At 44.0% G+C, this 894,663-nt stretch overlaps 1 long non-coding RNA gene across 9 annotated transcripts; it reads right to left on the reverse strand.

The window, feature by feature from the left end:
- Positions 1 to 105,377: 105,377 nt before the first annotated feature.
- Positions 105,378 to 835,980, reverse strand: LOC307181145. Of its 9 annotated transcripts, XR_013826010.1 has the most exons (7): positions 806,965 to 807,011; positions 724,837 to 724,922; positions 593,365 to 593,442; positions 393,913 to 393,998; positions 329,169 to 329,246; positions 255,415 to 255,500; positions 105,378 to 105,459 (listed from the first exon to the last, which is right to left on the reverse strand). It is a non-coding gene; the product is annotated as an uncharacterized lncRNA (long non-coding RNA). The 9 variants fall into 9 exon arrangements; XR_013826009.1 differs by lacking the exons at positions 329,169 to 329,246; positions 393,913 to 393,998; positions 806,965 to 807,011 and adding exons at positions 354,430 to 354,511; positions 835,948 to 835,980; XR_013826011.1 differs by lacking the exons at positions 329,169 to 329,246; positions 393,913 to 393,998 and adding an exon at positions 354,430 to 354,507 and having other exon boundaries at positions 806,965 to 807,000.
- Between the last annotated feature and the right edge of the window lie 58,683 nt (positions 835,981 to 894,663).

An 894,663-nucleotide genomic window follows, 5' to 3' on the forward strand; every position in this document is an offset into this window, starting at 1 on the left:
GAATCAAGCATGTGTACAGGGGAATAAACGCAGCAGTGATAGGATTGGAGAGGTTCGGTGAGCAAATGAAGACCCTTTGAAGTCATATTGCATGGTACCCATTCCACGGGTCTCAACTACCCATGTTTAAGGTATTCTTCCTTCAGCTAAAACATGCATGTGGAATCCAGAGTATGATCAACCATGTGAATGGGAGACGTGTTCAAATATGTCTCAGTTTTCCTCCCCTGGTACTCGGTGCAACATTCCAGACGCTTTACTAACACTCTCCCCACTTGGAGAGTCAGTCCCTTAACCTCCTGTTTGGCCAGTTTGCAATTTCTGCGGAAGATGAACAGGAATAGCGAGAACCAATGAGAGGCTAGCTGGAGGTGTCTGGACGGGCAAATTTAACTCTCATTTCCCACCAGGAAGAGGAATTAACCAAAGGCTCAGCATGCCGGGCCGGAACCAGATTAGGGCCTGAAGCCATCCTGCGGTGTTGCGGCCAGGTCACAAGAAAGCGAGTTGAAGAAAGGAGCTCAGGGGCACTGTAATTCACAAACCTGCAGAGTTATAAATGACAGCTATCGTCCAAAAATATACTGAAGTAAGGCTGCCAAGAGGACTTGAAAGCGGGGCAGAATTGCAGGAAAACCGATTTCAGGAGGTAGACTGGAATTGCATTGAAAGCATAGGAAAGAGGCAGAACGTCCACAATGATGCACTTGGCCAAAAAGGGCGTATGCGTTTTTTCCTGAATATATTCAGGAAAAAACGCATACGCACTTTTTGGCCAACCAAGCAAGCTTGCAAAGGAAATCTGCACTACAATGAAGTCTCACTTCCCCCGGTCAAAAGGGCCATCTGAAAAAAGTGTAAAATCCAGAAAGGCAGGACAGGCCATGGAGAACTGGGAGCCTTGTTATGCTGATGGGCGGGATGTAAATTGCCAACAGACACTCGGGAGAAGTGTATGGTGTTTCCTGAAACATCTAAAAAACAAAGCAAGAGAGCCTAGGGCACTGCCACTTATGGTCCTATAGCTTAGGGAAATTAAAATCAAAAAGACACAGCCACCCCAAAGTTTGGAACGGCTCTGTTTACAAGACCTCGTTTACAGTACAAGTTCAACATCGCAGAAAGTGAAAAAATGGATAAAGAAGTTGTGGTATTTACTTACAAAGCAATATCACTCAGCAATGAAATCTGTGTCATCAGGCCCTTAGCAGCACAATGAGTGGATTCAGGTATGATGATTCTAACTGAAGTAAGTCACACAGAAAAAGAAACATCATAAGATATCAGTAATACACGGAATGTAAACTTGGCTACACAGGAACTGAATTACAGAACAGAACAGGGTCTCAAATTTAGAAAACCAACTTATGCTTGCTTAAGGGTGAAAGGTGAGTTGGGGTGCTGCATAAAACCAGAGATTGAAATGAGCACAGATAAGTTCCTTAAGTCAAATATGGAATAGACAAGAGCTACTCCTTGCTCAACGAAATGGACTCAACACCGCATATTAAACGCCTAAGAATGTACCTGACTAGTAAGTATCGTAAAACCTATGGATTGCTATGTCTCCAAAAGAGAATCAAGCATGTGTACAGGGGCATAAACGCAGCAGTGATAGGATTGGAGAGGTTCGGTGAGCAAATGAAGACCCTTGAAGTCATATTGCATGGTACCCATTACACGGGTCTCAACTCTCCAGGTTTAAGGTATTCTTCCTTCAGCTAAAACATGCATGTGGAACCCAGAGTATGATCAACCATGTGAACGGGAGACGTGTTCAATATGTCTCAGTTTTCCTCCCCTGGTACTCGGGTGCAACATTCCAGACGCTTTACTAACACTCTCCCCACTTGGAGAGTCAGCGCCTTTAACCTCCGGTTTGGCACAGTTTGCAATTTCTGCGGAAGATGAAACAGGAAAAGCGAGAACCAATGAGAGGCTAGCTGGAGGTGTCTGGACGGGCAAATTTAACTCTCATTTCCCACCAGGAAGAAGAAATAACAAAGGCTCAGCGTGCCGTACCGGAACCAGATTAGGGCCTGAAGCCATCCTGCGGTGTTGCGGCCAGCTCAAAGAAACCGAGTTGAAGAAAGGAGCTCAGGGGCACTGTAATTCACAAACCTGCAGAGTTATAAATGACAGCTATCGTCAAAAATATACTGAAGTAAGGCTTCCAAGAGGACTTGAAAGCGGGGCAGATTGCAGGAAATCGATTTCAGGAGGTAGACTGAATTGCATTGAAAGCATAGGAAAAGAGGCAGAACGTCCACAATGATGCACTTGGCCAAAAAGGGCGTATGCATTTTTTCCTGAATATATTCAGGAAAAAACGCATACGCCCTTTTTGGCCAACCAAGCAAGCTTGCAAAGGAAATCTGCACTACAATGAAGTCTCACTTCCCCCCGGTCAAAAGGGCCATCTGAAAAAGTGTAAAATCCAGAAAGGCAGGACAGGCCATGGAGAACTGGGAGCCTTGTTATGCTGATGGGCGGGATGTAAATTGCCAACAACCACTCGGAGAAGTGTATGGTGTTTCCTGAAACATCTAAAAAACAAAGCAACAGAACCTAGGGCACTTCCACTTATGGTCCTATAGCTTACGGAAATTAAAATCAAAAGACACAGCCACCCCAAAGTTTGGAACGGCTCTGTTTACAAGAACCTCGTTTACAGTACAAGGTCAACATCGCAGAAAGTGAAAAATGGATAAAGAAGTTGTGGTATTTACTTACAAAGCAATATCACTCAGCAATGAAATCTGTGTCATCAGGCCCTTAGCAGCACAATGAGTGGATTCAGGTATGATGATTCTAACTGAAATAAGTCACACAGAAAAAGAAACATCATAAGATATCAGTAATACACGGAATGGAAACTTGGCTACACAGGAACTGAATTACAGAACAGAACAGGGTCTCAAATTTAGAAAACCAACTTATGCTTGCTTAAGGGTAAAGGTGAGTTGGGGTGCTGCATAAAACCAGAGATTGAAATGAGCACAGATAAAGTTCCTTAAGTCAAATATGGAATAGACAAGAGCTACTCCTTGCTCAATGAAATGGACTCAACACCGCATATTAAACGCCTAAGAATGTACCTGACTAGTAAGTATCTTAAAACCTATGGATTGCTATGTCTCCGAAAGAGAATCAAGCATGTGTACAGGGGCATAAACGCAGCAGTGATAGGATTGGAGAGGTTCGGTGAGCAAATGAAGACCCTTTGAAGTCATATTGCATGGTACCCATTCCACGGGTTTCAACTACCCAGGTTTAAGGTATTCTTCCTTCAGCTACAACATGCATGTGGAACCTAGAGTATGATCAACCATGTGATCGGGAGACGTGTTCAAATATGTCTCAGTTTTCCTCCCCTGGTACTCGGGTGCAACATTCCAGACGCTTTACTAACACTCTCCCCACTTGGAGAGTCAGTCCCTTTAACCTCCTGTTTGGCCCAGTTTGCAATTTCTGCGGAAGATGAACAGGAATAGCGAGAACCAATGAGAGGCTAGCTGGAGGTGTCTGGACGGGCAAATTTAACTCTCATTTCCCACCAGGAAGAGGAATTAACCAAAGGCTCAGCATCCCGGGCCGGAACCAGATTAGGGCCTGAAGCCATCCTGCGGTGTTGCGGCCAGGTCACAAGAAAGCGAGTTGAAGAAAGGAGCTCAGGGGCACTGTAATTCACAAACCTGCAGAGTTATAAATGACAGCTATCGTCCAAAAATAGACTGAAGTAAGGCTGCCAAGAGGACTTGAAAGCGGGTCAGAATTGCAGGAAACCGATTTCAGGAGGTAGACTGGAATTGCATTGAAAGCATAGGAAAAGAGGCAGAACGTCCACAATGATGCACTTGGCCAAAAAGGGCGTATGCGTTTTTTCTTGAATATATTCAGGAAAAAACGCATACGCCCTTTTTGGCCAACCAAGCAAGCTTGCAAAGGAAATCTGCACTACAATGAAGTCTCACTTCCCCCCGGTCAAAAGGGCCATCTGAAAAAAGTGTAAAATCCAGAAAGGCAACAGGCCATTGAGAACTGGGAGCCTTGTTATGCTGATGGGTGGGATGTAAATTGCCAACAGACACTTGGGAGAAGTGTATGGTGTTTCCTGAAACATCTAAAAAACAAAGCAACAGAGCCTAGGGCACTGCCACTTATGGTCGTATAGCTTAGGGAAATTAAAATCAAAAAGACACAGCCACCCCAAAGTTTGGGACGCCTCTGTTTACAAGAACCTCGTTTACAGTACAAGTTCAACATCGCAGAAAGTGAAAAATGGATAAAGAAGTTGTGGTATTTACTTACAATGCAATATCACTCAGCAATGAAATCTATGTCATCAGGCCCTTAGCATCACAATGAGTGGATTCAGGTATGATGATTCTAACTGAAATAAGTCACACAGAAAAAGAAACATCATAAGATATCACTAATACACGGAATGTAAACTTGGCTACACAGGAACTGAATTACAGAACAGAACAGGGTCTCAAATTTAGAAAACCAACTTATGCTTGCTTAAGGGTAAAGGTGAGTTGGGGTGCTGCATAAAACCAGAGATTGAAATGAGCACAGATAAAGTTCCTTAGGCCAAATATGGAATAGACAAGAGCTACTCCTTGCTCAACGAAATGACTCAACACCGCATATTAAACGCCTAAGAATGTACCTGACTAGTAAGTATCTTAAAACCTATGGATTGCTATGTCTCCGAAAGAGAATCAAGCATGTGTACAGGGGCATAAACGCAGCAGTGATAGGATTGGAGAGGTTCGGTGAGCAAATGAAGACCCTTTGAAGTCATATTGCATGGTACCCATTACACGTGTCTTAACTCTCCAGGTTTAAGGTATTCTTCCTTCAGGTAAAACATGCATGTGGAACCCAAGTATGATCAACCATGTGAACGGGAGACGTGTTCAAATATGTCTCAGTTTTCCTCCCCTGGTACTCGGGTGCAACATTCCAGACGCTTTACTAACACTCTCCCCACTTGGAGAGTCAGCGCCTTTAACCTCCTGTTTGGCCCAGTTTGCAATTTCTGCGGAAGATGAACAGGAATAGCGAGAACCAATGAGAGACTAGCTGGAGGTGTCTGGACGGGCAAATTTAACTCTCATTTCCCACCAGGAAGAGGAAATAACCAAAGGCTCAGCGTGCCGTGCCGGAACCAGATTAGGGCCTGAAGCCATCCTGCGGTGTTGCGGCCAGGTCACAAGAAAGCGAGTTGAAGAAAGGAGCTCAGGGGCACTGTAATTCACAAACCTGCAGAGTTATAAATGACAGCTATCGTCCAAAAATAGACTGAAGTAAGGCTGCCAAGAGGACTTGAAAGCGGGGCAGAATTGCAGGGAACCGATTTCAGGAGGTAGACTGGAATTGCATTGAAAGCATAGGAAAAGAGGCAGAACGTCCACAATGATGCACTTGGCCAAAAAGGGCGTATGCGTTTTTTCCTGAATATATTCAGGAAAAAACGCATACGCACTTTTTGGCCAACCAAGCAAGCTTGCAAAGGAAATCTGCACTACAATGAAGTCTCACTTCCCCCCGGTCAAAAGGGCCATCTGAAAAATGTGTAAAATCCAGAAAGGCAGGACAGGCCATGGAGAACTGGGAGCCTTGTTATGCTGATGGGCGGGATGTAAATTGCCAACAACCACTCGGGAGAAGTGTATGGTGTTTCCTGAAACATTTAAAAAACAAAGCAACAGAGCCTAGGGCACTGCCACTTATGGTCCTATAGCTTAGGGAAATTAAAATCAAAAAGACACAGCCACCCCAAAGTTTGGGACGCCTCTGTTTACAAGAACCTCGTTTACAGTACAAGTTCAACATCGCAGAAAGTGAAAAATGGATAAAGAACTTGTGGTACTTACGTACAATGCAGTATCACTCAGCAATGAAATCTATGTCATCAGGCCCGTAGCAGCATAATAAGTAGATTCAGGTACGATGATTCTAACTGAAATAAGTCACACAGAAAAAGAAACATCATAAGATATCACTAATACACGGAATGTAAACTTGGCTACACAGGAACTGCATTCCAAAACAGAACAGGGTCTCAAATTTAGAAAACCAACTTATGCTTGCTTAAGGGTAAAGGTGAGTTGGGGTGCTGCATAAAACCAGAGATTGAAATGAGCACAGATAAAGTTCCTTAAGCCAAATATGGAATAGACAAGAGCTACTCCTTGCTCAACGAAATGGACTCAAAACCCCACCATTAAACCCCTAAGAATGTACCTGACTAGTAAGTATCTTAAAACCTATGGATTGCTATGTCTCCAAAAGAGAATCAAGCGTGTGTACAGGGGAATAAACGCAGCAGTGATAGGATTGGAGAGGTTCGGTGAGCAAATGAAGACCCTTTGAAGTCATATTGCATGGTACCCATTCCACGGGTCTCAACTACCCATGTTTAAGGTATTCTTCCTTCAGCTAAAACATGCATGTGGAACCCAGAGTATGATCAACCATGTGAATGGGAGACGTGTTCAAATATGTCTCAGTTTTCCTCCCCTGGTACTCGGGTGCAACATTCCAGATGCTTTACTAACACTCTCCCCACTTGGAGAGTCAGTCCCTTTAACCTCCTGTTTGGCCCAGTTTGCAATTTCTGCGGAAGATGAACAGGAATAGCGAGAACCAATGAGAGGCTAGCTGGAGGTGTCTGGACGGGCAAATTTAACTCTCATTTCCCACCAGGAAGAGGAATTAACCAAAGGCTCAGCATGCCGGGCCGGAACCAGATTAGGGCCTGAAGCCATCCTGCGGTGTTGCGGCCAGGTCACAAGAAAGCGAGTTGAAGAAAGGAGCTCAGGGGCACTGTAATTCACAAACCTGCAGAGTTATAAATGACAGCTATCGTCCAAAAATATACTGAAGTAAGGCTGCCAAGAGGACTTGAAAGCGGGGCAGAATTGCAGGAAACCGATTTCAGGAGGTAGACTGGAATTGCATTGAAAGCATAGGAAAAGAGGCAGAACGTCCACAATGATGCACTTGGCCAAAAAGGGCGTATGCGTTTTTTCTTGAATATATTCAGGAAAAAACGCATACGCCCTTTTTGGCCAACCAAGCAAGCTTGCAAAGGAAATCTGCACTACAATGAAGTCTCACTTCCCCCCGGTCAAAAGGGCCATCTGAAAAAAGTGTAAAATCCAGAAAGGCAACAGGCCATTGAGAACTGGGAGCCTTGTTATGCTGATGGGCGGGATGTAAATTGCCAACAGACACTTGGGAGAAGTGTATGGTGTTTCCTGAAACATCTAAAAAACAAAGCAACAGAGCCTAGGGCACTTCCACTTATGGTCCTATAGCTTAGGGAAATTAAAATCAAAAAGACACAGCCACCCCAAAGTTTGGAACGGCTCTGTTTACAAGAACCTCATTTACAGTACAAGTTCAACATCGCAGAAAGTGAAAAATGGATAAAGAACTTGTGGTACTTACGTACAATGCAGTATCACTCAGCAATGAAATCTATGTCATCAGGCCCGTAGCAGCATAATAAGTAGATTCAGGTATGATGATTCTAACTGAAATAAGTCACACAGAAAAAGAAACATCATAAGATATCACTAATACACGGAATGTAAACTTGGCTACACAGGAACTGAATTCCAAAACAGAACAGTGTCTCAAATTTAGAAAACCAACTTATGCTTGCTTAAGGGGAAAGATGAGTTGGGTTGCTGCATAAAACCAGAGATTGAAATGAGCACAGATAAAGTTCCTTAAGCCAAATATGGAATAGACAAGAGCTACTCCTTGCTCAACGAAATGGACTCAACACCGCATATTAAACGCCTAAGAATGTACCTGACTAGTAAGTATCTTAAAACCTATGGATTGCTATGTCTCCGAAAGAGAATCAAGCATGTGTACAGGGGCATAAACGCAGCAGTGATAGGATTGGAGAGGTTCGGTGAGCAAATGAAGACCCTTTGAAGTCATATTGCATGGTACCCATTCCACGGGTTTCAACTACCCAGGTTTAAGGTATTCTTCCTTCAGCTAAAACATGCATGTGGAACCCAGAGTATGATCAACCATGTGATCGGGAGACGTGTTCAAATATGTCTCAGTTTTCCTCCCCTGGTACTCGGGTGCAACATTCCAGACGCTTTACTAACACTCTCCCCACTTGGAGAGTCAGCGCCTTTAACCTCCTGTTTGGCACAGTTTGCAATTTCTGCGGAAGATGAACAGGAATAGCGAGAACCAATGAGAGGCTAGCTGGAGGTGTCTGGACGGGCAAATTTAACTCTCATTTCCCACCAGGAAGAGGAAATAACCAAAGGCTCAGCGTGCCGTACCGGAACCAGATTAGGGCCTGAAGCCATCCTGCGGTGTTGCGGCCAGGTCACAAGAAAGCGAGTTGAAGAAAGGAGCTCAGGGGCACTGTAATTCACAAACCTGCAGAGTTATAAATGACAGCTATCGTCCAAAAATAGACTGAAGTAAGGCTGCCAAGAGGACTTGAAAGCGGGGCAGAATTGCAGGAAACCGATTTCAGGAGGTAGACTGGAATTGCATTGAAAGCATAGGAAAAGAGGCAGAACGTCCACAATGATGCACTTGGCCAAAAAGGGCGTATGCGTTTTTTCCTGAATATATTCAGGAAAAAACGCATACGCCCTTTTTGGCCAACCAAGCAAGCTTGCAAAGGAAATCTGCACTACAATGAAGTCTCACTTCCCCCCGGTCAAAAGGGCCATCTGAAAAAAGTGTAAAATCCAGAAAGGCAGGACAGGCCATGGAGAACTGGGAGCCTTGTTATGCTGATGGGCGGGATGTAAATTGCCAACAACCACTCGGGAAAAGTGTATGGTGTTTCCTGAAACATCTAAAAAACAAAGCAACAGAACATAGGGCACTTCCACTTATGGTCCTATAGCTTAGGGAAATTAAAATCAAAAAGACACAGCCACCCCAAAGTTTGGAACGGCTCTGTTTACAAGAACCTCGTTTACAGTACAAGTTCAACATCGCAGAAAGTGAAAAATGGATAAAGAAGTTGTGGTATTTACTTACAAAGCAATATCACTCAGCAATGAAATCTGTGTCACAAGGCCCTTAGCAGCACAATGAGTGGATTCAGGTATGATGATTCTAACTGAAATAAGTCACACAGAAAAAGAAACATCATAAGATATCAGTAATACACGGAATGTAAACTTGGCTACACAGGAACTGAATTACAGAACAGAACAGGGTCTCAAATTTAGAAAACCAACTTATGCTTGCTTAAGGGGAAAGGTGAGTTGGGGTGCTGCATAAAACCAGAGATTGAAATGAGCACAGATAAAGTTCCTTAAGCCAAATATGGAATAGACAAGAGCTACTCCTTGCTCAACGAAATGGACTCAACACCGCATATTAAACGCCTAAGAATGTACCTGACTAGTAAGTATCTTAAAACCTATAGATTGCTATGTCTCCGAAAGAGAATCAAGCATGTGTACAGGGGCATAAACGCAGCAGTGATAGGATTGGAGAGGTTTGGTGAGCAAATGAAGACCCTTTGAAGTCATATTGCATGGTACCCATTCCACGGGTTTCAACTACCCAGGTTTTAGGTATTCTTCCTTCAGCTAAAACATGCATGTGGAACCCAGAGTATGATCAACCATGTGATCGGGAGACGTGTTCAAATATGTCTCAGTTTTCCTCCCCTGGTACTCGGGTGCAACATTCCAGACGCTTTACTAACACTCTCCCCACTTGGAGAGTCAGCGCCTTTAACCTCCTGTTTGGCCCAGTTTGCAATTTCTGCGGAAGATGAACAGGAATAGCGAGAACCAATGAGAGGCTAGCTGGAGGTGTCTGGATGGGCAAATTTAACTCTCATTTCCCACCAGGAAGAGGAATTAACCAAAGGCTCAGAATGCCGGGCCGGAACCAGATTAGGGCCTGAAGCCATCCTGCGGTGTTGCGGCCAGGTCACAAGAAAGCGAGTTGAAGAAAGGAGCTCAGGGGCACTGTAATTCACAAACCTGCAGAGTTATAAATGACAGCTATCGTCCAAAAATAGACTGAAGTAAGGCTGCCAAGAGGACTTGAAAGCGGGGCAGAATTGCAGGAAACCGATTTCAGGAGGTAGACTGGAATTGCATTGAAAGCATAGGAAAAGAGGCAGAACGTCCACAATGATGCACTTGGCCAAAAAGGGCGTATGCGTTTTTTCCTGAATATATTCAGGAAAAAACGCATACGCCCTTTTTGGCCAACCAAGCAAGCTTGCAAAGGAAATCTGCACTACAATGAAGTCTCACTTCCCCCCGGTCAAAAGGGCCATCTGAAAAAAGTGTAAAATCCAGAAAGGCAGGACAGGCCATGGAGAACTGGGAGCCTTGTTATGCTGATGGGCGTGATGTAAATTGCCAACAGACACTCGGGAGAAGTGTATGGTGTTTCCTGAAACATCTAAAAAACAAAGCAACAGAGCCTAGGGCACTGCCACTTATGGTCCTATAGCTTAGGGAAATTAAAATCAAAAAGACACAGCCACCCCAAAGTTTGGGACGCCTCTGTTTACAAGAACCTCGTTTACAGTTCAAGTTCAACATCGCAGAAAGTGAAAAATGGATAAAGAAGTTGTGGTATTCACTTACAAAAAAATATCACTCAGCAATGAAATCTATGTCATCAGGCCTTTAGCATCACAATGAGTGGATTCAGGTATGATGATTCTAACTGAAATAAGTCACACAGAAAAAGAAACACCATAAGATATCAGTAATACACGGAATGGAAACTTGGCTACACAGGAACTGAATTACAGAACAGAACAGGGTCTCAAATTTAGAAAACCAACTTATTCTTGCTTAAGGGGAAAGGTGAGTTGGGGTGCTGCATAAAACCAGAGATTGAAATGAGCACAGATAAAGTTCCTTAAGCCAAATATGGAATAGACAAGAGCTACTCCTTGCTCAAAGAAATGGACTCAACACCGCATATTAAACGCCTAAGAATGTACCTGACTTGTAAGTATCTTAAAACCTATGGATTGCTATGTCTCCAAAAGAGAATCAAGCATGTGTACAGGGGCATAAACGCAGCAGTGATAGGATTGGAGAGGTTCGGTGAGCAAATGAAGACCCTTTGAAGTCATATTGCATGGTACCCATTCCTCGGGTTTCAACTACCCAGGTTTAAGGTATTCTTCCTTCAGCTAAAACATGCATGTGGAACCTAGAGTATGATCAACCATGTGATCGGGAGACGTGTTCAAATATGTCTCAGTTTTCGTACCCTGGTACTCGGGTGCAACATTCCAGACGCTTTACTAACACTCTCCCCACTTGGAGAGTCAGTCCCTTTAACCTCCTGTTTGGCCCAGTTTGCAATTTCTGCGGAAGATGAACAGGAAGAGCGAGAACCAATGGAGACTAGCTGGAGGTGTCTGGACGGGCAAATTTAACTCTCATTTCCTACCAGGAAGAGGAATTAACCAAAGGCTCAGCGTGCCGTGCCGGAACCAGATTAGGGCCTGAAGCCATCCTGTGGTGTTGCGGCCAGGTCACAAGAAAGCGAGTTGAAGAAAGGAGCTCAGGGGCACTGTAATTCACAAACCTGCAGAGTTATAAATGACAGCTATCGTCCAAAAATAGACTGAACTAAGGCTGCCAAGAGGACTTGAAAGCGGGGCAGAATTGCAGGAAACCGATTTCAGGAGGTAGACTGGAATTGCATTGAAAGCATAGGAAAAGAGGCAGAACGTCCGCAATGATGCACTTGGCCAAAAAGGGCGTATGCGTTTTTTCCTGAAAATATTCAGGAAAAAACGCATACGCCCTTTTTGGCCAACCAAGCAAGCTTGCAAAGGAAATCTGCACTACAATGAAGTCTCACTTCCCCCCGGTCAAAAGGGCCATCTGAAAAAAGTGTAAAATCCAGAAAGGCAGGACAGGCCATGGAGAACTGGGAGCCTTGTTATGCTGATGGGCGGGATGTAAATTGCCAACAGACACTCGGGAGAAGTGTATGGTGTTTCCTGAAACATCTAAAAAACAAAGCAACAGAGCCTAGGGCACTGCCACTTATGGTCCTATAGCTTAGGGAAATTAAAATCAAAAAGACACAGCCACCCCAAAGTTTGGGACGACTCTGTTTACAAGAACCTCGTTTACAGTACAAGTTCAACATTGCAGAAAGTGAAAAATGGATAAAGAAGTTGTGGTATTTACTTACAAAGCAATATCACTCAGCAATGAAATCTATGTCATCAGGCCCTTAGCATCACAATGAGTGGATTCAGGTATGATGATTCTAACTGAAATAAGTCACACAGAAAAAGAAACATCATAAGATATCAGTAATACACGGAATGGAAACTTGGCTACACAGGAACTGAATTACAGAACAGAACAGGGTCTCAAATTTAGAAAACCATCTTATGCTTGCTTAAGGGTAAAGGTGAGTTGGGGTGCTGCATAAAACCAGAGATTGAAATGAGCACAGATAAAGTTCCTTAAGTCAAATATGGAATAGACAAGAGCTACTCCTTGCTCAACGAAATGGACTCAACACCGCATATTAAACGCCTAAGAATGTACCTGACTAGTAAGTATCGTAAAACCTATGGATTGCTATGTCTCCGAAAGAGAATCAAGCATGTGTACAGGGGCATAAACGCAGCAGTGATAGGATTGGAGAGGTTCGGTGAGCAAATGAAGACCCTTTGAAGTCATATTGCATGGTACCCATTACACGGGTCTCAACTCTCCAGGTTTAAGGTATTCTTCCTTCATCTAAAACATGCATGTGGAACCCAAGTATGATCAACCATGTGAACGGGAGACGTGTTCAAATATGTCTCAGTTTTCCTCCCCTGGTACTCGGGTGCAACATTCCAGACGCTTTACTAACACTCTCCCCACTTGGAGAGTCAGCGCCTTTAACCTCCTGTTTGGCCCAGTTTGCAATTTCTGCGGAAGATGAACAGGAATAGCGAGAACCAATGAGAGGCTAGCTGGAGGTGTCTGGACGGGCAAATTTAACTCTCATTTCCCAACAGGAAGAGGAAATAACCAAAGGCTCAGCGTGCCGTACCAGAACCAGCTTAGGGCCTGAAGCCATCCTGCGGTGTTGCGGCCAGGTCACAAGAAAGCGAGTTGAAGAAAGGAGCTCAGGGGCACTGTAATTCACAAACCTGCAGAGTTATAAATGACAGCTATCGTCCAAAAATAGACTGAAGTAAGGCTGCCAAGAGGACTTGAAAGCGGGGCAGAATTGCAGGAAACCGATTTCAGGAGGTAGACTGGAATTGCATTGAAAGCATAGGAAAAGAGGCAGAACGTCCACAATGATGCACTTGGCCAAAAAGGGCGTATGCGTTTTTTCCTGAATATATTCAGGAAAAAACGCATACGCCCTTTTTGGCCAACCAAGCAAGCTTGCAAAGGAAATCTGCACTACAATGAAGTCTCACTTCCCCCCGGTCAAAAGGGCCATCTGAAAAAAGTGTAAAATCCAGAAAGGCAGGACAGGCCATGGAGAACTGGGAGCCTTGTTATGCTGATGGGCGGGATGTAAATTGCCAACAACCACTCGGGAGAAGTGTATGGTGTTTCCTGAAACATCTAAAAAACAAAGCAACAGAGCCTAGGGCACTTCCACTTATGGTCCTATAGCTTAGGGAAATTAAAATCAAAAAGACACAGCCACCCCAAAGTTTGGGACGCCTCCGTTTACAAGAACCTCGTTTACCATACAAGTTCAATATCACAGAAAGTGAAAAATGGATAAAGAACTTGTGGTACTTACGTACAATGCAGTATCACTCAGCAATGAAATCTATGTCATCAGGCCCGTAGCAGCATAATGAGTGGATTCAGGTACGATGATTCTAACTGAAATAAGTCACACAGAAAAAGAAACATCATAAGATATCACTAATACACGGAATGTAAACTTGGCTACACAGGAACTGCATTCCAAAACAGAACAGGGTCTCAAATTTAGAAAACCAACTTATGCTTGCTTAAGGGGAAAGGTGAGTTGGGGTGCTGCATAAAACCAGAGATTGAAATGAGCACAGATAAAGTTCCTTAAGCCAAATATGGAATAGACAAGAGCTACTCCTTGCTCAACGAAATGGACTCAACACCGCATATTAAACGCCTAAGAATGTACCTGACTAGTAAGTATCTTAAAACCTATGGATTGCTATGTCTCCAAAAGAGAATCAAGCGTGTGTACAGGGGCATAAACGCAGCAGTGATAGGATTGGAGAGGTTTGGTGAGCAAATGAAGACCCTTTGAAGTCATATTGCATGGTACCCATTCCACGGGTTTCAACTACCCAGGTTTTAGGTATTCTTCCTTCAGCTAAAACATGCATGTGGAACCCGGAGTATGATCAACCATGTGATCGGGAGACGTGTTCAAATATGTCTCAGTTTTCCTCCCCTGGTACTCGGGTGCAACATTCCAGACGCTTTACTAACACTCTCCCCACTTGGAGAGTCAGCGCCTTTATCCTCCTGTTTGGCACAGTTTGCAATTTCTGCGGAAGATGAACAGGAATAGCGAGAACCAATGAGAGGCTAGCTGGAGGTGTCTGGACGGGCAAATTTAACTCTCATTTCCCAACATGAAGAGGAAATAACCAAAGGCTCAGCGTTCCGTGCCGGAACCAGATTAGGGCCTGAAGCCATCCTGCGGTGTTGCGGCCAGCTCAAAAGAAACCGAGTTGAAGAAAGGAGCTCAGGGGCACTGTAATTCACAAACCTGCAGAGTTATAAATGACAGCTATCATCCAAAAATAGACTGAAGTAAGGCTGCCAAGAGGACTTGAAAGCGGGGCAGAATTGCAGGAAACCGATTTCAGGAGGTAGACTGGAATTGCATTGAAAGCATAGGAAAAGAGGCAGAACGTCCGCAATGATGCACTTGGCCAAAAAGGGCGTATGCGTTTTTTCCTGAAAATATTCAGGAAAAAACGCATACGCCCTTTTTGGCCAACCAAGCAAGCTTGCAAAGGAAATCTGCACTACAATGAAGTCTCACTTCCCCCCGGTCAAAAGGGCCATCTGAAAAAAGTGTAAAATCCAGAAAGGCAGGACAGGCCATGGAGAACTGGGAGCCTTGTTATGCTGATGGGCGGGATGTAAATTGCCAACAGACACTCGGGAGAAGTGTATGGTGTTTCCTGAAACATCTAAAAAACAAAGCAACAGAGCCTAGGGCACTGCCACTTATGGTCCTATAGCTTAGGGAAATTAAAATCAAAAAGACACAGCCACCCCAAAGTTTGGGACGACTCTGTTTACAAGAACCTCGTTTACAGTACAAGTTCAACATTGCAGAAAGTGAAAAATGGATAAAGAAGTTGTGGTATTTACTTACAAAGCAATATCACTCAGCAATGAAATCTATGTCATCAGGCCCTTAGCATCACAATGAGTGGATTCAGGTATGATGATTCTAACTGAAATAAGTCACACAGAAAAAGAAACATCATAAGATATCAGTAATACACGGAATGGAAACTTGGCTACACAGGAACTGAATTACAGAACAGAACAGGGTCTCAAATTTAGAAAACCATCTTATGCTTGCTTAAGGGTAAAGGTGAGTTGGGGTGCTGCATAAAACCAGAGATTGAAATGAGCACAGATAAAGTTCCTTAAGTCAAATATGGAATAGACAAGAGCTACTCCTTGCTCAACGAAATGGACTCAACACCGCATATTAAACGCCTAAGAATGTACCTGACTAGTAAGTATCGTAAAACCTATGGATTGCTATGTCTCCGAAAGAGAATCAAGCATGTGTACAGGGGCATAAACGCAGCAGTGATAGGATTGGAGAGGTTCGGTGAGCAAATGAAGACCCTTTGAAGTCATATTGCATGGTACCCATTACACGGGTCTCAACTCTCCAGGTTTAAGGTATTCTTCCTTCATCTAAAACATGCATGTGGAACCCAAGTATGATCAACCATGTGAACGGGAGACGTGTTCAAATATGTCTCAGTTTTCCTCCCCTGGTACTCGGGTGCAACATTCCAGACGCTTTACTAACACTCTCCCCACTTGGAGAGTCAGCGCCTTTAACCTCCTGTTTGGCCCAGTTTGCAATTTCTGCGGAAGATGAACAGGAATAGCGAGAACCAATGAGAGGCTAGCTGGAGGTGTCTGGACGGGCAAATTTAACTCTCATTTCCCAACAGGAAGAGGAAATAACCAAAGGCTCAGCGTGCCGTACCAGAACCAGCTTAGGGCCTGAAGCCATCCTGCGGTGTTGCGGCCAGGTCACAAGAAAGCGAGTTGAAGAAAGGAGCTCAGGGGCACTGTAATTCACAAACCTGCAGAGTTATAAATGACAGCTATCGTCCAAAAATAGACTGAAGTAAGGCTGCCAAGAGGACTTGAAAGCGGGGCAGAATTGCAGGAAACCGATTTCAGGAGGTAGACTGGAATTGCATTGAAAGCATAGGAAAAGAGGCAGAACGTCCACAATGATGCACTTGGCCAAAAAGGGCGTATGCGTTTTTTCCTGAATATATTCAGGAAAAAACGCATACGCCCTTTTTGGCCAACCAAGCAAGCTTGCAAAGGAAATCTGCACTACAATGAAGTCTCACTTCCCCCCGGTCAAAAGGGCCATCTGAAAAAAGTGTAAAATCCAGAAAGGCAGGACAGGCCATGGAGAACTGGGAGCCTTGTTATGCTGATGGGCGGGATGTAAATTGCCAACAACCACTCGGGAGAAGTGTATGGTGTTTCCTGAAACATCTAAAAAACAAAGCAACAGAGCCTAGGGCACTTCCACTTATGGTCCTATAGCTTAGGGAAATTAAAATCAAAAAGACACAGCCACCCCAAAGTTTGGGACGCCTCCGTTTACAAGAACCTCGTTTACCATACAAGTTCAATATCACAGAAAGTGAAAAATGGATAAAGAACTTGTGGTACTTACGTACAATGCAGTATCACTCAGCAATGAAATCTATGTCATCAGGCCCGTAGCAGCATAATGAGTGGATTCAGGTACGATGATTCTAACTGAAATAAGTCACACAGAAAAAGAAACATCATAAGATATCACTAATACACGGAATGTAAACTTGGCTACACAGGAACTGCATTCCAAAACAGAACAGGGTCTCAAATTTAGAAAACCAACTTATGCTTGCTTAAGGGGAAAGGTGAGTTGGGGTGCTGCATAAAACCAGAGATTGAAATGAGCACAGATAAAGTTCCTTAAGCCAAATATGGAATAGACAAGAGCTACTCCTTGCTCAACGAAATGGACTCAACACCGCATATTAAACGCCTAAGAATGTACCTGACTAGTAAGTATCTTAAAACCTATGGATTGCTATGTCTCCAAAAGAGAATCAAGCGTGTGTACAGGGGCATAAACGCAGCAGTGATAGGATTGGAGAGGTTTGGTGAGCAAATGAAGACCCTTTGAAGTCATATTGCATGGTACCCATTCCACGGGTTTCAACTACCCAGGTTTTAGGTATTCTTCCTTCAGCTAAAACATGCATGTGGAACCCGGAGTATGATCAACCATGTGATCGGGAGACGTGTTCAAATATGTCTCAGTTTTCCTCCCCTGGTACTCGGGTGCAACATTCCAGACGCTTTACTAACACTCTCCCCACTTGGAGAGTCAGCGCCTTTATCCTCCTGTTTGGCACAGTTTGCAATTTCTGCGGAAGATGAACAGGAATAGCGAGAACCAATGAGAGGCTAGCTGGAGGTGTCTGGACGGGCAAATTTAACTCTCATTTCCCAACATGAAGAGGAAATAACCAAAGGCTCAGCGTTCCGTGCCGGAACCAGATTAGGGCCTGAAGCCATCCTGCGGTGTTGCGGCCAGCTCAAAAGAAACCGAGTTGAAGAAAGGAGCTCAGGGGCACTGTAATTCACAAACCTGCAGAGTTATAAATGACAGCTATCATCCAAAAATAGACTGAAGTAAGGCTGCCAAGAGGACTTGAAAGCGGGGCAGAATTGCAGGAAACCGATTTCAGGAGGTAGACTGGAATTGCATTGAAAGCATAGGAAAAGAGGCAGAACGTCCACAATGATGCACTTGGCCAAAAAGGGCGTATGCGTTTTTTCCTGAATATATTCAGGAAAAAACGCATACGCCCTTTTTGGCCAACCAAGCAAGCTTGCAAAGGAAATCTGCACTACAATGAAGTCTCACTTACCCCCGGTCAAAAGGGCCATCTGAAAAAAGTGTAAAATCCAGAAAGGCAGGACAGGCCATGGAGAACTGGGAGCCTTGTTATGCTGATGGGCGGGTTGTAAATTGCCAACAACCACTCGGGAGAAGTGTATGGTGTTTCCTGAAACATCTAAAAATCAAAGCAACAGAACCTAGGGCACTTCCACTTATGGTCCTATAGCTTAGGGAAATTAAAATCAAAAAGACACAGCCACCCCAAAGTTTGGAACGGCTCTGTTTACAAGAACCTCGTTTACAGTACAAGTTCAACATCGCAGAAAGTGAAAAATGGATAAAGAAGTTGTGGTATTTACTTACAAAGCAATATCACTCAGCAATGAAATCTGTGTCATCAGGCCCTTAGCAGCACAATGAGTGGATTCAGGTATGATGATTCTAACTGAAATAAGTCACACAGAAAAAGAAACATCATAAGATATCAGTAATACACGGAATGTAAACTTGGCTACACAGGAACTGAATTACAGAACAGAACAGGGTCTCAAATTTAGAAAACCAACTTATTCTTGCTTAAGGGTAAAGGTGAGTTGGGGTGCTGCATAAAACCAGAGATTGAAATGAGCACAGATAAAGTTCCTTAAGCCAAATATGGAATAGACAAGAGCTACTCCTTGCTCAACGAAATGGACTCAACACCCCATATTAAACGCCTAAGAATGTACCTGACTAGTAAGTATCTTAAAACCTATGGATTGCTATGTCTCCGAAAGAGAATCAAGCATGTGTACAGGGGCATACACGCAGCAGTGATAGGATTGGAGAGGTTCGGTGAGCAAATGAAGACCCTTTGAAGTCATATTGCATGGTACCCATTCCACGGGTTTCAACTACCCAGGTTTAAGGTATTCTTCCTTCAGCTAAAACATGCATGTGGAACCTAGAGTATGATCAACCATGTGATCAGGAGACGTGTTCAAATATGTCTCAGTTTTCCTCCCCTGGTACTCGGGTGCAACATTCCAGACGCTTTACTAACACTCTCCCCACTTGGAGAGTCAGTCCCTTTAACCTCCTGTTTGGCCCAGTTTGCAATTTCTGCGGAAGATGAACAGGAATAGCGAGAACCAATGAGAGGCTAGCTGGAGGTGTCTGGATGGGCAAATTTAACTCTCATTTCCCACCAGGAAGAGGAATTAACCAAAGGCTCAGAATGCCGGGCCGGAACCAGATTAGGGCCTGAAGCCATCCTGCGGTGTTGCGGCCAGGTCACAAGAAAGCGAGTTGAAGAAAGGAGCTCAGGGGCACTGTAATTCACAAACCTGCAGAGTTATAAATGACAGCTATCGTCCAAAAATAGACTGAAGTAAGGCTGCCAAGAGGACTTGAAAGCGGGGCAGAATTGCAGGAAACCGATTTCAGGAGGTAGACTGGAATTGCATTGAAAGCATAGGAAAAGAGGCAGAACGTCCACAATGATGCACTTGGCCAAAAAGGGCGTATGCGTTTTTTCCTGAATATATTCAGGAAAAAACGCATACGCCCTTTTTGGCCAACCAAGCAAGCTTGCAAAGGAAATCTGCACTACAATGAAGTCTCACTTCCCCCCGGTCAAAAGGGCCATCTGAAAAAAGTGTAAAATCCAGAAAGGCAGGACAGGCCATGGAGAACTGGGAGCCTTGTTATGCTGATGGGCGTGATGTAAATTGCCAACAGACACTCGGGAGAAGTGTATGGTGTTTCCTGAAACATCTAAAAAACAAAGCAACAGAGCCTAGGGCACTGCCACTTATGGTCCTATAGCTTAGGGAAATTAAAATCAAAAAGACACAGCCACCCCAAAGTTTGGGACGCCTCTGTTTACAAGAACCTCGTTTACAGTTCAAGTTCAACATCGCAGAAAGTGAAAAATGGATAAAGAAGTTGTGGTATTCACTTACAAAAAAATATCACTCAGCAATGAAATCTATGTCATCAGGCCTTTAGCATCACAATGAGTGGATTCAGGTATGATGATTCTAACTGAAATAAGTCACACAGAAAAAGAAACACCATAAGATATCAGTAATACACGGAATGTAAACTTGGCTACACAGGAACTGAATTACAGAACAGAACAGGGTCTCAAATTTAGAAAACCAACTTATGCTTGCTTAAGGGTAAAGGTGAGTTGGGGTGCTGCATAAAACCAGAGATTGAAATGAGCACAGATAAAGTTCCTTAAGTCAAATATGGAATAGACAAGAGCTACTCCTTGCTCAACGAAATGGACTCAACACCGCATATTAAACGCCTAAGAATGTACCTGACTAGTAAGTATCGTAAAACCTATGGATTGCTATGTCTCCAAAAGAGAATCAAGCATGTGTACAGGGGCATAAACGCAGCAGTGATAGGATTGGAGAGGTTCGGTGAGCAAATGAAGACCCTTTGAAGTCATATTGCATGGTACCCATTCCACGGGTCTCAACTCTCCAGGTTTAAGGTATTCTTCCTTCAGCTAAAACATGCATGTGGAACCCAAGTATGATCAACCATGTGAACGGGAGACGTGTTCAAATATGTCTCAGTTTTCCTCCCCTGGTACTCGGGTGCAACATTCCAGACGCTTTACTAACACTCTCCCCACTTGGAGAGTCAGCGCCTTTAACCTCCTGTTTGGCCCAGTTTGCAATTTCTGTGGAAGATGAACAGGAATAGCGAGAACCAATGAGAGGCTAGCTGGAGGTGTCTGGACGGGCAAATTTAACTCTCATTTCCCACCAGGAAGAGGAATTAACCAAAGGCTCAGCATGCCGGGCCGGAACCAGATTAGGGCCTGAGAAGGCATCCTGCGGTGTTGCGGCCAGGTCACAAGAAAGCGAGTTGAAGAAAGGAGCTCAGGGGCACTGTAATTCACAAACCTGCAGAGTTATAAATGACAGCTATCGTCCAAAAATAGACTGAAGTAAGGCTGCCAAGAGGACTTGAAAGCGGGGCAGAATTGCAGGAAACCGATTTCAGGAGGTAGACTGGAATTGCATTGAAAGCATAGGAAAAGAGGCAGAATGTCCACAATGATGCACTTGGCCAAAAAGGGCGTATGCGTTTTTTCCTGAATATATTCAGGAAAAAACGCATACGCCCTTTTTGGCCAACCAAGCAAGCTTGCAAAGGAAATCTGCACTACAATGAAGTCTCACTTACCCCCGGTCAAAAGGGCCATCTGAAAAAAGTGTAAAATCCAGAAATGCAGGACAGGCCATGGAGAACTGGGAGCCTTGTTATGCTGATGGGCGGGATGTAAATTGCCAACAACCACTCGGGAGAAGTGTATGGTGTTTCCTGAAACATCTAAAAAACAAAGCAACAGAGCCTAGGGCACTTCCACTTATGGTCCTATAGCTTAGGGAATTTAAAATCAAAAAGACACAGCCACCCCAAAGTTTGGAACGGCTCTGTTTACAAGAACCTCGTTTACAGTACAAGTTCAACATCGCAGAAAGTGAAAAATGGATAAAGAAGTTGTGGTATTTACTTACAAAGCAATATCACTCAGCAATGAAATCTGTGTCATCAGGCCCTTAGCAGCACAATGAGTGGATTCAGGTATGATGATTCTAACTGAAATAAGTCACACAGAAAAATAAACATCATAAGATATCAGTAATACACGGAATGGAAACTTGGCTACACAGGAACTGAATTACAGAACAGAACAGGGTCTCAAATTTAGAAAACCAACTTATTCTTGCTTAAGGGTAAAGGTGAGTTGGGGTGCTGCATAAAACCAGAGATTGAAATGAGCACAGATAAAGTTCCTTAAGCCAAATATGGAATAGACAAGAGCTACTCCTTGCTCAAAGAAATGGACTCAACACCGCATATTAAACGCCTAAGAATGTACCTGACTTGTAAGTATCTTAAAACCTATGGATTGCTATGTCTCCAAAAGAGAATCAAGCATGTGTACAGGGGCATAAACGCAGCAGTGATAGGATTGGAGAGGTTCGGTGAGCAAATGAAGACCCTTTGAAGTCATATTGCATGGTACCCATTCCTCGGGTTTCAACTACCCAGGTTTAAGGTATTCTTCCTTCAGCTAAAACATGCATGTGGAACCTAGAGTATGATCAACCATGTGATCGGGAGACGTGTTCAAATATGTCTCAGTTTTCGTACCCTGGTACTCGGGTGCAACATTCCAGACGCTTTACTAACACTCTCCCCACTTGGAGAGTCAGTCCCTTTAACCTCCTGTTTGGCCCAGTTTGCAATTTCTGCGGAAGATGAACAGGAAGAGCGAGAACCAATGGAGACTAGCTGGAGGTGTCTGGACGGGCAAATTTAACTCTCATTTCCTACCAGGAAGAGGAATTAACCAAAGGCTCAGCGTGCCGTGCCGGAACCAGATTAGGGCCTGAAGCCATCCTGTGGTGTTGCGGCCAGGTCACAAGAAAGCGAGTTGAAGAAAGGAGCTCAGGGGCACTGTAATTCACAAACCTGCAGAGTTATAAATGACAGCTATCGTCCAAAAATAGACTGAACTAAGGCTGCCAAGAGGACTTGAAAGCGGGGCAGAATTGCAGGAAACCGATTTCAGGAGGTAGACTGGAATTGCATTGAAAGCATAGGAAAAGAGGCAGAACGTCCGCAATGATGCACTTGGCCAAAAAGGGCGTATGCGTTTTTTCCTGAAAATATTCAGGAAAAAACGCATACGCCCTTTTTGGCCAACCAAGCAAGCTTGCAAAGGAAATCTGCACTACAATGAAGTCTCACTTCCCCCCGGTCAAAAGGGCCATCTGAAAAAAGTGTAAAATCCAGAAAGGCAGGACAGGCCATGGAGAACTGGGAGCCTTGTTATGCTGATGGGCGGGATGTAAATTGCCAACAGACACTCGGGAGAAGTGTATGGTGTTTCCTGAAACATCTAAAAAACAAAGCAACAGAGCCTAGGGCACTGCCACTTATGGTCCTATAGCTTAGGGAAATTAAAATCAAAAAGACACAGCCACCCCAAAGTTTGGGACGACTCTGTTTACAAGAACCTCGTTTACAGTACAAGTTCAACATTGCAGAAAGTGAAAAATGGATAAAGAAGTTGTGGTATTTACTTACAAAGCAATATCACTCAGCAATGAAATCTATGTCATCAGGCCCTTAGCATCACAATGAGTGGATTCAGGTATGATGATTCTAACTGAAATAAGTCACACAGAAAAAGAAACATCATAAGATATCAGTAATACACGGAATGGAAACTTGGCTACACAGGAACTGAATTACAGAACAGAACAGGGTCTCAAATTTAGAAAACCATCTTATGCTTGCTTAAGGGTAAAGGTGAGTTGGGGTGCTGCATAAAACCAGAGATTGAAATGAGCACAGATAAAGTTCCTTAAGTCAAATATGGAATAGACAAGAGCTACTCCTTGCTCAACGAAATGGACTCAACACCGCATATTAAACGCCTAAGAATGTACCTGACTAGTAAGTATCGTAAAACCTATGGATTGCTATGTCTCCGAAAGAGAATCAAGCATGTGTACAGGGGCATAAACGCAGCAGTGATAGGATTGGAGAGGTTCGGTGAGCAAATGAAGACCCTTTGAAGTCATATTGCATGGTACCCATTACACGGGTCTCAACTCTCCAGGTTTAAGGTATTCTTCCTTCATCTAAAACATGCATGTGGAACCCAAGTATGATCAACCATGTGAACGGGAGACGTGTTCAAATATGTCTCAGTTTTCCTCCCCTGGTACTCGGGTGCAACATTCCAGACGCTTTACTAACACTCTCCCCACTTGGAGAGTCAGCGCCTTTAACCTCCTGTTTGGCCCAGTTTGCAATTTCTGCGGAAGATGAACAGGAATAGCGAGAACCAATGAGAGGCTAGCTGGAGGTGTCTGGACGGGCAAATTTAACTCTCATTTCCCAACAGGAAGAGGAAATAACCAAAGGCTCAGCGTGCCGTACCAGAACCAGCTTAGGGCCTGAAGCCATCCTGCGGTGTTGCGGCCAGGTCACAAGAAAGCGAGTTGAAGAAAGGAGCTCAGGGGCACTGTAATTCACAAACCTGCAGAGTTATAAATGACAGCTATCGTCCAAAAATAGACTGAAGTAAGGCTGCCAAGAGGACTTGAAAGCGGGGCAGAATTGCAGGAAACCGATTTCAGGAGGTAGACTGGAATTGCATTGAAAGCATAGGAAAAGAGGCAGAACGTCCACAATGATGCACTTGGCCAAAAAGGGCGTATGCGTTTTTTCCTGAATATATTCAGGAAAAAACGCATACGCCCTTTTTGGCCAACCAAGCAAGCTTGCAAAGGAAATCTGCACTACAATGAAGTCTCACTTCCCCCCGGTCAAAAGGGCCATCTGAAAAAAGTGTAAAATCCAGAAAGGCAGGACAGGCCATGGAGAACTGGGAGCCTTGTTATGCTGATGGGCGGGATGTAAATTGCCAACAACCACTCGGGAGAAGTGTATGGTGTTTCCTGAAACATCTAAAAAACAAAGCAACAGAGCCTAGGGCACTTCCACTTATGGTCCTATAGCTTAGGGAAATTAAAATCAAAAAGACACAGCCACCCCAAAGTTTGGGACGCCTCCGTTTACAAGAACCTCGTTTACCATACAAGTTCAATATCACAGAAAGTGAAAAATGGATAAAGAACTTGTGGTACTTACGTACAATGCAGTATCACTCAGCAATGAAATCTATGTCATCAGGCCCGTAGCAGCATAATGAGTGGATTCAGGTACGATGATTCTAACTGAAATAAGTCACACAGAAAAAGAAACATCATAAGATATCACTAATACACGGAATGTAAACTTGGCTACACAGGAACTGCATTCCAAAACAGAACAGGGTCTCAAATTTAGAAAACCAACTTATGCTTGCTTAAGGGGAAAGGTGAGTTGGGGTGCTGCATAAAACCAGAGATTGAAATGAGCACAGATAAAGTTCCTTAAGCCAAATATGGAATAGACAAGAGCTACTCCTTGCTCAACGAAATGGACTCAACACCGCATATTAAACGCCTAAGAATGTACCTGACTAGTAAGTATCTTAAAACCTATGGATTGCTATGTCTCCAAAAGAGAATCAAGCGTGTGTACAGGGGCATAAACGCAGCAGTGATAGGATTGGAGAGGTTTGGTGAGCAAATGAAGACCCTTTGAAGTCATATTGCATGGTACCCATTCCACGGGTTTCAACTACCCAGGTTTTAGGTATTCTTCCTTCAGCTAAAACATGCATGTGGAACCCGGAGTATGATCAACCATGTGATCGGGAGACGTGTTCAAATATGTCTCAGTTTTCCTCCCCTGGTACTCGGGTGCAACATTCCAGACGCTTTACTAACACTCTCCCCACTTGGAGAGTCAGCGCCTTTATCCTCCTGTTTGGCACAGTTTGCAATTTCTGCGGAAGATGAACAGGAATAGCGAGAACCAATGAGAGGCTAGCTGGAGGTGTCTGGACGGGCAAATTTAACTCTCATTTCCCAACATGAAGAGGAAATAACCAAAGGCTCAGCGTTCCGTGCCGGAACCAGATTAGGGCCTGAAGCCATCCTGCGGTGTTGCGGCCAGCTCAAAAGAAACCGAGTTGAAGAAAGGAGCTCAGGGGCACTGTAATTCACAAACCTGCAGAGTTATAAATGACAGCTATCATCCAAAAATAGACTGAAGTAAGGCTGCCAAGAGGACTTGAAAGCGGGGCAGAATTGCAGGAAACCGATTTCAGGAGGTAGACTGGAATTGCATTGAAAGCATAGGAAAAGAGGCAGAACGTCCACAATGATGCACTTGGCCAAAAAGGGCGTATGCGTTTTTTCCTGAATATATTCAGGAAAAAACGCATACGCCCTTTTTGGCCAACCAAGCAAGCTTGCAAAGGAAATCTGCACTACAATGAAGTCTCACTTACCCCCGGTCAAAAGGGCCATCTGAAAAAAGTGTAAAATCCAGAAAGGCAGGACAGGCCATGGAGAACTGGGAGCCTTGTTATGCTGATGGGCGGGTTGTAAATTGCCAACAACCACTCGGGAGAAGTGTATGGTGTTTCCTGAAACATCTAAAAATCAAAGCAACAGAACCTAGGGCACTTCCACTTATGGTCCTATAGCTTAGGGAAATTAAAATCAAAAAGACACAGCCACCCCAAAGTTTGGAACGGCTCTGTTTACAAGAACCTCGTTTACAGTACAAGTTCAACATCGCAGAAAGTGAAAAATGGATAAAGAAGTTGTGGTATTTACTTACAAAGCAATATCACTCAGCAATGAAATCTGTGTCATCAGGCCCTTAGCAGCACAATGAGTGGATTCAGGTATGATGATTCTAACTGAAATAAGTCACACAGAAAAAGAAACATCATAAGATATCAGTAATACACGGAATGTAAACTTGGCTACACAGGAACTGAATTACAGAACAGAACAGGGTCTCAAATTTAGAAAACCAACTTATTCTTGCTTAAGGGTAAAGGTGAGTTGGGGTGCTGCATAAAACCAGAGATTGAAATGAGCACAGATAAAGTTCCTTAAGCCAAATATGGAATAGACAAGAGCTACTCCTTGCTCAACGAAATGGACTCAACACCCCATATTAAACGCCTAAGAATGTACCTGACTAGTAAGTATCTTAAAACCTATGGATTGCTATGTCTCCGAAAGAGAATCAAGCATGTGTACAGGGGCATACACGCAGCAGTGATAGGATTGGAGAGGTTCGGTGAGCAAATGAAGACCCTTTGAAGTCATATTGCATGGTACCCATTCCACGGGTCTCAACTACCCAGGTTTAAGGTATTCTTCCTTCAGCTAAAACATGCATGTGGAACCTAGAGTATGATCAACCATGTGATCAGGAGACGTGTTCAAATATGTCTCAGTTTTCCTCCCCTGGTACTCGGGTGCAACATTCCAGACGCTTTACTAACACTCTCCCCACTTGGAGAGTCAGTCCCTTTAACCTCCTGTTTGGCCCAGTTTGCAATTTCTGCGGAAGATGAACAGGAATAGCGAGAACCAATGAGAGGCTAGCTGGAGGTGTCTGGATGGGCAAATTTAACTCTCATTTCCCACCAGGAAGAGGAATTAACCAAAGGCTCAGAATGCCGGGCCGGAACCAGATTAGGGCCTGAAGCCATCCTGCGGTGTTGCGGCCAGGTCACAAGAAAGCGAGTTGAAGAAAGGAGCTCAGGGGCACTGTAATTCACAAACCTGCAGAGTTATAAATGACAGCTATCGTCCAAAAATAGACTGAAGTAAGGCTGCCAAGAGGACTTGAAAGCGGGGCAGAATTGCAGGAAACCGATTTCAGGAGGTAGACTGGAATTGCATTGAAAGCATAGGAAAAGAGGCAGAACGTCCACAATGATGCACTTGGCCAAAAAGGGCGTATGCGTTTTTTCCTGAATATATTCAGGAAAAAACGCATACGCCCTTTTTGGCCAACCAAGCAAGCTTGCAAAGGAAATCTGCACTACAATGAAGTCTCACTTCCCCCCGGTCAAAAGGGCCATCTGAAAAAAGTGTAAAATCCAGAAAGGCAGGACAGGCCATGGAGAACTGGGAGCCTTGTTATGCTGATGGGCGTGATGTAAATTGCCAACAGACACTCGGGAGAAGTGTATGGTGTTTCCTGAAACATCTAAAAAACAAAGCAACAGAGCCTAGGGCACTGCCACTTATGGTCCTATAGCTTAGGGAAATTAAAATCAAAAAGACACAGCCACCCCAAAGTTTGGGACGCCTCTGTTTACAAGAACCTCGTTTACAGTTCAAGTTCAACATCGCAGAAAGTGAAAAATGGATAAAGAAGTTGTGGTATTCACTTACAAAAAAATATCACTCAGCAATGAAATCTATGTCATCAGGCCTTTAGCATCACAATGAGTGGATTCAGGTATGATGATTCTAACTGAAATAAGTCACACAGAAAAAGAAACACCATAAGATATCAGTAATACACGGAATGTAAACTTGGCTACACAGGAACTGAATTACAGAACAGAACAGGGTCTCAAATTTAGAAAACCAACTTATGCTTGCTTAAGGGTAAAGGTGAGTTGGGGTGCTGCATAAAACCAGAGATTGAAATGAGCACAGATAAAGTTCCTTAAGTCAAATATGGAATAGACAAGAGCTACTCCTTGCTCAACGAAATGGACTCAACACCGCATATTAAACGCCTAAGAATGTACCTGACTAGTAAGTATCGTAAAACCTATGGATTGCTATGTCTCCAAAAGAGAATCAAGCATGTGTACAGGGGCATAAACGCAGCAGTGATAGGATTGGAGAGGTTCGGTGAGCAAATGAAGACCCTTTGAAGTCATATTGCATGGTACCCATTCCACGGGTCTCAACTCTCCAGGTTTAAGGTATTCTTCCTTCAGCTAAAACATGCATGTGGAACCCAAGTATGATCAACCATGTGAACGGGAGACGTGTTCAAATATGTCTCAGTTTTCCTCCCCTGGTACTCGGGTGCAACATTCCAGACGCTTTACTAACACTCTCCCCACTTGGAGAGTCAGCGCCTTTAACCTCCTGTTTGGCCCAGTTTGCAATTTCTGTGGAAGATGAACAGGAATAGCGAGAACCAATGAGAGGCTAGCTGGAGGTGTCTGGACGGGCAAATTTAACTCTCATTTCCCACCAGGAAGAGGAATTAACCAAAGGCTCAGCATGCCGGGCCGGAACCAGATTAGGGCCTGAGAAGGCATCCTGCGGTGTTGCGGCCAGGTCACAAGAAAGCGAGTTGAAGAAAGGAGCTCAGGGGCACTGTAATTCACAAACCTGCAGAGTTATAAATGACAGCTATCGTCCAAAAATAGACTGAAGTAAGGCTGCCAAGAGGACTTGAAAGCGGGGCAGAATTGCAGGAAACCGATTTCAGGAGGTAGACTGGAATTGCATTGAAAGCATAGGAAAAGAGGCAGAATGTCCACAATGATGCACTTGGCCAAAAAGGGCGTATGCGTTTTTTCCTGAATATATTCAGGAAAAAACGCATACGCCCTTTTTGGCCAACCAAGCAAGCTTGCAAAGGAAATCTGCACTACAATGAAGTCTCACTTCCCCCCGGTCAAAAGGGCCATCTGAAAAAAGTGTAAAATCCAGAAATGCAGGACAGGCCATGGAGAACTGGGAGCCTTGTTATGCTGATGGGCGGGATGTAAATTGCCAACAACCACTCGGGAGAAGTGTATGGTGTTTCCTGAAACATCTAAAAAACAAAGCAACAGAGCCTAGGGCACTTCCACTTATGGTCCTATAGCTTAGGGAATTTAAAATCAAAAAGACACAGCCACCCCAAAGTTTGGAACGGCTCTGTTTACAAGAACCTCGTTTACAGTACAAGTTCAACATCGCAGAAAGTGAAAAATGGATAAAGAAGTTGTGGTATTTACTTACAAAGCAATATCACTCAGCAATGAAATCTGTGTCATCAGGCCCTTAGCAGCACAATGAGTGGATTCAGGTATGATGATTCTAACTGAAATAAGTCACACAGAAAAAGAAACATCATAAGATATCAGTAATACACGGAATGGAAACTTGGCTACACAGGAACTGAATTACAGAACAGAACAGGGTCTCAAATTTAGAAAACCAACTTATTCTTGCTTAAGGGGAAAGGTGAGTTGGGGTGCTGCATAAAACCAGAGATTGAAATGAGCACAGATAAAGTTCCTTAAGCCAAATATGGAATAGACAAGAGCTACTCCTTGCTCAAAGAAATGGACTCAACACCGCATATTAAACGCCTAAGAATGTACCTGACTTGTAAGTATCTTAAAACCTATGGATTGCTATGTCTCCAAAAGAGAATCAAGCATGTGTACAGGGGCATAAACGCAGCAGTGATAGGATTGGAGAGGTTCGGTGAGCAAATGAAGACCCTTTGAAGTCATATTGCATGGTACCCATTCCTCGGGTTTCAACTACCCAGGTTTAAGGTATTCTTCCTTCAGCTAAAACATGCATGTGGAACCTAGAGTATGATCAACCATGTGATTGGGAGACGTGTTCAAATATGTCTCAGTTTTCGTACCCTGGTACTCGGGTGCAACATTCCAGACGCTTTACTAACACTCTCCCCACTTGGAGAGTCAGTCCCTTTAACCTCCTGTTTGGCCCAGTTTGCAATTTCTGCGGAAGATGAACAGGAAGAGCGAGAACCAATGGAGACTAGCTGGAGGTGTCTGGACGGGCAAATTTAACTCTCATTTCCTACCAGGAAGAGGAATTAACCAAAGGCTCAGCGTGCCGTGCCGGAACCAGATTAGGGCCTGAAGCCATCCTGCGGTTTTGCGGCCGGGTCACAAGAAAGAGAGTTGAAGAAAGGAGCTCAGGGGCACTGTAATTCACAAACCTGCAGAGTTATAAATGACAGCTATCGTCCAAAAATAGACTGAAGTAAGGCTGCCAAGAGGACTTGAAAGCGGGGCAGAATTGCAGGAAACCGATTTCAGGAGGTAGACTGGAATTGCATTGAAAGCATAGGAAAAGAGGCAGAACGTCCACAATGATGCACTTGGCCAAAAAGGGCGTATGCGTTTTTTCCTGAATATATTCAGGAAAAAACGCATACGCCCTTTTTGGCCAACCAAGCAAGCTTGCAAAGGAAATCTGCACTACAATGAAGTCTCAATTCCCCCCGGTCAAAAGGGCCATCTGAAAAAAGTGTAAAATCCAGAAAGGCAGGACAGGCCATGGAGAACTGGGAACCCTGTTATGCTGAAGGGCGGGATGTAAATTGCCAACAACCACTCGGGAGAAGTGTATGGTGTTTCCTGAAACATCTAAAAAACAAAGCAACAGAGCCTAGGGCACTTCCACTTATGGTCCTATAGCTTAGGGAAATTAAAATCAAAAAGACACAGCCACCCCAAAGTTTGGGACGCCTCTGTTTACAAGAACCTCGTTTACAGTACAAGTTCAACATCGCAGAAAGTGAAAAATGGATAAAGAACTTGTGGTATTTACTTACAATGCACTATCACTCAGCAATGAAATCTGTGTCATCAGGCCATTAGCAGCACAATGAGTGGATTCAGGTATGATGATTCTAACTGAAATAAGTCACACAGAAAAAGAAACATCATAAGATATCAGTAATACACAGAATGTAAACTTGGCTACACAGGAACTGAATTACAGAACAGAACAGGGTCTCAAATTTAGAAAACCAACTTATGCTTGCTTAAGGGGAAAGGTGAGTTGGGGTGCTGCATAAAACCAGAGATTGAAATGAGCACAGATAAAGTTCCTTAAGCCAAATATGGAATAGACAAGAGCTACTCCTTGCTCAACGAAATGGACTCAACACCGCATATTAAACGTCTAAGAATGTACCTGACTTGTAATTATCTTAAAACCTATGGATTGCTATGTCTCCGAAAGAGAATCAAGCATTTGTAGAGGGGCATAAACGCAGCAGTGATAGGATTGGAGAGGTTCAGTGAGCAAATGAAGACCCTTTGAAGTCATATTGCATGGTACCCATTCCACGGGTTTCAACTACCCAGGTTTAAGGTATTCTTCCTTCAGCTAAAACATGCATGTGGAACCTAGAGTATGATCAACCATGTGATCGGGAGACGTGTTCAAATATGTCTCAGTTTTCGTACCCTGGTACTCGGGTGCAACATTCCAGACGCTTTACTAACACTCTCCCTACTTGGAGAGTCAGTGCCTTTAACCTCCTGTTTGCCCCAGTTTGCAATTTCTGCGGAAGATGAACAGGAATAGCGAGAACCAATGAGAGACTAGCTGGAGGTGTCTGGACGGGCAAATTTAACTCTCATTTCCCACCAGGAAGAGGAATTAACCAAAGGCTCAGCGTGCCGTGCCGGAACCAGATTAGGGCCTGAAGCCATCCTGCGGTGTTGCGGCCAGCACACAAGAAAGCGAGTTGAAGAAAGGAGCTCAGGGGCACTGTAATTCACAAAACTGCGGAGTTATAAATGACAGCTATCGTCCAAAAATATACTGAAGTAAGGCTGCCAAGAGGACTTGAAAGTGGGGCAGAATTGCAGGAAACCGATTTCAGGAGGTAGACTGGAATTGCATTGAAAGCATAGGAAAAGAGGCAGAACGTCCACAATGATGCACTTGGCCAAAAAGGGCGTATGCGTTTTTTCCTGAATATATTCAGGAAAAAACGCATACGCCCTTTTTGGCCAACCAAGCAAGCTTGCAAAGGAAATCTGCACTACAATGAAGTCTCACTTCCCCCCGGTCAAAAGGGCCATCTGAAAAAAGTGTAAAATCCAGAAAGGCAGGACAGGCCATGGAAAACTGGGAGCCTTGTTATGCTGATGGGCGGGATGTAAATTGCCAACAACCACTCGGGAGAAGTGTATGGTGTTTCCTGAAACATCTAAAAAACAAAGCAACAGAGCCTAGGGCACTTCCACTTATGGTCCTATAGCTTAGGGAAATTAAAATCAAAAAGACACAGCCACCCCAAAGTTTGGGACGCCTCTGTTTACAAGAACCTCGTTTACAGTACAAGTTCAACATCGCAGAAAGTGAAAAATGGATAAAGAAGATGTGGTATTTACTTACAAAGCAATATCACTCAGCAATGAAATCTGTGTCATCAGGCCCTTAGCAGCACAATGAGTGGATTCAGGTATGATGATTCTAACTGAAGTAAGTCACACAGAAAAAGAAACATCATAAGATATCAGTAATACACGGAATGGAAACTTGGCTACACAGGAACTGAATTACAGAACAGAACAGGGTCTCAAATTTAGAAAACCAACTTATGCTTGCTTAAGGGTAAAGGTGAGTTGGGGTGCTGCATAAAACCAGAGATTGAAATGAGCGCAGATAAAGTTCCTTAAGCCAAATATGGAATAGACAAGAGCTACTCCTTGCTCAACGAAATGGACTCAACACCCCATATTAAACGCCTAAGAATGTACCTGACTAGTAAGTATCTTAAAACCTATGGATTGTTAAGTCTCCGAAAGAGAATCAAGCATGTGTACAGGGGCATAAACGCATCAGTGATAGGATTGGAGAGGTTCGGTGAGCAAATGAAGACCCTTTGAAGTCATATTGCGTGGTTCCCATTACACGGGTCTTAACTCTCCAGGTTTAAGGTATTCTTCCTTCAGCTAAAACATGCATGTGGAACCCAAGTATGATCAACCATGTGAACGGGAGACGTGTTCAAATATGTCTCAGTTTTCCTCCCCTGGTACTCGGGTGCAACATTCCAGACGCTTTACTAACACTCTCCCCACTTGGAGAGTCAGCGCCTTTAACCTCCTGTTTGGCCCAGTTTGCAATTTCTGCGGAAGATGAACAGGAATAGCGAGAACCAATGAGAGACTAGCTGGAGGTGTCTGGACGGGCAAATTTAACTCTCATTTCCCACCAGGAAGAGGAAATAACCAAAGGCTCAGCGTGCCGTTGCGGAACCAGATTAGGGCCTGAAGCCATCCTGCGGTGTTGCGGCCAGCTCACAAGAAAGCGAGTTGATGAAAGGAGCTCAGGGGCACTGTAATTCACAAACCTGCAGAGTTATAAATGACAGCTATCGTCCAAAAATAGACTGAAGTAAGGCTGCCAAGAGGACTTGAAAGCGGGGCAGAATTGCAGGAAACCGATTTCAGGAGGTAGACTGGAATTGCATTGAAAGCATAGGAAAAGAGGCAGAACGTCCACAATGATGCACTTGGCCAAAAAGGGCGTATGCGTTTTTTCCTGAATATATTCAGGAAAAAACGCATACGCCCTTTTTGGCCAACCAAGCAAGCTTGCAAAGGAAATCTGCACTACAATGAAGTCTCACTTCCCCCTGGTCAAAAGGGACATCTAAAAAACTGTAAAATCCAGAAAGGCAGGACAGGCCATGGAGAACTGGGAGCCTTGTTATGCTGATGGGCGGGATGTAAATTGCCAACAACCACTTGGGAGAAGTGTATGGTGTTTCCTGAAACATCTAAAAAACAAAGCAACAGAACCTAGGGCACTTCCACTTATGGTCCTATAGCTGAGGGAAATTAAAATCAAAAAGACACAGCCACCCCAAAGTTTGGGACGCCTCTGTTTACAAGAACCTCTTTTACAGTACAAGTTCAACATCGCAGAAAGTGAAAAATGGATAAAGAACTTGTGGTATTTACTTACAATGCACTATCACTCAGCAATGAAATCTGTGTCATCAGGCCCTTAGCAGCACAATGAGTGGATTCAGGTATGATGATTCTAACTGAAATAAGTCACACAGAAAAATAAACATCATAAGATATCAGTAATACACGGAATGGAAACTTGGCTACACAGGAACTGAATTACAGAACAGAACAGGGTCTCAAATTTAGAAAACCAACTTATGCTTGCTTAAGGGTAAAGGTGAGTTGGGGTGCTGCATAAAACCAGAGGTTGAAATGAGCACAGATAAAGGTGCTTAAGCCAAATATGAAATAGACAAGAGCTACTCCTTGCTCAACGAAATGGACTCCACACCCCATATTAAATGCCTAAGAATGTACCTGACTTGTAAGTATCTTAAAACCTATGGATTGCTATGTCTCCAAAAGAGAATCAAGCATGTGTACAGGGGCATAAACGCAGCAGTGATAGGATTGGAGAGGTTCGGTGAGCAAATGAAGACCCTTTGAAGTCATATTGCATGGTACCCATTCCACGGGTTTCAACTACCCAGGTTTAAGGTATTCTTCCTTCAGCTAAAACATGCATGTGGAACCTAGAGTATGATCAACCATGTGATCGGGAGACGTGTTCAAATATGTCTCAGTTTTCCTCCCCTGGTACTCGGGTGCAACATTCCAGACGCTTTACTAACACTCTCCCGACTTGGAGAGTCAGTCCCTTTAACCTCCTGTTTGGCCCAGTTTGCAATTTCTGCGGAAGATGAACAGGAATAGCGAGAACCAATGGAGACTAGCTGGAGGTGTCTGGACGGGCAAATTTAACTCTCATTTCCTACCAGGAAGAGGAATTAACCAAAGGCTCAGCGTGCCATGCTAGAACCAGATTAGGGCCTGAAGCCATCCTGCGGTGTTGCGGCCAGCTCAAAAGAAAGCGAGTTGAAGAAAGGAGCTCAGGGGCACTGTAATTCACAAACCTGCAGAGTTATAAATGACAGCTATCGTCCAAAAATAGACTGAAGTAAGGCTGCCAAGAGGACTTGAAAGCGGGGCAGAATTGCAGGAAACCGATTTCAGGAGGTAGACTGGAATTGCACTGAAAGCATAGGAAAAGAGGCAGAACGTCCACAATGATGCACTTGGCCAAAAAGGGCGTATGCGTTTTTTCCTGAATATATTCAGGAAAAAACGCATACGCCCTTTTTGGCCAACCAAGCAAGCTTGCAAAGGAAATCTGCACTACAATGAAGTCTCACTTCCCCCCGGTCAAAAGGGCCATCTGAAAAAAGTGTAAAATCCAGAAAGGCAGGACAGGCCATGGAGAACTGGGAGCCTTGTTATGCTGATGGGCGGGATGTAAATTGCCAACAACCACTCGGGAGAAGTGTATGGTGTTTCCTGAAACATCTAAAAAACAAAGCAACAGAGCCTAGGGAACTGCCACTTATGGTCCTATAGCTTAGGGAAATTAAAATCAAAAAGACACAGCCACCCCAAAGTTTGGGACGCCTCTGTTTACAAGAACCTCGTTTACAGTACAAGTTCAACATCGCAGAAAGTGAAAAATGGATAAAGAAGTTGTGGTATTTACTTACAAAGCAATATCACTCAGCAATGAAATCTATGTCATCAGGCCCTTAGCATCACAATGAGTGGATTCAGGTATGATGATTCTAACTGAAATAAGTCACACAGAAAAAGAAACATCATAAGATATCAGTAATACACGGAATGTAAACTTGGCTACACAGGAACTGAATTACAGAACAGAACAGGGTCTCAAATTTAGAAAACCAACTTATGCTTGCTTAAGGGTAAAGGTGAGTTGGGGTGCTGCATAAAACCAGAGATTGAAATGAGCACAGATAAAGTTCCTTAAGTCAAATATGGAATAGACAAGAGCGACTCCTTGCTCAACGAAATGGACTCAACACCGCATATTAAACGCCTAAGAATGTACCTGACTAGCAAGTATCTTAAAACCTATGGATTGCTATGTCTCCGAAAGAGAATCAAGCATGTGTACAGGGTCATAAACGCAGCAGTGATAGGATTGGAGAGGTTCGGTGAGCAAATGAAGACCCTTTGAAGTCATATTGCATGGTACCCATTACACGGGTCTCAACTCTCCAGGTTTAAGGTATTCTTCCTTCAGCTAAAACATGCATGTGGAACCTAGAGTATGATCAACCATGTGATCGGGAGACGTGTTCAAATATGTCTCAGTTTTCCTCCCCTGGTACTCGGGTGCAACATTCCAGACGCTTTACTAACACTCTCCCCACTTGGAGAGTCAGTCCCTTTAACCTCCTGTTTGGCCCAGTTTGCAATTTCTGCGGAAGATGAACAGGAATAGCGAGAACCAATGAGAGGCTAGCTGGAGGTGTCTGGACGGGCAAATTTAACTCTCATTTCCCACCAGGAAGAGGAATTAACCAAAGGCTCAGTGTGCCGGGCCGGAACCAGATTAGGGCCTGAAGCCATCCTGCGGTGTTGCGGCCAGGTCACAAGAAAGCGAGTTGAAGAAAGGAGCTCAGGGGCACTGTAATTCACAAACCTGCAGAGTTATAAATGACAGCTATCGTCCAAAAATAGACTGAAGTAAGGCTGCCAAGAGGACTTGAAAGCGGGGCAGAATTGCAGGAAACCGATTTCAGGAGGTAGACTGGAATTGCATTGAAAGCATAGGAAAAGAGGCAGAACGTCCACAATGATGCACTTGGCCAAAAAGGGCGTATGCGTTTTTTCCTGAATATATTCAGGAAAAAACGCATACGCCCTTTTTGGCCAACCAAGCAAGCTTGCAAAGGAAATCTGCACTACAATGAAGTCTCACTTCCCCCCGGTCAAAAGGGCCATCTGAAAAAAGTGTAAAATCCAGAAAGGCAGGACAGGCCATGGAGAACTGGGAGCCTTGTTATGCTGATGGGCGGGATGTAAATTGCCAACAGACACTCGGGAGAAGTGTATGGTGTTTCCTGAAACATCTAAAAAACAAAGCAACACAGCCTAGGGCACTGCCACTTATGGTCCTATAGCTTAGGGAATTTAAAATCAAAAAGACACAGCCACCCCAAAGTTTGGGACGCCTCTGTTTACAAGAACCTCGTTTACAGTACAAGTTCAACATCGCAGAAAGTGAAAAATGGATAAAGAAGTTGTGGTATTTACTTACAAAGCAATATCACTCAGCAATGAAATCTGTGTCATCAGGCCCTTAGCAGCACAATGAGTGGATTCAGGTATGATGATTCTAACTGAAGTAAGTCACACAGAAAAAGAAACATCATAAGATATCAGTAATACACGGAATGTAAACTTGGCTACACAGGAACTGAATTACAGAACAGAACAGGGTCTGAAATTTAGAAAACCAACTTATGCTTGCTTAAGGGTAAAGGTGAGTTGGGGTGCTGCATAAAACCAGAGATTGAAATGAGCACAGATAAAGTTCCTTAAGTCAAATATGGAATAGACAAGAGCTACTCCTTGCTCAACGAAATGGACTCAACACCGCATATTAAACGCCTAAGAATGTACCTGACTAGTAAGTATCTTAAAACCTATGGATTGCTATGTCTCCGAAAGAGAATCAAGCATGTGTACAGGGGCATAAACGCAGCAGTGATAGGATTGGAGAGGTTCGGTGAGCAAATGAAGACCCTTTGAAGTCATATTGCATGGTACCCATTACACGGGTCTTAACTCTCCAGGTTTAAGGTATTCTTCCTTCAGCTAAAACATGCATGTGGAACCCAAGTATGATCAACCATGTGAACGGGAGACGTGTTCAAATATGTCTCAGTTTTCCTCCCCTGGTACTCGGGTGCAACATTCCAGATGCTTTACTAACACTCACCCCACTTGGAGAGTCAGCGCCTTTAACCTCCTGTTTGGCCCAGTTTGCAATTTCTGCGGAAGATGAACAGGAATAGCGAGAACCAATGAGAGACTAGCTGGAGGTGTCTGGACGGGCAAATTTAACTCTCATTTCCCACCAGGAAGAGGAAATAACCAAAGGCTCAGCGTGCCGTGTCGGAACCAAATTAGGGCCTGAAGCCATCCTGCGGTGTTGCGGCCAGGTCACAAGAAAACAAGTTGAAGAAAGGAGCTCAGGGGCACTGTAATTCACAAACCTGCAGAGTTATAAATGACAGCTATCGTCCAAAAATAGACTGAAGTAAGGCTGCCAAGAGGACTTGAATGCGGGGCAGAATTGCAGGAAACCGATTTCAGGAGGTAGACAGGAATTGCATTGAAAGCATAGGAAAAGAGGCAGAACGTCCACAATGATGCACTTGGCCAAAAAGGGCGTATGCGTTTTTTCCTGAATATATTCAGGAAAAAACGCATACGCACTTTTTGGCCAACCAAGCAAGCTTGCAAGGGAAATCTGCACTACAATGAAGTCTCACTTCCCCCCGGTCAAAAGGGCCATCTGAAAAAAGTGTAAAATCCAGAAAGGCAGGACAGGCCATGGAGAACTGGGAGCCTTGTTATGCTGATGGGCGGGATGTAAATTGCCAACAACCACTCGGGAGATGTGTATGGTGTTTCCTGAAACATCTAAAAAACAAAGCAACAGAGCCTAGGGCACTTCCACTTATGGTTCTATAGCTTAGGGAAATTAAAATCAAAAAGACACAGCCACCCCAAAGTTTGGGACGCCTCCGTTTACAAGAACCTCGTTTACCGTACAAGTTCAATATCACAGAAAGTGAAAAATGGATAAAGAACTTGTGGTACTTACGTACAATGCAGTATCACTCAGCAATGAAATCTATGTCATCAGGCCCGTAGCAGCATAATGAGTGGATTCAGGTACGATGATTCTAACTGAAATAAGTCACACAGAAAAAGAAACATCATAAGATATCACTAATACACGGAATGTAAACTTGGCTACACAGGAACTGCATTCCAAAACAGAACAGGGTCTCAAATTTAGAAAACCAACTTATGCTTGCTTAAGGGGAAAGGTGAGTTGGGGTGCTGCATAAAACCAGAGATTGAAATGAGCACAGATAAAGTTCCTTAAGCCAAATATGGACTAGACAAGAGCTACTCCTTGCTCAACGAAATGGACTCAACACCGCATATTAAACGCCTAAGAATGTACCTGACTAGTAAGTATCTTAAAACCTATGGATTGCTATGTCTCCGAAAGAGAATCAAGCATGTGTACAGGGGCATAATCGCAGCAGTGATAGGATTGGAGAGGTTCGGTCAGCAAATGAAGACCCTTTGAAGTCATATTGCATGGTACCCATTCCACGGGTTTCAACTACCCAGGTTTAAGGTATTCTTCCTTCAGCTAAAATTTGCATGTGGAACCCAGAGTATGATCAACCATGTGATCGGGAGACGTGTTCAAATATGTTTCAGTTTTCCTCCCCTGGTACTCAGGTGCAACATTCCAGATGCTTTACTAACACTCTCCCCACTTGGAGAGTCAGCGCCTTTAACCTCCTGTTTGGCACAGTTTGCAATTTCTGCGGAAGTTGAACAGGAATAGCGAGAACCAATGAGAGGCTAGCTGGAGGTGTCTGGACGGGCAAATTTAACTCTCATTTCCCACCAGGAAGAGGAATTAACCAAAGGCTCAGCATGCCGGGCCGGAACCAGATTAGGGCCTGAAGCCATCCTGCGGTGTTGCGGCCAGCTCAAAAGAAAGTGAGTTGAAGAAAGGAGCTCAGGGGCACTGTAATTCACAAACCTGCAGAGTTATAAATGACAGCTATCGTCCAAAAATATACTGAAGTAAGGCTGCCAAGAGGACTTGAAAGCGGGGCAGGATTGCAGGAAACCGATTTCAGGAGGTAGACTGGAATTGCACTGAAAGCATAGGAAAAGAGGCAGAACGTCCACAATGATGCACTTGGCCAAAAAGGGCGTATGCGTTTTTTCCTGAATATATTCAGGAAAAAACGCATACGCCCTTTTTGGCCAACCAAGCAAGCTTGCAAAGGAAATCTGCACTACAATGAAGTCTCACTTCCCCCCGGTCAAAAGGGCCATCTGAAAAAAGTGTAAAATCCAGAAAGGCAGGACAGGCCATGGAGAACTGGGAGCCTTGTTATGCTGATGGGCGGGATGTAAATTGCCAACAGACACTCGGGAGAAGTGTATGGTGTTTCCTGAAACATCTAAAAAACAAAGCAACAGAGCCTAGGGCACTGCCACTTATGGTCCTATAGCTTAGGGAAATTAAAATCAAAAAGACACAGCCACCCCAAAGTTTGGGACGCCTCTGTTTACAAGAACCTCGTTTACAGTACAAGTTCAACATCGCAGAAAGTGAAAAATGGATAAAGAACTTGTGGTATTTACTTACAAAGCAATATCACTCAGCAATGAAATCTATGTCATCAGGCCCTTAGCATCACAATGAGTGGATTCAGGTATGATGATTCTAACTGAAATAAGTCACACAGAAAAAGAAACATCATAAGATATCAGTAATACACGGAATGTAAACTTGGCTACACAGGAACTGAATTACAGAACAGAACAGGGTCTCAAATTTAGAAAACCAACTTATGCTTGCTTAAGGGGAAAGGTGAGTTGGGGTGCTGCATAAAACCAGAGATTGAAATGAGCACAGATAAAGTTCCTTAAGTCAAATATGGAATAGACAAGAGCTACTCCTTGCTCAACGAAATGGACTCAACACCGCATATTAAACGCCTAAGAATGTACCTGACTAGCAAGTATCTTAAAACCTATGGATTGCTATGTCTCCGAAAGAGAATCAAGCATGTGTACAGGGTCATAAACGCAGCAGTGATAGGATTGGAGAGGTTCGGTGAGCAAATGAAGACCCTTTGAAGTCATATTGCATGGTACCCATTACACGGGTCTCAACTCTACAGGTTTAAGGTATTCTTCCTTCAGCTAAAACATGCATGTGGAACCCAAGTATGATCAACCATGTGAACGGGAGACGTGTTCAAATATGTCTCAGTTTTCCTCCCCTGGTACTCGGGTGCAACATTCCAGACGCTTTACTAACACTCTCCCCACTTGGAGAGTCAGTGCCTTTAACCTCCTGTTTGGCCCAGTTTGCAATTTCTGCGGAAGATGAACAGGAATAGCGAGAACTAATGAAAGGCTAGCTGGAGGTGTCTGGACGGGCAAATTTAACTCTCATTTCCCACCAGGAACAGGAAATAACCAAAGGCTCAGCGTGCCGTACCGGAACCAGATTAGGGCCTGAAGCCATCCTGCGGTGTTGCGGTCAGCTCACAAGAAAGCGAGTTGAAGAAAGGAGCTCAGGGGCACTGTAATTCACAAACCTGCAGAGTTATAAATGACAGCTATCGTCCAAAAGTATACTGAAGTAAGGCTGCCAAGAGGACTTGAAAGCGGGGCAGAATTGCAGGAAACCGATTTCAGGAGGTAGACTGGAATTGCATTGAAAGCATAGGAAAAGAGGCAGAACGTCCACAATGATGCACTTGGCCAAAAAGGGCGTATGCGTTTTTTCCTGAATATATTCAGGAAAAAACGCATACGCCCTTTTTGGCCAACCAAGCAAGCTTGCAAAGGAAATCTGCACTACAATGAAGTCTCACTTCCCCCAGGTCAAAAGGGCCATCTGAAAAAAGTGTAAAATCCAGAAAGGCAGGACAGGCCATGGAGAACTGGGAGCCTTGTTATGCTGATGGGCGGGATGTAAATTGCCAACAACCACTCGGGAGAAGTGTATGGTGTTTCCTGAAACATCTAAAAAACAAAGCAAGAGAGCCTAGGGCACTTCCACTTATGGTCCTATAGCTTAGGGAAATTAAAATCAAAAAGACACAGCCACCCCAATGTTTGGAACGGCTCTGTTTACAAGAACCTCGTTTACAGTACAAGTTCAACATCGCAGAAAGTGAAAAATGGATAAAGAAGTTGTGGTATTTACTTACAAAGCAATATCACTCAGCAATGAAATCTGTGTCATCAGGCCCTTAGCAGCACAATGAGTGGATTCAGGTATGATGATTCTAACTGAAATAAGTCACACAGAAAAAGAAACATCATAAGATATCAGTAATACACGGAATGTAAACTTGGCTACACAGGAACTGAATTCCAAAACAGAACAGGGTCTCAAATTTAGAAAACCAACTTATGCTTGCTTAAGGGGAAAGGTGAGTTGGGGTGCTGCATAAAACCAGAGATTGAAATGAGCACAGATAAAGTTCCTTAAGCCAAATATGGAATAGACAAGAGCTACTCCTTGCTCAACGAAATGGACTCAACACCGCATATTAAACGCCTAAGAATGTACCTGACTAGTAAGTATCTTAAAACCTATGGATTGCTATGTCTCCGAAAGAGAATCAAGCATGTGTACAGGGGCATAAACGCAGCAGTGATAGGATTGGAGAGGTTCGGTGAGCAAATGAAGACCCTTTGAAGTCATATTGCATGGTACCCATTCCACGGGTTTCAACTACCCAGGTTTAAGGTATTCTTCCTTCAGCTAAAACATGCATGTGGAACCTAGAGTATGATCAACCATGTGATCGGGAGACGTGTTCAAATATGTCTCAGTTTTCGTACCCTGGTACTCGGGTGCAACATTCCAGACGCTTTACTAACACTCTCCCCACTTGGAGAGTCAGTCCCTTTAACCTCCTGTTTGGCCCAGTTTGCAATTTCTGCGGAAGATGAACAGGAATAGCGAGAACCAATGAGAGGCTAGCTGGAGGTGTCTGGACGGGCAAATTTAACTCTCATTTCCCACCAGGAAGAGGAATTAACCAAACGCTCAGCATGCCGGGCCGGAACCAGATTAGGGCCTGAAGCCATCCTGCGGTGTTGCGGCCAGCTCAAAAGAAAGCGAGTTGAAGAAAGGAGCTCAGGGACACTGTAATTCACAAACCTGCAGAGTTATAAATGACAGCTATCGTCCAAAAATAGACTGAAGTAAGGCTGCCAAGAGGACTTGAAAGCGGGGCAGAATTGCAGGAAACCGATTTCAGGAGGTAGACTGGAATTGCACTGAAAGCATAGGAAAAGAGGCAGAACGTCCACAATGATGCACTTGGCCAAAAAGGGCATATGCGTTTTTTCCTGAATATATTCAGGAAAAAACGCATACGCCCTTTTTGGCCAACCAAGCAAGCTTGCAAAGGAAATCTGCACTACAATGAAGTCTCACTTCCCCCCGGTCAAAAGGGCCATCTGAAAAAAGTGTAAAATCCAGAAAGGCAGGACAGGCCATGGAGAACTGGGAGCCTTGTTATGCTGATGGGCGGGATGTAAATTGCCAACAGACACTCGGGAGAAGTGTATGGTGTTTCCTGAAACATCTAAAAAACAAAGCAACAGAGCCTAGGGCACTGCCACTTATGGTCCTATAGCTTAGGGAAATTAAAATCAAAAAGACACAGCCACCCCAAAGTTTGGGACGCCTCTGTTTACAAGAACCTCGTTTACAGTACAAGTTCAACATCGCAGAAAGTGAAAAATGGATAAAGAACTTGTGGTATTTACTTACAAAGCAATATCACTCAGCAATGAAATCTATGTCATCAGGCCCTTAGCATCACAATGAGTGGATTCAGGTATGATGATTCTAACTGAAATAAGTCACACAGAAAAAGAAACATCATAAGATATCAGTAATACACGGAATGTAAACTTGGCTACACAGGAACTGAATTACAGAACAGAACAGGGTCTGAAATTTAGAAAACCAACTTATGCTTGCTTAAGGGGAAAGGTGAGTTGGGGTGCTGCATAAAACCAGAGATTGAAATGAGCACAGATAAAGTAACTTAAGTCAAATATTGAATAGACAAGAGCTACTCCTTGCTCAACGAAATGGACTCAACACCGCATATTAAACGCCTAAGAATGTACCTGACTAGCAAGTATCTTAAAACCTATGGATTGCTATGTCTCCGAAAGAGAATCAAGCATGTGTACAGGGTCATAAACGCAGCAGTGATAGGATTGGAGAGGTTCGGTGAGCAAATGAAGACCCTTTGAAGTCATATTGCATGGTACCCATTACACGGGTCTCAACTCTACAGGTTTAAGGTATTCTTCCTTCAGCTAAAACATGCATGTGGAACCCAAGTATGATCAACCATGTGAAAGGGAGACGTGTTCAAATATGTCTCAGTTTTCCTCCCCTGGTACTCGGGTGCAACATTCCAGACGCTTTACTAACACTCTCCCCACGTGGAGAGTCAGTCCCTTTAACCTCCTGTTTGGCCCAGGTTGCAATTTCTGCGGAAGATGAACAGGAATAGCGAGAACCAATGAAAGGCTAGCTGGAGGTGTCTGGACGGGCAAATTTAACTCTCATTTCCCACCAGGAAGAGGAAATAACCAAAGGCTCAGCGTGCCGTACCGGAACCAGATTAGGGCCTGAAGCCATCCTGCGGTGTTGCGGCCAGCTCACAAGAAAGCGAGTTGAAGAAAGGAGCTCAGGGGCACTGTAATTCACAAACCTGCAGAGTTATAAATGACAGCTATCGTCCAAAAATATACTGAAGTAAGGCTGCCAAGAGGACTTGAAAGCGGGGCAGAATTGCAGGAAACCGATTTCAGGAGGTAGACTGCAATTGCATTGAAAGCATAGGAAAAGAGGCAGAACGTCCACAATGATGCACTTGGCCAAAAAGGGCGTATGCGTTTTTTCCTGAATATATTCAGGAAAAAACGCATACGCCCTTTTTGGCCAACCAAGCAAGCTTGCAAAGGAAATCTGCACTACAATGAAGTCTCACTTCCCCCCGGTCAAAAGGGCCATCTGAAAAAAGTGTAAAATCCAGAAAGGCAGGACAGGCCATAGAGAACTGGGAGCCTTGTTATGCTGATGGGCGGGATGTAAATTGCCAACAACCACTCGGGAGAAGTGTATGGTGTTTCCTGAAACATCTAAAAAACAAAGCAACAGAACCTAGGGCACTTCCACTTATGGTCCTATAGCTTAGGGAAATTAAAATCAAAAACACACAGCCACCCCAAAGTTTGGAACGGCTCTGTTTACAAGAACCTCGTTTACAGTACAAGTTCAACATCGCAGAAAGTGAAAAATGGATAAAGAAGTTGTGGTATTTACTTACAAAGCAATATCACTCAGCAATGAAATCTATGTCATCAGGCCCTTAGCAGCACAATGAGTGGATTCAGGTATGATGATTCTAACTAAAGTAAGTCACACAGAAAAAGAAACATCATAAGATATCAGTAATACACGGAATGTAAACTTGGCTACACAGGAACTGAGTTACAGAACAGAACAGGGACTCAAATTTAGAAAAACAACTTATGCTTGCTTAAGGGGAAAGGTGAGTAGGGGTGCTGCATAAAACCAGAGATTGAAATGAGCACAGATAAAGTTCCTTAAGCCAAATATGGAATAGACAAGAGCTACTCCTTGCTCAACGAAATGGACTCAACACCGCATATTAAACGTCTAAGAATGTACCTGACTTGTAAGTATCTTAAAACCTATGGATTGCTATGTCTCCAAAAGAGAATCAAGCATGTGTACAGGGGCATAAACGCAGCAGTGATAGGATTGGAGAGGTTCGGTGAGCAAATGAAGACCCTTTGAAGTCATATTGCATGGTACCCATTACACGGGTCTCAACTCTCCAGGTTTAAGGTATTCTTCCTTCAGCTAAAACATGCATGTGGAACCCAAGTATGATCAACCATGTGAACGGGAGACGTGTTCAAATATGTCTCAGTTTTCCTCCCCTGGTACTCGGGTGCAACATTCCAGACGCTTTACTAACACTCTCCCCACTTGGAGAGTCAGCGCCTTTAACCTCCTGTTTGGCCCAGTTTGCAATTTCTGCGGAAGATGAACAGGAATAGTGAGAACCAATGAGAGGCTAGCTGGAGGTGTCTGGACGGGCAAATTTAACTCTCATTTCCCACCAGGAAGAGGAAATAACCAAAGGCTCAGCGTGCCGTACCGTAACCAGATTAGGGCCTGAAGCCATCCTGCGGTGTTGCGGCCAGCTCAAAAGAAAGCGAGTTGAAGAAAGGAGCTCAGGGGCACTGTAATTCACAAACCTGCAGAGTTATAAATGACAGCTATCGTCCAAAAATAGACTGAAGTAAGGCTGCCAAGAGGACTTGAAAGCGGGGCAGAATTGCAGGAAACCGATTTCAGGAGGTAGACTGGAATTGCATTGAAAGCATAGGAAAAGAGGCAGAACGTCCACAATGATGCACTTGGCCAAAAAGGGCGTATGCGTTTTTTCCTGAATATATTCAGGAAAAAACGCATACGCCCTTTTTGGCCAACCAAGCAAGCTTGCAAAGGAAATCTGCACTACAATGAAGTCTCACTTCCCCCCGGTCAAAAGGGCCATCTGAAAAAAGTGTAAAATCCAGAAAGGCAGGACAGGCCATGGAGAACTGGGAGCTTTGTTATGCTGATGGGCGGGATGTAAATTGCCAACAGACACTCGGGAGAAGTGTATGGTGTTTCCTGAAACATCTAAAAAACAAAGCAACAGAACCTAGGGCACTTCCACTTATGGTCCTATAGCTTAGGGAAATTAAAATCAAAAAGACACAGCCACCCCAAAGTTTGGAACGGCTCTGTTTACAAGAACCTCGTTTACAGTACAAGTTCAACATCGCAGAAAGTGAAAAATGGATAAAGAAGTTGTGGTATTTACTTACAAAGCAATATCACTCAGCAATGAAATCTGTGTCATCAGGCCCTTAGCAGCACAATGAATGGATTCAGGTATGATGATTCTAACTGAAATAAGTCACACAGAAAAAGAAACATCATAAGATATCAGTAATACACGGAATGTAAACTTGGCTACACAGGAACTGAATTACAGAACAGAACAGGGTCTCAAATTTAGAAAACCAACTTATGCTTGCTTAAGGGGAAAGGTGAGTTGGGGTGCTGCATAAAACCAGAGATTGAAATGAGCACAGATAAAGTTCCTTAAGCCAAATATGGAATAGACAAGAGCTACTCCTTGCTCAACGAAATGGACTCAACACCGCATATTAAATGCCTAAGAATGTACCTGACTAGTAAGTAGCGTAAAACCTATGGATTGCTATGTCTCCGAAAGAGAATCAAGCATGTGTACAGGGTCATAAACGCAGCAGTGATAGGATTGGAGAGGTTCGGTGAGCAAATGAAGACCCTTTGAAGTCATATTGCATGGTACCCATTACACGGGTCTCAACTCTACAGGTTTAAGGTATTCTTCCTTCAGCTAAAACATGCATGTGGAACCCAAGTATGATCAACCATGTGAAAGGGAGACGTGTTCAAATATGTCTCAGTTTTCCTCCCCTGGTACTCGGGTGCAACATTCCAGACGCTTTACTAACACTCTCCCCACGTGGAGAGTCAGTCCCTTTAACCTCCTGTTTGGCCCAGGTTGCAATTTCTGCGGAAGATGAACAGGAATAGCGAGAACCAATGAAAGGCTAGCTGGAGGTGTCTGGACGGGCAAATTTAACTCTCATTTCCCACCAGGAAGAGGAAATAACCAAAGGCTCAGCGTGCCGTACCGGAACCAGATTAGGGCCTGAAGCCATCCTGCGGTGTTGCGGCCAGCTCACAAGAAAGCGAGTTGAAGAAAGGAGCTCAGGGGCACTGTAATTCACAAACCTGCAGAGTTATAAATGACAGCTATCGTCCAAAAATATACTGAAGTAAGGCTGCCAAGAGGACTTGAAAGCGGGGCAGAATTGCAGGAAACCGATTTCAGGAGGTAGACTGCAATTGCATTGAAAGCATAGGAAAAGAGGCAGAACGTCCACAATGATGCACTTGGCCAAAAAGGGCGTATGCGTTTTTTCCTGAATATATTCAGGAAAAAACGCATACGCCCTTTTTGGCCAACCAAGCAAGCTTGCAAAGGAAATCTGCACTACAATGAAGTCTCACTTCCCCCCGGTCAAAAGGGCCATCTGAAAAAAGTGTAAAATCCAGAAAGGCAGGACAGGCCATAGAGAACTGGGAGCCTTGTTATGCTGATGGGCGGGATGTAAATTGCCAACAACCACTCGGGAGAAGTGTATGGTGTTTCCTGAAACATCTAAAAAACAAAGCAACAGAACCTAGGGCACTTCCACTTATGGTCCTATAGCTTAGGGAAATTAAAATCAAAAACACACAGCCACCCCAAAGTTTGGAACGGCTCTGTTTACAAGAACCTCGTTTACAGTACAAGTTCAACATCGCAGAAAGTGAAAAATGGATAAAGAAGTTGTGGTATTTACTTACAAAGCAATATGACTCAGCAATGAAATCTATGTCATCAGGCCCTTAGCAGCACAATGAGTGGATTCAGGTATGATGATTCTAACTAAAGTAAGTCACACAGAAAAAGAAACATCATAAGATATCAGTAATACACGGAATGTAAACTTGGCTACACAGGAACTGAGTTACAGAACAGAACAGGGACTCAAATTTAGAAAAACAACTTATGCTTGCTTAAGGGGAAAGGTGAGTAGGGGTGCTGCATAAAACCAGAGATTGAAATGAGCACAGATAAAGTTCCTTAAGCCAAATATGGAATAGACAAGAGCTACTCCTTGCTCAACGAAATGGACTCAACACCGCATATTAAACGTCTAAGAATGTACCTGACTTGTAAGTATCTTAAAACCTATGGATTGCTATGTCTCCAAAAGAGAATCAAGCATGTGTACAGGGGCATAAACGCAGCAGTGATAGGATTGGAGAGGTTCGGTGAGCAAATGAAGACCCTTTGAAGTCATATTGCATGGTACCCATTACACGGGTCTCAACTCTCCAGGTTTAAGGTATTCTTCCTTCAGCTAAAACATGCATGTGGAACCCAAGTATGATCAACCATGTGAACGGGAGACGTGTTCAAATATGTCTCAGTTTTCCTCCCCTGGTACTCGGGTGCAACATTCCAGACGCTTTACTAACACTCTCCCCACTTGGAGAGTCAGCGCCTTTAACCTCCTGTTTGGCCCAGTTTGCAATTTCTGCGGAAGATGAACAGGAATAGTGAGAACCAATGAGAGGCTAGCTGGAGGTGTCTGGACGGGCAAATTTAACTCTCATTTCCCACCAGGAAGAGGAAATAACCAAAGGCTCAGCGTGCCGTACCGTAACCAGATTAGGGCCTGAAGCCATCCTGCGGTGTTGCGGCCAGCTCAAAAGAAAGCGAGTTGAAGAAAGGAGCTCAGGGGCACTGTAATTCACAAACCTGCAGAGTTATAAATGACAGCTATCGTCCAAAAATAGACTGAAGTAAGGCTGCCAAGAGGACTTGAAAGCGGGGCAGAATTGCAGGAAACCGATTTCAGGAGGTAGACTGGAATTGCATTGAAAGCATAGGAAAAGAGGCAGAACGTCCACAATGATGCACTTGGCCAAAAAGGGCGTATGCGTTTTTTCCTGAATATATTCAGGAAAAAACGCATACGCCCTTTTTGGCCAACCAAGCAAGCTTGCAAAGGAAATCTGCACTACAATGAAGTCTCACTTCCCCCCGGTCAAAAGGGCCATCTGAAAAAAGTGTAAAATCCAGAAAGGCAGGACAGGCCATGGAGAACTGGGAGCTTTGTTATGCTGATGGGCGGGATGTAAATTGCCAACAGACACTCGGGAGAAGTGTATGGTGTTTCCTGAAACATCTAAAAAACAAAGCAACAGAACCTAGGGCACTTCCACTTATGGTCCTATAGCTTAGGGAAATTAAAATCAAAAAGACACAGCCACCCCAAAGTTTGGAACGGCTCTGTTTACAAGAACCTCGTTTACAGTACAAGTTCAACATCGCAGAAAGTGAAAAATGGATAAAGAAGTTGTGGTATTTACTTACAAAGCAATATCACTCAGCAATGAAATCTGTGTCATCAGGCCCTTAGCAGCACAATGAATGGATTCAGGTATGATGATTCTAACTGAAATAAGTCACACAGAAAAAGAAACATCATAAGATATCAGTAATACACGGAATGTAAACTTGGCTACACAGGAACTGAATTACAGAACAGAACAGGGTCTCAAATTTAGAAAACCAACTTATGCTTGCTTAAGGGGAAAGGTGAGTTGGGGTGCTGCATAAAACCAGAGATTGAAATGAGCACAGATAAAGTTCCTTAAGCCAAATATGGAATAGACAAGAGCTACTCCTTGCTCAACGAAATGGACTCAACACCGCATATTAAATGCCTAAGAATGTACCTGACTAGTAAGTAGCGTAAAACCTATGGATTGCTATGTCTCCGAAAGAGAATCAAGCATGTGTACAGGGTCATAAACGCAGCAGTGATAGGATTGGAGAGGTTCGGAGAGCAAATGAAGACCCTTTGAAGTCATATTGCATGGTACCCATTACACGGGTCTCAACTCTACAGGTTTAAGGTATTCTTCCTTCAGCTAAAACATGCATGTGGAACCCAAGTATGATCAACCATGTGAACGGGAGACGTGTTCAAATATGTCTCAGTTTTCCTCCCCTGGTACTCGGGTGCAACATTCCAGACGCTTTACTAACACTCTCCCCACTTGGAGAGTCAGCGCCTTTAACCTCCTGTTTGGCCCAGTTTGCAATTTCTGCGGAAGATGAACAGGAATAGCGAGAACCAATGAGAGACTAGCTGGAGGTGTCTGGACGGGCAAATTTAACTCTCATTTCCCACCAGGAAGAGGAAATAACCAAAGGCTCAGCATGCCGTGCCGGAACCAGATTAGGGCCTGAAGCCATCCTGCGGTGTTGCGGCCAGGTCACAAGAAAGCGAGTTGAAGAAAGGAGCTCAGGGGCACTGTAATTCACAAACCTGCAGAGTTATAAATGAGAGCTATCGTCCAAAAATAGACTGAAGTAAGGCTGCCAAGAGGACTTGAATGCGGGTCAGAATTGCAGGAAACCGATTTCAGGAGGTAGACTGGAATTGCATTGAAAGCATAGGAAAAGAGGCAGAACGTCCACAATGATGCACTTGGCCAAAAAGGGCGTATGCGTTTTTTCCTGAATATATTCAGGAAAAAACGCATACGCCCTTTTTGGCCAACCAAGCAAGCTTGCAAAGGAAATCTGCACTACAATGAAGTCTCACTTCCCCCCGGTCAAAAGGGCCATCTGATAAAAGTGTAAAATCCAGAAAGGCAGGACAGGCCATGGAGAACTGGGAGCCTTGTTATGCTGATGGGCGGGATGTAAATTGCCAACAACCACTCGGGAGAAGTGTATGGTGTTTCCTGAAACATCTAAAAAACAAAGCAACAGAGCCTAGGGCACTTCCACTTATGGTCCTATAGCTTAGGGAAATTAAAATCAAAAACACACAGCCACCCCAAAGTTTGGAACGGCTCTGTTTACAAGAACCTCGTTTACAGTACAAGTTCAACATCGCAGAAAGTGAAAAATGGATAAAGAACTTGTGGTACTTACGTACAATGCAGTATCACTCAGCAATGAAATCTATGTCATCAGGCCCGTAGCAGCATAATGAGTGGATTCAGGTACGATGATTCTAACTGAAATAAGTCACACAGAAAAAGAAACATCATAAGATATCACTAATACACGGAATGTAAACTTGGCTACACAGGAACTGCATTCCAAAACAGAACAGGGTCTCAAATTTAGAAAACCAACTTATGCTTGCTTAAGGGTAAAGGTGAGTTGGGGTGCTGCATAAAACCAGAGATTGAAATGAGCACAGATAAAGTTCCTTAAGCCAAATATGGAATAGACAAGAGCTACTCCTTGCTCAACGAAATGGACTCAACACCGCATATTAAACGCCTAAGAATGTACCTGACTAGTAAGTATCTTAAAACCTATGGATTGCTATGTCTCCGAAAGAGAATCAAGCATGTGTACAGGGGCATAAACGAAGCAGTGATAGGATTGGAGAGGTTCGGTGAGCAAATGAAGACCCTTTGAAGTCATATTGCATGGTACCCATTCCACGGGTTTCAACTACCCAGGTTTTAGGTATTCTTCCTTCAGCTAAAACATGCATGTGGATCCCAAGTATGATCAACCATGTGAACGGGAGACGTGTTCAAATATGTCTCAGTTTTCCTCCCCTGGTACTCGGGTGCAACATTCCAGATGCTTTACTAATACTCTCCCCACTTGGAAAGTCAGCGCCTTTAACCTCCTGTTTGGCCCAGTTTGCAATTTCTGCGGAAGATGAACAAGAATAGCGAGAACCAATGAGAGGCTAGCTGGAGGTGTCTGGACGGGCAAATTTAACTCTCATTTCCCACCAGGAAGAGGAAATAACCAAAGGCTCAGTGTGCCGTGCCGGAACCAGATTAGGGCCTGAAGCCATCCTGCGGTGTTGCGGCCAGGTCACAAGAAAGCGAGTTGAAGAAAGGAGCTCAGGGGCACTGTAATTCACAAACCTGCAGAGTTATAAATGACAGCTATCGTCCAAAAATAGACTGAAGTAAGGCTGCCAAGAGGACTTGAAAGCGGGGCAGAATTGCAGGAAACCGATTTCAGGAGGTAGAATGGAATTGCATTGAAAGCATAGGAAAAGAGGCAGAACGTCCACAATGATGCACTTGGCCAAAAAGGGCGTATGCGTTTTTTCCTGAATATATTCAGGAAAAAACGCATACGCCCTTTTTGGCCAACCAAGCAAACTTGCAAAGGAAATCTGCACTACAATGAAGTCTCACTTCCCCCAGGTCAAAAGGGCCATCTGAAAAAAGTGTAAAATCCAGAAAGGCAGGACAGGACATGGAGAACTGGGAGCCTTGTTATGCTGATGGGCGGGATGTAAATTGCCAACAGCCACTCTGGAGAAGTGTATGGTGTTTCCTGAAACATCTAAAAAACAAAGCAACAGAGCCTAGTGCACTTCCACTTATGGTCCCATAGCTTAGGGAAATTAAAATCAAAAAGACACAGCCACCCCAAAGTTTGGAACGGCTCTGTTTACAAGAACCTCGTTTACAGTACAAGTTCAACATCGCAGAAAGTGAAAAATGGATAAAGAAGTTGTGGTATTTACTTACAAAGCAATATCACTCAGCAATGAAATCTGTGTCATCAGGCCCTTAGCAGCACAATGAGTGGATTCAGGTATGATGATTCTAACTGAAATAAGTCACACAGAAAAAGAAACATCATAAGATATCAGTAATACACGGAATGTAAACTTGGCTACACAGGAACTTCATTCCAAAATAGAACAGGGTCTCAAATTTAGAAAACCAACTTATGCTTGCTTAAGGGTAAAGGTGAGTTGGGGTGCTGCATAAAACCAGAGATTGAAATGAGCACAGATAAAGTTCCTTAAGCCAAATATGGAATAGACAAGAGCTACTCCTTGCTCAATTAAATGGACTCAACACCGCATATTAAACGCCTAAGAATGTACCTGACTAGTAAGTATCTTAAAACCTATGGATTGCTATGTCTCCGAAAGAGAATCAAGCATGTGTACAGGGTCATAAACGCAGCAGTGATAGGATTGGAGAGGTTCAGTGAGCAAATGAAGACCCTTTGAAGTCATATTGCATGGTACCCATTCCACGGGTTTCAACTACCCAGATTTTAGGTATTCTTCCTTCAGCTAAAACATGCATGTGGAACCCAGAGTATGATCAACCATGTGATCAGGAGAAGTGTTCAAATATGTCTCAGTTTTCCTCCCCTGGTACTCGGGTGCAACATTCCAGACGCTTTACTAACATTCTCCCCACTTGGAGAGTCAGCGCCTTTAACCTCCTGTTTGGCCCATTTGCAATTTCTGCGGAAGATGAACAGGAATAGCGAGAACCAATGAGAGGCTAGCTGGAGGTGTCTGGACGGGCAAATTTAACTCTCATTTCCCACCAGGAAGAGGAAATAACCAAAGGCTCAGTGTGCCGTACCGGAACCAGATTAGGGCCTGAAGCCATCCTGCGGTGTTGCGGCCAGGTCACAAGAAAGCGAGTTGAAGAAAGGAGCTCAGGGGCACTGTAATTCACAAACCTGCAGAGTTATAAATGACAGCTATCGTCCAAAAATAGACTGAAGTAAGGCTGCCAAGAGGACTTGAAAGTGGGGCAGAATTGCAGGAAACCGATTTCAGGAGGTAGACTGGAATTGCACTGAAAGCATAGGAAAAGAGGCAGAACGTCCACAATGATGCACTTGGCCAAAAAGGGCGTATGCGTTTTTTCCTGAATATATTCAGGAAAAAACGCATATGCCCTTTTTGGCCAACCAAGCAAGCTTGCAAAGGAAATCTGCACTACAATGAAGTCTCACTTCCCCCCGGTCAAAAGGGCCATCTGAAAAAAGTGTAAAATCCAGAAAGGCAGGACAGGCCATGGAGAACTGGGAGCCTTGTTATGCTGATGGGCGGGATGTAAATTGCCAACAACCACTCGGGAGAAGTGTATGGTGTTTCCTGAAACATCTAAAAAACAAAGCAAAAGAGCCTAGGGCACTTCCACTTATGGTCCTATAGCTTAGGGAAATTAAAATCAAAAAGACACAGCCACCCCAAAGTTTGGGACGCCTCCGTTTACAAGAACCTCGTTTACCGTACAAGTTCAATATCACAGAAAGTGAAAAACGGATAAAGAACTTGTGGTACTTACGTACAATGCAGTATCACTCAGCAATGAAATCTATGTCATCAGGCCCTTAGCAGCACAATGAGTGGATTCAGGTATGATGATTCTAACTGAAATAAGTCACACAGAAAAAGAAACATCATAAGATATCAGTAATACACGGAATGGAAACTTGGCTACACAGGAACTGAATTACAGAACAGAACAGGGTCTCAAATTTAGAAAACCAACTTATTCTTGCTTAAGGGTAAAGGTGAGTTGGGGTGCTGCATAAAACCAGAGATTGAAATGAGCACAGATAAAGTTCCTTAAGCCAAATATGGAATAGACAAGAGCTACTCCTTGCTCAACGAAATGGACTCAACACCGCATATTAAACGCCTAAGAATGTACCTGACTTGTAAGTATCTTAAAACCTATGGATTGCTATGTCTCCGAAAGAGAATCAAGCATGTGTACAGGGGCATAAACGCAGCAGTGATAGGATTGGAGAGGTTCGGTGAGCAAATGAAGACCCTTTGAAGTCATATTGCATGGTACCCATTCCACGGGTTTCAACTACCCAGGTTTAAGGTATTCTTCCTTCAGCTAAAACATGCATGTGGAACCTAGAGTATGATCAACCATGTGATCGGGAGACGTGTTCAAATATGTCTCAGTTTTCCTCCCCTGGTACTCGGGTGCAACATTCCAGACGCTTTACTAACACTCTCCCCACTTGGAGAGTCAGTCCCTTTAACCTCCTGTTTGGCCCAGTTTGCAATTTCTGCGGAAGATGAACAGGAATAGCGAGAACCAATGAGAGGCTAGCTGGAGGTGTCTGGACGGGCAAATTTAACTCTCATTTCCCACCAGGAAGAGGAATTAACCAAAGACTCAACATGCCGGGCCGGAACCAGATTAGGGCCTGAAAACATCCTGCGGTGTTGTGGCCAGGTCACAAGAAAGCGAGTTGAAGAAAGGAGCTCAGGGGCACTGTAATTCACAAACCTGCAGAGTTATAAATGACAGCTATCGTCCAAAAATAGACTGAAGTAAGGCTGCCAAGAGGACTTGAAAGCGGGGCAGAATTGCAGGAAACCGATTTCAGGAGGTAGACTGGAATTGCATTGAAAGCATAGGAAAAGAGGCAGAACGTCCACAATGATGCACTTGGCCAAAAAGGGCGTATGCGTTTTTTCCTGAATATATTCAGGAAAAAACGCATACGCCCTTTTTGGCCAACCAAGCAAGCTTGCAAAGGAAATCTGCACTACAATGAAGTCTCACTTCCCCCCGGTCAAAAGAGCCATCTGAAAAAAGTGTAAAATCCAGAAAGGCAGGACAGGCCATGGAGAACTGGGAGCCTTGTTATGCTGATGGGCGGGATGTAAATTGCCAACAGACACTCGGGAGAAATGTATGGTGTTTCCTGAAACATCTAAAAAACAAAGCAACAGAGCCTAGGGCACTGCCACTTAAGGTCCTATAGCTTAGGGAAATTAAAATCAAAAAGACACAGCCACCCCAAAGTTTGGGACGCCTCTGTTTACAAGAACCTCGTTTACAGTACAAGTTCAACATCGCAGAAAGTGTAAAATGGATAAAGAAGTTGTGGTATTTACTTACAATGCAATATCACTCAGCAATGAAATCTATGTCATCAGGCCCTTAGCAACACAATGAGTGGATTCAGGTATGATGATTCTAACTGAAATAAGTCACACAGAAAAAGAAACATCATAAGATATCAGTAATACACGGAATGTAAACTTGGCTACACAGGAACTGAATTACAGAACAGAACAGGGTCTCAAATTTAGAAAACCAACTTATGCTTGCTTAAGGGTAAAGGTGAGTTGGGGTGCTGCATAAAACCACAGATTGAAATGAGCACAGATAAAGTTCCTTAAGTCAAATATGGAATAGACAAGAGCTACTCCTTGCTCAACGAAATGGACTCTACACTGCATATTAAACGCCTAAGAATGTACCTGACTAGTAAGTATCTTAAAACCTATGGATTGCTATGTCTCCGAAAGAGAATCAAGCATGTGTACAGGGGCATAAACGCAGCAGTGATAGGATTGGAGAGGTTCGGTGAGCAAATGAAGACCCTTTGAAGTCATATTGCATGTTACCCATTACACGGGTCTTAACTCTCCAGGTTTAAGGTATTCTTCCTTCAGCTAAAACATGCATGTGGAACCCAGAGTATGATCAACCATGTGATCGGGAGACGTGTTCAAATATGTCTCAGTTTTCCTCCCCTGGTACTCGGGTGCAACATTCCAGACGCTTTACTAACACTCTCCCCACTTGGAGAGTCAGCGCCTTTAACCTCCTGTTTGGCACAGTTTGCAATTTCTGCGGAAGATGAACAGGAATAGCGAGAACCAATGAGAGGCTAGCTGGAGGTGTCTGGACGGGCAAATTTAACTCTCATTTCCCACCAGGAAGAGGAAATAACCAAAGGCTCAGCATGCCATACCGGAACCAGATTAGGGCCTGAAGCCATCCTGCGGTGTTGCGGCCAGCTCAAAAGAAACCGAGTTGAAGAAAGGAGCTCAGGGGCACTGTAATTCACAAACCTGCAGAGTTATAAATGACAGCTATCGTCCAAAAATAGACTGAAGTAAGGCTGCCAAGAGGACTTGAAAGCGGGGCAGAATTGCAGGAAACCGATTTCAGGAGGTAGACTGGAATTGCATTGAAAGCATAGGAAAAGAGGCAGAACGTCCACAATGATGCACTTGGCCAAAAAGGGCGTATGCATTTTTTCCTGAATATATTCAGGAAAAAACGCATACGCCCTTTTTGGCCAACCAAGCAAGCTTGCAAAGGAAATCTGCACTACAATGAAGTCTCACTTCCCCCCGGTCAAAAGGGCCATCTGAAAAAAGTGTAAAATCCAGAAAGGCAGGACAGGCCATTGAGAACTGGGAGCCTTGTTATGCTGATGGGCGGGATGTAAATTGCCAACAGACACTCGGGAGAAGTGTATGGTGTTTCCTGAAACATCTAAAAAACAAAGCAACAGAGCCTAGGGCACTGCCACTTATGGTCCTATAGCTTAGGGAAATTAAAATCAAAAACACACAGCCACCCCAAAGTTTGGGACGCCTCTGTTTACAAGAACCTCGTTTACAGTACAAGTTCAACATCGCAGAAAGTGAAAAATGGATAAAGAACTTGTGGTACTTACGTACAATGCAGTATCACTCAGCAATGAAATCTATGTCATCAGGCCCGTAGCAGCATAATGAGTGGATTCAGGTACGATGATTCTAACTGAAATAAGTCACACAGAAAAAGAAACATCATAAGATATCACTAATACACGGAATGTAAACTTGGCTACACAGGAACTGCATTCCAAAACAGAACAGTGTCTCAAATTTAGAAAACCAACTTATGCTTGCTTAAGGGAAAAGGTGAGTTGGGGTGCTGCATAAAACCAGAGATTGAAATGAGCACAGATAAAGTTCCTTAAGCCAAATATGGAATAGACAAGAGCTATCCTTGCTCAACGAAATGGACTCAAAACCCCACATTAAACCCCTAAGAATGTACCTGACTAGTAAGTATCTTAAAACCTATGGATTGCTATGTCTCCAAAAGAGAATCAAGCGTGTGTACAGGGGAATAAACGCAGCAGTGATAGGATTGGAGAGATTCGGTGAGCAAATGAAGACCCTTTGAAGTCATATTGCATGGTACCCATTACACGGGTCTCAACTCTCCAGGTTTAAGGTATTCTTCCTTCAGCTAAAACATGCATGTGGAACCCAGAGTATGATCAACCATGTGAATGGGAGACGTGTTCAAATATGTCTCAGTTTTCCTCCCCTGGTACTCGGGTGCAACGTTCCAGACGCTTTACTAACACTCTCCCCACTTGGAGAGTCAGTCCCTTTAACCTCCTGTTTGGCCCAGTTTGCAATTTCTGCGGAAGATGAACAGGAATAGCGAGAACCAATGAGAGGCTAGCTGGAGGTGTCTGGACGGGCAAATTTAACTCTCATTTCCCACCAGGAAGAGGAATTAACCAAAGGCTCAGCATGCCGGGCCGGAACCAGATTAGGGCCTGAAGCCATCCTGCGGTGTTGCGGCCAGGTCACAAGAAAGCGAGTTGAAGAAAGGAGCTCAGGGGCACTGTAATTCACAAACCTGCAGAGTTATAAATGACAGCTATCGTCCAAAAATAGACTGAAGTAAGGCTGCCAAGAGGACTTGAAAGCGGGGCAGAATTGCAGGAAACCGATTTCAGGAGGTAGACTGGAATTGCATTGAAAGCATAGGAAAAGAGGCAGAACGTCCACAATGATGCACTTGGCCAAAAAGGGCGTATGCGTTTTTTCCTGAATATATTCAGGAAAAAACGCATACGCCCTTTTTGGCCAACCAAGCAAGCTTGCAAAGGAAATCTGCACTACAATGAAGTCTCACTTCCCCCCGGTCAAAAGAGCCATCTGAAAAAAGTGTAAAATCCAGAAAGGCAGGACAGGCCATGGAGAACTGGGAGCCTTGTTATGCTGATGGGCGGGATGTAAATTGCCAAGAACCACTTGGGAGAAGTGTATGGTGTTTCCTGAAACATCTAAAAAACAAAGCAACAGAACCTAGGGCACTGCCACTTATGGTCCTATAGCTTAGGGAAATTAAAATCAAAAAGACACAGCCACCCCAAAGTTTGGGACGCCTCTGTTTACAAGAACCTCGTTTACAGTACTAGTTCAACATCGCAGAAAGTGAAAAATGGATAAAGAAGTTGTGGTATTTACTTACAATGCAATATCACTCAGCAATGAAATCTATGTCATCAGGCCCTTAGCAACACAATGAGTGGATTCAGGTATGATGATTCTAACTGAAATAAGTCACACAGAAAAAGAAACATCATAAGATATCAGTAATACACGGAATGTAAACTTGGCTACACAGGAACTGAATTACAGAACAGAACAGGGTCTCAAATTTAGAAAACCAACTTATGCTTGCTTAAGGGTAAAGGTGAGTTGGGGTGCTGCATAAAACCAGAGATTGAAATGAGCACAGATAAAGTTCCTTAAGCCAAATATGGAATAGACAAGAGCTACTCCTTGCTCAACGAAATGGACACAACACCGCATATTAAACGCCTAAGAATGTACCTGACTAGTAAGTATCTTAAAACCTATGGATTGCTATGTCTCCGAAAGAGAATCAAGCATGTGTACAGGGGCATAAACGCAGCAGTGATAGGATTGGAGAGGTTTGGTGAGCAAATGAAGACCCTTTGAAGTCATATTGCATGGTACCCATTACACGGGTCTTAACTCTCCAGGATTAAGGTATTCTTCCTTCAGCTAAAACATGCATGTGGAACCCAAGTATGATCAACCATGTGAACGGGAGACGTGTTCAAATATGTCTCAGTTTTCCTCCCCTGGTACTCGGGTGCAACATTCCAGACGCTTTACTAACACTCTCCCCACTTGGAGAGTCAGCGCCTTTAACCTCCTGTTTGGCCCAGTTTGCAATTTCTGCGGAAGATGAACAGGAATAGCGAGAACCAATGAGAGACTAGCTGGAGGTGTCTGGACGGGCAAATTTAACTCTCATTTCCCACCAGGAAGAGGAAATAACCAAAGGCTCAGCGTGCCGTGCCGGAACCAGATTAGGGCCTGAAGCCATCCTGCGGTGTTGCGGCCAGGTCACAAGAAAGCGAGTTGAAGAAAGGAGCTCAGGGGCACTGTAATTCACAAACCTGCAGAGTTATAAATGACAGCTATCGTCCAAAAATAGACTGAAGTAAGGCTGCCAAGAGGACTTGAAAGCGGGGCAGAATTGCAGGAAACCGATTTCAGGAGGTAGACTGGAATTGCATTGAAAGCATAGGAAAAGAGGCAGAACGTCCACAATGATGCACTTGGCCAAAAAGGGCGTATGCGTTTTTTCCTGAATATATTCAGGAAAAAACGCATACGCCCTTTTTGGCCAACCAAGCAAGCTTGCAAAGGAAATCTGCACTACAATGAAGTCTCACTTCCCCCCGGTCAAAAGGGCCATCTGAAAAAAGTGTAAAATCCAGAAAGGCAGGACAGGCCATTGAGAACTGGGAGCCTTGTTATGCTGATGGGCGGGATGTAAATTGCCAACAGACACTTGGGAGAAGTGTATGGTGTTTCCTGAAACATCTAAAAAACAAAGCAACAGAGCCTAGGGCACTGCCACTTATGGTCCTATAGCTTAGGGAAATTAAAATCAAAAACACACAGCCACCCCAAAGTTTGGGACGCCTCTGTTTACAAGAACCTCGTTTACAGTACAAGTTCAACATCGCAGAAAGTGAAAAATGGATAAAGAACTTGTGGTACTTACGTACAATGCAGTATTACTCAGCAATGAAATCTATGTCATCAGGCCCGTAGCAGCATAATGAGTGGATTCAGGTACGATGATTCTAACTGAAATAAGTCACACAGAAAAAGAAACATCATAAGATATCACTAATACACGGAATGTAAACTTGGCTACACAGGAACTGCATTCCAAAACAGAACAGGGTCTCAAATTTAGAAAACCAACTTATGCTTGCTTAAGGGTAAAGGTGAGTTGGGGTGCTGCATAAAACCAGAGATTGAAATGAGCACAGATAAAGTTCCTTAAGCCAAATATGGAATAGACAAGAGCTATCCTTGCTCAACGAAATGGACTCAAAACCCCACATTAAACCCCTAAGAATGTACCTGACTAGTAAGTATCTTAAAACCTATGGATTGCTATGTCTCCAAAAGAGAATCAAGCGTGTGTACAGGGGAATAAACGCAGCAGTGATAGGATTGGAGAGATTCGGTGAGCAAATGAAGACCCTTTGAAGTCATATTGCATGGTACCCATTACACGGGTCTCAACTCTCCAGGTTTAAGGTATTCTTCCTTCAGCTAAAACATGCATGTGGAACCCAGAGTATGATCAACCATGTGAATGGGAGACGTGTTCAAATATGTCTCAGTTTTCCTCCCCTGGTACTCGGGTGCAACGTTCCAGACGCTTTACTAACACTCTCCCCACTTGGAGAGTCAGTCCCTTTAACCTCCTGTTTGGCCCAGTTTGCAATTTCTGCGGAAGATGAACAGGAATAGCGAGAACCAATGAGAGGCTAGCTGGAGGTGTCTGGACGGGCAAATTTAACTCTCATTTCCCACCAGGAAGAGGAATTAACCAAAGGCTCAGCATGCCGGGCCGGAACCAGATTAGGGCCTGAAGCCATCCTGCGGTGTTGCGGCCAGGTCACAAGAAAGCGAGTTGAAGAAAGGAGCTCAGGGGCACTGTAATTCACAAACCTGCAGAGTTATAAATGACAGCTATCGTCCAAAAATAGACTGAACTAAGGCTGCCAAGAGGACTTGAAAGCGGGGCAGAATTGCAGGAAACCGATTTCAGGAGGTAGACTGGAATTGCATTGAAAGCATAGGAAAAGAGGCAGAACGTCCACAATGATGCACTTGGCCAAAAAGGGCGTATGCGTTTTTTCCTGAATATATTCAGGAAAAAACGCATACGCCCTTTTTGGCCAACCAAGCAAGCTTGCAAAGGAAATCTGCACTACAATGAAGTCTCACTTCCCCCCGGTCAAAAGAGCCATCTGAAAAAAGTGTAAAATCCAGAAAGGCAGGACAGGCCATGGAGAACTGGGAGCCTTGTTATGCTGATGGGCGGGATGTAAATTGCCAACAACCACTCGGGAGAAGTGTATGGTGTTTCCTGAAACATCTAAAAAACAAAGCAACAGAGCCTAGGGCACTGCCACTTATGGTCCTATAGCTTAGGGAAATTAAAATCAAAAAGACACAGCCACCCCAAAGTTTGGGACGCCTCTGTTTACAAGAACCTCGTTTACAGTACTAGTTCAACATCGCAGAAAGTGAAAAATGGATAAAGAAGTTGTGGTATTTACTTACAATGCAATATCACTCAGCAATGAAATCTATGTCATCAGGCCCTTAGCAACACAATGAGTGGATTCAGGTATGATGATTCTAACTGAAATAAGTCACACAGAAAAAGAAACATCATAAGATATCAGTAATACACGGAATGTAAACTTGGCTACACAGGAACTGAATTACAGAACAGAACAGGGTCTCAAATTTAGAAAACCAACTTATGCTTGCTTAAGGGTAAAGGTGAGTTGGGGTGCTGCATAAAACCAGAGATTGAAATGAGCACAGATAAAGTTCCTTAGGCCAAATATGGAATAGACAAGAGCTACTCCTTGCTCAACGAAATGGACTCAACACCGCATATTAAACGCCTAAGAATGTACCTGACTAGTAAGTATCTTAAAACCTATGGATTGCTATGTCTCCGAAAGAGAATCAAGCATGTGTACAGGGGCATAAACGCAGCAGTGTAAGGATTGGAGAGGTTCGGTGAGCAAATGAAGACCCTTTGAAATCATATTGCATGGTACCCATTACACGGGTCTTAACTCTCCAGGTTTAAGGTATTCTTCCTTCAGCTAAAACATGCATGTGGAACCCAAGTATGATCAACCATGTGAACGGGAGACGTGTTCAAATATGTCTCAGTTTTCCTCCCCTGGTACTCGGGTGCAACATTCCAGACGCTTTACTAACACTCTTCCCACTTGGAGAGTCAGCGCCTTTAACCTCCTGTTTGGCCCAGTTTGCAATTTCTGCGGAAGATGAACAGGAATAGCGAGAACCAATGAGAGACTAGCTGGAGGTGTCTGGACGGGCAAATTTAACTCTCATTTCCCACCAGGAAGAGGAAATAACCAAAGGCTCAGCGTGCCGTGCCGGAACCAGATTAGGGCCTGAAGCCATCCTGCGGTGTTGCGGCCAGGTCACAAGAAAGCGAGTTGAAGAAAGGAGCTCAGGCGCACTGTAATTCACAAACCTGCAGAGTTATAAATGACAGCTATCGTCCAAAAATAGACTGAAGTAAGGCTGCCAAGAGGACTTGAAAGCGGGGCAGAATTGCAGGAAACCGATTTCAGGAGGTAGACTGGAATTGCATTGAAAGCATAGGAAAAGAGGCAGAACGTCCACAATGATGCACTTGGCCAAAAAGGGCGTATGCGTTTTTTCCTGAATATATTCAGGAAAAAACGCATACGCCCTTTTTGGCCAACCAAGCAAGCTTGCAAAGGAAATCTGCACTACAATGAAGTCTCACTTCCCCCCGGTCAAAAGGGCCATCTGAAAAAAGTGTAAAATCCAGAAAGGCAGGACAGGCCATTGAGAACTGGGAGCCTTGTTATGCTGATGGGCGGGATGTAAATTGCCAACAGACACTCGGGAGAAGTGTATGGTGTTTCCTGAAACATCTAAAAAACAAAGCAACAGAGCCTAGGGCACTGCCACTTATGGTCCTATAGCTTAGGGAAATTAAAATCAAAAAGACACAGCCACCCCAAAGTTTGGGACGCCTCTGTTTACAAGAACCTCGTTTACAGTACAAGTTCAACATCGCAGAAAGTGAAAAATGGATAAAGAACTTGTGGTACTTACGTACAATGCAGTATCACTCAGCAATGAAATCTATGTCATCAGGCCCGTAGCAGCATAATGAGTGGATTCAGGTACGATGATTCTAACTGAAATAAGTCACACAGAAAAAGAAACATCATAAGATATCACTAATACACGGAATGTAAACTTGGCTACACAGGAACTGCATTCCAAAACAGAACAGGGTCTCAAATTTAGAAAACCAACTTATGCTTGCTTAAGGGTAAAGGTGAGTTGGGGTGCTGCATAAAACCAGAGATTGAAATGAGCACAGATAAAGTTCCTTAAGCCAAATATGGAATAGACAAGAGCTACTCCTTGCTCAACGAAATGGACTCAAAACCCCACATTACCCCTAAGAATGTACCTGACTAGTAAGTATCTTAAAACCTATGGATTGCTATGTCTCCAAAAGAGAATCAAGCGTGTGTACAGGGGAATAAATGCAGCAGTGATAGGATTGGAGAGATTCGGTGAGCAAATGAAGACCCTTTGAAGTCATATTGCATGGTACCCATTACACGGGTCTCAACTCTCCAGGTTTAAGGTATTCTTCCTTCAGCTAAAACATGCATGTGGAACCCAGAGTATGATCAACCATGTGAATGGGAGACGTGTTCAAATATATCTCAGTTTTCCTCCCCTGGTACTCGGGTGCAACGTTCCAGACGCTTTACTAACACTCTCCCGACTTGGAGAGTCAGTCCCTTTAACCTCCTGTTTGGCCCAGTTTGCAATTTCTGCGGAAGATGAACAGGAATAGCGAGAACCAATGAGAGGCTAGCTGGAGGTGTCTGGACGGGCAAATTTAACTCTCATTTCCCACCAGGAAGAGGAATTAACCAAAGGCTCAGCATGCCGGGCCGGAACCAGATTAGGGCCTGAAGCCATCCTGCGGTGTTGCGGCCAGGTCACAAGAAAGCGAGTTGAAGAAAGGAGCTCAGGGGCACTGTAATTCACAAACCTGCAGAGTTATAAATGACAGCTATCGTCCAAAAATAGACTGAACTAAGGCTGCCAAGAGGACTTGAAAGCGGGGCAGAATTGCAGGAAACCGATTTCAGGAGGTAGACTGGAATTGCATTGAAAGCATAGGAAAAGAGGCAGAACGTCCACAATGATGCACTTGGCCAAAAAGGGCGTATGCGTTTTTTCCTGAATATATTCAGGAAAAAACGCATACGCCCTTTTTGGCCAACCAAGCAAGCTTGCAAAGGAAATCTGCACTACAATGAAGTCTCACTTCCCCTCGGTCAAAAGGGCCATCTGAAAAAAGTGTAAAATCCAGAAAGGCAACAGGCCATTGAGAACTGGGAGCCTTGTTATGCTGATGGGCGGGATGTAAATTGCCAACAGACACTTGGGAGAAGTGTATGGTGTTTCCTGAAACATCTAAAAAACAAAGCAACAGACCCTAGAGCACTTCCACTTATGGTCCTATAGCTTAGGGAAATTAAAATCAAAAAGACACAGCCACCCCAAAGTTTGGAACGGCTCTGTTTACAAGAACCTCGTTTACAGTACAAGTTCAACATCGCAGAAAGTGAAAAATGGATAAAGAACTTGTGGTACTTACGTACAATGCAGTATCACTCAGCAATGAAATCTATGTCATCAGGCCCGTAGCAGCATAATAAGTAGATTCAGGTACGATGATTCTAACTGAAATAAGTCACACAGAAAAAGAAACATCATAAGATATCACTAATACACGGAATGTAAACTTGGCTACACAGGAACTGAATTCCAAAACAGAACAGGTTCTCAAATTTAGAAAACCAACTTATGCTTGCTTAAGGGGAAAGGTGAGTTGGGTTGCTGCATAAAACCAGAGATTGAAATGAGCACAGATAAAGTTCCTTAAGCCAAATATGGAATAGACAAGAGCTACTCCTTGCTCAACGAAATGGACTCAACACCGCATATTAAACGCCTAAGAATGTACCTGACTAGTAAGTATCTTAAAACCTATGGATTGCTATGTCTCCGAAAGAGAATCAAGCATGTGTACAGGGGCATAAACGCAGCAGTGATAGGATTGGAGAGGTTCGGTGAGCAAATGAAGACCCTTTGAAGTCATATTGCATGGTACCCATTCCACGGGTTTCAACTACCCAGGTTTTAGGTATTCTTCCTTCAGCTAAAACATGCATGTGGAACCCAGAGTATGATCAACCATGTGAACGGGAGACGTGTTCAAATATGTCTCAGTTTTCCTCCCCTGGTACTCGGGTGCAACATTCCAGACGCTTTACTAACACTCTCCCGACTTGGAGAGTCAGTCCCTTTAACCTCCTGTTTGGCCCAGTTTGCAATTTCTGCGGAAGATGAACAGGAATAGCGAGAACCAATGAGAGGCTAGCTGGAGGTGTCTGGACGGGCAAATTTAACTCTCATTTCCCACCAGGAAGAGGAATTAACCAAAGGCTCAGCATGCCGGGCCGGAACCAGATTAGGGCCTGAAGCCATCCTGCGGTGTTGCGGCCAGGTCACAAGAAAGCGAGTTGAAGAAAGGAGCTCAGGGGCACTGTAATTCACAAACCTGCAGAGTTATAAATGACAGCTATCGTCCAAAAATAGACTGAAGTAAGGCTGCCAAGAGGACTTGAAAGCGGGGCAGAATTGCAGGAAACCGATTTCAGGAGGTAGACTGGAATTGCATTGAAAGCATAGGAAAAGAGGCAGAACGTCCACAATGATGCACTTGGCCAAAAAGGGCGTATGCGTTTTTTCCTGAATATATTCAGGAAAAAACGCATACGCCCTTTTTGGCCAACCAAGCAAGCTTGCAAAGGAAATCTGCACTACAATGAAGTCTCACTTCCCCCCGGTCAAAAGGGCCATCTGAAAAAAGTGTAAAATCCAGAAAGGCAGGACAGGCCATTGAGAACTGGGAGCCTTGTTATGCTGATGGGCGGGATGTAAATTGCCAACAGACACTCGGGAGAAGTGTATGGTGTTTCCTGAAACATCTAAAAAACAAAGCAACAGAGCCTAGGGCACTGCCACTTATGGTCCTATAGCTTAGGGAAATTAAAATCAAAAAGACACAGCCACCCCAAAGTTTGGGACGCCTCTGTTTACAAGAACCTCGTTTACAGTACAAGTTCAACATCGCAGAAAGTGAAAAATGGATAAAGAACTTGTGGTACTTACGTACAATGCAGTATCACTCAGCAATGAAATCTATGTCATCAGGCCCGTAGCAGCATAATGAGTGGATTCAGGTACGATGATTCTAACTGAAATAAGTCACACAGAAAAAGAAACATCATAAGATATCACTAATACACGGAATGTAAACTTGGCTACACAGGAACTGCATTCCAAAACAGAACAGGGTCTCAAATTTAGAAAACCAACTTATGCTTGCTTAAGGGTAAAGGTGAGTTGGGGTGCTGCATAAAACCAGAGATTGAAATGAGCACAGATAAAGTTCCTTAAGCCAAATATGGAATAGACAAGAGCTACTCCTTGCTCAACGAAATGGACTCAAAACCCCACATTACCCCTAAGAATGTACCTGACTAGTAAGTATCTTAAAACCTATGGATTGCTATGTCTCCAAAAGAGAATCAAGCGTGTGTACAGGGGAATAAATGCAGCAGTGATAGGATTGGAGAGATTCGGTGAGCAAATGAAGACCCTTTGAAGTCATATTGCATGGTACCCATTACACGGGTCTCAACTCTCCAGGTTTAAGGTATTCTTCCTTCAGCTAAAACATGCATGTGGAACCCAGAGTATGATCAACCATGTGAATGGGAGACGTGTTCAAATATATCTCAGTTTTCCTCCCCTGGTACTCGGGTGCAACGTTCCAGACGCTTTACTAACACTCTCCCGACTTGGAGAGTCAGTCCCTTTAACCTCCTGTTTGGCCCAGTTTGCAATTTCTGCGGAAGATGAACAGGAATAGCGAGAACCAATGAGAGGCTAGCTGGAGGTGTCTGGACGGGCAAATTTAACTCTCATTTCCCACCAGGAAGAGGAATTAACCAAAGGCTCAGCATGCCGGGCCGGAACCAGATTAGGGCCTGAAGCCATCCTGCGGTGTTGCGGCCAGGTCACAAGAAAGCGAGTTGAAGAAAGGAGCTCAGGGGCACTGTAATTCACAAACCTGCAGAGTTATAAATGACAGCTATCGTCCAAAAATAGACTGAACTAAGGCTGCCAAGAGGACTTGAAAGCGGGGCAGAATTGCAGGAAACCGATTTCAGGAGGTAGACTGGAATTGCATTGAAAGCATAGGAAAAGAGGCAGAACGTCCACAATGATGCACTTGGCCAAAAAGGGCGTATGCGTTTTTTCCTGAATATATTCAGGAAAAAACGCATACGCCCTTTTTGGCCAACCAAGCAAGCTTGCAAAGGAAATCTGCACTACAATGAAGTCTCACTTCCCCTCGGTCAAAAGGGCCATCTGAAAAAAGTGTAAAATCCAGAAAGGCAACAGGCCATTGAGAACTGGGAGCCTTGTTATGCTGATGGGCGGGATGTAAATTGCCAACAGACACTTGGGAGAAGTGTATGGTGTTTCCTGAAACATCTAAAAAACAAAGCAACAGACCCTAGAGCACTTCCACTTATGGTCCTATAGCTTAGGGAAATTAAAATCAAAAAGACACAGCCACCCCAAAGTTTGGAACGGCTCTGTTTACAAGAACCTCGTTTACAGTACAAGTTCAACATCGCAGAAAGTGAAAAATGGATAAAGAACTTGTGGTACTTACGTACAATGCAGTATCACTCAGCAATGAAATCTATGTCATCAGGCCCGTAGCAGCATAATAAGTAGATTCAGGTACGATGATTCTAACTGAAATAAGTCACACAGAAAAAGAAACATCATAAGATATCACTAATACACGGAATGTAAACTTGGCTACACAGGAACTGAATTCCAAAACAGAACAGGTTCTCAAATTTAGAAAACCAACTTATGCTTGCTTAAGGGGAAAGGTGAGTTGGGTTGCTGCATAAAACCAGAGATTGAAATGAGCACAGATAAAGTTCCTTAAGCCAAATATGGAATAGACAAGAGCTACTCCTTGCTCAACGAAATGGACTCAACACCGCATATTAAACGCCTAAGAATGTACCTGACTAGTAAGTATCTTAAAACCTATGGATTGCTATGTCTCCGAAAGAGAATCAAGCATGTGTACAGGGGCATAAACGCAGCAGTGATAGGATTGGAGAGGTTCGGTGAGCAAATGAAGACCCTTTGAAGTCATATTGCATGGTACCCATTCCACGGGTTTCAACTACCCAGGTTTTAGGTATTCTTCCTTCAGCTAAAACATGCATGTGGAACCCAGAGTATGATCAACCATGTGAACGGGAGACGTGTTCAAATATGTCTCAGTTTTCCTCCCCTGGTACTCGGGTGCAACATTCCAGACGCTTTACTAACACTCTCCCGACTTGGAGAGTCAGTCCCTTTAACCTCCTGTTTGGCCCAGTTTGCAATTTCTGCGGAAGATGAACAGGAATAGCGAGAACCAATGAGAGGCTAGCTGGAGGTGTCTGGACGGGCAAATTTAACTCTCATTTCCCACCAGGAAGAGGAATTAACCAAAGGCTCAGCATGCCGGGCCGGAACCAGATTAGGGCCTGAAGCCATCCTGCGGTGTTGCGGCCAGGTCACAAGAAAGCGAGTTGAAGAAAGGAGCTCAGGGGCACTGTAATTCACAAACCTGCAGAGTTATAAATGACAGCTATCGTCCAAAAATAGACTGAAGTAAGGCTGCCAAGAGGACTTGAAAGCGGGGCAGAATTGCAGGAAACCGATTTCAGGAGGTAGACTGGAATTGCATTGAAAGCATAGGAAAAGAGGCAGAACGTCCACAATGATGCACTTGGCCAAAAAGGGTGTATGCGTTTTTTCTTGAATATATTCAGGAAAAAACGCATACGCCCTTTTTGGCCAACCAAGCAAGCTTGCAAAGGAAATCTGCACTACAATGAAGTCTCACTTCCCCTCGGTCAAAAGGGCCATCTGAAAAAAGTGTAAAATCCAGAAAGGCAACAGGCCATTGAGAACTGGGAGCCTTGTTATGCTGATGGGCGGGATGTAAATTGCCAACAGACACTTGGGAGAAGTGTATGGTGTTTCCTGAAACATCTAAAAAACAAAGCAACAGAGCCTAGGGCACTTCCACTTATGGTCCTATAGCTTAGGGAAATTAAAATCAAAAAGACACAGCCACCCCAAAGTTTGGAACGGCTCTGTTTACAAGAACCTCGTTTACAGTACAAGTTCAACATCGCAGAAAGTGAAAAATGGATAAAGAACTTGTGGTACTTACGTACAATGCAGTATCACTCAGCAATGAAATCTATGTCATCAGGCCCGTAGCAGCATAATAAGTAGATTCAGGTACGATGATTCTAACTGAAATAAGTCACACAGAAAAAGAAACATCATAAGATATCACTAATACACGGAATGTAAACTTGGCTACACAGGAACTGAATTACAGAACAGAACAGGGTCTCAAATTTAGAAAACCAACTTATGCTTGCTTAAGGGGAAAGGTGAGTTGGGGTGCTGCATAAAACCAGAGATTGAAATGAGCACAGATAAAGTTCCTTAAGCCAAATATGGAATAGACAAGAGCTACTCCTTGCTCAACGAAATGGACTCAACACCGCATATTAAACGCCTAAGAATGTACCTGACTAGTAAGTATCTTAAAACCTATGGATTGCTATGTCTCCGAAAGAGAATCAAGCATGTGTACAGGGGCATAAACGCAGCAGTGATAGGATTGGAGAGGTTCGGTGAGCAAATGAAGACCCTTTGAAGTCATATTGCATGGTACCCATTCCACGGGTTTCAACTACCCAGGTTTTAGGTATTCTTCCTTCAGCTAAAACATGCATGTGGAACCCAGAGTATGATCAACCATGTGAACGGGAGACGTGTTCAAATATGTCTCAGTTTTCCTCCCCTGGTACTCGGGTGCAACATTCCAGACGCTTTACTAACACTCTCCCGACTTGGAGAGTCAGTCCCTTTAACCTCCTGTTTGGCCCAGTTTGCAATTTCTGCGGAAGATGAACAGGAATAGCGAGAACCAATGAGAGGCTAGCTGGAGGTGTCTGGACGGGCAAATTTAACTCTCATTTCCCACCAGGAAGAGGAATTAACCAAAGGCTCAGCATGCCGGGCCGGAACCAGATTAGGGCCTGAAGCCATCCTGCGGTGTTGCGGCCAGGTCACAAGAAAGCGAGTTGAAGAAAGGAGCTCAGGGGCACTGTAATTCACAAACCTGCAGAGTTATAAATGACAGCTATCGTCCAAAAATAGACTGAAGTAAGGCTGCCAAGAGGACTTGAAAGCGGGGCAGAATTGCAGGAAACCGATTTCAGGAGGTAGACTGGAATTGCATTGAAAGCATAGGAAAAGAGGCAGAACGTCCACAATGATGCACTTGGCCAAAAAGGGTGTATGCGTTTTTTCTTGAATATATTCAGGAAAAAACGCATACGCCCTTTTTGGCCAACCAAGCAAGCTTGCAAAGGAAATCTGCACTACAATGAAGTCTCACTTCCGCCCGGTCAAAAGGGCCATCTGAAATAAGTGTAAAATCCAGAAAGGCAGGACAGGCCATGGAGAACTGGGAGCCTTGTTATGCTGATGGGCGGGATGTAAATTGCCAACAACCACTCGGGAGAAGTGTATGGTGTTTCCTGAAACATCTAAAAAACAAAGCAACAGAGCCTAGGGCACTGCCACTTATGGTCCTATAGCTTAGGGAAATTAAAATCAAAAAGACACAGCCACCCCAAAGTTTGGGACGCCTCTGTTTACAAGAACCTCGTTTACAGTACAAGTTCAACATCGCAGAAAGTGAAAAATGGATAAAGAACTTGTGGTACTTACGTACAATGCAGTATCACTCAGCAATGAAATCTATGTCATCAGGCCCGTAGCAGCATAATGAGTGGATTCAGGTACGATGATTCTAACTGAAATAAGTCACACAGAAAAAGAAACATCATAAGATATCACTAATACACGGAATGTAAACTTGGCTACACAGGAACTGCATTCCAAAACAGAACAGGGTCTCAAATTTAGAAAACCAACTTATGCTTGCTTAAGGGGAAAGGTGAGTTGGGGTGCTGCATAAAACCAGAGATTGAAATGAGCACAGATAAAGTTCCTTAAGCCAAATATGGAATAGACAAGAGCTACTCCTTGCTCAACGAAATGGACTCAAAACCCCACATTAAACCCCTAAGAATGTACCTGACTAGTAAGTATCTTAAAACCTATGGATTGCTATGTCTCCAAAAGAGAATCAAGCGTGTGTACAGGGGAATAAACACAGCAGTGATAGGATTGGAGAGATTCGGTGAGCAAATGAAGACCCTTTGAAGTCATATTGCATGGTACCCATTACACGGGTCTCAACTCTCCAGGTTTAAGGTATTCTTCCTTCAGCTAAAACATGCATGTGGAACCCAGAGTATGATCAAACATGTGAATGGGAGACGTGTTCAAATATGTCTCAGTTTTCCTCCCCTGGTACTCGGGTGCAACATTCCAGACGCTTTACTAACACTCTCCCGACTTGGAGAGTCAGTCCCTTTAACCTCCTGTTTGGCCCAGTTTGCAATTTCTGCGGAAGATGAACAGGAATAGCGAGAACCAATGAGAGGCTAGCTGGAGGTGTCTGGACGGGCAAATTTAACTCTCATTTCCCACCAGGAAGAGGAATTAACCAAAGGCTCAGCATGCCGGGCCGGAACCAGATTAGGGCCTGAAGCCATCCTGCGGTGTTGCGGCCAGGTCACAAGAAAGCGAGTTGAAGAAAGGAGCTCAGGGGCACTGTAATTCACAAACCTGCAGAGTTATAAATGACAGCTATCGTCCAAAAATAGACTGAAGTAAGGCTGCCAAGAGGACTTGAAAGCGGGGCAGAATTGCAGGAAACCGATTTCAGGAGGTAGACTGGAATTGCATTGAAAGCATAGGAAAAGAGGCAGAACGTCCACAATGATGCACTTGGCCAAAAAGGGCGTATGCGTTTTTTCTTGAATATATTCAGGAAAAAACGCATACGCCCTTTTTGGCCAACCAAGCAAGCTTGCAAAGGAAATCTGCACTACAATGAAGTCTCACTTCCCCTCGGTCAAAAGGGCCATCTGAAAAAAGTGTAAAATCCAGAAAGGCAACAGGCCATTGAGAACTGGGAGCCTTGTTATGCTGATGGGCGGGATGTAAATTGCCAACAGACACTCGGGAGAAGTGTATGGTGTTTCCTGAAACATCTAAAAAACAAAGCAACAGAGCCTAGGGCACTTCCACTTATGGTCCTATAGCTTAGGGAAATTAAAATCAAAAAGACACAGCCACCCCAAAGTTTGGAACGGCTCTGTTTACAAGAACCTCGTTTACAGTACAAGTTCAACATCGCAGAAAGTGAAAAATGGATAAAGAACTTGTGGTACTTACGTACAATGCAGTATCACTCAGCAATGAAATCTATGTCATCAGGCCCGTAGCAGCATAATAAGTAGATTCAGGTACGATGATTCTAACTGAAATAAGTCACACAGAAAAAGAAACATCATAAGATATCACTAATACACGGAATGTAAACTTGGCTACACAGGAACTGAATTCCAAAACAGAACAGGTTCTCAAATTTAGAAAACCAACTTATGCTTGCTTAAGGGGAAAGGTGAGTTGGGTTGCTGCATAAAACCAGAGATTGAAATGAGCACAGATAAAGTTCCTTAAGCCAAATATGGAATAGACAAGAGCTACTCCTTGCTCAACGAAATGGACTGAACACCGCATATTAAACGCCTAAGAATGTACCTGACTAGTAAGTATCTTAAAACCTATGGATTGCTATGTCTCCGAAAGAGAATCAAGCATGTGTACAGGGGCATAAACGCAGCAGTGATAGGATTGGAGAGGTTCGGTGAGCAAATGAAGACCCTTTGAAGTCATATTACATGGTACCCATTCCACGGGTTTCAACTACCCAGGTTTAAGGTATTCTTCCTTCAGCTAAAACATGCATGTGGAACCCAGAGTATGATCAACCATGTGATCGGGAGACGTGTTCAAATATGTCTCAGTTTTCCTCCCCTGGTACTCGGGTGCAACATTCCAGACGCTTTACTAACACTCTCCCCACTTGGAGAGTCAGCGCCTTTAACCTCCTGTTTGGCACAGTTTGCAATTTCTGCGGAAGATGAACAGGAATAGCGCGAACCAATGAGAGGCTAGCTGGAGGTGTCTGGACGGGCAAATTTAACTCTCATTTCCCAACAGGAAGAGGAAATAACCAAAGGCTCAGCGTGCCGTACCGGAACCAGATTAGGGCCTGAAGCCATCCTGCGGTGTTGCGGCCAGGTCACAAGAAAGCGAGTTGAAGAAAGGAGCTCAGGGGCACTGTAATTCACAAACCTGCAGAGTTATAAATGACAGCTATCGTCCAAAAATAGACTGAAGTAAGGCTGCCAAGAGGACTTGAAAGCGGGGCAGAATTGCAGGAAACCGATTTCAGGAGGTAGACTGGAATTGCATTGAAAGCATAGGAAAAGAGGCAGAACGTCCACAATGATGCACTTGGCCAAAAAGGGCGTATGCGTTTTTTCCTGAATATATTCAGGAAAAAACGCATACGCCCTTTTTGGCCAACCAAGCAAGCTTGCAAAGGAAATCTGCACTACAATGAAGTCTCACTTCCCCCCGGTCAAAAGGGCCATCTGAAAAAAGTGTAAAATCCAGAAAGGCAGGACAGGCCATTGAGAACTGGGAGCCTTGTTATGCTGATGGGCGGGATGTAAATTGCCAACAGACACTCGGGAGAAGTGTATGGTGTTTCCTGAAACATCTAAAAAACAAAGCAACAGAGCCTAGGGCACTGCCACTTATGGTCCTATAGCTTAGGGAAATTAAAATCAAAAAGACACAGCCACCCCAAAGTTTGGGACGCCTCTGTTTACAAGAACCTCGTTTACAGTACAAGTTCAACATCACAGAAAGTGAAAAATGGATAAAGAACTTGTGGTACTTACGTACAATGCAGTATCACTCAGCAATGAAATCTATGTCATCAGGCCCGTAGCAGCATAATGAGTGGATTCAGGTACGATGATTCTAACTGAAATAAGTCACACAGAAAAAGAAACATCATAAGATATCACTAATACACGGAATGTAACCTTGGCTACACAGGAACTGCATTCCAAAACAGAACAGGGTCTCAAATTTAGAAAACCAACTTATGCTTGCTTAAGGGTAAAGGTGAGTTGGGGTGCTGCATAAAACCAGAGATTGAAATGAGCACAGATAAAGTTCCTTAAGCCAAATATGGAATAGACAAGAGCTACTCCTTGCTCAACGAAATGGACTCAAAACCCCACATTAAACCCCTAAGAATGTACCTGACTAGTAAGTATCTTAAAACCTATGGATTGCTATGTCTCCAAAAGAGAATCAAGCGTGTGTACAGGGGAATAAACGCAGCAGTGATAGGATTGGAGAGATTCGGTGAGCAAATGAAGACCCTTTGAAGTCATATTGCATGGTACCCATTACACGGGTCTCAACTCTCCAGGTTTAAGGTATTCTTCCTTCAGCTAAAACATGCATGTGGAACCCAGAGTATGATCAAACACGTGAATGGGAGACGTGTTCAAATATGTGTCAGTTTTCCTCCCCTGGTACTCGGGTGCAACGTTCCAGACGCTTTACTAACACTCTCCCGACTTGGAGAGTCAGTCCCTTTAACCTCCTGTTTGGCCCAGTTTGCAATTTCTGCGGAAGATGAACAGGAATAGCGAGAACCAATGAGAGGCTAGCTGGAGGTGTCTGGACGGGCAAATTTAACTCTCATTTCCCACCAGGAAGAGGAATTAACCAAAGGCTCAGCATGCCGGGCCGGAACCAAATTAGGGCCTGAAGCCATCCTGCGGTGTTGCGGCCAGGTCACAAGAAAGCGAGTTGAAGAAAGGAGCTCAGGGGCACTGTAATTCACAAACCTGCAGAGTTATAAATGACAGCTATCGTCCAAAAATAGACTGAAGTAAGGCTGCCAAGAGGACTTGAAAGCGGGGCAGAATTGCAGGAAACCGATTTCAGGAGGTAGACTGGAATTGCATTGAAAGCATAGGAAAAGAGGCAGAACGTCCACAATGATGCACTTGGCCAAAAAGGGCGTATGCGTTTTTTCTTGAATATATTCAGGAAAAAACGCATACGCCCTTTTTGGCCAACCAAGCAAGCTTGCAAAGGAAATCTGCACTACAATGAAGTCTCACTTCCCCCCGGTCAAAAGGGCCATCTGAAAAAAGTGTAAAATCCAGAAAGGCAACAGGCCATTGAGAACTGGGAGCCTTGTTATGCTGATGGGCGGGATGTAAATTGCCAACAGACACTTGGGAGAAGTGTATGGTGTTTCCTGAAACATCTAAAAAACAAAGCAACAGAGCCTAGGGCACTTCCACTTCTGGTCCTATAGCTTAGGGAAATTAAAATCAAAAAGACACAGCCACCCCAAAGTTTGGAATGGCTCTGTTTACAAGAACCTCGTTTACAGTACAAGTTCAACATCGCAGAAAGTGAAAAATGGATAAAGAACTTGTGGTACTTACGTACAATGCAGTATCACTCAGCAATGAAATCTATGTCATCAGGCCCGTAGCAGCATAATAAGTAGATTCAGGTACGATGATTCTAACTGAAATAAGTCAGACAGAAAATGAAACATCATAAGATATCACTAATACACGGAATGTAAACTTGGCTACACAGGAACTGAATTCCAAAACAGAACAGGTTCTCAAATTTAGAAAACCAACTTATGCTTGCTTAAGGGGAAAGGTGAGTTGGGTTGATGCATAAAACCAGAGATTGAAATGAGCACAGATAAAGTTCCTTAAGCCAAATATGGAATAGACAAGAGCTACTCCTTGCTCAACGAAATGGACTCAAAACCCCACATTAAACCCCTAAGAATGTACCTGACTAGTAAGTATTTTAAAACCTATGGATTGCTATGTCTCCAAAAGAGAATCAAGCGTGTGTACAGGGGAATAAACGCAGCAGTGATAGGATTGGAGAGATTCGGTGAGCAAATGAAGACCCTTTGAAGTCATATTGCATGGTACCCATTACACGGGTCTCAACTCTCCAGGTTTAAGGTATTCTTCCTTCAGCTAAAACATGCATGTGGAACCCAGAGTATGATCAACCATGTGAATGGGAGACGTGTTCAAATATGTCTCAGTTTTCCTTCCCTGGTACTCGGGTGCAACGTTCCAGACGCTTTACTAACACTCTCCCGACTTGGAGAGTCAGTCCCTTTAACCTCCTGTTTGGCCCAGTTTGCAATTTCTGCGGAAGATGAACAGGAATAGCGAGAACCAATGAGAGGCTAGCTGGAGGTGTGTGGACGGGCAAATTTAACTCTCATTTCCCACCAGGAAGAGGAAATAAGCAAAGGCTCAGCATGCCGGGCCGGAACCAGATTAGGGCCTGAAGCCATCCTGCGGTGTTGCGGCCAGGTCACAAGAAAGCGAGTTGAAGAAAGGAGCTCAGGGGCACTGTAATTCACAAACCTGCAGAGTTATAAATGACAGCTATCGTCCAAAAATAGACTGAAGTAAGGCTGCCAAGAGGACTTGAAAGCGGGGCAGAATTGCAGGAAACCGATTTCAGGAGGTAGACTGGAATTGCATTGAAAGCATAGGAAAAGAGGCAGAACGTCCACAATGATGCACTTGGCCAAAAAGGGCGTATGCGTTTTTTCCTGAATATATTCAGGAAAAAACGCATACGCCCTTTTTGGCCAACCAAGCAAGCTTGCAAAGGAAATCTGCACTACAATGAAGTCTCACTTCCCCCCGGTCAAAAGGGCCATCTGAAAAAAGTGTAAAATCCAGAAAGGCAGGACAGGCCATGGAGAACTGGGAGCCTTGTTATGCTGATGGGCGGGATGTAAATTGCCAACAACCACTTGGGAGAAGTGTATGGTGTTTCCTGAAACATCTAAAAAACAAAGCAACAGAACCTAGGGCACTTCCACTTATGGTCCTATAGCTTAGGGAAATTAAAATCAAAAAGACACAGCCACCCCAAAGTTTGGAACGGCTCTGTTTACAAGAACCTCGTTTACAGTACAAGTTCAACATCGCAGAAAGTGAAAAATGGATAAAGAACTTGTGGTACTTACGTACAAAGCAATATCACTCAGCAATGAAATCTGTGTCATCAGGCCCTTAGCAGCACAATGAGTGGATTCAGGTATGATGATTCTAACTGAAATAAGTCACACAGAAAAAGAAACATCATAAGATATCAGTAATACACGGAATGTAAACTTGGCTACACAGGAACTGAATTACAGAACAGAACAAGGTCTCAAATTTAGAAAACCAACTTATGCTTGCTTAAGGGTAAAGGTGAGTTGGGGTGCTGCATAAAACCAGAGATTGAAATGAGCACAGATAAAGTTCCTTAAGCCAAATATGGAATAGACAAGAGCTACTCCTTGCTCAACGAAATGGACTCAACACCGCATATTAAACGCCTAAGAATGTACCTGACTAGTAAGTATCTTAAAACCTATAGATTGCTATGTCTCCGAAAGAGAATCAAGCATGTGTACAGGGGCATAAACGCAGCAGTGATAGGATTGGAGAGGTTCGGTGAGCAAATGAAGACCCTTTGAAGTCATATTGCATGGTACCCATTCCACGGGTTTCAACTACCCAGGTTTTAGGTATTCTTCCTTCAGCTAAAACATGCATGTGGAACCCAGAGTATGATCAACCATGTGATCGGGAGACGTGTTCAAATATGTCTCAGTTTTCCTCCCCTGGTACTCGGGTGCAACATTCCAGACGCTTTACTAACACTCTCCCCACTTGGAGAGTCAGCGCCTTTAACCTCCTGTTTGGCACAGTTTGCAATTTCTGCGGAAGATGAACAGGAATAGCGAGAACCAATGAGAGGCTAGCTGGAGGTGTCTGGACGGGCAAATTTAACTCTCATTTCCCACCAGGAGGAGGAAATAACCAAAGGCTCAGCATGCCGTGCCAGAACCAGATTAGGGCCTGAAGCCATCCTGCGGTGTTGCGGCCAGGTCACAAGAAAGCGAGTTGAAGAAAGGAGCTCAGGGGCACTGTAATTCACAAACCTGCAGAGTTATAAATGACAGCTATCGTCCAAAAATAGACTGAAGTAAGGCTGCCAAGAGGACTTGAAAGCGGGGCAGAATTGCAGGAAACCGATTTCAGGAGGTAGACTGAAATTGCATTGAAAGCATAGGAAAAGAGGCAGCACGTCCACAATGATGCACTTGGCCAAAAAGGGCATATGCGTTTTTTCCTGAATATATTCAGGAAAAAACGCATACGCCCTTTTTGGCCAACCAAGCAAGCTTGCAAAGGAAATCTGCACTACACTGAAGTCTCACTTCCCCCCGGTCAAAAGGGCCATCTGAAAAAAGTGTAAAATCCAGAAAGGCAGGACAGGCCATGGAGAACTGGGAGCCTTGTTATGCTGATGAGCGGGATGTAAATTGCCAACAGACACTCGGGAGAAGTGTATGGTGTTTCCTGAAACATCTAAAAAACAAAGCAACAGAGCCTAGGGCACTGCCACTTATGGTCCTATAGCTTAGGGAAATTAAAATCAAAAAGACACAGCCACCCCAAAGTTTGGGACGCCTCTGTTTACAAGAACCTCATTTACAGTACAAGTTCAACATCGCAGAAAGTGAAAAATGGATAAAGAAGTTGTGGTATTTACTTACAAAGCAATATCACTCAGCAATGAAATCTATGTCATCAGGCCCTTAGCATCACAATGAGTGGATTCAGGTACGATGATTCTAATTGAAATAAGTCACACAGAAAAAGAAACATCATAAGATATCAGTAATACACGGAATGTAAACTTGGCTACACAGGAACTGAATTACAGAACAGAACAGGGTCTCAAATTTAGAAAACCAACTTATGCTTGCTTAAGGGTAAAGGTGAGTTGGGGTGCTGCATAAAACCAGAGATTGAAATGAGCACAGATAAAGTTTCTTAAGTCAAATATGGAATAGACAAGAGCTACTCCTTGCTCAACGAAATGGACTCAACACCGCATATTAAACGCCTAAGAATGTACCTGACTAGTAAGTATCGTAAAACCTATGGATTGCTATGTCTCCAAAAGAGAATCAAGCATGTGTACAGGGGCATAAACGCAGCAGTGATAGGATTGGAGAGGTTCGGTGAGCAAATGAAGACCCTTTGAAGTCATATTGCATGGTACCCATTACACGGGTCTCAACTCTCCAGGTTTAAGGTATTCTTCCTTCAGCTAAAACATGCATGTGGAACCCAAGTATGATCAACCATGTGAACGGGAGACGTGTTCAAATATGTCTCAGTTTTCCTCCCCTGGTACTCGGGTGCAACATTCCAGACGCTTTACTAACATTCTCCCCACTTGGAGAGTCAGCGCCTTTAACCTCCTGTTTGGCACAGTTTGCAATTTCTGCGGAAGATGAACAGGAATAGCGAGAACCAATGAGAGGCTAGCTGGAGGTGTCTGGACGGGCAAATTTAACTCTCATTTCCCACCAGGAAGAGGAAATAACCAAAGGCTAAGCGTGCCGTGCCGGAACCAGATTAGGGCCTGAAGCCATCCTGCGGTGTTGCGGCCAGGTCACAAGAAAGCGAGTTGAAGAAAGCAGCTCAGGGGCACTGTAATTCACAAACCTGCAGAGTTATAAATGACAGCTATCGTCCAAAAATAGACTGAAGTAAGGCTGCCAAGAGGACTTGAAAGCGGGGCAGAATTGCAGGAAACCGATTTCAGGAGGTAGACTGGAATTGCATTGAAAGCATAGGAAAAGAGGCAGAACGTCCACAATGATGCACTTGGCCAAAAAGGGCATATGCGTTTTTTCCTGAATATATTCAGGAAAAAACGCATACGCCCTTTTTGGTCAACCAAGCAAGCTTGCAAAGGAAATCTGCACTACAATGAAGTCTCACTTCCCCCTGGTCAAAAGGGCCATCTGAAAAAAGTGTAAAATCCAGAAAGGCAGGACAGGCCATGGAGAACTGGGAGCCTTGTTATGCTGATGGGCGGGATGTAAATTGCCAACAGACACTCGGGAGAAGTGTATGGTGTTTCCTGAAACATCTAAAAAACAAAGCAACAGAGCCTAGGGCACTGCCACTTATGGTCCTATAGCTTAGGGAAATTAAAATCAAAAAGACACAGCCACCCCAAAGTTTGGGACGCCTCTGTTTACAAGAACCTCGTTTACAGTACAAGTTCAACATCGCAGAAAGTGAAAAATGGATAAAGAACTTGTGGTACTTACGTACAATGCAGTATCACTCAGCAATGAAATCTGTGTCATCAGGCCCGTAGCAGCATAATGAGTGGATTCAGGTACGATGATTCTAACTGAAATAAGTCACACAGAAAAAGAAACATCATAAGATATCACTAATACACGGAATGTAAACTTGGCTACACAGGAACTGCATTCCAAAACAGAACAGGGTCTCAAATTTAGAAAACCATCTTATGCTTGCTTACGGGGAAAGGTGAGTTGGGGTGCTGCATAAAACCAGAGATTGAAATGAGCACAGATAAAGTTCCTTAAGCCAAATATGGAATAGACAAGAGCTACTCCTTGCTCAACGAAATGGACTCAAAACCCTATATTAAACCCCTAAGAATGTACCTGACTAGTAAGTATCTTAAAACCTATGGATTGCTATGTCTCCAAAAGAGAATCAAGCGTGTGTTCAGGGGAATAAACGCAGCAGTGATAGGATTGGAGAGGTTCGGTGAGCAAATGAAGACCCTTTGAAGTCATATTGCATGGTACCCATTCCACGGGTCTCAACTCTCCAGTTTTAAGGTATTCTTCCTTCAGCTAAAATATGCATGTGGAACCCAGAGTATGATCAACCATGTGAACGGGAGACGTGTTCAAATATGTCTCAGTTTTCCTCCCCTGGTACTCGGGTGCAACATTCCAGACGCTTTACTAACACTCTCCCCACTTGGAGAGTCAGCGCCTTTAACCTCCTGTTTGGCACAGTTTGCAATTTCTGCGGAAGATGAACAGGAATAGCGAGAACCAATGAGAGGCTAGCTGGAGGTGTCTGGACGGGCAAATTTAACTCTCATTTCCCACCAGGAAGAGGAATTAACCAAAGGCTCAGCATGCCGGGCCGGAACCAGATTAGGGCCTGAAGCCATCCTGCGGTGTTGCGGCCAGGTCACAAGAAAGCGAGTTGAAGAAAGGAGCTCAGGGGCACTGTAATTCACAAACCTGCAGAGTTATAAATGACAGCTATCGTCCAAAAATAGACTGAACTAAGGCTGCCAAGAGGACTTGAAAGCGGGGCAGAATTGCAGGAAACCGATTTCAGGAGGTAGACTGGAATTGCATTGAAAGCATAGGAAAAGAGGCAGAACGTCCACAATGATGCACTTGGCCAAAAAGGGCATATGCGTTTTTTCCTGAATATATTCTGGAAAAAACGCATACGCCCTTTTTGGCCAACCAAGCAAGCTTGCAAAGGAAATCTGCACTACAATGAAGTCTCACTTCCCCCCGGTCAAAAGGGCCATCTGAAAAAAGTGTAAAATCCAGAAAGGCAGGACAGGCCATGGAGAACTGGGAGCCTTGTTATGCTGATGGGCGGGATGTAAATTGCCAACAACCACTCGGGAGAAGTGTATGGTGTTTCCTGAAACATCTAAAAAACAAAGAAACAGAACCTAGGGCACTTCCACTTATGGTCCTATAGCTTAGGGAAATTAAAATAAAAAACACACAGCCACCCCAAAGTTTGGAACGGCTCTGTTTACAAGAACCTCGTTTACAGTACAAGTTCAACATCGCAGAAAGTGAAAAATGGATAAAGAAGTTGTGGTATTTACTTACAAAGCAATATCACTCAGCAATGAAATCTGTGTCATCAGGCCCTTAGCAGCACAATGAGTGGATTCAGGTATGATGATTCTAACTGAAATAAGTCACACAGAAAAAGAAACATCATAAGATATCAGTAATACACGGAATGTAAACTTGGCTACACAGGAACTGAATTACAGAACAGAACAGGGTCTCAAATTTAGAAAACCAACTTATGCTTGCTTAAGGGGAAAGGTGAGTTGGGGTGCTGCATAAAACCAGAGATTGAAATGAGCACAGATAAAGTTCCTTAAGCCAAATATGGAATAGACAAGAGCTACTCCTTGCTCAACGAAATGGACTCAACACCGCATATTACACGCCTAAGAATGTACCTGACTAGTAAGTATCTTAAAACCTATAGATTGCTATGTCTCCGAAAGAGAATCAAGCATGTGTACAGGGGCATAAACGCAGCAGTGATAGGATTGGAGAGGTTCGGTGAGCAAATGAAGACCCTTTGAAGTCATATTGCATGGTACCCATTACACGGGTCTTAACTCTCCAGGTTTAAGGTATTCTTCCTTCAGCTAAAACATGCATGTGGAACCCAAGTATGATCAACCATGTGAACGGGAGACGTGTTCAAATATGTCTCAGTTTTCCTCCCCTGGTACTCGGGTGCAACATTCCAGACGCTTTACTAACACTCTCCACACTTGGAGAGTCAGCGCCTTTAACCTCCTGTTTGGCCCAGTTTGCAATTTCTACGGAAGATGAACAGGAATAGCGAGAACCAATGAGAGACTAGCTGGAGGTGTCTGGGCGGGCAAATTTAACTCTCATTTCCCACCAGGAAAAGGAAATAACCAAAGGCTCAGCGTGCCGTGCCGGAACAAGATTAGGGCCTGAAGCCATACTGCGGTGTTGCGGCCAGGTCACAAGAAAGCAAGTTAAAGAAAGGAGCTCAGGGGCACTGTAATTCACACACCTGCAGAGTTATAAATGACAGCTATCGTCCAAAAATAGACTGAAGTAAGGCTGCCAAGAGAACTTGAAAGCGGGTCAGAATTGCAGGAAACCGATTTCAGGAGGTAGACTGGAATTGCATTGAAAGCACAGGAAAAGAGGCAGAACGTCCACAATGATGCACTTGGCCAAAAAGGGCGTATGCGTTTTTTCCTGAATATATTCAGGAAAAAACGCATACGCCCTTTTTGGCCAACCAAGCAAGCTTGCAAAGGAAATCTGCACTACAATGAAGTCTCACTTCCCCCCGGTCAAAAGGGCCATCTGAAAAAAGTGTAAAATCCAGAAAGGCAGGACAGGCCATGGAGAACTGGGAGCCTTGTTATGCTGATGGGTGGGATGTAAATTGCCAACAACCACTTGGGAGAAGTGTATGGTGTTTCCTGAAACATCTAAAAAACAAAGCAACAGAGCCTAGGGCACTTCCACTTATGGTCCTATAGCTTCGGGAAATTAAAATCAAAAAGACACAGCCACCCCAAAGTTTGGAACGGCTCTGTTTACAAGAACCTCGTTTACAGTACAAGTTCAACATCGCAGAAAGTGAAAAATGGATAAAGAACTTGTGGTACTTACGTACAATGCAGTATCACTCAGCAATGAAATCTATGTCATCAGGCCCGTAGCAGCATAATGAGTAGATTCAGGTATGATGATTCTAACTGAAATAAGTCACACAGAAAAAGAAACATCATAAGATATCACTAATACACGGAATGTAAACTTGGCTACACAGGAACTGAATTCCAAAACAGAACAGGTTCTCAAATTTAGAAAACCAACTTATGCTTGCTTAAGGGGAAAGGTGAGTTGGGTTGCTGCATAAAACCAGAGATTGAAATGAGCACAGATAAAGTTCCTTAAGCCAAATATGGAATAGACAAGAGCTACTCCTTGCTCAACGAAATGGACTCAACACCGCATATTAAACGCCTAAGAATGTACCTGACGAGTAAGTATCTTAAAACCTATGGATTGCTATGTCTCCGAAAGAGAATCAAGCATGTGTACAGGGGCATAAACGCAGCAGTGATAGGATTGGAGAGGTTCGGTGAGCAAATGAAGACCCTTTGAAGTCATATTGCCTGGTACCCATTCCACGGGTCTCAACTCTCCAGGTTTAAGGTATTCTTCCTTCAGCTAAAACATGCATGTGGAACCCAAGTATGATCAACCATGTGAACGGGAGACGTGTTCAAATATGTCTCAGTTTTCCTCCCCTGGTACTCGGGTGCAACATTCCAGACGCTTTACTAACACTCTCCCCACTTGGAGAGTCAGCGCCTTTAACCTCCTGTTTGGCCCAGTTTGCAATTTCTGCGGAAGATGAACAGGAATAGCGAGAACCAATGAGAGGCTAGCTGGAGGTGTCTGGACGGGCAAATTTAACTCTCATTTCCCACCAGGAAGAGGAAATAACCAAAGGCTTAGCGTGCCGTACCGGAACCAGATTAGGGCCTGAAGCCATCCTGCGGTGTTGCGGCCAGCTCAAAAGAAAGCGAGTTGAAGAAAGGAGCTCAGGGGCACTGTAATTCACAAACCTGCAGAGTTATAAATGACAGCTATCGTCCAAAAATATACTGAAGTAAGGCTGCCAATAGGACTTGAAAGCGGGGCAGAATTGCAGGAAACCGATTTCAGGAGGTAGACTGGAATTGCATTGAAAGCATAGGAAAAGAGGCAGAACGTCCACAATGATGCACTTGGCCAAAAAGGGCGTATGCGTTTTTTCCTGAATATATTCAGGAAAAAACGCATACGCCCTTTTTGGCCAACCAAGCAAGCTTGCAAAGGAAATCTGCACTACAATGAAGTCTCACTTCCCCCCGGTCAAAAGGGCCATCTGAAAAAAGTGTAAAATCTAGAAAGGCAGGACAGGCCATGGAGAACTGGGAACCCTGTTATGCTGAAGGGCGGGATGTAAATTGCCAACAACCACTCGGGAGAAGTGTATGGTGTTTCCTGAAACATCTAAAAAACAAAGCAACAGAACCTAGGGCACTTCCACTTATGGTCCTATAGCTTAGGGAAATTAAAATCAAAAAGACACAGCCACCCCAAAGTTTGGAACGGCTCTGTTTACAAGAACCTCGTTTACAGTACAAGTTCAACATCGCAGAAAGTGAAAAATGGATAAAGAAGTTGTGGTATATACTTACAAAGCAATATCACTCAGCAATGAAATCTGTGTCATCAGGCCCTTAGCAGCACAATGAGTGGATTCAGGTATGATGATTCTAACTGAAGTAAGTCACACAGAAAAAGAACCATCATAAGATATCAGTAATACATGGAATGTAAACTTGGCTACACAGGAACTGAATTACAGAACAGAACAGGGTCTCAAATTTAGAAAACCAACTTATGCTTGCTTAAGGGTAAAGGTGAGTTGGGGTGCTGCATAAAACCAGAGATTGAAATGAGCACAGATAAAGTTCCTTAAGTCAAATATGGAATAGACAAGAGCTACTCCTTGCTCAACGAAATGGACTCAACACCACATATTAAACGCCTAAGAATGTACCTGACTAGTAAGTATCTTAAAACCTGTGGATTGCTATGTCTCCGAAAGAGAATCAAGCATGTGTACAGGGATATAAACGCAGCAGTGATAGGATTGGAGAGGTTCGGTGAGCAAATGAAGACCCTTAGAAGTCTTATTGCATGGTACCCATTCCACGGGTCTTAACTCTCCAGTTTTAAGGTATTCTTCCTTCAGCTAAAACATGCATGTGGAACCCAAGTATGATCAACCATGTGAACGGGAGACGTGTTCAAATATGTCTCAGTTTTCCTCCCCTGGTACTCGGGTGCAACATTCCAGACGCTTTACTAACACTCTCCACACTTGGAGAGTCAGCGCCTTTAACCTCCTGTTTGGCCCAGTTTGCAATTTCTGCGGAAGATGAACAGGAATAGCGAGAACCAATGAGAGACTAGCTGGAGGTGTCTGGGCGGGCAAATTTAACTCTCATTTCCCACCAGGAAAAGGAAATAACCAAAGGCTCAGCGTGCCGTGCCGGAACCAGATTAGGGCCTGAAGCCATACTGCGGTGTTGCGGCCAGGTCACAAGAAAGCAAGTTGAAGAAAGGAGCTCAGGGGCACTGTAATTCACACACGTGCAGAGTTATAAATGACAGCTATCGTCCAAAAATAGGCTGAAGTAAGGCTGCCAAGAGGACTTGAAAGCGGGTCAGAATTGCAGGAAACCAATTTCAGGAGGTAGACTGGAATTGCATTGAAAGCATAGGAAAAGAGGCAGAACGTCCACAATGATGCACTTGGCCAAAAAGGGCGTATGCGTTTTTTCCTGAATATATTCAGGAAAAAACGCATACGCCCTTTTTGGCCAACCAAGCAAGCTTGCAAAGGAAATCTGCACTACAATGAAGTCTCACTTCCCCCCGGTCAAAAGGGCCATCTGAAGAAAGTGTAAAATCCAGAAAGGCAGGACAGGCCATGGAGAACTGGGAGCCTTGTTATGCTGATGGGCGGGATGTAAATTGCCAACAACCACTTGGGAGAAGTGTATGGTGTTTCCTGAAACATCTAAAAAACAAAGCAACAGAGCCTAGGGCACTTCCACTTATGGTCCTATAGCTTCGGGAAATTAAAATCAAAAAGACACAGCCACCCCAAAGTTTGGAACGGCTCTGTTTACAAGAACCTCGTTTACAGTACAAGTTCAACATCGCAGAAAGTGAAAAATGGATAAAGAACTTGTGGTACTTACGTACAATGCAGTATCACTCAGCAATGAAATCTATGTCATCAGGCCCGTAGCAGCATAATGAGTAGATTCAGGTATGATGATTCTAACTGAAATAAGTCACACAGAAAAAGAAACATCATAAGATATCACTAATACACGGAATGTAAACTTGGCTACACAGGAACTGAATTCCAAAACAGAACAGGTTCTCAAATTTAGAAAACCAACTTATGCTTGCTTAAGGGGAAAGGTGAGTTGGGTTGCTGCATAAAACCAGAGATTGAAATGAGCACAGATAAAGTTCCTTAAGCCAAATATGGAATAGACAAGAGCTACTCCTTGCTCAACGAAATGGACTCAACACCGCATATTAAACGCCTAAGAATGTACCTGACTAGTAAGTATCTTAAAACCTATGGATTGCTATGTCTCCGAAAGAGAATCAAGCATGTGTACAGGGGCATAAACGCAGCAGTGATAGGATTGGAGAGGTTCGGTGAGCAAATGAAGACCCTTTGAAGTCATATTGCATGGTACCCATTCCACGGGTTTCAACTACCCAGGGTTTAGGTATTCTTCCTTCAGCTAAAACATGCATGTGGAACCCAGAGTATGATCAACCATGTGATTGGGAGACGTGTTCAAATATGTCTCAGTTTTCCTCCCCTGGTACTCGGGTGCAACATTCCAGACGCTTTACTAACACTCTCCCCACTTGGAGAGTCAGCGCCTTTAACCTCCTGTTTGGCACAGTTTGCAATTTCTGCGGAAGATGAACAGGAATAGCGAGAACCAATGAGAGGCTAGCTGGAGGTGTCTGGACGGGCAAATTTAACTCTCATTTCCCAACAGGAAGAGGAAATAACCAAAGGCTCAGCATGCCGGACCGGAACCAGATTAGGGCCTGAAGCCATCCTGCGGTGTTGCGGCCAGGTCACAAGAAAACGAGTTGAAGAAAGGAGCTCAGGGGCACTGTAATTCACAAACCTGCAGAGTTATAAATGACAGCTATCGTCCAAAAATAGACTGAAGTAAGGCTGCCAAGAGGACTTGAAAGCGGGGCAGAATTGCAGGAAACCGATTTCAGGAGGTAGACTGGAATTGCATTGAAAGCATAGGAAAAGAGGCAGAACGTCCACAATGATGCACTTGGCGAAAAAGGGCGTATGCGTTTTTTCCTGAATATATTCAGGAAAAAACGCATACGCCCTTTTTGGCCAACCAACCATCTTGCAAAGGAAATCTGCACTACAATGAAGTCTCACTTCCCCCCGGTCAAAAGGGCCATCTGAAAAAAGTGTAAAATCCAGAAAGGCAGGACAGGCCATGGAGAACTGGGAGCCTTGTAATGCTGATGGGCGGGACGTAAATTGCCACCAACCACTTGGGAGAAGTGTATGGTGTTTCCTGAAACATCTAAAAAACAAAGCAACAGAACCTAGGGCACTTCCACTTATGGTCCTATAGCTTAAGGAAATTAAAATCAAAAAGACACAGCCACCCCAAAGTTTGGAACGGCTCTGTTTACAAGAACCTCGTTTACAGTACAAGTTCAACATCGCAGAAAGTGAAAAATGGATAAAGAAGTTGTGGTATATACTTACAAATCAATATCACTCAGCAATGAAATCTGTGTCATCAGGCCCTTAGCAGCACAATGAGTGGATTCAGGTATGATGATTCTAACTGAAGTAAGTCACACAGAAAAAGAACCATCATAAGATATCAGTAATACATGGAATGTAAACTTGGCTACACAGGAACTGAATTACAGAACAGAACAGGGTCTCAAATTTAGAAAACCAACTTATGCTTGCTTAAGGGTAAAGGTGAGTTGGGGTGCTGCATAAAACCAGAGATTGAAATGAGCACAGATAAAGTTCCTTAAGTCAAATATGGAATAGACAAGAGCTACTCCTTGCTCAACGAAATGGACTCAACACCGCATATTAAACGCCTAAGAATGTACCTGACTAGTAAGTATCTTAAAACCTATGGATTGCTATGTCTCCGAAAGAGAATCAAGCATGTGTACAGGGACATAAACGCAGCAGTGATAGGATTGGAGAGGTTCGGTGAGCAAATGAAGACCCTTAGAAGTCTTATTGCATGGTACCCATTACACGGGTCTTAACTCTCCAGGTTTAAGGTATTCTTCCTTCAGCTAAAACATGCATGTGGAACCCAAGTATGATCAACCATGTGAACGGGAGACGTGTTCAAATATGTCTCAGTTTTCCTCCCCTGGTACTCGGGTGCAACATTCCAGACGCTTTACTAACACTCTCCCCACTTGGAGAGTCAGCGCCTTTAACCTCCTGTTTGGCCCAGTTTGCAATTTCTGCGGAAGATGAACAGGAATAGCGAGAACCAATGAGAGGCTAGCTGGAGGTGTCTGGACGGGCAAATTTAACTCTCATTTCCCAACAGGAAGAGGAAATAACCAAAGGCTCAGCGTGCCGTACCGGAACCAGATTAGGACCTGAAGCCATCCTGCGGTGTTGCGGCCAGCTCAAAAGAAAGCGAGTTGAAGAAAGGAGCTCAGGGGCACTGTAATTCACAAACCTGCAGAGTTATAAATGACAGCTATCGTCCAAAAATATACTGAAGTAAGGCTGCCAAGAGGACTTGAAAGCGGGGCAGAATTGCAGGAAACCGATTTCAGGAGGTAGACTGGAATTGCATTGAAAGCATAGGAAAAGAGGCAGAACGTCCACAATGATGCACTTGGCCAAAAAGGGCGTATGCGTTGTTTCCTGAATATATTCAGGAAAAAACGCATACGCCCTTTTTGGCCAACCAAGCAAGCTTGCAAAGGAAATCTGCACTACAATGAAGTCTCACTTCCCCCCGGTCAAAAGGGCCATCTGAAAAAAGTGTAAAATCCAGAAAGGCAGGACAGGCCATGGAGAACTGGCAGCCTTGTTATGCTGATGGGCGGGATGTAAATTGCCAACAACCACTCGGGAGAAGTGTATGGTGTTTCCTGAAACATCTAAAAAACAAAGCAACAGAGCCTAGGGCACTTCCACTTATGGTCCTATAGCTTAGGGAAATTAAAATCAAAAAGACACAGCCACCCCAAAGTTTGGAACGGCTCTGTTTACAAGAACCTCGTTTACAGTACAAGTTCAACATCGCAGAAAGTGAAAAATGGATAAAGAAGTTGTGGTATTTACTTACAAAGCAATATCACTCAGCAATGAAATCTGTGTCATCAGGCCCTTAGCAGCACAATGAGTGGATTCAGGTATGATGATTCTAACTGAAGTAAGTCACACAGAAAAAGAAACATCATAAGATATCAGTAATACACGGAATGTAAACTTGGCTACACAGGAACTGAATTACAGAACAGAACAGGGTCTCAAATTTAGAAAACCAACTTATGCTTGCTTAAGGGTAAAGGTGAGTTGGGGTGCTGCATAAAACCAGAGATTGAAATGAGCACAGATAAAGTTCCTTAGGCCAAATATGGAATAGACAAGAGCTACTCCTTGCTCAACGAAATGGACTCAACACCCCATATTAAACGCCTAAGAATGTACCTGACTAGTAAGTATCTTAAAACCTATAGATTGCTATGTCTCCGAAAGAGAATCAAGCATGTGTACAGGGGCATAAACGCAGCAGTGATAGGATTGGAGAGGTTCGGTGAGCAAATGAAGACCCTTTGAAGTCATATTGCATGGTACCCATTCCACGGGTTTCAACTACCCAGGTTTTAGGTATTCTTCCTTCGGCTAAAACATGCATGTGGAACCCAGAGTATGATCAACCATGTGATCGGGAGACGTGTTCAAATATGTCTCAGTTTTCCTCCCCTGGTACTCGGGTGCAACATTCCAGACGCTTTACTAACACTCTCCCCACTTGGAGAGTCAGTCCCTTTAACCTCCTGTTTGGCCCAGTTTGCAATTTCTGCGGAAGATGAACAGGAATAGCGAGAACCAATGAGAGGCTAGCTGGAGGTGTCTGGACGGGCAAATTTAACTCTCATTTCCCACCAGGAGGAGGAAATAACCAAAGGCTCAGCGTGCCGTGCCAGAACCAGATTAGGGCCTGAAGCCATCCTGCGGTGTTGCGGCCAGCTCACAAGAAAGCGAGTTGAAGAAAGGAGCTCAGGGGCACTGTAATTCACAAACCTGCAGAGTTATAAATGACAGCTATCGTCCAAAAATAGACTGAAGTAAGGCTGCCAAGAGGACTTGAAATCGGGGCAGAATTGCAGGAAACCGATTTCAGGAGGTAGACTGAAATTGCATTGAAAGCATAGGAAAAGAGGCAGAACGTCCACAATGATGCACTTGGCCAAAAAGGGCGTATGCGTTTTTTCCTGAATATATTCAGGAAAAAACGCATACGCCCTTTTTGGCCAACCAAGCAAGCTTGCAAAGGAAATCTGCACTGCAATGAAGTCTCACTTCCCCCCGGTCAAAAGGGCCATCTGAAAAAAGTGTAAAATCCAGAAAGGCAGGACAGGCCATGGAGAACTGGGAGCCTTGTTATGCTGATGGGCGGGATGTAAATTGCCAACAACCACTCAGGAGAAGTGTATGGTGTTTCCTCAAACATCTAAAAAACAAAGCAACAGAGCCTAGGGCACTGCCACTTATGGTCCTATAGCTTAGGGAAATTAAAATCAAAAAGACACAGCCACCCCAAAGTTTGGGACGCCTCTGTTTACAAGAACCTCGTTTACAGTATATGTTCAACATCGCAGAAAGTGAAAAATGGATAAAGAAGTTGTGGTATTTACTTACAAAGCAATATCACTCAGCAATGAAATCTATGTCATCAGGCCCTTAGCAGCACAATGAGTGGATTCAGGTATGATGATTCTAACTGAAATAAGTCACAGAGAAAAAGAAACATCATAAGACATCAGTAATACACGGAATGTAAACTTGGCTACACAGGAACTGAATTACAGAACAGAACAGGGTCTCAAATTTAGAAAACCAACTTATGCTTGCTTAAGGGTAAAGGTGAGTTGGGGTGCTGCATAAAACCAGAGATTGAAATGAGCACAGATAAAGTTCCTTAAGTCAAATATGGAATAGACAAGAGCTACTCCTTGCTCAACGAAATGGACTCAACACCGCATATTAAACGCCTAAGAATGTACCTGACTAGTAAGTATCGTAAAACCTATGGATTGCTATGTCTCCGAAAGAGAATCAAGCATGTGTACAGGGGCATAAACGCAGCAGTGATAGGATTGGAGAGGTTCGGTGAGCAAATGAAGACCCTTTGAAGTCATATTGCATGGTACCCATTCCACGGGTCTCAACTCTCCAGGTTTAAGGTATTCTTCCTTCAGCTAAAACATGCATGTGGAACCCAAGTATGATCAACCATGTGAACGGGAGACGTGTTCAAATATGTCTCAGTTTTCCTCCCCTGGTACTCGGGTGCAACATTCCAGACGCTTTACTAACACTCTCCACACTTGGAGAGTCAGCGCCTTTAAACTCCTGTTTGGCCCAGTTTGCAATTTCTGCGGAAGATGAACAGGAATAGTGAGAACCAATGAGAGGCTAGCTGGAGGTGTCTGGACGGGCAAATTTAACTCTCATTTGCCACCAAGAAGAGGAAATAACCAAAGGCTCAGCGTGCCGTACCGGAACCAGATTAGGGCCTGAAGCCATCCTGCGGTGTTGCGGCCAGCTCAAAAGAAAGCGAGTTGAAGAAAGGAGCTCAGGGGCACTGTAATTCACAAACCTGCAGAGTTATAAATGACAGCTATCGTCCAAAAATAGACTGAAGTAAGGCTGCCAAGAGGACTTGAAAGCGGGGCAGAATTGCAGGAAACCGATTTCAGGAGGTAGACTGGAATTGCATTGAAAGCATAGGAAAAGAGGCAGAACGTCCACAATGATGCACTTGGCCAAAAAGGGCGTATGCGTTTTTTCCTGAATATATTCAGGAAAAAACGCATACGCCCTTTTTGGCCAACCAAGCAAGCTTGCAAAGGAAATCTGCACTACAATGAAGTCTCACTTCCCCCCGGTCAAAAGGGCCATCTGAAAAAAGTGTAAAATCCAGAAAGGCAGGACAGGCCATGGAGAACTGGGAACCCTGTTATGCTGAAGGGCGGGATGTAAATTGCCAACAACCACTCGGGAGAAGTGTGTGGTGTTTCCTGAAACATCTAAAAAACAAAGCAACAGAACCTAGGGCACTTCCACTTATGGTCCTATAGATTAGGGAAATTAAAATCAAAAAGACACAGCCACCCCAAAGTTTGGAACGGCTCTGTTTACAAGAACCTCGTTTACAGTACAAGTTCAACATCGCAGAAAGTGAAAAATGGATAAAGAAGTTGTGGTATATACTTACAAAGCAATATCACTCAGCAATGAAATCTGTGTCATCAGGCCCTTAGCAGCACAATGAGTGGATTCAGGTATGATGATTCTAACTGAAGTAAGTCACACAGAAAAAGAACCATCATAAGATATCAGTAATACACGGAATGTAAACTTGGCTACACAGGAACTGAATTACAGAACAGAACAGGGTCTCAAATTTAGAAAACCAACTTATGCTTGCTTAAGGGTAAAGGTGAGTTGGGGTGCTGCATAAAACCAGAGATTGAAATGAGCACAGATAAAGTTCCTTAAGTCAAATATGGAATAGACAAGAGCTACTCCTTGCTCAACGAAATGGACTCAACACCGCATATTAAACGCCTAAGAATGTACCTGACTAGTAAGTATCTTAAAACCTATGGATTGCTATGTCTCCGAAAGAGAATCAAGCATGTGTACAGGGACATAAACGCAGCAGTGATAGGATTGGAGAGGTTCGGTGAGCAAATGAAGACCCTTAGAAGTCTTATTGCACGGTACCCATTACACGGGTCTTAACTCTCCAGGTTTAAGGTATTCTTCCTTCAGCTAAAACATGCATGTGGAACCCAAGTATGATCAACCATGTGAACGGGAGACGTGTTCAAATATGTCTCAGTTTTCCTCCCCTGGTACTCGGGTGCAACATTCCAGACGCTTTACTAACACTCTCCCCACTTGGAGAGTCAGCGCCTTTAACCTCCTGTTTGGCCCAGTTTGCAATTTCTGCGGAAGATGAACAGGAATAGCGAGAACCAATGAGAGGCTAGCTGGAGGTGTCTGGACGGGCAAATTTAACTCTCATTTCCCAACAGGCAGAGGAAATAACCAAAGGCTCAGCGTGCCGTACCGGAACCAGATTAGGGCCTGAAGCCATCCTGCGGTGTTGCGGCCAGCTCAAAAGAAAGCGAGTTGAAGAAAGGAGCTCAGGGGCACTGTAATTCACAAACCTGCAGAGTTATAAATGACAGCTATCGTCCAAAAATAGACTGAAGTAAGGCTGCCAAGAGGACTTGAAAGCGGGGCAGAATTGCAGGAAACCGATTTCAGGAGGTAGACTGGAATTGCATTGAAAGCATAGGAAAAGAGGCAGAACGTCCACAATGATGCACTTGGCCAAAAAGGGCGTATGCGTTGTTTCCTGAATATATTCAGGAAACAACGCATACGCCCTTTTTGGCCAACCAAGCAAGCTTGCAAAGGAAATCTGCACTACAATGAAGTCTCACTTCCCCCCGGTCAAAAGGGCCATCTGAAAAAAGTGTAAAATCCAGAAAGGCAGGACAGGCCATGGAGAACTGGGAGCCTTGTTATGCTGATGGGCGGGATGTAAATTGCCAACAACCACTCGGGAGAAGTGTATGGTGTTTCCTGAAACATCTAAAAAACAAAGCAACAGAACCTAGGGCACTTCCACTTATGGTCCTATAGCTTAGGGAAATTAAAATCAAAAAGACACAGCCACCCCAAAGTTTGGAACGGCTCTGTTTACAAGAACCTCGTTTACAGTACAAGTTCAACATCGCAGAAAGTGAAAAATGGATAAAGAAGTTGTGGTATTTACTTACAAAGCAATATCACTCAGCAATGAAATCTGTGTCATCAGGCCCTTAGCAGCACAATGAGTGGATTCAGGTATGATGATTCTAACTGAAGTAAGTCACACAGAAAAAGAAACATCATAAGATATCAGTAATACACGGAATGTAAACTTGGCTACACAGGAACTGAATTACAGAACAGAACAGGGTCTCAAATTTAGAAAACCAACTTATGCTTGCTTAAGGGTAAAGGTGAGTTGGGGTGCTGCATAAAACCAGAGATTGAAATGAGCACAGATAAAGTTCCTTAGGCCAAATATGGAATAGACAAGAGCTACTCCTTGCTCAACGAAATGGACTCAACACCGCATATTAAACGCCTAAGAATGTACCTGACTAGTAAGTATCTTAAAACCTATAGATTGCTATGTCTCCGAAAGAGAATCAAGCATGTGTACAGGGGCATAAACGCAGCAGTGATAGGATTGGAGAGGTTCGGTGAGCAAATGAAGACCCTTTGAAGTCATATTGCATGGTACCCATTCCACGGGTTTCAACTACCCAGGTTTTAGGTATTCTTCCTTCAGCTAAAACATGCATGTGGAACCCAGAGTATGATCAACCATGTGATCGGGAGACGTGTTCAAATATGTCTCAGTTTTCCTCCCCTGGTACTCGGGTGCAACATTCCAGACGCTTTACTAACACTCTCCCCACTTGGAGAGTCAGTCCCTTTAACCTCCTGTTTGGCCCAGTTTGCAATTTCTGCGGAAGATGAACAGGAATAGCGAGAACCAATGAGAGGCTAGCTGGAGGTGTCTGGACGGGCAAATTTAACTCTCATTTCCCACCAGGAGGAGGAAATAACCAAAGGCTCAGCGTGCCGTGCCAGAACCAGATTAGGGCCTGAAGCCATCCTGCGGTGTTGCGGCCAGCTCACAAGAAAGCGTGTTGAAGAAAGGAGCTCAGGGGCACTGTAATTCACAAACCTGCAGAGTTATAAATGACAGCTATCGTCCAAAAATAGACTGAAGTAAGGCTGCCAAGAGGACTTGAAATCGGGGCAGAATTGCAGGAAACCGATTTCAGGAGGTAGACTGAAATTGCATTGAAAGCATAGGAAAAGAGGCAGAACGTCCACAATGATGCACTTGGCCAAAAAGGGCGTATGCGTTTTTTCCTGAATATATTCAGGAAAAAACGCATACGCCCTTTTTGGCCAACCAAGCAAGCTTGCAAAGGAAATCTGCACTACAATGAAGTCTCACTTCTCCCCGGTCAAAAGGGCCATCTGAAAAAAGTGTAAAATCCAGAAAGGCAGGACAGGCCATGGAGAACTGGGAGCCTTGTTATGCTGATGGGCGGGATGTAAATCGCCAACAACCACTCGGGAGAAGTGTATGGTGTTTCCTGAAACATCTAAAAAACAAAGCAACAGAACCTAGGGCACTTCCACTTATGGTCCTATAGCTTAGGGAAATTAAAATCAAAAAGACACAGCCACCCCAAAGTTTGGAACGGCTCTGTTTACAAGAACCTCGTTTACAGTACAAGTTCAACATCGCAGAAAGTGAAAAATGGATAAAGAAGTTGTGGTATTTACTTACAAAGCAATATCACTCAGCAATGAAATCTGTATCATCAGGCCCTTAGCAGCACAATGAGTGGATTCAGGTATGATGATTCTAAACTGAAGTAAGTCACACAGAAAAAGAACCATCATAAGATATCAGTAATACACGGAATGTAAACTTGGCTACACAGGAACTGAATTACAGAACAGAACAGGGTCTCAAATTTAGAAAACCAACTTATGCTTGCTTAAGGGTAAAGGTGAGTTGGGGTGCTGCATAAAACCAGAGATTGAAATGAGCACAGATAAAGTTCCTTAAGTCAAATATGGAATAGACAAGAGCTACTCCTTGCTCAATGAAATGGACTCAACACCGCATATTAAACGCCTAAGAATGTACCTGACTAGTAAGTATCTTAAAACCTATGGATTGCTATGTCTCCGAAAGAGAATCAAGCATGTGTACAGGGGCATAAACGCAGCAGTGATAGGATTGGAGAGGTTCGGTGAGCAAATGAAGACCCTTTGAAGTCATATTGCATGGTACCCATTCCACGGTTCTCAACTCTCCAGGTTTAAGGTATTCTTCCTTCAGCTAAAACATGCATGTGGAACCCAAGTATGATCAACCATGTGAACGGGAGACGTGTTCAAATATGTCTCAGTTTTCCTCCCCTGGTACTCGGGTGCAACATTCCAGACGCTTTACTAACACTCTCCACACTTGGAGAGTCAGCGCCTTTAACCTCCTGTTTGGCCCAGTTTGCAATTTCTGCGGAAGATGAACAGGAATAGCGAGAACCAATGAGACGCTAGCTGGAGGTGTCTGGAAGGGCAAATTTAACTCTCATTTCCCACCAAGAAGAGGAAATAACCAAAGGCTCAGCATGCCGTACCGGAACCAGATTAGGGCCTGAAGCCATCCTGAGGTGTTGCGGCCAGCTCAAAAGAAAGCGAGTTGAAGAAAGGAGCTCAGGGGCACTGTAATTCACAAATCTGCAGAGTTATAAATGACAGCTATCGTCCAAAAATAGACTGAAGTAAGGCTGCCAAGAGGACTTGAAAGCGGGGCAGAATTGCAGGAAACCGATTTCAGGAGGTAGACTGGAATTGCATTGAAAGCATAGGAAAAGAGGCAGAACGTCCAAAATGATGCACTTGGCGAAAAAGGGCGTATGCGTTTTTTCCTGAATACATTCAGGAAAAAACGCATACGCCCTTTTTGGCCAACCAAGCAAGCTTGCAAAGGAAATCTGCACTACAATGAAGTCTCACTTCCCCCCGGTCAAAAGGGCCATCTGAAAAAAGTGTAAAATCCAGAAAGGCAGGACAGGTCATGGAGAACTGGGAGCCTTGTTATGCTGATGGGCGGGATGTAAATTGCCAACAACCACTTGGGAGAAGTGTATGGTGTTTCCTGAAACATCTAAAAAACAAAGCAACAGAACCTAGGGCACTTCCACTTATGGTCCTATAGCTTAGGGAAATTAAAATCAAAAAGACACAGCCACCCCAAAGTTTGGAACGGCTCTGTTTACAAGAACCTCGTTTACAGTACAAGTTCAACATCGCAGAAAGTGAAAAATGGATAAAGAAGTTGTGGTATTTACTTACAAAGCAATATAACTCAGCAATGAAATCTGTGTCATCAGGCCCTTAGCATCACAATGAGTGGATTCAGGTATGATGATTCTAACTGAAATAAGTCACACAGAAAAAGAAACATCATAAGATATCAGTAATACACGGAATGTAAACTTGGCTACACAGGAACTGAATTACAGAACAGAACAGGGTCTCAAATTTAGAAAACCAACTTATGCTTGCTTAAGGGGAAAGGTGAGTTGGGGTGCTGCATAAAACCAGAGATTGAAATGAGCACAGATAAAGTTCCTTAAGTCAAATATGGAATAGACAAGAGCTACTCCTTGCTCAACGAAATGGACTCAACACCGCATATTAAACGCCTAAGAATGTACCTGACTAGTAAGTATCTTAAAACCTATGGATTGCTATGTCTCCGAAAGAGAATCAAGCATGTGTACAGGGGCATAAACACAGCAGTGATAGGATTGGAGAGGTTCGGTGAGCAAATGAAGACCCTTTGAAGTCATATTGCATGGTACCCTTTACACGGGTCTTAACTCTCCAGGTTTAAGGTATTCTTCCTTCAGCTAAAACATGCATGAGGAACCCAAGTATGATCAACCATGTGAACGGGAGACGTGTTCAAATAAGTCTCAGTTTTCCTCCCCTGGTACTCGGGTGCAACATTCCAGACGCTTTAATAACACTCTCCCCACTTGGAGAGTCAGCGCCTTTAACCTCCTGTTTGGCCCAGTTTGCAATTTCTGCGGAAGATGAACAGGAATAGCGAGAACCAATGGAGACTAGCTGGAGGTGTCTGGACGGGCAAATTTAACTCTCATTTCCTACCAGGAAGAGGAATTAACCAAAGGCTCAGCGTGCCATGCCAGAACCAGATTAGGGCCTGAAGCCATCCTGCCGTGTTGCGGCCAGGTCACAAGAAAGCGAGTTGAAGAAAGGAGCTCAGGGGCACTGTAATTCACAAACCTGCAGAGTTATAAATGACAGCTATTGTCCAAAAATATACTGAACTAAGGCTGCCAAGAGGACTTGAAAGCGGGGCAGAATTGCAGGAAACCGATTTCAGGAGGTAGACTGGAATTGCATTGAAAGCATAGGAAAAGAGGCAGAACGTCCACAATGATGCACTTGGCCAAAAAGGGCGTATGCGTTTTTTCCTGAATATATTCAGGAAAAAACGCATACGCCCTTTTTGGCCAACCAAGCAAGCTTGCAAAGGAAATCTGCACTACAATGAAGTCTCACTTCCCCCCGGTCAAAAGGGCCATCTGAAAAAAGTGTAAAATCCAGAAAGGCAGGACAGGCCATGGAGAACTGGGAGCCTTGTTATGCTGATGGGCGGGATGTAAATTGCCAAAAGACACTCGGGAGAAGTGTATGGTGTTTCCTGAAACATCTAAAAAACAAAGCAACAGAGCCTAGGGCACTGCCACTTATGGTCCTATAGCTTAGGGAAATTAAAATCAAAAAGACACAGCCACCCCAAAGTTTGGGACGCCTCTGTTTACAAGAACCTCGTTTACAGTACAAGTTCAACATCGCAGAAAGTGAAAAATGGATAAAGAAGTTGTGGTATTTACTTACAAAGCAATATCACTCAGCAATGAAATCTGTGTCACAAATCCCTTAGCAGCACAATGAGTGGATTCAGGTATGATGATTCTAACTGAAGTAAGTCACACAGAAAAAGAAACATCATAAGATATCAGTAATACACGGAATGTAAACTTGGCTACACAGGAACTGAATTACAGAACAGAACAGGGTCTCAAATTTAGAAAACCAACTTATGCTTGCTTAAGGGTAAAGGTGAGTTGGGGTGCTGCATAAAACCAGAGATTGAAATGAGCACAGATAAAGTTCCTTAAGTCAAATATGGAATAGACAAGAGCTACTCCTTGCTCAACGAAATGGACTCAACACCCCATATTAAACGCCTAAGAATGTACCTGACTAGTAAGTATCTTAAAACCTATGGATTGCTATGTCTCCGAAAGAGAATCAAGCATGTGTACAGGGGCATAAACGCAGCAGTGATAGGATTGGAGAGGTTCGGTGAGCAAATGAAGACCCTTTGAAGTCATATTGCATGGTACCCTTTACACGGGTCTTAACTCTCCAGGTTTAAGGTATTCTTCCTTCAGCTAAAACATGCATGAGGAACCCAAGTATGATCAACCATGTGAACGGGAGACGTGTTCAAATAAGTCTCAGTTTTCCTCCCCTGGTACTCGGGTGCAACATTCCAGACGCTTTAATAACACTCTCCCCACTTGGAGAGTCAGCGCCTTTAACCTCCTGTTTGGCCCAGTTTGCAATTTCTGCGGAAGATGAACAGGAATAGCGAGAACCAATGGAGACTAGCTGGAGGTGTCTGGACGGGCAAATTTAACTCTCATTTCCTACCAGGAAGAGGAATTAACCAAAGGCTCAGCGTGCCATGCCAGAACCAGATTAGGGCCTGAAGCCATCCTGCCGTGTTGCGGCCAGGTCACAAGAAAGCGAGTTGAAGAAAGGAGCTCAGGGGCACTGTAATTCACAAACCTGCAGAGTTATAAATGACAGCTATCGTCCAAAAATATACTGAACTAAGGCTGCCAAGAGGACTTGAAAGCGGGGCAGAATTGCAGGAAACCGATTTCAGGAGGTAGACTGGAATTGCATTGAAAGCATAGGAAAAGAGGCAGAACGTCCACAATGATGCACTTGGCCAAAAAGGGCGTATGCGTTTTTTCCTGAATATATTCAGGAAAAAACGCATACGCCCTTTTTGGCCAACCAAGCAAGCTTGCAAAGGAAATCTGCACTACAATGAAGTCTCACTTCCCCCCGGTCAAAAGGGCCATCTGAAAAAAGTGTAAAATCCAGAAAGGCAGGACAGGCCATGGAGAACTGGGAGCCTTGTTATGCTGATGGGCGGGATGTAAATTGCCAAAAGACACTCGGGAGAAGTGTATGGTGTTTCCTGAAACATCTAAAAAACAAAGCAACAGAGCCTAGGGCACTGCCACTTATGGTCCTATAGCTTAGGGAAATTAAAATCAAAAAGACACAGCCACCCCAAAGTTTGGGACGCCTCTGTTTACAAGAACCTCGTTTACAGTACAAGTTCAACATCGCAGAAAGTGAAAAATGGATAAAGAAGTTGTGGTATTTACTTACAAAGCAATATCACTCAGCAATGAAATCTGTGTCACAAATCCCTTAGCAGCACAATGAGTGGATTCAGGTATGATGATTCTAACTGAAGTAAGTCACACAGAAAAAGAAACATCATAAGATATCAGTAATACACGGAATGTAAACTTGGCTACACAGGAACTGAATTACAGAACAGAACAGGGTCTCAAATTTAGAAAACCAACTTATGCTTGCTTAAGGGTAAAGGTGAGTTGGGGTGCTGCATAAAACCAGAGATTGAAATGAGCACAGATAAAGTTCCTTAAGTCAAATATGGAATAGACAAGAGCTACTCCTTGCTCAACGAAATGGACTCAACACCCCATATTAAACGCCTAAGAATGTACCTGACTAGTAAGTATCTTAAAACCTATGGATTGCTATGTCTCCGAAAGAGAATCAAGCATGTGTACAGGGGCATAAACGCAGCAGTGATAGGATTGGAGAGGTTCGGTGAGCAAATGAAGACCCTTTGAAGTCATATTGCATGGTACCCATTCCACGGGTCTCAACTCTCCAGGTTTAAGGTATTCTTCCTTCAGCTAAAACATGCATGTGGAACCCAAGTATGATCAACCATGTGAACGGGAGACGTGTTCAAATATGTCTCAGTTTTCCTCCCCTGGTACTCGGGTGCAACATTCCAGACGCTTTACTAACACTCTCCCCACTTGGAGAGTCAGCGCCTTTAACCTCCTGTTTGGCCCAGTTTGCAATTTCTGCGGAAGATGAACAGGAATAGCGAGAACCAATGAGACGCTAGCTGGAGGTGTCTGGACGGGCAAATTTAACTCTCATTTCCCACCAAGAAGAGGAAATAACCAAAGGCTCAGCATGCCGTACCGGAACCAGATTAGGGCCTGAAGCCATCCTGAGGTGTTGCGGCCAGGTCACAAGAAAGCGAGTTGAAGAAAGGAGCTCAGGGGCACTGTAATTCACAAACCTGCAGAGTTATAAATGACAGCTATCGTCCAAAAATAGACTGAAGTAAGGCTGCCAAGAGGACTTGAAAGCGGGGCAGAATTGCAGGAAACCGATTTCAGGAGGTAGAATGGAATTGCATTGAAAGCATAGGAAAAGAGGCAGAACGTCCACAATGATGCACTTGGCGAAAAAGGGCGTATGCGTTTTTTCCTGAATACATTCAGGAAAAAACGCATACGCCCTTTTTGGCCAACCAAGCAAGCTTGCAAAGGAAATCTGCACTACAATGAAGTCTCACTTCCCCCCGGTCAAAAGGGCCATCTGAAAAAAGTGTAAAATCCAGAAAGGCAGGACAGGCCATGGAGAACTGGGAGCCTTGTTATGCTGATGGGCGGGATGTAAATTGCCAACAACCACTTGGGAGAAGTGTATGGTGTTTCCTGAAACATCTAAAAAACAAAGCAACAGAACCTAGGGCACTTCCACTTATGGTCCTATAGCTTAGGGAAATTAAAATCAAAAAGACACAGCCACCCCAAAGTTTGGAACGGCTCTGTTTACAAGAACCTCGTTTACAGTACAAGTTCAACATCGCAGAAAGTGAAAAATGGATAAAGAAGTTGTGGTATTTACTTACAAAGCAATATCACTCAGCAATGAAATCTGTGTCATCAGGCCCTTAGCATCACAATGAGTGGATTCAGGTATGATGATTCTAACTGAAATAAGTCACACAGAAAAAGAAACATCATAAGATATCAGTAATACACGGAATGTAAACTTGGCTACACAGGAACTGAATTACAGAACAGAACAGGGTCTCAAATTTAGAAAACCAACTTATGCTTGCTTAAGGGGAAAGGTGAGTTGGGGTGCTGCATAAAACCAGAGATTGAAATGAGCACAGATAAAGTTCCTTAAGTCAAATATGGAATAGACAAGAGCTACTCCTTGCTCAACGAAATGGACTCAACACCGCATATTAAACGCCTAAGAATGTACCTGACTAGTAAGTATCTTAAAACCTATGGATTGCTATGTCTCCGAAAGAAAATCAAGCATGTGTACAGGGGCATAAACACAGCAGTGATAGGATTGGAGAGGTTCGGTGAGCAAATGAAGACCCTTTGAAGTCATATTGCATGGTACCCATTCCACGGGTTTCAACTACCCAGGTTTAAGGTATTCTTCCTTCAGCTAAAACATGCATGTGGAACCTAGAGTATGATCAACCATGTGATCGGGAGACGTGTTCAAATATGTCTCAGTTTTCCTCCCCTGGTACTCGGGTGCAACATTCCTGACGCTTTACTAACACTCTCCCCACTTGGAGAGTCAGTCCCTTTAACCTCCTGTTTGGCCCAGTTTGCAATTTCTGCGGAAGATGAACAGGAATAGCGAGAACCAATGAGAGGCTAGCTGGAGGTGTCTGGACGGGCAAATTTAACTCTCATTTCCCACCAGGAAGAGGAATTAACCAAAGGCTCAGCATGCCGGACCGGAACCAGATTAGGGCCTGAAGACATCCTGCGGTGTTGCGGCCAGGTCACAAGAAAGCGAGTTGAAGAAAGGAGCTCAGGGGCACTGTAATTCACAAACCTGCAGAGTTATAAATGACAGCTATCGTCCAAAAATAGACTGAAGTAAGGCTGCCAAGAGGACTTGAAAGCGGGGCAGAATTGCAGGAAACCGATTTCAGGAGGTAGACTGGAATTGCATTGAAAGCATAGGAAAAGAGGCAGAACGTCCACAATGATGCACTTGGCCAAAAAGGGCATATGCGTTTTTTCCTGAATATATTCAGGAAAAAACGCATACGCCCTTTTTGGCCAACCAAGCAAGCTTGCAAAGGAAATCTGCACTACAATGAAGTCTCACTTCCCCCCGGTCAAAAGGGCCATCTGAAAAAAGTGTAAAATCCAGAAAGGCAGGACAGGCCATGGAGAACTGGGAGCCTTGTTATGCTGATGGGCGGGATGTAAATTGCCAACAACCACTCGGGAGAAGTGTATGGTGTTTCCTGAAACATCTAAAAAACAAAGCAACAGAACCTAGGGCACTTCCACTTATGGTCCTATAGCTTAGGGAAATTAAAATCAAAAAGACACAGCCACCCCAAAGTTTGGGACGCCTCTGTTTACAAGAACCTCGTTTACAGTACAAGTTCAACATCGCAGAAAGTGAAAAATGGATAAAGAAGTTGTGGTATTTACTTACAAAGCAATATCACTCAGCAATGAAATCTGTGTCATCAGGCCCTTAGCAGCACAATGAGTGGATTCAGGTATGATGATTCTAAATGAAGTAAGTCACACAGAAAAAGAAACATCATAAGATATCAGTAATACACGGAATGTAAACTTGGCTACACAGGAACTGAATTACAGAACAGAACAGGGTCTCAAATTTAGAAAACCAACTTATGCTTGCTTAAGGGTAAAGGTGAGTTGGGGTGCTGCATAAAACCAGAGATTGAAATGAGCACAGATAAAGTTCCTTAAGTCAAATATGGAATAGACAAGAGCTACTCCTTGCTCAACGAAATGGACTCAACACCCCATATTAAACGCCTAAGAATGTACCTGACTAGTAAGTATCTTAAAACCTATGGATTGCTATGTCTCCGAAAGAGAATCAAGCATGTGTACAGGGGCATAAACGCAGCAGTGATAGGATTGGAGAGGTTCGGTGAGCAAATGAAGACCCTTTGAAGTCATATTGCATGGTACCCATTCCACGGGTCTCAACTCTCCAGGTTTAAGGTATTCTTCCTTCAGCTAAAACATGCATGTGGAACCCAAGTATGATCAACCATGTGAACGGGAGACGTGTTCAAATATGTCTCAGTTTTCCTCCCCTGGTACTCGGGTGCAACATTCCAGACGCTTTACTAACACTCTCCCCACTTGGAGAGTCAGCGCCTTTAACCTCCTGTTTGGCCCAGTTTGCAATTTCTGCGGAAGATGAACAGGAATAGCGAGAACCAATGAGACGCTAGCTGGAGGTGTCTGGACGGGCAAATTTAACTCTCATTTCCCACCAAGAAGAGGAAATAACCAAAGGCTCAGCATGCCGTACCGGAACCAGATTAGGGCCTGAAGCCATCCTGAGGTGTTGCGGCCAGGTCACAAGAAAGCGAGTTGAAGAAAGGAGCTCAGGGGCACTGTAATTCACAAACCTGCAGAGTTATAAATGACAGCTATCGTCCAAAAATAGACTGAACTAAGGCTGCCAAGAGGACTTGAAAGCGGGGCAGAATTGCAGGAAACCGATTTCAGGAGGTAGACTGGAATTGCATTGAAAGCATAGGAAAAGAGGCAGAACGTCCACAATGATGCACTTGGCGAAAAAGGGCGTATGCGTTTTTTCCTGAATACATTCAGGAAAAAACGCATACGCCCTTTTTGGCCAACCAAGCAAGCTTGCAAAGGAAATCTGCACTACAATGAAGTCTCACTTCCCCCCGGTCAAAAGGGCCATCTGAAAAAAGTGTAAAATCCAGAAAGGCAGGACAGGCCATGGAGAACTGGGAGCCTTGTTATGCTGATGGGCGGGATGTAAATTGCCAACAACCACTCGGGAGAAGTGTATGGTGTTTCCTGAAACATCTAAAAAACAAAGCAACAGAACCTAGGGCACTTCCACTTATGGTCCTATAGCTTAGGGAAATTAAAATCAAAAAGACACAGCCACCCCAAAGTTTGGAACGGCTCTGTTTACAAGAACCTCGTTTACAGTACAAGTTCAACATCGCAGAAAGTGAAAAATGGATAAAGAAGTTGTGGTATTTACTTACAAAGCAATATCACTCAGCAATGAAATCTGTGTCATCAGGCCCTTAGCATCACAATGAGTGGATTCAGGTATGATGATTCTAACTGAAATAAGTCACACAGAAAAAGAAACATCATAAGATATCAGTAATACACGGAATGTAAACTTGGCTACACAGGAACTGAATTACAGAACAGAACAGGGTCTCAAATTTAGAAAACCAACTTATGCTTGCTTAAGGGGAAAGGTGAGTTGGGGTGCTGCATAAAACCAGAGATTGAAATGAGCACAGATAAAGTTCCTTAAGTCAAATATGGAATAGACAAGAGCTACTCCTTGCTCAACGAAATGGACTCAACACCGCATATTAAACGCCTAAGAATGTACCTGACTAGTAAGTATCTTAAAACCTATGGATTGCTATGTCTCCGAAAGAGAATCAAGCATGTGTACAGGGGCATAAACGCAGCAGTGATAGGATTGGAGAGGTTCGGTGAGCAAATGAAGACCCTTTGAAGTCATATTGCATGGTACCCATTCCACGGGTCTCAACTCTCCAGGTTTAAGGTATTCTTCCTTCAGCTAAAACATGCATGAGGAACCGAAGTATGATCAACCATGTGAACGGGAGACGTGTTCAAATATGTCTCAGTTTTCCTCCCCTGGTACTCGGGTGCAACATTCCAGACGCTTTACTAACACTCTCCCCACTTGGAGAGTCAGCGCCTTTAACCTCCTGTTTGGCCCAGTTTGCAATTTCTGCGGAAGATGAACAGGAATAGCGAGAACCAATGGAGACTAGCTGGAGGTGTCTGGACGGGCAAATTTAACTCTCATTTCCTACCAGGAAGAGGAATTAACCAAAGGCTCAGCGTGCCATGCCAGAACCAGATTAGGGCCTGAAGCCATCCTGCCGTATTGCGGCCAGGTCACAAGAAAGCGAGTTGAAGAAAGGAGCTCAGGGGCACTGTAATTCACAAACCTGCAGAGTTATAAATGACAGCTATCGTCCAAAAATAGACTGAAGTAAGGCTGCCAAGAGGACTTGAAAGCGGGGCAGAATTGCAGGAAACCGATTTCAGGAGGTAGACTGGAATTGCATTGAAAGCATAGGAAAAGAGGCAGAACGTCCACAATGATGCACTTGGCCAAAAAGGGCGTATGCGTTTTTTCCTGAATATATTCAGGAAAAAACGCATACGCCCTTTTTGGCCAACCAAGCAAGCTTGCAAAGGAAATCTGCACTACAATGAAGTCTCACTTCCCCCCGGTCAAAAGGGCCATCTGAAAAAAGTGTAAAATCCAGAAAGGCAGGACAGGCCATGGAGAACTGGGAGCCTTGTTATGCTGATGGGCGGGATGTAAATTGCCAACAGACACTCGGGAGAAGTGTATGGTGTTTCCTGAAACATCTAAAAAACAAAGCAACAGAGCCCAGGGCACTGCCACTTATGGTCCTATAGCTTAGGGAAATTAAAATCAAAAGACACAGCCACCCCAAAGTTTGGGACGCCTCTGTTTACAAGAACCTCGTTTACAGTACAAGTTCAACATCGCAGAAAGTGAAAAATGGATAAAGAAGTTGTGGTACTTATGTACAATGCAGTATCACTCAGCAATGAAATCTATGTCATCAGGCCCGTAGCAGCATAATGAGTGGATTCAGGTACGATGATTCTAACTGAAATAAGTCACACAGAAAAAGAAACATCATAAGATATCAGTAATACACGGAATGTAAACTTGGCTACACAGGAACTGCATTCCAAAACAGAACAGGTTCTCAAATTTAGAAAACCAACTTATGCTTGCTTAAGGGGAAAGGTGAGTTGGGGTGCTGCATAAAACCAGAGATTGAAATGAGCACAGATAAAGTTCCTTAAGCCAAATATGGACTAGACAAGTGCTACTCCTTGCTCAACGAAATGGACTCAACACCCCATATTAAACGCCTAAGAATGTACCTGACTAGTAAGTATCTTAAAACCTATGGATTGCTATGTCTCCGAAAGAGAATCAAGCATGTGTACAGGGGCATAAACGCAGCAGTGATAGGATTGGAGAGGTTCGGTGAGCAAATGAAGACCCTTTGAAGTCATATTGCATGTTACCCATTCCACGGGTTTCAACTACCCAGGTTTTAGGTATTCTTCCTTCAGCTAAAACATGCATGTGGAACCCAAGTATGATCAACCATGTGAACGGGAGACGTGTTCAAATATGTCTCAGTTTTCCTCCCCTGGTACTCGGGTGCAACATTCCAGACGCTTTACTAACACTCTCCCCACTTGGAGAGTCAGTCCCTTTAACCTCCTGTTTGGCCCAGTTTGCAATTTCTGCGGAAGATGAACAGGAATAGCGAGAACCAATGAGAGGCTAGCTGGAGGTGTCTGGACGGGCAAATTTAACTCTCATTTCCCACCAGGAAGAGGAATTAACCAAAGGCTCAGCATGCCGGGCCGGAACCAGATTAGGGCCTGAAGCCATCCTGCGGTGTTGCGGCCAGGTCACAAGAAAGCAAGTTGAAGAAAGGAGCTCAGGGGCACTGTAATTCACAAACCTGCAGAGTTATAAATGACAGCTATCGTCCAAAAATAGACTGAAGTAAGGCTGCCAAGAGGACTTGAAAGCGGGGCAGAATTGCAGGAAACCGATTTCAGGAGGTAGACTGGAATTGCACTGAAAGCATAGGAAAAGAGGCAGAACGTCCACAATGATGCACTTGGCCAAAAAGGGCGTATGCGTTTTTTCCTGAATATATTCAGGAAAAAACGCATACGCCCTTTTTGGCCAACCAAGCAAGCTTGCAAAGGAAATCTGCACTACAATGAAGTCTCACTTCCTCCCGGTCAAAAGGGCCATCTGAAAAAAGTGTAAAATCCAGAAAGGCAGGACAGGCCATGGAGAACTGGGAGCCTTGTTATGCTGATGGGCGGGATGTAAATTGCCAACAGACACTCGGGAGAAGTGTATGGTGTTTCCTGAAACATCTAAAAAACAAAGCAACAGAGCCTAGGGCACTGCCACTTATGGTCCTATAGCTTAGGGAAATTAAAATCAAAAAGACACAGCCACCCCAAAGTTTGGGACGCCTCTGTTTACAAGAACCTCGTTTACAGTACAAGTTCAACATCGCAGAAAGTGAAAAATGGATAAAGAAGTTGTGGTATTTACTTACAAAGCAATATCACTCAGCAATGAAATCTGTGTCATCAGGCCCTTAGCAGCACAATGAGTGGATTCAGGTATGATGATTCTAACTGAAATAAGTCACACAGAAAAAGAAACATCATAAGATATCAGTAATACACGGAATGGAAACTTGGCTACACAGGAACTGAATTACAGAACAGAACAGGGTCTCAAATTAAGAAAACCAACTTATGCTTGCTTAAGGGTAAAGGTGAGTTGGGGTGCTGCATAAAACCAGAGATTGAAATGAGCACAGATAAAGTTCCTTAAGTCAAATATGGAATAGACAAGAGCTACTCCTTGCTCAATGAAATGGACTCAACACCGCATATTAAACGCCTAAGAATGTACCTGACTAGTAAGTATCTTAAAACCTATGGATTGCTATGTCTCCGAAAGAGAATCAAGCATGTGTACAGGGGCATAAACGCAGCAGTGATAGGATTGGAGAGGTTCGGTGAGCAAATGAAGACCCTTTGAAGTCATATTGCATGGTACCCATTACACGGGTCTTAACTCTCCAGGTTTAAGGTATTCTTCCTTCAGCTAAAACATGCATGTGGAACCCAAGTATGATCAACCATGTGAACGGGAGACGTGTTCAAATATGTCTCAGTTTTCCTCCCCTGGTACTCGGGTGCAACATTCCAGACGCTTTACTAACACTCTCCCCACTTGGAGAGTCAGCGCCTTTAACCTCCTGTTTGGCCCAGTTTGCAATTTCTGCGGAAGATGAACAGGAATAGCGAGAACCAATGAGAGACTAGCTGGAGGTGTCTGGACGGGCAAATTTAACTCTCATTTCCCACCAGGAAGAGGAAATAACCAAAGGCTCAGCGTGCCATGCCGGAACCAGATTAGGGCCTGAAGCCATCCTGCGGTGTTGCGGCCAGGTCACAAGAAAGCGAGTTGAAGAAAGGAGCTCAGGGGCACTGTAATTCACAAACCTGCAGAGTTATAAATGACAGCTATCGTCCAAAAATAGACTGAAGTAAGGCTGCCAAGAGGACTTGAAAGCGGGGCAGAATTGCAGGGAACCGATTTCAGGAGGTAGACTGGAATTGCATTGAAAGCATAGGAAAAGAGGCAGAACGTCCACAATGATGCACTTGGCCAAAAAGGGCGTATGCGTTTTTTCCTGAATATATTCAGGAAAAAACGCATACGCACTTTTTGGCCAACCAAGCAAGCTTGCAAAGGAAATCTGCACTACAATGAAGTCTCACTTCCCCCCGGTCAAAAGGGCCATCTGAAAAAAGTGTAAAATCCAGAAAGGCAACAGGCCATTGAGAACTGGGAGCCTTGTTATGCTGATGGGCGGGATGTAAATTGCCAACAGACACTTGGGAGAAGTGTATGGTGTTTCCTGAAACATCTAAAAAACAAAGCAACAGAGCCTAGGGCACTTCCACTTATGGTCCTATAGCTTAGGGAAATTAAAATCAAAAAGACACAGCCACCCGAAAGTTTGGAACGGCTCTGTTTACAAGAACCTCGTTTACAGTACAAGTTCAACATCGCAGAAAGTGAAAAATGGATAAAGAACTTGTGGTACTTACGTACAATGCAGTATCACTCAGAAATGAAATCTATGTCATCAGGCCCGTAGCAGCATAATAAGTAGATTCAGGTATGATGATTCTAACTGAAATAAGTCACACAGAAAAAGAAACATCATAAGATATCACTAATACACGGAATGTAAACTTGGCTACACAGGAACTGAATTCCAAAACAGAACAGTGTCTCAAATTTAGAAAACCAACTTATGCTTGCTTAAGGGGAAAGGTGAGTTGGGTTGCTGCATAAAACCAGAGATTGAAATGAGCACAGATAAAGTTCCTTAAGCCAAATATGGAATAGACAAGAGCTACTCCTTGCTCAACGAAATGGACTCAACACCGCATATTAAATGCCTAAGAATGTACCTGACTAGTAAGTATCTTAAAACCTATGGATTGCTATGTCTCCAAAAGAGAATCAAGCATGTGTACAGGGGCATAAACGCAGCAGTGATAGGATTGGAGAGGTTCGGTGAGCAAATGAAGACCCTTTGAAGTCATATTGCATGGTACCCATTCCACGGGTTTCAACTACCCAGGTTTAAGGTATTCTTCCTTCAGCTAAAACATGCATCTGGAACCCAGAGTATGATCAACCATGTGATCGGGAGACGTGTTCAAATATGTCTCAGTTTTCCTCCCCTGGTACTCGGGTGCAACATTCCAGACGCTTTACTAACACTCTCCCCACTTGGAGAGTCAGCGCCTTTAACCTCCTGTTTGGCACAGTTTGCAATTTCTGCGGAAGATGAACAGGAATAGCGAGAACCAATGAGAGGCTAGCTGGAGGTGTCTGGACGGGCAAATTTAACTCTCATTTCCCAACAGGAAGAGGAAATAACCAAAGGCTCAGCGTGCCGTACCGGAACCAGATTAGGGCCTGAAGCCATCCTGCGGTGTTGCGGCCAGGTCACAAGAAAGCGAGTTGAAGAAAGGAGCTCAGGGGCACTGTAATTCACAAACCTGCAGAGTTATAAATGACAGCTATCGTCCAAAAATAGACTGAAGTAAGGCTGCCAAGAGGACTTGAAAGCGGGGCAGAATTGCAGGAAACCGATTTCAGGAGGTAGACTGGAATTGTATTGAAAGCATAGGAAAAGAGACAGAACGTCCACAATGATGCACTTGGCCAAAAAGGGCGTATGCGTTTTTTCCTGAATATATTCAGGAAAAAACGCATACGCCCTTTTTGGCCAACCAAGCAAGCTTGCAAAGGAAATCTGCACTACAATGAAGTCTCACTTCCCCCCGGTCAAAAGGGCCATCTGAAAAAAGTGTAAAATCCAGAAAGGCAGGACAGGCCATGGAGAACTGGGAGCCTTGTTATGCTGATGGGCGTGATGTAAATTGCCAACAGACACTCGGGAGAAGTGTATGGTGTTTCCTGAAACATCTAAAAAACAAAGCAACAGAACCTAGGGCACTTCCACTTATGGTCCTATAGCTTAGGGAAATTAAAATCAAAAAGACACAGCCACCCCAAAGTTTGGAACGGCTCTGTTTACAAGAACCTCGTTTACAGTACAAGTTCAACATCGCAGAAAGTGAAAAATGGATAAAGAAGTTGTGGTATTTACTTACAAAGCAATATCACTCAGCAATGAAATCTGTGTCACAAGGCCCTTAGCAGCACAATGAGTGGATTCAGGTATGATGATTCTAACTGAAATAAGTCACACAGAAAAAGAAACATCATAAGATATCAGTAATACACGGAATGTAAACTTGGCTACACAGGAACTGAATTACAGAACAGAACAGGGTCTCAAATTTAGAAAACCAACTTATGCTTGCTTAAGGGTAAAGGTGAGTTGGGGTGCTGCATAAAACCAGAGATTGAAATGAGCACAGATAAAGTTCCTTAAGCCAAATATGGAATAGACAAGAGCTACTCCTTGCTCAACGAAATGGACTCAACACCGCATATTAAATGCCTAAGAATGTACCTGACTAGTAAGTATCTTAAAACCTATAGATTGCTATGTCTCCGAAAGAGAATCAAGCATGTGTACAGGGGCATAAACACAGCAGTGATAGGATTGGAGAGGTTCGGTGAGCAAATGAAGACCCTTTGAAGTCATATTGCATGGTACCCATTCCACGGGTTTCAACTACCCAGGTTTTAGGTATTCTTCCTTCAGCTAAAACATGCATGTGGAACCCAGAGTATGATCAACCATGTGATCGGGAGACGTGTTCAAATATGTCTCAGTTTTCCTCCCCTGGTACTCGGGTGCAACATTCCAGACGCTTTACTAACACTCTCCCCACTTGGAGAGTCAGCGCCTTTAACCTCCTGTTTGGCACAGTTTGCAATTTCTGTGGAAGATGAACAGGAATAGCGAGAACCAATGAGAGGCTAGCTGGAGGTGTCTGGACGGGCAAATTTAACTGTCATTTCCCACTAGGAGGAAGAAATAACAAAAGGCTCAGCGTGCCGTGCCAGAACCAGATTAGGGCCTGAAGCCATCCTGCGGTGTTGCGGCCAGGTCACAAGAAAGCGAGCTGAAGAAAGGAGCTCAGGGGCACTGTAATTCACAAACCTGCAGAGTTATAAATGACAGCTATCGTCCAAAAATAGACTGAAGTAAGGCTGCCAAGAGGACTTGAAAGCGGGGCAGAATTGCAGGAAACCGATTTCAGGAGGTAGACTGAAATTGCATTGAAAGCATAGGAAAAGAGGCAGAACGTCCACAATGATGCACTTGGCCAAAAAGGGCGTATGCGTTTTTTCCTGAATATATTCAGGAAAAAACGCATACGCCCTTTTTGGCCAACCAAGCAAGCTTGCAAAGGAAATCTGCACTACACTGAAGTCTCACTTCCCCCCGGTCAAAAGGGCCATCTGAAAAAAGTGTAAAATCCAGAAAGGCAGGACAGGCCATGGAGAACTGGGAGCCTTGTTATGCTGATGGGCGGGATGTAAATTGCCAACAGACACTCGGGAGAAGTGTATGCTGTTTCCTGAAACATCTAAAAAACAAAGCAACATAGCCTAGGGCACTGCCACTTATGGTCCTATAGCTTAGGGAAATTAAAATCAAAAAGACACAGCCACCCCAAAGTTTGGGACGCCTCTGTTTACAAGAACCTCGTTTACAGTACAAGTTCAACATCGCAGAAAGTGAAAAATGGATAAAGAAGTTGTGGTATTTACTTACAAAGCAATATCACTCAGCAATGAAATCTGTGTCATCAGGCCCTTAGCAGCACAATGAGTGGATTCAGGTATGATGATTCTAACTGAAATAAGTCACACAGAAAAAGAAACAACATAAGATATCACTAATACACGGAATGTAAACTTGGCTACACAGGAACTGCATTCCAAAACAGAACAGGGTCTCAAATTTAGAAAACCAACTTATGCTTGCTTAAGGGGAAAGGTGAGTTGGGTTGCTGCATAAAACCAGAGATTGAAATGAGCACAGATAAAGTTCCTTAAGCCAAATATGGAATAGACAAGAGCTACTCCTTGCTCAACGAAATGGACTCAAAACCCCATATTAAACCCCTAAGAATGTACCTGACTAGTAAGTATCTTAAAACCTATGGATTGCTATGTCTCCAAAAGAGAATCAAGCGTGTGTTCAGGGGAATAAACGCAGCAGTGATAGGATTGGAGAGGTTCGGTGAGCAAATGAAGACCCTTTGAAGTCATATTGCATGGTACCCATTACACGGGTCTCAACTCTCCAGGTTTAAGGTATTCTTCCTTCAGCTAAAACATGCATGTGGAACCCAGAGTATGATCAACCATGTGATCGGGAGACGTGTTCAAATATGTCTCAGTTTTCCTCCCCTGGTACTCGGGTGCAACATTCCAGACGCTTTACTAACACTCTCCCCACTTGGAGAGTCAGCGCCTTTAACCTCCTGTTTGGCACAGTTTGCAATTTCTGCGGAAGATGAACAGGAATAGCGAGAACCAATGAGAGGCTAGCTGGAGGTGTCTGGACGGGCAAATTTAACTCTCATTTCCCACCAGGAAGAGGAAATAACCAAAGGCTCAGCGTGCCGTACCGGAACCAGATTAGGGCCTGAAGCCATCCTGCGGTGTTGTGGCCAGCTCAAAAGAAAGCGAGTTGAAGAAAGGAGCTCAGGGGCACTGTAATTCACAAACCTGCAGAGTTATAAATGACAGCTATTGTCCAAAAATAGACTGAAGTAAGGCTGCCAAGAGGACTTGAAAGCGGGGCAGAATTGCAGGAAACCGATTTCAGGAGGTAGACTGGAATTGCATTGAAAGCATAGGAAAAGAGGCAGAACGTCCACAATGATGCACTTGGCCAAAAAGGGCGTATGCGTTTTTTCCTGAATATATTCAGGAAAAAACGCATACGCTCTTTTTGGCCAATCAAGCAAGCTTGCAAAGGAAATCTGCACTACAATGAAGTCTCACTTCCCCCCGGTCAAAAGGGCCATCTGAAAAAAGTGTAAAATCCAGAAAGGCAGGACAGGCCATGGAGAACTGGGAGCCTTGTTATGCTGATGGGCGGGATGTAAATTGCCAAAAGACACTTGGGAGAAGTGTATGGTGTTTCCTGAAACATCTAAAAAACAAAGCAACAGAACCTAGGGCACTTCCACTTATGGTCCTATAGCTTAGGGAAATTAAAATCAAAAAGACACAGCCACCCCAAAGTTTGGAACGGCTCTGTTTACAAGAACCTCGTTTACAGTACAAGTTCAACATCGCAGAAAGTGAAAAATGGATAAAGAAGTTGTGGTATTTAGTTACAAAGCAATATCACTCAGCAATGAAATCTGTGTCATCAGGCCCTTAGCAGCACAATGAGTTCATTCAGGTATGATGATTCTAACTGAAATAAGTCACACAGAAAAAGAAACATCATAAGATATCAGTAATACACGGAATGTAAACTTGGCTACACAGGAACTGAATTACAGAACAGAACAGGGTTTCAAATTTAGAAAACCAACTTATGCTTGCTTAAGGGTAAAGGTGAGTTGGGGTGCTGCATAAAACCAGAGATTGAAATGAGCACAGATAAAGTTCCTTAAGCCAAATATGGAATAGACAAGAGCTACTCCTTGCTCAACGAAATGGACTCAACACCGCATATTACACGCCTAAGAATGTACCTGACTAGTAAGTATCTTAAAACCTATAGATTGCTATGTCTCCGAAAGAGAATCAAGCATGTGTACAGGGGCATAAACGCAGCAGTGATAGGATTGGAGAGATTCGGTGAGCAAATGAAGACCCTTTGAAGTCATATTGCAAGGTACCCATTCCACGGGTTTCAACTACCCAGGTTTTAGGTATTCTTCCTTCAGCTAAAACATGCATGTGGAACCCAGAGTATGATCAACCATGTGATCGGGAGACGTGTTCAAATATGTCTCAGTTTTCCTCCCCTGGTACTCGGGTGCAACATTCCAGACGCTTTACTAACACTCTCCCCACTTGGAGAGTCAGTGCCTTTAACCTCCTGTTTGGCACAGTTTGCAATTTCTGCGGAAGATGAACAGGAATAGCGAGAACCAATGAGAGGCTAGCTGGAGGTGTCTGGACGGGCAAATTTAACTCTCATTTCCCACCAGGAGGAGGAAATAACCAAAGGCTCAGCGTGCCGCGTCAGAACCAGATTAGGGCCTGAAGCCATCCTGCGGTGTTGCGGCCAGGTCACAAGAAAGCGAGTTGAAGAAAGGAGCTCAGGGGCACTGTAATTCACAAACCTGCAGAGTTATAAATGACAGCTATCGTCCAAAAATAGACTGAAGTAAGGCTGCCAAGAGGACTTGAAAGCGGGGCAGAATTGCAGGAAACCGATTTCAGGAGGTAGACTGAAATTGCATTGAAAGCATAGGAAAAGAGGCAGAACGTCCACAATGATGCACTTGGCCAAAAAGGGCGTATGCGTTTTTTCCTGAATATATTCAGGAAAAAACGCATACGCACTTTTTGGCCAACCAAGCAAGCTTGCAAAGGAAATCTGCACTACAATGAAGTCTCACTTCCCCCCGGTCAAAAGGGCCATCTGAAAAAAGTGTAAAATCCAGAAAGGCAGGACAGGCCATGGAGAACTGGGAGCCTTGTTATGCTGATGGGCGGGATGTAAATTGCCAACAGACACTCGGGAGAAGTGTATGGTGTTTCCTGAAACATCTAAAAAACAAAGCAAGAGAGCCTAGGGCACTGCCACTTATGGTCCTATAGCTTAGGGAAATTAAAATCAAAAAGACACAGCCACCCCAAAGTTTGGAACGGCTCTGTTTACAAGAACCTCGTTTACAGTACAAGTTCAACATCGCAGAAAGTGAAAAATGGATAAAGAAGTTGTGGTATTTACTTACAAAGCAATATCACTCAGCAATGAAATCTGTGTCATCAGGCCCTTAGCAGCACAATGAGTGGATTCAGGTATGATGATTCTAACTGAAGTAAGTCACACAGAAAAAGAAACATCATAAGATATCAGTAATACACGGAATGTAAACTTGGCTACACAGGAACTGAATTACAGAACAGAACAGGGTCTCAAATTTAGAAAACCAACTTATGCTTGCTTAAGGGTAAAGGTGAGTTGGGGTGCTGCATAAAACCAGAGATTGAAATGAGCACAGATAAAGTTCCTTAAGTCAAATATGGAATAGACAAGAGCTACTCCTTGCTCAACGAAATGGACTCAACACCGCATATTAAACGCCTAAGAATGTACCTGACTAGTAAGTATCGTAAAACCTATGGATTGCTATGTCTCCAAAAGAGAATCAAGCATGTGTACAGGGGCATAAACGCAGCAGTGATAGGATTGGAGAGGTTCGGTGAGCAAATGAAGACCCTTTGAAGTCATATTGCATGGTACCCATTACACGGGTCTCAACTCTCCAGGTTTAAGGTATTCTTCCTTCAGCTAAAACATGCATGTGGAACCCAGAGTATGATCAACCATGTGAACGGGAGACGTGTTCAAATATGTCTCAGTTTTCCTCCCCTGGTACTCGGGTGCAACATTCCAGACGCTTTACTAACACTCTCCCCACTTGGAGAGTCAGCGCCTTTAACCTCCTGTTTGGCACAGTTTGCAATTTCTGCGGAAGATGAACAGGAATAGCGAGAACCAATGAGAGGCTAGCTGGAGGTGTCTGGACGGGCAAATTTAACTCTCATTTCCCACCAGGAAGAAGAAATAACCAAAGGCTCAGCGTGCCGTACCGGAACCAGATTAGGGCCTGAAGCCATCCTGCGGTGTTGCGGCCAGCTCAAAAGAAACCGAGTTGAAGAAAGGAGCTCAGGGGCACTGTAATTCACAAACCTGCAGAGTTATAAATGACAGCTATCGTCCAAAAATATACTGAAGTAAGGCTGCCAAGAGGACTTGAAAGCGGGGCAGAATTGCAGGAAATCGATTTCAGGAGGTAGACTGGAATTGCATTGAAAGCATAGGAAAAGAGGCAGAACGTCCACAATGATGCACTTGGCCAAAAAGGGCGTATGCATTTTTTCCTGAATATATTCAGGAAAAAACGCATACGCCCTTTTTGGCCAACCAAGCAAGCTTGCAAAGGAAATCTGCACTACAATGAAGTCTCACTTCCCCCCGGTCAAAAGGGCCATCTGAAAAAAGTGTAAAATCCAGAAAGGCAGGACAGGCCATGGAGAACTGGGAGCCTTGTTATGCTGATGGGCGGGATGTAAATTGCCAACAACCACTCGGGAGAAGTGTATGGTGTTTCCTGAAACATCTAAAAAACAAAGCAACAGAACCTAGGGCACTTCCACTTATGGTCCTATAGCTTAGGGAAATTAAAATCAAAAAGACACAGCCACCCCAAAGTTTGGAACGGCTCTGTTTACAAGAACCTCGTTTACAGTACAAGGTCAACATCGCAGAAAGTGAAAAATGGATAAAGAAGTTGTGGTATTTACTTACAAAGCAATATCACTCAGCAATGAAATCTGTGTCATCAGGCCCTTAGCAGCACAATGAGTGGATTCAGGTATGATGATTCTAACTGAAATAAGTCACACAGAAAAAGAAACATCATAAGATATCAGTAATACACGGAATGGAAACTTGGCTACACAGGAACTGAATTACAGAACAGAACAGGGTCTCAAATTTAGAAAACCAACTTATGCTTGCTTAAGGGTAAAGGTGAGTTGGGGTGCTGCATAAAACCAGAGATTGAAATGAGCACAGATAAAGTTCCTTAAGTCAAATATGGAATAGACAAGAGCTACTCCTTGCTCAATGAAATGGACTCAACACCGCATATTAAACGCCTAAGAATGTACCTGACTAGTAAGTATCTTAAAACCTATGGATTGCTATGTCTCCGAAAGAGAATCAAGCATGTGTACAGGGGCATAAACGCAGCAGTGATAGGATTGGAGAGGTTCGGTGAGCAAATGAAGACCCTTTGAAGTCATATTGCATGGTACCCATTCCACGGGTTTCAACTACCCAGGTTTAAGGTATTCTTCCTTCAGCTACAACATGCATGTGGAACCTAGAGTATGATCAACCATGTGATCGGGAGACGTGTTCAAATATGTCTCAGTTTTCCTCCCCTGGTACTCGGGTGCAACATTCCAGACGCTTTACTAACACTCTCCCCACTTGGAGAGTCAGTCCCTTTAACCTCCTGTTTGGCCCAGTTTGCAATTTCTGCGGAAGATGAACAGGAATAGCGAGAACCAATGAGAGGCTAGCTGGAGGTGTCTGGACGGGCAAATTTAACTCTCATTTCCCACCAGGAAGAGGAATTAACCAAAGGCTCAGCATCCCGGGCCGGAACCAGATTAGGGCCTGAAGCCATCCTGCGGTGTTGCGGCCAGGTCACAAGAAAGCGAGTTGAAGAAAGGAGCTCAGGGGCACTGTAATTCACAAACCTGCAGAGTTATAAATGACAGCTATCGTCCAAAAATAGACTGAAGTAAGGCTGCCAAGAGGACTTGAAAGCGGGTCAGAATTGCAGGAAACCGATTTCAGGAGGTAGACTGGAATTGCATTGAAAGCATAGGAAAAGAGGCAGAACGTCCACAATGATGCACTTGGCCAAAAAGGGCGTATGCGTTTTTTCTTGAATATATTCAGGAAAAAACGCATACGCCCTTTTTGGCCAACCAAGCAAGCTTGCAAAGGAAATCTGCACTACAATGAAGTCTCACTTCCCCCCCGGTCAAAAGGGCCATCTGAAAAAAGTGTAAAATCCAGAAAGGCAACAGGCCATTGAGAACTGGGAGCCTTGTTATGCTGATGGGTGGGATGTAAATTGCCAACAGACACTTGGGAGAAGTGTATGGTGTTTCCTGAAACATCTAAAAAACAAAGCAACAGAGCCTAGGGCACTGCCACTTATGGTCGTATAGCTTAGGGAAATTAAAATCAAAAAGACACAGCCACCCCAAAGTTTGGGACGCCTCTGTTTACAAGAACCTCGTTTACAGTACAAGTTCAACATCGCAGAAAGTGAAAAATGGATAAAGAAGTTGTGGTATTTACTTACAATGCAATATCACTCAGCAATGAAATCTATGTCATCAGGCCCTTAGCATCACAATGAGTGGATTCAGGTATGATGATTCTAACTGAAATAAGTCACACAGAAAAAGAAACATCATAAGATATCACTAATACACGGAATGTAAACTTGGCTACACAGGAACTGAATTACAGAACAGAACAGGGTCTCAAATTTAGAAAACCAACTTATGCTTGCTTAAGGGTAAAGGTGAGTTGGGGTGCTGCATAAAACCAGAGATTGAAATGAGCACAGATAAAGTTCCTTAGGCCAAATATGGAATAGACAAGAGCTACTCCTTGCTCAACGAAATGACTCAACACCGCATATTAAACGCCTAAGAATGTACCTGACTAGTAAGTATCTTAAAACCTATGGATTGCTATGTCTCCGAAAGAGAATCAAGCATGTGTACAGGGGCATAAACGCAGCAGTGATAGGATTGGAGAGGTTCGGTGAGCAAATGAAGACCCTTTGAAGTCATATTGCATGGTACCCATTACACGTGTCTTAACTCTCCAGGTTTAAGGTATTCTTCCTTCAGGTAAAACATGCATGTGGAACCCAAGTATGATCAACCATGTGAACGGGAGACGTGTTCAAATATGTCTCAGTTTTCCTCCCCTGGTACTCGGGTGCAACATTCCAGACGCTTTACTAACACTCTCCCCACTTGGAGAGTCAGCGCCTTTAACCTCCTGTTTGGCCCAGTTTGCAATTTCTGCGGAAGATGAACAGGAATAGCGAGAACCAATGAGAGACTAGCTGGAGGTGTCTGGACGGGCAAATTTAACTCTCATTTCCCACCAGGAAGAGGAAATAACCAAAGGCTCAGCGTGCCGTGCCGGAACCAGATTAGGGCCTGAAGCCATCCTGCGGTGTTGCGGCCAGGTCACAAGAAAGCGAGTTGAAGAAAGGAGCTCAGGGGCACTGTAATTCACAAACCTGCAGAGTTATAAATGACAGCTATCGTCCAAAAATAGACTGAAGTAAGGCTGCCAAGAGGACTTGAAAGCGGGGCAGAATTGCAGGGAACCGATTTCAGGAGGTAGACTGGAATTGCATTGAAAGCATAGGAAAAGAGGCAGAACGTCCACAATGATGCACTTGGCCAAAAAGGGCGTATGCGTTTTTTCCTGAATATATTCAGGAAAAAACGCATACGCACTTTTTGGCCAACCAAGCAAGCTTGCAAAGGAAATCTGCACTACAATGAAGTCTCACTTCCCCCCGGTCAAAAGGGCCATCTGAAAAATGTGTAAAATCCAGAAAGGCAGGACAAGCCATGGAGAACTGGGAGCCTTGTTATGCTGATGGGCGGGATGTAAATTGCCAACAACCACTCGGGAGAAGTGTATGGTGTTTCCTGAAACATTTAAAAAACAAAGCAACAGAGCCTAGGGCACTGCCACTTATGGTCCTATAGCTTAGGGAAATTAAAATCAAAAAGACACAGCCACCCCAAAGTTTGGGACGCCTCTGTTTACAAGAACCTCGTTTACAGTACAAGTTCAACATCGCAGAAAGTGAAAAATGGATAAAGAACTTGTGATACTTACGTACAATGCAGTATCACTCAGCATGGAAATCTATGTCATCAGGCCCATAGCAGCATAATGAGTGGATTCAGGTACGATGATTCTAACTGAAATAAGTCACACAGAAAAAGAAACATCATAAGATATCACTAATACACGGAATGTAAACTTGGCTACACAGGAACTGCATTCCAAAACAGAACAGGGTCTCAAATTTAGAAAACCAACTTATGCTTGCTTAAGGGTAAAGGTGAGTTGGGGTGCTGCATAAAACCAGAGATTGAAATGAGCACAGATAAAGTTCCTTAAGCCAAATATGGAATAGACAAGAGCTACTCCTTGCTCAACGAAATGGACTCAAAACCCCACCATTAAACCCCTAAGAATGTACCTGACTAGTAAGTATCTTAAAACCTATGGATTGCTATGTCTCCAAAAGAGAATCAAGCGTGTGTACAGGGGAATAAACGCAGCAGTGATAGGATTGGAGAGGTTCTGTGAGCAAATGAAGACCCTTTGAAGTCATATTGCATGGTACCCATTCCACGGGTCTCAACTACCCATGTTTAAGGTATTCTTCCTTCAGCTAAAACATGCATGTGGAACCCAGAGTATGATCAACCATGTGAATGGGAGACGTGTTCAAATATGTCTCAGTTTTCCTCCCCTGGTACTCGGGTGCAACATTCCAGACGCTTTACTAACACTCTCCCCACTTGGAGAGTCAGTCCCTTTAACCTCCTGTTTGGCCCAGTTTGCAATTTCTGCGGAAGATGAACAGGAATAGCGAGAACCAATGAGAGGCTAGCTGGAGGTGTCTGGACGGGCAAATTTAACTCTCATTTCCCACCAGGAAGAGGAATTAACCAAAGGCTCAGCATGCCGGGCCGGAACCAGATTAGGGCCTGAAGCCATCCTGCGGTGTTGCGGCCAGGTCACAAGAAAGCGAGTTGAAGAAAGGAGCTCAGGGGCACTGTAATTCACAAACCTGCAGAGTTATAAATGACAGCTATCGTCCAAAAATATACTGAAGTAAGGCTGCCAAGAGGACTTGAAAGCGGGGCAGAATTGCAGGAAACCGATTTCAGGAGGTAGACTGGAATTGCATTGAAAGCATAGGAAAAGAGGCAGAACGTCCACAATGATGCACTTGGCCAAAAAGGGCGTATGCGTTTTTTCCTGAATATATTCAGGAAAAAACGCATACGCACTTTTTGGCCAACCAAGCAAGCTTGCAAAGGAAATCTGCACTACAATGAAGTCTCACTTCCCCCCGGTCAAAAGGGCCATCTGAAAAAAGTGTAAAATCCAGAAAGGCAGGACAGGCCATGGAGAACTGGGAGCCTTGTTATGCTGATGGGCGGGATATAAATTGCCAACAGACACTCGGGAGAAGTGTATGGTGTTTCCTGAAACATCTAAAAAACAAAGCAAGAGAGCCTAGGGCACTGCCACTTATGGTCCTATAGCTTAGGGAAATTAAAATCAAAAAGACACAGCCACCCCAAAGTTTGGAACGGCTCTGTTTACAAGAACCTCGTTTACAGTACAAGTTCAACATCGCAGAAAGTGAAAAATGGATAAAGAAGTTGTGGTATTTACTTACAAAGCAATATCACTCAGCAATGAAATCTGTGTCATCAGGCCCTTAGCAGCACAATGAGTGGATTCAGGTATGATGATTCTAACTGAAGTAAGTCACACAGAAAAAGAAACATCATAAGATATCAGTAATACACGGAATGTAAACTTGGCTACACAGGAACTGAATTACAGAACAGAACAGGGTCTCAAATTTAGAAAACCAACTTATGCTTGCTTAAGGGTAAAGGTGAGTTGGGGTGCTGCATAAAACCAGAGATTGAAATGAGCACAGATAAAGTTCCTTAAGTCAAATATGGAATAGACAAGAGCTACTCCTTGCTCAACGAAATGGACTCAACACCGCATATTAAACGGCTAAGAATGTACCTGACTAGTAAGTATCGTAAAACCTATGGATTGCTATGTCTCCAAAAGAGAATCAAGCATGTGTACAGGGGCATAAACGCAGCAGTGATAGGATTGGAGAGGTTCGGTGAGCAAATGAAGACCCTTTGAAGTCATATTGCATGGTACCCATTACACGGGTCTCAACTCTCCAGGTTTAAGGTATTCTTCCTTCAGCTAAAACATGCATGTGGAACCCAGAGTATGATCAACCATGTGAACGGGAGACGTGTTCAAATATGTCTCAGTTTTCCTCCCCTGGTACTCGGGTGCAACATTCCAGACGCTTTACTAACACTCTCCCCACTTGGAGAGTCAGCGCCTTTAACCTCCGGTTTGGCACAGTTTGCAATTTCTGCGGAAGATGAACAGGAATAGCGAGAACCAATGAGAGGCTAGCTGGAGGTGTCTGGACGGGCAAATTTAACTCTCATTTCCCACCAGGAAGAAGAAATAACCAAAGGCTCAGCGTGCCGTACCGGAACCAGATTAGGGCCTGAAGCCATCCTGCGGTGTTGCGGCCAGCTCAAAAGAAACCGAGTTGAAGAAAGGAGCTCAGGGGCACTGTAATTCACAAACCTGCAGAGTTATAAATGACAGCTATCGTCCAAAAATATACTGAAGTAAGGCTGCCAAGAGGACTTGAAAGCGGGGCAGAATTGCAGGAAATCGATTTCAGGAGGTAGACTGGAATTGCATTGAAAGCATAGGAAAAGAGGCAGAACGTCCACAATGATGCACTTGGCCAAAAAGGGCGTATGCATTTTTTCCTGAATATATTCAGGAAAAAACGCATACGCCCTTTTTGGCCAACCAAGCAAGCTTGCAACGGAAATCTGCACTACAATGAAGTCTCACTTCCCCCCGGTCAAAAGGGCCATCTGAAAAAAGTGTAAAATCCAGAAAGGCAGGACAGGCCATGGAGAACTGGGAGCCTTGTTATGCTGATGGGCGGGATGTAAATTGCCAACAACCACTCGGGAGAAGTGTATGGTGTTTCCTGAAACATCTAAAAAACAAAGCAACAGAACCTAGGGCACTTCCACTTATGGTCCTATAGCTTAGGGAAATTAAAATCAAAAAGACACAGCCACCCCAAAGTTTGGAACGGCTCTGTTTACAAGAACCTCGTTTACAGTACAAGGTCAACATCGCAGAAAGTGAAAAATGGATAAAGAAGTTGTGGTATTTACTTACAAAGCAATATCACTCAGCAATGAAATCTGTGTCATCAGGCCCTTAGCAGCACAATGAGTGGATTCAGGTATGATGATTCTAACTGAAATAAGTCACACAGAAAAAGAAACATCATAAGATATCAGTAATACACGGAATGGAAACTTGGCTACACAGGAACTGAATTACAGAACAGAACAGGGTCTCAAATTTAGAAAACCAACTTATGCTTGCTTAAGGGTAAAGGTGAGTTGGGGTGCTGCATAAAACCAGAGATTGAAATGAGCACAGATAAAGTTCCTTAAGTCAAATATGGAATAGACAAGAGCTACTCCTTGCTCAATGAAATGGACTCAACACCGCATATTAAACGCCTAAGAATGTACCTGACTAGTAAGTATCTTAAAACCTATGGATTGCTATGTCTCCAAAAGAGAATCAAGCGTGTGTACAGGGGAATAAACGCAGCAGTGATAGGATTGGAGAGGTTCGGTGAGCAAATGAAGACCCTTTGAAGTCATATTGCATGGTACCCATTCCACGGGTCTCAACTACCCATTTTTAAGGTATTCTTCCTTCAGCTAAAACATGCATGTGGAACCCAGAGTATGATCAACCATGTGAATGGGAGACGTGTTCAAATATGTCTCAGTTTTCCTCCCCTGGTACTCGGGTGCAACATTCCAGACGCTTTACTAACACTCTCCCCACTTGGAGAGTCAGTCCCTTTAACCTCCTGTTTGGCCCAGTTTGCAATTTCTGCGGAAGATGAACAGGAATAGCGAGAACCAATGAGAGGCTAGCTGGAGGTGTCTGGACGGGCAAATTTAACTCTCATTTCCCACCAGGAAGAGGAATTAACCAAAGGCTCAGCATGCCGGGCCGGAACCAGATTAGGGCCTGAAGCCATCCTGCGGTGTTGCGGCCAGGTCACAAGAAAGCGAGTTGAAGAAAGGAGCTCAGGGGCACTGTAATTCACAAACCTGCAGAGTTATAAATGACAGCTATCGTCCAAAAATAGACTGAAGTAAGGCTGCCAAGAGGACTTGAAAGCGGGGCAGAATTGCAGGAAACCGATTTCAGGAGGTAGACTGGAATTGCATTGAAAGCATAGGAAAAGAGGCAGAACGTCCACAATGATGCACTTGGCCAAAAAGGGCGTATGCGTTTTTTCTTGAATATATTCAGGAAAAAACGCATACGCCCTTTTTGGCCAACCAAGCAAGCTTGCAAAGGAAATCTGCACTACAATGAAGTCTCACTTCCCCCCGGTCAAAAGGGCCATCTGAAAAAAGTGTAAAATCCAGAAAGGCAACAGGCCATTGAGAACTGGGAGCCTTGTTATGCTGATGGGCGGGATGTAAATTGCCAACAGACACTTGGGAGAAGTGTATGGTGTTTCCTGAAACATCTAAAAAACAAAGCAACAGAGCCTAGGGCACTTCCACTTATGGTCCTATAGCTTAGGGAAATTAAAATCAAAAAGACACAGCCACCCGAAAGTTTGGAACGGCTCTGTTTACATGAACCTCATTTACAGTACAAGTTCAACATCGCAGAAAGTGAAAAATGGATAAAGAACTTGTGGTACTTACGTACAATGCAGTATCACTCAGCAATGAAATCTATGTCATCAGGCCCGTAGCAGCATAATAAGTAGATTCAGGTATGATGATTCTAACTGAAATAAGTCACACAGAAAAAGAAACATCATAAGATATCACTAATACACGGAATGTAAACTTGGCTACACAGGAACTGAATTCCAAAACAGAACAGTGTCTCAAATTTAGAAAACCAACTTATGCTTGCTTAAGGGGAAAGATGAGTTGGGTTGCTGCATAAAACCAGAGATTGAAATGAGCACAGATAAAGTTCCTTAAGCCAAATATGGAATAGACAAGAGCTACTCCTTGCTCAACGAAATGGACTCAACACCGCATATTAAACGCCTAAGAATGTACCTGACTAGTAAGTATCTTAAAACCTATGGATTGCTATGTCTCCGAAAGAGAATCAAGCATGTGTACAGGGGCATAAACGCAGCAGTGATAGGATTGGAGAGGTTCGGTGAGCAAATGAAGACCCTTTGAAGTCATATTGCATGGTACCCATTACACGGGTTTCAACTACCCAGGTTTAAGGTATTCTTCCTTCAGCTAAAACATGCATGTGGAACCCAGAGTATGATCAACCATGTGATCGGGAGACGTGTTCAAATATGTCTCAGTTTTCCTCCCCTGGTACTCGGGTGCAACATTCCAGACGCTTTACTAACACTCTCCCCACTTGGAGAGTCAGCGCCTTTAACCTCCTGTTTGGCACAGTTTGCAATTTCTGCGGAAGATGAACAGGAATAGCGAGAACCAATGAGAGGCTAGCTGGAGGTATCTGGACGGGCAAATTTAACTCTCATTTCCCACCAGGAAGAGGAAATAACCAAAGGCTCAGCGTGCCGTACCGGAACCAGATTAGGGCCTGAAGCCATCCTGCGGTGTTGCGGCCAGGTCACAAGAAAGCGAGTTGAAGAAAGGAGCTCAGGGGCACTGTAATTCACAAACCTGCAGAGTTATAAATGACAGCTATCGTCCAAAAATAGACTGAAGTAAGGCTGCCAAGAGGACTTGAAAGCGGGGCAGAATTGCAGGAAACCGATTTCAGGAGGTAGACTGGAATTGCATTGAAAGCATAGGAAAAGAGGCAGAACGTCCACAATGATGCACTTGGCCAAAAAGGGCGTATGCGTTTTTTCCTGAATATATTCAGGAAAAAACGCATACGCCCTTTTTGGCCAACCAAGCAAGCTTGCAAAGGAAATCTGCACTACAATGAAGTCTCACTTCCCCCCGGTCAAAAGGGCCATCTGAAAAAAGTGTAAAATCCAGAAAGGCAGGACAGGCCATGGAGAACTGGGAGCCTTGTTATGCTGATGGGCGGGATGTAAATTGCCAACAACCACTCGGGAGAAGTGTATGGTGTTTCCTGAAACATCTAAAAAACAAAGCAACAGAACCTAGGGCACTTCCACTTATGGTCCTATAGCTTAGGGAAATTAAAATCAAAAAGACACAGCCACCCCAAAGTTTGGAACGGCTCTGTTTACAAGAACCTCGTTTACAGTACAAGTTCAACATCGCAGAAAGTGAAAAATGGATAAAGAAGTTGTGGTATTTACTTACAAAGCAATATCACTCAGCAATGAAATCTGTGTCACAAGGCCCTTAGCAGCACAATGAGTGGATTCAGGTATGATGATTCTAACTGAAATAAGTCACACAGAAAAAGAAACATCATAAGATATCAGTAATACACGGAATGTAAACTTGGCTACACAGGAACTGAATTACAGAACAGAACAGGGTCTCAAATTTAGAAAACCAACTTATGCTTGCTTAAGGGGAAAGGTGAGTTGGGGTGCTGCATAAAACCAGAGATTGAAATGAGCACAGATAAAGTTCCTTAAGCCAAATATGGAATAGACAAGAGCTACTCCTTGCTCAACGAAATGGACTCAACACCGCATATTAAACGCCTAAGAATGTACCTGACTAGTAAGTATCTTAAAACCTATAGATTGCTATGTCTCCGAAAGAGAATCAAGCATGTGTACAGGGGCATAAACGCAGCAGTGATAGGATTGGAGAGGTTTGGTGAGCAAATGAAGACCCTTTGAAGTCATATTGCATGGTACCCATTCCACGGGTTTCAACTACCCAGGTTTTAGGTATTCTTCCTTCAGCTAAAACATGCATGTGGAACCCAGAGTATGATCAACCATGTGATCGGGAGACGTGTTCAAATATGTCTCAGTTTTCCTCCCCTGGTACTCGGGTGCAACATTCCAGACGCTTTACTAACACTCTCCCCACTTGGAGAGTCAGCGCCTTTAACCTCCTGTTTGGCCCAGTTTGCAATTTCTGCGGAAGATGAACAGGAATAGCGAGAACCAATGAGAGACTAGCTGGAGGTGTCTGGACGGGCAAATTTAACTCTCATTTCCCACCAGGAAGAGGAAATAACCAAAGGCTCAGCGTGCCGTGCCGGAACCAGATTAGGGCCTGAAGCCATCCTGCGGTGTTGCGGCCAGGTCACAAGAAAGCGAGTTGAAGAAAGGAGCTCAGGGGCACTGTAATTCACAAACCTGCAGAGTTATAAATGACAGCTATCGTCCAAAAATAGACTGAAGTAAGGCTGCCAAGAGGACTTGAAAGCGGGGCAGAATTGCAGGGAACCGATTTCAGGAGGTAGACTGGAATTGCATTGAAAGCATAGGAAAAGAGGCAGAACGTCCACAATGATGCACTTGGCCAAAAAGGGCGTATGCGTTTTTTCCTGAATATATTCAGGAAAAAACGCATACGCACTTTTTGGCCAACCAAGCAAGCTTGCAAAGGAAATCTGCACTACAATGAAGTCTCACTTCCCCCCGGTCAAAAGGGCCATCTGAAAAATGTGTAAAATCCAGAAAGGCAGGACAGGCCATGGAGAACTGGGAGCCTTGTTATGCTGATGGGCGGGATGTAAATTGCCAACAACCACTCGGGAGAAGTGTATGGTGTTTCCTGAAACATCTAAAAAACAAAGCAACAGAGCCTAGGGCACTGCCACTTATGGTCCTATAGCTTAGGGAAATTAAAATCAAAAAGACACAGCCACCCCAAAGTTTGGGACGCCTCTGTTTACAAGAACCTCGTTTACAGTACAAGTTCAACATCGCAGAAAGTGAAAAATGGATAAAGAACTTGTGGTACTTACGTACAATGCAGTATCACTCAGCAATGAAATCTATGTCATCAGGCCCGTAGCAGCATAATGAGTGGATTCAGGTACGATGATTCTAACTGAAATAAGTCACACAGAAAAAGAAACATCATAAGATATCACTAATACACGGAATGTAAACTTGGCTACACAGGAACTGCATTCCAAAACAGAACAGGGTCTCAAATTTAGAAAACCAACTTATGCTTGCTTAAGGGGAAAGGTGAGTTGGGGTGCTGCATAAAACCAGAGATTGAAATGAGCACAGATAAAGTTCCTTAAGCCAAATATGGAATAGATAAGAGCTACTCCTTGCTCAACGAAATGGACTCAAAACCCCACCATTAAACCCCTAAGAATGTACCTGACTAGTAAGTATCTTAAAACCTATGGATTGCTATGTCTCCAAAAGAGAATCAAGCGTGTGTACAGGGGAATAAACGCAGCAGTGATAGGATTGGAGAGGTTCGGTGAGCAAATGAAGACCCTTTGAAGTCATATTGCATGGTACCCATTCCACGGGTCTCAACTACCCATGTTTAAGGTATTCTTCCTTCAGCTAAAACATGCATGTGGAACCCAGAGTATGATCAACCATGTGAATGGGAGACGTGTTCAAATATGTCTCAGTTTTCCTCCCCTGGTACTCGGGTGCAACATTCCAGACGCTTTACTAACACTCTCCCCACTTGGAGAGTCAGTCCCTTTAACCTCCTGTTTGGCCCAGTTTGCAATTTCTGCGGAAGATGAACAGGAATAGCGAGAACCAATGAGAGGCTAGCTGGAGGTGTCTGGACGGGCAAATTTAACTCTCATTTCCCACCAGGAAGAGGAATTAACCAAAGGCTCAGCATGCCGGGCCGGAACCAGATTAGGGCCTGAAGCCATCCTGCGGTGTTGCGGCCAGGTCACAAGAAAGCGAGTTGAAGAAAGGAGCTCAGGGGCACTGTAATTCACAAACCTGCAGAGTTATAAATGACAGCTATCGTCCAAAAATAGACTGAAGTAAGGCTGCCAAGAGGACTTGAAAGCGGGGCAGAATTGCAGGAAACCGATTTCAGGAGGTAGACTGGAATTGCATTGAAAGCATAGGAAAAGAGGCAGAACGTCCACAATGATGCACTTGGCCAAAAAGGGCGTATGCGTTTTTTCTTGAATATATTCAGGAAAAAACGCATACGCCCTTTTTGGCCAACCAAGCAAGCTTGCAAAGGAAATCTGCACTACAATGAAGTCTCACTTCCCCCCGGTCAAAAGGGCCATCTGAAAAAAGTGTAATATCCAGAAAGGCAACAGGCCATTGAGAACTGGGAGCCTTGTTATGCTGATGGGCGGGATGTAAATTGCCAACAGACACTTGGGAGAAGTGTATGGTGTTTCCTGAAACATCTAAAAAACAAAGCAACAGAGCCTAGGGCACTTCCACTTATGGTCCTATAGCTTAGGGAAATTAAAATCAAAAAGACACAGCCACCCGAAAGTTTGGAACGGCTCTGTTTACAAGAACCTCGTTTACAGTACAAGTTCAACATCGCAGAAAGTGAAAAATGGATAAAGAACTTGTGGTACTTACGTACAATGCAGTATCACTCAGCAATGAAATCTATGTCATCAGGCCCGTAGCAGCATAATAAGTAGATTCAGGTATGATGATTCTAACTGAAATAAGTCACACAGAAAAAGAAACATCATAAGATATCACTAATACACGGAATGTAAACTTGGCTACACAGGAACTGAATTCCAAAACAGAACAGTGTCTCAAATTTAGAAAACCAACTTATGCTTGCTTAAGGGGAAAGATGAGTTGGGTTGCTGCATAAAACCAGAGATTGAAATGAGCACAGATAAAGTTCCTTAAGCCAAATATGGAATAGACAAGAGCTACTCCTTGCTCAACGAAATGGACTCAACACCGCATATTAAACGCCTAAGAATGTACCTGACTAGTAAGTATCTTAAAACCTATGGATTGCTATGTCTCCGAAAGAGAATCAAGCATGTGTACAGGGGCATAAACGCAGCAGTGATAGGATTGGAGAGGTTCGGTGAGCAAATGAAGACCCTTTGAAGTCATATTGCATGGTACCCATTACACGGGTTTCAACTACCCAGGTTTAAGGTATTCTTCCTTCAGCTAAAACATGCATGTGGAACCCAGAGTATGATCAACCATGTGATCGGGAGACGTGTTCAAATATGTCTCAGTTTTCCTCCCCTGGTACTCGGGTGCAACATTCCAGACGCTTTACTAACACTCTCCCCACTTGGAGAGTCAGCGCCTTTAACCTCCTGTTTGGCACAGTTTGCAATTTCTGCGGAAGATGAACAGGAATAGCGAGAACCAATGAGAGGCTAGCTGGAGGTGTCTGGACGGGCAAATTTAACTCTCATTTCCCACCAGGAAGAGGAAATAACCAAAGGCTCAGCGTGCCGTACCGGAACCAGATTAGGGCCTGAAGCCATCCTGCGGTGTTGCGGCCAGGTCACAAGAAAGCGAGTTGAAGAAAGGAGCTCAGGGGCACTGTAATTCACAAACCTGCAGAGTTATAAATGACAGCTATCGTCCAAAAATAGACTGAAGTAAGGCTGCCAAGAGGACTTGAAAGCGGGGCAGAATTGCAGGAAACCGATTTCAGGAGGTAGACTGAAATTGCATTGAAAGCATAGGAAAAGAGGCAGCACGTCCACAATGATGCACTTGGCCAAAAAGGGCGTATGCGTTTTTTCCTGAATATATTCAGGAAAAAACGCATACGCCCTTTTTGGCCAACCAAGCAAGCTTGCAAAGGAAATCTGCACTACACTGAAGTCTCACTTCCCCCCGGTCAAAAGGGCCATCTGAAAAAAGTGTAAAATCCAGAAAGGCAGGACAGGCCATGGAGAACTGGGAGCCTTGTTATGCTGATGGGCGGGATGTAAATTGCCAACAGACACTCCGGAGAAGTGTATGGTGTTTCCTGAAACATCTAAAAAACAAAGCAACAGAGCCTAGGGCACTGCCACTTATGGTCCTATATCTTAGGGAAATTAAAATCAAAAAGACACAGCCACCCCAAAGTTTGGGACGCCTCTGTTTACAAGAACCTCGTTTACAGTACAAGTTCAACATCGCAGAAAGTGAAAAATGGATAAAAAAGTTGTGGTATTTACTTACAAAGCAATATCACTCAGCAATGAAATCTGTGTCATCAGGCCCTTAGCAGCACAATGAGTGGATTCAGGTATGATGATTCTAACTGAAATAAGTCACACAGAAAAAGAAACATCATAAGATATCACTAATACACGGAATGTAAACTTGGCTATACAGGAACTGCATTCCAAAACAGAACAGGGTCTCAAATTTAGAAAACCAACTTATGCTTGCTTAAGGGGAAAGGTGAGTTGGGGTGCTGCATAAAACCAGAGATTGAAATGAGCACAGATAAAGTTCCTTAAGCCAAATATGGAATAGACAAGAGCTACTCCTTGCTCAACGAAATGGACTCAAAACCCCATATTAAACCCCTAAGAATGTACCTGACTAGTAAGTATCTTAAAACCTATGGATTGCTATGTCTCCAAAAGAGAATCAAGCGTGTGTTCAGGGGAATAAACGCAGCAGTGATAGGATTGGAGAGGTTCGGTGAGCAAATGAAGACCCTTTGAAGTCATATTGCGTGGTACCCATTACACGGGTCTCAACTCTCCAGGTTTAAGGTATTCTTCCTTCAGCTAAAACATGCATGTGGAACCCAGAGTATGATCAACCATGTGATCGGGAGACGTGTTCAAATATGTCTCAGTTTTCCTCCCCTGGTACTCGGGTGCAACATTCCAGACGCTTTACTAACACTCTCCCCACTTGGAGAGTCAGCGCCTTTAACCTCCTGTTTGGCACAGTTTGCAATTTCTGCGGAAGATGAACAGGAATAGCGAGAACCAATGAGAGGCTAGCTGGAGGTGTCTGGACGGGCAAATTTAACTCTCATTTCCCACCAGGAAGAGGAAATAACCAAAGGCTCAGCGTGCCGTACCGGAACCAGATTAGGGCCTGAAGCCATCCTGCGGTGTTGCGGCCAGCTCAAAAGAAAGCGAGTTGAAGAAAGGAGCTCAGGGGCACTGTAATTCACAAACCTGCAGAGTTATAAATGACAGCTATCGTCCAAAAATAGACTGAAGTAAGGCTGCCAAGAGGACTTGAAAGCGGGGCAGAATTGCAGGAAACCGATTTCAGGAGGTAGACTGGAATTGCATTGAAAGCATAGGAAAAGAGGCAGAACGTCCACAATGATGCACTTGGCCAAAAAGGGCGTATGCGTTTTTTCCTGAATATATTCAGGAAAAAACGCATACGCTCTTTTTGGCCAATCAAGCAAGCTTGCAAAGGAAATCTGCACTACAATGAAGTCTCACTTCCCCCCGGTCAAAAGGGCCATCTGAAAAAAGTGTAAAATCCAGAAAGGCAGGACAGGCCATGGAGAACTGGGAGCCTTGTTATGCTGATGGGCGGGATGTAAATTGCCAAAAGACACTCGGGAGAAGTGTATGGTGTTTCCTGAAACATCTAAAAAACAAAGCAACAGAACCTAGGGCACTTCCACTTATGGTCCTATAGCTTAGGGAAATTAAAATCAAAAAGACACAGCCACCCCAAAGTTTGGAACGGCTCTGTTTACAAGAACCTCGTTTACAGTACAAGTTCAACATCGCAGAAAGTGAAAAATGGATAAAGAAGTTGTGGTATTTACTTACAAAGCAATATCACTCAGCAATGAAATCTGTGTCATCAGGCCCTTAGCAGCACAATGAGTGGATTCAGGTATGATGATTCTAACTGAAATAAGTCACACAGAAAAAGAAACATCATAAGATATCAGTAATACACGGAATGTAAACTTAGCTACACAGGAACTGAATTACAGAACAGAACAGGGTTTCAAATTTAGAAAACCAACTTATGCTTGCTTAAGGGTAAAGGTGAGTTGGGGTGCTGCATAAAACCAGAGATTGAAATGAGCACAGATAAAGTTCCTTAAGCCAAATATGGAATAGACAAGAGCTACTCCTTGCTCAACGAAATGGACTCAACACCGCATATTACACGCCTAAGAATGTACCTGACTAGTAAGTATCTTAAAACCTATAGATTGCTATGTCTCCGAAAGAGAATCAAGCATGTGTACAGGGGCATAAACGCAGCAGTGATAGGATTGGAGAGGTTCGGTGAGCAAATGAAGACCCTTTGAAGTCATATTGCATGGTACCCATTCCACGGGTTTCAACTACCCAGGTTTTAGGTATTCTTCCTTCAGCTAAAACATGCATGTGGAACCCAGAGTATGATCAACCATGTGATCGGGAGACGTGTTCAAATATGTCTCAGTTTTCCTCCCCTGGTACTCGGGTGCAACATTCCAGACGCTTTACTAACACTCTCCCCACTTGGAGAGTCAGCGCCTTTAACCTCCTGTTTGGCACAGTTTGCAATTTCTGCGGAAGATGAACAGGAATAGCGAGAACCAATGAGAGGCTAGCTGGAGGTGTCTGGACGGGCAAATTTAACTCTCATTTCCCACCAGGAGGAGGAAATAACCAAAGGCTCAGCGTGCCGTGCCAGAACCAGATTAGGGCCTGAAGCCATCCTGCGGTGTTGCGGCCAGGTCACAAGAAAGCGAGTTGAAGAAAGGAGCTCAGGGGCACTGTAATTCACAAACCTGCAGAGTTATAAATGACAGCTATCGTCCAAAAATAGACTGAAGTAAGGCTGCCAAGAGGACTTGAAAGCGGGGCAGAATTGCAGGAAACCGATTTCAGGAGGTAGACTGGAATTGCATTGAAAGCATAGGAAAAGAGGCAGAACGTCCACAATGATGCACTTGGCCAAAAAGGGCGTATGCGTTTTTTCCTGAATATATTCAGGAAAAAACGCATACGCCCTTTTTGGCCAACCAAGCAAGCTTGCAAAGGAAATCTGCACTACAATGAAGTCTCACTTCCCCCCGGTCAAAAGGGCCATCTGAAAAAAGTGTAAAATCCAGAAAGGCAGGACAGGCCATGGAGAACTGGGAGCCTTGTTATGCTGATGGGCGGGATGTAAATTGCCAACAACCACTCGGGAGAAGTGTATGGTGTTTCCTGAAACATCTAAAAAACAAAGCAACAGAACCTAGGGCACTTCCACTTATGGTCCTATAGCTTAGGGAAATTAAACTCAAAAAGACACAGCCACCCCAAAGTTTAGAACGGCTCTGTTTACAAGAAACTCGTTTACAGTACAAGTTCAACATCGCAGAAAGTGAAAAATGGATAAAGAAGTTGTGGTATTTACTTACAAAGCAATATCACTCAGCAATGAAATCTGTGTCATCAGGCCCTTAGCAGCACAATGAGTGGATTCAGGTATGATGATTCTAACTGAAGTAAGTCACACAGAAAAAGAAACATCATAAGATATCAGTAATACACGGAATGTAAACTTGGCTACACAGGAACTGAATTACAGAACAGAACAGGGTCTCAAATTTAGAAAACCAACTTATGCTTGCTTAAGGGTAAAGGTGAGTTGGGGTGCTGCATAAAACCAGAGATTGAAATGAGCACAGATAAAGTTCCTTAAGTCAAATATGGAATAGACAAGAGCTACTCCTTGCTCAACGAAATGGACTCAACACCGCATATTAAACGCCTAAGAATGTACCTGACTAGTAAGTATCTTAAAACCTATGGATTGCTATGTCTCCGAAAGAGAATCAAGCATGTGTACAGGGGCATAAACGCAGCAGTGATAGGATTGGAGAGGTTCGGTGAGCAAATGAAGACCCTTTGAAGTCATATTGCATGGTAACCATTACACGGGTCTCAACTCTCCAGGTTTAAGGTATTCTTCCTTCAGCTAAAACATGCATGTGGAACCCAAGTATGATCAACCAAGTGAACGGGAGACGTGTTCAAATATGTCTCATTTTTCCTCCCCTGGTACTCGGGTGCAACATTCCAGACGCTTTACTAACACTCTCCCCACTTGGAGAGTCAGCGCCTTTAACCTCCTGTTTGGCCCAGTTTGCAATTTCTGCGGAAGATGAACAGGAATAGCGAGAACCAATGAGAGACTAGCTGGAGGTGTCTGGACGGGCAAATTTAACTCTCATTTCCGACCAGGAAGAGGAAATAACCAAAGGCTCAGCGTGCCGTGCCGGAACCAGATTAGGGCCTGAAGCCATCCTGCGGTGTTGCGGCCAGGTTACAAGAAAGCGAGTTGAAGAAAGGAGCTCAGGGGCACTGTAATTCACAAACCTGCAAATTTATAAATGACAGCTATCGTCCAAAAATAGACTGAGGTAAGGCTGCCAAGAGGACTTGAAAGCGGGGCAGAATTGCAGGAAACCGATTTCAGGAGGTAGACTGGAATTGCATTGAAAGCATAGGAAAAGAGGCAGAACGTCCACAATGATGCACTTGGCCAAAAAGGGCGTATGCGTTTTTTCCTGAATATATTCAGGAAAAAACGCATACGCCCTTTTTGGCCAACCAAGCAAGCTTGCAAAGGAAATCTGCACTACAATGAAGTCTCACTTCCCCCCGGTCAAAAGGGCCATCTGAAAAAAGTGTAAAATCCAGAAAGGCAGGACAGGCCATGGAGAACTGGGAGCCTTGTTATGCTGATGGGCGGGATGTAAATTGCCAACAACCACTCGGGAGAAGTGTATGGTGTTTCCTGAAACATCTAAAAAACAAAGCAACAGAACCTAGGGCACTTCCACTTATGGTCCTATACCTTAGGGAAATTAAAATCAAAAAGACACAGCCACCCCAAAGTTTGGAACGGCTCTGTTTACAAGAACCTCGTTTACAGTACAAATTCAACATCGCAGAAAGTGAAAAATGGATAAAGAAGTTGTGGTATTTACTTACAAAGCAATATCACTCAGCAATGAAATCTGTGTCATCAGGCCCTTAGCAGCACAATGAGTGGATTCAGGTATGATGATTCTAACTGAAGTAAGTCACACAGAAAAAGAACCATCATAAGATATCAGTAATACACGGAATGGAAACTTGGCTACACAGGAACTGAATTACAGAACAGAACAGGGTCTCAAATTTAGAAAACCAACTTATGCTTGCTTAAGGGTAAAGGTGAGTTGGGGTGCTGCATAAAACCAGAGATTGAAATGAGCACAGATAAAGTTCCTTAAGTCAAATATGGAATAGACAAGAGCTACTCCTTGCTCAATGAAATGGACTCAACACCGCATATTAAACGCCTAAGAATGTACCTGACTAGTAAGTATCTTAAAACCTATGGATTGCTATGTCTCCGAAAGAGAATCAAGCATGTGTACAGGGGCATAAACGCAGCAGTGATAGGATTGGAGAGGTTCGGTGAGCAAATGAAGACCCTTTGAAGTCATATTGCATGGTACCCATTACACGGGTCTTAACTCTCCAGGTTTAAGGTATTCTTCCTTCAGCTAAAACATGCATGTGGAACCCAAGTATGATCAACCATGTGAACGGGAGACGTGTTCAAATATGTCTCAGTTTTCCTCCCCTGGTACTCGGGTGCAACATTCCAGACGCTTTACTAACACTCTCCCCACTTGGAGAGTCAGTCCCTTTAACCTCCTGTTTGGCCCAGTTTGCAATTTCTGTGGAAGATGAACAGGAATAGCGAGAACCAATGAGAGGCTAGCTGGAGGTGTGTGGACGGGCAAATTTAACTCTCATTTCCCACCAGGAAGAGGAAATAACCAAAGGCTCAGCGTGCCGTGCCGGAACCAGATTAGGGCCTGAAGCCATCCTGCGGCGTTGCGGCCAGGTCACAAGAAAGCGAGTTGAAGAAAGGAGCTCAGGGGCACTGTAATTCACAAACCTGCAGAGTTATAAATGACAGCTATCGTCCAAAAATAGACTGAAGTAAGGCTGCCAAGAGGACTTGAAAGCGGGGCAGAATTGCAGGAAACCGATTTCAGGAGGTAGACTGGAATTGCATTGAAAGCATAGGAAAAGAGGCAGAACGTCCACAATGATGCACTTGGCCAAAAAGGGCGTATGCGTTTTTTCCTGAATATATTCAGGAAAAAACGCATACGCCCTTTTTGGCCAACCAAGCAAGCTTGCAAAGGAAATCTGCACTACAATGAAGTCTCACTTCCCCCCGGTCAAAAGGGCCATCTGAAAAAAGTGTAAAATCCAGAAAGGCAGGACAGGCCATGGAGAACTGGGAGCCTTGTTATGCTGATGGGCGGGATGTAAATTGCCAACAACCACTCGGGAGAAGTGTATGGTGTTTCCTGAAACATCTAAAAAACAAAGCAACAGAACCTAGGGCACTTCCACTTATGGTCCTATACCTTAGGGAAATTAAAATCAAAAAGACACAGCCACCCCAAAGTTTGGAACGGCTCTGTTTACAAGAACCTCGTTTACAGTACAAGTTCAACATCGCAGAAAGTGAAAAATGGATAAAGAAGTTGTGGTATTTACTTACAAAGCAATATCACTCAGCAATGAAATCTGTGTCATCAGGCCCTTAGCAGCACAATGAGTGGATTCAGGTATGATGATTCTAACTGAAATAAGTCACACAGAAAAAGAAACATCATAAGATATCAGTAATACACAGAATGTAAACTTGGCTACACAGGAACTGAATTACAGAACAGAACAGGGTCTCAAATTTAGAAAACCAACTTATTCTTGCTTAAGGGTAAAGGTGAGTTGTGGTGCTGCATAAAACCAGAGATTGAAATGAGCACAGATAAAGTTCCTTAAGCCAAATATGGAATAGACAAGAGCTACTCCTTGCTCAACGAAATGGACTCAACACCCCATATTAAACGCCTAAGAATGTACCTGACTAGTAAGTATCTTAAAAGCTATGGATTGCTATGTCTCCGAAAGAGAATCAAGCATGTGTACAGGGGCATAAACGCAGCAGTGATAGGATTGGAGAGGTTCGGTGAGCAAATGAAGACCCTTTGAAGTCATATTGCATGGTACCCATTCCACGGGTTTCAACTACCCAGGTTTAAGGTATTCTTCCTTCAGCTAAAACATGCATGTGGAACCTAGAGTATGATCAACCATGTGATCGGGAGACGTGTTCAAATATGTCTCAGTTTTCCTCCCCTGGTACTCGGGTGCAACATTCCAGACGCTTTACTAACACTCTCCCCACTTGGAGAGTCAGCACCTTTAACCTCCTGTTTGGCCCAGTTTGCAATTTCTGCGGAAGATGAACAGGAATAGCGAGAACCAATGAGAGGCTAGCTGGAGGTGTCTGGACGGGCAAATTTAACTCTCATTTCCCACCAGGAAGAGGAATTAACCAAAGGCTCAGCATGCCGGGCCGGAACCAGATTAGGGCCTGAAGCCATCCTGCGGTGTTGCGGCCAGGTCACAAGAAAGCGAGTTGAAGAAAGGAGCTCAGGGGCACTGTAATTCACAAACCTGCAGAGTTATAAATGACAGCTATCGTCCAAAAATAGACTGAAGTAAGGCTGCCAAGAGGACTTGAAAGCGGGGCAGAATTGCAGGAAACCGATTTCAGGAGGTAGACTGGAATTGCATTGAAAGCATAGGAAAAGAGGCAGAACGTCCACAATGATGCACTTGGCCAAAAAGGGCGTATGCGTTTTTTCCTGAATATATTCAGGAAAAAACGCATACGCCCTTTTTGGCCAACCAAGCAAGCTTGCAAAGGAAATCTGCACTACAATGAAGTCTCACTTCCCCCCGGTCAAAAGGGCCATCTGAAAAAAGTGTAAAATCCAGAAAGGCAGGACAGGCCATGGAGAACTGGGAGCCTTGTTATGCTGATGGGCGGGATGTAAATTGCCAACAACCACTCGGGAGAAGTGTATGGTGTTTCCTGAAACATCTAAAAAACAAAGCAACAGAACCTAGGGCACTTCCACTTATGGTCCTATAGCTTAGGGAAATTAAACTCAAAAAGACACAGCCACCCCAAAGTTTGGAACGGCTCTGTTTACAAGAAACTCGTTTACAGTACAAGTTCAACATCGCAGAAAGTGAAAAATGGATAAAGAAGTTGTGGTATTTACTTACAAAGCAATATCACTCAGCAATGAAATCTGTGTCATCAGGCCCTTAGCAGCACAATGAGTGGATTCAGGTATGATGATTCTAACTGAAGTAAGTCACACAGAAAAAGAAACATCATAAGATATCAGTAATACACGGAATGTAAACTTGGCTACACAGGAACTGAATTACAGAACAGAACAGGGTCTCAAATTTAGAAAACCAACTTATGCTTGCTTAAGGGTAAAGGTGAGTTGGGGTGCTGCATAAAACCAGAGATTGAAATGAGCACAGATAAAGTTCCTTAAGTCAAATATGGAATAGACAAGAGCTACTCCTTGCTCAACGAAATGGACTCAACACCGCATATTAAACGCCTAAGAATGTACCTGACTAGTAAGTATCTTAAAACCTATGGATTGCTATGTCTCCGAAAGAGAATCAAGCATGTGTACAGGGGCATAAATGCAGCAGTGATAGGATTGGAGAGGTTCGGTGAGCAAATGAAGACCCTTTGAAGTCATATTGCATGGTACCCATTCCACGGGTTTCAACTACCCAGGTTTAAGGTATTCTTCCTTCAGCTAAAACATGCATGTGGAACCCAGAGTATGATCAACCATGTGATCGGGAGACGTGTTCAAATATGTCTGAGATTTCCTCCCCTGGTACTCGGGTGCAACATTCCAGACGCTTTACTAACACTCTCCCCACTTGGAGAGTCAGCACCTTTAACCTCCTGTTTGGCACAGTTTGCAATTTCTGCGGAAGATGAACAGGAATAGCAAGAACCAATGAGAGGCTAGCTGGAGGTGTCTGGACGGGTAAATTTAACTCTCATTTCCCAACAGGAAGAGGAAATAACCAAAGGCTCAGTGTGCCGTACCGGAACCAGATTAGGGCCTGAAGCTATCCTGCGGTGTTGCGGCCAGCTCAAAAGAAACCGAGTTGAAGAAAGGAGCTCAGGGGCACTGTAATTCACAAACCTGCAGAGTTATAAATGACAGCTATCGTCCAAAAATATACTGAAGTAAGGCTGCCAAGAGGACTTGAAAGCGGGGCAGAATTGCAGGAAACCGATTTCAGGAGGTAGACTGGAATTGCATTGAAAGCATAGGAAAAGAGGCAGAACGTCCACAATGATGCACTTGGCCAAAAAGGGCGTATGCGTTTTTTCCTGAATATATTAAGGAAAAAACGCATACGCCCTTTTTGGCCAACCAAGCAAGCTTGCAAAGAAATCTGCACTACAATGAACTCTCACTTCCCCCCGGTCAAAAGGGCCATCTGAAAAAAGTGTAAAATCCAGAAAGGCAGGACAGGCCATGGAGAACTGGGAGCCTTGTTATGCTGATGGGCAGGATGTAAATTGCCAACAACCACTCGGGAGAAGTGTATGGTGTTTCCTTAAACATCTAAAAAACAAAGCAACAGAACCTAGGGCACTTCCACTTATGGTCCTATAGCTTAGGGAAATTAAAATCAAAAAGACACAGCCACCCCAAAGTTTGGAACGGCTCTGTTTACAAGAACCTCGTTTACAGTACAAGTTCAACATCGCAGAAAGTGAAAAATGGATAAAGAAGTTGTGGTATTTACTTACAAAGCAATATCACTCAGCAATGAAATCTGTGTCATCAGGCCCTTAGCAGCACAATGAGTGGATTCAGGTATGATGATTCTAACTGAAATAAGTCACACAGAAAAAGAAACATCATAAGATATCAGTAATACACGGAATGTAAACTTGGCTACACAGGAACTGAATTACAGAACAGAACAGGGTCTCAAATTTAGAAAACCAACTTATGCTTGCTTAAGGGGAAAGGTGAGTTGGGGTGCTGCATAAAACCAGAGATTGAAATGAGCACAGATAAAGTTCCTTAAGTCAAATATGGAATACACAAGAGCTACTCCTTGCTCAACGAAATGGACTCAACACCGCATATTAAACGCCTAAGAATGTACCTGACTAGTAAGTATCTTAAAACCTATGGATTGCTATGTCTCCGAAAGAGAATCAAGCATGTGTACAGGGGCATAAACACAGCAGTGATAGGATTGGAGAGGTTCGGTGAGCAAATGAAGACCCTTTGAAGTCATATTGCATGGTACCCATTTAACGGGTTTCAACTACCCAGGTTTAAGGTATTCTTCCTTCAGCTAAAACATGCATGTGGAACCTAGAGTATGATCAACCATGTGATCGGGAGACGTGTTCAAATATGTCTCAGTTTTCCTCCCCTGGTACTCGGGTGCAACATTCCAGACGCTTTACTAACACTCTCCCCACTTGGAGAGTCAGCACCTTTAACCTCCTGTTTGGCCCAGTTTGCAATTTCTGCGGAAGATGAACAGGAATAGCGAGAACCAATGAGAGGCCAGCTGGAGGTATCTGGACGGGCAAATTTAACTCTCATTTCCCACCAGGAAGAGGAATTAACCAAAGGCTCAGCATGCCGGGTCAGAACCAGATTAGGGCCTGAAGCCATCCTGCGGTGTTGCGGCCAGGTGACAAGAAAGCGAGTTGAAGAAAGGAGCTCAGGGGCACTGTAATTCACAAACCTGCAGAGTTATAAATGACAGCTATCGTCCAAAAATAGACTGAAGTAAGGCTGCCAAGAGGACTTGAAAGCGGGGCAGAATTGCAGGAAACCGATTTCAGGAGGTAGACTGGAATTGCATTGAAAGCATAGGAAAAGAGGCAGAACGTCCACAATGATGCACTTGGCCAAAAAGGGCGTATGCGTTTTTTCCTGAATATATTCAGGAAAAAACGCATACGCCCTTTTTGGCCAACCAAGCAAGCTTGCAAAGGAAATCTGCACTACAATGAAGTCTCACTTCCTCCCGGTCAAAAGGGCCATCTGAAAAAAGTGTAAAATCCAGAAAGGCAACAGGCCATGGAGAACTGGGAGCCTTGTTATGCTGATGGGCGGGATGTAAATTGCCAACAGACACTCGGGAGAAGTGTATGGTGTTTCCTGAAACATCTAAAAAACAAAGCAACAGAGCCTAGGGCACTTCCACTTATGGTCCTATAGCTTAGGGAAAATAAATCAAAAAGACACAGCCACCCCAAAGTTTGGAATGGCTCTGTTTACAAGAACCTCGTTTACAGTACAAGTTCAACATCGCAGAAAGTGAAAAATGGATAAAGAACTTGTGGTACTTACGTACAATGCAGTATCACTCAGCAATGAAATCGATGTCATCAGGCCCGTAGCAGCATAATGAGTAGATTCAGGTACGATGATTCTAACTGAAATAAGTCACACAGAAAAAGAAACATCATAAGATATCACTAATACACGGAATGTAAACTTGGCTACACAGGAACTGAATTCCAAAACAGAACAGGTTCTCAAATTTAGAAAACCAACTTATGCTTGCTTAAGGGGAAAGGTGAGTTGGGTTGCTGCATAAAACCAGAGATTGAAATGAGCACAGCTAAAGTTCCTTAAGCCAAATATGGAATAGACAAGAGCTACTCCTTGCTCAACGAAATGGACTCAACACCCCATATTAAACGCCTAAGAATGTACCTGACTAGTAAGTATCTTAAAACCTATGGATTGCTATGTCTCCGAAAGAGAATCAAGCATGTGTACAGGGGCATAAACGCAGCAGTGATAGGATTGGAGAGGTTCGGTGAGCAAATGAAGACCCTTTGAAGTCATATTGCATGGTACCCATTCCACGGGTTTTAACTACCCAGGTTTTAGGTATTCTTCCTTCAGCTAAAACATGCATGTGGAACCCAGAGTATGATCAACCATGTGATTGGGAGACGTGTTCAAATATGTCTCAGTTTTCCTCCCCTGGTACTCGGGTGCAACATTCCAGACGCTTTACTAACACTCTCCTGTCCTGGAGAGTCAGTGTCTTTAACCTCCTGTTTGGCCCAGTTTGCAATTTCTGCGGAAGATGAACAGGAATAGCGAGAACCAATGAGAAACTAGCTGGAGGTGTCTGGACGGGAAAATTTAACTCTCATTTCCCACCAGGAAGACGAATTAACCAAAGGCTCAGCGTGCCGTGCCGGAACCAGATTAGGGCCTGAAGCCATCCTGCGGTGTTGCGGCCAGCTCACAAGAAAGCGAGTTGAAGAAAGGAGCTCAGGGCCAGTGTAATTCACAAACCTGCAGAGTTATAAATGACAGCTATCGTCCAAAAATAGACTGAAGTAAAACTGCCAAGAGGACTTGAAAGCGGGGCAGAATTGCAGGAAACCGATTTCAGGAGGTAGACTGGAATTGCATTGAAAGCATAGGAAAAGAGGCAGAACGTCCACAATGATGCACTTGGCCAAAAAGGGCGTATGCGTTTTTTCCTGAATATATTCAGGAAAAAACGCATACGCCCTTTTTGGCCAACCAAGCAAGCTTGCAAAGGAAATCTGCACTACAATGAAGTCTCACTTCCCCCCGGTCAAAAGGGCCATCTGAAAAAAGTGTAAAATCCAGAAAGGCAACAGGCCATGGAGAACTGGGAGCCTTGTTATGCTGATGGGCGGGATGTAAATTGCCAACAGACACTCGGGAGAAGTGTATGGTGTTTCCTGAAACATCTAAAAAACAAAGCAACAGAGCCTAGGGCACTTCCACTTATGGTCCTATAGCTTAGGGAAAATAAATCAAAAAGACACAGCCACCCCAAAGTTTGGAACGGCTCTGTTTACAAGAACCTCGTTTACAGTACAAGTTCAACATCGCAGAAAGTGAAAAATGGATAAAGAACTTGTGGTACTTACGTACAATGCAGTATCACTCAGCAATGAAATCTATGTCATCAGGCCCGTAGCAGCATAATGAGTAGATTCAGGTACGATGATTCTAACTGAAATAAGTCACACAGAAAAAGAAACATCATAAGATATCACTAATACACGGAATGTAAACTTGGCTACACAGGAACTGAATTCCAAAACAGAACAGGTTCTCAAATTTAGAAAACCAACTTATGCTTGCTTAAGGGGAAAGGTGAGTTGGGTTGCTGCATAAAACCAGAGATTGAAATGAGCACAGCTAAAGTTCCTTAAGCCAAATATGGAATAGACAAGAGCTACTCCTTGCTCAACGAAATGGACTCAACACCCCATATTAAACGCCTAAGAATGTACCTGACTAGTAGGTATCTTAAAACCTATGGATTGCTATGTCTCCGAAAGAGAATCAAGCATGTGTACAGGGGCATAAACGCAGCAGTGATAGGATTGGAGAGGTTCGGTGAGCAAATGAAGACCCTTTGAAGTCATATTGCATGGTACCCATTCCACGGGTTTCAACTACCCAGGTTTTAGGTATTCTTCCTTCAGCTAAAACATGCATGTGGAACCCAGAGTATGATCAACCATGTGATTGGGAGACGTGTTCAAATATGTCTCAGTTTTCCTCCCCTGGTACTCGGGTGCAACATTCCAGACGCTTTACTAACACTCTCCCCACTTGGAGAGTCAGCGCCTTTAACCTCCTGTTTGGCCCAGTTTGCAATTTCTGCGGAAGATGAACAGGAATAGCGAGAACCAATGAGAGACTAGCTGGAGGTGTCTGGACGGTCAAATTTAACTCTCATTTCCCACCAGGAAGAGGAAATAACCAAAGGCTCAGCGTGCCGTGCCGGAACCAGTTTAGGGCCTGAAGCCATCCTGCGGTGTTGCGGCCAGGTCACAAGAAAGCGAGTTGAAGAAAGGAGCTCAGGGGCACTGTAATTCACAAACCTGCAGAGTTATAAATGACAGCTATCGTCCAAAAATAGACTGAAGTAAGGCTGCCAAGAGGACTTGAAAGCGGGGCAGAATTGCAGGAAACCGATTTCAGGAGGTAGACTGGAATTGCATTGAAAGCATAGGAAAAGAGGCAGAACGTCCACAATGATGCACTTGGCCAAAATGGGCGTATGCGTTTTTTCCTGAATATATTCAGGAAAAAACGCATACGCCCTTTTTGGCCAACCAAGCAAGCTTGCAAAGGAAATCTGCACTACAATGAAGTCTCACTTCCCCCCCACCCCCGGTCAAAAGGGCCATCTGAAAAAAGTGTAAAATCCAGAAAGGCAGGACAGGCCATGGAGAACTGGGAGCCTTGTTATGCTGATGGGCGGGATGTAAATTGCCAACAACCACTTGGGAGAAGTGTATGGTGTTTCCTGAAACATCTAAAAAACAAAGCAACAGAGCCTAGGGCACTTCCACTTATGGTCCTATAGCTTAGGGGAAATAAATCAAAAAGACACAGCCACCCCAAAGTTTGGAACGGCTCTGTTTACAAGAACCTCGTTTACAGTACAAGTTCAACATCGCAGAAAGTGAAAAATGGATAAAGAACTTGTGGTACTTACGTACAATGCAGTATCACTCAGCAATGAAATCTATGTCATCAGGCCCGTAGCAGCATAATGAGTAGATTCAGGTACGATGATTCTAACTGAAATAAGTCACACAGAAAAAGAAACATCATAAGATATCACTAATACACGGAATGTAAACTTGGCTACACAGGAACTGAATTCCAAAACAGAACAGGTTCTCAAATTTAGAAAACCAACTTATGCTTGCTTAAGGGGAAAGGAGAGTTGGGTTGCTGCATAAAACCAGAGATTGAAATGAGCACAGCTAAAGTTCCTTAAGCCAAATATGGAATAGATAAGAGCTACTCCTTGCTCAACGAAATGGACTCAACACCCCATATTAAACGCCTAAGAATGTACCTGACTAGTAAGTATCTTAAAACCTATGGATTGCTATGTCTCCGAAAGAGAATCAAGCATGTGTACAGGGGCATAAACGCAGCAGTGATAGGATTGGAGAGGTTCGGTGAGCAAATGAAGACCCTTTGAAGTCATATTGCATGGTACCCATTCCACGGGTTTCAACTACCCAGGTTTTAGGTATTCTTCCTTCAGCTAAAACATGCATGTGGAACCCAGAGTATGATCAACCATGTGATCGGGAGACGTGTTCAAATATGTCTCAGTTTTCCTCCCCTGGTACTCGGGTGCAACATTCCAGACGCTTTACTAACACTCTCCCGACCTGGAGAGTCAGTGTCTTTAAACTCCTGTTTGGCCCAGTTTGCAATTTCTGCGGAAGATGAACAGGAATAGCGAGAACCAATGAGAGACTAGCTGGAGGTGTCTGGACGGGAAAATTTAACTCTCATTTCCCACCAGGAAGACGAATTAACCAAAGGCTCAGCGTGCCGTGCCGGAACCAGATTAGGGCCTGAAGCCATCCTGCGGTGTTGCGGCCAGGTCACAAGAAAGCGAGTTGAAGAAAGGAGCTCAGGGGCAGTGTAATTCACAAACCTGCAGAGTTATAAATGACAGCTATCGTCCAAAAATAGACTGAAGTAAAACTGCCAAGAGGACTTGAAAGCGGGGCAGAATTGCAGGAAACCGATTTCAGGAGGTAGACTGGAATTGCATTGAAAGCATAGGAAAAGAGGCAGAACGTCCACAATGATGCACTTGGCCAAAAAGGGCGTATGCGTTTTTTCCTGAATATATTCAGGAAAAAACGCATACGCCCTTTTTGGCCAACCAAGCAAGCTTGCAAAGGAAATCTGCACTACAATGAAGTCTCACTTCCCCCTGGTCAAAAGGGCCATCTGAAAAAAGTGTAAAATCCAGAAAGGCAACAGGCCATTGAGAACTGGGAGCCTTGTTATGCTGAAGGGCGGGATGTAAATTGCCAACAGACACTCGGGAGAAGTGTATGGTGTTTCCTGAAACATCTAAAAAACAAAGCAACAGAGCCTAGGGTACTTCCACTTATGGTCCTATAGCTTAGGGAAATTAAAATCAAAAAGACACAGCCACCCCAAAGTTTCGGACGCCTCTGTTTACAAGAACCTCGTTTACAGTACAATTTCAACATCGCAGAAAGTGAAAAATGGATAAAGAACTTGTGGTACTTACGTACAATGCAGTATCACTCAGCAATGAAATCTGTGTCATCAGGCCCTTAGCAGCACAATGAGTGGATTCAGGTATGATGATTCTAACTGAAGTAAGTCACACAGAAAAAGAAACATCATAAGATATCAGTAATACACGGAATGTAAACTTGGCTACACAGGAACTGAATTACAGAACAGAACAGGGTCTCAAATTTAGAAAACCAACTTATGCTTGCTTAAGGGTAAAGGTGAGTTGGGGTGCTGCATAAAACCAGAGATTGAAATGAGCACAGATAAAGTTCCTTAAGTCAAATATGGAATAGACAAGAGCTACTCCTTGCTCAACGAAATGGACTCAACACCCCATATTAAACGCCTAAGAATGTACCTGACTAGTAAGTATCTTAAAACCTATGGATTGCTATGTCTCCGAAAGAGAATCAAGCGTGTGTACAGGGGCATAAACGCAGCAGTGATAGGATTGGAGAGGTTCGGTGAGCAAATGAAGACCCTTTGAAGTCATATTGCATGGTACCCATTACACGGGTCTTAACTCTCCAGGTTTAAGGTATTCTTCCTTCAGCTAAAACATGCATGTGGAACCCAAGTATGATCAACCATGTGAACGGGAGACGTGTTCAAATATGTCTCAGTTTTCCTCCCCTGGTACTCGGGTGCAATATTCCAGACGCTTTACTAACACTCTCCCCACTTGGAGAGTCAGCGCCTTTAACCTCCTGTTTGGCCCGGTTTGCAATTTCTGCGGAAGATGAACAGGAATAGCGAGAACCAATGAGAGCTAGCTGGAGGTGTCTGGATGGGCAAATTTAACTCTTATTTCCCACCAGGAAGAGGAAATAACCAAAGGCTCAGCATGCCGTGCCGGAACCAGATTAGGGCCTGAAGCCATCCTGCGGTGTTGCGGCCATGTCACAAGAAAGCAAGTTGAAGAAAGGAGCTCAGGGGCACTGTAATTCACAAACCTGCAGAGTTATAAATGACAGCTATCGTCCAAAAATAGACTGAAGTAAGGCTGCCAAGAGGACTTGAAAGTGGGGCAGAATTGCAGGAAACCGATTTCAGGAGGTAGACTGGAATTGCATTGAAAGCATAGGAAAAGAGGCAGAACGTCCACAATGATGCACTTGGCCAAAAAGGGCGTATGCGTTTTTTCCTGAATATATTCAGGAAAAAACGCATACGCCCTTTTTGGCCAACCAAGCAAGCTTGCAAAGGAAATCTGCACTACAATGAAGTCTCACTTCCCCCCGGTCAAAAGGGCCATCTGAAAAAAGTGTAAAATCCAGAAAGGCAGGACAGGCCATGGAGAACTGGGAGCCTTGTTATGCTGATGGGCGGGATGTAAATTGCCAACAACCACTCGGGAGAAGTGTATGGTGTTTCCTGAAACATCTAAAAAACAAAGCAACAGAGCCTAGGGCACTTCCACTTATGGTCCTATAGCTTAGGGAAATTAAAATCAAAAAGACACAGCCACCCCAAAGTTTGGGACGCCTCCGTTTACAAGAACCTGGTTTACCGTACATGTTCAATATCACAGAAAGTGAAAAATGGATAAAGAACTTGTGGTACTTACGTACAATGCAGTATCACTCAGCAATGAAATCTATGTCATCAGGCCCGTAGCAGCATAATGAGTGGATTCAGGTACGATCATTCTAACTGAAATAAGTCACACAGAAAAAGAAACATCATAAGATATCAGTAATACACGGAATGTAAACTTGGCTACACAGGAACTGAATTACAGAACAGAACAGGGTCTCAAATTTAGAAAACCAACTTATGCTTGCTTAAGGGTAAAGGTGAGTTGGGGTGCTGCATAAAACCAGAGATTGAAATGAGCACAGATAAAGTTCCTTAAGTCAAATATTGAATAGACAAGAGCTACTCCTTGCTCAATGAAATGGACTCAACACCGCATATTAAACACCTAAGAATGTACCTGACTAGTAAGTATCTTAAAACCTATGGATTGCTATGTCTCCGAAAGAGAATCAAGCATGTGTACAGGGGCATAAACGCAGCAGTGATAGGATTGGAGAGGTTCGGTGAGCAAATGAAGACCCTTTGAAGTCATATTGCATGGTACCCATTCCACGGGTCTCAACTCTCCAGGTTTAAGGTATTCTTCCTTCAGCTAAAACATGCATGTGGAACCTAGAGTATGATCAACCATGTGATCGGGAGACGTGTTCAAATATGTCTCAGTTTTCGTACCCTGGTACTCGGGTGCAACATTCCAGACGCTTTACTAACACTCTCCCCACTTGGAGAGTCAGCGCCTTTAACCTCCTGTTGGGCCCAGTTTGCAATTTCTGCGCAAGATGAACAGGAATAGCGAGAACCAATGAGAGACTAGCTGGAGGTGTCTGGACGGGCAAATTTAACTCTCATTTCCCACCAGGAAGAGGAATTAACCAAAGGCTCAGCATGCCGGGCCGGAACCAGATTAGGGCCTGAAGACATCCTGCGGTGTTGCGGCCAGCTCACAAGAAAGCGAGTTGAAGAAAGGAGCTCAGGGGCACTGTAATTCACAAACCTGCAGAGTTATAAATGACAGCTATAGTCCAAAAATAGACTGAGGTAAGGCTGCCAAGAGGACTTGAAAGCGGGGCAGAATTGCAGGAAACCGATTTCAGGAGGTAGACTGGAATTGCATTGAAAGCATAGGAAAAGAGGCAGAACGTCCACAATGATGCACTTGGCCAAAAAGGGCGTATGCGTTTTTTCCTGAATATATTCAGGAAAAAACGCATACGCCCTTTTTGGCCAACCAAGCAAGCTTGCAAAGGAAATCTGCACTACAATGAAGTCTCACTTCCCCCCGGTCAAAAGGGCCATCTGAAAAAAGTGTAAAATCCAGAAAGGCAGGACAGGCCATGGAGAACTGGGAGCCTTGTTATGCTGATGGGCGGGATGTAAATTGCCAACAACCACTCGGGAGAAGTGTATGGTGTTTCCTGAAACATCTAAAAAACAAAGCAACAGAACCTAGGGCACTTCCACTTATGGTCCTATAGCTTAGGGAAATTAAAATCAAAAAGACACAGCCACCCCAAAGTTTGGGACGCCTCTGTTTACAAGAACCTCGTTTACAGTACAAGTTCAACATCGCAGAAAGTGAAAAATGGATAAAGAACTTGTGGTATTTACTTACAATGCAGTATCACTCAGCAATGAAATCTGTGTCATCAGGCCCTTAGCAGCACAATGAGTGGATTCAGGTATGATGATTCTCACTGAAATAAGTCACACAGAAAAAGAAACATCATAAGATATCAGTAATACATGGAATGTAAACTTGGCTACACAGGAACTGAATTACAGAACAGAACAGGGTCTCAAATTTAGAAAACCAACTTATGCTTGCTTAAGGGGAAAGGTGAGTTGGGGTGCTGCATAAAACCAGAGATTGAAATGAGCACAGATAAAGTTCCTTAAGCCAAATATGGAATAGACAAGAGCTACTCCTTGCTCAAAGAAATGGACTCAACACCGCATATTAAACGCCTAAGAATGTACCTGACTTGTAAGTATCTTAAAACCTATGGATTGCTATGTCTCCAAAAGAGAATCAAGCATGTGTACAGGGGCATAAACGCAGCAGTGATAGGATTGGAGAGGTTCGGTGAGCAAATGAAGACCCTTTGAAGTCATATTGCATGGTACCCATTCCTCGGGTTTCAACTACCCAGGTTTAAGGTATTCTTCCTTCAGCTAAAACATGCATGTGGAACCTAGAGTATGATCAACCATGTGATCGGGAGACGTGTTCAAATATGTCTCAGTTTTCGTACCCTGGTACTCGGGTGCAACATTCCAGACGCTTTACTAACACTCTCCCGACTTGGAGAGTCAGTCCCTTTAACCTCCTGTTTGGTCCAGTTTGCAATTTCTGCGGAAGATGAACAGGAATAGCGAGAACCAATGGAGACTAGCTCTAGGTGTCTGGACGGGCAAATTTAACTCTCATTTCCTACCAGGAAGAGGAATTAACCAAAGGCTCAGCGTGCCATGCCAGAACCAGATTAGGGCCTGAAGCCAACCTGCGGTGTTGCGGCCAGCTCAAAAGAAGGCGAGTTGAAGAAAGGAGCTCAGGGGCACTGTAATTCACAAACCTGCAGAGTTATAAATGACAGCTATCGTCCAAAAATAGACTGAAGTAAGGCTGCCAAGAGGACTTGAAAGCGGGTCAGAATTGCAGGAAACCGATTTCAGGAGGTAGACTGGAATTGCATTGAAAGCATAGGAAAAGAGGCAGAACGTCCACAATGATGCACTTGGCCAAAAAGGGCGTATGCGTTTTTTCCTGAATATATTCAGGAAAAAACGCGTATGCCCTTTTTGGCCAACCAAGCAAGCTTGCAAAGGAAATCTGCACTACAATGAAGTCTCACTTCCCCCTGGTCAAAAGGGCCATCTGAAAAAAGTGTAAAATCCAGAAAGGCAGGACAGGCCATGGAGAACTGGGAGCCTTGTTATGCTGATGGGCGGGATGTAAATTGCCAACAACCACTCGGGAGAAGTGTATGGTGTTTCCTGAAACATCTAAAAAACAAAGCAACAGAACCTAGGGCACTTCCACTTATGGTCCTATAGCTTAGGGAAATTAAAATCAAAAAGACACAGCCACCCCAAAGTTTGGGACGCCTCTGTTTACAAGAACCTCGTTTACAGTACAAGTTCAACATCGCAGAAAGTGAAAAATGGATAAAGAACTTGTGGTATTTACTTACAATGCAGTATCACTCAGCAATGAAATCTGTGTCATCAGGCCCTTAGCAGCACAATGAGTGGATTCAGGTATGATGATTCTAACTGAAATAAGTCACACAGAAAAAGAAACATCATAAGATATCAGTAATACATGGAATGTAAACTTGGCTACACAGGAACTGAATTACAGAACAGAACAGGGTCTCAAATTTAGAAAACCAACTTATGCTTGCTTAAGGGGAAAGGTGAGTTGGGGTGCTGCATAAAACCAGAGATTGAAATGAGCACAGATAAATTTCCTTAAGCCAAATATGGAATAGACAAGAGCTACTCCTTGCTCAACGAAATGGACTCAACACCGCATATTAAACGCCTAAGAATGTACCTGACTTGTAAGTATCTTAAAACCTATGGATTGCTATGTCTCCAAAAGAGAATCAAGCATGTGTACAGGGGCATAAACGCAGCAGTGATAGGATTGGAGAGGTTCGGTGAGCAAATGAAGACCCTTTGAAGTCATATTGCATGGTACCCATTCCATGGGTTTCAACTACCCAGGTTTAAGGTATTCTTCCTTCAGCTAAAACATGCATGTGGAACCTAGAGTATGATCAACCATGTGATCGGGAGACGTGTTCAAATATGTCTCAGTTTTCGTACCCTGGTACTCGGGTGCAACATTCCAGACGCTTTACTAACACTCTCCCGACTTGGAGAGTCAGTCCCTTTAACCTCCTGTTTGGTCCAGTTTGCAATTTCTGCGGAAGATGAACAGGAATAGCGAGAACCAATGGAGACTAGCTCTAGGTGTCTGGACGGGCAAATTTAACTCTCATTTCCTACCAGGAAGAGGAATTAACCAAAGGCTCAGCGTGCCATGCCAGAACCAGATTAGGGCCTGAAGCCATCCTGCGGTGTTGCGGCCAGCTCAAAAGAAGGCGAGTTGAAGAAAGGAGCTCAGGGGCACTGTAATTCACAAACCTGCAGAGTTATAAATGACAGCTATCGTCCAAAAATAGACTGAAGTAAGGCTGCCAAGAGGACTTGAAAGCGGGTCAGAATTGCAGGAAACCGATTTCAGGAGGTAGACTGGAATTGCATTGAAAGCATAGGAAAAGAGGCAGAACGTCCACAATGATGCACTTGGCCAAAAAGGGCGTATGCGTTTTTTCCTGAATATATTCAGGAAAAAACGCGTATGCCCTTTTTGGCCAACCAAGCAAGCTTGCAAAGGAAATCTGCACTACAATGAAGTCTCACTTCCCCCTGGTCAAAAGGGCCATCTGAAAAAAGTGTAAAATCCAGAAAGGCAGGACAGGCCATGGAGAACTGGGAGCCTTGTTATGCTGATGGGCGGGATGTAAATTGCCAACAACCACTCGGGAGAAGTGTATGGTGTTTCCTGAAACATCTAAAAAACAAAGCAACAGAACCTAGGGCACTTCCACTTATGGTCCTATAGCTTAGGGAAATTAAAATCAAAAAGACACAGCCACCCCAAAGTTTGGGACGCCTCTGTTTACAAGAACCTCGTTTACAGTACAAGTTCAACATCGCAGAAAGTGAAAAATGGATAAAGAACTTGTGGTATTTACTTACAATGCAGTATCACTCAGCAATGAAATCTGTGTCATCAGGCCCTTAGCAGCACAATGAGTGGATTCAGGTATGATGATTCTAACTGAAATAAGTCACACAGAAAAAGAAACATCATAAGATATCAGTAATACATGGAATGTAAACTTGGCTACACAGGAACTGAATTACAGAACAGAACAGGGTCTCAAATTTAGAAAACCAACTTATGCTTGCTTAAGGGGAAAGGTGAGTTGGGGTGCTGCATAAAACCAGAGATTGAAATGAGCACAGATAAATTTCCTTAAGCCAAATATGGAATAGACAAGAGCTACTCCTTGCTCAACGAAATGGACTCAACACCGCATATTAAACGCCTAAGAATGTACCTGACTTGTAAGTATCTTAAAACCTATGGATTGCTATGTCTCCAAAAGAGAATCAAGCATGTGTACAGGGGCATAAACGCAGCAGTGATAGGATTGGAGAGGTTCGGTGAGCAAATGAAGACCCTTTGAAGTCATATTGCATGGTACCCATTCCATGGGTTTCAACTACCCAGGTTTAAGGTATTCTTCCTTCAGCTAAAACATGCATGTGGAACCTAGAGTATGATCAACCATGTGATCGGGAGACGTGTTCAAATATGTCTCAGTTTTCGTACCCTGGTACTCGGGTGCAACATTCCAGACGCTTTACTAACACTCTCCCGACTTGGAGAGTCAGTCCCTTTAACCTCCTGTTTGGTCCAGTTTGCAATTTCTGCGGAAGATGAACAGGAATAGCGAGAACCAATGGAGACTAGCTCTAGGTGTCTGGACGGGCAAATTTAACTCTCATTTCCTACCAGGAAGAGGAATTAACCAAAGGCTCAGCGTGCCATGCCAGAACCAGATTAGGGCCTGAAGCCATCCTGCGGTGTTGCGGCCAGCTCAAAAGAAGGCGAGTTGAAGAAAGGAGCTCAGGGGCACTGTAATTCACAAACCTGCAGAGTTATAAATGACAGCTATCGTCCAAAAATAGACTGAAGTAAGGCTGCCAAGAGGACTTGAAAGCGGGTCAGAATTGCAGGAAACCGATTTCAGGAGGTAGACTGGAATTGCATTGAAAGCATAGGAAAAGAGGCAGAACGTCCACAATGATGCACTTGGCCAAAAAGTGCGTATGCGTTTTTTCCTGAATATATTCAGGAAAAAACGCGTATGCCCTTTTTGGCCAACCAAGCAAGCTTGCAAAGGAAATCTGCACTACAATGAAGTCTCACTTCCCCCTGGTCAAAAGGGCCATCTGAAAAAAGTGTAAAATCCAGAAAGGCAGGACAGGCCATGGAGAACTGGGAGCCTTGTTATGCTGATGGGCGGGATGTAAATTGCCAACAACCACTCGGGAGAAGTGTATGGTGTTTCCTGAAACATCTAAAAAACAAAGCAACAGAACCTAGGGCACTTCCACTTATGGTCCTATAGCTTAGGGAAATTAAAATCAAAAAGACACAGCCACCCCAAAGTTTGGGACGCCTCTGTTTACAAGAACCTCGTTTACAGTACAAGTTCAACACCGCAGAAAGTGAAAAATGGATAAAGAAGTTGTGGTATTTACTTACAAAGCAATATCACTCAGCAATGAAATCTGTGTCATCAGGCCCTTAGCAGCACAATGAGTGGATTCAGGTATGATGATTCTAACTGAAATAAGTCACACAGAAAAAGAAACATCATAAGATATCAGTAATACACGGAATGTAAACTTGGCTACACAGGAACTGAATTACAGAACAGAACAGGGTCTCAAATTTAGAAAAACAACTTATGCTTGCTTAAGGGTAAAGGTGAGTTGGGGTGCTGCATAAAACCAGAGATTGAAATGAGCACAGATAAAGTTCCTTAAGCCAAATATGGAATAGACAAGAGCTACTCCTTGCTCAACGAAATGGACTCAACACCGCATATTAAACGCCTAAGAATGTACCTGACTAGTAAGTATCTTAAAACCTATGGATTGCTATGTCTCCGAAAGAGAATCAAGCATGTGTACAGGGGCATAAACGCAGCAGTGATAGGATTGGAGAGGTTCGGTGAGCAAATGAAGACCCTTTAAAGTCATATTGCATGGTACCCATTCCACGGGTTTCAACTCTCCAGGTTTAAGGTATTCTTCCTTCAGCTAAAACATGCATGTGGAACCTAGAGTATGATCAACCATGTGATCAGGAGACGTGTTCAAATATGTCTCAGTTTTCGTACCCTGGTACTCGGGTGCAACATTCCAGACGCTTTACTAACACTCTCCCGACTTGGAGAGTCAGTCCCTTTAACCTCCTGTTTGGCCCAGTTTGCAATTTCTGCGGAAGATGAACAGGAATAGCGAGAACCAATGGAGACTAGCTGGAGGTGTCTGGACGGGCAAATTTAACTCTCATTTCCTACCAGGAAGAGGAATTAACCAAAGGCTCAGCGTGCCATGCCAGAACCAGATTAGGGCCTGAAGCCATCCTGCGGTGTTGCGGCCAGCTCAAAAGAAGGCGAGTTGAAGAAAGGAGCTAAGGGGCACTGTAATTCACAAACCTGCAGAGTTATAAATGACAGCTATCGTCCAAAAATAGACTGAAGTAAGGCTGCCAAGAGGAGTTGAAAGCGGGGCAGAATTGCAGGAAACCGATTTCAGGAGGTAGACTGGAATTGCATTGAAAGCATAGGAAAAGAGGCAGAACGTCCACAATGATGCACTTGGCCAAAAAGGGCGTATGCGTTTTTTCCTGAATATATTCAGGAAAAAACGCATACGCCCTTTTTGGCCAACCAAGCAAGCTTGCAAAGGAAATCTGCACTACAATGAAGTCTCACTTCCCCCCGGTCAAAAGGGCCATCTGAAAAAAGTGTAAAATCCAGAAAGGCAGGACAGGCCATGGAGAACTGGGAGCCTTGTTATGCTGATGGGCGGGATGTAAATTGCCAACAACCACTCGGGAGAAGTGTATGGTGTTTCCTGAAACATCTAAAAAACAAAGCAACAGAGCCTAGGGCACTTCCACTTATGGTCCTATAGCTTAGGGAATTTAAAATCAAAAAGACACAGCCACCCCAAATTTTCGAACGGCTCTGTTTACAAGAACCTCGTTTACAGTACAAGTTCAACATCACAGAAAGTGAAAAATGGATAAAGAACTTGTGGTATTTACTTACAATGCAGTATCACTCAGCAATGAAATCTGTGTCATCAGGCCCTTAGCAGCACAATGAGTGGATTCAGGTATGATGATTCTAACTGAATTAAGTCACACAGAAAAAGAAACATCATAAGATATCAGTAATACACGGAATGTAAACTTGGCTACACAGGAACTGAATTACAGAACAGAACAGGGTCTCAAATTTAGAAAACCAACTTATGCTTGCTTAAGGGTAAAGGTGAGTTGGGGTGCTGCATAAAACCAGAGATTGAAATGAGCACAGATAAAGTTCCTTAAGCCAAATATGGAATAGACAAGAGCTACTCCTTGCTCAACGAAATGGACTCAACACCGCATATTAAACGCCTAAGAATGTACCTGACTTGTAAGTATCTTAAAACCTATGGATTGCTATGTCTCCAAAAGAGAATCAAGCATGTGTACAGGGGCATAAACGCAGCAGTGATAGGATTGGAGAGGTTCGGTGAGCAAATGAAGACCCTTTGAAGTCATATTGCATGGTACCCATTCCACGGGTTTCAACTCTCCAGGTTTAAGGTATTCTTCCTTCAGCTAAAACATGCATGTGGAACCTAGAGTATGATCAACCATGTGATCAGGAGACGTGTTCAAATATGTCTCAGTTTTCGTACCCTGGTACTCGGGTGCAACATTCCAGACGCTTTACTAACACTCTCCCGACTTGGAGAGTCAGTCCCTTTAACCTCCTGTTTGGCCCAGTTTGCAATTTCTGCGGAAGATGAACAGGAATAGCGAGAACCAATGGAGACTAGCTGGAGGTGTCTGGACGGGCAAATTTAACTCTCATTTCCTACCAGGAAGAGGAATTAACCAAAGGCTCAGCGTGCCATGCCAGAACCAGATTAGGGCCTGAAGCCATCCTGCGGTGTTGCGGCCAGCTCAAAAGAAGGCGAGTTGAAGAAAGGAGCTAAGGGGCACTGTAATTCACAAACCTGCAGAGTTATAAATGACAGCTATCGTCCAAAAATAGACTGAAGTAAGGCTGCCAAGAGGAGTTGAAAGCGGGGCAGAATTGCAGGAAACCGATTTCAGGAGGTAGACTGGAATTGCATTGAAAGCATAGGAAAAGAGGCAGAACGTCCACAATGATGCACTTGGCCAAAAAGGGCGTATGCGTTTTTTCCTGAATATATTCAGGAAAAAACGCATACGCCCTTTTTGGCCAACCAAGCAAGCTTGCAAAGGAAATCTGCACTACAATGAAGTCTCACTTCCCCCCGGTCAAAAGGGCCATCTGAAAAAAGTGTAAAATCCAGAAAGGCAGGACAGGCCATGGAGAACTGGGAGCCTTGTTATGCTGATGGGCGGGATGTAAATTGCCAACAACCACTCGGGAGAAGTGTATGGTGTTTCCTGAAACATCTAAAAAACAAAGCAACAGAGCCTAGGGCACTTCCACTTATGGTCCTATAGCTTAGGGAATTTAAAATCAAAAAGACACAGCCACCCCAAATTTTCGAACGGCTCTGTTTACAAGAACCTCGTTTACAGTACAAGTTCAACATCACAGAAAGTGAAAAATGGATAAAGAACTTGTGGTATTTACTTACAATGCAGTATCACTCAGCAATGAAATCTGTGTCATCAGGCCCTTAGCAGCACAATGAGTGGATTCAGGTATGATGATTCTAACTGAATTAAGTCACACAGAAAAAGAAACATCATAAGATATCAGTAATACACGGAATGTAAACTTGGCTACACAGGAACTGAATTACAGAACAGAACAGGGTCTCAAATTTAGAAAACCAACTTATGCTTGCTTAAGGGTAAAGGTGAGTTGGGGTGCTGCATAAAACCAGAGATTGAAATGAGCACAGATAAAGTTCCTTAAGCCAAATATGGAATAGACAAGAGCTACTCCTTGCTCAACGAAATGGACTCAACACCGCATATTAAACGCCTAAGAATGTACCTGACTTGTAAGTATCTTAAAACCTATGGATTGCTATGTCTCCAAAAGAGAATCAAGCATGTGTACAGGGGCATAAACGCAGCAGTGATAGGATTGGAGAGGTTCGGTGAGCAAATGAAGACCCTTTGAAGTCATATTGCATGGTACCCATTCCACGGGTTTCAGCTACCCAGGTTTAAGGTATTCTTCCTTCAGCTAAAACATGCATGTGGAACCTAGAGTATGATCAACCATGTGATCGGGAGACGTGTTCAAATATGTCTCAGTTTTCGTACCCTGGTACTCGGGTGCAACATTCCAGACGCTTTACTAACACTCTCCCGACTTGGAGAGTCAGTCCCTTTAACCTCCTGTTTGGCCCAGTTTGCAATTTCTGCGGAAGATGAACAGGAATAGCGAGAACCAATGGAGACTAGCTGGAGGTGTCTGGACGGGCAAATTTAACTCTCATTTCCTACCAGGAAGAGGAATTAACCAAAGGCTCAGCGTGCCATGCCAGAACCAGATTAGGGCCTGAAGCCATCCTGCGGTGTTGCGGCCAGCTCAAAAGAAGGCGAGTTGAAGAAAGGAGCTAAGGGGCACTGTAATTCACAAACCTGCAGAGTTATAAATGACAGCTATCGTCCAAAAATAGACTGAAGTAAGGCTGCCAAGAGGACTTGAAAGCGGGGCAGAATTGCAGGAAACCGATTTCAGGAGGTAGACTGGAATTGCATTGAAAGCATAGGAAAAGAGGCCGAACGTCCACAATGATGCACTTGGCCAAAAAGGGCGTATGCGTTTTTTCCTGAATATATTCAGGAAAAAACGCATACGCCCTTTTTGGCCAACCAAGCAAGCTTGCAAAGGAAATCTGCACTACAATGAAGTCTCACTTCCCCCTGGTCAAAAGGGCCATCTGAAAAAAGTGTAAAATCCAGAAAGGCAGGACAGGCCATGGAGAACTGGGAGCCTTGTTATGCTGATGGGCGGGATGTAAATTGCCAACAACCACTCGGGAAAAGTGTATGGTGTTTCCTGAAACATCTAAAAAACAAAGCAACAGAGCCTCGGGCACTTTCACTTATGGTCCTATAGCTTAGGGAAATTAAAATCAAAAAGACACAGCCACCCCAAAGTTTGGGACGCCTCTGTTTACAAGAACCTCGTTTACAGTACAAGTTCAACATCGCAGAAAGTGAAAAATGGATAAAGAAGTTGTGGTATTTACTTACAAAGCAATATCACTCAGCAATGAAATCTGTGTCATCAGGCCCTTAGCAGCACAATGAGTGGATTCAGGTATGATGATTCTCACTGAAATAAGTCACACAGAAAAAGAAACATCATAAGATATCAGTAATACACGGAATGTAAACTTGGCTACACAGGAACTGAATTACAGAACAGAACAGGTTCTCAAATTTAGAAAACCAACTTATGCTTGCTTAAGGGGAAAGGTGAGTTGGGGTGCTGCATAAAACCAGAGATTGAAATGAGCACAGATAAAGTTCCTTAAGCCAAATATGGAATAGACAAGAGCTACTCCTTGCTCAACGAAATGGACTCAACACCGCATATTAAACGCCTAAGAATGTACCTGACTTGTAAGTATCTTAAAACCTATGGATTGCTATGTCTCCGAAAGAGAATCAAGCATTTGTACAGGGGCATAAACGCAGCAGTGATAGGATTGGAGAGGTTCAGTGAGCAAATGAAGACCCTTTGAAGTCATATTGCATGGTACCCATTCCACGGGTTTCAACTACCCAGGTTTAAGGTATTCTTCCTTCAGCTAAAACATGCATGTGGAACCTAGAGTATGATCAACCATGTGATCGGGAGACGTGTTCAAATATGTCTCTGTTTTCGTACCCTGGTACTCGGGTGCACCATTCCAGACGCTTTACTAACACTCTCCCTACTTGGTCAGTCAGTGCCTTTAACCTCCTGTTTGCCCCAGTTTGCAATTTCTGCGGAAGATGAACAGGAATAGCGAGAACCAATGAGAGACTAGCTGGAGGTGTCTGGACGGGCAAATTTAACTCTCATTTCCCACCAGGAAGAGGAATTAACCAAAGTCTCAGCGTGCCGTGCCGGAACCAGATTAGGGCCTGAAGCCATCCTGCGGTGTTACGGCCAGCTCACAAGAAAGCGAGTTGAAGAAAGGAGCTCAGGGGCACTGTAATTCAGAAACCTGCAGAGTTATAAATGACAGCTATCGTCCAAAAATAGACTGAAGTAAGGCTGCCAAGAGGACTTGAAAGCGGGGCAGAATTGCAGGAAACCGATTTCAGGAGGTAGACTGGAATTGCATTGAAAGCATAGGAAAATAGGCCGAACGTCCACAATGATGCACTTGGCCAAAAAGGGCGTATGCGTTTTTTCCTGAATATATTCAGGAAAAAACGCATACGCCCTTTTTGGCCAACCAAGCAAGCTTGCAAAGGAAATCTGCACTACAATGAAGTCTCACTTCCCCCTGGTCAAAAGGGCCATCTGAAAAAGTGTAAAATCCAGAAAGGCAGGACAGGCCATGGAGAACTGGGAGCCTTGTTATGCTGATGGGTGGGATGTAAATTGCGAACGACCACTTGGGAGAAGTGTATGGTGTTTCCTGAAACATCTAAAAAACAAAGCAACAGAGCCTAGGGCACTTCCACTTATGGTCCTATAGCTTAGGGAAATTAAAATCAAAAAGACACAGCCACCCCAAAGTTTGGGACGCCTCTGTTTACAAGAACCTCGTTTACAGTACAAGTTCAACATCGCAGAAAGTGAAAAATGGATAAAGAAGTTGTGGTATTTACTTACAAAGCAATATCACTCAGCAATGAAATCTGTGTCATCAGGCCCTTAGCAGCACAATGAGTGGATTCAGGTATGATGATTCTCACTGAAATAAGTCACACAGAAAAAGAAACATCATAAGATATCAGTAATACACGGAATGTAAACTTGGCTACACAGGAACTGAATTACAGAACAGAACAGGGTCTCAAATTTAGAAAACCAACTTATGCTTGCTTAAGGGGAAAGGTGAGTTCGGGTGCTGCATAAAACCAGAGATTGAAATGAGCACAGATAAAGTTCCTTAAGCCAAATATGGAATAGACAAGAGCTACTCCTTGCTCAACGAAATGGACTCAACACCCCATATTAAACGCCTAAGAATGTACCTGACTTGTAAGTATCTTAAAACATATGGATTGCTATGTCTCCGAAAGAGAATCAAGCATGTGTACAGGGGCATAAACGCAGCAGTGATAGGATTGGAGAGGTTCGGTGAGCAAATGAAGACCCTTTGAAGTCATATTGCATGGTACCCATTCCACGGGTTTCAACTACCCAGGTTTAAGGTATTCTTCCTTCAGCTAAAACATGCATGTGGAACCTAGAGTATGATCAACCATGTGATCGGGAGACGTGTTCAAATATGTCTCAGTTTTCGTACCTTGGTACTCGGGTGCAACATTCCAGACTCTTTACTAACACTCTCCCTACTTGGTCAGTCAGTGCCTTTAACCTCCTGTTTGCCCCAGTTTGCAATTTCTGCGGAAGATGAACAGGAATAGCGAGAACCAATGAGAGACTAGCTGGAGGTGTCTGGACGGGCAAATTTAACTCTCATTTCCCACCAGGAAGAGGAATTAACCAAAGGCTCAGCGTGCCGTGCCAGATCCAGATTAGGGCCTGAAGCCATCCTGCGGTGTTGCGGCCAGCTCACAAGAAAGCGAGTTGAAGAAAGGAGCTCAGGGGCACTGTAATTCACAAACCTGCAGAGTTATAATTGACAGCTATCGTCCAAAAATACACTGAAGTAAGGCTGCCAAGAGGACTTGAAAGCGGGGCAGAATTGCAGGAAACCGATTTCAGGAGGTAGACTGGAATTGCATTGAAAGCATAGGAAAAGAGGCCGAACGTCCACAATGATGCACTTGGAAAAAAAGGGCGTATGCGTTTTTTCCTGAATATATTCAGAAAAAAACGCATACGCCCTTTTTGGCCAACCAAGCAAGCATGCAAAGGAAATCTGCACTACAATGAAGTCTCACTTCCCCCTGGTCAAAAGGGCCATCTGAAAAAAGTGTAAAATCCAGAAAGGCAGGACAGGCCATGGAGAACTGGGAGCCTTGTTATGCTGATGGGCGGGATGTAAATTGCCAACGACCACTTGGGAGAAGTGTATGGTGTTTCCTGAAACATCTAAAAAACAAAGCAACAGAACCTAGGGCACTTCCACTTATGGTCCTATAGATTAGGGAAATTAAAATCAAAAAGACACAGCCACCCCAAAGTTTGGAACGGCTCTGTTTACAAGAACCTCGTTTACAGTACAAGTTCAACATCGCAGAAAGTGAAAAATGGATAAAGAAGTTGTGGTATTTACTTACAAAGCAATATCACTCAGCAATGAAATCTGTGTCATCAGGCCCTTAGCAGCACAATGAGTGGATTCAGGTATGATGATTCTCACTGAAATAAGTCACACAGAAAAAGAAACATCATAAGATATCAGTAATACACGGAATGTAAACTTGGCTACACAGGAACTGAATTACAGAACAGGACAGGGTCTCAAATTTAGAAAACCAACTTATGCTTGCTTAAGGGTAAAGGTGAGTTGGGGTGCTGCATAAAACCAGAGATTGAAATGAGCACAGATAAATTTCCTTAAGCCAAATATGGAATAGACAAGAGCTACTCCTTGCTCAACGAAATGGACTCAACACCGCATATTAAACGCCTAAGAATGTACCTGACTAGTAAGTATCTTAAAACCTATGGATTGCTATGTCTCCGAAAGAGAATCAAGCATGTGTACAGGGGCATAAACGCAGCAGTGATAGGATTGGAGAGGTTCGGTGAGTAAATGAAGACCCTTTGAAGTCATATTGCATGGTACCCATTCCACGGGTTTCAACTACCCAGGTTTTAGGTATTCTTCCTTCAGCTAAAACATGCATGTGGAACCCAGAGTATGATCAACCATGTGATCGGGAGACGTGTTCAAATATGTCTCAGTTTTCGTACCCTGGTACTCGGGTGCAACATTCCAGACGCTTTACTAACACTCTCCCGACTTGGAGAGTCAGTCCCTTTAACCTCCTGTTTGGCCCAGTTTGCAATTTCTGCGGAAGATGAACAGGAATAGCGAGAACCAATGAGAGACTAGCTGGAGGTGTCTGGACGGGCAAATTTAACTCTCATTTCCCACCAGGAAGAGGAATTAACCAAAGGCTCAGCGTGCCGTGCGAGAACCAGATTACGGCCTGAAGCCATCCTGCGGTGTTGCGGCCAGCTCACAAGAAAGCGAGTTGAAGAAAGGAGCTCAGGGGCACTGTAATTCACAAACCTGCAGAGTTATAAATGACAGCTATCGTCCAAAAATAGACTGAAGTAAGGCTGCCAAGAGGACTTGAAAGCGGGGCAGAATTGCAGGAAACCGATTTCAGGAGGTAGACTGGAATTGCATTGAAAGCATAGGAAAAGAGGCAGAACGTCCACAATGATGCACTTGGCCAAAAAGGGCGTATGCGTTTTTTCCTGAATATATTCAGGAAAAAACGCATACGCCCTTTTTGGCCAACCAAGCAAGCTTGCAAAGGAAATTTGCACTACAATGAAGTCTCACTTCCCCCCACCCCCGGTCAAAAGGGCCATCTGAAAAAAGTGTAAAATCCAGAAAGGCAGGACAGGCCATGGAGAACTGGGAGCCTTGTTATGCTGATGGGCGGGATGTAAATTGCCAACAACCACTTGGGAGAAGTGTATGGTGTTTCCTGAAACATCTAAAAAACAAAGCAACAGAGCCTAGGGCACTTCCACTTATGGTCCTATAGCTTAGGGAAATTAAAATCAAAAAGACACAGCCACCCCAAAGTTTGGGACGCCTCTGTTTACAAGAACCTCGTTTACAGTACAAGTTCAACATCGCAGAAAGTGAAAAATGGATAAAGAAGTTGTGGTATTTACTTACAAAGCAATATCACTCAGCAATGAAATCTGTGTCATCAGGCCCTTAGCAGCACAATGAGTGGATTCAGGTATGATGATTCTAACTGAAATAAGTCACACAGAAAAAGAAACATCATAAGATATCAGTAATACACGGAATGTAAACGTGGCTACACAGGAACTGAATTACAGAACAGAACAGGGTCTCAAATTTAGAAAACCAACTTATGCTTGCTTAAGGGGAAAGGTGAGTTGGGGTGCTGCATAAAACCAGAGATTGAAATGAGCACAGATAAAGTTCCTTAAGCCAAATATGGAATAGACAAGAGCTACTCCTTGCTCAACGAAATGGACTCAACACCGCATATTAAACGCCTAAGAATGTACCTGACTAGTAAGTATCTTAAAACCTATGGATTGTTATGTCTCCGAAAGAGAATCAAGCATGTGTACAGGGGCATAAACACAGAAGTGATAGGATTGGAGAGGTTCGGTGAGCAAATGAAGACCCTTTGAAGTCATATTGCATGGTACCCATTCCACGGGTTTCAACTACCCAGGTTTAAGGTATTCTTCCTTCAGCTAAAACATGCATGTGGAACCTAGAGTATGATCAACCATGTGATCGGGAGACGTGTTCAAATATGTCTCAGTTTTCCTCCCCTGGTACTCGGGTGCAACATTCCAGACGCTTTACTAACACTCTCCCTACTTGGTGAGTCAGTGCCTTTAACCTCCTGTTTGCCCCAGTTTGCAATTTCTGTGGAAGATGAACAGGAATAGCGAGAACCAATGAGAGACTAGCTGGAGGTGTCTGGACGGGCAAATTTAACTCTCATTTCCCACCAGGAAGAGGAATTAACCAAAGGCTCAGCGTGCCGTGCCAGATCCAGATTAGGGCCTGAAGCCATCCTGCGGTGTTGCGGCCAGCTCACAAGAAAGCGAGTTGAAGAAAGGAGCTCAGGGGCACTGTAATTCACAAACCTGCAGAGTTATAAATGACAGCTATCGTCCAAAAATACACTGAAGTAAGGCTGCCAAGAGGACTTGAAAGCGGGGCAGAATTGCAGGAAACCGATTTCAGGAGGTAGACTGGAATTGCATTGAAAGCATAGGAAAAGAGGCCGAACGTCCACAATGATGCACTTGGAAAAAAAGGGCGTATGCGTTTTTTCCTGAATATATTCAGGAAAAAACGCATACGCCCTTTTTGGCCAACCAAGCAAGCTTGCAAAGTAAATCTGCACTACAATGAAGTCTCACTTCCCCCTGGTCAAAAGGGCCATCTGAAAAAAGTGTAAAATCCAGAAAGGCAGGACAGGCCATGGAGAACTGGGAGCCTTGTTATGCTGATGGGCGGGATGTAAATTGCCAACGACCACTTGGGAGAAGTGTATGGTGTTTCCTGAAACATCTAAAAAACAAAGCAATAGAACCCAGGGCACTTCCACTTATGGTCCTATAGATTAGGGAAATTAAAATCAAAAAGACACAGCCACCCCAAAGTTTGGAACGGCTCTGTTTACAAGAACCTCGTTTACAGTACAAGTTCAACATCGCAGAAAGTGAAAAATGGATAAAGAAGTTGTGGTATTTACTTACAAAGCAATATCACTCAGCAATGAAATCTGTGTCATCAGGCCCTTAGCAGCACAATGAGTGGATTCAGGTATGATGATTCTCACTGAAATAAGTCACACAGAAAAAGAAACATCATAAGATATCAGTAATACATGGAATGTAAACTTGGCTACACAGGAACTGAATTACAGAACAGGACAGGGTCTCAAATTTAGAAAACCAACTTATGCTTGCTTAAGGGTAAAGGTGAGTTGGGGTGCTGCATAAAACCAGAGATTGAAATGAGCACAGATAAAGTTCCTTAAGCCAAATATGGAATAGACAAGAGCTACTCCTTGCTCAACGAAATGGACTCAACACCGCATATTAAACGCCTAAGAATGTACCTGACTAGTAAGTATCTTAAAACCTATGGATTGCTATGTCTCCGAAAGAGAATCAAGCATGTGTACAGGGGCATAAACGCAGCAGTGATAGGATTGGAGAGGTTCGGTGAGCAAATGAAGACCCTTTGAAGTCATATTGCATGGTACCCATTCCACGGGTTTCAACTACCCAGGTTTAAGGTATTCTTCCTTCAGCTAAAACATGCATGTGGAACCCAGAGTATGATCAACCATGTGATCGGGAGACGTGTTCAAATATGTCTCAGTTTTCGTACCCTGGTACTCGGGTGCAACATTCCAGACGCTTTACTAACACTCTCCCGACTTGGAGAGTCAGTCCCTTTAACCTCCTGTTTGGCCCAGTTTGCAATTTCTGCGGAAGATGAACAGGAATAGCGAGAACCAATGAGAGACTAGCTGGAGGTGTCTGGACGGGCAAATTTAACTCTCATTTCCCACCAGGAAGAGGAATTAACCAAAGGCTCAGCGTGCCGTGCGAGAACCAGATTACGGCCTGAAGCCATCCTGCGGTGTTGCGGCCAGCTCACAAGAAAGCGAGTTGAAGAAAGGAGCTCAGGGGCACTGTAATTCACAAACCTGCAGAGTTATAAATGACAGCTATCGTCCAAAAATAGACTGAAGTAAGGCTGCCAAGAGGACTTGAAAGCGGGGCAGAATTGCAGGAAACCGATTTCAGGAGGTAGACTGGAATTGCATTGAAAGCATAGGAAAAGAGGCAGAACGTCCACAATGATGCACTTGGCCAAAAAGGGCGTATGCGTTTTTTCCTGAATATATTCAGGAAAAAACGCATACGCCCTTTTTGGCCAACCAAGCAAGCTTGCAAAGGAAATCTGCACTACAATGAAGTCTCACTTCCCCCCACCCCCGGTCAAAAGGGCCATCTGAAAAAAGTGTAAAATCCAGAAAGGCAGGACAGGCCATGGAGAACTGGGAGCCTTGTTATGCTGATGGGCGGGATGTAAATTGCCAACAACCACTTGGGAGAAGTGTATGGTGTTTCCTGAAACATCTAAAAAACAAAGCAACAGAGCCTAGGGCACTGCCACTTATGGTCCTATAGCTTAGGGAAATTAAAATCAAAAAGACACAGCCACCCCAAAGTTTGGGACGCCTCTGTTTACAAGAACCTCGTTTACAGTACAAGTTCAACATCGCAGAAAGTGAAAAATGGATAAAGAAGTTGTGGTATTTACTTACAAAGCAATATCACTCAGCAATGAAATCTGTGTCATCAGGCCCTTAGCAGCACAATGAGTGGATTCAGGTATGATGATTCTAACTGAAATAAGTCACACAGAAAAAGAAACATCATAAGATATCAGTAATACACGGAATGTAAACTTGGCTACACAGGAACTGAATTACAGAACAGAACAGGGTCTCAAATTTAGAAAACCAACTTATGCTTGCTTAAGGGGAAAGGTGAGTTGGGGTGCTGCATAAAACCAGAGATTGAAATGAGCACAGATAAAGTTCCTTAAGCCAAATATGGAATAGACAAGAGCTACTCCTTGCTCAACGAAATGGACTCAACACCGCATATTAAACGCCTAAGAATGTACCTGACTAGTAAGTATCTTAAAACCTATGGATTGCTATGTCTCCGAAAGAGAATCAAGCATGTGTACAGGGGCATAAACACAGAAGTGATAGGATTGGAGAGGTTCGGTGAGCAAATGAAGACCCTTTGAAGTCATATTGCATGGTACCCATTCCACGGGTTTCAACTACCCAGGTTTAAGGTATTCTTCCTTCAGCTAAAACATGCATGTGGAACCTAGAGTATGATCAACCATGTGATCGGGAGACGTGTTCAAATATGTCTCAGTTTTCCTCCCCTGGTACTCGGGTGCAACATTCCAGACGCTTTACTAACACTCTCCCTACTTGGTGAGTCAGTGCCTTTAACCTCCTGTTTGCCCCAGTTTGCAATTTCTGCGGAAGATGAACAGGAATAGCGAGAACCAATGAGAGACTAGCTGGAGGTGTCTGGACGGGCAAATTTAACTCTCATTTCCCACCAGGAAGAGGAATTAACCAAAGGCTCAGCGTGCCGTGCCAGATCCAGATTAGGGCCTGAAGCCATCCTGCGGTGTTGCGGCCAGCTCACAAGAAAGCGAGTTGAAGAAAGGAGCTCAGGGGCACTGTAATTCACAAACCTGCAGAGTTATAAATGACAGCTATCGTCCAAAAATAGACTGAAGTAAGGCTGCCAAGAGGACTTGAAAGCGGGGCAGAATTGCAGGAAACCGATTTCAGGAGGTAGACTGGAATTGCATTGAAAGCATAGGAAAAGAGGCCGAACGTCCACAATGATGCACTTGGCCAAAAAGGGCGTATGCGTTTTTTCCTGAATATATTCAGGAAAAAACGCATACGCCCTTTTTGGCCAACCAAGCAAGCTTGCAAAGGAAATCTGCACTACAATGAAGTCTCACTTCCCCCTGGTCAAAAGGGCCATCTGAAAAAAGTGTAAAATCCAGAAAGGCAGGACAGGCCATGGAGAACTGGGAGCCTTGTTATGCTGATGGGCGGGATGTAAATTGCCAACAACCACTCGGGAGAAGTGTATGGTGTTTCCTGAAACATCTAAAAAACAAAGCAACAGAACCTAGGGCACTTCCACTTATGGTCCTATAGCTTAGGGAAATTAAAATCAAAAAGACACAGCCACCCCAAAGTTTGGAACGGCTCTGTTTACAAGAACCTCGTTTACAGTACAAGTTCAACATCGCAGAAAGTGAAAAATGGATAAAGAAGTTGTGGTATTTACTTACAAAGCAATATCACTCAGCAATGAAATCTGTGTCATCAGGCCCTTAGCAGCACAATGAGTGGATTCAGGTATGATGATTCTAACTGAAATAAGTCACACAGAAAAAGAAACATCAAAAGATATCAGTAATACACGGAATGTAAACTTGGCTACACAGGAACTGAATTACAGAACAGGACAGGGTCTCAAATTTAGAAAACCAACTTATGCTTGCTTAAGGGTAAAGGTGAGTTGGGGTGCTGCATAAAACCAGAGATTGAAATGAGCACAGATAAATTTCCTTAAGCCAAATATGGAATAGACAAGAGCTACTCCTTGCTCAACGAAATGGACTCAACACCGCATATTAAACGCCTAAGAATGTACCTGACTAGTAAGTATCTTAAAACCTATGGATTGCTATGTCTCCGAAAGAGAATCAAGCATGTGTACAGGGGCATAAACGCAGCAGTGATAGGATTGGAGAGGTTCGGTGAGCAAATGAAGACCCTTTGAAGTCATATTGCATGGTACCCATTCCACGGGTTTCAACTACCCAGGTTTTAGGTATTCTTCCTTCAGCTAAAACATGCATGTGGAACCCAAGTATGATCAACCATGTGAACGGGAGACGTGTTCAAATATGTCTCAGTTTTCCTCCCCTGGTACTCGGGTGCAACATTCCAGATGCTTTACTAACACTCTCCCCACTTGGAGAGTCAGTCCCTTTAACCTCCTGTTTGGCCCAGTTTGCAATTTCTGCGGAAGATGAACAGGAATAGCGAGAACCAATGAGAGACTAGCTGGAGGTGTCTGGACGGGCAAATTTAACTCTCATTTCCCACCAGGAAGAGGAAATAACCAAAGGCTCAGTGTGTCGTGCCAGAACCTGATTACGGCCTGAAACCATCGTGCGGTGTTGCGGCCAGCTCACAAGAAAGCGAGTTGAAGAAAGGAGCTCAGGGGCATTGTAATTCACAAACCTGCAGAGTTATAAATGACAGCTATCGTCCAAAAATAGACTGAAGTAAGGCTGCCAAGAGGACTTGAAAGCGGGGCAGAATTGCAGGAAACCGATTTCAGGAGGTAGACTGGAATTGCATTGAAAGCATAGGAAAAGAGGCCGAACGTCGACAATGATGCACTTGGCCGAAAAGGGCGTATGCGTTTTTTCCTGAATATATTCAGGAAAAAACGCATACGCCCTTTTTGGCCAACCAAGCAAGCTTGCAAAGGAAATCTGCACTACAATGAAGTCTCACTTCCCCCCGGGCAAAAGGGCCCTCTGAAAAAAGTGTAAAATCCAGAAAGGCAGGACAGGCCATGGAGAACTGGGAGCCTTGTTATGCTGATGGGCGGGATGTAAATTGCCAACAACCACTTGGGAGAAGTGTATGGTGTTTCCTGAAACATCTAAAAAACAAAGCAACAGAACCTAGGGCACTTCCACTTATGGTCCTATAGCTTAGGGAAATTAAAATCAAAAAGACACAGCCACCCCAAAGTTTGGAACGGCTCTGTTTACAAGAACCTCGTTTACAGTACAAGTTCAACATCGCAGAAAGTGAAAAATGGATAAAGAAGTTGTGGTATTTACTTACAAAGCAATATCACTCAGCAATGAAATCTGTGTCATCAGGCCCTTAGCAGCACAATGAGTGGATTCAGGTATGATGATTCTAACTGAAATAAGTCACACAGAAAAAGAAACATCATAAGATATCAGTAATACACGGAATGTAAACTTGGCTACACAGGAACTGAATTACAGAACAGAACAGGGTCTCAAATTTAGAAAACCAACTTATGCTTGCTTAAGGGGAAAGGTGAGTTGGGGTGCTGCATAAAACCAGAGATTGAAATGAGCACAGATAAAGTTCCTTAAGCCAAATATGGAATAGACAAGAGCTACTCCTTGCTCAACGAAATGGACTCAACACCGCATATTAAACGCCTAAGAATGTACCTGACTAGTAAGTATCTTAAAACCTATGGATTGCTATGTCTCCGAAAGAGAATCAAGCATGTGTACAGGGGCATAAACGCAGCAGTGATAGGATTGGAGAGGTTCGGTGAGCAAATGAAGACCCTTTGAAGTCATGTTGCATGGTACCCATTCCACGGTTTTCAACTACCCAGGTTTTAGGTATTCTTCCTTCAGCTAAAACATGCATGTGGAACCCAGAGTATGATCAACCATGTAATCGGGAGACGTGTTCAAATATGTCTCAGTTTTCGTACCCTGGTACTCGGGTGCAACATTCCAGACGCTTTACTAACACTCTCCCGACTTGGAGAGTCAGTGTCTTTAACCTCCTGTTTGGCTCAGTTTGCAATTTCTGCGGAAGATGAACAGGAATAGCGAGAACCAATGAGAGACTAGCTGGAGGTGTCTGGACGGGCAAATTTAACTCTCATTTCCCACCAGGAAGAGGAATTAACCAAAGGCTCAGCGTGCCGTGCCAGATCCAGATTAGGGCCTGAAGCCATCCTGCGGTGTTGCGGCCAGCTCACAAGAAAGCGAGTTGAAGAAAGGAGCTCAGGGGCACTGTAATTCACAAACCTGCAGAGTTATAAATGACAGCTATCGTCCAAAAATATACTGAAGTAAGGCTGCCAAGAGGACTTGAAAGTGGGGCAGAATTGCAGGAAACCGATTTCAGGAGGTAGACTGGAATTGCATTGAAAGCATAGGAAAAGAGGCCGAACGTCCACAATGATGCACTTGGCCAAAAAGGGCGTATGCGTTTTTTCCTGAATATATTCAGGAAAAAACGCATACGCCCGTTTTGGCCAACCAAGCAAGCTTGCAAAGGAAATCTGCACTACAATGAAGTCTCACTTCCCCCCCACCCCCGGTCAAAAGGGCCATCTGAAAAAAGTGTAAAATCCAGAAAGGCAGGACAGGCCATGGAGAACTGGGAGCCTTGTTATGCTGATGGGCGGGATGTAAATTGCCAACAACCACTTGGGAGAAGTGTATGGTGTTCCCTGAAACATCTAAAAAACAAAGCAACAGAGCCTAGGGCACTTCCACTTATGGTCCTATAGCTTAGGGAAATTAAAATCAAAAAGACACAGCCACCCCAAAGTTTGGGACGCCTCTGTTTACAAGAACCTCGTTTACAGTACAAGTTCAACATCGCAGAAAGTGAAAAATGGATAAAGAAGTTGTGGTATTTACTTACAAAGCAATATCACTCAGCAATGAAATCTGTGTCATCAGGCCCTTAGCAGCACAATGAGTGGATTCAGGTATGATGATTCTAACTGAAATAAGTCACACAGAAAAAGAAACATCATAAGATATCAGTAATACACGGAATGTAAACTTGGCTACACAGGAACTGAATTACAGAACAGAACAGGGTCTCAAATTTAGAAAACCAACTTATGCTTGCTTAAGGGGAAAGGTGAGTTGGGGTGCTACATAAAACCAGAGATTGAAATGAGCACAGATAAAGTTCCTTAAGCCAAATATGGAATAGACAAGAGCTACTCCTTGCTCAACGAAATGGACTCAACACCGCATATTAAACGCCTAAGAATGTACCTGACTAGTAAGTATCTTAAAACCTATGGATTGCTATGTCTCCGAAAGAGAATCAAGCATGTGTACAGGGGCATAAACGCAGCAGTGATAGGATTGGAGAGGTTCGGTGAGCAAATGAAGACCCTTTGAAGTCATATTGCATGGTACCCATTCCACGGGTTTCAACTACCCAGGTTTTAGGTATTCTTCCTTCAGCTAAAACATGCATGTGGAACCCAAGTATGATCAACCATGTGAACGGGAGACGTGTTCAAATATGTCTCAGTTTTCCTCCCCTGGTACTCGGGTGCAACATTCCAGACGCTTTACTAACACTCTCCCCACTTGGAGAGTCAGTCCCTTTAACCTCCTGTTTGGCCCAGTTTGCAATTTCTGCGGAAGATGAACAGGAATAGCGAGAACCAATGAGAGGCTAGCTGGAGGTGTCTGGACGGGCAAATTTAACTCTCATTTCCCACCAGGAAGAGGAAATAACCAAAGGCTCAGTGTGCCGTGCCAGAACCTGATTACGGCCTGAAGCCATCCTGCGGTGTTGCGGCCAGCTCACAAGAAAGCGAGTTGAAGAAAGGAGCTCAGGGGCACTGTAATTCACAAACCTGCAGAGTTATAAATGACAGCTATCGTCCAAAAATAGACTGAAGTAACGCTGCCAAGAGGACTTGAAAGCGGGGCAGAATTGCAGGAAACCGATTTCAGGAGGTAGACTGGAATTGCATTGAAAGCATAGGAAAAGAGGCCGAACGTCCACAATGATGCACTTGGCCAAAAAGGGCGTATGCGTTTTTTCCTGAATATATTCAGGAAAAAACGCATACGCCCTTTTTGGCCAACCAAGCAAGCTTGCAAAGGAAATCTGCACTACAATGAAGTCTCACTTCCCCCTGGTCAAAAGGGCCATCTGAAAAAAGTGTAAAATCCAGAAAGGCAGGACAGGCCATGGAGAACTGGGAGCCTTGTTATGCTGATGGGCGGGATGTAAATTGCCAACAACCACTCGGGAGAAGTGTATGGTGTTTCCTGAAACATCTAAAAAACAAAGCAACAGAACCTAGGGCACTTCCACTTATGGTCCTATAGCTTAGGAAAATTAAAATCAAAAAGACACAGCCACCCCAAAGTTTGGAACGGCTCTGTTTACAAGAACCTCGTTTACAGTACAAGTTCAACATCGCAGAAAGTGAAAAATGGATAAAGAAGTTGTGGTATTTACTTACAAAGCAATATCACTCAGCAATGAAATCTGTGTCATCAGGCCCTTAGCAGCACAATGAGTGGATTCAGGTATGATGATTCTAACTGAAATAAGTCACACAGAAAAAGAAACATCATAAGATATCAGTAATACACGGAATGTAAACTTGGCTACACAGGAACTGAATTACAGAACAGGACAGGGTCTCAAATTTAGAAAACCAACTTATGCTTGCTTAAGGGTAAAGGTGAGTTGGGGTGCTGCATAAAACCAGAGATTGAAATGAGCACAGATAAAGTTCCTTAAGCCAAATATGGAATAGACAAGAGCTACTCCTTGCTCAACGAAATGGACTCAACACCGCATATTAAACGCCTAAGAATGTACCTGACTAGTAAGTATCTTAAAACCTATGGATTGCTATGTCTCCGAAAGAGAATCAAGCATGTGTACAGGGGCATAAACTCAGCAGTGATAGGATTGGAGAGGTTCAGTGAGCAAATGAAGACCCTTTGAAGTCATATTGCATGGTACCCATTCCACGGGTTTCAACTACCCAGGTTTTAGGTATTCTTCCTTCAGCTAAAACATGCATGTGGAACCCAGAGTATGATCAACCATGTGATCGGGAGACGTGTTCAAATATGTCTCAGTTTTCGTACCCTGGTACTCGGGTGCAACATTCCAGACGCTTTACTAACACTCTCCCCACTTGGAGAGTCAGTCCCTTTAACCTCCTGTTTGGCCCAGTTTGCAATTTCTGCGGAAGATGAACAGGAATAGCGAGAACCAATGAGAGGCTAGCTGGAGGTGTCTGGACGGGCAAATTTAACTCTCATTTCCCACCAGGAAGAGGAATTAACCAAAGGCTCAGCGTGCCGTGCCGGAACCAGATTAGGGCCTGAAGCCATCCTGCGGTGTTGCGGCCAGCTCACAAGAAAGCGAGTTGAAGAAAGGAGCTCAGGGGCACTGTAATTCACAAACCTGCAGAGTTATAAATGACAGCTATCGTCCAAAAATAGACTGAAGTAAGGCTGCCAAGAGGACTTGAAAGCGGGGCAGAATTGCAGGAAACCGATTTCAGGAGGTAGACTGGAATTGCATTGAAAGCATAGGAAAAGAGGCCGAACGTCCACAATGATGCACTTGGCCAAAAAGGGCGTATGCGTTTTTTCCTGAATATATTCAGGAAAAAATGCATACGCCCTTTTTGGCCAACCAAGCAAGCTTGCAAAGGAAATCTGCACTACAATGAAGTCTCACTTCCCCCCCACCCCCGGTCAAAAGGGACATCTGAAAAAAGTGTAAAATCCAGAAAGGCAGGACAGGCCATGGAGAACTGGGAGCCTTGTTATGCTGATGGGCGGGATGTAAATTGCCAACAACCACTTGGGAGAAGTGTATGGTGTTTCCTGAAACATCTAAAAAACAAAGCAACAGAGCCTAGGGCACTTCCACTTATGGTCCTATAGCTTAGGGAAATTAAAATCAAAAAGACACAGCCACCCCAAAGTTTGGGACGCCTCTGTTTACAAGAACCTCATTTACAGTACAAGTTCAACATCGCAGAAAGTGAAAAATGGATAAAGAAGTTGTGGTATTTACTTACAAAGCAATATCACTCAGCAATGAAATCTGTGTCATCAGGCCCTTAGCAGCACAATGAGTGGATTCAGGTATGATGATTCTAACTGAAATAAGTCACACAGAAAAAGAAACATCATAAGATATCAGTAATACACGGAATGTAAACTTGGCTACACAGGAACTGAATTACAGAACAGAACAGGGTCTCAAATTTAGAAAACCAACTTATGCTTGCTTAAGGGGAAAGGTGAGTTGGGGTGCTGCATAAAACCAGAGATTGAAATGAGCACAGATAAAGTTCCTTAAGCCAAATATGGAATAGACAAGAGCTACTCCTTGCTCAACGAAATGGACTCAACACCGCATATTAAACGCCTAAGAATGTACCTGACTAGTAAGTATCTTAAAACCTATGGATTGCTATGTCTCCGAAAGAGAATCAAGCGTGTGTACAGGGGCATAAACGCAGCAGTGATAGGATTGGAGAGGTTCGGTGAGCAAATGAAGACCCTTTGAAGTCATATTGCATGGTACCCATTACACGGGTCTCAACTCTCCAGGTTTAAGGTATTCTTCCTTCAGCTAAAACATGCATGTGGAACCCAAGTATGATCAACCATGTGAACGGGAGACGTGTTCAAATATGTCTCAGTTTTCCTCCCCTGGTACTCGGGTGCAACATTCCAGATGCTTTACTAACACTCTCCCCACTTGGAGAGTCAGCACCTTTAACCTCCTGTTTGGCCCAGTTTGCAATTTCTGCAGAAGATGAACAGGAATAGCGAGAACCAATGAGAGGCTAGCTGGAGGTGTCTGGACGGGCAAATTTAACTCTCATTTCCCACCAGGAAGAGGAAATAACCAAAGGCTCAGCGTGCCGTGCCGGAACCAGATTAGGGCCTGAAGCCATCCTGCGGTGTTGCGGCCAGCTCAAAAGAAAGCGAGTTGAAGAAAGGAGCTCAGGGGCACTGTAATTCACAAACCTGCAGAGTTATAAATGACAGCTATCGTCCAAAAATAGACTGAAGTAAGGCTGCCAAGAGGACTTGAAAGCGGGGCAGAATTGCAGGAAACCGATTTCAGGAGGTAGACTGGAATTGCATTGAAAGCATAGGAAAAGAGGCAGAACGTCCACAATGATGCACTTGGCCAAAAAGGGCATATGCGTTTTTTCCTGAATATATTCAGGAAAAAACGCATACGCCCTTTTTGGCCAACCAAGCAAGCTTGCAAAGGAAATCTGCACTACAATGAAGTCTCACTTCCCCCTGGTCAAAAGGGCCATCTGAAAAAAGTGTAAAATCCTGAAAGGCAGTACAGGCCATGGAGAACTGGGAGCCTTGTTATGCTGATGGGCGGGATGTAAATTGCCAACAACCACTCGGGAGAAGTGTATGGTGTTTCCTGAAACATCTAAAAAACAAAGCAACAGAACCTAGGGCACTTCCACTTATGGTCCTATAGCTTAGGAAAATTAAAATCAAAAAGACACAGCCACCCCAAAGTTTGGAACGGCTCTGTTTACAAGAACCTCGTTTACAGTACAAGTTCAACATCGCAGAAAGTGAAAAATGGATAAAGAAGTTGTGGTATTTACTTACAAAGCAATATCACTCAGCAATGAAATCTGTGTCATCAGGCCCTTAGCAGCACAATGAGTGGATTCAGGTATGATGATTCTAACTGAAATAAGTCACACAGAAAAAGAAACATCATAAGATATCAGTAATACACGGAATGTAAACTTGGCTACACAGGAACTGAATTCCAAAACAGAACAGGGTCTCAAATTTAGAAAACCAACTTATGCTTGCTTAAGGGGAAAGGTGAGTTGGGGTGCTGCATAAAACCAGAGATTGAAATGAGCACAGATAAAGTTCCTTAAGCCAAATATGGAATAGACAAGAGCTACTCCTTGCTCAACGAAATGGACTCAACACCGCATATTAAACGCCTAAGAATGTACCTGACTAGTAAGTATCTTTAAACCTATGGATTGCTATGTCTCCGAAAGAGAATCAAGCATGTGTACAGGGGCATAAACGCAGCAGTGATAGGATTGGAGAGGTTCGGTGAGCAAATGAAGACCCTTTGAAGTCATATTGCATGGTACCCATTCCACGGGTTTCAACTACCCAAGTTTTAGGTATTCTTCCTTCAGCTAAAACATGCATGTGGAACCCAAGTATGATCAACCATGTGAACGGGAGACGTGTTCAAATATGTCTCAGTTTTCCTCCCCTGGTACTCGGGTGCAACATTCCAGATGCTTTACTAACACTCTCCCCACTTGGAGAGTCAGTCCCTTTAACCTCCTGTTTGGCCCAGTTTGCAATTTCTGCGGAAGATGAACAGGAATAGCGAGAACCAATGAGAGGCTAGCTGGAGGTGTCTGGACGGGCAAATTTAACTCTCATTTCCCACCAGGAAGAGGAAATAACCAAAGGCTCAGTGTGCCGTGCCAGAACCAGATTACGGCCTGAAGCCATCCTGCGGTGTTGCGGCCAGCTCACAAGAAAGCGAGTTGAAGAAAGGAGCTCAGGGGCACTGTAATTCACAAACCTGCAGAGTTATAAATGACAGCTATCGTCCAAAAATAGACTGAAGTAAGGCTGCCAAGAGGACTTGAAAGCGGGGCAGAATTGCAGGAAACCGATTTCAGGAGGTAGACTGGAATTGCATTGAAAGCATAGGAAAAGAGGCAGAACGTCCACAATGATGCACTTGGCCGAAAAGGGCGTATGCGTTTTTTCCTGAATATATTCAGGAAAAAACGCATACGCACTTTTTGGCCAACCAAGCAAGCTTGCAAAGGAAATCTGCACTACAATGAAGTCTCACTTCCCCCTGGTCAAAAGGGCCCTCTGAAAAAAGTGTAAAATCCAGAAAGGCAGGACAGGCCATGGAGAACTGGGAGCCTTGTTATGCTGATGGGCGGGATGTAAATTGCCAACAACCACTTGGGAGAAGTGTATGGTGTTTCCTGAAACATCTAAAAAACAAAGCAACAGAACCTAGGGCACTTCCACTTATGGTCCTATAGCTTAGGGAAATTAAAATCAAAAAGACACAGCCACCCCAAAGTTTGGAACGGCTCTGTTTACAAGAACCTCGTTTACAGTACAAGTTCAACATCGCAGAAAGTGAAAAATGGATAAAGAAGTTGTGGTATTTACTTACAAAGCAATATCACTCAGCAATGAAATCTGTGTCATCAGGCCCTTAGCAGCACAATGAGTGGATTCAGGTATGATGATTCTAACTGAAATAAGTCACACAGAAAAAGAAACATCATAAGATATCAGTAATACACGGAATGTAAACTTGGCTACACAGGAACTGAATTACAGAACAGAACAGGGTCTCAAATTTAGAAAACCAACTTATGCTTGCTTAAGGGGAAAGGTGAGTTGGGGTGCTGCATAAAACCAGAGATTGAAATGAGCACAGATAAAGTTCCTTAAGCCAAATATGGAATAGACAAGAGCTACTCCTTGCTCAACGAAATGGACTCAACACCGCATATTAAACGCCTAAGAATGTACCTGACTAGTAAGTATCTTAAAACCTATGGATTGCTATGTCTCCGAAAGAGAATCAAGCATGTGTACAGGGGCATAAACGCAGCAGTGATAGGATTGGAGAGGCTCGGTGAGCAAATGAAGACCCTTTGAAGTCATATTGCATGGTACCCATTCCACGGTTTTCAACTACCCAGGTTTTAGGTATTCTTCCTTCAGCTAAAACATGCATGTGGAACCCAGAGTATGAGCAACCATGTAATCGGGAGACGTGTTCAAATATGTCTCAGTTTTCGTACCCTGGTACTCGGGTGCAACATTCCAGACGCTTTACTAACACTCTCCCGACTTGGAGAGTCAGTGTCTTTAACCTCCTGTTTGGCCCAGTTTGCAATTTCTGCGGAAGATGAACAGGAATAGCGAGAACCAATGAGAGACTAGCTGGAGGTGTCTGGACGGGCAAATTTAACTCTCATTTCCCACCAGGAAGAGGAAATAACCAGAGGCTCAGCATGCCGTGCCGGAACCAGATTAGGGCCTGAAGCCATCCTGCGGTGTTGCGGCCAGGTCACAAGAAAGGAAGTTGAAGAAAGGAGCTCAGGGGCACTGTAATTCACAAACCTGCAGAGTTATAAATGACAGCTATCGTCCAAAAATAGACTGAAGTAAGGCTGCCAAGAGGACTTGAAAGCGGGGCAGAATTGCAGGAAACCGATTTCAGGAGGTAGACTGGAATTGCATTGAAAGCATAGGAAAAGAGGCAGAACGTCCACAATGATGCACTTGGCCAAAAAGGGCGTATGCGTTTTTTCCTGAATATATTCAGGAAAAAACGCATACGCCCTTTTTGGCCAACCAAGCAAGCTTGCAAAGGAAATCTGCACTACAATGAAGTCTCACTTCCTCCCGGTCAAAAGGGCCATCTGAAAAAAAGTGTAAAATCCAGAAAGGCAGGACAGGCCATGGAGAACTGGGAGCCTTGTTATGCTGATGGGCGGGATGTAAATTGCCAACAACCACTCAGGAGAAGTGTATGGTGTTTCCTGAAACATCTAAAAAACAAAGCAACAGAACCTAGGGCACTTCCACTTATGGTCCTATAGCTTAGGGAAATTAAAATCAAAAAGACACAGCCACCCCAAAGTTTGGAACGGCTCTGTTTACAAGAACCTCGTTTACAGTACAAGTTCAACATCGCAGAAAGTGAAAAATGGATAAAGAAGTTGTGGTATTTACTTACAAAGCAATATCACACAGCAATGAAATCTGTGTCATCAAGCCCTTAGCAGCACAATGAGTGGATTCAGGTATGATGATTCTAACTGAAATAAGTCACACAGAAAAAGAAACATCATAAGATATCAGTAATACACGGAATGTAAACTTGGCTACACAGGAACTGAATTACAGAACAGAACAGGGTCTCAAATTTAGAAAACCAACTTATGCTTGCTTAAGGGTAAAGGTGAGTTGGGGTGCTGCATAAAACCAGAGATTGAAATGAGCACAGATAAAGTTCCTTAAGTCAAATATGGAATAGACAAGAGCTACTCCTTGCTCAACGAAATGGACTCAACACCGCATATTAAACGCCTAAGAATGTACCTGACTAGTAAGTATCGTAAAACCTATGGATTGCTATGTCTCCAAAAGAGAATCAAGCATGTGTACAGGGGCATAAACGCAGCAGTGATAGGATTGGAGAGGTTCGGTGAGCAAATGAAGACCCTTTGAAGTCATATTGCATGGTACCCATTCCACGGGTCTCAACTCTCCAGGTTTAAGGTATTCTTCCTTCAGCTAAAACATGCATGTGGAACCCAAGTATGATCAACCATGTGAACGGGAGACGTGTTCAAATATGTCTCAGTTTTCCTCCCCTGGTACTCGGGTGCAACATTCCAGACGCTTTACTAACACTCTCCCCACTTGGAGAGTCAGCGCCTTTAACCTCCTGTTTGGCCCAGTTTGCAATATCTGCGGAAGATGAACAGGAATAGCGAGAACCAATGAGAGGCTAGCTGGAGGTGTCTGGACGGGCAAATTTAACTCTCATTTCCCACCAGGAAGAGGAAATAACCAAAGGCTCAGCGTGCCGTACCGGAACCAGATTAGGGCTTGAAGCCATCCTGTGGTGTTGCGCCCAGCTCAAAAGAAAGCGAGTTGAAGAAAGGAGCTCAGGGGCACTGTAATTCACAAACCTGCAGAGTTATAAATGACAGCTATCGTCCAAAAATAGACTGAAGTAAGGCTGCCAAGAGGACTTGAAAGCGGGGCAGAATTGCAGGAAACCGATTTCAGGAGTTGACTGGAATTGCATTGAAAGCATAGGAAAAGAGGCAGAACGTCCACAATGATGCACTTGGCCAAAAAGGGCGTATGCGTTTTTTCCTGAATATATTCAGGAAAAAACGCATACGACCTTTTTGGCCAACCAAGGAAGCTTGCAAAGGAAATCTGCACTACAATGAAGTCTCACTTCCCCCCGGTCAAAAGGGCCATCTGAAAAAAGGGTAAAATCCAGAAAGGCAGGACAGGCCATGGAGAACTGGGAGCCTTGTTATGCTGATGGGCGGGATGTAAATTGCCAACAGACAATAGGGAGAAGTGTATGGTGTTTCCTGAAACATCTAAAAAACAAAGCAACAGAGCCTAGGGCACTTCCACTTATGGTCCTATAGCTTAGGGAAATTAAAATCAAAAAGACACAGCCACCCCAAAGTTTGGGACGCCTCCGTTTACAAGAACCTCGTTTACCGTACAAGTTCAATATCACAGAAAGTGAAAAATGGATAAAGAACTTGTGGTACTTACGTACAATGCAGTATCACTCAGCAATGAAATCTATGTCATCAGGCCCGTAGCAGCATAATGAGTGGATTCAGGTACAATGATTCTAACTGAAATAAGTCACACAGAAAAAGAAACATCATAAGATATCACTAATACACGGAATGTAAACTTGGCTACACAGGAACTGAATTACAGAACAGAACAGGGTCTCAAATTTAGAAAACCAACTTATGCTTGCTTAAGGGTAAAGGTGAGTTGGGGTGCTGCATAAAACCAGAGATTGAAATGAGCACAGATAAAGTTCCTTAAGCCAAATATGGAATAGACAAGAGCTACTCCTTGCTCAACGAAATGGACTCAACACCCCATATTAAACGCCTAAGAATGTACCTGACTAGTAAGTATCTTAAAACCTATGGATTGCTATGTCTCCGAAAGAGAATCAAGCATGTGTACAGGGGCATGAACGCAGCAGTGATAGGATTGGAGAGGTTCGGTGAGCAAATGAAGACCCTTTGAAGTCATATTGCATGGTACCCATTACACGGGTCTCAACTCTCCAGGTTTAAGGTATTCTTCCTTCAGCTAAAACATGCATGTGGAACCCAGAGTATGATCAACCGTGTGAACGGGAGACGTGTTCAAATATGTCTCAGTTTTCCTCCCCTGGTACTCGGGTGCAACATTCCAGACCCTTTACTAACACTCTCCCGACTTGGAGAGTCAGTGCCTTTAACCTCCTGTTTGGCCCAGTTTGCAATTTCTGTGGAAGATGAACAGGAATAGGGAGAACCAATGAGAGACTAGCTGGAGGTGTCTGGACGGGCAAATTTAACTCTCATTTCCCACCAGGAAGAGGAAATAACCAAAGGCTCAGCGTGCCGTGCCGGAACCAGATTAGGGCCTGAAGCCATCATGCAGTGTTGCAGCCAGCTCAAAAGAAAGCAAGTTGAAGAAAGGAGCTCAGGGTCTCTGTAATTCACAAACCTGCAGAGTTATAAATGACAGCTATCGTCCAAAAATAGACTGAAGTAAGCCTGCCAAGAGGACTTGAAAGCGGGGCAGAATTGCAGGATACCGATTTCAGGAGGTAGACTGGAATTGCATTGAAAGCATAGGAAAAGAGGCAGAACGTCCACAATGATGCACTTTGCCAAAAGGGCGTATGCGTTTTTTCCTGAATATATTCAGGAAAAAACACATACGCCCTTTTTGGCCAACCAAGCAAGCTTGCAAAGGAAATCTGCACTACAATGAAGTCTCACTTCCCCCCGGTCAAAAGGGCCATCTGAAAAAAGTGTAAAACCCAGAAAGGCAGGACAGGCCATGGAGAACTGGGAGCCTTGTTATGCTGATGGGCGGGATGTAAATTGCCAACAGACACTCGGGAGATGTGTATGGTGTTTCCTGAAACATCTAAAAAACAAAGCAACAGAACCTAGGGCACTTCCACTTATGGTCCTATAGATAAGGGAAATTAAAATCAAAAACACACAGCCACCCCAAAGTTTGGAACGGCTCTGTTTACAAGAACCTCGTTTACAGTACAAGTTCAACATCGCAGAAAGTGAAAAATGGATAAAGAAGTTGTGGTATTTACTTACAAAGCAATATCACTCAGCAATGAAATCTGTGTCATCAGGCCCTTAGCAGCACAATGAGTGGATTCAGGTATGATGATTCTAACTGAAATAAGTCACACAGAAAAAGAAACATCATAAGATATCAGTAATACACGGAATGTAAACTTGGCTACACAGGAACTGAATTCCAAAACAGAACAGGGTCTCAAATTTAGAAAACCAACTTATGCTTGCTTAAGGGGAAAGGTGAGTTGGGGTGCTGCATAAAACCAGAGATTGAAATGAGCACAGATAAAGTTCCTTAAGCCAAATATGGAATAGACAAGAGCTACTCCTTGCTCAACGAAATGGACTCAACACCGCATATTAAACGCCTAAGAATGTACCTGACTAGTAAGTATCTTTAAACCTATGGATTGCTATGTCTCCGAAAGAGAATCAAGCATGTGTACAGGGGCATAAACGCAGCAGTGATAGGATTGGAGAGGTTCGGTGAGCAAATGAAGACCCTTTGAAGTCATATTGCATGGTACCCATTCCACGGGTTTCAACTACCCAGGTTTTAGGTATTCTTCCTTCAGCTAAAACATGCATGTGGAACCCAAGTATGATCAACCATGTGAACGGGAGACGTGTTCAAATATGTCTCAGTTTTCCTCCCCTGGTACTCGGGTGCAACATTCCAGACGCTTTACTAACACTCTCCCCACTTGGAGAGTCAGTCCCTTTAACCTCCTGTTTGGCCCAGTTTGCAATTTCTGCGGAAGATGAACAGGAATAGCGAGAACCAATGAGAGGCTAGCTGGAGGTGTCTGGACGGGCAAATTTAACTCTCATTTCCCACCAGGAAGAGGAAATAACCAAAGGCTCAGTGTGCCGTGCCAGAACCAGATTACGGCCTGAAGCCATCCTGCGGTGTTGCGGCCAGGTCACAAGAAAGCGAGTTGAAGAAAGGAGCTCAGGGGCACTGTAATTCACAAACCTGCAGAGTTATAAATGACAGCTATCGTCCAAAAATAGACTGAAGTAAGGCTGCCAAGAGGACTTGAAAGCGGGGCAGAATTGCAGGAAACCGATTTCAGGAGGTAGACTGGAATTGCATTGAAAGCATAGGAAAAGAGGCCGAACGTCCACAATGATGCACTTGGCCGAAAAGGGCGTATGCGTTTTTTCCTGAATATATTCAGGAAAAAACGCATACGCACTTTTTGGCCAACCAAGCAAGCTTGCAAAGGAAATCTGCACTACAATGAAGTCTCACTTCCCCCTGGTCAAAAGGGCCCTCTGAAAAAAGTGTAAAATCCAGAAAGGCAGGACAGGCCATGGAGAACTGGGAGCCTTGTTATGCTGATGGGCGGGATGTAAATTGCCAACAACCACTTGGGAGAAGTGTATGGTGTTTCCTGAAACATCTAAAAAACAAAGCAACAGAACCTAGGGCACTTCCACTTATGGTCCTATAGCTTAGGGAAATTAAAATCAAAAAGACACAGCCACCCCAAAGTTTGGAACGGCTCTGTTTACAAGAACCTCGTTTACAGTACAAGTTCAACATCGCAGAAAGTGAAAAATGGATAAAGAAGTTGTGGTATTTACTTACAAAGCAATATCACTCAGCAATGAAATCTGTGTCATCAGGCCCTTAGCATCACAATGAGTGGATTCAGGTATGATGATTCTAACTGAAATAAGTCACACAGAAAAAGAAACATCATAAGATATCAGTAATACACGGAATGTAAACTTGGCTACACAGGAACTGAATTACAGAACAGAACAGGGTCTCAAATTTAGAAAACCAACTTATGCTTGCTTAAGGGTAAAGGTGAGTTGGGGTGCTGCATAAAACCAGAGATTGAAATGAGCACAGATAAAGTTCCTTAAGTCAAATATGGAATAGACAAGAGCTACTCCTTGCTCAACGAAATGGACTCAACACCGCATATTAAACGCCTAAGAATGTACCTGACTAGTAAGTATCGTAAAACCTATGGATTGCTATGTCTCCAAAAGAGAATCAAGCATGTGTACAGGGGCATAAACGCAGCAGTGATAGGATTGGAGAGGTTCGGTGAGCAAATGAAGACCCTTTGAAGTCATATTGCATGGTACCCATTCCACGGGTCTCAACTCTCCAGGTTTAAGGTATTCTTCCTTCAGCTAAAACATGCATGTGGAACCCAAGTATGATCAACCATGTGAACGGGAGACGTGTTCAAATATGTCTCAGTTTTCCTCCCCTGGTACTCGGGTGCAACATTCCAGACGCTTTACTAACACTCTCCCCACTTGGAGAGTCAGCGCCTTTAACCTCCTGTTTGGCCCAGTTTGCAATATCTGCGGAAGATGAACAGGAATAGCGAGAACCAATGAGAGGCTAGCTGGAGGTGTCTGGACGGGCAAATTTAACTCTCATTTCCCACCAGGAAGAGGAAATAACCAAAGGCTCAGCGTGCCGTACCGGAACCAGATTAGGGCTTGAAGCCATCCTGTGGTGTTGCGCCCAGCTCAAAAGAAAGCGAGTTGAAGAAAGGAGCTCAGGGGCACTGTAATTCACAAACCTGCAGAGTTATAAATGACAGCTATCGTCCAAAAATAGACTGAAGTAAGGCTGCCAAGAGGACTTGAAAGCGGGGCAGAATTGCAGGAAACCGATTTCAGGAGTTGACTGGAATTGCATTGAAAGCATAGGAAAAGAGGCAGAACGTCCACAATGATGCACTTGGCCAAAAAGGGCATATGCGTTTTTTCCTGAATATATTCAGGAAAAAATGCATACGACCTTTTTGGCCAACCAAGCAAGCTTGCAAAGGAAATCTGCACTACAATGAAGTCTCACTTCCCCCCGGTCAAAAGGGCCATCTGAAAAAAGGGTAAAATCCAGAAAGGCAGGACAGGCCATGGAGAACTGGGAGCCTTGTTATGCTGATGGGCGGGATGTAAATTGCCAACAGACACTAGGGAGAAGTGTATGGTGTTTCCTGAAACATCTAAAAAACAAAGCAACAGAGCCTAGGGCACTTCCACTTATGGTCCTATAGCTTAGGGAAATTAAAATCAAAAAGACACAGCCACCCCAAAGTTTGGGACGCCTCCGTTTACAAGAACCTCGTTTACCGTACAAGTTCAATATCACAGAAAGTGAAAAATGGATAAAGAACTTGTGGTACTTACGTACAATGCAGTATCACTCAGCAATGAAATCTATGTCATCAGGCCCGTAGCAGCATAATGAGTGGATTCAGGTACAATGATTCTAACTGAAATAAGTCACACAGAAAAAGAAACATCATAAGATATCACTAATACACGGAATGTAAACTTGGCTACACAGGAACTGAATTACAGAACAGAACAGGGTCTCAAATTTAGAAAACCAACTTATGCTTGCTTAAGGGTAAAGGTGAGTTGGGGTGCTGCATAAAACCAGAGATTGAAATGAGCACAGATAAAGTTCCTTAAGCCAAATATGGAATAGACAAGAGCTACTCCTTGCTCAACGAAATGGACTCAACACCCCATATTAAACGCCTAAGAATGTACCTGACTAGTAAGTATCTTAAAACCTATGGATTGCTATGTCTCCGAAAGAGAATCAAGCATGTGTACAGGGGCATGAACGCAGCAGTGATAGGATTGGAGAGGTTCGGTGAGCAAATGAAGACCCTTTGAAGTCATATTGCATGGTACCCATTACACGGGTCTCAACTCTCCAGGTTTAAGGTATTCTTCCTTCAGCTAAAACATGCATGTGGAACCCAGAGTATGATCAACCGTGTGAACGGGAGACGTGTTCAAATATGTCTCAGTTTTCCTCCCCTGGTACTCGGGTGCAACATTCCAGACCCTTTACTAACACTCTCCCGACTTGGAGAGTCAGTGCCTTTAACCTCCTGTTTGGCCCAGTTTGCAATTTCTGTGGAAGATGAACAGGAATAGGGAGAACCAATGAGAGACTAGCTGGAGGTGTCTGGACGGGCAAATTTAACTCTCATTTCCCACCAGGAAGAGGAAATAACCAAAGGCTCAGCGTGCCGTGCCGGAACCAGATTAGGGCCTGAAGCCATCATGCAGTGTTGCAGCCAGCTCAAAAGAAAGCAAGTTGAAGAAAGGAGCTCAGGGTCTCTGTAATTCACAAACCTGCAGAGTTATAAATGACAGCTATCGTCCAAAAATAGACTGAAGTAAGCCTGCCAAGAGGACTTGAAAGCGGGGCAGAATTGCAGGATACCGATTTCAGGAGGTAGACTGGAATTGCATTGAAAGCATAGGAAAAGAGGCAGAACGTCCACAATGATGCACTTTGCCAAAAGGGCGTATGCGTTTTTTCCTGAATATATTCAGGAAAAAACACATACGCCCTTTTTGGCCAACCAAGCAAGCTTGCAAAGGAAATCTGCACTACAATGAAGTCTCACTTCCCCCCGGTCAAAAGGGCCATCTGAAAAAAGTGTAAAACCCAGAAAGGCAGGACAGGCCATGGAGAACTGGGAGCCTTGTTATGCTGATGGGCGGGATGTAAATTGCCAACAGACACTCGGGAGATGTGTATGGTGTTTCCTGAAACATCTAAAAAACAAAGCAACAGAACCTAGGGCACTTCCACTTATGGTCCTATAGATAAGGGAAATTAAAATCAAAAACACACAGCCACCCCAAAGTTTGGAACGGCTCTGTTTACAAGAACCTCGTTTACAGTACAAGTTCAACATCGCAGAAAGTGAAAAATGGATAAAGAAGTTGTGGTATTTACTTACAAAGCAATATCACTCAGCAATGAAATCTGTGTCATCAGGCCCTTAGCAGCACAATGAGTGGATTCAGGTATGATGATTCTAACTGAAATAAGTCACACAGAAAAAGAAACATCATAAGATATCAGTAATACACGGAATGTAAACTTGGCTACACAGGAACTGAATTCCAAAACAGAACAGGGTCTCAAATTTAGAAAACCAACTTATGCTTGCTTAAGGGGAAAGGTGAGTTGGGGTGCTGCATAAAACCAGAGATTGAAATGAGCACAGATAAAGTTCCTTAAGCCAAATATGGAATAGACAAGAGCTACTCCTTGCTCAACGAAATGGACTCAACACCGCATATTAAACGCCTAAGAATGTACCTGACTAGTAAGTATCTTTAAACCTATGGATTGCTATGTCTCCGAAAGAGAATCAAGCATGTGTACAGGGGCATAAACGCAGCAGTGATAGGATTGGAGAGGTTCGGTGAGCAAATGAAGACCCTTTGAAGTCATATTGCATGGTACCCATTCCACGGGTTTCAACTACCCAGGTTTTAGGTATTCTTCCTTCAGCTAAAACATGCATGTGGAACCCAAGTATGATCAACCATGTGAACGGGAGACGTGTTCAAATATGTCTCAGTTTTCCTCCCCTGGTACTCGGGTGCAACATTCCAGACGCTTTACTAACACTCTCCCCACTTGGAGAGTCAGTCCCTTTAACCTCCTGTTTGGCCCAGTTTGCAATTTCTGCGGAAGATGAACAGGAATAGCGAGAACCAATGAGAGGCTAGCTGGAGGTGTCTGGACGGGCAAATTTAACTCTCATTTCCCACCAGGAAGAGGAAATAACCAAAGGCTCAGTGTGCCGTGCCAGAACCAGATTACGGCCTGAAGCCATCCTGCGGTGTTGCGGCCAGCTCACAAGAAAGCGAGTTGAAGAAAGGAGCTCAGGGGCACTGTAATTCACAAACCTGCAGAGTTATAAATGACAGCTATCGTCCAAAAATAGACTGAAGTAAGGCTGCCAAGAGGACTTGAAAGCGGGGCAGAATTGCAGGAAACCGATTTCAGGAGGTAGACTGGAATTGCATTGAAAGCATAGGAAAAGAGGCCGAACGTCCACAATGATGCACTTGGCCGAAAAGGGCGTATGCGTTTTTTCCTGAATATATTCAGGAAAAAACGCATACGCACTTTTTGGCCAACCAAGCAAGCTTGCAAAGGAAATCTGCACTACAATGAAGTCTCACTTCCCCCTGGTCAAAAGGGCCCTCTGAAAAAAGTGTAAAATCCAGAAAGGCAGGACAGGCCATGGAGAACTGGGAGCCTTGTTATGCTGATGGGCGGGATGTAAATTGCCAACAACCACTTGGGAGAAGTGTATGGTGTTTCCTGAAACATCTAAAAAACAAAGCAACAGAACCTAGGGCACTTCCACTTATGGTCCTATAGCTTAGGGAAATTAAAATCAAAAAGACACAGCCACCCCAAAGTTTGGAACGGCTCTGTTTACAAGAACCTCGTTTACAGTACAAGTTCAACATCGCAGAAAGTGAAAAATGGATAAAGAAGTTGTGGTATTTACTTACAAAGCAATATCACTCAGCAATGAAATCTGTGTCATCAGGCCCTTAGCATCACAATGAGTGGATTCAGGTATGATGATTCTAACTGAAATAAGTCACACAGAAAAAGAAACATCATAAGATATCAGTAATACACGGAATGTAAACTTGGCTACACAGGAACTGAATTACAGAACAGAACAGGGTCTCAAATTTAGAAAACCAACTTATGCTTGCTTAAGGGGAAAGGTGAGTTGGGGTGCTGCATAAAACCAGAGATTGAAATGAGCACAGATAAAGTTCCTTAAGCCAAATATGGAATAGACAAGAGCTACTCCTTGCTCAACGAAATGGACTCAACACCGCATATTAAACGCCTAAGAATGTACCTGACTAGTAAGTATCTTAAAACCTATGGATTGCTATGACTCCGAAAGAGAATCAAGCATGTGTACAGGGGCATAAACGCAGCAGTGATAGGATTGGAGAGGCTCGGTGAGCAAATGAAGACCCTTTGAAGTCATATTGCATGGTACCCATTCCACGGTTTTCAACTACCCAGGTTTTAGGTATTCTTCCTTCAGCTAAAACATGCATGTGGAACCCAGAGTATGAGCAACCATGTAATCGGGAGACGTGTTCAAATATGTCTCAGTTTTCGTACCCTGGTACTCGGGTGCAACATTCCAGACGCTTTACTAACACTCTCCCGACTTGGAGAGTCAGTGTCTTTAACCTCCTGTTTGGCCCAGTTTGCAATTTCTGCGGAAGATGAACAGGAATAGCGAGAACAAATGAGAGACTAGCTGGAGGTGTCTGGACGGGCAAATTTAACTCTCATTTCCCACCAGGAAGAGGAATTAACCAAAGGCTCAGCGTGCCGTGCCAGAACCAGATTACGGCCTGAAGCCATCCTGCGGTGTTGCGGCCAGCTCACAAGAAAGCGAGTTGAAGAAAGGAGCTCAGGGGCACTGTAATTCACAAACCTGCAGAGTTATAAATGACAGCTATCGTCCAAAAATATACTGAAGTAAGGCTGCCAAGAGGACTTGAAAGTGGGGCAGAATTGCAGGAAACCGATTTCAGGAGGTAGACTGGAATTGCATTGAAAGCATAGGAAAAGAGGCCGAACGTCCACAATGATGCACTTGGCCGAAAAGGGCGTATGCGTTTTTTCCTGAATATATTCAGGAAAAAACGCATACGCACTTTTTGGCCAACCAAGCAAGCTTGCAAAGGAAATCTGCACTACAATGAAGTCTCACTTCCCCCTGGTCAAAAGGGCCCTCTGAAAAAAGTGTAAAATCCAGAAAGGCAGGACAGGCCATGGAGAACTGGGAGCCTTGTTATGCTGATGGGCGGGATGTAAATTGCCAACAACCACTTGGGAGAAGTGTATGGTGTTTCCTGAAACATCTAAAAAACAAAGCAACAGAACCTAGGGCACTTCCACTTATGGTCCTATAGCTTAGGGAAATTAAAATCAAAAAGACACAGCCACCCCAAAGTTTGGAACGGCTCTGTTTACAAGAACCTCGTTTACAGTACAAGTTCAACATCGCAGAAAGTGAAAAATGGATAAAGAAGTTGTGGTATTTACTTACAAAGCAATATCACTCAGCAATGAAATCTGTGTCATCAGGCCCTTAGCAGCACAATGAGTGGATTCAGGTATGATGATTCTAACTGAAATAAGTCACACAGAAAAAGAAACATCATAAGATATCAGTAATACACGGAATGTAAACTTGGCTACACAGGAACTGAATTACAGAACAGAACAGGGTCTCAAATTTAGAAAACCAACTTATGCTTGCTTAAGGGGAAAGGTGAGTTGGGGTGCTGCATAAAACCAGAGATTGAAATGAGCACAGATAAAGTTCCTTAAGCCAAATATGGAATAGACAAGAGCTACTCCTTGCTCAACGAAATGGACTCAACACCGCATATTAAACGCCTAAGAATGTACCTGACTAGTAAGTATCTTAAAACCTATGGATTGCTATGTCTCCAAAAGAGAATCAAGCGTGTGTACAGGGGCATAAACGCAGCAGTGATAGGATTGGAGAGGTTCGGTGAGCAAATGAAGACCCTTTGAAATCATATTGCATGGTACCCATTACACGGGTCTCAACTCTCCAGGTTGAAGGTATTCTTCCTTCAGCTAAAACATGCATGTGGAACCCAAGTATGATCAACCATGTGAACGGGAGACGTGTTCAAATATGTCTCAGTTTTCCTCCCCTGGTACTCGGGTGCAACATTCCAGATGCTTTACTAACACTCTCCCCACTTGGAGAGTCAGCGCCTTTAACCTCCTGTTTGGCCCAGTTTGCAATTTCTGCAGAAGATGAACAGGAATAGCGAGAACCAATGAGAGGCTAGCTGGAGGTGTCTGGACGGGCAAATTTAACTCTCATTTCCCACCAGGAAGAGGAAATAACCAAAGGCTCAGCGTGCCGTGCCGGAACCAGATTAGGGCCTGAAGCCATCCTGCGGTGTTGCGGCCAGCTCAAAAGAAAGCGAGTTGAAGAAAGGAGCTCAGGGGCACTGTAATTCACAAACCTGCAGAGTTATAAATGACAGCTATCGTCCAAAAATAGACTGAAGTAAGGCTGCCAAGAGGACTTGAAAGCGGGGCAGAATTGCAGGAAACCGATTTCAGGAGGTAGACTGGAATTGCACTGAAAGCATAGGAAAAGAGGCAGAACGTCCACAATGATGCACTTGGCCAAAAAGGGCGTATGCGTTTTTTCCTGAATATATTCAGGAAAAAATGCATACGCCCTTTTTGGCCAACCAAGCAAGCTTGCAAAGGAAATCTGCACTACAATGAAGTCTCACTTCCCCCCGGTCAAAAGGGCCATCTGAAAAAAGTGTAAAATCCAGAAAGGCAGGACAGGCCATGGAGAACTGGGAGCCTTGTTATGCTGATGGGCGGGATGTAAATTGCCAACAACCACTCGGGAGAAGTGTATGGTGTTTCCTGAAACATCTAAAAAACAAAGCAACAGAGCCTAGGGCACTTCCACTTATGGTCCTATAGCTTAGGGAAATTAAAATCAAAAAGACACAGCCACCCCAAAGTTTGGAACGGCTCTGTTTACAAGAACCTCGTTTACAGTACAAGTTCAACATCGCAGAAAGTGAAAAATGGATAAAGAAGTTGTGGTATTTACTTACAAAGCAATATCACTCAGCAACGAAATCTGTGTCATCAGGCCCTTAGCAGCACAGTGAGTGGATTCAGGTATGATGATTCTAACTGAAATAAGTCACACAGAAAAAGAAACATCATAAGATATCAGTAATACACGGAATGTAAACTTGGCTACACAGGAACTGAATTACAGAACAGAACAGGGTCTCAAATTTAGAAAACCAACTTATGCTTGCTTAAGGGTAAAGGTGAGTTGGGGTGCTGCATAAAACCAGAGATTGAAATGAGCACAGATAAAGTTCCTTAAGCCAAATATGGAATAGACAAGAGCTACTCCTTGCTCAACGAAATGGACTCAACACCGCATATTAAACGCCTAAGAATGTACCTGACTAGTAAGTATCTTAAAACCTAGGGATTGCTATGTCTCCGAAAGAGAATCAAGCATGTGTACAGGGGCATAAACGCAGCAGTGATAGGATTGGAGAGGTTCGGTGAGCAAATGAAGACCCTTTGAAGTCATATTGCATGGTACCCATTCCACGGGTTTCAACTACCCAGGTTTTAGGTATTCTTCCTTCAGCTAAAACATGCATGTGGAACCCAGAGTATGATCAACCATGTGATCGGGAGACGTGTTCAAATATGTCTCAGTTTTCCTCTCCTGGTACTCGGGTGCAACATTCCAGACGCTTTACTAACACTCTCCCCACTTGGAGAGTCAGCGCCTTTAACCTCCTGTTTGGCCCAGTTTGCAATTTCTGCGGAAGATGAACAGGAATAGCGAGAACCAATGAGAGACTAGCTGGAGGTGTCTGGACGGGCAAATTTAACTCTCATTTCCCACCAGGAAGAGGAAATAACCAGAGGCTCAGCATGCCGTGCCGGAACCAGATTAGGGCCTGAAGCCATCCTGCGGTGTTGCGGCCAGGTCACAAGAAAGGAAGTTGAAGAAAGGAGCTCAGGGGCACTGTAATTCACAAACCTGCAGAGTTATAAATGACAGCTATCGTCCAAAAATAGACTGAAGTAAGGCTGCCAAGAGGACTTGAAAGCGGGGCAGAATTGCAGGAAACCGATTTCAGGAGGTAGACTGGAATTGCATTGAAAGCATAGGAAAAGAGGCAGAACGTCCACAATGATGCACTTGGCCAAAAAGGGCGTATGCGTTTTTTCCTGAATATATTCAGGAAAAAACGCATACGCCCTTTTTGGCCAACCAAGCAAGCTTGCAAAGGAAATCTGCACTACAATGAAGTCTCACTTCCTCCCGGTCAAAAGGGCCATCTGAAAAAAGTGTAAAATCCAGAAAGGCAGGACAGGCCATGGAGAACTGGGAGCCTTGTTATGCTGATGGGCGGGATGTAAATTGCCAACAACCACTCAGGAGAAGTGTATGGTGTTTCCTGAAACATCTAAAAAACAAAGCAACAGAACCTAGGGCACTTCCACTTATGGTCCTATAGCTTAGGGAAATTAAAATCAAAAAGACACAGCCACCCCAAAGTTTGGAACGGCTCTGTTTACAAGAACCTCGTTTACAGTACAAGTTCAACATCGCAGAAAGTGAAAAATGGATAAAGAAGTTGTGGTATTTACTTACAAAGCAATATCACTCAGCAATGAAATCTGTGTCATCAGGCCCTTAGCAGCACAATGAGTGGATTCAGGTATGATGATTCTAACTGAAATAAGTCACACAGAAAAAGAAACATCATAAGATATCAGTAATACACGGAATGTAAACTTGGCTACACAGGAACTGAATTACAGAACAGAACAGGGTCTCAAATTTAGAAAACCAACTTATGCTTGCTTAAGGGTAAAGGTGAGTTGGGGTGCTGCATAAAACCAGAGATTGAAATGAGCACAGATAAAGTTCCTTAAGTCAAATATGGAATAGACAAGAGCTACTCCTTGCTCAACGAAATGGACTCAACACCGCATATTAAACGCCTAAGAATGTACCTGACTAGTAAGTATCGTAAAACCTATGGATTGCTATGTCTCCAAAAGAGAATCAAGCATGTGTACAGGGGCATAAACGCAGCAGTGATAGGATTGGAGAGGTTCGGTGAGCAAATGAAGACCCTTTGAAGTCATATTGCATGGTACCCATTCCACGGGTCTCAACTCTCCAGGTTTAAGGTATTCTTCCTTCAGCTAAAACATGCATGTGGAACCCAAGTATGATCAACCATGTGAACGGGAGACGTGTTCAAATATGTCTCAGTTTTCCTCCCCTGGTACTCGGGTGCAACATTCCAGACGCTTTACTAACACTCTCCCCACTTGGAGAGTCAGCGCCTTTAACCTCCTGTTTGGCCCAGTTTGCAATATCTGCGGAAGATGAACAGGAATAGCGAGAACCAATGAGAGGCTAGCTGGAGGTGTCTGGACGGGCAAATTTAACTCTCATTTCCCACCAGGAAGAGGAAATAACCAAAGGCTCAGCGTGCCGTACCGGAACCAGATTAGGGCCTGAAGCCATCCTGCGGTGTTGCGGCCAGCTCAAAAGAAAGCGAGTTGAAGAAAGGAGCTCAGGGGCACTGTAATTCACAAACCTGCAGAGTTATAAATGACAGCTATCGTCCAAAAATAGACTGAAGTAAGGCTGCCAAGAGGACTTGAAAGCGGGGCAGAATTGCAGGAAACCGATTTCAGGAGGTAGACTGGAATTGCATTGAAAGCATAGGAAAAGAGGCAGAACGTCCACAATGATGCACTTGGCCAAAAAGGGCGTATGCGTTTTTTCCTGAATATATTCAGGAAAAAACGCATACGCCCTTTTTGGCCAACCAAGCAAGCTTGCAAAGGAAATCTGCACTACAATGAAGTCTCACTTCCCCCCGGTCAAAAGGGCCATCTGAAAAAAGTGTAAAATCCAGAAAGGCAGGACAGGTCATGGAGAACTGGGAGCCTTGTTATGCTGATGGGCGGGATGTAAATTGCCAACAACCACTCGGGAGAAGTGTATGGTGTTTCCTGAAACATCGAAAAAACAAAGCAACAGAGCCTAGGGCACTGCCACTTATGGTCCTATAGCTTAGGGAAATTAAAATCAAAAAGACACAGCCACCCCAAAGTTTGGGACGCCTCTGTTTACAAGAACCTCGTTTACAGTACAATTTCAACATCGCAGAAAGTGGAAAATGGATAAAGAATTTGTGGTATTTACTTACAAAGCAATATCACTCAGCAATGAAATCTATGTCATCAGGCCCTTAGCATCACAATGAGTGGATTCAGGTATGATGATTCTAACTGAAATAAGTCACACAGAAAAAGAAACATCATAAGATATCACTAATACACGGAATGTAAACTTGGCTACACAGGAACTGAATTACAGAACAGAACAGGGTCTCAAATTTAGAAAACCAACTTATGCTTGCTTAAGGGTAAAGGTGAGTTGGGGTGCTGCATAAAACCAGAGATTGAAATGAGCACAGATAAAGTTCCTTAAGTCAAATATGGAATAGACAAGAGCTACTCCTTGCTCAACGAAATGGACTCAACACCGCATATTAAACGCCTAAGAATGTACCTGACTAGTAAGTATCGTAAAACCTATGGATTGCTATGTCTCCAAAAGAGAATCAAGCATGTGTACAGGGGCATAAACGCAGCAGTGATAGGATTGGAGAGGTTCGGTGAGCAAATGAAGACCCTTTGAAGTCATATTGCATGGTACCCATTACACGGGTCTCAACTCTCCAGGTTTAAGGTATTCTTCCTTCAGCTAAAACATGCATGTGGAACCCAAGTATGATCAACCATGTGAACGGGAGACGTGTTCAAATATGTCTCAGTTTTCCTCCCCTGGTACTCGGGTGCAACATTCCAGATGCTTTACTAACACTCTCCCCACTTGGAGAGTCAGCGCCTTTAACCTCCTGTTTGGCCCAGTTTGCAATTTCTGCGGAAGATGAACAGGAATAGCGAGAACCAATGAGAGGCTAGCTGGAGGTGTCTGGACGGGCAAATTTAACTCTCATTTCCCACCAGGAAGAAGAAATAACCAAAGGCTCAGCATGCCATACCGGAACCAGATTAGGGCCTGAAGCCATCCTGCGGTGTTGCGGCCAGCTCAAAAGAAAGCGAGTTGAAGAAAGGAGCTCAGGGGCACTGTAATTCACAAACCTGCAGAGTTATAAATGACAGCTATCGTCCAAAAATACACTGAAGTAAGGCTGCCAAGAGGACTTGAAAGCGGGGCAGAATTGCAGGAAACCGATTTCAGGAGGTAGACTGGAATTGCATTGCAAGCATAGGAAAAGAGGCAGAACGTCCACAATGTTGCACTTGGCCAAAAAGGGCGTATGCGTTTTTTCCTGAATATATTCAGGAAAAAACGCATACGCCCTTTTTGGCCAACCAAGCAAGCTTGCAAAGGAAATCTGCACTACAATGAAGTCTCACTTCCCCCCGGTCAAAAGGGCCATCTGAAAAAAGTGTAAAATCCAGAAAGGCAGGACAGGCCATGGAGAACTGGGAGCCTTGTTATGCTGATGGGCGGGATGTAAATTGCCAACAGACACTCGGGAGAAGTGTATGGTGTTTCCTGAAACATCTAAAAAACAAAGCAACAGAGCCTAGGGCACTGCCACTTATGGTCCTATAGCTTAGGGAAATTAAAATCAAAGAGACACAGCCACCCCAAAGTTTGGGACGCCTCTGTTTACAAGAACCTCGTTTACAGTACAAGTTCAACATCGCAGAAAGTGAAAAATGGATAAAGAAGTTGTGGTATTTACTTACAAAGCAATATCACTCAGCAATGAAATCTGTGTCATCAGGCCCTTAGCAGCACAATGAGTGGATTCAGGTATGATGATTCTAACTGAAATAAGTCACACAGAAAAAGAAACATCATAAGATATCAGTAATACACGGAATGTAAACTTGGCTACACAGGAACTGAATTACAGAACAGAACAGGGTCTCAAATTTAGAAAACCAACTTATGCTTGCTTAAGGGTAAAGGTGAGTTGGGGTGCTGCATAAAACCAGAGATTGAAATGAGCACAGATAAAGTTCCTTAAGTCAAATATGGAATAGACAAGAGCTACTCCTTGCTCAACGAAATGGACTCAACACCGCATATTAAACGCCTAAGAATGTACCTGACTAGTAAGTATCGTAAAACCTATGGATTGCTATGTCTCCAAAAGAGAATCAAGCATGTGTACAGGGGCATAAACGCAGCAGTGATAGGATTGGAGAGGTTCGGTGAGCAAATGAAGACCCTTTGAAGTCATATTGCATGGTACCCATTCCACGGGTCTCAACTCTCCAGGTTTAAGGTATTCTTCCTTCAGCTAAAACATGCATGTGGAACCCAAGTATGATCAACCATGTGAACGGGAGACGTGTTCAAATATGTCTCAGTTTTCCTCCCCTGGTACTCGGGTGCAACATTCCAGACGCTTTACTAACACTCTCCCCACTTGGAGAGTCAGCGCCTTTAACCTCCTGTTTGGCCCAGTTTGCAATATCTGCGGAAGATGAACAGGAATAGCGAGAACCAATGAGAGGCTAGCTGGAGGTGTCTGGACGGGCAAATTTAACTCTCATTTCCCACCAGGAAGAGGAAATAACCAAAGGCTCAGCGTGCCGTACCGGAACCAGATTAGGGCTTGAAGCCATCCTGTGGTGTTGCGCCCAGCTCAAAAGAAAGCGAGTTGAAGAAAGGAGCTCAGGGGCACTGTAATTCACAAACCTGCAGAGTTATAAATGACAGCTATCGTCCAAAAATAGACTGAAGTAAGGCTGCCAAGAGGACTTGAAAGCGGGGCAGAATTGCAGGAAACCGATTTCAGGAGTTGACTGGAATTGCATTGAAAGCATAGGAAAAGAGGCAGAACGTCCACAATGATGCACTTGGCCAAAAAGGGCGTATGCGTTTTTTCCTGAATATATTCAGGAAAAAACGCATATGCCCTTTTTGGCCAACCAAGCAAGCTTGCAAAGGAAATCTGCACTACAATGAAGTCTCACTTCCCCCCGGTCAAAAGGGCCATCTGAAAAAAGTGTAAAATCCAGAAAGGCAGGACAGGCCATGGAGAACTGGGAGCCTTGTTATGCTGATGGGCGGGATGTAAATTGCCAACAGACACTCGGGAGAAGTGTATGGTGTTTCCTGAAACATCTAAAAAACAAAGCAACAGAGCCTAGGGCACTGCCACTTATGGTCCTATAGCTTAGGGAAATTAAAATCAAAGAGACACAGCCACCCCAAAGTTTGGGACGCCTCTGTTTACAAGAACCTCGTTTACAGTACAAGTTCAACATCGCAGAAAGTGAAAAATGGATAAAGAAGTTGTGGTATTTACTTACAAAGCAATATCACTCAGCAATGAAATCTGTGTCATCAGGCCCTTAGCAGCACAATGAGTGGATTCAGGTATGATGATTCTAACTGAAATAAGTCACACAGAAAAAGAAACATCATAAGATATCAGTAATACACGGAATGTAAACTTGGCTACACAGGAACTGAATTACAGAACAGAACAGGGTCTCAAATTTAGAAAACCAACTTATGCTTGCTTAAGGGTAAAGGTGAGTTGGGGTGCTGCATAAAACCAGAGATTGAAATGAGCACAGATAAAGTTCCTTAAGTCAAATATGGAATAGACAAGAGCTACTCCTTGCTCAACGAAATGGACTCAACACCGCATATTAAACGCCTAAGAATGTACCTGACTAGTAAGTATCGTAAAACCTATGGATTGCTATGTCTCCAAAAGAGAATCAAGCATGTGTACAGGGGCATAAACGCAGCAGTGATAGGATTGGAGAGGTTCGGTGAGCAAATGAAGACCCTTTGAAGTCATATTGCATGGTACCCATTCCACGGGTCTCAACTCTCCAGGTTTAAGGTATTCTTCCTTCAGCTAAAACATGCATGTGGAACCCAAGTATGATCAACCATGTGAACGGGAGACGTGTTCAAATATGTCTCAGTTTTCCTCCCCTGGTACTCGGGTGCAACATTCCAGACGCTTTACTAACACTCTCCCCACTTGGAGAGTCAGCGCCTTTAACCTCCTGTTTGGCCCAGTTTGCAATATCTGCGGAAGATGAACAGGAATAGCGAGAACCAATGAGAGGCTAGCTGGAGGTGTCTGGACGGGCAAATTTAACTCTCATTTCCCACCAGGAAGAGGAAATAACCAAAGGCTCAGCGTGCTGTACCGGAACCAGATTAGGGCTTGAAGCCATCCTGTGGTGTTGCGCCCAGCTCAAAAGAAAGCGAGTTGAAGAAAGGAGCTCAGGGGCACTGTAATTCACAAACCTGCAGAGTTATAAATGACAGCTATCGTCCAAAAATAGACTGAAGTAAGGCTGCCAAGAGGACTTGAAAGCGGGGCAGAATTGCAGGAAACCGATTTCAGGAGTTGACTGGAATTGCATTGAAAGCATAGGAAAAGAGGCAGAACGTCCACAATGATGCACTTGGCCAAAAAGGGCGTATGCGTTTTTTCCTGAATATATTCAGGAAAAAACGCATACGCCCTTTTTGGCCAACCAAGCAAGCTTGCAAAGGAAATCTGCACTACAATGAAGTCTCACTTCCCCCCGGTCAAAAGGGCCATCTGAAAAAAGTGTAAAATCCAGAAAGGCAGGACAGGCCATGGAGAACTGGGAGCCTTGTTATGCTGATGGGCGGGATGTAAATTGCCAACAGACACTCGGGAGAAGTGTATGGTGTTTCCTGAAACATCTAAAAAACAAAGCAACAGAGCCTAGGGCACTGCCACTTATGGTCCTATAGCTTAGGGAAATTAAAATCAAAGAGACACAGCCACCCCAAAGTTTGGGACGCCTCTGTTTACAAGAACCTCGTTTACAGTACAAGTTCAACATCGCAGAAAGTGAAAAATGGATAAAGAAGTTGTGGTATTTACTTACAAAGCAATATCACTCAGCAATGAAATCTGTGTCATCAGGCCCTTAGCAGCACAATGAGTGGATTCAGGTATGATGATTCTAACTGAAATAAGTCACACAGAAAAAGAAACATCATAAGATATCAGTAATACACGGAATGTAAACTTGGCTACACAGGAACTGAATTACAGAACAGAACAGGGTCTCAAATTTAGAAAACCAACTTATGCTTGCTTAAGGGTAAAGGTGAGTTGGGGTGCTGCATAAAACCAGAGATTGAAATGAGCACAGATAAAGTTCCTTAAGTCAAATATGGAATAGACAAGAGCTACTCCTTGCTCAACGAAATGGACTCAACACCGCATATTAAACGCCTAAGAATGTACCTGACTAGTAAGTATCGTAAAACCTATGGATTGCTATGTCTCCAAAAGAGAATCAAGCATGTGTACAGGGGCATAAACGCAGCAGTGATAGGATTGGAGAGGTTCGGTGAGCAAATGAAGACCCTTTGAAGTCATATTGCATGGTACCCATTCCACGGGTCTCAACTCTCCAGGTTTAAGGTATTCTTCCTTCAGCTAAAACATGCATGTGGAACCCAAGTATGATCAACCATGTGAACGGGAGACGTGTTCAAATATGTCTCAGTTTTCCTCCCCTGGTACTCGGGTGCAACATTCCAGACGCTTTACTAACACTCTCCCCACTTGGAGAGTCAGCGCCTTTAACCTCCTGTTTGGCCCAGTTTGCAATATCTGCGGAAGATGAACAGGAATAGCGAGAACCAATGAGAGGCTAGCTGGAGGTGTCTGGACGGGCAAATTTAACTCTCATTTCCCACCAGGAAGAGGAAATAACCAAAGGCTCAGCGTGCCGTACCGGAACCAGATTAGGGCTTGAAGCCATCCTGTGGTGTTGCGCCCAGCTCAAAAGAAAGCGAGTTGAAGAAAGGAGCTCAGGGGCACTGTAATTCACAAACCTGCAGAGTTATAAATGACAGCTATCGTCCAAAAATAGACTGAAGTAAGGCTGCCAAGAGGACTTGAAAGCGGGGCAGAATTGCAGGAAACCGATTTCAGGAGTTGACTGGAATTGCATTGAAAGCATAGGAAAAGAGGCAGAACGTCCACAATGATGCACTTGGCCAAAAAGGGCGTATGCGTTTTTTCCTGAATATATTCAGGAAAAAACGCATACGCCCTTTTTGGCCAACCAAGCAAGCTTGCAAAGGAAATCTGCACTACAATGAAGTCTCACTTCCCCCCGGTCAAAAGGGCCATCTGAAAAAAGTGTAAAATCCAGAAAGGCAGGACAGGCCATGGAGAACTGGGAGCCTTGTTATGCTGATGGGCGGGATGTAAATTGCCAACAGACACTCGGGAGAAGTGTATGGTGTTTCCTGAAACATCTAAAAAACAAAGCAACAGAGCCTAGGGCACTGCCACTTATGGTCCTATAGCTTAGGGAAATTAAAATCAAAGAGACACAGCCACCCCAAAGTTTGGGACGCCTCTGTTTACAAGAACCTCGTTTACAGTACAAGTTCAACATCGCAGAAAGTGAAAAATGGATAAAGAAGTTGTGGTATTTACTTACAAAGCAATATCACTCAGCAATGAAATCTGTGTCATCAGGCCCTTAGCAGCACAATGAGTGGATTCAGGTATGATGATTCTAACTGAAATAAGTCACACAGAAAAAGAAACATCATAAGATATCAGTAATACACGGAATGTAAACTTGGCTACACAGGAACTGAATTACAGAACAGAACATGGTCTCAAATTTAGAAAACCAACTTATGCTTGCTTAAGGGTAAAGGTGAGTTGGGGTGCTGCATAAAACCAGAGATTGAAATGAGCACAGATAAAGTTCCTTAAGTCAAATATGGAATAGACAAGAGCTACTCCTTGCTCAACGAAATGGACTCAACACCGCATATTAAACGCCTAAGAATGTACCTGACTAGTAAGTATCGTAAAACCTATGGATTGCTATGTCTCCAAAAGAGAATCAAGCATGTGTACAGGGGCATAAACGCAGCAGTGATAGGATTGGAGAGGTTCGGTGAGCAAATGAAGACCCTTTGAAGTCATATTGCATGGTACCCATTCCACGGGTCTCAACTCTCCAGGTTTAAGGTATTCTTCCTTCAGCTAAAACATGCATGTGGAACCCAAGTATGATCAACCATGTGAACGGGAGACGTGTTCAAATATGTCTCAGTTTTCCTCCCCTGGTACTCGGGTGCAACATTCCAGACGCTTTACTAACACTCTCCCCACTTGGAGAGTCAGCGCCTTTAACCTCCTGTTTGGCCCAGTTCGCAATATCTGCGGAAGATGAACAGGAATAGCGAGAACCAATGAGAGGCTAGCTGGAGGTGTCTGGACGGGCAAATTTAACTCTCATTTCCCACCAGGAAGAGGAAATAACCAAAGGCTCAGCGTGCCGTACCGGAACCAGATTAGGGCTTGAAGCCATCCTGTGGTGTTGCGCCCAGCTCAAAAGAAAGCGAGTTGAAGAAAGGAGCTCAGGGGCACTGTAATTCACAAACCTGCAGAGTTATAAATGACAGCTATCGTCCAAAAATAGACTGAAGTAAGGCTGCCAAGAGGACTTGAAAGCGGGGCAGAATTGCAGGAAACCGATTTCAGGAGTTGACTGGAATTGCATTGAAAGCATAGGAAAAGAGGCAGAACGTCCACAATGATGCACTTGGCCAAAAAGGGCGTATGCGTTTTTTCCTGAATATATTCAGGAAAAAACGCATACGCCCTTTTTGGCCAACCAAGCAAGCTTGCAAAGGAAATCTGCACTACAATGAAGTCTCACTTCCCCCCGGTCAAAAGGGCCATCTGAAAAAAGTGTAAAATCCAGAAAGGCAGGACAGGCCATGGAGAACTGGGAGCCTTGTTATGCTGATGGGCGGGATGTAAATTGCCAACAGACACTCGGGAGAAGTGTATGGTGTTTCCTGAAACATCTAAAAAACAAAGCAACAGAGCCTAGGGCACTGCCACTTATGGTCCTATAGCTTAGGGAAATTAAAATCAAAGAGACACAGCCACCCCAAAGTTTGGGACGCCTCTGTTTACAAGAACCTCGTTTACAGTACAAGTTCAACATCGCAGAAAGTGAAAAATGGATAAAGAAGTTGTGGTATTTACTTACAAAGCAATATCACTCAGCAATGAAATCTGTGTCATCAGGCCCTTAGCAGCACAATGAGTGGATTCAGGTATGATGATTCTAACTGAAATAAGTCACACAGAAAAAGAAACATCATAAGATATCAGTAATACACGGAATGTAAACTTGGCTACACAGGAACTGAATTACAGAACAGAACAGGGTCTCAAATTTAGAAAACCAACTTATGCTTGCTTAAGGGTAAAGGTGAGTTGGGGTGCTGCATAAAACCAGAGATTGAAATGAGCACAGATAAAGTTCCTTAAGTCAAATATGGAATAGACAAGAGCTACTCCTTGCTCAACGAAATGGACTCAACACCGCATATTAAACGCCTAAGAATGTACCTGACTAGTAAGTATCGTAAAACCTATGGATTGCTATGTCTCCAAAAGAGAATCAAGCATGTGTACAGGGGCATAAACGCAGCAGTGATAGGATTGGAGAGGTTCGGTGAGCAAATGAAGACCCTTTGAAGTCATATTGCATGGTACCCATTCCACGGGTCTCAACTCTCCAGGTTTAAGGTATTCTTCCTTCAGCTAAAACATGCATGTGGAACCCAAGTATGATCAACCATGTGAACGGGAGACGTGTTCAAATATGTCTCAGTTTTCCTCCCCTGGTACTCGGGTGCAACATTCCAGACGCTTTACTAACACTCTCCCCACTTGGAGAGTCAGCGCCTTTAACCTCCTGTTTGGCCCAGTTTGCAATATCTGCGGAAGATGAACAAGAATAGCGAGAACCAATGAGAGGCTAGCTGGAGGTGTCTGGACGGGCAAATTTAACTCTCATTTCCCACCAGGAAGAGGAAATAACCAAAGGCTCAGCGTGCCGTACCGGAACCAGATTAGGGCTTGAAGCCATCCTGTGGTGTTGCGCCCAGCTCAAAAGAAAGCGAGTTGAAGAAAGGAGCTCAGGGGCACTGTAATTCACAAACCTGCAGAGTTATAAATGACAGCTATCGTCCAAAAATAGACTGAAGTAAGGCTGCCAAGAGGACTTGAAAGCGGGGCAGAATTGCAGGAAACCGATTTCAGGAGTTGACTGGAATTGCATTGAAAGCATAGGAAAAGAGGCAGAACGTCCACAATGATGCACTTGGCCAAAAAGGGCGTATGCGTTTTTTCCTGAATATATTCAGGAAAAAACGCATACGCCCTTTTTGGCCAACCAAGCAAGCTTGCAAAGGAAATCTGCACTACAATGAAGTCTCACTTCCCCCCGGTCAAAAGGGCCATCTGAAAAAAGTGTAAAATCCAGAAAGGCAGGACAGGCCATGGAGAACTGGGAGCCTTGTTATGCTGATGGGCGGGATGTAAATTGCCAACAGACACTCGGGAGAAGTGTATGGTGTTTCCTGAAACATCTAAAAAACAAAGCAACAGAGCCTAGGGCACTGCCACTTATGGTCCTATAGCTTAGGGAAATTAAAATCAAAGAGACACAGCCACCCCAAAGTTTGGGACGCCTCTGTTTACAAGAACCTCGTTTACAGTACAAGTTCAACATCGCAGAAAGTGAAAAATGGATAAAGAAGTTGTGGTATTTACTTACAAAGCAATATCACTCAGCAATGAAATCTGTGTCATCAGGCCCTTAGCAGCACAATGAGTGGATTCAGGTATGATGATTCTAACTGAAATAAGTCACACAGAAAAAGAAACATCATAAGATATCAGTAATACACGGAATGTAAACTTGGCTACACAGGAACTGAATTACAGAACAGAACAGGGTCTCAAATTTAGAAAACCAACTTATGCTTGCTTAAGGGTAAAGGTGAGTTGGGGTGCTGCATAAAACCAGAGATTGAAATGAGCACAGATAAAGTTCCTTAAGTCAAATATGGAATAGACAAGAGCTACTCCTTGCTCAACGAAATGGACTCAACACCGCATATTAAACGCCTAAGAATGTACCTGACTAGTAAGTATCGTAAAACCTATGGATTGCTATGTCTCCAAAAGAGAATCAAGCATGTGTACAGGGGCATAAACGCAGCAGTGATAGGATTGGAGAGGTTCGGTGAGCAAATGAAGACCCTTTGAAGTCATATTGCATGGTACCCATTCCACGGGTCTCAACTCTCCAGGTTTAAGGTATTCTTCCTTCAGCTAAAACATGCATGTGGAACCCAAGTATGATCAACCATGTGAACGGGAGACGTGTTCAAATATGTCTCAGTTTTCCTCCCCTGGTACTCGGGTGCAACATTCCAGACGCTTTACTAACACTCTCCCCACTTGGAGAGTCAGCGCCTTTAACCTCCTGTTTGGCCCAGTTTGCAATATCTGCGGAAGATGAACAGGAATAGCGAGAACCAATGAGAGGCTAGCTGGAGGTGTCTGGACGGGCAAATTTAACTCTCATTTCCCACCAGGAAGAGGAAATAACCAAAGGCTCAGCGTGCCGTACCGGAACCAGATTAGGGCTTGAAGCCATCCTGTGGTGTTGCGCCCAGCTCAAAAGAAAGCGAGTTGAAGAAAGGAGCTCAGGGGCACTGTAATTCACAAACCTGCAGAGTTATAAATGACAGCTATCGTCCAAAAATAGACTGAAGTAAGGCTGCCAAGAGGACTTGAAAGCGGGGCAGAATTGCAGGAAACCGATTTCAGGAGTTGACTGGAATTGCATTGAAAGCATAGGAAAAGAGGCAGAACGTCCACAATGATGCACTTGGCCAAAAAGGGCGTATGCGTTTTTTCCTGAATATATTCAGGAAAAAACGCATACGCCCTTTTTGGCCAACCAAGCAAGCTTGCAAAGGAAATCTGCACTACAATGAAGTCTCACTTCCCCCTGGTCAAAAGGGCCATCTGAAAAAAGTGTAAAATCCAGAAAGGCAGGACAGGCCATGGAGAACTGGGAGCCTTGTTATGCTGATGGGCGGGATGTAAATTGCCAACAGACACTCGGGAGAAGTGTATGGTGTTTCCTGAAACATCTAAAAAACAAAGCAACAGAGCCTAGGGCACTGCCACTTATGGTCCTATAGCTTAGGGAAATTAAAATCAAAGAGACACAGCCACCCCAAAGTTTGGGACGCCTCTGTTTACAAGAACCTCGTTTACAGTACAAGTTCAACATCGCAGAAAGTGAAAAATGGATAAAGAAGTTGTGGTATTTACTTACAAAGCAATATCACTCAGCAATGAAATCTGTGTCATCAGGCCCTTAGCAGCACAATGAGTGGATTCAGGTATGATGATTCTAACTGAAATAAGTCACACAGAAAAAGAAACATCATAAGATATCAGTAATACACGGAATGTAAACTTGGCTACACAGGAACTGAATTACAGAACAGAACAGGGTCTCAAATTTAGAAAACCAACTTATGCTTGCTTAAGGGTAAAGGTGAGTTGGGGTGCTGCATAAAACCAGAGATTGAAATGAGCACAGATAAAGTTCCTTAAGTCAAATATGGAATAGACAAGAGCTACTCCTTGCTCAACGAAATGGACTCAACACCGCATATTAAACGCCTAAGAATGTACCTGACTAGTAAGTATCGTAAAACCTATGGATTGCTATGTCTCCAAAAGAGAATCAAGCATGTGTACAGGGGCATAAACGCAGCAGTGATAGGATTGGAGAGGTTCGGTGAGCAAATGAAGACCCTTTGAAGTCATATTGCATGGTACCCATTCCACGGGTCTCAACTCTCCAGGTTTAAGGTATTCTTCCTTCAGCTAAAACATGCATGTGGAACCCAAGTATGATCAACCATGTGAACGGGAGACGTGTTCAAATATGTCTCAGTTTTCCTCCCCTGGTACTCGGGTGCAACATTCCAGACGCTTTACTAACACTCTCCCCACTTGGAGAGTCAGCGCCTTTAACCTCCTGTTTGGCCCAGTTTGCAATATCTGCGGAAGATGAACAAGAATAGCGAGAACCAATGAGAGGCTAGCTGGAGGTGTCTGGACGGGCAAATTTAACTCTCATTTCCCACCAGGAAGAGGAAATAACCAAAGGCTCAGCGTGCCGTACCGGAACCAGATTAGGGCTTGAAGCCATCCTGTGGTGTTGCGCCCAGCTCAAAAGAAAGCGAGTTGAAGAAAGGAGCTCTGGGGCACTGTAATTCACAAACCTGCAGAGTTATAAATGACAGCTATCGTCCAAAAATAGACTGAAGTAAGGCTGCCAAGAGGACTTGAAAGCGGGGCAGAATTGCAGGAAACCGATTTCAGGAGTTGACTGGAATTGCATTGAAAGCATAGGAAAAGAGGCAGAACGTCCACAATGATGCACTTGGCCAAAAAGGGCGTATGCGTTTTTTCCTGAATATATTCAGGAAAAAACGCATACGCCCTTTTTGGCCAACCAAGCAAGCTTGCAAAGGAAATCTGCACTACAATGAAGTCTCACTTCCCCCCGGTCAAAAGGGCCATCTGAAAAAAGTGTAAAATCCAGAAAGGCAGGACAGGCCATGGAGAACTGGGAGCCTTGTTATGCTGATGGGCGGGATGTAAATTGCCAACAGACACTCGGGAGAAGTGTATGGTGTTTCCTGAAACATCTAAAAAACAAAGCAACAGAGCCTAGGGCACTGCCACTTATGGTCCTATAGCTTAAGGAAATTAAAATCAAAGAGACACAGCCACCCCAAAGTTTGGGACGCCTCTGTTTACAAGAACCTCGTTTACAGTACAAGTTCAACATCGCAGAAAGTGAAAAATGGATAAAGAAGTTGTGGTATTTACTTACAAAGCAATATCACTCAGCAATGAAATCTGTGTCATCAGGCCCTTAGCAGCACAATGAGTGGATTCAGGTATGATGATTCTAACTGAAATAAGTCACACAGAAAAAGAAACATCATAAGATATCAGTAATACACGGAATGTAAACTTGGCTACACAGGAACTGAATTACAGAACAGAACAGGGTCTCAAATTTAGAAAACCAACTTATGCTTGCTTAAGGGTAAAGGTGAGTTGGGGTGCTGCATAAAACCAGAGATTGAAATGAGCACAGATAAAGTTCCTTAAGTCAAATATGGAATAGACAAGAGCTACTCCTTGCTCAACGAAATGGACTCAACACCGCATATTAAACGCCTAAGAATGTACCTGACTAGTAAGTATCGTAAAACCTATGGATTGCTATGTCTCCAAAAGAGAATCAAGCATGTGTACAGGGGCATAAACGCAGCAGTGATAGGATTGGAGAGGTTCGGTGAGCAAATGAAGACCCTTTGAAGTCATATTGCATGGTACCCATTCCACGGGTCTCAACTCTCCAGGTTTAAGGTATTCTTCCTTCAGCTAAAACATGCATGTGGAACCCAAGTATGATCAACCATGTGAACGGGAGACGTGTTCAAATATGTCTCAGTTTTCCTCCCCTGGTACTCGGGTGCAACATTCCAGACGCTTTACTAACACTCTCCCCACTTGGAGAGTCAGCGCCTTTAACCTCCTGTTTGGCCCAGTTTGCAATATCTGCGGAAGATGAACAGGAATAGCGAGAACCAATGAGAGGCTAGCTGGAGGTGTCTGGACGGGCAAATTTAACTCTCATTTCCCACCAGGAAGAGGAAATAACCAAAGGCTCAGCGTGCCGTACCGGAACCAGATTAGGGCTTGAAGCCATCCTGTGGTGTTGCGCCCAGCTCAAAAGAAAGCGAGTTGAAGAAAGGAGCTCAGGGGCACTGTAATTCACAAACCTGCAGAGTTATAAATGACAGCTATCGTCCAAAAATAGACTGAAGTAAGGCTGCCAAGAGGACTTGAAAGCGGGGCAGAATTGCAGGAAACCGATTTCAGGAGTTGACTGGAATTGCATTGAAAGCATAGGAAAAGAGGCAGAACGTCCACAATGATGCACTTGGCCAAAAAGGGCGTATGCGTTTTTTCCTGAATATATTCAGGAAAAAACGCATACGCCCTTTTTGGCCAACCAAGCAAGCTTGCAAAGGAAATCTGCACTACAATGAAGTCTCACTTCCCCCCGGTCAAAAGGGCCATCTGAAAAAAGTGTAAAATCCAGAAAGGCAGGACAGGCCATGGAGAACTGGGAGCCTTGTTATGCTGATGGGCGGGATGTAAATTGCCAACAGACACTCGGGAGAAGTGTATGGTGTTTCCTGAAACATCTAAAAAACAAAGCAACAGAGCCTAGGGCACTGCCACTTATGGTCCTATAGCTTAGGGAAATTAAAATCAAAGAGACACAGCCACCCCAAAGTTTGGGACGCCTCTGTTTACAAGAACCTCGTTTACAGTACAAGTTCAACATCGCAGAAAGTGAAAAATGGATAAAGAAGTTGTGGTATTTACTTACAAAGCAATATCACTCAGCAATGAAATCTGTGTCATCAGGCCCTTAGCAGCACAATGAGTGGATTCAGGTATGATGATTCTAACTGAAATAAGTCACACAGAAAAAGAAACATCATAAGATATCAGTAATACACGGAATGTAAACTTGGCTACACAGGAACTGAATTACAGAACAGAACAGGGTCTCAAATTTAGAAAACCAACTTATGCTTGCTTAAGGGTAAAGGTGAGTTGAGGTGCTGCATAAAACCAGAGATTGAAATGAGCACAGATAAAGTTCCTTAAGTCAAATATGGAATAGACAAGAGCTACTCCTTGCTCAACGAAATGGACTCAACACCGCATATTAAACGCCTAAGAATGTACCTGACTAGTAAGTATCGTAAAACCTATGGATTGCTATGTCTCCAAAAGAGAATCAAGCATGTGTACAGGGGCATAAACGCAGCAGTGATAGGATTGGAGAGGTTCGGTGAGCAAATGAAGACCCTTTGAAGTCATATTGCATGGTACCCATTCCACGGGTCTCAACTCTCCAGGTTTAAGGTATTCTTCCTTCAGCTAAAACATGCATGTGGAACCCAAGTATGATCAACCATGTGAACGGGAGACGTGTTCAAATATGTCTCAGTTTTCCTCCCCTGGTACTCGGGTGCAACATTCCAGACGCTTTACTAACACTCTCCCCACTTGGAGAGTCAGCGCCTTTAACCTCCTGTTTGGCCCAGTTTGCAATATCTGCGGAAGATGAACAGGAATAGCGAGAACCAATGAGAGGCTAGCTGGAGGTGTCTGGACGGGCAAATTTAACTCTCATTTCCCACCAGGAAGAGGAAATAACCAAAGGCTCAGCATGCCGTACCGGAACCAGATTAGGGCTTGAAGCCATCCTGTGGTGTTGCGCCCAGCTCAAAAGAAAGCGAGTTGAAGAAAGGAGCTCAGGGGCACTGTAATTCACAAACCTGCAGAGTTATAAATGACAGCTATCGTCCAAAAATAGACTGAAGTAAGGCTGCCAAGAGGACTTGAAAGCGGGGCAGAATTGCAGGAAACCGATTTCAGGAGTTGACTGGAATTGCATTGAAAGCATAGGAAAAGAGGCAGAACGTCCACAATGATGCACTTGGCCAAAAAGGGCGTATGCGTTTTTTCCTGAATATATTCAGGAAAAAACGCATACGCCCTTTTTGGCCAACCAAGCAAGCTTGCAAAGGAAATCTGCACTACAATGAAGTCTCACTTCCCCCCGGTCAAAAGGGCCATCTGAAAAAAGTGTAAAATCCAGAAAGGCAGGACAGGCCATGGAGAACTGGGAGCCTTGTTATGCTGATGGGCGGGATGTAAATTGCCAACAGACACTCGGGAGAAGTGTATGGTGTTTCCTGAAACATCTAAAAAACAAAGCAACAGAGCCTAGGGCACTGCCACTTATGGTCCTATAGCTTAGGGAAATTAAAATCAAAGAGACACAGCCACCCCAAAGTTTGGGACGCCTCTGTTTACAAGAACCTCGTTTACAGTACAAGTTCAACATCGCAGAAAGTGAAAAATGGATAAAGAAGTTGTGGTATTTACTTACAAAGCAATATCACTCAGCAATGAAATCTGTGTCATCAGGCCCTTAGCATCACAATGAGTGGATTCAGGTATGATGATTCTAACTGAAATAAGTCACACAGAAAAAGAAACATCATAAGATATCAGTAATACACGGAATGTAAACTTGGCTACACAGGAACTGAATTACAGAACAGAACAGGGTCTCAAATTTAGAAAACCAACTTATGCTTGCTTAAGGGTAAAGGTGAGTTGGGGTGCTGCATAAAACCAGAGATTGAAATGAGCACAGATAAAGTTCCTTAAGTCAAATATGGAATAGACAAGAGCTACTCCTTGCTCAACGAAATGGACTCAACACCGCATATTAAACGCCTAAGAATGTACCTGACTAGTAAGTATCGTAAAACCTATGGATTGCTATGTCTCCAAAAGAGAATCAAGCATGTGTACAGGGGCATAAACGCAGCAGTGATAGGATTGGAGAGGTTCGGTGAGCAAATGAAGACCCTTTGAAGTCATATTGCATGGTACCCATTCCACGGGTCTCAACTCTCCAGGTTTAAGGTATTCTTCCTTCAGCTAAAACATGCATGTGGAACCCAAGTATGATCAACCATGTGAACGGGAGACGTGTTCAAATATGTCTCAGTTTTCCTCCCCTGGTACTCGGGTGCAACATTCCAGACGCTTTACTAACACTCTCCCCACTTGGAGAGTCAGCGCCTTTAACCTCCTGTTTGGCCCAGTTTGCAATATCTGCGGAAGATGAACAGGAATAGCGAGAACCAATGAGAGGCTAGCTGGAGGTGTCTGGACGGGCAAATTTAACTCTCATTTCCCACCAGGAAGAGGAAATAACCAAAGGCTCAGCGTGCCGTACCGGAACCAGATTAGGGCCTGAAGCCATCCTGCGGTGTTGCGGCCAGCTCAAAAGAAAGCGAGTTGAAGAAAGGAGCTCAGGGGCACTGTAATTCACAAACCTGCAGAGTTATAAATGACAGCTATCGTCCAAAAATAGACTGAAGTAAGGCTGCCAAGAGGACTTGAAAGCGGGGCAGAATTGCAGGAAACCGATTTCAGGAGGTAGACTGGAATTACATTGAAAGCATAGGAAAAGAGGCAGAACGTCCACAATGATGCACTTGGCCAAAAAGGGCGTATGCGTTTTTTCCTGAATATATTCAGGAAAAAACGCATACGCCCTTTTTGGCCAACCAAGCAAGCTTGCAAAGGAAATCTGCACTACAATGAAGTCTCACTTCCCCCCGGTCAAAAGGGCCATCTGAAAAAAGTGTAAAATCCAGAAAGGCAGGACAGGCCATGGAGAACTGGGAGCCTTGTTATGCTGATGGGCGGGATGTAAATTGCCAACAGACACTCGGGAGAAGTGTATGGTGTTTCCTGAAACATCTAAAAAACAAAGCAACAGAGCCTAGGGCACTGCCACTTATGGTCCTATAGCTTAGGGAAATTAAAATCAAAGAGACACAGCCACCCCAAAGTTTGGGACGCCTCTGTTTACAAGAACCTCGTTTACAGTACAAGTTCAACATCGCAGAAAGTGAAAAATGGATAAAGAAGTTGTGGTATTTACTTACAAAGCAATATCACTCAGCAATGAAATCTGTGTCATCAGGCCCTTAGCAGCACAATGAGTGGATTCAGGTATGATGATTCTAACTGAAATAAGTCACACAGAAAAAGAAACATCATAAGATATCAGTAATACACGGAATGTAAACTTGGCTACACAGGAACTGAATTACAGAACAGAACAGGGTCTCAAATTTAGAAAACCAACTTATGCTTGCTTAAGGGTAAAGGTGAGTTGGGGTGCTGCATAAAACCAGAGATTGAAATGAGCACAGATAAAGTTCCTTAAGTCAAATATGGAATAGACAAGAGCTACTCCTTGCTCAACGAAATGGACTCAACACCGCATATTAAACGCCTAAGAATGTACCTGACTAGTAAGTATCGTAAAACCTATGGATTGCTATGTCTCCAAAAGAGAATCAAGCATGTGTACAGGGGCATAAACGCAGCAGTGATAGGATTGGAGAGGTTCGGTGAGCAAATGAAGACCCTTTGAAGTCATATTGCATGGTACCCATTCCACGGGTCTCAACTCTCCAGGTTTAAGGTATTCTTCCTTCAGCTAAAACATGCATGTGGAACCCAAGTATGATCAACCATGTGAACGGGAGACGTGTTCAAATATGTCTCAGTTTTCCTCCCCTGGTACTCGGGTGCAACATTCCAGACGCTTTACTAACACTCTCCCCACTTGGAGAGTCAGCGCCTTTAACCTCCTGTTTGGCCCAGTTTGCAATATCTGCGGAAGATGAACAGGAATAGCGAGAACCAATGAGAGGCTAGCTGGAGGTGTCTGGACGGGCAAATTTAACTCTCATTTCCCACCAGGAAGAGGAAATAACCAAAGGCTCAGCGTGCCGTACCGGAACCAGATTAGGGCTTGAAGCCATCCTGTGGTGTTGCGCCCAGCTCAAAAGAAAGCGAGTTGAAGAAAGGAGCTCAGGGGCACTGTAATTCACAAACCTGCAGAGTTATAAATGACAGCTATCGTCCAAAAATAGACTGAAGTAAGGCTGCCAAGAGGACTTGAAAGCGGGGCAGAATTGCAGGAAACCGATTTCAGGAGTTGACTGGAATTGCATTGAAAGCATAGGAAAAGAGGCAGAACGTCCACAATGATGCACTTGGCCAAAAAGGGCGTATGCGTTTTTTCCTGAATATATTCAGGAAAAAACGCATACGCCCTTTTTGGCCAACCAAGCAAGCTTGCAAAGGAAATCTGCACTACAATGAAGTCTCACTTCCCCCCGGTCAAAAGGGCCATCTGAAAAAAGTGTAAAATCCAGAAAGGCAGGACAGGCCATGGAGAACTGGGAGCCTTGTTATGCTGATGGGCGGGATGTAAATTGCCAACAGACACTTGGGAGAAGTGTATGGTGTTTCCTGAAACATCTAAAAAACAAAGCAACAGAGCCTAGGGCACTGCCACTTATGGTCCTATAGCTTAGGGAAATTAAAATCAAAGAGACACAGCCACCCCAAAGTTTGGGACGCCTCTGTTTACAAGAACCTCGTTTACAGTACAAGTTCAACATCGCAGAAAGTGAAAAATGGATAAAGAAGTTGTGGTATTTACTTACAAAGCAATATCACTCAGCAATGAAATCTGTGTCATCAGGCCCTTAGCATCACAATGAGTGGATTCAGGTATGATGATTCTAACTGAAATAAGTCACACAGAAAAAGAAACATCATAAGATATCAGTAATACATGGAATGTAAACTTGGCTACACAGGAACTGAATTACAGAACAGAACAGGGTCTCAAATTTAGAAAACCAACTTATGCTTGCTTAAGGGTAAAGGTGAGTTGGGGTGCTGCATAAAACCAGAGATTGAAATGAGCACAGATAAAGTTCCTTAAGTCAAATATGGAATAGACAAGAGCTACTCCTTGCTCAACGAAATGGACTCAACACCGCATATTAAACGCCTAAGAATGTACCTGACTAGTAAGTATCTTAAAACCTATGGATTGCTATGTCTCCAAAAGAGAATCAAGCATGTGTACAGGGGCATAAACGCAGCAGTGATAGGATTGGAGAGGTTCGGTGAGCAAATGAAGACCCTTTGAAGTCATATTGCATGGTACCCATTACACGGGTCTCAACTCTCCAGGTTTAAGGTATTCTTCCTTCAGCTAAAACATGCATGTGGAACCCAAGTATGATCAACCATGTGAACGGGAGACGTGTTCAAATATGTCTCAGTTTTCCTCCCCTGGTACTCGGGTGCAACATTCCAGACGCTTTACTAACACTCTCCCCACTTGGAGAGTCAGCGCCTTTAACCTCCTGTTTGGCCCAGTTTGCAATTTCTGCGGAAGATGAACAGGAATAGCGAGAACCAATGAGAGGCTAGCTGGAGGTGTCTGGATGGGCAAATTTAACTCTCATTTCCCACCAGGAAGAGGAAATAACCAAAGGCTCAGCGTGCCGTACCGGAACCAGATTAGGGCTTGAAGCCATCCTGTGGTGTTGCGCCCAGCTCAAAAGAAAGCGAGTTGAAGAAAGGAGCTCAGGGGCACTGTAATTCACAAACCTGCAGAGTTATAAATGACAGCTATCGTCCAAAAATAGACTGAAGTAAGGCTGCCAAGAGGACTTGAAAGCGGGGCAGAATTGCAGGAAACCGATTTCAGGAGTTGACTGGAATTGCATTGAAAGCATAGGAAAAGAGGCAGAACGTCCACAATGATGCACTTGGCCAAAAAGGGCGTATGCGTTTTTTCCTGAATATATTCAGGAAAAAACGCATACGCCCTTTTTGGCCAACCAAGCAAGCATGCAAAGGAAATCTGCACTACAATTAAGTCTCACTTCCCCCCGGTCAAAAGGGCCATCTGAAAAAAGTGTAAAATCCAGAAAGGCAGGACAGGCCATGGAGAACTGGGAGCCTTGTTATGCTGATGGGCGGGATGTAAATTGCCAACAGACACTCGGGAGAAGTGTATGGTGTTTCCTGAAACATCTAAAAAACAAAGCAACAGAGCCTAGGGCACTGCCACTTATGGTCCTATAGCTTAGGGAAATTAAAATCAAAGAGACACAGCCACCCCAAAGTTTGGGACGCCTCTGTTTACAAGAACCTCGTTTACAGTACAAGTTCAACATCGCAGAAAGTGAAAAATGGATAAAGAAGTTGTGGTATTTACTTACAAAGCAATATCACTCAGCAATGAAATCTGTGTCATCAGGCCCTTAGCATCACAATGAGTGGATTCAGGTATGATGATACTAACTGAAATAAGTCACACAGAAAAAGAAACATCATAAGATATCAGTAATACACGGAATGTAAACTTGGCTACACAGGAACTGAATTACAGAACAGAACAGGGTCTCAAATTTAGAAAACCAACTTATGCTTGCTTAAGGGTAAAGGTGAGTTGGGGTGCTGCATAAAACCAGAGATTGAAATGAGCACAGATAAAGTTCCTTAAGTCAAATATGGAATAGACAAGAGCTACTCCTTGCTCAACGAAATGGACTCAACACCGCATATTAAACGCCTAAGAATGTACCTGACTAGTAAGTATCTTAAAACCTATGGATTGCTATGTCTCCAAAAGAGAATCAAGCATGTGTCCAGGGGCATAAACGCAGCAGTGATAGGATTGGAGAGGTTCGGTGAGCAAATGAAGACCCTTTGAAGTCATATTGCATGGTACCCATTCCACGGGTCTCAACTCTCCAGGTTTAAGGTATTCTTCCTTCAGCTAAAACATGCATGTGGAACCCAAGTATGATCAACCATGTGAACGAGAGACGTGTTCAAATATGTCTCAGTTTTCCTCCCCTGGTACTCGGGTGCAACATTCCAGACGCTTTACTAACACTCTCCCCACTTGGAGAGTCAGCGCCTTTAACCTCCTGTTTGGCCCAGTTTGCAATTTCTGCGGAAGATGAACAGGAATAGCGAGAACCAATGAGAGACTAGCTGGAGGTGTCTGGACGGGCAAATTTAACTCTCATTTCCCACCAGGAAGAGGAAATAACGAAAGGCTCAGCGTGCCGTGCCGGAACCAGATTAGGGCCTGAAGCCATCCTGCGTTGTTGCGGCCAGCTCAAAAGAAAGCGAGTTGAAGAAAGGAGCTCAGGGGCACTGTAATTCACAAACCTGCAGAGTTATAAATGACAGCTATCGTCCAAAAATAGACTGAAGTAAGGCTGCCAAGAGGACTTGAAAGCGGGGCAGAATTGCAGGAAACCGATTTCAGGAGGTAGACTGGAATTGCATTGAAAGCATAGGAAAAGAGGCAGAACGTCCACAATGATGCACTTGGCCAAAAAGGGCGTATGCGTTTTTTCCTGAATATATTCAGGAAAAAACGCATACGCCCTTTTTGGCCAACCAAGCAAGCTTGCAAAGGAAATCTGCACTACAATGAAGTCTCACTTCCCCCCGGTCAAAAGGGCCATCTGAAAAAAGTGTAAAATCCAGAAAGGCAGGACAGGCCATGGAGAACTGGGAGCCTTGTTATGCTGATGGGCGGGATGTAAATTGCCAACAACCACTCGGGAGAAGTGTATGGTGTTTCCTGAAACATCTAAAAAACAAAGCAACAGAACCTAGGGCACTTCCACTTATGGTCCTATAGCTTAGGGAAATTAAAATCAAAAAGACACAGCCACCCCAAAGTTTGGGACGCCTCTGTTTACAAGAACCTCGTTTACCGTACAAGTTCAATATCACAGAAAGTGAAAAATGGATAAAGAACTTGTGGTACTTACGTACAATGCAGTATCACTCAGCAATGAAATCTATGTCATCAGGCCCGTAGCAGCATAATGAGTGGATTCAGGTACGATGATTCTAACTGAAATAAGTCACACAGAAAAAGAAACATCATAAGATATCACTAATACACAGAATGTAAACTTGGCTACACAGGAACTGAATTCCAAAACAGAACAGGGTCTCAAATTTAGAAAAGCAACTTATGCTTGCTTAAGGGGAAAGGTGAGTTGGGGTGCTGCATAAAACCAGAGATTGAAATGAGCACAGATAAAGTTCCTTAAGCCAAATATGGAATAGACAAGAGCTACTCCTTGCTCAACGAAATGGACTCAACACCGCATATTAAACGCCTAAGAATGTACCTGACTAGTAAGTATCATAAAACCTATGGATTGCTATGTCTCCAAAAGAGAATCAAGCGTGTGTACAGGGGCATAAACGCAGCAGTGATAGGATTGGAGAGGTTTGGTGAGCAAATGAAGACCCTTTGAAGTCATATTGCATGGTACCCATTACACGGGTCTTAACTCTCCAGGTTTAAGGTATTCTTCCTTCAGCTAAATCATACATGAGGAACCCAAGTATGATCAACCATGTGAACGGGAGACGTGTTCAAATATGTCTCAGTTTTCCTCCCCTGGTACTCGGGTGCAACATTCCAGACGCTTTACTAACACTCTCCCCACTTGGAGAGTCAGTCCCTTTAACCTCCTGTTTGGCCCAGTTTGCAATTTCTGCGGAAGATGAACAGGAATAGCGAGAACCAATGAGAGGCTAGCTGGAGGTGTCTGGACGGGCAAATTTAACTCTCATTTCCCACCAGGAAGAGGAATTAACCAAAGGCTCAGCATGCCGGGCCGGAACCAGATTAGGGCCTGAAGCCATCCTGCGGTGTTGCGGCCAGCTCAAAAGAAAGCGAGTTGAAGAAAGGAGCTCAGGGGCACTGTAATTCACAAACCTGCAGAGTTATAAATGACAGCTATCGTCCAAAAATACACTGAAGTAAGGCTGCCAAGAGGACTTGAAAGCGGGGCAGAATTGCAGGAAACCGATTTCAGGAGGTAGACTGGAATTGCATTGAAAGCATAGGAAAAGAGGCAGAACGTCCACAATGATGCACTTGGCCAAAAAGTGTGTTTGCGTTTTTTCCTGAATATATTCAGGAAAAAACGCATACGCACTTTTTGGCCAACCAAGCAAGCTTGCAAAGGAAATCTGCACTACAATGAAGTCTCACTTCCCCCCGGTCAAAAGGGCCATCTGAAAAAAGTGTAAAATCCAGAAAGGCAGGACAGGCCATGGAGAACTGGGAGCCTTGTTATGCTGATGGGCGGGATGTAAATTGCCAACAACCACTCGGGAGAAGTGTATGGTGTTTCCTGAAACATCGAAAAAACAAAGCAACAGAGCCTAGGGCACTGCCACTTATGGTCCTATAGCTTAGGGAAATTAAAATCAAAAAGACACAGCCACCCCAAAGTTTGGGACGCCTCTGTTTACAAGAACCTCATTTACAGTACAAGTTCAACATCGCAGAATGTGAAAAATGGATAAAGAAGTTGTGGTATTTACTTACAAAGCAATATCACTCAGCAATGAAATCTATGTCATCAGGCCCTTAGCATCACAATGAGTGGATTCAGGTATGATGATTCTAACTGAAATAAGTCACACAGAAAAAGAAACATCATAAGATATCACTAATACATGGAATGTAAACTTGGCTACACAGGAACTGAATTACAGAACAGAACAGGGTCTCAAATTTAGAAAACCAACTTATGCTTGCTTAAGGGTAAAGGTGAGTTGGGGTGCTGCATAAAACCAGAGATTGAAATGAGCACAGATAAAGTTCCTTAAGTCAAATATGGAATAGACAAGAGCTACTCCTTGCTCAACGAAATGGACTCAACACCGCATATTAAACGCCTAAGAATGTACCTGACTAGTAAGTATCGTAAAACCTATGGATTGCTATGTCTCCAAAAGAGAATCAAGCATGTGTACAGGGGCATAAACGCAGCAGTGATAGGATTGGAGAGGTTCGGTGAGCAAATGAAGACCCTTTGAAGTCATATTGCATGGTACCCATTACACGGGTCTTAACTCTCCAGGTTTAAGGTATTCTTCCTTCAGCTAAAACAGGCATGTGGAACCCAAGTATGATCAACCATGTGAATGGGAGACGTGTTCAAATATGTCTCAGTTTTCCTCCCCTGGTACTCGGGTGCAACATTCCAGACGCTTTACTAACACTCTCCCCACTTGGAGAGTCAGCGCCTTTAACCTCCTGTTTGGCCCAGTTTGCAATTTCTGCGGAAGATGAACAGGAATAGCGAGAACCAATGAGAGGCTAGCTGGAGGTGTCTGGACGGGCAAATTTAACTCTCATTTCCCACCAGGAAGAGGAAATAACCAAAGGCTCAGCGTGCCGTACCGGAACCAGATTAGGGCCTGAAGCCATCCTGCGGTGTTGCGGCCAGGTCACAAGAAAGCGAGTTGAAGAAAGGAGCTCAGGGGCACTGTAATTCACAAACCTGCAGAGTTATAAATGACAGCTATCGTCCAAAAATAGACTGAAGTAAGGCTGCCAAGAGGACTTGAAAGCGGGGCAGAATTGCAGGAAACCGATTTCAGGAGGTAGACTGGAATTGCATTGAAAGCATAGGAAAAGAGGCAGAACGTCCACAATGATGCACTTGGCCAAAAAGGGCGTATGCGTTTTTTCCTGAATATATTCAGGAAAAAACGCATACGCCCTTTTTGGCCAACCAAGCAAGCTTGCAAAGGAAATCTGCACTACAATGAAGTCTCACTTCCCCCCGGTCAAAAGGGCCATCTGAAAAAGGTGTAAAATCCAGAAAGGCAGGACAGGTCATGGAGAACTGGGAGCCTTGTTATGCTGATGGGCGGGATGTAAATTGCCAACAACCACTCGGGAGAAGTGTATGGTGTTTCCTGAAACATCGAAAAAACAAAGCAACAGAGCCTAGGGCACTGCCACTTATGGTCCTATAGCTTAGGGAAATTAAAATCAAAAAGACACAGCCACCCCAAAGTTTGGGATGCCTCTGTTTACAAGAACCTCGTTTACAGTACAATTTCAACATCGCAGAAAGTGGAAAATGAATAAAGAATTTGTGGTATTTACTTACAAAGCAATATCACTCAGCAATGAAATCTATGTCATCAGGCCCTTAGCATCACAATGAGTGGATTCAGGTATGATGATTCTAACTGAAATAAGTCACACAGAAAAAGAAACATCATAAGATATCACTAATACACGGAATGTAAACTTGGCTACACAGGAACTGAATTACAGAACAGAACAGGGTCTCAAATTTAGAAAACCAACTTATGCTTGCTTAAGGGTAAAGGTGAGTTGGGGTGCTGCATAAAAGCAGAGATTGAAATGAGCACAGATAAAGTTCCTTAAGTCAAATATGGAATAGACAAGAGCTACTCCTTGCTCAACGAAATGGACTCAACACCGCATATTAAACGCCTAAGAATGTACCTGACTAGTAAGTATCGTAAAACCTATGGATTGCTATGTCTCCAAAACAGAATCAAGCATGTGTCCAGGGGCATAAACGCAGCAGTGATAGGATTGGAGAGGTTCGGTGAGCAAATGAAGACCCTTTGAAGTCATATTGCATGGTACCCATTCCACGGGTCTCAACTCTCCAGGTTTAAGGTATTCTTCCTTCAGCTAAAACATGCATGTGGAACCCAAGTATGATCAACCATGTGAACGAGAGACGTGTTCAAATATGTCTCAGTTTTCCTCCCCTGGTACTCGGGTGCAACATTCCAGACGCTTTACTAACACTCTCCCCACTTGGAGAGTCAGCGCCTTTAACCTCCTGTTTGGCCCAGTTTGCAATTTCTGCGGAAGATGAACAGGAATAGCGAGAACCAATGAGAGACTAGCTGGAGGTGTCTGGACGGGCAAATTTAACTCTCATTTCCCACCAGGAAGAGGAAATAACGAAAGGCTCAGCGTGCCGTGCCGGAACCAGATTAGGGCCTGAAGCCATCCTGCGTTGTTGCGGCCAGCTCAAAAGAAAGCGAGTTGAAGAAAGGAGCTCAGGGGCACTGTAATTCACAAACCTGCAGAGTTATAAATGACAGCTATCGTCCAAAAATAGACTGAAGTAAGGCTGCCAAGAGGACTTGAAAGCGGGGCAGAATTGCAGGAAACCGATTTCAGGAGGTAGACTGGAATTGCATTGAAAGCATAGGAAAAGAGGCAGAACGTCCACAATGATGCACTTGGCCAAAAAGGGCGTATGCGTTTTTTCCTGAATATATTCAGGAAAAAACGCATACGCCCTTTTTGGCCAACCAAGCAAGCTTGCAAAGGAAATCTGCACTACAATGAAGTCTCACTTCCCCCCGGTCAAAAGGGCCATCTGAAAAAAGTGTAAAATCCAGAAAGGCAGGACAGGCCATGGAGAACTGGGAGCCTTGTTATGCTGATGGGCGGGATGTAAATTGCCAACAACCACTCGGGAGAAGTGTATGGTGTTTCCTGAAACATCTAAAAAACAAAGCAACAGAACCTAGGGCACTTCCACTTATGGTCCTATAGCTTAGGGAAATTAAAATCAAAAAGACACAGCCACCCCAAAGTTTGGGACGCCTCTGTTTACAAGAACCTCGTTTACCGTACAAGTTCAATATCACAGAAAGTGAAAAATGGATAAAGAACTTGTGGTACTTACGTACAATGCAGTATCACTCAGCAATGAAATCTATGTCATCAGGCCCGTAGCAGCATAATGAGTGGATTCAGGTACGATGATTCTAACTGAAATAAGTCACACAGAAAAAGAAACATCATAAGATATCACTAATACACAGAATGTAAACTTGGCTACACAGGAACTGAATTCCAAAACAAAACAGGGTCTCAAATTTAGAAAAGCAACTTATGCTTGCTTAAGGGGAAAGGTGAGTTGGGGTGCTGCATAAAACCAGAGATTGAAATGAGCACAGATAAAGTTCCTTAAGCCAAATATGGAATAGACAAGAGCTACTCCTTGCTCAACGAAATGGACTCAACACCCCATATTAAACGCCTAAGAATGTACCTGACTAGTAAGTATCATAAAACCTATGGATTGCTATGTCTCCAAAAGAGAATCAAGCGTGTGTACAGGGGCATAAACGCAGCAGTGATAGGATTGGAGAGGTTTGGTGAGCAAATGAAGACCCTTTGAAGTCATATTGCATGGTACCCATTACACGGGTCTTAACTCTCCAGGTTTAAGGTATTCTTCCTTCAGCTAAATCATACATGAGGAACCCAAGTATGATCAACCATGTGAACGGGAGACGTGTTCAAATATGTCTCAGTTTTCCTCCCCTGGTACTCGGGTGCAACATTCCAGACGCTTTACTAACACTCTCCCCACTTGGAGAGTCAGTCCCTTTAACCTCCTGTTTGGCCCAGTTTGCAATTTCTGCGGAAGATGAACAGGAATAGCGAGAACCAATGAGAGGCTAGCTGGAGGTGTCTGGACGGGCAAATTTAACTCTCATTTCCCACCAGGAAGAGGAATTAACCAAAGGCTCAGCATGCCGGGCCGGAACCAGATTAGGGCCTGAAGCCATCCTGCGGTGTTGCGGCCAGCTCAAAAGAAAGCGAGTTGAAGAAAGGAGCTCAGGGGCACTGTAATTCACAAACCTGCAGAGTTATAAATGACAGCTATCGTCCAAAAATACACTGAAGTAAGGCTGCCAAGAGGACTTGAAAGCAGGGCAGAATTGCAGGAAACCGATTTCAGGAGGTAGACTGGAATTGCATTGAAAGCATAGGAAAAGAGGCAGAACGTCCACAATGATGCACTTGGCCAAAAAGTGTGTTTGCGTTTTTTCCTGAATATATTCAGGAAAAAACGCATACGCACTTTTTGGCCAACCAAGCAAGCTTGCAAAGGAAATCTGCACTACAATGAAGTCTCACTTCCCCCCGGTCAAAAGGGCCATCTGAAAAAAGTGTAAAATCCAGAAAGGCAGGACAGGCCATGGAGAACTGGGAGCCTTGTTATGCTGATGGGCGGGATGTAAATTGCCAACAGACACTCGGGAGAAGTGTATGGTGTTTCCTGAAACATCGAAAAAACAAAGCAACAGAGCCTAGGGCACTGCCACTTATGGTCCTATAGCTTAGGGAAATTAAAATCAAAAAGACACAGCCACCCCAAAGTTTGGGACGCCTCTGTTTACAAGAACCTCATTTACAGTACAAGTTCAACATCGCAGAATGTGAAAAATGGATAAAGAAGTTGTGGTATTTACTTACAAAGCAATATCACTCAGCAATGAAATCTATGTCATCAGGCCCTTAGCATCACAATGAGTGGATTCAGGTATGATGATTCTAACTGAAATAAGTCACACAGAAAAAGAAACATCATAAGATATCACTAATACATGGAATGTAAACTTGGCTACACAGGAACTGAATTACAGAACAGAACAGGGTCTCAAATTTAGAAAACCAACTTATGCTTGCTTAAGGGTAAAGGTGAGTTGGGGTGCTGCATAAAACCAGAGATTGAAATGAGCACAGATAAAGTTCCTTAAGTCAAATATGGAATAGACAAGAGCTACTCCTTGCTCAACGAAATGGACTCAACACCGCATATTAAACGCCTAAGAATGTACCTGACTAGTAAGTATCGTAAAACCTATGGATTGCTATGTCTCCAAAAGAGAATCAAGCATGTGTACAGGGGCATAAACGCAGCAGTGATAGGATTGGAGAGGTTCGGTGAGCAAATGAAGACCCTTTGAAGTCATATTGCATGGTACCCATTACACGGGTCTTAACTCTCCAGGTTTAAGGTATTCTTCCTTCAGCTAAAACAGGCATGTGGAACCCAAGTATGATCAACCATGTGAATGGGAGACGTGTTCAAATATGTCTCAGTTTTCCTCCCCTGGTACTCGGGTGCAACATTCCAGACGCTTTACTAACACTCTCCCCACTTGGAGAGTCAGCGCCTTTAACCTCCTGTGTGGCCCAGTTTGCAATTTCTGCGGAAGATGAACAGGAATAGCGAGAACCAATGAGAGGCTAGCTGGAGGTGTCTGGACGGGCAAATTTAACTCTCATTTCCCACCAGGAAGAGGAAATAACCAAAGGCTCAGCGTGCCGTACCGGAACCAGATTAGGGCCTGAAGCCATCCTGCGGTGTTGCGGCCAGGTCACAAGAAAGCGAGTTGAAGAAAGGAGCTCAGGGGCACTGTAATTCACAAACCTGCAGAGTTATAAATGACAGCTATCGTCCAAAAATAGACTGAAGTAAGGCTGCCAAGAGGACTTGAAAGCGGGGCAGAATTGCAGGAAACCGATTTCAGGAGGTAGACTGGAATTGCATTGAAAGCATAGGAAAAGAGGCAGAACGTCCACAATGATGCACTTGGCCAAAAAGGGCGTATGCGTTTTTTCCTGAATATATTCAGGAAAAAACGCATACGCCCTTTTTGGCCAACCAAGCAAGCTTGCAAAGGAAATCTGCACTACAATGAAGTCTCACTTCCCCCCGGTCAAAAGGGCCATCTGAAAAAAGTGTAAAATCCAGAAAGGCAGGACAGGTCATGGAGAACTGGGAGCCTTGTTATGCTGATGGGCGGGATGTAAATTGCCAACAACCACTCGGGAGAAGTGTATGGTGTTTCCTGAAACATCGAAAAAACAAAGCAACAGAGCCTAGGGCACTGCCACTTATGGTCCTATAGCTTAGGGAAATTAAAATCAAAAAGACACAGCCACCCCAAAGTTTGGGACGCCTCTGTTTACAAGAACCTCGTTTACAGTACAATTTCAACATCGCAGAAAGTGGAAAATGGATAAAGAATTTGTGGTATTTACTTACAAAGCAATATCACTCAGCAATGAAATCTATGTCATCAGGCCCTTAGCATCACAATGAGTGGATTCAGGTATGATGATTCTAACTGAAATAAGTCACACAGAAAAAGAAACATCATAAGATATCACTAATACACGGAATGTAAACTTGGCTACACAGGAACTGAATTACAGAACAGAACAGGGTCTCAAATTTAGAAAACCAACTTATGCTTGCTTAAGGGTAAAGGTGAGTTGGGGTGCTGCATAAAAGCAGAGATTGAAATGAGCACAGATAAAGTTCCTTAAGTCAAATATGGAATAGACAAGAGCTACTCCTTGCTCAACGAAATGGACTCAACACCGCATATTAAACGTCTAAGAATGTACCTGACTAGTAAGTATCGTAAAACCTATGGATTGCTATGTCTCCAAAACAGAATCAAGCATGTGTACAGGGGCATAAACGCAGCAGTGATAGGATTGGAGAGGTTCGGTGAGCAAATGAAGACCCTTTGAAGTCATATTGCATGGTACCCATTACACGGGTCTCAACTCTCCAGGTTTAAGGTATTCTTCCTTCAGCTAAAACATGCATGTGGAACCCAAGTATGATCAACCATGAGAACGGGAGACGTGTTCAAATATGTCTCAGTTTTCCTCCCCTGGTACTCGGGTGCAACACTCCAGACGCTTTACTAACACTCTCCCCACTTGGAGAGTCAGCGCCTTTAACCTCCTGTTTGGCCCAGTTTGCAATTTCTGCGGAAGATGAACAGGAATAGCGAGAACCAATGAGAGACTAGCTGGAGGTGTCTGGACGGGCAAATTTAACTCTCATTTCCCACCAGGAAGAGGAATTAACCAAAGGCTCAGCGTGCCGTGCCGGAACCAGATTAGGGCCTGAAGCCATCCTGCGGTGTTGCGGCCAGGTCACAAGAAAGCGAGTTGAAGAAAGGAGCTCAGGGGCACTGTAATTCACAAACCTGCAGAGTTATAAATGACAGCTATCGTCCAAAAATAGACTGAAGTAAGGCTGCCAAGAGGACTTGAAAGCGGGGCAGAATTGCAGGAAACCGATTTCAGGAGGTAGACTGGAATTGCATTGAAAGCATAGGAAAAGAGGCAGAACGTCCACAATGATGCACTTGGCCAAAAAGGGCGTATGCTTTTTTTCCTGAATATATTCAGGAAAAAAAGCATACGCCCTTTTTGGCCAACCAAGCAAGCTTGCAAAGAAAATCTGCACTACAATGAAGTCTCACTTCCACCCGGTCAAAAGGGCCATCTGAAAAAAGTGTAAAATCCAGAAAGGCAGGACAGGCCATGGAGAACTGGGAGCCTTGTTATGCTGATGGGCGGGATGTAAATTGCCAACAGACACTCGGGAGAAGTGTATGGTGTTTCCTGAAACATCTAAAAAACAAAGCAACAGAACCTAGGGCACTTCCACTTATGGTCCTATAGCTTAGGGAAATTAAAATAAAAAAGACACAGCCACCCCAAAGTTTGGAATGGCTCTGTTTACAAGAACCTCGTTTACAGTACAAGTTCAACATCGCAGAAAGTGAAAAATGGATAAAGAAGTTGTGGTATTCACTTACAAAGCAATATCACTCAGCAATGAAATCTATGTCATCAGGCCCTTAGCAGCACAATGAGTGGATTCAGGTATGATGATTCTAACTGAAGTAAGTCACACAGAAAAAGAAACATCATAAGATATCAGTAATACACGGAATGTAAACTTGGCTACACAGGAACTGAATTACAGAACAGAACAGGGTCTCAAATTTCGAAAACCAACTTATGCTTGCTTAAGGGTAAAGGTGAGTTGGGGTGCTGCATAAAACCAGAGATTGAAATGAGCACAGATAAAGTTCCTTAAGTCAAATATGGAATAGACAAGAGCTACTCCTTGCTCAACGAAATGGACTCAACACCGCATATTAAACGCCTAAGAATGTACCTGACTAGTAAGTATCTTAAAACCTATGGATTGCTATGTCTCCAAAAGAGAATCAAGCATGTGTACAGGGGCATAAACGCAGCAGTGATAGGATTGGAGAGGTTCGGTGAGCAAATGAAGACCCTTTGAAGTCATATTGCATGGTACCCATTACATGGGTCTTAACTCTCCAGGTTTAAGGTATTGTTCCTTCAGCTAAATCATACATGAGGAACCCAAGTATGATCAACCATGTGAATGGGAGACGTGTTCAAATATGTCTCAGTTTTCCTCCCCTGGTACTCGGGTGCAACATTCCAGACGCTTTACTAACACTCTCCCCACTTGGAGAGTCAGCGCCTTTAACCTCCTGTTTGGCCCAGTTTGCAATTTCTGCGGAAGATGAACAGGAATAGCGAGAACCAATGAGAGGCTAGCTGGAGGTGTCTGGACGGGCAAATTTAACTCTCATTTCCCACCAGGAAGAGGAAATAACCAAAGGCTCAGCGTGCCGTACCGGAACCAGATTAGGGCCTGAAGCCATCCTGCGGTGTTGCGGCCAGCTCAAAAGAAAGCGAGTTGAAGAAAGGAGCTCAGGGGCACTGTAATTCACAAACCTGCAGAGTTATAAATGACAGCTATCGTCCAAAAATAGACTGAAGTAAGGCTGCCAAGAGGACTTGAAAGCGGGGCAGAATTGCAGGAAACCGATTTCAGGAGGTAGACTGGAATTGCATTGAAAGCATAGGAAAAGAGGCAGAACGTCCACAATGATGCACTTGGCCAAAAAGGGCGTATGCGTTTTTTCCTGAATATATTCAGGAAAAAACGCATACGCCCTTTTTGGCCAACCAAGCAAGCTTGCAAAGGAAATCTGCACTACAATGAAGTCTCACTTCCCCCTGGTCAAAAGGGCCATCTGAAAAAAGTGTAAAATCCAGAAAGGCAGGACAGGTCATGGAGAACTGGGAGCCTTGTTATGCTGATGGGCGGGATGTAAATTGCCAACAACCACTCGGGAGAAGTGTATGGTGTTTCCTGAAACATCTAAAAAACAAAGCAACAGAGCCTAGGGCACTGCCACTTATGGTCCTATAGCTTAGGGAAATTAAAATCAAAAAGACACAGCCACCCCAAAGTTTGGAACGGCTCTGTTTACAAGAACCTCGTTTACAGTACAAGTTCAACATCGCAGAAAGTGAAAAATGGATAAAGAAGTTGTGGTATTTACTTACAAAGCAATATCACTCAGCAATGAAATCTGTGTCATCAGGCCCTTAGCAGCACAATGAGTGGATTCAGGTATGATGATTCTAACTGAAGTAAGTCACACAGAAAAAGAAACATCATAAGATATCAGTAATACACGGAATGTAAACTTGGCTACACAGGAACTGAATTACAGAACAGAACAGGGTCTCAAATTTAGAAAACCAACTTATGCTTGCTTAAGGGGAAAGGTGAGTTGGGGTGCTGCATAAAACCAGAGATTGAAATGAGCACAGATAAAGTTCCTTAAGTCAAATATGGAATAGACAAGAGCTACTCCTTGCTCAACGAAATGGACTCAACACCGCATATTAAACGCCTAAGAATGTACCTGACTAGTAAGTATCGTAAAACCTATGGATTGCTATGTCTCCGAAAGAGAATCAAGCATGTGTACAGGGGCATAAACGCAGCAGTGATAGGATTGGAGAGGTTCGGTGAGCAAATGAAGACCCTTTGAAGTCATATTGCATGGTACCCATTCCACGGGTCTCAACTCTACAGGTTTAAGGTATTCTTCCTTCAGCTAAAACATGCATGTGGAACCCAAGTATGATCAACCATGTGAACGGGAGACGTGTTCAAATATGTCTCAGTTTTCCTCCCCTGGTACTCGGGTGCAACATTCCAGACGCTTTACTAACACTCTCCCCACTTGGAGAGTCAGCGCCTTTAACCTCCTGTTTGGCCCAGTTTGCAATTTCTGCGGAAGATGAACAGGAATAGCGAGAACCAATGAGAGGCTAGCTGGAGGTGTCTGGACGGGCAAATTTAACTCTCATTTCCCACCAGGAAGAGGAAATAACCAAAGGCTCAGCGTGCCGTACCGGAACCAGATTAGGGCTTGAAGCCATCCTGTGGTGTTGCGCCCAGCTCAAAAGAAAGCGAGTTGAAGAAAGGAGCTCAGGGGCACTGTAATTCACAAACCTGCAGAGTTATAAATGACAGCTATCGTCCAAAAATAGACTGAAGTAAGGCTGCCAAGAGGACTTGAAAGCGGGGCAGAATTGCAGGAAACCGATTTCAGGAGTTGACTGGAATTGCACTGAAAGCATAGGAAAAGAGGCAGAACGTCCACAATGATGCACTTGGCCAAAAAGGGCGTATGCGTTTTTTCCTGAATATATTCAGGAAAAAACGCATACGCCCTTTTTGGCCAACCAAGCAAGCTTGCAAAGGAAATCTGCACTACAATGAAGTCTCACTTCCCCCCGGTCAAAAGGGCCATCTGAAAAAAGTGTAAAATCCAGAAAGGCAGGACAGGCCATGGAGAACTGGGAGCCTTGTTATGCTGATGGGCGGGATGTAAATTGCCAACAGACACTCGGGAGAAGTGTATGGTGTTTCCTGAAACATCTAAAAAACAAAGCAACAGAGCCTAGGGCACTGCCACTTATGGTCCTATAGCTTAGGGAAATTAAAATCAAAGAGACACAGCCACCCCAAAGTTTGGGACGCCTCTGTTTACAAGAACCTCGTTTACAGTACAAGTTCAACATCGCAGAAAGTGAAAAATGGATAAAGAAGTTGTGGTATTTACTTACAAAGCAATATCACTCAGCAATGAAATCTGTGTCATCAGGCCCTTAGCAGCACAATGAGTGGATTCAGGTATGATGATTCTAACTGAAATAAGTCACACAGAAAAAGAAACATCATAAGATATCAGTAATACACGGAATGTAAACTTGGCTACACAGGAACTGAATTACAGAACAGAACATGGTCTCAAATTTAGAAAACCAACTTATGCTTGCTTAAGGGTAAAGGTGAGTTGGGGTGCTGCATAAAACCAGAGATTGAAATGAGCACAGATAAAGTTCCTTAAGTCAAATATGGAATAGACAAGAGCTACTCCTTGCTCAACGAAATGGACTCAACACCGCATATTAAACGCCTAAGAATGTACCTGACTAGTAAGTATCGTAAAACCTATGGATTGCTATGTCTCCAAAAGAGAATCAAGCATGTGTACAGGGGCATAAACGCAGCAGTGATAGGATTGGAGAGGTTTGGTGAGCAAATGAAGACCCTTTGAAGTCATATTGCATGGTACCCATTACACGGGTCTCAACTCTCCAGGTTTAAGGTATTCTTCCTTCAGCTAAAACATGCATGTGGAACCCAAGTATGATCAACCATGTGAACGGGAGACGTGTTCAAATATGTCTCAGTTTTCCTCCCCTGGTACTCGGGTGCAACATTCCAGACGCTTTACTAACACTCTCCCCACTTGGAGAGTCAGCGCCTTTAACCTCCTGTTTGGCCCAGTTTGCAATTTCTGCGGAAGATGAACAGGAATAGCGAGAACCAATGAGAGGCTAGCTGGAGGTGTCTGGACGGGCAAATTTAACTCTCATTTCCCACCAGGAAGAGGAAATAACCAAAGGCTCAGCGTGCCGTACCGGAACCAGATTAGGGCTTGAAGCCATCCTGTGGTGTTGCGCCCAGCTCAAAAGAAAGCGGGTTGAAGAAAGGAGCTCAGGGGCACTGTAATTCACAAACCTGCAGAGTTATAAATGACAGCTATCGTCCAAAAATAGACTGAAGTAAGGCTGCCAAGAGGACTTGAAAGCGGGGCAGAATTGCAGGAAACCGATTTCAGGAGTTGACTGGAATTGCATTGAAAGCATAGGCAAAGAGGCAGAACGTCCACAATGATGCACTTGGCCAAAAAGGGCGTATGCGTTTTTTCCTGAATATATTCAGGAAAAAACGCATACGCCCTTTTTGGCCAACCAAGCAAGCTTGCAAAGGAAATCTGCACTACAATGAAGTCTCACTTCCCCCCGGTCAAAAGGGCCATCTGAAAAAAGTGTAAAATCCAGAAAGGCAGGACAGGCCATGGAGAACTGGGAGCCTTGTTATGCTGATGGGCGGGATGTAAATTGCCAACAGACACTCGGGAGAAGTGTATGGTGTTTCCTGAAACATCTAAAAAACAAAGCAACAGAGCCTAGGGCACTGCCACTTATGGTCCTATAGCTTAGGGAAATTAAAATCAAAGAGACACAGCCACCCCAAAGTTTGGGACGCCTCTGTTTACAAGAACCTCGTTTACAGTACAAGTTCAACATCGCAGAAAGTGAAAAATGGATAAAGAAGTTGTGGTATTTACTTACAAAGCAATATCACTCAGCAATGAAATCTGTGTCATCAGGCCCTTAGCATCACAATGAGTGGATTCAGGTATGATGATTCTAACTGAAATAAGTCACACAGAAAAAGAAACATCATAAGATATCAGTAATACACGGAATGTAAACTTGGCTACACAGGAACTGAATTACAGAACAGAACAGGGTCTCAAATTTAGAAAACCAACTTATGCTTGCTTAAGGGTAAAGGTGAGTTGGGGTGCTGCATAAAACCAGAGATTGAAATGAGCACAGATAAAGTTCCTTAAGTCAAATATGGAATAGACAAGAGCTACTCCTTGCTCAACGAAATGGACTCAACACCGCATATTAAACGCCTAAGAATGTACCTGACTAGTAAGTATCGTAAAACCTATGGATTGCTATGTCTCCAAAAGAGAATCAAGCATGTGTCCAGGGGCATAAACGTAGCAGTGATAGGATTGGAGAGGTTCGGTGAGCAAATGAAGACCCTTTGAAGTCATATTGCATGGTACCCATTCCACGGGTCTCAACTCTCCAGGTTTAAGGTATTCTTCCTTCAGCTAAAACATGCATGTGGAACCCAAGTATGGTCAACCATGTGAACGGGAGACGTGTTCAAATATGTCTCAGTTTTCCTCCCCTGGTACTCGGGTGCAACATTCCAGACGCTTTACTAACACTCTCCCCACTTGGAGACTCAGCGCCTTTAACCTCCTGTTTGGCCCAGTTTGCAATTTCTGCGGAAGATGAACAGGAATAGCGAGAACCAATGAGAGACTAGCTGGAGGTGTCTGGACGGGCAAATTTAACTCTCATTTCCCACCAGGAAGAGGAAATAACCAAAGGCTCAGCATGCCGTGCCGGAACCAGATTAGGGCCTGAAGCCATCCTGCGGTGTTGCGGCCAGGTCACAGGAAAGCGAGTTGAAGAAAGGAGCTCAGGGGCACTGTAATTCACAAACCTGCAGAGTTATAAATGACAGCTATCGTCCAAAAATAGACTGAAGTAAGGCTGCCAAGAGGACTTGAAAGCGGGGCAGAATTGCAGGAAACCGATTTCAGGAGGTAGACTGGAATTGCATTGAAAGCATAGGAAAAGAGGCAGAACGTCCACAATGATGCACTTGGCCAAAAAGGGCGTATGCGTTTTTTCCTGAATATATTCAGGAAAAAACGCATACGCCCTTTTTGGCCAACCAAGCAAGCTTGCAAAGGAAATCTGCACTACAATGAAGTCTCACTTCCCCCCGGTCAAAAGGGCCATCTGAAAAAAGTGTAAAATCCAGAAAGGCAGGACAGGCCATGGAGAACTGGGAGCCTTGTTATGCTGATGGGCGGGATGTAAATTGCCAACAACCACTCGGGAGAAGTGCATGGTGTTTCCTGAAACATCTAAAAAACAAAGCAAAAGAGCCTAGGGCACTTCCACTTATGGTCCTATAGCTTAGGGAAATTAAAATCAAAAAGACACAGCCACCCCAAAGTTTGGAACGGTTCTGTTTACAAGAACCTCGTTTACAGTACAAGTTCAACATCGCAGAAAGTGAAAAATGGATAAAGAACTTGTGGTACTTACGTACAATGCAGTATCACTCAGCAATGAAATCTATGTCATCAGGCCCGTAGCAGCATAATGAGTGGATTCAGGTACGATGATTCTAACTGAAATAAGTCACAAAGAAAAAGAAACATCATAAGATATCACTAATACACGGAATGTAAACTTGGCTACACAGGAACTGCATTCCAAAACAGAACAGGGTCTCAAATTTAGAAAACCAACTTATGCTTGCTTAAGGGGAAAGGTGAGTTGGGGTGCTGCATAAAACCAGAGATTGAAATGAGCACAGATAAAGTTCCTTAAGCCAAATATGGAATAGACAAGAGCTACTCCTTGCTCAACGAAATGGACTCAACACCGCATATTAAATGCCTAAGAATGTACCTGACAAGTAAGTATCTTAAAACCTATGGATTGCTATGTCTCCGAAAGAGAATCAAGCATGTGTACAGGGGCATAAACGCAGCAGTGATAGGATTGGAGAGGTTCGGTGAGCAAATGAAGACCCTTTGAAGTCATATTGCATGGTACCCATTCCACGGGTTTCAAATACACAGCTTTAAGGTATTCTTCCTTCAGCTAAAACATGCATGTGGAACCCAAGTATGATCAACCATGTGAACGGGAGACGTGTTCAAATATGTCTCAGTTTTCCTCCCCTGGTACTCGGGTGCAACATTCCAGACGCTTTACTAACACTCTCCCGACTTGGAGAGTCAGTCCCTTTAACCTCCTGTTTGGCCCAGTTTGCAATTTCTGCGGAAGATGAACAGGAATAGCGAGAACCAATGAGAGGCTAGCTGGAGGTGTCTGGACGGGCAAATTTAACTCTCATTTCCCACCAGGAAGAGGAATTAACCAAAGGCTCAGCATGCCGGGCCGGAACCAGATTAGGGCCTGAAGCCATCCTGCGGAGTTGCGGCCAGGTCACAAGAAAGCGAGTTGAAGAAAGGAGCTCAGGGGCACTGCAATTCACAAACCTGCAGAGTTATAAATGACAGCTATCGTCCAAAAATAGACTGAAGTAAGGCTGCCAAGAGGACTTGAAAGCGGGGCAGAATTGCAGGAAACCGATTTCAGGAGGTAGACAAATTGCATTGAAAGCATAGGAAAAGAGGCAGAACGTCCACAATGATGCACTTGGCCGAAAAGGGCGTATGCGTTTTTTCCTGAATATATTCAGGAAAAAACGCATACGCCCTTTTTGGCCAACCAAGCAAGCTTGCAAAGGAAATCTGCACTACAATGAAGTCTCACTTCCCCCCGGTCAAAAGGGCCATCTGAAAAAATGGTAAAATCCAGAAAGGCAGGACAGGCCCTGGAGAACTGGGAGCCTTGTTATGCTGATGGGCGGGATGTAAATTGCCAACAACCACTCGGGAGAAGTGTATGGTGTTTCCTGAAACATCTAAAAAACAAAGCAACAGAACCTAGGGCACTTCCACTTATGGTCCTATAGCTTAGGGAAATTAAAATCAAAAAGACACAGCCACCCCAAAGTTTGGATCGGCTCTGTTTACAAGAACCTCATTTACAGTACAAGTTCAACATCGCAGAAAGTGAAAAATGGATAAAGAAGTTGTGGTATTTACTTACAAAGCAATATCACACAGCAATGAAATCTGTGTCATCAGGCCCTTAGCAGCACAATGAGTGGATTCCGGTATGATGATTCTAACTGAAATAAGTCACACAGAAAAAGAAACATCATAAGATATCAGTAATACACGGAATGTAAACTTGGCTACACAGGAACTGAATTACAGAACAGAACAGGGTCTCAAATTTAGAAAACCAACTTATGCTTGCTTAAGGGGAAAGGTGAGTTGGGGTGCTGCATAAAACCAGAGATTGAAATGAGCACAGATAAAGTTCCTTAAGCCAAATATGGAATAGACAAGAGCTACTCCTTGCTCAACGAAATGGACTCAACACCGCATATTAAACGCCTAAGAATGTACCTGACTAGTAAGTATCTTAAAACCTATGGATTGCTATGTCTCCGAAAGAGAATCAAGCATGTGTACAGGGGCATAAACGCAGCAGTGATAGGATTGGAGAGGTTCGGTGAGCATATGAAGACCCTTTGAAGTCATATTGCATGGTACACATTACACGGGTCTCAACTCTCCAGGTTTAAGGTATTCTTCCTTCAGCTAAAACATGCATGTGGAACACAGAGTATGATCAACCATGTGAAGGGGAGACGTGTTCAAATATGTCTCAGTTTTCCTCCCCTGGTACTCGGGTGCAACATTCCAGACGCTTTACTAACACTCTCCCCACTTGGAGAGTCAGCGCCTTTAACCTCCTGTTTGGCCCAGTTTGCAATTTCTGCGGAAGATGAACAGGAATAGCGAGAACCAATGAGAGGCTAGCTGGAGGTGTCTGAACGGGCAAATTTAACTCTCATTTTCCACCAGGAAGAGGAATTAACCAAAGGCTCAGCATGCCGGGCCGGAACAAGATTAGGGCCTGAAGCCATCCTGCGGTGTTGCGGCCAGCTCAAAAGAAAGCGAGTTGAAGAAAGGAGCTCAGGGGCACTGTAATTCACAAACCTGCAGAGTTATAAATGACAGCTATCGTCCAAAAATAGACTGAAGTAAGGCTGCCAAGAGGACTTGAAAGCGGGGCAGAATTGCAGGAAACCGATTTCAGGAGGTAGACTGGAATTGCATTGAAAGCATAGGAAAAGAGGCAGAACGTCCACAATGATGCACTTGGCCAAAAAGGGCGTATGCGTTTTTTCCTGAATATATTCAGGAAAAAACGCATACGCCCTTTTTGGCCAACCAAGCAAGCTTGCAAAGGAAATCTGCACTACAATGAAGTCTCACTTCCCCCCGGTCAAAAGGGCCATCTGAAAAAAGTGTAAAATACAGAAAGGCAACAAGCAATTGAGAACTGGGAGCCTTGTTATGCTGATGGGCGGGATGTAAATTGCCAACAGACACTCAGGAGAAGTGTATGGTGTTTCCTAAAACATCTAAAAAACAAAGCAACAGAACCTAGGGCACTTCCACTTATGGTCCTATAGCTTAGGGAAATTAAAATCAAAAAGACACAGCCACCCCAAAATTTGGGACGCCTCCGTTTACAAGAACCTTGTTTACCATACAAGTTCAATATCACAGAAAGTGAAAAATGGATAAAGAACTTGTGGTACTTACGTACAATGCAGTATCACTCAGCAATGAAATCTATGTCATCAGGCCCGTAGCAGCATAATGAGTGGATTCAGGTATGATGATTCTAACTGAAATAAGTCACACAGAAAAAGAAACATCATAAGATATCACTAATACACGGAATGTAAACTTGGCTACACAGGAACTGCATTCCAAAACAGAACAGGGTCTCAAATTTAGAAAACCAACTTATGCTTGCTTAAGGGGAAAGGTGAGTTGGGGTGCTGCATAAAACCAGAGATTGAAATGAGCACAGATAAAGTTCCTTAAGCCAAATATGGAATAGACAAGAGCTACTCCTTGCTCAACGAAATGGACTCAACACCGCATATTAAACGCCTAAGAATGTACCTGACTAGTAAGTATCTTAAAACCTATGGATTGCTATGTCTCCGAAAGAGAATCAAGCATGTGTACAGGGGCATAAACGCAGCAGTGATAGGATTGGAGAGGTTCGGTGAGCAAATGAAGACCCTTTGAAGTCATATTGCATGGTACCCATTCCACGGGTTTCAACTACCCAGATTTTAGGTATTCTTCCTTCAGCTAAAACATGCATGTGGAACCCAGAGTATGATCAACCATGTGATCGGGAGACGTGTTCAAATATGTCTCAGTTTTCCTCCCCTGGTACTCGGGTGCAACATTCCAGACGCTTTACTAACACTCTCCCCACTTGGAGAGTCAGCGCCTTTAACCTCCTGTTTGGCCCAGTTTGCAATTTCTGCGGAAGATGAACAGGAATAGCGAGAACCAATGAGAGACTAGCTGGAGGTGTCTGGACGGGCAAATTTAACTCTCATTTCCCACCAGGAAGAGGAAATAACGAAAGGCTCAGCGTGCCGTGCCGGAACCAGATTAGGGCCTGAAGCCATCCTGCGTTGTTGCGGCCAGCTCAAAAGAAAGCGAGTTGAAGAAAGGAGCTCAGGGGCACTGTAATTCACAAACCTGCAGAGTTATAAATGACAGCTATCGTCCAAAAATAGACTGAAGTAAGGCTGCCAAGAGGACTTGAAAGCGGGGCAGAATTGCAGGAAACCGATTTCAGGAGGTAGACTGGAATTGCATTGAAAGCATAGGAAAAGAGGCAGAACGTCCACAATGATGCACTTGGCCAAAAAGGGCGTATGCGTTTTTTCCTGAATATATTCAGGAAAAAACGCATACGCCCTTTTTGGCCAACCAAGCAAGCTTGCAAAGGAAATCTGCACTACAATGAAGTCTCACTTCCCCCCGGTCAAAAGGGCCATCTGAAAAAAGTGTAAAATACAGAAAGGCAGGACAGGCCATGGAGAACTGGGAGCCTTGTTATGCTGATGGGCGGGATGTAAATTGCCAACAACCACTCGGGAGAAGTGTATGGTGTTTCCTGAAACATCTAAAAAACAAAGCAACAGAACCTAGGGCACTTCCACTTATGGTCCTATAGCTTAGGGAAATTAAAATCAAAAAGACACAGCCACCCCAAAGTTTGGGACGCCTCTGTTTACAAGAACCTCGTTTACCGTACAAGTTCAATATCACAGAAAGTGAAAAATGGATAAAGAACTTGTGGTACTTACGTACAATGCAGTATCACTCAGCAATGAAATCTATGTCATCAGGCCCGTAGCAGCATAATGAGTGGATTCAGGTACGATGATTCTAACTGAAATAAGTCACACAGAAAAAGAAACATCATAAGATATCACTAATACACAGAATGTAAACTTGGCTACACAGGAACTGAATTCCAAAACAGAACAGGGTCTCAAATTTAGAAAAGCAACTTATGCTTGCTTAAGGGGAAAGGTGAGTTGGGGTGCTGCATAAAACCAGAGATTGAAATGAGCACAGATAAAGTTCCTTAAGCCAAATATGGAATAGACAAGAGCTACTCCTTGCTCAACGAAATGGACTCAACACCCCATATTAAACGCCTAAGAATGTACGTGACTAGTAAGTATCGTAAAACCTATGGATTGCTATGTCTCCAAAAGAGAATCAAGCGTGTGTACAGGGGCATAAACGCAGCAGTGATAGGATTGGAGAGGTTCGGTGAGCAAATGAAGACCCTTTGAAGTCATATTGCATGGTACCCATTACACGGGTCTCAACTCTCCAGGTTTAAGGTATTCTTCCTTCAGCTAAAACATGCATGTGGAACCCAAGTATGATCAACCATGTGAACGGGAGACGTGTTCAAATATGTCTCAGTTTTCCTCCCCTGGTACTCGGGTGCAACATTCCAGACGCTTTATTAAAACTCTCCCCACTTGGAGAGTCAGGGCCTTTAACCTCCTGTTTGGCTCAGTTTGCAATTTCTGCGGAAGATGAACAGGAATAGCGAGAACCAATGAGAGGCTAGCTGGAGGTGTCTGGACGGGCAAATTTAACTCTCATTTCCCACCAGGAAGAGGAAATAACCAAAGGCTCAGTGTGCCGTGCCGGAACCAGATTAGGGCCTGAAGCCATCCTGCGGTGTTGCGGCCAGCTCAAAAGAAAGCGAGTTGAAGAAAGGAGCTCAGAGGCACTGTAATTCACAAACCTGCAGAGTTATAAATGACAGATATCGTCCAAAAATAGACTGAAGTAAGGCTGCCAAGAGGACTTGAAAGCGGGGCAGAATTGCAGGAAACCGATTTCAGGAGGTAGACTGGAATTGCATTGAAAGCATAGGAAAAGAGGCAGAACGTCCACAATGATGCACTTGGCCAAAAAGGGCGTATGCGTTTTTTCCTGAATATATTCAGGAAAAAACGCATCCGCCCTTTTTGGCCAACCAAGCAAGCTTGCAAAGGAAATCTGCACTACAATGAAGTCTCACTTCCCCCCGGTCAAAAGGGCCATCTGAAAAAAGTGTAAAATCCAGAAAGGCAGGACAGGCCATGGAGAACTGGGAGCCTTGTTATGCTGATGGGCGGGATGTAAATTGCCAACAACCACTCGGGAGAAGTGTATGGTGTTTCCTGAAACATCTAAAAAACAAAGCAACAGAGCCTAGGGCACTGCCACTTATGGTCCTATAGCTTAGGGAAATTAAAATCAAAAAGACACAGCCACCCCAAAGTTTGGGACGCCTCTGTTTACAAGAACCTCGTTTACAGTACAAGTTCAACATCGCAGAAAGTGAAAAATGGATAAAGAAGTTGTGGTATTTACTTACAAAGCAATATCACTCAGCAATGAAATCTATGTCATCAGGCCCTTAGCATCACAATGAGTGGATTCAGGTATGATGATTCTAACTGAAATAAGTCACACAGAAAAAGAAACATCATAAGATATCAGTAATACACGGAATGTAAACTTGGCTACACAGGAACTGAATTACAGAACAGAACAGGGTCTCAATTTAGAAAACCAACTTATGCTTGCTTAAGGGTAAAGGTGAGTTGGGGTGCTGCATAAAACCAGAGATTGAAATGAGCACAGATAAAGTTCCTTAAGCCAAATATGGAATAGACAAGAGCTACTCCTTGCTCAACGAAATGGACTCAACACCGCATATTAAACGCCTAAGAATGTACCTGACTAGTAAGTATCTTAAAACCTATGGATTGCTATGTCTCCGAAAGAGAATCAAGCATGTGGACAGGGGCATAAACGAAGCAGTGATAGGATTGGAGAGGTTCGGTGAGCAAATGAAGACCCTTTGAAGTCATATTGCATGGTACCCATTCCACGGGTTTCAACTACCCAGGTTTTAGGTATTCTTACTTCAGCTAAAATATGCATGTGGAACCCAGAGTATGATCAACCATGTGATCGGGAGACGTGTTCAAATATGTCTCAGTTTTCCTCCCCTGGTACTCGGGTGCAACATTCCAGACGCTTTACTAACACTCTCCCCACTTGGAGAGTCAGTCCCTTTAACCTCCTGTTTGGCCCAGTTTGCAATTTCTGCGGAAGATGAACAGGAATAGCGAGAACCAATGAGAGGCTAGCTGGAGGTGTCTGGACGGGCAAATTTAACTCTCATTTCCCAACAGGAAGAGGAAATAACCAAAGGCTCAGCGTGCTGTACCGGAACCAGATTAGGGCCTGAAGCCATCCTGCGGAGTTGCGGCCAGCTCAAAAGAAACCGAGTTGAAGAAAGGAGCTCAGGGGCACTGTAATTCACAAACCTGCAGAGTTATAAATGACAGCTATCGTCCAAAAATAGACTGAAGTAAGGCTGCCAAGAGGACTTGAAAGCGGGGCAGAATTGCAGGAAACCGATTTCAGGAGGTAGACTGGAATTGCATTGAAAGCATAGGAAAAGAGGCAGAACGTCCACAATGATGCACTTGGCCAAAAAGGGCGTATGCGTTTTTTCCTGAATATATTCAGGAAAAAACGCATACGCCCTTTTTGGCCAACCAAGCAAGCTTGCAAAGGAAATCTGCACTACAATGAAGTCTCACTTCCCCCCGGTCAAAAGGGCCATCTGAAAAAAGTGTAAAATCCAGAAAGGCAGGACAGGCCATGGAGAACTGGGAGCCTTGTTATGCTGATGGACGGGATGTAAATTGCCAACAACCACTCGGGAGAAGTGTATGGTGTTTCCTGAAACATCTAAAAAACAAAGCAACAGAGCCTAGGGCACTGCCACTTATGGTCCTATAGCTTAGGGAAATTAAAATCAAAAAGACACAGCCACCCCAAAGTTTGGGACGCCTCTGTTTACAAGAACCTCGTTTACAGTACAAGTTCAACATCGCAGAAAGTGAAAAATGGATAAAGAAGTTGTGGTATTTACTTACAAAGCAATATCACTCAGCAATGAAATCTATGTCATCAGGCCCTTAGCATCACAATGAGTGGATTCAGGTATGATAATTCTAACTGAAATAAGTCACACAGAAAAAGAAACATCATAAGATATCAGTAATACACGGAATGTAAACTTGGCTACACAGGAACTGAATTACAGAACAGAACAGGGTCTCAATTTAGAAAACCAACTTATGCTTGCTTAAGGGTAAAGGTGAGTTGGGGTGCTGCATAAAACCAGAGATTGAAATGAGCACAGATAAAGTTCCTTAAGCCAAATATGGAATAGACAAGAGCTACTCCTTGCTCAACGAAATGGACTCAACACCGCATATTAAACGCCTAAGAATGTACCTGACTAGTAAGTATCTTAAAACCTATGGATTGCTATGTCTCCGAAAGAGAATCAAGCATGTGGACAGGGGCATAAACGAAGCAGTGATAGGATTGGAGAGGTTCGGTGAGCAAATGAAGACCCTTTGAAGTCATATTGCATGGTACCCATTCCACGGGTTTCAACTACCCAGGTTTTAGGTATTCTTACTTCAGCTAAAATATGCATGTGGAACCCAGAGTATGATCAACCATGTGATCGGGAGACGTGTTCAAATATGTCTCAGTTTTCCTCCCCTGGTACTCGGGTGCAACATTCCAGACGCTTTACTAACACTCTCCCCACTTGGAGAGTCAGTCCCTTTAACCTCCTGTTTGGCCCAGTTTGCAATTTCTGCGGAAGATGAACAGGAATAGCGAGAACCAATGAGAGGCTAGCTGGAGGTGTCTGGACGGGCAAATTTAACTCTCATTTCCCAACAGGAAGAGGAAATAACCAAAGGCTCAGCGTGCCGTACCGGAACCAGATTAGGGCCTGAAGCCATCCTGCGGAGTTGCGGCCAGCTCAAAAGAAACCGAGTTGAAGAAAGGAGCTCAGGGGCACTGTAATTCACAAACCTGCAGAGTTATAAATGACAGCTATCGTCCAAAAATAGACTGAAGTAAGGCTGCCAAGAGGACTTGAAAGCGGGGCAGAATTGCAGGAAACCGATTTCAGGAGGTAGACTGGAATTGCATTGAAAGCATAGGAAAAGAGGCAGAACGTCCACAATGATGCACTTGGCCAAAAAGGGCGTATGCGTTTTTTCCTGAATATATTCAGGAAAAAACGCATACGCCCTTTTTGGCCAACCAAGCAAGCTTGCAAAGGAAATCTGCACTACAATGAAGTCTCACTTCCCCCCGGTCAAAAGGGCCATCTGAAAAAAGTGTAAAATCCAGAAAGGCAGGACAGGCCATGGAGAACTGGGAGCCTTGTTATGCTGATGGGCGGGATGTAAATTGCCAACAACCACTCGGGAGAAGTGTATGGTGTTTCCTGAAACATCTAAAAAACAAAGCAACAGAGCCTAGGGCACTGCCACTTATGGTCCTATAGCTTAGGGAAATTAAAATCAAAAAGACACAGCCACCCCAAAGTTTGGGACGCCTCTGTTTACAAGAACCTCGTTTACAGTACAAGTTCAACATCGCAGAAAGTGAAAAATGGATAAAGAAGTTGTGGTATTTACTTACAAAGCAATATCACTCAGCAATGAAATCTATGTCATCAGGCCCTTAGCATCACAATGAGTGGATTCAGGTATGATGATTCTAACTGAAATAAGTCACACAGAAAAAGAAACATCATAAGATATCAGTAATACACGGAATGTAAACTTGGCTACACAGGAACTGAATTACAGAACAGAACAGGGTCTCAATTTAGAAAACCAACTTATGCTTGCTTAAGGGTAAAGGTGAGTTGGGGTGCTGCATAAAACCAGAGATTGAAATGAGCACAGATAAAGTTCCTTAAGCCAAATATGGAATAGACAAGAGCTACTCCTTGCTCAACGAAATGGACTCAACACCGCATATTAAACGCCTAAGAATGTACCTGACTAGTAAGTATCTTAAAACCTATGGATTGCTATGTCTCCGAAAGAGAATCAAGCATGTGGACAGGGGCATAAACGAAGCAGTGATAGGATTGGAGAGGTTCGGTGAGCAAATGAAGACCCTTTGAAGTCATATTGCATGGTACCCATTCCACGGGTTTCAACTACCCAGGTTTTAGGTATTCTTACTTCAGCTAAAATATGCATGTGGAACCCAGAGTATGATCAACCATGTGATCGGGAGACGTGTTCAAATATGTCTCAGTTTTCCTCCCCTGGTACTCGGGTGCAACATTCCAGACGCTTTACTAACACTCTCCCCACTTGGAGAGTCAGTCCCTTTAACCTCCTGTTTGGCCCAGTTTGCAATTTCTGCGGAAGATGAACAGGAATAGCGAGAACCAATGAGAGGCTAGCTGGAGGTGTCTGGACGGGCAAATTTAACTCTCATTTCCCAACAGGAAGAGGAAATAACCAAAGGCTCAGCGTGCCGTACCGGAACCAGATTAGGGCCTGAAGCCATCCTGCGGAGTTGCGGCCAGCTCAAAAGAAACCGAGTTGAAGAAAGGAGCTCAGGGGCACTGTAATTCACAAACCTGCAGAGTTATAAATGACAGCTATCGTCCAAAAATAGACTGAAGTAAGGCTGCCAAGAGGACTTGAAAGCGGGGCAGAATTGCAGGAAACCGATTTCAGGAGGTAGACTGGAATTGCATTGAAAGCATAGGAAAAGAGGCAGAACGTCCACAATGATGCACTTGGCCAAAAAGGGCGTATGCGTTTTTTCCTGAATATATTCAGGAAAAAACGCATACGCCCTTTTTGGCCAACCAAGCAAGCTTGCAAAGGAAATCTGCACTACAATGAAGTCTCACTTCCCCCGGTCAAAAGGGCCATCTGAAAAAAGTGTAAAATCCAGAAAGGCAGGACAGGCCATGGAGAACTGGGAGCCTTGTTATGCTGATGGGCGGGATGTAAATTGCCAACAACCACTCGGGAGAAGTGTATGGTGTTTCCTGAAACATCTAAAAAACAAAGCAACAGAACATAGGGCACTTCCACTTATGGTCCTATAGCTTAGGGAAATTAAAATCAAAAAGACAGAGCCACCCCAAAGTTTGGAACGGCTCTGTTTACAAGAACCTCGTTTACAGTACAAGTTCAACATCGCAGAAAGTGAAAAATGGATAAAGAAGTTGTGGTATTTACTTACAAAGCAATATCACTCAGCAATGAAATCTGTGTCATCAGGCCCTTAGCAGCACAATGAGTGGATTCAGGTATGATGATTCTAACTGAAATAAGTCACACAGAAAAAGAAACATCATAAGATATCAGTAATACACGAATGTAAACTTGGCTACACAGGAACTGAATTACAGAACAGAACAGGGTCTCAAATTTAGAAAACCAACTTATTCTTGCTTAAGGGTAAAGGTGAGTTGGGGTGCTGCATAAAACCAGAGATTGAAATGAGCACAGATAAAGTTCCTTAAGCCAACTATGGAATAGACAAGAGCTACTCCTTGCTCAACGAAATGGACTCAACACCCCATATTAAACGCCTAAGAATGTACCTGACTAGTAAGTATCTTAAAACCTATGGATTGCTATGTCTCCGAAAGAGAATCAAGCATGTGTACAGGGGCATAAACGTAGCAGTGATAGGATTGGAGAGGTTCAGTGAGCAAATGAAGACCCTTTGAAGTCATATTGCATGGTACCCATTCCACGGGTTTCAACTACCCAGGTTTTAGGTATTCTTCCTTCAGCTAAAATATGCATGTGGAACCCAGAGTATGATCAACCATGTGATCGGGAGACGTGTTCAAATATGTCTCAGTTTTCTTCCCCTGGTACTCGGGTGCAACATTCCAGACGCTTTACTAACACTCTCCCCACTTGGAGAGTCAGCGCCTTTAACCTCCTGTTTGGCCCAGTTTGCAATTTCCGCGGAAGATGAACAGGAATAGCGAGAACCAATGAGAGGCTAGCTGGAGGTGTCTGGACGGGCAAATTTAACTCTCATTTCCCAACAGGAAGAGGAAATAACCAAAGGCTCAGCGTGCCGTACTGGAACCAGATTTGAGCCTGAAGGCATCCTGCGGTGTTGCGGCCAGCTCAAAAGAAACCGAGTTGAAGAAAGAAGCTCAGGGGCACTGTAATTCACAAACCTGCAGAGTTATAAATGACAGCTATCGTCCAAAAATACACTGAAGTAAGGCTGCCAAGAGGACTTGAAAGCGGGGCAGAATTGCAGGAAACTGATTTCAGGAGGTAGACTGGAATTGCATTGAAAGCATAGGAAAAGAGGCAGAACGTCCACAATGATGCACTTGGCCAAAAAGGGCGTATGCGTTTTTTCCTGAATATATTCAGGAAAAAACGCATACGCCCTTTTTGGCCAACCAAGCAAGCTTGCAAAGGAAATCTGCACTACAATGAAGTCTCACTTCCCCCCAGTCAAAAGGGCCATCTGAAAAAAGTGTAAAATCCAGAAAGGCAGGACAGGCCATGGAGAACTGGGAGCCTTGTTATGCTGATGGGCGGGATGTAAATTGCCAACAACCACTCGGGAGAAGTGTATGGTGTTTCCTGAAACATCTAAAAAACAAAGCAACAGAACCTAGGGCACTTCCACTTATGGTCCTATAGCTTAGGGAAATTAAAATCAAAAAGACACAGCCACCCCAAAGTTTGGAACGGCTCTGTTTACAAGAACCTCGTTTACAGTACAAGTTCAACATTGCAGAAATTGAAAAATGGATAAAGAAGTTGTGGTATTTAGTTACAAAGCAATATCACTCAGCAATGAAATCTGTGTCATCAGGCCCTTAGCAGCACAATGAGTGGATTCAGGTATGATGATTCTAACTGAAATAAGTCACACAGAAAAAGAAACATCATAAGATATCAGTAATACACGGAATGTAAACTTGGCTACACAGGAATTGAATTACAGAACAGAACAGGGTCTCAAATTTAGAAAACCAACTTATGCATGCTTAAGGGTAAAGGTGAGTTGGGGTGCTGTATAAAACCAGAGATTGAAATGAGCACAGATAAAGTTCCTTAAGCCAAATATGGAATAGACAAGAGCTACTCCTTGCTCAACGAAATGGACTCAACACCCCATATTAAACGCCTAAGAATGTACCTGACTAGTAAGTATCTTAAAACCTATGGATTGCTATGTCTCCGAAAGAGAATCAAGCATGTGTACAGGGGCATAAACGCAGCAGTGATAGGATTGGAGAGGTTCGGTGAGCAAATGAAGACCCTTTGAAGTCATATTGCATGGTACCCATTCCACGGGTTTCAACTACCCAGGTTTAAGGTATTTTTCCTTCAGCTAAAACATGCATGTGGAACCTAGAGTATGATCAACCATGTGATCAGGAGACGTGTTCAAATATGTCTCAGTTTTCCTCCCCTGGTACTCGGGTGCAACATTCCAGACGCTTTACTAACACTCTCCCCACTTGGAGAGTCAGTCCCTTTAACCTCCTGTTTGGCCCAGTTTGCAATTTCTGCGGAAGATGAACAGGAATAGCGAGAACCAATGAGAGGCTAGCTGGAGGTGTCTGGACGGGCAAATTTAACTCTCATTTCCCACCAGGAAGAGGAAATAACCAAAGGCTCAGCGTGCCGTACCGGAACCAGATTAGGGCCTGAAGCCATCCTGCGGTGTTGCGGCCAGCTCAAAAGAAAGCGAGTTGAAGAAAGGAGCTCAGGGGCACTGTAATTCACAAACCTGCAGAGTTATAAATGACAGCTATCGTCCAAAAATAGACTGAAGTAAGGCTGCCAAGAGGACTTGAAAGCGGGGCAGAATTGCAGGAAACCGATTTCAGGAGGTAGACTGGAATTGCATTGAAAGCATAGGAAAAGAGGCAGAACGTCCACAATGATGCACTTGGCCAAAAAGGGCGTATGCGTTTTTTCCTGAATATATTCAGGAAAAAACGCATACACCCTTTTTGGCCAACCAAGCAAGCTTGCAAAGGAAATCTGCACTACAATGAAGTCTCACTTCCCCCCGGTCAAAAGGGCCATCTGAAAAAAGTGTAAAATCCAGAAAGGCAGGACAGGCCATGGAGAACTGGGAGCCTTGTTATGCTGATGGGCGGGATGTAAATTGCCAACAACCACTCGGGAGAAGTGTATGGTGTTTCCTGAAACATCTAAAAAACAAAGCAACAGAACCTAGGGCACTTCCACTTATGGTCCTATAGCTTAGGGAAATTAAAATCAAAAAGACACAGCCACCCCAAAGTTTGGAACGGCTCTGTTTACAAGAACCTCGTTTACAGTACAAGTTCAACATCGCAGAAAGTGAAAAATGGATAAAGAAGTTGTGGTATTTACTTACAAAGCAATATCACTCAGCAATGAAATCTGTGTCATCAGGCCCTTAGCAGCACAATGAGTGGATTCAGGTATGATGATTCTAACTGAAATAAGTCACACAGAAAAAGAAACATCATAAGATATCAGTAATACACGGAATGTAAACTTGGCTACACAGGAACTGAATTACAGAACAGAACAGGGTCTCAAATTTAGAAAACCAACTTATTCTTGCTTAAGGGTAAAGGTGAGTTGGGGTGCTGCATAAAACCAGAGATTGAAATGAGCACAGATAAAGTTCCTTAAGCCAAATATGGAATAGACAAGAGCTACTCCTTGCTCAACGAAATGGACTCAACACCCCATATTAAACGCCTAAGAATGTACCTGACTAGTAAGTATCTTAAAACCTATGGATTGCTATGTCTCCGAAAGAGAATCAAGCATGTGTACAGGGGCATAAACGCAGCAGTGATAGGATTGGAGAGGTTCGGTGAGCAAATGAAGACCCTTTGAAGTCATATTGCATGGTACCCATTCCACGGGTTTCAACTACCCAGGTTTTAGGTATTCTTCCTTCAGCTAAAATATGCATGTGGAACCCAGAGTATGATCAACCATGTGATCGGGAGACGTGTTCAAATATGTCTCAGTTTTCTTCCCCTGGTACTCGGGTGCAACATTCCAGACGCTTTACTAACACTCTCCCCACTTGGAGAGTCAGCGCCTTTAACCTCCTGTTTGGCCCAGTTTGCAATTTCCGCGGAAGATGAACAGGAATAGCGAGAACCAATGAGAGGCTAGCTGGAGGTGTCTGGACGGGCAAATTTAACTCTCATTTCCCAACAGGAAGAGGAAATAACCAAAGGCTCAGCGTGCCGTACTGGAACCAGATTTGAGCCTGAAGGCATCCTGCGGTGTTGCGGCCAGCTCAAAAGAAACCGAGTTGAAGAAAGAAGCTCAGGGGCACTGTAATTCACAAACCTGCAGAGTTATAAATGACAGCTATCGTCCAAAAATACACTGAAGTAAGGCTGCCAAGAGGACTTGAAAGCGGGGCAGAATTGCAGGAAACTGATTTCAGGAGGTAGACTGGAATTGCATTGAAAGCATAGGAAAAGAGGCAGAACGTCCACAATGATGCACTTGGCCAAAAAGGGCGTATGCGTTTTTTCCTGAATATATTCAGGAAAAAACGCATACGCCCTTTTTGGCCAACCAAGCAAGCTTGCAAAGGAAATCTGCACTACAATGAAGTCTCACTTCCCCCCAGTCAAAAGGGCCATCTGAAAAAAGTGTAAAATCCAGAAAGGCAGGACAGGCCATGGAGAACTGGGAGCCTTGTTATGCTGATGGGCGGGATGTAAATTGCCAACAACCACTCGGGAGAAGTGTATGGTGTTTCCTGAAACATCTAAAAAACAAAGCAACAGAACCTAGGGCACTTCCACTTATGGTCCTATAGCTTAGGGAAATTAAAATCAAAAAGACACAGCCACCCCAAAGTTTGGAACGGCTCTGTTTACAAGAACCTCGTTTACAGTACAAGTTCAACATCGCAGAAAGTGAAAAATGGATAAAGAAGTTGTGGTATTTATTTACAAAGCAATATCACTCAGCAATGAAATCTGTGTCATCAGGCCCTTAGCAGCACAATGAGTGGATTCAGGTATGATGATTCTAACTGAAATAAGTCACACAGAAAAAGAAACATCATAAGATATCAGTAATACACGGAATGTAAACTTGGCTACACAGGAATTGAATTACAGAACAGAACAGGGTCTCAAATTTAGAAAACCAACTTATGCATGCTTAAGGGTAAAGGTGAGTTGGGGTGCTGTATAAAACCAGAGATTGAAATGAGCACAGATAAAGTTCCTTAAGCCAAATATGGAATAGACAAGAGCTACTCCTTGCTCAACGAAATGGACTCAACACCCCATATTAAACGCCTAAGAATGTACCTGACTAGTAAGTATCTTAAAACCTATGGATTGCTATGTCTCCGAAAGAGAATCAAGCGTGTGTACAGGGGCATAAACGCAGCAGTGATAGGATTGGAGAGGTTCGGTGAGCAAATGAAGACCCTTTGAAGTCACATTGCATGGTACTCATTACACGGGTCTCAACTCTCCAGGTTTAAGGTATTCTTCCTTCAGCTAAAACATGCATGTGGAACCCAGAGTATGATCAACCATGTGAACGGGAGACGTGTTCAAATATGTCTCAGTTTTCCTCCCCTGGTACTCGGGTGCAACATTCCAGACACTTTACTAACACTCTCCCGAGTTGGAGAGTCAGTCCCTTTAACCTCCTGTTTGGCCCAGTTTGCAATTTCTGCGGAAGATGAACAGGAATAGCGAGAACCAATGAGAGGCTAGCTGGAGGTGTCTGGACGGGCAAATTTAACTCTCATTTCCCACCAGGAAGAGGAATTAACCAAAGGCTCAGCATGCCGGGCCGGAACCAAATTAGGGCCTGAAGCCATCCTGCGGTGTTGCGGCCAGGTCACAAGAAAGCGAGTTGAAGAAAGGAGCTCAGGGGCACTGTAATTCACAAACCTGCAGAGTTATAAATGACAGCTATCGTCCAAAAATAGACTGAAGTAAGGCTGCCAAGAGGACTTGAAAGCGGGGCAGAATTGCAGGAAACCGATTTCAGGAGGTAGACTGGAATTGCATTGAAAGCATAGGAAAAGAGGCAGAAAGTCCACAATGATGCACTTGGCCAAAAAGGGCGTATGCGTTTTTTCCCGAATATATTCAGGAAAAAACGCATACGCACTTTTTGGCCAACCAAGCAAGTTTGCAAAGGAAATCTGCACTACAATGAAGTCTCACTTCCCCCCGGTCAAAAGGGCCATCTGAAAAAAGTGTAAAATCCAGAAAGGCAGGACAGGCCATGGAGAACTGGGAGCCTTGTTATGCTGATGGACGGGATGTAAATTGCCAACAACCACTCGGGAGAAGTGTATGGTGTTTCCTGAAACATCTAAAAAACAAAGCAACAGAACCTAGGGCACTTCCACTTATGGTCCTATAGCTTAGGGAAATTAAAATCAAAAAGACACAGCCACCCCAAAGTTTGGAACGGCTCTGTTTACAAGAACCTCATTTACAGTACAAGTTCAACATTGCAGAAAGTGAAAAATGGATAAAGAAGTTGTGGTATTTACTTACAAAGCAATATCACTCAGAAATGAAATCTGTGTCACAAGGCCCTTAGCAGCACAATGAGTGGATTCAGGTATGATGATTCTAACTGAAATAAGTCACACAGAAAAAGAAACATCATAAGATATCACTAATACATGGAATGGAAACTTGGCTACACAGGAACTGAATTACAGAACAGAACAGGGTCTCAAATTTAGAAAACCAACTTATGCTTGCTTAAGGGGAAAGGTGAGTTGGGGTGCTGCATAAAACCAGAGATTGAAATGAGCACAGATAAAGTTCCTTAAGTCAAATATGGAATAGACAAGAGCTACTCCTTGCTCAATGAAATGGACTCAACACCCCATATTAAACGCCTAAGAATGTACCTGACTAGTAAGTATCTTAAAACCTATGGATTGCTATGTCTCCGAAAGAGAATCAAGCATGTGTACAGGGGCATAAACGCAGCAGTGATAGGATTGGAGAGGTTCGGTGAGCAAATGAAGACCCTTTGAAGTCATATTGCATGGTACCCATTCCACGGGTCTTAACTCTCCAGCTTTAATGTATTCTTCCTTCAGCTAAAACATGCATGTGGAACCCAAGTATGATCAACCATGTGAACGGGAGACGTGTTCAAATATGTCTCAGTTTTCCTCCCCTGGTACTCGGGTGCAACATTCCAGACGCTTTACTAACACTCTCCCGACTTGGAGAGTCAGTCCCTTTAACCTCCTGTTTGGCCCAGTTTGCAATTTCTGCGGAAGATGAACAGGAATAGCGAGAACCAATGAGAGACTAGCTGGAGGTGTCTGGACGGGCAAATTTAACTCTCATTTCCCACCAGGAAGAGGAATTAACCAAAGGCTCAGCATGCCGGGCCGGAACCAGATTAGGGCCTGAAGCCATCCTGCGGTGTTGCGGCCAGGTCACAAGAAAGCGAGTTGAAGAAAGGAGCTCAGGGGCACTGTAATTCACAAACCTGCAGAGTTATAAATGACAGCTATCGTCCAAAAATAGACTGAAGTAAGGCTGCCAAGAGGACTTGAAAGTGGGGCAGAATTGCAGGAAACCGATTTCAGGAGGTAGACTGGAATTGCATTGAAAGCATAGGAAAAGAGGCAGAACGTCCACAATGATGCACTTGGCCAAAAAGGGCGTATGCGTTTTTTCCTGAATATATTCAGGAAAAAACGCATACGCCCTTTTTGGCCAACCAAGCAAGCTTGCAAAGGAAATCTGCACTACAATGAAGTCTCACTTCCCCCCGGTCAAAAGGGCCATCTGAAAAAAGTGTAAAGTCCAGAAAGGCAGGACAGGCCATGGAGAACTGGGAGCCTTGTTATGCTGATGGGCGGGACGTAAATTGCCAAGAACCACTTGGGAGAAGTGTATGGTGTTTCCTGAAACAACTAAAAAACAAAGCAACAGAACCTAGGGCACTTCCACTTATGGTCCTATAGCTTAGGGAAATTAAAATGAAAAAGACACAGCCACCCCAAAGTTTGGAACGGCTCTGTTTACAAGAACCTCGTTTACAGTACAAGTTCAACATCGCAGAAAGTGAAAAATGGATAAAGAAGTTGTGGTATTTACTTAAAAAGCAATATCACTCAGCAATGAAATCTGTGTCATCAGGCCCTTAGCAGCACAATGAGTGGATTCAGGTATGATGATTCTAACTGAAATAAGTCACACAGAAAAAGAAACATCATAAGATATCAGTAATACATGGAATGTAAACTTGGCTACACAGGAACTGAATTACAGAACAGAACAGGGTCTCAAATTTAGAAAACTAACTTATGCTTGCTTAAGGGTAAAGGTGAGTTGGGGTGCTGCATAAAACCAGAGATTGAAATGAGCACAGATAAAGTTCCTTAAGCCAAATATGGAATAGACAAGAGCTACTCCTTGCTCAACGAAATGGACTCAACACCGCATATTAAACGTCTAAGAATGTACCTGACTAGTAAGTATCTTAAAACCTATGGATTGCTATGTCTCCGAAAGAGAATCAAGCATGTGTACAGGGGCATAAACGCAGCAGTGATAGGATTGGAGAGGTTCGGTGAGCAAATGAAGACCCTTTGAAGTCATATTGCATGGTACCCATTACACGGGTCTCAACTCTCCAGGTTTAAGGTATTCTTCCTTCAGCTAAAACATGCATGTGGAACCCAGAGTATGATCAACCATGTGAACGGGAGACGTGTTCAAATATGTCTCAGTTTTCCTCCCCTGGTACTTGGGTGCAACATTCCAGACGCTTTACTAACACTCTCCCGACTTGGAGAGTCAGTCCCTTTAACCTCCTGTTTGGCCCAGTTTGCAATTTCTGCAGAAGATGAACAGGAATAGCGAGAACCAATGAGAGGCTAGCTGGAGGTGTCTGGACGGGCAAATTTAACTCTCATTTCCCAACAGGAAGAGGAATTAACCAAAGGCTCAGCCTGCCGGGCCGGAACCAGATTAGGGCCTGAAACCATCCTGCGGTGTTGCGGCCAGGTCACAAGAAAGCGAGTTGAAGAAAGGAGCTCAGGGGCACTGTAATTCACAAACCTGCAGAGTTATAAATGACAGCTATCGTCCAAAAATAGACTGAAGTAAGGCTGCCAAGAGGACTTGAAAGCGGGGCAGAATTGCAGGAAACCGATTTCAGGAGGTAGACTGGAATTGCATTGAAAGCATAGGAAAAGAGGCAGAACGTCCACAATGATGCACTTGGCCAAAAAGGGCGTATGCGTTTTTTCCTGAATATATTCAGGAAAAAACGCATACGCCCTTTTTGGCCAACCAAGCAAGTTTGCAAAGGAAATCTGCACTACAATGAAGTCTCACTTCCCCCCGGTCAAAAGGGCCATCTGAAAAAAGTGTAAAATCCAGAAAGGCAGGACAGGCCATGGAGAACTGGGAGCCTTGTTATGCTGATGGGCGGGATGTAAATTGCCAACAACCACTCGGGAGAAGTGTATGGTGTTTCCTGAAACATCTAAAAAACAAAGCAACAGAACCTAGGGCACTTCCACTTATGGTCCTATAGCTTAGGGAAATTAAAATCAAAAAGACACAGCCACCCCAAAGTTTGGAACGGCTCTGTTTACAAGAACCTCGTTTACAGTACAAGTTCAACATTGCAGAAAGTGAAAAATGGATAAAGAAGTTGTGGTATTTACTTACAAAGCAATATCACTCAGAAATGAAATCTGTGTCACAAGGCCCTTAGCAGCACAATGAGTGGATTCAGGTATGATGATTCTAACTGAAATAAGTCACACAGAAAAAGAAACATCATAAGATATCAGTAATACACGGAATGTAAACTTGGCTACACAGGAACTGAATTACAGAACAGAACAGGGTCTCAAATTTAGAAAACCAACTTATGCTTGCTTAAGGGGAAAGGTGAGTTGGGGTGCTGCATAAAACCAGAGATTGAAATGAGCACAGATAAAGTTCCTTAAGTCAAATATGGAATAGACAAGAGCTACTCCTTGCTCAACGAAATGGACTCAACACCCCATATTAAACGCCTAAGAATGTACCTGACTAGTAAGCATCTTAAAACCTATGGATTGCTATGTCTCCGAAAGAGAATCAAGCATGTGTACAGGGGCATAAACGCAGCAGTGATAGGATTGGAGAGGTTCGGTGAGCAAATGAAGACCCTTTGAAGTCATATTGCATGGTACCCATTACACGGGTCTTAACTCTCCAGGTTTAACGTATTCTTCCTTCAGCTAAAACATGCATGTGGAACCCAAGTATGATCAACCATGTGAACGGGAGACGTGTTCAAATATGTCTCAGTTTTCCTCCCCTGGTACTCGGGTGCAACATTCCAGACGCTTTACTAACACTCTCCCCACTTGGAGAGTCAGTCCCTTTAACCTCCTGTTTGGCCCAGTTTGCAATTTCTGTGGAAGATGAACAGGAATAGCGAGAACCAATGAGAGACTAGCTGGAGGTGTCTGGATGGGAAATTTAACTCTCATTTCCCACCAGGAAGAGGAATTAACCAAAGGCTCAGCGTGCCGTGCCAGAACCAGATTAGGGCCTGAAAACATCCTGCGGTGTTGCGGCCAGGTCACAAGAAAGCGAGTTGAAGAAAGGAGCTCAGGGGCACTGTAATTCACAAACCTGCAGAGTTATAAATGACAGCTATCGTCCAAAAATAGACTGAAGTAAGGCTGCCAAGAGGAATTCAAAGCGGGGCAGAATTGCAGGAAACCGATTTCAGGAGGTAGACTGGAATTGCATTGAAAGCATAGGAAAAGAGGCAGAACGTCCACAATGATGCACTTGGCCAAAAAGGGCGTATGCGTTTTTTCCTGAATATATTCAGGAAAAAACGCATACGCCCTTTTTGGCCAACCAAGCAAACTTGCAAAGGAAATCTGCACTACAATGAAGTCTCACTTCCCCCCGGTCAAAAGGGCCATCTGAAAAAAGTGTAAAATCCAGAAAGGCAGGACAGGCCATGGAGAACTGGGAGCCTTGTTATGCTGATGGGCGGAATGTAAATTGCCAACAGACACTCAGGAGAAGTGTATGGTGTTTCCTGAAACATCTAAAAAACAAAGCAACAGAGCCTAGGGCACTTCCACTTATGGTCCTATAGCTTAGGGAAATTAAAATCAAAAAGACACAGCCACCCCAAAGTTTGGGACGCCTCCGTTTACAAGAACCTCCTTTACCGTACAAGTTCAATATCACAGAAAGTGAAAAATGGATAAAGAACTTGTGGTACTTACGTACAATGCAGTATCACTCAGCAATGAAATCTATGTCATCAGGCCCGTAGCAGCATAATGAGTGGATTCAGGTACGATGATTCTAACTGAAATAAGTCACACAGAAAAAGAAACATCATAAGATATCACTAATACACGGAATGTAAACTTGGCTACACAGGAACTGCATTCCAAAACAGAACAGGGTCTCAAATTTAGAAAAACAACTTATGCTTGCTTCAGGGGAAAGGTGAGTTGGGGTGCTGCATAAAACCAGAGATTGAAATGAGCACAGATAAAGTTCCTTAAGCCAAATATGGAATAGACAAGAGCTACTCCTTGCTCAACGAAATGGACTCAACACCCCATATTAAACGCCTAAGAATGTACCTGACTAGTAAGTATCTTAAAACCTATGGATTGCTATGTCTCCAAAAGAGAATCAAGCGTGTGTACAGCAGCATAAACGCAGCAGTGATAGGATTGGAGAGGTTCGGTGAGCAAATGAAGACCCTTTGAAGTCATATTGCATGGTACCCATTACACGGGTCTCAACTCTCCAGGTTTAAGGTATTCTTCCTTCAGCTAAAACATGCATGTGGAACCCAGAGTATGATCAACCACGTGAACGGGAGACGTGTTCAAATATGTCTCAGTTTTCCTCCCCTGGTACTCGGGTGCAACATTCCAGACGCTTTACTAACACTCTCCCCACTTGGAGACTCAGCGCCTTTAACCTCCTGTTTGGCCCAGTTTGCAATTTCTGCGGAAGATGAACAGGAATAGCGAGAACCAATGAGAGACTAGCTGGAGGTGTCTGGACGGGCAAATTTAACTCTCATTTCCCACCAGGAAGAGGAAATAACCAAAGGCTCAGCGTGCCGTGCCGGAACCAGATTAGGGCCTGAAGCCATCCTGCGGTGTTGCGGCCAGGTCACAAGAAAGCGAGTTGAAGAAAGGAGCTCAGGGGCACTGTAATTCACAAACCTGCAGAGTTATAAATGACAGCTATCGTCCAAAAATAGACTGAAGTAAGGCTGCCAAGAGGACTTGAAAGCGGGGCAGAATTGCAGGAAACCGATTTCAGGAGGTAGACTGGAATTGCATTGAAAGCATAGGAAAAGAGGCAGAACGTCCACAATGATGCACTTGGCCAAAAAGGGCGTATGCGTTTTTTCCTGAATATATTCAGGAAAAAACGCATACGCACTTTTTGGCCAACCAAGCAAGCTTGCAAAGGAAATCTGCACTACAATGAAGTCTCACTTCCCCCCGGTCAAAAGGGCCATCTGAAAAAAGTGTAAAATCCAGAAAGGCAGGACAGGCCATGGAGAACTGGGAGCCTTGTTATGCTGATGGGCGGGATGTAAATTGCCAACAACCACTCGGGAGAAGTGCATGGTGTTTCCTGAAACATCTAAAAAAAAAGCAACAGAGCCTAGGGCACTTCCACTTATGGTCCTATAGCTTAGGGAAATTAAAATCAAAAAGACACAGCCACCCCAATGTTTGGAACGGCTCTGTTTACAAGAACCTCGTTTACAGTACAAGTTCAACATCGCAGAAAGTGAAAAATGGATAAAGAACTTGTGGTACTTACGTACAATGCAGTATCACTCAGCAATGAAATCTATGTCATCAGGCCCGTAGCAGCATAATGAGTGGATTCAGGTACGATGATTCTAACTGAAATAAGTCACACAGAAAAAGAAACATCATAAGATATCACTAATACACGGAATGTAAACTTGGCTACACAGGAACTGAATTACAGAACAGAACAGGGTCTCAAATTTAGAAAACCAACTTATGCTTGCTTAAGGGGAAAGGTGAGTTGGGGTGCTGCATAAAACCAGAGATTGAAATGAGCACAGATAAAGTTCCTTAAGCCAAATATGGAATAGACAAGAGCTACTCCTTGCTCAACGAAATGGACTCAACACCCCATATTAAACGCCTAAGAATGTACCTGACTAGTAAGTATCTTAAAACCTATGGATTGCTATGTCTCCGAAAGAGAATCAAGCATGTGTACAGGGGCATAAACGCAGCAGTGATAGGATTGGAGAGGTTCGGTGAGCAAATGAAGACCCTTTGAAGTCATATTGCATGGTACACATTACACGGGTCTCAACTCTCCAGGTTTAAGGTATTCTTCCTTCAGCTAAAACATGCATGTGGAACCCAGAGTATGATCAACCATGTGAACGGGAGACGTATTCAAATATGTCTCAGTTTTCGTACCCTAGTACTCGGGTGCAACAGTCCAGACGCTTTACTAACACTCTCCCCACTTGGAGAGTCAGTCCCTTTAACCTCCTGTTTGGCCCAGTTTGCAATTTCTGCGGAAGATGAACAGGAATAGCGAGAACCAATGAGAGGCTAGCTGGAGGTGTCTGGACGGGCAAATTTAACTCTAATTTCCCACCAGGAAGAGGAATTAACCAAAGGCTCAGCATGCCGGGCCGGAACCAGATTAGGGCCTGAAGCCATCCTGCGGTGTTGCGGCCAGCTCAAAAGAAAGCGAGTTGAAGAAAGGAGCTCAGGGGCACTGTAATTCACAAACCTGCAGAGTTATAAATGACAGCTATCGTCCAAAAATAGACTGAAGTAAGGCTGCCAAGAGGACTTGAAAGCGGGGCAGAATTGCAGGAAACCGATTTCAGGAGGTAGACTGGAATTGCATTGAAAGCATAGGAAAAGAGGCAGAACGTCCACAATGATGCACTTGGCCAAAAAGGGCGTATGCGTTTTTTCCTGAAAATATTCAGGAAAAAACGCATACGCCCTTTTTGGCCAACCAAGCAAGCTTGCAAAGGAAATCTGCACTACAATGAAGTCTCACTTCCCCCCGGTCAAAAGGGCCATCAGAATAAAGTGTAAAATCCAGAAAGGCAGGACAGGCCATGGAGAACTGGGAGCCTTGTTATGCTGATGGGCGGGATGTAAATTGCCAACAGACACTCAGGAGAAGTGTATGGTGTTTCCTGAGACATCTAAAAAACAAAGCAACAGAGCCTAGGGCACTTCCACTTATGGTCCTATAGCTTAGGGAAATTAATATCAAAAAGACACAGCAACCCCAAAATTTGGGACGGCTCTTTTTACAGGAATCTCTTCTACGGCACAAGTTAAATATCCCAGAGAGCAAATAATGGATAAAGAAGTTGCGGTACTTCTGTACAACAGAATACCACTCAGCAATGAAATCTATGTCACCAGGCCCGTACCAGCATAATGAGTGCATTGAGGCACGATGATTGTAAGTGAAATAAGTCACACAGAAAAAGAAACATCATAAGGTATCACTAATACACGGAATGTGAACTTGGCTACACATGAACTGAATTACAAAACAGAACAGGGTCTCAAGTTTAGAAAACCAACTTATGCCTGCTTAAGGGGGAAGGTGAGTTGGGGTGCTGCATAAAAGCAGAGTTTGAAATTAGCACAGATACCGTTCCATAAGCCAAATATGTAATAGACAAGAGCTACCCCTTGCTCAACGAAATGGATTCAACAATGAGGTTCACCTCACACCTGGTAGAATAGGCATCATTGAAAATCTACAAACAAAAAATGCTGGAAAGGGTGTGGAGAAAAGGAACCCTCTTCCACTATTGTTGGGAATATAAATTGATACAGTCATTATGGAGAACAATATGGAATTTCTTAAGAAACTAACAATAGAATTACCATATGATACAGCAATCCCAGTACTGGACATATACCCAGACAAAACCATAAATCAAAAAGAGTCATTCACCGCAATGTTCATTGCATCCCTATTTACAATATCGAGGTAATGGAAGCAACCTAAATGCCCACAGACAGACGAATGCATAAAGCTGTGGTACATATATAAAATGGAATATTACTAAGCCATGAAAAGGAATGAAATTGGGTCATTTGTAGAGACGTCGATGGATCTAGAGACTGTCATACAGAGTGAAGTAAGTCAGAAAGAGAAAAACAAATCTTGTATATTCATGCATATATGTGGAACCTAGAAAAACTGTACAGATTAACCATTTTGCAAGGCATAAATAGAGCAACAGATGTAGACAACAAACGTATGGACAACAAGGGGGGAAAGCTGTTGGGGGTGTGGTGGTGGGAGGAGTTGAGAGACTGGGATTGGCATGTATACATTTATATGTATAAAATAGATAACCAATAAGAACCTGCTGTATAAAAATATAAAATAAAATTCAAAATTAAAAAGAAGTAAAATTTAAAAAATAAAACAGAAAAAACAATTATTCCCTGCACATACATGTATTTATATGAATAAATTATTTCCATGCTTATATCTGTAAATACAAAAAAGAGGAATAAAATCTACCTTGAACCAAAAACGAAAAAGAGAAAAAAAACACAGAACCCACCAGTTACACAGAGGAAAACCGTATCAGGGCACTTGCTCCAGTTGTAAACAATTCTGAAGTTGGTCAGTGGTGGGGAATCGTCTCCCATTCAGCCAGCAGCCCCCACGCAACAAGCGTCCTCATTGCAAAGCTGGGGCACCGTGCCGAGGCATCTGTGAGTAAACGTGAGCTGAGCCCCAGGCCAGTTGCTGCTGAACTATTCCCACCCGTCCCAGGTAAAACACCTGAATATATACAAGGACTTGAAAGCCTAGAGGAAGGGCCATAGAGCCACACGAGTGACAGCATGCCGGCCGACTTGGTGCCTGCAGGCCAGCCAGGATGGTCCTGGCCCTGGGTGCTCTTCTGGAAGATTTCCATTTCCCTGCCTGAGATACCCGTCCTGTCCCTGCCCCCACTGCTTTTTTCCTTCCTCACCTCTGCCCAGGGAGAAATTCCAGCAGCAGGTATGGGTGACACATCCTCTTCTTTAGCAGGTGGCAGCCTGGCAACTGCTGCAGAAAGTCCAGCAGAGCCCCACTCACACTGGGCCACCCACAAAGCCGTGGCCTCTCACTCCCTCCCACCAGCCCAGCCCCGAGACTGCTGACAGGGCAGAGAAAATGGCGTCAGGCACGGCTGCAGGGGCTCTTGCTGCCTGGAGTGGTATTTATATTGATCTCAACCCAGGCACACCTGGGGAGGGCTGGCCAGCACGGTAAGGCTGCCCAGGTCAGCCAATCATCACCCCTCAGGGGCTCACAGTTGCAGAAAATGGAACTTGCTGAACCGGCCACGTCCAAGGAACAGGTGTGGGCTCCTGAGAGTCAGGATAGACAAGGGGCTGCAGCTTTGGCTTGTTTTCTAATCATTTTATCTGGCCCATGAGTGGGAGACAACTTCAAGAAAACCCTCTCCTAATGAGAGGAACCCAGGAGTCAGGCAGAGGAGGGGTGGGTGGTGGTTGGAGACAGAGGCCTGGTGCCCCGGGTGCAGTGGAAGTCTCTGGAAGACCAGGTGGAGGGAGGCCTCACGGAGTGATGCCCAGGGTCACAGACCTGTCGCAGCTGCTGTTTGTTAGTTCAAGTCCTGCTCTGAGGTGCTCTGTGTCAGCTCTGAGCGACAGGTGAGCTGGGGGTGCTCTGCAATGAGGGCTATGTGCACGGTTCCTGTGTGCCCAGCCCTGCCACGGTACCTGCAAGGGTAGCTCTGTATCCTGGGAGGGGCCTGACCACGAGAGCCCCGTGGGCTGGGGTGGGGGTGGGGTACCTGCCCAGGTGAGCTCCATATTCTGGGATTGGTCTGACCACGAGAGCCCCATGGGCTGCTGGGGACCTGGTAAAGGATGTCAGGACAGTCAGTGAAGCCACCGAGGATATACCTCCAGTTGCTCCTAATTCCTACACCCTGCTGGTCATTCTACCAACCACCAGGACATGGTATTCTGTATTAGTCTTCAATGATGCCTTCTTTTGTATTCCATTAGTCCCAGAGTCACAAGAAATTTTGGCTTGTGAGTGGCAGGACTCCACATACAACTAAAACAATACTTCCGGGCCGTCTGGCCCCAAGGGTGCAAAAATTCCCACACCATCTTTGGGGAAAGCTTAGCTAAAGACCTAAAAGTTCTACCTCTGGAAAAGGAAACCCTCCTTCAATATGCAGACGACATTCTGATCACCAGCCCTACTAAGGAGGCCTCTGAACTACCAAGCCAATAAAGGATAGAAGTTGTCCAAGAAAAAGCTCAAATATCACAGACTGCGGTGACCTGCCTGGGCTTCATTCTCACAGAAGGTCAGAGAAGCCCATCCCAGGAAAGGGAAGAAACCATTTTCAGCCTTACCCCTTTCTAAAACTAGAAGACAGCTTAGGGATTCCTGGGGAGGCCAGGGTTTGCTGCTTCTGGATCCCTAACTACAGTCTACTAGCTGGGCCTCTATATGAAACACTGAAAGGAAAAGATGATGATCCTTTTGAATAGAATCCAGAAGTGGCCTTTCAAGAATGGAAAGAGCAGTCAATTCAGACCCTTGCCCTGGAACTCCCTAATTTAGCTAAACCCTTTGACCTTTACATTCCCGGTGAAAGGTGAATCGCCATTGGAGAATTAGTGCAAAAACTGGGACCGCTTGAAATGGAACAATGCAAGAATGCCATCCAGGTAGGATAAACTACGGTCACTAAGGGGCTTGGCCCACTGCCACATCTGGCCAAGATACTGGCGGTATCTAAAAACCTGGAAATCAGCAGCCCAAAAGGCCACCTCCCTCCTAAGGGAAAAGGACCCCACGTGGTGATCCTAACCACCAACCATGCCCTGAAGTTGCAGGGTTCGCTCCGTGGGCACACCGACCTCGAGTGAGGAGGCCCTCCAACTCCAACATCCAGAGGGATAACCGGGGGCAACAGGGCACCATGACGACTCGTGTGAACATCACTTGACCTGGAGTTTCTCTCATAAAACAACAAGAGTGTGTCCCAAAAGAGTAGACTACTGCTTGCAGGACTTACTGCACCCAGAGGGGAGCTAATAATCTTGGCGGGGGAACAGTATACCACACTGTCACCATAGAAAAGCCTACAGACACCGTGATGATGGTGGCCAATAAGACCGGCTGGACTCCTGTTTACTTCAAAAGGCTGTTGACTCAGTAGCCATCATGGTCCTTGGTCACCACTGACCCTGGACTGTCTGGGAGTTGAGCGGGCAGGGCTCTGACACCTGGTGCTGTTTGTACGTTAATTCAGGGGCCTAATTGAAGAAAGCGCAGACTACTGGTCAGAGCATCTAGGCTGGCAGAGACGGTCAGCCTAAGGTGGCCGAACAAATGTGGGGCGGGGTGAAACCGGCCCCCACAGCGTCTCTGCACATCTCTTTCCTGGACCCTTAAAGGTCATTAGAATCTATAACACTTCCAATGCTGGTGCTCAGGTGGACGAGCAGGGAGGCAGGGGTCCTGGGGACAATCAACGTCACCGGGAGGCTGCTGGGGAGAAGCTCTGACCCTCGCCCCAGGGTATGAGGGCTCCCAACTCAGCACTCAGCAGTTACAGAAGAAGGGTCTGCACCCTCAGCACTCCAAGAATGAGGAACGGGACAAAAGGCAGAGGAGGGGTTTGTCCCCAGCAAAGCCCATTAAAAATCCCTGGGAGATAAAAATAGAATCTGGGCAATAAAGTCAAGTCTAACCTTTTTTATCCTTTGTGCTTTGTCTAATTTCACGTGCTCCTAGGGTCCCGCATGCAGAGGTTCCACACCCGGCACTTCAGACCAGATTTCCTAGTGCAGAATGGCTGGGTCGACACCTCAGCTCCTGGGGCCCAGTGCAGACTCCACGATATAGAGCCTGAGCTACAGCCAACCCGGCCCTCGAGAGCTCCGCCGCCTCCCTCCCTCCCACTGACTCTGACAGGATCTCTACACAGCAGCCCAGCCCACAGCCCACGGGGTAGTGCATGCTCTCACCTCTCCATTCTCTGATCAAAATATAAAGTTTCCTTTGCTTGTGAACCAAACTCAGTCTCGATCTGTTGGCCCCAATGACACTGGGCAGGGGGACACTTGTTGGGGTCCACTCTGGAGGATCAGTAACAGAAATTGAGACTATTGTAACCTCAATGAACAGATGTGTGAGCCAAACTGTAGTTAACATAGAACAGTGTATGAGGCTCGGGTAAAATAAGATGTTTTTAACACTTCCATTTGATATTTCCATCACTTTTTATAAGCAAGTTCAGTGAAAAGGTTTGTCTTATTTGTCAGGTCAATATTAGAGAAACGAAGTGATTTCTTTCCAAGGATGTACAGCTAATAATCTTGGTTAAACCTTCAATCTTGTTTTAAATGCTTTTCCATTGAAAATGATACCTCTCTTTCAGCTCCCCCATTTCTGAGAAGTATAAAATCTTATAATTTATTATTACCAAAGGGGAAAGGTGGGAGGAGGGATAAATTAACAGTTTGGAATGAACACATACACACTGCTATGTATAAAATAGATCATCAACAAGGAACTACTGTATAGCACAGGGAACTACACTCAACATTTTGCAATAACCTATAAGGGGAAATAATCTGAAAAAGAATAGATATTTTTATTGACATCATCTATCAATGACAGTTAAAGTGTAGCCTAAGGGAAGCTGGTGGTGAGTGCTTCTGACCCTGAAGACTTCAATCATCTAAAGTTTGGACTCTGCCTACTTCCCAAGGCCCTTAATGAACATATGTGTAGCCGTAGCTTAAAAACTTCCCCAGTTTGGGTTTCGGGGAGACACTGATTTTGAAAAAGCCCTGGTGTTCTCCTTACATGAATGGGACTCTTCCTACTGCTAAAACATGTCTGTCACACCCAGAGGATGGTATACCGTCTGATCGGGAAGAGTTTGGAAAAGGCATCTCATCTCCTCATCTCCTGGTGCTCGGGTTCACCCCTCCAGCGTCTTTACTAACAGTCTCCCCACTTGGAGATGTCAGCACTGTCAACATCCTGTTGCGTACAGTTTGGAATTTGTCCAGAGGATGAAGCGGAAGGATGAGGAACAATGAGAGACAAGTCCTAGGTGTTCAGACAGGCACATGTCACTCTAATTTCCAATCAGGAAGACGAATTGACCAAAGGCTAGGGTTGCCCATGGAAACAGTATAGGGCTTGAGGAAATCCCGCTGCTTTGTGGCCAGTTCCCATAAACACGAGTTGAACAATGGAACTCAGGGGCAGTAAAATTCACAAAACTGCAGAGTTGAAAATATCCATCACTGAAAAATGTCTTGAGGAAAGTCAGAGAAAAGGACTTGTAAGCAAGGGAGAATGGCAGGAAAGGGATTTGAGGAGGTAGAAAGGACTCGCCATTAAGCACAAGAAAAGGAGCTGAACATTGCCAACATTGCCAACATTGCAGTTGGCCAAAAAGGGTGTATGCGTTCTTTTCTGTATATATTCAAGAAAAGGGCATACACTTTTTTAGCCAACCAAACAGGTGGGCACTGGAAGTCAATACTACAAAAGATATCACTTCGCATCAGTCAGAAGAGCCATCCTCATAAAGCGTAAACAACAGAAATGCAGGACAGGGCAACGAGAAGAGGGAGCCCTGTGAGACTTATAGTGGAAATGTATATTGCCAACGGCCATTCTGGAGAAGTGTATTGTGTTTACTAAAGCATCTAAAAAATGAGCTACAGAGCATAGGGCACTTGCACTCATGGGCGTATATCTTGGGAAAAACAAAAATCGAGAGGACACAGGCACCCCAATGTTTACCCCCTCTCTGTTTAAAAGATCCTCGACTAGGATATAACTTAAATGTCTCTGGAGGGAAAAAATGGATAGAGATGTGGTACTTAGGTAGAGTGGAATATTATTCAGCCTGGAAATCAATGAAATATGGCCAGTTGTAACAACTCCGGAGGAGTTACGTATGATCATTCTAAGTGACAGAATTCAAAAAGAAAAAGACACATATCATAAGATATCACTTAAAGGTGGAATCCAAAATGGCTACACATGAAATAAATTACAAAACAAAAACATAGTCAAATATGTAGAAAACACGCATAAGGCTGCTAAACGGGAAAGGTGGGGAGGGGTGAGGCATCATCCAGGAGGTTGAAATTAGCAAAGATACCATTCCAAATACCAAACTGATAATCAACAAGGCCTACACGGTAGCTAAAAGAACTGCACTCAGCACACTCAAGTCACCGGAAAAGAATATATACGACTGGTAAGAATCTGAAAAAGAATTTATTGATGTCTCTCTGTACGCGAATCAAGTGGATGTACAGCAGCAAGAAACAGAGCTTTGAAAATCAGCTGTAACCAATATAGTAATAAATTGAAAAAAATAAACGACAGAGAGACAGAGAAAACCTCTTACAACTTTTCCTCAGGGACGGTGATGCAACATGGATTGAACACATCTAGACCCACAGCAGGATGAGACATAAGGCTGGAAACTGTTTGCGCTAAGAGAAATGTGAGGTTGGGTGAGGAAATGCACACCCTTTAAAGTAATACTACCTGGTACCCATTCAATGGGTCCCAAATCTGCAGGTTCAAGGGATCTTCCTACAGCTAAAACATGCATGGAAAACCCAGAGGACTGTACACCATGTGATCGGGAGATGTGTCTAAAATGCACCTCATTTATCCTCTCCTGGTGCTCCTGTTCACCATTCCAGCCACGCTACTTAGAATCTCCCCACTTGGAGAATCAGCACATTTAAACTTCTGTTTCACACATTTTGCAAATTGTGAGGAGGATGAACGGGAAGAGGGGGAACCAATGAGAGAAGAGTTGTAGGGGTTTGGACGGGCACATATCACTCTAATTTCCCATTAAGAATAAGAATTAAAGAAAGGCTCAGCCTGCCTCGCCGGAGCCAAAATAGGGCCTGAAGCAATCCTGCGGGTTTGAGGCCAGCTCACAAAAGAGCAACTTAAAAAATGGAGCTCAGGGTCACTGCAATTCACAAACCTGCAGAGTTATAAATGAAAACTAACGTCCAAAAATATGTTGAGGTAAGGCAAAGAAGAGGATCTGAATGCAAGACAGAATTGCAAGAAACAGATTTCAAGAGATAGATAGGACTCGTCTTTAACGCACATGAAAAGCGGCAGAATTTCGACAATGATGCAGTTGGCCCAAAAGGGCGTATGCGTTTTTTCCTGATTATATCCAGGAAAAAACGCATACGCACTTTATGGGCAACAAAGCAAGCAAGCAATGCAAATGTGCACAACAAAGAAGTCTCACTTCCCACCGGTCAAAAGGGCCATCCTAAAAAATTGTAAAAACCAGAAATGCAGGACAGGCCATGGAGAACAGAGAGCCTTTATACGCTGATGGGCAGTGTGTGAACTGCCGAGAGCCACTCTGGAGAAGTGTATGGTGGTTCCTAAATCATCTAAAAAACAGAGCTACAGAGCATAGGACACTTCCAATCATGGGAGTATATCTAGGGAAGTCTAAAAATCAACAAGACACAAGCACACCACAGTTTAGGGCTACTCTGTTTACAAGAACCTCAACTTCAGTACACCTTAAATATCCCAGGAAAGAGAACAATGGATAAAGAAGATGTGGTACTTATGTACAATGGAATATCTCTTCACCATGAAATCAATGTAATAAGGCTAGTAGAAGGATAAAGAGTGGATTTAGGTCCGATAATACTACTTGAAATAAGTCAAACAGAAAAAGAAACATATCATAAGATATCACTTATAGAGGGAGGGTAAATATGGCTGCACAAGAAATGAATTACAGAACAGAACAGTGTCTCACATTTAGAAAACACACTTATGTCAGCTTAAGGGGAAAGGAGAGGTGGGGTGATGCATAAAACCAGAGTTTGAAATTAGCACAGATACCGTTCAATAAACCAAATAGGTATTAGACAAGATCTACACCTTGCTCAATGAACTGGCCTCAACACACCCTATACACCGCAGAGAAATATATCTGAGTAATAAGAATCTTAAAACCCATGTATTGATATATCTCCATAAGGGAATCAAGTGTGTGCAGAGCGGCACAAACACAGCAGTGAAAAGGAGCTAAACCCCATTATAGAAATAAATTTTAAAAACAAAACGCTGAAACAATGAGAGAAAAATTCTTACAAAATTCGCTCAGGGGCTGTGATGCAACCTGGATTGACCACATATAAACCCACAGCTGGATAAGACATAAGGCTGGACACTTGGGGCTGACAGGATTGGTGAGCTTTGGTGAGCAACTGCTGAAAGTTTAATGCAATACTTCATGCTACTCAGTCCAAGGGTCCCAACACTCCAGGTTGAAGGGAATCTTCCTACAGCTAAACCATGCTTGGGAAACCCAGCGACTGGTATACCATATGATCGGGAAAGGTTTCTAAAACGCACCTCATTTTTCCTCTCCTGGGGCTCCGGATCGACATTCCAGCCGCTTTACTAACAACATCCCCACATGGAGTCAATGCCTTTAAGTTCTGGTATCGCACAGTCTGCAGTTAGTGCAGAGGATGAATGGGAATAGGGGGAACCAGTGAGAAACTAGCTGTAGCGGTTTCAATGGGCACATGTCACTCTAATATCACATCAGTAAGAAGAATTAACCAAAGGCACAGCAAGGTGCCCCAGAAGAAAAATAGGGCTTCAAGGAATCCTGTGGTTACGGGGCAAGACCACAAAAATAAGAGCTAAAAAATGGAGCTAAGGGCCACTGCAATTCAAAAACCTGCAGAGTTATAAAGGCCAACTATTTTTAAAAAATATATTGAGGTAAGGCTATGAAGAGGCATTGAAAGCAAGGCAGAATTGCAGGAAACCGATTTCAGGAGGTAGACTGGAATTGCACTGAAAACATATGAAGAGAGTCAGAAACTCGACAATGATGCACTTGGCCAAAAAGGGCGTATGCGTTTTTTCCTGAATATATTCAGGAAAAAACGCATACGCACTTTTTGGCCAACCAAGCAAGCTTGCAAAGGAAATCTGCACTACAATGAAGTCTCACTTCCACCTGGTCAAAAGGGCCATCTGAAAAAAGTGTAGAATCCATAAAGGCACGACAGGCCATGGAGAACTGGAAGCCTTCTTATGCTGATGGGCGGGATGTAAATTGCCAACAGCCACTCTGGAGAAGTGTATGGTGTTTCCTGAAACATCTAAAAAACAAAGAACAGAGCCTAGGGCACTTCCACTTATGGTCCTATAGCTTAGGGAAATTAAAATCAAAAAGACACAGCCACCCCAAAGTTTGGGACGCCTCTGTTTACAAGAACCTCGTTTACGGTACAAGTTCAATATCGCAGAAAGTGAAAAATGGATAAAGAACTTGTGGTACTTACGTACAATGCAATATCACTCAGCAATGAAATCTATGTGATCAGGCCCGTAGCAGCATAATGAGTGGATTCCGGTATGATGACTCGAACTGAAATAAGTCACACAGAAAAGAAACATCATAAGGTATCACTAATACACAGAATGTGAACTTGGCTACACATGAACTGAATTACAAAACAGAACAGTGTCTCAAGTTTAGAAAACCAACTTACGCTTGCTTAACGGGGAAGGTGAGTTGGGGTGCTGCATAAAACCAGAGATTGAAATGAGCACAGATAAAGTTCCTTAAGCCAAATATGGAATAGACAAGAGCTACTCCTTGCTCAACGAAATGGACTCAACACCCCATATTAAACGCCTAAGAATGTACCTGACTAGTAAGTATCTTAAAACCTATGGATTGCTATGTCTCCAAAAGAGAATCAAGCGTGTGTACAGGGGCATAAACGCAGCAGTGATAGGATTGGAGAGGTTCTGTGAGCAAATGAAGACCCTTTGAAGTCATATTGCATGGTACCCATTACACGGGTCTCAACTCTCCAGGTTTAAGGTATTCTTCCTTCAGCTAAAACATGCATGTGGAACCCAGAGTATGATCAACCATGTGAACGGGAGACGTGTTCAAATATGTCTCAGTTTTCCTCCCCTGGTACTCGGGTGCAACATTCCAGATGCTTTACTAACACTCTCCCGACTTGGAGAGTCAGTCCCTTTAACCTCCTGTTTGGCCCAGTTTGCAATTTCTGCGGAAGATGAACAGGAATAGCGAGAATCAATGAGAGACTAGCTGGAGGTGTCTGGACGGGCAAATTTAACTCTCATTTCCCACCAGGAAGAGGAATTAACCAAAGGCTCAGCATGCCGGGCCGGAACCAGATTAGGGCCTGAAGCCATCCTGCGGTGTTGCGGCCAGCTCACAAGAAAGCGAGTTGAAGAAAGGAGCTCAGGGGCACTGTAATTCACAAACCTGCAGAGTTATAAATGACAGCTATCGTCCAAAAATAGACTGAAGTAAGGCTGCCAAGAGGACTTGAAAGCGGGGCAGAATTGCAGGAAACCGATTTCAGGAGGTAGACTGGAATTGCATTGAAAGCATAGGAAAAGAGGCAGAACGTCCACAATGATGCACTTGGCCAAAAAGGGCGTATGCGTTTTTTCCTGAATATATTCAGGAAAAAACGCATACGCCCTTTTTGGCCAACCAAGCAAGCTTGCAAAGGAAATCTGCACTACAATGAAGTCTCACTTCCCCCCGGTCAAAAGGGCCATCTGAAAAAAGTGTAAAATCCAGAAAGGCAACAGGCCATTGAGAACTGGGAGCCTTGTTATGCTGATGGGCGGGATGTAAATTGCCAACAGACACTCAGGAGAAGTGTATGGTGTTTCCTGAAACATCTAAAAAACAAAGCAACAGAACCTAGGGCACTTCCATTTATGGTCCTATAGCTTAGGGAAATTACAATCAAAAAGACACAGCCACCCCAAAGTTTGGGACGCCTCCGTTTACAAGAACCTCCTTTACCGTACAAGTTCAATATCACAGAAAGTGAAAAATGGATAAAGAACTTGTGGTACTTACGTACAATGCAGTATCACTCAGCAATGAAATCTATGTCATCAGGCCCGTAGCAGCATAATGAGTGGATTCAGGTATGATGATTCTAACTGAAATAAGTCACACAGAAAAAGAAACATCATAAGATATCAGTAATACACGGAATGTAAACTTGGCTACACAGGAACTGCATTCCAAAACAGAACAGTGTCTCAAATTTAGAAAACCAACTTATGCTTGCTTAAGGGGAAAGGTGAGTTGGGGTGCTGCATAAAACCAGAGATTGAAATGAGCACAGATAAAGTTCCTTAAGCCAAATATGGAATAGACAAGAGCTACTCCTTGCTCAACGAAATGGACTCAACACCCCATATTAAACGCCTAAGAATGTACCTGACTAATAAGTATCTTAAAACCTATGGATTGCTATGTCTCCAAAAGAGAATCAAGCGTGTGTACAGGGGCATAAATGCAGCAGTGATAGGATTGGAGAGGTTCGGTGAGCAAATGAAGACCCTTTGAAGTCATATTGCATGGTACCCATTACACGGGTCTCAACTCTCCAGGTTTAAGGTATTCTTCCTTCAGCTAAAACATGCATGTGAAACCCAGAGTATGATCAACCATGTGAACGGGAGACGTGTTCAAATATGTCTCAGTTTTCCTCCCCTGGTACTCCGGTGCAACATTCCAGACGCTTTACTAACACTCTCCCCACTTGGAGAGTCAGCGCCTTTAACCTCCTGTTTGGCCCAGTTTGCAAATTCTGCGGAAGATGAACAGGACTAGCGAGAACCAATGAGAGGCTAGCTGGAGGTGTCTGGACGGGCAAATTTAACTCTCATTTCCCACCAGGAAGAGGAAATAACCAAAGGCTCAGCGTGCCGTACCGGAACCAGATTAGGGCCTGAAGCCATCCTGCGGTGTTGCGGCCAGCTCAAAAGAAAGCGAGTTGAAGAAAGGAGCTCAGGGGCACTGTAATTCACAACCCTGCAGAGTTATAAATTACAGGTATCGTCCAAAAATATACTGAAGTAAGGCTGCCAAGAGGACTTGAAAGCGGGGCAGAATTGCAGGAAACCGATTTCAGGAGGTAGACTGGAATTACATTGAAAGCATAGGAAAAGAGGCAGAACGTCCACAATGATGCACTTGGCCAAAAAGGGCGTATGCGTTTTTTCCTGAATATATTCAGGAAAAAACGCATACGCCCTTTTTGGCCAACCAAGCAAGCTTGCAAAGGAAATCTGCACTACAATGAAGTCTCACTTCCCCCCGGTCAAAAGGGCCATCTGAAAAAAGTGTAAAATCCAGAAAGGCAGGACAGGCCATGGAGAACTGGGAGCTTTGTTATGCTGATGGGCGGGATGTAAATTGCCAACAACCACTCGGGAGAAGTGTATGGTGTTTCCTGAAACATCTAAAAAACAAAGCAACAGAACCTAGGGCCCTTCCACTTATGGTCCTATAGCTTAGGGAAATTAAAATGAAAAAGACACAGCCACCCCAAAGTTTGGAACGGCTCTGTTTACAAGAACCTCGTTTACAGTACAAGTTCAACATCGCAGAAAGTGAAAAATGGATAAAGAAGTTGTGGTATTTACTTACAAAGCAATATCACTCAGCAATGAAATCTGTGTAATCAGGCCCTTAGCAGCACAATGAGTGGATTCAGGTATGATGATTCTAACTGAAATAAGTCACACAGAAAAAGAAACATCATAAGATATCACTAATACACGGAATGTAAACTTGGCTACACAGGAACTGAATTACAGAACAGAACAGGGTCTCAAATTTAGAAAACCAACTTATGCTTGCTTAAGGGTAAAGGTGAGTTGGGGTGCTGCATAAAACCAGAGACTGAAATGAGCACAGATAAAGTTCCTTAAGCCAAATATGGAATAGACAAGAGCTACTCCTTGCTCAACGAAATGGACTCAACACCCCATATTAAACGCCTAAGAATGTACCTGACTAGTAAGTATCTTAAAACCTATGGATTGCTATGTCTCCGAAAGAGAATCAAGCATGTGTACAGGGGCATAAACGCAGCAGTGATAGGATTGGAGAGGTTCGGTGAGCAAATGAAGACCCTTTGAAGTCATATTGCATGGTACCCATTCCACGGGTCTCAACTCTCCAGGTTTAAGGTATTCTTCCTTCAGCTAAAACATGCATGTGGAACCCAGAGTATGATCAACCATGTGAACGGGAGACGTGTTCAAATATGTCTCAGTTTTCGTACCCTGGTACTCGGGTGCAACATTCCAGATGCTTTACTAACACTCTCCCCACTTGGAGAGTCAGTCCCTTTAACCTCCTGTTTGGCCCAGTTTGCAATTTCTGTGGAAGATGAACAGGAATAGCGAGAACCAATGAGAGGCTAGCTGGAGGTGTCTGGATGGGCAAATTTAACTCTCATTTCCCACCAGGAAGAGGAATTAACCAAAGGCTCAGCGTGCCGTGCCAGAACCAGATTAGGGCCTGAAGACATCCTGCGGTGTTGCGGCCAGGTCACAAGAAAGCGAGTTGAAGAAAGGAGCTCAGGGGCGCTGTAATTCACAAACCTGCAGAGATATAAATGACAGCTATCGTCCAAAAATAGACTGAAGTAAGGCTGCCAAGAGGACTTGAAAGCGGGGCAGAATTGCAGGAAACCGATTTCAGGAGGTAGACTTGAATTGCATTGAAAGCATAGGAAAAGAGGCAGAAAGTCCACAATGATGCACTTGGCCAAAATGGGCGTATGCGTTTTTTCCTGAACATATTCAGGAAAAAACGCATACGCCCTTTTTGGCCAACCAAGCAAACTTGCAAAGGAAATCTGCACTACAATGAAGTCTCACTTCTCCCCGGTCAAAAGGGCCATCTGAAAAAAGTGTAAAATCCAGAAAGGCAGGACAGGCCATGGAGAACTGGGAGCTTTGTTATGCTGATGGGCGGGATGTAAATTGCCAAGAACCACTTGGGAGAAGTGTATGGTGTTTCCTGAAACAACTAAAAAACAAAGCAACAGAACCTAGGGCACTTCCACTTATGGTCCTATAGCTTAGGGAAATTAAAATGAAAAAGACACAGCCACCCCAAAGTTTGGAACGGCTCTGTTTACAAGAACCTCGTTTACAGTACAAGTTCAACATCGCAGAAAGTGAAAAATGGATAAAGAAGTTGTGGTATTTACTTACAAAGCAATATCACTCAGCAATGAAATCTGTGTCATCAGGCCCTTAGCAGCACAATGAGTGGATTCAGGTATGATGATTCTAACTGAAATAAGTCACACAGAAAAAGAAACATCATAAGATATCAGTAATACACGGAATGTAAACTTGGCTACACAGGAACTGAATTACAGAACAGAACAGGCTCTCAAATTTAGAAAACTAACTTATGCTTGCTTAAGGGTAAAGGTGAGTTGGGGTGCTGCATAAAACCAGAGATTGAAATGAGCACAGATAAAGTTCCTTAAGCCAAATATGGAATAGACAAGAGCTACTCCTTGCTCAACGAAATGGACTCAACACCGCATATTAAACGCCTAAGAATGTACCTGACTAGTAAGTATCTTAAAACCTATGGATTGCTATGTCTCCGAAAGAGAATCAAGCATGTGTACAGGGGCATAAATGCAGCAGTGATAGGATTGGAGAGGTTCGTGAGCAAATGAAGACCCTTTGAAGTCATATTGCATGGTACCCATTCCACGGGTTTCAACTACCTAGGTGTAAGGTATTGTTCCTTCAGCTAAAACATGCATGTGGAACCTAGAGTATGATCAACCATGTGATCGGGAGACGTGTTCAAATATGTCTCAGTTTTCGTACCCTGGTACTCGGGTGCAACATTCCAGACGCTTTACTAACACTCTCCCCACTTGGAGAGTCAGTCCCTTTAACCTCCTGATTGGCCCAGTTTGCAATTTCTGTGGAAGATGAACAGGAATAGCGAGAACCAATGAGAGACTACCTGGAGGTGTCTGGACGGGCAAATTTAACTCTCATTTCCCACCAGGAAGAGGAAATAACCAAAGGCTCAGCGTGCCGTGCCGGAACCTGTTTAGGGCCTGAAGCCATCCTGCGGTGTTGCGGCCAGGTCACAAGAAAGCGAGTTGAAGAAAGGAGCTCAGGGGCACTGTAATTCACAAACCTGCAGAGTTATAAATGACAGCTATCGTCCAAAAATAGACTGAAGTAAGGCTGCCAAGAGGACTTGAAAGCGGGGCAGAATTGCAGGAAACCGATTTCAGGAGGTAGACTGGAATTGCATTGAAAGCATAGGAAAAGAGGCAGAACGTCCACAATGATGCACTTGGCCAAAATGGGCGTATGCGTTTTTTCCTGAATATATTCAGGAAAAAACGCATACGCCCTTTTTGGCCAACCAAGCAAGCTTGCAAAGGAAATCTGCACTACAATGAAGTCTCACTTCCCCCCGGTCAAAAGGGCCATCTGAAAAAAGTGTAAAATCCAGAAAGGCAGGACAGGCCATGGAGAACTGGGAGCCTTCTTATGCTGATGGGCGGGATGTAAATTGCCAACAGCCACTCCGGAGAAGTGTATGGTGTTTCCTGAAACATCTAAAAAACAAAGCAACAGAGCCTAGTGCACTTCCACTTATGGTCCTATAGCTTAGGGAAATTAAAATCAAAAAGACACAGCCACCCCAAAGTTTGGGACGCCTCTGTTTACAAGAACCTCGTTTACCGTACAAGTTCAACATCACAAAAAGTGAAAAATGGATAAAGAAGTTGTGGTACTCATGTACAAAGCAATATCACTCAGCAATGAAATCTATGTCACCAGGCCCGTAGCAGCATAATGAGTGGATTCGGGTATGGTGATTCTAACTGAAATAAGTCACACAGAAAAAGAAACATCAAAAAATATCACTAATACATGGAATTTAAACTTGGCTACAGAGGAACTGCATTCCAAAACAGAACAGGGTCTCAAATTTCGAAAACCAACTTATGCTTGCTTAAGTGGAAAGGTGAGTTGGGGTGCTGCATAAAACCAGAGATTGAAATGAGCACAGATAAAGTTCCTTAAGCCAAATATGGAATAGACAAGAGCTACTCCTTGCTCAACGAAATGGACTCCACACCCCAAATTAAACGCCTAAGAATATACCTGACTAGTAAGTATCTTAAAACCTATGGATTGCTATGTCTCCAAAAGAGAATCAAGCGTGTGTACAAGGGTCATAAACGCAGCAGTGATAGGATTGGAGAGATTCGGTGAGCAAATGAAGACCCTTTGAAGTCATATTGCATGGTACCCATTCCACGGGTCTCAACTCTCCAGGTTTAAGGTATTCTTCCTTCAGCTAAAACATGCATGTGGAACCCAGAGTATGATCAACCATGTGAACGGGAGACGTGTTCAAATATGTCTCAGTTTTCGTCCCCTGGTACTTCGGTGGAACATTCCAGACGCTTTACTAACACTCTCCCGACTTGGAGAGTCAGTCCCTTTAACCTCCTGTTTGGCCCAGTTTGCAATTTCTGCGGAAGATGAACAGGAATAGCGAGAACCAATGAGAGGCTAGCTGGAGGTGTCTGGACGGGCAAATTTAACTCTCATTTCCCACCAGGAAGAGGAAATAACCAAAGGCTTAGCGTGCCGTACCGGAACCAGATTAGGGCCTGAAGCCATCCTGCGGTGTTGCGGCCAGCTCAAAAGAAAGCGAGTTGAAGAAAGGAGCTCAGGGGCACTGTAATTCACAAACCTGCAGAGTTATAAATGACAGCTATCGTCCAAAAATAGACTGAAGTAAGGCTGCCAAGAGGACTTGAAAGCGGGGCAGAATTGCAGGAAACCGATTTCAGGAGGTAGACTGGTATTGCATTGAAAGCATAGGAAAAGAGGCAGAACGTCCACAATGATGCACTTGGCCAAAAAGGGCGTATGCGTTTTTTCCTGAATATATTCAGGAAAAAACGCATACGCACTTTTTGGCCAACCAAGCAAGCTTGCAAAGGAAATCTGCACTACAATGAAGTCTCACTTCTCCCCGGTCAAACGGGCCATCTGAAAAAAGTGTAAAATCCAGAAAGGCAGGACAGGCCATGGAGAACTGGGAGCCTTGTTATGCTGATGGGCGGGATGTAAATTGCCAACAACCACTCGGGAGAAGTGTATGGTGTTTCCTGAAACATCTAAAAAACAAAGCAACAGAGCCTAGGGCACTTCCACTTATGGTCCTATAGCTAAGGGAAATTAAAATCAAAAAGACACAGCCACCCCAAAGTTTGGAACGGCTCTGTTTACAAGAACCTCATTTAAAGTACAAGTTCAACATCGCAGAAAGTGAAAAATGGATAAAGAACTTGTGGTACTTACGTACAATGCAGTATCACTCAGCAATGAAATCTATGTCATCAGGCCCGTAGCAGCATAATGAGTGGATTCAGGTACGATGATTCTAACTGAAATAAGTCACACAGAAAAAGAAACATCATAAGATATCACTAATACACGGAATGTAAAGTTGGCTACACAGGAACTGCATTCCAAAACAGAACAGGGTCTCAAATTTAGAAAACCAACTTATGCTTGCTTAAGGGGAAAGGTGAGTTGGGGTGCTGCATAAAACCAGAGATTGAAATGAGCACAGATAAAGTTCCTTAAGCCAAATATGGAATAGACAAGAGCTACTCCTTGCTCAACGAAATGGACTCAAAACCCCATATTAAACGCCTAAGAATGTACCTGACTAGTAAGTATCTTAAAACCTATGGATTGCTATGCCTCCAAAAGAGAATCAAGCATGTGTACAGGGGCATAAACACAGCAGTGATAGGATTGGAGAGGTTCGGAGAGCAAATGAAGACCCTTTGAAGTCATATTGCATGGTACCCATTACACGGGTCTCAACTCTCCAGGTTTAAGGTATTCTTCCTTCAGCTAAAACATGCATGTGGAACCCAGAGTATGATCAACCATGTGAACGGGAGACGTGTTCAAATATGTCTCAGTTTTCCTCCCCTGGTACTCGGGTGCAACAGTCCAGACGCTTTACTAACACTCTCCCCACTTGGAGAGTCAGTCCCTTTAACCTCCTGTTTGGCCCAGTTTGCAATTTCTGCGGAAGATGAACAGGAATAGCGAGAACCAATGAGAGGCTAGCTGGAGGTGTCTGGACGGGCAAATTTAACTCTCATTTCCCACCAGGAAGAGGAAATAACCAAAGGCTCAGCGTGCCATACCGGAACCAGATTAGGGCCTGAAGCCATCCTGCGGTGTTGCGGCCAGCTCAAAAGAAAGCGAGTTGAAGAAAGGAGCTCAGGGGCACTGTAATTCACAAACCTGCAGAGTTATAAATGACAGCTATCGTCCAAAAATAGACTGAAGTAAGGCTGCCAAGAGGACTTGAAAGCGGGGCAGAATTGCAGGAAACCGATTTCAGGAGGTAGACTGGAATTGCATTGAAAGCATAGGAAAAGAGGCAGAACGTCCACAATGATGCACTTGGCCAAAAAGGGCGTATGCGTTTTTTCCTGAATATATTCAGGAAAAAACGCATACGCCCTTTTTGGCCAACCAAGCAAGCTTGCAAAGGAAATCTGCACTACAATGAAGTCTCACTTCCCCCCAGTCAAAAGGGCCATCTGAAAAAAGGGTAAAATCCAGAAAGGCAGGACAGGCCATGGAGAACTGGGAGCCTTGTTATGCTGATGGGCGGGATGTAAATTGCCAACAACCACTCGGGAGAAGTGTATGGTGTTTCCTGAAACATCTAAAAAACAAAGCAACAGAACCTAGGGCACTTCCACTTATGGTCCTATAGCTTAGGGAAATTAAAATCAAAAAGACACAGCCACCCCAAAGTTTGGATCGGCTCTGTTTACAAGAACCTCGTTTACAGTACAAGTTCAACATCGCAGAAAGTGAAAAATGGATAAAGAAGTTGTGATATTTACTGACAAAGCAATATCACACAGCAATGAAATCTGTGTCATCAGGCCCTTAGCAGCACAATGAGTGGATTCAGGTATGATGATTCTAACTGAAATAAGTCACACAGAAAAGGAAACATCATAAGATATCAGTAATACACGGAATGTAAACTTGGCTACACAGGAACTGAATTACAGAACAGAACAGGGTCTCAAATTTAGAAAACCAACTTATGCTTGCTTAAGGGGAAAGGTGAGTTGGGGTGCTGCATAAAACCAGAGATTGAAATGAGCACAGATAAAGTTCCTTAAGCCAAATATGGAATAGACAAGAGCTACTCCTTGCTCAACGAAATGGACTCAACACCCCATATTAAACGCCTAAGAATGTACCTGACTAGTAAGTATCTTAAAACCTATGGATTGCTATGTCTCCAAAAGAGAATCAAGCATGTGTACAGGGGCATAAACGCAGCAGTGATAGGATTGGAGAGGTTCGGTGAGCATATGAAGACCCTTTGAAGTCATATTGCATGGTACACATTACACGGGTCTCAACTCTCCAGGTTTAAGGTATTCTTCCTTCAGCTAAAACATGCATGTGGAACACAGAGTATGATCAACCATGTGATCGGGAGACGTGTTCAAATATGTGTCAGTTTTCCTCCCCTGGTACTCGGGTGCAACATTCCAGACGCTTTACTAACACTCTCCCCACTTGGAGAGTCAGCGCCTTTAACCTCCTGTTTGGCCCAGTTTGCAATTTCTGCGGAAGATGAACAGGAATAGCGAGAACCAATGAGAGGCTAGCTGGAGGTGTCTGAACGGGCAAATTTAACTCTCATTTTCCACCAGGAAGAGGAATTAACCAAAGGCTCAGCATGCCGGGCCGGAAGAAGATTAGGGCCTGAAGCCATCCTGCGGTGTTGCGGCCAGCTCAAAAGAAAGCGAGTTGAAGAAAGGAGCTCAGGGGCACTGTAATTCACAAACCTGCAGAGTTATAAATGACAGCTATCGTCCAAAAATAGACTGAAGTAAGGCTGCCAAGAGGACTTGAAAGCGGGGCAGAATTGCAGGAAACCGATTTCAGGAGGTAGACTGAAATTGCATTGAAAGCATAGGAAAAGAGGCAGAACGTCCACAATGATGCACTTGGCCAAAAAGGGCGTATGCGTTTTTTCCTGAATATATTCAGGAAAAAACACATACGCCGTTTTTGGCCAACCAAGCAAGCTTGCAAAGGAAATCTGCACTACAATGAAGTCTCACTTCCCCCCGGTCAAAAGGGCCATCTGAAAAAAGTGTAAAATCCAGAAAGGCAACAAGCAATTGAAAACTGGGAGCCTTGTTATGCTGATGGGCGGGATGTAAATTGCCAACAGACACTCAGGAGAAGTGTATGGTGTTTCCTGAAACATCTAAAAAACAAAGCAACAGAACCTAGGGCACTTCCACTTATGGTCCTATAGCTTAGGGAAATTAAAATCAAAAAGACACAGCCACCCCAAAATTTGGGACGCCTCCGTTTACAAGAACCTTGTTTACCGTACAAGTTCAATATCACAGAAAGTGAAAAATGGATAAAGAACTTGTGGTACTTACGTACAATGCAGTATCACTCAGCAATGAAATCTATGTCATCAGGCCCGTAGCAGCATAATGAGTGGATTCAGGTATGATGATTCTAACTGAAATAAGTCACACAGAAAAAGAAACATCATAAGATATCACTAATACACGGAATGTAAACTTGGCTACACAGGAACTGCATTCCAAAACAGAACAGGGTCTCAAATTTAGAAAACCAACTTATGCTTGCTTAAGGGGAAAGGTGAGTTGGGGTGCTGCATAAAACCAGAGATTGAAATGAGCACAGATAAAGTTCCTTAAGCCAAATATGGAATAGACAAGAGCTACTCCTTGCTCAACGAAATGGACTCCACACCCCATATTAAACGCCTAAGATGTACCTGACTAGTAAGTATCTTAAAACCTATGGATTGCTATGTCTCCAAAAGAGAATCAAGCGTGTGTACAGGGGCATAAATGCAGCAGTGATAGGATTGGAGAGGTTCGGTGAGCAAATGAAGACCCTTTGAAGTCATATTGCATGGTACCCATTACACGGGTCTCAACTCTCCAGGTTTAAGGTATTCTTCCTTCAGCTAAAACATGCATGTGAAACCCAGAGTATGATCAACCATGTGAACGGGAGACGTGTTCAAATATGTCTCAGTTTTCCTCCCCTGGTACTCGGGTGCAACATTCCAGACGCTTTACTAACACTCTCCCCACTTGGAGAGTCAGCGCCTTTAACCTCCTGTTTGGCCCAGTTTGCAATTTCTGCGGAAGATGAACAGGAATAGCGAGAACCAATGAGAGGCTAGCTGGAGGTGTCTGGACGGGCAAATTTAACTCTCATTTCCCACCAGGAAGAGGAAATAACCAAAGGCTCAGCGTGCCGTACCGGAACCAGATTAGGGCCTGAAGCCATCCTGCGGTGTTGCGGCCAGCTCAAAAGAAAGCGAGTTGAAGAAAGGAGCTCAGCGGCACTGTAATTCACAAACCTGCAGAGTTATAAATGACAGCTATCGTCCAAAAATAGACTGAAGTAAGGCTGCCAAGAGGACTTGAAAGCGGGGCAGAATTGCAGGAAACCGATTTCAGGAGGTAGACTGGAATTGCATTGAAAGCATAGGAAAAGAGGCAGAACGTCCACAATGATGCACTTGGCCAAAAAGGGCGTATGCGTTTTTTCCTGAACATATTCAGGAAAAAACGCATACGCCCTTTTTGGCCAACCAAGCAAGCTTGCAAAGGAAATCTGCACTACAATGAAGTCTCACTTCCCCCCGGTCAAAAGGGCCATCTGAAAAAAGTGTAAAATCCAGAAAGGCAGGACAGGCCATGGAGAACTGGGAGCCTTGTTATGCTGATGGGCGGGATGTAAATTGCCAACAGACACTCCGGAGAAGTGTATGGTGTTTCCTGAAACATCTAAAAAACAAAGCAACAGAGCCTAGGGCACTTCCACCTATGGTCCTATAGCTTAGGGAAACTAAAATCAAAAAAAAAACTGCCACCCCAAAGTTTGGAACGGCTCTGTTTACAAGAACCTCATTTAAAGTACAAGTTCAACATCGCAGAAAGTGAAAAATGGATAAAGAAGTTGTGGTATTCACTTACAAAGCAATATCACTCAGCAATGTAATCTATGTCATCAGGCCCTTAGCAGCACAATGAGTGGATTCAGGTATGATGATTCTAACTGAAATAAGTCACACAGAAAAAGAAACATCATAAGATATCAGTAATACACGGAATGGAAACTTGGCTACACAAGAACTGAATTACAGAACAGAACAGGGTCTCAAATTTAGAAAACCAACTTATGCTTGCTTAAGGGTAAAGGTGAGTTGGGGTTCTGCATAAAACCAGAGATTGAAATGAGCACAGATAAAGTTCCTTAAGCCAAATATGGAATAGACAAGAGCTACTCCTTGCTCAACGAAATCGACTCAACACCGCATATTAAACGCCTAAGAATGTACCTGACTAGTAAGTATCTTAAAACCTATGGATTGCTATGTCTCCGAAAGAGAATCAAGCATGTGTACTGGGGCATAAACGAAGCAGTGATAGGATTGGAGAGGTTCGGTGAGCAAATGAAGACCCTTTGAAGTCATATTGCATGGTACCCATTCCACGGGTTTCAACTACCCAGGTTTTAGGTATTCTTCCTTCAGCTAAAACATGCATGTGGAACCCAAGTATGATCAACCATGTGAACGGGAGACGTGTTCAAATATGTCTCAGTTTTCCTCCCCTGGTACTCGGGTGCAACATTGCAGACACTTTACTAACACTCTCCCCACTTGGAAAGTCAGCGCCTTTAACCTCCTGTTTGGCCCAGTTTGCAATTTCTGCGGAAGATGAACAGGAATAGTGAGAACCAATGAGAGGCTAGCTGAAGGTGTCTGGACGGGCAAATTTAACTCTCATTTCCCACCAGGAAGAGGAAATAACCAAAGGCTCAGCATGCCGTACCGGAACCAGATTAGGGCCTGAAGCCATCCTGCGGTGTTGCGGCCAGCTCAAAAGAAAGCGAGTTGAAGAAAGGAGCTCAGGGGCACTGTAATTCACAAACCTGCAGAGTTATAAATGACAGCTATCGTCCAAAAATAGACTGAAGTAAGGCTGCCAAGAGGACTTGAAAGCGGGGCAGAATTGCAGGAAACCGATTTCAGGAGGTAGACTGGAATTGCATTGAAAGCATAGGAAAAGAGGCAGAACGTCCACAATGATGCACTTGGCCAAAAAGGGCGTATGCGTTTTTTCCTGAATATATTCAGGAAAAAACGCATACGCCCTTTTTGGCCAACCAAGCAAGCTTGCAAAGGAAATCTGCACTACAATGAAGTCTCACTTCCCCCCGGTCAAAAGGGCCATCTGAAAAAAGTGTAAAATCCAGAAAGGCAGGACAGGCCATGGAGAACTGGGAGCCTTGTTATGCTGATGGGCGGGATGTAAATTGCCAACAACCACTCGGGAGAAGTGTATGGTGTTTCCTGAAACATCTAAAAAACAAAGCAACAGAGCCTAGGGCACTTCCACTTATGGTCCTATAGCTTAGGGAAATTAAAATCAAAAAGACACAGCCACCCCAAAGTTTGGGACGCCTCCGTTTACAAGAACCTCGTTTACCGTACAAGTTCAATATCACAGAAAGTGAAAAATGGATAAAGAACTTGTGGTACTTACGTACAATGCAGTATCACTCAGCAATGAAATCTATGTCATCAGGCCCGTAGCAGCATAATGAGTGGATTCAGGTACGATGATTCTAACTGAAATAAGTCACACAGAAAAAGAAACATCATAAGATATCACTAATACACGGAATGTAAACTTGGCTACACAGGAACTGAATTACAGAACAGAACAGGGTCTCAAATTTAGAAAACCAACTTATGCTTGCTTAAGGGGAAAGGTGAGTTGGGGTGCTGCATAAAACCAGAGATTGAAATGAGCACAGATAAAGTTCCTTAAGCCAAATATGGAATAGACAAGAGCTACTCCTTGCTCAACGAAATGGACTCAACACCCCATATTAAACGCCTAAAAATGTACCTGACTAGTAAGTATCTTAAAACCTATGGATTGCTATGTCTCCGAAAGAGAATCAAGCATGTGTACAGGGGCATAAACGCAGCAGTGATAGGATTGGAGAGGTTCGGTGAGCAAATGAAGACCCTTTGAAGTCATATTGCATGGTACACATTACACGGGTCTCAACTCTCCAGGTTTAAGGTATTCTTCCTTCAGCTAAAACATGCATGTGGAACCCAGAGTATGATCAACCATGTGAACGGGAGACGTATTCAAATATGTCTCAGTTTTCGTACCCTGGTACTCGGGTGCAACAGTCTAGACGCTTTACTAACACTCTCCCCACATGGAGAGTCAGTCCCTTTAACCTCCTGTTTGGCCCAGTTTGCAATTTCTGCGGAAGATGAACAGGAATAGCGAGAACCAATGAGAGGCTAGCTGGAGGTGTCTGGACGGGCAAATTTAACTCTAATTTCCCACCAGGAAGAGGAATTAACCAAAGGCTCAGCATGCCGTGCCGGAGCCAGATTAGGGCCTGAAGCCATCCTGCGGTGTTGCGGCCAGCTCAAAAGAAAGCGAGTTGAAGAAAGGAGCTCAGGGGCACTGTAATTCACAAACCTGCAGAGTTATAAATGACAGCTATCGTCCAAAAATAGACTGAAGTAAGGCTGCCAAGAGGACTTGAAAGCGGGGCAGAATTGCAGGAAACCGATTTCAGGAGGTAGACTGGAATTGCATTGAAAGCATAGGAAAAGAGGCAGAACGTCCACAATGATGCACTTGGCCAAAAAGGGCGTATGCGTTTTTTCCTGAAAATATTCAGGAAAAAACGCATACGCCCTTTTTGGCCAACCAAGCAAGCTTGCAAAGGAAATCTGCACTACAATGAAGTCTCACTTCCCCCCGGTCAAAAGGGCCATCAGAATAAAGTGTAAAATCCAGAAAGGCAGGACAGGCCATGGAGAACTGGGAGCCTTGTTATGCTGATGGGCGGGATGTAAATTGCCAACAGACACTCAGGAGAAGTGTATGGTGTTTCCTGAAACATCTAAAAAACAAAGCAACAGAGCCTAGGGCACTTCCACTTATGGTCCTATAGCTTAGGGAAATTAAAATCAAAAAGACACAGCCACCCCAAAGTTTGGGACGCCTCTGTTTACAAGAACCTCGTTTACGGTACAAGTTCAATATCGCAGAAAGTGAAAAATGGGTAAAGAACTTGTGGTACTTACGTACAATGCAATATCACTCAGCAATGAAATCTATGTGATCAGGCCCGTAGCAGCATAATGAGTGGATTCCGGTATGATGACTCGAACTGAAATAAGTCACACAGAAAAGAAACATCATAAGGTATCACTAATACACAGAATGTGAACTTGGCTACACATGAACTGAATTACAAAACAGAACAGTGTCTCAAGTTTAGAAAACCAACTTACGCTTGCTTAACGGGGAAGGTGAGTTGGGGTGCTGCATAAAACCAGAGATTGAAATGAGCACAGATAAAGTTCCTTAAGCCAAATATGGAATAGACAAGAGCTACTCCTTGCTCAACGAAATGGACTCAACACCCCATATTAAACGCCTAAGAATGTACCTGACTAGTAAGTATCTTAAAACCTATGGATTGCTATGTCTCCAAAAGAGAATCAAGCGTGTGTACAGGGGCATAAACGCAGCAGTGATAGGATTGGAGAGGTTCTGTGAGCAAATGAAGACCCTTTGAAGTCATATTGCATGGTACCCATTACATGGGTCTCAACTCTCCAGGTTTAAGGTATTCTTCCTTCAGCTAAAACATGCATGTGGAACCCAGAGTATGATCAACCATGTGAACGGGAGACGTGTTCAAATATGTCTCAGTTTTCCTCCCCTGGTACTCGGGTGCAACATTCCAGATGCTTTACTAACACTCTCCCGACTTGGAGAGTCAGTCCCTTTAACCTCCTGTTTGGCCCAGTTTGCAATTTCTGCGGAAGATGAACAGGAATAGCGAGAATCAATGAGAGACTAGCTGGAGGTGTCTGGACGGGCAAATTTAACTCTCATTTCCCACCAGGAAGAGGAATTAACCAAAGGCTCAGCATGCCGGGCCGGAACCAGATTAGGGCCTGAAGCCATCCTGCGGTGTTGCGGCCAGCTCACAAGAAAGCGAGTTGAAGAAAGGAGCTCAGGGGCACTGTAATTCACAAACCTGCAGAGTTATAAATGACAGCTATCGTCCAAAAATAGACTGAAGTAAGGCTGCCAAGAGGACTTGAAAGCGGGGCAGAATTGCAGGAAACCGATTTCAGGAGATAGACTGGAATTGCATTGAAAGCATAGGAAAAGAGGCAGAACGTCCACAATGATGCACTTGGCCAAAAAGGGCGTATGCGTTTTTTCCTGAATATATTCAGGAAAAAACGCATACGCCCTTTTTGGCCAACCAAGCAAGCTTGCAAAGGAAATCTGCACTACAATGAAGTCTCACTTCCCCCCGGTCAAAAGGGCCATCTGAAAAAAGTGTAAAATCCAGAAAGGCAACAGGCCATTGAGAACTGGGAGCCTTGTTATGCTGATGGGCGGGATGTAAATTGCCAACAGACACTCAGGAGAAGTGTATGGTGTTTCCTGAAACATCTAAAAAACAAAGCAACAGAACCTAGGGCACTTCCATTTATGGTCCTATAGCTTAGGGAAATTACAATCAAAAAGACACAGCCACCCCAAAGTTTGGGACGCCTCCGTTTACAAGAACCTCCTTTACCGTACAAGTTCAATATCACAGAAAGTGAAAAATGGATAAAGAACTTGTGGTACTTACGTACAATGCAGTATCACTCAGCAATGAAATCTATGTCATCAGGCCCGTAGCAGCATAATGAGTGGATTCAGGTATGATGATTCTAACTGAAATAAGTCACACAGAAAAAGAAACATCATAAGATATCAGTAATACACGGAATGTAAACTTGGCTACACAGGAATTGCATTCCAAAACAGAACAGTGTCTCAAATTTAGAAAACCAACTTATGCTTGCTTAAGGGGAAAGGTGAGTTGGGGTGCTGCATAAAACCAGAGATTGAAATGAGCACAGATAAAGTTCCTTAAGCCAAATATGGAATAGACAAGAGCTACTCCTTGCTCAACGAAATGGACTCAACACCCCATATTAAACGCCTAAGAATGTACCTGACTAATAAGTATCTTAAAACCTATGGATTGCTATGTCTCCAAAAGAGAATCAAGCGTGTGTACAGGGGCATAAATGCAGCAGTGATAGGATTGGAGAGGTTCGGTGAGCAAATGAAGACCCTTTGAAGTCATATTGCATGGTACCCATTACACGGGTCTCAACTCTCCAGGTTTAAGGTATTCTTCCTTCAGCTAAAACATGCATGTGAAACCCAGAGTATGATCAACCATGTGAACGGGAGACGTGTTCAAATATGTCTCAGTTTTCCTCCCCTGGTACTCCGGTGCAACATTCCAGACGCTTTACTAACACTCTCCCCACTTGGAGAGTCAGCGCCTTTAACCTCCTGTTTGGCCCAGTTTGCAAATTCTGCGGAAGATGAACAGGACTAGCGAGAACCAATGAGAGGCTAGCTGGAGGTGTCTGGACGGGCAAATTTAACTCTCATTTCCCACCAGGAAGAGGAATTAACCAAAGGCTCAGCATGCCGGGCCGGAACCAGATTAGGGCCTGAAGCCATCCTGCGGTGTTGCGGCCAGGTCACAAGAAAGCGAGTTGAAGAAAGGAGCTCAGGGGCACTGTAATTCACAAACCTGCAGAGTTATAAATGACAGCTATCGTCCAAAAATAGACTGAAGTAAGGCTGCCAAGAGGACTTGAAAGCGGGGCAGAATTGCAGGAAACCGATTTCAGGAGGTAGACTTGAATTGCATTGAAAGCATAGGAAAAGAGCAGAAAGTCCACAATGATGCACTTGGCCAAAATGGGCGTATGCGTTTTTTCCTGAACATATTCAGGAAAAAACGCATACGCCCTTTTTGGCCAACCAAGCAAACTTGCAAAGGAAATCTGCACTACAATGAAGTCTCACTTCTCCCCGGTCAAAAGGGCCATCTGAAAAAAGTGTAAAATCCAGAAAGGCAGGACAGGCCATGGAGAACTGGGAGCTTTGTTATGCTGATGGGCGGGATGTAAATTGCCAAGAACCACTTGGGAGAAGTGTATGGTGTTTCCTGAAACAACTAAAAAACAAAGCAACAGAACCTAGGGCACTTCCACTTATGGTCCTATAGCTTAGGGAAATTAAAATGAAAAAGACACAGCCACCCCAAAGTTTGGAACGGCTCTGTTTACAAGAACCTCGTTTACAGTACAAGTTCAACATCGCAGAAAGTGAAAAATGGATAAAGAAGTTGTGGTATTTACTTACAAAGCAATATCACTCAGCAATGAAATCTGTGTCATCAGGCCCTTAGCAGCACAATGAGTGGATTCAGGTATGATGATTCTAACTGAAATAAGTCACACAGAAAAAGAAACATCATAAGATATCAGTAATACACGGAATGTAAACTTGGCTACACAGGAACTGAATTACAGAACAGAACAGGGTCTCAAATTTAGAAAACTAACTTATGCTTGCTTAAGGGTAAAGGTGAGTTGGGGTGCTGCATAAAACCAGAGATTGAAATGAGCACAGATAAAGTTCCTTAAGCCAAATATGGAATAGACAAGAGCTACTCCTTGCTCAACGAAATGGACTCAACACCGCATATTAAACGCCTAAGAATGTACCTGACTAGTAAGTATCTTAAAACCTATGGATTGCTATGTCTCCGAAAGAGAATCAACCATGTGTACAGGGGCATAAATGCAGCAGTGATAGGATTGGAGAGGTTCGTGAGCAAATGAAGACCCTTTGAAGTCATATTGCATGGTACCCATTCCACGGGTTTCAACTACCTAGGTGTAAGGTATTGTTCCTTCAGCTAAAACATGCATGTGGAACCTAGAGTATGATCAACCATGTGATCGGGAGACGTGTTCAAATATGTCTCAGTTTTCGTACCCTGGTACTCGGGTGCAACATTCCAGACGCTTTACTAACACTCTCCCCACTTGGAGAGTCAGTCCCTTTAACCTCCTGATTGGCCCAGTTTGCAATTTCTGTGGAAGATGAACAGGAATAGCGAGAACCAATGAGAGACTACCTGGAGGTGTCTGGACGGGCAAATTTAACTCTCATTTCCCACCAGGAAGAGGAAATAACCAAAGGCTCAGCGTGCCGTGCCGGAACCTGTTTAGGGCCTGAAGCCATCCTGCGGTGTTGCGGCCAGGTCACAAGAAAGCGAGTTGAAGAAAGGAGCTCAGGGGCACTGTAATTCACAAACCTGCAGAGTTATAAATGACAGCTATCGTCCAAAAATAGACTGAAGTAAGGCTGCCAAGAGGACTTGAAAGCGGGGCAGAATTGCAGGAAACCGATTTCAGGAGGTAGACTGGAATTGCATTGAAAGCATAGGAAAAGAGGCAGAACGTCCACAATGATGCACTTGGCCAAAATGGGCGTATGCGTTTTTTCCTGAATATATTCAGGAAAAAACGCATACGCCCTTTTTGGCCAACCAAGCAAGCTTGCAAAGGAAATCTGCACTACAATGAAGTCTCACTTCCCCCGGGTCAAAAGGGCCATCTGAAAAAAGTGTAAAATCCAGAAAGGCAGGACAGGCCATGGAGAACTGGGAGCCTTGTTATGCTGATGGGCGGGATGTAAATTGCCAAAAACCACTTGGGAGAAGTGTATGGTGTTTCCTGAAACAACTAAAAAACAAAGCAACAGAACCTAGGGCACTTCCACTTATGGTCCTATAGCTTAGGGAAATTAAAATCAAAAAGACACAGCCACCCCAAAGTTTGGAACGGCTCTGTTTACAAGAACCTCGTTTACAGTACAAGTTCAACATCGCAGAAAGTGAAAAATGGATAAAGAAGTTGTGGTATTTACTTACAAAGCAATATCACTCAGCAATGAAATCTGTGTCATCAGGCCCTTAGCAGCACAATGAGTGGATTCAGGTATGATGATTCTAACTGAAATAAGTCACACAGAAAAAGAAACATCATAAGATATCAGTAATACACGGAATGTAAACTTGGCTACACAGGAACTGAATTACAGAACAGAACAGGGTCTCAAATTTAGAAAATCAACTTATGCTTGCTTAAGGGTAAAGGTGAGTTGGGGTGCTGCATAAAACCAGAGATTGAAATGAGCACAGATAAAGTTCCTTAAGTCAAATATTGAATAGACAAGAGCTACTCCTTGCTCAATGAAATGGACTCAACACCGCATATTAAACGCCTAAGAATGTACCTGACTAGTAAGTATCTTAAAACCTATGGATTGCTATGTCTCCGAAAGAGAATCAAGCATGTATACAGGGGCATAAACGCAGCAGTGATAGGATTGGAGAGGTTCGGTGAGCAAATGAAGACCCTTTGAAGTCATATTGCATGGTACCCATTCCACGGGTCTCAACTCTCCAGGTTTAAGGTATTCTTCCTTCAGCTAAAACATGCATGTGGAACCCAGAGTATGATCAACCATGTGAACGGGAGACGTGTTCAAATATGTCTCAGTTTTCCTCCCCTGGTACTCGGGTGCAACATTCCAGACACTTTACTAACACTCTCCCGACTTGGAGAGTCAGTCCCTTTAACCTCCTGTTTGGCCCAGTTTGCAATTTCTGCGGAAGATGAACAGGAATAGCGAGAATCAATGAGAGACTAGCTGGAGGTGTCTGGACGGGCAAATTTAACTCTCATTTCCCACCAGGAAGAGGAATTAACCAAAGGCTCAGCATGCCGGGCCGGAACCAGATTAGGGCCTGAAGCCATCCTGCGGTGTTGCGGCCAGGTCACAAGAAAGCGAGTTGAAGAAAGGAGCTCAGGGGCACTGTAATTCACAACCCTGCAGAGTTATAAATGACAGCTATCGTCCAAAAATAGACTGAAGTAAGGCTGCCAAGAGGACTTGAAAGCGGGGCAGAATTGCAGGAAACCGATTTCAGGAGGTAGACTGGAATTGCATTGAAAGCATAGGAAAAGAGGCAGAACGTCCACAATGATGCACTTGGCCAAAAAGGGCGTATGCGTTTTTTCCTGAATATATTCAGGAAAAAACGCATATGCCCTTTTTGGCCAACCAAGCAAGCTTGCAAAGGAAATCTGCACTACAATGAAGTCTCACTTCCCCCCGGTCAAAAGGGCCATCTGAAAAAAGTGTAAAATCCAGAAAGGCAGGACAGGCCATGGAGAACTGGGAGCTTTGTTATGCTGATGGGCGGGATGTAAATTGCCAACAACCACTCGGGAGAAGTGTATGGTGTTTCCTGAAACATCTAAAAAACAAAGCAACAGAACCTAGGGCCCTTCCACTTATGGTCCTATAGCTTAGGGAAATTAAAATGAAAAAGTCACAGCCACCCCAAAGTTTGGAATGGCTCTGTTCACAAGAACCTCGTTTACAGTACAAGTTCAACATCGCAGAAAGTGAAAAATGGATAAAGAAGTTGTGGTATTTACTTACAAAGCAATATCACTCAGCAATGAAATCTGTGTAATCAGGCCCTTAGCAGCACAATGAGTGGATTCAGGTATGATGATTCTAACTGAAATAAGTCACACAGAAAAAGAAACATCATAAGATATCAGTAATACACGGAATGTAAACTTGGCTACACAGGAACTGAATTACAGAACAGAACAGGGTCTCAAATTTAGAAAACCAACTTATGCTTGCTTAAGGGTAAAGGTGAGTTGGGGTGCTGCATAAAACCAGAGACTGAAATGAGCACAGATAAAGTTCCTTAAGCCAAATATGGAATAGACAAGAGCTACTCCTTGCTCAACGAAATGGACTCAACACCCCATATTAAACGCCTAAGAATGTACCTGACTAGTAAGTATCTTAAAACCTATGGATTGCTATGTCTCCGAAAGAGAATCAAGCATGTGTACAGGGGCATAAACGCAGCAGTGATAGGATTGGAGAGGTTCGGTGAGCAAATGAAGACCCTTTGAAGTCATATTGCATGGTACCCATTCCACGGGTCTCAACTCTCCATGTTTAAGGTATTCTTCCTTCAGCTAAAACATGCATGTGGAACCCAGAGTATGATCAACCATGTGATCGGGAGACGTGTTCAAATATGTCTCAGTTTTCCTCCCCTGGTACTCGGGTGCAACATTCCAGACGCTTTACTAACACTCTCCCGACTTGGAGAGTCAGTCCCTTTAACCTCCTGTTTGGCACAGTTTGCAATTTCTGCGGAAGATGAACAGGAATAGCGAGAACAAATGAGAGGCTAGCTGGAGGTGTCTGGACGGGCAAATTTAACTCTCATTTCCCACCAAGAAGAGGAATTAACCAAAGGCTCAGCGTGCCGGGCCGGAACCAGATTAGGGCCTGAAGCCATCCTGCGGTGTTGCGGCCAGGTCACAAGAAAGCGAGTTGAAGAAAGGAGCTCAGGGTCACTGTAATTCACAAACCTGCAGAGTTATAAATGACAGCTATCGTCCAAAAATAGACTGAAGTAAGGCTGCCAAGAGGACTTGAAAGCGGGGCAGAATTGCAGGAAACCGATTTCAGGAGGTAGATTGGAATTGCATTGAAAGCATAGGAAAAGAGGCAGAACGTCCACAATGATGCACTTGGCCAAAAAGGGCGTATGCGTTTTTTCCTGAATATATTCAGGAAAAAACGCATACGCCCTTTTTGGCCAACCAAGCAAGCTTGCAAAGGAAATCTGCACTACAATGAAGTCTCACTTCCCCCCGGTCAAAAGGGCCATCTGAAAAAAGTGTAAAATCCAGAAAGGCAGGACAGGCCATGGAGAACTGGGAGCCTTGTTATGCTGATGGGCGGGATGTAAATTGCCAAGAACCACTTGGGAGAAGTGTATGGTGTTTCCTGAAACAACTAAAAAACAAAGCAACAGAACCTAGGGCACTTCCACTTATGGTCCTATAGCTTAGGGAAATTAAAATCAAAAAGACACAGCCACCCCAAAGTTTGGAACGGCTCTGTTTACAAGAACCTCGTTTACAGTACAAGTTCAACATCGCAGAAAGTGAAAAATGGATAAAGAAGTTGTGGTATTTACATACAAAGCAATATCACTCAGCAATGAAATCTGTGTCATCAGGCCCTTAGCAGCACAATGAGTGGATTCAGGTATGATGATTCTAACTGAAATAAGTCACACAGAAAAAGAAACATCATAAGATATCAGTAATACACGGAATGTAAACTTGGCTACACAGGAACTGAATTACAGAACAGAACAGGGTCTCAAATTTAGAAAATCAACTTATGCTTGCTTAAGGGTAAAGGTGAGTTGGGGTGCTGCATAAAACCAGAGATTGAAATGAGCACAGATAAAGTTCCTTAAGTCAAATATGGAATAGACAAGAGCTACTCCTTGCTCAATGAAATGGACTCAACACCGCATATTAAACGCCTAAGAATGTACCTGACTAGTAAGTATCTTAAAACCTATGGATTGCTATGTCTCCGAAAGAGAATCAAGCATGTATACAGGGGCATAAACGCAGCAGTGATAGGATTGGAGAGGTTCGGTGAGCAAATGAAGACCCTTTGAAGTCATATTGCATGGTACCCATTCCACGGGTCTCAACTCTCCAGGTTTAAGGTATTCTTCCTTCAGCTAAAACATGCATGTGGAACCCAGAGTATGATCAACCATGTGAACGGGAGACGTGTTCAAATATGTCTCAGTTTTCCTCCCCTGGTACTCGGGTGCAACATTCCAGACACTTTACTAACACTCTCCCGACTTGGAGAGTCAGTCCCTTTAACCTCCTGTTTGGCCCAGTTTGCAATTTCTGCGGAAGATGAACAGGAATAGCGAGAATCAATGAGAGACTAGCTGGAGGTGTCTGGACGGGCAAATTTAACTCTCATTTCCCACCAGGAAGAGGAATTAACCAAAGGCTCAGCATGCCGGGCCGGAACCAGATTAGGGCCTGAAGCCATCCTGCGGTGTTGCGGCCAGGTCACAAGAAAGCGAGTTGAAGAAAGGAGCTCAGGGGCACTGTAATTCACAAACCTGCAGAGTTATAAATGACAGCTATCGTCCAAAAATAGACTGAAGTAAGGCTGCCAAGAGGACTTGAAAGCGGGGCAGAATTGCAGGAAACCGATTTCAGGAGGTAGACTGGAATTGCATTGAAAGCATAGGAAAAGAGGCAGAACGTCCACAATGATGCACTTGGCCAAAAAGGGCGTATGCGTTTTTTCCTGAATATATTCAGGAAAAAACGCATACGCCCTTTTTGGCCAACCAAGCAAGCTTGCAAAGGAAATCTGCACTACAATGAAGTCTCACTTCCCCCCGGTCAAAAGGGCCATCTGAAAAAAGTGTAAAATCCAGAAAGGCAACAGGCCATTGAGAACTGGGAGCCTTGTTATGCTGATGGGCGGGATGTAAATTGCCAACAGACACTCAGGAGAAGTGTATGGTGTTTCCTGAAACATCTAAAAAACAAAGCAACAGAACCTAGGGCACTTCCATTTATGGTCCTATAGCTTAGGGAAATTAAAATCAAAAAGACACAGCCACCCCAAAGTTTGGGACGCCTCCGTTTACAAGAACCTCCTTTACCGTACAAGTTCAATATCACAGAAAGTGAAAAATGGATAAAGAACTTGTGGTACTTACGTACAATGCAGTATCACTCAGCAATGAAATCTATGTCATCAGGCCCGTAGCAGCATAATGAGTGGATTCAGGTATGATGATTCTAACTGAAATAAGTCACACAGAAAAAGAAACATCATAAGATATCACTAATACACGGAATGTAAACTTGGCTACACAGGAACTGCATTCCAAAACAGAACAGTGTCTCAAATTTAGAAAACCAACTTATGCTTGCTTAAGGGGAAAGGTGAGTTGGGGTGCTGCATAAAACCAGAGATTGAAATGAGCACAGATAAAGTTCCTTAAGCCAAATATGGAATAGACAAGAGCTACTCCTTGCTCAACGAAATGGACTCAACACCCCATATTAAACGCCTAAGAATGTACCTGACTAATAAGTATCTTAAAACCTATGGATTGCTATGTCTCCAAAAGACAATCAAGCGTGTGTACAGGGGCATAAATGCAGCAGTGATAGGATTGGAGAGGTTCGGTGAGCAAATGAAGACCCTTTGAAGTCATATTGCATGGTACCCATTACACGGGTCTCAACTCTCCAGGTTTAAGGTATTCTTCCTTCAGCTAAAACATGCATGTGAAACCCAGAGTATGATCAACCATGTGAACGGGAGACGTGTTCAAATATGTCTCAGTTTTCCTCCCCTGGTACTCCGGTGCAACATTCCAGACGCTTTACTAACACTCTCCCCACTTGGAGAGTCAGCGCCTTTAACCTCCTGTTTGGCCCAGTTTGCAAATTCTGCGGAAGATGAACAGGACTAGCGAGAACCAATGAGAGGCTAGCTGGAGGTGTCTGGACGGGCAAATTTAACTCTCATTTCCCAACAGGAAGAGGAAATAACCAAAGGCTCAGCGTGCCGTACCGGAACCAGATTAGGGCTTGAAGCCATCCTGCGGTGTTGCGGCCAGCTCAAAAGAAAGCGAGTTGAAGAAAGGAGCTCAGGGACACTGTAATTCACAACCCTGCAGAGTTATAAATTACAGGTATCGTCCAAAAATATACTGAAGTAAGGCTGCCAAGAGGACTTGAAAGCGGGGCAGAATTGCAGGAAACCGATTTCAGGAGGTAGACTGGAATTACATTGAAAGCATAGGAAAAGAGGCAGAACGTCCACAATGATGCACTTGGCCAAAAAGGGCGTATGCGTTTTTTCCTGAATATATTCAGGAAAAAACGCATACGCCCTTTTTGGCCAACCAAGCAAGCTTGCAAAGGAAATATGCACTACAATGAAGTCTCACTTCCCCCCGGTCAAAAGGGCCATCTGAAAAAAGTGTAAAATCCAGAAAGGCAGTACAGGCCATGGAGAACTGGGAGCTTTGTTATGCTGATGGGCGGGATGTAAATTGCCAACAACCACTCGGGAGAAGTGTATGGTGTTTCCTGAAACATCTAAAAAACAAAGCAACAGAACCTAGGGCACTTCCACTTATGGTCCTATAGCTTAGGGAAATTAAAATCAAAAAGACACAGCCACCCCAAAGTTTGGAACGGCTCTGTTTACAAGAACCTCGTTTACAGTACAAGTTCAACATCGCAGAAAGTGAAAAATGGATAAAGAAGTTGTGGTATTTACTTACAAAGCAATATCACTCAGCAATGAAATCTGTGTCATCAGGCCCTTAGCAGCACAATGAGTGGATTCAGGTATGATGATTCTAACTGAAATAAGTCACACAGAAAAAGAAACATCATAAGATATCACTAATACACGGAATGTAAACTTGGCTACACAGGAACTGAATTACAGAACAGAACAGGGTCTCAAATTTAGAAAACCAACTTATGCTTGCTTAAGGGTAAAGGTGAGTTGGGGTGCTGCATAAAACCAGAGACTGAAATGAGCACAGATAAAGTTCCTTAAGCCAAATATGGAATAGACAAGAGCTACTCCTTGCTCAACGAAATGGACCCAACACCCCATATTAAACGCCTAAGAATGTACCTGACTAGTAAGTATCTTAAAACCTATGGATTGCTATGTCTCCGAAAGAGAATCAAGCATGTGTACAGGGGCATAAACGCAGCAGTGATAGGATTGGAGAGGTTCGGTGAGCAAATGAAGACCCTTTGAAGTCATATTGCATGGTACCCATTCCACGGGTCTCAACTCTCCAGGTTTAAGGTATTCTTCCTTCAGCTAAAACATGCATGTGGAACCCAGAGTATGATCAACCATGTGAACGGGAGACGTGTTCAAATATGTCTCAGTTTTCCTCCCCTGGTACTCGGGTGCAACATTCCAGACGCTTTACTAACACTCTCCCGACTTGGAGAGTCAGTCCCTTTAACCTCCTGTTTGGCACAGTTTGCAATTTCTGCGGAAGATGAACAGGAATAGCGAGAACCAATGAGAGGCTAGCTGGAGGTGTCTGGACGGGCAAATTTAACTCTCATTTCCCACCAAGAAGAGGAATTAACCAAAGGCTCAGCGTGCCGGGCCGGAACCAGATTAGGGCCTGAAGCCATCCTGCGGTGTTGCGGCCAGGTCACAAGAAAGCGAGTTGAAGAAAGGAGCTCAGGGACACTGTAATTCACAAACCTGCAGAGTTATAAATGACAGCTATCGTCCAAAAATAGACTGAAGTAAGGCTGCCAAGAGGACTTGAAAGCGGGGCAGAATTGCAGGAAACCGATTTCAGGAGGTAGACTGGAATTGCATTGAAAGCATAGGAAAAGAGGCAGAACGTCCACAATGATGCACTTGGCCAAAAAGGGCGTATGCGTTTTTTCCTGAATATATTCAGGAAAAAACGCATACGCCCTTTTTGGCCAACCAAGCAAGCTTGCAAAGGAAATCTGCACTACAATGAAGTCTCACTTCCCCCCGGTCAAAAGGGCCATCTGAAAAAAGTGTAAAATCCAGAAAGGCAGGACAGGCCATGGAGAACTGGGAGCCTTGTTATGCTGATGGGCGGGATGTAAATTGCCAAGAACCACTTGGGAGAAGTGTATGGTGTTTCCTGAAACAACTAAAAAACAAAGCAACAGAACCTAGGGCACTTCCACTTATGGTCCTATAGCTTAGGGAAATTAAAATAAAAAAGACACAGCCACCCCAAAGTTTGGAACGGCTCTGTTTACAAGAACCTCGTTTACAGTACAAGTTCAACATCGCAGAAAGTGAAAAATGGATAAAGAAGTTGTGGTATTTACTTACAAAGCAATATCACTCAGCAATGAAATCTGTGTCATCAGGCCCTTAGCAGCACAGTGAGTGGATTCAGGTATGATGATTCTAACTGAAGTAAGTCACACAGAAAAAGAAACATCATAAGATATCAGTAATACACGGAATGTAAACTTGGCTACACAGGAACTGAATTACAGAACAGAACAGGGTCTCAAATTTAGAAAACCAACTTATGCTTGCTTAAGGGGAAAGGTGAGTTGGGGTGCTGCATAAAACCAGAGATTGAAATGAGCACAAAGTTCCTTAAGCCAAATATGGAATAGACAAGAGCTACTCCTTGCTCAACGAAATGGACTCAACACCGCATATTAAACGCCTAAGAATGTACCTCAGTAGTAAGTATCTTAAAACCTATAGATTGCTATGTCTCCAAAAGAGAATCAAGCATGTGTACAGGGGCATAAACGCAGCAGTGATAAGATTGGAGAGGTTCAGTGAGCAAATGAAGACCTTTGAAGTCATATTGCATGGTACCCATTCCACGGGTTTCAACTACGCAGATTTTAGGTATTCTTCCTTCAGCTAAAACATGCATGTGGAACCCAGAGTATGATCAACCATGTGAACGGGAGACGTGTTCAAATATGTCTCAGTTTTCCTCCCCTGGTACTCGGGTGCAACATTCCAGACGCTTTACTAACACTCTCCCCACTTGGAGAGTCATTCCCTTTAACCTCCTGTTTGGCCCAGTTTGCAATTTCTGCGGAAGATGAACAGGAATAGCGAGAACCAATGAGAGGCTAGCTGGAGGTGTCTGGACGGGCAAATTTAACTCTCATTTCCCACCAGGAAGAGGAAATAACCAAAGGCTCAGCGTGCCGTACCGGAACCAGATTAGGGCCTGAAGCCATCCTGCGGTGTTGCGGCCAGCTCAAAAGAAAGCGAGTTGAAGAAAGGAGCTCAGGGGCACTGTAATTCACAAACCTGCAGAGTTATAAATGACAGCTATCGTCCAAAAATAGACTGAAGTAAGGCTGCCAAGAGGACTTGAAAGCGGGGCAGAATTGCAGGAAACCGATTTCAGGAGGTAGACTGGAATTGCATTGAAAGCATAGGAAAAGAGGCAGAACGTCCACAATGATGCACTTGGCCAAAAAGGGCGTATGCGTTTTTTCCTGAATATATTCAGGAAAAAACGCATACGCCCTTTTTGGCCAACCAAGCAAGCTTGCAAAGGAAATCTGCACTACAATGAAGTCTCACTTCCCCCCGGTCAAAAGGGCCATCTGAAAAAAGTGTAAAATCCAGAAAGGCAGGACAGGCCATGGAGAACTGGGAGCCTTCTTATGCTGATGGGCGGGATGTAAATTGCCAACAGCCACTCCGGAGAAGTGTATGGTGTTTCCTGAAACATCTAAAAAACAAAGCAACAGAGCCTAGTGCACTTCCACTTATGGTCCTATAGCTTAGGGAAATTAAAATCAAAAAGACACAGCCACCCCAAAGTTTGGGACGCCTCTGTTTACAAGAACCTCGTTTACCGTACAAGTTCAACATCACAAAAAGTGAAAAATGGATAAAGAAGTTGTGGTACTCATGTACAAAGCAATATCACTCAGCAATGAAATCTATGTCACCAGGCCCGTAGCAGCATAATGAGTGGATTCGGGTATGGTGATTCTAACTGAAATAAGTCACACAGAAAAAGAAACATCAAAAAATATCACTAATACATGGAATTTAAACTTGGCTACAGAGGAACTGCATTCCAAAACAGAACAGGGTCTCAAATTTCGAAAACCAACTTATGCTTGCTTAAGTGGAAAGGTGAGTTGGGGTGCTGCATAAAACCAGAGATTGAAATGAGCACAGATAAAGTTCCTTAAGCCAAATATGGAATAGACAAGAGCTACTCCTTGCTCAACGAAATGGACTCCACACCCCAAATTAAACGCCTAAGAATATACCTGACTAGTAAGTATCTTAAAACCTATGGATTGCTATGTCTCCAAAAGAGAATCAAGCGTGTGTACAAGGGTCATAAACGCAGCAGTGATAGGATTGGAGAGATTCGGTGAGCAAATGAAGACCCTTTGAAGTCATATTGCATGGTACCCATTCCACGGGTCTCAACTCTCCAGGTTTAAGGTATTCTTCCTTCAGCTAAAACATGCATGTGGAACCCAGAGTATGATCAACCATGTGAACGGGAGACGTGTTCAAATATGTCTCAGTTTTCCTCCCCTGGTACTCGGGTGCAACATTCCAGACGCTTTACTAACACTCTCCCGACTTGGAGAGTCAGTCCCTTTAACCTCCTGTTTGGCACAGTTTGCAATTTCTGCGGAAGATGAACAGGAATAGCGAGAACCAATGAGAGGCTAGCTGGAGGTGTCTGGACGGGCAAATTTAACTCTCATTTCCCACCAAGAAGAGGAATTAACCAAAGGCTCAGCGTGCCGGGCCGGAACCAGATTAGGGCCTGAAGCCATCCTGCGGTGTTGCGGCCAGGTCACAAGAAAGCGAGTTGAAGAAAGGAGCTCAGGGACACTGTAATTCACAAACCTGCAGAGTTATAAATGACAGCTATCGTCCAAAAATAGACTGAAGTAAGGCTGCCAAGAGGACTTGAAAGCGGGGCAGAATTGCAGGAAACCGATTTCAGGAGGTAGACTGGAATTGCATTGAAAGCATAGGAAAAGAGGCAGAACGTCCACAATGATGCACTTGGCCAAAAAGGGCGTATGCGTTTTTTCCTGAATATATTCAGGAAAAAACGCATACGCCCTTTTTGGCCAACCAAGCAAGCTTGCAAAGGAAATCTGCACTACAATGAAGTCTCACTTCCCCCCGGTCAAAAGGGCCATCTGAAAAAAGTGTAAAATCCAGAAAGGCAGGACAGGCCATGGAGAACTGGGAGCCTTGTTATGCTGATGGGCGGGATGTAAATTGCCAAGAACCACTTGGGAGAAGTGTATGGTGTTTCCTGAAACAACTAAAAAACAAAGCAACAGAACCTAGGGCACTTCCACTTATGGTCCTATAGCTTAGGGAAATTAAAATAAAAAAGACACAGCCACCCCAAAGTTTGGAACGGCTCTGTTTACAAGAACCTCGTTTACAGTACAAGTTCAACATCGCAGAAAGTGAAAAATGGATAAAGAAGTTGTGGTATTTACTTACAAAGCAATATCACTCAGCAATGAAATCTGTGTCATCAGGCCCTTAGCAGCACAGTGAGTGGATTCAGGTATGATGATTCTAACTGAAGTAAGTCACACAGAAAAAGAAACATCATAAGATATCAGTAATACACGGAATGTAAACTTGGCTACACAGGAACTGAATTACAGAACAGAACAGGGTCTCAAATTTAGAAAACCAACTTATGCTTGCTTAAGGGGAAAGGTGAGTTGGGGTGCTGCATAAAACCAGAGATTGAAATGAGCACAAAGTTCCTTAAGCCAAATATGGAATAGACAAGAGCTACTCCTTGCTCAACGAAATGGACTCAACACCGCATATTAAACGCCTAAGAATGTACCTCAGTAGTAAGTATCTTAAAACCTATAGATTGCTATGTCTCCAAAAGAGAATCAAGCATGTGTACAGGGGCATAAACGCAGCAGTGATAAGATTGGAGAGGTTCAGTGAGCAAATGAAGACCTTTGAAGTCATATTGCATGGTACCCATTCCACGGGTTTCAACTACGCAGATTTTAGGTATTCTTCCTTCAGCTAAAACATGCATGTGGAACCCAGAGTATGATCAACCATGTGATCGGGAGACGTGTTCAAATATGTCTCAGTTTTCCTCCCCTGGTACTCGGGTGCAACATTCCAGACGCTTTACTAACACTCTCCCCACTTGGAGAGTCATTCCCTTTAACCTCCTGTTTGGCCCAGTTTGCAATTTCTGCGGAAGATGAACAGGAATAGCGAGAACCAATGAGAGGCTAGCTGGAGGTGTCTGGACGGGCAAATTTAACTCTCATTTCCCACCAGGAAGAGGAAATAACCAAAGGCTCAGCGTGCCGTACCGGAACCAGATTAGGGCCTGAAGCCATCCTGCGGTGTTGCGGCCAGCTCAAAAGAAAGCGAGTTGAAGAAAGGAGCTCAGGGGCACTGTAATTCACAAACCTGCAGAGTTATAAATGACAGCTATCGTCCAAAAATAGACTGAAGTAAGGCTGCCAAGAGGACTTGAAAGCGGGGCAGAATTGCAGGAAACCGATTTCAGGAGGTAGACTGGAATTGCATTGAAAGCATAGGAAAAGAGGCAGAACGTCCACAATGATGCACTTGGCCAAAAAGGGCGTATGCGTTTTTTCCTGAATATATTCAGGAAAAAACGCATACGCCCTTTTTGGCCAACCAAGCAAGCTTGCAAAGGAAATCTGCACTACAATGAAGTCTCACTTCCCCCCGGTCAAAAGGGCCATCTGAAAAAAGTGTAAAATCCAGAAAGGCAGGACAGGCCATGGAGAACTGGGAGCCTTCTTATGCTGATGGGCGGGATGTAAATTGCCAACAGCCACTCCGGAGAAGTGTATGGTGTTTCCTGAAACATCTAAAAAACAAAGCAACAGAGCCTAGTGCACTTCCACTTATGGTCCTATAGCTTAGGGAAATTAAAATCAAAAAGACACAGCCACCCCAAAGTTTGGGACGCCTCTGTTTACAAGAACCTCGTTTACCGTACAAGTTCAACATCACAAAAAGTGAAAAATGGATAAAGAAGTTGTGGTACTCATGTACAAAGCAATATCACTCAGCAATGAAATCTATGTCACCAGGCCCGTAGCAGCATAATGAGTGGATTCGGGTATGGTGATTCTAACTGAAATAAGTCACACAGAAAAAGAAACATCAAAAAATATCACTAATACATGGAATTTAAACTTGGCTACAGAGGAACTGCATTCCAAAACAGAACAGGGTCTCAAATTTCGAAAACCAACTTATGCTTGCTTAAGTGGAAAGGTGAGTTGGGGTGCTGCATAAAACCAGAGATTGAAATGAGCACAGATAAAGTTCCTTAAGCCAAATATGGAATAGACAAGAGCTACTCCTTGCTCAACGAAATGGACTCCACACCCCAAATTAAACGCCTAAGAATATACCTGACTAGTAAGTATCTTAAAACCTATGGATTGCTATGTCTCCAAAAGAGAATCAAGCGTGTGTACAAGGGTCATAAACGCAGCAGTGATAGGATTGGAGAGATTCGGTGAGCAAATGAAGACCCTTTGAAGTCATATTGCATGGTACCCATTCCACGGGTCTCAACTCTCCAGGTTTAAGGTATTCTTCCTTCAGCTAAAACATGCATGTGGAACCCAGAGTATGATCAACCATGTGAACGGGAGACGTGTTCAAATATGTCTCAGTTTTCGTCCCCTGGTACTTCGGTGGAACATTCCAGACGCTTTACTAACACTCTCCCGACTTGGAGAGTCAGTCCCTTTAACCTCCTGTTTGGCCCAGTTTGCAATTTCTGCGGAAGATGAACAGGAATAGCGAGAACCAATGAGAGGCTAGCTGGAGGTGTCTGGACGGGCAAATTTAACTCTCATTTCCCACCAGGAAGAGGAAATAACCAAAGGCTTAGCGTGCCGTACCGGAACCAGATTAGGGCCTGAAGCCATCCTGCGGTGTTGCGGCCAGCTCAAAAGAAAGCGAGTTGAAGAAAGGAGCTCAGGGGCACTGTAATTCACAAACCTGCAGAGTTATAAATGACAGCTATCGTCCAAAAATAGACTGAAGTAAGGCTGCCAAGAGGACTTGAAAGCGGGGCAGAATTGCAGGAAACCGATTTCAGGAGGTAGACTGGAATTGCATTGAAAGCATAGGAAAAGAGGCAGAACGTCCACAATGATGCACTTGGCCAAAAAGGGCGTATGCGTTTTTTCCTGAATATATTCAGGAAAAAACGCATACGCACTTTTTGGCCAACCAAGCAAGCTTGCAAAGGAAATCTGCACTACAATGAAGTCTCACTTCTCCCCGGTCAAACGGGCCATCTGAAAAAAGTGTAAAATCCAGAAAGGCAGGACAGGCCATGGAGAACTGGGAGCCTTGTTATGCTGATGGGCGGGATGTAAATTGCCAACAACCACTCGGGAGAAGTGTATGGTGTTTCCTGAAACATCTAAAAAACAAAGCAACAGAGCCTAGGGCACTTCCACTTATGGTCCTATAGCTAAGGGAAATTAAAATCAAAAAGACACAGCCACCCCAAAGTTTGGAACGGCTCTGTTTACAAGAACCTCATTTAAAGTACAAGTTCAACATCGCAGAAAGTGAAAAATGGATAAAGAACTTGTGGTACTTACGTACAATGCAGTATCACTCAGCAATGAAATCTATGTCATCAGGCCCGTAGCAGCATAATGAGTGGATTCAGGTACGATGATTCTAACTGAAATAAGTCACACAGAAAAAGAAACATCATAAGATATCACTAATACACGGAATGTAAAGTTGGCTACACAGGAACTGCATTGCAAAACAGAACAGGGTCTCAAATTTAGAAAACCAACTTATGCTTGCTTAAGGGGAAAGGTGAGTTGGGGTGCTGCATAAAACCAGAGATTGAAATGAGCACAGATAAAGTTCCTTAAGCCAAATATGGAATAGACAAGAGCTACTCCTTGCTCAACGAAATGGACTCAAAACCCCATATTAAACGCCTAAGAATGTACCTGACTAGTAAGTATCTTAAAACCTATGGATTGCTATGCCTCCAAAAGAGAATCAAGCATGTGTACAGGGGCATAAACACAGCAGTGATAGGATTGGAGAGGTTCGGAGAGCAAATGAAGACCCTTTGAAGTCATATTGCATGGTACCCATTACACTGGTCTCAACTCTCCAGGTTTAAGGTATTCTTCCTTCAGCTAAAACATGCATGTGGAACCCAGAGTATGATCAACCATGTGAACGGGAGACGTGTTCAAATATGTCTCAGTTTTCCTCCCCTGGTACTCGGGTGCAACAGTCCAGACGCTTTACTAACACTCTCCCCACTTGGAGAGTCAGTCCCTTTAACCTCCTGTTTGGCCCAGTTTGCAATTTCTGCGGAAGATGAACAGGAATAGCGAGAACCAATGAGAGGCTAGCTGGAGGTGTCTGGACGGGCAAATTTAACTCTCATTTCCCACCAGGAAGAGGAAATAACCAAAGGCTCAGCGTGCCATACCGGAACCAGATTAGGGCCTGAAGCCATCCTGCGGTGTTGCGGCCAGCTCAAAAGAAAGCGAGTTGAAGAAAGGAGCTCAGGGGCACTGTAATTCACAAACCTGCAGAGTTATAAATGACAGCTATCGTCCAAAAATAGACTGAAGTAAGGCTGCCAAGAGGACTTGAAAGCGGGGCAGAATTGCAGGAAACCGATTTCAGGAGGTAGACTGGAATTGCATTGAAAGCATAGGAAAAGAGGCAGAACGTCCACAATGATGCACTTGGCCAAAAAGGGCGTATGCGTTTTTTCCTGAATATATTCAGGAAAAAACGCATACGCCCTTTTTGGCCAACCAAGCAAGCTTGCAAAGGAAATCTGCACTACAATGAAGTCTCACTTCCCCCCGGTCAAAAGGGCCATCTGAAAAAAGGGTAAAATCCAGAAAGGCAGGACAGGCCATGGAGAACTGGGAGCCTTGTTATGCTGATGGGCGGGATGTAAATTGCCAACAACCACTCGGGAGAAGTGTATGGTGTTTCCTGAAACATCTAAAAAACAAAGCAACAGAACCTAGGGCACTTCCACTTATGGTCCTATAGCTTAGGGAAATTAAAATCAAAAAGACACAGCCACCCCAAAGTTTGGATCGGCTCTGTTTACAAGAACCTCGTTTACAGTACAAGTTCAACATCGCAGAAAGTGAAAAATGGATAAAGAAGTTGTGATATTTACTTACAAAGCAATATCACACAGCAATGAAATCTGTGTCATCAGGCCCTTAGCAGCACAATGAGTGGATTCAGGTATGATGATTCTAACTGAAATAAGTCACACAGAAAAGGAAACATCATAAGATATCAGTAATACACGGAATGTAAACTTGGCTACACAGGAACTGAATTACAGAACAGAACAGGGTCTCAAATTTAGAAAACCAACTTATGCTTGCTTAAGGGGAAAGGTGAGTTGGGGTGCTGCATAAAACCAGAGATTGAAATGAGCACAGATAAAGTTCCTTAAGCCAAATATGGAATAGACAAGAGCTACTCCTTGCTCAACGAAATGGACTCAACACCCCATATTAAACACCTAAGAATGTACCTGACTAGTAAGTATCTTAAAACCTATGGATTGCTATGTCTCCAAAAGAGAATCAAGCATGTGTACAGGGGCATAAACGCAGCAGTGATAGGATTGGAGAGGTTCGGTGAGCATATGAAGACCCTTTGAAGTCATATTGCATGGTACACATTACACGGGTCTCAACTCTCCAGGTTTAAGGTGTTCTTCCTTCAGCTAAAACATGCATGTGGAACACAGAGTATGATCAACCATGTGATCGGGAGACGTGTTCAAATATGTCTCAGTTTTCCTCCCCTGGTACTCGGGTGCAACATTCCAGACGCTTTACTAACACTCTCCCCACTTGGAGAGTCAGCGCCTTTAACCTCCTGTTTGGCCCAGTTTGCAATTTCTGCGGAAGATGAACAGGAATAGCGAGAACCAATGAGAGGCTAGCTGGAGGTGTCTGAACGGGCAAATTTAACTCTCATTTTCCACCAGGAAGAGGAATTAACCAAAGGCTCAGCATGCCGGGCCGGAAGAAGATTAGGGCCTGAAGCCATCCTGCGGTGTTGCGGCCAGCTCAAAAGAAAGCGAGTTGAAGAAAGGAGCTCAGGGGCACTGTAATTCACAACCCTGCAGAGTTATAAATGACAGCTATCGTCCAAAAATAGACTGAAGTAAGGCTGCCAAGAGGACTTGAAAGCGGGGCAGAATTGCAGGAAACCGATTTCAGGAGGTAGACTGGAATTGCATTGAAAGCATAGGAAAAGAGGCAGAACGTCCACAATGATGCACTTGGCCAAAAAGGGCGTATGCGTTTTTTCCTGAATATATTCAGGAAAAAACACATACGCCGTTTTTGGCCAACCAAGCAAGCTAGCAAAGGAAATCTGCACTACAATGAAGTCTCACTTCCCCCCGGTCAAAAGGGCCATCTGAAAAAAGTGTAAAATCCAGAAAGGCAACAAGCAATTGAAAACTGGGAGCCTTGTTATGCTGATGGGCGGGATGTAAATTGCCAACAACCACTCGGGAGAAGTGTATGGTGTTTCCTGAAACATCTAAAAAACAAAGCAACAGAACCTAGGGCACTTCCACTTATGGTCCTATAGCTTAGGGAAATTAAAATCAAAAAGACACAGCCACCCCAAAGTTTGGATCGGCTCTGTTTACAAGAACCTCGTTTACAGTACAAGTTCAACATCGCAGAAAGTGAAAAATGGATAAAGAAGTTGTGATATTTACTTACAAAGCAATATCACACAGCAATGAAATCTGTGTCATCAGGCCCTTAGCAGCACAATGAGTGGATTCAGGTATGATGATTCTAACTGAAATAAGTCACACAGAAAAGGAAACATCATAAGATATCAGTAATACACGGAATGTAAACTTGGCTACACAGGAACTGAATTACAGAACAGAACAGGGTCTCAAATTTAGAAAACCAACTTATGCTTGCTTAAGGCGAAAGGTGAGTTGGGGTGCTGCATAAAACCAGAGATTGAAATGAGCACAGATAAAGTTCCTTAAGCCAAATATGGAATAGACAAGAGCTACTCCTTGCTCAACGAAATGGACTCAACACCCCATATTAAACACCTAAGAATGTACCTGACTAGTAAGTATCTTAAAACCTATGGATTGCTATGTCTCCAAAAGAGAATCAAGCATGTGTACAGGGGCATAAACGCAGCAGTGATAGGATTGGAGAGGTTCGGTGAGCATATGAAGACCCTTTGAAGTCATATTGCATGGTACACATTACACGGGTCTCAACTCTCCAGGTTTAAGGTGTTCTTCCTTCAGCTAAAACATGCATGTGGAACACAGAGTATGATCAACCATGTGATCGGGAGACGTGTTCAAATATGTCTCAGTTTTCCTCCCCTGGTACTCGGGTGCAACATTCCAGACGCTTTACTAACACTCTCCCCACTTGGAGAGTCAGCGCCTTTAACCTCCTGTTTGGCCCAGTTTGCAATTTCTGCGGAAGATGAACAGGAATAGCGAGAACCAATGAGAGGCTAGCTGGAGGTGTCTGAACGGGCAAATTTAACTCTCATTTTCCACCAGGAAGAGGAATTAACCAAAGGCTCAGCATGCCGGGCCGGAAGAAGATTAGGGCCTGAAGCCATCCTGCGGTGTTGCGGCCAGCTCAAAAGAAAGCGAGTTGAAGAAAGGAGCTCAGGGGCACTGTAATTCACAAACCTGCAGAGTTATAAATGACAGCTATCGTCCAAAAATAGACTGAAGTAAGGCTGCCAAGAGGACTTGAAAGCGGGGCAGAATTGCAGGAAACCGATTTCAGGAGGTAGACTGGAATTGCATTGAAAGCATAGGAAAAGAGGCAGAACGTCCACAATGATGCACTTGGCCAAAAAGGGCGTATGCGTTTTTTCCTGAATATATTCAGGAAAAAACACATACGCCGTTTTTGGCCAACCAAGCAAGCTTGCAAAGGAAATCTGCACTACAATGAAGTCTCACTTCCCCCCGGTCAAAAGGGCCATCTGAAAAAAGTGTAAAATCCAGAAAGGCAACAAGCAATTGAAAACTGGGAGCCTTGTTATGCTGATGGGCGGGATGTAAATTGCCAACAGACACTCAGGAGAAGTGTATGGTGTTTCCTGAAACATCTAAAAAACAAAGCAACAGAACCTAGGGCACTTCCACTTATGGTCCTATAGCTTAGGGAAATTAAAATCAAAAAGACACAGCCACCCCAAAATTTGGGACGCCTCCGTTTACAAGAACCTTGTTTACCGTACAAGTTCAATATCACAGAAAGTGAAAAATGGATAAAGAACTTGTGGTACTTACGTACAATGCAGTATCACTCAGCAATGAAATCTATGTCATCAGGCCCGTAGCAGCATAATGAGTGGATTCAGGTATGATGATTCTAACTGAAATAAGTCACACAGAAAAAGAAACATCATAAGATATCACTAATACACGGAATGTAAACTTGGCTACACAGGAACTGCATTCCAAAACAGAACAGGGTCTCAAATTTAGAAAACCAACTTATGCTTGCTTAAGGGGAAAGGTGAGTTGGGGTGCTGCATAAAACCAGAGATTGAAATGAGCACAGATAAAGTTCCTTAAGCCAAATATGGAATAGACAAGAGCTACTCCTTGCTCAACGAAATGGACTCCACACCCCATATTAAACGCCTAAGAATGTACCTGACTAGTAAGTATCTTAAAACCTATGGATTGCTATGTCTCCAAAAGAGAATCAAGCGTGTGTACAGGGGCATAAATGCAGCAGTGATAGGATTGGAGAGGTTCGGTGAGCAAATGAAGACCCTTTGAAGTCATATTGCATGGTACCCATTACACGGGTCTCAACTCTCCAGGTTTAAGGTATTCTTCCTTCAGCTAAAACATGCATGTGAAACCCAGAGTATGATCAACCATGTGAACGGGAGACGTGTTCAAATATGTCTCAGTTTTCCTCCCCTGGTACTCGGGTGCAACATTCCAGACGCTTTACTAACACTCTCCCCACTTGGAGAGTCAGCGCCTTTAACCTCCTGTTTGGCCCAGTTTGCAATTTCTGCGGAAGATGAACAGGAATAGCGAGAACCAATGAGAGGCTAGCTGGAGGTGTCTGGACGGGCAAATTTAACTCTCATTTCCCACCAGGAAGAGGAAATAACCAAAGGCTCAGCGTGCCGTACCGGAACCAGATTAGGGCCTGAAGCCATCCTGCGGTGTTGCGGCCAGCTCAAAAGAAAGCGAGTTGAAGAAAGGAGCTCAGCGGCACTGTAATTCACAAACCTGCAGAGTTATAAATGACAGCTATCGTCCAAAAATAGACTGAAGTAAGGCTGCCAAGAGGACTTGAAAGCGGGGCAGAATTGCAGGAAACCGATTTCAGGAGGTAGACTGGAATTGCATTGAAAGCATAGGAAAAGAGGCAGAACGTCCACAATGATGCACTTGGCCAAAATGGGCGTATGCGTTTTTTCCTGAACATATTCAGGAAAAAACGCATACGCCCTTTTTGGCCAACCAAGCAAGCTTGCAAAGGAAATCTGCACTACAATGAAGTCTCACTTCCCCCCGGTCAAAAGGGCCATCTGAAAAAAGTGTAAAATCCAGAAAGGCAGGACAGGCCATGGAGAACTGGGAGCCTTGTTATGCTGATGGGCGGGATGTAAATTGCCAACAGACACTTGGGAGAAGTGTATGGTGTTTCCTGAAACATCTAAAAAACAAAGCAACAGAGCCTAGGGCATTTCCACCTATGGTCCTATAGCTTAGGGAAATTAAAATCAAAAAAAAAACTGCCACCCCAAAGTTTGGAACGGCTCTGTTTACAAGAACCTCATTTAAAGTACAAGTTCAACATCGCAGAAAGTGAAAAATGGATAAAGAAGTTGTGGTATTCACTTACACAGCAATATCACTCAGCAATGTAATCTATGTCATCAGGCCCTTAGCAGCACAATGAGTGGATTCAGGTACGATGATTCTAACTGAAATAAGTCACACAGAAAAAGAAACATCATAAGATATCAGTAATACACGGAATGGAAACTTGGCTACACAAGAACTGAATTACAGAACATAACAGGGTCTCAAATTTAGAAAACCAACTTATGCTTGCTTAAGGGTAAAGGTGAGTTGGGGTGCTGCATAAAACCAGAGATTGAAATGAGCACAGATAAAGTTCCTTAAGCCAAATATGGAATAGACAAGAGCTACTCCTTGCTCAACGAAATCGACTCAACACCGCATATTAAACGCCTAAGAATGTACCTGACTAGTAAGTATCTTAAAACCTATGGATTGCTATGTCTCCGAAAGAGAATCAAGCATGTGTACTGGGGCATAAACGAAGCAGTGATAGGATTGGAGAGGTTCGGTGAGCAAATGAAGACCCTTTGAAGTCATATTGCATGGTACCCATTCCACGGGTTTCAACTACCCAGGTTTTAGGTATTCTTCCTTCAGCTAAAACATGCATGTGGAACCCAAGTATGATCAACCATGTGAACGGGAGACGTGTTCAAATATGTCTCAGTTTTCCTCCCCTGGTACTCGGGTGCAACATTGCAGACACTTTACTAACACTCTCCCCACTTGGAAAGTCAGCGCCTTTAACCTCCTGTTTGGCCCAGTTTGCAATTTCTGCGGAAGATGAACAGGAATAGTGAGAACCAATGAGAGGCTAGCTGAAGGTGTCTGGACGGGCAAATTTAACTCTCATTTCCCACCAGGAAGAGGAAATAACCAAAGGCTCAGCATGCCGTACCGGAACCAGATTAGGGCCTGAAGCCATCCTGCGGTGTTGCGGCCAGCTCAAAAGAAAGCGAGTTGAAGAAAGGAGCTCAGGGGCACTGTAATTCACAAACCTACAGAGTTATAAATGACAGCTATCGTCCAAAAATAGACTGAAGTAAGGCTGCCAAGAGGACTTGAAAGCGGGGCAGAATTGCAGGAAACCGATTTCAGGAGGTAGACTGGAATTGCATTGAAAGCATAGGAAAAGAGGCAGAACGTCCACAATGATGCACTTGGCCAAAAAGGGCGTATGCGTTTTTTCCTGAATATATTCAGGAAAAAACGCATACGCCCTTTTTGGCCAACCAAGCAAGCTTGCAAAGGAAATCTGCACTACAATGAAGTCTCACTTCCCCCCGGTCAAAAGGGCCATCTGAAAAAAGTGTAAAATCCAGAAAGGCAGGACAGGCCATGGAGAACTGGGAGCCTTGTTATGCTGATGGGCGGGATGTAAATTGCCAACAACCACTCGGGAGAAGTGTATGGTGTTTCCTGAAACATCTAAAAAACAAAGCAACAGAGCCTAGGGCACTTCCACTTATGGTCCTATAGCTTAGGGAAATTAAAATCAAAAAGACACAGCCACCCCAAAGTTTGGGACGCCTCCGTTTACAAGAACCTCGTTTACCGTACAAGTTCAATATCACAGAAAGTGAAAAATGGATAAAGAACTTGTGGTACTTACGTACAATGCAGTATCACTCAGCAATGAAATCTATGTCATCAGGCCCGTAGCAGCATAATGAGTGGATTCAGGTACGATGATTCTAACTGAAATAAGTCACACAGAAATAGAAACATCATAGGATATCACTAATACACGGAATGTAAACTTGGCTACACAGGAACTGAATTACAGAACAGAACAGGGTCTCAAATTTAGAAAACCAACTTATGCTTGCTTAAGGGGAAAGGTGAGTTGGGGTGCTGCATAAAACCAGAGATTGAAATGAGCACAGATAAAGTTCCTTAAGCCAAATATGGAATAGACAAGAGCTACTCCTTGCTCAACGAAATGGACTCAACACCCCATATTAAACGCCTAAGAATGTACCTGACTAGTAAGTATCTTAAAACCTATGGATTGCTATGTCTCCGAAAGAGAATCAAGCATGTGTACAGGGGCATAAACGCAGCAGTGATAGGATTGGAGAGGTTCGGTGAGCAAATGAAGACCCTTTGAAGTCATATTGCATGGTACACATTACACGGGTCTCAACTCTCCAGGTTTAAGGTATTCTTCCTTCAGCTAAAACATGCATGTGGAACCCAGAGTATGATCAACCATGTGAACGGGAGACGTATTCAAATATGTCTCAGTTTTCGTACCCTGGTACTCGGGTGCAACAGTCCAGACGCTCTACTAACACTCTCCCCACTTGGAGAGTCAGTCCCTTTAACCTCCTGTTTGGCCCAGTTTGCAATTTCTGCGGAAGATGAACAGGAATAGCGAGAACCAATGAGAGGCTAGCTGGAGGTGTCTGGACGGGCAAATTTAACTCTAACTTCCCACCAGGAAGAGGAATTAACCAAAGGCTCAGCATGCCGTGCCGGAGCCAGATTAGGGCCTGAAGCCATCCTGCGGTGTTGCGGCCAGCTCAAAAGAAAGCGAGTTGAAGAAAGGAGCTCAGGGGCACTGTAATTCACAAACCTGCAGAGTTATAAATGACAGCTATCGTCCAAAAATAGACTGAAGTAAGGCTGCCAAGAGGACTTGAAAGCGGGGCAGAATTGCAGGAAACCGATTTCAGGAGGTAGACTGGAATTGCATTGAAAGCATAGGAAAAGAGGCAGAACGTCCACAATGATGCACTTGGCCAAAAAGGGCGTATGCGTTTTTTCCTGAATATATTCAGGAAAAAACGCATACGCCCTTTTTGGCCAACCAAGCAAGCTTGCAAAGGAAATCTGCACTACAATGAAGTCTCACTTCCCCCCGGTCAAAAGGGCCATCAGAATAAAGTGTAAAATCCAGAAAGGCAGGACAGGCCATGGAGAACTGGGAGCCTTGTTATGCTGATGGGCGGGATGTAAATTGCCAACAGACACTCAGGAGAAGTGTATGGTGTTTCCTGAAACATCTAAAAAACAAAGCAACAGAGCCTAGGGCACTTCCACTTATGGTCCTATAGCTTAGGGAAATTAATATCAAAAAGACACAGCAACCCCAAAATTTGGGACGGCTCTTTTTACAGGAATCTCTTCTACGGCACAAGTTAAATATCCCAGAGAGCAAATAATGGATAAAGAAGTTGCGGTACTTCTGTACAACAGAATACCACTCAGCAATGAAATCTATGTCACCAGGCCCGTACCAGCATAATGAGTGCATTGAGGCACGATGATTCTAAGTGAAATAAGTCACACAGAAAAAGAAACATCATAAGGTATCACTAATACACGGAATGTGAACTTGGCTACACATGAACTGAATTACAAAACAGAACAGGGTCTCAAGTTTAGAAAACCAACTTATGCCTGCTTAAGGGGGAAGGTGAGTTGGGGTGCTGCATAAAAGCAGAGTTTGAAATTAGCACAGATACCGTTCCATAAGCCAAATATGTAATAGACAAGAGCTACCCCTTGCTCAACGAAATGGATTCAACAATGAGGTATCACCTCACACCTGGTAGAATAGGCATCATTGAAAATCTACAAACAAAAAATGCTGGAAAGGGTGTGGAGAAAAGGAACCCTCTTCCACTATTGTTGGGAATATAAATTGATACAGTCATTATGGAGAACAATATGGAATTTCTTAAGAAACTAACAATAGAATTACCATATGATACAGCAATCCCAGTACTGGACATATACCCAGACAAAACCATAAATCAAAAAGAGTCATTCACCGCAATGTTCATTGCATCCCTATTTACAATATCGAGGTAATGGAAGCAACCTAAATGCCCACAGACAGACGAATGCATAAAGCTGTGGTACATATATAAAATGGAATATTACTAAGCCATGAAAAGGAATGAAATTGGGTCATTTGTAGAGACGTCGATGGATCTAGAGACTGTCATACAGAGTGAAGTAAGTCAGAAAGAGAAAAACAAATCTTGTATATTCATGCATATATGTGGAACCTAGAAAAACTGTACAGATTAACCATTTTGCAAGGCATAAATAGAGCAACAGATGTAGACAACAAACGTATGGACAACAAGGGGGGAAAGCTGTTGGGGGGGTGGTGGTGGGAGGAGTTGAGAGACTGGGATTGGCATGTATACATTTATATGTATAAAATAGATAACCAATAAGAACCTGCTGTATAAAAATATAAAATAAAATTCAAAATTAAAAAGAAGTAAAATTTAAAAAATAAAACAGAAAAAACAATTATTCCCTGCACATACATGTATTTATATGAATAAATTATTTCCATGCTTATATCTGTAAATACAAAAAAGAGGAATAAAATCTACCTTGAACCAAAAACGAAAAAGAGAAAAAAAACACAGAACCCACCAGTTACACAGAGGAAAACCGTATCAGGGCACTTGCTCCAGTTGTAAACAATTCTGAAGTTGGTCAGTGGTGGGGAATCGTCTCCCATTCAGCCAGCAGCCCCCACGCAACAAGCGTCCTCATTGCAAAGCTGGGGCACCGTGCCGAGGCATCTGTGAGTAAACGTGAGCTGAGCCCCAGGCCAGTTGCTGCTGAACTATTCCCACCCGTCCCAGGTAAAACACCTGAATATATACAAGGACTTGAAAGCCTAGAGGAAGGGCCATAGAGCCACACGAGTGACAGCATGCCGGCCGACTTGGTGCCTGCAGGCCAGCCAGGATGGTCCTGGCCCTGGGTGCTCTTCTGGAAGATTTCCATTTCCCTGCCTGAGATACCCGTCCTGTCCCTGCCCCCACTGCTTTTTTCCTTCCTCACCTCTGCCCAGGGAGAAATTCCAGCAGCAGGTATGGGTGACACATCCTCTTCTTTAGCAGGTGGCAGCCTGGCAACTGCTGCAGAAAGTCCAGCAGAGCCCCACTCACACTGGGCCACCCACAAAGCCGTGGCCTCTCACTCCCTCCCACCAGCCCAGCCCCGAGACTGCTGACAGGGCAGAGAAAATGGCGTCAGGCACGGCTGCAGGGGCTCTTGCTGCCTGGAGTGGTATTTATATTGATCTCAACCCAGGCACACCTGGGGAGGGCTGGCCGGCACGGTAAGGCTGCCCAGGTCAGCCAATCATCACCCCTCAGGGGCTCACAGTTGCAGAAAATGGAACTTGCTGAACCGGCCACGTCCAAGGAACAGGTGTGGGCTCCTGAGAGTCAGGATAGACAAGGGGCTGCAGCTTTGGCTTGTTTTCTAATCATTTTATCTGGCCCATGAGTGGGAGACAACTTCAAGAAAACCCTCTCCTAATGAGAGGAACCCAGGAGTCAGGCAGAGGAGGGGTGGGTGGTGGTTGGAGACAGAGGCCTGGTGCCCCGGGTGCAGTGGAAGTCTCTGGAAGACCAGGTGGAGGGAGGCCTCACGGAGTGATGCCCAGGGTCACAGACCTGTCGCAGCTGCTGTTTGTTAGTTCAAGTCCTGCTCTGAGGTGCTCTGTGTCAGCTCTGAACGACAGGTGAGCTGGGGGTGCTCTGCAATGAGGGCTATGTGCATGGTTCCTGTGTGCCCAGCCCTGCCACGGTACCTGCAAGGGTAGCTCTGTATCCTGGGAGGGGCCTGACCACGAGAGCCCCGTGGGCTGGGGTGGGGGTGGGGTACCTGCCCAGGTGAGCTCCATATTCTGGGATTGGTCTGACCACGAGAGCCCCATGGGCTGCTGGGGACCTGGTAAAGGATGTCAGGACAGTCAGTGAAGCCACCGAGGATATACCTCCAGTTGCTCCTAATTCCTACACCCTGCTGGTCATTCTACCAACCACCAGGACATGGTATTCTGTATTAGTCTTCAATGATGCCTTCTTTTGTATTCCATTAGTCCCAGAGTCACAAGAAATTTTGGCTTGTGAGTGGCAGGACTCCACATACAACTAAAACAATACTTCCGGGCCGTCTGGCCCCAAGGGTGCAAAAATTCCCACACCATCTTTGGGGAAAGCTTAGCTAAAGACCTAAAAGTTCTACCTCTGGAAAAGGAAACCCTCCTTCAATATGCAGACGACATTCTGATCACCAGCCCTACTAAGGAGGCCTCTGAACTACCAAGCCAATAAAGGATAGAAGTTGTCCAAGAAAAAGCTCAAATATCACAGACTGCGGTGACCTGCCTGGGCTTCATTCTCACAGAAGGTCAGAGAAGCCCATCCCAGGAAAGGGAAGAAACCATTTTCAGCCTTACCCCTTTCTAAAACTAGAAGACAGCTTAGGGATTCCTGGGGAGGCCAGGGTTTGCTGCTTCTGGATCCCTAACTACAGTCTACTAGCTGGGCCTCTATATGAAACACTGAAAGGAAAAGATGATGATCCTTTTGAATAGAATCCAGAAGTGGCCTTTCAAGAATGGAAAGAGCAGTCAATTCAGACCCTTGCCCTGGAACTCCCTAATTTAGCTAAACCCTTTGACCTTTACATTCCCGGTGAAAGGTGAATCGCCATTGGAGAATTAGTGCAAAAACTGGGACCGCTTGAAATGGAACAATGCAAGAATGCCATCCAGGTAGGATAAACTACGGTCACTAAGGGGCTTGGCCCACTGCCACATCTGGCCAAGATACTGGCGGTATCTAAAAACCTGGAAATCAGCAGCCCAAAAGGCCACCTCCCTCCTAAGGGAAAAGGACCCCACGTGGTGATCCTAACCACCAACCATGCCCTGAAGTTGCAGGGTTCGCTCCGTGGGCACACCGACCTCGAGTGAGGAGGCCCTCCAACTCCAACATCCAGAGGGATAACCGGGGGCAACAGGGCACCATGACGACTCGTGTGAACATCACTTGACCTGGAGTTTCTCTCATAAAACAACAAGAGTGTGTCCCAAAAGAGTAGACTACTGCTTGCAGGACTTACTGCACCCAGAGGGGAGCTAATAATCTTGGCGGGGGAACAGTATACCACACTGTCACCATAGAAAAGCCTACAGACACCGTGATGATGGTGGCCAATAAGACCGGCTGGACTCCTGTTTACTTCAAAAGGCTGTTGACTCAGTAGCCATCATGGTCCTTGGTCACCACTGACCCTGGACTGTCTGGGAGTTGAGCGGGCAGGGCTCTGACACCTGGTGCTGTTTGTACGTTAATTCAGGGGCCTAATTGAAGAAAGCGCAGACTACTGGTCAGAGCATCTAGGCTGGCAGAGACGGTCAGCCTAAGGTGGCCGAACAAATGTGGGGCGGGGTGAAACCGGCCCCCACAGCGTCTCTGCACATCTCTTTCCTGGACCCTTAAAGGTCATTAGAATCTATAACACTCCCAATGCTGGTGCTCAGGTGGACGAGCAGGGAGGCAGGGGTCCTGGGGACAATCAACGTCACCGGGAGGCTGCTGGGGAGAAGCTCTGACCCTCGCCCCAGGGTATGAGGGCTCCCAACTCAGCACTCAGCAGTTACAGAAGAAGGGTCTGCACCCTCAGCACTCCAAGAATGAGGAACGGGACAAAAGGCAGAGGAGGGGTTTGTCCCCAGCAAAGCCCATTAAAAATCTCTGGGAGATAAAAATAGAATCTGGGCAATAAAGTCAAGTCTAACCTTTTTTATCCTTTGTGCTTTGTCTAATTTCACGTGCTCCTAGGGTCCCGCATGCAGAGGTTCCACACCCGGCACTTCAGACCAGATTTCCTAGTGCAGAATGGCTGGGTCGACACCTCAGCTCCTGGGGCCCAGTGCAGACTCCACGATATAGAGCCTGAGCTACAGCCAACCCGGCCCTCGAGAGCTCCGCCGCCTCCCTCCCTCCCACTGACTCTGACAGGATCTCTACACAGCAGCCCAGCCCACAGCCCACGGGGTAGTGCATGCTCTCACCTCTCCATTCTCTGATCAAAATATAAAGTTTCCTTTGCTTGTGAACCAAACTCAGTCTCGATCTGTTGGCCCCAATGACACTGGGCAGGGGGACACTTGTTGGGGTCCACTCTGGAGGATCAGTAACAGAAATTGAGACTATTGTAACCTCAATGAACAGATGTGTGAGCCAAACTGTAGTTAACATAGAACAGTGTATGAGGCTCGGGTAAAATAAGATGTTTTTAACACTTCCATTTGATATTTCCATCACTTTTTATAAGCAAGTTCAGTGAAAAGGTTTGTCTTATTTGTCAGGTCAATATTAGAGAAACGAAGTGATTTCTTTCCAAGGATGTACAGCTAATAATCTTGGTTAAACCTTCAATCTTGTTTTAAATGCTTTTCCATTGAAAATGATACCTCTCTTTCAGCTCCCCCATTTCTGAGAAGTATAAAATCTTATAATTTATTATTACCAAAGGGGAAAGGTGGGAGGAGGGATAAATTAACAGTTTGGAATGAACACATACACACTGCTATGTATAAAATAGATCATCAACAAGGAACTACTGTATAGCACAGGGAACTACACTCAACATTTTGCAATAACCTATAAGGGGAAATAATCTGAAAAAGAATAGATATTTTTATTGACATCATCTATCAATGACAGTTAAAGTGTAGCCTAAGGGAAGCTGGTGGTGAGTGCTTCTGACCCTGAAGACTTCAATCATCTAAAGTTTGGACTCTGCCTACTTCCCAAGGCCCTTAATGAACATATGTGTAGCCGTAGCTTAAAAACTTCCCCAGTTTGGGTTTCGGGGAGACACTGATTTTGAAAAAGCCCTGGTGTTCTCCTTACATGAATGGGACTCTTCCTACTGCTAAAACATGTCTGTCACACCCAGAGGATGGTATACCGTCTGATCGGGAAGAGTTTGGAAAAGGCATCTCATCTCCTCATCTCCTGGTGCTCGGGTTCACCCCTCCAGCGTCTTTACTAACAGTCTCCCCACTTGGAGATGTCAGCACTGTCAACATCCTGTTGCGTACAGTTTGGAATTTGTCCAGAGGATGAAGCGGAAGGATGAGGAACAATGAGAGACAAGTCCTAGGTGTTCAGACAGGCACATGTCACTCTAATTTCCAATCAGGAAGACGAATTGACCAAAGGCTAGGGTTGCCCATGGAAACAGTATAGGGCTTGAGGAAATCCCGCTGCTTTGTGGCCAGTTCCCATAAACACGAGTTGAACAATGGAACTCAGGGGCAGTAAAATTCACAAAACTGCAGAGTTGAAAATATCCATCACTGAAAAATGTCTTGAGGAAAGTCAGAGAAAAGGACTTGTAAGCAAGGGAGAATGGCAGGAAAGGGATTTGAGGAGGTAGAAAGGACTCGCCATTAAGCACAAGAAAAGGAGCTGAACATTGCCAACATTGCCAACATTGCAGTTGGCCAAAAAGGGTGTATGCGTTCTTTTCTGTATATATTCAAGAAAAGGGCATACACTTTTTTAGCCAACCAAACAGGTGGGCACTGGAAGTCAATACTACAAAAGATATCACTTCGCATCAGTCAGAAGAGCCATCCTCATAAAGCGTAAACAACAGAAATGCAGGACAGGGCAACGAGAAGAGGGAGCCCTGTGAGACTTATAGTGGAAATGTATATTGCCAACGGCCATTCTGGAGAAGTGTATTGTGTTTACTAAAGCATCTAAAAAATGAGCTACAGAGCATAGGGCACTTGCACTCATGGGCGTATATCTTGGGAAAAACAAAAATCGAGAGGACACAGGCACCCCAATGTTTACCCCCTCTCTGTTTAAAAGATCCTCGACTAGGATATAACTTAAATGTCTCTGGAGGGAAAAAATGGATAGAGATGTGGTACTTAGGTAGAGTGGAATATTATTCAGCCTGGAAATCAATGAAATATGGCCAGTTGTAACAACTCCGGAGGAGTTACGTATGATCATTCTAAGTGACAGAATTCAAAAAGAAAAAGACACATATCATAAGATATCACTTAAAGGTGGAATCCAAAATGGCTACACATGAAATAAATTACAAAACAAAAACATAGTCAAATATGTAGAAAACACGCATAAGGCTGCTAAACGGGAAAGGTGGGGAGGGGTGAGGCATCATCCAGGAGGTTGAAATTAGCAAAGATACCATTCCAAATACCAAACTGATAATCAACAAGGCCTACACGGTAGCTAAAAGAACTGCACTCAGCACACTCAAGTCACCGGAAAAGAATATATACGACTGGTAAGAATCTGAAAAAGAATTTATTGATGTCTCTCTGTACGCGAATCAAGTGGATGTACAGCAGCAAGAAACAGAGCTTTGAAAATCAGCTGTAACCAATATAGTAATAAATTGAAAAAAATAAACGACAGAGAGACAGAGAAAACCTCTTACAACTTTTCCTCAGGGACGGTGATGCAACATGGATTGAACACATCTAGACCCACAGCAGGATGAGACATAAGGCTGGAAACTGTTTGCGCTAAGAGAAATGTGAGGTTGGGTGAGGAAATGCACACCCTTTAAAGTAATACTACCTGGTACCCATTCAATGGGTCCCAAATCTGCAGGTTCAAGGGATCTTCCTACAGCTAAAACATGCATGGAAAACCCAGAGGACTGTACACCATGTGATCGGGAGATGTGTCTAAAATGCACCTCATTTATCCTCTCCTGGTGCTCCTGTTCACCATTCCAGCCACGCTACTTAGAATCTCCCCACTTGGAGAATCAGCACATTTAAACTTCTGTTTCACACATTTTGCAAATTGTGAGGAGGATGAACGGGAAGAGGGGGAACCAATGAGAGAAGAGTTGTAGGGGTTTGGACGGGCACATATCACTCTAATTTCCCATTAAGAATAAGAATTAAAGAAAGGCTCAGCCTGCCTCGCCGGAGCCAAAATAGGGCCTGAAGCAATCCTGCGGGTTTGAGGCCAGCTCACAAAAGAGCAACTTAAAAAATGGAGCTCAGGGTCACTGCAATTCACAAACCTGCAGAGTTATAAATGAAAACTAACGTCCAAAAATATGTTGAGGTAAGGCAAAGAAGAGGATCTGAATGCAAGACAGAATTGCAAGAAACAGATTTCAAGAGATAGATTGGACTCGTCTTTAACGCACATGAAAAGCGGCAGAATTTCGACAATGATGCAGTTGGCCCAAAAGGGCGTATGCGTTTTTTCCTGATTATATCCAGGAAAAAACGCATACGCACTTTATGGGCAACAAAGCAAGCAAGCAATGCAAATGTGCACAACAAAGAAGTCTCACTTCCCACCGGTCAAAAGGGCCATCCTAAAAAATTGTAAAAACCAGAAATGCAGGACAGGCCATGGAGAACAGGGAGCCTTTATACGCTGATGGGCAGTGTGTGAACTGCCGAGAGCCACTCTGGAGAAGTGTATGGTGGTTCCTAAATCATCTAAAAAACAGAGCTACAGAGCATAGGACACTTCCAATCATGGGAGTATATCTAGGGAAGTCTAAAAATCAACAAGACACAAGCACACCACAGTTTAGGGCTACTCTGTTTACAAGAACCTCAACTTCAGTACACCTTAAATATCCCAGGAAAGAGAACAATGGATAAAGAAGATGTGGTACTTATGTACAATGGAATATCTCTTCACCATGAAATCAATGTAATAAGGCTAGTAGAAGGATAAAGAGTGGATTTAGGTCCGATAATACTACTTGAAATAAGTCAAACAGAAAAAGAAACATATCATAAGATATCACTTATAGAGGGAGGGTAAATATGGCTGCACAAGAAATGAATTACAGAACAGAACAGTGTCTCACATTTAGAAAACACACTTATGTCAGCTTAAGGGGAAAGGAGAGGTGGGGTGATGCATAAAACCAGAGTTTGAAATTAGCACAGATACCGTTCAATAAACCAAATAGGTATTAGACAAGATCTACACCTTGCTCAATGAACTGGCCTCAACACACCCTATACACCGCAGAGAAATATATCTGAGTAATAAGAATCTTAAAACCCATGTATTGATATATCTCCATAAGGGAATCAAGTGTGTGCAGAGCGGCACAAACACAGCAGTGAAAAGGAGCTAAACCCCATTATAGAAATAAATTTTAAAAACAAAACGCTGAAACAATGAGAGAAAAATTCTTACAAAATTCGCTCAGGGGCTGTGATGCAACCTGGATTGACCACATATAAACCCACAGCTGGATAAGACATAAGGCTGGACACTTGGGGCTGACAGGATTGGTGAGCTTTGGTGAGCAACTGCTGAAAGTTTAATGCAATACTTCATGCTACTCAGTCCAAGGGTCCCAACACTCCAGGTTGAAGGGAATCTTCCTACAGCTAAACCATGCTTGGGAAACCCAGCGACTGGTATACCATATGATCGGGAAAGGTTTCTAAAACGCACCTCATTTTTCCTCTCCTGGGGCTCCGGATCGACATTCCAGCCGCTTTACTAACAACATCCCCACATGGAGTCAATGCCTTTAAGTTCTGGTATCGCACAGTCTGCAGTTAGTGCAGAGGATGAATGGGAATAGGGGGAACCAGTGAGAAACTAGCTGTAGCGGTTTCAATGGGCACATGTCACTCTAATATCACATCAGTAAGAAGAATTAACCAAAGGCACAGCAAGGTGCCCCAGAAGAAAAATAGGGCTTCAAGGAATCCTGTGGTTACGGGGCAAGACCACAAAAATAAGAGCTAAAAAATGGAGCTAAGGGCCACTGCAATTCAAAAACCTGCAGAGTTATAAAGGCCAACTATTTTTAAAAAATATATTGAGGTAAGGCTATGAAGAGGCATTGAAAGCAAGGCAGAATTGCAGGAAACCGATTTCAGGAGGTAGACTGGAATTGCACTGAAAACATATGAAGAGAGTCAGAAACTCGAAATTGATGCACTTGGCCAAAAAGGGCGTATGCGTTTTTTCCTGAATATATTCAGGAAAAAACGCATACGCACTTTTTGGCCAACCAAGCAAGCTTGCAAAGGAAATCTGCACTACAATGAAGTCTCACTTCCACCTGGTCAAAAGGGCCATCTGAAAAAAGTGTAGAATCCATAAAGGCACGACAGGCCATGGAGAACTGGGAGCCTTCTTATGCTGATGGGCGGGATGTAAATTGCCAACAGCCACTCTGGAGAAGTGTATGGTGTTTCCTGAAACATCTAAAAAACAAAGCAACAGAGCCTAGGGCACTTCCACTTATGGTCCTATAGCTTAGGGAAATTAAAATCAAAAAGACACAGCCACCCCAAAGTTTGGGACGCCTCTGTTTACAAGAACCTCGTTTACGGTACAAGTTCAATATCGCAGAAAGTGAAAAATGGATAAAGAAGTTGTGGTACTTACGTACAATGCAATATCACTCAGCAATGAAATCTATGTGATCAGGCCCGTAGCAGCATAATGAGTGGATTCCGGTATGATGATTCGAACTGAAATAAGTCACACAGAAAAGAAACATCATAAGGTATCACTAATACACAGAATGTGAACTTGGCTACACATGAACTGAATTACAAAACAGAACAGTGTCTCAAGTTTAGAAAACCAACTTACGCTTGCTTAACGGGGAAGGTGAGTTGGGGTGCTGCATAAAACCAGAGATTGAAATGAGCACAGATAAAGTTCCTTAAGCCAAATATGGAATAGACAAGAGCTACTCCTTGCTCAACGAAATGGACTCAACACCCCATATTAAACGCCTAAGAATGTACCTGACTAGTAAGTATCTTAAAACCTATGGATTGCTATGTCTCCGAAAGAGAATCAAGCGTGTGTACAGGGGCATAAACGCAGCAGTGATAGGATTGGAGAGGTTCTGTGAGCAAATGAAGACCCTTTGAAGTCATATTGCATGGTACCCATTCCACGGGTTTCAACTACCCAGGTTTTAGGTATTCTTCCTTCAGCTAAAACATGCATGTGGAACCCAGAGTATGATCAACCATGTGATCGGGAGACGTGTTCAAATATGTCTCAGTTTTCCTCCCCTGGTACTCAGGTGCAACATTCCAGATGCTTTACTAACACTCTCCCCACTTGGAGAGTCAGCGCCTTTAACCTCCTGTTTGGCCCAGTTTGCAATTTCTGCGGAAGATGAACAGGAATAGCGAGAACCAATGAGAGACTAGCTGGAGGTGTCTGGACGGGCAAATTTAACTCTCATTTCCCACCAGGAAGAGGAATTAACCAAAGGCTCAGCGTGCCGTGCCGGAACCAGATTAGGGCCTGAAGCCATCCTGCGGTGTTGTGGCCAGCTCACAAGAAAGCGAGTTGAAGAAAGGAGCTCAGGGGCACTGTAATTCACAAACCTGCAGAGTTATAAATGACAGCTATCGTCCAAAAATAGACTGAAGTAAGGCTGCCAAGAGGACTTGAAAGCGGGGCAGAATTGCAGGAAACCGATTTCAGGAGGTAGACTGGAATTGCATTGAAAGCATAGGAAAAGAGGCAGAACGTCCACAATGATGCACTTGGCCAAAAAGGGCGTATGCGTTTTTTCCTGAATATATTCAGGAAAAAACGCATACGCCCTTTTTGGCCAACCAAGCAAGCTTGCAAAGGAAATCTGCACTACAATGAAGTCTCACTTCCCCCGGTCAAAAGGGCCATCTGAAAAAAGTGTAAAATCCAGAAAGGCAGGACAGGCCATGGAGAACTGGGAGCCTTGTTATGCTGATGGGCGGGATGTAAATTGCCAACAGACACTCAGGAGAAGTGTATGGTGTTTCCTGAAACATCTAAAAAACAAAGCAACAGAGCCTAGGGCACTTCCACTTATGGTCCTATAGCTTAGGGAAATTAAAATCAAAAAGACACAGCCACCCCAAAGTTTGGGACGCCTCCGTTTACAAGAACCTCGTTTACCGTACAAGTTCAATATCACAGAAAGTGAAAAATGGATAAAGAACTTGTGGTACTTACGTACAATGCAGTATCACTCAGCAATGAAATCTATGTCATCAGGCCCGTAGCAGCACAATGAGTGGATTCAGGTATGATGATTCTAACTGAAATAAGTCACACAGAAAAAGAAACATCATAAGTTATCAGTAATACACGGAATGGAAACTTGGCTACACAGGAACTGAATTACAGAACAGAACAGGGTCTCAAATTTAGAAAACCAACTTATGCTTGCTTAAGGGTAAAGGTGAGTTGGGGTGCTGCATAAAACCAGAGATTGAAATGAGCACAGATAAAGTTCCTTAAGTCAAATATTGAATAGACAAGAGCTACTCCTTGCTCAATGAAATGGACTCAACACCGCATATTAAACGCCTAAGAATGTACCTGACTAGTAAGTATCTTAAAACCTATGGATTGCTATGTCTCCGAAAGAGAATCAAGCATGTATACAGGGGCATAAACGCAGCAGTGATAGGATTGGAGAGGTTCGGTGAGCAAATGAAGACCCTTTGAAGTCATATTGCATGGTACCCATTACACGGGTCTCAACTCTCCAGGTTTAAGGTATTCTTCCTTCAGCTAAAACATGCATGTGGAACCCAGAGTATGATCAACCATGTGAACGGGAGACGTGTTCAAATATGTCTCAGTTTTCCTCCCCTGGTACTCGGGTTCAACATTCCAGACGCTTTACTAACACCCTCCCGACTTGGAGAGTCAGTCCCTTTAACCTCCTGTTTGGCCCAGTTTGCAATTTCTGTGGAAGATGAACAGGAATAGCGAGAACCAATGAGAGACTAACTGGAGGTGTCTGGACGGGCAAATTTAACTCTCATTTCCCACCAGGAAGAGGAATTAACCAAAGGCTCAGCATGCCGGGCCGGAACCAGATTAGGGCCTGAAGCCATCCTGCGGTGTTGCGGCCAGGTCACAAGAAAGCGAGTTGAAGAAAGGAGCTCAGGGGCACTGTAATTCACAAACCTGCAGAGTTATAAATGACAGCTATCGTCCAAAAATAGACTGAAGTAAGGCTGCCAAGAGGACTTGAAAGCGGGGCAGAATTGCAGGAAACCGATTTCAGGAGGTAGACTGGAATTGCATTGAAAGCATAGGAAAAGAGGCAGAACGTCCACAATGATGCACTTGGCCAAAAAGGGCGTATGCGTTTTTTCCTGAATATATTCAGGAAAAAACGCATACGCCCTTTTTGGCCAACCAAGCAAGCTTGCAAAGGAAATCTGCACTACAATGAAGTCTCACTTCCCCCCGGTCAAAAGGGCCATCTGAAAAAAGTGTAAAATCCAGAAAGGCAGGACAGGCCATGGAGAACTGGGAGCCTTGTTATGCTGATGGGCGGGATGTAACTTGCCAAGAACCACTTGGGAGAAGTGTATGGTGTTTCCTGAAACAACTAAAAAACAAAGCAACAGAACCTAGGGCACTTCCACTTATGGTCCTATAGCTTAGGGAAATTAAAATGAAAAAGACACAGCCACCCCAAAGTTTGGAACGGCTCTGTTTACAAGAACCTCGTTTACAGTACAAGTTCAACATCGCAGAAAGTGAAAAATGGATAAAGAAGTTGTGGTATTTACTTACAAAGCAATATCTCTCAGCAATGAAATCTGTGTCATCAGGCCCTTAGCAGCACAATGAGTGGATTCAGGTATGATGATTCTAACTGAAATAAGTCACACAGAAAAAGAAACATCATAAGATATCAGTATACACGGAATGTAAACTTGGCTACACAGGAACTGAATTACAGAACAGAACAGGGTCTCAAATTTAGAAAACTAACTTATGCTTGCTTAAGGGTAAAGGTGAGTTGGGGTGCTGCATAAAACCAGAGATTGAAATGAGCACAGATAAAGTTCCTTAAGCCAAATATGGAATAGACAAGAGCTACTCCTTGCTCAACGAAATGGACTCAACACCGCATATTAAACGCCTAAGAATGTACCTGACTAGTAAGTATCTTAAAACCTATGGATTGCTATGTCTCCGAAAGAGAATCAAGCATGTGTACAGGGGCATAAACGCAGCAGTGATAGGATTGGAGAGGTTCGTGAGCAAATGAAGACCCTTTGAAGTCATATTGCATGGTACCCATTCCACGGGTTTCAACTACCCAGGTTTAAGGTATTCTTCCTTCAGCTAAAACATGCATGTGGAACCTAGAGTATGATCAACCATGTGATCGGGAGATGTGTTCAAATATGTCTCAGTTTTCGTACCCTGGTACTCGGGTGCAACATTCCAGATGCTTTACTAACACTCTCCCCACTTGGAGAGTCAGTCCCTTTAACCTCCTGTTTGGCCCAGTTTGCAATTTCTGTGGAAGATGAACAGAAATAGCGAGAACCAATGAGAGGCTAGCTGGAGGTGTCTGGATGGGCAAATTTAACTCTCATTTCCCACCAGGAAGAGGAATTAACCAAAGGCTCAGCGTGCCGTGCCAGAACCAGATTATGGCCTGAAGACATCCTGCGGTGTTGCGGCCAGGTCACAAGAAAGCGAGTTGAAGAAAGGAGCTCAGGGGCGCTGTAATTCACAAACCTGCAGAGTTATAAATGACAGCTATCGTCCAAAAATAGACTGAAGTAAGGCTGCCAAGAGGACTTGAAAGCGGGGCAGAATTGCAGGAAACCGATTTCAGGAGGTAGACTGGAATTGCATTGAAAGCATAGGAAAAGAGGCAGAACGTCCACAATGATGCACTTGGCCAAAAAGGGCGTATGCGTTTTTTCCTGAATATATTCAGGAAAAAACGCATACGCCCTTTTTGGCCAACCAAGCAAGCTTGCAAAGGAAATCTGCACTACAATGAAGTCTCACTTCCCCCCGGTCAAAAGGGCCATCTGAAAAAAGTGTAAAATCCAGAAAGGCAGGACAGGCCATGGAGAACTGGGAGCCTTGTTATGCTGATGGGCGGGATGTAAATTGCCAAGAACCACTTGGGAGAAGTGTATGGTGTTTCCTGAAACAACTAAAAAACAAAGCAACAGAACCTAGGGCACTTCCACTTATGGTCCTATAGCTTAGGGAAATTAAAATCAAAAAGACACAGCCACCCCAAAGTTTGGAATGGCTCTGTTTACAAGAACCTCATTTACAGTACAAGTTCAACATCGCAGAAAGTGAAAAATGGATAAAGAAGTTGTGGTATTTACTTACAAAGCAATATCACTCAGCAATGAAATCTGTGTCATCAGGCCCTTAGCAGCACAATGAGTGGATTCAGGTATGATGATTCTAACTGAAATAAGTCACACAGAAAAAGAAACATCATAAGATATCAGTAATACACGGAATGGAAACTTGGCTACACAGGAACTGAATTACAGAACAGAACAGGGTCTCAAATTTAGAAAATCAACTTATTCTTGCTTAAGGGTAAAGGTGAGTTGGGGTGCTGCATAAAACCAGAGATTGAAATGAGCACAGATAAAGTTCCTTAAGTCAAATATTGAATAGACAAGAGCTACTCCTTGCTCAATGAAATGGACTCAACACCGCATATTAAACGCCTAAGAATGTACCTGACTAGTAAGTATCTTAAAACCTATGGATTGCTATGTCTCCAAAAGAGAATCAAGCATGTGTACAGGGGCATAAACGCAGCAGTGATAGGATTGCAGAGGTTCGGTGAGCAAATGAAGACCCTTTGAAGTCATATTGCATGGTACCCATTCCACGGGTTTCAACTACCCAGGTTTAAGGTATTCTTCCTTCAGCTAAAACATGCATGTGGAACCTAGAGTATGATCAACCATGTGATCGGGAGATGTGTTCAAATATGTCTCAGTTTTCGTACCCTGGTACTCGGGTGCAACATTCCAGATGCTTTACTAACACTCTCCCCACTTGGAGAGTCAGTCCCTTTAACCTCCTGTTTGGCCCAGTTTGCAATTTCTGCGGAAGATGAACAGGAATAGCGAGAACCAATGAGAGGCTAGCTGGAGGTGTCTGGACGGGCAAATTTAACTCTCATTTCCCACCAGGAAGAGGAATTAACCAAAGGCTCAGCATGCCGGGCCGGAACCAGATTAGGGCCTGAAGCCATCCTGCGGTGTTGCGGCCAGGTCACAAGAAAGCGAGTTGAAGAAAGGAGCTCAGGGGCACTGTAATTCACAACCCTGCAGAGTTATAAATGACAGCTATCGTCCAAAAATAGACTGAAGTAAGGCTGCCAAGAGGACTTGAAAGCGGAGCAGAATTGCAGGAAACCGATTTCAGGAGGTAGACTGGAATTGCATTGAAAGCATAGGAAAAGAGGCAGAACGTCCACAATGATGCACTTGGCCAAAAAGGGCGTATGCGTTTTTTCCTGAATATATTCAGGAAAAAACGCATACGCCCTTTTTGGCCAACCAAGCAAGCTTGCAAAGGAAATCTGCACTACAATGAAGTCTCACTTCCCCCTGGTCAAAAGGGCCATCTGAAAAAAGTGTAAAATCCAGAAAGGCAACAGGCCATTGAGAACTGGGAGCCTTGTTATGCTGATGGGCGGGATGTAAATTGCCAACAGACACTCAGGAGAAGTGTATGGTGTTTCCTGAAACATCTAAAAAACAAAGCAACAGAACCTAGGGCACTTCCATTTATGGTCCTATAGCTTAGGGAAATTAAAATCAAAAAGACACAGCCACCCCAAAGTTTGGGACGCCTCCGTTTACAAGAACCTCCTTTACCGTACAAGTTCAATATCACAGAAAGTGAAAAATGGATAAAGAACTTGTGGTACTTACGTACAATGCAGTATCACTCAGCAATGAAATCTATGTCATCAGGCCCGTAGCAGCATAATGAGTGGATTCAGGTACGATGATTCTAACTGAAATAAGTCACACAGAAAAAGAAACATCATAAGATATCAGTAATACACGGAATGTAAACTTGGCTACACAGGAACTGCATTCCAAAACAGAACAGTGTCTCAAATTTGGAAAACCAAATTATGCTTGCTTAAGGGGAAAGGTGAGTTGGGGTGCTGCATAAAACCAGAGATTGAAATGAGCACAGATAAAGTTCCTTAAGCCAAATATGGAATAGACAAGAGCTACTCCTTGCTCAACGAAATGGACTCAACACCCCATATTAAACGCCTAAGAATGTACCTGACTAATAAGTATCTTAAAACCTATGGATTGCTATGTCTCCAAAAGACAATCAAGCGTGTGTACAGGGGCATAAATGCAGCAGTGATAGGATTGGAGAGGTTCGGTGAGCAAATGAAGACCCTTTGAAGTCATATTGCATGGTACCCATTACACGGGTCTCAACTCTCCAGGTTTAAGGTATTCTTCCTTCAGCTAAAACATGCATGTGAAACCCAGAGTATGATCAACCATGTGAACGGGAGACGTGTTCAAATATGTCTCAGTTTTCCTCCCCTGGTACTCCGGTGCAACATTCCAGACGCTTTACTAACACTCTCCCCACTTGGAGAGTCAGCGCCTTTAACCTCCTGTTTGGCCCAGTTTGCAAATTCTGCGGAAGATGAACAGGACTAGCGAGAACCAATGAGAGGCTAGCTGGAGGTGTCTGGACGGGCAAATTTAACTCTCATTTCCCACCAGGAAGAGGAAATAACCAAAGGCTCAGCGTGCCGTACCAGAACCAGATTAGGGCCTGAAGCCATCCTGCGGTGTTGCGGCCAGGTCACAAGAAAGCGAGTTGAAGAAAGGAGCTCAGGGGCACTGTAATTCACAACCCTGCAGAGTTATAAATGACAGCTATCGTCCAAAAATATACTGAAGTAAGGCTGCCAAGAGGACTTGAAAGCGGGGCAGAATTGCAGGAAACCGATTTCAGGAGGTAGACTGGAATTACATTGAAAGCATAGGAAAAGAGGCAGAACGTCCACAATGATGCACTTGGCCAAAAAGGGCGTATGCGTTTTTTCCTGAATATATTCAGGAAAAAACGCATACGCCCTTTTTGGCCAACCAAGCAAGCTTGCAAAGGAAATCTGCACTACAATGAAGTCTCACTTCCCCCCGGTCAAAAGGGCCATCTGAAAAAAGTGTAAAATCCAGAAAGGCAGGACAGGCCATGGAGAACTGGGAGCTTTGTTATGCTGATGGGCGGGATGTAAATTGCCAACAACCACTCGGGAGAAGTGTATGGTGTTTCCTGAAACATCTAAAAAACAAAGCAACAGAACCTAGGGCCCTTCCACTTATGGTCCTATAGCTTAGGGAAATTAAAATGAAAAAGACACAGCCACCCCAAAGTTTGGAACGGCTCTGTTTACAAGAACCTCGTTTACAGTACAAGTTCAACATCGCAGAAAGTGAAAAATGGATAAAGAAGTTGTGGTATTTACTTACAAAGCAATATCACTCAGCAATGAAATCTGTGTAATCAGGCCCTTAGCAGCACAATGAGTGGATTCAGGTATGATGATTCTAACTGAAATAAGTCACACAGAAAAAGAAACATCATAAGATATCAGTAATACACGGAATGTAAACTTGGCTACACAGGAACTGAATTACAGAACAGAACAGGGTCTCAAATTTAGAAAACCAACTTATGCTTGCTTAAGGGTAAAGGTGAGTTGGGGTGCTGCATAAAACCAGAGACTGAAATGAGCACAGATAAAGTTCCTTAAGCCAAATATGGAATAGACAAGAGCTACTCCTTGCTCAACGAAATGGACTCAACACCCCATATTAAACGCCTAAGAATGTACCTGACTAGTAAGTATCTTAAAACCTATGGATTGCTAAGTCTCCGAAAGAGAATCAAGCATGTGTACAGGGGCATAAACGCAGCAGTGATAGGATTGGAGAGGTTCGGTGAGCAAATGAAGACCCTTTGAAGTCATATTGCATGGTACCCATTCCACGGGTCTCAACTCTCCAGGTTTAAGGTATTCTTCCTTCAGCTAAAACATGCATGTGGAACCCAGAGTATGATCAACCATGTGAACGGGAGACGTGTTCAAATATGTCTCAGTTTTCCTCCCCTGGTACTCGGGTGCAACATTCCAGACGCTTTACTAACACTCTCCCGACTTGGAGAGTCAGTCCCTTTAACCTCCTGTTTGGCACAGTTTGCAATTTCTGCGGAAGATGAACAGGAATAGCGAGAACCAATGAGAGGCTAGCTGGAGGTGTCTGGACGGGCAAATTTAACTCTCATTTCCCACCAAGAAGAGGAATTAACCAAAGGCTCAGCGTGCCGGGCCGGAACCAGATTAGGGCCTGAAGCCATCCTGCGGTGTTGCGGCCAGGTCACAAGAAAGCGAGTTGAAGAAAGGAGCTCAGGGGCACTGTAATTCACAAACCTGCAGAGTTATAAATGACAGCTATCGTCCAAAAATAGACTGAAGTAAGGCTGCCAAGAGGACTGAAAGCGGGGCAGAATTGCAGGAAACCGATTTCAGGAGGTAGACTGGAATTGCATTGAAAGCATAGGAAAAGAGGCAGAACGTCCACAATGATGCACTTGGCCAAAAAGGGCGTATGCGTTTTTTCCTGAATATATTCAGGAAAAAACGCATACGCACTTTTTGGCCAACCAAGCAAGCTTGCAAAGGAAATCTGCACTACAATGAAGTCTAACTTCCCCCTGGTCAAAAGGGCCATTTGAAAAAAGTGTAAAATCCAGAAAGGCAGGACAGGCCATGGAGAACTAGGAGCCTTGTTATGCTGATGGGCGGGATGTAAATTGCCAACAGACACTAGGGAGAAGTGTATGGTGTTTCCTGAAACATCTAAAAAACAAAGCAACAGAGCCTAGGGCACTGCCACTTATGGTCCTATAGCTTAGGGAAATTAAAGTGAAAAAGACACAGCCACCCCAAAGTTTGGAACGGCTCTGTTTACAAGAACCTCGTTTACAGTACAAGTTCAACATCGCAGAAAGTGAAAAATGGATAAAGAAGTTGTGGTATTTACTTACAAAGCAATATCACTCAGCAATGAAATCTGTGTCATCAGGCCCTTAGCATCACAATGAGTGGATTCAGGTATGATGATTCTAACTGAAATAAGTCACACAGAAAAAGAAACATCATAAGATATCAGTAATACACGGAATGTAAACTTGGCTACACAGGAACTGAATTACAGAACAGAACAGGGTCTCAAATTTAGAAAACGAACTTATGCTTGCTTAAGGGTAAAGGTGAGTTGGGGTGCTGCATAAAACCAGAGATTGAAATGAGCACAGATAAAGTTCCTTAAGCCAAATATGGAATAGACAAGAGCTACTCCTTGCTCAACGAAATGCACTCAACACCGCATATTAAACGCCTAAGAATGTACCTGACTAGTAAGTATCTTAAAACCTATGGATTGCTATGTCTCCAAAAGAGAATGAAGCATATGTACAGGGGCATAAACGCAGCAGTGATAGGATTGGAGAGGTTCGGTGAGCAAATGAAGACCCTTTGAAGTCATATTGCATGGTACCCATTCCACGAGTTTCAACTACCCAGCTTTTAGGTATTCTTCCTTCAGCTAAAACATGCATGTGGAACCCAAGTATGATCAACCATGTGAACGGGAGACGTGTTCAAATATGTCTCAGTTTTCCTCCCCTGGTACTCGGGTGCAACATTCCAGACGCTTTACTAACACTCTCCCGACTTGGAGAGTCAGTCCCTTTAACCTCCTGTTTGGCCCAGTTTGCAATTTCTGCGGAAGATGAACAGGAATAGCGAGAACCAATGAGAGACTAGCTGGAGGTGTCTGGACGGGCAAATTTAACTCTCATTTCCCACCAGGAAGAGGAATTAACCAAAGGCTCAGCGTGCCGTGCTGGAACCAGATTAGGGCCTGAAGCCATCCTGCGGTGTTGCGGCCAGGTCACAAGAAAGCGAGTTGAAGAAAGGAGCTCAGGGGCACTGTAATTCACAAACCTGCAGAGTTATAAATGACAGCTATCGTCCAAAAATAGACTGAAGTAAGGCTGCCAAGAGGACTTGAAAGCGGGGCAGAATTGCAGGAAACCGATTTCAGGAGGTAGACTGGAATTGCATTGAAAGCATAGGAAAAGAGGCAGAACGTCCACAATGATGCACTTGGCCAAAAAGGGCGTATGCGTTTTTTCCTGAATATATTCAGGAAAAAACGCATACGCCCTTTTTGGCCAACCAAGCAAGCTTGCAAAGGAAATCTGCACTACAATGAAGTCTCACTTCCCCCCGGTCAAAAGGGCCATCTGAAAAAAGTGTAAAATCCAGAAAGGCAACAGGCCATGGAGAACTGGGAGCCTTGTTATGCTGAAGGGCGGGATGTAAATTGCCAACAGACACTCGGGAGAAGTGTATGGTGTTTCCTGAAACATCTAAAAAACAAAGCAACAGAGCCTAGGGCACTTCCACTTATGGTCCTATAGCTTAGGGAAATTAAAATCAAAAAGACACAGCCACCCCAAAGTTTCGGACGCCTCTGTTTACAAGAACCTCGTTTACAGTACAATTTCAACATCGCAGAAAGTGAAAAATGGATAAAGAACTTGTGGTACTTACGTACAATGCAGTATCACTCAGCAATGAAATCTATGTCATCAGGCCCGTAGCAGCATAATGAGTAGATTCAGGTACGATGATTCTAACTGAAATAAGTCACACAGAAAAAGAAACATCATAAGATATCACTAATACACGGAATGTAAACTTGGCTACACAGGAACTGAATTCCAAAACAGAACAGGTTCTCAAATTTAGAAAACCAACTTATGCTTGCTTAAGGGGAAAGGTGAGTTGGGGTGCTGTATAAAACCAGAGATTGAAATGAGCACAGATAAAGTTCCTTAAGCCAAATATGGAATAGACAAGAGCTACTCCTTGCTCAACGAAATGGACTCAACACCACATATTAAACGCCTAAGAATGTACCTGACTAGTAAGTATCTTAAAACCTATGGATTGCTATGTCTCCAAAAGAGAATCAAGCATGTGTACAGGGGCATAAACGCAGCAGTGATAGGATTGGAGAGGTTCGGTGAGCAAATGAAGACCCTTTGAAGTCATATTGCATGGTACCCATTCCACGGGTTTCAACTACCCAGGTTTTAGGTATTCTTCCTTCAGCTAAAACATGCATGTGGAACCCAGAGTATGATCAACCATGTGATCGGGAGACGTGTTCAAATATGTCTCAGTTTTCCTCCCCTGGTACTCACGTGCAACATTCCAGACGCTTTACTAACACTCTCCCCTCTTGGAGAGTCAGCGCCTTTAACCTCCTGTTTGGCTCAGTTTGCAATTTCTGCGGAAGATGAACAGGAATAGCGAGAACCAATGAGAGGCTAGCTGGAGGTGTCTGGACGGGCAAATTTAACTCTCATTTCCCACCAGGAAGAGGAAATAACCAAAGGCTCAGTGTGCCATGCCGGAACCAGATTAGGGCCTGAAGACATCCTGCGGTGTTGCGGCCAGGTCACAAGAAAGCGAGTTGAAGAAAGGAGCTCAGGGGCACTGTAATTCACAAACCTGCAGAGTTATAAATGACAGCTATCGTCCAAAAATAGACTGAAGTAAGGCTGCCAAGAGGACTTGAAAGCGGGGCAGAATTGCAGGAAACCGATTTCAGGAGGTAGACTGGAATTGCATTGAAAGCATAGGAAAAGAGGCAGAACGTCCACAATGATGCACTTGGCCAAAAAGGGCGTATGCGTTTTTTCCTGAATATATTCAGGAAAAAACGCATACGCCCTTTTTGGCCAACCAAGCAAGCTTGCAAAGGAAATCTGCACTACAATGAAGTCTCACTTCCCCCCGGTCAAAAGGGCCATCTGAAAAAAGTGTAAAATCCAGAAAGGCAGGACAGGCCATGGAGAACTGGGAGCCTTGTTATGCTGATGGGCGGGATGTAAATTGCCAACAACCACTCGGGAGAAGTGTATGGTGTTTCCTGAAACATCTAAAAAACAAAGCAACAGAGCCTAGGGCACTGCCACTTATGGTCCTATAGCTTAGGGAAATTAAAATCAAAAAGACACAGCCACCCCAAAGTTTGGGACGCCTCTGTTTACAAGAACCTCGTTTACAGTACAAGTTCAACATCGCAGAAAGTGAAAAATGGGTAAAGAAGTTGTGGTATTTACTTACAAAGCAATATCACTCAGCAATGAAATCTGTGTCATCAGGCCCTTAGCAGCACAATGAGTGGATTCAGGTATGATGATTCTAACTGAAATAAGTCACACAGAAAAAGAAACATCATAAGATATCAGTAATACACGGAATGTAAACTTGGCTACACAGGAACTGCATTCCAAAACAGAAGAGGGTCTCAAATTTAGAAAACCAACTTATGCTTGCTTAAGGGGAAAGGTGAGTTGGGGTGCTGCATAAAACCAGAGATTGAAATGAGCACAGATAAAGTTCCTTAAGCCAAATATGGAATAGACAAGAGCTACTCCTTGCTCAACGAAATGCACTCAACACCGCATATTAAACGCCTAAGAATGTACCTGACTAGTAAGTATCTTAAAACCTATGGATTGCTATGTCTCCAAAAGAGAATGAAGCATGTGTACAGGGGCATAAACGCAGCAGTGATAGGATTGGAGAGGTTCGGTGAGCAAATGAAGACCCTTTGAAGTCATATTGCATGGTACCCATTCCACGAGTTTCAACTACCCAGCTTTTAGGTATTCTTCCTTCAGCTAAAACATGCATGTGGAACCCAAGTATGATCAACCATGTGAACGGGAGACGTGTTCAAATATGTCTCAGTTTTCCTCCCCTGGTACTCGGGTGCAACATTCCAGACGCTTTACTAACACTCTCCCCACTTGGAGAGTCAGTCTCTTTAACCTCCTGTTTGGCCCAGTTTGCAATTTCTGCGGAAGATGAACAGGAATAGCGAGAACCAATGAGAGGCTAGCTGGAGGTGTCTGGACGGTCAAATTTAACTCTCATTTCCCACCAGGAAGAGGAATTAACCAAAGGCTCAGCATGCCGGGCCGGAACCAGATTAGGGCCTGAAGCCATCCTGCGGTGTTGCCGCCAGGTCACAAGAAAGCGAGTTGAAGAAAGGAGCTCAGGGGCACTGTAATTCACAAACCTGCAGAGTTATAAATGACAGCTATCGTCCAAAAATAGACTGAAGTAAGGCTGCCAAGAGGACTTGAAAGCGGGGCAGAATTGCAGGAAACCGATTTCAGGAGGTAGACTGAAATTGCATTGAAAGCATAGGAAAAGAGGCAGAACGTCCACAATGATGCACTTGGCCAAAAAGGGCGTATGCGTTTTTTCCTGAATATATTCAGGAAAAAACGCATACGCCCTTTTTGGCCAACCAAGCAAGCTTGCAAAGGAAATCTGCACTACAATGAAGTCTCACTTCCCCCCGGTCAAAAGGGCCATCTGAAAAAAGTGTAAAATCCAGAAAGGCAGGACAGGCCATGGAGAACTGGGAGCCTTGTTATGCTGATGGGCGGGATGTAAATTGCCAACAGACACTTGGGAGAAGTGTATGGTGTTTCCTGAAACATCTAAAAAACAAAGCAACAGAGCCTAGGGCACTGCCACTTATGGTCCTATAGCTTAGGGAAATTAAAATCAAAAAGACACAGCCACCCCAAACTTTGGGACGACTCTGTTTACAAGAACCTCGTTTACAGTACAAGATCAACATCGCAGAAAGTGAAAAATGGATAAAGAAGTTGTGGTATTTACTTACAAAGCAATATCATTCAGCAATGAAATCTATGTCAACAGTCCCTTAGCATCACAATGAGTGGATTCAGGTATGATGATTCTAACTGAAATAAGTCACACAGAAAAAGAAACATCATAAGATATTAGTAATACACGGAATGTAAACTTGGCTACACAGGAACTGAATTACAGAACAGAACAGGGTCTCAAATTTAGAAAACCAACTTATGCTTGCTTAAGGGGAAAGGTGAGTTGGGGTGCTGCATAAAACCAGAGATTGAAATGAGCACAGATAAAGTTCCTTAAGTCAAATATGGAATAGACAAGAGCTACTCCTTGCTCAACGAAATGGACTCAACACCGCATATTAAACGCCTAAGAATGTACCTGACTAGTAAGTATCTTAAAACCTATGGATTGCTATGTCTCCAAAAGAGAATCAAGCATATGTACAGGGGCATAAACGCAGCAGTGATAGGATTGGAGAGGTTCGGTGAGCAAATGAAGACCCTTTGAAGTCATATTGCATGGTACCCATTCCACGGGTCTCAACTCTCCAGGTTTAAGGTATTCTTCCTTCAGCTAAAACATGCATGTGGAACCCAAGTATGATCAACCTTGTGAACGGGAGACGTGTTCAAATATGTCTCAGTTTTCCTCCCCTGGTACTCGGGTGCAACATTCCAGACGCTTTACTAACACTCTCCCCACTTGGAGAGTCAGTGCCTTTAACCTCCTGTTTGGCCCAGTTTGCAATTTCTGCGGAAGATGAACAGGAATAGCGAGAACCAATGAGAGGCTAGCTGGAGGTGTCTGGACGGGCAAATTTAACTCTCATTTCCCACCAGGAAGAGGAAATAACCAAAGGCTCAGCGTGCCGTACCGGAACAAGATTAGGGCCTGAAGCCATCCTGCGGTGTTGCGGCCAGCTGAAAAGAAAGCGAGTTGAAGAAAGGAGCTCAGGGGCACTGTAATTCACAAACCTGCAGAGTTATAAATGACAGCTATCGTCCAAAAATAGACTGAAGTAAGGCTGCCAAGAGGACTTGAAAGCGGGGCAGAATTGCAGGAAACCGATTTCAGGAGGTAGACTGGAATTGCATTGAAAGCATAGGAAAAGAGGCAGAACGTCCACAATGATGCACTTGGCCAAAAAGGGCGTATGCGTTTTTTCCTGAATATATTCAGGAAAAAACGCATACGCCCTTTTTGGCCAACCAAGCAAGCTTGCAAAGGAAATCTGCACTACAATGAAGTCTCACTTCCCCCCGGTCAAAAGGGCCATCTGAAAAAAGTGTAAAATCCAGAAAGGCAGGACAGGCCATGGAGAACTGGGAGCCTTGTTATGCTGATGGGCGGGATGTAAATTGCCAACAACCACTGGGGAGAAGTGTATGGTGTTTCCTGAAACATCTAAAAAACAAAGCAACAGAACCTAGGGCACTTCCACTTATGGTCCTATAGCTTAGGGAAATTAAAATCAAAAAGACACAGCCACCCCAAAGTTTGGAACGGCTCTGTTTACAAGAACCTCGTTTACAGTACAAGTTCAACATCGCAGAAAGTGAAAAATGGATAAAGAAGTTGTGGTATTTACTTACAAAGCAATATCACTCAGCAATGAAATCTGTGTCATCAGGCCCTTAGCAGCACAATGAGTGGATTCAGGTATGATGATTCTAACTGAAGTAAGTCACACAGAAAAAGAAACATCATAAGATATCAGTAATACACGGAATGTAAACTTGGCTACACAGGAACTGAATTACAGAACAGAACAGGGTCTCAAATTTAGAAAACCAACTTATGCTTGCTTAAGGGGAAAGGTGAGTTGGGGTGCTGCATAAAACCAGAGATTGAAATGAGCACAGATAAAGTTCCTTAAGTCAAATATGGAATAGACAAGAGCTACTCCTTGCTCAACGAAATGGACTCAACACCGCATATTAAACGCCTAAGAATGTACCTGACTAGTAAGTATCTTAAAACCTATGGATTGCTATGTCTCCAAAAGAGAATCAAGCATGTGTACAGGGGCATAAACGCAGCAGTGATAGGATTGGAGAGGTTCGGTGAGCAAATGAAGACCCTTTGAAGTCATATTGCATGGTACCCATTACACGGGTCTCAACTCTCCAGGTTTAAGGTATTCTTCCTTCAGCTAAAACATGCATGTGGAACCCAAGTATGATCAACCATGTGATCGGGAGACGTGTTCAAATATGTCTCAGTTTTCCTCCCCTGGTACTCGGGTGCAACATTCCAGACGCTTTACTAACACTCTCCCCACTTGGAGAGTCAGCGCCTTTAACCTCCTGTTTGGCCCAGTTTGCAATTTCTGCGGAAGATGAACAGGAATAGCGAGAACCAATGAGAGACTAGCTGGAGGTGTCTGGACGGGCAAATTTAACTCTCATTTCCCACCAGGAAGAGGAAATAACCAAAGGCTCAGCGTGCCGTGCCGGAACCAGATTAGGGCCTGAAGCCATCCTGCGGTGTTGCGGCCAGCTCAAAAGAAAGCGAGTTGAAGAAAGGAGCTCAGGGGCACTGTAATTCACAAACCTGCAGAGTTATAAATGACAGCTATCGTCCAAAAATAGACTGAAGTAAGGCTGCCAAGAGGACTTGAAAGCGGGGCAGAATTGCAGGAAACCGATTTCAGGAGGTAGACTGGAATTGCATTGAAAGCATAGGAAAAGAGGCAGAACGTCCACAATGATGCACTTGGCCAAAAAGGGCGTATGCGTTTTTTCCTGAATATATTCAGGAAAAAACCCATACGCACTTTTTGGCCAACCAAGCAAGCTTGCAAAGGAAATCTGCACTACAATGAAGTCTCACTTCCCCCCGGTCAAAAGGGCCATCTGAAAAAAGTGTAAAATCCAGAAAGGCAGGACAGGCCATGGAGAACTGGGAGCCTTGTTATGCTGATGGGCGGGATGTAAATTGCCAACAGACACTTGGGAGAAGTGTATGGTGTTTCCTGAAACATCTAAAAAACAAAGCAACAGAGCCTAGGGCACTGCCACTTATGGTCCTATAGCTTAGGGAAATTAAAATCAAAAAGACACAGCCACCCCAAAGTTTGGGACGACTCTGTTTACAAGAACCTCGTTTACAGTACAAGTTCAACATCGCAGAAAGTGAAAAATGGATAAAGAAGTTGTGGTATTTACTTACAAAGCAATATCATTCAGCAATGAAATCTATGTCATCAGGCCCTTAGCATCACAATGAGTGGATTCAGGTATGATGATTCTAACTGAAATAAGTCACACAGAAAAAGAAACATCATAAGATATTAGTAATACACGGAATGTAAACTTGGCTACACAGGAACTGAATTACAGAACAGAACAGGGTCTCAAATTTAGAAAACCAACTTATGCTTGCTTAAGGGTAAAGGTGAGTTGGGGTGCTGCATAAAACCAGAGATTGAAATGAGCACAGATAAAGTTCCTTAAGTCAAATATGGAATAGACAAGAGCTACTCCTTGCTCAACGAAATGGACTCAACACCGCATATTAAACGCCTAAGAATGTACCTGACTAGTAAGTATCTTAAAACCTATGGATTGCTATGTCTCCAAAAGAGAATCAAGCATGTGTACAGGGGCATAAACGCAGCAGTGATAGGATTGGAGAGGTTCGGTGAGCAAATGAAGACCCTTTGAAGTCATATTGCATGGTACCCATTCCACGGGTCTCAACTCTCCAGGTTTAAGGTATTCTTCCTTCAGCTAAAACATGCATGTGGAACCCAAGTATGATCAACCATGTGAACGGGAGACGTGTTCAAATATGTCTCAGTTTTCCTCCCCTGGTACTCGGGTGCAACATTCCAGACGCTTTACTAACACTCTCCCCACTTGGAGAGTCAGTGCCTTTAACCTCCTGTTTGGCCCAGTTTTCAATTTCTGCGGAAGATGAACAGGAATAGCGAGAACCAATGAGAGGCTAGCTGGAGGTGTCTGGACGGTCAAATTTAACTCTCATTTCCCACCAGGAAGAGGAAATAACCAAAGGCTCAGCGTGCCGTACCGGAACAAGATTAGGGCCTGAAGCCATCCTGCGGTGTTGCGGCCAGCTGAAAAGAAAGCGAGTTGAAGAAAGGAGCTCAGGGGCACTGTAATTCACAAACCTGCAGAGTTATAAATGACAGCTATCGTCCAAAAATAGACTGAAGTAAGGCTGCCAAGAGGACTTGAAAGCGGGGCAGAATTGCAGGAAACCGATTTCAGGAGGTAGACTGGAATTGCATTGAAAGCATAGGAAAAGAGGCAGAACGTCCACAATGATGCACTTGGCCAAAAAGGGCGTATGCGTTTTTTCCTGAATATATTCAGGAAAAAACGCATACGCCCTTTTTGGCCAACCAAGCAAGCTTGCAAAGGAAATCTGCACTACAATGAAGTCTCACTTCCCCCCGGTCAAAAGGGCCATCTGAAAAAAGTGTAAAATCCAGAAAGGCAGGACAGGCCATGGAGAACTGGGAGCCTTGTTATGCTGATGGGCGGGATGTAAATTGCCAACAACCACTCAGGAGAAGTGTATGGTGTTTCCTGAAACATCTAAAAAACAAAGCAACAGAACCTAGGGCACTTCCACTTATGGTCCTATAGCTTAGGGAAATTAAAATCAAAAAGACACAGCCACCCCAAAGTTTGGAACGGCTCTGTTTACAAGAACCTCGTTTACAGTACAAGTTCAACATCGCAGAAAGTGAAAAATGGATAAAGAAGTTGTGGTATTTACTTACAAAGCAATATCACTCAGCAATGAAATCTATGTCATCAGGCCCTTAGCAGCACAATGAGTGGATTCAGGTATGATGATTCTAACTGAAGTAAGTCACACAGAAAAAGAAACATCATAAGATATCAGTAATACACGGAATGTAAACTTGGCTACACAGGAACTGAATTACAGAACAGAACAGGGTCTCAAATTTAGAAAACCAACTTATGCTTGCTTAAGGGTAAAGGTGAGTTGGGGTGCTGCATAAAACCAGAGATTGAAATGAGCACAGATAAAGTTCCTTAAGTCAAATATGGAATAGACAAGAGCTACTCCTTGCTCAACGAAATGGACTCAACACCGCATATTAAACGCCTAAGAATGTACCTGACTAGTAAGTATCTTAAAACCTATGGATTGCTATGTCTCCAAAAGAGAATCAAGCATGTGTACAGGGGCATAAACGCAGCAGTGATAGGATTGGAGAGGTTCGGTGAGCAAATGAAGACCCTTTGAAGTCATATTGCATGGTACCCATTACACGGGTCTCAACTCTCCAGGTTTAAGGTATTCTTCCTTCAGCTAAAACATGCATGTGGAACCCAAGTATGATCAACCATGTGAACGGGAGACGTGTTCAAATATGTCTCAGTTTTCCTCCCCTGGTACTCGGGTGCAACATTCCAGACGCTTTACTAACACTCTCCCCACTTGGAGAGTCAGCGCCTTTAACCTCCTGTTTGGCCCAGTTTGCAATTTCTGCGGAAGATGAACAGGAATAGCGAGAACCAATGAGAGGCTAGCTGGAGGTGTCTGGACAGGCAAATTTAACTCTCATTTCCCACCAGGAAGAGGAAATAACCAAAGGCTCAGCGTGCCGTGCCGGAACCAGATTAGGGCCTGAAGCCATCCTGCGGTGTTGCGGCCAGGTCACAAGAAAGCAAGTTGAAGAAAGGAGCTCAGGGGCACTGTAATTCACAAACCTGCAGAGTTATAAATGACAGCTATCGTCCAAAAATAGACTGAAGTAAGGCTGCCAAGAGGACTTGAAAGCGGGGCAGAATTGCAGGAAACCGATTTCAGGAGGTAGACTGGAATTGCATTGAAAGCATAGGAAAAGAGGCAGAACGTCCACAATGATGCACTTGGCCAAAAAGGGCGTATGCGTTTTTTCCTGAATATATTCAGGAAAAAACGCATACGCCCTTTTTGGCCAACCAAGCAAGCTTGCAAAGGAAATCTGCACTACAATGAAGTCTCACTTCCCCCCGGTCAAAAGGGCCATCTGAAAAAAGTGTAAAATCCAGAAAGGCAGGACAGGCCATGAAGAACTGGGAGCCTTGTTATGCTGATGGGCGGGATGTAAATTGCCAACAACCACTCGGGAGAAGTGTATGGTGTTTCCTGAAACATCTAAAAAACAAAGCAACAGAACCTAGGGCACTTCCACTTATGGTCCTATAGCTTAGGAAAATTAAAATCAAAAAGACACAGCCACCCCAAAGTTTGGGACGCCTCTGTTTACAAGAACCTCATTTACCGTACAAGTTCAATATCACAGAAAGTGAAAAATGGATAAAGAACTTGTGGTACTTACGTACAATGCAGTATCACTCAGCAATGAAATCTATGTCATCAGGCCCGTAGCAGCATAATGAGTAGATTCAGGTACGATGATTCTAACTGAAATAAGTCACACAGAAAAAGAAACATCATAAGGTATCACTAATACACAGAATGTAAACTTGGCTACACAGGGACTGAATTCCAAAACACAACAGGGTCTCAAATTTAGAAAAGCAACTTATGCTTGCTTAAGGGGAAAGGTGAGTTGGGGTGCTGCATAAAACCAGAGATTGAAATGAGCACAGATAAAGGTCCTTAAGTCAAATATGGAATAGACAAGAGCTACTCCTTCCTCAACGAAATGGACTCAACACCGCATATTAAACGCTTAAGAATGTACCTGACTAGTAAGTATCGTAAAACCTATGGATTGCTATGTCTCCAAAAGAGAATCAAGCGTGTGTACAGGGGCATAAACGCAGCAGTGATAGGATTGGAGAGGTTCAGTGAGCAAATGAAGACCCTTTGAAGTCATATTGCATGGTACCCATTCCACGGGTTTCAACTACCCAGGTTTAAGGTATTCTTCCTTCAGCTAAAACATGCATGTAGAACCTAGAGTATGATCAACCATGTGATCAGGAGACGTGTTCAAATATGTCTCAGTTTTCGTACCCTGGTACTCGGGTGCAACATTCCAGACGCTTTACTAACACTCTCCCCACTTGGAGAGTCAGCGCCTTTAACCTCCTGTTTGGCCCAGTTTGCAATTTCTGCGCAAGATGAACAGGAATAGGGAGATCCAATGAGAGACTAGCTGGAGGTGTCTGGACGGGCAAATTTAAGTCTCATTTCCCACCAGAAAGAGGAAATAACCAAAGGCTCAGCGTGCCGTGCCGGTAGCAGATTAGGGCCTGAAGCCATCCTGCGGTGTTGCGGCCAGCTCACAAGAAAGCGAGTTGAAGAAAGGAGCTCAGGGGCACTGTAATTCACAAACCTGCAGAGTTATAAATGACAGCTATCGTCCAAAAATATACTGAGGTAAGGCTGCCAAGAGGACTTGAAAGCGGGGCAGAATTGCAGGAAACCGATTTCAGGAGGTAGACTGGAATTGCATTGAAAGCATAGGAAAAGAGGCAGAACGTCCACAATGATGCACTTGGCCAAAAAGGGCGTATGCGTTTTTTCCTGAATATATTCAGGAAAAAACGCATACGCCCTTTTTGGCCAACCAAGCAAGCTTGCAAAGGAAATCTGCACTACAATGAAGTCTCACTTACCCCCGGTCAAAAGGGCCATCTGAAAAAAGTCTAAAATGTAGAAAGGCAACAGGCCATTGAGAACTGGGAGCCTTGTTATGCTGATGGGCGGGATGTAAATTGCCAACAGACATTTGGGAGAAGTGTATGGTGTTTCCTGAAACATCTAAAAAACAAAGCAACAGAGCCTAGGGCACTTCCACTTATGGTCCTATAGCTTAGGGAAATTAAAATCAAAAAGACACAGCCACCCCAAAGTTTGGAACGGCTCTGTTTACAAGAACCTCGTTTACAGTACAAGTTCAACATCACAGAAAGTGAAAAATGGATAAAAAAGTTGTGGTATTCACTTACAAAGCAATATCACTCAGCAATGAAATCTGTGTCATCAGGCCCTTAGCAGCACAATGAGTGGATTCAGGTATGATGATTCTAACTGAAATAAGTCACACAGAAAAAGAAACATCATAAGATATCAGTAATACACGGAATGTAAACTTGGCTACACAGGAACTGAATTACAGAACAGAACAGGTTCTCAAATTTAGAAAAACAACTTATGCTTGCTTAAGGGGAAAGGTGAGTTGGGGTGCTGCATAAAACCAGAGATTGAAATGAGCACAGATAAAGTTCCTTAAGCCAAATATGGAATAGACAAGAGCTACTCCTTGCTCAACGAAATGGACTCAACACCGCATATTAATCACCTAAGAATGTACCTGACTTGTAAGTATCTTAAAACCTATGGATTGCTATGTCTCCGAAAGAGAATCAAGCATGTGTACAGGGGCATAAACGCAGCAGTGATAGGATTGGAGAGGTTCGGTGAGCAAATGAAGACCCTTTGAAGTCATATTGCATGGTACCCATTCCAAGGGTTTCAACTACCCAGGTTTAAGGTATTCTTCCTTCAGCTAAAACATGCATGTGGAACCTAGAGTATGATCAACCATGTGAACGGGAGACGTGTTCAAATATGTCTCAGTTTTCCTCCCCTGGTACTCGGGTGCAACATTCCAGACGCTTTACTAACACTCTCCCCACTTGGAGAGTCAGTCCCTTTAACCTCCTGTTTTGCCCAGTTTGCAATTTCTGCGGAAGATGAACAGGAATAGCGAGAACAAATGAGAGGCTAGCTGGAGGTGTCTGGACGGGCAAATTTAACTCTCATTTCCCACCAGGAAGAGGAATTAACCAAAGGCTCAGCATGCCGGGCCGGAACCAGATTAGGGCCTGAAGCCATCCTGCGGTGTTGCGGCCAGGTCACAAGAAAGCGAGTTGAAGAAAGGAGCTCAGGGGCACTGTAATTCACAAACCTGCAGAGTTATAAATGACAGCTATCGTCCAAAAATAGACTGAAGTAAGGCTGCCAAGAGGACTTGAAAGCGGGGCAGAATTGCAGGAAACCGATTTCAGGAGGTAGACTGAAATTGCATTTAAAGCATAGGAAAAGAGGCAGAACGTCCACAATGATGCACTTGGCCAAAAAGGGCGTATGCGTTTTTTCCTGAATATATTCAGGAAAAAACGCATACGCACTTTTTGGACAACCAAGCAAGCTTGCAAAGGAAATCTGCACTACAATGAAGTCTCACTTCCCCCCGGTCAAAAGGGCCATCTGAAAAAAGTGTAAAATCCAGAAAGGCAGGACAGGCCATGGAGAACTGGGAGCCTTGTTATGCTGATGGGCGGGATGTAAATTGCCAACAACCACTGGGGAGAAGTGTATGGTGTTTCCTGAAACATCTAAAAAACAAAGCAACAGAACCTAGGGCACTTCCACTTATGGTCCTATAGCTTAGGGAAATTAAAATCAAAAAGACACAGCCACCCCAAAGTTTGGGACGCCTCTGTTTACAAGAACCTCGTTTACAGTACAAGTTCAACATCGCAGAAAGTGAAAAATGGATAAAGAAGTTGTGGTATTTACTTACAAAGCAATATCACTCAGCAATGAAATCTGTGTCATCAGGCCCTTAGCAGCACAATGAGTGGATTCAGGTATGATGATTCTAACTGAAGTAAGTCACACAGAAAAAGAAACTTCATAAGATATCAGTAATACACGGAATGGAAACTTGGCTACACAGGAACTGAATTACAGAACAGAACAGGGTCTCAAATTTAGAAAACAAACTTATGCTTGCTTAAGGGTAAAGGTGAGTTGGGGTGCTGCATAAAACCAGAGATTGAAATGAGCACAGATAAAGTATCTTAAGCCAAATATGGAATAGACAAGAGCTACTCCTTGCTCAACGAAATGGACTCAACACCGCATATTAAACGCCTAAGAATGTACCTGACTAGTAAGTATCTTAAAAGCTATGGATTGCTAAGTCTCCGGAAGAGAATCAAGCATGTGTACAGGGGCATAAACGCAGCAGTGATAGGATTGGAGAGGTTCGGTGAGCAAATGAAGACCCTTTGAAGTCATATTGCATGGTACCCATTCCACGGGTCTTAACTCTCCAGGTTTAAGGTATTCTTCCTTCAGCTAAAACATGCATGTGGAACCCAAGTATGATCAACCATGTGAACGGGAGACGTGTTCAAATGTGTCTCAGTTTTCCTCCCCTGGTACTCGGGTGCAACATTCCATTCGCTTTACTAACACTCTCCCCACTTGGAGAGTCAGCGCCTTTAACCTCCTGTTTGGCCCAGTTTGCAATTTCTGTCCAAGATGAACAGGAATAGGGAGAACCAATGAGAGACTAGCTGGAGGTGTCTGGACGGGCAAATTTAACTCTCATTTCCCACCAGGAAGAGGAAATAACCAAAGGCTCAGCGTGCCGTGCCGGTAGCAGATTAGGGCCTGAAGCCATCCTGCAGTGTTGCGGCCAGCTCACAAGAAAGCGAGTTGAAGAAAGGAGCTCAGGGGCACTGTAATTCACAAACCTGCAGAGTTATAAATGACAGCTATCGTCCAAAAATATACTGAGGTAAGGCTGCCAAGAGGACTTGAAAGCGGGGCAGAATTGCAGGAAACCGATTTCAGGAGGTAGACTGGAATTGCATTGAAAGCATAGGAAAAGAGGCAGAACGTCCACAATGATGCACTTGGCCAAAAAGGGTGTATGCGTTTTTTCCTGAATATATTCAGGAAAAAACGCATACGCCCTTTTTGGCCAACCAAGCAAGCTTGCAAAGGAAATCTGCACTACAATGAAGTCTCACTTCCCCCCGGTCAAAAGGGCCATCTGAAAAAAGTGTAAAATCCAGAAAGGCAACAGGCCATTGAGAACTGGGAGCCTTGTTATGCTGATGGGCGGGATGTAAATTGCCAACAGACACTTGGGAGAAGTGTATGGTGTTTCCTGAAACATCTAAAAAACAAAGCAACAGAGCCTAGGGCACTTCCACTTATGGTCCTATAGCTTAGGGAAATTAAAATCAAAAAGACACAGCCACCCCAAAGTTTGGAACGGCTCTGTTTACAAGAACCTCGTTTACAGTACAAGTTCAACATCGCAGAAAGTGAAAAATGGATAAAGAACTTGTGGTACTTACGTACAATGCAGTATCACTCAGCAATGAAATCTATGTCATCAGGCCCGTAGCAGCATAATGAGTAGATCCAGGTACGATGATTCTAACTGAAATAAGTCACACAGAAAAAGAAACATCATAAGATATCAGTAATACACGGAATGGAAACTTGGCTACACAGGAACTGAATTACAGAACAGAACAGGGTCTCAAATTTAGAAAAACAACTTATGCTTGCTTAAGGGTAAAGGTGAGTTGGGGTGCTGCATAAAACCAGAGATTGAAATGAGCACAGATAAAGTTCCTTAAGCCAAATATGGAATAGACAAGAGCTACTCCTTGCTCAACGAAATGGACTCAACACCGCATATTAATCGCCTAAGAATGTACCTGACTTGTAAGTATCTTAAAACCTATGGATTGCTATGTCTCCGAAAGAGAATCAAGCATGTGTACAGGGGCATAAACGCAGCAGTGATAGGATTGGAGAGGTTCGGTGAGCAAATGAAGACCCTTTGAAGTCATATTGCATGGTACCCATTCCACGGGTTTCAACTACCCAGGTTTAAGGTATTCTTCCTTCAGCTAAAACATGTATGTGGAACCTAGAGTATGATCAACCATGTGATCGGGAGACGTGTTCAAATATGTCTCAGTTTTCCTCCCCTGGTACTCGGGTGCAACATTCCAGACGCTTTACTAACACTCTCCCCACTTGGAGAGTCAGTCCCTTTAACCTCCTGTTTGGCCCAGTTTGCAATTTCTGTGGAAGATGAACAGGAATAGCGAGAACCAATGAGAGGCTAGCTGGAGGTGTCTGAACGGGCAAATTTAACTCTCATTTCCCACCAGGAAGAGGAATTAACCAAAGGGTCAGCATGCCAGGCCGGAACCAGATTAGGGCCTGAAGCCATCCTGCGGTGTTGCGGCCAGGTCACAAGAAAGCGAGTTGAAGAAAGGAGCTCAGGGGCACTGTAATTCACAAACCTGCAGAGTTATAAATGACAGCTATCGTCCAAAAATAGACTGAAGTAAGGCTGCCAAGAGGACTTGAAAGCGGGGCAGAATTGCAGGAAACCGATTTCAGGAGGTAGACTGAAATTGCATTGAAAGCATAGGAAAAGAGGCAGAACGTCCACAATGATGCACTTGGCCAAAAAGGGCGTATGCGTTTTTTCCTGAATATATTCAGGAAAAAACCCATACGCCCTTTTTGGCCAACCAAGCAAGCTTGCAAAGGAAATCTGCACTACAATGAAGTCTCACTTCCCCCCGGTCAAAAGGGCCATCTGAAAAAAGTGTAAAATCCAGAAAGGCAGGACAGGCCATGGAGAACTCGGAGCCTTGTTATGCTGATGGGCGGGATGTAAATTGCCAACAGACACTTGGGAGAAGTGTATGGTGTTTCCTGAAACATCTAAAAAACAAAGCAACAGAGCCTAGGGCACTGCCACTTATGGTCCTATAGCTTAGGGAAATTAAAATCAAAAAGACACAGCCATCCCAGAGTTTGGGACGACTCTGTTTACAAGAACCTCGTTTACAGTACAAGTTCAACATCGCAGAAAGTGAAAAATGGATAAAGAAGTTGTGGTATTTACTTACAAAGCAATATCATTCAGCAATGAAATCTATGTCATCAGGCCCTTAGCATCACAATGAGTGGATTCAGGTATGATGATTCTAACTGAAATAAGTCACACAGAAAAAGAAACATCATAAGATATTAGTAATACACGGAATGTAAACTTGGCTACACAGGAACTGAATTACAGAACAGAACAGGGTCTCAAATTTAGAAAACCAACTTATGCTTGCTTAAGGGGAAAGGTGAGTTGGGGTGCTGCATAAAACCAGAGATTGAAATGAGCACAGATAAAGTTCCTTAAGTCAAATATGGAATAGACAAGAGCTACTCCTTGCTCAACGAAATGGACTCAACACCGCATATTAAACGCCTAAGAATGTACCTGACTAGTAAGTATCGTAAAACCTATGGATTGCTATGTCTCCAAAAGAGAATCAAGCATGTGTACAGGGGCATAAACGCAGCAGTGATAGGATTGGAGAGGTTCGGTGAGCAAATGAAGACCCTTTGAAGTCATATTGCATGGTACCCATTCCATGGGTCTCAACTCTCCAGGTTTAAGGTATTCTTCCTTCAGCTAAAACATGCATGTGGAACCCAAGTATGATCAACCATGTGAACGGGAGACGTGTTCAAATATGTCTCAGTTTTCCTCCCCTGGTACTCGGGTGCAACATTCCAGACACTTTACTAACACTCTCCCCACTTGGAGAGTCAGCGCCTTTAACCTCCTGTTTGGCACAGTTTGCAATTTCTGCGGAAGATGAACAGGAATAGCGAGAACCAATGAGAGGCTAGCTGGAGGTGTCTGGACGGGCAAATTTAACTCTCATTTCCCAACAGGAAGAGGAAATAACCAAAGGCTCAGCGTGCCGTACCGGAACCAGATTAGGGCCTGAAGCCATCCTGCGGTGTTGCGGCCAGGTCACAAGAAAGCGAGTTGAAGAAAGGAGCTCAGGGGCACTGTAATTCACAAACCTGCAGAGTTATAAATGACAGCTATCGTCCAAAAATAGACTGAAGTAAGGCTGCCAAGAGGACTTGAAAGCGGGGCAGAATTGCAGGAAACCGATTTCAGGAGGTAGACTGGAATTGCATTGAAAGCATAGGAAAAGAGGCAGAACGTCCACAATGATGCACTTGGCCAAAAAGGGCGTATGCGTTTTTTCCTGAATATATTCAGGAAAAAACGCATACGCCCTTTTTGGCCAACCAAGCAAGCTTGCAAAGGAAATCTGCACTACAATGAAGTCTCACTTCCCCCCGGTCAAAAGGGCCATCTGAAAAAAGTGTAAAATCCAGAAAGGCAGGACAGGCCATGGAGAACTGGGAGCCTTGTTATGCTGATGGGCGGGATGTAAATTGCCAACAACCACTCGGGAGAAGTGTATGGTGTTTCCTGAAACATCTAAAAAACAAAGCAACAGAACCTAGGGCACTTCCACTTATGGTCCTATAGCTTAGGGAAATTAAAATCAAAAAGACACAGCCACCCCAAAGTTTGGAACGGCTCTGTTTACAAGAACCTCGTTTACAGTACAAGTTCAACATCGCAGAAAGTGAAAAATGGATAAAGAAGTTGTGGTATTTACTTACAAAGCAATATCACTCAGCAATGAAATCTATGTCATCAGGCCCTTAGCATCACACTGAGTGGATTCAGGTATGATGATTCTAACTGAAGTAAGTCACACAGAAAAAGAAACATCATAAGATATCAGTAATACACGGAATGTAAACTTGGCTACACAGGAACTGAATTACAGAACAGAACAGGGTCTCAAATTTAGAAAACCAACTTATGCTTGCTTAAGGGTAAAGGTGAGTTGGGGTGCTGCATAAAACCAGAGATTGAAATGAGCACAGATAAAGTTCCTTAAGTCAAATATGGAATAGACAAGAGCTACTCCTTGCTCAACGAAATGGACTCAACACCGCATATTAAACGCCTAAGAATGTACCTGACTAGTAAGTATCTTAAAACCTATGGATTGCTATGTCTCCAAAAGAGAATCATGCATGTGTACAGGGGTATAAACGCAGCAGTGATAGGATTGGAGAGGTTCGGTGAGCAAATGAAGACCCTTTGAAGTCATATTGCATGGTACCCATTACACGGGTCTCAACTCTCCAGGTTTAAGGTATTCTTCCTTCAGCTAAAACATGCATGTGGAACCCAAGTATGATCAACCATGTGAACGGGAGACGTGGTCAAATATGTCTCAGTTTTCCTCCCCTGGTACTCGGGTGCAACATTCCAGACGCTTTACTAACACTCTCCCCACTTGGAGAGTCAGCGCCTTTAACCTCCTGTTTGGCCCAGTTTGCAATTTCTGCGGAAGATGAACAGGAATAGCGAGAACCAATGAGAGACTAGCTGGAGGTGTCTGGACGGGCAAATTTAACTCTCATTTCCCACCAGGAAGAGGAAATAACCAAAGGCTCAGCGTGCCATGCCGGAACCAGATTAGGGCCTAAAGCCATCCTGCGGTGTTGCGGCCAGGTCACAAGAAAGCGAGTTGAAGAAAGGAGCTCAGGGGCACTGTAATTCACAAACCTGCAGAGTTATAAATGACAGCTATCGTCCAAAACTAGACTGAAGTAAGGCTGCCAAGAGGACTTGAAAGCGGGGCAGAATTGCAGGAAACCAATTTCAGGAGGTAGACTGGAATTGCATTGAAAGCATAGGAAAAGAGGCAGAACGTCCACAATGATGCACTTGGCCAAAAAGGGCGTATGCGTTTTTTCCTGAATATATTCAGGAAAAAACGCATACGCCCTTTTTGGCCAACCAAGGAAGCTTGCAAAGGAAATCTGCACTACAATGAAGTCTCACTTCCCCCCAGTCAAAAGGGCCATCTGAAAAAAGTGTAAAATCCAGAAAGGCAGGACAGGCCATGGAGAACTGGGAGCCTTGTTATGCTGATGGGCGGGATGTAAATTGCCAACAACCACTCGGGAGAAGTGTATGGTGTTTCCTGAAACATCTAAAAAACAAAGCAACAGAGCCTAGGGCACTTCCACTTATGGTCCTATAGCTTAGGGAAATTAAAATCAAAAAGACACAGCCACCCCAAAGTTTGGGACGCCTCTGTTTACAAGAACCTCGTTTACACTACAAGTTCAACATCGCAGAAAGTGAAAAATGGATAAAGAAGTTGTGGTATTTACTTACAAAGCAATATCACTCAGCAATGAAATCTATGTCATCAGGCCCGTAGCAGCACAATGAGTGGATTCAGGTATGATGATTCTAACTGAAATAAGTCACACAGAAAAAGAAACATCATAAGATATCAGTAATACACGGAATGTAAACTTGGCTACACAGGAACTGAATTACAGAACAGAACAGGGTCTCAAATTTAGAAAACCAACTTATGCTTGCTTAAGGGTAAAGGTGAGTTGGGGTGCTGCATAAAACCAGAGATTGAAATGAGCACAGATAAAGTTCCTTAAGTCAAATATGGAATAGACAAGAGCTACTCCTTGCTCAACGAAATGGACTCAACACCGCATATTAAACGCCTAAGAATGTACCTGACTAGTAAGTATCGTAAAACCTATGGATTGCTATGTCTCCAAAAGAGAATCAAGCGTGTGTACAGGGGCATAAACGCAGCAGTGATAGGATTGGAGAGGTTCGGTGAGCAAATGAAGACCCTTTGAAGTCATATTGCATGGTACCCATTACACGGGTCTCAACTCTCCAGGTTTAAGGTATTCTTCCTTCAGCTAAAACATGCATGTGGAACCCAAGTATGATCAACCATGTGAACGGGAGACGTGTTCAAATATGTCTCAGTTTTCCTCCCCTGGTACTCAGGTGCAACATTCCAGACGCTTTACTAACACTCTCCCCACTTGGAGAGTCAGCGCCTTTAACCTCCTGTTTGGCTCAGTTTGCAATTTCTGCGGAAGATGAACAGGAATAGCGAGAACCAATGAGAGGCTAGCTGGAGGTTTCTGGACGGGCAAATTTAACTCTCATTTCCCACCAGGAAGAGGAAATAACCAAAGGCTCAGCGTGCCGTGCCGGAACCAGATTAGGGCCTGAAGCCATCCTGCGGTGTTGCGGCCAGCTCACAAGAAAGCGAGTTGAAGAAAGGAGCTCAGGGGCACTGTAATTCACAAACCTGCAGAGTTATAAATGACAGCTATCGTCCAAAAATAGACTGAAGTAAGGCTGCCAAGAGGACTTGAAAGCGGGGCAGAATTGCAGGAAACCGATTTCAGGAGGTAGACTGGAATTGCATTGAAAGCATAGGAAAAGAGGCAGAACGTCCACAATGATGCACTTGGCCAAAAAGGGCGTATGCGTTTTTTCCTGAATATATTCAGGAAAAAACGCATACGCCCTTTTTGGCCAACCAAGCAAGCTTGCAAAGGAAATCTGCACTACAATGAAGTCTCACTTCCCCCCGGTCAAAAGGGCCATCTGAAAAAAGTGTAAAATCCAGAAAGGCAACAGGCCATGGAGAACTGGGAGCCTTGTTATGCTGATGGGCGGGATGTAAATTGCCAACAGACACTCGGGAGAAGTGTATGGTGTTTCCTGAAACATCTAAAAAACAAAGCAACAGAGCCTAGGGCACTTCCACTTATGGTCCTATAGCTTAGGGAAATTAAAATCAAAAAGACACAGCCACCCCAAAGTTTGGAATGGCTCTGTTTACAAGAACCTCATTTACAGTACAAGTTCAACATCGCAGAAAGTGAAAAATGGATAAAGAACTTGTGGTACTTACGTACAATGCAGTATCACTCAGCAATGAAATCTATGTCATCAGGCCCGTAGCAGCATAATGAGTAGATCCAGGTACGATGATTCTAACTGAAATAAGTCACACAGAAAAAGAAACATCATAAGATATCACTAATACACGGAATGTAAACTTGGCTACAGAGGAACTGAATTCCAAAACAGAACAGGTTCTCAAATTTGGAAAACCAACTTATGCTTGCTTAAGGGGAAAGGTGAGTTGGGTTGCTGCATAAAACCAGAGATTGAAATGAGCACAGATAAAGTTCCTTAAGCCAAATATGGAATAGACAAGAGCTACTCCTTGCTCAACGAAATGGACTCAACACCGCATATTAAACGCCTAAGAATGTACCTGACTAGTAAGTATCTTAAAACCTATGGATTGCTATGTCTCCGAAAGAGAATCAAGCATGTGTACAGGGGCATAAACGCAGCAGTGATAGGTTTGGAGAGGTTCGGTCAGCAAATGAAGACCCTTTGAAGTCATATTGCATGGTACCCATTCCACGGGTTTCAACTACCCAGGTTTTAGGTATTCTTCCATCAGCTAAAACATGCATGTGTAACCCAGAGTATGATCAACCATGTGATCGGGAGACGTGTTCAAATATGTCTCAGTTTTCCTCCCCTTGTACTCGGGTGCAACAATCCAGACGCTTTACTAACACTCTCCCGACTTGGAGAGTCAGTGTCTTTAACCTCCTGTTTGGCCCAGTTTGCAATTTCTGCGGAAGATGAACAGGAATAGCGAGAACCAATGAGAGACTAGCTGGAGGTGTCTGGACGGGCAAATTTAACTCTCATTTCCCACCAGGAAGAGGAATTAACCAAAGGCTCAGCGTGCCGTGCCGGAACCAGATTAGGGCCTGAAGCCATCCTGCGGTGTTGCGGCCAGCTCACAAGAAAGCGAGTTGAAGAAAGGAGCTCAGGGGCACTGTAATTCACAAACCTGCAGAGTTATAAATGACAGCTATCGTCCAAAAATAGACTGAAGTAAGGCTGCCAAGAGTACTTGAAAGCGGGGCAGAATTGCAGGAAACCGATTTCAGGAGGTAGACTGGAATTGCATTGAAAGCATAGGAAAAGAGGCAGAACGTCCACAATGATGCACTTGACCAAAAAGGGCGTATGCGTTTTTTCCTGAATATATTCAGGAAAAAACGCATACGCCCTTTTTGGCCAACCAAGCAAGCTTGCAAAGGAAATCTGCACTACAATGAAGTCTCACTTCCCCCCGGTCAAAAGGGCCATCTGAAAAAAGTGTAAAATCCAGAAAGGCAGGACAGGCCATGGAGAACTGGGAGCCTTGTTATGCTGATGGGCGGGATGTAAATTGCCAACAACCACTCAGGAGAAGTGTATGGTGTTTCCTGAAACATCTAAAAAACAAAGCAACAGAACCTAGGGCACTTCCACTTATGGTCCTATAGCTTAGGGAAATTAAAATCAAAAAGACACAGCCACCCCAAAGTTTGGAATGGCTCTGTTTACAAGAACCTCGTTTACAGTACAAGTTCAACATCGCAGAAAGTGAAAAATGGATAAAGAAGTTGTGGTATTTACTTACAAAGCAATATCACTCAGCAATGAAATCTGTGTCATCAGGCCCTTAGCAGCACAATGAGTGGATTCAGGTATGATGATTCTAACTGAAATAAGTCACACAGAAAAAGAAACATCATAAGATATCAGTAATACACGGAATGTAAACTTGGCTACACAGGAACTGAATTACAGAACAGAACAGGGTCTCAAATTTAGAAAACCAACTTATGCTTGCTTAAGGGGAAAGGTGAGTTGGGGTGCTGCATAAAACCAGAGATTGAAATGAGCACAGATAAAGTTCCTTAAGCCAAATATGGAATAGACAAGAGCTACTCCTTGCTCAACGAAATGGACTCAACACCGCATATTAAACGCCTAAGAATGTACCTGACTAGTAAGTATCTTAAAACCTATGGATTGCTATGTCTCTGAAAGAGAATCAAGCATGTGTACAGGGGCATAAACGCAGCAGTGATAGGATTGGAGAGGTTCGGTGAGCAAATGAAGACCCTTTGAAATCATATTGCATGGTACCCATTCCACGGGTTTCAAATACCCAGGTTTTAGGTATTCTTCCTTCAGCTAAAACATGCATGTGGAACCCAGAGTATGATCAACCATGTGATCGGGAGACATGTTCAAATATGTCTCAGTTTTCGTGCCCTGGTACTCGGGTGCAACATTCCAGACGCTTTACTAACACTCTCCCGACTTGGAGAGTCAGTGTCTTTAACCTCCTGTTTGGCCCAGTTTGCAATTTCTGCGGAAGATGAACAGGAATAGCGAGAACCAATGAGAGACTAGCTGGAGGTGTCTGGACGGGCAAATTTAACTCTCATTTCCCACCAGGAAGAGGAAATAACCAAAGGCTCAGCGTGCCGTGCCGGAACCAGATTAGGGCCTGAAGCCATCCTGCGGTGTTGCGGCCAGCTCACAAGAAAGCGAGTTGAAGAAAGGAGCTCAGGGGCACTGTAATTCACAAACCTGCAGAGTTATAAATGACAGCTATCGTCCAAAAATAGACTGAAGTAAGGCTGCCAAGAGGACTTGAAAGCGGGGCAGAATTGCAGGAAACCGATTTCAGGAGGTAGACTGGAATTGCATTGAAAGCATAGGAAAAGAGGCAGAACGTCCACAATGATGCACTTGGCCAAAAAGGGCGTATGCGTTTTTTCCTGAATATATTCAGGAAAAAACGCATACGCCCTTTTTGGCCAACCAAGCAAGCTTGCAAAGGAAATCTGCACTACAATGAAGTCTCACTTCCCCCCGGTCAAAAGGGCCATCTGAAAAAAGTGTAAAATCCAGAAAGGCAACAGGCCATGGAGAACTGGGAGCCTTGTTATGCTGATGGGCGGGATGTAAATTGCCAACAGACACTTGGGAGAAGTGTATGGTGTTTCCTGAAACATCTAAAAAACAAAGCAACAGAGCCTAGGGCACTTCCACTTATGGTCCTATAGCTTAGGGAAATTAAAATCAAAAAGACACAGCCACCCCAAAGTTTGGGACGCCTCTGTTTACAAGAACCTCGTTTACAGTACAAGTTCAACATCGCAGAAAGTGAAAAATGGATAAAGAACTTGTGGTACTTACGTACAATGCAGTATCACTCAGCAATGAAATCTATGTCATCAGGCCCGTAGCAGCATAATGAGTAGATTCAGGTACGATGATTCTAACTGAAATAAGTCACACAGAAAAAGAAACATCATAAGATATCAGTAATACACGGAATGTAAACGTGGCTACTCAGGAACTGAATTCCAAAACAGAACAGGTTCTCAAATTTAGAAAACCAACTTATGCTTGCTTAAGGGGAAAGGTGAGTTGGGGTGCTGCATAAAACCAGAGATTGAAATGAGCACAGATAAAGTTCCTTAAGCCAAATATGGAATAGACAAGAGCTACTCCTTGCTCAACGAAATGGACTCAACACCGCATATTAAACGCCTAAGAATGTACCTGACTAGTAAGTATCTTAAAACCTATGGATTGCTATGTCTCCGAAAGAGAATCAAGCATGTGTACAGGGGTATAAATGCAGCAGTGATAGGATTGGAGAGGTTCGGTGAGCAAATGAAGACCCTTTGAAGTCATATTGCATGGTACCCATTACACGGGTCTCAACTCTCCAGGTTTAAGGTATTCTTCCTTCAGCTAAAACATGCATGTGCAACCCAAGTATGATCAACCATGTGAACGCGAGACGTGTTCAAATATGTCTCAGTTTTCCTCCCCTGGTACTCGGGTGCAACATTCCAGACGCTTTACTAACACTCTCCCCACTTGGAGAGTCAGTCCGTTTAACCTCCTGTTTGGCCCAGTTTGCAATTTCTGCGGAAGATGAACAGGAATAGCGAGAACCAATGAGAGGCTAGCTGGAGGTGTCTGGACGGGCAAATTTAACTCTCATTTCCCACCAGGAAGAGGAATTAACCAAAGGCTCAGCATGCCGGGCCGGAACCAGATTAGGGCCTGAAGCCATCCTGCGGTGTTGCGGCCAGGTCACAAGAAAGCGAGTTGAAGAAAGGAGCTCAGGGGCACTGTAATTCACAACCCTGCAGAGTTATAAATGACAGCTATCGTCCAAAAATAGACTGAAGTAAGGCTGCCAAGAGGACTTGAAAGCGGGGCAGAATTGCAGGAAACCGATTTCAGGAGGTAGACTGGAATTGCATTGAAAGCATAGGAAAAGAGGCAGAACGTCCACAATGATGCACTTGGCCAAAAAGGGCGTATGCGTTTTTTCCTGAATATATTCAGGAAAAAACGCATACGCCCTTTTTGGCCAACCAAGCAAGCTTGCAAAGGAAATCTGCACTACACTGAAGTCTCACTTCCCCCCGGTCAAAAGGGCCATCTGAAAAAAGTGTAAAATCCAGAAAGGCAGGACAGGCCATGGAGAACTGGGAGCCTTGTTATGCTGATGGGCGGGACGTAAATTGCCAACAACCACTCGGAGAAGTGTATAGTGTTTCCAGAAACATCTAAAAAACAAAGCAACAGAGCCTAGGGCACTTCCACTTATGGTCCTATAGCTTAGGGAAATTAAAATCAAAAAGACACAGCCACCCCAAAGTTTGGAACGGCTCTGTTTACAAGAACCTCGTTTACAGTACAAGTTCAACATCGCAGAAAGTGAAAAATGGATAAAGAAGTTGTGGTATTTACTTACAAAGCAATATCACTCAGCAATGAAATCTATGTCATCAGGCCCTTAGCAGCACAATGAGTGGATTCAGGTATGATGATTCTAAGTGAAGTAAGTCACACAGAAAAAGAAACATCATAAGATATCAGTAATACACGGAATGTAAACTTGGCTACACAGGAACTGAATTACAGAACAGAACAGGGTCTCAAATTTAGAAAACCAACTTATGCTTGCTTAAGGGTAAAGGTGAGTTGGGGTGCTGCATAAAACCAGAGATTGAAATGAGCACAGATAAAGTTCCTTAAGTCAAATATGGAATAGACAAGAGCTACTCCTTGCTCAACGAAATGGACTCAACACCCCATATTAAACGCCTAAGAATGTACCTGACTAGTAAGTATCTTAAAACCTATGGATTGCTATGTCTCCAAAAGAGAATCAAGCGTGTGTACAGGGGCATAAACGCAGCAGTGATAGGATTGGAGAGGTTCGGTGAGCAAATGAAGACCCTTTGAAGTCATATTGCATGGTACCTATTACACGGGTCTTAACTCTCCAGGTTTAAGGTATTCTTCCTTCAGCTAAAACATGCATGTGGAACCCAAGTATGATCAACCATGTGAACGGGAGACGTGTTCAAATATATCTCAGTTTTCCTCCCCTGGTACTCGGGTGCAACATTCCAGACGCTTTACTAACACTCTCCCCACTTGGAGAGTCAGCGCCTTTAACCTCCTGTTTGGCCCGGTTTGCAATTTCTGCGGAAGATGAACAGGAATAGCGAGAACCAATGAGAGACTAGCTGGAGGTGTCTGGACGGGCAAATTTAACTCTCATTTCCCACCAGGAAGAGGAAATAACCAAAGGCTCAGCGTGCCGTGCCGGAACCAGATTAGGGCCTGAAGCCATCCTGCGGTGTTGCGGCCAGGTCACAAGAAAGCAAGTTGAAGAAAGGAGCTCAGGGGCACTGTAATTCACAAACCTGCAGAGTTATAAATGACAGCTATCGTCCAAAAATAGACTGAAGTAAGGCTGCCAAGAGGACTTGAAAGCGGGGCAGAATTGCAGGAAACCGATTTCAGGAGGTAGACTGGAATTGCATTGAAAGCATAGGAAAAGAGGCAGAACGTCCACAATGATGCACTTGGCCAAAAAGGGCGTATGCGTTTTTTCCTGAATATATTCAGGAAAAAACGCATACGCCCTTTTTGGCCAACCAAGCAAGCTTGCAAAGGAAATCTGCACTACAATGAAGTCTCACTTCCCCCCAGTCAAAAGGGCCATCTGAAAAAAGTGTAAAATCCAGAAAGGCAGGACAGGCCATGGAGAACTGGGAGCCTTGTTATGCTGATGGGCGGGATGTAAATTGCCAACAACCACTCGGGAGAAGTGTATGGTGTTTCCTGAAACATCTAAAAAACAAAGCAACAGAGCCTAGGGCACTTCCACTTATGGTCCTATAGCTTAGGGAAATTAAAATCAAAAAGACACAGCCACCCCAAAGTTTGGGACGCCTCTGTTTACAAGAACCTCGTTTACACTACAAGTTCAACATCGCAGAAAGTGAAAAATGGATAAAGAACTTGTGGTATTTACTTACAACGCAGTATCACTCAGCAATGAAATCTATGTCATCAGGCCCGTAGTAGCATAATGAGTGGATTCAGGTACGATGATTCTAACTGAAATAAGTCACACAGAAAAAGAAACATCATAAGATATCACTAATACACGGAATGTAAACTTGGCTACACAGGAACTGCATTCCAAAACAGAAGAGGGTCTCAAATTTAGAAAACCAACTTATGCTTGCTTAAGGGTAAAGGTGAGTTGGGGTGCTGCATAAAACCAGAGATTGAAATGAGCACAGATAAAGTTCCTTAAGTCAAATATGGAATAGACAAGAGCTACTCCTTGCTCAACGAAATGGACTCAACACCGCATATTAAACGCCTAAGAATGTACCTGACTAGTAAGTATCGTAAAACCTATGGATTGCTATGTCTCCAAAAGAGAATCAAGCGTGTGTACAGGGGCATAAACGCAGCAGTGATAGGATTGGAGAGGTTCGGTGAGCAAATGAAGACCCTTTGAAGTCATATTGCATGGTACCCATTACACGGGTCTCAACTCTCCAGGTTTAAGGTATTCTTCCTTCAGCTAAAACATGCATGTGGAACCCAAGTATGATCAACCATGTGAACGGGAGACGTGTTCAAATATGTCTCAGTTTTCCTCCCCTGGTACTCAGGTGCAACATTCCAGACGCTTTACTAACACTCTCCCCACTTGGAGAGTCAGCGCCTTTAAGCTCCTGTTTGGCTCAGTTTGCAATTTCTGCGGAAGATGAACAGGAATAGCGAGAACCAATGAGAGGCTAGCTGGAGGTTTCTGGACGGGCAAATTTAACTCTCATTTCCCACCAGGAAGAGGAAATAACCAAAGGTTCAGCGTGCCGTGCCGGAACCAGATTAGGGCCTGAAGCCATCCTGCGGTGTTGCGGCCAGCTCACAAGAAAGCGAGTTGAAGAAAGGAGCTCAGGGGCACTGTAATTCACAAACCTGCAGAGTTATAAATGACAGCTATCGTCCAAAACTAGACTGAAGTAAGGCTGCCAAGAGGACTTGAAAGCGGGGCAGAATTGCAGGAAACCGATTTCAGGAGGTAGACTGGAATTGCATTGAAAGCATAGGAAAAGAGGCAGAACGTCCACAATGATGCACTTGGCCAAAAAGGGCGTATGCGTTTTTTCCTGAATATATTCAGGAAAAAACGCATACGCCCTTTTTGGCCAACCAAGCAAGCTTGCAAAGGAAATCTGCACTACAATGAAGTCTCACTTCCCCCCGGTCAAAAGGGCCATCTGAAAAAAGTGTAAAATCCAGAAAGGCAACAGGCCATGGAGAACTGGGAGCCTTGTTATGCTGATGGGCGGGATGTAAATTGCCAACAGACACTCGGGAGAAGTGTATGGTGTTTCCTGAAACATCTAAAAAACAAAGCAACAGAGCCTAGGGCACTTCCACTTATGGTCCTATAGCTTAGGGAAATTAAAATCAAAAAGACACAGCCACCCCAAAGTTTGGAACGGCTCTGTTTACAAGAACCTCGTTTACAGTACAAGTTCAACATCGCAGAAAGTGAAAAATGGATAAAGAACTTGTATTACTTACGTACAATGCAGTATCACTCAGCAATGAAATCTATGTCATCAGGCCCGTAGCAGCATAATGAGTAGATCCAGGTACGATGATTCTAACTGAAATAAGTCACACAGAAAAAGAAACATCATAAGATATCACTAATACACGGAATGTAAACTTGGCTACAGAGGAACTGAATTCCAAAACAGAACAGGTTCTCAAATTTGGAAAACCAACTTATGCTTGCTTAAGGGGAAAGGTGAGTTGGGTTGCTGCATAAAACCAGAGATTGAAATGAGCACAGATAAAGTTCCTTAAGCCAAATATGGAATAGACAAGAGCTACTCCTTACTCAACGAAATGGACTCAACACCGCATATTAAACGCCTAAGAATGTACCTGACTAGTAAGTATCTTAAAACCTATGGATTGCTATGTCTCCGAAAGAGAATCAAGCATGTGTACAGGGGCATAAACGCAGCAGTGATAGGTTTGGAGAGGTTCGGTCAGCAAATGAAGACCCTTTGAAGTCATATTGCATGGTACCCATTCCACGGGTTTCAACTACCCAGGTTTTAGGTATTCTTCCATCAGCTAAAACATGCATGTGTAACCCAGAGTATGATCAACCATGTGATCGGGAGACGTGTTCAAATATGTCTCAGTTTTCCTCCCCTTGTACTCGGGTGCAACAATCCAGACGCTTTACTAACACTCTCCCGACTTGGAGAGTCAGTGTCTTTAACCTCCTGTTTGGCCCAGTTTGCAATTTCTGCGGAAGATGAACAGGAATAGCGAGAACCAATGAGAGACTAGCTGGAGGTGTCTGGACGGGCAAATTTAACTCTCATTTCCCACCAGGAAGAGGAATTAACCAAAGGCTCAGCGTGCCGTGCCGGAACCAGATTAGGGCCTGAAGCCATCCTGCGGTGTTGCGGCCAGCTCACAAGAAAGCGAGTTGAAGAAAGGAGCTCAGGGGCACTGTAATTCACAAACCTGCAGAGTTATAAATGACAGCTATCGTCCAAAAATAGACTGAAGTAAGGCTGCCAAGAGTACTTGAAAGCGGGGCAGAATTGCAGGAAACCGATTTCAGGAGGTAGACTGGAATTGCATTGAAAGCATAGGAAAAGAGGCAGAACGTCCACAATGATGCACTTGGCCAAAAAGGGCGTATGCGTTTTTTCCTGAATATATTCAGGAAAAAACGCATACGCCCTTTTTGGCCAACCAAGCAAGCTTGCAAAGGAAATGTGCACTACAATGAAGTCTCACTTCCCCCCGGTCAAAAGGGCCATCTGAAAAAAGTGTAAAATCCAGAAAGGCAACAGGCCATGGAGAACTGGGAGCCTTGTTATGCTGATGGGCGGGATGTAAATTGCCAACAGACACTTGGGAGAAGTGTATGGTGTTTCCTGAAACATCTAAAAAACAAAGCAACAGAGCCTAGGGCACTTCCACTTATGGTCCTATAGCTTAGGGAAATTAAAATCAAAAAGACACAGCAACCCCAAAGTTTGGGACGCCTCTGTTTACAAGAACCTCGTTTACAGTACAAGTTCAACATCGCAGAAAGTGAAAAATGGATAAAGAACTTGTGGTACTTACGTACAATGCAGTATCACTCAGCAATGAAATCTATGTCATCAGGCCCGTATCAGCATAATGAGTAGATTCAGGTACGATGATTCTAACTGAAATAAGTCACACAGAAAAAGAAACATCATAAGATATCAGTAATACACGGAATGTAAACGTGGCTACACAGGAATTGAATTCCAAAACAGAACAGGTTCTCAAATTTAGAAAACCAACTTATGCTTGCTTAAGGGTAAAGGTGAGTTGGGGTGCTGCATAAAACCAGAGATTGAAATGAGCACAGATAAAGTTCCTTAAGCCAAATATGGAATAGACAAGAGCTACTCCTTGCTCAACGAAATGGACTCAACACCGCATATTAAACGCCTAAGAATGTACCTGACTAGTAAGTATCTTAAAACCTATGGATTGCTATGTCTCCGAAAGAGAATCAAGCATGTGTACAGGGGTATAAATGCAGCAGTGATAGGATTGGAGAGGTTCGGTGAGCAAATGAAGACCCTTTGAAGTCATATTGCATGGTACCCATTACACGGGTCTCAACTCTCCAGGTTTAAGGTATTCTTCCTTCAGCTAAAACATGCATGTGCAACCCAAGTATGATCAACCATGTGAACGCGAGACGTGTTCAAATATGTCTCAGTTTTCCTCCCCTGGTACTCGGGTGCAATATTCCAGACCCTTTACTAACACTCTCCCCACTTGGAGAGTCAGCGCCTTTAACCTCCTGTTTGGCCCAGTTTGCAATTTCTGCGGAAGATGAACAGGGAATAGCGAGAACCAATGAGAGACTAGCTGGAGGTGTCTGGACGGGCAAATTTAACTCTCATTTCCCACCAGGAAGAGGAAATAACCAAAGGCTCAGCGTGCCGTACCGGAACCAGATTAGGGCCTGAAGCCATCCTGCGGTGTTGCGGCCAGGTCACAAGAAAGCGAGTTGAAGAAAGGAGCTCAGGGGCACTGTAATTCACAAACCTGCAGAGTTATAAATGACAGCTATCGTCCAAAAATATACTGAGGTAAGGCTGCCAAGAGGAGTTGAAAGCGGGGCAGAATTGCAGGAAACCGATTTCAGGAGGTAGACTGGAATTGCATTGAAAGCATAGGAAAAGAGGCAGAACGTCCACAATGATGCACTTGGCCAAAAAGGGCGTATGCGTTTTTTCCTGAATATATTCAGGAAAAAACGCATACGCCCTTTTTGGCCAACCAAGCAAGCTTGCAAAGGAAATCTGCACTACAATGAAGTCTCACTTCCCCCCGGTCAAAAGGGCCATCTGAAAAAAGTGTAAAATCCAGAAAGCCAGGACAGGCCATGGAGAACTGGGAGCCTTGTTATGCTGATGGGCGGGACGTAAATTGCCAACAACCACTCGGAGAAGTGTATAGTGTTTCCAGAAACATCTAAAAAACAAAGCAACAGAGCCTAGGGCACTTCCACTTATGGTCCTATAGCTTAGGGAAATTAAAATCAAAAAGACACAGCCACCCCAAAGTTTGGAACGGCTCTGTTTACAAGAACCTCGTTTACAGTACAAGTTCAACATCGCAGAAAGTGAAAAATGGATAAAGAAGTTGTGGTATTCACTTACAAAGCAATATCACTCAGCAATGAAATCTATGTCATCAGGCCCTTAGCAGCACAATGAGTGGATTCAGGTATGATGATTCTAACTGAAATAAGTCACACAGAAAAAGAAACATCATAAGATATCAGTAATACACGGAATGGAAACTTGGCTACACAGGAACTGAATTACAGAACAGAACAGTGTCTCAAATTTAGAAAAACAACTTATGCTTGCTTAAGGGTAAAGGTGAGTTGGGGTGCTGCATAAAACCAGAGATTGAAATGAGCACAGATAAAGTTCCTTAAGCCAAATATGGAATAGACAAGAGCTACTCCTTGCTCAACGAAATGGACTCAACACCGCATATTAAACGCCTAAGAATGTACCTGACTTGTAAGTATCTTAAAACCTATGGATTGCTATGTCTCCGAAAGAGAATCAAGCATGTGTACAGGGGCATAAACGCAGCAGTGATAGGATTGGAGAGGTTCGGTGAGCAAATGAAGACCCTTTGAAATCATATTGCATGGTACCCATTCCAAGGGTTTCAACTACCCAGGTTTCAGGTATTCTTCCTTCAGCTAAAACATGCATGTGGAACCTAGAGTATGATCAACCATGTGATCGGGAGACGTGTTCAAATATGTCTCAGTTTTCCTCCCCTGGTACTCGGGTGCAACATTCCAGACGCTTTACTAACACTCTCCCCACTTGGAGAGTCAGTCCGTTTAACCTCCTGTTTGGCCCAGTTTGCAATTTCTGCGGAAGATGAACAGGAATAGCGAGAACCAATGAGAGGCTAGCTGGAGGTGTCTGGACGGGCAAATTTAACTGTCATTTCCCACCAGGAAGAGGAATTAACCAAAGGCTCAGCATGCCGGGCCGGAACCAGATTAGGGCCTGAAGCCATCCTGCGGTGTTGCGGCCAGGTCACAAGAAAGCGAGTTGAAGAAAGGAGCTCAGGGGCACTGTAATTCACAAACCTGCAGAGTTATAAATGACAGCTATCGTCCAAAAATAGACTGAAGTAAGGCTGCCAAGAGGACTTGAAAACGGGGCAGAATTGCAGGAAACCGATTTCAGGAGGTAGATTGAAATTGCATTGAAAGCATAGGAAAAGAGGCAGAACGTCCACAATGATGCACTTGGCCAAAAAGGGTGTATGCGTTTTTTCCTGAATATATTCAGGAAAAAACGCATACGCCCTTTTTGGCCAACCAAGCAAGCTTGCAAAGGAAATCTGCACTACAATGAAGTCTCACTTCCCCCCAGTCAAAAGGGCCATCTGAAAAAAGTGTAAAATCCAGAAAGGCAGGACAGGCCATGGAGAACTGGGAGCCTTGTTATGCTGATGGGCGGGATGTAAATTGCCAACAACCACTCGGGAGAAGTGTATGGTGTTTCCTGAAACATCTAAAAAACAAAGCAACAGAACCTAGGGCACTTCCACTTACGGTCCTATAGCTTAGGGAAATTAAAATCAAAAAGACACAGCCACCCCAAAGTTTGGAACGGCTCTGTTTACAAGAACCTCGTTTACAGTACAAGTTCAACATCGCAGAAAGTGAAAAATGGATAAAGAAGTTGTGGTATTTACTTACAAAGCAATATCACTCAGCAATGAAATCTATGTCATCAGGCCCTTAGCAGCACAATGAGTGGATTCAGGTATGATGATTCTAACTGAAGTAAGTCACACAGAAAAAGAAACATCATAAGATATCAGTAATACACGGAATGTAAACTTGGCTACACAGGAACTGAATTACAGAACAGAACAGGGTCTCAAATTTAGAAAACCAACTTATTCTTGCTTAAGGGGAAAGGTGAGTTGGGGTGCTGCATAAAACCAGAGATTGAAATGAGCACAGATAAAGTTCCTTAAGTCAAATATGGAATAGACAAGAGCTACTCCTTGCTCAACGAAATGGACTCAACACCCCATATTAAACGCCTAAGAATGTACCTGACTAGTAAGTATCTTAAAACCTATGGATTGCTATGTCTCCAAAAGAGAATCAAGCGTGTGTACAGAGGCATAAACGCAGCAGTGATAGGATTGGAGAGGTTCGGTGAGCAAATGAAGACCCTTTGAAGTCATATTGCATGGTACCAATTACACGGGTCTTAACTCTCCAGGTTTAAGGTATTCTTCCTTCAGCTAAAACATGCATGTGGAACCCAAGTATGATCAACCATGTGAACGGGAGACGTGTTCAAATATGTCTCAGTTTTCCTCCCCTGGTACTCGGGTGCAACATTCCAGACGCTTTACTAACACTCTCCCCACTTGGAGAGTCAGCGCCTTTAACCTCCTGTTTGGCCCGGTTTGCAATTTCTGCGGAAGATGAACAGGAATAGCGAGAACCAATGAGAGGCTAGCTGGAGGTGTCTGGACGGGCAAATTTAACTCTCATTTCCCACCAGGAAGAGGAAATAAGCAAAGGCTCAGCGTGCCGTGCCGGAACCAGATTAGGGCCTGAAGCCATCCTGCGGTGTTGCGGCCAGGTCACAAGAAAGCAAGTTGAAGAAAGGAGCTCAGGGGCACTGTAATTCACAAACCTGCAGAGTTATAAATGACAGCTATCGTCCAAAAATAGACTGAAGTAAGGCTGCCAAGAGGACTTGAAAGCGGGGCAGAATTGCAGGAAACCGATTTCAGGAGGTAGACTGGAATTGCATTGAAAGCATAGGAAAAGAGGCAGAACGTCCACAATGATGCACTTGGCCAAAAAGGGCGTATGCGTTTTTTCCTGAATATATTCAGGAAAAAACGCATACGCCCTTTTTGGCCAACCAAGCAAGCTTGCAAAGGAAATCTGCACTACAATGAAGTCTCACTTCCCCCCGGTCAAAAGGGCCATCTGAAAAATGTGTAAAATCCAGAAAGGCAGGACAGGCCATGGAGAACTGGGAGCCTTGTTATGCTGATGGGCGGGATGTAAATTGCCAACAACCACTCGGGAGAAGTGTATTGTGTTTCCTGAAACATCTAAAAAACAAAGCAACAGAGCCTAGGGCACTTCCACTTATGGTCCTATAGCTTAGGGAAATTAAAATCAAAAAGACACAGCCACCCCAAAGTTTGGGACGCCTCCGTTTACAAGAACCTCGTTTACCGTACATGTTCAATATCACAGAAAGTGAAAAATGGATAAAGAACTTGTGGTACTTACGTACAATGCAGTATCACTCAGCAATGAAATCTATGTCATCAGGCCCGTAGCAGCATAATGAGTGGATTCAGGTACGATGATTCTAACTGAAATAAGTCACACAGAAAAAGAAACATCATAAGATATCACTAATACACGGAATGTAAACTTGGCTACACAGGAACTGAATTACAGAACAGAACAGGGTCTCAAATTTAGAAAACCAACTTATGCTTGCTTAAGGGTAAAGGTGAGTTGGGGTGCTGCATAAAACCAGAGATTGAAATGAGCACAGATAAAGTTCCTTAAGTCAAATATTGAATAGACAAGAGCTACTCCTTGCTCAATGAAATGGACTCAACACCGCATATTAAACACCTAAGAATGTACCTGACTAGTAAGTATCTTAAAACCTATGGATTGCTATGTCTCCGAAAGAGAATCAAGCATGTGTACAGGGGCATAAACGCAGCAGTGATAGGATTGGAGAGGTTCGGTGAGCAAATGAAGACCCTTTGAAGTCATATTGCATGGTACCCATTCCACGGGTCTCAACTCTCCAGGTTTAAGGTATTCTTCCTTCAGCTAAAACATGCATGTGGAACCCAGAGTATGATCAACCATGTGAACGGGAGACGTGTTCAAATATGTCTCAGTTTTCCTCCCCTGGTACTCGGGTGCAACATTCCAGACGCTTTACTAACACTCTCCCCACTTGGAGAGTCAGTCCCTTTAACCTCCTGTTTGGCCCAGTTTGCAATTTCTGCGGAAGATGAACAGGAATAGCGAGAACCAATGAGAGGCTAGCTGGAGGTGTCTGGACGGGCAAATTTAACTCTCATTTCCCACCAGGAAGAGGAATTAACCAAAGGCTCAGCATGCCGGGCCGGAACCAGATTAGGGCCTGAAGCCATCCTGCGGTGTTGCGGCCAGGTCACAAGAAAGCGAGTTGAAGAAAGGAGCTCAGGGGCACTGTAATTCACAAACCTGCAGAGTTATAAATGACAGCTATCGTCCAAAAATAGACTGAAGTAAGGCTGCCAAGAGGACTTGAAAGCGGGGCAGAATTGCAGGAAACCGATTTCAGGAGGTAGACTGGAATTGCATTGAAAGCATAGGAAAAGAGGCAGAACGTCCACAATGATGCACTTGGCCAAAAAGGGCGTATGCGTTTTTTCCTGAATATATTCAGGAAAAAACGCATACGCCCTTTTTGGCCAACCAAGCAAGCTTGCAAAGGAAATCTGCACTACAATGAAGTCTCACTTCCCCCCGGTCAAAAGGGCCATCTGAAAAAAGTGTAAAATCCAGAAAGGCAGGACAGGCCATGGAGAACTGGGAGCCTTGTTATGCTGATGGGCGGGACGTAAATTGCCAACAACCACTCGGAGAAGTGTATAGTGTTTCCAGAAACATCTAAAAAACAAAGCAACAGAGCCTAGGGCACTTCCACTTATGGTCCTATAGCTTAGGGAAATTAAAATCAAAAAGACACAGCCACCCCAAAGTTTGGAACGGCTCTGTTTACAAGAACCTCGTTTACAGTACAAGTTCAACATCGCAGAAAGTGAAAAATGGATAAAGAAGTTGTGGTATTTACTTACAAAGCAATATCACTCAGCAATGAAATCTATGTCATCAGGCCCTTAGCAGCACAATGAGTGGATTCAGGTATGATGATTCTAACTGAAGTAAGTCACACAGAAAAAGAAACATCATAAGATATCAGTAATACATGGAATGTAAACTTGGCTACACAGGAACTGAATTACAGAACAGAACAGGGTCTCAAATTTAGAAAACCAACTTATGCTTGCTTAAGGGTAAAGGTGAGTTGGGGTGCTGCATAAAACCAGAGATTGAAATGAGCACAGATAAAGTTCCTTAAGTCAAATATGGAATAGACAAGAGCTACTCCTTGCTCAACGAAATGGACTCAACACCCCATATTAAACGCCTAAGAATGTACCTGACTAGTAAGTATCTTAAAACCTATGGATTGCTATGTCTCCAAAAGAGAATCAAGCGTGTGTACAGGGGCATAAACGCAGCAGTGATAGGATTGGAGAGGTTCGGTGAGCAAATGAAGACCCTTTGAAGTCATATTGCATGGTACCAATTACACGGGTCTTAACTCTCCAGGTTTAAGGTATTCTTCCTTCAGCTAAAACATGCATGTGGAACACAAGTATGATCAACCATGTGAACGGGAGACGTGTTCAAATATATCACAGTTTTCCTCCCCTGGTACTCGGGTGCAACATTCCAGACGCTTTACTAACACTCTCCCCACTTGGAGAGTCAGCGCCTTTAATCTCCTGTTTGGCCCGGTTTGCAATTTCTGCGGAAGATGAACAGGAATAGCGAGAACCAATGAGAGACTAGCTGGAGGTGTCTGGACGGGCAAATTTAACTCTCATTTCCCACCAGGAAGAGGAAATAACCAAAGGCTCAGCGTGCCGTACCGGAACCAGATTAGGGCCTGAAGCCATCCTGCTGTGTTGCGGCCAGGTCACAAGAAAGCAAGTTGAAGAAAGGAGCTCAGGGGCACTGTAATTCACAAACCTGCAGAGTTATAAATGACAGCTATCGTCCAAAAATAGACTGAAGTAAGGCTGCCAAGAGGACTTGAAAGCGGGGCAGAATTGCAGGAAACCGATTTCAGGAGGTAGACTGGAATTGCATTGAAAGCATAGGAAAAGAGGCAGAACGTCCACAATGATGCACTTGGCCAAAAAGGGCGTATGCGTTTTTTCCTGAATATATTCAGGAAAAAACGCATACGCCCTTTTTGGCCAACCAAGCAAGCTTGCAAAGGAAATCTGCACTACAATGAAGTCTCACTTCCCCCCGGTCAAAAGGGCCATCTGAAAAAAGTGTAAAATCCAGAAAGGCAGGACAGGCCATGGAGAACTGGGAGCCTTGTTATGCTGATGGGTGGGATGTAAATTGCCAACAACCACTCGGGAGAAGTGTATGGTGTTTCCTGAAACATCTAAAAAACAAAGCAACAGAGCCTAGGGCACTTCCACTTATGGTCCTATAGCTTAGGGAAATTAAAATCAAAAAGACACAGCCACCCCAAAGTTTGGGACGCCTCCGTTTACAAGAACCTCGTTTACCGTACATGTTCAATATCACAGAAAGTGAAAAATGGATAAAGAACTTGTGGTACTTACGTACAATGCGGTATCACTCAGCAACGAAATCTATGTCATCAGGCCCGTAGCAGCATAATGAGTGGATTCAGGTACGATGATTCTAACTGAAATAAGTCACACAGAAAAAGAAACATCATAAGATATCACTAATACACGGAATGTAAACTTGGCTACACAGGAACTGAATTACAGAACAGAACAGGGTCTCAAATTTAGAAAACCAACTTATGCTTGCTTAAGGGTAAAGGTGAGTTGGGGTGCTGCATAAAACCAGAGATTGAAATGAGCACAGATAAAGTTCCTTAAGTCAAATATTGAATAGACAAGAGCTACTCCTTGCTCAATGAAATGGACTCAACACCGCATATTAAACACCTAAGAATGTACCTGACTAGTAAGTATCTTAAAACCTATGGATTGCTATGTCTCCGAAAGAGAATCAAGCATGTGTACAGGGGCATAAACGCAGCAGTGATAGGATTGGAGAGGTTCGGTGAGCAAATGAAGACCCTTTGAAGTCATATTGCATGGTACCCATTACACGGGTCTCAACTCTCCAGGTTTAAGGTATTCTTCCTTCAGCTAAAACATGCATGTGGAACCTAGAGTATGATCAACCATGTGAACGGGAGACGTGTTCAAATATGTCTCAGTTTTCCTCCCCTGGTCCTCGGGTGCAACATTCCAGATGCTTTACTAACACTCTCCCGACTTGGAGAGTCAGTCCCTTTAACCTCCTGTTTGGCCCAGTTTGCAATTTCTGCGGAAGATGAACAGGAATAGCGAGAACCAATGAGAGGCTAGCTGGAGGTGTCTGGACGGGCAAATTTAACTCTCATTTCCCACCAGGAAGAGGAATTAACCAAAGGCTCAGCATGCCGGGCCGGAACAAAATTAGGGCCTGAAGCCATCCTGCGGTGTTGCGGCCAGGTCACAAGAAAGCGAGTTGAAGAAAGGAGCTCAGGGGCACTGTAATTCACAAACCTGCAGAGTTATAAATGACAGCTATCGTCCAAAAATAGACTGAAGTAAGGCTGCCAAGAGGACTTGAAAGCGGGGCAGAATTGCAGGAAACCGATTTCAGGAGGTAGACTGGAATTGCATTTAAAGCATAGGAAAAGAGGCAGAACGTCCACAATGATGCACTTGGCCAAAAATGGTGTATGCGTTTTTTCCTGAATATATTCAGGAAAAAACGCATACGCCCTTTTTGACCAACCAAGCAAGCTTGCAAAGGAAATCTGCACTACAATGAAGTCTCACTTCCCCCCGGTCAAAACGGCCATCTGAAAAAAGTGTAAAATCCAGAAAGGCAGGACAGGCCATGGAGAACTGGGAGCCTTGTTATGCTGATGGGCGGGATGTAAATTGCCAACAACCACTCGGGAGAAGTGTATGGTGTTTCCTGAAACATCTAAAAAACAAAGCAACAGAACCTAGGGCACTTCCACTTATGGTCCTATAGCTTAGGGAAATTAAAATCAAAAAGACACAGCCACCCCAAAGTTTGGAACGGCTCTGTTTACAAGAACCTCGTTTACAGTACAAGTTCAACATTGCAGAAAGTGGAAAATGGATAAAGAACTTGTGGTATTTACTTACAAAGCAGTATCACTCAGCAATGAAATCTGTGTCATCAGGCCCTTAGCAGCACAATGAGTGGATTCAGGTATGATGATTCTAACTGAAATAAGTCACACAGAAAAAGAAACATCATAAGATATCAGTAATACACAGAATGTAAACTTGGCTACACAGGAACTGAATTCCAAAACAGAACAGGTTCTCAAATTTAGAAAACCAACTTATGCTTGCTTAAGGGGAAAGGTGAGTTGGGTTGCTGCATAAAACCAGAGATTGAAATGAGCACAGATAAAGTTCCTTAAGCCAAATATGGAATAGACAAGAGCTACTCCTTGCTCAACGAAATGGACTCAACACCGCATATTAAACGCCTAAGAATGTACCTGACTAGTAAGTATCTTAAAACCTATGGATTGCTATGTCTCCGAAAGAGAATCAAGCATGTGTACAGGGGCATAAACGCAGCAGTGATAGGATTGGAGAGGTTTGGTGAGCAAATGAAGACCCTTTGAAGTCATATTGCATGGTACCCATTCCACGGGTTTCAACTACCCAGGTTTTAGGTATTCTTCCTTCAGCTAAAACATGCATGTGGAACCCAGAGTATGATCAACCATGTGATCGGGAGACGTGTTCAAATATGTCTCAGTTTTCGTACCCTGGTACTCGGGTGCAACATTCCAGACGCTTTACTAACACTCTCGCGACTTGGAGAGTCAGTGTCTTTAACCTCCTGTTTGGCCCAGTTTGCAATTTCTGCGGAAGATGAACAGGAATAGCGAGAACCAATGAGAGACTAGCTGGAGGTGTCTGGACGGGTAAATTTAACTCTCATTTCCCACCAGGAAGAGGAATTAACCAAAGGCTCAGCGTGCCGTGCCGGAACCAGATTAGGGCCTGAAGCCATCCTGCGGTGTTGCGGCCAGCTCACAAGAAAGCGAGTTGAAGAAAGGAGCTCAGGGGCACTGTAATTCACAAACCTGCAGAGTTATAAATGACAGCTATCGTCCAAAAATAGACTGAAGTAAGGCTGCCAAGAGGACTTGAAAGCGGGGCAGAATTGCAGGAAACCGATTTCAGGAGGTAGACTGGAATTGCATTGAAAGCATAGGAAAAGAGGCAGAACGTCCACAATGATGCACTTGGCCAAAAAGGGCGTATGCGTTTTTTCCTGAATATATTCAGGAAAAAACGCATACGCCCTTTTTGGCCAACCAAGCAAGCTTGCAAAGGAAATCTGCACTACAATGAAGTCTCACTTCCCCCCGGTCAAAAGGGCCATCTGAAAAAAGTGTAAAATCCAGAAAGGCAACAGGCCATGGAGAACTGGGAGCCTTGTTATGCTGATGGGCGGGATGTAAATTGCCAACAGACACTCGGGAGAAGTGTATGGTGTTTCCTGAAACATCTACAAAACAAAGCAACAGAGCCTAGGGCACTTCCACTTATGGTCCTATAGCTTAGGGAAATTAAAATCAAAAAGACACAGCCACCCCAAAGTTTGGAACGGCTCTGTTTACAAGAACCTCGTTTATAGTACAAGTTCAACATCGCAGAAAGTGAAAAATGGATAAACAACTTGTGGTACTTACGTACAATGCAGTATCACTCAGCAATGAAATCTATGTCATCAGGCCCGTAGCAGCATAATGAGTAGATTCAGGTACGATGATTCTAACTGAAATAAGTCACACAGAAAAAGAAACATCATAAGATATCACTAATACACGGAATGTAAACTTGGCTACACAGGAACTGAATTCCAAAACAGAACAGGTTCTCAAATTTAGAAAACCAACTTATGCTTGCTTAAGGGGAAAGGTGAGTTGGGGTGCTGCATAAAACCAGAGATTGAAATGAGCACAGATAAAGTTCCTTAAGCCAAATATGGAATAGACAAGAGCTACTCCTTGCTCAACGAAATGGACTCAACACCGCATATTAAACGCCTAAGAATGTACCTGACTAGTAAGTATCTTAAAACCTATGGATTGCTATGTCTCCGAAAGAGAATCAAGCATGTGTACAGGGGCATAAACGCAGCAGTGATAGGATTGGAGAGGTTCGGTGAGCAAATGAAGACCCTTTGAAGTCATATTGCATGGTACCCATTCCACGGGTTTCAACTACCCAGGTTTTAGGTATTCTTCCTTCAGCTAAAACATGCATGTGGAACCCAGAGTATGATCAACCATGTGATCGGGAAACGTGTTCAAATATGTCTCAGTTTTCGTACCCTGGTACTCGGGTGCAACATTCCAGACGCTTTACTAACACTCTCCCGACTTGGAGGGTCAGTGTCTTTAACCTCCTGATTGGCCCAGTTTGCAATTTCTGCGGAAGATGAACAGGAATAGCGAGAACCAATGAGAGACTAGCTGGAGGTGTCTGGACGGGCAAATTTAACTCTCATTTCCCACCAGGAAGAGGAATTAACCAAAGGCTCAGCGTGCCGTGCCGGAACCAGATTAGGGCCTGAAGCCATCCTGCGGTGTTGCGGCCAGCTCACAAGAAAGCGAGTTGAAGAAAGGAGCTCAGGGGCACTGTAATTCACAAACCTGCAGAGTTATAAATGACAGCTATCGTCCAAAAATAGACTGAAGTAAGGCTGCCAAGAGGACTTGAAAGCGGGGCAGAATTGCAGGAAACCGATTTCAGGAGGTAGACTGGAATTGCATTGAAAGCATAGGAAAAGAGGCAGAACGTCCACAATGATGCACTTGGCCAAAAAGGGCGTATGCGTTTTTTCCTGAATATATTCAGGAAAAAACACATATGCCCTTTTTGGCCAACCAAGCAAGCTTGCAAAGGAAATCTGCACTACAATGAAGTCTCACTTCCCCCTGGTCAAAAGGGCCATCTGAAAAAAGTGTAAAATCCAGAAAGGCAGGACAGGCCATGGAGAACTGGGAGCCTTGTTATGCTGATGGGCGGGATGTAAATTGCCAACAACCACTCGGGAGAAGTGTATGGTGTTTCCTGAAACATCTAAAAAACAAAGCAACAGAACCTAGGGCACTTCCACTTATGGTCCTATAGCTTAGGGAAATTAAAATCAAAAAGACACAGCCACCCCAAAGTTTGGGACGCCTCTGTTTACAAGAACCTCATTTACAGTACAAGTTCAACATCGCAGAAAGTGAAAAATGGATAAAGAACTTGTGATATTTACTTACAATGCAGTATCACTCAGCAATGAAATCTGTGTCATCAGGCCCTTAGCAGCACAATGAGTGGATTCAGGTATGATGATTCTAACTGAAATAAGTCACACAGAAAAAGAAACATCATAAGATATCAGTAATACACGGAATGTAAACTTGGCTACACAGGAACTGAATTACAGAACAGAACAGGGTCTCAAATTTAGAAAACCAACTTATGCTTGCTTAAGGGGAAAGGTGAGTTGGGGTGCTGCATAAAACCAGAGATTGAAATGAGCACAGATAAAGTTCCTTAAGCCAAATATGGAATAGACAAGAGCTACTCCTTGCTCAACGAAATGGACTCAACACCGCATATTAAACGCCTAAGAATGTACCTGACTTGTAAGTATCTTAAAACCTATGGATTGCTATGTCTCCAAAAGAGAATCAAGCATGTGTACAGGGGCATAAGCGCAGCAGTGATAGGATTGGAGAGGTTCGGTGAGCAAATGAAGACCCTTTGAAGTCATATTGCATGGTACCCATTCCACGGGTTTCAACTACCCAGGTTTAAGGTATTCTTCCTTCAGCTAAAACATGCATGTGGAACCTAGAGTATGATCAACCATGTGATCGGGAGACGTGTTCAAATATGTCTCAGTTTTCGTACCCTGGTACTCGGGTGCAACATTCCAGACGCTTTACTAACACTCTCCCGACTTGGAGAGTCAGTCCCTTTAACCTCCTGTTTGGCCCAGTTTGCAATTTCTGCGGAAGATGAACAGGAATAGCGAGAACCAATGGAGACTAGCTGGAGGTGTCTGGACGGGCAAATTTAACTCTCATTTCCTATCAGGAAGAGGAATTAACCAAAGGCTCAGCGTGCCATGCCAGAACCAGATTAGGGCCTAAAGCCATCCTGCGGTGTTGCGCCCAGCTCAAAAGAACGCGAGTTAAGAAAGGAGCTCAGGGGCACTGTAATTCACAAACCTGCAGAGTTATAAATGACAGCTATCGTCCAAAAATAGACTGAAGTAAGGCTGCCAAGAGGACTTGAAAGCGGGGCAGAATTGCAGGAAACCGATTTCAGGAGGTAGACTGGAATTGCATTGAAAGCATAGGAAAAGAGGCAGAACGTCCACAATGATGCACTTGGCCAAAAAGGGCGTATGCATTTTTTCCTGAATATATTCAGGAAAAAACGCATACGCCCTTTTTGGCCAACCAAGCAAGCTTGCAAAGGAAATCTGCACTACAATGAAGTCTCACTTCCCCCCGGTCAAAAGGGCCATCTGAAAAAAGTGTAAAATCCAGAAAGGCAGGACAGGCCATGGAGAACTGGGAGCCTTGTTATGCTGATGGGCGGGATGTAAATTGCCAACAGACACTCCGGAGAAGTGTATGGTGTTTCCTGAAACATCTAAAAAACAAAGCAACAGAACCTAGGGCACTTCCACTTATGGTCCTATAGCTTAGGGAAATTAAAATCAAAAAGACACAGCCACCCCAAAGTTTGGGACGCCTCTGTTTACAAGAACCTCGTTTACATTACAAGTTCAATATCACAGAAAGTGAAAAATGGATAAAGAACTTGTGGTACTTACGTACAATGCAGTATCACTCAGCAATGAAATCTATGTCATCAGGCCCGTAGCAGCATAATGAGTGGATTCAGGTACGATGATTCTAACTGAAATAAGTCACACAGAAAAAGAAACATCATAAGATATCACTAATACACAGAATGTAAACTTGGCTACACAGGAACTGAATTCCAAAACAGAACAGGGTCTCAAATTTAGAAAAGCAACTTATGCTTGCTTAAGGGGAAAGGTGAGTTGGGGTGCTGCATAAAACCAGAGATTGAAATGAGCACAGATAAAGTTCCTTAAGCCAAATATGGAATAGACAAGAGCTACTCCTTGCTCAACGAAATGGACTCAACACCCCATATTAAACGCCTAAGAATGTACCTGACTAGTAAGTATCTTAAAACCTATGGATTGCTATGTCTCCAAAAGAGAATCAAGCGTGTGTACAGGGGCATAAACGCAGCAGTGATAGGATTGGAGAGGTTCGGTGAGCAAATGAAGACCCTTTGAAGTCATATTGCATGGGACCCATTCCACGGGTCTCAACTCTCCAGGTTTAAGGTATTCTTCCTTCAGCTAAAACATGCATGTGGAACCCAAGTATGATCAACCATGTGAACGGGAGACGTGTTCAAATATGTCTCAGTTTTCCTCCCCTGGTACTCGGGTGCAACATTCCAGACGCTTTATTAACACTCTCCCCACTTGGAGATTCAGCGCCTTTAACCTCCTGTTTGGCTCAGTTTGCAATTTCTGCGGAAGATGAACAGGAATAGCGAGAACCAATGAGAGGCTAGCTGGAGGTGTCTGGACGGGCAAATTTAACTCTCATTTCCCACCAGGAAGAGGAAATAACCAAAGGCTCAGCGTGCCGTGCCAGAACCAGATTACGGCCTGAAGCCATCCTGCGGTGTTGCGGCCAGCTCAAAAGAAACCGAGTTGAAGAAAGGAGCTCAGGGGCACTGTAATTCACAAACCTGCAGAGTCATAAATGACAGCTATCGTCCAAAAATAGACTGAAGTAAGGCTGCCAAGAGGACTTGAAAGCGGGGCAGAATTGCAGGAAACCGATTTCAGGAGGTAGACTGGAATTGCATTGAAAGCATAGGAAAAGAGGCAGAACGTCCACAATGATGCACTTGGCCAAAAAGGGCGTATGCGTTTCTTCCTGAATATATTCAGGAAAAAACGCATACGCCCTTTTTGGCCAACCAAGCAAGCTTGCAAAGGAAATCTGCACTACAATGAAGTCTCACTTCCCCCCCACCCCCGGTCAAAAGGGCCATCTTAAAAAAGTGTAAAATCCAGAAAGGCAGGACAGGCCATGGAGAACTGGGAGCCTTGTTATGCTGATGGGCGGGATGTAAATTGCCAACAGACACTTGGGAGAAGTTTATGGTGTTTCCTGAAACATCTAAAAAACAAAGCAACAGAGCCTAGGGCACTTCCACTTATGGTCCTATAGCTTAGGGAAATTAAAATCAAAAAGACACAGCCACCCCAAAGTTTGGGACGCCTCTGTTTACAAGAACCTCGTTTACAGTACAAGTTCAACATCGCAGAAAGTGAAAAATGGATAAAGAAGTTGTGGTATTTACTTACAAAGCAATATCACTCAGCAATGAAATCTATGTCATCAGGCCCTTAGCAGCACAATGAGTGGATTCAGGTATGATGATTCTAACTGAAATAAGTCACACAGAAAAAGAAACATCATAAGATATCAGTAATACACGGAATGTAAACTTGGCTACACAGGAACTGAATTACAGAACAGAACAGGGTCTCAAATTTCGAAAACCGACTTATGCTTGCTTAAGGGGAAAGGTGAGTTGGGGTGCTGCATAAAACCAGAGATTGAAATGAGCACAGATAAAGTTCCTTAAGCCAAATATGGAATAGACAAGAGCTACTCCTTGCTCAACGAAATGGACTCAACACCGCATATTAAACGCCTAAGAATGTACCTGACTAGTAAGTATCTTAAAACCTATGGATTGCTATGTCTCCGAAAGAGAATCAAGCATGTGTACAGGGGCATAAACGCAGCAGTGATAGGATTGGAGAGGTTCGGTGAGCAAATGAAGACCCTTTGAAGTCATATTGCATGGTACCCATTCCACGGGTTTCAACTACCCAGGTTTAAGGTATTCTTCCTTCAGCTAAAACATGCATGTGGAACCTAGAGTATGATCAACCATGTGATCGGGAGACGTGTTCAAATATGTCTCAGTTTTCGTACCCTGGTACTCGGGTGCAACATTCCAGACGCTTTACTAACACTCTCCCCACTTGGAGAGTCAGTCCCTTTAACCTCCTGTTTGGCCCAGTTTGCAATTTCTGCGGAAGATGAACAGGAATAGCGAGAACCAATGAGAGGCTAGCTGGAGGTGTCTGGACGGGCAAATTTAACTCTCATTTCCCACCAGGAAGAGGAATTAACCAAAGGCTCAGCGTGCCGTGCCAGAACCAGATTACGGCCTGAAGCCATCCTGCGGTGTTGCGGCCAGCTCACAAGAAAGCGAGTTGAAGAAAGGAGCTCAGGGGCACTGTAATTCACAAACCTGCAGAGTTATAAATGACAGCTATCGTCCAAAAATAGACTGAAGTAAGGCTGCCAAGAGGACTTGAAAGCGGGTCAGAATTGCAGGAAACCGATTTCAGGAGGTAGACTGGAATTGCATTGAAAGCATAGGAAAAGAGGCAGAACGTCCACAATGATGCACTTGGCCAAAAAGGGCGTATGCGTTTTTTCCTGAATATATTCAGGAAAAAACGCATACGCCCTTTTTGGCCAACCAAGCAAGCTTGCAAAGGAAATCTGCACTACAATGAAGTCTCACTTCCCCCCGGTCAAAAGGGCCATCTGAAAAAAGTGTAAAATCCAGAAAGGCAGGACAGGCCATGGAGAACTGGGAGCCTTGTTATGCTGAAGGGCGGGATGTAAATTGCCAACAGCCACTCCGGAGAAGTGTATGGTGTTTCCTGAAACATCTAAAAAACAAAGCAACAGAGCCTAGGGCACTTCCACTTATGGTCCTATAGCTTAGGGAATTTAAAATCAAAAAGACACAGCCACCCCAAAGTTTGGAACGGCTCTGTTTACAAGAACCTCGTTTACAGTACAAGTTCAACATCGCAGAAAGTGAAAAATGGATAAAGAAGTTGTGGTATTTACTTACAAAGCAATATCACACAGCAATGAAATCTGTGTCATCAGGCCCTTAGCAGCACAATGAGTGGATTCAGGTATGATGATTCTAACTGAAATAAGTCACACAGAAAATGAAACATCATAAGATGTCAGTAATACACGGAATGTAAACTTGGCTACACAGGAACTGAATTACAGAACAGAACAGGGTCTCAAATTTAGAAAACCAACTTATTCTTGCTTAAGGGTAAAGGTGAGTTGGGGTGCTGCATAAAACCAGAGATTGAAATGAGCACAGATAAAGTTCCTTAAGCCAAATATGGAATAGACAAGAGCTACTCCTTGCTCAACGAAATGGACTCAACACCCCATATTAAACGCCTAAGAATGTACCTGACTAGTAAGTATCTTAAAACCTATGGATTGCTATGTCTCCGAAAGAGAATCAAGCATGTGTACAGGGGCATAAACGCAGCAGTGATAGGATTGGAGAGGTTCGGAGAGCAAATGAAGACCCTTTGAAGTCATATTGCATGGTACCCATTCCACGGGTTTCAACTACCCAGGTTTTAGGTATTCTTCCTTCAGCTAAAACATGCATGTGGAACCCAGAGTATGATCAACCATGTGAACGGGAGACGTGTTCAAATATGTCTCAGTTTTCCTCCCCTGGTACTCGGGTGCAACATTCCAGACGCTTTACTAACACTCTCCCCACTTGGAGAGTCAGCGCCTTTAACCTCCTGTTTGGCCCAGTTTGCAATTTCTGCGGAAGATGAACAGGAATAGCGAGAACCAATGAGAGGCTAGCTGGAGGTGTCTGGACGGGCAAATTTAACTCTCATTTCCCACCAGTAAGAGGAAATAACCAAAGGCTCAGCGTGCCGTACCGGAACCAGATTAGGGCCTGAAGCCATCCTGCGGTGTTGCGGCCAGCTCAAAAGAAACCGAGTTGAAGAAAGGAGCTCAGGGGCACTGTAATTCAGAAACCTGCAGAGTTATAAATGACAGCTATCGTCCAAAAATAGACTGAAGTAAGGCTGCCAAGAGGACTTGAAAGCGGGGCAGAATTACAGGAAACCGATTTCAGGAGGTAGACTGGAATTGCATTGAAAGCATAGGAAAAGAGGCAGAACGTCCACAATGATGCACTTGGCCAAAAAGGGCGTATGCGTTTTTTCCTGAATATATTCAGGATAAAACGCATACGCGCTTTTTGGCCAACCAAGCAAGCTTGCAAAGGAAATCTGCACTACAATGAAGTCTCACTTCCCCCCGGTCAAAAGGGCCATCTGAAAAAAGTGTAAAATCCAGAAAGGCAGGACAGGCCATGGAGAACTGGGAGCCTTGTTATGCTGAAGGGCGGGATATAAATTGCCAACAAACACTCGGGAGAAGTGTATGGTGTTTCCTGAAACATCTAAAAAACAAAGCAACAGAGCCTAGGGCACTTCCACTTATGGTCCTATAGCTTAGGGAATTTAAAATCAAAAAGACACAGCCACCCCAAAGTTTCGAACGGTTCTGTTTACAAGAACCTCGTTTACAGTACAAGTTCAACATCGCAGAAAGTGAAAAATGGATAAAGAAGTTGTGGTATTTACTTACAAAGCAATATCACTCAGCAATGAAATCTGTGTCATCAGGCCCTTAGCAGCACAATGAGTGGATTCAGGTATGATGATTCTAACTGAAATAAGTCACACAGAAAAAGAAACATCATAAGATATCACTAATACACGGAATGTAAACTTGGCTACACAGGAACTGAATTACAGAACAGAACAGGGTCTCAAATTTAGAAAACCAACTTATGCTTGCTTAAGGGGAAAGGTGAGTTGGGGTGCTGCATAAAACCAGAGATTGAAATGAGCACAGATAAAGTTCCTTAAGCCAAATATGGAATAGACAAGAGCTACTCCTTGCTCAACGAAATGGACTCAACACCCCATATTAAACGCCTAAGAATGTACCTGACTAGTAAGTATCTTAAAACCTATGGATTGCTATGTCTCCGAAAGAGAATCAAGCATGTGTACAGGGGCATAAACGCAGCAGTGATAGGATTGGAGAGGTTCAGTGAGCAAATGAAGACCTTTGAAGTCATATTGCATGGTACCAATTCCACGGGTTTCAACTACACAGATTTTACGTATTCTTCCTTCAGCTAACACATGCATGTGGAACCCAGAGTATGATCAACCATGTGATCGGGAGACGTGTTCAAATATGTCTCAGTTTTCGTACCCTGGTACTCGGGTGCAACATTCCAGACGCTTTACTAACACTCTCCCCACTTGGAGAGTCAGTCCCTTTAACCTCCTGTTTGGCCCAGTTTGCAATTTCTGCGGAAGATGAACAGGAATAGCGAGAACCAATGAGAGGCTAGCTGGAGGTGTCTGGACGGGCAAATTTAACTCTCATTTCCCACCAGGAAGAGGAAATAACCAAAGGCTCAGCGTGCCGTAACGGAACCAGATTAGGGCCTGAAGCCATCCTGCGGTGTTGCGGCCAGCTCAAAAGAAAGCGAGTTGAAGAAAGGAGCTCAGGGGCACTGTAATTCACAAACCTGCAGAGTTATAAATGACAGCTATCGTCCAAAAATAGACTGAAGTAAGGCTGCCAAGAGGACTTGAAAGCGGGGCAGAATTGCAGGAATCTGATTTCAGGAGGTAGACTGGAATTGCATTGAAAGCATAGGAAAAGAGGCAGAACGTCCACAATGATGCACTTGGCCATAAAGGGCGTATGCGTTTTTTCCTGAATATATTCAGGAAAAAACGCATACGCCCTTTTTGGCCAACCAAGCAAGCTTGCAAAGGAAATCTGCACTACAATGAAGTCTCACTTCCCCCCGGTCAAAAGGGCCATCTGAAAAAAGTGTAAAATCCAGAAAGGCAGGACAGGCCATGGAGAACTGGGAGCCTTGTTATGCTGATGGGCGGGATGTAAATTGCCAACAGACACTGGGGAGAAGTGTATGGTGTTTCCTGAAACATCTAAAAAACAAAGCAACAGAGCCTAGGGCACTTCCACTTATGGTCCTATAGATTAGGGAAATTAAAATCAAAAAGACACAGCCACCCCAAAGTTTGGGACGCCTCTGTTTACAAGAACCTCGTTTACAGTACAAGTTCAACATCGCAGAAAGTGAAAAATGGATAAAGAAGTTGTGGTATTTACTTACAAAGCAATATCACTCAGCAATGAAATCTGTGTCATCAGGCCCTTAGCAGCACAATGAGTGGATTCAGGTATGATGATTCTAACTGAAATAAGTCACACAGAAAAAGAAACATCATAAGATATCAGTAATACACGGAATGTAAACTTGGCTACACAGGAACTGAATTACAGAACAGAACAGGGTCTCAAATTTCGAAAACCGACTTATGCTTGCTTAAGGGGAAAGGTGAGTTGGGGTGCTGCATAAAACCAGAGATTGAAATGAGCACAGATAAAGTTCCTTAAGCCAAATATGGAATAGACAAGAGCTACTCCTTGCTCAACGAAATGGACTCAACACCGCATATTAAACGCCTAAGAATGTACCTGACTAGTAAGTATCTTAAAACCTATGGATTGCTATGTCTCCGAAAGAGAATCAAGCATGTGTACAGGGGCATAAACGCAGCAGTGATAGGATTGGAGAGGTTTGGTGAGCAAATGAAGACCCTTTGAATTCATATTGCATGGTACCCATTCCACGGGTTTCAACTACCCAGGTTTTAGGTATTCTTCCTTCAGCTAAAACATGCATGTGGAACCCAAGTATGATCAACCATGTGAACGGGAGACGTGTTCAAATATGTCTCAGTTTTCCTCCCCTGGTACTCGGGTGCAACATTCCAGACGCTTTACTAACACTCTCCCCACTTGGAGAGTCAGTCCCTTTAACCTCCTGTTTGGCCCAGTTTGCAATTTCTGCGGAAGATGAACAGGAATAGCGAGAACCAATGAGAGGCTAGCTGGAGGTGTCTGGACGGGCAAATTTAACTCTCATTTCCCACCAGGAAGAGGAAATAACCAAAGGCTCAGCGTGCCGTGCCGGAACCAGATTAGGGCCTGAAGCCATCCTGCGGTGTTGCGGCCAGCTCACAAGAAAGCGAGTTGAAGAAAGGAGCTCAGGGGCACTGTAATTCACAAACCTGCAGAGTTATAAATGACAGCTATCGTCCAAAAATAGACTGAAGTAAGGCTGCCAAGAGGACTTGAAAGCGGGGCAGAATTGCAGGAAACCGATTTCAGGAGGTAGACTGGAATTGCATTGAAAGCATAGGAAAAGAGGCCGAACGTCCACAATGATGCACTTGGCCGAAAAGGGCGTATGCGTTTTTTCCTGAATATATTCAGGAAAAAACGCATACGCCCTTTTTGGCCAACCAAGCAAGCTTGCAAAGGAAATCTGCACTACAATGAAGTCTCACTTACCCCCGGTCAAAAGGGCCCTCTGAAAAAAGTGTAAAATCCAGAAAGGCAGGACAGGCCATGGAGAACTGGGAGCCTTGTTATGCTGATGGGCGGGATGTAAATTGCCAACAACCACTTGGGAGAAGTGTATGGTGTTTCCTGAAACATCTAAAAAACAAAGCAACAGAACCTAGGGCACTTCCACTTATGGTCCTATAGCTTAGGGAAATTAAAATCAAAAAGACACAGCCACCCCAAAGTTTGGAACGGCTCTGTTTACAAGAACCTCGTTTACAGTACAAGTTCAACATCGCAGAAAGTGAAAAATGGATAAAGAAGTTGTGGTATTTACTTACAAAGCAATATCACACAGCAATGAAATCTGTGTCATCAGGCCCTTAGCAGCACAATGAGTGGATTCAGGTATGATGATTCTAACTGAAATAAGTCACACAGAAAAAGAAACATCATAAGATATCAGTAATACACGGAATGTAAACTTGGCTACACAGGAACTGAATTACAGAACAGAACAGGGTCTCAAATTTAGAAAACCAACTTATGCTTGCTTAAGGGGAAAGGTGAGTTGGGGTGCTGCATAAAACCAGAGATTGAAATGAGCACAGATAAAGTTCCTTAAGCCAAATATGGAATAGACAAGAGCTACTCCTTGCTAAACGAAGTGGACTCAACACCGCATATTAAACGCCTAAGAATGTACCTGACTAGTAAGTATCTTAAAACCTATGGATTGCTATGTCTCCGAAAGAGAATCAAGCGTGTGTACAGGGGCATAAACGCAGCAGTGATAGGATTGGAGAGGTTCGGTGAGCAAATGAAGACCCTTTGAAGTCATATTGCATGGTACCCATTACACGGGTCTCAACTCTCCAGGTTTAAGGTATTCTTCCTTCAGCTAAAACATGCATGTGGAACCCAAGTATGATCAACCATGTGAACGGGAGACGTGTTCAAATATGTCTCAGTTTTCCTCCCCTGGTACTCGGGTGCAACATTCCAGATGCTTTACTAACACTCTCCCCACTTGGAGAGTCAGCGCCTTTAACCTCCTGTTTGGCCCAGTTTGCAATTTCTGCAGAAGATGAACAGGAATAGCGAGAACCAATGAGAGGCTAGCTGGAGGTGTCTGGACGGGCAAATTTAACTCTCATTTCCCACCAGGAAGAGGAAATAACCAAAGGCTCAGCGTGCCGTGCCGGAACCAGATTAGGGCCTGAAGCCATCCTGCGGTGTTGCGGCCAGCTCAAAAGAAAGCGAGTTGAAGAAAGGAGCTCAGGGGCACTGTAATTCACAAACCTGCAGAGTTATAAATGACAGCTATCGTCCAAAAATAGACTGAAGTAAGGCTGCCAAGAGGACTTGAAAGCGGGGCAGAATTGCAGGAAACCATTTCAGGAGGTAGACTGGAATTGCATTGAAAGCATAGGAAAAGAGGCAGAACGTCCACAATGATGCACTTGGCCAAAAAGGGCGTATGCGTTTTTTCCTGAATATATTCAGGAAAAAACGCATACGCCCTTTTTGGCCAACCAAGCAAGCTTGCAAAGGAAATCTGCACTACAATGAAGTCTCACTTCCCCCCGGTCAAAAGGGCCATCTGAAAAAAGTGTAAAATCCAGAAAGGCAGGACAGGCCATGGAGAACTGGGAGCCTTGTTATGCTGAAGGGCGGGATGTAAATTGCCAATAACCACTCGGGAGAAGTGTATGGTGTTTCCTGAAACATCTAAAAAACAAAGCAACAGAGCCTAGGGCACTTCCACTTATGGTCCTATAGCTTAGGGAATTTAAAATCAAAAAGACACAGCCACCCCAAAGTTTGGAACGGCTCTGTTTACAAGAACCTCGTTTACAGTACAAGTTCAACATCGCAGAAAGTGAAAAATGGATAAAGAAGTTGTGGTATTTACTTACAAAGCAATATCACACAGCAATGAAATCTGTGTCATCAGGCCCTTAGCAGCACAATGAGTGGATTCAGGTATGATGATTCTAACTGAAATAAGTCACACAGAAAAAGAAACATCATAAGATGTCAGTAATACACGGAATGTAAACTTGGCTACACAGGAACTGAATTACAGAACAGAACAGGGTCTCAAATTTAGAAAACCAACTTATTCTTGCTTAAGGGTAAAGGTGAGTTGGGGTGCTGCATAAAACCAGAGATTGAAATGAGCACAGATAAAGTTCCTTAAGCCAAATATGGAATAGACAAGAGCTACTCCTTGCTCAACGAAATGGACTCAACACCCCATATTAAACGCCTAAGAATGTACCTGACTAGTAAGTATCTTAAAACCTATGGATTGCTATGTCTCCGAAAGAGAATCAAGCATGTGTACAGGGGCATAAACGCAGCAGTGATAGGATTGGAGAGGTTCGGAGAGCAAATGAAGACCCTTTGAAGTCATATTGCATGGTACCCATTCCACGGGTTTCAACTACCCAGGTTTTAGGTATTCTTCCTTCAGCTAAAACATGCATGTGGAACCCAGAGTATGATCAACCATGTGATCGGGAGACGTGTTCAAATATGTCTCAGTTTTCCTCCCCTGGTACTCGGGTGCAACATTCCAGACGCTTTACTAACACTCTCCCCACTTGGAGAGTCAGTCCCTTTAACCTCCTGTTTGGCCCAGTTTGCAATTTCTGCGGAAGATGAACAGGAATAGCGAGAACCAATGAGAGGCTAGCTGGAGGTGTCTGGACGGGCAAATTTAACTCTCATTTCCCACCAGGAAGAGGAAATAACCAAAGGCTCAGTGTGCCGTACCGGAACCAGATTAGGGCCTGAAGCCATCCTGCGGTGTTGCGGCCAGCTCAAAAGAAAGCGAGTTGAAGAAAGGAGCTCAGGGGCACTGTAATTCACAAACCTGCAGAGTTATAAATGACAGCTATCGTCCAAAAATAGACTGAAGTAAGGCTGCCAAGAGGACTTGAAAGCGGGGCAGAATTGCAGGAATCCGATTTCAGGAGGTAGACTGGAATTGCATTGAAAGCATAGGAAAAGAGGCAGAACGTCCACAATGATGCACTTGGCCAAAAAGGGCGTATGCGTTTTTTCCTGAATATATTCAGGAAAAAAAGCATATGCCCTTTTTGGCCAACCAAGCAAGCTTGCAAAGGAAATCTGCACTACAATGAAGTCTCACTTCCCCCCCACCCCCGGTCAAAAGGGCCATCTGAAAAAAGTGTAAAATCCAGAAAGGCAGGACAGGCCATGGAGAACTGGGAGCCTTGTTATGCTGATGGGCGGGATGTAAATTGCCAACTACCACTCGGGAGAAGTGTATGGTGTTTCCTGAAACATCTAAAAAACAAAGCAACAGAACCTAGGGCACTTCCACTTATGGTCCTATAGCTTAGGGAAATTAAAATCAAAAAGACACAGCCACCCCAAAGTTTGGAACGGCTCTGTTTACAAGAACCTCGTTTACAGTACAAGTTCAACATCGCAGAAAGTGAAAAATGGATAAAGAAGTTGTGGTATTTACTTACAAAGCAATATCACTCAGCAATGAAATCTGTGTCATCAGGCCCTTAGCAGCACAATGAGTGGATTCAGGTATGATGATTCTAACTGAAATAAGTCACACAGAAAAAGAAACATCATAAGATATCAGTAATACACGGAATGTAAACTTGGCTACACAGGAACTGAATTACAGAACAGGACAGGGTCTCAAATTTAGAAAACCAACTTATGCTTGCTTAAGGGTAAAGGTGAGTTGGGGTGCTGCATAAAACCAGAGATTGAAATGAGCACAGATAAAGTTCCTTAAGCCAAATATGGAATAGACAAGAGCTACTCCTTGCTCAACGAAATGGACTCAACACCCCATATTAAACGCCTAAGAATGTACCTGACTAGTAAGTATCTTAAAACCTATGGATTGCTATGTCTCCGAAAGAGAATCAAGCATGTGTACAGGGGCATAAACGCAGCAGTGATAGGATTGGAGAGGTTCGGTGAGCAAATGAAGACCCTTTGAAGTCATATTGCATGGTACCCATTCCACGGGTTTCAACTACCCAGGTTTTAGGTATTCTTCCTTCAGCTAAAACATGCATGTGGAACCCAGAGTATGATCAACCATGTGATCGGGAGACGTGTTCAAATATGTCTCAGTTTTCGTACCCTGGTACTCGGGTGCAACATTCCAGACGCTTTACTAACACTCTCCCGACTTGGAGAGTCAGTGTCTTTAACCTCCTGTTTGGCCCAGTTTGCAATTTCTGCGGAAGATGAACAGGAATAGCGGGATCCAATGAGAGGCTAGCTGGAGGTGTCTGGACGGGCAAATTTAACTCTCATTTCCCACCAGGAAGAGGAAATAACCAAAGGCTCAGTGTGCCGTACCGGAACCAGATTAGGGCCTGAAGCCATCCTGCGGTGTTGCGGCCAGCTCAAAAGAAACCGAGTTGAAGAAAGGAGCTCAGGGGCACTGTAATTCACAAACCTGCAGAGTTATAAATGACAGCTATCGTCCAAAAATAGACTGAAGTAAGGCTGCCAAGAGGACTTGAAAGCGGGGCAGAATTGCAGGAAACCGATTTCAGGAGGTAGACTGGAATTGCATTGAAAGCATAGGAAAAGAGGCAGAACGTCCACAATGATGCACTTGGCCAAAAAGGGCGTATGCGTTTTTTCCTGAATATATTCAGGAAAAAACGCATACGCCCTTTTTGGCCAACCAAGCAAGCTTGCAAAGGAAATCTGCACTACAATGAAGTCTCACTTCCCCCCGGTCAAAAGGGCCATCTGAAAAAAGTGTAAAATCCAGAAAGGCAGGACAGGCCATGGAGAACTGGGAGCCTTGTTATGCTGATGGGCGGGATGTAAATTGCCAACAACCACTTGGGAGAAGTGTATGGTGTTTCCTGAAACATCTAAAAAACAAAGCAACAGAGCCTAGGGCACTTCCACTTATGGTCCTATAGCTTAGGGAAATTAAAATCAAAAAGACACAGCCACCCCAAAGTTTGGAACGGCTCTGTTTACAAGAACCTCGTTTAAAGTACAAGTTCAACATCGCAGAAAGTGAAAAATGGATAAAGAAGTTGTGGTATTCACTTAAAAAGCAATATCACTCAGCAATGAAATCTATGTCATCAGGCCCTTAGCAGCACAATGAGTGGATTCAGGTACGATGATTCTAACTGAAATAAGTCACACAGAAAAAGAAACATCATAAGATATCAGTAATACACGGAATGGAAACTTCGGTACACAGGAACTGAATTACAGAACAGAACAGGGTCTCAAATTTAGAAAACCAACTTATGCTTGCTTAAGGGTAAAGGTGAGTTGGGGTGCTGCATAAAACCAGAGATTGAAATGAGCACAGATAAAGTTCCTTCAGCCAAATATGGAATAGACAAGAGCTACTCCTTGCTCAACGAAATCGACTCAACACCGCATATTAAACGCCTAAGAATGTACCTGACTAGTAAGTATCTTAAAACCTATGGATTGCTATGTCTCCGAAAGAGAATCAAGCATGTGGACAGGGACATAAACGAAGCAGTGATAGGATTGGAGAGGTTCGGTGAGCAAATGAAGACCCTTTGAAGTCATATTGCATGGTACCCATTCCACGGGTTTCAACTACCCAGGTTTTAGGTATTCTTCCTTCAGCTAAAACATGCATGTGGAACCCAAGTATGATCAACCATGTGAACGGGAGACGTGTTCAAATATGTCTCAGTTTTCCTCCCCTGGTACTCGGGTGCAACATTCCAGACGCTTTACTAACACTCTCCCCACTTGGAAAGTGAGCGCCTTTAACCTCCTGTTTGGCCCAGTTTGCAATTTCTGCGGAAGATGAACAAGAATAGCGAGAACCAATGAGAGGCTAGCTGGAGGTGTCTGGACGGGCAAATTTAACTCTCATTTCCCACCAGGAAGAGGAAATAACCAAAGGCTCAGTGTGCCGTGCCGGAACCAGATTAGGGCCTGAAGCCATCCTGCGGTGTTGCGGCCAGCTCAAAAGAAACCGAGTTGAAGAAAGGAGCTCAGGGGCACTGTAATTCACAAACCTGCAGAGTTATAAATGACACCTATCGTCCAAAAATAGACTGAAGTAAGGCTGCCAAGAGGACTTGAAAGCGGGGCAGAATTGCAGGAAACCGATTTCAGGAGGTAGACTGGAATTGCATTGAAAGCATAGGAAAAGAGGCAGAACGTCCACAATGATGCACTTGGCCAAAAAGGGCGTATGCGTTTTTTCCTGAATATATTCAGGATAAAACGCATACGCGCTTTTTGGCCAACCAAGCAAGCTTGCAAAGGAAATCTGCACTACAATGAAGTCTCACTTCCCCCCGGTCAAAAGGGCCATCTGAAAAAAGTGTAAAATCCAGAAAGGCAGGACAGGCCATGGAGAACTGGGAGCCTTGTTATGCTGAAGGGCGGGATATAAATTGCCAACAAACACTCGGGAGAAGTGTATGGTGTTTCCTGAAACATCTAAAAAACAAAGCAACAGAGTCTAGGGCACTGCCACTTATGATCCTATAGCTTAGGGAATTTAAAATCAAAAAGACACAGCCACCCCAAAGTTTCGAACGGTTCTGTTTACAAGAACCTCGTTTACAGTACAAGTTCAACATTGCAGAAAGTGAAAAATGGATAAAGAAGTTGTGGTATTTAGTTACAAAGCAATATCACTCAGCAATGAAATCTGTGTCATCAGGCCCTTAGCAGCACAATGAGTGGATTCAGGTATGATGATTCTAACTGAAATAAGTCACACAGAAAAAGAAACATCATAAGATATCAGTAATACACGGAATGTAAACTTGGCTACACAGGAACTGAATTACAGAACAGAACAGGGTCTCAAATTTAGAAAACCAACTTATGCTTGCTTAAGGGGAAAGGTGAGTTGGGGTGCTGCATAAAACTAGAGATTGAAATGAGCACAAAGTTCCTTAAGCCAAATATGGAATAGACAAGAGCTACTCCTTGCTCAACGAAATGGACTCAACACCGCATATTAAACGCCTAAGAATGTACCTGACTAGTAAGTATCTTAAAACCTATAGATTGCTATGTCTCCGAAAGAGAATCAAGCATGTGTACAGGGGCATAAACGCAGCAGTGATAGGATTGGAGAGTTTCAGTGAGCAAATGAAGACCTTTGAAGTCATATTGCATGGTACCCATTCCACGGGTTTCAACTACGCAGATTTTAGGTATTCTTCCTTCAGCTAAAACATGCATGTGGAACCCAGAGTATGATCAACCATGTGATCGGGAGACGTGTTCAAATATGTCTCAGTTTTCCTCCCCTGGTACTCGGGTGCAACATTCCAGACGCTTTACTAACACTCTCCCCACTTGGAGAGTCAGTCCCTTTAACCTCCTGTTTGGCCCAGTTTGCAATTTCTGCGGAAGATGAACAGGAATAGCGAGAACCAATGAGAGGCTAGCTGGAGGTGTCTGGACGGGCAAATTTAACTCTCATTTCCCACCAGGAAGAGGAAATAACCAAAGGCTCAGCGTGCCGTACCGGAACCAGATTAGGGCCTGAAGCCATCCTGCGGTGTTGCGGCCAGCTCAAAAGAAAGCGAGTTGGAGAAAGGAGCTCAGGGGCACTGTAATTCAGAAACCTGCAGAGTTATAAATGACAGCTATCGTCCAAAAATAGACTGAAGTAAGGCTGCCAAGAGGACTTGAAAGCGGGGCAGAATTGCAGGAAACCGATTTCAGGAGGTAGACTGGAATTGCATTGAAAGCATAGGAAAAGAGGCAGAACGTCCACAATGATGCACTTGGCCAAAAAGGGCGTATGCGTTTTTTCCTGAATATATTCAGGAAAAAACGCATACGCCCTTTTTGGCCAACCAAGCAAGCTTGCAAAGGAAATCTGCACTACAATGAAGTCTCACTTCCCCCCGGTCAAAAGGGCCATCTGAAAAAAGTGTAAAATCCAGAAAGGCAGGACAGGACATGGAGAACTGGGAGCCTTGTTATGCTGATGGGCGGGATGTAAATTGCCAACAGCCACTCCGGAGAAGTGTATGGTGTTTCCTGAAACATCTAAAAAACAAAGCAACAGAGCCTAGTGCACTTCCACTTATGGTCCTATAGCTTAGGGAAATTAAAATCAAAAAGACACAGCCACCCCAAAGTTTGGGACGCCTCTGTTTACAAGAACCTCGCTTACTGTACTAGTTCAATATCACAGAAAGTGAAAAATGGATAAAGAAGTTGTGGTATTTAGTTACAAAGCAATATCACTCAGCAATGAAATCTGTGTCATCAGGCCCTTAGCAGCACAATGAGTGGATTCAGGTATGATGATTCTAACTGAAATAAGTCACACAGAAAAAGAAACATCATAAGATATCAGTAATACACGGAATGTAAACTTGGCTACACAGGAACTGAATTACAGAACAGAACAGGGTCTCAAATTTAGAAAACCAACTTATGCTTGCTTAAGGGGAAAGGTGAGTTGGGGTGCTGCATAAAACCAGAGATTGAAATGAGCACAAAGTTCCTTAAGCCAAATATGGAATAGACAAGAGCTACTCCTTGCTCAACGAAATGGACTCAACACCGCATATTAAACGCCTAAGAATGTACCTGACTAGTAAGTATCTTAAAACCTATAGATTGCTATGTCTCCGAAAGAGAATCAAGCATGTGTACAGGGGCATAAACGCAGCAGTGATAGGATTGGAGAGGTTCAGTGAGCAAATGAAGACCTTTGAAGTCATATTGCATGGTACCCATTCCACGGGTTTCAACTACGCAGATTTTAGGTATTCTTCCTTCAGCTAAAACATGCATGTGGAACCCAGAGTATGATCAACCATGTGATCGGGAGACGTGTTCAAATATGTCTCAGTTTTCCTCCCCTGGTACTCGGGTGCAACATTCCAGACGCTTTACTAACACTCTCCCCACTTGGAGAGTCAGTCCCTTTAACCTCCTGTTTGGCCCAGTTTGCAATTTCTGCGGAAGATGAACAGGAATAGCGAGAACCAATGAGAGGCTAGCTGGAGGTGTCTGGACGGGCAAATTTAACTCTCATTTCCCACCAGGAAGAGGAAATAACCAAAGGCTCAGCATGCCGTACCGGAACCAGATTAGGGCCTGAAGCCATCCTGCGGTGTTGCGGCCAGCTCAAAAGAAAGCGAGTTGAAGAAAGGAGCTCAGGGGCACTGTAATTCACAAACCTGCAGAGTTATAAATGACAGCTATCGTCCAAAAATAGACTGAAGTAAGGCTGCCAAGAGGACTTGAAAGCGGGGCAGAATTGCAGGAAACCGATTTCAGGAGGTAGACTGGAATTGCATTGAAAGCATAGGAAAAGAGGCAGAACGTCCACAATGATGCACTTGGCCAAAAAGGGCGTATGCGTTTTTTCCTGAATATATTCAGGAAAAAACGCATACGCCCTTTTTGGCCAACCAAGCAAGCTTGCAAAGGAAATCTGCACTACAATGAAGTCTCACTTCCCCCCGGTCAAAAGGGCCATCTGAAAAAAGTGTAAAATCCAGAAAGGCAGGACAGGCCATGGAGAACTGGGAGCCTTGTTATGCTGATGGGCGGGATGTAAATTGCCAACAGCCACTCCGGAGAAGTGTATGGTGTTTCCTGAAACATCTAAAAAACAAAGCAACAGAGCCTAGTGCACTTCCACTTATGGTCCTATAGCTTAGGGAAATTAAAATCAAAAAGACACAGCCACCCCAAAGTTTGGGACGCCTCTGTTTACAAGAACCTCATTTACCGTACAAGTTCAATATCACAGAAAGTGAAAAATGGATAAAGAAGTTGTGGTACTCATGTACAAAGCAATATCACTCAGCAATGAAATCTATGTCACCAGGCCCGTAGCAGCATAATGAGTGGATTCGGGTATGGTGATTCTAACTGAAATAAGTCACACAGAAAAAGAAACATCATAAGATATCAGTAATACACGGAATATAAACTTGGCTACACAGGAACTGAATTACAGAACAGAACAGGGTCTCAAATTTAGAAAACCATCTTATGCTTGCTTAAGGGGAAAGGTGAGTTGGGGTGCTGCATAAAACCAGAGATTGAAATGAGCACAAAGTTCCTTAAGCCAAATATGGAATAGACAAGAGCTACTCCTTGCTCAACGAAATGGACTCAACACCGCATATTAAACGCCTAAGAATGTACCTGACTAGTAAGTATCTTAAAACCTATAGATTGCTATGTCTCCGAAAGAGAATCAAGCATGTGTACAGGGGCATAAACGCAGCAGTGATAGGATTGGAGAGGTTCAGTGAGCAAATGAAGACCTTTGAAGTCATATTGCATGGTACCCATTCCACGGGTTTCAACTACGCAGATTTTAGGTATTCTTCCTTCAGCTAAAACATGCATGTGGAACCCAGAGTATGATCAACCATGTGATCGGGAGACGTGTTCAAATATGTCTCAGTTTTCCTCCCCTGGTACTCGGGTGCAACATTCCAGACGCTTTACTAACACTCTCCCCACTTGGAGAGTCAGTCCCTTTAACCTCCTGTTTGGCCCAGTTTGCAATTTCTGCGGAAGATGAACAGGAATAGCGAGAACCAATGAGAGGCTAGCTGGAGGTGTCTGGACGGGCAAATTTAACTCTCATTTCCCACCAGGAAGAGGAAATAACCAAAGGCTCAGCGTGCCGTGCCGGAACCAGATTAGGGCCTGAAGCCATCCTGCGGTGTTGCGGCCAGCTCAAAAGAAAGCGAGTTGAAGAAAAGAGCTCAGGGGCACTGTAATTCACAAACCTGCAGAGTTATAAATGACAGCTATCGTCCAAAATTAGACTGAAGTAAGGCTGCCAAGAGGACTTGAAAGCGGGGCAGAATTGCAGGAAACCAATTTCAGGAGGTAGACTGGAATTGCATTGAAAGCATAGGAAAAGAGGCAGAACGTCCACAATGATGCACTTGGCCAAAAAGGGCGTATGCGTTTTTTCCTGAATATATTCAGGAAAAAACGCATACGCCCTTTTTGGCCAACCAAGCAAGCTTGCAAAGGAAATCTGCACTACAATGAAGTCTCACTTCCCCCCGGTCAAAAGGGCCATCTGAAAAAAGTGTAAAATCCAGAAAGGCAGGACAGGACATGGAGAACTGGGAGCCTTGTTATGCTGATGGGCGGGATGTAAATTGCCAACAGCCACTCCGGAGAAGTGTATGGTGTTTCCTGAAACATCTAAAAAACAAAGCAACAGAGCCTAGTGCACTTCCACTTATGGTCCTATAGCTTAGGGAAATTAAAATCAAAAAGACACAGCCACCCCAAAGTTTCGGACGCCTCTGTTTACAAGAACCTCGTTTACCGTACAAGTTCAATATCACAGAAAGTGAAAAATGGATAAAGAAGTTGTGGTACTCATGTACAAAGCAATATCACTCAGCAATGAAATCTATGTCACCAGGCCCGTAGCAGCATAATGAGTGGATTCGGGTATGGTGATTCTAACTGAAATAAGTCACACAGAAAAAGAAACATCATAAGATATCAGTAATACACGGAATGTAAACTTGGCTACACAGGAACTGAATTACAGAACAGAACAGGGTCTCAAATTTAGAAAACCAACTTATGCTTGCTTAAGGGGAAAGGTGAGTTGGGGTGGTGCATAAAACCAGAGATTGAAATGAGCACAAAGTTCCTTAAGCCAAATATGGAATAGACAAGAGCTACTCCTTGCTCAACGAAATGGACTCAACACCGCATATTAAACGCCTAAGAATGTACCTGACTAGTAAGTATCTTAAAACCTATAGATTGCTATGTCTCCGAAAGAGAATCAAGCATGTGTACAGGGGCATAAACGCAGCAGTGATAGGATTGGAGAGGTTCAGTGAGCAAATGAAGACCTTTGAAGTCATATTGCATGGTACCCATTCCACGGGTTTCAACTACGCAGATTTTAGGTATTCTTCCTTCAGCTAAAACATGCATGTGGAACCCAGAGTATGATCAACCATGTGATCGGGAGACGTGTTCAAATATGTCTCAGTTTTCCTCCCCTGGTACTCGGGTGCAACATTCCAGACGCTTTACTAACACTCTCCCCACTTGGAGAGTCAGTCCCTTTAACCTCCTGTTTGGCCCAGTTTGCAATTTCTGCGGAAGATGAACAGGAATAGCGAGAACCAATGAGAGGCTAGCTGGAGGTGTCTGGACGGGCAAATTTAACTCTCATTTCCCACCAGGAAGAGGAAATAACCAAAGGCTCAGCGTGCCGTACCGGAACCAGATTAGGGCCTGAAGCCATCCTGCGGTGTTGCGGCCAGCTCAAAAGAAAGCGAGTTGAAGAAAGGAGCTCAGGGGCACTGTAATTCACAAACCTGCAGAGTTATAAATGACAGCTATCGTCCAAAAATAGACTGAAGTAAGGCTGCCAAGAGGACTTGAAAGCGGGGCAGAATTGCAGGAATCCGATTTCAGGAGGTAGACTGGAATTGCATTGAAAGCATAGGAAAAGAGGCAGAACGTCCACAATGATGCACTTGGCCAAAAAGGGCGTATGCGTTTTTTCCTGAATATATTCAGGAAAAAACGCATACGCCCTTTTTGGCCAACCAAGCAAGCTTGCAAAGGAAATCTGCACTACAATGAAGTCTCACTTCCCCCCGGTCAAAAGGGCCATCTGAAAAAAGTGTAAAATCCAGAAAGGCAGGACAGGCCATGGAGAACTGGGAGCCTTGTTATGCTGATGGGCGGGATGTAAATTGCCAACAACCACTCGGGACAAGTGTATGGTGTTTCCTGAAACATCTAAAAAACAAAGCAACAGAACCTAGGGCACTTCCACTTATGGTCCTATAGCTTAGGGAAATTAAAATCAAAAAGACACAGCCACCCCAAAGTTTGGAACGGCTCTGTTTACAAGAACCTCGTTTACAGTACAAGTTCAACATTGCAGAAAGTGAAAAATGGATAAAGAAGTTGTGGTATTTAGTTAGAAAGCAATATCACTCAGCAATGAAATCTGTGTCATCAGGCCCTTAGCAGCACAATGAGTGGATTCAGGTATGATGATTCTAACTGAAATAAGTCACACAGAAAAAGAAACATCATAAGATATCAGTAATACACGGAATGTAAACTTGGCTACACAGGAACTGAATTACAGAACAGAACAGGGTCTCAAATTTAGAAAACCAACTTATGCTTGCTTAAGGGGAAAGGTGAGTTGGGGTGCTGCATAAAACCAGAGATTGAAATGAGCACAAAGTTCCTTAAGCCAAATATGGAATAGACAAGAGCTACTCCTTGCTCAACGAAATGGACTCAACACCGCATATTAAACGCCTAAGAATGTACCTGACTAGTAAGTATCTTAAAACCTATAGATTGCTATGTCTCCGAAAGAGAATCAAGCATGTGTACAGGGGCATAAACGCAGCAGTGATAGGATTGGAGAGGTTCAGTGAGCAAATGAAGACCTTTGAAGTCATATTGCATGGTACCCATTCCACGGGTTTCAACTACGCAGATTTTAGGTATTCTTCCTTCAGCTAAAACATGCATGTGGAACCCAGAGTATGATCAACCATGTGATCGGGAGACGTGTTCAAATATGTCTCAGTTTTCCTCCCCTGGTACTCGGGTGCAACATTCCAGACGCTTTACTAACACTCTCCCCACTTGGAGAGTCAGTCCCTTTAACCTCCTGTTTGGCCCAGTTTGCAATTTCTGCGGAAGATGAACAGGAATAGCGAGAACCAATGAGAGGCTAGCTGGAGGTGTCTGGACGGGCAAATTTAACTCTCATTTCCCACCAGGAAGAGGAAATAACCAAAGGCTCAGCGTGCCGTACCGGAACCAGATTAGGGCCTGAAGCCATCCTGCGGTGTTGCGGCCAGCTCAAAAGAAAGCGAGTTGGAGAAAGGAGCTCAGGGGCACTGTAATTCACAAACCTGCAGAGTTATAAATGACAGCTATCGTCCAAAAATAGACTGAAGTAAGGCTGCCAAGAGGACTTGAAAGCGGGGCAGAATTGCAGGAAACCGATTTCAGGAGGTAGACTGGAATTGCATTGAAAGCATAGGAAAAGAGGCAGAACGTCCACAATGATGCACTTGGCCAAAAAGGGCGTATGCGTTTTTTCCTGAATATATTCAGGAAAAAACGCATACGCCCTTTTTGGCCAACCAAGCAAGCTTGCAAAGGAAATCTGCACTACAATGAAGTCTCACTTCCCCCCGGTCAAAAGGGCCATCTGAAAAAAGTGTAAAATCCAGAAAGGCAGGACAGGACATGGAGAACTGGGAGCCTTGTTATGCTGATGGGCGGGATGTAAATTGCCAACAGCCACTCCGGAGAAGTGTATGGTGTTTCCTGAAACATCTAAAAAACAAAGCAACAGAGCCTAGTGCACTTCCACTTATGGTCCTATAGCTTAGGGAAATTAAAATCAAAAAGACACAGCCACCCCAAAGTTTCGGACGCCTCTGTTTACAAGAACCTCGCTTACTGTACTAGTTCAATATCACAGAAAGTGAAAAATGGATAAAGAAGTTGTGGTATTTAGTTACAAAGCAATATCACTCAGCAATGAAATCTGTGTCATCAGGCCCTTAGCAGCACAATGAGTGGATTCAGGTATGATGATTCTAACTGAAATAAGTCACACAGAAAAAGAAACATCATAAGATATCAGTAATACACGGAATGTAAACTTGGCTACACAGGAACTGAATTACAGAACAGAACAGGGTCTCAAATTTAGAAAACCAACTTATGCTTGCTTAAGGGGAAAGGTGAGTTGGGGTGGTGCATAAAACCAGAGATTGAAATGAGCACAAAGTTCCTTAAGCCAAATATGGAATAGACAAGAGCTACTCCTTGCTCAACGAAATGGACTCAACACCGCATATTAAACGCCTAAGAATGTACCTGACTAGTAAGTATCTTAAAACCTATAGATTGCTATGTCTCCGAAAGAGAATCAAGCATGTGTACAGGGGCATAAACGCAGCAGTGATAGGATTGGAGAGGTTCAGTGAGCAAATGAAGACCTTTGAAGTCATATTGCATGGTACCCATTCCACGGGTTTCAACTACGCAGATTTTAGGTATTCTTCCTTCAGCTAAAACATGCATGTGGAACCCAGAGTATGATCAACCATGTGATCGGGAGACGTGTTCAAATATGTCTCAGTTTTCCTCCCCTGGTACTCGGGTGCAACATTCCAGACGCTTTACTAACACTCTCCCCACTTGGAGAGTCAGTCCCTTTAACCTCCTGTTTGGCCCAGTTTGCAATTTCTGCGGAAGATGAACAGGAATAGCGAGAACCAATGAGAGGCTAGCTGGAGGTGTCTGGACGGGCAAATTTAACTCTCATTTCCCACCAGGAAGAGGAAATAACCAAAGGCTCAGCGTGCCGTACCGGAACCAGATTAGGGCCTGAAGCCATCCTGCGGTGTTGCGGCCAGCTCAAAAGAAAGCGAGTTGGAGAAAGGAGCTCAGGGGCACTGTAATTCACAAACCTGCAGAGTTATAAATGACAGCTATCGTCCAAAAATAGACTGAAGTAAGGCTGCCAAGAGGACTTGAAAGCGGGGCAGAATTGCAGGAAACCGATTTCAGGAGGTAGACTGGAATTGCATTGAAAGCATAGGAAAAGAGGCAGAACGTCCACAATGATGCACTTGGCCAAAAAGGGCGTATGCGTTTTTTCCTGAATATATTCAGGAAAAAACGCATACGCCCTTTTTGGCCAACCAAGCAAGCTTGCAAAGGAAATCTGCACTACAATGAAGTCTCACTTCCCCCCGGTCAAAAGGGCCATCTGAAAAAAGTGTAAAATCCAGAAAGGCAGGACAGGACATGGAGAACTGGGAGCCTTGTTATGCTGATGGGCGGGATGTAAATTGCCAACAGCCACTCCGGAGAAGTGTATGGTGTTTCCTGAAACATCTAAAAAACAAAGCAACAGAGCCTAGTGCACTTCCACTTATGGTCCTATAGCTTAGGGAAATTAAAATCAAAAAGACACAGCCACCCCAAAGTTTCGGACGCCTCTGTTTACAAGAACCTCGTTTACCGTACAAGTTCAATATCACAGAAAGTGAAAAATGGATAAAGAAGTTGTGGTACTCATGTACAAAGCAATATCACTCAGCAATGAAATCTATGTCACCAGGCCCGTAGCAGCATAATGAGTGGATTCGGGTATGGTGATTCTAACTGAAATAAGTCACACAGAAAAAGAAACATCATAAGATATCAGTAATACACGGAATGTAAACTTGGCTACACAGGAACTGAATTACAGAACAGAACAGGGTCTCAAATTTAGAAAACCAACTTATGCTTGCTTAAGGGGAAAGGTGAGTTGGGGTGCTGCATAAAACCAGAGATTGAAATGAGCACAAAGTTCCTTAAGCCAAATATGGAATAGACAAGAGCTACTCCTTGCTCAACGAAATGGACTCAACACCGCATATTAAACGCCTAAGAATGTACCTGACTAGTAAGTATCTTAAAACCTATAGATTGCTATGTCTCCGAAAGAGAATCAAGCATGTGTACAGGGGCATAAACGCAGCAGTGATAGGATTGGAGAGGTTCAGTGAGCAAATGAAGACCTTTGAAGTCATATTGCATGGTACCCATTCCACGGGTTTCAACTACGCAGATTTTAGGTATTCTTCCTTCAGCTAAAACATGCATGTGGAACCCAGAGTATGATCAACCATGTGATCGGGAGACGTGTTCAAATATGTCTCAGTTTTCCTCCCCTGGTACTCGGGTGCAACATTCCAGACGCTTTACTAACACTCTCCCCACTTGGAGAGTCAGTCCCTTTAACCTCCTGTTTGGCCCAGTTTGCAATTTCTGCGGAAGATGAACAGGAATAGCGAGAACCAATGAGAGGCTAGCTGGAGGTGTCTGGACGGGCAAATTTAACTCTCATTTCCCACCAGGAAGAGGAAATAACCAAAGGCTCAGCGTGCCGTACCGGAACCAGATTAGGGCCTGAAGCCATCCTGCGGTGTTGCGGCCAGCTCAAAAGAAAGCGAGTTGAAGAAAGGAGCTCAGGGGCACTGTAATTCACAAACCTGCAGAGTTATAAATGACAGCTATCGTCCAAAAATAGACTGAAGTAAGGCTGCCAAGAGGACTTGAAAGCGGGGCAGAATTGCAGGAATCCGATTTCAGGAGGTAGACTGGAATTGCATTGAAAGCATAGGAAAAGAGGCAGAACGTCCACAATGATGCACTTGGCCAAAAAGGGCGTATGCGTTTTTTCCTGAATATATTCAGGAAAAAACGCATACGCCCTTTTTGGCCAACCAAGCAAGCTTGCAAAGGAAATCTGCACTACAATGAAGTCTCACTTCCCCCCGGTCAAAAGGGCCATCTGAAAAAAGTGTAAAATCCAGAAAGGCAGGACAGGCCATGGAGAACTGGGAGCCTTGTTATGCTGATGGGCGGGATGTAAATTGCCAACAACCACTCGGGAGAAGTGTATGGTGTTTCCTGAAACATCTAAAAAACAAAGCAACAGAACCTAGGGCACTTCCACTTATGGTCCTATAGCTTAGGGAAATTAAAATCAAAAAGACACAGCCACCCCAAAGTTTGGAACGGCTCTGTTTACAAGAACCTCGTTTACAGTACAAGTTCAACATTGCAGAAAGTGAAAAATGGATAAAGAAGTTGTGGTATTTAGTTACAAAGCAATATCACTCAGCAATGAAATCTGTGTCATCAGGCCCTTAGCAGCACAATGAGTGGATTCAGGTATGATGATTCTAACTGAAATAAGTCACACAGAAAAAGAAACATCATAAGATATCAGTAATACACGGAATGTAAACTTGGCTACACAGGAACTGAATTACAGAACAGAACAGGGTCTCAAATTTAGAAAACCAACTTATGCTTGCTTAAGGGGAAAGGTGAGTTGGGGTGCTGCATAAAACCAGAGATTGAAATGAGCACAAAGTTCCTTAAGCCAAATATGGAATAGACAAGAGCTACTCCTTGCTCAACGAAATGGACTCAACACCGCATATTAAACGCCTAAGAATGTACCTGACTAGTAAGTATCTTAAAACCTATAGATTGCTATGTCTCCGAAAGAGAATCAAGCATGTGTACAGGGGCATAAACGCAGCAGTGATAGGATTGGAGAGGTTCAGTGAGCAAATGAAGACCTTTGAAGTCATATTGCATGGTACCCATTCCACGGGTTTCAACTACGCAGATTTTAGGTATTCTTCCTTCAGCTAAAACATGCATGTGGAACCCAGAGTATGATCAACCATGTGATCGGGAGACGTGTTCAAATATGTCTCAGTTTTCCTCCCCTGGTACTCGGGTGCAACATTCCAGACGCTTTACTAACACTCTCCCCACTTGGAGAGTCAGTCCCTTTAACCTCCTGTTTGGCCCAGTTTGCAATTTCTGCGGAAGATGAACAGGAATAGCGAGAACCAATGAGAGGCTAGCTGGAGGTGTCTGGACGGGCAAATTTAACTCTCATTTCCCACCAGGAAGAGGAAATAACCAAAGGCTCAGCGTGCCGTACCGGAACCAGATTAGGGCCTGAAGCCATCCTGCGGTGTTGCGGCCAGCTCAAAAGAAAGCGAGTTGAAGAAAGGAGCTCAGGGGCACTGTAATTCACAAACCTGCAGAGTTATAAATGACAGCTATCGTCCAAAAATAGACTGAAGTAAGGCTGCCAAGAGGACTTGAAAGCGGGGCAGAATTGCAGGAATCCGATTTCAGGAGGTAGACTGGAATTGCATTGAAAGCATAGGAAAAGAGGCAGAACGTCCACAATGATGCACTTGGCCAAAAAGGGCGTATGCGTTTTTTCCTGAATATATTCAGGAAAAAACGCATACGCCCTTTTTGGCCAACCAAGCAAGCTTGCAAAGGAAATCTGCACTACAATGAAGTCTCACTTCCCCCCGGTCAAAAGGGCCATGTGAAAAAAGTGTAAAATCCAGAAAGGCAGGACAGGCCATGGAGAACTGGGAGCCTTGTTATGCTGATGGGCGGGATGTAAATTGCCAACAACCACTCGGGAGAAGTGTATGGTGTTTCCTGAAACATCTAAAAAACAAAGCAACAGAACCTAGGGCACTTCCACTTATGGTCCTATAGCTTAGGGAAATTAAAATCAAAAAGACACAGCCACCCCAAAGATTGGAACGGCTCTGTTTACAAGAACCTCGTTTACAGTACAAGTTCAACATTGCAGAAAGTGAAAAATGGATAAAGAAGTTGTGGTATTTAGTTACAAAGCAATATCACTCAGCAATGAAATCTGTGTCATCAGGCCCTTAGCAGCACAATGAGTGGATTCAGGTATGATGATTCTAACTGAAATAAGTCACACAGAAAAAGAAACATCATAAGATATCAGTAATACACGGAATGTAAACTTGGCTACACAGGAACTGAATTACAGAACAGAACAGGGTCTCAAATTTAGAAAACCAACTTATGCTTGCTTAAGGGGAAAGGTGAGTTGGGGTGCTGCATAAAACCAGAGATTGAAATGAGCACAAAGTTCCTTAAGCCAAATATGGAATAGACAAGAGCTACTCCTTGCTCAACGAAATGGACTCAACACCGCATATTAAACGCCTAAGAATGTACCTGACTAGTAAGTATCTTAAAACCTATAGATTGCTATGTCTCCGAAAGAGAATCAAGCATGTGTACAGGGGCATAAACGCAGCAGTGATAGGATTGGAGAGGTTCAGTGAGCAAATGAAGACCTTTGAAGTCATATTGCATGGTACCCATTCCACGGATTTCAACTACGCAGATTTTAGGTATTCTTCCTTCAGCTAAAACATGCATGTGGAACCCAGAGTATGATCAACCATGTGATCGGGAGACGTGTTCAAATATGTCTCAGTTTTCCTCCCCTGGTACTCGGGTGCAACATTCCAGACGCTTTACTAACACTCTCCCCACTTGGAGAGTCAGTCCCTTTAACCTCCTGTTTGGCCCAGTTTGCAATTTCTGCGGAAGATGAACAGGAATAGCGAGAACCAATGAGAGGCTAGCTGGAGGTGTCTGGACGGGCAAATTTAACTCTCATTTCCCACCAGGAAGAGGAAATAACCAAAGGCTCAGCGTGCCGTACCGGAACCAGATTAGGGCCTGAAGCCATCCTGCGGTGTTGCGGCCAGCTCACAAGAAAGTGAGTTGAAGAAAGGAGCTCAGGGGCACTGTAATTCACAAACCTGCAGAGTTATAAATGACAGCTATCGTCCAAAAATAGACTGAAGTAAGGCTGCCAAGAGGACTTGAAAGCGGGGCAGAATTGCAGGAAACCGATTTCAGGAGGTAGACTGGAATTGCATTGAAAGCATAGGAAAAGAGGCCGAACGTCCACAATGATGCACTTGGCCAAAAAGGGCGTATGCGTTTTTTCCTGAATATATTCAGGAAAAAACGCATACGCCCTTTTTGGCCAACCAAGCAAGCTTGCAAAGGAAATCTGCACTACAATGAAGTCTCACTTCCCCCCGGTCAAAAGGGCCATCTGAAAAAAGTGTAAAATCCAGAAAGGCAGGACAGGCCATGGAGAACTGGGAGCCTTGTTATGCTGATGGGCGGGATGTAAATTGCCAACAACCACTCGGGAGAAGTGTATGGTGTTTCCTGAAACATCTAAAAAACAAAGCAACAGAACCTAGGGCACTTCCACTTATGGTCCTATAGATTAGGGAAATTAAAATCAAAAAGACACAGCCACCCCAAAGTTTGGAACGGCTCTGTTTACAAGAACCTCGTTTACAGTACAAGTTCAACATCGCAGAAAGTGAAAAATGGATAAAGAAGTTGTGGTATTTACTTACAAAGCAATATCACTCAGCAATGAAATCTGTGTCATCAGGCCCTTAGCAGCACAATGAGTGGATTCAGGTATGATGATTCTAACTGAAATAAGTCACACAGAAAAAGAAACATCATAAGATATCAGTAATACACGGAATGTAAACTTGGCTACACAGGAACTGAATTACAGAACAGGACAGGGTCTCAAATTTAGAAAACCAACTTATGCTTGCTTAAGGGTAAAGGTGAGTTGGGGTGCTGCATAAAACCAGAGATTGAAATGAGCACAGATAAAGTTCCTTAAGCCAAATATGGAATAGACAAGAGCTACTCCTTGCTCAACGAAATGGACTCAACACCGCATATTAAACGCCTAAGAATGTACCTGACTAGTAAGTATCTTAAAACCTATGGATTGCTATGTCTCCGAAAGAGAATCAAGCATGTGTACAGGGGCATAAACGCAGCAGTGATAGGATTGGAGAGGTTCGGTGAGCAAATGAAGACCCTTTGAAGTCATATTGCATGGTACCCATTCCACGGGTTTCAACTACCCAGGTTTTAGGTATTCTTCCTTCAGCTAAAACATGCATGTGGAACCCAGAGTATGATCAACCATGTAATCGGGAGACGTGTTCAAATATGTCTCAGTTTTCGTACCCTGGTACTCGGGTGCAACATTCCAGACGCTTTACTAACACTCTCCCGACTTGGAGAGTCAGTGTCTTTAACCTCCTGTTTGGCCCAGTTTGCAATTTCTGCGGAAGATGAACAGGAATAGCGAGAACCAATGAGAGACTAGCTGGAGGTGTCTGGACGGGCAAATTTAACTCTCATTTCCCACCAGGAAGAGGAATTAACCAAAGGCTCAGCGTGCCGTGCCAGAACCAGATTACGGCCTGAAGCCATCCTGCGGTGTTGCGGCCAGGTCACAAGAAAGCGAGTTGAAGAAAGGAGCTCAGGGGCACTGTAATTCACAAACCTGCAGAGTTATAAATGACAGCTATCGTCCAAAAATAGACTGAAGTAAGGCTGCCAAGAGGACTTGAAAGTGGGGCAGAATTGCAGGAAACCGATTTCAGGAGGTAGACTGGAATTGCATTGAAAGCATAGGAAAAGAGGCAGAACGTCCACATTGATGCACTTGGCCAAAAAGGGCGTATGCGTTTTTTCCTGAATATATTCAGGAAAAAACGCATACGCCCTTTTTGGCCAACCAAGCAAGCTTGCAAAGGAAATCTGCACTACAATGAAGTCTCACTTCCCCCCCACCCCCGGTCAAAAGGGCCATCTGAAAAAAGTGTAAAATCCAGAAAGGCAGGACAGGCCATGGAGAACTGGGAGCCTTGTTATGCTGATGGGCGGGATGTAAATTGCCAACAACCACTTGGGAGAAGTGTATGGTGTTTCCTGAAACATCTACAAAACAAAGCAACAGAGCCTAGGGCACTTCCACTTATGGTCCTATAGCTTAGGGAAATTAAAATCAAAAAGACACAGCCACCCCAAAGTTTGGGACGCCTCTGTTTACAAGAACCTCGTTTACAGTACAAGTTCAACATCGCAGAAAGTGAAAAATGGATAAAGAAGTTGTGGTATTTACTTACAAAGCAATATCACTCAGCAATGAAATCTGTGTCATTAGGCCCTTAGCAGCACAATGAGTGGATTCAGGTATGATGATTCTAACTGAAATAAGTCACACAGAAAAAGAAACATCATAAGATATCAGTAATACACGGAATGTAAACTTGGCTACACAGGAACTGAATTACAGAACAGAACAGGGTCTCAAATTTCGAAAACCAACTTATGCTTGCTTAAGGGGAAAGGTGAGTTGGGGTGCTGCATAAAACCAGAGATTGAAATGAGCACAGATAAAGTTCCTTAAGCCAAATATGGAATAGACAAGAGCTACTCCTTGCTCAACGAAATGGACTCAACACCGCATATTAAACGCCTAAGAATGTACCTGACTAGTAAGTATCTTAAAACCTATGGATTGCTATGTCTCCGAAAGAGAATCAAGCATGTGTACAGGGGCATAAACGCAGCAGTGATAGGATTGGAGAGGTTCGGTGAGCAAATGAAGACCCTTTGAAGTCATATTGCATGGTACCCATTCCACGGGTTTCAACTACCCAGGTTTTAGGTATTCTTCCTTCAGCTAAAACATGCATGTGGAACCCAGAGTATGATCAACCATGTAATCGGGAGACGTGTTCAAATATGTCTCAGTTTTCCTCCCCTGGTACTCGGGTGCAACATTCCAGACGCTTTACTAACACTCTCCCCACTTGGAGAGTCAGTCCCTTTAACCTCCTGTTTGGCCCAGTTTGCAATTTCTGCGGAAGATGAACAGGAATAGCGAGAACCAATGAGAGGCTAGCTGGAGGTGTCTGGACGGGCAAATTTAACTCTCATTTCCCACCAGGAAGAGGAAATAACCAAAGGCTCAGCGTGCCGTACCGGAACCAGATTAGGGCCTGAAGCCATCCTGCGGTGTTGCGGCCAGCTCAAAAGAAAGCGAGTTGAAGAAAGGAGCTCAGGGGCACTGTAATTCACAAACCTGCAGAGTTATAAATGACAGCTATCGTCCAAAAATAGACTGAAGTAAGGCTGCCAAGAGGACTTGAAAGCGGGGCAGAATTGCAGGAATCCGATTTCAGGAGGTAGACTGGAATTGCATTGAAAGCATAGGAAAAGAGGCAGAACGTCCACAATGATGCACTTGGCCAAAAAGGGCGTATGCGTTTTTTCCTGAATATATTCAGGAAAAAACGCATACGCCCTTTTTGGCCAACCAAGCAAGCTTGCAAAGGAAATCTGCACTACAATGAAGTCTCACTTCCCCGCGGTCAAAAGGGCCATCTGAAAAAAGTGTAAAATCCAGAAAGGCAGGACAGGCCATGGAGAACTGGGAGCCTTGTTATGCTGATGGGCGGGATGTAAATTGCCAACAACCACTCGGGAGAAGTGTATGGTGTTTCCTGAAACATCTAAAAAACAAAGCAACAGAACCTAGGGCACTTCCACTTATGGTCCTATAGCTTAGGGAAATTAAAATCAAAAAGACACAGCCACCACAAAGTTTGGAACGGCTCTGTTTACAAGAACCTCGTTTACAGTACAAGTTCAACATTGCAGAAAGTGAAAAATGGATAAAGAAGTTGTGGTATTTAGTTACAAAGCAATATCACTCAGCAATGAAATCTGTGTCATCAGGCCCTTAGCAGCACAATGAGTGGATTCAGGTATGATGATTCTAACTGAAATAAGTCACACAGAAAAAGAAACATCATAAGATATCAGTAATACACGGAATGTAAACTTGGCTACACAGGAACTGAATTACAGAACAGAACAGGGTCTCAAATTTAGAAAACCAACTTATGCTTGCTTAAGGGTAAAGGTGAGTTGGGGTGCTGCATAAAACCAGAGATTGAAATGAGCACAAAGTTCCTTAAGCCAAATATGGAATAGACAAGAGCTACTCCTTGCTCAACGAAATGGACTCAACACCGCATATTAAACGCCTAAGAATGTACCTGACTAGTAAGTATCTTAAAACCTATAGATTGCTATGTCTCCGAAAGAGAATCAAGCATGTGTACAGGGGCATAAACGCAGCAGTGATAGGATTGGAGAGGTTCAGTGAGCAAATGAAGACCTTTGAAGTCATATTGCATGGTACCCATTCCACGGATTTCAACTACGCAGATTTTAGGTATTCTTCCTTCAGCTAAAACATGCATGTGGAACCCAGAGTATGATCAACCATGTGATCGGGAGACGTGTTCAAATATGTCTCAGTTTTCCTCCCCTGGTACTCGGGTGCAACATTCCAGACGCTTTACTAACACTCTCCCCACTTGGAGAGTCAGTCCCTTTAACCTCCTGTTTGGCCCAGTTTGCAATTTCTGCGGAAGATGAACAGGAATAGCGAGAACCAATGAGAGGCTAGCTGGAGGTGTCTGGACGGGCAAATTTAACTCTCATTTCCCACCAGGAAGAGGAATTAACCAAAGGCTCAGCGTGCCATGCCAGAACCAGATTAGGGCCTGAAGCCATCCTGCGGTGTTGCGGCCAGCTCACAAGAAAGTGAGTTGAAGAAAGGAGCTCTGGGGCACTGTAATTCAGAAACCTGCAGAGTTATAAATGACAGCTATCGTCCAAAAATAGACTGAAGTAAGGCTGCCAAGAGGACTTGAAAGCGGGGCAGAATTGCAGGAAACCGATTTCAGGAGGTAGACTGGAATTGCATTGAAAGCATAGGAAAAGAGGCCGAACGTCCACAATGATGCACTTGGCCAAAAAGGGCGTATGCGTTTTTTCCTGAATATATTCAGGAAAAAACGCATACGCCCTTTTTGGCCAACCAAGCAAGCTTGCAAAGGAAATCTGCACTACAATGAAGTCTCACTTCCCCCTGGTCAAAAGGGCCATCTGAAAAAAGTGTAAAATCCAGAAAGGCAGGACAGGCCATGGAGAACTGGGAGCCTTGTTATGCTGATGGGCGGGATGTAAATTGCCAACAACCACTCGGGAGAAGTGTATGGTGTTTCCTGAAACATCTAAAAAACAAAGCAACAGAACCTAGGGCACTTCCACTTATGGTCCTATAGATTAGGGAAATTAAAATCAAAAAGACACAGCCACCCCAAAGTTTGGAACGGCTCTGTTTACAAGAACCTCGTTTACAGTACAAGTTCAACATCGCAGAAAGTGAAAAATGGATAAAGAAGTTGTGGTATTTACTTACAAAGCAATATCACTCAGCAATGAAATCTGTGTCATCAGGCCCTTAGCAGCACAATGAGTGGATTCAGGTATGATGATTCTAACTGAAATAAGTCACACAGAAAAAGAAACATCATAAGATATCAGTAATACACGGAATGTAAACTTGGCTACACAGGAACTGAATTACAGAACAGGACAGGGTCTCAAATTTAGAAAACCAACTTATGCTTGCTTAAGGGTAAAGGTGAGTTGGGGTGCTGCATAAAACCAGAGATTGAAATGAGCACAGATAAAGTTCCTTAAGCCAAATATGGAATAGACAAGAGCTACTCCTTGCTCAACGAAATGGACTCAACACCGCATATTAAACGCCTAAGAATGTACCTGACTAGTAAGTATCTTAAAACCTATGGATTGCTATGTCTCCGAAAGAGAATCAAGCATGTGTACAGGGGCATAAACGCAGCAGTGATAGGATTGGAGAGGTTCGGTGAGCAAATGAAGACCCTTTGAAGTCATATTGCATGGTACCCATTCCACGGGTTTCAACTACCCAGGTTTTAGGTATTCTTCCTTCAGCTAAAACATGCATGTGGAACCCAGAGTATGATCAACCATGTAATCGGGAGACGTGTTCAAATATGTCTCAGTTTTCGTACCCTGGTACTCGGGTGCAACATTCCAGACGCTTTACTAACACTCTCCCGACTTGGAGAGTCAGTGTCTTTAACCTCCTGTTTGGCCCAGTTTGCAATTTCTGCGGAAGATGAACAGGAATAGCGAGAACCAATGAGAGACTAGCTGGAGGTGTCTGGACGGGCAAATTTAACTCTCATTTCCCACCAGGAAGAGGAATTAACCAAAGGCTCAGCGTGCCGTGCCAGAACCAGATTACGGCCTGAAGCCATCCTGCGGTGTTGCGGCCAGCTCACAAGAAAGCGAGTTGAAGAAAGGAGCTCAGGGGCACTGTAATTCACAAACCTGCAGAGTTATAAATGACAGCTATCGTCCAAAAATAGACTGAAGTAAGGCTGCCAAGAGGACTTGAAAGCGGGGCAGAATTGCAGGAAACCGATTTCAGGAGGTAGACTGGAATTGCATTGAAAGCATAGGAAAAGAGGCAGAACGTCCACAATGATGCACTTGGCCAAAAAGGGCGTATGCGTTTTTTCCTGAATATATTCAGGAAAAAACGCATACGCCCTTTTTGGCCAACCAAGCAAGCTTGCAAAGGAAATCTGCACTACAATGAAGTCTCACTTCCCCCCGGTCAAAAGGGCCATCTGAAAAAAGTGTAAAATCCAGAAAGGCAGGACAGGCCATGGAGAACTGGGAGCCTTGTTATGCTGATGGGCGGGATGTAAATTACCAACAACCACTCGGGAGAAGTGTATGGTGTTTCCTGAAACATCTAAAAAACAAAGCAACAGAACCTAGGGCACTTCCACTTATGGTCCTATAGCTTAGGGAAATTAAACTCAAAAAGACACAGCCACCCCAAAGTTTGGAACGGCTCTGTTTACAAGAACCTCGTTTACAGTACAAGTTCAACATTGCAGAAAGTGAAAAATGGATAAAGAAGTTGTGGTATTTAGTTACAAAGCAATATCACTCAGCAATGAAATCTGTGTCATCAGGCCCTTAGCAGCACAATGAGTGGATTCAGGTATGATGATTCTAACTGAAATAAGTCACACAGAAAAAGAAACATCATAAGATATCAGTAATACACGGAATGTAAACTTGGCTACACAGGAACTGAATTACAGAACAGAACAGGGTCTCAAATTTAGAAAACCAACTTATGCTTGCTTAAGGGTAAAGGTGAGTTGGGGTGCTGCATAAAACCAGAGATTGAAATGAGCACAAAGTTCCTTAAGCCAAATATGGAATAGACAAGAGCTTCTCCTTGCTCAACGAAGTGGACTCAACACCGCATATTAAACGCCTAAGAATGTACCTGACTAGTAAGTATCTTAAAACCTATAGATTAGTATGTCTCCGAAAGAGAATCAAGCATGTGTACAGGGGCATAAACGCAGCAGTGATAGGATTGGAGAGGTTCAGTGAGCAAATGAAGACCTTTGAAGTCATATTGCATGGTACCCATTCCACGGGTTTCAACTACGCAGATTTTAGGTATTCTTCCTTCAGCTAAAACATGCATGTGGAACCCAGAGTATGATCAACCATGTGATCGGGAGACGTGTTCAAATATGTCTCAGTTTTCGTACCCTGGTACTCGGGTGCAACATTCCAGACGCTTTACTAACACTCTCCCGACTTGGAGAGTCAGTGTCTTTAACCTCCTGTTTGGCCCAGTTTGCAATTTCTGCGGAAGATGAACAGGAATAGCGAGAACCAATGAGAGACTAGCTGGAGGTGTCTGGACGGGCAAATTTAACTCTCATTTCCCACCAGGAAGAGGAATTAACCAAAGGCTCAGCGTGCCATGCCAGAACCAGATTAGGGCCTGAAGCCATCCTGCGGTGTTGCGGCCAGCTCACAAGAAAGTGAGTTGAAGAAAGGAGCTCAGGGGCACTGTAATTCAGAAACCTGCAGAGTTATAAATGACAGCTACCGTCCAAAAATAGACTGAAGTAAGGCTGCCAAGAGGACTTGAAAGCGGGGCAGAATTGCAGGAAACCGATTTCAGGAGGTAGACTGGAATTGCATTGAAAGCATAGGAAAAGAGGCCGAACGTCCACAATGATGCACTTGGCCAAAAAGGGCGTATGCGTTTTTTCCTGAATATATTCAGGAAAAAATGCATACGCCCTTTTTGGCCAACCAAGCAAGCTTGCAAAGGAAATCTGCACTACAATGAAGTCTCACTTCCCCCCGGTCAAAAGGGCCATCTGAAAAAAGTGTAAAATCCAGAAAGGCAGGACAGGCCATGGAGAACTGGGAGCCTTGTTATGCTGATGGGCGGGATGTAAATTGCCAACAACCACTCGGGAGAAGTGTATGGTGTTTCCTGAAACATCTAAAAAACAAAGCAACAGAACCTAGGGCACTTCCACTTATGGTCCTATAGATTAGGGAAATTAAAATCAAAAAGACACAGCCACCCCAAAGTTTGGAACGGCTCTGTTTACAAGAACCTCGTTTACAGTACAAGTTCAACATCGCAGAAAGTGAAAAATGGATAAAGAAGTTGTGGTATTTACTTACAAAGCAATATCACTCAGCAATGAAATCTGTGTCATCAGGCCCTTAGCAGCACAATGAGTGGATTCAGGTATGATGATTCTAACTGAAATAAGTCACACAGAAAAAGAAACATCATAAGATATCAGTAATACACGGAATGTAAACTTGGCTACACAGGAACTGAATTACAGAACAGGACAGGGTCTCAAATTTAGAAAACCAACTTATGCTTGCTTAAGGGTAAAGGTGAGTTGGGGTGCTGCATAAAACCAGAGATTGAAATGAGCACAGATAAAGTTCCTTAAGCCAAATATGGAATAGACAAGAGCTACTCCTTGCTCAACGAAATGGACTCAACACCGCATATTAAACGCCTAAGAATGTACCTGACTAGTAAGTATCTTAAAACCTATGGATTGCTATGTCTCCGAAAGAGAATCAAGCATGTGTACAGGGGCATAAACGCAGCAGTGATAGGATTGGAGAGGTTCGGTGAGCAAATGAAGACCCTTTGAAGTCATATTGCATGGTACCCATTCCACGGGTTTCAACTACCCAGGTTTTAGGTATTCTTCCTTCAGCTAAAACATGCATGTGGAACCCAGAGTATGATCAACCATGTAATCGGGAGACGTGTTCAAATATGTCTCAGTTTTCGTACCCTGGTACTCGGGTGCAACATTCCAGACGCTTTACTAACACTCTCCCGACTTGGAGAGTCAGTGTCTTTAACCTCCTGTTTGGCCCAGTTTGCAATTTCTGCGGAAGATGAACAGGAATAGCGAGAACCAATGAGAGACTAGCTGGAGGTGTCTGGACGGGCAAATTTAACTCTCATTTCCCACCAGGAAGAGGAATTAACCAAAGGCTCAGCGTGCCGTGCCAGAACCAGATTACGGCCTGAAGCCATCCTGCGGTGTTGCGGCCAGCTCACAAGAAAGCGAGTTGAAGAAAGGAGCTCAGGGGCACTGTAATTCACAAACCTGCAGAGTTATAAATGACAGCTATCGTCCAAAAATAGACTGAAGTAAGGCTGCCAAGAGGACTTGAAAGTGGGGCAGAATTGCAGGAAACCGATTTCAGGAGGTAGACTGGAATTGCATTGAAAGCATAGGAAAAGAGGCAGAACGTCCACAATGATGCACTTGGCCAAAAAGGGCGTATGGGTTTTTTCCTGAATATATTCAGGAAAAAACGCATACGCCCTTTTTGGCCAACCAAGCAAGCTTGCAAAGGAAATCTGCACTACAATGAAGTCTCACTTCCCCCCCACCCCCGGTCAAAAGGGCCATCTGAAAAAAGTGTAAAATCCAGAAAGGCAGGACAGGCCATGGAGAACTGGGAGCCTTGTTATGCTGATGGGCGGGATGTAAATTGCCAACAACCACTTGGGAGAAGTGTATGGTGTTTCCTGAAACATCTACAAAACAAAGCAACAGAGCCTAGGGCACTTCCACTTATGGTCCTATAGCTTAGGGAAATTAAAATCAAAAAGACACAGCCACCCCAAAGTTTGGGACGCCTCTGTTTACAAGAACCTCGTTTACAGTACAAGTTCAACATCGCAGAAAGTGAAAAATGGATAAAGAAGTTGTGGTATTTACTTACAAAGCAATATCACTCAGCAATGAAATCTGTGTCATCAGGCCCTTAGCAGCACAATGAGTGGATTCAGGTATGATGATTCTAACTGAAATAAGTCACACAGAAAAAGAAACATCATAAGATATCAGTAATACACGGAATGGAAACTTGGCTACACAGGAACTGAATTACAGAACAGGACAGGGTCTCAAATTTAGAAAACCAACTTATGCTTGCTTAAGGGGAAAGGTGAGTTGGGGTGCTGCATAAAACCAGAGATTGAAATGAGCACAGATAAAGTTCCTTAAGCCAAATATGGAATAGACAAGAGCTACTCCTTGCTCAACGAAATGGACTCAACACCGCATATTAAACGCCTAAGAATGTACCTGACTAGTAAGTATCTTAAAACCTATGGATTGCTATGTCTCCGAAAGAGAATCAAGCATGTGTACAGGGGCATAAACGCAGCAGTGATAGGATTGGAGAGGTTCGGTGAGCAAATGAAGACCCTTTGAAGTCATATTGCATGGTACCCATTCCACGGGTTTCAACTACCCAGGTTTTAGGTATTCTTCCTTCAGCTAAAACATGCATGTGGAACCCAGAGTATGATCAACCATGTAATCGGGAGACGTGTTCAAATATGTCTCAGTTTTCGTACCCTGGTACTCGGGTGCAACATTCCAGACGCTTTACTAACACTCTCCCGACTTGGAGAGTCAGTGTCTTTAACCTCCTGTTTGGCCCAGTTTGCAATTTCTGCGGAAGATGAACAGGAATAGCGAGAACCAATGAGAGACTAGCTGGAGGTGTCTGGACGGGCAAATTTAACTCTCATTTCCCACCAGGAAGAGGAATTAACCAAAGGCTCAGCGTGCCGTGCCAGAACCAGATTACGGCCTGAAGCCATCCTGCGGTGTTGCGGCCAGCTCACAAGAAAGCGAGTTGAAGAAAGGAGCTCAGGGGCACTGTAATTCACAAACCTGCAGAGTTATAAATGACAGCTATCGTCCAAAAATAGACTGAAGTAAGGCTGCCAAGAGGACTTGAAAGCGGGGCAGAATTGCAGGAAACCGATTTCAGGAGGTAGACTGGAATTGCATTGAAAGCATAGGAAAAGAGGCAGAACGTCCACAATGATGCACTTGGCCAAAAAGGGCGTATGCGTTTTTTCCTGAATATATTCAGGAAAAAACGCATACGCCCTTTTTGGCCAACCAAGCAAGCTTGCAAAGGAAATCTGCACTACAATGAAGTCTCACTTCCCCCCGGTCAAAAGGGCCATCTGAAAAAAGTGTAAAATCCAGAAAGGCAGGACAGGCCATGGAGAACTGGGAGCCTTGTTATGCTGATGGGCGGGATGTAAATTGCCAACAGACACTCGGGAGAAGTGTATGGTGTTTCCTGAAACATCTAAAAAACAAAGCAACAGAGCCTAGGGCACTGCCACTTATGGTCCTATAGCTTAGGGAAATTAAAATCAAAAAGACACAGCCACCCCAAAGTTTGGGACGCCTCTGTTTACAAGAACCTCGTTTACAGTACAAGTTCAACATCGCAGAAAGTGAAAAATGGATAAAGATGTTGTGGTATTTACTTACAAAGCAATATCACTCAACAATGAAATCTATGTCATCAGGCCCTTAGCATCACAATGAGTGGATTCAGGTATGATGATTCTAACTGAAATAAGTCACACAGAAAAAGAAACATCATAAGATATCAGTAATACACGGAATGTAAACTTGGCTACACAGGAACTGAATTACAGAACAGAACAGGGTCTCAAATTTAGAAAACCAACTTATGCTTGCTTAAGGGTAAAGGTGAGTTGGGGTGCTGCATAAAACCAGAGATGGAAATGAGCACAGATAAAGTTCCTTAAGTCAAATATGGAATAGACAAGAGCTACTCCTTGCTCAACGAAATGGACTCAACACCGCATATTAAACGCCTAAGAATGTACCTGACTAGTAAGTATCGTAAAACCTATGGATTGCTATGTCTCCAAAAGAGAATCAAGCATGTGTACAGGGGCATAAACGCAGCAGTGATAGGATTGGAGAGGTTCGGTGAGCAAATGAAGACCCTTTGAAGTCATATTGCATGGTACCCATTACACGGGTCTCAACTCTCCAGGTTTAAGGTATTCTTCCTTCAGCTAAAACATGCTTGTGGAACCCAAGTATGATCAACCATGTGAGCGGGAGACGTGTTCAAATATGTCTCAGTTTTCCTCCCCTGGTACTCGGGTGCAACATTCCAGACGCTTTACTAACACTCTCCCCACTTGGAGAGTCAGCGCCTTTAACCTCCTGTTTGGCCCAGTTTGCAATTTCTGCGGAAGATGAACAGGAATAGCGAGAACCAATGAGAGGCTAGCTGGAGGTGCCTGGACGGGCAAATTTAACTCTCATTTCCCACCAGGAAGAGGAAATAACCAAAGGCTCAGCGTGCCGTTCCGGAACCAGATTAGGGCCTGAAGCCATCCTGCGGTGTTGCGGCCAGCTCAAAAGAAAGCGAGTTGAAGAAAGGAGTTCAGGGGCACTGTAATTCACAAACCTGCAGAGTTATAAATGACAGCTATCGTCCAAAAATAGACTGAAGTAAGGCTGCCAAGAGGACTTGAAAGCGGGGCAGAATTGCAGGAAACCGATTTCAGGAGGTAGACTGGAATTGCATTGAAAGCATAGGAAAAGAGGCAGAACGTCCACAATGATGCACTTGGCCAAAAAGGGCGTATGCGTTTTTTCCTGAATATATTCAGGAAAAAACGCATACGCCCTTTTTGGCCAACCAAGCAAGCTTGCAAAGGAAATCTGCACTACAATGAAGTCTCACTTCCCCCCGGTCAAAAGGGCCATCTGAAAAAAGTGTAAAATCCAGAAAGGCAGGACAGGCCATGGAGAACTGGGAGCCTTGTTATGCTGATGGGCGGGATGTAAATTGCCAACAACCACTCGGGAGAAGTGTATGGTGTTTCCTGAAACATCTAAAAAACAAAGCAACAGAACCTAGGGCACTTCCACTTATGGTCCTATAGCTTAGGAAAATTAAAATCAAAAAGACACAGCCACCCCAAAGTTTGGAACGGCTCTGTTTACAAGAACCTCGTTTACAGTACAAGTTCAACATCGCAGAAAGTGAAAAATGGATAAAGAAGTTGTGGTATTTACTTACAAAGCAATATCACTCAGCAATGAAATCTGTGTCATCAGGCCCTTAGCAGCACAATGAGTAGATTCAGGTATGATGATTCTAACTGAAGTAAGTCACACAGAAAAAGAAACATCATAAGATATCAGTAATACACGGAATGTAAACTTGGCTACACAGGAACTGAATTACAGAACAGAACAGGGTCTCAAATTTAGAAAACCAACTTATGCTTGCTTAAGGGTAAAGGTGAGTTGGGGTGCTGCATAAAACCAGAGATTGAAATGAGCACAGATAAACTTCCTTAAGTCAAATATGGAATAGACAAGAGCTACTCCTTGCTCAACGAAATGGACTCAACACCGCATATTAAACGCCTAAGAATGTACCTGACTAGTAAGTATCTTAAAACCTATGGATTGCTATGTCTCCGAAAGAGAATCAAGCATGTGTACAGGGGCATAAACGCAGCAGTGATAGGATTGGAGAGGTTCGGTGAGCAAATGAAGACCCTTTGAAGTCATATTGCATGGTACCCATTACACGGGTCTTAACTCTCCAGGTTTAAGGTATTCTTCCTTCAGCTAAAACATGCATGTGGAACCCAAGTATGATCAACCATGTGAACGGGAGACGTGTTCAAATATGTCTCAGTTTTCCTCCCCTGGTACTCGGGTGCAACATTCCAGACGCTTTACTAACACTCTCCCCACTTGGAGAGTCAGCGCCTTTAACCTCCTGTTTGGCACAGTTTGCAATTTCTGCGGAAGATGAACAGGAATAGCGAGAACCAATGAGAGGCTAGCTGGAGGTGTCTGGACGGGCAAATTTAACTCTCATTTCCCACCAGGAAGAAGAAATAACCAAAGGCTCAGCGTGCCGTACCGGAACCAGATTAGGGCCTGAAGCCATCCTGCGGTGTTGCGGCCAGCTCAAAAGAAAGCGAGTTGAAGAAAGGAGCTCAGGGGCACTGTAATTCACAAACCTGCAGAGTTATAAATGACAGCTATCGTCCAAAAATATACTGAAGTAAGGCTGCCAAGAGGACTTGAAAGCGGGGCAGAATTGCAGGAAATCGATTTCAGGAGGTAGACTGGAATTGCATTGAAAGCATAGGAAAAGAGGCAGAACGTCCACAATGATGCACTTGGCCAAAAAGGGCGTATGCGTTTTTTCCTGAATATATTCAGGAAAAAACGCATACGCCCTTTTTGGCCAACCAAGCAAGCTTGCAAAGGAAATCTGCACTACAATGAAGTCTCACTTCCCCCCGGTCAAAAGGGCCATCTGAAAAAAGTGTAAAATCCAGAAAGGCAGGACAGGCCATGGAGAACTGGGAGCCTTGTTATGCTGATGGGCGGGATGTAAATTGCCAACAACCACTCGGGAGAAGTGTATGGTGTTTCCTGAAACATCTAAAAAACAAAGCAACAGAACCTAGGGCACTTCCACTTATGGTCCTATAGCTTAGGGAAATTAAAATCAAAAAGACACAGCCACCCCAAAGTTTGGAACGGCTCTGTTTACAAGAACCTCGTTTACAGTACAAGTTCAACATCGCAGAAAGTGAAAAATGGATAAAGAAGTTGTGGTATTTACTTACAAAGCAATATCACTCAGCAATGAAATCTGTGTCATCAGGCCCTTAGCAGCACAATGAGTGGATTCAGGTATGATGATTCTAACTGAAATAAGTCACACAGAAAAAGAAACATCATAAGATATCAGTAATACACGGAATGGAAACTTGGCTACACAGGAACTGAATTACAGAACAGAACAGGGTCTCAAATTTAGAAAACCAACTTATGCTTGCTTAAGGGGAAAGGTGAGTTGGGGTGCTGCATAAAACCAGAGATTGAAATGAGCACAGATAAAGTTCCTTAAGTCAAATATGGAATAGACAAGAGCTACTCCTTGCTCAATGAAATGGACTCAACACCGCATATTAAACGCCTAAGAATGTACCTGACTAGTAAGTATCTTAAAACCTATGGATTGCTATGTCTCCGAAAGAGAATCAAGCATGTGTACAGGGGCATAAACGCAGCAGTGATAGGATTGGAGAGGTTCGGTGAGCAAATGAAGACCCTTTGAAGTCATATTGCATGGTACCCATTCCACGGGTTTCAACTACCCAGGTTTAAGGTATTCTTCCTTCAGCTAAAACATGCATGTGGAACCTAGAGTATGATCAACCATGTGATCGGGAGACGTGTTCAAATATGTCTCAGTTTTCCTCCCCTGGTACTCGGGTGCAACATTCCAGACGCTTTACTAACACTCTCCCCACTTGGAGAGTCAGTCCCTTTAACCTCCTGTTTGGCCCAGTTTGCAATTTCTGCGGAAGATGAACAGGAATAGCGAGAACCAATGAGAGGCTAGCTGGAGGTGTCTGGACGGGCAAATTTAACTCTCATTTCCCACCAGGAAGAGGAATTAACCAAAAGCTCAGCATGCCGGGCCGGAACCAGATTAGGGCCTGAAGCCATCCTGCGGTGTTGCGGCCAGGTCACAAGAAAGCGAGTTGAAGAAAGGAGCTCAGGGGCACTGTAATTCACAAACCTGCAGAGTTATAAATGACAGCTATCGTCCAAAAATAGACTGAAGTAAGGCTGCCAAGAGGACTTGAAAGCGGGGCAGAATTGCAGGAAACCGATTTCAGGAGGTAGACTGGAATTGCATTGAAAGCATAGGAAAAGAGGCAGAACGTCCACAATGATGCACTTGGCCAAAAAGGGCATATGCGTTTTTTCTTGAATATATTCAGGAAAAAACGCATACGCCCTTTTTGGCCAACCAAGCAAGCTTGCAAAGGAAATCTGCACTACAATGAAGTCTCACTTCCCCCCGGTCAAAAGGGCCATCTGAAAAAAGTGTAAAATCCAGAAAGGCAACAGGCCATTGAGAACTGGGAGCCTTGTTATGCTGATGGGTTGGATGTAAATTGCCAACAGACACTTGGGAGAAGTGTATGGTGTTTCCTGAAACATCTAAAAAACAAAGCAACAGAGCCTAGGGCACTGCCACTTATGGTCCTATAGCTTAGGGAAATTAAAATCAAAAAGACACAGCCACCCCAAAGTTTGGGACGCCTCTGTTTACAAGAACCTCGTTTACAGTACAAGTTCAACATCGCAGAAAGTGAAAAATGGATAAAGAAGTTGTGGTATTTACTTACAATGCAATATCACTCAGCAATGAAATCTATGTCATCAGGCCCTTAGCATCACAATGAGTGGATTCAGGTATGATGATTCTAACTGAAATAAGTCACACAGAAAAAGAAACATCATAAGATATCACTAATACACGGAATGTAAACTTGGCTACACAGGAACTGAATTACAGAACAGAACAGGGTCTCAAATTTAGAAAACCAACTTATGCTTGCTTAAGGGTAAAGGTGAGTTGGGGTGCTGCATAAAACCAGAGATTGAAATGAGCACAGATAAAGTTCCTTAGGCCAAATATGGAATAGACAAGAGCTACTCCTTGCTCAACGAAATGGACTCAACACCGCATATTAAACTCCTAAGAATGTACCTGACTAGTAAGTATCGTAAAACCTATGGATTGCTATGTCTCCAAAAGAGAATCAAGCATGTGTACAGGGGCATAAACGCAGCAGTGATAGGATTGGAGAGGTTCGGTGAGTAAATGAAGACCCTTTGAAGTCATATTGCATGGTACCCATTACACGGGTCTCAACTCTCCAGGTTTAAGGTATTCTTCCTTCAGCTAAAACATGCATGTGGAACCCAAGTATGATCAACCATGTGAACGGGAGACGTGTTCAAATATTTCTCAGTTTTCCTCCCCTGGTACTCGGGTGCAACATTCCAGACGCTTTACTAACACTCTCCCCACTTGGAGAGTCAGCGCCTTTAACCTCCTGTTTGGCCCAGTTTGCAATTTCTGTGGAAGATGAACAGGAATAGCGAGAACCAATGAGAGGCTAGCTGGAAGTGTCTGGACGGGCAAATTTAACTCTCATTTCCCACCAGGAAGAGGAAATAACCAAAGGCTCAGCGTGCCGTACCGGAACCAGATTAGGGCCTGAAGCCATCCTGCGGTGTTGCGGCCAGCTCAAAAGAAAGCGAGTTGAAGAAATGAGCTCAGGGGCACTGTAATTCACAAACCTGCAGAGTTATAAATGACAGCTATCGTCCAAAAATAGACTGAAGTAAGGCTGCCAAGAGGACTTGAATGCGGGGCAGAATTGCAGGAAACCGATTTCAGGAGGTAGACTGGAATTGCATTGAAAGCATAGGAAAAGAGGCAGAACGTCCACAATGATGCACTTGGCCAAAAAGTGCGTATGCGTTTTTTCCTGAATATATTCAGGAAAAAACGCATACGCACTTTTTGGCCAACCAAGCAAGCTTGCAAAGGAAATCTGCACTACAATGAAGTCTCACTTCCCCCCGGTCAAAAGGGCCATCTGAAAAAAGTGTAAAATCCAGAAAGGCAGGACAGGCCATGGAGAACTGGGAGCCTTGTTATGCTGATGGGCGGGATGTAAATTGCCAACAGACACTCGGGAGATGTGTATGGTGTTTCCTGAAACATCTAAAAAACAAAGCAACAGAGCCTAGGGCACTTCCACTTATGGTCCTATAGCTTCGGGAAATTAAAATCAAAAAGACACAGCCACCCCAAAGTTTGGAACGGCTCTGTTTACAAGAACCTCGTTTACAGTACAAGTTCAACATCGCAGAAAGTGAAAAATGGATAAAGAAGTTGTGCTATTTACTTACAAAGCAATATCACTCAGCAATGAAATCTGTGTCATCAGGCCCTTAGCAGCACAATGAGTGGATTCAGGTATGATGATTCTAACTGAAGTAAGTCACACAGAAAAAGAAACATCATAAGATATCAGTAATACACGGAATGTAAACTTGGCTACACAGGAACTGAATTACAGAACAGAACAGGGTCTCAAATTTAGAAAACCAACTTATGCTTGCTTAAGGGTAAAGGTGAGTTGGGGTGCTGCATAAAACCAGAGATTGAAATGAGCACAGATAAACTTCCTTAAGTCAAATATGGAATAGACAAGAGCTACTCCTTGCTCAACGAAATGGACTCAACACCGCATATTAAACGCCTAAGAATGTACCTGACTAGTAAGTATCTTAAAACCTATGGATTGCTATGTCTCCGAAAGAGAATCAAGCATGTGTACAGGGGCATAAACGCAGCAGTGATAGGATTGGAGAGGTTCGGTGAGCAAATGAAGACCCTTTGAAGTCATATTGCATGGTACCCATTACACGGGTCTTAACTCTCCAGGTTTAAGGTATTCTTCCTTCAGCTAAAACATGCATGTGGAACCCAAGTATGATCAACCATGTGAACGGGAGACGTGTTCAAATATGTCTCAGTTTTCCTCCCCTGGTACTCGGGTGCAACATTCCAGACGCTTTACTAACACTCTCCCCACTTGGAGAGTCAGCGCCTTTAACCTCCTGTTTGGCCCAGTTTGCAATTTCTGCGGAAGATGAACAGGAATAGCGAGAACCAATGAGAGACTAGCTGGAGGTGTCTGGACGGGCAAATTTAACTCTCATTTCCCACCAGGAAGAGGAAATAACCAAAGGCTCAGCGTGCCGTGCCGGAACCAGATTAGGGCCTGAAGCCATCCTGCGGTGTTGCGGCCAGCTCAAAAGAAAGCGAGTTGAAGAAAGGAGCTCAGGGGCACTGTAATTCACAAACCTGCAGAGTTATAAATGACAGCTATCGTCCAAAAATAGACTGAAGTAAGGCTGCCAAGAGGACTTGAAAGCGGGGCAGAATTGCAGGGAACCGATTTCAGGAGGTAGACTGGAATTGCATTGAAAGCATAGGAAAAGAGGCAGAACGTCCACAATGATGCACTTGGCCAAAAAGGGCGTATGCGTTTTTTCCTGAATATATTCAGGAAAAAACGCATACGCACTTTTTGGCCAACCAAGCAAGCTTGCAAAGGAAATCTGCACTACAATGAAGTCTCACTTCCCCCCGGTCAAAAGGGCCATCTGAAAAAAGTGTAAAATCCAGAAAGGCAGGACAGGCCATGGAGAACTGGGAGCCTTGTTATGCTGATGGGCGGGATGTAAATTGCCAACAACCACTCGGGAGAAGTGTATGGTGTTTCCTGAAACATCTAAAAAACAAAGCAACAGAACCTAGGGCACTTCCACTTATGGTCCTATAGCTTCGGGAAATTAAAATCAAAAAGACACAGCCACCCCAAAGTTTGGAACGGCTCTGTTTACAAGAACCTCGTTTACAGTACAAGTTCAACATCGCAGAAAGTGAAAAATGGATAAAGAAGTTGTGCTATTTACTTACAAAGCAATATCACTCAGCAATGAAATCTGTGTCATCAGGCCCTTAGCAGCACAATGACTTGATTCAGGTATGATGATTCTAACTGAAGTAAGTCACACAGAAAAAGAAACATCATAAGATATCAGTAATACACGGAATGTAAACTTGGCTACACAGGAACTGAATTACAGAACAGAACAGGGTCTCAAATTTAGAAAACCAACTTATGCTTGCTTAAGGGTAAAGGTGAGTTGGGGTGCTGCATAAAACCAGAGATTGAAATGAGCACAGATAAACTTCCTTAAGTCAAATATGGAATAGACAAGAGCTACTCCTTGCTCAACGAAATGGACTCAACACCGCATATTAAACGCCTAAGAATGTACCTGACTAGTAAGTATCTTAAAACCTATGGATTGCTATGTCTCCGAAAGAGAATCAAGCATGTCTACAGGGGCATAAACGCAGCAGTGATAGGATTGGAGAGGTTCGGTGAGCAAATGAAGACCCTTTGAAGTCATATTGCATGGTACCCATTACACGGGTCTTAACTCTCCAGGTTTAAGGTATTCTTCCTTCAGCTAAAACATGCATGTGGAACCCAAGTATGATCAACCATGTGAACGGGAGACGTGTTCAAATATGTCTCAGTTTTCCTCCCCTGGTACTCGGGTGCAACATTCCAGACACTTTACTAACACTCTCCCCACTTGGAGAGTCAGCGCCTTTAACCTCCTGTTTGGCCCAGTTTGCAATTTCTGCGGAAGATGAACAGGAATAGTGAGAACCAATGAGAGACTAGCTGGAGGTGTCTGGACGGGCAAATTTAACTCTCATTTCCCACCAGGAAGAGGAAATAACCAAAGGCTCAGCGTGCCGTGCCGGAACCAGATTAGGGCCTGAAGCCATCCTGCGGTGTTGCGGCCAGGTCACAAGAAAGCGAGTTGAAGAAAGGAGCTCAGGGGCACTGTAATTCACAAACCTGCAGAGTTATAAATGACAGCTATCGTCCAAAAATAGACTGAAGTAAGGCTGCCAAGAGGACTTGAAAGCGGGGCAGAATTGCAGGGAACCGATTTCAGGAGGTAGACTGGAATTGCATTGAAAGCATAGGAAAAGAGGCAGAACGTCCACAATGATGCACTTGGCCAAAAAGGGCGTATGCGTTTTTTCCTGAATATATTCAGGAAAAAACGCATACGCTCTTTTTGGCCAACCAAGCAAGCTTGCAAAGGAAATCTGCACTACAATGAAGTCTCACTTCCCCCCGGTCAAAAGGGCCATCTGAAAAAAGTGTAAAATCCAGAAAGGCAGGACAGGCCATGGAGAACTGGGAGCCTTGTTATGCTGATGGGCGGGATGTAAATTGCCAACAACCACTCGGGAGAAGTGTATGGTGTTTCCTGAAACATCTAAAAAACAAAGCAACAGAGCCTAGGGCACTGCCACTTATGGTCCTATAGCTTAGGGAAATTAAAATCAAAAAGACACAGCCACCCCAAAGTTTGGGACGCCTCTGTTTACAAGAACCTCGTTTACAGTACAAGTTCAACATCGCAGAAAGTGAAAAATGGATAAAGAACTTGTGGTACTTACGTACAATGCAGTATCACTCAGCAATGAAATCTATGTCATCAGGCCCGTAGCAGCATAATGAGTGGATTCAGGTACGATGATTCTAACTGAAATAAGTCACACAGAAAAAGAAACATCATAAGATATCACTAATACACGGAATGTAAACTTGGGTACAGAGGAACTGCATTCCAAAACAGAACAGGGTCTCAAATTTAGAAAACCAACTTATGCTTGCTTAAGGGGAAAGATGAGTTGGGGTGCTGCATAAAACCAGAGATTGAAATGAGCACAGATAAAGTTCCTTAAGCCAAATATGGAATAGACAAGAGCTACTCCTTGCTCAACGAAATGGACTCAAAACCCCACCATTAAACCCCTAAGAATGTACCTGACTAGTAAGTATCTTAAAACCTATGGATTGCTATGTCTCCAAAAGAGAATCACGCGTGTGTACAGGGGAATAAACGCAGCAGTGATAGGATTGGAGAGGTTCGGTGAGCAAATGAAGACCCTTTGAAGTCATATTGCATGGTACCCATTCCACGGGTCTCAACTACCCAGGTTTAAGGTATTCTTCCTTCAGCTAAAACATGCATGTGGAACCCAGAGTATGATCAACCATGTGAACGGGAGACGTGTTCAAATATTTCTCAGTTTTCCTCCCCTGGTACTTGGGTGCAACATTCCAGACGCTTTACTAACACTCTCCCCACTTGGAGAGTCAGTCCCTTTAACCTCCTGTTTGGCCCAGTTTGCAATTTCTGCGGAAGATGAACAGGAATAGCGAGAACCAATGAGAGGCTAGCTGGAGGTGTCTGGACGGGCAAATTTAACTCTCATTTCCCACCAGGAAGAGGAATTAACCAAAGGCTCAGCATGCCGGGCCGGAACCAGATTAGGGCCTGAAGCCATCCTGCGGTGTTGCGGCCAGGTCACAAGAAAGCGAGTTGAAGAAAGGAGCTCAGGGGCACTGTAATTCACAAACCTGCAGAGTTATAAATGACAGCTATCGTCCAAAAATAGACTGAAGTAAGGCTGCCAAGAGGACTTGAAAGCGGGGCAGAATTGCAGGAAACCGATTTCAGGAGGTAGACTGGAATTGCATTGAAAGCATAGGAAAAGAGGCAGAACGTCCACAATGATGCACTTGGCCAAAAAGGGCGTATGCGTTTTTTCTTGAATATATTCAGGAAAAAACGCATACGCCCTTTTTGGCCAACCAAGCAAGCTTGCAAAGGAAATCTGCACTACAATGAAGTCTCACTTCCCCTCGGTCAAAAGGGCCATCTGAAAAAAGTGTAAAATCCAGAAAGGCAACAGGCCATTGAGAACTGGGAGCCTTGTTATGCTGATGGGCGGGATGTAAATTGCCAACAGACACTTGGGAGAAGTGTATGGTGTTTCCTGAAACATCTAAAAAACAAAGCAACAGAGCCTAGGGCACTTCCACTTATGGTCCTATAGCTTAGGGAAATTAAAATCAAAAAGACACAGCCACCCGAAAGTTTGGAACGGCTCTGTTTACAAGAACCTCGTTTACAGTACAAGTTCAACATCGCAGAAAGTGAAAAATGGATAAAGAACTTGTGGTACTTACGTACAATGCAGTATCACTCAGCAATGAAATCTATGTCATCAGGCCCGTAGCAGCATAATAAGTAGATTCAGGTACGATGATTCTAACTGAAATAAGTCACACAGAAAAAGAAACATCATAAGATATCACTAATACACGGAATGTAAACTTGGCTACACAGGAACTGAATTCCAAAACAGAACAGGTCTCAAATTTAGAAAACCAACTTATGCTTGCTTAAGGGGAAAGGTGAGTTGGGTTGCTGCATAAAACCAGAGATTGAAATGAGCACAGATAAAGTTCCTTAAGCCAAATATGGAATAGACAAGAGCTACTCCTTGCTCAACGAAATGGACTCAACACCGCATATTAAACGCCTAAGAATGTACCTGACTAGTAAGTATCTTAAAACCTATGGATTGCTATGTCTCCAAAAGAGAATCAAGCATGTGTACAGGGGCATAAACGCAGCAGTGAGAGGATTGGAGAGGTTCGGTGAGCAAATGAAGACCCTTTGAAGTCATATTGCATGGTACCCATTCCACGGGTTTCAACTACCCAGGTTTAAGGTATTCTTCCTTCAGCTAAAACATGCATGTGGAACCCAGAGTATGATCAACCATGTGATCGGGAGACGTGTTCAAATATGTCTCAGTTTTCCTCCCCTGGTACTCGGGTGCAACATTCCAGACGCTTTACTAACACTCTCCCCACTTGGAGAGTCAGCGCCTTTAACCTCCTGTTTGGCACAGTTTGCAATTTCTGCGGAAGATGAACAGGAATAGCGAGAACCAATGAGAGGCTAGCTGGAGGTGTCTGGACGGGCAAATTTAACTCTCATTTCCCAACAGGAAGAGGAAATAACCAAAGGCTCAGCGTGCCGTACCGGAACCAGATTAGGGCCTGAAGCCATCCTGCGGTGTTGCGGCCAGCTCAAAAGAAAGCGAGTTGAAGAAAGGAGCTCAGGGGCACTGTAATTCACAAACCTGCAGAGTTATAAATGACAGCTATCGTCCAAAAATAGACTGAAGTAAGGCTGCCAAGAGGACTTGAAAGCGGGGCAGAATTGCAGGAAACCGATTTCAGGAGGTAGACTGGAATTGCATTGAAAGCATAGGAAAAGAGGCAGAACGTCCACAATGATGCACTTGGCCAAAAAGGGCGTATGCGTTTTTTCCTGAATATATTCAGGAAAAAACGCATACGCCCTTTTTGGCCAACCAAGCAAGCTTGCAAAGGAAATCTGCACTACAATGAAGTCTCACTTCCCCCCGGTCAAAAGGGCCATCTGAAAAAAGTGTAAAATCCAGAAAGGCAGGACAGGCCATTGAGAACTGGGAGCCTTGTTATGCTGATGGGCGGGATGTAAATTGCCAACAACCACTCGGGAGAAGTGTATGGTGTTTCCTGAAACATCTAAAAAACAAAGCAACAGAACCTAGGGCACTTCCACTTATGGTCCTATAGCTTAGGGAAATTAAAATCAAAAAGACACAGCCACCCCAAAGTTTGGAACGGCTCTGTTTACAAGAACCTCGTTTACAGTACAAGTTCAACATCGCAGAAAGTGAAAAATTGATAAAGAAGTTGTGGTATTTACTTACAAAGCAATATCACTCAGCAATGAAATCTGTGTCACAAGGCCCTTAGCATCACAATGAGTGGATTCAGGTATGATGATTCTAACTGAAATAAGTCACACAGAAAAAGAAACATCATAAGATATCACTAATACACGGAATGTAAACTTGGCTACACAGGAACTGCATTCCAAAACAGAACAGGGTCTCAAATTTAGAAAACCAACTTATGCTTGCTTAAGGGGAAAGGTGAGTTGGGGTGCTGCATAAAACCAGAGATTGAAATGAGCACAGATAAAGTTCCTTAAGCCAAATATGGAATAGACAAGAGCTACTCCTTGCTCAACGAAATGGACTCAAAACCCCACCATTAAACCCCTAAGAATGTACCTGACTAGTAAGTATCTTAAAACCTATGGATTGCTATGTCTGCAAAAGAGAATCAAGCGTGTGTACAGGGGAATAAACGCAGCAGTGATAGGATTGGAGAGGTTCGGTGAGCAAATGAAGACCCTTTGAAGTCATATTGCATGGTACCCATTCCACGGGTCTCAACTACCCAGGTTTAAGGTATTCTTCCTTCAGCTAAAACATGCACGTGGAACCCAGAGTATGATCAACCATGTGAACGGGAGACGTGTTCAAATATGTCTCAGTTTTCCTCCCCTGGTACTCGGGTGCAACATTCCAGACGCTTTACTAACACTCTCCCCACTTGGAGAGTCAGTCCCTTTAACCTCCTGTTTGTCCCAGTTTGCAATTTCTGCGGAAGATGAACAGGAATAGCGAGAACCAATGAGAGGCTAGCTGGAGGTGTCTGGACGGGCAAATTTAACTCTCATTTCCCACCAGGAAGAGGAATTAACCAAAGGCTCAGCATGCCGGGCCGGAACCAGATTAGGGCCTGAAGCCATCCTGCGGTGTTGCGGCCAGGTCACAAGAAAGCGAGTTGAAGAAAGGAGCTCAGGGGCACTGTAATTCACAAACCTGCAGAGTTATAAATGACAGCTATCGTCCAAAAATATACTGAAGTAAGGCTGCCAAGAGGACTTGAAAGCGGGGCAGAATTGCAGGAAACCGATTTCAGGAGGTAGACTGGAATTGCATTGAAAGCATAGGAAAAGAGGCAGAACGTCCACAATGATGCACTTGGCCAAAAAGGGCGTATGCGTTTTTTCTTGAATATATTCAGGAAAAAACGCATACGCCCTTTTTGGCCAACCAAGCAAGCTTGCAAAGGAAATCTGCACTACAATGAAGTCTCACTTCCCCTCGGTCAAAAGGGCCATCTGAAAAAAGTGTAAAATCCAGAAAGGCAACAGGCCATTGAGAACTGGGAGCCTTGTTAGGCTGATGGGCGGGATGTAAATTGCCAACAGACACTTGGGAGAAGTGTATGGTGTTTCCTGAAACATCTAAAAAACAAAGCAACAGAGCCTAGGGCACTGCCACTTATGGTCCTATAGCTTAGGGAAATTAAAATCAAAAAGACACAGCCACCCGAAAGTTTGGAACGGCTCTGTTTACAAGAACCTCGTTTACAGTACAAGTTCAACATCGCAGAAAGTGAAAAATGGATAAAGAACTGGTGGTACTTACGTACAATGCAGTATCACTCAGCAATGAAATCTATGTCATCAGGCCCGTAGCAGCATAATAAGTAGATTCAGGTACGATGATTCTAACTGAAATAAGTCACACAGAAAAAGAAACATCATAAGATATCACTAATACACGGAATGTAAACTTGGCTACACAGGAACTGAATTCCAAAACAGAACAGGTCTCAAATTTAGAAAACCAACTTATGCTTGCTTAAGGGGAAAGGTGAGTTGGGTTGCTGCATAAAACCAGAGATTGAAATGAGCACAGATAAAGTTCCTTAAGCCAAATATGGAATAGACAAGAGCTACTCCTTGCTCAACGAAATGGACTCAACACCGCATATTAAACGCCTAAGAATGTACCTGACTAGTAAGTATCTTAAAACCTATGGATTGCTATGTCTCCAAAAGAGAATCAAGCATGTGTACAGGGGCATAAACGCAGCAGTGAGAGGATTGGAGAGGTTCGGTGAGCAAATGAAGACCCTTTGAAGTCATATTGCATGGTACCCATTCCACGGGTTTCAACTACCCAGGTTTAAGGTATTCTTCCTTCAGCTAAAACATGCATGTGGAACCCAGAGTATGATCAACCATGTGATCGGGAGACGTGTTCAAATATGTCTCAGTTTTCCTCCCCTGGTACTCGGGTGCAACATTCCAGACGCTTTACTAACACTCTCCCCACTTGGAGAGTCAGCGCCTTTAACCTCCTGTTTGGCACAGTTTGCAATTTCTGCAGAAGATGAACAGGAATAGCGAGAACCAATGAGAGGCTAGCTGGAGGTGTCTGGACGGGCAAATTTAACTCTCATTTCCCAACAGGAAGAGGAAATAACCAAAGGCTCAGCGTGCCGTACCGGAACCAGATTAGGGCCTGAAGCCATCCTGCGGTGTTGCGGCCAGGTCACAAGAAAGCGAGTTGAAGAAAGGAGCTCAGGGGCACTGTAATTCACAAACCTGCAGAGTTATAAATGACAGCTATCGTCCAAAAATAGACTGAAGTAAGGCTGCCAAGAGGACTTGAAAGCGGGGCAGAATTGCAGGAAACCGATTTCAGGAGGTAGACTGGAATTGCATTGAAAGCATAGGAAAAGAGGCAGAACGTCCACAATGATGCACTTGGCCAAAAAGGGCGTATGCGTTTTTTCCTGAATATATTCAGGAAAAAACGCATACGCCCTTTTTGGCCAACCAAGCAAGCTTGCAAAGGAAATCTGCACTACAATGAAGTCTCACTTCCCCCCGGTCAAAAGGGCCATCTGAAAAAAGTGTAAAATCCAGAAAGGCAGGACAGGCCATGGAGAACTGGGAGCCTTGTTATGCTGATGGGCGGGATGTAAATTGCCAACAACCACTCGGGAGAAGTGTATGGTGTTTCCTGAAACATCTAAAAAACAAAGCAACAGAACCTAGGGCACTTCCACTTATGGTCCTATAGATTAGGGAAATTAAAATCAAAAAGACACAGCCACCCCAAAGTTTGGAACGGCTCTGTTTACAAGAACCTCGTTTACAGTACAAGTTCAACATCGCAGAAAGTGAAAAATGGATAAAGAAGTTGTGGTATTTACTTACAAAGCAATATCACTCAGCAATGAAATCTGTGTCACAAGGCCCTTAGCAGCACAATGAGTGGATTCAGGTATGATGATTCTAACTGAAATAAGTCACACAGAAAAAGAAACATCATAAGATATCAGTAATACACGGAATGTAAACTTGGCTACACAGGAACTGAATTACAGAACAGAACAGGGTCTCAAATTTAGAAAACCAACTTATGCTTGCTTAAGGGTAAAGGTGAGTTGGGGTGCTGCATAAAACCAGAGATTGAAATGAGCACAGATAAAGTTCCTTAAGCCAAATATGGAATAGACAAGAGCTACTCCTTGCTCAACGAAATGGACTCAACACCGCATATTAAACGCCTAAGAATGTACCTGACTAGTAAGTATCGTAAAACCTATAGATTGCTATGTCTCCGAAAGAGAATCAAGCATGTGTACAGGGGCATAAACGCAGCAGTGATAGGATTGGAGAGGTTTGGTGAGCAAATGAAGACCCTTTGAAGTCATATTGCATGGTACCCATTCCACGGGTTTCAACTACCCAGGTTTTAGGTATTCTTCCTTCAGCTAAAACATGCATGTGGAACCCAGAGTATGATCAACCATGTGATCGGGAGACGTGTTCAAATATGTCTCAGTTTTCCTCCCCTGGTACTCGGGTGCAACATTCCAGACGCTTTACTAACACTCTCCCCACTTGGAGAGTCAGCGCCTTTAACCTCCTGTTTGGCACAGTTTGCAATTTCTGCGGAAGATGAACAGGAATAGCGAGAACCAATGAGAGGCTAGCTGGAGGTGTCTGGACGGGCAAATTTAACTGTCATTTCCCACTAGGAGGAGGAAATAGCAAAAGGCTCAGCGTGCCGTGCCAGAACCAGATTAGGGCCTGAAGCCATCCTGCGGTGTTGCGGCCAGGTCACAAGAAAGCGAGTTGAAGAAAGGAGCTCAGGGGCACTGTAATTCACAAACCTGCAGAGTTATAAATGACAGCTATCGTCCAAAAATAGACTGAAGTAAGGCTGCCAAGAGGACTTGAAAGCGGGGCAGAATTGCAGGAAACCGATTTCAGGAGGTAGACTGGAATTGCATTGAAAGCATAGGAAAAGAGGCAGAACGTCCACAATGATGCACTTGGCCAAAAAGGGCGTATGCGTTTTTTCCTGAATATATTCAGGAAAAAACGCATACGCCCTTTTTGGCCAACCAAGCAAGCTTGCAAAGGAAATCTGCACTTCAATGAAGTCTCACTTCCCCCCGGTCAGAAGGGCCATCTGAGAAAAGTGTAAAATCCAGAAAGGCAACAGGCCATTGAGAACTGGGAGCCTTGTTATGCTGATGGGCGGGATGTAAATTGCCAACAGACACTTGGGAGAAGTGTATGGTGTTTCCTGAAACATCTAAAAAACAAAGCAACAGAGCCTAGGGCACTGCCACTTATGGTCCTATAGCTTAGGGAAATTAAAATCAAAAAGACACAGCCACCCCAAAGTTTGGAACGGCTCTGTTTACAAGAACCTCATTTACAGTACAAGTTCAACATCACAGAAAGTGAAAAATGGATAAAGAAGTTGTGGTATTTACTTACAAAGCAATATCACTCAGCAATGAAATCTGTGTCATCAGGCCCTTAGCAGCACAATGAGTGGATTCAGGTATGATGATTCTAACTGAAGTAAGTCACACAGAAAAAGAAACATCATAAGATATCACTAATACACGGAATGTAAACTTGGCTACACAGGAACTGAATTACAGAACAGAACAGGGTCTCAAATTTCGAAAACCAACTTATGCTTGCTTAAGGGTAAAGGTGAGTTGGGGTGCTGCATAAAACCAGAGATTGAAATGAGCACAGATAAAGTTCCTTAAGCCAAATATGGAATAGACAAGAGCTACTCCTTGCTCAACGAAATGGACTCAACACCCCATATTAAACGCCTAAGAATGTTCCTGACTAGTAAGTATCTTAAAACCTATGGATTGCTATGTCTCCGAAAGAGAATCAAGCATGTGTTCAGGGTCATAAACGCAGCAGTGATAGGATTGGAGAGGTTCGGAGAGCAAATGAAGACCCTTTGAAGTCATATTGCATGGTACCCATTACACGGGTCTCAACTCTCCAGGTTTAAGGTATTCTTCCTTCAGCTAAAACATGCATGTGGAACCCAAGTATGATCAACCATGTGAACGGGAGACGTGTTCAAATATGTCTCAGTTTTCCTCCCCTGGTACTCGGGTGCAACATTCCAGACGCTTTACTAACACTCTCCCCACTTGGAGAGTCAGCGCCTTTAACCTCCTGTTTGGCCCAGTTTGCAATTTCTGCGGAAGATGAACAGGAATAGCGAGAACCAATGAGAGACTAGCTGGAGGTGTCTGGACGGGCAAATTTAACTCTCATTTCCCACCAGGAAGAGGAATTAACCAAAGGCTCAGCGTGCCGTGCCAGAACCAGATTAGGGCCTGAAGCCATCCTGCGGTGTTGCGGCCAGGTCACAAGAAAGCGAGTTGAAGAAAGGAGCTCAGGGGCAGTGTAATTCACAAACCTGCAGAGTTATAAATGACAGCTATCGTCCAAAAATAGACTGAAGTAAGGCTGCCAAGAGGACTTGAAAGCGGGGCAGAATTGCAGGAAACCGATTTCAGGAGGTAGACTGGAATTGCATTGAAAGCATAGGAAAAGAGGCAGAACGTCCACAATGATGCACTTGGCCAAAAAGGGCGTATGCGTTTTTTCCTGAATATATTCAGGAAAAAACGCATACGCCCTTTTTGGCCAACCAAGCAAGTTTGCAAAGGAAATCTGCACTACAATGAAGTCTCACTTCCCCCCGGTCAAAAGGACCATCTGAAAAAAGTGTAAAATCCAGAAAGGCAACAGGCCATTGAGAACTGGGAGCCTTGTTATGCTGATGGGCGGGATGTAAATTGCCAACAGACACTGGGGAGAAGAGTATGGTGTTTCCTGAAACATCTAAAAAACAAAGCAACAGAGCCTAGGGCACTTCCACTTATGGTCCTATAGCTTAGGGAAATTAAAATCAAAAAGACAGAGCCACCCCAAAGTTTGGAACGGCTCTGTTTACAAGAACCTCGTTTACAGTACAAGTTCAACATAACAGAAAGTGAAAAATGGATAAAGAACTTGTAGTACTTACGTACAATGCAGTATCACTCAGCAATGAAATCTATGTCATCAGGCCCGTAGCAGCATAATGAGCAGATTCAGGTACGATGATTCTAACTGAGATAAGTCACACAGAAAAAGAAACATCATAAGATATCACTAATACACGGAATGTAAACTTGGCTACACAGGAACTGAATTACAGAACAGAACAGGGTCTCAAATTTAGAAAACCAACTTATGCTTGCTTAAGGGGAAAGGAGAGTTGGGGTGCTGCATAAAACCAGAGATTGAAATGAGCACAGATAAAGTTCCTTAAGTCAAATATGGAATAGACAAGAGCTACTCCTTGCTCAACGAAATGGACTCAACACCGCATATTAAACGCCTAAGAATGTACCTGACTAGTAAGTATCTTAAAACCTATGGATTGCTATGTCATCAAAAGAGAATCAAGCATGTGTACAGGGGCATAAACGCAGCAGTGATAGGATTGGAGAGGTTCGGTGAGCAAATGAAGACCCTTTGAAGTCATATAGCATGGTACCCATTACACGGGTCTCAACTCTCCAGGTTTAAGGTATTGTTTCTTCAGCTAAAACATGCATGTGGAACCTAGAGTATGATCAACCATGTGATCGGGAGACGTGTTCAAATATGTCTCAGTTTTCCTCCCCTGGTACTCGGGTGCAACATTCCAGATGCTTTACTAACACTCTCCCCACTTGGAGAGTCAGCGCCTTTAACCTCCTCTTTGGCCCAGTTTGCAATTTCTGCGGAAGATGAACAGGAATAGCGAGAACCAATGAGAGGCTAGCTGGAGGTGTCTGGACGGGCAAATTTAACTCTCATTTCCCACCAGGAAGAGGAATTAACCAAAGGCTCAGCATGCCGGGCCGGAACCAGATTAGGGCCTGAAGCCATCCTGCGGTGTTGCGGCCAGGTCACAAGAAAGCGAGTTGAAGAAAGGAGCTCAGGGGCACTGTAATTCACAAACCTGCAGAGTTATAAATGACAGCTATCGTCCAAAAATAGACTGAAGTAAGGCTGCCAAGAGGACTTGAAAGCGGGGCAGAATTGCAGGAAACCGATTTCAGGAGGTAGACTGGATTTGCATTGAAAGCATAGGAAAAGAGGCAGAACGTCCACAATGATGCACTTGGCCAAAAAGGGCGTATGCGTTTTTTCCTGAATATATTCAGGAAAAAACGCATACGCCCTTTTTGGCCAACCAAGCAAGCTTGCAAAGGAAATCTGCACTACAATGAAGTCTCACTTCCCCCCGGTCAAAAGGGCCATCTGAAAAAAGTGTAAAATCCAGAAAGGCAGGACAGGCCATGGAGAACTGGGAGCCTTGTTATGCTGATGGGCGGGATGTAAATTGCCAACAACCACTCGGGAGAAGTGTATGGTGTTTCCTGAAACATCTAAAAAACAAAGCAACAGAACCTAGGGCACTTCCACTTATGGTCCTATAGCTTAGGGAAATTAAACTCAAAAAGACACAGCCACCCCAAAGTTTGGAACGGCTCTGTTTACAAGAAACTCGTTTACAGTACAAGTTCAACATCGCAGAAAGTGAAAAATGGATAAAGAAGTTGTGGTATTTACTTACAAAGCAATATCACTCAGCAATGAAATCTGTGTCATCAGGCCCTTAGCAGCACAATGAGTGGATTCAGGTATGATGATTCTAACTGAAGTAAGTCACACAGAAAAAGAAACATCATAAGATATCAGTAATACACGGAATGTAAACTTGGCTACACAGGAACTGAATTACAGAACAGAACAGGGTCTCAAATTTAGAAAACCAACTTATGCTTGCTTAAGGGTAAAGGTGAGTTGGGGTGCTGCATAAAACCAGAGATTGAAATGAGCACAGATAAAGTTCCTTAAGTCAAATATGGAATACACAAGAGCTACTCCTTGCTCAACGAAATGGACTCAACACCGCATATTAAACGCCTAAGAATGTACCTGACTAGTAAGTATCTTAAAACCTATGGATTGCTATGTCTCCGAAAGAGAATCAAGCATGTGTACAGGGGCATAAACGCAGCAGTGATAGGATTGGAGAGGTTCGGTGAGCAAATGAAGACCCTTTGAAGTCATATTGCATGGTAACCATTACACGGGTCTCAACTCTACAGGTTTAAGGTATTCTTCCTTCAGCTAAAACATGCATGTGGAACCCAAGTATGATCAACCAAGTGAACGGGAGACGTGTTCAAATATGTCTCAGTTTTCCTCCCCTGGTACTCGGGTGCAACATTCCAGATGCTTTACTAACACTCTCCCCACTTGGAGAGTCAGCGCCTTTAACCTCCTGTTTGGCCCAGTTTGCAATTTCTGCGGAAGATGAACAGGAATAGCGAGAACCAATGAGAGACTAGCTGGAGGTTTCTGGACGGGCAAATTTAACTCTCATTTCCGACCAGGAAGAGGAAATAACCAAAGGCTCAGCGTGCCGTGCCGGAACCAGATTAGGGCCTGAAGCCATCCTGCGGTGTTGCGGCCAGGTTACAAGAAAGCGAGTTGAAGAAAGGAGCTCAGGGGCACTGTAATTCACAAACCTGCAAATTTATAAATGACAGCTATCGTCCAAAAATAGACTGAGGTAAGGCTGCCAAGAGGACTTGAAAGCGGGGCAGAATTGCAGGAAACCGATTTCAGGAGGTAGACTGGAATTGCACTGAAAGCATAGGAAAAGAGGCAGAACGTCCACAATGATGCACTTGGCCAAAAAGGGCGTATGCATTTTTTCCTGAATATATTCAGGAAAAAACGCATACGCCCTTTTTGGCCAACCAAGCAAGCTTGCAAAGGAAATCTGCACTACAATGAAGTCTCACTTCCCCCCGGTCAAAAGGGCCATCTGAAAAAAGTGTAAAATCCAGAAAGGCAGGACAGGCCATGGAGAACTGGGAGCCTTGTTATGCTCATGGGCGGGATGTAAATTGTCAACAACCACTCGGAAGAAGTGTATGGTGTTTCCTGAAACATCTAAAAAACAAAGCAACAGAACCTAGGGCACTTCCACTTATGGTCCTATAGCTTAGGGAAATTAAAATCAAAAAGACACAGCCACCCCAAAGTTTGGAACGGCTCTGTTTACAAGAACCTCGTTTACAGTACAAGTTCAACATCGCAGAAAGTGAAAAATGGATAAAGAAGTTGTGGTATTTACTTACAAAGCAATATCACTCAGCAATGAAATCTGTGTCATCAGGCCCTTAGCATCACAATGAGTGGATTCAGGTATGATGATTCTAACTGAAATAAGTCACACAGAAAAAGAAACATCATAAGATATCAGTAATACAAGGAATGGAAACTTGGCTACACAGGAACTGAATTACAGAACAGAACAGGGTCTCAAATTTAGAAAACCAACTTATGCTTGCTTAAGGGTAAAGGTGAGTTGGGGTGCTGCATAAAACCAGAGATTGAAATGAGCACAGATAAAGTTCCTTAAGTCAAATATGGAATAGACAAGAGCTACTCCTTGCTCAACGAAATGGACTCAACACCGCATATTAAACGCCTAAGAATGTACCTGACTAGTAAGTATCTTAAAACCTATGGATTGCTATGTCTCCGAAAGAGAATCAAGCATGTGTACAGGGGCATAAACGCAGCAGTGATAGGATTGGAGAGGTTCGGTGAGCAAATGAAGACCCTTTGAAGTCATATTGCATGGTACCCATTACACGGGTCTCAACTCTCCAGGTTTAAGGTATTCTTCCTTCAGCTAAAAAATGCATGTGGAACCCAAGTATGATCAACCATGTGAACGGGAGACGTGTTCAAATATGTCTCAGTTTTCCTCCCCTGGTACTCGGGTGCAACATTCCAGACGCTTTACTAACACTCTCCCCACTTGGAGAGTCAGCGCCTTTAACCTCCTGTTTGGCCCAGTTTGCAATTTCTGCGGAAGATGAACAGGAATAGCGAGAACCAATGAGAGACTAGCTGGAGGTGTCTGGACGGGCAAATTTAACTCTCATTTCCCACCAGGAAGAGGAATTAACCAAAGGCTCAGCGTGCCATGCCGGAACCAGATTAGGGCCTGAAGCCATCCTGCGGTGTTGCGGCCAGGTCACAAGAAAGCGAGTTGAAGAAAGGAGCTCAGGGGCACTGTAATTCACAAACCTGCAGAGTTATAAATGACAGCTATCGTCCAAAAATAGACTGAAGTAAGGCTGCCAAGAGGACTTGAAAGCGGGGCAGAATTGCAGGAAACCGATTTCAGGAGGTAGACTGGAATTGCATTGAAAGCATAGGAAAAGAGGCAGAACGTCCACAATGATGCACTTGGCCAAAAAGGGCGTATGCGTTTTTTCCTGAATATATTCAGGAAAAAACGCATACGCCCTTTTTGGCCAACCAAGCAAGCTTGCAAAGGAAATCTGCACTACAATGAAGTCTCACTTCCCCCCGGTCAAAAGGGCCATCTGAAAAAAGTGTAAAATCCAGAAAGGCAGGACAGGCCATGGAGAACTGGGAGCCTTGTTATGCTGATGGGCGGGATGTAAATTGCCAACAACCAGTCGGGAGAAGTGTATGGTGTTTCCTGAAACATCTAAAAAACAAAGCAACAGAACCTAGGGCACTTCCACTTATGGTCCTATAGCTTAGGGAAATTAAAATCAAAAAGACACAGCCACCCCAAAGTTTGGAACGGCTCTGTTTACAAGAACCTCGTTTACAGTACAAGTTCAAAATCGCAGAAAGTGAAAAATGGATAAAGAAGTTGTGGTATTTACTTACAAAGCAATATCACTCAGCAATGAAATCTGTGTCATCAGGCCCTTAGCAGCACAATGAGTGGATTCAGGTATGATGATTCTAACTGAAATAAGTCACACAGAAAAAGAAACATCATAAGATATCAGTAATGCACGGAATGTAAACTTGGCTACACAGGAACTGAATTACAGAACAGAACAGGGTCTCAAATTTAGAAAACCAACTTATTCTTGCTTAAGGGGAAAGGTGAGTTGGGGTGCTGCATAAAACCAGAGATTGAAATGAGCACAGATAAAGTTCCTTAAGCCAAATATGGAATAGACAAGAGCTACTCCTTGCTCAACGAAATGGACTCAACACCGCATATTAATCGCCTAAGAATGTACCTGACTTGTAAGTATCTTAAAACCTATGGATTGCTATGTCTCCGAAAGAGAATCAAGCATGTGTACAGGGGCATAAACGCAGCAGTGATAGGATTGGAGAGGTTCGGTGAGCAAATGAAGACCCTTTGAAGTCATATTGCATGGTACCCATTCCAAGGGTTTCAACTACCCAGGTTTAAGGTATTCTTCCTTCAGCTAAAACATGCATGTGGAACCTAGAGTATGATCAACCATGTGATCGGGAGACGTGTTCAAATATGTCTCAGTTTTCCTCCCCTGGTACTCGGGTGCAACATTCCAGACGCTTTACTAACACTCTCCCCACTTGGAGAGTCAGTCCCTTTAACCTCCTGTTTGGCCGAGTTTGCAATTTCTGCGGAAGATGAACAGGAATAGCGAGAACCAATGAGAGGCTAGCTGGAGGTGTCTGGACGGGCAAATTTAACTCTCATTTCCCACCAGGAAGAGGAATTAACCAAAGGCTCAGCATGCCGGGCCGGAACCAGATTAGGGCCTGAAGCCATCCTGCGGTGTTGCCGCCAGGTCACAAGAAAGCGAGTTGAAGAAAGGAGCTCAGGGGCACTGTAATTCACAAACCTGCAGAGTTATAAATGACAGCTATCGTCCAAAAATAGACTGAAGTAAGGCTGCCAAGAGGACTTGAAAGCGGGGCAGAATTGCAGGAAACCGATTTCAGGAGGTAGACTGAAATTGCATTGATAGCATAGGAAAAGAGGCAGAACGTCCACAATGATGCACTTGGCCAAAAAGGGCGTATGCGTTTTTTCCTGAATATATTCAGGAAAAAACCCATACGCCCTTTTTGGCCAACCAAGGAAGCTTGCAAAGGAAATCTGCACTACAATGAAGTCTCACTTCCCCCCGGTCAAAAGGGCCATCTGAAAAAAGTGTAAAATCCAGAAAGGCAGGACAGGCCATGGAGAACTGGGAGCCTTGTTATGCTGATGGGCGGGATGTAAATTGCCAACAGACACTTGGGAGAAGTGTATGGTGTTTCCTGAAACATCTAAAAAACAAAGCAACAGAGCCTAGGGCACTGCAACTTATGGTCCTATAGCTTAGGGAAATTAAAATCAAAAAGACACAGCCACCCCAAAGTTTGGGACGACTCTGTTTACAAGAACCTCGTTTACAGTACAAGTTCAACATCGCAGAAAGTGAAAAATGGATAAAGAAGTTGTGGTATTTACTTACAAAGCAATATCACTCAGCAATGAAATCTGTGTCATCAGGCCCTTAGCAGCACAATGAGTGGATTCAGGTATGATGATTCTAACTGAAGTAAGTCACACAGAAAAAGAAACATCATAAGATATCAGTAATACACGGAATGTAAACTTGGCTACACAGGAACTGAATTACAGAACAGAACAGGGTCTCAAATTTAGAAAACCAACTTATGCTTGCTTAAGGGTAAAGGTGAGTTGGGGTGCTGCATAAAACCAGAGATTGAAATGAGCACAGATAAAGTTCCTTAAGTCAAATATGGAATAGACAAGAGCTACTCCTTGCTCAACGAAATGGACTCAACACCGCATATTAAACGCCTAAGAATGTACCTGACTAGTAAGTATCTTAAAACCTATGGATTGCTATGTCTCCGAAAGAGAATCAAGCATGTGTACAGGGGCATAAACGCAGCAGTGATAGGATTGGAGAGGTTCGGTGAGCAAATGAAGACCCTTTGAAGTCATATTGCATGGTACCCATTCCACGGGTTTCAACTACCCAGGTTTAAGGTATTCTTCCTTCAGCTAAAACATGCATGTGGAACCCAGAGTATGATCAACCATGTGATCGGGAGACGTGTTCAAATATGTCTCAGTTTTCCTCCCCTGGTACTCGGGTGCAACATTCCAGACGCTTTACTAACACTCTCCCCACTTGGAGAGTCAGCGCCTTTAACCTCCTGTTTGGCACAGTTTGCAATTTCTGCGGAAGATGAACAGGAATAGCGAGAACCAATGAGAGACTAGCTGGAGGTGTCTGGACGGGCAAATTTAACTCTCATTTCCCACCAGGAAGAGGAAATAACCAAAGGCTCAGCGTGCCGTGCCGGAACCAGATTAGGGCCTGAAGCCATCCTGCGGTGTTGCGGCCAGCTCAAAAGAAACCGAGTTGAAGAAAGGAGCTCAGGGGCACTGTAATTCACAAACCTGCAGAGTTATAAATGACAGCTATCGTCCAAAAATAGACTGAAGTAAGGCTGCCAAGAGGACTTGAAAGCGGGGCAGAATTGCAGGAAACCGATTTCAGGAGGTAGACTGGAATTGCATTGAAAGCATAGGAAAAGAGGCAGAACGTCCACAATGATGCACTTGGCCAAAAAGGGCGTATGCGTTTTTTCCTGAATATATTCAGGAAAAAACGCATACGCCCTTTTTGGCCAACCAAGCAAGCTTGCAAAGGAAATCTGCACTACAATGAACTCTCACTTCCCCCCGGTCAAAAGGGCCATCTGAAAAAAGTGTAAAATCCAGAAAGGCAGGACAGGCCATGGAGAACTGGGAGCCTTGTTATGCTGATGGGCAGGATGTAAATTGCCAACAACCACTCGGGAGAAGTGTATGGTGTTTCCTTAAACATCTAAAAAACAAAGCAACAGAACCTAGGGCACTTCCACTTATGGTCCTATAGCTTAGGGAAATTAAAATCAAAAAGACACAGCCACCCCAAAGTTTGGAACGGCTCTGTTTACAAGAACCTCATTTACAGTACAAGTTCAACATCGCAGAAAGTGAAAAATGGATAAAGAAGTTGTGGTATTTACTTACAAAGCAATATCACTCAGCAATGAAATCTGTGTCATCAGGCCCTTAGCAGCAAAATGAGTGGATTCAGGTATGATGATTCTAACAGAAATAAGTCACACAGAAAAAGAAACATCATAAGATATCAGTAATACACGGAATGTAAACTTGGCTACACAGGAACTGAATTACAGAACAGAACAGGGTCTCAAATTTAGAAAACCAACTTATGCTTGCTTAAGGGGAAAGGTGAGTTGGGGTGCTGCATAAAACCAGAGATTGAAATGAGCACAGATAAAGTTCCTTAAGTCAAATATGGAATAGACAAGAGCTACTCCTTGCTCAACGAAATGGACTCAACACCGCATATTAAACGCCTAAGAATGTACCTGACTAGTAAGTATCTTAAAACCTATGGATTGCTATGTCTCCGAAAGAGAATCAAGCATGTGTACAGGGGCATAAACGCAGCAGTGATAGGATTGGAGAGGTTCGGTGAGCAAATGAAGACCCTTTGAAGTCATATTGCATGGTACACATTCCACGGGTTTCAACTACCCAGGTTTAAGGTATTCTTCCTTCAGCTAAAACATGCATGTGGAACCTAGAGTATGATCAACCATGTGATCGGGAGACGTGTTCAAATATGTGTCAGTTTTCGTACCCTGGTACTCGGGTGCAACATTCCAGAGGCTTTACTAACACTCTCCCCACTTGGAGAGTCAGTCCCTTTAACCTCCTGTTTGGCCCAGTTTGCAATTTCTGCGGAAGATGAACAGGAATAGCGAGAACCAATGAGAGGCTAGCTGGAGGTGTCTGGACGGGCAAATTTAACTCTCATTTCCCACCAGGAAGAGGAATTAACCAAAGGCTCAGCATGCCGGGCCAGAACCAGATTAGGGCCTGAAGCCATCCTGCGGTGTTGCGGCCAGGTCACAAGAAAGCGAGTTGAAGAAAGGAGCTCAGGGGCACTGTAATTCACAAACCTGCAGAGTTATAAATGACAGCTATCGTCCAAAAATAGACTGAAGTAAGGCTGCCAAGAGGACTTGAAAGCGGGGCAGAATTGCAGGAAACCGATTTCAGGAGGTAGACTGGAATTGCATTGAAAGCATAGGAAAAGAGGCAGAACGTCCACAATGATGCACTTGGCCAAAAAGGGCGTATGCGTTTTTTCCTGAATATATTCAGGAAAAAACGCATACGCCCTTTTTGGCCAACCAAGCAAGCTTGCAAAGGAAATCTGCACTACAATGAAGTCTCACTTCCCCTCGGTCAAAAGGGCCATCTGAAAAAAGTGTAAAATCCAGAAAGGCAACAGGCCATTGAATACTGGGAGCCTTGTTATGCTGATGGGTGGGATGTAAATTGCCAACAGACACTTGGGAGAAGTGTATGGTGTTTCCTGAAACATCGAAAAAACAAAGCAACAGAGCCTAGGGCACTTCCACTTATGGTCCTATAGCTTAGGGAAATTAAAATCAAAAAGACACAGCCACCCCAAAGTTTGGAACGGCTCTGTTTACAAGAACCTCGTTTACAGTACAAGTTCAACATCGCAGAAAGTGAAAAATGGATAAAGATGTTGTGGTATTCACTTACAAAGCAATATCACTCAGCAATGAAATCTGTGTCATCAGGCCCTTAGCAGCACAATGAGTGGATTCAGGTATGATGATTCTAACTGAAATAAGTCACACAGAAAAAGAAACATCATAAGATATCAGTAATACACGGAATGTAAACTTGGCTACACAGGAACTGAATTACAGAACAGAACAGGGACTCAAATTAAGAAAAACAACTTATGCTTGCTTAAGGGTAAAGGTGAGTTGGGGTGCTGCATAAAACCAGAGATTGAAATGAGCACAGATAAAGTTCCTTAAGCCAAATATGGAATAGACAAGAGCTACTCCTTGCTCAACGAAATGCACTCAACACCGCATATTAAACGCCTAAGAGTGTACCTGACTTGTAAGTATCTTAAAACCTATGGATTGCTATGTCTCCGAAAGAGAATCAAGCATGTGTACAGGGGCATAAACGCAGCAGTGATAGGATTGGAGAGGTTCGGTGAGCAAATGAAGACCCTTTGAAGTCATATTGCATGGTACCCATTCCACGGGTTTCAACTACCCAGGTTTAAGGTATTCTTCCTTCAACTAAAACATGCATGTGGAACCTAGAGTATGATCAACCATGTGATCGGGAGACGTGTTCAAATATGTCTCACTTTTCCTCCCCTGGTACTCGGGTGCAACATTCCAGACGCTTTACTAACACTCTCCTCACTTAGAGAGTCAGTCCCTTTAACCTCCTGTTTGGCCCAGTTTGCAATTTCTGCGGAAGATGAACAGGAATAGCGAGAACCAATGAGAGACTAGCTGGAGGTGTGTGGACGGGCAAATTTAACTCTCATTTCCCACCAGGAAGAGGAAATAACCAAAGGCTCAGCGTGCCATGCCTGAACCAGATTAGGGCCTGAAGCCATCCTGCGGTGTTGCGGCCAGGTCACAAGAAAGCGAGTTGAAGAAAGGAGCTCAGGGGCACTGTAATTCACAAACCTGCAGAGTTATAAATGACAGCTATCGTCCAAAAATAGACTGAAGTAAGGCTGCCAAGAGGACTTGAAAGCGGGGCAGAATTGCAGGAAACCGATTTCAGGAGGTAGACTGGAATTGCATTGAAAGCATAGGAAAAGAGGCAGAACGTCCACAATGATGCACTTGGCCAAAAAGGGCGTATGCATTTTTTCCTGAATATATTCAGGAAAAAACGCATACGCCCTTTTTGGCCAACCAAGCAAGCTTGCAAAGGAAATCTGCACTACAATGAAGTCTCACTTCCCCCCGGTCAAAAGGGCCATCTGAAAAAAGTGTAAAATCCAGAAAGGCAGGACAGGCCATGGAGAACTGGGAGCCTTGTTATGCTGATGGGCGGGACGTAAATTGCCAACAACCACTCGGGAGAAGTGTATAGTGTTTCCAGAAACATCTAAAAAACAAAGCAACAGAGCCTAGGGCACTTTCACTTATGGTCCTATAACTTAGGGAAATTAAATCAAAAAGACACAGCCACCGCAAAGTTTGGGACGCCTCTGTTTACAAGAACCTCGTTTACAGTACAAGTTCAACATCGCAGAAAGTGAAAAATGGATAAAGAAGTTGTGGTATTTACTTACAAAGCAATATCACTCAGCAATGAAATCTGTGTCATCAGGCCCTTAGCAGCACAATGAGTGCATTCAGGTATGATGATTCTAACTGAAATAAGTCACACAGAAAAAGAAACATCATAAGATATCACTAATACACGGAATGTAAACTTGGCTACACAGGAACTGCATTCCAAAACAGAAGAGGGTCTCAAATTTAGAAAACCAACTTATGCTTGCTTAAGGGGAAAGGTGAGTTGGGGTGCTGCATAAAACCAGAGATTGAAATGAGCACAGATAAAGTTCCTTAAGTCAAATATGGAATAGACAAGAGCTACTCCTTGCTCAACGAAATGGACTCAACACCGCATATTAAACGCCTAAGAATGTACCTGACTAGTAAGTATCGTAAAACCTATGGATTGCTATGTCTCCAAAAGAGAATCAAGCGTGTGTACAGGGGCATAAACGCAGCAGTGATAGGATTGGAGAGGTTCGGTGAGCAAATGAAGACCCTTTGAAGTCATATTGCATGGTAGCCATTACAGGGGTCTCAACTCTCCAGGTTTAAGGTATTCTTCCTTCAGCTAAAACATGCATGTGGAACCCAAGTATGATCAACCATGTGAACGGGAGACGTGTTCAAATATGTCTCAGTTTTCCTCCCCTGGTACTCGGGTGCAACATTCCAGACGCTTTACTAACACTCTCCCGACTTGGAGAGTCAGTCCCTTTAACCTCCTGTTTGGCCCAGTTTGCAATTTCTGCGGAAGATGAACAGGAATAGCGAGAACCAATGAGAGACTAGCTGGAGGTGTCTGGACGGGCAAATTTAACTCTCATTTCCCACCAGGAAGAGGAATTAACCAAAGGCTCAGCGTGCCGTGCTGGAACCAGATTAGGGCCTGAAGCCATCCTGCGGTGTTGCGGCCAGGTCACAAGAAAGCGAGTTGAAGAAAGGAGCTCAGGGGCACTGTAATTCACAAACCTGCAGAGTTATAAATGACAGCTATCGTCCAAAAATAGACTGAAGTAAGGCTGCCAAGAGGACTTGAAAGCGGGGCAGAATTGCAGGAAACCGATTTCAGGAGGTAGACTGGAATTGCATTGAAAGCATAGGAAAAGAGGCAGAACGTCCACAATGATGCACTTGTCCAAAAAGGGCGTATGCGTTTCTTCCTGAATATATTCAGGAAAAAACGCATACGCCCTTTTTGGCCAACCAAGCAAGCTTGCAAAGGAAATCTGCACTACAATGAAGTCTCACTTCCCCCCGGTCAAAAGGGCCATCTGAAAAAAGTGTAAAATCCAGAAAGGCAACAGGCCATGGAGAACTGGGAGCCTTGTTATGCTGATGGGCGGGATGTAAATTGCCAACAGACACTCGGGAGAAGTGTATGGTGTTTCCTGAAACATCTAAAAAACAAAGCAACAGAGCCTAGGGCACTTCCACTTATGGTCCTATAGCTTAGGGAAAATAAATCAAAAAGACACAGCCACCCCAAAGTTTGGAACGGCTCTGTTTACAAGAACCTCGTTTACAGTACAAGTTCAACATCGCAGAAAGTGAAAAATGGATAAAGAACTTGTGGTACTTACGTACAATGCAGTATCACTCAGCAATGAAATCTATGTCATCAGGCCCGTAGCAGCATAATGAGTAGATTCAGGTACGATGATTCTAACTGAAATAAGTCACACAGAAAAAGAAACATCATAAGATATCACTAATACACGGAATGTAAACTTGGCTACACAGGAACTGAATTCCAAAACAGAACAGGTTCTCAAATTTAGAAAACCAACTTATGCTTGCTTAAGGGGAAAGGTGAGTTGGGGTGCTGCATAAAACCAGAGATTGAAATGAGCACAGATAAAGTTCCTTAAGCCAAATATGGAATAGACAAGAGCTACTCCTTGCTCAACGAAATGGACTCAACACCCCATATTAAACGCCTAAGAATGTACCTGACTAGTAAGTATCTTAAAACCTATGGATTGCTATGTCTCCGAAAGAGAATCAAGCATGTGTACAGGGGCATAAACGCAGCAGTGATAGGATTGGAGAGGTTCGGTGAGCAAATGAAGACCCTTTGAAGTCATATTGCATGGTACCCATTCCACGGGTTTCAACTACCCAGGTTTTAGGTATTCTTCCTTCAGCTAAAACATGCATGTGGAACCCAGAGTATGATCAACCATGTGATCGGGAGACGTGTTCAAATATGTCTCAGTTTTCCTCCCCTGGTACTCGGGTGCAACATTCCAGACGCTTTACTAACACTCTCCCGACCTGGAGAGTCAGTGTCTTTAACCTCCTGTTTGGCCCAGTTTGCAATTTCTGCGGAAGATGAACAGGAATAGCGAGAACCAATGAGAGACTAGCTGGAGGTGTCTGGACGGGAAAATTTAACTCTCATTTCCCACCAGGAAGACGAATTAACCAAAGGCTCAGCGTGCCGTGCCGGAACAAGATTAGGGCCTGAAGCCACCCTGCGGTGTTGCGGCCAGGTCACAAGAAAGCGAGTTGAAGAAAGAAGCTCAGGGGCACTGTAATTCACAAACCTGCAGAGTTATAAATGACAGCTATCGTCCAAAAATAGACTGAAGTAAAACTGCCAAGAGGACTTGAAAGCGGGGCAGAATTGCAGGAAACCGATTTCAGGAGGTAGACTGGAATTGCATTGAAAGCATAGGAAAAGAGGCAGAACGTCCACAATGATGCACTTGGCCAAAAAGGGCGTATGCGTTTTTTCCTGAATATATTCAGGAAAAAACGCATACGCCCTTTTTGGCCAACCAAGCAAGCTTGCAAAGGAAATCTGCACTACAATGAAGTCTCACTTCCCCCCGGTCAAAAGGGCCATCTGAAAAAAGTGTAAAATCCAGAAAGGCAACAGGCCATGGAGAACTGGGAGCCTTGTTATGCTGAAGGGCGGGATGTAAATTGCCAACAACCACTCGGGAGAAGTGTATGGTGTTTCCTGAAACATCTAAAAACAAAGCAACAGAGCCTAGGGCACTTCCACTTATGGTCCTATAGCATAGGGAAATTAAAATAAAAAAGACACAGCCACCCCAAAGTTTCGGACGCCTCTGTTTACAACAACCTCGTTTACAGTACAATTTCAACATCGCAGAAAGTGAAAAATGGATAAAGAACTTGTGGTACTTACGTACAATGCAGTATCACTCAGCAATGAAATCTATGTCATCAGGCCTGTAGCAGCATAATGAGTAGATTCAGGTACGATGATTCTAACTGAAATAAGTCACACAGAAAAAGAAACATCATAAGATATCACTAATACACGGAATGTAAACTTGGCTACACAGGAACTGAATTCCAAAACAGAACAGGTTCTCAAATTTAGAAAACCAACTTATGCTTGCTTAAGGGTAAAGGTGAGTTGGGGTGCTGCATAAAACCAGAGATTGAAATGAGCACAGATAAAGTTCCTTAAGCCAAATATGGAATAGACAAGAGCTACTCCTTGCTCAACGAAATGGACTCAACACCGCATATTAAACGCCTAAGAATGTACCTGACTAGTAAGTATCTTAAAACCTATGGATTGCTATGTCTCCGAAAGAGAATCAAGCATGTGTACAGGGGCATAAACGCAGCAGTGATAGGATTGGAGAGGTTTGGTGAGCAAATGAAGACCCTTTGAAGTCATATTGCATGGTACCCATTACACGGGTCTTAACTCTCCAGGTTTAAGGTATTCTTCCTTCAGCTAAAACATGCATGTGGAACCCAAGTATGATCAACCATGTGAACGGGAGACGTGTTCAAATATGTCTCAGTTTTCCTCCCCTGGTACTCGGGTGCAACATTCCAGACGCTTTACTAACACTCTCCCCACTTGGAGAGTCAGCGCCTTTAACCTCCTGTTTGGCCCAGTTTGCAATTTCTGCGGAAGATGAACAGGAATAGCGAGAACCAATGAGAGACTAGCTGGAGGTGTCTGGACGGGCAAATTTAACTCTCATTTCCCACCAGGAAGAGGAAATAACCAAAGGCTCAGCGTGCCGTGCCGGAACCAGATTAGGGCCTGAAGCCATCCTGCGGTGTTGCGGCCAGGTCACAAGAAAGCGAGTTGAAGAAAGGAGCTCAGGGGCACTGTAATTCACAAACCTGCAGAGTTATAAATGACAGCTATCGTCCAAAAATAGACTGAAGTAAGGCTGCCAAGAGGACTTGAAAGCGGGGCAGAATTGCAGGAAACCGATTTCAGGAGGTAGACTGGAATTGCATTGAAAGCATAGGAAAAGAGGCAGAACGTCCACAATGATGCACTTGGCCAAAAAGGGCGTATGCGTTTTTTCCTGAATATATTCAGGAAAAAACGCATACGCCCTTTTTGGCCAACCAAGCAAGCTTGCAAAGGAAATCTGCACTACAATGAAGTCTCACTTCCCCCCGGTCAAAAGGGCCATCTGAAAAAAGTGTAAAATCCAGAAAGGCAGGACAGGCCATGGAGAACTGGGAGCCTTGTTATGCTGATGGGCGGGATGTAAATTGCCAACAACCACTCGGGAGAAGTGTATGGTGTTTCCTGAAACATCTAAAAAACAAAGCAACAGAACCTAGGGCACTTCCACTTATGGTCCTATAGCTTAGGGAAATTAAAATCAAAAAGACACAGCCACCCCAAAGTTTGGAACGGCTCTGTTTACAAGAACCTCGTTTACAGTACAAGTTCAACATCGCAGAAAGTGAAAAATGGATAAAGAAGTTGTGGTATTTACTTACAAAGCAATATCACTCAGCAATGAAATCTGTGTCATCAGGCCCTTAGCAGCACAATGAGTGGATTCAGGTATGATGATTCTAACTGAAATAAGTCACACAGAAAAAGAAACATCATAAGATATCAGTAATGCACGGAATGTAAACTTGGCTACACAGGAACTGAATTACAGAACAGAACAGGGTCTCAAATTTAGAAAACCAACTTATGCTTGCTTAAGGGAAAAGGTGAGTTGGGGTGCTGCATAAAACCAGAGATTGAAATGAGCACAGATAAAGTTCCTTAAGCCAAATATGGAATAGACAAGAGCTACTCCTTGCTCAACGAAATGGTCTCAACACCCCATATTAAACGCCTAAGAATGTACCTGACTAGTAAGTATCTTAAAACCTATGGATTGCTATGTCTCCGAAAGAGAATCAAGCATGTGTACAGGGGCATAAACGCAGCAGTGATAGGATTGGAGAGGTTCGGTGAGCAAATGAAGACCCTTTGAAGTCATATTGCATGGTACCCATTCCACGGGTTTCAACTACCCAGGTTTAAGGTATTCTTCCTTCAGCTAAAACATGCATGTGGAACCTAGAGTATGATCAACCATGTGATCGGGAGACGTGTTCAAATATGTCTCAGTTTTCCTCCCCTGGTACTCGGGTGCAACATTCCAGACGCTTTACTAACACTCTCCCCACTTGGAGAGTCAGTCCCTTTAACCTCCTGTTTGGCCCAGTTTGCAATTTCTGCGGAAGATGAACAGGAATAGCGAGAACCAATGAGAGGCTAGCTGGAGGTGTCTGGACGGGCAAATTTAACTCTCATTTCCCACCAGGAAGAGGAATTAACCAAAGGCTCAGCATGCCGGGCCGGAACCAGATTAGGGCCTGAAGCCATCCTGCGGTGTTGCGGCCAGGTCACAAGAAAGCGAGTTGAAGAAAGGAGCTCAGGGGCACTGTAATTCACAAACCTGCAGAGTTATAAATGACAGCTATCGTCCAAAAATAGACTGAAGTAAGGCTGCCAAGAGTACTTGAAAGCGGGGCAGAATTGCAGGAAACCGATTTCAGGAGGTAGACTGGAATTGCATTGAAAGCATAGGAAAAGAGGCAGAACGTCCACAATGATGCACTTGGCCAAAAAGGGCGTATGCGTTTTTTCCTGAATATATTCAGGAAAAAACGCATACGCCCTTTTTGGCCAACCAAGCAAGCTTGCAAAGGAAATCTGCACTACAATGAAGTCTCACTTCCCCCCGGTCAAAAGGGCCATCTGAAAAAAGTGTAAAATCCAGAAAGGCAACAGGCCATTGAGAACTGGGAGCCTTGTTATGCTGATGGGCGGGATGTAGATTGCCAACAGACACTTGGGAGAAGTGTATGGTGTTTCCTGAAACATCTACAAAACAAAGCAACAGAGCCTAGGGCACTTCCACTTATGGTCCTATAGCTTAGGGAAAATAAATCAAAAAGACACAGCCACCCCAAAGTTTGGAACGGCTCTGTTTACAAGAACCTCGTTTACAGTACAAGTTCAACATCGCAGAAAGTGAAAAATGGATAAAGAACTTGTGGTACTTACGTACAATGCAGTATCACTCAGCAATGAAATCTATGTCATCAGGCCCGTAGCAGCATAATGAGTAGATTCAGGTACGATGATTCTAACTGAAATAAGTCACACAGAAAAAGAAACATCATAAGATATCACTAATACACGGAATGTAAACTTGGCTACACAGGAACTGAATTCCAAAACAGAACAGGTTCTCAAATTTAGAAAACCAACTTATGCTTGCTTAAGGGGAAAGGTGAGTTGGGTTGCTGCATAAAACCAGAGATTGAAATGAGCACAGCTAAAGTTCCTTAAGCGAAATATGGAATAGACAAGAGCTACTCCTTGCTCAACGAAATGGACTCAACACCCCATATTAAACGCCTAAGAATGTACCTGACTAGTAAGTATCTTAAAACCTATGGATTGCTATGTCTCCGAAAGAGAATCAAGCATGTGTACAGGGGCATAAACGCAGCAGTGATAGGATTGGAGAGGTTCGGTGAGCAAATGAAGACCCTTTGAAGTCATATTGCATGGTACCCATTCCACGGGTTTCAACTACCCAGGTTTTAGGTATTCTTCCTTCAGCTAAAACATGCATGTGGAACCCAGAGTATGATCAACCATGTGATCGGGAGACGTGTTCAAATATGTCTCAGTTTTCCTCCCCTGGTACTCGGGTGCAACATTCCAGACGCTTTACTAACACTCTCCCGACCTGGAGAGTCAGTGTCTTTAACCTCCTGTTTGGCCCAGTTTGCAATTTCTGCGGAAGATGAACAGGAATAGCGAGAACCAATGAGAGACTAGCTGGAGGTGTCTGGACGGGAAAATTTAACTCTCATTTCCCACCAGGAAGACGAATTAACCAAAGGCTCAGCGTGCCGTGCCGGAACCAGATTAGGGCCTGAAGCCATCCTGCGGTGTTGCGGCCAGGTCACAAGAAAGCGAGTTGAAGAAAGAAGCTCAGGGGCACTGTAATTCACAAACCTGCAGAGTTATAAATGACAGCTATCGTCCAAAAATAGACTGAAGTAAAACTGCCAAGAGGACTTGAAAGCGGGGCAGAATTGCAGGAAACCGATTTCAGGAGGTAGACTGGAATTGCATTGAAAGCATAGGAAAAGAGGCAGAACGTCCACAATGATGCACTTGGCCAAAAAGGGCGTATGCGTTTTTTCCTGAATATATTCAGGAAAAAACGCATACGCCCTTTTTGGCCAACCAAGCAAGCTTGCAAAGGAAATCTGCACTACAATGAAGTCTCACTTCCCCCCGGTCAAAAGGGCCATCTGAAAAAAGTGTAAAATCCAGAAAGGCAACAGGCCATGGAGAACTGGGAGCCTTGTTATGCTGAAGGGCGGGATGTAAATTGCAAACAGACACTCGGGAGAAGTGTATGGTGTTTCCTGAAACATCTAAAAAACAAAGCAACAGAGCCTAGGGCACTTCCACTTATGGTCCTATAGCTTAGGGAAATTAAAATCAAAAAGACACAGCCACCCCAAAGTTTTGGATGCCTCTGTTTACAAGAACCTCGTTTACAGTACAATTTCAACATCGCAGAAAGTGAAAAATGGATAAAGAACTTGTGGTACTTACGTACAATGCAGTATCACTCAGCAATGAAATCTATGTCATCAGGCCCGTAGCAGCATAATGAGTAGATTCAGGTACGATGATTCTAACTGAAATAAGTCACACAGAAAAAGAAACATCATAAGATATCACTAATACACGGAATGTAAACTTGGCTACACAGGAACTGAATTCCAAAACAGAACAGGTTCTCAAATTTAGAAAACCAACTTATGCTTGCTTAAGGGTAAAGGTGAGTTGGGGTGCTGCATAAAACCAGAGATTGAAATGAGCACAGATAAAGTTCCTTAAGCCAAATATGGAATAGACAAGAGCTACTCCTTGCTCAACGAAATGGACTCAACACCGCATATTAAACGCCTAAGAATGTACCTGACTAGTAAGTATCTTAAAACCTATGGATTGCTATGTCTCCGAAAGAGAATCAAGCATGTGTACAGGGGCATAAACGCAGCAGTGATAGGATTGGAGAGGTTCGGTGAGCAAATGAAGACCCTTTGAAGTCATATTGCATGGTACCCATTACACGGGTCTTAACTCTCCAGGTTTAAGGTATTCTTCCTTCAGCTAAAACATGCATGTGGAACCCAAGTATGATCAACCATGTGAACGGGAGACGTGTTCAAATATGTCTCAGTTTTCCTCCCCTGGTACTCGGGTGCAACATTCCAGACGCTTTACTAACACTCTCCCCACTTGGAGAGTCAGCGCCTTTAACCTCCTGTTTGGCCCAGTTTGCAATTTCTGCGGAAGATGAACAGGAATAGCGAGAACCAATGAGAGACTAGCTGGAGGTGTCTGGACGGGCAAATTTAACTCTCATTTCCCACCAGGAAGAGGAAATAACCAAAGGCTCAGCGTGCCGTGCCGGAACCAGATTAGGGCCTGAAGCCATCCTGCGGTGTTGCGGCCAGGTCACAAGAAAGCGAGTTGAAGAAAGGAGCTCAGGGGCTCTGTAATTCACAAACCTGCAGAGTTATAAATGACAGCTATCGTCCAAAAATAGACTGAAGTAAGGCTGCCAAGAGGACTTGAAAGCGGGGCAGAATTGCAGGAAACCGATTTCAGGAGGTAGACTGGAATTGCATTGAAAGCATAGGAAAAGAGGCAGAACGTCCACAATCATGCACTTGGCCAAAAAGGGCGTATGCGTTTTTTCCTGAATATATTCAGGAAAAAACGCATACGCCCTTTTTGGCCAACCAAGCAAGCTTGCAAAGGAAATCTGCACTACAATGAAGTCTCACTTCCCCCCGGTCAAAAGGGCCATCTGAAAAAAGTGTAAAATCCAGAAAGGCAGGACAGGCCATGGAGAACTGGGAGCCTTGTTATGCTGATGGGCGGGATGTAAATTGCCAACAACCACTCGGGAGAAGTGTATGGTGTTTCCTGAAACATCTAAAAAACAAAGCAACAGAACCTAGGGCACTTCCACTTATGGTCCTATAGCTTAGGGAAATTAAAATCAAAAAGACACAGCCACCCCAAAGTTTGGAACGGCTCTGTTTACAAGAACCTCGTTTACAGTACAAGTTCAACATCGCAGAAAGTGAAAAATGGATAAAGAAGTTGTGGTATTTACTTACAAAGCAATATCACTCACAATGAAATCTGTGTCATCAGGCCCTTAGCAGCACAATGAGTGGATTCAGGTATGATGATTCTAACTGAAATAAGACACACAGAAAAAGAAACATCATAAGATATCAGTAATGCACGGAATGTAAACTTGGCTACACAGGAACTGAATTACAGAACAGAACAGGGTCTCAAATTTAGAAAACCAACTTATGCTTGCTTAAGGGAAAAGGTGAGTTGGGGTGCTGCATAAAACCAGAGATTGAAATGAGCACAGATAAAGTTCCTTAAGCCAAATATGGAATAGACAAGAGCTACTCCTTGCTCAACGAAATGGACTCAACACCCCATATTAAACGCCTAAGAATGTACCTGACTAGTAAGTATCTTAAAACCTATGGATTGCTATGTCTCCGAAAGAGAATCAAGCATGTGTACAGGGGCATAAACGCAGCAGTGATAGGATTGGAGAGGTTCGGTGAGCAAATGAAGACCCTTTGAAGTCATATTGCATGGTACCCATTCCACGGGTTTCAACTACCCAGGTTTAAGGTATTCTTCCTTCAGCTAAAACATGCATGTGGAACCTAGAGTATGATCAACCATGTGATCGGGAGATGTGTTCAAATATGTCTCAGTTTTCCTCACCTGGTACTCGGGTGCAACATTCCAGACGCTTTACTAACACTCTCCCCACTTGGAGAGTCAGTCCCTTTAACCTCCTGTTTGGCCCAGTTTGCAATTTCTGCGGAAGATGAACAGGAATAGCGAGAACCAATGAGAGGCTAGCTGGAGGTGTCTGGACGGGCAAATTTAACTCTCATTTCCCACCAGGAAGAGGAATTAACCAAAGGCTCAACATGCCGGGCCGGAACCAGATTAGGGCCTGAAGCCATCCTGCGGTGTTGCGGCCAGGTCACAAGAAAGCGAGTTGAAGAAAGGAGCTCAGGGGCACTGTAATTCACAAACCTGCAGAGTTATAAATGACAGCTATCGTCCAAAAATAGACTGAAGTAAGGCTGCCAAGAGGACTTGAAAGCGGGGCAGAATTGCAGGAAACCGATTTCAGGAGGTAGACTGGAATTGCATTGAAAGCATAGGAAAAGAGGCAGAACGTCCACAATGATGCACTTGGCCAAAAAGGGCGTATGCGTTTTTTCCTGAATATATTCAGGAAAAATCGCATACGCCCTTTTTGGCCAACCAAGCAAGCTTGCAAAGGAAATCTGCACTACAATGAAGTCTCACTTCCCCCCGGTCAAAAGGGCCATCTGAAAAAAGTGTAAAATCCAGAAAGGCAACAGGCCATTGAGAACTGGGAGCCTTGTTATGCTGATGGGCGGGATGTAAATTGCCAACAGACACTTGGGAGAAGTGTATGGTGTTTCCTGAAACATCTAAAAAACAAAGCAACAGAGCCTAGGGCACTTCCACTTATGGTCCTATAGCTTAGGGAAATTAAAATCAAAAAGACACAGCCACCCCAAAGTTTGGAACGGCTCTGTTTACAAGAACCTCGTTTACAGTACAAGTTCAACATCGCAGAAAGTGAAAAATGGATAAAGAAGTTGTGGTATTCACTTACAAAGCAATATCACTCAGCAATGAAATCTATGTCATCAGGCCCTTAGCAGCACAATGAGTGGATTCAGGTATGATGATTCTAACTGAAATAAGTCACACAGAAAAAGAAACATCATAAGATATCAGTAATACACGGAATGGAAACTTGGCTACACAGGAACTGAATTACAGAACAGAACAGGGTCTCAAATTTAGAAAAACAACTTATGCTTGCTTAAGGGTAAAGGTGAGTTGGGGTGCTGCATAAAACCAGAGATTGAAATGAGCACAGATAAAGTTCCTTAAGCCAAATATGGAATAGACAAGAGCTACTCCTTGCTCAACGAAATGGACTCAACACCGCATATTAATCGCCTAAGAATGTACCTGACTTGTAAGTATCTTAAAACCTATGGATTGCTATGTCTCCGAAAGAGAATCAAGCATGTGTACAGGGGCATAAACGCAGCAGTGATAGGATTGGAGAGGTTCGGTGAGCAAATGAAGACCCTTTGAAGTCATATTGCATGGTACCCATTCCACGGGTTTCAACTACCCAGGTTTAAGGTATTCTTCCTTCAGCTAAAACATGCATGTGGAACCTAGAGTATGATCAACCATGTGATCGGGAGACGTGTTCAAATGTGTCTCAGTTTTCCTCCCCTGGTACTCGGGTGCAACATTCCAGACACTTTACTAACACTCTCCCCACTTGGAGAGTCAGCGCCTTTAACCTCCTGTTTGGCCCAGTTTGCAATTTCTGCGGAAGATGAACAGGAATAGCGAGAACCAATGAGAGACTAGCTGGAGGTGTCTGGACGGGCAAATTTAACTCTCATTTCCCACCAGGAAGAGGAAATAACCAAAGGCTCAGCGTGCCGTGCCGGAACCAGATTAGGGCCTGAAGCCATCCTGCGGTGTTGCGGCCAGGTCACAAGAAAGCAAGTTGAAGAAAGGAGCTCAGGGGCACTGTAATTCACAAACCTGCAGAGTTATAAATGACAGCTATCGTCCAAAAATAGACTGAAGTAAGGCTGCCAAGAGGACTTGAAAGTGGGGCAGAATTGCAGGAAACCGATTTCAGGAGGTAGACTGGAATTGCATTGAAAGCATAGGAAAAGAGGCAGAACGTCCACAATGATGCACTTGGCCAAAAAGGGCGTATGCGTTTTTTCCTGAATATATTCAGGAAAAAACGCATACGCCCTTTTTGGCCAACCAAGCAAGCTTGCAAAGGAAATCTGCACTACAATGAAGTCTCACTTCCCCCCGGTCAAAAGGGCCATCTGAAAAAAGTGTAAAATCCAGAAAGGCAGGACAGGCCATGGAGAACTGGGAGCCTTGTTATGCTGATGGGCGGGATGTAAATTGCCAACAACCACTCGGGAGAAGTGTATGGTGTTTCCTGAAACATCTAAAAAACAAAGCAACAGAACCTAGGGCACTTCCACTTATGGTCCTACAGCTTAGGAAAATTAAAATCAAAAAGACACAGCCACCCCAAAGTTTGGGACGCCTCTGTTTACAAGAACCTCATTTACCGTACAAGTTCAATATCACAGAAAGTGAAAAATGGATAAAGAACTTGTGGTACTTACGTACAATGCAGTATCACTCAGCAATGAAATCTATGTCATCAGGTCCGTAGCAGCATAATGAGTGGATTCAGGTACAATGATTCTAACTGAAATAAGTCACACAGAAAAAGAAACATCATAAGGTATCACTAATACACAGAATATAAACTTGGCTACACAGGAACTGAATTCCAAAACACAACAGGGTCTCAAATTTAGAAAAGCAACTTATGCTTGCTTAAGGGGAAAGGTGAGTTGGGGTGCTGCATAAAACCAGAGATTGAAATGAGCACAGATAAAGGTCCTTAAGCCAAATATGGAATAGACAAGAGCTACTCCTTGCTCAACGAAATGGACTCAACACCGCATATTAAACGCCTAAGAATGTACCTGACTAGTAAGTATCGTAAAACCTATGGATTGCTATGTCTCCAAAAGAGAATCAAGCGTGTGTACAGGGGCATAAACGCAGCAGTGATAGGATTGGAGAGGTTCGGTGAGCAAATGAAGACCCTTTGAAGTCATATTGCATGGTACCCATTCCACGGGTTTCAACTACCCAGGTTTAAGGTATTCTTCCTTCAGCTAAAACATGCATGTAGAACCTAGAGTATGATCAACCATGTGATCAGGAGACGTGTTCAAATATGTCTCAGTTTTCGTACCCTGGTACTCGGGTGCAACATTCCAGACGCTTTACTAACACTCTCCCCACTTGGAGAGTCAGCGCCTTTAACCTCCTGTTTGGCCCAGTTTGCAATTTCTGCGCAAGATGAACAGGAATAGGGAGAACCAATGAGAGACTAGCTGGAGGTGTCTGGACGGGCAAATTTAACTCTCATTTCCCACCAGGAAGAGGAAATAACCAAAGGCTCAGCGTGCCGTGCCGGTAGCAGATTAGGGCCTGAAGCCATCCTGCGGTGTTGCGGCCAGCTCACAAGAAAGCGAGTTGAAGAAAGGAGCTCAGGGGCACTGTAATTCACAAACCTGCAGAGTTATAAATGACAGCTATCGTCCAAAAATAGACTGAAGTAAGGCTGCCAAGAGGACTTGAAAGCGGGGCAGAATTGCAGGAAACCGATTTCAGGAGGTAGACTGGAATTGCATTGAAAGCATAGGAAAAGAGGCAGAACGTCCACAATGATGCACTTGGCCAAAAAGGGCGTATGCGTTTTATCCTGAATATATTCAGGAAAAAACGCATACGCCCTTTTTGGCCAACCAAGCAAGCTTGCAAAGGAAATCTGCACTACAATGAAGTCTCACTTCCCCCCGGTCAAAAGGGCCATCTGAAAAAAGTGTAAAATCCAGAAAGGCAACAGGCCATTGAGAACTGGGAGCCTTGTTATGCTGATGGGCGGGATGTAAATTGCCAACAGACACTTGGGAGAAGTGTATGGTGTTTCCTGAAACATCTAAAAAACAAAGCAACAGAGCCTAGGGCACTTCCACTTATGGTCCTATAGCTTAGGGAAATTAAAATCAAAAAGACACAGCCACCCCAAAGTTTGGAACGGCTCTGTTTACAAGAACCTCGTTTACAGTACAAGTTCAACATCGCAGAAAGTGAAAAATGGATAAAGAAGTTGTGGTATTCACTTACAAAGCAATATCACTCAGCAATGAAATCTATGTCATCAGGCCCTTAGCAGCACAATGAGTGGATTCAGGTATGATGATTCTAACTGAAATAAGTCACACAGAAAAAGAAACATCATAAGATATCAGTAATACACGGAATGGAAACTTGGCTACACAGGAACTGAATTACAGAACAGAACAGGGTCTCAAATTTAGAAAAACAACTTATGCTTGCTTAAGGGTAAAGGTGAGTTGGGGTGCTGCATAAAACCAGAGATTGAAATGAGCACAGATAAAGTTCCTTAAGCCAAATATGGAATAGACAAGAGCTACTCCTTGCTCAACGAAATGGACTCAACACCGCATATTAATCGCCTAAGAATGTACCTGACTTGTAAGTATCTTAAAACCTATGGATTGCTATGTCTCCGAAAGAGAATCAAGCATGTGTACAGGGGCATAAACGCAGCAGTGATAGGATTGGAGAGGTTCGGTGAGCAAATGAAGACCCTTTGAAGTCATATTGCATGGTACCCATTCCACGGGTTTCAACTACCCAGGTTTAAGGTATTCTTCCTTCAGCTAAAACATGCATGTGGAACCTAGAGTATGATCAACCATGTGATCGGGAGACGTGTTCAAATATGTCTCAGTTTTCCTCCCCTGGTACTCGGGTGCAACATTCCAGACGCTTTACTAACACTCTCCCCACTTGGAGAGTCAGTCCCTTTAACCTCCTGTTTGGCCCAGTTTGCAATTTCTGCGGAAGATGAACAGGAATAGCGAGAACCAATGAGAGGCTAGCTGGAGGTGTCTGGACGGGCAAATTTAACTCTCATTTCCCACCAGGAAGAGGAATTAACCAAAGGCTCAGCATGCCGGGCCGGAACCAGATTAGGGCCTGAAGCCATCCTGCGGTGTTGCGGCCAGGTCACAAGAAAGCAAGTTGAAGAAAGGAGCTCAGGGGCACTGTAATTCACAAACCTGCAGAGTTATAAATGACAGCTATCGTCCAAAAATAGACTGAAGTAAGGCTGCCAAGAGGACTTGAAAGTGGGGCAGAATTGCAGGAAACCGATTTCAGGAGGTAGACTGGAATTGCATTGAAAGCATAGGAAAAGAGGCAGAACGTCCACAATGATGCACTTGGCCAAAAAGGGCGTATGCGTTTTTTCCTGAATATATTCAGGAAAAAACGCATACGCCCTTTTTGGCCAACCAAGCAAGCTTGCAAAGGAAATCTGCACTACAATGAAGTCTCACTTCCCCCCGGTCAAAAGGGCCATCTGAAAAAAGTGTAAAATCCAGAAAGGCAGGACAGGCCATGGAGAACTGGGAGCCTTGTTATGCTGATGGGCGGGATGTAAATTGCCAACAACCACTCGGGAAAAGTGTATGGTGTTTCCTGAAACATCTAAAAAACAAAGCAACAGAGCCTAGGGCACTTCCACTTATGGTCCTATAGCTTAGGGAAATTAAAATCAAAAAGACACAGCCACCCCAAAGTTTGGGACGCCTCCGTTTACAAGAACCTGGTTTACCGTACATGTTCAATATCACAGAAAGTGAAAAATGGATAAAGAACTTGTGGTACTTACGTACAATGCAGTATCACTCAGCAATGAAATCTATGTCATCAGGTCCGTAGCAGCATAATGAGTGGATTCAGGTACGATGATTCTAACTGAAATAAGTCACACAGAAAAAGAAACATCATAAGATATCACTAATACACGGAATGTAAACTTGGCTACACAGGAACTGAATTACAGAACAGAACAGGGTCTCAAATTTAGAAAACCAACTTATGCTTGCTTAAGGGTAAAGGTGAGTTGGGGTGCTGCATAAAACCAGAGATTGAAATGAGCACAGATAAAGTTCCTTAAGTCAAATATTGAATAGACAAGAGCTACTCCTTGCTCAATGAAATGGACTCAACACCGCATATTAAACACCTAAGAATGTACCTGACTAGTAAGTATCTTAAAACCTATGGATTGCTATGTCTCCGAAAGAGAATCAAGCATGTGTACAGGGGCATAAACGCAGCAGTGATAGGATTGGAGAGGTTCGGTGAGCAAATGAAGACCCTTTGAAGTCATATTGCATGGTACCCATTACACGGGTCTCAACTCTCCAGGTTTAAGGTATTCTTCCTTCAGCTAAAACATGCATGTGGAACCCAGAGTATGATCAACCATGTGAACGGGAGACGTGTTCAAATATGTCTCAGTTTTCCTCCCCTGTTACTCGGGTTCAACATTCCAGACGCTTTACTAACACTCTCCCGACTTAGAGGGTCAGTGTCTTTAACCTCCTGATTGGCCCAGTTTGCAATTTCTGCGGAAGATGAACAGGAATAGCGAGAACCAATGAGAGACTAGCTGGAGGTGTCTGGATGGGCAAATTTAACTCTCATTTCCCACCAGGAAGAGGAATTAACCAAAAGCTCAGCGTGCCGTGCCGGAACCAGATTAGGGCCTGAAGCCATCCTGCGGTGTTGCGGCCAGCTCACAAGAAAGCGAGTTGAAGAAAGGAGCTCAGGGGCACTGTATTTCACAAACCTGCAGAGTTATAAATGACAGCTATCGTCCAAAAATATACTGAAGTAAGGCTGCCAAGAGGACTTGAAAGCGGGGCAGAATTGCAGGAAACCGATTTCAGGAGGTAGACTGGAATTGCATTGAAAGCATAGGAAAAGAGGCAGAACGTCCACAATGATGCACTTGGCCAAAAAGGGCGTATGCGTTTTTTCCTGAATATATTCAGGAAAAAACGCATACGCCGTTTTTGGCCAACCAAGCAAGCTTGCAAAGGAAATCTGCACTACAATGAAGTCTCACTTCCCCCTGGTCAAAAGGGCCATCTGAAAAAAGTGTAAAATCCAGAAAGGCAGGACAGGCCATGGAGAACTGGGAGCCTTGTTATGCTGATGGGCGGGATGTAAATTGCCAACAACCACTGGGGAGAAGTGTATGGTGTTTCCTGAAACATCTAAAAAACAAAGCAACAGAGCCTAGGGCACTTCCACTTACGGTCCTATGCTTAGGGAAATTAAAATCAAAAAGACACAGCCACCCCAAAGTTTGGGACGCCTCTGTTTACAAGAACCTCGTTTACAGTACAAGTTCAACATCGCAGAAAGTGAAAAATGGATAAAGAAGTTGTGGTATTTACTTACAAAGCAATATCACTCAGCAATGAAATCTGTGTCATCAGGCCCTTAGCAGCACAATGAGTGGATTCAGGTATGATGATTCTAACTGAAATAAGTCACACAGAAAAAGAAACATCATAAGATATCAGTAATACACGGAATGTAAACTTGGCTACACAGGAACTGAATTCCAAAACAGAACAGGGTCTCAAATTTAGAAAAGCAACTTATGCTTGCTTAAGGGGAAAGGTGAGTTGGGGTGCTGCATAAAACCAGAGATTGAAATGAGCACAGATAAAGTTCCTTAAGCCAAATATGGAATAGACAAGAGCTACTCCTTGCTCAACGAAATGGACTCAACACCCCATATTAAACGCCTAAGAATGTACCTGACTAGTAAGTATCTTAAAACCTATGGATTGCTATGTCTCCAAAAGAGAATCAAGCGTGTGTACAGGGGCATAAACGCAGCAGTGATAGGATTGGAGAGGTTCGGTGAGCAAATGAAGACCCTTTGAAGTCATATTGCATGGGACCCATTCCACGGGTCTCAACTCTGCAGGTTTAAAGTATTCTTCCTTCAGCTAAAACATGCAGGTGGAACCCAGAGTATGATCAACCGTATGAACGGGAGACGTGTTCAAATATGTCTCAGTTTTCCTCCCCTGGTACTCGGGTGCAACATTCCAGACGCCTTACTAACACTCTCCCCACTTGGAGAGTCAGCGCCTTTAACCTCCTGTTTGGCCCAGTTTGCAATTTCTGCGGAAGATGAACAGGAATAGCGAGAACCAATGAGAGACTAGCTGGAGGTGTCTGGACGGGCAAATTTAACTCTCATTTCCCACCAGGAAGAGGAAATAACCAAAGGCTCAGCGTGCCGTGCCGGTAGCAGATTAGGGCTGAAGCCATCCTGCGGTGTTGCGGCCAGCTCACAAGAAAGCGAGTTGAAGAAAGGAGCTCAGGGGCACTGTAATTCACAAACCTGCAGAGTTATAAATGACAGCTATCGTCCAAAAATATACTGAGGTAAGGCTGCCAAGAGGACTTGAAAGCGGGGCAGAATTGCAGGAAACCGATTTCAGGAGGTAGACTGGAATTGCATTGAAAGCATAGGAAAAGAGGCAGAACGTCCACAATGATGCACTTGGCCAAAAAGGGCGTATGCGTTTTTTCCTGAATATATTCAGGAAAAAACGCATACGCCCTTTTTGGCCAACCAAGCAAGCTTGCAAAGGAAATCTGCACTACAATGAAGTCTCACTTCCCCCCGGTCAAAAGGGCCATCTGAAAAAAGTGTAAAATCCAGAAAGGCAGGACAGGCCATGGAGAACTGGGAGCCTTGTTATGCTGATGGGCGGGATGTAAATTGCCAACAGACACTCCGGAGAAGTGTATGGTGTTTCCTGAAACATCTAAAAAACAAAGCAACAGAGCCTAGGGCACTGCCACTAATGGTCCTATAGCTTAGGGAAATTAAAATCAAAAAGACACAGCCACCCCAAACTTTGGGACGCCTCTGTTTACAAGAACCTCGTTTACCGTACAAGTTCAATATCACAGAAAGTGAAAAATGGATAAAGAACTTGTGGTACTTACGTACAATGCAGTATCACTCAGCAATGAAATCTATGTCATCAGGCCCGTAGCAGCATAATGAGTGGATTCAGGTACGATGATTCTAACTGAAATAAGTCACACAGAAAAAGAAACATCATAAGATATCACTAATACACAGAATGTAAACTTGGCTACACAGAAACAGAATTCCAAAACAGAACAGGGTCTCAAATTTAGAAAAGCAACTTATGCTTGCTTAAGGGGAAAGGTGAGTTGGGGTGCTGCATAAAACCAGAGATTGAAATGAGCACAGATAAAGTTCCTTAAGCCAAATATGGAATAGACAAGAGCTACTCCTTGCTCAACGAAATGGACTCAACACCCCATATTAAACGCCTAAGAATGTACCTGACTAGTAAGTATCTTAAAACCTATGGATTGCTATGTCTCCAAAAGAGAATCAAGCGTGTGTACAGGGGCATAAACGCAGCAGTGATAGGATTGGAGAGGTTCGGTGAGCAAATGAAGACCCTTTGAAGTCATATTGCATGGGACCCATTCCACGGGTCTCAACTCTCCAGGTTTAAGGTATTCTTCCTTCAGCTAAAACATGCATGTGGAACCCAAGTATGATCAACCATGTGAACGGGAGATGTGTTCAAATATGTCTCAGTTTTCCTCCCCTGGTACTCGGGTGCAACATTCCAGACGCTTTATTAACACTCTCCCCACTTGGAGAGTCAGCGCCTTTAACCTCCTGTTTGGCTCAGTTTGCAATTTCTGTGGAAGATGAACAGGAATAGCGAGAACCAATGAGAGACTAGCTGGAGGTGTCTGGACGGGCAAATTTAACTCTCATTTCCCACCAGGAAGAGGAAATAACCAAAGGCTCAGTGTGCCGTGCCGGAACCAGATTAGGGCCTCAAGCCATCCTGCGGTGTTGCGGCCAGCTCAAAAGAAACCGAGTTGAAGAAAGGAGCTCAGGGGCACTGTAATTCACAAACCTGCAGAGTCATAAATGACAGCTATCGTCCAAAAATAGACTGAAGTAAGGTTGCCAAGAGGACTTGAAAGCGGGGCAGAATTGCAGGAAACCGATTTCAGGAGGTAGACTGGAATTGCATTGAAAGCATAGGAAAAGAGGCAGAACGTCCACAATGATGCACTTGGCCAAAAAGGGCGTATGCGTTTTATCCTGAATATATTCAGGAAAAAACGCATACGCCCTTTTTGGCCAACCAAGCAAGCTTGCAAAGGAAATCTGCACTACAATGAAGTCTCACTTCCCCCCGGTCAAAAGGGCCATCTGAAAAAAGTGTAAAATCCAGAAAGGCAGGACAGGCCATGGAGAACTGGGAGCCTTGTTATGCTGATGGGCGGGATGTAAATTGCTAACAACCACTCGGGAGAAGTGTATGGTGTTTCCTGAAACATCTAAAAAACAAAGCAACAGAACCTAGGGCACTTCCACTTATGGTCCTATAGCTTAGGGAAATTAAAATCAAAAAGACACAGCCACCCCAAAGTTTGGGACGCCTCTGTTTACAAGAACCTCATTTACAGTACAAGTTCAACATCGCAGAAAGTGAAAAATGGATAAAGAACTTGTGGTATTTACTTACAATGCAGTATCACTCAGCAATGAAATCTGTGTCATCAGGCCCTTAGCAGCACAATGAGTGGATTCAGGTATGATGATTCTAACTGAAATAAGTCACACAGAAAAAGAAACATCATAAGATATCAGTAATACACGGAATGTAAACTTGGCTACACAGGAACTGAATTACAGAACAGAACAGGGTCTCAAATTTAGAAAACCAACTTATGCTTGCTTAAGGGTAAAGGTGAGTTGGGGTGCTGCATAAAACCAGAGATTGAAATGAGCACAGATAAAGTTCCTTAAGCCAAATATGGAATAGACAAGAGCTACTCCTTGCTCAACGAAATGGACTCAACACCGCATATTAAACGCCTAAGAATGTACCTGACTTGTAAGTATCTTAAAACCTATGGATTGCTATGTCTCCGAAAGAGAATCAAGCATTTGTACAGGGGCATAAACACAGCAGTGATAGGATTGGAGAGGTTCAGTGAGCAAATGAAGACCCATTGAAGTCATATTGCATGGTACCCATTCCACGGGTTTCAAATACCCAGGTTTAAGGTATTCTTCCTTCAGCTAAAACATGCATGTGGAACCTAGAGTATGATCAACCATGTGATCGGGAGACGTGTTCAAATATGTCTCAGTTTTCGTACCCTGGTACTCGGGTGCAACATTCCAGACGCTTTACTAACACTCTCCCCACTTGGAGAGTCAGCGCCTTTAACCTCCTGTTTGGCCCAGTTTGCAATTTCTGCGCAAGATGAACAGGAATAGCGAGAACCAATGAGAGGCTAGCTGGAGGTGTCTGGACGGGCAAATTTAACTCTCATTTCCCACCAGGAAGAGGAATTAACCAAAGGCTCAGCATGCCGGGCCGGAACCAGATTAGGGCCTGAAGACATCCTGCGGTGTTGCGGCCAGGTCACAAGAAAGCGAGTTGAAGAAAGGAGCTCAGGGGCACTGTAATTCACAAACCTGCAGAGATATAAATGACAGCTATCGTCCAAAAATAGACTGAAGTAAGGCTGCCAAGAGGACTTGAAAGCGGGGCAGAATTGCAGGAAACCGATTTCAGGAGGTAGACTGGAATTGCATTGAAAGCATAGGAAAAGAGGCAGAACGTCCACAATGATGCACTTGGCCAAAAAGGGCGTATGCGTTTTTTCCTGAATATATTCAGGAAAAAACGCATACGCCCTTTTTGGCCAACCAAGCAAGCTTGCAAAGGAAATCTGCACTACAATGAAGTCTCACTTCCCCCCGGTCAAAAGGGCCATCTGAAAAAAGTGTAAAATCCAGAAAGGCAACAGGCCATTGAGAACTGGGAGCCTTGTTATGCTGATGGGCGGGATGTAAATTGCCAACAGACACTCGGGAGAAGTGTATGGTGTTTCCTGAAACATCTACAAAACAAAGCAACAGAGCCTAGGGCACTTCCACTTATGGTCCTATAGCTTAGGGAAATTAAAATCAAAAAGACACAGCCACCCCAAAGTTTGGAACGGCTCTGTTTACAAGAACCTCGTTTACAGTACAAGTTCAACATCGCAGAAAGTGAAAAATGGATAAAGAAGTTGTGGTATTCACTTACAAAGCAATATCACTCAGCAATGAAATCTATGTCATCAGGCCCTTAGCAGCACAATGAGTGGATTCAGGTATGATGATTCTAACTGAAATAAGTCACACAGAAAAAGAAACATCATAAGATATCAGTAATACACGGAATGGAAACTTGGCTACACAGGAACTGAATTACAGAACAGAACAGGGTCTCAAATTTAGAAAAACAACTTATGCTTGCTTAAGGGTAAAGGTGAGTTGGGGTGCTGCATAAAACCAGAGATTGAAATGAGCACAGATAAAGTTCCTTAAGCCAAATATGGAATAGACAAGAGCTACTCCTTGCTCAACGAAATGGACTCAACACCGCATATTAATCGCCTAAGAATGTACCTGACTTGTAAGTATCTTAAAACCTATGGATTGCTATGTCTCCGAAAGAGAATCAAGCATGTGTACAGGGGCATAAACGCAGCAGTGATAGGATTGGAGAGGTTCGGTGAGCAAATGAAGACCCTTTGAAGTCATATTGCATGGGACCCATTACACGGGTCTCAACTCTCCAGGTTTAAGGTATTCTTCCTTCAGCTAAAACATGCATGTGGAACCCAAGTATGATCAACCATGTGAACGGGAGACGTGTTCAAATATGTCTCAGTTTTCCTCCCCTGGTACTCGGGTGCAACATTCCAGACGCTTTACTAACACTCTCCCCACTTGGAGAGTCAGCGCCTTTAACCTCCTGTTTGGCCCAGTTTGCAATTTCTGCGGAAGATGAACAGGAATAGCGAGAACCAATGAGAGACTAGCTGGAGGTGTCTGGACGGGCAAATTTAACTCTCATTTCCCACCAGGAAGAGGAAATAACCAAAGGCTCAGCGTGCCATGCCGGAACCAGATTAGGGCCTGAAGCCATCCTGCAGTGTAGCGGCCAGGTCACAAGAAAGCGAGTTGAAGAAAGGAGCTCAGGGGCACTGTAATTCACAAACCTGCAGAGTTATAAATGACAGCTATCGTCCAAAAATAGACTGAAGTAAGGCTGCCAAGAGGACTTGAAAGCGGGGCAGAATTGCAGGAAACCAATTTCAGGAGGTAGACTGGAATTGCATTGAAAGCATAGGAAAAGAGGCAGAACGTCCACAATGATGCACTTGGCCAAAAAGGGCGTATGCGTTTTTTCCTGAATATATTCAGGAAAAAACGCATACGCCCTTTTTGGCCAACCAAGCAAGCTTGCAAAGGAAATCTGCACTACAATGAAGTCTCACTTCCCCCCGGTCAAAAGGGCCATCTGAAAAAAGTGTAAAATCCAGAAAGGCAGGACAGGCCATGGAGAACTGGGAGCCTTGTTATGCTGATGGGCGGGATGTAAATTGCCAACAACCACTTGGGAGAAGTGTATGGTGTTTCCTGAAACATCTAAAAAACAAAGCAACAGAGCCTAGGGCACTGCCACTTATGGTCCTATAGCTTAGGGAAATTAAAATCAAAAAGACACAGCCACCCCAAAGTTTGAGACGCCTCTGTTTACAAGAACCTCGTTTACAGTAAAAGTTCAACATCGCAGAAAGTGAAAAATGGATAAAGAAGTTGTGGTATTCACTTACAAAGCAATATCACTCAGCAATGAAATCTATGTCATCAGGCCCTTAGCAGCACAATGAGTGGATTCAGGTATGATGATTCTAACTGAAATAAGTCACACAGAAAAAGAAACATCATAAGATATCAGTAATACACGGAATGGAAACTTGGCTACACAGGAACTGAATTACAGAACAGAACAGGGTCTCAAATTTAGAAAAACAACTTATGCTTGCTTAAGGGTAAAGGTGAGTTGGGGTGCTGCATAAAACCAGAGATTGAAATGAGCACAGATAAAGTTCCTTAAGCCAAATATGGAATAGACAAGAGATACTCCTTGCTCAACGAAATGGACTCAACACCGCATATTAATCGCCTAAGAATGTACCTGACTTGTAAGTATCTTAAAACCTATGGATTGCTATGTCTCCGAAAGAGAATCAAGCATGTGTACAGGGGCATAAACGCAGCAGTGATAGGATTGGAGAGGTTCGGTGAGCAAATGAAGACCCTTTGAAGTCATATTGCATGGTACCCATTCCACGGGTTTCAACTACCCAGGTTTAAGGTATTCTTCCTTCAGCTAAAACATGCATGTGGAACCTAGAGTATGATCAACCATGTGATCGGGAGACGTGTTCAAATATGTCTCAGTTTTCCTCCCCTGGTACTCGGGTGCAACATTCCAGACGCTTTACTAACACTCTCCCCACTTGGAGCGTCAGTCCCTTTAACCTCCTGTTTGGCCCAGTTTGCAATTTCTGCGGAAGATGAACAGGAATAGCGAGAACCAATGAGAGGCTAGCTGGAGGTGTCTGGACGGGCAAATTTAACTCTCATTTCCCACCAGGAAGAGGAATTAACCAAAGGCTCAGCATGCCGGGCCGGAACCAGATTAGGGCCTGAAGCCATCCTGCGGTGTTGCGGCCAGGTCACAAGAAAGCGAGTTGAAGAAAGGAGCTCAGGGGCACTGTAATTCACAAACCTGCAGAGTTATAAATGACAGCTATCGTCCAAAAACAGACTGAAGTAAGGCTGCCAAGAGGACTTGAAAGCGGGGCAGAATTGCAGGAAACCGATTTCAGGAGGTAGACTGAAATTGCATTGAAAGCATAGGAAAAGAGGCAGAACGTCCACAATGATGCACTTGGCCAAAAAGGGCGTATGCGTTTTTTCCTGAATATATTCAGGAAAAAACGCATACGCCCTTTTTGGCCAACCAAGCAAGCTTGCAAAGGAAATCTGCACTACAATGAAGTCTCACTTCCCCCTGGTCAAAAGGGCCATCGGAAAAAAGTGTAAAATCCAGAAAGGCAGGACAGGCCATGGAGAACTGGGAGCCTTGTTATGCTGATGGGCGGGATGTAAATTGCCAACAGACACTTGGGAGAAGTGTATGGTGTTTCCTGAAACATCTAAAAAACAAAGCAACAGAGCCTAGGGCACTGCCACTTATGGTCCTATAGCTTAGGGAAATTAAAATCAAAAAGACACAGCCATCCCAAAGTTTGGGACGACTCTGTTTACAAGAACCTCGTTTACAGTACAAGTTCAACATCGCAGAAAGTGAAAAATGGATAAAGAAGTTGTGGTATTTACTTACAAAGCAATATCATTCCGCAATGAAATCTATGTCATCAGGCCCTTAGCATCACAATGAGTGGATTCAGGTATGATGATTCTAACTGAAATAAGTCACACAGAAAAAGAAACATCATAAGATATCAGTAATACACGGAATGTAAACTTGGCTACACAGGAACTGAATTACAGAACAGAACAGGGTCTCAAATTTAGAAAACCAACTTATGCTTGCTTAAGTGTAAAGGTGAGTTGCGGTGCTGCATAAAACCAGAGATTGAAATGAGCACAGATAAAGTTCCTTAAGTCAAATATGGAATAGACAAGAGCTACTCCTTGCTCAACGAAATGGACTCAACACCGCATATTAAACGCCTAAGAATGTACCTGACTAGTAAGTATCGTAAAACCTATGGATTGCTATGTCTCCAAAAGAGAATCAAGCATGTGTACAGGGGCATAAACGCAGCAGTGATAGGATTGGAGAGGTTCGGTGAGCAAATGAAGACCCTTTGAAGTCATATTGCATGGTACCCATTCCACGGGTCTCAACTCTCCAGGTTTAAGGTATTCTTCCTTCAGCGAAATCATGCATGTGGAACCCAAGTATGATCAACCATGTGAACGGGAGACGTGTTCAAATATGTCTCAGTTTTCCTCCCCTGGTACTCGGGTGCAACATTCCAGACGCTTTACTAACACTCTCCCCACTTGGAGAGTCAGCGCCTTTAACCTCCTGTTTGGCACAGTTTGCAATTTCTGCGGAAGATGAACAGGAATAGCGAGAACCAATGAGAGGCTAGCTGGAGGTGTCTGGACGGGCAAATTTAACTCTCATTTCCCACCAGGAAGAGGAAATAACCAAAGGCTCAGCGTGCCGTACCGGAACCAGATTAGGGCCTGAAGCCATCCTGCGGTGTTGCGGCCAGCTCAAAAGAAAGCGAGTTGAAGAAAGGAGCTCAGGGGCACTGTAATTCACAAACCTGCAGAGTTATAAATGACAGCTATCGTCCAAAAATAGACTGAAGTAAGGCTGCCAAGAGGACTTGAAAGCGGGGCAGAATTGCAGGAAACTGATTTCAGGAGGTAGACTGGAATTGCATTGAAAGCATAGGAAAAGAGGCAGAACGTCCACAATGATGCACTTGGCCAAAAAGGGCGTATGCGTTTTTTCCTGAATATATTCAGGAAAAAACGCATACGCCCTTTTTGGCCAACCAAGCAAGCTTGCAAAGGAAATCTGCACTACAATGAAGTCTCACTTCCCCCCGGTCAAAAGGGCCATCTGAAAAAAGTGTAAAATCCAGAAAGGCAGGACAGGCCATGGAGAACTGGGAGCCTTGTTATGCTGATGGGCGGGATGTAAATTGCCAACAACCACTCGGGAGAAGTGTATGGTGTTTCCTGAAACATCTAAAAAACAAAGCAACAGAACCTAGGGCACATCCACTTATGGTCCTATAGCTTAGGGAAATTAAAATCAAAAAGACACAGCCACCCCAAAGTTTGGAACGGCTCTGTTTACAAGAACCTCGTTTACAGTACAAGTTCAACATCGCAGAAAGTGAAAAATGGATAAAGAAGTTGTGGTATTTACTTACAAAGCAATATCACTCAACAATGAAATCTATGTCATGAGGCCCTTAGCAGCACAATGAGTGGATTCAGGTATGATGATTCTAACTGAAGTAAGTCACACAGAAAAAGAAACATCATAAGATATCAGTAATACACGGAATGTAAACTTGGCTACACAGGAACTGAATTACAGAACAGAACAGGGTCTCAAATTTAGAAAACCAACTTATGCTTGCTTAAGGGGAAAGGTGAGTTGGGGTGCTGCATAAAACCAGAGATTGAAATGAGCACAGATAAAGTTCCTTAAGTCAAATATGGAATAGACAAGAGCTACTCCTTGCTCAACGAAATGGACTCAACACCCCATATTAAACGCCTAAGAATGTACCTGACTAGTAAGTATCTTAAAACCTATGGATTGCTATGTCTCCGAAAGAGAATCAAGCGTGTGTACAGGGGCATAAACGCAGCAGTGATAGGATTGGAGAGGTTCGGTGAGCAAATGAAGACCCTTTGAAGTCATATTGCATGGTACCCATTACACGGGTCTCAACTCTCCAGGTTTAAGGTATTCTTCCTTCAGCTAAAACATGCATGTGGAACCCAGAGTATGATCAACCATGTGAACGGGAGACGTGTTCAAATATGTCTCAGTTTTCCTCCCCTGTTACTCGGGTGCAACATTCCAGACGCTTTACTAACACTCTCCCGACTTAGAGGGTCAGTGTCTTTAACCTCCTGATTGGCCCAGTTTGCAATTTCTGCGGAAGATGAACAGGAATAGCGAGAACCAATGAGAGACTAGCTGGAGGTGTCTGGATGGGCAAATTTAACTCTCATTTCCCACCAGGAAGAGGAATTAACCAAAGGCTCAGCGTGCCGTGCCGGAACCAGATTAGGGCCTGAAGCCATCCTGCGGTGTTGCGGCCAGCTCACAAGAAAGCGAGTTGAAGAAAGGAGCTCAGGGGCACTGTATTTCACAAACCTGCAGAGTTATAAATGACAGCTATCGTCCAAAAATAGAGTGAAGTAAGGCTGCCAAGAGGACTTGAAAGCGGGGCAGAATTGCAGGAAACCGATTTCAGGAGGTAGACTGGAATTGCATTGAAAGCATAGGAAAAGAGGCAGAACGTCCACAATGATGCACTTGGCCAAAAAGGGCGTATGCGTTTTTTCCTGAATATATTCAGGAAAAAACGCATACGCCGTTTTTGGCCAACCAAGCAAGCTTGCAAAGGAAATCTGCACTACAATGAAGTCTCACTTCCCCCTGGTCAAAAGGGCCATCTGAAAAAAGTGTAAAATCCAGAAAGGCAGGACAGGCCATGGAGAACTGGGAGCCTTGTTATGCTGATGGGCGGGATGTAAATTGCCAACAACCACTGGGGAGAAGTGTATGGTGTTTCCTGAAACATCTAAAAAACAAAGCAACAGAGCCTAGGGCACTTCCACTTACGGTCCTATGCTTAGGGAAATTAAAATCAAAAAGACACAGCCACCCCAAAGTTTGGGACGCCTCTGTTTACAAGAACCTCGTTTACAGTACAAGTTCAACATCGCAGAAAGTGAAAAATGGATAAAGAAGTTGTGGTATTTACTTACAAAGCAATATCACTCAGCAATGAAATCTGTGTCATCAGGCCCTTAGCAGCACAATGAGTGGATTCAGGTATGATGATTCTAACTGAAATAAGTCACACAGCAAAAGAAACATCATAAGATATCAGTAATACACGGAATGTAAACTTGGCTACACAGGAACTGAATTCCAAAACAGAACAGGGTCTCAAATTTAGAAAAGCAACTTATGCTTGCTTAAGGGGAAAGGTGAGTTGGGGTGCTGCATAAAACCAGAGATTGAAATGAGCACAGATAAAGTTCCTTAAGCCAAATATGGAATAGACAAGAGCTACTCCTTGCTCAACGAAATGGACTCAACACCCCATATTAAACGCCTAAGAATGTACCTGACTAGTAAGTATCTTAAAACCTATGGATTGCTATGTCTCCAAAAGAGAATCAAGCGTGTGTACAGGGGCATAAACGCAGCAGTGATAGGATTGGAGAGGTTCGGTGAGCAAATGAAGACCCTTTGAAGTCATATTGCATGGGACCCATTCCACGGGTCTCAACTCTGCAGGTTTAAAGTATTCTTCCTTCAGCTAAAACATGCAGGTGGAACCCAGAGTATGATCAACCGTATGAACGGGAGACGTGTTCAAATATGTCTCAGTTTTCCTCCCCTGGTACTCGGGTGCAACATTCCAGACGGCTTACTAACACTCTCCCCACTTGGAGAGTCAGCGCCTTTAACCTCCTGTTTGGCCCAGTTTGCAATTTCTGCGGAAGATGAACAGGAATAGCGAGAACCAATGAGAGACTAGCTGGAGGTGTCTGGACGGGCAAATTTAACTCTCATTTCCCACCAGGAAGAGGAAATAACCAAAGGCTCAGCGTGCCGTGCCGGTAGCAGATTAGGGCCTGAAGCGATCCTGCGGTGTTGCGGCCAGCTCACAAGAAAGCGAGTTGAAGAAAGGAGCTCAGGGGCACTGTAATTCACAAACCTGCAGAGTTATAAATGACAGCTATCGTCCAAAAATATACTGAGGTAAGGCTGCCAAGAGGACTTGAAAGCGGGGCAGAATTGCAGGAAACCGATTTCAGGAGGTAGACTGGAATTGCATTGAAAGCATAGGAAAAGAGGCAGAACGTCCACAATGATGCACTTGGCCAAAAAGGGCGTATGCGTTTTTTCCTGAATATATTCAGGAAAAAACGCATACGCCCTTTTTGGCCAACCAAGCAAGCTTGCAAAGGAAATCTGCACTACAATGAAGTCTCACTTCCCCCCGGTCAAAAGGGCCATCGGAAAAAAGTGTAAAATCCAGAAAGGCAGGACAGGCCATGGAGAACTGGGAGCCTTGTTATGCTGATGGGCGGGATGTAAATTGCCAACAGACACTCCGGAGAAGTGTATGGTGTTTCCTGAAACATCTAAAAAACAAAGCAACAGAGCCTAGGGCACTGCCACTAATGGTCCTAGGCTTAGGGAAATTAAAATCAAAAAGACACAGCCACCCCAAACTTTGGGACGCCTCTGTTTACAAGAACCTCGTTTACCGTACAAGTTCAATATCACAGAAAGTGAAAAATGGATAAAGAACTTGTGGTACTTACGTACAATGCAGTATCACTCAGCAATGAAATCTATGTCATCAGGCCCGTAGCAGCATAATGAGTGGATTCAGGTACGATGATTCTAACTGAAATAAGTCACACAGAAAAAGAAACATCATAAGATATCACTAATACACAGAATGTAAACTTGGCTACACAGAAACAGAATTCCAAAACAGAACAGGGTCTCAAATTTAGAAAAGCAACTTATGCTTGCTTAAGGGGAAAGGTGAGTTGGGGTGCTGCATAAAACCAGAGATTGAAATGAGCACAGATAAAGTTCCTTAAGCCAAATATGGAATAGACAAGAGCTACTCCTTGCTCAACGAAATGGACTCAACACCCCATATTAAACGCCTAAGAATGTACCTGACTAGTAAGTATCTTAAAACCTATGGATTGCTATGTCTCCAAAAGAGAATCAAGCGTGTGTACAGGGGCATAAACGCAGCAGTGATAGGATTGGAGAGGTTCGGTGAGCAAATGAAGACCCTTTGAAGTCATATTGCATGGGACCCATTCCACGGGTCTCAACTCTGCAGGTTTAAAGTATTCTTCCTTCAGCTAAAACATGCAGGTGGAACCCAGAGTATGATCAACCGTATGAACGGGAGACGTGTTCAAATATGTCTCAGTTTTCCTCCCCTGGTACTCGGGTGCAACATTCCAGACGGCTTACTAACACTCTCCCCACTTGGAGAGTCAGCGCCTTTAACCTCCTGTTTGGCCCAGTTTGCAATTTCTGCGGAAGATGAACAGGAATAGCGAGAACCAATGAGAGACTAGCTGGAGGTGTCTGGACGGGCAAATTTAACTCTCATTTCCCACCAGGAAGAGGAAATAACCAAAGGCTCAGCGTGCCGTGCCGGAACCAGATTAGGGCCTGAAGCCATCCTGCGGTGTTGCGGCCAGCTCACAAGAAAGCGAGTTGAAGAAAGGAGCTCAGGGGCACTGTAATTCACAAACCTGCAGAGTTATAAATGACAGCTATCGTCCAAAAATATACTGAGGTAAGGCTGCCAAGAGGACTTGAAAGCGGGGCAGAATTGCAGGAAACCGATTTCAGGAGGTAGACTGGAATTGCATTGAAAGCATAGGAAAAGAGGCAGAACGTCCACAATGATGCACTTGGCCAAAAAGGGCGTATGCGTTTTTTCCTGAATATATTCAGGAAAAAACGCATACGCCCTTTTTGGCCAACCAAGCAAGCTTGCAAAGGAAATCTGCACTACAATGAAGTCTCACTTCCCCCCGGTCAAAAGGGCCATCGGAAAAAAGTGTAAAATCCAGAAAGGCAGGACAGGCCATGGAGAACTGGGAGCCTTGTTATGCTGATGGGCGGGATGTAAATTGCCAACAGACACTCCGGAGAAGTGTATGGTGTTTCCTGAAACATCTAAAAAACAAAGCAACAGAGCCTAGGGCACTGCCACTAATGGTCCTATAGCTTAGGGAAATTAAAATCAAAAAGACACAGCCACCCCAAACTTTGGGACGCCTCTGTTTACAAGAACCTCGTTTACCGTACAAGTTCAATATCACAGAAAGTGAAAAATGGATAAAGAACTTGTGGTACTTACGTACAATGCAGTATCACTCAGCAATGAAATCTATGTCATCAGGCCCGTAGCAGCATAATGAGTGGATTCAGGTACGATGATTCTAACTGAAATAAGTCACACAGAAAAAGAAACATCATAAGATATCACTAATACACAGAATGTAAACTTGGCTACACAGAAACAGAATTCCAAAACAGAACAGGGTCTCAAATTTAGAAAAGCAACTTATGCTTGCTTAAGGGGAAAGGTGAGTTGGGGTGCTGCATAAAACCAGAGATTGAAATGAGCACAGATGAAGTTCCTTAAGCCAAATATGGAATAGACAAGAGCTACTCCTTGCTCAACGAAATGGACTCAACACCCCATATTAAACGCCTAAGAATGTACCTGACTAGTAAGTATCTTAAAACCTATGGATTGCTATGTCTCCAAAAGAGAATCAAGCGTGTGTACAGGGGCATAAACGCAGCAGTGATAGGATTGGAGAGGTTCGGTGAGCAAATGAAGACCCTTTGAAGTCATATTGCATGGGACCCATTCCACGGGTCTCAACTCTCCAGGTTTAAGGTATTCTTCCTTCAGCTAAAACATGCATGTGGAACCCAAGTATGATCAACCATGTGAACGGGAGACGTGTTCAAATATGTCTCAGTTTTCCTCCCCTGGTACTCGGGTGCAACATTCCAGACGCTTTATTAACACTCTCCCCACTTGGAGAGTCAGCGCCTTTAACCTCCTGTTTGGCTCAGTTTGCAATTACTGTGGAAGATGAACAGGAATAGCGAGAACCAATGAGAGGCTAGCTGGAGGTGTCTGGACGGGCAAATTTAACTCTCATTTCCCACCAGGAAGAGGAAATAACCAAAGGCTCAGTGTGCCGTGCCGGAACCAGATTAGGGCCTGAAGCCATCCTGCGGTGTTGCGGCCAGCTCAAAAGAAACCGAGTTGAAGAAAGGAGCTCAGGGGCACTGTAATTCACAAACCTGCAGAGTCATAAATGACAGCTATCGTCCAAAAATAGACTGAAGTAAGGTTGCCAAGAGGACTTGAAAGCGGGGCAGAATTGCAGGAAACCGATTTCAGGAGGTAGACTGGAATTGCATTGAAAGCATAGGAAAAGAGGCAGAACGTCCACAATGATGCACTTGGCCAAAAAGTGCGTATGCGTTTTATCCTGAATATATTCAGGAAAAAACGCATACGCCCTTTTTGGCCAACCAAGAAAGCTTGCAAAGGAAATCTGCACTACAATGAAGTCTCACTTCCCCCCGGTCAAAAGGGCCATGTGAAAAAAGTGTAAAATCCAGAAAGGCAGGACAGGCCATGGAGAACTGGGAGCCTTGTTATGCTGATGGGCGGGATGTAAATTGCTAACAACCACTCGGGAGAAGTGTATGGTGTTTCCTGAAACATCTAAAAAACAAAGCAACAGAACCTAGGGCACTTCCACTTATGGTCCTATAGCTTAGGGAAATTAAAATCAAAAAGACACAGCCACCCCAAAGTTTGGGACGCCTCTGTTTACAAGAACCTCATTTACAGTACAAGTTCAACATCGCAGAAAGTGAAAAATGGATAAAGAACTTGTGGTATTTACTTACAATGCAGTATCACTCAGCAATGAAATCTGTGTCATCAGGCCCTTAGCAGCACAATGAGTGGATTCAGGTATGATGATTCTAACTGAAATAAGTCACACAGAAAAAGAAACATCATAAGATATCAGTAATACACGGAATGTAAACTTGGCTACACAGGAACTGAATTACAGAACAGAACAGGGTCTCAAATTTAGAAAACCAACTTATGCTTGCTTAAGGGTAAAGGTGAGTTGGGGTGCTGCATAAAACCAGAGATTGAAATGAGCACAGATAAAGTTCCTTAAGCCAAATATGGAATAGACAAGAGCTACTCCTTGCTCAACGAAATGGACTCAACACCGCATATTAAACGCCTAAGAATGTACCTGACTTGTAAGTATCTTAAAACCTATGGATTGCTATGTCTCCGAAAGAGAATCAAGCATTTGTACAGGGGCATAAACACAGCAGTGATAGGATTGGAGAGGTTCAGTGAGCAAATGAAGACCCATTGAAGTCATATTGCATGGTACCCATTCCACGGGTTTCAACTACCCAGGTTTAAGGTATTCTTCCTTCAGCTAAAACATGCATGTGGAACCTAGAGTATGATCAACCATGTGATCGGGAGACGTGTTCAAATATGTCTCAGTTTTCGTACCCTGGTACTCGGGTGCAACATTCCAGACGCTTTACTAACACTCTCCCCACTTGGAGAGTCAGCGCCTTTAACCTCCTGTTTGGCCCAGTTTGCAATTTCTGCGCAAGATGAACAGGAATAGCGAGAACCAATGAGAGGCTAGCTGGAGGTGTCTGGACGGGCAAATTTAACTCTCATTTCCCACCAGGAAGAGGAATTAACCAAAGGCTCAGCATGCCGGGCCGGAACCAGATTAGGGCCTGAAGACATCCTGCGGTGTTGCGGCCAGGTCACAAGAAAGCGAGTTGAAGAAAGGAGCTCAGGGGCACTGTAATTCACAAACCTGCAGAGTTATAAATGACAGCTATCGTCCAAAAATAGACTGAAGTAAGGCTGCCAAGAGGACTTGAAAGCGGGGCAGAATTGCAGGAAACCGATTTCAGGAGGTAGACTGGAATTGCATTGAAAGCATAGGAAAAGAGGCAGAACGTCCACAATGATGCACTTGGCCAAAAAGGGCGTATGCGTTTTTTCCTGAATATATTCAGGAAAAAACGCATACGCCCTTTTTGGCCAACCAAGCAAGCTTGCAAAGGAAATCTGCACTACAATGAAGTCTCACTTCCCCCCGGTCAAAAGGGCCATCTGAAAAAAGTGTAAAATCCAGAAAGGCAACAGGCCATTGAGAACTGGGAGCCTTGTTATGCTGATGGGCGGGATGTAAATTGCCAACAGACACTCGGGAGAAGTGTATGGTGTTTCCTGAAACATCTACAAAACAAAGCAACAGAGCCTAGGGCACTTCCACTTATGGTCCTATAGCTTAGGGAAATTAAAATCAAAAAGACACAGCCACCCCAAAGTTTGGAACGGCTCTGTTTACAAGAACCTCGTTTACAGTACAAGTTCAACATCGCAGAAAGTGAAAAATGGATAAAGAAGTTGTGGTATTCACTTAGAAAGCAATATCACTCAGCAATGAAATCTATGTCATCAGGCCCTTAGCAGCACAATGAGTGGATTCAGGTATGATGATTCTAACTGAAATAAGTCACACAGAAAAAGAAACATCATAAGATATCAGTAATACACGGAATGGAAACTTGGCTACACAGGAACTGAATTACAGAACAGAACAGGGTCTCAAATTTAGAAAAACAACTTATGCTTGCTTAAGGGTAAAGGTGAGTTGGGGTGCTGCATAAAACCAGAGATTGAAATGAGCACAGATAAAGTTCCTTAAGCCAAATATGGAATAGACAAGAGCTACTCCTTGCTCAACGAAATGGACTCAACACCGCATATTAATCGCCTAAGAATGTACCTGACTAGTAAGTATCTTAAAACCTATGGATTGCTATGTCTCCGAAAGAGCATCAAGCATGTGTACAGGGGCATAAACGCAGCAGTGATAGGATTGGAGAGGTTCGGTGAGCAAATGAAGACCCTTTGAAGTCATATTGCATGGTACCCATTACACGGGTCTCAACTCTCCAGGTTTAAGGTATTCTTCCTTCAGCTAAAACATGCATGTGGAACCCAAGTATGATCAACCATGTGAACGGGAGACGTGTTCAAATATGTCTCAGTTTTCGTACCCTGGTACTCGGGTGCAACATTCCAGACGCTTTACTAACACTCTCCCCACTTGGAGAGTCAGCGCCTTTAACCTCCTGTTTGGCCCAGTTTGCAATTTCTGCGGAAGATGAACAGGAATAGCGAGAACCAATGAGAGACTAGCTGGAGGTGTCTGGACGGGCAAATTTAACTCTCATTTCCCACCAGGAAGAGGAAATAACCAAAGGCTCAGCGTGCCATGCCGGAACCAGATTAGGGCCTGAAGCCATCCTGCGGTGTAGCGGCCAGGTCACAAGAAAGCGAGTTGAAGAAAGGAGCTCAGGGGCACTGTAATTCACAAACCTGCAGAGTTATAAATGACAGCTATCGTCCAAAAATAGACTGAAGTAAGGCTGCCAAGAGGACTTGAAAGCGGGGCAGAATTGCAGGAAACCAATTTCAGGAGGTAGACTGGAATTGCATTGAAAGCATAGGAAAAGAGGCAGAACGTCCACAATGATGCACTTGGCCAAAAAGGGCGTATGCGTTTTTTCCTGAATATATTCAGGAAAAAACGCATACGCCCTTTTTGGCCAACCAAGCAAGCTTGCAAAGGAAATCTGCACTACAATGAAGTCTCACTTCCCCCCGGTCAAAAGGGCCATCTGAAAAAAGTGTAAAATCCAGAAAGGCAGGACAGGCCATGGAGAACTGGGAGCCTTGTTATGCTGATGGGCGGGATGTAAATTGCCAACAACCACTCGGGAGAAGTGTATGGTGTTTCCTGAAACATCTAAAAAACAAAGCAACAGAGCCTAGGGCACTTCCACTTATGGTCCTATAGCTTAGGGAAATTAAAATCAAAAAGACACAGCCACCCCAAAGTTTGGGACGCCTCTGTTTACAAGAACCTCATTTACAGTACAAGTTCAACATCGCAGAAAGTGAAAAATGGATAAAGAAGTTGTGGTATTCACTTACAAAGCAGTATCACTCAGCAATGAAATCTGTGTCATCAGGCCCTTAGCAGCACAATGAGTGGATTCAGGTATGATGATTCTAACTGAAATAAGTCACACAGAAAAAGAAACATCATAAGATATCAGTAATACACGGAATGGAAACTTGGCTACACAGGAACTGAATTACAGAACAGAACAGGGTCTCAAATTTAGAAAAACAACTTATGCTTGCTTAAGGGTAAAGGTGAGTTGGGGTGCTGCATAAAACCAGAGATTGAAATGAGCACAGATAAAGTTCCTTAAGCCAAATATGGAATAGACAAGAGCTACTCCTTGCTCAACGAAATGGACTCAACACCGCATATTAATCGCCTAAGAATGTACCTGACTAGTAAGTATCTTAAAACCTATGGATTGCTATGTCTCCGAAAGAGAATCAAGCATGTGTACAGGGGCATAAACGCAGCAGTGATAGGATTGGAGAGGTTCGGTGAGCAAATGAAGACCCTTTGAAGTCATATTGCATGGTACCCATTACACGGGTCTCAACTCTCCAGGTTTAAGGTATTCTTCCTTCAGCTAAAACATGCATGTGGAACCCAAGTATGATCAACCATGTGAACGGGAGACGTGTTCAAATATGTCTCAGTTTTCCTTCCCTGGTACTCGGGTGCAACATTCCAGACGCTTTACTAACACTCTCCCCACTTGGAGAGTCAGCGCCTTTAACCTCCTGTTTGGCCCAGTTTGCAATTTCTGCGGAAGATGAACAGGAATAGCGAGAACCAATGAGAGACTAGCTGGAGGTGTCTGGACGGGCAAATTTAACTCTCATTTCCCACCAGGAAGAGGAAATAACCAAAGGCTCAGCGTGCCATGCCGGAACCAGATTAGGGCCTGAAGCCATCCTGCGGTGTAGCGGCCAGGTCACAGGAAAGCGAGTTGAAGAAAGGAGCTCAGGGGCACTGTAATTCACAAACCTGCAGAGTTATAAATGACAGCTATCGTCCAAAAATAGACTGAAGTAAGGCTGCCAAGAGGACTTGAAAGCGGGGCAGAATTGCAGGAAACCAATTTCAGGAGGTAGACTGGAATTGCATTGAAAGCATAGGAAAAGAGGCAGAACGTCCACAATGATGCACTTGGCCAAAAAGGGCGTATGCGTTTTTTCCTGAATATATTCAGGAAAAAACGCATACGCCCTTTTTGGCCAACCAAGCAAGCTTGCAAAGGAAATCTGCACTACAATGAAGTCTCACTTCCCCCCGGTCAAAAGGGCCATCTGAAAAAAGTGTAAAATCCAGAAAGGCAGGACAGGCCATGGAGAACTGGGAGCCTTGTTATGCTGATGGGCGGGATGTAAATTGCCAACAACCACTTGGGAGAAGTGTATGGTGTTTCCTGAAACATCTAAAAAACAAAGCAACAGAGCCTAGGGCACTTCCACTTATGGTCCTATAGCTTAGGGAAATTAAAATCAAAAAGACACAGCCACCCCAAAGTTTGGGACGCCTCTGTTTACAAGAACCTGCTTTACCGTACATGTTCAATATCACAGAAAGTGAAAAATGGATAAAGAAGTTGTGGTATTCACTTACAAAGCAATATCACTCAGCAATGAAATCTATGTCATCAGGCCCTTAGCAGCACAATGAGTGGATTCAGGTATGATGATTCTAACTGAAATAAGTCACACAGAAAAAGAAACATCATAAGATATCAGTAATACACGGAATGGAAACTTGGCTACACAGGAACTGAATTACAGAACAGAACAGGGTCTCAAATTTAGAAAAACAACTTATGCTTGCTTAAGGGTAAAGGTGAGTTGGGGTGCTGCATAAAACCAGAGATTGAAATGAGCACAGATAAAGTTCCTTAAGCCAAATATGGAATAGACAAGAGCTACTCCTTGCTCAACGAAATAGACTCAACACCGCATATTAATCGCCTAAGAATGTACCTGACTTGTAAGTATCTTAAAACCTATGGATTGCTATGTCTCCGAAAGAGAATCAAGCATGTGTACAGGGGCATAAACGCAGCAGTGATAGGATTGGAGAGTTTCGGTGAGCAAATGAAGACCCTTTGAAGTCATATTGCATGGTACCCATTCCAAGGGTTTCAACTACCCAGGTTTAAGGTATTCTTCCTTCAGCTAAAACATGCATGTGGAACCTAGAGTATGATCAACCATGTGATCGGGAGACGTGTTCAAATATGTCTCAGTTTTCCTCCCCTGGTACTCGGGTGCAACATTCCAGACGCTTTACTAACACTCTCCCCACTTGGAGAGTCAGTCCCTTTAACCTCCTGTTTGGCCCAGTTTGCAATTTCTGCGGAAGATGAACAGGAATAGCGAGAACCAATGAGAGGCTAGCTGGAGGTGTCTGGACGGGCAAATTTAACTCTCATTTCCCACCAGGAAGAGGAATTAACCAAAGGCTCAGCATGCCGGGCCGGAACCAGATTAGGGCCTGAAGCCATCCTGCGGTGTTGCGGCCAGGTCACAAGAAAGCGAGTTGAAGAAAGGAGCTCAGGGGCACTGTAATTCACAAACCTGCAGAGTTATAAATGACAGCTATCGTCCAAAAATAGACTGAAGTAAGGCTGCCAAGAGGACTTGAATGCGGGGCAGAATTGCAGGAAACCGATTTCAGGAGGTAGACTGAAATTGCATTGAAAGCATAGGAACAGAGGCAGAACGTCCACAATGATGCACTTGGCCAAAAAGGGCGTGTGCGTTTTTTCCTGAATATATTCAGGAAAAAACGCATACGCCATTTTTGGCCAACCAAGCAAGCTTGCAAAGGAAATCTGCACTACAATGAAGTCTCACTTCCCCCTGGTCAAAAGGGCCATCGGAAAAAAGTGTAAAATCCAGAAAGGCAGGACAGGCCATGGAGAACTGGGAGCCTTGTTATGCTGATGGGCGGGATGTAAATTGCCAACAGACACTTGGGAGAAGTGTATGGTGTTTCCTGAAACATCTAAAAAAAAAAAGCAACAGAGCCTAGGGCACTGCCACTTATGGTCCTATAGCTTAGGGAAATTAAAATCAAAAAGACACAGCCATCCCAAAGTTTGGGACGACTCTGTTTACAAGAACCTCGTTTACAGTACAAGTTCAACATCGCAGAAAGTGAAAAATGGATAAAGAAGTTGTGGTATTTACTTACAAAGCAATATCATTCAGCAATGAAATCTATGTCATCAGGCCCTTAGCATCACAATGAGTGGATTCAGGTATGATGATTCTAACTGAAATAAGTCACACAGAAAAAGAAACATCATAAGATATCAGTAATACACGGAATGTAAACTTGGCTACACAGGAACTGAATTACAGAACAGAACAGGGTCTCAAATTTAGAAAACCAACTTATGCTTGCTTAAGGGTAAAGGTGAGTTGCGGTGCTGCATAAAACCAGAGATTGAAATGAGCACAGATAAAGTTCCTTAAGTCAAATATGGAATAGACAAGAGCTACTCCTTGCTCAACGAAATGGACTCAACACCGCATATTAAACGCCTAAGAATGTACCTGACTAGTAAGTATCGTAAAACCTATGGATTGCTATGTCTCCAAAAGAGAATCAAGCATGTGTACAGGGGCATAAACGCAGCAGTGATAGGATTGGAGAGGTTCGGTGAGCAAATGAAGACCCTTTGAAGTCATATTGCATGGTACCCATTCCACGGGTCTCAACTCTCCAGGTTTAAGGTATTCTTCCTTCAGCGAAAACATGCATGTGGAACCCAAGTATGATCAACCATGTGAACGGGAGACGTGTTCAAATATGTCTCAGTTTTCCTCCCCTGGTACTCGGGTGCAACATTCCAGACGCTTTACTAACACTCTCCCCACTTGGAGAGTCAGCGCCTTTAACCTCCTGTTTGGCACAGTTTGCAATTTCTGCGGAAGATGAACAGGAATAGCGAGAACCAATGAGAGACTAGCTGGAGGTGTCTGGACGGGCAAATTTAACTCTCATTTCCCACCAGGAAGAGGAAATAACCAAAGGCTCAGCGTGCCGTACCGGAACCAGATTAGGGCCTGAAGCCATCCTGCGGTGTTGCGGCCAGCTCAAAAGAAAGCGAGTTGAAGAAAGGAGCTCAGGGGCACTGTAATTCACAAACCTGCAGAGTTATAAATGACAGCTATCGTCGAAAAATAGACTGAAGTAAGGCTGCCAAGAGGACTTGAAAGCGGGGCAGAATTGCAGGAAACCGATTTCAGGAGGTAGACTGGAATTGCATTGAAAGCATAGGAAAAGAGGCAGAACGTCCACAATGATGCACTTGGCCGAAAACGGCGTATGCGTTTTTTCCTGAATATATTCAGGAAAAAACGCATACGCCCTTTTTGGCCAACCAAGCAAGCTTGCAAAGGAAATCTGCACTACAATGAAGTCTCACTTCCCCCCGGTCAAAAGGGCCATCTGAAAAAAGTGTAAAATCCAGAAAGGCAGGACAGGCCATGGAGAACTGGGAGCCTTGTTATGCTGATGGGCGGGATGTAAATTGCCAACAACCACTCGGGAGAAGTGTATGGTGTTTCCTGAAACATCTAAAAAACAAAGCAACAGAACCTAGGGCACATCCACTTATGGTCCTATAGCTTAGGGAAATTAAAATCAAAAAGACACAGCCACCCCAAAGTTTGGAACGGCTCTGTTTACAAGAACCTCGTTTACAGTACAAGTTCAACATCGCAGAAAGTGAAAAATGGATAAAGAAGTTGTGCTATTTACTTACAAAGCAATATCACTCAGCAATGAAATCTATGTCATCAGGCCCTTAGCAGCACAATGAGTGGATTCAGGTATGATGATTCTAACTGAAATAAGTCACACAGAAAAAGAAACATCATAAGATATCAGTAATACACGGAATGTAAACTTGGCTACACAGGAACTGAATTACAGAACAGAACAGGGTCTCAAATTTAGAAAACCAACTTATGCTTGCTTAAGGGTAAAGGTGAGTTGGGGTGCTGCATAAAACCAGAGATTGAAATGAGCACAGATAAAGTTCCTTAAGTCAAATATGGAATAGACAAGAGCTACTCCTTGCTCAACGAAATGGACTCAACACCCCATATTAAACGCCTAAGAATGTACCTGACTAGTAAGTATCTTAAAACCTATGGATTGCTATGTCTCCGAAAGAGAATCAAGCGTGTGTACAGGGGCATAAACGCAGCAGTGATAGGATTGGAGAGGTTCGGTGAGCAAATGAAGACCCTTTGAAGTCATATTGCATGGTACCCATTACACGGGTCTTAACTCTCCAGGTTTAAGGTATTCTTCCTTCAGCTAAAACATGCATGTGGAACCCAAGTATGATCAACCATGTGAACGGGAGACGTGTTCAAATATGTCTCAGTTTTCCTCCCCTGGTACTCGGGTGCAACATTCCAGACGCTTTACTAACACTCTCCCCACTTGGAGAGTCAGCGCCTTTAACCTCCTGTTTGGCCCGGTTTGCAATTTCTGCGGAAGATGAACAGGAATAGCGAGAACCAATGAGAGACTAGCTGGAGGTGTCTGGACGGGCAAATTTAACTCTCATTTCCCACCAGGAAGAGGAAATAACCAAAGGCTCAGCATGCCGTGCCGGAACCAGATTAGGGCCTGAAGCCATCCTGCGGTGTTGTGGCCAGGTCACAAGAAAGCAAGTTGAAGAAAGGAGCTCAGGGGCACTGTAATTCACAAACCTGCAGAGTTATAAATGACAGCTATCGTCCAAAAATAGACTGAAGTAAGGCTGCCAAGAGGACTTGAAAGTGGGGCAGAATTGCAGGAAACCGATTTCAGGAGGTAGACTGGAATTGCATTGAAAGCATAGGAAAAGAGGCAGAACGTCCACAATGATGCACTTGGCCAAAAAGGGCGTATGCGTTTTTTCCTGAATATATTCAGGAAAAAACGCATACGCCCTTTTTGGCCAACCAAGCAAGCTTGCAAAGGAAATCTGCACTACAATGAAGTCTCACTTCCCCCCGGTCAAAAGGGCCATCTGAAAAAAGTGTAAAATCCAGAAAGGCAGGACAGGCCATGGAGAACTGGGAGCCTTGTTATGCTGATGGGCGGGATGTAAATTGCCAACAACCACTGGGGAGAAGTGTATGGTGTTTCCTGAAACATCTAAAAAACAAAGCAACAGAGCCTAGGGCACTTCCACTTATGGTCCTATAGCTTAGGGAAATTAAAATCAAAAAGACACAGCCACCCCAAAGTTTGGGACGCCTCCGTTTACAAGAACCTGGTTTACCGTACATGTTCAATATCACAGAAAGTGAAAAATGGATAAAGAACTTGTGGTACTTACGTACAATGCAGTATCACTCAGCAATGAAATCTATGTCATCAGGCCCGTAGCAGCATAATGAGTGGATTCAGGTACGATGATTCTAACTGAAATAAGTCACACAGAAAAAGAAACATCATAAGATATCACTAATACACGGAATGTAAACTTGGCTACACAGGAACTGAATTACAGAACAGAACAGGGTCTCAAATTTAGAAAACCAACTTATGCTTGCTTAAGGGTAAAGGTGAGTTGGGGTGCTGCATAAAACCAGAGATTGAAATGAGCACAGATAAAGTTCCTTAAGTCAAATATTGAATAGACAAGAGCTACTCCTTGCTCAATGAAATGGACTCAACACCGCATATTAAACACCTAAGAATGTACCTGACTAGTAAGTATCTTAAAACCTATGGATTGCTATGTCTCCGAAAGAGAATCAAGCATGTGTACAGGGGCATAAACGCAGCAGTGATAGGATTGGAGAGGTTCGGTGAGCAAATGAAGACCCTTTGAAGTCATATTGCATGGTACCCATTACACGGGTCTCAACTCTCCAGGTTTAAGGTATTCTTCCTTCAGCTAAAACATGCATGTGGAACCCAGAGTATGATCAACCATGTGAACGGGAGACGTGTTCAAATATGTCTCAGTTTTCCTCCCCTGTTACTCGGGTGCAACATTCCAGACGCTTTACTAACACTCTCCCGACTTAGAGGGTCAGTGTCTTTAACCTCCTGATTGGCCCAGTTTGCAATTTCTGCGGAAGATGAACAGGAATAGCGAGAACCAATGAGAGACTAGCTGGAGGTGTCTGGACAGGCAAATTTAACTCTCATTTCCCACCAGGAAGAGGAATTAACCAAAGGCTCAGCGTGCCGTGCCGGAACCAGATTACGGCCTGAAGCCATCCTGCGGTGTTGCGGCCAGCTCACAAGAAAGCGAGTTGAAGAAAGGAGCTCAGGGGCACTGTAATTCACAAAACTGCAGAGTTATAAATGACAGCTATCGTCCAAAAATAGACTGAAGTAAGGCTGCCAAGAGGACTTGAAAGCGGGGCAGAATTGCAGAAAACCGATTTCAGGAGGTAGACTGGAATTGCATTGAAAGTATAGGAAAAGAGGCAGAACGTCCACAATGATGCACTTGGCCAAAAAGGGCGTATGCGTTTTTTCCTGAATATATTCAGGAAAAAACGCATACGCCCTTTTTGGCCAACCAAGCAAGCTTGCAAAGGAAATCTGCACTACAATGAAGTCTCACTTCCCCCCGGTCAAAAGGGCCATCTGAAAAAAGTGTAAAATCCAGAAAGGCAGGACAGGCCATGGAGAACTGGGAGCCTTGTTATGCTGATGGGCGGTATGTAAATTGCCAACAACCACTCGGGAGAAGTGTATGGTGTTTCCTGAAACATCTAAAAAACAAAGCAACAGAACCTAGGGCACTGCCACTTATGGTCCTATAGCTTAGGGAAATTAAAATCAAAAAGACACAGCCACCCCAAAGTTTGGAACGGCTCTGTTTACAAGAACCTCGTTTACAGTAAAAGTTCAACATCGCAGAAAGTGAAAAATGGATAAAGAAGTTGTGGTATTTACTTACAAAGCAATATCACTCAGCAATGAAATCTATGTCATCAGGCCCTTAGCAGCACAATGAGTGGATTCAGGTATGATGATTCTAACTGAAATAAGTCACACAGAAAAAGAAACATCATAAGATATCAGTAATACACGGAATGTAAACTTGGCTACACAGGAACTGAATTACAGAACAGAACAGGGTCTCAAATTTAGAAAACCAACTTATGCTTGCTTAAGGGTAAAGGTGAGTTGGGGTGCTGCATAAAACCAGAGATTGAAATGAGCACAGATAAAGTTCCTTAAGTCAAATATGGAATAGACAAGAGCTACTCCTTGCTCAACGAAATGGACTCAACACCCCATATTAAACGCCTAAGAATGTACCTGACTAGTAAGTATCTTAAAACCTATGGATTGCTATGTCTCCGAAAGAGAATCAAGCGTGTGTACAGGGGCATAAACGCAGCAGTGATAGGATTGGAGAGGTTCGGTGAGCAAATGAAGACCCTTTGAAGTCATATTGCATGGTACCCATTACACGGGTCTTAACTCTCCAGGTTTAAGGTATTCTTCCTTCAGCTAAAACATGCATGTGGAACCCAAGTATGATCAACCATGTGAACGGGAGACGTGTTCAAATATGTCTCAGTTTTCCTCCCCTGGTACTCGGGTGCAACATTCCAGACGCTTTACTAACACTCTCCCCACTTGGAGAGTCAGCGCCTTTAACCTCCTGTTTGGCCCGGTTTGCAATTTCTGCGGAAGATGAACAGGAATAGCGAGAACCAATGAGAGACTAGCTGGAGGTGTCTGGACGGGCAAATTTAACTCTCATTTCCCACCAGGAAGAGGAAATAACCAAAGGCTCAGCATGCCGTGCCGGAACCAGATTAGGGCCTGAAGCCATCCTGCGGTGTTGCGGCCAGGTCACAAGAAAGCAAGTTGAAGAAAGGAGCTCAGGGGCACTGTAATTCACAAACCTGCAGAGTTATAAATGACAGCTATCGTCCAAAAATAGACTGAAGTAAGGCTGCCAAGAGGACTTGAAAGTGGGGCAGAATTGCAGGAAACCGATTTCAGGAGGTAGACTGGAATTGCATTGAAAGCATAGGAAAAGAGGCAGAACGTCCACAATGATGCACTTGGCCAAAAAGGGCGTATGCGTTTTTTCCTGAATATATTCAGGAAAAAACGCATACGCCCTTTTCGGCCAACCAAGCAAGCTTGCAAAGGAAATCTGCACTACAATGAAGTCTCACTTCCCCCCGGTCAAAAGGGCCATCTGAAAAAAGTGTAAAATCCAGAAAGGCAGGACAGGCCATGGAGAAATGGGAGCCTTGTTATGCTGATGGGCGGGATGTAAATTGCCAACAACCACTCGGGAGAAGTGTATGGTGTTTCCTGAAACATCTAAAAAACAAAGCAACAGAGCCTAGGGCACTTCCACTTATGGTCCTATAGCTTAGGGAAATTAAAATCAAAAAGACACAGCCACCCCAAAGTTTGGGACGCCTCCGTTTACAAGAACCTGGTTTACCGTACATGTTCAATATCACAGAAAGTGAAAAATGGATAAAGAACTTGTGGTACTTACGTACAATGCAGTATCACTCAGCAATGAAATCTATGTCATCAGGCACGTAGCAGCATAATGAGTGGATTCAGGTACGATGATTCTAACTGAAATAAGTCACACAGAAAAAGAAACATCATAAGATATCACTAATACACGGAATGTAAACTTGGCTACACAGGAACTGAATTACAGAACAGAACAGGGTCTCAAATTTAGAAAACCAACTTATGCTTGCTTAAGGGTAAAGGTGAGTTGGGGTGCTGCATAAAACCAGAGATTGAAATGAGCACAGATAAAGTTCCTTAAGCCAAATATGGAATAGACAAGAGCTACTCCTTGCTCAACGAAATGGACTCAACACCCCATATTAAACGCCTAAGAATGTACCTGACTAGTAAGTATCTTAAAACCTATGGATTGCTATGTCTCCAAAAGAGAATCAAGCGTGTGTACAGGGGCATAAACGCAGCAGTGATAGGATTGGAGAGGTTCGGTGAGCAAATGAAGACCCTTTGAAGTCATATTGCATGGGACCCATTCCACGGGTCTCAACTCTGCAGGTTTAAAGTATTCTTCCTTCAGCTAAAACATGCAGGTGGAACCCAGAGTATGATCAACCGTGTGAACGGGAGACGTGTTCAAATATGTCTCAGTTTTCCTCCGCTGGTACTCGGGTGCAACATTCCAGACGCCTTACTAACACTCTCCCCACTTGGAGAGTCAGCGCCTTTAACCTCCTGTTTGGCCCGGTTTGCAATTTCTGCGGAAGATGAACAGGAATAGCGAGAACCAATGAGAGGCTAGCTGGAGGTGTCTGGACGGGCAAATTTAACTCTCATTTCCCACCAGGATGAGGAAATAACCAAAGGCTCAGCGTGCCGTGCCGGAACCATATTAGGGCCTGAAGCCATCCTGCGGTGTTGCGGCCAGGTCACAAGAAAGCAAGTTGAAGAAAGGAGCTCAGGGGCACTGTAATTCACAAACCTGCAGAGTTATAAATGACAGCTATCGTCCAAAAATAGACTGAAGTAAGGCTGCCAAGAGGACTTGAAAGCGGGGCAGAATTGCAGAAAACCGATTTCAGGAGGTAGACTGGAATTGCATTGAAAGTATAGGAAAAGAGGCAGAACGTCCACAATGATGCACTTGGCCAAAAAGGGCGTATGCGTTTTTTCCTGAATATATTCAGGAAAAAACGCATACGCCCTTTTTGGCCAACCAAGCAAGCTTGCAAAGGAAATCTGCACTACAATGAAGTCTCACTTCCCCCCGGTCAAAAGGGCCATCTGAAAAAAGTGTAAAATCCAGAAAGGCAGGACAGGCCATGGAGAACTGGGAGCCTTGTTATGCTGATGGGCGGGATGTAAATTGCCAACAACCACTCGGGAGAAGTGTATGGTGTTTCCTGAAACATCTAAAAAACAAAGCAACAGAGCCTAGGGCACTTCCACTTATGGTCCTATAGCTTAGGGAAATTAAAATCAAAAAGACACAGCCACCCCAAAGTTTGGGACGCCTCTGTTTACAAGAACCTCGTTTACAGTACAAGTTCAATATCACAGAAAGTGAAAAATGGATAAAGAACTTGTGGTACTTACGTACAATGCAGTATCACTCATCAATGAAATCTATGTCATCAGGCCCGTAGCAGCACAATGAGTAGATTCAGGTACGATGAGTCTAACTGAAGTAAGTCACACAGAAAAAGAAATATCATAAGATATCACTAATACACGGAATGTAAACTTGGCTACACAGGAACTGAATTCCAAAACAGAACAGGTTCTCAAATTTAGAAAACCAACTTATGCTTGCTTAAGGGGAAAGGTGAGTTGGGGTGCTGCATAAAACCAGAGATTGAAATGAGCACAGATAAAGGTCCTTAAGCCAAATACGGAATAGACAAGAGCTACTCCTTGCTCAACGAAATGGACTCAACACCGCATATTAAACGCCTAAGAATGTACCTGACTAGTAAGTATCTTAAAACCTATGGATTGCTATGTCTCCAAAAGAGAATCAAGCGTGTGTACAGGGGCATAAAAACAGCAGTGATAGGATTGGAGAGGTTCGGTGAGCAAATGAAGACCCTTTGAAGTCATATTGCATGGTACCCATTCCATGGGATTCAACTACCCAGTTTTAAGGTATTCTTCCTTCAGCTAAAACATGCATGTAGAACCTAGAGTATGATCAACCATGTGATCAGGAGACGTGTTCAAATATGTCTCAGTTTTCATACCCTGGTACTCGGGTGCAACATTCCAGACGCTTTACTAACACTCTCCCCACTTGGAGAGTCAGCGCCTTTAACCTCCTGTTTGGCCCAGTTTGCAATTTCTGCGCAAGATGAACAGGAATAGGGAGAACCAATGAGAGACTAGCTGGAGGTGTCTGGACGGGCAAATTTAACTCTCATTTCCCACCAGGAAGAGGAAATAACCAAAGGCTCAGCGTGCCGTGCCGGTAGCAGATTAGGGCCTGAAGCCATCCTGCGGTGTTGCGGACAGCTCACAAGAAAGCGAGTTGAAGAAAGGAGCTCAGGGGCACTGTAATTCACAAACCTGCAGAGTTATAAATGACAGCTATCGTCCAAAAATATACTGAGGTAAGGCTGCCAAGAGGACTTGAAAGCGGGGCAGAATTGCAGGAAACCGATTTCAGGAGGTAGACTGGAATTGCATTGAAAGCATAGGAAAAGAGGCAGAACGTCCACAATGATGCACTTGGCCAAAAAGGGCGTATGCGTTTTTTCCTGAATATATTCAGGAAAAAACGCATACGCCCTTTTTGGCCAACCAAGCAAGCTTGCAAAGGAAATCTGCACTACAATGAAGTCTCACTTCCCCCCGGTCAAAAGGGCCATCTGAAAAAAGTGTAAAATCCAGAAAGGCAGGACAGGCCATGGAGAACTGGGAGCCTTGTTATGCTGATGGGCGGGATGTAAATTGCCAACAGACACTCCGGAGAAGTGTATGGTGTTTCCTGAAACATCTAAAAAACAAAGCAACAGAGCCTAGGGCACTGCCACTTATGGTCCTATAGCTTAAGGAAATTAAAATCAAAAAGACACAGCCACCCCAAAGTTTGGGACGCCTCTGTTTACAAGAACCTCGTTTACTGTACAAGTTCAATATCACAGAAAGTGAAAAATGGATAAAGAACTTGTGGTACTTACGTACAATGCAGTATCACTCAGCAATGAAATCTATGTCATCAGGCCCGTAGCAGCATAATGAGTGGATTCAGGTACGATGATTCTAACTGAAATAAGTCACACAGAAAAAGAAACATCATAAGATATCACTAATACACAGAATGTAAACTTGGCTACACAGGAACTGAATTCCAAAACAGAACAGGGTCTCAAATTTAGAAAAGCAACTTATGCTTGCTTAAGGGGAAAGGTGAGTTGGGGTGCTGCATAAAAGCAGAGATTGAAATGAGCACAGATAAAGTTCCTTAAGCCAAATATGGAATAGACAAGAGCTACTCCTTGCTCAACGAAATGGACTCAACACCCCATATTAAACGCCTAAGAATGTACCTGACTAGTAAGTATCTTAAAACCTATGGATTGCTATGTCTCCAAAAGAGAATCAAGCGTGTGTACAGGGGCATAAACGCAGCAGTGATAGGATTGGAGAGGTTCGGTGAGCAAATGAAGACCCTTTGAAGTCATATTGCATGGGACCCATTCCACGGGTCTCAACTCTCCAGGTTTAAGGTATTCTTCCTTCAGCTAAAACATGCATGTGGAACCCAAGTATGATCAACCATGTGAACGGGAGACGTGTTCAAATATGTCTCAGTTTTCCTCCCCTGGTACTCGGGTGCAACATTCCAGACGCTTTATTAACACTCTCCCCACTTGGAGAGTCAGCGCCTTTAACCTCCTGTTTGGCTCAGTTTGCAATTTCTGTGGAAGATGAACAGGAATAGCGAGAACCAATGAGAGGCTAGCTGGAGGTGTCTGGACGGGCAAATTTAACTCTCATTTCCCACCAGGAAGAGGAAATAACCAAAGGCTCAGTGTGCCGTGCCGGAACCAGATTAGGGCCTGAAGCCATCCTGCGGTGTTGCGGCCAGCTCAAAAGAAACCGAGTTGAAGAAAGGAGCTCAGGGGCACTGTAATTCACAAACCTGCAGAGTCATAAATGACAGCTATCGTCCAAAAATAGACTGAAGTAAGGTTGCCAAGAGGACTTGAAAGCGGGGCAGAATTGCAGGAAACCGATTTCAGGAGGTAGACTGGAATTGCATTGAAAGCATAGGAAAAGAGGCAGAACGTCCACAATGATGCACTTGGCCAAAAAGGGCGTATGCGTTTTTTCCTGAATATATTCAGGAAAAAACGCATACGCCCTTTTTGGCCAACCAAGCAAGCTTGCAAAGGAAATCTGCACTACAATGAAGTCTCACTTCCCCCCGGTCAAAAGGGCCATCTGAAAAAAGTGTAAAATCCAGAAAGGCAGGACAGGCCATGGAGAACTGGGAGCCTTGTTATGCTGATGGGCGGGATGTAAATTGCCAACAACCACTCGGGAGAAGTGTATGGTGTTTCCTGAAACATCTAAAAAACAAAGCAACAGAACCTAGGGCACTTCCACTTATGGTCCTATAGCTTAGGGAAATTAAAATCAAAAAGACACAGCCACCCCAAAGTTTGGGACGCCTCTGTTTACAAGAACCTCATTTACAGTACAAGTTCAACATCGCAGAAAGTGAAAAATGGATAAAGAACTTGTGGTATTTACTTACAATGCAGTATCACTCAGCAATGAAATCTGTGTCATCAGGCCCTTAGCAGCACAATGAGTGGATTCAGGTATGATGATTCTAACTGAAATAAGTCACACAGAAAAAGAAACATCATAAGATATCAGTAATACACGGAATGTAAACTTGGCTACACAGGAACTGAATTACAGAACAGAACAGGGTCTCAAATTTAGAAAACCAACTTATGCTTGCTTAAGGGTAAAGGTGAGTTGGGGTGCTGCATAAAACCAGAGATTGAAATGAGCACAGATAAAGTTCCTTAAGCCAAATATGGAATAGACAAGAGCTACTCCTTGCTCAACGAAATGGACTCAACACCGCATATTAAACGCCTAAGAATGTACCTGACTTGTAAGTATCTTAAAACCTATGGATTGCTATGTCTCCGAAAGAGAATCAAGCATTTGTACAGGGGCATAAACGCAGCAGTGATAGGATTGGAGAGGTTCAGTGAGCAAATGAAGACCCATTGAAGTCATATTGCATGGTACCCATTCCACGGGTTTCAACTACCCAGGTTTAAGGTATTCTTCCTTCAGCTAAAACATGCATGTGGAACCTAGAGTATGATCAACCATGTGATCGGGAGACGTGTTCAAATATGTCTCAGTTTTCGTACCCTGGTACTCGGGTGCAACATTCCAGACGCTTTACTAACACTCTCCCCACTTGGAGAGTCAGCGCCTTTAACCTCCTGTTTGGCCCAGTTTGCAATTTCTGCGCAAGATGAACAGGAATAGCGAGAACCAATGAGAGACTAGCTGGAGGTGTCTGGACGGGCAAATTTAACTCTCATTTCCCACCAGGAAGAGGAATTAACCAAAGGCTCAGCATGCCATGCCAGGACCAGATTAGGGCCTGAAGCCATCCTGCGGTGTTGCGGCCAGCTCACAAGAAAGCGAGTTGAAGAAAGGAGCTCAGGGGCACTGTAATTCACAAACCTGCAGAGTTATAAATGACAGCTATAGTCCAAAAATACACTGAGGTAAGGCTGCCAAGAGGACTTGAAAGCGGGGCAGAATTGCAGGAAACCGATTTCAGGAGGTAGACTGGAATTGCATTGAAAACATAGGAAAAGAGGCAGAACGTCCACAATGATGCACTTGGCCAAAAAGGGCGTATGCGTTTTTTCCTGAATATATTCAGGAAAAAACGCATACGCCCTTTTTGGCCAACCAAGCAAGCTTGCAAAGGAAATCTGCACTACAATGAAGTCTCACTTCCCCCTGGTCAAAAGGGCCATCTGAAAAAAGTGTAAAATCCAGAAAGGCAGGACAGGCCATGGAGAACTGGGAGCCTTGTTATGCTGATGGGCGGGATGTAAATTGCCAACAACCACTCGGGAGAAGTGTATGGTGTTTCCTGAAACATCTAAAAAACAAAGCAACAGAGCCTAGGGCACTTCCACTTATGGTCCTATAGCTTAGGGAAATTAAAATCAAAAAGACACAGCCACCCCAAATTTTCGAACGGCTCTGTTTACAAGAACCTCGTTTACAGTACAAGTTCAACATCGCAGAAAGTGAAAAATGGATAAAGAACTTGTGGTATTTACTTACAATGCAGTATCACTCAGCAATGAAATCTGTGTCATCAGGCCCTTAGCAGCACAATGAGTGGATTCAGGTATGATGATTCTAACTGAAATAAGTCACACAGAAAAAGAAACATCATAAGATATCAGTAATACACGGAATGGAAACTTGGCTACACAGGAACTGAATTACAGAACAGAACAGGGTCTCAAATTTAGAAAACCAACTTATGCTTGCTTAAGGGTAAAGGTGAGTTGGGGTGCTGCATAAAACCAGAGATTGAAATGAGCACAGATAAAGTTCCTTAAGCCAAATATGGAATAGACAAGAGCTACTCCTTGCTCAACGAAATGGACTCAACACCGCATATTAAACGCCTAAGAATGTACCTGACTTGTAAGTATCTTAAAACCTATCGATTGCTATGTCTCCGAAAGAGAATCAAGCATTTGTACAGGGGCATAAACGCAGCAGTGATAGGATTGGAGAGGTTCAGTGAGCAAATGAAGACCCTTTGAAGTCATATTGCATGGTACCCATTCCACTGGTTTCAACTACCCAGGTTTAAGGTATTCTTCCTTCAGCTAAAACATGCATGTGGAACCTAGAGTATGATCAACCATGTGATCGGGAGACGTGTTCAAATATGTCTCAGTTTTCGTACCCTGGTACTCGGGTGCAACATTCCAGACGCTTTACTAACACTCTCCCGACTTGGAGAGTCAGTCCCTTTAACCTCCTGTTTGGTCCAGTTTGCAATTTCTGCGGAAGATGAACAGGAATAGCGAGAACCAATGGAGACTAGCTGGAGGTGTCTGGACGGGCAAATTTAACTCTCATTTCCTACCAGGAAGAGGAATTAACCAAAGGCTCAGCGTGCCATGCCAGAACCAGATTAGGGCCTGAAGCCATCCTGCGGTGTTGCGGCCAGCTCAAAAGAAGGCGAGTTGAAGAAAGGAGCTCAGGGGCACTGTAATTCACAAACCTGCAGAGTTATAAATGACAGCTATCGTCCAAAAATAGACTGAAGTAAGGCTGCCAAGAGGACTTGAAAGTGGGGCAGAATTGCAGGAAACCGATTTCAGGAGGTAGACTGGAATTGCATTGAAAGCATAGGAAAAGAGGCAGAACGTCCACAATGATGCACTTGGCCAAAAAGGGCGTATGCGTTTTTTCCTGAATATATTCAGGAAAAAACGCATATGCCGTTTTTGGCCAACCAAGCAAGCTTGCAAAGGAAATCTGCACTACAATGAAGTCTCACTTCCCCCTGGTCAAAAGGGCCATCTGAAAAAAGTGTAAAATCCAGAAAGGCAGGACAGGCCATGGAGAACTGGGAGCCTTGTTATGCTGATGGGCGGGATGTAAATTGCCAACAACCACTCGGGAGAAGTGTATGGTGTTTCCTGAAACATCTAAAAAACAAAGCAACAGAACCTAGGGCACTTCCACTTATGGTCCTATAGCTTAGGGAAATTAAAATCAAAAAGACACAGCCACCCCAAAGTTTGGGACGCCTCTGTTTACAAGAACCTCGTTTACAGTACAAGTTCAACATCGCAGAAAGTGAAAAATGGATAAAGAAGTTGTGGTATTTACTTACAAAGCAATATCACTCAGCAATGAAATCTGTGTCATCAGGCCCTTAGCAGCACAATGAGTGGATTCAGGTATGATGATTCTAACTGAAATAAGTCACACAGAAAAAGAAACATCATAAGATATCAGTAATACACGGAATGTAAACTTGGCTACACAGGAACTGAATTACAGAACAGAACAGGGTCTCAAATTTAGAAAACCAACTTATGCTTGCTTAAGGGGAAAGGTGAGTTGGGGTGCTGCATAAAACCAGAGATTGAAATGAGCACAGATAAAGTTCCTTAAGCCAAATATGGAATAGACAAGAGCTACTCCTTGCTCAACGAAATGGACTCAACACCGCATATTAAACGCCTAAGAATGTACCTGACTTGTAAGTATCTTAAAACCTATGGATTGCTATGTCTCCGAAAGAGAATCAAGCATTTGTACAGGGGCATAAACGCAGCAGTGATAGGATTGGAGTGGTTCAGTGAGCAAATGAAGACCCTTTGAAGTCATATTGCATGGTACCCATTCCAAGGGTTTCAACTACCCAGGTTTAAGGTATTCTTCCTTCAGCTAAAACATGCATGTGGAACCTAGAGTATGATCAACCATGTGATCGGGAGACGTGTTCAAATATGTCTCAGTTTTCGTACCCTGGTACTCGGGTGCAACATTCCAGACGCTTTACTAACACTCTCCCTACTTGGTCAGTCAGTGCCTTTAACCTCCTGTTTGCCCCAGTTTGCAATTTCTGCGGAAGATGAACAGGAATAGCGAGAACCAATGAGAGACTAGCTGGAGGTGTCTGGACGGGCAAATTTAACTCTCATTTCCCACCAGGAAGAGGAATTAACCAAAGGCTCAGCGTGCCGTGCCGGAACCAGATTAGGGCCTGAAGCCATCCTGCGGTGTTGCGGCCAGCTCACAAGAAAGCGAGTTGAAGAAAGGAGCTCAGGGGCACTGTAATTCACAAACCTGCAGAGTTATAAATGACAGCTATCGTCCAAAAATAGACTGAAGTAAGGCTGCCAAGAGGAGTTGAAAGCGGGGCAGAATTGCAGGAAACCGATTTCAGGAGGTAGACTGGAATTGCATTGAAAGCATAGGAAAAGAGGCCGAACGTCCACAATGATGCACTTGGCCAAAAAGGGTGTATGCGTTTTTTACTGAATATATTCAGGAAAAAACGCATACGCCCTTTTTGGCCAACCAAGCAAGCTTGCAAAGGAAATCTGCACTACAATGAAGTCTCACTTCCCCCTGGTCAAAAGGGCCATCTGAAAAAAGTGTAAAATCCAGAAAGGCAGGACAGGCCATGGAGAACTGGGAGCCTTGTTATGCTGATGGGCGGGATGTAAATTGCCAACGACCACTTGGGGGAAGTGTATGGTGTTTCCTGAAACATCTAAAAAACAAAGCAACAGAGCCTAGGGCACTTCCACTTATGGTCCTATAGCTTAGGGAAATTAAAATCAAAAAGACACAGCCACCCCAAAGTTTGGGACGCCTCTGTTTACAAGAACCTCGTTTACAGTACAAGTTCAACATTGCAGAAAGTGAAAAATGGATAAAGAAGTTGTGGTATTTACTTACAAAGCAATATCACTCAGCAATGAAATCTGTGTCATCAGGCCCTTAGCAGCACAATGAGTGGATTCAGGTATGATGATTCTCACTGAAATAAGTCACACAGAAAAAGAAACATCATAAGATATCAGTAATACACGGAATGTAAACTTGGCTACACAGGAACTGAATTACAGAACAGAACAGGGTCTCAAATTTAGAAAACCAACTTATGCTTGCTTAAGGGGAAAGGTGAGTTGGGGTGCTGCATAAAACCAGAGATTGAAATGAGCACAGATAAATTTCCTTAAGCCAAATATGGAATAGACAAGAGCTACTCCTTGCTCAACGAAATGGACTCAACACCCCATATTAAACGCCTAAGAATGTACCTGACTTGTAAGTATCTTAAAACCTATGGATTGCTATGTCTCCGAAAGAGAATCAAGCATGTGTACAGGGGCATAAACGCAGCAGTGATAGGATTGGAGAGGTTCGGTGAGCAAATGAAGACCCTTTGAAGTCATATTGCATGGTACCCATTCCACGGGTTTCAACTACCCAGGTTTAAGGTATTCTTCCTTCAGCTAAAACATGCATGTGGAACCTAGAGTATGATCAACCATGTGATCGGGAGACGTGTTCAAATATGTCTCAGTTTTCGTACCCTGGTACTCGGGTGCAACATTCCAGACGCTTTACTAACACTCTCCCTACTTGGTGAGTCAGTGCCTTTAACCTCCTGTTTGCCCCAGTTTGCAATTTCTGCGGAAGATGAACAGGAATAGCGAGAACCAATGAGAGACTAGCTGGAGGTGTCTGGACGGGCAAATTTAACTCTCATTTCCCACCAGGAAGAGGAATTAACCAAAGGCTCAGCGTGCCGTGCCAGATCCAGATTAGGGCCTGAAGCCATCCTGCGGTGTTGCGGCCAGCTCACAAGAAAGCGAGTTGAAGAAAGGAGCTCAGGGGCACTGTAATTCACAAACCTGCAGAGTTATAAATGACAGCTATCGTCCAAAAATACACTGAAGTAAGGCTGCCAAGAGGACTTGAAAGCGGGGCAGAATTGCAGGAAACCGATTTCAGGAGGTAGACTGGAATTGCATTGAAAGCATAGGAAAAGAGGCCGAACGTCCACAATGATGCACTTGGCCAAAAAGGGCGTATGCGTTTTTTCCTGAATATATTCAGGAAAAAACGCATACGCCCTTTTTGGCCAACCAAGCAAGCTTGCAAAGGAAATCTGCACTACAATGAAGTCTCACTTCCCCCTGGTCAAAAGGGCCATCTGAAAAAAGTGTAAAATCCAGAAACGCAGGACAGGCCATGGAGAACTGGGAGCCTTGTTATGCTGATGGGCGGGATGTAAATTGCCAACGGCCACTTGGGAGAAGTGTATGGTGTTTCCTGAAACATCTAAAAAACAAAGCAACAGAACCTAGGGCACTTCCACTTATGGTCCTATAGATTAGGGAAATTAAAATCAAAAAGACACAGCCACCCCAAAGTTTGGAACGGCTCTGTTTACAAGAACCTCGTTTACAGTACAAGTTCAACATCGCAGAAAGTGAAAAATGGATAAAGAAGTTGTGGTATTTACTTACAAAGCAATATCACTCAGCAATGAAATCTGTGTCATCAGGCCCTTAGCAGCACAATGAGTGGATTCAGGTATGATGATTCTCACTGAAATAAGTCACACAGAAAAAGAAACATCATAAGATATCAGTAATACACGGAATGTAAACTTGGCTACACAGGAACTGAATTACAGAACAGGACAGGGTCTCAAATTTAGAAAACCAACTTATGCTTGCTTAAGGGTAAAGGTGAGTTGGGGTGCTGCATAAAACCAGAGATTGAAATGAGCACAGATAAAGTTCCTTAAGCCAAATATGGAATAGACAAGAGCTACTCCTTGCTCAACGAAATGGACTCAACACCGCATATTAAACGCCTAAGAATGTACCTGACTAGTAAATATCTTAAAACCTATGGATTGCTATGTCTCCGAAAGAGAATCAAGCATGTGTACAGGGGCATAAACGCAGCAGTGATAGGATTGGAGAGGTTCGGTGAGCAAATGAAGACCCTTTGAAGTCATATTGCATGGTACCCATTCCACGGGTTTCAACTACCCAGGTTTTAGGTATTCTTCCTTCAGCTAAAACATGCATGTGGAACCCAGAGTATGATCAACCATGTGATCGGGAGACGTGTTCAAATATGTCTCAGTTTTCGTACCCTGGTACTCGGGTGCAACATTCCAGACGCTTTACTAACACTCTCCCGACTTGGAGAGTCAGTGTCTTTAACCTCCTGTTTGGCCCAGTTTGCAATTTCTGCGGAAGATGAACAGGAATAGCGAGAACCAATGAGAGACTAGCTGGAGGTGTCTGGACGGGCAAATTTAACTCTCATTTCCCACCAGGAAGAGGAATTAACCAAAGGCTCAGCGTGCCGTGCGAGAACCAGATTACGGCCTGAAGCCATCCTGCGGTGTTGCGGCCAGCTCACAAGAAAGCGAGTTGAAGAAAGGAGCTCAGGGGCACTGTAATTCACAAACCTGCAGAGTTATAAATGACAGCTATCGTCCAAAAATAGACTGAAGTAAGGCTGCCAAGAGGACTTGAAAGCGGGGCAGAATTGCAGGAAACCGATTTCAGGAGGTAGACTGGAATTGCATTGAAAGCATAGGAAAAGAGGCAGAACGTCCACAATGATGCACTTGGCCAAAAAGGGCGTATGCGTTTTTTCCTGAATATATTCAGGAAAAAACGCATACGCCCTTTTTGGCCAACCAAGCAAGCTTGCAAAGGAAATCTGCACTACAATGAAGTCTCACTTCCCCCCCACCCCCGGTCAAAAGGGCCATCTGAAAAAAGTGTAAAATCCAGAAAGGCAGGACAGGCCATGGAGAACTGGGAGCCTTGTTATGCTGATGGGCGGGATGTAAATTGCCAACAACCACTTGGGAGAAGTGTATGGTGTTTCCTGAAACATCTAAAAAACAAAGCAACAGAGCTTAGGGCACTTCCACTTATGGTCCTATAGCTTAGGGAAATTAAAATCAAAAAGACACAGCCACCCCAAAGTTTGGGACGCCTCTGTTTACAAGAACCTCATTTACAGTACAAGTTCAACATCGCAGAAAGTGAAAAATGGATAAAGAAGTTGTGGTATTTACTTACAAAGCAATATCACTCAGCAATGAAATCTGTGTCATCAGGCCCTTAGCAGCACAATGAGTGGATTCAGGTATGATGATTCTAACTGAAATAAGTCACACAGAAAAAGAAACATCATAAGATATCAATAATACACGGAATGTAAACTTGGCTACACAGGAACTGAATTACAGAACAGAACAGGGTCTCAAATTTAGAAAACCAACTTATGCTTGCTTAAGGGTAAAGGTGAGTTGGGGTGCTGCATAAAACCAGAGATTGAAATGAGCACAGATAAAGTTCCTTAAGCCAAATATGGAATAGACAAGAGCTACTCCTTGCTCAACGAAATGGACTCAACACCGCATATTAAACGCCTAAGAATGTACCTGACTAGTAAGTATCTTAAAACCTATGGATTGCTATGTCTCCGAAAGAGAATCAAGCATGTGTACAGGGGCATAAACACAGCAGTGATAGGATTGGAGAGGTTCGGTGAGCAAATGAAGACCCTTTGAAGTCATATTGCATGGTACCCATTACACGGGTTTCAACTACCCAGGTTTTAGGTATTCTTCCTTCAGCTAAAACATGCATGTGGAACCCAAGTATGATCAACCATGTGAACGGGAGACGTGTTCAAATATGTCTCAGTTTTCCTCCCCTGGTACTCGGGTGCAACATTCCAGACGCTTTACTAACACTCTCCCTACTTGGAGAGTCAGTGCCTTTAACCTCCTGTTTGCCCCAGTTTGCAATTTCTGCGGAAGATGAACAGGAATAGCGAGAACCAATGAGAGACTAGCTGGAGGTGTCTGGACGGGCAAATTTAACTCTCATTTCCCACCAGGAAGAGGAATTAACCAAAGGCTCAGCGTGCCGTGCCGGAACCAGATTAGGGCCTGAAGCCATCCTGCGGTGTTGCGGCCAGCTCACAAGAAAGCGAGTTGAAGAAAGGAGCTCAGGGGCACTGTAATTCACAAACCTGCAGAGTTATAAATGACAGCTATCGTCCAAAAATAGACTGAAGTAAGGCTGCCAAGAGGACTTGAATGCGGGGCAGAATTGCAGGAAACCGATTTCAGGAGGTAGACTGGAATTGCATTGAAAGCATAGGAAAAGAGGCAGAACGTCCACAATGATGCACTTGGCCAAAAAGGGCGTATGCGTTTTTTCCTGAATATATTCAGGAAAAAACGCATACGCCCTTTTTGGCCAACCAAGCAAGCTTGCAAAGGAAATCTGCACTACAATGAAGTCTCACTTCCCCCCGGTCAAAAGGGCCATCTGAAAAAAGTGTAAAATCCAGAAAGGCAGGACAGGCCATGGAGAACTGGGAGCCTTGTTATGCTGATGGGCGGGATGTAAATTGCCAACGACCACTTGGGAGAAGTGTATGGTGTTTCCTGAAACATCTAAAAAACAAAGCAACAGAGCCTAGGGCACTTCCACGTATGGTCCTATAGCTTAGGGAAATTAAAATCAAAAAGACACAGCCACCCCAAAGTTTGGGACGCCTCTGTTTACAAGAACCTCGTTTACAGTACAAGTTCAACATCGCAGAAAGTGAAAAATGGATAAAGAAGTTGTGGTATTTACTTACAAAGCAATATCACTCAGCAATGAAATCTGTGTCATCAGGCCCTTAGCAGCACAATGAGTGGATTCAGGTATGATGATTCTCACTGAAATAAGTCACACAGAAAAAGAAACATCATAAGATATCAGTAATACACGGAATGTAAACTTGGCTACACAGGAACTGAATTACAGAACAGAACAGGGTCTCAAATTTAGAAAACCAACTTATGCTTGCTTAAGGGGAAAGGTGAGTTGGGGTGCTGCATAAAACCAGAGATTGAAATGAGCACAGATAAAGTTCCTTAAGCCAAATATGGAATAGACAAGAGCTACTCCTTGCTCAACGAAATGGACTCAACACCCCATATTAAACGCCTAAGAATGTACCTGACTTGTAAGTATCTTAAAACCTATGGATTGCTATGTCTCCGAAAGAGAATCAAGCATGTGTACAGGGGCATAAACGCAGCAGTGATAGGATTGGAGTGGTTCAGTGAGCAAATGAAGACCCTTTGAAGTCATATTGCATGGTACCCATTCCAAGGGTTTCAACTACCCAGGTTTAAGGTATTCTTCCTTCAGCTAAAACATGCATGTGGATCCTAGAGTATGATCAACCATGTGATCGGGAGACGTGTTCAAATATGTCTCAGTTTTCGTACCCTGGTACTCGGGTGCAACATTCCAGACGCTTTACTAACACTCTCCCTACTTGGTGAGTCAGTGCCTTTAACCTCCTGTTTGCCCCAGTTTGCAATTTCTGCGGAAGATGAACAGGAATAGCGAGAACCAATGAGAGACTAGCTGGAGGTGTCTGGACGGGCAAATTTAACTCTCATTTCCCACCAGGAAGAGGAATTAACCAAAGGCTCAGCGTGCCGTGCGAGATCCAGATTAGGGCCTGAAGCCATCCTGCGGTGTTGCGGCCAGCTCACAAGAAAGCGAGTTGAAGAAAGGAGCTCAGGGGCACTGTAATTCACAAACCTGCAGAGTTATAAATGACAGCTATCGTCCAAAAATAGACTGAAGTAAGGCTGCCAAGAGGACTTGAAAGCGGGGCAGAATTGCAGGAAATCGATTTCAGGAGGTAGACTGGAATTGCATTGAAAGCATAGGAAAAGAGGCCGAACGTCCACAATGATGCACTTGGCCAAAAAGGGCGTATGCGTTTTTTCCTGAATATATTCAGGAAAAAACGCATACGCCCTTTTTGGCCAACCAAGCAAGCTTGCAAAGGAAATCTGCACTACAATGAAGTCTCACTTCCCCCTGGTCAAAAGGGCCATCTGAAAAAAGTGTAAAATCCAGAAAGGCAGGACAGGCCATGGAGAACTGGGAGCCTTGTTATGCTGATGGGCGGGATGTAAATTGCCAACAACCACTCGGGAGAAGTGTATGGTGTTTCCTGAAACATCTAAAAAACAAAGCAACAGACCCTAGGGCACTTCCACTTATGGTCCTATAGCTTAGGGAAATTAAAATCAAAAAGACACAGCCACCCCAAAGTTTGGGACGCCTCTGTTTACAAGAACCTCGTTTACAGTACAAGTTCAACATCGCAGAAAGTGAAAAATGGATAAAGAAGTTGTGGTATTTACTTACAAAGCAATATCACGCAGCAATGAAATCTGTGTCATCAGGCCCTTAGCAGCACAATGAGTGGATTCAGGTATGATGATTCTCACTGAAATAAGTCACACAGAAAAAGAAACATCATAAGATATCAGTAATACACGGAATGTAAACTTGGCTACACAGGAACTGAATTACAGAACAGAACAGGGTCTCAAATTTAGAAAACCAACTTATGCTTGCTTAAGGGGAAAGGTGAGTTGGGGTGCTGCATAAAACCAGAGATTGAAATGAGCACAGATAAAGTTCCTTAAGCCAAATATGGAATAGACAAGAGCTACTCCTTGCTCAACGAAATGGACTCAACACCGCATATTAAACGCCTAAGAATCTACCTGACTTGTAAGTATCTTAAAACCTATGGATTGCTATGTCTCCGAAAGAGAATCAAGCATTTGTACAGGGGCATAAACGCAGCAGTGATAGGATTGGAGAGGTTCAGTGAGCAAATGAAGACCCTTTGAAGTCATATTGCATGGTACCCATTCCACGGGTTTCAACTACCCAGGTTTAAGGTATTCTTCCTTCAGCTAAAACATGCATGTGGAACCCAGAGTATGATCAACCATGTGATCGGGAGACGTGTTCAAATATGTCTCAGTTTTCGTACCCTGGTACTCGGGTGCAACATTCCAGACGCTTTACTAACACTCTCCCTACTTGGTCAGTCAGTGCCTTTAACCTCCTGTTTGCCCCAGTTTGCAATTTCTGCGGAAGATGAACAGGAATAGCGAGAACCAATGAGAGACTAGCTGGAGGTGTCTGGACGGGCAAATTTAACTCTCATTTCCCACCAGGAAGAGGAATTAACCAAAGGCTCAGCGTGCCGTGCCGGAACCAGATTAGGGCCTGAAGCCATCCTGCGGTGTTGCGGCCAGCTCAGAAGAAAGCGAGTTGAAGAAAGGAGCTCAGGGGCACTGTAATTCAGAAACCTGCAGAGTTATAAATGACAGCTATCGTCCAAAAATAGACTGAAGTAAGGCTGCCAAGAGGACTTGAAAGCGGGGCAGAATTGCAGGAAACCGATTTCAGGAGGTAGACTGGAATTGCATTGAAAGCATAGGAAAAGAGGCAGAACGTCCACAATGATGCACTTGGCCAAAAAGGGCGTATGCGTTTTTTCCTGAATATATTCAGGAAAAAACGCATACGCCCTTTTTGGCCAACCAAGCAAGCTTGCAAAGGAAATCTGCACTACAATGAAGTCTCACTTCCCCCCCCCCCCTGTCAAAAGGGCCATCTGAAAAAAGTGTAAAATCCGGAAAGGCAGGACAGGCCATGGAGAACTGGGAGCCTTGTTATGCTGATGGGCGGGATTTAAATTGCCAACAACCACTCGGGAGAAGTGTATGGTGTTTCCTGAAACATCTAAAAAACAAAGCAACAGAGCCTAGGGCACTTCCACTTATGGTCCTATAGCTTAGGGAAATTAAAATCAAAAAGACACAGCCACCCCAATGTTTGGGACGCCTCTGTTTACAAGAACCTCGTTTACAGTACAAGTTCAACATCGCAGAAAGTGAAAAATGGATAAAGAAGTTGTGGTATTTACTTACAAAGCAATATCACGCAGCAATGAAATCTGTGTCATCAGGCCCTTAGCAGCACAATGAGTGGATTCAGGTATGATGATTCTCACTGAAATAAGTCACACAGAAAAAGAAACATCATAAGATATCAGTAATACACGGAATGTAAACTTGGCTACACAGGAACTGAATTACAGAACAGAACAGGGTCTCAAATTTCGAAAACCGACTTATGCTTGCTTGAGGGGAAAGGTGAGTTGGGGTGCTGCATAAAACCAGAGATTGAAATGAGCACAGATAAAGTTCCTTAAGCCAAATATGGAATAGACAAGAGCTACTCCTTGCTCAACGAAATGGACTCAACACCGCATATTAAACGCCTAAGAATGTACCTGACTAGTAAGTATCTTAAAACCTATGGATTGCTATGTCTCCGAAAGAGAATCAAGCATGTGTACAGGGACATAAACGCAGCAGTGATAGGATTGGAGAGGTTCGGTGAGCAAATGAAGACCCTTTGAAGTCATATTGCATGGTACCCATTCCACGGGTTTCAACTACCCAGGTTTTAGGTATTCTTCCTTCAGCTAAAACATGCATGTGGAACCCAGAGTATGATCAACCATGTGATCGGGAGACGTGTTCAAATATGTCTCAGTTTTCGTACCCTGGTACTCGGGTGCAACATTCCAGACGCTTTACTAACACTCTCCCGACTTGGAGAGTCAGTGTCTTTAACCTCCTGTTTGGCCCAGTTTGCAATTTCTGCAGAAGATGAACAGGAATAGCGAGAACCAATGAGAGGCTAGCTGGAGGTGTCTGGACGGGCAAATTTAACTCTCATTTCCCACCAGGAAGAGGAATTAACCAAAGGCTCAGCGTGCCGTGCCGGAACCAGATTAGGGCCTGAAGCCATCCTGCGGTGTTGCGGCCAGCTCAAAAGAAAGCGAGTTGAAGAAAGGAGCTCAGGGGCACTGTAATTCAGAAACCTGCAGAGTTATAAATGACAGCTATCGTCCAAAAATAGACTGAAGTAAGGCTGCCAAGAGGACTTGAAAGCGGGGCAGAATTGCAGGAAACCGATTTCAGGAGGTAGACTGGAATTGCATTGAAAGCATAGGAAAAGAGGCCGAACGTCCACAATGATGCACTTGGCCAAAAAGGGCGTATGCGTTTTTTCCTGAATATATTCAGGAAAAAACGCATACGCCCTTTTTGGCCAACCAAGCAAGCTTGCAAAGGAAATCTGCACTACAATGAAGTCTCACTTCCCCCTGGTCAAAAGGGCCATCTGAAAAAAGTGTAAAATCCAGAAAGGCAGGACAGGCCATGGAGAACTGGGAGCCTTGTTATGCTGATGGGCGGGATGTAAATTGCCAACAACCACTCGGGAGAAGTGTATGGTGTTTCCTGAAACATCTAAAAAACAAAGCAACAGAACCTAGGGCACTTCCACTTATGGTCCTATAGATTAGGGAAATTAAAATCAAAAAGACACAGCCACCCCAAAGTTTGGAACGGCTCTGTTTACAAGAACCTCGTTTACAGTACAAGTTCAACATCGCAGAAAATGAAAAATGGATAAAGAAGTTGTGGTATTTACTTACAAAGCAATATCACTCAGCAATGAAATCTGTGTCATCAGGACCTGAGCAGCACAATGAGTGGATTCAGGTATGATGATTCTCACTGAAATAAGTCACACAGAAAAAGAAACATCATAAGATATCAGTAATACACGGAATGTAAACTTGGCTACACAGGAACTGAATTACAGAACAGGACAGGGTCTCAAATTTAGAAAACCAACTTATGCTTGCTTAAGGGTAAAGGTGAGTTGGGGTGCTGCATAAAACCAGAGATTGAAATGAGCACAGATAAAGTTCCTTAAGCCAAATATGGAATAGACAAGAGCTACTCCTTGCTCAACGAAATGGACTCAACACCGCATATTAAACGCCTAAGAATGTACCTGACTAGTAAGTATCTTAAAACCTATGGATTGCTATGTCTCCGAAAGAGAATCAAGCATGTGTACAGGGGCATAAACGCAGCAGTGATAGGATTGGAGAGGTTCGGTGAGCAAATGAAGACCCTTTGAAGTCATATTGCATGGTACCCATTCCACGGGTTTCAACTACCCAGGTTTTAGGTATTCTTCCTTCAGCTAAAACATGCATGTGGAACCCAGAGTATGATCAACCATGTAATCGGGAGACGTGTTCAAATATGTCTCAGTTTTCGTACCCTGGTACTCGGGTGCAACATTCCAGACGCTTTACTAACACTCTCCCGACTTGGAGAGTCAGTGTCTTTAACCTCCTGTTTGGCCCAGTTTGCAATTTCTGCGGAAGATGAACAGGAATAGCGAGAACCAATGAGAGACTAGCTGGAGGTGTCTGGACGGGCAAATTTAACTCTCATTTCCCACCAGGAAGAGGAATTAACCAAAGGCTCAGCGTGCCGTGCCAGAACCAGATTACGGCCTGAAGCCATCCTGCGGTGTTGCGGCCAGCTCACAAGAAAGCGAGTTGAAGAAAGGAGCTCAGGGGCACTGTAATTCACAAACCTGCAGAGTTATAAATGACAGCTATCGTCCAAAAATAGACTGAAGTAAGGCTGCCAAGAGGACTTGAAAGTGGGGCAGAATTGCAGGAAACCGATTTCAGGAGGTAGACTGGAATTGCATTGAAAGCATAGGAAAAGAGGCAGAACGTCCACAATGATGCACTTGGCCAAAAAGGGCGTATGCGTTTTTTCCTGAATAGATTCAGAAAAAAATGCATACGCCCTTTTTGGCCAACCAAGCAAGCTTGCAAAGGAAATCTGCACTACAATGAAGTCTCACTTCCCCCCCACCCCCGGTCAAAAGGGCCATCTGAAAAAAGTGTAAAATCCAGAAAGGCAGGACAGGCCATGGAGAACTGGGAGCCTTGTTATGCTGATGGGCGGGATGTAAATTGCCAACAACCACTTGGGAGAAGTGTATGGTGTTTCCTGAAACATCTAAAAAACAAAGCAACAGAACCTAGGGCACTTCCACTTATGGTCCTATAGCTTAGGGAAATTAAAATCAAAAAGACACAGCCACCCCAAAGTTTGGAACGGCTCTGTTTACAAGAACCTCGTTTACAGTACAAGTTCAACATCGCAGAAAGTGAAAAATGGATAAAGAAGTTGTGGTATTTACTTACAAAGCAATATCACTCAGCAATGAAATCTGTGTCATCAGGCCCTTAGCAGCACAATGAGTGGATTCAGGTATGATGATTCTAACTGAAATAAGTCACACAGAAAAAGAAACATCATAAGATATCAGTAATACACGGAATGTAAACTTGGCTACACAGGAACTGAATTACAGAACAGGACAGGGTCTCAAATTTAGAAAACCAACTTATGCTTGCTTAAGGGTAAAGGTGAGTTGGGGTGCTGCATAAAACCAGAGATTGAAATGAGCACAGATAAAGTTCCTTAAGCCAAATATGGAATAGACAAGAGCTACTCCTTGCTCAACGAAATGGACTCAACACCGCATATTAAACGCCTAAGAATGTACCTGACTAGTAAGTATCTTAAAACCTATGGATTGCTATGTCTCCGAAAGAGAATCAAGCATGTGTACAGGGGCATAAACGCAGCAGTGATAGGATTGGAGAGGTTCAGTGAGCAAATGAAGACCCTTTGAAGTCATATTGCATGGTACCCATTCCACGGGTTTCAACTTCCCAGGTTTTAGGTATTCTTCCTTCAGCTGAAACATGCATGTGGAACCCAGAGTATGATCAACCATGTGATCGGGAGACGTGTTCAAATATGTCTCAGTTTTCGTACCCTGGTACTCGGGTGCAACATTCCAGACGCTTTACTAACACTCTCCCCACTTGGAGAGTCAGTCCCTTTAACCTCCTGTTTGGCCCAGTTTGCAATTTCTGCGGAAGATGAACAGGAATAGCGAGAACCAATGAGAGGCTAGCTGGAGGTGTCTGGACGGGCAAATTTAACTCTCATTTCCCACCAGGAAGAGGAATTAACCAAAGGCTCAGCGTGCCGTGCCAGAACCAGATTACGGCGTGAAGCCATCCTGCGGTGTTGCGGCCAGCTCACAAGAAAGCGAGTTGAAGAAAGGAGCTCAGGGGCACTGTAATTCACAAACCTGCAGAGTTATAAATGACAGCTATCGTCCAAAAATATACTGAAGTAAGGCTGCCAAGAGGACTTGAAAGCGGGGCAGAATTGCAGGAAACCGATTTCAGGAGGTAGACTGGAATTGCATTGAAAGCATAGGAAAAGAGGCAGAACGTCCACAATGATGCACTTGGCCAAAAAGGGCGTATGCGTTTTTTCCTGAATATATTCAGGAAAAAACGCATACGCGCTTTTTGGCCAACCAAGCAAGCTTGCAAAGGAAATCTGCACTACAATGAAGTCTCACTTCCCCCCGGTCAAAAGGGCCCTCTGAAAAAAGTGTAAAATCCAGAAAGGCAGGACAGGCCATGGAGAACTGGGAGCCTTGTTATGCTGATGGGCGGGATGTAAATTGCCAACAACCACTTGGGAGAAGTGTATGGTGTTTCCTGAAACATCTAAAAAACAAAGCAACAGAACCTAGGGCACTTCCACTTATGGTCCTATAGATTAGGGAAATTAAAATCAAAAAGACACAGCCACCCCAAAGTTTGGAACGGCTCTGTTTACAAGAACCTCGTTTACAGTACAAGTTCAACATCGCAGAAAGTGAAAAATGGATAAAGAAGTTGTGGTATTTACTTACAAAGCAATATCACTCAGCAATGAAATCTGTGTCATCAGGCCCTTAGCAGCACAATGAGTGCATTCAGGTATGATGATTCTAACTGAAATAAGTCACACAGAAAAAGAAACATCATAAGATATCAGTAATACACGGAATGTAAACTTGTCTACACAGGAACTGAATTACAGAACAGAACAGGGTCTCAAATTTAGAAAACCAACTTATGCTTGCTTAAGGGGAAAGGTGAGTTGGGGTGCTGCATAAAACCAGAGATTGAAATGAGCACAGATAAAGTTCCTTAAGCCAAATATGGAATAGACAAGAGCTACTCCTTGCTCAACGAAATGGACTCAACACCGCATAATAACGCCTAAGAATGTACCTGACTAGTAAGTATCTTAAAACCTATGGATTGCTATGTCTCCGAAAGAGAATCAAGCGTGTGTACAGGGGCATAAACGCAGCAGTGATAGGATTGGAGAGGTTCGGTGAGCAAATGAAGACCCTTTGAAGTCATATTGCATGGTACCCATTACACGGGTCTCAACTCTCCAGGTTTAAGGTATTCTTCCTTCAGCTAAAACATGCATGTGGAACCCAAGTACGATCAACCATGTGAACGGGAGACGTGTTCAAATATGTCTCAGTTTTCCTCCCCTGGTACTCGGGTGCAACATTCCAGACGCTTTACTAACACTCTCCCCACTTGGAGAGTCAGCGCCTTTAACCTCCTGTTTGGCCCAGTTTGCAATTTCTGCGGAAGATGAACAGGAATAGCGAGAACCAATGAGAGACTAGCTGGAGGTGTCTGGACGGGCAAATTTAACTCTCATTTCCCACCAGGAAGAGGAAATAACCAGAGGCTCAGCGTGCCGTGCCGGAACCAGATTAGGGCCTGAAGCCATCCTGCGGTGTTGCGGCCAGGTCACAAGAAAGGAAGTTGAAGAAAGGAGCTCAGGGGCACTGTAATTCACAAACCTGCAGAGTTATAAATGACAGCTATCGTCCAAAAATAGACTGAAGTAAGGCTGCCAAGAGGACTTGAAAGCGGGGCAGAATTGCAGGAAACCGATTTCAGGAGGTAGACTGGAATTGCATTGAAAGCATAGGAAAAGAGGCAGAACGTCCACAATGATGCACTTGGCCAAAAAGGGCGTATGCGTTTTTTCCTGAATATATTCAGGAAAAAACGCATACGCCCTTTTTGGCCAACCAAGCAAGCTTGCAAAGGAAATCTGCACTACAAAGAAGTCTCACTTCCTCCCGGTCAAAAGGGCCATCTTAAAAAAGTGTAAAATACAGAAAGGCAGGACAGGCCATGGAGAACTGGGAGCCTTGTTATGCTGATGGGCAGGATGTAAATTGCCAACAACCACTCAGGAGAAGTGTATGGTGTTTCCTGAAACATCTAAAAAACAAAGCAACAGAACCTAGGGCACTTCCACTTATGGTCCTATAGCTTAGGGAAATTAAAATCAAAAAGACACAGCCACCCCAAAGTTTGGGACGCCTCCGTTTACAAGAACCTCGTTTACCGTACAAGTTCAACAGCGCAGAAAGTGAAAAATGGATAAAGAAGTTGTGGTATTCACTTAAAAAGCAGTATCACTCAGAAATGAAATCTATGTCATCATGCCCTTAGCAGCACAATGAGTTGATTCAGGTACGATGATTCTAACTGAAATAAGTCACACAGAAAAAGAAACATCATAAGATATCAGTAATACACGGAATGGAAACTTCGGTACACAGGAACTGAATTACAGAACAGAACAGGGTCTCAAATTTAGAAAACCAACTTATGCTTGCTTAAGGGTAAAGGTGAGTTGGGGTGCTGCATAAAACCAGAGATTGAAATGAGCACAGATAAAGTTCCTTAAGCCAAATATGGAATAGACAAGAGCTACTCCTTGCTCAACGAAATCGACTCAACACCGCATATTAAACGCCTAAGAATGTACCTGACTAGTAAGTATCGTAAAACCTATGGATTGCTATGTCTCCGAAAGAGAATCAAGCATGTGGACAGGGGCATAAACGAAGCAGTGATAGGATTGGAGAGGTTCGGTGAGCAAATGAAGACCCTTTGAAGTCATATTGCATGGTACCCATTCCACGGGTTTCAACTACCCAGGTTTTAGGTATTCTTCCTTCAGCTAAAACATGCATGTGGACCCCAAGTATGATCAACCATGTGAACGGGAGACGTGTTCAAATATGTCTCAGTTTTCCTCCCCTGGTACTCGGGTGCAACATTCCAGACGCTTTACTAACACTCTCCCCACTTGGAAAGTGAGCGCCTTTAACCTCCTGTTTGGCCCAGTTTGCAATTTCTGCGGAAGATGAACAAGAATAGCGAGAACCAATGAGAGGCTAGCTGGAGGTGTCTGGACGGGCAAATTTAACTCTCATTTCCCACCAGGAAGAGGAAATAACCAAAGGCTCAGTGTGCCGTGCCGGAACCAGATTAGGGCCTGAAGCCATCCTGCGGTGTTGCGGCCAGGTCACAAGAAAGCGAGTTGAAGAAAGGAGCTCAGGGGCACTGTAATTCACAAACCTGCAGAGTTATAAATGACAGCTATCGTCCAAAAATAGACTTAAGTAAGGCTTCCAAGAGGACTTGAAAGCGGGGCAGAATTGCAGGAAACCGATTTCAGGAGGTAGACTGGAATTGCATTGAAAGCATAGGAAAAGAGGCAGAACGTCCACAATGATGCACTTGGCCAAAAAGGGCGTATGCGTTTTTTCCTGAATATATTCAGGAAAAAACGCATACGCCCTTTTTGGCCAACCAAGCAAGCTTGCAAAGGAAATCTGCACTACAATGAAGTCTCACTTCCCCCCGGTCAAAAGGGCCATCTGAAAAAAGTGTAAAATCCAGAAAGGCAGGACAGGACATGGAGAACTGGGAGCCTTGTTATGCTGATGGGCGGGATGTAAATTGCCAACAGCCACTCCGGAGAAGTGTATGGTGTTTCCTGAAACATCTAAAAAACAAAGCAACAGAGCCTAGTGCACTTCCACTTATGGTCCTATAGCTTAGGGAAATTAAAATCAAAAAGACACAGCCACCCCAAAGTTTGGGACGCCTCTGTTTACAAGAACCTCGTTTACTGTACAAGTTCAATATCACAGAAAGTGAAAAATGGATGAAGAATTTGTGGTACTCATGTACAAAGCAATATCACTCAGCAATGAAATCTATGTCACCAGGCCCGTAGCAGCATAATGAGTGGATTAGGGTATGGTGATTCTAACTCAAATAAGTCACACAGAAAAAGAAACATCATAAGATATCAGTAATACACGGAATGTAAACTTGGCTACACAGGAACTGAATTACAGAACAGAACAGGGTCTCAAATTTAGAAAACCAACTTATGCTTGCTTAAGGGGAAAGGTGAGTTGGGGTGCTGCATAAAACCAGAGATTGAAATGAGCACAAAGTTCCTTAAGCCAAATATGGAATAGACAAGAGCTACTCCTTGCTCAACGAAATGGACTCAACACCGCATATTAAACGCCTAAGAATGTACCTGACTAGTAAGTATCTTAAAACCTATAGATTGCTATGTCTCCGAAAGAGAATCAAGCATGTGTACAGGGGCATAAACGCAGCAGTGATAGGATTGGAGAGGTTCAGTGAGCAAATGAAGACCTTTGAAGTCATATTGCATGTTACCCATTCCACGGGTTTCAACTACGCAGATTTTAGGTATTCTTCCTTCAGCTAAAACATGCATGTGGAACCCAGAGTATGATCAACCATGTGATCGGGAGACGTGTTCAAATATGTCTCAGTTTTCCTCCCCTGGTACTCGGGTGCAACATTCCAGACGCTTTACTAACACTCTCCCCACTTGGAGAGTCAGTCCCTTTAACCTCCTGTTTGGCCCAGTTTGCAATTTCTGCGGAAGATGAACAGGAATAGCGAGAACCAATGAGAGGCTAGCTGGAGGTGTCTGGACGGGCAAATTTAACTCTCATTTCCCACCAGGAAGAGGAAATAACCAAAGGCTCAGCGTGCTGTACCGGAACCAGATTAGGGCCTGAAGCCATCCTGCGGTGTTGCGGCCAGCTCAAAAGAAAGCGAGTTGAAGAAAGGAGCTCAGGGGCACTGTAATTCACAAACCTGCAGAGTTATAAATGACAGCTATCGTCCAAAAATAGACTGAAGTAAGGCTGCCAAGAGGACTTGAAAGCGGGGCAGAATTGCAGGAATCCGATTTCAGGAGGTAGACTGGAATTGCATTGAAAGCATAGGAAAAGAGGCAGAACGTCCACAATGATGCACTTGGCCAAAAAGGGCGTATGCGTTTTTTCCTGAATATATTCAGGAAAAAACGCATACGCCCTTTTTGGCCAACCAAGCAAGCTTGCAAAGGAAATCTGCACTACAATGAAGTCTCACTTCCCCCCGGTCAAAAGGGCCATCTGAAAAAAGTGTAAAATCCAGAAAGGCAGGACAGGCCATGGAGAACTGGGAGCCTTGTTATGCTGATGGGTGGGATGTAAATTGCCAACAACCACTCGGGAGAAGTGTATGGTGTTTCCTGAAACATCTAAAAAACAAAGCAACAGAACCTAGGGCACTTCCACTTATGGTCCTATAGCTTAGGGAAATTAAAATCAAAAAGACACAGCCACCCCAAAGTTTGGAACGGCTCTGTTTACAAGAACCTCGTTTACAGTACAAGTTCAACATTGCAGAAAGTGAAAAATGGATAAAGAAGTTGTGGTATTTAGTTACAAAGCAATATCACTCAGCAATGAAATCTGTGTCATCAGGCCCTTAGCAGCACAATGAGTGGATTCAGGTATGATGATTCTAACTGAAATAAGTCACACAGAAAAAGAAACATCATAAGATATCAGTAATACACGGAATGTAAACTTGGCTACACAGGAACTGAATTACAGAACAGAACAGGGTCTCAAATTTAGAAAACCAACTTATGCTTGCTTAAGGGGAAAGGTGAGTTGGGGTGCTGCATAAAACCAGAGATTGAAATGAGCACAAAGTTCCTTAAGCCAAATATGGAATAGACAAGAGCTACTCCTTGCTCAACGAAATGGACTCAACACCGCATATTAAACGCCTAAGAATGTACCTGACTAGTAAGTATCTTAAAACCTATAGATTGCTATGTCTCCGAAAGAGAATCAAGCATGTGTACAGGGGCATAAACGCAGCAGTGATAGGATTGGAGAGGTTCAGTGAGCAAATGAAGACCTTTGAAGTCATATTGCATGGTACCCATTCCACGGATTTCAACTACGCAGATTTTAGGTATTCTTCCTTCAGCTAAAACATGCATGTGGAACCCAGAGTATGATCAACCATGTGATCGGGAGACGTGTTCAAATATGTCTCAGTTTTCCTCCCCTGGTACTCGGGTGCAACATTCCAGACGCTTTACTAACACTCTCCCCACTTGGAGAGTCAGTCCCTTTAACCTCCTGTTTGGCCCAGTTTGCAATTTCTGCGGAAGATGAACAGGAATAGCGAGAACCAATGAGAGGCTAGCTGGAGGTGTCTGGACGGGCAAATTTAACTCTCATTTCCCACCAGGAAGAGGAAATAACCAAAGGCTCAGCGTGCCGTACCGGAACCAGATTAGGGCCTGAAGCCATCCTGCGGTGTTGCGGCCAGCTCAAAAGAAAGCGAGTTGAAGAAAGGAGCTCAGGGGCACTGTAATTCACAAACCTGCAGAGTTATAAATGACAGCTATCGTCCAAAAATAGACTGAAGTAAGGCCGCCAAGAGGACTTGAAAGCGGGGCAGAATTGCAGGAATCCGATTTCAGGAGGTAGACTGGAATTGCATTGAAAGCATAGGAAAAGAGGCAGAACGTCCACAATGATGCACTTGGCCAAAAAGGGCGTATGCGTTTTTTCCTGAATATATTCAGGAAAAAACGCATACGCCCTTTTTGGCCAACCAAGCAAGCTTGCAAAGGAAATCTGCACTACAATGAAGTCTCACTTCCCCCCGGTCAAAAGGGCCATCTGAAAAAAGTGTAAAATCCAGAAAGGCAGGACAGGCCATGGAGAACTGGGAGCCTTGTTATGCTGATGGGCGGGATGTAAATTGCCAACAGACACTCGGGAGAAGTGTATGGTGTTTCCTGAAACATCTAAAAAACAAAGCAACAGAACCTAGGGCACTTCCACTTATGGTCCTATAGCTTAGGGAAATTAAAATCAAAAAGACACAGCCACCCCAAAGTTTGGAACGGCTCTGTTTACAAGAACCTCGTTTACAGTACAAGTTCAACATTGCAGAAAGTGAAAAATGGATAAAGAAGTTGTGGTATTTAGTTACAAAGCAATATCACTCAGCAATGAAATCTGTGTCATCAGGCCCTTAGCAGCACAATGAGTGGATTCAGGTATGATGATTCTAACTGAAATAAGTCACACAGAAAAAGAAACATCATAAGATATCAGTAATACACGGAATGTAAACTTGGCTACACAGGAACTGAATTACAGAACAGAACAGGGTCTCAAATTTAGAAAACCAACTTATGCTTGCTTAAGGGGAAAGGTGAGTTGGGGTGCTGCATAAAACCAGAGATTGAAATGAGCACAAAGTTCCTTAAGCCAAATATGGAATAGACAAGAGCTACTCCTTGCTCAACGAAATGGACTCAACACCGCATATTAAACGCCTAAGAATGTACCTGACTAGTAAGTATCTTAAAACCTATAGATTGCTATGTCTCCGAAAGAGAATCAAGCATGTGTACAGGGGCATAAACGCAGCAGTGATAGGATTGGAGAGGTTCAGTGAGCAAATGAAGACCTTTGAAGTCATATTGCATGGTACCCATTCCACGGATTTCAACTACGCAGATTTTAGGTATTCTTCCTTCAGCTAAAACATGCATGTGGAACCCAGAGTATGATCAACCATGTGATCGGGAGACGTGTTCAAATATGTCTCAGTTTTCCTCCCCTGGTACTCGGGTGCAACATTCCAGACGCTTTACTAACACTCTCCCCACTTGGAGAGTCAGTCCCTTTAACCTCCTGTTTGGCCCAGTTTGCACTTTCTGCGGAAGATGAACAGGAATAGCGAGAACCAATGAGAGGCTAGCTGGAGGTGTCTGGACGGGCAAATTTAACTCTCATTTCCCACCAGGAAGAGGAAATAACCAAAGGCTCAGCGTGCCGTACCGGAACCAGATTAGGGCCTGAAGCCATCCTGCGGTGTTGCGGCCAGCTCAAAAGAAAGCGAGTTGAAGAAAGGAGCTCAGGGGCACTGTAATTCACAAACCTGCAGAGTTATAAATGACAGCTATCGTCCAAAAATAGACTGAAGTAAGGCTGCCAAGAGGACTTGAAAGCAGGGCAGAATTGCAGGAAACCGATTTCAGGAGGTAGACTGGAATTGCATTGAAAGCATAGGAAAAGAGGCAGAACGTCCACAATGATGCACTTGGCCAAAAAGGGCGTATGCGTTTTTTCCTGAATATATTCAGGAAAAAACGCATACGCCCTTTTTGGCCAACCAAGCAAGCTTGCAAAAGAAATCTGCACTACAATGAAGTCTCACTTCCCCCCGGTCAAAAGGGCCATCTGAAAAAAGTGTAAAATCCAGAAAGGCAGGACAGGACATGGAGAACTGGGAGCCTTGTTATGCTGATGGGCGGGATGTAAATTGCCAACAGCCACTCCGGAGAAGTGTATAGTGTTTCCTGAAACATCTAAAAAACAAAGCAACAGAGCCTAGGGCACTTCCACTTATGGTCCTATAGCTTAGGGAAATTAAAATCAAAAAGACACAGCCACCCCAAAGTTTGGGACGCCTCTGTTTACAAGAACCTCGTTTACCGTACAAGTTCAATATCACAGAAAGTGAAAAATGGATAAAGAAGTTGTGGTACTCATGTACAAAGCAATATCACTCAGCAATGAAATCTATGTCACCAGGCCCGTAGCAGCATAATGAGTGGATTCGGGTATGGTGATTCTAACTGAAATAAGTCACACAGAAAAAGAAACATCATAAGATATCAGTAATACACGGAATGTAAACTTGGCTACACAGGAACTGAATTACAGAACAGAACAGGGTCTCAAATTTAGAAAACCAACTTATGCTTGCTTAAGGGGAAAGGTGAGTTGGGGTGCTGCATAAAACCAGAGATTGAAATGAGCACAAAGTTCCTTAAGCCAAATATGGAATAGACAAGAGCTACTCCTTGCTCAACGAAATGGACTCAACACCGCATATTAAACGCCTAAGAATGTACCTGACTAGTAAGTATCTTAAAACCTATAGATTGCTATGTCTCCGAAAGAGAATCAAGCATGTGTACAGGGGCATAAACGCAGCAGTGATAGGATTGGAGAGGTTCAGTGAGCAAATGAAGACCTTTGAAGTCATATTGCATGGTACCCATTCCACGGGTTTCAACTACACAGATTTTAGGTATTCTTCCTTCAGCTAAAACATGCATGTGGAACCCAGAGTATGATCAACCATGTGATCGGGAGACGTGTTCAAATATGTCTCAGTTTTCCTCCCCTGGTACTCGGGTGCAACATTCCAGACGCTTTACTAACACTCTCCCCACTTGAAGAGTCAGTCCCTTTAACCTCCTGTTTGGCCCAGTTTGCAATTTCTGCGGAAGATGAACAGGAATAGCGAGAACCAATGAGAGGCTAGCTGGAGGTGTCTGGACGGGCAAATTTAACTCTCATTTCCCACCAGGAAGAGGAAATAACCAAAGGCTCAGCGTGCCGTACCGGAACCAGATTAGGGCCTGAAGCCATCCTGCGGTGTTGCGGCCAGCTCAAAAGAAAGCGAGTTGAAGAAAGGAGCTCAGGGGCACTGTAATTCACAAACCTGCAGAGTTATAAATGACAGCTATCGTCCAAAAATAGACTGAAGTAAGGCTGCCAAGAGGACTTGAAAGCGGGGCAGAATTGCAGGAAACCGATTTCAGGAGGTAGACTGGAATTGCATTGAAAGCATAGGAAAAGAGGCAGAACGTCCACAATGATGCACTTGGCCAAAAAGGGCGTATGCGTTTTTTCCTGAATATATTCGGGAAAAAACGCATACGCCCTTTTTGGCCAACCAAGCAAGCTTGCAAAGGAAATCTGCACTACAATGAAGTCTCACTTCCCCCCGGTCAAAAGGGCCATCTGAAAAAAGTGTAAAATCCAGAAAGGCAGGACAGGACATGGAGAACTGGGAGCCTTGTTATGCTGATGGGCGGGATGTAAATTGCCAACAGCCACTCCGGAGAAGTGTATGGTGTTTCCTGAAACATCTAAAAAACAAAGCAACAGAGCCTAGTGCACTTCCACTTATGGTCCTATAGCTTAGGGAAATTAAAATCAAAAAGACACAGCCACCCCAAAGTTTGGGACGCCTCTGTTTACAAGAACCTCGTTTACCGTACAAGTTCAATATCACAGAAAGTGAAAAATGGATAAAGAAGTTGTGGTACTCATGTACAAAGCAATATCACTCAGCAATGAAATCTATGTCACCAGGCCCGTAGCAGCATAATGAGTGGATTCGGGTATGGTGATTCTAACTGAAATAAGTCACACAGAAAAAGAAACATCATAAGATATCAGTAATACACGGAATGTAAACTTGGCTACACAGGAACTGAATTACAGAACAGAACAGGGTCTCAAATTTAGAAAACCAACTTATGCTTGCTTAAGGGGAAAGGTGAGTTGGGGTGCTGCATAAAACCAGAGATTGAAATGAGCACAAAGTTCCTTAAGCCAAATATGGAATAGACAAGAGCTACTCCTTGCTCAACGAAATGGACTCAACACCGCATATTAAACGCCTAAGAATGTACCTGACTAGTAAGTATCTTAAAACCTATAGATTGCTATGTCTCCGAAAGAGAATCAAGCATGTGTACAGGGGCATAAACGCAGCAGTGATAGGATTGGAGAGGTTCAGTGAGCAAATGAAGACCTTTGAAGTCATATTGCATGGTACCCATTCCACGGGTTTCAACTACACAGATTTTAGGTATTCTTCCTTCAGCTAAAACATGCATGTGGAACCCAGAGTATGATCAACCATGTGATCGGGAGACGTGTTCAAATATGTCTCAGTTTTCCTCCCCTGGTACTCGGGTGCAACATTCCAGACGCTTTACTAACACTCTCCCCACTTGGAGAGTCAGTCCCTTTAACCTCCTGTTTGGCCCAGTTTGCAATTTCTGCGGAAGATGAACAGGAATAGCGAGAACCAATGAGAGGCTAGCTGGAGGTGTCTGGACGGGCAAATTTAACTCTCATTTCCCACCAGGAAGAGGAAATAACCAAAGGCTCAGCGTGCCGTACCGGAACCAGATTAGGGCCTGAAGCCATCCTGCGGTGTTGCGGCCAGCTCAAAAGAAAGCGAGTTGAAGAAAGGAGCTCAGGGGCACTGTAATTCACAAACCTGCAGAGTTATAAATGACAGCTATCGTCCAAAAATAGACTGAAGTAAGGCTGCCAAGAGGACTTGAAAGCGGGGCAGAATTGCAGGAATCCGATTTCAGGAGGTAGACTGGAATTGCATTGAAAGCATAGGAAAAGAGGCAGAACGTCCACAATGATGCACTTGGCCAAAAAGGGCGTATGCGTTTTTTCCTGAATATATTCAGGAAAAAACGCATACGCCCTTTTTGGCCAACCAAGCAAGCTTGCAAAGGAAATCTGCACTACAATGAAGTCTCACTTCCCCCCGGTCAAAAGGGCCATCTGAAAAAAGTGTAAAATCCAGAAAGGCAGGACAGGACATGGAGAACTGGGAGCCTTGTTATGCTGATGGGCGGGATGTAAATTGCCAACAGCCACTCCGGAGAAGTGTATAGTGTTTCCTGAAACATCTAAAAAACAAAGCAACAGAGCCTAGGGCACTTCCACTTATGGTCCTATAGCTTAGGGAAATTAAAATCAAAAAGACACAGCCACCCCAAAGTTTGGGACGCCTCTGTTTACAAGAACCTCGTTTACCGTACAAGTTCAATATCACAGAAAGTGAAAAATGGATAAAGAAGTTGTGGTACTCATGTACAAAGCAATATCACTCAGCAATGAAATCTATGTCACCAGGCCCGTAGCAGCATAATGAGTGGATTCGGGTATGGTGATTCTAACTGAAATAAGTCACACAGAAAAAGAAACATCATAAGATATCAGTAATACACGGAATGTAAACTTGGCTACACAGGAACTGAATTACAGAACAGAACAGGGTCTCAAATTTAGAAAACCAACTTATGCTTGCTTAAGGGGAAAGGTGAGTTGGGGTGCTGCATAAAACCAGAGATTGAAATGAGCACAAAGTTCCTTAAGCCAAATATGGAATAGACAAGAGCTACTCCTTGCTCAACGAAATGGACTCAACACCGCATATTAAACGCCTAAGAATGTACCTGACTAGTAAGTATCTTAAAACCTATAGATTGCTATGTCTCCGAAAGAGAATCAAGCATGTGTACAGGGGCATAAACGCAGCAGTGATAGGATTGGAGAGGTTCAGTGAGCAAATGAAGACCTTTGAAGTCATACTGCATGGTACCCATTCCACGGGTTTCAACTACACAGATTTTAGGTATTCTTCCTTCAGCTAAAACATGCATGTGGAACCCAGAGTATGATCAACCATGTGATCGGGAGACGTGTTCAAATATGTCTCAGTTTTCCTCCCCTGGTACTCGGGTGCAACATTCCAGACGCTTTACTAACACTCTCCCCACTTGGAGAGTCAGTCCCTTTAACCTCCTGTTTGGCCCAGTTTGCAATTTCTGCGGAAGATGAACAGGAATAGCGAGAACCAATGAGAGGCTAGCTGGAGGTGTCTGGACGGGCAAATTTAACTCTCATTTCCCACCAGGAAGAGGAAATAACCAAAGGCTCAGCATGCCGTACCGGAACCAGATTAGGGCCTGAAGCCATCCTGCGGTGTTGCGGCCAGCTCAAAAGAAAGCGAGTTGAAGAAAGGAGCTCAGGGGCACTGTAATTCACAAACCTGCAGAGTTATAAATGACAGCTATCGTCCAAAAATAGACTGAAGTAAGGCTGCCAAGAGGACTTGAAAGCGGGGCAGAATTGCAGGAAACCGATTTCAGGAGGTAGACTGGAATTGCATTGAAAGCATAGGAAAAGAGGCAGAACGTCCACAATGATGCACTTGGCCAAAAAGGGCGTATGCGTTTTTTCCTGAATATATTCAGGAAAAAACGCATACGCCCTTTTTGGCCAACCAAGCAAGCTTGCAAAGGAAATCTGCACTACAATGAAGTCTCACTTCCCCCCGGTCAAAAGGGCCATCTGAAAAAAGTGTAAAATCCAGAAAGGCAGGACAGGACATGGAGAACTGGGAGCCTTGTTATGCTGATGGGCGGGATGTAAATTGCCAACAGCCACTCCGGAGAAGTGTATGGTGTTTCCTGAAACATCTAAAAAACAAAGCAACAGAGCCTAGTGCACTTCCACTTATGGTCCTATAGCTTAGGGAAATTAAAATCAAAAAGACACAGCCACCCCAAAGTTTGGGACGCCTCTGTTTACAAGAACCTCGTTTACCGTACAAGTTCAATATCACAGAAAGTGAAAAATGGATAAAGAAGTTGTGGTACTCATGTACAAAGCAATATCACTCAGCAATGAAATCTATGTCACCAGGCCCGTAGCAGCATAATGAGTGCATTCGGGTATGGTGATTCTAACTGAAATAAGTCACACAGAAAAAGAAACATCATAAGATATCAGTAATACACGGAATGTAAACTTGGCTACACAGGAACTGAATTACAGAACAGAACAGGGTCTCAAATTTAGAAAACCAACTTATGCTTGCTTAAGGGGAAAGGTGAGTTGGGGTGCTGCATAAAACCAGAGATTGAAATGAGCACAAAGTTCCTTAAGCCAAATATGGAATAGACAAGAGCTACTCCTTGCTCAACGAAATGGACTCAACACCGCATATTAAACGCCTAAGAATGTACCTGACTAGTAAGTATCTTAAAACCTATAGATTGCTATGTCTCCGAAAGAGAATCAAGCATGTGTACAGGGGCATAAACGCAGCAGTGATAGGATTGGAGAGGTTCAGTGAGCAAATGAAGACCTTTGAAGTCATATTGCATGGTACCCATTCCACGGGTTTCAACTACACAGATTTTAGGTATTCTTCCTTCAGCTAAAACATGCATGTGGAACCCAGAGTATGATCAACCATGTGATCGGGAGACGTGTTCAAATATGTCTCAGTTTTCCTCCCCTGGTACTCGGGTGCAACATTCCAGACGCTTTACTAACACTCTCCCCACTTGGAGAGTCAGTCCCTTTAACCTCCTGTTTGGCCCAGTTTGCAATTTCTGCGGAAGATGAACAGGAATAGCGAGAACCAATGAGAGGCTAGCTGGAGGTGTCTGGACGGGCAAATTTAACTCTCATTTCCCACCAGGAAGAGGAAATAACCAAAGGCTCAGCGTGCCGTACCGGAACCAGATTAGGGCCTGAAGCCATCCTGCGGTGTTGCGGCCAGCTCAAAAGAAAGCGAGTTGAAGAAAGGAGCTCAGGGGCACTGTAATTCACAAACCTGCAGAGTTATAAATGACAGCTATCGTCCAAAAATAGACTGAAGTAAGGCTGCCAAGAGGACTTGAAAGCGGGGCAGAATTGCAGGAAACCGATTTCAGGAGGTAGACTGGAATTGCATTGAAAGCATAGGAAAAGAGGCAGAACGTCCACAATGATGCACTTGGCCAAAAAGGGCGTATGCGTTTTTTCCTGAATATATTCAGGAAAAAACGCATACGCCCTTTTTGGCCAACCAAGCAAGCTTGCAAAGGAAATCTGCACTACAATGAAGTCTCACTTCCCCCCGGTCAAAAGGGCCATCTGAAAAAAGTGTAAAATCCAGAAAGGCAGGACAGGACATGGAGAACTGGGAGCCTTGTTATGCTGATGGGCGGGATGTAAATTGCCAACAACCACTCGGGAGAAGTGTATGGTGTTTCCTGAAACATCTAAAAAACAAAGCAACAGAACCTAGGGCACTTCCACTTATGGTCCTATAGCTTAGGGAAATTAAAATCAAAAAGACACAGCCACCCCAATGTTTGGAACGGCTCTGTTTACAAGAACCTCATTTACAGTACAAGTTCAACATTGCAGAAAGTGAAAAATGGATAAAGAAGTTGTGGTATTTAGTTACAAAGCAATATCACTCAGCAATGAAATCTGTGTCATCAGGCCCTTAGCAGCACAATGAGTGGATTCAGGTATGATGATTCTAACTGAAATAAGTCACACAGAAAAAGAAACATCATAAGATATCAGTAATACACGGAATGTAAACTTGGCTACACAGGAACTGAATTACAGAACAGAACAGGGTCTCAAATTTAGAAAACCAACTTATGCTTGCTTAAGGGGAAAGGTGAGTTGGGGTGCTGCATAAAACCAGAGATTGAAATGAGCACAAAGTTCCTTAAGCCAAATATGGAATAGACAAGAGCTACTCCTTGCTCAACGAAATGGACTCAACACCGCATATTAAACGCCTAAGAATGTACCTGACTAGTAAGTATCTTAAAACCTATAGATTGCTATGTCTCCGAAAGAGAATCAAGCATGTGTACAGGGGCATAAACGCAGCAGTGATAGGATTGGAGAGGTTCAGTGAGCAAATGAAGACCTTTGAAGTCATATTGCATGGTACCCATTCCACGGATTTCAACTACGCAGATTTTAGGTATTCTTCCTTCAGCTAAAACATGCATGTGGAACCCAGAGTATGATCAACCATGTGATCGGGAGACGTGTTCAAATATGTCTCAGTTTTCCTCCCCTGGTACTCGGGTGCAACATTCCAGACGCTTTACTAACACTCTCCCCACTTGGAGAGTCAGTCCCTTTAACCTCCTGTTTGGCCCAGTTTGCACTTTCTGCGGAAGATGAACAGGAATAGCGAGAACCAATGAGAGGCTAGCTGGAGGTGTCTGGACGGGCAAATTTAACTCTCATTTCCCACCAGGAAGAGGAAATAACCAAAGGCTCAGCGTGCCGTACCGGAACCAGATTAGGGCCTGAAGCCATCCTGCGGTGTTGCGGCCAGCTCAAAAGAAAGCGAGTTGAAGAAAGGAGCTCAGGGGCACTGTAATTCACAAACCTGCAGAGTTATAAATGACAGCTATCGTCCAAAAATAGACTGAAGTAAGGCTGCCAAGAGGACTTGAAAGCAGGGCAGAATTGCAGGAAACCGATTTCAGGAGGTAGACTGGAATTGCATTGAAAGCATAGGAAAAGAGGCAGAACGTCCACAATGATGCACTTGGCCAAAAAGGGCGTATGCGTTTTTTCCTGAATATATTCAGGAAAAAACGCATACGCCCTTTTTGGCCAACCAAGCAAGCTTGCAAAAGAAATCTGCACTACAATGAAGTCTCACTTCCCCCTGGTCAAAAGGGCCATCTGAAAAAAGTGTAAAATCCAGAAAGGCAGGACAGGACATGGAGAACTGGGAGCCTTGTTATGCTGATGGGCGGGATGTAAATTGCCAACAGCCACTCCGGAGAAGTGTATAGTGTTTCCTGAAACATCTAAAAAACAAAGCAACAGAGCCTAGGGCACTTCCACTTATGGTCCTATAGCTTAGGGAAATTAAAATCAAAAAGACACAGCCACCCCAAAGTTTGGGACGCCTCTGTTTACAAGAACCTCGTTTACCGTACAAGTTCAATATCACAGAAAGTGAAAAATGGATAAAGAAGTTGTGGTACTCATGTACAAAGCAATATCACTCAGCAATGAAATCTATGTCACCAGGCCCGTAGCAGCATAATGAGTGGATTCGGGTATGGTGATTCTAACTGAAATAAGTCACACAGAAAAAGAAACATCATAAGATATCAGTAATACACGGAATGTAAACTTGGCTACACAGGAACTGAATTACAGAACAGAACAGGGTCTCAAATTTAGAAAACCAACTTATGCTTGCTTAAGGGGAAAGGTGAGTTGGGGTGCTGCATAAAACCAGAGATTGAAATGAGCACAAATTTCCTTAAGCGAAATATGGAATAGACAAGAGCTACTCCTTGCTCAACGAAATGGACTCAACACCGCATATTAAACGCCTAAGAATGTACCTGACTAGTAAGTATCTTAAAACCTATAGATTGCTATGTCTCCGAAAGAGAATCAAGCATGTGTACAGGGGCATAAACGCAGCAGTGATAGGATTGGAGAGGTTCAGTGAGCAAATGAAGACCTTTGAAGTCATATTGCATGGTACCCATTCCACGGGTTTCAACTACACAGATTTTAGGTATTCTTCCTTCAGCTAAAACATGCATGTGGAACCCAGAGTATGATCAACCATGTGATCGGGAGACGTGTTCAAATATGTCTCAGTTTTCCTCCCCTGGTACTCGGGTGCAACATTCCAGACGCTTTACTAACACTCTCCCCACTTGGAGAGTCAGTCCCTTTAACCTCCTGTTTGGCCCAGTTTGCAATTTCTGCGGAAGATGAACAGGAATAGCGAGAACCAATGAGAGGCTAGCTGGAGGTGTCTGGACGGGCAAATTTAACTCTCATTTCCCACCAGGAAGAGGAAATAACCAAAGGCTCAGCATGCCGTACCGGAACCAGATTAGGGCCTGAAGCCATCCTGCGGTGTTGCGGCCAGCTCAAAAGAAAGCGAGTTGAAGAAAGGAGCTCAGGGGCACTGTAATTCACAAACCTGCAGAGTTATAAATGACAGCTATCGTCCAAAAATAGACTGAAGTAAGGCTGCCAAGAGGACTTGAAAGCGGGGCAGAATTGCAGGAAACCGATTTCAGGAGGTAGACTGGAATTGCATTGAAAGCATAGGAAAAGAGGCAGAACGTCCACAATGATGCACTTGGCCAAAAAGGGCGTATGCGTTTTTTCCTGAATATATTCAGGAAAAAACACATACGCCCTTTTTGGCCAACCAAGCAAGCTTGCAAAGGAAATCTGCACTACAATGAAGTCTCACTTCCCCCCGGTCAAAAGGGCCATCTGAAAAAAGTGTAAAATCCAGAAAGGCAGGACAGGACATGGAGAACTGGGAGCCTTGTTATGCTGATGGGCGGGATGTAAATTGTCAACAGCCACTCCGGAGAAGTGTATGGTGTTTCCTGAAACATCTAAAAAACAAAGCAACAGAGCCTAGTGCACTTCCACTTATGGTCCTATAGCTTAGGGAAATTAAAATCAAAAAGACACAGCCACCCCAAAGTTTGGGACGCCTCTGTTTACAAGAACCTCGTTTACCGTACAAGTTCAATATCACAGAAAGTGAAAAATGGATAAAGAAGTTGTGGTACTCATGTACAAAGCAATATCACTCAGCAATGAAATCTATGTCACCAGGCCCGTAGCAGCATAATGAGTGGATTCGGGTATGGTGATTCTAACTGAAATAAGTCACACAGAAAAAGAAACATCATAAGATATCAGTAATACACGGAATGTAAACTTGGCTACACAGGAACTGAATTACAGAACAGAACAGGGTCTCAAATTTAGAAAACCAACTTATGCTTGCTTAAGGGGAAAGGTGAGTTGGGGTGCTGCATAAAACCAGAGATTGAAATGAGCACAAAGTTCCTTAAGCCAAATATGGAATAGACAAGAGCTACTCCTTGCTCAACGAAATGGACTCAACACCGCATATTAAACGCCTAAGAATGTACCTGACTAGTAAGTATCTTAAAACCTATAGATTGCTATGTCTCCGAAAGAGAATCAAGCATGTGTACAGGGGCATAAACGCAGCAGTGATAGGATTGGAGAGGTTCAGTGAGCAAATGAAGACCTTTGAAGTCATATTGCATGGTACCCATTCCACGGGTTTCAACTACACAGATTTTAGGTATTCTTCCTTCAGCTAAAACATGCATGTGGAACCCAGAGTATGATCAACCATGTGATCGGGAGACGTGTTCAAATATGTCTCAGTTTTCCTCCCCTGGTACTCGGGTGCAACATTCCAGACGCTTTACTAACACTCTCCCCACTTGGAGAGTCAGTCCCTTTAACCTCCTGTTTGGCCCAGTTTGCAATTTCTGCGGAAGATGAACAGGAATAGCGAGAACCAATGAGAGGCTAGCTGGAGGTGTCTGGACGGGCAAATTTAACTCTCATTTCCCACCAGGAAGAGGAAATAACCAAAGGCTCAGCGTGCCGTGCCGGAACCAGATTAGGGCCTGAAGCCATCCTGCGGTGTTGCGGCCAGCTCAAAAGAAAGCGAGTTGAAGAAAGGAGCTCAGGGGCACTGTAATTCACAAACCTGCAGAGTTATAAATGACAGCTATCGTCCAAAAATAGACTGAAGTAAGGCTGCCAAGAGGACTTGAAAGCGGGGCAGAATTGCAGGAATCCGATTTCAGGAGGTAGACTGGAATTGCATTGAAAGCATAGGAAAAGAGGCAGAACGTCCACAATGATGCACTTGGCCAAAAAGGGCGTATGCGTTTTTTCCTGAATATATTCAGGAAAAAACGCATACGCCCTTTTTGGCCAACCAAGCAAGCTTGCAAAGGAAATCTGCACTACAATGAAGTCTCACTTCCCCCCGGTCAAAAGGGCCATCTGAAAAAAGTGTAAAATCCAGAAAGTCAGGACAGGACATGGAGAACTGGGAGCCTTGTTATGCTGATGGGCGGGATGTAAATTGCCAACAACCACTCGGGAGAAGTGTATGGTGTTTCCTGAAACATCTAAAAAACAAAGCAACAGAACCTAGGGCACTTCCACTTATGGTCCTATAGCTTAGGGAAATTAAAATCAAAAAGACACAGCCACCCCAATGTTTGGAACGGCTCTGTTTACAAGAACCTCGTTTACAGTACAAGTTCAACATTGCAGAAAGTGAAAAATGGATAAAGAAGTTGTGGTATTTAGTTACAAAGCAATATCACTCAGCAATGAAATCTGTGTCATCAGGCCCTTAGCAGCACAATGAGTGGATTCAGGTATGATGATTCTAACTGAAATAAGTCACACAGAAAAAGAAACATCATAAGATATCAGTAATACACGGAATGTAAACTTGGCTACACAGGAACTGAATTACAGAACAGAACAGGGTCTCAAATTTAGAAAACCAACTTATGCTTGCTTAAGGGGAAAGGTGAGTTGGGGTGCTGCATAAAACCAGAGATTGAAATGAGCACAAAGTTCCTTAAGCCAAATATGGAATAGACAAGAGCTACTCCTTGCTCAACGAAATGGACTCAACACCGCATATTAAACGCCTAAGAATGTACCTGACTAGTAAGTATCTTAAAACCTATAGATTGCTATGTCTCCGAAAGAGAATCAAGCATGTGTACAGGGGCATAAACGCAGCAGTGATAGGATTGGAGAGGTTCAGTGAGCAAATGAAGACCTTTGAAGTCATATTGCATGGTACCCATTCCACGGATTTCAACTACGCAGATTTTAGGTATTCTTCCTTCAGCTAAAACATGCATGTGGAACCCAGAGTATGATCAACCATGTGATCGGGAGACGTGTTCAAATATGTCTCAGTTTTCCTCCCCTGGTACTCGGGTGCAACATTCCAGACGCTTTACTAACACTCTCCCCACTTGGAGAGTCAGTCCCTTTAACCTCCTGTTTGGCCCAGTTTGCACTTTCTGCGGAAGATGAACAGGAATAGCGAGAACCAATGAGAGGCTAGCTGGAGGTGTCTGGACGGGCAAATTTAACTCTCATTTCCCACCAGGAAGAGGAAATAACCAAAGGCTCAGCGTGCCGTACCGGAACCAGATTAGGGCCTGAAGCCATCCTGCGGTGTTGCGGCCAGCTCAAAAGAAAGCGAGTTGAAGAAAGGAGCTCAGGGGCACTGTAATTCACAAACCTGCAGAGTTATAAATGACAGCTATCGTCCAAAAATAGACTGAAGTAAGGCTGCCAAGAGGACTTGAAAGCAGGGCAGAATTGCAGGAAACCGATTTCAGGAGGTAGACTGGAATTGCATTGAAAGCATAGGAAAAGAGGCAGAACGTCCACAATGATGCACTTGGCCAAAAAGGGCGTATGCGTTTTTTCCTGAATATATTCAGGAAAAAACGCATACGCCCTTTTTGGCCAACCAAGCAAGCTTGCAAAAGAAATCTGCACTACAATGAAGTCTCACTTCCCCCCGGTCAAAAGGGCCATCTGAAAAAAGTGTAAAATCCAGAAAGGCAGGACAGGACATGGAGAACTGGGAGCCTTGTTATGCTGATGGGCGGGATGTAAATTGCCAACAGCCACTCCGGAGAAGTGTATAGTGTTTCCTGAAACATCTAAAAAACAAAGCAACAGAGCCTAGGGCACTTCCACTTATGGTCCTATAGCTTAGGGAAATTAAAATCAAAAAGACACAGCCACCCCAAAGTTTGGGACGCCTCTGTTTACAAGAACCTCGTTTACCGTACAAGTTCAATATCACAGAAAGTGAAAAATGGATAAAGAAGTTGTGGTACTCATGTACAAAGCAATATCACTCAGCAATGAAATCTATGTCACCAGGCCCGTAGCAGCATAATGAGTGGATTCGGGTATGGTGATTCTAACTGAAATAAGTCACACAGAAAAAGAAACATCATAAGATATCAGTAATACACGGAATGTAAACTTGGCTACACAGGAACTGAATTACAGAACAGAACAGGGTCTCAAATTTAGAAAACCAACTTATGCTTGCTTAAGGGGAAAGGTGAGTTGGGGTGCTGCATAAAACCAGAGATTGAAATGAGCACAAATTTCCTTAAGCCAAATATGGAATAGACAAGAGCTACTCCTTGCTCAACGAAATGGACTCAACACCGCATATTAAACGCCTAAGAATGTACCTGACTAGTAAGTATCTTAAAACCTATAGATTGCTATGTCTCCGAAAGAGAATCAAGCATGTGTACAGGGGCATAAACGCAGCAGTGATAGGATTGGAGAGGTTCAGTGAGCAAATGAAGACCTTTGAAGTCATATTGCATGGTACCCATTCCACGGGTTTCAACTACACAGATTTTAGGTATTCTTCCTTCAGCTAAAACATGCATGTGGAACCCAGAGTATGATCAACCATGTGATCGGGAGACGTGTTCAAATATGTCTCAGTTTTCCTCCCCTGGTACTCGGGTGCAACATTCCAGACGCTTTACTAACACTCTCCCCACTTGGAGAGTCAGTCCCTTTAACCTCCTGTTTGGCCCAGTTTGCAATTTCTGCGGAAGATGAACAGGAATAGCGAGAACCAATGAGAGGCTAGCTGGAGGTGTCTGGACGGGCAAATTTAACTCTCATTTCCCACCAGGAAGAGGAAATAACCAAAGGCTCAGCGTGCCGTACCGGAACCAGATTAGGGCCTGAAGCCATCCTGCGGTGTTGCGGCCAGCTCAAAAGAAAGCGAGTTGAAGAAAGGAGCTCAGGGGCACTGTAATTCACAAACCTGCAGAGTTATAAATGACAGCTATCGTCCAAAAATAGACTGAAGTAAGGCTGCCAAGAGGACTTGAAAGCGGGGCAGAATTGCAGGAAACCGATTTCAGGAGGTAGACTGGAATTGCATTGAAAGCATAGGAAAAGAGGCAGAACGTCCACAATGATGCACTTGGCCAAAAAGGGCGTATGCGTTTTTTCCTGAATATATTCAGGAAAAAACGCATACGCCCTTTTTGGCCAACCAAGCAAGCTTGCAAAGGAAATCTGCACTACGATGAAGTCTCACTTCCCCTCGGTCAAAAGGGCCATCTGAAAAAAGTGTAAAATCCAGAAAGGCAGGACAGGCCATGGAGAACTGGGAGCCTTGTTATGCTGATGGGCGGGATGTAAATTGCCAACAGCCACTCCGGAGAAGTGTATGGTGTTTCCTGAAACATCTAAAAAACAAAGCAACAGAGCCTAGTGCACTTCCACTTATGGTCCTATAGCTTAGGGAAATTAAAATCAAAAAGACACAGCCACCCCAAAGTTTGGGACGCCTCTGTTTACAAGAACCTCGTTTACCGTACAAGTTCAATATCACAGAAAGTGAAAAATGGATAAAGAAGTTGTGGTACTCATGTACACAGCAGTATCACTCAGCAATGAAATCTATGTCACCAGGCCCGTAGCAGCATAATGAGTGGATTCGGGTATGGTGATTCTAACTGAAATAAGTCACACAGAAAAAGAAACATCATAAGATATCAGTAATACACGGAATGTAAACTTGGCTACACAGGAACTGAATTACAGAACAGAACAGGGTCTCAAATTTAGAAAACCAACTTATGCTTGCTTAAGGGGAAAGGTGAGTTGGGGTGCTGCATAAAACCAGAGATTGAAATGAGCACAGATAAAGTTCCTTAAGCCAAATATGGAATAGACAAGAGCTACTCCTTGCTCAACGAAATGAACTCCACACCCCATATTGAACGCCTAAGAATATACCTGACTAGTAAGTATCTTAAAACCTATGGATTGCTATGTCTCCAAAAGAGAAACAAGCGTGTGTACAAGGGTCATAAACGCAGCAGTGATAGAATTGGAGAGATTCGGTCAGCAAATGAAGACCCTTTGAAGTCATATTGCATGGTACACATTCCACGGGTCTCAACTCTCCAGGTTTAAGGTATTCTTTCTTCAGCTAAAAAATGCATGTGGAACCCAGAGTATGATCAACCGTGTGATCGGGAGACGTGTTCAAATATGTCTCAGTTTTCGTACCCTGGTACTCGGGTGCAACATTCCAGACGCTTTACTAACACTCTCCCCACTTGGAGAGTCAGCACCTTTAACCTCCTGTTTGGCCCAGTTTGCAATTTCTGCGGAAGATGAACAGGAATAGCGAGAACCAATGAGAGACTAGCTGGAGGTGTCTGGACGGGCAAATTTAACTCTCATTTCCCACCAGGAAGAGGAAATAACCAAAGGCTCAGCGTGCCGTACCGGAACCAGATTAGGGCCTGAAGCCATCCTGCGGTGTTGCGGCCAGCTCAAAAGAAAGCGAGTTGAAGAAAGGAGCTCAGGGGCACTGTAATTCACAAACCTGCAAAGTTATAAATGACAGCTATCGTCCAAAAATAGACTGAAGTAAGGCTGCCAAGAGGACTTGAAAGCGGGGCAGAATTGCAGGAATCCGATTTCAGGAAGTAGACTGGAATTGCATTGAAAGCATAGGAAAAGAGGCAGAACGTCCACAATGATGCACTTGGCCAAAAAGGGCGTATGCGTTTTTTCCTGAATATATTCAGGAAAAAACGCATACGCCCTTTTTGGCCAACCAAGCAAGCTTGCAAAGGAAATCTGCACTACAATGAAGTCTCACTTCCCCCCGGTCAAAAGGGCCATCTGAAAAAAGTGTAAAATCCAGAAAGGCAGGACAGGACATGGAGAACTGGGAGCCTTGTTATGCTGATGGGCGGGATGTAAATTGCCAACAGCCACTCCGGAGAAGTGTATAGTGTTTCCTGAAACATCTAAAAAACAAAGCAACAGAGCCTAGTGCACTTCCACTTATGGTCCTATAGCTTAGGGAAATTAAAATCAAAAAGACACAGCCACCCCAAAGTTTGGGACGCCTCTGTTTACAAGAACCTCGTTTACCGTACAAGTTCAATATCACAGAAAGTGAAAAATGGATAAAGAAGTTGTGGTACTCATGTACAAAGCAATATCACTCAGCAATGAAATCTATGTCACCAGGCCCGTAGCAGCATAATGAGTGGATTCGGGTATGGTGATTCTAACTGAAATAAGTCACACAGAAAAAGAAACATCATAAGATATCAGTAATACACGGAATGTAAACTTGGCTACACAGGAACTGAATTACAGAACAGAACAGGGTCTCAAATTTAGAAAACCAACTTATGCTTGCTTAAGGGGAAAGGTGAGTTGGGGTGCTGCATAAAACCAGAGATTGAAATGAGCACAAAGTTCCTTAAGCCAAATATGGAATAGACAAGAGCTACTCCTTGCTCAACGAAATGGACTCAACACCGCATATTAAACGCCTAAGAATGTACCTGACTAGTAAGTATCTTAAAACCTATAGATTGCTATGTCTCCGAAAGAGAATCAAGCATGTGTACAGGGGCATAAACGCAGCAGTGATAGGATTGGAGAGGTTCAGTGAGCAAATGAAGACCTTTGAAGTCATATTGCATGGTACCCATTCCACGGGTTTCAACTACACAGATTTTAGGTATTCTTCCTTCAGCTAAAACATGCATGTGGAACCCAGAGTATGATCAACCATGTGATCGGGAGACGTGTTCAAATATGTCTCAGTTTTCCTCCCCTGGTACTCGGGTGCAACATTCCAGACGCTTTACTAACACTCTCCCCACTTGGAGAGTCAGTCCCTTTAACCTCCTGTTTGGCCCAGTTTGCAATTTCTGCGGAAGATGAACAGGAATAGCGAGAACCAATGAGAGGCTAGCTGGAGGTGTCTGGACGGGCAAATTTAACTCTCATTTCCCACCAGGAAGAGGAAATAACCAAAGGCTCAGCGTGCCGTACCGGAACCAGATTAGGGCCTGAAGCCATCCTGCGGTGTTGCGGCCAGCTCAAAAGAAAGCGAGTTGAAGAAAGGAGCTCAGGGGCACTGTAATTCACAAACCTGCAGAGTTATAAATGACAGCTATCGTCCAAAAATAGACTGAAGTAAGGCTGCCAAGAGGACTTGAAAGCGGGGCAGAATTGCAGGAAACCGATTTCAGGAGGTAGACTGGAATTGCATTGAAAGCATAGGAAAAGAGGCAGAACGTCCACAATGATGCACTTGGCCAAAAAGGGCGTATGCGTTTTTTCCTGAATATATTCAGGAAAAAACGCATACGCCCTTTTTGGCCAACCAAGCAAGCTTGCAAAGGAAATCTGCACTACAATGAAGTCTCACTTCCCCCCGGTCAAAAGGGCCATCTGAAAAAAGTGTAAAATCCAGAAAGGCAGGACAGGCCATGGAGAACTGGGAGCCTTGTTATGCTGATGGGCGGGATGTAAATTGCCAACAGCCACTCCGGAGAAGTGTATGGTGTTTCCTGAAACATCTAAAAAACAAAGCAACAGAGCCTAGTGCACTTCCACTTATGGTCCTATAGCTTAGGGAAATTAAAATCAAAAAGACACAGCCACCCCAAAGTTTGGGACGCCTCTGTTTACAAGAACCTCGTTTACCGTACAAGTTCAATATCACAGAAAGTGAAAAATGGATAAAGAAGTTGTGGTACTCATGTACAAAGCAATATCACTCAGCAATGAAATCTATGTCACCAGGCCCGTAGCAGCATAATGAGTGGATTCGGGTATGGTGATTCTAACTGAAATAAGTCACACAGAAAAAGAAACATCATAAGATATCAGTAATACACGGAATGTAAACTTGGCTACACAGGAACTGAATTACAGAACAGAACAGGGTCTCAAATTTAGAAAACCAACTTATGCTTGCTTAAGGGGAAAGGTGAGTTGGGGTGCTGCATAAAACCAGAGATTGAAATGAGCACAGATAAAGTTCCTTAAGCCAAATATGGAATAGACAAGAGCTACTCCTTGCTCAACGAAATGGACTCCACACCCCATATTGAACGCCTAAGAATATACCTGACTAGTAAGTATCTTAAAACCTATGGATTGCTATGTCTCCAAAAGAGAAACAAGCGTGTGTACAAGGGTCATAAACGCAGCAGTGATAGAATTGGAGAGATTCGGTCAGCAAATGAAGACCCTTTGAAGTCATATTGCATGGTACACATTCCACGGGTCTCAACTCTCCACGTTTAAGGTATTCTTTCTTCAGCTAAAAAATGCATGTGGAACCCAGAGTATGATCAACCGTGTTATCGGGAGACGTGTTCAAATATGTCTCAGTTTTCGTACCCTGGTACTCGGGTGCAACATTCCAGACGCTTTACTAACACTCTCCCCACTTGGAGAGTCAGCACCTTTAACCTCCTGTTTGGCCCAGTTTGCAATTTCTGCGGAAGATGAACAGGAATAGCGAGAACCAATGAGAGACTAGCTGGAGGTGTCTGGACGGGCAAATTTAACTCTCATTTCCCACCAGGAAGAGGAATTAACCAAAGGCTCAGCGTGCCGTGCCGGAACCAGATTAGGGCCTGAAGCCATCCTGCGGTGTTGCGGCCAGCTCACAAGAAAGCGAGTTGAAGAAAGGAGCTCAGGGGCACCGTAATTCACAAACCTGCAGAGTTATAAATGACAGCAATCGTCCAAAAATAGACTGAAGTAAGGCTGCCAAGAGGACTTGAAAGCGGGGCAGAATTGCAGGAAACCGATTTCAGGAGGTAGACTGGAATTGCATTGAAAGCATAGGAAAAGAGGCAGAACGTCCACAATGATGCACTTGGCCAAAAAGGGCGTATGCGTTTTTTCCTGAATATATTCAGGAAAAAACGCATACGCCCTTTTTGGCCAACCAAGCAAGCTTGCAAAGGAAATCTGCACTACAATGAAGTCTCACTTCCCCCCGGTCAAAAGGGCCATCTGAAAAAAGTGTAAAATCCAGAAAGGCAGGACAGGCCATGGAGAACTGGGAGCCTTGTTATGCTGATGGGCGGGATGTAAATTGCCAACAGACACTAGGGAGAAGTGTATGGTGTTTCCTGAAACATCTAAAAAACAAAGCAACAGAGCCTAGGGCACTTCCACTTATGGTCCTATAGCTTAGGGAAATTAAAATCAAAAAGACACAGCCACCCCAATGTTTGGGACGCCTCCGTTTACAAGAACCTCGTTTACCGTACAAGTTCAATATAACAGAAAGTGAAAAATGGATAAAGAACTTGTGGTACTTACGTACAATGCCGTATCACTCAGCAATGAAATCTATGTCATCAGGCCCGTAGCAGCATAATGAGTGGATTCAGGTACGATGATTCTAACTGAAATAAGTCACACAGAAAAAGAAACATCATAAGATATCACTAATACACGGAATGTAAACTTGGCTACACAGGAACTGCATTCCAAAACAGAACAGGGTCTCAAATTTAGAAAACCAACTTATGCTTGCTTAAGGGGAAAGGTGAGTTGGGGTGCTGCATAAAACCAGAGATTGAAATGAGCACAGGTAAAGTTCCTTAAGCCAAATATTGAATAGACAAGAGCTACTCCTTGCTCAGCGAAATGGACTCAAAACCCCATATTAAACGCCTAAGAATGTACCTGACTAGTAAGTATCTTAAAACCTATGGATTGCTATGTCTCCAAAAGAGAATCAAGCGTGTGTACAGGGGCATAAACGCAGCAGTGATAGGATTGGAGAGGTTCGGTGAGCAAATGAAGACCCTTTGAAGTCATATTGTATGGTACCCATTACACGGGTCTCAACTCTCCAGGTTTAAGGTATTCTTCCTTCAGTTAAAACATGCATGTGGAACCCAGAGTATGATCAACCATGTGATCGGGAGACGTGTTCAAATATGTCTCAGTTTTCCTCCCCTGGTACTCGGGTGCAACATTCCAGACGCTTTACTAACACTCTCCCGACTTGGAGAGTCAGTCCCTTTAACCTCCTGTTTGGCCCAGTTTGCAATTTCTGCGGAAGATGAACAGGAATAGCGAGAACCAATAAGAGGCTAGCTGGAGGTGTCTGGACGGGCAAATTTAACTCTCATTTCCCACCAGGAAGAGGAATTAACCAAAGGCTCAGCATGCCGGGCCGGAACAAGATTAGGGCCTGAAGCCATCCTGCGGTGTTGCGGCCAGCTCACAAGAAAGCGAGTTGAAGAAAGGAGCTCAGGGGCACTGTAATTCACAAACCTGCAGAGTTATAAATGACAGCTATCGTCCAAAAATAGACTGAAGTAAGGCTGCCAAGAGGACTTGAAAGCGGGGCAGAATTGCAGGAAACCGATTTCAGGAGGTAGACTGGAATTGCATTGAAAGCATAGGAAAAGAGGCAGAACGTCCACAATGATGCACTTGGCCAAAAAGGGCGTATGCGTTTTTTCCTGAATATATTCAGGAAAAAACGCATACGCCCTTTTTGGCCAACCAAGCAAGCTTGCAAAGGAAATCTGCACTACAATGAAGTCTCACTTCCCCCCGGTCAAAAGGGCCATCTGAAAAAAGTGTAAAATCCAGAAAGGCAGGACAGGCCATGGAGAACTGGGAGCCTTGTTATGCTGATGGGCGGGATGTAAATTGCCAACAACCACTTGGGAGAAGTGTATGGTGTTTCCTGAAACATGTAAAAAACAAAGCAACAGAACCTAGGGCACTTCCACTTATGGTCCTATAGCTTAGGGAAATTAAAATCAAAAAGACACAGCCACCCCAAAGTTTGGAACGGCTCTGTTTACAAGAACCTCGTTTACAGTACAAGTTCAACATCGCAGAAAGTGAAAAATGGATAAAGAAGTTGTGGTATTTACTTACAAAGCAATATCACTCAGCAATGAAATCTGTGTCATCAGGCCCTTAGCAGCACAATGAGTGGATTCAGGTATGATGATTCTAACTGAAGTAAGTCACACATAAAAAGAAACATCATAAGATATCAGTAATACACGGAATGTAAACTTGGCTACACAGGAACTGAATTACAGAACAGAACAGGGTCTCAAATTTAGAAAACCAACTTATGCTTGCTTAAGGGTAAAGGTGAGTTGGGGTGCTGCATAAAACCAGAGATTGAAATGAGCACAGATAAAGTTCCTTAAGTCAAATATTGAATAGACAAGAGCTACTCCTTGCTCAACGAAATGGACTCAACACCGCATATTAAACGCCTAAGAATGTACCTGACTAGTAAGTATCTTAAAACCTACGGATTGCTATGTCTCTGAAAGAGAATCAAGCATGTGTACAGGGGCATAAACGCAGCAGTGATAGGATTGGAGAGGTTCTGTGAGCAAATGAAGACCCTTTGAAGTCATATTGCATGGTACCCATTCCACGGGTTTCAACTACCCAGGTTTTAGGTATTCTTCCTTCAGCTAAAACATGCATGTGGAACCCAGAGTATGATCAACCATGTGATCGGGAGACGTGTTCAAATATGTCTCAGTTTTCGTACCCTGGTACTCGGGTGCAACATTCCAGACGCTTTACTAACACTCTCCCCACTTGGAGAGTCAGCACCTTTAACCTCCTGTTTGGCCCAGTTTGCAATTTCTGCGGAAGATGAACAGGAATAGCGAGAACCAATGAGAGACTAGCTGGAGGTGTCTGGACGGGCAAATTTAACTCTCATTTCCCACCAGGAAGAGGAATTAACCAAAGGCTCAGCGTGCCGTGCCGGAACCAGATTAGGGCCTGAAGCGATCCTGCGGTGTTGCGGCCAGCTCACAAGAAAGCGAGTTGAAGAAAGGAGCTCAGGGGCACTGTAATTCACAAACCTGCAGAGTTATAAATGACAGCAATCGTCCAAAAATAGACTGAAGTAAGGCTGCCAAGAGGACTTGAAAGCGGGGCAGAATTGCAGGAAACCGATTTCAGGAGGTAGACTGGAATTGCATTGAAAGCATAGGAAAAGAGGCAGAACGTCCACAATGATGCACTTGGCCAAAAAGGGCGTATGCGTTTTTTCCTGAATATATTCAGGAAAAAACGCATACGCCCTTTTTGGCCAACCAAGCAAGCTTGCAAAGGAAATCTGCACTACAATGAAGTCTCACTTCCCCCCGGTCAAAAGGGCCATCTGAAAAAAGTGTAAAATCCAGAAAGGCAGGACAGGCCATGGAGAACTGGGAGCCTTGTTATGCTGATGGGCGGGATGTAAATTGCCAACAGACACTAGGGAGAAGTGTATGGTGTTTCCTGAAACATCTAAAAAACAAAGCAACAGAGCCTAGGGCACTTCCACTTATGGTCCTATAGCTTAGGGAAATTAAAATCAAAAAGACACAGCCACCCCAAAGTTTGGGACGCCTCCGTTTACAAGAACCTCGTTTACCGTACAAGTTCAATATCACAGAAAGTGAAAAATGGATAAAGAACTTGTGGTACTTACGTACAATGCAGTATCACTCAGCAATGAAATCTATGTCATCAGGCCCGTAGCAGCATAATGAGTGGATTCAGGTACAATGATTCTAACTGAAATAAGTCACACAGAAAAAGAAACATCATAAGATATCACTAATACACGGAATGTAAACTTGGCTACACAGGAACTGAATTACAGAACAGAACAGGGTCTCAAATTTAGAAAACCAACTTATGCTTGCTTAAGGGTAAAGGTGAGTTGGGGTGCTGCATAAAACCAGAGATTGAAATGAGCACAGATAAAGTTCCTTAAGCCAAATATGGAATAGACAAGAGCTACTCCTTGCTCAACGAAATGGACTCAACACCGCATATTAAACGCCTAAGAATGTACCTGACTAGTAAGTATCTTAAAACCTATGGATTGCTATGTCTCCGAAAGAGAATCAAGCATGTGTACAGGGGCATGAACGCAGCAGTGATAGGATTGGAGAGGTTCGGTGAGCAAATGAAGACCCTTTGAAGTCATATTGCATGGTACCCATTACACGGGTCTCAAATCTCCAGGTTTAAGGTATTCTTCCTTCAGCTAAAACATGCATGTGGAACCCCGAGTATGATCAACCGTGTGAACGGGAGACGTGTTCAAATATGTCTCAGTTTTCCTCCCCTGGTACTCGGGTGCAACATTCCAGACCCTTTACTAACACTCTCCCGACTTGGAGTGTCAGTGCCTTTAACCTCCTGTTTGGCCCAGTTTGCAATTTCTGTGGAAGATGAACAGGAATAGGGAGAACCAATGAGAGACTAGCTGGAGGTGTCTGGACGGGCAAATTTAACTCTCATTTCCCACCAGGAAGAGGAAATAACCAAAGGCTCAGCGTGCCGTGCCGGAAACAGATTAGGGCCTGAAGCCATCATGTGGTGTTGCAGCCAGCTCAAAAGAAAGCAATTTGAAGAAAGGAGCTCAGGGTCTCTGTAATTCACAAACCTGCAGAGTTATAAATGACAGCTATCGTCCAAAAATATACTGAAGTAAGCCTGCCAAGAGGACTTGAAAGCGGGGCAGAATTGCAGGATACCGATTTCAGGAGGTAGACTGGAATTGCATTGAAAGCATAGGAAAAGAGGCAGAACGTCCACAATGATGCACTTTGCCAAAAGGGCGTATGCGTTTTTTCCTGAATATATTCAGGAAAAAACACATACGCCCTTTTTGGCCAACCAAGCAAGCTTGCAAAGGAAATCTGCACTACAATGAAGTCTCACTTCCCCCCGGTCAAAAGGGCCATCTGAAAAAAGTGTAAAACCCAGAAAGGCAGGACAGGCCATGGAGAACTGGGAGCCTTGTTATGCTGATGGGCGGGATGTAAATTGCCAACAGACACTCGGGAGATGTGTATGGTGTTTCCTGAAACATCTAAAAAACAAAGCAACAGAGCCTAGGGCACTTCCACTTATGGTCCTATAGCTTAGGGAAATTAATATCAAAAAGACACAGCAACCCCAAAATTTGGGACGGCTCTTTTTACAGAAATCTCTTCTACGGCACAAGTTAAATATCCCAGAGAGCAAATAATGGATAAAGAAGTTGCGGTACTTCTGTACAACAGAATACCACTCAGCAATGAAATCTATGTCACCAGGCCCGTTCCAGCATAATGAGTGGATTGAGGCACGATGATTCTAAGTGAAATAAGTCACACAGAAAAAGAAACATCATAAGGTATCACTAATACACGGAATGTGAACTTGGCTACACATGAACTGAATTACAAAACAGAACAGGGTCTGAAGTTTAGAAAACCAACTTATGCCTGCTTAAGGGGGAAGGTGAGTTGGGGTGCTGCATAAAAGCAGAGTTTGAAATTAGCACAGATACCGTTCCATAAGCCAAATATGTAATAGACAAGAGCTACCCCTTGCTCAACGAAATGGATTCAACAATGAGGTATCACCTCACACCTGGTAGAATAGGTATCATTGAAAATCTACAAACAAAAAATGCTGGAAAGGGTGTGGAGAAAAGGAACCCTCTTCCACTATTGTTGGGAATATAAATTGATACAGTCATTATGGAGAACAATATGGAATTTCTTAAGAAACTAACAATAGAATTACCATATGATACAGCAATCCCAGTACTGGACATATACCCAGACAAAACCATAAATCAAAAAGAGTCATTCACCGCAATGTTCATTGCATCCCTATTTACAATATCGAGGTAATGGAAGCAACCTAAATGCCCACAGACAGACGAATGCATAAAGCTGTGGTACATATATAAAATGGAATATTACTAAGCCATGAAAAGGAATGAAATTGGGTCATTTGTAGAGACGTCGATGGATCTAGAGACTGTCATACAGAGTGAAGTAAGTCAGAAAGAGAAAAACAAATCTTGTATATTCATGCATATATGTGGAACCTAGAAAAACTGTACAGATTAACCATTTTGCAAGGCATAAATAGAGCAACAGATGTAGACAACAAACGTATGGACAACAAGGGGGGAAAGCTGTTGGGGGGGTGGTGGTGGGAGGAGTTGAGAGACTGGGATTGGCATGTATACATTTATATGTATAAAATAGATAACCAATAAGAACCTGCTGTATAAAAATATAAAATAAAATTCAAAATTAAAAAGAAGTAAAATTTAAAAAATAAAACAGAAAAAACAATTATTCCCTGCACATACATGTATTTATATGAATAAATTATTTCCATGCTTATATCTGTAAATACAAAAAAGAGGAATAAAATCTACCTTGAACCAAAAACGAAAAAGAGAAAAAAAACACAGAACCCACCAGTTACACAGAGGAAAACCGTATCAGGGCACTTGCTCCAGTTGTAAACAATTCTGAAGTTGGTCAGTGGTGGGGAATCGTCTCCCATTCAGCCAGCAGCCCCCACGCAACAAGCGTCCTCATTGCAAAGCTGGGGCACCGTGCCGAGGCATCTGTGAGTAAACGTGAGCTGAGCCCCAGGCCAGTTGCTGCTGAACTATTCCCACCCGTCCCAGGTAAAACACCTGAATATATACAAGGACTTGAAAGCCTAGAGGAAGGGCCATAGAGCCACACGAGTGACAGCATGCTGGCCGACTTGGTGCCTGCAGGCCAGCCAGGATGGTCCTGGCCCTGGGTGCTCTTCTGGAAGATTTCCATTTCCCTGCCTGAGATACCCGTCCTGTCCCTGCCCCCATTGCTTTTTTCCTTCCTCACCTCTGCCCAGGGAGAAATTCCAGCAGCAGGTATGGGTGACACATCCTCTTCTTTAGCAGGTGGCAGCCTGGCAACTGCTGCAGAAAGTCCAGCAGAGCCCCACTCACACTGGGCCACCCACAAAGCCGTGGCCTCTCACTCCCTCCCACCAGCCCAGCCCCGAGACTGCTGACAGGGCAGAGAAAATGGCGTCAGGCACGGCTGCAGGGGCTCTTGCTGCCTGGAGTGGTATTTATATTGATCTCAACCCAGGCACACCTGGGGAGGGCTGGCCGGCACGGTAAGGCTGCCCAGGTCAGCCAATCATCACCCCTCAGGGGCTCACAGTTGCAGAAAATGGAACTTGCTGAACCGGCCAGGTCCAAGGAACAGGTGTGGGCTCCTGAGAGTCAGGATAGACAAGGGGCTGCAGCTTTGGCTTGTTTTCTAATCATTTTATCTGGCCCATGAGTGGGAGACAACTTCAAGAAAACCCTCTCCTAATGAGAGGAACCCAGGAGTCAGGCAGAGGAGGGGTGGGTGGTGGTTGGAGACAGAGGCCTGGTGCCCCGGGTGCAGTGGAAGTCTCTGGAAGACCAGGTGGAGGGAGGCCTCACGGAGTGATGCCCAGGGTCACAGACCTGTCGCAGCTGCTGTTTGTTAGTTCAAGTCCTGCTCTGAGGTGCTCTGTGTCAGCTCTGAGCGACAGGTGAGCTGGGGGTGCTCTGCAATGAGGGCTATGTGCACGGTTCCTGTGTGCCCAGCCCTGCCACGGTACCTGCAAGGGTAGCTCTGTATCCTGGGAGGGGCCTGACCACGAGAGCCCTGTGGGCTGGGGTGGGGGTGGGGTACCTGCCCAGGTGAGCTCCATATTCTGGGATTGGTCTGACCACGAGAGCCCCATGGGCTGCTGGGGACCTGGTAAAGGATGTCAGGACAGTCAGTGAAGCCACCGAGGATATACCTCCAGTTGCTCCTAATTCCTACACCCTGCTGGTCATTCTACCAACCACCAGGACATGGTATTCTGTATTAGTCTTCAATGATGCCTTCTTTTGTATTCCATTAGTCCCAGAGTCACAAGAAATTTTGGCTTGTGAGTGGCAGGACTCCACATACAACTAAAACAATACTTCCGGGCCGTCTGGCCCCAAGGGTGCAAAAATTCCCACACCATCTTTGGGGAAAGCTTAGCTAAAGACCTAAAAGTTCTACCTCTGGAAAAGGAAACCCTCCTTCAATATGCAGACGACATTCTGATCACCAGCCCTACTTAGGAGGCCTCTGAACTACCAAGCCAATAAAGGATAGAAGTTGTCCAAGAAAAAGCTCAAATATCACAGACTGCGGTGACCTGCCTGGGCTTCATTCTCACAGAAGGTCAGAGAAGCCCATCCCAGGAAAGGGAAGAAACCATTTTCAGCCTTACCCCTTTCTAAAACTAGAAGACAGCTTAGGGGTTCCTGGGGAGGCCAGGGTTTGCTGCTTCTGGATCCCTAACTACAGTCTACTAGCTGGGCCTCTATATGAAACACTGAAAGGAAAAGATGATGATCCTTTTGAATAGAATCCAGAAGTGGCCTTTCAAGAATGGAAAGAGCAGTCAATTCAGACCCTTGCCCTGGAACTCCCTAATTTAGCTAAACCCTTTGACCTTTACATTCCCGGTGAAAGGTGAATCGCCATTGGAGAATTAGTGCAAAAACTGGGACCGCTTGAAATGGAACAATGCAAGAATGCCATCCAGGTAGGATAAACTACGGTCACTAAGGGGCTTGGCCCACTGCCACATCTGGCCAAGATACTGGCGGTATCTAAAAACCTGGAAATCAGCAGCCCAAAAGGCCACCTCCCTCCTAAGGGAAAAGGACCCCACATGGTGATCCTAACCACCAACCATGCCCTGAAGTTGCAGGGTTCGCTCCGTGGGCACACCGACCTCGAGTGAGGAGGCCCTCCAACTCCAACATCCAGAGGGATAACCGGGGGCAACAGGGCACCATGACGACTCGTGTGAACATCACTTGACCTGGAGTTTCTCTCATAAAACAACAAGAGTGTGTCCCAAAAGAGTAGACTACTGCTTGCAGGACTTACTGCACCCAGAGGGGAGCTAATAATCTTGGCGGGGGAACAGTATACCACACTGTCACCATAGAAAAGCCTACAGACACCGTGATGATGGTGGCCAATAAGACCGGCTGGACTCCTGTTTACTTCAAAAGGCTGTTGACTCAGTAGCCATCATGGTCCTTGGTCACCACTGACCCTGGACTGTCTGGGAGTTGAGCGGGCAGGGCTCTGACACCTGGTGCTGTTTGTACGTTAATTCAGGGGCCTAATTGAAGAAAGCGCAGACTACTGGTCAGAGCATCTAGGCTGGCAGAGACGGTCAGCCTAAGGTGGCCGAACAAATGTGGGGCGGGGTGAAACCGGCCCCCACAGCGTCTCTGCACATCTCTTTCCTGGACCCTTAAAGGTCATTAGAATCTATAACACTTCCAATGCTGGTGCTCAGGTGGACGAGCAGGGAGGCAGGGGTCCTGGGGACAATCAACGTCACCGGGAGGCTGCTGGGGAGAAGCTCTGACCCTCGCCCCAGGGTATGAGGGCTCCCAACTCAGCACTCAGCAGTTACAGAAGAAGGGTCTGCACCCTCAGCACTCCAAGAATGAGGAACGGGACAAAAGGCAGAGGAGGGGTTTGTCCCCAGCAAAGCCCATTAAAAATCCCTGGGAGATAAAAATAGAATCTGGGCAATAAAGTCAAGTCTAACCTTTTTTATCCTTTGTGCTTTGTCTAATTTCACGTGCTCCTAGGGTCCCGCATGCAGAGGTTCCACACCCGGCACTTCAGACCAGATTTCCTAGTGCAGAATGACTGGGTCGACACCTCAGCTCCTGGGGCCCAGTGCAGACTCCACGATATAGAGCCTGAGCTACAGCCAACCCGGCCCTCGAGAGCTCCGCCGCCTCCCTCCCTCCCACTGACTCTGACAGGATCTCTACACAGCAGCCCAGCCCACAGCCCACGGGGTAGTGCATGCTCTCACCTCTCCATTCTCTGATCAAAATATAAAGTTTCCTTTGCTTGTGAACCAAACTCAGTCTCGATCTGTTGGCCCCAATGACACTGGGCAGGGGGACACTTGTTGGGGTCCACTCTGGAGGATCAGTAACAGAAATTGAGACTATTGTAACCTCAATGAACAGATGTGTGAGCCAAACTGTAGTTAACATAGAACAGTGTATAAGGCTCGGGTAAAATAAGATGTTTTTAACACTTCCATTTGATATTTCCATCACTTTTTATAAGCAAGTTCAGTGAAAAGGTTTGTCTTATTTGTCAGGTCAATATTAGAGAAACGAAGTGATTTCTTTCCAAGGATGTACAGCTAATAATCTTGGTTAAACCTTCAATCTTGTTTTAAATGCTTTTCCATTGAAAATGATACCTCTCTTTCAGCTCCCCCATTTCTGAGAAGTATAAAATCTTATAATTTATTATTACCAAAGGGGAAAGGTGGGAGGAGGGATAAATTAACAGTTTGGAATGAACACATACACACTGCTATGTATAAAATAGATCATCAACAAGGAACTACTGTATAGCACAGGGAACTACACTCAACATTTTGCAATAACCTATAAGGGGAAATAATCTGAAAAAGAATAGATATTTTTATTGACATCATCGATCAATGACAGTTAAAGTGTAGCCTAAGGGAAGCTGGTGGTGAGTGCTTCTGACCCTGAAGACTTCAATCATCTAAAGTTTGGACTCTGCCTACTTCCCAAGGCCCTTAATGAACATATGTGTAGCCGTAGCTTAAAAACTTCCCCAGTTTGGGTTTCGGGGAGACACTGATTTTGAAAAAGCCCTGGTGTTCTCCTTACATGAATGGGACTCTTCCTACTGCTAAAACATGTCTGTCACACCCAGAGGATGGTATACCGTCTGATCGGGAAGAGTTTGGAAAAGGCATCTCATCTCCTCATCTCCTGGTGCTCGGGTTCACCCCTCCAGCGTCTTTACTAACAGTCTCCCCACTTGGAGATGTCAGCACTGTCAACATCCTGTTGCCTACAGTTTGGAATTTGTCCAGAGGATGAAGCGGAAGGATGAGGAACAATGAGAGACAAGTCCTAGGTGTTCAGACAGGCACATGTCACTCTAATTTCCAATCAGGAAGACGAATTGACCAAAGGCTAGGGTTGCCCATGGAAACAGTATAGGGCTTGAGGAAATCCCGCTGCTTTGTGGCCAGTTCCCATAAACACGAGTTGAACAATGGAACTCAGGGGCAGTAAAATTCACAAAACTGCAGAGTTGAAAATATCCATCACTGAAAAATGTCTTGAGGAAAGTCAGAGAAAAGGACTTGTAAGCAAGGGAGAATGGCAGGAAAGGGATTTGAGGAGGTAGAAAGGACTCGCCATTAAGCACAAGAAAAGGAGCTGAACATTGCCAACATTGCCAACATTGCAGTTGGCCAAAAAGGGTGTATGCGTTCTTTTCTGTATATATTCAAGAAAAGGGCATACACTTTTTTAGCCAACCAAACAGGTGGGCACTGGAAGTCAATACTACAAAAGATATCACTTCGCATCAGTCAGAAGAGCCATCCTCATAAAGCGTAAACAACAGAAATGCAGGACAGGGCAACGAGAAGAGGGAGCCCTGTGAGACTTATAGTGGAAATGTATATTGCCAACGGCCATTCTGGAGAAGTGTATTGTGTTTACTAAAGCATCTAAAAAATGAGCTACAGAGCATAGGGCACTTGCACTCATGGGCGTATATCTTGGGAAAAACAAAAATCGAGAGGACACAGGCACCCCAATGTTTACCCCCTCTCTGTTTAAAAGATCCTCGACTAGGATATAACTTAAATGTCTCTGGAGGGAAAAAATGGATAGAGATGTGGTACTTAGGTAGAGTGGAATATTATTCAGCCTGGAAATCAATGAAATATGGCCAGTTGTAACAACTCCGGAGGAGTTACGTATGATCATTCTAAGTGACAGAATTCAAAAAGAAAAAGACACATATCATAAGATATCACTTAAAGGTGGAATCCAAAATGGCTACACATGAAATAAATTACAAAACAAAAACATAGTCAAATATGTAGAAAACACGCATAAGGCTGCTAAACGGGAAAGGTGGGGAGGGGTGAGGCATCATCCAGGAGGTTGAAATTAGCAAAGATACCATTCCAAATACCAAACTGATAATCAACAAGGCCTACACGGTAGCTAAAAGAACTGCACTCAGCACACTCAAGTCACCGGAAAAGAATATATACGACTGGTAAGAATCTGAAAAAGAATTTATTGATGTCTCTCTGTACGCGAATCAAGTGGATGTACAGCAGCAAGAAACAGAGCTTTGAAAATCAGCTGTAACCAATATAGTAATAAATTGAAAAAAATAAACGACAGAGAGACAGAGAAAACCTCTTACAACTTTTCCTCAGGGACGGTGATGCAACATGGATTGAACACATCTAGACCCACAGCAGGATGAGACATAAGGCTGGAAACTGTTTGCGCTAAGAGAAATGTGAGGTTGGGTGAGGAAATGCACACCCTTTAAAGTAATACTACCTGGTACCCATTCAATGGGTCCCAAATCTGCAGGTTCAAGGGATCTTCCTACAGCTAAAACATGCATGGAAAACCCAGAGGACTGTACACCATGTGATCGGGAGATGTGTCTAATATGCACCTCATTTATCCTCTCCTGGTGCTCCTGTTCACCATTCCAGCCACGCTACTTAGAATCTCCCCACTTGGAGAATCAGCACATTTAAACTTCTGTTTCACACATTTTGCAAATTGTGAGGAGGATGAACGGGAAGAGGGGGAACCAATGAGAGAAGAGTTGTAGGGGTTTGGACGGGCACATATCACTCTAATTTCCCATTAAGAGTAAGAATTAAAGAAAGGCTCAGCCTGCCTCGCCGGAGCCAAAATAGGGCCTGAAGCAATCCTGCGGGTTTGAGGCCAGCTCACAAAAGAGCAACTTAAAAAATGGAGCTCAGGGTCACTGCAATTCACAAACCTGCAGAGTTATAAATGAAAACTAATGTCCAAAAATATGTTGAGGTAAGGCAAAGAAGAGGATCTGAATGCAAGACAGAATTGCAAGAAACAGATTTCAAGAGATAGATTGGACTCGTCTTTAACGCACATGAAAAGCGGCAGAATTTCGACAATGATGCAGTTGGCCCAAAAGGGTGTATGCGTTTTTTCCTGATTATATCCAGGAAAAAACGCATACGCACTTTATGGGCAACGAAGCAAGCAAGCAATGCAAATGTGCACAACAAAGAAGTCTCACTTCCCCCCGGTCAAAAGGGCCATCCTAAAAAATTGTAAAAACCAGAAATGCAGGGCAGGCCATGGAGAACAGGGAGCCTTATACACTGATGGGCAGTGTGTGAACTGCCGAGAGCCACTCTGGAGAAGTGTATGGTGGTTCCTAAATCATCTAAAAAACAGAGCTACAGAGCATAGGACACTTCCAATCATGGGAGTATATCTAGGGAAGTCTAAAAATCAACAAGACACAAGCACACCACAGTTTAGGGCTACTCTGTTTACAAGAACCTCAACTTCAGTACACCTTAAATATCCCAGGAAAGAGAACAATGGATAAAGAAGATGTGGTACTTATGTACAATGGAATATCTCTTCACCATGAAATCAATGTAATAAGGCTAGTAGAAGGATAAAGAGTGGATTTAGGTCCGATAATACTACTTGAAATAAGTCAAACAGAAAAAGAAACATATCATAAGATATCACTTATAGAGGGAGGGTAAATATGGCTGCACAAGAAATGAATTACAGAACAGAACAGTGTCTCACATTTAGAAAACACACTTATGTCAGCTTAAGGGGAAAGGAGAGGTGGGGTGATGCATAAAACCAGAGTTTGAAATTAGCACAGATACCGTTCAATAAACCAAATAGGTATTAGACAAGATCTACACCTTGCTCAATGAACAGGCCTCAACACACCCTATACACCGCAGAGAAATATATCTGAGGAATAAGAATCTTAAAACCCATGTATTGATATATCTCCATAAGGGAATCAAGTGTGTGCAGAGCGGCACAAACACAGCAGTGAAAAGGAGCTAAACCCCATTATAGAAATAAATTTTAAAAACAAAACGCTGAAACAATGAAAGAGAGAAAAATTCTTACAAAATTCGCTCAGGGGCTGTGATGCAACCTGGATTGACCACATATAAACCCACAGCTGGATAAGACATAAGGCTGGACACTTGGGGCTGACAGGATTGGTGAGCTTTGGTGAGCAACTGCCGAAAGTTTAATGCAATACTTCATGCTACTCAGTCCAAGGGTCCCAACACTCCAGGTTGAAGGGAATCTTCCTACAGCTAAACCATGCTTGGGAAACCCAGCGACTGGTATACCATATGATCGGGAAAGGTTTCTAAAACGCACCTCATTTTTCCTCTCCTGGGGCTCCGGATCGACACTCCAGCCGCTTTACTAACAACATCCCCACATGGAGTCAATGCCTTTAAGTTCTGGTATCACACAGTCTGCAGTTAGTGCAGAGGATGAATGGGAATAGGGGGAACCAGTGAGAAACTAGCTGTAGCGGTTTCAATGGGCACATGTCACTCTAATATCACATCAGTAAGAAGAATTAACCAAAGGCACAGCAGGTGCCCCAGAAGAAAAATAGGGCTTCAAGGAATCCTGTGGTTATGGGGCAATACCACAAAAATAAGAGCTAAAAAATGGAGCTAAGGGCCACTGCAATTCAAAAACCTGCAGAGTTATAAAGGCCAACTATTTTTAAAAAATATATTGAGGTAAGGCTATGAAGAGGCATTGAAAGCAAGGCAGAATTGCAGGAAACCGATTTCAGGAGGTAGACTGGAATTGCATTGAAAGCATATGAAGAGAGTCAGAAACTCGACAATGATGCACTTGGCCAAAAAGGGCGTATGTGTTTTTTCCTGAATATATTCAGGAAAAAACGCATACGCACTTTTTGGCCAACCAAGCAAGCTTGCAAAGGAAATCTGCACTACAATGAAGTCTCACTTCCACCTGGTCAAAAGGGCCATCTGAAAAAAGTGTAAAATCCAGAAAGGCACGACAGGCCATGGAGAACTGGGAGCCTTCTTATGCTGATGGGCGGGATGTAAATTGCCAACAGCCACTCTGGAGAAGTGTATGGTGTTTCCTGAAACATCTAAAAAACAAAGCAACAGAGCCTAGGGCACGTCCACTTATGGTCCTATAGCTTAGGGAAATTAAAATCAAAAAGACACAGCCACCCCAAAGTTTGGGACGGCTCTGTTTACAAGAACCTCGTTTACAGTACAAGTTCAATATCGCAGAAAGTGAAAAATGGATAAAGAACTTGTGGTACTTACGTACAATGCAATATCACTCAGCAATGAAATCTATGTCATCAGGCCCGTAGCAGCATAATGAGTGGATTCAGGTATGATGATTCGAACTGAAATAAGTCACACAGAAAAGAAACATCATAAGGTATCACTAATACAGAGAATGTGAACTTGGCTACACATGAACTGAATTACAAAACAGAAGAGTGTCTCAAGTTTAGAAAACCAACTTATGCTTGCTTAAGGGGTAAGGTGAGTTGGGGTGCTGCATAAAACCAGAGATTGAAATGAGCACAGATAAAGTTCCTTAAGTCAAATATGGAATAGACAAGAGCTACTCCTTGCTCAACGAAATGGACTCAACACCGCATATTAAACGCCTAAGAATGTACCTGACTTCTAAGTATCTTAAAACCTATAGATTGCTATGTCTCCAAAAGAGAATCAAGCGTGTGTACAGGGGCATAAACGCAGCAGTGATAGGATTGGAGAGGTTCGGTGAGCAAATGAAGACCCTTTGAAGTCATATTGCATGGTACCCATTCCACGGGTTTCAACTACCCAGGTTTAAGGTATTCTTCCTTCAGCTAAAACATGCATGTGGAACCTAGAGTATGATCAACCATGTGATCGGGAGACGTGTTCAAATATGTCTCAGTTTTCGTACCCTGGTACTCGGGTGCAACATTCCAGACGCTTTACTAACACTCTCCCTACTTGGAGAGTCAGTGCCTTTAACCTCCTGTTTGCCCCAGTTTGCAATTTCTGCGGAAGATGAACAGGAATAGCGAGAACCAATGAGAGACTAGCTGGAGGTGTCTGGACGGGCAAATTTAACTCTCATTTCCCACCAGGAAGAGGAATTAACCAAAGGCTCAGCGTGCCGTGCCGGAACCAGATTAGGGCCTGAAGCCATCCTGCGGTGTTGCGGCCAGGTCACAAGAAAGCGAGTTGAAGAAAGGAGCTCAGGGGCACTGTAATTCACAAACCTGCAGAGTTATAAATGACAGCTATCGTCCAAAAATAGACTGAAGTAAGGCTGCCAAGAGGACTTGAAAGCGGGGCAGAATTGCAGGAAACCGATTTCAGGAGGTAGACTGGAATTGCATTGAAAGCATAGGAAAAGAGGCAGAACGTCCACAGTGATGCACTTGGCCAAAAAGGGCGTATGCTTTTTTTCCTGAATATATTCAGGAAAAAAAGCATACGCCCTTTTTGGCCAACCAAGCAAGCTTGCAAAGAAAATCTGCACTACAATGAAGTCTCACTTCCCCCCGGTCAAAAGGGCCATCTGAAAAAAGTGTAAAATCCAGAAAGGCAGGACAGGCCATGGAGAACTGGGAGCCTTGTTATGCTGATGGGCGGGATGTAAATTGCCAACAGACACTCGGGAGAAGTGTATGGTGTTTCCTGAAACATCTAAAAAACAAAGCAACAGAACCTAGGGCACTTCCACTTATGGTCCTATAGCTTAGGGAAATTAAAATAAAAAAGACACAGCCACCCCAAAGTTTGGAACGGCTCTGTTTACAAGAACCTCGTTTACAGTACAAGTTCAACATCGCAGAAAGTGAAAAATGGATAAAGAAGTTGTGGTATTCACTTACAAAGCAATATCACTCAGCAATGAAATCTATGTCATCAGGCCCTTAGCAGCACAATGAGTGGATTCAGGTATGATGATTCTAACTGAAGTAAGTCACACAGAAAAAGAAACATCATAAGATATCAGTAATACACGGAATGTAAACTTGGCTACACAGGAACTGAATTACAGAACAGAACAGGGTCTCAAATTTCGAAAACCAACTTATGCTTGCTTAAGGGTAAAGGTGAGTTGGGGTGCTGCATAAAACCAGAGATTGAAATGAGCACAGATAAAGTTCCTTAAGTCAAATATGGAATAGACAAGAGCTACTCCTTGCTCAACGAAATGGACTCAACACCGCATATTAAACGCCTAAGAATGTACCTGACTAGTAAGTATCTTAAAACCTATGGATTGCTATGTCTCCGAAAGAGAATCAAGCATGTGTACAGGGGCATAAACGCAGCAGCGATAGGATTGGAGAGGTTCGGTGAGCAAATGAAGACCCTTTGAAGTCATATTGCATGGTACCCATTACATGGGTCTTAACTCTCCAGGTTTAAGGTATTCTTCCTTCAGCTAAATCATACATGAGTAACCCAAGTATGATCAACCATGTGAACGGGAGACGTGTTCAAATATGTCTCAGTTTTCCTCCCCTGGTACTCGGGTGCAACATTCCAGACGCTTTACTAACACTCTCCCCACTTGGAGAGTCAGTCCCTTTAACCTCCTGTTTGGCCCAGTTTGCAATTTCTGCGGAAGATGAACAGGAATAGCGAGAACCAATGAGAGGCTAGCTGGAGGTGTCTGGACGGGCAAATTTAACTCTCATTTCCCACCAGGAAGAGGAATTAACCAAAGGCTCAGCATGCCGGGCCGGAACCAGATTAGGGCCTGAAGCCATCCTGCGGTGTTGCGGCCAGCTCAAAAGAAAGCGAGTTGAAGAAAGGAGCTCAGGGGCACTGTAATTCACAAACCTGCAGAGTTATAAATGACAGCTATCGTCCAAAAATAGACTGAAGTAAGGCTGCCAAGAGGACTTGAAAGCAGGGCAGAATTGCAGGAAACCGATTTCAGGAGGTAGACTGGAATTGCATTGAAAGCATAGGAAAAGAGGCAGAACGTCCACAATGATGCACTTGGCCAAAAAGGGCGTATGCGTTTTTTCCTGAATATATTCAGGAAAAAACGCATACGCCCTTTTTGGCCAACCAAGCAAGCTTGCAAAGGAAATCTGCACTACAATGAAGTCTCACTTCCCCCCGGTCAAAAGGGCCATCTGAAAAAAGTGTAAAATCCAGAAAGGCAGGACAGGCCATGGAGAACTGGGAGCCTTGTTATGCTGATGGGCGGGATGTAAATTGCCAACAGACACTCAGCAGAAGTGTATGGTGTTTCCTGAAACATCGAAAAAACAAAGCAACAGAGCCTAGGGCACTGCCACTTATGGTCCTATAGCTTAGGGAAATTAAAATCAAAAAGACACAGCCACCCCAAAGTTTGGGACGCCTCTGTTTACAAGAACCTCATTTACAGTACAAGTTCAACATCGCAGAAAGTGAAAAATGGATAAAGAAGTTGTGGTATTTACTTACAAAGCAATATCACTCAGCAATGAAATCTATGTCATCAGGCCCTTAGCATCACAATGAGTGGATTCAGGTATGATGATTCTAACTGAAATAAGTCACACAGAAAAAGAAACATCATAAGATATCACTAATACACGGAATGTAAACTTGGCTACACAGGAACTGAATTACAGAACAGAACAGGGTCTCAAATTTAGAAAACCAACTTATGCTTGCTTAAGGGTAAAGGTGAGTTGGGGTGCTGCATAAAACCAGAGATTGAAATGAGCACAGATAAAGTTCCTTAAGTCAAATATGGAATAGACAAGAGCTACTCCTTGCTCAACGAAATGGACTCAACACCGCATATTAAACGCCTAAGAATGTACCTGACTAGTAAGTATCGTAAAACCTATGGATTGCTATGTCTCCAAAAGAGAATCAAGCATGTGTACAGGGGCATAAACGCAGCAGTGATAGGATTGGAGAGGTTCGGTGAGCAAATGAAGACCCTTTGAAGTCATATTGCATGGTACCCATTACACGGGTCTTAACTCTCCAGGTTTAAGGTATTCTTCCTTCAGCTAAAACATGCATGTGGAACCCAAGTATGATCAACCATGTGAACGGGAGACGTGTTCAAATATGTCTCAGTTTTCCTCCCCTGGTACTCGGGTGCAACACTCCAGACGCTTTACTAACACTCTCCCCACTTGGAGAGTCAGCGCCTTTAACCTCCTGTTTGGCCCAGTTTGCAATTTCTGCGGAAGATGAACAGGAATAGCGAGAACCAATGAGAGGCTAGCTGGAGGTGTCTGGACGGGCAAATTTAACTCTCATTTCCCACCAGGAAGAGGAATTAACCAAAGGCTCAGCGTGCCGTGCCGGAACCAGATTAGGGCCTGAAGCCATCCTGCGGTGTTGCGGCCAGCTCAAAAGAAAGCGAGTTGAAGAAAGGAGCTCAGGGGCACTGTAATTCACAAACCTGCAGAGTTATAAATGACAGCTATCGTCCAAAAATAGACTGAAGTAAGGCTGCCAAGAGGACTTGAAAGCGGGGCAGAATTGCAGGAAACCGATTTCAGGAGGTAGACTGGAATTGCATTGAAAGCATAGGAAAAGAGGCAGAACGTCCACAATGATGCACTTGGCCAAAAAGGGCGTATGCGTTTTTTCCTGAATATATTCAGGAAAAAACGCATACGCCCTTTTTGGCCAACCAAGCAAGCTTGCAAAGAAAATCTGCACTACAATGAAGTCTCACTTCCCCCCGGTCAAAAGGGCCATCTGAAAAAAGTGTAAAATCCAGAAAGGCAGGACAGGCCATGGAGAACTGGGAGCCTTGTTATGCTGATGGGCGGGATGTAAATTGCCAACAACCACTCGGGAGAAGTGTATGGTGTTTCCTGAAACATCGAAAAAACAAAGCAACAGAGCCTAGGGCACTGCCACTTATGGTCCTATAGCTTAGGGAAATTAAAATCAAAAAGACACAGCCACCCCAAAGTTTGGGACGCCTCTGTTTACAAGAACCTCATTTACAGTACAAGTTCAACATCGCAGAAAGTGAAAAATGGATAAAGAAGTTGTGGTATTTACTTACAAAGCAATATCACTCAGCAATGAAATCTATGTCATCAGGCCCTTAGCATCACAATGAGTGGATTCAGGTATGATGATTCTATCTGAAATAAGTCACACAGAAAAAGAAACATCATAAGATATCACTAATACACGGAATGTAAACTTGGCTACACAGGAACTGAATTACAGAACAGAACAGGGTCTCAAATTTAGAAAACCAACTTATGCTTGCTTAAGGGTAAAGGTGAGTTGGGGTGCTGCATAAAACCAGAGATTGAAATGAGCACAGATAAAGTTCCTTAAGTCAAATATGGAATAGACAAGAGCTACTCCTTGCTCAACGAAATGGACTCAACACCGCATATTAAACGCCTAAGAATGTACCTGACTAGTAAGTATCGTAAAACCTATGGATTGCTATGTCTCCAAAAGAGAATCAAGCATGTGTACAGGGGCATAAACGCAGCAGTGATAGGATTGGAGAGGTTCGGTGAGCAAATGAAGACCCTTTGAAGTCATATTGCATGGTACCCATTACACGGGTCTTAACTCTCCAGGTTTAAGGTATTCTTCCTTCAGCTAAAACAGGCATGTGGAACCCAAGTATGATCAACCATGTGAATGGGAGACGTGTTCAAATATGTCTCAGTTTTCCTCCCCTGGTACTCGGGTGCAACATTCCAGACGCTTTACTAACACTCTCCCCACTTGGAGAGTCAGCGCCTTTAACCTCCTGTTTGGCCCAGTTTGCAATTTCTGCGGAAGATGAACAGGAATAGCGAGAACCAATGAGAGGCTAGCTGGAGGTGTCTGGACGGGCAAATTTAACTCTCATTTCCCACCAGGAAGAGGAAATAACCAAAGGCTCAGCGTGCCGTACCGGAACCAGATTAGGGCCTGAAGCCATCCTGCGGTGTTGCGGCCAGCTCAAAAGAAAGCGAGTTGAAGAAAGGAGCTCAGGGGCACTGTAATTCACAAACCTGCAGAGTTATAAATGACAGCTATCGTCCAAAAATAGACTGAAGTAAGGCTGCCAAGAGGACTTGAAAGCGGGGCAGAATTGCAGGAAACCGATTTCAGGAGGTAGACTGGAATTGCATTGAAAGCATAGGAAAAGAGGCAGAACGTCCACAATGATGCACTTGGCCAAAAAGGGCGTATGCGTTTTTTCCTGAATATATTCAGGAAAAAACGCATACGCCCTTTTTGGCCAACCAAGCAAGCTTGCAAAGGAAATCTGCACTACAATGAAGTCTCACTTCCCCCCGGTCAAAAGGGCCATCTGAAAAAAGTGTAAAATCCAGAAAGGCAGGACAGGTCATGGAGAACTGGGAGCCTTGTTATGCTGATGGGCGGGATGTAAATTGGCAACAACCACTCGGGAGAAGTGTATGGTGTTTCCTGAAACATCGAAAAAACAAAGCAACAGAGCCTAGGGCACTGCCACTTATGGTCCTATAGCTTAGGGAAATTAAAATCAAAAAGACACAGCCACCCCAAAGTTTGGAACGGCTCTGTTTACAAGAACCTCGTTTACAGTACAAGTTCAACATCGCAGAAAGTGAAAAATGGATAAAGAAGTTGTGGTATTTACTTACAAAGCAATATCACTCAGCAATGAAATCTGTGTCATCAGGCCCTTAGCAGCACAATGAGTGGATTCAGGTATGATGATTCTAACTGAAATAAGTCACACAGAAAAAGAAACATCATAAGATATCAGTAATACACGGAATGTAAACTTGGCTACACAGGAACTGAATTACAGAACAGAACAGGGTCTCAAATTTAGAAAACCAACTTATGCTTGCTTAAGGGTAAAGGTGAGTTGGGGTGCTGCATAAAACCAGAGATTGAAATGAGCACAGATAAAGTTCCTTAAGTCAAATATGGAATAGACAAGAGCTACTCCTTGCTCAACGAAATGGACTCAACACCGCATATTAAACGCCTAAGAATGTACCTGACTAGTAAGTATCGTAAAACCTATGGTTTGCTATGTCTCCAAAAGAGAATCAAGCATGTGTACAGGGGCATAAACGCAGCAGTGATAGGATTGGAGAGGTTCGGTGAGCAAATGAAGACCCTTTGAAGTCATATTGCATGGTACCCATTCCACGGGTCTTAACTCTCCAGGTTTAAGGTATTCTTCCTTCAGCTAAAACATGCATGTGGAACCCAAGTATGATCAACCATGTGAACGGGAGACGTGTTCAAATATGTCTCAGTTTTCCTCCCCTGGTACTCGGGTGCAACACTCCAGACGCTTTACTAACACTCTCCCCACTTGGAGAGTCAGCGCCTTTAACCTCCTGTTTGGCCCAGTTTGCAATTTCTGCGGAAGATGAACAGGAATAGCGAGAACCAATGAGAGGCTAGCTGGAGGTGTCTGGACGGGCAAATTTAACTCTCATTTCCCACCAGGAAGAGGAATTAACCAAAGGCTCAGCGTGCCGTGCCGGAACCAGATTAGGGCCTGAAGCCATCCTGCGGTGTTGCGGCCAGCTCAAAAGAAAGCGAGTTGAAGAAAGGAGCTCAGGGGCACTGTAATTCACAAACCTGCAGAGTTATAAATGACAGCTATCGTCCAAAAATAGACTGAAGTAAGGCTGCCAAGAGGACTTGAAAGCGGGGCAGAATTGCAGGAAACCGATTTCAGGAGGTAGACTGGAATTGCATTGAAAGCATAGGAAAAGAGGCAGAACGTCCACAATGATGCACTTGGCCAAAAAGGGCGTATGAGTTTTTTCCTGAATATATTCAGGAAAAAACGCATACGCCCTTTTTGGCCAACCAAGCAAGCTTGCAAAGGAAATCTGCACTACAATGAAGTCTCACTTCCCCCCGGTCAAAAGGGCCATCTGAAAAAAGTGTAAAATCCAGAAAGGCAGGACAGGACATGGAGAACTGGGAGCCTTGTTATGCTGATGGGCGGGATGTAAATTGCCAACAGCCACTCCGGAGAAGTGTATGGTGTTTCCTGAAACATCTAAAAAACAAAGCAACAGAGCCTAGTGCACTTCCACTTATGGTCCTATAGCTTAGGGAAATTAAAATCAAAAAGACACAGCCACCCCAAAGTTTGGGACGCCTCTGTTTACAAGAACCTCGTTTACCGTACAAGTTCAATATCACAGAAAGTGAAAAATGGATAAAGGAGTTGTGGTACTCATGTACAAAGCAATATCACTCAGCAATGAAATCTATGTCACCAGGCCCGTAGCAGCATAATGAGTGGATTCGGGTATGGTGATTCTAACTGAAATAAGTCACACAGAAAAAGAAACATCATAAGATATCAGTAATACACGGAATGTAAACTTGGCTACACAGGAACTGAATTACAGAACAGAACAGGGTCTCAAATTTAGAAAACCAACTTATGCTTGCTTAAGGGGAAAGGTGAGTTGGGGTGCTGCATAAAACCAGAGATTGAAATGAGCACAAAGTTCCTTAAGCCAAATATGGAATAGACAAGAGCTACTCCTTGCTCAACGAAATGGATTCAACACCGCATATTAAACGCCTAAGAATGTACCTGACTAGTAAGTATCTTAAAACCTATAGATTGCTATGTCTCCGAAAGAGAATCAAGCATGTGTACAGGGGCATAAACGCAGCAGTGATAGGATTGGAGAGGTTCAGTGAGCAAATGAAGACCTTTGAAGTCATATTGCATGGTACCCATTCCACGGGTTTCAACTACACAGATTTTAGGTATTCTTCCTTCAGCTAAAACATGCATGTGGAACCCAGAGTATGATCAACCATGTGATCGGGAGACGTGTTCAAATATGTCTCAGTTTTCCTCCCCTGGTACTCGGGTGCAACATTCCAGACGCTTTACTAACACTCTCCCCACTTGGAGAGTCAGTCCCTTTAACCTCCTGTTTGGCCCAGTTTGCAATTTCTGCGGAAGATGAACAGGAATAGCGAGAACCAATGAGAGGCTAGCTGGAGGTGTCTGGACGGGCAAATTTACCTCTCATTTCCCACCAGGAAGAGGAAATAACCAAAGGCTCAGCGTGCCGTACCGGAACCAGATTAGGGCCTGAAGCCATCCTGCGGTGTTGCGGCCAGCTCAAAAGAAAGCGAGTTGAAGAAAGGAGCTCAGGGGCACTGTAATTCACAAACCTGCAGAGTTATAAATGACAGCTATCGTCCAAAAATAGACTGAAGTAAGGCTGCCAAGAGGACTTGAAAGCGGGGCAGAATTGCAGGAATCCGATTTCAGGAGGTAGACTGGAATTGCATTGAAAGCATAGGAAAAGAGGCAGAACGTCCACAATGATGCACTTGGCCAAAAAGGGCGTATGCGTTTTTTCCTGAATATATTCAGGAAAAAACGCATACGCCCTTTTTGGCCAACCAAGCAAGCTTGCAAAGGAAATCTGCACTACAATGAAGTCTCACTTCCCCCCGGTCAAAAGGGCCATCTGAAAAAAGTGTAAAATCCAGAAAGGCAGGACAGGACATGGAGAACTGGGAGCCTTGTTATGCTGATGGGCGGGATGTAAATTGCCAACAACCACTCGGGAGAAGTGTATGGTGTTTCCTGAAACATCTAAAAAACAAAGCAACAGAACCTAGGGCACTTCCACTTATGGTCCTATAGCTTAGGGAAATTAAAATCAAAAAGACACAGCCACCCCAATGTTTGGAACGGCTCTGTTTACAAGAACCTCGTTTACAGTACAAGTTCAACATTGCAGAAAGTGAAAAATGGATAAAGAAGTTGTGGTATTTAGTTACAAAGCAATATCACTCAGCAATGAAATCTGTGTCATCAGGCCCTTAGCAGCACAATGAGTGGATTCAGGTATGATGATTCTAACTGAAATAAGTCACACAGAAAAAGAAACATCATAAGATATCAGTAATACACGGAATGTAAACTTGGCTACACAGGAACTGAATTACAGAACAGAACAGGGTCTCAAATTTAGAAAACCAACTTATGCTTGCTTAAGGGGAAAGGTGAGTTGGGGTGCTGCATAAAACCAGAGATTGAAATGAGCACAAAGTTCCTTAAGCCAAATATGGAATAGACAAGAGCTACTCCTTGCTCAACGAAATGGACTCAACACCGCATATTAAACGCCTAAGAATGTACCTGACTAGTAAGTATCTTAAAACCTATAGATTGCTATGTCTCCGAAAGAGAATCAAGCATGTGTACAGGGGCATAAACGCAGCAGTGATAGGATTGGAGAGGTTCAGTGAGCAAATGAAGACCTTTGAAGTCATATTGCATGGTACCCATTCCACGGATTTCAACTACGCAGATTTTAGGTATTCTTCCTTCAGCTAAAACATGCATGTGGAACCCAGAGTATGATCAACCATGTGATCGGGAGACGTGTTCAAATATGTCTCAGTTTTCCTCCCCTGGTACTCGGGTGCAACATTCCAGACGCTTTACTAACACTCTCCCCACTTGGAGAGTCAGTCCCTTTAACCTCCTGTTTGGCCCAGTTTGCACTTTCTGCGGAAGATGAACAGGAATAGCGAGAACCAATGAGAGGCTAGCTGGAGGTGTCTGGACGGGCAAATTTAACTCTCATTTCCCACCAGGAAGAGGAAATAACCAAAGGCTCAGCGTGCCGTACCGGAACCAGATTAGGGCCTGAAGCCATCCTGCGGTGTTGCGGCCAGCTCAAAAGAAAGCGAGTTGAAGAAAGGAGCTCAGGGGCACTGTAATTCACAAACCTGCAGAGTTATAAATGACAGCTATCGTCCAAAAATAGACTGAAGTAAGGCTGCCAAGAGGACTTGAAAGCAGGGCAGAATTGCAGGAAACCGATTTCAGGAGGTAGACTGGAATTGCATTCAAAGCATAGGAAAAGAGGCAGAACGTCCACAATGATGCACTTGGCCAAAAAGGGCGTATGCGTTTTTTCCTGAATATATTCAGGAAAAAACGCATACGCCCTTTTTGGCCAACCAAGCAAGCTTGCAAAAGAAATCTGCACTACAATGAAGTCTCACTTCCCCCCGGTCAAAAGGGCCATCTGAAAAAAGTGTAAAATCCAGAAAGGCAGGACAGGACATGGAGAACTGGGAGCCTTGTTATGCTGATGGGCGGGATGTAAATTGCCAACAGCCACTCCGGAGAAGTGTATAGTGTTTCCTGAAACATCTAAAAAACAAAGCAACAGAGCCTAGGGCACTTCCACTTATGGTCCTATAGCTTAGGGAAATTAAAATCAAAAAGACACAGCCACCCCAAAGTTTGGGACGCCTCTGTTTACAAGAACCTCGTTTACCGTACAAGTTCAATATCACAGAAAGTGAAAAATGGATAAAGAAGTTGTGGTACTCATGTACAAAGCAATATCACTCAGCAATGAAATCTATGTCACCAGGCCCGTAGCAGCATAATGAGTGGATTCGGGTATGGTGATTCTAACTGAAATAAGTCACACAGAAAAAGAAACATCATAAGATATCAGTAATACACGGAATGTAAACTTGGCTACACAGGAACTGAATTACAGAACAGAACAGGGTCTCAAATTTAGAAAACCAACTTATGCTTGCTTAAGGGGAAAGGTGAGTTGGGGTGCTGCATAAAACCAGAGATTGAAATGAGCACAAATTTCCTTAAGCGAAATATGGAATAGACAAGAGCTACTCCTTGCTCAACGAAATGGACTCAACACCGCATATTAAACGCCTAAGAATGTACCTGACTAGTAAGTATCTTAAAACCTATAGATTGCTATGTCTCCGAAAGAGAATCAAGCATGTGTACAGGGGCATAAACGCAGCAGTGATAGGATTGGAGAGGTTCAGTGAGCAAATGAAGACCTTTGAAGTCATATTGCATGGTACCCATTCCACGGGTTTCAACTACACAGATTTTAGGTATTCTTCCTTCAGCTAAAACATGCATGTGGAACCCAGAGTATGATCAACCATGTGATCGGGAGACGTGTTCAAATATGTCTCAGTTTTCCTCCCCTGGTACTCGGGTGCAACATTCCAGACGCTTTACTAACACTCTCCCCACTTGGAGAGTCAGTCCCTTTAACCTCCTGTTTGGCCCAGTTTGCAATTTCTGTGGAAGATGAACAGGAATAGCGAGAACCAATGAGAGGCTAGCTGGAGGTGTCTGGACGGGCAAATTTAACTCTCATTTCCCACCAGGAAGAGGAAATAACCAAAGGCTCAGCGTGCCGTACCGGAACCAGATTAGGGCCTGAAGCCATCCTGCGGTGTTGCGGCCAGCTCAAAAGAAAGCGAGTTGAAGAAAGGAGCTCAGGGGCACTGTAATTCACAAACCTGCAGAGTTATAAATGACAGCTATCGTCCAAAAATAGACTGAAGTAAGGCTGCCAAGAGGACTTGAAAGCGGGGCAGAATTGCAGGAATCCGATTTCAGGAAGTAGACTGGAATTGCATTGAAAGCATAGGAAAAGAGGCAGAACGTCCACAATGATGCACTTGGCCAAAAAGGGCGTATGCGTTTTTTCCTGAATATATTCAGGAAAAAACGCATACGCCCTTTTTGGCCAACCAAGCAAGCTTGCAAAGGAAATCTGCACTACAATGAAGTCTCACTTCCCCCCGGTCAAAAGGGCCATCTGAAAAAAGTGTAAAATCCAGAAAGGCAGGACAGGACATGGAGAACTGGGAGCCTTGTTATGCTGATGGGCGGGATGTAAATTGCCAACAGCCACTCCGGAGAAGTGTATGGTGTTTCCTGAAACATCTAAAAAACAAAGCAACAGAGCCTAGTGCACTTCCACTTATGGTCCTATAGCTTAGGGAAATTAAAATCAAAAAGACACAGCCACCCCAAAGTTTGGGACGCCTCTGTTTACAAGAACCTCGTTTACCGTACAAGTTCAATATCACAGAAAGTGAAAAATGGATAAAGAAGTTGTGGTACTCATGTACAAAGCAATATCACTCAGCAATGAAATCTATGTCACCAGGCCCGTAGCAGCATAATGAGTGGATTCGGGTATGGTGATTCTAACTGAAATAAGTCACACAGAAAAAGAAACATCATAAGATATCAGTAATACACGGAATGTAAACTTGGCTACACAGGAACTGAATTACAGAACAGAACAGGGTCTCAAATTTAGAAAACCAACTTATGCTTGCTTAAGGGGAAAGGTGAGTTGGGGTGCTGCATAAAACCAGAGATTGAAATGAGCACAAAGTTCCTTAAGCCAAATATGGAATAGACAAGAGCTACTCCTTGCTCAACGAAATGGACTCAACACCGCATATTAAACGCCTAAGAATGTACCTGACTAGTAAGTATCTTAAAACCTATAGATTGCTATGTCTCTGAAAGAGAATCAAGCATGTGTACAGGGGCATAAACGCAGCAGTGATAGGATTGGAGAGGTTCAGTGAGCAAATGAAGACCTTTGAAGTCATATTGCATGGTACCCATTCCACGGGTTTCAACTACACAGATTTTAGGTATTCTTCCTTCAGCTAAAACATGCATGTGGAACCCAGAGTATGATCAACCATGTGATCGGGAGACGTGTTCAAATATGTCTCAGTTTTCCTCCCCTGGTACTCGGGTGCAACATTCCAGACGCTTTACTAACACTCTCCCCACTTGGAGAGTCAGTCCCTTTAACCTCCTGTTTGGCCCAGTTTGCAATTTCTGCGGAAGATGAACAGGAATAGCGAGAACCAATGAGAGGCTAGCTGGAGGTGTCTGGACGGGCAAATTTAACTCTCATTTCCCACCAGGAAGAGGAAATAACCAAAGGCTCAGCGTGCCGTACCGGAACCAGATTAGGGCCTGAAGCCATCCTGCGGTGTTGCGGCCAGCTCAAAAGAAAGCGAGTTGAAGAAAGGAGCTCAGGGGCACTGTAATTCACAAACCTGCAGAGTTATAAATGACAGCTATCGTCCAAAAATAGACTGAAGTAAGGCTGCCAAGAGGACTTGAAAGCGGGGCAGAATTGCAGGAATCCGATTTCAGGAGGTAGACTGGAATTGCATTGAAAGCATAGGAAAAGAGGCAGAACGTCCACAATGATGCACTTGGCCAAAAAGGGCGTATGCGTTTTTTCCTGAATATATTCAGGAAAAAACGCATACGCCCTTTTTGGCCAACCAAGCAAGCTTGCAAAGGAAATCTGCACTACAATGAAGTCTCACTTCCCCCCGGTCAAAAGGGCCATCTGAAAAAAGTGTAAAATCCAGAAAGGCAGGACAGGCCATGGAGAACTGGGAGCCTTGTTATGCTGATGGGCGGGATGTAAATTGCCATCAGACACTCAGGAGAAGTGTATGGTGTTTCCTGAAACATCTAAAAAACAAAGCAACAGAACCTAGGGCACTTCCACTTATGGTCCTATAGCTTAGGGAAATTAAAATAAAAAAGACACAGCCACCCCAAAGTTTGGAACGGCTCTGTTTACAAGAACCTCGTTTACAGTACAAGTTCAACATCGCAGAAAGTGAAAAATGGATAAAGAAGTTGTGGTATTCACTTACAAAGCAATATCACTCAGCAATGAAATCTATGTCATCAGGCCCTTAGCAGCACAATGAGTGGATTCAGGTATGATGATTCTAACTGAAGTAAGTCACACAGAAAAAGAAACATCATAAGATATCAGTAATACACGGAATGTAAACTTGGCTACACAGGAACTGAATTACAGAACAGAACAGGGTCTCAAATTTCGAAAACCAACTTATGCTTGCTTAAGGGGAAAGGTGAGTTGGGGTGCTGCATAAAACCAGAGATTGAAATGAGCACAGATAAAGTTCCTTAAGTCAAATATGGAATAGACAAGAGCTACTCCTTGCTCAACGAAATGGACTCAACACCGCATATTAAACGCCTAAGAATGTACCTGACTAGTAAGTATCTTAAAACCTATGGATTGCTATGTCTCCGAAAGAGAATCAAGCATGTGTACAGGGGCATAAACGCAGCAGTGATAGGATTGGAGAGGTTCGGTGAGCAAATGAAGACCCTTTGAAGTCATATTGCATGGTACCCATTACATGGGTCTTAACTCTCCAGGTTTAAGGTATTCTTCCTTCAGCTAAATCATACATGAGGAACCCAAGTATGATCAACCATGTGAACGGGAGACGTGTTCAAATATGTCTCAGTTTTCCTCCCCTGGTACTCGGGTGCAACATTCCAGACGCTTTACTAACACTCTCCCCACTTGGAGAGTCAGTCCCTTTAACCTCCTGTTTGGCCCAGTTTGCAATTTCTGCGGAAGATGAACAGGAATAGCGAGAACCAATGAGAGGCTAGCTGGAGGTGTCTGGACGGGCAAATTTAACTCTCATTTCCCACCAGGAAGAGGAATTAACCAAAGGCTCAGCATGCCGGGCCGGAACCAGATTAGGGCCTGAAGCCATCCTGCGGTGTTGCGGCCAGCTCAAAAGAAAGCGAGTTGAAGAAAGGAGCTCAGGGGCACTGTAATTCACAAACCTGCAGAGTTATAAATGACAGCTATCGTCCAAAAATACACTGAAGTAAGGCTGCCAAGAGGACTTGAAAGCGGGGCAGAATTGCAGGAAACCGATTTCAGGAGGTAGACTGGAATTGCATTGAAAGCATAGGAAAAGAGGCCGAACGTCCACAATGATGCACTTGGCCAAAAAGGGTGTTTGCGTTTTTTCCTGAATATATTCAGGAAAAAACGCATACGCCCTTTTTGGCCAACCAAGCAAGCTTGCAAAGGAAATCTGCACTACAATGAAGTCTCACTTCCCCCTGGTCAAAAGGGCCATCTGAAAAAAGTGTAAAATCCAGAAAGGCAGGACAGGCCATGGAGAACTGGGAGCCTTGTTATGCTGATGGGCGGGATGTAAATTGCCAACAACCACTCGGGAGAAGTGTATGGTGTTTCCTGAAACATCGAAAAAACAAAGCAACAGAGCCTAGGGCACTGCCACTTATGGTCCTATAGCTTAGGGAAATTAAAATCAAAAAGACACAGCCACCCCAAAGTTTGGGACGCCTCTGTTTACAAGAACCTCATTTACAGTACAAGTTCAACATCGCAGAAAGTGAAAAATGGATAAAGAAGTTGTGGTATTTACTTACAAAGCAATATCACTCAGCAATGAAATCTATGTCATCAGGCCCTTAGCATCACAATGAGTGGATTCAGGTATGATGATTCTAACTGAAATAAGTCACAGAGAAAAAGAAACATCATAAGATATCACTAATACACGGAATGTAAACTTGGCTACACAGGAACTGAATTACAGAACAGAACAGGGTCTCAAATTTAGAAAACCAACTTATGCTTGCTTAAGGGTAAAGGTGAGTTGGGGTGCTGCATAAAACCAGAGATTGAAATGAGCACAGATAAAGTTCCTTAAGTCAAATATGGAATAGACAAGAGCTACTCCTTGCTCAACGAAATGGACTCAACACCGCATATTAAACGCCTAAGAATGTACCTGACTAGTAAGTATCGTAAAACCTATGGATTGCTATGTCTCCAAAAGAGAATCAAGCATGTGTACAGGGGCATAAACGCAGCAGTGATAGGATTGGAGAGGTTCGGTGAGCAAATGAAGACCCTTTGAAGTCATATTGCATGGTACCCATTACACGGGTCTTAACTCTCCAGGTTTAAGGTATTCTTCCTTCAGCTAAAACAGGCATGTGGAACCGAAGTATGATCAACCATGTGAATGGGAGACGTGTTCAAATATGTCTCAGTTTTCCTCCCCTGGTACTCGGGTGCAACATTCCAGACGCTTTACTAACACTCTCCCCACTTGGAGAGTCAGCGCCTTTAACCTCCTGTTTGGCCCAGTTTGCAATTTCTGCGGAAGATGAACAGGAATAGCGAGAACCAATGAGAGGCTAGCTGGAGGTGTCTGGACGGGCAAATTTAACTCTCATTTCCCACCAGGAAGAGGAAATAACCAAAGGCTCAGCGTGCCGTACCGGAACCACATTAGGGCCTGAAGCCATCCTGCGGTGTTGCGGCCAGCTCAAAAGAAAGCGAGTTGAAGAAAGGAGCTCAGGGGCACTGTAATTCACAAACCTGCAGAGTTATAAATGACAGCTATCGTCCAAAAATAGACTGAAGTAAGGCTGCCAAGAGGACTTGAAAGCGGGGCAGAATTGCAGGAAACCGATTTCAGGAGGTAGACTGGAATTGCATTGAAAGCATAGGAAAAGAGGCAGAACGTCCACAATGATGCACTTGGCCAAAAAGGGCGTATGCGTTTTTTCCTGAATATATTCAGGAAAAAACGCATACGCCCTTTTTGGCCAACCAAGCAAGCTTGCAAAGGAAATCTGCACTACAATGAAGTCTCACTTCCCCCCGGTCAAAAGGGTCATCTGAAAAAAGTGTAAAATCCAGAAAGGCAGGACAGGTCATGGAGAACTGGGAGCCTTGTTATGCTGATGGGCGGGATGTAAATTGCCAACAACCACTCGGGAGAAGTGTATGGTGTTTCCTGAAACATCTAAAAAACAAAGCAACAGAGCCTAGGGCACTGCCACTTATGGTCCTATAGCTTAGGGAAATTAAAATCAAAAAGACACAGCCACCCCAAAGTTTGGAACGGCTCTGTTTACAAGAACCTCGTTTACAGTACAAGTTCAACATCGCAGAAAGTGAAAAATGGATAAAGAAGTTGTGGTATTTACTTACAAAGCAATATCACTCAGCAATGAAATCTGTGTCATCAGGCCCTTAGCATCACAATGAGTGGATTCAGGTATGATGATTCTAATTGAAGTAAGTCACACAGAAAAAGAAACATCATAAGATATCAGTAATACACGGAATGTAAACTTGGCTACACAGGAACTGAATTACAGAACAGAACAGGGTCTCAAATTTAGAAAACCAACTTATGCTTGCTTAAGGGGAAAGGTGAGTTGGGGTGCTGCATAAAACCAGAGATTGAAATGAGCACAGATAAAGTTCCTTAAGTCAAATATGGAATAGACAAGAGCTACTCCTTGCTCAACGAAATGGACTCAACACCGCATATTAAACGCCTAAGAATGTACCTGACTAGTAAGTATCGTAAAACCTATGGATTGCTATGTGTCCGAAAGAGAATCAAGCATGTGTACAGGGGCATAAACGCAGCAGTGATAGGATTGGAGAGGTTCGGTGAGCAAATGAAGACCCTTTGAAGTCATATTGCATGGTACCCATTCCACGGGTCTCAACTCTCCAGGTTTAAGGTATTCTTCCTTCAGCTAAAACATGCATGTGGAACCCAAGTATGATCAACCATGTGAACGGGAGACGTGTTCAAATATGTCTCAGTTTTCCTCCCCTGGTACTCGGGTGCAACATTCCAGACGCTTTACTAACACTCTCCCCACTTGGAGAGTCAGCACCTTTAACCTCCTGTTTGGCCCAGTTTGCAATTTCTGCGGAAGATGAACAGGAATAGCGAGAACCAATGAGAGGCTAGCTGGAGGTGTCTGGACGGGCAAATTTAACTCTCATTTCCCACCAGGAAGAGGAAATAACCAAAGGCTCAGCGTGCCGTACCGGAACCAGATTAGGGCTTGAAGCCATCCTGTGGTGTTGCGCCCAGCTCAAAAGAAAGCGAGTTGAAGAAAGGAGCTCAGGGGCACTGTAATTCACAAACCTGCAGAGTTATAAATGACAGCTATCGTCCAAAAATAGACTGAAGTAAGGCTGCCAAGAGGACTTGAAAGCGGGGCAGAATTGCAGGAAACCGATTTCAGGAGTTAACTGGAATTGCACTGAAAGTATAGGAAAAGAGGCAGAACGTCCACAATGATGCACTTGGCCAAAAAGGGCGTATGCGTTTTTTCCTGAATATATTCAGGAAAAAACGCATACGCCCTTTTTGGCCAACCAAGCAAGCTTGCAAAGGAAATCTGCACTACAATGAAGTCTCACTTCCCCCCGGTCAAAAGGGCCATCTGAAAAAAGTGTAAAATCCAGAAAGGCAGGACAGGCCATGGAGAACTGGGAGCCTTGTTATGCTGATGGGCGGGATGTAAATTGCCAACAGACACTCGGGAGAAGTGTATGGTGTTTCCTGAAACATCTAAAAAACAAAGCAACAGAGCCTAGGGCACTGCCACTTATGGTCCTATAGCTTAGGGAAATTAAAATCAAAGAGACACAGCCACCCCAAAGTTTGGGACGGCTCTGTTTACAAGAACCTCGTTTACAGTACAAGTTCAACATCGCAGAAAGTGAAAAATGGATAAAGAAGTTGTGGTATTTACTTACAAAGCAATATCACTCAGCAATGAAATCTGTGTCATCAGGCCCTTAGCAGCACAATGAGTGGATTCAGGTATGATGATTCTAACTGAAGTAAGTCACACAGAAAAAGAAACATCATAAGATATCAGTAATACACGGAATGGAAACTTGGCTACACAGGAACTGAATTACAGAACAGAACAGGGTCTCAAATTTAGAAAACCAACTTATGCTTGCTTAAGGGTAAAGGTGAGTTGGGGTGCTGCATAGAACCAGAGATTGAAATGAGCACAGATAAAGTTCCTTAAGCCAAATATGGAATAGACAAGAGCTACTCCTTGCTCAACGAAATGGACTCAACACCGCATATTAAACGCCTAAGAATGTACCTGACTAGTAAGTATCTTAAAACCTATGGATTGCTATGTCTCCGAAAGAGAATCAAGCATGTGTACAGGGGCATAAACGCAGCAGTGATAGGATTGGAGAGGTTCGGTGAGCAAATGAAGACCCTTTGAAGTCATATTGCATGGTACCCATTCCACGGGTCTTAACTCTCCAGGTTTAAGGTATTCTTCCTTCAGCTAAAACATGCATGTGGAACCCAAGTATGATCAACCATGTGAACGAGAGACGTGTTCAAATATGTCTCAGTTTTCCTCCCCTGGTACTCGGGTGCAACATTCCAGACGCTTTACTAACACTCTCCCCACTTGGAGAGTCAGCGCCTTTAACCTCCTGTTTGGCCCAGTTTGCAATTTCTGCGGAAGATGAACAGGAATAGCGAGAACCAATGAGAGACTAGCTGGAGGTGTCTGGACGGGCAAATTTAACTCTCATTTCCCACCAGGAAGAGGAAATAACGAAAGGCTCAGCGTGCCGTGCCGGAACCAGATTAGGGCCTGAAGCCATCCTGCGTTGTTGCGGCCAGCTCAAAAGAAAGCGAGTTGAAGAAAGGAGCTCAGGGGCACTGTAATTCACAAACCTGCAGAGTTATAAATGACAGCTATCGTCCAAAAATAGACTGAAGTAAGGCTGCCAAGAGGACTTGAAAGCGGGGCAGAATTGCAGGAAACCGATTTCAGGAGGTAGACTGGAATTGCATTGAAAGCATAGGAAAAGAGGCAGAACGTCCACAATGATGCACTTGGCCAAAAAGGGCGTATGCGTTTTTTCCTGAATATATTCAGGAAAAAACGCATACGCCCTTTTTGGCCAACCAAGCAAGCTTGCAAAGGAAATCTGCACTACAATGAAGTCTCACTTCCCCCCGGTCAAAAGGGCCATCTGAAAAAAGTGTAAAATCCAGAAAGGCAGGACAGGCCATGGAGAACTGGGAGCCTTGTTATGCTGATGGGCGGGATGTAAATTGCCAACAACCACTCGGGAGAAGTGTATGGTGTTTCCTGAAACATCTAAAAAACAAAGCAACAGAACCTAGGGCACTTCCACTTATGGTCCTATAGCTTAGGGAAATTAAAATCAAAAAGACACAGCCACCCCAAAGTTTGGGACGCCTCTGTTTACAAGAACCTCGTTTACCGTACAAGTTCAATATCACAGAAAGTGAAAAATGGATAAAGAACTTGTGGTAGTTACGTACAATGCAGTATCACTCAGCAATGAAATCTATGTCATCAGGCCCGTAGCAGCATAATGAGTGGATTCAGGTACGATGATTCTAACTGAAATAAGTCACACAGAAAAAGAAACATCATAAGTTATCACTAATACACAGAATGTAAACTTGGCTACACAGGAACTGAATTCCAAAACAGAACAGGGTCTCAAATTTAGAAAACCAACTTATGCTTGCTTAAGGGGAAAGGTGAGTTGGGGTGCTGCATAAAACCAGAGATTGAAATGAGCACAGATAAAGTTCCTTAAGCCAAATATGGAATAGACAAGAGCTACTCCTTGCTCAACGAAATGGACTCAACACCCCATATTAAACGCCTAAGAATGTACCTGACTAGTAAGTATCGTAAAACCTATGGATTGCTATGTCTCCAAAAGAGAATCAAGCGTGTGTACAGGGGCATAAACGCAGCAGTGATAGGATGGGAGAGGTTCGGTGAGCAAATGAAGACCCTTTGAAGTCATATTGCATGGTACCCATTACACGGGTCTCAACTCTCCAGGTTTAAGGTATTCTTCCTTCAGCTAAAACATGCATGTGGAACCCAAGTATGATCAACCATGTGAACGGGAGACGTGTTCAAATATGTCTCAGTTTTCCTCCCCTGGTACTCGGGTGCAACATTCCAGACGCTTTATTAACACTCTCCCCACTTGGAGAGTCAGCGCCTTTAACCTCCTGTTTGGCTCAGTTTGCAATTTCTGCGGAAGATGAACAGGAATAGCGAGAACCAATGAGAGGCTAGCTGGAGGTGTCTGGACGGGCAAATTTAAATCTCATTTCCCACCAGGAAGAGGAAATAACCAAAGGCTCAGTGTGCCGTGCCGGAACCAGATTAGGGCCTGAAGCCATCCTGCGGTGTTGCGGCCAGCTCAAAAGAAAGCGAGTTGAAGAAAGGAGCTCAAAGGCACTGTAATTCACAAACCTGCAGAGTTATAAATGACAGATATCGTCCAAAAATAGACTGAAGTAAGGCTGCCAAGAGGACTTGAAAGCGGGGCAGAATTGCAGGAAAACGATTTCAGGAGGTAGACTGGAATTGCATTGAAAGCATAGGAAAAGAGGCAGAACGTCCACAATGATGCACTTGGCCAAAAAGGGCGTATGCGTTTTTTCCTGAATATATTCAGGAAAAAACGCATCCGCCCTTTTTGGCCAACCAAGCAAGCTTGCAAAGGAAATCTGCACTACAATGAAGTCTCACTTCCCCCCGGTCAAAAGGGCCATCTGAAAAAAGTGTAAAATCCAGAAAGGCAGGACAGGCCATGGAGAACTGGGAGCCTTGTTATGCTGATGGGCGGGATGTAAATTGCCAACAACCACTCGGGAGAAGTGTATGGTGTTTCCTGAAACATCTAAAACACAAAGCAACAGAACCTAGGGCACTTCCACTTATGGTCCTATAGCTTAGGGAAATTAAAATCAAAAAGACACAGCCACCACAAAGTTTGGAACGGCTCTGTTTACAAGAACCTCGTTTACAGTACAAGTTCAACATCGCAGAAAGTGAAAAATGGATAAAGAAGTTGTGGTAGTTACTTACAAAGCAATATCACTCAGCAATGAAATCTGTGTCATCAGGCCCTTAGCAGCACAATGAGTGGATTCAGGTATGATGATTCTAACTGAAATAAGTCACACAGAAAAAGAAACATCATAAGATATCAGTAATACACGGAATGGAAACTTGGCTACACAGGAACTGAATTACAGAACAGAACAGGGTCTCAAATTTAGAAAACCAACTTATTCTTGCTTAAGGGTAAAGGTGAGTTGGGGTGCTGCATAAAACCAGAGATTGAAATGAGCACAGATAAAGTTCCTTAAGCCAAATATGGAATAGACAAGAGCTACTCCTTGCTCAACGAAATGGACTCAACACCCCATATTAAACGCCTAAGAATGTACCTGACTAGTAAGTATCTTAAAACCTATGGATTGCTATGTCTCCGAAAGAGAATCAAGCATGTGTACAGGGGCATAAACGCAGCAGTGATAGGATTGGAGAGGTTCGGTGAGCAAATGAAGACCCTTTGAAGTCATATTGCATGGTACCCATTCCACGGGTTTCAACTACCCAGGTTTTAGGTATTCTTCCTTCAGCTAAAATATGCATGTGGAACCCAGAGTATGATCAACCATGTGATCGGGAGACGTGTTCAAATATGTCTCAGTTTTCTTCCCCTGGTACTCGGGTGCAACATTCCAGACGCTTTACTAACACTCTCCCCACTTGGAGAGTCAGCGCCTTTAACCTCCTGTTTGGCCCAGTTTGCAATTTCCGCGGAAGATAAACAGGAATAGCGAGAACCAATGAGAGGCTAGCTGGAGGTGTCTGGACGGGCAAATTTAACTCTCATTTCCCAACAGGAAGAGGAAATAATGAAAGGCTCAGCGTGCCGTGCCGGAACCAGATTAGGGCCTGAAGCCATCCTGCGGTGTTGCGGCCAGCTCAAAAGAAAGCGAGTTGAAGAAAGGAGCTCAGGGGCACTGTAATTCACAAACCTGCAGAGTTATAAATGACAGCTATCGTCCAAAAATAGACTGAAGTAAGGCTGCCAAGAGGACTTGAAAGCGGGGCAGAATTGCAGGAAACCGATTTCAGGAGGTAGACTGGAATTGCATTGAAAGCATAGGAAAAGAGGCAGAACGTCCACAATGATGCACTTGGCCAAAAAGGGCGTATGCGTTTTTTCCTGAATATATTCAGGAAAAAACGCATACGCCCTTTTTGGCCAACCAAGCAAGCTTGCAAAGGAAATCTGCACTACAATGAAGTCTCACTTCCCCCCGGTCAAAAGGGCCATCTGAAAAAAGTGTAAAATCCAGAAAGGCAGGACAGGCCATGGAGAACTGGGAGCCTTGTTATGCTGATGGGCGGGATGTAAATTGCCAACAGACACTCGGGAGAAGTGTATGGTGTTTCCTGAAACATCTAAAAAACAAAGCAACAGAGCCTAGGGCACTGCCACTTATGGTCCTATAGCTTAGGGAAATTAAAATCAAAGAGACACAGCCACCCCAAAGTTTGGGACGGCTCTGTTTACAAGAACCTCGTTTACAGTACAAGTTCAACATCGCAGAAAGTGAAAAATGGATAAAGAAGTTGTGGTATTTACTTACAAAGCAATATCACTCAGCAATGAAATCTGTGTCATCAGGCCCTTAGCAGCACAATGAGTGGATTCAGGTATGATGATTCTAACTGAAATAAGTCACACAGAAAAAGAAACATCATAAGATATCAGTAATACACGGAATGGAAACTTGGCTACACAGGAACTGAATTACAGAACAGAACAGGGTCTCAAATTTAGAAAACCAACTTATGCTTGCTTAAGGGTAAAGGTGAGTTGGGGTGCTGCATAAAACCAGAGATTGAAATGAGCACAGATAAAGTTCCTTAAGTCAAATATGGAATAGACAAGAGCTACTCCTTGCTCAACGAAATGGACTCAACACCGCATATTAAACGCCAAAGAATGTACCTGACTAGTAAGTATCGTAAAACCTATGGATTGCTATGTCTCCAAAAGAGAATCAAGCATGTGTACAGGGGCATAAACGCAGCAGTGATAGGATTGGAGAGGTTCGGTGAGCAAATGAAGACCCTTTGAAGTCATATTGCATGGTACCCATTCCACGGGTCTCAACTCTCCAGGTTTAAGGTATTCTTCCTTCAGCTAAAACATGCATGTGGAACCCAAGTATGATCAACCATGTGAACGGGAGACGTGTTCAAATATGGCTCAGTTTTCCTCCCCTGGTACTCGGGTGCAACATTCCAGACGCTTTACTAACACTCTCCCCACTTGGAGAGTCAGCGCCTTTAACCTCCTGTTTGGCCCAGTTTGCAATTTCTGCGGAAGATGAACAGGAATAGCGAGAACCAATGAGAGGCTAGCTGGAGGTGTCTGGACGGGCAAATTTAACTCTCATTTCCCACCAGGAAGAGGAAATAACCAAAGGCTCAGCGTGCCGTACCGGAACCAGATTAGGGCTTGAAGCCATCCTGTGGTGTTGCGGCCAGCTCAAAAGAAAGCGAGTTGAAGAAAGGAGCTCAGGGGCACTGTAATTCACAAACCTGCAGAGTTATAAATGACAGCTATCGTCCAAAAATAGACTGAAGTAAGGCTGCCAAGAGGACTTGAAAGCGGGGCAGAATTGCAGGAAACCGATTTCAGGAGTTGACTGGAATTGCATTGAAAGCATAGGAAAAGAGGCAGAACGTCCACAATGATGCACTTGGCCAAAAAGGGCGTATGCGTTTTTTCCTGAATATATTCAGGAAAAAACGCATACGCCCTTTTTGGCCAACCAAGCAAGCTTGCAAAGGAAATCTGCACTACAATGAAGTCTCACTTCCCCCCGGTCAAAAGGGCCATCTGAAAAAAGTGTAAAATCCAGAAAGGCAGGACAGGCCATGGAGAACTGGGAGCCTTGTTATGCTGATGGGCGGGATGTAAATTGCCAACAGACACTCGGGAGAAGTGTATGGTGTTTCCTGAAACATCTAAAAAACAAAGCAACAGAGCCTAGGGCACTGCCACTTATGGTCCTATAGCTTAGGGAAATTAAAATCAAAGAGACACAGCCACCCCAAAGTTTGGGACGCCTCTGTTTACAAGAACCTCGTTTACAGTACAAGTTCAACATCGCAGAAAGTGAAAAATGGATAAAGAAGTTGTGGTATTTACTTACAAAGCAATATCACTCAGCAATGAAATCTGTGTCATCAGGCCCTTAGCAGCACAATGAGTGGATTCAGGTATGATGATTCTAACTGAAGTAAGTCACACAGAAAAAGAAACATCATAAGATATCAGTAATACACGGAATGGAAACTTGGCTACACAGGAACTGAATTACAGAACAGAACAGGGTCTCAAATTTAGAAAACCAACTTATGCTTGCTTAAGGGTAAAGGTGAGTTGGGGTGCTGCATAGAACCAGAGATTGAAATGAGCACAGATAAAGTTCCTTAAGCCAAATATGGAATAGACAAGAGCTACTCCTTGCTCAACGAAATGGACTCAACACCCCATATTAAACGCCTAAGAATGTACCTGACTAGTAAGTATCTTAAAACCTATGGATTGCTATGTCTCCGAAAGAGAATCAAGCATGTGTACAGGGGCATAAACGCAGCAGTGATAGGATTGGAGAGGTTCGGTGAGCAAATGAAGACCCTTTGAAGTCATATTGCATGGTACCCATTCCACGGGTTTCAACTACCCAGGTTTTAGGTATTCTTCCTTCAGCTAAAATATGCATGTGGAACCCAGAGTATGATCAACCATGTGATCGGGAGACGTGTTCAAATATGTCTCAGTTTTCTTCCCCTGGTACTCGGGTGCAACATTCCAGACGCTTTACTAACACTCTCCCCACTTGGAGAGTCAGCGCCTTTAACCTCCTGTTTGGCCCAGTTTGCAATTTCCGCGGAAGATAAACAGGAATAGCGAGAACCAATGAGAGGCTAGCTGGAGGTGTCTGGACGGGCAAATTTAACTCTCATTTCCCAACAGGAAGAGGAAATAACCAAAGGCTCAGCGTGCCGTACCGGAACCAGATTTGGGCCTGAAGCCATCCTGCGGTGTTGCTGCCAGCTCAAAAGAAACCGAGTTGAAGAAAGGAGCTCAGGGGCACTGTAATTCACAAACCTGCAGAGTTATAAATGACAGCTATCGTCCAAAAATAGACTGAAGTAAGGCTGCCAAGAGGACTTGAAAGCGGGGCAGAATTGCAGGAAACCGATTTCAGGAGGTAGACTGGAATTGCACTGAAAGCATAGGAAAAGAGGCAGAACGTCCACAATGATGCACTTGGCCAAAAAGGGCGTATGCGTTTTTTCCTGAATATATTCAGGAAAAAACGCATACGCCCTTTTTGGCCAACCAAGCAAGCTTGCAAAGGAAATCTGCACTACAATGAAGTCTCACTTCCCCCCGGTCAAAAGGGCCATCTGAAAAAAGTGTAAAATCCAGAAAGGCAGGACAGGCCATGGAGAACTGGGAGCCTTGTTATGCTGATGGGCGGGATGTAAATTGCCAACAGACACTCGGGAGAAGTGTATGGTGTTTCCTGAAACATCTAAAAAACAAAGCAACAGAGCCTAGGGCACTGCCACTTATGGTCCTATAGCTTAGGGAAATTAAAATCAAAAACACAGCCACCCCAAAGTTTGGGACGCCTCTGTTTACAAGAACCTCGTTTACAGTAAAAGTTCAACATCGCAGAAAGTGAAAAATGGATAAAGAAGTTGTGGTATTTACTTACAAAGCAATATCACTCAGCAATGAAATCTGTGTCATCAGGCCCTTAGCAGCACAATGAGTGGATTCAGGTATGATGATTCTAACTGAAGTAAGTCACACAGAAAAAGAAACATCATAAGATATCAGTAATACACGGAATGTAAACTTGGCTACACAGGAACTGAATTACAGAACAGAACATGGTCTCAAATTTAGAAAACCAACATATGCTTGCTTAAGGGTAAAGGTGAGGTGGGGTGCTGCATAAAACCAGAGATTGAAATGAGCACAGATAAAGTTCCTTAAGCCAAATATGGAATAGACAAGAGCTACTCCTTGCTCAACGAAATGGACTCAACACCGCATATTAAACGCCTAAGAATGTACCTGACTAGTAAGTATCTTAAAACCTATGGATTGCTATGTCTCCGAAAGAGAATCAAGCATGTGTACAGGGGCATAAACGCAGCAGTGATAGGATTGGAGAGGTTCGGTGAGCAAATGAAGACCCTTTGAAGTCATATTGCATGGTACCCATTCCACGGGTTTTAACTACCCAGGTTTTAGGTATTCTTACTTCAGCTAAAATATGCATGTGGAACCCAGAGTATGATCAACCATGTGATCGGGAGACGTGTTCAAATATGTCTCAGTTTTCCTCCCCTGGTACTCGGGTGCAACATTCCAGACGCTTTACTAACACTCTCCCCACTTGGAGAGTCAGTCCCTTTAACCTCCTGTTTGGCCCAGTTTGCAATTTCTGCGGAAGATGAACAGGAATAGCGAGAACCAATGAGAGGCTAGCTGGAGGTGTCTGGACGGGCAAATTTAACTCTCATTTCCCACCAGGAAGAGGAAATAACCAAAGGCTCAGCATGCCGTACCGGAACCAGATTAGGGCCTGAAGCCATCCTGCGGAGTTGCGGCCAGCTCAAAAGAAACCGAGTTGAAGAAAGGAGCTCAGGGGCACTGTAATTCACAAACCTGCAGAGTTATAAATGACAGCTATCGTCCAAAAATAGACTGAAGTAAGGCTGCCAAGAGGACTTGAAAGCGGGGCAGAATTGCAGGAAACCGATTTCAGGAGGTAGACTGGAATTGCATTGAAAGCATAGGAAAAGAGGCAGAACGTCCACAATGATGCACTTGGCCAAAAAGGGCGTATGCGTTTTTTCCTGAATATATTCAGGAAAAAACGCATACGCCCTTTTTGGCCAACCAAGCAAGCTTGCAAAGGAAATCTGCACTACAATGAAGTCTCACTTCCCCCGGTCAAAATGGCCATCTGAAAAAAGTGTAAAATCCAGAAAGACAGGACAGGCCATGTAGAACTGGGAGCCTTGTTATGCTGATGGGCGGGATGTAAATTGCCAACAACCACTCGGGAGAAGTGTATGGTGTTTCCTGAAACATCTAAAAAACAAAGCAACAGAACATAGGGCACTTCCACTTATGGTCCTATAGCTTAGGGAAATTAAAATCAAAAAGACACAGCCAACCCAAAGTTTGGAACGGCTCTGTTTACAAGAACCTCGTTTACAGTACAAGTTCAACATCGCAGAAAGTGAAAAATGGATAAAGAAGTTGTGGTATTTACTTACAAAGCAATATCACTCAGCAATGAAATCTGTGTCATCAGGCCCTTAGCAGCACAATGAGTGGATTCAGGTATGATGATTCTAACTGAAATAAGTCACACAGAAAAAGAAACATCATAAGATATCAGTAATACACGGAATGTAAACTTGGCTACACAGGAACTGAATTACAGAACAGAACAGGGTCTCAAATTTAGAAAACCAACTTATGCTTGCTTAAGGGTAAAGGTGAGTTGGGGTGCTGCATAAAACCAGCGATTGAAATGAGCACAGATAAAGTTCCTTAAGCCAAATATGGAATAGACAAGAGCTACTCCTTGCTCAACGAAATGGACTCAACACCCCATATTAAACGCCTAAGAATGTACCTGACTAGTAAGTATCTTAAAACCTATGGATTGCTATGTCTCCGAAAGAGAATCAAGCATGTGTACAGGGGCATAAACGCAGCAGTGATAGGATTGGAGAGGTTCGGTGAGCAAATGAAGACCCTTTGAAGTCATATTGCATGGTACCCATTCCACGGGTTTCAACTACCCAGGTTTAAGGTATTCTTCCTTCAGCTAAAACATGCATGTGGAACCTAGAGTATGATCAACCATGTGATCGGGAGACGTGTTCAAATATGTCTCAGTTTTCGTACCCTGGTACTCGGGTGCAACATTCCAGAAGCTTTACTAACACACTGCCCACTTGGAGAGTCAGTCCCTTTAACCTCCTGTTTGGCCCAGTTTGCAATTTCTGTGGAAGATGAACAGGAATAGTGAGAACCAAAGAGAGACTAGCTGGAGGTGTCTGGATGGGCAAATTTAACTCTCATTTCCCACCAGGAAGAGGAATTAACCAAAGGCTCAGCGTGCCGTGCCAGAACCAGATTAGGGCCTGAAGCCATCCTGCGGTGTTGCGGCCAGGTCACAAGAAAGCGAGTTGAAGAAAGGAGCTCAGGGGCGCTGTAATTCACAAACCTGCAGAGTTATAAATGACAGCTATCGTCCAAAAATAGACTGAAGTAAGGCTGCCAAGAGGACTTGAAAGCGGGGCAGAATTGCAGGAAACCGATTTCAGGAGGTAGACTGGAATTGCATTGAAAGCATAGGAAAAGAGGCAGAACGTCCACAATGATGCACTTGGCCAAAAAGGGCGTATGCGTTTTTTCCTGAATATATTCAGGAAAAAACGCATACGCCCTTTTTGGCCAACCAAGCAAACTTGCAAAGGAAATCTGCACTACAATGAAGTCTCACTTCTCCCTGGTCAAAAGGGCCATCTGAAAAAAGTGTAAAATCCAGAAAGGCAGGACAGGCCATGGAGAACTGGGAGCCTTGTTATGCTGATGGGCGGGATGTAAATTGCCAACAGACACTCAGGAGAAGTGTATGGTGTTTCCTGAAACATCTAAAAAACAAAGCAACAGAGCCTAGGGCACTTCCACTTATGGTCCTATAGCTTAGGGAAATTAAAATCAAAAAGACACAGCCACCCCAAAGTTTGGGAAGCCTCCGTTTACAAGAACCTCGTTTAGCGTACATGTTCAATATCACAGAAAGTGAAAAATGGATAAAGAACTTGTGGTACTTACGTACAATGCAGTATCACTCAGCAATGAAATCTATGTCATCAGGCCCGTAGCAGCATAATGAGTGGATTCAGGTATGATGATTCTAACTGAAATAAGTCACACAGAAAAAGAAACATCATAAGATATCACTAATACATGGAATGTAAACTTGGCTACACAGGAACTGCATTCCAAAACAGAACAGGGTCTCAAATTTAGAAAACCAACTAATGCTTGCTTAAGGGTAAAGGTGAGTTGGGGTGCTTCATAAAACCAGAGATTGAAATGAGCACAGATAAAGTTCCTTAAGCCAAATATGGAATAGACAAGAGCTACTCCTTGCTCAACGAAATGGACTCAACACCCCATATTAAACGCCTAAGAATGTACCTGACTAGTAAGTATCTTAAAACCTATGGATTGCTATGTCTCCAAAAGAGAATCAAGCGTGTGTACAGGGGCATAAACGCAGCAGTGATAGGATTGGAGAGGTTCGGTGAGCAAATGAAGACCCTTTGAAGTCATATTGCATGGTACCCATTACACGGGTCTCAACTCTCCAGGTTTAAGGTATTCTTCCTTCAGCTAAAACATGCATGTGGAACCCAGAGTATGATCAACCATGTGAACGGGAGACGTGTTCAAATATGTCTCAGTTTTCCTCCCCTGGTACTCGGGTGCAACATTCCAGACGCTTTACTAACACTCTCCCGACTTGGAGAGTCAGTCCCTTTAACCTCCTGTTTGGCCCAGTTTGCAATTTCTGCGGAAGATGAACAGGAATAGCGAGAACCAATGAGAGGCTAGCTGGAGGTGTCTGGACGGGCAAATTTAACTCTCATTTCCCACCAGGAAGAGGAATTAACCAAAGGCTCAGCATGCCGGGCCGGAACCAGATTAGGGCCTGAAGCCATCCTGCGGTGTTGCGGCCAGGTCACAAGAAAGCGAGTTGAAGAAAGGAGCTCAGGGGCACTGTAATTCACAAACCTGCAGAGTTATAAATGACAGCTATCGTCCAAAAATAGACTGAAGTAAGGCTGCCAAGAGGACTTGAAAGCGGGGCAGAATTGCAGGAAACCGATTTCAGGAGGTAGACTGGAATTGCATTGAAAGCATAGGAAAAGAGGCAGAACGTCCACAATGATGCACTTGGCCAAAAAGGGCGTATGCGTTTTTTCCCGAATATATTCAGGAAAAAACGCATACGCCCTTTTTGGCCAACCAAGCAAGTTTGCAAAGGAAATCTGCACTACAATGAAGTCTCACTTCTCCCCGGTCAAAAGGGCCATCTGAAAAAAGTGTAAAATCCAGAAAGGCAGGACAGGCCATGGAGAACTGGGAGCCTTGTTATGCTGATGGGCGGGATGTAAATTGCCAACAGCCACTCCGGAGAAGTGTATGGTGTTTCCTGAAACATCGAAAAAACAAAGCAACAGAGCCTAGGGCACTGCCACTTATGGTCCTATAGCTTAGGGAAATTAAAATCAAAAAGACACAGCCACCCCAAAGTTTGGGACGCCTCTGTTTACAAGAACCTCATTTACAGTACAAGTTCAACATCGCAGAAAGTGAAAAATGGATAAAGAAGTTGTGGTATTTACTTACAAAGCAATATCACTCAGCAATGAAATCTATGTCATCAGGCCCTTAGCAGCACAATGAGTGGATTCAGGTATGATGATTCTAACTGAAATAAGTCACACAGAAAAAGAAACATCATAAGATATCAGTAATACACGGAATGTAAACTTGGCTACACAGGAACTGAATTACAGAACAGAACAGGGTCTCAAATTTAGAAAACCAACTTATGCTTGCTTAAGGGGAAAGGTGAGTTGGGGTGCTGCATAAAACCAGAGATTGAAATGAGCACAGATAAAGTTCCTTAAGTCAAATATGGTATAGACAAGAGCTAATCCTTGCTCAACGAAATGGACTCAACACCCCATATTAAACGCCTAAGAATGTACCTGACTAGTAAGTATCTTAAAACCTATGGATTGCTATGTCTCCGAAAGAGAATCAAGCATGTGTACAGGGGCATAAACGCAGCAGTGATAGGATTGGAGAGGTTTGGTGAGCAAGTGAAGACCCTTTGAAGTCATATTGCATGGTACCCATTACACGGGTCTTAACTCTCCAGGTTTAACGTATTCTTCCTTCAGCTAAAACATGCATGTGGAACCCAAGTATGATCAACCATGTGAACGGGAGACGTGTTCAAATATGTCTCAGTTTTCCTCCCCTGGTACTCGGGTGCAACATTCCAGACGCTTTACTAACACTCTCCCCACTTGGAGAGTCAGTCCCTTTAACCTCCTGTTTGGCCCAGTTTGCAATTTCTGTGGAAGATGAACAGGAATAGCGAGAACCAATGAGAGACTAGCTGGAGGTGTCTGGACGGGCAAATTTAACTCTCATTTCCCACCAGGAAGAGGAATTAACCAAAGGCTCAGCGTGCCGTGCCAGAACCAGATTAGGGCCTGAAAACATCCTGCGGTGTTGCGGCCAGGTCACAAGAAAGCGAGTTGAAGAAAGGAGCTCAGGGGCACTGTAATTCAGAAACCTGCAGAGTTATAAATGACAGCTATTGTCCAAAAATAGACTGAAGTAAGGCTGCCAAGAGGAATTCAAAGCGGGGCAGAATTGCAGGAAACCGATTTCAGGAGGTAGACTGGAATTGCATTGAAAGCATAGGAAAAGAGGCAGAACGTCCACAATGATGCACTTGGCCAAAAAGGGCGTATGCGTTTTTTCCTGAATATATTCAGGAAAAAACGCATACGCCCTTTTTGGCCAACCAAGCAAACTTGCAAAGGAAATCTGCACTACAATGAAGTCTCACTTCCCCCCGGTCAAAAGGGCCATCTGAAAAAAGTGTAAAATCCAGAAAGGCAGGACAGGCCATGGAGAACTGGGAGCCTTGTTATGCTGATGGGCGGGATGTAAATTGCCAACAGACACTCGGGAGAAGTGTATGGTGTTTCCTGAAACATCTAAAAAACAAAGCAACAGAGCCTAGGGAACTGCCACTTATGGTCCTATAGCTTAGGGAAATTAAAATCAAAAAGACACAGCCACCCCAAAGTTTGGGACGCCTCTGTTTACAAGAACCTCGTTTACAGTACAAGTTCAACATCGCAGAAAGTGAAAAATGGATAAAGAAGTTGTGGTATTTACTTACAAAGCAATATCACTCAGCAATGAAATCTGTGTCATCAGGCCCTTAGCAGCACAATGAGTGGATTCAGGTATGATGATTCTAAATGAAATAAGTCACACAGAAAAGAAACATCATAAGATATCAGTAATACACAGAATGTAAACTTGGCTACACAGGAACTGAATTACAGAACAGAACAGGGTCTCAAATTTAGAAAACCAACTTATTCTTGCTTAAGGGTAAAGGTGAGTTGGGGTGCTGCATAAAACCAGAGATTGAAATGAGCACAGATAAAGTTCCTTAAGCCAAATATGGAATAGACAAGAGCTACTCCTTGCTCAACGAAATGGACTCAACACCCCATATTAAACGCCTAAGAATGTACCTGACTAGTAAGTATCTTAAACCCTATGGATTGCTATGTCTCCAAAAGAGAATCAAGCGTGTGTACAGCAGCATAAACGCAGCAGTGATAGGATTGGAGAGGTTCGGTGAGCAAATGAAGACCCTTTGAAGTCATATTGCATGGTACCCATTACACGGGTCTCAACTCTCCAGGTTTAAGGTATTCTTCCTTCAGCTAAAACATGCATGTGGAACCCAGAGTATGATCAACCACGTGAACGGGAGACGTGTTCAAATATGTCTCAGTTTTCCTCCCCTGGTACTCGGGTGCAACATTCCAGACGCTTTACTAACACTCTCCCCACTTGGAGACTCAGCGCCTTTAACCTCCTGTTTGGCCCAGTTTGCAATTTCTGCGGAAGATGAACAGGAATAGCGAGAACCAATGAGAGGCTAGCTGGAGGTGTCTGGACGGGCAAATTTAACTCTCATTTCCCACCAGGAAGAGGAAATAACCAAAGGCTCAGCATGCCGTGCCAGAACCAGATTAGGGCCTGAAGCCATCCTGCGGTGTTGCGGCCAGGTCACAAGAAAGCGAGTTGAAGAAAGGAGCTCAGGGGCACTGTAATTCACAAACCTGCAGAGTTATAAGTGACAGCTATCGTCCAAAAATACACTGAAGTAAGGCTGCCAAGAGGACTTGAAAGCGGGGCAGAATTGCAGGAAACCGATTTCAGGAGGTAGACTGGAATTGCATTGAAAGCATAGGAAAAGAGGCAGAACGTCCACAATGATGCACTTGGCCAAAAAGGGCGTATGCGTTTTTTCCTGAATATATTCAGGAAAAAACGCATACGCCCTTTTTGGCCAACCAAGCAAGCTTGCAAAGGAAATCTGCACTACAATGAAGTCTCACTTCCCCCCGGTCAAAAGGGCCATCTGAAAAAAGTGTAAAATCCAGAAAGGCAGGACAGGCCATGGAGAACTGGGAGCCTTGTTATGATGATGGGCGGGATGTAAATTGCCAACAACCACTCGGGAGAAGTGCATGGTGTTTCCTGAAACATCTAAAAAACAAAGCAACAGAGCCTAGGGCACTTCCACTTATGGTCCTATAGCTTAGGGAAATTAAAATCAAAAAGACACAGCCACCCCAAAGTTTGGAACGGCTCTGTTTACAAGAACCTCATTTACAGTACAAGTTCAACATCGCAGAAAGTGAAAAATGGATAAAGAACTTGTGGTACTTACGTACAATGCAGTATCACTCAGCAATGAAATCTATGTCATCAGGCCCGTAGCAGCATAATGAGTGGATTCAGGTACGATGATTCTAACTGAAATAAGTCACACAGAAAAAGAAACATCATAAGATATCACTAATACACGGAATGTAAACTTGGCTACACAGGAACTGCATTCCAAAACAGAACAGGGTCTCAAATTTAGAAAAACAACTTATGCTTGCTTAAGGGGAAAGGTGAGTTGGGGTGCTGCATAAAACCAGAGATTGAAATGAGCACAGATAAAGTTCCTTAAGCCAAATATGGAATAGACAAGAGCTACTCCTTGCTCAACGAAATGGACTCAACACCGCATATTAAATGCCTAAGAATGTACCTGACTAGTAAGTATCTTAAAACCTATGGATTGCTATGTCTCCAAAAGAGAATCAAGCATGTGTACAGGGGCATAAACGCAGCAGTGATAGGATTGGAGAGGTTCGGAGAGCAAATGAAGACCCTTTGAAGTCATATTGCATGGTACCCATTCCACGTGTTTCAAATACACAGCTTTAAGGTATTCTTCCTTCAGCTAAAACATGCATGTGGAACCCAAGTATGATCAACCATGTGAAGGGGAGACGTGTTCAAATATGTCTCAGTTTTCCTCCCCTGGTACTCGGGTGCAACATTCCAGACGCTTTACTAACACTCTCCCCACTTGGAGACTCAGCGCCTTTAACCTCCTGTTTGGCCCAGTTTGCAATTTCTGCGGAAGATGAACAGGAATAGCGAGAACTAATGAGAGACTAGCTGGAGGTGTCTGGATGGGCAAATTTAACTCTCATTTCCCACCAGGAAGAGGAAATAACCAAAGGCTCAGCGTGCTGTGCCGGAACCAGATTAGGGCCTGAAGCCATCCTGCGGTGTTGCGGCCAGCTCAAAAGAAAGCGAGTTGAAGAAAGGAGCTCAGGCGCACTGTAATTCACAAACCTGCAGAGTTATAAATGACAGCTATCGTCCAAAAATAGACTGAAGTAAGGCTGCCAAGAGGACTTGAAAGCGGGGCAGAATTGCAGGAAACCGATTTCAGGAGGTAGACTGGAATTGCATTGAAAGCATAGGAAAAGAGGCAGAACGTCCACAATGATGCACTTGGCCAAAAAGGGCGTATGCGTTTTTTCCTGAATATATTCAGGAAAAAACGCATACGCCCTTTTTGGCCAACCAAGCAAGCTTGCAAAGGAAATCTGCACTACAATGAAGTCTCACTTCCCCCCGGTCAAAAGGGCCATCTGAAAAAAGTGTAAAATCCAGAAAGGCAGGACAGGCCATGGAGAACTGGGAGCCTTGTTATGCTGATGGGCGGGATGTAAATTGCCAACAACCACTCGGGAGAAGTGCATGGTGTTTCCTGAAACATCTAAAAAAAAAGCAACAGAGCCTAGGGCACTTCCACTTATGGTCCTATAGCTTAGGGAAATTAAAATGAAAAAGACACAGCCACCCCAAAGTTTGGAACGGCTCTGTTTACAAGAACCTCGTTTACAGTACAAGTTCAACATCGCAGAAAGTGAAAAATGGATAAAGAACTTGTGGTACTTACGTACAATGCAGTATCACTCAGCAATGAAATCTATGTCATCAGGCCCGTAGCAGCATAATGAGTGGATTCAGGTACGATGATTCTAACTGAAATAAGTCACACAGAAAAAGAAACATCGTAAGATATCACTAATACACGGAATGTAAACTTGGCTACACAGGAACTGCATTCCAAAACAGAACAGGGTCTCAAATTTAGAAAAACAACTTATGCTTGCTTAAGGGGAAAGGTGAGTTGGGGTGCTGCATAAAACCAGAGATTGAAATGAGCACAGATAAAGTTCCTTAAGCCAAATATGGAATAGACAAGAGCTACTCCTTGCTCAACGAAATGGACTCAACACCGCATATTAAATGCCTAAGAATGTACCTGACTAGTAAGTATCTTAAAACCTATGGATTGCTATGTCTCCGAAAGAGAATCAAGCATGTGTACAGGGGCATAAACGCAGCAGTGATAGGATTGGAGAGGTTCGGTGAGCAAATGAAGACCCTTTGAAGTCATATTGCATGGTACCCATTCCACGGGTCTCAACTCTCCAGGTTTAAGGTATTCTTCCTTCAGCTAAAACATGCATGTGGAACCCAGAGTATGATCAACCATGTGAAGGGGAGACGTGTTCAAATATGTCTCAGTTTTCCTCCCCTGGTACTTCGGTGGAACATTCCAGACGCTTTACTAACACTCTCCCGACTTGGAGAGTCAGTCCCTTTAACCTCCTGTTTGGCCCAGTTTGCAATTTCTGCGGAAGATGAACAGGAATAGCGAGAACCAATGAGAGGCTAGCTGGAGGTGTCTGGACGGGCAAATTTAACTCTCATTTCCCAAAAGGAAGAGGAATTAACCAAAGGCTCAGCCTGCCGGGCCGGAACCAGATTAGGGCCTGAAGCCATCCTGCGGTGTTGCGGCCAGGTCACAAGAAAGCGAGTTGAAGAAAGGAGCTCAGGGGCACTGTAATTCACAAACCTGCAGAGTTATAAATGACAGCTATCGTCCAAAAATAGACTGAAGTAAGGCTGCCAAGAGGACTTGAAAGCGGGGCAGAATTGCAGGAAACCGATTTCAGGAGGTAGACTGGAATTGCATTGAAAGCATAGGAAAAGAGGCAGAACGTCCACAATGATGCACTTGGCCAAAAAGGGCGTATGCGTTTTTTCCTGAATATATTCAGGAAAAAACGCATACGCCCTTTTTGGCCAACCAAGCAAACTTGCAAAGGAAATCTGCACTACAATGAAGTCTCACTTCCCCCCGGTCAAAAGGGCCATCTGAAAAAAGTGTAAAATCCAGAAAGGCAGGACAGGCCATGGAGAACTGGGAGCCTTGTTATGCTGATGGGCGGGATGTAAATTGCCAACAACCACTGGGGAGAAGTGTATGGTGTTTCCTGAAACATCTAAAAAACAAAGCAACAGAACCTAGGGCACTTCCACTTATGGTCCTATAGCTTAGGGAAATTAAAATCAAAAAGACACAGCCACCCCAAAGTTTGGAACGGCTCTGTTTACAAGAACCTCGTTTACAGTACAAGTTCAACATTGCAGAAAGTGAAAAATGGATAAAGAAGTTGTGGTATTTACTTACAAAGCAATATCACTCAGAAATGAAATCTGTGTCACAAGGCCCTTAGCAGCACAATGAGTGGATTCAGGTATGATGATTCTAACTGAAATAAGTCACACAGAAAAAGAAACATCATAAGATATCAGTAATACACGGAATGTAAACTTGGCTACACAGGAACTGAATTACAGAACAGAACAGGGTCTCAAATTTAGAAAACCAACTTATGCTTGCTTAAGGGGAAAGGTGAGTTGGGGTGCTGCATAAAACCAGAGATTGAAATGAGCACAGATAAAGTTCCTTAAGTCAAATATGGAATAGACAAGAGCTACTCCTTGCTCAACGAAATGGACTCAACACCCCATATTAAACGCCTAAGAATGTACCTGACTAGTAAGTATCTTAAAACCTATGGATTGCTATGTCTCCGAAAGAGAATCAAGCATGTGTACAGGGGCATAAACGCAGCAGTGATAGGATTGGAGAGGTTCGGTGAGCAAGTGAAGACCCTTTGAAGTCATATTGCATGGTACCCATTACACGGGTCTTAACTCTCCAGGTTTAACGTATTCTTCCTTCAGCTAAAACATGCATGTGGAACCCAAGTATGATCAACCATGTGAACGGGAGACGTGTTCAAATATGTCTCAGTTTTCCTACCCTGGTACTCGGGTGCAACATTCCAGACGCTTTACTAACACTCTCCCCACTTGGAGAGTCAGTCCCTTTAACCTCCTGTTTGGCCCAGTTTGCAATTTCTGTGGAAGATGAACAGGAATAGCGAGAACCAATGAGAGACTAGCTGGAGGTGTCTGGACGGGCAAATTTAACTCTCATTTCCCACCAGGAAGAGGAATTAACCAAAGGCTCAGCGTGCCGTGCCAGAACCAGATTAGGGCCTGAAAACATCCTGCGGTGTTGCGGCCAGGTCACAAGAAAGCGAGTTGAAGAAAGGAGCTCAGGGGCACTGTAATTCAGAAACCTGCAGAGTTATAAATGACAGCTATTGTCCAAAAATAGACTGAAGTAAGGCTGCCAAGAGGAATTCAAAGCAGGGCAGAATTGCAGGAAACCGATTTCAGGAGGTAGACTGGAATTGCATTGAAAGCATAGGAAAAGAGGCAGAACGTCCACAATGATGCACTTGGCCAAAAAGGGCGTATGCGTTTTTTCCTGAATATATTCAGGAAAAAACGCATACGCCCTTTTTGGCCAACCAAGCAAACTTGCAAAGGAAATCTGCACTACAATGAAGTCTCACTTCCCCCCGGTCAAAAGGGCCATCTGAAAAAAGCGTAAAATCCAGAAAGGCAGGACAGGCCATGGAGAACTGGGAGCCTTGTTATGCTGATGGGCGGGATGTAAATTGCCAACAGACACTCGGGAGAAGTGTATGGTGTTTCCTGAAACATCTAAAAAACAAAGCAACAGAGCCTAGGGCACTGCCACTTATGGTCCTATAGCTTAGGGAAATTAAAATCAAAAAGACACAGCCACCCCAAAGTTTGGGACGCCTCCGTTTACAAGAACCTTGTTTACCGTACAAGTTCAATATCACAGAAAGTGAAAAATGGATAAAGAACTTGTGGTACTTACGTACAATGCAGTATCACTCAGCAATGAAATCTATGTCATCAGGCCCTTAGCAGCACAATGAGTGGATTCAGGTACGATGATTCTAACTGAAATAAGTCACACAGAAAAAGAAACATCATAAGATATCAGTAATACACGGAATGGAATCTTGGCTACACAAGAACTGAATTACAGAACAGAACAGGGTCTCAAATTTAGAAAACCAACTTATGCTTGCTTAAGGGTAAAGGTGAGTTGGGGTGCTGCATAAAACCAGAGATTGAAATGAGCACAGATAAAGTTCCTTAAGCCAAATATGGAATAGACAAGAGCTACTCCTTGCTCAACGAAATCGACTCAACACCACATATTAAACACCTAAGAATGTACCTGACTAGTAAGTATCTTAAAACCTATGGATTGCTATGTCTCCGAAAGAGAATCAAGCATGTGTACTGGGGCATAAACGAAGCAGTGATAGGATTGGAGAGGTTCGGTGAGCAAATGAAGACCCTTTGAAGTCATATTGCATGGTACCCATTCCACGGGTTTCAACTACCCAGGTTTTAGGTATTCTTCCTTCAGCTAAAACATGCATGTGGAACCCAAGTATGATCAACCATGTGAACGGGAGACGTGTTCAAATATGTCTCAGTTTTCCTCCCCTGGTACTCGGGTGCAACATTCCAGACACTTTACTAACACTCTCCCCACTTGGAGAGTCAGTCCCTTTAACCTCCTGTTTGGCCCAGTTTGCAATTTCTGCGGAAGATGAACAGGAATAGCGAGAACCACTGAGAGGCTAGCTGGAGGTGTCTGGACGGGCAAATTTAACTCTCATTTCCCACCAGGAAGAGGAAATAACCAAAGGCTCAGCGTGCCGTACCGGAACCAGATTAGGGCCTGAAGCCATCCTGCGGTGTTGCGGCCAGCTCAAAAGAAAGCGAGTTGAAGAAAGGAGCTCAGCGGCACTGTAATTCACAAACCTGCAGAGTTATAAATGACAGCTATCGTCCAAAAATAGACTGAAGTAAGGCTGCCAAGAGGACTTGAAAGCGGGGCAGAATTGCAGGAAACCGATTTCAGGAGGTAGACTGGAATTGCATTGAAAGCATAGGAAAAGAGGCAGAACGTCCACAATGATGCACTTGGCCAAAAAGGGCGTATGCGTTTTTTCCTGAATATATTCAGGAAAAAACGCATACGCACTTTTTGGCCAACCAAGCAAGCTTGCAAAGGAAATCTGCACTACAATGAAGTCTCACTTCCCCCCGGTCAAAAGGGCCATCTGAAAAAAGTGTAAAATCCAGAAAGGCAGGACAGGCCATGGAGAACTGGGAGCCTTGTTATGCTGATGGGCGGGATGTAAATTGCCAACAGACACTTGGGAGAAGTGTATGGTGTTTCCTGAAACATCTAAAAAACAAAGCAACAGAGCCTAGGGCACTTCAACCTATGGTCCTATAGCTTAGGGAAATTAAAATCAAAAAAAAACAGCCACCCCAAAGTTTGGAACGGCTCTGTTTACAAGAACCTCGTTTAAAGTACAAGTTCAACATCGCAGAAAGTGAAAAATGGATAAAGAAGTTGTGGTATTCACTTACAAAGCAATATCACTCAGCAATGTAATCTATGTCATCAGGCCCTTAGCAGCATAATGAGTGGATTCAGGTACGATGATTCTAACTGAAATAAGTCACACAGAAAAAGAAACATCATAAGATATCAGTAATACACGGAATGGAAACTTGGCTACACAAGAACTGAATTACAGAACAGAACAGGGTCTCAAATTTAGAAAACCAACTTATGCTTGCTTAAGGGTAAAGGTGAGTTGGGGTGCTGCATAAAACCAGAGATTGAAATGAGCACAGATAAAGTTCCTTAAGCCAAATATGGAATAGACAAGAGCTACTCCTTGCTCAACGAAATCGACTCAACACCGCATATTAAACGCCTAAGAATGTACCTGACTAGTAAGTATCTTAAAACCTATGGATTGCTATGTCTCCGAAAGAGAATCAAGCATGTGTACTGGGGCATAAACGAAGCAGTGATAGGATTGGAGAGGTTCGGTGAGCAAATGAAGACCCTTTGAAGTCATATTGCATGGTACCCATTCCACGGGTTTCAACTACCCAGGTTTTAGGTATTCTTCCTTCAGCTAAAACATGCATGTGGAACCCAAGTATGATCAACCGTGTGAACGGGAGACGTGTTCAAATATGTCTCAGTTTTCCTCCCCTGGTACTCGGGTGCAACATTCCAGACGCTTTACTAACACTCTCCCCACTTGGAGAGTCAGCGCCTTTAACCTCCTGTTTGGCCCAGTTTGCAATTTCTGCGGAAGATGAACAGGAATAGTGACAACCAATGAGAGGCTAGCTGCAGGTGTCTGGACGGGCAAATTTAACTCTCATTTCCCACCAGGAAGAGGAAATAACCAAAGGCTCAGCATGCCGTGCCGGAACCAGATTAGGGCCTGAAGCCATCCTGCGGTGTTGCGGCCAGCTCAAAAGAAAGCGAGTTGAAGAAAGGAGCTCAGGGGCACTGTAATTCACAAACCTGCAGAGTTATAAATGACAGCTATCGTCCAAAAATAGACTGAAGTAAGGCTGCCAAGAGGACTTGAAAGCGGGGCAGAATTGCAGGAAACCGATTTCAGGAGGTAGACTGGAATTGCATTGAAAGCATAGGAAAAGAGGCAGAACGTCCACAATGATGCACTTGGCCAAAAAGGGCGTATGCGTTTTTTCCTGAATATATTCAGGAAAAAACGCATACGCCCTTTTTGGCCAACCAAGCAAGCTTGCAAAGGAAATCTGCACTACAATGAAGTCTCACTTCCCCCCGGTCAAAAGGGCCATCTGAAAAAAGTGTAAAATCCAGAAAGGCAGGACAGGCCATGGAGAACTGGGAGCCTTGTTATGCTGATGGGCGGGATGTAAATTGCCAACAACCACTCGGGAGAAGTGTATGGTGTTTCCTGAAACATCTAAAAAACAAAGCAACAGAGCCTAGGGCACTTCCACTTATGGTCCTATAGCTTAGGGAAATTAAAATCAAAAAGACACAGCCACCCCAAAGTTTGGGACGCCTCCATTTACAAGAACCTCGTTTACCGTACAAGTTCAATATCACAGAAAGTGAAAAATGGATAAAGAACTTGTGGTACTTACGTACAATGCAGTATCACTCAGCAATGAAATCTATGTCATCAGGCCCGTAGCAGCATAATGAGTGGATTCAGGTACGATGATTCTAACTGAAATAAGTCACACAGAAAAAGAAACATCATAAGATATCACTAATACACGGAATGTAAACTTGGCTACACAGGAACTGAATTACAGAACAGAACAGGGTCTCAAATTTAGAAAACCAACTTATGCTTGCTTAAGGGGAAAGGTGAGTTGGGGTGCTGCATAAAACCAGAGATTGAAATGAGCACAGATAAAGTTCCTTAAGCCAAATATGGAATAGACAAGAGCTACTCCTTGCTCAACGAAATGGACTCAACACCCCATATTAAACGCCTAAGAATGTACCTGACTAGTAAGTATCTTAAAACCTATGGATTGCTATGTCTCCGAAAGAGAATCAAGCATGTGTACAGGGGCATAAACGCAGCAGTGATAGGATTGGAGAGGTTCGGTGAGCAAATGAAGACCCTTTGAAGTCATATTGCATGGTACACATTACACGGGTCTAAACTCTCCAGGTTTAAGGTATTCTTCCTTCAGCTAAAACATGCATGTGGAACCCAGAGTATGATCAACCATGTGAACGGGAGACGTATTCAAATATGTCTCAGTTTTTGTACCCTGGTACTCGGGTGCAACATTCCAGACGCTTTATTAACACTCTCCCCACTTGGAGAGTCAGTCCCTTTAACCTCCTGTTTGGCCCAGTTTGCAATTTCTGCGGAAGATGAACAGGAATAGCGAGAACCAATGAGAGGCTAGCTGGAGGTGTCTGGACGGGCAAATTTAACTCTAATTTCCCACCAGGAAGAGGAATTAACCAAAGGCTCAGCATGCCGGGCCGGAACCAGATTAGGGCCTGAAGCCATCCTGCGGTGTTGCGGCCAGCTCAAAAGAAAGCGAGTTGAAGAAAGGAGCTCAGGGGCACTGTAATTCACAAACCTGCAGAGTTATAAATGACAGCTATCGTCCAAAAATAGACTGAAGTAAGGCTGCCAAGAGGACTTGAAAGCGGGGCAGAATTGCAGGAAACCGATTTCAGGAGGTAGACTGGAATTGCATTGAAAGCATAGGAAAAGAGGCAGAACGTCCACAATGATGCACTTGGCCAAAAAGGGCGTATGCGTTTTTTCCTGAAAATATTCAGGAAAAAACGCATACGCCCTTTTTGGCCAACCAAGCAAGCTTGCAAAGGAAATCTGCACTACAATGAAGTCTCACTTCCCCCCGGTCAAAAGGGCCATCAGAATAAAGTGTAAAATCCAGAAAGGCAGGACAGGCCATGGAGAACTGGGAGCCTTGTTATGCTGATGGGCGGGATGTAAATTGCCAACAGACACTCAGGAGAAGTTTATGGTGTTTCCTGAAACATCTAAAAAACAAAGCAACAGAGCCTAGGGCACTTCCACTTATGGTCCTATAGCTTAGGGAAATTAATATCAAAAAGACACAGCAACCCCAAAATTTGGGACGGCTCTTTTTACAGGAATCTCTTCTACGGCACAAGTTAAATATCCCAGAGAGCAAATAATGGATAAAGAAGTTGCGGTACTTCTGTACAACAGAATACCACTCAGCAATGAAATCTATGTCACCAGGCCCGTACCAGCATAATGAGTGCATTGAGGCACGATGATTCTAAGTGAAATAAGTCACACAGAAAAAGAAACATCATAAGGTATCACTAATACACGGAATGTGAACTTGGCTACACATGAACTGAATTACAAAACAGAACAGGGTCTCAAGTTTAGAAAACCAACTTATGCCTGCTTAAGGGGGAAGGTGAGTTGGGGTGCTGCATAAAAGCAGAGTTTGAAATTAGCACAGATACCGTTCCATAAGCCAAATATGTAATAGACAAGAGCTACCCCTTGCTCAACGAAATGGATTCAACAATGAGGTATCACCTCACACCTGGTAGAATAGGCATCATTGAAAATCTACAAACAAAAAATGCTGGAAAGGGTGTGGAGAAAAGGAACCCTCTTCCACTATTGTTGGGAATATAAATTGATACAGTCATTATGGAGAACAATATGGAATTTCTTAAGAAACTAACAATAGAATTACCATATGATACAGCAATCCCAGTACTGGACATATACCCAGACAAAACCATAAATCAAAAAGAGTCATTCACCGCAATGTTCATTGCATCACTATTTACAATATCGAGGTAATGGAAGCAACCTAAATGCCCACAGACAGACGAATGCATAAAGCTGTGGTACATATATAAAATGGAATATTACTAAGCCATGAAAAGGAATGAAATTGGGTCATTTGTAGAGACGTCGATGGATCTAGAGACTGTCATACAGAGTGAAGTAAGTCAGAAAGAGAAAAACAAATCTTGTATATTCATGCATATATGTGGAACCTAGAAAAACTGTACAGATTAACCATTTTGCAAGGCATAAATAGAGCAACAGATGTAGACAACAAACGTATGGACAACAAGGGGGGAAAGCTGTTGGGGGGGTGGTGGTGGGAGGAGTTGAGAGACTGGGATTGGCATGTATACATTTATATGTATAAAATAGATAACCAATAAGAACCTGCTGTATAAAAATATAAAATAAAATTCAAAATTAAAAAGAAGTAAAATTTAAAAAATAAAACAGAAAAAACAATTATTCCCTGCACATACATGTATTTATATGAATAAATTATTTCCATGCTTATATCTGTAAATACAAAAAAGAGGAATAAAATCTACCTTGAACCAAAAACGAAAAAGAGAAAAAAAACACAGAACCCACCAGTTACACAGAGGAAAACCGTATCAGGGCACTTGCTCCAGTTGTAAACAATTCTGAAGTTGGTCAGTGGTGGGGAATCGTCTCCCATTCAGCCAGCAGCCCCCACGCAACAAGCGTCCTCATTGCAAAGCTGGGGCACCGTGCCGAGGCATCTGTGAGTAAACGTGAGCTGAGCCCCAGGCCAGTTGCTGCTGAACTATTCCCACCCGTCCCAGGTAAAACACCTGAATATATACAAGGACTTGAAAGCCTAGAGGAAGGGCCATAGAGCCACACGAGTGACAGCATGCCGGCCGACTTGGTGCCTGCAGGCCAGCCAGGATGGTCCTGGCCCTGGGTGCTCTTCTGGAAGATTTCCATTTCCCTGCCTGAGATACCCGTCCTGTCCCTGCCCCCACTGCTTTTTTCCTTCCTCACCTCTGCCCAGGGAGAAATTCCAGCAGCAGGTATGGGTGACACATCCTCTTCTTTAGCAGGTGGCAGCCTGGCAACTGCTGCAGAAAGTCCAGCAGAGCCCCACTCACACTGGGCCACCCACAAAGCCGTGGCCTCTCACTCCCTCCCACCAGCCCAGTCCCGAGACTGCTGACAGGGCAGAGAAAATGGCGTCAGGCACGGCTGCAGGGGCTCTTGCTGCCTGGAGTGGTATTTATATTGATCTCAACCCAGGCACACCTGGGGAGGGCTGGCCGGCACGGTAAGGCTGCCCAGGTCAGCCAATCATCACCCCTCAGGGGCTCACAGTTGCAGAAAATGGAACTTGCTGAACCGGCCAGGTCCAAGGAACAGGTGTGGGCTCCTGAGAGTCAGGATAGACAAGGGGCTGCAGCTTTGGCTTGTTTTCTAATCATTTTATCTGGCCCATGAGTGGGAGACAACTTCAAGAAAACCCTCTCCTAATGAGAGGAACCCAGGAGTCAGGCAGAGGAGGGGTGGGTGGTGGTTGGAGACAGAGGCCTGGTGCCCCGGGTGCAGTGGAAGTCTCTGGAAGACCAGGTGGAGGGAGGCCTCACGGAGTGATGCCCAGGGTCACAGACCTGTCGCAGCTGCTGTTTGTTAGTTCAAGTCCTGCTCTGAGGTGCTCTGTGTCAGCTCTGAGCGACAGGTGAGCTGGGGGTGCTCTGCAATGAGGGCTATGTGCACGGTTCCTGTGTGCCCAGCCCTGCCACGGTACCTGCAAGGGTAGCTCTGTATCCTGGGAGGGGCCTGACCACGAGAGCCCCGTGGGCTGGGGTGGGGGTGGGGTACCTGCCCAGGTGAGCTCCATATTCTGGGATTGGTCTGACCACGAGAGCCCCATGGGCTGCTGGGGACCTGGTAAAGGATGTCAGGACAGTCAGTGAAGCCACCGAGGATATACCTCCAGTTGCTCCTAATTCCTACACCCTGCTGGTCATTCTACCAACCACCAGGACATGGTATTCTGTATTAGTCTTCAATGATGCCTTCTTTTGTATTCCATTAGTCCCAGAGTCACAAGAAATTTTGGCTTGTGAGTGGCAGGACTCCACATACAACTAAAACAATACTTCCGGGCCGTCTGGCCCCAAGGGTGCAAAAATTCCCACACCATCTTTGGGGAAAGCTTAGCTAAAGACCTAAAAGTTCTACCTCTGGAAAAGGAAACCCTCCTTCAATATGCAGACGACATTCTGATCACCAGCCCTACTAAGGAGGCCTCTGAACTACCAAGCCAATAAAGGATAGAAGTTGTCCAAGAAAAAGCTCAAATATCACAGACTGCGGTGACCTGCCTGGGCTTCATTCTCACAGAAGGTCAGAGAAGCCCATCCCAGGAAAGGGAAGAAACCATTTTCAGCCTTACCCCTTTCTAAAACTAGAAGACAGCTTAGGGGTTCCTGGGGAGGCCAGGGTTTGCTGCTTCTGGATCCCTAACTACAGTCTACTAGCTGGGCCTCTATATGAAACACTGAAAGGAAAAGATGATGATCCTTTTGAATAGAATCCAGAAGTGGCCTTTCAAGAATGGAAAGAGCAGTCAATTCAGACCCTTGCCCTGGAACTCCCTAATTTAGCTAAACCCTTTGACCTTTACATTCCCGGTGAAAGGTGAATCGCCATTGGAGAATTAGTGCAAAAACTGGGACCGCTTGAAATGGAACAATGCAAGAATGCCATCCAGGTAGGATAAACTACGGTCACTAAGGGGCTTGGCCCACTGCCACATCTGGCCAAGATACTGGCGGTATCTAAAAACCTGGAAATCAGCAGCCCAAAAGGCCACCTCCCTCCTAAGGGAAAAGGACCCCACGTGGTGATCCTAACCACCAACCATGCCCTGAAGTTGCAGGGTTCGCTCCGTGGGCACACCGACCTCGAGTGAGGAGGCCCTCCAACTCCAACATCCAGAGAGATAACCGGGGGCAACAGGGCACCATGACGACTCGTGTGAACATCACTTGACCTGGAGTTTCTCTCATAAAACAACAAGAGTGTGTCCCAAAAGAGTAGACTACTGCTTGCAGGACTTACTGCACCCAGAGGGGAGCTAATAATCTTGGCGGGGGAACAGTATACCACACTGTCACCATAGAAAAGCCTACAGACACCGTGATGATGGTGGCCAATAAGACCGGCTGGACTCCTGTTTACTTCAAAAGGCTGTTGACTCAGTAGCCATCATGGTCCTTGGTCACCACTGACCCTGGACTGTCTGGGAGTTGAGCGGGCAGGGCTCTGACACCTGGTGCTGTTTGTACGTTAATTCAGGGGCCTAATTGAAGAAAGCGCAGACTACTGGTCAGAGCATCTAGGCTGGCAGAGACGGTCAGCCTAAGGTGGCCGAACAAATGTGGGGCGGGGTGAAACCGGCCCCCACAGCGTCTCTGCACATCTCTTTCCTGGACCCTTAAAGGTCATTAGAATCTATAACACTTCCAATGCTGGTGCTCAGGTGGACGAGCAGGGAGGCAGGGGTCCTGGGGACAATCAACGTCACCGGGAGGCTGCTGGGGAGAAGCTCTGACCCTCGCCCCAGGGTATGAGGGCTCCCAACTCAGCACTCAGCAGTTACAGAAGAAGGGTCTGCACCCTCAGCACTCCAAGAATGAGGAACGGGACAAAAGGCAGAGGAGGGGTTTGTCCCCAGCAAAGCCCATTAAAAATCCCTGGGAGATAAAAATAGAATCTGGGCAATAAAGTCAAGTCTAACCTTTTTTATCCTTTGTGCTTTGTCTAATTTCACGTGCTCCTAGGGTCCCGCATGCAGAGGTTCCACACCCGGCACTTCAGACCAGATTTCCTAGTGCAGAATGACTGGGTCGACACCTCAGCTCCTGGGGCCCAGTGCAGACTCCACGATATAGAGCCTGAGCTACAGCCAACCCGGCCCTCGAGAGCTCCGCCGCCTCCCTCCCTCCCACTGACTCTGACAGGATCTCTACACAGCAGCCCAGCCCACAGCCCACGGGGTAGTGCATGCTCTCACCTCTCCATTCTCTGATCAAAATATAAAGTTTCCTTTGCTTGTGAACCAAACTCAGTCTCGATCTGTTGGCCCCAATGACACTGGGCAGGGGGACACTTGTTGGGGTCCACTCTGGAGGATCAGTAACAGAAATTGAGACTATTGTAACCTCAATGAACAGATGTGTGAGCCAAACTGTAGTTAACATAGAACAGTGTATAAGGCTCGGGTAAAATAAGATGTTTTTAACACTTCCATTTGATATTTCCATCACTTTTTATAAGCAAGTTCAGTGAAAAGGTTTGTCTTATTTGTCAGGTCAATATTAGAGAAACGAAGTGATTTCTTTCCAAGGATGTACAGCTAATAATCTTGGTTAAACCTTCAATCTTGTTTTAAATGCTTTTCCATTGAAAATGATACCTCTCTTTCAGCTCCCCCATTTCTGAGAAGTATAAAATCTTATAATTTATTATTACCAAAGGGGAAAGGTGGGAGGAGGGATAAATTAACAGTTTGGAATGAACACATACACACTGCTATGTATAAAATAGATCATCAACAAGGAACTACTGTATAGCACAGGGAACTACACTCAACATTTTGCAATAACCTATAAGGGGAAATAATCTGAAAAAGAATAGATATTTTTATTGACATCATCTATCAATGACAGTTAAAGTGTAGCCTAAGGGAAGCTGGTGGTGAGTGCTTCTGACCCTGAAGACTTCAATCATCTAAAGTTTGGACTCTGCCTACTTCCCAAGGCCCTTAATGAACATATGTGTAGCCGTAGCTTAAAAACTTCCCCAGTTTGGGTTTCGGGGAGACACTGATTTTGAAAAAGCCCTGGTGTTCTCCTTACATGAATGGGACTCTTCCTACTGCTAAAACATGTCTGTCACACCCAGAGGATGGTATACCGTCTGATCGGGAAGAGTTTGGAAAAGGCATCTCATCTCCTCATCTCCTGGTGCTCGGGTTCACCCCTCCAGCGTCTTTACTAACAGTCTCCCCACTTGGAGATGTCAGCACTGTCAACATCCTGTTGCCTACAGTTTGGAATTTGTCCAGAGGATGAAGCGGAAGGATGAGGAACAATGAGAGACAAGTCCTAGGTGTTCAGACAGGCACATGTCACTCTAATTTCCAATCAGGAAGACGAATTGACCAAAGGCTAGGGTTGCCCATGGAAACAGTATAGGGCTTGAGGAAATCCCGCTGCTTTGTGGCCAGTTCCCATAAACACGAGTTGAACAATGGAACTCAGGGGCAGTAAAATTCACAAAACTGCAGAGTTGAAAATATCCATCACTGAAAAATGTCTTGAGGAAAGTCAGAGAAAAGGACTTGTAAGCAAGGGAGAATGGCAGGAAAGGGATTTGAGGAGGTAGAAAGGACTCGCCATTAAGCACAAGAAAAGGAGCTGAACATTGCCAACATTGCCAACATTGCAGTTGGCCAAAAAGGGTGTATGCGTTCTTTTCTGTATATATTCAAGAAAAGGGCATACACTTTTTTAGCCAACCAAACAGGTGGGCACTGGAAGTCAATACTACAAAAGATATCACTTCGCATCAGTCAGAAGAGCCATCCTCATAAAGCGTAAACAACAGAAATGCAGGACAGGGCAACGAGAAGAGGGAGCCCTGTGAGACTTATAGTGGAAATGTATATTGCCAACGGCCATTCTGGAGAAGTGTATTGTGTTTACTAAAGCATCTAAAAAATGAGCTACAGAGCATAGGGCACTTGCACTCATGGGCGTATATCTTGGGAAAAACAAAAATCGAGAGGACACAGGCACCCCAATGTTTACCCCCTCTCTGTTTAAAAGATCCTCGACTAGGATATAACTTAAATGTCTCTGGAGGGAAAAAATGGATAGAGATGTGGTACTTAGGTAGAGTGGAATATTATTCAGCCTGGAAATCAATGAAATATGGCCAGTTGTAACAACTCCGGAGGAGTTACGTATGATCATTCTAAGTGACAGAATTCAAAAAGAAAAAGACACATATCATAAGATATCACTTAAAGGTGGAATCCAAAATGGCTACACATGAAATAAATTACAAAACAAAAACATAGTCAAATATGTAGAAAACACGCATAAGGCTGCTAAACGGGAAAGGTGGGGAGGGGTGAGGCATCATCCAGGAGGTTGAAATTAGCAAAGATACCATTCCAAATACCAAACTGATAATCAACAAGGCCTACACGGTAGCTAAAAGAACTGCACTCAGCACACTCAAGTCACCGGAAAAGAATATATACGACTGGTAAGAATCTGAAAAAGAATTTATTGATGTCTCTCTGTACGCGAATCAAGTGGATGTACAGCAGCAAGAAACAGAGCTTTGAAAATCAGCTGTAACCAATATAGTAATAAATTGAAAAAAATAAACGACAGAGAGACAGAGAAAACCTCTTACAACTTTTCCTCAGGGACGGTGATGCAACATGGATTGAACACATCTAGACCCACAGCAGGATGAGACATAAGGCTGGAAACTGTTTGCGCTAAGAGAAATGTGAGGTTGGGTGAGGAAATGCACACCCTTTAAAGTAATACTACCTGGTACCCATTCAATGGGTCCCAAATCTGCAGGTTCAAGGGATCTTCCTACAGCTAAAACATGCATGGAAAACCCAGAGGACTGTACACCATGTGATCGGGAGATGTGTCTAAAATGCACCTCATTTATCCTCTCCTGGTGCTCCTGTTCACCATTCCAGCCACGCTACTTAGAATCTCCCCACTTGGAGAATCAGCACATTTAAACTTCTGTTTCACACATTTTGCAAATTGTGAGGAGGATGAACGGGAAGAGGGGGAACCAATGAGAGAAGAGTTGTAGGGGTTTGGACGGGCACATATCACTCTAATTTCCCATTAAGAATAAGAATTAAAGAAAGGCTCAGCCTGCCTCGCCGGAGCCAAAATAGGGCCTGAAGCAATCCTGCGGGTTTGAGGCCAGCTCACAAAAGAGCAACTTAAAAAATGGAGCTCAGGGTCACTGCAATTCACAAACCTGCAGAGTTATAAATGAAAACTAACGTCCAAAAATATGTTGAGGTAAGGCAAAGAAGAGGATCTGAATGCAAGACAGAATTGCAAGAAACAGATTTCAAGAGATAGATTGGACTCGTCTTTAACGCACATGAAAAGCGGCAGAATTTCGACAATGATGCAGTTGGCCCAAAAGGGCGTATGCGTTTTTTCCTGATTATATCCAGGAAAAAACGCATACGCACTTTATGGGCAACAAAGCAAGCAAGCAATGCAAATGTGCACAACAAAGAAGTCTCACTTCCCACCGGTCAAAAGGGCCATCCTAAAAAATTGTAAAAACCAGAAATGCAGGACAGGCCATGGAGAACAGAGAGCCTTTATACGCTGATGGGCAGTGTGTGAACTGCCGAGAGCCACTCTGGAGAAGTGTATGGTGGTTCCTAAATCATCTAAAAAACAGAGCTACAGAGCATAGGACACTTCCAATCATGGGAGTATATCTAGGGAAGTCTAAAAATCAACAAGACACAAGCACACCACAGTTTAGGGCTACTCTGTTTACAAGAACCTCAACTTCAGTACACCTTAAATATCCCAGGAAAGAGAACAATGGATAAAGAAGATGTGGTACTTATGTACAATGGAATATCTCTTCACCATGAAATCAATGTAATAAGGCTAGTAGAAGGATAAAGAGTGGATTTAGGTCCGATAATACTACTTGAAATAAGTCAAACAGAAAAAGAAACATATCATAAGATATCACTTATAGAGGGAGGGTAAATATGGCTGCACAAGAAATGAATTACAGAACAGAACAGTGTCTCACATTTAGAAAACACACTTATGTCAGCTTAAGGGGAAAGGAGAGGTGGGGTGATGCATAAAACCAGAGTTTGAAATTAGCACAGATACCGTTCAATAAACCAAATAGGTATTAGACAAGATCTACACCTTGCTCAATGAACTGGCCTCAACACACCCTATACACCGCAGAGAAATATATCTGAGTAATAAGAATCTTAAAACCCATGTATTGATATATCTCCATAAGGGAATCAAGTGTGTGCAGAGCGGCACAAACACAGCAGTGAAAAGGAGCTAAACCCCATTATAGAAATAAATTTTAAAAACAAAACGCTGAAACAATGAGAGAAAAATTCTTACAAAATTCGCTCAGGGGCTGTGATGCAACCTGGATTGACCACATATAAACCCACAGCTGGATAAGACATAAGGCTGGACACTTGGGGCTGACAGGATTGGTGAGCTTTGGTGAGCAACTGCTGAAAGTTTAATGCAATACTTCATGCTACTCAGTCCAAGGGTCCCAACACTCCAGGTTGAAGGGAATCTTCCTACAGCTAAACCATGCTTGGGAAACCCAGCGACTGGTATACCATATGATCGGGAAAGGTTTCTAAAACGCACCTCATTTTTCCTCTCCTGGGGCTCCGGATCGACATTCCAGCCGCTTTACTAACAACATCCCCACATGGAGTCAATGCCTTTAAGTTCTGGTATCGCACAGTCTGCAGTTAGTGCAGAGGATGAATGGGAATAGGGGGAACCAGTGAGAAACTAGCTGTAGCGGTTTCAATGGGCACATGTCACTCTAATATCACATCACTAAGAAGAATTAACCAAAGGCACAGCAAGGTGCCCCAGAAGAAAAATCGGGCTTCAAGGAATCCTGTGGTTACGGGGCAAGACCACAAAAATAAGAGCTAAAAAATGGAGCTAAGGGCCACTGCAATTCAAAAACCTGCAGAGTTATAAAGGCCAACTATTTTTAAAAAATATATTGAGGTAAGGCTATGAAGAGGCATTGAAAGCAAGGCAGAATTGCAGGAAACCGATTTCAGGAGGTAGACTGGAATTGCACTGAAAACATATGAAGAGAGTCAGAAACTCGACAATGATGCACTTGGCCAAAAAGGGCGTATGCGTTTTTTCCTGAATATATTCAGGAAAAAACGCATACGCCCTTTTTGGCCAACCAAGCAAGCTTGCAAAGGAAATCTGCACTACAATGAAGTCTCACTTCCACCTGGTCAAAAGGGCCATCTGAAAAAAGTGTAGAATCCATAAAGGCACGACAGGCCATGGAGAACTGGGAGCCTTCTTATGCTGATGGGCGGGATGTAAATTGCCAACAGCCACTCTGGAGAAGTGTATGGTGTTTCCTGAAACATCTAAAAAACAAAGCAACAGAGCCTAGGGCACTTCCACTTATGGTCCTATAGCTTAGGGAAATTAAAATCAAAAAGACACAGCCACCCCAAAGTTTGGGACGCCTCTGTTTACAAGAACCTCGTTTACGGTACAAGTTCAATATCGCAGAAAGTGAAAAATGGATAAAGAAGTTGTGGTACTTACGTACAATGCAATATCACTCAGCAATGAAATCTATGTGATCAGGCCCGTAGCAGCATAATGAGTGGATTCCGGTATGATGATTCGAACTGAAATAAGTCACACAGAAAAGAAACATCATAAGGTATCACTAATACACAGAATGTGAACTTGGCTACACATGAACTGAATTACAAAACAGAACAGTGTCTCAAGTTTAGAAAACCAACTTACGCTTGCTTAACGGGGAAGGTGAGTTGGGGTGCTGCATAAAACCAGAGATTGAAATGAGCACAGATAAAGTTCCTTAAGCCAAATATGGAATAGACAAGAGCTACTCCTTGCTCAATGAAATGGACTCAACACCCCATATTAAACGCCTAAGAATGTACCTGACTAGTAAGTATCTTAAAACCTATGGATTGCTATGTCTCCGAAAGAGAATCAAGCATGTATACAGGGGCATAAACGCAGCAGTGATAGGATTGGAGAGGTTCGGTGAGCAAATGAAGACCCTTTGAAGTCATATTGCATGGTACCCATTACACGGGTCTCAACTCTCCAGGTTTAAGGTATTCTTCCTTCAGCTAAAACATGCATGTGGAACCCAGAGTATGATCAACCATGTGAACGGGAGACGTGTTCAAATATGTCTCAGTTTTCCTCCCCTGGTACTCGGGTTCAACATTCCAGACGCTTTACTAACACTCTCCCGACTTGGAGAGTCAGTCCCTTTAACCTCCTGTTTGGCACAGTTTGCAATTTCTGTGGAAGATGAACAGGAATAGCGAGAACCAATGAGAGACTAGCTGGAGGTGTCTGGACGGGCAAATTTAACTCTCATTTCCCACCAGGAAGAGGAATTAACCAAAGGCTCAGCATGCCGGGCCGGAACCAGATTAGGGCCTGAAGCCATCCTGCGGTGTTGCGGCCAGCTCACAAGAAAGCGAGTTGAAGAAAGGAGCTCAGGGGCACTGTAATTCACAAACCTGCAGAGTTATAAATGACAGCTATCGTCCAAAAATAGACTGAAGTAAGGCTGCCAAGAGGACTTGAAAGCGGGGCAGAATTGCAGGAAACCGATTTCAGGAGGTAGACTGGAATTGCACTGAAAGCATAGGAAAAGAGGCAGAACGTCCACAATGATGCACTTGGCCAAAAAGGGCGTATGCGTTTTTTCCTGAATATATTCAGGAAAAAACGCATACGCCCTTTTTGGCCAACCAAGCAAGCTTGCAAAGGAAATCTGCACTACAATGAAGTCTCACTTCCCCCTGGTCAAAAGGGCCATCTGAAAAAAGTGTAAAATCCAGAAAGGCAGGACAGGCAATGAGGAACTGGGAGCCTTGTTATGCTGATGGGCGGGATGTAAATTGCCAACAACCACTTGGGAGAAGTGTATGGTGTTTCCTGAAACAACTAAAAAACAAAGCAACAGAACCTAGGGCACTTCCACTTATGGTCCTATAGCTTAGGGAAATTAAAATCAAAAAGACACAGCCACCCCAAAGTTTGGAACGGCTCTGTTTACAAGAACCTCGTTTACAGTACAAGTTCAACATCGCAGAAAGTGAAAAATGGATAAAGAAGTTGTGGTATTTACTTACAAAGCAATATCACTCAGCAATGAAATCTGTGTCATCAGGCCCTTAGCAGCACAATGAGTGGATTCAGGTATGATGATTCTAACTGAAATAAGTCACACAGAAAAAGAAACATCATAAGATATCAGTAATACACGGAATGTAAACTTGGCTACACAGGAACTGAATTACAGAACAGAACAGGGTCTCAAATTTAGAAAATCAACTTATGCTTGCTTAAGGGTAAAGGTGAGTTGGGGTGCTGCATAAAACCAGAGATTGAAATGAGCACAGATAAAGTTCCTTAAGTCAAATATTGAATAGACAAGAGCTACTCCTTGCTCAATGAAATGGACTCAACACCCCATATTAAACGCCTAAGAATGTACCTGACTAGTAAGTATCTTAAAACCTATGGATTGCTATGTCTCCGAAAGAGAATCAAGCATGTATACAGGGGCATAAATGCAGCAGTGATAGGATTGGAGAGGTTCGGTGAGCAAATGAAGACCCTTTGAAGTCATATTGCATGGTACCCATTACACGGGTCTCAACTCTCCAGGTTTAAGGTATTCTTCCTTCAGCTAAAACATGCATGTGGAACCCAGAGTATGATCAACCATGTGAACGGGAGACGTGTTCAAATATGTCTCAGTTTTCCTCCCCTGGTACTCGGGTGCAACATTCCAGACGCTTTACTAACACTCTCCCGACTTGGAGAGTCAGTCCCTTTAACCTCCTGTTTGGCCCAGTTTGCAATTTCTGCGGAAGATGAACAGGAATAGCGAGAATCAATGAGAGACTAGCTGGAGGTGTCTGGACGGGCAAATTTAACTCTCATTTCCCACCAGGAAGAGGAATTAACCAAAGGCTCAGCATGCCGGGCCGGAACCAGATTAGGGCCTGAAGCCATCCTGCGGTGTTGCGGCCAGGTCACAAGAAAGCGAGTTGAAGAAAGGAGCTCAGGGGCACTGTAATTCACAAACCTGCAGAGTTATAAATGACAGCTATCGTCCAAAAATAGACTGAAGTAAGGCTGCCAAGAGGACTTGAAAGCGGGGCAGAATTGCAGGAAACCGATTTCAGGAGGTAGACTGGAATTGCATTGAAAGCATACGAAAAGAGGCAGAACGTCCACAATGATGCACTTGGCCAAAAAGGGCGTATGCGTTTTTTCCTGAATATATTCAGGAAAAAACGCATACGCCCTTTTTGGCCAACCAAGCAAGCTTGCAAAGGAAATCTGCACTACAATGAAGTCTCACTTCCCCCCGGTCAAAAGGGCCATCTGAAAAAAGTGTAAAATCCAGAAAGGCAACAGGCCATTGAGAACTGGGAGCCTTGTTATGCTGATGGGCGGGATGTAAATTGCCAACAGACACTCAGGACAAGTGTATGGTGTTTCCTGAAACATCTAAAAAACAAAGCAACAGAACCTAGGGCACTTCCATTTATGGTCCTATAGCTTAGGGAAATTAAAATCAAAAAGACACAGCCACCCCAAAGTTTGGGACGCCTCCGTTTACAAGAACCTCCTTTACCGTACAAGTTCAATATCACAGAAAGTGAAAAATGGATAAAGAACTTGTGGTACTTACGTACAATGCAGTATCACTCAGCAATGAAATCTATGTCATCAGGCCCGTAGCAGCATAATGAGTGGATTCAGGTATGATGATTCTAACTGAAATAAGTCACACAGAAAAAGAAACATCATAAGATATCAGTAATACACGGAATGTAAACTTGGCTACACAGGAACTGCATTCCAAAACAGAACAGTGTCTCAAATTTAGAAAACCAACTTATGCTTGCTTAAGGGGAAAGGTGAGTTGGGGTGCTGCATAAAACCAGAGATTGAAATGAGCACAGATAAAGTTCCTTAAGCCAAATATGGAATAGACAAGAGCTACTCCTTGCTCAACGAAATGGACTCAACACCCCATATTAAACGCCTAAGAATGTACCTGACTAATAAGTATCTTAAAACCTATGGATTGCTATGTCTCCAAAAGAGAATCAAGCGTGTGTACAGGGGCATAAATGCAGCAGTGATAGGATTGGAGAGGTTCGGTGAGCAAATGAAGACCCTTTGAAGTCATATTGCATGGTACCCATTACACGGGTCTCAACTCTCCAGGTTTAAGGTATTCTTCCTTCAGGTAAAACATGCATGTGAAACCCAGAGTATGATCAACCATGTGAACGGGAGACGTGTTCAAATATGTCTCAGTTTTCCTCCCCTGGTACTCCGGTGCAACATTCCAGACGCTTTACTAACACTCTCCCCACTTGGAGAGTCAGCGCCTTTAACCTCCTGTTTGGCCCAGTTTGCAAATTCTGCGGAAGATGAACAGGACTAGCGAGAACCAATGAGAGGCTAGCTGGAGGTGTCTGGACGGGCAAATTTAACTCTCATTTCCCACCAGGAAGAGGAAATAACCAAAGGCTCAGCGTGCCGTACCGGAACCAGATTAGGGCCTGAAGCCATCCTGCGGTGTTGCGGCCAGCTCAAAAGAAAGCGAGTTGAAGAAAGGAGCTCAGGGGCACTGTAATTCACAACCCTGCAGAGTTATAAATGACAGCTATCGTCCAAAAATAGACTGAAGTAAGGCTGCCAAGAGGACTTGAAAGCGGGGCAGAATTGCAGGAAACCGATTTCAGGAGGTAGACTGGAATTGCATTGAAAGCATAGGAAAAGAGGCAGAACGTCCACAATGATGCACTTGGCCAAAAAGGGCGTATGCGTTTTTTCCTGAATATATTCAGGAAAAAACGCATACGCCCTTTTTGGCCAACCAAGCAAGCTTGCAAAGGAAATCTGCACTACAATGAAGTCTCACTTCCCCCCGGTCAAAAGGGCCATCTGAAAAAAGTGTAAAATCCAGAAAGGCAGGACAGGCCATGGAGAACTGGGAGCCTTGTTATGCTGATGGGCGGGATGTAAATTGCCAAGAACCACTTGGGAGAAGTGTATGGTGTTTCCTGAAACATCTAAAAAACAAAGCAACAGAACCTAGAGCCCTTCCACTTATGGTCCTATAGCTTAGGGAAATTAAAATGAAAAAGACACAGCCACCCCAAAGTTTGGAACGGCTCTGTTTACAAGAACCTCGTTTACAGTACAAGTTCAACATCGCAGAAAGTGAAAAATGGATAAAGAAGTTGTGGTATTTACTTACAAAGCAATATCACTCAGCAATGAAATCTGTGTTATCAGGCCCTTAGCAGCACAATGAGTGGATTCAGGTATGATGATTCTAACTGAAATAAGTCACACAGAAAAAGAAACATCATAAGATATCAGTAATACACGGAATGTAAACTTGGCTACCCAGGAACTGAATTACAGAACAGAACAGGGTCTCAAATTTAGAAAACCAACTTATGCTTGCTTAAGGGTAAAGGTGAGTTGGGGTGCTGCATAAAACCAGAGACTGAAATGAGCACAGATAAAGTTCCTTAAGCCAAATATGGAATAGACAAGAGCTACTCCTTGCTCAACGAAATGGACTCAACACCCCATATTAAACGCCTAAGAATGTACCTGACTAGTAAGTATCTTAAAACCTATGGATTGCTATGTCTCCGAAAGAGAATCAAGCATGTGTACAGGGGCATAAACGCAGCAGTGATAGGATTGGAGAGGTTCGGTGAGCAAATGAAGACCCTTTGAAGTCATATTGCATGGTACCCATTCCACGGGTCTCAACTCTCCAGGTTTAAGGTATTCTTCCTTCAGCTAAAACATGCATGTGGAACCTAGAGTATGATCAACCATGTGATCGGGAGATGTGTTCAAATATGTCTCAGTTTTCGTACCCTGGTACTCGGGTGCAACATTCCAGATGCTTTACTAACACTCTCCCCACTTGGAGAGTCAGTCCCTTTAACCTCCTGTTTGGCCCAGTTTGCAATTTCTATGGAAGATGAACAGGAATAGCGAGAACCAATGAGAGGCTAGCTGGAGGTGTCTGGATGGGCAAATTTAACTCTCATTTCCCACCAGGAAGAGGAATTAACCAAAGGCTCAGCGTGCCGTGCCAGAACCAGATTAGGGCCTGAAGACATCCTGCGGTGTTGCGGCCAGGTCACAAGAAAGCGAGTTGAAGAAAGGAGCTCAGGGGCGCTGTAATTCACAAACCTGCAGAGTTATAAATGACAGCTATCGTCCAAAAATAGACTGAAGTAAGGCTGCCAAGAGGACTTGAAAGCGGGGCAGAATTGCAGGAAACCGATTTCAGGAGGTAGACTGGAATTGCATTGAAAGCATAGGAAAAGAGGCAGAACGTCCACAATGATGCACTTGGCCAAAAAGGGCGTATGCGTTTTTTCCTGAATATATTCAGGAAAAAACGCATACGCCCTTTTTGGCCAACCAAGCAAGCTTGCAAAGGAAATCTGCACTACAATGAAGTCTCACTTCCCCCCGGTCAAAAGGGCCATCTGAAAAAAGTGTAAAATCCAGAAAGGCAACAGGCCATTGAGAACTGGGAGCCTTGTTATGCTGATGGGCGGGATGTAAATTGCCAACAGACACTCAGGACAAGTGTATGGTGTTTCCTGAAACATCTAAAAAACAAAGCAACAGAACCTAGGGCACTTCCATTTATGGTCCTATAGCTTAGGGAAATTAAAATCAAAAAGACACAGCCACCCCAAAGTTTGGGACGCCTCCGTTTACAAGAACCTCCTTTACCGTACAAGTTCAATATCACAGAAAGTGAAAAATGGATAAAGAACTTGTGGTACTTACGTACAATGCAGTATCACTCAGCAATGAAATCTATGTCATCAGGCCCGTAGCAGCATAATGAGTGGATTCAGGTATGATGATTCTAACTGAAATAAGTCACACAGAAAAAGAAACATCATAAGATATCAGTAATACACGGAATGTAAACTTGGCTACACAGGAACTGCATTCCAAAACAGAACAGTGTCTCAAATTTAGAAAACCAACTTATGCTTGCTTAAGGGGAAAGGTGAGTTGGGGTGCTGCATAAAACCAGAGATTGAAATGAGCACAGATAAAGTTCCTTAAGCCAAATATGGAATAGACAAGAGCTACTCCTTGCTCAACGAAATGGACTCAACACCCCATATTAAACGCCTAAGAATGTACCTGACTAATAAGTATCTTAAAACCTATGGATTGCTATGTCTCCAAAAGAGAATCAAGCGTGTGTACAGGGGCATAAATGCAGCAGTGATAGGATTGGAGAGGTTCGGTGAGCAAATGAAGACCCTTTGAAGTCATATTGCATGGTACCCATTACACGGGTCTCAACTCTCCAGGTTTAAGGTATTCTTCCTTCAGGTAAAACATGCATGTGAAACCCAGAGTATGATCAACCATGTGAACGGGAGACGTGTTCAAATATGTCTCAGTTTTCCTCCCCTGGTACTCCGGTGCAACATTCCAGACGCTTTACTAACACTCTCCCCACTTGGAGAGTCAGCGCCTTTAACCTCCTGTTTGGCCCAGTTTGCAAATTCTGCGGAAGATGAACAGGACTAGCGAGAACCAATGAGAGGCTAGCTGGAGGTGTCTGGACGGGCAAATTTAACTCTCATTTCCCACCAGGAAGAGGAAATAACCAAAGGCTCAGCGTGCCGTACCGGAACCAGATTAGGGCCTGAAGCCATCCTGCGGTGTTGCGGCCAGCTCAAAAGAAAGCGAGTTGAAGAAAGGAGCTCAGGGGCACTGTAATTCACAACCCTGCAGAGTTATAAATGACAGCTATCGTCCAAAAATAGACTGAAGTAAGGCTGCCAAGAGGACTTGAAAGCGGGGCAGAATTGCAGGAAACCGATTTCAGGAGGTAGACTGGAATTGCATTGAAAGCATAGGAAAAGAGGCAGAACGTCCACAATGATGCACTTGGCCAAAAAGGGCGTATGCGTTTTTTCCTGAATATATTCAGGAAAAAACGCATACGCCCTTTTTGGCCAACCAAGCAAGCTTGCAAAGGAAATCTGCACTACAATGAAGTCTCACTTCCCCCCGGTCAAAAGGGCCATCTGAAAAAAGTGTAAAATCCAGAAAGGCAGGACAGGCCATGGAGAACTGGGAGCTTTGTTATGCTGATGGGCGGGATGTAAATTGCCAAGAACCACTTGGGAGAAGTGTATGGTGTTTCCTGAAACATCTAAAAAACAAAGCAACAGAACCTAGAGCCCTTCCACTTATGGTCCTATAGCTTAGGGAAATTAAAATGAAAAAGACACAGCCACCCCAAAGTTTGGAACGGCTCTGTTTACAAGAACCTCGTTTACAGTACAAGTTCAACATCGCAGAAAGTGAAAAATGGATAAAGAAGTTGTGGTATTTACTTACAAAGCAATATCACTCAGCAATGAAATCTGTGTTATCAGGCCCTTAGCAGCACAATGAGTGGATTCAGGTATGATGATTCTAACTGAAATAAGTCACACAGAAAAAGAAACATCATAAGATATCAGTAATACACGGAATGTAAACTTGGCTACCCAGGAACTGAATTACAGAACAGAACAGGGTCTCAAATTTAGAAAACCAACTTATGCTTGCTTAAGGGTAAAGGTGAGTTGGGGTGCTGCATAAAACCAGAGACTGAAATGAGCACAGATAAAGTTCCTTAAGCCAAATATGGAATAGACAAGAGCTACTCCTTGCTCAACGAAATGGACTCAACACCCCATATTAAACGCCTAAGAATGTACCTGACTAGTAAGTATCTTAAAACCTATGGATTGCTATGTCTCCGAAAGAGAATCAAGCATGTGTACAGGGGCATAAACGCAGCAGTGATAGGATTGGAGAGGTTCGGTGAGCAAATGAAGACCCTTTGAAGTCATATTGCATGGTACCCATTCCACGGGTCTCAACTCTCCAGGTTTAAGGTATTCTTCCTTCAGCTAAAACATGCATGTGGAACCTAGAGTATGATCAACCATGTGATCGGGAGATGTGTTCAAATATGTCTCAGTTTTCGTACCCTGGTACTCGGGTGCAACATTCCAGATGCTTTACTAACACTCTCCCCACTTGGAGAGTCAGTCCCTTTAACCTCCTGTTTGGCCCAGTTTGCAATTTCTATGGAAGATGAACAGGAATAGCGAGAACCAATGAGAGGCTAGCTGGAGGTGTCTGGATGGGCAAATTTAACTCTCATTTCCCACCAGGAAGAGGAATTAACCAAAGGCTCAGCGTGCCGTGCCAGAACCAGATTAGGGCCTGAAGACATCCTGCGGTGTTGCGGCCAGGTCACAAGAAAGCGAGTTGAAGAAAGGAGCTCAGGGGCGCTGTAATTCACAAACCTGCAGAGTTATAAATGACAGCTATCGTCCAAAAATAGACTGAAGTAAGGCTGCCAAGAGGACTTGAAAGCGGGGCAGAATTGCAGGAAACCGATTTCAGGAGGTAGACTGGAATTGCATTGAAAGCATAGGAAAAGAGGCAGAACGTCCACAATGATGCACTTGGCCAAAAAGGGCGTATGCGTTTTTTCCTGAATATATTCAGGAAAAAACGCATACGCCCTTTTTGGCCAACCAAGCAAGCTTGCAAAGGAAATCTGCACTACAATGAAGTCTCACTTCCCCCCGGTCAAAAGGGCCATCTGAAAAAAGTGTAAAATCCAGAAAGGCAGGACAGGCCATGGAGAACTGGGAGCCTTGTTATGCTGATGGGCGGGATGTAAATTGCCAAGAACCACTTGGGAGAAGTGTATGGTGTTTCCTGAAACAACTAAAAAACAAAGCAACAGAACCTAGGGCACTTCCACTTATGGTCCTATAGCTTAGGGAAATTAAAATGAAAAAGACACAGCCACCCCAAAGTTTGGAACGGCTCTGTTTACAAGAACCTCGTTTACAGTACAAGTTCAACATCGCAGAAAGTGAAAAATGGATAAAGAAGTTGTGGTATTTACTTACAAAGCAATATCACTCAGCAATGAAATCTGTGTCATCAGGCCCTTAGCAGCACAATGAGTGGATTCAGGTATGATGATTCTAACTGAAATAAGTCACACAGAAAAAGAAACATCATAAGATATCAGTAATACACGGAATGTAAACTTGGCTACACAGGAACTGAATTACAGAACAGAACAGGGTCTCAAATTTAGAAAATCAACTTATGCTTGCTTAAGGGGAAAGGTGAGTTGGGGTGCTGCATAAAACCAGAGATTGAAATGAGCACAGATAAAGTTCCTTAAGCCAAATATGGAATAGACAAGAGCTACTCCTTGCTCAACGAAATGGACTCAACACCGCATATTAAACGCCTAAGAATGTACCTGACTAGTAAGTATCTTAAAACCTATGGATTGCTATGTCTCCGAAAGAGAATCAAGCATGTGTACAGGGGCATAAATGCAGCAGTGATAGGATTGGAGAGGTTCGTGAGCAAATGAAGACCCTTTGAAGTCATATTGCATGGTACCCATTCCACGGGTTTCAACTACCCAGGTGTAAGGTATTGTTCCTTCAGCTAAAACATGCATGTGGAACCTAGAGTATGATCAACCATGTGATCGGGAGACGTGTTCAAATATGTCTCAGTTTTCGTACCCTGGTACTCGGGTGCAACATTCCAGACGCTTTACTAACACTCTCCCCACTTGGAGAGTCAGTCCCTTTAACCTCCTGTTTGGCCCAGTTTGCAATTTCTGCGGAAGATGAACAGGAATAGAGAGAACCAATGAGAGACTACCTGGAGGTGTCTGGACGGGCAAATTTAACTCTCATTTCCCACCAGGAAGAGGAATTAACCAAAGGCTCAGCGTGCCGTGCCGGAACCAGTTTAGGGCCTGAAGCCATCCTGCGGTGTTGCGGCCAGGTCACAAGAAAGCGAGTTGAAGAAAGGAGCTCAGGGGCACTGTAATTCACAAACCTGCAGAGTTATAAATGACAGCTATCGTCCAAAAATAGACTGAAGTAAGGCTGCCAAGAGGACTTGAAAGCGGGGCAGAATTGCAGGAAACCGATTTCAGGAGGTAGACTGGAATTGCATTGAAAGCATAGGAAAAGAGGCAGAACGTCCACAATGATGCACTTGGCCAAAAAGGGCGTATGCGTTTTTTCCTGAATATATTCAGGAAAAAACGCATACGCCCTTTTTGGCCAACCAAGCAAACTTGCAAAGGAAATCTGCACTACAATGAAGTCTCACTTCCCCCCGGTCAAAAGGGCCATCTGAAAAAAGTGTAAAATCCAGAAAGGCAGGACAGGCCATGGAGAATTGGGAGCCTTGTTATGCTGATGGGCGGGATGTAAATTGCCAACAGACACTCAGGAGAAGTGTATGGTGTTTCCTGAAACATCTAAAAAACAAAGCAACAGAGCCTAGGGCACTTCCACTTATGGTCCTATAGCTTAGGGAAATTAAAATCAAAAAGACACAGCCACCCCAAAGTTTGGGACGCCTCCATTTACAAGAACCTCGTTTACCGTACAAGTTCAATATCACAGAAAGTGAAAAATGGATAAAGAACTTGTGGTACTTACGTACAATGCAGTATCACTCAGCAATGAAATCTATGTCATCAGGCCCGTAGCAGCACAATGAGTGGATTCAGGTATGATGATTCTAACTGAAATAAGTCACACAGAAAAAGAAACATCATAAGATATCAGTAATACACGGAATGGAAACTTGGCTACACAGGAACTGAATTACAGAACAGAACAGGGTCTCAAATTTAGAAAACCAACTTATGCTTGCTTAAGGGTAAAGGTGAGTTGGGGTGCTGCATAAAACCAGAGATTGAAATGAGCACAGATAAAGTTCCTTAAGTCAAATATTGAATAGACAAGAGCTACTCCTTGCTCAATGAAATGGACTCAACACCGCATATTAAACGCCTAAGAATGTACCTGACTAGTAAGTATCTTAAAACCTATGGATTGCTATGTCTCCGAAAGAGAATCAAGCATGTATACAGGGGCATAAATGCAGCAGTGATAGGATTGGAGAGGTTCGGTGAGCAAATGAAGACCCTTTGAAGTCATATTGCATGGTACCCATTACACGGGTCTCAACTCTCCAGGTTTAAGGTATTCTTCCTTCAGCTAAAACATGCATGTGGAACCCAGAGTATGATCAACCATGTGAACGGGAGACGTGTTCAAATATGTCTCAGTTTTCCTCCCCTGGTACTCGGGTGCAACATTCCAGACGCTTTACTAACACTCTCCCGACTTGGAGAGTCAGTCCCTTTAACCTCCTGTTTGGCCCAGTTTGCAATTTCTGCGGAAGATGAACAGGAATAGCGAGAACCAATGAGAGACTAGCTGGAGGTGTCTGGACGGGCAAATTTAACTCTCATTTCCCACCAGGAAGAGGAATTAACCAAAGGCTCAGCATGCCGGGCCGGAACCAGATTAGGGCCTGAAGCCATCCTGCGGTGTTGCGGCCAGGTCACAAGAAAGCGAGTTGAAGAAAGGAGCTCAGGGGCACTGTAATTCACAAACCTGCAGAGTTATAAATGACAGCTATCGTCCAAAAATAGACTGAAGTAAGGCTGCCAAGAGGACTTGAAAGCGGGGCAGAATTGCAGGAAACCGATTTCAGGAGGTAGACTGGAATTGCATTGAAAGCATAGGAAAAGAGGCAGAACGTCCACAATGATGCACTTGGCCAAAAAGGGCGTATGCGTTTTTTCCTGAATATATTCAGGAAAAAACGCATACGCCCTTTTTGGCCAAGCAAGCAAGCTTGCAAAGGAAATCTGCACTACAATGAAGTCTCACTTCCCCCCGGTCAAAAGGGCCATCTGAAAAAAGTGTAAAATCCAGAAAGGCAGGACAGGCCATGGAGAATTGGGAGCCTTGTTATGCTGATGGGCGGGATGTAAATTGCCAACAGACACTCAGGAGAAGTGTATGGTGTTTCCTGAAACATCTAAAAAACAAAGCAACAGAGCCTAGGGCACTTCCACTTATGGTCCTATAGCTTAGGGAAATTAAAATCAAAAAGACACAGCCACCCCAAAGTTTGGGACGCCTCCATTTACAAGAACCTCGTTTACCGTACAAGTTCAATATCACAGAAAGTGAAAAATGGATAAAGAACTTGTGGTACTTACGTACAATGCAGTATCACTCAGCAATGAAATCTATGTCATCAGGCCCGTAGCAGCACAATGAGTGGATTCAGGTATGATGATTCTAACTGAAATAAGTCACACAGAAAAAGAAACATCATAAGATATCAGTAATACACGGAATGGAAACTTGGCTACACAGGAACTGAATTACAGAACAGAACAGGGTCTCAAATTTAGAAAACCAACTTATGCTTGCTTAAGGGTAAAGGTGAGTTGGGGTGCTGCATAAAACCAGAGATTGAAATGAGCACAGATAAAGTTCCTTAAGTCAAATATTGAATAGACAAGAGCTACTCCTTGCTCAATGAAATGGACTCAACACCGCATATTAAACGCCTAAGAATGTACCTGACTAGTAAGTATCTTAAAACCTATGGATTGCTATGTCTCCGAAAGAGAATCAAGCATGTATACAGGGGCATAAATGCAGCAGTGATAGGATTGGAGAGGTTCGGTGAGCAAATGAAGACCCTTTGAAGTCATATTGCATGGTACCCATTACACGGGTCTCAACTCTCCAGGTTTAAGGTATTCTTCCTTCAGCTAAAACATGCATGTGGAACCCAGAGTATGATCAACCATGTGAACGGGAGACGTGTTCAAATATGTCTCAGTTTTCCTCCCCTGGTACTCGGGTGCAACATTCCAGACGCTTTACTAACACTCTCCCGACTTGGAGAGTCAGTCCCTTTAACCTCCTGTTTGGCCCAGTTTGCAATTTCTGCGGAAGATGAACAGGAATAGCGAGAACCAATGAGAGACTAGCTGGAGGTGTCTGGACGGGCAAATTTAACTCTCATTTCCCACCAGGAAGAGGAATTAACCAAAGGCTCAGCATGCCGGGCCGGAACCAGATTAGGGCCTGAAGCCATCCTGCGGTGTTGCGGCCAGGTCACAAGAAAGCGAGTTGAAGAAAGGAGCTCAGGGGCACTGTAATTCACAAACCTGCAGAGTTATAAATGACAGCTATCGTCCAAAAATAGACTGAAGTAAGGCTGCCAAGAGGACTTGAAAGCGGGGCAGAATTGCAGGAAACCGATTTCAGGAGGTAGACTGGAATTGCATTGAAAGCATAGGAAAAGAGGCAGAACGTCCACAATGATGCACTTGGCCAAAAAGGGCGTATGCGTTTTTTCCTGAATATATTCAGGAAAAAACGCATACGCCCTTTTTGGCCAAGCAAGCAAGCTTGCAAAGGAAATCTGCACTACAATGAAGTCTCACTTCCCCCCGGTCAAAAGGGCCATCTGAAAAAAGTGTAAAATCCAGAAAGGCAGGACAGGCCATGGAGAACTGGGAGCCTTGTTATGCTGATGGGCGGGATGTAAATTGCCAAGAACCACTTGGGAGAAGTGTATGGTGTTTCCTGAAACAACTAAAAAACAAAGCAACAGAACCTAGGGCACTTCCACTTATGGTCCTATAGCTTAGGGAAATTAAAATCAAAAAGACACAGCCACCCCAAAGTTTGGAACGGCTCTGTTTACAAGAACCTCGTTTACAGTACAAGTTCAACATCGCAGAAAGTGAAAATTGGATAAAGAAGTTGTGGTATTTACTTACAAAGCAATATCACTCAGCAGTGAAATCTGTGTCATCAGGCCCTTAGCAGCACAATGAGTGGATTCAGGTATGATGATTCTAACTGAAATAAGTCACACAGAAAAAGAAACATCATAAGATATCAGTAATACACGGAATGTAAACTTGGCTACACAGGAACTGAATTACAGAACAGAACAGGGTCTCAAATTTAGAAAACTAACTTATGCTTGCTTAAGGGGAAAGGTGAGTTGGGGTGCTGCATAAAACCAGAGATTGAAATGAGCACAGATAAAGTTCCTTAAGCCAAATATGGAATAGACAAGAGCTACTCCTTGCTCAACGAAATGGACTCAACACCGCATATTAAACGCCTAAGAATGTACCTGACTAGTAAGTATCTTAAAACCTATGGATTGCTATGTCTCCGAAAGAGAATCAAGCATGTATACAGGGGCATAAACGCAGCAGTGATAGGATTGGAGAGGTTCGGTGAGCAAATGAAGACCCTTTGAAGTCATATTGCATGGTACCCATTCCACGGGTCTTAACTCTCCAGCTTTAATGTATTCTTCCTTCAGCTAAAACATGCATGTGGAACCCAAGTATGATCAACCATGTGAACGGGAGACGTGTTCAAATATGTCTCAGTTTTCCTCCCCTGGTACTCGGGTGCAACATTCCAGACGCTTTACTAACACTCTCCCCACTTGGAGAGTCAGTCCCTTTAACCTCCTGTTTGGCCCAGTTTGCAATTTCTGCGGAAGATGAACAGGAATAGCGAGAACCAATGAGAGACTAGCTGGAGGTGTCTGGACGGGCAAATTTAACTCTCATTTCCCACCAGGAAGAGGAATTAACCAAAGGCTCAGCATGCCGGGCCGGAACCAGATTAGGGCCTGAAGCCATCCTGCGGTGTTGCGGCCAGGTCACAAGAAAGCGAGTTGAAGAAAGGAGCTCAGGGGCACTGTAATTCACAAACCTGCAGAGTTATAAATGACAGCTATCGTCCAAAAATAGACTGAAGTAAGGCTGCCAAGAGGACTTGAAAGCGGGGCAGAATTGCAGGAAACCGATTTCAGGAGGTAGACTGGAATTGCATTGAAAGCATAGGAAAAGAGGCAGAACGTCCACAATGATGCACTTGGCCAAAAAGGGCGTATGCGTTTTTTCCTGAATATATTCAGGAAAAAACGCATACGCCCTTTTTGGCCAACCAAGCAAGCTTGCAAAGGAAATCTGCACTACAATGAAGTCTCACTTCCCCCCGGTCAAAAGGGCCATCTGAAAAAAGTGTAAAATCCAGAAAGGCAGGACAGGCCATGGAGAACTGGGAGCCTTGTTATGCTGATGGGCGGGATGTAAATTGCCAAGAACCACTTGGGAGAACTGTATGGTGTTTCCTGAAACAACTAAAAAACAAAGCAACAGAACCTAGGGCACTTCCACTTATGGTCCTATAGCTTAGGGAAATTAAAATGAAAAAGACACAGCCACCCCAAAGTTTGGAACGGCTCTGTTTACAAGAACCTCGTTTACAGTACAAGTTCAACATCGCAGAAAGTGAAAAATGGATAAAGAAGTTGTGGTATTTACTTACAAAGCAATATCACTCAGCAATGAAATCTGTGTCATCAGGCCCTTAACAGCACAATGAGTGGATTCAGGTATGATGATTCTAACTGAAATAAGTCACACAGAAAAAGAAACATCATAAGATATCAGTAATACACGGAATGTAATCTTGGCTACACAGGAACTGAATTACAGAACAGAACAGGGTCTCAAATTTAGAAAACTAACTTATGCTTGCTTAAGGGGAAAGGTGAGTTGGGGTGCTGCATAAAACCAGAGATTGAAATGAGCACAGATAATGTTCCTTAAGCCAAATATGGAATAGACAAGAGCTACTCCTTGCTCAACGAAATGGACTCAACACCGCATATTAAACGCCTAAGAATGTACCTGACTAGTAATTATCTTAAAACCTATGGATTGCTATGTCTCCGAAAGAGAATCAAGCATGTGTACAGGGGCATAAACGCAGCAGTGATAGGATTGGAGAGGTTCGGTGAGCAAATGAAGACCCTTTGAAGTCATATTGCATGGTACCCATTACACGGGTCTCAACTCTCCAGGTTTAAGGTATTCTTCCTTCAGCTAAAACATGCATGTGGAACCCAGAGTATGATCAACCATGTGAACGGGAGACGTGTTCCAATATGTCTCAGTTTTCCTCCCCTGGTACTTGGGTGCAACATTCCAGACGCTTTACTAACACTCTCCCGACTTGGAGAGTCAGTCCCTTTAACCTCCTGTTTGGCCCAGTTTGCAATTTCTGCGGAAGATGAACAGGAATAGCGAGAACCAATGAGAGGCTAGCTGGAGGTGTCTGGACGGGCAAATTTAACTCTCATTTCCGACCAGGAAGAGGAAATAACCAAAGGCTCAGCGTGCCGTGCCGGAACCAGATTAGGGCCTGAAGCCATCCTGCGGTGTTGCGGCCAGGTCACAAGAAAGCGAGTTGAAGAAAGGAGCTCAGGGGCACTGTAATTCACAAACCTGCAGAGTTATAAATGACAGCTATCGTCCAAAAATAGACTGAAGTAAGGCTGCCAAGAGGACTTGAAAGCGGGGCAGAATTGCAGGAAACCGATTTCAGGAGGTAGACTGGAATTGCATTGAAAGCATAGGAAAAGAGGCAGAACGTCCACAATGATGCACTTGGCCAAAAAGGGCGTATGCGTTTTTTCCTGAATATATTCAGGAAAAAATGCATACGCCCTTTTTGGCCAACCAAGCAAGCTTGCAAAGGAAATCTGCACTACAATGAAGTCTCACTTCCCCCCGGTCAAAAGGGCCATTTGAAAAAAGTGTAAAATCCAGAAAGGCAGGACAGGCCATGGAGAACTAGGAGCCTTGTTATGCTGATGGGCGGGATGTAAATAGCCAACAGACACTCGGGAGAAGTGTATGGTGTTTCCTGAAACATCTAAAAAACAAAGCAACAGAGCCTAGGGCACTTCCACTTATGGTCCTATAGCTTAGGGAAATTAAAGTCTAAAAGACACAGCCACCCCAAAGTTTGGAACGGCTCTGTTTACAAGAACCTCGTTTACAGTACAAGTTCAACATCGCAGAAAGTGAAAAATGGATAAAGAAGTTGTGGTATTTACTTACAAAGCAATATCACTCAGCAATGAAATCTATGTCATCAGGCCCTTAGCATCACAATGAGTGGATTCAGGTATGATGATTCTAACTGAAATAAGTCACACAGAAAAGAAACATCATAAGATATCAGTAATACACGGAATGTAAACTTGGCTACACAGGAACTGAATTACAGAACAGAACAGGGTCTCAAATTTAGAAAACCAACTTATGCTTGCTTAAGGGGAAAGGTGAGTTGGGGTGCTGCATAAAACCAGAGATTGAAATGAGCACAGATAAAGTTCCTTAAGTCAAATATGGAATAGACAAGAGCTACTCCTTGCTCAACGAAATGGACTCAACACCGCATATTAAACGCCTAAGAATGTACCTGACTAGTAAGTATCTTAAAACCTATGGATTGCTATGTCTCCGAAAGAGAATCAAGCATGTGTACAGGGGCATAAACGCAGCAGTGATAGGATTGGAGAGGTTCGGTGAGCAAATGAAGACCCTTTGAAGTCATATTGCATGGTACCCATTCCACGGGTTTCAACTACCCATGTTTAAGGTATTCTTCCTTCAGCTAAAACATGCATGTGGAACCCAAGTATGATCAACCATGTGAACGGGATACGTGTTCAAATATGTCTCAGTTTTCCTCCCCTGGTACTCGGGTGCAACATTCCAGACGCTTTACTAACACTCTCCCCACTTGGAGAGTCAGCGCCTTTAACCTCCTGTTTGGCCCAGTTTGCAATTTCTGCGGAAGATGAACAGGAATAGCGAGAACCAATGAGAGGCTAGCTGGAGGTGTCTGGACGGGCAAATTTAACTCTCATTTCCGACCAGGAAGAGGAAATAACCAAAGGCTCAGCGTGCCGTGCCGGAACCAGATTAGGGCCTGAAGCCATCCTGCGGTGTTGCGGCCAGGTCACAAGAAAGCGAGTTGAAGAAAGGAGCTCAGGGGCACTGTAATTCACAAACCTGCAGAGTTATAAATGACAGCTATCGTCCAAAAATAGACTGAAGTAAGGCTGCCAAGAGGACTTGAAAGCGGGGCAGAATTGCAGGAAACCGATTTCAGGAGGTAGACTGGAATTGCATTGAAAGCATAGGAAAAGAGGCAGAACGTCCACAATGATGCACTTGGCCAAAAAGGGCGTATGCGTTTTTTCCTGAATATATTCAGGAAAAAACGCATACGCCCTTTTTGGCCAACCAAGCAAGCTTGCAAAGGAAATCTGCACTACAATGAAGTCTCACTTCCCCCCGGTCAAAAGGGCCATTTGAAAAAAGTGTAAAATCCAGAAAGGCAGGACAGGCCATGGAGAACTAGGAGCCTTGTTATGCTGATGGGCGGGATGTAAATAGCCAACAGACACTCGGGAGAAGTGTATGGTGTTTCCTGAAACATCTAAAAAACAAAGCAACAGAGCCTAGGGCACTTCCACTTATGGTCCTATAGCTTAGGGAAATTAAAGTCTAAAAGACACAGCCACCCCAAAGTTTGGAACGGCTCTGTTTACAAGAACCTCGTTTACAGTACAAGTTCAACATCGCAGAAAGTGAAAAATGGATAAAGAAGTTGTGGTATTTACTTACAAAGCAATATCACTCAGCAATGAAATCTATGTCATCAGGCCCTTAGCATCACAATGAGTGGATTCAGGTATGATGATTCTAACTGAAATAAGTCACACAGAAAAGAAACATCATAAGATATCAGTAATACACGGAATGTAAACTTGGCTACACAGGAACTGAATTACAGAACAGAACAGGGTCTCAAATTTAGAAAACCAACTTATGCTTGCTTAAGGGTAAAGGTGAGTTGGGGTGCTGCATAAAACCAGAGATTGAAATGAGCACAGATAAAGTTCCTTAAGTCAAATATGGAATAGACAAGAGCTACTCCTTGCTCAACGAAATGGACTCAACACCGCATATTAAACGCCTAAGAATGTACCTGACTAGTAAGTATCTTAAAACCTATGGATTGCTATGTCTCCGAAAGAGAATCAAGCATGTGTACAGGGGCATAAACACAGCAGTGATAGGATTGGAGAGGTTCGGTGAGCAAATGAAGACCCTTTGAAGTCATATTGCATGGTACGCATTACACGGGTCTCAACCCTCCAGGTTTAATGTATTCTTCCTTCAGCTAAAACATGCATGTGGAACCTAGAGTATGATCAACCATGTGATCGGGAGACGTGTTCAAATATGTCTCAGTTTTCCTCCCCTGGTACTCGGGTGCAACATTCCAGACGCTTTACTAACACTCTCCCCACTTGGAGAGTCAGTCCCTTTAACCTCCTGTTTGGCCCAGTTTGCAATTTCTGCGGAAGATGAACAGGAATAGCGAGAACCAATAAGAGACTAGCTGGAGGTGTCTGGACGGGCAAATTTAACTCTCATTTCCCACCAGGAAGAGGAATTAACCAAAGCCTCAGTGTGCCATGCCAGAACCAGATTAGGGCCTGAAGCCATCCTGCGGTGTTGCGGCCAGGTCACAAGAAAGCGAGTTGAAGAAAGGAGCTCAGGGGCACTGTAATTCACAAACCTGCAGACTTATAAATGACAGCTATCGTCCAAAAATAGACTGAAGTAAGGCTGCCAAGAGGACTTGAAAGCGGGGCAGAATTGCAGGAAACCGATTTCAGGAGGTAGACTGGAATTGCATTGAAAGCATAGGAAAAGAGGCAGAACGTCCACAATGATGCACTTGGCCAAAAAGGGCGTATGCGTTTTTTCCTGAATATATTCAGGAAAAAACGCATACGCCCTTTTTGGCCAACCAAGCAAGCTTGCAAAGGAAATCTGCACTACAATGAAGTCTCACTTCCCCCCGGTCAAAAGGGCCATCTGAAAAAAGTATAAAATCCAGAAAGACAAGACAGGCCATGGAGAACTGGGAGCCTTGTTATGCTGATGGGCGGGATGTAAATTGCCAACAACCACTCGGGAGAAGTGTATGGTGTTTCCTGAAACATGTAAAAAACAAAGCAACAGAACCTAGGGCACTTCCACTTATGGTCCTATAGCTTAGGGAAATTAAAATCAAAAAGACACCGCCACCCCAAAGTTTGGAACGGCTCTGTTTACAAGAACCTCGTTTACACTACAAGTTCAACATCGCAGAAAGAGAAAAATGGATAAAGAAGTTGTGGTATTTACTTACAAAGCAATATCACTCAGCAATGAAATCTGTGTCATCAGGCCCTTAGCAGCACAATGAGTGGATTCAGGTACGATGATTCTAACTGAAATAAGTCACACAGAAAAAGAAACATCATAAGATATCAGTAATACACGGAATGTAAACTTGGCTACACAGGAACTGAATTACAGAACAGAACAGGGTCTCAAATTTAGAAAACTAACTTATGCTTGCTTAAGGGGAAAGGTGAGTTGGGGTGCTGCATAAAACCAGAGATTGAAATGAGCACAGATAAAGTTCCTTAAGCCAAATATGGAATAGACAAGAGCTACTCCTTGCTCAACGAAATGGACTCAACACCGCATATTAAACGCCTAAGAATGTACCTGACTAGTAAGTATCTTAAAACCTATGGATTGCTATGTCTCCGAAAGAGAATCAAGCATGTATACAGGGGCATAAACGCAGCAGTGATAGGATTGGAGAGGTTCGGTGAGCAAATGAAGACCCTTTGAAGTCATATTGCATGGTACCCATTCCACGGGTCTTAACTCTCCAGCTTTAATGTATTCTTCCTTCAGCTAAAACATGCATGTGGAACCCAAGTATGATCAACCATGTGAACGGGAGACGTGTTCAAATATGTCTCAGTTTTCCTCCCCTGGTACTCGGGTGCAACATTCCAGACGCTTTACTAACACTCTCCCCACTTGGAGAGTCAGTCCCTTTAACCTCCTGTTTGGCCCAGTTTGCAATTTCTGCGGAAGATGAACAGGAATAGCGAGAACCAATGAGAGACTAGCTGGAGGTGTCTGGACGGGCAAATTTAACTCTCATTTCCCACCAGGAAGAGGAATTAACCAAAGGCTCAGCATGCCGGGCCGGAACCAGATTAGGGCCTGAAGCCATCCTGCGGTGTTGCGGCCAGGTCACAAGAAAGCGAGTTGAAGAAAGGAGCTCAGGGGCACTGTAATTCACAAACCTGCAGAGTTATAAATGACAGCTATCGTCCAAAAATAGACTGAAGTAAGGCTGCCAAGAGGACTTGAAAGCGGGGCAGAATTGCAGGAAACCGATTTCAGGAGGTAGACTGGAATTGCATTGAAAGCATAGGAAAAGAGGCAGAACGTCCACAATGATGCACTTGGCCAAAAAGGGCGTATGCGTTTTATCCTGAATATATTCAGGAAAAAACGCATACGCCCTTTTTGGCCAACCAAGCAAGCTTGCAAAGGAAATCTGCACTACAATGAAGTCTCACTTCCCCCCGGTCAAAAGGGCCATTTGAAAAAAGTGTAAAATCCAGAAAGGCAGGACAGGCCATGGAGAACTAGGAGCCTTGTTATGCTGATGGGCGGGATGTAAATAGCCAACAGACACTCGGGAGAAGTGTATGGTGTTTCCTGAAACATCTAAAAAACAAAGCAACAGAGCCTAGGGCACTTCCACTTATGGTCCTATAGCTTAGGGAAATTAAAGTCTAAAAGACACAGCCACCCCAAAGTTTGGAACGGCTCTGTTTACAAGAACCTCGTTTACAGTACAAGTTCAACATCGCAGAAAGTGAAAAATGGATAAAGAAGTTGTGGTATTTACTTACAAAGCAATATCACTCAGCAATGAAATCTATGTCATCAGGCCCTTAGCATCACAATGAGTGGATTCAGGTATGATGATTCTAACTGAAATAAGTCACACAGAAAAGAAACATCATAAGATATCAGTAATACACGGAATGTAAACTTGGCTACACAGGAACTGAATTACAGAACAGAACAGGGTCTCAAATTTAGAAAACCAACTTATGCTTGCTTAAGGGTAAAGGTGAGTTGGGGTGCTGCATAAAACCAGAGATTGAAATGAGCACAGATAAAGTTCCTTAAGTCAAATATGGAATAGACAAGAGCTACTCCTTGCTCAACGAAATGGACTCAACACCGCATATTAAACGCCTAAGAATGTACCTGACTAGTAAGTATCTTAAAACCTATGGATTGCTATGTCTCCGAAAGAGAATCAAGCATGTGTACAGGGGCATAAACGCAGCAGTGATAGGATTGGAGAGGTTCGGTGAGCAAATGAAGACCCTTTGAAGTCATATTGCATGGTACCCATTCCACGGGTTTCAACTACCCATGTTTAAGGTATTCTTCCTTCAGCTAAAACATGCATGTGGAACCCAAGTATGATCAACCATGTGAACGGGATACGTGTTCAAATATGTCTCAGTTTTCCTCCCCTGGTACTCGGGTGCAACATTCCAGACGCTTTACTAACACTCTCCCCACTTGGAGAGTCAGCGCCTTTAACCTCCTGTTTGGCCCAGTTTGCAATTTCTGCGGAAGATGAACAGGAATAGCGAGAACCAATGAGAGGCTAGCTGGAGGTGTCTGGACGGGCAAATTTAACTCTCATTTCCGACCAGGAAGAGGAAATAACCAAAGGCTCAGCGTGCCGTGCCGGAACCAGATTAGGGCCTGAAGCCATCCTGCGGTGTTGCGGCCAGGTCACAAGAAAGCGAGTTGAAGAAAGGAGCTCAGGGGCACTGTAATTCACAAACCTGCAGAGTTATAAATGACAGCTATCGTCCAAAAATAGACTGAAGTAAGGCTGCCAAGAGGACTTGAAAGCGGGGCAGAATTGCAGGAAACCGATTTCAGGAGGTAGACTGGAATTGCATTGAAAGCATAGGAAAAGAGGCAGAACGTCCACAATGATGCACTTGGCCAAAAAGGGCGTATGCGTTTTTTCCTGAATATATTCAGGAAAAAACGCATACGCCCTTTTTGGCCAACCAAGCAAGCTTGCAAAGGAAATCTGCACTACAATGAAGTCTCACTTCCCCCCGGTCAAAAGGGCCATTTGAAAAAAGTGTAAAATCCAGAAAGGCAGGACAGGCCATGGAGAACTAGGAGCCTTGTTATGCTGATGGGCGGGATGTAAATAGCCAACAGACACTCGGGAGAAGTGTATGGTGTTTCCTGAAACATCTAAAAAACAAAGCAACAGAGCCTAGGGCACTTCCACTTATGGTCCTATAGCTTAGGGAAATTAAAGTCTAAAAGACACAGCCACCCCAAAGTTTGGAACGGCTCTGTTTACAAGAACCTCGTTTACAGTACAAGTTCAACATCGCAGAAAGTGAAAAATGGATAAAGAAGTTGTGGTATTTACTTACAAAGCAATATCACTCAGCAATGAAATCTATGTCATCAGGCCCTTAGCATCACAATGAGTGGATTCAGGTATGATGATTCTAACTGAAATAAGTCACACAGAAAAGAAACATCATAAGATATCAGTAATACACGGAATGTAAACTTGGCTACACAGGAACTGAATTACAGAACAGAACAGGGTCTCAAATTTAGAAAACCAACTTATGCTTGCTTAAGGGTAAAGGTGAGTTGGGGTGCTGCATAAAACCAGAGATTGAAATGAGCACAGATAAAGTTCCTTAAGTCAAATATGGAATAGACAAGAGCTACTCCTTGCTCAACGAAATGGACTCAACACCGCATATTAAACGCCTAAGAATGTACCTGACTAGTAAGTATCTTAAAACCTATGGATTGCTATGTCTCCGAAAGAGAATCAAGCATGTGTACAGGGGCATAAACACAGCAGTGATAGGATTGGAGAGGTTCGGTGAGCAAATGAAGACCCTTTGAAGTCATATTGCATGGTACGCATTACACGGGTCTCAACCCTCCAGGTTTAATGTATTCTTCCTTCAGCTAAAACATGCATGTGGAACCTAGAGTATGATCAACCATGTGATCGGGAGACGTGTTCAAATATGTCTCAGTTTTCCTCCCCTGGTACTCGGGTGCAACATTCCAGACGCTTTACTAACACTCTCCCCACTTGGAGAGTCAGTCCCTTTAACCTCCTGTTTGGCCCAGTTTGCAATTTCTGCGGAAGATGAACAGGAATAGCGAGAACCAATAAGAGACTAGCTGGAGGTGTCTGGACGGGCAAATTTAACTCTCATTTCCCACCAGGAAGAGGAATTAACCAAAGCCTCAGTGTGCCATGCCAGAACCAGATTAGGGCCTGAAGCCATCCTGCGGTGTTGCGGCCAGGTCACAAGAAAGCGAGTTGAAGAAAGGAGCTCAGGGGCACTGTAATTCACAAACCTGCAGACTTATAAATGACAGCTATCGTCCAAAAATAGACTGAAGTAAGGCTGCCAAGAGGACTTGAAAGCGGGGCAGAATTGCAGGAAACCGATTTCAGGAGGTAGACTGGAATTGCATTGAAAGCATAGGAAAAGAGGCAGAACGTCCACAATGATGCACTTGGCCAAAAAGGGCGTATGCGTTTTTTCCTGAATATATTCAGGAAAAAACACATACGCCCTTTTTGGCCAACCAAGCAAGCTTGCAAAGGAAATCTGCACTACAATGAAGTCTCACTTCCCCCCGGTCAAAAGGGCCATCTGAAAAAAGTATAAAATCCAGAAAGACAAGACAGGCCATGGAGAACTGGGAGCCTTGTTATGCTGATGGGCGGGATGTAAATTGCCAACAACCACTCGGGAGAAGTGTATGGTGTTTCCTGAAACATGTAAAAAACAAAGCAACAGAACCTAGGGCACTTCCACTTATGGTCCTATAGCTTAGGGAAATTAAAATCAAAAAGACACCGCCACCCCAAAGTTTGGAACGGCTCTGTTTACAAGAACCTCGTTTACACTACAAGTTCAACATCGCAGAAAGAGAAAAATGGATAAAGAAGTTGTGGTATTTACTTACAAAGCAATATCACTCAGCAATGAAATCTGTGTCATCAGGCCCTTAGCAGCACAATGAGTGGATTCAGGTACGATGATTCTAACTGAAATAAGTCACACAGAAAAAGAAACATCATAAGATATCAGTAATACACGGAATGTAAACTTGGCTACACAGGAACTGAATTACAGAACAGAACAGGGTCTCAAATTTAGAAAACTAACTTATGCTTGCTTAAGGGGAAAGGTGAGTTGGGGTGCTGCATAAAACCAGAGATTGAAATGAGCACAGATAAAGTTCCTTAAGCCAAATATGGAATAGACAAGAGCTACTCCTTGCTCAACGAAATGGACTCAACACCGCATATTAAACGCCTAAGAATGTACCTGACTAGTAAGTATCTTAAAACCTATGGATTGCTATGTCTCCGAAAGAGAATCAAGCATGTATACAGGGGCATAAACGCAGCAGTGATAGGATTGGAGAGGTTCGGTGAGCAAATGAAGACCCTTTGAAGTCATATTGCATGGTACCCATTCCACGGGTCTTAACTCTCCAGCTTTAATGTATTCTTCCTTCAGCTAAAACATGCATGTGGAACCCAAGTATGATCAACCATGTGAACGGGAGACGTGTTCAAATATGTCTCAGTTTTCCTCCCCTGGTACTCGGGTGCAACATTCCAGACGCTTTACTAACACTCTCCCCACTTGGAGAGTCAGTCCCTTTAACCTCCTGTTTGGCCCAGTTTGCAATTTCTGCGGAAGATGAACAGGAATAGCGAGAACCAATGAGAGACTAGCTGGAGGTGTCTGGACGGGCAAATTTAACTCTCATTTCCCACCAGGAAGAGGAATTAACCAAAGGCTCAGCATGCCGGGCCGGAACCAGATTAGGGCCTGAAGCCATCCTGCGGTGTTGCGGCCAGGTCACAAGAAAGCGAGTTGAAGAAAGGAGCTCAGGGGCACTGTAATTCACAAACCTGCAGAGTTATAAATGACAGCTATCGTCCAAAAATAGACTGAAGTAAGGCTGCCAAGAGGACTTGAAAGCGGGGCAGAATTGCAGGAAACCGATTTCAGGAGGTAGACTGGAATTGCATTGAAAGCATAGGAAAAGAGGCAGAACGTCCACAATGATGCACTTGGCCAAAAAGGGCGTATGCGTTTTTTCCTGAATATATTCAGGAAAAAACGCATACGCCCTTTTTGGCCAACCAAGCAAGCTTGCAAAGGAAATCTGCACTACAATGAAGTCTCACTTCCCCCCGGTCAAAAGGGCCATCTGAAAAAAGTGTAAAATCCAGAAAGGCAGGACAGGCCATGGAGAACTGGGAGCCTTGTTATGCTGATGGGCGGGATGTAAATTGCCAAGAACCACTTGGGAGAACTGTATGGTGTTTCCTGAAACAACTAAAAAACAAAGCAACAGAACCTAGGGCACTTCCACTTATGGTCCTATAGCTTAGGGAAATTAAAATGAAAAAGACACAGCCACCCCAAAGTTTGGAACGGCTCTGTTTACAAGAACCTCGTTTACAGTACAAGTTCAACATCGCAGAAAGTGAAAAATGGATAAAGAAGTTGTGGTATTTACTTACAAAGCAATATCACTCAGCAATGAAATCTGTGTCATCAGGCCCTTAACAGCACAATGAGTGGATTCAGGTATGATGATTCTAACTGAAATAAGTCACACAGAAAAAGAAACATCATAAGATATCAGTAATACACGGAATGTAAACTTGGCTACACAGGAACTGAATTACAGAACAGAACAGGGTCTCAAATTTAGAAAACTAACTTATGCTTGCTTAAGGGGAAAGGTGAGTTGGGGTGCTGCATAAAACCAGAGATTGAAATGAGCACAGATAATGTTCCTTAAGCCAAATATGGAATAGACAAGAGCTACTCCTTGCTCAACGAAATGGACTCAACACCGCATATTAAACGCCTAAGAATGTACCTGACTAGTAATTATCTTAAAACCTATGGATTGCTATGTCTCCGAAAGAGAATCAAGCATGTGTACAGGGGCATAAACGCAGCAGTGATAGGATTGGAGAGGTTCGGTGAGCAAATGAAGACCCTTTGAAGTCATATTGCATGGTACCCATTACACGGGTCTCAACTCTCCAGGTTTAAGGTATTCTTCCTTCAGCTAAAACATGCATGTGGAACCCAGAGTATGATCAACCATGTGAACGGGAGACGTGTTCCAATATGTCTCAGTTTTCCTCCCCTGGTACTTGGGTGCAACATTCCAGACGCTTTACTAACACTCTCCCGACTTGGAGAGTCAGTCCCTTTAACCTCCTGTTTGGCCCAGTTTGCAATTTCTGCGGAAGATGAACAGGAATAGCGAGAACCAATGAGAGGCTAGCTGGAGGTGTCTGGACGGGCAAATTTAACTCTCATTTCCCAACAGGAAGAGGAATTAACCAAAGGCTCAGCCTGCCGGGCCGAAACCAGATTAGGGCCTGAAGCCATCCTGCGGTGTTGCGGCCAGGTCACAAGAAAGCGAGTTGAAGAAAGGAGCTCAGGGACACTGTAATTCACAAACCTGCAGAGTTATAAATGACAGCTATCGTCCAAAAATAGACTGAAGTAAGGCTGCCAAGAGGACTTGAAAGCGGGGCAGAATTGCAGGAAACCGATTTCAGGAGGTAGACTGGAATTGCATTGAAAGCATAGGAAAAGAGGCAGAACGTCCACAATGATGCACTTGGCCAAAAAGGGCGTATGCGTTTTTTCCTGAATATATTCAGGAAAAAACGCATACGCCCTTTTTGGCCAACCAAGCAAGTTTGCAAAGGAAATCTGCACTACAATGAAGTCTCACTTCCCCCCGGTCAAAAGGGCCATCTGAAAAAAGTGTAAAATCCAGAAAGGCAGGACAGGCCATGGAGAACTGGGAGCCTTGTTATGCTGATGGGCGGTATGTAAATTGCCAACAACCACTCGGGAGAAGTGTATGGTGTTTCCTGAAACATCTAAAAAACAAAGCAACAGAACCTAGGGCACTTCCACTTATGGTCCTATAGCTTAGGGAAATTAAAATCAAAAAGACACAGCCACCCCAAAGTTTGGAACGGCTCTGTTTACAAGAACCTCGTTTACAGTACAAGTTCAACATTGCAGAAAGTGAAAAATGGATAAAGAAGTTGTGGTATTTACTTACAAAGCAATATCACTCAGAAATGAAATCTGTGTCACAAGGCCCTTAGCAGCACAATGAGTGGATTCAGGTATGATGATTCTAACTGAAATAAGTCACACAGAAAAAGAAACATCATAAGATATCAGTAATACACGGAATGTAAACTTGGCTACACAGGAACTGAATTACAGAACAGAACAGGGTCTCAAATTTAGAAAACCAACTTATGCTTGCTTAAGGGGAAAGGTGAGTTGGGGTGCTGCATAAAACCAGAGATTGAAATGAGCACAGATAAAGTTCCTTAAGTCAAATATGGAATAGACAAGAGCTACTCCTTGCTCAACGAAATGGACTCAACACCCCATATTAAACGCCTAAGAATGTACCTGACTAGTAAGTATCTTAAAACCTATGGATTGCTATGTCTCCGAAAGAGAATCAAGCATGTGTACAGGGGCATAAACGCAGCAGTGATAGGATTGGAGAGGTTCGGTGAGCAAATGAAGACCGTTAGAAGTCATATTGCATGGTACCCATTACACGGGTCTTAACTCTCCAGGTTTAACGTATTCTTCCTTCAGCTAAAACATGCATGTGGAACCCAAGTATGATCAACCATGTGAACGGGAGACGTGTTCAAATATGTCTCAGTTTTCCTCCCCTGGTACTCGGGTGCAACATTCCAGACGCTTTACTAACACTCTCCCCACTTGGAGAGTCAGTCCCTTTAACCTCCTGTTTGGCCCAGTTTGCAATTTCTGTGGAAGATGAACAGGAATAGCGAGAACCAATGAGAGACTAGCTGGAGGTGTCTGGATGGGAAATTTAACTCTCATTTCCCACCAGGAAGAGGAATTAACCAAAGGCTCAGCGTGCCGTGCCAGAACCAGATTAGGGCCTGAAGACATCCTGCGGTGTTGCGGCCAGGTCACAAGAAAGCGAGTTGAAGAAAGGAGCTCAGGGGCACTGTAATTCACAAACCTGCAGAGTTATAAATGACAGCTATCGTCCAAAAATAGACTGAAGTAAGGCTGCCAAGAGGACTTCAAAGCGGGGCAGAATTGCAGGAAACCGATTTCAGGAGGTAGACTGGAATTGCATTGAAAGCATAGGAAAAGAGGCAGAACGTCCACAATGATGCACTTGGCCAAAAAGGGCGTATGCGTTTTTTCCTGAATATATTCAGGAAAAAACGCATACGCCCTTTTTGGCCAACCAAGCAAACTTGCAAAGGAAATCTGCACTACAATGAAGTCTCACTTCCCCCCGGTCAAAAGGGCCATCTGAAAAAAGTGTAAAATCCAGAAAGGCAGGACAGGCCATGGAGAACTGGGAGCCTTGTTATGCTGATGGGCGGGATGTAAATTGCCAACAGACACTCAGGAGAAGTGTATGGTGTTTCCTGAAACATCTAAAAAACAAAGAAACAGAGCCTAGGGCACTTCCACTTATGGTCCTATAGCTTAGGGAAATTAAAATCGAAAAGACACAGCCACCCCAAAGTTTGGGACGCCTCCTTTTACAAGAACCTCGTTTACCGTACAAGTTCAATATCACAGAAAGTGAAAAATGGATAAAGAACTTGTGGTACTTACGTACAATGCAGTATCACTCAGCAATGAAATCCATGTCATCAGGCCCGTAGCAGCATAATGAGTGGATTCAGGTACGATGATTCTAACTGAAATAAGTCACACAGAAAAAGAAACATCATAAGATATCAGTAATACACGGAATGTAAACTTGGCTACACAGGAACTGCATTCCAAAACAGAACAGGGTCTCAAATTTAGAAAAACAACTTATGCTTGCTTAAGGGGAAAGGTGAGTTGGGGTGCTGCATAAAACCAGAGATTGAAATGAGCACAGATAAAGTTCCTTAAGCCAAATATGGAATAGACAAGAGCTACTCCTTGCTCAACGAAATGGACTCAACACCCCATATTAAACGCCTAAGAATGTACCTGACTAGTAAGTATCTTAAAACCTATGGATTGCTATGTCTCCAAAAGAGAATCAAGCGTGTGTACAGCAGCATAAACGCAGCAGTGATAGGATTGGAGAGGTTCGGTGAGCAAATGAAGACCCTTTGAAGTCATATTGCATGGTACCCATTACACGGGTCTCAACTCTCCAGGTTTAAGGTATTCTTCCTTCAGCTAAAACATGCATGTGGAACCCAGAGTATGATCAACCATGTGAACGGGAGACGTGTTCAAATATGTCTCAGTTTTCCTCCCCTGGTACTCGGGTGCAACATTCCAGACGCTTTACTAACACTCTCCCCACTTGGAGAGTCAGCGCCTTTAACCTCCTGTTTGGCCCAGTTTGCAATTTCTGCGGAAGATGAACAGGAATAGCGAGAACCAATGAGAGGCTAGCTGGAGGTGTCTGGACGGGCAAATTTAACTCTCATTTCCCACCAGGAAGAGGAAATAACCAAAGGCTCAGTGTGCCGTACCGGAACCAGATTAGAGCCTGAAGCCATCCTGCGGTGTTGCGGCCAGCTCAAAAGAAAGCGAGTTGAAGAAAGGAGCTCAGGGGCACTGTAATTCACAAACCTGCAGAGTTATAAATGACAGCTATCGTCCAAAAATAGACTGAAGTAAGGCTGCCAAGAGGACTTGAAAGCGGGGCAGAATTGCAGGAAACCGATTTCAGGAGGTAGACTGGAATTGCATTGAAAGCATAGGAAAAGAGGCAGAACGTCCACAATGATGCACTTGGCCAAAAAGGGCGTATGCGTTTTTTCCTGAATATATTCAGGAAAAAACGCATACGCCCTTTTTGGCCAACCAAGCAAGCTTGCAAAGGAAATCTGCACTACAATGAAGTCTCACTTCCCCCCGGTCAAAAGGGCCATCTGAAAAAAGTGTAAAATCCAGAAAGGCAGGACAGGCCATGGAGAACTGGGAGCTTTGTTATGCTGATGGGCGGGATGTAAATTGCCAACAACCACTTGGGAGAAGTGTATGGTGTTTCCTGAAACATCTAAAAAACAAAGCAACAGAACCTAGGGCACTTCCACTTATGGTCCTATAGCTTAGGGAAATTAAAATCAAAAAGACACAGCCACCCCTATGTTTGGAACAGCTCTGTTTACAAGAACCTCGTTTACAGTACAAGTTCAACATCGCAGAAAGTGAAAAATGGATAAAGAAGTTGTGGTATTTACTTACAAAGCAATATCACTCAGCAATGAAATCTGTGTCATCAGGCCCTTAGCAGCACAATGAGTGGATTCAGGTATGATGATTCTAACTGAAATAAGTCACACAGAAAAAGAAACATCATAAGATATCAGTAATACATGGAATGTAAACGTGGCTACACAGGAACTGAATTACAGAACAGAACAGGGTCTCAAATTTAGAAAACCAACTTATGCTTGCTTAAGGGGAAAGGTGAGTTGGGGTGCTGCATAAAACCAGAGATTGAAATGAGCACAGATAAAGTTCCTTAAGTCAAATATGGAATAGACAAGAGCTACTCCTTGCTCAACGAAATGGACTCAACACCGCATATTAAACGCCTAAGAATGTACCTGACTAGTAAGTATCTTAAAACCTATGGATTGCTATGTCTCCGAAAGAGAATCAAGCATGTGTACAGGGGCATAAACGCAGCAGTGATAGGATTGGAGAGGTTCGGTGAGCAAATGAAGACCCTTTGAAGTCATATTGCATGGTACCCATTCCACGGGTTTCAACTACCCAGGTTTAAGGTATTCTTCCTTCAGCTAAAACATGCATGTGGAACCCAAGTATGATCAACCATGTGAACGGGATACGTGTTCAAATATGTCTCAGTTTTCCTCCCCTGGTACTCGGGTGCAACATTCCAGACGCTTTACTAACACTCTCCCCACTTGGAGAGTCAGCGCCTTTAACCTCCTGTTTGGCCCAGTTTGCAATTTCTGCGGAAGATGAACAGGAATAGCGAGAACCAATGAGAGGCTAGCTGGAGGTGTCTGGACGGGCAAATTTAACTCTCATTTCCGACCAGGAAGAGGAAATAACCAAAGGCTCAGCGTGCCGTGCCGGAACCAGATTAGGGCCTGAAGCCATCCTGCGGTGTTGCGGCCAGGTCACAAGAAAGCGAGTTGAAGAAAGGAGCTCAGGGGCACTGTAATTCACAAACCTGCAGAGTTATAAATGACAGCTATCGTCCAAAAATAGACTGAAGTAAGGCTGCCAAGAGGACTTGAAAGCGGGGCAGAATTGCAGGAAACCGATTTCAGGAGGTAGACTGGAATTGCATTGAAAGCATAGGAAAAGAGGCAGAACGTCCACAATGATGCACTTGGCCAAAAAGGGCGTATGCGTTTTTTCCTGAATATATTCAGGAAAAAACGCATACGCCCTTTTTGGCCAACCAAGCAAGCTTGCAAAGGAAATCTGCACTACAATGAAGTCTCACTTCCCCCCGGTCAAAAGGGCCATTTGAAAAAAGTGTAAAATCCAGAAAGGCAGGACAGGCCATGGAGAACTAGGAGCCTTGTTATGCTGATGGGCGGGATGTAAATAGCCAACAGACACTCGGGAGAAGTGTATGGTGTTTCCTGAAACATCTAAAAAACAAAGCAACAGAGCCTAGGGCACTTCCACTTATGGTCCTATAGCTTAGGGAAATTAAAGTCTAAAAGACACAGCCACCCCAAAGTTTGGAACGGCTCTGTTTACAAGAACCTCGTTTACAGTACAAGTTCAACATCGCAGAAAGTGAAAAATGGATAAAGAAGTTGTGGTATTTACTTACAAAGCAATATCACTCAGCAATGAAATCTATGTCATCAGGCCCTTAGCATCACAATGAGTGGATTCAGGTATGATGATTCTAACTGAAATAAGTCACACAGAAAAGAAACATCATAAGATATCAGTAATACACGGAATGTAAACTTGGCTACACAGGAACTGAATTACAGAACAGAACAGGGTCTCAAATTTAGAAAACCAACTTATGCTTGCTTAAGGGTAAAGGTGAGTTGGGGTGCTGCATAAAACCAGAGATTGAAATGAGCACAGATAAAGTTCCTTAAGTCAAATATGGAATAGACAAGAGCTACTCCTTGCTCAACGAAATGGACTCAACACCGCATATTAAACGCCTAAGAATGTACCTGACTAGTAAGTATCTTAAAACCTATGGATTGCTATGTCTCCGAAAGAGAATCAAGCATGTGTACAGGGGCATAAACGCAGCAGTGATAGGATTGGAGAGGTTCGGTGAGCAAATGAAGACCCTTTGAAGTCATATTGCATGGTACCCATTCCACGGGTTTCAACTACCCATGTTTAAGGTATTCTTCCTTCAGCTAAAACATGCATGTGGAACCCAAGTATGATCAACCATGTGAACGGGATACGTGTTCAAATATGTCTCAGTTTTCCTCCCCTGGTACTCGGGTGCAACATTCCAGACGCTTTACTAACACTCTCCCCACTTGGAGAGTCAGCGCCTTTAACCTCCTGTTTGGCCCAGTTTGCAATTTCTGCGGAAGATGAACAGGAATAGCGAGAACCAATGAGAGGCTAGCTGGAGGTGTCTGGACGGGCAAATTTAACTCTCATTTCCGACCAGGAAGAGGAAATAACCAAAGGCTCAGCGTGCCGTGCCGGAACCAGATTAGGGCCTGAAGCCATCCTGCGGTGTTGCGGCCAGGTCACAAGAAAGCGAGTTGAAGAAAGGAGCTCAGGGGCACTGTAATTCACAAACCTGCAGAGTTATAAATGACAGCTATCGTCCAAAAATAGACTGAAGTAAGGCTGCCAAGAGGACTTGAAAGCGGGGCAGAATTGCAGGAAACCGATTTCAGGAGGTAGACTGGAATTGCATTGAAAGCATAGGAAAAGAGGCAGAACGTCCACAATGATGCACTTGGCCAAAAAGGGCGTATGCGTTTTTTCCTGAATATATTCAGGAAAAAACGCATACGCCCTTTTTGGCCAACCAAGCAAGCTTGCAAAGGAAATCTGCACTACAATGAAGTCTCACTTCCCCCCGGTCAAAAGGGCCATTTGAAAAAAGTGTAAAATCCAGAAAGGCAGGACAGGCCATGGAGAACTAGGAGCCTTGTTATGCTGATGGGCGGGATGTAAATAGCCAACAGACACTCGGGAGAAGTGTATGGTGTTTCCTGAAACATCTAAAAAACAAAGCAACAGAGCCTAGGGCACTTCCACTTATGGTCCTATAGCTTAGGGAAATTAAAGTCTAAAAGACACAGCCACCCCAAAGTTTGGAACGGCTCTGTTTACAAGAACCTCGTTTACAGTACAAGTTCAACATCGCAGAAAGTGAAAAATGGATAAAGAAGTTGTGGTATTTACTTACAAAGCAATATCACTCAGCAATGAAATCTATGTCATCAGGCCCTTAGCATCACAATGAGTGGATTCAGGTATGATGATTCTAACTGAAATAAGTCACACAGAAAAGAAACATCATAAGATATCAGTAATACACGGAATGTAAACTTGGCTACACAGGAACTGAATTACAGAACAGAATAGGGTCTCAAATTTAGAAAACCAACTTATGCTTGCTTAAGGGTAAAGGTGAGTTGGGGTGCTGCATAAAACCAGAGATTGAAATGAGCAAAGATAAAGTTCCTTAAGTCAAATATGGAATAGACAAGAGCTACTCCTTGCTCAACGAAATGGACTCAACACCGCATATTAAACGCCTAAGAATGTACCTGACTAGTAAGTATCTTAAAACCTATGGATTGCTATGTCTCCGAAAGAGAATCAAGCATGTGTACAGGGGCATAAACGCAGCAGTGATAGGATTGGAGAGGTTCGGTGAGCAAATGAAGACCCTTTGAAATCATATTGCATGGTACGCATTACACGGGTCTCAACCCTCCAGGTTTAATGTATTCTTCCTTCAGCTAAAACATGCATGTGGAACCTAGAGTATGATCAACCATGTGATCGGGAGACGTGTTCAAATATGTCTCAGTTTTCCTCCCCTGGTACTCGGGTGCAACATTCCAGACGCTTTACTAACACTCTCCCGACTTGGAGAGTCAGTCCCTTTAACCTCCTGTTTGGCCCAGTTTGCAATTTCTGCGGAAGATGAACAGGAATAGCGAGAACCAATGAGAGACTAGCTGGAGGTGTCTGGACGGGCAAATTTAACTCTCATTTCCCACCAGGAAGAGGAATTAACCAAAGCCTCAGCGTGCCGTGCCAGAACCAGATTAGGGCCTGAAGCCATCCTGCGGTGTTGCGGCCAGGTCACAAGAAAGCGAGTTGAAGAAAGGAGCTCAGGGGCACTGTAATTCACAAACCTGCAGACTTATAAATGACAGCTATCGTCCAAAAATACACTGAAGTAAGGCTGCCAAGAGGACTTGAAAGTGGGGCAGAATTGCAGGAAACCGATTTCAGGAGGTAGACTGGAATTGCATTGAAAGCATAGGAAAAGAGGCAGAACGTCCACAATGATGCACTTGGCCAAAAAGGGGGTATAAGTTTTTTCCTGAATATATTCAGGAAAAAACGCATACGCCCTTTTTGGCCAACCAAGCAAGCTTGCAAAGGAAATCTGCACTACAATGAAGTCTCACTTCCCCCCGGTCAAAAGGGCCATCTGAAAAAAGTATAAAATCCAGAAAGACAAGACAGGCCATGGAGAACTGGGAGCCTTGTTATGCTGATGGGCGGGATGTAAATTGCCAACAACCACTCGGGAGAAGTGTATGGTGTTTCCTGAAACATGTAAAAAACAAAGCAACAGAACCTAGGGCACTTCCACTTATGGTCCTATAGCTTAGGGAAATTAAAATCAAAAAGACACCGCCACCCCAAAGTTTGGAACGGCTCTGTTTACAAGAACCTCGTTTACACTACAAGTTCAACATCGCAGAAAGAGAAAAATGGATAAAGAAGTTGTGGTATTTACTTACAAAGCAATATCACTCAGCAATGAAATCTGTGTCATCAGGCCCTTAGCAGCACAATGAGTGGATTCAGGTACGATGATTCTAACTGAAATAAGTCACACAGAAAAAGAAACATCATAAGATATCACTAATACACGGAATGTAAACTTGGCTACACAGGAACTGAATTCCAAAACAGAACAGTGTCTCAAATTTAGAAAACCAACTTATGCTTGCTTAAGGGGAAAGGTGAGTTGGGGTGCTGCATAAAACCAGAGATTGAAATGAGCACAGATAAAGTTCCTTAAGTCAAATATGGAATAGACAAGAGCTACTCCTTGCTCAACGAAATGGACTCAACACCGCATATTAAACGCCTAAGAATGTACCTGACTAGTAAGTATCTTAAAACCTATGGATTGCTATGTCTCCGAAAGAGAATCAAGCATGTGTACAGGGGCATAAACGCAGCAGTGATAGGATTGGAGAGGTTCGGTGAGCAAATGAAGACCCTTTGAAGTCATATTGCATGGTACCCATTCCACGGGTTTCAACTACCCAGGTTTAAGGTATTCTTCCTTCAGCTAAAACATGCATGTGGAACCCAAGTATGATCAACCATGTGAACGGGAGACGTGTTCAAATATGTCTCAGTTTTCCTCCCCTGGTACTCGGGTGCAACATTCCAGACGCTTTACTAACACTCTCCCCACTTGGAGAGTCAGCGCCTTTAACCTCCTGTTTGGCCCAGTTTGCAATTTCTGCGGAAGATGAACAGGAATAGCGAGAACCAATGAGAGACTAGCTGGAGGTGTCTGGACGGGCAAATTTAACTCTCATTTCCCACCAGGAAGAGGAAATAACCAAAGGCTCAGCGTGCAGTACCGGAACCAGATTAGGGCCTGAAGCCATCCTGCGGTGTTGCGGCCAGCTCAAAAGAAAGCGAGTTGAAGAAAGGAGCTCAGGGGCACTGTAATTCACAAACCTGCAGAGTTATAAATGACAGCTATCGTACAAAAATACACTGAAGTAAGGCTGCCAAGAGGACTTGAAAGCGGGGCAGAATTGCAGGAAACCGATTTCAGGAGGTAGACTGGAATTGCATTGAAAGCATAGGAAAAGAGGCAGAACGTCCACAATGATGCACTTGGCCAAAAAGGGCGTATGCGTTTTTTCCTGAATATATTCAGGAAAAAACGCATACGCCCTTTTTGGCCAACCAAGCAAGCTTGCAAAGGAAATCTGCACTACAGTGAAGTCTCACTTCCCCCCCGGTCAAAAGGGCCATCTGAAAAAAGTGTAAAATCCAGAAAGGCAACAGGCCATTGAGAACTGGGAGCCTTGTTATGCTGATGGGCGGGATGTAAATTGCCAACAGACACTTGGGAGAAGTGTATGGTGTTTCCGGAAACATCTAAAAAACAAAGCAACAGAGCCTAGGGCACTTCCACTTATGGTCCTATAGCTTAGGGAAATTAAAATCAAAAAGACACAGCCACCCCAAAGTTTGGAACGGCTCTGTTTACAAGAACCTCGTTTACAGTACAAGTTCAACATCCCAGAAAGTGAAAAATGGATAAAGAACTTGTGGTACTTACGTACAATGCAGTATCACTCAGCAATGAAATCTATGTCATCAGGCCCTTAGCATCACAATGAGTGGATTCAGGTATGATGATTCTAACTGAAATAAGTCACACAGAAAAAGAAACATCATAAGATATCAGTAATACACGGAATGTAAACTTGGCTACACAGGAACTGAATTACAGAACAGAACAGGGTCTCAAATTTAGAAAACCAACTTATGCTTGCTTAAGGGTAAAGGTGAGTTGGGGTGCTGTATAAAACCAGAGATTGAAATGAGCACAGATAAAGTTCCTTAAGTCAAATATGGAATAGACAAGAGCTACTCCTTGCTCAACGAAATGGACTCAACACCGCATATTAAACGCCTAAGAATGTACCTGATTAGTAAGTATCGTAAAACCTATGGATTGCTATGTCTCCAAAAGAGAATCAAGCATGTGTACAGGGGCATAAACGCAGCAGTGATAGGATTGGAGAGGTTCGGTGAGCAAATGAAGACCCTTTGAAGTCATATTGCATGGTACCCATTCCACGGGTCTCAACTCTCCAGGTTTAAGGTATTCTTCCTTCAGCTAAAACATGCATGTGGAACCCAGAGTATGATCAACCATGTGAACGGGAGACGTGTTCAAATATGTCTCAGTTTTCCTCCCCTGGTACTCGGGTGCAACATTCCAGACGCTTTACTAACACTCTCCCGACTTGGAAAGTCAGTCCCTTTAACCTCCTGTTTGGCCCAGTTTGCAATTTCTGCGGAAGATGAACAGGAATAGCGAGAACCAATGAGAGACTAGCTGGAGGTGTCTGAACGGGCAAATTTAACTCTCATTTCCCACCAGGAAGAGGAATTAACCAAAGGCTCAGCATGCCGGGCCGGAACCAGATTAGGGCCTGAAGCCATCCTGCGGTGTTGCGGCCAGCTCAAAAGAAAGCGAGTTGAAGAAAGGAGCTCAGGGGCACTGTAATTCACAAACCTGCAGAGTTATAAATGACAGCTATCGTCCAAAAATAGACTGAAGTAAGGCTGCCAAGAGGACTTGAAAGCGGGGCAGAATTGCAGGAAACCGATTTCAGGAGGTAGACTGGAATTGCATTGAAAGCATAGGAAAAGAGGCAGAACGTCCACAATGATGCACTTGGCCAAAAAGGGCGTATGCGTTTTTTCCTGAATATATTCAGGAAAAAACGCATACGCCCTTTTTGGCCAACCAAGCAAGCTTGCAAAGGAAATCTGCACTACAATGAAGTCTCACTTCCCCCCAGTCAAAAGGGCCATCTGAAAAAAGTGTAAAATCCAGAAAGGCAGGACAGGCCATGGAGAACTGGGAGCCTTGTTATGCTGATGGGCGGGATGTAAATTGCCAACAACCACTCGGGAGAAGTGTATGGTGTTTCCTGAAACATCTAAAAAACAAAGCAACAGAACCTAGGGCACTTCCACTTATGGTCCTATAGCTTAGGGAAATTAAAATCAAAAAGACACAGCCACCCCAAAGTTTGGATCAGTTCTGTTTACAAGAACCTCGTTTACAGTACAAGTTCAACATCGCAGAAAGTGAAAAATGGATAAAGAAGTTGTGGTACTTACTTACAAAGCAATATCACTCAGCAATGAAATCTGTGTCATCAGGCCCTTAGCAGCACAATGAGTGGATTCAGGTATGATGATTCTAACTGAAGTAAGTCACACAGAAAAAGAAACATCATAAGATATCAGTAATACACGGAATGTAAACTTGGCTACACAGGAACTGAATTACAGAACAGAACAGGGTCTCAAATTTAGAAAACCAACTTATGCTTGCTTAAGGGGAATGGTGAGTTGGGGTGCTGCATAAAACCAGAGATTGAAATGAGCACAGATAAAGTTCCTTAAGCCAAATATGGAATAGACAAGAGCTACTCCTTGCTCAACGAAATGGACTCAACACCCCATATTAAACGCCTAAGAATGTACCTGACTAGTAAGTATCTTAAAACCTATGGATTGCTATGTCTCCGAAAGAGAATCAAGCATGTGTACAGGGGCATAAACGCAGCAGTGATAGGATTGCAGAGGTTCGGTGAGCAAATGAAGACCCTTTGAAGTCATATTGCATGGTACCCATTCCACGGGTTTCAACTACCCAGGTTTAAGGTATGATTCCTTCAGCTAAAACATGCATGTGGAAACTAGAGTATGATAAACCATGTGATCGGGAGACGTGTTCAAATATGTCTCAGTTTTCCTCCCCTGGTACTCGGGTGCAACATTCCAGACGCTTTACTAACACTCTCCCACACTTGGAGAGTCAGTCCCTTTAACCTCCTGTTTGGCCCAGTTTGCAATTTCTGCGGAAGATGAACAGGAATAGCGAGAACCAATGAGAGGCTAGCTGGAGGTGTCTGGACGGGCAAATTTAACTCTCATTTCCCACAATGAAGAGGAATTAACCAAAGGCTCAGCATGCCGGGCCGGAACCAGATTAGGGCCTGAAGCCATCCTGCGGTGCTGCGGCCAGGTCACAAGAAAGCGAGTTGAAGAAAGGAGCTCAGGGGCACTGTAATTCACAAACCTGCAGAGTTATAAATGACAGCTATCGTCCAAAAATAGACTGAAGTAAGGCTGCCAAGAGGACTTGAAAGCGGGGCAGAATTGCAGGAAACCGATTTCAGGAGGTAGACTGGAATTGCATTGAAAGCATAGGAAAAGAGGCAGAACGTCCACAATGATGCACTTGGCCAAAAAGGGCGTATGCGTTTTTTCCTGAATATATTCAGGAAAAAACGCATACGCCCTTTTTGGCCAACCAAGCAAGCTTGCAAAGGAAATCTGCACTACAATGAAGTCTCACTTCCCCCCGGTCAAAAGGGCCATCTGAAAAAAGTGTAAAATCCAGAAAGGCAGGACAGGCCATGGAGAACTGGGAGCCTTGTTATGCTGATGGGCGGGATGTAAATTGCCAACAGACACTTGGGAGAAGTGTATGGTGTTTCCTGAAACATTTAAAAAACAAAGCAACAGAGCCTAGGGCACTTCCACTTATGGTCTTATAGCTTAGGGAAATTAAAATCAAAAAGACACAGCCACCCCAAAGTTTGGAACGGCTCTGTTTACAAGAACCTCGTTTACAGTACAAGTTCAACATCGCAGAAAGTGAAAAATGGATAAAGAAGTTGTGGTATTTACTTACAAAGCAATATCACTCAGCAATGAAATCTGTGTCATCAGGCCCTTAGCAGCACAATGAGTGGATTCAGGTATGATGATTCTAACTGAAATAAGTCACACAGAAAAAGAAACATCATAAGATATCAGTAATACACGGAATGTAAACTTGGCTACACAGGAACTGAATTACAGAACAGAACAGGGTCTCAAATTTAGAAAACCAACTTATTCTTGCTTAAGGGTAAAGGTGAGTTGGGGTGCTGCATAAAACCAGAGATTGAAATGAGCACAGATAAAGTTCCTTAAGCCAAATATGGAATAGACAAGAGCTACTCCTTGCTCAACGAAATGGACTCAAGACCCCATATTAAACGCCTAAGAATGTACCTGACTAGTAAGTATCTTAAAACCTATGGATTGCTAGGTCTCCGAAAGAGAATCAAGCATGTGTACAGGGGCATAAACGCAGCAGTGATAGGATTGGAGAGGTTCGGTGAGCAAATGAAGACCCTTTGAAGTCATATTGCATGGTACCCATTCCACGGGTTTCAAATACCCAGGTTTAAGGTATTCTTCCTTCAGCTAAAACATGCATGTGGAACCTAGAGTATGATCAACCATGTGATCGGGAGACGTGTTCAAATATGTCTCAGTTTTCCTCCCCTGGTACTCAGGTGCAACATTCCAGACGCTTTACTAACACTCTCCCCACTTGGAAAGTCAGCGCCTTTAACCTCCTGTTTGGCCCAGTTTGCAATTTCTGCGGAAGATGAATAGGAATAGTGAGAACCAATGAGAGGCTAGCTGGAGGTGTCTGGACGGGCAAATTTAACTCTCATTTCCCACCAGGAAGAGGAATTAACCAAAGGTTCAGCATGCCGGGCCGGAACCAGATTAGGGCCTGAAGCCATCCTGCGGTGTTGCGGCCAGCTCAAAAGAAAGCGAGTTGAAGAAAGGAGCTCAGGGGCACTGTAATTCACAAACCTGCAGAGTTATAAATGACAGCTATCGTCCAAAAATAGACTGAAGTAAGGCTGCCAAGAGGACTTGAAAGCGGGGCAGAATTGCAGGAAACCGATTTCAGGAGGTAGACTGGAATTGCATTGAAAGCATAGGAAAAGAGGCAGAACGTCCACAATGATGCACTTGGCCAAAAAGGGCGTATGCGTTTTTTCCTGAATATATTCAGGAAAAAACGCATACGCCCTTTTTGGCCAACCAAGCAAGCTTGCAAAGGAAATCTGCACTACAATGAAGTCTCACTTCCCCCCGGTCAAAAGGGCCATCTGAAAAAAGTGTAAAATCCAGAAAGGCAGGACAGGCCATGGAGAACTGGGAGCCTTGTTATGCTGATGGGCAGGATGTAAATTGCCAACACACACTCGGGAGAAGTGTATGGTGTTTCCTGAAACATCGAAAAAACAAAGCAACAGAGCCTAGGGCACTGCCACTTATGGTCCTATAGCTTAGGGAAATTAAAATCAAAAAGACACAGCCACCCCAAAGTTTGGGACGCCTCTGTTTACAAGAACCTCGTTTACAGTACAAGTTCAACATCGCAGAAAGTGAAAAATGGATAAAGAAGTTGTGGTATTTACTTACAAAGCAATATCACTCAGCAATGAAATCTATGTCATCAGGCCCTTAGCATCACAATGAGTGGATTCAGGTATGATGATTCTAACTGAAATAAGTCAAACAGAAAAAGAAACATCATAAGATATCAGTAATACATGGAATGAAAACTTGGCTACACAGGAACTGAATTACAGAACAGAACAGGGTCTCAAATTTAGAAAACCAACTTATGCTTGCTTAAGGGGAAAGGTGAGTTGGGGTGCTGCATAAAACCAGAGATTGAAATGAGCACAGATAAAGTTCCTTAAGTCAAATATGGAATAGACAAGAGCTACTCCTTGCTCAACGAAATGGACTCAACACCGCATATTAAACGCCTAAGAATGTACCTGACTAGTAAGTATCGTAAAACCTATGGATTGCTATGTCTCCAAAAGAGAATCAAGCATGTGTACAGGGGCATAAACACAGCAGTGATAGGATTGGAGAGGTTCGGTGAGCAAATGAAGACCCTTTGAAGTCATATTGCATGGTACCCATTACACGGGTCTCAACTCTCCAGGTTTAAGGTATTCTTCCTTCAGCTAAAACATGCATGTGGAAGCCAAGTATGATCAACCATGTGAACGGGAGACGTGTTCAAATATGTCTCAGTTTTCCTCCCCTGGTACTCGGGTGCAACATTCCAGACGCTTTACTAACACTCTCCCCACTTGGAGAGTCAGCGCCTTTAACCTCCTGTTTGGCCCAGTTTGCAATTTCTGCGGAAGATGAACAGGAATAGCGAGAACCAATGAGAGGCTAGCTGGAGGTGTCTGGACGGCAAATTTAACTCTCATTTCCCACCAGGAAGAGGAAATAACCAAAGGCTCAGCGTGCCGTACCGGAACCAGATTAGGGCCTGAAGCCATCCTGCGGTGTTGTGGCCAGCTCAAAAGAAAGCGAGTTGAAGAAAGGAGCTCAGGGGCACTGTAATTCACAAACCTGCAGAGTTATAAATGACAGCTATCGTCCAAAAATAAACTGAAGTAAGGCTGCCAAGAGGACTTGAAAGCGGGGCAGAATTGCAGGAAACCGATTTCAGGAGGTAGACTGGAATTGCATTGAAAGCATAGGAAAAGAGGCAGACCGTCCACAATGATGCACTTGGCCAAAAAGGGCGTATGCGTTTTTTCCTGAATATATTCAGGAAAAAACGCATACGCCCTTTTTGGCCAACCAAGCAAGCTTGCAAAGGAAATCTGCACTACAATGAAGTCTCACTTCCCGCCGGTCAAAAGGGCCATCTGAAAAAAGTGTAAAATCCAGAAAGGCAACAGGCCATTGAGAACTGGGAGCCTTGTTATGCTGATGGGCGGGATGTAAATTGCCAACAGACACTTGGGAGAAGTGTATGGTGTTTCCTGAAACATCTAAAAAACAAAACAACAGAGCCTAGGGCACTTCCACTTATGGTCCTATAGCTTAGGGAAATTAAAATCAAAAAGACACAGCCACCCCAAAGTTTGGAACGGCTCTGTTTACAAGAACCTCGTTTACAGTACAAGTTCAACATCGCAGAAAGTGAAAAATGGATAAAGAAGTTGTGGTATTCACTTACAAAGCAATATCACTCAGCAATGAAATCTATGTCATCAGGCCCTTAGCAGCACAATGAGTGGATTCAGGTATGATGATTCTAACTGAAATAAGTCACACAGAAAAAGAAACATCATAAGATATCAGTAATACACGGAATGGAAACTTGGCTACACAGGAACTGAATTACAGAACAGAACAGGGTCTCAAATTTAGAAAAACAACTTATTCTTGCTTAAGGGTAAAGGTGAGTTGGGGTGCTGCATAAAACCAGAGATTGAAATGAGCACAGATAAAGTTCCTTAAGCCAAATATGGAATAGACAAGAGCTACTCCTTGCTCAACGAAATGGACTCAACACCGCATATTAAACGCCTAAGAATGTACCTGACTTGTAAGTATCTTAAAACCTATGGATTGCTATGTCTCCGAAAGAGAATCAAGCATGTGTACAGGGGCATAAACGCAGCAGTGATAGGATTGGAGAGGTTCGGTGAGCAAATGAAGACCCTTTGAAGTCATATTGCATGGTACCCATTCCACGGGTTTCAACTACCCAGGTTTAAGGTATTCTTCCTTCAGCTAAAACATGCATGTGGAACCTAGAGTATGATCAACCATGTGATCGGGAGACGTGTTCAAATATGTCTCAGTTTTCCTCCCCTGGTACTCGGGTGCAACATTCCAGACGCTTTACTAACACTCTCCCCACTTGGAGAGTCAGTCCATTTAACCTCCTGTTTGGCCCAGTTTGCAATTTCTGTGGAAGATGAACAGGAATAGCGAGAACCAATGAGAGGCTAGCTGGAGGTGTCTGGACGGGCAAATTTAACTCTCATTTCCCACCAGGAAGAGGAAATAACCAAAGGCTCAGCGTGCCGTACCGGAACCAGATTAGGGCCTGAAGCCATCCTGCGGTGTTGCGGCCAGCTCAAAAGAAAGCGAGTTGAAGAAAGGAGCTCAGGGGCACTGTAATTCACAAACCTGCAGAGTTATAAATGACAGCTATCGTCCAAAAATAGACTGAAGTAAGGCTGCCAAGAGGACTTGAAAGCGGGGCAGAATTGCAGGAAACCGATTTCAGGAGGTAGACTGGAATTGCATTGAAAGCATAGGAAAAGAGGCAGAACGTCCACAATGATGCACTTGGCCAAAAAGGGCGTATGCGTTTTTTCCTGAATATATTCAGGAAAAAACGCATACGCCCTTTTTGGCCAACCAAGCAAGCTTGCAAAGGAAATCTGCACTACAATGAAGTCTCACTTCCCCCCGGTCAAAAGGGCCATCTGAAAAAAGTGTAAAATCCAGAAAGGCAGGACAGGCCATGGAGAACTGGGAGCCTTGTTATGCTGATGGGCGGGATGTAAATTGCCAACAACCACTCGGGAGAAGTGTATGGTGTTTCCTGAAACATCTAAAAAACAAAGCAACAGAACCTAGGGCACTTCCACTTATGGTCCTATAGCTTAGGGAAATTAAAATCAAAAAGACACAGCCACCCCAAAGTTTGGAATGGCTCTGTTTACAAGAACCTCGTTTACAGTACAAGTTCAACATCGCAGAAAGTGAAAAATGGATAAAGAAGTTGTGGTATTTACTTACAAAGCAATATCACTCAGCAATGAAATCTGTGTCATCAGGCCCTTAGCAGCACAATGAGTGGATTCAGGTATGATGATTCTAACTGAAATAAGTCACACAGAAAAAGAAACATCATAAGATATCAGTAATACACGGAATGTAAACTTGGCTACACAGGAACTGAATTACAGAACAGAACAGGGTCTCAAATTTAGAAAACCAACTTATGCTTGCTTAAGGGTAAAGGTGAGTTGGGGTGCTGCATAAAACCAGAGATTGAAATGAGCACAGATAAAGTTCCTTAAGTCAAATATGGAATAGACAAGAGCTACTCCTTGCTCAACGAAATGGACTCAACACCGCATATTAAACGCCTAAGAATGTACCTGACTAGTAAGTATCTTAAAACCTATGGATTGCTATGTCTCCGAAAGAGAATCAAGCATGTGTACAGGGGCATAAACGCAGCAGTGATAGGATTGGAGAGGTTCGGTGAGCAAATGAAGACCCATTGAAGTCATATTGCATGGTACCCATTACACGGGTCTTAACTCTCCAGGTTTAAGGTATTCTTCCTTCAGCTAAAACATGCATGTGGAACCCAAGTATGATCAACCATGTGAACGGGAGACGTGTTCAAATATGTCTCAGTTTTCCTCCCCTGGTACTCGGGTGCAACATTCCAGACGCTTTACTAACACTCTCCCCACTTGGAGAGTCAGCGCCTTTAACCTCCTGTTTGGCCCAGTTTGCAATTTCTGCGGAAGATGAACAGGAATAACGAGAACCAATGAGAGGCTAGCTGGAGGTGTCTGGACGGGCAAATTTAACTCTCATTTCCCACCAGGAAGAGGAAATAACCAAAGGCTCAGCGTGCTGTGCCGAACCAGATTAGGGCCTGAAGCCATCCTGCGGTGTTGCGGCCAGCTCAAAAGAAACCGAGTTGAAGAAAGGAGCTCAGGGGCACTGTAATTCACAAACCTGCAGAGTTATAAATGACAGCTATCGTCCAAAAATAGACTGAAGTAAGGCTGCCAAGAGGACTTGAAAGCGGGGCAGAATTGCAGGAAACCGATTTCAGGAGGTAGACTGGAATTGCATTGAAAGCATAGGAAAAGAGGCAGAACGTCCACAATGATGCACTTGGCCAAAAAGGGCGTATGCGTTTTTTCCTGAATATATTCAGGAAAAAACGCATACGCCCTTTTTGGCCAACCAAGCAAGCTTGCAAAGGAAATCTGCACTACAATGAAGTCTCACTTCCCCCCGGTCAAAAGGGCCATCTGAAAAAAGTGTAAAATCCAGAAAGGCAACAGGCCATTGAGAACTGGGAGCCTTGTTATGCTGATGGGTGGGATGTAAATTGCCAACAGACACTTGGGAGAAGTGTATGGTGTTTCCTGAAACATCTAACAAACAAAGCAACAGAGCCTAGGGCACTTCCACTTATGGTCCTATAGCTTAGGGAAATTAAAATCAAAAAGACACAGCCAACCCAAAGTTTGGAACGGCTCTGTTTACAAGAACCTCGTTTACAGTACAAGTTCAACATCGCAGAAAGTGAAAAATGGATAAAGAACTTGTGGTACTTACGTACAATGCAGTATCACTCAGCAATGAAATCTATGTCATCAGGCCCGTAGCAGCATAATGAGTAGATTCAGGTACGATGATTCTAACTGAAATAAGTCACACAGAAAAAGAAACATCATAAGATATCAGTAATACACGGAATGTAAACTTGGCTACACAGGAACTGAATTACAGAACAGAACAGGGTCTCAAATTTAGAAAAACAACTTATGCTTGCTTAAGGGTAAAGGTGAGTTGGGGTGCTGCATAAAACCAGAGATTGAAATGAGCACAGATAAAGTTCCTTAAGCCAAATATGGAATAGACAAGAGCTACTCCTTGCTCAACGAAATGGACTTAACACCCCATATTAAACGCCTAAGAATGTACCTGACTTGTAAGTATCTTAAAGCCTATGGATTGCTATGTCTCCGAAAGAGAATCAAGCATGTGTACAGGGGCATCAACGCAGCAGTGATAGGATTGGAGAGGTTCGGTGAGCAAATGAAGACCCTTTGAAGTCATATTGCATGGTACCCATTCCACGGGTTTCAACTACCCAGGTTTAAGGTATTCTTCCTTCAGCTAAAACATGCATGTGGAACCTAGAGTATGATCAACCATGTGATCGGGAGACGTGTTCAAATATGTCTCAGTTTTCCTCCCCTGGTACTCGGGTGCAACATTCCAGACGCTTTACTAACACTCTCCCCACTTGGAGAGTCAGTCCATTTAACCTCCTGTTTGGCCCAGTTTGCAATTTCTGTGGAAGATGAACAGGAATAGTGAGAACCAATGAGAGGCTAGCTGGAGGTGTCTGGACGGGCAAATTTAACTCTCATTTCCCACCAGGAAGAGGAAATAACCAAAGGCTCAGCATGCCGTACCGGAACCAGATTAGGGCCTGAAGCCATCCTGCGGTGTTGCGGCCAGGTCACAAGAAAGCGAGTTGAAGAAAGGAGCTCAGGGGCACTGTAATTCACAAACCTGCAGAGTTATAAATGACAGCTATCGTCCAAAAATAGACTGAAGTAAGGCTGCCAAGAGGACTTGAAAGCGGGGCAGAATTGCAGGAAACCGATTTCAGGAGGTAGACTGGAATTGCATTGAAAGCATAGGAAAAGAGGCAGAACGTCCACAATGATGCACTTGGCCAAAAAGGGCGTATGCGTTTTTTCCTGAATATATTCAGGAAAAAACGCATACGCCCTTTTTGGCCAACCAAGCAAGCTTGCAAAGGAAATCTGCACTACAATGAAGTCTCACTTCCCCCCGGTCAAAAGGGCCATCTGAAAAAAGTGTAAAATCCAGAAAGGCAGGACAGGCCATGGGGAACTGGGAGCCTTGTTATGCTGATGGGCGGTATGTAAATTGCCAACAACCACTCAGGAGAAGTGTATGGTGTTTCCTGAAACATCTAAAAAACAAAGCAACAGAACCTAGGGCACTTCCACTTATGGTCCTATAGCTTAGGGAAATTAAAATCAAAAAGACACAGCCACCCCAAAGTTTGGAACGGCTCTGTTTACAAGAACCTCGTTTACAGTACAAGTTCAACATCGCAGAAAGTGAAAAATGGATAAAGAAGTTGTGGTATTTACTTACAAAGCAATATCACTCAGCAATGAAATCTGTGTCATCAGGCCCTTAGCAGCACAATGAGTGGATTCAGGTATGATGATTCTAACTGAAATAAGTCACACAGAAAAAGAAACATCATAAGATATCAGTAATACACGGAATGTAAACTTGGCTACACAGGAACTGAATTACAGAACAGAACAGGGTCTCAAATTTAGAAAACCAACTTATGCTTGCTTAAGGGTAAAGGTGAGTTGGGGTGCTGCATAAAACCAGAGATTGAAATGAGCACAGATAAAGTTCCTTAAGTCAAATATGGAATAGACAAGAGCTACTCCTTGCTCAACGAAATGGACTCAACACCGCATATTAAACGCCTAAGAATGTACCTGACTAGTAAGTATCTTAAAACCTATGGATTGCTATGTCTCCGAAAGAGAATCAAGCATGTGTACAGGGGCATAAACGCAGCAGTGATAGGATTGGAGAGGTTCGGTGAGCAAATGAAGACCCTTTGAAGTCATATTGCTTGGTACCCATTACACGGGTCTTAACTCTCCAGGTTTAAGGTATTCTTCCTTCAGCTAAAACATGCATGTGGAACCCAAGTATGATCAACCATGTGAACGGGAGACGTGTTCAAATATGTCTCAGTTTTCCTCCCCTGGTACTCGGGTGCAACATTCCAGACGCTTTACTAACACTCTCCCCACTTGGAGAGTCAGCGCCTTTAACCTCCTGTTTGGCCCAGTTTGCAATTTCTGCGGAAGATGAACAGGAATAGCGAGAACCAATGAGAGGCTAGCTGGAGGTGTCTGGACGGGCAAATTTAACTCTCATTTCCCACCAGGAAGAGGAAATAACCAAAGGCTCAGCGTGCCGTGCCGGAACCAGATTAGGGCCTGAAGCCATCCTGCGGTGTTGCGGCCAGCTCAAAAGAAACCGAGTTGAAGAAAGGAGCTCAGAGGCACTGTAATTCACAAACCTGCAGAGTTATAAATGACAGCTATCGTCCAAAAATAGACTGAAGTAAGGCTGCCAAGAGGACTTGAAAGCGGGGCAGAATTGCAGGAAACCGATTTCAGGAGGTAGACTGGAATTGCATTGAAAGCATAGGAAAAGAGGCAGAACGTCCACAATGATGCACTTGGCCAAAAAGGGCGTATGCGTTTTTTCCTGAATATATTCAGGAAAAAACGCATACGCCCTTTTTGGCCAACCAAGCAAGCTTGCAAAGGAAATCTGCACTACAATGAAGTCTCACTTCCCCCCGGTCAAAAGGGCCATCTGAAAAAAGTGTAAAATCCAGAAAAGCAACAGGCCATTGAGAACTGGGAGCCTTGTTATGCTGATGGGTGGGATGTAAATTGCCAACAGACACTTGGGAGAAGTGTATGGTGTTTCCTGAAACATCTAAAAAACAAAGCAACAGAGCCTAGGGCACTTCCACTTATGGTCCTATAGCTTAGGGAAATTAAAATCAAAAAGACACAGCCACCCCAAAGTTTGGAACGGCTCTGTTTACAAGAACCTCGCTTACAGTACAAGTTCAACATCGCAGAAAGTGAAAAATGGATAAAGAACTTGTGGTACTTACGTACAATGCAGTATCACTCAGCAATGAAATCTATGTCATCAGGCCCGTAGCAGCATAATGAGTAGATTCAGGTACGATGATTCTAACTGAAATAAGTCACACAGAAAAAGAAACATCATAAGATATCAGTAATACACGGAATGTAAACTTGGCTACACAGGAACTGAATTACAGAACAGAACAAGGTCTCAAATTTAGAAAAACAACTTATGCTTGCTTAAGGGTAAAGGTGAGTTGGGGTGCTGCATAAAACCAGAGATTGAAATGAGCACAGATAAAGTTCCTTAAGCCAAATATGGAATAGACAAGAGCTACTCCTTGCTCAACGAAATGGACTCAACACCCCATATTAAACGCCTAAGAATGTACCTGACTTGTAAGTATCTTAAAGCCTATGGATTGCTATGTCTCCGAAAGAGAATCAAGCATGTGTACAGGGGCATAAACGCAGCAGGTATAGGATTGGAGAGGTTCGGTGAGCAAATGAAGACCCTTTGAAGTCATATTGCATGGTACCCATTCCACGGGTTTCAACTACCCAGGTTTAAGGTATTCTTCCTTCAGCTAAAACATGCATGTGGAACCTAGAGTATGATCAACCATGTGATCGGGAGACGTGGTCAAATATGTCTCAGTTTTCCTCCCCTGGTACTCGGGTGCAACATTCCAGACGCTTTACTAACACTCTCCCCACTTGGAGAGTCAGTCCCTTTAACCTCCTGTTTGGCCCAGTTTGCAATTTCTGAGGAAGATGAACAGGAATAGCGAGAACCAATGAGAGGCTAGCTGGAGGTGTCTGGACGGGCAAATTTAACTCTCATTTCCCACCAGGAAGAGGAATTAACCAAAGGCTCAGCATGCCGGGCCGGAACCAGATTAGGGCCTGAAGCCATCCTGTGGTGTTGCGGCCAGGTCACAAGAAAGCGAGTTGAAGAAAGGAGCTCAGGGGCACTGTAATTCACAAACCTGCAGAGTTATAAATGACAGCTATCGTCCAAAAATAGACTGAAGTAAGGCTGCCAAGAGGACTTGAAAGCGGGGCAGAATTGCAGGAAACCGATTTCAGGAGGTAGACTGGAATTGCATTGAAAGCATAGGAGAAGAGGCAGAACGTCCACAATGATGCACTTGGCCAAAAAGGGCGTATGCGTTTTTTCCTGAATATATTCAGGAAAAAACACATACGCCCTTTTTGGCCAACCAAGCAAGCTTGCAAAGGAAATCTGCACTGCAATGAAGTCTCACTTCCCCCTGGTCAAAAGGGCCATCTGAAAAAAGTGTAAAATCCAGAAAGGCAGGACAGGCCATGGAGAACTGGGAGCCTTGTTATGCTGATGGGCGGGATGTAAATTGCCAACAACCACTCGGGAGAAGTGTATGGTGTTTCCTGAAACATCTAAAAACAAAGCAACAGAACCTAGGGCACTTCCACTTATGGTCCTATAGCTTAAGGAAATTAAAATCAAAAAGACACAGCCACCCCAAATTTTGGAACGGCTCTGTTTACAAGAACCTCGTTTACAGTACAAGTTCAACATCGCAGAAAGTGAAAAATGGATAAAGAAGTTGTGGTATTTACTTACAAAGCAATATCACTCAGCAATGAAATCTGTGTCATCAGGCCCTTAGCAGCACAATGAGTGGATTCAGGTATGATGAATCTAACTGAAGTAAGTCACACAGAAATAGAAACATCATAAGATATCAGTAATACACGGAATGTAAACTTGGCTACACAGGAACTGAATTACAGAACAGAACAGGGTCTCAAATTTAGAAAACCAACTTATGCTTGCTTAAGGGGAAAGGTGAGTTGGGGTGCTGCATAAAACCAGAGATTGAAATGAGCACAGATAAAGTACCTTAAGTCAAATATGGAATAGACAAGAGCTACTCCTTGCTCAACGAAATGGACTCAACACCCCATATTAAACGCCTAAGAATGTACCTGACTAGTAAGTATCTTAAAACCTATGGATTGCTATGTCTCCGAAAGAAAATCAAGCATGTGTACAGGGGCATAAACGCAGCAGTGATAGGATTGGAGAGGTTCGGTGAGCAAATGAAGACCCTTTGAAGTCATATTGCATGGTACCCATTACACGGGTCTTAACTCTCCAGGTTTAAGGTATTCTTCCTTCAGCTAAAACATGCATGTGGAACCCAAGTATGATGAACCATGTGAATGGGAGACGTGTTCAAATATGTCTCAGTTTTCCTCCCCTGGTACTCGGGTGCAACATTCCAGACGCTTTACTAACACTCTCCCCACTTGGAGAGTCAGCGCCTTTAACCGCCTGTTTGGCCCAGTTTGCAATTTCTGCGGAAGATGAACAGGAATAGCGAGATCCAATGAGAGACTAGCTGGAGGTGTCTGGACGGGCAAATATAACTCTCATTTCCCACCAGGAAGAGGAATTAACCAAAGGCTCAGCGTGCCGTGCCGGAACCAGATTAGGACCTGAAGCCATCCTGCGGTGTTGCGGCCAGGTCACAAGAAAGCAAGTTGAAGAAAGGAGCTCAGGGGCACTGTAATTCACAAACCTGCAGAGTTATAAATGACAGCTATCGTCCAAAAATAGACTGAAGTAAGGCTGCCAAGAGGACTTGAAAGCGGGGCAGAATTGCAGGAAACCGATTTCAGGAGGTAGACTGGAATTGCATTGAAAGCATAGGAAAAGAGGCAGAACGTCCACAATGATGCACTTGGCCAAAAAGGGCGTATGCGTTTTTTCCTGAATATATTCAGGAAAAAACGCATACGCCCTTTTTGGCCAACCAAGCAAGCTTGCAAAGGAAATCTGCACTACAATGAAGTCTCACTTCCCCCCGGTCAAAAGGGCCATCTGAAAAAAGTGTAAAATCCAGAAAGGCAGGACAGGCCATGGAGAACTGGGAGCCTTGTTATGCTGATGGGCGGGATGTAAATTGCCAACAACCACTCGGGAGAAGTGTATGGTGTTTCCTGAAACATCTAAAAAACAAAGCAACAGAGCCTAGGGCACTTCCACTTATGGTCCTATAGTTTAGGGAAATTAAAATCAAAAAGACACAGCCACCCCAAAGTTTGGAACGGCTCTGTTTACAAGAACCTCGTTTACAGTACAAGTTCAACATCGCAGAAAGTGAAAAATGGATAAAGAAGTTGTGGTATTTACTTACAAAGCAATATCACTCAGCAATGAAATCTGTGTCATCAGGCCCTTAGCAGCACAATGAGTGGATTCAGGTATGATGATTCTAACTGAAATAAGTCACACAGAAAAAGAAACATCATAAGATATCAGTAATACACGGAATGTAAACTTGGCTACACAGAAACTGAATTACAGAACAGAACAGGGTCTCAAATTTAGAAAACCAACTTATTCTTGCTTAAGGGGAAAGGTGAGTTGCGGTGCTGCATAAAACCAGAGATTGAAATGAGCACAGATAAAGTTCCTTAAGTCAAATATGGAATAGACAAGAGCTACTCCTTGCTCAACGAAATGGACTCAACACCGCATATTAAACGCCTAAGAATGTACCTGACTAGTAAGTATCTTAAAACCTATGGATTGCTATGTCTCCGAAAGAGAATCAAGCATGTGTACAGGGGCATAAACGCAGCAGTGATAGGATTGGAGAGGTTCGGTGAGCAAATGAAGACCCTTTGAAGTCATATTGCTTGGTACCCATTACACGGGTCTTAACTCTCCAGGTTTAAGGTATTCTTCCTTCAGCTAAAACATGCATGTGGAACCCAAGTATGATCAACCATGTGAACGGGAGACGTGTTCAAATATGTCTCAGTTTTCCTCCCCTGGTACTCGGGTGCAACATTCCAGACGCTTTACTAACACTCTCCCCACTTGGAGAGTCAGCGCCTTTAACCTCCTGTTTGGCCCAGTTTGCAATTTCTGCGGAAGATGAACAGGAATAGCGAGAACCAATGAGAGGCTAGCTGGAGGTGTCTGGACGGGCAAATTTAACTCTCATTTCCCACCAGGAAGAGGAAATAACCAAAGGCTCAGTGTGCCGTACCGGAACCAGATTAGGGCCTGAAGCCATCCTGCGGTGTTGCGGCCAGCTCAAAAGAAAGCGAGTTGAAGAAAGGAGCTCAGGGGTACTGTAATTCACAAACCTGCAGAGTTATAAATGACAGCTATCGTCCAAAAATAAACTGAAGTAAGGCTGCCAAGAGGACTTGAAAGCGGGGCAGAATTGCAGGAAACCGATTTCAGGAGGTAGACTGGAATTGCATTGAAAGCATAGGAAAAGAGGCAGAACGTCCACAATGATGCACTTGGCCAAAAAGGGCGTATGCGTTTTTTCCTGAATATATTCAGGAAAAAACGCATACGCCCTTTTTGGCCAACCAAGCAAGCTTGCAAAGGAAATCTGCACTACAATGAAGTCTCACTTCCCCCCGGTCAAAAGGGCCATCTGAAAAAAGTGTAAAATCCAGAAAGGCAGGACAGGCCATGGAGAACTGGGAGCCTTGTTATGCTGATGGGCGGGATGTAAATTGCCAACAACCACTCGGGAGAAGTGTATGGTGTTTCCTAAAACATCTAAAAAACAAAGCAACAGAACCTAGGGCACTTCCACTTATGGTCCTATAGCTTAGGGAAATTAAAATCAAAAAGACACAGCCACCCCAAAGTTTGGAACGGCTCTGTTTACAAGAACCTCGTTTACAGTACAAGTTCAACATCGCAGAAAGTGAAAAATGGATAAAGAAGTTGTGGTATTTACTTACAAAGCAATATCACTCAGCAATGAAATCTGTGTCATCAGGCCCTTAGCATCATAATGAGTGGATTCAGGTATGATGATTCTAACTGAAATAAGTCACACAGAAAAAGAAACATCATAAGATATCAGTAATACACGGAATGTAAACTTGGCTACACAGGAACTGAATTACAGAACAGAACAGGGTCTCAAATTTAGAAAACCAACTTATGCTTGCTTAAGGGGAAAGGTGAGTTGGGGTGCTGCATAAAACCAGAGATTGAAATGAGCACAGATAAAGTTCCTTAAGCCAAATATGGAATAGACAAGAGCTACTCCTTGCTCAACGAAATGGACTCAACACCCCATATTAAACGCCTAAGAATGTTCCTGACTAGTAAGTATCTTAAAACCTATGGATTGCTATGTCTCCGAAAGAGAATCAAGCATGTGTACAGGGGCATAAACGCAGCAGTGATAGGATTGCAGAGGTTCGGTGAGCAAATGAAGACCCTTTGAAGTCATATTGCATGGTACCCATTCCACGGGTTTCAACTACCCAGGTTTAAGGTATGATTCCTTCAGCTAAAACATGCATGTGGAAACTAGAGTATGATAAACCATGTGATCGGGAGACGTGTTCAAATATGTCTCAGTTTTCCTCCCCTGGTACTCGGGTGCAACATTCCAGACGCTTTACTATCACTCTCCCACACTTGGAGAGTCAGTCCCTTTAACCTCCTGTTTGGCCCAGTTTGCAATTTCTGCGGAAGATGAACAGGAATAGCGAGAACCAATGAGAGGCTAGCTGGAGGTGTCTGGACGGGCAAATTTAACTCTCATTTCCCACCAGGAAGAGGAATTAACCAAAGGCTCAGCATGCCGGGCCGGAACCAGATTAGGGCCTGAAGCCATCCTGCGGTGCTGTGGCCAGGTCACAAGAAAGTGAGTTGAAGAAAGGAGCTCAGGGGCACTGTAATTCACAAACCTGCAGAGTTATAAATGACAGCTATCGTCCAAAAATAGACTGAAGTAAGGCTGCCAAGAGGACTTGAAAGCGGGGCAGAATTGCAGGAAACCGATTTCAGGAGGTAGACTGGAATTGCATTGAAAGCATAGGAAAAGAGGCAGAACGTCCACAATGATGCACTTGGCCAAAAAGGGCGTATGCGTTTTTTCCTGAATATATTCAGGAAAAAACGCATACGCCCTTTTTGGCCAACCAAGCAAGCTTGCAAAGGAAATCTGCACTACAATGAAGTCTCACTTCCCCCCGGTCAAAAGGGCCATCTGAAAAAAGTGTAAAATCCAGAAAGGCAACAGGCCATTGAGAACTGGGAGCCTTGTTATGCTGATGGGCGGGATGTAAATTGCCAACAGACACTTGGGAGAAGTGTATGGTGTTTCCTGAAACATTTAAAAAACAAAGCAACAGAGCCTAGGGCACTTCCACTTATGGTCTTATAGCTTAGGGAAATTAAAATCAAAAAGACACAGCCACCCCAAAGTTTGGAACGGCTCTGTTTACAAGAACCTCGGTTACAGTACAAGTTCAACATCGCAGAAAGTGAAAAATGGATAAAGAAGTTGTGGTATTTACTTACAAAGCAATATCACTCAGCAATGAAATCTGTGTCATCAGGCCCTTAGCAGCACAATGAGTGGATTCAGGTATGATGATTCTAACTGAAATAAGTCACACAGAAAAAGAAACATCATAAGATATCAGTAATACACGGAATGTAAACTTGGCTACACAGGAACTGAATTACAGAACAGAACAGGGTCTCAAATTTAGAAAACCAACTTATTCTTGCTTAAGGGTAAAGGTGAGTTGGGGTGCTGCATAAAACCAGAGATTGAAATGAGCACAGATAAAGTTCCTTAAGCCAAATATGGAATAGACAAGAGCTACTCCTTGCTCAACGAAATGGACTCAACACCCCATATTAAACGCCTAAGAATGTACCTGACTAGTAAGTATCGTAAAACCTATGGATTGCTAGGTCTCCGAAAGAGAATCAAGCATGTGTACAGGGGCATAAACGCAGCAGTGATAGGATTGGAGAGGTTCGGTGAGCAAATGAAGACCCTTTGAAGTCATATTGCATGGTACCCATTCCACGGGTTTCAAATACCCAGGTTTAAGGTATTCTTCCTTCAGCTAAAACATGCATGTGGAACCCAAGTATGATCAACCATGTGAACGGGAGACGTGTTCAAATATGTCTCAGTTTTCCTCCCCTGGTACTCGGGTGCAACATTCCAGACGCTTTACTAACACTCTCCCCACTTGGAGAGTCAGCGCCTTTAACCTCCTGTTTGGCCCAGTTTGCAATTTCTGCGGAAGATGAACAGGAATAGCGAGAACCAATGAGAGGCTAGCTGGAGGTGTCTGGACGGGCAAATTTAACTCTCATTTCCCACCAGGAAGAGGAAATAACCAAAGGCTCAGCGTGCCGTACCGGAACCAGATTAGGGCCTGAAGCCATCCTGCGGTGTTGCGGCCAGCTCAAAAGAAAGCGAGTTGAAGAAAGGAGCTCAGGGGTACTGTAATTCACAAACCTGCAGAGTTATAAATGACAGCTATCGTCCAAAAATAAACTGAAGTAAGGCTGCCAAGAGGACTTGAAAGCGGGGCAGAATTGCAGGAAACCGATTTCAGGAGGTAGACTGGAATTGCATTGAAAGCATAGGAAAAGAGGCAGAACGTCCACAATGATGCACTTGGCCAAAAAGGGCGTATGCGTTTTTTCCTGAATATATTCAGGAAAAAACGCATACGCCCTTTTTGGCCAACCAAGCAAGCTTGCAAAGGAAATCTGCACTACAATGAAGTCTCACTTCCCCCCGGTCAAAAGGGCCATCTGAAAAAAGTGTAAAATCCAGAAAGGCAGGACAGGCCATGGAGAACTGGGAGCCTTGTTATGCTGATGGGCGGGATGTAAATTGCCAACAACCACTCGGGAGAAGTGTATGGTGTTTCCTAAAACATCTAAAAAACAAAGCAACAGAACCTAGGGCACTTCCACTTATGGTCCTATAGCTTAGGGAAATTAAAATCAAAAAGACACAGCCACCCCAAAGTTTGGAACGGCTCTGTTTACAAGAACCTCGTTTACAGTACAAGTTCAACATCGCAGAAAGTGAAAAATGGATAAAGAAGTTGTGGTATTTACTTACAAAGCAATATCACTCAGCAATGAAATCTATGTCATCAGGCCCTTAGCATCATAATGAGTGGATTCAGGTATGATGATTCTAACTGAAATAAGTCACACAGAAAAAGAAACATCATAAGATATCAGTAATACACGGAATGTAAACTTGGCTACACAGGAACTGAATTACAGAACAGAACAGGGTCTCAAATTTAGAAAACCAACTTATGCTTGCTTAAGGGGAAAGGTGAGTTGGGGTGCTGCATAAAACCAGAGATTGAAATGAGCACAGATAAAGTTCCTTAAGCCAAATATGGAATAGACAAGAGCTACTCCTTGCTCAACGAAATGGACTCAACACCCCATATTAAACGCCTAAGAATGTACCTGACTAGTAAGTATCTTAAAACCTATGGATTGCTATGTCTCCGAAAGAGAATCAAGCATGTGTACAGGGGCATAAACGCAGCAGTGATAGGATTGCAGAGGTTCGGTGAGCAAATGAAGACCCTTTGAAGTCATATTGCATGGTACCCATTCCACGGGTTTCAACTACCCAGGTTTAAGGTATGATTCCTTCAGCTAAAACATGCATGTGGAAACTAGAGTATGATAAACCATGTGATCGGGAGACGTGTTCAAATATGTCTCAGTTTTCCTCCCCTGGTACTCGGGTGCAACATTCCAGACGCTTTACTAACACTCTCCCACACTTGGAGAGTCAGTCCCTTTAACCTCCTGTTTGGCCCAGTTTGCAATTTCTGCGGAAGATGAACAGGAATAGCGAGAACCAATGAGAGGCTAGCTGGAGGTGTCTGGACGGGCAAATTTAACTCTCATTTCCCACCAGGAAGAGGAAATAACCAAAGGCTCAGCGTGCCGTACCGGAACCAGATTAGGGCCTGAAGCCATCCTGCGGTGTTGCGGCCAGCTCAAAAGAAAGCGAGTTGAAGAAAGGAGCTCAGGGGTACTGTAATTCACAAACCTGTAGAGTTATAAATGACAGCTATCGTCCAAAAATAAACTGAAGTAAGGCTGCCAAGAGGACTTGAAAGCGGGGCAGAATTGCAGGAAACCGATTTCAGGAGGTAGACTGGAATTGCATTGAAAGCATAGGAAAAGAGGCAGAACGTCCACAATGATGCACTTGGCCAAAAAGGGCGTATGCGTTTTTTCCTGAATATATTCAGGAAAAAACGCATACGCCCTTTTTGGCCAACCAAGCAAGCTTGCAAAGGAAATCTGCACTACAATGAAGTCTCACTTCCCCCCGGTCAAAAGGGCCATCTGAAAAAAGTGTAAAATCCAGAAAGGCAACAGGCCATTGAGAACTGGGAGCCTTGTTATGCTGATGGGCGGGATGTAAATTGCCAACAGACACTTGGGAGAAGTGTATGGTGTTTCCTGAAACATTTAAAAAACAAAGCAACAGAGCCTAGGGCACTTCCACTTATGGTCCTATAGCTTAGGGAAATTAAAATCACAAAGACACAGCCACCCCAAAGTTTGGAACGGCTCTGTTTACAAGAACCTCGTTTACAGTACAAGTTCAACATCGCAGAAAGTGAAAAATGGATAAAGAAGTTGTGGTATTTACTTACAAAGCAATATCACTCAGCAATGAAATCTGTGTCATCAGGCCCTTAGCAGCACAATGAGTGGATTCAGGTATGATGATTCTAACTGAAATAAGTCACACAGAAAAAGAAACATCATAAGATATCAGTAATACACGGAATGTAAACTTGGCTACACAGGAACTGAATTACAGAACAGAACAGGGTCTCAAATTTAGAAAACCAACTTATCCTTGCTTAAGGGTAAAGGTGAGTTGGGGTGCTGCATAAAACCAGAGATTGAAATGAGCACAGATAAAGTTCCTTAAGCCAAATATGGAATAGACAAGAGCTACTCCTTGCTCAACGAAATGGACTCAACACCGCATATTAAACGCCTAAGAATGTACCTGACTAGTAAGTATCGTAAAACCTATGGATTGCTATGTCTCCAAAAGAGAATCAAGCATGTGTACAGGGGCATAAACGCAGCAGTGATAGGATTGGAGAGGTTCGGTGAGCAAATGAAGACCCTTTGAAGTCATATTGCATGGTACCCATTACACGGGTCTCAACTCTCCATGTTTAAGGTATTCTTCCTTCAGCTAAAACATGCATGTGGAACCCAAGTATGATCAACCATGTGAACGGGAGACGTGTTCAAATATGTCTCAGTTTTCCTCCCCTGGTACTCGGGTGCAACATTCCAGACGCTTTACTAACACTCTCCCCACTTGGAGAGTCAGCGCCTTTAACCTCCTGTTTGGCCCAGTTTGCAATTTCTGCGGAAGATGAACAGGAATAGCGAGAACCAATGAGAGGCTAGCTGGAGGTGTCTGGACGGGCAAATTTAACTCTCATTTCCCACCAGGAAGAGGAAATAACCAAAGGCTCAGCGTGCCGTACCGGAACCAGATTAGGGCCTGAAGCCATCCTGCGGTGTTGCGGCCAGCTCAAAAGAAAGCGAGTTGAAGAAAGGAGCTCAGGGGTACTGTAATTCACAAACCTGCAGAGTTATAAATGACAGCTATCGTCCAAAAATAAACTGAAGTAAGGCTGCCAAGAGGACTTGAAAGCGGGGCAGAATTGCAGGAAACCGATTTCAGGAGGTAGACTGGAATTGCATTGAAAGCATAGGAAAAGAGGCAGAACGTCCACAATGATGCACTTGGCCAAAAAGGGCGTATGCGTTTTTTCCTGAATATATTCAGGAAAAAACGCATACGCCCTTTTTGGCCAACCAAGCAAGCTTGCAAAGGAAATCTGCACTACAATGAAGTCTCACTTCCCCCCGGTCAAAAGGGCCATCTGAAAAAAGTGTAAAATCCAGAAAGGCAGGACAGGCCATGGAGAACTGGGAGCCTTGTTATGCTGATGGGCGGGATGTAAATTGCCAACAACCACTCGGGAGAAGTGTATGGTGTTTCCTAAAACATCTAAAAAACAAAGCAACAGAACCTAGGGCACTTCCACTTATGGTCCTATAGCTTAGGGAAATTAAAATCAAAAAGACACAGCCACCCCAAAGTTTGGAACGGCTCTGTTTACAAGAACCTCGTTTACAGTACAAGTTCAACATCGCAGAAAGTGAAAAATGGATAAAGAAGTTGTGGTACTTACTTACAAAGCAATATCACTCAGCAATGAAATCTGTGTCATCAGGCCCTTAGCAGCACAATGAGTGGATTCAGGTATGATGATTCTAACTGAAGTAAGTCACACAGAAAAAGAAACATCATAAGATATCAGTAATACACGGAATGTAAACTTGGCTACACAGGAACTGAATTACAGAACAGAACAGGGTCTCAAATTTAGAAAACCAACTTATGCTTGCTTAAGGGGAATGGTGAGTTGGGGTGCTGCATAAAACCAGAGATTGAAATGAGCACAGATAAAGTTCCTTAAGCCAAATATGGAATAGACAAGAGCTACTCCTTGCTCAACGAAATGGACTCAACACCCCATATTAAACGCCTAAGAATGTACCTGACTAGTAAGTATCTTAAAACCTATGGATTGCTATGTCTCCGAAAGAGAATCAAGCATGTGTACAGGGGCATAAACGCAGCAGTGATAGGATTGCAGAGGTTCGGTGAGCAAATGAAGACCCTTTGAAGTCATATTGCATGGTACCCATTCCACGGGTTTCAACTACCCAGGTTTAAGGTATGATTCCTTCAGCTAAAACATGCATGTGGAAACTAGAGTATGATAAACCATGTGATCGGGAGACGTGTTCAAATATGTCTCAGTTTTCCTCCCCTGGTACTCGGGTGCAACATTCCAGACGCTTTACTAACACTCTCCCACACTTGGAGAGTCAGTCCCTTTAACCTCCTGTTTGGCCCAGTTTGCAATTTCTGCGGAAGATGAACAGGAATAGCGAGAACCAATGAGAGGCTAGCTGGAGGTGTCTGGACGGGCAAATTTAACTCTCATTTCCCACAATGAATAGGAATTAACCAAAGGCTCAGCATGCCGGGCCGGAACCAGATTAGGGCCTGAAGCCATCCTGCGGTGCTGCGGCCAGGTCACAAGAAAGTGAGTTGAAGAAAGGAGCTCAGGGTCACTGTAATTCACAAACCTGCAGAGTTATAAATGACAGCTATCGTCCAAAAATAGACTGAAGTAAGGCTGCCAAGAGGACTTGAAAGCGGGGCAGAATTGCAGGAAACCGATTTCAGGAGGTAGACTGGAATTGCATTGAAAGCATAGGAAAAGAGGCAGAACGTCCACAATGATGCACTTGGCCAAAAAGGGCGTATGCGTTTTTTCCTGAATATATTCAGGAAAAAACGCATACGCCCTTTTTGGCCAACCAAGCAAGCTTGCAAAGGAAATCTGCACTACAATGAAGTCTCACTTCCCCCCGGTCAAAAGGGCCATCTGAAAAAAGTGTAAAATCCAGAAAGGCAGGACAGGCCATGGAGAACTGGGAGCCTTGTTATGCTGATGGGCGGGATGTAAATTGCCAACAACCACTCGGGAGAAGTGTATGGTGTTTCCTAAAACATCTAAAAAACAAAGCAACAGAACCTAGGGCACTTCCACTTATGGTCCTATAGCTTAGGGAAATTAAAATCAAAAAGACACAACCACCCCAAAGTTTGGAACGGCTCTGTTTACAAGAACCTCGTTTACAGTACAAGTTCAACATCGCAGAAAGTGAAAAATGGATAAAGAAGTTGTGGTATTTACTTACAAAGCAATATCACTCAGCAATGAAATCTGTGTCATCAGGCCCTTAGCAGCACAATGAGTGGATTCAGGTATGATGATTCTAACTGAAGTAAGTCACACAGAAAAAGAAACATCATAAGATATCAGTAATACACGGAATGTAAACTTGGCTACACAGGAACTGAATTACAGAACAGAACAGGGTCTCAAATTTAGAAAACCAACTTATGCTTGCTTAAGGGGAAAGGTGAGTTGGGGTGCTTCATAAAACCAGAGATTGAAATGAGCACAGATAAAGTTCCTTAAGCCAAATATGGAATAGACAAGAGCTACTCCTTGCTCAACGAAATGGACTCAACACCCCATATTAAACGCCTAAGAATGTACCTGACTAGTAAGTATCTTAAAACCTATGGATTGCTATGTCTCCGAAAGAGAATCAAACATGTGTACAGGGGCATAAACGCAGCAGTGATAGGATTGCAGAGGTTCGGTGAGCAAATGAAGACCCTTTGAAGTCATATTGCATGGTACCCATTACACGGGTCTCAACTCTCCATGTTTAAGGTATTCTTCCTTCAGCTAAAACATGCATGTGGAACCCAAGTATGATCAACCATGTGAACGGGAGACGTGTTCAAATATGTCTCAGTTTTCCTCCCCTGGTACTCGGGTGCAACATTCCAGACGCTTTACTAACACTCTCCCCACTTGGAGAGTCAGCGCCTTTAACCTCCTGTTTGGCCCAGTTTGCAATTTCTGCGGAAGATGAACAGGAATAGCGAGAACCAATGAGAGGCTAGCTGGAGGTGTCTGGACGGGCAAATTTAACTCTCATTTCCCACCAGGAAGAGGAAATAACCAAAGGCTCAGCGTGCCGTACCGGAACCAGATTAGGGCCTGAAGCCATCCTGCGGTGTTGCGGCCAGCTCAAAAGAAAGCGAGTTGAAGAAAGGAGCTCAGGGGTACTGTAATTCACAAACCTGCAGAGTTATAAATGACAGCTATCGTCCAAAAATAAACTGAAGTAAGGCTGCCAAGAGGACTTGAAAGCGGGGCAGAATTGCAGGAAACCGATTTCAGGAGGTAGACTGGAATTGCATTGAAAGCATAGGAAAAGAGGCAGAACGTCCACAATGATGCACTTGGCCAAAAAGGGCGTATGCGTTTTTTCCTGAATATATTCAGGAAAAAACGCATACGCCCTTTTTGGCCAACCAAGCAAGCTTGCAAAGGAAATCTGCACTACAATGAAGTCTCACTTCCCCCCGGTCAAAAGGGCCATCTGAAAAAAGTGTAAAATCCAGAAAGGCAGGACAGGCCATGGAGAACTGGGAGCCTTGTTATGCTGATGGGCGGGATGTAAATTGCCAACAACCACTCGGGAGAAGTGTATGGTGTTTCCTAAAACATCTAAAAAACAAAGCAACAGAACCTAGGGCACTTCCACTTATGGTCCTATAGCTTAGGGAAATTAAAATCAAAAAGACACAGCCACCCCAAAGTTTGGAACGGCTCTGTTTACAAGAACCTCGTTTACAGTACAAGTTCAACATCGCAGAAAGTGAAAAATGGATAAAGAAGTTGTGGTACTTACTTACAAAGCAATATCACTCAGCAATGAAATCTGTGTCATCAGGCCCTTAGCAGCACAATGAGTGGATTCAGGTATGATGATTCTAACTGAAGTAAGTCACACAGAAAAAGAAACATCATAAGATATCAGTAATACACGGAATGTAAACTTGGCTACACAGGAACTGAATTACAGAACAGAACAGGGTCTCAAATTTAGAAAACCAACTTATGCTTGCTTAAGGGGAATGGTGAGTTGGGGTGCTGCATAAAACCAGAGATTGAAATGAGCACAGATAAAGTTCCTTAAGCCAAATATGGAATAGACAAGAGCTACTCCTTGCTCAACGAAATGGACTCAACACCCCATATTAAACGCCTAAGAATGTACCTGACTAGTAAGTATCTTAAAACCTATGGATTGCTATGTCTCCGAAAGAGAATCAAGCATGTGTACAGGGGCATAAACGCAGCAGTGATAGGATTGCAGAGGTTCGGTGAGCAAATGAAGACCCTTTGAAGTCATATTGCATGGTACCCATTCCACGGGTTTCAACTACCCAGGTTTAAGGTATGATTCCTTCAGCTAAAACATGCATGTGGAAACTAGAGTATGATAAACCATGTGATCGGGAGACGTGTTCAAATATGTCTCAGTTTTCCTCCCCTGGTACTCGGGTGCAACATTCCAGACGCTTTACTAACACTCTCCCACACTTGGAGAGTCAGTCCCTTTAACCTCCTGTTTGGCCCAGTTTGCAATTTCTGCGGAAGATGAACAGGAATAGCGAGAACCAATGAGAGGCTAGCTGGAGGTGTCTGGACGGGCAAATTTAACTCTCATTTCCCACAATGAAGAGGAATTAACCAAAGGCTCAGCATGCCGGGCCGGAACCAGATTAGGGCCTGAAGCCATCCTGCGGTGCTGCGGCCAGGTCACAAGAAAGCGAGTTGAAGAAAGGAGCTCAGGGGCACTGTAATTCACAAACCTGCAGAGTTATAAATGACAGCTATCGTCCAAAAATAGACTGAAGTAAGGCTGCCAAGAGGACTTGAAAGCGGGACAGAATTGCAGGAAACCGATTTCAGGAGGTAGACTGGAATTGCATTGAAAGCATAGGAAAAGAGGCAGAACGTCCACAATGATGCACTTGGCCAAAAAGGGCGTATGCGTTTTTTCCTGAATATATTCAGGAAAAAACGCATACGCCCTTTTTGGCCAACCAAGGAAGCTTGCAAAGGAAATCTGCAGTACAATGAAGTCTCACTTCCCCCCGGTCAAAAGGGCCATCTGAAAAAAGTGTAAAATCCAGAAAGGCAGGACAGGCCATGGAGAACTGGGAGCCTTGTTATGCTGATGGGCGGGATGTAAATTGCCAACAGACACTTGGGAGAAGTGTATGGTGTTTCCTGAAACATTTAAAAAACAAAGCAACAGAGCCTAGGGCACTTCCACTTATGGTCTTATAGATTAGGGAAATTAAAATCAAAAAGACACAGCCACCCCAAAGTTTGGAACGGCTCTGTTTACAAGAACCTCGTTTACAGTACAAGTTCAACATCGCAGAAAGTGAAAAATGGATAAAGAAGTTGTGGTATTTACTTACAAAGCAATATCACTCAGCAATGAAATCTGTGTCATCAGGCCCTTAGCAGCACAATGAGTGGATTCAGGTATGATGATTCTAACTGAAATAAGTCACACAGAAAAAGAAACATCATAAGATATCAGTAATACACGGAATGTAAACTTGGCTACACAGGAACTGAATTACAGAACAGAACAGGGTCTCAAATTTAGAAAACCAACTTATTCTTGCTTAAGGGTAAAGGTGAGTTGGGGTGCTGCATAAAACCAGAGATTGAAATGAGCACAGATAAAATTCCTTAAGCCAAATATGGAATAGACAAGAGCTACTCCTTGCTCAACGAAATGGACTCAACACCCCATATTAAACGCCTAAGAATGTACCTGACTAGTAAGTATCTTAAAACCTATGGATTGCTAGGTCTCCGAAAGAGAATCAAGCATGTGTACAGGGGCATAAACGCAGCAGTGATAGGATTGGAGAGGTTCGGTGAGCAAATGAAGACCCTTTGAAGTCATATTGCATGGTACCCATTCCACGGGTTTCAAATACCCAGGTTTAAGGTATTCTTCCTTCAGCTAAAACATGCATGTGGAACCTAGAGTATGATCAACCATGTGATCGGGAGACGTGTTCAAATATGTCTCAGTTTTCCTCCCCTGGTACTCAGGTGCAACATTCCAGACGCTTTACTAACACTCTCCCCACTTGGAGAGTCAGCGCCTTTAACCTCCTGTTTGGCCCAGTTTGCAATTTCTGCGGAAGATGAATAGGAATAGTGAGAACCAATGAGAGGCTAGCTGGAGGTGTCTGGACGGGCAAATTTAACTCTCATTTCCCACCAGGAAGAGGAATTAACCAAAGGTTCAGCATGCCGGGCCGGAACCAGATTAGGGCCTGAAGCCATCCTGCGGTGTTGCGGCCAGCTCAAAAGAAAGCGAGTTGAAGAAAGGAGCTCAGGGGCACTGTAATTCACAAACCTGCAGAGTTATAAATGACAGCTATCGTCCAAAAATAGACTGAAGTAAGGCTGCCAAGAGGACTTGAAAGCGGGGCAGAATTGCAGGAAACCGATTTCAGGAGGTAGACTGGAATTGCATTGAAAGCATAGGAAAAGAGGCAGAACGTCCACAATGATGCACTTGGCCAAAAAGGGCGTATGCGTTTTTTCCTGAATATATTCAGGAAAAAACGCATACGCCCTTTTTGGCCAACCAAGCAAGCTTGCAAAGGAAATCTGCACTACAATGAAGTCTCACTTCCCCCCGGTCAAAAGGGCCATCTGAAAAAAGTGTAAAATCCAGAAAGGCAGGACAGGCCATGGAGAACTGGGAGCCTTGTTATGCTGATGGGCAGGATGTAAATTGCCAACAGACACTCGGGAGAAGTGTATGGTGTTTCCTGAAACATCGAAAAAACAAAGCAACAGAGCCTAGGGCACTGCCACTTATGGTCCTATAGCTTAGGGAAATTAAAATCAAAAAGACACAGCCACCCCAAAGTTTGGGACGCCTCTGTTTACAAGAACCTCGTTTACAGTACAAGTTCAACATCGCAGAAAGTGAAAAATGGATAAAGAAGTTGTGGTATTTACTTACAAAGCAATATCACTCAGCAATGAAATCTATGTCATCAGGCCCTTAGCATCACAATGAGTGGATTCAGGTATGATGATTCTAACTGAAATAAGTCAAACAGAAAAAGAAACATCATAAGATATCAGTAATACATGGAATGTAAACTTGGCTACACAGGAACTGAATTACAGAACAGAACAGGGTCTCAAATTTAGAAAACCAACTTATGCTTGCTTAAGGGGAAAGGTGAGTTGGGGTGCTGCATAAAACCAGAGATTGAAATGAGCACAGATAAAGTTCCTTAAGTCAAATATGGAATAGACAAGAGCTACTCCTTGCTCAACGAAATGGACTCAACACCGCATATTAAACGCCTAAGAATGTACCTGACTAGTAAGTATCGTAAAACCTATGGATTGCTATGTCTCCAAAAGAGAATCAAGCATGTGTACAGGGGCATAAACACAGCAGTGATAGGATTGGAGAGGTTCGGTGAGCAAATGAAGACCCTTTGAAGTCATATTGCATGGTACCCATTACACGGGTCTCAACTCTCCAGGTTTAAGGTATTCTTCCTTCAGCTAAAACATGCATGTGGAAGCCAAGTATGATCAACCATGTGAACGGGAGACGTGTTCAAATATGTCTCAGTTTTCCTCCCCTGGTACTCGGGTGCAACATTCCAGACGCTTTACTAACACTCTCCCCACTTGGAGAGTCAGCGCCTTTAACCTCCTGTTTGGCCCAGTTTGCAATTTCTGCGGAAGATGAACAGGAATAGCGAGAACCAATGAGAGGCTAGCTGGAGGTGTCTGGACGGCAAATTTAACTCTCATTTCCCACCAGGAAGAGGAAATAACCAAAGGCTCAGCGTGCCGTACCGGAACCAGATTAGGGCCTGAAGCCATCCTGCGGTGTTGTGGCCAGCTCAAAAGAAAGCGAGTTGAAGAAAGGAGCTCAGGGGCACTGTAATTCACAAACCTGCAGAGTTATAAATGACAGCTATCGTCCAAAAATAAACTGAAGTAAGGCTGCCAAGAGGACTTGAAAGCGGGGCAGCATTGCAGGAAACCGATTTCAGGAGGTAGACTGGAATTGCATTGAAAGCATAGGAAAAGAGGCAGACCGTCCACAATGATGCACTTGGCCAAAAAGGGCGTATGCGTTTTTTCCTGAATATATTCAGGAAAAAACGCATACGCCCTTTTTGGCCAACCAAGCAAGCTTGCAAAGGAAATCTGCACTACAATGAAGTCTCACTTCCCGCCGGTCAAAAGGGCCATCTGAAAAAAGTGTAAAATCCAGAAAGGCAACAGGCCATTGAGAACTGGGAGCCTTGTTATGCTGATGGGCGGGATGTAAATTGCCAACAGACACTTGGGAGAAGTGTATGGTGTTTCCTGAAACATCTAAAAAACAAAACAACAGAGCCTAGGGCACTTCCACTTATGGTCCTATAGCTTAGGGAAATTAAAATCAAAAAGACACAGCCACCCCAAAGTTTGGAACGGCTCTGTTTACAAGAACCTCGTTTACAGTACAAGTTCAACATCGCAGAAAGTGAAAAATGGATAAAGAAGTTGTGGTATTCACTTACAAAGCAATATCACTCAGCAATGAAATCTATGTCATCAGGCCCTTAGCAGCACAATGAGTGGATTCAGGTATGATGATTCTAACTGAAATAAGTCACACAGAAAAAGAAACATCATAAGATATCAGTAATACACGGAATGGAAACTTGGCTACACAGGAACTGAATTACAGAACAGAACAGGGTCTCAAATTTAGAAAAACAACTTATTCTTGCTTAAGGGTAAAGGTGAGTTGGGGTGCTGCATAAAACCAGAGATTGAAATGAGCACAGATAAAGTTCCTTAAGCCAAATATGGAATAGACAAGAGCTACTCCTTGCTCAACGAAATGGACTCAACACCGCATATTAAACGCCTAAGAATGTACCTGACTTGTAAGTATCTTAAAACCTATGGATTGCTATGTCTCCGAAAGAGAATCAAGCATGTGTACAGGGGCATAAACGCAGCAGTGATAGGATTGGAGAGGTTCGGTGAGCAAATGAAGACCCTTTGAAGTCATATTGCATGGTACCCATTCCACGGGTTTCAACTACCCAGGTTTAAGGTATTCTTCCTTCAGCTAAAACATGCATGTGGAACCTAGAGTATGATCAACCATGTGATCGGGAGACGTGTTCAAATATGTCTCAGTTTTCCTCCCCTGGTACTCGGGTGCAACATTCCAGACGCTTTACTAACACTCTCCCCACTTGGAGAGTCAGTCCATTTAACCTCCTGTTTGGCCCAGTTTGCAATTTCTGTGGAAGATGAACAGGAATAGCGAGAACCAATGAGAGGCTAGCTGGAGGTGTCTGGACGGGCAAATTTAACTCTCATTTCCCACCAGGAAGAGGAAATAACCAAAGGCTCAGCGTGCCGTACCGGAACCAGATTAGGGCCTGAAGCCATCCTGCGGTGTTGCGGCCAGCTCAAAAGAAAGCGAGTTGAAGAAAGGAGCTCAGGGGCACTGTAATTCACAAACCTGCAGAGTTATAAATGACAGCTATCGTCCAAAAATAGACTGAAGTAAGGCTGCCAAGAGGACTTGAAAGCGGGGCAGAATTGCAGGAAACCGATTTCAGGAGGTAGACTGGAATTGCATTGAAAGCATAGGAAAAGAGGCAGAACGTCCACAATGATGCACTTGGCCAAAAAGGGCGTATGCGTTTTTTCCTGAATATATTCAGGAAAAAACGCATACGCCCTTTTTGGCCAACCAAGCAAGCTTGCAAAGGAAATCTGCACTACAATGAAGTCTCACTTCCCCCCGGTCAAAAGGGCCATCTGAAAAAAGTGTAAAATCCAGAAAGGCAGGACAGGCCATGGAGAACTGGGAGCCTTGTTATGCTGATGGGCGGGATGTAAATTGCCAACAACCACTCGGGAGAAGTGTATGGTGTTTCCTGAAACATCTAAAAAACAAAGCAACAGAACCTAGGGCACTTCCACTTATGGTCCTATAGCTTAGGGAAATTAAAATCAAAAAGACACAGCCACCCCAAAGTTTGGAACGGCTCTGTTTACAAGAACCTCGTTTACAGTACAAGTTCAACATCGCAGAAAGTGAAAAATGGATAAAGAAGTTGTGGTATTTACTTACAAAGCAATATCACTCAGCAATGAAATCTGTGTCATCAGGCCCTTAGCAGCACAATGAGTGGATTCAGGTATGATGATTCTAACTGAAATAAGTCACACAGAAAAAGAAACATCATAAGATATCAGTAATACACGGAATGTAAACTTGGCTACACAGGAACTGAATTACAGAACAGAACAGGGTCTCAAATTTAGAAAACCAACTTATGCTTGCTTAAGGGTAAAGGTGAGTTGGGGTGCTGCATAAAACCAGAGATTGAAATGAGCACAGATAAAGTTCCTTAAGTCAAATATGGAATAGACAAGAGCTACTCCTTGCTCAACGAAATGGACTCAACACCGCATATTAAACGCCTAAGAATGTACCTGACTAGTAAGTATCTTAAAACCTATGGATTGCTATGTCTCTGAAAGAGAATCAAGCATGTGTACAGGGGCATAAACGCAGCAGTGATAGGATTGGAGAGGTTCGGTGAGCAAATGAAGACCCATTGAAGTCATATTGCATGGTACCCATTACACGGGTCTTAACTCTCCAGGTTTAAGGTATTCTTCCTTCAGCTAAAACATGCATGTGGAACCCAAGTATGATCAACCATGTGAACGGGAGACGTGTTCAAATATGTCTCAGTTTTCCTCCCCTGGTACTCGGGTGCAACATTCCAGACGCTTTACTAACACTCTCCCCACTTGGAGAGTCAGCGCCTTTAACCTCCTGTTTGGCCCAGTTTGCAATTTCTGCGGAAGATGAACAGGAATAACGAGAACCAATGAGAGGCTAGCTGGAGGTGTCTGGACGGGCAAATTTAACTCTCATTTCCCACCAGGAAGAGGAAATAACCAAAGGCTCAGCGTGCTGTGCCGAACCAGATTAGGGCCTGAAGCCATCCTGCGGTGTTGCGGCCAGCTCAAAAGAAACCGAGTTGAAGAAAGGAGCTCAGGGGCACTGTAATTCACAAACCTGCAGAGTTATAAATGACAGCTATCGTCCAAAAATAGACTGAAGTAAGGCTGCCAAGAGGACTTGAAAGCGGGGCAGAATTGCAGGAAACCGATTTCAGGAGGTAGACTGGAATTGCATTGAAAGCATAGGAAAAGAGGCAGAACGTCCACAATGATGCACTTGGCCAAAAAGGGCGTATGCGTTTTTTCCTGAATATATTCAGGAAAAAACGCATACGCCCTTTTTGGCCAACCAAGCAAGCTTGCAAAGGAAATCTGCACTACAATGAAGTCTCACTTCCCCCCGGTCAAAAGGGCCATCTGAAAAAAGTGTAAAATCCAGAAAGGCAACAGGCCATTGAGAACTGGGAGCCTTGTTATGCTGATGGGTGGGATGTAAATTGCCAACAGACACTTGGGAGAAGTGTATGGTGTTTCCTGAAACATCTAACAAACAAAGCAACAGAGCCTAGGGCACTTCCACTTATGGTCCTATAGCTTAGGGAAATTAAAATCAAAAAGACACAGCCAACCCAAAGTTTGGAACGGCTCTGTTTACAAGAACCTCGTTTACAGTACAAGTTCAACATCGCAGAAAGTGAAAAATGGATAAAGAACTTGTGGTACTTACGTACAATGCAGTATCACTCAGCAATGAAATCTATGTCATCAGGCCCGTAGCAGCATAATGAGTAGATTCAGGTACGATGATTCTAACTGAAATAAGTCACACAGAAAAAGAAACATCATAAGATATCAGTAATACACGGAATGTAAACTTGGCTACACAGGAACTGAATTACAGAACAGAATAGGGTCTCAAATTTAGAAAAACAACTTATGCTTGCTTAAGGGTAAAGGTGAGTTGGGGTGCTGCATAAAACCAGAGATTGAAATGAGCACAGATAAAGTTCCTTAAGCCAAATATGGAATAGACAAGAGCTACTCCTTGCTCAACGAAATGGACTTAACACCCCATATTAAACGCCTAAGAATGTACCTGACTTGTAAGTATCTTAAAGCCTATGGATTGCTATGTCTCCGAAAGAGAATCAAGCATGTGTACAGGGGCATCAACGCAGCAGTGATAGGATTGGAGAGGTTCGGTGAGCAAATGAAGACCCTTTGAAGTCATATTGCATGGTACCCATTCCACGGGTTTCAACTACCCAGGTTTAAGGTATTCTTCCTTCAGCTAAAACATGCATGTGGAACCTAGAGTATGATCAACCATGTGATCGGGAGACGTGTTCAAATATGTCTCAGTTTTCCTCCCCTGGTACTCGGGTGCAACATTCCAGACGCTTTACTAACACTCTCCCCACTTGGAGAGTCAGTCCATTTAACCTCCTGTTTGGCCCAGTTTGCAATTTCTGTGGAAGATGAACAGGAATAGTGAGAACCAATGAGAGGCTAGCTGGAGGTGTCTGGACGGGCAAATTTAACTCTCATTTCCCACCAGGAAGAGGAAATAACCAAAGGCTCAGCATGCCGTACCGGAACCAGATTAGGGCCTGAAGCCATCCTGCGGTGTTGCGGCCAGGTCACAAGAAAGCGAGTTGAAGAAAGGAGCTCAGGGGCACTGTAATTCACAAACCTGCAGAGTTATAAATGACAGCTATCGTCCAAAAATAGACTGAAGTAAGGCTGCCAAGAGGACTTGAAAGCGGGGCAGAATTGCAGGAAACCGATTTCAGGAGGTAGACTGGAATTGCATTGAAAGCATAGGAAAAGAGGCAGAACGTCCACAATGATGCACTTGGCCAAAAAGGGCGTATGCGTTTTTTCCTGAATATATTCAGGAAAAAACGCATACGCCCTTTTTGGCCAACCAAGCAAGCTTGCAAAGGAAATCTGCACTACAATGAAGTCTCACTTCCCCCCGGTCAAAAGGGCCATCTGAAAAAAGTGTAAAATCCAGAAAGGCAGGACAGGCCATGGAGAACTGGGAGCCTTGTTATGCTGATGGGCGGGATGTAAATTGCCAACAACCACTCGGGAGAAGTGTATGGTGTTTCCTGAAACATCTAAAAAACAAAGCAACAGAGCCTAGGGCACTTCCACTTATGGTCCTATAGTTTAGGGAAATTAAAATCAAAAAGACACAGCCACCCCAAAGTTTGGAACGGCTCTGTTTACAAGAACCTCGTTTACAGTACAAGTTCAACATCGCAGAAAGTGAAAAATGGAGAAAGAAGTTGTGGTATTTACTTACAAAGCAATATCACTCAGCACATGAAATCTGTGTCATCAGGCCCTTAGCAGCACAATGAGTGGATTCAGGTATGATGATTCTAACTGAAATAAGTCACACAGAAAAAGAAACATCATAAGATATCAGTAATACACGGAATGTAAACTTGGCTACACAGGAACTGAATTACAGAACAGAACAGGGTCTCAAATTTAGAAAACCAACTTATGCTTGCTTAAGGGTAAAGGTGAGTTGGGGTGCTGCATAAAACCAGAGATTGAAATGAGCACAGATAAAGTTCCTTAAGTCAAATATGGAATAGACAAGAGCTACTCCTTGCTCAACGAAATGGACTCAACACCGCATATTAAACGCCTAAGAATGTACCTGACTAGTAAGTATCTTAAAACCTATGGATTGCTATGTCTCCGAAAGAGAATCAAGCATGTGTACAGGGGCATAAACGCAGCAGTGATAGGATTGGAGAGGTTCGGTGAGCAAATGAAGACCCTTTGAAGTCATATTGCTTGGTACCCATTACACGGGTCTTAACTCTCCAGGTTTAAGGTATTCTTCCTTCAGCTAAAACATGCATGTGGAACCCAAGTATGATCAACCATGTGAACGGGAGACGTGTTCAAATATGTCTCAGTTTTCCTCCCCTGGTACTCGGGTGCAACATTCCAGACGCTTTACTAACACTCTCCCCACTTGGAGAGTCAGCGCCTTTAACCTCCTGTTTGGCCCAGTTTGCAATTTCTGCGGAAGATGAACAGGAATAGCGAGAACCAATGAGAGGCTAGCTGGAGGTGTCTGGACGGGCAAATTTAACTCTCATTTCCCACCAGGAAGAGGAAATAACCAAAGGCTCAGCGTGCCGTGCCGGAACCAGATTAGGGACTGAAGCCATCCTGCGGTGTTGCGGCCAGCTCAAAAGAAACCGAGTTGAAGAAAGGAGCTCAGGGGCACTGTAATTCACAAACCTGCAGAGTTATAAATGACAGCTATCGTCCAAAAATAGACTGAAGTAAGGCTGCCAAGAGGACTTGAAAGCGGGGCAGAATTGCAGGAAACCGATTTCAGGAGGTAGACTGGAATTGCATTGAAAGCATAGGAAAAGAGGCAGAACGTCCACAATGATGCACTTGGCCAAAAAGGGCGTATGCGTTTTTTCCTGAATATATTCAGGAAAAAACGCATACGCCCTTTTTGGCCAACCAAGCAAGCTTGCAAAGGAAATCTGCACTACAATGAAGTCTCACTTCCCCCCGGTCAAAAGGGCCATCTGAAAAAAGTGTAAAATCCAGAAAAGCAACAGGCCATTGAGAACTGGGAGCCTTGTTATGCTGATGGGTGGGATGTAAATTGCCAACAGACACTTGGGAGAAGTGTATGGTGTTTCCTGAAACATCTAAAAAACAAAGCAACAGAGCCTAGGGCACTTCCACTTATGGTCCTATAGCTTAGGGAAATTAAAATCAAAAAGACACAGCCACCCCAAAGTTTGGAACGGCTCTGTTTACAAGAACCTCGCTTACAGTACAAGTTCAACATCGCAGAAAGTGAAAAATGGATAAAGAACTTGTGGTACTTACGTACAATGCAGTATCACTCAGCAATGAAATCTATGTCATCAGGCCCGTAGCAGCATAATGAGTAGATTCAGGTACGATGATTCTAACTGAAATAAGTCACACAGAAAAAGAAACATCATAAGATATCAGTAATACACGGAATGTAAACTTGGCTACACAGGAACTGAATTACAGAACAGAACAAGGTCTCAAATTTAGAAAAACAACTTATGCTTGCTTAAGGGTAAAGGTGAGTTGGGGTGCTGCATAAAACCAGAGATTGAAATGAGCACAGATAAAGTTCCTTAAGCCAAATATGGAATAGACAAGAGCTACTCCTTGCTCAACGAAATGGACTCAACACCCCATATTAAACGCCTAAGAATGTACCTGACTTGTAAGTATCTTAAAGCCTATGGATTGCTATGTCTCCGAAAGAGAATCAAGCATGTGTACAGGGGCATAAACGCAGCAGTTATAGGATTGGAGAGGTTCGGTGAGCAAATGAAGACCCTTTGAAGTCATATTGCATGGTACCCATTCCACGGGTTTCAACTACCCAGGTTTAAGGTATTCTTCCTTCAGCTAAAACATGCATGTGGAACCTAGAGTATGATCAACCATGTGATCGGGAGACGTGGTCAAATATGTCTCAGTTTTCCTCCCCTGGTACTCGGGTGCAACATTCCAGACGCTTTACTAACACTCTCCCCACTTGGAGAGTCAGTCCCTTTAACCTCCTGTTTGGCCCAGTTTGCAATTTCTGCGGAAGATGAACAGGAATAGCGAGAACCAATGAGAGGCTAGCTGGAGGTGTCTGGACGGGCAAATTTAACTCTCATTTCCCACCAGGAAGAGGAATTAACCAAAGGCTCAGCATGCCGGGCCGGAACCAGATTAGGGCCTGAAGCCATCCTGTGGTGTTGCGGCCAGGTCACAAGAAAGCGAGTTGAAGAAAGGAGCTCAGGGGCACTGTAATTCACAAACCTGCAGAGTTATAAATGACAGCTATCGTCCAAAAATACACTGAAGTAAGGCTGCCAAGAGGACTTGAAAGCGGGGCAGAATTGCAGGAAACCGATTTCAGGAGGTAGACTGGAATTGCATTGAAAGCATAGGAGAAGAGGCAGAACGTCCACAATGATGCACTTGGCCAAAAAGGGCGTATGCGTTTTTTCCTGAATATATTCAGGAAAAAACACATACGCCCTTTTTGGCCAACCAAGCAAGCTTGCAAAGGAAATCTGCACTGCAATGAAGTCTCACTTCCCCCTGGTCAAAAGGGCCATCTGAAAAAAGTGTAAAATCCAGAAAGGCAGGACAGGCCATGGAGAACTGGGAGCCTTGTTATGCTGATGGGTGGGATGTAAATTGCCAACAGACACTTGGGAGAAGTGTATGGTGTTTCCTGAAACATCTAAAAAACAAAGCAACAGAGCCTAGGGCACTTCCACTTATGGTCCTATAGCTTAGGGAAATTAAAATCAAAAAGACACAGCCACCCCAAAGTTTGGAACGGCTCTGTTTACAAGAACCTCGTTTACAGTACAAGTTCAACATCGCAGAAAGTGAAAAATGGATAAAGAACTTGTGGTACTTACGTACAATGCAGTATCACTCAGCAATGAAATCTATGTCATCAGGCCCGTAGCAGCATAATGAGTAGATTGAGGTACGATGATTCTAACTGAAATAAGTCACACAGAAAAAGAAACATCATAAGATATCACTAATACACGTAATGTAAACTTGGCTACACAGGAACTGAATTACAGAACAGAACAGAGTCTCAAATTTAGAAAACCAACTTATGCTTGCTTAAGGGTAAAGGTGAGTTGGGGTGCTGCATAAAACCAGAGATTGAAATGAGCACAGATAAAGTTCCTTAAGCCAAATATGGAATAGACAAGAGCTACTCCTTGCTCAACGAAATGGACTCAACACCCCATATTAAACGCCTAAGAATGTACCTGACTAGTAAGTATCTTAAAACCTATGGATTGCTATGTCTCCGAAAGAGAATCAAGCTTGTGTACAGGGGCATAAACGCAGCAGTGATAGGATTGCAGAGGTTCGGTGAGCAAATGAAGACCCTTTGAAGTCATATTGCATGGTACCCATTCCACGGGTTTCAACTACCCAGGTTTAAGGTATGATTACTTCAGCTAAAACATGAATGTGGAACCTAGAGTATGATCAACCATGTGATCGGGAGACGTGTTCAAATATGTCTCAGTTTTCCTCCCCTGGTACTCGGGTGCAACATTCCAGACGCTTTACTAACACTCTCCCCCACTTGGAGAGTCAGTCCCTTTAACCTCCTGTTTGGCCCAGTTTGCAATTTCTGCGGAAGATGAACAGGAATAGCGAGAACCAATGAGAGGCTAGCTGGAGGTGTCTGGACTTGCAAATTTAAATCTCATTTCCCACCAGGAAGAGGAATTAACCAAAGGCTCAGCATGCCGGGCCGGAAGAAGATTAGGGCCTGAAGCCATCCTGCGGTGTTGCGGCCAGGTCACAAGAAAGCGAGTTGAAGAAAGGAGCTCAGGGGCACTGTAATTCACAAACCTGCAGAGTTATAAATGACAGCTATCGTCCAAAAATACACTGAAGTAAGGCTGCCAAGAGGACTTGAAAGCGGGGCAGAATTGCAGGAAACCGATTTCAGGAGGTAGACTGGAATTGCATTGAAAGCATAGGAAAAGAGGCAGAACGTCCACAATGATGCACTTGGCCAAAAAGGGCGTATGCGTTTTTTCCTGAATATATTCAGGAAAACACGCATACGACCTTTTTGGCCAACCAAGCAAGCTTGCAAAGGAAATCTGCACTACAATGAAGTCTCACTTCCCCCCGGTCAAAAAGGGCCATCTGAAAAAAGTGTAAAATCCAGAAAGGCAGGACAGGCCATGGAGAACTGGGAGCCTTGTTATGCTGATGGGCGGGATGTAAATTGCCAACAACCACTCGGGAGAAGTGTATGGTGTTTCCTGAAACATCTAAAAAACAAAGCAACAGAAACTAGGGCACTTCCACTTATGGTCCTATAGCTTAGGGAAATTAAAATCCAAAAGACACAGCCACCCCAAAGTTTGGAACGGCTCTGTTTACAAGAACCTCGTTTACAGTACAAGTTCAACATCGCAGAAAGTGAAAAATGGATAAAGAAGTTGTGGTATTTACTTACAAAGCAATATCACTCAGCAATGAAATCTGTGTCATCAGGCCCTTAGCAGCACAATGAGTGGATTCAGGTATGATGATTCTAACTGAAGTAAGTCACACAGAAAAAGAAACATCATAAGATATCAGTAATACACGGAATGGAAACTTGGCTACACAGGAACTGAATTACAGAACAGAACAGGGTCTCAGATTTAGAAAAACAACTTATGCTTGCTTAAGGGTAAAGGTGAGTTGGGGTGCTGCATAAAACCAGAGATTGAAATGAGCACAGATAAAGTTCCTTAAGCCAAATATGGAATAGACAAGAGCTACTCCTTGCTCAACGAAATGGACTCAACACCCCATATTAAACGCCTAAGAATGTACCTGACTTGTAAGTATCTTAAAACCTATGGATTGCTATGTCTCCGAAAGAGAATCAAGCATGTGTACAGGGGCATAAACGCAGCAGTGATAGGATTGGAGAGGTTCGGTGAGCAAATGAAGACCCTTTGAAGTCATACTGCATGGTACGCATTCCACGGGTTTCAACTACCCAGGTTTAAGGTATTCTTCCTTCAGCTAAAACATGCATGTGGAACCTAGCGTATGATCAACCATGTGATCGGGAGACGTGTTCAAATATGTCTCAGTTTTCCTCCCCTGGTACTCGGGTGCAACATTCCAGACGCTTTACTAACACTCTCCCCACTTGGAGAGTCAGTCCCTTTAACCTCCTGTTTGGCCCAGTTTGTAATTTCTGTGGAAGATGAACAGGAATAGCGAGAACCAATGAGAGGCTAGCTGGAGGTGTCTGGACGGGCAAATTTCACTCTCATTTCCCACCAGGAAGAGGAAATATCCAAAGGCTCAGCGTGCCGTACCGGAACCAGATTAGGGCCTGAAGCCATCCTGCGGTGTTGCGGCCAGCTCAAAAGAAAGCGAGTTGAAGAAAGGAGCTCAGGGGCACTGTAATTCACAAACCTGCAGAGTTATAAATGACAGCTATCGTCCAAAAATAGACTGAAGTAAGGCTGCCAAGAGGACTTGAAAGCGGGGCAGAATTGCAGGAAACCAATTTCAGGAGGTAGACTGGAATTGCATTGAAAGCATAGGAAAAGAGGCAGAACGTCCACAATGATGCACTTGGCCAAAAAGGGCGTATGCGTTTTTTCCTGAATATATTCAGGAAAAAACGCATACGCCCTTTTTGGCCAACCAAGCAAGCTTGCAAAGGAAATCTGCACTACAATGAAGTCTCACTTCCCCCCGGTCAAAAGGGCCATCTGAAAAAAGTGTAAAATCCAGAAAGGCAACAGGCCATTGAGAACTGGGAGCCTTGTTATGCTGATGGGCGGGATGTAAATTGCCAACAGACACTTGGGAGAAGTGTATGGTGTTTCCTGAAACATCTAAAAAACAAAGCAACAGAGCCTAGGGTACTTCCACTTATGGTCCTATAGCTTAGGGAAATTAAAATCAAAAAGACACAGCCACCCCAAAGTTTGGAACGGCTCTGTTTACAAGAACCTCGTTTACAGTAGAAGTTCAACATCGCAGAAAGTGAAAAATGGATAAAGAAGTTGTGGTATTCACTTACAAAGCAATATCAATCAGCAATGAAATCTGTGTCATCAGGCCCTTAGCAGCACAATGAGTGGATTCAGGTATGATGATTCTAACTGAAATAAGTCACACAGAAAAAGAAACATCATAAGATATCAGTAATACACGGAATGGAAACTTGGCTACACAGGAACTGAATTACAGAACAGAACAGGGTCTCAAATTTAGATAACCAACTTATTCTTGCTTAAGGGTAAAGGTGAGTTGGGGTGCTGCATAAAACCAGAGATTGAAATGAGCACAGATAAAGTTCCTTAAGCCAAATATGGAATAGACAAGAGCTACTCCTTGCTCAACGAAATGGACTCAACACCCCATATTAAACGCCTAAGAATGTACCTGACTAGTAAGTATCTTAAAACCTATGGATTGCTATGTCTCCGAAAGAGAATCAAGCATGTGTACAGGGGCATAAACGCAGCAGTGATAGGATTGGAGAGGTTCGGTGAGCAAATGAAGACCCTTTGAAGTCATATTGCATGGTACCCATTCCACGGGTTTCAACTACCCAGGTTTAAGGTATTCTTCCTTCAGCTAAAACATGCATGTGGAACCCAAGTATGATCAACCATGTGATCAGGAGACGTGTTCAAATATGTCTCAGTTTTCCTCCCCTGGTACTCGGGTGCAACATTCCAGACGCTTTACTAACACTCTCCCCACTTGGAGAGTCAGCGCCTTTAACCTCCTGTTTGGCCCAATTTGCAATTTCTGCGGAAGATGAACAGGAAGAGCGAGAACCAATGAGAGACTAGCTGGAGGTGTCTGGACGGGCAAATTTAACTCTCATTTCCCACCAGGAAGAGGAAATAACCAAAGGCTCAGCGTGCCGTGCCGGAACCAGATTAGGGCCTGAAGCCATCCTGCGGTGTTGCGGCCAGGTTACAAGAAAGCAAGTTGAAGAAAGGAGCTCAGGGGCACTGTAATTCACAAACCTGCAGAGTTATAAATGACAGCTATCGTCCAAAAATAGACTGAAGTAAGGCTGCCAAGAGGACTTGAAAGCGGGGCAGAATTGCAGGAAACCGATTTCAGGAGGTAGACTGGAATTGCATTGAAAGCATAGGAAAAGAGGCAGAACGTCCACAATGATGCACTTGGCCAAAAAGGGCGTATGCGTTTTTTCCTGAATATATTCAGGAAAAAACGCATACGCCCTTTTTGGCCAACCAAGCAAGCTTGGAAAGGAAATCTGCACTACAATGAAGTCTCACTTCCCCCCGGTCAAAAGGGCCATCTGAAAAAAGTGTAAAATCCAGAAAGGCAGGACAGGCCATGGAGAACTGGGAGCCTTGTTATGCTGATGGGCGGGATGTAAATTGCCAACAGACACTCCGGAGAAGTGTATGGTGTTTCCTGAAACATCTAAAAAACAAAGCAACAGAGCCTAGGGTAATTCCACTTACGGTTCTATAGCTTAGGGAAATTAAAATCAAAAAGACACAGCCACCCCAAAGTTTGGGACGCCTCTGTTTACAAGAACCTCGTTTACAGTACAAGTTCAACATCGCAGAAAGTGAAAAATGGATAAAGAAGTTGTGGTATTTACTTACAAAGCAATATCACTCAGCAATGAAATCTATGTCATCAGGCCCTTAGCATCACAATGAGTGGATTCAGGTATGATGATTCTAACTGAAATAAGTCACACAGAAAAAGAAACATCATAAGATATCAGTAATACACGGAATGTAAACTTGGCTACACAGGAACTGAATTACAAAACAGAACAGGGTCTCAAATTTAGAAAACCAACTTATGCTTGCTTAAGGGTAAAGGTGAGTTGGGGTGCTGCATAAAACCAGAGATTGAAATGAGCACAGATAAAGTTCCTTAAGTCAAATATGGAATAGACAAGAGCTACTCCTTGCTCAACGAAATGGACTCAACACCGCATATTAAATGCCTAAGAATGTACCTGACTAGTAAGTATCGTAAAACCTATGGATTGCTATGTCTCCAAAAGAGAATCAAGCATGTGTACAGGGGCATAAACGCAGCAGTGATAGGATTGGAGAGGTTCGGTGAGCAAATGAAGACCCTTTGAAGTCATACTGCATGGTACCCATTACACGGGTCTCAACTCTCCAGGTTTAAGGTATTCTTCCTTCAGCTAAAACATGCATGTGGAACCCAAGTATGATCAACCATGTGAACGGGAGACGTGTTCAAATATGTCTCAGTTTTCCTCCCCTGGTACTCGGGTGCAACATTCCAGACGCTTTACTAACACTCTCCCCACTTGGAGAGTCAGCGCCTTTAACCTCCTGTTTGGCCCAGTTTGCAATTTCTGCGGAAGATGAACAGGAATAGTGAGAACCAATGAGAGACTAGCTGGAGGTGTCTGGACGGGCAAATTTAACTCTCATTTCCCACCAGGAAGAGGAAATAACCAAAGGCTCAGCGTGCCGTGCCGGAACCAGATTAGGGCCTGAAGCCATCCTGCGGTGTTGCGGCCAGCTCAAAAGAAAGCGAGTTGAAGAAAGGAGCTCAGGGGCACTGTAATTCACAAACCTGCAGAGTTATAAATGACAGCTATCGTCCAAAAATAGACTGAAGTAAGGCTGCCAAGAGGATTTGAAAGCGGGGCAGAATTGCAGGAAACCGATTTCAGGAGGTAGACTGGAATTGCATTGAAAGCATAGGAAAAGAGGCAGAACGTCCACAATGATGCACTTGGCCAAAAAGGGCGTATGCGTTTTTTCCTGAATATATTCAGGAAAAAACGCATACGCCCTTTTTGGCCAACCAAGCAAGCTTGCAAAGGAAATCTGCACTACAATGAAGTCTCACTTCCCCCCGGTCAAAAGGGCCATTTGAAAAAAGTGTAAAATCCAGAAAGGCAGGACAGGCCATGGAGAACTGGGAGCCTTGTTATGCTGATGGGCGGGATGTAAATTGCCAACAGACACTCGGGAGAAGTGTATGGTGTTTCCTGAAACATCTAAAAAACAAAGCAACAGAACCTAGGGCACTTCCACTTATGGTCCTATAGCTTAGGGAAATTAAAATCAAAAAGACACAGCCACCCCAAAGTTTGGAACGGCTCTGTTTACAAGAACCTCGTTTACAGTACAAGTTCAACATCGCAGAAAGTGAAAAAAGGATAAAGAAGTTGTGGTATTTACTTACAAAGCAATATCACTCAGCAATGAAATCTGTGTCATCAGGCCCTTAGCATCACAATGAGTGTATTCAGGTATGATGATTCTAACTGAAATAAGTCACACAGAAAAAGAAACATCATAAGATATCAGTAATACACGGAATGTAAACTTGGCTACACAGGAACTGAATTACAGAACAGAACAGGGTCTCAAATTTAGAAAACCAACTTATGCTTGCTTAAGGGTAAAGGTGAGTTGGGGTGCTGCATAAAACCAGAGATTGAAATGAGCACAGATAAAGTTCCTTAAGTCAAATATGGAATAGACAAGAGCTACTCCTTGCTCAACGAAATGGACTCAACACCGCATATTAAATGCCTAAGAATGTACCTGACTAGTAAGTATCGTAAAACCTATGGATTGCTATGTCTCCAAAAGAGAATCAAGCATGTGTACAGGGGCATAAACGCAGCAGTGATAGGATTGGAGAGGTTCGGTGAGCAAATGAAGACCCTTTGAAGTCATACTGCATGGTACCCATTACACGGGTCTCAACTCTCCAGGTTTAAGGTATTCTTCCTTCAGCTAAAACATGCATGTGGAACCCAAGTATGATCAACCATGTGAACGGGAGACGTGTTCAAATATGTCTCAGTTTTCCTCCCCTGGTACTCGGGTGCAACATTCCAGACGCTTTACTAACACTCTCCCCACTTGGAGAGTCAGCGCCTTTAACCTCCTGTTTGGCCCAGTTTGCAATTTCTGCGGAAGATGAACAGGAATAGTGAGAACCAATGAGAGACTAGCTGGAGGTGTCTGGACGGGCAAATTTAACTCTCATTTCCCACCAGGAAGAGGAAATAACCAAAGGCTCAGCGTGCCGTGCCGGAACCAGATTAGGGCCTGAAGCCATCCTGCGGTGTTGCGGCCAGCTCAAAAGAAAGCGAGTTGAAGAAAGGAGCTCAGGGGCACTGTAATTCACAAACCTGCAGAGTTATAAATGACAGCTATCGTCCAAAAATAGACTGAAGTAAGGCTGCCAAGAGGATTTGAAAGCGGGGCAGAATTGCAGGAAACCGATTTCAGGAGGTAGACTGGAATTGCATTGAAAGCATAGGAAAAGAGGCAGAACGTCCACAATGATGCACTTGGCCAAAAAGGGCGTATGCGTTTTTTCCTGAATATATTCAGGAAAAAACGCATACGCCCTTTTTGGCCAACCAAGCAAGCTTGCAAAGGAAATCTGCACTACAATGAAGTCTCACTTCCCCCCGGTCAAAAGGGCCATCTGAAAAAAGTGTAAAATCCAGAAAGGCAGGACAGGCCATGGAGAACTGGGAGCCTTGTTATGCTGATGGGCGGGATGTAAATTGCCAACAGACACTCGGGAGAAGTGTATGGTGTTTCCTGAAACATCTAAAAAACAAAGCAACAGAACCTAGGGCACTTCCACTTATGGTCCTATAGCTTAGGGAAATTAAAATCAAAAAGACACAGCCACCCCAAAGTTTGGAACGGCTCTGTTTACAAGAACCTCGTTTACAGTACAAGTTCAACATCGCAGAAAGTGAAAAAAGGATAAAGAAGTTGTGGTATTTACTTACAAAGCAATATCACTCAGCAATGAAATCTGTGTCATCAGGCCCTTAGCATCACAATGAGTGTATTCAGGTATGATGATTCTAACTGAAATAAATCACACAGAAAAAGAAACATCATAAGATATCAGTAATACACGGAATGTAAACTTGGCTACACAGGAACTGAATTACAGAACAGAACAGGGTCTCAAATTTAGAAAACCAACTTATGCTTGCTTAAGGGTAAAGGTGAGTTGGGGTGCTGCATAAAACCAGAGATTGATATGAGCACAGATAAAGTTCCTTAAGCCAAATATGGAATAGACAAGAGCTACTCCTTGCTCAACGAAATGGACTCAACACCGCATATTAAACGCCTAAGAATGTACCTGACTAGTAAGTATCTTAAAACCTATAGATTGCTATGTCTCCGAAAGAGAATCAAGCATGTGTACAGGGGCATAAACGCAGCAGTGATAGGATTGGAGAGGTTCGGTGAGCAAATGAAGACCCTTTGAAGTCATATTGCATGGTACCCATTCCACGGGTTTCAACTACCCAGGTTTTAGGTATTCTTCCTTCAGCTAAAACATGCATGTGGAACCCAGAGTATGATCAACCATGTGATCGGGAGACGTGTTCAAATATGTCTCAGTTTTCCTCCCCTGGTACTCGGGTGCAACATTCCAGACGCTTTACTAACACTCTCCCCACTTGGAGAGTCAGCGCCTTTAACCTCCTGTTTGGCACAGTTTGCAATTTCTGCGGAAGATGAACAGGAATAGCGAGAACCAATGAGAGGCTAGCTGGAGGTGTCTGGACGGGCAAATTTAACTCTCATTTCCCACCAGGAGGAGGAAATAACCAAAGGCTCAGCGTGCCGTGCCGGAACCAGATTAGGGCCTGAAGCCATCCTGCGGTGTTGCGGCCAGGTCACAAGAAAGCGAGTTGAAGAAAGGAGCTCAGGGGCACTGTAATTCACAAACCTGCAGAGTTATAAATGACAGCTATCGTCCAAAAATAGACTGAAGTAAGGCTGCCAAGAGGACTTGAAATCGGGGCAGAATTGCAGGAAACCGATTTCAGGAGGTAGACTGGAATTGCATTGAAAGCATAGGAAAAGAGGCAGAACGTCCACAATGATGCACTTGGCCAAAAAGGGCGTATGCGTTTTTTCCTGAATATATTCAGGAAAAAACGCATACGCCCTTTTTGGCCAACCAAGCAAGCTTGCAAAGGAAATCTGCACTACAATGAAGTCTCACTTCCCCCCGGTCAAAAGGGCCATCTGAAAAAAGTGTAAAATCCAGAAAGGCAGGACAGGCCATGGAGAACTGGGAGCCTTGTTATGCTGATGGGCGGGATGTAAATTGCCTACAGACACTCGGGAGAAGTGTATGGTGTTTCCTGAAACATCTAAAAAACAAAGCAACAGAGCCTAGGGCACTGCCACTTATGGTCCTATAGCTTAGGGAAATTAAAATCAAAAAGACACAGCCACCCCAAAGTTTGGGACGCCTCTGTTTACAAGAACCTCGTTTACAGTACAAGTTCAACATCGCAGAAAGTGAAAAAGGTATAAAGAAATTGTGGTACTTATGTACAATGCAGTATCACTCAGCAATGAAATCTATGTCATCAGGCCCGTAGCAGCATAATGAGTGGATTCAGGTACGATGATTCTAACTGAAATAAGTCACACAGAAAAAGAAACATCATAAGGTATCACTAATACACGGAATGTAAACTTGGCTACACAGGAACTGCATTCCAAAACAGAACAGGGTCTCAAATTTAGAAAACCAACATATGCTTGCTTAAGGGTAAAGGTGAGTTGGGGTGCTGCATAAAACCAGAGATTGAAATGAGCATAGATAAAGTTCCTTAAGTCAAATATGGAATAGACAAGAGCTACTCCTTGCTCAACGAAATGGACTCAACACCGCATATTAAACGCCTAAGAATGTACCTGACTAGTAAGTATCCTAAAACCTATGGATTGCTATGTCTCCAAAAGAGAATCAAGCGTGTGTACAGGGGCATAAACGCAGCAGTGATAGGATTGGAGAGGTTCGGTGAGCAAATGAAGACCCTTTGATGTCATATTGCATGGTACCCATTACACGGGTCTCAACTCTCCAGATTTAAGGTATTCTTCCTTCAGCTAAAACATGCATGTGGAACCCAAGTATGATCAACCATGTGAATGGGAGATGTGTTCAAATATATCTCAGTTTTCCTCCCCTGGTACTCGGGTGCAACATTCCAGACGCTTTACTAACACTCTCCCCACTTGGAGAGTCAGCGCCTTTAACCTCCCGTTTGGCCCAGTTTGCAATTTCTGCGGAAGATGAACAGGAATAGCGAGAACCAATGAGAGGCTAGCTGGAGGTGTCTGGACGGGCAAATTTAACTCTCATTTCCCACCAGGAAGAGGAAATAACCAAAGGCTCAGCGTGCCGTACCGGAACCAGATTAGGGCCTGAAGCCATCCTGCGGTGTTGCGGCCAGCTCAAAAGAAAGCGAGTTGAAGAAAGGAGCTCAGGGGCACTGTAATTCACAAACCTGCAGAGTTATAAATGACAGCTATCGTCCAAAAATAGACTGAAGTAAGGCTGCCAAGAGGACTTGAAAGCGGGGCAGAATTGCAGGAAACCGATTTCAGGAGGTAGACTGGAATTGCATTGAAAGCATAGGAAAAGAGGCAGAACGTCCACAATGATGCACTTGGCCAAAAAGGGCGTATGCGTTTTTTCCTGAATATATTCAGGAAAAAACGCATACGCCCTTTTTGGCCAACCAAGCAAGCTAGCAAAGTAAATCTGCACTACAATGAAGTCTCACTTCCCCCCGGTCAAAAGGGCCATCTGAAAAAAGTGTAAAATCCAGAAAGGTAGGACAGGCCATGGAGAACTGGGAGCCTTGTTATGCTGATGGGCGGGATGTAAATTGCCAACAACCACTCAGGAGAAGTGTATGGTGTTTCCTGAAACATCTAAAAAACAAAGCAACAGAACCTAGGGCACTTCCACTTATGGTCCTATAGCTTAGGGAAATTAAAATCAAAAAGACACAGCCACCCCAAAGTTTGGAACGGTTCTGTTTACAAGAACCTCGTTTACAGTACAAGTTCAACATCGCAGAAAGTGAAAAATGGATAAAGAAGTTGTGGTATTCACATACAAAGCAATATCACTCAGCAATGAAATCTATGTCATCAGGCCCTTAGCAGCACAATGAGTGGATTCAGGTATGATGATTCTAACTGAAATAAGTCACACAGAAAAAGAAACATCATAAGATATCAGTAATACACGGAATGTAAACTTGGCTACACAGGAACTGAATTACAGAACAGAACAGGGTCTCAAATTTAGAAAACCAACTTATGCTTGCTTAAGGGTAAAGGTGAGTTGGGGTGCTGCATAAAACCAGAGATTGAAATGAGCACAGATAAAGTTCCTTAAGCCAAATATGGAATAGACAAGAGCTACTCCTTGCTCAACGAAATGGACTCAACACCGCATATTAAACGCCTAAGAATGTACCTGACTTGTAAGTATCTTAAAACCTATGGATTGCTATGTCTCCGAAAGAGAATCAAGCATGTGTACAGGGGCATAAACGCAGCAGTGATAGGATTGGAGAGGTTCGGTGACCAAATGAAGACCCTTTGAAGTCATATTGCATGGTACCCATTCCACGGGTTTCAACTACCCAGGTTTAAGGTATTCTTCCTTCAGCTAAAACATGCATGTGGAACCTAGAGTATGATCAACCATGTGATCGGGAGACGTGTTCAAATATGTCTCAGTTTTCCTCCCCTGGTACTCGGGTGCAACATTCCAGACGCTTTACTAACACTCTCCCCACTTGGAGAGTCAGTCCCTTTAACCTCCTGTTTGGCCCAGTTTGCAATTTCTGCGGAAGATGAACAGGAATAGCGAGAACCAATGAGAGGCTAGCTGGAGGTGTCTGGACGGGCAAATTTAACTCTCATTTCCCACCAGGAATAGGAATTAACCAAAGGCTCAGCATGCCGGGCCGGAACCAGATTAGGGCCTGAAGCCATCCTGCGGTGTTGCGGCCAGGTCACAAGAAAGCGAGTTGAAGAAAGGAGCTCAGGGGCACTGTAATTCACAAACCTGCAGAGTTATAAATGACAGCTATCGTCCAAAAATAGACTGAAGTAAGGCTGCCAAGAGGACTTGAAAGCGGGGCAGAATTGCAGGAAACCGATTTCAGGAGGTAGACTGGAATTGCATTGAAAGCATAGGAAAAGAGGCAGAACGTCCACAATGATGCACTTGGCCAAAAAGGGCGTATGCGTTTTTTCCTGAATATATTCAGGAAAAAACGCATACGCCCTTTTTGGCCAACCAAGCAAGCTTGCAAAGGAAATCTGCACTACAATGAAGTCTCACTTCCCCCCGGTCAAAAGGGCCATCTGAAAAAAGTGTAAAATCCAGAAAGGCAGGACAGGCCATGGAGAACTGGGAGCCTTGTTATGCTGATGGGCGGGATGTAAATTGCCAACAGCGACTCCGGAGAAGTGTATGGTGTTTCCTGAAACATCTAAAAAACAAAGCAACAGAACCTAGGGCACTTCCACTTATGGTCCTATAGCTTAGGGAAATTAAAATCAAAAAGACACAGCCACCCCAAAGTTTGGAACGGCTCTGTTTACAAGAACCTCGTTTACAGTACAAGTTCAACATCGCAGAAAGTGAAAAATGGATAAAGAAGTTGTGGTATTTACTTACAAAGCAATATCACTCAGCAATGAAATCTATGTCATCAGGCCCTTAGCATCACAATGAGTGGATTAAGGTACGATGATTCTAACTGAAATAAGTCACACAGAAAAAGAAACATCATAAGATATCAGTAATACACGGAATGTAAACTTGGCTACACAGGAACTGAATTACAGAACAGAACAGGGTCTCAAATTTAGAAAACCAACTTATGCTTGCTTAAGGGTAAAGGTGAGTTGGGGTGCTGCATAAAACCAGAGATTGAAATGAGCACAGATAAAGTTCCTTAAGCCAAATATGGAATAGACAAGAGCTACTCCTTGCTCAACGAAATGGACTCAACACCGCATATTAAACGCCTAAGAATGTACCTGACTAGTAAGTATCTTAAAACCTATGGATTGCTATGTCTCCAAAAGAGAATCAAGCATGTGTACAGGGGCATAAACGCAGCAGTGATAGGATTGGAGAGGTTCGGTGAGCAAATGAATACCCTTTGAAGTCATATTGCATGGTACCCATTACACAGGTCTCAACTCTCCAGGTTTAAGGTATTCTTCCTTCAGCTAAAACATGCATGTGGAACCCAAGTATGATCAACCATGTGAACGGGAGACGTGTTCAAATATGTCTCAGTTTTCCTCCCCTGGTACTCGGGTGCAACATTCCAGACGCTTTACTAACACTCTCCCGACTTGGAGAGTAAGTCCCTTTAACCTCCTGTTTGGCCCAGTTTGCAATTTCTGCGGAAGATGAACAGGAATAGCGAGAACCAATGAGAGGCTAGCTGGAGGTGTCTGGACGGGCAAATTTAACTCTCATTTCCCACCAGGAAGAGGAATTAACCAAAGGCTCAGCGTGCCGTGCCGGAACCAGATTAGGGCCTGAAGCCATCCTGCGGAGTTGCGGCCAGCTCAAAGAAAGCGAGTTGAAGAAAGGAGCTCAGGGGCACTGTAATTCACAAACCTGCAGAGTTATAAATGACAGCTATCGTCCAAAAATAGACTGAAGTAAGGCTGCCAAGAGGACTTGAAAGCGGGGCAGTATTGCAGGAAACCGATTTCAGGAGGTAGACTGGAATTGCATTGAAAGCATAGGAAAAGAGGCAGAACGTCCACAATGATGCACTTGGCCAAAAAGGGCGTATGCGTTTTTTCCTGAATATATTCAGGAAAAAACGCATACGCCCTTTTTGGCCAACCAAGCAAGCTTGCAAAGGAAATCTGCACTACAATGAAGTCTCACTTCCCCCCGGTCAAAAGGGCCATCTGAAAAAAGTGTAAAATCCAGAAAGGCAGGACAGGCCATGGAGAACTGGGAGCCTTGTTATGCTGATGGGCGGGATGTAAATTGCCAACAACCAGTCGGGAGAAGTGTATGGTGTTTCCTGAAACATCTAAAAAACAAAGCAACAGAACCTAGGGCACTTCCACTTATGGTCCTATAGCTTAGGGAAATTAAAATCAAAAAGACACAGCCACCGCAAAGTTTGGAACGGCTCTGTTTACAAGAACCTCGGTTACAGTACAAGTTCAACATCGCAGAAAGTGAAAAATGGATAAAGAAGTTGTGGTATTTACTTACAAAGCAATATCACTCAGCAATGAAATCTGTGTCATCACGCCCTTAGCAGCACAATGAGTGTATTCAGGTATGATGATTCTAACTGAAGTAAGTCACACAGAAAAAGAAACATCATAAGATATCAGTAATACACGGAATGTAAACTTGGCTACACAGGAACTGAATTACAGAACAGAACAGGGTCTCAAATTTAGAAAACCAACTTATGCTTGCTTAAGGGTAAAGGTGAGTTGGGGTGCTGCATAAAACCAGAGATTGAAATGAGCACAGATAAAGTTCCGTAAGCCAAATATGGAATAGACAAGAGCTACTCCTTGCTCAACGAAATGGACTCAACACCGCATATTAAACGCCTAAGAATGTACCTGACTAGTAAGTATCTTAAAACCTATGGATTGCTATGTCTCCGAAAGAGAATCAAGCATGTGTACAGGGGCATAAACGCAGCAGTGATAGGATTGGAGAGGTTCGGTGAGCAAATGAAGACCCTTTGAAGTCACATTGCATGGTACCCATTCCACGGGTTTCAACTACCCAGGTTTAAGGTATTCTTCCTTCAGCTAAAACATGCATGTGGAACCTAGAGTATGATCAACCATGTGATCGGGAGACGTGTTCAAATATGTCTCAGTTTTCGTACCCTGGTACTCGGGTGCAACATTCCAGACGCTTTACTAACACTCTCCCGACTTGGAGAGTCAGTCCCTTTAACCTCCTGTTTGGCCCAGTTTGCAATTTCTGCGGAAGATGAACAGGAATAGCGAGAACCAATGAGAGACTAGCTGGAGGTGTCTGGACGGGCAAATTTAACTCTCATTTCCCACCAGGAAGAGGAATTAACCAAAGGCTCAGCGTGCCATGCCAGAACCAGATTAGGGCCTGAAGCCATCCTGCGGTGTTGCGGCCAGGTCACAAGAAAGCGAGTTGAAGAAAGGAGCTCAGGGGCACTGTAATTCACAAACCTGCAGAGTTATAAATGACAGCTATCGTCCAAAAATATACTGAGGTAAGGCTGCCAAGAGGACTTGAAAGCGGGGCAGAATTGCAGGAAACCGATTTCAGGAGGTAGACTGGAATTGCATTGAAAGCATAGGAAAAGAGGCAGAACGTCCACAATGATGCACTTGGCCAAAAAGGGCGTATGCGTTTTTTCCTGAATATATTCAGGAAAAAACGCATACGCCCTTTTTGGCCAACCAAGCAAGCTTGCAAAGGAAATCTGCACTACAATGAAGTCTCACTTCCCCCCGGTCAAAAGGGCCATCTGAAAAAAGTGTAAAATCCAGAAAGGCAGGACAGGCCATGGAGAACTGGGAGCCTTGTTATGCTGATGGGCGGGATGTAAATTGCCAACAGACACTCGGGAGAAGTGTATGGTGTTTCCTGAAACATCTAAAAAACAAAGCAACAGAGCCTAGGGCACTGCCACTTATGGTCCTATAGCTTAGGGAAATTAAAATAAAAAAGACACAGCCACCCCAAAGTTTGGGACGCCTCTGTTTACAAGAACCTCATTTACCGTACAAGTTCAATTTCACAGAAAGTGAAAAATGGATAAAGAACTTGTGGTACTTACGTACAATGCAGTATCACTCAGCAATGAAATCTATGTCATCAGGCCCGTAGCAGCATAATGAGTGGATTCAGGTACGATGATTCTAACTGAAATAAGTCACACAGAAAAAGAAACATCATAAGATATCACTAATACACAGAATGTAAACTTGGCTACACAGGAACTGAATTACAGAACAGAACAGGGTCTCAAATTTAGAAAAGCAACTTATGCTTGCTTAAGGGGAAAGGTGAGTTGGGGTGCTGCATAAAACCAGAGATTGAAATGAGCACAGATAAAGTTCCTTAAGCCAAATATGGAATAGACAAGAGCTACTCCTTGCTCAACGAAATGGACTCAACACCCCATATTAAACGCCTAAGAATGTACCTGACTAGTAAGTATCTTAAAACCTATGGATTGCTATGTCTCCAAAAGAGAATCAAGTGTGTGTACAGGGGCATAAACGCAGCAGTGATAGGATTGGAGAGGTTCGGTGAGCAAATGAAGACCCTTTGAAGTCATATTGCATGGGACCCATTCCACGGGTCTCAACTCTCCAGGTTTAAGGTATTCTTCCTTCAGCTAAAACATGCATGTGGAACCCAAGTATGATCAACCGTGTGAACGGGAGACGTGTTCAAATATGTCTCAGTTTTCCTCCCCTGGTACTCGGGTGCAACATTCCAGACGCTTTATTAACACTCTCCCCACTTGGAGAGTCAGCGCCTTTAACCTCCTGTTTGGCTCAGTTTGCAATTTCTGCGGAAGATGAACAGGAATAGCGAGAACCAATGAGAGGCTAGCTGGAGGTGTCTGGACGGGCAAATTTAACTCTCATTTCCCACCAGGAAGAGGAAATAACCAAAGGCTCAGTGTGCCGTGCCGGAACCAGATTAGGGCCTGAAGCCATCCTGCGGTGTTGTGGCCAGCTCAAAAGAAATCGAGTTGAAGAAAGGAGCTCAGGGGCACTGTAATTCAAAAACCTGCAGAGTTATAAATGACAGCTATCGTCCAAAAATAGACTGAAGTAAGGCTGCCAAGAGGACTTGAAAGCGGGGCAGAATTGCAGGAAACCGATTTCAGGAGGTAGACTGGAATTGCATTGAAAGCATAGGAAAAGAGGCAGAACGTCCACAATGATGCACTTGGCTGTAGGGCGCGGTCAGCTAACTGCTACGCGGCAGGAAGCTGAAATAAGCTGAGTCATCCTTCCTGTGGCCACTGCGCTTGCGCTAAGTATACTAATGAGGTTTTAAAGTAGCGACCTATCCGATGCTGGCTCACAAATCGCACCATCGGCGAAAGCCAATCACAGAGCGACACATGTTCTTAATCCCTATATAAGCAGACTGCTATAGGATTGCGGGGTCTTCCTTCCATCTTTCTTCAACCAAGCTGTGCTCCAATAAAGTGTGATACGAGAAGAATCTTGCGTGTGGCGGCTCGTTATTCTGCTGGTCGGAAACGGCTCGCCGCATTTGGTGCCGAAACCCGGGAACTTCGCGCCCTGCATGGAGGACCGATTCAGAACTCGACACACGGAGTGGTAACCGTCGGTGAGTAGTCCAGTCAGGATCAAGATCCGATCTGGGTGCCATCAAGACTGACGAGAATTGTTGAAGAAAACTTCGGAGAAGATGCTGAGCTGGATGTTCCTGATGATTCTTAATCGAAGTCTTTGTATTAGTTGGAATTCCACAAAGGATAATTCAGATTGTGCAACTGAGTGCTGCCGGGCTGGAGCCCGTTGCCTTTGGAGATTTTGCCTCTTGGCTCTCTTCTGCCTTTTCCTTCTTTGGGGAGTGGGTGGGGGTAGGAATCTTTGGAGTCTGCTGTGTATTTGGGATTATGCTGTGTCTCTGGTTGGTCTGTCATGTGCGCATCAGGGCACATCGAGATAGGGTCCTGCTCACTCAGGCACTTCTGGCTATTAATGAAGGAGATTCTCCCGCAGCCTGGCTCTCCGCCCTGAATAATTCGAAATGATTGCCCTTGCACAGAGAGGCCTTGTTGCCATTGCACCTCTATAGGGAGTCATCCATTCACCTCTATAGGGAGTCCTGATTGCCCTTGCACAGAGAGGCCTTGTCGCCATCGCACCTCTATAGGGAATCAGCCATTATTCTGAGGCAGCCTTTGCACCCTGCGGCCCTTGTTGGCATTGCACGCAGGAGGGTGCCTCAGACATGCCAACAGAAAACTGCCCTCGTACGGGCTATGTTCTGCTTGGTGTTCTAATAAATAAAAAAGGGGGAGATGTAGGGCGCGGTCAGCTAACTGCTACGCGGCAGGAAGCTGAAATAAGCTGAGTCATCCTTCCTGTGGCCACTGCGCTTGCGCTAAGTATACTAATGAGGTTTTAAAGTAGCGACCTATCCGATGCTGGCTCACAAATCGCACCATCGGCGAAAGTCAATCACAGAGCGACACATGTTCTTAATCCCTATATAAGCAGACTGCTATAGGATTGCGGGGTCTTCCTTCCATCTTTCTTCAACCAAGCTGTGCTCCAATAAAGTGTGATACGAGAAGAATCTTGCGTGTGGAGGCTCGTTATTCTGCTGGTCGGAAACGGCTCGCCGCACTTGGCCAAAAAGGGCGTATGCGTTTTTTCCTGAATATATTCAGGAAAAAACGCATACGCCCTTTTTGGCCAACCAAGCAAGCTTGCAAAGGAAATCTGCACTACAATGAAGTCTCACTTCCCCCCGGTCAAAAGGGCCATCTGAAAAAAGTGTAAAATCCAGAAAGGCAGGACAGGCCATGGAGAACTGGGAGCCTTGTTATGCTGATGGGCGGGATGTAAATTGCCAACAACCACTCGGGAGAAGTGTATGGTGTTTCCTGAAACATCTAAAAAACAAAGCAACAGAGCCTAGGGCACTTCCACTTATGGTCCTATAGCTTAGGGAAATTAAAATCAAAAAGACACAGCCACCCCAAAGTTTGGGACGCCTCCGTTTACAAGAACCTCGTTTATCATACAAGTTCAATATCACAGAAAGTGAAAAATGGATAAAGAACTTGTGGTACTTACGTACAATGCAGTATCACTCAGCAATGAAATCTATGTCATCAGGCCCGTAGCAGCATAATGAGTGGATTCAGGTACGATGATTCTAACTGAAATAAGTCACACAGAAAAGAAACATAATAAGATATCAGTAATACACGGAATGTAAACTTGGCTACACAGGAACTGAATTACAGAACAGAACAGGGTCTCAAATTTAGAAAACCAACTTACGCTTGCTTAAGGGTAAAGGTGAGTTGGGGTGCTGCATAAAACCAGAGATTGAAATGAGCACAGATAAAGTTCCTTAAGTCAAATATGGAATAGACAAGAGCTACTCCTTGCTCAACGAAATGGACTCAACACCGCATATTAAACGCCTAAGAATGTACCTGACTAGTAAGTATCGGAAAACCTATGGATTGCTATGTCTCCAAAAGAGAATCAAGCATGTGTACAGGGGCATAAACGCAGCAGTGATAGGATTGGAGAGGTTCGGTGACCAAATGAAGACCCTTTGAAGTCATATTGCATGGTACCCATTCCACGGGTTTCAACTACCCAGGTTTAAGGTATTCTTCCTTCAGCTAAAACATGCATGTGGAACCCAGAGTATGATCAACCATGTGAACGGGAGACGTGTTCAAATATGTCTCAGTTTTCCTCCCCTGGTACTCGGGTGCAACATTCCAGACGCTTTACTAACACTCTCCCCACTTGGAGAGTCAGTCCCTTTAACCTCCTGTTTGGCCCAGTTTGCAATTTCTGCGGAAGATGAACAGGAATAGCGAGAACCAATGAGAGGCTAGCTGGAGGTGTCTGGACGGGCAAATTTAACTCTCATTTCCCACCAGGAAGAGGAATTAACCAAAGGCTCAGCGTGCCGTGCCGGAACCAGATTAGGGCCTGAAGCCATCCTGCGGTGTTGCGGCCAGGTCACAAGAAAGCGAGTTGAAGAAAGGAGCTCAGGGGCACTGTAATTCACAAACCTGCAGACTTATAAATGACAGCTATCGTCCAAAAATAGACTGAAGTAAAGCTGCCAAGAGGACTTGAAATCGGGGCAGAATTGCAGGAAACCGATTTCAGGAGGTAGACTGGAATTGCATTGAAAGCATAGGAAAAGAGGCAGAACGTCCACAATGATGCACTTGGCCAAAAAGGGCGTATGCGTTTTTTCCTGAATATATTCAGGAAAAAACGCATACGCCCTTTTTGGCCAACCAAGCAAGCTTGCAAAGGAAATCTGCACTACAATGAAGTCTCACTTCCCCCCGGTCAAAAGGGCCATCTGAAAAAAGTGTAAAATCCAGAAAGGCAGGACAGGCCATGGAGAACTGGGAGCCTTGTTATGCTGATGGGCGGGATGTAAATTGCCAACAGACACTCGGGAGAAGTGTATGGTGTTTCCTGAAACATCTAAAAAACAAAGCAACAGAGCCTAGGGCACTGCCACTTATGGTCCTATAGCTTAGGGAAATTAAAATCAAAAAGACACAGCCACCCCAAAGTTTGGAACGGCTCTGTTTACAAGAACCTCGTTTACAGTACAAGTTCAACATCGCAGAAAGTGAAAAATGGATAAAGAAGTTGTGGTATTTACTTACAAAGCAATATCACTCAGCAATGAAATCTGTATCATCAGGCCCGTAGCAGCACAATGAGTGGATTCAGGTATGATGATTCTAACTGAAATAAGTCACACAGAAAAGAAACATCATAAGATATCAGTAATACACGGAACGTAAACTTGGCTACACAGGAACTGAATTACAGAACAGAACAGGGTCTCAAATTTAGAAAACCAACTTATGCTTGCTTAAGGGTAAAGGTGAGTTGGGGTGCTGCATAAAACCAGAGATTGAAATGAGCACAGATAAAGTTCCTTAAGTCAAATATGGAATAGACAAGAGCTACTCCTTGCTCAACGAAATGGACTCAACACCGCATATTAAACGCCTAAGAATGTACCTGACTAGTAAGTATCGTAAAACCTATGGATTGCTATGTCTCCAAAAGAGAATCAAGCATGTGTACAGGGGCATAAACGCAGCAGTGATAGGATTGGAGAGGTTCGGTGACCAAATGAAGACCCTTTGAAGTCATATTGCATGGTACCCATTACACGGGTCTCAACTCTCCAGGTTTAAGGTATTCTTCCTTCAGCTAAAACATGCATGTGGAACCCAAGTATGATCAACCATGTGAATGGGAGACGTGTTCAAATATGTCTCAGTTTTTCTCCCCTGGTACTCGGGTGCAACATTCCAGACGCTTTACTAACACTCTCCCCACTTGGAGAGTCAGCGCCTTTAACCTCCTGTTTGGCCCAGTTTGCAATTTCTGCGGAAGATGAACAGGAATAGCGAGAACCAATGAGAGGCTAGCTGGAGGTGTCTGGACGGGCAAATTTAACTCTCATTTCCCACCAGGAAGAGGAATTAAACAAAGGCTCATCGTTCCGTGATGGAACCAGATTAGGGCCTGAAGCCATCCTGCGGTGTTGCAGCTAGCTCACAAGAAAGCGAGTTGAACAAAGGAGCTCAGGGGCACTGTAATTCACAAACCTGCAGACTTATAAATGACAGCTATCGTCCAAAAATAGACTGAAGTAAGGCTGCCAAGAGGACTTGAAAGCGGGGCAGAATTGCAGGAAACCGATTTCAGGAGGTAGACTGGAATTGCATTGAAAGCATAGGAAAAGAGGCAGAACGTCCACAATGATGCACTTGGCCAAAAAGGGCGTATGCGTTTTTTCCTGAATATATTCAGGAAAAAACGCATACGCCCTTTTTGGCCAACCAAGCAAGCTTGCAAAGGAAATCTGCACTACAATGAAGTCTCACTTCCCCCCGGTCAAAAGGGCCATCTGAAAAAAGTGTAAAATCCAGAAAGGCAGGACAGGCCATGGAGAACTGGGAGCCTTGTTATGCTGATGGGCGGGATGTAAATTGCCAACAACCACTCGGGAGAAGTGTATGGTGTTTCCTGAAACATCTAAAAAACAAAGCAACAGAGCCTAGGGCACTTCCACTTATGGTCCTATAGCTTAGGGAAATTAAAATCAAAAAGACACAGCCACCCCAAAGTTTGGAACGGCTCTGTTTACAAGAACCTCGTTTACAGTACAAGTTCAACATCGCAGAAAGTGAAAAATGGATAAAGAAGTTGTGGTATTTACTTACAAAGCAATATCACTCAGCAATGAAATCTGTGTCATCAGGCCCTTAGCAGCACAATGAGTGGATTCAGGTATGATGATTCTAACTGAAGTAAGTCACACAGAAAACAAACATCATAAGATATCAGTAATACACGGAATGTAAACTTGGCTACACAGGAACTGAATTACAGAACAGAACAGGGACTCAAATTTAGAAAACCAACTTATGCTTGCTTAAGGGTAAAGGTGAGTTGGGGTGCTGCATAAAACCAGAGATTGAAATGAGCACAGATAAAGTTCCTTAAGTCAAATATGGAATAGACAAGAGCTACTCCTTGCTCAACGAAATGGACTCAACACCGCATATTAAACGCCTAAGAATGTACCTGACTAGTAAGTATCGGAAAACCTATGGATTGCTATGTCTCCAAAAGAGAATCAAGCATGTGTACAGGGGCATAAACGCAGCAGTGATAGGATTGGAGAGGTTCGGTGAGCAAATGAAGACCCTTTGAAGCCATATTGCATGGTACCCATTCCACGGGTCTCAACTCTCCAGGTTTAAGGTATTCTTCCATCAGCTAAAACATGCATGTGGAACCTAGAGTATGATCAACCATGTGATCGGGAGACGTGTTCAAATATGTCTCAGTTTTCGTACCCTGGTACTCGGGTGCAACATTCCAGACGCTTTACTAACACTCTCCCGACTTGGAGAGTCAGTCCCTTTAACCTCCTGTTTGGCCCAGTTTGCAATTTCTGCGGAAGATGAACAGGAATAGCGAGAACCAATGAGAGGCTAGCTGGAGGTGTCTGGACGGGCAAATTTAACTCTCATTTCCCACCAGGAAGAGGAATTAAACAAAGGCTCATCGTTCCGTGATGGAACCAGATTAGGGCCTGAAGCCATCCTGCGGTGTTGCAGCTAGCTCACAAGAAAGCGAGTTGAACAAAGGAGCTCAGGGGCACTGTAATTCACAAACCTGCAGACTTATAAATGACAGCTATCGTCCAAAAATAGACTGAAGTAAGGCTGCCAAGAGGACTTGAAAGCGGGGCAGAATTGCAGGAAACCGATTTCAGGAGGTAGACTGGAATTGCATTGAAAGCATAGGAAAAGAGGCAGAACGTCCACAATGATGCACTTGGCCAAAAAGGGCGTATGCGTTTTTTCCTGAATATATTCAGGAAAAAACGCATACGCCCTTTTTGGCCAACCAAGCAAGCTTGCAAAGGAAATCTGCACTACAATGAAGTCTCACTTCCCCCCGGTCAAAAGGGCCATCTGAAAAAAGTGTAAAATCCAGAAAGGCAGGACAGGCCATGGAGAACTGGGAGCCTTGTTATGCTGATGGGCGGGATGTAAATTGCCAACAACCACTCGGGAGAAGTGTATGGTGTTTCCTGAAACATCTAAAAAACAAAGCAACAGAGCCTAGGGCACTTCCACTTATGGTCCTATAGCTTAGGGAAATTAAAATCAAAAAGACACAGCCACCCCAAAGTTTGGAACGGCTCTGTTTACAAGAACCTCGTTTACAGTACAAGTTCAACATCGCAGAAAGTGAAAAATGGATAAAGAAGTTGTGGTATTTACTTACAAAGCAATATCACTCAGCAATGAAATCTGTGTCATCAGGCCCTTAGCAGCACAATGAGTGGATTCAGGTATGATGATTCTAACTGAAGTAAGTCACACAGAAAACAAACATCATAAGATATCAGTAATACACGGAATGTAAACTTGGCTACACAGGAACTGAATTACAGAACAGAACAGGGACTCAAATTTAGAAAACCAACTTATGCTTGCTTAAGGGTAAAGGTGAGTTGGGGTGCTGCATAAAACCAGAGATTGAAATGAGCACAGATAAAGTTCCTTAAGTCAAATATGGAATAGACAAGAGCTACTCCTTGCTCAACGAAATGGACTCAACACCGCATATTAAACGCCTAAGAATGTACCTGACTAGTAAGTATCGGAAAACCTATGGATTGCTATGTCTCCAAAAGAGAATCAAGCATGTGTACAGGGGCATAAACGCAGCAGTGATAGGATTGGAGAGGTTCGGTGAGCAAATGAAGACCCTTTGAAGCCATATTGCATGGTACCCATTCCACGGGTCTCAACTCTCCAGGTTTAAGGTATTCTTCCATCAGCTAAAACATGCATGTGGAACCTAGAGTATGATCAACCATGTGATCGGGAGACGTGTTCAAATATGTCTCAGTTTTCGTACCCTGGTACTCGGGTGCAACATTCCAGACGCTTTACTAACACTCTCCCGACTTGGAGAGTCAGTCCCTTTAACCTCCTGTTTGGCCCAGTTTGCAATTTCTGCGGAAGATGAACAGGAATAGCGAGAACCAATGAGAGGCTAGCTGGAGGTGTCTGGACGGGCAAATTTAACTCTCATTTCCCACCAGGAAGAGGAATTAACCAAAGGCTCAGCGTGCCGTGCCGGAACCAGATTAGGGCCTGAAGCCATCCTGCGGAGTTGCGGCCAGCTCAAAGAAAGCGAATTGAAGAAAGGACCTCAGGGGCACTGTAATTCACAAACCTGCAGAGTTATAAATGACAGCTATCGTCCAAAAATAGACTGAAGTAAGGCTGCCAAGAGGACTTGAAAGCGGGGCAGAATTGCAGGAAACCGATTTCAGGAGGTAGACTGGAATTGCATTGAAAGCATAGGAAAAGAGGCAGAACGTCCACAATGATGCACTTGGCCAAAAAGGGCGTATGCGTTTTTTCCTGAATATATTCAGGAATAAATGCATACGCCCTTTTTGGCCAACCAAGCAAGCTTGCAAAGGAAATCTGCACTACAATGAAGTCTCACTTCCCCCCGGGCAAAAGGGCCATCTGAATAAAGTGTAAAATCCAGAAAGGCAGGACAGGCCATGGAGAACTGGGAGCCTTGTTATGCGGACGGGCGGGGTGTAAATTGCCAACAACCACTCGGGAGAAGTGTATGGTGTTTCCTGAAACATCTAAAAAACAAAGCAACAGAGCCTAGGGCACTTCCACTTATGGTCCTATAGCTTAGGGAAATTAAAATCAAAAAGACACAGCCACCCCAAAGTTTGGGACGCCTCCGTTTACAAGAACCTCGTTTACAGTACAAGTTCAATATCACAGAAAGTGAAAAATGGATAAAGAACTTGTGGTACTTACGTACAATGCAGTATCACTCAGCAATGAAATCTATGTCATCAGGCCCGTAGCAGCATAATGAGTGGATTCAGGTACGATGATTCTAACTGAAATAAGTCACACAGAAAAAGAAACATCATAAGATATCACTAATACACGGAATGTAAACTTGGCTACACAGGAACTGCATTCCAAAACAGAACAGGGTCTCAAATTTAGAAAACCAACTTATGCTTGCTTAAGGGGAAAGGTGAGTTGGGGTGCTGCATAAAACCAGAGATTGAAATGAGCACAGATAAAGTTCCTTAAGCCAAATATGGACTAGACAAGAGCTACTCCTTGCTCAACGAAATGGACTCAACACCCCATATTAAACGCCTAAGAATGTACCTGACTAGTAAGTATCTTAAAACCTATGGATTGCTATGTCTCCAAAAGAGAATCAAGCGTGTGTACAGGGGCATAAACGCAGCAGTGATAGGATTGGAGAGGTTCGGTGAGCAAATGAAGACCCTTTGAAGTCATATTGCATGGTACCCATTCCACAGGTCTCAACTCTCCAGGTTTAAGGTATTCTTCCTTCAGCTAAAACATGCATGTGGAACCCAAGTATGATCAACCATGTGAACGGGAGACGTGTTCAAATATGTCTCAGTTGTCCTCCCCTGGTACTCGGGTGCAACATTCCAGACGCTTTACTAACACTCTCCCGACTTGGAGAGTCAGTCCCTTTAACCTCCTGTTTGGCCCAGTTTGCAATTTCTGCGGAAGATGAACAGGAATAGCGAGAACCAATGAGAGGCTAGCTGGAGGTGTCTGGACGGGCAAATTTAACTCTCATTTCCCACCAGGAAGAGGAATTAACCAAAGGCTCAGCGTGCCGTGCCGGAACCAGATTAGGGCCTGAAGCCATCCTGCGGTGTTGCGGCCAGCTCAAAGAAAGCGAGTTGAAGAAAGGAGCTCAGGGGCACTGTAATTCACAAACCTGCAGAGTTATAAATGACAGCTATCGTCCAAAAATAGACTGAAGTAAGGCTGCCAAGAGGACTTGAAAGCGGGGCAGAATTGCAGGAAACCGATTTCAGGAGGTAGACTGGAATTGCATTGAAAGCATAGGAAAAGAGGCAGAACGTCCACAATGATGCACTTGGCCAAAAAGGGCGTATGCGTTTTTTCCTGAATATATTCAGGAAAAAACGCATACGCCCTTTTTGGCCAACCAAGCAAGCTTGCAAAGGAAATCTGCACTACAATGAAGTCTCACTTCCCCCCGGTCAAAAGGGCCATCTGAAAAAAGTGTAAAATCCAGAAAGGCAGGACAGGCCATGGAGAACTGGGAGCCTTGTTATGCTGATGGGCGGGATGTAAATTGCCAACAGACACTCGGGAGAAGTGTATGGTGTTTCCTGAAACATCTAAAAAACAAAGCAACAGAGCCTAGGGCACTTCCACTTATGGTCCTATAGAATAGGGAAATTAAAATCAAAAAGACACAGCCACCCCAAAGTTTGGGACGCCTCTGTTTACAAGAACCTCGTTTACAGTACAAGTTCAACATCGCAGAAAGTGAAAAATGGATAAAGAAGTTGTGGTATTTACTTACAAAGCAATATCATTCAGCAATGAAATCTATGTCATCCGGCCCTTAGCATCACAATGAGTGGATTCAGGTATGATGATTCTAACTGAAATAAGTCACACAGAAAAAGAAACATCATAAGATATCAGTAATACACGGAATGTAAACTTGGCTACACAGGAACTGAATTACAGAACAGAACAGGGTCTCAAATTTAGAAAACCAACTTATGCTTGCTTAAGGGTAAAGGTGAGTTGGGGTGCTGCATAAAACCAGAGATTGAAATGAGCACAGATAAAGTTCCTTAAGTCAAATATGGAATAGACAAGAGCTACTCCTTGCTCAACGAAATGGACTCAACACCGCATATTAAACGCCTAAGAATGTACCTGACTAGTAAGTATCTTAAAACCTAGGGATTGCTATGTCTCCAAAAGAGAATCAAGCATGTGTACAGGGGCATAAACGCAGCAGTGATAGGATTGGAGAGGTTCGGTGACCAAATGAAGACCCTTTGAAGTCATATTGCATGGTACCCATTCCACGGGTTTCAACTACCCAGGTTTAAGGTATTCTTCCTTCAGCTAAAACATGCATGTGGAACCCAGAGTATGATCAACCATGTGAACGGGAGACGTGTTCAAATATGTCTCAGTTTTCCTCCCCTGGTACTCGGGTGCAACATTCCAGACGCTTTACTAACACTCTCCCCACTTGGAGAGTCAGCGCCTTTAACCTCCTGTTTGGCCCAGTTTGCAATTTCTGCGGAAGATGAACAGGAATAGCGAGAACCAATGAGAGACTAGCTGGAGGTGTCTGGACGGGCAAATTTAACTCTCATTTCCCACCAGGAAGAGGAATTAACCAAAGGCTCAGCATGCCGGGCCGGAACCAGATTAGGGCCTGAAGCCATCCTGCGGTGTTGCGGCCAGGTCACAAGAAAGCGAGTTGAAGAAAGGAGCTCAGGGGCACTGTAATTCACAAACCTGCAGAGTTATAAATGACAGCTATCGTCCAAAAATAGACTGAAGTAAGGCTGCCAAGAGGACTTGAAAGCGGGGCAGAATTGCAGGAAACTGATTTCAGGAGGTAGACTGGAATTGCATTGAAAGCATAGGAGAAGAGGCAGAACGTCCACAATGATGCACTTGGCCAAAAAGGGCGTATGCGTTTTTTCCTGAATATATTCAGGAAAAAACGCATACGCCCTTTTTGGCCAACCAAGCAAGCTTGCAAAGGAAATCTGCACTACAATGAAGTCTCACTTCCCCCCGGTCAAAAGGGCCATCCGAAAAAAGTGTAAAATCCAGAAAGGCAGGACAGGCCATGGAGAACTGGGAGCCTTGTTATGCTGATGGGCGGGATGTAAATTGCCAACAACCACTCGGGAGAAGTGTATGGTGTTTCCTGAAACATCTAAAAAACAAAGCAACAGAGCCTAGGGCACTGCCACTTATGGTCCTATAGCTTAGGGAAATTAAAATCAAAAAGACACAGCCACCCCAAAGTTTGGGACGCCTCCGTTTACAAGAACCTCGTTCACCATACAAGTTCAATATCACAGAAAGTGAAAAATGGATAAAGAACATGTGGTACTTACGTACAATGCAGTATCACTCAGCAATGAAATCTATGTCATCAGGCCCGTAGCAGCATAATGAGTGGATTCAGGTACGATGATTCTAACTGAAATAAGTCACACAGAAAAAGAAACATCATAAGATATCACTAATACACGGAATGTAAACTTGGCAACAGAGGAACTGCATTCCAAAACAGAACAGGGTCTCAAATTTAGAAAACCAACTTATGCTTGCTTAAGGGGAAAGGTGAGTTGGGGTGCTGCATAAAACCAGAGATTGAAATGAGCACAGATAAAGTTCCTTAAGCCAAATATGGAATAGACAAGAGCTACTCCTTGCTCAACGAAATGGACTCAATACCCCATATTAAATGCCTAAGAATGTACCTGACTAGTAAGTATCTTAAAACCTATGGATTGCTACGTCTCCAAAAGAGAATCAAGCGTGTGTACAGGGGCATAAACGCAGCAGTGATAGGATTGGAGAGGTTCGGTGAGCAAATGAAGACCCTTTGAAGTCATATTGCATGGTACCCATTACACGGGTCTCAACTCTCCAGGTTTAAGGTATTCTTCCTTCAGCTAATACATGCATGTGGAACCCAAGTATGATCAACCATGTGAACGGGAGACGTGTTCAAATATGTCTAAGTTTTCCTCCCCTGGTACTCGGGTGCAACATTCCAGACGCTTTACTAACACTCTCCCCACTTGGAGAGTCAGCGCCTTTAACCTCCTGTTTGGCACAGTTTGCAATTTCTGCGGAAGATGAACAGGAATAGCGAGAACCAATGAGAGGCTAGCTGGAGGTGTCTGGACGGGCAAATTTAACTCTCATTTCCCAACAGGAAGAGGAAATAACCAAAGGCTCAGCGTGCCGTGCCGGAAACAGATTAGGGCCTGAAGCCATCCTGCGGTGTTGCGGCCAGGTCACAAGAAAGCGAGTTGAAGAAAGGAGCTCAGGGGCACTGTAATTCACAAACCTGCAGAGTTATAAATGACAGCTATCGTCCAAAAATAGACTGAAGTAAGGCTGCCAAGAGGACTTGAAAGCGGGGCAGAATTGCAGGAAACCGATTTCAGGAGGTAGACTGGAATTGCATTGAAAGCATAGGAAAAGAGGCAGAACGTCCACAATGATGCACTTGGCCAAAAAGGGCGTATGCGTTTTTTCCTGAATATATTCAGGGAAAAACGCATACGCCCTTTTTGGCCAACCAAGCAAGCTTGCAAAGGAAATCTGCACTACAATGAAGTCTCACTTCCCCCCGGTCAAAAGGGCCATCTGAAAAAAGTGTAAAATCCAGAAAGGCAGGACAGGCCATGGAGAACTGGGAGCCTTGTTATGCTGATGGGCGGGATGTAAATTGCCAACAACCACTCAGGAGAAGTGTATGGTGTTTCCTGAAACATCTAAAAAACAAAGCAACAGAACCTAGTGCACTTCCACTTATGGTCCTATAGCATAGGGAAATTAAAATCAAAAAGACACAGCCACCCCAAAGTTTGGAACGGCTCTGTTTACAAGAACCTCGTTTACAGTACAAGTTCAACATCGCAGAAACTGAAAAATGGATAAAGAAGTTGTGGTATTTACTTACAAAGCAATATCACTCAGCAATGAAATCTGTGTCATCAGGCCCTTAGCAGCACAATGAGTGGATTCAGGTATGATGATTCTAACTGAAGTAAGTCACACAGAAAAAGAAACATCATAAGATATCAGTAATACACGGAATGTAAACTTGGCTACACAGGAACTGAATTACAGAACAGAACAGGGTCTCAAATTTAGAAAACCAACTTATGCTTGCTTAAGGGTAAAGGTGAGTTGGGGTGCTGCATAAAACCAGAGATTGAAATGAGCACAGATAAAGTTCCTTAAGTCAAATATGGAATAGACAAGAGCTACTCCTTGCTCAACGAAATGGACTCAACACCGCATATTAAACACCTAAGAATGTACCTGACTAGTAAGTATCTTAAAACCTATGGATTGCTATGTCTCCGAAAGAGAATCAAGCATGTGTACAGGGGCATAAACGCAGCAGTGATAGGATTGGAGAGGTTCGGTGAGCAAATGAAGACCCTTTGAAGTCATATTGCATGGTACCCATTCCACGGGTTTCAACTACCCAGGTTTAAGGTATTCTTCCTTCAGCTAAAACATGCATGTGGAACCTAGAGTATGATCAACCATGTGATCGGGAGACGTGTTCAAATGTGTCTCAGTTTTCGTACCCTGGTACTCGGGTGCAACATTCCAGACGCTTTACTAACACTCTCCCGACTTGGAGAGTCAGTCCCTTTAACCTCCTGTTTGGCCCAGTTTGCAATTTCTGCGGAAGATGAACAGGAATAGCGAGAACCAATGAGAGACTAGCTGGAGGTGTCTGGACGGGTAAATTTAACTCTCATTTAACACCAGGAAAAGGAAATAACCAAAGGCTCAGCGTGCCGTGCCAGAACCAGATTAGGGCCTGAAGCCATCCTGCGGTGTTGCGGCCAGGTCACAAGAAAGCAAGTTGAAGAAAGGAGCTCAGGGGCACTGTAATGCACGAACCTGCAGAGTTATAAATGACAGCTATCGTCCAAAAATAGACTGAAGTAAGGCTGCCAAGAGGACTTGAAAGTGGGGCAGAATTGCAGGAAACTGATTTCAGGAGGTAGACTGGAATTGCATTGAAAGCATAGGAGAAGAGGCAGAACGTCCACAATGATGCACTTGGCCAAAAAGGGCGTATGCGTTTTTTCCTGAATATATTTAGGAAAAAACGCATACGCCCTTTTTGGCCAACCAAGCAAGCTTGCAAAGGAAATCTGCACTACAATGAAGTCTCACTTCCCCCCGGTCAAAAGGGCCATCTGAAAAAAGTGTAAAATCCAGAAAGGCAGGACAGGCCATGGAGAATTGGGAGCCTTGTTATGATGATGGGCGGGATGTAAATTGCCAACAACCACTCGGGAGAAGTGTATGGTGTTTCCTGAAACATCTAAAAAACAAAGCAACAGAACCTAGGGCACTTCCACTTATGGTCCTATAGCTTAGGGAAATTAAAATCAAAAAGACACAGCCACCCCAAAGTTTGGAACGGCTCTGTTTTCAAGAACCTCGTTTACAGTACAAGTTCAACATCGCAGAAAGTGAAAAATGGATAAAGAAGTTGTGGTATTTACTTACAAAGCAATATCACTCAGCAATGAAATCTGTGTCATCAGGCACTTAGCAGCACAATGAGAGGATTCAGGTATGATGATTCTAACTGAAATAAGTCACACAGAAAAAGAAACATCATAAGATATCAGTAATACACGGAATGTAAACTTGGCTACACAGGAACTGAATTACAGAACAGAACAGGGTCTCAAATTTAGAAAACCAACTTATGCTTGCTTAAGGGGAAAGGTGAGTTGGGGTGCTGCATAAAACCAGAGATTGAAATGAGCACAGATAAAGTTCCTTAAGCCAAATATGGAATAGACAAGAGCTACTCCTTGCTCAACGAAATGGACTCAATACCGCATATTAAACGCCTAAGAATGTACCTGACTAGTAAGTATCTTAAAACCTATGGATTGCTATGTCTCCGAAAGAGAATCAAGCATGTGTACAGGGGCATAAACGCAGCAGTGATAGGATTGGAGAGGTTCGGTGAGCAAATGAAGACCTTTGAAGTCATATTGCATGGTACCCATTCCACGGGTTTCAACTACCCAGGTTTTAGGTATTCTTCCTTCAGCTAAAACATGCATGTGGAACCCAAGTATGATCAACCATGTGAACGGGAGACGTGTTCAAATATGTCTCAGTTTTTCTCCCCTGGTACTCGGGTGCAACATTCCAGACGCTTTACTAACACTGTCCCCACTTGGAGAGTCAGCGCCTTTAACCTCCTGTTTGGCCCAGTTTGCAATTTCTGCGGAAGATGAACAGGAATAGCGAGAACCAATGAGAGGCTAGCTGGAGGTGTCTGGACGGGCAAATTTAACTCTCATTTCCCACCAGGAAGAGGAAATAACCAAAGGCTGAGCGTGCCGTACCGGAACCAGATTAGGGCCTGAAGCCATCCTGCGGTGTTGTGGCCAGCTCAAAAGAAAGCGAGTTGAAGAAAGGAGCTCAGGGGCACTGTAATTCACAAACCTGCAGTTATAAATGACAGCTATCGTCCAAAAATATACTGAAGTAAGGCTGCCAAGAGGACTTGAAAGCGGGGCAGAATTGCAGGAAACCGATTTCAGGAGGTAGACTGGAATTGCATTGAAAGCATAGGAAAAGAGGAAGAACGTCCACAATGATGCACTTGGCCAAAAAGGGCGTATGCGTTTTTTCCTGAATATATTCAGGAAAAAACGCATACGCCCTTTTTGGCCAACCAAGCAAGCTTGCAAAGGAAATCTGCACTACAATGAAGTCTCACTTCCCCCCGGTCAAAAGGGCCATCTGAAAAAAGTGTAAAATCCAGAAAGGCAGGACAGGCCATGGAGAACTGGGAGCCTTGTTATGCTGATGGGCGGGATGTAAATTGCCAACAACCACTCGGGAGAAGTGTATGGTGTTTCCTGAAACATCTAAAAAACAAAGCAACAGAACCTAGGGCACTTCCACTTATGGTCCTATAGCTTAGGGAAACTAAAATCAAAAAGACACAGCCACCCCAAAGTTTGGAACGGCTCTGTTTACAAGAACCTCGTTTACCGTACAAGTTCAACATCGCAGAAAGTGAAAAATGGATAAAGAAGTTGTGGTATTTACTTAAAAAGCAATATCACTCAGCAATGAAATCTGTGTCATCAGGCCCTTAGCAGCACAATGAGTGGATTCAGGTATGATGATTCTAACTGAAGTAAGTCACACAGAAAAAGAAACATCATAAGATATCAGTAATACACGGAATGTAAACTTGGCTACACAGGAACTGAATTACAGAACAGAACAGGGTCTCAAATTTAGAAAACCAACTTATGCTTGCTTAAGGGTAAAGGTGAGTTGGGGTGCTGCATAAAACCAGAGATTGAAATGAGCACAGATAAAGTTCCTTAAGTCAAATATGGAATAGACAAGAGCTACTCCTTGCTCAACGAAATGGACTCAACACCGCATATTAAACGCCTAAGAATGTACCTGACTAGTAAGTATCTTAAAAACTTATGGATTGCTATGTCTCCGAAAGAGAATCAAGCATGTGTACAGGGGCATAAACGCAGCAGTGATAGGATTGGAGAGGTTCGGTGAGCAAATGAAGACCCTTTGAAGTCATATTGCATGGTACCCATTACACGCGTCTTAACTCTCCAGGTTTACGGTATTCTTCCTTCAGCTAAAACATGCATGTGGAACCCAAGTATGATCAACCATGTGAACGGGAGACGTGTTCAAATATGTCTCAGTTTTCCTCCCCTGGTACTCGGGTGCAACATTCCAGACGCTTTACTAACACTCTCCCCACTTGGAGAGTCAGCGCCTTTAACCTCCTGTTTGGCCCAGTTTGCAATTTCTGCGGAAGATGAACAGGAATAGCGAGAACCAATGAGAGACTAGCTGGAGGTGTCTGGACGGGTAAATTTAACTCTCATTTAACACCAGGAAAAGGAAATAACCAAAGGCTCAGCGTGCCGTGCCAGAACCAGATTAGGGCCTGAAGCCATCCTGCGGTGTTGCGGCCAGGTCACAAGAAAGCAAGTTGAAGAAAGGAGCTCAGGGGCACTGTAATGCACGAACCTGCAGAGTTATAAATGACAGCTATCGTCCAAAAATAGACTGAAGTAAGGCTGCCAAGAGGACTTGAAAGTGGGGCAGAATTGCAGGAAACCGATTTCAGGAGGTAGACTGTAATTGCTTTGAAAGCATAGGAGAAGAGGCAGAACGTCCACAATGATGCACTTGGCCAAAAAGGGCGTATGCGTTTTTTCCTGAATATATTCAGGAAAAAACGCATACGCCCTTTTTGGCCAACCAAGCAAGCTTGCAAAGGAAATCTGCACTACAATGAAGTCTCACTTCCCCCCGGTCAAAAGGGCCATCTGAAAAAAGTGTAAAATCCAGAAAGGCAGGACAGGCCATGGAGAATTGGGAGCCTTGTTATGATGATGGGCGGGATGTAAATTGCCAACAACCACTCGGGAGAAGTGTATGGTGTTTCCTGAAACATCTAAAAAACAAAGCAACAGAACCTAGGGCACTTCCACTTATGGTCCTATAGCTTAGGGAAATTAAAATCAAAAAGACACAGCCACCCCAAAGTTTGGAACGGCTCTGTTTTCAAGAACCTCGTTTACAGTACAAGTTCAACATCGCAGAAAGTGAAAAATGGATAAAGAAGTTGTGGTATTTACTTACAAAGCAATATCACTCAGCAATGAAATCTGTGTCATCAGGCACTTAGCAGCACAATGAGAGGATTCAGGTATGATGATTCTAACTGAAATAAGTCACACAGAAAAAGAAACATCATAAGATATCAGTAATACACGGAATGTAAACTTGGCTACACAGGAACTGAATTACAGAACAGAACAGGGTCTCAAATTTAGAAAACCAACTTATGCTTGCTTAAGGGTAAAGGTGAGTTGGGGTGCTGCATAAAACCAGAGATTGAAATGAGCACAGATAAAGTTCCTTAAGCCAAATATGGAATAGACAAGAGCTACTCCTTGCTCAACGAAATGGATTCAACACCCCATATTAAACGCCTAAGAATGTTCCTGACTAGTAAGTATCTTAAAACCTATGGATTGCTATGTCTCCAAAAGAGAATCCAGCATGTGTACAGGGGCATAAACGCAGCAGTGATAGGATTGGAGAGGTTCGGTGAGCAAATGAAGACCCTTTGAAGTCATATTGCATGGTACCCATTCCACGGGTTTCAACTACCCAGGTTTAAGGTATTCTTCCTTCAGCTAAAACATGCATGTGGAACCTAGAGTATGATCAACCATGTGATCGGGAGACGTGTTCAAATATGTCTCAGTTTTCGTACCCTGGTACTCGGGTGCAACATTCCAGAGGCTTTACTAACACTCTCCCCACTTGGAGAGTCAGTCCCTTTAACCTCCTGTTTGGCCCAGTTTGCAATTTCTGCGGAAGATGAACAGGAATAGCGAGAACCAATGAGAGACTAGCTGGAGGTGTCTGGACGGGCAAATTTAACTCTCATTTCCCACCAGGAAGAGGAATTAACCAAAGGCTCAGCGTGCCGTGCCGGAACCAGATTAGGGCCTGAAGCCATCCTGCGGTGTTGCGGCCAGGTCACAAGAAAGCGAGTTGAAGAAAGGAGCTCAGGGGCACTGTAATTCACAAACCTGCAGAGTTATAAATGACAGCTATCGTCCAAAAATAGACTGAAGTAAGGCTGCCAAGAGGACTTGAAAGCGGGGCAGAATTGCAGGAAACCGATTTCAGGAGGTAGACTGGAATTGCATTGAAAGCATAGGAGAAGAGGCAGAACGTCCACAATGATGCACTTGGCCAAAAAGGGCGTATGCGTTTTTTCCTGAATATATTCAGGAAAAAACGCATACGCCCTTTTTGGCCAACCAAGCAAGCTTGCAAAGGAAATCTGCACTACAATGAAGTCTCACTTCCCCCCGGTCAAAAGGGCCATCTGAAAAAAGTGTAAAATCCAGAAAGGCAGGACAGGCCATGGAGAACTGGGAGCCTTGTTATGCTGATGGGCGGGATGTAAATTGCCAACAACCACTCGGGAGAAGTGTATGGTGTTTCCTGAAACATCTAAAAAACAAAGCAACAGAGCCTAGGGCACTGCCACTTATGGTCCTATAGCTTAGGGAAATGAAAATCAAAAAGACACAGCCACCCCAAAGTTTGGGACGCCTCTGTTTACAAGAACCTCGTTTACAGTACAAGTTCAACATCGCAGAAAGTGAAAAATGGATAAAGAAGTTGTGGTATTCACTTACAAAGCAATATCACTCAGCAATGAAATCTATGTCATCAGGCCCTTAGCATCACAATGAGTGGATTCAGGTATGATGATTCTAACTGAAATAAGTCACACAGAAAAAGAAACATCATAAGATATCAGTAATACACGGAATGTAAACTTGGCTACACAGGAACTGAATTACAGAACAGAACAGGGTCTCAAATTTAGAAAACCAACTTATGCTTGCTTAAGGGTAAAGGTGAGTTGGGGTGCTGCATAAAACCAGAGATTGAAATGAGCACAGATAAAGTTCCTTAAGTCAAATATGGAAGAGACAAGAGCTACTCCTTGCTCAACGAAATGGACTCAACACCGCATATTAAACGCCTAAGAATGTACCTGACTAGTAAGTATCGTAAAACCTATGGATTGCTATGTCTCCGAAAGAGAATCAAGCATGTGTACAGGGGCATAAACGCAGCAGTGATAGGATTGGAGAGGTTCGGTGAGCAAATGAAGACCCTTTGAAGTCATATTGCATGGTACCCATTCCACGGGTCTCAACTCTCCAGGTTTAAGGTATTCTTCCTTCAGCTAAAACATGCATGTGGAACCCAAGTATGATCAACCATGTGAACGGGAGACGTGTTCAAATATGTCTCAGGTTTCCTCCCCTGTTACTCGGGTGCAACATTCCAGACGCTTTACTAACACTCTCCCCACTTGGAGAGTCAGCGCCTTTAAACTCCTGTTTGGCCCAGTTTGCAATTTCTGCGGAAGATGAACAGGAATAGCGAGAACCAATGAGAGGCTAGCTGGAGGTGTCTGGACGGGCAAATTTAACTCTCATTTCCCACCAGGAAGAGGAAATAACCAAAGGCTCAGCGTGCCGTACCGGAACCAGATTAGGGCCTGAAGCCATCCTGCGGTGTTGCGGCCAGGTCACAAGAAAGCAAGTTGAAGAAAGGAGCTCAGGGGCACTGTAATGCACGAACCTGCAGAGTTATAAATGACAGCTATCGTCCAAAAATAGACTGAAGTAAGGCTGCCAAGAGGACTTGAAAGTGGGGCAGAATTGCAGGAAACCGATTTCAGGAGGTAGACTGTAATTGCTTTGAAAGCATAGGAGAAGAGGCAGAACGTCCACAATGATGCACTTGGCCAAAAAGGGCGTATGCGTTTTTTCCTGAATATATTCAGGAAAAAACGCATACGCCCTTTTTGGCCAACCAAGCAAGCTTGCAAAGGAAATCTGCACTACAATGAAGTCTCACTTCCCCCCGGTCAAAAGGGCCATCTGAAAAAAGTGTAAAATCCAGAAAGGCAGGACAGGCCATGGAGAATTGGGAGCCTTGTTATGATGATGGGCGGGATGTAAATTGCCAACAACCACTCGGGAGAAGTGTATGGTGTTTCCTGAAACATCTAAAAAACAAAGCAACAGAACCTAGGGCACTTCCACTTATGGTCCTATAGCTTAGGGAAATTAAAATCAAAAAGACACAGCCACCCCAAAGTTTGGAACGGCTCTGTTTTCAAGAACCTCGTTTACAGTACAAGTTCAACATCGCAGAAAGTGAAAAATGGATAAAGAAGTTGTGGTATTTACTTACAAAGCAATATCACTCAGCAATGAAATCTGTGTCATCAGGCACTTAGCAGCACAATGAGAGGATTCAGGTATGATGATTCTAACTGAAATAAGTCACACAGAAAAAGAAACATCATAAGATATCAGTAATACACGGAATGTAAACTTGGCTACACAGGAACTGAATTACAGAACAGAACAGGGTCTCAAATTTAGAAAACCAACTTATGCTTGCTTAAGGGTAAAGGTGAGTTGGGGTGCTGCATAAAACCAGAGATTGAAATGAGCACAGATAAAGTTCCTTAAGCCAAATATGAAATAGACAATAGCTACTCCTTGCTCAACGAAATGGACTCAAAACCCCATATTAAACCCCTAAGAATGTACCTGACTAGTAAGTATCTTAAAACCTATGGATTGCTATGTCTCCAAAAGAGAATCAAGCGTGTGTACAGGGGCATAAACGCAGCAGTGATAGGATTGGAGAGGTTCGGTGAGCAAATGAAGACCCTTTGAAGTCATATTGCATGGTACCCATTCCACGGGTTTCAACTACCCAGGTTTAAGGTATTCTTCCTTCAGCTAAAACATGCATGTGGAACCCAGAGTATGATCAACCATGTGAACGGGAGACGTGTTCAAATATGTCTCAGTTTTCCTCCCCTGGTACTCGGGTGCAACATTCCAGACGCTTTACTAACACTCTCCCGACTTGGAGAGTCAGTCCCTTTAACCTCCTGTTTGGCCCAGTTTGCAATTTCTGCGGAAGATGAACAGGAATAGCGAGAACCAATGAGAGGCTAGTTGGAGGTGTCTGGACGGGCAAATTTAACTCTCATTTCCCACCAGGAAGAGGAATTAACCAAAGGCTCAGCATGCCAGGCCGGAACCAGATTAGGGCCTGAAGCCATCCTGCGGTGTTGCGGCCAGGTCACAAGAAAGCGAGTTGAAGAAAGGAGCTCAGGGGCACTGTAATTCACAAACCTGCAGAGTTATAAATGACAGCTATCGTCCAAAAATAGACTGAAGTAAGGCTGCCAAGAGGACTTGAAAGCGGGGCAGTATTGCAGGAAACCGATTTCAGGAGGTAGACTGAAATTGCATTGAAAGCATAGGAAAAGAGGCAGAACGTCCACAATGATGCACTTGGCCAAAAAGGGCGTATGCATTTTTTCTTGAATATATTCAGGAAAAAACGCATACGCCCTTTTTGGCCAACCAAGCAAGCTTGCAAAGGAAATCTGCACTACAATGAAGTCTCACTTCCCCCCGGTCAAAAGGGCCATCTGAAAAAAGTGTAAAATCCAGAAAGGCAGGAAAGGCCATGGAGAACTGGGAGCCTTGTTATGCTGATGGGCGGGATGTAAATTGCCAACAACCACTCGGGAGAAGTGTATGGTGTTTCCTGAAACATCTAAAAAACAAAGCAACAGAACCTAGGGCACTTCCACTTATGGTGCTATAGCTTAGGGAAATTAAAATCAAAAAGACACAGCCACCCCAAAGTTTGGAACGGCTCTGTTTACAAGAACCTCGTTTACAGTACAAGTTCAACATTGCAGAAAGTGAAAAATGGATAAAGAAGTTGTGGTATTTACTTACAAAGCAATATCACTCAGCAATGAAATCTGTGTCATCAGGCCCTTAGCAGCACAATTAGTGGATTCAGGTATGATGATTCTAACTGAAATAAGTCACACAGAAAAAGAAACATCATAAGATATCAGTAATACACGGAATGTAAACTTGGCTACACAGGAACTGAATTACAGAACAGAACAGGGTCTCAAATTTAGAAAACCAACTTATTCTTGCTTAAGGGTAAAGGTGAGTTGGGGTGCTGCATAAAACCAGAGATTGAAATGAGCACAGATAAAGTTCCTTAAGCCAAATATGGAATAGACAAGAGCTACTCCTTGCTCAACGAAATGGACTCAACACCCCATATTAAACGCCTAAGAATGTACCTGACTAGTAAGTATCTTAAAACCTATGGATTGCTATGTCTCCGAAAGAGAATCAAGCAAGTGTACAGGGGCATAAAAGCAGCAGTGATAGGATTGGAGAGGTTCGGTGAGCAAATGAAGACCCTTTGAAGTCATATTGCATGGTACCCATTCCACGGGTTTCAACTACCCAGGTTTAAGGTATTCTTCCTTCAGCTAAAACATGCATGTGGAACCTAGAGTATGATCAACCATGGAAACGGGAGACGTGTTCAAATATGTCTCAGTTTTCCTCCCCTGGTACTCGGGTGCAACATTCCAGACGCTTTACTAACACTCTCCCCACTTGGAGAGTCAGTCCCTTTAACCTCCTGTTTGGCCCAGTTTGCAATTTCTGCGGAAGATGAACAGGAATAGCGAGAACCAATGAGAGGCTAGCTGGAGGTGTCTGGACGGGCAAATTTAACTCTCATCTCCCACCAGGAAGAGGAATTAACCAAAGGCTCAGCATGCTGGGCCGGAACCAGATTAGGGCCTGAAGCCATCCTGCGGTGTTGCGGCCAGGTCACAAGAAAGCGAGTTGAAGAAAGGAGCTCAGGGGCACTGTAATTCACAAACCTGCAGAGTTATAAATGACAGCTATCGTCCAAAAATAGACTGAAGTAAGGCTGCCAAGAGGACTTGAAAGCGGGGCAGAATTGCAGGAAACCGATTTCAGGAGGTAGACTGGAATTGCATTGAAAGCATAGGAAAAGAGGCAGAACGTCCACAATGATGCACTTGGCCAAAAAGGGCGTATGCGTTTTTTCCTGAATATATTCAGGAAAAAACGCATACACCCTTTTTGGCCAACCAAGCAAGCTTACAAAGGAAATCTGCACTACAATGAAGTCTCACTTCCCCCCGGTCAAAAGGGCCATCTGAAAAAAGTGTAAAATCCAGAAAGGCAACAGGCCACTGAGAACTGGGAGCCTTGTTATGCTGATGGGCGGGATGTAAATTGCCAACAACCACTCAGGAGAAGTGTATGGTGTTTCCTGAAACATCTAAAAAACAAAGCAACAGAGCCTAGGGCACTGCCACTTATGGTCCTATAGCTTAGGGAAATTAAAATCAAAAAGACACAGCCACCCCAAAGTTTGGAACGGCTCTGTTTACAAGAACCTCGTTTACAGTACAAGTTCAACATCGCAGAAAGTGAAAAATGGATAAAGAAGTTGTGGTATTTACTTACAAAGCAATATCACTCAGCAATGAAATCTATGTCATCAGGCCCTTAGCATCACAATGAGTGGATTCAGGTATGATGATTCTAACTGAAGTAAGTCACACAGAAAAAGAAACATCATAAGATATCAGTAATACACGGAATGTAAACTTGGCCACACAGGAACTGAATTACAGAACAGAACAGGGTCTCAAATTTAGAAAACCAACTTATGCTTGCTTAAGGGGAAAGGTGAGTTGGGGTGCTGCATAAAACCAGAGATTGAAATGAGCATAGATAAAGTTCCTTAAGTCAAATATGGAATAGACAAGAGCTACTCCTTGCTCAACGAAATGGACTCAACACCGCATATTAAACGCCTAAGAATGTACCTGACTAGTAAGTATCTTAAAACCTATGGATTGCTATGTCTCCGAAAGAGAATCAAGCAAGTGTACAGGGGCATAAACGCAGCAGTGATAGGATTGGAGAGGTTCGGTGAGCAAATGAAGACCCTTTGAAGTCATATTGCATGGTACCCATTCCACGGGTTTCAACTACCCAGGTTTAAGGTATTCTTCCTTCAGCTAAAACATGCATGTGGAACCTAGAGTATGATCAACCATGTGAACGGGAGACGTGTTCAAATATGTCTCAGTTTTCCTCCCCTGGTACTCGGGTGCAACATTCCAGACGCTTTACTAACACTCTCCCCACTTGGAGAGTCAGTCCCTTTAACCTCCTGTTTGGCCCAGTTTGCAATTTCTGCGGAAGATGAACAGGAATAGCGAGAACCAATGAGAGGCTAGCTGGAGGTGTCTGGACGGGCAAATTTAACTCTCATCTCCCACCAGGAAGAGGAATTAACCAAAGGCTCAGCATGCCGGGCCGGAACCAGATTAGGGCCTGAAGCCATCCTGCGGTGTTGCGGCCAGGTCACAAGAAAGCGAGTTGAAGAAAGGAGCTCAGGGGCACTGTAATTCACAAACCTGCAGAGTTATAAATGACAGCTATCGTCCAAAAATAGACTGAAGTAAGGCTGCCAAGAGGACTTGAAAGCGGGGCAGAATTGCAGGACACCGATTTCAGGAGGTAGACTGGAATTGCATTGAAAGCATAGGAAAAGAGGCAGAACGTCCACAATGATGCACTTGGCCAAAAAGGGCGTATGCGTTTTTTCCTGAATATATTCAGGAAAAAACGCATACGCCCTTTTTGGCCAACCAAGCAACCTTGCAAAGGAAATCTGCACTACAATGAAGTCTCACTTCCCCCCGGTCAAAAGGGCCATCTGAAAAAAGTGTAAAATCCAGAAAGGCAACAGGCCATTGAGAACTGGGAGCCTTGTTATGCTGATGGGCGGGATGTAAATTGCCAACAGACACTCGGGAGAAGTGTATGGTGTTTCCTGAAACATCTAAAAAACAAAGCAACAGAGCCTAGGGCACTGCCAATTATGGTCCTATAGCTTAGGGAAATTAAAATCAAAAAGACACAGCCACCCCAAAGTTTGGAACGGCTGTGTTTACAAGAACCTCGTTTACAGTACAAGTTCAACATCGCAGAAAGTGAAAAATGGATAAAGAAGTTGTGGTATTTACTTACAAAGCAATATCACTCAGCACATGAAATCTATGTCATCAGGCCCTTAGCATCACAATGAGTGGATTCAGGTATGATGATTCTAACTGAAGTAAGTCACACAGAAAAAGAAACATCATAAGATATCAGTAATACACGGAATGTAAACTTGGCTACACAGGAACTGAATTACAGAACAGAACAGGGTCTCAAATTTAGAAAACCAACTTATGCTTGCTTAAGGGGAAAGGTGAGTTGGGGTGCTGCATAAAACCAGAGATTGAAATGAGCATAGATAAAGTTCCTTAAGTCAAATATGGAATAGACAAGAGCTACTCCTTGCTCAACGAAATGGACTCAACACCGCATATTAAACGCCTAAGAATGTACCTGACTAGTAAGTATCCTAAAACCTATGGATTGCTATGTCTCCAAAAGAGAATCAAGCATGTGTACAGGGGCATAAACGCAGCAGTGATAGGATTGGAGAGGTTCGGTGAGCAAATGAAGACCCTTTGAAGGCATATTGCATGGTACCCATTACACGGGTCTCAACTCTCCAGGTTTAAGGTATTCTTCCTTCAGCTAAAACATGCATGTGGAACCCAAGTATGATCAACCATGTGAACGGGAGACGTGTTCAAATATGTCTCAGATTTCCTCCCCTGGTACTCGGGTGCAACATTCCAGACGCTTTACTAACACTCTCCCCACTTGGAGAGTCAGCGCCTTTAACCTTCCGTTTGGCCCAGTTTGCAATTTCTGCGGAAGATGAACAGGAATAGCGAGAACCAATGAGAGGCTAGCTGGAGGTGTCTGGACGGGCAAATTTAACTCTCATTTCCCACCAGGAAGAGGAATTAACCAAAGGCTCAGAATGCCGTGCCAGAACCAGATTAGGGCCTGAAGACATCCTGCGGTGTTGCGGCCAGGTCACAAGAAAGCGAGTTGAAGAAAGGAGCTCAGGGGCACTGTAATTCACAAACCCGCAGAGTTATAAATGAGAGCTATCGTCCAAAAATAGACTGAAGTAAGGCTGCCAAGAGGACTTGAAAGCGGGGCAGAATTGCAGGAAACCGATTTCAGGAGGTAGACTGGAATTGCATTGAAAGCATAGGAAAAGAGGCAGAACGTCCACAATGATGCACTTGGCCAAAAAGGGCGTATGCGTTTTGTCCTGAATATATTCAGGAAAAAACGCATACGCCCTTTTTGGCCAACCAAGCAAGCTTGCAAAGGAAATCTGCACTACAATGAAGTCTCACTTCCCCCCGGTCAAAAGGGCCATCTGAAAAAAGTGTAAAATCCAGAAAGGCAACAGGCCATTGAGAACTGGGAGCCTTGTTATGCTGATGGGCGGGATGTAAATTGCCAACAGACACTCGGGAGAAGTGTATGGTGTTTCCTGAAACATCTAAAAAACAAAGCAACAGAACCTAGGGCACTTCCACTTCTGGTCCTATAGCTTAGGGAAATTAAAATCAAAAAGACACAGCCACCCCAAAGTTTGGAACGGCTCTGTTTACAAGAACCTCGTTTACAGTACAAGTTCAACATCGCAGAAAGTGAAAAATGGATAAAGATGTTGTGGTATTTACTTACAAAGCAATATCACTCAGCAATGAAATCTATGTCATCAGGCCCTTAGCATCACAATGAGTGGATTCAGGTATGATGATTCTAACTGAAATAAGTCACACAGAAAAAGAAACATCATAAGATATCAGTAATACACGGAATGTAAACTTGGCTACACAGGAACTGAATTACAGAACAGAACAGGGTCTCAAATTTAGAAAACCAACTTATTCTTGCTTAAGGGTAAAGGTGAGCTGGGGTGCTGCATAAAACCAGAGATTGAAATGAGCACAGATAAAGTTCCTTAAGCCAAATATGGAATAGACAAGAGCTACTCCTTGCTCAACGAAATGGACTCAACACCCCATATTAAACGCCTAAGAATGTACCTGACTAGTAAGTATCTTAAAACCTATGGATTGCTATGTCTCCGAAAGAGAATCAAGCATGTGTACAGGGGCATAATCGCAGCAGTGATAGGATTGGAGAGGTTCGGTGAACAAATGAAGACCCTTTGAAGTCATATTGCATGGTACCCATTCCACGGGTTTCAACTACCCAGGTTTAAGGTATTCTTCCTTCAGCTAAAACATGCATGTGGAACCTAGAGTATGATCAACCATGTGATCGGGAGACGTGTTCAAATATGTCTCAGTTTTCCTCCCCTGGTACTCGGGTGCAACATTCCAGACGCTTTACTAACACTCTCCCCACTTGGAGAGTCAGTCCCTTTAACCTCCTGTTTGGCCCAGTTTGCAATTTCTGCGGAAGATGAACAGGAATAGCGAGAACCAATGAGAGGCTAGCTGGAGGTGTCTAGACGGGCAAATTTAACTCTCATTTCCCACCAGGAAGAGGAATTAACCAAAGGCTCAGCATGCCGGGCCGGAACCAGATTAGGGCCTGAAGCCATCCTGCGGTGTTGCGGCCAGGTCACAAGAAAGCGAGTTGAAGAAAGGAGCTCAGGGGCACTGTAATTCACAAACCTGCAGAGTTATAAATGACAGCTATCGTCCAAAAATAGACTGAAGTAAGGCTGCCAAGAGGACTTGAAAGCGGGGCAGAATTGCAGGAAACCGATTTCAGGAGGTAGACTGGAATTGCATTGAAAGCATAGGAAAAGAGGCAGAACGTCCACAATGATGCACTTGGCCAAAAAGGGCGTATGCGTTTTTTCCTGAATATATTCAGGAAAAAACGCATACGCCCTTTTTGGCCAACCAAGCAAGCTTGCAAAGGAAATCTGCACTACAATGAAGTCTCACTTCCCCCCGGTCAAAAGGGCCATCTGAAAAAAGTGTAAAATCCAGAAAGGCAGGACAGGCCATGGAGAACTGGGAGCCTTGTTATGCTGACGGGCGGGATGTAAATTGCCAACAGACACTCGGGAGAAGTGTATGGTGTTTCCTGAAACATCTAAAAAACAAAGCAACAGAGCCTAGGGCACTTCCACTTATGGTCCTAAAGCTTAGGGAAATTAAAATCAAAAAGACACAGCCACCCCAAAGTTTGGAATGGCTCTGTTTACAAGAACCTCGTTTACAGTACAAGTTCAACATCGCAGAAAGTGAAAAATGGATAAACAAGTTGTGGTATTCACTTACAAAGCAATATCATTCAGCAATGAAATCTATGTCATCAGGCCCTTAGCATCACAATGAGTGGATTCAGGTATGATGATTCTAACTGAAATAAGTCACACAGAAAAAGAAACATCATAAGATATCACTAATACACGGAATGTAAACTTGGCTACACAGGAACTGAATTCCAAAACAGAACAGGTTCTCAAATTTAGAAAACCAACTTATGCTTGCTTAAGGGGAAAGGTGAGTTGGGATGTTGCATAAAACCAGAGATTGAAATGAGCACAGATAAAGTTCCTTAAGCCAAATATGGAATAGACAAGAGTTACTCCTTGCTCAACGAAATGGACTCAACACCGCATATTAAACGTCTAAGAATGTACCTGACTTGTAAGTATCTTAAAACCTATGGATTGCTATGTCTCCGAAAGAGAATCAAGCATGTGTACAGGGACATAAACGCAGCAGTGATAGGATTGGAGAGGTTCGGTAAGCAAATGAAGACCCTTTGAAGTCATATTGTATGGTACCCATTCCACGGGTTTCAACTACCCAGGTTTTAGGTATTCTTCCTTCAGCTAAAACATGCATGTGGAACCCAGAGTATGATCAACCATGTGATCGGGAGACGTGTTCAAATATGTCTCAGTTTTCCTCCCCTGGTACTCGGGTGCAACATTCCAGACGCTTTACTAACACTCTCCCCACTTGGTGAGTCAGTCCCTTTAACCTCCTGTTTGGCCCAGTTTGCAATTTCTGCGGAAGATGAACAGGAATAGCGAGAACCAATGAGAGGCTAGCTGGAGGTGTCTGGACGGGCAAATTTAACTCTCATTTCCCACCAGGAAGAGGAAATAACCAAAGGCTCAGCGTGCCGTACCTGAACCAGATTAGGTCCTGAAGCCATCCTGAGGTGTTGCGGCCAGCTCAAAAGAAAGCGAGTTGAAGAAAGGAGCTCAGGGGCACTGTAATTCACAAACCTGCAGAGTTATAAATGACAGCTATCGTCCAAAAATAGACTGAAGTAAGGCTGCCAAGAGGACTTGAAAGCGGGGCAGAATTGCAGGAAACCGATTTCAGGAGGTAGACTGGAATTGCATTGAAAGCATAGGAAAAGAGGCAGAACGTCCACAATGATGCACTTGGCGAAAAAGGGCGTATGCATTTTTTCCTGAATATATTTAGGAAAAAACGCATACGCCCTTTTTGGCCAACCAAGCAAGCTTGCAAAGGAAATCTGCACTACAATGAAGTCTCACTTCCCCCCGGTCAAAAGGGCCATCTGAAAAAAGTGTAAAATCCAGAAAGGCAGGACAGGCCATGGAGAACTGGGAGCCTTGTTATGCTGATGGGCGGGATGTAAATTGCCAACAACCACTCAGGAGAAGTGTATGGTGTTTCCTGAAACATCTAAAAAACAAAGCAACAGAACCTAGGGCACTTCCACTTATGGTCCTATAGCTTAGGGTTATTAAATTCAAAAAGACACAGCCACCCCAAAGATTGGAACGGCTCTGTTTACAAGAACCTCGTTTACAGTACAAGTTCAACATCGCAGAAAGTGAAAAATGGAGAAAGAAGTTGTGGTATTTACTTACAAAGCAATATCACTCAGCAATGAAATCTGTGTCATCAGGCCCTTAGCAGCACAATGACTGGATTCAGGTATGATGATTCTAACTGAAGTAAGTCACACAGAAAAAGAAACCTCATAAGATATCAGTAATACACGGAATGTAAACTTGGCTACACAGGAACTGAATTACAGAACAGAACAGGGTCTCAAATTTAGAAAACCAACTTATGCTTTCTTAAGGGTAAAGGTGAGCTGGGGTGCTGCATAAAACCAGAGATTGAAATGAGCACAGATAAAGTTCCTTAAGCCAAATATGGAATAGACAAGAGCTACTCCTTGCTCAACGAAATGGACTCAACACCGCATATTAAACGCCTAAGAATGTACCTGACTAGTAAGTATCTTAAAACCTATGGATTGCTATGTCTCCGAAAGAGAATCAAGCATGTGTACAGGGGCATAAACGCAGCAGTGATAGGATTGGAGAGGTTCGGTGAGCAAATGAAGACCCTTTGAAGTCATATTGCATGGTACCCATTACACGGGTCTTAACTCTTCAGGTTTAAGGTATTCTTCCTTCAGCTAAAACATGCATGTGGAACCCAAGTATGATCAACCATGTGAACGGGAGACGTGTTCAAATATGTCTCAGTTTTCCTCCCCTGGTACTCGGGTGCAACATTCCAGACGCTTTACTAACACTCTCCCCACTTGGAGAGTCAGCGCCTTTAACCTCCTGTTTGGCCCAGTTTGCAATTTCTGCGGAAGATGAACAGGAATAGCGAGAACCAATGAGAGGCTAGCTGGAGGTGTCTGGACGGGCAAATTTAACTCTCATTTCCCACCAGGAAGAGGAAATAACCAAAGGCTCAGCGTGCCGTACCGGAACCAGATTAGGGCCTGAAGCCATCCTGCGGTGTTGCGGCCAGCTCAAAAGAAAGCGAGTTGAAGAAAGGAGCTCAGGGGCACTGTAATTCACAAACCTGCAGAGTTATAAATGACAGCTATCGTCCAAAAATAGACTGAAGTAAGGCTGCCAAGAGGACTTGAAAGCGGGGAAGAATTGCAGGAAACCGATTTCAGGAGGTAGACTGGAATTGCATTGAAAGCATAGGAAAAGAGGCAGAACGTCCACAATGATGCACTTGGCCAAAAAGGGCGTATGCGTTTTTTCCTGAATATATTCAGGAAAAAACGCATACGCCCTTTTTGGCCAACCAAGCAAGCTTTCAAAGGAAATCTGCACCACAGTGAAGTCTCACTTCCCCCCGGTCAAAAGGGCCATCTGAAAAAAGTGTAAAATCCAGAAAGGCAGGACAGGCCATGGAGAACTGGGAGCCTTGTTATGCTGATGGGCGGGATGTAAATTGCCAACAACCACTGGAGAGAAGTGTATGGTGTTTCCTGAAACATCTAAAAAACAAAGCAACAGAGCCTAGGGCACTGCCACTTATGGTCCTATAGCTTAGGGAAATTAAAATAAAAAAGACACAGCCACCCCAAAGTTTGGGACGCCTCTGTTTACAAGAACCTCGTTTACAGTACAAGTTCAACATCGCAGAAAGTGAAAAATGGATAAAGAAGTTGTGGTATTTACTTACAAAGCAATATCACTCAGCAATGAAATCTATGTCATCAGGCCCTTAGCATCACAATGAGTGGATTCAGGTATGATGATTCTAACTGAAATAAGTCACACAGAAAAAGAAACATCATAAGATATCAGTAATACACGGAATGTAAACTTGGCTACACAGGAACTGAATTACAGAACAGAACAGGGTCTCAAATTTAGAAAACCAACTTATGCTTGCTTAAGGGGAAAGGTGAGTTGGGGTGCTGCATAAAACCAGAGATTGAAATGAGCACAGATAAAGTTCCTTAAGTCAAATATGGAATAGACAAGAGCTACTCCTTGCTCAACGAAATGGACTCAACACCGCATATTAAACGCCTAAGAATGTACCTGACTAGTAAGTATCGTAAAACCTATGCATTGCTATGTCTCCAAAAGAGAATCAAGCATGTGTACAGGGGCATAAACGCAGCAGTGATAGGATTGGAGAGGTTCGGTGAGCAAATGAAGACCCTTTGAAGTCATATTGCATGGTACCCATTCCACGGGTTTCAACTCTCCAGGTTTAAGGTATTCTTCCTTCAGCTAAAACATGCATGTGGAACCCAAGTATGATCAACCATGTGATCGGGAGACGTGTTCAAATATGTATCAGTTTTCGTACCCTGGTACTTGGGTGCAACATTCCAGACGCTTACTAACACTCTCCCCACTTGGAGAGTCAGTCCCTTTAACCTCCTGTTTGGCCCAGTTTGCAATTTCTGCGGAAGATGAACAGGAATAGCGAAAATCAATGAGAGACTAGCTGGAGGTGTCTGGATGGGCAAATTTAACTCTCATTTCCCACCAGGAAGAGGAATTAACCAAAGGCTCAGAATGCCGTGCCAGAACCAGATTAGGGCCTGAAGACATCCTGCGGTGTTGCGGCCAGGTCACAAGAAAGCGAGTTGAAGAAAGGAGCTCAGGGGCACTGTAATTCACAAACCCGCAGAGTTATAAATGAGAGCTATCGTCCAAAAATAGACTGAAGTAAGGCTGCCAAGAGGACTTGAAAGCGGGGCAGAATTGCAGGAAACCGATTTCAGGAGGTAGACTGGAATTGCATTGAAAGCATAGGAAAAGAGGCAGAACGTCCACAATGATGCACTTGGCCAAAAAGGGCGTATGCGTTTTGTCCTGAATATATTCAGGAAAAAACGCATACGCCCTTTTTGGCCAACCAAGCAAGCTTGCAAAGGAAATCTGCACTACAATGAAGTCTCACTTCCCCCCGGTCAAAAGGGCCATCTGAAAAAAGTGTAAAATCCAGAAAGGCAGGACAGGCCATGGAGAACTGGGAGCCTTGTTATGCTGATGGGCGGGATGTAAATTGCCAACAACCACTCGGGAGAAGTGTATGGTGTTTCCTGAAACATCTAAAAAACAAAGCAACAGAACCTAGGGCACTTCCACTTATGGTCCTATAGCTTAGGGAAATTAAAATCAAAAAGACACAGCCACCCCAAAGTTTGGAATGGCTCTGTTTACAAGAACCTCGTTTACAGTACAAGTTCAACATCGCAGAAAGTGAAAAATGGATAAAGAAGTTGTGGTATTTACTTACAAAGCAATATCACTCAGCAATGAAATCTGTGTCATCAGGCCCTTAGCAGCACAATGAGTGGATTCAGGTATGATGATTCTAACTGAAATAAGTCACACAGAAAAAGAAACATCATAAGATATCAGTAATACACGGAATGTAAACTTGGCTACACAGGAACTGAATTCCAGAACAGAACAGGGTCTCAAATTTAGAAAACTAACTTATGCTTGCTTAAGGGGAAAGGTGAGTTGGGGTGTTGCATAAAACCAGAGATTGAAATGAGCACAGATAAAGTTCCTTAAGCCAAATATGGAATAGACAAGAGCTACTCCTTGCTCAACGAAATGGACTCAACACCGCATATTAAACGCCTAAGAATGTACCAGACTAGTAAGTATCGTAAAACCTATGGATTGCTATGTCTCCGAAAGAGAATCAAGCATGTGTACAGGGGCATAAACGCAGCAGTGATAGGACTGGAGAGGTTCGTGAGCAAATGAAGACCCTTTGAAGTCATATTGCATGGTACCCATTCCACGGGTTTCAACTACCCAGGTTTAAGGTATTCTTCCTTCAGCTAAAACATGCATGTGGAACCCAGAGTATGATCAACCATGTGATCGGGAGACGTGTTCAAATATGTCTCAGTTTTCGTACCCTGGTACTCGGGTGCAACATTCCAGACGCTTTACTAACACTCTCCCCACTTGGAGAGTCAGTCCCTTTAACCTCCTGTTTGGCCCAGTTTGCAATTTCTGCGGAAGATGAACAGGAATAGTGAGAACCAATGAGAGACTAGCTGGAGGTGTCTGGACGGGCAAATTTAACTCTCATTTCCCACCAGGAAGAGGAATTAACCAAAGGCTCAGCGTGCCGTGCCGGAACCAGATTAGGGCCTGAAGCCATCCTGCGGTGTTGCGGCCAGCTCACAAGAAAGCGAGTTGAAGAAAGGAGCTCAGGGGCACTGTAATTCACAAACCTGCAGAGTTATAAATGACAGCTATCGTCCAAAAATAGACTGAAGTAAGGCTGCCAAGAGGACTTGAAAGCGGGGCAGAATTGCAGGAAACCGATTTCAGGAGGTAGACTGGAATTGCATTGAAAGCATAGGAAAAGAGGCAGAACGTCCACAATGATGCACTTGGCCAAAAAGGGCGTATGCGTTTTTTCCTGAATATATTCAGGAAAAAACGCATAGGCACTTTTTGGCCAACCAAGCAAGCTTGCAAAGGAAACCTGCACTACAATGAAGTCTCACTTCCACCTGGTCAAAAGGGCCATCTGAAAAAAGTGTAAAATCCAGAAAGGCACGACAGGCCATGGAGAACTGGGAGCCTTCTTATGCTGATGGGCGGGATGTAAATTGCCAACAGCCACTCTGGAGAAGTGTATGGTGTTTCCTGAAACATCTAAAAAACAAAGCAACAGAGCCTAGGGCACTTCCACTTATGGTCCTATAGCTTAGGGAAATTAAAATCAAAAAGACACAGCCACCCCAAAGTTTGGGACGCCTCCGTTTACAAGAACCTCGTTTACCGTACAAGTTCAATATCACAGAAAGTGAAAAATGGATAAAGAACTTGAGGTACTTACGTACAATGCAGTATCACTCAGCAATGAAATCTATGTCATCAGGCCCTTAGCAGCATAATGAGTGGATTCAGGTACGATGATTCTAACTGAAATAAGTCACACAGAAAAAGAAACATCATAAGATATCACTAATACACGGAATGTAAACTTGGCTACACAGGAACTGCATTCCAAAACAGAACAGGGTCTCAAATTTAGAAAACCAACTTATGCTTGCTTAAGGGAAAAGGTGAGTTGGGTGCTGCATAAAACCAGAGATTGAAATGAGCACAGATAAAGTTCCTTAAGCCAAATATGGAATAGACAAGAGCTAATCCTTGCTCAACGAAATGGACTCAACACCCCATATTAAACGCCTAAGAATGTACCTGACTAGTAAGTATCTTAAAACCTATGGATTGCTATGTCTCCAAAAGAGAATCAAGCGTGTGTACAGGGGCATAAACGCAGCAGTTATAGGATTGGAGAGGTTCGGTGAGCAAATGAAGACCCTTTGAAGTCATATTGCATGGTACCCATTACACGGGTCTCAACTCTCCAGGTTTAAGGTATCCTTCCTTCAGCTAAAACATGCATGTGGAACCCAGAGTATGATCAACCATGTGAACGGGAGATGTGTTCAAATATGTCTCAGTTTTCCTCCCCTGGTACTCGGGTGCAACATTCCAGACGCTTTACTAACACTCTCCCGACTTGGAGAGTCAGTGCCTTTAACCTCCTGTTTGGCCCAGTTTGCAATTTCTGCGGAAGATGAACAGGAATAGCGAGAACCAATGAGAGGCTAGCTGGAGGTGTCTGAACGGGCAAATTTAACTCTCATTTCCCACCAGGAAGAGGAATTAACCAAAGGCTCAGCATGCCGGGCCGGAACCAGATTAGGGCCTGAAGCCATCCTGCGGTGTTGCGGCCAGGTCACAAGAAAGCGAGTTGAAGAAAGGAGCTCAGGGGCACTGTAATTCACAAACCTGCAGAGTTATAAATGACAGCTATCGTCCAAAAATAGACTGAAGTAAGGCTGCCAAGAGGACTTGAAAGCGGGGCAGAATTGCAGGAAACTGATTTCAGGAGGTAGACTGGAATTGCATTGAAAGCATAGGAAAAGAGGCAGAACGTCCACAATGATGCACTTGGCCAAAAAGGGCGTATGCGTTTTTTCCTGAATATATTCAGGAAAAAACGCATACGCCCTTTTTGGCCAACCAAGCAAGCTTGCAAAGGAAATCTGCACTACAATGAAGTCTCACTTCCCCCCGGTCAAAAGGGCCATCTGAAAAAAGTGTAAAATCCAGAAAGGCAGGACAGGCCATGGAGAACTGGGAGCCTTGTTATGCTGATGGGCAGGATGTAAATTGCCAACAGACACTCAGGAGAAGTGTATGGTGTTTCCTGAAACATCTAAAAAACAAAGCAACAGAGCCTAGGGCACTTCCACTTATGGTCCTATAGCTTAGGGAAATTAAAATCAAAAAGACACAGCCACCCCAAAGTTTGGGACGCCTCCGTTTACAAGAACCTCATTTACCGTACAAGTTCAATATCACAGAAAGTGAAAAATGGATAAAGAACTTGTGGTACTTACGTACAATGCAGTATCACTCAGCAATGAAATCTATGTCATCAGGCCCGTAGCAGCATAATGAGTGGATTCAGGTACGATGATTCGAACTGAAATAAGTCACACAGAAAAAGAAACATCATAAGATATCACTAATACACGGAATGTAAACTTGGCTACACAGGAACTGCATTCCAAAACAGAACAGTGTCTCAAATTTAGAAAACCAACTTATCCTTGCTTAAGGGGAAAGGTGAGTTGGGGTGCTGCATAAAACCAGAGATTGAAATGAGCACAGATAAAGTTCTTTAAGCCAAATATGGAATAGACAAGAGCTACTCCTTGCTCAATGAAATGGACTCAAAACCACATATTAAACGCCTCAGAATGTACCTGACTAGTAAGTATCTTAAAACCTATGGATTGCTATGTCTCCAAAAGAGAATCAAGTGTGTGTACAGGGGCATAAACGCAGCAGTGATAGGATTGGAGAGGATCGGTGCGCAAATGAAGACCATTTGAAGTCATATTGCATGGTACCCATTACACGGGTCTCAACTCTCCAGGTTTAAGGTATTCTTACTTCAGCTAAAACATGCATGTGGAACCCAGAGTATGATCAACCATGTGAACGGGAGTCGTGTTCAAATATGTCTCAGTTTTCGTACCCTAGTACTCGGGTGCAACATTCCAGACGCTTTACTAACACTCTCCCGACTTGGAGAGTCAGTCCCTTTAACCTCCTGTTTGGCCCAGTTTGCAATTTCTGCGGAAGATGAACAGGAATAGCGAGAACCAATGAGAGGCTAGCTGGAGGTGGCTGGACGGGCAAATTTAACTCTCATTTCCCACCAGGAAGAGGAATTAACCAAAGGCTCAGCATGCCGGGCCGGAACCAGATTAGGGCCTGAAGCCATCCTGCGGTGTTGCGGCCAGCTCACAAGAAAGCGAGTTGAAGAAAGGAGCTCAGGGGCACTGTAATTCACAAACCTGCAGAGTTATAAATGACAGCTATCGTCCAAAAATAGACTGAAGTAAGGCTGCCAAGAGGACTTGAAAGCGGGGCAGAATTGCGGGAAACCAATTTCAGGAGGTAGACTGGAATTGCATTGAAAGCATAGGAAAAGAGGCAGAACGTCCACAATGATGCACTTGGCCAAAAAGGGCGTATGCGTTTTTTCCTGAATATATTCAGGAAAAAACGCATACGCCCTTTTTGGCCAACCAAGCAAGCTTGCAAAGGAAATCTGCACTACAATGAAGTCTCACTTCCCCCCGGTCAAAAGGGCCATCTGAAAAAAGTGTAAAATCCAGAAAGGCAGGACAGTCCATGGAGAACTGGGAGCCTTGTTATGCTGATGGGCGGGATGTAAATTGCCAACAGACACTCGGGAGAAGTGTATGGTGTTTCCTGAAACATCTAAAAAACAAAGCAACAGAGCCTAGGGCGCTTCCACTTATGGTCCTATAGCTTAGGGAAATTAAAATCAAAAAGACACAGCCACCCCAAAGTTTGGGACGCCTCCGTTTACAAGAACCTCATTTACCGTACAAGTTCAATATCACAGAAAGTGAAAAATGGAGAAAGAACTTGTGGTACTTACGTACAATGCAGTATCACTCAGCAATGAAATCTATGTCATCAGACCCGTAGCAGCATAATGAGTGGATTCAGGTACGATGATTCTAACTGAAATAAGTCACACAGAAAAAGAAACATCATAAGATATCACTAATACACGGAATGTAAACTTGGCTACACAGGAACTGCATTCCAAAACAGAACAGGGTCTCAAATTTAGAAAACCAACTTATGCTTGCTTAAGGGGAAAGGTGAGTTGGGGTGCTGCATAAAACCAGAGATTGAAATGAGCACAGATAAAGTTCCTTAAGCCAAATATGGAATAGACAAGAGCTACTCCTTGCTCAACGAAATGGACTCAAAACCACATATTAAACGCCTAAGAATGTACCTGACTAGTAAGTATCTTGAAACCGATGGATTGCTATGTCTCCAAAAGAGAATCAAGTGTGTGTACAGGGGCATAAACGCAGCAGTGATAGGATTGGAGAGGATCGGTGCGCAAATGAAGACCATTTGAAGTCATGTTGCATGGTACCCTTTACACGGGTCTCAACTCTCCAGGTTTAAGGTATTCTTACTTCAGCTAAAACATGCATGTGGAACCCAGAGTATGATCAACCGTGTGAACGGGAGACGTGTTCAAATATGTCTCAGTTTTCCTCCCCTGGTACTCGGGTGCAACATTCCAGACGCTTTACTAACACTCTCCCCACTTGGAGAGTCAGCGTCTTTAACCTCCTGTTTGGCCCAGTTTGCAATTTCTGCGGAAGATAAACAGGAATAGGGAGAACCAATGAGAGGCTAGCTGGAGGTGTCTGGACGGGCAAATTTAACTCTCATTTCCCACCAGGAAGAGGAAATAACCAAAGGCTCAGCGTGCCGTGCCGGAACCAGATTAGGGCCTGAAGCCATCCTGCGGTGTTGCGGCCAGCTCACAAGAAAGCGAGTTGAAGAAAGGAGCTCAGGGACACTGTAATTCACAAACCTGCAGAGTTATAAATGACAGCTATCGTCCAAAAATAGACTGAAGTAAGGCTGCCAAGAGGACTTGAAAGCGGGGCAGAATTGCAGGAAACCGATTTCAGGAGTTAGACTGGGATTGCATTGAAAGCATAGGAAAAGAGGCAGAACGTCCACAATGATGCACTTGGACAAAAAGGGCGTATGCGTTTTTTCCTGAATATATTCAGGAAAAAACACATACGCCCTTTTTGGCCAACCAAGCAAGCTTGCAAAGGAAATCTGCACTACAATGAAGTCTCACTTCCCCCCGGTCAAAAGGGCCATCTGAAAAAAGTGTAAAATCCAGAAAGGCAGGACAGGCCATGGAGAACTGGGAGCCTTGTTATGCTGACGGGCGGGATGTAAATTGCCAACAGACACTCGGGAGAAGTGTATGGTGTTTCCTGAAACATCTAAAAAACAAAGCATCAGAACCTAGGGCACTTCCACTTATGGTCCTATAGCTTAGGGAAATTAAAATCAAAAAGACACAGCCACCCCAAAGTTTGGAACGGCTCTGTTTACAAGAACATCGTTTACAGTACAAGTTCAATATCGCAGAAAGTGAAAAATGGATAAAGAAGTTGCGGTATTTACTTACAAAGCAATATCACTCAGCAATGAAAACTGTGTCATCAGGCCCTTAGCATCACAATGAGTGGGTTCAGGTATGATGATTCTAACTGAAATAAGTCACACAGAAAAAGAAACATCATAAGATATCAGTAATACACGGAATGTAAACTTGGCTACACAGGAACTGAATTACAGAACAGAACAGGGTCTCAAATTTAGAAAACCAACCTATGCTTGCTTAAGGGTAAAGGTGAGTTGGGGTGCTGCATAAAACCAGAGATTGAAATGAGCACAGATAAAGTTCCTTAAGTCAAATATGGAATACACAAGAGCTACTCCTTGCTCAACGAAATGGACTCAACACCGCATATTAAACGCCTAAGAATGTACCTGACTAGTAAGTATCTTAAAACCTATGGATTGCTATGTCTCCGAAAGAGAATCAAGCATGTGTACAGGGGCATAAACGCAGCAGTGATAGGATTGGAGAGGTTCGGTGAGCAAATGAAGACCCTTTGAAGTCATATAGCATGGTACCCATTCCACGGGTCTCATATACCCAGGTTTAAGGTATTCTTCCTTCAGCTAAAACATGCATGTGGAACCTAGAGTATGATCAACCATGTGATCGGGAGACGTGTTCAAATATGTCTCAGTTTTCGTACCCTGGTACTCGGGAGCAACATTCCAGACGCTTTACTAACACTCTCCCGACTTGGAGAGTCAGTCCCTTTAACCTCCTGTTTGGCCCAGTTTGCAATTTCTGCGGAAGATGAACAGGAATAGCGAGAACCAATGAGAGACTAGCTGGAGGTGTCTGGACGGGCAAATTTAACTCTCATTTCCCACCAGGAAGAGGAATTAAGCAAAGGCTCAGTGTGCCGTGCCGGAACAAGATTACGGCCTGAAGCCATCCTGCGGTGTTGCGGCCTGCTCACAAGAAAGCGAGTTGAAGAAAGGAGCTCAGGGGCACTGTAATTCACAAACCTGCAGAGTTATAAATGACAGCTATCGTCCAAAAATAGACTGAAGTAAGGCTGCCAAGAGGACTTGAAAGCGGGGCAGAATTGCAGGAAACCGATTTCAGGAGGTAGACTGGAATTGCATTGAAAGCATAGGAAAAGTGGCAAAACGTCCACAATGATGCACTTGGCCAAAAAGGGCGTATGCGTTTTTTCCTGAATATATTCACACATACGCCCTTTTTGGCCAACCAAGCAAGCTTGCAAAGGAAATCTGCACTACAATGAAGTCTCACTTCACCCCCGGTCAAAAGGGCCATCTGAAAAAAGTGTAAAATCCAGAAAGGCAGGACAGGCCATGGAGAACTGGGAGCCTTGTTATGCTGATGGGCGGGATGTAAATTGCCAACAGACACTCGGGAGAAGTGTATGGTGTTTCCTGAAACATCTAAAAAACAAAGCAACAGAGCCTAGGGCACTTCCACTTATGGTCCTATAGCTTAGGGAAATTAAAATCAAAAAGACACAGCCACCCCAAAGTTTGGGACGCCTCCGTTTACAAGAACCTCGTTTACCATACAAGTTCAATATCACAGAAAGTGAAAAATGGATAAAGAACTTGTGGTACTTACGTACAATGCAGTATCACTCAGCAATGAAATCTATGTCATCAGGCCCGTAGCAGCATAATGAGTGGATTCAGGTACGATGATTCTAACTGAAATAAGTCACACAGAAAAAGAAACATCATAAGATATCACTAATACACGGAATGTAAACTTGGCTACACAGGAACTGCATTCCAAAACAGAACAGGGTCTCAAATTTAGAAAACCAACTTATGCTTGCTTAAGGGGAAAGGTGAGTTGGGGTGCTGCATAAAACCAGAGATTGAAATGAGCACAGATAAAGTTCCTTAAGCCAAATATGGAATAGACAAGAGCTGCTCCTTGCTCAACGAAATGGACTCAACACCCCATATTAAACGCCTAAGAATGTACCTGACTAGTAAGTATCTTAAAACCTATGGATTGCTATGTCTCCAAAAGAGTATCAAGCGTGTGTACAGGGGCATAAACGCAGCAGTGATAGGATTGGAGAGGTTCGGTGAGCAAATGAAGACCCTTTGAAGTCATATTGCATGGTACCCATTCCACGGGTCTCAACTCTCCAGGTTTAAGGTATTCTTCCTTCAGCTAAAACATGCATGTGGAACCCAGAGTATGATCAACCATGTGAACGGGAGATGTGTTCAAATATGTCTCAGTTTTCCTCCCCTGGTACTCGGGTGCAACAGTCCAGACGCTTTACTAACACTCTCCCGACTTGGAGAGTCAGTCCCTTTAACCTCCTGTTTGGCCCAGTTTGCAATTTCTGCGGAAGATGAACAGGAATAGCGAGAACCAATGAGAGACTAGCTGGAGGTGTCTGGACGGGCAAATTTAACTCTCATTTCCCACCAGGAAGAGGAATTAACCAAAGGCTCAGCGTGCCGTGCCGGAACCAGATTAGGGCCTGAAGCCATCCTGCGGTGTTGCGGCCAGGTCACAAGAAAGCAAGTTGAAGAAAGGAGCTCAGGGGCACTGTAATTCACAAACCTGCAGAGTTATAAATGACAGCTATCGTCCAAAAATAGACTGAAGTAAGGCTGCCAAGAGGACTTGAAAGCGGGGCAGAATTGCAGGAAACCGATTTCAGGAGGTAGACTGGAATTGCATTGAAAGCATAGGAAAAGAGGCAGAACGTCCACAATGATGCACTTGGCCAAAAAGGGCGTATGCGTTTTTTCCTGAATATATTCAGGAAAAAACGCATACGCCCTTTTTGGCCAACCAAGCAAGCTTGCAAAGGAAATCTGCACTACAATGAAGTCTCACTTGCCCCCGGTCAAAAGGGCCATCTGAAAATAGTGTAAAATCCAGAAAGGCAGGACAGGCCATGGAGAACTGGGAGCCTTGTTATGCTGATGGGCGGGATGTAAATTGCCAACACACACTCGGGAGAAGTGTATGGTGTTTCCTGAAACATCTAAAAAACAAAGCAACAGAGCCTAGGGCACTGCCACTTATGGTCCTATAGCTTAGGGAAATTAAAATCAAAAAGACACAGCCACCCCGAAGTTTGGGACGCCTCTGTTTACAAGAACCTCGTTTACAGTACAAGTTCAACATCGCAGAAAGTGAAAAATGGATAAAGAAGTTGTGGTATTTACTTACAAAGCAATATCACTCAGCAATGAAATCTGTGTCATCAGGCCCTTAGCAGCACAATGAGTGGATTCAGGTATGATGATTCTAACTGAAGTAAGTCACACAGAAAAAGAAACATCATAAGATATCAGTAATACACGGAATGTAAACTTGGCTACACAGGAACTGAATTACAGAACAGAACAGGGTCTCAAATTTAGAAAACCAACTTATGCTTGCTTAAGGGGAAAGGTGAGTTGGGGTGCTGCATAAAACCAGAGATTGAAATGAGCACAGATAAAGTTCCTTAAGTCAAATATGGAATAGACAAGAGCTACTCCTTGCTCAACGAAATGGACTCAACACCGCATATTAAACGCCTAAGAATGTACCTGACTAGTAAGTATCTTAAAACCTATGGATTGCTATGTCTCCAAAAGAGAATCAAGCATGTGTACAGGGGCATAAACGCAGCAGTGATAGGATTGGAGAGGTTCGGTGAGCAAATGAAGACCCTTTGAAGTCATATTGCATGGTATGCATTACACGGGTCTCAACTCTCCAGGTTTATGTATTCTTCCTTCAGCTAAAACATGCATGTGGAACCTAGAGTATGATCAACCATGTGATCGGGAGATGTGTTCAAATATGTCTCAGTTTTCCTCCCTGGTACTCGGGTGCAACATTCCAGACGCTTTACTAACACTCTCCCGACTTGGAGAGTCAGTCCCTTTAACCTCCTGTTTGGCCCAGTTTGCAATTTCTGCGGAAGATGAACAGGAATAGCGAGAACCAATGAGAGACTAGCTGGAGGTGTCTGGACGGGCAAATTTAACTCTCATTTCCCACCAGGAAGAGGAATTAACCAAAGGCTCAGCGTGCCGTGCCAGAACCAGATTAGGGCCTGAAGCCATCCTGCGGTGTTGCGGCCAGGTCACAAGAAAGCGAGTTGAAGAAAGGAGCTCAGGGGCACTGTAATTCACAAACCTGCAGACTTATAAATGACAGCTATCGTCCAAAAATAGACTGAAGTAAGGCTGCCAAGAGGACTTGAAAGCGGGGCAGAATTGCAGGAAACCGATTTCTGGAGGTAGACTGGAATTGCATTGAAAGCATAGGAAAAGAGGCAGAACGTCCACAATGATGCACTTGGCCAAAAAGGGCGTATGCGTTTTTTCCTGAATATATTCAGAATATATTCAGGAAAAAACGCATAAGCCCTTTTTGGCCAACCAAGCAAGCTTGCAAAGGAAATCTGCACTACAATGAAGTCTCACTTCCGCCCGGTCAAAAGGGCCATCTGAAAAAAGTGTAAAATCCAGAAAGACAAGACAGGCCATGGAGAACTGGGAGCCTTGTTATGCTGACGGGCGGGATGTAAGTTGCCAACAACCACTCGGGAGAAGTGTATGCGGTTTCCTGAAACATGTAAAAAACAAAGCAACAGAACCTAGGGCACTTCCACTTATGGTCCTATAGCTTAGGGAAATTAAAATCAAAAAGACACAGCCACCCCAATGTTTGGGACGCCTCTGTTTACAAGAACCTCTTTTACAGTACAAGTTCAACATCGCAGAAAGTGAAAAATGGATAAAGAAGTTGTGGTATTTACTTACAAAGCAATATCACTCAGCAATGAAATCTGTGTCATCAGGCCCTTAGCATCCCAATGAGTGGATTCAGGTATGATGATTCTAACTGAAGTAAGTCACACAGAAAAAGAAACATCATACGATATCACTAATACACGGAATGTAAACTTGGCTACACAGGAACTGCATTCCAAAACAGAACAGGGTCTCAAATTTAGAAAACCAACTTATGCTTGCTTAAGGGGAAAGGTGAGTTGGGGTGCTGCATAAAACCAGAGATTGAAATGAGCACAGATAAAGTTCCTTAAGCCAAATATGGAATAGACAAGAGCTACTCCTTGCTCAACGAAATGGACTCAAAACCACATATTAAACGCCTAAGAATGTACCTGACTAGTAAGTATCTTGAAACCGATGGATTGCTATGTCTCCAAAAGAGAATCAAGTGTGTGTACAGGGGCATAAACGCAGCAGTGATAGGATTGGAGAGGATCGGTGCGCAAATGAAGACCATTTGAAGTCATGTTGCATGGTACCCTTTACACGGGTCTCAACTCTCCAGGTTTAAGGTATTCTTACTTCAGCTAAAACATGCATGTGGAACCCAGAGTATGATCAACCGTGTGAACGGGAGACGTGTTCAAATATGTCTCAGTTTTCCTCCCCTGGTACTCGGGTGCAACATTCCAGACGCTTTACTAACACTCTCCCCACTTGGAGAGTCAGCGTCTTTAACCTCCTGTTTGGCCCAGTTTGCAATTTCTGCGGAAGATAAACAGGAATAGGGAGAACCAATGAGAGGCTAGCTGGAGGTGTCTGGACGGGCAAATTTAACTCTCATTTCCCACCAGGAAGAGGAAATAACCAAAGGCTCAGCGTGCCGTGCCGGAACCAGATTAGGGCCTGAAGCCATCCTGCGGTGTTGCGGCCAGCTCACAAGAAAGCGAGTTGAAGAAAGGAGCTCAGGGACACTGTAATTCACAAACCTGCAGAGTTATAAATGACAGCTATCGTCCAAAAATAGACTGAAGTAAGGCTGCCAAGAGGACTTGAAAGCGGGGCAGAATTGCAGGAAACCGATTTCAGGAGTTAGACTGGGATTGCATTGAAAGCATAGGAAAAGAGGCAGAACGTCCACAATGATGCACTTGGACAAAAAGGGCGTATGCGTTTTTTCCTGAATATATTCAGGAAAAAACACATACGCCCTTTTTGGCCAACCAAGCAAGCTTGCAAAGGAAATCTGCACTACAATGAAGTCTCACTTCCCCCCGGTCAAAAGGGCCATCTGAAAAAAGTGTAAAATCCAGAAAGGCAGGACAGGCCATGGAGAACTGGGAGCCTTGTTATGCTGACGGGCGGGATGTAAATTGCCAACAGACACTCGGGAGAAGTGTATGGTGTTTCCTGAAACATCTAAAAAACAAAGCATCAGAACCTAGGGCACTTCCACTTATGGTCCTATAGCTTAGGGAAATTAAAATCAAAAAGACACAGCCACCCCAAAGTTTGGAACGGCTCTGTTTACAAGAACATCGTTTACAGTACAAGTTCAATATCGCAGAAAGTGAAAAATGGATAAAGAAGTTGCGGTATTTACTTACAAAGCAATATCACTCAGCAATGAAAACTGTGTCATCAGGCCCTTAGCATCACAATGAGTGGGTTCAGGTATGATGATTCTAACTGAAATAAGTCACACAGAAAAAGAAACATCATAAGATATCAGTAATACACGGAATGTAAACTTGGCTACACAGGAACTGAATTACAGAACAGAACAGGGTCTCAAATTTAGAAAACCAACCTATGCTTGCTTAAGGGTAAAGGTGAGTTGGGGTGCTGCATAAAACCAGAGATTGAAATGAGCACAGATAAAGTTCCTTAAGTCAAATATGGAATACACAAGAGCTACTCCTTGCTCAACGAAATGGACTCAACACCGCATATTAAACGCCTAAGAATGTACCTGACTAGTAAGTATCTTAAAACCTATGGATTGCTATGTCTCCGAAAGAGAATCAAGCATGTGTACAGGGGCATAAACGCAGCAGTGATAGGATTGGAGAGGTTCGGTGAGCAAATGAAGACCCTTTGAAGTCATATAGCATGGTACCCATTCCACGGGTCTCATATACCCAGGTTTAAGGTATTCTTCCTTCAGCTAAAACATGCATGTGGAACCTAGAGTATGATCAACCATGTGATCGGGAGACGTGTTCAAATATGTCTCAGTTTTCGTACCCTGGTACTCGGGAGCAACATTCCAGACGCTTTACTAACACTCTCCCGACTTGGAGAGTCAGTCCCTTTAACCTCCTGTTTGGCCCAGTTTGCAATTTCTGCGGAAGATGAACAGGAATAGCGAGAACCAATGAGAGACTAGCTGGAGGTGTCTGGACGGGCAAATTTAACTCTCATTTCCCACCAGGAAGAGGAATTAAGCAAAGGCTCAGTGTGCCGTGCCGGAACAAGATTACGGCCTGAAGCCATCCTGCGGTGTTGCGGCCTGCTCACAAGAAAGCGAGTTGAAGAAAGGAGCTCAGGGGCACTGTAATTCACAAACCTGCAGAGTTATAAATGACAGCTATCGTCCAAAAATAGACTGAAGTAAGGCTGCCAAGAGGACTTGAAAGCGGGGCAGAATTGCAGGAAACCGATTTCAGGAGGTAGACTGGAATTGCATTGAAAGCATAGGAAAAGTGGCAAAACGTCCACAATGATGCACTTGGCCAAAAAGGGCGTATGCGTTTTTTCCTGAATATATTCACACATACGCCCTTTTTGGCCAACCAAGCAAGCTTGCAAAGGAAATCTGCACTACAATGAAGTCTCACTTCACCCCCGGTCAAAAGGGCCATCTGAAAAAAGTGTAAAATCCAGAAAGGCAGGACAGGCCATGGAGAACTGGGAGCCTTGTTATGCTGATGGGCGGGATGTAAATTGCCAACAGACACTCGGGAGAAGTGTATGGTGTTTCCTGAAACATCTAAAAAACAAAGCAACAGAGCCTAGGGCACTTCCACTTATGGTCCTATAGCTTAGGGAAATTAAAATCAAAAAGACACAGCCACCCCAAAGTTTGGGACGCCTCCGTTTACAAGAACCTCGTTTACCATACAAGTTCAATATCACAGAAAGTGAAAAATGGATAAAGAACTTGTGGTACTTACGTACAATGCAGTATCACTCAGCAATGAAATCTATGTCATCAGGCCCGTAGCAGCATAATGAGTGGATTCAGGTACGATGATTCTAACTGAAATAAGTCACACAGAAAAAGAAACATCATAAGATATCACTAATACACGGAATGTAAACTTGGCTACACAGGAACTGCATTCCAAAACAGAACAGGGTCTCAAATTTAGAAAACCAACTTATGCTTGCTTAAGGGGAAAGGTGAGTTGGGGTGCTGCATAAAACCAGAGATTGAAATGAGCACAGATAAAGTTCCTTAAGCCAAATATGGAATAGACAAGAGCTGCTCCTTGCTCAACGAAATGGACTCAACACCCCATATTAAACGCCTAAGAATGTACCTGACTAGTAAGTATCTTAAAACCTATGGATTGCTATGTCTCCAAAAGAGTATCAAGCGTGTGTACAGGGGCATAAACGCAGCAGTGATAGGATTGGAGAGGTTCGGTGAGCAAATGAAGACCCTTTGAAGTCATATTGCATGGTACCCATTCCACGGGTCTCAACTCTCCAGGTTTAAGGTATTCTTCCTTCAGCTAAAACATGCATGTGGAACCCAGAGTATGATCAACCATGTGAACGGGAGATGTGTTCAAATATGTCTCAGTTTTCCTCCCCTGGTACTCGGGTGCAACAGTCCAGACGCTTTACTAACACTCTCCCGACTTGGAGAGTCAGTCCCTTTAACCTCCTGTTTGGCCCAGTTTGCAATTTCTGCGGAAGATGAACAGGAATAGCGAGAACCAATGAGAGACTAGCTGGAGGTGTCTGGACGGGCAAATTTAACTCTCATTTCCCACCAGGAAGAGGAATTAACCAAAGGCTCAGCGTGCCGTGCCGGAACCAGATTAGGGCCTGAAGCCATCCTGCGGTGTTGCGGCCAGGTCACAAGAAAGCAAGTTGAAGAAAGGAGCTCAGGGGCACTGTAATTCACAAACCTGCAGAGTTATAAATGACAGCTATCGTCCAAAAATAGACTGAAGTAAGGCTGCCAAGAGGACTTGAAAGCGGGGCAGAATTGCAGGAAACCGATTTCAGGAGGTAGACTGGAATTGCATTGAAAGCATAGGAAAAGAGGCAGAACGTCCACAATGATGCACTTGGCCAAAAAGGGCGTATGCGTTTTTTCCTGAATATATTCAGGAAAAAACGCATACGCCCTTTTTGGCCAACCAAGCAAGCTTGCAAAGGAAATCTGCACTACAATGAAGTCTCACTTGCCCCCGGTCAAAAGGGCCATCTGAAAATAGTGTAAAATCCAGAAAGGCAGGACAGGCCATGGAGAACTGGGAGCCTTGTTATGCTGATGGGCGGGATGTAAATTGCCAACACACACTCGGGAGAAGTGTATGGTGTTTCCTGAAACATCTAAAAAACAAAGCAACAGAGCCTAGGGCACTGCCACTTATGGTCCTATAGCTTAGGGAAATTAAAATCAAAAAGACACAGCCACCCCGAAGTTTGGGACGCCTCTGTTTACAAGAACCTCGTTTACAGTACAAGTTCAACATCGCAGAAAGTGAAAAATGGATAAAGAAGTTGTGGTATTTACTTACAAAGCAATATCACTCAGCAATGAAATCTGTGTCATCAGGCCCTTAGCAGCACAATGAGTGGATTCAGGTATGATGATTCTAACTGAAGTAAGTCACACAGAAAAAGAAACATCATAAGATATCAGTAATACACGGAATGTAAACTTGGCTACACAGGAACTGAATTACAGAACAGAACAGGGTCTCAAATTTAGAAAACCAACTTATGCTTGCTTAAGGGGAAAGGTGAGTTGGGGTGCTGCATAAAACCAGAGATTGAAATGAGCACAGATAAAGTTCCTTAAGTCAAATATGGAATAGACAAGAGCTACTCCTTGCTCAACGAAATGGACTCAACACCGCATATTAAACGCCTAAGAATGTACCTGACTAGTAAGTATCTTAAAACCTATGGATTGCTATGTCTCCAAAAGAGAATCAAGCATGTGTACAGGGGCATAAACGCAGCAGTGATAGGATTGGAGAGGTTCGGTGAGCAAATGAAGACCCTTTGAAGTCATATTGCATGGTATGCATTACACGGGTCTCAACTCTCCAGGTTTATGTATTCTTCCTTCAGCTAAAACATGCATGTGGAACCTAGAGTATGATCAACCATGTGATCGGGAGATGTGTTCAAATATGTCTCAGTTTTCCTCCCTGGTACTCGGGTGCAACATTCCAGACGCTTTACTAACACTCTCCCGACTTGGAGAGTCAGTCCCTTTAACCTCCTGTTTGGCCCAGTTTGCAATTTCTGCGGAAGATGAACAGGAATAGCGAGAACCAATGAGAGACTAGCTGGAGGTGTCTGGACGGGCAAATTTAACTCTCATTTCCCACCAGGAAGAGGAATTAACCAAAGGCTCAGCGTGCCGTGCCAGAACCAGATTAGGGCCTGAAGCCATCCTGCGGTGTTGCGGCCAGGTCACAAGAAAGCGAGTTGAAGAAAGGAGCTCAGGGGCACTGTAATTCACAAACCTGCAGACTTATAAATGACAGCTATCGTCCAAAAATAGACTGAAGTAAGGCTGCCAAGAGGACTTGAAAGCGGGGCAGAATTGCAGGAAACCGATTTCTGGAGGTAGACTGGAATTGCATTGAAAGCATAGGAAAAGAGGCAGAACGTCCACAATGATGCACTTGGCCAAAAAGGGCGTATGCGTTTTTTCCTGAATATATTCAGAATATATTCAGGAAAAAACGCATAAGCCCTTTTTGGCCAACCAAGCAAGCTTGCAAAGGAAATCTGCACTACAATGAAGTCTCACTTCCGCCCGGTCAAAAGGGCCATCTGAAAAAAGTGTAAAATCCAGAAAGACAAGACAGGCCATGGAGAACTGGGAGCCTTGTTATGCTGACGGGCGGGATGTAAGTTGCGAACAACCACTCGGGAGAAGTGTATGCGGTTTCCTGAAACATGTAAAAAACAAAGCAACAGAACCTAGGGCACTTCCACTTATGGTCCTATAGCTTAGGGAAATTAAAATCAAAAAGACACAGCCACCCCAATGTTTGGGACGCCTCTGTTTACAAGAACCTCTTTTACAGTACAAGTTCAACATCGCAGAAAGTGAAAAATGGATAAAGAAGTTGTGGTATTTACTTACAAAGCAATATCACTCAGCAATGAAATCTGTGTCATCAGGCCCTTAGCATCCCAATGAGTGGATTCAGGTATGATGATTCTAACTGAAGTAAGTCACACAGAAAAAGAAACATCATACGATATCAGTAATACACGGAATGTAAACTTGGCTACACAGGAACTGAATTACAGAACAGAAGAGGGACTCAAATTTAGAAAACCAACTTATGCTTGCTTAAGGGTAAAGGTGAGTTGGGGTGCTGCATAAAACCAGAGATTGAAATGAGCACAGATAAAGTTCCTTAAGTCAAATATGGAATAGAAAAGAGCTACTCCTTGCTCAACGAAATGGACTCAACACCGCATATTAAACGCCTAAGAATGTACCTGACTAGTAAGTATCTTAAAACCTATGGATTGCTATGTCTCTGAAAGAGAATCAAGCATGTGTACAGGGGCATAAACGCAGCAGTGATAGGATTGGAGAGGTTCGGTGAGCAAATGAAGACCCTTTGAAGTCATATTGCATGGTACCCATTCCACGGGTTTCAACTCTCCAGGTTTAAGGTATTCTTCCTTCAGCTAAAACATGCATGTGGAACCCAAGTATGATCAACCATGTGAACGGGAGACGTGTTCAAATATGTCTCAGTTTTCCTCCCCTGCTACTCGGGTGCAACATTCCAGACGCTTTACTAACACTCTCCCCACTTGGAGAGTCAGCGCCTTTAACCTCCTGTTTGGCCCAGTTTGCAATTTCTGCGGAAGATGAACAGGAATAGCGAGAACCAATGAGAGACTAGCTGGAGGTGTCTGGACGGGCAAATTTAACTCTCATTTCCCACCAGGAAGAGGAAATAACCAAAGGCTCAACGTGCCGTGCCGGAACCAGATTAGGGCCTGAAGCCATCCTGCCGTGTTGCGGCCAGGTCACAAGAAAGCGAGTTGAAGAAAGGAGCTCAGGGGCACTGTAATTCACAAACCTGCAGAGTTATAAATGACAGCTATCGTCCAAAAATAGACTGAAGTAAGGCTGCCAAGAGGACTTGAAAGCGGGGCAGAATTGCAGGAAACCGATTTCAGGAGGTAGACTGGAATTGCATTGAAAGCATAGGAAAAGAGGCAGAACGTCCACAATGATGCACTTGGCCAAAAAGGGCGTATGCGTTTTTTCCTGAATATATTCAGGAAAAAACGCATACGCCCTTTTTGGCCAACCAAGCAAGCTTGCAAAGGAAATCTGCACTACAATGAAGTCTCACTTCCCCCCGGTCAAAAGGGCCATCAGAAAAAAGTGTAAAATCCAGAAAGGCAGGACAGGCCATGGAGAACTGGGAGCCTTGTTATGCTGATGGGCGGGATGAAAATTGCCAACAACCACTCGGGAGAAGTGTATGGTGTTTCCTGAAACATCTAAAAAAAAAGCAACAGAACCTAGGGCACTTCCACTTATGGTCCTATAGCTTAGGGAAATTAAAATCAAAAAGACACAGCCACCCCAAAGTTTGGAACGGCTCTGTTTACAAGAACCTCATTTACAGTACAAGTTCAACATCGCAGAAAGTGAAAAATGGATAAAGAAGTTGTGGAATTTACTTACAAAGCAATATCACTCAGCAATGAAATCTGTGTCATCAGGCCCTTAGCAGCACAATGAGTGGATTCAGGTATGATGATTCTAACTGAAATAAGTCACACAGAAAAAGAAACATCATAAGATATCAGTAATACACGGAATGTAAACTTGGCTACACAGGAACTGAATTACAGAACAGAACAGGGTCTCAAATTTAGAAAACCAACTTATGCTTGCTTAAGGGTAAAGGTGAGTTGGGGTGCTGCATAAAACCAGAGATTGAAATGAGCACAGATAAAGTTCCTTAAGCCAAATATGGAATACACAAGAGCTACTCCTTGCTCAACGAAATGGACTCAACACCGCATATTAAACGCCTAAGTATGTACCTGACTAGTAAGTATCGTAAAACCTATGGATTGCTATGTCTCCGAAAGAGAATCAAGCATGTGTACAGGGGCATAAACGCAGCAGTGATAGGATTGGAGAGGTTCGTGAGCAAATGAAGACCCTTTGAAGTCATATTGCATGGTACCCATTCCACGGGTTTCAACTACCCCGGTTTAAGGTATTCATCCTTCAGCTAAAACATGCATGTGGAACCCAGAGTATGATCAACCATGTGATCGGGAGACGTGTTCAAATATGTCTCAGTTTTCCTCCCCTGGTACTCGGGTGCAACATTCCAGACGCTTTACTAACACTCTCCCGACTTGGAGAGTCAGTCCCTTTAAATTCCTGTTTGGCCCAGTTTGCAATTTCTGCGGAAGATGAACAGGAATAGCGAGAACCAATGAGAGACTAGCTGGAGGTGTCTGGACGGGCAAATTTAACTCTCATTTCCCACCAGGAAGAGGAATTAACCAAAGGCTCAGTGTGCCGTGCCGGAACCAGATTAGGGCCTGAAGCCATCCTGCGGTGTTGCGGCCAGCTCACAAGAAAGCGAGTTGAAGAAAGGAGCTCAGGGGCACTGTAATTCACAAACCTGCAGAGTTATAAATGACAGCTATCGTCCAAAAATAGACTGAAGTAAGGCTGCCAAGAGGACTTGAAAGCGGGGCAGAATTGCAGGAAACCGATTTCAGGAGGTAGACTGGAATTGCATTGAAAGCATAGGAAAAGAGGCAGAACGTCCACAATGATGCACTTGGCCAAAAAGGGCGTATGCGTTTTTTCCTGAATATATTCAGGAAAAAACGCATACGCCCTTTTTGGCCAACCAAGCAAGCTTGCAAAGGAAATCTGCACTACAATGAAGTCTCACTTCCCCCCGGTCAAAAGGGCCATCTGAAAAAAGTGTAAAATCCAGAAAGGCAGGACAGGCCATGGAGAACTGGGAGCCTTGTTATGCTGATGGGCGGGATGTAAATTGCCAACAACCACTCAGGAGAAGTGTATGGTGTTTCCTGAAACATCTAAAAAACAAAGCAACAGAACCTAGGGCATTTCCACTTATGGTCCTATAGCTTAGGGAAATTAAAATCAAAAAGACACAGCCACCCCAAAGTTTGGAACAGCTCTGTTTACAAGAACCTCGTTTACAGTACAAGGTCAACATCGCAGAAAGTGAAAAATGGAGAAAGAAGTTGTGGTATTTACTTACAAAGCAATATCACTCAGCAATGAAATCTGTGTCATTAGGCCCTTAGCAGCACAATGAGTGGATTCAGGTATGATGATTCTAACTGAAATAAGTCACACAGAAAAAGAAACATCATAAGATATCAGTAATACACGGAATGGAAACTTGGCTACACAGGAACTGAATTACAGAACAGAACAGGGTCTCAAATTTAGAAAACCAACTTATGCTTGCTCAAGGGGAAAGGTGAGTTGGGGTGCTGCATAAAACCAGAGATGGAAATGAGCACAGATAAAGTTCCTTAAGCCAAATATGGAATAGATAAGAGCTACTCCTTGCTCAACGAAATGGACTCACCACCGCATATTAAACGCCTAAGAATGTACCTGACTAGTAAGTATCGTAAAACCTATGGATTGCTATGTCTCCAAAAGAGAATCAAGCATGTGTACAGGGGCATAAACGCAGCAGTGATAGGATTGGAGAGGTTCGGTGAGCAAATGAAGACCCTTTGAAGTCATATTGCATGGTACCCATTCCACGGGTTTCAACTACCCAGGTTTAAGGTATTCTTCCTTTAGCTAAAACATGCATGTGGAACCTAGAGTATGATGAACCATGTGATCGGGAGACGTGTTCAAATATGTCTCAGTTTTCATACCCTGGTATTCGGGTGCAACATTCCAGACGCTTTACTAACACTCTCCCCACTTGGAGAGTCAGTCCCTTTAACCTCCTGTTTGGCCCAGTTTGCAATTTCTGCGGAAGATGAAGAGGAATAGCAAGAACCAATGAGAGACTAGCTGGAGGTGTCTGGACGGGCAAATTTAACTCTCATTTCCCACCAGGAAGAGGAATTAACCAAAGGCTCAGCGTGCCGTGCCGGAACCAGATTAGGGCCTGAAGACATCCTGCGGTGTTGCGGCCAGCTCACAAGAAAGCGAGTTGAAGAAAGGAGCTCAGGGGCACTGTAATTCACAAACCTGCAGAGTTATAAATGACAGCTATCGTCCAAAAATAGACTGAAGTAAGGCTGCCAAGAGGACTTGAAAGCGGGGCAGAATTGCAGGAAACCGATTTCAGGAGGTAGACTGGAATTGCATTGAAAGCATACGAAAAGAGGCAGAACGTCCACAATGATGCACTTGGCCAAAAAGGGCGTATGCGTTTTTTCCTGAATATATTCAGGAAAAAACGCATACGCCCTTTTTGGCCAACCAAGCAAGCTTGCAAAGGAAATCTGCACTACAATGAAGTCTCACTTCCCCCCGGTCAAAAGGGCCATCTGAAAAAAGTGTAAAATCCAGAAAGGCAGGACAGGCCATGGAGAACTGGGAGCCTTGTTATGCTGACGGGCGGGATGTAAATTGCCAACAGACACTCGGGAGAAGTGTATGGTGTTTCCTGAAACATCTAAAAAACAAAGCAACAGAGCCTAGGGCACTTCCACTTATGGTCCTATAGCTTAGGGAAATTAAAATCAAAAAGACACAGCCACCCCAAAGTTTGGGACGCCTCTGTTTACAAGAACCTCGTTTACAGTACAAGTTCAACATCGCAGAAAGTGAAAAATGGATAAAGAAGTTGTGGTATTTACTTACAAAGCAATATCACTCAGCAATGAAATCTTTGTCATCAGGCCCTTAGCATCACAATGAGTGGATTCAGGTATGATGATTCTAACTGAAATAAGTCACACAGAAAAAGAAACATCATAAGATATCAGTACTACACGGAATGTAATGTTCGCTACACAGGAACTGAATTACAGAACAGAACAGGGTCTCAAATTTAGAAAACCAACTTATGCTTTCTTAAGGGTAAAGGTGAGTTGGGGTGCTACATAAAACCAGAGATTGAAATGAGCACAGATAAAGTTCCTTAAGCCAAATATGGAATAGACAAGAGCTACTCCTTGCTCAACGAAATGGACTCAACACCGCATATTAAACGCCTAAGAATGTACCTGACTAGTAAGTATCTTAAAACCTATGGATTGCTATGTCTCCAAAAGAGAATCAAGCATGTGTACAGGGACATAAACGCAGCAGTGATAGGATTGGAGAGGTTCGGTGAGCAAATGAAGACCCTTTGAAGTCATATTGCATGGTACCCTTTACACGGGTCTCAACTCTCCAGGTTTAAGGTATTCTTCCTTCAGCTAAAACATGCATGTGGAACCCAAGTATGATCAACCATGTGAACGGGAGACGTGTTCAAATATGTCTCAGTTTTCCTCCCCTGGTACTCGGGTGCAACATTCCAGACGCTTTACTAACACTCTCCCCACTTGGAGAGTCAGCGCCTTTAACCTCCTGTTTGGCCTAGTTTGCAATTTCTGCGGAAGATGATCAGGAATAGCGAGAACCAATGAGAGACTAGCTGGAGGTGTCTGGAGGGGCAAATTTAACTCTCATTCCCCAACAGGAAGAGGAAATAACCAAAGGCTCAGTGTGTCGTGCCGGAACCAGATTAGGGCCTGAAGCCATCCTGCGGTGTTGCGGCCAGCTCAAAAGAAAGCGAGTTGAAGAAAGGAGCTCAGGGGCACTGTAATTCACAAACCTGCAGAGTTATAAATGACAGCTATCGTCCAAAAATAGACTGAAGTAAGGCTGCCAAGAGGACTTGAAAGCGGGGCAGAATTGCAGGAAACCGATTTCAGGAGGTAGACTGGAATTGCATTGAAAGCATAGGAAAAGAGGCAGAACGTCCACAATGATGCACTTGGCCAAAAAGGGCGTATGCGTTTTTTCCTGAATATATTCAGGAAAAAACGCATACGCCCTTTTTGGCCAACCAAGCAAGCTTGCAAAGGAAATCTGCACTACAATGAAGTCTCACTTCCCCCCGGTCAAAAGGGCCATCTGAAAAAAGTGTAAAATCCAGAAAGGCAGGACAGGCCATGGAGAACTGGGAGCCTTGTTATGCTGAAGGGCGGGATGTAAATTGCCAACAACCACTCGGGAGAAGTGTATGGTGTTTCCTGAAACATCTAAAAAACAAAGCAACAGAGCCTAGGGCACTTCCACTTATGGTCCTATAGCTTAGGGAATTTAAAATCAAAAAGACACAGCCACCCCAAAGTTTGGGACGCCTCTGTTTACAAGAACCTCGATTACAGTACAAGTTCAACATCACAGAAAGTGAAAAATGGATAAAAAAGTTGTGGTATTTACTTACAAAGCAATATCACTCAGCAATGAAATCTGTGTCATCAGGCCCTTAGCAGCACAATGAGTGGATTCAGGTATGATGATTTTAACTGAAATAAGTCACACAGAAAAAGAAACATCATAAGATATCAGTAATACACGGAATGGAAACTTGGCTACACAGGAACTGAATTACAGAACAGAACAGGGTTTCAAATTTAGAAAAACAACTTATGCTTGCTTAAGGGTAAAGGTGAGTTGGGGTGCTGCATAAAACCAGAGATTGAAATGAGCACAGATAAAGTTCCTTAAGCCAAATATGGAATAGACAAGAGCTACTCCTTACTCAACGAAATGGACTCAACCCCGCATATTAAACGCCTAAGAATGTACCTGACTTGTAAGTATCTTAAAACCTATGGATTGCTATGTCTCCGAAAGAGAATCAAGCATGTGTACAGGGGCATAAACGCAGCAGTGATAGGATTGGAGAGGTTCGGTGAGCAAATGAAGACCCTTTGAAGTCATATTGCATGGTACCCATTCCACGGGTTTCAACTACCCAGGTTTAAGGTATTCTTCCTTCAGCTAAAACATGCATGTGGAACCTAGAGTATGATCAACCATGTGATCGGGAGACGTGTTCAAATATGTCTCAGTTTTCATACCCTGGTATTCGGGTGCAACATTCCAGACGCTTTACTAACACTCTCCCGACTTGCAGAGTCAGTCCCTTTAACCTCCTGTTTGGCCCAGTTTGCAATTTCTACGGAAGATGAAGAGGAATAGCAAGAACCAATGAGAGACTAGCTGGAGGTGTCTGGACGGGCAAATTTAACTCTCATTTCCCACCAGGAAGAGGAATTAACCAAAGGCTCAGCGTGCCGTGCCGGAACCAGATTAGGGCCTGAAGACATCCTGTGGTGTTGCGGCCAGCTCACAAGAAAGCGAGTTGAAGAAAGGAGCTCAGGGGCACTGTAATTCACAAACCTGCAGAGTTATAAATGACAGCTATCGTCCAAAAATAGACTGAAGTAAGGCTGCCAAGAGGACTTGAAAGCGGGGCAGAATTGCAGGAAACCGATTTCAGGAGGTAGACTGGAATTGCATTGAAAGCATACGAAAAGAGGCAGAACGTCCACAATGATGCACTTGGCCAAAAAGGGCGTATGCGTTTTTTCCTGAATATATTCAGGAAAAAACGCATATGCCCTTTTTGGCCAACCAAGCAAGCTTGCAAAGGAAATCTGCACTACAATGAAGTCTCACTTCCCCCCGGTCAAAAGGGCCATCTGAAAAAAGTGTAAAATCCAGAAAGGCAGGACAGGCCATGGAGAACTGGGAGCCTTGTTATGCTGACGGGCAGGATGTAAATTGCCAACAGACACTCGGGAGAAGTGTATGGTGTTTCCTGAAACATCTAAAAAACAAAGCAACAGAGCCTAGGGCACTTCCACTTATGGTCCTATAGCTTAGGGAAATTAAAATCAAAAAGACACAGCCACCCCAAAGTTTGGGACGCCTCTGTTTACAAGAACCTCGTTTACAGTACAAGTTCAACATCGCAGAAAGTGAAAAATGGATAAAGAAGTTGTGGTATTTACTTACAAAGCAATATCACTCAGCAATGAAATCTTTGTCATCAGGCCCTTAGCATCACAATGAGTGGATTCAGGTATGATGATTCTAACTGAAATAAGTCACACAGAAAAAGAAACATCATAAGATATCAGTACTACACGGAATGTAAACTTGGCTACACAGGAACTGAATTACAGAACAGAACAGGGTCTCAAATTTAGAAAACCAACTTATGTTTTCTTAAGGGTAAAGGTGAGTTGGGGTGCTACATAAAACCAGAGATTGAAATGAGCACAGATAAAGTTCCTTAAGCCAAATATGGAATAGACAAGAGCTACTCCTTGCTCAACGAAATGGACTCAACACCGCATATTAAAGGCCTAAGAATGTACCTGACTAGTAAGTATCTTAAAACCTATGGATTGCTATGTCTCCAAAAGAGAATCAAGCATGTGTACAGGGGCATAAACGCAGCAGTGATAGGATTGGAGAGGTTCGGTGAGCAAATGAAGACCCTTTGAAGTCATATTGCATGGTACCCTTTACATGGGTCTCAACTCTCCAGGTTTAAGGTATTCTTCCTTCAGCTAAAACATGCATGTGGAACCCAAGTATGATCAACCATGTGAACGGGAGACGTGTTCAAATATGTCTCAGTTTTCCTCCCCTGGTACTCGGGTGCAACATTCCAGACGCTTTACTAACACTCTCCCCACTTGGAGAGTCAGCGCCTTTAACCTCCTGTTTGGCCTAGTTTGCAATTTCTGCGGAAGATGATCAGGAATAGCGAGAACCAATGAGAGACTAGCTGGAGGTGTCTGGACGGGCAAATTTAACTCTCATTTCCCAGCAGGAAGAGGAAATAACCAAAGGCTCAGTGTGTCGTGCCGGAACCAGATTAGGGCCTGAAGCCATCCTGCGGTGTTGCGGCCAGCTCAAAAGAAAGCGAGTTGAAGAAAGGAGCTCAGGGGCACTGTAATTCACAAACCTGCAGAGTTATAAATGACAGCTATCGTCCAAAAATAGACTGAAGTAAGGCTGCCAAGAGGACTAGAAAGCGGGGCAGAATTGCAGGAAACCGATTTCAGGAGGTAGACTGGAATTGCATTGAAAGCATAGGAAAAGAGGCAGAACGTCCACAATGATGCACTTGGCCAAAAAGGGCGTATGCGTTTTTTCCTGAATATATTCAGGAAAAAACGCATACGCCCTTTTTGGCCAACCAAGCAAGCTTGCAAAGGAAATCTGCACTACAATGAAGTCTCACTTCCCCCCGGTCAAAAGGGCCATCTGAAAAAAGTGTAAAATCCAGAAAGGCAGGACAGGCCATGGAGAACTGGGAGCCTTGTTATGCTGAAGGGCGGGATGTAAATTGCCAACAACCACTCGGGAGAAGTGTATGGTGTTTCCTGAAACATCTAAAAAACAAAGCAACAGAGCCTAGGGCACTTCCACTTATGGTCCTATAGCTTAGGGAATTTAAAATCAAAAAGACACAGCCACCCCAATGTTTGGGACGCCTCTGTTTACAAGAACCTCGATTACAGTACAAGTTCAACATCGCAGAATGTCAAAAATGGATAAAAAAGTTGTGGTATTTACTTACAAAGCAATATCACTCAGCAATGAAATCTGTGTCATCAGGCCCTTAGCAGCACAATGAGTGGATTCAGGTATGATGATTCTAACTGAAATAAGTCACACAGAAAAAGAAACATCATAAGATATCAGTAATACACGGAATGTAAACTTGGCTACACAGGAACTGAATTACAGAACAGAACAGGGTCTCAAATTTAGAAAACCAACTTATGCTTGCTTAAGGGTAAAGGTGAGTTGGGGTGCTGCATAAAACCAGAGATTGAAATGAGCACAGATAAAGTTCCTTAAGTCAAATATGGAATAGACAAGAGCTACTCCTTGCTCAACGAAATGGACTCAACCCCGCATATTAAACGCCTAAGAATGTACCTGACTAGTAAGTATCGTAAAACCTATGGATTGCTATGTCTCCAAAAGAGAATCAAGCATGTGTACAGGGGCATAAACGCAGCAGTGATAGGATTGGAGAGGTTCGGTGAGCAAATGAAGACCCTTTGAAGTCATATTGCATGGTACCCATTCCACGGGTTTCAACTACCCAGGTTTAAGGTATTCTTCCTTCAGCTAAAACATGCATGTGGAACCCAAGTATGATCAACCATGTGAACGGGAGACGTGTTCAAATATGTCTCAGTTTTCCTCCCCTGGTACTCGGGTGCAACATTCCAGACGCTTTACTAACACTCTCCCCACTTGGAGAGTCAGCGCCTTTAACCTCCTGTTTGGCCTAGTTTGCAATTTCTGCGGAAGATGATCAGGAATAGCGAGAACCAATGAGAGACTAGCTGGAGGTGTCTGGACGGGCAAATTTAACTCTCATTTCCCACCAGGAAGAGGAAATAACCAAAGGCTCAGTGTGTCGTGCCGGAACCAGATTAGGGCCTGAAGCCATCCTGCGGTGTTGCGGCCAGCTCAAAAGAAAGCGAGTTGAAGAAAGGAGCTCAGGGGCACTGTAATTCACAAACCTGCAGAGTTATAAATGACAGCTATCGTCCAAAAATAGACTGAAGTAAGGCTGCCAAGAGGACTAGAAAGCGGGGCAGAATTGCAGGAAACCGATTTCAGGAGGTAGACTGGAATTGCATTGAAAGCATAGGAAAAGAGGCAGAACGTCCACAATGATGCACTTGGCCAAAAAGGGCGTATGCGTTTTTTCCTGAATATATTCAGGAAAAAACGCATACGCCCTTTTTGGCCAACCAAGCAAGCTTGCAAAGGAAATCTGCACTACAATGAAGTCTCACTTCCCCCCGGTCAAAAGGGCCATCTGAAAAAAGTGTAAAATCCAGAAAGGCAGGACAGGCCATGGAGAACTGGGAGCCTTGTTATGCTGAAGGGCGGGATGTAAATTGCCAACAACCACTCGGGAGAAGTGTATGGTGTTTCCTGAAACATCTAAAAAACAAAGCAACAGAGCCTAGGGCACTTCCACTTATGGTCCTATAGCTTAGGGAATTTAAAATCAAAAAGACACAGCCACCCCAATGTTTGGGACGCCTCTGTTTACAAGAACCTCGATTACAGTACAAGTTCAACATCGCAGAATGTCAAAAATGGATAAAAAAGTTGTGGTATTTACTTACAAAGCAATATCACTCAGCAATGAAATCTGTGTCATCAGGCCCTTAGCAGCACAATGAGTGGACTCAGGTATGATGATTCTAACTGAAATAAGTCACACAGAAAAAGAAACATCATAAGATATCAGTAATACACGGAATGTAAACTTGACTACACAGGAACTGAATTACAGAACAGAACAGGGTCTCAAATTTAGAAAACCAACTTATGCTTGCTTAAGGGTAAAGGTGAGTTGGGGTGCTGCATAAAACCAGAGATTGAAATGAGCACAGATAAAGTTCCTTAAGTCAAATATGGAATAGACAAGAGCTACTCCTTGCTCAACGAAATGGACTCAACCCCGCATATTAAACGCCTAAGAATGTACCTGACTAGTAAGTATCGTAAAACCTATGGATTGCTATGTCTCCAAAAGAGAATCAAGCATGTGTACAGGGCCATAAACGCAGCAGTGATAGGATTGGAGAGGTTCGGTGAGCAAATGAAGACCCTTTGAAGTCATATTGCATGGTACCCATTACACGGGTCTCAACTCTCCAGGTTTAAGGTATTCTTCCTTCAGCTAAAACATGCATGTGGAACCCAAGTATGATCAACCATGTGAACCGGAGACGTGTTCAAATATGTCTCAGTTTTCCTCCCCTGGTACTCGGGTGCAACATTCCAGACGCTTTACTAACACTCTCCCCACTTGGAGAGTCAGCGCCTTTAAACTCCTGTTTGGCCCAGTTTGCAATTTCTGCGGAAGATGAACAGGAATAGCGAGAACCAATGAGAGGCTAGCTGGAGGTGTCTGGACGGGCAAATTTAACTCTCATTTCCCACCAGGAAGAGGAAATAACCAAAGGCTCAGTGTGCCGTGCCGGAACCAGATTAGGGCCTGAAGCCATCCTGCGGTGTTGCGGCCAGCTCAAAAGAAAGCGAGTTGAAGAAAGGAGCTCAGGGGCACTGTAATTCACAAACCTGCAGAGTTATAAATGACAGCTATCGTCCAAAAATAGACTGAAGTAAGGCTGCCAAGAGGACTTGAAAGCGGGGCAGAATTGCAGGAAACCGATTTCAGGAGGTAGACTGGAATTGCATTGAAAGCATAGGAAAAGAGGCAGAACGTCCACAATGATGCACTTGGCCAAAAAGGGCGTATGCGTTTTTTCCTGAATATATTCAGGAAAAAACGCATACGCCCTTTTTGGCCAACCAAGCAAGCTTGCAAAGGAAATCTGCACTACAATGAAGTCTCACTTCCCCCCGGTCAAAAGGACCATCTGAAAAAAGTGTAAAATCCAGAAAGGCAGGACAGGCCATGGAGAACTGGGAGCCTTGTTATGCTGAAGGGCGGGATGTAAATTGCCAACAACCACTCGGGAGAAGTGTATGGTGTTTCCTGAAACATCTAAAAAACAAAGCAACAGAGCCTAGGACACTTCCACTTATGGTCCTATAGCTTAGGGAATTTAAAATCAAAAAGACACAGCCACCCCAAAGTTTGGGACGCCTCTGTTTACAAGAACCTCGATTACAGTACAAGTTCAACATCACAGAAAGTGAAAAATGGATAAAAAAGTTGTGGTATTTACTTACAAAGCAATATCACTCAGCAATGAAATCTGTGTCATCAGGCCCTTAGCAGCACAATGAGTGGATTCAGGTATGATGATTTTAACTGAAATAAGTCACACAGAAAAAGAAACATCATAAGATATCAGTAATACACGGAATGGAAACTTGGCTACACAGGAACTGAATTACAGAACAGAACAGGGTTTCAAATTTAGAAAAACAACTTATGCTTGCTTAAGGGTAAAGGTGAGTTGGGGTGCTGCATAAAACCAGAGATTGAAATGAGCACAGATAAAGTTCCTTAAGCCAAATATGGAATAGACAAGAGCTACTCCTTACTCAACGAAATGGACTCAACCCCGCATATTAAACGCCTAAGAATGTACCTGACTTGTAAGTATCTTAAAACCTATGGATTGCTATGTCTCCGAAAGAGAATCAAGCATGTGTACAGGGCCATAAACGCAGCAGTGATAGGATTGGAGAGGTTCGGTGAGCAAATGAAGACCCTTTGAAGTCATATTGCATGGTACCCATTCCACGGGTTTCAACTACCCAGGTTTAAGGTATTCTTCCTTCAGCTAAAACATGCATGTGGAACCTAGAGTATGATCAACCATGTGATCGGGAGACGTGTTCAAATATGTCTCAGTTTTCATACCCTGGTATTCGGGTGCAACATTCCAGACGCTTTACTAACACTCTCCCGACTTGGAGAGTCAGTCCCTTTAACCTCCTGTTTGGCCCAGTTTGCAATTTCTACGGAAGATGAAGAGGAATAGCAAGAACCAATGAGAGACTAGCTGGAGGTGTCTGGACGGGCAAATTTAACTCTCATTTCCCACCAGGAAGAGGAATTAACCAAAGGCTCAGCGTGCCGTGCCGGAACCAGATTAGGGCCTGAAGACATCCTGTGGTGTTGCGGCCAGCTCACAAGAGAGCGAGTTGAAGAAAGGAGCTCAGGGGCACTGTAATTCACAAACCTGCAGAGTTATAAATGACAGCTATCGTCCAAAAATAGACTGAAGTAAGGCTGCCAAGAGGACTTGAAAGCGGGGCAGAATTGCAGGAAACCGATTTCAGGAGGTAGACTGGAATTGCATTGAAAGCATAGGAAAAGAGGCAGAACGTCCACAATGATGCACTTGGCCAAAAAGGGCGTATGCGTTTTTTCCTGAATATATTCAGGAAAAAACGCATATGCCCTTTTTGGCCAACCAAGCAAGCTTGCAAAGGAAATCTGCACTACAATGAAGTCTCACTTCCCCCCGGTCAAAAGGGCCATCTGAAAAAAGTGTAAAATCCAGAAAGGCAGGACAGGCCATGGAGAACTGGGAGCCTTGTTATGCTGACGGGCAGGATGTAAATTGCCAACAGACACTCGGGAGAAGTGTATGGTGTTTCCTGAAACATCTAAAAAACAAAGCAACAGAGCCTAGGGCACTTCCACTTATGGTCCTATAGCTTAGGGAAATTAAAATCAAAAAGACACAGCCACCCCAAAGTTTGGGACGCCTCTGTTTACAAGAACCTCGTTTACAGTACAAGTTCAACATCGCAGAAAGTGAAAAATGGATAAAGAAGTTGTGGTATTTACTTACAAAGCAATATCACTCAGCAATGAAATCTTTGTCATCAGGCCCTTAGCATCACAATGAGTGGATTCAGGTATGATGATTCTAACTGAAATAAGTCACACAGAAAAAGAAACATCATAAGATATCAGTACTACACGGAATGTAAAGTTCGCTACACAGGAACTGAATTACAGAACAGAACAGGGTCTCAAATTTAGAAAACCAACTTATGTTTTCTTAAGGGTAAAGGTGAGTTGGGGTGCTACATAAAACCAGAGATTGAAATGAGCACAGATAAAGTTCCTTAAGCCAAATATGGAATAGACAAGAGCTACTCCTTGCTCAACGAAATGGACTCAACACCGCATATTAAAGGCCTAAGAATGTACCTGACTAGTAAGTATCTTAAAACCTATGGATTGCTATGTCTCCAAAAGAGAATCAAGCATGTGTACAGGGGCATAAACGCAGCAGTGATAGGATTGGAGAGGTTCGGTGAGCAAATGAAGACCCTTTGAAGTCATATTGCATGGTACCCTTTACACGGGTCTCAACTCTCCAGGTTTAAGGTATTCTTCCTTCAGCTAAAACATGCATGTGGAACCCAAGTATGATCAACCATGTGAACGGGAGACGTGTTCAAATATGTCTCAGTTTTCCTCCCCTGGTACTCGGGTGCAACATTCCAGACGCTTTACTAACACTCTCCCCACTTGGAGAGTCAGCGCCTTTAACCTCCTGTTTGGCCTAGTTTGCAATTTCTGCAGAAGATGATCAGGAATAGCGAGAACCAATGAGAGACTAGCTGGAGGTGTCTGGACGGGCAAATTTAACTCTCATTTCCCAGCAGGAAGAGGAAATAACCAAAGGCTCAGTGTGTCGTGCCGGAACCAGATTAGGGCCTGAAGCCATCCTGCGGTGTTGCGGCCAGCTCAAAAGAAAGCGAGTTGAAGAAAGGAGCTCAGGGGCACTGTAATTCACAAACCTGCAGAGTTATAAATGACAGCTATCGTCCAAAAATAGACTGAAGTAAGGCTGCCAAGAGGACTAGAAAGCGGGGCAGAATTGCAGGAAACCGATTTCAGGAGGTAGACTGGAATTGCATTGAAAGCATAGGAAAAGAGGCAGAACGTCCACAATGATGCACTTGGCCAAAAAGGGCGTATGCGTTTTTTCCTGAATATATTCAGGAAAAAACGCATACGCCCTTTTTGGCCAACCAAGCAAGCTTGCAAAGGAAATCTGCACTACAATGAAGTCTCACTTCCCCCCGGTCAAAAGGGCCATCTGAAAAAAGTGTAAAATCCAGAAAGGCAGGACAGGCCATGGAGAACTGGGAGCCTTGTTATGCTGAAGGGCGGGATGTAAATTGCCAACAACCACTCGGGAGAAGTGTATGGTGTTTCCTGAAACATCTAAAAAACAAAGCAACAGAGCCTAGGGCACTTCCACTTATGGTCCTATAGCTTAGGGAATTTAAAATCAAAAAGACACAGCCACCCCAATGTTTGGGACGCCTCTGTTTACAAGAACCTCGATTACAGTACAAGTTCAACATCGCAGAATGTCAAAAATGGATAAAAAAGTTGTGGTATTTACTTACAAAGCAATATCACTCAGCAATGAAATCTGTGTCATCAGGCCCTTAGCAGCACAATGAGTGGATTCAGGTATGATGATTCTAACTGAAATAAGTCACACAGAAAAAGAAACATCATAAGATATCAGTAATACACGGAATGTAAACTTGGCTACACAGGAACTGAATTACAGAACAGAACAGGGTCTCAAATTTAGAAAACCAACTTATGCTTGCTTAAGGGTAAAGGTGAGTTGGGGTGCTGCATAAAACCAGAGATTGAAATGAGCACAGATAAAGTTCCTTAAGTCAAATATGGAATAGACAAGAGCTACTCCTTGCTCAACGAAATGGACTCAACCCCGCATATTAAACGCCTAAGAATGTACCTGACTAGTAAGTATCGTAAAACCTATGGATTGCTATGTCTCCAAAAGAGAATCAAGCATGTGTACAGGGGCATAAACGCAGCAGTGATAGGATTGGAGAGGTTCGGTGAGCAAATGAAGACCCTTTGAAGTCATATTGCATGGTACCCATTCCACGGGTTTCAACTACCCAGGTTTAAGGTATTCTTCCTTCAGCTAAAACATGCATGTGGAACCCAAGTATGATCAACCATGTGAACGGGAGACGTGTTCAAATATGTCTCAGTTTTCCTCCCCTGGTACTCGGGTGCAACATTCCAGACGCTTTACTAACACTCTCCCCACTTGGAGAGTCAGCGCCTTTAACCTCCTGTTTGGCCTAGTTTGCAATTTCTGCGGAAGATGATCAGGAATAGCGAGAACCAATGAGAGACTAGCTGGAGGTGTCTGGACGGGCAAATTTAACTCTCATTTCCCACCAGGAAGAGGAAATAACCAAAGGCTCAGTGTGTCGTGCCGGAACCAGATTAGGGCCTGAAGCCATCCTGCGGTGTTGCGGCCAGCTCAAAAGAAAGCGAGTTGAAGAAAGGAGCTCAGGGGCACTGTAATTCACAAACCTGCAGAGTTATAAATGACAGCTATCGTCCAAAAATAGACTGAAGTAAGGCTGCCAAGAGGACTAGAAAGCGGGGCAGAATTGCAGGAAACCGATTTCAGGAGGTAGACTGGAATTGCATTGAAAGCATAGGAAAAGAGGCAGAACGTCCACAATGATGCACTTGGCCAAAAAGGGCGTATGCGTTTTTTCCTGAATATATTCAGGAAAAAACGCATACGCCCTTTTTGGCCAACCAAGCAAGCTTGCAAAGGAAATCTGCACTACAATGAAGTCTCACTTCCCCCCGGTCAAAAGGGCCATCTGAAAAAAGTGTAAAATCCAGAAAGGCAGGACAGGCCATGGAGAACTGGGAGCCTTGTTATGCTGAAGGGCGGGATGTAAATTGCCAACAACCACTCGGGAGAAGTGTATGGTGTTTCCTGAAACATCTAAAAAACAAAGCAACAGAGCCTAGGGCACTTCCACTTATGGTCCTATAGCTTAGGGAATTTAAAATCAAAAAGACACAGCCACCCCAATGTTTGGGACGCCTCTGTTTACAAGAACCTCGATTACAGTACAAGTTCAACATCGCAGAATGTCAAAAATGGATAAAAAAGTTGTGGTATTTACTTACAAAGCAATATCACTCAGCAATGAAATCTGTGTCATCAGGCCCTTAGCAGCACAATGAGTGGACTCAGGTATGATGATTCTAACTGAAATAAGTCACACAGAAAAAGAAACATCATAAGATATCAGTAATACACGGAATGTAAACTTGACTACACAGGAACTGAATTACAGAACAGAACAGGGTCTCAAATTTAGAAAACCAACTTATGCTTGCTTAAGGGTAAAGGTGAGTTGGGGTGCTGCATAAAACCAGAGATTGAAATGAGCACAGATAAAGTTCCTTAAGTCAAATATGGAATAGACAAGAGCTACTCCTTGCTCAACGAAATGGACTCAACCCCGCATATTAAACGCCTAAGAATGTACCTGACTAGTAAGTATCGTAAAACCTATGGATTGCTATGTCTCCAAAAGAGAATCAAGCATGTGTACAGGGCCATAAACGCAGCAGTGATAGGATTGGAGAGGTTCGGTGAGCAAATGAAGACCCTTTGAAGTCATATTGCATGGTACCCATTACACGGGTCTCAACTCTCCAGGTTTAAGGTATTCTTCCTTCAGCTAAAACATGCATGTGGAACCCAAGTATGATCAACCATGTGAACGGGAGACGTGTTCAAATATGTCTCAGTTTTCCTCCCCTGGTACTCGGGTGCAACATTCCAGACGCTTTACTAACACTCTCCCCACTTGGAGAGTCAGCGCCTTTAAACTCCTGTTTGGCCCAGTTTGCAATTTCTGCGGAAGATGAACAGGAATAGCGAGAACCAATGAGAGGCTAGCTGGAGGTGTCTGGACGGGCAAATTTAACTCTCATTTCCCACCAGGAAGAGGAAATAACCAAAGGCTCAGTGTGCCGTGCCGGAACCAGATTAGGGCCTGAAGCCATCCTGCGGTGTTGCGGCCAGCTCAAAAGAAAGCGAGTTGAAGAAAGGAGCTCAGGGGCACTGTAATTCACAAACCTGCAGAGTTATAAATGACAGCTATCGTCCAAAAATAGACTGAAGTAAGGCTGCCAAGAGGACTTGAAAGCGGGGCAGAATTGCAGGAAACCGATTTCAGGAGGTAGACTGGAATTGCATTGAAAGCATAGGAAAAGAGGCAGAACGTCCACAATGATGCACTTGGCCAAAAAGGGCGTATGCGTTTTTTCCTGAATATATTCAGGAAAAAACGCATACGCCCTTTTTGGCCAACCAAGCAAGCTTGCAAAGGAAATCTGCACTACAATGAAGTCTCACTTCCCCCCGGTCAAAAGGACCATCTGAAAAAAGTGTAAAATCCAGAAAGGCAGGACAGGCCATGGAGAACTGGGAGCCTTGTTATGCTGAAGGGCGGGATGTAAATTGCCAACAACCACTCGGGAGAAGTGTATGGTGTTTCCTGAAACATCTAAAAAACAAAGCAACAGAGCCTAGGGCACTTCCACTTATGGTCCTATAGCTTAGGGAATTTAAAATCAAAAAGACACAGCCACCCCAAAGTTTCGAAAGGCTCCGTTTACAAGAACCTCGTTTACAGTACAAGTTCAACATCGCAGAAAGTCAAAAATGGATAAAAAAGTTGTGGTATTTACTTACAAAGCAATATCACTCAGCAATGAAATCTGTGTCATCAGGCCCTTAGCAGCACAATGAGTGGGTTCAGGTATGATGATTCTAACTGAAATAAGTCACACAGAAAAAGAAACATCATAAGATGTCAGTAATACACGGAATGTAAACTTGGCTACACAGGACCTGAATTACAGAACAGAACAGGGTCTCAAATTTAGAAAACCAACTTATGCTTGCTTAAGGGTAAAGGTGAGTTGGGGTGCTGCATAAAACCAGAGATTGAAATGAGCACAGATAAAGTTCCTTAAGTCAAATATGGAATAGACAAGAGCTACTCCTTGCTCAACGAAATGGACTCAACCCCGCATATTAAACGCCTAAGAATGTACCTGACTAGTAAGTATTGTAAAACCTATGGATTGCTATGTCTCCAAAAGAGAATCAAGCATGTGTACAGGGCCATAAACGCAGCAGTGATAGGATTGGAGAGGTTCGGTGAGCAAATGAAGACCCTTTGAAGTCATATTGCATGGTACCCATTCCACGGGTTTCAACTACCCAGGTTTAAGGTATTCTTCCTTCAGCTAAAACATGCATGTGGAACCCAAGTATGATCAACCATGTGAACGGTAGACGTGTTCAAATATGTCTCAGTTTACCTCCCCTGGTACTCGGGTGCAACATTCCAGATGCTTTACTAACACTCTCCCGACTTGGAGAGTCAGTCCCTTTAACCTCCTGTTTGGCCCAGTTTGCAATTTATGCGGAAGATGAACAGGAATAGCGAGAACCAATGAGAGACTAGCTGGAGGTGTCTGGACGGGCAAATTTAACTCTCATTTCCCACCAGGAAGAGGAATTAACCAATGGCTCAGCGTGCCGTGCCGGAACCAGATTAGGGCCTGAAGCCATCCTGCGGTGTTGCGGCCAGCTCACAAGAAAGCGAGTTGAAGAAAGGAGCTCAAGGGCACTGTAATTCACAAACCTGCAGAGTTATAAATGACAGCTATCGTCCAAAAATACACTGAAGTAAGGCTGCCAAGAGGACTTGAAAGCGGGGCAGAATTGCAGGAAACCGATTTCAGGAGGTAGACTGGAATTGCATTGAAAGCATAGGAAAAGAGGCAGAACGTCCACAATGATGCACTTGGCCAAAAAGGGCGTATGCGTTTTTTCCTGAATATATTCAGGAAAAAACGCATACGCCCTTTTTGGCCAACCAAGCAAGCTTGCAAAGGAAATCTGCACTACAATGAAGTCTCACTTCTCCCAGGTCAAAAGGGCCATCTGAAAAAAGTGTAAAATCCAGAAAGGCAGGACAGGCCATGGAGAACTGGGAGCCTTGTTATGCTGATGGGCGGGATGTAAATTGCCAACAGACACTCGGGAGAAGTGTATGGTGTTTCCTGAAACATCTAAAAAACAAAGCAACAGAGCCTAGGGCACTGCCACTTATGGTCCTATAGCTTAGGGAAATTAAAATCAAAAAGACACAGCCACCCCAAAGTTTGGAACGGCTCTGTTTACAAGAACCTCGTTTACAGTACAAGTTCAACATCGCAGAAAGTGAAAAATGGATAAAGAAGTTGTGGTATTTACTTACAAAGCAATATCACTCAGCAATGAAATCTGTGTCATCAGGCCCTTAGCAGCACAATGAGTGGATTCAGGTATGATGATTCTAACTGAAATAAGTCACACAGAAAAAGAAACATCATAAGATATCAGTAATACACGGAATGGAAACTTGGCTACACAGGAACTGAATTACAGAACAGAACAGGGTCTCAAATTTAGAAAACCAACTTATGCTTGCTTAAGGGGAAAGGTGAGTTGGGGTGCTGCATAAAACCAGAGATTGAAATGAGCACAGATAAAGTTCCTTAAGTCAAATATGGAATAGACAAGAGCTACTCCTTGCTCAACGAAATGGACTCAACACCGCATATTAAACGCCTAAGAATGTACCTGACTAGTAAGTATCGTAAAACCTATGGATTGCTATGTCTCCAAAAGAGAATCAAGCATGTGTACAGGGGCATAAACGCAGCAGTGATAGGATTGGAGAGGTTCGGTGAGCAAATGAAGACCCTTTGAAGTCATATTGCATGGTACCCATTCCACGGGTTTCAACTACCCAGGTTTAAGGTATTCTTCCTTCAGCTAAAACATGCATGTGGAACCTAGAGTATGATCAACCATGTGATCGGGAGACGTGTTCAAATATGTCTCAGTTTTCATACCCTGGTATTCGGGTGCAACATTCCAGACGCTTTACTAACTCTCTCCCGACTTGGAGAGTCAGTCCCTTTAACCTCCTGTTTGGCCCAGTTTGCAATTTCTGCGGAAGATGAAGAGGAATAGCAAGAACCAATGAGAGACTAGCTGGAGGTGTCTGGACGGGCAAATTTAACTCTCATTTCCCACCAGGAAGAGGAATTAACCAAAGGCTCAGCGTGCCGTGCCGGAACCAGATTAGGGCCTGAAGCCATCCTGCGGTGTTGCGGCCAGGTCACAAGAAAGCGAGTTGAAGAAAGGAGCTCAGGGGCACTGTAATTCACAAACCTGCAGAGTTATAAATGACAGCTATCGTCCAAAAATAGACTGAAGTAAGGCTGCCAAGAGGACTTGAAAGCGGGGCAGAATTGCAGGAAACCGATTTCAGGAGGTAGACTGGAATTGCATTGAAAGCATACGAAAAGAGGCAGAACGTCCACAATGATGCACTTGGCCAAAAAGGGCGTATGCGTTTTTTCCTGAATATATTCAGGAAAAAACGCATACGCCCTTTTTGGCCAACCAAGCAAGCTTGCAAAGGAAATCTGCACTACAATGAAGTCTCACTTCCCCCCGGTCAAAAGGGCCATCTGAAAAAAGTGTAAAATCCAGAAAGGCAGGACAGGCCATGGAGAACTGGGAGCCTTGTTATGCTGACGGGCGGGATGTAAATTGCCAACAGACACTCGGGAGAAGTGTATGGTGTTTCCTGAAACATCTAAAAAACAAAGCAACAGAGCCTAGGGCACTTCCACTTATGGTCCTATAGCTTAGGGAAATTAAAATCAAAAAGACACAGCCACCCCAAAGTTTGGGACGTCTCTGTTTACAAGAACCTCGTTTACAGTACAAGTTCAACATCGCAGAAAGTGAAAAATGGATAAAGAAGTTGTGGTATTTACTTACAAAGCAATATCACTCAGCAATGAAATCTTTGTCATCAGGCCCTTAGCATCACAATGAGTGGATTCAGGTATGATGATTCTAACTGAAATAAGTCACACAGAAAAAGAAACATCATAAGATATCAGTACTACACGGAATGTAAAGTTCGCTACACAGGAACTGAATTACAGAACAGAACAGGGTCTCAAATTTAGAAAACCAACTTATGCTTGCTGAAGGGTAAAGGTGAGTTGGGGTGCTACATAAAACCAGAGATTGAAATGAGCACAGATAAAGTTCCTTAAGCCAAATATGGAATAGACAAGAGCTACTCCTTGCTCAACGAAATGGACTCAACACCGCATATTAAAGGCCTAAGAATGTACCTGACTAGTAAGTATCTTAAAACCTATGGATTGCTATGTCTCCAAAAGAGAATCAAGCATGTGTACAGGGGCATAAACGCAGCAGTGATAGGATTGGAGAGGTTTGGTGAGCAAATGAAGACCCTTTGAAGTCATATTGCATGGTACCCTTTACACGGGTCTCAACTCTCCAGGTTTAAGGTATTCTTCCTTCAGCTAAAACATGCATGTGGAACCCAAGTATGATCAACCATGTGAACGGGAGACGTGTTCAAATATGTCTCAGTTTTCCTCCCCTGGTACTCGGGTGCAACATTCCAGACGCTTTACTAACACTCTCCCGACTTGGAGAGTCAGTCCCTTTAACCTCCTGTTTCGCCCAGTTTGCAATTTCTGCGGAAGATGAAGAGGAATAGCAAGAACCAATGAGAGACTAGCTGGAGGTGTCTGGACGGGCAAATTTAACTCTCATTTCCCACCAGGAAGAGGAATTAACCAAAGGCTCAGCGTGCCGTGCCGGAACCAGATTAGGGCCTGAAGCCATCATGTGGTGTTGCGGCCAGCTCACAAGAAAGCGAGTTGAAGAAAGGAGCTCAGGGGCACTGTAATTCACAAACCTGCAGAGTTATAAATGACAGCTATCGTCCAAAAATAGACTGAAGTAAGGCTGCCAAGAGGACTTGAAAGCGGGGCAGAATTGCAGGAAACCGATTTCAGGAGGTAGACTGGAATTGCATTGAAAGCATACGAAAAGAGGCAGAACGTCCACAATGATGCACTTGGCCAAAAAGGGCGTATGCGTTTTTTCCTGAATATATTCAGGAAAAAACGCATACGCCCTTTTTGGCCAACCAAGCAAGCTTGCAAAGGAAATCTGCACTACAATGAAGTCTCACTTCCCCCCGGTCAAAAGGGCCATCTGAAAAAAGTGTAAAATCCAGAAAGGCAGGACAGGCCATGGAGAACTGGGAGCCTTGTTATGCTGACGGGAAGGATGTAAATTGCCAACAGACACTCGGGAGATGTGTATGGGGTTTCCTGAAACATCTAAAAAACAAAGCAACAGAGCCTAGGGCACTTCCACTTATGGTCCTATAGCTTAGGGAAATTAAAATCAAAAAGACACAGCCACCCCAAAGTTTGGGACGCCTCTGTTTACAAGAACCTCGATTACAGTACAAGTTCAACATCGCAGAAAGTGAAAAATGGATAAAGAAGTTGTGGTATTTACTTACAAAGCAATATCACTCAGCAATGAAATCTATGTCATCAGGCCCTTAGCATCACAATGAGTGGGTTCAGGTTTGATGATTCTAACTGAAATAAGTCACACAGAAAAAGAAACATCATAAGATATCAGTAATACACGGAATGTAAACTTGTCTACACAGGAACTGAATTACAGAACAGAACAGCGTCTCAAATTTAGAAAACCAACTTATGCTTGCTGAAGGGTAAAGGTGAGTTGGGGTGCTACATAAAACCAGAGATTGAAATGAGCACAGATAAAGTTCCTTAAGCCAAATATGGAATAGACAAGAGCTACCCCTTGCTCAACGAAATGGACTCAACACCGCATATTAAAGGCCTAAGAATGTACCTGACTAGTAAGTATCTTAAAACCTATGGATTGCTATGTCTCCAAAAGAGAATCAAGCATGTGTACAGGGGCATAAACGCAGCAGTGATAGGATTGGAGAGGTTCGGTGAGCAAATGAAGACCCTTTGAAGTCATATTGCATGGTACCCTTTACACGGGTCTCAACTCTCCAGGTTTAAGGTATTCTTCCTTCAGCTAAAACATGCATGTGGAACCCAAGTATGATCAACCATGTGAACGGGAGACGTGTTCAAATATGTCTCAGTTTTCCTCCCCTGGTACTCGGGTGCAACATTCCAGACGCTTTACTAACACTCTCCCCACTTGGAGAGTCAGCGCCTTTAACCTCCTGTTTGGCCTAGTTTGCAATTTCTGCGGAAGATGATCAGGAATAGCGAGAACCAATGAGAGACTAGCTGGAGGTGTCTGGACGGGCAAATTTAACTCTCATTTCCCACCAGGAAGAGGAAATAACCAAAGGCTCAGTGTGTCGGGCCGGAACCAGATTAGGGCCTGAAGCCATCCTGCGGTGTTGCGGCCAGCTCAAAAGAAAGCGAGTTGAAGAAAGGAGCTCAGGGGCACTGTAATTCACAAACCTGCAGAGTTATAAATGACAGCTATCGTCCAAAAATAGACTGAAGTAAGGCTGCCAAGAGGACTAGAAAGCGGGGCAGAATTGCAGGAAACCGATTTCAGGAGGTAGACTGGAATTGCATTGAAAGCATAGGAAAAGAGGCAGAACGTCCACAATGATGCACTTGGCCAAAAAGGGCGTATGCGTTTTTTCCTGAATATATTCAGGAAAAAACGCATACGCCCTTTTTGGCCAACCAAGCAAGCTTGCAAAGGAAATCTGCACTACAATGAAGTCTCACTTCCCCCCGGTCAAAAGGGCCATCTGAAAAAAGTGTAAAATCCAGAAAGGCAGGACAGGCCATGGAGAACTGGGAGCCTTGTTATGCTGAAGGGCGGGATGTAAATTGCCAACAACCACTCGGGAGAAGTGTATGGTGTTTCCTGAAACATCTAAAAAACAAAGCAACAGAGCCTAGGGCACTTCCACTTATGGTCCTATAGCTTAGGGAATTTAAAATCAAAAAGACACAGCCACCCCAAAGTTTGGGATGCCTCTGTTTACAAGAACATCGATTACAGTACAAGTTCAACATCGCAGAAAGTGAAAAATGGATAAAGAAGTTGTGGTATTTACTTACAAAGCAATATCACTCTGCAATGAAATCTATGTCATCAGGCCCTTAGCATCACAATGAGTGGGTTCAGGTTTGATGATTCTAACTGAAATAAGTCACACAGAAAAAGAAACATCATAAGATATCAGTAATACACGGAATGTAAACTTGGCTACACAGGAACTGAATTACAGAACAGAACAGCGTCTCAAATTTAGAAAACCAACTAATGCTTGCTTAAGGGTAAAGGTGAGTTGGGGAGCTGCATAAAACCAGAGATTGAAATGAGCACAGATAAAGTTCCTTAAGTCAAATATGGAATAGACAAGAGCTACTCCTTGCTCAACGAAATGGACTCAACCCCGCATATTAAACGCCTAAGAATGTACCTGACTAGTAAGTATCGTAAAACCTATGGATTGCTATGTCTCCAAAAGAGAATCAAGCATGTGTACAGGGCCATAAACGCAGCAGTGATAGGATTGGAGAGGTTCGGTGAGCAAATGAAGACCCTTTGAAGTCATATTGCATGGTACCCATTCCACGGGTTTCAACTACCCAGGTTTAAGGTATTCTTCCTTCAGCTAAAACATGCATGTGGAACCCAAGTATGATCAACCATGTGAATGGGAGACGTGTTCAAATATGTCTCAGTTTACCTCCCCTGGTACTCGGGTGCAACATTCCAGACGCTTTACTAACACTCTCCCCACTTGGAGAGTCAGTCCCATTAACCTCCTGTTTGGCCCAGTTTGCAATTTATGCGGAAGATGAACAGGATAGCGAGAACCAATGAGAGACTAGCTGGAGGTGTCTGGACGGGCAAATTTAACTCTCATTTCCCACCAGGAAGAGGAATTAACCAATGGCTCAGCGTGCCGTGCCGGAACCAGATTAGGGCCTGAAGCCATCCTGCGGTGTTGCGGCCAGCTCACAAGAAAGCGAGTTGAAGAAAGGAGCTCAGGGGCACTGTAATTCACAAACCTGCAGAGTTATAAATGACAGCTATCGTCCAAAAATAGACTGAAGTAAGGCTGCCAAGAGGACTTGAAAGCGGGGCAGAATTGCAGGAAACCGATTTCAGGAGGTAGACTGGAATTGCATTGAAAGCATACGAAAAGAGGCAGAACGTCCACAATGATGCACTTGGCCAAAAAGGGCGTATGCATTTTTTCCTGAATATATTCAGGAGAAAACGCATACGCCCTTTTTGGCCAACCAAGCAAGCTTGCAAAGGAAATCTGCACTACAATGAAGTCTCACTTCCCCCCGGTCAAAAGGGCCATCTGAAAAAAGTGTAAAATCCAGAAAGGCAGGACAGGCCATGGAGAACTGGGAGCCTTGTTATGCTGAAGGGCGGGATGTAAATTGCCAACAACCACTCGGGAGAAGTGTATGGTGTTTCCTGAAACATCTAAAAAACAAAGCAACAGAGCCTAGGGCACTTCCACTTATGGTCCTATAGCTTAGGGAATTTAAAATCAAAAAGACACAGCCACCCCAAAGTTTGGGACGCCTCTGTTTACAAGAACCTCGATTACAGTACAAGTTCAACATCGCAGAAAGTGAAAAATGGATAAAGAAGTTGTGGTATTTACTTACAAAGCAATATCACTCAGCAATGAAATCTATGTCATCAGGCCCTTAGCATCACAATGAGTGGGTTCAGGTTTGATGATTCTAACTGAAATAAGTCACACAGAAAAAGAAACATCATAAGATATCAGTAATACACGGAATGTAAACTTGGCTACACAGGAACTGAATTACAGAACAGAACAGCGTCTCAAATTTAGAAAACCAACTTATGCTTGCTGAAGGGTAAAGGTGAGTTGGGGTGCTACATAAAACCAGAGATTGAAATGAGCACAGATAAAGTTCCTTAAGCCAAATATGGAATAGACAAGAGCTACCCCTTGCTCAACGAAATGGACTCAACACCGCATATTAAAGGCCTAAGAATGTACCTGACTAGTAAGTATCTTAAAACCTATGGATTGCTATGTCTCCAAAAGAGAATCAAGCATGTGTACAGGGCCATAAACGCAGCAGTGATAGGATTGGAGAGGTTCGGTGAGCAAATGAAGACCCTTTGAAGTCATATTGCATGGTACCCATTCCACGGGTTTCAACTACCCAGGTTTAAGGTATTCTTCCTTCAGCTAAAACATGCATGTGGAACCCAAGTATGATCAACCATGTGAACGGGAGACGTGTTCAAATATGTCTCAGTTTACCTCCCCTGGTACTCGGGTGCAACATTCCAGACGCTTTACTAACACTCTCCCCACTTGGAGAGTCAGTCCCTTTAACCTCCTGTTTGGCCCAGTTTGCAATTTATGCGGAAGATGAACAGGATAGCGAGAACCAATGAGAGACTAGCTGGAGGTGTCTGGACGGGCAAATTTAACTCTCATTTCCCACCAGGAAGAGGAATTAACCAATGGCTCAGCGTGCCGTGCCGGAACCAGATTAGGGCCTGAAGCCATCCTGCGGTGTTGCGGCCAGCTCACAAGAAAGCGAGTTGAAGAAAGGAGCTCAGGGGCACTGTAATTCACAAACCTGCAGAGTTATAAATGACAGCTATCGTCCAAAAATAGACTGAAGTAAGGCTGCCAAGAGGACTTGAAAGCGGGGCAGAATTGCAGGAAACCGATTTCAGGAGGTAGACTGGAATTGCATTGAAAGCATAGGAAAAGAGGCAGAACGTCCACAATGATGCACTTGGCCAAAAAGGGCGTATGCGTTTTTTCCTGAATATATTCAGGAGAAAACGCATACGCCCTTTTTGGCCAACCAAGCAAGCTTGCAAAGGAAATCTGCACTACAATGAAGTCTCACTTCCCCCCGGTCAAAAGGGCCATCTGAAAAAAGTGTAAAATCCAGAAAGGCAGGACAGGCCATGGAGAACTGGGAGCCTTGTTATGCTGAAGGGCGGGATGTAAATTGCCAACAACCACTGGAGAGAAGTGTATGGTGTTTCCTGAAACATCTAAAAAACAAAGCAACAGAGCCTAGGGCACTTCCACTTATGGTCCTATAGCTTAGGGAATTTAAAATCAAAAAGACACAGCCACCCCAAAGTTTGGGACGCCTCTGTTTACAAGAACCTCGATTACAGTACAAGTTCAACATCGCAGAAAGTGAAAAATGGATAAAGAAGTTGTGGTATTTACTTACAAAGCAATATCACTCAGCAATGAAATCTATGTCATCAGGCCCTTAGCAGCACAATGAGTGGGTTCAGGTTTGATGATTCTAACTGAAATAAGTCACACAGAAAAAGAAACATCATAAGATATCAGTAATACACGGAATGTAAACTTGGCTACACAGGAACTGAATTACAGAACAGAACAGCGTCTCAAATTTAGAAAACCAACTTATGCTTGCTGAAGGGTAAAGGTGAGTTGGGGTGCTACATAAAACCAGAGATTGAAATGAGCACAGATAAAGTTCCTTAAGCCAAATATGGAATAGACAAGAGCTACCCCTTGCTCAACGAAATGGACTCAACACCGCATATTAAAGGCCTAAGAATGTACCTGACTAGTAAGTATCTTAAAACCTATGGATTGCTATGTCTCCAAAAGAGAATCAAGCATGTGTACAGGGCCATAAACGCAGCAGTGATAGGATTGGAGAGGTTCGGTGAGCAAATGAAGACCCTTTGAAGTCATATTGCATGGTACCCATTCCACGGGTTTCAACTACCCAGGTTTAAGGTATTCTTCCTTCAGCTAAAACATGCATGTGGAACCCAAGTATGATCAACCATGTGAACGGGAGACGTGTTCAAATATGTCTCAGTTTACCTCCCCTGGTACTCGGGTGCAACATTCCAGACGCTTTACTAACACTCTCCCCACTTGGAGAGTCAGTCCCTTTAACCTCCTGTTTGGCCTAGTTTGCAATTTATGCGGAAGATGAACAGGATAGCGAGAACCAATGAGAGACTAGCTGGAGGTGTCTGGACGGGCAAATTTAACTCTCATTTCCCACCAGGAAGAGGAATTAACCAATGGCTCAGCGTGCCGTGCCGGAACCAGATTAGGGCCTGAAGCCATCCTGCGGTGTTGCGGCCAGCTCACAAGAAAGCGAGTTGAAGAAAGGAGCTCAGGGGCACTGTAATTCACAAACCTGCAGAGTTATAAATGACAGCTATCGTCCAAAAATAGACTGAAGTAAGGCTGCCAAGAGGACTTGAAAGCGGGGCAGAATTGCAGGAAACCGATTTCAGGAGGTAGACTGGAATTGCATTGAAAGCATAGGAAAAGAGGCAGAACGTCCACAATGATGCACTTGGCCAAAAAGGGCGTATGCGTTTTCTCCTGAATATATTCAGGAGAAAACGCATACGCCCTTTTTGGCCAACCAAGCAAGCTTGCAAAGGAAATCTGCACTACAATGAAGTCTCACTTCCCCCCGGTCAAAAGGGCCATCTGAAAAAAGTGTAAAATCCAGAAAGGCAGGACAGGCCATGGAGAACTGGGAGCCTTGTTATGCTGAAGGGCGGGATGTAAATTGCCAACAACCACTGGAGAGAAGTGTATGGTGTTTCCTGAAACATCTAAAAAACAAAGCAACAGAGCCTAGGGCACTTCCACTTATGGTCCTATAGCTTAGGGAATTTAAAATCAAAAAGACACAGCCACCCCAAAGTTTGGGACGCCTCTGTTTACAAGAACCTCGATTACAGTACAAGTTCAACATCGCAGAAAGTGAAAAATGGATAAAGAAGTTGTGGTATTTACTTACAAAGCAATATCACTCAGCAATGAAATCTATGTCATCAGGCCCTTAGCAGCACAATGAGTGGGTTCAGGTTTGATGATTCTAACTGAAATAAGTCACACAGAAAAAGAAACATCATAAGATATCAGTAATACACGGAATGTAAACTTGGCTACACAGGAACTGAATTACAGAACAGAACAGCGTCTCAAATTTAGAAAACCAACTTATGCTTGCTGAAGGGTAAAGGTGAGTTGGGGTGCTACATAAAACCAGAGATTGAAATGAGCACAGATAAAGTTCCTTAAGCCAAATATGGAATAGACAAGAGCTACTCCTTGCTCAACGAAATGGACTCAACACCGCATATTAAACGCCTAAGAATGTACCTGACTAGTAAGTATCGTAAAACCTATGGATTGCTATGTCTCCAAAAGAGAATCAAGCATGTGTACAGGGCCATAAACGCAGCAGTGATAGGATTGGAGAGGTTCGGTGAGCAAATGAAGACCCTTTGAAGTCATATTGCATGGTACCCATTCCACGGGTTTCAACTACCCAGGTTTAAGGTATTCTTCCTTCAGCTAAAACATGCATGTGGAACCCAAGTATGATCAACCATGTGAACGGGAGACGTGTTCAAATATGTCTCAGTTTACCTCCCCTGGTACTCGGGTGCAAAATTCCAGACGCTTAACTAACACTCTCCCCACTTGGAGAGTCAGTCCCTTTAACCTCCTGTTTGGCCCAGTTTGCAATTTATGCGGAAGATGAACAGGAATAGCGAGAACCAATGAGAGACTAGCTGGAGGTGTCTGGACGGGCAAATTTAACTCTCATTTCCCACCAGGAAGAGGAATTAACCAATGGCTCAGCGTGCCGTGCCGGAACCAGATTAGGGCCTGAAGCCATCCTGCGGTGTTGCGGCCAGCTCACAAGAAAGCGAGTTGAAGAAAGGAGCTCAGGGGCACTGTAATTCACAAACCTGCAGAGTTATAAATGACAGCTATCGTCCAAAAATAGACTGAAGTAAGACTGCCAAGAGGACTTGAAAGCGGGGCAGAATTGCAGGAAACCGATTTCAGGAGGTAGACTGGAATTGCATTGAAAGCATACGAAAAGAGGCAGAACGTCCACAATGATGCACTTGGCCAAAAAGGGCGTATGCGTTTTTTCCTGAATATATTCAGGAAAAAACGCATACGCCCTTTTTGGCCAACCAAGCAAGCTTGCAAAGGAAATCTGCACTACAATGAAGTCTCACTTCCCCCCGGTCAAAAGGGCCATCTGAAAAAAGTGTAAAATCCAGAAAGGCAGGACAGGCCATGGAGAACTGGGAGCCTTGTTATGCTGACGGGCGGGATGTAAATTGCCAACAGACACTCGGGAGAAGTGTATGGTGTTTCCTGAAACATCTAAAAAACAAAGCAACAGAGCCTAGGGCACTTCCACTTATGGTCCTATAGCTTAGGGAAATTAAAATCAAAAAGACACAGCCACCCCAAAGTTTGAGACGCCTCTGTTTACAAGAACCTCGTTTACAGTACAAGTTCAACATCGCAGAAAGTGAAAAATGGATAAAGAAGTTGTGGTATTTACTTACAAAGCAATATCACTCAGCAATGAAATCTATGTCATCAGGCCCTTAGCATCACAATGAGTGGATTCAGGTATGATGATTCTAACTGAAATAAGTCACACAGAAAAAGAAACATCATAAGATATCAGTACTACACGGAATGTAAAGTTCGCTACACAGGAACTGAATTACAAAACAGAACAGGGTCTCAAATTTAGAAAACCAACTTATGCTTGCTGAAGGGTAAAGGTGAGTTGGGGTGCTACATAAAACCAGAGATTGAAATGAGCACAGATAAAGTTCCTTAAGCCAAATATGGAATAGACAAGAGCTACTCCTTGCTCAACGAAATGGACTCAACACCGCATATTAAAGGCCTAAGAATGTACCTGACTAGTAAGTATCTTAAAACCTATGGATTGCTATGTCTCCAAAAGAGAATCAAGCATGTGTACAGGGGCATAAACGCAGCAGTGATAGGATTGGAGAGGTTCGGTGAGCAAATGAAGACCCTTTGAAGTCATATTGCATGGTACCCTTTACACGGGTCTCAACTCTCCAGGTTTAAGGTATTCTTCCTTCAGCTAAAACATGCATGTGGAACCCAAGTATGATCAACCATGTGAACGGGAGACGTGTTCAAATATGTCTCAGTTTTCCTCCCCTGGTACTCGGGTGCAACATTCCAGACGCTTTACTAACACTCTCCCCACTTGGAGAGTCAGCGCCTTTAACCTCCTGTTTGGCCTAGTTTGCAATTTCTGCGGAAGATGATCAGGAATAGCGAGAACCAATGAGAGACTAGCTGGAGGTGTCTGGACGGGCAAATTTAACTCTCATTTCCCACCAGGAAGAGGAAATAACCAAAGGCTCAGTGTGTCGGGCCGGAACCAGATTAGGGCCTGAAGCCATCCTGCGGTGTTGCGGCCAGCTCAAAAGAAAGCGAGTTGAAGAAAGGAGCTCAGGGGCACTGTAATTCACAAACCTGCAGAGTTATAAATGACAGCTATCGTCCAAAAATAGACTGAAGTAAGGCTGCCAAGAGGACTAGAAAGCGGGGCAGAATTGCAGGAAACCGATTTCAGGAGGTAGACTGGAATTGCATTGAAAGCATAGGAAAAGAGGCAGAACGTCCACAATGATGCACTTGGCCAAAAAGGGCGTATGCGTTTTTTCCTGAATATATTCAGGAAAAAACGCATACGCCCTTTTTGGCCAACCAAGCAAGCTTGCAAAGGAAATCTGCACTACAATGAAGTCTCACTTCCCCCCGGTCAAAAGGGCCATCTGAAAAAAGTGTAAAATCCAGAAAGGCAGGACAGGCCATGGAGAACTGGGAGCCTTGTTATGCTGAAGGGCGGGATGTAAATTGCCAACAACCACTCGGGAGAAGTGTATGGTGTTTCCTGAAACATCTAAAAAACAAAGCAACAGAGCCTAGGGCACTTCCACTTATGGTCCTATAGCTTAGGGAATTTAAAATCAAAAAGACACAGCCACCCCAAAGTTTGGGACGCCTCTGTTTACAAGAACATCGATTACAGTACAAGTTCAACATCGCAGAAAGTGAAAAATGGATAAAGAAGTTGTGGTATTTACTTACAAATCAATATCACTCAGCAATGAAATCTATGTCATCAGGCCCTTAGCATCACAATGAGTGGGTTCAGGTTTGATGATTCTAACTGAAATAAGTCACACAGAAAAAGAAACATCATAAGATATCAGTAATACACGGAATGTAAACTTGGCTACACAGGAACTGAATTACAGAACAGAACAGCGTCTCAAATTTAGAAAACCAACTTATGCTTGCTTAAGGGTAAAGGTGAGTTGGGGTGCTGCATAAAACCAGAGATTGAAATGAGCACAGATAAAGTTCCTTAAGTCAAATATGGAATAGACAAGAGCTACTCCTTGCTCAACGAAATGGACTCAACCCCGCATATTAAAGGCCTAAGAATGTACCTGACTAGTAAGTATCTTAAAACCTATGGATTGCTATGTCTCCAAAAGAGAATCAAGCATGTGTACAGGGCCATAAACGCAGCAGTGATAGGATTGGAGAGGTTCGGTGAGCAAATGAAGACCCTTTGAAGTCATATTGCATGGTACCCATTCCACGGGTTTCAACTACCCAGGTTTAAGGTATTCTTCCTTCAGCTAAAACAAGCATGTGGAACCCAAGTATGATCAACCATGTGAACGGGAGACGTGTTCAAATATGTCTCAGTTTACCTCCCCTGGTACTCGGGTGCAACATTCCAGACGCTTTACTAACACTCTCCCCACTTGGAGAGTCAGTCCCTTTAACCTCCTGTTTGGCCCAGTTTGCAATTTATGCGGAAGATGAACAGGAATAGCGAGAACCAATGAGAGACTAGCTGGAGGTGTCTGGACGGACAAATTTAACTCTCATTTCCCACCAGGAAGAGGAATTAACCAATGGCTCAGCGTGCCGTGCCGGAACCAGATTAGGGCCTGAAGCCATCCTGCGGTGTTCCGGCCAGCTCACAAGAAAGCGAGTTGAAGAAAGGAGCTCAGGGGCACTGTAATTCACAAACCTGCAGAGTTATAAATGACAGCTATCGTCCAAAAATAGACTGAAGTAAGGCTGCCAAGAGGACTTGAAAGCGGGGCAGAATTGCAGGAAACCGATATCAGGAGGTAGACTGGAATGGCATTGAAAGCATAGGAAAAGAGGCAGAACGTCCACAATGATGCACTTGGCCAAAAAGGGCGTATGCGTTTTTTCCTGAATATATTCAGGAAAAAACGCATACGCCCTTTTTGGCCAACCAAGCAAGCTTGCAAAGGAAATCTGCACTACAATGAAGTCTCACTTCCCCCCGGTCAAAAGGGCCATCTGAAAAAAGTGTAAAATCCAGAAAGGCAGGACAGGCCATGGAGAACTGGGAGCCTTGTTATGCTGAAGGGCGGGATGTAAATTGCCAACAACCACTCGGGAGAAGTGTATGGTGTTTCCTGAAACATCTAAAAAACAAAGCAACAGAGCCTAGGGCACTTCCACTTATGGTCCTATAGCTTAGGGAATTTAAAATCAAAAAGACACAGCCACCCCAAAGTTTGGGACGCCTCTGTTTACAAGAACCTCGATTACAGTACAAGTTCAACATCGCAGAAAGTGAAAAATGGATAAAGAAGTTGTGGTATTTACTTACAAAGCAATATCACTCAGCAATGAAATCTATGTCATCAGGCCCTTAGCATCACAATGAGTGGGTTCAGGTTTGATGATTCTAACTGAAATAAGTCACACAGAAAAAGAAACATCATAAGATATCAGTAATACACGGAATGGAAACTTGGCTACACAGGAACTGAATTACAGAACAGAACAGCGTCTCAAATTTGGAAAACCAACTTATGCTTGCTGAAGGGTAAAGGTGAGTTGGGGTGCTACATAAAACCAGAGATTGAAATGAGCACAGATAAAGTTCCTTAAGCCAAATATGGAATAGACAAGAGCTACCCCTTGCTCAACGAAATGGACTCAACACCGCATATTAAAGGCCTAAGAATGTACCTGACTAGTAAGTATCTTAAAACCTATGGATTGCTATGTCTCCAAAAGAGAATCAAGCATGTGTACAGGGGCATAAACGCAGCAGTGATAGGATTGGAGAGGTTCGGTGAGCAAATGAAGACCCTTTGAAGTCATATTGCATGGTACCCTTTACACGGGTCTCAACTCTCCAGGTTTAAGGTATTCTTCCTTCAGCTAAAACATGCATGTGGAACCCAAGTATGATCAACCATGTGAACGGGAGACGTGTTCAAATATGTCTCAGTTTTCCTCCCCTGGTACTCGGGTGCAACATTCCAGACGCTTTACTAACACTCTCCCCACTTGGAGAGTCAGCGCCTTTAACCTCCTGTTTGGCCTAGTTTGCAATTTCTGCGGAAGATGATCAGGAATAGCGAGAACCAATGAGAGACTAGCTGGAGGTGTCTGGACGGGCAAATTTAACTCTCATTTCCCACCAGGAAGAGGAAATAACCAAAGGCTCAGTGTGTCGTGCCGGAACCAGATTAGGGCCTGAAGCCATCCTGCGGTGTTGCGGCCAGCTCAAAAGAAAGCGAGTTGAAGAAAGGAGCTCAGGGGCACTGTAATTCACAAACCTGCAGAGTTATAAATGACAGCTATCGTCCAAAAATAGACTGAAGTAAGGCTGCCAAGAGGACTAGAAAGCGGGGCAGAATTGCAGGAAACCGATTTCAGGAGGTAGACTGGAATTGCATTGAAAGCATAGGAAAAGAGGCAGAACGTCCACAATGATGCACTTGGCCAAAAAGGGCGTATGCGTTTTTTCCTGAATATATTCAGGAAAAAACGCATACGCCCTTTTTGGCCAACCAAGCAAGCTTGCAAAGGAAATCTGCACTACAATGAAGTCTCACTTCCCCCCGGTCAAAAGGGCCATCTGAAAAAAGTGTAAAATCCAGAAAGGCAGGACAGGCCATGGAGAACTGGGAGCCTTGTTATGCTGAAGGGCGGGATGTAAATTGCCAACAACCACTCGGGAGAAGTGTATGGTGTTTCCTGAAACATCTAAAAAACAAAGCAACAGAGCCTAGGGCACTTCCACTTATGGTCCTATAGCTTAGGGAATTTAAAATCAAAAAGACACAGCCACCCCAAAGTTTGGGATGCCTCTGTTTACAAGAACCTCGATTACAGTACAAGTTCAACATCGCAGAAAGTGAAAAATGGATAAAGAAGTTGTGGTATTTACTTACAAAGCAATATCACTCAGCAATGAAATCTATGTCATCAGGCCCTTAGCATCACAATGAGTGGGTTCAGGTTTGATGATTCTAACTGAAATAAGTCACACAGAAAAAGAAACATCATAAGATATCAGTAATACACGGAATGTAAACTTGGCTACACAGGAACTGAATTACAGAACAGAACATGGTCTCAAATTTAGAAAACCAACTTATGCTTGCTTAAGGGTAAAGGTGAGTTGGGGTGCTGCATAAAACCAGAGATTGAAATGAGCACAGATAAATTTCCTTAAGTCAAATATGGAATAGACAAGAGCTACTCCTTGCTCAACGAAATGGACTCAACCCCGCATATTAAACGCCTAAGAATGTACCTGACTAGTAAGTATCGTAAAACCTATGGATTGCTATGTCTCCAAAAGAGAATCAAGCATGTGTACAGGGCCATAAACGCAGCAGTGATAGGATTGGAGAGGTTCGGTGAGCAAATGAAGACCCTTTGAAGTCATATTGCATGGTACCCATTCCACGGGTTTCAACTACCCAGGTTTAAGGTATTCTTCCTTCAGCTAAAACATGCATGTGGAACCCAAGTATGATCAACCATGTGAACGGGAGACGTGTTCAAATATGTCTCAGTTTACCTCCCCTGGTACTCGGGTGCAACATTCCAGACGCTTTACTAACACTCTCCCGACTTGGAGAGTCAGTCCCTTTAACCTCCTGTTTGGCCCAGTTTGCAATTTCTGCGGAAGATGAACAGGAATAGTGAGAACCAATGAGAGACTAGCTGGAGGTGTCTGGACGGGCAAATTTAACTCTCATTTCCCACCAGGAAGAGGAATTAACCAATGGCTCAGCGTGCCGTGCCGGAACCAGATTAGGGCCTGAAGCCATCCTGCGGTGTTGCGGCCAGCTCACAAGAAAGCGAGTTGAAGAAAGGAGCTCAGGGGCACTGTAATTCACAAACCTGCAGAGTTATAAATGACAGCTATCGTCCAAAAATAGACTGAAGTAAGGCTGCCAAGAGGACTTGAAAGCGGGGCAGAATTGCAGGAAACCGATTTCAGGAGGTAGACTGGAATTGCATTGAAAGCATACGAAAAGAGGCAGAACGTCCACAATGATGCACTTGGCCAAAAAGGGCGTATGCGTTTTTTCCTGAATATATTCAGGAAAAAACGCATACGCCCTTTTTGGCCAACCAAGCAAGCTTGCAAAGGAAATATGCACTACAATGAAGTCTCACTTCCACCTGGTCAAAAGGGCCATCTGAAAAAAGTGTAAAATCCAGAAAGGCAGGACAGGCCATGGAGAACTGGGAGCCTTGTTATGCTGATGGGCGGGATGTAAATTGCCAACAGACACTCGGGAGAAGTGTATGGTGTTTCCTGAAACATCTAAAAAACAAAGCAACAGAGCCTAGGGCACTGCCACTTATGGTCCTATAGCTTAGGGAAATTAAAATCAAAAAGACACAGCCACCCCAAAGTTTGGGACGCCTCTGTTTACAAGAACCTCGTTTACAGTACAAGTTCAACATCACAGAAAGTGAAAAATGGATAAAGAAGTTGTGGTATTCACTTACAAAGCAATATCACTCAGCAATGAAATCTAAGTCATCAGGCCCTTAGCAGCACAATGAGTGGATTCAGGTATGATGATTCTAACTGAAATAAGTCACACAGAAAAAGAAACATCATAAGATATCAGTAATACACGGAATGGAAACTTGGCTACACAGGAACTGAATTACAGAACAGAACAGGGTCTCAAATTTAGAAAACCAACTTATGCTTGCTTAAGGGGAAAGGTGAGTTGGGGTGCTGCATAAAACCAGAGATTGAAATGAGCACAGATAAAGTTCCTTAAGTCAAATATGGAATAGACAAGAGCTACTCCTTGCTCAACGAAATGGACTCAACACCGCATATTAAACGCCTAAGAATGTACCTGACTAGTAAGTATCGTAAAACCTATGGATTGCTATGTCTCCAAAAGAGAATCAAGCATGTGTACAGGGCCATAAACGCAGCAGTGATAGGATTGGAGAGGTTCGGTGAGCAAATTAAGACCCTTTGAAGTCATATTGCATGGTACCCTTTACACGGGTCTCAACTCTCCAGGTTTAAGGTATTCTTCCTTCAGCTAAAACATGCATGTGGAACCCAAGTATGATCAACCATGTGAACGGGAGACGTGTTCAAATATGTCTCAGTTTACCTCCCCTGGTACTCGGGTGCAACATTCCAGACGCTTTACTAACACTCTCCCGACTTGGAGAGTCAGTCCCTTTAACCTCCTGTTTGGCCCAGTTTGCAATTTCTGCGGAAGATGAACAGGAATAGCGAGAACCAATTAGAGGCTAGCTGGAGGTGTCTGGACGGGCAAATTTAACTCTCATTTCCCACCAGGAAGAGGAATTAACCAAAGGCTCAGCGTGCCATGCAGGAACCAGATTAGGGCCTGAAGCCATCTTGCGGTGTTGCGGCCAGCTCAAAAGAAAGTGAGTTGAAGAAAGGAGCTCAGGGGCACTGTAATTCACAAACCTGCAGAGTTATAAATGACAGCTATCGTCCAAAAATAGACTGAAGTAAGGCTGCCAAGAGGACTTGAAAGCGGGGCAGAATTGCAGGAAACCGATTTCAGGAGGTAGACTGGAATTGCATTGAAAGCATAGGAAAAGAGGCAGAACGTCCACAATGATGCACTTGGCCAAAAAGGGCATATGCGTTTTTTCCTGAATATATTCAGGAAAAAACGCATACGCCCTTTTTGGCCAACCAAGCAAGCTTGCAAAGGAAATCTGCACTACAATGAAGTCTCACTTCCCCCCGGTCAAAAGGGCCATCTGAAAAAAGTGTAAAATCCAGAAAGGCAGGACAGGCCATGGAGAACTGGGAGCCTTGTTATGCTGAAGGGCGGGATGTAAATTGCCAACAACCACTCGGGAGAAGTGTATGGTGTTTCCTGAAACATCTAAAAAACAAAGCAACAGAGCCTAGGGCACTTCCACTTATGGTCCTATAGCTTAGGGAATTTAAAATCAAAAAGACACAGCCACCCCAAAGTTTGGGACGCCTCTGTTTACAAGAACCTCGATTACAGTACAAGTTCAACATCGCCGAAAGTGAAAAATGGATAAAGAAGTTGTGGTATTTACTTACAAAGCAATATCACTCAGCAATGAAATCTATGTCATCAGGCCCTTAGCATCACAATGGGTGGGTTCAGGTTTGATGATTCTAACTGAAATAAGTCACACAGAAAAAGAAACATCATAAGATATCAGTAATACACGGAATGTAAACTTGGCTACACAGGAACTGAATTACAGAACAGAACATGGTCTCAAATTTAGAAAACCAACTTATGCTTGCTTAAGGGTAAAGGTGAGTTGGGGTGCTGCATAAAACCAGAGATTGAAATGAGCACAGATAAAGTTCCTTAAGTCAAATATGGAATAGACAAGAGCTACTCCTTGCTCAACGAAATGGACTCAACCCCGCATATTAAACGCCTAAGAATGTACCTGACTAGTAAGTATCGTAAAACCTATGGATTGCTATGTCTCCAAAAGAGAATCAAGCATGTGTACAGGGCCATAAACGCAGCAGTGATAGGATTGGAGAGGTTCGGTGAGCAAATGAAGACCCTTTGAAGTCATATTGCATGGTACCCATTCCACGGGTTTCAACTACCCAGGTTTAAGGTATTCTTCCTTCAGCTAAAACATGCATGTGGAACCCAAGTATGATCAACCATGTGAACGGGAGACGTGTTGAAATATGTCTCAGTTTACCTCCCCTGGTACTCGGGTGCAACATTCCAGACGCTTTACTAACACTCTCCCGACTTGGAGAGTCAGTCCCTTTAACCTCCTGTTTGGCCCAGTTTGCAATTTCTGCGGAAGATGAACAGGAATAGCGAGAACCAATGAGAGACTAGCTGGAGGTGTCTGGACGGGCAAATTTAACTCTCATTTCCCACCAGGAAGAGGAATTAACCAATGGCTCAGCGTGCCGTGCCGGAACCAGATTAGGGCCTGAAGCCATCCTGCGGTGTTGCGGCCAGCTCACAAGAAAGCAAGTTGAAGAAAGGAGCTCAGGGGCACTGTAATTCACAAACCTGCAGAGTTATAAATGACAGCTATCGTCCAAAAATAGACTGAAGTAAGGCTGCCAAGAGGACTTGAAAGCGGGGCAGAATTGCAGGAAACCGATTTCAGGAGGTAGACTGGAATTGCATTGAAAGCATAGGAAAAGAGGCAGAACGTCCACAATGATGCACTTGGCCAAAAAGGGCGTATGCGTTTTTTCCTGAATATATTCAGGAAAAAACGCATACGCCCTTTTTGGCCAACCAAGCAAGCTTGCAAAGGAAATATGCACTACAATGAAGTCTCACTTCCACCTGGTCAAAAGGGCCATCTGAAAAAAGTGTAAAATCCAGAAAGGCAGGACAGGCCATGGAGAACTGGGAGCCTTGTTATGCTGATGGGCGGGATGTAAATTGCCAACAGACACTCGGGAGAAGTGTATGGTGTTTCCTGAAACATCTAAAAAACAAAGCAACAGAGCCTAGGGCACTGCCACTTATGGTCCTATAGCTTAGGGAAATTAAAATCAAAAAGACACAGCCACCCCAAAGTTTGGGACGCCTCTGTTTACAAGAACCTCGTTTACAGTACAAGTTCAACATCACAGAAAGAGAAAAATGGATAAAGAAGTTGTGGTATTCACTTACAAAGCAATATCACTCAGCAATGAAATCTAAGTCATCAGGCCCTTAGCAGCACAATGAGTGGATTCAGGTATGATGATTCTAACTGAAATAAGTCACACAGAAAAAGAAACATCATAAGATATCAGTAATACACGGAATGGAAACTTGGCTACACAGGAACTGAATTACAGAACAGAACAGGGTCTCAAATTTAGAAAACCAACTTATGCTTGCTTAAGGGTAAAGGTGAGTTGGGGTGCTGCATAAAACCAGAGATTGAAATGAGCACAGATAAAGTTCCTTAAGTCAAATATGGAATAGACAAGAGCTACTCCTTGCTCAACGAAATGGACTCAACACCGCATATTAAACGCCTAAGAATGTACCTGACTAGTAAGTATCGTAAAACCTATGGATTGCTATGTCTCCAAAAGAGAATCAAGCATGTGTACAGGGCCATAAACGCAGCAGTGATAGGATTGGAGAGGTTCGGTGAGCAAATGAAGACCCTTTGAAGTCATATTGCATGGTACCCTTTACACGGGTCTCAACTCTCCAGGTTTAAGGTATTCTTCCTTCAGCTAAAACATGCATGTGGAACCCAAGTATGATCAACCATGTGAACGGGAGACGTGTTCAAATATGTCTCAGTTTACCTCCCCTGGTACTCGGGTGCAACATTCCAGACGCTTTACTAACACTCTCCCGACTTGGAGAGTCAGTCCCTTTAACCTCCTCTTTGGCCCAGTTTGCAATTTCTGCGGAAGATGAACAGGAATAGCGAGAACCAATTAGAGGCTAGCTGGAGGTGTCTGGACGGGCAAATTTAACTCTCATTTCCCACCAGGAAGAGGAATTAACCAAAGGCTCAGCGTGCCATGCAGGAACCAGATTAGGGCCTGAAGCCATCCTGCGGTGTTGCGGCCAGCTCAAAAGAAAGTGAGTTGAAGAAAGGAGCTCAGGGGCACTGTAATTCACAAACCTGCAGAGTTATAAATGACAGCTATCGTCCAAAAATAGACTGAAGTAAGGCTGCCAAGAGGACTTGAAAGCGGGGCAGAATTGCAGGAAACCGATTTCAGGAGGTAGACTGGAATTGCATTGAAAGCATAGGAAAAGAGGCAGAACGTCCACAATGATGCACTTGGCCAAAAAGGGCGTATGCGTTTTTTCCTGAATATATTCAGGAAAAAACGCATACGCCCTTTTTGGCCAACCAAGCAAGCTTGCAAAGGAAATCTGCACTACAATGAAGTCTCACTTCCCCCCCCCCCGGTCAAAAGGGCCATCTGAAAAAAGTGTAAAATCCAGAAATGCAGGACAGGCCATGGAGAACTGGGAGCCTTGTTATGCTGATGGGCGGGATGTAAATTGCCAACAGACACTCGGGAGAAGTGTATGGTGTTTCCTGAGACATCTAAAAAACAAAGCAACAGAACCTAGGGCACTTCCACTTATGGTCCTATAGCTTAGGGAAATTAAAATCAAAAAGACACAGCCACCCCAAAGTTTGGAACGGCTCTGTTTACAAGAACCTCGTTTACAGTACAAGTTCAACATCGCAGAAAGTGAAAAATGGATAAAGAAGTTGTGGTATTTACTTACAAAGCAATATCACTCAGCAATGAAATCTGTGTCATCAGGCCCTTAGCAGCACAATGAGTGGATTCAGGTATGATGATTCTAACTGAAATAAGTCACACAGAAAAAGAAACATCATAAGATATCAGTAATACACGGAATGTAAACTTGGCTACACAGGAACTGAATTACAGAACAGAACAGGGTCTCAAATTTAGAAAAACAACTTATTCTTGCTTAAGGGTAAAGGTGAGTTGGGGTGCTGCATAAAACCAGAGATTGAAATGAGCACAGATAAAGTTCCTTAAGCCAAATATGGAATAGACAAGAGCTACTCCTTGCTCAAAGAAATGGACTCAACACCGCATATTAAACGCCTAAGAATGTACCTGACTAGTAGGTATCTTAAAACCTAGGGATTGCTATGTCTCCAAAAGAGAATCAAGCATGTGTACAGGGGCATAAACGCAGCAGTGATAGGATTGGAGAGGTTCGGTGAGCAAATGAAGACCCTTTGAAGTCATATTGCATGGTACCCATTCCACGGGTTTCAACTACCCAGGTTTAAGGTATTCTTCCTTCAGCTAAAACATGCATGTGGAACCTAGAGTATGATCAACCATGTGATCGGGAGACGTGTTCAAATATGTCTCAGTTTTCGTACCCTGGTACTCGGGTACAACATTCCAGACGCTTTACTAACACTCTCCCCACTTGGAGAGTCAGTCCCTTTAACCTCCTGTTTGGTCCAGTTTGCAATTTCTGCGGAAGATGAACAGGAATAGCGAGAACCAATTAGAGGCTAGCTGGAGGTGTCTGGACGGGCAAATTTAACTCTCATTTCCCACCAGGAAGAGGAATTAACCAAAGGCTCAGCGTGCCGTGCCGGAACCAGATTAGGGCCTGAAACCATCCTGCGGTGTTGCGGCCAGCTCAAAAGAAAGCGAGTTGAAGAAAGGAGCTCAGGGGCACTGTAATTCACAAACCTGCAGAGTTATAAATGACAGCTATCGTCCAAAAATAGACTGAAGTAAAGCTGCCAAGAGGACTTGAAAGCGGGGCAGAATTGCAGGAAACCGATTTCAGGAGGTAGACTGGAATTGCATTGAAAGCATACGAAGAGAGGCGGAACGTCCACAATGATGCACTTGGCCAAAAAGGGCGTATGCGTTTTTTCCTGAATATATTCAGGAAAAAACGCATACGCCCTTTTTGGCCAACCAAGCAAACTTGCAAAGGAAATCTGCACTACAATGAAGTCTCACTTCTCCCCGGTCAAAAGGGCCATCTGAAAAAAGTGTAAAATCCAGAAAGGCAGGACAGGCCATGGAGAACTGGGAGCCTTGTTATGCTGATGGGCGGGATGTAAATTGCCAACAGACACTCGGGAGAAGTGTATGGTGTTTCCTGAAACATCTAAAAAACAAAGCAACAGAGCCTAGGGCACTTCCACTTATGGTCCTATAGCTTAGGGAAATTAAAATCAAAAAGACACAGCCACCCCAAACTTTGGGACGCCTCCGTTTACAAGAACCTCATTCACCGTACAAGTTCAATATCACAGAAAGTGAAAAATGGATAAAGAACTTGTGGTACTTACGTACAATGCAGTATCACTCAGCAATGAAATCTATGTCATCAGGCCCGTAGCAGCATAATGAGTGGATTCAGGTATGATGATTCTAACTGAAATAAGTCACACAGAAAAAGAAACATCATAAGATATCACTAATACACGGAATGTAAACTTGGCTACACAGGAACTGCATTCCAAAACAGAACAGGGTCTCAAATTTAGAAAACCAACTTATGCTTGCTTAAGGGGAAAGGTGAGTTGGGGTGCTGCATAAAACCAGAGATTGAAATGAGCACAGATCAAGTTCCTTAAGCCAAATATGGAATAGACAAGAGCTACTCCTTGCTCAACGAAATGGACTCAAAACCACATATTAAACGCCTAAGAATGTACCTGACTAGTAAGTATCTTAAAACCTATGGATTGCTATGTCCCCAAAAGAGAATCAAGCATGTGTACAGGGGCATAAACGCAGCAGTGATAGGATTGGAGAGGATCGGTGAGCAAATGAAGACCCTTTGAAGTCATATTGCATGGTACCCATTACACGGGTCTCAACTCTCCAGGTTTAAGGTATTCTTCCTTCAGCTAAAACATGCATGTGGAACCTAGAGTATGATCAACCATGTGAACGGGAGTCGTGTTCAAATATGTCTCAGTTTTCGTACCCTGGTACTCGGGTGCAACATTCCAGACGCTTTACTAACACTCTCCCGACTTGGAGAGTCAGTCCCTTTAACCTCCTGTTTGGCCCAGTTTGCAATTTCTGCGGAAGATGAACAGGAATAGCGAGAACCAATGAGAGGCTAGCTGGAGGTGGCTGGGTGGGCAAATTTAACTCTCATTTCCCACCAGGAAGAGGAATTAACCAAAGGCTCAGCGTGCCGTGCCGGAACCAGATTAGGGCCTGAAGCCATCCTGCGGTGTTGCGGCCAGCTCAAAAGAAAGCGAGTTGAAGAAAGGAGCTCAGGGGCACTGTAATTCACAAACCTGCAGAGTTATAAATGACAGCTATCGTCCAAAAATAGACTGAAGTAAGGCTGCCAAGAGGACTTGAAAGCGGGGCAGAATTGCAGGAAACCGATTTCAGGAAGTAGACTGGAATTGCATTGAAAGCATAGGAAAAGAGGCAGAACGTCCACAATGATGCACTTGGCCAAAAAGGGCATATGCGTTTTTTCCTGAATATATTCAGGAAAAAATGCATACGCCCTTTTTGGCCAACCAAGCAAGCTTGCAAAGGAAATCTGCACTACAATGAAGTCTCACTTCCCCCCGGTCAAAAGGGCCATCTGAAAAAAGTGTAAAATCCAGAAAGGCAGGACAGGCCATGGAGAACTGGGAGCCTTGTTATGCTGATGGGCGGGATGTAAATTGCCAACAGACACTCGGGAGAAGTGTATGGTGTTTCCTGAAACATCTAAAAAACAAAGCAACAGAGCCTAGAGCACTGCCACTTATGGTCCTATAGCTTAGGGAAATTAAAATCAAAAAGACACAGCCACCCCAAAGTTTGGGACGCCTCTGTTTACAAGAACCTCGTTTACAGTACAAGTTCAACATCGCAGAAAGTGAAAAATGGATAAAGAAGTTGTGGTATTCACTTACAAAGCAATATCACTCAGCAATGAAATATATGTCATCAGGCCCTTAGCAGCACAATGAGTGGATTCAGGTATGATGATTCTAACTGAAATAAGTCACACAGAAAAAGAAACATCATAAGATATCACTAATACACGGAATGGAAACTTGGCTACACAGGAACTGAATTACAGAACAGAACAGGGTCTCAAATTTAGAAAACCAACTTCTGCTTGCTTAAGGTTAAAGGTGAGTTGGGGTGCTGCATAAAACCAGAGATTGAAATGAGCACAGATAAAGTTCCTTAAGCCAAATATGGAATAGACAAGAGCTACTCCTTGCTCAACGAAATGGACTCAACACCGCATATTAAACGCCTATGAATGTACCTGACTAGTAAGTATCTTAAAACCTATGGATTGCTATGTCTCCAAAAGAGAATCAAGCATGTGTACAGGGTCATAAACGCAGCAGTGATAGGATTGGAGAGGTTCGTGAGCAAATGAAGACCCTTTGCAGTCATATTGCATGGTACCCATTCCACGGGTTTCAACTACCCAGGTTTAAGGTATTCTTCCTTCAGCTAAAACATGCATGTGGAACCCAGAGTATGATCAACCATGTGATCGGGAGACGTGTTCAAATATGTCTCAGTTTTCGTACCCTGGTACTCGGGTGCAACATTCCAGACGCCTTACTAACACCCCCCCACTTGGAGAGTCAGTCCCTTTAACCTCCTGTTTGGCCCAGTTTGCAATTTCTGTGGAAGATGAACAGGAATAGCGAGAACCGATGAGAGACTAGCTGGAGGTGTCTGGATGGGCAAATTTAACTCTCATTTCCCACCAGGAAGAGGAATTAACCAAAGGCTCAGCGTGCCGCGCCAGAACCAGATTAGGGCCTGAAGACCTCCTGCGGTGTTGCGGCCAGGTCACAAGAAAGCGAGTTGAAGAAAGGAGCTCAGGGGCACTGTAATTCACAAACCTGCAGAGTTATAAATGACAGCTATCGTCCAAAAATAGACTGAAGTAAGGCTGCCAAGAGGACTTGAAAGCGGGGCAGAATTGCAGGAAACCGATTTCAGGAGGTAGACTGGAATTGCATTGAAAGCATAGGAAAAGAGGCAGAACGTCCACAATGATGCACTTGGCCAAAAAGGGCGTATGCGTTTTTTCCTGAATATATTCAGGAAAAAACGCATACGCCCTTTTTGGCCAACCAAGCAAACTTGCAAAGGAAATCTGCACTACAATGAAGTCTCATTTCTCCCCGGTCAAAAGGGCCATCTGAAAAAAGTGTAAAATCCAGAAAGGCAGGACAGGCCATGGAGAACTGGGAGCCTTGTTATGCTGATGGGCGGGATGTAAATTGCCAACAGACACTCAGGAGAAGTGTATGGTGTTTCCTGAAACATCTAAAACACAAAGCAACAGAGCCTAGGGCACTTCCACTTATGGTCCTATAGCTTAGGGAAATTAAAATCAAAAAGACACAGCCACCCCAAACTTTGGGACGCCTCCGTTTACAAGAACCTCATTTACCGTACAAGTTCAATATCACAGAAAGTGAAAAATGGATAAAGAACTTGTGGTACTTACGGACAATGCAGTATCACTCAGCAATGAAATCTATGTCATCAGACCCGTAGCAGCATAATGAGTGGATTCAGGTACGATGATTCTAACTGAAATAAGTCACACAGAAAAAGAAACATCATAAGATATCACTAATACACGGAATGTAAACTTGGCTACACAGGAACTGCATTCCAAAACAGAACAGGGTCTCAAATTTAGAAAACCAACTTATGCTTGCTTAAGGGGAAAGGTGAGTTGGGGTGCTGCATAAAACCAGAGATTGAAATGAGCACAGATAAAGTTCCTTAAGCCAAATATGGAATAGACAAGAGCTACTCCTTGCTCAACGAAATGGACACAAAACCACATATTAAACGCCTAAGAATGTACCTGACTAGTAAGTATCTTAAAACCTATGGATTGCTATGTCTCCAAAAGAGAATCAAGCATGTGTACAGGGGCATAAACGCAGCAGTGATAGGATTGGAGAGGATCGGTGAGCAAATGAAGACCCTTTGAAGTCATATTGCATGGTACCCATTACACGGGTCTCAACTCTCCAGGTTTAAGGTATTCTTCCTTCAGCTAAAACATGCATGTGGAACCTAGAGTATGATCAACCATGTGAACGGGAGTCGTGTTCAAATATGTCTCAGTTTTCGTACCCTGGTACTCGGGTGCAACATTCCAGACGCTTTACTAACACTCTCCCGACTTGGAGAGTCAGTCCCTTTAACCTCCTGTTTGGCCCAGTTTGCAATTTCTGCGGAAGATGAACAGGAATAGCGAGAACCAATGAGAGGCTAGCTGGAGGTGGCTGGATGGGCAAATTTAACTCTCATTTCCCACCAGGAAGAGGAATTAACCAAAGGCTCAGCGTGCCGTGCCAGAACCAGATTAGGGCCTGAAGCCATCCTGCGGTGTTGCGGCCAGCTCAAAAGAAAGCGAGTTGAAGAAAGGAGCTCAGGGGCACTGTAATTCACAAACCTGCAGAGTTATAAATGACAGCTATCGTCCAAAAATAGACTGAAGTAAGGCTGCCAAGAGGACTTGAAAGCGGGGCAGAATTGCAGGAAACCGATTTCAGGAGGTAGACTGGAATTGCATTGAAAGCATACGAAAAGAGGCGGAACGTCCACAATGATGCACTTGGCCAAAAAGGGCGTATGCGTTTTTTCCTGAATATATTCAGGAAAAAACGCATACGCCCTTTTTGGCCAACCAAGCAAGCTTGCAAAGGAAATCTGCACTACAATGAAGTCTCACTTCCCCCCGGTCAAAAGGGCCATCTGAAAAAAGTGTAAAATCCAGAAAGGCAGGACAGGCCATGGAGAACTGGGAGCCTTGTTATGCTGATGGGCGGGATGTAAATTGCCAACAGACACTCGGGAGAAGTGTATGGTGTTTCCTGAAACATCTAAAAAACAAAGCAACAGAGCCTAGGGCACTGCCACTTATGGTCCTATAGCTTAGGGAAATTAAAATCAAAAAGACACAGCCACCCCAAATTTTGGGACGCCTCTGTTTACAAGAACCTCGTTTACAGTACAAGTTCAACATCGCAGAAAGTGAAAAATAGATAAAGAAGTTGTGGTATTTACTTACAAAGCAATATCACTCAGCAATGAAATCTATGTCATCAGGCCCTTAGCAGCACAATGAGTGGATTCAGGTATGATGATTCTAACTGAAATAAGTCACACAGAAAAAGAAACATCATAAGATATCACTAATACACGGAATGGAAACTTGGCTACACAGGAACTGAATTACAGAACAGAACAGGGTCTCAAATTTAGAAAACCAACTTATTCTTGCTTAAGGGTAAAGGTGAGTTGGGGTGCTGCATAAAACCAGAGATTGAAATGAGCACAGATAAAGTTCCTTAAGCCAAATATGGAATAGACAAGAGCTACTCCTTGCTCAATGAAATGGACTCAACACCGCATATTAAACGTCTAAGAATGTACCTGACTAGTAAGTATCTTAAAACCTATGGATTGCTATGTCTCCGTAAGAGAATCAAGCATGTGTACAGGGTCATAAACGCAGCAGTGATAGGATTGGAGAGGTTCGTGAGCAAATGAAAACCCTTTGAAGTCATATTGCATGGTACCCATTCCACGGGTTTCAACTACCCAGGTTTAAGGTATTCTTCCTTCAGGTAAAACATGCATGTGGAACCTAGAGTATGATCAACCATGTGATCGGGAGACGTGTTCAAATATGTCTCAGTTTTCATACCCTGGTACTCGGGTGCAACATTCCAGACGCTTTACTAACACTCTCCCCACTTGGAGAGTCAGTCCCTTTTACATCCTGTTTGGCCCAGTTTGCAATTTCTGTGGAAGATGAACAGGAAGAGCGAGAACCAATGAGAGACTAGCTGGAGGTGTCTGGACGGGCAAATTTAACTCTCATTTCCCACCAGGAAGAGGAATTAACCAAAGGCTCAGCGTGCCTTGCCAGAACCAGATTAGGGCCTGAAGACCTCCTACGGTGTTGCGGCCAGGTCACAAGAAAGCGAGTTGAAGAAAGGAGCTCAGGGGCACTGTAATTCACAAACCTGCAGAGTTATAAATGACAGCTATCGTCCAAAAATAGACTGAAGTAAGGCTGCCAAGAGGACTTGAAAGCGGGGCAGAATTGCAGGAAACCGATTTCAGGAGGTAGACTGGAATTGCATTGAAAGCATAGGAAAAGAGGCAGAACGTCCACAATGATGCACTTGGCCAAAAAGGGCGTATGCGTTTTTTCCTGAATATATTCAGGAAAAAACGCATACGCCCTTTTTGGCCAACCAAGCAGCTTGCAAAGGAAATCTGCACTACAATGAAGTCTCACTTCCCCCCGGTCAAAAGGGCCATCTGAAAAAAGTGTAAAATCCAGAAAGGCAGGACAGGCCATGGAGAACTGGGAGCCTTGTTATGCTGATGGGCGGGATGTAAATTGCCAACAGACACTCAGGAGAAGTGTATGGTGTTTCCTGAAACATCTAAAAAACAAAGCAACAGAACCTAAGGCACTTCCACTTATGGTCCTATAGCTTAGGGAAATTAAAATCAAAAAGACACAGCCACCCCAAAGTTTGGGAAGCCTCTGTTTTTAGAACCTTGTTTACAGTACAAGTTCAACATCGCAGAAAGTGAAAAATGGATAAAGAAGTTGTGGTATTTACTTACAAAGCAATATCACTCAGCAATGAAATCTGTGTCATCAGGCACTTAGCAGCACAATGAGTGGATTCAGGTATGATGATTCTAACTGAAATAAGTCACACAGAAAAAGAAACATCATAAGATATCAGTAATACACGGAATGGAAACTTGGCTACACAGGAACTGAATTACAGAACAGAACAGGGTCTCAAATTTAGAAAACCAACTTCTGCTTGCTTAAGGGGAAAGGTGAGTTGGGGTGCTGCATAAAACCAGAGATTGAAATGAGCACAGATAAAGTTCCTTAAGTCAAATATGGAATAGACAAGAGCTACTCCTTGCTCAACGAAATGGACTCAACACCGCATATTAAACGCCTAAGAATGTACCTGACTAGTAAGTATCGTAAAACCTATAGATTGCTATGTCTCCAAAAGAGAATCAAGCATGTGTACAGGGGCATAAACGCAGCAGTGATAGGATTGGAGAGGTTCGTGAGCAAATGAAGACCCTTTGATGTCATATTGCATGGTACCCATTACACGGGTCTCAACTCTCCAGGTTTAAGGTATTCTTCCTTCAGCTAAAACATGCATGTGGAACCTAGAGTATGATCAACCATGTGATCGGGAGACGTGTTCAAATATGTCTCAGTTTTCGTACCCTGGTACTCGGGTGCAACATTCCAGACGCTTTACTAACACTCTCTCGACTTGGAGAGTCAGTCCCTTTTAACCTCCTGTTTGGCCCAGTTTGCAATTTCTGCGGAAGATGAACTGGAATAGCGAGAACCAATGAGAGAGTAGCTGGAGGTGTCTGAACGGGTAAATTTAACTCTCATTTCCCACCAGGAAGATGAATTAACCAAAGGCTCAGCGTGTCGTGCCGGAACAAGATTAGGGCCTGAAGCCATCCTGCGGTGTTGCGGCCAGGTCACAAGAAAGCGAGTTGAAGAAAGGAGCTCAGGGGCACTGTAATTCACAAACCTGCAGAGTTATAAATGACAGCTATCGTCCAAAAATAGACTGAAGTAAGGCTGCCAAGAGGACTTGAAAGCGGGGCAGAATTGCAGGAAACCGATTTCAGGAGGTAGACTGGAATTGCATTGAAAGCATAGGAAAAGAGGCAGAACGTCCACAATGATGCACTTGGCCAAAAAGGGCGTATGCGTTTTTTCCTGAATATATTCAGGAAAAAACGCATACGCCCTTTTTGGCCAACCAAGCAAACTTGCAAAGGAAATCTGCACTACAATGAAGTCTCACTTCCCCCCGGTCAAAAGGGCCATCTGAAAAAAAGTGTAAAATCCAGAAAGGCAGGACAGGCCATGGAGAACTGGGAGCCTTGTTATGCTGATGGGCGGGATGTAAATTGCCAACAGACACTCGGGAGAAGTGTATGGTGTTTCCTGAAACATCTAAAAAACAAAGCAACAGAGCCTAGGGCACTGCCACTTATGGTCCTATAGTTTAGGGAAATTAAAATCAAAAAGACACAGCCACCCCAAAGTTTGGGACGCCTCTGTTTACAAGAACCTCATTTACCGTACATGTTCAATATCACAGAAAGTGAAAAATGGATAAAGAACTTGTGGTACTTACGTACAATGCAGTATCACTCAGCAATGAAATCTATGTCATCAGGCCCATAGCAGCATAATGAGTAGATTCAGGTACGATGATTCTAACTGAAATAAGTCACACAGAAAAAGAAACATCATAAGATATCACTAATACACGGAATGTAAACTTGGCTACACAGGAACTGCATTCCAAAACAGAACAGGGTCTCAAATTTAGAAAACCAACTTATGCTTGCTTAAGGGAAAGGAGAGTTGGGGTGCTGCATAAAACCAGAGATTGAAATGAGCACAGATAAACTTCCTTAAGCCAAATATGGAATAGACAAGAGCTACTCCTTGCTCAACGAAATGGACACAAAACCCCATATTAAACGCCTAAGAATGTACCTGACTAGTAAGTATCTTAAAACCTATGGATTGCTATGTCGCCAAAAGACAATCAAGCGTGTGTACAGGGGCATAAACGCAGCAGTGATAGGATTGGAGAGGTTCGGTGAGCAAATGAAGACCCTTTGAAGTCATATTGCATGGTACGCATTACACGGGTCTCAACTCTACAGGTTTAAGGTATTCTTCCTTCAGCTAAAACATGCATGTGGAACCCAGAGTATGATCAACCATGTGAACGGGAGTCGTGTTCAAATTTGTCTCAGTTTTCCTCCCCTGGTACTCGGGTGCAACATTCCAGACGCTTTACTAACACTCTCCCCACTTGGAGAGTCAGTTCCTTTAACCTCCTGTTTGGCCCAGTTTGCAATTTCTGCGGAAGATTAACAGGAATAGCGAGAACCAATGAGAGGCTAGCTGGAGGTGTCTGGATGGGTAAATTTAACTCTCATTTCCCACCAGGAAGAGGAATTAACCAAAGGCTCAGCATGCCGGGACGGAACCAGATTAGGGCCTGAAGCCATCCTGCGGTGTTGCGGCCAGCTCAAAAGAAAGCGAGTTGAAGAAAGGAGCTCAGGGGCACTGTAATTCACAAACCTGCAGAGTTATAAATGACAGCTATCGTCCAAAAATAGACTGAAGTAAGGCTGCCAAGAGGACTTGAAAGCGGGGCAGAATTGCAGGAAACCGATTTCAGGAGGTAGACTGGAATTGCATTGAAAGCATAGGAAAAGAGGCAGAACGTCCACAATGATGCACTTGGCCAAAAAGGGCGTATGCGTTTTTTCCTGAATATATTCAGGAAAAAACGCATACGCCCTTTTTGGCCAACCAAGCAAGCTTGCAAAGGAAATCTGCACTACAATGAAGTCTCACTTCTCCCAGGTCAAAAGGGCCATCTGAAAAAAGTGTAAAATCCAGAAAGGCAGGACAGGCCATGGAGAACTGGGAGCCTTGTTATGCTGAAGGGCGGGATGTAAATTGCCAAGAACCACTCGGGAGAAGTGTACGGTGTTTCCTGAAACATCTAAAAAACAAAGCAACAGAGCCTAGGGCACTGCCACTTATGGTCCTATAGTTTAGGGAAATTAAAATCAAAAAGACACAGCCACCCCAAAGTTTGGGACGCCTCTGTTTACAAGAACCTCATTTACCGTACAAGTTCAATATCACAGAAAGTGAAAAATGGATAAAGAACTTGTGGTACTTACGTACAATGCAGTATCACTCAGCAATGAAATCTATGTCATCAGGCCCGTAGCAGCATAATGAGTAGATTCAGGTACGATGATTCTAACTGAAATAAGTCACACAGAAAAGGAAACATCATAAGATATCACTAATACACGGAATGTAAACTTGGCTACACAGGAACTGAATTCCAAAACAGAACAGGTTCTCAAATTTAGAAAACCAACTTATGCTTGCTTAAGGGGAAAGGTGAGTTGGGTTGCTGAATAAAACCAGAGATTGAAATGAGCACAGATAAAGTTCCTTAAGCCAAATATGGAATAGACAAGAGCTACTCCTTGCTCAACGAAATGGACTCAAAACCCCATATTAAACGCCTAAGAATGTACCTGACTAGTAAGTATCTTAAAACCTATGGATTGCTATGTCTCCAAAAGAGAATCAAGCGTGTGTACAGGGGCATAAACGCAGCAGTGATAGGATTGGTGAGGTTCGGTGAGCAAATGAAGACCCTTTGAAGTCATATTGCATGGTACCCATTCCACGGGTCTCAACTCTCCAGGTTTAAGGTATTCTTCCTTCAGCTAAAACATGCATGTGGAACCCAGAGTATGATCAACCATGTGAACGGGAGACGTGTTCAAATATGTCTCAGTTTTCGTACCCTGGTACTCGGGTGCAACATTCCAGACGCTTTACTAACACTCTCCCCACTTGGATAGTCAGCGCCTTTAACCTCCTGTTTGGTCCAGTTTGCAATTTCTGCGGAAGATGAACAGGAATAGCGAGAACCATTGAGAGACTAGCTGGAGGTGTCTGGACGGGCAAATTTAACTCTCATTTCCCACCAGGAAGAGGAATTAACCAAAGGCTCAGCGTGCCGTGCAGGAACCAGATTAGGGCCTGAAGCCATCCTGCGGTGTTGCGGCCAGGTCACAAGAAAGCGAGTTGAAGAAAGGAGCTCAGGGGCACTGTAATTCACAAACCTGCAGAGTTATAAATGACAGCTATCGTCCAAAAATATACTGAAGTAAGGCTGCCAAGAGGACTTGAAAGCGGGGCAGAATTGCAGGAAAGCAATTTCAGGAGGTAGACTGGAATTGCATTGAAAGCATAGGAAAAGAGGCAGAACGTCCACAATGATGCACTTGGCCAAAAAGGGCGTATGCGTTTTTTCCTGAATATATTCAGGAAAAAACGCATACGCCCTTTTTGGCCAACCAAGCAAACTTGCAAAGGAAATCTGCACTACAATGAAGTCTCACTTCTCCCCAGTCAAAAGGGCCATCTGAAAAAAGTGTAAAATCCAGAAAGGCAGGACAGGCCATGGAGAACTGGGAGCCTTGTTATGCTGATTGGCGGGATGTAAATTGTCAACAGACACTCAGGAGAAGTGTATGGTGTTTCCTGAAACATCTAAAAAACAAAGCAACAGAGCCTAGGGCACTTCCACTTATGGTCCTATAGCTTAGGGAAATTAAAATCAAAAAGACACAGCCACCCCAAAATTTGGGATGCCTCCGTTTACAAGAACCTCGTTTACTGTACAAGTTCAATATCACAGAAAGTGAAAAATGGATAAACAACTTGTGGTACTTACGTACAATGCAGTATCACTCAGCAATGAAATCTATGTCATCAGGACCGTAGCAGCATAATGAGTGGATTCAGGTACCCTGATTCTAACTGAAATAAGTCACACAGAAAAAGAAACATCATAAGATATCACTAATACACGGAATGTAAACTTGGCTACACAGGAACTGCATTCCAAAACAGAACAGGGTCTCAAATTTAGAAAACCAACTTATGCTTGCTTAAGGGGAAAGTTGAGTTGGGGTGCTGCATAAAACCAGAGATTGAAATGAGCACAGATAAAGTTCCTTAAGCCAAATATGGAATAGACAAGAGCTACTCCTTGCTCAACGAAATGGACTCAACCCCGCATATTAAACGCCTAAGAATGTACCTGACTAGTAAGTATCTTAAAACCTATGGATTGCTATGTCTCCGAAAGAGAATCAAGCATGTGTACAGGGGCATAAACGCAGCAGTGATAGCATTGGAGAGGTTCGGTGAGCAAATGAAGACCCTTTGAAGTCATATTGCATGGTACCCATTACACGGGTCTCAACTCTCCAGGTTTAAGGTATTCTTCCTTCAGCTAAAACATGCATGTGGAACCCAGAGTATGATCAACCATGTGAACGGGAGTCGTGTTCAAATTTGTCTCAGTTTTCCTCCCCTGGTACTCGGGTGCAACATTCCAGACGCTTTACTAACACTCTCCCGACTTGGAGAGTCAGTTCCTTTAACCTCCTGTTTGGCCCAGTTTGCAATTTCTGCGGAAGATTAACAGGAATAGCTAGAACCAATGAGAGGCTAGCTGGAGGTGTCTGGATGGGCAAATTTAACTCTCATTTCCCACCAGGAAGAGGAATTAACCAAAGGCTCAGCATGCCGGGCCGGAACCAGATTAGGGCCTGAAGCCATCCTGCGGTGTTGCGGCCAGCTCAAAAGAAAGCGAGTTGAAGAAAGGAGCTCAGGGGCACTGTAATTCACAAACCTGCAGAGTTATAAATGACAGCTATCGTCCAAAAATAGACTGAAGTAAGGCTGCCAAGAGGACTTGAAAGCGGGGCAGAATTGCAGGAAACCGATTTCAGGAGGTAGACTGGAATTGCATTGAAAGCATAGGAAAAGAGGCAGAACGTCCACAATGATGCACTTGGCCAAAAAGGGCGTATGCGTTTTTTCCTGAATATATTCAGGAAAAAACGCATACGCCCTTTTTGGCCAACCAAGCAAGCTTGCAAAGGAAATCTGCACTACAATGAAGTCTCACTTCTCCCAGGTCAAAAGGGCCATCTGAAAAAAGTGTAAAATCCAGAAAGGCAGGACAGGCCATGGAGAACTGGGAGCCTTGTTATGCTGAAGGGCGGGATGTAAATTGCCAAGAACCACTCGGGAGAAGTGTATGGTGTTTCCTGAAACATCTGAAAAACAAAGCAACAGAGCCTAGGGCACTTCCACTTATGGTCCTATAGATTAGGCAATTTAAAATCAAAAAGACACAGCCACCCCAAAGTTTGGAACGGCTCTGTTTACAAGAACCTCGTTTACAGTACAAGTTCAACATCACAGAAAGTGAAAAATGGATAAAAAAGTTGTGGTATTTACTTACAAAGCAATATCACTCAGCAATGAAATCTGTGTCATCAGGCCCTTAGCAGCACAATGAGTGGATTTAGGTATGATGATTCTAACTGAAATAAGTCACACAGAAAAAGAAACATCATAAGATATCAGTAATACACGGAATGTAAACTTGGCTACACAGGAACTGAATTACAGAACAGAAGAGGGTCTCAAATTTAGAAAACCAACTTATGCTTGCTTAAGGGTAAAGGTGAGTTGGGGTGCTGCATAAAACCAGAGATTGAAATGAGCACAGATAAAGTTCCTTAAGCCAAATATGGAATAGACAAGAGCTACTCCTTGCTCAACGAAATGGACTCAACACCCCATATTAAACGCCTAGGTATGTACCTGACTAGTAAGTATCTTAAAACCTATGGATTGCTATGTCTCCAAAAGAGAATCAAGCGTGTGTACAGGGGCATAAACGCAGCAGTGATAGGATTGGAGAGGTTCGGTGAGCAAATGAAGACCCTTTGAAGACATATTGCATGGTACCCATTCCACGGGTCTCAACTCTCCAGGTTTAAGGTATTCTTCCTTCAGCTAAAACATGCATGTTTAACCCAGAGTATGATCAACCGTGTGAATGGGAGACGTGTTCAAATATGTCTCAGTTTTCTTCCCCTGGTACTCGGGTGCAACATTCCAGACGCTTTACTAACACTCTCCCCACTTGGAGAGTCAGCGCCTTTAACCTCCTGTTTGGTCCAGTTTGCAATTTCTGCGGAAGATGAACAGGAATAGCGAGAACCAATGAGAGACTAGCTGGAGGTGTCTGGACGGGCAAATTTAACTCTCATTTCCCACCAGGAAGAGGAATTAACCAAAGGCTCAGCGTGCCATGCAGGAACCAGATTAGGGCCTGAAGCCATCCTGCGGTGTCGCAGCCAGGTCACAAGAAAGCGAGTTGAAGAAAGGAGCTCAGGGGCACTGTAATTCACAAACCTGCAGAGTTATAAATGACAGCTATCGTCCAAAAATACACTGAAGTAAGGCTGCCAAGAGGACTTGAAAGCGGGGCAGAATTGCAGGAAACCAATTTCAGGAGGTAGACAGGAATTGCATTTCAAGCATAGGAAATGAGGCAGAACGTCCACAGTGATGCACTAGGCCAAAAAGTGCGTATGCGTTTTTCCTGAATATATTCAGGAAAAAACGCATACGCCCTTTTTGGCCAACCAAGCAAGCTTGCAAAGGAAATCTGCACTACAATGAAGTCTCACTTCCCCATGGTCAAAAGGGCCATCAGAATAAAGTGTAAAATCCAGAAAGGCAGGACAGGCCATGGAGAACTGGGAGCCTTGTTGCTGATGGGCGGGATGTAAATTGCCAACAGACACTCGGGAGAAGTGTATGGTGTTTCCTGAAACATCTACAAAACAAAGCAACAGAGCCTAGGGCACTTCCACTTATGGTCCTATAGCTTAGGGAAATTAATATCAAAAAGACACAGCAACCCCAAAATTTGGGACGGCTCTTTTTACAGGAATCTCTTCTACGGCACAAGTTAAATATCCCAGAGAGCAAATAATGGATAAAGAAGTTGCGGTACTTCTGTACAACAGAATACCACTCAGCAATGAAATCTATGTCACCAGGCCCGTACCAGCATCATGAGTGCATTGAGGCACGATGATTCTAAGTGAAATAAGTCACACAGAAAAAGAAACATCATAAGGTATCACTAATACACGGAATGTGAACTTGGCTACACATGAACTGAATTACAAAACAGAACAGGGTCTCAAGTTTAGAAAACCAACTTATGCCTGCTTAAGGGGTAAGGTGAGTTGGGGTGCTGCATAAAAGCAGAGTTTGAAATTAGCACAGATACCGTTCCATAAGCCAAATATGTAATAGACTAGAGCTACCCCTTGCTCAACGAAATGGATTCAACAATGAGGTATCACCTCACACCTGGTAGAATAGGCATCATTGAAAATCTACAAACAAAAAATGCTGGAAAGGGTGTGGAGAAAAGGAACCCTCTTCCACTATTGTTGGGAATATAAATTGATACAGTCATTATGGAGAACAATATGGAATTTCTTAAGAAACTAACAATAGAATTACCATATGATACAGCAATCCCAGTACTGGACATATACCCAGACAAAACCATAAATCAAAAAGAGTCATTCACCGCAATGTTCATTGCATCACTATTTACAATATCGAGGTAATGGAAGCAACCTAAATGCCCACAGACAGACGAATGCATAAAGCTGTGGTACATATATAAAATGGAATATTACTAAGCCATGAAAAGGAATGAAATTGGGTCATTTGTAGAGACGTCGATGGATCTAGAGACTGTCATACAGAGTGAAGTAAGTCAGAAAGAGAAAAACAAATCTTGTATATTCATGCATATATGTGGAACCTAGAAAAACTGTACAGATTAACCATTTTGCAAGGCATAAATAGAGCAACAGATGTAGACAACAAACGTATGGACAACAAGGGGGGAAAGCTGTTGGGGGTGTGGTGGTGGGAGGAGTTGAGAGACTGGGATTGGCATGTATACATTTATATGTATAAAATAGATAACCAATAAGAACCTGCTGTATAAAAATATAAAATAAAATTCAAAATTAAAAAGAAGTAAAATTTAAAAAATAAAACAGAAAAAACAATTATTCCCTGCACATACATGTATTTATATGAATAAATTATTTCCATGCTTATATCTGTAAATACAAAAAAGAGGAATAAAATCTACCTTGAACCAAAAACGAAAAAGAGAAAAAAAACACAGAACCCACCAGTTACACAGAGGAAAACCGTATCAGGGCACTTGCTCCAGTTGTAAACAATTCTGAAGTTGGTCAGTGGTGGGGAATCGTCTCCCATTCAGCCAGCAGCCCCCACGCAACAAGCGTCCTCATTGCAAAGCTGGGGCACCGTGCCGAGGCATCTGTGAGTAAACGTGAGCTGAGCCCCAGGCCAGTTGCTGCTGAACTATTCCCACCCGTCCCAGGTAAAACACCTGAATATATACAAGGACTTGAAAGCCTAGAGGAAGGGCCATAGAGCCACACGAGTGACAGCATGCCGGCCGACTTGGTGCCTGCAGGCCAGCCAGGATGGTCCTGGCCCTGGGTGCTCTTCTGGAAGATTTCCATTTCCCTGCCTGAGATACCCGTCCTGTCCCTGCCCCCACTGCTTTTTTCCTTCCTCACCTCTGCCCAGGGAGAAATTCCAGCAGCAGGTATGGGTGACACACCCTCTTCTTTAGCAGGTGGCAGCCTGGCAACTGCTGCAGAAAGTCCAGCAGAGCCCCACTCACACTGGGCCACCCACAAAGCCGTGGCCTCTCACTCCCTCCCACCAGCCCAGCCCCGAGACTGCTGACAGGGCAGAGAAAATGGCGTCAGGCACGGCTGCAGGGGCTCTTGCTGCCTGGAGTGGTATTTATATTGATCTCAACCCAGGCACACCTGGGGAGGGCTGGCCGGCACGGTAAGGCTGCCCAGGTCAGCCAATCATCACCCCTCAGGGGCTCACAGTTGCAGAAAATGGAACTTGCTGAACCGGCCAGGTCCAAGGAACAGGTGTGGGCTCCTGAGAGTCAGGATAGACAAGGGGCTGCAGCTTTGGCTTGTTTTCTAATCATTTTATCTGGCCCATGAGTGGGAGACAACGTCAAGAAAACCCTCTCCTAATGAGAGGAACCCAGGAGTCAGGGAGAGGAGGGGTGGGTGGTGGTTGGAGACAGAGGTCTGGTGCCCCGGGTGCAGTGGAAGTCTCTGGAAGACCAGGTGGAGGGAGGCCTCACGGAGTGATGCCCAGGGTCACAGACCTGTCGCAGCTGCTGTTTGTTAGTTCAAGTCCTGCTCTGAGGTGCTCTGTGTCAGCTCTGAGCGACAGGTGAGCTGGGGGTGCTCTGCAATGAGGGCTATGTGCACGGTTCCTGTGTGCCCAGCCCTGCCACGGTACCTGCAAGGGTAGCTCTGTATCCTGGGAGGGGCCTGACCACGAGAGCCCCGTGGACTGGGGTGGGGGTGGGGTACCTGCCCAGGTGAGCTCCATATTCTGGGATTGGTCTGACCACGAGAGCCCCATGGGCCGCTGGGGACCTGGTAAAGGATGTCAGGACAGTCAGTGAAGCCACCGAGGATATACCTCCAGTTGCTCCTAATTCCTACACCCTGCTGGTCATTCTACCAACCACCAGGACATGGTATTCTGTATTAGTCTTCAATGATGCCTTCTTTTGTATTCCATTAGTCCCAGAGTCACAAGAAATTTTGGCTTGTGAGTGGCAGGACTCAACATACAACTAAAACAATACTTCCGGGCCGTCTGGCCCCAAGAGTGCAAAAATTCCCACACCATCTTTGGGGAAAGCTTAGCTAAAGACCTAAAAGTTCTACCTCTGGAAAAGGAAACCCTCCTTCAATATGCAGACGACATTCTGATCACCAGCCCTACTAAGGAGGCCTCTGAACTACCAAGCCAATAAAGGATAGAAGTTGTCCAAGAAAAAGCTCAAATATCACAGACTGCGGTGACCTGCCTGGGCTTCATTCTCACAGAAGGTCAGAGAAGCCCATCCCAGGAAAGGGAAGAAACCATTTTCAGCCTTACCCCTTTCTAAAACTAGAAGACAGCTTAGGGGTTCCTGGGGAGGCCAGGGTTTGCTGCTTCTGGATCCCTAACTACAGTCTACTAGCTGGGCCTCTATATGAAACACTGAAAGGAAAAGATGATGATCCTTTTGAATAGAATCCAGAAGTGACCTTTCAAGAATGGAAAGAGCAGTCAATTCAGACCCTTGCCCTGGAACTCCCTAATTTAGCTAAACCCTTTGACCTTTACATTCCCGGTGAAAGGTGAATCGCCATTGGAGAATTAGTGCAAAAACTGGGACCACTTGAAATGGAACAATGCAAGAATGCCATCCAGGTAGGATAAACTACGGTCACTAAGGGGCTTGGCCCACTGCCACATCTGGCCAAGATACTGGCGGTATCTAAAAACCTGGAAATCAGCAGCCCAAAAGGCCACCTCCCTCCTAAGGGAAAAGGACCCCACGTGGTGATCCTAACCACCAACCATGCCCTGAAGTTGCAGGGTTCGCTCCGTGGGCACACCGACCTCGAGTGAGGAGGCCCTCCAACTCCAACATCCAGAGAGATAACCGGGGGCAACAGGGCACCATGACGACTCGTGTGAACATCACTTGACCTGGAGTTTCTCTCATAAAACAACAAGAGTGTGTCCCAAAAGAGTAGACTACTGCTTGCAGGACTTACTGCACCCAGAGGGGAGCTAATAATCTTGGCGGGGGAACAGTATACCACACTGTCACCATAGAAAAGCCTACAGACACCGTGATGATGGTGGCCAATAAGACCGGCTGGACTCCTGTTTACTTCAAAAGGCTGTTGACTCAGTAGCCATCATGGTCCTTGGTCACCACTGACCCTGGACTGTCTGGGAGTTGAGCGGGCAGGGCTCTGACACCTGGTGCTGTTTGTACGTTAATTCAGGGGCCTAACTGAAGAAAGCGCAGACTACTGGTCAGAGCATCTAGGCTGGCAGAGACGGTCAGCCTAAGGTGGCCGAACAAATGTGGGGCGGGGTGAAACCGGCCCCCACAGCGTCTCTGCACATCTCTTTCCTGGACCCTTAAAGGTCATTAGAATCTATAACACTTCCAATGCTGGTGCTCAGGTGGACGAGCAGGGAGGCAGGGGTCCTGGGGACAATCAACGTCACCGGGAGGCTGCTGGGGAGAAGCTCTGACCCTCGCCCCAGGGTATGAGGGCTCCCAACTCAGCACTCAGCAGTTACAGAAGAAGGGTCTGCACCCTCAGCACTCCAAGAATGAGGAACGGGACAAAAGGCAGAGGAGGGGTTTGTCCCCAGCAAAGCCCATTAAAAATCCCTGGGAGATAAAAATAGAATCTGGGCAATAAAGTCAAGTCTAACCTTTTTTATCCTTTGTGCTTTGTCTAATTTCACGTGCTCCTAGGGTCCCGCATGCAGAGGTTCCACACCCGGCACTTCAGACCAGATTTCCTAGTGCAGAATGGCTGGGTCGACACCTCAGCTCCTGGGGCCCAGTGCAGACTCCACGATATAGAGCCTGAGCTACAGCCAACCCGGCCCTCGAGAGCTCCGCCGCCTCCCTCCCTCCCACTGACTCTGACAGGATCTCTACACAGCAGCCCAGCCCACAGCCCACGGGGTAGTGCATGCTCTCACCTCTCCATTCTCTGATCAAAATATAAAGTTTCCTTTGCTTGTGAACCAAACTCAGTCTCGATCTGTTGGCCCCAATGACACTGGGCAGGGGGACACTTGTTGGGGTCCACTCTGGAGGATCAGTAACAGAAATTGAGACTATTGTAACCTCAATGAACAGATGTGTGAGCCAAACTGTAGTTAACATAGAACAGTGTATAAGGCTCGGGTAAAATAAGATGTTTTTAACACTTCCATTTGATATTTCCATCACTTTTTATAAGCAAGTTCAGTGAAAAGGTTTGTCTTATTTGTCAGGTCAATATTAGAGAAACGAAGTGATTTCTTTCCAAGGATGTACAGCTAATAATCTTGGTTAAACCTTCAATCTTGTTTTAAATGCTTTTCCATTGAAAATGATACCTCTCTTTCAGCTCCCCCATTTCTGAGAAGTATAAAATCTTATAATTTATTATTACCAAAGGGGAAAGGTGGGAGGAGGGATAAATTAACAGTTTGGAATGAACACATACACACTGCTATGTATAAAATAGATCATCAACAAGGAACTACTGTATAGCACAGGGAACTACACTCAACATTTTGCAATAACCTATAAGGGGAAATAATCTGAAAAAGAATAGATATTTTTATTGACATCATCTATCAATGACAGTTAAAGTGTAGCCTAAGGGAAGCTGGTGGTGAGTGCTTCTGACCCTGAAGACTTCAATCATCTAAAGTTTGGACTCTGCCTACTTCCCAAGGCCCTTAATGAACATATGTGTAGCCGTAGCTTAAAAACTTCCCCAGTTTGGGTTTCGGGGAGACACTGATTTTGAAAAAGCCCTGGTGTTCTCCTTACATGAATGGGACTCTTCCTACTGCTAAAACATGTCTGTCACACCCAGAGGATGGTATACCGTCTGATCGGGAAGAGTTTGGAAAAGGCATCTCATCTCCTCATCTCCTGGTGCTCGGGTTCACCCCTCCAGCGTCTTTACTAACAGTCTCCCCACTTGGAGATGTCAGCACTGTCAACATCCTGTTGCGTACAGTTTGGAATTTGTCCAGAGGATGAAGCGGAAGGATGAGGAACAATGAGAGACAAGTCCTAGGTGTTCAGACAGGCACATGTCACTCTAATTTCCAATCAGGAAGACGAATTGACCAAAGGCTAGGGTTGCCCATGGAAACAGTATAGGGCTTGAGGAAATCCCGCTGCTTTGTGGCCAGTTCCCATAAACACGAGTTGAACAATGGAACTCAGGGGCAGTAAAATTCACAAAACTGCAGAGTTGAAAATATCCATCACTGAAAAATGTCTTGAGGAAAGTCAGAGAAAAGGACTTGTAAGCAAGGGAGAATGGCAGGAAAGGGATTTGAGGAGGTAGAAAGGACTCGCCATTAAGCACAAGAAAAGGAGCTGAACATTGCCAACATTGCCAACATTGCAGTTGGCCAAAAAGGGTGTATGCGTTCTTTTCTGTATATATTCAAGAAAAGGGCATACACTTTTTTAGCCAACCAAACAGGTGGGCACTGGAAGTCAATACTACAAAAGATATCACTTCGCATCAGTCAGAAGAGCCATCCTCATAAAGCGTAAACAACAGAAATGCAGGACAGGGCAACGAGAAGAGGGAGCCCTGTGAGACTTATAGTGGAAATGTATATTGCCAACGGCCATTCTGGAGAAGTGTATTGTGTTTACTAAAGCATCTAAAAAATGAGCTACAGAGCATAGGGCACTTGCACTCATGGGCGTATATCTTGGGAAAAACAAAAATCGAGAGGACACAGGCACCCCAATGTTTACCCCCTCTCTGTTTAAAAGATCCTCGACTAGGATATAACTTAAATGTCTCTGGAGGGAAAAAATGGATAGAGATGTGGTACTTAGGTAGAGTGGAATATTATTCAGCCTGGAAATCAATGAAATATGGCCAGTTGTAACAACTCCGGAGGAGTTACGTATGATCATTCTAAGTGACAGAATTCAAAAAGAAAAAGACACATATCATAAGATATCACTTAAAGGTGGAATCCAAAATGGCTACACATGAAATAAATTACAAAACAAAAACATAGTCAAATATGTAGAAAACACGCATAAGGCTGCTAAACGGGAAAGGTGGGGAGGGGTGAGGCATCATCCAGGAGGTTGAAATTAGCAAAGATACCATTCCAAATACCAAACTGATAATCAACAAGGCCTACACGGTAGCTAAAAGAACTGCACTCAGCACACTCAAGTCACCGGAAAAGAATATATACGACTGGTAAGAATCTGAAAAAGAATTTATTGATGTCTCTCTGTACGCGAATCAAGTGGATGTACAGCAGCAAGAAACAGAGCTTTGAAAATCAGCTGTAACCAATATAGTAATAAATTGAAAAAAATAAACGACAGAGAGACAGAGAAAACCTCTTACAACTTTTCCTCAGGGACGGTGATGCAACATGGATTGAACACATCTAGACCCACAGCAGGATGAGACATAAGGCTGGAAACTGTTTGCGCTAAGAGAAATGTGAGGTTGGGTGAGGAAATGCACACCCTTTAAAGTAATACTACCTGGTACCCATTCAATGGGTCCCAAATCTGCAGGTTCAAGGGATCTTCCTACAGCTAAAACATGCATGGAAAACCCAGAGGACTGTACACCATGTGATCGGGAGATGTGTCTAAAATGCACCTCATTTATCCTCTCCTGGTGCTCCTGTTCACCATTCCAGCCACGCTACTTAGAATCTCCCCACTTGGAGAATCAGCACATTTAAACTTCTGTTTCACACATTTTGCAAATTGTGAGGAGGATGAACGGGAAGAGGGGGAACCAATGAGAGAAGAGTTGTAGGGGTTTGGACGGGCACATATCACTCTAATTTCCCATTAAGAATAAGAATTAAAGAAAGGCTCAGCCTGCCTCGCCGGAGCCAAAATAGGGCCTGAAGCAATCCTGCGGGTTTGAGGCCAGCTCACAAAAGAGCAACTTAAAAAATGGAGCTCAGGGTCACTGCAATTCACAAACCTGCAGAGTTATAAATGAAAACTAACGTCCAAAAATATGTTGAGGTAAGGCAAAGAAGAGGATCTGAATGCAAGACAGAATTGCAAGAAACAGATTTCAAGAGATAGATTGGACTCGTCTTTAACGCACATGAAAAGCGGCAGAATTTCGACAATGATGCAGTTGGCCCAAAAGGGCGTATGCGTTTTTTCCTGATTATATCCAGGAAAAAACGCATACGCACTTTATGGGCAACGAAGCAAGCAAGCAATGCAAATGTGCACAACAAAGAAGTCTCACTTCCCACCGGTCAAAAGGGCCATCCTAAAAAATTGTAAAAACCAGAAATGCAGGACAGGCCATGGAGAACAGGGAGCCTTTATACGCTGATGGGCAGTGTGTGAACTGCCGAGAGCCACTCTGGAGAAGTGTATGGTGGTTCCTAAATCATCTAAAAAACAGAGCTACAGAGCATAGGACACTTCCAATCATGGGAGTATATCTAGGGAAGTCTAAAAATCAACAAGACACAAGCACACCACAGTTTAGGGCTACTCTGTTTACAAGAACCTCAACTTCAGTACACCTTAAATATCCCAGGAAAGAGAACAATGGATAAAGAAGATGTGGTACTTATGTACAATGGAATATCTCTTCACCATGAAATCAATGTAATAAGGCTAGTAGAAGGATAAAGAGTGGATTTAGGTCCGATAATACTACTTGAAATAAGTCAAACAGAAAAAGAAACATATCATAAGATATCACTTATAGAGGGAGGGTAAATATGGCTGCACAAGAAATGAATTACAGAACAGAACAGTGTCTCACATTTAGAAAACACACTTATGTCAGCTTAAGGGGAAAGGAGAGGTGGGGTGATGCATAAAACCAGAGTTTGAAATTAGCACAGATACCGTTCAATAAACCAAATAGGTATTAGACAAGATCTACACCTTGCTCAATGAACAGGCCTCAACACACCCTATACACCGCAGAGAAATATATCTGAGGAATAAGAATCTTAAAACCCATGTATTGATATATCTCCATAAGGGAATCAAGTGTGTGCAGAGCGGCACAAACACAGCAGTGAAAAGGAGCTAAACCCCATTATAGAAATAAATTTTAAAAACAAAACGCTGAAACAATGAAAGAGAGAAAAATTCTTACAAAATTCGCTCAGGGGCTGTGATGCAACCTGGATTGACCACATATAAACCCACAGCTGGATAAGACATAAGGCTGGACACTTGGGGCTGACAGGATTGGTGAGCTTTGGTGAGCAACTGCCGAAAGTTTAATGCAATACTTCATGCTACTCAGTCCAAGGGTCCCAACACTCCAGGTTGAAGGGAATCTTCCTACAGCTAAACCATGCTTGGGAAACCCAGCGACTGGTATACCATATGATCGGGAAAGGTTTCTAAAACGCACCTCATTTTTCCTCTCCTGGGGCTCCGGATCGACATTCCAGCCGCTTTACTAACAACATCCCCACATGGAGTCAATGCCTTTAAGTTCTGGTATCGCACAGTCTGCAGTTAGTGCAGAGGATGAATGGGAATAGGGGGAACCAGTGAGAAACTAGCTGTAGCGGTTTCAATGGGCACATGTCACTCTAATATCACATCAGTAAGAAGAGTTAACCAAAGGCACAGCAGGTGCCTCAGAAGAAAAATAGGGCTTCAAGGAATCCTGTGGTTATGGGGCAATACCACAAAAATAAGAGCTAAAAAATGGAGCTAAGGGCCACTGCAATTCAAAAACCTGCAGAGTTATAAAGGCCAACTATTTTTAAAAAATATATTGAGGTAAGGCTATGAAGAGGCATTGAATGCAAGGCAGAATTGCAGGAAACCGATTTCAGGAGGTAGACTGGAATTGCATTGAAAGCATAGGAAAAGAGGCAGAACGTCCACAATGATGCACTTGGCCAAAAAGGGCGTATGCGTTTTTTCCTGAATATATTCAGGAAAAAACGCATACGCCCTTTTTGGCCAACCAAGCAAGCTTGCAAAGGAAATCTGCACTACAATGAAGTCTCACTTCCCCCCGGTCAAAAGGGCCATCTGAAAAAAGTGTAAAATCCAGAAAGGCAGGACAGGCCATGGAGAACTGGGAGCCTTGTTATGCTGATGGGCGGGATGTAAATTGCCAACAACCACTCTGGAGAAGTGTATGGTGTTTCCTGAAACATCTAAAAAACAAAGCAACAGAACCTAGGGCACTGCCACTTATGGTCCTATAGCTTAGGGAAATTAAAATCAAAAAGACACAGCCACACCAAAGTTTGGAATGGCTCTGTTTACAAGAACCTCGTTTACAGTACAAGTTCAACATCGCAGAAAGTGAAAAATGGAGAAAGAAGTTGTGGTATTTACTTACAAAGCAATATCACTCAGCAATGAAATCTGTGTCATCAGGCCCTTAGCAGCACAATGAGTGGATTCAGGTATGATGATTCTAACTGAAATAAGTCACACAGAAAAAGAAACATCATAAGATATCAGTAATACACGGAATGGAAACTTGGCTACACAGGAACTGAATTACAGAACAGAACAGGGTATCAAATTTAGAAAACCAACTTATGCTTGCTTAAGGGGAAAGGTGAGTTGGGGTGCTGCATAAAACCAGAGATTGAAATGAGCACAGATAAAGTTCCTTAAGCCAAATATGGAATAGACAAGAGCTACTCCTTGCTCAACGAAATGGACTCAACACCGCATATTAAACGCCTAAGAATGTACCTGACTAGTAAGTATCTTAAAACCTATGGATTGCTATGTCTCCGAAAGAGAATCAAGCATGTGTACAGGGGCATAAACGCAGCAGTGATAGGATTGGAGAGGTTCGGTGAGCAAATGAAGACCCTTTGAAGTCATATTGCATGGTACCAATTCCACGGGTCTCAACTCTCCACGTTTAAGGTATTCTTCCTTCAGCTAAAACATGCATGTGGAACCCAAGTATGATCAACCATGTGAACGGGAGACGTGTTCAAATATGTCTCGGTTTTCCTCCCCTGGTACTCGGGTGCAACATTCCAGACGCTTTACTAACACTCTCCCCACTTGGAGAGTCAGTGCCTTTAACCTCCTGTTTGGCCCAGTTTGCAATTTCTGCGGAAGATGAACAGGAATAGCGAGAACCAATGAGAGGCTAGCTGGAGGTGTCTGGACGGGCAAATTTAACTCTCATTTCCCAACAGGAAGAGGAAATAACCAAAGGCTCAGCGTGCCGTACCGGAACCAGATTAGGGCCTGAAGCCATCCTGCGGTGTTGCGGCCAGGTCACAAGAAAGCGAGTTGAAGAAAGGAGCTCAGGGGCACTGTAATTCACAAACCTGCAGAGTTATAAATGACAGCTATCGTCCAAAAATAGACTGAAGTAAGGCTGCCAAGAGGACTTGAAAGCGGGGCAGAATTGCAGGAAACCGATTTCAGGAGGTAGACTGGAATTGCATTGAAAGCATAGGAAAAGAGGCAGAACGTCCACAATGATGCACTTGGCCAAAAAGGGCGTATGCGTTTTTTCCTGAATATATTCAGGAAAAAACGCATACGCCCTTTTTGGCCAACCAAGCAAGCTTGCAAAGGAAATCTGCACTACAATGAAGTCTCACTTCCCCCCGGTCAAAAGGGCCATCTGAAAAAAGTGTAAAATCCAGAAAGGCAGGACAGGCCATGGAGAACTGGGAGCCTTGTTATGCTGATGGGCGGGATGTAAATTGCCAACAGACACTCGGGAGAAGTGTATGGTGTTTCCTGAAACATCTAAAAAACAAAGCAACAGAGCCTAGGGCACTTCCACTTATGGTCCTATAGCTTAGGGAAATTAAAATCAAAAAGACACAGCCACCCCAAAGTTTCGAACAGCTCTGTTTACAAGAACCTCGTTTACAGTACAAGTTCAACATCGCAGAAAGTGAAAAATGGATAAAGAAGTTGTGGTATTTACTTACAAAGCAATATCACTCAGCAATGAAATCTGTGTCATCAGGCCCTTAGCAGCACAATGAGTGGATTCAGGTATGATGATTCTAACTGAAATAAGTCACACAGAAAAAGAAACATCATAAGATATCAGTAATACACGGAATGTAAACTTGGCTACACAGGAACTGAATTACAGAACAGAACAGAGTCTCAAATTTAGAAAACCAACTTATGCTTGCTTAAGGGTAAAGGTGAGTTGGGGTGCTGCATAAAACCAGAGATTGAAATGAGCACAGATAAAGTTCCTTAAGTCAAATATGGAATAGACAAGAGCTACTCCTTGCTCAACGAAATGGACTCAACACCGCATATTAAACGCCTAAGAATGTACCTGACTAGTAAGTATCTTAAAACCTATGGATTGCTATGTCTCCGAAAGAGAATCAAGCATGTGTACAGGGGCATAAACGCAGCAGTGATAGGATTGGAGAGGTTCGGTGAGCAAATGAAGACCCTTTGAAGTCATATTGCATGGTACCCATTACACGGGTCTTAACTCTCCAGGTTTAAGGTATTCTTCCTTCAGCTAAAACATGCATGTGGAACCCAAGTATGATCAACCATGTGAACGGGAGACGTGTTCAAATATGTCTCAGTTTTCCTCCCCTGGTACTCGGGTGCAACATTCCAGATGCTTTACTAACACTCTCCCCACTTGGAGAGTCAGCGCCTTTAACCTCCTGTTTGGCCCAGTTTGCAATTTCTGTGGAAGATGAACAGGAATAGCGAGAACCAATGAGAGGCTAGCTGGAGGTGTCTGGACGGGCAAATTTAACTCTCATTTCCCACCAGGAAGAGGAAATAACCAAAGGCTCAGCGTGCCATGCCGGAAGCAGATTAGGGCCTGAAGCCATCCTGCGGTGTTGCGGCCAGGTCACAAGAAAGCGAGTTGAAGAAAGGAGCTCAGGGGCACTGTAATTCACAAACCTGCAGAGTTATAAATGACAGCTATCGTCCAAAAATAGACTGAAGTAAGGCTGCCAAGAGGACTTGAAAGCGGGGCAGAATTGCAGGAAACCGATTTCAGGAGGTAGACTGGAATTGCATTGAAAGCATAGGAAAAGAGGCAGAACGTCCACAATGATGCACTTGGCCAAAAAGGGCGTATGCGTTTTTTCCTGAATATATTCAGGAAAAAACGCATACGCCCTTTTTGGCCAACCAAGCAAGCTTGCAAAGGAAATCTGCACTACAATGAAGTCTCACTTCCCCCCGGTCAAAAGGGCCATCTGAAAAAAGTGTAAAATCCAAAAAGCCAGGACAGGCCATGGAGAACTGGGAGCCTTGTTATGCTGATGGGCGGGATGTAAATTGCCAACAACCACTCGGGAGAAGTGTATGGTGTTTCCTGAAACATCTAAAAAACAAAGCAACAGAACCTAGGGCACTTCCACTTATGGTCCTATAGCTTAGGGAAATTAAAATCAAAAAGACACAGCCACCCCAAAGTTTGGAACGGCTCTGTTTACAAGAACCTCGTTTACAGTACAAGTTCAACATCGCAGAAAGTGAAAAATGGATAAAGAAGTTGTGGTATTTACTTACAAAGCAATATCACTCAGCAATGAAATCTGTGTCATCAGGCCCTTAGCAGCACAATGAGTGGATTCAGGTATGATGATTCTAACTGAAATAAGTCACACAGAAAAAGAAACATCATAAGATATCAGTAATACACGGAATGTAAACTTGGCTACACAGGAACTGAATTACAGAACAGAACAGGGTCTCAAATTTAGAAAACCAACTTATTCTTGCTTAAGGGTAAAGGTGAGTTGGGGTGCTGCATAAAACCAGAGATTGAAATGAGCACAGATAAAGTTCCTTAAGTCAAATATGGAATAGACAAGAGCTACTCCTTGCTGAACGAAATGGACTCAACACCCCATATTAAACGCCTAAGAATGTACCTGACTAGTAAGTATCTTAAAACCTATGGATTGCTATGTCTCCGAAAGAGAATCAAGCATGTGTACAGGGGCATAAACGCAGCAGTGATAGGATTGGAGAGGTTCGGTGAGCAAATGAAGACACTTTGAAGTCATATTGCATGGTACCCATTCCACGGGTTTCAACTACCCAGGTTTAAGGTATTCTTCCTTCAGCTAAAACATGCATGTGGAACCTAGAGTATGATCAACCATGTGATCGGGAGACGTGTTCAAATATGTCTCAGTTTTCCTCCCCTGGTACTCGGGTGCAACATTCCAGACGCTTTACTAACACTCTCCCCACTTGGAGAGTCAGTCCCTTTAACCTCCTGTTTGGCCCAGTTTGCAATTTCTGCGGAAGATGAAGAGGAATAGCGAGAACCAATGAGAGGCTAGCTGGAGGTGTCTGGACGGGCAAATTTAACTCTCATTTCCCACCAGGAAGAGGAATTAACCAAAGGCTCAGCATGCCGGGCCGGAACCAGATTAGGGCCTGAAGCCATCCTGCGGTGTTGCGGCCAAATCACAAGAAAGCGAGTTGAAGAAAGGAGCTCAGGGGCACTGTAATTCACAAACCTGCAGAGTTATAAATGACAGCTATCGTCCAAAAATAGACTGAAGTAAGGCTGCCAAGAGGACTTGAAAGCGGGGCAGAATTGCAGGAAACCGATTTCAGGAGGTAGACTGGAATTGCATTGAAAGCATAGGAAAAGAGGCAGAACGTCCACAATGATGCACTTGGCCAAAAAGGGCGTATGCGTTTTTTCCTGAATATATTCAGGAAAAAACGCATACGCCCTTTTTGGCCAACCAAGCAAGCTTGCAAAGGAAATCTGCACTACAATGAAGTCTCACTTCCCCCCGGTCAAAAGGGCCATCTGAAAAAAGTGTAAAATCCAGAAAGGCAGGACAGGCCATGGAGAACTGGGAGCCTTGTTATGCTGATGGGCGGGATGTAAATTGCCAACAGACACTCGGGAGAAGTGTATGGTGTTTCTTGAAACATCTAAAAAACAAAGCAACAGAGCCTAGGGCACTTCCACTTATGGTCCTATAGCTTAGGGAAATTAAAATCAAAAAGACACAGCCACCCCAAAGTTTCGAACAGCTCTGTTTACAAGAACCTCGTTTACAGTACAAGTTCAACATCGCAGAAAGTGAAAAATGGATAAAGAAGTTGTGGTATTTACTTACAAAGCAATATCACTCAGCAATGAAATCTGTGTCATCAGGCCCTTAGCAGCACAATGAGTGGATTCAGGTATGATGATTCTAACTGAAATAAGTCACACAGAAAAAGAAACATCATAAGATATCAGTAATACACGGAATGTAAACTTGGCTACACAGGAACTGAATTACAGAACAGAACAGAGTCTCAAATTTAGAAAACCAACTTATGCTTGCTTAAGGGTAAAGGTGAGTTGGGGTGCTGCATAAAACCAGAGATTGAAATGAGCACAGATAAAGTTCCTTAAGTCAAATATGGAATAGACAAGAGCTACTCCTTGCTCAACGAAATGGACTCAACACCGCATATTAAACGCCTAAGAATGTACCTGACTAGTAAGTATCTTAAAACCTATGGATTGCTATGTCTCCGAAAGAGAATCAAGCATGTGTACAGGGGCATAAACGCAGCAGTGATAGGATTGGAGAGGTTCGGTGAGCAAATGAAGACCCTTTGAAGTCATATTGCATGGTACCCATTACACGGGTCTTAACTCTCCAGGTTTAAGGTATTCTTCCTTCAGCTAAAACATGCATGTGGAACCCAAGTATGATCAACCATGTGAACGGGAGACGTGTTCAAATATGTCTCAGTTTTCCTCCCCTGGTACTCGGGTGCAACATTCCAGATGCTTTACTAACACTCTCCCCACTTGGAGAGTCAGCGCCTTTAACCTCCTGTTTGGCCCAGTTTGCAATTTCTGTGGAAGATGAACAGGAATAGCGAGAACCAATGAGAGGCTAGCTGGAGGTGTCTGGACGGGCAAATTTAACTCTCATTTCCCACCAGGAAGAGGAAATAACCAAAGGCTCAGCGTGCCATGCCGGAAGCAGATTAGGGCCTGAAGCCATCCTGCGGTGTTGCGGCCAGGTCACAAGAAAGCGAGTTGAAGAAAGGAGCTCAGGGGCACTGTAATTCACAAACCTGCAGAGTTATAAATGACAGCTATCGTCCAAAAATAGACTGAAGTAAGGCTGCCAAGAGGACTTGAAAGCGGGGCAGAATTGCAGGAAACCGATTTCAGGAGGTAGACTGGAATTGCATTGAAAGCATAGGAAAAGAGGCAGAACGTCCACAATGATGCACTTGGCCAAAAAGGGCGTATGCGTTTTTTCCTGAATATATTCAGGAAAAAACGCATACGCCCTTTTTGGCCAACCAAGCAAGCTTGCAAAGGAAATCTGCACTACAATGAAGTCTCACTTCCCCCCGGTCAAAAGGGCCATCTGAAAAAAGTGTAAAATCCAAAAAGCCAGGACAGGCCATGGAGAACTGGGAGCCTTGTTATGCTGATGGGCGGGATGTAAATTGCCAACAACCACTCGGGAGAAGTGTATGGTGTTTCCTGAAACATCTAAAAAACAAAGCAACAGAACCTAGGGCACTTCCACTTATGGTCCTATAGCTTAGGGAAATTAAAATCAAAAAGACACAGCCACCCCAAAGTTTGGAACGGCTCTGTTTACAAGAACCTCGTTTACAGTACAAGTTCAACATCGCAGAAAGTGAAAAATGGATAAAGAAGTTGTGGTATTTACTTACAAAGCAATATCACTCAGCAATGAAATCTGTGTCATCAGGCCCTTAGCAGCACAATGAGTGGATTCAGGTATGATGATTCTAACTGAAATAAGTCACACAGAAAAAGAAACATCATAAGATATCAGTAATACACGGAATGTAAACTTGGCTACACAGGAACTGAATTACAGAACAGAACAGGGTCTCAAATTTAGAAAACCAACTTATTCTTGCTTAAGGGTAAAGGTGAGTTGGGGTGCTGCATAAAACCAGAGATTGAAATGAGCACAGATAAAGTTCCTTAAGTCAAATATGGAATAGACAAGAGCTACTCCTTGCTGAACGAAATGGACTCAACACCCCATATTAAACGCCTAAGAATGTACCTGACTAGTAAGTATCTTAAAACCTATGGATTGCTATGTCTCCGAAAGAGAATCAAGCATGTGTACAGGGGCATAAACGCAGCAGTGATAGGATTGGAGAGGTTCGGTGAGCAAATGAAGACACTTTGAAGTCATATTGCATGGTACCCATTCCACGGGTTTCAACTACCCAGGTTTAAGGTATTCTTCCTTCAGCTAAAACATGCATGTGGAACCTAGAGTATGATCAACCATGTGATCGGGAGACGTGTTCAAATATGTCTCAGTTTTCCTCCCCTGGTACTCGGGTGCAACATTCCAGACGCTTTACTAACACTCTCCCCACTTGGAGAGTCAGTCCCTTTAACCTCCTGTTTGGCCCAGTTTGCAATTTCTGCGGAAGATGAAGAGGAATAGCGAGAACCAATGAGAGGCTAGCTGGAGGTGTCTGGACGGGCAAATTTAACTCTCATTTCCCACCAGGAAGAGGAATTAACCAAAGGCTCAGCATGCCGGGCCGGAACCAGATTAGGGCCTGAAGCCATCCTGCGGTGTTGCGGCCAAATCACAAGAAAGCAAGTTGAAGAAAGGAGCTCAGGGGCACTGTAATTCACAAACCTGCAGAGTTATAAATGACAGCTATCGTCCAAAAATAGACTGAAGTAAGGCTGCCAAGAGGACTTGAAAGCGGGGCAGAATTGCAGGAAACCGATTTCAGGAGGTAGACTGGAATTGCATTGAAAGCATAGGAAAAGAGGCAGAACGTCCACAATGATGCACTTGGCCAAAAAGGGCGTATGCGTTTTTTCCTGAATATATTCAGGAAAAAACGCATACGCCCTTTTTGGCCAACCAAGCAAGCTTGCAAAGGAAATCTGCACTACAATGAAGTCTCACTTCCCCCCGGTCAAAAGGGCCATCTGAAAAAAGTGTAAAATCCAGAAAGGCAACAGGCCATTGAGAACTGGGAGCCTTGTTATGCTGATGGGCGGGATGTAAATTGCCAACAGACACTCCGGAGAAGTGTATGGTGTTTCCTGAAACATCTAAAAAACAAAGCAACAGAGCCTAGGGCACTGCCACTTATGGTCCTATAGCTTAGAGAAATTAAAATCAAAAACACACAGCCACCCCAAAGTTTGGAACGGCTCTGTTTACAAGAACCTCATTTACAGTACAAGTTCAACATCGCAAAAAGTGAAAAATGGAAAAAGAACTTGTGGTACTTACGTAAAATGCAGTATCACTCAGCAATGAAATCTATGTCATCAGGCCCGTAGCAGCATAATGAGTAGATTCTGGTACGATGATTCTAACTGAAATAAGTCACACAGAAAAAGAAACATCATAAGATATCAGTAATACATGGAATGTAAACTTGGCTACACAGGAACTGAATTACAGAACAGAACAGGGTCTCAAATTCAGAAAACCAACTTATGCTTGCTTAAGGGGAAAGGTGAGTTGGGGTGCTGCATAAAACCAGAGATTGAAATGAGCACAGATAAAGTTCCTTAAGTCAAATATGGAATAGACAAGAGCTACTCCTTGCTCAACGAAATGGACTCAACACCGCATATTAAACGCCTAAGAATGTACCTGACTAGTAAGTATCTTAAAACCTATGGATTGCTATGTCTCCAAAAGAGAATCAAGCATGTGTACAGGGGCATAAACGCAGCAGTGATAGGATTGGAGAGGTTCTGTGAGCAAATGAAGACCCTTTGAAGTCATATTGCATGGTACCCATTCCACGGGTTTCAACTACCCAGGTTTAAGGTATTCTTCCTTCAGCTAAAACATGCATGTGGAACCTAGAGTATGATCAACCATGTGATCGGGAGACGTGTTCAAATATGTCTCAGTTTTCCTCCCCTGGTACTCGGGTGGAACATTCCAGACGCTTTACTAACACTCTCCCCACTTGGAGAGTCAGTCCCTTTAACCTCCTGTCTGGCCCAGTTTGCAATTTCTGCGGAAGATGAACAGGAATAGCGAGAACCAATGAGAGGCTAGCTGGAGGTGTCTGGACGGGCAAATTTAACTCTCATTTCCCACCAGGAAGAGGAATTAACCAAAGGCTCAGCATGCCGGGCCAGAACCAGATTAGGGCCTGAAGCCATCCTGCGGTGTTGCAGCCAGGTCACAAGAAAGCGAGTTGAAGAAAGGAGCTCAGGGGCACTGTAATTCACAAACCTGCAGAGTTATAAATGACAGCTATCGTCCAAAAATAGACTGAAGTAAGGCTGCCAAGAGGACTTGAAAGCGGGGCAGAATTGTAGGAAACCGATTTCAGGAGGTAGACTGGAATTGCATTGAAAGCATAGGAAAAGAGGCAGAACGTCCACAATGATGCACTTGGCCAAAAAGGGCGTATGCGTTTTTTCCTGAATATATTCAGGAAAAAACGCATACGCCCTTTTTGGCCAACCAAGCAAGCTTGCAAAGGAAATCTGCACTACAATGAAGTCTCACTTCCCCCCGGTCAAAAGGGCCATCTGAAAAAAGTGTAAAATCCAGAAAGGCAGGACAGGCCATGGAGAACTGGGAGCCTTGTTATGCTGATGGGCGGGATGTAAATTGCCAACAACCACTCGGGAGAAGTGTATGGTGTTTCCTGAAACATCTAAAAAACAAAGCAACAGAACCTAGGGCACTTCCACTTATGGTCCTATAGCTTAGGGAAATTAAAATCAAAAAGACACAGCCACCCCAAAGTTTGGAACGGCTCTGTTTACAAGAACCTCATTTACAGTACAAGTTCAACATCGCAGAAAGTGAAAAATGGATAAAGAAGTTGTGGTATTTACTTACAAAGCAATATCACTCAGCAATGAAATCTATGTCATCAGGCCCTTAGCATCACAATGAGTGGATTCAGGTATGATGATTCTAACTGAAATAAGTCACACAGAAAAAGAAACATCATAAGATATCAGTAATACACGGAATGTAAACTTGGCTACACAGGAACTGAATTACAGAACAGAACAGGGTCTCAAATTTAGAAAACCAACTTATGCTTGCTCAAGGGTAAAGGTGAGTTGGGGTGCTGCATAAAACCAGAGATTGAAATGAGCACAGATAAAGTTCCTTAAGTCAAATATTGAATAGACAAGAGCTACTCCTTGCTCAACGAAATGGACTCAACACCGCATATTAAACGCCTAAGTATGTACCTGACTAGTAAGTATCGTAAAACCAATGGATTGCTATGTCTCCGAAAGAGAATCAAGCATGTGTACAGGGGCATAAACGCAGCAGTGATAGGATTGGAGAGGTTCGGTGAGCAAATGAAGACCCTTTGAAGTCATATTGCATGGTACCCATTACACGGGTCTCAACTCTCCACGTTTAAGGTATTCTTCCTTCAGCTAAAACATGCATGTGGAACCCAAGTATGATCAACCATGTGAACGGGAGACGTGTTCAAATATGTCTCAGTTTTCCTCCCCTGGTACTCGGGTGCAACATTCCAGATGCTTTACTAACACTCTCCCCACTTGGAGAGTCAGTCCCTTTAACCTCCTGTTTGGCCCAGTTTGCAATTTCTGCGGAAGATGAAGAGGAATAGCGAGAACCAATGAGAGGCTAGCTGGAGGTGTCTGGACGGGCAAATTTAACTCTCATTTCCCACCAGGAAGAGGAAATAACCAAAGGCTGAGCGTGCCGTACCGGAACCAGATTAGGGCCTGAAGCCATCCTGCGGTGTTGCGGCCAGCTCAAAAAAAAGTGAGTTGAAGAAAGGAGCTCAGGGGCACTGTAATTCACAAACCTGCAGAGTTATAAATGACAGCTATCGTCCAAAAATAGACTGAAGTAAGGCTGCCAAGAGGACTTGAAAGCGGGGCAGAATTGCAGGAAACCGATTTCAGGAGGTAGACTGGAATTGCATTGAAAGCATAGGAAAAGAGGCAGAACGTCCACAATGATGCACTTGGCCAAAAAGGGCATATGCGTTTTTTCCTGAATATATTCAGGAAAAAACGCATACGCCCTTTTTGGCCAACCAAGCAAGCTTGCAAAGGAAATCTGCACTACAATGAAGTCTCACTTCCCCCCGGTCAAAAGGGCCATCTGAAAAAAGTGTAAAATCCAGAAAGGCAGGACAGGCCATGGAGAACTGGGAGCCTTGTTATGCTGATGGGCGGGATGTAAATTGCCAACAGACACTCAGGAGAAGTGTATGGTGTTTCCTGAAACATCTAAAAAACAAAGCAACAGAGCCTAGGGCACTGCCACTTATGGTCCTATAGCTTAGGGAAATTACAATCAAAAAGACACAGCCACCCCAAAGTTTGGGACGCCTCTGTTTACAAGAACCTCGTTTACAGTACAAGTTCAACATCGCAGAAAGTGAAAAATGGATAAAGAAGTTGTGGTATTTACTTACAAAGCAATATCACTCAGCAATGAAATCTATGTCATCAGGCCCTTAGCATCACAATGAGTGAATTCAGGTATGATGATTCTAACTGAAATAAGTCACACAGAAAAAGAAACATCATAAGATATCAGTAATACACGGAATGTAAACTTGGCTACACAGGAACTGAATTACAGAACAGAACAGGGTCTCAAATTTAGAAAACCAACTTATGCTTGCTTAAGGGGAAAGGTGAGTTGGGGTGCTGCATAAAACCAGAGATTGAAATGAGCACAGATAAAGTTCCTTAAGTGAAATATGGAATAGACAAGAGCTACTCCTTGCTCAACGAAATGGACTCAACACCGCATATTAAACGCCTAAGAATGTACCTGACTAGTAAGTATCGTAAAACCTATGGATTGCTATGTCTCCGAAAGAGAATCAAGCATGTGTACAGGGGCATAAACGCAGCAGTGATAGGATTGGAGAGGTTCGGTGAGCAAATGAAGACCCTTTGAAGTCATATTGCATGGTACCCATTACACGGGTCTCAACTCTCCAGGTTTATGTATTCTTCCTTCAGCTAAAACATGCATGTGGAACCTAGAGTATGATCAACCATGTGATCGGGAGATGTGTTCAAATATGTCTCAGTTTTCGTACCCTTGTACTCGGGTGCAACATTCCAGACGCTTTACTAACACTCTCCGGACTTGGAGAGTCAGTCCCTTTAACCTCCTGTTTGGCCCAGTTTGCAATTTCTGCGGAAGATGAACAGGAATAGCGAGAACCAATGAGAGACTAGCTGGAGGTGTCTGGACGGGCAAATTTAACTCTCATTTCCCACCAGGAAGAGGAATTAACCAAAGGCTCAGTGTGCCGTGCCAGAACCAGATTAGGGCCTGAAGCCATCCTGCGGTGTTGCGGCCAGGTCACAAGAAAGCGAGTTGAAGAAAGGAGCTCAGGGGCACTGTAATTCACAAACCTGCAGACTTATAAATGACAGCTATCGTCCAAAAATAGACTGAAGTAAGGCTGCCAAGAGGACTTGAAAGCGGGGCAGAATTGCAGGAAACCGATTTCTGGAGGTAGACTGGAATTGCATTGAAAGCATAGGAAAAGAGGCACAACGTCCACAATGATGCACTTGGCCAAAAAGGGCGTATGCGTTTTTTCCTGAATATATTCAGGAAAAAACGCATACGCCCTTTTTGGCCAACCAAGCAAGCTTGCAAAGGAAATCTGCACTACAATGAAGTCTCACTTCCCCCCAGTCAAAAGGGCCATGTGAAAAAAGTGTAAAATCCAGAAAGACAAGACAGGCCATGGAGAACTGGGAGCCTTGTTATGCTGATGGGCGGGATGTAAATTGCCAACAGACACTCGGGAGAAGTGTATGGTGTTTCCTGAAACATCTAAAAAACAAAGCAACAGAGCCTAGGGCAGTGCCACTTATGGTCCTATAGCTTAGGGAAATTAAATTCAAAAAGACACAGCCACCCCAAAGTTTGGGACGCCTCTGTTTACAAGAACCTCGTTTACAGTACAAGTTCAACATCGCAGAAAGTGAAAAATGGATAAAGAAGTTGTGGTATTTACTTACAAAGCAATATCACTCAGCAATGAAATCTGTGTCATCAGGCCCTTAGCAGCACAATGAGTGGATTCAGGTATGATGATTCTAACTGAAGTAAGTCACACAGAAAAAGAAACATCATAAGATATCAGTAATACACGGAATGTAAACTTGGCTACACAGGAACTGAATTACAGAACAGAACAGGGTCTCAAATTTAGAAAACCAACTTATGCTTGCTTAAGGGTAAAGGTGAGTTGGGGTGCTGCATAAAACCAGAGATTGAAATGAGCACAGATAAAGTTCCTTAAGTCAAATATGGAATAGACAAGAGCTACTCCTTGCTCATCGAAATGGACTCAACACCGCATATTAAACGCCTAAGAATGTACCTGACTAGTAAGTATCTTAAAACCTATGGATTGCTATGTCTCCGAAAGAGAATCAAGCATGTGTACAGGGGCATAAACGCAGCAGTGATAGGATTGGAGAGGTTTGGTGAGCAAATGAAGACCCTTTGAAGTCATATTGCATGGTACCCATTACACGGGTCTTAACTCTCCAGGTTTAAGGTATTCTTCCTTCAGCTAAAACATGCATGTGGAACCCAAGTATGATCAACCATGTGAACGGGAGACGTGTTCAAATATGTCTCAGTTTTCCTCCCCTGGTACTCGGGTGCAACATTCCAGACGCTTTACTAACACTCTCCCCACTTGGAGAGTCAGCGCCTTTAACCTCCTGTTTGGCCCAGTTTGCAATTTCGGCGGAAGATGAACAGGAATAGCGAGAACCAATGAGAGACTAGCTGGAGGTGTCTGGACGGGCAAATTTAACTCTCATTTCCCACCAGGAAGAGGAAATAACCAAAGGCTCAACGTGCCGTGCCGGAACCAGATTAGGGCCTGAAGCCATCCTGCGGTGTTGCGGCCAGGTCACAAGAAAGCAAGTTGAAGAAAGGAGCTCAGTGGCACTGTAATTCACAAACCTGCAGAGTTATAAATGACAGCTATCGTCCAAAAATAGACTGAAGTAAGGCTGCCAAGAGGACTTGAAAGCGGGGCAGAATTGCAGGAAACCGATTTCAGGAGGTAGACTGGAATTGCATTGAAAGCATAGGAAAAGAGGCAGAACGTCCACAATGATGCACTTGGCCAAAAAGGGCGTATGCATTTTTTCCTGAATATATTCAGGAGAAAACGCATACGCCCTTTTTGGCCAACCAAGCAAGCTTGCAAAGGAAATCTGCACTACAATGAAGTCTCACTTCCCCCCGGTCAAAAGGGCCATCTGAAAAAAGTGTAAAATCCAGAAAGGCAGGACAGGCCATGGAGAACTGGGAGCCTTGTTATGCTGATGGGTGGGATGTAAATTGCCAGCAACCACTTGGGAGAAGTGTATGGTGTTTCCTGAAACATCTAAAAAACAAAGCAACAGAGTCTAGGGCACTGCCACTTATGGTCCTATAGCTGAGGGAAATTAAAATCAAAAACACACAGCCACCCCAAAGTTTGGGACGCCTCCGTTTACAAGATCCTCGTTTACCATACAAGTTCAATATCACAGAAAGTGAAAAATGGATAAAGAACTTGTGGTACTTACGTACAATGCAGTATCACTCAGCAATGAAATCTATGTCATCAGGCCCGTAGCAGCATAATGAGTGAATTCAGGTACGATGATTCTAACTGAAATAAGTCACACAGAAAAAGAAACATCATAAGATATCAGTAATACACGGAATGTAAACTTGGCTACACAGGAACTGAATTACAGAACAGAACAGGGTCTCAAATTTAGAAAACCAACTTATGCTGGCTCAAGGGTAAAGGTGAGTTGGGGTGCTGCATAAAACCAGAGATTGAAATGAGCACAGATAAAGTTCCTTAAGTCAAATATGGAATAGACAAGAGCTACTCCTTGCTCAACGAAATGGACTCAACACCGCATATTAAACGCCTAAGAATGTACCTGACTAGTAAGTATCGTAAAACCTATGGATTGCTATGTCTCCGAAAGAGAATCAAGCGTGTGTACAGGGGCATAAAAGCAGCAGTGATAGGATTGGAGAGGTTCGGTGAGCAAATGAAGACCCTTTGAAGTCATATTGCATGGTACCCATTCCACGGGTCTGAACTCTCCAGGTTTAAGGTATTCTTCCTTCAGCTAAAACATGCATGTGGAACCCAAGTATGATAAACCATGTGAACGGGAGACGTGTTCAAATATGTCTCAGTTTTCCTCCCCTGGTACTCGGGTGCAACATTCCAGATGCTTTACTAACACTCTCCCCACTTGGAGAGTCAGCGCCTTTAACCTCCTGTTTGGCCCAGTTTGCAATTTCTGCGGAAGATGAACAGGAATAGCGAGAACCAATGAGAGACTAGCTGGAGGTGTCTGGACGGGCAAATTTAACTCTCATTTCCCACCAGGAAGAGGAAATAGCCAAAGGCTCAGCGTGCCGTGCCGGAACCAGATTAGGGCCTGAAGCCATCCTGCGGTGTTGCGGCCAGGTCACAAGAAAGCAAGTTGAAGAAAGGAGCTCAGTGGCACTGTAATTCACAAACCTGCAGAGTTATAAATGACAGCTATCGTCCAAAAATAGACTGAAGTAAGGCTGCCAAGAGGACTTGAAAGCGGGGCAGAATTGCAGGAAACCGATTTCAGGAGGTAGACTGGAATTGCATTGAAAGCATAGGAAAAGAGGCAGAACGTCCACAATGATGCACTTGGCCAAAAAGGGCGTATGCGTTTTTTCCTGAATATATTCAGGAAAAAACGCATACGCCCTTTTTGGCCAACCAAGCAAGCTTGCAAAGGAAATGTGCACTACAATGAAGTCTCACTTCCCCCCGGTCAAAAGGGCCATCTGAAAAAAGTGTAAAATCCAGAAAGGCAGGACAGGCCATGGAGAACTGGGAGTCTTGTTATGCTGATGGGCGGGATGTAAATTGCCAACAGACACTCGGGAGAAGTGTATGGTGTTTCCTGAAACATCTAAAAAACAAAGCAACAGAGCCTAGGGCACTTCCACTTATGGTCCTATAGCTTAGGGAAATTAAAATCAAAAAGACACAGCCACCCCAAAGTTTGGAACGGCTCTGTTTACAAGAACCTCGTTTACAGTACAAGTTCAACATCGCAGAAAGTGAAAAATGGATAAAGAAGTTGTGGTATTTACTTACAAAGCAATATCACTCAGCAATGAAATCTGTGTCATCAGGCCCGTAGCAGCACAATGAGTGGATTCAGGTATGATGATTCTAACTGAAATAAGTCACACAGAAAAGAAACATCATAAGATATCAGTAATACACGGAATGTAAACTTGGCTACACAGGAACTGAATTACAGAACAGAACAGGGTCTCAAATTTAGAAAACCAACTTATGCTTGCTTAAGGGTAAAGGTGAGTTGGGGTGCTGCATAAAACCAGAGATTGAAATGAGCACAGATAAAGTTCCTTAAGTCAAATATGGAATAGACAAGAGCTACTCCTTGCTCATCGAAATGGACTCAACACCGCATATTAAACGCCTAAGAATGTACCTGACTAGTAAGTATCGGAAAACCTATGGATTGCTATGTCTCCAAAAGAGAATCAAGCATGTGTACAGGGGCATAAACGCAGCAGTGATAGCATTGGAGAGGTTCGGTGAGCAAATGAAGACCCTTTGAAGTCATATTGCATGGTACGCATTACACGGGTCTCAACTCTCCAGGTTTAAGGTATTCTTCCTTCAGCTAAAACATGCATGTGGAACCTAGAGTATGATCAACCATGTGATCGGGAGACGTGTTCAAATATGTCTCAGTTTTCCTCCCCTGGTACTCGGGTGCAACATTCCAGACGCTTTACTAACACTCTCCCGACTTGGGGAGTCAGTCCCTTTAACCTCCTGTTTGGCCCAGTTTGCAATTTCTGCGGAAGATGAACAGGAATAGCGAGAACCAATGAGAGACTAGCTGGAGGTGTCTGGACGGGCAAATTTAACTCTCATTTCCCACCAGGAAGAGGAATTAAACAAAGGCTCAGCGTGCCGTGCCAGAACCAGATTAGGGCCTGAAGCCATCCTGCGGTGTTGCGGCCAGGTCACAAGAAAACGAGTTGAAGAAAGGAGCTCAGGGGCACTGTAATTCACAAACCTGCAGACTTATAAATGACAGCTATCGTCCAAAAATAGACTGAAGTAAGGCTGCCAAGAGGACTTGAAATCGGGGCAGAATTGCAGGAAACCGATTTCAGGAGGTAGACTGGAATTGCATTGAAAGCATAGGAAAAGAGGCAGAACGTCCACAATGATGCACTTGGCCAAAAAGGGCGTATGCGTTTTTTCCTGAATATATTCAGTAAAAAACGCATACGCCCTTTTTGGCCAACCAAGCAAGCTTGCAAAGGAAATCTGCACTACAATGAAGTCTCACTTCCCCCCGTTCAAAAGGGCCATCTGAAAAAAGTGTAAAATCCAGAAAGACAAGACAGGCCATGGAGAACTGGGAGCCTTGTTATGCTGATGGGCGGGATGTAAATTGCCAACAACCACTCGGGAGAAGTGTATGGTGTTTCCTGAAACATCTAAAAAACAAAGCAACAGAACCTAGGGCACTTCCACTTATGGTCCTATAGCTTAGGGAAATTAAAATCAAAAAGACACAGCCACCCCAAAGTTTGGAACGGCTCTGTTTACAAGAACCTCGTTTACAGTACAAGTTCAACATCGCAGAAAGAGAAAAATGGATAAAGAAGTTGTGGTATTTACTTACAAAGCAATATCACTCAGCAATGAAATCTGTGTCATCAGGCCCGTAGCAGCACAATGAGTGGATTCAGGTATGATGATTCTAACTGAAATAAGTCACACAGAAAAGAAACATCATAAGATATCAGTAATACACGGAATGTAAACTTGGCTACACAGGAACTGAATTACAGAACAGAACAGGGTCTCAAATTTAGAAAACCAACTTATGCTTGCTTAAGGGTAAAGGTGAGTTGGGGTGCTGCATAAAACCAGAGATTGAAATGAGCACAGATAAAGTTCCTTAAGTCAAATATGGAATAGACAAGAGCTACTCCTTGCTCAACGAAATGGACTCAACACCGCATATTAAACGCCTAAGAATGTACCTGACTAGTAAGTATCTTAAAACCTATGGATTGCTATGTCTCCGAAAGAGAATCAAGCATGTGTACAGGGGCATAAACGCAGCAGTGATAGGATTGGAGAGGTTCGGTGAGCAAATGAAGACCCTTTGAAGTCATATTGCATGGTACCCATTCCACGGGTTTCAACTACCCAGGTTTTAGGTATTCTTCCTTCAGCTAAAACATGCATGTGGAACCTAGAGTATGATCAACCATGTGATCGGGAGACGTGTTCAAATATGTCTCAGTTTTCCTCCCCTGGTACTCGGGTGCAACATTCCAGACGCTTTACTAACACTCTCCCGACTTGGAGAGTCAGTCCCTTTAACCTCCTGTTTGGCCCAGTTTGCAATTTCTGCGGAAGATGAACAGGAATAGCGAGAACCAATGAGAGACTAGCTGGAGGTGTCTGGACGGGCAAATTTAACTCTCATTTCCCACCAGGAAGAGGAATTAAACAAAGGCTCAGCGTGCCGTGCCAGAACCAGATTAGGGCCTGAAGCCATCCTGCGGTGTTGCGGCCAGGTCACAAGAAAGCGAGTTGAAGAAAGGAGCTCAGGGGCACTGTAATTCACAAACCTGCAGACTTATAAATGACAGCTATCGTCCAAAAATAGACTGAAGTAAGGCTGCCAAGAGGACTTGAAATCGGGGCAGAATTGCAGGAAACCGATTTCAGGAGGTAGACTGGAATTGCATTGAAAGCATAGGAAAAGAGGCAGAACGTCCACAATGATGCACTTGGCCAAAAAGGGCGTATGCGTTTTTTCCTGAATATATTCAGGAAAAAACGCATACGCCCTTTTTGGCCAACCAAGCAAGCTTGCAAAGGAAATCTGCACTACAATGAAGTCTCACTTCCCCCCGGTCAAAAGGGCCATCTGAAAAAAGTGTAAAATCCAGAAAGACAAGACAGGCCATGGAGAACTGGGAGCCTTGTTATGCTGATGGGCGGGATGTAAATTGCCAACAACCACTCGGGAGAAGTGTATGGTGTTTCCTGAAACATGTAAAAAACAAAGCAACAGAACCTAGGGCACTTCCACTTATGGTCTATAGCTTAGGGAAATTAAAATCAAAAAGACACAGCCACCCCAAAGTTTGGAACGGCTCTGTTTACAAGAACCTCGTTTACAGTACAAGTTCAACATCGCAGAAAGAGAAAAATGGATAAAGAAGTTGTGGTATTTACTTACAAAGCAATATCACTCAGCAATGAAATCTGTGTCATCAGGCCCGTAGCAGCACAATGAGTGGATTCAGGTATGATGATTCTAACTGAAATAAGTCACACAGAAAAGAAACATCATAAGATATCAGTAATACACGGAATGTAAACTTGGCTACACAGGAACTGATTTACAGAACAGAACAGGGTCTCAAATTTAGAAAACCAACTTATGCTGGCTCAAGGGTAAAGGTGAGTTGGGGTGCTGCATAAAACCAGAGATTGAAATGAGCACAGATAAAGTTCCTTAAGTCAAATATGGAATAGACAAGAGCTACTCCTTGCTCAACGAAATGGACTCAACACCGCATATTAAACGCCTAAGAATGTACCTGACTAGTAAGTATCTTAAAACCTATGGATTGCTATGTCTCCGAAAGAGAATCAAGCATGTGTACAGGGGCATAAACGCAGCAGTGATAGGATTGGAGAGGTTCGGTGAGCAAATGAAGACCCTTTGAAGTCATATTGCATGGTACCCATTCCACGGGTTTCAACTACCCAGGTTTTAGGTATTCTTCCTTCAGCTAAAACATGCATGTGGAACCCAGAGTATGATCAACCATGTGATCGGGAGACGTGTTCAAATATGTCTCAGTTTTCCTCCCCTGGTACTCGGGTGCAACATTCCAGACACTTTACTAACACTCTCCCCACTTGGAGAGTCAGTCCCTTTAACCTCCTGTTTGGCCCAGTTTGCAATTTCTGCGGAAGATGAACAGGAATAGCGAGAACCAATGAGAGACTAGCTGGAGGTGTCTGGACGGGCAAATTTAACTCTCATTTCCCACCAGGAAGAGGAAATAACCAAAGGCTCAGCGTGCCGTGCCGGAACCAGATTAGGGCCTGAAGCCATCCTGCGGTGTTGCGGTCAGGTCACAAGAAATCGAGTTGAAGAAAGGAGCTCAGGGGCACTGTAATTCACAAACCTGCAGAGTTATAAATGACAGCTATCGTCCAAAAATAGACTGAAGTAAGGCTGCCAAGAGGACTTGAAAGCGGGGCAGAATTGCAGGAAACCGATTTCAGGAGGTAGACTGGAATTGCATTGAAAGCATAGGAAAAGAGGCAGAACGTCCACAATGATGCACTTGGCCAAAAAGGGCGTATGCGTTTTTTCCTGAATATATTCAGGAAAAAACGCATACGCCCTTTTTGGCCAACCAAGCAAGCTTGCAAAGGAAATCTGCACTACAATGAAGTCTCACTTCCCCCCGGTCAAAAGGGCCATCTGAAAAAAGTGTAAAATCCAGAAAGGCAGGACAGGCCATGGAGAACTGGGAGCCTTGTTATGCTGATGGGCGGGATGTAAATTGCCAAGAGACACTTGGGAGAAGTGTATGGTGTTTCCTGAAACATCTAAAAAACAAAGCAACAGAGCCTAGGGCACTGCCACTTATGGTCCTATAGCTTAGGGAAATTAAAATCAAAAAGACACAGCCACCCCAAAGTTTGGAACGGCTCTGTTTACAAGAACCTCGTTTACAGTACAAGTTCAACATCGCAGAAAGTGAAAAATGGATAAAGAAGTTGTGGTATTTACTTACAAAGCAATATCACTCAGCAATGAAATCTGTGTCATCAGGCCCTTAGCAGCACAATGAGTGGATTCAGGTATGATGATTCTAACTGAAGTAAGTCACACAGAAAAAGAAACATCATAAGATATCAGTAATACACGGAATGTAAACTTGGCTACACAGGAACTGAATTACAGAACAGAACACGGTCTCAAATTTAGAAAACCAACTTATGCTTGCTTAAGGGTAAAGGTGAGTTGGGGTGCTGCATAAAACCAGAGATTGAAATGAGCACAGATAAAGTTCCTTAAGCCAAATATGGACTAGACAAGAGCTACTCCTTGCTCAACGAAATGGACTCAACACCCCATATTAAACGCCTAAGAATGTACCTGACTAGTAAGTATCTTAAAACCTATGGATTGCTATGTCTCCAAAAGAGTATCAAGCGTGTGTACAGGGGCATAAACGCAGCAGTGATAGGATTGGAGAGGTTCTGTGAGCAAATGAAGACCCTTTGAAGTCATATTGCATGGTACCCATTCCACGGGTCTCAACTCTCCAGGTTTAAGGTATTCTTCCTTCAGCTAAAACATGCATGTGGACCCCAGAGTATGATCAACCATGTGAACGGGAGACGTGTTCAAATATGTCTCAGTTTTCCTCCCCTGGTACTCGGGTGCAACATTCCAGACGCTTTACTAACACTCTCCCGACTTGGAGAGTCAGTCCCTTTAACCTCCTGTTTGGCCCAGTTTGCAATTTCTGCGGAAGATGAACAGGAATAGCGAGAACCAATGAGAGACTAGCTGGAGGTGTCTGGACGGGCAAATTTAACTCTCATTTCCCACCAGGAAGAGGAATTAACCAAAGGCTCAGCGTGCCGTGCCGGAACCAGATTAGGGCCTGAAGCCATCCTGCGGTGTTGCGGCCAGGTCACAAGAAAGCAAGTTGAAGAAAGGAGCTCAGTGGCACTGTAATTCACAAACCTGCAGAGTTATAAATGACAGCTATCGTCCAAAAATAGACTGAAGTAAGGCTGCCAAGAGGACTTGAAAGCGGGGCAGAATTGCAGGAAACCGATTTCAGGAGGTAGACTGGAATTGCATTGAAAGCATAGGAAAAGAGGCAGAACGTCCACAATGATGCACTTGGCCAAAAAGGGCGTATGCGTTTTTTCCTGAATATATTCAGGAGAAAACGCATACGCCCTTTTTGGCCAACCAAGCAAGCTTGCAAAGGAAATCTGCACTACAATGAAGTCTCACTTCCCCCCGGTCAAAAGGGCCATCTGAAAAAAGTGTAAAATCCAGAAAGGCAGGACAGGCCATGGAGAACTGGGAGCCTTGTTATGCTGATGGGTGAGATGTAAATTGCTAACAACCACTCGGGAGAAGTGTATGGTGTTTCCTGAAACATCTAAAAAACAAAGCAACAGAGTCTAGGGCACTGCCACTTATGGTCCTATAGCTGAGGGAAATTAAAATCAAAAACACACAGCCACCCCAAAGTTTGGGACGCCTCCGTTTACAAGATCCTCGTTTACCATACAAGTTCAATATCACAGAAAGTGAAAAATGGATAAAGAACTTGTGGTACTTACGTACAATGCAGTATCACTCAGCAATGAAATCTATGTCATCAGGCCCGTAGCAGCATAATGAGTGGATTCAGGTACGATGATTCTAACTGAAATAAGTCACACAGAAAAAGAAACATCATAAGATATCAGTAATACACGGAATGTAAACTTGGCTACACAGGAACTGCATTCCAAAACAGAACAGGGTCTGAAATTTAGAAAACCAACTTATGCTTGCTTAAGGGTAAAGGTGAGTTGGGGTGCTGCATAAAACCAGAGATTGAAATGAGCACAGATAAAGTTCCTTAAGCCAAATATGGAATAGACAAGAGCTACTCCTTGCTCAACGAAATGGACTCAACACCCCATATTAAACGCCTAAGAATGTACCTGACTAGTAAGTATCTTAAAACCTATGGATTGCTATGTCTCCAAAAGAGAATCAAGCGTGTGTACAGGGGCATAAACGCAGCAGTGATAGGATTGGAGAGGTTCGGTGAGCAAATGAAGACCCTTTGAAGTCATATTGCATGGTACCCATTCCACGGGTCTGAACTCTCCAGGTTTAAGGTATTCTTCCTTCAGCTAAAACATGCATGTGGAACCCAAGTATGATAAACCATGTGAACGGGAGACGTGTTCAAATATGTCTCAGTTTTCCTCCCCTGGTACTCGGGTGCAACATTCCAGACGCTTTACTAACACTCTCCCGACTTGGAGAGTCAGTCCCTTTAACGTCCTGTTTGGCCCAGTTTGCAATTTCTGCGGAAGATGAACAGGAATAGCGAGAACCAATGAGAGACTAGCTGGAGGTGTCTGGACGGGCAAATTTAACTCTCATTTCCCACCAGGAAGAGGAATTAACCAAAGGCTCAGTGTGCCGTGCCGGAACCAGATTAGGGCCTGAAGCCATCCTGCGGTGTTGCGGCCAGGTCACAAGAAAGCAAGTTGAAGAAAGGAGCTCAGTGGCACTGTAATTCACAAACCTGCAGAGTTATAAATGACAGCTATCGTCCAAAAATAGACTGAAGTAAGGCTGCCAAGAGGACTTGAAAGCGGGGCAGAATTGCAGGAAACCGATTTCAGGAGGTAGACTGGAATTGCATTGAAAGCATAGGAAAAGAGGCAGAACGTCCACAATGATGCACTTGGCCAAAAAGGGCGTATGCGTTTTTTCCTGAATATATTCAGGAGAAAACGCATACGCCCTTTTTGGCCAACCAAGCAAGCTTGCAAAGGAAATCTGCACTACAATGAAGTCTCACTTCCCCCCGGTCAAAAGGGCCATCTGAAAAAAGTGTAAAATCCAGAAAGGCAGGACAGGCCATGGAGAACTGGGAGCCTTGTTATGCTGATGGGTGGGATGTAAATTGCCAACAACCACTGGGGAGAAGTGTATGGTGTTTCCTGAAACATCTAAAAAACAAAGCAACAGAGTCTAGGGCACTGCCACTTATGGTCCTATAGCTGAGGGAAATTAAAATCAAAAACACACAGCCACCCCAAAGTTTGGGACGCCTCCTTTTACAAGATCCTCGTTTACCATACAAGTTCAATATCACAGAAAGTGAAAAATGGATAAAGAACTTGTGGTACTTACGTACAATGCAGTATCACTCAGCAATGAAATCTATGTCATCAGGCCCGTAGCAGCATAATGAGTGGATTCAGGTACGATGATTCTAACTGAAATAAGTCACACAGAAAAAGAAACATCATAAGATATCACTAATACATGGAATGTAAACTTGGCTACACAGGAACTGCATTCCAAAACAGAACAGGGTCTGAAATTTAGAAAACCAACTTATGCTTGCTTAAGGGTAAAGGTGAGTTGGGGTGCTGCATAAAACCAGAGATTGAAATGAGCACAGATAAAGTTCCTTAAGCCAAATATGGAATAGACAAGAGCTACTCCTTGCTCAACGAAATGGACTCAACACCCCATATTAAACGCCTAAGAATGTACCTGACTAGTAAGTATCTTAAAACCTATGGATTGCTATGTCTCCAAAAGAGAATCAAGCGTGTGTACAGGGGCATAAACGCAGCAGTGATAGGATTGGAGAGGTTCGGTGAGCAAATGAAGACCCTTTGAAGTCATATTGCATGGTACCCATTCCACGGGTCTGAACTCTCCAGGTTTAAGGTATTCTTCCTTCAGCTAAAACATGCATGTGGAACCCAAGTATGATAAACCATGTGAACGGGAGACGTGTTCAAATATGTCTCAGTTTTCCTCCCCTGGTACTCGGGTGCAACATTCCAGATGCTTTACTAACACTCTCCCCACTTGGAGAGTCAGCGCCTTTAACCTCCTGTTTGGCCCAGTTTGCAATTTCTGCGGAAGATGAACAGGAATAGCGAGAACCAATGAGAGACTAGCTGGAGGTGTCTGGACGGGCAAATTTAACTCTCATTTCCCACCAGGAAGAGGAAATAGCCAAAGGCTCAGCGTGCCGTGCCGGAACCAGATTAGGGCCTGAAGCCATCCTGCGGTGTTGCGGCCAGGTCACAAGAAAGCAAGTTGAAGAAAGGAGCTCAGTGGCACTGTAATTCACAAACCTGCAGAGTTATAAATGACAGCTATCGTCCAAAAATAGACTGAAGTAAGGCTGCCAAGAGGACTTGAAAGCGGGGCAGAATTGCAGGAAACCGATTTCAGGAGGTAGACTGGAATTGCATTGAAAGCATAGGAAAAGAGGCAGAACGTCCACAATGATGCACTTGGCCAAAAAGGGCGTATGCGTTTTTTCCTGAATATATTCAGGAGAAAACGCATACGCCCTTTTTGGCCAACCAAGCAAGCTTGCAAAGGAAATCTGCACTACAATGAAGTCTCACTTCCCCCCGGTCAAAAGGGCCATCTGAAAAAAGTGTAAAATCCAGAAAGACAAGACAGGCCATGGAGAACTGGGAGCCTTGTTATGCTGATGGGCGGGATGTAAATTGCCAACAACCACTCGGGAGAAGTGTATGGTGTTTCCTGAAACATGTAAAAAACAAAGCAACAGAACCTAGGGCACTTCCACTTATGGTCCTATAGCTTAGGGAAATTAAAATCAAAAAGACACAGCCACCCCAAAGTTTGGAACGGCTCTGTTTACAAGAACCTCGTTTACAGTACAAGTTCAACATCGCAGAAAGAGAAAAATGGATAAAGAAGTTGTGGTATTTACTTACAAAGCAATATCACTCAGCAATGAAATCTGTGTCATCAGGCCCTTAGCAGCACAATGAGTGGATTCAGGTACGATGATTCTAACTGAAATAAGTCACACAGAAAAAGAAACATCATAATATATCACTAATACACGGAATGTAAACTTGGCTACACAGGAACTGAATTCCAAAACAGAACAGTGTCTCAAATTTAGAAAACCAACTTATGCTTGCTTAAGGGTAAAGGTGAGTTGGGGTGCTGCATAAAACCAGAGATTGAAATGAGCAGAGATAGAGTTCCTTAAGTCAAATTTAGAATAGACAAGAGCTACTCGTTGCTCAACGAAATGGACTCAACACCGCATATTAAACGCCTAAGAATGTACCTGACTAGTAAGTATCGTAAAATCTATGGATTGCTATGTCTCCAAAAGAGAATCAAGCATGTGTACAGGGGCATAATCGCAGCAGTGATAGGACTGGAGAGGTTCGGTGAGCAAATGAAGACCCTTTGAAGTCATATTGCATCGTACCCATTACACGGGTCTTAACTCTCCAGGTTTAAGGTATTCTTCCTTCAGCTAAAACATGCATGTGGAACCCAAGTATGATCAACCATGTGAACGGGAGACGTGTTCAAATATGTCTCAGTTTTCCTCCCCTGGTACTCGGGTGCAACATTCCAGACGCTTTACTAACACTCTCCCCACTTGGAGAGTCAGCGCCTTTAACCTCCTGTTTGGCCCAGTTTGCAATTTCTGCGGAAGATGAACAGGAATAGTAAGAACCAATGAGAGACTAGCTGGAGGTGTCTGGACGGGCAAATTTAACTCTCATTTCCGACCAGGAAGAGGAAATAACCAAAGGCTCAGCGTGCCGTGCCGGAACCAGATTAGGGCCTGAAGCCATCCTGCGGTGTTGCGGCCAGGTCACAAGAAAGCGAGTCGAAGAAAGGAGCTCAGGGGCACTGTAATTCACAAACCTGCAGAGTTATAAATGACAGCTATCGTCCAAAAATAGACTGAAGTAAGGCTGCCAAGAGGACTTGAAAGCGGGGAAGAATTGCAGGAAACCGATTTCAGGAGGTAGACTGGAATTGCATTGAAAGCATAGGAAAAGAGGCAGAACGTCCACAATGATGCACTTGGCCAAAAAGGGCGTATGCGTTTTTTCCTGAATATATTCAGGAAAAAACGCATACGCCCTTTTTGGCCAACCAAGCAAGCTTGCAAAGGAAATCTGCACTACAATGAAGTCTCACTTCCCCCCGGTCAAAAGGGCCATTTGAAAAAAGTGTAAAATCCAGAAAGGCAGGACAGGCCATGGAGAACTGGGAGCCTTGTTATGCTGATGGGCGGGATGTAAATTGCCTTCAGACACTCGGGAGAAGTGTATGGTGTTTCCTGAAACATCTAAAAAACAAAGCAACAGAGCCTAGGGCACTTCCACTTATGGTCCTATAGCTTAGGGAAATTAAAATCAAAAAGACACAGCCACCCCAAAGTTTGGAACAGCTCTGTTTACAAGAATCTCGTTTACAGTACAAGTTCAACATCGCAGAAAGTGAAAAATGGATAAGGAAGTTGTGGTATTTACTTACAAAGCAATATCACTCAGCAATGAAATCTATGTCATCAGGCCCTTAGCATCACAATGAGTGGATTCAGGTATGATGATTCTAACTGAAATAAGTCACACAGAAAAGAAACATCATAAGATATCAGTAATACACGGAATGTAAACTTGGCTACACAGGAACTGAATTACAGAACAGAACAGGGTCTCAAATTTAGAAAACCAACTTATGCTTGCTTAAGGGTAAAGGTGAGATGGGGTGCTGCATAAAACCAGAGATTGAAATGAGCACAGATAAAGTTCCTTAAGTCAAATATGGAATAGACAAGAGCTACTCCTTGCTCAACGAAATGGACTCAACACCGCATATTAAACACCTAAGAATGTACCTGACTAGTAAGTATCTTAAAACCTATGGATTGCTATGTCTCCGAAAGAGAATCAAGCATGTGTACAGGGGCATAAACGCAGCAGTGATAGGATTGGAGAGGTTCGGTGAGCAAATGAAGACCCTTTGAAGTCATATTGCATGGTACCCATTCCACGGGTTTCAACTACCCAGGTGTTAGGTATTCTTCCTTCAGCTAAAACATGCATGTGGAGCCCAGAGTATGATCAACCATGTGATCGGGAGACGTGTTCAAATATGTCTCAGTTTTCCTCCCCTGGTACTCGGGTGCAACATTCCAGACGCTTTACTAACACTCTCCCCACTTGGAGAGTCAGTCCCTTTAACCTCCTGTTTGGCCCAGTTTGCAATTTCTGCGGAAGATGAACAGGAATAGCGAGAACCAATGAGAGACTAGCTGGAGGTGTCTGGACGGGCAAATTTAACTCTCATTTCCCACCAGGAAGAGGAATTAACCAAAGGCTCAGCGTGCCGTGCCAGAACCAGATTAGGGCCTGAAGCCATCCTGCGGTGTTGCGGCCAGGTCACAAGAAAGCGAGTTGAAGAAAGGAGCTCAGGGGCACTGTAATTCACAAACCTGCAGAGTTATAAATGACAGCTATCGTCCAAAAATAGACTGAAGTAAGGCTGCCAAGAGGACTTGAAAGCGGGGCAGAATTGCAGGAAACCGATTTCAGGAGGTAGACTGGAATTGCATTGAAAGCATAGGAAAAGAGGCAGAACGTCCACAATGATGCACTTGGCCAAAAAGGGCGTATGCGTTTTTTCCTGAATATATTCAGGAAAAAACGCATACGCCCTTTTTGGCCAACCAAGCAAGCTTGCAAAGGAAATCTGCACTACAATGAAGTCGCACTTCCCCCCGGTCAAAAGGGCCATCTGAAAAAAGTGTAAAATCCAGAAAGACAAGACAGGCCATGGAGAACTGGGAGCCTTGTTATGCTGATGGGCGGGATGTAAATTGCCAACAACCACTCGGGAGAAGTGTATGGTGTTTCCTGAAACATCTAAAAAACAAAGCAACAGAACCTAGGGCACTTCCACTTATGGTCCTATAGCTTAGGGAAATTAAAATCAAAAAGACACCGCCACCCCAAAGTTTGGAACGGCTCTGTTTACAAGAACCTCGGTTACACTACAAGTTCAACATCGCAGAAAGAGAAAAATGGATAAAGAAGTTGTGGTATTTACTTACAAAGCAATATCACTCAGCAATGAAATCTGTGTCATCAGGCCCTTAGCAGCACAATGAGTGGATTCAGGTTTGATGATTCTAACTAAAATAAGTCACACAGAAAAAGAAACATCATAAGATATCAGTAATACACGGAATGTAAACTTGGCTACACAGGAACTGAATTACAGAACAGAACAGGGTCTCAAATTTAGAAAACCAACTTATGCTTGCTTAAGGGGAAAGGTGAGTTGGGGTGCTGCATAAAACCAGAGATTGAAATGAGCACAGATAAAGTTCCTTAAGCCAAATATGGAATAGACAAGAGCTACTCCTTGCTCAACGAAATGGACTCAACACCGCATATTAAACGCCTAAGAATGTACCTGACTTGTAAGTATCTTAAAACCTATGGATTGCTATGTCTCCAAAAGAGAATCAAGCATGTGTACAGGGGCATAAACGCAGCAGTGATAGGATTGGAGAGGTTCGGTGAGCAAATGAAGACCCTTTGAAGTCATATTGCATGGTACCCATTACATGGGTCTCAACTCTCCAGGTTTAAGGTATTCTTCCTTCAGCTAAAACATGCATGTGGAACCCAAGTATGATCAACCATGTGAACGGGAGACGTGTTCAAATATGTCTCAGTTTTCCTCCCCTGGTACTCGGGTGCAACATTCCAGATGCTTTACTAACACTCTCCCGACTTGGAGAGTCAGCGCCTTTAACCTCCTGTTTGGCCCAGTTTGCAATTTCTGCGGAAGATGAACAGGAATAGCGAGAACCAATGAGAGGCTAGCTGGAGGTGTCTGGACGGGCAAATTTAACTCTCATTTCCCACCAGGAAGAGGAAATAACCAAAGGCTCAGCGTGCCATGCCGGAACCAGATTAGGGCCTGAAGCCATCCTGCGGTGTTGCGGCCAGCTCAAAAGAAACCGAGTTGAAGAAAGGAGCTCAGGGGCACTGTAATTCACAAACCTGCAGAGTTATAAATGACAGCTATCGTCCAAAAATAGACTGAAGTAAGGCTGCCAAGAGGACTTGAAAGCGGGGCAGAATTGCAGGAAACCGATTTCAGGAGGTAGACTGGAATTGCATTGAAAGCATAGGAAAAGAGGCAGAACGTCCACAATGATGCACTTGGCCAAAAAGGGCGTATGCGTTTTTTCCTGAATATATTCAGGAAAAAACGCATACGCCCTTTTTGGCCAACCAAGCAAGCTTGCAAAGGAAATCTGCACTACAATGAAGTCTCACTTCCCCCCGGTCAAAAGGGCCATCTGAAAAAAGTGTAAAATCCAGAAAGGCAGGACAGGCCATGGAGAACTGGGAGCCTTGTTATGCTGATGGGCGGGATGTAAATTGCCAAGAGACACTTGTGAGAAGTGTATGGTGTTTCCTGAAACATCTAAAAAACAAAGCAACAGAGCCTAGGGCACTGCCACTTATGGTCCTATAGCTTAGGGAAATTAAAATCAAAAAGACACAGCCACCCCAAAGTTTGGGACGCCTCTGTTTACAAGAACCTCGTTTACAGTACAAGTTCAACATCGCAGAAAGTGAAAAATGGATAAAGAAGTTGTGGTATTTACTTACAAAGCAATATCACTCAGCAATGAAATCTGTGTCATCAGGCCCTTAGCAGCACAATGAGTGGATTCAGGTATGATGATTCTAACTGAAGTAAGTCACACAGAAAAAGAAACATCATAAGATATCAGTAATACACGGAATGTAAACTTGGTTACACAGGAACTGAATTACAGAACAGAACAGGGTCTCAAATTTAGAAAACCAACTTATGCTTACTTAAGGGTAAAGGTGAGTTGGGGTGCTGCATAAAACCAGAGATTGAAATGAGCACAGATAAAGTTTCTTAAGTCAAATATGGAATAGACAAGAGCTACTCCTTGCTCAACGAAATGGACTCAACACCGCATATTAAATGCCAAAGAATGTACCTGACTAGTAAGTATCTTAAAACCTATGGATTGCTATGTCTCCGAAAGAGAATCAAGCATGTGTACAGGGGCATAAACGCAGCAGTGATAGGATTGGAGAGGTTTGGTGAGCAAATGAAGACCCTTTGAAGTCATATTGCATGGTACCCATTACACGGGTTTCAACTACCCAGGTTTAAGGTATTCTTCCTTCAGCTAAAACATGCATGTGGAACCCAAGTATGATCAACCATGTGAACGGGAGACGTGTTCAAATATGTCTCAGTTTTCCTCCCCTGGTACTCGGGTGCAACATTCCAGACGCTTTACTAACACTCTCCCGACTTGGAGAGTCAGTCCCTTTAACCTCCTGTTTGGCCCAGTTTGCAATTTCTGCGGAAGATGAACAGGAATAGCGAGAACCAATGAGAGACTAGCTGGAGGTGTCTGGACGGGCAAATTTAACTCTCATTTCCCACCAGGAAGAGGAATTAACCAAAGGCTCAGCGTGCCGTGCCGGAACCAGATTAGGGCCTGAAGCCATCCTGCGGTGTTGCGGCCAGGTCACAAGAAAGCAAGTTGAAGAAAGGAGCTCAGGGGCACTGTAATTCACAAACCTGCAGAGTTATAAATGACAGCTATCGTCCAAAAATAGACTGAAGTAAGGCTGCCAAGAGGACTTGAAAGCGGGGCAGAATTGCAGGAAACCGATTTCAGGAGGTAGACTGGAATTGCATTGAAAGCATAGGAAAAGAGGCAGAACGTCCACAATGATGCACTTGGCCAAAAAGGGCATATGCGTTTTTTCCTGAATATATTCAGGAAAAAACGCATACGCCCTTTTTGGCCAACCAAGCAAGCTTGCAAAGGAAATCTGCACTACAATGAAGTCTCACTTCCCCCCGGTCAAAAGGGCCATCTGAAAAAAGTGTAAAATCCAGAAAGGCAGGACAGGCCATGGAGAACTGGGAGCCTTGTTATGCTGATGGGCGGGATGTAAATTGCCAACAACCACTCGGGAGAAGTGTATGATGTTTCCTGAAACATCTAAAAAACAAAGCAACAGAGCCTAGGGCACTGCCACTTATGGTCCTATAGCTTAGGGAAATTACAATCAAAAAGACACAGCCACCCCAAAGATTGGGACGCCTCCGTTTACAAGAACCTCGTTCACCATACAAGTTCAATATCACAGAAAGTGAAAAATGGATAAAGAACTTGTGGTACTTACGTACAATGCAGTATCACTCAGCAATGAAATCTATGTCATCAGGCCCGTAGCAGCATAATGAGTGGATTCAGGTACGATGATTCTAACTGAAATAAGTCACACAGAAAAAGAAACATCATAAGATATCACTAATACACGGAATGTAAACTTGGCAACACAGGAACTGCATTCCAAAACAGAACAGGGTCTCAAATTTAGAAAACCAACTTATGCTTGCTTAAGGGGAAAGGTGAGTTGGGGTGCTGCATAAAACCAGAGATTGAAATGAGCACAGATAAAGTTCCTTAAGCCAAATATGGAATAGACAAGAGCTACTCCTTGCTCAACGAAATGGACTCAACAACACATATTAAACGCCTAAGAATGTACCTGACTAGTAAGTATCTTAAAACCTATGGATTGCTATGTCTCCAAAAGAGAATCAAGCGTGTGTACAGGGGCATAAACGCAGCAGTGATAGGATTGGAGAGGTTCGGTGAGCAAATGAAGACCCTTTGAAGTCATATTGCATGGTACCCATTCCATGGGTCTCAACTCTCCAGGTTTAAGGTATTCTTCCTTCAGCTAAAACATGCATGTGGAACCCAAGTATGATCAACCATGTGAACGGGAGACGTGTTCAAATATGTCTCAGTTTTCCTCCCCTGGTACTCGGGTGCAACATTCCAGACGCTTTACTAACACTCTCCCCACTTGGAGAGTCAGCGCCTTTAACCTCCTGTTTGGCCCAGTTTGCAATTTCTGCGGAAGATGAACAGGAATAGCGAGAACCAATGAGAGACTAGCTGGAGGTGTCTGGACGGGCAAATTTAACTCTCATTTCCCACCAGGAAGAGGAATTAACCAAAGGCTCAGCATGCCGGGCCAGAACCAGATTAGGGCCTGAAGCCATCCTGCGGTGTTGCGGCCAGGTCACAAGAAAGCGAGTTGAAGAAAGGAGCTCAGGGGCACTGTAATTCACAAACCTGCAGAGTTATAAATGACAGCTATCGTCCAAAAATAGACTGAAGTAAGGCTGCCAAGAGGACTTGAAAGCGGGGCAGAATTGCAGGAAACCGATTTCAGGAGGTAGACTGGAATTGCATTGAAAGCATAGGAAAAGAGGCAGAACGTCCACAATGATGCACTTGGCCAAAAAGGGAGTATGCGTTTTTTCCTGAATATATTCAGGAAAAAACGCATACGCCCTTTTTGGCCAACCAAGCAAGCTTGCAAAGGAAATCTGCACTACAATGAAGTCTCACTTCCCCCCGGTCAAAAGGGCCATCTGAAAAAAGTGTAAAATCCAGAAAGGCAACAGGCCATTGAGAACTGGGAGCCTTGTTATGCTGATGGGCGGGATGTAAATTGCCAACAACCACTCGGGAGAAGTGTATGGTGTTTCCTGAAACATCTAAAAAACAAAGCAACAGAGCCTAGGGCACTTCCACTTATGGTCCTATAGCTTAGGGAAATTAAAATCAAAAAGACACAGCCACCCCAAAGTTTGGGAAGGCTCTGTTTACAAGAACCTCGTTTACAGTACAAGTTCAACATCGCAGAAAGTGAAAAATGGATAAAGAAGTTGTGGTATTCACTTACAAAGCAATATCACTCAGCAATGAAATCTATGTCATCAGGCCCTTAGCATCACAATGAGTGGATTCAGGTATGATGATTCTCACTGAAATAAGTCACACAGAAAAAGAAACATCATAAGATATCAGTAATACACGGAATGTAAACTTGGCTACACAGGAACTGAATTACAGAACAGAACAGGGTCTCAAATTTAGAAAACCAACTTATGCTTGCTTAAGGGGAAAGGTGAGTTGGGGTGCTGCATAAAACCAGAGATTGAAATGAGCACAGATAAAGTTCCTTAAGCCAAATATGGAATAGACAAGAGCTACTCCTTGCTCAACGAAATGGACTCAACACCCCATATTAAACGCCTAAGAATGTTCCTGACTAGTAAGAATCTTAAAACCTATGGATTGCTATGTCTCCGAAAGAGAATCAAGCATGTGTACAGGGGCATAAACGCAGCAGTGATAGGATTGGAGAGGTTCGGTGAGCAAATGAAGACCCTTTGAAGTCATATTGCATGGTACCCATTCCACGGGTTTCAACTACCCAGGTTTAAGGTATTCTTCCTTCAGCTAAAACATGCATGTGGAACCTAGAGTATGATCAACCATGTGATCGGGAGACGTGTTCAAATATGTCTCAGTTTTCGTACCCTGGTACTCGGGTGCAACATTCCAGACGCTTTACTAACACTCTCCCCACTTGGAGAGTTAGTCCCTTTAACCTCCTGTTTGGCCCAGTTTGCAATTTCTGCGGAAGATGAACAGGAATAGCAAGAACCAATGAGAGACTAGCTGGAGGTGTCTGGACGGGCAAATTTAACTCTCATTTCCCACCAGGAAGAGGAATTAACCAAAGGCTCAGCGTGCTGTGCCGGAACCAGATTAGGGCCTGAAGCCATCCTGCGGTGTTGCGGCCAGGTCACAAGAAAGCGAGTTGAAGAAAGGAGCTCAGGGGCACTGTAATTCACAAACCTGCAGAGTTATAAATGACAGCTATCGTCCAAAAATAGACTGAAGTAAGGCTGCCAAGAGGACTTGAAAGCGGGGCAGAATTGCAGGAAACCCATTTCAGGAGGTAGACTGGAATTGCATTGAAAGCATAGGAAAAGAGGCAGAACGTCCACAATGATGCACTTGGCCAAAAAGGGCGTATGCGTTTTTTCCTGAATATATTCAGGAAAAAACGCATACGCCCTTTTTGGCCAACCAAGCAAGCTTGCAAAGGAAATCTGCACTACAATGAAGTCTCACTTCCCCCCGGTCAAAAGGGCCATCTGAAAAAAGTGTAAAATCCAGAAAGGCAGGACAGGCCATGGAGAACTGGGAGCCTTGTTATGCTGATGGGCGGGATATAAATTGCCAACAACCACTCGGGAGAAGTGTATGGTGTTTCCTGAAACATCTAAAAAACAAAGCAACAGAGCCTAGGGCACTTCCACTTATGGTCCTATAGCTTAGGGAAATTAAAATCAAAAAGACACAGCCACCCCAAAGTTTGGAACGGCTCTGTTTACAAGAACCTCGTTTACAGTACAAGTTCAACATCGCAGAAAGTGAAAAATGGATAAAGAACTTTTGGTACTTACGTACAATGCAGTATCACTCAGCAATGAAATCTATGTCATCAGGCCCGTAGCAGCATAATGAGTAGATTCAGGTACGATGATTCTAACTGAAATAAGTCACACAGAAAAAGAAACATCATAAGATATCACTAATACACGGAATGTAAACTTGGCTACACAGGAACTGAATTCCAAAACAGAACAGGGTCTCAAATTTAGAAAACCAACTTATGCTTGCTTAAGGGGAAAGGTGAGTTGGGGTGCTGCATAAAACCAGAGATTGAAATGAGCACAGATAAAGTTCCTTAAGCCAAATATGGAATAGACAAGAGCTACTCCTTGCTCAACGAAATGGACTCAACACCGCATATTAAACGCCTAAGAATGTACCTGACTACTAAGTATCTTAAAAGCTATGGATTGCTATGTCTCCGAAAGAGAATCAAGCATGTGTACAGGGGCATAAACGCAGCAGTGATAGGATTGGAGAGGTTCGGTGAGCAAATGAAGACCCTTTGAAGTCATATTGCATGGTACCCATTCCACGGGTTTCAACTACCCAGGTTTTAGGTATTCTTCCTTCAGCTAAAACATGCATGTGGAACCCAAGTATGATCAACCATGTGAACGGGAAACGTGTTCAAATATGTCTCAGTTTTCCTCCCCTGGTACTCGGGTGCAACATTCCAGACGCTTTACTAACACTCTCCCGACTTGGAGAGTCAGCGCCTTTAACCTCCTGTTTGGCCCAGTTTGCAATTTCTGCGGAAGATGAACAGGAATAGCGAGAACCAATGAGAGGCTAGCTGGAGGTGTCTGGACGGGCAAATTTAACTCTCATTTCCCACCAGGAAGAGGAAATAACCAAAGGCTCAGCGTGCCGTACCGGAACCAGATTAGGGCCTGAAGCCATCCTGCAGTGTTGCGGCCAGCTCAAAAGAAAGCGAGTTGAATAAAGGAGCTCAGGGGCACTGTAATTCACAAACCTGCAGAGTTATAAATGACAGCTATCGTCCAAAAATAGACTGAAGTAAGGCTGCCAAGAGGACTTGAAAGCGGGGCAGAATTGCAGGAAACCGATTTCAGGAGGTAGACTGGAATTGCATTGAAAGCATAGGAAAAGAGGCAGAACGTCCACAATGATGCACTTGGCCAAAAAGGGCGTATGCGTTTTTTCCTGAATATATTCAGGAAAAAAACGCATACGCCCTTTTTGGCCAACCAAGCAAGCTTGCAAAGGAAATCTGCACTACAATGAAGTCTCACTTCCCCCCGGTCAAAAGGGCCATCTGAAAAAAGTGTAAAATCCAGAAAGGCAGGACAGGCCATGGAGAACTGGGAGCCTTGTTATGCTGATGGGCGGGATGTAAATTGCCAACAACCACTCGGGAGAAGTGTATGGTGTTTCCTGAAACATCTAAAAAACAAAGCAACAGAGCCTAGGGCACTTCCACTTATGGTCCTATAGCTTAGGGAAATTAAAATCAAAAAGACACAGCCACCCCAAAGTTTGGAACGGCTCTGTTTACATGAACCTCATTTACAGTACAAGTTCAACATCGCAGAAAGTGAAAAATGGATAAAGAACTTGTGGTACTTACGTACAATGCAGTATCACTCAGCAATGAAATCTATGTCATCAGGCCCGTAGCAGCATAATGAGTAGATTCAGGTACGATGATTCTAACTGAAATAAGTCACACAGAAAAAGAAACATCATAAGATATCACTAATACATGGAATGTAAACTTCGCTACACAGGAACTGAATTCCAAAACAGAACAGGTTCTCAAATTTAGAAAACCAACTTATGCTTGCTTAAGGGGAAAGGTGAGTTGGGTTGCTGCATAAAACCAGAGATTGAAATGAGCACAGATAAAGTTCCTTAAGCCAAATATGGAATAGACAAGAGCTACTCCTTGCTCAACGAAATGGACTCAACACCGCATATTAAACGCCTAAGAATATACCGGACTAGTAAGTATCTTAAAACCTATGGATTGCTATGTCTCCGAAAGAGAATCAAGCATGTGTACAGGGGCATAAACGCAGCAGTGATAGGATTGGAGAGGTTCGGTGAGCAAATGAAGACCCTTTGAAGTCATATTGCATGGTACCCATTCCACGGGTTTCAACTACCCAGGTTTTAGGTAATCTTCCTTCAGCTAAAACATGCATGTGGAACCCAAGTATGATCAACCATGTGAACGGGAGACGTGTTCAAATATGTCTCAGTTTTCCTCCCCTGGTACTCGGGTGCAACATTCCAGACGCTTTACTAACACTCTCCCCACTTGGAGAGTCAGCGCCTTTAACCTCCTGTTTGGCCCAGTTTGCAATTTCTGCGGAAGATGAACAGGAATAGCGAGAACCAATGAGAGGCTAGCTGCAGGTGTCTGGACGGGCAAATTTAACTCTCATTTCCCACCAGGAAGAGGAAATAACCAAAGGCTCAGCGTGCCGTACCGGAACCAGATTAGGGCCTGAAGCCATCCTGCGGTGTTGCGGCCAGCTCAAAAGAAAGCGAGTTGAACAAAGGAGCTCAGGGGCACTGTAATTCACAAACCTGCAGAGTCATAAATGACAGCTATTGTCCAAAAATAGACTGAAGTAAGGCTGCCAAGAGGACTTGAAAGCGGGGCAGAATTGCAGGAAACCGATTTCAGGAGGTAGACTGGAATTGCATTGAAAGCATAGGAAAAGAGGCAGAACGTCCACAATGATGCACTTGGCCAAAAAGGGCGTATGCGTTTTTTCCTGAATATATTCAGGAAAAAACGCATACGCCCTTTTTGGCCAACCAAGCAAGCTTGCAAAAGAAATCTGCACTACAATGAAGTCTCACTTCCCCCCGGTCAAAAGGGCCATCTGAAAAAAGTGTAAAATCCAGAAAGGCAGGACAGGCCTTGGAGAACTGGGAGCCTTGTTATGCTGATGGGCGGGATGTAAATTGCCAACAACCACTCGGGAGAAGTGTATGGTGTTTCCTGAAACATCTAAAAAACAAAGCAACAGAACCTAGGGCACTGCCACTTATGGTCCTATAGCTTAGGGAAATTAAAATCAAAAAGACACAGCCACCCCAAAGTTTGGAACGGCTCTGTTTACAAGAACCTCGTTTACAGTACAAGTTCAACATCGCAGAAAGTGAAAAATGGATAAAGAAGTTGTGGTATTTACTTACAAAGCAATATCACTCAGCAATGAAATCTGTGTCATCAGGCCCTTAGCAGCACAATGAGTGGATTCAGGTATGATGATTCTAACTGAAGTAAGTCACACAGAAAAAGAAACATCATAAGATATCAGTAATACACGGAATGTAAACTTGGCTACACAGGAACTGAATTACAGAACAGAACAGGGTCTCAAATTTAGAAAACCAACTTATGCTTGCTTAAGGGGAAAGGTGAGTTGGGGTGCTGCATAAAACCAGAGATTGAAATGAGCACAGATAAAGTTCCTTAAGTCAAATATGGAATAGACAAGAGCTACTCCTTGCTCAACGAAATGGACTCAACACCGCATATTAAACGCCTAAGAATGTACCTGACTAGTAAGTATCTTAAAAACCTATGGATTGCTATGTCTCCGAAAGAGAATCAAGCATGTGTAAAGGGGCATAAACGCAGCAGTGATAGGATTGGAGAGGTTCGGTGAGCAAATGAAGACCCTTTGAAGTCATATTGCATGGTACCCATTACACGGGTCTCAACTCTCCAGGTTTAAGGCATTCTTCCTTCAGCTAAAACATGCATGTGGAACCCAAGTATGATCAACCATGTGAACGGGAGACGTGTTCAAATATGTCTCAGTTTTCCTCCCCTGGTACTCGGGTGCAACATTCCAGACGCTTTACTAACACTCTCCCGACTTGGAGAATCAGTCCCTTTAACCTCCTGTTTGGCCCAGTTTGCAATTTCTGCGGAAGATGAACAGGAATAGCGAGAACCAATGAGAGACTAGCTGGAGGTGTCTGGACGGGCAAATTTAACTCTCATTTCCCACCAGGAAGAGGAATTAACCAAAGGCTCAGCGTGCCGTGCCGGAACCAGATTAGGGCCTGAAGCCATCCTGCGGTGTTGCGGCCAGGTCACAAGAAAGCGAGTTGAAGAAAGGAGCTCAGGGGCACTGTAATTCACAAACCTGCAGAGTTATAAATGACAGCTATCGTCCAAAAATAGACTGAAGTAAGGCTGCCAAGAGGACTTGAAAGCGGGGCAGAATTGCAGGAAACCGATTTCAGGAGGTAGACTGGAATTGCATTGAAAGCATAGGAAAAGAGGCAGAACGTCCACAATGATGCACTTGGCCAAAAAGGGCGTATGCGTTTTTTCCTGAATATATTCAGGAAAAAACGCATACGCCCTTTTTGGCCAACCAAGCAAGCTTGCAAAGGAAATCTGCACTACAATGAAGTCTCACTTCCCCCCGGTCAAAAGGGCCATCTGAAAAAAGTGTAAAATCCAGAAAGGCAGGACAGGCCATGGAGAACTGGGAGCCTTGTTATGCTGATGGGCGGGATGTAAATTGCCAACAACCACTAGGGAGAAGTGTATGGTGTTTCCTGAAACATCTAAAAAACAAAGCAACAGAGCCTAGGGCACTTCCACTTATGGTCCTATAGCTTAGGGAAATTAAAATCAAAAAGACACAGCCACCCAAATCTTTGGGACGGCTCTGTTTACAAGAACCTCGTTTACAGTACAAGTTCAACATCGCAGAAAGTGAAAAATGGATAAAGAAGTTGTGGTATTCACTTACAAAGCAATATCACTCAGCAATGAAATCTATGTCATCAGGCCCTTAGCATGACAATGAGTGGATTCAGGTATGATGATTCTAACTGAAATAAGTCACACAGAAAAAGAAACATCATAAGATATCAGTAATACACGGAATGTAAACTTGGCTACACAGGAACTGAATTACAGAACAGAACAGGGTCTCAAATTTAGAAAACCAACTTATGCTTGCTTAAGGGTAAAGGTGAGTTGGGGTGCTGCATAAAACCAGAGATTGAAATGAGCACAGATAAAGTTCCTTAAGTCAAATATGGAATAGACAAGAGCTACTCCTTGCTCAACGAAATGGACTCAACACCGCATATTAAACGCCTAAAAATGTACCTGACTAGTAAGTATCGTAAAACCTATGGATTGCTATGTCTCCAAAAGAGAATCAAGCATGTGTACAGGGGCATAAACGCAGCAGTGATAGGATTGGAGAGGTTCGGTGAGCAAATGAAGACCCTTTGAAGTCATATTGCATGGTACCCATTCCACGGGTCTCAACTCTCCAGGTTTAAGGTATTCTTCCTTCAGCTAAAACATGCATGTGGAACCCAAGTATGATCAACCATGTGAACGGGAGACGTGTTCAAATATGTCTCAGTTTTCCTCCCCTGGTACTCGGGTGCAACATTCCAGACGCTTTACTAACACTCTCCCCTCTTGGAGAGTCAGCGCCTTAAACCTCCTGTTTGGCCCAGTTTGCAATTTCTGCGGAAGATGAACAGGAATAGCGAGAACCAATGAGAGGCTAGCTGGAGGTGTCTGGACGGGCAAATTTAACTCTCATTTCCCACCAGGAAGAGGAAATAACCAAAGGCTCAGCGTGCCGTACCGGAACCAGATTATGGCCTGAAGCCATCCTGTGGTGTTGCGGCCAGCTCAAAAGAAAGCGAGTTGAAGAAAGGAGCTCAGGGGCACTGTAATTCACAAACCTGCAGAGTTATAAATGACAGCTATCGTCCAAAAATAGACTGAAGTAAGGCTGCCAAGAGGACTTGAAAGCGGGGCAGAATTGCAGGAAACCGATTTCAGGAGGTAGACTGGAATTGCATTGAAAGCATAGGAAAAGAGGCAGAACGTCCACAATGATGCACTTGGCCAAAAAGGGCGTATGCGTTTTTTCCTGAATATATTCAGGAAAAAACGCATACGCCCTTTTTGGCCAACCAAGCAAGCTTGCAAAGGAAATCTGCACTACAATGAAGTCTCACTTCCCCCCGGTCAAAAGGGCCATCTGAAAAAAGTGTAAAATCCAGAAAGGCAGGACAGGCCATGGAGAACTGGGAGCCTTGTTATGCTGATGGGCGGGTTGTAAATTGCCAACAGACACTCGGGAGAAGTGTATGGTGTTTCCTGAAACATCTAAAAAACAAAGCAACAGAGCCTAGGGCACTGCCAATTATGGTCCTATTGCTTAGGGAAATTAAAATCAAAAAGACACAGCCACCCCAAAGTTTGGGACGGCTCTGTTTACAAGAACCTCGTTTACAGTACAAGTTCAACATCGCAGAAAGTGAAAAATGGATAAAGAAGTTGTGGTATTTACTTACAAAGCAATATCACTCAGCAATGAAATCTATGTCATCAGGCCCTTAGCATCACAATGAGTGGATTCATGTATGATGATTCTAACTGAAATAAGTCACACAGAAAAAGAAACATCATAAGATATCAGTAATACACGGAATGTAAACTTGGCTACACAGGAACTGAATTACAGAACAGAACAGGGTCTCAAATTTAGAAAACCAACTTATGCTTGCTTAAGGGTAAAGGTGAGTTGGGGTGCTGCATAAAACCAGAGATTGAAATGAGCACAGATAAAGTTCCTTAAGTCAAATATGGAATAGACAAGAGCTACTCCTTGCTCAACGAAATGGACTCAACACCGCATATTAAACGCCTAAAAATGTACCTGACTAGTAAGTATCGTAAAACCTATGGATTGCTATGTCTCCAAAAGAGAATCAAGCATGTGTACAGGGGCATAAACGCAGCAGTGATAGGATTGGAGAGGTTCGGTGAGCAAATGAAGACCCTTTGAAGTCATATTGCATGGTACCCATTCCACGGGTCTCAACTCTCCAGGTTTAAGGTATTCTTCCTTCAGCTAAAACATGCATGTGGAACCCAAGTATGATCAACCATGTGAACGGGAGACGTGTTCAAATATGTCTCAGTTTTCCTCCCCTGGTACTCGGGTGCAACATTCCAGACGCTTTACTAACACTCTCCCCTCTTGGAGAGTCAGCGCCTTTAACCTCCTGTTTGGCCCAGTTTGCAATTTCTGCGGAAGATGAACAGGAATAGCGAGAACCAATGAGAGGCTAGCTGGAGGTGTCTGGACGGGCAAATTTAACTCTCATTTCCCACCAGGAAGAGGAAATAACCAAAGGCTCAGCGTGCCGTACCGGAACGAGATTATGGCCTGAAGCCATCCTGTGGTGTTTCGGCCAGCTCAAAAGAAAGCGAGTTGAAGAAAGGAGCTCAGGGGCACTGTAATTCACAAACCTGCAGAGTTATAAATGACAGCTATCGTCCAAAAATAGACTGAAGTAAGGCTGCCAAGAGGACTTGAAAGCGGGGCAGAATTGCAGGAAACCGATTTCAGGAGGTAGACTGGAATTGCATTGAAAGCATAGGAAAAGAGGCAGAACGTCCACAATGATGCACTTGGCCAAAAAGGGCGTATGTGTTTTTTCCTGAATATATTCAGGAAAAAACGCATACGCCCTTTTTGGCCAACCAAGCAAGCTTGCAAAGGAAATCTGCACTACAATGAAGTCTCACTTCCCCCCGGTCAAAAGGGCCATCTGAAAAAAGTGTAAAATCCAGAAAGGCAGGACAGGCCATGGAGAACTGGGAGCCTTGTTATGCTGATGGGCGGGTTGTAAATTGCCAACAGACACTCGGGAGAAGTGTATGGTGTTTCCTGAAACATCTAAAAAACAAAGCAACAGAGCCTAGGGCACTGCCACTTATGGTCCTATTGCTTAGGGAAATTAAAATCAAAAAGACACAGCCACCCCAAAGTTTGGGACGGCTCTGTTTACAAGAACCTCGTTTACAGTACAAGTTCAACATCGCAGAAAGTGAAAAATGGATAAAGAAGTTGTGGTATTCACTTACAAAGCAATATCACTCAGCAATGAAATCTATGTCATCAGGCCCTTAGCATCACAATGAGTGGATTCAGGTATGATGATTCTAACTGAAGTAAGTCACACAGAAAAAGAAACATCATAAGATATCAGTAATACACGGAATGTAAACTTGGCTACACAGGAACTGAATTACAGAACAGAACAGGGTCTCAAATTTAGAAAACCAACTTATGCTTGCTTAAGGGTAAAGGTGAGTTGGGGTGCTGCATAAAACCAGAGATTGAAATGAGCACAGATAAAGTTCCTTAAGTCAAATATGGAATAGACAAGAGCTACTCCTTGCTCAACGAAATGGACTCAACACCGCATATTAAACGCCTAAAAATGTACCTGACTAGTAAGTATCGTAAAACCTATGGATTGCTATGTCTCCGAAAGAGAATCAAGCATGTGTACAGGGGCATAAACGCAGCAGTGATAGGATTGGAGAGGTTCGGTGAGCAAATGAAGACCCCTTGAAGTCATATTGCATGGTACCCATTCCACGGGTCTCAACTCTCCAGGTTTAAGGTATTCTTCCTTCAGCTAAAACATGCATGTGGAACCCAAGTATGATCAACCATGTGAACGGGAGACGTGTTCAAATATGTCTCAGTTTTCCTCCCCTGGTACTCGGGTGCAACATTCCAGACGCTTTACTAACACTCTCCCCACTTGGAGAGTCAGCGCCTTTAACCTCCTGTTTGGCCCAGTTTGCAATTTCTGCGGAAGATGAACAGGAATAGCGAGAACCAATGAGAGGCTAGCTGGAGGTGTCTGGACGGGCAAATTTAACTCTCATTTCCCACCAGGAAGAGAAAATAACCAAAGGCTCAGCGTGCCGTACCGGAACCAGATTAGGGCCTGAAGCCATCCTGTGGTGTTGCGGCCAGCTCAAAAGAAAGCGAGTTGAAGAAAGGAGCTCAGGGGCACTGTAATTCACAAACCTGCAGAGTTATAAATGACAGCTATCGTCCAAAAATAGACTGAAGTAAGGCTGCCAAGAGGACTTGAAAGCGGGGCAGAATTGCAGGAAACCGATTTCAGGAGGTAGACTGGAATTGCATTGAAAGCATAGGAAAAGAGGCAGAACGTCCACAATGATGCACTTGGCCAAAAAGGGCGTATGCGTTTTTTCCTGAATATATTCAGGAAAAAACGCATACGCCCTTTTTGGCCAACCAAGCAAGCTTGCAAAGGAAATCTGCACTACAATGAAGTCTCACTTCCCCCCGGTCAAAAGGGCCATCTGAAAAAAGTGTAAAATCCAGAAAGGCAGGACAGGCCATGGAGAACTGGGAGCCTTGTTATGCTGATGGGCGGGTTGTAAATTGCCAACAGACACTCGGGAGAAGTGTATGGTGTTTCCTGAAACATCTAAAAAACAAAGCAACAGAGCCTAGGGCACTGCCACTTATGGTCCTATTGCTTAGGGAAATTAAAATCAAAAAGACACAGCCACCCCAAAGTTTGGGAAGGCTCTGTTTACAAGAACCTCGTTTACAGTACAAGTTCAACATCGCAGAAAGTGAAAAATGGATAAAGAAGTTGTGGTATTTACTTACAAAGCAATATCACTCAGCAATGAAATCTATGTCATCAGGCCCTTAGCATCACAATGAGTGGATTCAGGTATGATGATTCTAACTGAAATACGTCACACAGAAAAAGAAACATCATAAGATATCAGTAATACACGGAATGTAAACTTGGCTACACAGGAACTGAATTACAGAACAGAACAGGGTCTCAAATTTAGAAAACCAACTTATGCTTGCTTAAGGGTAAAGGTGAGTTGGGGTGCTGCATAAAACCAGAGATTGAAATGAGCACAGATAAAGTTCCTTAAGTCAAATATGGAATAGACAAGAGCTACTCCTTGCTCAACGAAATGGACTCAACACCGCATATTAAATGCCTAAGAATGTACCTGACTAGTAAGTATCTTAAAACCTATGGATTGCTATGTCTCCGAAAGAGAATCAAGCATGTGTACAGGGGCATAAACGCAGCAGTGATAGGATTGGAGAGGTTCGGTGAGCAAATGAAGACCCTTTGAAGTCATATTGCATGCTACCCATTCCACGGGTTTCAACTAACTAGGTTTAAGGTATTCTTCCTTCAGCTAAAACATGCATGTGGAACCCAAGTATGTTCAACCATGTGAACGGGAGACGTGTTCAAATATGTCTCAGTTTTCCTCCCCTGGTACTCGGGTGCAACATTCCAGACGCTTTACTAACACTCTCCCCACTTGGAGAGTCAGCGCCTTTAACCTCCTGTTTGGCCCAGTTTGCAATTTCTGCGGAAGATGAACAGGAATAGCGAGAACCAATGAGAGACTAGCTGGAGGTGTCTGGACGGGCAAATTTAACTCTCATTTCCCACCAGGAAGAGGAAATAACCAAAGGCTCAGCGAGCCGTGCCGGAACCAGATTAGGGCCTGAAGCCATCCTGCGGTGTTGCGGCCAGGTCACAAGAAAGCAAGTTGAAGAAAGGAGCTCAGGGGCACTGTAATTCACAAACCTGCAGAGTTATAAATGACAGCTATCGTCCAAAAATAGACTGAAGTAAGGCTGCCAAGAGGACTCGAAAGCGGGGCAGAATTGCAGGAAACCGATTTCAGGAGGTAGACTGGAATTGCATTGAAAGCATAGGAAAAGAGGCAGAACGTCCACAATGATGCACTTGGCCAAAAAGGGCGTATGCGTTTTTTCCTGAATATATTCAGGAAAAAACGCATACGCCCTTTTTGGCCAACCAAGCAAGCTTGCAAAGGAAATCTGCACTACAATGAAGTCTCACTTCCCCCCGGTCAAAAGGGCCATCTGAAAAAAGTGTAAAATCCAGAAAGGCAGGACAGGCCATGGAGAACTGGGAGCCTTGTTATGCTGATGGGCAGGATGTAAATTGCCAACAGACACTCGGGAGAAGTGTATGGTGTTTCCTGAAACATCTAAAAAACAAAGCAACAGAGCCTAGAGCACTGCCACTTATGGTCCTATAGCTTAGGGAAATTAAAATCAAAAAGACACAGCCACCCCAAAGTTTGGGACGCCTCTGTTTACAAGAACCTCGTTTACAGTACAAGTTCAACATCGCAGAAAGTGAAAAATGGATAAAGAAGTTGTGGTATTTACTTACAAAGCAATATCACTCAGCAATGAAATCTGTGTCATCAGGCCCTTAGCAGCACAATGAGTGGATTCAGGTATGATGATTCTAACTGAAGTAAGTCACACAGAAAAAGAAACATCATAAGATATCAGTAATACACGGAATGTAAACTTGGCTACACAGGAACTGAATTACAGAACAGAACAGGGTCTCAAATTTAGAAAACCAACTTATGCTTGCTTAAGGGGAAAGGTGAGTTGGGGTGCTGCATAAAACCAGAGATTGAAATGAGCACAGATAAAGTTCCTTAAGTCAAATATGGAATAGACAAGAGCTACTCCTTGCTCAACGAAATGGACTCAACACCGCATATTAAACGCCTAAGAATGTACCTGACTAGTAAGTATCTTAAAACCTATGGATTGCTATGTCTCCGAAAGAGAATCAAGCATGTGTACAGGGGCATAAATGCAGCAGTGATAGGATTGGAGAGGTTCGGTGAGCAAATGAAGACCCTTTGAAGTCATATTGCATGGTACCCATTACACGGGTCTCAACTCTCCAGGTTTAAGGTATTCTTCCTTCAGCTAAAACATGCATGTGGAACCTAGAGTATGATCAACCATGTGATCGGGAGATGTGTTCAAATATGTCTCAGTTTTCCTCCCCTGGTACTCGGGTGCAACATTCCAGACGCTTTACTAACACTCTCCCCACTTGGAGAGTCAGTCCCTTTAACCTCCTGTTTGGCCCAGTTTGCAATTTCTGCGGAAGATGAACAGGAATAGCGAGAACCAATGAGAGGCTAGCTGGAGGTGTCTGGACGGGCAAATTTAACTCTCATTTCCCGCCAGGAAGAGGAATTAAGCAAAGGCTCAGTGTGCCGTGCCGGAACCAGATTAGGGCCTGAAGCCATCCTGCGGTGTTGCGGCCAGGTCACAAGAAAGCGAGTTGAAGAAAGGAGCTCAGGGGCACTGTAATTCACAAACCTGCAGAGTTATAAATGACAGCTATCGTCCAAAAATAGACTGAAATAAGGCTGCCAAGAGGACTTGAAAGCGGGGCAGAATTGCAGGCAACCGATTTCAGGAGGTAGACTGGAATTGCATTGAAAGCATAGGAAAAGAGGCAGAACGTCCACAATGATGCACTTGGCCAAAAAGGGCGTATGCGTTTTTTCCTGAATATATTCAGGAAAAAACGCATACGCCCTTTTTGGCCAACCAAGCAAGCTTGCAAAGGAAATCTGCACTACAATGAAGTCTCACTTCCCCCCGGTCAAAAGGGCCATCTGAAAAAAGTGTAAAATCCAGAAAGGCAGGACAGGCCATGGAGAACTGGGAGCCTTGTTATGCTGATGGGCGGGATGTAAATTGCCAACAGACACTCGGGAGAAGTGTATGGTGTTTCCTGAAACATCTAAAAAACAAAGCAACAGAGCCTAGGGCACTGCCACTTATGGTCCTATAGCTTAGGGAAATTAAAATCAAAAAGACACAGCCACCCCAAAGTTTGGGACGCCTCTGTTTACAAGAACCTCGTTTACAGTACAAGTTCAACATCGCAGAAAGTGAAAAATGGATAAAGAAGTTGTGGTATTTACTTACAAAGCAATATCACTCAGCAATGAAATCTGTGTCATCAGGCCCTTAGCAGCACAATGAGTGGATTCAGGTATGATGATTCTAACTGAAGTAAGTCACACAGAAAAAGAAACATCATAAGATATCAGTAATACACGGAATGTAAACTTGGTTACACAGGAACTGAATTACAGAACAGAACAGGGTCTCAAATTTAGAAAACCAACTTATGCTTACTTAAGGGTAAAGGTGAGTTGGGGTGCTGCATAAAACCAGAGATTGAAATGAGCACAGATAAAGTTTCTTAAGTCAAATATGGAATAGACAAGAGCTACTCCTTGCTCAACGAAATGGACTCAACACCGCATATTAAATGCCAAAGAATGTACCTGACTAGTAAGTATCTTAAAACCTATGGATTGCTATGTCTCCGAAAGAGAATCAAGCATGTGTACAGGGGCATAAACGCAGCAGTGATAGGATTGGAGAGGTTTGGTGAGCAAATGAAGACCCTTTGAAGTCATATTGCATGGTACCCATTACACGGGTCTCAACTCTCCAGGTTTAAGGTATTCTTCCTTCAGCTAAAACATGCATGTGGAACCCAAGTATGTTCAACCATGTGAACGGGAGACGTGTTCAAATATGTCTCAGTTTTCCTCCCCTGGTACTCGGGTGCAACATTCCAGACGCTTTACTAACACTCTCCCCACTTGGAGAGTCAGCGCCTTTAACCTCCTGTTTGGCCCAGTTTGCAATTTCTGCGGAAGATGAACAGGAATAGCGAGAACCAATGAGAGACTAGCTGGAGGTGTCTGGACGGGCAAATTTAACTCTCATTTCCCACCAGGAAGAGGAAATAACCAAAGGCTCAGCGAGCCGTGCCGGAACCAGATTAGGGCCTGAAGCCATCCTGCGGTGTTGCGGCCAGGTCACAAGAAAGCAAGTTGAAGAAAGGAGCTCAGGGGCACTGTAATTCACAAACCTGCAGAGTTATAAATGACAGCTATCGTCCAAAAATAGACTGAAGTAAGGCTGCCAAGAGGACTCGAAAGCGGGGCAGAATTGCAGGAAACCGATTTCAGGAGGTAGACTGGAATTGCATTGAAAGCATAGGAAAAGAGGCAGAACGTCCACAATGATGCACTTGGCCAAAAAGGGCGTATGCGTTTTTTCCTGAATATATTCAGGAAAAAACGCATACGCCCTTTTTGGCCAACCAAGCAAGCTTGCAAAGGAAATCTGCACTACAATGAAGTCTCACTTCCCCCCGGTCAAAAGGGCCATCTGAAAAAAGTGTAAAATCCAGAAAGGCAGGACAGGCCATGGAGAACTGGGAGCCTTGTTATGCTGATGGGCGGGATGTAAATTGCCAACAACCACTCGGGAGAAGTGTATGGTGTTTCCTGAAACATCTAAAAAACAAAGCAACAGAGCCTAGAGCACTGCCACTTATGGTCCTATAGCTTAGGGAAATTAAAATCAAAAAGACACAGCCACCCCAAAGTTTGGGACGCCTCTGTTTACAAGAACCTCGTTTACAGTACAAGTTCAACATCGCAGAAAGTGAAAAATGGATAAAGAAGTTGTGGTATTTACTTACAAAGCAATATCACTCAGCAATGAAATCTGTGTCATCAGGCCCTTAGCAGCACAATGAGTGGATTCAGGTATGATGATTCTAACTGAAGTAAGTCACACAGAAAAAGAAACATCATAAGATATCAGTAATACACGGAATGTAAACTTGGCTACACAGGAACTGAATTACAGAACAGAACAGGGTCTCAAATTTAGAAAACCAACTTATGCTTGCTTAAGGGTAAAGGTGAGTTGGGGTGCTGCATAAAACCAGAGATTGAAATGAGCACAGATAAAGTTCCTTAAGCCAAATATGGAATAGACAAGAGCTACTCCTTGCTCAACGAAATGGACTCAACACCCCATATTAAACGCCTAAGAATGTACCTGACTAGTAAGTATCTTAAAACCTATGGATTGCTATGTCTCCGAAAGAGAATCAAGCATGTGTACAGGGGCATAAACGCAGCAGTGATAGGATTGGAGAGGTTCGGTGAGCAAATGAAGACCCTTTGAAGTCATATTGCATGGTACCCATTCCACGGGTTTCAACTACCTAGGTTTAAGGTATTCTTCCTTCAGCTAAAACATGCATGTGGAACCTAGAGTATGATCAACCATGTGATCGGGAGATGTGTTCAAATATGTCTCAGTTTTCCTCCCCTGGTACTCGGGTGCAACATTCCAGACGCTTTACTAACACTCTCCCCACTTGGAGAGTCAGTCCCTTTAACCTCCTGTTTGGCCCAGTTTGCAATTTCTGCGGAAGATGAACAGGAATAGCGAGAACCAATGAGAGGCTAGCTGGAGGTGTCTGGACGGGCAAATTTAACTCTCATTTCCCACCAGGAAGAGGAAATAACCAAAGGTTCAGCGTGCCGTGCCGGAACCAGATTAGGGCCTGAAGCCATCCTGCGGTGTTGCGGCCAGCTCACAAGAAAGCGAGTTGAAGAAAGGAGCTCAGGGGCACTGTAATTCACAAACCTGCAGAGTTATAAATGACAGCTATCGTCCAAAAATAGACTGAAGTAAGGCTGCCAAGAGGACTTGAAAGCGGGGCAGAATTGCAGGAAACCGATTTCAGGAGGTAGACTGGAATTGCATTGAAAGCATAGGAAAAGAGGCAGAACGTCCACAATGATGCACTTGGCCAAAAAGGGCGTATGCGTTTTTTCCTGAATATATTCAGGAAAAAACGCATACGCCCTTTTTGGCCAACCAAGCAAGCTTGCAAAGGAAATCTGCACTACAATGAAGTCTCACTTCCCCCCGGTCAAAAGGGCCATCTGAAAAAAGTGTAAAATCCAGAAAGGCAGGACAGGCCATGGAGAACTGGGAGCCTTGTTATGCTGATGGGCGGGATGTAAATTGCCAACAGACACTCGGGAGAAGTGTATGGTGTTTCCTGAAACATCTAAAAAACAAAGCAACAGAGCCTAGGGCACTGCCACTTATGGTCCTATAGCTTAGGGAAATTAAAATCAAAAAGACACAGCCACCCCAAAGTTTGGGACGCCTCTGTTTACAAGAACCTCGTTTACAGTACAAGTTCAACATCGCAGAAAGTGAAAAATGGATAAAGAAGTTGTGGTATTTACTTACAAAGCAATATCACTCAGCAATGAAATCTGTGTCATCAGGCCCTTAGCAGCACAATGAGTGGATTCAGGTATGATGATTCTAACTGAAGTAAGTCACACAGAAAAAGAAACATCATAAGATATCAGTAATACACGGAATGTAAACTTGGCTACACAGGAACTGAATTACAGAACAGAACAGGGTCTCAAATTTAGAAAACCAACTTATGCTTGCTTAAGGGGAAAGGTGAGTTGGGGTGCTGCATAAAACCAGAGATTGAAATGAGCACAGATAAAGTTCCTTAAGCCAAATATGGAATAGACAAGAGCTACTCCTTGCTCAACGAAATGGACTCAACACCCCATATTAAACGCCTAAGAATGTACCTGACTAGTAAGTATCTTAAAACCTATGGATTGCTATGTCTCCGAAAGAGAATCAAGCATGTGTACAGGGGCATAAACGCAGCAGTGATAGGATTGGAGAGGTTCGGTGAGCAAATGAAGACCCTTTGAAGTCATATTGCATGGTACCCATTCCACGGGTTTCAACTACCTAGGTTTAAGGTATTCTTCCTTCAGCTAAAACATGCATGTGGAACCTAGAGTATGATCAACCATGTGATCGGGAGATGTGTTCAAATATGTCTCAGTTTTCCTCCCCTGGTACTCGGGTGCAACATTCCAGACGCTTTACTAACACTCTCCCCACTTGGAGAGTCAGTCCCTTTAACCTCCTGTTTGGCCCAGTTTGCAATTTCTGCGGAAGATGAACAGGAATAGCGAGAACCAATGAGAGGCTAGCTGGAGGTGTCTGGACGGGCAAATTTAACTCTCATTTCCCACCAGGAAGAGGAAATAACCAAAGGTTCAGCGTGCCGTGCCGGAACCAGATTAGGGCCTGAAGCCATCCTGCGGTGTTGCGGCCAGCTCACAAGAAAGCGAGTTGAAGAAAGGAGCTCAGGGGCACTGTAATTCACAAACCTGCAGAGTTATAAATGACAGCTATCGTCCAAAAATAGACTGAAGTAAGGCTGCCAAGAGGACTTGAAAGCGGGGCAGAATTGCAGTAAACCGATTTCAGGAGGTAGACTGGAATTGCATTGAAAGCATAGGAAAAGAGGCAGAACGTCCACAATGATGCACTTGGCCAAAAAGGGCGTATGCGTTTTTTCCTGAATATATTCAGGAAAAAACGCATACGCCCTTTTTGGCCAACCAAGCAAGCTTGCAAAGGAAATCTGCACTACAATGAAGTCTCACTTCCCCCCGGTCAAAAGGGCCATCTGAAAAAAGTGTAAAATCCAGAAAGGCAGGACAGGCCATGGAGAACTGGGAGCCTTGTTATGCTGATGGGCGGGATGTAAATTGCCAACAGACACTCGGGAGAAGTGTATGGTGTTTCCTGAAACATCTAAAAAACAAAGCAACAGAGCCTAGGGCACTGCCACTTATGGTCCTATAGCTTAGGGAAATTAAAATCAAAAAGACACAGCCACCCCAAAGTTTGGGACGCCTCTGTTTACAAGAACCTCGTTTACAGTACAAGTTCAACATCGCAGAAAGTGAAAAATGGATAAAGAAGTTGTGGTATTTACTTACAAAGCAATATCACTCAGCAATGAAATCTGTGTCATCAGGCCCTTAGCAGCACAATGAGTGGATTCAGGTATGATGATTCTAACTGAAGTAAGTCACACAGAAAAAGAAACATCATAAGATATCAGTAATACACGGAATGTAAACTTGGCTACACAGGAACTGAATTACAGAACAGAACAGGGTCTCAAATTTAGAAAACCAACTTATGCTTGCTTAAGGGTAAAGGTGAGTTGGGGTGCTGCATAAAACCAGAGATTGAAATGAGCACAGATAAAGTTCCTTAAGTCAAATATGGAATAGACAAGAGCTACTCCTTGCTCAACGAAATGGACTCAACATCGCATATTAAACGCCTAAGAATGTACCTGACTAGTAAGTATCTTAAAACCTATGGATTGCTATGTCTCTGAAAGAGAATCAAGCATGTGTACAGGGGCATAAACGCAGCAGTGATAGGATTGGAGAGGTTCGGTGAGCAAATGAAGACCCTTTGAAGTAATATTGCATGGTACCCATTACACGGGTCTCAACTCTCCAGGTTTAAGGTATTCTTCCTTCAGCTAAAACATGCATGTGGAACCTAGAGTATGATCAACCATGTGATCGGGAGATGTGTTCAAATATGTCTCAGTTTTCCTCCCCTGGTACTCGGGTGCAACATTCCAGACGCTTTACTAACACTCTCCCCACTTGGAGAGTCAGTCCCTTTAACCTCCTGTTTGGCCCAGTTTGCAATTTCTGCGGAAGATGAACAGGAATAGCGAGAACCAATGAGAGGCTAGCTGGAGGTGTCTGGACGGGCAAATTTAACTCTCATTTCCCACCAGGAAGAGGAAATAACCAAAGGTTCAGCGTGCCGTGCCGGAACCAGATTAGGGCCTGAAGCCATCCTGCGGTGTTGCGGCCAGCTCACAAGAAAGCGAGTTGAAGAAAGGAGCTCAGGGGCACTGTAATTCACAAACCTGCAGAGTTATAAATGACAGCTATCGTCCAAAAATAGACTGAAGTAAGGCTGCCAAGAGGACTTGAAAGCGGGGCAGAATTGCAGGAAACCGATTTCAGGAGGTAGACTGGAATTGCATTGAAAGCATAGGAAAAGAGGCAGAACGTCCACAATGATGCACTTGGCCAAAAAGGGCGTATGCGTTTTTTCCTGAATATATTCAGGAAAAAACGCATACGCCCTTTTTGGCCAACCAAGCAAGCTTGCAAAGGAAATCTGCACTACAATGAAGTCTCACTTCCCCCCGGTCAAAAGGGCCATCTGAAAAAAGTGTAAAATCCAGAAAGGCAGGACAGGCCATGGAGAACTGGGAGCCTTGTTATGCTGATGGGCGGGATGTAAATTGCCAACAGACACTCGGGAGAAGTGTATGGTGTTTCCTGAAACATCTAAAAAACAAAGCAACAGAGCCTAGGGCACTGCCACTTATGGTCCTATAGCTTAGGGAAATTAAAATCAAAAAGACACAGCCACCCCAAAGTTTGGGACGCCTCTGTTTACAAGAACCTCGTTTACAGTACAAGTTCAACATCGCAGAAAGTGAAAAATGGATAAAGAAGTTGTGGTATTTACTTACAAAGCAATATCACTCAGCAATGAAATCTGTGTCATCAGGCCCTTAGCAGCACAATGAGTGGATTCAGGTATGATGATTCTAACTGAAGTAAGTCACACAGAAAAAGAAACATCATAAGATATCAGTAATACACGGAATGTAAACTTGGCTACACAGGAACTGAATTACAGAACAGAACAGGGTCTCAAATTTAGAAAACCAACTTATGCTTGCTTAAGGGTAAAGGTGAGTTGGGGTGCTGCATAAAACCAGAGATTGAAATGAGCACAGATAAAGTTCCTTAAGTCAAATATGGAATAGACAAGAGCTACTCCTTGCTCAACGAAATGGACTCAACATCGCATATTAAACGCCTAAGAATGTACCTGACTAGTAAGTATCTTAAAACCTATGGATTGCTATGTCTCCGAAAGAGAATCAAGCATGTGTACAGGGGCATAAACGCAGCAGTGATAGGATTGGAGAGGTTCGGTGAGCAAATGAAGACCCTTTGAAGTCATATTGCATGGTACCCATTACACGGGTCTCAACTCTCCAGGTTTAAGGTATTCTTCCTTCAGCTAAAACATGCATGTGGAACCTAGAGTATGATCAACCATGTGATCGGGAGATGTGTTCAAATATGTCTCAGTTTTCCTCCCCTGGTACTCGGGTGCAACATTCCAGACGCTTTACTAACACTCTCCCCACTTGGAGAGTCAGTCCCTTTAACCTCCTGTTTGGCCCAGTTTGCAATTTCTGCGGAAGATGAACAGGAATAGTGAGAACCAATGAGAGGCTAGCTGGCGGGGTCTGGACGGGCAAATTTAACTCTCATTTCCCGCCAGGAAGAGGAATTAACCAAAGGCTCAGTGTGCCGGGCCGGAACCAGATTAGGGCCTGAAGCCATCCTGCGGTGTTGCGGCCAGGTCACAAGAAAGCGAGTTGAAGAAAGGAGCTCAGGGGCACTGTAATTCACAAACCTGCAGAGTTATAAATGACAGCTATCGTCCAAAAATAGACTGAAGTAAGGCTGCCAAGAGGACTTGAAAGCGGGGCAGAATTGCAGGAAACCGATTTCAGGAGGTAGACTGGAATTGCATTGAAAGCATAGGAAAAGAGGCAGAACGTCCACAATGATGCACTTGGCCAAAAGGGGCGTATGCGTTTTTTCCTGAATATATTCAGGAAAAAACGCATACGCCCTTTTTGGCCAACCAAGCAAGCTTGCAAAGGAAATCTGCACTACAATGAAGTCTCACTTCCCCCCGGTCAAAAGGGCCATCTGAAAAAAGTGTAAAATCCAGAAAGGCAGGACAGGCCATGGAGAACTGGGAGCCTTGTTATACTGATGGGTGGGATGTAAATTGCCAACAGACACTCGGGAGAATTGTATGGTGTTTCCTGAAACATCTAAAAAACAAAGCAACAGAGCCTAGGGCACTGCCACTTATGGTCCTATAGCTTAGGGAAATTAAAATCAAAAAGACACAGCCACCCCAAAGTTTGGGACGCCTCTGTTTACAAGAACCTCGTTTACAGTACAAGTTCAACATCGCAGAAAGTGAAAAATGGATAAAGAAGTTGTGGTATTTACTTACAAAGCAATATCACTCAGCAATGAAATCTGTGTCATCAGGCCCTTAGCAGCACAATGAGTGGATTCAGGTATGATGATTCTAACTGAAGTAAGTCACACAGAAAAAGAAACATCATAAGATATCAGTAATACATGGAATGTAAACTTGGCTACACAGGAACTGAATTACAGAACAGAACAGGGTCTCAAATTTAGAAAACCAACTTATGCTTGCTTAAGGGTAAAGGTGAGTTGGGGTGCTGCATAAAACCAGAGATTGAAATGAGCACAGATAAAGTTCCTTAAGTCAAATATGGAATAGACAAGAGCTACTCCTTGCTCAACGAAATGGACTCAACACCGCATATTAAACGCCTAAGAATGTACCTGACTAGTAAGTATCTTAAAACCTATGGATTGCTATGTCTCCGAAAGAGAATCAAGCATGTGTACAGGGGCATAAACGCAGCAGTGATAGGATTGGAGAGGTTCGGTGAGCAAATGAAGACCCTTTGAAGTCATATTGCATGGTACCCATTACACGGGTCTCAACTCTCCATGTTTAAGGTATTCTTCCTTCAGCTAAAACATGCATGTGGAACCCAAGTATGTTCAACCATGTGAACGGGAGACGTGTTCAAATATGTCTCAGTTTTCCTCCCCTGGTACTCGGGTGCAACATTCCAGACGCTTTACTAACACTCTCCCCACTTGGAGAGTCAGCGCCTTTAACCTCCTGTTTGGCCCACTTTGCAATTTCTGCGGAAGATGAACAGGAATAGCGAGAACCAATGAGAGGCTAGCTGGAGGTGTCTGGACGGGCAAATTTAACTCTCATTTCCCACCAGGAAGAGGAAATAACCAAAGGCTCAGCGTGCCGTACCGGAACCAGATTAGGGCCTGAAGCCATCCTGCGGTGTTGCGGCCAGCTCAAAAGAAAGCGAGTTGAAGAAAGGAGCTCAGGGGCACTGTAATTCACAAACCTGCAGAGTTATAAATGACAGCTATCGTCCAAAAATAGACTGAAGTAAGGCTGCCAAGAGGACTTGAAAGCGGGGCAGAATTGCAGGAAACCGATTTCAGGAGGTAGACTGGAATTGCATTGAAAGCATAGGAAAAGAGGCAGAACGTCCACAATGATGCACTTGGCCAAAAAGGGCGTATGCGTTTTTTCCTGAATATATTCAGGAAAAAATGCATACGCCCTTTTTGGCCAACCAAGCAAGCTTGCAAAGGAAATCTGCACTACAATGAAGTCTCACTTCCCCCCGGTCAAAAGGGCCATCTGAAAAAAGTGTAAAATCCAGAAAGGCAGGACAGGCCATGGAGAACTGGGAGCCTTGTTATGCTGATGGGCGGGATGTAAATTGCCAACAGACACTCGGGAGAAGTGTATGGTGTTTCCTGAAACATCTAAAAAACAAAGCAACAGAGCCTAGGGCACTTCCACTTATGGTCCTATAGCTTAGGGAAATTAAAATCAAAAAGACACAGCCACCCCAAAGTTTGGGATGCCTCCGTTTACAAGAACCTCGTTTACCGTACAAGTTCAATATCACAGAAAGTGAAAAATGGATAAAGAACTTGTGGTACTTACGTACAATGCAGTATCACTCAGCAATGAAATCTATGTCATCAGGCCCGTAGCAGCATAATGAGTGGATTCAGGTACGATGATTCTAACTGAAATAAGTCACACAGAAAAAGAAACATCATAAGATATCAGTAATACACGGAATGTAAACTTGGCTACACAGGAACTGAATTACAGAACAGAACAGGGTCTCAAATTTAGAAAACCAACTTATGCTTGCTTAAGGGGAAAGGTGAGTTGGGGTGCTGCATAAAACCAGAGATTGAAATGAGCACAGATAAAGTTCCTTAAGCCAAATATGGAATAGAAAAGAGCTACTCCTTGCTCAACGAAATGGACTCAACACCGTATATTAAACGCCTAAGAATGTACCTGACTTGTAAGTATCTTAAAACCTATGGATTGCTGTGTCTCCAAAAGGGAATCAAGCATGTGTACAGGGGCATAAACGCAGCAGTGATAGGATTGGAGAGGTTCGGTGAGCAAATGAAGACCCTTTGAAGTCATATTGCATGGTACCCATTCCACGGGTTTCAACTACCCAGGTTTAAGGTATTCTTCCTTCAGCTAAAACATGCATGTGGAACCTAGACTATGATCAACCATGTGATCGGGAGACGTGTTCAAATATGTCTCAGTTTTCGTACCCTGGTACTCGGGTGCAACATTCCAGACGCTTTACTAACACTCTCCCCACTTGGAGAGTCAGTCCCTTTAACCTCCTGTTTGGCCCAGTTTGCAATTTCTGCGGAAGATGAACAGGAATAGCGAGAACCAATGGAGACTAGCTGGAGGTGTCTGGACGGGCAAATTTAACTCTCATTTCCTACCAGGAAGAGGAATTAACCAAAGGCTCAGCGTGCCATGCCAGAACCAGATTAGGGCCTGAAGCCATCCTGCGGTGTTGCGGCCAGCTCAAAAGAAAGCGAGTTGAAGAAAGGAGCTCAGGGGCACTGTAATTCACAAACATGCAGAGTTATAAATGACAGCTATCGTCCAAAAATAGACTGAAGTAAGGCTGCCAAGAGGACTTGAAAGCGGGGCAGAATTGCAGGAAACCGATTTCAGGAGGTAGACTGGAATTGCATTGAAAGCATAGGAAAAGAGGCAGAACGTCCACAATGATGCACTTGGCCAAAAAGGGCGTATGCGTTTTTTCCTGAATATATTCAGGAAAAAACGCATACGCCCTTTTTGGCCAACCAAGCAAGCTTGCAAAGGAAATCTGCACTACAATGAAGTCTCACTTCCCCCCGGTCAAAAGGGCCATCTGAAAAAAGTGTAAAATCCAGAAAGGCAGGACAGGCCATGGAGAACTGGGAGCCTTGTTATGCTGATGGGCGAGATGTAAATTTCCAACAGACACTCGGGATAAGTGTATGGTGTTTCCTGAAACATCTAAAAAACAAAGCAACAGAGCCTAGGGCACTGCCACTTATGGTCATATAGCTTAGGGAAATTAAAATCAAAAAGACACAGCCACCCCAAAGTTTGGGACGCCTCTGTTTACAAGAACCTCGTTTACAGTACAAGTTCAACATCGCAGAAAGTGAAAAATGGATAAAGAAGTTGTGGTATTTACTTACAAAGCAATATCACTCAGCAATGAAATCTATGTCAACAGGCCCTTAGCATCACAATGAGTGGATTCAGGTATGATGATTCTAACTGAAATAAGTCACACAGAAAAAGAAACATCATAAGATATCAGTAATACACGGAATGTAAACTTGGCTACACAGGAACTGAATTACAGAACAGAACAGGGTCTCAAATTTAGAAAACCAACTTATGCTTGCTTAAGGGTAAAGGTGAGTTGGGGTGCTGCATAAAACCAGAGATTGAAATGAGCACAGATAAAGTTCCTTAAGTCAAATATGGAATAGACAAGAGCTACTCCTTGCTCAACGAAATGGACTCAACACCGCATATTAAACGCCTAAGAATTTACCTGACTAGTAAGTATCTTAAAACCTATGGATTGCTATGTCTCCGAAAGAGAATCAAGCATGTGTACAGGGGGCATAAACGCAGCAGTGATAGGATTGGAGAGGTTCGGTGAGCAAATGAAGACCCTTTGAAGTCATATTGCATGGTACCCATTACACGGGTCTCAACTCTCCAGGTTTAAGGTATTCTTCCTTCAGCTAAAACATGCATGTGGAACCCAAGTATGATCAACCATGTGAACGGGAGACGTGTTCAAATATGTCTCAGTTTTCCTCCCCTGGTACTCGGGTGCAACATTCCAGACGCTTTACTAACACTCTCCCCACTTGGAGAGTCAGCGCCTTTAACCTCCTGTTTGGCCCAGTTTGCAATTTCTGCGGAAGATGAACAGGAATAGCGAGAACCAATGAGAGACTAGCTGGAGGTGTCTGGACGGGCAAATTTAACTCTCATTTCCCACCAGGAAGAGGAAATAACCAAAGGCTCAGCGTGCCGTGCCGGAACCAGATTAGGGCCTGAAGCCATCCTGCGGTGTTGCGGCCAGGTCACAAGAAAGCAAGTTGAAGAAAGGAGCTCAGGGGCACTGTAATTCACAAACCTGCAGACTTATAAATGACAGCTATCGTCCAAAAATAGACTGAAGTAAGGCTGCCAAGAGGACTTGAAAGCGGGGCAGAATTGCAGGAAACCGATTTCAGGAGGTAGACTGGAATTGCATTGAAAGCATAGGAAAAGAGGCAGAACGTCCACAATGATGCACTTGGCCAAAAAGGGCGTATGCGTTTTTTCCTGAATATATTCAGGAAAAAACGCATACACCCTTTTTGGCCAACCAAGCAAGCTTGCAAAGGAAATGTGCACTACAATGAAGTCTCACTTCCCCCCGGTCAAAAGGGCCATCTGAAAAAAGTGTAAAATCCAGAAAGGCAGGACAGGCCATGGAGAACTGGGAGCCTTGTTATGCTGATGGGCGGGATGTAAATTGCCAACAACCACTCGGGAGAAGTGTATGGTGTTTCCTGAAACATCTAAAAATCAAAGCAACAGAGCCTAGGGCACTTCCACTTATGGTCCTATAGCTTAGGGAAATTAAAATTAAAAAGACACAGCCACCCCAAAGTTTGGGACGCCTCCGTTTACAAGAACCTCGTTTACCGTACAAGTTCAATATCACAGAAAGTGAAAAATGGATAAAGAACTTGTGGTACTTACGTACAATGCAGTATCACTCAGCAATGAAATCTATGTCATCAGGCCCGTAGCAGCATAATGAGTGGATTCAGGTACGATGATTCTAACTGAAATAAGTCACACAGAAAAAGAAACATCATAAGATATCACTAACACACGGAATGTAAACTTGGCTACACAGGAACTGCATTCCAAAACACAACAGGTTCTCAAATTTAGAAAACCAACTTATGCTTGCTTAAGGGGAAAGGTGAGTTGGGGTGCTGCATAAAACCAGAGATTGAAATGAGCACAGATAAAGTTCCTTAAGCCAAATATGGAATAGACAAGAGCTACTCCTTGCTCAACGAAATGGACTCAACACCCCATATTAAACGCCTAAGAATGTACCTGACTAGTAAGTATCTTAAAACCTATGGATTGCTATGTCTCCGAAAGAGAATCAAGCATGTGTACAGGGGCATAAACGCAGCAGTGATAGGATTGGAGAGGTTCGGTGAGCAAATGAAGACCCTTTGAAGTCATATTGCATGGTACTCATTCCACGGGTTTCAACTACCCAGGTTTTAGGTATTCTTCCTTCAGCTAAAATATGCATGTGGAACCCAGAGTAGGATCAACCATGTGATCGGGAGACGTGTTCAAATATGTCTCAGTTTTCCTCCCCTGGTACTCGGGTGCAACATTCCAGACGCTTTACTAACACTCTCCCCACTTGGAGAGTCAGTCCCTTTAACTTCCTGTTTGGCCCAGTTTGCAATTTCTGCGGAAGATGAACAGGAATAGCGAGAACCAATGAGAGGCTAGCTGGAGGTGTCTGGACGGGCAAATTTAACTCTCATTTCCCACCAGGAAGAGGAAATAACCAAAGGCTCAGCGTGCCGTACCGGAACCAGATTAGGGCCTGAAGCCATCTTGCGGTGTTGCGGCCAGCTCAAAAGAAACCGAGTTGAAGAAAGGAGCTCAGGGGCACTATAATTCACAAACCTGCAGAGTTATAAATGACAGCTATCGTCCAAAAATAGACTGAAGTAAGGCTGCCAAGAGGACTTGAAAGCGGGGCAGAATTGCAGGAAACCGATTTCAGGAGGTAGACTGGAATTGCATTGAAAGCATAGGAAAAGAGGCAGAACGTCCACAATGATGCACTTGGCCAAAAAGGGCGTATGCGTTTTTTCCTGAATATATTCAGTAAAAAACGCATACGCCCTTTTTGGCCAACCAAGCAAGCTTGCAAAGGAAATGTGCACTACAATGAAGTCTCACTTCCCCCCGGTCAAAAGGGCCATCTGAAAAAAGTGTAAAATCCAGAAAGGCAGGACAGGCCATGGAGAACTGGGAGCCTTGTTATGCTGATGGGCGGGATGTAAATTGCCAACAACCACTCGGGAGAAGTGTATGGTGTTTCCTGAAACATCTAAAAAACAAAGCAACAGAACCTAGGGCACTTCCACTTATGGTCCTATAGCTTAGGGAAATTAAAATCAAAAAGACACAGCCACCCCAAAGTTTGGAACGGCTCTGTTTACAAGAACCTCGTTTACAGTACAAGTTCAACATCGCAGAAAGTGAAAAATGGATAAAGAAGTTGTGGTATTCACTTACAAAGCAATATCACTCAGCAATGAAATCTGTGTCATCAGGCCCTTAGCATGACAATGAGTGGATTCAGGTATGATGATTCTAACTGAAATAAGTCACACAGAAAAAGAAACATCATAAGATATCAGTAATACACGGAATGTAAACTTGGCTACACAGGAACTGAATTACAGAACAGAACAGGGTCTCAAATTTAGAAAACCAACTTATTCTTGCTTAAGGGTAAAGGTGAGTTGGGGTGCTGCATAAAACCAGAGATTGAAATGAGCACAGATAAAGTTCCTTAAGCCAAATATGGAATAGACAAGAGCTACTCCTTGCTCAACGAAATGGACTCAACACCGCATATTAAACGCCTAAGAATGTACCTGACTAGTAAGTATCTTAAAACCTATGGATTGCTATGTCTCCGAAAGAGAATCAAGCATGTGTACAGGGGCATAAACGCAGCAGTGATAGGATTGGAGAGGTTCGGTGAGCAAATGAAGACCCTTTGAAGTCATATTGCATGGTACCCATTACACGGGTCTCAACTCTCCAGGTTTAAGGTATTCTTCCTTCAGCTAAAACATGCATGTGGAACCCAAGTATGATCAACCATGTGAACGGGAGACGTGTTCAAATATGTCTCAGTTTTCCTCCCCTGGTACTCGGGTGCAACATTCCAGACGCTTTACTAACACTCTCCCCACTTGGAGAGTCAGCGCCTTTAACCTCCTGTTTGGCCCAGTTTGCAATTTCTGCAGAAGATGAACAGGAATAGCGAGAACCAATGAGAGGCTAGCTGGAGGTGTCTGGACGGGCAAATTTAACTCTCATTTCCCACCAGGAAGAGGAAATAACCAAAGGCTCAGCGTGCCGTACCGGAACCAGATTAGGGCCTGAAGCCATCCTGCGGTGTTGCGGCCAGCTCAAAAGAAAGCGAGTTGAAGAAAGGAGCTCAGGGGCACTGTAATTCACAAACCTGCAGAGTTATAAATGACAGCTATCGTCCAAAAATACACTGAAGTAAGGCTGCCAAGAGGACTTGAAAGTGGGGCAGAATTGCAGGAAACCGATTTCAGGAGGTAGACTGGAATTGCATTGAAAGCATAGGAAAAGAGGCAGAACGTCCACAATGATGCACTTGGCCAAAAAGGGCGTATGCGTTTTTTCCTGAATATATTCAGGAAAAAATGCATACGCCCTTTTTGGCCAACCAAGCAAGCTTGCAAAGGAAATCTGCACTACAATGAAGTCTCACTTCCCCCCGGTCAAAAGGGCCATCTGAAAAAAGTGTAAAATCCAGAAAGGCAGGACAGGCCATGGAGAACTGGGAGCCTTGTTATGCTGATGGGCGGGTTGTAAATTGCCAACAGACACTCAGGAGAAGTGTATGGTGATTCCTGAAACATCTAAAAAACAAAGCAACAGAGCCTAGGGCACTGCCACTTATGGTCCTATTGCTTAGGGAAATTAAAATCAAAAAGACACAGCCACCCCAAAGTTTGGGAAGGCTCTGTTTACAAGAACCTCGTTTACAGTACAAGTTCAACATCACAGAAAGTGAAAAATGGATAAAGAAGTTGTGGTATTTACTTACAAAGCAATATCACTCAGCAATGAAATCTATGTCATCAGGCCCTTAGCATCACAATGAGTGGATTCAGGTATGATGATTCTAACTGAAATAAGTCACACAGAAAAAGAAACATCATAAGATATCAGTAATACACGGAATGTAAACTTGGCTACACAGGAACTGAATTACAGAACAGAACAGGGTCTCAAATTTAGAAAACCAACTTATGCTTGCTTAAGGGTAAAGGTGAGTTGGGGTGCTGCATAAAACCAGAGATTGAAATGAGCACAGATAAAGTTCCTTAAGTCAAATATGGAATAGACAAGAGCTACTCCTTGCTCAACGAAATGGACTCAACACCGCATATTAAACGCCTAAGAATGTACCTGACTAGTAAGTATCTTAAAACCTATGGATTGCTATGTCTCCGAAAGAGAATCAAGCATGTGTACAGGGGCATAAACGCAGCAGTGATAGGATTGGAGAGGTTCGGTGAGCAAATGAAGACCCTTTGAAGTCATATTGCATGGTACCCATTCCACGGGTCTCAACTCTCCAGGTTTAAGGTATTCTTCCTTCAGCTAAAACATGCATGTGGAACCCAAGTATGATCAACCATGTGAACGGGAGACGTGTTCAAATATGTCTCAGTTTTCCTCCCCTGGTACTCGGGTGCAACATTCCAGACGCTTTACTAACACTCTCCCCACTTGGAGAGTCAGCGCCTTTAACCTCCTGTTTGGCCCAGTTTGCAATTTCTGCGGAAGATGAACAGGAATAGCGAGAACCAATGAGAGGCTAGCTGGAGGTGTCTGGACGGGCAAATTTAACTCTCATTTCCCACCAGGAAGAGGAAATAACCAAAGGCTCAGCGTGCCGTACCGGAACCAGATTAGGGCCTGAAGCCATCCTGCGGTGTTGCGGCCAGCTCAAAAGAAAGCGAGTTGAAGAAAGGAGCTCAGGGGCACTGTAATTCACAAACCTGCAGAGTTATAAATGACAGCTATCGTCCAAAAATAGACTGAAGTAAGGCTGCCAAGAGGACTTGAAAGCGGGGCAGAATTGCAGGAAACCGATTTCAGGAGGTAGACTGGAATTGCATTGAAAGCATAGGAAAAGAGGCAGAACGTCCACAATGATGCACTTGGCCAAAAAGGGCGTATGCGTTTTTTCCTGAATATATTCAGGAAAAAACGCATACGCCCTTTTTGGCCAACCAAGCAAGCTTGCAAAGGAAATCTGCACTACAATGAAGTCTCACTTCCCCCCGGTCAAAAGGGCCATCTGAAAAAAGTGTAAAATCCAGAAAGGCAGGACAGGCCATGGAGAACTGGGAGCCTTGTTATGCTGATGGGCGGGATGTAAATTGCCAACAGACACTCGGGAGAAGTGTATGGTGTTTCCTGAAACATCTAAAAAACAAAGCAACAGAGCCTAGGGCACTTTCACTTATGGTCCTATAGCTTAGGGAAATTAAAATCAAAAAGACACAGCCACCCCAAAGTTTGGAACGGCTCTGTTTACAAGAACCTCGTTTACAGTACAAGTTCAACATTGCAGAAAGTGAAAAATGGATAAAGAAGTTGTGGTATTTACTTACAAAGCAATATCACTCAGCAATGAAATCTGTGTCATCAGGCCCTTAGCAGCACAATGAGTGGATTCAGGTATGATGATTCTAACTGAAATAAGTCACACAGAAAAAGAAACATCATAAGATATCAGTAATACACGGAATGTAAACTTGGCTACACAGGAACTGAATTACAGAACAGAACAGGGTCTCAAATTTAGAAAACCAACTTATTCTTGCTTAAGGGTAAAGGTGAGTTGGGGTGCTGCATAAAACCAGAGATTGAAATGAGCACAGATAAAGTTCCTTAAGCCAAATATGGAATAGACAAGAGCTACTCCTTGCTCAACGAAATCGACTCAACACCGCATATTAAACGCCTAAGAATGTACCTGACTAGTAAGTATCTTAAAACCTATGGATTGCTATGTCTCCGAAAGAGAATCAAGCATGTGTACAGGGGCATAAACGCAGCAGTGATAGGATTGGAGAGGTTCGGTGAGCAAATGAAGACCCTTTGAAGTCATATTGCATGGTACCCATTACACGGGTCTCAACTCTCCAGGTTTAAGGTATTCTTCCTTCAGCTAAAACATGCATGTGGAACCCAAGTATGATCAACCATGTGAACGGGAGACGTGTTCAAATATGTCTCAGTTTTACTCCCCTGGTACTCGGGTGCAACATTCCAGACGCTTTACTAACACTCTCCCCACTTGGAGAGTCAGCGCCTTTAACCTCCTGTTTGGCCCAGTTTGCAATTTCTGCAGAAGATGAACAGGAATAGCGAGAACCAATGAGAGGCTAGCTGGAGGTGTCTGGACGGGCAAATTTAACTCTCATTTCCCACCAGGAAGAGGAAATAACCAAAGGCTCAGCGTGCCGTGCCGGAACCAGATTAGGGCCTGAAGCCATCCTGCGGTGTTGCGGCCAGGTCACAAGAAAGCAAGTTGAAGAAAGGAGCTCAGGGGCACTGTAATTCACAAACCTGCAGAGTTATAAATGACAGCTATCGTCCAAAAATAGACTGAAGTAAGGCTGCCAAGAGGACTTGAAAGCGGGGCAGAATTGCAGGAAACCGATTTCAGGAGGTAGACTGGAATTGCATTGAAAGCATAGGAAAAGAGGCAGAACGTCCACAATGATGCACTTGGCCAAAAAGGGCGTATGCGTTTTTTCCTGAATATATTCAGGAAAAAACGCATACACCCTTTTTGGCCAACCAAGCAAGCTTGCAAAGGAAATGTGCACTACAATGAAGTCTCACTTCCCCCCGGTCAAAAGGGCCATCTGAAAAAAGTGTAAAATCCAGAAAGGCAGGACAGGCCATGGAGAACTGGGAGCCTTGTTATGCTGATGGGCGGGATGTAAATTGCCAACAACCACTCGGGAGAAGTGTATGGTGTTTCCTGAAACATCTAAAAATCAAAGCAACAGAGCCTAGGGCACTTCCACTTATGGTCCTATAGCTTAGGGAAATTAAAATCAAAAAGACACAGCCACCCCAAAGTTTGGGAAGGCTCTGTTTACAAGAACCTCGTTTACAGTACAAGTTCAACATCGCAGAAAGTGAAAAATGGATAAAGAAGTTGTGGTATTTACTTACAAAGCAATATAACTCAGCAATGAAATCTATGTCATCAGGCCCTTAGCATCACAATGAGTGGATTCAGGTATGATGATTCTAACTGAAATAAGTCACACAGAAAAAGAAACATCATAAGATATCAGTAATACACGGAATGTAAACTTGGCTACACAGGAACTGAATTACAGAACAGAACAGGGTCTCAAATTTAGAAAACCAACTTATGCTTGCTTAAGGGTAAAGGTGAGTTGGGGTGCTGCATAAAACCAGAGATTGAAATGAGCACAGATAAAGTTCC

This window comes from Stenella coeruleoalba (genome assembly GCF_951394435.1).
Source record: "Stenella coeruleoalba genome assembly, contig: scaffold_147, whole genome shotgun sequence".
In the NCBI taxonomy this organism is placed as follows: domain Eukaryota; kingdom Metazoa; phylum Chordata; class Mammalia; order Artiodactyla; family Delphinidae; genus Stenella; species Stenella coeruleoalba.